The 1,153,433-nt window shown below is 40.2% G+C and overlaps 5 protein-coding genes, 1 long non-coding RNA gene and 1 pseudogene across 13 annotated transcripts; 6 read left to right on the top strand and 1 right to left on the bottom strand.

Annotated features, from left to right (window-relative positions):
* The first annotated feature begins 91,934 nt into the window (after positions 1-91,934).
* LOC136856808 (uncharacterized) lies at positions 91,935-186,660 on the top strand. The gene is made up of 3 exons (XM_067134927.2): positions 91,935-92,268; positions 165,192-165,619; positions 182,561-186,660. The coding sequence occupies exons 1-3, from the start codon at positions 92,031-92,033 to the stop codon at positions 182,795-182,797; spliced, it is 903 nt and encodes a 300-aa protein (XP_066991028.2). The 5' UTR covers positions 91,935-92,030; the 3' UTR covers positions 182,798-186,660.
* LOC136859392 (5S ribosomal RNA) lies at positions 180,969-181,087 on the top strand (annotated as a pseudogene).
* A 33,974-nt stretch (positions 186,661-220,634) lies between the features above and the next one.
* Positions 220,635-274,568, top strand: LOC136866215 (uncharacterized). The gene is made up of 3 exons (XM_067142999.2): positions 220,635-220,831; positions 255,253-255,662; positions 274,172-274,568. The coding sequence occupies exons 1-3, from the start codon at positions 220,651-220,653 to the stop codon at positions 274,340-274,342; spliced, it is 762 nt and encodes a 253-aa protein (XP_066999100.2). The 5' UTR covers positions 220,635-220,650; the 3' UTR covers positions 274,343-274,568.
* A 136,967-nt stretch (positions 274,569-411,535) lies between these two features.
* Positions 411,536-982,195, bottom strand: ATP7 (copper-transporting ATPase 1). Of its 8 annotated transcripts, none has more exons than XM_067134917.2 (24): positions 981,622-982,195; positions 968,249-968,390; positions 665,112-665,259; positions 635,255-635,464; positions 615,458-615,842; positions 611,691-611,834; positions 597,993-598,156; positions 593,447-593,676; positions 582,638-582,821; positions 580,794-581,027; positions 573,924-574,064; positions 573,733-573,841; positions 560,843-561,096; positions 547,032-547,229; positions 533,786-533,945; positions 515,938-516,112; positions 504,003-504,144; positions 488,199-488,319; positions 481,809-481,951; positions 459,037-459,240; positions 449,124-449,273; positions 448,971-449,041; positions 448,466-448,630; positions 411,536-412,947 (listed from the first exon to the last, which is right to left on the bottom strand). In XM_067134917.2, the coding sequence occupies exons 1-24, from the start codon at positions 981,872-981,874 to the stop codon at positions 412,812-412,814; spliced, it is 4,263 nt and encodes a 1,420-aa protein (XP_066991018.2). In that variant the 5' UTR covers positions 981,875-982,195; the 3' UTR covers positions 411,536-412,811. The 8 variants fall into 8 exon arrangements, with proteins under 8 accessions (XP_066991018.2, XP_066991020.2, XP_066991024.2 ...); XM_067134919.2 differs by having other exon boundaries at positions 968,249-968,387; XM_067134923.2 differs by lacking the exons at positions 968,249-968,390; positions 981,622-982,195 and adding an exon at positions 901,779-901,825.
* On the top strand, positions 472,455-475,251 carry LOC136856806 (uncharacterized). The gene is made up of 3 exons (XR_010858463.2): positions 472,455-472,554; positions 474,853-474,974; positions 475,086-475,251. It is a non-coding gene; the product is annotated as an uncharacterized lncRNA (long non-coding RNA).
* Positions 982,196-982,441: 246 nt separating the features above from the next.
* Positions 982,442-1,043,872, top strand: Alg11 (ALG11 alpha-1,2-mannosyltransferase). The gene is made up of 10 exons (XM_067134926.2): positions 982,442-982,594; positions 982,710-982,803; positions 988,796-988,926; positions 997,977-998,209; positions 1,011,925-1,012,142; positions 1,015,908-1,016,079; positions 1,022,725-1,022,888; positions 1,023,302-1,023,500; positions 1,041,492-1,041,687; positions 1,043,261-1,043,872. The coding sequence occupies exons 1-10, from the start codon at positions 982,575-982,577 to the stop codon at positions 1,043,334-1,043,336; spliced, it is 1,503 nt and encodes a 500-aa protein (XP_066991027.1). The 5' UTR covers positions 982,442-982,574; the 3' UTR covers positions 1,043,337-1,043,872.
* A 55,390-nt stretch (positions 1,043,873-1,099,262) lies between these two features.
* On the top strand, positions 1,099,263-1,151,386 carry LOC136866209 (uncharacterized). The gene is made up of 3 exons (XM_067142986.2): positions 1,099,263-1,099,453; positions 1,147,880-1,148,002; positions 1,150,939-1,151,386. The coding sequence occupies exons 1-3, from the start codon at positions 1,099,345-1,099,347 to the stop codon at positions 1,151,028-1,151,030; spliced, it is 324 nt and encodes a 107-aa protein (XP_066999087.1). The 5' UTR covers positions 1,099,263-1,099,344; the 3' UTR covers positions 1,151,031-1,151,386.
* The last annotated feature ends 2,047 nt before the right edge of the window (positions 1,151,387-1,153,433 follow it).

Here is a 1,153,433-nt window from a genome sequence, read left to right as displayed (position 1 = left end):
ATTTTTACATGAACTCAAATAATACATATCACATTCAGGAAATACCAGGCGGCCGGCGAGCGCCGTACTTTCTATTTTCAAACGTCCCGCATGCACTAGTGATGCATGTGATGCCTAGTCTTTGGAAGGAGCGCTACAACGTGCTATATCAAAGCCTACTAGATACTAGAGGCCTGGACAGAAAGCCAATTTCTTGCATTAAAAGCGGGGTAATAGTTTTTCTCATTTCCACCGCTAGGTTCGCGTTTATGTTCTGCTGTTTGGCGCAAATTCTATGATTACGTGTGTTACTGCAACATGTTTTATGAGAAGAAAAAACATATTAAACTTCAGTTTATAAGGTAAGGCCTCATCTAACATGGAATATGAAGAGTTTTGTCGTTTTTTAATTTAGTTGCTCCCACGATTTGCAATATATGGATCGTTGCTGAGATCCATTTAACATTTGTTTGGTTATGTGCTTCCAAATTACCGTCAAGTTTCTTTTTCCATTCTGTAGGTTAAGATGGTTTATTGTTGCGTGCCTAACTGCACATCTGACACAGCGAAGAAAGACACAAATATAAATTTTCATATTTTTCCTAAAGATCCAAGTTTACGGGAGAAATGGAGGGTTGCTATTTCTCGACAGGGTAGCAGAAAAGGATCTCTTTGGGCTCCTAATGATAGCTCCAGAATATGCACCTTGCACTTTGTCGAATCAGATTACAGTGTAAGTACTGTGAGGAGAATTCTGCTCCCCGACAAAGTGCCGACAGTTTTTAATAATTTTCCTGATCACAAGAAAAAATTCTTAAGCGTAGGAAAGACCCACTTATGAGGGCATATAGTTCACCGATTAAACAAAAGAAAATAGATTGCAGACCAGTGGACGCAGACGATCAACGCCCTTCTATAGAATTCGAAAACGTGTTAAATTCTGATGTAGGTACCTAAACACCTTCAGTATCTGACTACGAAGACAAGCATAAGAATATCAAAAGGAAAATTGTTTTAAAATGTAAATCAAATTATAGGCAAAGAAAAATTGTGTAAACCTGAGAAGTGAAATTAAAAAGCTTAAGTCTAATAAGAAACAGAAGTCTCATCTAGAGAAAATCAAGAAAATTCAGAAAGATGGAGAAAATGGGGTGATAAAAGCACTGTTTCTAATCGAAAAAATTGAATCTTATAGTAAAGCACACATTACATACGGCGAAAAAACTCTTCAAATTTGTACATTTTGCATAGGAAAGCTCCGACAGGACACCGTTTCATAAGATCTGTAAACTGCCTCAATATTCCTCTTCCGGAAACACTAAAATGGTACATTGGCTTCTCTAATGGGGAAACTGGAGTCACATCTTGAATAAAAGAAACACTACAGCACGAATACAGGAATTTGGAATGTCCAGAAGAAAAATTGGGGTCTCTCGTTATTGACGAGATGACAATCAAACCCAGAGTGGGATATGACCGTAAAATGGACCAGTTCCTTGGATTTTCGGAAAATGAAATACAGGACTTGGGCCGAGGTGAAGCTATGGCTAACAGGTTACTCTGCTTTTTATTCTGTGGTTTGTCAACTAACATCAGAATACCCGTGGCACTTTACTTCACTAGGCAGTTAGCTGGCAGTCAGCCGTTAACACTGACAATGAAAGTAATCAGCGAAGTAGAAGAAACTGGATTTTTAACCCTACGCTTAGTGACAGACAATATTGCTCTGTGAATTCGAATATGATGAAAGTTGTGTGAAGGTCCAATCTCGCCTGAAATAAAACATCCTAATGATGAATGCAGACCCCTGTTCTTCAGTTTTGATTCCAGCCATGTTCTTAAAAATATTAAGTCTCAGTTTCTAGCAAAGGATCGTTATGGAGAAACATGTGAACATGTGAAAAGACTGTATAATATGCAGAATATCCATTGTTAAACCAGTCAGTTGTTTAACAAGGAAGGTCGTGTACCCCTCCAACATTGAAAAATGAATGTTAAAAGAGCAAAGTATTTATTTTCCCTTAATGTCACTGCAGCACTAAAAACACTGCCTGTTGCTGCTCCTGAGTCAGTGTCTGATTCTGTCAGTCTGAGAGAAACAATTAAATTTTTAGAATATGTAAGGAAATGGCATGACATACACGATGTGTGCAACATAAAGCAAAGTTACCATTCCAGGAATACAGACAAGAAAATTTTCACCGAATTGACTGACGATAGGTTTTCGTGGTTAAAAGAGGAATTTGTGCCGTACGTTGACACAATTCAAAATTTTGGTCAGAAGTTAAATACGTTCAGTCAAGAAACATATGAAGCTCTTATGATCACAACACATTCAACGGTAAAGTGTATAAAGTACTTACTTTCAAATGGATGTTATCATATTATCAGTAGAAATCTTTCCAGTGTTGACATTGAACTGTTAATTAGTCATTTAAGAAGGAATGGAGGTTTCAATGATATGATGGACGCCAGGTTGTGTTTATATGCATTAGAGACGACTTTGAAATGTGGTATGATCAATCCTTCTGACACTTCTAATGTAGAATATCAGAAGTTCAGGTTAATGGACACCATTAGGCGGAGAACAGCCAGTAATATTTCCGCCTCGGCTGTTATTCCTGGAAGTGTTTTGGAATTACTCGACGTGCCTATTCGAGGTTACTTGGTTTATTTTAACAGCGGTTACGCTGTATTATGCATGTTCGTTTAAATGATCGCTGACCCTTTCACATATATTTTTCTCATTTTATAGAGAACCAGTTTCCATGGAGCTATCTGCATTGGCTATGGTCGGTGGTTATTTAGTCAGGGTCGCAGAGGAGAAGACAAATTGTGGATCTTGTTTGGAACAGCTGTTGTCTTGTGTTACGGACAGTCCACTAATGTGCTTAATAAGGGCTCAGGATCGGGGAGCTTTGCGCTACCCTTCACGCAAATTCGTCTTTTTCTTTAAAAAAATAATATTTACAACGCGGGCGTTAGGATATCTCGGAAAATTTAACCTTGTCCGAAAGCTGAAATTCCTTACCGCTCCAAAGTTTAAAGGGACGTTTCAGTGCCGCGACTGTGACCAATCACACATCACAGACGTTATGCTTACAAAATTTTTCAGACCTGTTCTTGATAACTATGCAAAGAAAGTGACTAATGACTGTGATTAATTAAACAAATTCAACAGTAAGCCTCTGAGTAGAAAAGTGTTGAAATTATAGAAATATTCTTTATTTTTGTGTGATAAACAAGCGCAAAATGAAAGAAATATATGAAGTGCAGTGTGTTTTAAGTTGTTTTATATATTTATATCTGATCCATACCGGGCATAATGATAATAAAAATGTATTATTTCGCGTTATTGTATGCATCTTCAATGTAAGGATATAGACAGAACATGAGAACAACAGAACATAAATGCGATCCCAGCGGCCATTGCCTGAACTACTTTGTTCGCCCAGAAATTATCGGCCTGTCCAGGCCTTCTATTATAGCGTAGGCAACGGCTATATTAATTTCAGATGTGAAACAAATAGCAGTAATTTTACTACACACGTTCCATAACAGGCTGCATTTGTAAATACGCCAAGGATGCAGAAAAGAAAATTTAATAACTTAATAATGTATATAAGTGTAGACATTACACTCTATAGAAAAGTTGTTTTATGAAATAAAAACTAATACTGTTTGGCGAAATACGTGTGTAGAAGGCAGACGGCTATTTGGAAACTCATGTGCATACCGTCTGCGAGCTTCGGCTGCATTCCGACCAGATTCTTCATAGATTAAAATGATGTCTTTGTATTCGTCGTTGCTGAACACACGAGCCATTAACGATATGCAGACAGAAAATGCAATGCTGCTGTACCATACACCCGCCTAGCCCTACGCGGTAGAAAATGAGGTTTACTAATGCATTAGACGGGTAGCGCTGAGGAAGATGCTGTGTGCGACCGTCCGGTTGTTATCTCTTCATATTCTGACGTAACCTGCCCGCTGGTAGTAGTACCTGTGAAAATCAGTTTGTAGGCATCCCATTTATCATTTGTGCATGCAGGACATTTATAAGTAGAAAGTACGGCGCTAGCGGTTCGCTTGGTATATGAAAAATCTCAGAAAACACACAAAAACTGAACTTTTTTGCAACTTTTCTATTCGTACACTCCGTGCTACGAATTATTCCAAACACAACAATCAATACTTTCCACAAAATTAGTATCGTTTAGCATATCCTTTTGCCTTAATAACTTCCTCGCATCGCCTTTGAAATGCTGTGGAGTGACGTTCTTCCTCTGTTCTTTAATGACTCTTCGGAACTCCAGTATGGATGTACTCTTGCAGTTTCTGACCCTCCTTTTCAAAATCGGCCAACAATGTTCAATTGGATTTAAATTCGCTGACTAAGGAGGAGTTCAGAGTTGATGGTAAACGTTTCAAATCAGCCAGATTTTTTTTTACAAGTTTCGATATATATATATATTTTTTATCATGCTGAAACATGTAATTACCGTGAAAGCCCATTTTTGGGAACTATCTTTCAAGTATGACCTTATACACAGTTTTGTTAAGTCTTTCTTCATTGAAGTGCAGATTTCCTACTCCTTGATAGGACATACAGGCCCATTACACAATGGAACCACCTCCATGTTTCATTGTTGGTATAGTATTTTCTTTGCAGTAGGTTGTGTTAGGCTTTCTACAAATTCTGTAGCTTCCGTTCGAACAATTATTTATTTCTGTCACATCGGACTACATGACTCGATTCCAAAAGTACTGACATTTTTAAAAATACTTCTTGCGCAACTGTGAGTTTGCATTCCGGAAGATAGTGGGTTCGAGCCCCACTGACGGCAGCCCTGAAGATGGTTTTCCGTAGTTTCCCATTTTCACACCCGGCAAATGCTGGGGATGTACCTTAATTAAGGCTACGGCCGCTTCCTCCCAATTCCTAGGCCTTTCCTATCCCATCGTCGCCATAAGACCTATCTGTGCCTGTGCGACGTAAAGCCACTAGCAAGAAAAAGACCTATCTGTGTCTGAGCGACATAAAACAAATTGTAAAATAAAAAAGTTGACTAATATCTAAGCTTTCAGGGTGACTTCGTGATAGTGGCACTGAATGCAGAGAAACGATGCTGACACATGAATTACTACAATCTCAATTGACAAATCCATGGTTAGTGATAACGTGGCAGTTATTTGTGAAAACGTTGAACCGATTGTTCTGCTCACGGCTTTAACCCCAACCAAACGAGAAATATTATTTATGAAGCCAAGTCATGGCAAGGTTGAAATAAGGATCTATTAATCCAAAGATGTACAAGGGACGGGACTGATGAACAGCATGCTTTTCATACATGCGTTTAGCAGGTGTGATACAACGTAAACAGAATTCAGAAAACGAAAACCTAGTTGTTTTGAACAGTTTAAAAAGCACACTGTTCTCTTCCCACGAGGTGGTAGCAGAAGCAGGGAATAGATGTTTCCTGAAATCATATGGAAATCATATGAAGCACCTTCTAAGGAGTCTTTCCTTAACGTACGCTGCTGCAAATCCATTCACTAAGTCTGTATTCATCGTCAAACAGGATATTTCGGCACCGCCACCAACGGAAGGAGCAGCCAAACAGCACTTTTTCCGCGTGTACTACCAGGTGCATCTATGGCTGCGGAATCAATTACTCCCCAAACTCTGGGCATGGGAGCGCAAGCAGAAACGACTCATGCAAGTAACAAGTAAAATTTCTATCGCATCTGAGGCATTTTTAAACTTCATGTTCTGAAAGTGACAACTGCCTGTGGTTGAGGAAAGTGCAGATGCAGAAACCACCGTTTGCCATAACTGCCATGCGAATGCCTAATTGGCATCAGTATAACCCTGGAAGGCGAGGAAGAAACCGACGGCTCTGTGTCAGGAATGTAGCGATTAACGAAAAATTACAGTGGTGACACCCTATTATTCTAGAAGGTATTAAGTCGTACCAACTGCTCAAGATGTTGGCTAAAGTTCACCTCAGATTCTTCAGAACTTTCGATAAAATATTCAGTAGTCATCTTGAAACAAGTGCGCCAAGTTTCAAAACTATCATATTTATTCCTTCTGAAAACCATATGTTGACTAAATTATAAATGCAACCACCCATTCGTATACCATTCAGCCATTAATGCATTTGGATGGCAGATTAGCAGATAAACACTTTGCCATTCTTAAAGCCGGGCTGAGTGGCTCAGACGGTTAAGGCGCTGGCCTTCTGTCCCCAACTTGGCAGGTTCAATCCTGGCTCAGTCCGGTGGTATTTGAAGGTGCTCAAATACGTCAGCCTCGTGTCAGTAGATTTACTGGCACGTAAAAGAACTCCTGCGGTACTAAATTCCGGCACCTCGGCGTCTCCGAAAACCGTAAAAGAGTAAATAGTGGGACGTAAAACAAATAACATTATTATTATTGATATTCTTAAAGACCCAGCAGATAAATTCCCAAAGATACCAGAGGCAGGCATTAGTGAAATCATTCTGTTGTGTTTTGTCAACATACAATACAGAATCTTTTTTCTCTTGCTAGTTGCTTTACGCCGCACCGACACAGATAGGTCTTATGGCGACGATGGGATAGGAAAGGCCTGGGAGTTGGAGGGAAGCGGCCGTGGTCTTAATTAAGGTACAGCCCCAGCATTTGCCTGGTGTGAAAATGGGAAACCACGGAAAACCATCTTCAGGGCTGCCGACAGTGAGGTTCGAACCCACTATCTCCCGGATGCAAGTTCACAGTCGCGTGTCCCTGACCGCACGGCCAACTCGTCCGGTCAATACAGAATCAGGAATTGTGCGGAAGTAATTCTTTTAAAGACGAAAGAAAAATACATCCATATGTTGAATTTTGCCTACTGATTTTTGGCGAAATTATTGCAATGTCTGTTGTTCAACCCACAGGCTCTTGTAACAAAGAAACACTATTTCTATAGCCACTCTATGAATCGATAAGAAGATTCTTTGTTCCACATGAAGGCCAAAATCAGTTAAGAAAAAATAAACGCCAAAGTTCATTTGTGATTTGTCCGGCTCCATGGTTAAATGGTTAGCGCGCTGGCCTTTGGTCACAGGGGTCCCGGGTTCGATTCCCGGCAGGGTCATGAATTTTAACCATCATTGGTTAATTTCTCTTGCACGTCTTCATCATCATTTCATCCTCATCATGACGCGCAGGTCGCCTAAGGGTGTCAAATCAAGAGACCTGCACCTGGCGAGCCGAACATGTCCTCGGACACTCCTGGCACTAATAAAAGCCATACGCTATTTCATTTGTGATTTTGAAACTGCTGCTAACTACTTCGAACACACACCGGTAATCAAGATCGTTGAAATAAATGAAATAGCGTATGGCTTTTAGTGCCGGGAGTGTCCGAGGACAAGTTCGGCTCGCCAGATGCAGGTCTTTTGATTTGACTTCCTTAGGCGACCTGCGCGTCGTGATGAGGATGAAATGATGATGAAGACGACACATACACCCAGCCCCCGTGCCAGTGAAATTAACTAATTAAGGTTAAAATTCCCGACCCTGTCGGGAATCGAACCCGGGACCCCTGTGACCAAAGGCCAGGGGTCGCAACCGTGGAGAGTTGTATAGAGAGTAGAGTTGTGCAAAACGACGTCTAGACTCGCTAAAACCCATTTACAAATAATGGGGCCCGCTCACTTTATACTCGTTCAGAGCTTCCTCTGTTCAATGATTGTTTGAAAAGACCAAACTCGAAAAGGCGCTCAACTTCACTGAACAAGTGAGTCTCCCGGACTGTCCATGCTCTCTGATCACAATGAGCTCGAACAGCTCGGAAACTTGGAAGTTCGAGTGACTCACTCACTGCAACACTTTTGCCACATACATTCGTTCTCCGAACATCTTCATTGTACTACATGTAACAGTCGTAACGTACACACGAGAAGCAAAAATACAAGGCAGCAACTTTCGGTTTGATTACTCATTGAGTGACTGGACAACTGATCAGTCTGTTATACCCAGCCTGTTATCGAGTTTCGAGTTGAGGTTCACTCACACTGCTCACTGTTCAAATATCACCCATTTCAATGAACGGCAATGAGTCTGGTTCGAGTCTGTCCAGCCTTGTTTACTTATGACTCTCTGTATGTTCTAGCAGCAGGCTCGTTCCCTGACCAAACGAACAGAGTACTGTGTAGAAGTATAACCTGATGAAATGATCTCAGACTCGCTCATTGCACAGTTCTAAAACAGAGGTAGTAGTCTAGAAAGTGGATACATTCTGTGCTTGGTCTCTCACGATTTGAGGTGGCGTATCTCTCGACGGCCGAACGGACCTTACGGTGATCAGACAAAAACTCACGGCTGCCAAGTATTCAGAAGGCATTTTGTTCAATCATGTTACACCCATTGCAGCGTTTATAGGTCCACAAGTTGTGCTGCTACAAGCCAATGCGAGGCCACATTCAGCAATCACCACCGGGACTGCCCTGGAAGAGGTCCAGATTCAAACCATGGGATAGCCCGCTATGAGTCTCGACCTAAGAGCCAACGAACAATTACGGAACAAGCTAGATCTAAAATTCCGAACGCGTCCAAGGGCCCGTCAGACACTTCAAGAACTTGCAGATGATCTGGTCGAAGATTGGGAAAACGTCTTCCAGGTGGAGGTGCATCGACTGATCAGCCGTATGCCTCGTAGATGTGCGGCAGTCGTATAGGCAAACAGAGGCCATACCAGATACTGAAGAGTCTCTGTATTACTTTATGTATGAGAGATTCCACTTTTGGTTTATGACTTCTTCTTTATCTGTTTACCTCCAGGATCGGGTTTTTCCTGGGACTCAGCAAGCGATCCCACCTCTACCACCTCAAGGGCAGTGTCTTAGAGCTTCAGACTTTGGGTCGGGGGATACAACTGGGCAGGATGACCAGTACCTCGCCCAGGCGGCCTCGCCTGCTATGCTGAACAGGGGCCTTGGGGGGGGGATGGGGAGATTGGAAGGGATAGATAAGGAAGAGGAAAGGTAGGGGCCGTGGCCTTAAGTTAGGTACCATCCCGGCATTTGCCGGGAGGAGAAGTGGTAAACCACAAAAAACCACTTCCAGGATGGCTAAGGTGGGAATCAAACCAACCTCTACTCAGTTGACCTCCCGAGGATGAGTGGACCCCGTTACAGCCCTCGTACCACTTTTCAAATTTCGTGGCAGAGCCGAGAATCGAACCCGGGCCTCCGGGGGTGGCAGCTAATTACACTAACCACTGCACCACAGAGGCGGACTGGTTTATGACACTTCTTCTCAATTCTCAATCCTAAGATTGGTTGGCAGCAATTCGTCTTCTCCACTCTTCTCTGTAATCCGCTAATCTCTTCATTTCCAAATGTGAGCCTGTTCCTACGTCATCTCCGATCTGTCTTGAATATTGCAGTCTAGGTCTTCCTCTTCCTCTTTTACCTTTAATCATTCCTTCCATGACATCAACTATGAAACCATTGTGCCTATAGAGATGGCCAATTAATTGGTCTCTTCTCTTTCTTATTGTTGCTAAAAAGGATCTTTTTTCACCTATTCGTCGAATAACTTCTTCATTGGTGAGTTCTGCTGTCCACGAGATCTTTTCCATCCTCCTCCAGCATCACATCTCAAATGCTTCCAGACGTTTCTTATCACATGCACTAATAGTCCACGTTTCTGAACCATACAATGCCACACTCCAGACAAGCACTTAATAAAACACAGCGTTTAATTTTTGCTTGCGATATAAACAAACTGTGTATTCGAGTCAGAGGGAGGTTGGACTGTCTGGTAACATATAATATATCACAGTACACTTAAACTGTTCAACAATGTAAGTGTTCAAAATCGTGTCCTAATTTTTTGAACAGTATATAAATGTTAAAATGTATAAATATATGAATCTTTTCCTGTTACAGTCTTTTCAAAATGATTAAGTGATTATATCTTATGAGTTTTATTATTGTTTTTATACAAACCTCAGCGTAGATAACGTGGTTGTGTTAAATATTCACATATTTGAACCTTCCAACCCAAGATACTCTTCCCTCCTTCTTTGAAACTGTTCGCCATTAGCTGCTGAGAATTTGCATATGACTTAGTTATTCAATGTACTTCTTCTCCACCAACTCATCTTGACGCCTGGGGAGGGTCAATTGGTCAGGATCCCTTGGGAGTCGTGGCCAGTCGTGGTCCGCCTTGTTCTCAGGCGACTAGGATGGTACAACCCATCAGGGGTCCCTACACTTTAGCCGAGAGATTCTCACCAGGAAGGGTAACATCCTACTTGACAGAAATTTACTGAGCTCAGAAGGTTTTTAGTAAGTTTCGGAATTGACAGAGGCTTGCAGACTGAACGCTGAAAGGTATAATAGTTTATAGTTAATGTACATGTTTTAATATATTTCTTGATTTATTTTTCTGTTGCTATCAGGAATTTTCTTGTTTTGATATAATGTCTTGTAATATCTTGTTTTCGTTTAATTGTTTGCTGTGTTCCTTGTTGTTATGTAATTTATATTTTAGTTCAGTTTCACTGTTTTCCAACTGTAATCAGAAATTGCTACCGGGATGTCTTCTGGTTGTTATGTATGTGAAAGCGGACATTATTACTGGAATATCTTCCTATTGTTATGCATTTATTAATGATGATGATAATAATAATAATAATAATAATAATAATAATAATAATACCATCTCTGGTTATCAAGTAGAATTCAAGAAAACATAAATTATACGGGATTCTTGAGCAAGATGTCACATAACCTTAAACGAATTATTGATATTATTAGACCCCTGTTTTTTAAAGAATTTGCTCTGTGTCGCAACGACACAGATAGGTCTTATGGCGATGATGCGGTAGGAAAGACATAGGTGTGGGAAGGAAGCGGCCGTGGCCTTAATTAAGATACAGCCCCAGCATTTGCCTGGTGTTAAAATTGGAAACCACACAAAACCATCTTCAGGGCTGCTGACTATCCACTATCTTCCGGATGCAAGCTCACAACTGTGCGCCCCTAACCGCACGGCCAAGTCGCCCGGTAGACCCCTATTATTATTATTATTATTATTATTATTATTATTATTATTATTATTATTATTATTATTATTATTATTATTGATAGATTGTTGAATTTCACGAATTACTATACTAATATTAAGAAGGTAGTACCTGCTGAAGATCGGTGAAAAAATGTAACTGCCAATTCGGCGAGGAAGAACAACAGACTGATGGTCAGGCCCATTAACAGCAAGCCAAAAGCGCCTTCCAGATGCGAAACAGTCAATGCGATGCCTTCTTCTTCTTCCAGCCTCAAATCTAACGTTTCGTTAGATAACTTCTTTCTCATGTGCAGTTCTAAATCATCCCACCACTTGTAGAACAGACCACTATCTACTATACGTGATATAATGGAACTGAATCGGTGAGCTAAGATGTGCCCTTTGGATAAAAACATAACAACGCTAGATGATTCTATATTCTCTTCTAATGAACGTAACAGTATCTTTCCATTGTGAAAATACTGATATGGACCAACAAACTTTATATAATCTCTACCAGTGAATACAGCCGTGTCACGTTGGAATGCAACCGAATGGCAACATTCTTCAAGAGTATCACATACTTCGAATTTTCTTTTTATTTCGTCAAATCTCCAGTCGCCAGTGTTGTTTAAAAATTTCAAGGCGGATACTGGACCTCGCAAATGAAGGTCAGATTTTATTAATTCTTGTATTGTCCTGATAGGTTTTTCGTATCCAGGGTTTACAAGCAGAACGGTGAGATACGACTGGTAAGCTGTGTTGATTTGTAAACAGTACATCAGCCAGATGAAGAAGAATATACGGCATGTTGTACTTCTAGGAAAGATGCACAGTGAAACATTCACAATAGCGGACCACATGCTGAACAAATCTGGTACTAATCTTTTGTACTGCGTGTGCTCATTCACGCCATAAGGTGCATTTGCAAGTCCCCATAGAAGAAAGGACGATACGACGTAGGTTACAAATATTATGATCCAATAGTCCAATGAAAATGGTCTTATTAAACTTTTCCATGGAGGTATTGGACTTTCTAATGGTACGAAGAAAGTAAGTTGTTCTCTGGAATAAGCTGATGTTGGTTCAGCTGCCTTAAACCTATCTTCTCGAGGAACCATGGCTCCAAATCCCAAATCTATATCACCCTTCTTCAAGAGGTCTAGGATGCCATCCCACCTAGTTTTAGGGCATTTTAAGTATCTTGTGACAAAGTTAGTCTTTTCTGCTATAGTTCGAGTTAACTGTACCTCTAAACCTTCCTCAAAATGTATTTCCGTCTTGGTACAATCGTTAGGATCACGGGGTGGTATAGTGTACGGAGGATACACATGTGTTGCCATCTTGAGGGTGCATCCATGGAGATCCATCGGAACCTTGAATGGAAATAATAAACTTCCTTTTTGAAATCTGCCACCACTTTTGGGAGTCCATTGATCTATTAATACCACACGCTGAACAGAATTACCACAGTCTTCAGCCGAACTGTATGGGATCCAAGAATAGATGTTTATACTCTCCCTGTTAACAGATGGCCCAGCACCTGAAGAATCTGGAATGAGGACGATCGCGTTAGCTGCTTTCTTTTTCCACAATTCTAACAGAATTTGTCGAGCTACTTCTATTTCATCCGTACCTTGCTGCGTTTCAGTTACGGAAACTATGAATCGTGTATCGGAATTCCATGAAAAGTGAGCAGTAATGGTGCGCAAATGATGATAGAAACTCTCCGGCAAAAACTGAGCGTTTTGCAAAAGTATTATTATGTGAAGACTTGACGGAATGTTTGACACTGTCCCTGAAAATAATTTCATATCTTCATTAACTATGAAAATAGAGAAAAACGTTTCCATATTAAACATTTTCATTACATCCTTAATTTGCTCTTGATATACTTCTCGGCAGCTCATGGACGAACTTTGTAATTCCTTCACTGTCCTCTCCATACGGAGAGTCGACAGAGATAAAATTGCTTGCCCATACTGCTGGAAATTGTCGTTAGTGATGTCCATTAGGCAACGGATTACACTGCGTGTCACGTTGTCATTATCTTCTGAAAGAAATCTGCAATCGGTTGTCACAAGGAAGACTAAGGAATAGTACATCTTGAATAGGACGTCCATACTCGGATTTTCAGCATCTGAAAGAAAGAAAAATCATTATATTAATTAGATGATAAAGCAATGTGCTATGTACTGTATTTTATAATTATGCCATGTGCATTATGGCCAGGAGATCAACAACTGTTGATAGTTTGGCTGCCAGTCAGTTATTTTTGCTCACTTAGCACCACCCAGGGGACACGTGTAGGGTATATCATTTATATATTGTTCTATATTCCAATGTGTTGCCATACGCTAAATAAATAAATAAATAAATAAATAAATAAATAAATAAATAAATAAATAAATAAATAAATAAATAAATAAATAAATAAATAAATAAATAAATAAATAACAATTACGCAACTACTTTCCCATTATTTGTTGTTGCAGCTGTTATTGTTGATTGTGTCAGCAATCGATAGACTTATTCGATGTAGTTTCCCATTACACCCTATCGCATGCTACCACTTCACACAAGTTATTAATGCAACCAAGTTCTACTCTAGTTATTTGATCATATTTAAGTTGAGCCTTGATCTCTCCCTACTATTCTTAATCCTCACACTACAGTAAGAGTGTGTACTGAACGTTCTAAGTTGTATTTTTGTCAGATTTTGCAAAAACTCACCCCCCTCATCTCCAAGGTAGATTCAGTATCTTTTCATTTGTGATCGAGCAATTGGCTGCGTAGTTAGGGTCACGAAGCTCTCACCCTGCATTCAGGAAATTATTATTGTCGGTTCCTTGGCTGAATGGTTAGCGTATCTGGATTTCTCGTCAGAGGGCTCGAGTTCGATTTCCGGCATGGTCAGAGATTTAGGCTGCGTTTGGCTCATTCCTCTGCCACGGGGACTGGGTGTTTGTGGTTGTCTTAACACACTTCCCTTCATATACACACAGCATAACACACTACCACCAGGGGCGTATTCTCCTTGCATGCAAGATATTCATTGCATGCGTTATGATAGGGCGAAGAACTGTCTGAAGTACGATTTGAGGTTGTTTCAAGTCAGGTATTGACAATTTCATCTCTTACAAGTTCAACATTTCCTTGCAACTACATTAATTCCGTTGCTTGACTACGTGTGGTGCTGGTGTAGTTTCGCCATCTAATTCACTGTAGATAGAAAGAGAAATAAAACGGAGAAGTTAAGGACGTAACGCATTCAATCTTTAAATTGCATTCGGTGACAGACATAGTTCTAAAACCCTCCGAAAGATGTCACTGCAATTGAAATTTGGTCACCATCCGTGTGCTAACCTCTGCCATCTGATAACTACTTGGAGAAAGTGTGCATGTCCAAGCTTAGAGCGAGCGGGAACCACTGATTACACCGTAGCGAGAGCCGAACGTGACGAAAGTGACCACTGTCACTGGGGTGATTTACTTCCAGTGCTTGAGTAGTGGCTGACTAGGGGATTCATTCAGTGTGTGTTTTGTTTATTAGTGAATTCATTAATTGTGTGTTGTTTCAAGACTGCCACCCGAGCCCGGTTAGTGCGCCGCCTGGCCGGGACCCGGTGGGGCCTAAAATCCTCACTGCTCCTGCACACCTATAAATTCTTTGTCCGACCCCAAATCATTTATGGCCTCATCACCTGGGCGGCCGTTGCCAAATCCCACCCGAACCTGTACCAACCTCTACTTTCCATCGAACGCCGCACTGTCCGCCATGCACTCCGACTCCCCTTCCGATACCCCACGGCCGACCTACCGAAATATTCCCCTTCCCACCACTCGACACCTACGTCCTCACCCAATTCCAACGATCCTACCGCCGGGCCCTCGATCGGGATAATCCATCCCTCAACCTACTACTCCGCGGAGACCCTCCCCCCAATCCCCACTTCACCCAAACTCCATAGGGTACCATCTTTACCGATCCCTCCCCCCATCCGATGGGGGTGATGCATAGAGGAACAGGCTATGATGTCCAACCCAGCAGCCAAGTCACCATAACCCCCTAAAAACCCGAACTCATACCCACCCGAAGACACCAACCAAAACCCAGGAGCCCCCACCGAGCTCCCCCTCCCCCAGTCAGCAAAAACCTAAGCAATGTTACTAACTTGTGCTAATTATGTTTCAGAAGCAGGGTACATCAGCAACGCAAGACCCCATTGAACGTAAGGGCAAGAACTTAAAGCCAACAAATATGTGAATATTGTACAAACAATAGAATTATAACTCTACAAATTATGTAAACAAAACCTTATAACATCTGTACACAACACCAGAACAACAAAACTGTAAAATGTCACCAAATAACTTCAAATTGTACATACTGTAAAAACTACAATAATCATTTGTACATAATATATCCAGCCCATTGTAAATAGCCATAAACTGTAAAAACTATAAAAATTCTTTGTACAAAATGTAGTAAAATGTCACCAAATAACTTCAAATTGTACATACTGTAAAAACCACAATAATCATTTGTACATAATGTATTCAGCCCATTGTAAATAGCCATAAACTGTAAAAACTATAAAAATTCTTTGTACAAAATGTATTCAGATCATGTAAGTCACAAGTTAGGAACATACATTGTAAATATCCTTATAACCCCCAATAAATAAAAAACCGGGGGTTAAGGATATCTTTTAGAATACAAACCCATCTTGTAACTAAAGCATTCAACTAGTCAGAAAAAGAAGAGGAAGACAAGAGCATGAAACAACCACCAATGTAAAAATCAAATGTAAAAATCAAATGTAAAAATCCCAAATATTGTGAAATACTGTAAAGTACTGTATATACTGAAAGATCAATAAATACTTAGCCGAGAGGTCGAGACCCCCCCCCCCAACTCCTTCACCAATACAAAGCTCCGTCCCTCTTTTCCAACTCCAGAAATCCTCCAAACCCGCCGAATCTCCTGGCCAGAGAGAAGGCGTTACCTTCTAGGTGGCCCGCCCCTTCCCTTCGGCCCCCTTGGTCCTTGGTGTGTTGTTTCTATGCTATTCCTCGTGCTCGATGTTTTATGCATTAAAGATGGATGAATCTGTGGTGTAGTGGTTAGTGTGATTAGCTGCCACCACCGAAGGCCCGGGTGGTTCGATTCCCGGCTCTGCCACGAAATTTGAAAAGTGGTGCGAGAATTGGAACGGGATCCACTCAGCCTCGGGAGGTCAACTGAGTTTGATTCCCATCTCAGCCATCCTTGCAGAAGCTTTGTGTGTTTTCCCACTTCTCCTCTAGGCAAATGCCGGTATGCAACCTAACTTAAGGCCACGGCCGTTTCCTTCCACCACAAGGCCCCTGTTCAACATACCAGGTGAGGCCGCCTGGGCGACGTACTACTCCTCCTTCCCAGTTGTATCCCCGATTAAATGTCACACGCTCCAGAGCACTGCCCTTGAGGCGGTAGAGGTGGGATCCTTCGCTGAGTCTGAGGGAAAAGCCAGCCCTGGAAGGTAAACGGATAAAGAAAGAAATAGAGGAAGAATCTCTGAAAATCCAGAAACTTACAGTAAAACTGCTTGGCTCTCAGATACGTTTATGTTGTTGAAAGATTGCTTGGTTCCTATAATGTGAGTTCTGACAGGACAGTGAATGCATTGGTAGACTTGCGATTGAGTGTCTGCATAACTTTGACTGCCGCGAAAAATTAGTTGCGCAGACTTTCGATGGAGCGAGCGGCGGTGCTTGCAGGTCAGCTGAATGGTGTGCAAGCTAAATTAAAAGAAGTGGTTCCTGAAGCTGTATTCACCCACTGTTACGCGCACAAACTTAATTTAATTATTTCTCAAGCTATGTCCGAAAGTATGTCGTATGTTCTTCGCAATGATGAGTGGTTTTGCGACATTTTTTAGTAGTTCTTCTAAGAGAACTGTCCTTCTGGACAGTGTCCTCAAGAAAAGATTTTCTAAGCTAGCTCCAACAAGCTGATTCCAGCTGATTAGTACAGACCATCGCGGAATATCGTGCTCCTCACAAAGAGCTTTACGAAGGTATTTTGGAGGAACCTGGGGACTGGGATAACATTACAATCAAAGAGGCGGTTTTCTTGCGAAGTTAATGGAATTTCAGTTCAATTTTCTTCTGAATATTTTTAATGAAATGTTTTCATGACTGATGTCACATATAGGCCTAACATCCTTCAGTCTAAGATCCTAGACATCGCACTTTGCACCAGCGAAGTGAATTCAATAGAAAGTAAAGTGTCAGTAATGCGAAACAGTGGATTTGCTAATGTCTGGGACAGAACAGAAGAGACATTTGATCCACCAATGAAAATTCTAGCACAGTTAAAATATCGCTTCTGCTCATTGGGAGATTTATCCTTCACTGAAGTGCTGGAGTGTAAGAAACTTTTATTTTTTCTGTCGATTTTCCTAAAGAACAATTCAGTAAATTGATTGAAGTATATGGGAAATATTTTGATATAGTACGACTTAAATCCGAATTGAGGGCAATGTTCACTTTTAAACAGTTCAAAGATAAGTCTGTGGCTCAAATTCAGAAATTCCTATTGACGAGTGGTCTCCACAGCTGTCTTCTCGAGCTTTATAAGTCGGAGTTGTCTCTCTGCATTAAGAATGATGTCTATGGAAAAGGATGTTAAAATGAAATCACGTGAGCACTTCTGCAGTGACGTTACCAAGGAATTCTGCAAAGAGAATCGCAGGGTCAAGTAATTAGGGGGAGTAGAATTGGAATTTACTTTCGGTACTACATTGTGCTACTGCATCGTTACTAGTTGCATGCCTCGGTGGCGAATCCAGGAAACGCCACTGAATACCACCCTCCATAGAAACAAGAATACCGAGCAAGTGGCCGCGTAGTTTGAGTCACGTATCTATCAGCTTGCATTCGGTAGATAGTGAGTTCGAAATCCCACTGTCGGTAGCCCTGAAGATAGTTTTCCATGGTTTCCCATTTTCACACCAGGCAAATACTGGGGCTGTGCCTTAATTAAGGCCACGGTCGCTTCCTTCCCACTTCTAGCGATTTATCTGGTGTGAAACTTGGAAACCACGAAACGACATCTTCAGGGCTGCCGAAAGTGGGGTTCGAACGCACTATCTCCCGAATACAAGTTCACAGCTGCGCGCCCGTAACCGCACGGCCAACTCGCTCAGTATTATTATTATTATTATTCGTTATATCGTGTTGACAATAAACACAATAGATTCTAGCATAGTAGTTGGGTTTTCTAATCATATGCTTACCAAACAGCTGTAGCTTACGTCTGCTGCCGCAACTGCTGCTAATATGTAATTAGAGGTTTCCAAACTAAGTAAATAAAGTAGGTAGATGGCAATTCGTTCCATACTGAGCTTATTACTTCTTTCTAAAATCGTTATTGGTAGACACCCACCTGCCACGTTCTTCAACTAACATGTCAACTATACCCGTGGGAATGCCACACGTTTCCAAACGAAGAAATAAAGTACGACGTAGATGGCAATTCGTTCCTTACTGAGATTATTATTACTTTCTAAAATCGTTATTGGTAGACACCCACCTGCCACGTTCTTCAACTAATATGTCAACTATACCCGTGGGAATGACACACGTACACCTTGCTTGCCATGTCGACGCACGTCGGTTCAGAAATTTAATAAGCAGTTTTATGTCTTGCGTGAAAGTTTTTACTCTTTAATGTAGGATATAACGACACATTGAAAATAGGCCACGGATCGTAAGCACACGAAACACATCCAATGTTTAAGCCAATAGGGTAAATTCCTATACCCATGTGGGTGGGGCGGTAGAATAACACCCATGGTATCCCCTGCCTGTCGTAAGAGACGACTAAAAGAGCCCCAGGGGCTCTGAACTTGGGAGCGTGGGTTCGCAACCAGGGGGCCCTTAGCTGAGACCTGGCATTGTTTCCACTTATTTGTCTCAGGCTCTTCACTTTCATCTATCCTATCCGACCTCCCTTGGTCAACTGTAGTTATTTTCTGACCCCTACGATATTAGGTATCGATGTCTAGGGAGTCTCATTTTCACGCCCTTCGTGGCCCTTGTCGTCCTTTGGCCGATATCTTAATTTTTCGAAGTGCCGTACCCCTTCAATTTTTTCTCTCTGATTAGTGTTATATAGAGGATGTTTGCCTAGTTGTACTTCCTCTTAAAACAATAATCACCACCACCACCACCACTATCCCCGTTCACCCGACTCAAAAAATTATATTTTTGACAATACTGTATTCAAGAATTTTTCCAGCCCATAAGAAGACTGCGCCATGAAGTGAAAGAATGTTTTTTTTCCCCATGAATTGTCCGTCCCCATGGTTGAGTGGTCAGTGTCTTGCCCTTCGGTCCTCGGGTTTGATTCTCGGCCAGGTTGAGGGATTTTAGAGGGATTTTAATCGTCAACTGTTAATTTCTTTGGGTCACCGACTGGGTTTTTTTTGCTGTCTCCAACATTCTCGCAACTCATACACCATACACGACACTATCCTCTGTCACACTAACACACGATTTCCTAATGCACGACTGATGCCGCCCGCCGCATTGGAGGGTCTGCCATAGAACAGTTGCACCAGGCTAGCAATATTTAAGTGAGTTTCAACTTGTAGGATTCCTGCAAGATATTGCAGATATTTTAATTCAAGGAGGTCAAAGGGACTGTATCGCTATTGGTCTGTCCAAGGCTGTTGAGAGGATCGATTATAGGAGACAACTGACGAAAATGGGAGGCTATTGGACTAAAGAGTGCTTGAATGGGTGGCTACCTAAAAAGCAAAAAGAGAACTGGAAAAGGGGAAGTTAAATTAATCCTGTAATGATTAAGGCTAATGATTAAGTGGGGATTCAACGCAGTATTATTAGACCTGCTTATTTTCTTATATGTATTGAACCCTTCAACTTATCGATCCAAAATCGTTGGTCGTCTGCCTCGACTGCTTCAGTAGAGCAATATCGAACTCTTAGATCTTGGGGTCGTTGCGAGTTTTTTCTGTCGCTTCATCGAACAAACGATAGGGTTCTGAAGAGAGCCTAACTACTATAAATGAGGAGCAAAAATGTGCTTAATAAAATATATATTCAAATTAAATCACGACACAAATATTTATTAAATTAGCCAGAAAAATCACTTAAAAATTTTACAGTATGTTTTAACGCAGTCATAGTGCATAACTTGAGTCATATAATTAAACATTATATTTCAAAGAATGGAAACTTAGTGTAAAATTCGTGGACAGCAAAAACCAGAAAACGAGAATAAAACCTGAAAATCGGGCACCATTGATCCAAACGATAACTGAGAGTTAATACACACGATCCGTGGAAAATCTGACCTTCAACAAGTAGAATTCCATATTTACACTTAATTAACGTTATCGACCAGTCTACTATCCTATTGGATACTGAAACATCCCCCGAATGGACCCTTAATCGAACCAAATCGACTATCAGTTGCTTTGGATAGTTGCACAACACAAGCTACTTGCTTTACTTCGCACCGACACTGATATGTCTTATGGCTACGATGGGATAGGAAAGACCTAGGAAGTGGAAGGAAGCGGCCGTGGCCTTAATTAAGGTAGAGCCCCGGCATTTGCCTAGTGTGAAAATGGGAAACCACGGAAAACTATCTTCAGGGCTGCCGACAGTGGGGCTTGAACCCACTATCTCTCGATTACTGGATACTGGCCGCACTTAAGCGACTGCAGCTATCGACCTCGGTGAATAGTTGCGAAATATTACTAGAAAGCATGGTGTTCATTACAAGTTAACAGTAATTGTCATAAACAAAAATAAAATTCCACCAAGTATTGTCATCTCGCGACACCCATGTTACAGAAGAAACCCGAAGCTGAAACATGCATCACCCCAAACAGATGTTCAGAAGGAACCAACAACACTTGATCCGATGGGATCTTACGTTACGTGGATTACGTCATCCTGAAGGAACAAAACTGCGAAATGCAGAAAAACATTAATTCATTATAAATTTAGAAGAAATCCCAAACACTAAAGTTACAGAAAAGTGACAAGTCACTTGAAAATGTTCTTACTAAACCAACTTTCAGGATATAACACAATTATGTAGTTAAGTTTGCTAAAATACAAGTCCACAATATAAAACACATAACATGAAATATTTCCAATATTCTATAACTACGACTACCATTACAAATCTGTCTATCTACACTTACCTCATTAAACTACAAGTGATCGGTAGATCAACGTCTCACATAAAATAAAGTGAATAACGAAAAATGAATATAATATATATATTAACAGCTGACGAATCGAAACCGCATTCGTAGTGTGAATCTTGCATAAATCAACTAACTGTCAACGCACGGCATTATCATAAGATACCGGACATCCAAACAAGAAATCTAAAAGTAAAGAAAAGTAACTAGAGAAACGAAAGTTCATCGAACTTGAACATGCGCGGCTAAGCAGTAAGGATCAGTCTCTATTTGCTAGATTTCCACGTGGGACAACCCTTACATTCATGCCACTACTGATGCAACGCTATTATGGGAGCACCTTCTGGCTGTAAGAATTATGCCGAAACATGGCCTAAATAGTACCTGCTAATACCTTTCACATTCGTATCCACTACTGCGAACATTAACATCGTTCAGGTCGATTTGAAAAACTGACTACTCATCCTTAAATTATATAATACACGCAGCATCCTAAATCTATCGTTGAGTCAATGTTATGGTATCTACACACATTTATACTGTCAGGTGAAATCGAGACTCTAAACACAATCCCAAATATTTAAATCTAATCCTCGCTGAAACTCCAACAAAATAAAGTGAAATTCGCCACAGAATGAACTCGAAACTGGAAATATAACTGTGTCCATTTCTTACAATAAAGTGTGAAATCGAAATTAAATATCATGTCCGAATAGTTTAATCTATTCCTGATTACAATCTCAACACATGCAGTAAAGTTCGCTAAATAAAAACCAACCTCAACTCTCGTTTAATTTTACGTAATCTTACGGAAAACAGTAATCACTACCATCACGATATCACGGCATAACCCTAGGGTGAGGCTCCAGCTGGCCTTTCATCTCAACGTTCCAAACATGTATCACCGTGACCTGTCCAGTGAAGTAACTTTTCACCAATATACTCAAGCTCCACTATCGTTCTAATAAAATTCATTTTTCACACCCGCAACGTTTCTAGTCAGCGATAATTTCGTCTCGTAAAGATACAGAATAAAATTCAATTTACAATAATCTAATATTACCATGACCGTGCGCCAGAATGTATTTGGTTCGTGAGGTCGGCTATTACAAAATGCACTTTGCCGGTATCAAATAGAACCGTCACTTAGACTTAATTGCCGAGACCTACGGTCTCACATCAAATAGTAATCATGGGAGAGCATCAACTTGTACTTAAAATAGGCGTTACAACGCACTCACTTGGATTTGACCACCTTTAAATTCGGCAACTGTCCTGGATTGCTTAAGGACATCGTCATCTTACACAACCTGTCTCAGAAATATTACATCTTAACATACACACACTGTCAGAAAAATTACTCTCCATCGTAAAACAGGGCCTCTTATTCTCAGCCTCCTGTTCATTATACACCACTCATAAAATACAGACTTACTCTGCCTTTAACATCTTCCTAACTATTCTCATAATATTTCATTTCCATTACAATCCATTTCTTCTTGTTTGAAACTTTTTCAAATTCAATCAATCCCATGACCAAACTAGTTTATAATGATCTCACAAATAATTTATATATATATCTTCCTGAACTCAAGAACAAAATAGCATACCATGATGTTCTGTATCACAAACACACGGTGTCACAACATTTCAGTTTCCAAAAAATAAATGCCAACTTTATCAAACTTCACTGGATTTCGGTATAAATCGCAAATCTCGCTTGACATTACTGCTAAACACATAATTTATCATCTCAATTTTTATCCTGGCTGAAAAGTCTGGACGTTGTTTTGAATGCTGGCCTGTAAATTACATACTTATTTAAGAAATATGTATTTATAATGTATCCTTGTTTTGCCATACGAAATAATAATAATATTATTATTATTAGTATTATATTGAATAATTTGATATTTGACTTTATCACGCTCACAACGGCTATTTGTCATTATCATTATTGTAACTTTTACCGGCCTGAACATTATTTCATTGATTTTCATTACAATATTTAAAACTTCACCTTTTACATTTTTCTAAAGAATTTTAAACACATTTTTAAAATTTCTCGCACTGACATCAATAATAGACAGTTCACCTCAACATTTCAATACACTTAATTTTTACACATACCGCACATTAATGTAATGGGACAAGCATGCACATTTCTAACTACAAAACTTGATATTTAAATTAGACAGGCCTGTAAGTGAGTCGTTTTTGGCGTGGAATTATCTCGGCTCCATCTTGTGCCAGCTCGTTTCAAACTTAGCCCTTCATAATTACAGGACACATTCTTCTCTTATACATTAATTATAATTACACCAGATTCTATACATTAATTGATTCAACGCACGTAAATGATAAATTATTCTAGCCACATATAACATTTACAACCACTCCGTTTCTTGCCGAGAACTCAATTCTCGTTTGTGGGAATCTCCAATTCCCCCTCAGGCCAGGTGTTTTAAAGATATTACTGACCGTGAAACCCGAAGCTTATCTCAGCCAGTCTACAGCTCCCTTTACCGATCACAAAAATACACCGCGTCACAGTAATTGACGAAAGCTATCTATGAATTCGCTGTTACCATTTGAGAAGTTCAGGAATACTATAATCATTCAACTAATGATTTTCTTTACTGATTATGATAGATGTCGTAACTACACTGTATCAATAGCTAATTTATTCTTCATTTGCCATTTACCACTTGGTAAAAGTACTCTATCTCGAGCCAACTAACTTTATAAATTTCACAAGTTCATTGAAGAAGCACTTGATCCCCTCTACTTGATGTTGCCCGACGCAGGTCCGCACACTTGGACCATGAAATAGTAAGTGAAACTGCTGTCTGAGGTGGGGGTATTTAAAGCCTTTCTAGGGACGCTTTACTTGTCGTGATGTATTGTGGTGCAATCATACTATTTGATAACCACTGGATCGATTTCTTCGAGACTCACCCCAAAAATTCCACCTAATTTTCAAGTCATGATGGTGTTGTTCGCTGATTTTTCCCGTTCCTCTAACGGGCGTAATTAATTGATTTATTTCGTGCAGGCGATTTCGCGCGCATTTCGATTGCATGCCCTTGACATGTGTTTCCCCCACGACCAACAAAGGTGCCAACTTCTCTCCAGGCCTAATTAAATACATTTCCACACTGTGGACTTAAGCTTCATTAAAGTGCGGCCAGTATCCAGTATTCGGGAGATAGTAGGTTCGAACCCCGCTGTCGGCAGCCCTGAAAATGGTTTTCCGTGGTTTCCCATTTTTACACCAGGCAAATGCTGGGGCTGTACCTTAATTAAGGCCACGGCCGCTTCCTTCCCAATCCCAGCCCTGTCCTGTCCCATCGTCGCCATAAGACCTATCTGTTTCGGCGCGACGTAAAGAAGCTAGCAAAAAAAGCTTCATTAAATAATTCTTAAAATTCTTAATTACTTATTTATTTGTTAATGATAGTGCTGAAATCTCTCGCAATGCGGGTTATTATCTAGAAGTTCATTATTAACCCCTCAGCGCCGACCTCTATACGTGGTATAGACCCCCTTTTGTTCCGTAGCCGCGGACCTCTATACGTGGTATAGACCCATACATGGTTTCCCATTTGCGACGAGTTTTGGTGTTATGGATATGCAAATTGTTTTGTTTTCAAGAAGACATTTTCGGGTTTATCAGTGTTCTAAATAAGAATTGAACATCGTTAAAGTGTAGTTGCTTTTGCAAGGATAAGTATTTTTTTCAATTATGTCTGAGCACCAATCCCTGCTTTTTTAATAGTCCGTTTGCTTTATTCTTTCCCACAGAATAAAATAAAGAAATGATGATCTGAGAAGTTTGTCTTTTCGTGTGATGCTCTTTGCTCTAATTTTGTATTAAGAGTGCGGTTTATTTATTATATTTGTCTTTATTTCTCAGCTTGTAGTCTTTTCGTAACTCACCACGAGTGCTCTGTGTAGGCAACAGTTAGTGCTGCTTTCTGTCATACGACACGAGAAGCAGTTGTGCATGGTATATATCTCGTTTGAAAGACGATGTATCGACCTTTTATTCTGAAATATATATCGAGTAGGTTTGATTCGTCATAAATGTTATTCCCCTCATTCAGTTTCGTCCTGCCGCTTTCGGTCCCGCTGCAGCTTCATCAGCTTGTGTGACGCACCGCGCTCAATGGCTAGCTCCTGCTGAGAGTAACGTGCTTGAAATACAGTATTGTATAATTCAAATGAAAGTTTAGTCGGAAGTAGTAGTGGCAGTATTAGCAGTAGTGATAATGAAATAGATGATGTGGCTGTGGCCGATGCAGTGGTAAATGATGAGAGTGACGATGAGGAGGAACCAGTACTTGGAAATTTCGTGTAGGAGACTATAGATACGCATACAGGTCGAAGGGAAGTTTTCAACAGTGAATTATGTTTCCTAGATTCTCCAATAATATTTAGACAAGTCACAGGGACAACATTGAGCAGTTATCTTATCAGTTTCAGCTGATGGAAGGTTTGTTTACGTAGTACAAAATACGCTTCTCGGGCGGGAAACGAAATATTCAAGGCCGGCGCGCATCAGATAATACAGTTCCAAGGTTGCAGGAAATACGTTTTATCAGGAAATTAGCACCCAAGAGTGAGAAATCCAAACCTCAGAGACGTTGTATCGCGTGTTCAAAACACGGTGAAAAGAAGACATCGGTGTACTGCTGCCAGGAGTGTGCCTTGGGTCTCTGTCTCGAAGAGTGCTTCGAACTCTATCACACGGAACTAAATTACTAAGGAAATGTGAAACAATTATGTAATTATCTTCATGTACATAGTTCTACCATAAGGAATTCCAAATTTCGTGAATATCGGGCTACTCTTATACTAGTAGTAACGCTTTAAGTGAATCAATGTATTTCAGTCGCGCGTAGTTGAAATCTCATCCGGCCGCAGGGTAGGAAGCTCTTTAAACGGCTGCGACGCTGAGGGGTTAGTTACCCGAGGTCTGCCGAAGTGTTCCGACCTCGTTCGAATGGATGGCTCGCTTTCCACTTCGAGTTGTCACGCCACGGAACGTGAGATGAGCTTGCAATAAAGAATTAAGGTTGCACTCGTAATTGCTTGTTGTAGTTGCAATATCTAGCAAGGTAGAAGTATGGGTTAAGTATGATATGGGTAAAATCTAAAATCAGAGATAAGGTTTTATGCGGACGATGTTATACTGTATAGAGCAATAAATCAATTAGAAGATTGTGAGAGACTGAAGTATGGCAGCAGATAGTGGTAACAATAAATAATGTTATTTGTTTTACGACTCGCTAACTACATATACGGCTTTCTAGGTTGCCACGGTGCCGGAATTTTGTCCCACAGGAGTTATTTTACGCGCCAGTAAATCTACTGACACGAGCCTGACGTATTTCAGCACCTTCAAATACCACCGAACTGAGCCGGGATCGAACCCACCAACTTGAGCTCTACCTACTGTGCTACTCATACCGGCGCGATACGATGGTAAACGGGCTGAAAAGTCAGGCTGTAAATTTCAATACGATGAAAAGTTATCTCAGTTTTAATTACTGCTCTGATGGAGTGAAAGTACCTCAGGTGTTAATATAAGGACAGATCTCCATTGCGGTAATCACATTAACGGGATTGTAAATAAAGGTTGTAGATCTCTTCATATGGTTATGAGGGTATTACGGGTTGTAGAAAGAATGTAAAGGAGACAGCATATAACTCACTGATAAGATCTCGATTTAGAGTCTGGTTTCATATAGGAGGCCCTCACCAGGGTTACTTGATTCGATTACCGGAAAAGATCCAGAGGAAAGGATCACGATTCGTTCTAAGCGATTTCCGACAAAAGAATAGTGTGATGAAACTGTGACAATGTTTGTGCTGGGAAGACTTGGGAGTAAGGAGACGAACTGCTCCACTAAGCGGTATGTTCTGAGCTGTCAGTGGAGAGATAGTGTAGAATGACATTAGTAGACGAATAAGCTTGAATATATTTTTTAGAGTAGGAAAGATCATAATATAAATATAAAGTTTGATTTCAAGAGGGAAAATTAGGGCAACGAAGATTTTTTTTTGCTAGGGGCTTTACGTCGCACCGACAGAGATAGGTCTTATGGCGACGATGGGATGGGAAAGGCCTAGGAGTTGGAAGGAAGCGGCCGTGGCCTTAATTAAGGTACAGCCCCAGCATTTGCCTGGTGTGAAAATGGGAAACCACGGAAAACCATCTTCAGGGCTGCCGATAGTGGGATTCGAACCTACTATCTCCCGGATGCAAGATCACAGCCGCGCGCCTCTACGCGCACGGCCAACTCGCCCGGTCGAAGAAGATTTAGGGACTGAATCAAGTAATCTTGGTGAGGGTCCCATACCCTGGAACCATACATTATTTGGGGTCTTACCAGAGCCTTATATGCCCTCTCCTTTACATCCTTACTACAACCCCTAAATACCCTCATAACCATGTGCAGAGATCTGTACCCTTTGTTTACAATCATATTTATGTGATTTCCTCAATGATCTTTCCTTATATTGACACTTAGTAATTACATTGATCCCAAAAGGAACCTTTATCCCATCAACGCAGTAATTAAAACTGAGAGGACTTTTCCTATTTGTGAAACTCACGACCTGACTTTTAACCCCGTTTATCATCATACCATTCCGTATTGTCCATCTCACAACATTATCGAGGTCATTTAGCAGTTGCTCACAATCTTGTAACACATTTATTACTCTATACAGAATAACATCATGAGCAAAAAGCGTTATCTCTGATTCCACTTCTTTATTCTTATCCGTCGCCATAAGACCTATCTGTGTCGGTGCGACGTAAAGCAAGTAGCAAAAAAAATTCTTTATTCTTATCATTTATATATATAAGGAAACACAAAGGTCCAATAATACTGCCTTGAGGAATTCTCCTCTTAATTATCACAGGGTCAGATAAAGCTTCGCCTATTCTAATTCTCTAAGATCTATTTTCTAGAAATATAGTCACCCATTCAGACATTCTTTTGTCTGGTCCAATTGAACTAATTTTTGCCAGTAGTTTCCCATGACCTACCCTACTAAATGCCTTAGATATGTCAATCGCCATACAGTCCGTTTTACCTCCTGAATCCAAGATATCTGCTATATTGCTGGAATCCTACAAGTTGAGTTACAATGGAATAAACTTTCTTAAACCCGAACTGCCTTCTCTCGAATCAGTTATTAATTTCGTAAACATGTCTAATATAATCAGAAACAATGCTTTCCCAAATGTTACATGTTACTGGCCTGTAATTTTCAGCGTTATGTCTATCACCCTTTCCTTTACACACAGGGGTTACTATAGGCAACTCTCCATTCATTTGGTATAGCTCCTTCATGCAAACAATAAGCAAATAATTACTTCAGATATGGTACTATATTACAGCCCATTGTCTTTAGTATATCTCCTGAAATCTTATCAATTCCCTCTGCTTTTCTATTTTTCAACTTTTATATCTTATTGTGCGAACGGCCGTAGCCGTGTTGAAACACCGGATCCCGCGAGATCTCCGAAGTTAAGCAACATTGGGCGTGGTCAGTAGTTGGTTGGGTTGCCACGCGCCAAGGGAATGGAGGAGCGGAAAGGAGCTGGCCACCCTACCGCACGTAAACTCCGGCTCAGGAACACCTCTTCGGAGGTTCGGACCTGCCTTCGGGCAGTATAACCCTTACCTACCTATATCTTATTGTAAATGTGGTTGTTTGATTGTTATCGTAGCTAAATTTTAATACCTCCCCTATCTGGACTTTATCGTTGTAACCAACATTCTTTACATACTGCTGACTGAATATTTCTCCCTTTTGAAGATTCTCGCATACACACTCCCCTTGTTCATCAATGATTCCTGGAATGTCCTTTTTGGAACCGGTTTCTGCCTTAAAGTACCTATTCATACTCTTCCATTTTTCTCTAAAATTTGTATGACCCCCAGTTATGCTTGCCAACGTGTTACCCTTAGCTGACTTCTTTGCTAGATTCAATTTCCATTTCTAACTCTATTTTCCAGTCTGCACTTCCTTCTTAGTCTCTTTATTTCTCTGTTATAATAAAGTGGGTCTTTACCATTCCTTACCATCTTTAAAGGTACAAACCTGTTTTCACATTCCTCAACAATTGCTTTATACCCATCCCAGAGTCTGTTTACATTTTTATTTATCGTTTTCCACCGATCATGTTTACTTTTCGAAAACTTCCTCATGCCTGTTTTATCAGCCACATGGTACCGCCTAATATTCCTACTTTTAAGACCTTCCTTTCTATCACATTTATTTTTAACTACGACTAAAACAGCTTCCTGATCACTAATACCATCTATTACTTCGGTTTCTCTATAGAGCTCATCTGCTTTTACCAGCACCGCGTCCATAATATTCTTCCCTCTAGTTGGTTCTATTACTTTCTGAATCAGCTGTCCTTCCCATATTAACTTATTTGCCATTTGTTGATGATAATTCCTGCCGGTCGCATTACCTTCCCAATTGAGATTTGGTAAATTGAAATCGCTCGCTACACTCATATTCCTTGCCATTTCGTTTCCCACATGGTTTATTATCTTATCAAATAATTCCGAATCAGTGTCAGCGCTACCCTTTCCCGGTCTGTACACTCCAGAGACATCAAGTTACCTATTATCTTTAGAGAGGAGCCTTACACATAGAATTTCATGTTTGTCATCTTTAACTTTTTCGTATCTTACAAATTCGTCTTTCACCAAAATGAATATTCCCACTCCTACCATTCCTATCTTATCTCTACGATTCGCACTCCAGTACCATGAGAAAATTTCTGCATCCATCATATCATTTGTCAGCTATAACTCAACTCCTATTACAATATCTGGTAAGTATATATCTGTTAAATTACTTAATTCTATTCCTTTCTTGACAATACTTCTACAGTTATAGTTGTTCGATGTAAGTATACCCAATATTCGAATCAGTTTTTCAAAGAAGAATCTGTAGTCTGTCAGGTCCGAATTTGGTGGCAAATAAGCTACACAGATAAGATACCTTACATTGTTAATGCGGTATGAAATGTACAATGAATCATTTCCTTCAACTACTTTCTCGTTCAGGGGTGACACTGTTCTTTACATCAATCAGCACTCCTCCACCCTTAGTGAAGTGCACGTTGATTATGCCTCGTATTAAATCCTCAGTAAACGAGCACCGTATTTAGTTTTTGGAACGTATTTACTTAAAATGGTGTATAACGGTAAAATTCATCTAAAGCTAAACTTACGTAATCACAATTTGACATATCATTCTATTTTTTATCCACAACCAGGTCATAAAGGTGTAAAAAATCTTGGTGATATACATGATACTTACCATCGAACACCTCTGAGTAATAAATCAAATTATGGAGTCATGTGTCAGTCAATATAATGAAATCATAAGAACTGCATATCATGATGTAATAGAATAAGTTTGTCCTCGATCTGAGACCCCTGGCATTCTGATAATAAATACTGTATTGTGATCTCAACATTTAAACTTATTTAAACCACTTTCGCTTTGAATTCGAATATGATAATAATAATAATAATAATAATAATAATAATAATAATAATAATAATAATAATAATAATAATAATAATAATAATAATAATAATAATAATAATAATAATAATAATAATAATAATAATCCGGCTCCTGTGCTGAATGGTCAGCGTTGAGTTTCGGTTCAGAGGGAACTGGGTTAGATTCCTAACCAGGTGGGGTATTTTAATCGCAGCGGGTTAATTCTACTGGTTCGGGGAAATGGGTATTTTTGTTTGTACTAACATACTCCTTTTCATATTCACACATCACATCACATCACATCACATCACATCACATCACATCACATCACATCACATCACATCACATCACATCACATCACATCACATCACATCACATCACATCACATCACATCACATCACATCACATCACATCACATCACATCACATCACATCACATCACATCACATCACATCACATCACATCACATCACAGTATCAACCATAGCAGAAATACGAAATAGTAAATATATGCCTGCACATAGAGTTGGCGTCGGGAAGGGAATTCGGCCTAAAACAGGTCAAAATCACCTATGAGAGACAGTTCGCCCCTAGGTGTAGGAAAAGTTGTATAATAATAATAATAATAATAATAATAATAATAATAATAATAATAATAATAATAATAATAATAATAATAATAATAATAATAATAATAATAATAATCATCTCACCTACCACATTGCCGACATTTTTGTTGACACAATTTAGGCCGCCTGTGTGTGTGAATTTCTCTGTTACGTTTTAATCTACCAGATGACAGGGAAATTAGGACTGCTGGGCAATCTATCGCTGATTTTAATTTTGTCGTGTAAACAATAAAATAATATACTGTATTACCTGAGATATTTTTCATACCGACATCTCACGACATGGAGTAACAATTGAACTTTTATTGCCGTTCAAAATCCAACTACCTCTGCTGGCTTCGAACCCACAATCTTAGGACCCGGAAATAATAATAATAATAATAATAATAATAATAATAATAATAATAATAATAATAATAAAAATAATAATAACAATAACAGTAATACGAGTGGCCGATGACCTAGATGTTAGGTCCCTTTAAACAACAAGCAATAATACGAGTAAATTCGGCGTTATATTAATATTCAATCATGAATTAGTTGTAGCCTATCAAGTGATTATGGAGTTTAAGTCAATCATCATTGCACTAATCATAGACTATCAGTTCTACTAAGGTGAGATCACGAGTGAACTACCCGGCATAGAGTAAAGAAAAAGCAGTTGCTCGCCGTATTTCTTCAATCCAATCAATCAATCAATCAATCAATCAATCAATCAATCAATCAATCAATCAATCAATCAATCAATCAATCAATCAATCAATCAATCAATCAATCAATCAATCAATCAATCAATCAATCAATCAATCAATCAATCAATGAATCAATCAATCAATCAATCAATCAATCAATCAATCAATCAATCAATCAACACTGATCTGTATTTAAGACTGTCACACAAGTGGGAGATTCCTTACCAATTGTGTATCTAACATTTTCTTAAATGATTTCAAAGAAGTTGGAATTTTAACGAACATCTCCTTTGGTAAATGATGCCAATCCCTAATTTATCTTTCTATAAACTTGGAGCATGTCGGTAGAATCAGAGACATGGGTTATTTTAATCTGCCCCTAGTTTATTCCAGAATTTCCCACTCTCATCCCTTAGTCTTTCTAAAGGAGTTTCTTTGTTACTTTAAGGCTGGCGTTCTCAACCTGCTGCTAGCGAGAACCATAGTGCTCTTTAAATTGCATTCGGTGCTCTCGTCATGCGAGTAAAAAAGTGCTCGCGTGCACGAACGCTACTGATGTATTTTTAAAAATCCAATCCTTGTCGTACGAACAAGTGTTTCTATACAATCATTCTAGCATTTAGCAACTTACAAGTTAGAGGCATGCGATTAGAAAAGAGTGAAGGATGCAGCGCCGCGTGGATCAGTCTTGTGCTCACAGCTACGCGCAAGTAGTTGCCAATGCTCGCCATACCGAATAATGTCCTTCGTGCTTCATTTTGTCCAACACGCGATTTGTGATTGAAATTTCGTAAAGTTTATTTGTGATTGAACTTAAGGCATAAACTAACTATAAACTTACATTCGCCATGTATTTTATTTTCAAATATGGAGACCGGTATTTTAAATATATACATAAATTAATAAATCTTTAGAGGCTACAAATAGAGAAGTCACAGTTAAATGATTGCTTGCTTACTGAGTTTCTCTTATGTTAGTATCTTGTTTCTTTGTCGTCGAATCAATTGCAATAGTAGCTTAAAATTACTCCCTGACATTCTTACCTACTTTCTCAATAAATAACGGCTATCAATTCTGATCGAGGAAATCTGAAATCCATCGTTTTTGGTTACGTTTTCGTTCGCTTTCAATACATTGTAGTGCTTTAGAATACTTTTTTGTGCTACTGCATCGACCTCTCATCAGCACATGTAAACAGAAAGAGGTATACGCCAACTCGTGAAATTTGAAGCATTCAGTGGTTTTGTGCTGAGAAGCACGAAAAGGTGCATCATCTAAATGCGGCTTAAACATCGCACGCTACTTCAACTATGCTTTCCTCTTCAACTCTGTAGGATATGAATTCATTCAATCATCTGCAGTGCACTTTCCCTTCACGTATCGGTGTGTAAACGAAATTCTCGTACAGCACCAGTGCACCCAAATAATCGTTGAATGTAATTTTATTTCATACAGCGTGTCACTAGGTAAACCTTCAGCGGCTTGACTTCGCGTGTCTTCCGATTTCAGAGATCGAGAAGATTATGTAGCATACATATCATGACGACAGTTTCCGTGACTTCAGGCTACCCATTACTACCACCCATTAGCACATCAACATGAAGATCTAATATACAAAGACACCGTCGTAATGTACCTCGATTGTTACATGACAATAATGTGATTTACAATGCCTTGCGCAGCTTTGACCAGTTCACTCACTGTCGCTTTTTAATGGCCCATCCCTTATTAAAACTGGACGAAATGGGAAACAGTGGCAAGCGATCACCGAAAACTCGACTCTTTGACTTCTGATATAAAAATATAAATACATATACATTGCGTAGATTGGTACATAACGTTGTTTCTTCATGGCAGGATCTTAATTTGTGTATCTCTCTTTCGCGAGGATTGTAGATGAATTCATCCAAAGTCGGACAGTCTAATGTTGGTTTCCGGATCCAAGATCGTAGTTTCAAATCCAGCAAAGGTAGCAAGATTATTGAGAGAGTTTCCACTCGGAACCCCATGTCGTATGATTTCGGAATGGGAAAGATCTCCGGTGTTCACCAGACAAAATTAATTAAAATGCAGCAGTGGATCACAAAATAGATCTCCAGTTTATTTGCAATCTGGCAAAGGAAAACGGAACGTCGATTGACACACAGAAACCTTTTTCTTTTGCTAATGGTTTAATGTCGCACTCACACATCGAAGGTTTTCGGGGGCGCAAGGATGAGAAAGGCCTAGAATTGGGAAGGAAGCGACTGTGGTGTTAATTAGAGTACAACATTTGCCTGGCGTGAAAATGAAAAAATGAAAAAAAAACGGGGGCTGTCGACGGTGGGATTCGAAACCGCCATCTCCTTAATGCGAACTCACAGCTATGCGACCCAAACTGCGCGGCTAATTCGTTCTGTACAAACAGCCTAAACATCGTCGTTCATATTGCCTGCACTCAGTAGGTGAGACCATACAATAATAATAATAATTTATATACTTTAAACACTAGGCTGATTTTTGTTACCGCGAGTTTGAGAGAACTGCTGAACTGATTGACATCGTAAAGCATTCTGAAGAAAGCTCTTGGCCTGTAGATTTGCAGAGTGTCTTTTAAAAGGATAAACATTTCTTGCCGTATAATTTTAAATTATTAAAGAAAAATGTTGCAATCTGATTCGCCAAAGCGCTCGCCAGTACTTCGAGGCCACCTGCTGGTACACTGCCGGCCATGTGTACTAGTGTTCATTTAAATCTCGGGCCAGAAATATTAAGTTCAGGCAAGGGAATCAGCACAGCCCTCAGAACCGCCCAGTACCAGCTTACACTCTCTATTTCATTCGCCAGATTCATGCGGAAGCATAACACATCGGCACATCTGAAGAGCGAGGGGAAGATAGAGACAGCGAATGACGGCAAATCTAACATGAACCAAACACCCACAGAGGGGAAGGTAATTGCTTCCCCGCCTGCCCTCACGCCGCCCTGTCTAGACCATGAATATGCGGTGGAGAGGTTAATGAAGTGAGGAACCACACAGGCTAGTATGTCAAGTCATTGAGGGTCAAGTTCTCCTATTTCTTTGTAATTCTTTTGTGCGAAGGCTGGCTGAAATGCTAGCGGCGTCGGCATCGCGCCCGATCATTGTAAGAAAGAATGACCCTTATTTTCGTGAATATAGGATCTATTAAATTACTCTACATTAATAACATTGTAAGCGCTGTCAACTGAAGAACTGATATATTTTGCAGCAAAACATGCATGGATATCAAACTGGTTCGTACGAAATTAAGATGAAGGAAGGTACACTTAACTAAGAACTTAGTAAGGCGATTCGTGTTTTATGTAAAGACATACTCTTTTGCTGAAATATCATACCGTGCTTTTTCTTAATGTAGTTATGGGAAATGGGAGAGAAATTAAACGGGATAAAATGACGTATAAAAATAGACGGGGACAATGCTTACATGGGGTTCGAAGGGGTAGTATGTGGTCCTGTGGGTGCACTTCTTGCTCATGGGAGTGCACTAGAAAAACACAGGAAATGCCATTCACTCCTATCAAGTCCGATACATGCACGTCCATGCCGTGGCCTCTGGGCAACGGGTACATTCTTTAAGGTACACGGCTAAGTCATGTAAGGGCATATAGCGAGTTCCCGACGCTCAAATGCAGTGGCGAAGCTAGGGGGGAATCTAAGAGTCTCAGATTCCCCAGACGAAATACGAATAATAAATTATTGATATAAGGCACGAAAATTATGTCTAATAAACTTAATAGACTTCACGGCTCTCCGATCTGCCGCGCTACTCGCAAAGCACTGAGCCTAGCCGTTGAGTCTCAGACTTACTCTTACCTTTCTGCTAGCGGGCGGGGCTTGTGCTGGTTGCTATGACAACGTATGACGTCATGTAGCGGTAAGTGCTCGCTTTGAAACCTAGCTGGGAGTCTAGTCTCCAAGTCTCGAGTTACGAGTTAATGTTTACGTTCTGATCTGTTGATCTGTGAAGTTTACAACTTATTATTAGTGGTCTGTGTTTTGTGAAGAGTTGCCAGTATTTTTTAAATCCGTGTATAATGAATGAAAGTAATGATCTTGTTACATACTTGCTTCGAACTCCATTTTCTTCTTTGTCTTTCGAAGAAAAATGTGCCCTGAAAGACAAGCGGCCACAGCCATTATTGAAAATTGTGCAAAAGGATGGAAACCAAATAAGAACTTTCCAGTCCCAATGGTATAATGATTACACATGGCTTACAGCAAGTGTGACAGATTGTAAGTTTTATTGTTACATTTGCATATTATTTGGAGGTGATAGTGAATGGAATGAGGGTGGCATCAGTACCCTAAAAAAATTCATAGAATAGCACGTAAACACCAGATTTCAAAAAGACATATTCAGAACAGTGAGCGTTTTCTTCTTCTCGGCAGGAGTAGAATAGATCATGCGATATCAGAAGCGGCTCGTCTTGCAGCTCTAAAGCATAATGAGTTAGTAAATAATAATAATAGACGGGTTCTAGACAGGTTAGTTCAAGTGGTGTGTTTTCTCGGAAAACAAGAAATTCCATTCCGTGGACATGACGAGAGTAGTGACTCCGTAAATAAAGGTAACTACCTCGAGACATTGAAATTGCTAGCACAAGAAGAACAATTCATGAGAGAGCATCTGGGAGCAACTTCAGGATTTAAAGGAACTTCGAGTGACATTCAGAATGAACTTATTGACTGTGTAACTCAAGTGATGAATGAAAAGATTCAGAAAGAACTTTCTATTTGTGAATTTGTATCAGTTCAGGCGGATGAAACATTAGATAGGTATATCTTGTCAGAATCAGATGAACATTGTATTTCGGTATTCTGTTGGTTATAACGTTCACGAGAGGTTTGTGGGGTTCTACGACGTCTCAAAATATAAAAGTGCCACCGGACTGTCAGCCGTAATATTGGATGTCTTACGAAAATGGGGCGTAGAAAAGAAGTTAATATGTCAGACTTACGACGGGGCTTCCGTAATGGCGGGTTCTACAGGGGGTGTTCAAACTATCGTAAAGCAAGTTTGCCCACATGCAATGTTTATGCATTGCTATGCACATAAGCTTAATTTGGTACTCTTGTATGGAGCAAAAGCTATAAAGAAAATGCGTCTCTTTACTTATGAATTGACTGCCTTCCATACATATTTCAGCAAGTCATCAAAGAGAACTCAAGTCCTAAGAGATAAAGGCTTTAAACTTCCCCCAGCATGTACGACACGTTGGAACTTCCACTCCAGAGCAACACTAACAATAGCATCCCATTTCAAGGACTTGAAAGAAGCTCTTACACACATTGTTGATAAAGATGAATGGGATGGCGAATCTGTTAATGGTGCTATGGGACTAATTTCCTCTTCCTGTTGTGCGTCTTCAACAAGATATTTTGGTACACGGATCATTTATTCAAGGTGCTGCAAGCAAAATGCACATCTAATGTAAATATCTGCAACCATGAGATAAAGCAAACCATAAATAACTTTAAAAATCTGAGAAATGAAGAAACAGTGAATGAATGCATAGACACCAGCAAAGCTCTCAATACCGCAATGGCAACAGAATCATTTGTAGTGCCAACCCTCACAGCATTAACATATGAAATAATTGATACCACCGTGGTACAGATGGAAATACGGTTCTGTGACTTTGAAAACTTCCATTTTGCAGAATTATTGGACGAGAATCTATTTAAGGCTTACAACACAAGTTTTCCCTCAATGAAAATGAAACAACTCCTGAAGATGTCCCCTTTTTTCGAAAGTGAACACCTGACAAATGAACTTGTGAATGTGTACTCTGATGAAGCTCTACCTCCACAAATACTGCTAAAATATATGTTGGATAATAGTCTGGACAAGGTTTACGAACAAACAATATGTTTGGTTCGTTTAGTTCTCACATTTCCAGTGACAACATGTTCGAGTGAAAGAAGTATGAGTGCGCTAAAACGCATAAAAACCTTCCTGAGGAATTCAATGACAAACAGTAGACTAATTTAAGTACACTTGCAATAGAGAAATCTCTATTGCACGAACTGTCAAATAATCAGAGCTTCAGGGACCGTGTCATTGATACATTTGCAGAGAGAAAGGAGCGCCGCATACACTTGCTTTATAAAAGAATTTAAGGTAAGCTTGAACAATATTCTTAGACTCCCCAAGTAATATAGCTAGCTTCGCCAGTGAAATGGGGACCAATCAGGTAAGGGAGACAACCCTAACAGAAAACATCGGTCCTCCAGGATTGCTGGGGGTTGGAGCAAGGCTAACAACCTCGCTCCGGAAAACAAACTGTTGCGAAGCCCCAGAATATGCCTCGGAATGGTGGATTTAATAGACGACGAGTTAAGCTAAAGGCAATGGACTACGCAATTAGTACGTGGAATGTACGCACACTTCTATGAGCCGGAGCACTGAAAGTACTGATGCAGAAACTAGAAGTCAACAAAGTGGACATAGCAGCCATACAAGAAACTAGATGGTCAGGAAGGGATGAGATCTGGGACACCAAAACCCACACAATATTCAGTAGTGGGAAGTCAAGGAATGCACAAGAAGGAGGAGTAACATTTATAGTACGAAAACAAGCCAACGATGATGTACTACAGTTTTTGGCAGTAAATGAAAGATTGGAAACACTGTGCGTTAAAATGCGATTCTATAAGTTAACAATCGTAAATGTATATGCACCCACGGAAGCCAAGAAACAGATAGTCAAGGATCAGTTCTATGCTGAACTGGATCGAGTGCTAGATTCAGTCCCTAAATGCACAAATTGGGAAGGAGAAGATATATCAAGGAATAATAGGGATTCATAGTTTACACAACAATACTAATGATAATGGACAGAGATTGCTTGACTTTACTACCAGTAGAAACGTAAAAGTGATGTCAACTTATTTACCTCATAAAGAGGTACACAAGCAAACATGGATATCGCCGGATGGAAAGACCTGTAATCAAATAGACCATGTAATGATGGAGAAAAGATGGGCATCCAATATCATGGATGTCAGATCATTCAGAGGAACAAGTTGTGGCTCCGACCACTTTCTAGTTAAGGCAATCTTAAGGTGCCGCATTAAGAAAACAAGAAAGGAAGGAATGAGTAGGATAGAAAAGTACAATAGTAGTGAACTGAAGAATAAGGAAGTATCAGAAAGATACGGGAAAAGATTGGCAGAAGTGCTGGTAGAGAAATATAATAGGGACCAAACAACAACGGTCGAGGCCAAATGGATTGCTCTGAAGGAACGCGTTAAGGCCGTGGCAAAGGACACACTAGACATTGCACCAAAAAGGAACACAAAGGAATCGTTTGATGAGGAATGCCAAAAAGCCATAGAAGAAAGAGATAAAGCATATAAAGGATACCTAGAGAGACCAACAAGTGTGAAGAAACAAGAGGTTGAAAACCAGAATAAAGAAGTAAGGAATGTATGTCGAAGAAAGAAGAGAATTAAATGAGAAAATGGCTAGAATAGTGGAGGAATGTAAAGAATATAATAGCTACATGGCTTACAGAGAAGTTAAGGAAGTGAAAGAAGGATTCAAGGCAAGAAGAAACATGTGTAAGACAGAAATGGACAGCTTTTGGGAGATAAAGAAAGGATCCAAGATAGATGGAAGGAATATTTCCAACGCCTCCTGAACCCAGTAGAAATGAAAGGGGACTACCTCAAGGAATAACACTGAGACAAATGAATCAGAAGTCACAGCACCATCTATGCAAGAAGTGATAGAAGCCATACAGCAACTGAAAAACAATAAAGCACCAAGTAAAGATGGAATCCCTGCAGAGTTATGGAAATACGGAGGAATCACACTACAAGAAGCTACACTGACTGACAGAGCAAATGCAACACCAAGAAGGAGTGGTCAGAACTTTATGCCAATTGCAGGGTAGACTGATGTCACTGAGGTATGCTCATGATGTGAAATGCGCCGCTGTGCTGCGCACGTAGCGAACGTAAATGGGACACTGCGTTGGCGAATGGCCCACTTCGTACCGTGATTCCTCAGCCGACAGTCATTGTAGAACGTGTTGTCGTGTGCCACAGGACACGTGTATAGCTAAGAATGCCAGGCCGCCGTCAACGGAGGCATTTCCAGCAGACAGACGACTTTACGAGGGGTATGGTGATCGGGCTGAGAAGGGCAGGTTGGTCGCTTCGTCAAATCGCAGCCGATACCCATAGGGATGTGTCCACGGTGCAGCGCCTGTGGCGAAGATGGTTGGCGCAGGGACATGTGGCACGTGCGAGGGGTCCAGGCGCAGCCCGAGTGACGTCAGCACGCGAGGATCGGCGCATCCGCCGCCAAGCGGTGGCAGCCCCGCACGCCACGTCAACCGCCATTCTTCCGCATGTGCAAGACACCCTGGCTGTTCCAATATCGACCAGAACAATTTCCCGTCGATTGGTTGAAGGAGGCCTGCACTCCCGGCGGCCGCTCAGAAGACTACCATTGACTCCACAGCATAGACGTGCACGCCTGGCATGGTGCCGGGCTAGAGCGACTTGGATGAGGGAATGGCGGAACGTCGTGTTCTCCGATGAGTCACGCTTCTGTTCTGTCAGTGATAGTCACCGCAGACGAGTGTGGCGTCGGCGTGGAGAAAGGTCAAATCCGGCAGTAACTGTGGAGCGCCCTACCGCTAGACAACGCGGCATCATGGTTTGAGGCGCTATTGCGTATGATTCCACGTCACCTCTAGTGCGTATTCAAGGCACGTTAAATGCCCACCGCTACGTGCAGCATGTGCTGCGGCCGGTGGCACTCCCGTACCTTCAGGGGCTGCCCAATGCTCTGTTTCAGCAGGACAATGCCCGCCCACACACTGCTCGCATCTCCCAACAGGCTCTACGAGGTGTACAGATGCTTCCGTGGCCAGCGTACTCTCCGGATCTCTCACCAATCGAACACGTGTGGGATCTCATTGGACGCCGTTTGCAAACTCTGCCCCAGCCTCGTACGGACGACCAACTGTGGCAAATGGTTGACAGAGAATGGAGAACCATCCCTCAGGACACCATCCGCACTCTTATTGACTCTGTACCTCGACGTGTTTCTGCGTGCATCGCCGCTCGCGGTGGTCCTACATCCTACTGAGTCGATGCCGTGCGCATTGTGTAACCTGCATATCGGTTTGAAATAAACATCAATTATTCGTCCGTGCCGTCTCTGGTTTTTCCCCAACTTTCATCCCTTTCGAACTACTCCTTCTTGGTGTTGCATTTGCTCTGTCAGTCAGTGTATATATGATCTAATTGGGAGTGTGTGGAATACAGAAGAAATGCATGAAGACTGGCGCAAAGGCATCATATGCCCAATATACAAGAAAGGGGATAAGTTGGTATGTAGCAATTATAGAGGGATCACACTGCTGTGTACAGTATATAAGCTGTTCAACTCCATCCTGAAGAAGAGACTAGAACCCCTGGTGGAAGAAATTCTAGGAGAATACCAGGCAAGGTTCCGGAAGGGAAGATCCACTATTGATCAGATATTTACTGTGAAACAAGTGTTGGGAACGGGGCATAGATGTGGTACAGATGTTTATCGATTTTCAACAAGCATACGACTCTATTGACAGGGATAAATCAATGGAGATATTAAGAGAGTTCAAGATACCAGAAAAGCTGGTGCGACTGGTGGAATTAACTGTGAAAAATACGATGGTGGGAGTGAAAATTCAGACTGAAGTAGGCAGCTTCTTCGAAGAAACAGGGATTGAAGCAAGGAGATGGATTAGCACCAATTCTATTTAACCTGAAACTAGAATCAGTGATTAGAAAGTTAAGGGTGGACACCAGTGGAACACTTCTATACAAAACATCTCAACTAGTTGGATATTCTGATGACATAAATTTGATGGGAAGAACAACAAGGACAGTTAAAGAAGTATTTGAAGACTTGAGTAGAGAAGGCAAAGAGATTGGGCTTAAGATCAATGAACAAAAGACGAAGGTAATGGTGCAGGCTCGGAGAAGGAAGTATAAAAATGACCAACTTGTCCCTGAAGGATCCAAAGTAGAGGTGGAGGATGAATTTAAATATCTTGGTGTACATCTAAGCAACAAGAATGAGGACATGTTGGAAATACAGGCAAGAATTCAAGCTGCCTGTTGGCATACTTCGCAATACTACCACTTTTCAGAAGTAGAGATATAAACCAGAGCTTAAAAGTTATGCTATACAAAACCCTCATTCGCAGTATAGTGATGTATGGAAGTGATACGTGGACCCTCCCAAAGAAAGCCGTGGAGAAGATAGATTCCTTCGAAAGGAAAATCCTGAGGAGAATGTATGGATCCATATGCGTACAAGGGGAATGGAGAATTAGATATAACAATGAACTATATTTCCTGTATGGGGAGGCACCCCTGTCGCATGCCATTCGAATGAAGAGACTTAAATGGGCAGGTCATCTAATTAGGATGGAAGAACACCGAATCCCAAAGAAGGTATTCTTAGGAGACTTTGGAGGAGGAAGGCCTGTGGGAAGGCCACGTAACAGATGGGAAAATGGTGTACATCAGGACGAAGCACACATCCTCAAGATCCGGAATTGGAGAGTAGCTGCACGATATCGACAAGGTTGGCGGAGAGCAACTGGGGAGGCCATGGCCCGAAAACGGGCCGTCGCGCCATAGCAAATAGCAATGCTTACATTTAAAAGACATGTAAATGATTATTATTCACAATCCAGAAAAGGAAGAATAAAGACAAGTAAGTTGTAATAAATAGGTCCGTCTCTGTGGTGTAGTGGTTAGCGTGATTAGCTGCCACCCCCGGAGGCCCGGGTTCGATTCCCGGCTCTGCCACGAAATTTAAAAAGTGGTACGAGGGCTGGAACGGGGTCCACTCAGCCTCGGGAGGTCAACTGAGTAGAGGTGGGTTCGATTCCCACCTCAGCCATCCTGGAAGTGGTTTTCCGTGGTTTCCCACTTCTCCTCCAGGCGAATGCCGGGATGGTACCTCACTTAAGGCCACGGCCGATTCCTTCCCTCTTCCTTGCCTATCCCTTCCAATCTTCCCATCCCTCCACAAGGCCCCTGTTCAGCATAGCAGGTGAGGCCGCCTGGCGAGGTACTGGTCATACTCCCCAGTTGTATCCCCCGACCAAGAGTCTGAAGCTCCAGGACACTGCCCTTGAGGCGGTAGAGGTGGGATCCCTCGCTACGTCCGAGGGAAAAACCGAACCTGGAGGGTAAACAGATGATGCTGATGAAGTTGTAATAAACATAATATATTCTCACAATATCATAGTAAAATGTCTTAAAGAAACAAAAGAGTGCGTTTTCTACGAAAAAAGTAAATGAATACAATGAACGCTTCCTGCACACGAAAATAACTGTATTTCTATAAAATGTAGAATATAATAAACAATGCACTAGTTTCCACAAAAATAATAATTTTCTAGCCACTTAAAGGATTGGAGGGAACTAATCAGCGAAAAATGGAAACTGACTGGTTCTTCATTACTTTGTTAACAGGAAAGGATTTTCATTTCTGGCTTCTGAAAGAGCTGTCTTGCCCTCTAGTTGCCTTCTCAAATTGCCCCGATTTTCTGTGAGTTTCTAGGTCCATCGTGCCTTATTCCTGGTATCTTCTTATTTAAAACCAAACTGTGTGTTCTAGTATGACGGTAGAGTAAAAAGCACTGAGAACTTACAACAGTCGCCGACTACTGAAGCATTTTAACGTCTGTATGCAACACCATTGTTTTACCAGTTTGGAAACACTCGTACATGAGATACCCGTATTCATGCCAGCATGGTCATGATCAATATTCGAATGGGTCGAGGTGCTGTGTTCAGTTCTATATTGCCGAAACTACATTACAGGTTCAGAAGTTATTCACAGGGGAAAGCGTGCTTCTTTTCTTTGCTTTCACCAACTGCCATGAGGTATAAAAATACTCCTTTTTATTATGACAATATTTCTATCTTTATAAGGACATTCAATTTTAAATAAAGACAGGTTTTATTTCCCATAGGGTGTATAATAATAATAATAATAATAATAATAATAATAATAATAATAATAATAATAATAATAATAATAATAATAATAATAATAATAATATTTTATCCTCAACAAACAAAGTAAAAGTAACCTGGCATTAAATAATTATGATCATCAGAGATGCGGGGGTGTTTGGAAAACTGTTCCTATGGAGTTACTCTCAGCGCTGATTAAACAATTAAACGACATACGTACTGGGGTGGAATTACATCGTGCACATTTCTTCGCAATTAAATGACAATTAACGAGTTGTTTTCCTAGAAGAGGAGAAGCTAGTATGGCCAGGATGTTCATCCATAGAAACATGTTAATCAGTTACCGAGAAAATGGTATTGGGGGGTGACCTCTGAGTGCGTAACGTCACATGCCACACCCACTAGAAAACGAACAGATGTGACGTTGCTTCGCTTACTTCCCCTTCGTATAAGTCGCTGGCTCTGCGGCCTCCACCTCCATGGGCCCTCCGCAGAGGCCTCCTCCGCCTCCACCTCCACAGGCTCTCAGGAGAGGTCTTCTCTGCCTCCGCTACCGCAGGTCCCTCCACAGAGGGCTCCACCGCATTGCTATACTGGCTAAGAGCGCAAACCTAACCTCACACCCGGCATCTTGGAGGGGCTTAACCTGACTTTTTACGCGTAAGAGAGCTAGCCTAACCTCATGGAGGGGCTTAACCTCAGTTGTACGGCTGGATGCCCTTCCTGACGCCTAAGAGAGTGAAACTAACCCCACATCCGCTATCTTGGAAGGGCTGAACCTAACTTCTGACGCACAAGACAGCAAAAATAATCTCATGGAGGAGCCTAAACTAAGTTTTACGGCCGGCTGCCCTTCCCGACGCCAATTGCAAAGGATAGCAGTTATACAAGGCTCCTTATGAGGCACCTTAAGGGCGCTTGCACAAGATGGCTGCTATACACAGGCTCTAATGAGACACCCTAGGGATGCTTACGCAAGTTGGCGGCTATCTAATTCTACAAGATGGCGGTTGTACACAGCTCCTTATGAGACGGCCTAGGAGTGCTCGCACAAGACGGTTGCTATACATAGGTTCTTATGAGACGCCCTAGAGATGCCTGCGCAAGATGGCGGCTATACAAATGTTCTTATGAAGAAAGCTAGCTTGGAGGCTACTGCGCAATATGGCAGCCGCTATTATGAAGGTCCTTATGCAAGCGGTGGAGAGCAATTTGAAATTCCACGTGCTCCTGTTTGTAAACAAAGCTGCGTGCTTTTTGACAGCGATCATCTTTAATCAACAAAGCATCGTGCAGCCATTTTTCACTACTACCTTTAAAGTGTGAAGGGAGCAATTTGAAAAATTCCACGTGCTTTTTGACAGCTGCCATCTTTTTTTCTTTTTTGCTAGTTGCTTTACGTCGCGCCGACACAGATAGGTCTTATGGCGACGATGGGACAGGGAAGGGCTGGGAGTGGGAAGGAAGCGGCCGTGGCCTTAATTAAGGTACAGCCCCAGCATTTGGCTGGTGTGAAAATGGGAAACCACGGAAAACCATTTTCAGGGCTGCCGACAGTGGGGTTCGAACCTACTATCTCCCGAATACTGGATACTGGCCGCACTTAAACGACTGCAGCTATCGAGCTCGGTTCTGCCATCTTTAATCAACAGAGCACCGTGTTGACATTTTAGCTACTACCTTAGATACGTGGTAGCGGGCAATTTGAAAAAACACGTGCTTCCTTGATAGCGATACTTAATCAAGAGAGCATCATCCTGCTATCTTTAGCTACTGCCTTTGAAATGTGGTGACGGGCAATTTGAAAAATTCTACGTGGTTTTGACGGTTGTCATCGCCATCTTTAAACAACAATGCTTCGTGCTGCTATATTAACGGCACTAAACCTCATCGTGGTGGAGCGTAATTCGAAAAATTCCACATAACATTTTGACAGCTCCCATCTTTAATCAACAGGGCATCGTGCTGCCATATTTACAGCACTAAACCTCATACCTTTGAAATGTGGTGGCGGGAAATTTGAAAAATTCTACGTGCGTTTTGACAGCTGTCAGCGGCTATCTTTAAACGATGGCGGCTATACATAGGCTGTTATGCCTCATCCTCCTCCTCCACCTCCTCTGTCTCCTCCTCCTATATCAAGGCGTAGCTTTATATCTCTATCGAACAAGTTTAAACCTGCAGCGCGAAGACAAGAGTGTGTACGTGTTGCAGCGATAACATCATTATGCATGTTTAGACTTGCAGATCACAAAAGAAGTGATTGAAACATAACAAGACTAGAATCAAACACTGTACTCGATGTCGTTAACTTCAACATACGTTTAGAACATCGTTTGATGTGTTGAGATCAGTAAATAAGTGATTAAAATATAACAGGACTAGAATCGAACACTGTACTCGATGTCGTTACTTACAACATGGGTTCAGAACATGCCAGAGGATACCTTTGTTCTAAGATCAGATCACAAAAAGTAATTGAAACATAACAAGACTAGAATCGAACACTGTACTCGATGTCGTTAACTTCAACATGTGATCAGAACATTGATTGATGTGTTGTGATTAAAACATAACAAAACTAGAATAGAACACGATACACGATGACGTTACTTACAACATGTGTTCAGAAAATGACGGGATACGTTTGTTCTAAGACGATGGATTCGAACAGAGAAGAAAAGACTAGAATTCTGAACAGCTTGTGCAAGATAGCGGCTGTTATAACGTCCTCCTCCTCTTCCCGCTCGGTTAAGGCATATCTCTGTGGAACATAGAACGTGATCTTATGCATAAGGCAGTGCACATACTGCATAGCCAACTTGCTAGGTAAACGATAATATGAACATATTAAAAGTACAACTTCAAATTATTGCCTTTTATCATTTGTCCACTGCGAAAATAAAAAACTACAGAAAAACCATACTGCGTAGCCAACTCGCTCGGTAAACGTTAATATGACTATATCAAACGTACCACTTCAAATTATTTGCTTTCTAGCATTTGTCTTGTGCGAAAATCAAAAAGTACAGAACAAAAACCATACTGCGTAGCCAACTCGCTCGGTAAACGATAATATCAATATATCAAACGTACAACTTCAAATAATTTGCCTTCTATCACTTGTCTTGTGCGAAAATCGAAAAACGTACAGAACAAAATGCATACTGCGTAGCCAACTCGCTCGGTAAATGATAATCTGATTTAGTTACAATAGAAATACATATATTCAAACTCTGTTCTTTTATCGCAAACGCGGAAAGTCAAATTAAACATAACGCCTAGTGCTATAATAAATAGATTGGTTACGTTTAAGCCCCCTAGCAATCGAACAAGTTACCGCATAAATATGTAACATGAAATATCAGTTCGGAAACATATTGTTTCAATCTGTTGGCATGGGTTACAAGCATGTAGCTCATGCGGAAAGTAAAATTAAACAGAACGCTAGTGCTATAAGAAATACACTGCTTACATTTAAGTCCCTAGCAGTTGAACAAGTTATCGCATAAACATGTAACATGATATATCGGTTCGGAAACATATTGTTTCAATCTGTTGGTATGGGTTACAAGCATGTAACTTATGCGGAAAGTAAAATTAAGCAGAACGCCTAGTGCTAGAAGAAATACACTGCTTACATTTAAGTTATTAGCAGTCGAACAAATGATCGGATAAACATGTAACTTGAAATTTCAGTTCGGAAGCATATTATTTTAATCTATTAGCATGGGTTACAAGCGTGTAGCTTGTGCAGGAAAGGGCTACAATGCAAAATGCTGAACCTTAAAATAATTGTGCTAAACATATAATAGAGAATAGAACCTAAGGGTTCTATCTTATCAGAAGGGCAAAAGGATGAAAGGACTCTTCCTCTTCTTCCTCCTCCTCCTCCTCCTGTCCGCGTCCTCCTGCTCTTCTTCCTGAGCGCGTCCTCATCCTCCTCCTCCTCCTCCTCCTCCTCCTAGGGATAAAGGGCTAGGGCTCCTCCTCCTCTACCTCACCGTGATTTCCTCCTCCTCCTCCTCCTCCTAGAAGGAGTTAGCTGGAGTTGGTACATTTTTAACAGCAGCAAAACCCTCATCGACTGTTATCAGCAAGAACGCTTCTAATTTGTTAAGTGTAGCAAATTAATCTCTATTGGTAAATGGTTTAGTGTTTAGTTTAAAATCCACGCCTACGTGGTTAGAACTCGTTAAAAAGCACATTGATTTTAAATTCCGCGCCTAAGTATCTAAGTTCGTGCACATAGGTTATGCTAACATAGCAGCGCGCACATGCGATTGCTACACGCTCTAGCGGAAGAAGTTTAGTACGATAGTACAATTTTAAACTTCGAGTGCTGAAGTACCATACCACGTGACCGTGACGTCACGGCCACGTTCTCTTGTTTGTAAACAAAGCCACGTGCTTTTGGTCAGCTGTCATCTTGACGGATCCTAACCTCACTTTTAAGGACAATAGGGCATCGCTAACCTCACTGCTGCCATCTTTACGACGCTAAACCTCATTGCTGCCACCTTATACACGTCGTAGCACGGAATTTTAAACAATAGAATATCGCTAACCTCACTGCTGCCATCTTCAAAAGTTCAGTGTTCCAAACACTAGAAACCATCAAGCGGATACTGATTTCTGTTAGGAAATCGCAACTCATTGCTCCACTAATAGGTCGGAGTTTTTATTAGTTAATTCTGATAACACGTGACCCCTGGGTTCCATTCCCTGTTATGTGTGGTATAAATATCTTCGGTTCTGAACACTAAACCATTTACCAATAGAGATTAATTTGCTACACTTAACAAAGTAGAAGCGTTCTTGCTGATAACAATCGATGAGGGTGTTATCGCTGTTAAAAATGTACCAACTTCAGCTAACTCCTTCTAAATGGAGGAGGAGGAGGTCACGGTGAGGTAGAGGATGAGGAGCCCTAGTCCTTTATCCCTAGGAGGAGGAGGAGGAGGAGGAGGAGGAGGAGGAGGAGGGGGAGGAGGAAGAGGAAGAGTCCTTTCCTCCTTTTGCCCTTCTGATAAGATAGAACCCTTAGGTTCTATTCTCTACTATATGTGTAGCACAATTATTTTTCTGTTCAGCATTTTCCATAGTAGCCCTCTCCTGCACAAGCTACACGCGTATAACCCATGCTAACAGATTAAAATAATAGTTTCCGATCCGAAATTTGAAGTTACATGTTTATCCGATAATTTGTTCGACTGCTAATAACTTAAATGTTAGCAGTGTATTTCTTCTAGCAGTAGGCGTTCTGTTTAATTTTACTTTCCGCATAAGTTACACGCTTGTAACCCATGCCAACAGATTGAAACAATGTTTCCGAACTGATATTTCATGTTACATGTTTATGCGATAACTTGTTCGACTGCTAGGGGGCTTAAATGTAACCAATCTATTTATTATAGCACTAGGCGTTATGTTTAATTTCACTTTCCGTGTTTGCGATAAGAGAACAGACTTTGAATATATGTACTCGTATTTCTATTGTAACTAAATCAGATTATAATTTACCGAGCGAGTTGGCTGCGCAGTACGGTTTTTTGTTCTGTACGTTTTTTGATTATCGAACAAGACAAATGATAGAAAGCAAATAATTTGAAGTTGTACGTTTGATATATTCATATTATCGTTTACCGAGCGAGTTGGCTATGCAGTAAGGTTTATCTGTGGTTTTTGATTTTCGCACAAGACAAATGATAAAAGGCAAATAATTTGAAGTTGTACTTTTAATATGTTCATATTATCGTTTACCTAGCAAGTTGGCTACGCAGTATGTGCACTGCCTTATGCATAAGATCACGTTGTATGTTCCACAGAGATATGCCTTAACCGAGCGGGAAGAGGAGGAGGACGTTATAACAGCCGCTATCTTGCACAAGCTGTTCGGAATTCTAGTCTTTTCTTCTCTGTTCGAATCCATCTTCTTAGAACAAACGTATCCCGTCATTTTCTGAACACATGTTGTAAGTAACGTCATCGTGTATCGTGTTCTATTCTAGTTTTGTTATGTTTTAATCACAACACATCAATCAATGTTCTGATCACATGTTGAAGTTAACGACATCGAGTACAGTGTTCGATTCTAGTCTTGTTATGTTTCAATTACTTTTTGTGATCTGTTCTTAGAACAAAGGTATCCTCTGGCATGTTCTGAACACATGTTGTAAGTAACGACATCGAGTACAGTGTTCGATTCTAGTCCTGTTATATTTTAATCACTTATTTACTGATCTCAATACATCAAACGATGTTCTAAACGTATGTTGAAGTTAACGACATCGAGTACAGTGTTTGATTCTAGTCTTGTTATGTTTCAATCACTTCTTTTGTGATCTGCAAGTCTAAACATGCATAATGATGTTATCGCTGCAACACGTACACACTCTTGTCTTCGCGCTGCAGGTTTAAACTTGTTCGATAGAGATATAAAGCTACGCCTTGATATAGGAGGAGGAGACAGAGGAGGTGGAGGAGGAGGATGAGGCCTTAACAGCCTATGTATAGCCGCCATCGTTTAAAGATAGCCGCCGACAGCTGTCAAAACGCACGTAGAATTTTTCAAATTTCCCGCCACCACATTTCAAAGGTATGAGGTTTAGTGTTGTAAAGATAGCAGCACGATGCCCTGTTGATTAAAGATGGGAGCTGTCAAAAACGCATGGGAATTTTTCGAATTACGCTCCACCACGATGAGGTTTAGTGCCGTAAATATAGCAGCACGAAGCGTTGTTGTTTAAAGATGGCGATGACAGCCGTCAAAACCACGTAGAATTTTTTAAATTGCCCGCCACCACATTTCAAAGGCAGTAGCTAAAGATAGCAGGATGATGCTCAGTTGATTAAAGATAGCCGCTATCAAAAAAGCACGTGGAATTTTTCAAATTGCCCGCTACCACGTACCTAAGGTAGTAGCTAAAATGGCAGCGCGTGCTCTGTTGATTAAAGATGGCAGCTATCAAAAAACACGTGGAAATTTTCAAATTGCTCGCCACCATGTTTCAAAGGTAGTATCTAAAGATGGCAGTTCGATGCTTTGTTAATTAAAGATGGCCGCTGTCAAAGAGCACGCAGCTTTGTTTACAAACAAGAGCACGTAGAATTTGAAACTGCTCTCCACCGCATGCATAAGGATCTTCATAACAGCATCTGCCATCTTGTGCAGCAGCCTCTAAGCTAGCTTTCTTCATAAGAGCATGTGTATAGCCGCCATCTTGCGCAAGCACCCTTAGGGTGTCTCATAAGAGCCTATGTATAGCAACCGTCTTGTGCGAGCACTTCTAGGCCGTCTCACAAGGAGCTATGTATAGCCGCCATCTTGTAGAATTAGATAGCCGCCAACTTGCGTAAGCATCCCTAGGGTGTCTCATTAGAGCCTGTGTATAGCAGCTAGCTTGTGCAAGCGCCCTTAAGCCGTCTCATAAGAATCTATGTGTAGCCGCCATCTTGTAGAATTAGATAGCCGCCATCTTCCGTAAGCATGCCCAGGGCGTCTCATAAGAGTCTATGTATAGCAACAATCTTGTGCAAACACCCTTAATCCGTCTCATAAGAAGCTATTTATAGTCGCCATCTTGTAGAATTAGATAGCCGCCATCTTGCGCAAGCATCCCTATGGCGTCTCATAAGAGCCTATGTATAGCAGCCGTATTGTGCAAGCGCCATTAAGCCGTCTCATAAGAAGCTGTGTATAGCCACCATCTTGTAGAATTAGATGGCCGCCATCTTACGCAAGCAACCTTAGGCCGTCTCATAAGTGCCTATGTATAGCAGCCATCTTGTGCAAGCGCGCTTAAGCCGTCTCATAAGAAGCTATGTATAGTCACCATCTTGCGGCCGCCATCTTGCGCAAGCATCCATAGGGCGTCTCATAAGGGCCTATGTATAGCCGCCATCTTGTGCAAACGCCCTTAAGCCGTCTCATAAGGAGCTATGTATAGCCGCCATCTTGTAGAATTAGATAGCTGCCAACTTGCGCAAGCGTCCCTTGGGGAGTCTCATAAGTAGTTGTGTATAGCAGCCATCTTGCAGCCAGCATATTGTGCAAGTACCCTTAAGGTGCCTCATAAGGAGCCTTGTATAGCCGCCATCTTGTGCAATTGGCGTCGGGAAGGGCATCCGGCCGTAAAACTGAGGTTAGGCTCCTCCATGGGGGTAGGCTTGCTGTCTTGTGCGTCAAAAATTAGGTTAAGCCCCTCCAAGATAGCGGATGTGAGGTTAGACTCACTCTCTTAGGCGTCAGAAAGGGCATCCAGCCGTGAAACTGAGGTTAGGCCCCTCCATGAGGTTAGGCTAGCTCTCTTACGCGTAAAAAGTTAGGTTAAGCCCCTCCAAGATGGCGGATGTGAGGTTAGGCTCGCGCTCTTAGCCAGCATAGCAATGCGTTGGAGCCCTCTGTGGAGGGACCTGCGACGGCGGAGGCGGAGGAGGCCTCTGCGGAGGGCCCATGGAGGTGGAGGCCGCAGAACCATCCACTTATAGTACTCAAAAGTTACCTGTTTTCCTTTTCACTCGGAATTCTTATGATCACGTGTCTACGTGACCGAAATTCTGAAATGAAATGTCGTATGGCTTTTAGTGCCGGGATATCCCACGACGGGTTCTGCTCGCCAGGTGCAGGTCTTTCTATTTGACGCCCGTAGGCAGAATGCGCGTCGTGATGAGGATGAAATGATGATGAAGACAACACATACACCCAGCCCCCGTGCCATTGGAATTAACCAATTAAGGTCAAAATCCCCGACCAGGCCGGGAATCGAACCCGGGACCCTCTGAACCGAAGGCCAGTACGCTGACCGTTCAGCCAACGAGTCGGACACAAAAAATTCTAAAGGGCGCACACGCATATGTGTACGAATGTGCCGTATTGTAGGACGTCTCCGCGCTGTAGCCTCCATAACTGAGCGGTCAGTCGCGGACCCGTGGTTTGTCTTGAGTATTTCACGTTCAATTTTAGTTTTCGCTTTACTGATTGATGACAGTCCCAATGGCAGGTGGAATCGTGTACATCATATCTGTAGCGCGACGTGTAAAAACCTACAGTTATCACTTCCCTTTTATTTTTGAAAGGATCAACTACTTCCCAGACAATTTGGTTTGCCAAATGGACAAAGTTTCATGCTAAACAAAGTAGTCAAAAACTAAAATTTTAATTTAAATACAAAACAATAACTCTAATGCTACAAAATATTTCGTAAAACCGAGCGAGTTGCTGCGCGGTTTGGGTCACGTAGCTATCAGCTTGCATTCGGGAGAGAGTGAGTTCGAGCCCCACTGTCGCCAGCTCTGAAGGTGGTTTTCCATGGTCCAGTTTTCACACCAGGCAAATGCTAGAGGCTGTACCTTAACTAAGGCCACCGTCGCTTCCTATCCTCTGCTAGCCACTGCTACGCAAGGTACTTAGGGGGCGTGCATTTGCCTTTATTTGTGCTCATATTTCTTTCCTTCTTTTACTGTAAGTTTCTTTTCTTTGTTCAAACCAGGTTGTTCCAGTCTTCTTTTTGGCCTTCCCTCTTGATCAACTTGCCATTTATGAATTTTGGACTGAAGGTCACCCTGTTTTGGACAACTGCTGGTGTGATTCCTGCCTATTTCAAATCGGTTTTGATTTCATTGTGTCTATTTTGGCTTTACTCCTGCTTTCGCAGAATTCAACTATTTGGTTTGTAAGTCTGTCTGGATGCATTCTTTTATTATGTCCACAGAATCTTAACCCGTGTCTTCTAATGTCACTGCGAATATTTGTGTATTGTTCGATTTCCTGTCTGGCTCTGAGTTGGTATTATCCGTTGGCGAGTTTTGGGCCTAGAATTTTTCTTATGATTTTCTGTTTCTTTTTCTCAATGTTTCCAATGTATACTTTCCTGTTCAAGATTAGCGTTTCCGGTCCATAAAGACATTTTGATTTAATGACTGTATTGTAATATTTTAGTTTTTTTTGTGCTTGGATATACATTTTTGCTGTCGATATTTTGGGTTAGTCGGTATTCAGATTCCATCTTTTGGAATCTAATTTTATTGGCTTTTGTTTCGATTTCGTTTTCCTGAATTGTTTTACCTAGATATTTAAATTGTGATACTCATTTAACTTTGCATTATTTTGTCTCATAAATTTTGGAGCTTCTTTGTTGCAGGTCATGTATTCTGTCTTTTCAAAAGATATATGGAGGCTGACTTTTTCAGTAATTTCTTTCAGGAGTCAATCTTATTTTGGGCTGTTGAAATGTCACGGGTTAAGATTACTAGGTCGTCTGCAAATGTTACGCAATCTATCGCCAATTTTCCTGTAACTAAAGTGCTTGTTGTTGAACTTTGACGACTAATTTCTGTTTGCGCCATTCTTGTATTTCTATTTCAAGGACGCAGTTGAAGAGTTAATTATTATTATTATTATTATTATTATTATTATTATTATTATTATTATTATTATTATTATTATTATTATTATTATTATACCGGGCGTACACATTTTCCGGCCAGTTAAACTCCGTGCCTTTTATAAGGCCATCTGGGTAAACAAACCTGAACTAGTGTATTACAAAATACTTTGGCCTTCAACTGTAAGATGTCTCTATCATCAGTTTAAGTGCCCCCTCTGGAGGGATCAACTAATTATAATTAATTCTTAAAGGATTTTTTTACAGTCGGCAAACCTTAGGGTTTGAAGATTGTTTTGTTTATATATCAAAGTTGTCAACACTTCTGCTGGTTCCTTCTTCAATAGTAATCAACCTATCAGAAAGCTGTAAATATTTTCTCTAGCCAATTAAAATTGGGGATGTGTACAGGAATCCAGTATATTCGTACAGAGTTCTGGAAGCTTCCTCTCAATAATACTATAAAAGCTGGGCGCTTTAGGGACGAATTGTCTGAATTGCTCCAGTGTGAGGAGGATGTATTGACGTGAACCAGGAGGCAGGGGCACAGGCGGTGTTAGGAAGGCCCAGCGACTCAAGGTGATGGCAGAATTTTCATAAACATGTGATAGCTCCTGCGGATAGCTTGAGGGGAATGTTTCAGCCTCTTTTATATATGTATAGTAAATGTCTAAACTTGGTGGTTTAAATGTAGAATTTTCGGGAAGTCTGAGGACTCTGTTCTAATCCCCACTGGGAAATATGTAATGTAAGAGAACAAAGAGTGATTACCCTCTGTTGGTTTCCATTCACCTTGGCATGGGGTGACTATATTTTTTTAAACCTCTAAATTTCTTTAACCATATTTGGCTTTAATATTTCTTACTTATTCACCCCAGTGTATGATAGGTTTACCCTCTGTATCATTGGGCCATAAGCCCACTTGGGGTTTTAACTATTTCTATAAGGAGGGCAAGTGTTTCGCCTCCTATCCTTTTGTTTATGGCCAGTCATGTTCAACCTTTTCTTTTCACAGTAAGGCCAGTTAGTATGGGCAATCATGCCCCTGTTTATTCGATAATTGTTTCTGATGTCAAGTTCCCTTTAGGGACAGTACGTTATAAACTGTTGAGCAATAGATAAACCCAAATCAGGGCTACTTGGTGTAAATACTTTAATTGAGGACAACCGATAGGTTGTAAATGCGCCATGAGAAAATTTATGCCACTGGGAGGCTGGACTTCGATATAGTTGGAGCGCAGTTTCCTACGAAGTGTATTTTCCTGGAGCTTTTCTAGCTCTTATAAAATGTTGTACCTGCAAAGAGCACTAACGCTCTTTTCTATATAAATCAACCAAACTGTTGTAAATTTGGTACATGATTTTCGGACTTTTAATTCCTTGCTATTGCTAGAGCTGACGAACTCATTAATATTGTTGTTATCCATTTAGTTTTCAATTTATGAATAAATTAGAAATGTCAAAATTTCTTGTTTGAGTTCCGCTGTAGTTAATTCCTTGTCCACCCATTCAGCCCTCACGCTTGTTACCCCTCTGTGATCCGCGATATGTCTTTACAATTATTTTAAGAATCTACGAACGGTTATTATATTTGTATTGTTTTTATGAGTCTAATATCTCGATCGTTGGTTTGAGGATGAGATTGTTCATTGACGAAGACTACGCTGGAGAGACTGCAGTGGGTGATCGAATGAAGAAACTGCTGAAGAAACGACCTGACCACTTTAATCTTGAGAAATGTGTATTCATAAGACGGTAAATATAATATAATATAATATAATATAATATAATATAATATAATATAATACAATATAATATAATATAATATAATATAATATAATATAATATAATATTGTTACCGAGTTTTTGTGGTAGTTAAGCATGAAAGAAGGTGCTGGGTGGTGAATAGGTCTCAAGCTACTAAAGAGAAATTAAATTTTAAAATTTAACAAGGTTATATTTTCTTTTCAAAATTAGGTAACAACAAATAGAACAGGTACTTAGTAGCCGAAATACAACTTGAAATGTACAATTACAGGGATTAAAGAATTTGGGCTTCGAGCCCTGAAAACACAATTCTTGAGCAACTAGCTCAACTTTACGATATACCAATTTTAACAAAAGGGGCAGAAGACCCTACTCAAACCCTGGAGCCCTTGCTCCAAATTACACAGCAAAGCCTCCTCGAGGCATACAACTCTCAGTTTTAGAAAAGAGCCACTCGCTCTTAAAGTTAAGCCTCTCCCAGGCCACACCAAACTCAACTTTCAAGTTGTCCTCAAAGGACATATACACAGGGGTAAAATACCCAACCTACTGAGGTCTATTAGGTGAGAAAAGATTAATACATGACCTCTAAAATACAACTTGAGAGGAGGCGAACTTGCACTCCTAATACACTTTGCTTTTAAAACCTAATCTGGCTCTGGGCCACTAACGCAAGGGCTAATCCCATACTACAGAGGTGACTTAGAGAAGAACACTTTACATTACATAAACGAAGAAAAGTTTGAGAAAATAAGTTCACCTCAAAACAAATGTGAGTGGGAGCTCGAGAGGGTTAGCACTCTCTATCCCAATATGTAACTTTACAAGAAAAAGAAGAAAAGAGTAGTTACATTTTAGGAAAAGGTTACATGATGGAAAACGCTTCGAACCCGCCGCGAGAGTTAAACTGCCGACCTAGTAAGAAAAGAAGATATTAATAGGCCATTACCTGGTAGTAGATCGCTGCCGAGGAAAGGGGCGCTTCCCGCCTCCTGCTATGTACTTAATACACTGAAAGATGGAACAGAAGTGGCCCGGAGACCCCAAAATCAGCAGTTTATATCCTCTCGCGGAAGATTCTAGGCGTTAGGGGAAATAAAACACCCTCCCACAAAATCTTTATTGGTTCGGGAAAAGAAACCCCTACATAGAGGAAAAAGAAACACATTATTGGTGGAAAATTAATTAAAGAAATTCGGGATTGGCTAGATCCAAACTAAGGGGAAAAAGAGGGGTATACAGCCAACTTAAACAATAACAGAAAGAAATTTAACAAGAAACAAACTTTTGAAATAAAAATTTCTCCAACAAAATAGTTCTTTGATTTCGCACTAGGTTGCACTATTGTAATTCTTCAGTAGTGTCCTCTAGAAGAGAAAGTTCCCACTTCTTACTTCAAGCGAAACAAAAACACATCAAAAGTGACACAGTTCAAAAACTCAAAATTTTCCACGTGGTGACATCTTCTGAGAAAGTAGAGAATTAATAGAATAGATAAAGTTCAACCTTCCTCCAGAAGAGGAGTTTCAACTGGCGCAACTTTTAAATAAACAGAGTAGAGGTGTACCGCCCGGTACAGACCTCCCCCCCCAAAAGTTCCTCCAAGGGGTAACACAGAAGAACATAAGCTTTGTTTCCAAAATAAGGTCCAAGTTTTGATGTTGATATTAAGATTAATTGCGGAAGCATTTATAAGATTTTAGTAATTTGGTTGGTTGCAATTTCAAAATTTTGTTGTTGCCGGTGCAGTAAAGTTTTTATGTTTGTAGAATTTGTATTTCTGAAGATAAACTTTTAATACTTAAAGGTGAAGAAAAATTTTGCAATGTCCACCAAATATTGTTGTTAAATTCCCAAATGTAATTATTGCTTATGGTGACTGTCCATGTAGTTGATGTAGATTGAGTCGGATGGCCAGACCGGCCGTTGCAGCTTGCGTCCAACGGAGGCCGCTCGGACCCCTCAAGTACCCTGAGATACCGCTCGCCCGCACTATGAGGGGAGCAGAGGTGTTGAAGTACGCCGCGCCCGCGGTGAACAGATACAGACTGGGGGCATGTAGCAGGTCGTGCGCCGCACATCAGCCTTGGCCGGGAGGTGAGCTCCGGCTCGCCGTGCACATGTCGTCCTCGCTGGAGAGGAGGGGGCCCATCCCCCTCCCCAGTCGCTGCACGGCGCTGCGCGGCTGCGGGGGCGCTGAAACATTAAAGCTAGGCGGCAGAATTGTGTTGGACAATTATTTTCTTTGAGGGTACAGGCTTGTAGAGAGAGTGAGGGGCCAGCGGCGTGCAGATATTCATGGTATTCATTAAGCCACTGTGTAGAGTGGAGCAGGAGACGGGAGCGTGGTAATGGCCGTGGCAAGAACAGGATGGCCGTTTAACGGGTCGGGGCAGGTTTTACATAAGGCTTACATCTAAAACCAAAATATTACAGAAGGGGCAGAATGCCTTAAAAGTGAAACTCAAAAAAATATAACCTTCATATCCTTTCAAAATAATATGGAGCAAGTTAACACAGAAATTACACCGGTTTCACCTGGGACAGGTGAACTCTAAATATCCTCTCGGTGGCTGGATTACTTAGCAATAAGGTAACCGGCGTAAGAAAATCGAGAATGATACAAGGCCCATGAAATCTGGGGGCAAGCTTGCCCGCGGGAACAAAATTTTTGACCATAACCTGGTCACCTACCTTCAAAGTGGTGGGTCTCCGTCCACGATCATACCTTTCCCTAACCTTTTCATGAGACACTTTAAGATTAGCTTTAGCCTTCTTCCAAAGATCTTTAATGTTGTCCGGATCTATTGTCTCGGGCAGAATGTCATTCAGAGACCAGAGGTTAGAGAGCGGCGTGTTGGGAACGAACTTAAACATCAAAGAAGCTGGAGTAAATTTGTGAGATTCATGAACCGCCGAATTCAAAGCAAAAGCTAACCAATGCAGGGACGTGTCCCACCTAGAATGATCTTCATGATGATAGGCAATAAGTGCGGACCTGAGATTGCGGTTAACCCGTTCAGCCAGAGATGGTTGAGGGTAATAAGCAGATGTAGTTACATGAGAGATGGACAAGTCAAAACAGAATTTACGAAACAGATTTGATGTAAAAGCTTTAGCATTATCAGATACAATGTATTGGCACGGACCAAAAGAAGCAAAAATAGAATTTAGGCAAGTAATGGTGGACTGAGCGGTAGCCAGCTTAGTCGGAAATAACCAGGAAAATCTTGTAAAACCATCTACACACACAAAGATGAACTTGTTGGCATTACCCTTTGACTGGGGGAAGGGTCCCACATAATCGATATACAGGCGTTCCATGGGGCGCGACGCTTGATGAGAAGACAAAAGGCCTACTTTAGTGGACATGGTGGGTTTACTGATCAAGCAAGATTTACAAGCTTTTACAAGTTCTCGAATTTCACCGTCCATACCTTTCCATATGAACATTTCACGAATCTTTTCACGAGTTTTAAAGATTCCAAGATGCCCCCCCAATGGGGTCTCATGATAGTATTTGAAGATCATAGGTACAAGAACCGCTGGAACAACAACTTTCATCAACTTATCATGCCTCGAAGGGCAACATAGAACACCATTCCTCAGAACATAAGGGACAACATGTTCCCCAGAAGAAAGGGTTTCCATTATAGGAGCCAGCGTCGGATCTTCACGTTGGTATTTCTCAATATCCCTAAAAAGCATGGGAGCACCTGTTAAGATGGCATTAACACCAGATAGTAGGGACTCGGAAGGTGATGAACTATCGACCGGTTCGTGGGTCTCGACGTCGTTATGAAACATACGGCTGAGTCCATCAGCAACAACATTTTCGGTACCTCTGATATGTCGTACATCAAACTGGAAGGCAGAAATACGGATGGCCCAACGGGCTATACGACCAGTACGACGCGGCCTACCTAAGACCCAGCTTAAGGCTTGATTATCTGTCTCCAGGTCGAATTTGACATGTTCCAGATAGAGACGGAACTTTTCTAAGGCGAATAAGACTGCCAACCCTTCGAGCTCATAGATGGAATACTTGGCTTCTTGAACCGATAGAGTCCTAGATGCATAGGCGATGGGACGCCTCCCTAGTTCAGTCTCTTGAAGAAGGACTGCAGCTACAGCTGACGACGACGCGTCCGTTTGGACGATGAATTTCTTCGAGAAATCAGGCATAGCAAGTACAGGGGCATTACAGAGAGCTAATTTAAGATCTTCGAAAGCGGCTTGTTGAGAAGGTCCCCACTCGAATTTGATGCCTTTCCTACGAAGAAGGTTTAAGGGCGCCGCTCTATTAGCGAAGTTAGGAATAAACTTCCTGAAGAAATTCACCATACCAATGAATCTAGCGATACCTTTGATGTCCTTAGGAGGTTTAAAATCACGGATGGCCTGTGTTCTAGAATGATCGACTGCTACACCATCAGGTGACACAATATGCCCTAGGAATGACATAGAGGGCTTAGCAAAGGCAACCTTGGACAACTTAACAGTTAACCCAGCCTTACGAAGGCGATTGAGAACTTCTCGCAAATGATCTAGATGTTCTTCAAAGGTTTCGGAAAATACGACGACATCATCCAAGTAGTGATATAAGTACTCAAATTTGATGTCGGAAAAGACCCTATCTAGTAGCCTAGTGAGCACAGCTGCCCCCGTGGGGAGCCCGAAAGGCACGCGGTTGTATTCATATAAATTCCAGTCCGTGGCAAACGCTGTAAGATGTTTAGACTCTTCGGCAAGGGGAATTTGATTATAGGCCTGATTCAAGTCCAAGATGGTGAAGAACTTGGCCTTACGAAACCATGAAAAGCAAGAATGAAGGTCGGGAAGGGGCACAGATTGCAACACCACCTTCCGATTGAGAGCCCTGTAATCAATGACAGGCCTGAAGCCTCCTTGGGGTTTCGGGACTAGAAAAATAGGCGAAGAATACGCTGACTTAGAGGGCCTAATAATACCATCCTTCAACATCTGATCGATGATTTCTTTCAGAGCCTTCATTTTAGGTGGAGATAGCCTATACGGTGGAAAACGGACAGGAATTGAATCCGTGACCTCAATTTTGTATTCAATAAGGTCAGTAACACCAAGAGTATCAGAGAACACCTCGGGAAACGACTGACACAGTTTCCGAATACTATCAGCCTGCTCCTCAGGTAGATGTCTAAGGTCTAACAACATCTCATCCTGGGTAGGCGAAATAGATGAACATGATACAGAATTACACTTTAACAAGGGAATTCTACAATTGGACGCAAATTTGAATATGCACGACCTACTCTGGAGATCGAGCACAAGACCAGTGTGAGAAATGAAGTCCGCTCCCAATATGATGGGGCAAGACAAACGCTTGGCCACAAACAATTTGATCTTCCATGTAAACTTAAAAACCCGAATTTTGACATGTATGGAACCTAGAATTTCTAATGGAGATGAATTAGCCGAAACATATTGAACAGGAGAAGAGACATAGTCAGGGAGTTTACAAACAGATTTCAATTTAGAATACCAATCAGCCGAAATAATGGAACAAACACTGCCTGAATCTAAGAGAGCTGTTATAGGCTCGTTATTTAACTCAATCTTAAGAAAAGGAACAGGTGCGGGGGTATCCGCCGCAATCCTAAGACACTCTTTAGGGCATTCAAAAGATGAATTTGAAGGCTGGTCGTTCTCTGCATTTACAACCTGTTTACTAGGGGCTAAGTCTCGGGAAGATGGATTAGTCGGCTCAGCCGACGCCACTAGTCACTTTTTATTATTGGAATAGCTGGAATTTGCACCAGAAGTTGAGCAGGAGGGGGTGCTATTTGAGTTTGGGCAATTCTTGGCGATATGTGAGAAGGCCCCACACTTAAAACAGCCTTGTGATGACCCTACTCCATTCCTTGTCCCACTTGACTTGATCAGAGGACACTTATTCCGCAGATGGTCAGGCGACCCACAAGCATAACATTTACGGGGATTGGCTGGTCGGCGAGGTGGAGGCCGAGTGTTACTAAAGGAAGGCGGGGGTTCTTTCGCCACACGCAAGGAATCGGCATACCTAACTCCTTCCGCAGAGACGGCTAATGCTTCCAGTTCAGAGAAGGTTTGCGGGCACGCCGCGAAACACAAATATGACCTGTAGGGTGGTGAAATCCCTTCAACAATAGCTTGCACGATCTGATCCTCAGGGAAGTGGAGAGCAAACACCCTAGTATAAAACTTAATATCTTGGATGAAGTCTGCCAGGTTTTCATCCAAGCGCTGTACCCGATAATAGTATTTCTGAATAAGGGAGGACCTGGCCCTAGCCGGGATGAAGTTAGCTAGCAAATGGGCGTGGAAATCCTCAATAGAAGATTGCTCGGCAATGGCTCTAACTATTTTGTCAGATAGAACACCAATAGCATAAGGATAGATAATTTGCAAAATTTGACATGGGGAAAGAGAAAACACAAGGGCATGATCCTGAAATTCCACTAGAAATCTTAAAAATGAAATTACGTCACTGGTGGTGTTGACGGAAAACTTAGAGATACCTCTAAGCAACATTGCCAATGGATGAGGCAAGCTGCTGAACCCAGGTGTCATAGTCGTTAAAGGTTTCAAGGGCAAGAAAGTTAATTCAGAGCGGATGATACTCAATGACGCACGGCGTTCAGATTCGTTGTTCGATGGGGCAGAGATAGTTTGAGCAGCAACGGTTATCCTATTGACTTCTCCCTGAGGAGGCTCTTCCTCGTTACCTACATTCACCGTGGCGGGTTGATCAGTTTTGGGAGGAGCTTCGCCGGTTAGCAATTGAGTGACCTTATTAGACAATTCAGAAATAGTTTCAAGGAGCGTATTAGCTTGCTTCCTCTGAACGTCATTCACCTTTAGAGACAATAGATCATTAACTCTATTTGCAAAGTGATACAGCCTGCCTTGCACACGCTTAATTTGATTAGGAGATGGATCGTTTTCATCAAAAAAGCTGACTACCGATGCTAGCCCAGTAATATTCTCGACAATCGTGGAAAGAGAGTCGTCAATTTCTTTCTCTCCCAAATTGGGGATGGAAATGGGCAAATCAAGGGACTCTCTAAGCTTGTTAGTGTCTATTGCAACCGTGCCTCCAGATTGAACGTTTCTGATAGTTAACTCATATATCAACTCCTCTTTGCGCAAGTAGTTAAGGAGGAGAACATCGCGAGGGCCGGGCATGATGACAGAACAATTTTGAAAAACTCAAAAAATTCCAGCAACTGAGAAAATTGTTAGAGTTCGAATCAAAGCAATGTTTAGCCGTCAAAAGGGGCTAAATTGAGACCCATTCAACCACGCTCTGCTACCACTTGTTACCGAGTTTTTGTGGTAGTTAAGCATGAAAGAAGGTGCTGGGTGGTGAATAGGTCTCAAGCTACTAAAGAGAAATTAAATTTTAAAATTTAACAAGGTTATATTTTCTTTTCAAAATTAGGTAACAACAAATAGAACAGGTACTTAGTAGCCGAAATACAACTTGAAATGTACAATTACAGGGATTAAAGAATTTGGGCTTCGAGCCCTGAAAACACAATTCTTGAGCAACTAGCTCAACTTTACGATATACCAATTTTAACAAAAGGGGCAGAAGACCCTACTCAAACCCTGGAGCCCTTGCTCCAAATTACACAGCAAAGCCTCCTCGAGGCATACAACTCTCAGTTTTAGAAAAGAGCCACTCGCTCTTAAAGTTAAGCCTCTCCCAGGCCACACCAAACTCAACTTTCAAGTTGTCCTCAAAGGACATATACACAGGGGTAAAATACCCAACCTACTGAGGTCTATTAGGTGAGAAAAGATTAATACATGACCTCTAAAATACAACTTGAGAGGAGGCGAACTTGCACTCCTAATACACTTTGCTTTTAAAACCTAATCTGGCTCTGGGCCACTAACGCAAGGGCTAATCCCATACTACAGAGGTGACTTAGAGAAGAACACTTTACATTACATAAACGAAGAAAAGTTTGAGAAAATAAGTTCACCTCAAAACAAATGTGAGTGGGAGCTCGAGAGGGTTAGCACTCTCTATCCCAATATGTAACTTTACAAGAAAAAGAAGAAAAGAGTAGTTACATTTTAGGAAAAGGTTACATGATGGAAAACGCTTCGAACCCGCCGCGAGAGTTAAACTGCCGACCTAGTAAGAAAAGAAGATATTAATAGGCCATTACCTGGTAGTAGATCGCTGCCGAGGAAAGGGGCGCTTCCCGCCTCCTGCTATGTACTTAATACACTGAAAGATGGAACAGAAGTGGCCCGGAGACCCCAAAATCAGCAGTTTATATCCTCTCGCGGAAGATTCTAGGCGTTAGGGGAAATAAAACACCCTCCCACAAAATCTTTATTGGTTCGGGAAAAGAAACCCCTACATAGAGGAAAAAGAAACACATTATTGGTGGAAAATTAATTAAAGAAATTCGGGATTGGCTAGATCCAAACTAAGGGGAAAAAGAGGGGTATACAGCCAACTTAAACAATAACAGAAAGAAATTTAACAAGAAACAAACTTTTGAAATAAAAATTTCTCCAACAAAATAGTTCTTTGATTTCGCACTAGGTTGCACTATTGTAATTCTTCAGTAGTGTCCTCTAGAAGAGAAAGTTCCCACTTCTTACTTCAAGCGAAACAAAAACACATCAAAAGTGACACAGTTCAAAAACTCAAAATTTTCCACGTGGTGACATCTTCTGAGAAAGTAGAGAATTAATAGAATAGATAAAGTTCAACCTTCCTCCAGAAGAGGAGTTTCAACTGGCGCAACTTTTAAATAAACAGAGTAGAGGTGTACCGCCCGGTACAAATATAATATAATATAATATAATATAATATAATATAATATGTCCTTACTGACTGACTAACTGACTGACTGACTGACTGATTCATCATCGCCGAGCCAAAACTACTGGACATAAAGAAATGAAATTTTGGGGATATATTTATATTACAATGTAGGAGCTCACTGAGGGAGGATTTTTGGATATACCGTCGCTAAGAGGGTGGAAAGGGGGGGGGGTGAATTTTTAAAATGAGTGTGTATATATATATATCTCAGAAACTTAAATTTAAAGACGTGAAAACTGGTAATTGAGGTCCCCTTTAAAAATAAAGAAACACGTATTTTCGTTTTCGGATAACACCATTAAGGGGAATGAAAAAAGGTGAAAAAGATGTTTACCTTTTACGAGAATACTTATATCTCAAAAACTGAAGATGTTACAGTCATGAAAATTGGTATTTGTGATCTTAAAAAAAGACATGCGTATTTTTTGTTTTGTTTTGGGATATCTACTAAAAGGGGTGGGGGGTAAACAGGAGTGACAAAGGGAAATGAAAAAAGGTGAAAAAGCTGTTGAATACCTTTTATGAGGATACTTATATCTCAAAAACTGAAAATGTTACAGTCATGAAATTTGGTATTTGGGATATCCTTAAAAAACAGGTATTTAAAAATAAAGAAACACGTTTGTGGAAAGGGGGTGACAAAAATATGCATTTTTAAATGAGTAGCTTCTATCTACAGTATATCTCAAAAACGTAACAGAAGTATTCGGGAGATAGGTGGTTCGAACCCCACTGTCGGCAGCCCTGAAGATGGTTTTCCGTGGTTTCCCATTTTCACACCAGGCAAATGCTGGGGCTGTACCTTAATTAAGGCCACGGCCGCTTCCTTCCCAGTCCTAGCTCTTTCCTGTCCCATCGTCGCCGTAAGACCTATCTGTGTCGGTGCGACGTAAAGCCAATAAAAAAAAAAACAACGTAACATGTTACAGACGTGAAGCTTGATATTTGGAATCTACTGTAAAAGTAGAGGAATGCGCATAATATGTTTTCTGAAAATCTTCTTAAGGGGAAGTGTTAAAGGGGGTGAATTTTTAAAATGAACATATCTACAGTATATCTCTAAAACTTAACATATTACAGACGTGAAAAATGGTATTTTTAATCTTTTAAAAATAAAGTAACAAGTATTTATTTTGTTTTCGGAAAAATCACTTAAGGGGTGGGAGGTAAAAATGACTGAAAAGGGGGGTTGAATTGTTTGTATTAGGATACTGGTATCTCTAAAACTGAAGATGTTACAAACGTGAAAATTGGTATTTGGAATCTCCTTTACAAATAAAGAAACACGTATTTTTGTTTACGGAAAATTCATTTTTGTTGTAAAAAGGACTAAAAAGGGGTTGAATACTTTCTATGAAGATATTTATATCTCGAAAACTGAAGATGTAACAGACATGAAAATTTGTATTTGGAATCTCCTTTAAAAATAAAGAAACATGTATTTTTCTGTTTTCGGAAAATCCACTTAAGAGGGTGGAGTGGGTGAAAAGATGTGAAGAAAGTGTAGAATTCTTTTTGTGAGGATACTTATATATCGAATACTGAAGATGTTACAGAAGTGAAAATTGGCATTTGGAATCTCGTGTAAAAGTAAAGGAATTCCCATAATTTGTTTAGTGAAAATCCACTTAGGGGGAAGTGTTAAACGGGGTGAATATTTAAAATGAGTATATCTACAGTAAGTTGCATCTAAAATAATTCATATTACAGAAGTGAAAATTGGTATTTTTAATCTGTTTTAAAAATACAGTAACACGTACGTTTTTTCGGAAAAAACACTTAAGACAGGAGATGTAAAAAGGACTGAAAAAGGGGTTGAAATCTTTTTATGACGATACTTATACCTCAAAAACGAAGGATGTTACGGACGTGAAAAATTGGTATTTGGAATCTCCTTTAAAAGTAAAGAAACATGTATTTTGTGGAAGGGTGAGGGGGGGGGGCATATATGCATTTACATGAAACCGTTTGAATTACGAAGTCAAAATTTCAAATGATATGGTAGGGGTTAAATAACAGAAGGTCTGAAACAAATTTAACGTCTCAGGAAGTTAAATGGGGATTAAGATCCGAAAACAAATACAGTATAGTCATTTCTTCCTCCGAAACGGTTTAACGTACGAAGATAAAATTCAAAATAGCGGTTTGTTTTAAATGCTCGGTGTGAAATTGAAAATATGTTTAAACGTTCCATCCCTAAAGTGTTAAATGATGTTATCTATGTAAACGAAATTATTCACCCCTCCAAAACCGCTTGACGTATACAGTTGTAATTTCACAGGAAGGGTCTTCTTTTATATCCTATGTGTATAATTTGGTATACTTCAAAATATTTCTCATCTAAGGGGTTTAGATGGTGGTGGACTCTCAAAAACACAATACCCATTCTTCCGAAAGAATTAATGAAAATCCAATTTAATGAATTGCGGTCTTTTATATCCTAGATATTCATAAATAAATATTTAAAAACATTCACCCCTTAAAAAATATTCATTCCTCCATCACTGTTCGATGTACAAAATCAGAATTTCACAGGTTGGTCGCTATTACATCCTAGATGTGAATTCTTTTAGAGAATTTGCTTTACGGTGTACCGACACAGAAAGGTCTTGTGGCGACGATGGGGTAGGAAAGGACTGAGAGTGGGAAGGAAGCGGCGTGGCCTTGATTAATTTACAGCCTCAGCATTTTCCTGGTGTGAAAATGAAATCCCACGGAAAACCATCTTTAAAGCTGCCGACAGTGGGGTTCGAACACACTATCTCCCGGATGCAGGCTCACAGCTGCGCGTCGCTAACCACATTGCTAGCTCGCCCGGTCCTAGTAGTTAAATAAGATAGGGTTCAAAACATTCAAATTCGCATGGGGTTCAAATGAGTGTTAGATCAGAAAATAAATATTCATTCCATCAAAAACCGTTTGACGTACGAACTGAGAGCGTATTTTTCAGGCTCAGCTGACAGTGGACTCTCCAAAACGTAAAACTTTGAATAATAACTTTCAGTTTAACCCGGAGTGAAGCACGGGTATCTTCCTAGTAATATAATACTTATAATTTCGGGGCTTATCAACGTTTACTCCTCTTTCTCCCAGGACTCAAATTTCTTCGCGAGTGGTGGAACATCACTGCAGTTGACAGCACTGTACGTGTAACAATTTGATCTTCAGTGGCAGAGCATCGTGACAATCATCTTATGCAACTCAAGAAGTAAGAATATAGCATTATCCTATTACAAGCAACCTTCACGCTGTTGTGCAGAAGGTGATCTCTGATGAGGAACATATAAAACATATTGGTTATTGAATAGACTCACCATAATCGAGGATGATTTTTTAAACACTTTGTTATGCATCGCACCGACACAGCTGGGCTTTACGGCGACGATGGCGTAGGGAAGGGCTAGGAGTGAGAAGGAAGCGACCGTGGTCTTAATTAAGGTGCAGATCCAGCATTTAACTGGTATAAAAATGGGAAACCACGGGAAATCATCTTCGAGCTGGGGTCGAACCCATTATCTCCCGAATGCAAGCTGACAGGTACGAGACTCAAACCCCGTAGGCAATCACTGGGTAATTAGGATGATAAATCCTTTAAATTCAAACAAGGAAGGGATACTCCGTAAGTCTAGTTAATTTCTCTGGTTAAACTCCCAGGTTTGGCCAAGAATAAAACAGGATCGGTAGGCTCACGGGCACGCAAAATAACTCCGGGACAACATTTCGGCACCTCGTCGTCTCCGAAAACCATAAAAGTTTGGTTATTGGAACATAAAATCAATTATATTATAAACACTTGAGGCCCTCTGAATCGAAGGCCACAAACTGACCATTCCAGACAATGATAGGGCCTCTATAAGAATAAATTTATTTAAAAGAAATCCAAATCCACCCCTAATGTTTACTACACTGTGTCTGCTGCTATTAACTTGACTTGGACAATATGAAAGTGCTAAGCCATGAACAGTCCTAGTAATGCCATTCCTTATTTAGCCAGTGGTGGTGGTTATTGTTTTAAGAGGAAGTACAACTGGGCAACCATCCTCTATTAGGCTAACTCTAATCAGAAGGAAAATGGAAGAGGTCCGACACTTCGAATAATGAATCTATCGGTAAAGGAAAGGGGAGGGCCACGAAGGGCGTGACAATGAGTCTCCCTAGGCTTTGCAAACCTAATACCGTCGGGGTCGGAGGAAATTAAGAGTTGACCAAGTGAGGTTGAATAGGATCCAACTCACGCTCTAAAAATAATAACCCCCGGGGTCATTTAGCCAGTGCCTATGGTAACTGGTTTGAGGATATGCCTTATGGAGTCAGCTGGTTTCAATGGGTTTGACAGACTGATAGTAGTACCGCCTTCTGGTTCAGTGAGGAAAGCAACGGGAAATTACATGACCTCTAGTACACCTCTTCGGTGATACCTGGGTTTTGATGACAACTGATGATGAAGTTGTTAATGAACCAACAAGCTTTCGGCCTGAGGACTCAATATACAGCATATACACATACTTTATTTTAACGCCCGAACGAGTGGCTATGTGGTTTGGGTAGCATTGCAGTCAGCTTGCATTTAGGAGATAATGGGTTCGAACCCCACTTTCGACAGCTCTAAAGATGTTTTTCTATTCGCTCATTCCATTATTCATTTACTTTTTACAATTTGCTTTACGTCGCACTGTCACAGCTAGGTCTTATGGCGACGATGGGATAGGAAACGGATAGAAGTGGGAAGAAAGCGGCCCTGGCCTTAGCCTTGTGTGAAAATGGGAAACCACGGGAAAACCATCTTTAGGGCTGCCGACCGTGGGGTTCCAACCCACTAACTCCCAAATGCAAGCTCACAGCTGCGCGATCCCAACCGCACGGCCAGCTCGCTCGGTTTCCTTCATTCCCACATCAAGCAAAGGCTGGGGTTTTACCTTAATTAAGGACACGGTCACTTCCTTCCCAGTCCTAGCCCTGACCTATCCCATCGCCGCCATAAGACCCGCCTGTGTCAGTAAGACGTAAATGAAATAGCAAAAACAAAAAAACAGAAACAAAAGAAAAGAAAATTTTACAATATAAATCTACTCTATAGCTTTTACGTAAGCACTGTCCGCCTTCGTATTGTAACGGTTAGACGATTAGCTGACGTCCTCGGTGTCTTGGGTTCGATTCCCGGTACTGTCAAAGATTTAAACACGGCAGGAGGGTTGGTAGCCTATATTGTTAAAATAATTCACGGTGCTCATCTCCATTGAGGGTATGCCACAGAAGACCTCTACTAACTCGGGACGAGTTCGGCTCCTGGTGTTGGGGGCAACGCGTCCGCCTGTCACTTGGCGGCCCCGAGTTCGATTCCCGACCGGGCCAGGGGGTTTTAATTGTAAATGATTAATATCCCTGGCCTGGGGAATGGGTATTTGTATCGTCCTCAACGTCCCTTTCCTCACATTCAACACTCTACACTTCCGCAATTACACTTACACGCAGATTCCTATCATATGGTGAATGTAGTGGCAAAAGATCTGCAGAGGTTGACGCCACGAACAAATATTTTAAAAACCTCGGGACGAGGATACGAGTTTACTTTTTTTTTTTTTTTTTTACATGATCACTGATATTACAGGCCGGTGATCACAGTGTTCGGTCATCTGATATAACAACCATTACCATAATCATTAGCATTATAGAATTCAATTTATTGTTGTTTGAGTGATCATTGCATAGACTAGTGTGATACAGCTCTCCATGCCACCCTATCCTGTGTAAACCTTTTATTTTCTACGTAACTGCTACATCCTACATCTGTTCTAACTTTCAATATTGTCACGGATCGGACGTACCTAGGAATCCACGTAAAGAGAGATTGGACACCCACGTAGGAAGTGTAACTTCTAAAGCATACAAGTCCTTACACTTCGTGATGAGGGCGCTAAAGCGCAGCAGTTCTCAGACGAAGGCGCAGGGCTCCGCGGCATAGCAACAAGGACAACACTCCGTTCACTGTATCCGTGCATGACATGAGATAATCCATCATCATCATCATCATCATCATCATCATCATCATCATCTGTTTACCCTCCAGGTTCGGCTTTTCCCTCGGACTCAGCGAGGGATCCCACCTCTACCGCCTCAAGGGCAGTGTCCTGGAGCTTCAGACTCTTGGTCGGGGGATACAACTGGGGAGAATGACCAGTACCTCGCCCAGGCGGCCTCACCTGCTATGCTGAACAGGGGCCTTGTGGAGGGATGGGAAGATTGGAATGGATAGACAAGGAAGAGGGAAGGAAGCGGCCGTGGCCTTCAGTTAGGTACCATCCCGGCAGTCGCCTGGAGGAGAAGTGGGAAACCACGGAAAACCACTTCGAGGATGGCTGAGGTGGGAATCGAACCCACCTCTACTCAGTTGACCTCCCGAGACTGAGTGGACCCCGTTCCAGCCCTCGTACCACTTTTCAAATTTTCGTGGCAGAGCCGGGAATCGAACCCGGACCTCCGGGGATGGCAGCTAATCACGCTAACCACTACACCACAGAGGCGGCACATGAGATAATTAAGAAAATAAAATTAAGTAAATCAGGTCGCACCTTTAACATTTTTCGTAGCCCGCCATGTTGAGCTCTTCAAAACGCTGGCTTCTTGTCCAAAGCGTCTTAGGGATTTTGTAGGCGTATGTTCTAATCCTTCTGTGATGTCATTTACTTTCTCCTCGTTAAGTAGACGTTTTATAACACTTCGCTTCTTATCGAGTAAAGAACCAGTTCCTTTCAATTTATTTAACAAGTTTCCGCACGGTCTCTCTGTGTGGAGCACGCACACCTGGAAATTGTGTTTCAAATCGCCTACCAACTTCCCTGCAAGACTCTTGTTTTCACATAATTGTAGTACATAAATACCCTTTCCTCTACCGTGTAAACACGTAGAGGCATTATGAGAATTATACCCCGAAGTAACACTTCACAACTCGAGAACAGTTGGAGCGACAGATCAACACGTTCTAAGCACGGACCTGAACTGTGAAGTGCGGGCATTCCCGTGCTGTGGCTGCGCTGTGTAACGGGAAGTGATGAGTCAACGGGAGGCAGATAAGCTGGGCGCGCCTGCCGGCCAACCGATGAGCGAAACTCATATCACTCATTAGGTCAGTCCTGGAACATGGAGCAGCCGTATGGGATCCATCAGTAGCGTAGCCATGATCGGCCGATTGCGGGGTGGGGAGGGGTTATAGTTACAAAATGAGTATTATTGTTACGGGGCTACCCGTGGACCAGCAGAGGTGAAAGAAGGTGCCGGGATGAATGGGTCTAACTACACAGTCAAAGTTAATTTAAAATTTTAACAAAGGTTATATTTTCTCGAAACAACAAAATTTAAACAACTTAGTGAAATAACAATTACATAGCAATTTAGAAACGAGACTTAGACTTCAGAATTTTAACACACTTGGGCTATAAGCCCCTAGTTTTACAATTTTGAGCTCCTAGCTCAACTTCATAAAAGATTACAATTTTACACAAAGGGCAGAAATCCCCTAATATACCGGGCGAGTTGGCCGTGCGTGTAGAGGCGCGCGGCTGTGAGCTTGCATCCGGGAGATAGTAGGTTCGAATCCCACTATCGGCAGCCCTGAAAATGGTTTTCCGTGGTTTCCCATTTTCACACCAGGCAAATGCTGGGGCTGTACCTTAATTAAGGCCACGGCCGCTTCCTTCCAACTCCTAGGCCTTTCCTATCCCATCGTCGCCATAAGACCTATCTGTGTCGGTGCGACGTAAAGCCCCTAGCAAAAAAAAAATCCCCTAATACATGGAGCACTTGCTCCCAGCTTTCAATATCAAGCCTCCCAGAGGCATTCTTACAATACACGGAAAGAGCTGACGCTATCTCAGTTCTCAAGCCTATTCCACGCAACACAGTATGAAAATCCAATAATCACGGGCCTTACAAGGCACTATTTACGAAAGCCATCTTATTACACAGAGGTATCTAGTACCCAACCTACGGGGCCTTAGTGAAAAAAGAACAGGTTCAATAAACGGCCCGAGCAAACTGGAATGGAGTCAAAGATTTAGCTCCACCATAAAACGTAGCGTAGCCATGATCGGCCGATTGGGGGTGGGGAGGGGTTATAGTTACAAAATGAGTATTATTGTTACGGGGCTACCCGTGGATCAGCAGAGGTGAAAGAAGGTACCGGGATGAATGGGTCTAACTACAAAGTCAAAAACCTATAAGGCACTTGGCCAACGAAACAGGGGCTAATCCCAAACTACTGAGGTTGCTCGGATGGAGATAAATTTAATACATGGTAGAAACAAATGCGGAACCTCAAACCAAGATGAAGGGGAGCTCGAGAGGGTAATTCACTCTCTATCCCCGATTACAGTTAAAGATTTATAAAATTTAACATGAGCCGAAATGAGATTTGCATATTAGAAGGTTTGTTACATAGCTAAGGTTTCGAACCTTTCCCTCGGGTTAAATTGCAGAGCTAGCAAGAAATAAAGATGTTAAACGGCCATTACCTTGCTGAAGAACTGCTGCGTGAAGAAAGAGGCGCCTCCCGCCCCCTGCGTGACACACACATTTAGTTAGATGTTGATCAAATGGCCAAGAGCCGTGAAAACCCGCAGTTTATAAACCCTCGGGGAAGGTTCAAGACCTTTCATGAATAATCAAGACACACCCACAGAATGTTATTGCTTAAATTTAAGTTACACACCAAATCGAAGAAGAAGCCTGTGATAGGCTGAAAATTAATTACAGAAATTAGGGATTGGCTGAATTCAAAACTGGCGGAAAGAAAGATCAATATTGCCAACCCAAAAATGAATGACGAAATTTAGTAAAGATAAAACTTATGAATACAAGGTTTCTTCAAAAGGTTCCTTCACTTCGCACCAGGGTGCATGATCATAGTTTTTTAGCAGTGACATCTATGAGAGAATGTTCAAACTTCTTGATGAAGGAAAAAAAAAACACAAGTAGAAATTCACACAGTTTACAATAACAAATGTTAGTGGTGCCATCTTCAGAGAAAAGGTTTAAATAGGTCTAGTTTCAAGTTCAGTGTTTCTCCTGTAGAGGAGTTCTTTTAGGCGCAAGATTTAAATGTGCGGCGTAGAGGTGTACCTCCCGGTACAATTATTATTTATTTAGCGTATGATGCTATAGTTGACAATCGACTATGTAGAAGTTCTTAACAGGCACAAAAGAAATGACTTTATATAATACAATGTATATACAAACTCCACATTAAAAACGTTAAGGTGGGGGTCTTTCAGTCTCTTAGAGACGAATGTCCAGCTCTTCCAGCCAAGAGAGTGCCTCAGGTGTCACTCGGTGAATGTCCTCGATGGAACCAGCAAACGCTCGCAGAGGGCAGTCCTTCGAAATGTGGAGGATGGTTTGCACTTCAGAACCACAGTCACAAGCTGGAGAGTCTTTCCAGCCCCACTGATGCAGAGCAGCAACACTTCTTCCAACTCCGCAGCGTATCCTGTTGAGTGTGGTCCAGGTGGAGCGAGGAAGGTTGAACCCAGGCAACTTTGTAGTTGGATCCCTGATGTTGACAATGCCATAAGGGTGTGATTGAGACCATTCGCGTTTCCATATTTCATCAGGCTTGAAATCTGAATTACCTAATTCCTTTGCCGTCTTCTAGGCAGGTTTCCATGACTTGAGTCTCATTACGGCATTTTCGTCTGTATCCTGATGTAACAAGGGAGTTTTGCCATCTGATGTGAGGAGGCTGGATGTTGCTCAGTAATGGTAACCATTGAATAGGAGTGGAGCGCAATGTACCAGATAAAATTCTCATTGTGTGATGCAGTTGGACATCAACCAGACTAGTGTGGGAGCTATTGAGTCATACAGAGGAGCAATATTCATCTGATGAATATACTATTGCTAGAACAGTTGTTCGTAGTGTGCATTCATCTGCGCCCCATGAAGTACCAGCTAGTCTATCCAGCAAGTCGTTACGCGCATGTAAGACTTGTCATTATAAGGCCACTAACTTAATACAAGTGATTTATATTGATATTCCGATTGCAGTATATAACAAAATCTTTCATTAAAATCTGTATTTATAAAATAGCATGTCCTGACTGGGTGACTGACAGACTGATAGATTCATCAACACCGAGCAAAAACTACTAGACATAAAGAAATGAAATTTTGAGGATACATTTATATTAGAGTGTATGTGCTCACTAAGGGAGGATTTTTTTTTATATTCCGTCACTAGGGGGTGGAAGCGGGGGGGGGGGGGATTTGTTTAAATGAGCATGCTGTACCTCAAAAACTTAAAAGTTTACTGACGTAAAAGTTGGTATTTAGAATCTCCCTTTAAAAATAAAGAAACACGTATTTTTTGTTTTCGGAAAATCCAATTAATGGAGGGTGAAGAGGATTGACAAAGGGGGTATTCATCCCGAAGGCTGGTTTGATCCTCAACAGCTCTGCCGAAAGCTGTCATAGATAGCCTAGGCGTCACTGAAGAGGCGCACTAGGGAAATGAGGAATGAGGTAGTTTCCCGTTGCTTTACTCACAAAAGACTATATCTACAGTATATATGAGAAACATAAATTGTTAGAGACGAGAAAACTGATATTTGTAATCTCCTTTAAAAATAAACATGCATTTTATTTTACTTTTCGGAAAATCCACTTAGATAGGTATGGGGCCGGGGAAGGCTTCATAAAGCGGTTAAAGATTTATTTTAATGGGGATACTTATATCTCAAAATTTGAAATGTTACAGACGTGGAAATAGGTATTTGGAACCTCTTATAAAAACAAAGAAACATGTTTGTTTGTTTTTTCGACTTGAGAGAAGACTGTTTCTCACATGTACAGTTCTATGTCGCATGGTCATCTTAGCCCAAAAGGCAATACCACAAACGTGTTTTACAAAGAGTTTCTTGGAAAAATGAAACGCAGATTTTCGCTGAGGTTGTATACTTTGGGGATTTTCAGATAATGTCTTAGTACAGTATCAAGGAACTATTACTTATGTCAAATTACGAAATCCACGCGAGCAAAGCCGCGGGTAACTGCTAGTACAGAATAAGGACAATACAATCAAGTTCAACAGTTTTACAGCGAATCGTATGTTCAGTTTACAATCTAAAATCCAACTTTCGAGGCTTCTTAGAAAATGGATTCAGGCTACGACCCTGGGATCCATACCAAACAGGACTCATTAAAGAACTTGAGATGGTACAGCGAAAGGCTGCAAGATTTGTGCTTAACGATTTCAATCTTCGAAGTAGTGTGACAAGTATGATAGAAAAACTTGGGTGGGAGACACTGGGGACTATAAGGAAACGAACACGGTTATGTGCCATGTATAATGCCTACACAATAAGCCAGCTTGGGAAGAGGCGAACAGTCGACTAGAAAAGACCTGTTACGTAAGTAGGACAGTAAAAGGTAGATCGCAGAAAACTATGGTAAATATTCCTTTGTAAACCGGGGAATTGATGATTGGAATACATTACCTGCAGCTGTCTTGGAGGCTTTTCCCAAAAATGTAAGATGCTTCAAGAATAGACTCCAGCATTCTGCTAATTGTGTGTAAATTTCTGTGTGATGGTGTCATATTTTAACGCAACGCTCAACGCACTGTAAATTATAGTATTAAGGCATCTGAATTATTTAAGGTATCTGTGATTTTGTATATGAATGTGCAATATTTACAATGCCAAGATAATAATAATAATAATAATAATAATAATAATAATAATAATAATAATAATAATAATAGGGTAAAATTTTGAAATACTTAGGATACTTGTGAATTTGTATATGATGATGCTGTATTTAGAATGTTAAACTAGTAGTATTTCTTGTAATATTTTCTTTCCATGGAATTGCTTGTTGTGCTCTTGTTTTTGTTGTTGTTGGGCAATTGTGTGTTAACTATTATTACAGTACTATAAGTGATCATTGCCACCGGGTCCGGCTCCATGGCTAAATGGTTAGCGTGCTGGCCTTTGGTCACAGGGGTCCCGGGTTCGATTCCCGGCAGGGTCGGGAATTTTAACCTTAATTGGTTAATTTCGCTGGCACGGGGGCTGGGTGTATGTGTCGTCTTCATCATCATTTCATCCTCATCACGACGCGCAGGTCGCTTACGGGAGTCAAATCAAAAGACCTGCATCTGGCGAGCCGAACTTGTTCTCGGACACTCCCGGCACTAAAAGCCATACGCCATTTCATTTCATTGCCACCGGGATACTTCCCAAATGCCATATAGGGTAAACCTACCTAACTTCGTGATATTAAGGATTGTAAGTAATATATCAGGACAAATATTCGATTTAGGAATTTTATATTTTACATGCTGAGTACCTATACATTGTTCTACAAACATATGATAAAGAACGTTCAAAAAATGCAAAACATTTGGAGTTATACCATGTAATAAGCGAAGTGGGCATGCTACCTAATTTCGTGATAACATACCTAATTCCGTGACACAGTATACCTAACTTCGTGATAATGTACTTCACTTTTCTCAGCATTGTTACAGTTCACTTCACGCACTTTTCACTCATTTTCAGTATCGGTATCGTTGTCACTGACATATTCACAAATACTACACACAAATACAATAGCATCAGAAGAATCAATGGACTGACAACTTTCATGGAACCATCGCAAACAGAAGCAACACTGAATCCAAGGACTTTTATTCTACCCATTTCTGTAGCTGTCGTTTCGGGTGGCGCAAATCTCATCATTTTTCTCGTTTGACTTCTGTTTTTCCGTAGATACCGGTTTCGCTGTAGTGATATGTGTAGTGGATTTTCCGGCTTGAACAGAAACAGGTGTAGTTCGATGTGTATTGACAGCTCTGGCCTGATCTCGAACTACTGATCTGCATTTAGGGCAGTCGCCCAGGTGGCAGATTCCCTATCTGTTGTTTTCCTAGCCTTTTCTTAAATGATCGCAAATAAATTTGAAATTTATTGAACATATCCCTTGGTAAGTTATTCCAATCCCTAACTCCCCTTCCTATAAACGAATATTTGCCCCAATTTGTCCTCTTGAATTCCAACTTTATCTTCATATTGTGATCTTTCCTACTTTTAAAGACACCATCCAAACATACTCGTCTACTGATGTCCTCCCACGCCATCTCTGCACTGACAGCTCGGAACATACTACTTAGTCGAGCAGCTCGTCTCCTTTCTCCCAAGTCTTCCCAGCCCAAACTTTGCAACATTTTTGAAACGCTACTCTTTTGTCGGAAATCGTCCAGAACAAATCGAGCTACTTTTCTTTGGATTTTTTCCAGTTCCCGAATCAAGTAATCCTGGTAAGGGTCCCATACACTGGAACCATACTCTAGTTCGGGTCTCACCAGAGACAAATATGCTCTCTCCTTTACATCCTTACTACAACCCCTAAATACTCTCAAAACCATGTGCAGAGATTTGTACCCTTTATTTACAATTCCATGTATGTGATTACCCCAATGAAGATCTTTCCTTATATTAACACCTAGATACTTACAATGATCCCCAAAGAGAACTTTCAATCCGTCAACGCAGTAATTAAAACTGAGAGGACTTTTCCTATTTGTGAAACTCACAACCTGACTTTTATCCCCGTTTATCATCATATCATTGCCTACTGTCAATCTCACAACATTATCGAGGTCATTTTGCAGTTGCTCACAATCTTGTAACTTATTTATTACTCTGCACAGAATAACATCATCTGCGAAAAGCCTTATCTCTGATTCAACTTCTTTACACATATCATTGATATACACTGACTGACAGAGCAAATGCAACACCAAGGAGGAGTGGTTCGAAAGGGATGAAAGTTGGGGAAAAAACAGAGTCGGCACGGAAGAATAATTGATGTTTATTTCCAATCGATATGCAGGTTACACAATGCGCACGGCATCGACTCAGTAGGATGTAGGACCACCGCGAGCGGCGATGCACGCAGAAACACGTCGAGGTACAGAGTCAATAAGAGTGCGGATGGTGTCCTGAGGGATGGTTCTCCATTCTCTGTCAACCATTTGCCACAGTTGGTCGTCCGTACGAGGCTGGGGCAGAGTTTGCAAACGGCGTCCAATGAGATCCCACACGTGTTCGATTGGTGAGAGATCCGGAGAGTACGCTGGCCACGGAAGCATCTGTACACCTCGTAGAGCCTGTTGGGAGATGCGAGCAGTGTGTGGGCGGGCATTATCCTGCTGAAACAGAGCATTGGGCAGCCCCTGAAGGTACGGGAGTGCCACCGGCCGCAGCACATGCTGCACGTAGCGGTGGGCATTTAACGTGCCTTGAATACGCACTAGAGGTGACGTGGAATCATACGCAATAGCGCCCCAAACCATGATGCCGCGTTGTCTAGCGGTAGGGCGCTCCACAGTTACTGCCGGATTTGACCTTTCTCCACGCCGACGCCACACTCGTCTGCGGTGACTATCACTGACAGAACAGAAGCGTGACTCATCGGAGAACACGACGTTCCGCCATTCCCTCATCCAAGTCGCTCTAGCCCGGCACCATGCCAGGCGTGCACGTCTATGCTGTGGAGTCAATGGTAGTCTTCTGAGCGGACACCGGGAGTGCAGGCCTCCTTCAACCAATCGACGGGAAATTGTTCTGGCCGATATTGGAACAGCCAGGGTGTCTTGCACATGCTGAAGAATGGCGGTTGACGTGGCGTGCGGGGCTGCCACCGCTTGGCGGCTGATGCGCCGATCCTCGCGTGCTGACGTCACTCGGGCTGCGCCTGGACCCCTCGCACGTGCCACATGTCCCTGCGCCAACCATCTTCGCCACAGGCGCTGCACCGTGGACACATCCCTATGGGTATCGGCTGCGATTTGACGAAGCGACCAACCTGCCCTTCTCAGCCCGATCACCATACCCCTCGTAAAGTCGTCTGTCTGCTGGAAATGCCTCCGTTGACGGCGGCCTGGCATTCTTAGCTATACACGTGTCCTGTGGCACACGACAACACGTTCTACAATGACTGTCGGCTGAGAAATCACGGTACGAAGTGGGCCATTCGCCAACGCCGTGTCCCATTTATCGTTCGCTACGTGCGCAGCACAGCGGCACATTTCACATGATGAGCATACCTCAGTGACGTCAGTCTACCCTGCAATTGGCATAAAGTTCTGACCACTCCTTCTTGGTGTTGCATTTGCTCTGTCAATCAGTGTATATGAAAACATAAAGGTCCAATAATACTGTCTTGAGGAATTCCCCTCTTAATTTTTACAGGGACAGACAAAGCTTCACCTACTCTAATTCTCTGAGTTCTATTTTCTAGAAACAGAGCCACCCATTCAGTCACTCTTTTGTCTAGTCCAATTGCACTCATTTTGCCAGTAGTCTCCCATGATCCACCCTATCAAATACTTTAGACAGGTCAATCGCGATACAGTCCAATTGACCTCCTGAATCCAGGATATCTTACCTTAATTGAGGCAACGGCCGCTTCCTTCCCATCGCATCGTCGCCATAAGACCTATCTGTGTCGGTGCGGCGTAAAGAAATTTGTAAAAAAAAAGAGAAAGGCAGGATTACTTATCTTAGTTGAAATAAACACCATAATGAACCGAACTGATCCATGGTTAGACACAGAATGACGAGTTTTCAAACCAAATGTGCAATGCATTATTGAGCAGGGGTTTTCCAGAGAGCTGTCACAATTAGTCGATATTCCGTCGCTAACGGGAAACTCAGTAATTATACGCTAATGGGAATCGTTGCTAACGGGAGGATACTAGCCTACTTGCCCATGTGGTGCAACGTTATGACACTAGCCTAGAAATGCCGGTTGTCCGGGAAAACGTACAAGGAATTTGCTTCAGGCGAAGAATCACAATGTGATGGCGGATCAAATCAAACATTTCAACGGAAAAACTCGTCAAGCTTCTCACAGAGAAGTACAGATTAGGCCTAAGTGGAAAATTATACTTCATAACCTACAAACTAGGTTGTAGTATCATGGTTACTTAGGAATTAAGAAAACGAATTAGAAGAAGAAATAATTCCACGTCTAGCTTCTGACACTTCAAAAAATCTATAGAAAAAATCCGACATCCCCGGAATCTCTTATAACGTATAGATGTGGAAGGGACGTTAAGTAGTAGTTGTAGTAGTAGTAGTAGTTGGAAACGCGTTAGTGTGGGGTACTGGGATCGAAGACCAGCGACTTCGGCTACGATTTTTACTAGGATAAGTCCGTGGCAGTCGAGAGCCTGTCATCCCCGGTCAAGATCGGGCTGAGTGAGTCAGAAGGTAGAGCGCTGACTTTAAGAGCCCAAGTTGGCAGATTCGATCCAGGCCTAGTCCAGTAGTCTGATATTTCAGGTGCTCAAATATGCCTGCCTCGTGTCTGTCAGATTACCGGTACGTAAAAGAACTCCCGTGGGACAAAATTCCAGTACCTGGCGTCTTCGAAATCTGTAAAAGTAGTCAGTAGTAAAACCGATAAAATTATTCTTAAGACTTAAACAGAGCCTTGGTGTTAAGTCACCTTGTACAGAAGAAAAGATGTCGTTATTATTATTATTATTATTATTATTATTATTATTATTATTATTATTATTATTATTATTATTATTATTATTATTATTATCCTTGGCTCAGGCGGCAGGGCGCCGGCCTCTCACCGCTGGTTCCGTGGTTCAAATCCTGGTCACTCCATGTGAGATTTGTTCTGGACAAAGCGGAGGCGGGACAGGTTTTCTCCAGGTACTCCGGTTTTCCCTGTCTTAATTCATTCTAGCAACACTCTCCAATATCATTTCATTTCATCTATCATTCATTATTCATTGCCCCAGAAGAGTGCGACAGGCTTCGACAGCCAGCACAATTCCTATTCTCGCCGCTAGATGGGGGCTTCATTCATTCCATCCCTGACCCGGTCGAATGACTGGAAACAGGCTGTGCATTATTATTATTATTATTATTATTATTATTATTATTATTATTATTATTATTATTATTATTATTTATTAATTAATTAATTATTAATTATTTGCGTATGGACCCTGTTGGATCACGCATTACATTTATGATTCGCCTTTCTAACAGACCATATTGCTTTCATTCTTTCGCTGTGTGCCTGTTTTCTTTCTTCTGACCACTTAGTCCCCGATCTTTTAGAGACTTCATTCTCTGGCTTTACTACCCATCTATGTATCTTGTGACGGTAAATGTTTCTGTCCACTATTTCTGATGGTTCTATCTGGGCCTTTTCCAGATCATTTTTGACATCTTGTATCCATGGTACGTTCTTCAGTTTTTCGGTGTATGTCAAAATCTTGTGGGTTAGCCTTGAAGACGATAGTCTATGAACGTGTCCATAGAATTTCAGTATTCGTTTCCTGACGTCTGCGGCAAGGTTAGACAGTCTTTCCGTAGCTTTGCGTGATTTGAGCCTATACCCTTCTTCCTTTTTATCTGGACCCAGAATTTTCCTCAAGATCTTCCTTTCCTCCTTCAAGATGTTTTCCAGATCACCTTTATTATTAAGAACCAAGATTTCACTTGCATACAGCACTTCAGGTTTAATCACCGTATTATAATGTTTGATTTTTGTATGTATGGACATGCACTTCTTGTTGTAGATGTCACGGGTTCTCCAATATGCTCTTTTGAGTTTTTGTAATCGAACTTTCTGTGCTTCCTTTTCCAACCCTGTTGGTTCTAGGATCTCACCGAGATATTTAAAGTATGGAACTCGTTTGATGTGTCCATATTTTGTTTGTAATTCCTGAATGTCGAATTTAGTGCAAATAAACTTGGTCTTCTCGAATGAGATTTTAAGTCCAGTTTTCTCAGCGCATTCCTTGAGGATTTCAATCTGTTTGATAGCTGAAATTTCACTGTCTGTTAGTATCGCTAGGTCGTCTGCGAAAGCTAAACAACTGACCTTAATGTCATCGTTCTTTCGGCCAAGTTGAATGGGTTTCCAGTGCTTCTGAACTTTTAATTCCTTCTCCCATTCCCGAATGACTTTGTCTAGAACAAGATTGAAAAGCAGTGGTGACAGTCCGTCACCCTGTCGCACGCCGGTCTTAATGGCAAAGGGCTCCGATACTTCACCCATGAATTTAACTTTTGACTTTGTGTCCGTGGGTGTTTCCTTGACGAGTCTTAATGTCTTTGGGTCAAGCCCTTGTTCTTCTAAGATGTTAAAGAGAGACTGTCGATCGACCGAATCGTACGCTTTCTTGAAGTCGACGAAACTACAAATAATCGGGGAGTTTCGGGTTGCTCTATATTTCAATATCGTCTTCAAGTTAAAAATTTGTTCAACACAGGACCGCCCAGGTCGGAAACTGGCTTGATATTCTCCAATTTTGTGTTCAAGCTGTTCTTGTACTCTTTGAAGAAGACACGCGGAGAGAATCTTGTAGGTGACTTGAACGAGAGAAATCCCTCTGTAGTTATTTACATCGGTTTTGTCACCTTTCTTGTGTACCGGATGGATAAGTGCACATTTCCATTCTTCAGGTAGCTTTTCTTTTTCCCAGATGTCCATGATTATTAGTGTGAGCTCCTCAAGCGTATTTGGGCCTATGTTCTTTAATAGTTCTGCAACTATGCCATCTTCTCCAGGCGCCCTCTTATTTTTGAGTCTGAAGACGTGTCTCTGGATTTCTTCTTTGGTAGGTGGTGGAGATTCAGGGTTTACGTGTACAGGAGTTTCTTTGGGCCCATCGTAATGTTGGCTCCTGGCAATTCAGTAATTCAGAGAAATATCGAGCCAACTCCTTACAATTATCCTGGTTAGACAGCGCGAGTTTTCCGTCTTGTTTTCGGAAGCATAAATTCTGTGGGGTGTATCCACGGATTCTTCCTGCGAAAGTCCTGTAGAAGTCTCGCATATTGTGATCTTGGAAATCTTTTTCTATAGATTCCAGTTGGTCCTTCATGTATCTCCTCTTCGTTTGCCTGATTACTTTTGACGTTTCCTTCCTTGTCTGAAGATAGTGTTGTTGAGCCTCGAGTGACTTCTTACAGTTATATTTCTGAAAGGCTCTCTTCCGCTTTTCCAGTGCTTCTTCACATGCAGAGTCCCACCAAGGGTGTTTCGTATTCTTCTTCATTGGAATCGTCTCTTTAGCTCTTGTACTGATCTTGTCATGGAACTGTTGCCAGATGTCCGCCTTTTCCTTTTCCCATTCTTCTTTTATGTTAGTTTCCTTTATCTTTTTCGTGTCGAACTTCTGAAGATGACATTTCTTATAGTGGATTCTTTTCGTGGTAAATTTCACTTTGATACGCACTAAATAATGGTCAGAATCAATATTCGCTCCTCTTCGAACTTGAACATCATGAATTTCTTTCTGTAAAGGATGTGTGATGGCTTCATGGTCAATCTGATATTCTCCAAGAGATTTTAAAGGTGATCTCCAGGTCTTCTGTTTTCGAGGATGCTTCCTCAGAGAGGTGGACATTACCTTCAAGTTGTTCTGTTGACAGAGCTCAATAAGTCTCATGCCATTCTTGTTGGTGAATTTATGAACTGGGTATTTGCCTACGGTCTTTTGGTATTCTTTTTCCCTACTAATCTGTGCATTGAAATCACCTAGCAATATCTTTGTATCTTCTCTGGGGACTGCTGCCAAGATTTTTTCGAGATTAGACCAGAATTGTTCTACTTTCTGCAAGTCCTTCTTATTTTCGATGTTCGTGGGGGCATGTACATTAATTATTGTGTATCTTTTGTTCGCACATTGTACGCGCATCGTCATTACTCTATTACTTATGGGAGTGACTTCTTTGATCGAATCAACAATGCTTTTGTGGACTTCCTATTCGTTTGTCTGTTTTACTTTTGAAAATACGATAATTACCATAGTCTAGTGTGTTTTCATCCGTAAGGCGTGTTTCCTGAAGAGCTAGTATCTGTATCCTTTGTCGATCTAGTTCTGATGTTAAGGTGTGTAGTTTGCCTGGTTGTAGTAACGTGTTAATGTTGAAGGTCCCGATGTATGTGGGTTTCTTTTATGATAGTTTGCCAGAGAACTCCGAATTTCTCTGTGATCGTGGTAGTCCAGTCCCCCAGAATCCGAAGACCTGGTTGCCGTCCATTGACGGGTGGATTGGTTACCACCTGGGGTAATTCTGTAATTACTCTCACGAATCATAATTGCTTGTAATCAAGGATTAGTCCAGTGTTTCCACTGAGAGTTTAGGACCAGAGATTGCTAGTTCCTCGAACGTAATTTGTACAGCCGTACCTACTAGGTAAACAGACGCTGACCACTTTGCCGCTCGATCCAAGTCAGACGCGAAGTGGATTTCATTTTTGGTTCTTCCGCCCTCTCTGCCATTGAGACATAAGTCCTCTTCTGCCATCGAAGCCGTTGACCACAGTTTTATTCAGTTCAGTTGATCCGCGAGTGCTTATTTGACTAGGTCTTATTCGCACCTGTCCTGTATATCTACAGGAGACTTCCCCTATTAGCCATTGGGACGCGCCGTGTCGGGGTTGAGAGCCCCATCCCAGTGTTTCACGCAGGGTTATGCTTAGTTCGTACTCAGTTCGGAACTAAACCCCCACGTGAACTGACCAGGTAATAATGTAGTATGCTATTCAGTACAGAAGTGTCGCATTGCCGGTCATAAAGATGGCTGACAATAGTGGCCGGCTGTGTGACCTAGGTAACGCCGAGAATATAAAGAATAGTGCATATCTTATTCGAGGTTTCTATGGAAATAATGACAAAGGAAACAAAAAGGGGGCAGTTATTATTATTATTATTATTATTATTATTATTATGATTATTATTATTATTATTATTATTATTATTATTATTATTATTATTATTATTATTATTATTATTATTATTATTATTATTATTATATATATTGCGAATGAGCCCATTAGGACTACGCAAAGTACTTAGAGACAGGCATTTGCCTTTCTTTGTGCCCACACTTCCTTCATTCGTTTGCTGTGTGCTTCTTTTCTCTCTTGAGACCATGTTGTTCCGGTCTTCTTCTTTGGTTTTTCCTCTTGGTCAACTTGCCACTTATGAACTTTGGTTCTGAAGATAACCCGGCTTTGGATGTCTTCAGGTGTAATTCCTGCCAGTTTGAGATCTGTTTTAATTTCGCCAATCCATTTTATTGTGTCCGTTTTAGCTTTACTTCGGTTTTCATAAAATTCAACTATTTGCTTGGTAAGTCTATCTGGGTTCATCCTTTTTATATGTCCAAAGAATCTTAATCTGCGTTTTCTGATGTCGCTGTGAATGTTAGAAAATTGTTTGATTTCCTGTTTCCCTCTAAGGCGGTACTGTTCATCTACGAGTTTTGGGCCTAAAATTTTTCTAATGATCTTGCGTTCCTTTTTCTGAATATTTTCTAGATCAGTTTTCCTGTTCAAAATTAGTGTCTCTGATCCATAGAGGCATTCTGGTTTAATAACTGTATTATAGTGTCTTAGTTTAGCATGCTTGGAGAGACACTTTTTGTTATAGATATTTTGGGTGAGTCTATACGCAGTTTCCATTTTTTGGCATCTAACTTCATTGGCTTTTGTTTCCATTCCATTCTCCTGAATTATTTCACCGAGATATTTGAATTGCTGGACCCGTTTTATTTTGCCATATTTTGTCTCCATGAATTTAGGGGCTTCTTTGCTGCAGGTCATGTATTCAGTTTTTTCAAACGATATTTGGAGGCCGACTTTTTCCGCTGTTTCTTTCAGGAGTTCGATCTGGTTTATGGCTGTTGAAACGTCATGAGTTAAGATTGCCAGATCGTCCGCAAATGCCAGGCAGTCTACTGCTAATTTGCCCCTACCAAGAGTGATTGGTTGGTCAATCTTGAGGGCAGACTTCTGTTTGCGCCATTCCTGTATTACCTTTTCAAGGACGCAGTTGAAGAGTAGTGGAGAGAGCCCATCTCCCTGTCTTACTCCTGTTTTGATCGGAAAAGGGTCTGAGATTTCCCCCATGAATTTAACCTTAGATTTTGTGTCTGTCAATGTCTCTTTTACAATTGCGAGTGTTTTCCGGTCTAGACCCTGTTCTTTTAATATCTGAAACAGTGATTGACGATCAACTGAATCATAGGCATTTTTGAAATCAACAAAAGTACAAACTACATTTTTGCTACAAATTCTCTGATGCCTTAGGATTAACTTTAGGTTCAAAATTTGCTCTGGACATGAACGGCCTGGTCTGAAACCTGCTTGATATTCTCCAATTTTTGGTTCTAGTTGCTGTTGGGCTCTATCGAGAAGGCACTGAGATAAAATTTTGTAGGCAACATATACCAATGAGATTCCTCTGTAGTTATTTACATCTGTTCTGTCTCCTTTCTTATGTAAAGGATGAATTAGTGCACTTTTCCAATCTTCTGGAATTTGTTCTGTTTCCAAAATCTCTTGGATGATACCGGTGAATTCTTTTATAGTATTTGGGCCTGCTGATTTGAGAATTTCTGCTATGATCCCATCCTCACCTGCAGCTTTATTCATTTTAAGTCGTTTTATCTGTCTGGTAATTTCTTCTTCATCCGGTGGTACTGAATTTGGGTTTGTGAAGTCAGGTTCCTGCGGTGGAAATCTTTGTGTTGGCTCTGGGCAGTTAAGCAGTTCTTCAAAATACCTTGCAAGTTCGGTGCAGTTTTCTTGATTGTTCAGTGCAAATTGCCCATTTACTTTCTTAAAGCAAAGGTTTTGTGGCTGATACCCTGTTAGCTTTGTTTTGAAGTTCTTGTAGAAATTTCGTGTGTGGTTTTTTCGAAGTCCTTTTCAATTTCCAGTAGTTGATCTTTCTCGAATTTCCTTTTGGTCTGTCGGATTAATTTCGCTGCCTATTTCCTGACTGCCAAAAACATTTTGTGATTCTTATCGGTCTTTTTGCTGTTCCACTTATTGTATGCATTCTGCCGGGATTGGATGGCTTGTTCACAGTCTGCGTTCCACCAAGGGTGTTTTTTTCTTTTCTGCAGAGGAATCAGTGTTTGTGCTGTTTCAATTAGTTTGGTCTTGAGTTGCTGCCAATTGTTGGACTGCTTTTTCTCTAATTCTTCGGTGAGAGATGGCTGGATCCGACTGGTATCAAATTTCGGAATTATTTGCTTCCTTCTTCTGAACCTTTGGGGTATCAACTGTAGTTTGACTCTTGTCAGATAGTGGTCTGAGTCTATGTTTGCACCCTTCCTTACTTGGACATTCATAATTTCTCTGTGGTTTGGGTACGAAATTGCCACGTGGTCAATTTGAAACTCGCCCAAGAGGGAGTTGGGTGATCTCCATGTCTTTTGTTTAGAAGGTTTCTTCCTGAAGTGAGTCGACATGACTTTAAGGTTGAATGCCCTGCAGAATTCGACTAATCTCCGTCCATTTTGGTTCGTCCATTTATGTGCTGGGAATTTTCCAACTGTTTTCCTGTATTTCCTTTCCTTGCCTAGCTGAGCGTTGAAATCTCCTAACAGAATTTTGACGTGGTTTTGAGGAATTTTTGATGCTGTTTCTTCTAGTATTTCCCAGGATTTGTCTACCTTCTCGCGATCTGTTTTATTCTCTTCATTGACTGGCATATGTGCATTGATCAGTGTGTATGATTTGTTTGCACACTTTAGGGTGATTGTCATTAGCCTATTGTTTACACATTTCACACCTATTACTGAGTTAAGTATGCTCTTCTTGACTGCAAATGCAACTCCTAAATGGGGTGTGTTTTTGAGAATCCGTTTGTCTGTTTTACTTTTGAAGAGTCTGTAGTTCCCGAAATCCATTGCGTGTTCGTCAGTCAGCCTCGTTTCTTGGAGTGCCAGTATTTCTGTTTTTTGATCATTTAGGGTTTGCTCTAGTTCGTACAACTTCCCTGCCCGCAAGAGAGAATTTATGTTCAGTGTTCCGAAAAATGTTTTGCTGTTTGGGCGAAGTTGGCCAGAGGTCTCCGACTCCCTCTGTTTGCGTGTCCAACCAGACTCCCCAGAATCCGACAGTCTGGTTGTGCTGCTAATGTCAGCAGTGGATTGGTTACCACCTGGGGTACAAATTTGTTTTCTGCCACGCCTCATGGTACTTGATTATCCAAGTATTGGACCGTAGTCCAGTTTCATAGGACTGGAGTGGATAGTTCCAGAACATAAATTTCCAGCCGCACCTCTGGTGAACAGACGCTGACCACTTTGCCGCTTGCTGCAAGTCAGACGCGAAGTGGATTTCAGTCAGTTCTTCCGCCCTCTCCGCCATCGGGATGAATCTTCTTATGCCGTCGAGGCCGTTGTCCATTTTCCTTGTTCCCTCAGTTGATCCGCGGGTGCTTATTTGGCTATGCCTTATTCGCACCTGTCCTGCATATCTACAGGAACTTTCCCTATCAGCCATTGGAACGCGCCGTGTCGGGGTTGAGGGCCCCCACCCCAGTGTCTTACATAGAGTTATGCCTAACTCCTACTCAGTTCAGAGCTAGACCCCCACGCAAGCTGACCGGGCACGGTTATTATTATTATTATTATTATTATTATTATTTACATCGTTATGCCCTACTCAGGAGCACGGTTGAACTAGCTTAGCTGATATGTTGGCCTTCTTTTCCTCCCAAAATCTCTTCATCCTCTCGCTGAGCTTCTTCCTTCGTTCTTCTATCCAAGTTATAGTAGCTCTGGTGTTGGGTTTGTCTTCAAAGTAGTGATTGTCGATTTTGGTTCTGAATTTATATCTGTCCTTCTTGGCTGAATGTTGGTGGTACCGGGCCGGGGGTTTTGACTACTTATGGTTAATTTCTCTGTCCCGGGCACTGGGCGTTTGTGTTGGTCTTAACACACTTCTCTTCATTTACAGAGACAACACATTACACCACCAACCACAATAGAAAGACGCAATAGGGAATACATTCCTCCACATAGAGTTGGCGTCATGAAGGTCATCCGGCCGTAAAACTGGGCCGAATCCACTTCACTTCATGAGTTCAATAAATTGAATTGTATAATATAGGCCTACTAGCCGTTAGCCGCGCCTTCTCTGGTGTGGATTTCGTAGTTTAATAAGACACTGCACTAAGACATTATCAGACTGCGCTAAAATATTTTCTGAAAATCCATAAAGTATAAAAACTCCGTGAAAAACTGAGCTTCATTTTCCCCAGAACCTTTCTGTAAACCACGTCTGACCGGGCGAGTTGGCCGTGCGGTTAGGGGCGCGCAGCTGTGAGCTTGCATCCGGGAGATAGTGGGTTCGAGCCCCGCTGTCGGCAGCCCTGAAGATGGTTTTTCGTGGTTCCCCATTTTCACACCAGGCAAATGCTGGGACTGTGCCTTAATTAGGGCCACGGCCGCTTCCTTCCCACTCCTAGGCCTTTTCTATACCATCGTCGTCATAAGACCTATCTGTGTCGGTACGACGTAAAACAAACTGTAAATAAAAAAATAAAAATAAAACCTTTTGCGGTATTGCCTTTTGGGGCTAAGATGACCAGGCTACTGGCAGAGCTAAATCTGGACATGCGACATAGAACTATACACGTGAGAAACAGTCCTCTCTCAAATCGAAGTTTTACTTTTGAAGGAGATTCCAAATACCTACTTCCACGTCTGTAACATCTTTTGTTTTTGAGATATAAGTATCCTCATAAAAAGAATTCAACCCCTTTATCATCCCTTCCCCTGCCCCTCCATATAAGTTTTTTTCTAAAAACGAAAAAGTACGCGATTCTTAACTTTTTTAAAAGAGATTCCAAATACCAAGTTTCACGTCTGTTAAACTGTTAAGTTTTTGAGATATAGATACACTCATTTTAATCATCCCCCCCCCCTTTAACCGCCTTAGCGACGGAAAATCCCAAATTCCTTCGTCAGTGAACACTTGCACTCTAATATAAATGTATTCCCCAAAAAAATTTCTGTCCAGTAGTTTTGGCTCGATGATGAATCAGTCAGTCAATCAGTCAGTTAGGACATGTTATTTTATGTACATATAGATTATTATTATTATTATTATTATTATTATTATTATTATTATTATTATTATTATTATTATCATCATCGCAAGTTGCTTTACGTCGCACCGACACAGATAGGTCTTATGGCGACAATTATTATGATTATGATTATTATTATTATTATTATTATTATTATTATTATTATTATTATTATTATTATTATTATTATTATTATTATTAGAAGCAGCAGTACTAGTAGTTGTAGTAATAATACGCCGGCCCGTGCGGTCTGGAGGTAACGAGCCTGCTTCTTATCCGGAGTCCCCAGGGATTTTTTTTAATCAGGATCTGGGGGTGGGGGGTTCGAGGTCCACTCGCCCTACGCTATTATAATTGAGGAGTTATCTGACAGTGAGGTAGAGGCCCCGGTCTAGAGAGCCAAGAATAATGGCCCAGCCTAGACGATTCGCTATGTTGACCACGCGGAAGCTCGTCATCTGCAGGCCTTCAGGCTAAGCAGCTGTCGCTTGGTAGATCAAGGCCCATCAGGGTTGTTGTGCGATGGGGTTATTATTATTATTATTATTATTATTATTATTATTATTATTATTATTATTATTATTATTGACAACACAAGAGTTGAAAACCTTGATAGCCTTAGTCTGGAACTGAAACAAGAAAGACAAGAAGAACATCGTGAAGTTTATCCCCGTTCTTTTGTGTAGAGTATGTTGTCATTTCACGTGTACCGTACTTAGGTTGCACGTTATCCTGCTTGATAATTGTAGTGGGCTGCTTAATCGTTTGATCAGGGACTCCCCACATTCTGATTCAACACCAGTTGCTAGTGCAATCTCTTTCTGCGAAAGACAAGTGCAATGTTGATGGTGGGGACCGAGAAAGTAGGAGAGGCTGAGAGGAGAGCGAGAACAGTCAGCTCTCAGCTGGACTGATGTCTGCACAGTAACAAACAAACATGGCAAGGTTGTGGTTGTCACTGCTGCTTTTGTTCCAGGCGAGTGTGGTGCGCGCGTTCGGTGGAGATACCATAGTTTTTGAAGACGACGACATTGACGACGTGTCAAACTATGACCTCATATCTAAGTACTTCACATCACAAGAACGGAAGTGCTTCGAAGAGGAGAAGTTCTTCTACGAGCCGGACAAACAGTGTTATGCATTGCTGACTACTGGACCCTGTGGCTGTAACGCGGGTAAGTAAATGTGGGCCTATAACCCGCGTGTAGCCATGGCTCATTTGTCTGTCGCTAACTTAGCTTTCTCTATGAGATTTCCTTGAAAAGTAACATGAGACTGAATTTGAGAGGGGTAATGGTGAGATTGATATACCTCCACAGACTTGTGGTGAATAACGGCGGTTTCTTCCTCAGTTTTACTCACACAAATGTTATTTTTTAAAGGGTCATAGTTAGATTTAAGAGAGACTAATACATAGAAGATTTTGTAAATACCCTTTGTTCTACATGATGAAGGTTTTAAATACGTCAATATTTAACACTCCTTTCGGCCTGGACCGCACTAAAATCATCATCATCATCATCATCATCTGTTTACCCTCCAGGTTCGGTTTTTCCCTCGGACTCAGCGAGGGATCCCACCTCTACCGCCTCAAGGGCAGTGTCCTGGAGCTTCAGACTCTTAGTCGGGGATACACCTGGGGAGAATGACCAGTACCTCGCCCAGGCGGCCTCACCTGCTAAGCTGAACAGGGGCCTTGTGGAGGGATGGGAAGATTGGAAGGGATAGGCAAGGAGGAGGGAAGGAAGCGGCCGTGGCCTTTAGTTAGGTACCATCCCGGCATTCGCCTGGAGGAGAAGTGGGAAACCACGGAAAACCACTTCCAGGATGGCTGAGGTGGGAATCGAACCCACCTCTACTCAGTTGACCTCACGAGGCTGAGTGGACCCCGTTCCAGCCCTCGTACCACTTTTCAAATTTCGTGGCAGAGCCGGGAATCGAACCCGGACCTCCGGGGGTGGCAGCTAATCACGCTAACCACTACACCACAGAGGCGGACCCGCACTAAAATACTGTACAAATATTTACAGTGGCTAGGTGTTTTGCCTGTCCTAACTAATATATTTTGGATTATGAGGTTATTTAGGCGATGTAGTAAAGATATAAAGGAGAGGGCGTACAAGTCACTAGTAGGACCCCAATTAGAGTACGGTTCCAGTGTATGAGACCTACACCAGGATTACTTGATTCGGAAAAGATGCAAAGCAAAGCAGCACGATTTTTTTTCTGTGTGATTTCCAACCAAAGAGTAGTGTTACGAAAATGTTACAATATTTGGGCTGGGAAGACTTGGGAGTGAGGAGACAGGCTGCTGGACTAACCGGTACGGTCCGAGCTGTTAGTGGAGAAAAGGCATGCGAACATTAGTAGACGAATAAGTTGAGTGGAGTTTTTAAACGCACGAAAGATCATAAAATGAAGATAAATTTGGAATTCAAGAAGACAAATGGGACGTAGAGGAATTAGAGATTGGAATAATTTACCAAGAGAGATGTTCGATAAATTTCAAACTTCTCTGGAATCATTTAAGAAAGACTGGATATTAATTGATAGAGAATCTACCACCTGGGTAACTTTTAAAAAAATAAAACTCATATCGGATAATAATAATAATAATAATAATAATAATAATAATAATAATAATAATAATAATAATAATGGCGTGTGGCCTCTGAAGAGGCCTGGTGCAGATCTTTCGAGTAGACGTCATACAGACGTCCAGTGAGGGTTACCATAAAGGTCTGGAATACATAACTTGCAGTATGTAATTATAATAATGAAATAATATTTTTTCTGGAAAATTTATCGTAAGGAGATTGCGATTTCAGGTATGAATGCAACTGTATAATTTATCTTATGGTCTGTAATAAGATTTTCTGTATGTCGTAAAAAGGAATGTTTAAATCTTGACTGTGTTCTTCGGGAGGGTACCTCTGGTTCCAGACAGGAGGCCTCTGACAACCCATTGACCAAGAGGAATATTATATTTGGCTGATAGATATGGCGGGCATGGTTGAAATAGTTAAAACAGACAGGCATGCAAGCACTAAAAATAGCTCAAATATGCACCATCGTTTAAAATAGTCAACGCCGGGCTGAGTGGCTCAGACGGTTCAGGCGCTGGCCTTCTGACCCCAACTTGGCAGGTTCGATCCTGGCTCAGTCCGGTGGTATTTGAAGGTGCTTAAATACGTCAGCCTCGTGTCGGTAGATTTACTAGCACGTAAGAGAACTCCTGTGGGACAACATTCCGGCACCTCGGCGTCTCCGAAAACCGTAAAAAGTAGTTAGTGAGACGTAAAGCCAATAACATTAGTTATTATTTATTAAAATAGTCAACGTTTTAAGCATGGAAAACATACTTATAATTTAATAGTACACTCAATGACTTCTTGGTCGCAGGTGTGAACTGTGTAACACATGTGGATTTGGCACTGTGTTATGGCCGGATGCCTTTCCTGACGCTAACCCTATGAGGAGCGGTGTGTTGTCTGACTTTGAAGAGGAGAGTGTTGGAACAAACGCAAAACAAAAGAATGAATCAGATGCGATTAAAATCATCGTCACAGCCAGGAATTGAACCAGGGACCCTGTGAACCGAAGACCTCAACGCTAACCATTCAGTCAAGGAGTCGGACAGTACATTCAATGGCTGTGGAAGGAATTTACAACTAACACATTTTCAGTATTTTCACGTAACTATTGTGTTCTGTTGTCCGACTTGTTGGCTGAATGGTCAGCGTATTGGTCTTCGGTTCAGAGCGTCTCGGGTTCAATTCCCGGCCGGGTCGGGGATTTTAATCGCTTCTGATTACTTCTTCTGGCTCGGGGACTGGGTGTATGTGTCCGTCCCAACACTCTCCTCGTCATATTCAGATAACATACGGTACCACACTACCGACCACCACAAAAACACGCAATAGTGATTACATCCCTCCGTATAGGGTTGACGTCAGGAAGGGCATCCGGCTGTAAAACAAGGCCAAGTGCACACGTGCGACGCAGTTCGCACCCGCGACCCCACAGGTGTGGGAAAAGCGGTAGGAAAAATAAGAAGAAGAAGAATCGTGTTTTGTTGTCGCGAAGAATGTTTCTTATTGTGAGAAGTATCTCTCATCACATCACATGAAGTGGTACTTTTATATCCCTTTCCACCCTGGAGTTTGTTGCAGGACCCTATCAGATTATTCCCTGATACCGGCTACCTTGCCAGATGTTTGCTCAAGACTTCCCGTAACGTCTTTCACAATCCTAATGGACTCCATAACGGGCATGCCACTTCTCTCCCCAACTCTGTGATGGCTCCCGGCAGCTTACTGAAGTTGCCTTCAGGAACGCAAAATCTGATCGAACCGATGGGCAGGACATGACTTTCTTGACTTCTCTTATGTAGACAGTATCCTCATCGTCCATGGCCTAAATTATATAGCGTTGCAACAACACAACTTGCCACAATACATAAATTAATAGGCCTATAAATGCTACAACGAAATGTGATCGTAGTCCTCAATCACAAAGAGATAAAAGGGCCCTCGTTACTTCAAGCTTGGCAGAAGACTATCCTCACATCGGTAGGGAAGATGGGATCTCCAGTGATCCACTGCTTCCGTCAGTAGGACTTGGAAGGGTTTTCTTTGGGCATTGCCGAACACACTTCTTCAAAGGAGCCGATGCCCTAGATGTTAGGTTCCTTTAAGCAACAATCAATATCCATCACTTCTGCAAAGTAGATCTCAACACGATCTTAGGACAAAGCGTCCAACACTTTGCAACGAGAGGGAGGTAGGCAATTTGAATGTGTACCACATAGTTCGACGTTGATTGGTTCTCTCATATCGTCGTAGGAGGTGGGAGGGGTGGAAGGCTTCGTGGTCGAATTGTTCCTTGTTTGTCCTGAAGTAAATTCCCCAAGCACTATTTTTGGAGACTTCCGAGAATTCTCCTTATTGTTAGTGGGGAAAATAGATGTTGAGAAGCGAGAAAATAATTCTGTCGAACACACCAACTAGAATATAATGCAATGGAAGGAAATGTGGTCCGCCTTTGCGGTGTAGTGGTTAGTGTGATTAGCTGCCGGCCCCGGAGGCCCGGGTTCGATTCCCGGCTCTGCCACGAAATTTGAAAAGTGGTACCGGTACGAGGGTTGGAACAGGGTCCACTCAGCCTTGGGAGGTCAAATGAGTAGAGGTGGGTTCTGTTACCATCCTGGAAGTGGTTTTCCGTGGTTTCCCACTTCTCCTCCAGGCAAATGCCGGGATGGTACCTAACTTAAGGCCACGGCCGCTTCCTTCCCTCTTCCTTGTCTATCCCTTCCAATCTTTTCATACTCCGCAATTCCCCTATTCAGTATAGCAGGTGAGGCCGCCTGGGCGAGGTTCTGGTCATCCTCCCCAGTTGTATCTCCCTGACCCAGAGTCTGAAGCTCCAGGACACTGCCCTTGAGGCGGTAGAGGTGGGATCCCTCGCTGAGTCCGAGGGAAAAACCAACCCTGGAGGGTAAGCAGATTAAGAAAGAAATAAACAAATCTGATGCTTTAAAAGACCGCCAAAAGGCATTAAATAGGCTTTTTTTTTTTTTTTTTGCTATTTGATTTACGTCACAACGATACAGATAGGTCTTATGGCGACGATGGGACAGGAATGGCCGTGGCCTTAATTAAGGTGTGAAAATGGGAAACAAAGGAAAACCATCTTCAGGGCTGCCGACAGTGGGATTCGAACCCACTATCTCCCGGATGCGAGCCCACAGCTGCGCAGCCCTAACCACTCGGCCAATAATTAAATAGGCAATTATACTCCAAACAGGCACGAATCCCTGAAATAGGCAATTATAGGCACAATAGAACCAATGGATTATTGCTAAAAAGAGTCTAAAACGGATTTATATCTTAAAAGCCTACGATTCTGTACACAGGAATAAAATAGGCAAATTCCTATCCCTAATTATCAGGCATGTTTTGACACAGTTGCATGCACGGGTATTACGGGGTACAATCTAAGCCCAGAAGACTATTCATTACAGAATCTGTGACCAGTGAGAATATCGTCAAACCTCAGTTCAATGTACCCGAACAGTTTGCGGACAATACTGCCAATAGTATCATCAACCTTGAAAGGTTCTATTTCAGCAATGTGACATCTCTACAGCTAAGAACATAATGCATGTAGTATACTTTGTCCTCATGGACAGTCTCCATATGGGAGAAATGTGTATTCGTTGCTCAATAAATTGTTATATTCTCAGCTGTGAAGGGAGAACAAATTCTTTATTTTTTAATGCAGATACTGATCATGGCTTGTAAGTTCTTTGTACTGTGAACCACACAAAAATTGTCCGTCAAAGAAATATTTAATTTTACACATTCTCGAAACGTGAGGATATTCGTAAACTGTGAATAGCCGGTGGCCGAAGAGATGATACTTGGAATCCTAGGACCTGCACCATATGTTCATTCTCTTTCAAACAAGAGGGTTTTGAAGGCAAGTCATCTTCTGCGACGACCAGTTGATGTGGGGTTGAGTGTACTTGTACACAGTGTGCGTAATAAATCCCTATATAGGACGGTCGGAGACAAAGTGAAACGGGTATATCAGCGTTAGAGGGTAGGTCATAGTGGTAAATAGTTTGAAAAAAAATTATTCGATATCAGCTGCTGAAGTTACTTCGCGGGCAAATTGAAATGGGCTTTGCGAGGCAGTGTTGTAAATCTGTACGTGGTCCAAGACCAGCTTGAGAGCACGAATCTTAGAAAAATATCGCCAGAGTAGAGATTTGAACACGGACTTCCTATACCCGTAATATTGAAAGAAGCATCCTGACAGTTAAGGCTGGAGGGAGGAGCATTGCACATGCCATTGCACGGTGTTGCCACGTTCCTGCATTCCTTTCTCTTTCTCCTCGCTTACGGCTCACTTAGTCGTTCGTTCAGACCGCTCAGAAGTGAGAAGTCTGGCAACTCCCAAGCAACTCGAGCCAGCCAGCAGGCTTATCTCCATGGCAACCGCAGAGGGCCAGCCCACGTTTCCATGGCAACCATACCCGCTACTCCCTTCTTCCCATCCAGGCAGACAGTAAGCGGACCTCCCTGTAAGAAATACCAGAACGCATCCTTCAGTATTACGACAATAGCTAAAAGGATCTCACAATAGCAAATACGCTACGGTGACACCGACTGAAACACACGGTGTGTGTGTGTGTGTGTGTGTGTGTGTGTGTGTGTGTGTGTGTGAGATGCTGATTTCTTGGCGTGGCTCTCCAACCGGTCTTAAGCCACATGGACATTTAGCAACACCACCTCGCAAAGCCCATTGGAATTCGCCCGCGAAGCGATCTGATTGGCTATATTTAGCAGCTGATAAAATGACAATGGTGTGAGATATCGAATTATTTCTTTCAAACTATTTATCAGCATGACCAAACCCTCTAACGCTCATATACCCGGTTCACGTTGTTTCCGACCGCCCTGTATACCGTATAAATTACATTGCACTGAATATTGTTAGGCAATTTAAGGTGTACTCTGTCACCACTCACCTCCACTGTATGGTACTTTTCAAAAGCTTTTGGAAATTACCGCGGAAATTCGTCTACACGCCTCTCAAGCTGGTTTTCGAACCTAATTTCTCTAGAATATAAGCTTACAGCTACACGACCCGTAGCGCGAAGCCAATTCACTCGATTTGGAAGAAGAGAATTCCTTCTCATAAGAAGTTTAGTTCGGCATTGGACAGACAGACACACAGGGACAGGAGGAAAATGAGTCTGATGTAAGCAAATCATCACCTTGGATCTATAGAAGACTGTTCTGTAACAACGGGTGTGACAGTCATTACAGCTTCCAACCCTGTATCTAAGCGGTTGTAGTTCAAAATCTGATTTATGAATGTGAGAGTTTCAAAAGAAGATGCATCCTTGTGATTCAGATTTCACATAAAGTCCTAGATCACCATATCGGCAGTCACGTAATATTTCTTTCCTCAATAGCCTACAACAGAAATCAACTTGCGTAATTCCAGCATGGATGTTACGGGAAAATATAATCTATTGAAACCGATAAAGGAGTGCTTCAGCTTCAATCTCGAAGGCATCCGGCTTCACAGCTGAGTGGGCCCTGGGTTCGATTTTCAGCTGGGTCGTGAGATTCTGATCGTAAACGGTTAATTTTCTTTACTCTAGGGCAGAGCGTTCGTGTTGTCTCCTATACTTCAGTAACTCATACACCACAAAACTTTACCCTCCAACAAAATAACGCACATTTCGTCATACATGGAAGACGCTGCCTACCCCTGTTGGGGGTCTGCCTTACCAGGGCTGTAATAGCCACACGAATGTTTACATCTCGATAGAAAATATTTGCTTTAAATGAGTTTTAACAGTTGAAATTATGACGTGTTCAAAGTATTAAATGATCTATGTATATCAAATTGAGTAGACCTACTTCGCAACGTACATCGGCACAAGCATAAATTTTCAAAGAGCTAATTAACATGAAGACATACATGGGATGCACTATCCTTAGGGCCATTCGTCAGAAGTAGTAGATCAGATGCAAGGTCATAATGGCTGCGCTAATGAGTATTTCTTTCGTAGAATTAGAATCGTGGGAAATATCAGTATGCAGGAATTAATGAAAGCAGGAGAGAAGAGGTATTAATATATCATTAAAATGTTATTTTAGTTGTAACCACGAATCACGGATGTTATTTTGAGGGGACTTCCCTATCAAAATTCCTTTGGATAGTAATACGTAAGCACTTGACACATCAGTTACGAGATAGTTGAGAAGAAAGAGTGGATGCTGCAGATGTGAGATTTTAGGTATTTAAGTTATACTTTCGAGATAAATTAAATAAATAAATAAATAAATAAATAAATAAATAAATAAATAAATAAATAAATAAATAAATAAATAAATAAATAAATAAATAAATAAACAAATAAATAAATAAATAAATAAATAAATAAATAAATAAATAAATAAATAAATAAATAAATAAATAAATAAATAAATAAATAAATAATATTATATTATATTATATTATATTATATTATATTATATTATATTATATTATATTATATTATATTATATTATATTATATTATATTATATTATATTATATTATATTATATTATATTATATTATATTATATTATATTATATTATATTATATTATATTTAGTAGGCTATACAAGTTATGTACATATTAGAAGAAAGATACTACACGATCACTAGATGGTAATATCGGTTACAAAGCCAAATCCAGATTGGAAATCTACTAGACGGCTTCAACGGATACGAGACGATTTATCTGTCGAAGTGCTCTGGAAAGTTGTAAGTGGGCACTCAGTAATATGTTGAACTTTGTTGTAACTGCTCGGCGCAGTCGCAGTTCGGTGCAGTTCGCCATCCCCATTTGGTGAGTGTAGCACATCTGCCTTGATCATTCCCTATTCGATTGAAAATTCTCCTCTGACGTCCGGGAAGCTGGCTGAACACATAGGTTTTGAACAATTTCATGTTGTCACGGAGAAGAACAGGGGCTGCCTGGCCGAGGCAGTAAAGGCGTGCTCGGTTCGCCCAGAATGACGTGGGTTCGAATCCCCGTCAGGAAGTAGTAAAATTTAAGAAACGAGACTTCCACTTCCCGGAGGTGCACATGGCCCTGAGGTTCACTCAGCCTACACGAAAAATGAGTACCAGGTTAATTGCTGGGGTCTAAGGCGGCCGGGCGTAGAGCTAACCACTCTACCCCATCAAGTGCTGAGGTTACGAATAGTGGAAGCCTTTACCTTCCACATCTCCAAGAGCCTTCATGGCCTCTACGAAGATGACTTTGCTTTGCTTTGCTTTGCTTTGCTTTGACGGAGAAGAACAATCTTTTCCCATTGATGTTTCCAGGCATCTGAGAAGTTGAAAGAGCTCCGAAAACGACTGCCTGCTGTGCTCCATGATAGGAACCGAGGTTTCAGTCGTTCAGATTTCAGAAATTTTAAATTAAACTGTTAAACGTCAGTTATTTTTAGGGTTCTAAATGAAGCAATCAAAATTAATAAACATGGACACATATTTATTTTAAAAATGCTTACAAAGAAGAAGACAAGGCAGTGTAAAAATGAACAATGCCATAAAAGCAAAGTAATAAATTACACGGTATGATTTTATTTTTATTGGCCACATTATTTGAACACTTTAGTACCTGTTCATTAGAAATATCACTGATGTCTTTAAAGCTGCGTTCCTAACAATATTAAAAAATATATAAATATTTCGAAAGGGATATAATACGCCTCCACCCCCGCCCCGCCCTAGTTACGCACATGTGTATATCTAATCTGAGATTAAAACGAAGTATAAAGCAGAAATTTTAAGGGCATACAATTATTGTTATTATATAGACGACCTAAACTAATGCGAGCACATGAAATTCGCTACAGTGAAAACGAAACTTCAACCCTCCATCCGTTCTAGCTTATTAACAGCGCCTTCATATTTTTTTGAAACTAGTTTTCTGCGCTCAGGATTGCTGGATCGAATACCGGCACCATTTAGTGTTCTTAAGAGAAACTGGAAACCTATGCTCAATAGAGTACTTCCACTGAAGCCCATGCGTTGTCAAAATCGACTGTCACAGAATGCAGTAGTTTCCGCGTATTTGTTGAGAAATCTTCGTTTTTTTATTTTGGTAGAATTATCATTAGAAATATGTCCTTCTAGTATACGATTTTTAATTCAGTGTTTCATTTGTATGAATATTTATACAATGAGTTTCATTGTGCGCAGTTTTCAGTACTTTTTTTTCTGTATTTCTTATATTATAGGATGTACACTTGCGTGCAAAAAATGTGGCCCTTATAGAAACAGCGATTTAGTTTGAAAATGATATGTATTCAGCCCCGCCCTCTCCTTGTCAACCTCCTTCTAAGCAATACGATTGACTAGTTACTTACCTCGCCCCCCCCCCCCCCAAAGATGAACATTTCACACCCCGTCCTTCTCCAAGGCCCATTACACTCTGTCCTTATTTGGTCCTACCATAACACAGTACATTTAAGGAAGTTATTTCTCACCACCTCTTATTTTCACATCAGGGCAAAACATCGTTCATTGGTTCATTTGCTGTTTCTCAGGAATTACAGCGATCTTACTGGTCCACAGAGTGAGCTAAAACACAACACGGCACAAATATTTCAACAGGCATCTCTTTTACAGTCTAGTGATGCTACAAGCATAAGCAGCTTCATCTATGGGTGCCGGTGGAAATACTAGCAAGGAGGTGCAGCTCCGGTGGACTGAAGGGAGTACTGAGTGAAGGATACAGGGAAATGTATTAGTCAGAATGACGTTTTTAAGGGAATTTTATCACATAAAATATTTTCTTGTTACTTCAGTAGTTTATGTTATTCTTACTTGCTAATTTACTTGTTAATTAATCTGAAGTAAAATTACCCCGTAGTCCTGAGTGTCTTACGAAGTAACAAGGGCTATTTTTCTTAGGTTGTGATGAAAGATGGGTTTAATGTTAATGGAGGATTTTAAATAATAATTTAAAGAAACGTATGGTTGCTTTTACGGTTTCGTATTTAATTTAGTATATTTACGAAGATGTGTATGCCAGCTAGTGTTCTACTGAATAAAAATGAACACGAAGTTCTACTTGATACTCGTATATCCATTAGTGTTAAATTTATGCACTGCATTTATGTTATCTTGAATAAATTACATTCCAAATTATACTACCTATTATTCTTGAAGAGGATTCGTCGTGCTGACCACACGACACCTCGCAATCTGCAGGCCTTCGGGCTGAGCAGCGGTCGCTTGGTAGGCCAAGACCCTTCAAGGGCTGTAGTGCCATGGGGTTTGGTTTTTTTAATTATTCTTGGGGATTTCCGCCTTCGACCAACTTTTTCATGAGCCATGAGAGTGTAAGTGCAGCCCCTTGGATCCTCTGCCCCCTCGCAGTGTCCATAGCTTCGTAATAGAATCACTTTACGTAATAGATTGCCTTACCCGGATATAGGAACTCAAATGTGAATGTCTAAATGGATGATGCAACATTGTGATGGTGATATAAAATGTTTCAAGGATATTAATTTATTCGGAAGTCATTAAGTAATTTGTAGGCCTATTATATCCCCTCCAGGGCCTGCTTGCATTTAGCTGATTGGCAATACAGTTGTCTGTTAATTTACCTGAGAATTCCATCGTCGAATAATACACCAGACATATAGAGCTAGACTCAGTTGTGTTCCTGGTAGGGGTACAAGAAGTACTCTTTTCTTGGGTATCTACTTTTGTACCGGTACTTGCTCTCTTTTCAGGAGAGTACACTTTCCTCATACTAAGTACCAGCATATTAAATGATCACGGTGGAAACCATTTTTGCCAATATAAGTTTAGGACATAATTTAAAACAGCCAGGAAAACGATCAATGTTTAGCACTAAGAAAGAGATTACTGTATGTACATATCATCTGCCTGCAGTTCCATATTTAAAGACGTGGACTGAGAATTTTGATCAGTTTCTAGATTTTCAATGGATGGAGATTAATAAAAATCATCTCCCAGTAGAATGATATGGAGAAGTCTGTAGAATTAACGAAAGAAGGAATTGTTATTTAGGAACCCTTTCTATTTAATCAATTTTCAAGTTTAAAATATTTCCTGGAAGGAAATGAGGTTATTCAAGAGTTCAGCAAACCTCTGTCTAATGAACAGCGGGTGAGATATCCCAACACGTTCTTGTGCAGTCGTTTAGTCATTGTTCATTTGTCTCCAGGGTAGTCGATTCAATCCCATATAATGTTGGTGGCATTTGAAAGGCTGCTGACACGAAAGAATTCCTGCCGAACTCCTGGCTTCTGTTAAGAATGTTAACAGTCATAACGACTTAAATCGAGTATTATTTATTTATTTATTTATTTATTTATTTATTTATTTATTTATTTATTTATTTATTTATTTATTATGTGCGTATGGACCCAACGGATCATGCAAAGCTCTAACGATTCTGTTTTCTGAGTTGCCAAACAGCTCTCATCCTTTCTACGTGGATCCTTTTTCGTTCTTCTGTCCACTTTGCTCCAGTCTTCTTTTTCACTTCGTTCTCTGGTTGCACTTTCCACCCATTAATTTTTTTCCTATAGAGGTTTCTGTCCGCGGTGTCAGTTGAGTTCATATGGGCGTTTTCTAGATCCTTCTTCACTTCCAGTACCCATGGAATATTTTTTAGATGTTCTATGTAGGTGAGAATCTTGTGTGTCAGTCAACTTGCCGGCAGTCTGCGAACGTGCCCATAAAATTTCAGACGTCTTTTCCGGATGTCTGCTGCAATGTTGGAAAGCTCTTCTGTCACTTTGCGTGATCTCAGTCTATATCCATCTTCTGTTTTTCGGGGGCCGAGAATTTTCCTCAGGATTCTTCTTTCTTCTTTTAAAATGTTTTCTAGGTCACCTTTCCCATTTAGTGTAAGAGTCTCGCTGGCATATAAGACTTCGGGCTTGATTACTGTATTATAGTGTCTGATCTTTGCATGGCGGGACAAGCACTTTTTATTGTATGTGTTGTGAACCCTACCGTAGGATTATTATTATTATTATTATTATTATTATTATTATTATTATTATTATTATTATTATTATTATTATTATTATAGGGGAGAGGGAGTACATAGAAATGAGGTTCAAGGATGCCTGACCAGTGCAAAAATACATAAATTTATCATGGTACGTGACGTTACCATAAAGCAAACTCCGACTTAGGTTGGTCCCATCAGTGGCGTCTTAAAACTTAGCTGGATGTGCTAATCAGGCCTCCAAATTCCAGGAAGTGAATATGGCACTTTGAATATCGAGCAAGGCTTGGAAGTTTTGGGTGTATTATATTCGAATATAGAATTAATTATATCTTGTTTCCATGAGGGCATGTTTGTTTGACAATTAAGTAAAATTCCTTTCCTCATTCCCCCGTGGTACAGGTCTTTTCAGGCAAGTGATGTGAGCTGCATTTTCCTCTTTAATTTAAAAGGGACCGAACAAGTGGCCGTACAATTAGGGGCGCACAGCTGTGAGTTTGGATTTGGGAGATAGTACGTTCGAACCTCACTATCGGCAGTCCAGAAGATGGTTTTCTGTAGTTTCCCATTTTCACACCAGGAAAATGCTGGGGCTGTTCCTTACTAAAGGCCACAGCTGCTTCCTTCCCACTTCTAGCCCTCTCCTACCCCATCGTCTCCATTAACACATATCTGTGTCGGTGCGAAGCAAAAAAAGTTCATCTTTAATCACATACCAGCCATCTTGTCAATGTTACATTTCTAGTGCCGGGAATCGAAGCCAGGCCACCGAATACAACAGCTAATAGCGTAATCCTTACACTACGGAAGTGGACAACGGTTGAGTGATAGAATAGGGCACACGGGAAAGCTTTACGTAGTCCTTTCTTTCGAAATTCTTTGGAAACATTAGGCTATCTTTGTGCGCTTCCGAGTTCAACAGAGCGTACAGTATGTTCATGTGGAAGTCATCTACTTACTTTATATACCTCGTTCCGCGCAATGGCCTTTAGTAATACAACATTTCTGTCTTATTCTTTAATGTACTTGAGTATAATTCTTTTTCAATTAAGTTGTATACACTGTCATGGGATAGCGGAGCACTGATGCGTAGGTGTACTGTCTGCGCACCACACGCCCCCTGTGCCAGCGGCAGTTGTATAGGAGACCTTGTGAGCAGTGGCTGTCCATGTGACAGGTGTAACATGGAACGTCGTCGTGAGCTGACACCGTTCGAACGGGGTACGGTGGTCAGTGCCCGACTGATGGGAAGTGCGATTTCGGAAGTGGTGCGGGAATTCGGCTTCACATGATCAATCGTGTCCAGGGTGTATCGTGAATGGTTGAATGCGGCTGTTACCGTCCACAACAGACGAACGACTGGCCGTCCAGCCACCCTCGATGACCGTGACCGGTGACATCTGAGACGTATTGTCAATAGTGACAGACGGGCAACCGTGCAACAAATCACGGCTCAATTCAACACAGGCCGTGCTAGACACGTCTCTCAGTGGACAATCCGTAGGAACATGGATTCTATGGGGGTATGGGAGCCGGCGCCGCACACGGGTACCACTGTTAACCCAACGTCATCGGGCACAACGACGCGCATTTGTCGCCAGTCACCAGGGATGGACACTGGAACAATGGCATAACGTGACATCGTCGGACGAATCACGATTTCAAGGGCACCATGCCGATGGGAGGCACCGTGTATGCGCAGACCACATGAAGCGATGGATCCCGCCTGCCTCGAAGGTGTGGTCCAGGGCGCTGGTGTCTCTGTTATGGTCTAGGGTGCATTTTCCTGGTATGGAATGGGCCCCCTAGTTTTTCTGGAAGAGACATTGAATGGTACGCGGTATGTTGAGCTGCTCGGAGACCATCTGCACCCATTTTGGCCTTCCAGCGCCCAGACGGTTCTGCGGTGTTTCAAGATGATAACGCGCCGCCACATCGCTCCCACGTCGCCTGGGAATGGTTCCAGGAATATGCAGCGGAGGTCCAACGACTGCGATGGCCACCCAGGAGCCCCGATATGAACCATATCGAGCATATCTGGGATGTCCTGGAACGCAGGCTCCGTGCCATGGATCCTGCACCCACGAACAGACCAGCATTGTCGGCCGCTTTGCAAACGATTTGGTGTCAGCTGCGTCCAGAGGACTACCAGGGACTTGTCGACTCACTTCCACGGCGTCTCACTGCAGTTCGCAGGGCCAGAGGAGGCCCCATACGCTATTAGGTGACTATCCCGTGACATTTGCCAAGTCAGTGTAGTTCTGTTATGTTAGGAAAGTGGCAACCAGCATTTAGGGCAATTTGTAGCAAATGTTATCAATTATTTAAGCTCGTTATAAAAAGCAAAGAAGTGCACACTTGTATTTGTAAAGTGTAGATAAACCTCCACGTATTAACTAGCCAACATGATTATTTAGCTCATGGCTGCAAGGAACTTAAACCCTTCAACAGCTGTCTGTCACTATATTATTCTCGTTTTCATGTTATCACTTTCATTTTATAGCACCTACCTGCACTTGTTTTTTGTATAAATTCATCAGAATAGCGCACTGGAACATCTTCAGTGGTACCTTTGACCACATTGCCGGGCTGAGTGGCTCAGACGGTTGAGGCGCTGGTCTTCTGATCCCAAAGTGGTAGGTTCTATCCTGGTTCAGTCCGGTGGTATTTGAAGGTGCTCAAACACGTCAGCCTCGTGTCGGTAGATTTACTGGCACATAAAACTACTCCTGCGGGACTAAATTCCGGCACCTCGGCGTCTCCGAAAACCATAAAAAAGTAGCTAGTGGGACGTAAAGAAAAAAACGTGACATTTGACCACACACCGCACAATCAAGAGGATAATAATAATAATAATAATAATAATAATAATAATAATAATAGTTTTACAACGCACTAACTACTACTACTACTACTACTACTAACTACGTATGTCACACATGCGGACTTGGGCCTGTTTTACAACCGGATGACCTTTCTGACGCCAACCCTGTGGAGGGATGTATTCAATAGTACTTGTTTCTGAGGTGGTAGACAGTGTGGTGTGTTGTTTGTGTATGAAGAGGAGTGTGTTAACACAAACACCCAGCCGCAGAGTCAGAGGAATTAACCAGACACGATTAAAATTCCCGACCCCGCCGCGAATTAGAGGTCTGAACCCTCGAAGCATCTGTTGTTTAACCAAGGAGCTGGACATTCGTGCGCTTAATCATTACTTCTTTAATTTTATAGTTTTTCACGAAATAGTTGAAATAAGTACAATTCGAGCTCCAGATTCTCTGTAGATAAATTCCTAAGCTCTCCTTGTGTTACTATAGAGCAGATGTGCTCACGCTGGGCATTCCGTCCCGCGGGCGCTCAGCACTGTAACTGCGGCGATATCTGACTTTGAAACGGAGGTATGAAATAATGAAAGAAAGAGGGCAGAAATCCAAGTCATTTTCAATTTACGTCGTAAGAAATAAGTTATTTACTTCCATTACAGTTTATGTATTTTGACCGGATACAATAAAGAGTTAGGACTACAACCTCAAATCTATATATATAAAATTGGATGTTGGTATGTTTGAAGCTAATAGACTCAAAACCTACTGGACCGATTGCGCTGAAATGTTCACAGTTTGTTCTTATTACATCTGAGAGGGATTATAAAGTGGTTTGAACGAAATCTGGTTGGTAGTTCGGCACTAAGGAGTGAAGAATAAAATTGGGGAAGATAAGCAAGCAGCAAGACAAGTCCGATCAGCGGGTTGCCTACCCAACAGTATGTGAAGATTGTGTGTTCCTAATCGGTATGGTAAACATATTATGACTTACTGTTTGGGAAAGAAAACTGTAGGGTAAGGCACACATACTGGCGAGATCGTACAACTGAAGATGTTACAGACGTTAAAATTGGTATTTGGAATCTTCTTTAGAAATAAACACATTTTTTACTTTTGGAAAATCCATAAACTATATTATTCTGTGAGCTTGCATCCGGGAGATCGTGGGTTCGAGCCCCACTGTCGGCAGCCCTGAAGATGGTTTACCGTGGTTTCCCATTTTCACACCAGGCAAATACTGGGGCTGTACCATAATTAAGGCCACGGCCGCTTCCTTCCAACTCCTAGGCCTTTCCCATCCCATCGTCGCCATAAGACCTATCTGTGTCGGAGCGACGTAAAGCAACTAGCAAAAAAAAAAAAAACTATATTATCGGTATTAAATGTTCATAAAATTATTGAAATGGGCAGGAAGAACAATATGATTACGACAGGCATATCAAGATGGAGTTATCTGACCTATTTATAAGGAATGCTGTGGAGCACCGCACGGGTCCACTAGTATTTTATAATGTACGTAATGAATTACAATTTTCATTATTAAATTTTAAGAGGTGCTTTAGAAAAATGTCTGATATAATACGGAGTTTAGGTGGATAAGCTGTGGCTTGTGATTGTTTGGGTTTAAATTATCTGATAAACTCACTAGCAATCCAGTAATGCTTACCGGGAGCAACATCAGTTAGGTTAATTATTTGAAGGATACTGTAGGATCTATCTGGTAGATATATTTACATTGTTGTTGTACTTTAATCTTGGATAGTAAATATCTACGTCTCCACTGGTGATGAAACTCCCTCTCGCTATTTAGAGACTAGCTATTATCATCGGACGCCTGTTAAATTTTAAATAATATTTTCAGAAATTCAATGAACAGAGAAAGTCACACAACACTACAGCACTGTGCAAAATCAAGCAGCTTGTTGAATTATTTAATTATATTACTTTTTGCTTAATAAATAACAGGAATTTTACTTTTTTTAAAAAATGGAAATGCTGTCATATCCATCCCAGGAATTGTATCGTAGCTTGTACACTTAAACCTTGTACCTTTGTAGATTATAACAAAACAAGAAAAAAGATAAGGTGTCAGTTTTCTTTGAGTGAATAAATTTAAGAAAATAAAACTGATTGTTTATGTCGAGCGTAGTATAAATCAATCCGGATTATCTTGAAAAGTTCAGCTTTCTTTGCCATTGTAGCGCTTTATTTTAAATACTACACCCTAAGCAGCATTTAACCGAGTAGTGGAGGAGAGCTTCGTAATCACAATTGAACGTCAATGCTCCCTCCCTTCCCTGCAAAGTGTTTTCACTCTCTCGCTTCACTGTGACGTATGCTTGTTACGTAAGCTGCCCACATATACGTCACGCCAGCCCGGCCGCATTGGGCTAGCCTCAGTGGGCACCCAGCTGAGCACCTCTGCTATAGACAATGGGCTCCTTCCTTTCGATCATGATTGTACTCGGAAACTTAGAAATATTTAGCCAATTTTTTTATAGCAAGCAGTAAACACATTAACGCATCTCAAGGGCTAAGAATGGCAGAATGAGGAACGATACTGATCAGATATCCATCCAGTGTTGAAATCCCGGTGTTAACAATGTCCTTTCTCTATACCAGTTTTCTTCATTCACCCGGAGGTACTTCATTACGCACGCACTGGAAATCCTTTCTCAGTGGCGTTTCTAAAGTCTTAAAAACACGTTAATATACTGTATAGACCGAGTTTCATACCCGATGCATACCGGTGGGAGAAGGGTGGTACAAATGTGTAGCTACCGTAGTTTCCTTTTGAAAAGTCCACGTATCCTGTTGTGCTATCGTCGTGGTCTTCCAGACAACTCTGCTGAAGAAGTTTTTCATTACTCTCTTATGCTTCTCAGTCATGTGATCTGTCGACGAGGGCCCTTTCTCACCTTCCGATTTGATATTTGTGATATTTTTCATCGTTCGTTCCTCATGATGCAGGCAAAGTATTTCTCCTTTATTTATTTAATGGTGCTAAAATATTATTGTTCTTGATCACGTTCTACAGGATGTCTGAAAATAAGTTACGAAAACTTTATGGGCATAATAAACCCAATAATATAAGAGAGGATCAGTCATTCATTTTTTTTCTTAAACTGTTTGGTTACTCGCCACGGGTAACTGGTTCATATCTCTTATGTCCTGCAACGTAGTGCACTGAATTCGCAACAGAACGTTAGTGGTGAAAAGTGTTAATATTAGCATTCAAAATTCCCAAGAAAAATGCGTGGAGTACGCAGAAATAAACAGAATATCTACTAGCGAACGGAGCCAATGCGTCATCCCCGCTCCCAATACTTGGGACATAACCGTCATCATGCGCCAGGTTTAAAAGCCTCCCCGAAACACATTTGGCGATTTCCGAACACCGTAGCTACCCCGATGATCGGAACTGATTTTCTCTTATTTATGGTTGTGGGGTTATCTCAAAGATCGGGTAGGACTATCGGGCGAAAATCCAAACATGTTCTGATTTCAAAGCGAGCTTTCCGCAGGTGGTGACACATACCCCAGTAGAAGTACTTCATGCAACAGTAACGCTTGAAACGTGTCCTGGACATCGATGGACGACATACAGCACTGAACATCTAGCACGTGTCTTCGACCAATGGTTCTCTTCTCTACAACCTGCCAAACTGAGTAACTTTAATTATGGCCACCCTGTACCTGCACATTACTATAACTCTTGGAAACTATCATATTTTGCGTACTCATAGTTACATCTTAGTTCGTGATCCAGTAAGATGTGCTGAGAATGAGAATAGCTGTTACTATGAGAGGAGAACGAACAACTGATGTATATTATGACTGGTGGTCCTGCTTCTGCTGAGGATGGCAGAGTTACTCAGTTCACAGGTGATCGCTAATCATTAAAGGAATTATGTCAGAAGCCTACCTTAAAGACAATTCCTGAACACCACTGGAATGTTTAAAAAATAAGTCTCTGCTATTAGTGTGACCATTTGACTCATGGCTCCAATGGCCAAACCAATCTCTCTGCCCCCGGTGAATAAACTGATAAGTCATAAAATGAACTTCTCTGGTTAAACACATAATCAGATATCTCAAAATGTAGGTATGTGCTTACACACATTCTCAGTATGCGACAAGGAGAAGGCTGAGTACTTACCTGTTTATGCACGAGTGTGGAGGATATATAGGAGAATAAATTGGTGTAGGTATCTCATTTTTACTCATGTGACTTATCAGCTTATTCATTGGGAGCAGAGATATATGAAAATCAGAAGCTTCAACCAATCAATGGTTGTCTATCGCTGTCTATTATCAGTTCCGTACTATCGCACCTACGTTCACTTGATTTTAGATAAATTCATCACAATAGCGCAATGAAAAAAAATGAAATAGCGTATGGCTTTTAGTGCCGGGAGTGTCCGAGGACATGTTCGGCTCGCCAGGTGCACGTCCTTTGATTTGACGCCCGTAGGCGACCTGTGCGTCGTGATGAAGATGAAATGATGATGAAGACGACAGATACACCCAGCTCTCGTGCCAGCGAAATTAACCAATGATGGTTAAAATTCCCGATCCTACCGGGAATCGAACCCGGGACCCCTCTGGCCAAAGGCCAGCACACTAATCATTTAGCCATGGAGCCGGACAATAGCGCAATGAAACATCTTTAGTAATGCATTTGACCACAGATCGCACAATCAGCTGTGTTATTCTGATAAAGTCGACAGCGGACGAGACTAGAGCTCAAGGTGATTAAATGCAAAAAACAAAACTGTATATTTCCGTGCTGAAAGTTTAATTCGCTCTGTAGCTTATGCATACCTATTTATTTGACTTGTATTATATATGTCCTTTTATTATTGTGTCATCTAATTTTATAGTCATTCGCTAAGCAGTCAAAATAAATACAATTCGAACTCCAGATTCTCTCTAGATAAATTCTGGAGCTATCGTTATATTACTACAGATAATATTGCATTCCTTTGCCAGACTCAGAATTCCTGGAATAAACAGCAGAAAAACGATGGAATACCATTAATTTGACAGGTTACAGGTGAATATATAATGTAGTACAGAGTCTTTTTTTACATTCGGCGAACGACCGGGGAGCTGCACGGAACGCGATAGCATGGCCGAGTGACTTATTTACCGAGAGAGATATCGCTTCATATCCGGCTCAGGAGATGTAACGCAGCGATAAGTCTCCTGACTTCACCAATTACAGGATTGTGAGCGACAATGTTGTGAGATGGACAGCAGACAATGGTATGGTGGTAAATAGGATGAAAAGTCAGGTTGTAATTTTCACCAAGAGAAAAATCCTCTCTGTTTTAATTACTGTGTTGATGGGGCGATATTACCTCATTGGGATCACTGTAAGTTTCTACCGTAGGTGTTAATATCAGGAATGATCTTCATTGGAGTAATCACATGAACCAGGTTATATAGAAAGGTCACAGATCTCTTCACATGGTCATGAGAGTACTTAGGGGTTTTAGGAAGGATGGGCGTATCTCCAGTAAGACCCCAATTAGAGTGTGCTTACAGTGTGCGGGACCCACACCGGAATTACTTGATACAAGAACTGAAAAACCATCAAAAGGAAAGCAGTACGATTTATTCATGGTGATTTTTGACAAAATAGTATTACGAAAATGTTTCCAACTTCGGGCTGGGTAGACTTGGCAGTAAGAAGACGAGCTGCTGAACTAAACGATATGTTCCGAGCTGTCAGTGGAGAGATGGTGTGGAATTACATTAGTAGACGAATAAACTTGAGTGGAGCTTTTAAAAGTTGGAAAGATCATAATATGAAGATAAAGCTGGAATTCGAAGGGACGAATTGGGGCAAATATTCATTTATAGGACGAGGAGTAAGGGACTGAATAATGTAGTAAGGGAAATGTTCGATAAATTTCTAAGCTCTTTGAAAACTTCCAAGGAAAGGCTAAGTAAACAACTGATAGGGAATCTACCTTGGTCTGTAGATGCAGAGTGGGTCTTGGCCCATAAGTGATCACGGTTGGTCCATGGTCCAACAGCTCTGCACTCTGACCGGCCAACCGAGCAGAGGAGGGGTGGCCACGGATCTACCGCGGCTCTACGCCTCTGCATTCGGGAGACGGGACAGGGCTCGACCTCACGGCTGGCCCCAATCGCCGACTGTTCTCAGAATAGTTTTCCGTGGTTTTCCATTCTCCTGCAGTAAGGCGAATGCCCGGACAGTTCCTAGTATAGGCCACGGCCACCAACACCCTCACCTTCTGCGAGCATCTCCTTCACCGTAACAAATATCCCGGCCTCAGAGACGGCGTCACCGTCTAAGAGGCCCGCCTCCCCCTTCAGGGGAGGAATGAAAACATCTTAGTAGTAGTAGTAGTAGTAGTAGTAGTAGTAGTAGTAGTAGTAGTAGTAGTATCCAGTAATCGGGAGATAGTGGGTTCGAATCCCACTGTCGGTGGTCCGTGGTTTCCCATTTTCACACCAGGCAAATGCTGGAGCTGTACCTTAATTAAGTCCACGGACGCTTCGTTCCCACTCCTAGGCCCTTCCTATCCCATCGTCGCCATAAGACCTATCTGTGTCGGTGCGATGTAAAGCAACTTGCAAAAAAAAAAAAGTAATAGTAGTATCTGCCTCCTGGGTGACAGCTATAAATGCAGATGATTGATTGATTGATTGGTTGATTGATTGATTGAATAGGAATTAGGGGCATACGTCGACCAAACATGATCCCACCTCAAAAACATTACTGAACCCCCTTGTTGCTGATGGCACTTCATGATGAAGGGCTTGTTCCGACTCACATCAGATCGTCTCCAGACTCTAAAGGTCTAGTTGTAAGGGTACAAGCTTATTGTGACGTCATCAGAGAAGAGCGTTCGCTTCCACCCTTCCTGATACATGGGCTGTTGATGCCCACCTCACATGAGCTGCCCTACGGTGTGGTTTAAGAGGAGCTTTTGGCGCAGACCTCTACACCACCGACCTTGCAACTGATGTTGAACTGACAGGCAATTATCGTACCTGATCTGTGCCCCATACATTGGCCTACAGTGCACCCTGTAAACACATTTGAGGTACCTTATATTGTGTGAAATCGTAATACTGTATACAAAATTTGTTTTGAACACTGAAATAATAATAATAATAATAATAATAATAATAATAATAATAATAATAATAATAATAATAATAATAATAATAATAATAATAATAATAATAATAATAATAATAATAATAATAATAATAATAATAATAATGTCCGACTCGTTGGCTGAACGGTCAGCGTACTGGCCTTCGGTTCAGAGGGTCCCGGGTTGGATTCCCGGCCGGGTCGGCGATTTTAACCTTAATTCGTTAATTCCTACGGCACGGGGGCTGGGTGTATGTGTCGTCTTTATCGTCATTTCATCCTCATCACGACGCGCAGGTCGCCTACGGGAGTCAAATAGAAAGACCTGCATCTGGCGAGCCGAACCCGTCCTGGGTAATCCCGGCACTAAAAGCCATACGACATTCCATAATAATAATAATAATAATAATAATAATAATAATAATAATAATAATAATAATAATAATAATAATGATAATAATAATAATAATAATAATAATAATAATAATAATAATAATAAAAAATTAATACACCCTCTGGGTGGGGGACGCAGACGAAGCATACGTCCACGGTATCCCCTGCCTGTCGTAAGAGGCGAGTAAAAGGGGCGACCAAGGGATGATTGTATTAGAACCATGAAACTACTTGTGATTAGTACCATCACGCGGGGAACACTATGGGTCGCCTTTACTTGTGAGTAGTACCACTATGTGTATGTAGGTACACAATAGTTTTGTGATTAGTGGCAGCAGAGAGTGGTTCGCTGTGGGTATCCAGTACCCGTGAGTAGTACCAGTGTGAGAAACACCACGGGACTGTGTATTGCCTGTGATTAGTACCACTTTATGAGCGACACCGTGGGTCTGCGTTGCCTGTGATTAGTACCCACTATATGAGGAACACCACCATGGGTTTGTGTTGCCTATGAGTGGCGCCATTATGTGAGAAACACCATAGGGCTGCGTTACCTGTGCGACGTACAATACTTGTGAGTAGTACCATAATGCGTGGAACACCGCGAGTCTACGCTACTTTTGATTAGTACCGCAACATGATAAATACCATTGCTCTACTTTACTAGCGATAAGTACCATTATGAGGGGCCGATGCCCTGGATTTTGGACCCCTTTAGACAGCAAGCATCCTCGATTCAGCAGGATTGTGCTTTAGAAGCAGTCCCTTGGTCAGTAATACTGATGTTTATGATACAGTAGTTTCTGGGTCGGATCCACTGATTGTTTTAAATTCATATCCATCCGTTCATCCTTAATTGTCATTACGTTTCGTACCATTAGGGGCCGATGACCTAGATGTTAGGCCCCTTTAAACAACAACAATCATCATCATCAATAATAATAATAATAATAATAATAATAATAATAATAATAATAATAATAATAATAATAATTTTTAATGGCGTGTGGCCTCCGGAGTGGCTTGGTGCAGGTCTTTCGAGTCGACGCCTGATAGGTAACCTGCGCGTATGTGAAAATGAGGCCCTCTTTTGATGAATTCTACTGATGAACGGCACACTCGGGAGATAGTGGGTTCGAACCCCACTGTCGGCAGCTCTGAAGATGGTTTTCCGTGTTTCCCCATTTCGCACCAAGCAAATGCTGGGGCTGTACCTTAATTAAGGCCACGGCCGCTTCCTTCCCACTCCTAGCCCTTTCCTATCACATCGTCGCCATAAGATCTATTTGTGTCGGCATGACGTAAACCAAATTGTTGAAGACGGCACACACATCCAGCCCCCGAATCATCAGAATTAACCAATGAAGGTTGAATACCCGACCCGGCCGCCAATCGAACCCCGGGCCCCTTGGACCAAATGGTAGCACGCTAACCATTTAGCCATGGATCCGGAAATAATAATAATAATAATAATAATAATAATAATAATAATAATAATAATAATAATAATAATAATAATAATAATAATAATAATAATCTGATCCTCTAAGAACTGCGAGCTTATGAGAGTTTTGAGACTTGAGGAAGAGAAGACTCAATTCGCTTTTCCTATACCCATGTACAGTAGCAGCCTATAATTTAAGAATAGACTGTGTTTGCTGCGAATCTATTATTATGGAATGACAGGTTCATTGGAAACGCTGTAGTGAATTGTAAGCTCACCGGACCAAAAAATTAGTCACCCTCGTTCGCACACGCAGGTGGATCGTTAAGCCTGTACAGATGGCGCAGCGGACGAGTCCTGTGCTCAACCGCACGTGCACTGGCTCTGCGTGAGCGTAAGGTAGGAGCGATCAGTGAAACATTGATGATTCAAGCGGACACTGTACGTCATCGTCATCATCATCATCTGTTTACCCTCCAGGTTCGGTTTTTCCCACGGACTTAGCGAGGGATCCCACCTCTACCGCCTCAAGGGCAGTATGGCCAGTACCTCGCCCAGGCGGCCTCACCTACTATACTGAACAGGGGCCTTGTGGAGGGATGGGAAGATTGGAAGGGATAGGCAAGGAAGAGGGAAGGAAGCGGCCGTGGCCTTAAGTTAGGTACCATCCCGGCATTCGCCTGGAGGAGAAGTGGGAAACCACGGAAAACCACTTCCAGGATGGCTGAGGTGGGAATCGAACCCACCTATACTCAGTTGACCTCCCGAGGCTGAGTGGACCCCGTTCCAGCCCTCGTACCACTTTTCAAATTTTTCGCGGCAGAGCCGGGAATCGAACCCGGGCCTCCGGGGGTGGCAGCTAATCACGCTAACCACTACACCACAGAGGCGGACCAGTGTACGTCAACATGGAAAAATATAAGGATGTGACAGAGTGCCAAAAATGGGCGATCGTGTTTGACCGTGCCCATGGACATAGTTACTGGATTTGTTGGTGTTTCGCAGCGGATTGTTCAACGTGTCTACAATTAGTGGTGTACTACACGTGGCCACGAAACACGACGTGAGAATTGCGGTCGGAAAAATATCCTGACTGAGAGGGATCGGACACGCGTTTCACGGCTTGTGAATCAAAATCGCTTCCAAACCCGACAAGAATTTGCTGCAGTCAGTGAATGAAAGTCCATCCCAACCTGTTAGTGAGAGAACATTGCAACGGGGACTGCATTCAATGAACATTTGGAGTCGGTCACCTCGCAAGAGGCTATTGCCACACAAGCACATAGAGCTGCGTGTCTTCAATGGGCTAGAAATCATCGAACGTGAACAGTAGCTGACTGGCGGAGCGTAATCTGGTCTGACGATTCACGATTTTGCCTGTGTTCCAATGACGCACATATTCGACTGCACCGAAGACCAAATAAAGTATTTCATCCTGGATGTGTACAAGGACAGGTTCATGCGGGAGGTGGATCTGTGATGTTTTGGGGGTGTTTTACGTATCATGGATTGGGCCTGCTCACAGAGGTGACCACTAACATGAACCAGCATGTATATTTAAACATTCTGGATGATCAGGTGTTGCCTTTCAGTCAACATCTGCATGATGAGTATGCTATTGATACCCCGATTTTTCAAGATGACAACAGCGAAGTTCATTGGGCTGGACGCATATGTGACTTGTTTTATGAACACTTCCCCACCCTATTACATCTCGATTGGCCTGCAAAATCACCTGACTTCAACCCCATTGAAAGTGTGCGGGACATGTTAGAACAGTGGGTATAACGCCGACATCAGCATCTCCACAATTTGGTGGAATTGCGCGATCAAATCCTCAGCGAGTGGCTTAACCTGGATGCGACGTACCTGCACAACCTTGTGGACTCACTCCCTAACCCAATCCAGGTGGTTATCAAGTCCAGAGGCGGAGTTACACGGTATTAAATTATGCTTGTAATCATTTCTTCAGGGGTGACTTAATTTTTTGTCCGGTGAGCTTATAACAATATCTTTCCAGCTAAAGTTATATGTGATTTGGTTACCAAAGCTACAGTAGAGGACAGGGTCGGTCAAAAATTTACTTTAATTGCAATAATTTCGATTAATTTTTTTACCTGGCCCGAAAAAAACATTTTTAGCAGTCCAGAAAAATAATTCCCACGTCCATTTAAACCATTGTTCAGTAACAACCTTTCATTTTTACTGCCCGATGCCTTACGCTCCAGGACACTGCCCTTGAGGCGGGAGAGGTGGGATCCCTCGCTGAGTCCGAAGGAAGAACCAACCCTGGGGAATAAACGGATTAAATGAATAAATAAATAAATAAATAAATAAATAAATTGAATAATTAATTAATTAATTAAATAAACTTTTAAACTTAATCCGTAATCATTCTCTAATCTAAGTGTAAGAAAGGGCCAAGAGCCCTAACTTCGCCACAGAAAATAAACGCTCTTATCTAAGGGCGCCCATACCCGGGGGCAAGGTGGAGCCGCGGCCCCCCTCTAGCCCTCAGGGAAAGGCAAAAATCTAGTGTAGTCACGTGTTTTCCTTTCAAGAAAATGATTTAAAAGTCAGTATTACGTAAAAACGGTAGTACCGTCCACCACCAACAGGCAGCGGATACCGTCGGTTATTCTACCGTAGAATACAAATCGCCATTTATCTTCCAAAATATTAAAATTACTACGTACCTAGGTCTGTCCCCCCCCCCTCTAGAAACTGTCATATGGGCGCCCATGCTTTTATCTATCTATCTATCTAATCCATTTCGCCTCCGTCTACAAATTCTTACTTCAAACTTGTGCTTATATCATTATGTCTGTGACCAACAACTCTTTACTGTAATAACGTAAAGCAAGCGATTATATTATAAGCTTTTTCTGCTGTTTACATTTGCACAAGTCATTCAGGTGTTAATGAAGTAGACACGGCCAAGGCCAGTTTCTCTTATATACACAAGTATCATGTAAGCAATCTGGAATAATACTGCTGCAGTGTCACTTATTCGACTCATCACTATATCTAGGATGCAGTGGGTGTTCTTAAGGTGAAAGTTATCGTATCACCTCTTATACTGTCATAAATAACATACAGTGGTGGTCAAAATAATAGAGCTACCTGGCAATGGTTTGGAATTAAGTGCAAATTTATTACTAGACATGTTTGTACTATGATAGAAACAAAATTTTACGTTGTACAGGAACCATTACAACAGAGTCACATTGTACCACAGCCAGTTATATAGATAACACAACTCAAACTAATCAATAATATTCAAAAGAATACCAGACCACAGGGTCAAAAAAATAGAGCCAATTGACACAAATATTTTGTACTTTATCTCAGTCTTATGAAATTTACAGGAACAGTCGTTTCTGCATAGGAGTGCATTAGTACTTTGTGGGCTAACCCTTATTTTTGAGGATTGCCCTGCACCTCTTACCCATAGAGTCGACTAAACGCCTGCATTCGTCGCTGCTGATCGCATATCAGGCTCTCTGGATTTCATCCCAAAGTTTATCTAAAGATGTAGCTTTTGAGCGGTCAATTCTCTTGTCTACGATCTCCCATTTCTCAATGGGTGATGCGTCAGGGGATTGAGGTGGCCACTCTAATACTTCGATATGGTGATCTTGAAAAAACTGCCTATGATCCTTGCAGTATGCTTTGGATCGTCATCGTGCTGAAATTTCCATTTCAGCGGCATTTCCTCTTCAGCATAAGGCAGCATCACATTTGCCAAGATGTCTTTGTACATTTCTGTGTTCATTATGCCATTGATACGGTGTATTGGACCAATGCCGTACCATGAAAAACATCCCCATACCGTAACACTTCCGCCACCGTATTTCACAGTTTTTAAAGTGTACTTGGGATTAAATTCCTGGTTTGGTGGGCGGCGCACATAGACTTTTCCGTATGAGGCAAACCTATTATACTTGGATTCATCGGACCAAAGGATGTTCCTCCACCAAATATTAGGTTTTTGTTCATTTCTCCGGGCGAAGGCCAACCTTTTCCGAACATTAGCTTTTGAAACATGTGGCTTCTGTCTCGCAATGTGCCCATTCAATTTTGTGGATCTCAGTCGTCTTTAAATCGTTGAGGTTGATGGTTGAACATCATTTTTGTCGCTAAACAAAAATGGCTTTCAGTCGTGGTGTTGACAAAAATGGGTCTTTCTTTACTTCCCTAGTGATGAGTCTGTCTACGCGAGGAGTAGTTACACGAGGTCGCCCCCTGTTCTCCACCTGCGGCTTTGTTTGTTTTGCCAGTCTAATGGCGTTCTGGACTCGTTTTCGCGAAACGTATAAATCTTTGGCTATTTGATTCATGGACATCCCACTTTTGAACATCCGGAACATTACTATACGCTCATCATCACTCGTATGCTTTGCTCTGCCCATCTAGAAGAATGTAAACAAAACCAAACGTCAATTTACATACAAAATAATATTGAGTGGAGGTTTGTTTACAAATAATATCGTTAGCCCCCAAAACAACTGCAAAAATCAATTTGAACGGGACTTCTGTAAAACGGCTCTATTATTTTGACCCATAAGATTCTTACCTTTATGTCTCTTTTCGCACGTCTAGCTCAAACGCTTCCTTTCGCACGACTATAGATAGGAGCGATGTCTTCCCTGATGTTATCTAAAAGGGACTGACAACACGGCACTCGAGGATATTTTGCGAACTAATAGATATCCTAGTTCTTAATCCCGTCAATAGAGGTGGCTCTATTATTTTGACTGCCACTGTATATTATGCTGGGATGAGTGGCTAAGATGATAGAACGGTAGAAGTTTTGGTCTTCTGATAATGAGCCGAAGTTGGTGGTTTCGATCCTGACTCAACCCGGTGGTATTTTAAGGTGTTCAAATACACCACCGTCGTGTCGGTAAATTCATCGACACGTAAAAGAACTCATGTCGGAGAAAATTCTGGCATCTTCGAAAACCGTAAAAGTAGTTAGTGAGATAAAACCATTATTATTATTATTATTATTATTATTATTATTATTATTATTATTATTATTATTATTATTATTATTATTATTATTATTATTATTATTATTGTACATTCGAACCTACTTCTAACAATATTTTCGAGCCCAAGCAAGTCGTATTGTTATGTCAGGGTTCATATTATATTGAAGAAAGAGGAAACTGTATGTTTACTACTGTTTGACTTTAATGTTAATTCAAGGCAACATGCAAAACAGGCTAAACATAGCTAAATAAATATATAAATAAATCTATCGACAACCAGTGGAACCAGCTCCTCGGTACCTGCAGCATTTGTGCAGGGTCGTATCTTCGACTGCTTTCCTCCTTCGCATTTTCCCTCTTTTTAAGGTATAAGCCTTAAGGTGCTAAGGGTGTCTTTAGGTCTACATTTTTCGAGGATAGTTTTAATCTGATTTTCGCGTCGGGTATCACGTCGCCAGAGCGAGGAGACTTCTCTTCCCCAGCCACCACTGTGAGGACAGTGTTATGCTCATCCTCGAAGCGTTGTGTAGCCACCCATTGCTAACTTTAAAGTTCGTATCACCGAGTAGTCTGGAAAGATGACGAGATTTTTGGCAGATCGTAAAGTGGTGGTGGTGGTGGTGGTGGTGGTGGTGGTGGTGGTGGTGGTTGTGATTATTGGTTTAAGAGGAAGTACAACCAGGCAAGCACTTTGAGGGCAGATTGTAGCACTGTCCACATCTTCTGAAACTGCAATCGTCAATCGCTTTCACACAAGGTTCAATTTTCCACTCATGACATTTCCCTCGATTTTTGTTGTTTCAAAAATATCATTTTGATAGGAAATTTGCCAACTTTACAACAACAACAACAACAACAATAATAATAATAATAATAATAATAATAATAATAATAATAATAATAATACCGGGCGAGTTGGCCGTACGCGTAGGGGCGCGCGGCTGTGAGCTTGCATCCGGGAGATAGTAGGTTCGAATCCCACTATCGGCAGCCCTGAAAATGGTTTTCCGTGGTTTCTCATTTTCACACCAGGCAAATACTGGGGCTGTACCTTAATTAAGGCCACGGCCGCTTCCTTCCAACTCCTAAGCCTTTCCTATCCAATCGTCGCCATAAGACCTATCTGTGTCGGTGCGACGTAAAGCCCCTAGCAAATAATAATAATAATAATAATAATAATAATAATAATAATAATAATAATAATAATTTTATCGCACTATTAACATTCTAAATCCTCCTTAATGTGGAGAGCTTGTATTCAGCCCTTAAAATTCGATAATTTGGTAAGGTGATTTTTTAAAAGAGAAAAGTTCATTTGATAAAGTAAAGCTATTGTAGGAAATATTCCACTGATATGTAAATTTGTTTAATGTTCGTCCTAACAGACGCCGGAGTACAGAAATTTTGTCCCGCAGGAGTTTCTTTAACGCACAGCAAGCCTGTGACGTGGAGCTATCATTCTGAAACGCCCTTGGAAGCCACAGACGTAACTGACAATGGCAATGTCTCACTCCGCAGCATGCATGGAAAGAAGGCGTTTGACAGTTTGTTTTTGGTGAAGGGAGATAGTCCACCTGATAGCCGCCCCTATTAGGGAATCAAAATATCGGCCTTCTAATCAGTTCATATGAATAATATTTATTTTATATGATGTTTGGATTAAGCAGGGCTTGAGTCATAACTCAAGAGTACAATTGACACCATCAGGCAGATTGTCTCTTTCAGATTTTATTTGAAAAAGAAAATCAAATACATTGTTCTTCAAGTTATAGGGTACAAGTGGCGTCTAACAATCTCCAATGAATTTTTCAACGCTGAGTCCACAATGGTCTGGATAATAGTATCCGGGATTTTGTTTATTCTTAAGAAGTTCAGTGTCTCCTTAGGAATTGCCCCTCTAGCGCCAATCATAAGGCCAATGACTTCCCTTGTTGTAATTTCATACTTCTTTCCGAGATCCTCAAGGCATGGTTCATATATGGCCGTTTTCTCCTAACACATTAATCGAGGCTACTGTTCATTTTCCTCCAATCTTACAGTGGGATCGATCAACATACCCGTATCTTTCGCCCGGTCGATGACAACAATATCAGCTCGTCTTGTGGATCCATTTGTGGAGAGACATCCTACTTCATGATTCTCCAAATGTTGTTGTTCACGGAGGCTTGCAGCAATCAATGTGCGAACTGTATTGTGCCGACGGATCCTCATCCGCTCTCCCTTACGAAAGAACCGTAATACATGAGGTCAAAGACAAAAGGACACCTCCGCACAGGCCATGAAAGCCCTTGGAGGAGTGGAAGGTAAAGGCTTCCACCATTGTTAACCGCGGCACGTGATGGGGTAGAGTGGTTGGCTCTACGCCCGGCCGCTTTTCTTCCAGGAATTAACCTGGTGCTCATTTTTGGTGCAGGCTGAGTGAACCTCAGGACCATATGCACCTCCGGAAGTGGAAATCTCGTTTCTTAAATTTTACGACTTCCTGACGGGGATTCGAACCCATGTCCTTCCGGCGAACCGAGCACGCCTTTACCGTCTCAGCCAGGCAGCCCCTAATACATGAGGTAAGGTTTCGAATTCATCACATCTTCTACAACGGGATGAATTAAGGCTCCTTCCAGGGAGAGATCGAACTGGGATGGCATCACAGTTCATTTTAATTGCTTCTGTCCATTGGTCGCATGACATACCTCTCTTATTACTGATCCAAGCGTTTCCTTTCTCTCAGTGGGAAAAGAATATCACTCCCTTACCCTTGGATGGTACTGTGCACCAACTTTTAAAGGAATCTTCATGGAGTACTTTTCGAATGAGCCTGGAAAGAGATGTTCAACTTGTTCCTTGCTAAGCGGCAGGCGTTCAAGGCAATGTGCGATTTCAGTAGGCTACGGAGCTCTCTAGTGCTTCGATATGTGGGCTTCTTACACGCATCAGCCTTTTGCAAATATGTATATGCTGAATGAAATGAAATGTCGTATGGCTTTTAGTGCCGGGATATCCCAGAACGGGTTCGGCTTGCCAAGTGCAGGTCCTTCTATTTGACTCCCGTAGGCGACCTGCGCGTCATGATGAGGATGAAATGATGATGAAGACAACACATACACCCAGCCCCCGTGCCATTGGAATTAACCAATTAAGGTTAAAATCCCCGACCAGGCCGGGAATCGAACCCGGGACCCTCAGAACCGAAGGCCAGTACTTTGACCGTTCAGCCAACGAGTCGGACTATGCTGAATGAAAGCCTCCCACTGAGCTCTGAAAATTCCAAGTCCTCTAAGATAGTGAAAAATAAAAACCTACAACCTGTTTTCCAGTCAATGACCGGGTCAGGGATGGAATGAATGAAGCCCCCATCTAGCAGCGAGGAGAGGAATTGTCTCGGCTGCCGAAGCCTGTCGCACTCCTCTGTGGCAATGATTATTGACTGACGGATGAAATGAAATGCTAGTGGAGAGTGTTGCTGGAATGAAAGATGACAAGGAAAACCGGAGTACCCGGAGAAAAACCTGTCCCGCTTCCGCTTTGTCCAGCACAAATCTCACATGGAGTGACCGGGATTTAAACCACGGAACTCATCAGTGAGAGGCCGACGCGCTGCCGTCTTAATCATAGAGGCTTCTCCTCTAAGGCAGTATGGTGCGTAAATCATTGCATCTGGAGCATCAGTAGGCAATCCAATAATTTCTTTAATGGAACTCCTTATAATTTGATCAATGTCACCAAGAAATCTCGTCAGACTTTTCAGAGGTGCACACACTGGAATGGTAGATAAGTTGTGGCCAAATATATTGGCTCAGTATGTTTAGCTTTTGATTCGGAATGAGAAGGGGTGAGCTAACCAACTGGTTCAAATTTCTTGTGAGCTGACTGATTACTGCAGAAGGATTAAATTTAATTTCTTTTTGATATGTTACCACAAGGTACCGTATTGTTTCACCCGATGAAATGCGCTCATCTGTATTCCAATCCAGAGTTGTGAGAGCAGAGGAGATCAACTGACCTTCACGCATCAATATGGCCTTACTTTTCGTAGTATTTATTTTGAGTCCGATCTTGACTACAGAAGTTTTTACTAGATCTATACGATGTTCAGCAGCAGGGTTGTTCTTATACAGTAGCGCCAAATCATCGGCAAAAGCAAGCGCCGTCTGATTTTTTTCATACCCAGTATTAAGTTGTACCCATATTCCTCGGCTATTTCTCTTTCACTTAGTTCTCTCAGAACATGATCGACTGCTTAATTTAATAGTATAGGAGAGAGGGGGGCACCTTGAACTATGCCTTTCTTGATAGGGATTTGTCTTGTTCTAGATGTTCCGTTAATTTGTATGCTGGTTGAATTTTCCTTAAGGAACATAATGACTAGCGTCCTAAGTTTTGGTGAAACAGGAATGGTGCCTCAGCTAAGTGCCAAAAATAAACTTAGCGTGATGATGCAACCTCTCCTCGCGGGGGGCCTCGTGCTTTGAGCACACGGTACATATCGGAGCGCCGTAGAGGGTGAATGCGTCGACCGATTCAAAAGATTCTGGTCTATGTTTTTTTCCCAATACAGGCTAATAAGTACGGTATAAATAAGATTATAGCGAATACATGTAACTACAGTTTTTGAACAAGTGACATTGAACAATGAAAATTTGCACAAAAGGTTCATAAAATCGGCGATTTGCCGTCTACATCTCACTTCCGACTTCTCATGTGGGAAACAATTAGAAAGCTCTATCTAGCGAGAGATGTTGGTACCACAACAATTGCCCTGTGATCCTTCGGGAAATTTTTTTGTAGGGTCGAAAAGTCTTAATCTGCCTCATATCTACTTCTGAATGTAAATTTCGACTCATGATGTGTGTATCATTGAGTAGAGAATCTAACGCCCAACATAACGGTGTCATTGCGGTAGACTTAGGATAAATGGGGTAGAATTGATATGGTGTACGAAATTTTGTAAATTACCAAATGTAGCCTATTGATGCTCGAGCGATATAATTAGTCATTCTTATCGCTAGGCGACCAGTCAGAAGTTTGTTGGCAATAAATAACAATCATCAATCAATCACTACTGATCTGCATTAGGGCAGTCGCTCAGTTGGCAGATTCCCTATCTGTTGTTTTCCTAGCCTTTTCTTAAATGATCTCAATGACATTGGAAATTTATTGAACATCTCTCTTGGTAAGTTATTCCAATCCCTAACCCCCGTCCTATAAACGAATATTTCCCCCTATTTGTCTTCTTGAATTCCAACTTTATCGTCATATTGTGATCTTTCCTACTTTTAAAAACACCACTCAAACTTATTCGTCTACTGACAGCTCAGAACATACTACGTATTAGTCGAGCAGCTCCTCTCCTTTCTCCCAAGTCTTCCCACCCCAAACTTAGCAACATTTTTGTGACGCTACTCTTTTGTCGGAAATCACCCAGAACAAATCGAACTGATTTTCTTTGGATTTTTTTTCCAGTTCTTGAGTCCCGTTTATGTGATTACCCCAATTAAAATCTTTCCTTATTTTAACACCTAGGTGCTTACAATGATCCCCGTAAGAACTTTCACCCCATCAACGCAGTAATTAAAACTGAGAGGACTTTCCCTATATGTGAACCTCACAACCTGACATTTAACCCCGTCTCACAACATTATCGAGGTCATTTTGCAGTTACGCACAATCTTGCAACTTATTTATTACTCTATAGAGAATAACATCATTAGCAAAAAGCGTTATCTCTGATTTCACTTCTTCACTCATATCATTATATACCGTCCGACTCGTTGGCAGAACGGTCAGCGTACTGCCCTTCGGTTCAGAGGGTCCCGGGTTCGATTTCCGGCCGGGTCGGGGATTTTAACCTTAATTGGTTAATTCCAATGGCACGGGGACTGGGTGTATGTGTTGTCTTAATCATCATTTCATCCTCATCACGACGCGCAGGTCGCCTACGGGAATCAAATAGAAAGACCTGCACTTGGCGAGCCGAACCCGTCCTGGGGTATCCCGGCACTAAAAGCCATACTTTTTTTTTTCTTTACGGGAGGCCCCCGTAGCCCGCTCCCCCGCCGTGACCATCGACTCAATCTACATGGCCTCCAACATGCTATTAATTTCTAAGAAGAAAGAGATAGCTGGGTAGAGTGAGAAGTGATACAAGGAGTATCTGCCTGTTTCCATGTCGGACACGTTACTAGGCGAGATTGTGTTGGTTGGATAGTATTAAGGTATGGTATTGAAGGGTCAGGGAAAAACCACATAGGCAGAAAGAAGAAAGAGACTACATGTAAAACCTGACTTCTTTTGATAGCACATGCAAGGATGTGGGCTGGAGATAGACCAGAGGTTGTGTTAGTTAGGAATATGTGTCATGCAAACATAACCATTTCCTTTCCATTTTCTGTTATTATGGGTATCAGTCCTTCTTGTCACTGCCTGGTGCGGCTCGGGTTTACCGGGTAGTCCACCAGCCCCTTGCGATCCAGTTTTATACATCCCTTCACAATTTATTACAATGTGTTTACGGGCTAGAAGACAGCAGGAATCGTGAGCGCCACTATTAATTCATTAGGGGTACCTCGAACGAACCCGTAAAACGAGTACAGATACGCAGAAAACGTACTTTAAAACATGAGGTGCACGCACAGACCGTAGCATGGTACTGTACTGTACGGTACAGTACCATACCATACCGAATTCAACAATACATACGGTCTTTTACAGGGTCAAATAAACAAATCAGTCCTTGGAAGCTATCAAGTATGCAACCTTACCACATCCCGGGCAACTGGCTGTTTAAAAAGTTCTTATGTGGGATTCGAACCTCGTATTTCGAGCACTGTCCACATCACAAATCTCTCCGCCCGCTTGCCATGTGAGCTACTGCGACACTCGAGTTACTGAGCCCACTTCCCAGCCTATACCGTACCGTGCTCCCGGTCAGTGCGTCCACCTCATGTTTTAAAGTACGTGTTCTGCGTATCTGTACTCGTTTTGTGGGTTCATCTGACGTATACATAATGAATTAATATTGGCGCTCACGATTCTTGCCGTCTTCTAGCGCGTAAACACACATCCCGTTATATTATCCCGGTTTAGAGAGAGGGACTGATGTCTTTCAGAATTGTAGTAAATGTGAAAGGTAGCATAAAACTGGATCGCAAGGGCTGGTGGACCAGCCGGGTGTAAGAAAACGAAAAAGGTCCAATAATATTGCTTTGAGGAATTCCCCTCTTCATTATTACAGGGTCAGATAAAGCTTCGCCTACTCTAATTCTCTGAGTTTTTTTCTAGAAATATAGCCTCCCATTCAGTCACTCTTTTGTCTAGTCCAATTGCACTCTTTTTTGCCAGTAATCTTCCATGATCTTTCTTTCTTTCTTAATCTGCTTACCCTCCAGGGTTGGTTTTTCCCTCGGACTCAGCGAGTGATCTCACCTCTACCGCCTCAAGGGCAGTGTTCTGGAGCGTGAGACATTGGGTCGGGGGATACAACTGGGGAGAATGACCAGAACCTCGCCCAGGCGGCCTCACCTGCTATGCTGAACAGGGGTCTTGGTGGGGGATGGGAAGATTGGAAAGGATAGGCAAGGAAGAGGGAAGGAAGCGGCCGTGGCCTTAAGTTAGGTACCATCCCGGCATTTGCCTTGAGGAGAAGTGGGAAACCACGTAAAACCACTTCCAGGATGGTTGAGGTGGGAATCGAACCCACCTCTACTCATTTGACCTCCCGAGGCTGAGTGGACCCCGTTCCAGCCCTCGTACCACTTTTCAAATTTCGTGGCATAGCCGGGAATTGAACCCGGGTCTCCGAGAGTGGCAGCTAATCACATTAACCACTACACCACAAAGGTGGACTATTCCATGATCTACCCTACCAAATGCCTTAGATGGGTCAATCGCGATACAGTCCATTTGACCTCCTGAATCCACGATATCTGCTATACCTTGCTGGAATCCTACAAGTTGAGTTTCAGTGGAATAACCTTTCCTAAACCCGAACAGCCTTCTATCGAACCAGTTATTAATTTCACAAAGTCTAATACAATCAGATATAATACTTTCCCCAAGCTTGCATGCAATGCATGTCAAAATGACTGGGCTGTAATTTTCAGCTTTATATCTATCACCCTTTCCATTTTACACAGAGGCTACTATAGCAACTCTCCATTCATTTGGTATAGCTCCTTCATGCAAACAATAATCAAATAAGTACTTCAGATATGGTGCTGTATCCCAAACTCTTGTCTTTAGTATATCCGCAGAAATCTTATCAATTCCAGCCGCTTTTCTAGTTTTCAACTTTTGTATCTTATTGTAAATATCGTTGTTATCACAGGTAAATTTTAATACTTCTTTAGTATTAGTCACATCCCCTATCTGGACATTATCCATGTAACCAACAATCTTTACATACTGCTGACTGAATACTTGTGCCTAACGGCCATAAAGATAAGATCATCTACACGGCCGAACTGCGGAGCCAACTCACTCTGTTGTCACCTTGGTTCGCTTCTTTTACCTTCCATGATAGAGTCCCTTTTACTCCTAGGCAATCTCTCCTTATCCATTCGCCTTACATGGTGCCATTATCGATGTTCGATCATAAGCAGATCTTTAACCATTATTTATTTATTTATTTATTTATTTATTTATTTATTTATTTATTTATTTATTTATTTATTTATTTATTTATTGACTTGAAAGTTCTGCGATACGATGCCATTCAACTCTCTCAGTAGTTATCCTCGACCACTTGTAAAAAAAAAAAAGGTAATTACATCGGTCTGTTTTCAGACCAACTTTGCTTTACGGGAGCGAAAGCTGGGTGGACTCAGGATATCTTATTCATAAGTTAGAAGTAACAGACATGAAAGTAGCAAGAATGATTGTTGGTACAGACAGGTGGGAACAATGGCAAGAGGGTACTCGGAATGAGGAGATAAAGGCTAATTTAGGAATGAACTCGATGGGTGAAGCTGTACGCATAAACCGGCTTCGGTGGTGGGGTCATGTGAGGCGAATGGAGGAGGATAGGTTACCTAGGAGAATAATGGACTCTGTTATGGAGGGTAAGAGAAGTAGAGATAGACCAAGACGACGATGGTTAGACTCGGTTTCTAACGATTTAAAGATAAGAGGTATAGAACTAAATGAGGCCACAACACTAGTTGCAAATCGAGGATTGTGGCGACGTTTAGTAAATTCTCAGAGGCTTGCAGACTGAACGCTGAAAGGCATAACAGTCTATAATGATAATGTTTGTATGTATGGATTGACTATCTAACACGTCTTTCGTTTCACTCGAAGTCAAGACTTCCACCGGCAGACATTGTCACGAAAACCCAGCGGTATAGTCCTTCACCAGTCCTCACCCGTGTTCTTTCATTGAAAAAATGTACAGAACCTCACTAATACTGTTCTTCCGGCTTTAAAACAATAAAAAAATTAAATTAAAACTGATTATGTGCACATAATTATTTTGACTTCTAATATTTCTGATCAAAAATTCATGTCTTGTATCTCGCAGATGAAGATGTTATACTTCGCAACATATATGATTGTTATATATCCATTTCTATTCACATATTTCCATCCAGTATCTTCATATTTTAAATACCTGATTTATTAGAAATATTTGAATGTTAACGCTCTCTCCGGAAAAAAATAAATTTAGAGACATGCACTTTGACGCTATGTCCACAGATACACTGACTGACAGAGCAAATGCAACACCAAGAAGGAGTGGTTCGAAAGGGATGAAAGTTGGGGAAAAAACAGAGACGGCACGGACGAATAATTGATGTTTATTTCAAACCGATATGCAGGTTACACAATGCGCACGCCATCGACTCAGTAGGATGTAGGACCACCGCGAGCGGCGATGCACGCAGAATCACGTCGAGGTACAGAGTCAATAAGAGTGCGGATGGTGTCCTGAGGGATGGTTCTCCATTCTCTGTCAACCATTTGCCACAGTTGGTCGTCCGTACGAGGCTGGGGCAGAGTTTGCAAACGGCGTCCAATGAGATCCCACACGTGTTCGATTGGTGAGAGATCCGGAGAGTACGCTGGCCACGGAAGCATCTGTACACCTCGTAGAGCCTGTTGGGAGATGCGAGCAGTGTGTGGGCGGGCATTATCCTGCTGAAACAGAGCATTGGGCAGCCCCTGAAGGTACGGGAGTGCCACCGGCCGCAGCACATGCTGCACGTAGCGGTGGGCATTTAACGTGCCTTGAATACGCACTAGAGGTGACGTGGAATCATACGCAATAGCGCCCCAAACCATGATGCCGCGTTGTCTAGCGGTAGGGCGCTCCACAGTTACTGCCGGATTTGACCTTTCTCCACGCCGACCCCACACTCGTCTGCGGTGACTATCACTGACAGAACAGAAGCGTGACTCATCGGAGAACACGACGTTCCGCCATTCCCTCATCCAAGTCGCTCTAGCCCGGCACCATGCCAGGCGTGCACGTCTATGCTGTGGAGTCAATGGTAGTCTTCTGAGCGGGCGCCGGGAGTGCAGGCCTCCTTCAACCAATCGACGGGAAATTGTTCTGGTCGATATTGGAACAGCCAGGGTGTCTTGCACATGCTGAAGAATGGCGGTTGACGTGACGTGGCGTGCGGGGCTGCCACCGCTTGGCGGCGGATGCGCCGATCCTCGCGTGCTGACGTCACTCGGGCTGCGCCTGGACCCCTCGCACGTGCCACATGTCCCTGCGCCAACCATCTTCGCCACAGGCGTTGCACCGTGGACACATCCCTATGGGTATCGGCTGCGATTTGACGAAGCGACCAACCTGCCCTTCTCAGCCCGATCACCATACCCCTCGTAAAGTCGTCTGTCTGCTGGAAATGCCTCCGTTGACGGCGGCCTGGCATTCTTAGCTATACACGTGTCCTGTGGCACACGACAACACGTTCTACAATGACTGTCGGCTGAGAAATCACGGTACGAAGTGGGCCATTCGCCAACGCCGTGTCCCATTTATCGTTCGCTACGTGCGCAGCACAGCGGCGCATTTCACATCATGAGCATACCTCAGTGACGTCAGTCTACCCTGCAATTGGCATAAAGTTCTGACCACTCCTTCTTGGTGTTGCATTTGCTCTGTCAGTCAGTGTATATTCCCTGTTTTGATTACTGTATGAAGTCAGGTAAGATACATTGATCTAAATCGTAAATGATGGAAATGTGGAGGTTTTGGGTGCAAGTACTACAAACAGGCTGTTAGCAGTTAATTATTGTTGGGTAGTACACCCAAAAGAGTTTTTGAGTACAGAGCAAAAGTGACCAATCGGACACCCATGGTAACCGAAGCCACATTCGTACCCAGTGGCCTATCAGTTGAGCTGCGGTGGCCTTGATAATTTCTGCTCTGTACCCACCATCTTCTTGGCATGTACTATGTGTGTTAGACATAACAGATAGCTGAAAGTTTATTTGGAGTATAATGCAAACGTAACGTCTGAAATCAGATTGATTTTGTCAGTATAAAACGATGTAAATACTCGGTAAGCAAGTACAATTTCTTCTCTAGTATTCCATACAGCTTAAAAAAAAACGCAGTTGCAGCTTTCTGAAACCAAACGTTTCTCTTAAATATTGTAACAACCAAATGCTATCTACGCTGTCACGCTCTGTTCCTGCAGAGCTACTATCATTATGCCTCGGTTCTTCGCAGAAGACGACCCTCAATTTTGAGCAGGTAACAGGTTCGTGCTGCAAGGCCAACAACCACATTGCTCATTAATAATAATATATTCAACTGATCACAGCTGATTGGGTTTCACGGACATAAAGTATACTTGTCAGGTCACCTCTGGATCCCTAACCTCCCCTTCAAAACCATAACGATGCATACAGACAGACAGACAGACAGACAGACAGACAGACAGACAGAACCATTAGTATAAACTGTTGTGCCTTTCAGAGTTTAGTCTGAAAGCCTCTGTGAATAAATTACACGCTCCACAATCTTCTATTTGCAAATAGCTCTGTGGCTTCATTTAGTTCCACAAATGTTATCATCAGGGCTTTTCTTCTTTTTAAAAAATTTAAGGGGTACTCTCACTTGTAGTCGAAAAAACATTACGATTTTACAATTTTCACCAATTATGCATAGTCCGGTTATCACTTTTCGGGCTGACATGTATATAGAAACATTGATTACGCTATTTTATTTGTGGTCAAAGTGTCAAGGAGGTAATTGCACTCAGTATTTCTAATCATTTTACATTTTAAAATTAAGTGAACACATAAATATAAGCACTGTGGTAGTGTCTCATTTTGCTGACCTGCTTACGGTAAATTCCACACTGGTAAAATAGGCCGATCATTGTCATCTCCACGCTTCCTCTCCTTGCTTTTCGTGTCGGTCGCCAGATGTCTTCCTTTCAGGAACCAAGAATTCACGTAATCCACAGGTTTGAAAATTCTTAGTACAGGGCCCACCAATTTGATGAACATTAGATTTCCTACTGTATTCAGATGTAATGATGCTCTTGTTGGAGTCACGATCAAGTTCATTTGTGAGAAGCCTCTTTCACATTCACTTCTCGAAATTGGGAGGCTGCTCATAGTGTTAATAAGGGGCAGGAGAGGCATTAGGCATGTCTTCTCAGCAAGATATTCACGGAAACCTCTTAAGATTTGTCTTTCATATAGCTTAAAACGTTTACACACGTTTCTTATTTCTGCTTCTCCATAAGTCTTCAATGTCTTCTGATGTTTTTTGCTATTGGCTTTACGTCGCACCGACACAGATATGTCTTATGGCGACGATGGGACAGAAAAGGGCTAGGACTGGGAAGGAAGCGGCCGTGGCCTTAATTAAGGTACAGCCCCAGCATTTGCCTGGTGTGAAAATGGGAAACCATGGAAAACCATATTCAGGGCTGCCGACAGTGGGGTTCGAACCTACTGTCTCCCGAATACTGGCCGCACTTAAGCGACTGCAGCTATCGAGCTCGGTGTCTTCTGATGTTAACAGGTGGTTCTCTATACGTCTGCCCTGGCACTCATAGAACTTCACAGCATCAATAGGATTCCCTTTATTTCTTGCTCCTTTTTCGAGATTCACGCCTTTACACATTGACAGTGCTTCTGCTTCCAATGCTTCAGTGTAGTATGGGCCATGTTGTGTCTTTCAGAAAACACCTTAATTCGCTCGTATATCTTCTTATGGGCCGAATAAAATGTAATGCCACGAGCTTGCAAGTCAACACTAAGTTCTGCCAACTACTGAAGAGCGTCACACGTCAATGCAAGGTTTAATATAAAGTTGACACTAGTTATGCGTTTAAGGAGTCTTCCATACATGGTTTGTTCAGCTTTATTTTTTTAGCTATTTTTTTTACGTCGCACCGATACAGATAGGTCTCTGGCGACGATGGGATAGGAAAGGCCTAGGAAGTGGAAGGAAGCGGCCGTGGCCTTATTCAAGGTACAGCCCCGGTATTTGCCTGGTGTGAAAATGGGAAATCACGAAAAACCATCTTCAGGGCTGCCGACAGTGGGGCTAGAACCCACTATCTCCGATTACTGGATACTGGCCGCACTTAAGCGACTGCAGCTATCGAGTTCGGTTGGTTCAGCTTTAGCTCTTTTGGGATCATCTGTGGCACTTTTGAAATGTGCCACTAAAACTTCAAAATTGTTCCACACAGCTGGGACTACTTTAAAGCTAGAAGCAACACATCGTGTATCTAGAATCCTTCCAGTTTTTAGGAGTACGGTTTCAAGTTCCTCTGCATGAGTTTTCAATCCCCTGGCATTTTTAGGTGACTGGTGGTAAACTGTTTACAGTTTATCAGGAAAAGATTTGAAGTGGTTTACATATGAGGGGAAATCTTGACTCATATCACCTACGGAAAGCTCTAGCCTGTGATTGGCACAATGCCAGAACATAACATTAAGGAAACTATTGCTTTGTTAAAGTAACTACCTGATGTACCCGTGCTTCGCTACGGGATTCTCAGAAATACTGTCTGTGGTTTTCCTAACTACAGATAACTTAGGCCATTACATAAACGTCAGTGGAATGTAGGGATTAAAAGCAATGTTATCATATAAAATGCTCGCTCAAATGAAAAAACGCACATTTTCTCACTTTTAACGAACAGTACTACGATGCCGATCTAACAGTCCAAAGTTCCAGCGCTGGAATGATCAGGCCGCAAACAGCCGAGAACACTCCTTTGCCATTGTTCCGTTAATCATACACACAGCTAATTCCAATCACTGCCTCAGGGTAAGGATTGAATAACTCGAAAGCTATGATGAACCAGTTTGTTACGTACCAGTAGTATCAGAAAATTTATGAACCAGGGGAATGGCATGCTTAAGAAGAAAGTTATCTAACTCCCCAGCTACCCGCCAATATTCAGGCAAGCTGTTATACTCCGTACGACCGGGTGAGTTGGCCGTGCAGTTAGGGGCGCGCAGCTGTGAGTTTGCATCCGGAAGTTAGTGGGTTCGAAAACCACTGTCGACAGCCGTGAAGATGTTTTTCCGTGGTCTTCCATTTCCACACCAGGCAAATGCTGGGTCTGTACCGCAATTAACGCCAGGGCCGCTTCCTTTCCACTCCTAGCCCTTTCCTATCCCATCGTCGCCATAACACCTACCTGTATTTGTGTCGGTGCGACGTAAAGCAAATTAAAAAATACTCGGTATTCAGCAGTAATCCCATCTATCGGACATGACTGGCAACAGAAGACACAAAGCACATCACAAAAAACAATGGTCAATGTAATGTTATTGTTGTTCAGTGTTATGAGTTATGAGCTTTCTGTATTGTAGGCCACATTTAGTTTAGTTTTATTTCAACTGTGATATTAGGGCGTCTTACGAAATTATGTATAGTGTAGACTGTAGTTCCTTATTCCCTGACTTTACATAACGATTTTCATTAAATTCTATTTACCCATTTTCTCGTGACTTAGCGATGATATGGACTTAGCAACAAAAACCCAAATTCATAAATATCTCTGTTACCATAGCCGGTACGGTAAAAATGTATGACAGAAATGATCGGAAATTTAATACTATATAACTTTAGTAATGTAGTAATTGTCGGCAGGACAACTAATAACACAAATATTTGAGAATTAAATTTTAGGCCTTCCCTAAACTACCATTCCACTCAGCGTGAATAAAATTTCTTATGGCCTAGATTGTAGCGACTTATTTCCAAACTTTGCGTACCGATTTTCATTAAGATAGAACCACTAATAACATAAATATTTGAGAATTAAATTTTAGGCCTTCCCCTAAACTACCATTTCTCTCAGCGTAAATAAGATTATTTATGGCCTAGATTGTAGTGACTTATTCTCGGACACTACATACCGATTCTTCAGCCGTTTTCTCGTGATGCGTGTACACATACATACATACATACATACATACATACATACATACATACATACATACATACATACATACATACATACATACATACATACTGTACCCGCCCGTACCTCAAATGGGCTCCGGCAAGATATCTACAGGGCATTAACGGGTGGAAAATATAATAAAATAGGCGCTTATCTAACATTACCTTAATGGCATACAGGGTAGGAGAAACGGGCATACTTAACTACAATGAGAACGTATTCAAATTAAAGTTCAAATTAATGCAACCGGTTTATTAAACCTTGATGATGATAGGAATGACGCATCTATATTCACAAATGAATTACATTAATTATTATCAGTTGTTGTGGATTATTTATTGACTTGTAGTCGTGTGTGATAGATCCGAGTATTGTTTATCGCAAAGCGATTTGCCATGATGTGACGTGAACAGAAACATTTGCCATAAACACTGAGGCTATATGACGTTATTGACAAATAAAATTAACATTCATGCAACAAGTCTGAGCGATCCCTATTCTAAAAGCACACAATTATTTCCCACGAAATACCATGAAAGAAATTATACAAATGTGGAACAAATACCCGGGTTTGAACCGACCCTCACTGGAATACAAGTCGCCGCGCCGCTGGGGTTGAACCATCGCCGACGCTAATTATAGTCACATGTCACATAAAACAACATAAATAATCACATATTATGTACAATAAAAACGTGAGGCACCCCATTCTTCATTTTAGCATTGTGAAATACCAATGCCTGCGTAGGGAACTGAACTGACGACCCCTGGGATGAAAATATGGCACTAAAATCCCTAGCTAAATTATACTCAAATGAGTAACAATAGTAATCTAACAAATACTAGTACCAATCACCGTGTCATTTGTCAGCGAATACTTCATTCTGGCGTGTTGAATTTTTCCCATTATTAGCCGATTCCTACAGGCCTTCTTTTCTTAGCTCAAAGCCCCCTCCTATAGAGGCGGGATACACGAACAAAAACACGTCTGGTTGCGAGGTCCAGCGTTTCCACCCCTACCACTGGCGGTCAATAGCCTTGCCCTCCACAGGCATAACAAGCCATTTCTTTAAACAAACCACCCCGTCCCGAGGTACGTTTACAATAAACTGAAGTCTGTTCATCATTAAGCAAATTGCATCGGCTTCCAACAAATCACCTCGATTCAACACACACATTTTTCATGGCCCAACCATGACTTCAAATATCACACCCATCTTACAACACGACATCCGTTTTTATAATATCAATATTTGCATGATTAATACCATCACTATTATTATTATTATTATTATTATTATTATTATTATTATTGTCAGTTTCATCTTTACACTGTCTTCCTACGTGATTTACCTGGTAATTAGATCATACTGAATCATCACACGGAAACTTCCTCGTAATTACGACGTAATTAAATAACCCAGCGACGATTAATTCATAATTAAACCCTAATCAATTTATGATTAACACATAATTAATTTCTAATTAAATCGTCACACGATTAATCAATAATGAATTAAATATTCACACGGTAATTAACTCAATTAAATATTCACACGGTAAGTAGCTCAATCAAATTGTAATTAAATTATGATAAACCTGATCATACAATTCAGCTTAAATTGTACACTCCCTAGCTAAATATTTCAAAGGAGGCCTGGGGCATCAGTTCCGTATACATTTCTCGTGACTCTGGGACCTCACGTAGCATACTTATATTACTTACCTGTCATGCATTTACTAATACTGGATCAACTACAACCCAGCTCGAATTACCCTGAATTTATTAAAATACTAGTCTCCTGACGCATTAACTGACCACAAGTCTCCAAAAATAAAGTAAATAAGTAAATCTTCTACCGCATGCAAACCTATTAGAATATTGTCTCCCTTATTTACAATTAAATCACTCAGACCTGTCATTAATTAAATAAAATAAGAAATAGAAGCTACGTGCCCCATTTTGGCACTTTTATTTTTAAATAAAGTCATATCCCTAACATGATAGCGTCAGCTTATTATAAATAATTCCCGTCCCCTCTAATCAGGCCATATAAATATGAAAAATACTCATCTCCATACTTGACGACACGTTGGTCAGCTCGGGAAATCCATTTCAGGTTTTACTGCTGACCCATTTGCACCAAGGCGATCACTGGTAGTTCCATTCCTCCTTTAGGCTGGAAGTCCATAGTTCCTGGTTGATGAAGCCGCTGGCAGTAATCCTGAGCACACGACACGTCACTATTTATTTCATAATCTGTTTAATTGCGTTCAGCGTGAACATCCGGCCAAGATTTCGGATATTACTTCGTAATCCGCGGTTCAGTATCGAATTGTGTGCACCTCTCAGCCACTCTACCTCTGTTACTACCCGACACAGTCGTGCCGTAATAATAATAATAATAATAATAATAATAATAATAATAATAATAATAATAATAATAATAATAATAATAATAATAATAATAATACGATTCGCACTGAATGTTCGCGACACGTCAAATTTTTAAAGTTTAATCACTGGCGTCATGCACATCCAATCTATGCAATATTTACATGAATTACACTATTTTACTTGAAATTTAGGTTTAAAGTCACTTAGACAAAGGATCATTGGGAGCTTAGCTAAACATAGCTCCGCCCTTGGTAAGCTGTGAGTCCCGAATGACGCGCTTCGCCTTTGGCAGTGCTTTTTACAAGGAGGCAATTTGTCCCACTCCAAATCTGCATATAACCTAAACACGGCCCTCTAGAGGTCAAATAGTATGACCATCAGGTGATCAGTTTTCACCTGATGTGACTGAGACATCTCCGTACGATTATTCCTCGAGGTTCTCCTGTAATTAATTAAAGTTTGTCCTGCTTCCCCTTCCATGCTAGGGTGAACTCCCGCTTCAAGGAGGCGTGATGACACTAAACAGATGGCCCCTGGTACATTTCCACACAGAAATAACACAGTCTTCTTTCTCCATCTGAAAGTTATCGAGTAAGAGGACATTATACACTATAAATAAGTGTCCCAATTATAGTTTTCTGTTTTAAATCGGAAGACGACTCCAGAATTCGGATTTCTTTAAATTTTACATCGTGGATAATTAAGTTGACTAGTCTGGATTAAAGATGGCTCCCATATTTCGTTTCGAAAAGTTTACTTCCCCTCATTTTCTTAGTCGTGAGGAAGGGATGTCTTCTCTCGAGTTACATCATGGTGAACCACCGACTGCAGCCCCACCCGGGTCTAGATGGGCTTGACTTCTGCTGCGGGCCCCCGCTATACAAATGAAGGTATTGCGCAATAGATCGCAAATAATAAAATCCTGTAGAATAAATTTAAAAGACTCATTTTACCTGTCTTAATGATATGGATATTAGTTAGTTTCGGTTTTATTCCCTCAAAGATCATTGCGTCTGTAATTTCAAAGACCAGTATAAACCAAAGGTCCTTAGATCATGCCCCTGTCGGGTGTAAGACAGACAGACAGACAGACAGACAGACAGACAGACAGACAGACAGACAGACAGACAGACAGACAGACAGACATTATGGAAAATTAAAAAGTGCATTTCCTTCCCACTTTGGACATGACCGATACAGAAATACCATCACTTTTAAATTCTGAGCAATGTACAGACAAAACTCTTTTATATATATATATTACACTCTTCTTCTTTCCCACCATTAATGCAGTCCCATCAGTTGAGGCTGCAACAAGATTCTGTTTCAGAAACTCATCATTGAACCCCATTCTCCCAAATAAGTCATCAATGCACAAAATATACCTTCAGCAGTGACATCTCGCAATTCGATAATTCTCAAAAAATTGTTGGTTGGCTGATTCATATCTGGAAGTGTGTCCTCAGGTACACTATCAGTGATGACAGCTGACTGCGTGTGGTACTTTCATCTATAAGGAGGGCAATTGCATTATTCCCATGCACTATCCTGTTTGCTCTCTTATTTCTCACTTCTGTTTCGATATGGGAAACAATATTAATGTTATTTGCCTTACGTCCCACTAACTACCGGCTTACTGTTTTTCGGAGACGCCGAGGTGCCGGAATTTAGTCCCGCAGGAGTTCTTTTACGTGCCAGTAAATCTACCGACACGAGGCTGTCGTATTTGAGCACCTTCAAATACCACCGGACTGAGCCAGGATAGAACCTGCCATGTTGGGGTCAGAAGGCCAACGCCTCAACCGTCTGAGCCACTCAGCCCGGGGGAAACAATATTAATGCACGCGTTAGTCGAATTAAGAATTGTGCCCATATTAACGCCATTCAACTCCTGCACGTCAATTTCAGTTTCGAAATCTTGGAAGGCTTGATTTTTTTAAATACTTTATATGTTGTTCGAAATACATTGGCAGTTATTTCCTTTTCTTCTTCGAAAGCCTTAGTGCATGCAGTTTCCAAAGTTTTCAGTTTTGCCGTTTTTAGTATTTTAATTGCAGCCTGATGACCTGTACTCTCTTTATATTTAAATATTTTCCTGCAGAGAGAAAGCATTTGCTGACATTTATTTTCAGTTCCACCAGTTGCACAAATAGAAACTGAAACCCAAAGCGGTGAAACGTTCATCCGTCGTGATGTGTTTTCTGTTCGCAAGTCACCAACTTCTTTACAAATTTTGAAGCCAAGTTTTTATTTTACTTGTTACCACCAACCATTCGTACTTACTGCAAAATTCCAGTTTTTTCTCTAAATCCCAGCATTCGGGAATGTTTTCCGTCCCACTGCTACATGCGGCTGGAAAGCTCTTTGTTGTTATCTTCTTTTGCATCACCACACGACACTGTTGGTGCTTCCCCGTCATTGTTTACATTCGAATCATTAACTTCCAGCAAATACAGTAGAGACAATACGCCGACACACTGCGAGATATCGAGGGACAGCTATTAGAGCTCTCTCTAGCGGATTGACCTGAGAACTACTGATTCTGTCATAAGAACACGTGTATTTGTGTGTGAAGGTTTTGGTGTTATTTATGCGTTTTTAGTGAGTTGACATAATTAAATAGTAGCGTGTGTCATATCTCTTCTCAACATGAGGGGAAAGGTATGTGCTGTGTTTGGCTGCAGTAACTATGAAGTAGAGACGAATGCGCGGTCTTTCTTCTGTTTCCCTCGTGATAAGAAAATGTAAGTAATATTGTGTTTACATATATATTCTTCCAGTGACAAAGAGATTTTTATAGTACTTCATAATCTTCTGACCTGCTCGACCCATATTTTTTTCTATTTGTTTTACGTCGCACCGACACAGATAGGTCTTATGGCGACGATGGGGCGGGAGAGGGCTGTTAGTGGGAAGGAAGCGGCCGTGGCCTTAATTAAGGTACAGCCCCAGCATTTGCCTGGTGTGAAAATGAGAAACCACGGAAAACCATCTTCAGGGCTGCCAACAGTGGGGTTCGAACTCACTATCTCCCGAATACTGGATACTGGCCGCACTTAAGCGACTGCAGCTATCGAGCTCGGTACCCATATTTTGACTGGCTTAAAATATAATACAGTAGTATAATTGGATGGTTCGGCCGCCTCCTCCTCCTCCGGCTCTCGGAAGAGGCCTCCTCCTCAGCCAGTGGCCTCCTCCTCCTCCTCAGCCAGTGGCCTCCCAGTGGCCACCTCCTCCTCCTCCTCAGCCAGTGGCCTCCCAGTGGCCTCCTCCACCTCAGCCAGAGGCCTCTTCCAGTGCTGCCAACTTAACCTAACTAGCGCGAGATAAACAAAGCCACGTGCTTTTTGACAGACAACAACGCACCGCTAACCTCAGTACTGCCATCTTGACGGGCCTAAACCTCAGTAGTGCCAACTTAACCTCACAAGCGCGAGGTAAACAAAGCCACGTGCTTTTTGACAGCCACGTGCTTTTTGACAGATTTGTAAACAAAGCCACGTGCTTTTTGACAGCTGTCATCGACAACAACGCATCGCAAACCTCAGTACTACCATCTTGACGGGCCTAAACCCCAGTAGTGCTAACTTAACCTAACTAGCATGAGGTAAACAAAGCCACGTGTTTTTTGACAGCCACGTGCTTTTTGACCGATTTGTAAACAAAGCCACGTGCTTTTTGACAGACAACAACGCATCGCAAACCTCAGTACTGCCATCTTGACGGGAATAAACCTTAGTGGTACCAACTTAACCTAACTAGCGAGAGGTAAACAAAGCCACGTGCTTTTTGACAGCTGTCATCCGCCATCTTTAAACCACAAAGCACTGTGCTGCCCTCTTTATCGCAGTAGCTGCAAAATTCGTCACCTGTCATCCGCAGTGCTGCCATCTTGACGGGTCTAAACCTTAGTGCTACCAACTTAACCTAACTAGCGTGAGGTAAACAAAGCCACGTGTATTTTGACAGCTGTCATCCGCCATCTTTAATCTATAGAGCACAGTGCTGCCCTCTTTAGCTACTTACCTTTGAAATGTGGTGGCGGATAATTTGAAAAATGCTTTTTGACAGCAGCCATATTTGTACACCGTGCTGCCCTCTTTAGCTAGATACCTGTGGTGGCAGACAATTTCACGTGACAGCAGCCATCTTTAATCAAGAGAGCACCGTGCTGCCCTCTATGTGGTGGTGGCAATTTGAAAAATTCTACATTCTCTTGTTTGGAAACAAACCCATGCGCTTTTTTTTGACAGCTGTCATCCGCCATCTTTAATCCAGAGAGCACCGTGCTGCCCTCTTTAGCTACTTACCTTTGAAATGTGGTGGCGGCAAATTCTACGTGCTCTTGTTTGGAAACAAAGCCATGTGCTTTCTTGACAGCTGACATCCGCCATCTTTAATCTATAGAGCACAGTGCTGCCCTCTTTATCGTAGTAGATGTAAATTCGTCACAGCTGTCATCCGCAGTGCTGCCATCTTAACGGGCCTAAACCTTAGTGCTACCAACTTAACCTCACTAGCGTGAGATAAACAAATCTACGTGCTTTTTTTGACAGCTGTCATCCACCATCTTTAATCTATAGAGCACAGTGCTGCCCTCTTTAGCTACTTACCTTTGAAATGTGGTGACGGATAATTTGGAAAATGCTTTTTGATAGCAGCCATCTTTGAGCACCGTGCTGCCCTCTTTAGCTAGATACCTGTGGTGGCAGGCAATTCCACGTGACAGCAGCCATCTTTAATCATGAGAGCACCGTGCTGCCCTCTACGTAGTGGCGGCAATTTGAAAAATTCTACATGCTCTTGTTTGGAAACAAACTCACGTGCTTTTTTCTGACAGCTGTCATCCGCCATCTTGCATCACAAACCTCTGTGCTGCGCTCTTTAGCTAGATACCTTTGAAATGTGGTGGCGGCAATTTGAAAAAATCTATGTGCTCTTGTTTAGTAAACAAAGCCACGTGCTTTTTTTTGACAGCTGTCATCCACCATCTTTAATCAATAGAGCACTGTGCTGCTATCATGCGGGTAATTTCATCACCTGTCATCCACCATCTTTAATCTACAGAGCACCGTGCTGCTCTCTGTAGTAGCGGGCAATTTGAAAAGTTCTGTTAGCTGTCATCCGCCATCTTTGAGCACCGTGCTGCCATCTATGTGGTGGCGGTAAATTCCACGTGCTCTTGTTTAGTAAACAAACTCACGCGCTTTTTTGTCAGCTGTCATCCGCCATCTTACATCGCAAACCTCAGTGCTACACTCTTTAGTTGAAATATGGTGGCGGATAATTTAAAAAGAAAAATTCTACAGCAGCCATTTCTCGGCGCTAATTGCACAAGATGGTGGCTATACATGACTCCTTAAAGGTGCTTATGCAAGATGGCCGCTATACATAGACTCCCTTGGGATGCTTGCGCAAGATGGCGGTTATACATGGCTCCTTTTGAAATATGGTGGCGGATAATTTAAAAAGAAAAATTCTACATCAGCTATCTCTCGACGCTAATTGCACAAGATGGTGGCTATACATGACTCCTTAAAGGTGCTTATGCAAGATAACCGCTATACATAGACTCCCTTGGGATGCTTGCGCAAGATGGCGGTTATACATGGCTCCTTATGAGACGCCCTAGAGATGCTTGCGCAAGATGGCGGTTGCTCTTATGAGGTGGCTTAAGGGTCCTTGCACAAGATGACTAGAGACGCCCTAAGGATGCTTGCGCAAGATGGCGGACGCAAGATGGCGGCTATACACAACTCCTTATGAGACACTTTAAGGGTGCTTGCGCAAGATGGCTGCTGCTCTTAGCTTAGAGGCTAACGTGTCGTGCTAGTTCGATTCATTAAATTTGGAGGCTTAAATGCAAAATGTTAAAATTCTCGAAAACGATGCATCGTAGAGCAAAACGGACAAAATTTTTCTGACCAATGATTTAACAGCTGCTGTTATGCATGCGGTGGAGGGCAATTTGAAATTCTATGTGCTTAATCAACAGAGCGCCCTGCTGCCCTCTTTAGCTGAAATGTGGTGGTGGATAATTTGAAAAATTCTTTTGACAGCTATCATCCTTAAACAATGGCGACTATACATAGGCTGTTAAGGCCTTATCATGCTCCTCCTCCTCCTCCTCCCCCTCCTCCTCCTCCTTCTCTACCTCCTCCTCCGCCTCTTATGTCAAGGCATAGCTTTATATCGAACAAGTTTAAACCTGCATCGCGAAGGCAAGCGCGTGCAGCGATAACATTATTGTGCATGTTTAGACTTTCGAAACATAAGAAGAGTAGAATCAAACGCTGTACTCGATACGACATGTGATCAGAACATTGATTGATGCGTTCAGAAAACAAAATAAGTGATCAAGACTAGAATCGAACACTGTACTCAATACATCATGTGTTTAGAATATGTCAGGGGATACGCTTGTTCTAAGAAGATCAGATTGAAACATAACAAGACTAGAACAGAACACTGTAATCGATGTTGTTAACTTCAACATGTGATCAGAACATTGATTGATGTGTTCAGAACACAAAATAAGTGATCATGACTAGAATCGAACACTGTACTCGATACAACATGTGATCAGAACATTGATCGATGTGTTCAGAACACGAAATAAGTGATCAAGACTAGAATCGAACACTGTACTCAATACAACATGTATTTAGAACATGTTAGGGGGTACCCTTGTTCTAAGAAGATCAGAATGAAACATAACAAGACTAGAATCGAACACTGTAATCGATGTTGTTAACCTCAAGATATGATCAGAACATTGTTTGATGTGTTCAGAGCAAAAGTACAATTTTGATGATTTGCGCAGCTAACTCGCTCGGTAAACGATGTGGCCAAAGTATAACTTCAAATTATTTACCTTCCATCATTCGTCTTGTGTGTAAAAATCAGTCGAACAAGTTATCGCATAAACATAGCTGAAAAAAAATCGTGATAGGGTATGGAACCCAGGGGTTACATCTTGTCAGAAGAGCAAAAAGGATGAAAGGACTCTTCCTCCTCCTTACCGCACATTCCTTGGCTAAAGGGCTAATGGGCTAAAGGGCTAATGGGCTAAAGGGCTAAAGGTGCAACAACCTCGTCGATCGCTATCAGCAAGAACGCTTGTACTTTGTAGAAAATTAATCTTTATTTGTAAATGGTTTTATGTTCAGAACAAGGAATGGAACCTAGGGGTTACGTCTTACGTAATAAAATCCCCGAGGTGCGATGAGTTACGTTTTTCGAACTAGTGTTTGGAACACTGAACTTTTCAAGATGATAGCAGAGAGTTTAGCAATGTTCTGTTGTTGGATTTTAAATTCCGCGCTACAACATGCATAAGGTGGCAGCCTTGAGGTTTACCGCCGTAAAGATGGTAAGAGTGAGGTTAACAATGTTCTGTTGTTGAATTTTAAATTCCGCGCTATAACATGCATAAGGTGGCAGCCTTGAGGTTTACCGCCGTAAAGATGGCAGCAGTGAGGTTAGCGACGCTCTATTGTCCTTCAAAGTGAGGTTAGGGTTCGTCAAGAAGACAGCTGTCAAAAAAGCACGTGGCTATGTTTACCAAACAAGAGCACGTGGTCGTGACGTCACGGTCACGTAATCAATCCTTAGCTCGACGTCGTTAAGAGCAGTATTAGGGTTAGCTATGCTTAAAAGTCTTGGGAACAGAGCAGCAGTATGAATTGCTATGTTTCAAAGCGTGTACACATGACCTATCGATTTTACATGCATCGACCATCGAACTAAACTTCACCCGCTAGATCGTGCTGCTATCTTAGCATAACCTATACCCATAAAATTAAAGTACAATGAATAGCCATGTTTCAAAGCGTGTACACATCACCTATCGATTTTGCACACATCGACTCTTGTACTAAACTTCTTCCGCTAGATTGTGCTGCTATCTTAGCATAACCTATACGCGTGACCTTAAGGTACAAAGAATAGCCATGTTTCAAAGCGTGTACACATTACCTATCGACTTTGCATGCAACAAATATCGTACTAAACTTCTTCCGCTAGGTTGTGCTGCTATCTTAGCGTAACTTATACACATGAACTTAAAGTACAAAGAATAGCCATGTTTCAAAGCGGATACACATTACTTATTGATTTTGCATGCATCAAATATCGTACTAAATTTCTTCCGCTAGATTGTGCTGCTATCTTAGCATAACCTATAACCATGAACTTAAAGTACAATGAATAGTCATGTTTCAAAGCGTGTACACATCAACTATCGAATTTGCACGTATCGACTCTCGTACTAAACTTCTGCAGGTAGATTGTGCTGCTATCTCAGCATAACTAAGACGCATGAACTTAAAGAACAAAGAATAGCTATGTCTCAAAACGCGTACACATTACCTATCGATTTTGCAAGCATCGACTCTCGTACTAAACTTCTTCCGCTAGATTGTGCTGCTATCTTAGCGTAACCTATACGCATGACCTTAAGGTACAAAGAATAGCCATGTTTCAAAGCGTGTACACATTACCTATCGACTTTGCATGCAACAAATATCGTACTAAAATTCTTCCGCTAGGTTGTGCCGCTATCTTAGCATAACTTATACACATGAACTTAAAGTATAAAGAATAGCCATGTTTCAAAGCGTGTACACATTACTTATTGATTTTGCATTCATCGAATCTTGTACTAAATTTCTTCCGCTAGATTGTGCTGCTATCTTAGCATAACCTATACCCATGAACTTAAAGTACAATGAATAGTCATGTTTCAAAGCGTGTAATCATCAACTATCGATTTTGCATGTATCGACTCTCGTGCAAAACTTCTTCAGATAGATTGTGCTGCCATCTTAGCATAACTAAGACGCATGAACTTAAAGTACAAAGAATAGCCTTGTTTCAAAGCGTGTACACATTACCTAATGATTTTGCAAGCATCGACTCTCGTACTAAACTTCTTCCACGAGATTGTGCTAAAATCGTGTAAGTGTGCTGCTATCTTAGCATAACCTATCGATTTTACATGCATCGACTATCGCGAGCATAACTAAGACGCATGAACTTAAAGTACAAAGAATAGCCTTGTTTCAAAGCGTGTACACATTACCTATCGATAATGTATGTATCGAATATCATACTAAACTTCTTCCGCTAGATTGTGCTGCTATCTTAGCATAACCTATACGCATGACTTTAAGGTACAAAGAATAGCCATGTTTCAAAGCGTGTACACATTACCTATCGACTTTACATGTATCGACTCTCGTACAAAACTTCTTCCGCTAGGTTGTGCTGCTATCTTAGCATAACTCATACACATGAACTTAAAGTACAAAGAATAGCTATGTTTCAAAGTGTGTACACATCACCTATCGATTTTGCATGCATCGAATCTCGTACTAAACTTCTTCCGCTAGATTGTGCTGGTATCTTAGCATAACTTATACCCATGAACTTAAAGTACGAAGAATAGCCATGCTTCAAAGCGTGTACACGTCACCTATCGATTTTGCATGTCTCGTACTAAACTTCTTGCGCTAGATTGTGCTGCTATCTTAGCATAACCTGTACGCATGAACTTAAAGTACAAAGAATAGCCTTGTTTCAAAGCGTTTACACATTACCTAATGATTTTGCACGAAACGACTATCATACTAAACTTTTTCCACTAGATTGTGCTAAAATCATGTAAGTGTGCTGCTATCTTAGCATAACCTATCGATTTTACATGCATCGACTATCGTACTAGACTTCTTCCGCTAGAGCATGTAGCAATCGCTTTTGTGTATCCCAAACCCATGTGCATGAACTTAAAGCATAAAGATGAGCTATGTTCTAAAGCGTGTACACATCACCTATCGATAATGTATGTATCGAATATCGTACTAAACTTCTCCTGCTAGAGCGTACGAGTATCGCTTGTGCGTGCACGAACTTAAAGCATAAAGAATAGCAATGCATAAAAATCTTGTAAACAAAGCAGCAGCATTACGTATAGTTAAGATTAAATGCGTGCACACATCATGTATCCATGACGCACACAGTACTAAACTTATTCCATTAGAATGTACAAAGTTCGCATGTGTTTGTGCTGCTATCTTAGCATAGCCTATGAGAATGAACTTAAAGCTTAAAGAATAGTGATGTATAAAAAGCTTGTGAACATAGCAGAGTGTTAACTACGTAGGTGTAGACATTGAATTTTACATGCTGAGGCAGCATACTACGTCACCGTGACGTCACGACCACGTGCTCTTGTTTGGTAAACATAGCCACGTGCTTTTTTGACAGCTGTCTTCTTGACGAACCCTAACCTCACTTTGAAGGACAATGGAGCGTCGCTAACCTCACTTCTGCCATCTTTACGGCGGTAAACCTCAAGGCTGCCACCTTATGCATGTTATAGCGCGGAATTTAAAATCCAACAACAGAACATTGTTAACCTCACTCTTGCCATCTTTACGGCGGTAAACCTCAAGGCTGCCACCTTATGCATGCTGTAGCGCGGAATTTAAAATCCAACAACAGAACATTGCTAAACTCTCTGCTATCATCTTGAAAAGTTCAGTGTTCCAAACACTAGTTCGAAAAACGTAACTCATCGCACCTCGGGGATTTTCCATTCCTTGTTCTGAACATAAAACCATTTACCAATAAAGATTAATTTTCTACACTTAACAAAGTACAAGCGTTCTTGCTGATAGCGATCGATGAGGTTGTTGCACCTTTAGCCCTTTAGCCCTTTAGCCCTTTAGCCCATTAGCCCTTTAGCCAAGGAATGTGCGGTAAGGAGGAGGAAGAGTCCTTTCATCCTTTTTGCCCTTCTGATAAGATGTAACCCCTGGGTTCCATACCCTATCACGATTTTTTTTCAGCCATGTTTATGCGATAACTTGTTCGACTGATTTTTACACACAAGACGAATGATGGAAGGTAAATAATTTGAAGTTATACTTTGGCCACATCGTTTACCGAGCGAGTTAGCTGCGCAAATCATCAAAATTGTACTTTTGCTCTGAACACATCAAACAATGTTCTGATCATATCTTGAGGTTAACAACATCGATTACAGTGTTCGATTCTAGTCTTGTTATGTTTCATTCTGATCTTCTTAGAACAAGGGTACCCCCTAACATGTTCTAAATACATGTTGTATTGAGTACAGTGTTCGATTCTAGTCTTGATCACTTATTTCGTGTTCTGAACACATCGATCAATGTTCTGATCACATGTTGTATCGAGTACAGTGTTCGATTCTAGTCATGATCACTTATTTTGTGTTCTGAACACATCAATCAATGTTCTGATCACATGTTGAAGTTAACAACATCGATTACAGTGTTCTGTTCTAGTCTTGTTATGTTTCAATCTGATCTTCTTAGAACAAGCGTATCCCCTGACATATTCTAAACACATGATGTATTGAGTACAGTGTTCGATTCTAGTCTTGATCACTTATTTTGTTTTCTGAACGCATCAATCAATGTTCTGATCACATGTCGTATCGAGTACAGCGTTTGATTCTACTCTTCTTATGTTTCGAAAGTCTAAACATGCACAATAATGTTATCGCTGCACGCGCTTGCCTTCGCGATGCAGGTTTAAACTTGTTCGATATAAAGCTATGCCTTGACATAAGAGGCGGAGGAGGAGGTAGAGAAGGAGGAGGAGGAGGGGGAGGAGGAGGAGGAGGAGCATGATAAGGCCTTAACAGCCTATGTATAGTCGCCATTGTTTAAGGATGATAGCTGTCAAAAGAATTTTTCAAATTATCCACCACCACATTTCAGCTAAAGAGGGCAGCAGGGCGCTCTGTTGATTAAGCACATAGAATTTCAAATTGCCCTCCACCGCATGCATAACAGCAGCTGTTAAATCATTGGTCAGAAAAATTTTGTCCGTTTTGCTCTACGATGCATCGTTTTCGAGAATTTTAACATTTTGCATTTAAGCCTCCAAATTTAATGAATCGAACTAGCACGACACGTTAGCCTCTAAGCTAAGAGCAGCAGCCATCTTGCGCAAGCACCCTTAAAGTGTCTCATAAGGAGTTGTGTATAGCCGCCATCTTGCGTCCGCCATCTTGCGCAAGCATCCTTAGGGCGTCTCTAGTCATCTTGTGCAAGGACCCTTAAGCCACCTCATAAGAGCAACCGCCATCTTGCGCAAGCATCTCTAGGGCGTCTCATAAGGAGCCATGTATAACCGCCATCTTGCGCAAGCATCCCAAGGGAGTCTATGTATAGCGGTTATCTTGCATAAGCACCTTTAAGGAGTCATGTATAGCCACCATCTTGTGCAATTAGCGTCGAGAGATAGCTGATGTAGAATTTTTCTTTTTAAATTATCCGCCACCATATTTCAAAAGGAGCCATGTATAACCGCCATCTTGCGCAAGCATCCCAAGGGAGTCTATGTATAGCGGCCATCTTGCATAAGCACCTTTAAGGAGTCATGTATAGCCACCATCTTGTGCAATTAGCGCCGAGAAATGGCTGCTGTAGAATTTTTCTTTTTAAATTATCCGCCACCATATTTCAACTAAAGAGTGTAGCACTGAGGTTTGCGATGTAAGATGGCGGATGACAGCTGACAAAAAAGCGCGTGAGTTTGTTTACTAAACAAGAGCACGTGGAATTTACCGCCACCACATAGATGGCAGCACGGTGCTCAAAGATGGCGGATGACAGCTAACAGAACTTTTCAAATTGCCCGCTACTACAGAGAGCAGCACGGTGCTCTGTAGATTAAAGATGGTGGATGACAGGTGATGAAATTACCCGCATGATAGCAGCACAGTGCTCTATTGATTAAAGATGGTGGATGACAGCTGTCAAAAAAAAGCACGTGGCTTTGTTTACTAAACAAGAGCACATAGATTTTTTCAAATTGCCGCCACCACATTTCAAAGGTATCTAGCTAAAGAGCGCAGCACAGAGGTTTGTGATGCAAGATGGCGGATGACAGCTGTCAGAAAAAAGCACGTGAGTTTGTTTCCAAACAAGAGCATGTAGAATTTTTCAAATTGCCGCCACTACGTAGAGGGCAGCACGGTGCTCTCATGATTAAAGATGGCTGCTGTCACGTGGAATTGCCTGCCACCACAGGTATCTAGCTAAAGAGGGCAGCACGGTGCTCAAAGATGGCTGCTATCAAAAAGCATTTTCCAAATTATCCGTCACCACATTTCAAAGGTAAGTAGCTAAAGAGGGCAGCACTGTGCTCTATAGATTAAAGATGGTGGATGACAGCTGTCAAAAAAAGCACGTAGATTTGTTTATCTCACGCTAGTGAGGTTAAGTTGGTAGCACTAAGGTTTAGGCCCGTTAAGATGGCAGCACTGCGGATGACAGCTGTGACGAATTTACATCTACTACGATAAAGAGGGCAGCACTGTGCTCTATAGATTAAAGATGGCGGATGTCAGCTGTCAAGAAAGCACATGGCTTTGTTTCCAAACAAGAGCACGTAGAATTTGCCGCCACCACATTTCAAAGGTAAGTAGCTAAAGAGGGCAGCACGGTGCTCTCTGGATTAAAGATGGCGGATGACAGCTGTCAAAAAAAAGCGCATGGGTTTGTTTCCAAACAAGAGAATGTAGAATTTTTCAAATTGCCACCACCACATAGAGGGCAGCACGGTGCTCTCTTGATTAAAGATGGCTGCTGTCACGTGAAATTGTCTGCCACCACAGGTATCTAGCTAAAGAGGGCAGCACGGTGTACAAATATGGCTGCTGTCAAAAAGCATTTTTCAAATTATCCGCCACCACATTTCAAAGGTAAGTAGCTAAAGAGGGCAGCACTGTGCTCTATAGATTAAAGATGGCGGATGACAGCTGTCAAAATACACGTGGCTTTGTTTACCTCACGCTAGTTAGGTTAAGTTGGTAGCACTAAGGTTTAGACCCGTCAAGATGGCAGCACTGCGGATGACAGGTGACGAATTTTGCAGCTACTGCGATAAAGAGGGCAGCACAGTGCTTTGTGGTTTAAAGATGGCGGATGACAGCTGTCAAAAAGCACGTGGCTTTGTTTACCTCTCGCTAGTTAGGTTAAGTTGGTACCACTAAGGTTTATTCCCGTCAAGATGGCAGTACTGAGGTTTGCGATGCGTTGTTGTCTGTCAAAAAGCACGTGGCTTTGTTTACAAATCGGTCAAAAAGCACGTGGCTGTCAAAAAACACGTGGCTTTGTTTACCTCATGCTAGTTAGGTTAAGTTAGCACTACTGGGGTTTAGGCCCGTCAAGATGGTAGTACTGAGGTTTGCGATGCGTTGTTGTCGATGACAGCTGTCAAAAAGCACGTGGCTTTGTTTACAAATCTGTCAAAAAGCACGTGGCTGTCAAAAAGCACGTGGCTTTGTTTACCTCGCGCTTGTGAGGTTAAGTTGGCACTACTGAGGTTTAGGCCCGTCAAGATGGCAGTACTGAGGTTAGCGGTGCGTTGTTGTCTGTCAAAAAGCACGTGGCTTTGTTTATCTCGCGCTAGTTAGGTTAAGTTGGCAGCACTGGAAGAGGCCTCTGGCTGAGGTGGAGGAGGCCACTGGGAGGCCACTGGCTGAGGAGGAGGAGGAGGTGGCCACTGGGAGGCCACTGGCTGAGGAGGAGGAGGAGGCCACTGGCTGAGGAGGAGGCCTCTTCCGAGAGCCGGAGGAGGAGGAGGCGGCCGAACCATCCAATTATACTACTTAATACGCATATTTTATTGTATAGGAGGCTACAGCAGTTAACCTTCAATACCGATGTGTTGCTGTAAATGTGATCTGTGGGTTTGATTTAATTCAGGAAAATACATATGCATATGAGTGTGGCTGGTTGTGTTCCAAGTTACCCCATTTGGAATGCCGTAATGCGTTGTCATGCACTGAAGAAAATATGGGTGATTTAAGAAATGTACATATTTTGTTGAAACAATATGATGATGCAAATTTGCTTTACCCTAATGTAATGGTATTATGGCAAGTATTGCTTATGGGGAAAGTTTGAATGTTTTTGAGGCTAAATTTATAGATTTTCTTTCTGTTAGTAGGCTTCAAGTTAAAAGGAAAATTGTCCAGTGAATCATGTGTGTAAGGAATGTGTCGATATTTTTGTTGACAAGTGTTTTAATATGATGATACAATGCTTTTAAATGAAAAAAAGAAAAATCTAGCCGTGAACGTTCAGGCAGGAATTCTAAAGCTAAAGAAGTAATGCATAAATGAAGGATCAAGCCCTTTCACAGCAGTCCATTTCACATCTTGATTATATGTCTAATTTCAATCTTTAAATAATAACCTGTTAAATAATTCTTCATTCATTTATCCAGAATTGCTTTAGCAAGTTTGAAGTTAATATCTTAGTAACACTTTCTATCTAGAAGTAATTTATTTATCCATTTCCGTATATACATTTCCACTGATATTTGAATTTAGCGCGAATTTTCGGGTCAAGCCACTAGGAGCGCCACTTGCGACGTCTCCCATTTTAACAAGACTAAATCCGGAAGTGTCGCGTATTGTCTCTACTGTATTTGCTTTCAGCTTTTTCGATGCCTGGGTGGATGTAAAATAGTTCGTTATTTTCTTCATCCTTCAAAGCTAACCACACACACACACAAAATAACAACCTAACTCGCCACCAAGAACTAGCTTACGTGCTTATAAGAAAGAAACACCCTTTTTCACGCTTGTTAGGGTATGTATCGTCACATCGTTTCTGTTCGTGAGTTCAGATTAAAACACAGTCTAATACATACTTCGACTTCTTTGAAGTTACACACGCCGTTAAGTAATTAAAAATCTAATCCCGAAAGACAAGTCGCTTTTCAAGAAATCACATACTCAAGAAAATTGAAAGGCACCGGTATCACATCAGACAAAAGCCAGCGATCGTACTTCCATTAACAGTACAGCCACCGAGCTCGATAGCTGCAGTCGCTTAAGTGCGGCCAGTATCCAGTATTCGGGAGATAGTAGGTTCGAACCCCACTATCGGCAGCCCTGAAAATGGTTTTCCGTGGTTTCCCATTTTCACACCAGGCAAATGCTGGGGCTGTACCTTAATTAAGGCCACGGCCACTTCCTTCCCACTCCTAGCCCTTTCCTATCCCTTCGTCGCCATAAGACCTATCTGTGTCGGTGCGACGTAAAGCAACTAGCAAAAAAAAAAAAAAAAAAAAAAAAAACAGTACAGCCAACATTGGGTACTAAAATACTTTTGCCAAAACGAGTAAAAAAACGTCTGCTAATAAGGCAGCAATTACGAAGCTTTAGTCGAGCAGATAATAATACGAACTAATGTTTCGATTCTGCTGCTTAGTGCCGAATTATCGACCAAAAGAAACTGATTCGATAGGTCGATTTAAATCGAAGATTGCTCGAAATCTCCTCCAGCTGTTGTAAACAGCGAGATGACGCCAGCTGATCGATGAACTTTCAAGTTGGAGGTTATATTTGCCGGACTAGGTAGAAATGTACCAATATTTTTTCTTGATTATTCTTCAGATGTTTAAGGAAGACGCGTACCCCCGCGTTCCCCCTGAAAAAAGTCCTGGTTATCATTAAAAAGTGACTCTAACCATTGCATTGGCTCCTTTTTTGCTAGTAGCTTAATGTCGCACCAACTCAGATAGGATTTTCTTGGTGACGTTGGGATAGGAGTGGGAAAGAATTAAGGTACAGCCCCAGCATTTGCCTGGTGTGAAAATGGGAAACCACGGAAAACCATCTTCAAGGCTGCCGACAGTGGAGTTCGGACCCACTACCTCCCAGATGCAAGCTCACAGCTGTGCGCCCCTAACCGCACGGCTAACTCGACCGGTCTTTCTTTTCTTTTACCATCCATGATAAGAGACCTTTGTACTCCCAGGCAATCTATTCTCCTCCATTCACCTTACATGGTTCCATCATCGAAGCTCGATTATAAGCAAAGCTTCATCCATCGATTTTATTCCCGACAGCTTGTAACTCCTCACTGCGAATACCCTCCAACCATTATTACCATTCCAAAATGTTTGTACCATCAACTATTCTGTTTTCACGTATGCTACTTCCAACTTATAAATAACTAATAATAATAATAATAATAATAATAATAATAATAATAATAATAATAATAATAATAATAATAATAATGCTATTATTGGGTTTAAGTCGCACTAACTACTTTTACGGTTTTCGGGGACGCCGAGGTACCGGAATTTAGTCGTGCAGGAGTTCTTTTACGTGCCAGTAAATCTACTGACACGAGGCTGACGTATTTATTTGAGCACCTTCAAATCCCACCAAACTGAGCCGGGATAGAACATTGGCTCAGAAGGCCAGCGCCTCAACCGTCTGAGCCACTCTACCCGGCACTAAAGATATCCTGATTCCTCCCAGCTTTAACCCCCGTACAGTAAAGAAGGTCTGGCCGATGTAAATATAATTTCGTCCTAGAACTCACTTCTTTCTATAGAATACCGTTGATCGCAACTGGAAACGCTCCGCATTTGCTTTGATTCTCTGTGATTTACTTACTGTGTCACCATTCTGGAAGGATATTATGTCCTAAATACATGAACTGATCCACCTGTTCGAATTTTGTATTTCGTATCTTCCTATCATCCCTGTCTTGTACCTTTCAATGTCAAAGTAATTCTTTACAAGACCAGCGGGATACTAGGTAGAGTTCCTGTGCTTCCAGAGCAAACATGAGCTGTGGTAGAGGCTAACGTGAATATTACTCAGACATGAGGTAGGCGCCTTGGTGCAGGGGTCTAGGTCTATCTAGCCGTCTAGCCACTCGATTCGTAACCCGAGTGTCTCGAGTTTGAATACCGAGAACTCGGGTGCCAGGTAACTTCGGCAACGTGGAGTGTCGTACAGGGAGTATAATTTACAACTTCGCACTTCTGGTCACAGGCCCGGGGAATCCCCAAGCCAGCGCCGTATGGCTTGTGTCGAGCTTGGCGGGATAACTATTGTTGACAGCTAACGCAGGCCCTCTCGCTCAGTTCGCTAGTAATTATTGAACTTTTAAGGTGTGTTGTGAGGAGTTTTATCGTACACTATAATGCAGAGAGTATTTTTGTTCGAGTGTTATTTGCACAAGAAGAAGAAACTAGTTAAAAAGGTGCCTTCATAAATGTCGTAGACAGTTTCCCAGTACAACAGTGCCATCAAAACGGTTCGTACAACAACTCGTTCACAAGTGACGTAGTACTGGTTCCGTAATTAATAAGAAGAAACAGGGTAAGAGAACAGCTCTCACTTAGGAGAAACTGGTATTTTACATTCGTCTGCACGTAATGCAACAAAATGATTGCATTTACCACCTTACCGGTCTCATTCAGTCCATAACATACCGCCCACAGATTTCATTGCAAGAATAAGTTTTTGCAATTAGCTAATGCATAGTGTTCACGACAGTATCGTGGATCCGAACTTTATTTTTTTGTTCATTATTGTTTTATTTGTCCTGAGCAAATATATAGCTGGTGAGGTAATTTTCGTTTAATTTCTATAGATGTAATCATGCCACTTCTTTGAGACGACTAGGTGCGCTCGCTGTCTCCGCTTCCCCGCGCTGCTGTTCCTCAGTATTCTGCTATGAAGTCTTAAATTATACTCCCTGTATAAAGAAGTTACAAGCCTTGAGACTTTACAAATTTACGGGGAATCTGGACCACTGTGGTGCGATTCTCTGTCGCAAAATAATCACTTACATTGTATTCGAACCATGGCAGTCTTAAGTGAGAAGCTAGCAATGAAATAACTCAGCTACCACACTTGTGCATAGAAACAAACGAAAATCTTAGATAGAAAATTCCGTCCGATTTTATTCGCAGTTTGCGAAACTCTCCACTGCAGATAATATCAGATTACTTCCTTTCAAACCCCAGCTCTGCCACGTGATTTTAATTTCAGGGAATAACAAGGAGTGTATTCAGCCGTATAATTAAGAAAATAATTCGTCTTGAAAGTGATTTTAATAGTTTTCCACTTTTACGCAAAGTGGGCGATGAACGTACGTTATTAGTCATGAACTATTTTTTTCTCTCTAAGAACGTGGAGAACGAACTTTTTCTCTGGTTTCTCAACAAAGAGACTATAGTTCAAATCCCACTCAAGGTTGCGTAAACTTCATTCCAGTCACTCGTATAAAGGAAAACTACTTACACAGGTCAGAAATCGAGTCGTGGAGCCATGAAGGTACATAAATGCAACAACTTTGTGTCATGGCATCCGGCACATTAAAGAAATTCTGCGGGATGGAATTCAGACACCCCAGCACTTCTTCAGCAACTACACTGCATAGAATTTGAAGAGACGCAAAATATATAAAATTAATCCTTACTAATGTACATCTGAATGTTAGTCTGTTTGTCTTTATTTCGCGTGAAAAGTGCTTGAACGATCGAGGTGAATTTTAGCAAGCTTTCGATTGGCATATAGGCTATTATTTAGTATCACACTGTCCTCGGTTATACTGCGATAGAAAATGCGAAGCACGTCAGAGGAAAATGTAGGCATGGGGCCATTAAAAATCAATACGCTGCCTCAATTGTTAGTCCTATTAGAATATGGAGCCCACCAATTAAGGCCGTATCCAGGACTTTTTTTCGGAGGGAGTTAGGATTGGGGGGCTTCCGTAAATTTTACAGAAATAAAAGTTTGGCCTAGTTTTAGAGCAGTGCAGTTTGCAACTCAACCGATTAAGTGGAGAGGTAAATTCATAGCGGTCTACTGGGCAGCGCACGCTTTAACACGTGTGTGCACTGCTATTTTGCAAAATTTATTAAGAACATTAAAAACAAACAATCCGTATATCTCATCAAAATTAACATTTCCATTTATGTTTTCAATAAATTTGCTAACCAAATTCATAGAGAAACATTTTAAGTTGGCACACATTATATAGGTTAAATTCAATTGTTTATTTTGCAAATGCTTGTTTTCATAATACACTGACTGACAGAGCAAATGCAACACCAAGGAGGAGTGGTTCGAAAGGGATGAAAGTTGGGGAAAAAACAGAGACGGCACGGACGAATAATTGATGTTTATTTCAAACCGATATGCAGGTTACACAATGCGCACGGCATCGACTCAGTAGGATGTAGGACCACAGCGAGCGGCGATGCACGCAGAAACACGTCGAGGTACAGAGTCAATAAGAGTGCGGATGGTGTCCTGAGGGATGGTTCTCCATTCTCTGTCAACCATTTGCCACAGTTGGTCGTCCGTACGAGGCTGGGGCAGAGTTTGCAAACGGCGTCCAATGAGATCCCACACGTGTTCGATTGGTGAGAGATCCAGAGAGTACGCTGGCCACGGAAGCATCTGTACACCTCGTAGAGCCTGTTGGGAGATGCGAGCAGTGTGTGGGCGGGCATTATCCTGCTGAAACAGAGCATTGGACAGCCCCTGAAGGTACGGGAGTGCCACCGGCCGCAGCACATGCTGCACGTAGCGGTGGGCATTTAACGTGCCTTGAATACGCACTAGAGGTGACGTGGAATCATACGCAATAGCGCCCCAAACCATGATGCCGCGTTGTTTAGCGGTAGGGCGCTCCACAGTTACGGCCGGATTTGACCTTTCTCCACGCCGACGCCACACGCGTCTGCGGTGACTATCACTGACAGAACAGAAGAGTGGCTCATCGGAGAACACCACGTTCCGCCATTCCCTCATCCAAGTCGCTCTAGCCCGGCACCATGCCAGGCGTGCACGTCTATGCTGTGGAGTCAATGGTAGTCTTCTGAGCGGGCGCCGGGAGTGCAGGCCTCCTTCAACCAATCGACGGGAAATTGTTCTGGTCGATATTGGAACAGCCAGGGTGTCTTGCACATGCTGAAGAATGGCGGTTGACGTGGCGTGCGGGGCTGCCACCGCTAGGCGGCGGATGCGCCGATCCTCGCGTGCTGACGTCACTCGGGCTGCGCCTGGACCCCTCGCACGTGCCACATGTCCCTGCGCCAACCATCTTCGCCACAGGCGCTGCACCGTGGACACATCCCTATGGGTATCGGCTGCGATTTGACGAAGCGACCAACCTGCCCTTCTCAGCCCGATCACCATACCCCTCGTAAAGTCGTCTGTCTGCTGGAAATGCCTCCGTTGACGGCGGCCTGGCATTCTTAGCTATACACGTGTCCTGTGGCACACGACAACATGTTCTACAATGACTGTCGGCTGAGAAATCACGGTACGAAGTGGGCCATTCGCCAACGCCGTGTCCCATTTATCGTTCGCTACGTGCGCAGCACAGCGGCGCATTTCACATCATGAGCATACCTCAGTGACGTCAGTCTACCCTGCAATTGGCATAAAGTTCTGACCACTCCTTCTTGGTGTTGCATTTGCTCCGTCAGTCAGTGTATTTCATAGTATTTCATAGTATTTCGAAACCCGTAAGTGCTGTTTAAATTTGTAAATTTATTTTATTTCGGAGGGGGTTTAAACCCCCCTAACACCCCTCCCCAAATACGGCATTGCTACCAAGTGTACTAATAATTTAATTTCCTAGAAAAAATATTTCTATACATATTTTTCTAAACTCTTGACAGTTTTCCAGGTAAAAATTCGGTGTTTCGGCGTATGCTTTATCCGCTGTAAACTGAAATAAGTCAACTGTTCGTCTTTCTACATAAATTCCCATATGAGTTTTCTTCGTAACTCTCAGAATTTGCCAGAAAATTGCGTGATAAAGGAACATCTCGAGCATGCGGCAGAGAGTGTCCACACGTCTAACGCGGAGTCGGAAAATCTATAGGTAAAACGCATGGACCAATGTTGTATACCGGGCGAGTCACCTAACATTACCACCGGCAGTATTTCTTAAACAACAAGGAATTTTGAAAAACAACATTCACAGAGAAAACCCTAATTTTGCCACCAATTCTGTAAAGGAAGGAGAGAACGAACGAACGAACGAACGAACGAACGAAAGAAAGAAAGAAAGAAAGAAAGAAAGAAAGAAAGAAAGAAAGAAAGAAATAATATGTCAACTTGCTCCTTGATGGGTGGACTCTAAATATGAAGTATAGTGCTTGGTCACACGTATGGAATTTGACATGAATGTCAACCAATAATAGCACACTCCTGTTTCCTCTCATCGTCGCCTTAAGACCTATTTGTATCGGTGTGACGTAAAGCAAATTGGGAACAAGTAATTTAAAAATTCTAGGATTACAGAAGAGACCAAAAGAAATAGGGCCTGTGTTTTATTTGATAATCATAGGTCAGAAATTGGCATTTTATAGGAACGTTTTTTGACGTGATTGAGAAAGAAACTATTACATTCCAATTTAGTTGTAATCCTTTGCTGAAACTATCTAAAAATGCGGTCTCCTGCTGCAATACAAGATCTGTAAGGACGGCGTACCGTTGCCTGGCATACACGTTTATAAACTTCAGACATGTGCTGTAGCCTAGATGTAGTAAGCAGCTACAAGCACTCGAGTGATAGATCTTCTTCCAATTCAAAGAATCTCATCCACGTGACTCTTCAAGTGCACTCACACAAACGAAGTCAAGTGGGGTGAGATCGTGAGAACGAGCTACTGCTTGACCGCAAATTAAAAGAGGTAACGTAGTTGTGAATTAGGAATGTTTATTGTGGTGTAATACTCCCACTAACAGCAATGCAGAATGCCAAAATGACGGCTATCAATGGTTTACTTGGATGTTACTTGCTGCAGTCCTTTATCCATAGGAAAGATTCGAGAAACCACTTACCAAGTTTCACTTTAGTTATTGTGTTTCTTAACTGCTTCATCATCACGATAAATTTCCCATACGACCGGTTTTGAGTCATAGAATAGATTTGACGTAATGGTTGGATATCCTAGTGGAAACTTTCTTCAGTACTAGCTTTTCAAACCTCATGCCACTTCATGACCTTGGAGACAAGTCGAGAGTCTTTTGTAATGTTAAATTACTGTATTTATTTTCCAAATTTCTTTCTTATTTTGTAGCGTTTCTTACTGTACTTACAAGAAATTCATTACACTTCACTATAGAACTGATATTTCATGAACATTTTTCATTAAATTCTTCAATTAAACTGCTAAATCCAACATGATTATCAAATACAGGCTTATAATTGTGTATTTGTCCTAAATTCCTTCAAGTGAATTTCGATGCACCTGAGGAAACTCCATACTCGGTTGACTAAGCTCTGACACTCAGGATGTCTTTTGTCATCAATCTATGGACTGGTTGTGAGTACTTCGCGTCTAAGATTGGAAACTCACATGGCGATACGAACTTCATCTCATTTTTGATCGATTATTGCTATCCTCGGGTTCTCATAACACTAAACTAAGCAAGATCTTCCACTCTTATTTAGAACGGAAATACTATTTTGCTATTGGCTTTACGTCGAACTGACACAGATATGTCTTATGGCGACGATGGGACAGGAAAGGGCTAGGACTGGGAATGAAGCGGCCGTGGCCTTAAGGTACAGCGCCAGCATTTCCCTGGTGTGGAAATGTGAAACCACGGAAAACCATCTTCAGGGCTGGCGACAGTGGGGTTCGAACCTACTATCTCCCGAATACTGGATACTGGCCGCACTTAAGCGACTGCAGCTATCGAGCTCGGTGGAAATACTTTAATGGAAACACACTATCTTACTTAGAATTTCACAAATGCTGACCAAAACTGCTGGTAATTAGACCATGCCAGCACGAGTTCTGAGATTATACCCGTAATATTGAAAGAAGCAGTCTGACAGATAAGGCTGGAGAGAGGAGCATTGCACGTGCCATTGCACGGTGTTGTCATATTCCTACTTTCTTTTCTCCTTCCCCCTCGCTTTCGGCTCACTTATTCGTTCGTTCGTTCAGACCGCTGTGTTCTGTTGTACGTAACTCAGAAGTGAGACGTTTGGCAACTCCAAGCAGGCTTATTTCCATGGCAACCGCAGTGGACCCACCCACGTATCCATGGCAACCATAGCCACTGCTCCCTTATTCCCACCCAGGCAGGCAGTAAACGGACCACCCTCTAAGAACTGTCAGAATGCTTCTTTCAGTATTACGACCTTAGGTGCTATCGTACGTCTTTGAATTCAGCAATTATCCAGCGCCCTTTCACATGCAAACCGGCCACCCGTGGTGCAAGCTTCCACCCACACTACCTTAATGACAATAATCCTGACAATGTTACTATCACTACCTCGCTACGTTACGCCTGAAACTCGTCAGTTGCGAGTTAACAGTACATTGTGCTGTATAAGATGGATTTCTGTGCGTCCTAAGAAGAGGTAGTTAACCCTTCGTGGAGATACAAATGTATCGTCATAATCCTGGACAAGTAGCTGATTCACAGTGGTAAAGAGCGAACCCGTAAAAGTGTTTCGTCGAGTGCCTGTCCTCCCAGGAAGGAAACTAATAAAGAACAGTACGTCCATCTTCCACATCCGCTTCAGCTTTCGCCGGTAAGGTTAATTATTCGACAAAAACAAAAGTGCACAAATATAAAGACGATTATCTAAAATTTGGTTTCACTAACTTTCTTGTGAATAAGCAGGAACGGACAAAGTGTGTTCTTTGCTTGAATATTTTAGCCAACTATAGCTTTAAACCTAAGCCTCCGTGGCTCAGGCGGCAGCGCGTCGGCCTCTCACCGCTGGGTTCCGTGGTTCAAATCCCGGTCACTCCATGTGAGATTTGTGTTGGACAAAGTGGAGGCGAGACAGGTTTTTCTCCGGGTACTCCGGTTTTCTCTGTCATATTTCATTCCAGAAACACTCTTCAGTATCTGTCAGTCATTAATCATTGCCCCAGAGGAGTGCGACATGCTTCGACAGCCGGCACAATTCTTATCCTCGCCGCAAGATGGGGGCTTCATTCATTCCATCCCTGGCCATGTCACTGACTGGAAAACAGATTGTAGGTTTTAATTTTCATAGTTTTAAACCTATAAAACTTACAAGACACTTTCAGACAAAACATCCAAAGTATGTGAGAAAACCTATCGGCACTTTAAGCGCCACGAGTAAACGTCAGATTTCTAGTAAAGCGTCCTACAGTTCCCAAGAAAACGCTAAGATTACCTTAGAGGTTTTAACTAGCATCATGTGATGCCACAGGCCACTTATTCTTCTTATTATTATTCTTACCGAGCTCGATAGCTGTAGTCGCTTAAGTGCGGCCAGTATCCAGTATTCGGGAGATAGTAGGTTCGAACCCCACTGTCGGCAGCCCTGAAAATGGTTTTCCGTGGTTTCCCATTTTCACACTAGGCAAATGCTGGGGCTGTATCTTAATTAAGGCCACGGACGCTTCCTTCCCACTCCTAGCCCTTTCCTGTCCCATCGTCGCCATAAGACCTATCTGTGTCGGTGCGACGTAAAGCAACTAGCAAATATATATATTTTTCATCATCATCATCATCATCATCAGAAGTTCTTGTGAACCAGATTTTTGTGCAGTCTAATGAGCAGTGAGAGGGAAGGAAGGAAGGAAGGAAGGAAGGAAGAGCAAGGGGCGTGCAAAAATTTTTATGCTCCACAAGAGGAGCGCAACACAAAGTTTTTGGAGGACTGGTTAGACGTTCATCCTCCTAGCCTAGTGTTGCAATGTTGATTGCCGGCATAGTCGGTCAGCATGTAAGAATACTAAAATGTGACTCATGCCAGTATATTTACTGGAACGTTAGGAAGTCCTTTTTTCTGGGGAAGATTTCAGCAATGTGTTGTCTCCTAACCGATAGTAACCGAATCATTATTATCTCTGTACGATTTACGAATCGAACCAAGGACGTCTAGGTAAGAGAAAGAGACATTGTGCCTACCCACGGGATCGATATGCACAATCCCAATCTCTTTAACATAGCAGTGAATTATTCTCCCAATTAAACTGACTCTGGAAGCACTTGAGTATCTTTCAACACTTAAGAAATTAAATTGTAATTTTTAATAGCTCCCTGTGTAACTTCTTTTTTCTGAGCAGAGTTGGTGAAATGAATGACTGCTATTGTTTCAGATGGTGATAAGAGTCCAGGCTGTGAAGATGGTCGCGGAAGGTGGCTAGTCCTCGAGTGGCAGCCGAGTGACCGTTTGCAGGCCGTGTGTCGTCAGTGCCCATGCTGCGACAAGCCGCTCAACATCTACATGGCGACTGACCAGAAGTGCCATCATCGCGTTAAGGAACTGTCACGGTTGTGCCCACACAACGGTACAGAACTCCGACACAACGAGTTCGGGGAGGGAGAATGTGATTGCATGCGGTCCCCACCTCACGCAAAGCTCTTAGGGAAGACCAGTGGTGTGTGCTACCCATTGTACCACCGCGGACCTTGCAGATCTGGAGAAACTTTATTACCCACTAGGGATCCAATAACTCTAGAATTAGTTGGACACTGCGCTCCTGATCCCTGTGCGCATAAAGGCGAAGGCTTCGCACGATGGGAGGTAAGTGTATACCATTAAATACTGGTTCAATAAAACACTAACTGTTTTATCAAAGTAAGAATCGAGGATGACCCACTAGACACACACACACACACACACACACACACACACACACACACACACACACACACACACTCACACACACGCACACACACACACACACACACACGCACGCGCGCAATTATATTCGACGATAAATGACATTATCTTCTTCTTCTTCTTCTTCTTCTTCTTCTTTAAATTTTATAACCGCATAGGATCCCTTAAGTCAGTCCCTTATCCAAGATTTTTTCGAAGGACTGTTCGGGCTGTGTGGTCCTCCCAGCACTTTTTCACGTTTTCTGATCTTCCTGCTCTTTCTGGCATTGAAAATATTTGTGGTGGGAGTTTCTTTCTTGTGAGTGTGAAAAGGATGTTTGTCTTGAATTTTTTTGTTTTGTTTAATTTTATCTTATCTGCGGTGTCTTTTGGTTGAAGGCCAATTTCCTTCAGATCCTCTCTTCTCTGATCAATTTGCATCCTGTTGGTGTATTTTTGACCCCCTGTGGTTGGGAGACGCAGACGCCCAAAGTATCCCCTACCTGAGGAGGCGACTAAAAGGAGCGACCAAGGGATGATGCATTTAGAACCTTGAGACTACTTGTAATTAGTACAATTAAGTGAGGAACACCATGAGTCGACGTTACTTGCGACTACTGTAGTACCACCATGTGAGGAACACCACGGATCTGCGTTACCTAGGAGTAGTGCCCTTATGTGAAGAGAACACCACGGGTCTGGGCGTTGCCTGTGGTTAGTACTATCGTGTGTATCCCACCTATACTCCGCACGGCCTTACTTCTAAATTGAAGTTTCGCAAAACAAATGAGCATCACCTTCCCTCTGTTGCCAGCGCGCTACGCCTGCGAGAACAGCTGATGCAATATGACCGCGGTAAACAGCCCTTGTAAATTGTAATACAGTACTCAGAAAAACGAATGAATACGGATTGAAAACAAATTCACAAGAACTACACTTTCTAACAATAGCTGGCACTAAAAGAGAATAGATATATTATTAACAATAAAAGAGAATGAGAAAATAACACATCACTAACGGCTAATGGCTGGGACAGAAAGGAGGTTATGGCATACAAAGGGAACACTCTACTGATCTCAGAGTCACTGGAACTGGAACAAACACACTAAATATTAAAGGAAAATGCAAAAGATCGCGAACCGTACCGAATACCATACACGCTGAGCGAGATAGGTTAACCACGTGGCGAACATAATATTAGAGTTGGCAACTAGGTTTCGAGATCGTGCTCTGCCGATATAAATCGATATGAATGGCAGCTTGGGATTGGTTGGATGTCTATGCTTCAGCGCATAACCACCAGACAGAGCCAAAATCTGCTAAAACGTCAATTTAGAAGTAGAGCCGTACGGAGTATAGGCTGTGAGGGATTGGGGGAGGGGGGTACACGGCTGCGCGGACTAGTGTCCGTGTGAAAAAGGGTGCCGTACACTGCGTTGGTATGTGTTAGTTTTCCTGTATTCAGAATGGGTCTGCGTTACCTATGGGTCTACGTTGCCTGAGAGTAGTACCATTTTGTGAGGAACACCATGGGTCTGTGTTGTCTGTGGGTAGTACCATAATGTGTGATACACCGTGGGTTTACATTGTCTATGATTAGTACCACTTTGTGAGCGACACCTTGGGTATACGTGGCCTGTGATTAGTTCCGCTATGTGAGGAACACCACGGGAATAATGGCGCTCGTGATTAGTCCCACTATGTGAGAAGCACCATGGGTCTGCCTTGCTTGTGAGTGGTACCCTTATGTGAGGAACACCACTGGTCTGTGTTACCTGCGAGTGGTGTCATTATGTGTGACATACCATGGGTCTACATTACCTGTGATTAGAACCTCCATGCGAGGAACGTGAGTTTACGTTACCTGTACCAATATAGGAAAGACACCGTGGTTCTGTCCGACTCGCTGGCTGAATGGTCAGCGTAATGGCCTTCAGTTCAGGGGGTCTCGGCTTCGATTCCCTGGCGGGTCGGAGATTTTAACCTTCACTGGTTAATTCCAATGGCGCGGAGGCTGGATGTTTGTGATGTCCGCAACATCCCTGCAACTCACACACCACACATAACACTATCCTCCACCACAATGACAAGCAGTTACCTACACATGGCAGATGCCGCCCACCCTCATCGGAGGGTCTACCTTATAAGGATTGCACTCGGCTAGACACAGCCACACGAAATTATACAACGGTTCTGCTTTACCAGTGATTAGTACTATTACGAGGGGCAGGTGACCTGGATTTTGAACCCCTTTGGACAACAAGCATGATCTCAGAAAATCAGGAATTGTGAATTGAATCCACTGATTGTTTTGGATTCATGGTCAATTTTTCAACAATATTCGTTTTAGATTTTAGTCAGTGGATACATTTTGCATCCATTTTATTTATAGTTTCATTTCGCTGCACCTCATACCATTAGGGGCCGATGTTAGGCCCCTTTAAACAACAATAATCATAAACATCATCACTCCTGTTCACCACCCCGTAAGTAGATTTTCCAAAAACAAAAAAATACGTGTTTCTTTATTTTTAAAGGAGATTCCAAATTCCAATTTACATGACTGTAACATCTTCAGTTTGAGATATAAGTATCAACATAAAAGGCATTCAATCACCTTTTCACTTTTTTTCATCCCCTTAACAACATTTTCCGAATACAAAAAATACGTGTTTCTTTATTTTTAAACCAGGTTTCAAATACCAATGTTCACGTCTTTAAACTGCTCAGTTTTCAAGATATAGATGCACTCATTTTAAATATTCAACCCCCCCCCCTTTTTCACCCCTTTAGCGTCGGAATATCGAAAAATACTCCCTTAATGAGCACCTGCGTTGTAATATGAATGTATCCCCAAAATTTTGTTTCTTTATGTCTAGTAGTTTTGGCTCGGCGATGATCAGTCAGTCAGTCAGTCAGTTAGGACAAATTACTTTATATACAGTATATAGTTTAGCAAATGTACCCGCGCTTCCCTACGCTATTCTACATTGTATACGGATATCGAAGTAAATTACTGTACACGCAGTGAATAAAGCTTTTTTTTTTAATTGCACGTCTCGTAGCGTTATCCAAGAAACAGCATGGGGAGGTCCCCATATGTTGTTTCCAATGTAAAGTGCGAGTTGTGGAGTTGTGATGATAACAGCAGACTCACTTGCCTATTGTCATTCACAATCGAGCTGGGAAGTTTTCATTTTAACAGATGGCCTCCCTTGTCTACTATGCGGTCATAATCGATTTAGGGAGTTTTCGTTACAATGGTAGGCCCCTTTCCTACTTCCAGACACAATCAGTAGGGGAGTTTTGTAGAAGATTGCATGCTCTCTTGCCTTCTGCCAGTCAAATAGAGAAGGGGATTATTCATGTAGGCCCTCCTTATCAATGCTAATTACACAGGAGTTGGAGAAGGACCCCATTCTTATTGCCAGTCAAAGTCGATGTGGGGAGTATTGATTACAAAAGCTGACGCCCTCCTGTTGACACTCAGTATCAATTTGTAAAATATTAATTATAATGACAGAAACCCCACCCCCCTCTAGATCGCTATTAATCAACTTAATTGAATATATATAGATCGACAAACGAAAGTATATGCATTTTTACAATATTCATTTACAGAATAACCGCTGCTAAACGGTACGTTATATGGATAAACGGATTGCTCCTGTTCAGTACCCCTTAAATAGATTTTCCAAAAACAAAAAATAAGTATTCCTTTATTTTTAAAGGAGATTCAAAATTCCTATTTCCATGACAGCAACATCTTCAGTTTTTGAGATATAAGTATCGACACCATTTTTTCACCTTTTTCATCCCCCTTAACAGGATTTTCCGAACACAAAAATTCGTGTCTCTTCATTCTTAAAGTGTCCGACTCATTGGCTGAACGGTCAGCGTACTGGCCTTCGGTTCAGAGGGTCCCGGGTTCGGTTCCCGTCCGGGTCGGGGATTTTAACCTTAATTGGTTAATTCCTACGGCGCGGGGGCTGGGTGTATGTGTTGTCTTCATCATCATTTCATCCTCATCACGACGCACAGGTCGCCTACGGGAGTCAAATAGAAAGGCCTGCACCTGTCGAGCCGAATCCGTCCTGGGATATCCCGGCACTAAAAGCCATACATTTCATTTCATTTTTTCATTATAAAGTAGATTCCAAATACCAATTCTGTAAACTGTTAATTTTTTGAGATACAGATGTACTCATTTAAACAGTTCACACCCCCTTTTCACCCCCTTAGCTAGGGAATATCCAAAAATCCTCGCTTAGTGATATAAATGTATTCGCAGAATTGCATTTCTTTATGTCCAGTAGTTTTGGCTGGGCGCTGATTAGAGCCAGTCGGAGTTAGCCTTTTATATAGAGAGTTAAGGAAGTCACTATCCAGAAAAGAGTGAGGCAAGGTTGCAGTTTGTCCCCCCTATCCTTCCCAGTGTTTTAGTAAAGGATATCAAAGAAGAATTTGAAGAAGGAATCACAGGTCAAAGAACAGGAATCAAAACTCTGAGACTTGCCGATGATATTGTTATGCTATCGGTATCTTCAGAGGATCTGAAGAAATTCCTGAATGGTATGGACAATCTTGGAAGTCAGGTGGTACTTCGTTACTTCGGATACTTGGGCAGTAAATAACTGAAAATGGAAGAAATAAAGAGGACGTAACATATAAGATAGACTAGCGCCAGCAAGGAAAATACATGTGCTCATATCAGTCAATGATATGCAAGTTTGAAAGATATTTGTGTGCAGCATGACATTGTAGGGAAGTAAAACATGGAAATAACTAGCACAGAAAGAAAGAAAGAAAGAAAGAAAATTGAAGCTTCTGAAATGTGGTGTTACAGGAGAATGTTGAAGGGGAGATGGTGGATCACAAATGAAGACGTGCTGAATTGATCTGGTGAAAGGAGAACGATTTGGTGAAATTTGAGCAGAAGATAAATTTATAGGACATATATTGACACACCCAGCTATTGTTAAGGTAGCTTTTGAGAAAGTATTGTAGGGGTATATCAAGGCATGGCGAATAGATTAGAATAGATGTAGGATGTAGTCATTACATAGAAATAAAAAAGTTACCACAGGATAGGGTGTCATGGAAGCTGCATCTAACTAGTCTATCGATTCATGATCCAAACATCAACAACAATGCAAGGGTTTTCTTTTTAAAAAGCAGTTAATAGCTTTGAATTCTAGAAAGGAAGTACCTATGATCTGTTCCAGCTTAAGCAATAATTTATGGACACACTATCCATACTCGTCAACATCGCTTGAGGAAGACAGCTAGTTTATAATATACTAGCTGTTCTCACTCCCTGGTTTTATGTGGCCCTTCACAGTTTCATAATGTTTTTCTCTTCCTTCTGGTATAAAAACCAAGTATCAGGTTAATATTCAAAAAGTAGATTACAGACAGATGAACAAAGCCTTTCAACGTTGACAGGATGATTTCCATAGGAACTTCCAATTGAGTTACTTATCGGCTCTTGGGCTTAACACTTCTCACGACTGGCACTTTTAAAATGTTTATCGGTATAATGTATAGCGGAAAACATGTTTGTAAATAATATTCATATATGTTTTTGTCATGAACCATTTTCCTCTAAAACAAAACTAAGAGATACTTTAATTTAAGGTCATATAGATGGATAGATAGATAGATAGATAGATAGATAGATAGATAGATAGATAGATAGATAGATAGATAGATAAAGATAATATTTTAGGAACAAAGAACGCAGGGACGTAAGGTACTAATCTCCAGCTAAATTAGTTTGAACGAATTTTAGCTAAGATCCAACCAGGGCCGGATTAAGAGGGGGGCTAAAGGGGCTGCAGCCCAGGGCCCCGCGTGCCAAGGGGCCCCGGCCCTTGGCCGAACCTAAAATTGTATAAAAAGGCCTGCTGCTCCACCTCCGTGCATGTATATGAATATTTACGCTCGCAAAATATCGAACACGCACTCTTCCTTCCTTCTTATCAGCTGTCCGCGTTAATATTTCATCACCGCTAGAATAAATTACTGTCCGGAGACACGAATCCTCGCTGCTTACGCACTGTAATTATTGTAAAGGTTATTGTTGATGAAAATTTAAATTTGGCAGCTTGCGAGTACGGGCAGAGGGGAAAGGGGGTGAAGAGGTCTATGCAGTGAGCGGGAGGGGACAGGGGAAGCACGGAGCACGGTGGAATGCGGATGCTATACTATATCTTTGCATCAGGAAGAGAACTTCCAGTTCACCTCTGATTATTGAACCATTCGTAAGTTACAACTGTAATGTTTTTGTAAAATGGATAGAAAATATCCTAGTGGTGCCAAACAACGTAAGTTCTGTTTTGTATGTCGATTTGATAGTGATGATGAGACAAATGTAAAATATGTTTTGGCATTATGAATATTAACATGAAAAATAGAGAAAAATGATAGTCTATTTCAACACTTCCCTATTCATCAATTTAAGTGGAATTAGTTCTATAACGACTTCAGTATGCTAGTCTTACGTGATGTTACGAAGAAGGGGCCCAACATTTTTAAATAGCCCAGGGCCCCCAAACACCTTAATCCAGCACTGGATCCAACTCTCCCTTATATTCATAAAAATCCACGCATTCATGTTCCTGTGATGCTGTAACATACAGACAAAATTTAAACTGAACCATGCGTAGGATATTATTTATCCTATCCAGTGTAAAAAAAAAAAAAAAAAAAAAAACAGGAATCATGGATGGATTGATGGACGGACGGACGGACGGACAGACGGACGCTGACTTGGGGGAAGACGTTTTCTCACCCCCCCTCCTCCTCCAAAATAATCTCCTCCTAAATGTGTAAGTGCCTTTTCACTGAAACGTGGAGTTTGACATATAAAATATATTTCGCAGAAGTGAAGGTTTTGCTATAAACTTAAATTTTTAATGCTAAAATTCTGGCTGGTAATTCAATAACATTTGATCTGCGTCACAGTCACAGTTACCGTTTTATTGCAAAAAAAAATCGTTTGTGATTTGGCCCGCATATTTTTTACGTAATTTAAGTGGTGTATTTTGAACAAGGTCCAAGATTATTTAATACAGTTATAAATAAATAATTGTTTGGAGATAAGCATGTGGCAAAACAGACGAAATAATGAAATCTCTCCCAAGAATTTTCCCACCAGAAGGAGTGGAATGTCGTTACATATGATATAGCCTATATAAAAGACGATTCACACACATTAATGAATGACTGTTTGCCATTGGGGCTGTATTCCGTATTGAGCCGAGCTAATCGAATATCGCCAGCTGCTTTGGAATTTAATTTTAAACCAGAAAACCGAATTATTTAAATATAGGGGAATTTTGAATGTAATGTGCAACATCTGGGCAGCAAAACAGCGGATATTCCTGTCCACGAAGTACAGCTAGAGCTGGAACAGATACAACGCAACCGTTTTATCGAAACCGCTTTGGGAACACAACCGTTATTGAATGAAACCATCGCAAGGAATAACAGTTTGCAGTTGCAGTGCCACTCTGCTGTTGCTTTCTTCACCTTCACAGTTTCATAACCGGTACCTATATAAAACCATCGTTGGCAATCATTGCACTCCTAGAAACAGGAATTTTCCGATGTAACAGAACAACTCGCAAGTCAGGTAGGCCATTCCAGAGATCTGCGCTGCTATTGGCTGATGCACCTTACGTCACTGAGGGCGAGAATACAGTTCTACGCTAGATTCAGTGGCTTGAGTGTTTCAGGGTACAATTAGCTGAGTTTTTTTTTTTTTTTTTTAGTTAATCTTGTTTGCTATTCTGATTACACTCCACTCAGTCATAAAATACAGAACTAATGGATGTTTAGATGCCGTAAGATTTGTCATTTAAAACTAATACGAAAACCTACGACTTCAAATCCCTCTCTATATTGACAAAGACACACTTAGAACGGTTCGGACGGTGGCATGCTGGTCTTCTGAGCCCAACTTAGCAGGTTCGATCCTAGCTCAGTTCGGTGGTATTTGAAGGTGTTCAAATACATCAGCCTCATGTCGTTGGATTACTGGCACGTTAAATAACTCCTGCGAGAAATAATTCCGGCACATCTGCGTCTCCGAAAACACGTTATCTGACCAAATCCGAATTTTAACACGTTATACAATGGAATGTTTTATACGTTGTTTATAAATTTCAGAACGTTATATTTCTATGGAAGAAAAGATGTTATCAATTTTATAAGACAGTTTTTTTATGGCTCAGGGTGGTTGGAAAATTGTGTTTTTGGTTGCATTGCAATCTTTATATATCCATTAGTTATGCTGTATGACTGTGAAATGAGTAAATTGATTCACTTCTTTTACATCAGTTTGTAAAGGATAGAATAATATGGATCACTGGCTGGCCGGTACAGGGAAAGTCGTGAGACGTTGCCACTATTGACCAAAATTGACGCACTACCTCATTTCTATCCATATCGATAGGAGTGCGTTATTTTGCAACAGTTTTATAAAACGCTAATGTTTCGGTGACAACCGTTGTCTAATATTAACTGTTTTGTCCAGCATTAAGTACAGCTGACCAGTAAGATACTGACTGCTCATGCGTGCCTACTTCCCTTCCACCTCCCCTATCGTGCCTGTTGCTCAGCGCTCTCAAGGTTCAGGCGGGCTTGAAGGGTTGGCGAGCACAATAGCCAATCAGTATGCTACATTTTCAATAATAATTTTTAAAAAAATACGGCAAGAATGTGTTGTGTTTTTAAAGACACACTGCAGATCTACAGGCCAAGAGCTTTCGTCAGAAAGCACTGGCCTTCTGGCCTCAACTTGGCAGGTCCGATCCTGGCTCAGTTCGGTGGTATTTGGAAGTGCTCAAATACGTCAGCCTCGTGTAGGTAGATTTACTGGCACGTAAAAGAACTCCTGCGGGACAAAATTCCACTACCTCGGCGTCTCCGAAAGCCGTAAAAGTAGTTAGTAGGACGTAAAGCAAATAACATTATTATTATTATTATTATTATTATTATTATTATTATTATTATTATTATTATTATTATTATTATTATTATTATTATTATTATTCAAACTGGATGTAACAAAAATCAGCGTAGCGTTTTAAATATATAGATGATGATGATGATGATAATAATAATAATGATAATAATAATAATAATAATAATAATAATAATAATAATAATAATAATAATAATAATCAGACAATACGTTTCGCATGAGACCAAACCGAGAACTATACCAACAATTTGAAAACATCACCACCACAATGAAATAGAGGAGATTGACGTCCTACGGACATATTAAAAGGATGGGATCGGAGAGACTCTCCAACAGGATCCTCACCTTGCAGGAGAACAGGAAGACACAAGTCCCATGGGTAAAAGAAGTCCACCGAGATTTAGAAAAATGTGGGATCACGGCAGAAGATATAACAAACAGAAAAATCTTCAGGCAGAGAGTTGCGGAGGTGAAGGACCTAACTGATGAGAAAACGAGGAAGAATAGAGTACTGTCGGCAGAAGAACGAGCACGAGCAAGTCAACGGATGAAGGAATACTAGCGAAAGAGGAAGGAGAAAGAACTTGAGAAAGCAATGAAGTTGCGTAATCGTAGCCCATAGATGGCTGAAACGAAAATAATAATAATAATAATAATAATAATAATAATAATAATAATAATAATAATAATAATAATAATAATAATAATAATAATAATATCTCAGCTACAGAGTTGCAGACCATCTGAAGTGGTGCTATCCATGATGCCTGGTTACCAATGTAGACATTTCGATTGTAGTGTTGACTTTCGACGAAAGTAGAATTATGCTGGACGTTTTCTACGTCTGAGTTAATTTAACTTTGTCGTATGAAAGTAAGTGCGCCACTAAAGATCTTTATCATCCCAACAACTATGGTGAAGTTCCACGATTTTTAACTGTCCTTTAAAAGTATACTAATTCAGCTGGGTTCGAACCTACGAACTTGGAGTCAGAAATTGGGCACACTACCACTGATTTCACCGAGGCAGATTATTAAGCTTCCGAAGGAATGACACGGCACCAATACAGAATACTACCGTAGGAATCAAAGAACGTAATCCAATAATAGATCTACTCTCGTTAAGTTGTACAATTTATGTTACCATAATTTGCTGAAAACTTTCTCCTACCTGGTGTAACGATAATCTCCTTTCAGACGGCTAACAGTCTACTCTTCGCAAAGCTCTCCTGGTAACTTTGATCCATTACGATTTCGTGGTGAAGTTTCTTGTTTTAACTTCGGAAGCGCCCTCATTATGTCGCCGATAAAATTGTCGGTGAAAACCGAGTGGTTTCCATTAGCACGATATAATCTTCTCGAGATTAGGCTGGTCAGCACATGTTACACACGTCACGACAGGTCACGTTTGTCTATCTACACATCTGTTTCCTCCGAATTTATAGCGAGAACTATGAACGACAAAAATATTGATGTAATCAGAATCCCCATTCTCGTTTTTTCGTGTTTATTTAAAACATGAAACAGTCCAGATACCTCCTTGTTTGAGAATTCGCTCTCGAAATGTTAATGGGTAAATGACAGAATGTTTTTATTTACATCCCTAGAACATACATACAGATACATACAAACACAGTAGCACACCCTGAGAATAGACAGGGTAAGTTGAACTTTCCCAAGAATGTTCTCAGGATTTAAAAATACTGTATATATACCGGTACCGTATTTTAAGCTTCTGTGGTTCAGGTGGCAGCACGCCGGCCTCTCACCGCTGGGTTCCGTGGTTCAAATCCTGGTCACTGCATGTGAGATTTGTGCTGGACAAAGCGGAGGCGGGACAGGTTTTCCTCCGGGTACTCCGCATTTCCCTGTCAAGTTTCATTCCAGCAACCCTCTCCAATATCATTTCATCTGTCAGGCATTAATCATTGCCCCAGAGGAGTGCGACGGGCTTCGGCAGCCGGCACAATTCCTATCCTCGCCACTAGATGGAGCTTCATTCATTCCATTCCTGACCCGCTGAAATGACCGTATATACCGTATTTTATTCTAATATACTGGTACTGCAGACAATTACTTATATGGTAGACTATTACTGAAAGGCGCACGCAGCGGATCTATGTAGTGTCTTGCCTAGCAAGCATACAGTTGTTTGTTCTCACTAAGTGCCAGGGTAAGCGAAAAGAACACAGCCTTCTCTGGTCACCTGTTCCGAGCGAGGGGGCTAAATGGGTCACCGATGTATATACTCCCCTAGCTACAGTATTTTTAGGCTGTGTTTCTCCAATGAGTTTCGTTCGTTATGGAGTGAAAATTATTGTATGTTATTGCTATTTCACGAAAGATACGGCAACTTACTGTTACCTAAAGTTCCAAATAAGTGTCTCACATTTTATGTACAAGTTCTGTAGACCTAAATATGATTTAGATGGCATCTAACGTGCACACTTACCGGGCGAGTTGGCCGTGCGCGTAGAGGCGCGCGGCTGTGAGCTTGCATCCGGGAGATAGTAGGTTCGAATCCCACTATCGGCAGCCCTGAAAATGGTTTTCCGCGGTTTCCCATTTTCACACCAGGAAAATGCTGGGGCTGTACCTTAATTAAGGCCGCGGCCGCTTCCTTCCAACTCCTATGCCTTTTCTATCTCATCGTCGCCATAAGACCTATCTGTGTCGGTGCGACGTAAAGCCCTAGCAAAACAAAACAAAACGTGCACACTTATAGGTGACCATGTGCTAAACACAGCAGTAAACTTAATGACGAAGGTAGAACGTCATTTAAATAAATTTACGAACTGATCGGCAATTTTCCGAATCCCTTCACTCTTAAACAGGGGGCAGGGAACTTCAGGTACATAATATTTATGACAGACCTACACCTACGAAACCACTGGTATACACGATATTTCCATTATTATTACCACGCACTCATGCGACTGTCAGCCCTCTGGAAGCCCCCTACGGTATTTCCTGGAAGGGATGAGCGAGTCTCGCCGGGGACCTCCTAGTCGGCACGAAGGCGTGTGCCGGTAATGATGTGCGCGTATGACGCCTGGAATCGCGAGAATCGGTTCCTACGACTCCGAGGCCGCACTCAATGTCGCATGCGAGGAATCAGTTTCACGTTGACGTCACCAGAGTGTGCTGGGCGCTCTCACAACAGTCAAGGTCTATATACCTAGTCGTGTCATAAATAGTGTAACAAGAATTTTAAAGAAAATATAAATATTTTATACAGTTGAAGATACTCTCCTTGTACATAGTTATACTACACCTCTTGTGAACGCATAGCATCAGTCATTTCTCAAAATGCTCGCCGTTTGCCTTCACACAGGTGGCAAGTATCTCAGGCCAGTCATCTGTGCCAGCACGCACGGTCTCCATCTCCAACGGGAAATCCGCCACTGCTTTTACCAGGGAGCACTTCAGGCTGTCGGTACAAGGGTGTCTCTTTCTGCAGGCCATCTCCTCAAGTACAGACCACAGTCTGGAATCCAAGGGCTTGAGGTCGGGGCTGGAGGAAGGCCAATCATCTGGAGATATAAAGTCAGCAACATTGGCTCGAAGCCACTCCTGGGTGGTCTTGGCTTTGTATGCTGGTGCTGAATCTTGCTGGAAACTCCATTCTTGATTTTTAAAGAGTGTGTTGCTTAAGGGATGTATTACTGGCACCAACACTGTCTCTTCGTAGACCTTCGCTGAAGTTTTCGTCCCTTGCTCGCAGAAATTTAGCTCAGTGATGCCAAATCATTACTGATCCTCGGAGCTCTTGCACGGGCTTCTCGAGATGATAAGGCATACACCTCGTCATTTTGGGCACTAAGAGATTTTTCAACAGTGAAATTTTTCATCTGTAAAAGGTTTTCTCCTGTGCCCATCTCGAGCGTACCTCTACAGGAGGCATTTTGATTTTAGCTTCACCTGCAACTTCAGCTGGGTTGTGAGAAAGTGTCCCTTGCTTCGCCGGTAGGCTTTCAACCCAAAGTCACTACCTAACAAACAGGACATGGTTTGTTCGAGATATTTAGCTCACGAGCCATGATTGATTGTCTCCGCACTGCTTTCACATGTTCTGGAGTCCTGACAGAGCGTGGTCTTCCTGGTCTGGCCTGGTTATCAAGAGTCTCGGTCTCGAGGAATCACTTGATAGTGCATAGTGCTCAGACGGTTGAGGCGCTGGGCTTCTGACCCCAGCATGGCAGGTTCGATCCTGGCCCAGTCCGGCGACATTTGAATGTGCTCAAATTACAGATATGTTGGTTCTGCAATAATTATGCCTCTGTATGTTTATTTAGTTTATTGCCAGTTTCTGTTTATTTTCTTTTTGGAAAAATTCTATGGGTGGGTGGGGTTCCCCCCCCAGTAACCCTGTTCAAAACAAGATCTTGGTTCAAACCTCAAACCTAATCGTAACTGATGAAGCATTCCCTCGCTGAAACAAGCCTAGGTGCATAGTGTAGCCACTCAGATTCCATGCTCATGGTTGCGGGATTGATTTTGGTGCAATTATTTTTGACATTTAGCAGTTCTTAAATGCAAGAGAGGCCTACCTGTGTCAAGTAGATTTACTAGCACGTTAATGAACTCTTCTTCTTCTTCTTCTTCTTCTTCTTTATCTGTTTACCCTCCAGGGTCGGTTTTTCCCTCGGATTCAGTGAGGGATCCCACCTCTACCGTCACAAGGGCAGTGTCCTGCAACTTCAGACTCTGGGTTGGGGATACAATTGGGGAGGATGACCAGTACCTCGCCCAAGCGGCATCACCTGCTATGCTGAACAGGGGTCTTCCTGGGGGATGAAATATTGGAAGGGATAGACAAGGGAGAGGGAAGGAAGCGGCCGTGGCCTTAAGTTAGGTACCATCCCGGCATTTGCCTGGAGGAGAAGTGGGAAACCACGGAAAACCACATCCAAGATGGCAGAGCCGGGAATAGAACCCGCGCCTCCGGGAGTGGCAGCTAATCACACTAACCACTACACCACAGAGGCGGACGTTAATGAACTCTTCAAAACAAAATTATGTATCTCTGACGTCTGTTCAGATCTTCTGTAAAGCAATTGAAGGGTTGTTAAAGTAGAAAATGCCCGAAAAAGAAAACTTGTAGTCGATAACAGAATATATTTCAAAAAGAAAATAGTGCAGATGGTGGGTTTGTCGTACTTTAATTAAGGCAAAGCCATGGTCGCCTTATTCCCAGCCTTAACACTGTCCTATCCCATTGTTGGCGTAATACCTCTCTGAGCATCCTGGGGTGAAAGTTGGCCGGGGGCAGTGCTGTCCCACGTACAATTAGTGCCAAGATTACGCAATGTGGAAACTCTTACTTTAACCAGCGGTCTCCATGGCGGACATAGAGACGACTTTGCTGATGGATGAATGGACGGATGGATCAGTTCAAGTACTTTAACTGTGTATGTAGAAGAACCAAATCAAGGTGTAAGAAAATATTGCAATGAATGGCATTTTACAAGGAAGTGAGTTGGATACTAAATTATCCTCACATTGCTTAGTCCAGAGGCAGATGTCTCCATAGAGAAAAGAAAGTAGAGCCTTCGGATATCTTATTGATGATGATGGCTAACTATTACTCACATGAGATAGTGAAAGTTATTGCTGGTGGGAACTGTAAGGGGGATATTCGCAAAGCAAAGTCATCTCTGTACGGACTATGAATGTACTTGGAGGAGTGGAAGCTAAAGGCTTCCTCTAACCGTAACCTCGGCGCTTGCAGGGATATAGCGGTAGCCCTACGCTCGGCCGTCTTTGTTGCCAAGGATCATGGTAGGCCTACTCATTTTTGGCAGAAGTTAAATAAATCTCAGGGCCATATACCTCTCCAGAAGTGAAAATCTCATTTCTAAATTTTTCGACTTGCTGACGGGGAATTGAAGACATGTCCATCCGGGTGAACCGAGTACGCCATTACTGCCTCAGTTAAGCAGTTCCTACCGGGCGAGTTGGCCGTGCGGTTAGGGGTGCGCAGCTGTGAGATTGCGTCCGGGAGACTGGTTTCGAATCCCACTGTTGGCAGTCCTGAAGATGGTTTTCCGTCGTTTCCCATTTTCACACCAGGCAAATGTTGGGGCTGTGCCTTAATTAAGGCTACGGCCGCTTCCTTCGCACTCCTAGGCCTTTCCTATCCCATCGTCGCCATAAGACCTATCTGTGTCTGTGTGACGTAAAGCAAATTGTAAAATAAAAAGCAGCTCCTATGTGAAGAAAAGGTTAAATTTTGGAATAACTTTGTTGAATGAAGCTGTGCATATCAATTTCCTAATATGATTGGATCGGCCATACCATGTTGAATACACCGGTTCTCATCCCATCACCGTAGTTAAGTAACATTGGCCGTGGTCAGTACTTGGATGGGTGACCGCTTGGGAACACCACGTGCCGTTGGCTCAATTCCCTTTTAGAGCCTCCGTGGCTCAGACGGCAGCGCGTCGGCCTATCACCGCTGGATACCGTGGTTCAAATCCCGATCACACCATGTGAGATTTGTGCTGGACAAAGCGGAGGCGGGACAGGTTTTTCTCCGGGTACTCCAGTTTTCGCTGTCATCTTTCATTCCAGCAACACTCTCCATTCTCATTTCATAGCATCTATCAATCATTAATAAATCACTTTGGGAGTGGCGACCCCATCGTACTAACAGCCTATATCTGCTTCATTCATTACATCCCTGACCCGGTCAATGCCTGGAAAACAGGTTGTAGGTTTCCATTTTCGTATGAGTCGAATGGAGAGCGATAGTGTACATAGGAGATTAACGGAACCGGTCGTATTAGTAATAGGAGCGGAGAAGGACTAGGAAGATGGTTAACCCTACATTTATGGAAAGAATTACTCCTAGTTTATAATAACAAAAACTTAGGAAAGAATATTTTTATTTGCAATCGGAGTGTATTTGAAATACTTTTAACGAATATCAAGACGGTCATCTTGGAAGGAATAGAAGACAGAATGTGCAAGGGCCATGTCTGGGAAGTACTTCACTTCGAAGAAAAGACGTGGTTGTAAAAGTGTTACGGGATGCGTACACTGAGACAAAACAGGTGTACACGGGAGATGATGGTTTTGGCTCTGTTGCGTCTATCGTCAGCTTCGCTACCGTCACCGCATCGTACTGTTTCCACCATATCGTCGCAAATTCTACCAGTGGAGGGCAAGTCATGGAATAAAGGTGAAATTCATTCATGGGTGCTGGCTGGTAACACATCACTGTCGCCAAATATAGAGAGGATTGTCACCGTCCTTTGAGGAGTTGAGTCCTATTACCTATATGTTAGGCCCCTTTAAACAATCATCATCATCATCATCATCATCATCTTTATCTTTTCGGAGTGGTGTCCGCCATGGGGTATGGAGACGCCTAGTTCATTCACTGAGACTTCCATAATGGAAACAGAAAGGCATGTTATGTTTGTACCCATGTCCAGTCCCGCGGTGTAGGGGGCACACGTCCGCCTGTCATCCGGCGGCTCCGAGTTCGATTCCCGACCGGGTCAGGGGTTTTTAATTGTAAATGATTAATATCTGGGGACTGGGTGTTCGTGTCGTCCATAACTTTCCTTTCCTCACATTCAACACTTTACACTTCCACCATTTACGAAATACACGCAGGTTCCTCACATATGGTACAAGTAGGGGCAAAAGATCTTTCTAGGTCGACGCCCCGAACAAATAGCATTAAAAATATGTTTGTACCCATACTCCAACGAAATAATTATATATTTTTTCATTGTATATTGTGTAGCAAGTTGTCCATAGAAAGGCCCTGATTTCTCTCTCACATCGCAAATACAACGAATTGATTCCCAACCACAATGAAAATATCTGATGAAAGTGTGTAATGGTGTTTCGTTTCTGTTGCAGATTGGAGATAGAAAATGTTATCAGCTCGGTTCTCAAGGACCCTGCAACAACCAGAGCAAGTTCAATGTCCAACGGACCAGCAGGATACCAGACTGCATCCAGTCCACACATGCAATCGTAAATCCCAAAGAGTTTAAGACAGGATTTCCACCCCCAGCCAACTTACCAACAGTGGACAAAAACTTTGCCCTTGACCTGATATCTGGTCGGAGGAAGCGCCGGGCTGGCAAACATTGAGCATCAACCACTCCGAGCTCACTTATCATGGAATATAACAAATAATTGTGATTTTGGGAGAGCGATCTCAGTACTCTGATAAATATAATTGTATATTTGTGCATATATAGTGCAGTCCATTTTGTAACGGGATATCCTGTAAATGAACTCTAACCATGCTGGCCCAGTTATTTATGACTGCTAATTTTTGTATCGACATAATGACATGAAACAATGGAAAAGAAAATGTACGCTGGAATACGAGAAGTAATATGGAAATATTTTCTTACAACATTCCTACAGGCTCAGACGGTTGAGGCGCTGGCCCTCTGACTCCAAATTGGCAGGTTCGATCCTGGCTCTATCCGGTGGTATTTGAAGGTGCTCAAATAAGTCAGCTTCGTGTCAGTAGATTCACTGACGTGTAAAATAACTCCTGAGGAACTACATTTCGGCACCTCGGCGTCTCCAAAAACCGTAAAAGTAGTTAGTGGGACTTAAAAACAAATAATATTATTAATTATTTTATTACACTTTAACACTTACCGTGCAAGGGGCTGCGCGGTTTGGGTCACGTAGCTGCCAGTTTGCATTCAGGAGATAGTGGGTTCAAACCCCACTGTCGGCAACCCTGGAGATGGTTTTCCGTGGTTTCCAATTTTCATTCCAGGCAGATGCTGGGGATATACCTAAATTAAGGCCACGGCCGCTTCCTTCTCACTCCTAGCCACCCCCTTTCCCATCGTCGCCATAAGAACTATCTATGTCGGTGCGATGTTAAAAAATTAATATTTAAAGCATGCACTGTCTCTGAATCGAAATCTTGGTTCGTGTGCCACGGGTAGTAATTTCCTTGAAATTTAGTCCACTCTTACAGTGGAGCATCATTATACTTTGATCCTTGCCCAGCATAGCGTCTCGCTGATGGCTAAGCTTTAAAAAATCAAACGGTGATTTTCTCTGTTTAGCTTTAATTGTAGAATCGATTAGTGTTACCATCAGAAGTGAGTTCATACCTCTAGCATTTGAATTAATTGCTTTAAAGGAAGCTATCCCAAAAACATACGTATAGGAAGTTGGGGATTCTTTTCTCTACGCGCCTATAGTCCCGTGTGTAACAACATCGGTACCTATTTTGAGACTTCGACTTGCTGCAGTCTGGCACCTCTGAAGAGCAAGGGACGGTCGTCAGACAAACAGAGCTTTATTATTAAATATTATTTCATGTACAGTAGGTGATAATATAAGTTGAAATGTTCATGTTAATTTTTCATACGACTATAAAGTTAAGTACGAATATTACACAATATACTTCCATTTGCCTGCTGCCATTTCTTGATGGATACAGTACTTTTGTATCCATCTCTTAGCACAGGCCAGAGTAAAGTGTAGCTTCCACCGAAGTCCCAGTCTCATCCATGGCTGTGACAATATGGAAGCTGCTGGGGTATGGGTGGTGCTGAGTAATGACATTCAGAGCATGACTAGTGCATCTGAATGTTATGAAAGGTGTTGCTCATAGGGTCAGTCGTGCTGCAATAGCACTTTCTGACCCAGTGAGGAAAGCAATGGCAAACTACCTCACTCCTCGTCTTGCCTAGTACGCCTCATTTTGGTGCTGCCATTGGTTTTTGTGGTTTCCTTATAACCGCATAACCTTTGGTGGTGCTATTTGAGGATCCAACCAGCCTCTGGGCTGATGACCTAACAGACAGACAGATACTTCCATAACATGCGAACGAGGATTTCATTCATTTCCTTTAATTTTACTATTATCCTTTTTTTTTTTCTTTTTTAAACATACTTTGTAGTTTCGTAGCGTTTTTTGTGTGGTTTCCTTAAGCCCCGAAACCATTTTTAAGTTCCCAATTTTGGACCAATATGCTGTGAGAAATGTGCAAATAAAACGTTGTGCTTAATTATAGCTGCAGCATTTACGAACCTCGTGAATGGACGTTAATAAGATGTATAAACTGGGTCACGTTTTCAAAAAAACGTAACATTCGTCCCATTCTTGAAGTATAGTTGATGTAATGTTTATATCCCTGTGAAAGTAGGTGTTGAATGAGCAGTCTGAAAGCTCTCCTATGAAAGTGGTTTTGTCTGATACGTAATTGGAGATATATTATTGAATATGAGAAAACAGGATTGTCTTTGAACTACGTACGTGGAACCAAATGCTACTTTTTCAGTGTTTTTAACGGATATAGCAATTATAAACTATGGATAGAGGCTAACATTTCAAGTTACGGGATATCCTTAAAGTTTTTGCTGGCTCTAAATATCACCACAACTACTAAAGGACTAATCGAACCACACTATTCAGTGAACGAGATATCCTAGACATGCTAGAGTAAGAAATTTCTTCAGAGTAAATTTTGTTGTCTGTTAGAAACACAATTTATATCTTAATTAAGCGGGCACGTTTGCTCTTCCGTGTACCTCTTCAGCCGAGTTGGGAAAGCTGGGATGTGAGTGATTCAGTCTCAGGTCAAGATAACTTTCGATATTTGTGCTATGTCACATCCTCGACTTGTTTTGCTTTTACTTTACTCCTGAGCGCACGTTTCGTAGCTCTAGCCTTAATTAAATGCATGTGCACACATAGAGACGCGGTGGTTTGAGTGAGAGGTTAATTTCCTTACTGGAAAAATAATGATGTCATTCATTTAACTGTTCACAAATTTGTTCCGCAGGAGTTCTTTATGACACGGAGGTCGGTAATTGGATAGATCTAAGTTCCATCTTAAATAATGTAAAGTACTCTTTATGTTATACAATGTTTTGTTTAGAAATGAAAATATTCACTTTCCAAAGAGGTAGACCTATACATTTTTGTTTTCCTTTTTTATTTCACTCTGAAAGAATACGCCGACGTTTAGACTAACTGAAAATGTTTAGGAAACCTCTCTCTAAATAATGACTAATCTATAAGTATGCATATACTTTAAATAGATATGGAAAGAAAATAAATTGTCAGCTACTAAAACATGAGACGGGAAGGGGCACCCAGGATGCACAAGCCATCGCTCAGTATAGGAAAAATAATGCTGAAGTTTATCAAAGTAACGTAAGGTACTTAAAACAACGTTTAATTTATTTATAAATGTAGCTTTCCTAAGGGCACAATCACATAATTTCGATTAATATCATGTTTTGGATGTTCAGACCATAACATAGCAAACAAACTATTTTCCCCATATAATGAAAGATAACTTAATGTTCTAAATCCAATGCCACTATGAAAAGAAATGAAATTTAAAAAATATTATTACAGTTTCCTTTACATTTATTGTTTTAAATCTCATTAGGAAGGGGGAAACATTACTGACAAATTCCTTGATGTACCTGATTATTTTGTGTTATAAACTAAGAACTTTCCAATGTAGAAATGGTGGTAATGTTTCGCCTTCTGTGAAGTTTCCTGTAATATAGTAGAGATTGTACCCAAAGTTTTCTTCCGAACACTTATTCTCATGTATTGTGTCATAATTTACCGAGCGAGTTGGCCGTAGCTGTGAGTTTGTATTCGGGAGATAGTGGGTTCGAACCCCACTGTTGGCAGCCCTGAAGATGGTTTCTCCGTTATTTCCCATGTTCACACTAGGAAAATGCTGGGGCTGTACCTATTTAAGGTCACGGCCGCTTCCTTCCCACTCCTAGTCCTTGCATATTGTAAAAAGTATCATAATTTATACTTTAGTTGTAAAATAGAACTTAATTATTAGCTTTAGAATTTTGTTGGAACGAATTACTGTTCATGTTTTTAATTGTACTCTATGTTATGTATTTGTACGGATTTCTATTTTGTACGTTTCTTAAAAACAAACCTATGTTTCATGTAAATGTTCAGATATAGAAATGAATTATTTAATAAATTTATACAAACATAATTTCTTTTATTTGAAAGGTGATGCAAATTATAAACTAGCTGTTTTAATCAACATCGACAAGAAGGGATGGATTTCGACATAAATAAAATTAATAGGATATAAAGTTAGATCATTCCATTTAGTTGTCGAAGCGGAGGAAACAACAGGGTCACTGAAGAACTTAAGAATAAAAACCTTGTATTACTCGCGCAACTTTTAGTGATACCTGGGCTCTCTAGTGCTGAATCGGTAGACCTCGGCAATCTTCGAGATTCGTATTGGCAATCTTTGAAACACAAACTATGAATCGCTTATGCATCGCCGTGAGACATCTGGCGTACACTTTACGTACGAGTACTGATCTTGTTTACATAGCAAAGCCAAACTATAGAATTCATGCTAGGAACAAGATTCGCATCGAGAAATGTTATATAATGTGTGTGTGACACAGTTGTTGGCTTAAGATAATGAAGGTCTAGAAAATCATATCGATCGATCATACTATCGATTCAATTCAGATTTCATTTCTATTCAGTTGCAGTATTACCGGAACCGGGAGTGCTCCCTCCTTGTTCAAGTCCGTTCAAAGAAGTATTACTAAAAGTTGCGCGTGTAATATATTGTGTTTTCTGGTGCACATATAAACAGGGTATTCCGCAGAATCTGCTACCCAACGAACAACCATGAACTTACGCGAATGATTACGAACAGGGAGTCGCCTGACGGCGTCGGTAGACTCCGTGCCTAGTTGCGATTTTACTCACGGACGAGAAGAAACCAGAGCAATGTTACAAGACAGAAATGGCGATCATTACCTCAATTTAAGGGATATTTTAAACTAATTTGAATGCTGTTTTGGGTTAGTAAAGCGGTGCTTCGTCTCAGTGCAGACCACTGCATGGCAGCGACGTAATGAGGTATTAGGAGCACTATTCCTGCCACCCCCGGAGGCCCGGTTCGATTCCCGGCTGTGCCACGAAATTTGAAAAAGTGGTACGAGGGCTGGAACGGGGCCCACTCAGCCTCGGGAAGTCAACTGAGTAGAGGTGGGTTCGATTCCCACCTCAGCCATCCTGGAAGTGGTTTTCCGTGGTTTTCCACTTCTCCTCCAGACAAATGCCGGTATGGTACCTAACTTAAAGCACATCCGCTTCCTTCCCTCTTCCTTGTCTATCTCTTCCAATCTTCCCATCCCCCGCAAGGCCCCTGTTCAGCATAACAGGTGAGGCTGCCTGGTCGAGGTACTGGTCATCCTCCCCAGTTGTATTCCCCTACCCAGGGTCTGAAGCTCCAGGACACTGCCCTTGAGGCGGTAGAGGTGGGATCCCTCGCTGAGTCCGAGGGAAAAACCGATCCTGGAGGGTAAACAGATAAAGAAGAAGGAACATTATTCAGTATAAATAGCCAACAGCTTGACCTTCCCGTCATGAAGCCCGTCTTCCTATTCCAGCACCATGACAGGGGGGTCCGGCAAGGCAGTATTATTGGACCTGCATGTTTTCTTATGTATATGAACGATGAGTAAAGAAGTGAAATCACAGATAAGGCTTTTTGTGGATGATGTTATATTGTATTGAGCAATAAGTACGTTACAACATTATGAGATAGACAGAAGATAATGTATGATGGTCAACGGAATGAAAAGTCAGTTGTAAGTTTCGCCAAGAGGAAAAGTCCTCTCCGTTTTAATTACTGTGTTGATGGGGTGGAAGTACCTCACGTGGATCACTGTAAGTGATTCATTTAGGGTAATCACATTCATGAGTTTGTAAATAAAGGTTACAGATCTCTCCATATGGTAATGAGGGTATTTACGAGTACTAGTAAGGATGTAAGGGAGAGAGGGCATATAACTCTCTGGTAAGGCTCTAGTTAGAGTATGTGGTTCCAGTGTATAAGACCCACACTGGGATAACTTGATAAGAGAACTGAAAACCATCCAAAGGGAAGCAGCACGATTTGTTTTGGGTAATTTCCAACTCAAGAGAAGCGTTACAAAAATGTTGCAAACTTAGGTCTGGGAAGACTTGGGAGTAAGGAGACGAGCTGCTCGGCGAAACGGTATGTTCCTAGCTGTCAATGGAGAGATGACGTGTAATTACATTACATTAGTTGAAATGAAACGGCGTATGACTTTTAATGCCGGGAGTGTCCGAGGACAAGTTCGGCTCGCCAGATGCAGGTCTTTTGATTTGACACCCGTAGGCGACCTGCGCGTCGTGATGAGGATGAAATGATGATGAAGACGACACGTACACCCAGCCCCCGTTCCAGCGGAATTAACCAATCATGGTTAAAATTCCCGACCCTACCGGGAATCGAACCCGGGACCCCTGTGACCAAAGGCCAGCACGCTAAACATTTAGTCATGGAGCACATTAGTTGAAGAATACGCTTTATAGGAGCGTTTAAAGGTAGAAAAGTTCATTATATGAAATGTGTGGCAAGAGCTGTGCTAAGAGGAGGCTGTTATTTGCACAAGTTTCAATGTAAAGAGTTAAAAAAAATCTCTAAGTAATGAAAATGATGGAAATTAAAATTGGAAAAATCAAAAGGAAAAACTTGAAAGTATCCACAGCTTGATCCATGCTAGGAAAACCTACAACCAACAGTGCATTTTCGGTTTTCAGTGAAATTCCCATGACATTTCTCACTTAGAGCCCGGTGTACTTTTCCATGAAACGGGCTTCATTGCTTGTTTTATAACAATGTTATTAGTTTTAAGTCCCACTAAGATTTTCTAAGACTCCAAGGAGTCTGAATTTTGCCTCGCAGTTGTTCTTTCACATGCCGTTAAATCTATTGACACGGGGTTGGAGTATTTGAGCACCTTCAAATTCCACAGAGCCGAGTCAAGATCGAATACATTAACTTCAGTTGAGAAGGCCAGTGCTTCCACATCTGAGCCACTCAGCCCGGCTTTCATCATTATGTGAACTCTGACGATGAATACTTTGTGAAATGTAACTCCACTATTCTGTGATCATTTTCTTATTCAGATACGTTTCCAAGCATCCAGAGATGAACTTTGTCGTCGTTCTGCTGTGGACAAGCTTTCTAGCAGTATCTAATATCGATTATGTAAACGAGATGTTGTGTTGGACGATATCAACAACATTGTGTTTTCCCGTCCTCGAAGTAGGATGGGTTCCACTGCGACGACCGGACAGGACGCGTGAAGACAAAGGTAGCAGGCTCACAAGGTCACCGCTGTGTTCTTGTTGCCTTGTGACAAACCTTTCAAAAAGCGTGTCTTTTCAGTAGTGGCCTTGACGAAATCGTAACTACGTCAGAGAAGGTAACAGGAAGTGTAGTAGCCTCATGAATTGGATGTGTGGGTCAGTTTGTAGCAGGAATTTAACTACAACAGTTTCTGAAAGATGGCAGTTTGCAAAGTAACTACCAAATATTGTTCGTTTTTAGAGTTGACTTATTTCCTCTGTGGGTACGGGTGGTAGAATACATCCACGGTATCCCATGTCTATCGTAAGAGACGATAAAAAGGAGTAGCCCGTGGGGTTCTCAACTTAGGAGCGTGGGTTGTGACCGCGGGTCCCCTAGCTGAGTCTGGTATTGCTTATTTGTGCCAGCCTCTTCACTTCCATCTTTTCTATCCGACCTCCCTCGATCAAATCTTGTCCTTTTCCGACCCCGACGTTAATTTTGGTGAGTAGTGATAGGCAATGCTCTCTCTCTCTCTCTCTCTCTCTCTCTCGACAGAGTTTCCTGTGCTGCGATCTGTGCGACGTCTCAGTAACTACGAGCGTAAGCTTAATCTAATTTAATTTAATCTGTAATCTGTCACCTTTGCTGTTCGTAGTTTACGTGGATCATCTGCTGAAAGGTAGCCTATAAAATGGCAGAGACGAATTCAGTTAGGTGGAAATATAGTAAGCAGTCTGGCCTATGCTGACAACTTAGTCTTAATGGCAGGTTGTGCCGAAAGTCTGCAGTGTAATATCTTGGAACTTGAAAATAGGTGCAATGAGTATAGTATGAAGTATTTAGGTTGTGTGTTCTCCCAGGATGGTAATATAGTACCGTAAGTGAGATTGAATCTAGGTGTCGTAAAGCTGATGCAGTGAGCTCGCAGTTGCGATCAGCAGTATTCTGTAAGAAGGAAATCAGCTCCCAGACGAAACTATCTTTACATCGGTCTGTTTTCAGACCAACTTTGCTTTACACGAGCGAAAGCTGGGTGGACTCTGGATATCTTATTCATAAGTTAGAAGTAACAGACACGTAAGTAGCAAGAATGATTGCTGGTACAAACAGGTGGGAACAATGGCAGGAGGCTACTCGGAATGAGGAGATAAAGGCTAATTTAGGAATGAACTCGATGGATGAAGCTGTACGCATAAACCGGCTTCGGTGTAGGGTCATGTGAGGCGAATGGAGGAGGATAGGTTACCTAGGAGAATAATGGACTCTGCTATGGAAAGTAAGAGAAGTAGAGGTAGACCAAGACGACGATGGTTATACTCGGTTTCTAATGATTTAAAGATAAGAGGTATAGAACCAAATGAGGCCACAACACTAGTTGCAAATCGAGGATTGTGGCGACGTTTAGTAAATTCACAGAGACTTGCAGACTGAACGCTGAAAGGCATAACAGTCTATAATGATAATGTATGTTCGTTCGTAATCTGTTTACCCTCCAGGGCCGGTTTTTCCCTCGGACTCAGCGAGGGATCCCACCTCTACCGCCTCCAGGGGAGTGTCCTGGAGATACAACTGGGGAGAATGACCAGTAACTCGCCCAGGCGGCCTCACCTGCTATGCTGAATAGGGGCGTAGTGGAGGGATGGTAAGATTGGATGGGACAGGCAAGGAAGAGGGAAGGAAGCGGCCGTGGCCTTAAGTTAGGTACCATCCCGGCATTTGCCTGGAGGAGAAGTGGGAAACCACGGAAAACCACTTCCAGGATGGCTGAGGTGGGAATCGAAACCACTTCTACTCAGTTGACTTCCCGAGGCTGAGTGGACCCGGTTCCAGCCCTCGTACACTTTTCAAATTTCGTGGCAGAGCCGGGAATCGAACCCGGGCCTCCGGGGGTGGCAGCTAATCACGCTAACCACTACACCACAGAGGCGGACGATAATGTATGTATGTATGTATGTATGTATGTAATTCTTGCTACAGGATTTGTATTCTCTGTGATACACAGTGAAATTGCAAATAATTGTTACTAAATATTACCTAGTCTAACTTAATTAAATGTAATCTAAACTAATCCAATATAACTAATCTAATCCTATCTCTCCTGTTATTGTGGGTTTGGGCTTACAAGTCTTTGTTCCAATATATATCTATACCGGGTGAGTCAGCTGCGCCTAACGTTTCTGCATTTAGGCATCCCAACAAACGTCAGTGGGGTGATGGTCGATTTTCCTCTGCCGCATACCAAGTTACAGTCGCCTTTAAAGCACTCACTGGGTCATCACTGCACGACTCTTGCAAAAACATGTATGCGACAGGTATTTACACAATACATCAAACTGTCATACAGTTATGTAAAACGTACGCGCCAAATATAAGCTTTCAATAATTGGTTATGAAATTTTTGCTAAAAGCGATGGCATACTAATAGAAAACGTGTGCGAGTTTGTGAAGCGGGACGTAGTTTAACACCAAGTAAGCTTTCTGATAAACTGGAGGCAACAGTCACCGTGGTATAGTAGTCTAAACACAGACGTGTTGACGCAAGTTGCGTTGGTAGGTGGGTTCGAATTCCACGAGCGATGCAAATTTTTATTCACATTTTAAACTTTGAGGATCAAATAAGAGGCCATTCGTGCCACATTCGACCAATAGCATGCATGTTGAATGTGTAGGGGCCTGACACTTGGTGTAGCCTAGCAGTCCTGGTCATTTTTTCGCTATGTATTCAGCAGATACGGTGAATCCCATAAATATTCGGCCACTGATAAAATCCTCGAAAAAGTTGTGACAATAACGCAACCATGAGCAGAATGTGAAATCAAATGTGCCTAAGTAATGGAACTACATATGGTTGCTTATGCCGAAGAGGAATCACGGAGCAATGATGTACAGTATGCTGTAAAAGAAAGGACATTACGCACATGGATGAAATGATGCACCACAAATATGTTCGGTCACCAGGAAAGGCTGGGATTACCGTTGTATTCATTGATATAAACAGGGCAGATAGCGTTGCAAAACGTTCAGTTCAGGAGTGCGGTGACGCAAAACATGTCGTGCCGAAGTCATTTGCTGCAGTGCTAAGGTCTGGTATCAAATGGAATGTAAAAGACAACACAATACAACGTTTGAAGAACGCCAGCTTGTGATATTACATCACGCTAGAGGTAAATCTCATATAAATATATCGCAGATGCTTAACATAAGCGGAATAACAGTTGGGCATGTAATAAGATGATTCAAAAATGAAGACGGAATTGATTCAGTTACCAAGACAGGCAGGCCAAGAAGGCTGACAGAACGAGAGGAGCGGTTTGTGCTTCGGAATGTAAAACGAAATTGGAAGATTAGTGCTCGGAAACTGGCACCAGCTGTTTTAGAGGAGTGTGGAAAGAAAGTGGGTATTGAAACCGTGCGAGGAGCACTACGAAGGAATGAGTTCTTTGGGAGAAGAGCTAGGAGTAAACCATACATTAGTTCGGTAAATAAAAAGAAGCGGCTAGAGTTCGCAAAACACTACATAAACAACCCAGTGCTTGGTGGGAGGATGTGTTATTTGTAGATGAGTCAAAGTTCAGCGTCTTCGGGTCCGATGGAAAGCAATATTGGTCTGGCGGAAACAAGCAATTTACAAGCAACTGTAAACATGGTGGAGGAAGTGCAATGGTGTGGGGATGTGTTGCATCGACCAGGGTTGGTGCACTGAGTTTCAGCGAACATACTTTTATAAAAGAGGGCTATTTGACTATCCTCAAAAACAATTTGCGGCAATCTGCGGAATAACTTTGTATACAGCGTACTTTCAAGTTCTACCAACATATCGACCCCAAGCACAAGTCGTAACTTGTCAGGGAATGGCTGCTGTACAACTGCCCGAAGGTTTTGGAGACTCCACCACAAGCACCCGACCTGAATCCTATCGAGAATGTGTGGAGTCAAATGAAGACAGCACTGGAATTGCGGCCGCCAAGCTCCCTCGCAGACTTGAAGAGGAGACTGCTACAAGAATGGGCGGCATTAAGCCCTGATTATATCAAGAATCGATGCCGAATCGACTGGAAGAGTCATAAAACATCAAAGTGGTCCTACAAAGTAATGAATGTGTAACACGGTTGTGAACTATGCGAGTTTATGTTGCTTTTTGTATAGTGACCGAATATTTTAGAGGTGGCACTGGAATTATTGCTGTTATTTAATGTACGACAGATGGCTTACTAATGATTGTCAGAAGAGTTCGGCTTACATCACAATGTTTGTAGGACGTGTTGTTATGTTTTCCTACATGTTTCGTTGTATTATACATTATCATTATAGTGTAGGAATAACTACCCAATAAAAGTGTATCAAAAAATCAGAGTGACCGAATATATTTATGGGAGTATCTGTATGTATGTTAACATGCTCCTCATCTACGGCGAAGCAAGACAGAACGCACAGGAAGCACAGCGCCTGTACCAGGAAAGATTTCCACACAGACAGCAACCAAACGCAAATACGTTTAGGAGGGTGGAGCGACGTTTGCGTATAACTCCGTCACTTTCCCGAATAGGTCCTGTTAGAGAGGCACCAGTTACATCCTGTGAAACTGCTGAGATGGTTTTGAACACTTTCCGGGAGAATCCTCACACGAGTACCCGGGCAGTAGCACAACAGGCCATCATCAGCCAGTCGTCTGTTGTAAGGATATTGCATTCCAGTTTTTGTTTCGTCCGTATCTCCTGCAACTACGTCAATAACTCCACGGACGAGATCTCGAAACTCGTGTTGATTTCTGTGCGTCGATACTGACACAAGTGGCAAATGATCCAGCGTTTTTATCTCACATTTTATTTTCGTGCGAGGCACGATTTCATAATAATGGCTCTGTGAATCGGCAATATGCACTACTGGAGTGTTGAAAATCCCCACTGCGTAAGACAGGAAGCATTTCAGGCACGATGGGGAATAAATGTCTGGTGTAGTATACTGGGTGATCACCTAATTGGACCACATTTCTTTGAGGATAATTCGATAGGAGCCCGGTACCTACAGTTTCTTCAAGACCAACTACCATTGCTGCTAGAGAATGTGCCCCTGGGTGAGCGTGTAACCATGTGGCATCAACATGACGGAGCTCCCCCGCACATGTCAGCAGATGTTCGCAACTACCTGAATGTTACACATCCCGGTCGATGGATAGGAAGGGGAGGACCTGTCACCTGGTCTGCTAGATCACACGATTTGACGCCACTGGACTTCTTCCTATGGAGCTATTTGAAGGATGTAGTGTACGCTCAGCAGCCGGGAAATCCTGAAAGCCTTCGAAACCTTATTACGGAAGCCTGTTGATCCGTAGCACCTACAATACTACAAAGAGCCCGAATGGCAGTTCAACGGCGTGTTGAAACGTGCATTACTGCAGAAGGCCATCTATTGGAACACTTACTGCGCTAACAGGCTGTTGCTCAGTCAAGCGGATTCAAACCCCCAACCATTCTGTCCTCGTCCAGCCCTGCTTATAATATATCGACATAAGCAGCCATAATGGCCTAGAACAGTGTCAAAATAAATAAATTAACCCACGACATGAGGGCATTCGGATACATTGGCTCTGTGGATGATTCTCGAAGTACAAAATGAGAATAAAATGTACAGGCTCAAGTGGGATTCGAACCCACCTACCAAACGCAGATGTATTAACAGCACCGCACTTAACCTACGGCACCACGGTGACTCCAGCGGTTTTCTGAGACGCCGAGGTGCCGGAATTTAGTTCCGCAGGAGATCTTTTACGTGCTCGTAAATCTGCCGACACGAGGCTGACGTATTTGAGCGCTTTCAAATTCCACCGGGATGAGCCAGGATCAAACCTTTCACGCTGGGGTCAGAAGGCCAGCGCCTCAACCGTCTGAACCACTCAGCTCGGCGGAGAAGGCCCGTGGTTGGCTATTCGCATACTAGGTACAAACAATATTCAGCTCCGACTACCTGTAGATTTAGGACACGCTGTTCACCGCACAACGCTTTCGAGATCTCTCGAAATTTCTCTCGAGAAATCTCGAGACCCCGTCTCAGACTGCCCATGTCCAGCTCCATGGCTAAATGGTTGGTGTGCTGTCCTTTGGTCCGGAGGGCCCAGGGTTCGATTACCGGCCGGGTCAAGGATTTCAACCTACATTGGTTAATTCGAATGGCTCGAGGGCTGGGTGTGTGTGCCGTCTTTAGCATTAGAATTCATCACAGGTAGAGCCCCATCCTCACTGACGCGCAGGTCGCCCTACGGCGTCAACTCGAAAGACCTGCACCCAGCCTCTTCGGAGGCCACACGCCATTATTAGACTGCCCATCACTACCTGATAGCCCCTCTGTGGTCTGAAACCAGTTTAATCTCAACCACTGATCGCGCCCTCGCTTTCAAAATGCCAGTGAAGCACTTTGCCGGGTATATTGATCAATGCAATACCTCGATAGTTGTTGCAATCCTTCCTGTTCTCTTGCTTATAGGTAGGTGCAATTACTACTTTCGTCCAATTAGAAGGTACTTTACTAACATTCCATTATTCTATAACGCCATTTCATCCCTGTCATCCCACTATATTTTACCATTTCAGGTCTAATTTCATCTATTCTTGTCTAATTTGAGGTAACCTTAGATATTGTCATTTTAGGTTATGTCTGTCATAACTCTACAGTCCCTTTACTCTCTTCTTGTTTTATATTGCCTTTGATATTTATAGAAGTTTGATCGAATACCGTAATCACGTTCGAGGATCGTGGAAGATCATGCAACAGGATGAGAAAATAACATCGGGAGTAGAAAGTTCGGTGCCGCATTACTCAATCTAAGTACTAGAGCAATGCTATCGTATAAGGCGTGATCAAAACCTTTCCATTTGAGGGCATTGCTGCAGCGAACATGCAGCGTAGCGCGACTCCGAAATGAAATGGCGTATGGCTCTTAGTGCCGGGAGTGTCCGAGGACAAGTCCGGCTCGCCAGATGCAGGTCTTTTGATTTGACTCCCGCAGGTGACCTGCGTGTCGTGATGAGGATGAAATGACGATGAAGACGACACATACACCCAGCTCCCGTGCCAGCGAAATTAATCAATTATGGTTAAAATTCCAGACCCTGCCGGGAATCGAACCAGGGACACCTATGACCAAAGGCTAGCACGCTAACCATTTAGCCATGGAGGCGGACAGCGCGACTCTAATGCGGGTATATACTGTAAGCACGGACATATTTTGTCTAGGTGCGTGCGTTAAATGCTGCCACGTGAACTATGGTGGTGTTATTACCAAATGCGTCCAAACAGGACCAATGTGCTGTTATTCTGTTCTTGGCTGCCGAAGGATAAACACCGGTGGACATCCATCTGAGAATGAAGAACGTGTATGGGGCAGCATGTCTGTCGGAAACCACCGTTGTGGAATGGTGCACCAAGTTCCGTGCGGGTCGCGTTTCCACACAAGACGCCAGTCGATCTGGGAGGCCAGCCTTATCCATTACGGAAAACAACAACAACAACAACAACAACTCGCGTGGGAGACACTCGAACACACGTCCTACAGCCCTGATCTCTTTCCATGCGATTATCGCGCCTTCGGTCCCCTCAAAAAGGCCTTGAAGGGTCGTTGCTTCCTGTCGGGCGAGAATGTGCAGCAGGCTACGGTGTTTTATCACACGGGGATCTTCAACCTGGTGCGTCAGTGGGATGAGTGCATCAGTGCTCACGGCGATTTTGCCTGATTGGCATCCCGATTCAGGACTGTACGGCCGTAGAACGGAAACTTTTCTATCGTCCCTTACATGTATAATATTACCGATATACCGCTGACAAACAAACAAACATACATAAGTAAAATCACTCAAAGATTCAGAGCACATTTTATAATGAAGGGAGAACATGTTCATTCTGAGTCGTACCAGATTATCATTGTTTGAATTTTACGCTTATAGTAGATTTATACTGAAGTGCATTATGTTGTGAGTGAAAGAATAACATCAAAGTTTATGGACAAGACTCCAGATTATGATTTTATAAAGAGATGTTTAGTGACCTTACAATAGCAAGATATATTTAGTTAGGGCAGGTGTCTCGAAATAACCTCTCGTAAATTCCTTTTGTGTGTTGTAAAAGAAAGTCAGAATTGTTTTCCATAATGTTTGGAATTAAAAAGAAACAGGTGCAACAAATAACCTGGTAACCAGACAATTATGTTCAATTCAAACAAGCAATGAAGTACGTGGAGTGAAAATTCGACCACTGCAAGACAGTCACATTATTTATGTTATGTGAGAAGATGAGGAAGGACCTTAAAGCCTTACAAAGTTCTTCGGGCTGGTCTAATTTGGTCAGAGCCAGAGAGAAACGAGTAGAAATAGAATCGATGCCATTATTTGTAAAGTTTGCTCTAAGGAGCAATTAATTCTGTTAGTATCACATTTCGGCGACCCAGTTGTTTCGATTGGGGACAGCTTGTCATCACTCCTCACATATAACAATTGACTAGTTAAAACTATGCTATGTAAAGCAAATCAGATAAACGTTATCCCAAATGCTATTCTAACACTCAATCACTGAAAATGTGCTTATTGCACCCTTGAAACGATCTTGGCCTTTCGTAATATGAAAGTGGAGAGACATCGCCAAAGGACGTACGTATATCACAATTCCAGAGCGTAAACACCCTTACATATTCACAAACTATTCTGGCTTAAACTGAACCCAGCAGGAGAAAAAGTAAGCATGCCGGGCTGAGCGTTCAGACAGTTAAGGCGCTGGCCTTCTGACCCTAACTTAGCAGGTTCGATCCTGGCTCAGTCCGGTGGTATTTGAAGGTGCTCAAATACGTCGGGCACGTGTCGATAGATTTACTGACACGTAAAAGAACTCCTGCGAGCAAAATTCCGGCACCTCGGCGTACATGAAAAGCTGTAAAAGTAGTTGGTGGGACGTAAAGCCAGTAACATTATTATTATTATTATTATTATTATTATTATTATTATTATTATTATTATTATTATTATTAGTAGTAGTAGTAGTAGTAGTAGTAGTAGCAGTTCTAAAACAATGGGAGCTGCGTCAGCGTTTTCCCACGAGGTCATTGACCCCGGCCAAGGTCACTGACCCGATGACGTCATGACCACGTGACTGTGACGTCACATTGTTTGTAAACAAAGCCACGTGCTCAGCCACGTGCTTTTTGACAGCTGTCATCTTGACAGACCCTAACCTCACTTTTAAGGACAACAGAACATCGCTAAACTCACTGCTGCCATCTTCCCCGACATAGTTTTCATGCAAGCTGCCCTTCTCGACAAGACCCTTCCCGACATAGTTTTCATTCAAGCTACCCTTCTCGACGAGACCATTCCCCGAGCTGCCCTTCTTGACACCATCTTAGAGGGAGTATAGTTTTAATGCAAGATGCCCTTCTCGACACTATTTTAGAGTGGCGGCCTAAGGTCACTGGGCAAGCTAACTGCCCTTCTCGACTGTCGGAGGAAAACTAAAAACTACACCATTGCTAAGGCTTTATGTCTCCATCCGACGCGTGACCTAAACAAGATAAAACATGCTGTTACAGAGGACCGGAAATAATGTAGCCGACTACCGTAGGCCGTGGCCATAGTTAAGATACATCACAGCATATGCCTAGTGTAATAATGGTAAACTACGAATGGAATAGCGCTATTTTGTCTATCGAGGCACATAGCTGCTATTTTGTGCATTACTTCCTAGGCGCGCAGCTGTACCATCATCCCCCGCCATGGATTTGAACCCGGTGACCTACTGAACTGAAGTCTACTCTAATAGGAGGGTCTGCCTTTTAACGCAGAAAGTTGCACATTGCCTCTATCTTATGCATTACTCCCTAGGCCGTCAGGATCCGTGCTCGATTCTAAAGGAGAAAGCCAGACTTTCAGACGATTGTTCGATTTGAAAGAACCTTGTAACAATTGAACAAGAGAAACTGGAGCTCTTTAAGAAAACTAGGATCAAAAGCAGCACACTCAACAGCCTCTTGTGAACGAAGATGTGTCTGTTTTTAACTAATTGATTCCACAAATGAAAAATTCAAAAATTTTACAGAATTACATTACATAAAAGCTGTGATAATAAACATCCTTCTTGAATAAATTGTTTCTTTAACACTTACAGTTCGTCCACAGTAATATTATGTTGCAAGAAAGAGAAAAATGCTGACACAGTAATATTACGTCGTGCAGTTTCTGCTGTTATTAAATAGTGTTGAACGTACAGTAAATATACTGCTCCCACAAAACCACAACGTTTGTTCTGACTACGTAGTTTGTGCAGACACCAACAGATGTCACTAGATGTCTTTTTTTCTTTTTTTCTTCTTTTTTTTTTTTGCTAGTGGCTTTACGTCACACCGACACAGACAGGTCTTATGGCGATGATGGGAGAGAAATGGTCTAGGATGGGGAAGGAAGCGGCCGTGGCCTTAATTAAGGTACAGCCCCAGCCTGGTGTGAAAATGGGATACCATGGAAAACCATCTTCAGGGCTGCCGACAGTGGGGTTCGAACCCACTATCTCCCGAATACTGGATACTGGCCGCACTTAAGCGACTGCAGCTATCGAGCTCGGTCACTAGATGTCAGTTTATCTAGGTGGTGTTAGCAATACCAAGGATCATTATTACCTTTGGCGTCAGCTGACTTGTACTCATTGCTACTGGTATAGTATTTTATTATTTTTACATATTTTCGCTTGTGACTTCTAAAGAAAAGACACGTTCAGAGAACATACTAAGTGATAATTTTAATGATTCTTCGAACGATGAAATCGATATATTCGAAGAAGGTTCTGATTATAGAGCGTTGGAAAAAGCAGAAATTATAATAATTTCAAAGCAAATTCGCACACAGTGTTTTAAATTTACTGTAACCAAAACTAGCACATGTTATGTTTGAAGTCTAACCTTTCGTTAACTGTTTTCAGTTCCTCTCTACCGTATCACTGATATATTGGTGACCACTAGAAGTTTGTATATGTTAACAAAAGTGTCCAGTCCACAGGTGATAGCTCATTATACTGTGTTAGGAAAATATTGTTCGAATTTGACGTAAAACTGTTTTTCTTCCATGTCGTTTTTTGGAAGTGGTTTTTTTTTACGTCGCACCGACACAGATAGGTCTTATGGCGACGATGGGACAGGGAAGGGTTAGGAGTGGGAAGGAAGCGGCCGGGGCCTTAATTTGCCTGGTGTGAAAATGGGAAACCACGGAAAACCATTTTCAGGGCTGCCGACAGTGGGGTTCGAACCGACTATCTACCCGAATACTGGACACTGTACAAAGGTATACCTTCACTACGACAATTTCCCCGTAAGAGTAATCTCGAATGCGTATAAATAATAGATTGTTACCATATATTTGTCGAAACAGCAAGGGGAGAACTTATGTATTAAAACAGCTGATGATTTATAACGGAAATTAAATTGATCATACATCATTAACAGAACCATTCCATTTAAGGTACAATCAAAATATTGTTTAATTTTTATTTTAATAAGATATAAGTGCCATTAAATAATCACAAATAAACAAGATTTTATTTTTAATCAGTCAGGTAATAGAAAACATAAGTAAACCTAGATTACTAAACAGACCTTGTAAGAAGGAATTAAGAAAAGCATGAAACTAATTTTCTATTCGAATGTACAGTGATTTTACTCCAAAATTGTTTGAGTTTTAATTTTATATCAACGCAGTCATCACTACGCGTGACGTTACCCCACCTTTCACCGCTTTGTATGGGTTACGGAGAGCTGCCGCGCGGTAGATAAGTCTAGCCACCGATGTGGCCAATGCCACCTATGACTTAGTTAGCCATTCCTTGTCTAAACGATGGTGATGATTTGGTGGCAAATGGCAAAAAAGTAAACGTCATCGGGAGCGCAGTTCTGTCTGAAAATGCTTCTCGTAGAGATATAAAGTAGTGTAGTGAAGATGCCAAATACATCTGAATGGAGACATGGAAGAAATACAGTTTTACGTCGACTTCGAACAACTGGATTTTCCTAAAGGAACAATTTAAAAACTTCTAACTCGGTTCAAATTTGTAAATATTTATCTACCAGAGGTGCAACAATGGGGATATGCATACGCCAACCTCATGTGGAGGTATGTATTCACTACGCAGTGTTTCTATGGTGGTTAGTAAGTGTTGTGTGAATTTGAGGATGTCTCTATTAAGATGAACATAAACATCCAGTCTTAGAGACAAAAGAATTAACTAGATGCGGAAAACATCCCCTCCCAACCTGGAATCGAAGCCAGGACCCTCTGAACCGAAGATTGCTAAGCTGACCATTCAACTAAAGAGCCGGTATAGCTGTAATTTTATCATTAATAACTATATATATGGTTCGTTTTGGCCTACTAGGGACCACGGGGCTCGTCTTAATTCTTAGCTAAGGTCTTCTGCTTTCTTTGGCCCAGTACGGTTAAATTTTCTGGCTGTGTGCCTGCTTCCTTCCATTTAGGTCTAGTGGTCTCTGTACTCTTTTTGCTTGTGTGGGACAGTGGGAAGACTCCCTGTAGGATGGCCTGTCGGTACTGAGTTCGGTTCTCTATGGTCTCTAATGGGACCTGTAGTTCCTCTAGGTCTGATTTTACTGAGGTGATCCACTTGGTCTTGTAAGCCTTTCCCCTAATTCTCACTGTGAGGATTCTGTTGGTGAGCCTGCAGGGTTTCAGGCGGCTCATATGCCCGTAGAAAGTCAGTCGCCTTTTCCTCATGCATTGACTATGTCTTCCTGATGTTCGTAGAGCTCGTTGTTGTGACTGACCTGTAGGTGCCATCCTCCTCTCTTATGGGTGCTAGTATCCTCCTCAAGATCTACATATTGCAACTTTCCTTGTCCTCTAAAATTTGGCCTAGCTCAGCGGAGAATTTGCATGGATCGTTCGGGTGAAAAGTGGGTCGTAAAATCTATCTAAAATTAATTTAAATCAATAGGACAGGTTCTAGAATGCATATTTCGTAAATGAGAAGTCGTGGATATAATAGCGGGGGGGGGGGGGTGGCAAATGTATTAATAAAATTGCATGAGAAAGCATGATAAATTTGCAAGATAAAAATTAAAATATTAATTTTACAGAAATTTACAGAAAAATTCGACGTGATAATTGTAAGTCGAAACACGGGTCTCGAACACAAATTATTAACATCGTGTGTGGAAATACGGTGGTATCATTGTATTTTGCGGAGTGTACAGGTAAGTTAAATCTACGGGTGCTACGAAGCCTCGAATTTAATCGTCACTGCATATGACATACAATTATAGACTCGCACATCTCAGCCTAGTTTAACAAATCCGATCTAGTCGGTAAATAAATATCAGACACTGACTTGGGACTGACACACATTTCCCCAAAAGGGCACTGAATTTAATATCACGGGATCCGCCCGGATAAACTGAAGAGGGTGAAACCTCACAACCAAAAAATCCAGCTCGTGCTGTAATCACATTAAACAACGCTGCACATAATAACAAAGGACATTAAATATACAAACAAAACAATACAAGGTGCAATAAGACACTTCCTGAAAAAGAAAACACATAAATACAATTGATGTCGTCGTCGGATATCCTGGTCTCGAACTCGGGTCCTCTATGGGTCTGGATTATCACCAACTGTGTTCTGCCCACATGGCAGGCATGTGCCGTCTAGGCTTGGCAATATCAGCTGAGCTGTTGGAGAAAGTCGGCAACGAATGGAACTTTAAATGCGAACAGACCGCCTTTACTTCGGTCAAAAACATAACGGGACTGTGCGTACGCGCCCATTCATTTGCAACGCCCCGGGCAGCCGACATGGAACTATCTGAGTCCCTTACAAACCATTATCCACATGGCTTACGGAACGAGATTCAACTAAAACACAATAACACAGAAAGCGACACAAATAAGCCCTCTTTTCATTCCATAAATTTGCGTCACAAGAAACGCCACGTCAGAGCTCACAGTAACCCCTACTTCACACACCTATTAACGCTTCTCGCACCTTGAATAGACGGGTTCGAATCTTGGCTCGCTCACGACCCATTGTCTAAGCCTTCTCTCGGCTAATTCAATTAATATCTCGACTCGCTCTCGGCCTGTTATCTAAGCAATATCTTGGCTAATTCCATTAATATCTTGGCTCGCTCTTGGCCTCTTATCTAAGCCTTCTCACGGCTAATTCCACAATTATCTCATGGAGGTAGTACGCACACAAATCTAGGCTCATTCTGGCCTCGCATCTACCCTCTCTGTGTTCAAATCTCACCTCCGGCTACGGATCAGTCTGTTGCATATGATTCTAAAAGATCCTGGCTCATTACAACGGTGGAAATTTCTCACTGGTCTTGCTCCTAGCTGAAAAAACATGCTCCATGCAAATCATGCACATCCTGACATTTACTCTATGGTATTCCATACCGGGTTCCGCGTTCGAAATGTAGAGGTGATCTGACCTCCAAATCTATCTGAAGACAGTGCTATCAATAACCCTAGCGCCCCAAAAAAGGCCCTTAAAGAACTACATATAAAACACGTAAAACTACTGAACTATTATTACCCTCATACCATCTTAAGCAAAGCTAATAAACCACATGGCTGGCGCGTATTGTCAGCCCCAAGTTAAAGTAATTTACACTTGAAATGAACATGCTTAAGGCGTTGAATTTACGTAATTAAATATTTACATAATTGAAAAAGAAAAGGCCCTGAATCGAGTCTACAAATGTAAGTCATGCTTAAAAATTGCAGTTTAACTCCTCTGATATCCTCCGTCATTGCCTCAGGCCGCCATCCAGGGCTCCGTTGTAGAGTAAGTCCATCCTAGAGTGCGGACGTTGAATCTGGAAGCCTGGCACTCGACTCCTAGGAACGCCATCACTGCTACCGTCTTCTTCTCCCTTGCTTCACTGCACGTCCTGAAAACTGGATGCTGCAATTAAATATTCTTCTTCACTGCCTTGTTCGTATATGTGCACAGTGTTGCGACCTAGGCAAGATTGTTTAGCTAAACCTCCTACTAATGATATTAGTTCCGTACGAGTAGAGCTTATTATGATATAAAAACCCAGTCACAGTAAGTTAATTAGGCAGATTACTTTCCGCTAACCGCACTAAAATGACGAACTTGTTCTAGTTCAGATATCATCTACTCACAGTGCACGCTCGGGCGAGCTAATTTATATCCTATTAAAAACTCAATAATTCTTTGTTTAAGGCACTATATTATAGGCACCTTGCCTCGAGGTTCTATACGAACGACACGCACTCCGCACTGGTGTTTCAATCACAAGGCCCCAGCTCCTCGTCTGGCTCCTCTTTATAGAAAAGGTCCAAGTCCGTTAGGGTTGGTGCATCGCCGTTCTCTCTACAGACTGTCTTGTGTGCCGGCCGCGTGCAGTCAACGGCCATTTGAATTTGAGTGAGGAAACCCTTAAGTTGCTTGCTTGTCACCGCATTGGTGCAAGTAGCTCTCCATAAATTGAATCAATATGTTTTAGCGTACAATAAATGGTAGAACTGACACTCGTATGGAAATAGCTTGATCTAATAGCTTGCTGCCAGGCCTGAAGTGCTCATATTTGGCTACGTGTAGTTGGCATTACTCACTCCATGTGACAAATTCAAACCTCTCTGTCCCCCTCTCGCGATCTCCTTTCTCTCTCTCTCTCTCTCTCTCTGGCTGGGTGACGCTATCTATAGGCTCTTCACGAGTAAGTTTCATATAAAGCTTCCTTCCCATTCGGGGTCTCCACAAGTAGTATTGAATATTCTGCTTATATAAAATGATGCTATTTGGACCGTGATCTGGTGATACGGTACAATATATTTTATTATATCTAGGAACAGCATTCATGATGTGATTCATTAAATCACTATTTCACCCCTGTTACTCAAGAATGCAGGACCCAATCCCGAAGTATTCGGCTGTGATTTACATTTTTTAAATGAGAAACTCGTGTTAACAAGCATATTGGCAAGTTAAAGAATCCCATTCAGGTCAAAATTCTGTCTTTTAAAACCCATACGGTATATCACTTGGGGGAAGGGGGATATAATATTTTGTTTATGGGAGCAAAATAAGGTTATTTTGACAACTTCACAATCCTAGTTACACGGAAGAGCTGGTTCTAAGACCTTCCGTGCTAAGAGTGAACGAACACAGCTGAAATACCCATTACGTCTTGATGAGTTTAACAAAGTGTCTTACGTAATCTGATGTTATGCCAGCCGTCCATTAACTTTTTTTCTGCAATGTTAGGAATTCCCAACTAAATACGTCGGCTGCCAACATAACAATGAACTATATACAGAGAAAGTTCACAGGGATGTATCCTTCCTGAATACAATCTCGTGCGCAGTGATATTACAGGGTCGTCCTAACATAATGTACTGTACATCGCTTTGGGCATATTCCTTCTTTCCCCCTGTGAGTGGGGGCGGTAGAATGCATTCACAGTACCCCCTGCCTACCGTAAGAGACCACTGAGTCTGGCATTCCTTCCACTTACGTGTACCTGGCTCTTTACTTTCATTTTTTCTATCCGACGTCCCTTAGTCGAGCAGCTTTGTTATCTTCCATCTCCGACGGGTTATCGAGACCTTTCATTTTTATGTCCTGCTTGGCCTTGCCTTCCTTTTGCTAATACCTTCATTCTTCGAAGGATCGGGTATCTTCCCTTTTCCCCTGATTAGTGTTAGGATCGGATAATTGCCTAGTTGTACTTCCTCAACAATAATCATCATCACCACGACCACACATTATTTGTCCAAAACAGATTAGAGCAGATGCAGGATGTAGTAGTTACGTTAAATGAAAAGGTTAGCACAGGAAAGGGTGGCGTGGAGGGCTGCATCAAACTAGTCTTTGGACTGATGACTCAAAAACACAATTGGTTACGGTATTATTTTTAACAGTGTATTTAACGTCATATTTCTTAATGTTGTGGTTATTTATGGACTTCCCTCCGGAAGTTCGAAGACTTGCTGGTCACTTGGTCCGTTCGGGTTTTGTTCAAAGAATGTCAGCAACAGGCAATCACGGAGAGATAAGGTGGCAGGGAATGCCGTAGAGTAAGCTGCGCACTGGAAAGATATTCCCCCAATAGAAGGTGTGGGATTGTATCACTCGTAAGGGTAAGTTTAGTTGTTCAGGTCCGTGTGTAATTCCCGTGATCTTGCGATTTTGTCTGAATTTCTAAGATAGAAGAAATATTTCCTTTAGTGTCTGCTGCTAGTCTTTCCTTTTATCGAAACAGTGATTAGCCGTAAATGCATGTGTCTTAACCTGAAAAACAATACCGAAAGTGAAGTCGAGTACAAAATCACGTCTTCAACAATATGTGGAAGGTGGAAAGGTACTGTAATATTTTGCCAACCGTGTGGTAAAACAGTTGAGTGTAGGATAACGTTCCCAAGTATCCCAGCATTGAAATGGAAATAAGCACATTGCGATTGCTTCGCGTGTGCGTTCGCTACAAGTATTAATGGATGACCCCACCCCCCTGCGGGTGGGGGCGGTAGAATAACACCCATGCTGTCCCCTGCCTGTCGTAAGAGGCGACTAGAAGGGGGCCCAGGGTCTCTTAACTTCAGAGCGTGAGCCCTTAACTGAGTCTTGGCATTGCTTCCATTACTTGTGCCAGGCCTCTCACTTTCATCTATCTTATCCGACCAACCTTGGTCAACTCTTGTTCTTTTCCGACCCGACGCTGTTAGGTTGCGAGGGGTAGTCTTTCATTTCCACGCCCTTCGTGGACCTTGTATTTCTTTGGCCGATATCTCCATTTTTCGAAGTGTCCGACCCCTTCCATTTTTCTCTCCGATTAGTCTTATGTAGAGGATGGTAGCCCAGTTGTACTTCCTTTTAAAACAATAATCATAACCACCACTCTTCAAATGTAACCCGGGGCCGATGACCTTAGATGTTAGGCCTCTTTAAACAACAAGCATCACCAGCATCATCATCAAATGTCGGCCCATCCAAATACTCCCAATATTAATTAGACGTAAAATGCAAAGCAAAGTCACCTCCGTACAGGCAATGAAGGCCCTTGGAGGAGTGGAAGGTAAAGGCTTCCACCATTGTTAACCTCGGCACGTGATGGGGTAGAGTGGTTAGCTCTACGCCCGGCCGCCTTTGCCCCCAGGAATTAACCTGCTACTCATTTTTGGTATAGGTTGAGTGAACCTCAGGGCCATATGCACCTCCGGAAGTGGAAATCTTGTTTCTTAAATTTTACGACTTCCTGACGGGATTCGAACCGACGTCCTTCCGGGCGAACCGAGCACGCCTTTACCGCCTCGGCCAGGCAGCCCCTATTAATTAGACGTACGGTTTGTAAAACGATTGTTTGCATCGACATTCCTCTTGGCAAAATAATCTGGAACTGAGAAATTTCCTAGCAATATACATTAATTTTGGACCTTCAGACGAATCCACATTAAGGAAAAACTATATCCCAAACATCACGAAGGAGCTTTACAAAGAATTCGGGAGTATGTAATAGCGAAAAACTGTGGATGAGCCTTGACGAAACCACTGACTGCCCGGCCCGAGTGGCTCAGATGGTTGAGGCGCTGGCCTTCTGAACCCAACTTGGCAGGTTCGATCCTAGCTCAGTCCGGTGCTATTTTCAGGTGTTCAAATACGTCAGCCTCGTGTCGGTAGATTTACTGGCACGTAAAAAAACTACTGCGGGACTAAACTCCGGCACCTCGGCGTCTCCGAAAACCGCAAAAATTACTTAGTGGGACGTAAATAAACAATATCATTTACTTATTATTAAACCACTGATTCAAGTGACAGAAATGTAGGAAATGTTGTAGTGGTGTGTTGAGGAATGGCAAAACTGCGTGTGAACATTCTTATTTGCTAGCCTGCTGCAAACCATATCACGGTAGCAAGGTGTTTAATGAAGTCATGCACTTACTTTGTAAAAGACGACAGTGTATTGTCTACTAACTGTTAGTGCAGTTTACATTTTTTTTTTTTTTAAAGCAACCGAAAGTCTTTTCTGTAAGCTTTCAGAAAATGATACACATAACTTGCGTAGTTCATGCTCTACACAGGTTGTATAAAACTGCACGGGCTCAGTATCCTAAAGTGGATAAATTTAGTGTCTAATGGCAACAATTGCTTTGTAAAAGCACCCTTAAGAATTGACCTGTTTAAAGAGAAAAACCCTGTTCTTGCGCTTCCTCCTGTGCCTGGCTTAGCGCTGTGATGTACTACCGCAGACAATTTCGAAAGTTTCGCATTCATTGTGAGTGCACTTGATAGAAACGACGCGTACTGCTTTTAATGCAAAGGGGCTAACATCTAGGTCATTGGCCCAACAATTGAGGTTCTTCAAGAGTTACTCAAAAACAGCTCTTTGAATAAAAGGCGTTATATCTTCCAATCTAAGTTTCTTGTGTAAAACTATAGACATACATAAAAAATCCACTAACCTCTTGACTGTAACAGTGAAGGAAGTGCGTGGTGTTGAAAATAAACTAGATTCACTCTCGGTCTCGCAGTATAGGGACTGTTAAAGGCCAAATATCAAAATTTGTTCTGGAAAAACAGAGGGTTGTAAATATGTGCGAAGTTGCTTAAAGTTTTGGAGGGTGTTCGTGTTGGTGAAACTGATGGTGTTAATATTTGTGACATTCCTCTCCTTAACTGTGCACATCTGATGTCATGTGATGTGGAGCGATCGTTTTCACAGTAGGCGTTCTTTTTTTTGCTAGGTGTTTTACGTCGCACCGACACAAATAGGTCTTACGGCGACGATGGGACAGGAAAGGGCTAGGAGTGGGAAGGATGCGGCCGTGGCCTTAATTAAGGTACAGCCCAAGCATTTGCCTGGTGTGAAAATGGGAAACCACGGAAAACCATTTTCAGGGCTGCCGACAGTGGGATTCGAACCTACTATCTCCCGAATACTGGATACTGGCCGCACTTAGCGACTGCAGCTATCGAGCTCGGTAGGCGTTCTTTAGAGACATTCGTCATGCATTTGTGATGGACAATTTGGAGATGACCTTCGTTGTTCTCTGCAATGCTGAGACTTCCCCCAGCAACTAATATTCTAACGTGTGATGGAGAGTACGAACTGGTACATTTTTTTCAAAGATGGTAGGTTGTTTTTGCCATATTTAAACAAAACATTATCTTTTTTGTAAATACCATAATATCAACTCTGGCAATTCAAAGATTAATATACAATACTGTACTTTTCCATACCAGACATCCATTTGCATGTTTGATAGCACCATATTTTAATACAATACTTTATGCCTCTTTAGCCCGCCTGGTGGCCATGATCGTTAAGGTGTTGAAGTCTATACGGTCTGACACCCGTGGTTAGCCGGTTCGAGTCCCGTTGGTCGAAAACATTTTTAGCATCAGAATGTTGGCCGGCAGGATAGGGGCTGTGTGGTATACAATTTATAATCACTAGATTGCTTGCCAAAAGCCTGGATTAAATTCCAAACCTCTCCGCAGTGCTCATATGGAGTGAGGGAATATGGCGCTGTTGATGGTGATCCGTCCGTCGGATGGAGACGTTAAGCCTTGAGCAGACCCCTTGGTGCTATTCGACAGGAGGAGGCTATGTGCACGCACCGGGTTTCACCCTCCTCCTTCCTACTATCATATATCATGTCATTCATTTCATCTCATTAACTCCTCTAATGAGGTTGACGTCAGAAAGGACATCCGGCCATAAAAAACTCGCTACGAAGATTCATCTCACTCCATATCCGGCCCCGTAGAGGAAAGGGACAAGGGTTGGACATACGTCATGAGCGAAGGTGATTATGTGATATTTCACACAGAATATTTTAAACTTTAATCAAATATTTTTAGGATTTTTAGCATATAAAACATTTTTCTCCTTTTAGCACACAAAGATCCGCTCTCTATTAATAATATGATTTGCTTTATGTCATACCGACACAGACAGATCTTAGTCTTATGGTGACGACGGAGTAGGAAAGGGCTAGGACTGGAAAGAAAGCGGACATGGCCTTAATTAAGGTATAACCCAGCATTTGTCTGGTGTGAAAGTGGGAAACCACGGAAAACCATTTTCAGGGCTACCGACTTTGGGGTTCGAACCCACCATCTCCCGAATGCAATCTCCTTTTACCATGCCTTTTGGTGTGAGTTTTGTTCTCGTACTTCGGCAGTGGGTGAAGAGCATTAAACCTAACACTTCCATTAGATTTATCATTTGCTGTTTCTTCGGTCATCTTTTCAACTCTTTTCACCCCTGCGGTCACTTTCATAGCTTCTCTCTCTACCGAATCTTCTTCGAAGTCCTCTTCGGGCATTCGAACACGAGTGACCTCTGCGGAAAGAAAATCTTCCTCCGAAAAAGTATGGGTAAATACCCGTAGCAGTATTTGCTACTCTATTGAACGCCGCTTTAAACAGCCCGGATACCTGCATTTGAGTGACAGCTCTCCCTGGATGAGAACACAACCACGTTTCCACTTCTTCAGCGTAGATTTTCTTGAAAGGAGAAAAAATTACCCTATCCAGTGGCTGCATCATGTGACTTGCGTGAGGTGGCAGGAACAGGAGAATTACGTGATCCTCTCTGCAGAAAATCACAACTGGGAGAGAACAATGGGACACATGATTATCCAGAATGAGGAGAACAGGGTCATCGGCAGAAGGCTTTACGTGATTAACGAAGTGTCGTACCCATTGCAAGAAAAGCTCTGTGTTCATATAACAAGAATCTGAAATCATAGGCAACGTGCCTGTAGGCGCACCCTCGAAAAGTTCCAATTTCATGCGTTTTCTAGGGAAGATACGACCCACTGGTATGTAATTCCCAGTCGGATTTAGGCAGAAAACAGCTGTAATTATCTGACATCTCTCCTCAGACTTAATTTGTCGAACACTTCTCTTACCAATTTTCGCATAAACTTTAGGTGACTTGTCTGGAACAGTGGAAACTCCTGTCTCATCCAAGTTAAATATTCGATGAGGTGGAAACTGGAATTCTTCGAGGCAGTCCTTCAAATTGACAAAGAATCTGCTTGCCTGAAATTTGTTAAAGCCCATAGCTCTGCCTAAACTACACTGCTCGGGGGTGCGAAGAGAGAGGCCCTGTCTCTTACAGAAGTTCACTACCCAGTCTTGCCTGCTTGCTTTCTTTCTTCATTGAAAGGATGTTGAAGTCCGTTCAAAATTGCGAAATCGTACGCCACTTTCATCAGCTGCTTTCTGGTTATTCCATGAAATCTTGAATCTAAGTCTTGAACATGTTTTGCGAGTTCACTTTTCATGGATTCGTTAAATACTTTCTTAAATCGGCCTAATGAATCCGGAACAGTACCCTGCAAGGACAAAAAAACTGCTAACTGAAATTGTATTTTCCCCCATTTTACTTTTTACACTATGTCAACTCATTTGGAGCCTGAAAGACAATACTCACTGCTTTAAATCTTTTCCGAAGGGTAGACTCATTGACTCCTATTTTCTTCGCGACGGATCGTTGACTCTCTCCATTACTTAGAAGGAGTTTTGCTTTATCAAACATTTCCTGAGTAAAAATACTATCTGTCGTCCGTTTGTATTTACCCATGATGACGATCTGAAAGATAATGTTATTGATAATAATAACAATTATAATTAACATTTCGCAAGAGAAACCTGATAGCGTTGACTGCCGTACAGAAAATAATGATGAACAAATCATTTTTCGGAAGGCGGCCAAGAGTACGCACCTTCAAATGTGGCGCGTACTCTTGGCCGTTCTGTTCAGTGTACCGGAAAAACTCGCCAGATGGCAGAAGCGTTAGCGTTATAGTAAATGTTGACACAGTAGCGTGGAGTACATGAACACACAATTGTTATCGTATAAAACTAATTCACGCCATTTAAACTCACTAACCTTACACTCTTATTATATAAGTAACAAAATTTACAGTGAAAGTATCAAAAACAGGATTTTACTTCTCATTCGCAGCAAAATTCACGGAGCTTCTAACTCACTTGTAAACAGCACTCAGTAAGCAACTTCTTGCCACGATGTACCACGAAATCTGGGTCTTTTCATCGACATCTCTAATTTGGATTGCACCGAACTCCGTCGCATCTTCAAATAATTTTTGCTCACCATCTATAACTTAGCTTCCCGCCGATACAAACAGCATAATGGGCCGACACCTAGTTGGTAGTCAGACCCCCTCACCCACCACCATGTCAAACTGCGTGCTCCATGATATTGATCCCGCCCTTTCTGACCAGGACTTACTTCTCAAACTTCAACTGGCACACGTCCCAGCCCGAAGCGTCTCAAGGATACTCCAAGACTTCGTCCCTACACGTCGGGTCCTGCTACATCTCTATCCAGCGAACGCCGTTCCACATTTCATCGCAAACGGAATCTACTTGGACCGCCAGATCCATGGAGTGACGTCTAGTCCGTTCGTACTTTGCCGAAGAAGCATCGCCCCAGTCATCTTCGTCTCGCTCCTACACTACTCCCAGCACCACCACCAGCACCACCATCACCACTACCATCACAACGACCATCACGCCATCCATCCATCTCCATAATTCTATTCCGGTCACAACTGTTGTAACATGCCATCCCTCTCTGCCGTACCCCTGAAGGACCTCAACCCCCGTACCAGCCCACTGAGACATCTTCGTCTACAGATGCAGCACTGCCTTCGTCACCATCATCTACGAACGCCGCCGACGCCGCAGCCTCCGCCACAACACCATCCACGCAGTCCTCATCAACCTCTCACACCATGTACAGTTATGTGATCCGCGGAGTGGGTCCTGCTCTCTCAGCCCGAACGATTCTCTAGGAACTTCAAGCTTTAGGCGTCCCAGTCCGTCGCGTCTTTCGGATCAAGAACTCCTCCGGCCCGACGTATATGGTCCGCGTCCACCTTTCAACTGCCGAAGACGTCCAACGACTTATTACCAATGGAGCCTACATCTATCACCATAGTCATAAAGTTGACCCCTCTCTCTCCCCACCTCGACCTATTTGCTAACATTTCAACCCACTTTATCGCCACCCCCGGCCAGCACCTCCTTTTCAACCTAGTACTCCCGTCTGCCCACGACTTTCTACACATAGTTTCTTCCCACAACCACCTCCAACGCTAGATATCATCCGACATCTCATCACTTCCCTCAACAATATCACAACAATCCTGCAATTCCTCCCATTCCATCTCTACCCTGCTACATTCAGTTAAACTTCACTCTTAACACACAACTCCTATCATTCCCATCTCCCAAGCTAAGAAGACCTACCGTTACTTCCCTAAGACTTTTCACATCGCTATAACCACCTTCTTCTTCTATCCCACCTCCTAATTCTTTTCCATTCTCCCGGCCCGAGCGAGAGCGGCACTCTCTAGGGGGCCCGCCCCGCCCTTTGAGTGGGGAATGAAAACGAGAAAACGTAACACGAAATCTGGACACGCATCTCTATTACAGAGGACGCGCTCATCGCACAATTCCTCACACTTCTTGTTCGGCCGGGGTGCCATACCATCTCTACCTCAGCACCTCGCCGAGTCGCCAAGGCATAGGCTGGCCCGAAGTTGGTGGACGGCCGTTCCCAGTCATGTTCTCCTGCGTTGTTTGTGACGTTTATCTCGCTCTCTCGGACGAGAACATTTATGCTGACCTCCGCCCGACTGGTGTCTCCTTTGTTCAACGCCTCTTTCACGGCTCTGACCTTGCACCGGATGTCTTCCTCTACTTCAACTCAGCTACTGCCTGCCTCTCCGTTCAAGAACATGGAGCGCTCATCAATCACCACCTCCATCAAGTGATACCTACACCGCCTCACCTTCAAGACGACTCCGACGCCGATGAAGAACCTGTAGCGCATGCTGTCCGACCGCCTCCTCTGTCTTCCTCATCGCCATTATCTACGTCTTCTCGCCCTACCACTTTTCCCATGCCAACCCCCGTATCAGTTCCCATCTCTGTTACTCTTTCATCCATCCTACCTGTCCCTACTACCATCACCATCACCACTTCTGCGTACATCTCTCCTCTCCATTCTCTTACTTTCATGACTTCGTCCCATCCTTCCCCCGTATTGATCACTTCTCTCCCCACCCTTCCCACCATTGATCTACCACCTCACCCTTCATCGAACCAGCCATCTGCGGAGGTATCTTCCACCGCTCCTCCAGCGATCGTGGTACAGCCGCATCGACGCCACCGCCATCTCCCTCCACTTGCAGCTGTGTGATCAGATGCGGATCCCAGCATTGCGTCTGCCATCATCACTCAAGATCTTCGCCAGGCAGGCCTTCCAGTGCGACGGACATTCCGTATATACAACGCTGACGGACCTACCTTCTTGGTACGCATACAACTGCCAACTTGTACCGACGTCCAGCGCCTTATCGATCGCGGCATACAAATCTATGGTCGCCATCATCGCGTCGAACCCTCCCATTGTACCCCCAAAACCCTCCACCGTCTTCCTACATTTCGCAGTCGCCCCCGGCCTAACCCTCCTCCTCCACTGCCCCGTCCTCATCTTCGTTCATCTTCAGTCCCACCTCCACCACACTACGTACCCCCACCTCCACCTCCTCCTGACTTCCTCCGCCTTCTCCTTACTTCCCTTGTTCACTTCTGCTCTTTCTACCATATCCTAGCCCTCTCCTAGACATCACTAAAAACTGTTTTATACACCTCGACCAGTTTTTCAATCCAAATTTTAACCTGAATGATATTTCTGATAAGCCCAATGCCCTTTTCGATTTTCTTATCTCCATTTTAAATAACCTGAAGTCAACAAGGAAGCGTTCAATCTTTCACAATTTACACAATACCCTTTCATGCCACTTCCACCTTCCGCAACACCCCCATGATCCTCCTTAGATAACCCCCTCCCCATTTTTTCCTTTCCCTCCCACCCTCTAATAAGCGCTCATTTGTCCCCACCCTTTTCTCTATTTATCATCTCCCATTCATTTATCAATCATCACGGCAAGCTGTTTCGAGTTGAGCCTCACATTGTAATTTTCTTTTAAAATGTCTTCCTATTTTTTATATATTTTTATTTGGTTTTATTTTTTTAACGATTTAAATTATTTTTAAAATTTATGTAACCGCTTCGAATTGTCGAAATTAAGTCCTACACTGTTTTCCTAAGACTTCAATTACGTCACCTTTTACTCTTTGGCCGGAGAAACAAATGCCTACAAGACCTGCCTAGCAACAACTATACATAAATGCATATCACAAGTTCAATTTCATAACGAGTTATCCTTTGTTTGCATGTTAGAACAAGTCCTTTAACTCGTTATCGATCTCAAATACATCATCTTCTTACGTCTTCATTTGTGAATGCGGCATAACAGGATTGTACTAGACCTGCTAATGAACTTCAACTGCATTTGTTTCGGCACGAAATAGTGGTGTTCTTTTTAATCTTTTGACTGTGATTATTATGTTATGAACATCAACTGGAATTGCTTTGGCACGAGATAGTGTTAATTTTTTTCCTATGATCATTGTGTTAGTTGTTTTTAGATCTTTATGACTTAATTTTTGCACTGCTTTGCTCATTGGCTGATGATGACACTTCAAATGTGTTGAAACTGGTCCCAAATGAACAGGTTGTAACTTCTATTTGGTTCAACTTAACAACGGAGTATTGAAAGGTGGATCCTTTCTGCTATTTAATATTGTATATATCCTAGCCTCGCATCTTCTCCCTAGCACACCCACATAACTCATTATATCTATGGTTTGTACTGTTAATATCTCTGTCACATGCATATGTCTTGTACTAATATCTCAATAAAGTCTCTCTCTCTCTCACGAAATCTTTATCAGTGCTACCAACGGTTGAATTAAACCACTGCGTACTCTTACCCGTCCGCATACTCTTGCCCCCCCCCTCTACCTTATGTGATAAGTGATAACACTTTATATATGATAGCTCTCGATGCGGAAACCATATTGCTAATGAAATATGGTGAACTGTCCGATCAGGTACTAGCAGAACTGAAGACTTGGCTGTTAGGTTTGGACGTCTGAAATCAAGATCTCCTTCCATTCAAGCTGCCAGAGAGCTGATGAATTTCGTGAGTGGCAACTGAAGTGAAACAATCTAACTCCAATTGAGTGGCAGGCCTTATTTAATGTTCAACATCCACCAGCCGGCTATACTTTCCCAAGAAAAACCTGGGTTGCGCTCAATCCTGGGCGGTGCGGCTATTTGCTGCCTGCATAAGTGGGATATTGAGATCCTCCCGTGATCACGACTGCGTTGAGGAAAGACATACCATCCGGCATGAATGTCCAAGATCATACTGTACTTGTGGCCATTGCAAGATTTTGCGTGGACTACAAATTAGACTATTCAGTGGTTGGGCAAATTACATTGAAACTGAGTTTGGTTGATTGTTTAATGTTTTCTTTTCAATTACTTTTTTATTATTTCTTTTATATTTGTATGCCGTGTATAACTGCATTGTATGTTGCATATTACCAGAATTTTTCATTAAAAATTATATTCCTGCATTATATATGTAATTAAAAATAAAATTATGGATGAATTTGGATCGTTTTTTCCGCCCCTTTGCCAGTTTTAGACCCTTTTGTGAATATTTTAAAGTCTCTTTAAAGGTCATTTATAGGTCTCAACTTCCGAGCTCTACTTATAACACTGTGTACTAGCCATAAGCTAAGTAAATACAATAATTCATTAGTAGGCCTACTACTTGCAACAGTAATGTAACTTGAGTTACCCAGGTAACAGCCAAGCTTGTATTGCAATATAGCCTATGTTCTAGCGATCGCACCTCTTCTTGTCATTAAATGCTATGAATATTTAGTCACCTTTGCTGGCAGGACCTAGTGTTTACAGTGCACTATGTCTTCTGGTTTAGGCTAGAGCAATTTTGTTACTTTCATTGACCTGTCTCAGTCTTACCCTTGGCTTTGACAATATGAACGTGACTGAGGTGTGAGTGATGCTAGTAATGCCATTCCTTATGCAGCCAGTCCCTGCTATGAATGGTGTGAACATGTTGCTCATAGGGTCGGTTGGTGCACGCATTTCAGTGGACTTGGCAGACTGATATGTAATAGCAACTTCTGGCTCGATGAGGAAATCAACGGGAAACTACCTCACTCCTCATTTTCCTGGTACGCCTCTTCAGTGATGCCTAGGCCATCTATGACAGCTGATGGCAAAGATGTTCAGCATCCAACCAGCCTTAGTGCTGACGACTGAACGTACATACAATATTTAGTTCTAATGACATTATTGGGAACTGTTTCACGGAGAAGGTAAAATTGTTCTTAATATTTCAAAGAACGGGAGGGTTAGATTTTATCTCAATATTACTATTTCGAGGGGAGTGTATGACCCTCGGTATACAACAACATAAAGTAAAGGGGGCCTATAAACAAATGACTGTTTATTCTGTTTGGAGCTGACATTAAATGCAGCAAAAAAATCTTACCTTCCATTACTACCCCATAGCCCTTTATGCCTAGTAGGAAGATGACTCAATATGAAGCAGACTATTATACAACAGTCCGCACATTTGTTCTCCGCTTCCACCGTGCATTAAAGATAGATTTCAAACTCAGCTTTATGGAGCCAATACTGAGAAGCAATCTAATTCGAAAAATTATAGAGATCCTCGTCTATTAATGTGACGACGATTGGGATAATCCCATGCCATCGAGTTTTGGCCTTCATGCGCCCATGAAAGACAGTTGTTGGACAGTAATAGCAAGAGGTTAATTACATTAAACACCGAGCGAATTGGTGCGCGGTGTGGGTCGTGTAGCTGAAAGTTTTCATTCGGGAGATGGTGAATTCGAGCCCCACCGTCGGTAGGCCTTAAGATACTGTAGCTTTTATGGTTTCCCATCTCACAGCAGGTAAATGCTGGGCCACAGTTCTAAATGCAGATGATTTATTTATTTATTTATTTATTTATTTATTTATTTATTTATTTATTTATTTATTTGTTTATTTATTTATTTATTTATTCTAACGTTGTTCTATTATATTCAATATTGATTTTTCTATTACGTTAAATCAATCAATCAATCAATCAATCAATCAATCAATCAATCAATCAATCAATCAATCAATCAATCAATCAATCAATCAATCAATCAATCAATCAATCAATCAATCAATCAATCAATCAATCAATCAATCAATCGATCGATCAATCAATCAATCAATCAATCAATCAATCACCTGCATTTAGGGCAATCTCCCAGGTGGCAGATTCCCTATCAGTTGTTTACTGCATTTTTAATACATTTATAATTGTTTATAGACTACAATAATTGTTGGGCAGATGACCTAGATGTTAGGCCCCTTTAAACAACAAACATTATCATCAGCATCTATTATGTTTTATGTCCGCCTCTGTGGTGTAGTGGTTAGCGTGATTAGCTGCCACCCCCGGAGGCCCGGGTTCGATTCCCGGCTCTGCCACGAAATTCGAAAAGTGGTACGAGGGCTGGAACGGGGTCCACTCAGCCTCGGGAGGTCAACTGAGTAGAGGTGGGTTCGATTCCCACCTCAGCCATCCTGGAAGTGGTTTTCCGTGGTTTCCCACTTCTCCTCCAGGCGAATGCCGGGATGGTACCTAACTTAAGGCCACGGCCGCTTCCTTCCCTCTTCCTTGCCTATCCCTTTCAATCTTCCCATCCCTCCACAAGGCCCCTGTTCAGCACAGCAGGTGAGGCCGCCTGGGCGAGGTACTGGTCATACTCCCCAGTTGTATCCCCCGACCAAGAGTCTGAAGCTCCAGGACACTGCCCTTAAAGCGGTAGAGGTGGGATCCCTCGCTAAGTCCGAGGGAAAAACCGAACCTGGATGGTAAACAGATGATGATGATGATGATCTATTATGTTTTATTCCGTTTTAGTGATCTCTTTTCTTTTCTTTTCTTTTCTTTTCTTTTCTTTTACTAGTGGTTAAACACCACACTAACACATCGAAGGTCTTCGTCGACGCAAGGATGATGATGATGATGATGATGATGATGCTTGTTGTTTTAAGGGGCCTAACATCGAAGGTCATCGGCCCCAACGCAAGGATGAGAAAAGGTCAGGATATGGAAGGTAGGGGTCATGGCCTTAATTAAGGTAATAATAATTTCGTGTGGCTATTTCTAGCCGAGTGCAGCCCTTGTAAGGCAGACCCTCCGATGAGGGTGGGCGGCATCTGCCATGTGTAGGTAACTGCGTGTTATTGTGGTGGAGGGTAGTGTTATATGTGGTGTGTGAGTTGCAGGGATGTTGGGGACAGCGCAAACACCCAGCTACCGGACCAATGGAATTAACCAATGAAGGTTAAAATCCCCGACCCGGCCGGGAATCGAACCCGGGACCCTCTGAACCGAAGGCCAGTACGCTGACCATTCAGCCAAGGAGTCGGACCTTAATTAAGGTACAACTCTAGTATTCACATGGTGTAAAAACGTGAAATTACAGAAAATCGTCTTCAGTATTGTCGACAGTGGGATTTGAACCCACCGTTTCCCGAATTCAAGCTCATAGTTTCGCAACCTGAACTGCGAAGCTATCTCACTCGGTAACTTCAATTCTCTTCGTCTCCATGCTATGCTATTTCTGTCATTTCAAACTTCTTCCCGAAGAAGACAATTTGGTCAGTAGTGTATCAGTTGTCACGAGCTCCGGTCGCTGGCGAGGGAGTCTCCGTGTAACAAATGAGAAGCACCTAATAACGGGTATATCTAGGGCACACACCTAACTCCCGCTAGCAGACCTCACGGGTTCTGTCAGTATCATCATTCACAGGAGACACGCGGATGTGAGAATGCAGCTGTGCATAGTGCTACTCTCGTTACACTTGGTTGCAGAGGCTCGAGTCAATTATATGAAGGAGCACTTTACACCGGATGAGTCCAAGTGTTTGGAGCAGGAAAAATTCTTGTACGAACCTAATGGTAAATGTTATCCTCTCTTATCAGAAGGCCCGTGCACCAATCACAATTCAGGTAGGCAAATTTCTCTTCTGTCACCAATTTTTTAAAGGGTACTTGATAAGAATAAACTACAAATGTTGACATTTTGTGTATTAGCTTAATAAATTTATCAGTTGTATTTACTGTGCCGAAATATGATGGAAAATCTCTAGAATTTTTTTAGTAAAAATGTTGCCTTTGTTATTACGACTTCCTCATTTTTAATGTCAGTACTTTTGCAAAGTAAGGCCTTGACTTTAAAATTATTTTTATAAACATTTAAATAAAAATATGTTTTTGAGGAATGTTTTTTATGGTTGTCCACGTTGTGGGGTAGCGTGTCTTTCTCTCAACTGAAGCCACGGGTTTGGTTCCCACCTAGTTTTAGTATTTTTCCTGGACTGACAGCTCATGAGTTCAATTGAGGAGCTATTTGATATGAGAGGTAGTGAGTGTACCCACACTGTCATGAAAACCAAGTAGTATGGCAGAGAAAGCCGTCACGCTGGCCTCTTGACACTGCAATATCTTCAGGTTAATTGGCTGGGCGGCAGACGTCTTGGCAGGTCAAGGTCGTTAATGGGCTATATGTACCAGGGGCTTGTTTCGTTTATTTTGTTTCTTTTCCTCGACTCACTTATGGCACTTTTCTCAGTTCAGGGAAGGTACAGGCAACCGTCAAATCCACAGCTTTCTTGACCGATTAATCGAAGATCTCCTGATATTTTATTTAACAAAATTACTGAAATGTTTTTAAGATCGGATTCCTGGTAACAATAATTTTTACCGTCCGAGTTGGTCGTGCGGTTAGGGGCACGCGGTTGTGAGCTTGCATCCGGGAGATAGTGGGTTCGAATCCCACTATCGCAGCCCTGAAGATGGTTTTCCGTGGTTTCCCCATTTTCACACCAGGCAAATGCTGGGGCAGTACCTTAATTAAGGCCACGGCCGTTTCCTCCCAACTCCTAGGCCTTTCCTATACCATCGTCGCCATAAGACCTATCTGTGTTGGCGCGACGTAAAGCCAGTAGCAAAAAAAAAAAAAAAGAAGTAATGTTTTGCAGGAATCTAGTGATTTTCCGTTGTTTCGATATCCAAGAAATATAGCTCAAATAGTCATTAACTTGACACAAAAGTCGTGTTGCACTGTGTAATTCACAAGCCCAAACTCGTAAACAGGAACAAGGCAAAATCCTTGAAGAACAAGGAAGAGAACACCGATGTCTCAATTCGTTGAACGTGATTTCAACGAAGTGCCGGGTCACGTCACTTACTTCCAACTGAAGTCGAGTAATCTTTTTTCAGGAAACTGGTGATTCCACATCGTCCCTAGACACAAAGAACACGACTCATACAGTCATTAACTTGATTAGTGCCTGTAGGCAAAGTCTGTCACATATCTCAGCAGTGATGATAAATGACTGACCAATAAGAGCCTTTTCAATGAATTGGACCGGGGAAATCCAGACATTCCAGAGAAAATCCACCTCCACTTTATCTAACACCCACTTTAGTTTGTATATTCTAAATTCTAACCACAGATTGGTGGAAGTCATTTGACTGACGGAGAAGCCTTGAACGTCCAAGTAATATTCTAAATAAATGAACCAGTCTGCATAGCTGCGCCCTTTGACGGGCACCATGAGAGGAATAGAACGATAAACTTGAGGGATACGATACCGGACCAGGCTGGTTGGAATGCATTTTTCTTAAACCTACTTCCGGTTTAAACAAACAAACCAGTCCCTATGGTGCTGCAGCCCTAATGGGACTTAGCTCATGATGCGACCCCTGCCCAGCCCGAAGACCTGCAGATTACGAAGAGACGCGTAGTCAGCGCAACGAATCCTCTAGACAGTTATTCTTGGCTTTCTAGTCCGGAGCCACTATCACACCGTTGATTGTTCGCATGTAGGCTACTGTAATTAGACCTCGAACCAACCCTCAGACCTAGGTAAAAGTTCCTCACCTGCCCGGGAATCGAACAGGAGCCTCAAGGTAAGAGACATGCTTGCTATCTCTAGACCGTGGGATGGACCCCGGTTTAAATACTTGAATTAATTGTACATTTTTCGAATTCAGATCTAAATAAATAGTTACCATTCATTACAATTAAATAGTTACCATCACGCGTGTATTGCAGACATCACGAGGACCTGTCTGAGTAATTTGACGTACGAGAGCTACAGTAGAAAAAAAATGACGTATAGTTTTTGGTACCGGAAGTGTCCGAGGACAAGTTCCGCTCGCCAGATGCAGATCTTTCGATTTGACTCCCGTAGGTGACCCGCGCATCATGATGAGGGTGAAATGGTGATGAAGCCGACACATACACTCAGTCCCCTTGCCAGCGGGATTAACCAATTATAGTTAAAATTACCGACCCTGCCGGGAATCGAAACCGGGACCCCTGTAATCAAAGGCCAGCACGCTAACAATTTATCCATGGAGCCGTACATGTGCTTTTTTTTTTTTTTTTTTTGCTTTACGTCGCGCCGACACAGATAGGTCTTATGGCGACGATGGGATAGGAAAGACCTAGGAATGGGAAGGAAGCGGCCGTGGCCTTAATTAAGGTACAGCCCCAGCATATGTCTGGTGTGAAAATGGGAAACCACGGAAAACCATCTTCAGGGCTGCCGACAGTGGGGTTCGAACCCACTATCTCCCGATTACTGGATACTGGCCGCACTTAAGCGACAGCAGCTATCGAGCTCGGTCCGTACATGTGAGTTAGATCATTCGCTATAACAGCAAAGTTATTAAAAATTTAAAGAAATTAAAACAGTTAATCTGCTCACCTGGATTTCAAAATAGATAATGCATAATACTGGGAAAAAAGCAGTCATCACGTTAAAAACCATGAATGTCCTTGGAGGAGTGGAAGGTAAAGATTTTCACTATCCGTAACTTCGGCACCTGGAGGGATAAAACGTTTCTTGGTGAAGACTGAGTGAACCTCAGGACCATCAGCCACTTCAGAAGTGGAAATCTCGTTTCTAACCTTTCGACTTCCAGACAAGGAATTTAACCCACTTCCTTCCTGGTAAACCGAGCAAGCTTTTATTGCCTAGGCTAAGCAGTAATACTAGGAGCACATAACATATTCCTAACCAAGGTGAGGTAACGTTCCGGTTGATTAGTGGACTCCTCCTCTCCGATCTGTATCAACAGTCACATTTCTGGCGGTGGTAGTCGTGGTGTTAATTTATGAATCAAGCCGACAGGATTATTAGCCTCTGCTAACTTTTTATGACGCTACTGTTATCTCTCTTATTAACTACTTTTACGGTTTTCGCATTTTTTTTACGTGCCGATAAATCTACCGACACGAGGCTAACGTATTTGAGTACCTTCAAATACTACCAGATAAAGCTGGAATCGAATCCGTCAGCTTGAGCTGAGAAGATCAGCGATCTACATCTCAGCTAGTAAGTCCGACAGAAGAATAAAGGTACCTACTGGCTAATCAAAAAAGAGAGGGCATGAATGGTTCGAAAATTAAAGACTCTCTGGGTCTCTGAAACCTCACACGAATACTGTCGGAGTCAGAAGAAAATAAGAGTTGATAAAGTGACGTAGGAGAGAAGCCTTCTTCTTCTTCTTATTCTTCTTCTTCTAGTGCCGTATCCGCTTCGGATGTTAGCTATTATCATGGCGATTTCAAATTGTTTGGTAACGTTTCGGAACAGTTCGGTTGGTACCATTCTCTCTAATTCCTTACGCATGAGAGCCGTCGGCGTCCTCTACCTCTCACCGCGACGATTTTCCCTTGTAGGATGAGCGTCCTTTTTTTTTTTTACAATTTGTTTTACGTCGCAAGGGATAGGAAAGGGCTAGGAGTAGGAAGTATTAGTAATTTTATTGCCTTTACGTCCCACTAACTACTTTTACGGTTTTCAGAGACGCCGAGGTGTCGGAATTGAGTCCCGCAGAAGTTCTTTTACGTGCCAGTAAATCTACCGACCCGAGGTTGACGTATTTGAGCACCTACACATACCACCCGACTGGGGCAGGATCGAACCTGCCAACTTGGGGTCAGAAGGCGAGCATCTCAACCGTCTGAGCCACTCAGCCCGGCAGGAGTGGGAAGGAAGCGGCCGTGGCCTTAATTAAGGTACAGCCACAGTATTTTTCTGGTGTGAAAATGGGACACCACGGAAAACCATCTTCAGGGCTGCCAGCAGTGGAGTTCGAACGCACTATCTCCCGAATGCAAGCTCACAGCTGCGCGCCCCTAACAACACGGCCAACTCGCTCGGTAGCACGAGCTGGAGTATTTACTACGTTCCTTCATTTCTCATGATATGCCCGCAGTATTCTGTCGTAGGTACGACATCGTAACTGACGTAAAACCTTCAATGATTATATTTAATGTATTTTAATTATAGAATTAATGCTAAATTATATTTTATTAAGTGTTAAACATGACTAGTATAGGGTTTCTCTGTAAATATGTAGTATATAATTGTATAACCTCAAATACGTAGTGTTTAACCTCAACATCTATAGAGTCGAAAGCGGTAGAAAATTCCATAATGTTCGTATGTTAGACTTATTGTACTATAATTTGGTATATATGGAGGGTTCTGGAAACTTACTGTAAGGTTTTATTATCCAGATGCATCTAGAGACATTACGAATGTTGTAGATATTTCCATGTACATTTTTAAATCTTGAAGGAACGTTCGAGTACCCATTCGACTAGCTGGTCGATCGATGTTTCGAGTGTGTTCCATTAGAGTGTTTTAAGAACTCTTCCAGAAGTCGACCATTCTAGATGGTTGCTCGAGTAGTATAAATATCGAACTGTCAGTCAGTGAAGTGAGTTCTAAGTTCGCAGTTCTTAGTTCTTGGGACTCAGGCAAATGATGGACTGGGAGTGACTGTTGGGCTCCGAGGTGGAGTCTGAGTATTGGGCTCAAGTGAGTGAGGCGGTGAATTCAAGAGAGAGTATACTGTAGTATAGTGCGCGCGTCAGTGTTGTTGATATATGTACTGGTCAGAATCGACTTCAGGGTACTCCGCTATTGAGTGTTGTATATAGTATAACTAGCTGATGTACCCGTGCTTCGCTACGGGATTCTCAGAAAGACTGACTTTGTGGTTTTCTTAACCTGAAATCAACATAGGTCATTACAAAAACGTAAGTATGAATGTAGCGATTAAAAGCAATGCTATCATATACAATATTCGATCAAATGAAAAGCCGCACGTTTTATCACTTCTAACGAACAGTGCTGCGGTTAGATTGCGGTGCCCATCTAATAGTCCAAAGTTCCAGAGCTGCGATGACCAGGCCGCAGATTGCCATGAACACTCATCCGCCATTATTCCGCTAAATATGCACACTGTTCATTCCAATCAGTGCCTCAGAGCAGGGATTGAATAGCCCGAATGCTATGATGATCCAGTGTGTTACGTACCAGTAGTATCAGAAAATGTATAAACCAGGGGAATGTCATGCTAAAGAAGAAAGTTATCTAACTCCCCAGCTACTTCCCGTCAATATTCAGGCAGGCTGTTACACTCTGTACGACTGGGCGAGTTGACCGTGTGGTTAGCGGTGCGCAGCTGTGAGCTTGCATCCGAGAGATAGTGGATTTGAACCCCATCGTCGGCAGCGCTGATGATGGTATTCCGTGGTTTCCCACTTTCACACCAGTCAAGTGCTGGACCTGTACCTTAATTAAGGCCTAAGGCACTTCTAGCCCTTTCCTATCCCTTTCTTCATTATATGTTGTCCAAATCTGTAATTTTTAGCTTATCTTTGATGATAGAATAGTACATTTCTTTTATATATGTATTATCTGTAGATTAATTATGTGGTTAAGTGTAAGAGAGGGCCACGAACCCTAACTTCGCCACTGCTTAAATAAATAAATAAATAAATAAATAAATAAATAAATAAATAAATAAATAAATAAATAAATAAATAAATAAATAACTGAGATTGGCATCAGGAAGGGCATCCGGCCATAAAACATGTCATATAATTTCATCTCACCTAATCGCCAACCCCTTGTCAAGAAACGGGGCCGAGGGGTAGATAAACAGTGGTTTTACGTCCCACTAACCACTTTTACGATTTTTGGAAACGCCAAGGTGCCGGAATTTGTCCCGCATTCGTTATTTTACATGCCGTGGATGGCGTATTTGAAAACCGTAAAATACCACCGGCTTGAGCCGGGATCCAACCCGGCATCGTGGCATCAGAAGGCTAGGCCTCGCTAGGAACGCGACGTCTTCAGAACAGGCAAACGTAACACAAAAGGATATTGTGCGGTTGAAATGTTAAGCGGAATCCGAAGCGCAGGATCGTGATTTTTATTTTAAACATTTGGTTTGTATGGGACTGATTCACTCACGTGGTTATCACTCTCCCTTTGCAAGATACTCAAAGAATGATTTAAGATAAATTTAACCATTGAACAATATGTAAATAACGCCGGGAATCTGCAACAATACCGCGCCTTCTTTGATGACCCTCGAAGGACATGGACGGCATTAAGTCGTAGTAAGGCACACCATAGCAGCTGAAAAGGGTCATTTTTCTGAAGATTTAGGGTGCTAAATCCAGAGTGTGTTTTTGGTATCTCATCTCAAATCATTCAGCATATTCTGTGGTTTAACCAGCAACGTGAAAAAAGAATGCTGTTATCCGAACCTTTGCTTACGATTTGTCGAACATACAGTAGTAGCGAAGCCGCACCAGCTGATATAATGCTCATTAGGAAGTGTCGTGATATACAGTAGCTGCTTGCAAGCATTGCAAGGAGGAAGTTCTAAGAGACAATTTCCGAATTTATGTATGAATTTTATGAAATAGTGTGTCTAGGAAGGATCGTAAGTTTAAGTTGGAATCCAAGAGTTAGGGATTGGAATAATTTATCAAGCGATATGTTCAATTTATTTCCAACCATTTAAGGAAAAATTAGGTACACAATTGATAGGGAATCTGCCACCTGGCCGACAGTCCTAAATGCAGATCAATTATGATTGATTGATTGATTGATTGATTGATTGATTGATTCCTGTACTGTATATTTAAATAAAGTATGTTTTAAATTTAAACAACATTGCATCCACATAGGAGTAGAATATTTTCCCTTTCTCTCTAAGAATATTTCCCATGGTTTATCCGGAAAAATCTGTTATCCGAAATGGCTCTGCCACCTTTAGTTCGGTTAAGCGGGGTATTACTGTATGCTGTAAAATTTGGTTTTCATTGAATATCAGCTTATTAATGATATCCACACCCAAATATTTAACTTCTTTATCACCTTCAACACTTGCGACATTTCCACAGATAGTTGAAATTGTATCACAGATTAATTTTTCATTTTGGATGATAATAGCTCTAGCTGTCTTAGCATTAATTTCTAGGCTTATCGCTTGCATTTATTGATGATACATATGAATCGAACCTAGGGCCTCACGCTATGAGGCAGACACGCTACTACTACAGAGGCTGACTAACGAAATATTCCCTTCTTTTATCAGTTAGGTGATCTTGTTACATTTCCTCACTCATTGCCGAGAAAACATTATTCGTACTTCCGTGCAAATATGGCGAAAGTCTCCTTTCTTTCAACTTTCCTATCTGACTTCTTGTTCTTTTACGAATCCGACGGTATTATATTTCTGAAGCTAGGGTGCCTTTCATTATCTCTGAATAGACAGATAATTGGAAATACGGTACTTCAGAAACTATGTTGTCATCAATATAATGACAGTTCAAAACCAGAAGAATGGTTTATGTAAACCGACAAATCTTTTCATATTTTTAACACCAAATGGCTGTAATCCGAAACTTCACTGTTGTGTTGTGATGCCTCTTAATCCTCACTTCTTCATCTGCGCTTTGTAGATCAAATACGATCGTCTAGTGTCTAGGTACATTCTCCGAAGGGATACATGAGAGTATGTAGATATTCGCTGGTTCACTACATGAAATGTGTCTGCCATCAACTCGGGCTCCCTAGTGAATCACACTATACTGTCATCATCATCAGCAGCAGCAGCAGCACAGACATTCACTCGCTAGCAAGTATGAAGATTATCTTCCGAGTACTAAGCAGTGGCGGCCGGTCAGTACGTGCTACCGGGCTCCAGCACGTAGCTTGGAACTGTAAGGAATATTATTTATGTACAGTACAATTATCCTGGTGCCTTTTCGTTGTATTGAGTACGATATGAATTTGTGTTTTGTGCAAATCAGGACGAGATCTGTCGAACACCTAGCGCCGTTCTCCCGGGGAACAAGGCTCGTGCTCATGTGAAGTGAGCCCTTGCCTGTAGCCTGGAGGAAACAATACGCAGGCGCAGCCAAGCTTGCAACACTCCCCCTAGCCGGCGGAGTATACCGTAAACCGGGATCAACTTTCACTGATCCCGTTTATAGTTACTTCCTCTCCCGCAAGGGGGTAGAATTACTCGATGTCTCCTGCTACCCTTATGTTCACGGCCGACTTGATGCGTCACTCTAGCTAGCTCCTTGGAGCACAGCGAGGGATCCAGTCGGCCGTGCTTATGTTGAACGTGGTAAGCGAATCTGCCACTAGAGAGTAGCATCGTCTGGCCTCGAAAGTAAAGCGTAAGTGGAGGCAATCTATCTCACACATGCTTATTAAAATATCCATCTACCTTTTGTGTCAAAAATAAGGAATTCGTAGGTGAGTCAAAGAATCTTTGACTGACCCTAAATGTTATCCCTCATTACAATGTCATTTCCTCTGGTGAAATGAAATAGCGTATGGCTTTTAGTGCCGGAAGTATCCGAGGACATGTTCGACTCGCCAGATGCAGATCTTTTGATTTGACACCCGTAGGCGATCTGCGAGTCGTGATGAGGATGAAATGATGATGAAAACAACACGTACACCCAATGATGGTTAAAATTCCAGACCCTGCCGGGAATCGAACCCGGGATCCCTGTGACCAAAGGCCAGCGCGCTAACCATTTAGCCATGGAGCCGGACATTTACTCTGGTAATAGGGGAGGTCTCAATGAATCAGTTGGCAGCTCTTTCAGTTGTTTTGTGCGGTTTTTAATCTCGCGGTTATATTACTGGTGCGTGTTTTTTCTGTCATTGTGTTAGTGCTAAAGTTTATACGAAGATTTATAAAATTATTTATCCACTGCAGTGTATATAAAGTGAAATTAAATTAGTGTTCTTAGTGGGGATCTATATTCCCACGATTCTATTTGCACTGATGTAAGTTGCGCCATTAGGTTAGTAAAAACAATATTTCTCCAATGAATTATTTATCTCATAGACAGTTGTCGAAGAATTCATCTGCTTCCAAATTAATGTTGTTTTTGTTTGTTCTGAGTTATAAATTGTGAGAAAAGTTGTATTATTATTATTATTATTATTATTATTATTATTATTATTATTATTATTATTATTACCAAGTTTGAAGTATGCGTTGTTCATCATGGCAATATGCAGATTTAAAACAGCGTATTTAGCTTGTTTTTTGTAGCACGTAGGACGATTTTTTCACGAGCCGCCACTGGTACTAAGTGTTGTCGATTATGGGTTCTTAGATGGCCGAATTGAAGCTTCTTGTTGTTGTAGACCCTGGATTTTCTCATTCTTTTCTATGATCTCTTTTATCGGACTCGTCCCTTCGCTGCTGTTGTTTTCTTGTTTATTTTACGATTTGTTTATGTTGCAGCGACACAGATAGCTCTTATGGCGACGATGGGATAGGAAAGGGTTAGGAATGGGAAGAAAGCGGCCATGACCTTAATTTATTAAGGTACAGCCCCAGCATTTGCCTGGTGTAATTGCAAACAACTGAAAACCAATTTCAGGATTGACGACAGTGGGGTTCGAGCCTAGTATCTCCCGAATGTAAGCTCACAGCTGCACGACCCTAACCGCACGGCCAAGTTGCTTGGTCGTTGCTGTTGTTTAAAATAGTGTGGCAATGTCCGCCATTTTGTGTAAGACCTTGGGGGAGGAGCCTGATGGGTCGGCCCCACATGGGAGCGATCGACGTCATTACATAGATATTGACTCAACCAATTATGAGAACGATTCAGGAGTGCAAGACCAGCCCCTCTTTGACATCACTCTGACATTTCCCTGGAGGCCTCCGACGGTACTGGAAAGACCTGGAAGATAAACCCTGATCATTCCGAATTATAGAGAGAACTCTAGAAACTTCTTCTTTCGGGAAGTACCTCGAGAGGCCAGCCTCCCTATTTAAGGTGGACCAGAGAAGCTCAGACGTACAGATGAGTGCAATACGGAGTCGAGTTCAGTAGGTGGACTGAGTTCTGCTCTGTCGTGAGTTGAGTCTGTCTTCAGTGAAGTCAGGAGTGCCTCGTGCCATTGCGTCGTGTCGAAGCGCTACCAGTCGTGTGTTTATTTCCTACCACTGTCTTCCGTGACTATATTAATACAGTGTGGCCAAGTCCGTGCGACCGCCATATTCCTTCTAACCACTCCAACAGCTGATTGTATCACGGCAAGGTTAGGGGTAAAGAAAGCGAAGAAAACATGAGTTAATGAAAAAGAAACACACTGAACATCGTCATATTATAATATATATTACTTGACAAAACAAGAAAATGATAGCACTAGTCAGACACATATAACATCCAAGTTTTCTACTTGGTTGACAGCATGTTGTTTACACAGATTGCATGACCTTATAACTGAGTCTGCTATAGGTTACATACAAACTACACTGCATATACATAAGTTATATGAAAAAATGTTTCATTTACAACGGATGACAGAGATAGCTCACACGTTATTCGATGCCAGATAACGATGAAGGAAAGGAGTCTCTCGGACATCTGATTGCGTCAGCATGCGTTAGGCACACAGAGGACATGGCCGACCCATCGAAGTTGATGTTTGATGATCATAGCCTCAATACTCATGGCAGTGGGTTGTTTCAAGACACTGGTGTTCGCTCGACGACGCCCTGCAATTTCGGCTATGGGTAGGGGTGGTAAAATTCAGCCACGGTTTACCCTGCCTGTCGTAAGAGGCGACTAAAAGGGGGATCAAAAGCGACGATTGGCAATTATGGTTCCCCCTACCTGAGTCCGCCATTGCTTCCTCTTACGCCAATCTATTCTCTGTCCCCCTTCCCATCTGACTTTTCTTAGTGAACTCTTGTTCTTTTACGACATCGACGGTATTAGATTTGTGAGGCAAGGGAGTATTTAATGTTCACGTCTTTCATGCCCCTTCTCTTTCTTTTGCCAATATCTTAATTTTTCGAAGTGTCTGCCCTTTTCCATTTTCTTCTGATTGTTGTAAATAGAGGATGGTTCGCCAGTTGTACTTTATCTTAAAACACAATCACCGGGCGAGTTGGCCGTGCGGTTAGGGGCACGCGGCTGTGGGCTTGCATCCGAGAGATGGTGGGTTCGAATCCCACTGTCGGCAACCCTGAAGATGGTTTTCCGTGGTTTCCCATTTTCACACCAGGCAAATGCTGGGTCTGTACCTTAATTAAGGCTACGGCCACTTCCAACTCCTAGGCATTTCCTATCCCATAGTCGCTATAAGACATATCTGTGTCGGTGAGACGTAACGTAAAGCCACTAGCAAAAAAAAAAAAAGTCGCCACCAGCACCCCTACTGGTCCTGTCAAAGTCTTTCGTCTAAAAGTACTGTTGATCATTTTGCCCCCACTTCACCACTATACTAGACAATACCTACAAAGCAATTGCTTTGTTCTCGCTATCCTTCACTCCTAGAGTAGCTCTTCGTAACGTGTTATTTTCGGTGACGATTCATGGGCGCAATGCGTTCACACCTTTCACACGAGAGAAGAACGGTGAACGTTTCATCGATCATGTATCAAGAATGAAGTCACAACACCATGGCTCTTGATTAATACAGGGAGAATGTAGGGGGAAAGAAGACATAATTTCTGAACGTTGATACATGTAAGTCACGATTTAGGGATAGTTTGAGATCAAGTGAGAAGCAAACTAGAGTTTATTAGAATGAACTGTTTGACATTTGATCATACTATCGACAATTCCGGGTAAGTTGATGCATATATATAAATTTTAGTAAAATCCAATATTAGCGGGAAAAGACCAATAGTCACGCTCACAACAGATCAGTATTTGTCCGACTCCATGGCTAAATGGTTAGCGTGCCGTCATTTGGCTCAAGGGGCCCCGGTTTAGATTCCCGGCCAGGTTGGGGATTTTATCCTTAATTGGTTATTTCCACTGCCTCTGGGACTGGGTGTGTCTCTCGTCCTTAAAAATAGAAAACAAACGAAAAACAAGAAAAGAATGAAAAATAAGAAAATATCAGAGGAAAAAAGTATTTAAACAAGTAAACAATTTTTGCTTAGTTGCGTCACGTTAACATGACGTTTGGATGAGAAGGGACTACGACTGGGAAAGTATCTCCATGGCCTTGATGGCATAATTAGTCCTGATAAGCTACATGCACCATTCTAACCACATACCAGCCCACCTGCTATATTCTTAAATCTCTGGCAGAAGCGGGAATGGAATTCAGCCCTCCGAAAACGGCAGCTAATAGCGCTCATCGTTACGCTGCGCAGGCGGACATTATGCCTGATGTGAAAACGTGAAACCATGGAAAATCTTCTTCAGAGCAGCGGATGGTGGAGTTCAGCAGCTCACAACTACACGATCTGTACCGCATACACCTCGACAAATTATGACTCTATTCTCTTGTTATTTTTCAGTACTAATTCTAAATATATTAACAGATCATGCAATCATATTCAAAGAAATTACTACATACCTAATTTAAAAAGACAAAAGATTTAAATTACATAGTCATATTTAAATAAATTCTCCGCTTATTTTGCTTGTCATAGTTCACATGGCGTAAGAATATGGCTTTTATACCCATGCATTAAAACATCAATAGATTAACAGCTCATGTACACTGACTGACAGAGCAAATGCAACACCAAGAAGGAGTGGTCAGAACTTTATGCCAATTGCAGGGTAGACTGACGTCACTGAGGTATGCTCATGATGTGAAATGCGCCGCTGTGCTGCGCACGTAGCGAACGATAAATGGGACACGGCGTTGGCGAATGGTCCACTTCGTACCGTGATTTCTCAGCCGACAGTCATTGTAGAACGTGTTGTCGTGTGCCACAGGACACGTGTATAGCTAAGAATGCCAGGCCGCCGTCAACGGAGGCATTTCCAGCAGACAGACGACTTTACGAGGGGTATGGTGATCGGGCTGAGAAGGGCAGGTTGGTCGCTTCGTCAAATCGCAGCCGATACCCATAGGGATGTGTCCACGGTGCAGCGCCTGTGGCGAAGATGGTTGGCGCAGGGACATGTGGCACGTGCGAGGGGTCCAGGCGCAGCCCGAGTGACGTCAGCACGCGAGGATCGGCGCATCCGCCGCCAAGCGGTGGCAGCCCCGCACGCCACGTCACGTCAACCGCCATTCTTCAGCATGTGCAAGACACCCTGGCTGTTCCAATATCGACCAGAACAATTTCCCGTCGATTGGTTGAAGGAGGCCTGCACTCCCGGCGTCCGCTCAGAAGACTACCATTGACTCCACAGCATAGACGTGCACGCCTGGCATGGTGCCGGGCTAGAGCGACTTGGATGAGGGAATGGCGGAACGTCGTGTTCTCCGATGAGTCACGCTTCTGTTCTGTCAGTGATAGTCACCGCAGACGAGTGTGGGGTCGACGTGGAGAAAGGTCAAATCCGGCAGTAACTATGGAGCGCCCTACCGCTAGACAACGCGGCATCATGGTTTGGGGCGCTATTGCGTATGATTCCACGTCACCTCTAGTGCGTATTCAAGGCACGTTAAATGCCCACCGCTACGTGCAGCATGTGCTGCGGCCGGTGGCACTCCCGTACCTTCAGGGGCTGCCCAATGCTCTGTTTCAGCAGGATAATGCCCGCCCACACACTGCTCGCATCTCCCAACAGGCTCTACGAGGTGTACAGATGCTTCCGTGGCCAGCGTACTCTCCGGATCTCTCACCAATCGAACACGTGTGGGATCTCATTGGACGCCGTTTGCAAACTCTGCCCCAGCCTCGTACGGACGACCAACTGTGGCAAATGGTTGACAGAGAATGGAGAACTATCCCTCAGGACACCATCCGCACTCTTATTGACTCTGTACCTCGACGTGTTTCTGCGTGCATCGCCGCTCGCGGTGGTCCTACATCCTACTGAGTCGATGCCGTGCGCATTGTGTAACCTGCATATCGGTTTGAAATAAACATCAATTATTCGTCCGTGCCGTCTCTGTTTTTTCCCAACTTTCATCCCTTTCGAACCACTCCTTCTTGGTGTTGCATTTGCTCTGTCAGTCAGTGTATATCATGGTTTCACACTTACAATATCACACGGACAAAACCTGGAACTTATGAGGTCAAGGCGAACATACGGGCATCCGATGCATGCACGGAGATAAGTTACGTGGGCCACCTCTGTAAGCCATTTCTGGGTTAATTAATGCACACGGCCATACTGACGCCCGCACTGCCCACTGAAACTGTATGGTGTTAGATTGGCTGAATAGTATTGTTTTTAACTAGTAAATTATTTGTCAAAATAGCTACTAATAAAGGGAAAATTATTATTATTATTATTATTATTATTATTATTATTATTATTATTATTATTATTATTATCATTATTATTATTATTATTATTGTTACGGAGATGCCCGTGGAGTAGAAGAGGTGAAAGAAGGTGCCGGGATGAATGGGTCTAACTACAATGTCAAGAAGTAAATTTAAAACGTAAACTGAAGGTTATATTTTCGAAAAACAACAAGTTAACAAAATTTTCATAACAACGAAATGTCAGGTACACTGACAAATTCTAGACAAGACAATAAATCCAAAATTTAGTGACTGTTTAAAAAACTGTGCTTCAAGCCCCTCGTTTTACAGTTCTTAAGCTCCTAGCTCAAATTTACAAAAAGGAAAAATTTACTCAAGGGCAGAAATCCCTCAATACCTGGAGCACTTGCTCCCAATTTACAACATCAAGCCTCCCAGAGGCATTTTTACAACACTTGAAAAGAGCTGACGTGCTCACAGTTTCTTGCTATTTGCTTTACGTCGCACCGACACAGATATGTCTTATGGCGACGATGGGATAGGAAAGGCCTAGGACGTGTAAGGAAGCGGCCGTGGCCTTAATTAAGGTACAGCCCCGGCATTTGCCTGGTGTGAAAATGGGAAACCACGGAAAACCATCTTCAAGGCAGCCGACAGTGGGACTCGAACTCACTATCTCCCGATTACTGGGTACCGGCCGCACTTAAGCGACTTCTGCTATCGAGCTCGGTGCTCTCAGTTTTCCAAGCCTATTCAAGGCAATCAAGGCAATATCAGAAAATTACCATCACTCGCGACCAAGACACAACTTACAAAATTCGAAACAGGGGTATCTAGTACCCAACCTATTGGGCCGTTGCGGAAAAGAACAGGTTAAGTAAATGGCCTGAAACACAAATTGAATGGAGGCATGTAATTGCTCTCCTAGGTATGCTTTCTTAAAACCTAAAGGGCACTAGGCCGATGAAACAGGGGCTATTCCCAAACTACGGAGGTGACTCGTATAAGAATAAATTAAGACATTACAGAAAGGAAGAAAACCAGTTACAAAGCGTAGTCACCTCAAACCAATATGAAGGGGAGCTCGAGAGGGTACATCACTCTCTATCCCCGATTTACAGTTAAAGATTTTATGAAGTTATTACATAGGCCGGCAGAAGTTACATTTCAGAAGTAGGTTACATAGTTAAAGTTTCGGACCTCTCCCTCGGGTTAAACTGCAGAACTAGCAAGAAATAAAGATGTTAAGTGGCCATTACCTTGTCGGTGTACTGCTGCCTGATGAAAGAGGTGCCTCCCTCCTCCTGCTTGACACACACTAGGTTAGATGACGATTAATTGGCCAAGAGACGTGAAAATCCGCAGTTTATAAACCCTTGGGGAAAGTACGAGACCTTTCGCGAATAAACCAGCCACACCCTCTCAATTTATTGGTGGATTTAAAAGTTACACTCTAAATCGAAGAAGAATGCAGTGATAGGTTAAAAATTAATTACAGAAATTTGGGATTGGCTAGATTCAAAACTGGCGGAAAGAAAAGATAAATATTGCCAACCCAAAAATAAATGAACATCAATTAGTAAAAAAAAACCTTATGAATACAAAATTTATTTAAATCAAAAGTTCTTTCACTTCGCACCAGGGTGCATGATCATAGTTTTTTAGCGGTGATATCTATGGAAGAATGCCCAAACTTCTTGATGAATGTTTAACAAAACAAGTAGAAATTCACACAGTACAGGAAACTTCAAAATAACAAAATTCCATCAGATATTAGTGGTGACATCTTGTGAGCAAAGTTTTAAGTAGGTCTAGTTTCAAGTTCACGGTTTCTCCAATAGAGGAGTTCTTTTAGGCGCTAGATTTAAATGCGCGGCGTTGGTGTACCTCCCGGTACAATTATTATTATTATTATTATTATTATTATTATTATTATTATTATTATTATTATTATTATTATTATACTGGGTTTATACCCGATAGCTTTCGAAGAAAGAAGCGGTGGGCCAAGGGAATGGGGCTTGAAGGCACGATAAGTTTGCCAGATAATTTATTATATAAAGGAAGCTTGCGTTACTTCAGTGTACAAAGTTAAACAAGACCAGGGACATGTCCCAATTTAAAGTACCACACTAAAAGAATTTAAACACATGTGACCAGCACAATTTACTGATTAATATAACATTCATTAGAAACCGAGGGGTCTAGCCCTGTAAACAATACATGATTTACTTTACCAACACCTGACTTAGGGTCTCCTGGTATTACAAGTTGTCCATTTCATGACCGTATCGATGTTTAATCAAGAAGTAAGTATAAATAACCACCTAATCGATACTTTATTAATGCCTCAGGCAAAATTGAATAAAATTAAAACTTACAGGACATGTTTCGACCACTTAGTGGTCCTCTTCAGCTGTAAAAATAAAGAGCTGAAAAGAAAAACATTGACAATAAGCATAAATAAAAGTTCTTTGGAGACTCCTTTGATAAAAATGGAGGTCGTCAGAATAGGTCATCTTGCCTTTCGTTCTTTACATCCCATCTCGCAAAAGAAATCAGCTTATTATAGTTTCGTCAACAGAGCCTTTGAAATTCCGCTAACAGAAACAGACAGAAAAAAGGAACTTTCTTTCATTCGTCAACAGGCTCTACATAATGGTTTCAGTTTGAAATTCATCAATAAAATCATCACTAAATGCAAATACCAACAACAAATTAAACTTAAACAGCATTCAGAAAAAGAAAAAGGATATGTAAAATTCACCTTTAATAACCCGAAGATTTATGAAATCACCAACTTATTCAAGAAACACAATACCAAGGTAGCCTTATCTACAAACAACAACAAGAAACATAGGTTCTTTAGTCATAATAAAGCTAATAAACTTAAAGATGACGAATTCCAGGAATCGGGTATTTATAAGCTGACTTGTGCTCAATGTAAAAAAACTTACGTGGGACAATCTGGAAGGAACTTCTCAATTAGATATCAAGAACACGTCAATGCTGAAAGATACAAAAGATTCTCTGCCATGGGATCCCATATGAAAGAGTCCAACCACAAATTCACCAATATAAAACAGGACCTTCAAATTATCTGTATGATTAATAAAGGTAATCTTATGAACAACCTGGAAAACATCCACATCGTTCTTGATAAATTGGAAAACGGTGAAGAGAATCTCAACGAAAACAACGAGCATAAAAACATCTTATATGAGAATATTAGCAAATACTTAGAATGGGTAGACATGAAACAGACTAGACGAACAAGAGATATAATCAAACACGACATCGCAGAAGCACAGCCCAATCTCCCTCCTCCCTCACATGTTATTTTAGATGACGATGAAACTCTACTTCCCTTCTCTCCAGAGCTTTCCATGAACTGTCAAACTGTATCACATCGTTACTTCACCAGGTCGCGCTCAAAGACAGACCCTCTAGACAGCGCAGAATAAACATCTTTTCCAAACAAGAACGAAAGGCAAGATGACCTATTCTGACGACCTCCATTTTTATCAAAGGAGTCTCCAAAGAAGTTTTATTTGTGCTTATTGTCAATGTTTTTCTTTTCAGTTCTTTATTTATACAGCTGAAGAGGACCACTAAGTGGTCGAAACATGTCCTGTAAGTTTTAATTTTATTCAATTTTGCCTGAGGCATTAATAAAGTATCGATTAGGTGGTTATTTATACTTACTTCTTGTCTCCTGGTATGTCAATCTGCTGAATAGTACCAAGGTTCTAGATCATACCAGTATAATCTTTACTTAGAAAACTACGCGAGAACGTTTGCCACCAAAGTGTCGTACATAACAGCAAGAACTTTAAATACATTCTACTTGCTCAATACATGATAGCCTTCTGGTCCCATCTCGCACTCAATTATTTCACACATTGACCAAAACTCTTTAAAGTTCTGAGACCGGAATAGTTTACGCTAATACAATTTTAAAACATTGTCTAAACGTGATCCGTCCCATACATGAGGACAACATAGCAAAGAACACAGGTCTACAGACCTTAAAATACCTCTATCATACATACTATATTTTAAGTGACAACTTGCGCGGGGCGAGGAGCTATTGGAAACTTACGTAAACTAGAGCTTTAACATGAAATTCTTTAAAACTGCAATCCGCTTCCTCAACTTTCATAACGCGCTACACAAGGGGGTAAGTGTCTAACGTCTTACCTCCACGTCTGGTGAGTCCTCGGTTCGAGGCCGCGGCGGGACCGGCTGCGAATGTGCAGCGAGCAAGTCAGTCAGTCAGTCGGAATCATTCTTCTTCTTCTTCTTGTATGTTGTTGGGCTTAGTTTTAACCAGTCGGAATCAGAATGACCGCAAGGTGCAGCGAGCGCTCGCCTGCCCAGCAGGGAGAGGCGCGCGCGCACTCAAGGGGGAGGGGAGTTTTCTCACCAGACGTGCAGGCAAGAGGAGGATAGCCAACCTAAGATAGAAAACACCCCAGGACGAGAAGAAACTTCCCTTTATCCTGGGGCCATGAGGGCATGAGGACAACGCTTATTTAAGGAAGGGCAATGCAAAAACATAATACAACATGACATATATAAATAACACCTAAATTAAAACAGCTTGCAAGCACAATTACACTGATAAAATAAAACGAAGAGTGAAAGAAATCTTCTTCACGGTACAATTATTATTATTATTATTATTATTATTATTATTATTATTATTATTATTATTATTATTATTATTATTATTATTATTATTATTATTATTATTATTATTATTATTATTACAATCTGCTTTACGTCGCGCCGACACAGAGTGGTCTTATGGCAACCTTGGAATAGAAAAGGGCTAGGAGTGGGAAGGAAGCGACCGTGGCCTTAATTGAGGTAAGAGGCCCTGGTGCCTAATGTGAAAATGGGAAAACAGGGAAAACCACATCAGGGTTGCCGACAGTGGGATTCGAACCCAGTCTTTCCTACATGCAAGCTGACAACTACGTGACCTAAATCGCACAGCTACTTGCTCGGTATTTCGTTTTATTATTCATGATTTTTAAAATGCCATTTTTATCACGTCACAATGCTTTTACAGAACCACCCACTTAGAGGACTTTTGAGAAGTGTGTCAACATCAACACCACAATGTGCGTAGATATAGTCAGTTTTATACGCTATGTCGAGTTGGTGGCAATTGTGTCTATAGAAACACCATGTCCTTAATTTTACGGATTTTTCTTAAAGAGTTGTCATTCTGAAAAATAATTTACTACTTAAAGCAAAAGTCTTTTCAATCTAATAATAATTTCATTGGTTTTACGTCTAATTAACTTATTTTACCATTTCTGGAGCTGCCGAGGTAACGGAATTTTGTCCTACAATAGTTATTTTACGTGCCGACGCCAGGCTGGCGTATTTGAGAACCTTCAAATACCACCGGACTGGCCATGCTCCAATCTACAATAAATGCGAACAGAATATTTGTTGCCAATTCAGAGACAAATAAATATCAGACTAGCTAGAAGTCATGCTTTTTAGTGTCGATTTTTTAAGAGTATGATAGTGAAATATCCAGTCAATCCAGTGTGTGATACTTATTCTAATTGAGGCACAGCAGGAAGTCGTGCGGTAGGAACTGTAGAACAACCTAGAGCACACATTCATGCTGGCAACATTCAGAAAAATAGAAATTAGTTATATTTCTTATTATATAATTTTCTACTAACAATTTAAATCCACCATGTCAGAAAAGATGGTTGCCGTCTAGCACCGAAGATTTGAGGTGATACATAGTACACACACAAAACGTCTTCAACGTAACCGATTCACGTCACATGTTTCCTGCTGCGCTTCGACGGCAAACTCGCCCAGGTTGGATGTCAGTGCGATACGTGTCGTGCGTTATTTGCCGGTTAGACACAAATGCAAACGGTGTTTTTCTTCCTTTCCCTACATTTCCCAACCATTGCTTCTAAATTGAACTGGTGACGTATTATCCTATGATCGTAACTGTATTATAGTGAGAATTTTTAACCATTCCTTAGGATCATGTACATTTAGTGTGAAAAGTAGGTAATATTATTTCGAATGGCAAACCAGCTCCTCAATTAAAGAACTTGAAAACTAATCACATGGAGGTTTCGAAGGACATATTAAAATATCATGGTATACGGAATCACGGTGGCCATTAGGTAGTGAAAAATGTTCAATACTCTTTTGCTTGCCTAATTCGCTCCTTTCTTCTTCTAAAAATATCGCCTGCACCAAAGATGGCATCAAGAATATGGATAGTTTCCTTGATCTACACACACACATCATGAACATTCTAAAAATCATGTTGCATCCATTGTTTCTCTAGCGTGTTTTGGAAAAATGAGAATACACTTCTCATTAAGCGAGACATTTCAAAAATCAACAGAAAAATACATTGAAGCCGTGAAAACAAACAGATCAACGAAATGAATTGTAGTATACGTAGGCGCAACACAAATTCTGGGGGATATTCAAATACAGTAAAAAAAAAAGCAAAGCCATCTCCGTACAGGCCATGAAGGCCCTTGGAGGGGTGGAAGGTAAAGGCTTCCACTATCCGTAACCTCGGCACTTGGTGGGTTAGAGTGGTTAGCTCTACGCCCGGCCGCCTTTGCCCCCAGGAATTAACCTGGTACTCAACGTTGGTGTAGGCTGAGTGACCCTCAGGGCCATGTGCACCTTCGGAAGTGGAAATCTCATTTCTTAAATTTTTCGAATTCCTGACAGGGAATCGAACCTGCGTTCTTCCGGACGATGCGAGCACGCCTTTACCGCCTCGGTCAGGCAGCCCCTATTCAAATACAGTACTTTCAAGTAATTTTTTCCACGTCCGACTCCTTGGCTATATGGTTAGCGTGCTGGCCTTTGGTCTCAGGGGACCCGGGTTCAATTCCCGGCAGGGTCGGAATTTTTAACCATAATTGGTTAATTTCTCTGGCACAGGGCTGGGTGTTGTATGTGTCGTCTTCATCACCATTTCATCCTCATCATGACGTGCAGGTCGCCTACGGGAGTCAAATCAAAAAGACCTGCATCTGGCGAGCCGAACATGTTCTCGGACACTCCCGGCACTAAAAGCCATACGCCATTTCATTTCAGTGACTGTAACAAAGCCCGCTCGATCTAATACCGCCCTAAAGACAATATATACGTATACCAGGAAAGTTTTTCCAGGGGTTTCATGATCATTGCTGGATACTGCTACAATGGCAAGTTAACCATTCGCCGTATCGCTAATAACATAAAGGTGAACTCTACACACTATCAAGAAGAGGTTCTTACACCCATTTACAACACAGATATCCCAGCACTGTATGGGAGGGCGAAAAATCAGGTATGGATGGGTACTCAAGATAAAGCATCCAGCCACACCTCTCGTTTGACTCGTCTGTTCTTAGAGAGAATGGAGATAGAAACTGGAAGCCTTGCAAGTCCTTTTATTGGCATTCCGGTGAAGGCACTCGATGGGTCACCCATGGACTTCTGTGCATTTGGACTTCTAAAAGGGCCTTAGGAAATAGATGTCCACGGACTATCAATTGCCTCTGGAAAGCCTGTCAGGACAAGTGGGATATAAGATGCTAGCTCTGCGAAACGTCTGCTGCAATCCAGGGGCGGTGCGTGGTATTGTTGCAGGTTTGCACAACTCCCAATAATTTTACGCTTGATTTGTCGTCTTTTCTTCCTATTTTGCAGTTTAATAAACCTAACATGTACTCTAAAATGTGTTAAAACCAAACACCTTTTATCGTTCGATGTACTAATACTTCGTAACGAACCATTAAACTCCGCCGTCTTCAAATCAAACTCAGGGGGTTGACTTTCCTACGCCAAACTCCCTAGCGCACAGCGCGCCGCTATTTAGTTTCAGCAGGGTCGAGCCTAAGCCTGTATACGATGTATAGCATCAGGTAGCAAGCCCGCCAGTATCGGTCCTAGGGAGTTGCATGAGACCAGCAAGTCCCCTATCGAAAAACAACTCCAAATGTCCCCGTTAGATTGCACCACTCTGCAGAGATGACTTCATCCCTGCTTTCTCTCCACTCGCAACGGTAATTTCTTTTCCACGCCAGTAGGGTAAGGGTAAGCTGCACCGCACCATTCACAATGTTACCAACATTGGTAATTCATGGGCAATCATAACCTTTTATTAAATCCCAAAATTTGTTTTGAGGATATACTTTCGGAGGAAACGTTTTCTCATCAGCATAACTTCATGTTATACATTTGCCAACCGTAAAACGAGCTTTGTGCCAACATTGTCACATGTTGGTAAACGGCTGGACTATTGCGACATGGAGTTGTTGGTGTTAATGTAGACGTTATGTTTACATTTATCACGTGCAGGTCTTGGTGTGTTTTCAGGTGATTGAGTGTTTTGGTTCTAGATAATTTTTCTGTGCGTTATTATTAAAACTGATGGATTCTAAATTGTGAGTAAGAGTTCGTCACAAAGCTGCCGGTGTTTGTGTAGTTTAGTTTCAACAAATAGTGTATAAGGTTTTGGACAAACTGAAACTACGCCATGAACTATCGTCCATCTATTTAGCACAAGAAAGCAAAGCAAAGTCACCTACGTACAGGCCATGAAAGCCCTTGTAGGAGTGGAAGGTAAAGGTTTCCACCATTGTTAACCTCGGCACATGATGGGGTAGAGTGGTTAGCTCTACGCCTGGCCACCTTTGCCCCTAGAAATTAACCTGGTACTCATTTTTGGTGTAGGCTGAGTGAACCTCAGGGCCATATGCACCTCCGGAAGTGGAAATCTCGTTTCTTAAAGTTTACTACTTCCTGACGGGGATTCGAACCCACGTCCTTCCGGGCGAACCGAGCACGCCTTTACCGCCTCGGCCAGACAGCCCCTATTTAGCACAAGAATTCAGATCATTGTCGGGTCCTGTTAGTTTAGCAGAGTTTATAATAACCAACAACCTGGAGAGGACGTTCACTGAACTGAGTGCTTGAAACTGCTGAAGTTTAATTTTACAATCCCTATGACGTCTGTCGAAGCAGAAAGATGTTTTTCTACTTTGAATAAAATAAAAACTTCCTTAAGGAACTCTATGACCCAGGAAAGATTGTCGGCCTTGGCGATGCTTTCTATAGAAAGAGATCTGCTGATGGAAATCGCGGACTTCAATCAACGGGTGACTGACAAGTTTGCATCAATGAAAAACAGAAGGGCGAATTTTCAATTCAAGTGAGATAAGAATAACTGTAGTTATATTCTTATTTCCTGTGTTTTAATTGCTGGATATGTATTTCAATTTTAATATGAATGCAGTTCATTACATACGGATACTAGGGATTCTTGTTATTTCTATTAGATTCTCATTTAAAATTGCAACATTGAACATTTTGGTGCAACACCCAGCCTCAGATACGACCAGCCGCCACTGCTGCAATCACTGATCTCTATACATGGGTCGCTGATGGCAGGTCTCCGCTGCAGGAGAAAGTACGCCAAGTTGAGAGCGCGGTTCGCCATGTTGGCGTACCCAACCTAGAGCTCTCCTTATGGGGAAGTAATGATAATATAGTCAATTTTAAGTCGCAATTAATGGCGCATTGGAATAATTAAAAATATAGAGACATGTTCACTCAAAGCATAAGGACATTGGGATCACTGACACGTCATTCCGAGGTCAGTAAATCTCCGGGATAGCAATAAACATGAGTGTATAATAACGGCCGACAAATATTAACTTAGGTGCTGAATACATGAAATTAGCGATCGGTAACACAATACGAGTGAAAACCAGTTTCTGAAAACATTGCTGTAAATTGTATACATGTATGCCACGAAATTATGCATTCTTAAAATGATGTACCTATAAACGTAGCTCACTATACAGGCCTAGATTCGACATATCGTAATCGGTGCTTGATAATGAATTTCTGTTTCCTGTTTCCATGAAATAACGCGCATATTATCAAATTAAAATATCATTGAAGCAAATGTACACATTTATAAAACCAGCAAATATTCAAAACTTGTCAGTATATCACATTACCTGCAGCTTAATTTACTATTACAGACCTCTTTAATTAAATTCAGCTAGCAAAGCGATATTGATAGTCATCATCAGAAATATGTAACACAAGTTAAGAGTCCCAAATACCACGAATAGTATAATGGGATAGCCCCAAACACTCACCACACTTTCCCTTCTCCCACCACTCCAGTGTCTGAAACCCATAATTATTACTGATGTAAATAAGGTCTAGAATTCCTCCATACTTCATTTTCTAAGATTGTTATAAGGTCACGTCAATTATTTCATCGAAACCGTCAGTTTAATTATGGGAAATTAAAAAAAAGTAAATCTTTACTTGCAGTTAATGTTCAGTAAAATTGAAAACAGTTGGCTGTACATCACTTCTAAGGTGTACAGTTTGTCCACTTCTATTAAAACAGTCTTCCTCTAGGTGATCCGAGCAGAGAACAGCTGTTTTAGAAGGCTTCCAATTCTCCCGCCTGATAATCCATGATCTTAGAAGTTCGGGTCTCGAGAAAGGAAACCTACAAAAATTAATTGCCATTTTGCTCCCGGAATATGCGAAAAAAGATACAATAAACCTAAAACTCAAAACACTACCCTAGGAAGATTCTTATGTACAGTATAAAACTCCCCGATGAAATGATTTCTCCTTCTGCTGATCGGTTCTGTTTGTACATCCATAAGCTGAACACTGCGGTATGTTAATACCCCGTAGAATGTTTCTTCATTCATATTTCAGATAAACACATACATATTTAAATTGAATCTCGTAATCCACAAGTATACTACAAGGCAACGAACCTAAATTCGTAAAATACACTACTATTTACTTTGCAATAACACAGCTCAGAACACTCGTAGAATTACAATCAAGAGGCCTGGTGTCACTGAACTAAGCATAAACAAAGCAAGCGCGCTCCTCGTGGTCTATTGCACCATGCGCTCGCTGCCATCTTACTACGCCAGTCAACTTCTATTCGGCTTACCGCTACCCAAGCTACCAGCCATCCAGGTATAGAGATCAGTGGCTGCAATGGAAGTTACGTTGTCGGGCTACAGCTAGAAATGCTGGCTTTCCAATTGAGCCTGATCATTAGTGGAGACATGGCTTTTCATAAGCTAATTACCTTTCAAACATCGTCACCAGAGATTCCGAACGACCTTCCGTATTCTATTCATGGATGCCATTCAAAACGAATATGACGAATTCTTAAGTAACCTAATGTATCCGGAATAAACCGGAAATAACAAACATTTCGGTGCTTCTTAACGCGTAAAACAATCCTACAAATGTTTAAGAGCGATTATCTACCCACACATTAGCAGTATTGCTGGCAGGCTTTGCCTGACAGGACTGGTCCATGCGTATTAAGCCTGTCACAGGCCACGACTGCTGTTTGGCCACTAATACGACAAGGCAAATTTCCTGTAAGGTCCGCCTCTGTGGTGTAGTGGTTAGTGTGATTAGCTACCACCCCCGGAGGCCCGGGTTCGATTCCCGGCTCTGCCACGAAATTTGAAAAGTGGTACGAGGGCTAGAACGCGGTCCACTCAGCCTCGGGAGGTCAACTGAGTAGAGGTGGGTTCGATTCCCACCTCAGCCATCCTGGAAGTGGTTTTCCGTGGTTTCGCACTTCTCCTCCAGGCGAATGCCGGGATGGTACCTAACTTAAGGCCACGGCCGCTTCCTTCCCTCTTCCTTGCCTATCCCATCCGATCTTCCCATCCCTCCACAAGGCCCCTGTTCAGCATAGCAGGTGAGGCTGCCTGGGCGAGGTACTGGTCATTCTCCCCAGTTGTATCACACGACCAAGAGTCTGAAGCTCCAGGACACTGCCCTTGAGGCGGTAGAGGTGGGATCCCTCGCTGAGTCCGAGGGAAAAACCGAACCTGGAGGGTAAACAGATTATTATAATAATTATTATCATCGAAATAGACTTTCAACGTATTAGGTCGTGTTACGTACATTTAGTACGTGTTGAAGAGATGTTAAGTACAGAACAAAAATGGCCAGCCGGACACCAGTGGGATCCGAACCCACAACCTCCCGATTTCGCGTCGGTTGCTCTACCAATTGAGCTATGGTGGCCCAGGCCATCTTTTTATTATTATTATTATTATTATTATTATTATTATTATTATATAACCTGATGGTAAAAAATGCGCACTAGGAAGGAGTTTTCAGAAATGTGTGAAACTTGGTACTGGTGGATGTAATCTTGGTTAAGTTAAGTGATTACAATATCAGAGCAACGGGATAGTTTACTGCGGAAAAGTGAAAATTTGAAGAGAGTAGTCGTGCGCCTCTAGCTTGGATAGTTGATGTCATACAAGCGAAATGGAGGCGCACAGGTTTTGAATAGTATCCTGCGGTATATCTGTCCATATTTGCTGCAACTGGTACTCTAAATCATGTAAACTCCTAGACTGCTGAAGTTGAAGGTGGTACCAGACATGTTCTTAGGCGATAAATCTGACGATAAGGCACATCATGGAAGTACAGCATTTTTGCGGAGAAATTCATGTAATACTCTCTCCGTGTGCGACCTTGCCCTGCCATTAAGGCCAGCAGATTCCCTACACATATAGCTATGTTGTCAGTGTGGCTATTCCTAGCCTGGCCCAGCCCTTGTAAGGCAGACCCGCTAACGAGTGTGGGCGGCATCTACCGTGCATGGGAACTGCGTGGTTTTGTAGTGGTGGAAAGAGTTGTGTGTGAGTTGCAGGAATGTTGAGGAAAGTACAAACACACAGCCTACGAATCCGGGGAAATAATCATTTCAGGTTAAAATCTCCGACTCGGGGCCTTCTGAATCGTAGGCGACTATGCTGACCATTGAGCCAAGGAGCCGGATATTACTAGGGGTGATCGACAGCCATATGCGTTGGCCTCCAGATCAGCACACCAGCCACAGGATTGAGGATAAATGTGCGTTTTCCAAGGTGCGACTGTAGCCGTCACGGCGGCCAGAGCCGCACGACTGGGGTCGCCATATACGTTGGCGACAACAGCCGCAAAGGACGGAAACATGGGGTGTTTTCTTAGACACGACTCCAGCCGCCAGTCGCGCAGTCCAGTCCGTCAGAAATGGACGACAGCACGGATGATTTCGTTAGTGGCAGGGCTTTCCTTCACATTTTAATAGAAGAAGACGAAATATTGTTAATGTGGTGTCTCGGCACGAAAAGAAGGAAAGTCAACAGTATATTTGCATCGCACTATGAGGAAGGATGCTATAACAGTTTAATTAACAGGCATCTTTTAAGTGATGAGACAAAGTTGAGGGAGTATTTCAGACTGAGTGTTAGTCAGTGGCAAAGAGCTATATCATGCGATTGACTTAACATTCTCTCGACTATTCATTGCTTCGACATCGTACCCAAAGTCAATAATTAACTACTACACAACATATATCAACTGTCGCAGCGACTTCGGCCACCAGCACTGCTCACTGCACTAGTGTGGCGGCTCAAGCCGCAATCGCCGCGAGTCGCAGACCAAACTCAAACCGCGCATGCGCGGAGGCTGCTGTCGCCGTGCGGCTACAATCGCCGTTGAGGCTACAATCGCACCTTGGAAAACGCACCTTAAGGCAGTATTGAGGCGTTCACCACGAGACCTCCAGACAAGAACACGGCCGTCGCCTGTGTACAAAGATAACTCGGATTCGTCACCAAAGACAACCCGGTTCCAGTCTGTAACAGTCCAGGTTTATTATTCACAACACCACTGTAAACGGAGATGACGATAGGTGGGCGACAATGGCAGGACACGCAATGGGCGCCGTGAGACTAAATTTTCTTCAGCCAAGCTCCCGGAAATTGTTCGGGTAGACACAGCGGCCTGTAACGATGGTACTGCATGTATCTGGATGGCAGTCATCGTAACTCTTGAATCTGCTCATGCTTGTTGGAGTATCAGATGATTCTTTCTCCTGGTAGTCATTCGAGGACGTCCTGGTCCTAACTGCCGCGTGTACTTGCCCTCACGCATCTACTGGTCCAAATACGCCTTAACATCTGATCAGAACAACGGGCGATTCATCGATACGGCGATACAACCTCAGGTATCCCAATACAGTGACCTCCCTCTTTGAGGTATATGCCCCTTAGACCCGTTTCCTGATAAGAGGTCGGGGATGAGGTGAGATGAAATTAGATGACATGTTTTCACGACCGGATGCCCTTCCTGACGCCAAACTCAACTGAGGAGCTAAAAAGATGAAATAAATGACAGTAAATGAAATTGGGTAAAGAGGTGGAAGGGATCGGCTGTGGCCTTTGAATAAGAACTGTTGCGGAATTTTCCTGGAAGTGAAAATGGTAAACCACAAAAATCCATCCTCAGGACAGCACACGGTGGGGTATGAACCCATTCGTTTCCCGAATGCAGAGCTTATGTATTGTGCCTTCTTCTTCTCGGCCCTTTTCCCAATCGTAATGAATTTGTACACTGTTTTTAAATGCTATTTGCCTATGAAGATCTTTTGTTCCTAGTTGCACCATATGTGAGGAATCTGCGTGTATTATGTAAATGGCGGAAGTGTAAAGTATTGAATGTGAGGAAAGGAACGTTAAGGACGACACATACACCTAGTCCCCAAGCCAGGGATATTAATAATTTACAATTAAAAACCCTGACCCGGCCGCGAATCGAACCAAGGGACGCCGGGTGACAGGCGGGCACGTTGCCCCCGACACCGCGGGGCTGGACTTTATCGTACTTTTCCCCGATCTTAGAAGTCTACCTACACACTAGGAACCTTTAAAGTCATCACCGATAATATCAATCGTTCGCAGACAGCTCTGAGGAGGGGGATGAATAAACCCAGCTGCACTTGTAGCTGCATTCTTACGCCCCACTGAATTTACAATATTTTTGTGTGTAAGGAAGTACTGTATTGCTCACGCAGTAGATATTTCATGTTGGGACCATATCATATTCACAGGGTGAAAGATCCAGAGGGTATAGTGGATATTCATCATATACTTCCCACCTCCAGCGTTATGAATGGTCCTTATGCCATTTTTCGTATAGACCATAGCATTATCGTATAGAACGATCACATTGTGGAGCAAGTCAGTTGGTTTTCCCCGACTGTGCGCCGTAAATTATTCTGCAGATACGCGGCATAGTAGCCTAATTTCACTGCTCCATGGCTAAATGGTTAGCGTGCTGGCCTTTGGTCACAGGGGTCGAGGGTTCGATTCCCGACAGGGTCGGGAATTTTAACCGAAATTTGGTTAATTTCGCTGGCATGGAGGCTGGGTGTATGTGTCGTCTCCATCATCATTTCATCCTCATCACGACGCGCAGGTCGCCTACGGGTCTCAAATCAAAAGACCTGCACCTGGCGAGCCGAACATGTCCTCGGACACTCCCGGCACTAAAAGCCATACGCCATTTCATTTCATTACTGCTTATCAACGTATCACAAGACTTCTTGGATGCTGCAAACTGGAATGACCATTAACTTCACAAGGGCGAATTTTGACGGATCTTGTGCATTCACGGTGATCCTTGATAGAAGCATTCAGTAAACTGACGTTTCAGCTCTCGTTCACAAGTCCTGACTCAACGTTTATCAGTAGCAGTGGTCCTCTTTACCATATTGTCTCCATCGTGTTCATATCGTTCCAGGTTCACACGACATATTAAATAAACTGTCCACTTTCAAACCTCAGTCAGTGCACTTTGGAGCAATCTTGCGCATATGCAAATCGCTGCGAAAACTCTTATGCACGTTCGCCTGTTTGTGACAACTCCTGCAGACCTTGAACTGTCACCCTCGAAACACCGGGGTGTGCCCTCACAGGGCACTCTGTGCAAGGCATGTCCGCACTTGCTCCTACCGACCTTGTGACCGTTCGGTACGAAGAAGTAAAGTGCCATATCACTTCCATATGCTCTACGTGACATTTCCTCGCGTTTCTGCAGCGGAACATCGCTACCTTTACGTACAGCACTCTTTCAATCAACCATCACCCATATTCGAGGAAAGATGCACATGTACTGACTCCGTGCTTTCCACCTGTCGATGTCAAGAAGTCCACCTACACACTAGGAACCTTTAAAGTCGATGTCAATGAACGCCGTTGCCATCTGGTGGCATCATTGTGCGGACTTTTCGATATTATTCTAAAAAGTTTCCACGGACTCGTATTGTTCCTCTGAATAGGAATATTATTATGAATTTGTAAGTGACTGTCGTGCATAAAAATATCACTCGATCAGTTGTGATAGTACATATATCACACCCTAGCACTATATGTAGAAGTGAGGGATGTTATTTGTCAGTATTCGATTATTATTATTATTATTATTATTATTATTATTATTATTATTATTATTATTATTATTATCTGCATTTCAGTTGTATATTTTGTCACTAATATTTGTAAGCTGGGAGGTCTCCATATATGTAGTATGAGTAATTTGTTTTGAACAACGAGTGGGAAAACATTGCTTTAATAGCTCTGGTAATTTGGTTGAGTCATATGTCTACCCCAGTGTTTGATGAGATGTACTTGTTGTCGTCGTCGGGAAGTTCTATGAGTCATGTATATATCCCAGTCTGATGAGATGAGCTTGTTGTTGTATTAGGAAAGTTCTATGACTCATGTGCAACACCCCAGAGTTTGTTATTGCCTTGGGACACTGGAATGAGTTCACGCCGTGGTCTTGACAAGAGGGTCACTCATAATTGGCTGGCAAGGATCAATCTAGGCGTATCATGTGAGAGGAAGGGGAATGATGAGGTCTTTATATACTTCGATATCACAGCGTAAAGGAACTACAACCAGACACACTGTACGAGAAGAAAGGAGACCACACACGGTACGGGAATGAAGTAGTGCTAACACACGGGAGTGAAAATGGATATACGGTACGGTAGTGACACGGTTGCAATATACTGGACTGGTCTTCAAACGTTCGTGGAACGTAGTCTTGTTATGTTCGTGGAAAGTGGATGATTGACAAATTGTGGAGTGCTTACGCATGAAGTATTGTAGCACTTGTGGCCGCCTGGCATTATATGTTGGTGAAAGCTATCTCAGACTTTCCATAATTTATGTTCAGAATCGACAAGCGTTTGTTACTCAAATGTATATGTCTTTACAACAAGTGTTCAAGTCTGTGAACACAGTATTACGAGGTACAGTATCTGTGTGATGTTATAACTGCCGATTATGAGAATTGGCAAGCCGTGTTGATACAGAGACAGTGAAGGGGTCTTATATACATATATGTACATTGTTCAACGAACTAACTACAAATGGTGGCTTAGTTCTCGCTTTCGTTTTCCCACTGTTATCATTGTTGATGGTGTAAATATGGAGTCTTCCAGCAATCTTTTGTTTGTGTATTATAAGTGTATTTTGGTGTGTTGATGAGGTGCTCATGCACGGATTTTATTGAGAATATAGTTAGATATTTAGAATCAGTGGAGATATTGATGAACCTAGGTGCAGTTCCTACCTATTTAGTCGTTTTCAGAAGGTTAGGTAAGGCCTGAAACAGATGTATCAGTACGCAGCATTCTGTACACGCCCTGGGATATAAATAATTATCATGCTCTATCTAAATTCGAGGGATCCATTATGGTGAACTCTGGCGCCCATACTACGGACATTTCAATTAAAATATTTTTATTAATTTAATTTATTTCAAGCATTTTATTTATTTATTTATTTATTTATTTATTTATTTATTTATTTATTTATTTATGATATATTTTATGATATTTAATTATTCAGATATTTATTTGGTATTCATAAAATAATTACAATTGGCTACCCAGCGTGGAGCTGAATGATTGGTACATCTATGTCATGGAAGTGTTTTACATGTACGTGATACGTATGTTGGAGTATGAAGAACTGTTGTAGCGAGTCGAGTCTTATAAAATTGAGAAGTAGAGAGGTTGTTAAAGTTGCTGGTACTAAGAATCAGGATAAGAGAGGCCAAAAGAATTCCTCCACATTGAGTTTATCTAATTTACGTGAGAATAGGGAAATGGCTGATAGTAGAAAAGATCAATTGGCAACGATAGGTAACCTAGTAACCCGACTCAAACTCAGAATGTAGGGGATCAAGGCGGGCTCCAATGCTCAGTATGCTTAAATCACTACTTGATAGTCAGAATAAAGAGTTGAAGAGTGAATTGAGTTTTTTAAGTAATGAATTAAATAGTATGATGAATTGTCCAGTAAAATCGATAGTATGAGTGATGGATTGTCCAGTAAGATCGACGATCGGGGTAAAGTGTTAAGGGAGGCATTTGGTAAAGTAGAGAGTGAAATCGTTAATCAGAGAGATTTTGAGAATAGGGGGCGTGATGAAAGTAAAGCAGATGTGTCGGATGACTTACTTTGTGCTAGTGGTGATGGTAATAGCGGTGTTGCGATCGATAATCTTACAGAAGTTTCTGAAATTGAAAGTGGCGTTTTTTGTGAAGTTGATAAAGGTGGTTTAGTAAGTGAAGAGTTTTTACGGAGTATACATCATGAGGATGTCTTTGTTGATTTAAGCGTACGTGAGGAGATTAAGGTTAGGTCCATTATGTTTGAAAATGGTGACTTTGAGATGAATGAAACTTCTGGTAAGAGAGTCGAGAGTAGCAATTTTGTTGGCATGAAAGTGGTGCGAGTAGGAGCCGGTATGGTAGGTGGTGAAGATGGATTAATTGTTGGGGCATTAAGTAGTAATGATGGTTATCTCGAAGTGAATTATTACAATGATTTCAGTAATAGGGTGATCGTGAGTGAGGGAACGTGTGCCAAGTGTGGTGTGAATGAGCTTGATGTAACTGAAGTACGTATGTTTGATAAGCGTGAGTTAACTGTGACCGTTGTTCGTGAAGGGTTGTTTGAAGCGAATTGTACGTCAAGTTTTGTGCTTAAGGGGACTCAGAGGAAGGATGGTAAATTGTATGGCAATTCAGGGTTTGAAGATTTTGTGAGAAATTGCGTGAGGGATTATATGCGTGTGTTGGGAATGTTTAAGGAAAGTGAGAATGGAAGTGTGCGTGAGATGAAAGAAAGTCTATCCAAGCGAATGCGTAATGTTCTATTTAAGGCTGAGAGTAGTGTGAATGACTTGAATGACTTGCTGAATGATATCGATGTGGAATGTGTGAAAAAATATGTGATCTGTTTGTCTGCATTAATTATGGTTTTGTGGTAGAGAAAACGTAGTAAGATTCCTGCGCATTTCAGAAATAGGGATTTCTTCGTTCTGAATGTTCTGAATGAAAGTTGGGATGAATGTTTGTGTGTGAGATAGAGTGGATTCTAGACGTAGTTAGATTTTATTACGGTACGCATTCCTCGTCTATGGATGCCGATGTTAAGTTTATGTAAGTTTTTTCAATTGTATCAGGGTCTGTATACTGTGGACAGTAGAATAGCCAAGTGTGCTTATAGGCTCCTAACCGCTGACAACAAGGTCCTTGGGACATTTAATATCGGTAGTCTTCGCAGATATAAGAGATAGGATCTGCACCTTGGATGTATGTATTATCAATTTTGAGTTAGGTGTTCAGTAGTAAGAGGGGATTGTATTCATGTATGTATGAAACAATCAGTGTTGTTTGTATATAGCCATATTATTAATATGTTTTTATTTATGATATTTCGTTATTCATTAGTATATACAAAATATTACACAGTGCATCAGTTAACACTAGCAGAAACAAAAGGTTATGTTGGTATAATTTCCTAATATTGCTCTTCCTTAAGTTGGGTTGGTCCATGGCTGAATAAATATAATATAATTGAGGAGATCTAGACTTCTCGATGGTTTAACATGAATATCAATCTTTGATGTTTTACCTATATATTCTATTTCAGGAGGTGAGAAGGACGTTGCCCAGTGGTTGGTGCTTGATCGGCAACCAAGCGGCAGACTAAGAGCGATATGCCGCCCCTGCCCCTGCTGCGACCGCCCTCTTCATATATTCATGGCAACTGACCGGAAATGCCATCATCGTGTCAGAGAACGACTGCGTTTCTGTCCACACAACGGCACGGCACTCCAACATAATAAGTTCGGTGAGGGAGAATGTGACTGCATAAGATCTCCACCACATGCAAGAATTCTAGAGGACTCGAACGATGTGTGCTACCCACTATACCACCGCGGACCATGTTCAACCGGAGAGACGCTGCTTCCTTACAACCTGACCGACTCTTCAGAGTCAGTAGCACGTTGTGCCCCTGATCCCTGCGCGCATAAAGGCGAAGGATTTGCACAGTGGAAGGTATTGTCAAATTTGACCCCCCCTTTCTGTCAACAACTTTCGTTACACATCTTATCATCGTAATCTTTTTCTTACCATTTCAGCTACAGATTTCTAGCACGAGCAATTCGGCCTTTCTTCTCTTACTACTAAAATGTTATTCAAGTTCGATCAAATGTTCTATGCTACACTTAATGCTTGTGGATTGGTATCGGATTATCACGACCACACTAACCAAAAACCTAACATAACGTTTGCGCACTTCGATAAAATTATTTTGGTCATCAGTTAACAATATTAACCCGAAATCCAACTACATTCACTTAAAAGACTTGTCCAATATGCGTGAGACATCACCTACCAATATCTATTTGCTTTGTTTCGAAATGTCCACGTTAGCAAAAGTAAATGGTGCAAGATCAATATTAAACTGATTTTATTCGGTAACTCCGCAACTTATAATACAGACAAAGCAACTGTGTTTACAAATCTGCGTCATTTTCATATTCTGTTTCGAATTTCGACCAACATCATGAGACTGAAACGTGTATTTTCCATTTTTAGTATCCGAATGAAGAGCCTCCGTGGCTCAGACGGCAGCGCGTCGGCCTCTCACCGCTAGATACTGTGGTTTAAATCCCGGTGACACCATGTGAGATTTGTGCTGGACAAAGCGGAGGTGGGACAGGTTTCTCTCCGGGTACTCCGGTTTTCCCTGTCATATTTCATTCCAGCAACACTCTCCATTATCATTTCATCGCATTTATCGCTCATTAATAAAAATCACCTTGAGAGTGGCGACCCCAATGTAATAACAGCCTATATATGTTTCATTCATTACATCCCTGACCCGGTCAATGACTGGAAAACAGGTTGTAGGTTTTCATTTTTTTAGTATCCGAATGAAGACCCATTTTCAATTATAGTGTGCTTTGAAAACATTGGCTTCCTCCTTTAAGTCTATGAATGATTAACCCTATTTCGATCAAATTTCAGTAATGCGGATTTCTTTTTTAAATCTTAAAAAAATGTATACAATACTTCATAAACGTAAATAACCTCTTTTTACTTTTAAATAGGTGAACCAGATTCGATTGTATTTTATTTTCTCTAATGGGATCTCCACGTAAATATTTCTAATGAATATTCTTTTCTCGCTTCTCGACTCTGTCAGTGCTAAAAGTCAGAAGTAGTTTGGACAGAATTTCAGGTTTGTCACCAGATAATTTAAGAATCGCAGGACGAATTGTGTTTACACATGTGGATTAGGAAAAATGTACACATAACATTTTTACGTCACTGCTACCAACGCAGAATAATGTGAATTATCATGTGTATAAATAACAGTCTATCGTAAGCCCGTTACCTTTTTAATACGTTTATACAACGGATTGTGTACATTAATGCAGACATCACTACCGGCGGGATGTAAAATGTTTCCTTTCTTTCTTATATCAGTAATTAACCAAGCAGGACCATCCACGAAAATACCACGTAGAATTGAAAATTTTGCATCGAAATAATTGTGTATACAAAACTGAAAATTCCATGTAGCTCAACTAACTCAATGTTTAAAATGAATTAGTCATAACAACCTACTGCAGTAAATTTTAAATTACGTGTTTTATCTATATAAGTATTCTTGACTCACTTATTATGTCCAATGCAGCCAATTCAAAATGGCTGGTGTTCGAAATATTTTAATCAAATGTTCCAATGAGGTGAAATTATGCTTTATAATATGAATGCCTTTTTTAAATGCACCGGGCGAGTTAGCCGTGTGGTCAGGGGCACGCGGCTGTGAGCTTGCATCCGGGAGATAGTGGGTTCGAATCCCACTGTCGGCAGCCCTGAAGATGGTTTTCCGTGGTTTCCAATTTCCATACCAGGCAAATGCTGGGGCTGTACCTTAGTTAAGGCCACGGCCGCTTCTTTCCAACTCCTAGGCCTTTCCTATCCCGTCGTTGCCATAAGACTTATCTGTGTCGGTGCGACGTAAAGCAACTAGCAAAAAAAAAAAAAAAAAAGAAGATTTCAGCCAGCTATGGACCATGCAGATGATTTCAGTTTTCTTTGGCGCCGGTATTCCTTCATTCTAATGCTTGCAGCTTGTTTTCTTTCAACCGTCTAATGTTGTTTCTTCTTGGTCGCTGTTTTTGGCCCTTGGAATCCCTCCGTTGTTTGCATCTTGTTTCTGAATGTAGTTCTGTCGCGAACGTCTTGTTCCTTGATGCTCATTTATTGCAGCTCCTTCAAGATGTTAATAAACCATTTTTCATATGAGTTGCCTTTTGTATTGGACTTGTTAAAACAGTTGAGCTTTTTAGTGAGCCTCACGTCGCTTATCCCCGATTTGTCCGAAGAATGTAACCCTTCGTTTTCGTACTACGACTGATTCTGCCACATGTTGTGAACAATTCTTTGTTGCTGCGTAATTTTTTATCTGGACCTGGGGGTAGAATCTTTCTATCTTCTTGATTTCTTCGATGTCTTTTCCGGTTTTTAATCCTAGGCATTTTAGTTCAATTACTGTCAGTCTTAACTGAGATCGCTTTTTTTATTGTATATGTTCTTCGTAAGGTGGAATACAAGCTCCTATTTCCCGGCTCTCTCGTGGATTGAGTCTTTATCGAGTTCGTTCGGTTGTATGATCTCACCGCGGTACTTGAATTTAACTGCTTCATTTATTCCGTCTTTCTTTATTGTCACAGTGTGTTTCGGGGCTCCTTTAACGTTGATCATAAGTTTTGTCTTTTCAAACGATATCTGCAGGCCAGTTTTCCCTGCTATATCTTCAAAGGGGTTAAATTGTTTGATAGCCCATTCGATGCCGATAACGACACAAAAACATCAGCAAATGCTAAGCAGTTAAGAGCGAGTTTTTTTCTTTCTTGTAACCTATTCTTACTTGGTCCTTAATGCCTTCTTCTGCAAGCGTTTTTTTTTTCATTCTTTGAGCCGTGCTGAGTGAATCAGACGGTCGAGAGACCTGGCCTTCTGACTCCAACTTTGCAGGTTCGATCCTCGCTCAGTCCGGTGGTATTTGAAGGACGTGAGCTTCGTGTCGGTAGATTTACTGGCACGAAAAAGAACTCTTGCGGGACTAAATTCCGCTACCTCGGCGTCTCCGAAAAACGTAAAAGTACTTAGTGGAATGTAAAAACAAATAACATATTATTATTATTATCCATTCTTTGATATCCTTATCCAGAGCGCAGTTGAACAGCAGTGGGAATAGGGCCATCTCCTTGCCTTACGCCTGTCTTGACTTCGAAGAGCACAGATCTCTCAACCGGGAACTGAACTTTTTAGTCTGAATTTGTTAGACTTTCCTAATGTCTTGTTATCTGTGCCTATTTCCTCAAGCTCAGCTGTTATCACCAGATGCTTTGTTATTCTTGAGCTTCTTAATTAGTTTCGTAATTACCAAGCGAGTAGCTGCGTGGTTTGGTCACGTAGCTGGCAGCTTGCATTCGGGAGATAGTGGGTTCGAACCCCATTTTCGGCAGCTATACCTTAATTTAGGCCACGGCCGCTTCCTTCCCACTCCAATTCCTTTCCTATCCCATCGTCACCATAAGACCTAAGTAAGTCTTAAAAAAGTTTCGTGATTTCTGCTTCGTCTAGTGGTGTTGGGTCTGGCTTCTGTTTCTTTTTTTGTGTGGGTGTTCTGTGGCGATCTCTTCTTGTGGTTCTGGGCATTAAGTAGCTGTTTAAAGTTATACTCCTGTGCTATTGTCAATTGAGTCTTACTGAACACTTGAACTTACCGTACTCTTGGATCTGCGGGTCGTTACGAGTTTTTTCTCTCACTTCAGCGACAAAACGATAGGGTTCAGAGGAGAGCATAACTACAAATGAGGAGCAAAAATATGCTTACTAAAATATTTATTCAATGTAAATTACGATAATTTATTTATTAAATAGGTAGGAAACGTCAGTTAAAATTTTCACATGTTATAACGCAGTCACAATGCATAACGTGAGTGGTAAAGTTATATTGAAATTGTTTATGATTGTCTTCCAAAGAATGTAAACGCAATGCAAAATTCGTGGACAGCAAAAAAAACTGAAAAACTGAAAAATAGAAAACCTGAAAATCGGGCAACATTGATCCAAACGATAAATGAGAGTTAACCCACACGATCCATGGAAAATCTGACTTTCAACAAGTAGAATTCCAGACTTACATTTAATGAAGGTTATCCACCAGCCGACTATCTTTTCGGATAATGGAACATCCCCCAAATGCTTCCATAATCGAACCAAATCGACTATCAGTTGCTTTGGATAGGTTGAGAAATATTACTTGAAAGCATGGTGTTCATTACAAGTTAACAGCAATTGTCACAATCAAAAATAAAATTCCACCATGTATTGTCATCTCGTGACACCCTTAAGTTACAGAGGAATCCCGATGCTGAAACATGCATCAACCCAAACAGACCTTCAGAAGGAACCAACGGTTATGTGAATGATTCTGATCCACGAAACATCACTGTAATATTTGTCAGAAATGGAAGATAATAATTGATTTTACTCAAATAGTCTCAAATCGGAGGTTGATTAAGGATTACTGTCGTTACTAGCGAGAAATATGTATACGTACTTACGAGCTGTAAACAGGACTCCATTATCTTGCATTCCGATGCTCGCGCCGTCTTTTGTTTCTTTCTTGAGGTCCAGGGCTGGCACCGATGAATGGGAGTGCTAAGTCTGTGAATTCGCATTATCTTTATCCATGTGTCTAGCGCGGGTATTTTGTTGAAAGAAAAATTGCATGATCCCTGGACCAATACATATATATTTTTAAAAGGAAAATAGCATGATCCCTGGACCAATAAATCGTTTAATGAATCAGTTAGGGCACATGAAGTGACAGCCCTTCAAATTACGTCGAATGAGAAAAATCAATAAAACGACACCAAAGAACTTCAGTGAGCAAAGACATCACACACGACAGTGTTAGACAAACAAAACACTTACGGAAGCACTGCGACGTAGCAGAAATAGTAGTTGTAAGACAGTAAAGTATGTATTCTCTAAAATAAAATATTTAGTATTATTTCTTAATCAACCTCCGATTTGAAACTTTATTTGAATAAAAGCAATTATTATCTTCCATTTGTGACAAATATTACAGTGATATTTCGTGGATCACAATCATTCACGTAACCGGAACCAACAACACATGATCCGATGGGATCTTACGTTACACAGTTCTGAAAGAACAAAACTGCGAAATGCAGGAAACATTAATTCATTATGAATTTAGAAGAAACGCCAAACACTGAAGTTAAAGAAAAGTGATAAATCACTCGAGTTTCTTACTAAACCAACTTTCAGGTTATGAAACAGTTACGTCGTTAATTTCGTTAAAATCCAAGTCTACAATATAAAACAAACAACTGGAAGTCTATCCAAATTTCTATATAACTACGACTACAATTACAAATCTTTCCACCTACACTTGTCCCATAAAACCAAACTACAAGTGATCGGTAGATCAACGTCTCACATAAATTATGTGAACAACGAAAAATGAAAATGAAATATACTAATAGCTGACGAATTGAAACCGCATTCGTAGTGTAAATCTTCCATAAATCAACTAAGTGTCAACACACGGCACTACCATAATATACCAGACACCCGAACAATAAATCTTAAAGTAAAGAAAGAAAATAGAAAACGAAAGTTCATCGATCTTGAACTCATGCGGCTAAGTAGTAGTGAACAGTCTCCATTAGCCAGGTTTCCACGTGGGACAACCCTTACATTCATGCCACTACTGATGCAACGCTATTATGGGAGCACCTTCAGGCTAGTAAGAATTACCGAAACTTGGCCTAAATAGCACCTGCTAATATCTTTCACACTCGTATCCAATACTGCAAACACTAACATCGTTCAAGTCGATTCGAAAAATGCCTAATCTATGACTTGGCTATGTACAGGCGACGTCCTAATCCTGCCATTTAGTCAACGTTACAGTGTCTACTCAACCTTAAGTTATATCATACACGCAGCATCCTAAATCTATCGTTGAGCAAACGTTATGGAACCTACACATCATCCATACTGCCAGGTGAAATCGAAACCTTAACACACTGTCCGGATATTTAAATCTGATCCTCGTTGAAACTCTAACACAAGAAGCGAAAATTTGGTACAAAAATGAACTCGAATCTGGAAATATTATTGTGTCTATTTCCTACAATAAAGCGTGAAATCGAAATTAAACAACATGTTCGAATAGTTTAATCTATTCCTCATTACAATTTAATCACATGCGGTGAAATTCGCTAAATAAAAATAAACCCAAATCTCGTTTGACATTACGTAATATCACTGAAAAGAATAGTCACTACCATCACGATATTCATGGCATAACTCGAGTGTGAGGCTTCAACTGACCTGCCATGTCAACATTTCACACATGAATCATCGTGAACTGTCCAGTGAAGTGACTTCTCATCAACCTGCGCAAGCTAAACTCTAATTAATAAAGCTTCCTTTTCACGCCCGCAATGTTTCCAGTCAGCGATGTTTCGTCTCGTGAAGATACAGAATGGAATTCAATAACGAAATATTATCTTGACCGTGTGTCAGAATATATTTTGTTCGCGAGGTCGGCTATCACAAAATGCACTACGCTGGTATCAAAAAGAACCGTCACCTAGACTTAACTGCCGTTACCTACGGTCTTACATAAAATAGTAATCATGGGAGAACATCAACTTGCACTTAAAATAGACGTTGCAATGCGCTCAATTGGATTTGACAACCCTTACATTCTTCACTCGTTCTGGATTGCTACAGGACATCGTTCCTCTTATACAGCCTGTCTCAGAAATATTATACATCATTTATACAACATGTCGAAAAATTCCTCTCCATCGAACTATAGGGCCTCTTACTCTCGGCTTTCTACTTATTCCACATCACTCATAAAATACAGATTTACGCTGCCTTTAACATCTTCCTTTTTTTCATAATATTTCATTTCCATTAAAATCCATTTTCTTCTTCCTTGAAACTTTTAAATAATTGCGATCCCATGACCAAACAACTTTATAATGATCACACAATTAACTTCTCGAAATCTTTCCGGACCTCAGGAGCAAAATAACATGCCGTGATTTTCTATGTCACAAATACATGGTGTCACAAAATTTAAATTCCCAAAAATGCCTAACTTTATCATACTTCACTGGATTTCGATATAAACCACAAATCTCGCTTACCTAACTGCTGAACGCATAATTTGTATCATCTAAATTTTATTCTGACGTGATTATTATTATTATTATTGGATATGTTGTTATTTAACGTTAACACACTCATAACGGTTAATTTGTCGTTCTTATTATTGTAACTTTTACCGGCCCGAACATTATCTCATTGATTTTCATTGCAAACTTCACTTTTATACTTTTTTAAAGAAATGTAAAGCACACTTTAACGACTCACGTGCTGATATAAATAATAGACAATTCGTCACCATAATGGAATAACGACAACACACATCATCGTCGTCACAACACTTAAATTTACACACGCCACATATACAACGCGATGTTGTGATTAATTAAAAGAGACAAGCATTTACATCTCTAACTACAAAAACATAATATTTAAATTAGACAGACCTGTAACTGCGTCGTTGGCGTGGCGTTATTTCGGCTTCATCTTACGCCAGCCACCTCTGGACTTAGCCCCTCATAATTGCAGGACACATTCTTTGCTTAAATACTATCTTATAAATACACCGATTCTGCACTCGTCTTGAAGCAACACACATTGATTTTTATGAAACTTAATAATAATAGATTACGCACACATATACAACAGTTAAACCGCCCCGCTTTTTGTCGAGAATTGAATCAATTGTGGAAATCTCCAACTCCTTCCTCTGCAGGTGTTCCACAGATGTGACTGACCGTGAGACACAAGCTTATCTCTGCCAGAATACAATAGTCCTCCCTCACCGATTACCAACATAACATCGTACGCAATAATTCACAAGCTATCCATGAATCTACGGTCTCCCTCGCAGAAAGTCAGGATTCTACAATTATTTAACTTATGATTTTCTTCCCCGACCAGGATAGATATCTAAATACGTATACAATGTTTCAAGATCTAAATTGTCTTGGCTCACCATTACCACTTGGTAAAATATTCATCCCTCAAGCCAACTGGCTTTAGAGATTCTACAAGTCTATTTCGCACTCTTTAAGTCCTCTTTGTTGCGCGACATAGGTTCACCCTCTCGGACAACTGTATGATGACTGACTCTCTTAGTTGAGGAGGGGGTATTTATGCCTTCTCTAGGGACGCTCTGCTTGGTGTTATGTACTGTTCTGCAATCATTCTATTTGATGACCACTGGACCGATTTTTTCGAGACTCACCCCAGAGATTCCATCTATTTTCCCAGTCACTATGGTGTTGTTTGCTAACTTTTCCTGTTTCTTAAACTGGCGTAATTAATTAATTTCCCGCACGAAGGTTCCCACGCATTTTGACTGTATGTCCTTGCCACGGGTACAGTACTCTGCCAGTATGGATGCTACCTTCTCTCCGAGCCTAATTATGGACACCCTGTGGACTTTGGCTTCATCAAATACTTCCCAAAATTCTTAATTACTTATTTCTTTGTTAACGACAGTGTCGAAATCTCTCGCAATGAGGGTTATCATCCAGAATTTCATTATTAATTACCCGAGGTCTTCCGAGAGGTTCCAACCTCGTTCGATGTTTGGTCGATCGCTTCTCGCTGTGAGTTGTCACGCCACGGAACACAGGGTGAGCTTGCAATAAAAATGAGGATGCAATCCATCTTGTAGTTGAAATTTCAGCAAGGTAGAATTGTGGGATCAATATGCTTTCCGAAAGTCCATAAACATTCCTACGCATTTCTTGCATCTGGCAGCTCAGTCCTTCAGTATTGTCTTGAGGTTCCAGATTTGTTCCGTACACGATCGTCCTTTCCGGAAGCCGCCCTGTTATTCGCTGATTTTGTGCTTGACTTGCTGCTCTAACCCCGACAACAATGCCACGGACAAGATCTTGTGTGTCTCTGGTAGCAGTGAGTTGCCTTTGTAGTTACCATGATCTGTTCTATTTTCGTTTATGTGTTGCGAGTGTATCAGTGTGCACTTAAACTTACTAGGCTATCTTGTCAGTGTACCAAATATCTTGCATTAGCTGGTGTAGGTTCTTGACCATTTGTGGATCCGCATGTTCCCATAGCTTAACTGTTATTAAGTCTTTACCAGATGGTGGTGATGGTGGTTGTGGTGGTGGTGGTTTAAGAGGAAGTACAATCGAGCAACCATCCTTTATTAACACTAATCAGACGGGAAAGATGGAAGGGGTCCGACAGATCTAAAAATGAATATTGGTCAAAGAAAGACAAGGGCCACTAAGAGCGTGAAAATGAAAGACTCCTCGAATGCTCTAATACCGTGGAGGTCAGAAAAGAATAAGAGTTGACCAAGGTAGGTCGGATAGGATAGGTGAGAGTGAAGAGCTTGGAACAAGTAAGTGAAAGCAATGCCAGATCTCAGCTAAGGGCCCTGTGGTTGCCAACCCACGCTCCCAAGTTAAGATCCCCTGCGGCCTCATTTAGTCACCTCCTACTACAGGCGGGGTATACCGTCGATGCATTCAACCACCCCTACCAACAGGGGGAATCTTTACCAGATGCTTATTCTTGAGCTTCTTACTTAGATTCATGCTTCCTGCTACGTCTGGTGGTGTTAACTCTTAGTTCTATGGCGAACCTCTCTTATGGTTCTGGGCAGTTAAGTATCTGTTTAATAGCTGGCAGTTTTCTTTGTTCCTTATCGCGATCCTGCCATCCTGTTTCTTAAAACAGCTCGGTGGTTGGTATTTTGAGGTTTCTCTTAAACGTCCTGTGAACTCTCTCGTATTGTTCCTTTGGAAATCCTGCTGTTTTTTTCTATTTGTTTAACGTAACACTAACACATTGAATGTTTTCGGCCGTGGCCTTCATTAAGGTACAGCCCCAGCATTTGCCTGGTGTGAAAATGGGGAAACCACGGAAAACCGTCTTCAGGACTGCCGACAGTGGGGTTCGAACTCACTATCTCCCGAATGCAAGCTCACAGCTACGCGACCCTAACCGCACGGCCACTTGCTCGGTGAACTCCTGCTGTATTGTGGCCAGTTTTTCTTTCCTTCTCTCTTATGATTTGGCAGTTGTTTTTATTTTTTTCCCCTAAAACTGTAGTCGTTTTCCTGTTTTAACGGTGAGTACCACCTCATCCATGGTTGCAGCCTGAGTGATGTTGCTTATTCACACCTTTCGTTTCACCACGGGTGTTTGTGTGCTTTCTTGAGCGTCGTTCTTTCCTTGGCTGCTTCTATCATAGTCTGCTGCATCTGATTCCAGTCAGTACTTTTTTTTTCAATATCAGTTAGTTCATGGTTCCAGTTACTACGTTTCAGCTGTTGAATATAACATTTTAGTATCCTGTTTTGAGCATTTCTTACTGCCGTTGGGAACGAACGTTTCCTTGATGGTTCTTAGATAATAATATGTTTCAATGTTGGCTCCTTTCTTGACTTGAACATTTCTTTCATCTCCTGGGAGAGACTGCAATGCGATCAATCTGGTATTCTCCCAGAAGTTCGTTTGGCGATGTTCACGTCATTAGATTCCGTGATAGCTTATTGAAATGGATGGATATCGGCATCAAATTAAAGTTTCTACAGGTCTCTATAAGCCTTTGCCCATGTGTTGGTTTTTCTATGAACTGAGTATTCTATCTTTTGTATGTTTTTCCCGTCACCTATTAATATTTTAACGTGATTGTCAGTGATATTTATGTCACCGATTCTAGCGCTTCCCAGAAGTCATCAACCTTTTGGGGCTTGGCCCGTTTATCGTCGTTGACTGGAGCTTGTATATTAATGAGGGTGTACGTCTTTTTTGCGTATTTGATTTTTTAGTAGTGAGAAACTTTCAACTGGGTACTGGAAGTCTGTAACTGAATTTAGGAAGTTATTACTGATTGCAAATGTTATATCTCCGAGTGGCGTGTTCTTCATAACTCTTGTGTCAACCTTGTATTTCAGGATTCTGTAGTTGTTTGATTCCATCACGGTACTGTCCGTGGCATGGAGAGCTGCATCAGACCAGTCTAAGGGCTGATGAATCAAACAACAACATTGTCCGTAAATCTAGCTTCCTGAAGTGCACGAATTAGGAATTTTTGTTGATCCATTTTGTATGTGAGCTGTTTGATCTTCCTGTTTTAAAAGCGAATTTATGTTTGGTGTGCTGAAAAAATGCTTTTGTTTAGTCGTTAATTTTGGTGGATTCATATCGGATGTGTGTGATGTCAACGGGTTTCTTAGAGGCTCCGACTCCTCTATATATGCTGGTTTGGACTCTCAAAGTACGATGGCTCAAGTGCATTGCTCATGGCAGTGGTGGATTTCCTTTTCAGGCTACCACCTGGAGAAATATTTCCATAATGCGAGTTATTAAGAGTTGTTTGGAGAGCCAATCGAGGTCCACTCGATATACCACTGAATGTTATTATGAGTAGAATTTCGCATATTTGCTCTCAAAAATAAAACAACGAAAGTATGATTACTGTATTTGTTTGATGTCGCACGAACTTAGTTCTAACCAACACAATGCCTATCTGCTGCCTTATTTCAATGTTCCGTGCGTGGTCGAATAGGGAGACACTAAGTGATCAGCGGGCCATGCACATAGGATATCCATTATGTGGAAGCGGCGTTCAGCGACTGGCCAGTACCCCGTTCTATATAGTGCTACTGGGCAGATAATTGCACGATATATCTAGCTAATTCTTGTCCCAAAAGACTCCTATGACTTCTTTCCATCGTAGACATGTCATGTCGACTTTCACTCGCATCGCATTGGAGTGTGCATCCCACGTAGCAAATGAGCGGCCGATTCCTGTTCTTCGCTGTCTACCATGACGAAGCCTTCACTGCGACTGGATTCCAGGTGTTCAGTTTTACAGATATTGAGACGGAGACTGAATTGGCTGAGACGGTCATGCCTGGCCTGGACTTCTTGCACTTCTTCTCTGGTGTTAGCTGCCAGCATTACATCGTCGGCATAGAGCAAGGTCTACTGAGCACGGAACTGTAGATCTCGCGTGGTGGTCTCCATGATCCGCTGAGGCTTGATGTACTCCTACATTTTCAGGGAAAACACAGTTATTGTATCTGTAAATGGTCTCTTTGGTCACACAAAACACGAAAAATGTTTTCTGACGCAATCAAAAGTGTGTTCATATCGACCTATTTCGCCAGAAGGGCGAATGCGTCATTTACAAAATGTCTCAGTATCGGTCCATTTGCTTTACGTCGCACCGACACAGATAGGTCTTATGGCGACGATGGTACAGGGAAGGGCTAGGAGTGGGAAGGAAGCGGCCGTGGCCTTAATTAAGGTACAGCCCCAGCATTTGCCTGCTGTGAAAATGGGAAACCACGGAAAACCATCTTCAGGGCTGCCATCAGTGGGGTTCGAACCTACTATCTCCCGAATACTGTGTCTCAGTATCAACAAAAAACTTATTTTTACTTACCTCAGTAAAGTAGTATTAATGTTCCATACAAATTTATGAAGCCTTATTTATTTTTCCTCCTCTAATAAAGATTGTTTACCATTGAACCCATTCATTTATCACCCAAATGTAAAACAAAATGTGAAATTTTGGCGTATTCGCCCTTTTGGTGAAGTAAAGTTGCCATACTTATCTTAATCGCCGTCACGTTTGTCTTTTGACGGCATCTGAATGTTATATTCAACTTTCCATCTGTACTGCTTTAACTAGCTCTGTGTTTATTTTGATACATTTGTACCTGTTTCAAGGAGACGAGTATATCATACGAAGAAGGAATTACACACGGGTGTGAATTATTGAATCCCAAATCAATAATCAACTTTAATTTATTGCATTACTTAAAGAAATGTGTACAGGTGCTCTAATGGCTGCGTGATAATGGGAAGGAAAACAGTGAAACTGATTTAAAGTTTCTTTGGGTATTCAGTTTCATCAGTTTCCCCCAAATTGTCTTGAACATTCGGCAACTGTAGGTATTCCTGATGGCAAATTGGTGGGATAACGTTCATTGAGCATGGCTTCTCTAGGTCCTTGAATTTCTTCATAGGCAGAGGAAGTCGTATCTCGTAGGCCTGTTGGAGCATCTCCTGCTTTTTCTTATATCCTTGCCTTCTCACTGGCAGCATTTCTGCAATTGTCTCTTTGTTCTCAGAAAGAGTGAGGGTGATATAAAGCCATTTTTCTCCCTTCACAAACTTGACCGAACGGACGTCTTTAAAGGGAATTCGCTCCTTATTAACCATCATTTCAGTATCAACAGATTTGCTCTTCCAGTCTTCAAACTCATTGCGGTTCAACACGTGATATACGTATGGTCTAGGATTAGTTCTGGAATTCCCTATGATTGGTGGCCATTTACTCGGAGCCCAGATTGTTATTTTACAGCAAGCTGCTTCAATAGAGGCTTGCATTGAATCCACTGGCATGTGCGTATGGCCTGGAACAAGGTAAGTCAGTTTGATCACCTGTAATGTTGTGCATTTCTGCAACACTTGGCTTATTCTTGTTCTGTCCCGGACAAGAATCGCAAAATAATTTAAGGTAGTTATTTCATTTCTCTCATCAACATCATGAATGTATTTCTTAATAATGGTGCAAACTTCGTTAGCCCCTCGTTTTCCATCGCATTCTCCCCAGACATACGAAAGCCACTTCTAGTTGAACTCTCATAAACACATAAATTGTATACAGCGTACCTCCTACTGTAATACAACAACATGATGACTCCCATCGGTGTACTGAGTACCTTCGGTAGGTCAAATTAAGTAGTAATGATACTGGAGTCTTCCACATGTACCTTCTGATCCTTTGGGTATATCTCTTCTACATGTTGCTTTTCTTTAAAGTGGATATCCAACTCTGATCTTTGTTCCGCAGTTACACTTTTTCTGGCACATTTTTATACCTTTCGCAAGTAGAACATTTGTATATCTTTCGACTGCGAAAGCCGATATTAAAAGAAGTATTGAATATCTTCTTGAACACTTGGATACTCACGGGATCAGTTGTTTGCTGCTTGAACTGTCTGTACACATTTGAAATATTTTTCATTTGAACTGGAAGGACTTTTGTACTATAATCTTCTTGCAATAATGTGAAGGTACCGCTGGCAACCGCATAATGAATTCCTTTACTTCTTTTACACAGCTATTTTTGCTTTTGTTATGTGGCTCATGGCGACCACGCATATCTAGCTTAGCAACAATTAGATCTCTTGAACTTTCGACGGTGTACCTAATAAGTTTGTCGCTTATCGCAAGCTTCTTTAGAAAAAATCTTAAACACGCACGCGCTCTCCATTAAGTATCAAAAGTTTGCGACTTCCTACTCATGGTTTTTTCAATTTCTTCGTCTTTTCACAGGTACTAACTTTACATTACTTAAAATAAAATTTATTGTATCTAATCCGGATGAAAGATTCCAATAGTCATTATTTATCTAATCCGGATGAAAGGTTCCAATAATCATTAAAAATTCTCTCCTCTTCTTTAAATTTGCTGCATTCGTTACTGCAACTGCAACACATGGATTACCTAACATACATCTTTTGGACACTTTCTTGCCCCTGGTCGACAGATATTCCACACCAAGCAGACGGTTCTTCTTCCGCAATTCTTTCTTTGGGGCTGATTTTTTTTCTTTCTCTTCCCATTATGCCCTACAATTAGAGACTCATGCGGGTCGTGGTTGAGTGTGCTGCTCCATCTGAATCTTGGTCACTCACTTCAGGTAGTTCCAAAGCCATTCTCAGGTGTTCATCAATTGAACCACTGCAAGGTACGAATGAATCTTTTGTCTTCCAGTTGGGGACGATCATGTTCAGGTTCACTGCTTTCTCTTCCAGTAGTCAAATTATCAGATTCTCGAAAATCGCTCGCATGAATCACCGTCGTACCATTATTAGGGCACAAAATCTCATCACTTCCCAACATGGGCACCATTTCACGCTCAAACACATAGCCGAAATTCGTAATTTCATTACTGTCATTACTCATGTCATGGTCCACTGAAACACTTTGTTGAACAGAAGTAGTCATTCCAACGTAACTTTGGATTTTCTCATGTTCACAGTTCGTTTCAACATGCTCAGCTTCCTCGCGCTGATCAATTGGATCTCTCAGTGCAAGCTTCACCAATCTTCTCCCTCTGAATAACGTCATGCTGAAATGTTTCTGAAATAATGAAATAACCTAAGTGAACACTCATCTTCGATTAGCCACAAAACCGTTTTTATCCTTACACTTCTACTTTCATTATGAGGCATTGGCAACTGGGTATTAAAAATGATTTCGATTTGTATTATAATTATTAAGAAGCATGCACATACCTTGAATTATCGTTAAAAGGATTATCACCACGTATAGGTAATATCGACAATACAAGCCATTCCAGTTTCCCGCTCATCAACAATGCAGATAACGTGTCTGTGTACAAGAAAGCAGACGCAGTATGAACGAAAACAATAAATTTAAACACTTATTTCAATAGAATTCCGTGGACATTCGCCCTTCTGGTGGTAACCACTTCTCACGTTCGCGTTTCTAGATGTGAGATTCGCCTTTTTGGTGACAAACATTTACCAGGTTCACCCTTATAACTTCAAAAACAAGTTCTTTTCCCGCAGTTATTTCCAAATCTAGACGTTCGCCCTTGTGGCAGTAGGTTCATTTCAACTTATCGACATCAGAACTTGCATAAAGTGAAAATCGCAAAAATTGGTCTATTCGCCCTTGTGGCAAAATACGGTCGATATATTGGACCATACACTAAAGCTAGACTTTCCAACTAACTCTTGACGTCGATCGCTGATGGATGGAAACAGTCTGCACAGTCTGTACTGAATCGTGTACTTCTGTGGTATATGGTACACAGAGAAATTGAATCACTGGCACCTGGCGTTTGCTTGTATCGTCCGTGCAATGAATGTTTAAAAAAATTAAAAGTTATTGAAGATATGGAGAGTGATAGCGACTGTTTACATCTTAATTTAGTGAAGATGAAGAGAATTTACCCATTTAAAAAAAGGAAATTCTTTACCTAATTATTGCATGAATACTTTTTTTTGTTATTCCAATTCCATAGGCGAAGAATCTATTTTTCCTATGCCAGTCCATTAAGGATACGAGAAAACATTCGACGCAGCCCATTCCTGTATCAATCCCATAAGCGATACCTAAGTCAGTACATGGGGATAGAGCGATAAGTGAAAGCTTTCAAGTACGAACTGCGTGTTGGAAAGAACCTAATGCCAATCCCTACTATAGCAGTAATAAGACAGATAGCGTGTCTAGGTAACGACGACTTGTAGGAAGCACTCCCATACAACTGAATCAGCTTCAATACAGTCAAGAACACGGAATATTACCCATGCATAGCCTATAGTTTCCAGTAGTGATGTCCGGCTCCATGGCTAAATGGTTAGCGTGCTGGCTTTTGGTTCCAGGAGTCCCGGGTTCGATTCCCGGCAGGGTCGGGAATTTTAACCGTAATTGGTTCATTTCGCTGGCACAGGGACTGGGTGTATGTGTCGTCTCCATTATCATTTCATCCTCATCACGACACGCAGGTCGCCTACGGGAGTCAAATCGAAAGATCTGCATCTGGCGAGCCGAACTTGTCCTCGCACACTCCCGGCATTGAAAGCCATACGCCATTTCATTTCATTATTTATTCTAATATCTAGCTTAGCAATCTAATGTTGGCAGAACCTCCTTAACATTTGTTAGCCATACCAGTCCCCTGTCCAACTACTTGGTTGAATGATTAGCATAGTAGCCTTCTGTTCAGAGAGCCCCGAATTCAATTCCCGGTCGGATCAGGGATTTAAATCTTAAACACAGTCCATTCTCTTTGCTCTGGAACTGATAGTTTGTGCAGTCTCCAATATTCCTGCAACTCACACATCACACACAACAATATCTTCCACCACAACAACACGTGGTTTCTCATACACGGCAGACGCCGCCTTCCTCGTTGCTTTTTTTTTCTATTTGCTTTACGTCGCTCCGACACAGATATGTCTTACGGCGACGATGGGATAGGAAAGGGAAGGAAGCGGCCGTGGAGTTAATTAAGGTACAGCCCCGGCATTTGCCTGGTGTGAAAATGGGAAACCACGGAAAACCATCTTCAGGGCTGCCGACAGTGGGGCTCGAACCCACTCTCTCCCGATTACTGGATACCGGCCGCACTCAAGCGACTGCAGCTATCGAGCTCGGTCTTCCTCGTTGCAGAGTCTGCCTTACAGACCAGGCTAGTAATTAATAGCCACACGAAATCATTATTACCAGTCCTTTGATTAGTCGGTCTGTTGAAAAAATGAAAAACAACCTGTTTTCCAGTCTTTGACCGGGTCAGGGATGTGATGAATGAATCATATATAGGCTATTAGTACGATGGGGTCGCCACTCCCAAAGTGATTTTTATTAATGACTGATAGATGCCATGAAATGAGAATGGAGAGTGTTGCTGGAATGAAAGGTGACAGGGAAAACCGGAGTACCCGGAGAAAAAGCTGTCCCGCCTCCGCTTTGTCCAGCACAAATTTCACATGGAGTGACCGGGATTTGAACCACGGTATCCAGCAGTGAGAGGCCGACGCGCTGCCGTCTGAGTCACGGAGGCTCAGTCGGTCTATTATTGGTTTGAATAAATTCCCACACACACATACTAACCTATGAACAAACGCACTGCCTTATATAGGGTTGAGAAGCATTATTCTGAAGGTGTGAAGGAAGCTTTCCCCTCCCCTTGCCTGTTCTTACTTTAGTTTTCTTATGGTTTTTTATAAAAATAAATGCTTTGTGTACCCTAATGATTCCGTATGATACGTTTTTGTGTATTATATTTGTATGTACAGCCTTATAAAGAAATGGAATTATTCCAAATTATATGTTTCAGTTTTTTAGTCTAATGTGCGATTTTATCCCAATGAAGTGCAGACACAAAAATCAGTATTTTGGACTACATGGAGGGTTTTGAAATGTTTGTTTTGTAACTCATTTTCTAGCTAACCACTGGGCATATAATTACATAAAGATACATGATTAATTCTGAATACTGGTAAAAATTTCCAACCTATTTAATTATTATAACTTGATCTTTTAGCTGTCTTGACCTCATTAGCCTCTAAAATTTGTATCTATCGAACACGAACAGAGAGTTTGGTAGGCTGTGAATCAGTACAAGGGAATAGCTAGAACCAGAGAAGAGGCTGTCCTTGGGTGGAGCAGAGGCGTTGTATCATTCCATTACCATCATCAACCGCTGTATCTATATCGGCAAGATTGCGTGCACTCAATTTTATACAGTGTGTTCACAGTAATTCTAGTGCATTTTTATGTTACTTATTTTATGCTTTACTAGTTTACTCCTTGTATGTGTGCAGGATGGGGACGGCACGTGCTACAAGCTGGGCTCTCAGGGACCTTGCGACAAGCAGAGCAAGTTTAGTGTTGATCGAACTACCATGTTACCTGACTGCATCCAGCCTACGAATGCCCTCGTCAACCCCAAGCCATTCACAAGACCGCCTGTTGCATTGCCGCATAACGGCTGAGCAAATCAATGCTTACTGAAGACTGAAGTCGCAAACAATGGTACGGATTACACGTAATACTGTAGGCCTCGTGGCTTAAGATTTAAAGTCTCCTATGACCCTATGCCTTCTTTTATAAATTCAATGAACCTTCACTCTACAACAAGCCGCTGCTGTAGCTGTTAATGGCATAGCAACAAACATTGTAACTTAGAAACTACAAGTGAAACAACACCATATGCGAAGGCTGGTACCAAACATGTATAGAAACACTTGTACAACAGCATTCAAGGGTTAGTGCTACCAACTATGACCAGTGTGTATTCAAACTACTTGTACTTAATATGACAACGCATGGATCAATAAATTATTCAATTAAATTTAGAGTGTTATTTTGTTAAATTCCATATGCCTTTCTAATAGATGTTCAATAATATAAATGTTCATAAAATGCTCGTGAAATAAACTGTAAATAATGTCCAGCAAAGATAAAGGAAAACATCATTCACCCGGTTGTACTGTATCGTTCCAAAAGATCGACCGTGGCAAGCTTGATTCGTTCGAAAGGAATGTGATGTTCCTAATCCTCAGACTTATAAAAACTGGGGGAGAGTGGAGATAAGAAGACAAAGAGAAGTAGCGTGTGATGGGTGGATACAGGATCACAAGCATCCTGAGAAGATATGGTTTGAATGGGGCCATCATGTGGCGAGGATGCCCTAAGTGATAACACCCATAGTTGCAGTAGCGCCGATTGGGAATTAGAACTAGTGGCGGTGGGGACAAAATATGTAGGCACAACAAAATGCACTCGGGTTTGTGGGATACAGGGGACGGGGGAGGGGGATATATTCTATATATCAAAACTGAAAGAAAAAAAGGGCTACAAAATGGTAAGTTTTTATACCCTCTGAGCGAATTTCGACAGAGAGGTAAAGGCTGATAGTTTATCAACTTTAGTGCGGTAATATTTTTTGAAGGGGGGGGGGGGGGGTATTCAAAACTATATAATAAAACTAGCTGATGTACCCGTGATTCGCTACGGCATTCTACATTGTATACATAATTCTACATTAGGTAGTGTACACGTTGTGAGCAAGATGTATTAAATTGCATAGATCTTAACGCTACCCTACAAACGTGACGGTGAAGTCACCAAATGTCTTTTCTCATATAAAGACTGGGTTAGGAAATATTCATTGTAATGGTAGGCCCGCTTGCCTACCAACAGTCATAATCAGGTTGGGAAGTTTTCATTATAATGGCAGACACTCGCTCTCCACCTGCCTCTTTATGTTCTCAGAAAGAATGTCTTGGTAGTTTTCCCAACTGAAATGAACATAGGTCGTTACAATGACGTCAGTAGGAATGGCGCGATTAAAAGCAATGCTTTCATATGAAATACTCGATCAAATGAAAAACCACACATTTTCTTACTTTTCCGATCTAACAGTCCAAAGTTCCAGAGCTGGAATGACCAAGCCGAAGACAGCCATGATCCGTGAACATTCTTCGTCTTTTTTCGGTGGGGGGAGGGGGTCGGATAGTTAAGAGTCCCAGGGCAAAAACTATGCCCAATTACTAATCTGTTTCCTAGGAGTACCGGATGAGTCGGAAAATATCAATTCATACACTGGTGACGGAAAAAACTATCTGACTTGGAGGCAAATTGTTCCTCCAAGCAAGAGGAGAAACCCCTCTTCACTGCTAATTTGGAATAAAATGAATGTAGAATTGTATAAAGGTGAAGAGGTAGAAGCTTTTCTTAAGAAACTGCTCTTTTCAGGGTTGAATTTTGAGTTATTTAGTTAATGGTGGTGCTATAATTTGGAATCGGCCTAAATTGTAATCTTTTTTGTTAGTGACTTTACGTCGCACCGAGTCAGATAGGTCTTATGACGACGATGGGATAGGAAGGACTTAGGAGTTGGAAGGAAGCGGCCGTGGCCTTAATTAAGGTACAGCCCCAGCATTTGCCTGGTGTAAAAATGGGAAACCACGGAAAACCATCTTCAGGGCTGCCGACAATGGGATTCGAACCCACTATCTCCCAGATGCAAGCTCACAGCCGCGCGCCCCTAACCGCACGGCCAACTCTTCCGGTAAATTTAATTCTAGACCAGGGCATACTACTACTACTACTACTACTACTACTACTACTGAGTCTCTGCCGTAAATGTACACACTGCTCATTTAAAACAGCGCGTCAGAGTAGGGATCGAATAGCTGAAATACTATGATGAACCAGTGTGTTACATACCAGCAGTACCAGGAAATGTATGAACCAGAGGAATGGCATGTTAAAGAAGAAAGTTTTCCAACTCCCCAGCTATTTCCCGCCAATATTCAGTCAGGCTGTTAAGTCAAGACCGACTCCAATCCTCAGACCGTAATATAAAAAAACATGGCGGCCGAAGTAGCCGGATTGCTGGTATTGGCTAACACGAAAATATCACGGACATATTATATAAACGGCGGTAATTTAATATGATAAATGTAACATCGTAGGGAAAATCACTTTTACACGCATGAAAACGTTTCGCCAACAAGTACGCACCACATATAATCAACTAGAACCACATATATTTATTCTATTACGAAAGAGACCAACAAGCTTATTATATTTTGTTCCTCGCGAGTAACGACCGTTTACAAGTTATAAACAAATCCCTTTATTATTGTTAGTAAGTACAAACTCTCTGGTTTTACAGATAGACAACTCCCTGTAGTCTCTGCTATAGAATGCTACACTGATAGAGGACATAGAGGGCGTCTCAATCCCTGACATCCTCCCCACCCTGGTCTATCTCCAGGGGGATGACCAGCTGCACTGGACGAGTTATCACAGTCCCCTTTGCATCCTTAAGGATCACAGTTCTGATCACTCCGTCTCTTCCAGCTCGGATTTCCACTATGCGGGCCTTCTTCCACATGTGTCGTGGTTGGTTGTCTTCTTGAAGGAGTGCTACGTCTCCAACTCTCAGATGTGGTCTGTTACCTCGAGGACGTCGAACTTCGTGAAAGCTCCTCAGCTCCATGAGGTATTCCTTAGTCCAGTGCTTCCAGAAGTCGTCTGAGATCTTTTGTCGTACTGCTAACTCCTTTGTCAGGTTCGTCCTTAATGCTGGTTCTGGTCCAGTTGGTATGACCGTCAATCTTTGTCCGGTCAAGAAATGGGCGGGAGTCAGAGCTTCTGTTTCATCTTCATTCTGAGAGATGGGTCGTGAGTTGATGGCGGCTTCAATATTTACTAGAATGGTGTTAAGCCTTTCCTCGGTTATCAACGCCTTGCCTAACACCTTCCTCAGGCATCGTTTTGTAGTGCCAACCATCCTCTCCCACCATCCTCCCCACCAAGCCGCCCGTGGAGGAATGAAACTCCATTTGATAGAATGATGTGCTAGGTACTGGTGGATGGAAGATGCGGTGAGATGTTGCCAGAGTGAAGACAATTCTGTGTTTGTAGCGTGGAAAGTCTTAGCGTTGTCCGTGTAGATTACATGCGGCAACCCTCGTCTTCCTGCAAATCTTTGTAATGCGAGGATGAATGTTTCAGTGGTCATGTCTGAACATAATTCTAGGTGTGAGGCCCTCGTTGATGCACACGTGAAGAGAGCAATATAACATTTCTTCGACTCATTCCCCACCTTGATATATAAGGGGCCTGCAAAGTCAATGCCAGTCACTTCGAATGGTCGTAAGGGCTTTACACGGTCAGGTGGCAAGGGTGCTTCAATAGCTTCACCAAATTTGTTGTGCGCCATTTTACAGGGTAGACAAGTGTGCAGAACTTTCTTTATGGCTTGCCTGGCGCGAAGAATCCAATATTCTGATCGTAGCTCTGACAGCACTATCCGTACACCTAAGTGATGAAGCCTGATGTGTGTCTGCCTTATCAGAAGTCTGGTGAAAGTGTGGGATCCATCCAAAAGTATTGGATGCCTTTCTCTATGCGTCAGGTCTGCGTATTGAAGTCGTCCACCAAGTCGAATGATGTCGTCTTGGATGTATGGATTGAATCTTGCAATCTTGGACTTATTTGGAAGCGGAATGTTTCGCCTCAAAGCGGTGAGTTCCATACCGAAACATTCTTCTTGAGTCTGACGTATCCAGTAAAGTCGAGCGTTATTTATATCTATTTCTGTGAGATACTTGGGGTATCGTACTCTTTCTTTCATCACTCTGATAAAACGTAGAACCCAACAAGTAACATGTATCAGTTTCCAGTACGAACTGAATTGTGATGTGTCTAGCAGTGATTCATGCGAAGTGATTAGTAGAATTTGCTTAGTTGGTTTTTTCGCATCTGGTAGAGATGTTATGTCTGACGGGTTTTCCAATGGCCATGATGTGTGTTCACCAACGAGCCAAGAAGGACCATGCCACCAAGTATCATTTGAGCGTAAGTCATTTGTCGAGAGTCCCCGCGAGAGGTAGTCTGCGGGATTAGTGTCGCCGGGGCAATGTCGCCATTGACTAGGGGCTGTGTAGCTTAGAATTTCATTAACCCTGTTAGCAACGAAAGGTGTCCACCTATTTGGGTCACTGCGAATCCAACCAAGCGTTATCTTACTGTCGCTCCATAGCGTGGCCTTGTTTATGCTGAGATCGGTCTCCATGCAGATGTAGTAGAGGAGGCGTGTACCAATTAGAGCAGCAAGCAATTCTAATCTGGGAATCGTTACTTTCCTCACAGGAGCTAGTCGTGCCTTGCTGCAAACAAGGCATACGGAACATAACATATCAGACTCTGACCTCAAATATAGTGCAGCACCATATGCCTTCTCACTTGCGTCACAAAATACATGTATCTCAGTGTTCCCTTTGCCTTTTGAAATGCCAATCCATCGGGAAACGTATATTGGTGATAAGTGAATTAGTTCTGACAACCAACATTGCCATCTTTGCGCCAGATCTGGTGGGAGAATTTCTTCCCATGCGAGTCCTCGACGCCAAGTGTCTTGAAAGATGATCTTCGCCGTGATGAGTATCGGTGCAAGTAAACCTAAGGGATCATAGAATTTAGCTGTTCCCTTTAAAACGCTACGTTTGGTTCCAGGCTCTTCTGCCAGATATTCTAAGATGTGCTTGAAATCGAATGTCAGGGAATCTTTGTCTGTATCCCAACTAATTCCAAGTACAGTAGTTTCGTTTTTTGTTTCCCTGCCCTCTGCTTTCCATATCTTCTTAAGTGGTATTGAGTTCGTAGCCCATTTTGAAAGCGGGAGTTTTATTAGTCTCAGAAGACTATTCAACTCGTAGTAGGTTGTGATCACTTCGTTGTTATCTTCTAGGCTGATTGTGAAATCATCCATGAAGGTTGATTTGTCAATAAGAGCTGTCGCTAATGGGTACGTTTCCTTATGAAGTGAAGCTAGTTCCCTTAAAGTGGCAGATAATAGAAATGGGCTGCTTGCCAGACCGAAGGGAAGGCGTGTGAAGCGATATGCTATGATCTCTTCCGTCACCTGATAGTCTCCGGAGCCATCTGAATTTATGCGATACCACAGAAATCTAGTTAAGTTGCGGTCTTTCTCATTTAGATAAAGTTGGAGAAATGCTTGGCTTCCATCTGAAACGATTGCATTACGATACTGCCGAAAACGTAATAGGGTAGCAAGAATTTCGGGCAGTAAGTTTGGTCCAGTTTCTAGGGCATCATTTAAGGACGGTGACCCCTTTTCATGTGATGACGCATCAAATACAATCCTGAGCTTAGTAACATTACCAGTTTTCTTCTTCACGGCATGATGTGGCAAGTAGAACACATCTTCAGATGAATCGTTTGCAGGCACGCTCTCTATCTGGTCTTTAGCAAAGTAGTCTAGCATATGCTTGTGATACATGTCGCGAAAGTCTCCATCTCTCTTCAGTCTCATCTCTAGGGCTTGAAACCGTTTTCTTGCTGTGGGGAGATTACTTGAAAACTGAACATCCTTCTTCCTAGGAAGTGACACTACTCTCCTTCCATCTTTAATGCAATAACTGTCATGAAACTCTTGAAGGATAAGCTTATCTTTCGCCAGGGGTGTCCTGGTGGCCTTCTCTTGTATCCCGATAGACTCTAGCTCCCAGAACTGTCTAACGACGTTGTCCAATATCACGTCTTCGTGCAATGAAATGTGATGTACTGTGGTTTGTTTGACTGTAGTACTTGATCTGTTCCCACTAAGTATGTGTCCGAAAATTGTGGAAATCAGGACCAGTGAAGGTGACACTCTAATTGGCTGTTTTGAAGTCACGATCTTCCAATAGTAATCCGCACCTATAAGAACTTCTATAGGTAGGTCTTCTTTAGATTCGTCTCGTGGATCAGCTAGTTTTACCTTCCTGACCGCAGCCAGAACTCCGATGTCTTGCGGCGGTGTTGGTTGCGCTGAATATGTGTTATTACTTTCGAAAGCCTTAACGGTAATCAAAGCCTTTGTTGAGTATCCCATGATGTCAAAGCTGACTTCTCTTCTTTTTTCTGCAGTGCTAGAGGGTACTTCAAAAGCAGTGATTTCTAGACTCGTGTTACCGGTGACATTAAGTTCCAGTGAACGTATTAAGGAAACTATGAATGAAGCTCGACTGGCTTCCCGAATCCAGTATGCAGCGCGTTAGTTTATTTCTCCCTGTTGGGCCTTTGATCCATATGCGGGCTGTTTGTAAGTACGTGAAGTTTGGAGTCGTAACTGAAATCTTGCCAACTGATGTCTGCAAGCTGTCGTTTCTATTGCAGATGGAGACATGGTGTTGCTCTTTACATTTAGTGCAGAATGCCTTCCCGCGTTTGAAACATTGACCTTTGTTGTGGCCTCGCCTTAAGCATAGAAAACAACGATTCGTAGCTCTCAGTTTTTCGATTCTTGACCGGATATCTTTCATTTGATGACAGTCTTGACCCCAATGTCCAGAATTCTTCTCACAATACACGCAGAAAGGCTGTGGTGTGGAATTGACCCCTTTCTTACTCTTATTGGTCTTCGTATTTACTTGAAGAGCGGCTGCCGTTGGCATGTAGTTCAGTGGTTGAGTAGCATCACTACGTATCTTTTGAGCGGCTAGAGCTCCTTGAATTTCTTCATTTAAAAATTCCATTAAACGTGTAAGGTTGCCTTCTTGTAAGCCATTTCTTTTTGCATGAATTAGCCAGCGGCGGCAAAGGTCTTCTGGGAATGCTCTCAACAGTTTGGGTGCTAATATCCGTCCGAACGCGTCTGTTTTCCCCTAGTGCTCTTAGTGCTTCTAATCGTCGATGGCACTCAATGTAGGTAGCGTTTAACATCGCTGGGCTATCCGAGGTGGCAGGTTCTAAATTTTCCAAGAAATCTAGGTGGCTTTGTATGATTCGGTCCGTATCGCCGTATCTCGAGTGAAGAATCCGCTTCGTTCGGTCGTAGTTATCTGCCGTGACCGCTATTCCGTCAACCAGGAGCTTAGGTTCACCCTCTAGGTAACCTCGGAGAAACACGTGTTTATTTATGGTTGAAAGACGCGCGTTGTTGTCCACAGAAGACTGGAATTGTTCCCAGAACCTGGGCCATGTCTCGATATCGCCTGTGAAAGGTTCAAGTCTGATAGTAGGTAGTTTAACGTCTTGAGTGATTGGAGGTTGTGTAATTGAATCAGCGGTGGCTTGAGTGATGTCCTCACGCTTCTCTTTAATGAGATTAGTGGCCTTCCGTATTGCACGCTTCGAGCGGTCAATACACTGACTGACAGAGCAAATGCAACACCAAGAAGGAGTGGTCAGAACTTTATGCCAATTGCAGGGTAGACTGACGTCACTGAGGTATGCTCATGATGTGAAATGCGCCGCTGTGCTGCGCACGTAGCGAACGATAAATGGGACACGGCGTTTGCGAATGGCCCACTTCGTACCGTGATTTCTCAGCCGACAGTCATTGTAGAACGTGTTGTCGTGTGCCACAGGACACGTGTATAGCTAAGAATGCCAGGCCGCCGTCAACGGAGGCATTTCCAGCAGACAGACGACTTTACGAGGGGTATGGTGATCGGGCTGAGAAGGGCAGGTTGGTCGCTTCGTCAAATCGCAGCCGATACCCATAGAGATGTGTCCACGGTGCAGCGCCTGTGGCGAAGATGGTTGGCGCAGGGACATGTGGCACGTGCGAGGGGTCCAGGCGCAGCCCGAGTGACGTCAGCACGCGAGGATCGGCGCATCCGCTGCCAAGCGGTGGTAGCCCCGCACGCCACGTCAACCGCCATTCTTCAGCATGTGCAAGACACCCTGGCTGTTCCAATATCGACCAGAACAATTTCCCGTCGATTGGTTGAAGGAGGCCTGCACTCCCGGCGTCCGCTCAGAAGACTACCATTGACTCCACAGCATAGACGTGCACGCCTGGCATGGTGCCGGGCTAGAGCGACTTGGATGAGGGAATGGCGGAACGTCGTGTTCTCCGATGAGTCACGCTTCTGTTCTGTCAGTGATAGTCACCGCAGACGAGTGTGGCGTCGGCGTGGAGAAAGGTCAAATCCGGGAGTAACTGTGGAGCGCCCTACCGCTAGACAACGCGGCATCATGGTTTGGGGCGCTATTGCGTATGATTCCACGTCACCTCTAGTGCGTATTCAAGGCACGTTAAATGCCCACCGCTACGTGCAGCATGTGCTGCGGCCGGTGGCACTCCCGTACCTTCAGGGGCTGCCCAATGCTCTGTTTCAGCAGGATAATACCCGCCCACACACTGCTCGCATCTCCCAACAGGCTCTACGAGGTGTACAGATGCTTCCGTGGCCAGCGTACTCTCCGGATCTCTCACCAATCGAACACGTGTGGGATCTCATTGGATGCCGTTTGCAAACTCTGCCCCAGCCTCGTACGGACGACCAACTGTGGCAAATGGTTGACAGAGAATGGAGAACCATCCCTCAGGACACCATCCGCACTCTTATTGACTCTGTACCTCGACGTGTTTCTGCGTGCATCGCCGCTCGCGGTGGTCCTACATCCTACTGAGTCGATGCCGTGCGCATTGTGTAACCTGCATATCGGTTTGAAATAAACATCAATTATTCGTCCGTGCCGTCTCTGTTTTTTCCCCAACTTTCATCCCTTTCGAACCACTCCTTCTTGGTGTTGCATTTGCTCTGTCAGTCAGTGTATATTGCTCGCAATCCTGTGCGTCCGTCTCCTACTCATCATCATTCAACAAATCGTGTACTTGTTCGTCTAGGATTAATAGTTTTTGTAGAGTGTCTTGTAAGCGGTCAAGAGCGTGAGCTATTTCATCCTGTTCCGTCGGGTCGTTAACTTCATTCAGGTACGTGGAGAAACGTGTAACAGTCGACCGGTGGGTCTTTCGTGTCCTTTTAAGTTTTTTAAGAAGCTGTTCATTTTCCGTCATCGTGAAACTCAAGGGAAAGTTGACCTGAGGTGGGCTAGTATGGCAGTGATGGAGAAGTTTGTGAGTGTGCGCTGATCAACGACGTTGGCGCTGATAGATGTTTATGAAATGTAATTGTATTGCTTTCCGACAGATGGCAGCACCTGTACCTTACTGATTCGTGGATGACCTTCGTATAACAGCAGATTACGTATGTAATAATATTCAAGATGGCTGCTCTCTGCTTCTAAGATATCATGCACTTATAAACTTCTATTGCGATGTAAGCTTGACCATTTCTCAATAGGCATGCTTCCCTTTACTACAACCCTTTTCATTCAACGTTATTTCCTTTACAACAACTTTCCTAATTAACTATTACAGAATAAATAGAATGCGATCTACTCATCTGCCGTCTGTCGTGATGTTGATTCTCTTGTGATATTAATACTCGCGGCGAGAAGGAAAGGAAAATCTCTTACAGATATCCGTTCATTGTAGTCTTCTTTAATGCCAGTGTTGATGATTCTTCGTTCCCGGGGTTTTCGGCACCAATATTATATTTTGTTCCTCGCGAGTAACGACCGTTTACAAGTTATAAACAAATCCCTTTATTATTGTTAGTAAGTACAAACTCTCTGGTTTTACAGATAGACAACTCCCTGTAGTCTCTGTCATAGAATGCTACACTGATAGAGGACATAGAGGGCGTCTCAATCCCTGACAAAGCTGATTATTTAGACATTTCAAAATCCGTCAAATAACGTTTACTCTTAGATTTCACTTCGCTGGAGAGATGAAAATACATTATAAAACCGTTAAAATGGCATTTCTAACATCATTTTGAATGCTTCAAAATAAATTAAGGTGCGAAATTCCTCGATTTATTCGCTCTCATGAGAACTGTGAGACATAACTTGTTGCCTTAGTTTTGAAGTGGTAGACAATTTCTTAAATTCACTACCCAATGAATAGGAAGTACACCCGAAATAATAATGTTATTGGCTTTACGTCCCACTAACTAAATTTTTTACGGGTTTCGGAAACGTCGAAATGCCGAAATTTAGTCCTGCAGTAGTTCCTTTACGTGCCAGTAAATCTACTGACACGAGGCTGACTTATTTGAGCACCTTCAAATACCACCGGACTGAGCCAGGATCGAATCTACCAATTTGGGAACAGAAGGCCAGCGCCTTAACCGTCTGAGTCACTCAGATCAAGTAAACCCGAAATGATTATGTTAACCCAATGAACGGCCCTGGTAATGTTTATATAATGTTGACATATGGCATAACCGCACTTCACACAATGACAGTAACCTTGATAATGAAACGTTCAGACATGAGTTCATGAGTGTAAAGACTCTATTGACTAAACATTGATATTTAACCACATGAACGAGCTTCAGTTCGGTGCAGTCTGCTTGATAACAGAAGATGTTGGTAGTGTAAAACCCTACGTTACAAATCCAGCTAATCCCTCTAAGTCACCATTTCTTTTGTGTAACAGTATACAGATTGCTCCATCTGTCACACTTATAAGTTTTGTTATACTCCAAGATCCAGCCAAACATTTCCGCAGGCAAAGCACAGATTATTGTAAAACACACTTGCATCTAAATCACTAGACACTTTGAATCATATAGACACTGACGGAATAACGTAATGTCAATTATATTCTATATAAGTTAATATTTTTCGAGGAACACGAATAGTTTGGAAGTAGAGAACTGGCTTCCCTAACCTCAGACTTATTCTCAAAATGATGTATGCACGCTACGGTTTTGCCATGGACTTCAAAATAATCACAATGCATATTCCTAATCGATTTCTCTTTTAATGTTCTATTTCGTAGGAAACTTAAGAAATGTTGTATGAGAGGCATTGCCACAGTTAGACTAAAAACTGGTCCAAATAGTGCACTCATGTTCTTTAATGGGTAAAAACACGATCAAAACAAGTACATTCTATCAAAATAAGTACATTCTCACATACTTTATATAATTACAGATCCTATGTGTCCACTGACTTATATAAATACACTCGCACACTTATATTCTACAAAGAATCTAATATTTATCGTCAACTTTCATAAAATTACACCGACTACATACGATAACAACAAACCAAAACAAACCCACATTTCCAACAATTCCGGCTACTCAATTCGCCATCTTTGAACGATCTAGAGTAGCATTAAGGTCTGAGGATTGGAGTCGGTCTTGCTTAAGAATTCGGTTATACTCAGTACGCAGCAGTAATCCCATCTATCGGAATTGAGTGGCACCATAAGAGACAAAGAATATCACAACAAACAATGGTCAATATAATGTTATTGTTGATCAATGTTATGCGCTTTCGATATTTAGGCCTTCACATTTAGTTTCCTTCCGACTCTGAAATACCACTCTTATCATAGTCGGTACCTTTAAACTGAATAAAACATAAATGGTCGGAAATTGTATTATCTATAACTTTTGTTATGTAGTACTTTTCGATAGAACCAATAACATAGGTAGGCCTACTTAAAAATTAAATTTGAGGTGCCTGCCCCTAAACTACAATTTCATCCAGGGTGAATAAAATTTTTTATACCTTAGACTGTAGTTTCTTATTCCCAGACTCTATATACACACCGATTTTCATTAAATTCTGTTAACCCATTTTCTGGTGGCTCAGCGTTGATATGGACTTAGCAACAAAAATACAAATTCATGAATATCTGTGTTATCATAGCCGGTACGGTAAAAATGTATGAGATATAAATGATAGGAAATTTAATGCTATATAACTTTAGTTATGTAGTATTTATCGATAGAACCACTAATAATATGAATATTTGAGAATTACATTTCAGGCCTTCCCCTAAACTATCATTTCACTCAGCGTGAATAAATTGTAGTGGCTCATCCCCCGTCTTTACATATCGATTTTCATGAAATTCTCTTCATCCGTTTTCTCCTGATGCGTGTACAGGCAGACAGATAGACAGACAGACAAAAATTGCGGAAAAGCAAACAGTGCATTTCCTTGTTACTGTGGGCATGGCCGATACAAAAATACCATTTTCAAATTCTGAGCAATGTACAGACAAAATTCTTATTTTATATACAGTATACATAAACTTTCACATGTATTACAGTTAAATAGAAATACAATTAAAAACATTTTAGTAGTTTATTTGACTGCACACTAAGAAACAAACAGTCACTGCTGAACTGATAAATGCGCGCGGCAAGCGGGTGAATCGTACCCTAATGTCCATGACCTTGGTAAAAAGTATACCCCTGCCACCCTTCCTCACAATACATGCAAAGTCTCCACTACTTGTTGTGGCGCTATACAAATCAGTTAGCCGAGACGAACGACATTCTGTGCGTATTTCCGCTAATAATTTTGTTAATAATTAAAGAAAATAAAGGAAAGAATTATTTGATTGATAAGACAACAGGGCTTTCTATAATTCCTAGTTTCCATTCTCGTCCACTTTTGATAGGTCTGAGGATTCAGGGCATCACATTCCTTTCGAAGGCGACTGCCGCTCCTACCACCCCACCCCCTTCCCCGGCCTTTTTTTTTTTAGAGCAAGTACATGAGAGTCCCGGGACGAAAACTATGCCCCTCTACTCATCTGTTTCCGCGACATAGCCGATGAGTCGGAAAATCTCCACCATGTGCACTGGCGGGGGAAAAACGATCTGTCGTGAAGAAGAAATATTTCTCCACGTCAGAGAAGAAACCCCCTCTTCGCTACTCTGTTAAAAATCAAATAGTCGGGTCGGAGTAAAGTTGAGCGAAGAAGAAATTGTTTAAGAGGTAGGGAGCTTCCTTCTTAACAAACGGGCCGTTTCAGGGCGGGGGGTTAATTTTGAATTTTGAATTTGGCAGGTTCAGTTATAAGGGAAACAATGAGGCTGAAAAAGGGGGCGTTACCAGTTAAAACAAGTCATAAGTTAGCCAAGGGCCGCGAGTGTTCGGCTTCTTGGTCCTTACGACCTGTTTTAAGAGTAGGATGCCAGGGTCGTCAGACTGACTAAGGAGGATTCTAGTTTTAGCCGCCTTAACTATTTTATATATCTGAGTTCCAACAAGAGGGATACGTAGTTCAGTTTGTATCCTCCTGTTAGACCGCAGAATTGGTGCATTTGTCATTCGGCGGAGGGTTTTATTTTGAAAGCGTTGAAGGGTTTGCATATATGTTTTCGGAATATAGCACCAGGCCTCACAACCGTACAGGAGTATAGGCCTGACACATGCCAGGTATAGGTTTCTCTTAATAGACTTAGAGATGTACCTATTCCATAGCAGAGGTCTCAGGGCTGCCACCCTTGCCGTAACACGCTGTAAGGCCTGTTCTATATTCAGTTTCCACGTTAGCCCGCGGTCCAATGTGAGACCTAGATATTTAACAGATTTAGACCAAGATAGGGGAAGATTATCAATAGTAAGACGGCCAAATCTAGGAAGGCGCTTGGTGAAAACAATTGCCTGCGTCTTGGCAGGATTAATTTTCACCTTGTTCCTTACGCACCACTTCCAGAACTTTAATCGCCGGTACTGTATAGCTGTGATTGACGGAACACCACAGCTAGCTGCTATCCAGTCACAGTTCGTGAAACTCGGTATATCATGGTGCAGCTTCCTAGAGAGCAGCTAGCTCTTTGTAAACTTCAAAGGTGAATAGATTCTGAAGAAGTGTCGTGTATAAAAAGGTAAGTATTATTTTATTCTATCCTACCTTAGTGCAGAGTACACTTTCTTGCACTTAGCTCTTCACAGAGCGTAACGAATATGATACGGGCCCACCTGCAGAAATTATAGTTCGGCCCCCTCAAAGAAGTTTTCATTACCACACGCAAATTTATCGCAGCAAATACAAATAAATCTTTAATCAAACCTACATCTCTTGAAGAGAGTACGGTATGTGCAAAAGACTAACTGTAAGATTAAAACACTAATTCATAGATTTTGCTTTTAAAATGTTCGACTCGTTGGCTGAATGGTCAGCGTACTGGCCTTCAGTTCAGAGGGTGCCGGGTTCGATTTCCGGCCGGGTCGGGGATCTTAACCTTCGTTGGTTAATTCCAATGGCCCTGGAGCTGGGTGTTTGTGCTGTCCCCAACGTCCCTGAAACTCACACACCACACATAACACTACCAATATCCTCCACCACAATAACACGCAGTTACCTACACATGGCAGATGCCGCCCACCCTCATCGGAGGGTCTGCCTTATGAGGGCTGCACCCGGCTATAAATAGTCACAAGAAATTATTATTAATTACTTTAAAAATAAATATTCTGTTAGGGATTGAAATAAAACATCAACTTCTATCTTAGTTTTTTAATATTCTTAAAACTTCACTGTGCCCGCATCAAAGCCGAATGAGTCTGAGCCATATGGCGTGCATTCTGCGATGCAAAAAGTAATGATGACTAGCTACATTGCCCGGCGCCACCCGGGCATCTTTGATTGTTTACTTTTATGTATTTTATTACCTGTTAATTATGTGTGAATATAATTTCTGTAGATTTCGTTATTGTGACGGTGACTGATTAAGAACTATTTTGTAGTTATTGTTGTGTGTTTGATTCCAAGTCTTATAGATTATTTTCCTTCTCGTTAATTAAACGAATCTCGGTAAGTGTGGACATTTTCTTCATCACCACTTTTCGCCATGCCTACGCAGCTGAACTGGTACTTAAACGGCATCCAGAGTCCCACGTTCTTGCTTAAGATTATTTTGTTTCGCCTTAAAGTATTTCATTGTGGCAGCCCAGATAGTCTGGGAAGTAGTTGATCCTTTCAAACAATAATAACAATAAGTTATAACGTAATGTATTTACGCGTCGCATTATAGATATGATGTACACGATTCCAGCTGTCACTGTGACTGTCGCCAATTAGCCGATCGACACATAAAACTTGTGTAAAAGCTTTAATTTCGATGAAATTGGACATTTTCTTTATCACCCCTTCTGAATCACCATGCCGATGGGTGCTGAACTTGGACTTAAACGACAACCGGAGAGCCACTATTCATCTGAGTGACCCCAGAAACTATGGATTTGACAATAATATCGGCTGTTTTCGATTATTTTACATGCCATCCTCTCCCCAGGGGTGTCTTACCCCTACGGTATATTTTCGAGATAGTAACTCATATCCGTACCGAGTTTGGTTGAGAGCTGTGATGGAGTTTGACCTTCAACTTAAAGGCATCCGGAATGCCAGTATTTATCTAAGCCAGGGCCTCTCAAACGCCCAAAACCTCACGCGTGCAGATAGAGGCGCAAGAGCTCCGTGCACTGTGCATCGCTGCCGCTCGGCATGGCTCGGATCAACGCTTCGTCTCTGGGCTACTCGGCTAAGCTCAGCTCAACTCGCCTCTGCTCGGCTCAAGTCAGCCTGGATTTGGAGTGCTACGGCGCAAGTGGGGCAGAGGGAGACAGGCAGAGCGAGCGAGACAGGCGTGAGTAAAGAGAGAGTAAGCGCTATTGCTCCAAATCGAGGAGTGGGGGGTCTGCACTCTCTTCGACCAAGCCAAGTCGTCTCTTGCACTGTGCACAGTGCATGCACCCTGAGAGGCCCTGATCTAAGCGACCCCGAAAACAATGGATTCGGCAGTAATATTAGTCGTTTTCGATTATTTTTTTGTATCTTCCCCTCCGCCAGGGGTGCTAGGGGTGTCTTACCCCACGTATTTTTTTTTCCAGTTAGTATAGTAAGTCATGTGTGCACCAATTTTAGTAGAGAGCTATGCTGGAATATAACACATGCATCCATAGTCTCGGTCATTTTGAACATTCCGTTTTTCAACCCTTCTCAACCTCCATTCCGACTGGGCCTGAACTATGACTTAAACGGCATCCAAAATGTCATGGTGTTAGAGGAGTTCTTGTTTGTTTGTTTGTTTGTTTGTTTGAAAGCTATGCTGGATCAGACATTCACCCATAATCTTGGTTATTTTGAATATTTTCTTTTTCACCCCTTCTCACCTCCATGCCGATGCGGGCGAACTTGGACTTAAACGACGCCCGGAGTGTCACTATTCATCTCAGCAACGCCGAAAACTATGGATTATACTTTAATATTGGTCGTTTTATATTACTTGTTTGACTTCATCCCATTTCCACTCCCGCTCAGAGGGGTGCACACACATAAATCCATAAACTGGGCCATTTTGGACTCTTTTCAGCCCTTCTCACCCCATTGCCTATGGGGACTGTACTTGGACTTAAACGACATGCGAAGTGTCACTGTTCATGTCAGCGACCCCGAAACCTATGGTTTAGAACTATTTTCGTTTATTTTTATATATTCCACCCACTCCCAACCACAACTCCTACGGGTGGCTTACCCCACAGTGCTTTTTTTGAGACAGTAATCTGTGTAGGCGAATCACTCCTTCGCTTAGCCTACATTTACGCACGTGCCCACTTCGAACACTAGGCCTGTATTCTATTGCAGAATCCTTGAGCTGACGTTGCCATGGTTACTGCTAGTCATTTCTTCATCCATTTCCTAAAGCAGGGAAGTGTGATGCCAATATATCCAAACCGGTTGGTTTTAGGCCCTTAAAACATAATTTTCAGAGCCCGTAGGGCCTGACCGAGTTTTGTTCTACACGTCGTGAGGCTCAAAATGAGCTTTGTCTCGTCCTTGTACGGCAAATTGAATAATTCGCCTATATTAGCCTGTGTTAATGTGCCAAAGGGCCTAAATCTAGGGAATGGAGAGGGATGTTAAAATTCCTTGTAGATGGGGTTACCCGCGGGGTCCTAAAAATTAAGTATACAAAATTTCGTTCAAATTGGTGAAACGGTATGGATTTGTAAAGGTACAGACAGACATTCTGCTTTATAGATATATAGATAAAATATTTCACTGACATCAGTACATCTTGCCCTTTCACATTCGACGCTGGGGAGGCTGATTTCAGTGAATCTGTCTTGGTACATATTCTTTCACTCACATATAGTTATTTATAAGTTCTAGTTCGAAAAATGATCGTTCGGCGAAATAGACAGTAACAGGAAGAGTTTTATTTTTTCATTTTTTTATTCTTGGCTTTCGGTCTTGCGACCATGCAGCTACCATACACATATACATGAATAAGACGATGAATGGGGTACAGAAGAGAAGCATACGAGAAACAAATAAAACAGTCATGAGTGAAAGAGAAAACACTTAGAAACATATTAAAGAAACATTCAACACTTTCTCATGGTCCGAGAAACGTTCATATGGTCAAATTTGTTACATGAAGATACGGAACTAGAACTAAATATACTTCACGCTTAAAAAGGGAACAATAGCACTGTAACACTGGTAGGGAGGGTGATTCGAAGTTCGTAGAGCCGTTTAAATAGGCGGTTTTGAGCAACTTGATGGTGTTTACAAGCAAATATTATTCGGTTCAGATCTGCAACACACGACGGATCACAATCACACATGGGAGAGTTCAACACACGGATTCTATGTAAATGACTGGGGTAAAAGCCGTGTCCCAAATGCATGCGGATGATGGATGTAAGGTGGCGCCTCTGAGGACGCAAATATTGAAACCAGGGTCTTGTGGGAACTTCTGGTTGGACGATTACATAGTGTCGTCTTCTTTGAGCCTGTGAATCTGTCCACTTGGCCAACCACTTTACGACAGATCGTTGACGTAATGATGGAAAGAAGTCCGTATAGGGAAGCTGGATTCCGTTAAACAGACCTTCAGTTATACTCATTTCTGCAAGATGATCGGCTCGTTCATTGTGTTGTGTTCCGAAGTGTCCTTTTATCCATAAGAAGTGTATCGTGATGTCAGCGTTTCTTGCACATGTTACCATATGTAGGATGTCATAAATATACGTGGAGGTTTTAATAGACCGCCGTGGATGTTCTAGTCGCTGACGTGTGCTACGAGAATCGGAAAGAATCAGGATTTTAGAAAACTTCTGGTTAATTCCGTACTGTACAGCTGAACGTATGGCGATCAATTCTGCCGTGTTGATGGTTGCTGGTTCAGGTAGAGAACGTTGTTCGGTAGCTGAAGTAAGTGGACAGAAATATGCGTATCCTGTTTCAGTGGATATCTTGGATCCATCGGTATAAATTTGAATGAAATCGGGCCAAAATAGATGTAGGAATTAATCTACCATACTGTTTATGGAAGGGCTCGAAATGATGAAGCCCGGCAAAGTGAAGACTTTTAATGGAGAAAGGGATAATTCATATGCATGATCAAAGGAAGGTACAGAATTGGTCTTCATTATAATTGGAAACAGATGTTGAAGATCTCGATGGCTTCTAATTAGCAAAGGAAGACAGATATTAGATTTTACATATGTTTGTCGTTTTCTTGTGAATATGACCACTTGAGGATTTGTTGGGTGAAAGTGTGAGGCTGGTCTGTAAAGTCCATTTGAAGAGTGTCCTTGCTGCATTCTCCAATCCATAAACGTGCGATCGCAAAGCTAGGAGATGAAGAATAGATTCAAACGTCATCAGCGTATTGTAGAATCTTAATATTTGGAGTGAAGATGTGGTCCAGGTCTGCAACATACAATGCGTACAGGAGTGGACTTGGCGCCTTGGGGTAAGCCTCGTGTTACAATTCGTGGTCCATATAGATTGTTGTTTTCTTGTTGGACATAAGTGATGCGGTAGTGTAACAAGGTGTAAATCCCTTGAAGATAAATTTCAGGAAATCCTATAAGTCGAAGTTTGTTAATAAGGATCTGTATAATGACATTATCGTAAGCTCCGGATATGTCTAAAGAGAGAGCCACAAGATGACCATTAATGCAGTAAGTCCGTTATATATCCATCCCAAATATACTGAGGTTGTCCTCAGTACTCTTTGATTTCCTGAAACCGTACTGAGAAGTTGGCAAGATATTGAAGTGCTCCACCCACCATTCTATACGGCGTTTCAGAAGCCGTTCGAACGTTTTCGCTACACAGGACCACAACGTTATCGGACGGTAGAACGACGCATCGTTCGGGTCTTGATCAGGTTTGAGAATTGGAACTATTAACTGTGTGAGCCAGTCCTTAGGAAATACACCTCTTGTCCAAAAATCCGAGAATAGTCGTAGAAGTATCTGCATGGCTTCAAGTGGTAATTGAGAAATCATGGGGTAATGTATCTGATCATAACCTGGTGCAGTGTTTGGTGAAGACTTTACTGCTGTAAGGAATTCTTGAAGTATAAAAGGTTTTAGCGGAATATGCTGAGAGGGTGTAGAAGAATCAGGATTAGAGAACAGGTGCTCTGTAGGTATTGTGGTGGAAGGGGCGATAATGTCTGCAGATTCATCAGTCCAGTTCCGAAGAGACTTGTGGTGAGTAGGTTTCCTTTTGAGTTTGTTAATCATGTACCAAACATTGGACAGAGGAGTATCGTTATTTATTTTCTCACAATATTGTCGCCAAGTATTCTGTTTTTGTCGTTTAAGAAATCGTTTCACTTCGGCGTCCATTTTTTGATATGCTAGATAATGATCCCAGGTTGACGATTGTTTATAGATACGGAGTGCTTGTCTTCTTTTTGCAATTCTAGAGCATCCCGGAGTCCACCACGGTGCTGGAGGTCCCTTTGAGTGAATAGTTGTCCTTCGTTGCAGGATGGCTGAAACTGCAGCTGTATTAATGATGTGGATGAATGCGTCGTACTGAAATAGTGGATCACCAAACATTGACACAGTATGAAGTTGTCCCTCGATGGAATTACAGTATTTTACCCAGCCAACTTCTTTAATTACCCATTTTGAAGTGGGATAGTACGTCAACGGTGCACCTGTTTTGATCATCGTAATTTCTATTGCATAATGATTAGATCCCAACGTATATGGTATAATTTCCCATTGAAAATCAGTAGAGATGGACGCTGAACAAAAAGTAAGGTCTACAGCGGAAGGTCTACATTCTGGGGTGGGTTCTAAGGTTGGTGAGCCATCATTTAAAAGTAAATAATTATCCTCTTCAGTAATGTACATTATGACGTTCCCACAAGCGTAATTGAAAGCACAACCCCACGAAGTATGGTGAGCATTAAGATTCTCCGAGGAACAAGTAAGGGGGGTTCCAGTTGGTGGAGAACTAAATTCCATTCATTCCTATTAATCGCCATTCTTGGAGGACAGTAGACGGATATTACTGTGAACTGTAAATTTTGAAGAGAGACGCGACATGCGGTTGCTTGAAAACTGTCTATATTAGAATGATCAATGTTAATATTAGCTTGAGGTAGTGAATTCTTAATGAGCAAAGCAACTCCTGCATACCCATCGTCACGATCGGAACGTATTGTATTGTACACAAATACACATTTGATCCGGGGCGGAACCAAGTTTCAGTGAGGGCGGCGATTTGAATTTCTTGAGCATAGAGTTCGTGTTGTAAAGATTCCCGATTCGCACTAACAGATCGGGCATTCCACTGCAATACCTTACAGTACATTGGAGTTGGTAAAAATGCTGGTAATCATTTGACGTATTGAATCGGGATACAAGGTCTGTGACGTAGGGGCCTGAAATTGGGTGATGATGACCATAATAATATTAAAGATTTGTTCCATTAATTGTTGAGATGAACGCCCTATGGGTGGGTTTATACGATGTGGTTGCGGAGGGTACGGATTATATTGTATGGGAGTTACAGGTAAATGTTGAGGGATATAAGTACGTTCAGAAATAAAGGGATAGTTCGGTTGGTGAACGACTGCGGAAGGCTGACTGATAGGACGAGTGGGAGGGTAGTTTGGAGTAGGAAGAGTATTTCGAGGTTTATTAATGGGGCTTCTATTCAACAGTCCCTCTAAGCTAGAAGCGTTGACCGGTACTTGAACTGGGATTCTAAGATCTGAAACATTTGTTTCCTGAGTTGGGGTGTCTGCACTTTCATTTCGTATTTGAGGGGTTACAGTTGGGAGAGGAGGAAAATCCTCCCGACTTTGCCAGTTGCAAGGATGGCTAGAAGCAATTGTTGCATACGACTTATTATTATACACGTTAAGATCAGCTTGCTGGGTGATGTTGTTCATTGCCATCAGTCGTTTCACTTCAGCCCATTTCTTATACTCTGGAGATCCTTTGTCTGTAGAGAGATGTGCATCTTGACTGTAAATACAGCACGGGTTGACTGATGCCGAACATGCAGTAACATCGTGAGGTCCTATACAGCGGCTGCAGCGCTGAACACTGCGGCATTGGAAACTAGAATGGTTATAACGTAAACAATGTTGGCACTGGACAACTGGTGGCACATACGGGAGAACAGCACAGCGCGTTCCGTGGATATAAACAGCTTCAGGCCGGCGCTGCGAGCGAAATGTAACTATAGTTGAGCCCACGAGAGTTGAAGTCTAACATTTGAGCGGTGAAAGCAGTAACTTCGAAGTACGCTGCGTTGTCATAGTTACCTCAATCTGCGGCATATCACCCTTTCATACAGCTGAATATTTAATCAACTATGTTGGCCTAATGCAATTCAATAAACTTTGACCCGTTCCTAAGCTCGTACTAATAAATCCGTCATTTTAGATAGAACACGTCATTGCCGAAAAATATGAGATTTGATATTCACTAAACTGATAATAATCTCAACAAATGCGTATGTTAAATAGAGAAAAGAACTGTACATGTAGTCACTGACTAACTTACAAAATAATAAACTAACATCGAAAATAATATTCAGGAAACAAACACTTAAATTATTACATAAACCAGCAACAGCTAACACAGCATTACTCCGAATAATATCACAAAAGCGACTGAGAGCAAGCCAACCCACGTGGCGATAGCTTCCTTAAATGTGGCATCTCTGTTATTGTTGCCATAGCAACACACCATTTTCGAGCAGTGATAGTCAAATTTTTCTCGCCGGTGGCGCTAAACGTCAGATTTCAACTCTCGTGGGCCCAACTCTTGGCAGACTGGAATTGGCCTAGTTTCCTTAGATGGGGTTTGTTTTGTAAATTGCTTTACGCGTGTTACCGGGAATTCACTGTAAATTTCATGTACGAGTTCCTCTTCGCTGAGAGAGATGTCAACATTTTTTATGAGACCTTGCCTGCGAGTGGTATGGTAAGGTATGTAAGCTTCTAGATTATTTTGCTGGAAGTAGATAGACTCAACTAAATGATTCGCTTCTGCGCCTGATACTGATAAGATGCGTAGCCTATTTTTCCCTACAGAGTTTAGATTTACAATGTCCGGTTTGTGTACTATAGCCTAATTAAATATCATTTTCCTGCGTGTCACAGGGTGCAAATTACCAATTATGCGGCCCACTCCCTTTACACACTGACTGACAGAGCAAATGCAACACCAAGAAGGAGTGGTTCGAAAGGGATGAAAGTTGGGGGAAAAACAGAGACGGCACGGACGAATAATTGATGTTTATTTCAAACCGATATGCAGGTTACACAATGCGCACGGCATCGACTCAGTAGGATGTAGGACCACCGCGAGCGGCGATGCACGCAGAAACACGTCGAGGTACAGAGTCAATAAGAGTGCGGATGGTGTCCTGAGGGATGGTTCTCCATTCTCTGTCAACCATTTGCCACAGTTGGTCGTCCGTAGGAGGCTGGGGCAGAGTTTGCAAACGGCGTCCAATGAGATCCCACACGTGTTCGATTGGTGAGAGATCCGGAGAGTACGCTGGCCACGGAAGCATCTGTACACCTCGTAGAGCCTGTTGGGAGATGCGAGCAGTGTGTGGGCGGGCATTATCCTGCTGAAACAGAGCATTGGGCAGCCCCTGAAGGTACGGGAGTGCCACCGGCCGCAGCACATGCTGCACGTAGCGGTGGGCATTTGACGTGCCTTGAATACGCACTAGAGGTGACGTGGAATCATACGCAATAGCGCCCCAAACCATGATGCCGCGTTGTCTAGCGGTAGGGCGCTCCACAGTTACTGCCGAATTTGACCTTTCTCCACGCCGACGCCACACTCGTCTGCGGTGACTATCACTGACAGAACAGAAGCGTGACTCATCGGAGAACACGACGTTCCGCCATTCCCTCATCCAAGTCGCTCTAGCCCGGCACCATGCCAGGCGTGCACGTCTATGCTGTGGAGTCAATGGTAGTCTTCTGAGCGGACGCCGGGAGTGCAGGCCTCCTTCAACCAATCGACGGGAAATTGTTCTGGTCAATATTGGAACAGCCAGGGTGTCTTGCACATGCTGAAGAATGGCGGTTGACGTGGCGTGCGGGGCTGCCACCGCTTGGCGGCGGATGCGCCGATCCTCGCGTGCTGACGTCACTCGGGCTGCGCCTGGACCCCTCGCACGTGCCACATGTCCCTGCGCCAACCTTCTTCGCCACAGGCGCTGCACCGTGGACACATCCCTATGGGTATCGGCTGCGATTTGACGAAGCGACCAACCTGCCCTTCTCAGCCCGATCACCATACCCCTCGTAAAGTCGTCTGTCTGCTGGAAATGCCTCCGTTGACGGCGGCCTGGCATTCTTAGCTATACACGTGTCCTGTGGCACACGACAACACGTTCTACAATGACTGTCGGCTGAGAAATCACGGTACGAAGTGGGCCATTCGCCAACGCCGTGTCCCATTTATCGTTCGCTACGTGCGCAGCACAGCGGCGCATTTCACATCATGAGCATACCTCAGTGACGTCAGTCTACCCTGCAATTGGCATAAAGTTCTGACCACTCCTTCTTGGTGTTGCATTTGCTCTGTCAGTCAGTGTATATACATCAAAATGTCCATTGTCTGATCTATTATATCGGTTATCATTACTGCGTGGGGGTGGCTGTTTTGAGGTTCTCGAAGGATCTACGGGTGGGGTTACTGCGTTAGAATTGTTCGTTTCCAAGTCCGAACGATTGGTCGTGTCGAGAACATTACTAGATTCCATCATCATGTTACCAACATTGTCACTATTATTGCTACAGTCAACTCGACGGAAACGTTTAGGTTGAAATTCAGAAGCACTATTGAAATCAGATATTAAATCGTTACCTGAATTTGTTGATAATAGTTGTGTTGTATTGTACGAGGAACCTGTGTTCTCCATTGATGGGGTTTGATGGTCTGCGACGGGAGAACCGCCTCCGGCTGGTGGTGGTTGACACTCATGTGAAGTCTTGAGTATTAAGGTTGCGTTGTAACATCGACGATTAAAGTTCACAATTGGGTCAGATGTTTTATATGTAGAATGCGTCTCCCCTAGTTGTTGGTGCGAGTGGTTGGCCACAGGGTTGGTTGATGCAGTTGATGTTATCAGCAACTGCGGCACATCATGGCTGGTGTGAAGAGCAGAGTAAATGACCTGCCCCAAGAGCGGGACATTCATTATTCGAAACTAAATCTAATAATTAGCACTGACTAACGACAGTATTTAGTAGCACAAACGAAAGAAAGTCACTACGGAAATGAACTGGACACACAAGATGCACGGCCCCCTATGACTCACAAGCGCTAATACAAGTGTACACGTTGGCGAGTGAGGCAAGACTGAGACAGGAAGAATTAGAAACAGGTTGCTATTTGCTTTACGTCGCACCGACACAGATAGGTCTTATGGCGACGATGGGATAGGAAAGGCCTGGGAATTGGAAGGAAGCGGCCGTGGCCTTAATTAAGGTACATCCCCGGCATTTGCCTGGTGTGAAAATGGGAAACCACGGAAAACCATCTTCAGGGCTGCCGACAGTGGGGCTCGAACCCACTATCTCCCGATTACTGGAGACTGGCCGCACTTAAGCGACTACAGCTATCGAGCTCGGTAGGAACAGGTTGAACGCCATGCATAAGTCTGGGACTCTTGCAGGTATGATGTGAGTTACCTACTGCTAATAGCTTTGAGTCAGTTACAGAGGTTGTCATGATGATTTTTTTCAGTGCGCTTTGTGAGAGAGCGTGTCACTCATGTTACGAGAGATGGCTGTGCTAGACTCAACACAATAATAGTAACTGCGGCAAGATTCATTCACCTGTTATCTACTTACGAATTGTAAAAACATTTTTCATCACGTTCAACAAAAACATCGTTATGTAACCTTTCTCGGTCAGAATTGCACTCGGATAAAATTACATTTATTTATTCATTTATTTAATTTATTTAATTTATTTCTTTACTTACTTATTTATTTATTTTTGCTGTAATTCTGCGGGCCCCCTTAAGCCCCAGGCCCGCCTGCATTGCAGATCCTAACGTTACGCGAATTCACTTCGCACGAACGGTCGCATCGTTTGGGTGACATTTACGATCTTCTTGTAGCGTATCAAACCCTCGTTTCTTGGGCTTGTCCCACGGTTGCCGTCTTCAGATCCTCAGAGGTTCAGATCCAGTGCCATCTTCACAACTGAGTTGTTATCGCTGCAGCCAAGCCTCGAGCATTTTAGCGGCGATCGGCGCTACCCGAAATGTTCCCCGAACAACCTGACTGAGGCATCATTCTACCTTCTGACTCACAATGGCCATTGGAGCATCTTAATTTTCATACATATAAAGTTTGTTCATATTTCCTTGTGGCTGGCCGATTCTCCGTCCCGTATAAGGTCGCAGGGCGAACGATCATTTTATATACTGTATCTTGGATTTTAGCAAGAGTAGTATCTTTCAATTGAAGAGGACTCCCGTATCTTGGTACCACTTTGACGAGGCTACAGTCACAACCGTGTCATGCGTCAGGCAGTGTAGTACAATCTGAAGAGACAAACGATCCCAAATATTTGAACTTAGTTGTTTTAATGAGTTCCACGCTGTCGACTTTAATAATTGAACAACCGCACCCACTACGTGATCGAAAACCTTCGTAGTATGACATAGCAGTATTCTGATTTCCGTACGGTAAATCGCACCCCATACTTGCACCAGCTGTTGGACACCTTGGCGAGATTCACAGGCGACAATACTATGGATGTGGGGTAAGGGTCGCATGCGCCATCTCAAGTCTCAAGGCCGAACAACAAACATATGTTCCGTCCGTGGTGACTCGGACTCGAGGTGCTGTTGTGAAGTTTCAAAGTGATAGTGCAATTAATTGTGTTTCACTTACACATTTACTATAAGTACTGCATAATGAACATGCATATATTTCAGAGAGCTGCACCGTCTGTCACGACGAAATGTAGTATCTGTTACTCCTGCCGCATCTACAAGTTGCCACGACTTCTCGTCAGGCGCAGATAGTATATCATCAGCAAAAATCAGTGTCCAAGGATGCGTGTCTGCAACTGTTCACTGACCGTGTCGAGACAACGAATAAACAGCAGTGGAGACAAGGCTGAGCCTTGACAGACACCCGCCTTGATGCCAAATGATTATGGACCAACGGCGCTTTGAATGGAGCTGGTGATGTTTCTATGAAGGAAATATGTTAAATGAACGTGAACTTCGGGGACACCAAACAGTGATGTGGACAGATGGGAGCTCGCCCGGCTGAAACCCCTCCATTCTTACAGGAACATATTCTAATTTTAATCGAATTTAAATCACGAAGAGAAACAATTCATATCTGATGTTACGAACGCGACACTGCGTTTCTATCGACAATGACCTCACTGAAGAGTCTATTCACAATCCCTGTGGCTATGCTACCTTTACATGAGACTGAACTTACTGAAAGAAAACTCTACATCGTAAGTGGCATATAAAATATAAGTTATTTTTGTCCTAAGTCCGATTCGGCCAATATATTACTTTGATACCAACAGTAAAATGAGTATTATTAATCAGACGCGTCATCCCAAATCAAAGGAATCGGTTCCTAGCCGATCTTGAAAGGACACATTGTAGTCAGCTCCACATAACTGATACATCTAGCATATTACAATGGTTATTGATAGCTCAGTCAGCTTCAGCCTTTAGTTTCAATCAATTCACTTTGATAGATAACTCAAAATGACTTCTAAAAGCAATGAAATATTTCCGATATTTTCGCGGAAAGATCTCGAATTTAAATCATGAAGAGAAACAATTCATATCCGATTGTACGAACGTGACACTACGTTTCTATCGACAATGACCTCACTGAAGAGTCTGTTCACAGAAAATACGGAGACAGGAACTGAACTAGAAGTCTCTCCAGTTATTTGTGATATGAATCCTTAGGTTCAACCAACCCCAGCTTATACGTCACAAACATGCTGAGTGTAAATGTGGAGCGAGCCTCCTCATCTTCAATTCCTGGCTACGCCACGGAAACATGTAACCTGAGCGCGCACCAGTTGGGGTCATACAGTACTCAGTCGAACGGTTATCCTGGATCTTAGAACGCTATGTGGATTGTCTTCTTCTTCCCGTGATGGCTTTTCATTAGTAGGCGTGCTGTATGATCAGTATCAGTTGCCCCTTTTTCCTTCACGGAGCTGCTCTGGTTTGGTAAAATTTGAACGATTTCCTGGAAACGCTCATCCAATGCGTGCTCAAAAATCTTCATAGTATGGCACAGCACGGGGGTTTCAGTCGAGGAAGCTGGAACTGTCTCGGTTGTTGCCTTTACCGTTCCACTTCGGGGTGGTGATGTCATGTTGCCAACTGAGCAGAACTACCTTTTCCTCAATGATCTTGTTGTACAAATTTGCTAGGAACTGTGAACCTTGTGGTCCTAGTAACTACTACACATCAGCTGGGATGTCATCCGATCCTGTCACCTTTCTGCTTTTCATTTTTTCATGGCAACATTTACTTCAGCAAAATCAAGAACTGTAAAATTATGGGCAATTCTAAGCCATAATTTACCGTCTGAAACGTTAGAAGTGTGTAGAGGAATTAATTTCAAAACACCCCCAAGAACCTCATAAATAGTGTTTCCTTAGAAAAAAGACTAACTAAAACAAACGCGTTATTCCATTTAATGTTTGCCCCGTGATTCCTAACATTGTTCCTGAAGAAGAATGACTCAAACTCGGGATTAAACCAATGCCATAAATCTTTCCTATTAGAGCAGGTCTAACAATCCCTGGATTTTCTCACATTCTCAGTTTCCATCAGATATCCGCGAGACAAATCGGATGTTACTAGGGCTAGTAAGTTTTCAGAGGTAGATTTATATTCAAAATGAAGACTTTAATAAACTTTCAGACTCACTCCAAGTCGAATATGAGTGCACGGGTTACTGGATATATATTGAACCCTTTAAGGTTCATAAAGGATACCTACCTTCCTTACCTATTAGCGATCGGCATGAGATCTGTCTCTTGGGTCGTTTACGGGTTCTTCGTCACTTGCTTAGGTATTAGGCAGGTTTCAATAAAATTTAATCTATCTGCAAAATCTTACTTCTTCGATCAACACAATCATCAATAATAATTACAATGCAGAGGAGAGATGTACTGGTTTTAGGTTTTAACTCAACTGCCTGATGGGCATCCTTACTAGAAACCACTGTCACAAGTTAAGAGTGGAGAAAAGAAAGTCTGGAAATCCTTAAATTCGGCCTCCATGTGAGACTACATGTACCATCATAGAGAATCGTGATGATCCAGCCCTCGTAACACGAACTCTGGACTCTTAGTATAATTAAGGCAGTCCAATCGGTATGTGCCACACAGTTGTTGTATGGCATGGACCCTTAATTGAATCGATGTGTCCTGTGACTATGTCATGGACCGACATCTAACTTTGCAATTTACGTTAAAGTCATTGTGGATGGTGGCCTTGATCTAAGTCACTGAGGCTGATGACCCCATGACCATCCAACTTTCTAAGCTGAAGGCTAAACACCATTAAATTACCGTAGTTGATGACCAAGGTTTCCACTTTACTGATCCGAGCACATTTAATGCTCAATCAATCAAAGTCAAATAATACAACAACCAAAACAATGTTCACAACCTTTGTGGCAGTAAAATCCTTTACATCCGGACACGTCCCCTTAATCGATACGTTAAGAATTGAATTTTCCCAGCAAAATAAACTAAGATTTCCATAATAGATTTCTCAAATACGGTTTCCACTGAGTTTAATAATTTAATAAATTGAAATGATTTCTATAAATCGTAATTAACAACAAATTCTATCTCCGCGGACGAATGGTTTCTTTAGCAAGTCCCTACTCAAATGTATCGACATAATTTTATTTTTATCGTCACTTCGTGGAGGCTGGAAAAATACATTTTAATTCCAGTATTATTTATTTCATGACGTCACACCACAAGTTTAATTTAACACTAAAATTATTATCACTCGCTTGAATGACCCTGATTATTAAGCACTCAAATCTGCAAAAGTGAACTCAACATAAAATAAGCCAACACTTTGTCACATCCCAACATACCATTTAAAATCAGGCTTTGTGCATCCCTCAAAAATAAGAACAATAACTAACACCAATACTCTATTTTGGACATCCATGGAAATGGTTAAATCCGTTCATTATTGTCTAATTTCCGTCGCTTCAAATATACGTCCAAATGTCGGTTAAACAAGTTATTAAAGCATGCGATCTAACAACTCAATGATAGGAATTTCAATTAATTTGTTTCAAAATTACGAGCTCTATTCTAAAGAATACAATCTGATTTTCAACACGTTGACTATAAAAAGCGGCAAATTACTGTTATCTTCCAAGCATCGGTCTACCTGATCAGCTGTCTAGCGGAACGTGCCACCCCTCATGTCTTCGCTTTGATAGGAAACATATGTTCTATTCACGTTTTAACTGGTCTTTGCAGAATGATATATACGATCTCGCTGATAAAATTACAAATACGACATTCTTGGTCCAAACAGATTATACGCAAAGATTTAATTTAAGATGTCGCTCAATATTCATACATATCACGAACCTACAGTTTTACGTGGAATCCATCACAATTTCCATCTCAAAACATTAGACAAATAAATCCCTCGGGTTCACACAGATTCTTCCGGCATCATTTACAGGCTACCAAACCACCTGATTCACAAAATCCTACCTCAACTCACATTTAACAAGACTTGACCACTTGCTTAAACACGACAAAAATCTCGATGACATTAACATGGAATATAACTCTTAGGATTCGCAACGTTGTATACACACAATTACTCTGATAATGAAACAACTCCGCAAAACGTGACCTCGTATTTCTGAACTGGACTTCACAAAATGACTGACAAAATTTACTGCTTTTTTCATAGTCAGTTGTACACAGTTTCAAACGGACATAGAAATAGCAATCCCTTCGTAACATATATTTATCGATCTAGCCTCGCAACTTTCCTTAATAAAAATTTACATTTCTCCACACGACTTCGTGCCTTCATTCGACTGAAAATGGGTAACCACGGATTTCGTATACAACTTTCGTCCTAATGTCAAACAGAAAATGTTCACATCAGATTAAAGATCTTAACTTGACACCACAAAATACAGAAGATAAGCGCACGGAAATTACAATCTACTTCAGATATTATATCGTTTCATAACCATTACTTGACTATTATACAACACTTCACACGGTACTTCGCAAAAATTCCTAATTTTATCCAAGCGTTAACAAAATGACTTTTTCGTCATATTTCTGACATTTCACGAAAATAAATTGATGACCAAACTGCGTCATAAAATACACATACAAAATAAACGGTGACATCATGAAACAAATAAACAGGTGGTTACGGTGATCATTCACCTACCTTGGACGTACGCCATCTTCCATCATGTGAGTTCACCAATAACTTTCTGGAATTTATTTAGACATTTTAACACTTTCGGCTTCACAGGACATTTTATTCATCTTGATTCACCTGAAATAAAGGCACATAAAATACCCTTCACTCGATATTTTTGCGGACCGAACACGACTGTTGTAATATCGATCGCACACGCAATACTTTCAACACGATATTATTAAAATTTCATTTATGAGACTGCTGCCTACAATGACCGTCCTTGTACATGTTTATTAAATGCACGTTACAATAAAAAACTATCTCCAGCCACATCGGCCAAAATCTAAGTTCTCAGTTGGACTTAGTTTAATAAGCGCCGATACATTGTACAACAGTACGAGGTTCCTCCTCTAGCTCAAATGACACAATGCGGGTAATTTCAAGATGGCGCTCCTATTTTTATAGTACTTACCCTCTCTCTTAGGCATTTTTCTTTTGCCGCCAAGAATATTACATATATTTTCCGACCTTGTGGAAATGTATTGAAGGCAGGTTTTACAGTAACCCAGTACTTGCTACTTTAATAGTGACATTGTTTATGAACATTTACAATTATCTCGTAACAAATTGACTGGTAAATGACGTCGTTTGATAGGCACTATATTTTTATGACGTGACGTAGGTTGAACAGACACACGTGTCTTTCGCCAATTTCCCTTGGAAACTGCTTGTCAATCTAAAATCTGTATTACTAAACACCAATTGTCTCACATATAATTACATGACATTTATTATATTAGTTTCGCTGCTAATTCTTTTCAAACAATATATTTATCAAACCAACACTTTCAAAGTATCAATGTTCCATTTACACGTGCGAGTGACGTCATTTTTCTTAGCGTGAGAAAGAGAGCCATTCTCCCCCATGCTACGTGTCGTTCTGGTGAGAAGAAATGTATCTGAGCTCCTCATTTCGATTAATATGAGGCCTCATGTGGTAACTTTAGGATTCTGATTTCTTATGACACAAAGGTCATGGGTTCAGTATATCCTACGAAACATCCACCTGTCTTCTTTGTAAAACTGAGGGACATTTAGCTATACATGGTCCTCATAATGACGCAGTAATACAGCATGAGTCTTCATTAAATCAAAACAGTCATCCTCATGGCAAGATCAAGCTATCGTAATTTCCTCAATTAGAGGACGATTCACAAAATATGAAAACACATTTTCAAAAAAATTTAACCTGTATTCTCTCACAAACTACTTTTCAAACAACTGTTACGTCTATACCTCTTCAGTGTTTTCAAGACCAAGACTGCGATCCTTTATCCTCAATAGAAATTACCTTAACATCTCCTTTGGAATTTCCTCAAATGTCACTCTCCAGGAGTGAAATTTCTTATACAAAAGATCTTGATAGAAAGGAACATCCCCTAACAACTGAACTTAGCACATCTGAACAGACAGCGAAACATAAGACAAAACAAACATAAAACACCTAAGACAGAGAAGGAAGTACACATCCATTAGTAATATGTTTAAGCCAGTTAAGCAAGTTCTAGAAGCCTACCCCAGTCCTTTCCCCCAATGTTACTTACAATTCCAATTCTTTTTCTGAAAATACGTAGTATTGGAGTTAATGACATAACAACAGCTTCAAATTACACCCAAGATCTGTAGGGTTTAGTCCAAGCCTTTCGAAAACGATTTCCTTAGTACAATGGAAATTCCATAAACAACAGAAGTACCCGAACAGTAAAAAAGAAAAAAGAAAAATTGCTCAAGGCTACCAGTTAAAACCGAGATGAAACAATTAACACTTTAATTCCAGATTACTTCAGCGATGACTCTACTTCCTTTACATAATGATGTTAAGATTCCTTCTGCACCTGTTTGTCATTCGTATGACAATGGAACCTCAACAGTTTTTTCGATCACAGCAAGAGTATTCACAACTTCTGCTAAATAAACAACAGCCTTCACTCGCCTGTTTTTAAGAAACTAACTTTCGATATAACTTTGTTACCCATTTAAGAAAGTTCAGTGTATACTATAAAAACCGAATTAATGTACTGTAAATCATGCAAGTGGAGGCATAGCCACCTATGTTAAAACACCATCCAGACGTTCCTTTAAATACTGTACTCATTTGGAACTACCACTAATAAATGAAGGGGGAGGCTGGTCTCCTAGACGGTGACGCCATCTCTCAGGCCAGGAGATTTGTACCGGAGAAGGTGAGAGGGTTGGCGGTCGGAGCCTATAATAGGAAGTCTGTCCCGGCATTTGCCTTAAGTCAGGTTTTACATGTAGGCTCTTTCTTCTTTCTGCCTATGTGGTTTTTCCCTGACCCTTCAATACCATACTTCAACACCATATACCTAACACAATCTCGCCTGGTAACGTGTCTGACATGGAAACAGGCAGATACTCCTTGTATCACTTCCCACTCTACCCAGCTATCTCTTTTCTACTTAGAAATTAATAGCATGTCGGAGGCCATGTAGATTGAGTCGATGGTCACGGCGGGGGAGCGGGCTACGGGGGCCCCCCGTAATTAAAAAAAAAAAGGCATTTGCCTTAGTGCAGGCAAACCATCCTCAGGACAACTGACGGTGGGGACCAGCCCCTCTCCGTCTCCCGAATGCAGATGTGTAGAGCCGTGGCCACCTCTCCCCTGCTCGATTGGCCGGTCGGAGTGTAGAGCTGTCGGATCACGAACCAGCCGTGGCCATTTGTGGCCCGAAACCCACTATGCACCCACAGACCGAGGCCCTCATTTGGAAACAGTTGCAGTTGTATTATACCTCCCACAGACTAGTGCCTACGAGTAGATGTACTGAAATGTTTAACATAGGCATATCTTAGATGATTCTTTGTACAAGTAACGACCTGCCTTCATTCATTTTTAATATTATCTCTAATCGTTTTTATGTATTTATTTATTTATGTATGTATGTATTTATTTTTATTTGTTTAATATTTTTCTTTGCGTTTAGGCTATCTGTGGACCACGGTGCTTGTGTTCTAGCTGTTATTTATCCGATATTCATTACATTTTAGGAATACGAGGATATCATTATGCCAGCAATAAAACGTAAACAGTATTTTCCTAATTCAGTCTTATAGTTTATTTAGAGGAAACTCATACTACACAGTTTTAAGATAGATATTAATAAACAATTAATAGTAATACATATATCAGTCAAGGACCCATTTTAAGTCCATAGCACAGGAAGCCATTTTCGATCCCCGACACGAGGAGCCATATTCAGTCCGTGATATCAGGAAGTGTTTTTCTGTGTGTATGTGTGCAATGCCCGGCCAAATCTATGGCATGCAGAGATTAGAATTTTTTTACATACGTGGGCACAGGATTTCACCGATCATGCATGGCTCTGTCAAAGAGCATTTCTTGCTCTAAGAAATGAAGCTGTCAACTGTACGTGGGTTGTTCATGATTTGATCTTAGTTCCAAATGGAAGGACACTTAATATAATTATCCGGAGGCTCTATAAGAAACAATTAATTTGTTTTTATATAATATGATCTTTTATAAGTTATTGTTTTAACATTATTTGCACCATCCACCAACTCGTATGTTAAGCATTTAATGTAATAATATAATTAAAGATAAAATATTGTAATTCATGCAATGCAGGTAAAATATGTGTAAATAAATAGTTTAAACACATCTAACAATTGAATTAATAAATTCGGGCGAAATGGCAGGTACATGCTAGGTTTGAAATAAAATATTGTATGCCACACGATTAATGGACCTTGCAGAAATTCGTAATGCCGAGTGATTTGACAGCACGTTTCGGGTCAAGTAGCTGTGAGCTTGCAGTTCGGAAGATCGTTGGTTCGAACCCGACCGTCAGCATCCCTGAAGATGGTTTTGCATGGTTTCCTATTTTTCCACCAGTCAAATGCTAGAGCTCTACTTTAATTAAGACCACGACCTATTCTTTCCCAAACCTAGCCATTTTCAATCCCTTCCAGCCTTCGATGCGTTGGTGCGACGTTAAGCCAATAGAAAAAAAAAAGATAAAACGAATCCTTAATGTCAACATATTCCTTGTCCGATAGAATAATGTTCTCTGAATTTACGAGGGTGAGTCAATAAATAAGTCCCAAAACTGAATTGAGGCAAAAATAATCAAAGTAACTTTCTGACATTTATTTCACTTTTACACATATTCACCCTGTACATTCAGGCACTTATCCCATCTCTTTACAAGTCCTTGAAAGCCAGCAGCAAAGAAGTCCTTTGGTTGTTGTCGCAGCCAACGTGTAACCTCACAGATTACGGCATCATTTGTATCAAAATGACGGCCACCAAATGATTTTGTAGGGGCCCAAACAGACGAAAATCACTGGGGGCTAAGTCACGACTGTACGGTGGATGTTCCAAGCACTCCCAATCTCTGATGCTTTTCCTTACGTGGTTAAACTTTTGGATCCAATAATTGAACACAGCTTTCCGTGAGAAACAGTTTTCACCATAGACGGTATGCATTTCGCGGTGCATTTCTTCTGTGGACAGTCCTTTGGCTCACAAAAAACGCACAACTGCACGCTGTTCTTCTCGTGTACAGTCATGCAACACATGTGCCATCGTGCACTAACAGCCTCTGACTGACTGAGCGCCAGCGAGATGTCGTACGACAAGCATACATATGCTGTCATCTGCTGGCAAAACTTGCGCGCGTAATTTCAAATGGTATAAGGCACACACATGTTTGCGATTTATTTATTGACTCACCCTCGTACTTCTCCACTCAGAAAAGATGCACAAGGCAGTAATTGGTCTCGTAATATACACATCAACTCCCGAGTCTAGTACAGAGAGTTAAAATATACTTTAGTATAGTCTGAAAGTGCTAACTTATAATGTATTCATTTTCCTTATGCCTTTACTGGCGAGATATACTGTTTACAGTGCACTATGTATTCTGGTATGGGCTAGAACAAATTTGTTACTTTCATTGTCTCAGTCTCATCCTTGGCTTTGTCAATATGAAAGTGACCGAGATTTGAGCGATGCTAATGATACCATTCCTTATGCAGCCAGTTCCTGTAATGAATTGTGAGAAAAATCGCTCACAATGTCGGTTACTGCCCGCATTTCAGTGGGATTGGCAGACTGATGTGTAATAGCAACTTCTGGCTCGGTGAGGAAAGCAACGGGAAACTACCTCACTCCTCATTTCACTAGTATGCCTCTTAAGTGAAACCTGGGCTATCCATGGCAGTTGTTGGCGGAGCTGTGGAGGATCAAACCAGCCTTTGGGCTCAAATGTTGGTAACAATAACCAGTACTAGCCGCGTAGAGTTGTGCTAACAACTAGTTAACTAATAGCTGTTAAACTGTCTCACACATCGTAATACACCATATACACTTTACATCACGGTGTAGTTACTGTATCTTTACATTAATCAAGACTTATCATCAGCCCACGTGTCAGTTCAAGTTTAGTGTGGCTAATGTGTTATATCATTAACTATCTTTACATTAATCGTAGACGTACATCACTGGCCTCTTATCGGAGTACCTCGCTAAAAGTCTGTACGACTCGGCTAACGAACATCATTAATTAACCACCATTACTTTTATCAATAGGACAAAGGAAGATGATTATCGCGCATTTCCGTGCAATCAAAACTCTATACAATGAAAAGTATGACTTACATTAAGACCTCGCCTTTTTAATGAATAAATATTCCGACTTGCTTAAGGAACGACAGGTTTCTAAAAGTATTATTGCTTTTCATTGTTTAACCGTGGACATTTTTTAATTGCGAAGATCTCGAGTAGGATAAACGTAGCCTACACAGGGACTTGTACCATGTGTTTCACAGCCAGTCTTTGCCTGATACAAGCGGTTTACCGTAATTCTTATGAATTTCAGCCTTTAAATGTTTCTGAGAGATAACCATGTATATTTCTTCGTCAATCCATCTCAGCGTCAAAATCTTATTTTAAACATGTGTAAGTTCATTATTTTCCTGTTTTGTGCTGAAGACGTTCAAGACCGGGCCAAATGCCGAAACTGTAGCAAGAAAGCGAACTCCGTTTGCCAAGATAAACGCTAGGAAAGACAGAGATATGACTTTAATTTATTAAAATTTCTCCATTATAAGCTGATGCAAGCTTTAATTGTCCGTTGTTCAAAGTGTGAGTGCCTATCTCTTGCAGTGGTGGCTGCTCGTCATCAGACTTGCGTCTTGCGTCTTGCGTCTTGCGTCTTGCGTCTTGGTAATGGAGAAAACCATTGAAATTAAATACATCCACTAATAATTCCTCGAGGCATATAATAGTAAGAGAACGCCAGTGAGAATCTTCGATGCTATTGGATTGTAGACACCTGCCATGAACTCTCCTTGTCCCATTTGGACCGGTCGCCGCTGCTTTATTGTCTCTAAAATATTTATACAATATGGACTCTTTTTCCTTCCCACGTAGAGGAAGCAGTACTCAGTATTTGTCGATGGTGGAGTATTACAACATTACCATTATCACCACTTGTTCGTAGACTGATAATGGAACTCCACTTCTGGCACATACTCTTCCCTTTTTTCTAGAGTCTTATAGCATTCCAAATTTTCTTCTCGCTTTTCCTCTCTTCTTTCTTTATCATTCATGTTTCCGTTAAACGGATTAAACAGGATGTCAAAGACAAAAGCCAAGTCATCTTCGTACAGGCCATGAAGGCCCTTGGAGGGGTAGAAGGTAAAGGCTTCCACTATTCGCAACCTCGGCACTTGATGGGGTAGAGTGGTTAGCTCTACGCCCGGCCACCTTTGCCCCCAGGAATTAACCTGGTACTCAATTTTTGGTCTAGGCTGAGTGAACTTAAGGGCCATGTGCACCTCCGGAAGCGGAAATCTCGTTTCTTAAATTTTACGACTTCCTGACGGAAATTCGAACCCACGTCCTTCCGGGCGAACCGTGCACGCCTTTACCGCCTCGGCTAGGCAGCCTCTAAACAGGATGTGCCCTATCAAATTAGCGGTCTGCCCTCTTATAATCTTCGGTATGCTCCTTTCTCTACAGTCGCTTCATTCTCATCTTATCTGTCTGTGTTATCCACGTTGTCCTTAACTACAACCATACCTCGAACTTTTCTGAATATTTCTATTAACGTCCATGTTTTATTTCTCAAGATCAGACGTGTCCGCCTCTGTGGTGTAGTGGTTAGTGTGATTAGCTGCCACCCCCGGAGGTTCGGGTTCGATTCCCGGCTCTGCCACAAAATTTGAAAAGTGGTACGAGGGCTGGAACGGGGTCCACTCAGCCTCGGTAGGTCAACTGAGTAGAGGTGGGTTCGATTCCCACCTCAGCCATCCTGGAAGTGGTTTTCCGTGGTTTCCCACTTCTCCTCCAGGCAAATGCCGGGATGGTACCTAACTTAAGGCCACGGCCGCTTCCTTCCCTCTTCCTTGCCTGTCCTTTCCAATCTTCCCATACCCCCGCAATCCCCCTGTTCAGCACATCAGTTGAGGCCGCCTGGGCGAGGTACTGGTCATCCTCCCCAGTTGTATCCCCAGACCCAGAGTCTGAAGCTCCAGGACACTGCCGTTGAGGCGGTAGAGGTAGGATCCCTCGCAGAGTCCGAGGGAAAACCGACCCTGGAGGGTAAACAGATTACGATACGGAGAGCAGACGTGCCCGTGCTTCGCTACGGAATTCAACATTGTATACGGAATTGTACATGAAGTAGTCTACAAGTTGTAAGATTTAATCAAATTGCATGGCTCTTTGCCTTACCAGAGAAACACCCTGATATTCCGGGATGATACATGACCTATGTTACCCGGAATGATATCTTTCAAATGGGGAAAGGTATTTCAAAATCGGTCCGGTAGTTTCTGAGATTACCCGTTACATTTAAACAAACTCACTGTCTTTCTTTATAGGTATATTAGTATAGCTTAAAAAACCTTGGGCTCCAATCTCCCTATATGTAAGCGATTGGTTTCATCACAATAACCGAATTACGTACTGTTGATTGTGCGGTCTGCGGTTGAATGTGTCGTTATTTATTTATCGTATCAGGAACACTAATATATACATATACTGTACAACCAAAATACAAATATATAATAATGAAATGAAATGGCGTATGGCTTTTAGTGCCGGGAGTGTCTGAGGACATGCTCGGCTCGCCAGGTGCAGGTCTTTTGATTTGACACTTGTAGGCGACCTGCGTATCGTGATGAGGATGAAATGATGACGAAGACAACACATACACCCAGTCCCCGTGTCAGCGAAATTAACCAATGATGGTTAAAATTCCCGACTCTGCCGGGAATCGAACCCGGGACCCCTGTGACCAAAGGCCAGCACGCTAACCATTTAGCCATGGGACCGGACATATATAATAATAACAATCATATCATGAAAGGAAAAAGGTCCCTATATGATAGATTTGGACTCTATAGGTAACTTCTTGTCGAGCACGGTGCTTAGAAAAGTAGATGCTGCATTGGCAGAAGAACAAACGTTAATGGTTGCGGACCAATAGTTAGCTACTTTCAGGGACTCAGGTATTGAGGTCTTCCATAGTAGCCTACATGAAACTGGACACAGTTCGCATTGGAGAATATGAGGCTTTGTCTGTGGAGAACCACAATCACATAACAGCGAGTCTACGAAGAAAACCCACTTCAACAGATTAGATTTGTATCTTGAAACACCTGAGCGCAATCTACTGAGAGATTTCCATGTTAGCCAACCTTCTATATTACCAGGAGGCAGTTCTTCAATTGGAGTCAACCATTCCTCTGAGCGTTTGAACCTCCCTCGCCATTGAATTCGGGCTTGGTGTGGAGTCCCTACGAGAGCCTCCGTTTTCTGAGGAAATTTTTCCTTGAAGACAAACGTGGACAAGCACGCTGGTGATCATACAGAGGGTGAGATTCAGATGTATCTGTGTTTTTCTTCTGGCCCTTTGCCGCTATCTCCCGACGAATGTCAAGAAGTGCAATCCTAGCAAGGCAGTACAACTTTTCCAAAGGCGTAGGACGTTGGCAACCAGTGATGATCCACCTTTTTGGTATGACAGGATCTATACCACACGCATATTCGGCAGCAGAATAACACAACGCGAGTGAAGATATCCTCATGGTGCTTGGCTGTGCACCCCATGTGGTATTTGTCAGTTTCCGCACCACATTGTTCCGAGCTGACACTTTCTGCCTAATATTGAAGCAGTGCTTCTTAAAGGTGAGAGCACGATCTAAACTCACTCCCAAGTACTTTTGGGTTGCACAGTGATCAAGATCGACTCCTTCCCAGGAGATATGGAAGTGATCTATAAGCCTCTCTGTTCTTGAAAAGCGCAGACTTGAGTCTTGTTAGGATTTGATTTCAACTGATTCTCCCTACAATAGGTAGTAAGTTCTTCCGGAGCATCAGGCAGCTTTCGCTCAACAGTATCAAACTGGCTGGCTTGTGCAGTAATAGCACGATCATCTGAGTTTCATCCGTTCCTTCTGGTAGAAGCTGGTAATTGGTGTAAACATTAAATAGGGATGGTGCAAGGACACTTCCATGAGGTAACACATTCTTCTGGAATCTCCACCTACTTCTTTTCCCCCTAAAACTCAACAAAAATCTATTTTGAAGGAGGTTCCTTACCATGCAATTTTCTATTTTGAAGTAGGTTTCTTACTATGCAAGTGAGTTGATAATGTTTGGTGATATAGTTTTATCAGGAGAAACCTGTGGTTGACTGTTGGTAAGCCGCTGACGAGTCGATGTGATTTGTCATCTCTCGAAACCAGTCTTCAGTATGTTGTGTCACTTTCGGGACTTGTGATGTGCAGCTTTTCCCCGTCCTGAATCCAGCTAGCTGGGGTATAAGGAGTGGCTCTAGTACTCTTTGTTATTCGGTGAAGTGTCTCTCTAGCACCTTAATGAGATGGTATAACAAGGATATAGGTCGATAACTTTTAGGGCCGTCCCGGTCTTTGCCTGTTTAATGAACGACAATGACTCTAGCTTTCCTCCAGATTTTCGGTAAAATTTACAGAACTGAACACAGTTGTTCATTACCTCGGCTAGCCATTTAATTGTTACAGGGCCAAAGTTAATGTGTTGTTGAAAATGTTCCAGTGCGCTATTCTGATGAATTTATATAACACGCACACGTAAGTGTGATAATACGAAAGTAATAACACGAAAACGATAATAGTTTGGCTGTGGACACCTGTTGATTGGCTGAATTTCCTAGTATTCTTATACCGGAGTGGTACTGAAACAATGAGATAAATAATGTTGAATATATTACCTTTCGTAATTGACCTTAGGCTTCTATATTAGTGCTAAACGCTCCAAAACCGCTCAAAAGTCTGAGAGATATGAAATTATAATGTAATATTTTCGTTATATTTTTAATTGCAGGCAAGTCAGCTTGACATGTGTTGCTTTTAAGTTCTGGGAAACTAGTATTTATGATTACTGTATATTAGACACGTTTGTAAAATTAACTGGTTTGATAGCAGGCAGTTCGGGTTCGGGAAATGTTATTCCAGTGAGGTTCAATGTGTAGGATTCCAGCAAGATATAGCAGATTGTTTACATTCAGGAATCGCTATTGACCTATCCAAGGCTTTTAATAGGGTAGATCATAGGACACTACTGATGAAAATGAGAGCTATTGGACTAGTCAAAGGAGAGGTTGAATGGGTGGCTAAATTTCTAGAAAATACAACTCATAAAATGATGATGATGATGATGATGATGCTTGTTGTTTAAACGGGTCTAACATCGAGGTCATCGGCCACTAATGGTACGAAATGAGATGAAATGGAATGACAAATTGAAAGTCCAAAATCTTCCACTGATCAGAATTCAAAACGTGAGGACGAAGAATGAATGGATGGATATGAATTTAAAACAGTCAGTGGATCCGACCCGCAATGCCTCGTATTCAGAGAAACTGACGGGAAACAAGAGTATTACTGATCAAGGGACTGCGTCTATAGCATAATACTGAATCGATGATGCTTGTAGTCTAAAGGAGTCCAAAATTCAAGTCATCGGCCCCTCATAATGGTACTTATCGCTAGGAAAGTAGAACCATGGTATTTGTCAAGTTGCGGTACTAATCAAAAGTAGCGTAGACTCGCGGCATTCCACACAGTATGGTACTACTCACAGGTAATGAAATTCGCACATGGAATACAGACCTCTGGTGTTTCGCACATTGCGGCGCCATTTACATGCAACGCATACCTATGGTGTTCATCACGTAAGTGTACTAACCACAGGGACCCGCACTATCTCGTGGTGTTCCTCATATAGTGGGTACTAATCACAGGTACTGTAGAAGCCGTAGCGCTCTCGGTTGCTACTAATCACAAATTTGGTACCTAACATAGTGGTACTAGCAAGTAAAAGCTACCCATGGTGTTCCCCGCGTGGTGATACTAATCACAAACAGTTTCATGGTTCTAATTTGATCATCCCTTGGTCGCTCCTTTTACTTGCCTCTTACGACAGGCAGGGGATACCGTGGGTGAATTCTTCGTCTCCGTCCCCCACACCCACAGGGGTTGTGTGTTTGATCCGCGAGAGGTTATTTTATTTCCCTCAAGTCCTCCGGCAAGCCGGTTAGGACCCCACTATCCGCCACCTGGGACGCGCCACGTGGGAGTATCACCTCTCCCCCTGTTACCCCCCTGTGGGTGGGGGCGGTAGAATAACACCCGCGGTATCCCTGCCTGTCGTAAGAGGCGACTAAAAGGGGCCTCAGGGGCTCTGAACTTTGGAGTGTGGGTTGGCGACCACGGGGCCCTCAGCTGAGTCCTGGCATTGCTTCCACTTACTTGTGCCAGGCTCCTCACTTTCATCTATCCTATCCGACCTCTCTTGGTCAACACTTGTTCTTTTCCGACCCCGACGCTATTAGGTTTGCGAGGCCTAGGGAGTCTTTCATTTTCACGCCCTTCGTGGCCCTTGTCTTTCTTAGACCGATATCTTCATTTTTCGAAGTGTCGGACCCCTTCCATTTTTTCTCTCTGATTAGTGTTATATAGAGGATGGTTGCCTAGTTGTACTTCCTCTTAAAACAATAATCATCACCACCATCCCCCCCTGTTACGCCAGCGTAGTAGGTTCGTGGATCTCATAAAATTAGAGTATGTGAAGAATTACCTGATCCTGTAATTATTAAGAGAGGAATCCTACAAGGCAATGTTATTGTACCTTTGTTTTCTGATATAGAGTATATAAATGATATTGAGTAAAGAACTGGAATCACGGCTAAAGCTTTTTTTTTTTTTTTTTTGCTAGGGGCTTTACGTCGCACCGACACAGATAGGTCTTATGGCGACGATAGGATAGGAAAGGCCTAGGAGTTGGAAGGAAGCGGCCGTGGCCTTAATTAAGGTACAGCCCCAGCATTTGCCTGGTGTGAAAATGGGAAACCACGGAAAACCATTTTTAGGGCTGACGATAGTGGGATTCGAACCTACTATCTCCCGGATGCAAGCTCACAGCCGTGCGCCTCTACGCACACGGCCAACTCGCCCGGTTAAAGTTTTTTTAGGATGGTGTTATACTCTATAAAGTAGGAAAATAAGTTACAGGGTTGTGAGCGACTATAAAAAGTCCTCGACAATCTTCTGATAAGGACAGCAGACAATGGTATGATGGTGCAGTTAATGAATGTGATGAAGAACAAATTTAACAAACACTACAAATAGATAATTTCTTCTCTTAACAAAACACCACCATTACATTTTTCAATGAACATAGAAGATAGAAAATGTTTGTGCCATGTTACCACAGCCTTCTAAACCCGTAAGTTGGAAGGTGACAACGTGACCTGCGTGTTGCAGGTTGCAGTAACAACGTGGGGTAATCTCTGAGGAAAGCGCACGTTCCGCCCGAACTTGCTGTCGTCAATGGGGGACCGAGCTCGATAGCTGCAGTCGCTTAAGTGCGGCCAGTATCCAGTATTCGGGAGATAGTAGGTTCGAACCCCACTGTCGGCAGCCCTGAAAATGGTTTTCCGTGGTTTCCCATTTTCACACCAGGCAAATGCTGGGGCTGTACCTTAATTAAGGCCACGGCCGCTTCCTTCCCACTCCTAGCCCTTTCCTGTCCCATCGTCGCCGTAAGACCTATCTGTGTCGGTGCGACGTAAAACAACTAGCGTCAATGGGGTTGGCTGCTCTTCTAGCAAGCGTTTGTCAGATGGCGTTATAGGTAGTAGAACTGAAGTTGGGTCATCGATATTCTTCAACAGGAAATCTGGTTTTAGTCTGTCAATGGAGATATTTTGACTGCATCCCGGTGTAACAACTGTAATTTTTTTCTGACCGGGCGACAACACGTCCATTGTAGCAGAGTTGAAGCGGTCATCTTACAGCATCTTGACGAAAGAAGGCTTCAATCAATCAATCAATCAATCAATCAATCAATCAATCAATCAATCAATCAATCAATCAATCAATCAATCAATCAATCAATCAATCAATCAATCAATCATTACTGATCTGCATTTAGGGCAGTCACCCAGGTGGCAGATTCCCTATCTGTTGTTTTCCTAGCCTTTTCTTAAATGATTGCAACGAAATTGGAAATTTATTGAACATCTCCCTTGGTAAGTTATTCCAGTCCCTAACACCCTTTCCTATAAACAAATACCGGTATTTACCCCAATTTGTCCTCTTGAATTCCAACTTTATCTTCATATTGTGATCGTTCCTACTTTTAAAGACACCACTCAAAATTATTCGTCTACTGATGTCCTCCCACGCCATCTCTCCACTGACAGCTCGGAACATACCACTTAGTCGAGCAGCTCGTCTTCTTTCTCCCAATTCTTCCCAGCCCAAACTTTGCAACATTTTTGTAACGTTACTCTTTTGTCCGAAATCACCCAGAACAAATCAAGCTGCTTTTCTTTGGATTTTTTCCAGTTCTTGAATCAAGGAATCCTGGTGAGGTTCCCATACACTGGAACCATACTCTGGTTGGGGTCTTACCAGCAACCTATATGCCCTCTCCTTCACATCCTTACTACAAACCCTAAATACCCTCATGACCATGTGCAGAGATCTGTATCTTTTATTTGCAATCATATTTATGCGGTTACCTCATTGAAAATCGTTCCTTATATTAAGACCTAGAGGTATCTACAATGATCCCCAAAAGGAACTTTCACCCCATGAACGCAGTAATTAAAACTGAGAGGACTGTTCCCATTTGTGAAACTCACAATCTGAGTTTTAACCCCGTTTATCATCATACCATTGCCTACTGTCCGTCTCACAACATTATCGTGGTCATTTTGCAGTTGCTCACAACCTTGTAACTTATTTATTACTCTGTACAGCATAACATCATCTGCAAAAAGTCTTATTTCTGATTCCACTTCTTTGCACATATCATTGATGTATATAAGAAAACAAATGTCCAATAATACTGCCTTGAGGAATTTCCCTCTTAATCATTACAGGGACAGATAAAGCTTCGCCTACTCTAATTCTCTGAGTTATATTTTCCAGAAACATAGCCACCCATTCAGTCACTCTTTTGTCAAGTCCATTTGCACTCATTTTTGCCAGTAGTCTCCCATGATCTACCCTATCAAATGCCTTGGATAGGTCAATCGCAATACAGTCCAAATGACCTGCTGAATCCAGGATATCTGCTATATCTTGCTGGAATCCTACAGTTTAACTTCAGTGGAATAACCTTTCCTAAAACCGAACTGCCTTCTATCGAACCAGTTATTAATTTCACAAACATGTCTTATATTTCGGAAGTGTTCATAAGATCAGGATGAACGAAGACAGATTTGGAGGAGTGGTGCTTAATATTCACTGGTTGAAATTTTGTTATTTAAGGCTGAATACAAATGACGATAGTTATGTCTTATTTTGGTTTTGTAGTGTCAAGGCCTAGGCTGTCCTTCATTTTCACAGCCTTCATAGCCCTACTTGTTCTTTCATCGGTATGCTCACTCTTTGAAACGTCAGATTCTCCCACGTTTTCCTCACATTCGTTTAACAGAGGATGGTTGCCCAGTTGTACTTCCTCTTAAAAAAGTACTTCCCACACCACTGTAATGTGATATAGACAGAGCGAGCCACAGTTTCTTCTTTCCCAGTTCTAGCCCTTTTCTATCCCTTCTGCGCTGAAACCCTATTTCAATCAACACCAGTAAAAAAGTTATATGGTAGCTAAGATTTATAGTAATGCCGTTATTTGTAGTCTTCATGGAATTTTATAACATAATAAATGGGGTAGGTTTGGATGTATGGACCATTTTGCACAATTAAAATTCAGGGTGTTAAATAATTCAATATCAAAGTCTTGTGGGTAGAAAACGGGGTCAATAGAAGTTACTCTGTAGTAATTTATACGAGTTGTATCTCAAATGAAAGTTTACAACATTAGTTTGTACATAAATTATGCACTGTTATTTTATTTTTCCACATAGTCTCCCAGACGATTGGGGCATTTATCTAATCGTGAGATAATATTTTCGATGTCACTCTCAAAAAATGTGATGTCCTGATCACTTCTCTACTATGTCAACTGTTGCGGGTCTGTCACTCCATACACAGTCGACTGTTGACATTCTGCCAGTTCCCTTCCGACTCCAATGGTATGAGATTTACGAGGTCTACGGAGTCTTTCATTTTCACGCCCTTGGTGGCCCTTTCCTTTCTTTTACTGGTACCTCACCACATCCACCATAGTCTTTCGCGCATTGCACAATAATTAGAACGGAAAAAATGAAGTATGAAAAGGTCAATATTCTTAATCGTTTTATTTGTTCATTTAAATTTTCATTTGCAAAATTTTGAGCAAATATCAAAATTGTATTTAAAAATGGCGAATGATGGGAAAAATAATATCTGATTTTACCGATCTCCGTAACTGCAGTCGCGTAAGTGCGGCCAGTAATCAATATTCTGGAGATATTGGGTTGGGTTCGAACCCCACTGTCAGCAGCCTGAAGGTGGTTTTCCGAGGTTTCCCATTTTCACACCAGGCAAATGTTGGAGCTGTACGATAGTTAAGGCCACGGCCGCTTTCTTTTCACTCATAGCTCTTTTCTGTCTCATCGTCGCCGTAAGACCTATCTGTGTCGATGTGACTTAAAGCAACTTGTAAAAAAAAAAAGTTTGATTTATTACATCGGTGATTTGTCATTTATTTCCACAAGAGGTCAACACTGCAGGATCAATTTTGCTCAATTTCTAGCCGTTTCATGGACTTTTATCCGCTTATATTCTTCTTATATTTGGATGCTTTCTTAAGTATAACAATGTCAATTTTCAGTAACACAACCTCCAATATTTTATTTATTTATGGTCTTCTTTTAATTTTCAAGTGTTTTCTGATAGATCTCCTTGCATTAAGTCAGCTAACATGGTCACATCTTGTACATTCATCCTCTTATTTTACAATAATATATAAACCATTCCCGTATAATATTTTGGTTTCATGGTAAGCGTTTTATCGATATTTAGTGTACGACTCCAGAACCGCAATTTGAAAGATATTTCACGAAATAAAAAAGATTGATGTTTGCAGTTTTTTTTTCTATTTACTATTTTTGTCGAAAGGAAGGGAGATGAACCTCAAGGGAAGGGAGAGAAAAGAACATACATCGAGATGGACAGAAGTTGACTAAGAACTGTTGTAAAATACGCAGATACCGGTGGCTTTATGGTTTGTCTACGTAGGACTGGATTTACTCTCCTAGCTGCGTAACTGACAATATACGTACGCATATTTTTAAGAAATCAGAAACAAGGAGAAAATTCATTTTCACCTGCTTTTAAACACGTCAAATCGAAAGAATAATAATGTGTTATTGACTGTATGAGCCACTGAATACTTTATGGTTTTCGGAGATGCCGTCGATGAGTTGGCCAGTGTAAATCAGTAGTAGAGCTACAAATGTGATAAGCTCATTAAAGAAATATCTCATAGAAGTCCACCTTTTCAACACACTTAATGATTTATTAAAAATCAAAATCTATGTCTGTTAAAATAATGGACAAGTTTCGCCTATGATATAAAAGGCATCTTCATCCGTAATGTCGTTAACATTAACATTAAAATTAAAGTAATAGATTAGACATTAGGCTAAACTTAAAATGCTACATAAAATGACTACATTAAAAGAACTATTACAAGAACACACTTATTTACATAAAATGAGCACTTGAGTGTACTTGACATTTGTATTGTGTCATTAAAACTTCACAATGGGTAAAATAACGTTTTTGTTGGTCGTGTTTGACAGTTAATATTTAAAAGCACTCAGGTACACTAGCAGATGTGTTTCTAAAACGTGTATCTTGTTAGGATTAAAAATGCTACTGTTGATTATGGTTGTGATTGTGGCAATTTAAGATCGTGAACTTGTGATGCCATGGTAGTTGGGCTTTGTTTGTGTGCATCATGAAGGCAGAGCAGCCCTATATGGCTAGAATAGAAGAGGGGACTTCAAGAGAAAGTTCTTCCTGAGGCTGGATATATTTTAATACAAAAGAAAGTCCCCTAATGGCGGGAGAATAGTCCACTTGACGTCCTTACTTCGCTGTTGACTGCCTAGATGCTGCAGTGTGTTGCTTTGGCCGTGGCAATAGAAATGTGATGACAATGAGTACTAATTTTGTTATTAATTATAAGTTTAAAATATTACTTTTAAAAAAAAGGAAATTTTATATTAAGAGAATTAAGCAAAATTTTGAAAATGAGGCTATGTTATACCCTACCACGTCTCAGTATTTATCAAATTGCTTTTATATAGTAACAGACATAGAAAGTGCAACTATTCGCTTATTTCGTACATTATAATTTCTCAATCGTCCTCTTACCCTTTCAATAAAAATGTTGGCATGGACGGCGTTTGACTCCCTCTCTCCAAGCAAGATACCACTAGGCACTGTATAATAATAATAGTACAACAAGCAATAAAGCCCATTACAAGGAAAAATAAAACGGACTCTAAGCAAAATATTCTTGTCAATTTCCTTACGGTAATTAAAAACTGAAAATGTACAGTTGCTCAAAAATCGAATGAGCGCATGGTACCGTGTAAGTCCCTCACAGGTGCGCTTTCTCAGGAACAATGACACCTTTAGATATAATTTGTAGATATCCCCAGGTTTATTGTCGACATGGAAGGTGAATTATATGTTGAGTCCACCGAGCCTTCACTCCCGTTCACCCAAGTCGGTGTGAAAACAAATCAACATAAAAATCACTATCACACGATAGTCCACCAGCCCCTTGTTTGGTATGATGTATGGGTATACAAAGCTAAGCCAAAATCTGTAACATTTCGTCTATGTTAATGATTTTTTGTAACACTTTATACCGGATTTAGGGGGTGCCTGACCGAGGTGGTAAAGGCGTGCTCGATTCGTCCGGAAGGACGTGGGTTCGAATCCCCATCAGGAAGTCGTAAAGTTAAAGAAACGAGATTTCCACTTCCGGAGGTGCATATTGCCCTGCGGCTCACTCAGCCTACACTATAAATGAGTACCAGGTTAATTCCTAGGGACAAAGGCGGCCGGGCGTGGAGGTAACCACTCTACCCCATCACGTGCTGAGGTTACGGATAGTGGGAGCCTTTACCTTCCACCCCTTCAAGGGCCTTCATGGCCTGTACGGAGATAATAATAGTACAACAAGCAATATAGGCCATTACAGGGAAATATATATAACGGGCTCTTAGCAAAATATTCTTGTTAATTCTCTTACGGTAATGAAAAACTGAAAATGTACAGTTGCTCAAAAAATGAATGAGTGCATGGTACCGTATAAGTCCCTCGGTATCGTTATACGGATTTATCTTTAATTCTACAGGTGTGTGCTTGGTATCATTACTTTCCAAATTTACGCGTTAAATGTACTATGATTCAAATTTCAAATCCCTATTGCGTTTTAACAGAAATCGTAAATTTTAATTTCATTTCTTCCAGACTTTTCAGTAGCTTTGGAGCTTTTAACGCTCTTGAAGTTGTTAGAAATATGAAGACAATTGTCCGGCTCCATGGCTAAATGGTTAGCGTGCCGGCCTTTGATTACAGGAGTCGCGGGTTCGGCAGGGTCGGGAATTTTAACCATAATTGGTTAATTCCGCTGGCACTGGGGACTGGGTTTATGTGTCATCATCATCATCATCATCATCATCATCATCATCATCATTTTATCCTCATCACGACGCGCAGGTCGCCTACGGGAGTCAATTCAAAAGACCTGCACCTGGCGAGCCGAACTTGTCCTCGGACACTCCTGGCACTAAAAGCCATACGCCATTTCATTTTTGAAGACAATTAGCAAAGATAATTTACTAAGGAATATTTTTGGTGTAGGAAATCTCTACACAGACCGACGTACTTTCACCACACTCGACAAACTACAGACTGAGCAAGTCACTGCGCGGTTTGGGCCTCGTAGCTGTCAGCTTGCATTTGGCAGATTGTAGGTTCGAACCCCACTGTCGACAGCATAGTTTATGGTTTCCCATTTTCACACCAGGCAAATGTTGGGGCTGCACCTTAATATAAAGCCACGGTTTTTTCCTTTCCACTCATAGTGCTTTCCTTATCCCGTCGGAAACATACGCCCTATCTGTGTCGTTGTAACGTAACATAAATTGTAAAAATAAAAAATTCTAAGGCTATCAATATGTTAGTTATCGCCTTCATGTCAGTCAATTTATGCCATTGTTATACTCACGCAAGCATGGTACCTGGTCTAAGAATAAGCTATTAGGCGATTTACAGGTCTATATTTTAAAGCAAATGTGGCAAATGTGTCCGAGATGCAAAATTTCATGAAATTCCACCCAGCGATTTAGAAATGATGTCGTTTCGGAAGGTAACAGACAGACGAACATCATTTCAATTTTAGATTTTTTTCTGTACTTTGTTCGAATATTTCAAAATTGTTATTTGTATGTCAGTCATGTCCAGAATAAGAAGAAAACGCAATTTTTAAATTTCCGTCATGTATGTAATGTATGTATCTACGCGGATCATGAGAAAACTACTGAACAGATATAAGATATAAGATGAGAGGAGAAGGAACTACAGCGTATGTCACAAAGAATTTGATTCACGGTAGGTAGTAGCAGTTTAGGGGAATGTTAAAAATTGATTCTCAGTATCTATGTTAGTGGTCCTATCGAGAAATGCTACATAACAAAAGTTGTAGCAAACAGATCGTCGCCATAAGACCTATCTGTGTCGGTGCGACGTAAAGCCCCTAGCAAAAAAAAAAAAAGAAAAAAAACAGAATTTCCGACCTTATGTGCAGAGAAAATGGATCCTTCAACAAATAACAACGAAAATATTTACGATGTATATTACACTGACTGACAGTGACAATGCAACACCAAGGAGGAGTGGTTCGAAAGGGATGAAAGTTGGGAAAAAAAACAGAGACGGCACGGACGAATAATTGATGTTTATTTCAAACCGATATGCAGGTTACACAATGCGCACGGCATCGACTCAGTAGGATGTAGGACCACCGCGAGCGGCGATGCACGCAGAAACACGTCGAGGTACAGAGTCAATAAGAGTGCGGATGGTGTCCTGAGGGATGGTTCTCCATTCTCTGTCAACCATTTGCCACAGTTGGTCGTCCGTACGAGGCTGGGGCAGAGTTTGCAAACGGCGTCCAATGAGATCCCACACGTGTTCGATTGGTGAGAGATCCGGAGAGTACGCTGGCCACGGAAGCATCTGTACACCTCGTAGAGCCTGTTGGGAGATGCGAGAAGTGTGTGGGCGGGCATTATCCTGCTGAAACAGAGCATTGGGCAGCCCCTGAAGGTACGGGAGTGCCACCGGCCGCAGCACATGCTGCACGTAGCGGTGGGCATTTAACGTGCCTTGAATACGCACTAGAGGTGACGTGGAATCATACGCAATAGCGCCCCAAACCATGATGCCGCGTTGTCTAGCGGTAGGGCGCTCCACAGTTACTGCCGGATTTGACCTTTCTCCACGTCGACCCCACACTCGTCTGCGGTGACTATCACTGACAGAACAGAAGCGTGACTCATCGGAGAACACGACGTTCCGCCATTCCCTCATCCAAGTCGCTCTAGCCCGGCACCATGCCAGGCGTGCACGTCTATGCTGTGGAGTCAATGGTAGTCTTCTGAGCGGACACCGGGAGTGCAGGCCTCCTTCAACCAATCGACGGGAAATTGTTCTGGTCGATATTGGAACAGCCAGGGTGTCTTGCACATGCTGAAGAATGGCGGTTGACGTGGCGTGCGGGGCTGCCACCGCTTGGCGGCGGATGCGCCGATCCTCGCGTGCTGACGTCACTCGGGCTGCGCCTGGACCCCTCGCACGTGCCACATGTCCCTGCGCCAACCATCTTCGCCACAGGCGCTGCACCGTGGACACATCCCTATGGGTATCGGCTGCGATTTGACGAAGCGACCAACCTGCCCTTCTCAGCCCGATCACCATACCCCTCGTAAAGTCGTCTGTCTGCTGGAAATGCCTCCGTTGACGGCGGCCTGGCATTCTTAGCTATACACGTGTCCTGTGGCTGGCGCACGACAACACGTTCTACAATGACTGTCGGCTGAGAAATCACGGTACGAAGTGGGCCATTCGCCAACGCCGTATCCCATTTATCGTTCGCTACGTGCGCAGCACAGCGGCGCATTTCACATCATGAGCATACCTCAGTGACGTCAGTCTACCCTGCAATTGGCATAAAGTTCTGACCACTCCTTCTTGGTGTTGCATTTGCTCTGTCAGTCAGTGTATATTAAATTCCTGCATTCTACTGATATTAACGTTAATCTCACCGAAGAATCATTTAATCCTATGTAACCTTCCGTACCTCACATATTGTTGTAGTAGAACTTATACCACTTCCGATACTGAATACATTGTCTGTCCCACAGTGAGGCGAGAGCAGACGTCTTCGTGGTACGCGGTCTAGGGTAGTTAACCCGCCGAGTGAAACAGCCTGTGTCTGAAAATTGACAGGGAAGAGCTGAGGAGAGGGGGGTGTCAGATAACTTCTTTTTTATCCTGCCATATTTTTTTTATCATACATTATAACCTACACTGGTCCATCACAGTATTCGAACTAATCGATCTGTGCCGTGGAACTGATAGGAATGGAGAGTTAAAGACACTGAACAGAACACGCTAGAGCAGTCTTCACCGCTGTCCGTGTACGACTCGTTGGCTGAACCGTCAGCGTACTGGCCTTCGGTTCAGAGGGCCCCGGTTCGATTCCCGGCCGGGTCGGGGATTTTAACGTTAGTTGGTTAATAGCAATGTCACGGGGGCTGGGTGTATGTGCTGTCTTCATCATCATTTCATCCTCATCACGACGCGCTGGTCGCCTCCGGGAGTCAAATCGAAAGACCTGCACCTGGCGAGCCGAACCCGTCCTGGGATATCCCGGCACTAAAAGCCATACGACATTTCATTTACCGCTGTCTGTAGTCCGGTCGTTCCAGCACTGGAATTTGATATTTGTAGATCGCAAGTGTGAAAGGTGAGACTCTGTGCCGCTTTTCACTTAATTCCTCCATTTACCCATATCACCTACATAGCCGCCGACTTTCTAGGATACCTAGTATAATATATATAACAAGAAGGTTTATATAAAACAGGTTATATAATATTGATAATGATGATGATGATGATGATGATGATGATACTGATGACTGATTGGATTGGATTGGATTGGATTGGATTGGATTGGATTGGATTGGATTGGATTGGATTGGATTGGATTGGATTGGATTCGTTCGGTTTCTGGCTGCTACCTTCATCGATGTTTCCCAAGGAAACTATAGACACCAATTTATTTTAACAGTCCACATGATTTTAATCACTTTGATGTCTGGAAAACGTGAAAGATAAATAAATAATCAGAGACCAACATTCCTAGAAATCAGACGCTATTAAAAGAGCTACGATGAAAATTGAATATCGGTTCGGCTGCAGCTTCTTTAGTAAGTAACGGGAAGTACACCGAACGCTCCTTTTTTCCTCGATAGTTGGATAGTTTCCACAACAGCTGCATTCACGTTCATTGTCGAAAGCAACACTAAGTCGTTCCCATAGCAAAAGCTGACACTTAAGATTTATCGCACACAACTTCATATTTAACTTAACAGAAAGTCTATATCAACCACCTCAAGATGGGTATGTGGGTCACGGACTTTTGCAAATGTTGCACTCTCAAGATCGGCTGCAGGAACATAGCCATCTTCATCATGGTACGTACTGTTTCCCCACCTCAGAGCGTTTGCCTAGAGGAGTGATTTTCAAACCCAGTTCAAAATTATCAGAAATATCGGCTTAGTGCATAGAATCTCGATTATCAAGACATTCTGGCAGTCACCCGGAAAGAAATTCTTATTCAGTATTTTATATTATCCTCGATTTACAACTTGGAGTTGGCATCATAAATGGCAACCAGCCGTAAAACGGGTCCAAATTCATACTAAGTGCGAGCCCCAAGAAATTCTGAAAAAGGCCAGAAACAAGAACTGTTGATCGTAGCAATCACTGCACTCTTTGGAAGACTGCGACAATGAAAGTGATACGAAATTCACTCGCCTAGCAAAATCCAAAGATCTAAACGAATTTTCACGGGGTGTGTACTATACGCGAACCTTTCCTTGCTTCCAAGTTTTACGGAGGTGAGGAGTAAGGAGGGAGCTCTGCCGGTTCCGGTTATACTGCCAAGTGAATGGAAATGAAATCTGAATTGAATCGATAATATAATCGATCGATATGAATTTACTAAACTTTTATTATCTTAAGCCAACAACTGTGTCACACACACATTATATAACATTATATAAAATTTCTTGACTCGAATCTTGTTCCTAATTCCTAGCATGAATTCTATAGTTTGGCTTTGCTGTGTAAACAACAACAGGTGTTTTTTTGTTTTGTTTTACTATTGGCTTTACGTCGCATCGACACATATGTATTATGGCGACGATGGGATAGGAAAGGCCTAGGAGTGGGAAGGAAACGGCCGTGGCCTTAATTAAGGTACAGTCCCAGCATTTGCCTGGTGAGAAAATGGGAAACCACGGAAAACCATCTTCAGGGCTGCCGACAGTGGGACTCGAACCCACCATCTCCCGGAAGCAAGCTCACAGCTGCGCGCTCCTAACCGCACGTCGAGTGTACGCCAGATTTCTCACGGCGATGCATAAGCGATTCATAGCTTGTGTTTCAAAGGTTGCCAATACGAATCTCGAAGATAACCGAGGTCTACCGATTCAGCACTAGGGAGCTCAGGTATCAAGAAAAGGTTCGCGTATATTATATTGGATGAAACCGAATATATGATTAGCATTTCAATGTCTTGTGACTCTAGCGTTTCATGACATCAAGTAGTGCGGCAATCGTTCATATCTCTCCCCTGCTGAACACGCTGATGCAATTGAGTAAAATAATGTTCGAGTAGTGTTTTGTGATATAACTACCCGGCTTTATTCACCACTGCAGGCATCGTTTGATCACGCCCTATACTATACCGTGAGTGACAAACTGGGCGACCGTGCGGGCCAATACAGTAATTGTACGTAATTTTCATAGAAGAATTTACTGCAATATGCCTTCTAGCGGTGTTCTGCTGAAATATTGCCCCGTGGATGCCTTGAAGCTATGTAGATAAGGACGACCGACCCCAGAATGGAGTTAAATAAGTGGCACTCGCTGCATGGGAGGCGATCTACTACCGAATCCGATGGCATGCCAGACTAGAACACGTTTTGCTTCAATATGCTTGATGAGAATACACTCTACTGGACATTTCTCCCTCTGTCGCCTGCGACGTATGTCTTGCCATCACTTTTACTTAAAGCGAAGCTCAATTCATCCTAAAATACATTATTGTGCCATTCGATACGTCACTCACGTCGTTCAATGCATCACTGTAGCCGAGTTGTTATATTCTGGGCTGCTGATGGTAGCTTGCGGACGACCTGGCGTGCACACAGTCCGTACTGTAAGTAAAAAGGTGACATACTTCGGTACCGCTCTTCAAGGTGCTGCCTGATCGGCCAAAGTTATCCTGCTGAGATGACGATCTGTACTCTGTTTCTGAGGACCAAATACTTCTCTTCATGAGTTATATTCTCTCCAAATTCTGGCTACCGATGGACACGAAGCGCCCTACACTTCGGGCAATGTATCTGTAAGACCCGCTACAGTTTATTCACGCCTATCCCTTTCAGACCTGAAAGAAAACTGGAGGTGTGAATTTTTGTTTGTACGTCAAGAACTGACTAAAATACTCCTCCATACACATATTAATAGTTTATTTTACAAAATAAAAACTAACATCCGAAAAACAGGACCCACACAATTGTGCGTATCAAAATTCAAAACCTCGTATCACGTACGATGGTGTAGCTTCAAAATTTACGTTCACTAACCAATGTACACACTTCATTGAATATATTCCGGTATTCAGTAAAGCTTCTAGATTAATATAAACGCAGTAAATAAATACTTACTTTCGGCACTACTGCTTCCTGCCATCTCGCCGATCAACTGTGCTTTTTAAACTCTTCTTCTTTCGCCCTGGCGGTCAAGCGCATACTAAAATCAACTGAAATACACGCCACGTGTCCTGCACAATCACTGCAGTCCGGTGTAGCGCCGAAAAAACATCAAATACGGTCAGGGATAACTAAAATACGAACCCGCACAATTGTGCGTTGTCGGTCTGAAAGGGCTACAATGTGACCTCTGTCAAACTCACTGATGTGCCTGTACGTCGGTCTCGCAAGATGAGCCACCTCCACGCTCGGCCACGCAGCCCATAACACAGAATGACCTAAGATGGACACTCATGGACGAACCACACTGTTATGCTAATCAGTTATTCAGTTTTGGCGAATGGAGGCTACACATCCGGCGAAAATAAACGTAATGTTATAACTTCTGTCTGATATTCTGATTTTATTGAACTCGGGTATATATCCTTTTTAAACTATGAGCAGAAAAAGTATAATTTAATTCTATAATAGATTAATATTTCATCAAGTCTAACTGTGAGGTTGATTATTTCAGGTTATAACTGCTTTTGATATTATTTATTACTTCCGAAAAGAAGAGATGATTCTAGTGACTAAGACCGATGAGGACTTTCACTATCCTAATTGTAAGTCGATTATATATTATATTTACGAACACTCAGTGTATGATATTTGATATATTGGTCATACTGTACCGTGCTATTAAAACCACATTTACAGGGAGAAAATAGTTAGGTACTATGGCACCGGTAGTGATTTTCTTACTACGGATATATATACTTTGGAAATCGTTCGCGTTCAGATAGCTTTTGACAGCTAGCACTGATGTAACTTCTGTTCTGCGACTCCTTTCTTAAATCGTTTAATACCAAATATAATCATTAGCATATCCTCCTCCATTTACTTCACATGGTACTTCAACCGAAATCAGATTAATCGCTACTTTAAGTGTATCCCATTGTTTGCATCTATTTGTACCAGAAATCATTCTGCTGCTTGTATGACAGCTACCTCTCCGAGTATTAATTTCAGTACATTAAAGTCAACTTGAACGCAAACGAATGTATGAAATTTGTCCTGCGGGCTCATCTCCTATTTAAAGAATTTTATTGATCACACCTTTGAACACACCGTTTTAGCATTTCAACTCCTCGATTAAATGCTTGTCATTAAACTGCCGCCCTAGAAAAACGCTTATTCTCCAGTATCGTACCGTTTACTTGGCACTCTGACAATAGAAATCGCATTTCAATTTTTTCAGTCATCAGTAATCTGCTTTTAGGGTTATCGCCCAGGTGGCAGATTTCATATCAATTGTTTACCTAGCTTTTTCTTTAACATTTTCAAAGAGATTGGAAATTTATAAAAATATGTCCCTTGATACGTATTCCAATCCCTTACTCCTCGTTCTACAAATTAATATTTGCCTCAGTTTGTCCTTTTGAATTCCAACTTCATCTTCATATTATAATCTTTTCTACCTTTAAACAGCTCCACTCAAGCGTATTCCTCTACTAATTTTATGCCACGCCATCTCTCCATTGATAGCTCAAAACATACCACATAGTCGAGCATCTCCTCTCCTTACTCCCAAGTCTTCCCAGTTCAAAGTTTTCAACATTTTCGTAACACTACTCCTTTGTCGGAAATCACCCAGAACAAGTCGTACTGCTTTCCTTCGGATCGTTTCCAGTTTTTTTATCAAGTAGTCCATACACTGGAACCATACTCTAATTGGTGTCATACCAGGCATTTAGGCCTATACGCCCTCTCCTTTACATCCTAAATACTCCCATAACCATGTGAAGAGATCTGTAACTTTTTTTAACAACCTCGTTATTATGATCACCCAAATGAAGATCATGCTTAATATTAACACCTAGGTACTTACATTGTTCTCCATGAGGTACTATCACTCCATCAACACAGTAATTAAAACTGAGAGGAATTTGGATCTTGGTGAAATTTACACCTTGACTTTTCATCCCATTTACCATCATATCTTCATCCGCTATTCATCTCATATCATTGTCTAGGTTCCCCTGCAGCCGCTCACAATCCTGCAACTCATTTACTACTCAATACAGTATACCATCATCAGATGGCCTTATCTGTGATTCCAGCTCTTTACTCTTCTATATACTTAAAAAATTTATGAAAACTAAAGTCAGTCAGTCCGGCCATTCTAACCGGTCAATTTCCTTCATTGTTTTTAACTGAAAGGTATTCATGCAAAGATTTGTCATCAGGTACTATAAATCACATAACTTCCGCCTTCCTCAAATTATTTGATTTTTCTCTTTGAAGCAATCGTATCTTTGGTTCTAATTGAGCTACGGAGTTTGTTTTGGCTTAAGAACACTCAGTGGATCAAGCTCTTTCATTTCAACTCTTAACTATTCAAATTGATTGATACTGAGGAAAGTTATGAGTGCACATTCAATTTGACATCTCATTTCTTCAATATTTTTTCTCATTGAAGCAATCATATCTTTCGTTCTAATTGAGGTACGCAGTTTGTTTTGGTCTAAAACACTCAGTGGATCAAGCGCTTTCTTTTGAGGTAATAACTACTTAAATTGGTAGATTCTGAGAAAAGTTATGAGTACATTTGTCTCCGAGACAAAGATCTTTGAAGACTTGTTAACATTACATGTGATAAATTAACTTATTGATATTTTTCCTTTTAACTTATTGACTTGTTAACAGTTCGGCGCGTAGTGTTGTTCCAAGTAACGTTTAATTCAATGTCTTTGTGTGATGTTATTTTCAAGTGTTTTGTTGGCATAATATTACATTCTATTAACACAACTTTATTTCATTAAATCGAAACTTTGCAAATACATTCGTGAGGATAGTAACGAACAACTCCATACTTTGTACATTGCGGGCGGAGCCAGCAGGAAACTGATAGTATAATTTATATATACGTGGATAAAAAAACATTACGGTCGAATAATACTGCCCTGTGGGACCCCACTCTTAATCATCACAGGATCAGAAAACACTTCACCTATTCTAATCTTTTGAGAACTGTCTAGAAATGTAGCCACCCATTCAACCACTCTTTTTTCTAGTCCAGTTGCCCTCATTTTCGTCAGCAGTCTCCCATGATCTACCCTATCAAAGGTCTTGGATAAGTCAATAGCAATACAGTCCATTTGACCTCATAAATCTAAAATATTTGCTATAACCTGCTGAAATCCTACAAGTTGAGCTTCACTGGAATAACCTTTCTATCAAACCAGTTAGTAATTTCGCAAACGTGTCTAATATAATCAGAAAGAATGTTTTCCCATAGCTTACAAGCAACACATGTCAAGCTGACTGGCCTGTAATTATCCGCTTCATGTTTGTCACCCTTTCCCTTGTACACTGGGACTATTATTGCGACTTTCCATTCATTTGCAATCGTCCCTTCATGCAAACAGTAATTAAATAAATTCTATCAAAGATGGCACTGTATGCCAACCCATAGCCTATATTATATTCCCATTCCCAGAAATGTTAGTGCTAGATATACAAATTTTCTTGTCATATCATTGCACTTCCTTACACTGCAAATTTTTGCCAATGTCTACCATGATATAGATGTTGATTCCCATAGGGAATCAGAAATATTTGTTCCGAATGAGTAAATTTATAATACCAATATAAATGGTCCGTTATTGGACATTATAAATTTTCCAGCTAACTCATTCCTGGTTGCCAGCGTTTCGCCCCCGTGTGCTAGGCTGGGCTCATCAGTTGGTACCTAGCACACCTACCAAGACGCTGGCTAGTGCATACCGTGCTGGCTAATATAGCACTTACCGGGCGAGTTGGCCGTGCGCGTAGAGGCGCGCGGCTGTGAGCTTGCATCCGGGAGATAGTAGGTTCGAATCCCACTATCGGCAGCCCTGAAAATGGTTTTCCGTGGTTTCCCATTTTCACACCAGGCAAATGCTGAGGCTGTACCTTAATTAAGGCCACGGCCGCTTCCTTCCAACTCCTAGGCCTTTCCTATCCCATCATCGCCATAAGACCTATCTGTGTCGGCGCGACGTAAAGCCCCTAGCAAAAAAAATACGTGAGTGCTATATTTTTTTGCTAGGGGCTTTACGTCGCACCGACACAGATAGGTCCTACGGCGACGATGGGATAGGAAAGGCCTAGGAGTTGGAAGGAAGCGGCCGTGGCCTTAATTAAGGTACAGCCCCAGCATTTGCCTGGTGTGAAAATGGGAAACCACGGAAAACCATTTTCAGGGCTGCCGATAGTGGGATTCGAACCTACTATCTCCCGGATGCAAGCTCACAGCCGCGCGCCTCTACGCGCACGACCAACTCGCCCGGTAACTCACGTATTTAAGGCTCCCTCAATTCTCAAAGGCATATCTCGCCTTAACACATATATTAGGCCTCATTTCAAGCCTCAAGCATGTCAAGCCTCTCATCTCAATGATACTGGGTTCATTCCCAAATGGTATCCCTGAGTTGCCTTCCCGCAATTTTAAAAGAAACTAACTATCTCAACGAAGGACAAGCTTCCACACCAATTTCCGAGACAGCTGAAATAATATTAATATAGCATGCAGAGAATTACCTAACTAACGTTATGCTGCTAAGTACGTGAATTACCCAACGCTGTTGGCGGGTAGCCTTTGTTCATGTCAATGACTCTCTTCCCCAAATAACCACAGCAAACGTGGAATAACAAATACACACAAGCAAAAACGAACACAAACAGACTAAATAATCCTAAGACGTGGCCCTCTACCCTTTTAACTAAAATAAATATGTACAAGTGACATAGGTGAAGAGCATGCACACCCCCTTTGCCAAATATTTACCGTTACATGAAACAAACCAGACTACAGCTGTAACAGCTGTTATTTAACAAGACTAAATAGTAGCTAATTTCCCTAACCTGAATGTGCTTTCCCTACACGTATACCATGCCATTTAACATTGGATTTTGGTACTTATCTTTCGTAGTCAGTCGTCATTCAGCCCGGATTCCACAGCCACATGTCTATGCTGTTTAGCTGCTCATAATTCCGGTGCTACACAATGGTTGGCAGGTCCGGACGTTGATACCACGTTCATCCATGATTCTCTCCTGGGTTTCTGCAGAATACATCTAGATTAATACCAACTTCTTCACCGCTTAACGTGTACACTTTACACGATGCCGATCCTGCTGTTAGGCTGTAATTGGCTCAGCCTACACATAAATATTAGTCCGAAGTATGTGTCATCAGTTTAAGGGTTCAAACCCAATCGACATAAGTTTATGTAGCGGCTAAATGTACGAGACGCACACGATAAACATGTAACCCGTTCACTAACCGCTGTGAGATACCGGTCACAGTTCGGGCGTTCATCAATCTCATGCGCAGTGCTCGAGCTTTAATTAATTTGATTTTCTAAGTAGAATCTTAGCGTGACCAACTCGTGGTCTATGAACACGGCGAATTATAACTTAGGACATTAAAACTCTCCTGTAATTGTCTTGCTCGAGATGAAAATAATATTAACTATAAACGCGCACAGGTGTATAACGGTTTCGATTGGATGAGCCAATATTGCGTCAGTTGGGTTACGACTAAGTTCATCGGTTAATATTCTACTCTCTGGATCCAAATTAAGGTGTTAATATGAAGTGCTGTCAAGACAACTATAAAAGATTTTGCCATGAAAACGCCTAATAATATCCTCCAATAGAGGAGAAGGATCCTATTCGATGACCAGTATATCGTTAAGGGCACGAGAATCTAGACATAACCTAATACTACCATTAGGTTTACGTACTATTGCCAACGGATTAATATAAGGTGTTGCACATGGTGAAATAATGCCATCCTCTTTCATCTGTTGTATGAAGTCGAATTGTTGAATGAAAGGAGCTCACCTGGTCACTCTTTAATTGGTCATGTCCGAATATAAAATAAAGGTTAAGGCCTTATGTTCTGTAAATATCGTAATATGACAGCCATAAATAACCGTTTTTCAATACTGCAAGGAATAAACTATTGCTAAGACTTTAAGTTCCGTGATGGTATACGATTTTTCATATGGACGTAGCTTTCTACTCAGGAATGATACAAATAGTTTGTTATCAAGGTCCTTAGGAATAACTTGGTATGGGACCGCGCCTATTCCTGTGGTGCTAACGTCACATTCGATAAATAATGGCTAAAAATAATTAGGATACACCAATTTAACATTGTTCTTACGCATGTTCGAAGTATTTGTAAAGACTCGTTCACACTCTTCTGTCCACTTCCATCTGTTAGTTTTCATCAGTAACTGTTGAAGAGTTCCTACCGTCTCGGTATACTTGGGACAATGCTGAGAAAAGAATTGGCATAAGCCCAAGAATTGCCTCACATACTTAATCTTCTGAGCTTTGGGAAAGTTGACGATACATTGAATTTTGGCAGAGTTAGGCTGGATCCATTCGCCACTAATCACATGACCCAAAAATAGTACGGAAATTTGGAATAATTGGCTTTTCTTCTTAGTCTCAAGTTCTCGTAATACTAAGTGTACATCTTCGATATGCTGGTCTAAGGTGTCAGATGCTATTAATATGTCATCGACATAAATTGTCGTGATGGCTTTATCTTCTCTTGAAGGCCGGTTTTCCAGGGCTCGAATCAAAACAGCTCCCGAGTTCTTTACTCCAAATGAAACTGGGTTGAAAACATAAGTTACATTATCAAACAAAAAGGCAGTAAATAGTCTACTCTCTGGATCCAATTAATGTGATAATATGAAAAAGTGCCGTTAAGATAACTATTAAAGTATTTGCCATGAAAACGCCTGATAATATCCTTCAATAGAGGAGGAGGATCATACTCGATGACCAATCTATCGTTTAGGGCACGAATATCTAGACATAGCCTAATACTACCATTAGGTTTACGTACTATTGCTAATGAATTGATATAAAGTGTTGCGTATAGTGAAATAGTGCCGTCCTCTTTCATCGGTTGCATTAGGGCTGTAGTCTCGTCTTGAAAATTCTCAGGAATTGGATAAGGTTTTCTTTCATAAGGCGCACTTTTCGTCACTAATATTATATTCAAATCCTTCAATTTCACCGGGTATACCATCGAACACTCCGGGATAAATATTGAACACATCCTGTCATGCCTCTGCTAAACTGACCACGAGTTCTGGATCTTCAGCAACACTGCTTATGGATACAAAATATTCGGGACCGACAATTGAAATTTCTTCAATAACGGACTCTTCCTCGTCCTCTTCAGGATCATCCTTTTTAATAACCACTGCTTTGGCTAGTGCATCCTCGCATTCTGCGGGTAATTCATAGTCACCATCGAGTTCCTTGGTAGGGGTCCAATTTCTCGAGTCTCCATGTCTCCACGATCCACCAGCTGTAGCCCTACAGAATCTGTGTTGCGCAGACGTACAAGATTGGAATCGTAATCTATAGTTCCCTTATATTTGATCATGTAATCAGATCCTAAGATAATGCTGAAGATTAGACGTGTAATCACCAGAAAAGTATGTTCAAACAACTTTCCATTTATGAGAAATTCTGTGAAAGCTTGCACCTTACATTTGATGTTTTTATCCGGGACGATTCCTCTGACTTTAAGTTGTGCTACTGGCATAAGTAAAACATCATCGTGATTTCTTAAAGGTTCAATCAACTTATTACAGATAAGTGATGCTTGTGCTCTTGAATCAACTAATGTTATTACATTTAGATTTCCAACGCGTACTGTAATCACTGGCAGTGAACGTAAAATCGTAGGTATTACTGGTTTTGTGCTCTCATAAAAGTTCCGAATCGTCTACGTGCCAGTAGTTGGCTTCGATAGTACATGTTTGCTGATCGTCCTCTCTGTGAATTTCAGGCAATCTCCTTATTGTGAAAATTGGAGGTTTTGTACCAGTTATGTTGGCATCATGACCAGGCTTCTCTTGCGATTTGACGTGTTGTTGGTACTCCAACGAAGTTGCTCCTGGATCTTCATATGGTCTATTTCTCTCCTTTACGTATTCCCTAGTTTCTCGCCATCTTTGTTCCAAGTCTTCTCTCCTGGTATTTATTTTCTCTTCTGGAGTTTCATCCTGTCTTCTCCAGGAAGGTCCTGTTCTGTATGGAGCATCACCTCGATTGTGATGTCTTCGGAACCCACGAAATTTAGTAGGAGTGGTTGAGTTATTCCCTCTCCTCTTGGCTTCGCATTTTCTCTTTCTTGTGTCTTTATCTCGGTTGAGTTGGCGGTAACGTCCTTGGTCCTGCTACCTTTAGGAGCTGACTGGGCGTTGGCTGCGTCCAGTCGTCTTAAAGTAGCATCCAAATGCTCTAAAGACTGAATATTGACAGCGACTAATATCTCCTGTACATGAGATGGAAATTTCAATGCCATAACTTGAATAAGTTCTTTGTCTGTCAGTGGAGGATCTAAAAGTGTATCTTCTTATGTTGGATTAAGAAATAATCTGAATATCTAGATATATTCACGAAGGTGTTGTACTTCCTGGAATATAGCTGCATCTTCACTAGATGTTGAGTTTTAGAGTCCCAAAAACGATTCAAGAGTTCTTCCTTGAAATCATCGTAAGTATCCAAACTGGTTGTAAATGCATTACACCATGCAAGTGTTCTACCTTCTAGTAATTTAGCAACAGAACGAAGTCGTCTGTCCGGACCTATTCTATTTTCCTGGAAATAGTCTTCCACGTCATGCAAGAATTCATCTGTACCTGCAAATTTGGCTGGCTTATCATCCTGAACTTTGATGAGAGCTGACATATTCGACATGTCCCTCGAAGTATTAGGACTTGATGTAAATGGCAAATTATCTCTTTGCTTGAGTTGCGTTACTCTTCGGAAAGACTTTCTACTTTAGACTGGATTACTGAGTCCAAGGTTTTAATTTCCGATTGTAGATCCGTCTTGAGATCTTTTAATATCTTTACAAAAGGCTGCTATTTTAACATGAATATTTTCCAAATGCCCTGTAAACCTTTTGTCAAATTCTACTTGCTCGCTCTTAAGTAATCTTATTTCAGTGTTCATCTTGCCTATGCCCGCTTTGAAAGAATCTCTAAGACTTTCTTGAATTTGAGACATCTTAATCTGCGCCTGGGATACCTATGTGACTAAGTGATTCTTGAAATTCAGACCTAAGTTCCTTCAATTCAGAAGCAAATGATTGTGCTGATGGAAGAACTGCTCCAATATCTTTATCCACAGATTCTATTACTTGTTCTTTAATTTCTTTTTTAAGAGTTTCTAGATTTTCAACAATTGTTTTTTTCATTTATCAAAGTTTAGCTTCAACCTTAGCGCTGGAGTCTGAAAATCTTTTCACCATTCGAGAACCTGCTTCTCTGAATATTTGTTCTAAGTTATATTGAGCTTCGGCGAATCTAGCCTCGAGGATGTTATTAACTTGGATGGTTAGTTCTTCAATCCTAGCATTTGATTGATCAAATTTTGCGTTAGATTGATCAATTTTCGCATTTAGTTGAGCGTTTCATTGATCAATTTTCGCATTTTGATCATTTACGCTGAGCCTAAGAGGCTCATTTTCTGCTATGAGGTTATTCATATTAATGATATTGAAGTAATCGTATTCCCTGAAATATTTGAAGTCCTGTTATGTTGTCTGATAACATCTGGCAATACAATATAGGTGTAGGCCTATCAATTCGTCACTTAAGTATTTGGACGAAAATCTTGCTACGTTTGATGCTACTTCGTGCTAATGTCCATTAAATAGTTACGAATGTGGCTCTAATTGAGGCTTATGCACGTTTGCATAACATACATTACATTTACTTGGCGTGGCTCCAATCGAGGTCTAGGCAAGTTGGCGCGACATCTATTACACTACTTGGCGTGGCTCCAATTGAGGCCTATACACGTTGCGGTGCCATCTATTACACTACTTGGCGTAGTTCCAATCGAGGTCTATACACGTTGCGGCGCCATCTATTACTTTACCGGGATGAAGACATGAGATTCACACTTAGGGGTGGACGGTTCTTATGGAGCAGGTACAGAGAGAGCGAAATAATAGATTAGTTTAAAAACTTAATTTATACATCTCAATGAATTTGACGTGTATATCTCCTATTATTTCTGGCTCGAAATATTCGATTAAAGCAAAATATCTTATGAACTGATTATTTATCATCTTGATATTTGAGATTAAATCAATGGCAATGAATGTCTGTCATAATATCAGAGTTTTTTCCTATATTCTAACACTAAATAAATATTATTTCACTTCAAAAGTGATTATTTTTTCACATGTAAATTTCATGGATTTCTTCCTAAAGTTTGTTTAAATAATGAAAAAATGAAAAATATTTTCGTATCAAACAAGTATTTCTTCACTTGAAAAATTTACGAACTTCTCCTAAAGTCTTCCTAATTAATTTAACACTTTGAAAAACATCGCAAAAATTGTTCTTCTTATAGAGTTCTGTCGTATAGTCTCTTTAAGGATTTATGGCAAGGGTACGGCAGGAGTTTTATGATTTCCAATGAGCATCAGTTAACTGTTTGTGAAAATGCTAACGAAGTCACTGATTCCAATGTTCCACTTATAAGAAAGTTAGTCTGGTGGAATATTAAAATGGTTTGAAATGCACTCATATTACCTATATACTCTCGAACTTAGGACTGGAATGTAGAGAGATGCGGTTCAGTGAACAGCAAGTTGAAACCATACGCAGCCAGTGTCGTGATGTCATTCCCATAGTACCACGTTTCGCTCCCATGTAGAAAGCACGTTCCATATCCCGCGTCGAAACCACGTTTCAACTCCCACGTCGACTCGAGATACAGCAGGTAGTTATGATGATTTAATAAAATAGGCACTCGGTCAGGATTTCACGCGTTACTGTTAGATTTATGAACACGAGAAAGTCCAACTGACTATAATGATTTGTGAGTGCCCTATCTAGCAAAACTCATATTTGAAAATCGTAAGATAAGCACAGTATTTTATTAAGTGCACTCGTACAATGTCTAACCACTGGCAGTGAAAATTATTAAAGCTCATTTGATTGGAATCACTGTTTGTATAAAAGCACAGTTCTAATATATTTACAAGTATTTCACACGAAGACCAAAAGTTTATTCACAATAGCGAAATGTTCTAACTCGTGAATATTTGTAAGTTCCGACGCCGTAGTGTCATAAAGCGTCGAATGCGGCACAATCTTACACTCGCGATGAAAGTTTAGCCGTATTAAAGTTCAACAAACTGTCATTAAACACGTATTTTAAGGTACGTTTATGAAATCGTTTGTTTCAATAGACTGAGTGTTTAATTAGTCAATCAGAAAATTGTCTTAATATGCACACGTTTGTCAACCATGAATGCTCTAAGTTAATCTAACTCTTAAGATGAGTACAAGTTTTAACCATTTTAGTTCACTCGAATTGTAGTAAAGTGAGTTAATGTCACACATTCGTATAAACACTTTGAAAATTATGAGAAATCTAGTTCAGTATCGTAGTGATTGAAAGTTTCTAAGTTCAAGACGAACACATGTATTATAAGTTCGTTGAAGATAGTTACCGTAGAGTTGTACTTCACGACGACTGAGTCGAGTCTCGGCGTACACATTCGTGTACGACAGCATGTTCGCACATTGGCTGCGAGTTGAGAACTGTTTTCTGCACAGAAAATCCTGGCTCTTTTATATTATTCGGCCGGGTTCGACGTCTTCCCCTCTTGGTAGAACTGAATTTCTTTATAGTGGGATTATCCGCAAGTCCCTAGGCCGATTTTTTACGAAATTTGAGTATGTTGGCCTTTAAATAACGAACTACAAGATGACATATTCAATAATTGATATCTCATCGGGACCAAAAGTTAGCAGAATATGATCTAGAAGATTCCATATCACCATGTGCTGTGCACGTGATCGGTGCGTCACTTCGAGGTCAATTTCCAACGTGGAGCTTGTGACGTAGTTTGCTCACTAAATACATGCTAGGGCCGTGCCGTTGCAGTACTTGACATTGAATAAAATAATGTTCCAGACCGTAAGCGGTTCCTGGTACACTATGTTTGTAATAAATTAGGGCATGAATGAAAAGGAAGCAGCTGTGAGATGTATAGACCAACTAGTGGCATGTCGCAGCAAGAGCTGCGAACAAAAACTTAAAAATGAAACTGATGATTACACTACCCACCTACCTACCTATTTACCCTGGATCGGTCGAAACTGGCTAGAAACTGCCAGGAGCTGAATCCGGGCTTCTTAGAGTAGAGAAACAAAGTGTACAAGGCATGTCCCCAAAGCAGAGAGACAATAACGTAGAGCAGACGTCAATTAAAACGAATAAGGTTTATTAACCTATGCTTAGCAAGAAAATAATATATGAGCATAGAACAAGCAAAATGGGGAAACACAGGGAGACGAATACTCACATACATAGTTTATGAAGATATATCAATCGCAATCGAGTCGTTTGACTCATCAAACTGGATCTCATGAAATTGTACACTATCGAAACAGAGGTATCATGAACAGTGATACAATTATATTCAATCATTACCAGAAAGTGGTAATTAAAACGTGATCCAAAGCATTTCATTCTTAGGCACCAGATGTCATAAAAAGGTGAAAGAAGCAGCTTTCACACAAGAAAATATTATATCGGCTCCCCAGATGAAGTCAAGGCTTTATAAAAAGAAACATGGCTCCCAACAATCTCTATAGAGACTGTATCACCAGAAATCAAAAACGTCAGTGAAGCAATGCCTGCAGAAAAGAGAACAAACCATAGTTATGGAGACAAATACACATGAGTCAAATGAAACAAGTAAACTAAGAGTAAAATCCCGAAATAAGCATACAAATCGGATGAGCAAGCCGGAAACAATAGCGTGATAAAATAAGAATGTGATAATAGCAAATATCCATAAAATGCTGAAAAATAACACAGGTCCGATAACCATACTACACATACACACGCAGGCGCACACACACACACACACACACACCCAGTGACCTAATATGCGAAGCAGAAAGAATAAATAATACCATATCAAGACACGTTACAATAAAAATCGTAACAGCATGACAAGAATCAGTCAACGGCTCGTGAGCTTAATCTGAGAGCACAGATCAGATATCTGGGTCGCCGCAAATAGGACAGGCTCACCCAGTCGACACCATAACCAAAATAACTTACACGCTGCATAACACGCATTCATATCGCACATCAAGGCGAACGTGAATCGTACAGTACCAACGTTAAACCATAATACAGAACATAACCTCAAGCCAGACGTCGAAGCTGAAGAGAAATAATAGGTATCTAATCAAAAACCACAAACAAACTCACCACACACGCGAAACAAACGGATCAGTGCTTCCTTTCGCTCAACGTAGGAATGATAATATAATAAGCAGACATGAAGAAAAAGGAAGGTCACTGAAAATAAGTCTGCAGCAAATAAATAAAAGAATAATACACAGAATAGGGATCTCTCAGTAAACAAACCTAGCATAACTATAGCAAGCCAAGGAACGATAAATAGGATAAATAGGATAAATACCTGGAGATTGAAGAAATCAATTGCATTGATTCTAAGTAATCATATTCATTGACTCTGAACTGAGAGAGCCATACAAGATCAGGTATGAATCTTTTTGACATACCATTTATATGAGATGAAAATCATCTCGTAGACTAACGTCTCCGTCTTTTTTCCAAGCCATTATTGTCACCCAGATCAGAGATCACACGAATCAAAGATAAGCTAGAAAGAAATGCTTTGGCAATCCTCCGTTACATTAGGTGCCATCTGTCTAATTGGGATGAACTACACGCCAAGTTAGGCATAGAGAATAAAAACCAGTCACAACTGATTAATCTATGACATCGTAAATGCGATGTCAGTAAAGTAAGATATGAAGGTAATGAGGTGCGGCACATGATTCAGGAAGCGTGAGAAAAGTAACGGAAAACACACTTAACTACGAAAGACCATATATTTGCTTTTAACTTACACTTTCGTTATGACTATATACATTTGGAATTTTTGAATTTTTGGCAATTTTCAGAATTTTCCGAACGAATTCTGTTCGCAAGACTTGAATCTATCACATAAAGCTAGCTGTATAATGCTAGGCAGTTTTCAGAAGGTAGTACATCTGAAATGTACCGATGAATCATCCTCTCAATCTTAAAACAGTAAGAACCTAATCCTGGATTGTGGCTACGGTTAACAGAGAAGCTTGCACTATTATTCTGCCTTATATAGTTCATGAAATCATTATCATATACCATTACACCTTCAAGTGCGTCGTTTACTTGAGGTTGTAAAAAATAAACCAAACCATTGTGGTAACACGAATTAAAATATCCATTTACTATTTCTGCAGCAAAATGTCGTGCATAAAGATTTCATTTATTAACACTGAATAAGTCAATGTAAGTTTCATAACAAAGAACGTTTTGAAATATAGAATATCCTGAGGTGGAATTTTTCTGTTTCTCGCAACATGTAGCAACAACTAACAGTCTGGCATTCTGGTGATAACTCGATTTTACAGAGCCATCTATCAAACTAAGGGGCTGCCTGGCCGAGGCGGTAAAGGCATGCTCGGTTCGCCCGGAAGGACGTGGGTTCGAATCCCCGTCAGGAAGTCGTAAAATTTAAGAAACGAGATTTCCACTTCCGGAGGTGCACATGGCCCTGAGGTTCACTCAGCCTACACCAAAAATGAGTACCAGGTTAATTCCTGGGGGCAAAGGCGGCCGGGCGTAGAGCTAACCACTCTACCCCATCACGTGCCGAGGTTAACAATGGTGGAAGCCTTTACCTTCCACCCCTCCAAGGGCCTTCATGGCCTGTACGGAGGTGACTTTGCTTTGCTATCTATCAAACTAAGATATCTACACGACGGTAGCATGGAATATCTAACGTATGTGATCCACCGCACTGTTATATAATGCAATTTGAATTTAGCTGGCGCATACTGAAATTCTGATATTGACAGTCCCTCTGTGGTGTGAAACCACACTGTTTTTCATCCAACTTAATATCAACCAGTGATCGCACCCACCTTTCCAAAATGCCAGTGAACACCTTGCCTCGTATAGTGATAAATGAAATACCTCGATAGTTGTTGCCATCCTTCCTGTTCCCTTGCTTAGAGACAGGAGCAATTAGTGCTTTCGTCCAATCCATGCTAAACGTATTACTCTGTGAAACCATTTCATCCCTGGCTTCCCACTATATTTCACCATTTCAAGTCTAATTTCACCTGTTTTTGCTGCTTTATGACATGGGAGTTATTTAACATCCATTCCACTTACTCAACCATAATGAGAGGAGCTCGATTGTTCACGTCAACAAATCTATTTCTTTTTACGTTGATAAGATTTTCAAAATATCCCTTCTGCCTGTCCATTGATTCCCTAAGACCTGCTATTAGTTCATATGATTTATCCAAAACATTATTCATTTCATTTTCCCCTCCTTTCTAAGAATCAATCAATCAATCAATCAATCAATCAATCAATCAATCAATCAATCAATACTGATCTGCATTTACGGCAGTCGCCCAGGTGGCAGATTCTCTATCTGTTGCTTTCCTAGTCTTTTCCTAAATGATTTCAAAGAACTTGGAAATTTATTGAAATTCCCCTTCCTATAAATGAATATTTGCCCCAGTTCGTCCTCTTGAATTCCAACTTTATCTTCATACTGTGATCTTTCCTACTCTTATAAACGCCATTCAAACTTATTCGTCTACTAATGTCATTCCACGCCATCTCTCCGCTGACAGCTCGGAACATACCACTTAGTCGAGCAACTCTTCTTCTTTCTCTCAATTCTTCCCAACCCAAACTTTGCAACATTTTTGTAACGCTACTCTTTTGTCGGAAATCACCCAGAACAAATCAAGCTGCTTTTCTTTGGATTCCTTCCAGTTCTTGAATCAGGTAATCTTGGTAAGGGTCCCATACACTAGAACCATACTCTAGTTGGGGTCTTACCAGAGACTTATATGCCCTCTCCTTTACATCCTTACTACAACCCCTAAACACCCTCATAACCATGTGCAGAGATCTGTATCTTTTATTTGCAATCATATTTATGCGGTTACCTCATTGAAAATCGTTCCTTATATTAAGACCTAGAGGTATTTACAATGATCCCCAAAAGGAACTTTCACCCCATCAACGCAGTAATTAAAACTGAGAGGACTTTTCTTATTTGTGAAACTCACAACCTGACTTTTAACCCCGTTTATCAACATACCATTGCCTGCTGTCCATCTCACAATATTTTCGAGGTCACGTTGCAGCTGCTCACAATCTTGTAACTTATTTATCACTCTATAGAGAATAACATCATCCGCAAAAAGCCTTACCTCCGATTCCACTCCTTTACTCATATCATTTATATATATATAAGAAAACATAAAGGTCCGATAATACTGCCTTGAGGAATTCCCCTCTTAATCATTACAGGGACAGATAAAGCTTCACCTACTCTAATTCTCTGATATCTATCTTCCAGAAATATAGCAACCCATTCAGTCACTCTTTTGTCTAGTCCAATTGCACTCATTTTTGCCAGTAGTCTCCCATGATCCACCCTATCAAATGCTTTCGACAGGTCAATCGCGATACAGTCCTTTTGACCTCCAGAATCCAAGATATCTGCTATATCTTGCTGGAAACCTACAAGTTGAGCTTCAGTGGAATAACCTTTCCTAAAACCGAATTGCCTTCTATGGAACCAGTTATTAATTTCACAAACATGTCTAATATAATCAGAAAGAATGCCTTCCCAAAGCTTACATACAATGCATGTCAAACTTACTGGCCTGTAATTTTCAACTTTATGTCTATCACCCTTTCCTTTATACACAGGGGCTACTATAGCAACTCTCCATTCATCTGGTATAGCTCCTCCGACCAGAATATTTATTACTGCCCGGAAAAAAGTCCCTGCCGATTAAGCAAGCCTTGCAAGGTTATTACCGAAATCTTCCCACAACTTCTTCTTAGATTCAACAATTATTTGTTTCACTCTGTTTCATTCATCTACACGCAATTCTCTGTCTGTAACAGTCCTTGTTTGGAGCCATTTCCAAAACGCTTTAAGTTTACAAACAGCCCTCACTTCTCATCAACATATTCGCTTTTTCCATCATTACACACAGTTGTTCCTCGGCATTCCCTTGCTCTTTCTACTATAGCATCCCTGTATGGCACCCATATTGTATCTACTGTATATCCTGAACCTGCTCACTGCCTACTGTTTGGGACTTTTCGTTGATCGTATCCATGTACTTCTGTCTAATTTCCTCGTCCTGGAGATTATCTAACCTTACCCGTCTGCAGACAGATTTCACTTTCTCTGTCGTAGGCATAGATATGCTTGGCTTACTACAGATTAGATAGTGGTCTGTATTATCGAAAAATGCTCGGAATACCCGCACATTCCTAAAAGATATCCTGAATTCAAAGTCGGTTATGACATAGTCTGTTGATCCGGTGCCCCTATCCTCCCATGTGTAGCGGTGCTTTATGCTTGAAGAATGTTTTCGTAAGTGCTTATCCCACACTAGCACAGAAGTCCAGTAAACGCGCCCCTTTACTATTAGTTTCCATATTTTCTTCCTTACATTTACCCATCACCTTCCCATATACTTCCGTTCTATTTCCTACTCTCGCATTTGAAATCGCCTATTATCACTATCCTATCCTTGTTGTTGATCCTGACTAGGATGTCAGTCAGTGGTTCATAAAACGTATCAACTTCATCCTCATCTGCACTCTCATATTGTGTGAACAGGCTGAGACAAATCTCGTCTTAATTCCTCCAACTGTTAAATCTACCCACATCATTCGCACATTTACGTGTCTGACAGAAGCTTCATTTATGTCTCACAATTAGTGTGAAGTATCTACTTTACCAAAAGGACGTGTGAACGTACAGTAATACGCACCATATTTCAAACTTTATCAGCAGTTCTTCAAGAAACAGTAGAAATTACAAACGCGGCTGTTCAAAAGCTAACCATCTTTTCTTTCTTGCCCACAATTAATTAACAATATTCTGTCCGTATTTTTTTCTTCAGTTCCTGAATATCCTGGACAATGTGGTCGTCCAGCAATGTCCTGGTCTACCCGCTTTTCAAACCATCGCAAACGCCAGCTTCGGATTATAGCTGTTACATCACCATTATTATATAACATGTTAACTTTAGGATGAATACGCATCCTGCTTGTCATAAACTGGTAACGGAACCATAACCGTTCGCAGAAATGCGTACTCATATACAATGCATTAATGAACTCAAAATAGAACTGTGAATGCTTAAGAACATCGGTCGATAGTGTCAAAATATACACTAAGCAAATATAACTACTGTATATGAATACTTATTGTTGAATCTTCAAATTTTCACACATTTTCCTAATATAAGAAGCCCACGCACCACAAGTTCTTTAGGCTTGAGTGTATGGTGGAAACAAAATATTAAATAAAATATTTTAAATAGATTTAGAAGATCGTGTCTCTTCAAAATGTCATAATTATAAAACGAAAACTCTGAAAATATGACCAAGTCTCGAACAACGATGACTTGCTCTATGGACGAGTGCATTTATATATTCCGTGGCCACATTTTCAGCACTTCGATTTCAAAGTCACATAATTATCTCTTCCAAGATCTTAATTAAATGAATACATCCATATGTAATAATTGGACCTATATACAAAGTGTTAACTGCAGAGTACCAGAAAGAGAGCCATGATAGCTGAGAGTAGTCCAAGAACCGCGAGCACTGTAGAGATTTGGTTGAGGATGAAACTGGCATAAATATTGTACGAGTACAAAGTGACATAGCATATGAAACTTTACTAACATAACGATTCTTCATCCAGCAGTGATAAAAACAGAATCATTACTCACAATGTCTACCTTTAAAAAACATTGGGTTGAATACATGGATACATGGCAAATCGGAATTGAAACATAGCCTCTAGGTGTTTGGAATTGTCCTGGATAATGTTCTAAATAATCATAAAAGAAGAAAGCGTGTTTATTATCGCAACACTCTTCCGACTCTCATGACTTTCTTTCTAGCACCCAGAAATTACAATTTTGTACACGGGCAAATTATTGCATCCAATTATAAGATATGTTGGTGTTTATTTGGCAATTAGATTAACCATTTCGCATGGTTTCCTTGTAAATTGTAAGAGTGCTTTGTTTGGGAACTAAGACGGAAGAGTATGATTGCCCAGTTGTACTTCCTCTTCAAGCGATTATCATCATCACCACCACCACCACGAAGTAACTTTTGATCAATGACAATAACTCTTCTCACGACCACCTCAGCTGAGATGTTGATATAAATTAGCCCTTAGGTCAACGCCAGGTTTTATACACAAACTACAAGACACTATTGGTTTAAAATTCCACACATCCTCTTTTCCGGGAAGGAACATGTTATGTCCTAGTGAACATCGCCCTTAGGATACAAATGCGCAAAAGATTCAGTGGAGGCTGACACTGTTTCCATTCAGTAGTGCCATGTTCCCCTATTTTAGCGTCCTGTCCGTCCTTAACATCTCGTCGCCGAACAGGGGAAGAGTCCAGGGGTTCTGATCTAGATTCTCCCACCCCGAAATTTCTCCAAAGGAAAAATGCGTTTAAAATTAACAATTTTTGAATACTGCGCGCAATTGAATCTGTGATTGTTTCTTTTCGTAATTCATGAATATTAGAATTCGAAATGATATGCATAAATTATTTACTACTAGCGTTTGTACTCGTTCATCGAACGGCAGTTTGCAATGTAGTATATGTCTTCTCCATGAATTTATACGAAATTCCGTGGCTCAATTTAGGCCTACATGTTAATTATGGCGTGTTACACTGATTTTTCTCCGGAAGCATGTGGTAGTATTGTGAAACAGGATAAAGTTGCAAATGGAAACAGAATTAGGACGATTTCCGAATGTATAGTATGGTACAATTCGTTGTCCAAAACTGTGCGCAATTATCCCTGCCTGCAACTTTCCGAGTGTCCCACTGGACTATGAATATATATATCCCTCATCAGCCGTCCTAGATAGATATGTGGATGATATGAACATCTAAAACTGGAATTCCTTCAACTTTTGTAATATAAACATTTTCGATGGACCTAATATCAACGGGGATATTCAAGAATAATCGTTGTGATCTATCTGCAAACCTCTCCTCCGTGTAATGACCATAGCGTCATATGCGCCTGATAATACAACCCTGAATGAATAGATTGCAAGTAGGCCTACGGTGTTCGGTTAATATAAGTCCAGCCGTTTTCCAGCTTTAGGATCCCAGACAGGCAGTACACATTCAGATGATAAGTACTACGTATGAAACGAATAATTACCAGTAAATTTTGCTGAAATAATAGGTGTGCAAAGAAGCGACCTCTACGATTCTATTTGTATTCCGCAGATTACTTGGCTCCGTTTACACGTTTAATGAGGATTATTAAATTGTTTTCTTCGGACGCATGTGGTAGCAGTGTGAAGCTGAATAAATCGAAATAAAATGAGGACGATTTCCGAATGTATAGTATGGTAGAGTTTCTTGTCCAAATGTGTGCGAATTTGCCTCTGCTTCTCAGTTAGGCCTACGTAATGTAATCTCTGCCTTTGCTGGCAACCCTAGTGTACATACTGCACTATGACTACTGGTGTAGGCTAGAACATATTTGTTACTTTCATTGACTTATCTCAGTTTCATCCTTGGCTTTGACAACATGGAAGTGACTGAGATATGAGTGATGCTACCGTAGTAATGCCATTCCTTATGCAACCAGTCCCTGGTGTGGAAATATTGCTCACAGGGTCGGGTGATGCGGGCATTTCAGTGGGCTTGCCAGACTGAGATGTAATAGCAACTTCCAGCTCAGTGGGGAAAACAACGGGAAACTGCATTACTCCTCATTTCCTTAGTACGCCTCTTCAGTGATGCCTGGGCCACCTATCGGCTGATGGCTGAGCTGTTGAGGTCCAAACCAGCCTTCGGGCTGAGCACTCAACATACACACAATGTAGTCCCACAGGAGCTGACGAAAAATGCAATTTCCGTAAATATGCCCGTTATTACCCGTCGTTATTGTATAACATTTCCGATAGACCTAATATCAACGGAGATATTTAATGATAACCGTTTTGATTTTCCTATAAAACCCCACTCTATGCGATGACCTTATAGTCGTATGCACTTTATGACAGAATCCTGAGTGGAGTTCTTAGGACCACAAAAAGAGCGACAGACGTCAAAAGTAGAAAAAAAATCAGATGATCAGTATTACGTATGAAATTAATGACTACCAAGAAACTTTGCTGAAATAATGAATGTACAGACACGCGATCCTTACGATTTTATTTATATAGTTGTTCGTTTTGATTTTACATGACACTTCTGTTAGTGCCGGTAACATATTTCAATTTCCAATTTAGTTATTTAAGAACCGAGATTAGGAAAGTCGGAAAGATCATATTTTGGAATACCAGAAACAAGCCAAGCAATAATACTCTACTGTGGACCCTTCCGAAAAGAAATCCTGGTTACGGACCTGTTCCCAACGGCCTAAGCCTTCCGACACCAAGAGAGAGGTATTTTCTTGTTTGGTGTGGGCCTTTGCTTGCGCCGAATCACTAATTCTCTGGTGATATTGACTTATTCATTTCAACCCATTAGTTCAGGTTACGGCAGGCTGGTAACCACATTATTTTGTCTTTTAAAATCAACAGTCATCCCATCATCATCACCAAATGAAAGAACCTTGCATTATGCTGGGTTTAACATCGATTCATGTCAACTTTTAGTATTACTTAGCATATTCAAACCACCAAGGCATTCGCACTTTGTGATAGTGCGTGGCAACCACAGGTCCTCAGGTGAGTCATTCTTGCCCGTCCTCCTTCGGTCAACTTCAGTTCTTTTATGAGTCTGACATTATTAGTTAGTCGATCTCTAGGAAGTCTTTCATTTTCGTGACTTTTCCTTTTGCTCACCTAATGCTCTCGTTCTTAAAAATGTTCCATATACATCCATTATTATCGTTAAGAGTAGCAGATAATCTCCTTGTTTTGTCTCTGAAAAACAACGACCACAACCATCTACCTCAAATAACCACAATATTCTTTTTGTTCCTACAGCCGAGCAACCAATAAACAAATTTGTGTTAACCGTGTGGATAGCATTGTTATTGTCTGCTCTCCTGCTATTCATCGCAACGTTTCTGGTAAGTAAAGTTGCCCTTATCATCATCATCATCATCATCTGGGTGACAGAACATATCGGTATCCACAACTATATAGGAAGGATGTAGTTCTTCAGTAGAAGGGAAGGGTTCTCTTTTCTCTGATTAACATTTTTAAATGACTTATTGTAGGTAATTTTACCTTAGTATAGAAACTGTAAAGAATTGTAGTTCCTAACGTAATGTTATGATCCAGTATGAGATAATTGTATTTATATTTACATTATGATCTACTCATCTAAATCAGATGAAATATTTACATCAAGAAGGCTTTTCCACAGTCACGTCTAATTAATCGAACTGTATTCTACGAAACCTCCTCTGCGAACCATGTGACCTTGCCGCGGTGGGGAGGCTTGCGTGTCCCAATGATGCAGATAGCCGAGCCGCAGGTGCAACCATATCGGATGGGTATCTGTTGAGAGACCAGACTAACGAATGGTTCATCGAAAGGGGGGTAGCAGCCTTTCGGTAGTTGCAAGGGCGGCAGTCTAGATGATTGACTGATACGGCCTTGTAATAATACTCAACATGGCTTAGCTGTGTTGATACTGCTACACGGCTGAAAGCAACGGGAAACTACAGCCGTAACCACCTCCCGAGGACTTGCAGCTCTCTCTGTATGAATGATGTACTGGTGATGGCTTCCTCCCGGGTAAAATATTCCGGAGGTAAACTAGTCCCCCATTCGGATCTCCGGGTGGGGACTACACGAGAGGGGGCGATCATCAGGAAGATGGATACTGACATTCTGCGAGTCGGAGCGTGGAATGTTAGAAGTTTGAATCGTTGTGGTAGGTTAGAGAATCTGAAAAGGGAGATGGATAGGCTAAAGTTAGATGTAGTTGGTATAAGTGAAGTACGTTGGCAGAAAGAACAGGATTTTTGGTCAGGCGACTACCGAATTATCAACACGAAATCAAACAGGGGTAATGCAGGAGTTGGTTTAATAATGAATAAGAAAATAGGGCAGCGGATAAGCTACTACGACCAGCATAGTGAAAGAATTATTGTCGCCAAGATAGACACCAAACCAATGCCCACCACAATCGTGCAGGTCTATATGCCTACTAGTTCAGCGGATGATGAAGAAATTGAAAGAATATATGAGGAGATAGAAGATTTAATACAATATGTCAAAGGTGACGAGAATCTAATTGTGATGGGAGACTGGAACGCAGTGGTAGGCCAAGGAAGAGAAGGTAGCACAGTAGGAGAATTTGAATTGGGACAAAGGAACGAAAGAGGAAGTCGGCTGGTTGAATTCTGCACTGACCATAATTTAGTCCTCGCCAATACTTGGTTCAAACACCACAAACGACGGCTGTATACGTGGACGAGACCTGGAGACACTGGAAGGTATCAAATAGACTTCATTATGATTAGGCAGAGATTCAGAAACCAGGTGTTGGATTGCAAAACTTTCCCAGGAGCAGACGTGGACTCTGACCACAACTTGTTGGTCATGAAATGCCATCTGAAATTGAAGAAATTGAAGAAAGGAAAGAATGCAAAAAGATGGGATCTAGACAAGTTGAAAGAAAAGAGTGTGATGGATTGTTTCAAGGAACATGTTGCACAAGGACTAAATGAAAAGGCCGAAGGAAACACAGTAGAGGAAGAGTGGAGAGTCATGAAAAATGAAGTCAGTAGGGCTGCTGAAGAACTGTTAGGAAGGAAGAAAAGATCAACTAAGAATCAGTGGATAACTCAGGAGATACTAGACCTGATTGATGAACGACGAAAATACAAGAATGCTAGAAATGAAGAGGGCAGAAAAGAATACAGGCGATTAAAGAATGAAGTGGATAGAAAGTGCAAGGTAGCTAAGGAAGAATGGCTGAAGGAGAAGTGCAAGGATGTCGAAGGCTGTATGGCCCTGGGAAAGGTAGATGCTGCATACAGGAAAATCAAGGAAACCTTTGGAGAAAGGAAATCTAGGTGCATGAATATTAAGAGCTCAGATGGAAAGCCACTTCTAGGGAAAGAAGACAAAGCAGAAAGATGGCGGGAGCATATCCAACAGTTGTATCAAGGTAACGATGTAGATAATTTCGTTTTGGAACATGAAGAGGCTGTTGATGCTGATGAAATGGGAGACCCAATTTTGAGGTCAGAGTTTGACAGAGCTGTGAGTGACCTAAATAGGAACAAGGCACCTGGAATTGATGATATTCCCGCTGAATTACTGACTGCCTTAGGAGAAACCAGCATGGTAAGGTTATTTCATTTAGTGTGCAAGATGTATGAGACTGGAGAAGTCCCATCCGATTTTCAGCAGAATGTTGTTATACCTATTCCCAAGAAAGCCGGTGCTGACAGGTGTGAAAACTACCGCACTATTAGTTTAGTATCTCATGCCTGCAAAATTTTAACACGTATTATTTACAGAAGAATGGAAAAACAAGTTGAAGCTGAGTTGGGGGAAGATCAATTTGGCTTCAGAAGAAATGTAGGAACACGTGAAGCAATCCTGACTTTACGTCTGATCTTAGAGGATCGAATCAAGAAGGACAAGCCCACGTACATGGCATTCGTAGATCTAGAAAAGGCATTCGATAATGTGGATTGGACCAGGCTATTTATGATTCTGAAGATGATAGGGATCAAATACCGAGAACGAAGAATTATCTACAACCTGTATAAAAATCAGTCTGCAGTGATAAGAATCGAGGGCTTTGAAAAAGAAGCAGCAATCCAGAAAGGAGTGAGGCAAGGCTGCAGTTTGTCCCCTCTCATTTTCAATGTTTACATAGAACAGGCAGTAAAGGAAATCAAAGAGAAATTTGGAAAGGGAATCACAGTCCAAGGAGAGGAAATCAAAACCTTGAGATTTGCCGATGATATTGTTATTTTATCTGAGACTGCAGAAGATCTCGAGAAGTTGCTGAATGGTATGGATGAAGTCTTAGGTAAGGAGTACAAGATGAAAATAAATAAGTCCAAAACAAAAGTAATGGAGTGCAGTCGAACGAAGGGAGGTGATGTAGGGAATATTAGATTAGGAAACGAAGTCTTAAAGGAAGTAGATGAATATTGTTATTTGGGTAGTAAAATAACCAACGATGGCAGAAGTAAGGAGGACATAAAATGCAGACTAGCACAAGCAAGGAAGAGCTTTCTTAAGAAAAGAAATTTGCTCACTTCAAACATTGATATCGGAATTAGAAAGATGTTTTTGAAGACTTTTGTGTGGAGCGTGCCATTGTATGGAAGTGAAACATGGACGATAACTAGCTCAGAAAGAAGGAGAATAGAAGCTTTTGAAATGTGGTGTTACAGAAGAATGCTGAAGGTGAGATGGATAGATCGAATCGCGAATGAAGAGATACTGAATCGAATTGGTGAGAGGAGATCGATTTGGCTAAATTTGACGAGAAGAAGAGATAGAATGATAGGACACATCTTAAGACACCCAGGACTTGTTCAGTTGGTTTTTGAAGGAAGTGTAGGTGGCAAGAACGGTAGGGGTAGACCAAGGTATGAATATGACAAACAGATTAGACCAGATGTAGGATGCAATAGCTACGTAGAAATGAAAAGGTTAGCACAGGATAGGGTGGCATGGAGAGCTGCATCAAACCAGTCTATGGACTGATGACTCAAACAACAACAACATTCTACGAAATGCTCATCGTAAGTTTATTGTTATATGGTGCACTTCATAGGTTATTTTTGCCTAAAATATGGGATTAGCAGGGGAAGTTGGACATAAAGTAATTTATTTATGTTAACAAAATTTACGTCGTAGCATCTAAAAAATCTGATAGATTTCGATATAGAGAGACGACATTCTATGATATTATATTTTATATGGAGCTTTTTATGGGTACCCTTTACTCGATTGCTTGTTATTCCTATCCATAATATTCCCTGATGTTGATCAAATTTTCCTGAAAGTTTTACATATTCTTTAGATAGTATTTAGCATGTGTTTCATATTAAGAAATTTTCTTTTGGGGCAAAGGTCAGAGGATGCTCAAAATGTTCTCACATCATTTAAAAGATATTCGAGAGCTGAGTGAAGCCAATACTGCATGTTGACCCTTTAGATAATCTATTGTCCTGTCGCAGCCAAAAGAAGACATTTTTCCTAAAATACAGTATTATGCGATTTACATTGACATTTTTTCTATTAAACACACAGCTCATCCTTCATAAATTTTTTTATTTACAAAATTCTACTCATAACATCTTCTGTACTTACACATAATCAACTCATATACAATATGTGGAATCACCTCAAAAAATACTATACAATATTGCTATAAGACTGAAATGTACATTACTTTTTTTCCATTTTGGTACCTAACGTGCATAACGACCTGCTGTGTCTTAACCAGAGCCCCTTTTGCCACTTCTTTTCAGAGTTCCTGAAGGGGCTTCACAGCTACCATAGCAGTCCCAGGGCCCTCGAAGACCCCACTGTACTTCACCCCTACAGGCAGCCCCTACTTCAGCTGTCCAGTCTCCACAGAGAAGAGGATGGAATTAATTTATTCACAAAATTTCTATATTACAATAACCTACACAGGACGAATGCCCTCTAACATTTCTTTTCACTGTTGCTGTTTATTCTTTCCATGGATATTTATTTTGGAAAAGGATCAAACACTTCCCCACGTAAACTGTTCCACTCCTCCACGCCCTTCCCAACGAATGAAAATTTACCTCAATAATTTCTGCTAAAATCCCGTCTAATTTTATACTTGTGAACAGCCCTGCTGATATAATTATTTTCCAACTGAAGCCTCTCACGGATTTCTCTCCATGCTTCCTCTTCTGTATAGGCTCTATATCTAATCCTATAAGTCTAGTTTTCTCCCTTCTCTTACTTAAAGCTTCCCACCCAAGTTTCTGTAACATTTCTGATACACTACTTTTTCTCCTGAAATCTCCCATTACAAATCTTGCTGCTTTCCTCTGCACACCACCTATTTCTTTTATTAGGTATTCCTGGTGAGGATCCCAAACACTGTTTGCATATTCCAATAATGGACAAACCATACTTAAGTAACTTTTCTCTTTTAATTCTTCGTTGCATCCTTTAAGTAGCCTCATTATGACATGTAACGATCTGTATGCTTTCCCAACAAGTCATCAACATGAACCTTCCAATGCAAATTACTTTCAAATCTCACACCTAAGTATTTACACTTGCCATCTTTTGGGACGATCACCTTACCCAAAATATATTTAAATTCAGTGTTTAAGCTCCTGTTTATAAATGTTGTGACAATTGATTTGCCTCCATTAATCTTCATGTTATTCTCTTCAACCCATTGTTGGTTACGGTCAAGGTCCCTTTGTAATTCTGTAAAATCCTCTATGTTATTTATTTCCCTATAAAAATTAGTCTATATATACAGTATACATAACAAGTATATACAGACTGACTAGTTGTGGAACTGTCAAGGACATTTGGAAGTGGTTCAGTGTAACGCAAAACTGATTAACGGGATCAAAGTGACGTATGGAATACCGCATTTCTCATTCACACACTTCCATTTTGAAAAAAAATCCAATATATTTTGACAGTCAAAATACTGTAACTTCATTGCAATTTTCTTTAAACAAAAATATATTTCAGGTGCATTTCTTTACACCGGACGAGTTGGCCGTGCGGTTAGGGGCGCGCAGCTGTGAGCTTGCATCCGGGAGATAGTGGGTGTAATCCCACTGTCGGCAGCCCTGAAGATGGTTTTCAGGCAAATGCTGGGGCTATACCTTAATTAAGGCCATGGTGCTTCCTTCTCAATCCCATCGTCGCCATAAGACCTATCTGTGTCGGTTACGACGTAAAACAAATTGTAAAAAAAATTCTACTAAATAAACATAGGGATAAAATGCCCTATAGCAGCAATCCTAATGCTTTGTGGAGTAACTCTTGGCTTTAATGACAGCTTGACATATACGCTGCATGGAATTTACAAGCCTCTCACATTTTTCACGGCTGATACCGAACCACTCTTCAGTCACCACTCTCTTTAACTACTCTTTGGATGAAACATTTCTACTGTTGATCTTAAATTTCAAAAATGCTCATAAATGCTCGGTAGGGTTGAAGTCAGCGGACCCTGGAGTCGTTTTCAATTGTTTTGGAAGGTCCAAAATTAATTAATCCTTGTTTAGAGCAGCGGTATGTTTCGGACCGTTACCATTTTGAAACATTTAGGTCGTTAGCATTCCCAATTTTTCAGCACTTTAACATTGTTCTTCATAATGTCCATTGTTTCTTCAATAAATTGAATATTCCCTACGCCTTTAGCTGACATACACCCCAAAGTAAAATTGACCTCCTCTGTGTTTCACTGTGGGAATTGTATTGGCCATATAGTTGTCAGCATTGGCCTTTTCATACATACATACATACATACATACATACATACATACATACATACATGCATATATATATAATGTGGGAACCATCTAATCCAAAAACGTTGATTTGAGTTTCATCAGACCAGATATCATTTACCTCAAAAATCCTGGCTCTTATATTTCAATGCGAGAGTTGGAAATAGAACTGAAGGATACGAAAGGGTGATTGGTAAATGTGGGGAAGATAAGGAAGCTAATGGAAATGGGAAGCGTTTGCTGGACTTCTGTGCTAGTATGGGTTTAGCAGTTATGAATACATTCTTCAAGTATAAGGCTATTCACCGCTACACATGGGAGGTTAGGGGTACCAGATCCATAATAGACTATATATTAACCGACTTTGAATTCAGGAAATCTGTTAGGAATGTATGAGTTTTCCGGGGATTTTTTGATTATACAGACCACTATCTGATCTGTAGTGAATTAAGTACATCTACGCCTAGGGTAGAGAAAGTGAAATCTGTCTGCAAACGAATAAGGGTAGAAAATCTCCAGGACGAGGAAATTAGACAGAAGTACATAGATATGATTAGTGAGAAGTTTCGAACAGTAGACAGAACGCAGGTTCAGGATATAGAAAGAGAATGGATGGCATACAGCGATGCTGTAGTAGAAACAGCAAGGGAATGCCTAGGAACAACTGTTTGTAAGGATGGGGAAAGGCGAACATCTTGGCGGAATGATGAAATGAGAGCAGCTTGTGAACGTAAAGAGAAGGCTTATCAGAAATGGCTCCAAACAAGGGCCGAGGCAGACAGGGATTTGTACGTAGATGAAAGAAACAGAGTGAAACAAATAGTTGTTGAATCCAAAAAGAAGTGAAGAAAAAAGGAAATGAACAGTGTTTTGAGTAATTCAGGCGAACTCATAATAGATCCCAGAGAATCACTGCGCAGGTGGAGGGAATATTTTGAACATCTTCTCAACGTTAAAGGAACTCTTCCTGGTGGTGTTGCAAACAGCCAAGCTCATGGGGAGGAGGAAAATGTTGGTGAAATTGCGTTTGAGGAAGTGGAAAGGGTGGTAAATAAACTCCATTTTCATAAAGCAGCAGGAATAGATGAAATTAGACCTGAAATGGTGAAGTATAATGGAAGGCAGGGATGAAATGGTTTCATAGAGTAGTAAGATTAGCATGGAGTATTGGTAAGGTACCTTCGGTTTGGACAAAAGCAGTAATTGCACCTATCTATAAGCATGGGAACAGAAAGGATTGCAACAACTATCGAGGTATCTCATTGATTAGTATACCGGGAAAAGTATTCACTGGCTTCTTGGAACAGAGGGTGCGATCAGTAGTTGAGAGGAAGTTGGATGAAAACCAGTGTGGTTTCAGACCACAGAGGGGCTGTCAGGATCAGATTTTCAGTATGCGCCAGGTAATTGAAAAATGCTACGAGAGGAATAGGAAGTTGTGTGTTTGTTTCGTAGATCTAGAGAAAGCATATGACAGGGTACCGAGGGAAAAGATGTTTGCCATACTGAGGGACTATGGGATTAAGGGTAGATTACTAAAATCAATCAAAGGCATTTATGTTGACAATTGGGCTTCAGTGAGAACTGATGGTAGAATTTCTTGGTTCAGAGTGCTAACAGGGGTTAGACTAGGCTGTAATCTTTCACCTTTGCTGTTCGTAGTTTACATGGATCATCTGCTGAAAGGTATAAAATGGCAGGGTGGGATTCAGTTAGGTGGAAATGTAGTAAGCAGTCTGGTCTATGCTGACGACTTGGTCTTAATGGCAGATTGTGCCGAAAGCCTGCAGTCTAATATCTTGGAACTTGAAAATAGCAGCAATGAGTATGGTATGAAAATTAGCCTTTCGAAGACTAAATTGATGTCAGTAGGTAAGAAATTCAACAGATTTGAATGTCAGATTGGTGATACAAAGCTAGAACAGGTCGATAATTTCAAGTATTTCGGTTGTGTGTTCTCCCAGGATGGTAATATAGTAAGTGAGATTGAATCAAGGTGTAGTAAAGCTAATGCAGTGAGCTCGCAGTTGCGATCAACAGAATTCTGTAAGAAGGAAGTCAGCTGCCAGACGAAACTTATCTTTACATCGGTCTGTTTTCAGACCAACTTTGCTTTACGGGAGTGAAAGCTGGGTGGACTCAGGATATCTTATTTATAAGTTAGAAGTAACAGACATGAAAGTAGAGAGAATGATTACTGGTAAATCAGGTGGGAACAATGGCAAGAGGGTTCTCGGAATGAGGAGATAAAGGCTAATTTAGGAATGAACTCGATGGATGAAGCTGTACGCATAAACCGGCTTCGGTGGTGGGGTCATGTGAGGCGAATGGAGGAGGATAGGTTACCTAGGAGAATAATGGACTCTGTTATGGAGGGTAAGAGAAGTAGAGGGAGACCAAGACGACGATGGTTAGACTCAGTTTGTAATGATCTAATGATAAAGAGGTATTGAACTAAATGAGGCCACAGCACTAATTGCAAATAGAGGATTGCGGTGACGTTTAGTAAATTCACAGAGGCTTGCAGACTGAACGGTGAAAGGCATAACAGTCTATAATGATAATGTATGTTATATAGATATTATTTTGCGAAGAGCAGTCTTGCAGCACACTTTTTCTTACTAACACAGAATCTATTCCTTGGTACTGTTGCCATTGTAACCATATCTAGCCTACGTAATACCCGCAGACCGTCTCAGTACACATTTTGTGCCCAGTAATAACTTCCTGTTTTACCCGCAGTTTAGAAGCAGGAGTGGACTTAGCTGTCTTGTTTGAATTTTCTTGTTACATTCTTCACTGAACCGTCATACTTAAAATTGCTCACGCCATTTTGAACTGTAGCGTACTTTTTCTTCATAAGTAGTTCTATTTTTCTTCGGTTGAATCCTCGAAGTGCTAGATGTATAACTATCTCTTTAAATTCAGAACTAACGAGGAAACCCCTCCAACTGTAAGCCTCCGATCTTATTGAGATTTTGTACGACGACTTCAGTAGGAATGTCTTATTCAACTATATCAAAATTAGATGCCCAGTCGTGTATTTAGCACCTGTTACGGGATTTCAAGTGTGCTTATTTAAGCAGCGCACAGACAGGAGTGAGCGGCCGGAAGCAGGTAGAGGTGGGACAGTAAGGCTCCTTTTACACTTACATGCCACATGCTTGGAGCCAGGCATGTGACGTTCGCCCTTGGAAAGGACCCTTTTATAGTTTCGTTTCAGTCGAGCAGGTCCAATGGCAGAGTTTACAACTAAGGTATTCGCACTTGCATACCTCTGCGAGATAATGGCAAGAAAAAAGAAGAAGAAAAGGCACTTCAGTTTTCATCCTCTGAACACTGAAATATATATGATAGGAGCTTTCGAAACCCTTTACACTGGCCTACGAGAGGACAAAACAATGTTTGTAATTATTTTAAGATGACCTCAAAATCATTTTGATGAATTATTTGGAAAAATAGAATGCCAGTTCCATATTACCACAAAACATTTCACGCCCATGCGTCCAATGGAGCGGTTCTGTGTAACTCTGAGGTATGTACATTTCTCATTCGGCATACACAGTAGAACTAAGTTCTACAATCTACAGATGTATTAAATACAAAGAATATTATATAACATACCATGTAAACAAGTAAATTGTTTCTAAAATTATGTTTGTAATTTTAGCTTTCAGTAAAGTTCATTGTCCTTTGTATATTGCTGACTATTCACTTCACGTTTAAAACTATTCGGTACCTGCTGATTTCCAAGAATGTGCAGATTCTTGCAGGCAAATATATGATGACCGGTGTTGATGTGGATGATTATAGTGAATTTGGAATTGACCTGGATCAGACAAAGATGTAGAAGGTTGGTTTGGGAGGACATTACTCAATTGGGACTGACCCGAATCGGTTTGGTTTCGAGAATGTGCATTATATGAATCTCTTGATACGTAGGGATGATAACTCTGCAAAATTACTCCCACGCCTTATTCCGAAGATCTCGGTTTTTGTAGTCTTCGTTACCTGGATCCCATAATACCGATCTACACTGCATTCGCTAATGAGCAGTTCCGTATCTAACCCAGCATCCATTGTCCTGGTTAGCACTCGACTAGACCACAAACTGTACTGAACCGTCCGGCATGAAGCTTTAACTACTATAAACATCCCCATAAGGCTTTGGTCCCACCCACGTGGCGTGACATGTCAGGCGTGGCGGCCACTTACTCGTCCCGACCCGCCTCAGTCACATGCCTCGCGGGAGAAAGGGACCACGAGACACGAGCAGGTAAGTATAAAATGGTCCCATTTAAACAATGTTAATTCGCATGCTTGGCATGTGGCGCGTAGCATGTGGCATGTAACTATAAAAGGAGCCTAATGTGTGTGCGAGAGAGAAAGAATGAAAGCGTGACACATGAACTGGACAACCGCCGCTGCCTGCTAGCTATCTATATCATTACAGGTGTACATTATTTTTTCATGTAAAAAATTGTTTGTAACAGTTATTGTTATGCGATCTTTGGTCTCTTGTTGCAGGACGACATTCTTCTGGTGTTGCCATTCGTAATTGTGATGGGACTGAAAGTGTTTTGCTTCACAATTATGTTTATTGCTGGAATAGGCCACCTTCTGTACGAAGGAATTGTTATACCAGCTCTTCTAACGGCATTGATGTCATCATTGCTCTATGGTGAGAATATGAAATTAAAGCACTGTATTTGAAATTATGTATGCTGGCCATACATAATACTGAGTGGTTAAGTAATACTGAGCGTGGTCAGCACTAGAATGAGTAGATTGCGTGCCGTTAGCTACAGCAGTAGTCATAAACATTTTGTATCTGGAAGATGCAATTTCTAGGCCTATCCATTATTTCTACTAAAATGGAAAAATTATACGCAGTGGCTTTGTTGCTGACTTTCCTACTGGCCAGCGGAGCTTCGAGTACTTGCGGCATGAGGATAGGATTTTCATTTGAAAAATCACGCGCTTATGAAGTGAAATTATATTGGAGAGTGTTGCTGGAATGAAAGACGACAGGGAAAACCAGATTACCCGGAGAAAAACCTGTCCCGCATCCGCTTTGTCCAGCACAAATCTCAAATGGAGTTACCGGAATTTGAACTACGGAACCCTGTGGTGAGAGGCCGGCACGCTGCCGCCTGAGCCACGGAGGCTCAATAATAATAATAATAATAATAATAATAATAATAATAATAATAATAATAATAATAATAATAATAATAATAATTTAACGAATGTATATTTACGCACGATCAAAAAACGAAGAGCAAATTCAGAATTTTCACTTACAGTAAAATAATGATATCCTTAAAGCCCACCAAATTTCAACAATTTTATGCAAAATAATCCTGGGATTATTCACAAGAATGTTTATAAAGCCCATTTTCGGAAAATAATTACGCACTTCGGTTTTTGGTCACACACAACTGACGATAGCAGGAGGTGCGGAAAGTGATCGTACTTCGACTAAATTCGCATCATGCTAGGTTACCGCATTTTCGAAGGAGAGTAGCCAGTCAATGTATCAATTTCAAACGATCGCTTTTTACCACTGTCAATCAGCCACTTAACCATGATTATAACGATGTTAACTACTCTCACTCAGTGTTATGACCATACACGAATGACATTTATAATTAAACACGAACACCTTGCTTACACAAACACTGTATTGAAAAGTGTCTCGTGATACACTGACATAATGCAACCTCTACAAAGAATAACACAGTTTCTATATAAATGCTGTGGTCGACATGCACGCATTCTACTGGGATATAACAGTCTCCCACGCTTAATTTTGAAGAAGAGAATTTGGTGATCATTTAAGTAACATAGTCCTTATGGTACTGCGGTGGACGGGGTGTCCTATCTGGTCGGCAGGTTAGGTTTGGGGGTGGAGGTCCGTTTTCTTCTGCTTCAAGTCTTCGATTTTGCATGTCTTCTTCTGCCTCGAGTCCTTGATTACTCCCAGGGATTGGCTCATTCATCCAGTCAGTGAAGATGAAAGGTTGTTTATATTCAGGATGTTGTTCTTGTTGACTTGGGCCTAATTGCTGATCAGTGATTGTACCTGTCTTCTTCGGAACCTCCGTTCTAAGTATTTGGTCAATATGTCTTTTGAGGCTATAACCATCGTCTAGCTGAATCTGGTAATGTAAATGACCGAACTTTCCTATGACTACTCCATTCTTCCAGATTCTTGGAGATGTGTGGGATCTGGTAAATGCAGCACGGGTGAAGTTTAAGAAAGCGGAGATTGTTATTAGTGGAATACTGTGTAGGAGGGATACTGACTGGAGGGTGATTGCGGATTTAAATGAGACTATGGAGTGGGTATGTGGGAAACTGGGAGTGAAATTTCTAGATCCTAATGGGTGGGTAGGAGAAAGGGATCTGCGCTCAGATGGCCTTCATTTAAACCGCAGTGGTACGTATAAGTTAGGAAATTTGTTTGGAAGGGTAATAGGGAGGTACATTCAGGGAAACGGGATGGCCTAGGGAGCGGTGATAAGGGAACAGGGAACTGGAAATCAAGTAGGGATGACATAAAATTGTTAGTGTTGAACTGTAGAAGTATTGTAAAGAAAGGAATAGAATTAAGTAATTTAATAGATATATATTTACCAGATATTGTAATAGGAGTTGAATCATGGCTGAGAAATGATATAATGGATGCAGAAATTTTCTCACGGCACTGGAGTGTGTATCGTAGAGATAGGATAGGAAAGGTGGGAGGGGGAGTTTTCATTCTGGTGAAAGAAGAATTTGTAAGCTACGAAAAAGTTAAAGATGAGACACATGAAATTCTAGGCGTAAGGCTCATTTCTAAAGATAAGGCAACTTGATATATTTGGAGTGTACAGATCGGGAAAGGGTAGCACTGATGCGGATTCGGAATTATTTGATAGGATAGTCAGCTATGTGGGAAACGACATGGAAAGAAATGTGATTGTAGCGGGAGATCTGAATTTGCCAGATGTCAATTGGGAAGGAAATGCGAACGACAGGAAGCATGACCAACAAATGGCAAATCTGGCCGTGCGCGTAGAGGCGCGCGGCTGTGAGCTTGCATCCGGGAGATAGTAGGTTCGAATCCCACTATCGGCAGCCCTGAAAATGGTTTTCCGTGGTTTCCCATTTTCACACCAGGCAAATGCTGGGGCTGTACCTTAATTAAGGCCACGGCCGCTTCCTTCCACCTCCTAGGCCTTTTCTATCCCATCGTCGCCATAAGACCTATCTGTGTCGGCGCGACGTAAAGCCCCTAGCAAAAAAAAACAACAAAAAAAACAAATGGCAAATAAGTTAATATGGGAAGGACAGCTGATTCAGAAAGTGATGGAACCAATCAGAGGGAAAAATATCCTGGATGTGGTGCTGATAAAACCAGATGAGCTCTATAGAGAAACTGAAGAAATAGATGGTATTAGTGATCATGAAGCTGTTTTTGTGGTAGTTAAAAATAAATGTGATAGAAAGGAAGGTCTTAAAAGTAGGACTGTTAGGCAGTACCATATGGCTGATAAAGCAGGTATGAGGCAGTTTCTAAAAAGTAACTATGATCGGTGGAAAACGGTAAATAAAAATGTAAACAGCCTCTGGGATGGGTTTAAAGAAATTGTTGAGGAATGCGAAAACAGGTTTGTACCTTTAAGGGAGCTAAGGAATGGTAAAGACCCACCTTATTATAATAGAGAAATAAAGAGACTAAGAAGGAGGTGCAGACTGGAAAGAAATAGAGTTAGAAATGGCTGTGGAAGTAAGGAGAAATTGAAGGAACTTACTAGAAAATTGAATCTAGCAAAGAAGGCAGCTAAGGATAACATGATGGCAAGCATAATTGGCAGTCATACAAATTTTAGTGAAAAATGGAAGGGTATGTATAGGTATTTTAAGGCAGAAACAGGTTCCAAGAAGGACATTCCAGGAATAATTAATGAACAAGGGGAGTGTGTATGTGAGGATCTTCAAAAGGCAGAAGTATTCAGTCAGCAGTATGTAAAGATTATTGGTTACAAGGATAATGTCGAGATAGAGGAAGAGACTAAGGGCAAAGAAGTAATAAAATTTACGTATGATAACAATGACATTTACAATAAGATACAAAAGTTGAAAACTAGAAAAGCGGCTGGAATTGATCAGATTTCTGGGGATATACTAAAGACAATGGGTTGGGATATAGTACCATATCTGAAGTACTTATTTGATTATTGTTTAGCCGAAGGAGCTATACCAGATGAATGGAGAGTTGCTATAGTAGCCCCTGTGTATAAAGGAAAGGGTGATAGACATAAAGCTGAAAATTACAGGCCAGTAAGTTTGACATGCATTGTATGTAAGCTTTGGGAAAGCATTCTTTCTGATTATATTAGACATGTTTGTGAAATTAATAACTGGTTCGATAGAAGGCAATTCGGTTTTAGGAAAGGTTATTCCACTGAAGCTCAACTTGTAGGATTCCAGCAAGATATAGCAGATATCTTGGATTCTGGAGATCAAATGGACTGTATCGCGATTGACATGTCTAAAGCATTTGATAGGGTGGATCATGGGAGACTACTGGTAAAAATGAGTGCAATTGAACTAGACAAAAGAGTGACTGAATGGGTTGCTATATTTCTAGAAAATAGATCTCAGAGAGTTAGAGTAGGTGAAGCTTTGTCTGACCCTGTAATAGTTGAGAGGGGAGTTCCTCAGGGCAGTGTTATCGGACCTTTATGTTTTCTTATACATATAAATTATATGAGTAAAGGAGTGGAATCGGAGCTAAGGCTTTTTGCGGATGATTTTATTCTCTATAGAGTGATAAATAAGTTACAAGATTGTGAGCAACTGCAACGTGACCTCGAAAATATTGTGAGATGGACAGCAGGCAATGGTATGTTGATAAATGGGGCTAAAAGTCAGGTTGTGAGTTTTACAAATAGGAAAAGTCCTCTCAGTTTTAATTACTGCGTTGATGGGGTGAAAGTTCCTTTTGGGGATCATTGTAAGTATCTAGGTGTTAATATAAGGAAAGATCTTCACTGGGGTAATCACATAAATGGGATTGTAAATAAAGGGTACCGATCTCTGCACATGGTTATGAGGGTGTTTAGGGGTTGTAGTAAGGATGTAAAGGAGAGTGCATATAAGTCTCTGGTAAGACCCCAACTAGAGTATGGTTCCAGTGTATGGGACCCTCACCAGGATTACCTGATTCAAGAACTGGAAAAAATCCAAAGAAAAGCAGCTCGATTTGTTCTGGGTGATTTCCGACAAAAGAGTAGCGTTACAAAAATGTTGCAATGTTTGGGTTGGGAAGAATTGAGAGAAAGAAGAAGAGCTGCTCGACTAAGTGGTATGTTCCGAGCTGTCAGCGGAGAGATGGCGTGGAATGACATTAGTAGACGAATAGGTTTGAATGGCGTCTATAAAAGTAGGAAAGATCACAATATGAAGATAAAGTTGGAATTCAAGAGGACAAACTGGGGCAAATATTCATTTATAGGAAGGGGAGTTAGGGATTGGAATAACTTACCAAGGGAGATGTTCAATAAATTTCCAATTTCTTTGAAATCATTTCGGAAAAGGCTAGGAAAGCAACAGATAGGGAATCTGCCACGTGGGCGACTGCCCTAAATGCAGATCAGTATTGATTGATTGATTGATTGATAGCAATTTTATTCCCTTCATAGAATTTCACTTGGACTCTGCCTCCCACGCTTAGATTGCGATGTCCATGAGTCTCCTCTTGATTTCCTTCCTGTTTGATTCGTAATGGTCTGTTCAGGTACAGTTCAGCTGGTGATTTTCCACAATCTAGAGGGGTGGCACGATATTTCAGAAGGATCTCTTGCACTTTTCTGGACATAGACAAGGGCTCATTCGACATAGCTTTTAGTCGACGTTTTAGCGTCTGGATGTTTCGTTCAGCCAATCCATTAGTTGCGGGATGTCCAGGAGCTGTGAATTTTTGGAATATACCGTGTTCCCTACAGAACGATTTGAACAGGTCACTTACAAATATTGTAGTGTTATCAGAGACTATTGCTATTGGGAATCCATGAAATGAAAATATTTCTCTTAATAGCTCAATTGTCTTCACAGATGTCGGAGCTTCTCGAATTACTTTGATTTCTGCCCACCTGGATTTTGCATCAACAATTAGAAGGAAGTAGAAACCTTGAAATGGACCTGTATAATCCATGTGGACGCGGCTCCAGTTTTCTGTAGGGACGTCCCAATGGTGAATCGGTGCTTTCGCTGGAGAGTATCGAATGTCAGCGCAGGCCTGACAAGATTTTACCATTTTCTCAATATCCTTATCAATATTCTTCCAGTAGCAACAACGCCTTGCTAATTGTTTCATTTTTGTAATCCCTATGTGTGTGCTATGTAATTCCTTCAGGACTAATTGCTAGAATTTTGACGGAATGGCGACTCTTTGACCCTTGAATAAGATTCCATCATCTAGCGTGAATTCATTGTCTATGGATTCAGATGACATGAGCTCTGCTTTGATTTTTGATAACAATTCATCGTTTTTCTGTTGAAATTCGAATACTGTCAGGATTTAATTCCGTGATTGCTATTTCAGCGATGGTTGAATAACAGAGTTTATGAACTTCGTCATTGAACACTATATCCTTTGAAATGTGTGATTGAATGATCGGTGCTCTTGACAAGCAGTCAACGTTGGTATGTTCTGAACCTTTTTATATACACCTTCATAGTCAAATCCCGAAAGAAATGAAGCATATCTTAATAATCTAGCAGAAGTCATAGCTGGTAATCTTGAATTCTGATGGAAGATTCTGGTAAGTGGACTATTGTCTGTTATCAACTTAAACTTGCGTCCAAATAGATACATATAAAAATAGTTGACAGCGAACATAATTGCTAGAGCCTCACGATCCAGCTGGCTGTAGTTACGTCCAGCTGAAGAAAAGGACCTTGAAGCAAATGCGATAGGCTTTTCAACATCATCAACAATGTGTGACAGGACTCCAGCAATACCTGTTGGACAGGCGTCACAAGCTAGAACCAGTGGTAGATCTGCATTATAAGGTATCAGCACTCGATCACTTGCGATCTCGTCCTTTAGTTTGGCAAATGCTGATTTACGAGAACTAGTCCAATAAAACTTCTTATTCTTGCGGAGAAGCTGCCTCAAGGGGTAGGTCATAGTTGAAGTATTTGGAATGAATCTTGAATAATATGTTATCATTCCAAGAAATCTTCGAACATCGTCCGTATTGACCGGACGAGGCATTTCAAGTATTGCTTTAACTTTGGCTGGTGACTTCATGATTTTATTATATTCAATGACATGGCCCAGATATTCGATGCTGGTTTCAAAGAAAGTACACTTCCTTTGATTTAGATGTAAGTCGAATTCTTTGAGCCTTTGAAGGCAGGCAAATAGGTTTTGTTGACATTCTGTTTTTGTAAAACCATGAATAATAATGTCATCAAAATATGAATGAGTTTTTGATAGTCCAGATAAAACTTGATCTATGATTCTATTAAATTCGGACGGAGTTGTTTTATACCAAAGGAAAGACGATGCATGCGATATGTACCTCGATGTGTTGATATGGTTTGGATCTTGCTGCTCTCATCATCAACCTGGAGATGAAGATATCCTTTATATATGTCCAGGCGGCAAAAGTACCTCGAGTTCTTCAAGCTATTTAGGATGTCATCCACTTTCCGAATTGGGTAGCTTGCTGCTACTAATTTGTCATTGACGCCTATCTTGTAATCAACGCAAAGTCGAACTCCGCCATCGGACTTTGGAATCACTACTAGTGGCGAACCCCAGTCACTGTAATTGACTTTTGAGGTTATCCCACCTGCTTCTAAATCGTCTAATTCTTTTTCTACTTTCTCCCGTAAGGCATATGGAACATCACGTTCTTTATGAAAGACTGGCTTGGCATCCTTTCGGAGCTGAAGAGACACATTCAAATTTGGCACACACCCTATATTTTCTTCGAAAATTTCTGGAAATCTCTTGATTATCTCAGTAATACTACCGACTGGCTGTATATCGATATGACTAGTATTTGATTCCGCTTCACGGTCAATTTCTTGAAGATTAATACCAAGGTGACGGATCCAGACACGCCTCAGAAGCGGTTCGAAGTCGTCTGGTACTACATATAACTCTTCAGATGAAGTTCTATTCTGATAAGAAACAATAACATTAACCTTGCCATCAGGTAAAAACACATTCTTAGTATAAGAAAGAAATGCAACATCTGCTTTCTGGAGTTGTACACGTAAGTCAAGCGCTTTTAAACTAGAACGTGATAGCAAGGTAAAACCGGCTCCAGAATCTACTTCAAATCTCTGGGGTATTCCTTCTATAAGAACTGTAGCATAACATTTCTTCGCATGTGGATATTCGTGATATTGAAAGATGTTTATTATATTGCTAACACCGAATGTTTGAGTAATATCTTCTTCCTGAAGAAAATGAGAGTCAATTTTGGAATTCCTTCTCGTTGCTAACAAAGTACGTATACACACCAAAGTGGCCGAATTTCCCACATGAACTGCACTTCAGATTGTTAAAATCAGTCCTACAGTCCTTCGCTAGATGATTGTCTCTACCACAACGTAAACGCATATTTTGAATTCCCAATTCCTTGTAGTCAATTTTTGATCTGGCCTTGCTTACAGGTGTTGCTTGGCTGTGATCATCGTGAGATATATCCTGTCTTGATTTGTGAGTGATTTTTTGAACAGAATCATTATAAGTACCCTTGTATACAGCTGATGGTGATAGTTCCTTGCTGTCTAACATGTTTCAAGAGCGATAGCTTTTGTTACAATTTCATTAAATTCTTTTCACGAATTGAACTGTCATAAATTCCCCTAATGAACTGTGCTCTTAGAAATACATCTGCAATGCTTACCTTACATTCACATGTAGAATTGAAGTCGCAGTCAATTGTAGCATGCCTTAATGTAGCAACATAGTCAGCAATAGGTTGATTTTCAAGCTGGTAAGTGGATAAAAACCTATGTTGGGCTACCAGAACATTCTTCTTAGGACAAAGATGTTTTTCTAGGGTTTCAATTAAATTGTCATAATCGAAATCACTAGGTGTTTTGGGTGCCACTAATGCAGATAATATGTTATAACTCGTAGATCCAATTGAATTAAGTAGCATCTGAGCGGCGTATTTCTTGTTGGTGAACACATTTTTTAATTGTAGATAGTTTTCGAAACGTTGCCGGTAATTTCGAAAGTTCTCTGCTTGTGGGTTGAAATATTCGATATTCGGGAGATAGTAGGTTCGAACCCCACTGTCGGCAGCCCTGAAAATGGTTTTCCGTGGTTTCCCATTTTCACACCAGGCAAATGCTGGGGCTGTACCTTAATTAAGGCCACGGCCGCTTCCTTCCCACTCCCAGCTCTTTCCTGTCCCATCGTCGCCAAAAGACCTATCTGTGTCGGTGTGACGTAAAGCAACTAAAAAAAAAGAAACATTCGAAGAGTCGAATTAGAAATGTATTGGAATTAATAATAGGTTGAGTAGATTGAACTGGTGCTTGAGTTCTCAGTTGATCTAAGAGTGCCTGTTGATTGGCATGCATTGCTGCCAAAAATTTATTAAACTGGTCTGCATCCATGGAGAAATGTTTGAGTTATGTTTCCCACAAAAATAATTGAAGGTTAGGAATATGACATTTACGTAGTTGAGGTTATATACGTAACACGACAGTCGTATTCCCGTTCAGTCACCAATCGCAGAACATATTTGTATTCAGACACAATATTATCATTTTCCTCTGACGTTTTGAAAGTTTTTCCTCGTCGCCAATTGTTATGACCATACACGAATAACATTTATAATTAAACACGAACACCTTGCTTACACAAACACTGTATTGAAAAGTGTCTCGTGATACACTGACATAAAGCAACCTCTACAAAGAATAACACAGTTTCTATATAAATGCTGTGGTCGACATGCGCGCATTCTACTGGAATATAACACTCAGTATGCGCAATAATCCACGCGCAGTGTGTTCTCTTCACCGTCTTTGCACTTTTTGATACGCTGAGATAGAGAACTTCCCAACCGGGTTCAGTGAGACCCAACTGCCATGCAAATAAGTTCAAAAAATGTACTCAGCACTCAGATATCTGCGATCAATTTTACTCAGGAAGTACAGCCACGGATTTAAGCTGCCATCAGCATGCCTTCACTTGCGGTGGCCCCCAGAATCATCCTCTGTCGATTCGCTTGCATGTTGGTTGAATCCTCGTCTGGCGTCGGAAGCTCTCGAATATCTCTGCTGTGTTCGCGTAACTGTACGGCGGACTGCTCACAGGACGTCTTCAAACCCGACGCTCTCGGAGGTCAAATATGCAAATGAGGAAGAACTATTTTGTCATAAATGCATTAATTGTGTCATGCATTGTAACTCTGTTATGACTAAGGATACCGTACTTATAAACTCAAACACCCTAGCCCTTTATCGTTATTTGTCCTGTAGCCCGATATCGATACTTTCATTTGTATACTCCAGTTCTCCACAAGTAATTTAATCTCGGAGCATCACACACTAGCCGCTCACTATCACAGGATATGAATGTGGTTATTAGTCGACTCACTCCATTTCACTAATCATTGATACAATGCACAACTCACTGCGTTTGAGAGAATACGGAGGGTGCCGCCCGATCTACTGAAATGATAGCTAATAAGCCGCTGACTGTTATTGTAGTTTCAAGCCTTACTGTAACACTGCTATCAACCTATCATTGTATTGAATTACTTCCTTCATTTAACCTCATTTATACGATCATTTATATAACTCATATAATTAGGCACAATCCACTACACTCACTCAGATCAATTTCGTAACTGCACACGCAATAAGTCACTTCAGTCGACCACCTCTTTTTTTACAATCTCGTGCCGCTCGGACACATAATCGAAGTAAAATTTTATCACATACAGATCATAGCAAAGTAGATTAAAGACGTAAACACATTTGGTACTCAGAGCACTGTCACTCACTATGTGTCGTCATTTACCACTACACAATACTGTTCAATAAGAATCTTCACAATGTGAAACACTGAATGTTTACTAAAGAATGGGTCTGCTGATTAGACCGAATGTACTGGATATACCGCCTATATTGCAGTCTCGTCACCAGCCTTTATAGTGAGACGCCTTATTTCTCGGAGAGGGAGTCAGACCACGCCCCCCTCGTTCAAAAACGGTCCGTTGAAAGGTAGACTTAAAAGTTGAATTTGATATCAAATTGAAGCCTGTACATCCTTCTTTCCACTGATTAACTTTCGTTCGAGTCCTTCGCGGGTTCATCTGCAATCATCAAAGCGTCAGTATCAATTCTCAGTGGGTGGAGCCTGATTCCTGTGATTTTTAAGTTGTCCTGGTCCTGTCAGGGTCGAACATCTGGTTTCACTCTCCTCATCAACTATCTGCGTACTTCCTATTATTCTTATTATGTAGAATGGTTCTTGGTATGATAAATTTGCATAAAGTCTCCTCATTCATTGAAGTCGTAACTCGAAATTATCCATCAAGTATTTCTGAGTTATTACTGTTAATATCATCGAAACAGTTGAAAGCTACGCATCGGTACCACTAGATATTTAGAGAATACGTGGGGTAATAATAATAATAATTTCGTGTGGCTATTTCTAGCCGAGTGCAGCCCTTGTAAGGCAGACCCTCCGATGAGGGTGGGCGGTATCTGCCATGTGTTGTAACTGAGTGTTATTGTGGTGTTATGTGAGGTGTGTGAGTTGCAGGGATGTTGGGGACAGCACAAATACCCAGCCCCCGGGCCATTGGAATTAACCAATGAAGGTTAAAATCTCCGACCCGGCCGGGAATCGAACCCGGGAACCTCTGAACCGAAAGTCAGTACGCTGACCGTTCAGCCAACGAGTCGGACATACGTGGGGTGATATTTTCTCATATGTTGAGACGACTTCCTTCAGGCTGTTTCATGACCTCACTTCTCAGTCATGTGACATTTGTCTCGTTCTAGCTCTCTCGCCCAGAGAAGGAGCGAACCCCACGTACAAGCGCTTGTACTCCCTCTTTTCCCCCAATTGCGCGCAACGAGTGGAGGGGCGTGGGACTCTACGGCGGGCAGCTCGAGTCCCAGAACCACCAAGAGTATCCTCGTTTGGCGGCTATTTAACGTCGAACTGCGCGGAAAACGGCAGATTCTTTATGTAGAATGTCTCTATATACCTATGACGATGTCATGAACGATTACACTACCTCTTTCAATTATGTTCTTTCCTTTTTTCAAAAGTTCTTAACGAAAATGGCGTGTTCATTAAGCTTTCTATTATACATGAATATTCTGGGCCCGCCTACCCACTTATTTTCGAGGTGAAAGTGTCAGCACTCATTTTACTGTTTAATACGTTGTACAGTCCTATAGGCTATACTTACCTAACATAAATTCACACTTTAACAAGAAAAGTACGATCGTATTATACCAGAAAACAATAACAATAATATAATAATGCAGTTGAGCGCGGAGGAAAGAACGGACAGAACGTTTCCAATTTCCATTGTGGTAAAATGACAAGGGAACGTAGCAGGATACATCTCAGTGTCGAGGGGAGAGGGGATTTGCTTGGCGTGGGCGCAGTAATACTCGCCCAGAAAAGATTCAAAGGGTAACCACTGCATGGAGTTGGTAACAGCCTCTCGCTCAGCTTTTTGCTAGTTGTTTTACGTCGCACCGACACAGATAGGTCTTATGGCGACGATGGGACAGGGAAGGGCTAGGAGTGGGAAGGAAGCGGCCGTGGCCTTAATTAAGGTACAGCCCCAGCATTTGCCTGGTGTGAAAATGGGAAACCACGGAAAACCATTTTCAGGGCTGCCGACAGTGGGGTTCGAACCTACTATCTCCCGAATACTGGACACTGGCCGCACTTAAGCGACTGCAGCTATCGAGCTCGGTCGCTCAGCTTTGACGATGACGATTTACTGCAATAGAGTTCTAGAGGCACGTCCAGGCGAAGAAACAGGAAACGAATATTAAATATTAGTATTAAAGAATATTCGATTTTTAAAACTGTTACCAGTGGTAAGAATGGATATTAGCACGCTTCGCCACTGAACATACAACACCAACCAGTCTAGCTTGAGCAAGCTGTGAGAGAGGACGTGTAGCGTAGTGCGTGCCGTGAAGTATGGTGAGAGTTGAATGTACCGGGCCGCTATCGGGAGGTGGCAGTGGAATCAAGGGAAGAATTCTAAGAATGGTTTGGAGAGAAAAGAAGAACTAGGAAAGATAGGAGAAGCAGTACTGGTGGCAGCAGTGATAGCTGTGTTTCTGGTCATGGGGGGGGGGGGGGATAAATCCCGGTCCGAATAACAGCGGCAATTTCAGCTGGGAAGACTTGGCAGCAATTAAGGAGATAGTGAAGGAATTTATACAAGAAACCTGCCCTTGGAACCAGATGAAGGAAATTATGAAAGAGCAATCAAAGAAGATAGACAATATGAAGAAATGGCTGGAAGCGAAGACAGAAGAAACGATGAACAAAACGTGTTTGCTATTTGCTTTATGTCGCACTGACACAGATAGGTCTTATGGCGACGATGGGATAGAAAAGGCCTAGGAGTGGGAAGGAAGCGGCCGTGGCCTTCATTAAGGTACAGCCTTGTGTGGAAATGGGAAACCATGGAAAACCATCTTCAGGGCTGCCGACAGTGGGGTTCGAACCCACTATCTCCCGGATGCAAGCTCACAGCCGCGCGCCCCTAACCGCACGGCCAACTCGCCCGGCGAACAAAACGTGTGGCAACAAGAAAGAAGTAGATCTGTTAAGAGGGAAAGTAAAAAATGTAGAAGAGGAGGTGCTGAAGTTGAAGAAAGATGCAGAAGTATGCAACCAGGAGAGGAGGAAGAAATCCATATTTGTCCAGGAAGATGAGAAGGAAGGCAAGGTGGAAGTAATTTGTAAAGTGGTGGAGGTTAGCCAGAACAAGATGAAAAAAAATTTTAGTGAAGTGGGTATAGACGATGTGGAAAGAGTGGGTAAGGCTAAAGGTCGCAGACCAATTAGAATAAAATTACCATCTTCTTTAATGGCAGAAATAGTGTAAAGGAATGCCAGTAATTTACAAGGAGACAAAATCTGGGTTAAGAGAGATATGGGTAAAGAAGGAAGTGAAAATATGAAAACTTTAAGCAGAACCTATGGAGGGCAAGACACCAAGGGCTGAAGGCACACATAAGAGGACAGTGGCTGGTGGTGTCAAATGGAAAATGGTTTCGAGAGTGGCCGGTGTCAAAACTGAAAGCCATGAACAATTATGACAGAAAGGAGGAGGAAGTGACAGCAAGAGTTACCCAAGTGAAAGTGGGCAGCGCAGTGGGGATGTGGAAAAAGGGAGTCGGGAAGTGGTGAGCAAGGGAGAGACTGAAGAATCGTTAAGAGCAGAGTGCAGTTGACAAGTGAATGATAAAGGTGGTGATATGCATGATAAGCAGAAAGGAAAAGGAGCCATGAGCAAAGGAAGAAGTATGAGTCTAAAAGACTTGTGGGGTAAAAGGTATTAAGGTTTGGAGGAGAAAGAGGGAAGAGAGTGACAAGAAATATTAAGAAAGGGAGAAATGGAGACAGAAAGTGAGAGGACTATGGTAACAAGAAGCAAAAATAGGGGAGGAAGCCTAGAAGGGGGGAGGGTAAGTTGTAGCAAAATTGGAAAATAGGGTTTGTGAATATTGAGGGGCTGTTAGGCAAATTAGGTAGTAAAAAGGTTAAAGTAGTGGAAAGTGTCACCTGTGGTGGGATAGCAAACTGGAAATAAGTATTGTGTATTTATATTTTATTTTAAGAAACCTGAAGAATAGAATTTGAGACTCATAAACTTTTGAAAATCATTGATTATAGAATTTCTTAATATGTTCTTTTACCATTTTATTTTTCTGGACAGATCAAGATATTATTTGGAACTGTAAATGAAAATTGCAAGAATTGATTTCAAAGTAATTGTTGTATTTAAATGTTATGTAGTTGTGTTTTGTTGAATTTTGAAAAGGTTGTGTATCATTTAAATTAATTTTAAGAAGCCTCAAGAGAAAAACATTTAAAGACCGAAGAATTTGTGTGTTAGAAAATGTTAATTGGAAGAATATATTGAGGGTTATTTTTTAAAATTATGGGTAAGAATATGAACTGATGTACTTTGAAGAAGAAATATATTTTTAATGTAATTGGAAGAGAATTGTAATATTGTCTTGGTGAAGCACGTGCAGTGCATGGCTTTTGGAAGAGTATGTACTCCCATGTGGAGGAAGTAGGTGATGCAATCCTACTCGCATCGGCAGTTTAAGAACTGGTCATATATGGTCACGCATGTGGATTGGTCATAATAACGACCTTTCAAATTGGCAAAAACGGGAATCTAGAGAAATTCGGTGTCCTATTGGCTACTTGTGATCTATCCATTTCTGGCCTTCTGCAGGCTTCGCGTGTGTGATGCGTGTTGTCCACGTATTTAACTGGATATTCAAAATACCACTTGACAGCTCTACTTTATATATAACAAGTTTAATAAATGAAAAAATTAGACTTGCCATAGAATTTTTCTGTGTATACTATATTCCAAAACACACTCAATACACTTTGTTTAGAATCTAATAGGGTAAGCCATCTTCTTTATCTTTGAATAGACTTATAAAAATTAGTTCTCATTTCTTCTTTTTCAGCTTGGGACATATATCTCTTCCTTGTAGTATTTAGCTACTTTGAAATGTTGAGGGAATTCTCTTAAAGCAATTTGACAATTATTCTTCATCAGCCTGGTCAACTTTAAGGTATTGGTATGTCAAAGAAATACTTCGACAAGAATTCATCAAAGTGAACATTAAATGTAAAAAGATTGAATGAAGAAAATAAATACTAAATATTATATTCTTGTTGTATCTATTCCATATTCAGTCAAATCTTATCTGAGAGTGAATCATGCAAAATCATGCAAAAAAATTCCTGTGTGTTGCTGTATTACATTCAGAATATACTCAATACATCCTGTATTTAAACATTACTCTCTTAAGTAAAAGAATATTATAATGACCAACTCAATTATCAAATGGTTCTTGGTGTTATAAGATGGCAGAAATTACACATTTCTCTTTGTTGTAAGGAATAGTTTACAATATATTAACATATCAAAGTAATGCATTTTCTAGTTAGTGAAATTAATTCTGTTTACCAAATTAGAATCCACTTAGGGTACTGATGGTAGTCTGGATATTAGTATTTCCCAATGCAAAAATGTTTGTACACAAAATTCCTGCACAAAACACCATTTTATATATAACAAATTTAATAATTGCAAACAAATAGACTGGCCATAGAATTTTCCTATTGCCCAAATAGTCCTAAACGTTTCTCAAAACTCACAAGTAGGACTCACTTAAGTTTGAATTTTACAAAGCACAAAGAAATTAGGACTGCATATTTTCAATTTATTTAGGTCTTCATGCAACCACCATAAAAAATACCATTACCTTTTCACATTCCACCATATTTATTCGTCCTGCGTTCAATTCAATTGCATGTTTTAATAAAATGGTGAAATTCTGTGTTAATAAATGAAAGTTTCCCTTTCTTCCAAAGTCAGCTTTAACTCTCTCAAAATAATTCCACTTGTTGGCCCCGCAGTGGTGAATATGAAGTTATACAGGTACTGAATTTTATCAACAAGGAAGGATACTAGACATGTTCTTGAAATTTAAATAGCCCATGCCACTGACTGCTGCAAAATATACTACTTACTTTATGTTAGAAACTAGCCGTTACCTGCGGCTTCGCTCACGTGGATTTTGTAATTTGATAAAATTAATCATTCCTTGGTACTGCACTGACATTATTTGAAAATCTCTAAAGTATAAAATCTCACAGAAAAATTGAGTTTCATTTACCCCAGAACTTCTTTCATAATTTGCTTTACGTTGCACCGGCACGGATAGATCGTATGGTAATGATGTGATAGGAAAGGGCTAGAAGTGGGAAGGAAGTGAAAACCATCTTCAGTGCTGCCAACAGAGGTGTTCAAACCCACTACCTCCCGGATACAATAGAACTACTTCGTAAACTACGTTTATGGTATTCCCTTTTGGGGCTAAGATGATCAGGCTACTGCCAGAGCTAACTCTGGTACATGCAGCATAGAACTGTACATGTGAGAAACAGCCCTCTCTCTCAGGTTGAAAACAAAAATATAGCATTTCTTTATTTTTAAAGGAGATTCCAAAATACCTATTTGTAAGTCGGTAACATCTTCAGTTTTTGAGATATAAGTATTTCCATAAAAGTAATTCAACCTATTTCCGGGAGATAGTAGGTTCGAATCCCACTATCGGCAGCCCTGAAAATGGTTTTCCGTGGTTTCCCATTTTCACACCAGGCAAATGCTGGGGCTGTACCTTAATTAAGGCCACGGCCGCTTCCTTCCAACTCCTAGGCCTTTCCTATCCCATCGTCGCCATAAGACCTATCTGTGTCGGTGCGACGTAAAGCCCCTAGCAAAAAAAAAAAAAAAAAAAAAACCTATTTCCCCCCACACACATGCACACTTCGAGGTGGATATTCCAAAAACAAAAAAATACGCGTTTCGTTATGTTTAAACAAGATTCAAAATACCAATTTTAATGTCTGTAACATCTTCAGTCTTTGAGATATAACAGCTCCTCCTTCATTTATTCACCCCCTTTTTCAATTCCTTTCAGCACCTTATGTGGATTTTCTGAAGAAAAAATATAGGTGTTTCACTATTTTTAAAAAAGATTCCAAGTACCAATCTTCACGGCTGTAACACCTTCAGTTTTTGACATATATGTGCCCTCATAAAAAGAATTCAGCTCTTTCACTTTTTTCACTCGCCTCCCCCAATTAAAGGATTTTCTGAAAACAAAAATACGTGTTTATTTTTAATGGAGATTTCAGATATCAAATTTCACATCTGTAATATCTTCAGTTTTTGAGATATTATCCTCATGAAAAGAATTAAACTCTTTCACTTCTTTTCATCCCCCCCCCCCCCCGCCTTAAATGGATTTTCTGAAAACATAAATACATGTTTCTTTATTTTTGAAAGTAATTCCAAATACCAATTTTCACGTCTGGTACATGTTAATTTTTTAGATATACTGTAGATATACTAATTTAAAAAATTTACCCAATTTTTTCCATCCTCTTAAGTGGATTATCCGAAAACAAAAAATGCGTGTTCCTTTACTTTTAAAGGAGATGCCAAATACCAATTTCCACACCTGTAACATATTCTGTTTTTGAGATATAAGTATCCCTATTAAAGGATTCAACCCTGTTTCACCCCCTCCCCTTAAGTGGATTTGGATGATGATGATTGTTGTTTAAAGGGGCCTAACATCGAGGTCATCGGCCCCTAATGGTACAAAATGAGACGAAATGGAATGACAAATTAAAAGTCTAAAATTCTCCACTGACCAGAATTCAAAGCATGAGAATGAAGAATGAATGGATGGACATGAATTTAAAACAATCAGTGGATGTGACCCGCAATGCCTTACATTCTCACAAATTGATGTAAAAGAATAGTATTACTGACCAAGGAACTGCTGCTATAGCATAACACTGAAATGATGATGCTTGCAGTCTAAAGGGGGTCCAAAATCCAAGTTATTGGCCCCTCATAACTGTACTGATCGCTAGGAATGTAGAACCATGGTATTTGTCCTGTTGCGGTACTAATCAAAAGTAGCAGAGACTTGCGGTATTCCACACATTATTGAACTACTCAGAGGTTATGAAATTCGACATATAATACAGACCTATGTTTTTCTCACTTTGCGGTGCCATTTACAGGCAACGCAAACCTATGGTGTTCATCACATAAGAGTACTAACCACAGGGACCTTCCCCTATCCCATGGTGTTCCTCATATAGTGGGTACTAATCACAGGCAAGGCAGAACCATGGTAGCTATCATCCCATGGTCCTGTTCGTATGCTGGTACTAATCACAGGTACTGCAAAAACCGACCGCACGGTGCTCCTGTGTGCTACTAATCACAAAACTATTTGGTACCTAATATAGTGATACTACGCGCAAGTAAAAGCGACCCATGATGCTCTCCACATGGTGGTACTAATCACAAGTAGTTTCATGGTTCCAAGACAATCATCCCTTGGTTGCCCCTTTTAGTCACCTCTTACGACAGGCAGGGGATACCGTGGGTGTATTATTCGTCGGCTTCCCCCACCCACATGGGGTTAAGTGGATTTCTCGAAGAAAAGAAAAAAGTTTTTCTTTATTTTTAAAGGAGATTCCAAATACCAATTTTTATGTCTGTACATGTTAAGTTTTGAAATATAAAGCAAAGCAAAGCAAAGCAAAGTCACCTCCGTACAGGCCATGAAGGCCCTTGGAGGAGTGGAAGGTAAAGGCTTCCACTATCCTGAACCTCGGCACGTGATGGGGTAGAGTGGTTAGCTCTACGCCCGGCCGCCTTTGCCCCCAGGAATTAACCTGGTACTCATTTTTGGTGTAGGCTGAGTGAACCTCAGGGCCATATGCACCTCCGGAAGTGGAAATATCTTTTCTTAAATTTTATGACTTCCTGGCGGGGATTCAAACCCACGTCCTTCTGGGCGAACCGAGCATGCCTTTACCGCCTCAGCCAGGCAGCCCCAAGTTTTGAAATATACTCATTTAAAAAAATTCATCACATTTTCACTTCCTTTAAGTAGATTTTCTGAAAAAATTTGTGTTTATTTTTAAATGAGATTCCATGTACCAATTTTCAAGTATGTAATATCTTCATGTTTTGAGATATAAGTATCCTCATAAAAAGAATTTCACGCCTTTTTCACTTATTTTTGCCCCCCTTAAGTGGATTTTCCAAAATAAAAAAATACGTATTTATTTTTAAAGGAGATTTCAAATACCAATTTTCATGCCTTTAAAATGTTAAGTTTGTGAGATACAGATATACTCAGATTTTAAAAATTCAACCCCCTTTTCACCCCCTTAGTGATGGAATATCCAAAAATCCTCCCTTAGTGAACACCTATACTGAAATATAAATGTATCCCTTAATTTCTTTATGTCCAGTAGTTTTGGCTTGGGAATGATGAATCAATCAGTCAGTGAGTTAGTCAGGACATGTTATATATCTAGATATGCAAGCATATACTGATTACTTCAGCACTTTAAACTTAATATTGCTGTCTTCTTTTAAATGGTTAAATCAATTTGTACCAGTTACTAAGAGTTGGACCTGGGGTGATCAGATGTCCTACGTTTTCCGGACGCAATCTACGTTTCAATCCTATGTCTGAGAGTCCGAATAAAAAAAGTGCCAAAATGTCCTACATTTTAAGATTTTTTGCTTTAGTATTTTCTTTCAAATGAAAGTTTATACTGATATATTTAGAATTAAACAAATTTTAAATTGCAAATTTGACATGTGAAGGGAAAAGGGTGATATCTGAAAAGTATGACATATTTTCAGCACTATTCTGAATTCCTGAAGACTGCATAGTCTAACAGCGTCAACTTGAAAGATCTGCACCAGGCCTCTTCGGAGGCCACACGCTATTATTATCATTATTATCATCATTACTACTACTACTACTACTACTACTACTACTACTGGTGCTGTGCAACATTCTCTCTGGTAGAATAGATAATTTGAGTAAACAGTATAATCAGTTCTTCAAGGGTTAGAAGAGTATTTCCAGCTACTGTATCTTCCTGAGGTGGTTCTTCATGGACTTGATGTCGGCTTCACATAGCCCGCCGAAGTGAGGGGAGTGAGAAGGAATGGGGTGCTACTTGATTCCTTCCTCTGCAGTGAACTTTGATACAGCAGACATTTGATCCTTGGAGAAGTGATGGAGTGACATTTTACTTAATTTCTTCTTCACCCCAGTGAAGTATGTCCTATTGTCATTGTAAATGTTGCTGCACCAACCACTTCTTGATATGAATCTTTTTAAAACAGCGATGAAAGCCTCAATGGTTAGGTCACTTACGAGCTCAGTGTGAACTGTCGACATACATACATACAAACAAAGCAACATAACACCTCTTGTATTTTGCTGCAGGGGTTACCATATTTGATTTGCAAAGGCCCTGCATAGTCCACAACACAATGTGAGAATGGTTTGCTAGGTGTGACTCGAGGTATGGGTAACTGTTCCATGAGTTATGTTGTAGAACGTGCACGATAATCGTTGAAGACTCACAGTTCAACAGCAGACAGAGGTCTATTCTGCCTTGATGCTGCTACTTGCCTCACGTTGTCATGAAATCGAAGAACATAAGCAATGACTCAATGCAGTCTTGACCAAGTAGAAAACTTGCTGAAGAGGTTCTCTATCTCCACATGTGTAGCAATAAAGCACATTTTCATTCCTCGTGATTTCCTTGGGATATGCCGTGGTCGCCGATGACCAGTTGGAGCGATCCATATATAGCCAGGAGGGCCCCGCCCACCATAACCTGTTGTTTTGAAATTGTTGTGGTTACCGTCCTCTTGAAATTATGTCTGTTGGATTGTCAAGTGATTCAACATGTCTCCAACCTTTCCGAGTTGCTAGCTGCAGGATCTCCGAAACCCTATTCGCCACATAGGTTTTCCAAGATGACGGGCATGGAGCAATTCAGACCAGAACAATGGTGGAATCTGCCTGGTAATATTGCTGGCTGATGTGGAGATTGAGAGCCCCGTAAATCTTGACCATCAATTGACTTAAAAGGAAAACATAATTCAACTCAAGTCTTGGGAGCGACACTTGCTTCAAAGGACCAACCCTCGATCTGGAAGACAGTATTCATTTCTACTCAGGCTTGTGCAGCGTAGATAAACACAGGCACCATAGGCTCTTTCTGAGGCATCAGAAAATCCAGTGCAGTTCTATAACCTGATATTATCCTCCGTGGCATACACATTTTGTTCAGGTCAGGGAGTATCTTGTGAATTTCCTTCCACCGTGTCTGACGTTCTTATGGCAATGGCTCATCACAATTCAAAAGTAGTTGCCAAAGGATTCGGATGAATGATTTACATTCAACAATCACCAGCTCTAGGAGCCCTAATGGATCGTAGATGGATGCTACACTAGCCAGCACCCCCTTTTTGTCTATATCTTGTGGGTACAATCTGCGATAATGAAATTAATAAATTGCTATTGGGATCCCAGAGTATGTCAAGAGTCTTCACTGCACTATCTTCTAGGATGAGGCTATAATGTACCCGGTTTTCAAGAAGTGTCGACAGAATACCCCTTAAGATATCGAGGTCATTGGAGCACCATTTCCGGATAGGACACTGTCTGTACCTGTCAGTAGGTTGTCTATGTAGAAGTCTTGCTTAACAACTTCAGATGTTGAAGGATATTTGTGTTGACCGTCAAATGCCACCTGTAGTAAGCATTGAGTGGCTAAGTATGGAGCTGCTGCAGTTCATAGATTACAGTGGTCAAGCAATAGAGTTTTAATTGTTGAATAGGACAACTGCATCATATTATCCTTTGGAGACCTCTGTCAAACTCATTTACCTGGAATTGTCTATACATTTTCTCGATGTCAGAGTCAATGCTTACTTGTGTGTATGGAAGCAAAGCACTATTGAAAATAAATCCAGCTGAACTGTTGGCCCAGTCATCATTAAGTCATCCAGCGAGAATAAGAAAGTGGTTTTAGAGGAAGCACTGAAGACTACTCTGATCTTGGAAGTGTGCTCGTGTCCGCAATTATTGCGTGGTGAGGCATATAGTAGCACAACAGTGACTGGTTGATAGGATTAATGAGTTCCGTGTGTCCTAGCTGCAAATACTCATCCATGAGATCAGGTTGTTGCTACAAACTTCTTTCCATAAAACCAAAATACTGTTTACCATTGGTGAGGGAATCTTCTAGTTCTCCAACTTCCTTGAGAGGCAATCTTACAATAAATCTTTCAGTCTTGTCAAGGGTGAATGTTTTTAAGAAATGTTCTTTGCACAGGCTCTCCTACTGTGAATGTTGGCATGTCAGTTCTTCTTGTGACCAAAAACGTTCCACGTGGGTATGCAAGTGTTCAGTTGTTGACAAAAGCGAGGTGATTTTTGATTCAGTCCACAACTTGTCCCATCCTGGCATCAAACGTTCCATCAGTATGGTGAAAAAACAATTCATTTGGCCATCATTCAATAAAAACATAAAAAAAAACTGAGCAACAGCATGCTTCCCATGCCAAAGAAGAAACGTTTGGTGACACACTAACTAAAGGTAAAGTGGGATGTTATCCACAAATAACCCCCAGACTCAGTCATATTAATGTCGATCTGGTTAGGCCTTTACCAACATCACATAGTTATCACTTTCTTCCAACAGTCAACAACCATTTCTCATGATAGCCTGAGGCCATACCACTTACTAATATTACAGCAAAAGTTTCATTAGTGATATTACCTGTACACATTTCTTGCCCCTTTGGGGGCCCTCCAATTATAACAACAGATTGTGTATGGCAGTTTGAAAGGGAACTTTTCAAGTATCTTACCTCAGCATTAGGCATCCATCACAATATTTTTTTTTTTTTTTTTTTTTGCTAGGGGCTTTACGTCGCACCGACACAGATAGGTCTTATGGCGACGATGGGACAGGAAAGGCCTAGGAGTTGGAAGGAAGCGGCCGTGGCCTTAATTAAGGTACAGCCCCAGCATTTGCCTGGTGTGAAAATGGGAAACCACGGAAAACCATTTTCAGGGCTGCCGATAGTGGGATTCGAACCTACTATCTCCCGGATGCAAGCTCACAGCCGCGCGCCTCTACGCGCACGGCCAACTCGCCCGGTCATCACAATATTAAGACCATGACATACCATCCTGCTGCTAATGGGAAAATAGAACATTGGCATCACATTTAAAGAGCACCCTAAAAGCATATGGGGTCTTGGTTTGTAGGCAGCTCTACATTGTTACCATAAATGAATCAGCCAGATTTATTCACACACAGTCACTACGAACAGTTTTAGTACACTTAGCTTATAGGATACATCGGTTACACAAGACAAGACACAAAGAGATGTGTAGTTGAGGCATAATCAACGATGAAGAATGACACTTGTTCAAAAGTTTATACAACCTGATGCAATGTTGCATCATGCACAAGGGTGTGTTCTGAATGTGGAGTGAGTTCATTCTTCTGAATTCTGCAACATCAGCCCCCCCACCATCATGGAGAAGGAAAGTTCAGAAATCGATTGGACGGGCAAAGCGGACTTTGTCCTGATCGTGTTATGTACTTTCTGGATGGTGATGACGCATCAGGTAAGTCAGGTGTAAAAGAGTGTTAGGTTAACTGGATGAAGTGGGAGTAGTAGATGTGTCAGGTGTGTTGGTGCAGGCAGGAACAGCAATGTTTGTTTCTATGTATGCAGGCTTCACACGGTCTGTGCTCACTACTACTTCCTTGTTTCTAATCATTAGTGTCTAAGTCTTCTCATTATGGCTAACTACAGGGTAAAGACCAGAGTATGGGAGCTGCAAGGGAGGCTTTACATGGTCAGCTCTCAGAAATACAGGAGAGGCAGTTGCCAAGTCTTTGAAGACGAATACTTTCTCTTGACTATGGGAAAAGGTAGGAACAGGTCTGAGTTCAGCCATTACCTTCCTTACATGATTTGTAAAAGTAACAGTTTCTCCAAGGAGGCATAGTGGTTCCCCAAAAACTACTTCAGCGGGGGAAGCTTTCAGATCTTCCTTTAGAACCGCATACATGCCGTGTAACACTAGGGGTAAGGCTTTAATCCACGTAACACCATGACACATCAGCGAAGCTTTTAACTGTCTATGAAAATGCTCCACCATACCCTTAGCGCATGGGTGGTAACTGGTTGTACGGATTTTTGTTGTACCGAATTGTGTCACGAGTCTGCATAACAGGGTAGACTCAAACTGTCTTCCTTGGTCGGTAGTTATATAGACAGGTAGACCAAATTGGGAGATCCAACCACTATTTAGGGTATCAGCTGTTTCTTTGGCAGTGATGCTGTGCATAGGCCATGTCTCTGGCCAGCGAGTAAATCTGTCAATAGCAGTGAGAAGATAATGATAGCCTTTGCAGACAGGCAGTGGACCAACAATATCCAAGTGAATGTGGTTGAAACGGCCTGTGGGTAGATTGAAATTCCCCAAAGGAGAGACATCATGCCTTGTCATTTCATTCCACTGACACAACAAACAAGCGCGGGTGTCTTTCTGAATAGATGGTCAAACAAATCTATCTGAGACTAAGCGAGAAGTGGCTTGTATGCCTGGATTACTAAAGTTATGGAGCTTGTCAAAGAACTTGCATCGAAAAAGAAGTGTCAAGAACAGACAGGGTTTTCCAGCTGACGTATCACATATAATAGTAGTCGTGGTGCCTGGGAGGGTTACTTTTTCTAATGTCGGTGACATACCATCACACAATAAGGCTTTGAGTTCATCATCATTTGCTTGTGATAGAGCCAGCGCTGCATAGTCATCTTCTAGTGAGATGGGTTCAACACAGGACATCATATCAGCGACGTTATCTGCTCCCTTTATATGCTGAATATCAGTCGTGAATTGGGATTTGAAGAACAGCTGATTAAGTTGGACTGAGGGATAGTTTTTTTTCTGCGTTGAGAAAACCCAAAGCAGAGGCTTGTGGTCCGTATGTATGATGCAGTGTTGTGCTTCCAGTATATAGCGGAAATACTGGACAGCCTCGTACACAGCTAACAGTTCTCTGTAATAGGCCACCTACGTTATCTGACGCGCTGAAAGCTTCTTGCTGAAAAATGCTAAGGGCTGCTAATGGTGTCCAACTTTGTTGGAAACATGCTCCAACTTAAGTATTTGATGCATCAGTAAAGTGACCTAGAGGAGCATCTGGCAATGGATGAGCAAGGTGAGTGGTTTGCACTAGGCTTTCTTTGCATTAGTGGAAAGCACATTGCAATTCTGGAGTCCAGGGGACAGGTTTAGAGCCCTTAAACTTAGAATTGGCCACATGTGGTAGGAAACGTCTATACAAGTTGATCATGCCCATGAACTGGCAGAGGTCCTGGACAGTCTTTGGTATAAGATACTCCAGGAGAGATTTGATTCTCTCTGGTGGAGATTTTGTACTGTCCTTTGAGACTTGATTGCCCAAGAAGGTTACCTCACTTGCATCTAACACACACTTGGATGAATTTATGACTACACCATAATCTGCTAATATCTGGAAAAGTATGAGGAGATGGCATATATGTTCCTTAGCATCCTTTGAAAACACCAGAATATCGTCAATGTATGGGAAACAGAAGTTTAAACGCTGAAAAGTTTGTCCAGCATTTCATAACCCAAATGACAAATAAGGAAATTCAAACAGCCCGAAAAGTGTTGTTATGGCTGTTTTGCAAATGTCACTGGGATGAATCGGGATCTGTTGGTAGGCCTTGATATTTGTAAGGTCAAAGGTACTGAAAATGGTTGACCAGTAATGTTATGACAAAAATCTCCTGTGTGTCGCACTGGGTAGTGGTCAGGTATTATCCTTGCGTTCAACGCCCGGTAATCACCACATGAACGCCATGAGTTGTCTCACTTAGGTGCAAGGTGCAAGAGTGAGGACCAGGGACTATTAAAAGGTCTCGCTGTACTGCACCTTACCAGGCCCTCAAATTCTTTCTTCGCTATCTGCAATTTTTGAGGTCCCAGGCGACGAGATCGACAAGAGACCGGTGGGCCTTTGGTTTTCCTAATGTGATGTACAGTATTGTGTTTAATATTATTTTGAATTCCACATGGGCGAGTAATGGAGTGAAAGTCAGTGAGGAATGTGCTAAAAGGTGAGTTGGATACTGCAGCAGTCTTTATGCTGGCCTGCTCAATAGAGACTACAGATTCCTTAACGTATAGGCCAGTGGTGCCATCGAGGAGGCATCTGTTACGGCAGTCAAGGAGTAAGTTGTGGTAAACCCGAAAATCTGAAAAAATGATGGCTGTGCTAACATCAGCAATGACAAATTGCCAGCGAAAGTTGCGACGTAAATCAAGGTTGAGATTCATAGGAAGGCTACCATACGTCCTGATTGTACTACCGTTTGCAGCACTCAGCTCATACCCAGAAGGTTTGCAAGTGCTTCCCAGAAGCTTACATGGGAAACAATAGAGGTCAGATCCAGTGTCGATCAGAAATTTTGCTTTGGTATTCTGATCAAAATTAAACAGATGGCAGCCCGATGTAGAACAGACAGTTGCCGTCGTCACTGGTTGTTCATTCCATTTTCTGCCTGCCAGGAACAAGGACTAGTACATTTTACAACTTTATCTTGGAACTTTTTGTGGTACGAACAAATTCGGCCCTGTGGCGTAAGACAAGGGTCACTGCTTTTAGATCTCCTCCTACTGTCACTCCTGCCTCGGGGCTGGTTACGGGCCAGGGAATCGATCTTACACATCAATTCCTCCATTTGGGCAGCGAAAGTGTTCGGCCCAGCTGTAGCATGTACAGCCAAGTGGCTATATGGTGGTGTGACATTAGGTGAAAGTTCCAAGATCTTGTCTGCAAGCTCTGCTATATCAGATAAATGCATTAAGTGGGCTGCTAATATAGCCTGCAAGTGCTGTGGTAGTCAACACATGAATAGTTGCTTTAATATACTTTCGCCATGAAGTGAGCTACCAGCTAATGACTTTAAGTGACGTAAAAAAACTGTGATGGTTTCCTATCGCTGAGTTCTTCATCACCAAGAAGTTGGCGAACGCTCTGCTCTTCGGATACTGAAAGGCGATAAACCAGTTCAGATCTTAGTTTTTTGTAACGCCCTGTGGTAGGGGGGTTAATGACAATGTCTTCTACCTTGGCTACGACCTTGGTGTCAAGTTGTAAGATTACATTATCAAATTTAGTCTGGTCAGCTGTAATGCCTGCAAGCCTGAATTAAGTCCCTATTTGCACAAACCAAACAGTTGGTCTGTCATACCAAAATGGTGGTGACTTGGCAGAGATTTTGGCAACTTGGCCAACACTGCTAGATAAAGAAATGGCACCAGCAGACCCATGCTTCTGGAGCCGTGCTAGTAATGCTTAATTCTGCTCTTGCAAAGGCTTCGTCAAAGCAATAAGTTGTTGGAGTTGGTTCTGTAAGTTGTTATTTTGTTCCTCTAAAGCTTTGAATTGATCCTCCACCATAATCAAAATGTGTACAAAACACAGGAGCAAAAAGAAAAAGAATTCTGAACAAGATTACAAAGAAGTAGTCAAGAGCTACAATATGTAGTGGTGTTAATAAATGTATGAGCAACACAAGCACAAATTTATAAATAGCTTGAGACAGTCTTATAGGTTTGCTAGCAACATGAAATAATATGCAGGAAGCACTGGATCTTAGGTTAGGTATGTACTTGTTTGAACAGCAGATAAGGTAGGCTTATATTGTGAAACTGTCTGTATCTTAGGTCTTAATTAGCAAAAGAAGAGAAAGGAATTGCACAAAAGATTGCTGAATTACGTACACATCAGTTGCACACCAAGACTGTAATTGTGGTTAGAATGTTAGGTGCAGTACACTGTAGAGAGTTCTTTGTAATGTTCGTACAACTTCATGCCATATTTAAGCCACGCATAATTTTGCAATATGCCAGAACAAGTATAACATAGGTTGTATACATTCGAGTTTCCAAATGAAATGTGGTGTTCTCGAGGATTAGCAGATGCGACGAGCAGTTGCCGGGTGCGGTCTGAAGCGATGAGTATCACGGGCGATTGTTAGGACTCTGGCGATGTTTTTTCATTTGTCGAGTTGGTTTCATACTCCGAAAAAATGTGGCAGTCCCGATGTAGCAAACAGTCCAATGCCTCTTTGAAATAAAGTATGGTAACATACCATAAGCTGTGGTGAAGCACGTGGTCTAAGATAGGCGACGGTACGCAAGTGTGGTCTATACACGGGGTCATCAATGATGGAGTCTTGGTTTGTAGGTGGCTCCACATCGTTACCATAAATGAATCAGTCCTCATGGATGACAGCCCAAATGACAGATTTATTCACACAGTCACCACATACAGTTTTAGTACACTTAGCTTATAGGATACATCGATTACACAATACAAGACACAGAGAGAGGTGTAGCTGAGACATAATCGATGACACTGAATGACGCTTGTTCAAGAGTTTATACAACCTGATGCAATGTTACATCGTGCACAAGGGTGAGTTCATTCTTCTGAATGCCACCACAAGCACAACTCACTGAAGACTGGTTTCCAAAACTACCATTATTTTTTATATGACTTCAATTGTACATCATTCCAGAAGGAAAAACCACCCCCTCTGCTGAAATGACTTATGATGAATCCATCAAGCTCCCAGCAGACCTTCTCAAAGATTAGAAGATGACAACAGATGTTCCTACCTTCCTCTAAAAGCTAAAAGAGTTATGTGAGATCATTGAAACCCATCCCAACAGAGCAACATGGTGTCAAGAAAGTTTTCATCCACCCTGCTCTCAAGACTAGTAAATTTGTTTTATCCAACATGATGTTACTAAAACTTATCTGTGGCCAACATATTATGGACCCTTCCTTTTTCTGTCTCAGACTGAGAAATACTTCCAAATGGCAACACCTACTAGACTACAGACTGTCAGCATTGAAAGACTCGAACCTGCTTTCGTCTTAGCGGCAGTGCTTTCAACAATTCATGAGGACAAATAATCATCATCATCATCATCATCATCATCATCCCCAGCAGCATCACCAGCGAGCCAACCATGTCGACCAAAAAACATCACAAAGTCTGGGAGAGTCTTCACCTTTCTCAGTAAATATTTGGACATTATCACTAAGGAGGGAGTGTGTAGCGACCACTAGTGCTGCTCTTGTCATTTACACAAGTCACATGCTCCACAGTTTACCATTTTGTTATTTATTATTAGTTTCTATCTAAACTTTTTTTAAATTTGTTTGTCATGGTGTCATGGCGACGATGGGACAGGAAAGGGCTAGGAGTGGAAAGGATGTGGCCATGGCCTTAATTGAGTTACAGCCTCAGCATTTGCCAGGTGTGAAAATGGAAAACCACGGAAAACTGTATTCAGGCCTGCCAACAGTGGGGTTCAAACCCAATATCTCCCTAATCCAAGCTCGCAGCTGCACGCCCCTAACCGCACGGCCAACTCGTCCGGTACCTGTCTATACTGTGATAAACAAAAGGCTAGTTCCTCCATATCCTGATGAATACTGTAGAAGTCAACAATCAGCAGTGGCTGCTGAGGGGGATTGGCAGAGGGGCACTACTTTTTCACAAAGTTACGTTCTTACCAAACATACACAAGTAAACAAATACATTATACAATGTTAAATATTTTATCATTAGTCACTTACTTCACTGTCTTCTTCATTTTAAAAGAAAATGTCAAATGAAGTGTTGGTGTCCATTCGAAGAAGGCCGCGATCTACAGCCTTACTCACTCAAGTATCTTCAACTGTTTAAATGTACATACTGTCGCTGAAGTCTATCTGAAATACGTTCACAGCACTATATACATTTTCAAACGAACTACAATTGGATGGCCACGTAATCCGTAAATCCATTAAAATGACTCTACCCACTGACTACTACCGAGTCTATTGCCTGTACCAGGACGAATGAAGTACAGTCTACTTGCTCTGGCCATACAAATGAAGAATACGGAAGGGCTTGTGCATTGTTTTTTTTTTTTTTTTTTTTTTTTTTTTTTTTTTTTTTTTTTTTTTTTTTTTTGCTAGGGGCTTTACATCGCACCGACACAGATAGGTCTTATGGCGACGATGGGATAGGAAAGGCCTAGGAGTTGGAAGGAAGCGGCCGTGGCCTTAATTAAGGTACAGCATTTGCCTGGTGTGAAAATGGGAAACCACGGAAAACCATCTTCAGGGCTGCCGATAGTGGGATTCGAACCTACTATCTCCCGGATGCAAGCTCACAGCCGCCCGCCTCTACGCGCATGGCCAACTCGCCCGGTGTGTGTGCATTGTTTGACGATGGCAGTGTTTTTTCTTTACTTAAACATGAATCCCATTCTTCTATGCTGTAAATCCACGAACTTAGAAAATGACTTTATCGTCAAAGTCAGGCCTATCTTAAATGAGGTCTTTTGCAATAGCAATCATTGCCAGAGTAGAGAGTCATTCTTCGGTCATTGTATTGCGTAGAAATGTCTTAATATGAGCCAGTGTTGAGAAACAGCGCTCTGCTTCGGCTGTGGACATGGGTGCTGTCACAATTATCATGAGAAGCTTTAGCGTTTCTTTGAACTTTGAGTTGGATTAAGTTGAGATTATTTTCTAAAATAAAAACGAGGACTGGTAGAGCTCCTTTGATTTACCTGAAATCTGTCCATTTATAAATCACTTCTAATTCTGTCTTTAGTCTTTCTTTCTGCAACACTGGATATTGTAACACAGTAGAATTCAATATATTTTCTGGAAAGTTAGTCAATTGTTTTTTACTTAATCAGAGTACAATAGTGGTGTAGTTTCAATACACCAAGTAAATGCAAACCTATCATGCACCTGGTTCATTATTAAGTCACAGACTTCTTTCGCTGCAATGGTCCTTGTGTCACTTACACAACGTCTTTTATTGGAATTATTTGTAGTCTGTGAAATCACTTGCAATTGTATCTGTTTCTTCACGTTATTGTGTTACACACTTTGTGAAATCAGAAATAGCCTTTTTAAAATTTGGGCTGAATCTGTTTTGCATTTTTTAACTGCTCGTACAGCATGTCAGCATGGAAAACAGACAACCAGAACATGAATATGGTATCCTCAACAGCACAGCAAAGTCCACTGACTTAATTTATGCTAACAGACATTTTACCTTCTTCTTCTATTCTATAAAAGTCCACTGACTTCATTTACGCTAACAGACATTTTACCTTCTTCTTCTATTCTATGAAAGCACTCTATCAGTTTCTCTCTATTCTTGTAAACTACATTCACCGTACAAACATTGTAGTTCCAGCAAGTAGTGATTGTTCGAGGGAGTCCTAGTCTTCAGTATCTCATTCAAGAGGTCACCTCTGTGAGACAAAATGGGGAAGAAAAGAAAGAGAAAAAAAGTTGGGATTGTGAACAGGTTACAAATAATAATTTGACTTGGGGATTGTATGAACAAGCCTATTGCATTGTCAAATTTAGTTGGTGTCCATAGCAATGAATGAAATGAGCATTAGGACAGTGTACTTTCAATTTTGCGTGCACACCCCCTGTCCTTCCGCTCATCTCTGACAAATAAGTTTATGTGGTGTGTTACACGTTTTGTGAAGTCAGAAATAGCCTTTTTTAAATTTGGGCTGAATCTGTTTTGCATTTTTTAACTGCTCGTACAGCATGTCAACATGGAAAACAGACAACCAGAACATGAATATGGTATCCTCAACAGCACAGCACAGTCCACTGACTTAATTTATGGTATTAATATGCTCTAACAAGACACTGACTCAATCCATCCACTTTCCTGTTGGTTGGATTCATGAACCCCCAAAACCTTTCATGGATGTGACCCTATAATGAATATTGAAAAATAAGTACTAATTGGCATTTGTTTGAAACGTCTGTTATTTCATCTGTTTCTATTGCAACGAATTGGGATTCCTCAATTTCTGAAGAAATTTGTTCCCTAGACGCATTCAACATACAGTTGAGAAGCTTGTTGTGAATAGTCTTTGATGTACCTTTAAATACAGAAGCTTTGGCCAGGTGCTTTTTCATAGCAGTGTCTATTTCAGTTGTAAAATTAATAAGACCTTTGAAATTTCCAGGATTTAAAATTTTTTTTGTCTCATCATGGCCACGCAGTGCCACTTCAAATACACCACAGAATTTTGTACACTGCGTAAGTCTATGTAATATGTGCCTATTTTTCCTAACTTGATCGTTATGTTTGTTAATGGATCGGTGATAAGCAGAATCACGTTGAGTCACTATATTAACGTTCCCTAGCACAGTTGATTCCATGCATGAATTGATATGTTGGGAGGAACGTCCATGTTTTAAAATTTTTTCTCTCAAGTGTTCAAGATCTATTACTCCAGTTTTCGTCCAAGTCATGTCATGCTTGCGTAACAAACATGGAAAACAGAAAAACGCATTCCTTGAATCACAACCACATAACCACTCATATTCTGTATACACCCCTGGCTGGAATCTACTTCGTTATTCATGCCCTTTATATTGTCTGACTTGTTCTAGTTATAAATGAGGTATTGGTCGACCCAGTGTCTTTATCTCTGTCTTTTCAATTAGAGACAGTTGCGAAAAAGGTCTACTTAGAATATTACTCACAGAATTCACTGTACATAGCCTACAGATTAATTATTCCTACGAGTACATATGTGATATACCTTATGTGACTCTTCATAGGAATTTTATATATCCTCACACTGCACATGATAAATTTACTTTTAACGACACCACACTAAATATTATGAAATATAATACTGACCAATATTTTTTTTTTTTTACGTCGCACCGACACAGATAGGTCTTACGGCGACGATGGGACAGGAAAGGGCTAGGAGTGGGAAGGAAGCGGTCGTGGCCTTAATTAAAGTACAGCCCCAGCATTTGCCTGGAGTGAAAATGGGAAACCACGGAAAACCATTTTCAGGGCTGCCGACAGTGGGGTTCGAACCTACTATCTCCCGAATACTGGATACTGGCCGCACTTAAGCGACTGCAGCTATCGAGCTCGGTACTGACCAATTTTATTAGCCAGTACAGCACGCTTGTCATACCACAGTTGACAGATTTGCAACATGAATTTGAAATGCATGTATGACTCGGCATAATAAGCCTTCGCATATTTTTTGAATCGCGGAGGGCTGGTTTCGGCAATGACCCAATCTCCCATTCCGTGCATGTTAAAAAAATGTTAGTTCTACGCAGGCGCAAACGAAAATTACCTAAGAAAGAGTCAACACCGAAGGGCAAAGGGCCAGCATGACTGGCCAGCGAGAAGCTTGCCAGAGGAAGCGAAGTACTCGTCTGATGAAAAGATTGACACACTAGCTGCATGCAGCACCTAGTATAAAAACTGAATGTATCATCATTCAAATTGTCAGTAGTTGTAAAACCATGCAATAACAGTTACTTAGCTGGAGAGGCATGTGCGCCTCTGCCCTTTAAAGTGAGCGACTACTGTCAATAACAGAAAATAAACATTGTGTTAAGTGTCCCTGAGTGGTATTACAACTGTATGAAGTGATAACTGAATTCAGAATACACCCAAAGTACTAATGAAAGTAAATAGGACATCAGTGTTTTCCAACTTTCAAAACTTTATTATTACCTTATCATATTTGAACTTTTCTTTTACTGACCCTGTTTTCAGTTTGTTTTAACATTTAATGCAGAGGTAAGATTCTGTGTCACTAATTAAAAATCTTCCTTTATTCAGAAGTTAATTTTAATTCTCTCCAAATAATTCCACTTTTCAATCCACGGTAGGATATTTAGAAGTTATATTGAGTTTTTACAACCTGAAACAATACCAAGTATATTCCTAAGAAATAGACTTCCTAAAAATGTATTGACCGCTGATAATTTTGGTACTCTGTTCCAAAAAATATTTGAGAATTTAGGCCTACTGATTATATTTATTCTCTGAACTTAATATTACCGTCCTCTTTCGAATGGTTGAATCAGCTTGCACTAATGAATGTAGATTGTTTGAGGGAAGGGGAATAGTATTTCCTACAATTTTTTTCTGCGTGCCTTTGCCCATTATTAACCACCTTTCCAAAACTGATATGTCATGTAATTGACCTTTGGTATGAAATAACCAGAAGAGTTATGTTTACCGTAACTTCTCTCATTGTTATATTAAGTATACATGACAGATCATAAAATGAAGATTATGTTGGAATTTAAGAGGAAAAGTATTTGTTTATAAGAAGAAGAATTTGGGATAGGAATAATTTATCAAGGGAGGTGTTTGATAAATTTCCAGAACAGACAAGGTAAAGAACTGATAGGAAATCTGTCACTTGGGTGACAGCCCTAAAATGCTGATAATTTTTGGGTGATTGATTGACTGATTTAATATTTCTCTGAACACTGCATCACAGCAGGTTATAAAGAACCATTCAAAATGTTTTTTACCGATGCTTTTATTTATTTATTTATTTATTTCATTTATTTATTCATTCGGAGAAGAGAAAGTTTCTAGTTGGCTTTCTTTGTTCTTCCTGTACAATCAGCACAATCTGCCGTAATCTTCTCAGTATCCAGCTAGATGGAGTGTAGCTTTCTGCTCAGTGGCTTCTCCTCCTGAAGGGAAAATGTATTCCAAAGAGCGTGAACTGCTGAACAGGGAGTAGCTCATTATTTTAACCTGTCCTCCTCTACACAGAGGATTCCGATCTATTATAAAAGATAAGCAACTCTGTTATTCATCATTGCTGCAAGAATTTGAGGGTTCAGCCTAAATTCCTGAAATGGTCTTGAGAAATAATCACACGATTCAGGTCTATTCATCACATGTAACAGCTCCTACGATTATACTTGCCTCATCCAGAAGTACAGTACATCAAGGATGTCGGTATCATTTGTACAGCATAAGTAGATTAGTACCTCACTTATTTCTAATGCTATATATCAGATTCTGGATCCTAAGTCTTAACAGATTGAATTAACTGTCTTCTAGTAATCAAATCATTTGGCTGTTTACATACGGTACCACTATTTGTAATAATTTTTCTGGAAAAGTAGGTATGTGTGAGTTCCTAGCTATTCTTAAAGCTAAAATCTCCAAATCAAACCCCATGGCATTACAGCTCTTGAAGGGCCTTGGCAAACCAGCGACCGCTGCTCAGCCCGAAGGCCTGCAGATTACGAGGTGTCATGTGGTCAGCATGACGAATCCTCACGGCCGTTATTCTTGGCTTTCTAGACCGGGGCCGCTATCTCACCATCAGATAGCTCCTCAATTCTAATCACGTAGGCTGAGTGGACCTCGAACCAGCCCTCAGGTCCAGGTAAAAAATCCCTGACCTGGCCGGGAATTGAACCTGGGGCCTCCGGGTAAGAGGCAGGCACGCTACCCCTACACCACGGGACCGGCTGGCTAAAATCTCAAACCGAAATAAAATGACATGATTTCATAAATGCAGAATTCTTAGCTATGCTTCAGTTGTTTGCTTTAACTCTCTCTGTAGCATGTCACAAACTGAACACCTTCGTGAAGGACAAGTTTCAAATGAAAAGTTTTGGAGGAAGTTTCTTCTCTTTATTTGTTCTGTCGGTTACTACACTCTGTCATAATCATCTGAGTGTGTGTGGCTGGATGAAGTGTAGTTTACAACTGAATGGCTCCTTCTCTTGAAGGGAAAATCTATTCCATAGACCTGAGCTACTACTTTATAGAAGTGTTAATGCCCAAGAGTTGCTAAAATCTTGAATACTACACTACTCTTAGAATTAAAAAAAGGAAAAGGTGTTCCTACGTAGGATCACAATAGGACATTGAGATGTTCAGATATAAGAATGTTACTGATTTTACATCCCCTTAACTATTTCTAAGGTTTTTGGAGACGCTGAAATGCTGGAATTTTGTCCCGCAGGAATTCTTTAATGTTACAAAATAAAATGTTAATTAGGATCAAACTAATCAATACTTGTATTCCCAGTAGTGTTGGCTACTGAATGCATGATTCAAAGCAGTGTATCGATTCATTCAAGTGACCGAGTACCGGGCGAGTTGGCCGTGCGCGTAGAGGCGCGCGGCTGTGAGCTTGCATCCGGGAGATAGTAGGTTCGAATCCCACTATCGGCAGCCCTGAAGATGGTTTTCCGTGGTTTCCCATTTTCACACCAGGCAAATGCTGGGGCTGTACCTTAATTAAGGCCACGGCCGCTTCCTTCCAACTCCTAGGCCTTTCCTATCCCATCGTCGCCATAAGACCTATCTGTGTCGGTGCGACGTAAAGCCCCTAGCAAAAAATAAAAAATAAAAAAAGTGACCGAGTGAATCGATTCACAGGAACGGCGAGTTCACGGCACACGATTCAGCTTACTCCCAGCGGACAGTGCTGAGTAGTGCACTCACTGGACGTTGACAGAGATCCGAGCTTCGGCTGCAGCGAGGCATACAGTGAGCCATAGCACACCGAAAGAATCGTGAACGAGCACGGCTCAGTGAGACACAAGATACACACAGCTCCTTATCGGCTCACTGGACACTAATACCAATATAAATGGTCCGTTATTGGACATTATAAATTTTCCAGCTAGCTCATTCTTGGTTGCCAGCGTTTCGCCCTCGTGTGCTAGGGTGGGCTCATCAGTTGGTACCTAGCACACCTACCAATACGCTGGCTAGTGCATACCGTGGAGGCCACTGCGTAGGCTAACTGGAGCCACCGGCAGTGCCAATGCACTAAGAGACTTTGTCTCATCACTAAAAATTTTTGATGCCTGCTTGGCCATCAGATGATATAGATGTTGATTCCCATAGGGAATCTGAAATATTTGTCCTGAATGAGCAAATTTATAATACCAATATAAATGGTCCGTTATTGGACATTATAAATTTTCCAGCTAGCTCATTCTTGGTTGCCAGCGTTTCGCCCTCGTGTGCTAGGGTGGGCTCATCAGTTGGTACCTAGCACACCTACCAATACGCTGGCTAGTGCATACCGTGGAGGCCACTGCGTAGGCTAACTGGAGCCACCGGCAGTGCCAATGCACTAAGAGACTTTGTCTCATCACTAAAAATTTTTGATGCCTGCTTGGCCATCAGATGATATAGATGTTGATTCCCATAGGGAATCTGAAATATTTGTCCTGAATGAGCAAATTTATAATACCAATATAAATGGTCCGTTATTGGACATTATAAATTTTCCAGCTAGCTCATTCTTGGTTGCCAGCGTTTCGCCCTCGTGTGCTAGGGTGAGACAAAGTCTCTTAGTGCATTGGCACTGCCGGTGGCTCCAGTTAGCCTACGCAGTGGCCTCCACGGTATGCACTAGCCAGCGTATTGGTAGGTGTGCTAGGTACCAACTGATGAGCCCACCCTAGCACACGAGGGCGAAACGCTGGCAACCAAGAATGAGCTAGCTGGAAAATTTATAATGTCCAATAACGGACCATTTATATTGGTATTATAAATTTGCTCATTCAGGACAAATATTTCAGATTCCCTATGGGAATCAACATCTATATCATCTGATGGCCAAGCAGGCATCAAAAATTTTTAGTGATGAGACAAAGTCTCTTAGTGCATTGGCACTGCCGGTGGCTCCAGTTAGCCTACGCAGTGGCCTCCACGGTATGCACTAGCCAGCGTATTGGTAGGTGTGCTAGGTACCAACTGATGAGCCCACCCTAGCACACGAGGGCGAAACGCTGGCAACCAAGAATGAGCTAGCTGGAAAATTTATAATGTCCAATAACGGACCATTTATATTGGTATTATAAATTTGCTCATTCAGGACAAATATTTCAGATTCCCTATGGGAATCAACATCTATATCATCTGATGGCCAAGCAGGCATCAAAAATTTTTAGTGATGAGACAAAGTCTCTTAGTGCATTGGCACTGCCGGTGGCTCCAGTTAGCCTACGCAGTGGCCTCCACGGTATGCACTAGCCAGCGTATTGGTAGGTGTGCTAGGTACCAACTGATGAGCCCACCCTAGCACACGAGGGCGAAACGCTGGCAACCAAGAATGAGCTAGCTGGAAAATTTATAATGTCCAATAACGGACCATTTATATTGGTATTATAAATTTGCTCATTCAGGACAAATATTTCAGATTCCCTATGGGAATCAACATCTATATCATCTGATGGCCAAGCAGGCATCAAAAATTTTTAGTGATGAGACAAAGTCTCTTAGTGCATTGGCACTGCCGGTGGCTCCAGTTAGCCTACGCAGTGGCCTCCACGGTATGCACTAGCCAGCGTATTGGTAGGTGTGCTAGGTACCAACTGATGAGCCCACCCTAGCACACGAGGGCGAAACGCTGGCAACCAAGAATGAGCTAGCTGGAAAATTTATAATGTCCAATAACGGACCATTTATATTGGTATTATAAATTTGCTCATTCAGGACAAATATTTCAGATTCCCTATGGGAATCAACATCTATATCATCTGATGGCCAAGCAGGCATCAAAAATTTTTAGTGATGAGACAAAGTCTCTTAGTGCATTGGCACTGCCGGTGGCTCCAGTTAGCCTACGCAGTGGCCTCCACGGTATGCACTAGCCAGCGTATTGGTAGGTGTGCTAGGTACCAACTGATGAGCCCACCCTAGCACACGAGGGCGAAACGCTGGCAACCAAGAATGAGCTAACTGGAAAATTTATAATGTCCAATAACGGACCATTTATATTGGTATTATAAATTTGCTCATTCAGGACAAATATTTCAGATTCCCTATGGGAATCAACATCTATATCATCTGATGGCCAAGCAGGCATCAAAACTTTTTAGTGATGAGACAAAGTCTCTTAGTGCATTGGCACTGCCGGTGGCTCCAGTTAGCCTACGCAGTGGCCTCCACGGTATGCACTAGCCAGCGTATTGGTAGGTGTGCTAGGTACCAACTGATGAGCCCACCCTAGCACATGAGGGCGAAACGCTGGCAACCAAGAATGAGCTAGCTGGAAAATTTATAATGTCCAATAACGGACCATTTATATTGGTATTATAAATTTGCTCATTCAGGACAAATATTTCAGATTCCCTATGGGAATCAACATCTATATCATCTGATGGCCAAGCAGGCATCAAAAATTTTTAGTGATGAGACAAAGTTTCTTAGTGCATTGGCACTGCCGGTGGCTCCAGTTAGCCTACGCAGTGGCCTCCACGGTATGCACTAGCCAGCGTATTGGTAGGTGTGCTAGGTACCAACTGATGAGCCCACCCTAGCACACGAGGGCGAAACGCTGGCAACCAAGAATGAGCTCAGCTGGAAAATTTATAATGTCCAATAACGGACCATTTATATTGGTATTATAAATTTGCTCATTCAGGACAAATATTTCAGATTCCCTATGGGAATCAACATCTATATCATCTGATGGCCAAGCAGGCATCAAAAATTTTTAGTGATGAGACAAAGTCTCTTAGTGCATTGGCACTGCCGGTGGCTCCAGTTAGCCTACGCAGTGGCCTCCACGGTATGCACTAGCCAGCGTATTGGTAGGTGTGCTAGGTACCAACTGATGAGCCCACCCTAGCACACGAGGGCGAAACGCTGGCAACCAAGAATGAGCTAGCTGGAAAATTTATAATGTCCAATAACGGACCATTTATATTGGTATTATAAATTTGCTCATTCAGGACAAATATTTCAGATTCCCTATGGGAATCAACATCTATATCATCACTGGACACTGGCGGAGAGCAGAGCTTCCGCTGGAGCGAGACATACAGTGAGCCATGGTACACTGAAAGAATCGTATGCTATAATGGACTCTCGAGCTCAGCTCATTTGAAAATAATACCCATTTGCATTCACTGTCCTCTTCTTACAGGGAGGTTTAAATAATAGATGGATTTATTTGCAGTGTTAAAAAGGTAGTCAAAACATAATTCTGAAGTAGCTAGTAAGTAGGTAGGCTATTAGGTTATACTATTTATTAGTTTAATGAATCTTAGTATTACAACTTAGTTGACATTTGACAATTAAACTCGACTCTAGCCTGCCCTATGACTACAAGTCATGCTCATGACCACTCAAAAGTACCTGTTTTATATTGGGAAGAACGGCTCAGTATTCTCTTATATATTTTGGACAAACCGGGAGGAGCTTTTACACGAGATATCTGGAACATTACAATGCTTCCAAGCATAATAAGTATTCGGCCATGAGCCAGCATATGACAGAAACAGGCCATAAGTTCACCTCTATAGAAAATGATTTGACGGTCATTAAAAACCTAAGCAAAGGGAAATTATTGAACGAAACTGAAAACTTGTACATTTATTTGGACCAATCTTATAACAAAAATAATAATCTTAACGATGCCATCGATAACAAAAATCCGTTATATGAAACAACTCCAAGGTTAATCCAGACCGTAAATCAGAATAAAGTTCCCAGTATGTTTAAATCACAGAACGCATGCGCTCCAATAGCCACACCTAATGCCAGGCCCACCCAATCCAATTCAAGTAACGCCTCTCAAGCAACAATACAGACGCACAATTTGAATATCACTCCCCCTTCCCCACCAGGCTCCACTCCTCCACTTCAGCATCGATACTACACTAGGAGCAAGCTTAGCCGTTTAGACACAACCGGAACAATGGATCCCAGCTAACGTCGACAAGACAAGTAAGTTCATACGATAAACACTCACTCTACTTTATTACCGTATTGGGTTCCACATTCATAATTCTAATTCCCCGTTTTTTCTCTTATCCAGTTACAGACAACTCATATTCCTCCCAGATTGAATATGCACCAATGGGAAGTTTATCCACAAGAATGACGGAATATTTTTATTCCGATAAACAATGATTGAAATCAACAATATGTATCCTACTTACACACTTCAACCTTAAAACATAACCATGCTTCTTTCTAATGGAATATTCAAACTGTTTCAAACCTTACCATGAACGACTTTAACCAAGGTTCCGGTATTGTTAAAATTTCTTACGACTCAGGCGACCATATCTGCTGATGAAACCCCAACTCACGCAGTGATAAATTCTAGTCAATACATTTTGAGAAAACCCTATTCACGCTTGACCAATCCAATCCACAATTGGAATTCTAGTCATTATAAGTTAATTCAAATTTCATTGTTCATAATACGAATAGAATTCAGAATAAGGTCAACGAGATTTGGATAAGAAATGTAATTAAAGCAACCTACAAAAGAAAGCCCTCTTAAATTTACAATTATATATATTTCATTTATTTTTGGCCCAAATGTTGTCTTCGTTTGAATGGATTTCATTTCCAACTACATGTGGACTATAAATTGAACATTAACGATTTTATCCAAGATTCCGGTGTTGTAAAGATTCTTATGACTCAGGCGACTATAACAGCTGAAGAAACCCCAACTCATGCAGTGATAAATTCTAGTCAATACTATTGAGAAGCCCCAATTCAAGTTGTGATCAATCCAATCTGCAATTGGAGGTCTGGTCATTGTAAAAAATGTAATTCATTATTCATAAATTCTGGCAAGGTTAATGCACTTATTGTACATACTGTACATATTGTAAACTGTGTAAATAGCATAAGACAATTGTATTTAGTATTAAGTTAGTTTACTATAAGTTCCAATGTTTATATTTTTAATTCTTGACCTTAGGATTAATATAGGCTGAAGATGCCCATAACTAGCGTGAAACATGTCCCTAACTGGTGTGTTTCATTCATGTAGAATTTAACCACTAAAAATATATATTTGTATTGAAAAGGTGGACACAATAATTTTAATCTTGAAAGAGTTTACTTATTGTATCTTCAATATGGAACAAAATGAGATTAGTTACTGGTAGCATAGTTTTTAGCAAATTTAAGCCCAGTTTTATAGCTAAATGGATAGAATGCTCGTCTTTGGTCCGATGGTCTCGGTTCAATTCTTGGAATCAACCCCCTTGTTTTCTTAATTCCCCTGACTTGGGATTGGGTATTTATGACGTCTTCTCCATACATTCCATCCTCACTGAGTCACCGCCAAGCCTTGTTATTATCATCATCAAATTAAAATGTAGAATTTTACAGCATTACCTGCATTTGTACATGTCATTCACTGGTTTATTAGCTTACTCGGTAGATCGGTGATGGTGTCTGACCCACAATCACGGGTTTGATTCCAAACAACAAAAGAGAACACTAACCCTAAAAAATTGCATTTCATTTTAGTAGATCTACCCATAAAAAGAAAATTATGTTACTCCTATAACAGCAGCCCTGGATGATCATGGGTTGGACACCACCACTGATCTACCGAGGAAGATAATAAACCAGTGAAATACGGGTACAATCGTTACCTATGTTGTAAAAATTTTAATTTTGTAATAATAATAATAATAATAATATTAATATTAATACGTGTCTTATGGAAAGGATGAAATGAATTGCGAAGACATCATAAACACAGTATGAGGAGGTTGATTCTGGGGAAGATGTGGGGTAGGCTTACCACTATAAACTATCAGCAATTTATTTGCATACTTCAGTTGTGAGAATGGCTTATCCAGTACATGTTTTTTATATGGTTCAGCCTTTTTACAAAAGTAACCCCACCCGGTCAGGCACATTATACACTGTAACTTCAAATAAACTAAAATTGTTCTGAGAACAGTAATACTACTGAAATACACAAATAATTTTCACAACTATAAACAATCAATAAGACGTCTTATTCATGTAACAGCAAACACGTGACATCACAGTACATGGGTCAATCGTGTCTGTTCGAAGTCTTCTGGAGAACTTCAAGACAATGAGCTCTCTCCCTCCTTAGCAGTGGCAGGGCGAGTGGTGATCTGAAGGACCGAAGTATTGCCCACCTGTCCCCTCAGTCCTCGAACCTATGGAACATTCAGCAGCGCAATACGTGAAGTGAGGAAACGGGAGAGAGATGCAGTGCCTGGACTGAGTTATCAGTCTCTCTATTTTTTTAATTTTTTTTTTACGTCGCACCGACACAGATATGTCTTATGGCGATTGTAAATGGAATGACGTGTCAGATGTTTACATTGTAATGTGCTTTAGATTTCCATCTTTCTCCTTTGAGGTTAGGGCTTCACCGCTAGCCTTGGTAGCATTCAGTATGCGCTACTGTGTATTACTTAAGACGAGTTATAATTGGTTAGTACATATTTTGACTCGTTTCAAGCCATCATCAGCTGACAAGCAATGGTAAAGAAAAATCATTCTCTTATAAACTAAAATATATACATGGAATTTACATTAAAAACATATGACTCTTCATGAGGATGACTTAAAAATTAATGTCCCTTGAAAACAGTGGAATGCCATGTTAAAATCAATGTGCATACATAAAATAATTGGCCCTTCTTAGGAATTCTTAAAATTAACGTTTCTTAAAAAAGAATGTTATGTTAAAACACTGCATATGAATTTGGTGATAAGTGCGTGAATCCTCAGTTGTATTATAAGCACTCGTTAGAAACTTCAAACCTTATGAAAATGCACACCTCCCTTTATGTTAATTGATCTAACGAGTGCTAATAATACAACTGAGGATTCACACACTCATCACAAAATTCATATGCGGTGTTTTAACATGACATTCTTTTTTCATTTTAAGAATTCCTAAGGAATTTCTGAACTATAATGATGAAACCAAAAATGTCCTTGAAGGAGAAATAAGGGTGGAATGGAATTTTATCTGAATTTCTGTTAAGACCTAAAAGGTTATTTGATCCTGTTTGATGAAGAAACAAGAGGTGAATTATGGCTACAATAAATGGTAGAACGAAATGGAAAGTAAAAAATCGAGTGAGAGTAGCATTATCAACAGCAAATCCACCCCAAACTCATTGAACTAAATCAATACCTAAGTTTTCTTTATCTTATAATTTATTATCACTAAAGACATTTATGATATCTAATTTTTTAGGATCAATGTGATTTATACCTTTCATTAGAACTTATGTAGTAAGTTACCTACCTTTATTTTATGTATATACATTGTTTTTGACATGACATTCTACTGTTTCAAAGGGACATTAGTTTTAAGTCATTCTTGTAAAGATATATACATTTTTTATTATATATTTTATGTATGTCTTTCAGTTTATAAGAGAATGATTTTTCTTTACCATTGTTTGTCAATGGCTTGAAACAAGCCAAAACATGTACCGGTACTGACCATTTGTAGCTCATCACAGGTAATACAAGTAATGATTAGGTTGACCTTAATTAACATTTTATTTTGTATGTGATAACTGTCAATACGGATCACAATAAAACTTGTAATGAGTTCTTTAATGTGATAGAGGTTGGTGTATTTGAGCACCTTCAAATACCACTGGACTGAACCAGGATTGAACCAGCCAAGTCTGGGCTACTCAGCCCGGCGATGTGTGGATATATCCGACATATCAGTACACAGAGGAGTTAATGCAGATCATATAACCCTGGTCAACAAGGAGGAAAGAAAATGCTATGTAAACTGTAACCCATGAAAGCTGAGTTCTTTAACATACTGCTAATCATGGACACTGTGTTGTCAAATATGAACTCAAATGGGCACCATAATCAGCTGGAATTAAATCAAATTACCTTGGAAACAGAGGGACTATGACAAACCAACTGTCCTACAGAGGTGGCCTGTTAAAGGAAGAATAAACAAATGTACCATAAAGAAAACAACTTGGTAGTTTTCTTTCAAACACACCAAGGAGCCCAATAATAAATTGTCAAAATGTGCAGAGAGTGAGGTGCTTCATACAATTTTAACAGCCAAAATACTAAAGACTGTTTATAGAATATTCAAAACCATTCCTGTCCAACCTCCCTTGGTCAACTCTTGATCTCTTTTGATCCTGGCGATTTATGTTTGCAAGGCCTAGGGAGGCTTTCATTTCCAAGCCCTTCATCGCCCTTTCATTTCTCTTGCCAATATCTTCATTCTTTGAAGTGCCAAACCTCTTCCATTTTCCTTCAGATTAGTGTTAATGAAGCATGGTTACCTGGTCGTACTTCCTATTAAAACAGTTATCACCTCCATCACCTTCAGTTTTACATATGAAAGAGTAAGAGATTATATTCTGGGACCTTCCCCAGCAACCTCACACTTAATGGGAATAGTTTGAAGCTGCAATAGTCTGTAGGAAAACAACACAGAAAATTCCAAAATTTTCCTATAAGCAGACTGCAGAAGAAATTTGTAATGAATGGAAAGAAATCTCATTTGACTTCAGTCAAATATCACAGCATAAAAGTTAAGAAATTCCTTTAAAGGTACAATGTTCATCCCATAAGAAATTAATATTAATACATAGTATATTATACTAATTAGTGTTAACAGGGGATGGTTACTTCCTCTTAAAATACTTCCTTTGCTAGCGAGTACACTGTGGTGTTATAACTCTCCATATGAACCATTAGATTCCCAAAGGGTCTTATATAATTAAGTCTGACACTGCTTTCACTTACTTGTGCTAGGCTCCTCACTTTTCCTGTCTGACCTCCTTTGGTCTATTGTTGTTCCCTTCCAACCCTGATGGTATTAGGTTTGTGAAGCCTAAGGAGTCTTTCATTTTCAAGTCCTTCATGGCTTTTCCCTTTCTTTTGCCAACTCCTTCATTCTTTGAGGGTCAGACCTCTTCCATTTTTCCTCCAATTAATTTTAAGAGAGGATGGTTGTCCAGTTGTACTTCCTCTTAAAACACCACCACCACCACGGTCTGAGACCAGTTTATTTGGCTAGATGGCTCATATTCTCATTGGTCATTCAGTCCATCATGCAATATGACATTAAAAAAACATATAAATATTGTTTAACATTTGCTAAAAGAATTCAAATTGGTGTTACCATACTTTATCTTGTCACAATGTTCCAACAGTGCTAAAATTCTGGAATGCAAGGTATACCATACAAAAGGAGTGAAAACAGGAGAGTTATTCTTGTGCCTTATGCCCTATTTCAAGATCATTTTCTATATTCTGTGAAAGAAGAATAATCATCATAAAAAGGGATAAGATTTGAGGCAAATGTCTGGATGTTTATTTCTTTCTTGTAAAACAAACCGTAACCTGATTGAGTTATTAATTTGTTACACATTTAAATGCATGCAAATACTTTGATGAATGACAGCATACATATTACACAGAATTGCTTATTTTAGAGGCAGTGTAGTGGGTGTTCACGCTCCTTTTGACTACAACACTTGAACAGGCACACAGTTACAATCAAATATGACGTAAGTTACTGATGCTCAATTATAACTTACTGAGACTATAAGACCTATTTCTGTAGACCTTTACATATGAATAAAATTAATTCGATGCTCTACTAGGCAAACAGAACTGCCTAAAGAAATCATGATGTTTGAACACATTAAAGTCTTTGTTTCCAAGGAAATTATCAGTGTATCAAGGGGTATTATGGTATAACATAAATAGGGTAAGTTGTTACAATCACTAAAAAAACTATGGTGTAACATAAAAGGGTAAGTTGTTACACTCATTAAAAAAATGGAAAGTACTACATAGAAATTTATGATCAATGTTGCAGAGATGGTGCTTCTTGATTTTTAGATGCTAAATTTGCATTTAATCAAAGAACAACCACATAAAAATGGTGCTTTACTGTTTACATGGAAACCACGTGTAGCAAATTATTATTTCAAATATTATTCACACAACATTGATACATATGGCAGGAAAATCAAAATATGAAACAGGGACAATAAGTACAGTAGCAAAGTTCTGCAGCAGAAACATACAGAGTGCCTGGCACATGCTTCAGGTTGAGGTGCATAGCAGAGCATCCAGCTCAGCCTCTGACTCAATACAAGGTAGTTTCAAGTCCCAAAGGAAAACAGTTTGCTAAATCTCTCTTCACTAGAGTGAGACTGACTATGTCAATCTACATGGTGATTCAAGTGTTATATGTCTGTTCTTGGATCATTGGGTCTAAACATGTATTATACTACTTGGAAAATACGACTATAATTCCATTTAAATTAAGTGGATAGTCTAACAGTATTGAGAAGGTACAACAGATAAAATAATTTCTTTCAAACAATGATTTAATGTTAAAAACTGTCAAAAATTAACTCTGGCCAATGAGACACTTCAAGACATTTGAGTCAGAATGGAAATGAGTCTGGGGAAAGAGAGAGAAAAAAACTCTGTGGCTTGCACAAGAATGTGTGATTTCTCAGCATTCTGTTGTGAGAGATACTAATAACCATACCGGTACTTCCAGACTAAAATCTATAGTACAGGTACCTATAATAATTCTGGTTGTTTGAATTTTCCACAGTAAGCACATAACAAAGATCTGATCATTTTTCTTCTTAATGAGAGTAGAATGTGGGTATTATATATTTTAGCACAATTTACAAGAGAGAAGTATTTTATAGGTGAGAAAATTTTTATTAGATAAAAATATCCTTTACATCTCATACCACAAAGGCAGGTAGAAGAACAGTCATAACAAAATATTTATGATGGAATGGGATTGTTTGGCCCTGCACTAGAGCAGGAGAATATTATAACAGTCTAAAAGAGATCTTCATAAAACACAATTATAAAGCTGTGTAGATGACCTGGCACAGCAATTTTCATATCAAAACACTTCTCATTTCTATTGTCTCCATTGTATATAATAAAATAAAATAAAGATATCTAGTAAGTACACGAAGTTAACAAAAAAAAAAAAAACAATAGAAATGACTAGATGGAGTGTTCTCACACTTTCCAACAAAAAGTACATTCTCTGTTCCCACAACTGTCTCAGTTGTTTTTCTTAAATAAGGAAGACATCATATATAATCCAGATATACATGCTTAACGTTAATAAATCAGAAAAGTTTTTAAGCAATAATTTAAAAAGTCTTGTGAACTTGGCACAGTATCATAATAATTCAGCAAGACAATACCGGTATAGTAGTAAAAAAAAAATACAATATTGATGGTTCACACAATTGTACTTCATAAAATCCATGTATGCTGGCTGAGGATAAAAGTTCCAGTAATGTTACACAATTAGTACCACCAGTCAACTAATTAAAAATAGTGTTGGAGTAGAAACAGAATTTAAAATAAATGATAAAACACAGATACTGGTACTATTATGATGAGTTGCACTAACTTTCTCTTTATGTGTGAGTAGAGTGTAAACCATCCAACAATCCAAAGCCTAATGATATTCCCTCTTGGTCTCAATATAGGCCTCACACCAGCCAACTAGTTTCAACAGCTGCAATACACACATACTGTAACCAGCGATATAAATACAACAGCCAACCCAAGGGTGCATTAGCAGCAGAAGTTACACAACAGCTCGCAGTATATTTAAGGACTAAAAACTGTAAGAAAAAAAAAAAAAAAAACCATCAAATATGACCATTTTCTGTCTAAATCCATTCAAGGTAAAGCCTCTAGAAAAGTATCTATTAATATAAGATGATCTGGAAAAAACCAAAATTGACTTGCATACAAATCCTAACATGAACATTTAATTTATCTACCTCTTTCAATAATATTTAAATTAGTTTTGAATATTTATTTGAGCTGTTGGCAACTCCCTTCTCTAGTTCTTTGTATTTCCATTCAGATAGCTGACACACTGAACGTGATCAGCTAAATGATCTCATTGATTTGTAGTTCTTCTCCTTAATTCAAATGCTCAGAGAGGTGTCATTTGAACAAAATCTCTTTTCTTGGATTTGCCATAGCCAAAGCCCACTGTCAAATCAAGGTCATCTAAGTCATCAGATGCCAGTAAATGTCCTTCAGCTTCCTGCTTTGTACGTCCAAACAGCCTGGAAGAAAAAAAAAAAGTGCTTTAGAAATAAAATCACGGCAATTTTTCTTTACAATCTTCCTTTTCACATCCTTTACAACTATCCTTGAACTTGGAACTAACAATCATATGAATTACATGCCAATATTTCCAGAATATTCCTAGTTCTTTGCTCAACATTTTCTTAGACATTTTCTATAGATATGGCATGACAAGCCAACTTAAATGAAAAAATAAATATGTTAACAATTGAAACATTCATGCTTTCTCCAGAAATTATTACAGTGTTTCATTGTATACTGTGTCTAAAAAAAATGCAGATAAATTACACATTTTATCAGAAAGATTTTAAACTTTATGTTTGGAATATTGAAGTACTATAAGACTCCTCCAAAAGCAGACAGGCATAAAAAATAATCATATAAATTCAATAAAATTGTAGCTAATTATATTCTTATTCTGCTACTATCACTACTACTCTGTGCTATCAGAACATTCTACTGACAAAAGAGTGAATATGTTGTAAGTACACTGTTTAAACTTCACAAAAGTTTGGCTCAACTCTTCGAAATATCACGAGTATTTAAAATTCATATTCTTGTTTTATTTAAATGTTAAACTTGTACAAAGCAGCAAATCGGGAATGCATAGGATCAGGAATCAGTGCATTAGTAGAGAAGGAAATACAGAGATAGGGAGAGGGACCTACAGTTAAAGACATATACAAAGAGTAGATAAAGCCAAAAATTAAACCTTTCTTTCTTTCTTTCTTTCTTTCTTTCTTTCTTTCTTCTCAGAGTATTAATAATATATTTAAAAATGCTGTTAGCTTTATATCCTACTAACTACTTTTATGGTTTTCAGAGATGCCAAAGTACTTTGCCCCACAGGAGTTCATTTATGTGCCAGTAAATCTGCCAACATGAAGCTGATTTGATCACCTTCAAATATCACCAGAATGAACCAGATCATATCTGCGAAGTTGGGCTCTCAGAAGGCCAGCGCTCTACCATTGGAGCTACTCAGCCTGGCTCAAAGAGAACTTTTAGATCCATATTACCTTCTTACACTATAATCTTTACTTTTTTAAGATCAATAAATGTTTATGAAGTAAAATGTGAATGAATTCTTGAGTACAGAGTATTAGGGATCACTGCATTAGTAGGGAAGGAGATATACAGATAGGGAGGGAGAAGGATCTACAGCTAAAGAAATATACAAAGAGTAGGTAAAGCCGAAAGTTAAATATTTTGATGCCAAATCTCTGTTAAAGTAGAAAGTAGAGCAAATAGGACATGGTACATTTTGCACCCGAGCAGACTCTTGTATGGAAGATTCATCATCAACTTTGTATACATCATCCTGTGCTGTAGCTTTCCATAATTTAAAAAAAAACAAAAAAAAAAAAACATCTTGTCTTAAATATACATTTGCCCAATACAAACTTTGCTAATCGACTTGCATAGTTCTGGTATGTTATGAAAGTGGCAGGTAGTGTTTAGGGCAATTTTTCTTCCTAAAATCATAGAAGTGCAACCGTTTACATATTGGAAAAGAAAAGATAAACCTCCATGTATTAATTAACCAAGAAATCCCTACGATGATAAACTTGGGGACTTGGAAATTATCAGCCAATCACTTTTTGTGTCCTGAGAGAACATGTAGAGGATATGGAACAATGAACAGTGGCTCTAAAAGGAGTACTGTAATACCAAATATTTACACATCACCAGGACTTCAAAATTTCAAAAATCAAGATAAACAGAGTGGACAGTACAAAATTTGGAGATCTCTCCAAAATTAAATATAAATAGTCTATCAGTCTTATAAGAAAGAGATAAGCTCCATTCAACTCTGGATAGCCAATTTATGAATTTATAGGCAGCAAGATAATCTGCTTTATGAAACTGGCAGAGATAAGAATACATATCACTATATTTATCATTAAGATGGAATCCATTACTCCACTTAGTATTCAAAAACTATCCCATGCAGTGATATTAAGGAGGATCAAATGGCTGTTTGCCAACACACTCTTCAACAGGTTGACATAAATAAGTATAAACATTTAAAGGCAATCCTTTTCGTATGAGCTAAGACTTGATTTTTCTTGGGCTGGAATCTCAGAGGATTCTTCACAAACAGTCTCAACATGAGAACAGTTACAGTTGAAAATAAGATAAAACATTACCACCGCCATTAGATAGATTAGTAACACTGTAGAATCTCATCTGTCCACCATATAGGTAATGCAAGGTAGAACAAACTTCTGAATGATAAGCATTTTCAATATACTTGTAGCAATAACTTCCAACTGACACATAATACAACAATCACTAAAAATCCTTATAAAATTTATCAGTTCAAAGGGTTTTAGATTATAGTCATCGATGCCAAAGTTCAAAATAAGTTATCAGTAAACGGGAGATTAAAGAATAAAATTATAACAAGCAAGCGATATAAAAATATTACACAATGGCATTGTAAATACAACAAATGTTTTAAAATATACTGTACATTGCAGTAGTACCAGTATCTAAAACACAAATTAAGATATGAGACAGGTATCAGAAGGTCCACCAAAATCACAAAGTATTTACTACCTATTCCACAACACCTGTCCACACCAAATATACAATTGCAAATAAATATAAATCACCTGGTCAAATTTGCAGCTAAATAAGAAATTTGTAACATAAAAGTATATTAAGAATGAACACACATGCAAATCAATCAAGATACATGCCATATTTTCAAACAAAACACAATACCATGTTTGTAGCGCAGACAATTTGATTGAAACATGAAAATGAATTGGAAGCAAAACATGCTTTACAATCACATTAGTTAAAATTATAATTGTCACACAAATAAACAACAGTTCCACTTTTCAATACAGCAATGACTAACAAGCTTAATATTCAATATATTAGCTTGTTACAACATATGCTGCATGAAGGATATTCCTCTCCCCACCACCAAACATTGCTCTTCAAACATTTATTGATTCATGCTAATTATCAATAACCTCCAATGTGTTTGCTGATTATAGAAGGAAGTTCTCAGCAATAAGTAGATAACCAACTTAAGAAAAGCCTGGATAGCAATACAATAATATTGTTTAAAATACCACCAATTATTTTCATTTTGCAAAGTTGTAAGTTTCTACTTTCTTTTCAACACACTCACAAGCAACAGTAAAAGTAATTTCATACACAAGCAAATAAATATTGCAAATGACAACACAACCAAAAGCACAGAGAAAAATATTCCTTAGTCTTCATCCTCTTTCAAACTTTAAATAACAATTGTTAAGCAAATTAAAAGTAATTCAATTTACAGTACTCTGTATTCATTAAACCACACTTCTCTTCAAACATTTAAAAATTCATGCCAAATATTAATAATGAAGTATTGTGTGAATCTACAATGCTATTTAAAATAAAGCAGCACAAAGAAAAAAGCAATGTGTTTAGAAACAACATGTTTAACATATTAAAAAGTTCTTATCTTCATTTTGAAATATTTCCTATTTTTTGAAAATCACTCCTATAAGTTGTAGTAAAAGCAATTTCAAAGAGGGATATATATTATATATATTACAGGCCCTACTAATTTTAAGAATTTGATCCAGTGATGAACAAAATGATGTGAAACAAATAAAATGAAAATGATTTGATGATAGAGTTCCATCAGAATGGTGTAGATTTAACAGTTGAAAGTCTAGATTGTATAAGTTATATCAAAATCATTCAATCTATATTTATTAGAAGTTACAGGATATACTAAATGACAACCAGTTCACAGGAAGTTACTTTTGATATAAGTCAGAATTATTCATGTATTGTCTATAATACGAATTTCAATTAGACACTAAGAAAGGTTTTGTAGGAGAAGCCAATTAAATGAAATCATAATCAACTTTCTCCTTCCCATTACTCAACAGCCAAAAGCACATGACATATCCAGAGCTGATTCACCTTACATAAACCACAGAATCAGAAGTCTCAACACACATTTATCATTGGTATTTTCACACTGAACGTTCCTATACTGATGTAGCCTATACTAATCTGGATTTTGTTCTAAGGAAAACAATGAGAAGGAAAGTACAGAAAGAGTTCAAGGAGAAATATCAACATCCACAAAAAATGTGACACACATTTCATTTTTAAAATTTTATTAATTCAATATTGAGCAAGTTTCCTTATGCCCCAATTATACTGCCACAGGCAGCACAGAATCTTCTTTTACACTGATCTTTCTATAAACGTTAAGACAATTACATGTATGGTACCATGTTTAAAATAAAATAAAATTACATTCCTTTATTATAGGATTTAATTCGGCAGACCCTGCACCTTGACGGGAAAACGCCAAGAAAGAGAAATATTCTGGGATTTAAGTACTATAGCTTCTACACATATCCAGCCTATATATTTAAATCTAACAAATAAATTTTGTCAGTCATTTGGCAAAATCTTTAAGAAAAATATCTCATCATAGCTACCAATACTTTGAATTGATGTATGAATTTCTGATTTTTTCATCACAAGAGTTTGACCAACCTAACAGGCATAAAACTCTTTTAATATCTCTCCAATCTATCTCCAAACTATTCCCAGTGCAGTTCTGGTAAATTATCTGCATTAAAATTTTACAATATCAGGGCTTTCTCCTGGATAGTAGAGCTCTAGCTTCATTCAATACATTTTGGATCTCTTTGATGTGCTCAAAAGAATACTGAATTCCTTCCATCTACAGCTGAAATTTTAAATGCCATTATTTTCTTACCAGTGTGCCATTTTTCATTTTCTAACGTGAATAAAAACTATGCTGTGCTTCACTTACAAGTTCAATATGCTGTCTCCGCCTGTCATAGTACAAGTGTAAAGAAGAAACGAGCAACTATTTTAACCTTTACAGTGGCAAATAGTTGAGTGTATCTATTTTCTTCGTTAATCTATAAATGTAAGGTTTTTCAATCTGTAAAAACTAATTCAGGATAAATTCTCTTTTTGTAGGAATTTCATTGGCTGTTTTTAATTAAATATCTTTTTTCAGGGATTTTGAAATTTCATTTATCTTGAATCAGTTTCAACAGTCAAAACTTAAAAGAAATCCCTTCCACTGTAACAAGTTTTCTTTGTTGTAACCGGAGTTCAGAATAATTTAGTTATTACACTGAAAATATACCATAATATACGAAAATATCCAGATTTGACAGAGAAGTGGTCACTAAATACTAAACTGGATTGTTCAAAGGACATAGAGAAGGTAAGTATGGAAAGATTTCAAGGAGAAAGAATTAACAGTTTAAGTATAAAATATTTCGACAAAAATCCTAAATATTTATGCTATTCATTACATCTTTATCTGAAAATCAATTGGTAAATTAATTGCATAAAATTTCTACAATATCAAGGCCTTCTCCTGGATAGTAGAGATCTAGATCATTCAATACATTACTAAGAGCCTCATCAAACAACTCTTTTACAGGCAAGTTAAAAATATTGGTCCTTTCAGTTTACTTTTCCACTTCCAAGTTCTAACCTTCTAGGAATAATTATTCTATGAATATTGAATTTTCACGACCGCATTGTAATCGAAACCGAGTTTCAACATATTAGGTCGTGTTACGTACATATAGTACACGTTGAAGAGATGTTAAGTACAGAACAAAAATGGATCCCACTGGTGTCTGGTTGGCCATTATTGTTCTGTACTTAACATCTCTTCAACACGTACTATATGTACGTAACACGACCTAATAGGTTGAAAGTCGGTTTCGATAATAATTATTCTATTTATTACATATTTATTACATTTGAGGGTCATTTTGACATCATAATGACAGTATTTTATCACTCTGTCTGATCAATCAATCAATCAATCAATCAATCAATCAATCAATCAATCAATCAATCAATCAATCAATCAATCAATACTGATCTGCATTTAGGGCAGTTGCCCAGGTGGCAGAATCCCTTTCTGTTGTTTTCCTAGCCTTTTTTTAACTATTGCAAAGAAATTGGAAATTTACTGAACATCTCCCTAGGTAAGTTATTCCAATCCCTAACTCCCTTTCCTATAAATGAATATTTGCCCCAATTTGTCCTCTTGAATTCCAACTTTATCTTCATATTGTGATCTTTCCTACTTTTAAAGACACTACTCAAACTTATTTGTCTACTAATGTCATTCCACGCCATCTCTCCACTGACAGCTCGGAACATACCACTTGTGATGATTACATACCATTTAATCAAGCAGCTTGTCTCTTTTCTCCCAAGTCTTCCCAGCCCAAACTAAACAACAATTTTGTAACGCTACTCTTCTGTTGGAAATCACCCAGAACCAATCAAGCTGCTTTTCTTTGGATTTTTTTCTAGTTCTTGAATCAAATAATCCTGGTGAGGGTCCTATATACTGGAACCATACTCTATCTGGGGTCTTGCCAGAGACTTGCCCTCTCCTTTACATCCTTACTACAACCCCTAAATACACTCATAACCATGTGCAGAGATCTGTACCTTTTATTTACAATCCCATTTATATACTTACTCCAATGAAGATCTTACATTAACACCTAGGTACTAGGTACTTTTACCCCACCAATGAAGTAATTAAAACTGAGAGGACTTTTCCTATTTGTGAAACTCACAACTTGACTTTCAACCCCGTTTATCACCATACAATTGCCTGGTGTCCATCTCACAACATTATAAAGGTCATTTTTATAAGTTTAAAATGTGCATCTTTGATGATGATGCTTGTTGTTTAAAGGGGCCTAACATCGAGGTCATCGGCCCCTAATGGTACGAAATGAAATCACAACAAAAAATTCAAAATCATAAACTGACCAAAAGGAAAAAGTATCATCATGAAGAAGGAATGGATGGACATGTAGCAAAAAAAAAAAAAAGAGCAAACAAAAAAATTAGTGGATTCAACAAACAAACAAAAAAAAAAGGATCATATATAAATTATTACTGACCAAGGGACCACTCATAAAGCAGAATCCTGAATCGAGAATGCTTAATGTCGAAAGGGGTGCAAAATTCACGTTTAAGGCCCCTCAGAATGGTACATGTCGCGAGTAAAGTAGAACCATGATATTTCTCAAGCTGCGGTAATAATCAAAGGTAGCGCAAACTCACGGTGTTCCAAACATTAAGGTACTACTCACAAGTATTGTACGTCGTAAAGGTAACACAGACCTATGGTGTTTCTCACACAATGGCGCCACTCATAGCCAACATAAACCGATGAGGTTCCTCACCTAGGTGTACTAAGCACGGGTGCCAGCATTCCCGTGGTGTTCCTCACATAGTGGGTACTAATCACTGGCAACGCAGACCCACGGTGTCGCACATATAGTGGTACAACTCACAGGCAACGCCCAGACCCGTGGTGTTGCTCACATGGGTACGACTCACGGGTACTGGAAAACCACACTGAACCCCGCTTGAGTGCTACGAATCACAAAACTATTCAGTACCTAACAGAGTGGTACTACTCGCAAGTAAAAGCGACCCATGGTGTTCCCCGCATGATGGTACGAATCAAGAGTAGTTTCATCGTTCTAATTCAATCATCCCTTGGTCGCCCCTTGTAGTCGCCTCTTACGACAGGCAGGGGATACCGCGGGTGTATTCTACATATGCATCCCCCACCCGCAGGGGGTAAAAGGTGCATCTTTATAGTCAAATATATTGCAACAAATATGGGCCAATCCTGCCGATATACATGTGCAACTAGATGTATTGCTTTGTCATCTTTTGACTACCAATGAGTAAACAGTTGTGCAAGCAAGAGTTACATCATTGCACACAGACATTTGGCATGGTGAAGAACAACTTGTAGTTTATACATGGCTGAGAGTGAGTGAATTACACCTGCATATATTCATGGTAGGGGCTGCCTGGCCGAGGCGATGAAGGCATGCTCGGTTACCCGGAAGGACGTGGGTTCGAATCCCCGTCAGGAAGTCATAAAATTTAAGAAATAAGATTTCCACTTCCGGAGGTGCACATGGCCCTGAGGTTCACTCAGTCTACGCCAAAAATGAGTACCAGGTTAATTCTTGGGGTTAAAGCTGGCTGGGCGTAGAGCTCTACCCCATCAAGTGCCGAGGTTACGGCTAGTGGAAGCCTTTACCTTCCACCACTCCAAGGGCCTTCATGGCTTGTACGGAGATGACTTCGCTTTTGCTTACATATTCATGGTAAAACATTGCAACAAGCTGTATCTCAGCATCCCCTGAGGATGGGGGCAGTAGAATACATTCACGGTATACCCTGCCTGTCGTAGGCGACTAATACAAGCCTCAAGAGCTCTTAACTTGGAAGCATGGGTTGGCAACCACAGGGCTCTTAGCCGAGTCCTGGCATTGCTTCTACTTACTTGTGCCAGGCTCCTCACTTTCATCTATCCTTTCCAACCTCTCTTGGTCAACTACTGCTATTTTCAGACACCGACGTTTTGGAGAATTCAAGGCCTAAGCAGTCTTTCATTTTCACACTCTTCATGGCCCTTGTCTTTCTTTGGCTGTTACCTTCATTTTCCCCTCTGATTAGTGTTAATAGAGGATAGCTGCCCAGTTGTACTTCCTTTTAAAACAATAATCACCACCATGACTATTACTACCATCACCATTGTATCTCAGCAATGGTGCAGCAGGAATGAGAGCAAGTCTGTGCATCAGACATAAGACTCAAGCAAGCCTCACCACCTTCCCTCTTTATGGAAGCTCCATTCATGTCAAACTTGTTGGACAATACTATCAGAGCTATATTAGCAAAGATGAGAGCTCTACTCAAAGACAATTTTGCTGAATGAACCCCTAAGGGTTCTTTTCTATCCAATATGAATGACATGTTATGGAATCTTCCTCTGTTCTTCTAAATACACTAACCTTGACCATTATCAAAACTCAAAGCCTTAGGCCTAAGAAAAAAGGACATTTAGCAACTGCTGTCGCTATCTTTGGTACCTCTTTTTCATCTGAACTTTTTTCTTCCTTTTCTTTTGTGACCTTTGTTATTTACCATGTACAAATTAGTACTCTTGAAATGAAAACCTACAATCTGTTTTCCAGTCAGTAACTGGGTCAGGGATGGAATGAATGAAGCCCCCATCTTGTGGCGAGGATAGGAATTGTGCTAGCTGCCGAGGCCTGTCATACTCCTCTGGGGCAATTATTAATGACTGACAGATGAAATGAAATTATATTGGAGAGTGTGGCTGGAATGAAAGATGACAGGGAAAACTGGAGTACCCAGAGAAAAACCTGTCCTGTCCCCGCTTTGTCTAGCACAAATCTCACATGGAGAGACCGGGATTTGAACCACAGTAACCAATGGTGAGAGGCCGGTGCACTGTTGCCTGAGCCACGGAGGCCACTACAAATGAGTACTCTTATCTTAATAAATATGATAGTACAAAAACTCAATGCCCTCACTGTTGCACACTTGTGGGTGGATTTACCGTATTTCAAAGTAAACCAAATAGAAGCGACTCTAAAATAGAAATGTTGATTCTAAACAAATATTGTTAATGAGAGGCTTCGTCTGGAATGTAACAAGAGTCAGATAATTCTCAAAACAGGACTACTAATGTAATAACCATTTTTAACAAAATAACTTAAGCCCCACAGATTACTGGGGAAAAGCAATGTTAATCAACATACAAAATAAGAGGGGGGATCAAATACAACAGGATTTTAATTTTAATTTAATTCATTTATTGAAAAACACAAGGCAATTACAATTTATTTTTGCACATAGTTTCCTGCTTTGGAAATGCATTTGTCCCAGCATATGGGCAGGCAGGTTTTTGATGCCCTCATCGTAAAAGGAAAAGGGTCGTGTCACCAGCCAGTTGCGCACAAAGTCTTCCACAATCTCGTCATCTTCAAATTGTTGCCCTCCCAGAGCTTCTTTAAGCAGTCCGAACAACTGGAAATCGCAGGGCGATAAGTCCAGGCTGTAAGGAGGATGATCGAGTGTAGTCCAGTGCATTTCCTGTAGCTTGAAGACAGAGCTGCAGTATGCGGCCGCACATTGTCGTGGAGGAAGATGACCTGTCGAATCGGTTGGTCTCGTCTTTTGTGGCAATATGCGATCCTCGCCTTATTCAACAGCTCACAGTAGTAAGCAGCTTTGATTGTGCATCACTCATGCAAAAAATCAATCAGCAAAATGCCTCGCCGATAAAAAAAAAACGGTTGCATGAACCTTACCAGCTGACAGTCGAGTCTTGGCTTTCACAGGAGTTGCCTCCCTTTCCTCCATCACTCCTTACTGGCTTGTTTGGATTCGGGAGTGTAGTGTTGGACACATTTCATCACAGGTCACGATCCGACTCAAAAATGCATCACCTCCTTCCTCAAACCTTGCTGTAAACCTCTGACAGACCTCCAAACGTCTCAAATTCAGATTTTTGGTCAAAAGGCGAGGGACCCATCTGGAACACACTTTACGGAACTGTAGGTCATTTGTGATGATTGCTTGACAGCTCCCATAACTGATTTCGACTTGCTCTGCAATTTATGATACTATCGCCCGTCAATCGTTGTTAATGTCTTTAACCGCACAAATGCTTTTGTCTGTAATACTGGTCCAAGGACGGCAATCGTATTGCTGATTTTCCACATATTCTCGTCCTTCCTCAAACTTTTTATGCCAGGCAAACATACGCGCCCTTGACAATGTTTTTTCACCGAACTGTGCAGTCAATCTCTGGCAAATTTCCGCTGCTGTAAGTGGTGGTGGTGGTGATTATCGCTTTAAGAGGGAGTAACTCCTTCACAAGCAAGAAATTTTTTTATTATGTGTTGCGCAGTGGTGGGGTGCACCTATTGCTCCGACATCGTGAGCATTACTGACTAAACGGCAGGAAATATCTAACAGCACACTCTCCCTGCTCCTAACGGTCCCACCTAAGCACAGCAGAAGCACGGGGCCAGTCCTACCAATGGTTGATGTTCAAGAACAAAAATCCTGTTTATATTTGATCGACCTTTGTATATTTTTATAGGATTCTGACAGATCCACAATGAAGTCCTAGTTAATAAGAAACAAGGATATTTACCAAAATAAATAAATAAATAAATAAATAAATAAATAAATAAATAAATAAATAAATAAATAAATAAATAAATAAATAAATAAATAAATAAATAAATAAATAAATAAATAAATAAATAAATAAATAAATAAATAAATAAATAAATAAATAAATAAATAAATAAATAAATAAATAAATAAATAAATAAATAAATAAATAAATAAAATTAAATAAATAAAATTAAATAAATCCACAAGTGAGCAACAGTGCAGGGAAATGACTTTTCATACATATCATGAGTACTAGTAAGAAACTGGTAGTAATTATTCAGATGTGAGAGAGTAAGTATATATAAGTATACATTTTTTAGTTCTAAAATGGAACACTTTCTTGATTTTCTGAATTTATAAGAGATATCTGAAACCTTAAACCTTCCCTATATAGGCTGATTCAGTGTTCTGAAAATAATTTTCCTTGCCTTCAATCATGGTGCCACTCAAGCCAGTACTGGTGCAATTTCACACAAATGATAAACCTTTTGCCAATACACCAATCACAGTGCTATACAACTACCACTTCTGCTACCACCACCACCACCACCACCACCACCACCACCACCATCATTCTCAGCACTAGAACAGTCCCAGTCAGTATGTCACACATGCAATGAATTAGGCAATGAACACTTGGCACATTGATCAAGCATTATATTTTGTGGATCACATAAAAAAACATATCTGTGTTACTCTCAGAACTCAAACACATTAACGCAAACCATTAATCAAGCAACTTACACTCATGGTAACATCCCAACACCTTCAACCCCTAGCTTTTTCCTGTACAGTAAAAGAAGAAAGAGTTTCAACAAGATCATTAATAGAGATAAAGAGATGAAGAACTGTACATCCTAATCCAGCAAATTATTTAAAATCATATTATTATTATTATTATTATTATTATTATTATTTAGCGTATAGCATAAAATATACACATATACGATTAAATATGGTACAATAACAAGAAAGCATGATCATATCAAAATGTCCAGTCCTTCTATTCACTCTAATACTCCCATTGATGGGATGAAGAAATCAGCCCAGCTACCCAAGTAGGTTCATAGTTTGCAGCTGTCGACGATGTAAGGGATGGTTTGCTGTGGAGCACCACAGTCGCATTCTGGTGACAATAAGCAGTTACACTTGTAGAGCGAGTCCCTGCATCTTCCATGGCCTGTCCGAATTCTGTTAAGAGTGGCCCACTGTCTGCGTGGTAGATGGAATCCACTAGCAATTTTCGCACCAGAGAAGATGTTGTGTAGGGACAAGTGTGTTGAAGTTTCCCAACGGTCTTTCCAAACTTTCACAGCGTCGAAGTTGTTGTAAGTCATGTTAGCAGCATCTTGCAAAGGTGGATGGCGTGACTTCAATCTTTGAAGATTAAGTGCAGGGATGTCTTCTTGTATGGGTAGTTGAGGGTTCCTGCAGATTTTATAGTACTCTCTTAACAGGGCATTCGATCTGTGCAGATCAGGTGGCATTATTTCCGAGAGCAGCAGGAGCCAATGGGCTGGTGTGGATCTTATTGTGCCTGAAATTAGGAGCATGCTGTTGTTCAGCTGGGTGTCAATATATCGGGTATAAGGGCTATTAAGCCATACAGGAAAGCAATACTCTGCAATGGAGTAAACCAGACCAAGGGCTGAATGACGCAGAGTGCTTGCAGTAGATCCCCAAGTGGTCCCACACAGTTTCTGAAGAATGTTGTTCTGAGTTTTCAGTTTCTTAGATAAGTTCAATAGATGTTGCTTGAATGATAGAGTGCGATCTAAGGTTGCACCTAAATATTTGGGGAACCAGTTATGACAAAGAACTCAGTTACAGAAGCTTATGTTCAATTGTGTGTTAGCTAGATGGTTATTTAAGTGGAAGCATGGTACTTCTGTTTTACTTGCACTAGGACTGAGTCTCCATTTCTTGAAATAGACCTCTAAAGTGGACAGGTACCTTGTTAGGATTTCTTCGATTTTCTTGAGATCTTGATGTTATGTGACTAGTGCAAGATCATCAGCATAACAGAATTTCCTGCAATTTGTCTCAGGAAGATCAGAGATGTATAGATTGAACAGCAGAGGGGACAGAACTGATCCTTGCGGTAAGCCATTCGTGAGTCTTCTCTCAGTGCTCTTACTGGTGCCTGGGCACACCTGGAATCTCCTGTCATTTGGCATGTTGTTAACAACATGAACAATGGTTCTGCAGGGTATGACTTTGAGGAGCTAGTAGATCATGCCTTCTCTCCAGACAGTATCGAAGGCAGCATTGAGGTCAACAAACGCAGCAGATGTTTTAAGCTTCATTTGGAATCCTGCCTCATATGATCTTCTCTGAATATCCACTTGTCACTATCTCCATGCATTGAGTGCAGATACTCAATAACAATTCACACATTCTCACATGTTTATGTATTTTGTAATATTTCTTCTTGTACCTGGTTTCTTCCACTTCTCTCCATTAAGGAAGATAAGTACATGCCAAACTTAAGTATACTGTAAATGTCAATGAAACCCCCATAAATAAATAAAAATGTTCTGGGCTATTTCCGGAATTATATCCTCTTGAAGCCTGACTATAACTATCAATTGTCCTCAATCAAGGGCATTCAGTTTTGTAATAATTTTAAATTTTAAATCCACTGATAACACTTCAGACCAACTGTATTCATTTGAGGACTGTTAGACTGCACTCTGGTAATACAATTTTTGACTGAAATAGGCAGGATCTGTTTATTTTCCCCCCTCTTATTTTGCATGCTGCATTGTTTATTCATGTGCTACTCCACAGAGAATTATTGATATTGTTTGCGTACTACTGTTGGTACTTTTTTTTACAATTTACTTTACGTCGCACCAGCACACATAGGTCTTATGATGATGATGGAATAGGAAAGGAATAGGAGTGGGAAGAAAGCAACTATGGCCTTAATTAAGGTACAGCCCCAACATTTGCCTGGTGTGAAAACCACAGAAAAACATCTTCTGGGGTGCCGATAGTGGGGTTCAAACCCACTATCTCCCAAATGCAAGCTGAGAGCTACATCAACCAAACTGTGCAACCACTTGCTTGGTGATTGTACTTCATCTTTCCCTGTTGATATGGTGTATTTGAAGTTTTCTCTCAGTCCTTGATTGTTTTCTGAAGGGTATACTGATCTGTATTCATCATCATAGAATTTGTCCTCGAATGGGAACATCTTACACCACAGAGTATTTACTTATTTCATTCAGTCTTTCCTATGACTAATTAAATACACTTATTTAATATTTATTTTTACATCTGATTTTGAAGATGTCATTAATGTTGAAGACAACATTACGGATTTTTTTTTTTCCTGAGACTGTATCATACAAGGCTGATGTTGAGAATCAGGAAGACGTTCAAGGGGATGATGTGGATGAAGCTCCATCTGAAATTACTGAAACTGAGTTGGAAGAGAATATTATCCAGCTATTGTTTCTCCAAGGACAAAAATTTACACCTTCACAAATGGAGAAAACACTACTAATTTCAAAATATAGAAATTGGGGATGATATTCATCCTTCAGTGGAGACTGTTCATAATAGGGCAAAGTGGTATATCATAGGTAACTCTACGTTTTTGGAGTGTACGACCTGGAAACGGTGCTGCAGACACTTATTTGGAATTATTTTATAAGATAATCAACTATGTGGGAAACGATACGGAAAGGAACATGATTGTAGTGGGTGATTTCAATTTACCAAATGTCAATTGGGAAGGTAATGCAAATGACAGGAAGCATGACCAACAAATGGAAAATAAGTTAATCTGGAAAGGACCACTGACTAGAGTTTAAAAAAATGGTGACGAAAAATGATAATGAGATTAAAACAATCAGTGGATTTAATTCGCAATGCCTTATTTCCTAACAGAATTATAGAAAATACAGGACGTCAGGGGCACGCGGCTGTGAGCTTGCATCCAGGAGATAGTGGGTTTGAATCCCACTGTCGGCAGCCCTGAAGATGGTTTTCCGTGGTTTCCCATTTTCACACCAGGCAAATGCTGGGGTTGTACCTTAATTAAGGCCATGGCCGCTTCCTTCCAACTCCTAGGCCTTTCCTATCCCATCGTCGCCATAAGACCTATCTGTATCGGTGCGACGTAAAGCAACTAGCAAAGAAAAGAAAATACAGGTGACAATGGAATAAGGTATTTCCTGGAAGTACAGAGACATATATTTTATTCACGTTAGAAGTTAATTAATTTTGTGTGGTTATTTCTAGCTGAATGCAGCCCTTGTAAGGCAGACCCTCCAATGAGGGTGGGCGGCATCTGCAATGTGTATGTAACTGAATGTTATTGTGGTGGAGGATAGTGTTACGTGTGGTGTGTGAGTTGCATGGATGTTGGGGATAGCATAAACACTCAGCCCCCGGGCCACTGGAATTAACCAATGAAGGTTAAAATCCCCGATCCGGCCGGGAATCGAACCCAGGACCCTCTGAACCGAAAGCCAGTACGCTGACCATTCAGCCAACGAGGCGGACAAGGCAAAAGGCAATGGGAGAGAAGCCACACAGATTTACAACATCCGGTACCCTAATCATCGCCAACCTCACCATTCAACCTTTGTGTCCATTGATAGGTGACTGCGTGAAGAAGGGAGGAAGGAAGCCCTCATATGACAGTAGTGCGTACATTTCAGCATCGGTTTATTGTCATTATTTGGGACCGCATTTTTGGTGACTATTTACTTGGGCCGCATGCCCTTCCTCTTCCCCTGAACAGTGAGGAATGCTACTGTTCCTTGGTAGAATCATTGCCTGGGTTACTGGAAGATGCTCCCCTGGGTATTCGGCAGTGAATTTGGCTGTGTCATAATGACGATTCGCCGCATTTCACTCGCCATGTCACGCAGCACTTAAATGATAATTATACAGGGAGGTGGGTAGGCTGTAGAGGGCTAGTTAAATAGCCTCCACACTCGATTTAACTCCCATGGACTTATCTTGTAACGTGAAGATCGAAGTAGGACGAATATCAAACATTTACTATAATCAAACCATTGTTTCTTTTGTTCAGTATTTCATTCCTTTTACAGTGTTGTGAGTAAATAAAAGCACAATCGTGCGGTGGCAGTGATTCATCTTCCGCATGTTAAAAAATAAAGAACGTTACTGCAACCAGAGACGAGAGGAGAAACGATCTTGTGCATTCCTTGACTGACAAGTGTGTCTTAATTACTGTGGATATTGTCTGTAAGAGACAAGGACAATTCTGCACGAGTCGAACGAAGAAACTTGTGTGGAGCATCACCTCAGTCTCAGTCTATCATACACCCCACTTCCCCTCCCTTTCCTGAAACACAGCATCAGGCAGCGGTTTGCGCTTTGGCGCAGTAAACACGGTGAGTTCATCAATCTGAATCGCATGCCCGAAAGTTGTAAAGCAGCTTCATTTTCTTGAAAAGAAAAATTTTCTCCACCAATCCAACTGAGTCATCATTCTTTATACAAGCGATGAAGTACTGAAGTTTACTTATAATAATACAGACATTTACAAAAAGATGCAAAAATTGGAAGCTAGAAGAGCAGCTAGGATTGATAAGATTTCTGGGAATATACTAAAGGCAAATATTTATTTGAATATTGTTTGCATGAAAGAGCTATATCAAATGAATGGCGAGTTGCTATAGTAGCCCAGTGAACAAAGGAAAGGGTGATAATTAGAGGTTGGTCAGCTCGACATGTTGCATATAAGTTCTGGGAAAGCATTCTTTCTGATTATATTAGATGCATTTGTGATTTTTTTTTTTTTTTTTTTTTTTTACAAGATGCTTTATTTTGCACTGACTCAGATAGGTCTTGTGATGACGATGGGACAGGAATGGGCTAGGAGTGGGAAGGAAGTAGCCGCAGTCTTAATTAATATCAGGAATTAAAAAGGAAAAGGAATCCAAACTCCTACAATGGTGGGAGAAAGGGGTGAACACTATTTAACAGCTACTGAGAAAGCAAACCTATTTAGTAGGGAATTCAAAGATTCAGTAGATGATTGTCACGAGTTGGAAACCGAAACAGAAGATAGGGAGAGACACAGAGGGAAAGAAGAAGCTTCTCATTCACAAATGAAGATATTTTCAGAGAAATCCAACTGCTTCAGCAAAGAAAAGCAGCAGGAAGTGATCAAATTACTGGGGAGGTATTAAAGACAATGGGGTGGTACATAGTGCCTTATTTAAAATTTCTCTTTGACTATGTCATAAATAATAGTGTAATACCAAAGGAATGGAAGGAATCTATAATAATACCAATTCATAATGGAAAGGGTGAAAAAGGAAACCAGAGAACTACAGACCAATCAGCTTGACCAGTATAGTTTGTAAAATACTGGAGAGTTTAATATCAAAGTACATCACAGGGATATGTGATAATAAAAATTGGTTCATGAGGAGCCAGTATGGATTTAGAAAGAAATTTTCTTGTGAGGCACAACTGGTGGGATTTCAGCAGGACATATCAGATCAGTTGGATTCAGGAGGCCAGTTAGATTGCATAGCCGTAGATCTTTCCGAAGCCTGTGATAGAGTGGAACATGGAATATTATTAAAGAAATTGGAGGGAATAGGATTGGACGTAAGGGTTACACGTTGGATAAAAACATTTCTAAATTCAAGGGTTCAGAAAGTCAAAGTAGGAAATAATGTTTTGCAGGAAGAGAAAGTTTGGAAGGGAATTGCACAGGGTAGTATAATCGGTCTGTTACTTTTCTTAATATACGCAAATGATTTAGGGAAAAATGTAACATCAAAAATAAGATTGTATGCAGATGACAAAATTGTTTATAGGGAAATAAATAACATTGAGGATTGCTCAGAATTACAAAGGGACCTTGAGAGTATCCAAGAATGGGTTGAAGAAAATGATATTAAGGTTAATGGAGGAAAATCAACTTTTACAACATTTACAAACAGGAGCTTTAAAACTGAATTTGAATATACTTTGGATGAGGTAGTTATCCCAAAAGATAGAAAGTGCAAATACTTAGATGTGAGATTTGAAAGTAATTTGCACTGGAAGGGTCATGTGGATGACATTGTTAGGAAAGCATACAGATCGTTACATGTCATAATGAGGCTACTTAAAGGATGCAACAAAGAATTAAAAGAGGAAAGTTACTTAAGTATGGTTCGTCCATTATTGGAATATGCAAACAGTGTTTGGATTCCTCACCAAGAATACCTAATAAAAGAAATAGATAGTGTGCAGAGGAAAGCAGCAAGATTTGTAACAGGGGATTTCGGGAGAAAGAGTAGTATATCAGAAATGTTAAAGGAACTTGGGTGGGAAACTTTAAGTAAGAGAAGGGAGAAAACTAGACTTATAGGATTATATAGAGCCTATACAGGAGAAGAAGCATTGGGAGATATCCGTGAGAGGCTTCAGTTGGAAAATAATTATATTGGCAGGACTGACCACAAGTATAAAATTGGAAGGAATTTTAGCAGAAGCGATTGGGGGTAAATTTTCATTCATTGGGAAGGGCGTGAAGGAGTGAAACAGTTTACCAGGGGTAGTGTTTGATCCTTTCCCAAAATCTGTACAGATATTCAAGAAGAGAATAAACAGCAACAGAGAAAATAAATGAAATATTAGAGGGCATTCGACCAGTGCAGGTTATTGTAAATAAAAAATGTGTGTGAATTAATTAATTCCATCTCCTGGTCTAAGGAGTTTGGACAGCCAAAGTAGGGGACTGCCTGTAGGGGTGAAGTACAATGGGGACTTCGAGGGACCTGGGACTGCTACGGTAGCTGTGAAGGCCCTTCAGGAACTCTGAAAAGTGGTGGCAAAAGGGGCTCTGGATAAGATGCAGCAAGTCGTTATACTACTTAGGTTCCAAAATGGGTACAAAATAAATAAGTAAATAAATGCAATGTAAATTTTAATCTTATACCAGTTGTATAGTATTATTTGAAGTAATTCCACCTACTGTATATGAGTTGACTATATTTGTAAGTACAGGAGATATTATAAGTACAATTTTGTAAACAATATAAATTTATTAAGGATGAGCTGTGTGTTTAATAGAAAAAATTGTTAGCGTAAATTGTATAATATTGTATGCTAGGAAAATTTTCTTCTCTTGTTAATTTTTAATTTAGTGCTTGACAATAATGTATTTTAGTGTACCATTTGCCACCGAGGTACACAGCTCATTTGCAAATAAAGAGATTTTGATTTGATTGATTTGAAGGTACAGCCCCAGCATTTGTCTGGTGTGATAATGGAAAATCACAGAAAACCATCTTCAGAGCTGCAGACAGTGGGGTTCAAACCCGCTATCTCCCGAATACTGGATACTGGCCACATTTAAGCGATTGCAGTTACTGAGCTCAGTCATTTGTGAAATTATTAACTGGTTTGATACAAGGCAGTTCGGGTTTTGGAAATGCAATTCCAGTGAGGCTCAACTTACAGGATTCCAGTGAGATATGACAGAACATTTAGATTCAGTAAATCAAATGGACTATATTGCTATTGACTTATCCAAGGCTTTTGATAGGGAAGATCATCGGTGACTGCTCATGAAAATGAGGGTTATTGCTCTAGAAAAGAGTGTGCTTGAACGGGTGGCTAAATTTCTAGAAAATAGAACTAAGAGAATTAGAGCAGGTGAAGCATTATCTGACCCTGTAACAATTAAGAATGAGGTCCCAAAAGGGCATTATTATTGGACCTTTATGTTCAATTCCTAGTCACGTCAGGGAGTCCTCTGACTGAGGGACCGAGTGTTAATGTTTGTCCCAACACGCTCCCCTTTCTATTCACACAACAGATCACACTACAAATCAGCACAGAAACATGCAACAGTGAATACATCCTTCTACGAGTATATAGGGAAGGTATCAAGAAGGGCATCCAGCCTTAAAATAGGGTAAGATCCACATGTCCAACGCAGTTTGCACTAACAACCCTACAAGGGTGTGGGGAAATGCGGCGGAAGAAGGAGAATTATTTCACTATGCTGCTGTACACATCCTCTTCCAACTCTCATGTAACTCCTTTCCTACTTGCACACTGAACAACAAACTACAATATACGATGGTTTAATATATTCTCATTTATCACACAGTATTGAAATATGGAGAGGTGCGGAACACAGTCACATGAACAGGTTGATAAATTACAGAAAAGGGTACTTAGATTCATATTTGGATTGAGACTGAGGCTTGCATTTCAGCAAAATGATATTTTAACACTTTATAGTTTGTACATATTTAAAGTTATCTTAGTGGTAAGGAATAACATACAAAAAATAGTAACCAACTGTAACCTACATAATTACGAAACTAGAGGCCAAGACAACTTAGAGTAAGGATAAGCAAACACTACTGTATATTGAACAGGATCCTTTTAAAAAGGGAGTAATATTTTTCAATAAACTCCCTCAGGAAAAAAAAATGTTGTCAGGTTCCATATTTAAGAAAAGATTTAAAAAGTACCTAGCTAACAAAAAAACTATATTTGTTTGGCAAATTTTGACAATTTTCATGTATACCATGTATTTCTTGCTATATAGATGTAAACATATGATGTTAATCCCTAAGTGAAATGAAATGGCATATGGCTTTTACTGCCGGAAGTGTCTGAGGACATGTTCGGCTCTCCAAGTGCAAGTCTTTCTATTTGACACCCGTAGGCGACCTGCGCGTCGTGATGATGAAGACGACACATACACCCAGCCCCTGTGCCAGCGCAATAAACCAATGATGGTTAAAATACCCGACCCTGTCGGGAATCGAACCAGGGACCCCTGTGACCAAAGGCCAGCATGCTAAGAATTTAGCCATGGAGCCGGACTATCCCTAAGTATTTCTGTGTCTAATTCTGAATTAAATATAAGAAATGGTAATTTTGAACTGAACTTCTTGTACTGCTAACAAAGTATTCGTTTTGCATTCGTTTGGGGAATTTTTGGCTTATCCCCCCAAAAATTATCATGTATGTGGTTTTAAATTATGCAAATTTCAGAATATGATATAAGAAAAGGTCTAATGGGAGGGTATTTTCAAAAGAACAACGGAAGACAGCATCTCTCAGGATGAAAAAATATTGGCCGATAGGAAATCAAGAAATCCTTTGTATAATTGACTAGCTATGTAGGCCATATAAATAAATAAATAAATAAATAAATAAATAAATAAATAAATAAATAAATAAATAAATAAATAAATGAAGCTTTATGTTATCCTAGTTTAACATGTGAATCATACTGTAGGTTAACCACATTTACTTGTGAAAATGCAGGTACAGGAAATAAAGTAAAATTTGAATTTGAAAATTTTAAGCTTTAACTTCACTCCTCCACTGGCATGCCAAAACACTTTCTTGTTTTGTAGAAAGCTTTGGATTTTATTTTTCATCATTACAAAATCTTAGAAATACCTTTCGAGGATAACTTCTCTTAAATCATCATTATACAACTTGTAAAAGTTAAAAATGTGACTGTTCAAGAACTTGAACCCTAATGTCCCACCCCACAACCTCTAGATGGATAAGCTAACAAACATTGCCAGCAATGTGAGCACATGTATGCATCCACACTCACGCCTTTTCTCAACTCCTTGATACTGGGCAGCTGTGTGGTGAGCAATCTATTGGGCAAGAAATGAATTATCGTGAGTTTAGAGGAGGTCATTCGGGATCCCTGAGAGCAATGTTTGAAGGGTAATTAGCTTACGAAAAGCCATATCTCCACCAGGGATCGTGCTCAGTTGGAAAGCCAGTATTTCTAGCTATAGCCTGACAATATAATTTCCATTACAACAGACTTTTTTGCAAGTCTAACTTATCCTACTCCACCTGACAGGCTTTTCAGAGGCCATTGATAGTGTGGACAAGTTATTTCCTAAGGCCCTTTTTAGGAGTCCAAATGCACAGAGTTCCATGGGTGACCCATCAGGTGCCTTCAACGGTACGCCAGTAAAAGGAATTGCATGGATTGCAGTATCCATGTCCATTTTCTGTAATAACAGGCGAGTCAAACGAGAGGTGTGACTGGATGCCTGATTGTTTGCCCTTCCATACAGTGCTGGGATATCTGGGTTGTAAATGGGTGTTAGAACCTCTAGTGACACAGCCAATGGTTAACTTGCCATTGTAGCAGTATCCAGCGATGATCATAAAACCTCTTGGAAAACTTTCCTGGCATTCTTTATACAATGTTTGATAATTCTTTTTTGTCTCTAGGGCAGTAGTAAATCGAGCAGGCATTGTTATAGTCACTAAAGTACACATATGCTTCGTCTAATGTCACCACATTTTCTATCTCTCCACTGCCACAAAGCCCTCAAACAGCTTTCTTGCATAAGTGCAATGTTCCAAAATGTGATGAGACAACAGCTTGTGAACTCTGCGCTTATGCTGCTTTTCTAATTGCAGGTCCTTGTTGATTATGGTGTTAACTGTTGAAATAGACATCCCTAACTTACGTGTGATAGTCCTTTGAGGGGCAGGGTTACCACCTGAGACAAGGGCCTTCATTTTCCTCACCACTTTTGGTGTACAGCTGGTGGCTGGTTGTGAATTTGCCTGTTTTTTCTTCTCTGGAATTAAGCCCAGTTGGCCTTTGCATATTTTTATTCAATAGAGCACTGATCCCATTCTTTGATATCAAGAAATCATGCTACTTGCACCTTCCTTGGATTGCAGAATAGCTATATTTAGCATCAGAAAGGGCTGTTATGTAACCCTCCCGATAAGCGTTAATTTGCTTCGGCATTGTTGCAGCTAACATCACGAAACTCTACACACACATTCTCAGTACTGACATAAATCATCACTCCCCATTTTGACGTGCTCAATTTGATTACAGCGTCGCCAGCAGCCTTCAAACTTGTCACCAGAGATCCCGAACAACTTTCTATACCTGGCTAGCCATGACAGGAATTGACTAATTTAATACTGTAGTAAGTATGCAAGCGTCAACCTTATAAAAATGAATGTGTTTGTGATTATGACAAAACAGAGGTAATTTCAGTTCTATTTAGAATAAATGGCCATTAGTCGTGTCTATATGTAGATCTTGTGGTGATGCTTAGGGCAAATCAAAAGATTATCAGTCCTTTGGCATCATTCTCCATAACCAGAAAGAAGTAGGCATTATCTCTAAGATGAGAAGATACAATAATGAAAAACTCAGCATTCATTTTATAACTTCTGATCATCTCATGAGGTCATCAAGCATCATAGTTTCACCCTGAAAGGGCTTCTTTAACAAGCCAGTAACACCACTGATTAGGCTCCCTTGCATTTGAGCATTTCTATATGTTGATCAACTATGCTATGATTTAATTCTACAACTTTGGGCACACAGCTGCACTGCACCAAAGGTTGCTAAGGGAAGATAATTATCTCCTAATAAAAATAAGATTTGTCTCTCTGGCTGATTATCCCGCTGTGGAAATGAGTAGACAGTACATGCCGAGTGTTGAGTGGTGGTAAATAACCTGATCCCATAAAATCCAACGGCTTTGGAAAAATGAGTCTCCTTAAGTAGAATGATGGTCCCCTCAGTGTAGGAAATGACATTGGAACCCATCTTACAGCCTCTGACCCCAGGTTAGAGGCAACTGCAATTGGTGTCTGTACTCCATGTTGGGAGCGGCCTGATCACCTGCTAGCAATGCCTCTACAATGCCTCTGGGCGTAGTGACCCCATTGTAATAACAGCTTAAAATGAAAATGGCACTTTTAAATCAATCTCAGAACAGGATAGGGTATTCCCTGGAAATGACACACAGTTCTTATGCTGGGGGAACTGTGAGAAATGGGTGACCATTAAAGAACATTATGAAGGTGGCAAAACTCAACCTCATGTCACTGACGGAGAGGTGGCTGATTTTATGGGGAAGGAGAATATAGCTATGATGGGATTGAGTGAGGTTACGTGGAGAAGAAAAGGAAAAATGATGTTGAAGAAGAAATACACACACTACTAGAGTGGAGGACATAAATGAAGCAGGGATAATAACCAACACGATCTTAGATGAGTATGTAGATACAGTGGACTACATAAGTGATAGAATAATAAAGATATAGGTAAGAACAGAACATGGAGTAAAGGATTTAATCCAAGTGTATGCACCCCAGACTGGATGCAAAGAAGAAGACATGGACGAATTCCTGGAGACACCAGAGAGAGAAATAAAGGATGTGGAAGTGATTGTCAAGGGAGACTTTAATGCAATAGCAGGATGCGACAGAAAAGGCATGGAAGAAGTAATTGGACCTTTCGGATATAGAAAAAGGAACGGAGAGAGAAACTGGTAGATTTTTGTGTGGACAATATGTGACTACAAGATATGGATGGGGACAAAGACACACTTCTTGATGGAAAGAGCAATTCATAGACAGTTGTTAGATGAAACAGCCTTGCCAGAAGTGGACTTTAATGGAGACCATAAAATAGTGGCAGCAAAAATGAAATTAGGAAAAATATTTAAAAAAAGAAATAAGAGAAAAGAAAATAACAATATGGAAATTAAAATATATGGAAGTAAAAGAAACATTCCAATAGAAACTGAAATAAATCATATCCAGAACGGAGGGGGAGAGTATGGGAGTGGAATGGGACAAGTTCAAGCAGGCATTTGTAAGCTGTACGGAGAGTGATGAAAAGGTGAAAGATGAAGAGACCCCATAGTGGAATGAGAGGGTAGAGGAGGGAGGCAGTGGAAAACAAGAAGAATGGCATTTATGGAATAAGGGTAAAATAGAGGAAAGTAGAAGAAAGTATCAGGAGGTGAAAAGAAGGAGCAAGAAAAAGGTAAGTGAAGGGAAAAAAAGAAAAGCAGGGGAGGATTTACCTGAGAGTTGCAAGAGGATGTTTACAGCAGTAAAAGGATGCTACATGGACTTGTCAGAAGGAAGAGAAAAGAAAGAGTCTGCACAAAGCTTTTTTTTTTTGCTATTTGCTTTACGTCGCACCGACACAGATATGTCTTATGGCGACGATGGGATAGGAAAGGCCTAGGAATGGGAAGGAAGCGGCCGTGGCCTTAATTAAGGTACAAACCCAGCATTTGCCTGGTGTGAAAATGGGAAACCACGGAAAACCATCTTCAGGGCTGCCGACAGTGGGATTCTCTGCACAAAGCAGGTGAAAGGGAAAAAAAAGGAGAGATAATAACACAACCATAGGAGATAAAAGATGGATTACTTTGATAAACTCCTGAATGCAAGAAGGGAGGTAGAGGAGATGATAGAGATAGAGTCTGTGGAGACAAAACCTGGGAGTGACATCACAATGGAAGAGGTGGAAACTGCTGTCAAACAAATGAAACTTGGGAGGGGCAAGAAGATAAGTGATTATTGAGGAATCATACTCTTATTTCAAGTAGCAAAAATATTTGAAAGGGTAACAGAAAAGAGATAGAAAATAAAGGTGGAAGAACAATTACATGAAGAGTAATATGGCTTTCAAAATCGAAGATCAATATGGAAGAGATATGGTGATGACATTCCTTAGTTTAGGAAAGGCTTATGATAGTGTACCCAGAGCAAAGGTACGGAAAGTAATGCACCACGAAGGATTTGGAAAACAAATGATAATATATGTGCAAGCACTGTATAAAAATTGTTGCAGCAATGTTCAGACACGTGGGGAGAAAAAGAGCAGTTTTGGAATGAAACTGGACTATGAGAAGGAAGTGTGCTATTACCGCAGTTATCTATAAGGGACGAAATTGTGAAGGAGACAAAGGTAAAATATGGGTCAAGAGAGCTGAAGGTAGTGTTGTTTGCAGATGATATTGTGGTGTGAGGAGCAAATAGAGAGGAAGTACAAGGGCAACTCAATATGTGGTGGCATATGGTTTTTAGTGCCGGGAGTGTCCAAGGACAAGTTCGGCTCGCCAGGTGCAGATCTTTTGATTTGACTCCTGTAGGCGACCTGCACATTGTGATGGGGATGAAATGACGATGAAGACGATACATATACCCAGCCCCCCGTGCCAGCAAATTTAACCAATGATGGTTAAAGTTCCCAACCCTGCCGGGAATCGAACCCGGTACCCCTGTGAACAAAGGCCAGCACGCTAACCATTTAACCATGGAGCCAGACAAAAAACTTGTGTCCTCATCCCGAGGTGGTGCAGCTCTTTTCACGCACACCCTCAATGGAGGTGAGCCACATACCAGCCCTCTGGCAGTACCAGGAATCGAAGCCGGGCCCCCGAGGACGGCAGCTCATAACACTAACCGTTATGCTATGAGGTAACTCAACATGTACAGTGAGATTATTGAAAATTATGGAATGAAAATCAGCGTGGAATGATTACGACAATGGTATTGACTAAAGGAGAAAGGGAAGGGACATAGCTATTTCTTTTTTGCACTGCCGTGACTTTGTGATTCCATCCACCAAAATGGCGTTGTTCTATCATCCATTGTCTATCATAGTTTATGTCTTTCTTTTATGTGTCCCGGGTTGGTAATGCCAAAAATTTAGAACGATACTAAAGCGCAGTGCTAGAGATAGGTAATGGTCTCTGAGCAGTACATTATAGCAAGTCATATTATGCGCTATAATATAAATATTCCTCAAAGGACCACACAAGAATTTAGAAGAAGAAGATACTAAACCACAGTGCTAGAGCTAGGTAATGGTCCCATAAACAACAATCTTTTGCACAGTCATAAATTTTCCGACAACATGACACTCATGGAAATTATTTCATTTTCGAAGTCCAAAATATAAACGGGACTTTATTTTTATTTAAATTCATTTATTGAAAAACACAAGGCAATTACAATTTATTTTTTCACATAGTGTCCTGCTTTGGAAATGCATTTGTCCCAGCGCAAGGGTAGCTTCTTGATGCCCTCATCGTAAAAAGAACAGGGTTGTGTCACCAGCCAGTTGTGCACGAAGTCTTCCACATTCTCGTCATCTTCAAATCATTGCCCTCCTAGAGCTTCTTTAAGCAGTCCAAACGAATGGAAATCGCAGGGTGATAAGTCCGGGCTGTAAGGAGGATGATCAAGTGTAGTCCAGTGTATTTCCTGTAGCTTGGAGACAGTTAGAGCTGTAGTATGGGGCCGCACATTGTCGAATCTGTTGGTCTTGTCTTTTGCGGCGATATGCAACCCTCGCCTTGTTCAACAGTTCGCAGTAGTAAGCAGCATTGATTGTGCGTCACTCATGCAAAAAATCAATCAGCAAAATGCCCTGCCGATCATAAAAACTGTTGCAAGAACCTTGCCAGCTGACAGTAGAGTCTTGGCTTTCACTGGTGCTGCCTCCCCTTTCCTCCGCCACTCCTTACACAAACGCGTCCTTGACAATGTTTGATCACCGAACTGTGCAGTCAATCTCTGGCAAATTTCCGCTGCTGTAACTCCTTCACGAGCAAGAAATTTTATAATTATGTGTTGCGCAGTGGAGGGGTGCTCCTGTTGCTCCGACATTGTGAGCGTTACTGACAAAATGGCGGAAATATCTAACAGCATGCTTTCCCCACTCCTAATAGTCCTGACTAAGCATAGCAGAAGCACGGAGCCAGTCCTACCAACTGTTGATGTTCAGGAACAAAAATCCTGTTTATATTTGATCGACCATCATATATCCATGATTCAATGTTTCTCTGTGTAGCTGAGAAAATAGTACTTTTTTTTTCTGCACGAGTGTATATTAGTAACAATGCCAGTAAACCCACATATTTAAACATTCGTACAGTATCTTGTACAGTAATCACTGTCTATTTAGCTACATTGTTATCCATATAGTAATACCCAAGTTGATACTACCATTTAGATTCACTGTGAATCATCCTGTTCAGTACTAACATTAATGCAAATTACTGCTCCTAATCGACGACATGGCATGAACTAGATCACATCCTATAGAACTGAATAAGGTTCTCAATTTGAGCCATAAATGTGTCAACGGACAGCACCTATACTATTCCAGCTTTTTCTAACACACATCATGCAAACGGGCTGCAGCACCTCACCATTTCTAACCATAGTGGTAAACATTAACACATAATACACAAAATTAAGAGCTTTTGAAACACTATCGATAATGGGTTCTTTTTTCCCAAACATTATTAGAGTTTCAAACCTTGCAAATACGAGGGTGACTTGTATTTTTATTCATCTTATCCAGTTTTAGCTTCTAGACACCAATTCTACTAGGCCCCTTACAGTTAAAGTATTCTTAATTTCAGTCTTCTTACGGATCTTATTCATCGATTTCCTTCTAATGTCCTCAAACCTTGAAAATGTGAGTCATTATTTGTTTGTATATTTTTAAAAGGGCACATGACACTGACAATAAGCTCCTTAAATAATTGCATCAATCATATATGTATACAAGATATCAAACTTTGTGATGCTCACAAGAAACTAAGACTGCATAAATCTACACAAAATATATCATCTATACATCAATTCTAGATAAGTAATCATTTAATTATGTCTTGGGGTATACGAAAGGAACCTCCACGAAGATTGCAATTATGGCAAAAAGAGATTTAAATAGCAATCGGGTGTACCCTGGGCAACGTCAGACATTACGAAATGCGCTGACGGCTTATCCTTTCACACCAGAAACATCATCTTCACGGTCCTTTTCAGGACCACAGTTAACAATTATTTCTATTAACATTGAAGGTATATCTTCAACAAAAGAGGAACTGTTACAAAATCTATGCAGTCAACACAATTGCCACATACTGTGCATACAGGAGACACACAGAAGTAGTGAAATGCGTAGACCAAAAATTAATGGAATGCGTCTAGCTGTTGAACAGCCACACCAAAAGTACGGAAGTGCCATATTTGTCCGACCTGATATTCTGCTTCAGTCCATAGCCTTCACGGAGGAAAATGATATTGAAGTCCTCACTATAGAAGTAGGTAGCTGCACCATCTCCTCTCTGTATAAGCCACCTGGAGTTGAATTTACTGTTAGTAATCCTTCCAATTTTCAGAATCAACACACGAAAATAGTAATTGGGGATTTCAATTGCCATAGTAATGTGTGAGGTTATGAATACGAAGATGAGAGTGGTATAGCAGTGCAAGAATGGGCAGAAGCAAACTACCTAACTCTCATTCATGATGCTAAACTACCAGCTTCATTTAACAGTGGCAGATGGAGACGAGGATATAACCCTGATCTGATTTTCAGCAGTAATAATATTAGCCAACAATGTGTAAAGTATGTCTGCAACCCAATACCTAACACGCAGCATAGACCAATAATGTGCCAGATTTATGCAGCAGTCAGACCACAGAGTGTTCAATTCCGAAGGAGGTATAACTTCAAAAAGGCAAACTGGTCAAAGTTTGCAGAGATGTTAGATGCTGAAGTGTCCATCATCCAGCCAACACCAGAGTGTTATGATACTTTTGTTGATGCCGTAAAGAAATGCTCCAGAAAGTCCATACCTAGAGGCTGTCGGACGTGGTATGTCCCTGGCCTTACCTCAGACCTTGTTGCCCAGCTTACGGAATATGCAACTTTATTTGAAGAAAATCCCCTAGGAGAAAAGACAGTGGAAGTTGGGAACAATCTCATGTCATCATTGACAACATCAAAACGGAATCAGTGGATGAAAACTATTGAAAATATAGATCTTACGAGAGATAGCCATAAAGCCTGGAGATTATTGAAACACCTAAACAATGATCCAACGAAGACTATCCAACATTTCAATGTCACTGCAAATCAGATAGCACACCAACTGCTCTTAAATGGGAAAGCAACCAATAAAATCTGAAGGCCAAAAATACAGAGGAAGATTCAAGAAGAAAGAAGTGACCTCACTGTCCCCTTTACCATGTTGGAGTTGGAAAAAGTCATCAAAGAATGTAAAAATGGAAAATCAGCGGGTCTAGGTGACATTCGAGTAGAACAGATAAAGAAATTTGGGCCTAAAACCAAAGAATGGGTTCTGCAACTCTTCAATAGATGTGTGAGCAGAGGTCAGATACCAAAGCCATGGCGAAAAAGTACAGTAATTGCTTTGCTCAAACCTGGCAAGGAAGGAAATCATCCTAAAGACTTCAGACCTGTTACCCTTTTGTGTCATCTATATAAATTACTGGAAAGGATGATCCTAAATCGTATTCAACCCATGATTGACACTCTCCTCATACCACAACAAGCTGGATTTCGTCCGGGTAAGAGCTGCACGGAACAACTACTGAATCTTACACAATTCGTTGAGAATGGCTTTGAAAGACACAAGGTGACAGGTGTAGTCTTTGTAGATTTGACTGCAGTGTATGACACCGTCAACCATCAACTTCTGTTAGTTAAAGTCTACAATCTGACCAAGGATATTAAGATAACCAGATTTATCGCAACCCTTCTTCAGAACCGTAGGTTTTTGTGGACTTCCAAGGACAGCGCAGTCGGTGGAGGACACAAAGAAACGGTTTACCTCAAGGAAGTGTGCTGGCACCAATCCTCTTTAATATATACACGAATGACCAGCCAGTAGCTCCAAATAGCAGAAGTTTCTTGTATGCTGATGATCTTGCTCTGGCAACACAATGTACAGACTTTGAGACAGTGGAAAGGAATCTAACCATCGCCCTTGAAAGTTTGTCATCCTATTACAAGGCAAACCAGTTAAGGCCTAACCCTATGAAAACACAAGTTTGTGCCTTTCATCTGAAAAATAGGGAAGCTCATCGTAAGCTGCATATAGTGTGGTCAGGTGTTGAGTTACAATACTGTGAAACTCCAAAATACCTAGGAGTGACGCTTGATAGAGCTCTTACATTCAAGAAACACTGCATGAACACTAAACTTAAAGTTTCCACCAGGAATCATCATCTATGTAAATTATCTGGATTAGAATGGGGCAGTCAACCAAAAACTATTCGTGCTTCCGCCATGGCACTATGTTATTCTGCAGCGGAATATGCCCGCCCTGTTTGGTACAATTCATCTCATGCCAGACAGGTAGACATAGCACTTAATGAGACCTGCAGACTTGTTACAGGTTGTCTAAAGTCTACTCCAACTGAAAAACTCTATCGTCTTGCAGGGATAGCACCACCCGGTGTGCGAAGAGAAGTAGCTGCAAATAAGGAAAGGACAAAGGTTAAGCACAAAATTACTCATCTACTGCATGGACATGAGCTTCCAGTACAGAGACTGAAATCTAGGAAGAGCTTCCTACGAACATCTCAGGAAATTATAGTACCAGCTGAGAAGGCAAGGATACAGCTATGGAAGACGAAGATCCCCCAAGGCTCTGAGCAGATGGCGGTTGAGGAACGTTTGCCACCCGGTTGCAATGAGAGCTGGACAATCTGGAAATCTCTCAATAGGTTGAGATCAGGAGTGGGAAGGTCCAAAGTTAATTTGGCAAGATGGGGCTTCATCAATGGTGACAACACCAAGTGTGACTGCAGAGAAGATCAAACCATTCAGCATATGCTTCAGTGTCTGCTGTGTCCATCTTTGTGTACGCAAGATGACCTGCAACGAGCTACGAAGAGAGGACTCGAAGTAGTGTTGTATTGGTCCAAGATTATTTAAATGTTACTTGAAATTATTGTAACTGTTTTCTTATTTTGATGTATCTGACACGAGAATAATAATAATAATTATGTCTTATCTGTGAGCACTAAATTTGGTTTAAGTGATGAATTTTAGAACTACAGTACCAGTATTGATTTCAAGAGAAAGGAGTGCAAATTTTTTACAATGGGAGAAAATCAGTTTAGAATTAAACCCTACATCACAAAATACAGTGACCAAGAATACCCAAAAATGATTAGTCAAGATTCGACAAAAATTATTTTATTTGTACCCAAATAAATCAAAATCTTACAAAATTATATCATTTTGTATGGTTTCTTCTCCCTCTAGTATTAGCCCATTTAAAGTTCCCAACTCTTATTTCCACCTAAAACATGTAAACACGGTGTATCAAAACTCTACAGCAAACTTTCAGGAATGAATTCCTCATATAGAGAGAATAGAAAAACGGGTATGACAATGTGAGTCCAGACATGCACAATTACAGAGTTGTCCAAGTTACATGCCAAAAAGTCCTGATTGCCAGAAAGAAAACGTGACGCATCGGTGCCAACTGTTACACAAGGAATCACGTAGTGAATGTCCGGCTTCATAGCTAAATGGTTAGCGCACTGGCCTTTGGTCCAGACGGTCCTGGGTTAGATTCCCGGCCAGGTCGGGGATTTTAACCTTAATTGGTTAATTCCAATGGCTTGGGGGCTGAGAGTGTGTGTTGTCTTCAGCATCAGAATTCATCATAGGTAGGGCCCCATCCTCGCAGATGTAGTCGTCTATATGGTGTAAAATTGAAAGAACTGCACCAGGCCTTCCCAAAGACCACATGCCATTATTATGTGGCGAATAAATCTGTTGTGGGTCTGACCTATCTGTAAGCCCCTGCCCATGGTATCTTGGTGATAGCTTGTTGGGACCCTGCATTCTTCCAGGCAGGCTTACTCTACAGAACTGTATGGAATCACACAGATTTCTTGTGTGCTACACTGCCTAATTACTTGGAAGGCATACCACTAGCATCCCACTAACAGCTGTACTTCATGCATGATGGTGCTCCCGCACATTTCAGTCTTTTTGCCCGCAAGCACCTTAATGCTTATTATCCTGGGTGCTGGACTGGAAGAGGTAGGACTAAATGCTTGGCCACCATGCTCCCCTGATTTAAATCACCTAGACTTTTACCTTTGGAGACATACAAAGTCTGTCGTGTATTTGATGCTGCTGAGTATGAACTTACCAAAAGGTTGGATAACTCTGAAATTATGCATTTCTGGACCCACGTTGTTATACCCTTTTTAATTCTCTCTGTATGAGTAAACCCTTTCTGAAGTGTTGCTACTGAGTTTTGATACACCCTGTATATATAAATGACACAACGTTCATAAACCCAACAATCTATTGTGACCTTTTTTAATACAGTAGAACCTCGATGCATCGTTCCCGGAACTGTCGTTTTCCCGTATCCATCGCTCAATTTATTCAGTCCCAAAAATGTCCCATATAAACCAATGTTAAATTTCCCCGTATCTATCGTTCCTCGAACTGCAGTTTTATCGCATCAATCATAAAAAAATATTTGACCTCGGCCACAATTTTCCCCGCATGGATCGACGTACGTAAGAAAAATATATGCAAAAGTTTTTTTGAATTTAAAGAGACAGCTGAATACTCTTAGCATATAATAGTGGCAACCTGGTATGCGAGAATGTACGAGCAATTATGAGTTGCTAGTCTTGAGCAAGGATCTTATAGGCTGGAGTGCCGTGCGCAGGTTACTCACGCGCAACATCACTACGAGCCTCCTGCCAGCAATGCTTCTCCTCGACCCACTAACCGGCCCCTATAAGTGTTCTTATTTACAAGAATTAAAATGGAGGCACTGTAAAACTCAAATGTGCCACCATTTTCTGTGTTGCTGTTGGCTGACTAGGGCTGCGAGCTTCGTAGTAAATGAGAAAATCGTGCAGTTTAAAACAGTCACGGCATGCGCCAGTTACATTTTAATTAGTCACAGCATTATTAATCATGTCGTACCTTGTGATGTGTGTGGGATGCTAGAGGCCGGTTGACCACTTTCTTGCCCCTTGCCCAGTTGTCTTGTTACAAGCCAGACCAATAATCTTTTTACTAGCCTAGTCTTGAAACTAGTTCCAGTATCGATTAGCCCTCTGTGACATTGTCTGAGGCGCGCCATGTTGAATTTCTAACCTCTGTGACATCGTCTGAGCCGCGCCATGTGGGATCTCGAACCTATCGTTCACGAAGGGTCTATGGAATCTTTACCAAAAATAGAAGTTATCGCCATAATATTCACGTATATCATTAATTTACAATAAGAGACCTGACCTTGAAGGTTTTCCAATTACTGCGAGATGTAAAGAAAAGTTAAACAAAACGGTGTAAAAGTCGCGCTTTTTATTTTCATTGTGTATATTACGATTGCAATATTCTGATACGGCTATGTATAGTATGAGCATGTCCGGCTCCATGGCTAAATGGTTACCACGCATTGGCTTTCAATTCAAGGGGTCACGAACGGCTCGGGGATTTTAACTTTCGTTGGTTAATTCCGACAGTTCGGTGGCTGTGCGTGTGCGCCTACATATGCATTAGGAATCATCTCAGGTACAGCCACATTTTCATAAGCACGTAAATCACCTATCACACGACAACTCCAAAGATCTGCACCTGGCTTTGGAGGTCACACGCCATTATTATTATTATTATTATTATTATTATATTTACATGATGAAAAATGCCCAAATACTGTACCCGTATTTTATTATTTTGCTGTCCCCCTATTTTATGTCACCCGCATTTATTGTTTTTCCGCATCTATCGTCATTTTCCCCCTCCCCTTGAAAAACGATACATCAAGGTTTTACTGTATTATAATTTATATTCTTGCAAAGTTAGAATCTTCTACTAATTAACAAGAGAAGTTAAGGGAAACAGACCAGTTGGAAGACCGAGAAGAAGGTGGATGGATAAGATTTGGAAGGACATTAGAGAAGCCAGATTTGATGTGGCAGAAGTAATGGGGCAGGAAAAGTGGAAGGACGGAAAGGAGTCACTTTACAAAAGAAAATATTTATAAAATCCTCCTATCAATACAATTCAAGTCATCTGTTAGATGAAGCAAAGTCTATACATGTTTAAGCCTAATCTCAAGGCCATCTGACTGTAACAGTCAGCAAGATCTATTAGACGAGAGGACTTTGCACCTCAATGTGTTTTTAACTCACTAATCATGATCACTGTCACTTCACATCATTACGTTTTTTAATTTGTTTGTATATTATGTAATCATTGTTTTACTACTGAAGATGGCCTTGAGATTAGGCTGAAACATGTATAGACTTTGCTTCATCTAACAGATGACTTGAATTGTATTGATAGGAGGATTTTATAAATATTTTCTTTTGTAAAGTGATAACCGTCAATACGGAATGAGATTCATAACTTGCAACAGAAAGGAGTGGCGGAGGCTTATTAACCTCAGCAGGGTGACTGGAGTGAGATATTGATGATGATGATGATGATGATGATGATGATGATGATGACTAATTAACATTAGTACAATTAACTTTTTGTGTTTTATGTACAATTAGATGTCTTCTGACAGTCTTTCTGCTCTATGCATTGTTTGAAATGTATGAACAATTAGACATGCACAAATGCTGTAACAGTTCACATTCCCTAAAATCCCAGACACCAAACATAAGCCAACAAATATATACAAGTAATGAAAGAATCCAAAGTAAGCCTGGAAACATATCACCATAAAAGAGAGATTCTGCTAAGCACACCAACTCTGTCTTGATGTCTACCTTTCATATTAGAGTAAAACAACGGAACTTTGTTTATGATGCACACTAGTGATGTACCTTGAAAGTGTGGAGCTAGTGGATCTAGAGAAGGACGGTCTCTCAATATCATCAAGACCACGATGGATGGATATAGAGTCTAGCTCATTAATAGCCAAACTGTGTGCTTTTGCGGCTTGCATATACTCTGATGTTTGGAGGGTACCACGGGTAGGCTTCCTGTAACTGTAACAGAACACAAATATAATTTATGAATAACACAACCACAGAACTCACTGCCATTACACATGAATTAAAATAAAGCACGTCATTTTAGAATTTAGAGGACATCAATAAACTGAGACAGTCTGATTTGTAGAAATGATGGCATCAAGAAAAGGAAATGAAGAGACCAGATCCAGTAAGGAAGGGGACTATAGACATAGAATACTTCAAACATGATTTTATGTCTAATAACATTCATGAAGAATGAACACTCAGAAAATGGTGACTAATAAGAAGGAGAAAGAAAAAGAAGCTGTCCCTTCACTTTACATCTTATAATCATAGGTGGAGTTAAACTTACGCCTTTAGTGAAAGTGATGAGAACACAACAGTCACAGAACTTGCTGCCATAGCAGCTGATGCCATCCAAGGCTGTGAACAAACGGGAAATATTATAACAAATTCTTACAGTACTGTTTATGCCATTTAAAATATCACATATCTCTTCACTTACCATCATAACAAAACCAAATGGACTGAAGACACCTGCAGCTATAGGAATACTCAGTAAGTTGTACATACTGGCAAAGAGGAAGTTCAGACGTATCCGAGACACTGTTTTACGAGAGAGATCCAGGCAAGCAATCACGTCCAGCAAATCATTCTGAAAAATAAGGCCACCAAATTTTTACTTTCATGTACATAGATACTGTACTTGTCATGTCTCTTGTACAAATCTGCTAATGACACAAGGTTTTCTATGATGAACTACATCACCTTGTCACTGAGTTAAAGTTTCATTTCCCTTTACTCCTAATAATATCAGTACTTTTATTTATTCCATTTATTTATAATTGCTTTCCAATATTGTGTTTTGCCAATGTGACAAAGCATAAAGCTTACTAAACAAAACTGTAGTTTTAAAGTGTTGAATGAGGATTATAGGATGATTTTTCGAAATTTTAAGAGAGCCTTCTATTAATATTGCACTTGAATCAAACTGGACACAAAATTTGCTAAAGAATTTGATAGCACCTCTGCATCCCAAAAGCAACCCTGGTACCGTAATCACTTGCAGGTCATATTTAGCCTTAAAATAGTCCACTGTGGGCTCGTAGATATCCTTTATCTCATGATCAACAGTTAATAGTTGATCTTTGTCCATTTCAAAATGGATGGTGGAATCGATGATGAAACCAGTCCTAGTTTTCCTGTTTATCATTATGATGTCAACTCTGTATGACTTCAGTTCTGAGCAACACAGATGACCTCATCATACACTTCGTACCTCCTCTCAGTCAGGGGGAGTTCTCTATGTTGGCAAAAGTCAAGGATGTGAAAAAGCATTTCATTGTCGTTGCAGTATCTGCAATGGGTACCGTCGTGACTTCTTCCATGGACAGCCCTAACAGAGGCAACCTTACACTGAAGTTGAATGGTATCCCATCATTCAGAGCTGCTCAGCCCCTCTCTCGAGTCAACCCAGCTGTTAGCTTTGGGACATCCCTCATATCGAACTACTGTATGCCTTTGCTGTGAGTTCTTACCTGGCACCATTTTTTGTACTCCCCTGTTTGTAGTACCTACACTTCTGATAACCTTAAAGAGTTTTCTAATCATTGGAATTTGAGACTGATTGCTGATGCCCAGTTCTTGAACACATTTTTACCGTCTCTCTTCAGATTTCATCAAACAGCTATAATATTCAGTATGTTACAAATGTAAAACTGTTGGATCAACGATTGCTACTGCACTTTACAGACCCCTAAACCTTTAAACTGTTTAGATGTATTCAGGGTGTGACAATAAGGTACAACTCACACGCAGAAAAAGAAAATGTTACATCGACATGGATCTGGAAATGCTTAATTTCCATATTAGAACTCATCTTCTACAACTTAATGCATTAATCATGGGAAATGCACAGGAACAGAACGTACCAGCAAACCACATAAAACTCTTTCTTATATGAAATGTTCAAAATTCCTCCATTAGCACTGATACTTGAATCAGCCTGCCATCAGCGCATCCAGGATTCAATGATAAATACCATAATAGGTATTTGAGTTGGTTCTGTATTGAATTGTCTAAATCTATTAAAGAAAATGTTTAAAATAGTTTATGTTGGGTCCACCTTTACATTACCCTTTTAATGATTGAAAATTATTTATTCATTCATACATGTTTCAGGAACAATATGCATTCCCTTCTTCAGTGAATATAAAAGCTGTTTGATGAGATCTGAAGAGAGAGATTGATTCTTTGATTTGACTTCACTGATGAAAGGAATGCATACTGTTCCTGAAACATATATGAATGAATAAATGATTTTCAATCATTAAAAGTGTATTGTACCGGGTGAGTTGGCCGTGCGCATAGAGGCGCGCGGCTGTGAGCTTGCATCCAGGAGATAGTAGGTTCAAATCCCACTATCGGCAGCTCTGAAAATGGTTTTCCGTGGTTTCCCATTTACACACCAGGCAAATGCTGGGGCTGTACCTTAATTAAGGCCACGGACGCTTCCTTCCAACTCCTAGGCCTTTCCTACCCCATCTGTGTCGGTGCAACGTAAAGCCCCTAGCAAAAAAAAGAAAGAAAAAAGTGCATTTTAAAGGTGGACCCAACATAAACTATTTTAAATAGTTTCTTTAATAAATCCAGGATTCTTTTTTTTGCTAGTGGCTTTACGTCGCACTGACACTGTAGGTCTTATGGCAACGATGGGATAGGAAAGGCCTAGGAGTTGGAAGGAAGCGTCCATGGCCTTAATTAAGGTACAGCCCCAGCATTTGCCTGGTGTGAAAATGGGAAACCACAGAAAACCATCTTCAGGACTGCCAACAGTGGGATTTGAACACATTATCTCCCAGATGGAAGCTCACAGCCGCGCGCCTCTAACCACACGACCAACTCGCCCGGTAATCCAGGATTCAATGTGACGGCGGGTTGATACATGTATCAATACTAACAGAGGGCATTTTGAACATATTATTATTATTATTATTATTATTATTATTATTATTATTATTATTATTATTATTATTATTATTATAATATATTACTTTAACAATAATAATAATAATAATAATAATAATAATAATAATAATAATAATAATAATAATAATAATAATAATAATAATAATAATAATAATAATAATAATAATAATAATAATAATAATAATAATAATAATAATAATAATAATAATAATAATAATAATAATAATAATAATAATAATAATAATAATAATAATAATAATAATAATAATAATAATAATAATAATAATAATAATAATAATAATAATAATAATAATAATAATAATAATAGCTTTACATCCCACTAACTACTTTTACAGTTTTCAGAGATGCTAAGGTGCTGCAATTTAGTCCTGCAGGAGTTCTTTTATGTGCCAGTAAATCTACTGACATGAGGTTGATGTATCCGAGCACCTTCAAATCCCACCAGACTGAGCCAGGATCGAACCTGCCAAGTTAGGGTCAGAAGACAAATCGCCTCAACAACTGTCTAGCCTGGCTATGTAAGAAAGAGTTTCATGTGATATGCTGGTATGTTCTGTTCATGTGTATTTCCCATGATTAATGTAATATGTAGAGTTGTAGAAAATGAGTTCTAAATAAAGCATTTCTGGACCCATGTCCATATAACAATTTCTTTTTCACTGTGTGAGGAATGTGTCCTGAAATTTTGACCTACCTTTTTGTTACATCTTGTATAACATGGCACCCAGTGTATTAATTGGAAGCAGTAGAATTTCTTTTCTGGTGCATTTTAACATTTTACCAGTCCGGCCCCGCGGTGTAGGGGGCAACGCGTCCGCCTGTCACCTGGCGGGGTGCAGGGGTTTTTAATTGTAAATGATTAATATCCCTGGCCTAGGGACTGGGTGTTTTTGTTGCCCTTAACGTTCCTTCCTCACATTCAACACTTTACACTTCCTCAATTTCCAAATACACGCAGGTTCCTAACATATGGTGCAAGTAGGGGCAAAAAATCTTTCTAGGTCGATGCTCCAAACAAATAGCATTTAAAAAAAAATATTTTTTTTTTCAAAGATTCATCAGAAAAGTTTTACAAATTTTAAGATTGTTGGTATAATGAAATTGGTAAATGAGCTTTGGTAAGAAACTGCACAGCAAACTTTTGTTCAGCTTTTAGAAGAGGACTGCTGGCAAATACAGTAGGTTTAAATTTTCTTTGAGTTCATTACTCTAAGAGTAGTCTATCAGAGAAACCTATCCCAAGGTAACAAATGTGCTCATTGTACTGGATATAATGAATACTGCTTTCGGAATTAACATACAGAAGTCTCTCTTTCTCTATACTTACTGCAACAGATTTACTGGAATTCAAAGACACCCCTCTTAACCCTAGAAGTGCCAATGCTACATTCTGTAGTGCCAGGCAATAATGCTGAATGTAGCGGTTTAGAAAATATTTTATAAAATTGGTAAATATTACCAGAAACCAACAATATATGCACCATTTTGATCAAAAAAAGAGTTATTTCATGACAAAAGGCCATATACAAAATGAAAATATTAGAATTAAAAATCCTTTATTGAAAGCAAACTTTTTGTTGGTTTGAATTTTTGTTATCTTAAAAACACAAAGTGAAATTGCACAAAGAATAGACATCATAACAAGAAAAAAAGATAGAAATATACAAAAAAAATTCATACAATGCTGAATTAACCCTGAAAGTTTCAAGAAAATCTGCACATAATTAGCACTCCTGTAACACTTTGTCAAATAAGGGAAAAAGGAAAACATTCACTTTTTTTTTCTTGCAGCTTATTCTAACTCTACTTCCTCTTCCTGGGCTTTTTTCCTTATGTGTCCACTTGCTCTGAAAAAGTGTTCTAATTATTGATCCCAGCATGTTATATGGACTCTCACATTACATCCTGGACACCAATGTCTGGATCGCCCTCGCTTTTCTGCTGTCGTAGCACATACAGCATACTTCCTCAGTTGTCTGTAATAGTATGCTGTCATCTGACAAATTATCCTATCTTCCTCCAGCCTCACCTGGATTTCCAATGTCCTCGGAGTCCATTTCACTAACGTCACTGCCCTCATCAAGAGCTTGTAAAATATCCAATTCAGTTAGCAATGTTTTTCATTTTGATGATGCCATGTGTGTTTAATACAGTCACATGACCAGTACTAGATATGAGATTTGTATAGACATGAAACTCCAACAAATACTACCAAAAGTGACAGCAGTGGTGATAAATGTGACTAGAGAAATTCAAGTTGATGTAGTACAAATGTTTACTGACAGATAACAAAACAGCCAAGAAAAGACACATTTACTGAGGATGTCAAAAAGCGATCCTGGCACCACAAGAAAGTGCAATGAGACACTTTTAGCGATCCTTGGCACTTCTTGGGTTAAAAAGGATGCATTGCTATGTTCATGAGAGATGTAATATCCTCTCTGCTTTTTGTGATTGTTTCATTAGCAAAACATAATACTGAATCTTGTGAGAGTTTGTCCATCACAAAATGTATAGCAAGATTATACAACATAGGCAACTGTGGTGCAACCTCTATTACACCTCTCTTATGGGAGGAGTTCTATGTTTGTTATATTTTACTACATCTGTGTTGTCTGTCTGTAAATTTTCCATCATGATTCTGAGTTTGATAGCCAGTGGAATGTTTTTTCAATGTGAAAGTGACCTATGTTGTCATATGCTTTACTAATGTCCAAGAATATTATTGACACATTTTCCCACTTGTCTTTGGCTCTATGCAGTATGCTGTCCAAGTAAGTTACATTGGTATAGGTTCCTGGGCTGTAAACTAGCACTAAATATATATTCTAGGATTCTCCTAATCAGAGAACATATCAAAATGAGCCTGAAATTAGCAGGATTATTTTCATCTCTTTCTTTGTGAATCAGAATTATTCTTGCTTGTTTAAGACACTTTTTCTTTGGTATTGGAAATAACTGTGAATGTTTTTGACAGGGTCTCAATTACTCAACTGCTTACATCAATTCTTGGTCTATGCCTGGTGCTGTGTCAATTTTCATGGTTCTAACTGCCTGCGATATCTCATCTACAGAAATTGTGGGGTTGTATTCTTTATTCAAACATGCTTTATCAATATTTGTTAACTGAGAAGGATAATCTAGTCTCGTGCATGAATTCTCATCAGAAAACTAGCTTTTATGATGATGATGATGATGATGATGATGATGATGATGATGATGCTTGTTGTTTAAAGGGTCCTAACATCTAGGTCATCAGCCCCTAATGGTACGAAATGAGACGAAATGAAATGACAAATTAAAAGCCAAAAACATCCACTGACCACAATCAAAACGTGAGGACGAAGAATGAATGGCTGGATGGATATGAATTTAAAACGATCAGTGGAACTGACCCACAGTGCCTCACATGCACAGAAGCTGACGTAGAACAATACACAGGGAATCGTACTATCCTGTGGTGTTCCGCATATAGTGGGTACTAATCATAGGCAAGCCAGAACCAATAGGTTCCCTCATCTCATGGTGACGCTCATATAGTGCTACCAATCACAGGTACTGTAAAAGCCGTCGCGCTCTCGGTTGCTACTAATCACAAATTTGGTACCCAACATAGTGGTACTACACACAATTAAAAGAAAACCCATGGTGTTCCCCGCGTGGTGATACTAATCACAAGCAGTTTCATGGTTCTAATTTGATCATCCCTTGGTCGCACCTTTTACTTGCCTCTTACGATAGGCAGGGGATACCGATGGGTGAATTCTTCGTCTGCATCCCCCACCCACAGGGGGTTGTGTGTTTGGTCCACGACAGGTATTTTATTTCCCTCAAGTCCACCAACAAGCCGGTTAGGACCCCCCTATGCGCCACCTGGGACGTGCAACGTTGGAGTATCACCTCTCCCCCTGCTACGCCAGCGTCGTAGGTTCGTGGAAACTAGCTTTTAAATTTACTGTAGACTACATGTGAGCTAGCTTTATATACTGTTTTGTTTCCCTGTATTACTGACTTCACAGCTTTTCTCTGCTGGCACTAATAGTAGTATTGTGTTAACTTGCAATCATATTTCTCCCTTCTTTCTTCGACTATTTTTCATGAAGATCAGATGGGATTTGTTAATTTCCTGTAATTATTGGCTGAAGTATTTTTTCTTCACTTTTGTTGGGCCTCATAGCATTTAACAGCAAGGTGTTTAGGACCAGGAAGGTATTCTATTGAAATAGCAAGAAAAACAATGAATTTCTGAACAGCATCTTCGAAATCCTACAAAGTGGGAATTTCAACCATAAACAATGTGCTGAGTTTCAATCCAGTACCCTTGAAGCACAGGAAGCGAGTCCTAACAAGCCATTAAGAATAAGTACCAGTTGGTAATATTTACATCATAATATTTGCCATGTTCTGCAAGAGAAAATACTTACTTGAGCAAATTTTAAATAACACCTTTTTGTTTAATTTTCCAATATATAACACACCATTCTGCAAAATTGTATTTCTTTACTGTGCTAAGTTTCTTTGTTTGATATGATAGCACTGGCAATGTACATACATTGTTCTAAAAGTGAGTTAGAGAACGAAGTTGAAAAAAAAAAAAAAAATTTTAAAAATAAATGCTGGTAACCACAAAAATAAATGGGGGAGGGGATGTAATGCTGATGGAATGGAAGCACTTCCCAAAGTCTAAAATTTTGAATTACCTGGTTGTCAAGAGAAAAATACTGTAAAATACTGTTTAAAAAAAAGCCAGGGGCGAATTTAACCTGCAAGTGTAGCAACATTGTAAATATTCAAAATTTAAACTTATGTAACCATACATATAAACAATGTAATCCTGCTCAGAAAAGAAACAAATGTACAGCACAACCAAAACAAATTGTACAACAAAATCACAAAGACGTAAATTGAACAATCATGTAAAAATTCAAATTACAAATTTGAAGCAATTAATGAAGCACTTTTCTTTTTTTCTTTTTTTGCTAGTTTGCTAGTTGCTTTAAGTTGCACCCACACAGATAGGGCTTATGGCGATGACGGGATAGGAAAGGCCTAGGAGTTGGAAGGAAGCGGCCGTGGCCTTAATTAAGGTACAGCCCCAGCATTTGCTTGGTGTGAAAATGGGAAACCACGGAAAACCATCTTCAGGGCTGCCGACAGTGGGATTCAAACCCACTATCTCCCGGACGCAAGCTCACAGCCGCATGCCCCTGACCGCATGGACAACTCACCCAGTAATGAAGCACTTAGCCAAGAGGTCGAGACCCCTCCCACCTCCTGCACCAAGTCAAACTACCATCCCCCTCTCCCAACTCCATCAAACCACAAAAAAACCGCCGCATCTCATAGCCAGAGAGAAGGCGTCACCTTCTAGTTGGCCCGCCCCTCCTCTATGGGGAGGGGAATGAAAACCTTCCCTAGGCTAGGCCTCCACGGGATGCACTAGCCATGCGTCTTGGTGGGTGTGCTATTTACCAACTGATGAGCCCAATTTAGCACACTGGGGTGAAACGCTGGCAACCAGGAATGAGTTAGCTGGAAAATTTTTAATGTCCAATAATGGGCCAACTACAATGGTATTACAAGGTGAGGAAGTATACACGATAAAGAACGCATGATTGCTCTCTCTCTCTCTCTCTCTCTCTATCTCTCTCTCTCTCTCTCCCTGGTTAGCAATGACGAACTGACGAAGCGAAGCCTATCACACCTATCTCCCTCCGTTCCCTGCACCCATCGGACATACATCAGCAAGACACATGAGGTAGGTCGAGTGGAGAGGGACATAGAGCCCGGGCTGCAATGTCAGTCTCCGATGTCTTGCACTCAGAAATACAAGCGATGATTGTTCTCATTGCTTTCAAGTTTTGTAAATGGCACAATGTGTCAGATGTTTACGTTATAATGTGCTTTACCTTTCCATTGTTCAGATTTGAGGTTTGGGCTTCACCAACAGCCTTGGTAGCCCTCAGGATATGCCATTGGGAAATCTATACTTCAACATGGCCTATGGCCAAATGAAATGGAAATGAAAGACTTTCTTCTAGAAAGAAGTAGCAACACGAGGAATAGAAGATTTGAATTCATTTTATTACAAAATGGCAATGCTTATATTATTACAATGTACATCAGAATCAAGACTGAAAATATCTTTAGGATAAAAGGAAGAAGAAAGTGATGGTTGGAAAGAATGATGCATGAAGTGGTATAGGAAACAGACAGGCAGTTGATCTTCAGGATTCTTTAAATAAGAGACATGACAGAATAGCTGATCAGCAGAACTTCTCAAGATGATCTGCAATTCCCCAAATTCATGACAATCCTAAACCTCTTGCTGGCTGAAGGCAGTTTCAAACCTGTTTATCAGAATTCAAAAGAATGGAACCTGTTATATCTTTTGCAACTCAGCCTTATCAACATGTGGATGTGTGAGATGTCATTGATTGAATACAATTAGCTGCTCTATGTTCTCCTGCAGAAATCTGAACTTGAAAAGTAAATAATTGGACTATAAACCAATCTTTCATTAAAAGCAGCATAAATAAAAGATGTCTGATGCTTAGTGAGTGCAGAAATGTATCCTAACATTGTGAAATTGGCATTATACGTCTTGTAATTTTTTGGATCACCTTGTCTAACATTTTGTGTGTTAAGCATTATGAAATACAAGTGTAAAAATAAACAAACCGATCTCACCTTTCAGGCAGCATTAGGTCAACTAAATTTCTTTAAATCACTAAACAACGATTTATTTTTTACCAGTATCCTCCTTATTCAATACCTTATGATAAGGATCGAAACATGTATAGATGTGACAAATGTGAAATTTAAGTTTTTTAAAATTCACATTAACCATCGTGAGGATATTGTTCAACAATAAATCATTGTTATAGTGATTTAAAAAATATTAGTTTAGCTGTCAATATGGAAACATGAAATTTATATTTTGTAGCATTAGGTTGGTCCTGTCAAAGCATACACCAGATTACAACAATTTTGAAGGTTAACATGGACTTTAATTTCATTTGGAATAAACAAATGTGTAGTGCAACTACGTTACTTGATATTGTTTGTATGGAAAAGGGCATGTAGCATTTGAGAATTAACACTGTATTTGTATTAAATGCCTGTTTAATTTTAACACAGTTTGTAGTTTTATCATTATATGACAAATGGCTTCATTATGTTAGCTACAGATATCAGCTGATCTTTAACTCAATGTCATGGGGGTGATCTTAAGGCTGTAAAGGTTAAGCACCTCTGCTCTACACATACCTTCTCTGGGTTTGTGAAAATGTTATTCAAAGTAATTGAAATTAACTAACAACTCAAAGTACAGTAGGTTAAGATGTTTATCAACCATTGTATAAACAACTTTTTAAAATGACAAAATCTGCTGACTTAGGAACACTCACTCTCATAAGAACAATATCAGCTGCTGCCACAGCGACATCAGTGCCAGATGAGATAGCAATACCAATATCAGCCTGTGCCAGTGCTGGTGAGTCGTTAACTCCATCTCCAACCATGGCCACTCTCATTCCCTGCTCCTGAAGCCGTTGTATCTTAGCCACCTTATGGGATGGTAACACCTCAGAAAACACTGTGCGGATACCAACCTATACATAAAGAAGTGAAAACACATTAAAACAAGGGTTTTAATTACATTTCTGATCTACCCACATTAACAGTTACAAAATGAAATACTATTACTAGTAGATTGAAAACACTTAATGAGCCAATAAATGAAATAGCCAATACATATGAAAGTAAATTAATGACTCAACCATTCATCATCATCATCATCATCATCATCATTGTACAGTTCCAGTTTCCCTTCCAGTGAGCCTCTTCCACTTCTTCCTGTCCATATACAATTTGCCATGGAGAACATCATCCACTGTCCATCCTCTGGCAACTAGATCAACCTTGATCATGTCCATCCATGAGGTTTTAGGTCTTCCTGCAGGTCTTTTCCCCTCCACCTGTCTTTCCAAAAAAAATTCTGGCTGTTCTTGTAGGCTCCATTCTCATCACATGCCCGTACCACCGCAGTCTGGACGTGCCGATTCAGTCTAACAGGGATGTCTTTATTCCGGCTTCTTTCCTCACCTCCCCATTTATTAACTTGTCCATCTTGGTCTTCTGGATGGTGGATCTAAGAAAGTTCATCTCTGATGCTTGCAGTCTTGATGAATCTCTTTTTGTGAGGGTGCACATTTCAATACCATAGGTCAATATTGGTATGAAATAGCGGTTAAACATCATCAGTTTGGTTGGTTTTAATCATGTCATGCCATAAAAGTGTTCTTACTTGTTGGTAGGATTTTGATCCCTTTTGAACTCTGTCTGTAATTTCCTTTCTGACCAATCATTAATATCTTAGAAAAATATTGTTCCTAAAACAGTTGGAAGGGATGAGCTAATACCATGAGTGAAATTACTTTTATTCAGTTAATTCTATCTCCAACCATGACCAACTCTCTCCAGAGGTCCAAACAGACAAACTGCGACTGAGTCTTCTTAATTTTCTTTCTTTGCCACTTTTCATACATTTTGGTGAGATCATAGGTGTGATGTTGTGTCTCACATGGGGACTTGGCCCACTTTTATGAATGGATGGTCTTCCTGATGCCAACCCAATGTGGAGGGATGTACCTATTAAACTGTATTACATTGCACCAACACAGGTCTTTTGGCGATTTTGGGATAGGAAAGGGCTAGGATCGGTAAGGAAGCAACCATGGCCTTAATTTGCTTGGTGTGAAAATAGAAAACCATAGAAAACCATCTTCAGGGCTGTTGACAGTGTTGTTCCTTTTTACAATTTGTTTTACGTCGCACCGACACAGATAGGCCTTATGGTGACGATAGGAAAGGCCTAGGAGTGGGAAGGATGTGGCCATGACCTTAATTAAGGTACAGCCCCAGCATTTGCCTGGTGTGAAAATGGGAAACTACGGAAAACCATCTTCAGGGCTGCCGACAGTGGGGCTTGAACACACTATCTCCTGGATGCAAGCTTACTGCTGCGCACTCCTAACTGCACGGCCAACTTGCCCAGTACAGTGGGGTTCGAACCCACTATATCCAGAATGCAAACTGACAGCTATGTGACCCAAACCATGCAGCCACCTGTTTGGTACTTGATCTTGTTTTTTGTTTTTTCCTATCGTCGATAACTAGCAATATACCCGTGCTTTGCTACGATATTAAACTGAAAATTATCTTCAAAGTTTTACAGTTTGGAGAGTCCACTGTTGGCTGAGTCTGTAAAATACACCCTTAGTTGAAACGCTAAACAGTTTTTGTGAAATAATTCTTTTCAGATCTAACACTCATCTGAGTCACACAGAATTGGAATGTTTTAAAACCCTACCTTATTACATCTAGGATGTAGAAGTGACCAACCTGTGAAATTTTTACTTTGAACATCGAACAGGGGTAGAATGTTGTTACATATTTGTTATTTAATATCTAGGAAACAGAAGACTACTAACCTTAGCATCTCAGAAAACCATAAAAACCATAGTTAGTGGGACATTAAAACCAATAACATAATTAAGACCGGCCTTCATGTAAAATTTTAATTTTGTACGTGAAAGGGTTTCAGAAGAAGGAATATTGTGATTTTCAGAGTCAATGTCCATCTAAAATACTCAGGGGAGAAATATTTTGAAGTATGACACCTAGGACATAGAAGAAGAACCTTCTTGTAGAATTACAACATTGTACGTCGAACAGTTTTGGGGGGGGTGAATAATTTTGTTTCTGGAGCTAACCACATTCAACCCCTTAAGGATTGAATGTTCAAAAAAAATTCTTACTTCACGCCTAGGATTTAAAATATATTCTGCCATTTGGAATTCTCTCTTCATACGCTAAAAGATTTTGGAGGAATGACTACTTTTTGTAATTAGACCTCAACCCAAGGTCTAAATCCCTTAGACATGTATGTAAGATGTTGAGGAGTGACTACCATGTGAAATTTCAACCTCGTATATAATGATGATGACGATGACGATGATTATGATGATGCTTGTTGTTTAAAGGGGTCTAACACCTAGGTCATCGGCCCCTAATGGTACGAAATGAGATGAAATGAAATGACAAATTAAAAGTCCAAAATCCTCCACTGACCACAATTCAAAACATGAGGATGAAGAATGAATGGATGGATATGAATTTAAAACAATCAGTGGAACCGACCCACAGTGCCTCACAAGCACAGAAGCTGGCATAAAACAATAGTATTACTGACCAAGGGACGGCTTCTATAGCACGATACTGAATCGATGATGCTTGTAGTCGAAAGGGGGTCCAAAATCCAAGTCATCGACCCCTAATAATGGTACTTATTGCTAGGAAAGTAGAATCATGGTATTTGTCATGTTGCGGTACTAATCAAAAGTAGCGTTTACTCGTGGTATTCCAAGCATTATGGTACTAGTCAGACATAATGAAATACAGACCTATGGTGTTCATCACGTAAGTGTACTAACCACAGGGACTCGTGCTATCCCGTGGTGTTCCTCATATAGTGGGTACTAATCATAGGCAAGCCACATGGCGTCACTCATCCCATGGTGTTGCTCACATAGTGCTACTAATCACAGGTACTGTAAAAGCCAGCAACGCACTCTTTTACTACTACACAAACCTATTTGGTACCTAGCATGGTGGTACTACGCACAAGTAAAAGTGACCCATGGTGTTTCCCGCATGGTGGTACTAATCACAAGGAGTTTCATGGTTCTAATACAATCATTCCTTGGTCGCCCCTTTTAATCGCCTCTTACAACAGGCAGGGGATACCGTGGGTGTATTCTTCGTCTGCGTCCCTCACCCACAGGGGTTGTGTGTTTGGTTTGCAAGAGGTATTTTATTTCCCTCAAGTCCGCCGGCAAGCCGGTTATGACCCTCCTATACGCCACCTGGGACGCAACACATGGGAGTATCACCTCTCCCCCTACTATGCCAGTGTAGTAGGTTCGTGGCAACCTTGTATGTCAAACAGTAGATATAAATATTTATATTTTCAGGCCTCACCCCCAAGTCAAAACCCCTAAGAGATGTATTGTTTTTAGACCATTTCATATTTAAAATATAGAAGCAACAATTATGTGAAATATCAACCCTGTATACGAAAAGGCTTCAGATAAATGAATATATTTGTCATCAGGCCTCCCCAACTCTCCAAAAAATCTTTTAGGAGTGTACTGTTTTACAATCACTTTATATTTAAAATCTAAGACATAGAGAAGCATCCATCATGTGAAATTTCAACCTCGTATATCAGACGGTTTCAGAAATATGAATATTTATGCCATCGGTCCTCACCCCCAGTCTAACCCCATTAGGGGTTTATTGTTTCAAGACCACTTTTTATTTAAATCTAAGACATATAGGAGAAACCATCATGTGGAATTTCTACCTCTATGTCAAACCGTTCCAGAGATATGGTTATTTATATTTTCATATCTCACCTTCCCAGTTAAAACCCCTTAAGGATGTATTATTTTAAGACCTCTTTCTATTTAACATCTAAGACATGCAAAATTTCAAGCTCAAATGTAAAATGGTTTGAGAGAAGTGAATATTTATGTTGTCAGGCCTCACCTACTAATCAAACTCCCCTTTGGGGTGTATTGTTTCAAGAACACTCTTTACTGAAGATCTAAGACATACAGAAGGAATCATCATGTGAAATCTCAATTTTGTACGTCAAATGGTTTCACAGAAATTAATGCTTTTGTTTTGGGGTATTAACCCCCATTCACATCTTAAGGGCTGAATTGTTTGTCAAAAATTGTCTTATTTAACATCTAGTACATAAAGGAGCGATCATTGAGTGAAATTTCAATTCTGCCCAGTGAACGGTTTTTGCTTTCAGGGTTTTATCCCCATTTCATCCCCTTAGAGGTCGAATTTTTTGAAACTCCACGTTAGTACGTGCCTACGCTGTAGTACAAATGTATTCCCAAAATGTCATTTCTTTATATCCAGTAGTTTTACCTGGACATTGACTGACAATCGGTCAGGACATAGATATAGATAGCATAATATAACTTATTAGAATTTGACTATAAAACTTCTTTCTACTCTCTTATAGTTTCCTGTAGGTTTGGACATTGTATTTTCATCACGTGCATGTAGTGTCATCTTGATAAGTGAGAGTCAGGTCTTCTAATATGAATACCTCCCCAATTCAATATCATAAGTGATATAAATCAAATCTAATACTGTAATCACAAAACCTTACACTAAATCTTTGTGCAATTAAAGTGAATATCATGTCATTTTGGAATATTTAAGGTGGTTTAGAGCAATTAACATTAACACATTCTTTTTGTTATGTCTGCCACAAGGAGGAAGTTGCCTTAATTATTCCTTATTTATCAATGCATGGCAGAGTATAATATTTAAAATAAACAAACTGCATGGTGCTACAGCCCTGAGGGCCCTTAATAATAAAGATTATATTTTTATTCCAAATTTTGTTTCTTCCTATTATTTTTTCCTTGACATCCTTCTTCCTGTTTTTATGATTCATCCATCAGACACACAAATGGTCGTGCCTCCCACCCATGGATTCTCACGTGATCTGTTAACATACAGACACAGTATATAAGAAACAAGGAATCAACAGTGGTTCTCAGTTACCCGACTTATCACCCATCGAGTTGTGGGACGAAGTCAACCACAAGGCAAAATAATCTTCTGTCAACGGTTGTGAAGATCTCCGACAATGCCTTTTGCAAGCATGGGGAACTATAACCACAGAGATGTTGAAACGATTAATCAGAAGAATACCATGTATTTGTCGAGTAGAAATCAGAGCAAAAGGAGGACATAGATGACTACAGAGTTTGAACTTTGTGGCTCTAAAGAAACATTGTTTTCTATTATTTCAAGCATAAACTGCTTTATAGTGTGTCAGTTTGTGTATAATGGATGCCTATGTCTGTATTTTGATTTAAAATATATGTCATTTGAAATATCACTAACTGCTGCTGAAGTTTTCTTGAGGCGAGTTTAAACGCTTTGATGTTAGTGTATATAGTAAGAGAGAGAAAGAGAGAGTATGTGTGCCAGTCCCACAGTTAGGGGTAAAGAGGCTGCCTCTCATACAGAGGCCCTGGGCACAATTTCCAGCCAGGTCAGGAATTTTTACCTGGATCAGAGGACTGATTCAAAATCCACTCAGCCTACATGAGAACAGAACAATTGAGGAGCTATCTGAAAGTCAGATAGTGGCATCAGTTCAGAAAGCCAAGTATAAGAGCTGAGAGAATTTGTTGTGCTTACCACATATCACCTTGTAATCTGCAGGGCTTTGAACTGAGCTTGGCAGCCCAAGGCCCGTTTGAGCTATAGTGTCATGAGGTTGGTTGGTTGGCTGTTTTGTTTGTTTTAATAATGTATATTCTATATTGATTTATTGATAACTTACACATTTCTAACACAATAGCCTTAGGAGACAAAGTAGATTAAAATTATTCTCGAAGTATTAAAATTACGAATGTATAAAACAAATACTGTACCATGCAAAATTAAGCAAGGGTAATTTTCCTAATGTTTGGTAACAGTTTAATACACATGCTTAATATTAGATCTTGCACTCTTAATGTATTCTTTGCACTGTTATTCATTAGTAATTAATCTGTGTGATGATTTTTTAGGTTAAAAGTGTATTTATGTCAATGAGTGTTACTTTTGAGGAATTTTAAGGTTTCTTTTCTTTCTTTCTTTTTTTCTTTTCAGTTTACTTTACACTGCACCAACACAGATAGGTCTTATGACGATAATGGGATAGGAAAGGGCTAGGAGCGGGAAGGAGGCGGTCATAGTCTTAACTAAAACACAGCCCAAGTATATGCTTGCTGTGACCATGGGAAACCATGGAAAGCCATCTTCAGCGCTGCTGACAGTGGGTGTCGAACCCAATATCTCCCAAATGCAAACTCACAGCTGCATGGCCCCAACCGCATGGCCAACTTATTCAGTTTTTAGGTTTCCTTGTGTAATTAGTAATATCTATGTCTTCAATGGAAATTACTCTCAGGAAGCATAGTGTGACTGTAGCATTATCTCAGAATATTTCTATAAGACACAGAGATTTAGTTACTAAATTTGATGTCAGTGTAGGCACTACTGTATACAAAGAATTATTCAGCAGCACAAATAGACTGGCTCAATTTCAATGAAGAAAAATGGAAACTGTGGCAGGAAAAAGAAAACTAGGCCAATTGATGAACATTTTTTTTCCTCAGAAGGAGTAAATCAAGCCCCATGCTCATTGCTGTGGACTTGGCTTGCAAACTGGGAGAAAGGAGAGTGAATCTGCACATATCTAATATTTGTCAAATACTTTAGACAGCTTAAAGGAAAGTCCACGAACATGTACAGAGAAATGTGCAGGAAACCCCTTTTGAGGGCACGTACTCATCAGGATTGGACAATGGAATGCTGGAAGAAAGTTATTTTCTCTGATGAGAGTCACTTTGAAGCACAAAGACAGATGGTTCAATATGTGCGCTGAGCAAGGAATAAACCAACAACTGTAGCACATTTGCAACAGACCATAAAACACCCCGTGAAGATTATAATATGGGGATGTTTCATGCATGAAGGACTGGTACCCTTAGTACCAATTGATGTTAAGTTGCAGAAGAGGTTTCCAGATGGTGATAGAAATTTTCAGCAAAATTTTCTCCTTGCCATACTTCAAAGAAAGTGAAGAAATTCTTCAATGAGAACGATATTCATGTGTTAGAATGGCCAGCGAACTCTCTTCACATTAATGCAATAGAAAAAAATAAGGGCTATTTGAAAAAGGAGACTCACAAAACTTGACTGTTCCACAAAAACGCATGATAGTGTGTCTAGTTACAGTGCGGTTTCATGACGATCTTAAAAATATGTACTTAAATTGTGTAAAGCAACTTATAAAACAGAAAAGAGGACATATTAGATTAGCTATAAACATAGGAAGCATATTAGTCAATGCTGTAATGTCAGTTTACACTCAAAAAATATAGAGAGAGAAAATAGTGAATTAACTAAAATATAAAAACCTCAAACAATAAAAATTTAACAATAGCCATTGTTACAATGTTGCTAGGTAAGGATAAACATGTAACTGTAAATTCAGGAGAAGTTATTTATAAGTCCTTTACATCAATGTTTCCAGCAGAGGAATGTTTTGAGGTCTATGACTGGGTGGTGGTTGTAGCCTTAAGCCTATTTACCCACATCCAGGGCATCTGTGTACTAGGTTTCTGCTGCACTAATCCTAACACGCTAATTTTTGAGCCTGATCTTGCCTCATCAATATTCACACTCACAATAAGCTATCTGGTAGCTAAAAAAAATTTCTATCCTGTTTCCTTACGATGGCCTCCTTATGCTGTGCTATTGTTATATCGAGTAAGTAACAATTTGGATAAAATTAACTCAAGAAAAAAAATTAATAGTTAAGAAAATCATTCCCCAGATCTTCATCGTAGTGCTATAGGCACATACAGCCTGGGAACCCAAAGATTCTTGGGGACTTCTAGATATACAGGGTGAGTCACCTAACAATACCACTAGCAATATTTCTTAAACAACAAGCGATTTTGAAAACTAACTTGGACAGAACATCAGGAGAGAGGGTCATGAAATTAGTGAATACCAGTTCATTAAGAAATGTACAGAAGTACAATTTTCAATACAAAACTTATGTATTTTTAAAGGGAAACTCCTATTATATTTAGCACAATTGAAAGCAGAAGAAAAGTGATTAATAATGATGGTTGTTATAATGCAATACATTAATTCAATCCTGAGTAATTGTAATGTGAAGCTGACACTTAAAAATATCTCAGAATTTAATTTGTGTGTTATAACAAATATGATCCATGACCATAGAGCAGCACAGAGCTCTGTGTGGGATTACTACAATAATGGACTGAATGTTTTAGCTGTCTCATCTGCTGACCTTAGTGCTTGCTTTGTTGTTATTCTCCATTGGCTTTGTATTCAGGACAGTCCCAAAGAAACCAGACATCTGAGATACTGTACTCAAGTAAGAAGATTTACTTCCTTCAACAACATAGCAAAGCGAGAAAACTTTTCTTTTATACAGTAGTTGAAAGTACAACAGTGAATAGTGTTGTAAGAACTGTGCTGAGAAAATGTATTTTCAAACTCTGAAAAGGCAGAGATAATACTGATCTATGGCAAGTGTAAAAAAAAATTCAACACAAGCCTCTAAGTTGTATGCAGAAAGGTACCTGGACAGAGAATATCCATCATGCCGCACATTTGGAAACCTCTATATATAAGTGTTTGAAACAGATAGTATAACAACATGAGAACGTGTCCATAGAAAATCCACCACAGGAGAAGCAGATGTTGATATGCTGGCTTATGTTGCCATGAACCCACACATAATAATAATTTCGTGTGGCTATTTCTAGCCGAGTGCAGCCCTTGTAAGGCAGACCCTCCGATGAGGGTGGGCGGCATCTGCCATGTGTAGGTAACTGCGTGTTATTGTGGTGGAGGATAGTGTTATGTGTGGTGTGTGAGTTGCAGGGATGTTGGGGACAGCACAAACACCCAGCCCCCGGGCCATTGGAATTAACCAATGAAGGTTAAAATCTCCGACCCGGCCGAGAATCGAACCCAGGACCCTCTGAACCGAAGGCCAGTATGCTGACCATTCAGCCAACGAGTCAGACAACCCACACATTAGTTCATGTGATAATACTAGAGGCAGTGGAATGAGTCAAAAGTATTGTAATATGCATACAGCATCAACACAAACACCGCCCATATCACATGTCACTTCATAAGGAATTACATGGAAATGACTTTTATAATCAAGTGAATTCCTGTGAATGGGCATTAACAGAGAATGCATTGCAGTTCTGTTTACTGATCACAAATCAAAGGTCAGTGAATTTATAAAACATGCATTACTGGTACGTGGACAATACTTGTTGGCTTTGATAGGCAGAGTGTCAATGTATGGTGCGGAATAACTGGCAACCAGCTCCCTGGACCACACTTCATTGAAGGGACCTGAACAGCTGCAATTACTACAAAACAATCAGCCAACCTTGCCTGAAAATGTTCCACTAGAAACTCACACAAGAATATGGTATCAGCATGATGACTGTCCAGCGCTCTCTGCAATTAACATTAGGCAGACCCTTGATACAACATTTGAGCGTTAGGATGTGGTGGGTGTATAAATTGGCCAGCCCATTTTCCTGATTTTACCCCTATAGACATTTTCGTGTGCGACAGGTTAATGGAGGTGGTCTACCATGATATGCCTACAACTCTAGAAGACACAAGACATTGCACAGAGGGAGCCTGCAGAATGATTACAACACACATGCTGTGCCACGTTATCCGTTCATTCAGTGGCTGATTACAAGCATGTACAGAAAATAATGGCCAACACTTTACTCTGTAATTGAATGTGTATAATTCTCTGACAAAGATATTCCATACAGTATAGAATTCTGATAAGAACAAAGTTAATAAAATGTTGGCATTCATGTGCTGTTTATGTTTATTTCTTAACAAACCATTCATATTACTAAGTTACATTATCACTGTTCTTCCTTCATCCCATTTTCTCCAATAAACACGACTGAACTGCTGAGGATTGTATCTCAAGTGTCAGCTTCACATTAAAATTAGGATTAAATTAACATATTACACTTTTAACAAACAACATTATTAATCACTTTTCCCTGGTTTCAATTGTGCTAAAGATAATAGGGAGTTTACATTAAAAAATGAAAATGCGATGAAAATTAGTACACTTTTAAATTGTATCCACCAATTTCATGAGCCTTTCTCCTAATGTTCTGTATGTTAAAGTTGTTTTCCAAAATTCTTCATTGTTTAAGGAATATTGCTGGTGGTAATGTTAGGTGACCCGCCCTGTATGAATCTTTTGCCAATACCATCATTTGTCGAAAAATCAGACTTCCTTCATGTTTCCCTCTAATTAACATTGCCCAGTTTACTCCCTCATAATATTCACCATCACTATAGCAAAAGAGCTGAAAATGTGACTGCCCTTGGAGCTCTTATCTGAATCCCCTACTTTCATAATGAGTCCATTAACTGGTTTTGCTGGAATGGATGACAAACAAGAGGATCACATTCAGCTCTCTGTGGGGAAAGAATGGAAATGATATGAATCCAACTGATAATGCAGAACACACTCTGCTAGCCAAATTCATTAAATTTCTTGTTAAACATGCCACATTACCAGACCACAACCCTGTATGTCACCTGCTAAGGATAATGAAGTACTGAGCGAGTTTGCCGCACGGTTAGGGGCCTGCAGCTGTGAGCTCGCATTCAAGAGATAGTAGGTTCAAACCCCATTGTCGGCAGCCCTGAAGATGGTTTTACATGATTTCCCATTTTCACACCAGGCAAATGTTGTGGCTGTACCTTAATTAAGGCAATGACCACTTCCTTCCCACTCCTAACCCTTTCCTATCCTGTCGGTGCGTAAAGTAAAGTCAATTCTAAAAATGAAAAGAAAACTGCAGTAAATGAGGCAGTTAATGGTGATGTGACAAAAGCAAACTATATGGAGCTACCCAGAATGTAAGGTCATGTTCGACAAGTTGCCTTGGAATCCTACAGGATGACACCGAATTACAGTACACAGTGATAGCCACAGTATTCTTCCCCTGATAGGAGCCAGAGACATCCTTGAATCATTATTTTGCATTTGTGGGACAGAGAAATAATCCTATCATGATGTCTTTTAGCCTTCTCAACTCATACCAGATCTCTCAGATTCTTACTGCTCTTATCACAGAAGGATTTAAATGGTACTCAATTCACTGAAGTCAGTATCAATGGACCTTTATGTTTGCTTATATACACATAGTATAATTGAAAAAGTAACTGCCATTTCTTCATCGATGCCATACCTTTGCATCTGTCTGTTGGCACAGGCCAGAGCAAAAGGTAGGTTCCACTGAAGTCCCAGTCTCATCCATGGCTGTGACAGTATAGAATCTGCTGGGGTATGGATGGTGCTGAGTACATTCAGAGCATGACCAGTGCATCTATTTGTCACGATCAGGATCAGTTGTGCTGCAATAGCACTTTCTAGCCCAGTGAGGAAAGCAATGGCAAACTACCTCACTCCTAATCTTGCCTAGTACACCTCATTTTGGTGCTGCCATCCGGTTAGGTCGTTCTATTTGAGAATCCAACAACCAGCCTCTGGGCTGATGACTTACCAGACACATATAAGTAAATAACTGGAATTGCAGATAAGGCTTTTTGCAGATGTTATACTGCTGAGTAACAAATATGAGTAAGTTACAGGATTAAGCGACTGTAAAAAGACTTTTTGAAAATTTTGTGACATGGGCAGTAAGCAATAGTATGATTGTAAACAGGGTGAAAAGTCAGGTTATAAGTTTCACAAAGCAGAGAAGTCCTCTCAGTTTTAATTACTCTGTTGATGGGTTGAAAGTACCTCATTGGGATCACTGTAAGCACTTAAGTGTTAATATAAAGAAAGATCTTCATTGGTGTAATCACATAAACAGAATTGTAAATAAGAATTACAGATCTCTTCATATGGTTATGGGGGTATTAAGGAGTTGTAGTAAGGATGTAAAGGAGAGGACATATAAGTCACTGTTAAGACTGTAATTAGAGTATGGTTCCAGAGCATGGGACCCCTCACCAGGATAACTTGATTCGAGAATTGGAAAATATTTTTAAAAATCCTCGATTTGTTTTGGGCGATTTCCAACAAGATCATAGTGTTATGAAAATTTTGCAAACTTTGAGCTGGGAAGACCTGCGAGTGAGGACACAAGCTGATTGACTAAGTGGTATGTTCCAACCTTTCAGTGTAGAGATGGCATGGAATGACATTAGTAGATGAATAAGATTGAGTGGTGTTTTTAAAAGTAGGAAAGATCAGAATATGAAGTTGGAATTAAAGAGGACAAATTGGGACAAATATTTGTTTGTTAAGAAGAGGAGTTAGGGATTGGAGTAGTTTACTAAGGGAGTTCTCCTCATGTGGGTGGGGGTGGTAAAATATATCCACAGAATCCCCTGCCTGTCATAAAAGCTCACCAACCCACACTCGCTAGATGTAAGCTCTTGGGTCCCCTAGCTAGGTCTGGCATTGCTTCTACTACTTGTGATAGGCTTGTCGCCTTCACTTTTCCTATCCGACCTCCCTTGGCTAACACTTGTTCTTTTCCAGCCCTGATGGTATTAGGTTTGCTAAGCCTATAGAATATTTCATTTTTTCTCATCCTTCATAGCCCCCCTTCTTCCCTTTCTTTTACCAATACCTTTTTCTTTGAAGTGTTAAGACATATTCCATTTTCCTTCTGATTAATGTTAATAGAGGGTGGTTGCTAACGTTGTACTTCCCCTCAATTAATAACCACCACCATCAAAGAGATCTAATTTCCAACTTCTTTGGAAACATTTAAGATTAAGTTAGGTAAAAAACTGGTAGCAAATCTCCCACCCAAGCGACATCCCTAAATGCAGATCGGTGATGACCGATTGATTCTCTTCTCCTGCCCAAACATCTCAGCTCTTTAAAACATCATGATCATGTATTTATTAATAGCCACTCTGTAAAATGACCCTGATAATATTCAAAGTTGATTGGAATTAGTATTCTTTTACTCGTGTCAAAAATGTTACAGAATTCTTCTGTCAAATATAAAATGTGGTACAAACACAGAGATCAACAGAAAGTAAAAATGATTCTGTTAATTTTTTTTTTATTTGGCATGACTGAATCTATCTTTAACTTTCAGATCATTGTATGTCTTCTCCTCACCAATATTGCCCTGATGACGGTGTGGATACCTTTCGTTGGGATCGTGACAAATGCACTTGAACTTATGAGCCAATTTGTAAGTTTGCAAACTCTCCAAGTACAAATATTTCTACACTGCTTTGTATATATTAAATATCTACTGTACAAATATAAAGTGTGTTTCAGGAAGAATTTTATGTGAAAATTTATATAAGTTTCCTGGATTAGACTGAATCAGTTTAGCATAACATGCTTCTATAAAGAAGAAAAATGCATTTCAGATATGCATTTGAGTACCAGTAATATAAAAAGATTTACTAGTTTTCTTGAGATGTATAAAATAAAAAAACAAGGAAGTTGGTATAATTTACATTGTAGATGTTTTTAAACAAAACAATGTTCATAATGTGTGTACACCTTTTATATGACCCCCTCTCAGACTGATTTTGAAGTGCCATTAGCTTCTGCTTTGAATGCTAGCGCTGTACCACGTACGGTGAGCCACCTGGTGATGAATGAACGCACCACTTACATTTCTATTACCAATGTCTAAATTCAAACTTCCATTCTTGGAGAAGTCTTCCTCATGAACAGTCGAGATTTTCTTCTTGTAAAGAATTTCACCTTATTTTCTTGACACGGCATAAGCCTAAAAAGCCTATATCATGTCTATTATTATTACTATTTAAAGTATGATTTGGTAGAATCTGATGTTCTTTTAAGAATGAAACATGTCATTCTGTTTTAAGTGATTTTCTTGAGGTATTATCCATTATTAAAGTTTTCTTTTTATCAAGTATTTTCTAATTTTATTCAAACTGCAATAGTCTTAACAGACTAAAAAACCTGACATTTATAGATTAAGTCAAAACTGAAAAGAAATGTCTTCCACTCTAACAAATTTACCATTTGCCTCACTATTTCTGGTGATTTTTGGGCAGTTGCTGTAATGGTTTTCTCTGCAATTTTGCAATTTGTCACTGTTATTAATCCTTTGGATTGCTTTTTTCAAAAAGTTATTCTGTTTCACTTTGTAGGATGATAGTTTATAGGAATTGGAACTGGTTGCCACATTGTGTGCTGAAGTCCCCAGCGTATCACTATCTTCAGATAAAGTGTCCGAATCCCATCACTATCACATCTGCACGTAACGGTGCCACCATGGACATGCTGACCAGTAGAATATACAACTCCCATGCAATACGCCTGTCAATGTATGTTAAAAATTCTGCATCATCTAATTCACCACTATCTGCATCATAGCACGAGGTTTCCAAATAATTTTGCAAAACACACAATAGCATATAAGCATTTCACATACAGTCCTCGTTAGCAAAGGCACAGACCCATACCCTTAATCACAAAATCATAATGACACTTGTTGTTTAAAGGGGCCTAACCCCAGAATCAGACTGCTGAAGCTACAGTTTTTTATGTACACAAGCAGGATACCTGCCCAGCATGAGCATTATCAAAGAATGACTTCATGACACTCAGGTACAGTGTGTTTGACATGTTATGACTCAAAACATTACAGTTGTGCACCCTAACTTTCATACGCCTTACTTTAGGGGTTGCAGGTGGCTGCAAAATACCATACTTCACACTAGTTACTTTGGTCTCCTGCTTGTTCAATCCAGGAAATTTTGTAATGATTGTTGTCAGGAGGTCTGAAAGTTTCCCTTGTCAGTCTGGTGGTATTTGAAGGTGCTCACCTATGCCAGTCTTGTATCAGTAGATTTACAGGCACAAAAATACAACTCCTATAAGACAACATTTAATCACCTTGGCACCTCCAAAAACCATACACATAGTCAGTGGGATTCAACCATAGCCACTAACCAAAACTTATTTACTGTGCACACTTTCAGACATAGCATGTGACTGACAGTAAAAGTAAAAGTAGGTTCGAACCCCACTGTCGGCAGCCCTGAAGATGGTTTTCCATGGTTTCCCATTTTCACACCAGGTAAATGCTGGGGCTGTTCCTTAATTAAGGCCATGGCCGCTTCCTTAACATTCCTAGGCCTTTCCTATCCCATCGTCGCCATAAAACACATCTGTGTCGGTGCGACGTAAAACAAATATTAAAAAAAAGTAAAAGTTACGCAAGAAATAGTAAACAATATCCCTGAAACCCAAAATAATTGTTCAAATAAAGTATAGTAAACATCTCATAGTTTTGACAGTGATGATACCACAAAAATGGTAGATTACATCCAGGGACCAAATAATATTTATAAACTTTTAGATTTCTCAACTGCATATCTCCAGAATCACTTCCTTTTTTTGAAAATGGATGTACTGACTTAATGAAAAAATATTCTACAGATACCAAAACTTTTTCCCTGTATACTTTGAAAGCATATTTTAATATGAAATTGCTTTATTTCAGAAATCATACCCTAATGCCACAGCATATTTGAAAACAACAACCACGTTAATAGCCTTAGGACTTTTAACTGCCATGGCATATGCTACCCACAATCTAGATTTCTTATGCAGCCGTTATGAATGGTAAGTTGAAGGATCTTATGTTGCAATCACTACTTGCCCACCAGTAATTTTAAGTTTTTATTCCATAGAAAGCAAGCATCACTCAAGCAATTTCTCTTTTACCTATTACAGGTGTCGTGCAAGACTTGGTCAGAACCAGAGTGGATGTACTCCACAAGATATTACAAAACCACCCTCAAGAATGATGAATAATTAAGAACATAAAAAGAGTCATACAATAACATCCACAGATATTTTTCTAAAAAGTGAAAAAAGTAACAAATGTTACAAACTGAATCTGAGGCATACTCTCATGTACAGTATATAAATATAGTGCATTTATATACACTTTTCATATATCATAAATTAAGATCAGAAACTATGATAATAACTCTACTCACAATTTACTATCCCACACCGATTTCAAGTTAATTCCATATAGAGTTTTGGCTACCATTTGGCTTAATCCTCAAGATCAAGGAATACTGAAATTTGATTTTCATACATCCTAACCTGGAATACATTGTAAGCTGCCATTATGTTTTTTACTGTCATTCAGCTGCTTGAATTCTCTCACACGACTTAATTCAAAATTTCAAGAGTCTGAATCACTACTCCTTAAAACAGGCTTATAAATGAGAATGCTCATATTTCAAAACAACAGATTACACAAGTTTAAACCCTAATAACCATTTCCTGACAAAGCTTTTCTTTCTGCTAGTGGTTTTAACGTAGCTTTAACACATCCAAGGTTTTTGGCAACACAAGGGTGGGAAAGGGCTAGGGTTGGGAAGATAGCGTCCATGGCCTTAATTAAGGTACAGCACCTGCATTTGCCTGGTGTGAAAACAGGAAACCACAGAAAACTATCTTCTAGGCTGGAGACGGTGAGATATGAAACAACCAACTCCTGAATGCCAAGAGCTTCACGACCCTAACCACATGGCCAACTTGCTAGCTGACATAGAGATATTTAAAATAAATTACAGCCACCTTGTACAAATTAAATCACCATTAACTGCAATTTATCAATTGGAATTGAACTATACTTTAAGGAAACATACAATATAATATGCAGTAATCGTTTGGCTACAAATAATACAAGATAACACCACCATGATATAGTATGTAGTAAGCATTCAAGTTCTCCTGCAAAGACCCACACCATATTCCCTCCAGCAGGATATTTTTTTTTATAACAAGAGAAATGTCATCCACATCAGTACTAACCAGGGCAAGCGATGGGAAGCCTGCACTTCTCCTATAGTAAACCTGCTTCCCCTCCATTCACATTATTAAAATATCAGCATTTTAAATCTCCCAATTTATCCTGCACCAAACTATTTTAAAAAATAAGAATGTGTCATTTGTCTCTGACATAGCTAGTCATGACAGTCAAGTATAGATTCTGATTGTTTTCCTGACAATAGTGGCAACATCATGCTGATATCACTACTGAACTTAAGACTGTAATTCACTGTGCCCCTAACCATAGCAGTATTACACCATTTGGCTGGGCAGCTACCAACAGCTGTTATATCAGTTACAAAAAATAAATCAAAGTAAAATGTGACCAAGATATCTTTAAATTCACATTGTCTCACACATTTGTAGTATGTTGGTGAAAATAAGTGATTTTTGAGTTAGACATTAATAATATAAATAATTTGCAGCTCATCACACAATATATTAGGAAGTGTGAATCATCACTACTATGAAGAAAGGAAGAAATATTACAGACCATTTCAGCTGTGCAGGCTGCAGTATCGGTACTTGTAAAAAAAAAAAGGTTGGTGGAGGTGTGGATACTATGGAACAGTGACATGATTGAAATTGACACTCCTGAACCTGAGGATATGTAAGATGTGTAAGTGAAAAATACCTACAGCACTTCTAATGACGGACCATAGTAACCTGTACTCCGTAAGTATCTTCAAAGTGATTTTTACGATGATAAGATCAGTTTCCAAACAGCATGGTGTGCAGTTCATGAATGGCTGGAGTACAGCGAGTTACAAGAAGCATTTTTTATTATCCCTGCTGATTTTTTCCAAGATATTCCAATACTATTCACACTCTTAGAAAAAATGTTCCCAGTGACTTTAAGAAATATGAGTATGATGCCCACACAAAGTCTGTGGTCTCGGCCATTATTTTTGGCTTTCGTTAAATGATTCAATCTAAACAAAAAGCAAGCAAGCTTGTAGTTTTACACGGCCATTATAACGTTCACAACTATGAGACTGGCAGTTTTACATGAAATCCTAACAAAAGAGAAGTAATATTTACTTTTTTAAATCCCACATGTACTGGACAGAATTCGAACCATGAATGCCGTGGTGAGAAGCCACATTCTTAATTTTCAAGAATGCTTTATAGTACTAGTAAGCATAATGCCGGATATACTGTAACATGGCGGCTGATAGGAAATAAACACACAACCGGTAGTATTCAATTCTAAAGCTAAAATTGATTAGTTATTGCTAAGTCTTACACACTAAACAGACATACAAGAAAACCAGTTTGTGTTCTCTCACCAAACTAACATAATCATGCTAGCTACACAGAACACATGACACACTGTTCCACTAATGTCACTTATACTCTAATTCAATTCTGCAAATATACTTGCTGTACACTAACACAACTGCACAGTTTTCAGCCTACATACAATATCACAGTTTTGTACACTGTACACATTCCATACACTCACAACGGTTTTCGTTCATTACCACTTGCCAATACCTCGCGAAACCCTCCCAAGCTGCATCAGAGACACAACATTCACTTCACAGCAATTGGACATGAGAGACTCAACTCCTCGGTGACAGACAGAACAGAATGATACACTGAACACCAGCATTTTTCTTGCCATTGCAATGCAGCCATCATACATTTGGGATATTAATTTCCCTTTCAAGATCCTCCATGTTTTAAGGACATGAAGCAAAACACCAGGTATACCTTCAACGCTTCGGCCTTTTGAAACTTCATAAAATTTGATGATATCTCTTCGATTTCTACAAATTCATTGTTGGCATAACGGAAAATAATGCTCATTTGACTTATAGTTGAGACATCCATGGTTTCATCAGCTTGTATGAAAATAAAAGGTCTATTTTCAAGTTCACTCAAAATCTGTTCTTTAACTACTTCTGTAATGCATTAGAGTAGTTCGTTGTGGGTGTCAGAGGAAGTGCCTTTATATAACCCATCGGCTAATAAATGATCTATCATATATGGCCCTTCCTATGCTAAGAAATCTAATAATTCTAAATAATTGCTTTTGTTTAAAGACATCTCAAATTCATCATAACCTTGTAGAGGTAACTCGTGCCGCTCCAGGAAACAGAGAGTTGAAATCTGTCTTTTCATTATATTCCCATTTAGCTTGACTTTTTCACTGTGTTTCAAAACTAGCAGATGGATTGCCTTGGAAAGAGCATCGTCAATTCTAGCTGTATCTGGGTGATTGTATTTAACAGCTGCATGATATGTGCAATGGAACATTCATGCTTTTCTGCCTTTGAAAGAACATTTTTAAGACTTTTCTCACCAACCCCTCTTTTGCCCCATTCTAAATGTCTATAGCAAAGACCACACAATAAAAATAAAATGGTCTATTTCGGGTAGCACTGTCTCTCAACTATGGTTTTGATTCGTACCACCATCTCTGAAAGTGTCTTACAAATTTCCCATCAGTTTTCTGAATGAACAAGCTTGGCGTGGGCTTCGGTCCTTTTACCTGGAGTTTTTCCTCAAAAGACAGTGGAGAAAAAATGTTGGATTTTCAATAAAAAAATTCAATGGATCTTGAGATAAACTGAACGCATCCATTGAAAAGCATATGTAGTGCCTACTAGTTTCTGCTATTTTTCAGCTGCATTGTAACACACATACAGTAAGATAAAAACACATTTCACTGCACTTAAATTCCACGCAGACAATACATACTTTCGTAACTTCCATGCTTTAGACAGACCCGTTATGAACAGCAAAAATACTAATCTTTGCCTCCTGAATGGACTGCCAATACGTTGAAGGAGCACATTAAAAAAATTAAAAACGAAGTGGAAAAGAAGAGTGGGACAATTTAAGACAGACATTTGTGGAAGCACTAGCTCTATAGCTGCAGTCGCTTAAGTGCGGCCAGTATCCAGTATTCAGGAGATAGTGGGTTTGAACCCCACTGTTGGCAGCCCTGAAGATGGTTTTCCGTGGTTTCCCATTTTCACACCAGTCAAATGCTGGGACTGTATCTTAATTAAGGCCAAGGCTGCTTCCTTCCCACTCCTGGTCCTATCCTGTCCCATTGTCGCCATAAGACCTATCTGAGTCAGTGCGACGTGAAGCAAGTTGTAATAAAAAATTTTGGTAGCAGCAATCGAGGTATGCGGAAAAACAAAAGCAAGGGTTAAGGGAAAGGAGACATGGTGGTGGACCAACAAAGAAAAAAAAAAAGAAAGTAATAAGGCGAAGAAAGAAATGGACAGGGAAAAGCAAAAAACGTATTAGAGAGGTGAGAATAAGATAGAAAAGTTACTAGTAGAATACAAAAGATTGAAACTACAAGTAAAGAGGAGTATCAAGGAAGAAAAGGAGATATGTTGGGGAGAGTTTACGAACAAAATTGAGCAAGATAGTCAACGAAATCAGAAACTACTATAGAGTAATAAAACTGAAAAGAATAAATCAAGAAAAAATCAAGGCATTAGAGAGAGAAGATGGATCCATAAGTACATGATGAAAAAGGTCTTCAGAAGGTGATGGCAAAGTATTTTGAAAAACTTTACGAGGATGACTGCTCAGAAGAAGGAGATAAGTAAATGGAAATAATAGATGGAGTAAAAGAAGAGAACCCGAATTCAATGCTGATATGATTAAGGCAGCAGGAAGCATTGAACTACAGTGGCTATACAGAGCCCTCAATGCCATATGGAGGGATGGAAGGATATCCGAAGACTGGCAACAAGGAAGAATTGTACCATTCAAAAAAGGAAATAGGAAGAAATGTGTAAATTATAGAAGTATAACCCTATCATCACATGGGCTAAAAATAATGGAGAAAGTCATAGACAAAAGATTGAGGGATATAACAGAAACACAGAGTAAGAACAATATGGCTCTAGATCGAACAGATCAACAATAGACTTGATATTTGATATTTACAGTGCGAATGATAATGGAAAAACACCTGCCAAAGGAACAAGGAAATCATAATCCTACATTTGGATTCGGAAAAAGCTTATGATACAGTTATGAGAAAACATGTATGGGAATGCCTATTGAAAAGTAATGTACCAAAATCATTAATTAGATAAAAATGTTGTATCATGAGAGTAAAAGCAGTGTACAAGTGGGGAGTGGTGACTCTGAAACATTTTATACAAAGAAAGGTCTCAAGCAAGGAAGCGCACTTGTCGCCATTACTGTTTATTATATTGATGGATGAAATCATACATGTAAAACAGAATGTCAGTAGGGATGAAGAGAATGCTTTGGTATTTGCAGACGATGTGATGATTTGGGGAAAGGGAAAAAAGGAAGTACAAAGGAGACTGGACGTTTATTACAAGTAACTAATCTCATGTTTTAATCCATATTGAAAGTCTGTTTAATTACAATAAACAATGTTTTATTATAAACCACCTATGTAATAAGTCCACTTCCCAACCCATATGTTTCAAAGTATAGACTGCAAGATGTGCTTCAGGTTTCACCATGTCAGCAACACTTACCATGGCTACTAACACACCTGCACAAAGAATTATTGTCATATAATTACATTTGAGAGTATTGAATAGGTGGTTTATAATAAAACATTGTTTATTGTAATTAGACTGGACATTTGGAATGAAAATCTGAAGGAGTGTGGAATGGTAATTAGTAAAAAGAAAACTGTAGTCATGCACTGTGGAAAAGAGGAAATGAGAAGCCAAGTGAAAATAGACAGAACAGTTAGAGAATGTAGAACAATTTACATATCTGGGTAGCACTATTAATGGAAGTAATGAAATCAACCCTGAAATTAATAACAGACTAAGTAAAGGTACAACGTTTTATCATCCAGTCAGAGAGCTCTTATGGGGTGACAAAGTACCCAGGAGAACGAAATTAACATTATATAAACAGTCTTTCATACCTATTGTAACATACAGACTAGAAACACTGGTAACTAATAAGAGACAAGATAGTAAGATCCAAGCAGTAGAAATGAAACCGGTTGAAAAGACAAGAAGAGATAGAAATCAAAATATTAAAATCAGAGAAGAGCTAAATATGGAACCATTAGTACACAACAACAGAAAGCAAGACTGAGATGGTTCGAACATGTAAAAAGAATGGAAAAGGAATGGGTAGCAAGAGGGGAATTTGAAAGAGAAGTTAAGGGAAAGAGACCAGTCGGAAGACCGAGAAGAAGGTGGATTTATCAGATTTGGAAGGACATTAGAGAAGCTGGGTTGGATGTGGCAGACGTAATGGAGCAGGAAAAGTGGAAGGACAGAAAGGAGTGGAGGAGGCTTGTTAACCACACCCAGGTGACTGTAGTGGGACATTGATGACGATGATGATGATGATGATGAATATTTTTAAAAATTTCAAAGTAAGAACTGTACAATCTGATAAGGCTACAGTGAAGCATTAAATTCATTCAGAAAGGTTTGTACAATGAACACTGGAAGGTATAACAGTGGATAGATGCTTATTTTCTGTGAAGGGTAATGCAACTGCCTCTTTCATTTACTGATTTTGCACAACATGGAAAACCCTTACTTTGATTCATTTTTGGAGAATTCATTTCAATTTACAATCTAGTAGTCATGGTGAAAAAGAAAAAGCAAACTAGATTCTTACCTGACGAGCTATAGTTGTAGCAGTCTTTCGGTTATCGCCAGTCAATAAGATCACTTCCAAACCCATACGTTTCAAAGTATAGACTGCAAGATGTGCTTCAGGTTTCACCATGTCAGCAACACTTACCATGGCTACTAACACACCTGCACAGAGAATTATCATCATTATTCCAAGAACAGCCAAGACCCAAATAAGAACTGTAGCTAACTGAAAACATTTGCAAAATTATTATGTTGAAAAACAGCAGATTTCTAGTTTAAGATTCAAAATTCTAATTCTATTGAACTGAACAATATACTGGTACCTATTCAAATCTTGTACTTCCTACCACTCTTCTCTACAAAAGCAAATAAGCTCGTGGTTTTACTTGACTGCTGATATTGTGATCATAAACACAGACATCCAGTTTTACACAGATTCTCAACCACAAAGATATGATATTGTGATATTTCATTACAAAAGTCCTCTATACACTGGCCAGGATTTAAACCATGACCACTTTGGTGAGAAGTCAGAGATAATATCATCTGGCTATCATGCACCTCATTCTTCCTTTATCTCCACAAGGAGGAACTTTGCTTATGTAAGTAAAAGTATGCGAGTTCGTTGGTGGCAAATAAAGGGAATTGTGATGCAAGAGGATTCCTGAAAAAATCTGCAACACTTTTTCCATTCTTCAAACATATCTCTTGCCAGTCCTTATCAACAGGACCTATGACCTTGAAGTTAGATTCTCTGAAATAACAACAATTATCATAAGCTCGTTTCAGCTGTAAAAGCCTCAAGTAGCTCACTTTCAATGAGTTCAGAATATTCTTCTCTGTTATATACATAATTAGCTTTTGGCTTTTACCGTGTCAAGAAAACAAGGATATGTCACCATGTTAGACTTTTTTAATAATATCAGTTTGAATTTAACAACACTTTATCATTGGTCTATTGTAAGCAGTACTTCCGTTTATCACCATATGGCTCACTGTGTGCTAGCTTTCCAAGTAGGAAGTGACAACACCACCTTAGCTCCAATGAGTTTAATTCTGGATCCGTACTGACAAATTGATCACAAACAAAGGTAGGGAAGGTCTACATATTCAATACAATTAATATGACGTTTCTATGTTTTATTTATTTATTTATTTTTTTGCTAGGGGCTTTACGTCGCGCCGACACAGATAGGTCTTATGGCGACAACCTATCTATGTTTTATTAATAATGGTACAGTTTTGACTTCTTTTCTTAGGTCATCTTCAGCCATATATACCAAAATGGAAATAATATCAACACAAAAACATTCACCAAATATAAAACCAAACTTGGCATGTATTAATTTGTTGTTGAAGACATTAAGACAGGCTGATGTTGATCAACTTGTGAATACAAAGTCTAAATGGGGCTTGTGTAACAACTTACATCCCCATGTTAGAATGACTAAAATCTTAACTCATAAATCTGTGTGAATGAATGTGAAAGAATACAGTTAAAAACAAAGTGGGAGAAGCACATTAGAAACTTATTACCTAAAATTATGCTAAAATTGTGGCAATTGTGTTCGTATTTCCTTCTTGATTCTTGACTTGTCTTGAGGTCAGTTGATCAAATATATACATGAGAGGCGCTTAAACCATTATTGGAGAAGTCTTCCTTGTGAGCAGACGAGATTATCTTCTGAAGACACAGAGCAAAGTTCTTTATGAAATGTAAAGAATTTCACCTTTTCCTGACACGGCAGAAGCCCAAAGTCTATTGCTTTTTTAAACTGGAACCAATTTTACAAATACCAGAAGATAAAGTGAAAAATACAGTTATTGCTGCAGAAATTTTTAACTTGTCTCTTAAAACAACAATAACCACCACCATAGAACTTCATATGGGAACTATGGTTAAAAAGAAATTAACTATATTAGAGAGAAGTTCAGTGATAGACAAAATGGTGAAGTAACAATAACCAGGGCATAAAGTACACAATATATTTAACCTATTCAGAAATTTTAAATACATACCTGACTAGCGAATGTACCCTTGCTTCGCTACGGTATTCTACATTGTATTCGAATATCGAAGTAAATAGTGTACATGCAGTAAATAAGATTGTTTTAAAATTGCATGTCTGTTAGCGTTATCCGAGAAAGAGCATGGGGAGGTCCCCGTACGTTGTTTCCAATGTAAAGTGTTTGTTACGGATTTGTGATATAACGGCAGGCTCACTTGCCTACTGCCATTCACAATCGAGTTGGGAAGTTTACATTATAATTGCAGGCCCCATTGCCTACTACGCGGACAGAATCGATCTGGGGAGTTTTCGTTAAAATGGCAGCCCCCCTTTCCTACTTCCAGACAGATTACAGTTGAGGAATTTTTATTATAATGGCAGGCAATTACCGTACTATCACTCGAAATTGAGTTGTGCAGTTATCATTATAATGCCAGGCCCATTTTCCTACTGCCAGCCAGCTTACTGCCAGTCACACCAAGTTGGTGAGTTTCCATCAAAATAGCAAGCCACTATGCCTAATGCCAGTCACATTTTAGATGAGGACATTTCTTTATAATGGCGGGCACCCTTGCCTACTGCCAAACACAATCGGGTTGGGGAGTTTTACACAAAACTGCATGCTCACTTGCCTGCTGCAAGTCAAATCAAGAAGTGAACTATTCATTACAATTTTAGGCCTTCCTTACTAATGACAGTTACACAGGAGTTGGAGAAGGAACTCTTTCCTACTGCCAGTCAAAGTCGGTGTGGGGAGTACAGATTACAGACCCTTTCTCGATCGCTACAAATCGACATCAGTGAATATATATAGATCGACATACAAAAGTATATGCGTGTTTACAATATTGAAGACCTTCATTTACAGATTAAGTGCTACTAAACGTACGTCATATCGACAAAGGATTATACCATAAGACACGCCGGATTTAGTGGCCTAAATGGCTGGTCCTATGATATGTCGTCTATTCTTGGGTCAGATTGAGTTAGAACCGTGGAACAGGGTAAAGTTTTTGTAAGATTATCTCACATTACATTACTTTTCGGATAATTATGTGACAGCTACGTACATAGCATTTGGCTCATATATGGCTACTGGGTGGGCCAATTTTCGTGAAGAGTTTGATGATTCTGTATTTGATATAAGTAATTGAACGTATGAATTATGCATGTGAAAATTCCAAATTGACATAACATCGATTAATAGAGAAAAATCAAACGCAAAATGGATACAGATACGGCAAAAAGTCATAAGACCAAGGTTGTAGATCATTCCAAACTGAACGGAGATTGTGCAATCCGTTATGTGATAGGAATTTCCGAAGGTGTGCACCATCATTAAAATTGCCAGCATATTTCAATATTCTTCGGAGATAAAAAGTGAAAAATTTAATGATCTTGGTAGTTTTCCGTTCATTACAGGCTAAAACGTATAATTTTGTCAAATTTCAATTATCTTCTTTTTCTTCTGGCAGATTATGCCGCAATCTGGATTTTGGGCGAGGCGGGTAAAAATTAGGACTTTCAGGAAACTAAACCAAAAAATTATGCAGATGGTCATTATTACCCCTTAAACGGAAAGATGTACGAAAATTTCGCCAAAATAGTCAGTGTAGAGGCACACAGTCATTACGATTTGATTTACATAGATAAGGAATCTGCTCCATGTAAAACACCTTTTGGGCTATGTCCGCTGGACTTAACCTGCAAAACTGACCATTCATGATATCGCCCTTATTAATCCTCTTGACGAAAAAATGCACATGAAAAAAAGGTTTCGAGGTGGAATTCCATCACGTTTGGTCGATTTCCAGTCAGGTTGGTCTTGTTCTGTATATATTGTGGAAGAGTAAAATCACCATTTCGGTTCCCTATAAACCGCCAGTCCATTCCGGAACATGAAATGTTATTTACGTTTAAACCTACCTTTGGACAGGTGGATGCTAAATATAAATTTTGGTTCGAATGTCTTCAGTAGTTTTCAAGTTGAAAGGAATATGCTTTACTCGCACCCGCTCGTGAGTTAAGTCCGATGGGACTTGTACAGAAAAACGGTTCGTTAATGATATCTCCCTTATTAATCCTCGTATCGAAATGATGCACATGCGAAAAAAGGTTTAGAAATTAATTTCTACCAAGGTAGGTAGATTTCCATTAAGTTTGGTTGTGTATATTTTGTGGAAGTGCAAAATCACTGTTTCGGTTTCGTATAAACCCCCAGTCAGTTCAGAGATTTAGAAACAATATTTGCCCTAAAACCTATCAAGGACAGGTGTATTCTAAATACGAATCTTGGTGGAAATACATCCAGTAGTTTCTAGCACTCGCGTACATACGGCGTAATTAAGGAAGAAAATAATACAGTTAAGAAAGTTGAAACTAATAGAAAATGGATTATAACTGAGGACAGCCGGATAATGACAAATATGTAAATGCCAAGTGAATGTATTGGAAAATCAAATGCCCCTCAATAAATTATGCTAGTGTGAGTTATGGATATAATAAAGCGGTAATAGAGGAGAAATTTAGGTCCAGTGATTCTTAGGTAAACAAATAATAAGATGACTAATGGTGTTATTACTTAATCTATTCGAGGGCGGTTATAACCTCCAACGATATTCCGCCAATATCCCGCAGATGGGCCGATTGACGCCTCTCTTGCCATCTACCCAAGGAACAACCACGAATTTAAAAGCATGATGAGGAAAATGGCAATACGTTACTTCCCTACTGGCATGCAGTCAGAGACGTTGCCATGGTAACCTGTAGGTTCGTTGTCGGTCTGTCGGTCACTAAATGCAGAGCATGATACCAGCAAAAAATTGTAAATTTCTCCGTCATGTGAAGAGTAAGGTAAATTATGAACATAACGAAAGTTGTTTATAATGAAGAGACGTTTCACGTACGGTAAACGAAGCTTACAGAAAATCAATAGTATAAGAGAAAATGGAGGAAAATCATTCTGGTTTTCCTATAAACATTCTGTCTATTCAAAGATTTTAAAATGATATGCATATCGAAACCTCCCCGGGATGAGTATACTCTAAATATGAAGTTTGGCTGAGATCTATCCAGCCGTTTCGACGTGATGGTGGAAAAACCATTCTGGATTTCCTATAAACCCCCATCTATTCAAAGATTTTAAAATGATATGCATATCGAAACCTTCCCCGGGATGAGTATACTCTAAATATGAAGTTTGGTTGAGATCTATCCAGCCGTTTCGACGTGATGGTGGAACAGACAAACAGACAAACAGACACGAAACGTAAAAACCACCGATTCGGTCTTGAGTTGACCTAAAACGGATAAATATCTGAAAAATTGGCAAAACAAAAGAAATTACAGACAGCGGACCCCCTACAATTTTATTTATATAGATTACAACAAGAGGTAATTATTTGAATATCTAAAACCTGATGAATTCATATAATATTAAACAGTAAAACCTTGATAAGATGCTCCCGTTTATTACAATATCCCGGGCAGTACGTGCTTTTGGTCCAGTTCCTATAGGAAGCCATTTTAAAAGTATCCTATTACATTGCACTTCGCTCCCGTTTAAGATGTCCTTTTCCAAGGAAATCTTCTGCAGTTAATTTTTAGCACAGTTCAGAAGAAATGGAAAATTTTACTTCCTCACTGCAAGTGTATCTACAGACCTGAAGAAACTGTAAACTTTACCTGAGGCTAAAGGCTAGGTGGAGTATGTAGAGATTCAGACTTTGCAATTAGTTTATTTTAATATTGCCGTGGGGAGTCTGGAGTGTGTTCAGAGTACACAGATGAACTAATACTACAGAGGCGAGGAGAGGCCAATTTAGGATTTCTTGGAAACAAGTTCATACATACCAATATAGAAGCCGTGAACAAGGAAGGGAGAGTAGAAACCTTTTCATCCCTTACTGGTTTACCTGGACAGTTTTAAGATAGCCTTTCAACTGCTTTCAATGTAATAAAGCTTGTCTGAAATTACAAGTGTGAAAAGGAAAGTCCTCATCAGATAAATAACTTTGCAAAAGCATGATGAAAACATTAATCTTAACCAAAAACAGCTCATCAATTCTTTACGAAGTCCACTGTCTATGTCAAGAACAATATTAAATAATCATGATTCAATCACCGCAGCCGCAATGTAGGGAGGATGTAGTGTAATGCTGAATCCACAATGTGATGTACTGTATTTTATTTACCCACTGCATTTCAATAAAATGATATATCAGTACACACAGTCTCTTTTACATTGAGAAACACACAGATTACTTCAATACATCGCATAGCTTCTCTTGGCTTAATAAGCGGCCCTGTTCAATAAACAGTATTCATGTGGTCCCTTGGACAACGTCTTATCAAGGTTTTACTGTATTTGTTGATTATACAAACAATAGAATGACATTTACCATTAATGGCACAGACAACAGCTGTTCGACCCAGTTCTTCCTCTTCGGCAAGACGCTGGTCAACATCAGAAGGAACATCACCAATATTGCGCTTCATCCATTCACGGTTTCCAATAAGAACCTAAGAAATTGTGGTTATCATCTTACTTTCATTCAAAATGCTGGTAGAAATGACACTCAATTAAAATATCAATAACTGACCAAGAGAATAATCCACAATTCACAGATTAAGATTTACTCCACCTTTAACTGCTAATGTACTGAAGATGAGTACAACCAAAATAAAGTTTAAATATGCATAAGAATAAAATAGACTCTACAACGAGGAAGATTTAATACAATACAGTACTATTTATTCAAAATCCCTTTAAAAGCCTTTAATTAATAACTGCTGGATTTTTGTACTGAAAGGAATACTTTAACATGTCAGTAAATCTACCAACATGGGTCTACTGTACCCAAGGACCCTTACCTATCCTTATATGTCAGGAAACCTTTCAAACCATGCAGTCAGCTGTGAGGAAAATAAAAGAGAAATCCAAGAAGACTAATTGAAAGAGATCTTCAATACTATGTTGCCAGATCCAAAAATAGTATTTCAGAAAATAGAACTCAAAAATTTTGGAAAACTTGATCAAAATTTATGAAATTCCCAAATGTTTTTCATTTAAGTTATGTACAAGAGTTTTATAAATTTGTATTTGACAGAGTGAAACATTTAAGGGATTATTTTAAAACTAAACAGACACATAATTAACATTGAAAGACGGACTTTCATAAAATTCACTCATTAACCGATGCCTCTTCCTCATCGTCCCTATCTTCATAGATGTTATTCTTCATAAGGCATAGAAGTTCTGCTCCAAGTTTAACACCTAGATCTACGAGAACTCTTTCAGAATGATATGATTGGTCTTGTATTGATACCTTAGTGCCTACATGCAAGAGACTTGTACCACTGGCACGTTAATGATCCCATTTTCAAAGCTATGCATTATCTGCATTCCAGCTTTTCTTAAAACCAATCACAGTTGCAAGGAAAATTACACATGTATGTTGTTGTATGTTGGGTACTCAGCCCGAAGGCTGGTCTGATCCCCTACAGCTCCACTAAGAGCTGTCATAAATAGCCAAGGTGTCACTGAAGAGGCATACTAGGGAAATGAGGAGTGAGGTAGTTTACCGTTGCTTTCCTCATACATACTGCATTCAAGCAAACAGACTATATTTCTACCTAAGTACTTCTATTTACTCAGTAAGGATTGAGAATAATTCAAAAGATTTTCACTTAGTTTCATACTTTCTTGAATCCTTCTAAAAGTTAGATCTTTCAAAATTCTGGAGGCTCTAGCAACACAGTCTTAATATACTGTATTCCTCTGCATATTTTTCTAGTTTTCTTCCTTTCCTTGAACATGAAATTGAGGCATATATTTAAAGAAAACTTTACTTCTATTACAAATGAAAGGACATACAGTATGTACAGTATTTATTTTTCCCGGATGCCATTATGTTATAAGATGTATGTTGATAAATCTGGCTTTGCATTTCACTTCCTAAATGCCTAATTTCATGAGGGGGCCCTCAAGAAATATTGTATGGAGCTGCAAGGTGTAACATACAACTATCCATAATAAGATGTCATTTGACATGGAATAATTGTAATATACACTAATTTTCTAACTCTTGCCATCAGACACTGAAGATTTATTAACATCATCATATTCCTATTTTATTTTTCACTCTGCACCTGACACAGACAGGACAGGTCTTATTGTGCCAATGGGATAGGAAAGGGCTAGGACTAAGAAGGAAGTGACCATGGCCTTAATTTTTTTAAAGGTGAAACCACAGAAAGCCATCTTCAGGGCTACTGATAGTGGGGTTCGAATCCACTATTTCCCAAATGTAAACTCACAGCTATATGACCCAAATTGCGTAGCCAAATTGCTTCGTCGTCATCACATTCATATTGTATATTAACACATCTTCACAACCATCCATGGCATTTAAATTCAGGCTTTCCTAAAACTATACCCATCAAAAGTGTTTTGCATCCCACCTGTAAGTAGTGCTAATGAGTTACTATTCTGGATGTTCATATGCAGACTAGAAAGGCAACCTCTAAGTGTCCTGTAGTGATGCAAACACTATTTTTGATGAGTGTATATTAAACATCATCATCATCATCATCATCATCCCCATCATCACCACCACCACCACCACCACCACCACCAATGTCCCACTACAATCACCCGGGTGTGGTTAACAAGCCTCCTCCACTCCTTTCTGTCCTCCCACTTTTCCTGCTCCATTACTTCTGCCACATCCAATCCACCTTCTCTAATGTCCTTCCAAATCTGATCCATCCACCTTCTTCTCGGTCTTCCAACTGGTCTCTTTCCCATAACTTCCCTTTCTAATTCCCTGCTTGCTACTTGTTGCTTTTCCATTCTTTTTACATGCCCGAACCATCTCAGTCTTGCTTTCTGTATGTTCTGCCTTCTTGTCTTAGTAACCGATGTTCTTACAAATTTTATTTCTACTGCTTGGATCTTACTATCTTGTCTCTTATTAATTACCAGTGTTTCTAGTCCGTATGTAACAATTGGTATGAAATACTGTTTATATAATGTTAATTTCATTCTCTTGCGTACTTTGTCATCCCATAAAATCTCTCTGACTTGATGATAAAATGTTGTACCTTTACTTAGTTTGTTATTAATTTCAGGGTTGATTTCATTACTTCCATTAATAATGCTACCCAGATATGTAAACTGTTCTACATTCTCTAACCGTTCTCTGTCTACGTTCACTTGGCTTCTCTTTTCCACAGTGCATGACTACAGTTTTCTTTTTACTAATTACCATTCCAAACTCCTTCCAATTTTCTGTCCAAATGTCCAGTCTCCTTCCCTTCCAGTCTACTTCCCTTTCTCCCTGTCCCCAAATCATCACATCATCTGTAAATACCAAAGCATTCACTTCATTGCTACTGATACTCTGTTTTACACGTTTTATGATTTCATCCATCAATATAATAAACAATAATGGGGACAGTGCACTTCCTTGCTTGAGACCTTTCTTGGTATAAAATGTCTCAGAGTCACCACTCCCCACTTGTACACTGCTTTTACTCTCATGATACAACATTTTTATCTTGTTAATTAATGATTTTGGTACATTCCTTTTCAGTAGGCATTCCCATACATGTTTTCTCTTAACTGTACCAAATCCAAAAATAGGAAGACGATTTCCTTGTTCCTTGCAGGTGTTTTTACATTATTGTTCGCACTGTACACATCAAGTCTACTGTTGATCTACTCTATCTAAAGCCATATTGTTCTTCCTCTAACTGTATTTCTATTATATCCCTCAGTCTTTTGTCTACGACTTTCTCCATTATTTCTAGCCCATGTGATAATAGGGTTATACCTCTATAATTTTCACATTTCTTCCTATTTCCTTTTTTGAACAATGGTACAATGCTTCCTTGTTGCCAATCTTCAGGTATCCTTTCATTCTTCCATATGGCATTGAGGGCTCTGTATAGCCACTGTAGTCCAATCCTTCCTGCTGCCTTAATCATATCAGCATTGAATTCGTCTTTTCCACTTGCTTTACCTTTGGTCACTGCTTTCACTGCCCTTTCAAGTTCCAACCATGTTATCGGGTTCTCTTCCTTTTCCCCATCTATTATTTCCATTCCCTTATCTCCTTCTTCCTCCGATCAGTCATCCTCATTATAAAGGTTTTCAAAATACTTTGCCATCACCTTCTGAAGATCCTTTTCATCAATTTTGCTCAATTTTGTTCGTAAACTCTCCCCCCAACATTTCTCCTTTTCTTCCTTGATACTCGTAGTTTCAATCATCATACCATTGTCTACTGTCCATCTCACAACATTGTCGTCTTTTGGCAGTCGATCACAATCTTGTAACTTATTTATTACCCTATACAGTATCATACCAACTGCAAAATGCCTCATCTCCGAGTCCAGTTCTTTATTACAAGTTGTCCATTTCATGACCGTATCGATGTTTAATCAAGAAGTAAGTATAAATAACCACCTAATCGATACTTTATTAATGCCTCAGGCAAGGGTATCTGAAGAGGACCACTAAGTGGTCGAAACATGTCCTGTAAGTTTTAATTTTATTCAATTTTGCCTGAGGCATTAATAAAGTATCGATTAGGTGGTTATTTATACTTACTTCTTCCAGTTCTTTACTCGTATCATTTATATACAGGGTTATTCTAATTTATGTACCTGAAAATATCAGTGAATAATTTTGACTACTGATTAAAATGTATACAGATGTTTGTAAAACCTCATACCATATCATCAAGTTGTAGGCCTAGCTAACAAACTTCATTCCATGCACTCTCCTCCCTTGTCTGGTGGGAAACGTGACACAGTCATCATGGTGGTGATCAGCGGTGCATAGCGCGCACAGTGTTGTCTGTGGTTTCATGAAACGAAATCGCAAATTACCATTCAAAGACGTTTCAGAGGATAGTATCAGAGAGCTCTTCCACAGGTGAAAACTATCAAAGCATGGTATGATCGATTCGCGGAAACAGGTTGTGTTGAACAGCAAGAGAAAGGTCAGGAACATCCTCCAGACCACATTGTGGAAGACATGAGAGGAATGTATGCACTAAGTCCAAAGAAGTCTACACCTAGAGCAAGTTTGGAGCTCGGCATTCCACACTGCAGTATGGAGAATTTTATGACTACAAAAATTCTGTCAAATTATTGGGATTGTATCTGGATTGTAAATTAACCTGGAACAAACACACGCAAAAGTTATGCACAAAACTGGCTAGAGTGATATTCTTGTTTCGCAGACTTAAAGAATCAGTTAGTAGTAGTCAGATGATGAGTGCATACTATGCCTTCTTTCATTCACACTTATCATACGGTACCATGTTATGGGGAGGCTCTCTCTTCACAGATGTGTACATGAATAAGACAATTATTGCTCTTGTTGACTTAGCGGTGTGTGTTACTTGGGAGCACGTCATGCACCAATCAAATGCCACATAGTGTATCTTAAAATGGGACAACATGTTACGACACTTCTATGAATATAAACAGCAAGGGTATCATAGAGTGCACGCTTCAAGATCCACACTATAATTTCCACTTAAATCTCAAGTGAGTTATCACAATCTCATATAATGCTTTCCACCACTGACATGTGTTTTAATGTTTTCCGCATGTATCCTATGGCACGAATCCATATTTAAGAACATTGCACCTGACATTTTAAGCATTACATGTAAAATAGTGAAGTTTTTAATATCCACAATGCAGGTCATTGAACTTGTGACAGTGTTAACTAGTTTGAGCCTCCCCCTATAACCTTTTTGGACTGGTCTTAGTGCCATTGGAAAACTGTGTCAATCGGCTTTACGCCAATATACCTTTTTTAAGTTTATGGAGTGCAGCGCTCGCTACTGAACTGAGTTGGTGTATGTCTCCGCCTAACTGCGCATGCGCCAGTAGCGGCCCGGCGTAACTAGTTCCCGGCTTGCCAGCGACTGCGGCGTTAGTTCCCAGCGTGTACCCATGATGGATGGAAGTGTGGACTTGAACTACGGTACGGTGTGGTGGATTACTATGAAACCAACGTGATTACACATTTAATGGGGATCTATCCCAACTGGATTTGCTGTCGACCTCTTGCCGTTGTTTTTGGAATATGAATTTGTGTGATTGCTTCTCACTAAAAGGTATGTACCTGTGTTTGATTTACCTTATTCGCCATGAAAAAGAAGATATATGTGTTTTCGTGGAGTTCAAGAAAATAATAATAATAATAATAATAATAATAATAATAATAATAATAATAATAATAATAATAATAATAATAATAATAATAATAATAATAATTTATACTTCCTTCTCCAAATTTGGACTTGTGTGTCGTGTGTGTTTACGAATTTTGGAAAACAGTTTCGTCCAACTAATTACTGTACAAAGCGTGAAATATGCCCGGTGGACTGAGTTAGGAAATTCATTTTTAAAATTTTATAACCATCATCTTTGGAGTTTGTAACTTTTCAGTGTGAACCAAGGTGCCGTTTCCAAGATAGCGGTTTAGCTTTTCCCTTGGGGTTTCTGTTTGCTATTCTGTGTAACTTCCCCCTCTGTTTCGTGTGTTTCTTTTTCCTGCCCGGGGTTTTCTGTTAATTATTTTCTCTGTTCGTTATCCTCCTTGTTTGGAAGGAGGCGTTGCGCTTTCTTTTCCTGTTACCGTGGCAACGTGTGTTTGTTGGTGATTGTTGTGGGGATTTTGTTTATGTAGTATGGTACACGGTTCCTGTGTGGATCTTGGATAATATATTTTCGGGTTGTGTGTATCGTTGGCTATTTTCCATGTTCCTTAATTAATTTTGGCCAACCTTTTAACGTTGTCTTGCCTTTCCTTGGTCCGGGGCGGATGTGCAAACTTCTACATTAAACTTCGATTTACCTTGGAAACAGCCCTTGGTGGAAATTAAACGAGTCAATTGTGATAACCTGAGAAGCAACTGGCTTAACAGTTTATTGAACTATTATCTTGTTTCCTGAGTATAGTATTTTACTTGCTTAATTTTCGCGTGATCGATCACATTTTATTTAAACATTTAGTTACTACTGGTACTGAGGTACGGAGGTCGACTTTTGTTTTTCCCTGTTTGTTGTTTTCAAGTTAGTCATTTATTATTGGTTAAAAGAATACCTACAGTTTCTTATTTAATGATTCCTAATTTGTTACTTATTACCAAACCATATCAGGTATTTTCAGATTAATTTAATTATCGTTAATTTGTTATTTACATTCAACTTTTCCAAACATTTAGTTCAATTTATTATCTGATTTTAGTTTTTCCCTTTTAATTATTAACCTAGGTTTTCTCAAATTATAGTCATTTAAAATTGTTACCTCCCATTTAACTTCCATTAAAGTTTTTTTTTAATACCACTAAAGTGTTGTTTTCATTCACCACGTTTGGTGGAGCGCTGCAACTGCTTCTTTGGATATTTGTGTCCACGGCCTTAAGCCACCTTCCTTCTCTGCTTCCGGTAAGTGTGTTAAATTCTCCCTTTGGGTAATTTTAATGTATCATGTTGTTGGTTTGTGTTTTTTAACCTTTTGATTGGTTATTGTTCTGGGCTCAGTTGTTTTCTTGTCCTTCTTGTTCTTCCCCGTGTTCGCTTTACTTCCCTTTGGGGGCGGACACGCTAACAACCTTCTCACCAGGGGGGGGGGGGGGGGGTTCGTCTCTCTCTCTCTCTCTCTCTCTCTCTCTCTCTCTCTCACTCTCTCTTTCTCTCTCTCTCTCTTTTTTCTCTTTTTCTCTCTGTCTCTCCTCTCTTTTTTTTCCTCTCTTACTGGTGGGGAAGATTATGAACCCATCATCCTTAGGTTGTTCCAGGGACCTAGAGGATAGTGTCAGTTTGAAACTTCAATGCATGTTGTAACCTTATATGTATCACTAAGTGTTCACTCCAATGTCCATTTTATCAAGAATTCATGAACAGATTCGATTTTGTTTTATAATCACAGTTAAGCTAACATTAGACAATACGATTTTATTATATGTGTGTAACTAAATGGTCTAAGAAATAAGGAGTGCAAGCCACAAGTCCAACGTCCCATATGATTAACGATGTGTGAACACTATATACGCTCATCTGTGTAATCACACATGTTTATCAATACCGAGCCAAGCTTTAGAGTGAACCAAGAAATGTAACAAACTTTTCTTCCAGGTTGAACTGTGTTGTTGTTTTCTGTACATTACGTACAGTTTGCCAGCGTTTCAAATACACTGCAGTATTCTTTGTCAAGGTGACTGAAATACCCCTACTCAATCCGAGGTAATCAGTCTCCCAGGCAGCAATCACACTGTGAACTAAATAATGGAGTACAGATGCTGCAAGTGGCTTTCAGTGTCATTTCCTCAAATTGAGGGACCATCACCCTCCCAAAAAGCTTCTACGCTCAAAGCCGTTGGCTCCTTCAGAGTGTCAGGTTATTCCCCACTGCCCAACACTCAGCGTAGAAATGCTAACTGCACAGTCTGAATCCTAATTATTTCCCTCAAATTCTCCAGCTCCTCCCTCATTCTCCTTAAAGTCTGGCCACACGCACAGTTCCTACACCTGCATTCCTTAGCCATTCCTTACTCTTTTTTACAGAATAATGAAAAATCAGCAAAAAAATATTGTTGTGTTTGAGGAGGCCTACCTTTTGTTGTGCAAAAAAAAAAATTAAAGGAAAGTAATATTGTCAAGAATAGTACACAAGAATCACACGACAATAAGGTAATTAATATACTAACTACACTTGAATATTACTTAGGTGTATTATATTATCATACTTCTATCCTACAACAGCATAACAGAATGAAAACCGCCATTAATTACTGAATATCAAAAGGAATATCCAAGAATTACACAATTCATAAATGCAGGTAAGCCTATCCTAATTACAACAGTAGAATTCTAGTGTCAGAGCTAAGTTTCTAGAGAGATATTTCTCCTACTACACAATATTTTGCAATAATAAAATAAGCACATGAAAATAACTAAAATAATTCATATCAAGTGGCGTATGGCTTTTTGTGCCGGGAGTGTCCGAGGATAAGTTTGGCTCGCCAGATGCAGGTCTTTTGATTTGACTCCCGTGGGCGACCTGCACGTCGTGATGAAGATGAAATTATGATGATGAAGGCGACACATACACCCAGCCCCCGTGCCAGAGAAATTAACCAATTAAGGTTAAAATTCCCGACCCTGCCGGGAATCGAACCCAGGACCCCTGTGGCCAAAGGCCAGCATGCTAACCATTTAGCCATGGAGCCGGACAATAATTCATATGTATTCTAATTACAAATAGGTTATTACTACATCCAAACAGAAATAAAAATTGCAATTAAGATTTGAAATTTCACAAAAACTACTCAAAGATTACACAAGAAAGCAAAATGTGTGGACATAATATTATTATTATTATTATTATTATTATTATTATTATTATTATTATTATTATTATTATTATTTTACCCTACTATGCTCTAATAGAAATAATAAGTGCCATTTAGTTTAATGGTGAAAGACCGTGGGTGCATGAATAAATTACGCTGGAGACTTGAACTACCTACTAAGAACTAAAAATATGGTAAGTTATCGGAATATACAAATAAGTTATCGTAATAAAGGAATTGGGCGATTATTATTTTTGTTTTCTCAGCCATAGGTAGCTAACAATGCAATATTTGGATACGAAGAGCAATCAATGACAATATAACAACTTAACTATTTTGCCAGTGAAATACTGTACATTCAGTTGAATCCAGTATGGATTTAGAAATAAATTTTCTTGTGAGGCACAACTGGTGGGATTTCAGCAGGACATATCAGATCAGTTGGATTCAGGAGGTCAGTTAGATTGCATAGCCATAGATTTTTCCAAAGCCTTTGATAGAGTGGCACATGGAATATTATTAAAGAAATTGGAGGGAATAGGATTGGACGTAAGGGTTATACGTTGGATAAGAACATTTCTAAATTCAAGGGTTCAGAAAGTCAAAGTAGGAAATAATATATCACAGAAAGAGAAAGTTTGGAAGGGAATCGCACAGGGTAGTATAATCGGTCCGTTACTTTTCTTAATATACACAAATGATTTAGGAAACAATATAACATCAAAAATAAGATTGTATGCAGATGATATAATTGTTTATAGGGAAATAAATAACATTGAGGATAGTTCAGAATTACAAAGGGACCTTGAAAGTATCCAACAGTGGGTTGAAGAAAATAATATGAAGGTTAATGGAGGTAAATCAACTGTTACAACATTTACAAACAGGAGCTTTAGAACTGAATTTGAATATACTTTGGATGAGGTAGTTATTCCAAAAGATGGCAAGTGTAAATACTTAGGTGTGAGATTTGAAAGTAATTTGCACAGGAAGGGTCATGTTGATGACATTGTTGGGAAAGCATACAGATCGTTACATGTCATAATGAGTCTACTTAAAGGATGCAACAAAGAATTAAAAGAAAAAAGTTACTTAAGTATGGTTCGTCCATTATTGGAATATGCAAACAGTGTTTGGGATCCTCACCAAGAATACCTAATAAAAGAAATAGATAGTGTGCAGAGGAAAGCAGCAAGATTTGTAACAGGGGATTTCAGGAGAAACAGTAGTGTATCAGAAATGTTAGAGGAACTTGGGTGGGAAACTTTAAGTAAGAGAAGGGAGAAAACTAGACTTATAGGATTATATAGAGCCTATACAGGAGAAGCAGCATGGGGAGAAATCCATGAGAGGCTTCAGTTGGAAAATAATTATATTGGCAGAACTGAGCACAAGTATAAAATTAGAAGGAATTTTAGCAGAAGCGACTGGGGTAAATTTTCATTCATTGGGAAGGGCGTGAAGGAGTGGAACAGTTTACCAGGGGTAGTGTTTGATCCTTTTCCAAAATTTGTACAGGTATTCAAGAAGAGAATAAACAGCAACAGAGAAAATAAATGAAATGTTAGAGGGCATTCGACCAGTGCAGGCTATTGTAAATAAAAAATGTGTGTTAAAAAAAAAATGAATTCCATCCCCTGGTCCATGGAGTTTCGACAGCCAAAGTAGGGGACTGTCTGTAGGGCTGTAGGGGTGAAGTACAGTGGGGACTTCGAGGGCCCTGGGACCGCTACGGTAGCTGTGAAGGCCCTTCAGGAACTCTGAAAAGTGGTGGCAAAAGGGGGCTCTGGTTAAGACGCAGCAGGTCGTTATGCTACTTAGGTTCCAAAATGGGTTTAAAAAAAAGTAAATGCAATGTAAATTTTAATCTTATACCAGTTGCATAGTATTATTTGAAGTAATTCCACATACTGTATATGAGTTGACTATGTTTGTAAGTATAGGAGATATTATAAGTAGAATTTTGTAAACAATATAAATTTATTAAGGATGATCTGTTTGTTTAATAGAAAAAAAATGTTAGCATAAATTGTATATTATTGTATTCTAGAATTTTTTATTTCTTCTGTTGTTCATTTAAAATTTAGTGCTTGACAATAATGTATTTTAGTGTACCATTTGCCACCAAGGTAGACACCTCATTTGCAAATAAAGAAATTTTGATTTGATTTGATTTGATTTGATTTGATTTGATTTGAATTTCTTTCATTAAACAAAATTTACAAGGGTACTGTATTATTACAGAAATTATTACCTTTGTGATAAGTGGAACTGGCAAATTTCTCTTGGAGATACTGCATCTACTGTCTGTACGAATGCAAAATTCTGCGGAAGTTACAATTCCTTACAATATCTTTCTTGCCTTTGTACATACTCTATCAACAAACCTATATATATATATCTATATATATAAAATGACTTGTCCTGACTGACTCACTGACTGATTCATCATCGCTTAGCCAAAACTACTGGACATAAAGAAATGAAATTTTGGGGATATATTCATATTAAAATGTAGGTGCTCGCTAAGGGAGGATTTTTGGATATTCCGTCACTAAGGGTGTGAAAAGGGGGAAGGGGGTGAATATTTAAAATGAGCATATCTATATCTCAAAAACTTAAAAGTTTAAAGATGTAAAAATTGATATTTGAAATCTCCTTTAAAAATAAAGAAACACATATTTTTTGTTTTCAAAAAATCTCAATGAGGGGGTGAGGATGGTTGTGTTTTTGGATAATCCGATTAATAGGGGGTGAACAGGAGTGACAAACGGGGTGAATTTTTAAAAAGATTATATCTGCAAATTATCTCAGACACATAACATATTACAGATTTGAAAACTGGTATTTGGAATTTCCTGTAAAAGTAAAGAAACATAAATATTATTTTCAGAAAATCCACTTAAGAGGAACTGAAAAAGAGGGTGAATTTTTAAAATTAGCGCATCTACAGTATATCTCAAAAACTTAACATGTTGCAGACGTGAATTTTGGTATATGGAATCTCCTTTAAAAATAAGGAAACATGTATTCTTTGGTTTTCAGAAAAGACCCTTAACGTGGGGGGTGAAAGGATTGAAAAATTAGTTGAATTATTTGTATGAGAATGTATATATACATACCAAACAAATCTAAAGATGTTAAAAACGTGAGAACTGGTATTTGGAATCTGCTTTAAAAATAAGGAAACCTGCAAACACGTATTTGCAGGGGAGGGGGGATAATCAACTTGGCAGAGGGGGGATGAAAACAGAGATGAATTCCTTTTACGAGGATACATATATCTCAAAAACTGAAGATGTTACAGAAGTGATAATTGGTATTTCGAAGCTCTTTTAAAGAAACGAGTACTGTTTGTTTTTGGAAAATTCACTTGAGTAGGGAGTGTGAAAGGAAGTAAAAAGAAATGGAATACTTTTCTGGAGGAAATCATATCTCTAAACTGAAGGTTACAGACATGGAAATAGATATTTGAAATCTCCTTTAAAAATAAAGAAACACGCATATTTTTTAGGTGGGGAGAAACCAACTTAACGGGTGGGGTGGAGTGATAAAGGAGTTGAGTTCTTTTCATGAGGATACTTATATCTCAAAAACTAAAGATTTTACAGACGTAAAAATTAGTGGTATTTGTAATCTCCTTTAAAAATAAAGAAACACGCATTGGGGGGGGGGGAAATCAACTTGAAGCGGGGGTGGAGAAAAAGGAGTTTATTCCTTTTTATGACGATACATATATCTCAAAACTGAAGATGTTACAGCCATGATAATTGGCATTAGGAAGCTCCTTTATAAACAAAGAAACAAGTTTTTATTGTTTTTGGAAAATTCACTTAAGGGGAGAGGGTAAAATGTAGTGAAAACATTTAATTCTTTTTATGGAGAAACTTATATCTCAAAAACTTCAGGTTGCACACGTGAAAATGTTTACTTGGAATCACCTTAAAAATGAAGTAACACGCATTTTTGGAGGGGGAGGGGATCAACTTAATGGGCTGGGGTGAAAGAGGAGATGAATTCTTTTTATGATGATACATCTCAAAAACTGAAGATGTTAGAGGCATGAACATCTATATTTGGAATCTTCTTTCAAAGTAAAGAAACACGTGTTCTTTTGTCTATGGAAAATCCACTTAAGGGAGTGATTGAATTGAAAAATGACTTGAATTCTTTGTGTGAGGATACATATATATCAAAAAATTAAACATGTTGTCCGGCTCTATGGCTAAATGGTTAGTGTGCTGGCCTTTGGTCACAGGGGTCCCAGGTACGATTCCAAGCAGGGTCAGAAATTTTAACCATCATTGGTTAATTTCCCTGGCACGGGGGCTGGGTGTATGTGTTGTCTTCATCATCATTTCATCCTCATCATGATGTGCAGGTCGCCTACGAGCGTCAAATCAAAAGACCTGCACCTGGCGAGCCGAACCCGTCCTGGGATCTCCCGGCACTAAAAGCTATATGCCATTTCATTTCAACTAAAAATGTTAAGACGTGAACATTGGTATTTGGAATCTCATTTAAAAATAAAGAAACACGCACTTTTGGGGAGGGGGAATCAACTTAACAGGTAGCAAGGTGGGTGAAAAAGGTTGAATTTCTTTCATGAGTATAATTATATCTCAAAAACTGAAGATGTTACAGTTGTGAAAATTAGTATTTGGAATCTTCTTTAAAAATAAAGAAACACGCATTTGTTTTTTTGTTTTCGAAAAATCAACGTAAGGTTTGTGGGGTTAAACATAAGTAAATAAAGAGTTGAAATATGTTTATGAAGATACTTTATCTTAAAAACTGAAGCTGTTACAGACATGAAAGTTGGTATTTTGAATTTCCTTTCTAAATAAAAGAACACGTATTTTTTGTTTTCAGAAAGTCCACTTAAGGCGGGAGAGGGGTGGAAAGAAGTGCGGAAGAAGAAGTTGAATAATTCTTATGAGTATACATTTATCTCAAAAACTGAAGGTGTTACAGACGTACAGGCATGAAAACTGGTATTTCAATATCCTTTCAAAATACTGAAACACGTATTTTTGTTTGCGTTTGGAAAATCAAATTGAGGGGCTGAAAAGAATTGGAGAAGCGGGTGAATTATTAAAATGAGTACCGGTATATCTACAATATATGTCGTCCGGCTCTATGGCTAAATGGTTAGCGTGCTGGCCTTTGGTCACAGGGGTCCCAGGTTCAATTCCCGGCAGGGTCGGTAATTTTAACCATCATTGGTTAATTTCCCTGGCATGGGGGCTGAGTGTATCACGACGCACATGTCGCGTACGGGCACCAAATCAAAAGACCTGCACATGGCGAGCCAAACCCATCCTGGGATCTCCCGGCACTAAAAGCCATACACCATTTCATTTTACATTATATGTCAAACACTTAACATGCTAGAGACAAGAAACTTGGTATTTGGAAATTTCTCTAAAAATACAGGAACCTGTACCTTTTTGTTTTCATAGAGGGCACTTAACAGGGGGTGAAAAGTAGTGAAAAGTAGTTGAATTATTTTTTATGAGGATACTCATATCTTAAAAACTGAAAATGTTACAGACGTGAAAATTGATATTTGGAATCTCCTGTAAAAATAAGGAAACATGTATTTTTGTTTTCGGAAAATACACTTAGATGGGGGTAGGGGAAGGACTGATCAAGGGGTTGAATTCTTTTCATGGGGATACTTATGTATATCTCAAAAACTGAAGATGTTACAGATGTGGGAATAGGTATTTGGAATCTCCTTTAAAAATATAGAAACATGTATTTATTTTTTGACTTGAGAGAAGATTGTTTCTCGCATGTACGGTTCTATGTCGCATGGTTGTCTTAGCCCCAAAAGATAATACCACAAACATGGTTTACAAAGAATTTCTGGGGTAAATGAAACTCAATTTTTGGGTGAGTTTTTATACTTTTGGAATTTTCAGATAGTCTCTTAGTACAATGCCGAGGAACGATTATTGTGATCAAATTACGAAATCCACGTGAGCAAAGTCGCGGGTATTTGCTAGTATTTAAATAAAACAATTAATATTACTGGTATTTCTTCCTTTTCCCAACCCAAAATTATACCAGAGTAAAATCTAACCTAAAAAAGCATAATCTACTGGACGCTTACAGAACTACTTAATGTAAAATTTAAATAAATATCGCTAATCACAATTACTACAAATAAACACGAAAAACCAATATTTACAGAACTAAATCGAAAAAACATACACAATTAACTATATTCAATAAGTATTCACTACTTTATTACTGAGATGCTACAGAGATCTTGTCACAGCTGACCACTCATTAGCTCGTCCAACAATTCCCTTCCTGCTACACGATTCCCACTTTGTTCTACAAAACAAAACATTTTAAGTTTATAACCAGTGGTGAAACTATTTTCTTCCCAAAGACTCTTCACATTAACACCAAAAAGCCAATGAAGAGTATACATTCTCCTACTATCCACATCCCCTCCTCAGTAACTTTAAGCAAACAGGGTAATACACAAAGGAGCAACAGAAAATCCAGACCCAAAACATTTTTCATGGCATAGTAGCAATGCTTGCTCTTAATGGCATTAATATGAAAAGGACCACCATTTTTCAAATAGGAAGTAAGTAGGAAATTTTTATTTCCCTAACCATGTTTTCCTAAAATAATGGTCTGAAAAATATGCAATAATATAAAGCCATTAAATGCAGATACTGACAGATTTCAGATAACACCTGTCTAATGACAGGAAAGCATCAAATGTAAGTAAAAAATTCATTCCATCATATGACAACAATAAATCATAATTTATTAGAAATCATCTAGATGATATATCACCTCATAAGAGCTGGTTGGCTGAGCATCAGAATTGTCAATATTGAGAAGCTGGTGTAGTTCATGAGCCTGCTTCTCCTGGGTGCCAGCTTGGCTCAGGACAGTATCCACCACCACATTACCTATGTTGCCACTTGAGCCATACCTACAAATGAAATTACACCTAGTTTGGAGAACAATTGTACACATAATCTTCAAACTTCTGTATTCTGAATTTGCCACATGCAACTAAAATATTACAACCAGGCTTCAGATAATCATGCACTTAAAAAATGCCAGCATATGCATTAAAAAGTGTCAAAATATGCACTAAACATTTTTAAATATACATCAAAAACAATATAAATCTGATATTAATATTAGCAATTAATATCATAAAAAATTAATGTTACACTATAAACATCACCAAAATAACAACAAAAAATGACACCCCATACCACAACAAAATGCTCCACTTTCTCAATGAAATTTACAAGTCTTGACTACACTTAACCACAGATGGTGCAACAGATACTCAAACACAAACTTGTGCCTATTTTCACCCAAAAAGTTTTCTGTACTCAGAGAACACTCTCTCTACATCACATGTAACAACTGGAGCATACTCCCACTTAACAAAATCAGAAACTTCTTGTATCGGCGCAGGTAAATTTTTTCTTTGTTTTGGAGAACACCAGAAATGTTTTTAAGTTTGCAGAAACCGGAGATTTTTAACGCTACATTCTGAATTTTTCCTGAGAAAACTTGATTCATCAGGTCCATTAGAGATCATTCAACTTCTTCAACAATACCATGAAAAGTCCTTTTCCTTGCAATTTCTTGATGGCTGAAGGTATGCACATCAAACTGGAACAAATGAACAATTATTATAAGCTGCTCACAAACACCATCTTTGCTCAAGACATCTTGTGCTCCTTCAAATGGAATAGCTTCTTCAAATCAAGTTTTCAGCTGCTGGTACCTTTTATACTATTTCAAAATAACTGGTATAACAAGCAGCAGCTTTGACCCATGCTCCCCATCTTGTATTAACTGTTGAAGGTGGGGCAACACATTACCATCTGTATCCAAAAAAATATATATATATTCTTCCAATGTGAAGCCTTCAAAAATGTCCTTTTCACTGTATAGATCAAACCTTTTACATCAGGAAAGGATGCCCAGACTGCTTCTGCTACTCTATGAAGTCCATGTGCTACACATGTGATGTGCACCATCTTGAGATGTAATATTGCAAGACTTTCTATGACTTTACCCATTAAATACAGGCCACAATAACATGATCATAAAGAATGCATGATGGCCACAAAAATGTAGATGCTTCAATGATAAATGCAGCAACTGTTGAGTGATTAACTTCATTGTTAGCTAACACATCCATGATTTGTGTCTCTTTTTTTCCTCTCCTACAATTCCAAACATGAAGTTAAATACGGATCTTGATCCACGCCCATTGCTTCGTCTATTGAAACCCAAATATATTTTTCCGTTAGCCTTTTCCCTTAGTTTACCTAATATCACATTATAAAAATCTCAGGAACGTAATTCTTGTAATTTTTCCTAATTGTGGATTCATCTGGGACTAGTTGTTTCGTATAATCCTCCAAAAACTGAACTAAGTTATTATTGCTTAGCTTAGCCAAAGGAATGTTTGCCTGGATTGTCACATCAAACTATTTTCTTATGTCTACTTAGGACACGAGATCAAACCTCCAATGCCAGCTGACCATCTGAGCATCTTTGTATCCATGATTCTTAATGTTCTCTCATTCTCTTTCATAGCCTGCCAACATTCTGTATTGTATTCTGTAAACAGAAATTTCTTGTTATCTAACTTCAATGGCTTTACAATAGGTAACTATCTCTTCCAACAGCATCCGAGATGGCTCTACATATGGACAGCTCCAAACAGGATCTACAAAAATTGAATAGATTACATGTTAGTCTGGACATGTCAGCGCACCTTGCTAAGAACACCCAAGATGCTGCTAAGAGCTGTTTGCGACTCTGATTACCAATATTAATGGCTATATTTTTCATCAAACTCAAGGCATGAATGAGAATGACTGCTCTAAATCTTCTCCCTATGTGGAATTCCCAGGCTTTCTCCGAGAACCCTGAACTGTCCATTCAGCAAGAACTTACGAATGTCCAACAGAGGCCTTGTGGGCCAAATTTAAGTCCCTCATAAAAGACGTGTCATTAAACATACAACTAAAGTTACTCCCAGTCAGACAGAGATGAATCTCTGTGAAAAGACTGGATGACTCTGATCCCTTCAGCAGATACACTAAACTCTCACAAACCATACAGAGGGAAGGTTGCCGAGATAAAAATGAATACATTACTAAAAAATCTGCTCTGAATCCAGGAGCATGCAAATTCCATAGAAACCAGTGACTTATTCACCAAAAATCAGGAAAATCACTTGGAAGTTCTCACCTCATACGTGTGCCATCTGCAAAGCCCCAACGTCTTAGAAACAGAAATAGAGGATGCAGTAGAAATTTGGAGGAAATACTGTGAAAACCTATACAGTGACCAAGTCCTTCTCCAGAGGAAACATCAGTACATTTTGATCAGATAGAACCAAACATTTTAAGATGTGAGATTGAAGTGGCAATAGATAGGGAAGTCCCCACACAATGACATGATCACTGCTGAGTATATAAAAGTGATGGGCCCTCGCAGTGAGTGTTGACAACAATCATCAAATAAGAGTTGATATGGACCTACGTACAATGGACGGAGGACTGGCATATCTCATCATATTCTTACATAAGAGAAGCTCAATGAGAGATAGGAATAACGTCTGCCTGATAGCCTTCGTCTCATACAAAAGCAAAGTTATACTCTACATGGTAGAGAAGGGGCTGGCCCTTCCTCTCTTGGCAACTGGCACAAAACGGCTGGTTTTGTGAAAGGTAGGGGTACCTTGGAACAGATAATTAATCTTCAACAGCTTAAAGAGAAGGCAAAAGAGTGCTGCACACTCATACACATCAGCTTTGTTGATTATGAAAAACTTTTGATAATCTTTGATGGGGTAACTGGTGGAAAATCCTGAGTGAGATAGGGATGCTGCCTTACCTTATCCACCAGTTGAAGAGTCTATATGACTAATGCCACCCAGTTATGAAGACAGCCTGTCCTACAAATGATACATTAGGGTCCACAAAGGATGCATCCTATCGCCACTATCATTCGACGTTTTAGTGAATACATCATGTGAGCCATCTTAGATGAGTGGGATGGTGGCATGTCTATTGGTGAAATAAGATCTTGAACCTTTGCTTTGCAGACAATCTTACTCTCATTGTATCCAGCCAAGAACAACCTGAAGAACTGATGTGTACGGTGGAGAATGCTACAGTTTACATAGCAATGCCCAGAAAAACAATATTATTACTGTGGACTGCAGAAACTGGAACTGGCCAAAAGTCAACAGGATTGGCAGAAATAAGGTGGTGAACCAGACCGTATATTTGCGAACCATCATGAACAATGACAGTAACTGGGAGCCCAAAATACGGCGAGATACTTCAATAAGCATGAAAGTCTCTACGCATTGACATAATCAATGCTGAATATATAAAAGCAAAGGGCCCTCATGGTGTTGACATCACTCATCAAATATGAGAGTTGATATGGACCTCCAGCCAATGGCCAGAGAAAGAACCTGAAAGTGAAATCACAACGGAAGAGGTGGAAACTGCTGTCAAAGGAATGAAAGTGGGAAAAGTGGCAGGACTGGATGAACTATATGTGGAAATTATAACAGTAGCAGGACCCATTGGTCTACAATGGCTGTACAGGCTATTTAGATGTATTCAGAAAGAAAAATCAGTACCACATCATCAATTTATAAGAATATTTAAGAAGGGTGCCACGAAGATATGTGATAATTATCAAGGAATCACAGTAGTATCTCAGGTAGCAAAAATATTTGAAAGGGTAATAGAAAAGAGATTGAGAATAAAGGTGGAACTACAATTACAAGAAGAGCAATATGGCTTTTGAAACAGAAGGTCAACACAAGACCCCATCTTCAGTATAAGGCAGTTATTGGAAAGATATTGAGAATATGGAAGAGATATGGTGGCCACTAATTGGGGCATCATACATAACCATTAAGCCAGCTAAAGGGAGACAGAGTCATCTTCCCTATCCTTCACTTGAGTAATTCTTGTCTGGCAAATCCATGTTGCATGGGTGGGTATCCTCCACATCAGTAAGCCGGTGTGAAGGAGAGGCAGGGACCCAGTCTCACGGGGTATAACTTGGAACCCATGCCCAGGGTTACGAGTGAAGACCTTAACAACATCTTGGGCAGAGAAGGAGACCTTCGGAATGCCAAAGATGGTGGATGAGGCAACCCATCCTCTCTGGGGAAAATTAGAAGAGGAAACCACTGCCTTGTGGAGAAGAGGGATTTTCAAAGGCTAAAGAAAAGGCAAAAGAAAATCCTCTGATGTTCGTGCAAGATCAGAGAACAAAACCCGATTTGGAACAATAAATATTTTAACACTGAATGGGAAGGAAAATTAATTGATTGACCTAATGGAGAGACGAGAACTTGACATCCTGGGATTAAGTGCAGTAAAATGGACAGAGAAAGGAATGAGGAAACTAAGAAAGGGGTACCCCTTGTACTGAACAGGTAACAGTAAAGAGAAAAGAAATGGAGTGGGATTTATAGTGAATCAGAATGTTGAACCAACAGCTGAAGTTGAGTACCGGTATATAGTTGAAAGAATTATAATAATGCACACACATGTAAACAAGGAATTATTTAAGATAATACAGGTGTATGCTCCACAGACAGGATGTAGCGTGGATGAAAAGGAAGAGTTCCTCAATGAACTGGAAACACATATTGTTGGAGATGGGATCATGATAATGGGAGGTCTGAATGCTCATGTCGGAACTGATAGAATGGGATATGAGAATGTTTTGGGCCCACATGGGTGTGGCGATAGAAATGAAGATGGAGAGAAACTGTTGGACTTAGTATCGGAAATAACCTGATAATAACACACGGTTTATGAAGAGGAATAGCCATAAGATCAGCCGATATACTTGGGATATACAGTATGGAACACTCATCGATTTTATAACAACAGACCGAGAATGGGGAAGATATGTCATGAATACAAAGATAATCACCAGTGAAAGTATGGAAAGTGATCACAGATTATTAATTATGGAATTAAAACAAGTGAAAATCCCTAAAATTGTATTGAAGAAGAAACCAAAGATCAGGATTTCGGAATTGGAGGAGGAGGATAAAAGAATGGCATTCCAAGATTGTACAAAAAGGAACTTGCCTAACACAGAAATACGAAGTGGAGAAGAACAGTGGGACAATTTAAGACAGACATTTGCGGAAGCAGCAATTGAGGTATGTGGGAAAACAAAAGCAAAGGTTACGGGAAAGGAGACACAGGGGTAGACAGACAAAATAAAAAAAGAAATAAAAGAAAGGAACAAGATGAAAGAAATGGATAAAAAAAAAGCAAAAAGCGTACCAGAGGGATGAGAATAAGATACAGTAGAAAGGTTACATGTGGAATACAAAAGATTAAAACTACAAGACGAGTATCAAAGAAGAAAAGGAGAAATGTTGGGGAGAGTTTGTGAACAAAGTTCAGCAGGATAGTCGAGGAAATCAGAAACTATTATACAGAGTAATAAAATCGAAAAGAATAAATCAAGAAAAAATCAAGGCATTACAGAGAGAAGATGGATCCACAGTACATGACAAAAGGGTCTTCAGAAGGTGATGGCAAAGTATTTTGAAAAACTTTATAATGAGGATGACTGCTCGGAGGAAGAAGGAGATAAGAAAATGGAAATAGTAGATGGAGAAAAAGAAGAGAACCTGATAACATGGTTGGAACTTGAAAGGGCAGTGAAAGCAATGACCAAAGGTAAAGCAACTGGAAAAGACGAATTAAATGCTGATATGATTAAGGCAGCAGGAAGCATTGGACTACAGAGGCTACACAGAGCCCTCAATGCCATATGGAAGGATGGAAGAATTCCTGAAGATTGGCAACATGGAATCATTGTAACACTGTTCAAAAAAAAGGAAATAGGAAGAAATGTGAAAAATAGAGGTATAACCCTATCATCACATGGGCTAGAAATAATGGAGAAGGTCACAGACAAAAGAATGAGGGATATAATAGAAACACAGTCAGAGGAAGAACAATATGGCTTTAGATCGAATAGCTCAACAATAGACTTGATATTTACAGTGTGAACAATAATGGAAAAACACCTGCAAAGGAACAAGGAATAAGAAGAATAAGCTTTTGATACAGTTAAGAGAAAACATGTATGGGAATGCCTATTGAAAAGGAATGTACCAAAATCATTAATTAACAAGATAAAAATGTTGTATCATGAGAGTAAAAGCAGTATACAAGTGGGGAGCGGTGACTCTGAAACATTTTATACAAAAAAAAAAAGTCTCAAGCAAGGAAGTGCACTGTCGCCATTATTGTTTATTATATTGATGAATAAAATCATAAAATGTGTAAAACAGAGTATCAGTAGTGATGAAGTGAATGTGTTGGTATTTGCAGATGATGTGGTGATTTGGGGAAAGGGAGAAAAGGAAGTACAAAGGAAACTGGACATTCGGAATGAAAATTGGAAGGAGTTTGGAATGGTAATTAATAAAACAATAACTGTAGTCATGCACTGTGGAAAAGAGAAAAAGAGAACCCAAGTGAACATAGACAGAGAACGGTTACAGAATGTAGAACAGTTTACATATCTGGGTAGCATTATTAATGGAAGTAATGAAATCAATCCTGAAATTAATAACAAACTAAGTAAAGGGTACAACATTTTATCATCAAGTCAGAGAGCTTTTATGGGATGACAAAGTATCCAAGAGAACAAAATTAACATCATACAAACAGTATTTCATACCAATTGTAACATACGGTCTAGAAACGCTGGTAATTAATAAGAGACAAGATAGTAAGATCCAAGCAGTAGAAATGAAATTTTTAAGAACATCGGTTAAAAAGACAAGAAGAGAAAAATCCAAAATATTAAAATCAGAGAAGAGCTTAATATAGAACCATTAGTACAGAACATACAGAAAGATAGACTGAGATGGTTTGAACATGTAAAAAGAATGGAAAAGGAACAGGTAGCAAGAAGGGAATTGGAAAGAGAAATTATTAAGGGAAAGAGACCAGTTGGAAGACCGAGAAGAAAGTGGATGGATGAGATTTGGAAGGAAATTAGAGAAGCTGGATTGGATGTGGCAGAAGTAATGGAGCAGGAAAAATGGAAGGACAGAAAGGAGTGAAGGAGGCTTGTTAACCACACCCGGGTGACTGGAGTGGGACACTGATGATGATGATGATGATGATGATGATGATGACATTCCTGGATTTAGAAAAGGCTTATGATAGTGTACCCAGAGCAAATGTATGGAAAGTAATGCAACAGATAGGATTTGGAAAACAAATGATAGAATATGTGCAAGCAATGTGCAAAATTTGTTGCAGCAATGTCCAGACATATGTAGGGAGAACAAGAGTGGTTTTGGAATAAATCTGGATTACAACACGGAAGTGTGCTGACACCACTGTTATTCCTAATGGTTATGGACGAAACTGTGTAGGAGACAAAGGTAAAATATGGGGATGGGTAGCTGAAGAAGCTGTTTGCAGATGATACTGTGGTGTGAGGAGCAATCAGAGTGGAAGTACAAGGGCAAGTCGACATGCTGAGTGAGATTATAGAAAATTATGGAATGAATATCAATATGGAAAAGAGTAAGACAATGGTGTTAACTAGAGGAGAAAGGAAAGGGCAAAGAATTATAAAAATAAAGGGATAAAACCTTAAAATTGTGGAGAGCTTCAAGTACATGGGAAGCGAACTGATGCAGGATGCAGGACTGGACATGCAGATTAGTAAAAGGATTCAGTAGGGAAATACATTCTACCAGAGAGTGAGAAACGTAGTATGGAGGAAGGAAGAACCAATGAGTAGCAAGGTGGAGACATATAAGAGGTACTACTGCTGATACTGGCATGCAGCAGAGGCCTGGACACTAACAAAAAGACATGAGAATATAATCCAGCCAGTGAAATTAAATTTTTAAGTAGTACATTTTATGATAAAAGACAAGGAAGGACAGAATAAAAAATCAGGAAAAAAATCAGAGTGGAAAAGTTTTACGACAGAATGGAAAGGGATGAACTTCGATGATCCGGACCTGTTATGAAGATGGAAGAGGGAAGGATGCCGAAGCAGATGATGGAAACCCCGATAGAAAGAGGGAAGGCAAGGGGGAGACCCAGACTAAGGAGGTTGAAAACACTCAAGAAAATTAGAAGAAACCTGAACTGCAACACAGTTAAGAAGGAACAATGGAAAGGATGATGATGATAACGATGACGACAATTTCAATAACCAATATGGCAAAAATCAATTTTGTCAACACCTTGGTGTTTCCTGTTATTTTCAATGCATCAGAGACATGGACCTTACACACTGCTGACTGTCACCATGTCAAGGCATTTGGTATGTGGTACTGGTGATATATGTTTCACATTTAGTGAACAGCACACAGAACTGACACATCTGTCCTTGTGGAAGTTTAACCACAACAAAGATTGTCTACCTGATTTACAAGAGGATCCTTATGTTCATTGGGCATATTGCTTGCACCTCAACATGGAGAAGCTGGTGATACCGTGGAAGTCCAGTGCAAAACGACGACGTGGCAGACCACTAAACTCTTGCACTGATGTCATAGAAACTCTGCTGAATACTACATGAAGCAAATGATCTGACTGGTTGAACACCATAGCTGATGGCAAGGAGCAATAAAAGATGCACTATGTGCCAATGAACCATCTTTGTGACACTGTAGCCACCACACATCTGCAAAGATGTTTGGAATGTGATGATAAAATTCATCTTTTCAAAGGCACAACTCATACTGCACCAATTGATCATTCCATTATTGAGTACAATATTGTGAAATCAAACTTGTTTTCAATCAGCTATCAAAACATTTTCAATGCCAAGAAGGATCCGGAGTATCGGCCAGTGTAGGTTTGCTGTAACAGTGTCCATTACAAGGATGAATAGAAATGGTCAGAGGGTCAAACACAAATGGGTGCCAAGTGTACTGTACAAGTTATCAGACACTTCTGCAGTGGCTTAAATATAATTTCTCAACACTGTACAAAGTAGGTTTGTACCCTTCTAACAAGGTACTCTGCAAAACCTTGTTGTCAAAATGCTAGCTAAATCTTGTCATGTGGTATGGGTTTGAAGTCCTTCTCAAGGACCTGGAAAACAAGAGATGGAGTGGTAGGATCTTCTCAGGGTGTTTCTCAACTAAGAGCAGTGCAGCATGGATGGTTTTTGTGGTGCTGTAATTTTTCACTGTTTTTTTTTTACCATTTCAGTCGATCCCTTCAGAGATTTAGTTGAAAGGTAATATTAACCAGCTTAGTCCATTCCATTTTGGAGAGCAACACAGCTCTGCTTCAGGGTCATCCAGGTCAGTGTCCTTTCTTGGCAGTAGTGGCATACTTACCCAAATGTAAGTCAACCGTTAATCCAGGACAATACTCATATTTTGGGGCACTTCCTGAGACTTTTTTTTTTTTTTTCAGATTGTATTTTTGTTAATACATAGGTAGTGTACCTGGCACATACCCAGAGACTTTGGTTTCAGTTTCAGGCTTGTCCAAGGATTTTTAATCTTTGACTGAGGGCTGTAGTGGTGTTCACTCAGCCTTGTTAGAGTGGCAATGAGATGCAATGACCCCATTTGTGAAAGTCAAGCAATATGGCTGAGGATGTTTCCATGCTGACTAGTAGTAGTAGTAGTAGTAGTAGTAGTAGTAGTAGTAGTAGTAGTAGTAGTAGTTGTTGTTGTTGTTGTTGTTGTCGTTGTTGTCGTTGTTGTCGTTGTTGTTGTTGTTGTTGTTGTTGCTGTTGTTGCTGTTGTTGCTGTTGTTGTTGTTGTTGTTGATGATGATAGAATGTGATAAAATCAAACTCATGATTTACTAACTGAAATGAAGTGTACAGACCTTCATCAACACAAATTAACAGAAGTACCTATGAATGCCAACCAGTAGCATCAAGATTAATATCCCATAACCTTGAACTAGCCAACTATACTATGCAGCATCAGTGACATACCTGGTGCAGTATCATAAGCATCATACTGGCAAATACTTTAACATCAGAATATTGAGAAATTTAAAAACAAATATTAGGGAATACTTAACAATTTCATGATAGCTATGACTTACTGAAAATACTCTGAAAACTTTCATTTAGCCTTGAAACAGAAGGGACTAAACACCTCTTGCATCAAAATATATACAGTAGAACCTCGATAATTCGAAATCGGTTAATTCAAAATCCCGCCTAATTCGAAGAAGCTCTCGTTCCCGGAAACATGAGATACAGTTTTACATGTTATCTCAATTGTTTAATTCGAAATGCGGATAATTCGTAATTCGAAGTACAATGTCGGCCTCATTACCGAAATTCAGACTTTTAATTCGAAACTGCCTTTACATTTTAAAACAATAGTATGTTACAGAGTAATTTCAACTCGAAATTTTGTGCGCTCCGCGTCATAATAGATAGCGCGTTCCGGAACGTGGAGGGGTAGCTTTCCGATTCCGCACTTTCACTCACTTCGGTGGGTCTACAGTGCGCTTCATGATTGCTAAGTTGAATGAAATCGGAATTCTTTTGTATTCAACCTTTTAAGGAAGGCCGTAATATCACGCAACAGGCAGTGTGCGGAGAAAATAGAATCCGCGAACACTGGCGATGCCGACAGTTGACGAAAAAAACGTGGCTCATATAATAAATTCGTAGACACCGAACAATATTGTCATTGCCGGTGAAATTGCACTGCTTTATTTTAATGCGAGCCCAAACGGTCTTATGGTTTTAAAGGAGAAATTGCGAGCCGCGAAATCGTACAAGTGTGAGGGATGGGGGTCATAGTAGTGCGTTGCAATGCACATGGAAGCGAGATACTTAATCCCGTCGTCATAGGAAAGTTCAATAAGCCACAATGTTTTAGGAGCGTCAGGCACTTTCCATGCCAGTACAAAGCATCTATAATAAAAATGCAAACAATACATAAATCCAAAAAAATAATGCATTTGCACAGGGGAATCGGCATAATATATCCTCGTCTTTGAATTGTACTATTTTTTTCTTTCGTTGGGTGAGGTTATGTTTGTCAGTGATTTATCCAAGTGCATTATTTGAACATTCTAAATGCACCTTGTTGGATACATTTCAGAAATAGTTTTTTTCCATGGCATTTGAAAGGTTTAAACTGTGAATCGAGGTGACTGCATGTATTAATGGGTCTTAGAATACTTTGTGACGCGGCAAGTGCTTACATTTCTGAAGTGCCGGCGGGAAAACGTACAAGGATAGAGTCATTGGAAAGTTCGATTTTAAGGGCATCGGGTACTTTCTGTGTAAATACAAGGCATCTAAAAATGCATACAGTATAGTAATCCAATTAATAAAGCACTTGCACATGGGAGTCAGCATAGATTTCTCCTCGTCTTTGAATCGTGCTTTTTTTTTCTTTCTTTCGTTGCGTGAGGTTATGTTTACCAGTGAGATATCCGAGTGCATTATTTGAATGCTGTAAATGCACCTTCTTGGATACATTTTGGAAATAGTTCTTTTTTTCATGGCATTTGAAAGGTATAAATTGTGAATCAAGGTTAACTGCATGCAGTAACGGGCCTTTGAATATTTTGTAACGCGGCAAGAGTTGGTACTTCTGAATTGCGAACTGGCGGTTAATTCGAAATCACGTAATTCGAAGTCCGATTTTTGAGTCCCAACGACTTCGAATTAACGAGGTTTTGGTTTTACTGTATATGAGATAACGTACCCTGTACGGTTGCTATTGCTGAACGACATCAACTTCTCTGCTCGAGTAGCTACACTAAGCATGTTGTCCAAGTTTGATACAGTACATTTCAAACCACAGCCAGGAACAGCAATGAAGTTAGAGCATTTACCAGTCACCTCTGAATCCAGGGTCTCTCGAACAAATTTAACAATAGCTGTGGAATAGACATACATGCTGTTAGATTGTTATCCTCACAAAAATGTCATCAAACATTCAGAAATTCTTCCATAAAAAAGCTTACACATATGAAAAGGAACTGGAATTTACTTTCTTCAATTGAAAGAACACCAGAATGAGCACATTACACTACAAGATAATGTAAAAATTTGGGCTGAAAATTTGAATATAAAACTTTTAAAACTGATGAGAAGTTTTCTTGAATTCTTTTATTAACTTAGGTGGGTTTCAGAGTTTCAGTATCATGATTTTATGTGGTTATCAGCTTGCATTCAAGAGATATTGGGTTCAAACCCCACTGTCGGCAGCCCTGAAGATAGTTTTCCATGGTTTCAAATTTTCACATGAGGCAAATGCTAGGGCTGCACCTTAATCATGGTCATGGTTGCCTCCTTCCCACTTCTAGTCCTTTTCTATTCCAACATCGCCATACGACCTATCTGTGTTGGTGCGACATAAAGCAAATCGTATCAAAAATAAAAACTACGGTGATTAGAGAATGTTGTAGTACACCCACTCATCATTGGCTGGTGTTATGTGTACAGGGATCCCAAACATCCTGAGTTTTCCAAGACAGTCCTGGTTTCTTCATATTTTTGTAAGGCTGTCCCAGTGTCCTAAAACGTTTTGACTGGGACACCAAATGTCGGAGTATTCAAACGTATTATAATACTTTTTAAATCGTTAAAATGGCTGTAAGCTAAACTGCCAAAACATGACTAATTACAATACTTGCTGCAAATGAGAGTCAGGAAACAGTTTCTGGACACATCAGGAAAAAATCCTTTGGAAAATGTTTGTCTGTTTGAATATTTCATTGGAACTCTGAATGGATTGCTAGAAACTCCTTTGAACTTCTGGAATCTGCTTTTGCCAGCATGCAGTTTGTACATGTGCTTTTAACATGAATGCATGTTTGCAAAGTAAAGCTATAAACTGTGTTTGTCTTTGTTGTTTAATTCATTAAAATGCTGAAGCCAATTTTAACGATTCCTTGATAGAACAATTTCCTTTTTTCACATAAAGAGGCGTCAATAAAGGGGGTTCAAAACTAGAATGAGTTTCTGTCCCACCATATTTAGTGAGGGAATATCGACGTTGTGGATCGCATAAGCACACAGGAGCATAAAACTGCCATGGCAGCAACACGTTTCAGCCAACAATTTACTTTATTTTCTTTTAAACTGAAGAATTTTTGAACCAAAAAACTGAGCTTGCTGTATAAAGAAGCAACAATGGCATTTCACATAAGGAAACATGACCACAGTTATGTCTTTCGCTTTGACGTCCTGGTTTTTTTATTTCAGAATCTGGAATCTATATATGTACTTAGCTAGTTTTTTATTGACTAAAAATCCATCATTCTATTGTATCTAGGAAAACAGGCACATATTGTTGTGAACCTCAATATTAATGTCAAGAGCTCAAGAAGTGAGTAGGCTTGGAAGTACTGTACTTCATACTTTTATTACATATTAACAGTACCTCTTCCTTCACAATTTTATTAGTCTACATATTAACAGTACCTCTCAAAGTGCTATATAAAATGTTGCTGAACCCTGAATCAAAAACTGAGCGAGTCCAGGCAAAAATAAAAACTGTCCCCAAGTATTACATCCAGAGGCACACAAAGTTTCTTTACTTGCAGCCAAGAACACACATGTACATTCATCCAGCGACGGCTGGTGCAGAAAATCAGTTGCGTGCCATAACCCATCCACCGTCAAACAATAAATATTAGAAACATATGCGGTTTTCAAGAGACTCTCCACTGAGTTTTCTATACTGAAGAAATATGCAAACAACCCCAACACACATTGTGACCATATCGGTTATATATATATATTTATTTAATAACTATTTTATGCGGTGAAAACTTTTGTTAAGCTCCCTTGTCCACATTACAGAAAGTTGCATTAGGTTGCATCAGTTTGCACGATGCCTCCGACTTGGTGGTGTAAACACAAGTCCGTCATAGCTGGAAGAATCGCCAGAAAGAGAGCGAGCTATGAAAAATGATATGGAAAGAAAATCTATACTAATAACTCCGCCCACTAAAAATGGCCGAAACATGGCAATGCCAACATGCAAGCTTGATTTGTATTGTAAGATTTTGAGATATGCATAATAATTAGTAAGGGAAACCTCAGCATGTCATATGTTTTCATAATAGACCTCTGCCAAAATTTGAGTAGTTCATAAAATTTTAACGTACGGAAAATTACGCTACCATTTGATTATATAAGCATCAGTAGCATACCCACGCCAACTAAGTACGCAGACTCCGGAGGGGGATCCCCGTAAAGGCATCATTTTGATAACAAATTTTAAATAAACCACCAAACTATGCATTTCCGCACATAACTAGATTACTTAAAAGTCTGAGTCACACATTTGAGTGCATTGCCGATGTCACATAACCCGTAAAACCACTGATTTGCAAAAATGTGGTGGGGACTGAACGCCATCTATTGTTTGTGTAGGGGTAAAATTATATAAGGGGCAGCCATGTTGAGACAACATCCACTTGACGCGAAAGTTCGAAGGCAGACACACGGTCCGCTGGTGTTCTGGTCTTACCTATATTCGGGAGTGCTAATATACATTTTGCAAATACGCGGTGTGAAAAACTTTGTCCAAGTGATAGTATTGAAAGTATTTAAATAACGTGAATGCGAGGACTATGTTACAGTTTTGAAAATTTGTGTCTGTGAATGACGCAACTTATTTCAACGTCATTAGACTTGTTACAGTGAAGAAGAGGACCCTGGGATTATGAACATGCTCAGCAGGAATAGAAGAGGATTCGAACCTGTGATCCACATTGGCACCATGAGAGGCTAAACGATGATAAGGGCTTTTCCTGGGCCCGAACCATGGATTTCTCAACATGACGATAAGTACAGAAAATCTAAATATTATCCAAATAAATGCACGGTTATGTAATACGTAGATCACATAAATTAGGTTAGTAATGTAAATTGCATGTATTCTTGAATTAGAGAGAGACTTGTGAGTGGCCTTCATATTGTTTATATATTCATCTAGATGGAAATGGAAATTCTATTATATGGGCTAAAATTTCGGGCCTATAAAATATAAATTTAATGTAATGCATGTACGTGATTTAACGATGAAATATCAGTAAGTTTGAGAGTGGTTTAGATTAGGAGGGCAAAATATAGATTTGTATTATTGATGATTTCAAACTGTGATATATATACAGTATTTTTATTTTAAGGAATATTCAACCTATTTTGGTAATGCATGGTGACAGTGTCTTCAAAATGCCACTATTGGCATAATAATCATGGGGATAGGAAGGCACTCTTGTTTTAATGTAATTTTGCATGAATAGAATATGTAGATGGCTGTATTAATTATTTGTGCAAGTTGTGACAAGCCTGGACACGAACGAACACCCTCCCATTTTTAGATAAAGTTTTCCTTTTGTGTCAAGATTTTATTTTCTTTAATATTAGAATAATATTATGGATACATTTAAATCCATATTTGATTTTTGTCTGAGTTCAAACTGTAGGAAAACATAGGCTGAAATATTCTATGTAACAGATGGATGTGAACCTGGATATTCTAAGTCCATGGATGTGAAATTGAAAAGATGAATAGTGGCTTGATATTAAATTAAAGAATTGCAAGCGGGCAGAGAATTAATAAGCCAGTGGAGCTATGGAATATGATACGAGGATATCAGTTGAAATGATATTATTTACCATGATGTATTTTCAAGGAGACGGTTCGTCTCGCCTTGAGTTTGTCGACAAGAAGTGATCTGCGGCCACCCATTATTAAGTGTGGTTCTGCATTGTATGATTTATGATTTTAGAAAAAGGTGAGCTAGCACTCCCTTGTGAGTAGGGCCACTGCCAATGTTATTGTTCAAGCCTGTTCACTAAGACTGAATGCTTGGGGTTTCACATAAACCCGATTATATTTAAAGGATTTCTTTTAACTCGTTCATGTTTATTTCCATAAAGAAATTAAATAACTGGAATGCCAGTATTGTATATGTTGACCTTATGAATAATTGAGATAGGGAGTTTTTAGAGACCCGTTTGTCGGTGGCATCCTGGAGACCACTGGTTCAAAATCCAAGGTAGACCATGGATTTTTTGTCACACACAATTTTTTTTTCTTGTTGTAAAGCCAGTTGCATGCGTACATTGCTTATACTTTGTCTTAAAATATATGTACATAATTTTTTAATATCCTCCTTGAGTTGTGTTTAATGTTTTTGTTTGAATTCCAAAAACGGGTTCTGTCTCGTTATTTGTAATCGGATTCATTGTGATGTGGGTTCGATTTCTGGACCTGACATTTGTCTAATTTTATTTTAATCGATGTGATTTTGCCCACTAGTGTTAGATTATTCTTTTGTTTATTTTTAATTAGTAGTATAATTAATTAGTTAGGCGACCACTCCAAGTTGCCTCCGATTTTCACATAGATAATGTGTTTCTTCTAATAGTGAAGAAAGCTTGTAATGAGAACCATCGCATTTACAAGGATATTTCTGTTCTTAAGGATTCAAATTAATAATGATTTAAATGTACTTATGGTCATGTCAAAAAAGGGAATGAAACAATTAACTACAGCATTTAATCGATAAATATAATAAATTGTTAAAAAAACTCTTAATGAAAGAAATGACATCTCCTAATTCATATTTGGTCCATTGGACATTGTATATTTTGTTTTTAGTATTGTAGAATTATTCAGGGTTGATTTCAATTAATCGTGATTTCATCAAGGAATAATAAATAGGTTTTTAAACTTTTCTTTGCTTGTCATTTTTCCGGAAAAAGATTATAGCCTAAATTTCCCTCCGTTCATTTATGCCTTTAAGTTAGTTTAGTGGTATATTTTAATCTTATGCCGCGAAGGCACCATGGCCCTGGGAGGCCGTTAGTTTGATTCTTTGGAACGGAGGAGTGCAGCTGATCCTTGTACGGTTGAAGGAGCTTTTGTTGACCCATCACTTTGAAGTTTATTTTCCTTCGCTTTCTAGATGAGGCGGCATTTGACTCTAGACTTAAAAAGTCCTATACCATCGAACATCTTGGCATATGGTGATATATGGTGGTAGCCCAAAATTATGGGAACAATGATGCTGTCATATGGTTCTATGGGGCAATGGCCAGGGTGGTATGGTTGCAATATACACATTCCTCATTCAAAACTAATTGAACACACAATAACACCTGCAATGACAAAACATTCACAAACTCAGAAACAAAGTCACTGAAATAAAACCAGCAATGTTGTAATGCAAAATTACATGTTATGTTGTTATAGTGAAATTTATAAACTAGACATTTTGTAATTAAAGGAAATCACAATATCATGTCCTTATTTCAACAATGTAAAAAGTACAATTTTTATAGTTCATGGATTTGCATATGTGGCTGTGGAATAGGCAAGTTGGGAGTATTATAGGACCTGGCAGGAACAGCTGATGGCTTCCTCTACAGCGTTTTGTTTTCCCATTTGCTTTGAGCGATCCCTCTTAAAGACTACGGCTGAGTCAAGAGGGTGCCATGTGCCACGTTCCTCATTTTGGTTGAAATGCAAGTGTGACCAGTGCTACCTGTGAAATGATGTCTTGGCTGTTGTTTCCACAGCACATCCAAAAAGTTGGGCATGCATGTGCAAAAGGCAGAGTTCCTGCTTTCTGGCAAAAAACTTAGAAATTCTTGCTGAGCTGTGATCTGCACAGCACCCAGCGTGGTGCACACAACTAGTTACCTGGTTGTGAGAGGAGTTGAATGATTTCCTATTCTTTAGCTGACTTTTTCAATGCACTGTATTTGATTATAGATAATACTATTAAAGTAATTTATTTTTCAAATATCACATCAGGTACGGCCGCCCCTGCATTCATCATGCTGGTATTAACGAGTATGAACAGAACATTATGAAATCTCAAAAGAACAAAGATATCTTCATTTTCATAACGAAAAAGCAATAAATGTATAAGAATTAGGTTTGAAGAGGAGTGAACACACCTATATGAAGATGGCAGTGGCATGGAGATGTTTTATTATATTGCTATAGATTTTGAACACTAAGATGTAGGAAATTTGTCTCAAAGGGATTGTTTAATATACTGGAAGTCAAAGATATGGTGTCACATTAAAACACCAACCTACGCCAGGATCAAACCCAATAACTTGGGGAACACAAGAATAAAGACTAACCAACTGCATCATTGAAGTCAGTGCAACTACTGTATTTCTTCCATGGTAGAAAAATGTTTATAATGACCGACTGGTGGTCCTTCCTCCTTATATACATTTGCCCCTTCTTGTCACCATTTTTTGATGGATGCAGTATTTTGGTCTCAATTATGGCTCAAACAGTATGAAGCTGCTGAGGTTTGAATGGTGCTTGAGTAATGGCATTCAGAAAACGAGTTTTGCATCTGGATGAAGCGCCTATTGAGCTGCAATAATATTTGCTGAACCAGTGAGGAAAGCAATGGCAAACTACCTCACTCCTTGTCTTTTCTTGTACAACTCATTATACATAGTTCAAAAAAATTAGGGGAACATGTTTTGTAACACCTGGTATGTGAACATTAATTTGGTATAACTACAATCAATATTGATCTGCATTTAGGGCAGTCACCCAGGTGGCAGATTCCCTATCTGTTATTTTCCTAGCCTTTTCTTAAATGATTTCAATGACATTGGAAATTTATTGAACATCTCCCTTGGAAACTTATTCCAATCCCTAATTCCCCTTCCTATAAATGAATATTTGCCCCAATTTGTCCTCTTGAATTCCAACTTTACCTTCATATTGTGATCCTTCCTACTTTTAAGGACGCCACTCAAATTTATTCGTCTACAACTGTCATTCCACGCCATCTCTCCGCTAAGAGCTCGGAACATACTACTTACAAACCATCGCTCTCATTTTTGTTCCACATTGAAAACAACAATCTCACTTAGTTTACAAAAGAAGTATATTTATTACCCCACCTATTTAATACAATTAATACCACGTTATGTGGTTAAATAAACAGACATTTTAAATTGTAAGGGGACATGTTTTGCCCTTCTTTTTGGGCATCATCAGCCTTATTTAATCTTAAAACAAACATTATTTAGAGGACATTGACATTTAGAATTTATAAAAATTGAACTGTGATTACTTAAGGTTAAAAACACTAAGGAATAGTAGTTATAAAATATGATGTTGAGACTTGACGTATACAACACATGTTAAAATCATTGTAAACATTTGAAAATCTTTGTCCAAAAGAAAATTTGTCATATAAAATTCTAAAAACAACTCTTGTCTGGCATTGAAGTGGATTTTCTTCGTAAGAAAATTTGAGCATATGTTAGCTTGAGGCAATGTCAATACAAGTCTTCAATAGACTAAATTGGTTGAAACGTTGAGGTTGGATTTTTGTTATTTTTGCAAACAGGAGCTAAAAAATATTGGCCAGGAGAAAAGGCAAATGTTTTAAATTATCTTATTAAGTTGGTTGATCCATAAATTATCATAATATATCGTAATATAACCAATGCAAAAAAGATGTTGATGTGCTGGTTGAAGCTGCTTTTGAGATGAGTATATCCGGTATTTGACAGGTATGTTTGACTGTCTCATGAAAGTGTAGTACCTCTAGAAGATGTAGAACATCGTGGAAAAGGATGTGGTTATACTGTAATGAAAAAAAACAAGAGACGTGTATGACTGTGTTTAAATCATATGTTAATATCCAAGAGTTATGTGTTATGTAAAACGGGTACTTACTCATTCACCGTAACTATGTCTATCTTAGTGTTTTAGCAGTGTTGGTCTGTCTGGAGTTCCTACTCCTCAAGTTGTATCGATGCGGTAGAGGAGGAGGGGAATATTGAGGGGAAGCGGAGGTAGGCGGAGCATCACATGTCGATGTTACTGTGAGATGGCGATTGTTTGTAGGGGCAAGTGCAGGCTTAGTATACAATAAGATAACGGGAGTTTTTGATTCAAGGATCTTCTTTAAAAATAAAGAAACAGGTATTTTTTTGTTTTCAGAAAATCCCAATAGGAGGGGTGAAAAACAGTTAAAAACGGGTTGAATGCCTTTAATTAGGATACCGGTTCTTATATCTCGGAAACTGAAGATATTACTGACCTGAAAATTGGTACACTTGATCTCTTTTAAAAATAAAGAAACACGTATTTTTTTGTTTTTGGAAAATCCAATTAATGGGAGGGGGAAAAGGGGGGTGAATTATTAAAATGAGTGTATCAATATCTCAAAACTTTGAAAGTTTACAGATGTAAAAATTGGTATTTAGAATTTTCATTATAAATAAAGAAACACGTATTTTTTTGTTTTTGGAAAATCCCAATAGGAGGGGTGAAAAGGGGTGAAAAATGGGTTGAATGCCTTTAATGATGATACTTATATCTCAGAAACTGAAAATATTACAGACCTGAAAATTGGTGTTTGGGATCTCCTTTAAAAATAAAGAAACACGTATTCTTTTGTTTTTGGAAAAGCCAATTAATGGGGGGTGTGAAAAGGGGGTGAATTTTGAAAATGAGTGTATCTATATCTCAAAACTTTTAAAGTGTATAGATGTAAAAATTAGTATTTAGAATCTCCTTTAAAAATAAAGAAACACGTAATTTTTTTGTTTTTGGAAAATCCCAATAGGAAGGGTGGAAAAGGGTGAAAATGGGTTGAATGCCTTTAATGAGGCTACTTATATTTCAGAACCTGAAGATATTACAGAACAAAAAATTGGTATTTGGGATCTCCTTTAAAAATAAAGAAACATGCACTTTTTGTTTTTGGAAAATCCAAATAGTGGAGGGTTGAAAGAGGGGTGAATTTTTTAAATGAGTGTATCTATATCTCAAAACTTTCAAAGTTTACAGATGTAAAAACTGGTACTTAGAATCTATTTTCAAAATAAAGAAACACGTATTTTTGTGTTTTTGAAAAATCCCAATAGGAGGGGTGAAAAGGAGTGAAAAACAGTTTAATGCCTTTAATAAGGATCCTTATTTTTCAGAAAATGAAGATGTTACAGACCTGAAAATCAGTATTTGGGATCTCCTTTATAAATAAAGAAACATGTACTTTTTGTTTTTAGAAAATCCAAATAGTGGCGGGGGGGGGGGGGGGGGTAAAACGGGGGTGTATTTTAAAAATGATTGTATCTATATCTCAAAACTTCAAAAGTTTGCAGATGTAAAAATTGATATTTAGAATCTCCTTTAAAAATAAAAGAACACGTATTTTTTTTGTTTTCGGAAAATCCCAATAGGATGGGTGAAAAGTGTGAATAAGGGGTTGAATGTCTTTAATGAGGATACTTATATCTCAGGAACTGAAGATATTACAGACCAGGCAGTTAGTATATGGAATCTCCTTTAAAAATACAGAAACATTCATTTTTTTGTTTTTAGAAAATCTAATGGGGGTTAAACAGGAGTGACAAATTGGGGTGAATTTTTAGAAAGACTATATCTACAGTATATCTCAGAAATGTAAAATGTTGCAGACGTAAAAATTGGTATTTGGAATCTCCTGTTAAAGTAAAGAAACGGGTATTCTCGGAAAATCCAATGAAGGTTGGGGGGGGGGAATGAAAAATTGAAAAATTTATTGAATTAATTGTATGAGGATACTTACATCTAATAAAAACTAAAGTTGTTACAGATGTGAAAATTGGTATTTAGATCTTCTTTAAAAATAAAACGACGCATTTGGGGGGGGGGGGGGGAGAGAATCATTTTTGGGGGCGAGTGTGGAAAGGAGTTGAATTCGTTTCATGAGGACACATCTCTCTGAAAGTGAAGATAATCGGTATTTAGAAGATCCTTTACTATTAAAGATACAAGTATTTTTTGCCGGAAAATTCACTTCAGGGGGTCGGGGAGTGTGAAAGTAAGTGAAAAAAGTGAATTATTTTTATGGGAATACTTATATCTTAAAAATGAAGGTAACACACGTGAACATTGGTATTTGGAATCTCCTTTAAACATAAAGGAACACGTTTTATTTTTTTCGGCGGGGGGGAGGTAAATCAACTTAACCGCGGTGGGGTGAAAACGGAGGTGAGACCAATTGATTTTACTGTTCTTAATGTACTTATAAGGAGCCTCCATGGCTCAGGCGGCAGCACGCTGGCTTCTCACCGCTGGGTTTCGTGGTTCAAATCCCGGTCACTCCATGTGAGATTTGTGCTGGACAAAGCGGAGGCGGGACAGGTTATTCTCCGGGTACTCCGGTTTTCCCCATCATCATTCATTCCAGCAACACTCTCCAATATCATTTCATTTCATTTGTCATTCATATAATCATTGCCCCAGTGGAGTGCGACAGGCTTCGGCAGGGCTTATTCATTCCATTCCTGACCCGGTTGAATGACTGGAAACAGGCTGTGGATTTTCAATGTACTTATTCTGATCATAAACCGATCATTTTTAATCTCTCCTGGGTTCGTTTGCAAGAGCCATCTTTTCCTTTGGAGAACCTTCTTAGATTGCAGTAGAATCTTCTGGCATATAAACAAAAATGTAAACATATCAACGATATATATATGATTGACCGTGCAATTGTTCACCTCTGTAATAAGGTCAATAATGCACGGAATTATGTCATTCGTATCGCCAGAAGTCCTGCGCACTTGCCTACGGGCGACAATGGTGCTGGTCATACTGTCATCAATGACAACGGCAGCAGATGTAATTTACCGCCAAGTAGAGGTTCAGTACCGCCAAGGCACCCAAGACGACACCACACCGGATCTCCTCAAGGATTTGATCCACATTAAAAATGCTTATAGGAAAAGATGGCAAAGATTTAGGGACCCAACTGACCGGGTGGAATATCTGGACCTATCCCAGGAAGTACGAAATCGATTGCTGGAGAAAAGATTGAGAAATGGGAGGAACATTGCCGTAATCTCTCAGAAAACGAGTCAGATCGCGAATTTTGGCGGAATCTCTCAGAAAACGAGTCAGATCGCGAACATCGGTGGGTTATATATAAAACGATAAGCATTCAATTATAAATTTCAGTATAATACCATAGCGAAGCACGGGTATCTTGCTAGTGTTATTATAGATGATGTTGACAATGTCCCTGGTCGGAATATTTTAGTACATGTTAATCACGTCAAAGGAGCATATTGTGTGATTAGGTTGTAGATTGAACTTATTTAGGATCTCACAAAAATCAATGGAATTCTTTAAAGGTTGCTTGTTATTAAATGTGTAATGTTTCTTAAGGAAGCCATGAATATACTTAGAAGCTTTATAGGTTGGACTATTACGGCAGTTAATAATGTGAAGTACTGGGATGTCATTCTTGCTACAGGGATGTTAGGATTCATGCTTATGAGTCTTTGTTGATCTTGTTCGTTAAAGAGAAATATAGATTTCTTTAATAATGTCTTTAAATTATGCTGTATTGTTACTATCGGGTCCTTATTAACTACCGTGTAACTGTTACTATTAAAAAATCTTCTGTTTTTTGAATATATGTTTCTTTATTTAGTGTAACTATTGATCCCACTTTATCGGCTTTAGTTAAAACGATGTTTTCTATCTTGGTTTTCAAGTTTTGTAGTAATGTGTGTTGATTAGGATCAAATTTAGTATTTAGATTTTCTGCTGATCTTGGAAGTTTTTTTCAATTTTGTTTTTATGTCGTTTTGTATTTCGTATGGTAGTTTGGAAACGTTGGTTTCTATTTTGGCTACTGTGTTTATGATGTCTACCTCTTTATTCTTGTTAGGCCAATTATACTTAGGACCCTTGTTCAAGAGCTCTATCTCTTTATCTGAAAACTGTCTATCCGTCAAATTTACTACCGTAGGAGTGTTGGTACGTAAAGGGTTTATATTCTGTTTATCCGTATTCTGCTTAGAATGTTGTGTTTGGGATACTCTTAATTGCATCAGTTTTTTATCCAGTGTTTCCTGTTTCTTATCCATCAAATATATCAATTTGTTTTCTACATGTTGTTGGAACGATTTCCATTCTAATGGGGCTAAATCTTGGGCTACTATTAAACGTTCTATATAACTGTAAGTTCAATTGGGCTTTCTTTTTGTACAATATGTTAATTTCATTCTTTAACCAAATATCGTTTACTCTATTTTGAACTCTGTTCATATTAATATTACTTACATTCTTTCTATGGATCAACCAACGTAATAAGATAATTTTAAACATTCGCCTTTTCTCCTGGCCAATATTCTTTAGCTCCTGTTCACAAAAATAACCAAAATCCAACCTCAATATTTCAACCAATCTAGTCTATAGAAGACTTGTATTGACACTGGTTCATGCGCCCATGAACGTATGATTTATTGGCAATTCTCACTATTTTCGGTACTTTTCTTCTTGTTTGAATTTAAGTATGATGTTGCGCTTACCTTTAATTATGTTACGTTTAGTTATTTTTCGTTGATTTATAACAAGTTTCCCTTGGCGTGCACTCATGTTACAGGTCATACGAACACTGTTTGCTTATTTCTTCCTTTCGCTTCGCTAACATACGTCATTTTTTACGTTGCCTGTTGATTGGTCACATTACCTTCACATGACTGCTTGCGTCACCGGCAACTTGTCTCCTTCTGGTACCGAGAATGTGTTCTTCCGCGTCTCTATTTTTTCATTGGTTATTTCTGTTTTTTCCCTTGCCTTTATTATATTATTAATTTATGAAAATTATGAATATTCTTTCTGGACTTCTCTTTTTTCATTATTTTGTATTTTTTGGTAAGGTTTCTCATGTACTTTTTGGTAATTATTATTGTTAGTCTTGCAGCACTACTTTTTGTTGAGTCTGGAATATTCTGCAGTGCTTCTTAAGGACTGCTACTCAACATACTCCACTCCACTCTGCTCTGCACTCTGCACTAGACTCCGAACCTGGACTCCGTTCCAAGGCTCGACTTGAGGACTCGGCGTGAGGACTTGGCTCCTCACTTTCCTTCGGGCAGCCCGCTAGAACTGTCAATTCGCAGCAACGTCCATGGCCGCCTCGCCGCGTGTTTGGAAGTGGCATTTGTCATGACGTGTAATCACTTCGCCCTGCTTGGGGCCGTTGACACGGGCTTGCCCTCCTGTATAAACAAAACTATGTCAAGCCGAGTACCTTCTACTTCGCACCAGCTGGCCTGTTCAGCAATTCAACTCTATTAAATTTCATTAATGCGAGCCTGGAGTTAGCATTCTGCTTTACTTTTATGGACACTTTTAATCTACGTTTGTCGGCATGTCTGACCTAGAAGATGACATTTCCTACTGAGCTGGTTTGCCTAAAAGGATTTGAATTTTACACTCAGTGTTGGACTATTAATCTGACAGCTCAATGTTTTCATTATTGTTAATGTTATCTCCCCGGTGGAGAATTTAATGTTGCAAGTCTGCCTCAAGTTCGTTATTAAATTTCGTGTCCTTTTCAATCTATTGTTAAAGCAACCCATGTTTTTTCTATTTAGCTTCGTCATTTGATGGTTTTGAATATTCATTTACTACTATGTAAAGTTTCAATACTGGTTTGGCTCGCGCCAGCCTTTCACATTTAAAGCAATATTCAGATAATTCTGAATTTTCTCAGTTTCAATTTATAATCACTATCATGCGCACAACCGGTGGTCAGTTCGGCTCAAGGCTAGGTGTACGTCACTTGAATTTCGTATTTAATCATGGATCAAATTATTCAAAGAATTTATTGTTGTTTTTTTCTGAAAGATTATAATAAATGTTGTTGTTGACTGCTGATCCTTTATCTTTCATTCCCGTAAAACTGGGAATTACTCCTTGTTCTTTCCTGGTTTTACCAGACACTGCCTCAAGCTAACATATGCTCGAATTTTCTTATGAAAAAGATCCACTTCAGTGCAAGACAAGAGTTGTTTTTAGAATTTTATGTGACGTAAATTTTCTTTTGGACAAAGATTTTAAAATGTTTACAATGATTTTAACATGTGTTGTATATGTCAAGTCTGAACATCATATTTTATAACTACTATTCCTTAGTGTTTTTAACCTTAAGTAATCACAGTTCAGTTTTTATAAATTATAAATGCCAATGTCCTCTAAGTAATGTTTGTTTTAAGATTAAATAAGGCTGATGATGCCCAAAAAGAATGGCAAAACTTGTCCCCTTAAAATTTAAAATTTCTACGTTTATTTAACCACATAACGTGGTATTAATTGTATTGAATAGGTGGGGTAATAAATATACTCCTTTTGTAAACTAAGTGATACATACCACTTAGTCGAGCAGCTCATCTTCCTTCTCCCAGTTCTTCCCCGTCTAAACTTTGCAACATTTTTGTAACGCTATTCTTTTGTCGGAAATCACCCAGAACAAACCAACCTGCTTTTCTTTGGATTTTTTCCAGTTCTTGAATCAAGTAATCCTGGTGAGCGTCCCATACACTGGAACCATACTCTAGTTGGGGTCTTACCAGGGACTTATATGCCCTCTCTTTCACATTCTTACTACAACCCCTAAACACCCTTATAACCATGTGCAGAGATCTGTATCCTTTATTTACAATCCCATTTATGTGATTACCCCAATGAAGATCTTTCCTTATATTAACACCCAGATACGTACAATGATCCCCATAAGGAACTTTCACCCCATCAATACAGTAATTAAAACTCAGAGGGCTTTTCCTATTTGTGAAACTCACAAGCTGACTTTTAACCCCATTTATTATCATACCATTGACTGCTGTCCATCTCACAACATTATCGAGGTCATGTTGCAGTTGCTCACAATCTTGTAACTTATTTATTACTCTATACAGAATAATATCATCCGCAAAAAGCCTTACCTCTGATTTCACTCCTTTACTCAAATCCTTTATATATGTAAGAAAATATAAAGGTCCAATAATAATGCCTTGAGGAATTCCCCTCTTAATTATTACAGGGTCAGATAAAGCTTCGCCTACTCTAATTCTCTGAGATCTATCTTCTAGAAATATAGCAACCCATTCAGTCACTCTTTTGTCTAGTCCAATTGCACTAATTTTTGCCAGAAGTCTCCCATGATCCACCCTATTAAATGCTTTAGACAGGTCAATTGTGATACAGTCCATTTGACCTCCAGAATCCAAAATATCTGCTATATCTTGCTGGAATCCATTGGGGTTCCACAAATAGGAAAAGTCCTCTGAGTTTTAATTACTGCATTGATGGGGTGAAAGTTCCTTATGGGGATCATTGTAAGTATCTGGGTGTTAATATAAGGAAAGATCTTCATTGGGGTAATCACATAAATGGGATTGTAAATAAAGGATACAGATCTCTGCACATGGTTATGAGGGTGTTTAGGGGTTGTAGTAAGGATGTAAAGGAGAGGGCTTAGAAGTCTCTGGTAAGACCCCAACTACAGTATGGTTCCAGTGTATGGGACGCTCACCAGGATTACTTGATTCAAGAACTAGAAAAAATCCAAAGAAAAGCAGCTCAATTTGTTCTGGGTGATTTCCGACAAAAGAGTAGCAATATAAAAATGTTGCAAAGTTTGGGCTGGGAAGAACTAGGAGAAAGGAGACAAGCTGCTCAACTGAGTGGTATGTGATTAGAATAATAACAGTGGTATGTTCTGAGCTGTCAGCGGAGAAATGGCGTGGAATGACATTAGTAGACGAATAAGTTTGAGTGGCGTCTTTTAAAGTAGGAAAGATCACAATATGAAGATAAAGTTGGAATACAAGAGGACAAATTGGAGCAAATATTAATTTATAGGAAGGAGAGTTAGGGATTGGAATAACTTACCAAGGGAGATGTTCAATAAATTTCCAATGTCATTGAAATCATTTAAGAAAAGGCTAGGAAAACAACAGATATGGAATCTGCCACCTGGGCGACTGCCCTAAATGGAGATCAGTATTGATTGATTGATTGATTGATTGATTGATTGATTGATTGATTGAACTCATTTTTGCCAGTAGTCTCCCATGTTCCATCCTATCAAATGCTTTAGACAGGTCAATCGTTATATAGTCCATTTGACATCCTGAATCCAAGATATCTGCTATATCTTGCTAGAATCCATTGGGGTTCCAATGGTCATACAGCATACCTTGAGACCTTAGCTACTCAGGGTATGTCAAATCAAAGTTATACTCCATTTGTAGGCGTAGCCATGCATTAAACTGTCAGGTGACCCCTCAAAACAAAGTGAATAGCGGTGCGTCCATGTGTCGTCTTTAGGTACACAGACTACTGTGGTCATTTGAGCATGTTGTACGTAAACCAGCACACCCCATGAGACATCTCAATGAGGTTCAAGTCGCGAGGGCTGTCACTTTGATCCAGGAAGGTTGGACTTCGTTGTGTTGCCGTGGATCTCAATGTCCCTCCGTCAGTTATTTAACGCTTGTGGAATCGCTACACTGAGACAGGCCAGTTCACAAGGAGGGTTGGACAAGGTCGTAGACGCATGACAACCCCACAGGATGACCGATATCTGACCATATGTGCATTGCAGCGTCGTTCAGCAACTGCCAGAGAACTGCAACAAGACCTCAGGAGTGTCACTGGAGTCACGGTCTCTGACCAGACAGTAAGCAATACGTTAAGAGAAGTGTCCTTACGACCCAGACGTCCTGTTTGAGTGCCCGATTTAACTCAGCACAACGCGCAGCTCGCTTTCTGTTTGCCCGTACCCACATCAACTGGCAACTTCGCCAATGGAGACCTCTGTTGTTCACAGACGAGTCCAGATTTCCCTAACACAGCGTGATGGACGTCAACATGTATGGAGACGCGGTGGTGAGCAGTACATGCCAAATGTTGTCCAAGAAGGCGACCGATTCAGACAACAAGGTTCTGTGATGTGTGGGGTGGCATCAATATTGATGGCCGTACGAATCTTGTCGTAGTCCGTGGTAATCTTACCGCTTCAGGGTACATCGAGGAGATATTGCTACAGGATGTGTTGGTTGCTGCATACAGTGTTGGTCCTGAATCTGTACTCATACACGACAATGCCAGGGCTCGTAGCATGCATCACCAGAGCTGTCTTGAGAGAATTGGACATTCAAGAGATGGAATAGCCAGCAGTGAGTCCCGACCTTATTCCCATTGAGCATGTGTGGGATAGGCTTGGCAGAAGTGTTCGTGGGTGTCCTGTTCCACCACAGACTCTCCAAGTCCTCGAACAGGCTCTCATTGTAGCCTAAATTTGTCCTCACTAAACCTCAACCTCTTTGGAAGAAAGTACATCTATGCATTTACTGAAAAGACAACCTACATGGGCAATTGAAGAAATGCCTGTGTTTTAATTTTAAGATCATCGTTGGGGAAAGTCTGAGGTCTTTAGAAGTACTGGAGAGGTAAGAAAGTACCTCATCCAGAACTGGTGGAGCTATTACTTTTACTCAATTACTTTCCAAAGCTATGCACAACCAATGTAAAACTGTAAAAATAAAATAAAATAGCAGGTGAGTGAGTGCACTATCATAGTTGGTACAGTATCTGTGTTTTTTAAAAGCAAGTGATAACTATATTGTTTAGTGGCACAAGTTTACCTGCAAATACATTTTTAAAAGGATTCCAAGGAACTCTTCCGGTGTGAGTAACCTGTGTTTCCTACTTATCACTGATATTGGAAATTAATTACACTTCAAATTACCTGAACCAATGGGATGTTCACTATTTGTTTCAGCTGTGCCAAGTACTGCCAAAAGTCTTGCCAAAGAGCACACTTGCTCAGATACAAACAGGCTGATGCGGGACACCATGGGTACTCCATGGGTAATAGTCCCCGTCTTGTCGAACACTACACATTTCACCTAGAGACACAAAAGTCACAAAGTATTTAAAAAAATATATATATATATATATATATATTAGGATATTATTCTATGTAACATTTAACTAGATACTGATGTTTCATTGGCCTTTGTGGTAAGTTTTTTGTTTTGTTTATTTGTTTTTTAAATTAGATGGTGTACCCAAAGTGCAAACATGGAGTGGTGCCTGCATTTAAGAGTGGTGGAAGACAAGAGAGGAATCATTTCTAGATACAACATAAATTTCAACCTTTTTCGATGATTACAGTTACATACATACTTGTACATACATGCAGTGATGGGAAGAGTAACCTACAAGAAAAAGCAATCAGGCCAAATTACAGTTACCCGAGAAATATTTTACTCAGTTACAATTACAAATCACTTTTTCAACAAGTAATCAGTAAAATTACGATTACTTCACAGAACACTAGTCATAACAAAATCACTGTTTTTTTGTTTTGTTTTTTGCATGGAGACTGTATCAATACAAATGTTTGCAAGAAAAAGATGACAATTTTGTGTAGTTCCTTTTTAGCATAGAGATATTAAGCACCTATCATCCCCAGGTGAAACTAAACATGACAGCTCAGAACTTTCGAAATCATCTCTCCCCATCATTTTTTATATCCAGCTCCTAGTTATCTTCAGTACAGAGGGCCCTGGGTACGATTACAGGCCGCATCAGAGATTTTAAACCTTAAATGGTTCATTCTCTTGGCTCAGGGACTGAGTATTTGAAATGTTCCTAGTATTTACTTTTTGTAGAATTACTATGCCTTAATTTTTCTTCAATCCAGCAATATTACTGAAAGTGGTTAAATGTAAGAGAGGGCCGTAAGCTCTATATAAGTCAGGAACAAATAAATGCCGTGCACCCTTGTTCAAGCACCTGCCTTACAAGGTCCACACCAGGGTAGCAATAGCCACATTAAGTTATTTTTACCGAGCTCAATAGCTGCAGTCGCTTAAGTGCGGCCAGTATCCAGTATTCGGGAGATAGTAGGTTCGAACCCCACTGTCGGCAGCCTTGAAGATGGTTTTCCATGGTTTCCCATTTTCACACCAGGCAAATGCTGGGGCTGTACCTTAATTAAGGCCACGGCCGCTTCCTTCCCACTCCTAGCCCTTCGCTGTCCCATCGTCGCCATAAGACCTACCTGTGTCGGTGCGACGTAAAGCAACTAGCAAAAAAATAAAAAAGTTATTTTTATTATAATTTTAATTTTATTTAAAATAATTTGCCATTTAATTTACACATAAAATAACTGGTTCTTAAATTTCTTATCAGTAAGCCTCAACCTCTTTGGGGGAAAGTACATTTTTGCATTTACTCAAAAGACGCTCTGCAAGGGCACTTGAAGTGACACCTACGTTTAATTATAAGAACATCGTTACGATAAGTTGGTGTATCTGATCACCCTTTGACATCACTCTTACCAATATGTTACCTGACTTAAGCTCTAGACAGGATGTTGGTTTTATTAAGACTTGGTATGATGTAACAGAGATGATAACATCCTGTACTTGAGAGAGATAAGGTTATGTTGCACACCTATTAGTGAACTATTGCTACACATGCTGGAATGAGACATATCAGTGATGCTTCAATTTTGCCAACAGTGGCTAATCGAGTATTCCTGTACTTGTATACCAGGTTCTGTAAGATCACACAGTATTACAGGCACCTGTCAAGATAAACATATTGTACATGTAGTGGTGGCAGACTGAGCAACTTCTACCAGTATCAGAAATGCATCAGTGGGAACTGTCTAATCAAATCAGAACAACTGATACCATAACAATGTCAATCACATTACCAGTTATGTAATAAAAAAAATTGCCTAGGAGGATTGAATTATGCTCTACAGTGTTTATCAAGAAGAGTAGATTTTGTCTTCATTCAAGTTATGGTTGTCAATGTGAGCAACATAGATCTGGGCAGTGAAATCATTTACAGAGCATTTCCTCGCAGGCCAAATTCCAGTATGTTACATCTTTCATTTGCATTTGATGTTTTGTAGAGTTCCAAATATGTTCAAAACAAAAATGTTCACCTATTCTGCTATCATTTTTGCAAAAGATATGTGAATTATTGTTCTGCCACAATAGTGCCTGTCCATGTGTTCAATAAATTAATACAGATTGACAAGACATCACTGGAAATATGATCACAATATTTTATTTTAAAGTCATGTACTTCAAACGCTAAAAGGCCACTGCTATAACCAGTGCCTAGAAAATCAAGTGCCTTCCAACCGCAATCACTGAAGAAGAATTCTGAGTCACCAATACAGGGTCTTCCTTTCTACGTATTTATTTACATTTAACGACAGTTGGTTAGACAAATTTAGTTTATTTTATAAAAAGAGTTCTTCAGTTTTCTGTCAGCCCATACTTCATTCTCTCGGATCTCACCTTTCTTTCTTAGTCTGAAATCACCTGTCCCATTGTCCATCTGTTGATCTTGGTTTACAGTCTGGTTTGTTAGTGTGAGAGTTTCTTGATTTTTGTCTGTTTTGTTTTTTAAATCTTATTTTGTAGTCCCCCTATATCTTCCTTGATTTCTATAATCCATCTAATGTTGATCTTACTGTTCTATAATTTTTCAATAATTCTCCTGATGATCCTGTTTTCTGGTGTCCTGAGTAGATGGCCAAAGAATGAGATGTTTCTTCCTGATCACGCTCATTACTGGCTTCATTTCCTTACAGTCTCTTTCATTAGAAACTAGTCTCCAGTGTCCATTTTCTTTGTAGTTTTTGTTTATGCACGTTCTGATTCTTCTTCTTTCAATCTTCAGTAATCTGTCCATTTCTGCAGTGTTAGTTGTTTTGAAAATAGTTTCACTTGCATATGTTATTTCTGGCTGTGTAACTGTTTTTAATTTTATGGTTATTGCCAGGTCTTTTTTCTTGTATGTTTTCTTGGTGATATGTTGTGCTCTGGTCAGTTTATTTATTTTACTATATTATGTATGCCCTAACTGCTTTTCACTGAGGTTGTATGTTATTTCTCCAAATTATTTAAATTTTTCAACAATTATGATTTTTTATTTCCTGTTCATCTATTGTGATTTTATTTATGAGTGGTGGGTCAGTTAACATGATTTCTGTCTTTCTGAAGGATAGTCTGAGACCAATTTTCTGCACTATTTCCTGTAGTGATTTAACTTCTTGTCAGGCTTCCTGAACTTTGTTGCACAGAAGCACAAGGTTATCAGCAAATTCCAGGCAGTTTAAACTTATGTTGTCTTTGGATCTTCCAATTTTGATGTTCTCTGAGTTATCCTTACACCATTCTCTCATTATATATTTCAAAGCACAGTTGGACAACAGTAGTAACAGGCAATCTCCCTGTCGTAAACCTGTTTTTTATAAGGAATGGTTCAGAAAATTCCCCTCTAAACATGACGTTAGATTTTGTGTTGGTTAAAGTGAGTTCTATCAATGTTATTAATTCTGGGTGGAGTCCAAAACTTTTAAAGATTTTCAATACTGAAGGTCTATGAATGCAGTCATATGCCTTCTTAAAGTCCACAATGGTTATTTCAAGAGGCCTGTTTTGTTTCCTGTAGTATGCCATGACTAGTTTTAAAGTGATGATCTTTTCTGTGCAGCATCTCCATGGTCTGAAGCCTTCCTGGTATTCACCAAATTCTTGCTCTAGTTGTTCTTTAATCCTACCGTAAAGGATTCTCGTGCAGCCCAAGAGGGAGATATGCCTCTGCACTTTCTAGGTATTACAACAATATTGCTTACTGTACATTTGAGAATGATGGCAGATGTATATACAGTCGAACCTCTCTTCTTCGGTTCCATGGAAAAATGTCCGTTGCGAGAGGTGTCCGCTAAAACATAGTTGTAAAAGTTAATCAGACATACTAACAGCAAAGAACATCCACCTTAAATATAAGCATAAATCATTATTTTGATTATACTAAATAATTTCTAGCTAAATATTTGCCTGGGAGATATTACAAGTGATTTTAAAGCCTTTACATTCGTTACAGCTTTGTGAAGTAATCATTCAGCTGGGTGTACAAATTTAGCACATTTTTCTTCACTGCAATATTCTCGAAAAGGCAATAATGACCCAATGTGACACACAAATTATTTATTCAATTAACCTCAACTTTCAGGTTATTTGCAATTTCTCATGCTTTTTCTTGTAACATTGGCCCTTTCTCTTTGATTGAATTGAACCACTATATACTGCAACGTTCACTTCAGCGAGAAATGACTCACTTTCTTTTCATTCCTCCATTCCTATTTTCCTCTCACTCACTTAAAATGTTATTTTTATTCTTCACAACTATGTTTTCCCGCAGTTAATTTTTCAGGGAGCTTTTCACACTAAAGTGCCCTTTTCAATACATTTTTTTCTTGTCTCGAGATCTAAACGTGCTCGTCGCTCCTACTCATTTTTACTGGGCAACTGAAATGCTACGGTATTTCTGCGTCAACACTCCCTTGTCAAGTTTAACTGAACCACCTGATCTTGACCTTATCAGCGACAATCTGAGTTATGAATAGAATGATGCAAGATACGCTGGTTATTTTAAATTTTTTTTATCATAATCATCATCATTTTCCTTTATCCAGCCGTAGTCGGATAGGGTCAAATACGGTTCCTCTCCACTTTCTTCGGTCTTTCCACCCCTCCTCCTCCAACAATGTGCCCCAGTCCAGGTTTCTTTCTATAATACTGCGTTGTATTGTGTCCTTCCATCTCAATCATGGTCATCCACGGCCTCTCCTTCCTTGCATTTCCATCATCTTTTCTGGCATTCTTTCATCACTCATTCGCTTTATGTGCCCAAAACATCTTGGTCGGCTCTTCTCTATTCTATCATTCATTTTTTCCACTCCAATCTCTTACCGGATTTTCTCATTCCTTATTTTGTCTCTTCTACTCTTCTGTATCATACTCCTCAAGAACTTCATTTCAGCTGTCTGTATTCGACTCTCATCCTTCTTTGCCACTGTCCAAGTTTCTGCTCTGTAAGTTGTTATGGGTATGTAATAGATCTTGTACATAGTTTCCTTTACTTCCATTGGCACAACTTTGTCCAATAACATGTTTTTTTACACTCTGATAGAAATAGCTTCTAGCTTGAATCATCTTACTAATCTCAGCATCCAGTCGAGCATTCTCCATTAATTCACTCCCCAGGTATTTGAACGTCTCCACTACTTCCAGGGGCTTGTCTGCGAGTCTAATCTGACCTGTCCCTTCTTTCTCCCCTCTAGTCATAACAAGAGTTTTACTCTTTTCTACACTTATTTTCAATTGACATTCTTCGATCTTCCCATTCACCACATTCAACTGTTCTTGAACCTTCATGTCCTCTTCTCCCCAAATCACAATACCATCTACAAATAACATGATATTCGTTTCTCTTCTGTTTTCATGATGTCATCCATTACTATTGTAAACAGGATTGGTGACAGAACACTTCCCTGTCTCAGCCCACTAGTGATTTTGAACCAACTTGTCCTGCCAACTTGTGTTTGCATGCAACTACAACATTCCTTGTACATTGCCATGATCATTTTTATTAATACCTGTCCAATTCCTTTTTGCACCAGACTGTCCCAAACTTCAATCCTGGGGACACTGTCATATGCCGTTTCAATGTCAATGTCATCACCATATCATTCCATACTCCTTTTGCTTTTCCATTATTTGTCTCACAATGAAAATGGGCTCTATTGTTGATCTTCCACTTCTGAAACCAAACTGATTTTCCTGTATCTGATTTTCAACCCTCAACCTTATCCTACTTTCCAGTATCCTCTCCATTATCTTATCAACATGGGATATCAGAGTAATTATCCTGTAGTTCTTCAATACTTTCTTATTGCCTTTCTTGAAAATTGGGATGATTATTCCTTTTTGCCAAACCTCAAGGCCCTCTTTATTCTTCCAGACAATCCTGAGAACTTGATATGTCTACTGCAGGCCTACAGCTCCAGCTGCCTTTATCATCTCCACTGAAATTTCATCTATTCCGGCAGTTTTTCCATTCTTCATCTTTCTTACTGCCATTTCAATTTCATTCATTGTAATTTCTTTATCCATTTCTTCATCAACTAATTGCCTTTCTTGGTCATCCAGTGAATGACTATCATTAGTTCTCATGTTCAGCAACTTCTGAAAATACTCTCTCCATCTATTTCTTATTTCCTCTGGATTTGTTAATATTATGCCGCCTTCATCCTTCACAAATCTGGTGTTTACTTGATCTCTCTTTTTGTTTCTTAAAATACCATCCAGCAATTTCTTGCTGCCCTGCATATCATCTTTCAATTTCTGTGCTAATAAGGCCCAGTTTTTCTTCTTTTCTTCCTGCACTACTTTCTTGGTCAAATTCTTAGCCTCCACATATTTTCTTTCACTTTCTTCAGTCTTAGACATTTTCCATGCTTTCCATGCCATTTTCCTCCATTTTAATCTTCACCCTATCATTACACCAGTGTGTCTCTTTGTCTTTCACATTTCCTGATGTTCTATCACATACCTTTTCTGCACTTCCAACCAGTACTTCCTTAAATCTTTTCCATTCATCTTCAACATTCCGCCCGATCTCCATCATGGGTACAAAGGGTATTCCCTTTGAAATTCTTCTTGTATACTTTTCTCCATCAACTTCCATACGTTAATTCTTTTCTATCTCCTTAATGGGTTTTTTTCCATCTTTCCACTTTCAATTTTCCTATCGCAACTCTATGATCTCCACCAAAAGCTTCTTCAGGCATGGCTGCAACATCTAAAAGGTTCTTCCGGTGTTCTTTCTCCATGATTATATAATTAATCATGGTCTTTGTTAGTCTATCTCCCCAACAATAATTTGTAATATTCTGACTGTTGTTCTTGCTAAACCAGGTGTTCCCAACAATCATTTGGTTAATTTTGTTTTCTTAATTTTTACAATTTGCTTTACATCGCACCGTCTTATGGCAACAATGGGATAGGAAAGGGCTGGGAATGGGAAGGAAGCAGGCATGGCTTTAATTAAGGTACAGCCCCAGTTTTTGCCTGGTGTGAAAATGGGAAACCACGAAAACCATCTTCAGGGCTGCCGACGGTGAGGTTCGAGCCCACTATGTCCCGAATGCAGGCTCATGTCTGCGCAATGCTGTAAAATCCCTTAATAACTGCGAGTAAGCAGTCACTGGCAGCATTTCAGGGCAACTAGATTTTTCTCAGTAGGTACACTAATTAGAACACAAGACGACCCTAAGGAAAGCTTTGGAATGAGCCCTGTAAAATAAAATTAGTTCTGTGGAAAAATGTCCACAGAGGGAGGTGTCCGCTGACTAAAGGTGTCCATTAGGGCAGGTTTGACTGTATTTCATTTGTGCTTTATATACGGTAAAAACTAATTGTTATGTGCCCGTTGTTAATGATTAATTTTTGTAATTGCAGCAGTAATGCCATTAAGCAGACAAGAATGGCAGCAGAAGAGACAAGAGCACACCTCAGCTAACATCAATAGTCAGTCAAGGGTAATGTTAATGTTGATAAGTTTTAGGGGTTTAGAAAATTGTTGGCCAACATATTTGTTTTCTTCCAGCGCAACAATATTAGGGCTTCAACCACTCACTCCTCCCTCATTAGTTCCCTTTCCCTAATTCTCTGAGTGATGAGTGACTGTTCCGTTATTTCAATAGTCATCTTCATTATACTCTTGATCAATAGGAGATAATGACATGATTTTGCAGCTTATAAAAACAATTTTAACAACCGTCACCATAGGCACTTACAGTAGTTTAGTTACAATGATGACCGAGCAAAATTTCCACATCAGCGATGGCTGATGGACTTGACAATAACAATCTAAATTTGTTAATACAGTGGACGCCGTCTATTGTGATCTTGGATAATGTTATCAACCGTATTATATAATCACTTTTATGAAGTCCTGTATGGACAAATACTGAAACACTGAAAATCTTTCATTTATTGTGATCATGAATTTGATTTTTATCACATTTGTTTTCAAGGATTTTGTTCTCAAGTATGCAAGTAGAGTCCATACAAAGAAAACATTCCCCAACCTTTAAAAAGCCGTTTTTACACTACGCCTTGTGCCACACCACGTTTTCCTTGTGTTACACCATTCTAACATCGCATTCTTTAGCAATGTCACAGACATATAAAATTGTATTTCACGAATGTGACATGTAATTCGCTTCTATTAGACAGAGATTACCATCCGAGATTAACAAAGCATTTCTCTCTTGCTACTCTTTGCCTTTTGCTCTCTGGGAGAGTCAACAATGACTTGTGTTGAGAAGATGGAAACGTTGGGCTGTAAAATGATTATGCCAAATTTTAAATGGTATTATAAATGGATTTACGATTTACCCCACACGACTCTCTATCTAGAGTCAATCTTCATAATTATATAGAATCGTCAGGTTCTATCTTTGAGGTTTAAGGTATATATATCACTTTTTGGTTAGTCATAGTTTTGCTGACATTGTGTTCTGAGATTCAAGCTTTGCAGGCTTTTCATTATTCATTTGCTGCATACCTATATGTCTTTCAGTTTGTGCGCCTGTTTTTCGTACATTTATTCATACATGAGGGTGGAGGATAACATCGATCTGTGTGAATGAGGTGCTGACCTGTGGTTTTGATTTGAGACCTTTTATTATTTTTCTTTGTGTCTACTACTGGCTGAGCTTGTTTGATATTGATATTGTTTAACGCTAATGCTATGCATTTCATGTTCGGCTTGAGCGAGGCGATGTGAATATGTCATGTAGGATGCATACTGTTTGACGGTATGATTGTAACTGGATAAGCCTGGCCTACTATGCGGCGATCCAGGGTTATGTTGTGGGTATTTGAATCAAGCTCGCGAGCCTGTGATTTTGCTTGTCATGCTGTATTTATTGTCTCATAACGTGTCTTGACAGCTCTATCTATTGGTCTTGCACATTCTGGTCTCTACGCTGTGCATGCATTTGTGTGGATTGGCTGGTTAGATAGGTGTTATTTTTCCACATCTCACGGGAGTTTTTTTTTTACACCATCATTATGCCTTTTATTACGTTTGCTCTCAGCATTACATGTCCGATTTCTTGTTTATTTTAATAGATTTCTCTTTCTATTTTATCTGTTTAATTGTTAGATATGCTTATTAATCTCATAACTATGGCAACCTCTCAGTCTCCTTGTTTTTCGGGCCTATTTCTCAGTGTTTTGTATGTGAGGATGCTGTCTCTTTGGAGATAATTGTTGTGTTCACGACTTTGAATGTATGATTGGAGTTCAAGTCTAGCATTACCGAATGCTTTGATTGTGTGACTTTTAAAGTAATGTTTGTTTCTTTCACACGTGTCCAACTTCTCACTCTGGAGAAAGGAATGTTTTGCGTCAAGAGTTAATTTATTTTTCCATGAAGGATCTATTTTGATCACAATTGCAAACACATTTTGTAATGCCTCTGTTGCATCCTCGTTGATGTTTGCAATGCAGAATTCTGTGGATGGAAAAAAAACATGACTGTGTGCACAATTTTTTTTTTTTTAATTGGCTTTATGTCGCACCGACACAGATAAGTCTTATGGCAACAATGGGACAGCAAAGGGCTAGGACTGGGAAGGAAGCGGCCATGGCCTTAATTAAGGTACAGCCCCAGCATTTGCCTGGTGTGAAAATGGGAAACCACAGAAAACCGTCTTTAGGGCTGCTCAAAGCGGGGTTCGAACCCACTATCTCCCGAATACTGGATACTGGCCACACTTAAGCGACTGCAGCTATCGAGCTCGGTATACAATACTCTTTACGTCTATAAACGTGAGTACCTTTTTATCTGTATCTCCTACTTCTTTTCCTGTTTGCATATTCATTTGAATTTCATGTTATGTTAATAAACCTTATTCTGTGATCCCTATCTTTTATTGTGGGTGTATGCCTTTTCTACTTCCTTTCATAAATTTAACAGGCATGAATTCAGTTCCTTGCTGTCTCTAGCCTGTTCCAACCGGTCCACGAGGTTAAGTATTTTGTGTGCATTAGGGCACACAGATGGCGCCATCTGTCTAATAGAAGCAAATTACATGTCACATTTAGGAATATTGCAGTTTTATGTCTGTGACATCACCAAAGAATGCAATGTTAGAATGGTGCAACACAAGGAAAACTTGGTGTGGCACAGCCTGTCTTCAAGGCTACCTTCACGTCTCATCTTTTGTAGCAGGTGTATGGTAGAAAACCGGTCAGTGCAGGTGGTAATTTTCCCACATACACTTTCTCTTTTGATTCTTCCCTTATAGTAGTTTAGCCAAGGATCACTCACTCAAATCCTACTAAAGCTTTCACACTGTCAAGTTCTTAGCATTGTAGTGCAGTGATGGCTAGTGTGAAAAGCAAACATAAAGACTTAACCATTAAAGAGAAACTAATGCTGCTGTGGAATTACAAATTTTGCAACCTCTTCTGTGCAAGCTATTGAAAAATCGAGACAATATTCTTAAGGCAGCAAAAGAAAACAAAAACTTAAACTGTAAGCAAAATCGTGGTGGAAAAGACGGTCAAGCTAAATCAGCTCTAAAACTTTGGTTTTCAAATGTTCATGAGAAAGATGCTAATGTTGACAGTTCTCTGATGTGGCAAAAGGCCAAAGAACTAGCAAAAAAAAAAGAAAGAAAGAAAAAAAAAAAAAAAAAGGGGGAAAAAATAATTTCGTGGCAACGGAAGGATGGTTTCACCATTGGAGAAACAAGAAAATATTCAGTGTACAAACGAACACATGGTGAGCAGAAGGATGCTGATTCTGTCGCTACTGAGAGGTGGATAGAAGAGGAGTGGCCTAACATTGCTTCTGAATTCTCTCCCGAGTGTGAGATGCACTGCACTGTTCCTTCCCTGAACACACTTACTTGTTCAAATATGAAAGTGCTAAAGGCTGTAAAACCACTAAAGAACGAGTGACAGCTTTATGTTGTGCGAGTATGTCTGGTGAAAAGAAAAGACTTTAAAAGCATCAATAAGTTTCCAGTGGACTATCATCCCAAATCTAATGCATGGACGACTGCCCTGACTTTCAAAGAATGGCTAGTGAAGGAGAATAGGCTGGACCGTAAAATAGTTTTGCTGGTTGACAACTGTGCAGCACACACTGTGAATTGTTAGCTCAAGAACATCAATGTGGTTTTCTTATCGGCGAATATGACTTCATTAATTCAACCATGCGATCAAGGAATCATTCGCACCATGTAAGCGCATTATTGCCATGAAACGCATACAAAAATATTAGAAAGCATATAAGACTTGTATAAAACTAGTGCCAATGCCCTTGCCAAAACAACCAGCCTTCTTGATGCCCTGGATCTTCTAGCCATGCGATAATGTCTCTGCACATACAATAAGGAACTGTTCCCGGCATGGGGGATTTTTAAGAGAATTACCAGAAGTAGAGGATAATGTTGAACTTTGTCCAACAGGCTTAACGGAAGATGAATTTCAGGAACGGATGAACATTGATGAGGGCATCAATACTGATGCGAAACAAACAGGAGACAACATATGTGAGGCAGTTACTTCCACAGAATTAGACATGAGAGGTGAAGAACACAGAGCAGAAGATAGCGATGCTGATGATGACTATGTTGCCGAAACTTCCTGAACACCAACTAATGCTGAAATGAGACAGACGCTAGATATCTTGTGACGAGGTGTTCAGCCAAGGTTAGTGGACTTTCAAAACCATTATGAATATGAAAGTTTCATTAATGGACTTCTGAGAGACAACCAGAAGCAAACAACAATTCGAGACTATTTTACATAGCTGAAAACAGCTGTATTGCAGTACTGTGTACCGGTATCTATTTCATTGTAGTGCATGTAGGTTATTAATTAGCGTTTCATTGTAGTGAATGTAGGTTATGAATAAATACAATAGGCTACCTATCAATTTGATTTTTCGGTTAGTGTTATCAATCGGTTTATGCTATCAAATTATCTGCATCCCAGAGTGATCATAATAAGCGGTGTCCACTGTATTTCCATCACTACAGCTTCTAAAGTAAAAATGTATCAGATATGAAGGACTACAAATTGATTTTTTAAATTTTTTTTTTTACATTTGTTGTTATATATAAACCTCCATAAACCTGACCAAGTAGTCCTATGTTGGCTAAAAAATTAAAATAAAATAAATAAATATAAACCTTTTAAATAGAAACAATATTTCGAGAGATATCAATCACCACTGATCTGCATTGAGGGCTGCTGCTCAGGTGACAGATTCCATATCGGTTGTTTACCTAGTCTTTTCTTAAATGATTTCAAACAAAATAGTTGGAAGTTTGTGAAAAATATAAAAATCACACATCTTTGTTATTATTCCATGTTTGCAAAAAATACAAGGAATATACAAGATCAGAAATGATGTATTCCACAACTTTTACTATGTACAGTTTTTGATACAGCTGATTTCAACAGAAAAATTTGTCATTTCACAGTTTAGTCCCTTTGATATTGCTGCAGTACTGTATACTAATCAAATATATATAGCCTGATGCACAACCCTGAATTTAAATACCAAATTTCGAGAAATTCAGCTAAGCTGTTTTCCTGTAATGTAATGGACAGAAAAAATTAAACTGAACCTGTTTTCAACTTTTGGATATCTAATCAGAGACAAAACTATATTTTCAAAAGTTTTGAAGTTTAAAGACAATTTTTAGAATTTTACAAATATTACTTGATGTAAAAATGTACTGTTCACCTCTATTCTTTTACTTAATTTTTATGTGCCAGATACAATGGTGAGTTAAAATAATAAGAGGGCAGGTCACTCCTCCATTTTGCTCTGAAATAATGTTTTTGAAAAATGGTTACTTGAATGTTTGCTATTGTCAGCAATTACAAAGAGTACCTTTTAAAAGGAACAACTTATCACACGTCAGAACTGAAATGTTACTATTTTTCTTACCTCTCCATAAAAAGATCTGCAATACCTATCAAATGCTGATCATTTTCCATCATGACAATTATGGCAGATGATTTTTCATAATACCATTTTATGTTGTTGGTATTTTTCTTTAACAATTAGTTATTTCTTACCTTATGAGCATTCTCCAGAGGTTCAGCACCCTTGATGAGAATACCATTTAAAGCACCAACACCAGTGCCCACCATGACAGCAGTGGGAGTGGCAAGACCCAGAGCACAAGGACAGGCAATTGCTAGCACACTAAGAGCACATCGAAATGCATACTGAAAGATGATTTCTTCCCTATTCAAGCCCATCTTCTCTTCCTCCTGTAACATAAACATATATATGGCACAGAATAAAAATCTAAATATTCAAAAACTAAAGGGTCATCCAGGAAGAGACACACAAAATGAAATTAGTAACTGTAATCACAAATCAGCTCATATCATGAACATAAGTAGCAAAATCACACATATGATTCAGTAGAGTCTGCCTGTGAAAAATTAAATTGCATGTTGAGATCAAGTGACAGCTGATTACTCTATAATATTATGAAGGATATAGTGCTGGCCAACTTCAGGCCTTATCTTAACCAATCACATCATTTGACAACCCTAGCTCACAAAAGTCATTCGCAGCATATGAATCAAATGATGAGCTCAGCTCGTGGCGATGCACTGCTGTATATCAATACATGCAGTTCAGTTACTATCCCACACATAGCACTTGTATACATACTGAGCTGAGGTTTTTACATGTGGCTTTGGTTATTTTCCTTGCTCCAGGTAAACATACACTTCTGGAACATGAAATATAGGAATCTTAGTTCATATTATTTCGCTCACATCAGTTGCCATCATGGCATCAAGCAGATGTGTTGGTGTTGATGAAGATGGAATACTAAAGCCTTTTTTTGTTTTGTTTTATGTTGCACCAACACAGATAGGTCTTATGGCGACGACGGGATAGGAATGGCCTAGGAGTGGGAAGGAAGTGGCTGTAGCCTTAGTTTAGGTACAGCCCCAGAATTTGCCTGGTGTGAAAATGGGAAACCACGGAAAACCATCTTCAGGGCTGCCGACAGTGGGGTTCGAACCCACTATCACCCGGATACACGCTCACAGCTGCGCGCTCCTAACCACATGGCCAACTCACCCGGTGAAATACAAAAGCTAATAGTAGTGTTTTAGAGAGTGATACTGAAGACAGTGAAGTTTGTGACAACAAAATAGACCATGAAGGTCTTAGTTCGAGTTCTAGCAATGTGTGCAATAGTGCTGATGACACAGAAAGTGATACAAATGATAACAGTGAGCCAAGGCTTTCGAAACAAGTTATTACCCCAGCACAGACTAATTTGACTGACTGCAACTGGACAAAAAGTGGCAATAACCTTGTAGTACATAAGTTTAGCGAATACAACAGGGTTAATGATAACTTATTGATAAAGTTTGATATGCAGCCACTAACTGAACCCTTTGTTTGACAAAATATCTGATAAGATAAATGCGTGTGCAGTAAGACAGTTGAGCAATCCTGACAGAAAAAAAGGTGAAAGATGATGACAAATGGTTTGAGACTACACGGGCATATTTTGTGTTAATTATACTAATGTCACAAGTGCGAAAATCAAGAATTCAGTTAATCTGGAGTAAAAACAGCAGTATAGACACTCCCGTTTTTCATGAAGCCATGAGCAGAGAAAGATTCAATATAATTTCACATTTTTTACATTTTGTTGATGATGAACAAGTCGATAGTAGTGAAAAACTAAGAAAGATTAGACCTATAGTACAAAATTTCTGTTCCAAATTTTCTGAATTACATTTACCTTCACAAGACAAGTCTAAAGAAGTTCAGAGGCCATCTTTCATACGTCCAGTGCAATAGGTCTAAACGTTCAAGGTCTGGAATAAACATTTACAAAATTTGTGGTTGAGAGTAAGTTAGTGTGGTTTCAGACTACAGAGGGGCTGTCAGGATCAAATTTTCAGTATGTGCCAGGTAATGAAAAAATGCTATGAGAGGAATAGACAGTTATATTTATGTTTCATAGATCTAGAGAAAGTATATGACAGAGTATCAAAGAAAAAGATATTTTCCATACTGGGGGAAGATGGGATTGAGGGTAAATTATTAAAACAGATCAAAGGCATTTATGATGACAATTGGGCTGCAGTGAGAATTGATGGTAGAATGAGGTACTTACAGGGGTTAGACAAGGCCAACTTTGTTGTTCATAGTTTACGTGGATCATCTGCTGAAAGGTATAAAGTGGCAGGGAGGGATTCAGTTAGGTGAAAATGTAGTAAGCCTATGCTGATGACTTGGTCTTAATGGCAGATTATGCCAAAACTTGAAAATAGGTGCAATGAGTTTGGTATGAAAATTAACCATTCCAAGAGTAAATTGATGTCAGTAGGTAAGAAATCCAAGAGAACTGAATGTCAGATTGGGGATACAAAGCTGGAACACATAGATAATTTCAAGTATTTAGGATGTGTGTTCTCCCAGGATGGTAGTATTGTAAATGACATTGAATCAAGATGCAGTAAAGCTAATGCAGTTAGCTCACAGTTGAGATCAACAGTATTCTGTAAGCTCCCAGCTGTAAGCTTTCAGCTCCCAGACAAAACTATCATTACATCGGTCTGTTTTCAGACTAACTTTGCTTTACGGGAGTGAAAGCTGGGTGGACTCCGGATATCTTATTCATAAGTTAGAAGTAACAGACATGGAAATAGCGAGAATGATTGCTGGTACAAATAGGTGGGAACAGTGACAGGAGGGTACTCGGAATGGCGAGATACAGGATACGTTCGAAATGAACTCGACTCGATGAATGAAACTGTACGTATAAACCCACGACATACATACATACATACATACATCTTCATTATGTGGGGTCATGTGAGGCAAATGGAGGAGGACAGGTTACCCAGGAAAATAATGGACCCTCTGTTATTGAGAGTAAGAAGAGTAGAGGGAGACCAAGACGATGATGATTAGACTCATTTTCTAATGATTTAAATATAAGAGGTATAGAACTAAACGAGGCCACAAAACTAGTTACAAATAGGGATTGTGGCGGCATTTAGTAAATTCACAGAGGCTTGCAGACTGAACGGTGAAAGGCATAACAGTCTACAATGAAGATGTACGTATATGTATGTACTGTACACTGCTGTTTGTAGAAAGTGAAACACGCAGAAGCAATGGTCTGAAACACGCCAAAATCAGAGGGCGTGTACAACAGTGGAACCATAATAAGTGTTTCAAATCGCAGAGAGATGGCGTGCACGTAGGCCCAGCAGTGCCCTTCTGTGTGTGACCAGCCAGGGCAGTGTTACGCAATGCTCAGTCAGTGCGGAGCCATCGTACGGAGTGGAAACGTGTACGTAAGTGCCACTATGCCTCGCCGACATCACAGGAGGGAATATTAGCACGTGAGTGCGTTCGAACGGGGCAGAATGATAGGACTCTGGGAGATGGGTCTGTCGTTCCAAGACATTGCGGCTCGTACAGGGTACGCTGCTTCAACAGTGAGGCGTATGTGGAACCAGTGGAGAGAAAAAGGCCGTACACAGCGCCGACAGGGTACTGGACAACACCATGTGACCACAGCACGAGATGACCGCCATCTTGTCTGCTTGGCCGTAATGGACAGAACAGCTTCGTCCACGGTGTTGGCTCAACGTTGGAGCACTGCAAGAGGTGTGGGGATGTCTGCATCAACGGTTCGACACCTTCTTCTGAGGGCCAGACTGGTGGCAAGCATGCCATTTCACCGGCTTCCACTGACCAGCAACCACCAACGCCGTAGACTGCAATGGGCACTTGAACACTGACACTTGCATGGTGAGTGGCATAATTTAGTGTTTTTAGACGAGTCCCGCTTCAACTTATCCTACAGTGATGGCCGCATACGCGTTAGATGCCATCGTGGTGAATGCCATCAGGCAGATTGTATTGTTGAGCAGCATAGCGGACAAATGCCAAGTGTGATGGTTTGGGCGCATTGCATGTAACATGTGATCATGCCTCCTATGTCTTGAGGGCAATCTGAACAGCTACCACTACATCAGGGAGGTTTTACAGCCTGTGGCACTGCCCCTCCTGCAGGCCGTTCCATACGCCATATTCCAGCAGGACAATACCTGGCCGCATGTGGCGAGGAATGTGCAAGCCTTCTTCGAAGAGCAATGGATACCACTGCTTCCCTGGCCTGCCTGTTCACCGGATATGTCACCCACTGAACATGTCTGGGATATGGTCGGTCGGCACCTTGTACGTTCAGGTCCTCCTGCAGCCACTGTTGATGATTTATGGACGCGCTTACAAACCGCGTGGCAGAGTATTCCCCAGCAGCAAATTCAGGTGCTCTTTGATTCCATACCACAACGTCTAGCAGCTCTGATTGCAGCGCATGGTGGCGCTACGCCATACTGAATTTGCACAGTCACCATGCATGTACAGTCCTGTGATTGTAATCATTTGTATCTTGTCATGTCCCTAATATGTGGAATAAATTGCATTTTGATCACAGCTCATTGTCTTAGTATTTCACTTTCTACAAACACCAGTGCATGCATGCATAATGAAGATGTAAAATTTGTGAATCTAGTTCTGGCTACTGTTTGTCCTTCAAAATCTATGTACATGATTGTGTAATGGATCCAAATCTGCTGGTAAGTAGATATGTTGTGCTCAACATGTGTGAACCATTGGAGGCCGAGGGCATACATCGTTTTTAGATAACTGGTATTCCTCCCCAGATTTATTTAAAAGGCTACATGACAAGCAGACAAATATAATTGGAACTGTTAGACAGAGCTGAAAAGACATGCCTCGCAATATCAGTAAAACTAAACTAAAATGTGGAGAGTATGAGACACGGACTGCCAAAGGTATGTTGTGTGCAAAGTGGACAGATAACAAGGATGTTTGCTTTCTCATCACTAAACACAAATCAGCTGACATGACAGGGATGGGCAAACTCAGACGAAAGAGAGTACAAACGCATTGGGACGAAGTGATAAAACCCAAGTGTGACCTTGAATACCAGAAGGGAATGGGTGGAGCTGACCATCAGAATTAAGCGACAGCTCTGTTCCCAGTCATGTGACACAGTAAAAGGGTATAAAAAAAAGTATTTTTTACCTACCGGTACCAGATATATGCATTTTCAATTCCTTCACTGTGTCACAAGATCGCTGCTAACAGAAAGACAAGTTACACTGACTTCAGACCTAGCACTGCACAGCAGCTACTAGAGATTGTTCAGTTGATGGAGTACTCTGTTTGAGGCCGACCTTCAGCGAGCACCACCCCTACCAGATTACAAGCTAAACGATAGGCCCACTTTCCAATGCACATTCCCCCTACAGAAAAGGAAATAAAAGTCATGAAAAGGTGTGTTATGTGCTAACTCTAGGGTAAAAGTTGCTGGCAGTGCAAGAAGTGTAGTGTAGCTCTTTACTTAGAAGAATGTTTTGTGGTGTATCACACTCAGCAGATGTACTAGAAAAGCGGCACTGGTAAGCTTATTCTTTCACTAGCTGATGTACCCCTGCTTTGCTATGGAATTCTCAAAAAGACTGTCTTTGTAGTTTTGCCAACTGAAGTCAACATAGGTCATTACAATGAAATCAGAAGGAACATCACAATTAAAATTAATGTAATGCTTTCATATGAAATAATCAAATGAATAGCCGCACATTTTCTCACTTTTAATGAAGAGTCCAGTGTTCCAGACCTAGCACAACCAGGCTGTAGACAGCCGTGGACACTCTTCTGCCATTATTCCATTAAGTCTGCACACTGCTCATCCCAATCAGTGCCTCAGAGAAGGGATTGAATATCTGGAATGCTAGGATGAACCAGTGTGTTCATGTACCAGTAGTATCAAAATATTTATGAACCAGAGGAATGGCATGCTAAAGAAGAGAGAGATCTAACTCTCCAGCTACTTCCTGCCGATATTCAGGCAGGCTGTTATACTCGGTACGCAGAAGTAATCCCATCTATAGGAGATGATTGGCAGCAGAAGACACGAAGCATATCACAAGAAACGATGGTCAATGTAATGTTATTGTTGATCAATTTTATGAGCTTTCTATATTGTAGGACTTCAAATTTAGTGTTCTTCTGACTCTTTGATATCAGGGCATCTAATATAAAGTGAATCCTCCTTTCTTTCCTGACTCCGTCTTGTCTTATTATTCAAGCGATGATTCCTTTACATCTTCACAATTTCCCTTATTTATGAGTCCTGGCATTGCTTCTTCCACTTATGCAGGGCTCCTCACATTCATCTATCCTACCCAACCTTCCTTGGTCAACTCTGGTCCTTTTCTGATCTCAAGAGTATTACGTATGGCGGCCTAGGGAGTCCTTCGTTTTCATGCCCTTCATAGCCCTTATCTTTCCTAGGTCGATACCTTCGTTCTTCAAAGTGTCAGACCCCTTTCATTTTTTTCTCTCTGATTAGTGTTATATAGAGGATGATCGGAAATTGTATTCTCTATAACTTTTATTATGAATTTTAGGTGCCTTCCCTTAAACTACCATTTCAACCAGGGTGAATAAAGTTATTTATAGTGAAGACTGTACTTCCTTATTGCCCGACTTTACATACCGATTTTCATTAAATTCTGTTTACCCATTTTCTCATGGCTCGGCGTTGATATGGACCAAGCAACAAAAATTGAAATTCATTAATATCTCTGTTATCATAGCTGGTACGATAAAAATGTATAATGATATAGATGTTGATTCCCATAGGGAATCTGAAATATTTGTCCTGAATGAGCAAATTTATAATACCAATATAAATGGTCCGTTATTGGACATTACAAATTTTCCAGCTAGCTCATTCTTGGTTGCCAGCGTTTCGCCCTCGTGTGCTAGGGTGGGCTCATCAGTTGGTACCTAGCACACCTACCAATACGCTGGCTAGTGCATACCATGGAGGCCACTGCGTAGGCTAACTGGAGCCACCGGCAGTGCCAATGCACTAAGAGACTTTGTCTCATCACTAAAAATTGATGCCTGCTTGGCCATCAGATGATGTAGATGTTGATTCCCATAGGGAATCTGAAATATTTGTCCTGAATGAGCAAATTTATAATACCAATATAAATGGTCCGTTATTGGACATTACAAATTTTCCAGCTAGCTCATTCTTGGTTGCCAGCGTTTCGCCCTCGTGTGCTAGGGTGGGCTCATCAGTTGGTACCTAGCACACCTACCAATACGCTGGCTAGTGCATACCATGGAGGCCACTGCGTAGGCTAACTAGAGCCACCGGCAGTGCCAATGCACTAAGAGACTTTGTCTCATCACTAAAAATTGATGCCTGCTTGGCCATCAGATGATATAGATGTTGATTCCCATAGGGAATCTGAAATATTTGTCCTGAATGAGCAAATTTATAATACCAATATAAATGGTCCGTTATTGGACATTACAAATTTTCCAGCTAGCTCATTCTTGGTTGCCAGCGTTTCGCCCTCGTGTGCTAGGGTGGGCTCATCAGTTGGTACCTAGCACACCTACCAATACGCTGGCTAGTGCATACCATGGAGGCCACTGCGTAGGCTAACTGGAGCCACCGGCAGTGCCAATGCACTAAGAGACTTTGTCTCATCACTAAAAATTGATGCCTGCTTGGCCATCAGATGATATAGATGTTGATTCCCATAGGGAATCTGAAATATTTGTCCTGAATGAGCAAATTTATAATACCAATATAAATGGTCCGTTATTGGACATTACAAATTTTCCAGCTAGCTCATTCTTGGTTGCCAGCGTTTCGCCCTCGTGTGCTAGGGTGGGCTCATCAGTTGGTACCTAGCACACCTACCAATACGCTGGCTAGTGCATACCATGGAGGCCACTGCGTAGGCTAACTGGAGCCACCGGCAGTGCCAATGCACTAAGAGACTTTGTCTCATCACTAAAAATTGATGCCTGCTTGGCCATCAGATGATATAGATGTTGATTCCCATAGGGAATCTGAAATATTTGTCCTGAATGAGCAAATTTATAATACCAATATAAATGGTCCGTTATTGGACATTACAAATTTTCCAGCTAGCTCATTCTTGGTTGCCAGCGTTTCGCCCTCGTGTGCTAGGGTGGGCTCATCAGTTGGTACCTAGCACACCTACCAATACGCTGGCTAGTGCATACCATGGAGGCCACTGCGTAGGCTAACTGGAGCCACCGGCAGTGCCAATGCACTAAGAGACTTTGTCTCATCACTAAAAATTGATGCCTGCTTGGCCATCAGATGATATAGATGTTGATTCCCATAGGGAATCTGAAATATTGGTATTGGTATTATAAATTTGCTCATTCAGGACAAATATTTCAGATTCCCTATGGGAATCAACATCTATATCATCTGATGGCCAAGCAGGCATCAATTTTTAGTGATGAGACAAAGTCTCTTAGTGCATTGGCACTGCCGGTGGCTCCAGTTAGCCTACGCAGTGGCCTCCATGGTATGCACTAGCCAGCGTATTGGTAGGTGTGCTAGGTACCAACTGATGAGCCCACCCTAGCACACGAGGGCGAAACGCTGGCAACCAAGAATGAGCTAGCTGGAAAATTTGTAATGTCCAATAACGGACCATTTATATTGGTATTATAAATTTGCTCATTCAGGACAAATATTTCAGATTCCCTATGGGAATCAACATCTATATCATCTGATGGCCAAGCAGGCATCAATTTTTAGTGATGAGACAAAGTCTCTTAGTGCATTGGCACTGCCGGTGGCTCCAGTTAGCCTACGCAGTGGCCTCCATGGTATGCACTAGCCAGCGTATTGGTAGGTGTGCTAGGTACCAACTGATGAGCCCACCCTAGCACACGAGGGCGAAACGCTGGCAACCAAGAATGAGCTAGCTGGAAAATTTGTAATGTCCAATAACGGACCATTTATATTGGTATTATAAATTTGCTCATTCAGGACAAATATTTCAGATTCCCTATGGGAATCAACATCTATATCATCTGATGGCCAAGCAGGCATCAATTTTTAGTGATGAGACAAAGTCTCTTAGTGCATTGGCACTGCCGGTGGCTCCAGTTAGCCTACGCAGTGGCCTCCATGGTATGCACTAGCCAGCGTATTGGTAGGTGTGCTAGGTACCAACTGATGAGCCCACCCTAGCACACGAGGGCGAAACGCTGGCAACCAAGAATGAGCTAGCTGGAAAATTTGTAATGTCCAATAACGGACCATTTATATTGGTATTATAAATTTGCTCATTCAGGACAAATATTTCAGATTCCCTATGGGAATCAACATCTATATCATCTGATGGCCAAGCAGGCATCAATTTTTAGTGATGAGACAAAGTCTCTTAGTGCATTGGCACTGCCGGTGGCTCCAGTTAGCCTACGCAGTGGCCTCCATGGTATGCACTAGCCAGCGTATTGGTAGGTGTGCTAGGTACCAACTGATGAGCCCACCCTAGCACACGAGGGCGAAACGCTGGCAACCAAGAATGAGCTAGCTGGAAAATTTGTAATGTCCAATAACGGACCATTTATATTGGTATTATAAATTTGCTCATTCAGGACAAATATTTCAGATTCCCTATGGGAATCAACATCTATATCATCTGATGGCCAAGCAGGCATCAATTTTTAGTGATGAGACAAAGTCTCTTAGTGCATTGGCACTGCCGGTGGCTCCAGTTAGCCTACGCAGTGGCCTCCATGGTATGCACTAGCCAGCGTATTGGTAGGTGTGCTAGGTACCAACTGATGAGCCCACCCTAGCACACGAGGGCGAAACGCTGGCAACCAAGAATGAGCTAGCTGGAAAATTTGTAATGTCCAATAACGGACCATTTATATTGGTATTATAAAAATGTATAAGACATAAATGATCGGAAATTTAATACTATATAACTTCAGTTATGTAGTATTTATCGATAGAACCACTAATAACATAAATATTTGAGAATTAAATTTTAGGCATTCTCCTAAACTACCATTTCACTCAGCGTGAACAAAATTATTTATGGCCTAGTTTGTAGCGACTTATTCCCTGACTTTACATACCAGTTTTCACCAAGTTCTCTTCAGCCGTTTTCTCATGATGCACGTACGTACATACATAGAGACAGACAGACAGAAATTACAGAAAATTGAAAAGTACATTTCCTTGTTACTGTGGACATGACCGACACAGAAATACAATTATCTTTCAATTCTAAGCAATGTACATACAAAACTCTTATTTTATATAGATTATCAAGCATACAAATTTTCAGAAAGGAATATTTACTGGTTGGTTTTGTATGATTTTCTAAATAATTTTGTGCTAACAACTGCCGTAGAGGGCATTTAAATGTTACTTCTCAGTGAACTGCTACGGTATTTAAATGTGATGTGAATGGGTTAATTTCGTAAGGTAAGGTAAACCACAGTTAACTTGACACTGTATAAGGAGGCTAGTCTTAGGCAGTAACATGTCTGATTTATTTTTTAACATCCATCATGAAAGCAATGAAAATATTATCTAGAAGTTTTACTCACACAAACACAGTGGTGATGATGCTGGCAGTTACAATTAAAATTATGGTTGTTTGAAAAAATCTAACTAATGTGGTTACCAACTCCTAATACTATATGAGGATGGTTGCTCATGTTGTATTTCCTCTTAAAACAACAATCACCACACCACAACCCTAATGCTATGAGAAGGTTAAGAAATGCAGTATAATGATGCTCTTCACCCTCAATACATAAGGGTTATTAGACTTGATTAAAAGTAAGACTAACAGAAACAAAGATACAAGCCAAGCAAGCAAGCTTTTATTTACGTGCATCTGTTGATATTATCAGAGGTACAGAACCTCCAGTTTGAGATAGAGTATGAATCGCAGTAACTTAGATTTTTCTTTAAAAAATCCTGCAATTACTAGCCAGGATTCAAATCATGGCCATCCTTGTGAGAAGCCAGTGGCAATGTCAATCAAACAATCAAACAGAGATTAAAGGATAAATCCCAAAGTCAATGGAAGAAAGACAAATCAATTTCTTCTGAAAACCTTGTGATATGGCAGTTGTGAAACCAATGAGGATTAATTTACCAGATCTTACCCAGGTTAACTTTAAAGATCTGTGATCAGTGTATAGCAGAGTTGGCTAAGATCTGCACGCCCCTACAAGCACAACCAAGTCTGAACAGCACAATCTGGCTATCGCCCACCACTGCTAACCTTTTCCACCGCCTTTCATCACTCCACCAGGCTCACAAGGCAGGAGTGCAGCCGGAGTGCTCGTGCCCAAGGAGTTTTGTTTGACCAGGCTTGATGCAAGAGTGTCAGATTCTAGATCCCAACTGCACCACAGGTAATCAGATTTTTGAAGGGTGGACAAAATTCCATTCAGCATTCCATGCCAAACAACACTGGCATGTAAATGTGACACATTTGGTGTTTATCCAACAAAATTAACTTCATTCTATAGCTTTATTTTGAAGGTATCTGTGAGAAGCATGTCATTATACACAAGTGTGAATTGTGTGCAATAATCAGTGCAGAACAAAAGCGAACGGAAGTCTCTGATATATGGAAGATCTGGTAAATCAATCCTCATTGGTTTCACAACTGTCATATCACAAGGTTTTCATGTAAGCTAGACATAACTCATCATAAATGAGTGGATATCATATTATGTTTGTGGGAACATCAAGCAAAATTTAGCCAGAAGGAAGAGATCAGTTGACAGGATATCATGATACACTCAGAATTTGCTCGCTTGTTTCTGGAATAAAGCATAATCAATGAGAACTACAGGAGGTCAATACATGAATTTCACATACTAGTGAAGATGTACAATGCAACAAATAGCCCAACAGAGATGTAAAGCTTAGCAGAAGACAGAACGGTACAAAACGTTGCTTCAAATAATCAGTCTATGGTCTAATGTCCCTCTCAAAAAAACTTACAAGAAGTAATAGATACTGTGAATGTATCCTGCCACCAACATTCATCCTTCCCTTCCATCAACCCTTCATCAACAGATCTGCATCAGTTATCCTCAGTGGACATCTACTTACAAATACATGTAAGAAGGATGTAACTATTTAAGAGAAGCCAAGATAATACACCTTACAAGTTTGAAATCAAAACGTACAATAAATCTTCAATTCCTATAGCCCTCTAAGGTCCTAGACCAAGTCAAGATCACTACTGCCAAGCCAAATGGCCTACAGATACTGGAGTATCACACAGTTTGGCTTCTTCAATCACATTGCTTGGTATTCATAACCATGCTTACTAACTCCCTCTATGGACCAGTAGACGAGTGGTAGTTGGAATTTTCGAGGGCAGGAAAGGCCCATTCAACATTCCACGTCATATGATGTAAGCATGTAAAAAGATCTCGAGGCACATTTCGTGCTTACTCGACAAAATTAATTAAAACTCAACCACAGATCACCCAACACAGAGCCGTTTCCCTACCAACCAGAAGAGAAAAATGAAACATCAAAATTGACATGCAAGCAGCCTAGATGGTATCAAATCAAAATGCCTGAACATGGTAGCTAAGGCCATATCATCATCATCATCATCATCATCATCATCATCACATTCACAGTGTTTTATATCAAAGAGCTCCACAATTGTCCTCCCAAGGCAAAATGAAATCAGTTCCAATATTAAGACCAAGATTAAAACACCTAGAAGAGCTAGAAATTGATCCACAGCCTTCATGTATGAGGTATATAATGCATTACTGGGGCCAACAGATATTAAAACAATGGGGCTGATAATCACATTATTTTGCCCCTTAAAAACAATCACCACCAGGTTAAAACAACATACCATAACTTCTATTATGAAAGGCTCTCTCAAAAATAGTACTGCTTATCTTTCAGTGATAAATTATAAAATCAAAAGACTCAACCAGATGTCCATCTTAGTTAGGGCAGTGGGTTCATTCAAAAACCAAACCAAACCCCATGGCACTATAGCCCTTGAAGGGCCCTGGCCTACCAAGCGACTGTTGTTCAGCCCGAAGGTCTGCAGATTACGGTGTCGTGTAGTCAGCACGACAAATCCTCTCGGCTGTTATTCTTGGCTTTCTAGACCGGGGCCGCTATCTCACCATCAGATAGCTCCTCAATTCTAATCACGTAGGCTGAGTAGACCTCGAACCAGCCCTCAGGTCCAGGTAAAAATCCCTGACCTGGCCAGGAATCAAACCCGGGGCCTCCGGGTAAGAGGCAGGCATGCTACTCCCACACCACGGGGCTGGAGGGTTAATTCAACTGGTGTTGAAAAAAGGAGAGTACGTTTAGGTCGGCCTATGGAAACAAGGATGGACTGACATTCACCATCAGTAAGAACAGCTGGCAAAGGAACAGAAAACATCAGAAACAATTGAAAAGGAATATTTCTGACAGCTCAAATTTATTAGAATTGTTCAAGAACTGACCAAAGACCTACTAATTGTAATTCCCATACAACATAATTGCTTCACCACACATGACAGCAAGGCCAGCCATGAATGGCACTGAATAAATCAGTGTTCAATTTGCAACTAATGACACCAGTTATAAACTCATTTCAAGTATACTTTACATCTTAACATATTGTGAAACAAAGGCTTTATAAAGGAAATGTAGCAAAGCAGGAAAAATTTTGCAAATAAATAAAGGAACTGATAGAGTAAGACAACACAGCAAAATACTGTATATATTTGGCCATTGAGTCTTTATCAGTCTCAGATAAAACGTTAAGACTGGCAATCATTCTAGAGCTGTACATATTGGAGAAGGGTTTGATGATGAGTACAATAGAAAGGTGTGACCTAGCTATCAAATATTTAGGCCTGGATCTGTTCAGGGCCTGCGAATGAACTGATATACCTCTTATACACCAGTTCATAACAAAACATATTCACTCACTTTGATGGGCAGATGGTTGAGGTCCACATAACCACTGATAGTCCAACCAATTAATGTAATACTAGAGACAGCTATGACGAAGGGCACAAAGTAGCCTGCAATACGGTCAGCTAGCTGCTGGATGGGTGCTTTGGATGTTTGTGCTTCTTCCACCAACCTCACAATCTGAGCCAGAGTAGTTGCCTCCCCTGTGTGAGTTGCAGTCATCAGCAGCAAGCCATTCTGATTGATGGATCCACCAATTACCACAGAGCCTTAAACATAAGAGACAACTTTGAAGATAAAATTAGAACTTCTCTACATACCTGCAAAGTTCAAGGTAAAGGTGATAAGTAACACATTATAATAGTATATCTGAAATAGTGCAGGATGTCTAGTGATCAAGAGTTGGAAAATACCCTGATTTGAAGCTTGTGCATAGTTTTGGGGGACTGTTGATATGATTACAGCCACGAGACATCCAGTTTTACTTCTTACAAAATTGTACAAAATTATCTTGATACCCTCCTATTCAGTACTATAATATTTTACGTCCAATTAAGACGAAGCTTTACACAGGTATAGACATGTTTTGACCCGGCAGTGGGTCATCCTCAGTAAGACATATACAGTATAATGAATTAAAAACAGACACACAAAATGAAATGTTAAAAGGGTTTTTTTTTTCTTGAAAAGCATGATGAATTTAAAAACTGTGAAATGGTGATCGTTAAAACAGTCTTGAGCTGGAGGTTTTTTAGTTTCAGTGCTTTTTGTTGTTCCCTGGTGTAGTCCAACTAGTATCTTTAAACTGTTGTCTTACTTGTTATGTTCAGATGCACCAGGTGCATGCACCCTGAGAGACCCTGTAGGCTCTTCTTGTCTGTTGTTGGCCGGTTTCCAGATACAGTAATTGTTTACATTTATGGTTCAAGGGCAGAAGCGAAAGTAGACTGTGCATTCATTGTTGATAATAACAGGTTTCTTTTTCCTCTGCCAGAAACCTGTAGTGTGTACACAGCAGAGCTCTATGCTATCCTTGAAACTCTGCGGTATGCGCTGTCCAATGAACACCAGCACTTTCTGCTGTGTACCAACTCCTTGAGCTCATGACAATCTATTGATGTATGTTTCCCTTGGCACCCTCTGGTGGAGCAGATTCATGACCTGTTGGGCAGGTGTTGAGGTGCTAGCACCAGATTCACATTCATGTGGCTCCCAAGCCACATGGGTGTAGCGGGAAATGAGTAAGCCAATAGGGCTGCTAAAGAGGCAATCACATTGCTCCTGTTGCCTTATAAGATTCCAGCCAGTGATATTCATTCTCAGCTGCAATATTTGGTGATGTCCCATTGGGAGATGGAGTGGCAGGCCACCCCTCTTCCAAATAAGCTGAGAACAATAGAAGGAACTACGAAAGTATGGAAGGCTTCCCTTCAGGTTTCTCGGAGAGAAGGAGTGGTATTATGTCGTCTTGGAATCGGCCATGGTATAGCAACGCACTCCTACTTACTGAATGGACAAGCCCCGGAGTGTGTACTTGCGGGTGTCATTTTACCATGGTACACATACTTACGGAGTGTATGGACCTGGCCGATCTGCACCATAGTCTAAAACTTCCGAGTACCATCTCCCTGATCTTACAAGATGATGAGCAGTCAGCAGACCTTATCGTCCATTTTATGGGGGATAGTGGTCTGTTTTATCAGGTATAAAAGTACAATTTTCTATTCATTTTTAATTTTTATTTTATTGTTAACTATGTTTTATTCTATTGACTCTGTTTTAGTTGGTCTTTGTGTATTTTAATATGTTATTTTAACTTTTAATTTGAATGATATATATATATATATATATATTACTTCGAAGGTAATACCTTATCCTATTTCAATCTATTTTATATCATTTTATAAGAAAATAAGGCATTGCAAATTACGATCCACTGATTATTTTAAATTCATTTTCATTCTTCATTATCATTTTCTAAATTCTAGTCAGTGGATACATTTTTTAATTTGAACTATCATTACATTTTGTTTCATGTCATACCATTAGATGTGAAGCTCCTTTAAACAACAACAATCATCATCATCATCATCATCATCATCATCATCATCATCATCATCAGTTTTGGTGACTGACTGAATAGAGCAGGCAGAGTATCTATCAAACTTTGGAAATAATAATAATAATTTTGTGTGGCTATTTCTAGCCGAGTGCAGCCCTTGTAAGGCAGACCCTCCGATGAGGGTGGGCGGCATCTGCCGTGTGTGAGTAGCTGCGTGTTATTGTGGTGGAGGATAGTGTTATATGTGGTGTGTGAGTTGCAGGGATGTTGGGGACAGCACAAACACCCAGCCCCCGGGCAATTGGAATTAACCAATGAAGGTTAAAATCCCCGACCCGGCCGGTAATCGAACCCGGGACCCTCTGAACCGAAGGCCAGTACGCTGACCATTCAGCCAACGAGTCAGACACTTTGGAAATGATTTAAGGCATTAACATTGGGAACAGAATCATGAACAGAAAGTACAAGACGAGGATTAAGACAATGCCGTATAATAATAACTGGTTGTTGTACGGTAACCTATCTTTAAGCAACACCGGATTTTCTGCCAACTATGACACTATATCCATCACACACTATGCAAATAATATTCTCCCAAGGAAAGCTATCTGTCAACCCATATGAATTCAGGCAGCTCAATAGTTCATTCGTAATGGTTTCAGCTTTATGATTATTGAGAGTAACTAAATCAAGAAATCTAATTTAATCTTTGCTCTTGAAGAAACTTTTAATGTACCCTAAAACAGATTTTCTAGGAAGAGTTGTTGATTCATCTATTAGAAAGCAAAATTTTTGGTTTTCCAAAATTAATTTTAATATAAACTTTTCTCTAAATTCAGACGAAATACGCTCAATTACTTCCGTACTGCTACAATGTGAGTGGAGAATTATCCCAAAATCAAGACTATTTTTCTTTTGCAATTCAAATAGCTCTCTATGATCACTGACTGAATGGTCTTAATAACACGCAGTATTAAATACCTTTTTGGTAACATTAATAGATCCCCAAAGTTAAACAACACTGAACGTGGTCACCACTAGGATGCGTAACCCATGTGCTGTTTTGGATATACAAGAAATGGGAAGAAACTGGCTATCCAACCACAAGTAAACTCAGGCTCAGCATGCCTGATCTGTGGCCCCTGGGATAGGTAGGGCAGTGACTACATCACCAATGCCCAGGTTTTAATAAAACACTTGGATTTGTTTTGGCAGTAGATTTTATATGTTGCAAGATTCCAAAAACAAATTCCACAAAAGAACTAGCTTTAACAGGCCATAACCTTACTAAATTAACCATTAATTAAGGTTAAGGTTAAAGGAAGACTCCCATCTTCCAATAATTCCTTTAACCTTAACCTTAGTTGAGTTAATACCAATGCAATACGGGACAAAAATTATATTTATAAGTTGTAAATTAACCATGTAACAACTAAACATAACTATTTGAAGGCAGAGAATACTACTGGCAATCAATCAATCAATCAATCAATCAATCAATCAATCAATCAATCAATCAATCAATCAATCAATCAGTCAGTCAATCAACCAATGATCTGCATTTCGGGCTCTTGCCCAGGTGGCAGATTCCCGACCAATTGTTTACCTAGCTTTTTCTTAAATATTTAACGAACTTGGAAATTTATCGGACATTTTTTTGATAATTTATTCCAATCCCTTACTCTTCATCCTATAAATGAATATTTGCCCCAATTTGCCCTCCTGAATTCCAACTTTATCTTCACACGAATTATGATCTTTCCTACTTTTAAAAGCTGCACTACTTATGTCATTCCACACCAACTCACCACTGACAGCTCGAAACATACCACACAGTCGAGTATATTGTCTCCTTAAACCCAAGTCTTGAGAGCCCAAAGTTTGCATCAATTCTGTAATACTACTCCTTTGTTGGAAATCACCCAGGACAAACTGTGTTGCTTTCCTTTGGATTTCTTCTAGTTCTCATATCAAGTAATCCTGGTGAGGGTCCCATATACTGCAGTCATACTCTAACTGTAGTCTTACCAGAGATTTATACACCCTATCATTTACATCCTTACTACAACCCCTAAATGCTCTCATAACCATGTGAAGAGATGTATAACCTTTGTTAACAACCTCGCTAATATGATTACCGCAATGAAGATCATTCCTTATATTAACACCTACATACTAACAGTGTTTCCTATGAGGTACCATCACCCCATCAACACTGCCTTTGTGACGTACAGGCCGTACTGTACCTCCAAATGACGTCACATAAAGAGGCAAACTGTTTCCTCCGCACGACCCATGTAATGGAAGTACATGATGTCTCTGTACCTTTTGTAATGATTAAATTTTGACAAATGCTGCATTAATATTACAGGTAGGATCACTGAAACCTATAATCGCATCATAACTCGTAAGTCAGGTCTATGTAATTTTAGGAGAAGTACGTTTGAAGTGCAATCTACGTGGTCAAAGCTTCAGTGCTTTACTCGTCAATGCACCCAATAAATAATTATTATACATTAATACAAATATAGAGACAACAAACAAGCAATAATAAACTTTACTTCCGTACCTCTAGATGGCCATAAATACAGTAGCTTTCTTGGTTTCTTTGTTGTTGTTGACACTTCTGGCACTATCCTTCGAAGACCTTCTTGTGACCCTTTCTTCTATACAAACATTTGTATAATTTTTTTTGTTTAGGAATAGCCCATGTTTTCCCAAATATTAGTGCACTGATCAGCCAGATCTACTAGTTACTTCCTACATACACGGGAACTGCCCAGGAATGGTTTTTACTCGCATTAATTTTGGGGAGAAAAGACAGCGCATACTCAACATTACAAATCCAAGAAATAACCATATGTAGGTTCCATTGGTTACTGTCCAGTTTTATACTTGTCCTGTATCAACAATAAAACGCTCTGCTGTAAATCTGTGTAACAAGAAAGTCAAAAGCAGAACTCATCATCAGCCCTGGAAAATGTGCGAGACATATTCTTCGTAACAGGAATTTGTTCGGTTTGGATTTTTGTTTTTCATAAACGTAACCTGCCCCCATATGAAGAAAATGAAAATATTAATGTCGATTTACTTGTATAGTTGTATCTTCGGCGTGGTATGCACAAGTTCTTAACAGTGTGGCAAATGCGAACTTTGTATTTAAATTTGTAGTACATTAGGCTATATTTCCACAAAAACGTGCTATACAATAACAATTAAATGAATAAATTACATGAGATGTATTGCGTCCCTTGAATTTACATACTCACTACGTGAAGATACCATGCCTAACCTAAACTACGAGGTCTCATTATCTTAATGACAGCGGTTTACGTAAATCCTGATGTGATAAATTTAAAGAAACAAAACATGCAATATACTTAAATATGAATTTTTGTCTCTCAACAGTCATAATTATCCCAAGAATGCCCCCAATCCTTATGGATTACATTCACAAGTACAGTTTGTAACATTCCCTTAGCTTGCCTCAATTGATCAGCTGATTGGCTTGGCGCGCTTTCTCCTGTACAGCCTGTATATTACGAAGGCAGTCCCATCAACAACTGAGAGGACTTTTCTTCTCGATGGAGCTTACAACTTGACTTTTCATCCCATTTACTTTCATACTATTGTCTGCTGTCCATCTCACAACATAAACAATGTTGTCCTGCTGCAGTCGCTCACAACCCTGCTACTCATTCACTACTCTATACAGTATAACATCATCTGCAAATAGCCTTATCTGTGATTCCAGATCTTTACTCATACCATTTATATACATAAGAAAACACAAAAGTTCAATAATACTGCCCTGCGGCACCGCCTCTTAATAATTACAGGATCAGATAATGTTTCACTTACTCTAATTCTCTGAGTTCTGTTTTCTACAAGTGTACTCATTTCAACCATTCATTTGTCTAGTCTTATAGCCCTTATTTTCATCAATAATCTCCTGTGATGTACCCTATCAAAAGCCTTGGATACGTCAATAGTGATACAGTCCATTTGACCTCTGAAACTAAAATATCTGCTATATCTTGCTGGAATCCTACAAGTTGAGCTTCACTGGAATAACCTTTCCTAAACCTGAACTCCCTTCTATCAAACCAGTTAGTAATTTTGCAAACATGTCTAATATAATCAGAAAGAATGCTTTCCCAGAGCTTACAAGCAACACATGTCAAGCTGACTGGCATGTAATTATCTGATTTATGTTTGCCATCCTTTCCTTTGTAAACTAGGGCTACTATTACAACTGTCCATTCATTTGGTATTGCTCCTTCATGCAAGCAGTAATCAAATAAGTATTTTGGATATGACTTTATATTGCAACCCATAGTCTTTAATATGTCCCCAGAAATCTTATCAATCCCAGCTGCCTTTCTAGCTTTCAACTTTACTGAGCTTGATAGCTGCAGGCGCTTGAGTGCGGCCAGTATCCATTATTCGGGAGATAGTAGGTTCGAACCCCACTGTCGGCAGCCCTGAAGATGGTTTTCCGTGGTTTCCCATTTTCACACGAGGCAAATTCTGGGGCTGTACCTTAATTAAGGCCACGGCCGCTTCCTTCCCACTCCCAGCCCTTCCGGAATCGTCGCCATAAGACCTATCTGTGTCGGTGCGACATAAAGCAACTATTAATGGTTATGAATTTCATGTTTTTGGTCCGTGTTGAACTGAGAATAATATATAAGTAATAATAATAACAACGTAAACGTGTCCACCTTTTCAATACTAAAATATATTCACAAAATTATAAATTACACGGTACTAGTTTTGATCTTTGCTCCAATACGGCTGATGATGACCCCTAGATGGGTCGAAACTAGTACCGTGTAATTTATAATTTTGTGAATATATTTTAGTATTGAAAAGGTGGAAACGTTTACGCTGTTATTATTATTACTTATATATTATAAAGCAACTAACAAAAAACAAAAAGCTTTCAACTTTTGAATCTTTTTATAAATGTCTTTATTATCGTAGGTATATTTCAGTATTTTGCTAGTATTAGTCACCTCTTCTATCAGGACATTATCTTTATATCCAACTCCCTTTATGTATTGCTGACTGAATACTTCTTCCTTCTGTAAGTCCTTATGATGTAGTGCAGATATGGTATATTAGATAGTATCTTGCCTATTATATTTGTGTGTATCTTTGTGTGCAGGAACCCTTTCGATACTTTAGCATTTAACCAAATGGCAGGTTTCATTTCTATTAGAGCACAGTAGGGTAAAGTAGTACTAATAATAATCTGTCTACACATTTAACTTTGTTGGTAATCCTTGAGTAGTACTTGCAAATTTCTAACTTTAGGCCTAATTGCAATTTTCATTTCTTTTTGTGCTTAGTAATAACCTACTATGCCTTTGCTGGCGAGATGTAGTGTTTACAGTGCACTATGTCTTCTGGTATGGGCTATATCAAATTTGTTACTTTCACTGACCTGTCTCAGTCTCATCCTTGGCTCTGACAATATGAAAGTGACTGAGGTATGAGTGATGCTAGTAATACCATTCCTCATGCAGCCAGTCCCTGTTATGAATGGTGTGAAAATATCGCTCATAAGGTCGGTTGGTGCACGCATTTCAGTGGGCTTGGCAGACTGATATGTAATAGCAACAGCTGGCTTGGTAAGGAAAGCAACGGGAAACGACCTCACTCCTCATTTCCCTAGTACGCTTCTTCAGTGACGCCTAGGCTATTTATGACAGCTGTTGGCGGAGCTGCAGAGGATCAAACCAGACTTCGGGCTGAATATCCAACATACATACAATAACCTACTGTAATTAGGATACGTCTGAATGTAGTTTTAAAATTATTGTAGCGTACTGTAGTAACTTATTAGAAATTAGAGTGCTTATTCCATTATTCTAAGTACTGGTAGTCTTGCAAATTTCAAACTTTAATTGTAATTTCCATTTCTGTGCTTAGTAATAACCTGCTGTAATTAGGATACGTCTGAAAGCAGTTTAAAATTTTAGTAGTGTATTGTAGTACCTGAACACAGTTTTAAATTATTGTAATGTATTATAGATCTGTGGTATCTGTAGCAACTCTCTTACTAGAATTCTGTTGTAGTAATTATGATAGACTTCACTGCAGTTTTGAATTGTGTAATTCTTGTGTATTATTTTCTGTTTTCAGCAATTAACAGCAATTTTCATCCAGTTAGGGTGTTGTAGGGGGGGAAAAAAATGTGTACAACTAAGTAGTATTCTAGTGTAGTAGTAGCCTATATTAATTACCTTACTGTCGTGTGATCTTTGTGAAATATCTTAGACAATATTTCTTTCCTTTCATTTTTATTTTGCACAAAATAAGTTATCTTATTTTTCCGTTTCTTTTCATTATTCGGTAAAGAATGACTAAGGAGTGCAAGTGTAGGAACTGTGGGTGTGGCCAGGCATTAAGGCATATGAGGGAGGAGTTGGAGAGTTTGAGGGAGATAATGATTCTCTCAGAAGAAAGGAAGGAAAGTAGGCCTCCCTCAAACAATTTATTACAGGATACAGTAGGTGTAAAAGAGGGATGGGAAGGAAAGGGGAGAACTGTAGAAGACAGGTGGTCTAATGTTTTAAGGGGAAGGAGATTGCAGGCTAAGGGCTCCATCCAGTATCAGAATTCAGGACAGGTGTCTGTGAGAAATCGGTACGAGTCACCAAGGGAAGATGAGGAACAGGGAACTGTTGCTGAGAAGTGTGGAAGTAGGAGGAAAGGAAAAGGTAGGAAAGGGAAATGAGGAGTAGTGGATAGGAAAAGACATGTGGAACAGGGACATGGGAAGGAGAAAAGAGAGAATGAAGTAGCTTATGCAGCTGTCAGGAAAGGTTGGGCTGACCAAGAGGGGAGGGGATCAAATGAGATGGGTAGGGATGAGGCTCTGGTCACGGGGGATTCCATTGTTAGACATGTGGGGAAAGTGTGTGGAGGAAAGGGTACCAGGGTAGAGTGTTATCCAGGAATTAGGTTGAGACAGATGTTGAGGAAAGTAAAAGAGAAGAAGGGTAGGGAAAGGAGAAGGTGGTAGTGTTTCACGTTGGTACTAACAACGTAAGACAAGCAGGTATAAGTACCAACATAGTTGGGATGTGTGGGATCTGGTAAATGCAACATGGGTGAAGTTAAAGGAAGTGGAAATTGTTATCAGAGGAATACTGTTTAGGTGGAATACTGACTGGAAGGTGATCAGGGATTTAAATGAGACTATGGAGTGGGTATGTGGGAAACTGGGAGTGAGATTTCTAGATCCTAATGGGTGGGTACGAGATAGGGATCTGCATTCAGATGGCGTTCACGGAAACCGCAGTGGTACATATAAGTAAGGAAATTTGTTTAGAAGGGTTACAGGAAGGTACATTCAGGGAAACAGAGTGGCCTAGGGAGCAGTGATAAGGGAACAGAGAACTGGAAGTCAAGTAGGGATGACATAAAAATGTTTGTGCTGAACTGTAGAAGTATTGCAAAGAAGGAATAGCATAAAGTAATCTGATAGATATATACTTACCAGATATCGTAATAGGAGTTGAATCATGGCTGAGAAATGATATAATGGATGCAGAAATATTCTCACGGGACTGGAGTGAGTATCCTAGAGATAGGATAGGAATGGTACAAGGGGGAATATTCATTCTGGTAAAAGAAGAATTTGTAAGCTATGAAAAAGTTGAAGATGACAAACATGAAATTCTAGGTGTAAGGCTCATCTCTAAAAATAATAGGCAACTTGATGTCTTTGGAGTGTACACACCGCGAAAGGGTAGCGCTGACAGTGATTCAGAATTATCTGATAAGATAACCAGCTATGTGGTAAACGACATGTAAAGGAACGTGATTGTAGCAGGTGATCTTAATTTACCAAATGTCAATTGGGAAGGTAATGCAACGACAGGAAACATAACCAACAAAAGGCAAATTTAATATGGGAAGGGCATCTGATTCAGAAAGTGATGGAACCAACTAGAGGGAAGAATATTCTGGATGGATGTGGTGCTAGTAAAACCAGATGAGCTCTATACAGAAACCGAAGTAATAGATGGTATTAGTGATCACGAAGCAGTTTTTGTCATAGTTAAAAATAAATGTGAAAGAAAGGAAGGTATTAAAATTAGGACTATTAGACAGTACCATATGGCTGATAAAACAGGCATGAGGGAGTTTTTAAAAAGTAAAAAGTGGAAAATAGTAAATAAAAATGTAAACAGACCCCTGGATGGTTTTAAAGCAATTGTTGAGGAATGTGAAAACAGGTTTGTACCTTTAAAGGTGGTAAGGAATGGTAAACATCCACTATATTATAACAGAGAAGTAAAGAGACTAAGAAGGAGGTGTAGGTTGGAAAGAAATAGGGTTAGAAATGGCTGTGGAAGTAAGGAGAAATTGAAGGAACTTCCTAGGAAATTGAATCTAGCAAAGAAGTCAGCTAAGGATAACATGATGGCAAGCATAATTCGCAGTCATACAAATTTTAGTGAAAAATTGAAGGTATGTACAGATACTTTAAGGCAGAAACAGGTTCCAAGAAGGACATTCCAGAAATCATTAATGAACAAGGGGAGTGTGTATGCGAGGATCTTCAAAAGGCAGAAGTATCCCCAGTCAGCAGTATGTAAAGATTGTTCGTTACAAGGATTATGTCCAGATAGAGGAGATGACTAATAGTAAGGAAGTATTAAAATTTACCTCTGACAACAATGATATATACAGTAAGATACAAAAGTTGAAAAATAGAAAAACAGGTGGAATTGATAAGGTTTCGGGGGATATACTAAAGGCAATGGGTTGGTATATAGTACCATATCTTAAGTACTTACTTGATTATTGTTTGCATGAAGGAGCTATACAAAATGATGTAGAGTTGCTACAGTAGCCCCTGTGTATAAAGGAAAGGGTGATAGACATAAAGCTGAAAATTACAGACCAGTCAGTTCGACATACATTGCATTTAAGCTTTGGAAAAGCATTCTTTCTGATTATATTAGACATGTTTGCAAAATTAATAACTGGTTTGATAGAAAGCAGTTTGGGTTTAGGAAAAGTTATTCCAATGAAGCTCAACTTGCAGGATTCCAATAAGATATACCAGATATCCTGTATTCAGGAGGTCGAATGGTCTGTATCGTGACTGACCTATCTAAGGCATTTGATAGGGTAGATCATGGGAGACTACTGGCAAAAAAGAGTGCAATTGGACTAGAAAAAAGAGTGACTTAATGGGTGGCTATATTTCTTGAAAACAGAACTCAGATAATTAGAGTAGGTGTTTTATCTGTCCCTGTAATAATTACGAGGGGAATTCCTCAAAGCAGTATTTTTGAACATTTATGTTTTATTATATATATCCATGATATGTGTAAAGAAGTGGAATCAGATATAAGGCTTTTTGTAGGTGATGTTAAATTCTGTACAGAATAATAAATAAGTACAAGATTGTGAGCAACTGCAAAATGACCTCGATAATGTTGTGAGATGGACAGTAGACAATGATAATAAACGGGGTTAAAAGTCAGGTTGTGAGTTTCACAAATAGGAAAAGTCCTCTCATTTTTAATTACTGAGTTGATGGGGGTGAATGTTTTCCTTATGGGAATGATTGTAAGTACCTAGGTGTTAAAACAAGGAACGATCTTCATTGGGGTAATCACATAAATGAGACTTTAAATAAAGAGTACAGATCTCTGCACATGGTTATGAGGGTATTTAGGGGATTTAGTAAGGATGTAAAGGAGAAGGCATGTCTCTGGTATGACCACAACTGGAGTATGTTTCCAGCGTATGGCACCCCCACCAAGATTACTTGATTCAAGAACTGGAAAAAGTCCAAAGAAAAGCACCTCGATTTGTTCTGGGTGATTTCTGACAAAAGAGTAGTGTTACAAAAATGTTGCAAAGTTTGGGCTGGGAAGACTTGGAAGAAAGGAGATGAGCTGCTTGACTAAGTGGTATGTTTCAAGCTGTCAGTGGAGAGATGGCATGGAATGACATCAGTAGACGAAAAAGTTTGAGTGTTGTCTTTAAAAGTAGAAAAGATCACAATATGAAGATAAAGCTGAATTCAAGAGGACAAGAGGAAGGGGAGTTAGGGATTGGAATAACTTACCAAGGGAGATGTTCAATAAGGGATTGGAATAACTTGTCAAGGGAGATGTTCAATAAATTTCCAATTTCTTTGCAATCATTTAAGAAAAGGCTAAGAAAACAGCAGATAGGGAATCTGCCACCTGGGTGACTGCCCTAAATGCAGATCAGGATAGATTGACTGACTGACTGACTGACTGACTGACTGACTGACTGACTGATTGATTGATTGATTGATTGATTGATTGATTGATTGATTGGATTCATGGGCGCCCGCAAGGGGGGGCACTTGCCCCCCCCCCCCTGGAATTCTAAAGATGTTGATGTTCAATTGTTTAATATCATACCAGATTATTTCATAAACTGAAATTACTCACAGTCATCTAGCATATGTTATAACTGGAAGTTACTGTAAACAATTTAATGCTGCTGACGTTATATTGGTTTTTATATTCAAGAACATTGTTAATGTGCCCCACCCCCTGGAAAAGATCCTGCGGGCGCCCATGATTGGATTGATTGAATTCCCTTAATAACTACCTGTCTTAAGAGATAACAGAGTTAGTATTTCATCCTGAATAGGAATTCTTTAATGAGATAGTAAATCAAATAACATGGGTATCTCACACTTCAGCACTCTTAAATAGCAACTGAGTACATCAAGACTTCATTTCTGAATTCTTAGTATGAGGGATAACAATGCAATGATCCTGCTGGAAAAAAAGAAAAGAAAATAAAGAGTGGAAACAATCTATCTTCATACCTTTCTTCTTTGGAACAGGCATTGACTCTCCGGTAATAAGTGCCTCATCACAGGTTGAGTGACCAAAGATGACTTTTCCATCGACAGGTACCTTGGCTCCAGGTAAGACCTATAGCATCAAATTACTATGTAAGATAGTTCCCTTTTCAGCACTGTGAACAATAAATATATAACTGGATAGTTTTCCTTACCTTCAGTGTATCACCTCTCTGAACAAGGTCAACAGAAATTTGCTTCTCAGTTATTACTTCCATATCAGGTCCCAGAGTGACAAGGAGAGCTTCTGTAGGCTTCAAAGACAGCAGCTTTGATAAAGCCTCAGATGTTTTACCCTAAAAAGAGTTGATCCTTCAGTATGAAAGCAAACAGACATAACAGCAATCAATTTCAATATGGAACATGCACCATAGTGACGTTCAGTGCTTTAGAAAAGAGTCTCCGCAGTGATCTTGGCTGACTGTGGTACTGCGTATGTTGGCAATGCTCCAGCTGACCCGAGCAGGATGCAATGCTGTTAAAGTGAAGGTGGTCAGTAGCTTGTGAGACTTAAGGTGTTTACTATAGAGCAGCAAATATTTTTAGTGGAGTGAGTTTTCCAGGAAGGTGACAAATACACAGACACACTGAAAAGAAGATTTTGTGAAAGGTTTCCTGACTCGGTTCTACCACATCATGATACTGTGTGAGATTTAATAAAAAAGGTCTCAATTTGTCACCTCCTGACTTCTTTTCCTGGGTTGCTGCAAAGTCCTCAGTTTACCAGTTTACACTCAGAACAACTGGGGAATTAAAAGTAGCAGAACAAATTTTGTGAACTCCGTGCATAGTAAAACATCGGTGAAAGTGTTTTAATAAGTGCAAATGTATTGTCTTATGCTTGGAACTTTGTGGGAAACATTTTCAATATCTGCTGTGAACCTGGTAAGTGTACAACACACATTAGGCTTAAAATTACCAAGCTCGATAGCTGCAGTTGCTTAAGTGCAGCCAGTATCCAGTAATCGGGAGGTAGTGGGTTCAAACCCCACTGTCGGCAGCCCTGAAGATGTTTTTCCATGGTTTCCCATTTTCACACCGGGCTATACCTTAATTAAGGCCACGGCCGCTTCCTTCCCGTTCCTAGGCCTTTCCTATCCCATTGTCGCCATAAGACCTATCTGTGTCGGTGCAGAAAAAATAAAGGCTTAAAATTCACTCCTTTTTAAGTTGCCTTTATTGGCTTTTAACCTCTCAATTCACTGTGTTGTGCAAACTGCCCCTGAGCAGACATTGCTGCCACCCAAACTGTGCACTTGGATGCGATGCGGCTGCACTGCTCACTGTGGAGAGTTAATGCAGAGTATTACCATTGGTCTCAAGGTAAGTCAAAGTATTGTAATTCTGTCCTGGAAAGGATTCTTGAATGCGTCCATAAATCTTTTTTTTTTTTTTTTTTTTTTTACAAGTAGCTTTTCATCACACCAACACAGACAGGTCTTATGGCAATGGTGGGATAGGAAAGGACTAAGAGTAGGAAGGAAGTGGCCATGGTCTTAGTTAATGTACAGCCCCAGCATTTGAGAGGTGTGAAAATGGGAAAATATAGAAAACCGCCTTCAGGGCTGTTGATGGTGGGGTTCGAACCCACTTCCTAAATGCAAGCTCACAGCTGCATACCCCCTAACCACACGGCCAACTTGCTCGGTCCATAAATATCTCCTACTTAGTAAGTCAGTTCTTCCTTGCCTCTGATAATTGCCACTTCATAGTATGAATGAAATGGCTGACAATGTAAATTCTGTAAATAAGTTGATGCATTCCACCTCCAAGTAACTATTTAATAATAGTCCTAATGTCAAATGTGGTACAGGATTATAAATGAAGATGTCAATAAATCTATTCACACAAGCCTCCCACATTTAAGAACTTGTATATGCCAACTAAAATTGTCAGAATTAGACTGACAACCTCAAGCTCAGCAGACAAACACTCAGCAATTATCAATATGAGTTTTACAAAGAACTACACCTTTCTTAATAAAACATCCTGCATTTCTTGTGGACAAAGTTCATAAATTTGTGAGTCTAATTGTAGATTTATACCTGAAATGTACTTACACTAAAGCATACATTATATGAATTAATAGCAAATGCATAATAAAAAAACTGCAAGTAAGTACTGTTATTCTCTTTAAACTTTTTACCATAATTAACTGCTTTATAATGAAGATATTACTTACTATATACAATATTAATATAACATACTAAGCCTTATAACACAGCAATTAACTGGTCATTTTTATTATGTACAGTATATATTTCACCAAAGCTAAGAAATTTTCCATTTCATGAAGTAGGCAAAATCAGTTGTATCACTCATAGTTACTTCACTCCTTGCATTCACATTTGCATCACCTTTTCTGTAAGCTTCCAATAAATTGTTTTCATTTTCTATAGCACCATGTCGATAGCATTTATATCTGTTCCCATATTAGAGTCAGAAACTTTGATGAAATCTTCCCAAAACCACAACTGGTTATTTTTCCAAGGAAAATTCTAATTTAGACATAATAGTCGTTTGGGTTTAACCATGATAGAACCAGAGAAACTACTCCAAATACTTGACATTATTTAATATTTTCCTTTTCTTCCCCGAAGAAATTACATCTGTTCCAATATTACCAAAAAGATCAGAATTAAATGTCACTCTTCCTCTAAAGCTGAAAAGTACAAGTAAATTTTACTAAAAAGCTTTAGTTACAAGTAAGTCGATTACTTCAACTCAATCATTCCCCAACTCTGTATATATGGTAGTAGTTTATGAGTGCACTATGTTGATGATTTTCTTATTTGAATATCCATTCTATCTAAATGATCAATGTCATTTCCATGTTAATTTATGTAAAAATTCAAAATATTCATTTTTGAAATGCATTGTCTGTCAGACAGCCTTTTATTTAAGAAAGCAGTTCAAATGGAAAAATGCAGTAATGGGGAGAAATTAAAAAAAAAAAAAAAAAAGTAACTGGGCTGAATTACATGTTACTTGAGAAATACATTACTCTGTTACAATCACAAAATAGTTTTTCAACAAGTCATCATCATCATCATCGTCATCATCGATTTTCCGCTCCAGCAAGCCAGGTGCGGGTGTTTATGAGCCTCTTCCAATTAATCCTGTCCATCCACAGCTGATGTTCTACTTTTTGCTGCCAATTTACATCACGTTTGTCAAGGTTTTTGAAAATTTGCTTTTCCCAACTATCACGAGGCCTCCCTCTTGGCCTTTTACCAACAACATTCCTTTCATAGTATGCTCTTGGGGGCCAGCCCCGTGGTGTAGGAGTAGTATGCCTTCCTCTCACCGGAAGGGCCCAGGTTCGATTCCCGGCCAGGTCAGGGATTTTTCTCTCGACGTGAAGGCTGGTTTGAGGTCCACTCAGCCTACATGATTAGAACTGAGGAGCTATCTGATGGTGAGATGGCAGCCCTGGTCTCAAAAGCTCAGAATAACGACCGAGAGGATGCGTCGTGCTGACCACACGGCCCCTCGTAATCTACAGGCCTTCGGACTGAGCAGCTGTCGCTGGGCAGGCCAAAGCCTTTTCAAAGGCATAAGTGCCGTGGGGGATGCTTTTGGGGTCCTAATTTGAGTCATCCTTCTCATATGTCCATACCATTGTAATCTGCTTAATTCTAAGGTTTCCAACAGGCTCCTGTCCAATCCAAGTTGTTGCTGAATACTTTCATTCCTTTGTCTTTCCTTGTCTTCTGGAGACATGACCGAAGGAATTTCATTTCAGTGGGCTGTAGGCGACTTTGTGCAGATCTAGTCAACGTTGCTGCTTCCAGTCTGTACGTTAGAATTGGTACAAGATATGTTTTGTGCAGCGTGAACTTGTAAGCTTGGGGAAATGAGTCATCCCAAAGTAACTGATGAGCGGAGTAGTAGAATTTTTATGCAGCTTGTATTCTATTGCCTGTTTATTGGTTATGGTATTGTCAGAAGAAATGAAGCTCCATAAGTATTCAAAGTTACTGATAATGTCTACTTCTTCATTTTACACTCGCAGGTGGACTGCTTCAGGATTTTGACTCATCACTAAACCTACGGTTTTAGTTTGGCTGATTTTCATTCCCATTCTTACAAATTCTTCTTGCCAAAGAGCTAGTTTAGCTTGAACTGCTTCTATCTCACCCCATAGAATAACATCATTAGCAAATACAAGTGCATTTGTTGTCTGATCCTTCAGTTTCACTGCTTTTATAACCTCATCCATTATAGTAATGAAAAGAAGTGGTGATAGATAACTTCCTTGTTGGACTCCGCTCTTGGTTTCAAACCAGTTTGACCTGCCTTCTTCAATTTGCACACAGCTCTTTATCTCTTGATATTCTTTATGTCTCGGACATTCCCGTATGTGCTTATGTGGTACATAATCATATGCCTTCTCACTATCCAAGAATACAACTATAACCATTCTATTCTTATCCCAGTATTTTTCAAAGAGCATTCTTGTCGAAAAAATTAGGTCTAGCACTGATCTGTTCGCTCTAAATCCATGTTGTTCTTCCTCAAGTTTAGGTTCAACAAATTTTCTGATTTTTCTCTCCAGGATGGGCTCATATATTTTTAACCATGAGATAGAAGGGTTACACCTCTATAGTTGTTACACTTCTTTCAGTCACCTTTCTTAAATAGTGGAATAATCACTCCTTGCCTCCAGTCATTGGGAATTCCATTGTCTTCTCAAATTTTCAACAAGTATTCACTAAAATTACAATTACAGTTACAATTACTTCATAGAACACTAGTCTTTGGGAAAGAATTAACAGTATTTTCACATGAGGCCAGAATTATAACAAAATTTGTAAGAAGAAAATTATTACTTAAGTTTGTCTTTTTTAGCATAAAGATATTAAGTGGCTAATGTCAAGTGAGACTAAACATAATACCTTGGAACTTTCAAAATGATTGCTCCCAAGCAAAATCTCAATTTCACACTCTTGTTCTCATCATTTTGAGGGTCAATTAATTAAAAATATTTATTCAAATAGGGGACTGGAAATTCCTTAACCCCTTTGTATTCTGATTCTGTTATCAACCACGTACAAACTCACAAAGTAGTGATAAATGATTAAATAAATCTCAATTCAACTAGAAATCACAATAAGCGGAGGGTAGATGAACGAGTGCATATCTGTCCTTGGCTTTATACCCTTGTCTTGCGAGTGCTGGTGCTCCAAAGTTCCCAAATTCTCAATGAGATGTACATTGATTGCTAGAATGAAGTTTGCCTCCATACCATAACAGCCAGCGCTAATAGCTGCCATCCTCAGAGGCCCGGTTTGCTTATTTACTGAATTTAACAATTACAATTTTATTTTATTTCAAGAAGTAAAAATTATGTTTTGTGAAAAGTTATGATTAAAATGACTAAAAATGTATTTGTTACAAGTAATTTGATTACTTTTACTCAAATACTTGCCAACTCTGTATACAGGGTGCTTGGAAACAACTTGAACAGGGTATATGAGCATTAGAGGGTTGGTCATACTGAAAAATAACTTGAAAAAAATATGGTATCTCATGCCTTTGTCATTTTATCAGCTGCAGAACTTAGCTAATCAGGTCACTTAGCGGGTGAATTCAAATGGGCTTTCTGAGGTGAAGTTGCTAAATCTGAATGTGGCTTAAGACTAGCTTGAGAGCACCAATGGAAAGAAAAATGCTTCGCCCGGGACGGGATTGAAATACAAACCTCCGGTGACACCGGCTGAAACCCATGGTTTATTTTATGTTTGATGCTGATTTCTCAGCATGGCTCTCAAACATCAAAATATGAATTTGTCGTACAAGGGTGAGACAAAGCTCATTTTAAGTTTTACAATGCAAACTCAGTATGTAGGGATACTGAAAACCATGTTTTAGGGCCCTACGATTAACCGTTTGAGATACTGGCACCACACTAACCCCCACTGTAGAAAATGGATGAAGAAATGACCAGCTGTAACCATAGCAACATCAGCTCAAGCATTCTACAGAAGTATACAGGCCTGGTGTTCAAAGTAGGCAGGTAGTAAGCACGTAGTAGGCACGTGCGTGAGTGTATACATGGACAAGGAGAGATTCTGTTTAAATATTTTAAACTCGTAGCCAGTGTTAATCTGCTGAGATACTTACTGTTTCTGGAACAACATTTCCATATTTTTGTCAGCATAATTAACTTCTTGTGTACAGCACCAAAGTGCTTTCACTATTTACAAGGCCAATTTCTAACTAGCATTAATCTGTGGAGATACTTACGGCTACTGGATCCACATTTCCATACCCTTATTAGCATAATGATTATGAATAGCACAAAACATATTTTAAAACTCATAGACAGCATTAATCCCCCAAGATACTTATGGTTACTGGATCCACATTTCCATATTCATATCACCAAAATGATTGTGAATAGCACCAAAGTGTTGCTTTCGCTATTTACAATGCCGAGAAATAGAAGGAATGCATTCGTCATACACACTACTGTATGAATAAGAGTTTCATTCTGCTTGTTGTAGTTCACTGCCTCAATCTGTTCTGATCTTCTCTCTGCTGGATCATTCCTACGTTAATCATTTTCACATGGCCCTGTGACATGTCGTTTTAAAGTCTGTACAATATAATTTGATTATTTACATATGACCCTGTGACATATCATTTGAAGTCTGCACAATATAATTTGACAAGATATATGCTATGTTATAAGTTGAGGGACTTCAGAAAATTTGGAGCCTTTGTAATCAACACACCGAGCGAAGCCAGATAACACAGCTAGTTATCTATATAATAGGCTATCCCAATGAAAATTAGTGAATGTGAGAAAAATGAAATGGATACAATTACAATTTCTCAGCCTGCACAAGCTTTCCATAACTATCAACAAGGCTGTCAAAGTTTAAAAAGCAAGAGGAGGTTCCCAAACTAAGTTTGAAAGTAATGTTTCCAAGTCTAGCAGCAATGCTATATTGATCAGTTTTGACAAACAGTATTTTTAATTTTATTTTTAAAATAAGATTCAATGAAGGTATACTCACCTTGGCAATGTGTTCCAGCCACCGTCCAAGAGAAATAAATAGTAGCAACATAGGAGGAGTGTCAAAAAATGTTTGTGGACTTGTTGTTTGTTGAAGAATCATAGCAGCAGCTAGCACTGCTATTGAGTACACATATGAGATCGTTGTAGTCATTGTGATGAGGACATCCATATTTGTGGTGTGATGACGAAGAGCTCGCCAAGCTTGGACATAGAAGTGCCAGCCCCCAACAAACTGTGGAAATAAAGAGACAATACTTATATGACACATGATGAGAATGACACCAGCAATGAGTAAAAATTGTCTGTTCCAATAACAATGTACGAAATGCAGGAAAGTTTACAGTTTTAAACAATTTTACGTCATGGAATGTTTATTTACAAGTGGCTTACAAATCACTTGAGCATAACTTTCCATTTCAAAAATTTGGAAAGTATTGACTGTAATTTGAACAGCAACCATCTTGGTCAGAGGCCAGTAATACTGTCACCAAGTTATGAAGCCATCTTATGCAACATCATCTTTAAATAGATTTTTTTTTAAAGATATCTTAAGCCATCTCTTTTCAGTTTTGACATAGTTTATTTATAACTGTTACATTCTTCATTTGGCTGAAACTAATTTTGAATAAATAAATGTATGAACTACCTCATAAAAAACCAATTAAAATAGAATTTAATAGAACTACCTAAGTTTATACATTTATTTATTTACAATTAGTTTCAGCAGATTGAAGAAGCCAACAGTTATATATTTTTTTTATTTTTTGCTTTATGTCGCACCGAAACAGGTAGGTCTTAGGTGACGATGGGACAGCAAAGGCCTAGGAGTGGGAAGGAAGCTGCCATGGCATTAATTAAGGTAAAGCCCCAGCATTTGCCTGGTATGAAAATGGGAAACCATGGAAAAACATCTTCAGGGCTGCCGACAGTGGGGTTCGAACCCACTATCTCCCGGATTCAAGCTCAAAGCCGCGTGCCCCTAACCACACAGCCAACTCACCCGGTAAAAAATTAAAAAAATAAAAATGTATATACAGTAATAATTAAGACTCAAATTGTGGAGTTGGTTCATTTACATACTCAGCTCTTATTCTGAACACAACTTTACGCTCGAAAGAACACACATCTTGTATAGAATGCAACATCATTGCTGTTATAAGAGTGCTGTAAAGACTACAGGACATAGGATTAACTACACAGCAGCTTAGAATCATTTATTTCTCACTTATTCACTTGCATATACTTTACAGGAATGTAATTTGGAGTTTGTGCAATAGAGAAGAAATAAATGAACTTGAAATACAACTTTTGGAAATGCTATATTGAGATATACAAAAATGCGAACATTTTATCTGTCAGAATGCATAAGACATACTCTGAAGCATTACCCATGTACAAACTTAAAAATGGTATGATCTCTCAAAAAACAGAAATTAGGTGGAGGAAAGATTTAGGTGGCATAAACCTCCACTTTAGGTTTTTTTTTTTTTGCAATTACGTATCAGAAATAGAACAAACAACTGTACAAACATCAAAAATATAGATAGATAGATAGATAGATAGATAGATAGATAGATAGATAAACAGAAATAGATAGATAGAGATAGAGAGATAGATAGATATTTGATTTATGTTCATATACACTGGTTTATTACCCTTCCATTACATTACAAATATGTATGCTTTATCACACCATGAATGAGATCCAAGTTGTCCCAATAAAATGCAACACTTGTTCAGGAAAAAAAAAAAAATCTGTACAAAACAAACATTCTGCCAAGAAGTTATCCCCATAAATACTCTGAATAAAAAGAAGTCACATTATGATAAATACGCACATACCTGGACAGGAGTTGACAACACAAATAAGATGAGATTCTCCAAGGAGAGTCCAGGAACAACACAACACATTTCCTCATGCGACATGTGAGGCATCCCAAACATGAAGTAAGCCATAGTGATCATGCACGGAAGACCAAACACAAGAGAGACAAGGAAGGCATTACGCCACTTGGCTATCTCTTCCCTAGAAATAATAACAATAATAACAACAACAACACAGTAGTTAAAACAGAAGCACTGTATGCATCAGAAACTATTATAATTGGTGGCAGATCTCGAATAAAGATAATCAAAAAACAAGAAAGAAAAATCCTCAGGAAAAATCTTAAGACCAAAATGCAAAAATGGAATTTGGATGAAAAAGAAATCACATGAAATCTGTCAAGTTACAGAAAAAATCATAGATACAATTATGAAACGGCGATTACAAATATATGGTCACTTACAGAGAATGGATAATAATAGGTTCACAAAGAAAATTTTAAACTTCACCTTATCAATGAAAAGTCACAATAATTGGCTAAAAGAAATCAGCAAAGACTAAATGAAATTGGTATTAATGAAGAAACCATTCAAGATGGAACAAAATTCAAAACCTTAATTCACAAACACAAATTTTCCGCAAAGGCTACCCACTAAATACAGGATGGAATGAACAATTTAAAAAGGAAAGGGAGGGGATGAAGAGATAATGCGAAGAGAAGAAGAAAAACAATGATAAGTTCAAACGTGCTCCTTAGTTAGGCTAAAACAAATCAATAATTATTTATTTTAATTGTTTAGCCAACATAGAACTTTTTCTTCTTTTTGTCAGCCCAATACTGTTTCAGCCTTTCTGAACGTAATTTTCTTTCCGCTTCTGGAATCACTCTTCCTGTTCTCTGCTTGTTGATTTTCGTCTGTAATCTAGTGTGTATTTGTTTTGTATTATGAATCTTCTATTGTAATATGTAACTCTCTCATATCTGTTCTGTGATCCATCTAATATTATTCTTACTCTTCCATAATTTTTCTATTATTTTTCAACTGATTCTATTTTCTGTTGACTCTATTAGATGCCCTAAGAAAGATATTCATTTCTTTTTCATTATGCCTAGTCACAGATTCTATTAGTATCTTAGAGAAAATCTTATACATGCAGTCAAGGATGGAAATACTCATCATCATCATCATCATCATCAACATCATCATCATTTCCCTTTATCCAGCTGTAGCCGGGTAGGGGCAAATATGGTTCCTCTCCACTTTCTTCGGTCTTTCCACCACTCCTCCTCCAACACTGTGTCCCAGTCCAGGTTTCTTTCTATAATACTGCGTTGGATGGTATCCTTCCATCTCAATCGTGGTCGTCCACGGCCTCTCCTTCCTTGGATTTGCATTTCCATCACCTTTTTTGGCATTCTTTCGTCGCTCATTCGCTTTATGTGCCCAAACCATCTTAGTCGGCTCTTCTCTATTCTATCATTCATTTATTCCACTCCAATTTCTTCCCGGATTTTCTCATTCCTTATTTTGTCTCTTCTACTCTTCTGTATCATACTCTTCAAGAACTTCATTTCGGCTGCCTGTATTCGACTCTCATCCTTCTTTGTCATTGTCCAAGTTTCTGCTCCGTAAGTTGTTATGGGTACGTAATACATCTTGTATGGAAATACTGTACATCTATAATTGTCTATAATCTATAATACTGTACATCTATAATTGTCTGGATTATTTCTTTCACCTTTCTTATGAATTGGATTAATTATAGCTGTTGTCCATTGTTCTGGGAATTTTTCTGATATCCAAATCTTTTGTAATATCATATGGAGGGATGTCTGAGTCGCACTGCTGGCATATTTCCACATCTCTGCAAAAACCTGCTCTTCTCCACATGCTTTGTAGTTCTTCATTTCCTTAAGCACTGTTTCATCTTCTTTTGCTGTAGGTGGGTTTATATTTTCTTGTTTAGTTTTTATTGGGGTGTGTATATCAATAAGAGCTTTTCAGGTTCAGCACTGTTCACGAGCTTGTTAAATGCTTCCACCGTAATTTCTGCATTTTCCTTATTGTTATGCGCTATTTTTCCACCTTTATTTTTCAACAATAATGTGGGGGGGGGGGCTGTATTTTTGCAATTGTTTACCAAAGGCTTTGTAATAATCTCTAGAATTGGTTTTGTGGTAATTTTCCTCAATAGAGTTTATTAAATCTTTTTGATATTATCTCTTAATTCTTCTAATAGTTTGGGTGAATTCATTTCTGACATTCTTGAGGTTAGTGGGTTTTTCTTCTGTTTTGTGAGCTTGAAATTTCAATCAAGCTTGATGTCTTTCTTCATGCATTCTATCACAACCAGAGGTCCACCAGGCATGCCTTTCCTTTGGATTTAATGCAGCTAGATCTTCTGCATTCTGTTTAAGAATTGGTATTGGGTCATCTAAACTGTCTGTTAGTCTTGTAGTTCCTGATCTTTGCCAATACTGGACATTCTGGATTAACTGATGAGGGTTGTATGTCCTTTACTCTCTGACTCTATTTTGTCTTTTTCTTCTTAATGGGGTAAATTTAATCTTGATTTTTAATAAAGTAATGATCTGAACCAGTGTCCGTTCCTCTTAGAACTTTGACATTGAGGATTTCCTTGTGAAAGAATTTGTCCATTCATACGTGGTCTAGCTGCCATAAAATAATAATAATAATAATAATAATAATAATAATAATAATAATAATAATAATAATAATAATAATAATAATAATAATAATAATGTCCAAGACCCTGAAGATGACCAACTATGGATATCGGATATAAAGGAATAGATGTAACCTTCACAAATTAAACCACCTCTTCTACATGGACGACATCAACCCATATGCTGCAAATAGATCCAGAAATATGACATCCACCATCAATATTAAGGAAAACATTTCCAAAGACATCTGTGTGGAATTTGGGATGGGAAAAATCCAAAATACAGAAATTCCAGCATAGACCCTGCCTCATCTTAAAAACTAAGCTTAACACTTCCAATCTATCAAAGGCAGTTAATTCATATTCTGTAACTGCACTGACACATTTATTTGGTATTCTAAACTGGTCTCAAACAGATCTAGAAAACATCAATCACACAATAAGGACAATGCTTACTAGGCACAGAATGATGCATCCTAATTTATACATAGAGAGAGAGTTACAATGTCGAGAAGAGAAGGGGGCAGAGGAATTCTTGATGTAATAGCTCTACACAACCAACAAGTAATAAAGGTGAGGAAATACTTTCATTGTTGGACAGATGACAGCATTCTACACAGAGTTGTAGTTGAAGCAGCCCTTTGAATGTGCATGAATGCCGCATTAATATAAAAAACATTAACATCCTGCACAGGGAGAACATAGAGAGATGGGCTAGTAAAGAACTTCATGGAAGGTACTACAACCAGAGAAATGACGAGGACACTGACAAACAACTTTCAAACTCATGGCTCTCTATGGGAGAGTTATTCCCAGAAACTGGGGGATTCAACCAGGCAATCCAAGATAAATTGATCTCAACAAAGAGTTATAGGAAACATGTCCTTGAAGATCCCACTACTAAGAATGTTTTTTTTTTTTTTTTTTTTTTTTTGCTAGGGGCTTTACGGCGCACCGACACAGATAGATCTTATGGCGACGATGGGATAGGAAAGGCTTAGGAGTTGGAAGGAAGTGGCCGTGGCCTTAATTAAGGTACAGCCCCAGCATTTGCCTGGTGTGAAAATGGGAAACCATGGAAAACCATTTTCAGTGCTGCCGATAGTGGGATTCAAACCTACTATCTCCCAGATGCAAGCTCACAGCCGCGCGCCTCTACGCGCATGGCCAACTCGCCCGGTCTACTAAGAATGAAGAGTGCAGGAAAAGTAATAGCAGCCCAGAAACCATTGAGCACATCATCAGCAAATGCAGATTCCTAGCACCAACATCATACACAGACAGACATAATGATGTAGCCAAAGTTACACACCAAGAAACTGCCCTGATCCAATTCTTGATCCACAACAGGGTGCCTTACTACAAATACTCCCCACAAACTGTATTGGAAAATGAAAATTTTAAACTCTACTGGGATTGCACGATACAGACAAAAGAACTCCACACAATAGACCAGACATAATATTAATAAACAAAAAGAACAAACACACATCTTGATATCGCTATCCCGAATTACCACAATATGAAACAGAAATAAAGGGCGAAGATCGACAAATATACTCCTCCACCTATGGCTATAGTGAGAATCTGGAAACAAGAGAGAGAGTGACAATTCTTCCTTTTCTCTTTTCTCCCTGGTCTTACACCAAAATCATTTCCAGAAAACTTAAAGATACTACAGCTCACTATCTACAATCACAACATGGCACAAAAGGCTGCAATTCTGAAGATCTACATCATCATCAGAACATTCCTGAATTCTCAATACAGACCATAAACAGAAAAGGCTGCAACCTCTACAGTGAAGAGAATAATGAAGATGTGTATTGTAAATTTATGTAAATTATGATAAAGTTCTATTTCTTATATGCAAGGTATATGTATAGGCGTTGGGATGTGGTGACCCCATCTCCCAGTGAGAAACCACTGCAATCAGCCACCCGAGTATTGGCAAGAAAACCATACCGATTTGAGGTAGGAGGAAATGCCTGCCCACAACCCTGAACACCTAGAGAGATACTGGCAGCAGCTCTAAAATGCTTGGCGACAGGCTATGTGACAAGCCGGCCATAAAAACTCTTAGTCACAATCTCATGGAATGATGTCTTTTGGATTTAGTACCAAGGCTAGGGTGTCCCTCCTAGGTGACGCGTCTTGGCGAGGCCCGGTCATCATGAGAAGTATGCAAGGGTTGCCGTTTCACGGGCGGCGATGGCTAAACAAGTTAGCCCATACAACCTGTCTTGCTTCACTCAACGTCAGCACTATGCCTGGATGGTACAGCACACTGCAAAGGCTCTCAAAAGGAGACAGATCAATGCCTGTGTGGTGCAGAAAACATGATAGAGTGGACAAAAATCATACGACATTGGATGCGGGTACAAGCTGATATACAATGGCACCCGTGGAACAACCAGTGGCATTGGTATTGTTGTGTCAGCAAAGTTTGACAGCTGTATGTCTGATATGCAGAGGTATGATGACCGTCTGATGAAGATTATCTACATCGCAGATGGAAGAAAAGTACACATTTTCAGCGCATATGCCCCACAGACATGTTTGCCTGGAGCAACAAGCCTTAATTTGGCTACCACCACTTTATGGTCTCCTTCAAAATCTGCTCTTGGCATTGTTGTCACATCTTCCAGTTGTCTACGTTTCTCCTTCTCCACCAGAATAAGAACAATCACTGTCTTTGTCCTTCTATCTCCCCAACCATATCTAGTTATTTTTTGCGAGTTCTTTTTTTCTAAAACACATATTGCCAACAATTAATCCACTCCTTCTAAAAATCTATTACCAAATCTCCTTCTTCATCTTGGTTTCCATAACTATAGGGGCCAATTATTTCTTTTCCCTGTCTGTCTGTTTCAACATGTGCATTCATATCTCCCATTATTACAACCTCTTTGTCTTTAATACAACTTTCCAGTTCTTCTAGAAACTCTTAAATATTCATCTGCATTCTCTGATTGTGGTGTATAAACCTGTATAAAATATTTGATTCCACTCTCAAGTCCAAGTCTTACTTTAATTATCCTGTCACTGATCTGGTCAATTTTGTCCACATATTGTGCTAGGTCTTCTCTCAATATAACACCAACACTATTTGTTGCCATCTTTCCTCCACTCCAATATAATCTATATACCCTTTCTTCAATTCTTGTTGACCTTTTCCCTTCCATTTTGTCTCACATATTCCCATCATTGCTATGTCTTTCTTCTCCAAATACTCTATCAGTTCTTCTACCTTGCCATTCAAAGTCATGACAATGATGATACCGATTCTTGTGATGTCTGGTAGCCTAATTCTCACGGTTCCCCCAGGGCACCGGGAACTGCACGTCACTTCAGGATGACGCCTTAGCATTTTCTCTGAGGCCTCGATTCACTCGCACTCATTTTATAGGTTGTTTGTACGATGGGTTTGCCACTCCCAAAGGCATTTTGTTACCTTCTGCCAGGTTCAAATTAGGCTGCCCTTAACATGGAGTCAAGACGCCTGATGATATTAACTAATGCACTTATTCTAAGTTAAAAACTATATCCTGTGCCATTCCACTATTCCAGCAATTAAGCTCAGTCAAATTAAGACGGATGCTATTACTAGTAATAAGTTAGACACAATGAATAAATTACATAAGATATAACGGAATTAAGAGTAACGCAAAGTCGGAATGAATAAAATCACAGTCATAGTGACCAAGAAGGAAATAAGAAAGAAAAGCTGTTCATAGGACGTATATAAGCCTACAGCACAAAAAAAATTATGCATAAAGTAATAAAATACGCCACATAAACTGATTTGCAGTGGCAAACAAGAAGAACAACGATCAGGCCGTGATTTCAAGAAATAACACTATACCGCACTAGAGATGATAAACAACTATTAAAGCCATTCTGTACTATAACAAGTTGAAATATCTGCAGACATATTGGAGATCTAATAGAAACACTGCTATACAAAGTTATATTAAGCGGAACCCAATTATGTAATTCATGTTAGAAGGCTTTGAAACTGTTATAATGTCACAGTTGATCTCATCATTGTATTCTGTATTCTCACTCGAGTTTTTGAAGGAAACCATGGCTTACTACAAAGATTGAGAGTCTACTATCTGCATGATTCCGAGTTGGACCGACATAGCTGAGATGACCCCTGGCCCACAATGACAGCAACGATGCCGGCCAAGCAGAATGACCAGAATCCTGAGCTGTACAAGATGACCAAATGATAAATATCATTCCGGAAAGCGACACAAAAATAGTTTTCTAAAAGAGGTTAGCCAATAATATAATGTAGTCATGTGTATAGATAAATAATAACAAGATCAGGATGTCTGTAGTTAAAGCCTACATTGATAAATATGTGTTTAGAGTCTTCAGAATGACCTAAATTACATTATATTCTCGCAAGTGTTTATTTATGCCAATGATATAAGGGGATAGGTAGTTTTCACCAACTATAAGACAAACCCAAGTTAATAAGTGTAATAAAGTGTTAATAGTGTTCTAATGAAAACAAAGAATCCCAATCAGCCATGTTATACTGTACCATATATGAAATGTTAATAAGAGGGATAATTTTAGGATCAACGATACGCAATGCCAAGTGATATTACGATGTGTAGAGGTTATATGTTACCGTAATAAATTACGATTTGCATTAAATAGGGAGATAATGGCAGACTGAAAACATGTTAACGTTATTTGATAGGATATTGGACCGATACTGTGATAAGGAGAGGAACTCTATAATGACAGGGACCGATGGAGGCATATTGTCCACAAAAGTCCTACCCAGCCCGATGGAAGGATACCCGGATGATGATGATTATTATTATTGACTGCGAGTAAATGGAAATAAGGTTATTTGAGCATCAGATAATATATATAGTTGAAATATATGAAGGAATATGAAATGATATAAGGTAAAATGAGTTATGATGAAAACATAACAATATTATATGTTGTGAATGAAAAATTTGTTGAATGTGTGTGTAATACGATGACGAAATATGCGCTATAAATGATTTATTTGAAGAGTAAGGAAAGGAATATTGATGCACAGCAGGATCATATATATTTATTATACAGTAGCAGTATATTGTCTGAGAATCCATATCCTATTTAATGGTGACATCGTTATACAAACATATACTCATGGAATGTCATTGTAGGTCGAGATCATCAAAAAGGAATTGTTATAAGAATAATTGGCTATGCACTTGGATATTTTAACTTAATATTACTACTTTAAAATCCAATTTTTCCCAAATAATGATGGCATAATGGAGATTAGCATGGATAATTATTATCATATTGTGTGATAAATATAATTGAGAGTAGATACTATAAAGTGTCCTCAAACATGATTTTCCCTAGGCAAGATACTTAGAATAACTCGCACATTAGATCATGAGCCGTTTCTTAGGAAAAACTTCTTCCTCTTCACTTTCATTAAATCTACATTAATTTTATTCCAAATAAGCAGCGAAGATGTGGTTTCTTCTCTGGCTTGGAGGAAAAATTGCCTCCACGTCAGATAGTTCTTTCCCCCGCCAGTGTAGTGAATTGAGATTTTCCGACTCATCGGGTACTCCCAGGAAGCTGATAAGTAAACGGGCATAGTTTTTGCCCTGGGACAATCCACTGTTTGAGCGCGCGCACGCACACACACACACACGCACGCACGCACACACACACACACGCCGAAAAAAAGGACGGCGATTGTTCACGGATGTCTGCGTCTTGGTCATTCCAACTCTGTAGCTTTGGACTGTTAGTTCGGCAGCATAGTACTGTTCGTTAAAAGTGAAAAATTGTGTGGTTTTTCATTTGATTGAGTATTTCATATGAAGGCATTGCTTTTAATCGCGCCATTCCTACCGACGTCATTGTAATGACCCATGTTCATTCCAGTTGGGAAAACCACTAAGAGAGTCTTTCTGAGAATCTATAAAGGCAGGCGGAGAGTGAGTGTCTGCCATTATAATGAAAACTCCCCAACCTGATTGTGACTGACGGTAGGCAAGCTGGCCTACCATGACAATGAAAATTCCCTAACCCAGTCTTGATATGAGAAAAGACGTTGGTGACTTGCCCGTCGTGCTTCTAGGGCAACGTTAAGAGCTATGCAACTTAATACAATCTTGCTCACAAGGTTTACACTACCTAACCTAGAATTCTGTATAAAATTTAGAATTCCGTAGCGAAGCACAGGTACATCAGCTAGTTTTATATATATATATATATATATATATATACATATACTTATACATAATGATGTATGAAAATATATATACTTATACATAATGAACAATATGAAGCCTAAGGTTATCTATATATAAGTGAAACTGGGTTTGTTTTGTTTGTTTGTCTGTCTCGAATAGACTCAAAAACTTCTGGATTGATTTCGCTGAAAATTTCACAAATTGTTCTTATTATTCCTAAGAGGGTTTAAGAAGTGGTTTGGATGGAATCCAATAGGTAGTTTTTTGTGATAAGTAATGTTATGTATTTTAATTACAGAGCCACACCAAGATTGAATTGAGTTTGATGGACAGATCGTCGCTAGGCAACAGCGAATTACTCTGTATTATGACAGTCTAGTACGAAATGCAGGAGGATGGGAACATGCCGCCATGTTTTATGAAGTACCTTTCTTGCTTGGAGGTTCATAATCGTGGCTGTATATAGGAGGTTTTATGAATTACCTTTCTTGCTGGGAGGTTCGTGTAACTAGGCAACTCATTGCCTGTTATTTGGAAATGAATAGTGATATTCTGAATGTCATTTAATTCCAAGTTCAGCCCCAAATGGCATGGGAGGGGTGTGACAAGAAGTGAAAAAAAAAAAAAAAAAAAAGGGAAAATGTCCAAAATGACAGATTATGGATGTACGTGTGTATGTTCCAGCATGGCTCTCAACTAAACTTACAAATATGACTTACTAACTGAAAAAAAAATATTGTGGGAGCAAGACCCACCTAGAGAAGGGGGTGAAATATAAAAGTAACTAAAACCGACCTGTATTAGTGTCGAATTCATAGTTTTTGGGATTACCGAGATGAATAGCGACACTCCGGATGTTTAAGTACAAGTTCAACCTCCACTAGAATGGGGTGAGAAAGGGTTAAAAAGAAAATGTCCATAATAACTGAGATTACAGATGTATGTATGATCCAGCTTAGCTCTCAACGAAAATTGGTACACATGACTTACTATCTCGAAAAATTATGTCGGGGTAAAAATGTAAAAATAATCCAAAACAACTGATATTAGTGTCAAATCCACCCCTCAAATCCATAGTTTTCAGTGTCATTGAGATAAAATGTAACATTTTCTATGGCGTTTAAGTCAAGTTCAGCCCCAGTTGGAATGGAAGTTCAAAAGGGGTGAAAAAAGACCGAGATTATGGTTGTATGTGTGTTGCAGTATACCTGTTAACCAAATTTGGTATACATACCACGTACTATCTGAAAAAAAAAGTGTGGAGGTAAGACACTCCTAGGACCCATATGGGAAATGTAAAAATAATCAAAAACAATCTATATTAGTGTCAAATGGATATTTCAGCATAACTCTCAACCAAACTTGGTACATATGTCACTTACTAAATGGAGAAAAAAAAAATGGTGGGGATAGGACACCCCTAGCACTTCAGGGTGGGGGGGATTGAAATGTAAAAATATTCGAAAACGACCTATAATGGTGTCAAATCCATACTTTTTGGGGTTGCTAGGCTTATTGATGACAGTCCCAATGACAGCTGGAATCTTGAACATCATACCTCTAGTATGACATGTAAGTACATTCCGATGTCACTTCATTTTATTATTTCTTTGAAAGGATCAAGTACTTCCAGACAATCTGGGATATCACAAGGACAAAATTTAATGCCAGCCAAAACAATCTAAGAACTTAAAATTAGACACACAATAATAACTCTAAAACTACAAAGTAAATAGTAAAATATCAATAAACATCACAAAAAAAGAAATCTAAAAAACTTCACTTCACACATAATTAACAGGTAATGAAAGTCCTCAAAGTAATCATTCCAGAAAGTACCCCTGCAGCGCCAGGTACTACACCTAGTCTAAGATAAAATTGTTCATTATATTTTCACAAACTCACCTATGATCGAGGTAACTGTGTGAGTCTCTCTCTTTGTTATTAATGACAGTGGCTTGAAAACCAAGAGCTTCAATAGTCTCAGCAATATTACGAGGCCCAGTAGTCTCTGTGTCATAGCGGAAGCGTCCTCTCTGGGTTGTGAGAGCTACGGCAGCAGAATGAACACCTTTCATCCGACGCACTGTCGTTTCAATCTTGTTCACACATGAAGAGCACGTCATACCTTTAATCTACAAAAATAAGCGTAATGTATATATAAGGCTACAAATACGGTATCTAAGAATAATCAAGTAATTTATTGAAGAAACTAAAAAAAGATTCCCACTGTTTATACAGTTTATACAAGAAACTGAATTAAAAAAAATCATTCAATCAAGACATCAATCAGTATTATGTCTTCCATCTCTAAATGCCGTATATAAGTATTTTTGATAATCTGAAAAATTCATCTGGGTTGGAATGCGAGTTTATACACTCAATCACACAAAAATTGGCCACTGTAGAAGGTGACTTTCTTTCAGAATCCTCTTGTTTAAAATAGGATTAATGTATTGTGGAGGAGGTAGGATTGCAAGTATCATCTCTCTGGCCACCAGCTATCCACAGTTTACAAATATCCTAAAGTTTCCACAAAGAATAAAATTGAATATGTTTTTACTGGCCAATTTTTTATGTGGTTAAGTGTACATGAGAAGATTATTACTTTTACAATGAATACAGCACTGTATTTGGAATGTTAGAACCTACATTAAATTAAATTAAATTAAATTAAATTAAAATTAAAACACAGTTCACCCCAATAAAAGAGTATATATTTAATATAGTTCTTTTAAATAAAAGTAAGCATAAATAAACATATCTTCATTTTATTTTTTATTATTAGAACTGTCTACAGAATATCATATGTAAAGTACAGCTGTACAGTCATTCACAACACAACTTGTAGGAATCCAAATGGGAATTTAAAAGTTACATTAATATTCAGTTTAACAGACCATGGAAGTTTCAACATAAAGGGGTGTGTTGAAATATTCAAAATTATACAATAATAAAATATAATCAGAAAGAATGCTGTGTTATAGTGGTTTAAATCACAAAATTGAGTGGCAGAAAAAGAATCAGAGGAAAAGAACATGATTGGGTGTAAAATAGAAGGGAGGCTCACATCATGCTCAATTGTATGCCACCGGGTGAGTTGGCCATGCGGTTAGGAGCGCGCAGCTGTGAGCTTGCATCCAGGAGGTAGTGGGTTCGAATTCCACTGTCGGCAGCCCTGATGATGGTTTTCCGTGGTTTCCCATTTTCACACCAGGAAAATTCTAGGGCTGTACCTTAATTAAGGCCATGGCCGCTTCCTTCCCATTCCTAGGCCTTTCCTATCCCATCGTTGCCATAAGACCTATCTGTGTCAGTGCGACGTAAAGCAAATAGCAATTGTATGCCATAAAATCAGCAATACTTGATATCTTCTATGTAAGTTAGATGTAACAGGTGGAAAAGCAATATGTGAACATGTAAAATACAATGAGAGGAAGGTACTGATAATGAGAAGACTAAGATAGGAATGACCAAATTTATATAAGCATATAAATGTCAGCTTAGGTGGTGAAATCATTTAATGAAATGTGACAATAGACAAAATTACCAAAACAACTAATGAATTCAAGTATAGAGAGAAAGACAAGCAGGACACCAATAATGATGGTTCTATTGACAGCTCAATGACATCAAGGTACAAGCAGTGGTGAAGCTATTAGTTAATTAATGGGTAGGCAGGAAATCTTACCTTAAAGTTTCTTGTTGAGGAGTTCCGTAAGTCGAGTTTTCTTGGTTGTAAAATGGTCAATCACACGGCCCTTCAATACTTGATCACTCATCAATTCCTTCACAAGCATTTTCTCTATAGAAATGGTACTAAGACTGCTGAGTCTTTCAATGTTCATTGAATTACGCAAACATGATTTTATCCTGTTCAGAGTGATCATACTCCTTACAGAGGAAGCCGTGGCCACAGGGATTTTTTTTTGCTAGCGGCTTTACGTCGCACCGACACAGATAGGTCTTATGGCGACGATGAGATAAGAAAGGCCTAGGAGTTGGAAGGAAGCGGCCTTGGCATTAATTAAGGTACAGACCCAGCATTTGCCTGGTGTGAAAATGTGAAACCACGGAAAACCATCTTCAGGGCTGCCGACATTGGGATTCGAACCCACTATCTCCCGGATGCAAGCTCACAGCCGTGTGGGCCTAACCATACGGCCAACTTGCCCGGTACAGGAAATGTTAATATTAAACGAATCAATTTTGACACTTCCTCATACACTGGTTCGAGGTCATTTAGGACAATATAATGTAAATTTTTTGAGGGGACAAATGTTTTTCTATATCGGAATAAATGTTAATAAATTCACTTTCCAATCTTTCCCTATTACAAAGGGATAAATGTTCATAAGACTGCTCAGTTTAATAGCAGGGAAGCTCTCTTTGTAAACTATGAACTGATTTGGATCTAACAACTCAACAAACCGGATGCTTTCAAAAAAATTTTTTTTTTTTTTTTGCTATGGGCTTTACGTCGTACCAACACAGATAGGTCTTATGGCGACGATGGGATGGGAAAGGCCTAGGAGTTGGAAGGAAGCGGCCGTGGCCTTAATTAAGGTACAGCCCCAGCATTTGCCTGGTGTGAAAATGGGATACCACGGAAAACCATCTTCAGGGCTGCCGATAGTGGGATTCGAACCTACTATCTCCCGGATGCAAGCTCACAGCCGCGCACCTCTACGCGCACGGCCAACTCGCTTTCAAAATCGCCAAACCATATTTCCATTTGCATAATTAAGGTGTCACCACCAAACAAAACACACATATAACAAAAAAGGTTCTTGCTTTCGGAACAGGCTGTTAACCACGAATATCGTGTATACCAAGATATACCAAATTAGGCATACATCTTTTGTACTTGGCTTCAAACTTCTCTTCGTAAGTCCAAGATGAGAACGGTTTACGTTTTAAAGAGTTCAAAAGACTCGTCAAGTTCCCGAAGGTTCCTACATCACATATCATTTCAACGCGATTTTCAACCGGATGATGTCAGTCTCGTTTTACGCAACTAACAGTCCATGTCTGAATTATTACTAATAAAGCCAGTAACCTAATGCATGGATTTCCCACTAATTCCAAAGGAAAACACACACTTAACAATAGGGTACCGCTACTTCATTGTCACCTTCACGCTGGGAGTTACTACGCTCTCAAATAACAGAGGAGGCTTGCCTCTCTTGGGTCTAGACCTTGCGGAGAGAGGAGTGCGGGCGGTAAACCTATCTTCCCTCCACCACCCCGTGCCAGTCCATAAGCTGACTGAAGGGAAACAAAACAAAAAGTCCTGGGTGAGACAACTTACAGACTGCCTCCCTGTCAGAACAAGTGGTCTGCTGTCACCATCTAGCGGGGCAACAGCGAAGCACATCATCTGCTGTCATCATGTAGCACATATCAAAGAGATTATTGTTGATTTAACACAATAACAACAGCAGATAAATTTGTTACGATATTTATGTTTAATCATATTTCTTAGGGTAGGCACTGCCTCAAATGACTCCAAGTAGTTTTGCCACTGGGTACAAGACACAAGAATTGGAAAGAGCACTATGTTAGCTGTGAATAAAAGTGGTTAATTTGCTCACAGAAGCCTGCACAGTGAACATTGTATGGCATAATGATATACAATAAAAATAAACTCCAAAATAATTTCACACAACTCTAAAATTCAAAATTACTCATTATGGGATCACTAGGAACTGACAGTTTATGTCAAAAATCACAGTTCTGTATAAATATACAATCCAATAATTAAATTATCAAAGAAAGGTAGCTAGAAAAGTTTCTGCCTTTGATTATTTATATTTATGCACTTGTTTGGCCTAAGAAGTAAGATTCGCATATGTCAATATCCATCCCTCAGAGATCTATACTACCGGGCGAGTTGGCCATGCGCGTAGAGGCACGCGGCTGTGAGCTTGCATCCGGGAGATAGTAGGTTCGAATCCCACTATCGGCAGCCCTGAAGATGGTCTTCCGTGGTTTCCCATTTTCACACCAGGTAAATTCTGGGGCTGTACCTTAATTAAGGCCACGGCCGCTTCCTTCCCACTCCTAGCCCTTTCCTGTCCCATCGTCACCGTAAGAACTATCTGTGTCGCTGCGACGTAAAACAACTGGCAAAAAAAAAAAGAGATCTATACTCTATTGCCGCACACAGAAAAGGTACAGTGTTTTCTATGTAGATTTTACCAAGAATTATTCCATTTCAGGTACTCAAGTTTCAACTTTAGTGAAAGTCATCTTTAGCCTTCTGTAGTGTGAACTAGACATCAACACAAATTATCCGAGTACCTGTAATGGAATAGTTTGTGGTAGAAACTACATTGAAAACCCATCATTATGAGTAAATACCATAACATCTCTGCTACAACCATTCAGTATTAAAAGGTTTTAATTTATGACTTGAAATGTGTTCCAAAATTTGAAATTATTTACTTACTGAAAGTTCCACTTCCCCTTCACCAGTGCCCGACTCCTGAATAACTTCTGCAGGAAAACCAAGTTCAGAGATGGACGCTGCAATATCTTCTGGCTGAACTACGGAGGGATCATATTTAACTTCAGCCTTAGCAGCCAAAAGTGCAACCAGCACTTCATGAACACCTAAAACAACAGTCAACATCCAAATAGTTCAGGCTCTAAGAATAGGGTTTAGAGAATAACTTCTTATCTTTAAAAGTCCTAACAGATGAGCTGAAAATGATCAACACTGCCAAGATATGAACCCAAATCGACAGATTTTTCAATGGAAAACACAAGAGAATATTACAGACTACAAGATATCATTGCTGTATGGTGCAGTGTTACAAGAGACACGGAAGCAAATTAATAATGTTTGAACCCTCACCAACCAACAAGACACTACGCCAAAATGTTCAATCCAAATCCTTTACAGTGACAATTTGTCTTTGAATCCCAATTATCTTCCAGAACAACTGAAATTAATGGTAGATGATTATAAGAATTATCAGATAATGTGACATTTGAAAACTTTATTAAAATAGAATCTATTTTTAAACTTACTTTTAAGGAGGGTTCACTTTATGTTGTGGGAATGGTCTAAGTGGTAATTTTTTATTGGAGAGATCATATCTCCCACCTTTTTCTTCAAGTGAACAGCCAATTTCCAAAGATTAACACAGGTAAATAGGATGAATGGTCAGGTAAATGGGGGAGAAAATTCAGGTTGTTAAGTTTCACCAAGAGGAAAAATAATCTTGTTTTTAATTATTGTGTTGAAGGGGTGAAAGTATCACATGGGGATCACTGAAAGTACCTCAGTGTTAAGATATGGAAAGATCTTTGTTGGGAAATAACATTAAGAAGGTGGTAAATAAAGGTTACAGATCTCTTCATATGGTTACAAAAGTATTTAAGGGCTGGTATTATAACAGAGGTTTACACTGTTGGTTTAGTTTAAACTTCGGTTTATCTGTTAGTCGCGTATTATAAAACTTAAGTTTAACTAGAGATTAATTTTACTGCCACTCATCTACCGTTTAAACTGAAGTTAAAGAATACATAACCTTACAACATGGCAGAAGGAATGGATCTCGAAGATATTTTTGAGGTGATTGAAGAAATATTAAGCGATGATGAAGAAATAGTTCAAATCATTGAACGACCACGGGCACCACGAGTTTTTCGAGCAAGGGCACATCACTTTCATATATGGAATGAAACAGAGTTTTTTAAATAGGTTTAGGCTTACAAAACAGACTGTCATAACCCTATTTCAGCAAATTGGTGCTAGAATAAAACATGCAATGAAAAGGTAAGAATGTAAAAATGACTTTCTGGACTGTTTGAATATCAAAAGTGTAAATTTTAGAAAATAAAGTAACTTCCTTCTATTTCAGAAATCATGCTGTAGAACCCCTCAATCAGTTACTCCTATTTCAGAAATCATGCTGTAGAACCCCTCAATCAGTTACTAATAGCATTGTGGTTTTATGCCTTCGGTAGTATGTTTATTACAATGGGAGATTTCAGAGGAATTCATAAGGCCACTGTTTCACGGGCTATATAAATATTCCTGTACTAATTGCACAAGCAATTATATTTCCTTACAAGTAAAATTAGGACAACATTTATTGTTTTTATCCGCCATTTTACCTACAAGAAGTAAACAAAACATTATTGATAGTCATCTTTTCTTGCAAGTCACTGTCAAACATTATCGAGTCATCTTTTCTCGCAAGTCACTGCTACCAAGATTGTACATTTCCTTCTTCACCTCAGTTTAACTTAGGCCAGTCATTATAAGACTCAACATTGGTTTAAACTCAAGTTACAGTTTAACTCAATCTTGAGTTTAAACCTTCATTATAATACCGGACCTAAAGGTTATAATAAGGAAGTAGAAAAGAGAGTGTATAAGTCACTTGTAAGACCCCAATTAGATTATAGTTAAACTGTCTGGGACCCTCACCATAACTTTATTAAAGAACTAGAAGGGATCCAAAGGAAAACAGTTTGCTTTGGGTGATTTCTAACAAAAGAGCAGTGTTACAAAAATATTGCAAACTCGCTAATGTACCCATGCATCGCTATAGTATTCTACCATGTATACGGATTTCTACTTAAATTACTGTACGCGCAGTGAGTAAGATATATCAAACTGCATGTTCCTTAGGGCTATCCCAGAAACAAAAGTGGGAGGATGCCATAGAGTGTTTCCGATGTAAGGTGGGCTTTGGAGAAGTTTTGATAATAATGGGCAGGCCACATTTCCTAGTGCCATTCACAATCGAGTTCGGGAGTTCCTACTATAACGGAAGGCCCACTTGTAACCGTCCAGGCTTCTCCAGCCCTACTAATTTAATATAATATCATTTTACGTGATATCATTTGATATCAAGTTTATCCGCCATCGGCAATTATTTGTAATAACATATTTATTCAACGTCAATCATTTGTAATCAAGGCTTTTTGGAATCATATTGTATATATGATAACATCGTTTTATTATTTAAATTATTATATTATGTAGGATAAGAATTCATTATGTTGTAAATACGGTCAATATGTTGAGACATAGTTGTTTTCATTTCATCTCATGTTTGTGTATACGGAGGGTTATTCTTGAAGCTTGGGATTTTGCGTGAGTCATGGGTTTATTTTATGACCAAGGCTAGTAAACAGCGACCCGTGCGCGAGGCTTGCAAGCTGGTCAGCGATATCATCGCCACGCCTTCTAGACTTGTCGAGGAAGAAGGGAAGGGGAGTTGATGCTTCGATCTATCGAATCAGATACTTTGTTGTATATGAGTTTTGAGATTGAACTGTTACCAAGAGTGGGGGTGAGCCCGGATATATACTGATTCTCAACACGAAAAGGGGACCTTACAACCTTACAACCTAACGAGATACTCCATCACTACTACTTCTACTGTGAACATCTACTTTGTACGACGTGATTTGATTTTTGAAACAGTGTGTGGTCGCTCCGTGACATAGTTATTTTTGTATAATGTGTTATCGCTTCGATACAGTACTTAGTTGCGGTAATGTTATCGGATCTGCGTGAAACGAAACAAGCTTACGGCTTGTGTTATTTTCAGTAAATATTCTGGACGAAGAACCATGTTTAGTTCAAGTCTACGGAATTTTGGTACAAATCTGTACTGTATAAATAGTATAGCTCAGTTGGATTGAGATTTCTACTAATATGGAAAAATTCATATCTCTGAATTTTCTCCTCTCACGATCAACACTGATCAGTTTTTACAAGTATAGGGCCAATGTCTAATTTAAAGACTAGGCAAATAGGGAGTGTTAGTCCAGATAGCCCATACCATATCAGAGAAGGAAGGAAGGAAGGATGTCCATGGAGCAAAGTCTACATCGAGAAGGAGAGAACGAGTAACCACGGAAACCAGATGACTTCAACGGAAGCTGCAATTGGTGAACTTCAATTAGATAAAGCAAGCAATTAGTAAATTCAGTAAATTCTAAATCCCTCCACGCTTTAAGGAAACTTTTCCGATTCATCTCATTTTTTTTGTATAATAAATTCATTTGTATTTTATATTGCGTTAATTTTCTTTCTTAAGCAATACTTAATGGTTAATTATTTAAAATCCTACCCCTGTGATTTCAGTATAAGTCTCTATGCTAGTAAATATAAATTTTGGTTTACAGTTTTATTTAAAACTGTAACCATGGCGCCCAAACATTACATAGAGAAATGGGGAACCATGGAATGTTAATTGTTTCTATTTGTGTGGCAATTTGCGGGCAAGCCACAAATAGTTTATTTAATATTCATGTGTCCCAAGATAATAACTTTCATCTCCTCAAGTGTTTTGACGAGGTGGAACAGTTACACACTTGCCAACTGTCATTCACAATAGAGATGGAGAGTTTTCATTATAAATAAAGGCCCCTTTTCCTAATGACAATCACAATGGAGTTGGAGAGATTTGATTATAATCGAGAAATGCAGCGCTATCTAACGTATAAAGAATTGAGATACGAAAAATTGAGTTAATTTCGATATTTTTCGGAACCAAAAAGTTATAGCCTACATTTGAACAGCTTGGAATTTTTCCTCAAAGGAAAGAACATCCAGGTTTTGGGATTAGCACTCGCATACATACGGAGTAATTAAAGAAGAAAGTGATTCAGTTAAGAACGTTGAAAATAACAGAAAATAGGATTGTAAATGAGGACAGCCGGAGAACAAATATGTAAATACCAAGTGGATGTATTGGAAAATGAAGTGTCCGTCACTAAATTGTGAAGATATGAGTTACGGATGTAAGAAGGCAGTAACAGAGGAGAAATTAAGGCAAAGGGAGTGCTATTCAAGGACGATTGTAACCTCCAACGGTATATCGCAAATATCCCACAGAATGGCAGCTTGACGTCTGTCTCGCTGTCTACCCAAGGAACAACCATGAGTTTACAGGAATGATAAAATGACATTCTTTACTTCCCTGCTGGTAAGCTGCCATAGGCTTTGCCATGGTAACCAGTAGGTTTATTGTCGGTCACTCAATGCAGAGCATGAAAGCCGCAGAAAATAGTAATAATTTCAGTCATTTGAAGAGTAAATGAACTTATGTCCATTACAAAAGTTGTTTAAAATGAAGGGAAATTTCACATGTAGACCATGGATTTTACAGAAAATCAATAGTATAACAGAAAAGGAAGAAAACTGTTCTGGTTTCCTATAAACCCCCAGTCTATTCAGTGATTTTTAAATCATACACATATATAAACCCTCCCCTGGATGAATATACTGTAAATATGAAGTTTGGTCGAGATTTATCGAGCTGTTTCACCGTGACACAAAAAATAAAAACCACTGATATGGTCTTGAGTTAACTTAAAACAAATAAATATCTGAAAAACTGTCAAAACAAATTAAATTATTACAGACAGTGGAGCCCCTAAAACTTTATTTATATAGCTTTAGGGCTGGGAAGATTGGAGTGGGGTAAGGAATAATTAATCAATTAATTTAATTTGCTTTACATTTCACTAACTATTTTTATGGTCTTCGGAGATGCCAAGGTGCCAGAATTTAGTCCTAAAGGAGTTCTTTTACGTGCCAGTAAATATCTACCAACATGCAGCTGATGTAGTTGAGCACCTTCAAATACCACTGGACTGAGCCAGGATCAAACCTGCCAAGTTGGGAGTCAGAAGGCCAATGCCTCAACCGTCTGAGCCACTCAGCCCAGCAGGCGAGGGGGGGGGGGTAAGAAGAAACAAGCTGCTCAACTCAAGTACGCGGTATGTTCCAAGCTGTCAGTGCAGAGATGGTATGGAAAGGCATTAGTAGATGAATAAGCTTGAATGAATTAAGTAAGAAAGATCATAACATGAAGACAAAGTTGGAATTCAAAAGGAAATATTTTAAGAAATGACCAAGTGAGCAACTGATAGGGAATCTTCCACCTGCGCAACGGCCCTAAATGCAGATCAGTATTGAAACCATTCTTAATAGCTAGACTATACATTACCAGAAGACGGCATTCCTTTCACCCCAAAGTCCAAAAAAGAGCGACTTTCTTTAGTTTGATTCATAGTCTAGCTATTAAAAATGGTTTCAATAAATCATTTATTGACAAAATTGTCAATAAAATCAGAAATAAGCCTGTAACCACTCTTATGAAAGAAAAAAAAAAAAAAAAAAAGACAGAATTACATCACATTTACTTGCAATAATGATAAGATATATCAAATTACAAATCTTTTTAAAAGACAGAACTTTAATATAGCTTTTAAGACTGTTAATAATAATTCTACTTTGTTTTTTAATCATCATAAAACCAATACCAGATCTAAATTATCTAATTTGGGCCAATGACCTTCGATGTTAGGCCCCTTTAAACAACAAGCAACAACAAATTCTCTAATTCAGGACTCTATAAATTGAATTGTACCCATTGTTCCGCCAGCTATATTAGGCAAATAAGACGCAGCTTTTCTACTCGTTATTCAGAACACGTTAATGCCAAAATATATGGTAAATTCTCAGCCATGAGTAGTCACATGTCTAACTACAACCATTAATTTTCCAACACTGAACAAGATCTTTCCATCTTAAAAATAATGAATAAAGGCGCTCTTCAACATATATCAAAATATTTTTATTAACATTGATCAAAGAAATTAACCCCAACAGTAATCAAAAGGAAATCTCCAAAACTTACATCCTTTTTGAAAAAATTATTTTTTAAAAATTTCCAAAATACGAACAATTCTAATGCTTTTAATTCATCCGTTCCCCTCCACTCGACTCCCTCTACCACCACTCCCCTCACCCCTGCTCTGGAACATGCTGCTCAAAGCTCACAATTAACAACAGACAACTTCCCACATGGAGTCATACATGAACTGGCCGGACAAGGTAGAGAGACAAACAGGGCGGAGAAGTACGTACTCAGACGCCGTAAAAACACTTTATTTATTTCAACATTTCGTACAAGTCTCTTACCTTTTTCTTCTTAGATTTTCTAAATAATATATGGATTGCAAGAATTGCCCAGCCACATAATACAATTCAACATTGAGTTATTCCACCTATAAACAAGCCTTGTTTGATCAGATATTCACGTACTCAAGGCTTCCAACATGAGATCATATCAGCATTTTTCAAGTCTGAACTCCGATTTTAGCACGATGTGACCATCTTTTTAATAAATTTTGTACATCAAAACTCAATGGAACTTTCATCATTCAATAATTGGTTTTAAGACTTACACGAACTGTGTTTTTAAAAATCTGTGTTTCAATGTGACAGATTGAGTCACCTTGACTCTTCAACATTCATTGTTTTTTTAATATTAAGATTATCATGTGTTGTTATCATAATAGCTCAGGCTGAAGATGTTTCACAATAGAAGAGACGAAACATGTCCCTTTTCTTAAAATAAAATAAAAGAGAATATTGTGTTGTAAAGGTGGAGTCACTCAATCAATTAGACCTTATTTCTTATTGAGACCAACAATACGGATTTATTATGAAATGTATTTCTTGCGATAATTTAGGGAGAGTACAAATTCTAACCTGGGAAAGCAAGGAGTCAGCAAAGTTTTAGTACGCGATGTACATTGCATATATTCTGTTAGTACCTTTCAGGAGGGGCTACAAGCAGGAAGATTGTAGTCTAGAGGTCAATCCTCATGAAGTAAGAACCATTGGTATTCAGAGTTGAGCACAGAGTTCACAACTGTAAGATTTTATCATGGATAGATATTGCAATTGCAAAAAAGAGATTAGTATAATAGTCCAAGCTAAATTGCCCAAGAGCCCTTACAATCAGGGATACCAAGAAAACCCCTGTGTGATACCAGGGATGAACAGAGGCCAAGATTGTTACAAATTTTCAATAAGCAAGGAAGAATACTGTTGTAGTTGATGTAGGTCAATCTAAATTGATTAACACATTTTGATATTGTAGTACACAGAAAGTTCGTGAAAGTTGTAAACAGGACTTTATTCATTTTGCCAGCATGCTACCTAAAAGTACATTGAATCCAACTATTGGCTATTACTACTAAGGGAAAAGTAATGAATCAGTACAGAAACAATAAAGGCCTCGTAAAACCAACTATTACCACAATTTGTAAATGGCACTCTGTAAGAGATAACGACTGGCAAAGTGAAATAAGTGACAAGTTCAAATATGTTTACAGAATAAGACGGTTCAGATGAAATGGAAGCCCTTAGGCAGTCAAAACTTCAAATAGTTTTAGAATAAATACCGGATAGAGTTACAAGGTCCTTACTGCTGTTAATGAGCACTATGAGATAATACTGGGTAGTAATATGAATGCTGTTAATGAGCACTATGAGATAATAGTGGATAATTATATGAATGCATAGTTAGGAATTGTGCAAGTGCAAGTGCTAAGTCCTGATAAATTAGTTAAGGCCTATACAACTCAGACTGATTTTCCAAAATTTACAACCTGCCATATGACTGACACATATGTACCTTACCTAGAATATAAATTAGTAATCATTTAAGTTACCAAGGATATAATAGTCTATGTTTTATGAAAATTCTCAACTGATTGAGTGAAATATTTTTTATGTGAATGTGTTTTATTCTTCTCCATCCAACTCCTTAGTTGAATGGTTAGTGGTGCTGGGTTCGATTCCTGGCCAGGTCAGGGATTTTAATCAAGTCCGATTCATTCTTATGGCTCAGGGACTGGCTGTTTGTGATTGTCTCAACCCTTTCCTCTTCTTATTCAGACAGCACACCACACCACACCACACCACACCACACCACCAACCACCACAGAAACATGCAATAGTGATTACATCCCTCCACATAGGATTGGTGTCAGGATGGGCATCCAGCCATATAAAAGGGCTAAATCCACCTGTGACACAGTTTGCACTCATGACCCCATAGGTGCGGGAAAAGCAGAAGTAAAGAAGAAGAATGTGTTTTATTCTCCATATTGCTGAAAGGTAAACCTAATAACCTTATATGTATTTAGGAAGAAAATAATTGTGTGACAAGAAAACAGACTTAGCTCACTGAAGAGCAAGTGGGACAATGTAAAATTTTGAGTGTTGTGTATAATTTATGCAATTCATCCAGCTGGATTCCTTTTGATGGAAATAGGTATATAAATGTTTTTCTCAAGAAACCTGAATGACTTATACCTACTAGAGATGTCTTGAGAAAGGATATTGGTGTTGTATAATTTAACGATATGTGACAGTATATCACAGGTACAGAGTTTACAGATTGAATAAAGACATAATACCAGATTTGCTCCTTGAGTTGGACTGCTGTGAAGGAACATAATAGAGTAATTATGGAGAAATTTTCAAACCATGCTATTGATGCAATGATAGAAAGGTAAATCTAAGCAAATACTGATTATTAGCAAGTTAATGTATCTGAAGACTTAACTTGAGAATTGGAGTTCTTATGTAGTTATGCTACTTTGTTGTTTATACTGTGGTTGTTGCAGGAAATGCAGGTATGAAAGATTGTTCTTAAGAGTATAGAAGGGGACATTGTCCCAATTTAAGTAATAATAGTCACAGCCGATAATATGGCTACAGTTCAAGTGAGGACATTACAGTCCAATCTTAATATCGAAGGAAGGGCCCCAGCCAGTCTGAATCATTGCCAGATTTAGAACTGTTAGAAGATATATCCAGAATAAGGACAACAGGTAGGAGAAAACAGGTACAGCGTAACCGAGACAGAGAAAGCACTGTATCAAGGCAGAGTATAAATAGTATGTCAGGACGAAAAGACTGCAAATTGAACTATTGCAAAGGAGCTGGGATGCCCACCCCAAGATTTGAACACAGGACCGCCATTCTCTCAGATGATCAAACCTACAGCTAGAAACGTAAGAGGAATGATGACGAAGGGTTCTACAAAAGAGAACTTGAGAGTATAATAACAAATTTAAGGGATCTAGATAACAGAAACTAAGACAATTTTAGAATAGAGAATGATGTATGTAGAGTATTAGAGTTTTAAGATTCCACTAAGTTAAGAAATGATATGGTCAACAAGGAAGGAGTCACAATGTACACACATCAAAAAAGTGTTGCACCACCTCGGTTCCAAGATTGCCGGAACACTGACGCTGAATGCTTATATTGCATCAAGAAAACAGTCCCTTTGACTGTTCCTAGATGTCACTAAACTTACTATAATCTATTAGTTTCATGGTCCGTATTGATAGTTCAAGTACAAGTACAAGGAACACGACGCCCCCGAATATTTTCGGCACAACTATGCACTCAAAGATCTCATAAACCGTTGGACATAATAGTGGCTTTAACACAGATAACCTGACATCTGAATACCAGTGATTCTTGATCAACTCCAAGAACTGTATCCGATTCCAGCCTCAATATATGTAATATTTGAAAATAACACCCTTAACCCCAAAACTGTACTATATGTATATATGTTAAAATTAAGTAATTTTAGAATAGTGGTATCATGTTTATTTAATGGCATTCTTGTTTAATTTTAGTACTGTTTATTCTGTACAGTCGCTATTAAGTAAGTTCTCTAACAGCTGAAGATGACCTATTTACGGGTCGAAACCAGTACTGTTTTTATGTAAATCATTGACACTATGTAAAATAAAGTATTGATTAGGTGGAGAACTCATCCTTCATACTTGTCACTAAATTTATCCAAAGATGTAAACAACCATGCATGAGCAGGGTCTATTAGACGGAGTGTGTACGATAGCCGATCAGTTCCAGTCATTTCACCAGGAAGGAGGTACACCGCTCGTGTTGTCTGTAGTTCTGCCATGCCTAGAAGGTCAATACCGCAGTTTGATCGTATCCGCATTGTTACGTTTTGTCAGGAGGGGGCTCTCATCAAGGGAAGTTTCCAGACGACTCCGAGTGAACCAAACCGATGTTGTTCAGATATGGAGGAGGTACAGAGATACAGGAACTGTCGATGACATGCCTCCTCAGGCCACCCAAGGGCCATGACTGCAGTGGATGACCACTACTTATGGATTTCAGCTCGGAGGAACTCTGAAAGCAACGCCACCATGCTGAATACTGCGTTTTGTGCAGCCAGAGGATGTCGTGTTCCGACTCAAACTGTACGCAATAGGCTGCATGATGCACACCTTCACTCCCGACATCCATGATGAGGTCCACCTTTGCAATCTAGACACCATGCAGCGCGGTACAGATGGGCCCAACAACAATCTGAACGGACCCATCAGAATTGAGACCACATTCTCTTCACAGATAAGTGTTGCATATGCCTTCAACCAGACAATCGTGAGACGTGTTTGGAGGCAGTCTGGTCAAGCTGAACGTCTTAAACACACTGTCCTGCGAGCGCAGCAAGGCGGTGGTTCCCTGATGTTTTGGGGTGACATCATGTGAGGCCAACGTACGCCACTGGTGACCATGGAATGTTCCGAAACAGCTATACGATTCAGAAATGTTAACCTCCGACCTATCGTGCAACCATATAGGCAGCATTTCGGAGAGGCATTCGTCTTCATGGATGACAATTCTCACCCTCATCGTGCATATGTTGTGAAAGATTTCCTTCATAATAACGACATCTCTAGACTAGCGTGGCCAGCATGTTCTCCAGACATAAACAATATTGAACATGCCTGGGATACATTGAAAAGGGCTGTTTTTGGACGAGATGACCTACCAATCAATCTGAGAGATCTACACCAAATCGACGTTGAAGGGTGGGACAATCTGAACCAACACTGCCTTGATGAACTAGTGTTTAGTATGCCGTAACGAATACAGGCATGCATCAATGCAAGAGAACGTGCTACTGGGTATTAGAGGTACTGGTGTATGCTGCAATCTGGACCACAACTTCAGAAAAGCAAGTTGCATGATTGTACAGTTTGCACTGTGTGGTTTTCATGAGCAATAAAGAGAGCTGTAATGTTGTTTGTGTATATCTCTATTCCATTTGTATGTAAAGGTTGAGGATGTCTTAGCACCAAGGTGATGCAAAATTATTTTTTTAAGTGTGTACATTCTGTAGATTCAGTACAGAAAAATGTGCAAACAAGAATTTGGACTTGTGGAAATCAATGTGATGCATTCAAAAGACACTGAATTTGAGCCACTCGATTGGCTGATCAAGTTCGAGTAGAATATTCCATATGATAAGGAGTTAGGGAGGAAATCATGGGAGGTTTTCATAGTGTTCGAGAACACTGGGTGTGGCCATAAAGGCTAAAAAAGCCATGCACCAGAGGGCTTTTATACCTTTTCTGTTAGAAGCTGTTGTATGTTTTGCTTGAGGAATCCCTGTCAGTTCATGGAAGGATTGAGTAATCATAATAACAGTAAGTTGTTATTCTCTTTGGAGTTGAGGCTTAAAGTGAGCCAGAGTATAAAAGACTTCCTTGTACTTCACCATATTACATCAATCAGACAAAGTTTGCTATACATAACTTTGTACATAGTTGTATCAACTCATATTAAAAATGGTTGGAGGGTTGGAGGGAAGCATTTTTCCAATCACATATGGTTGGACCTACCTCACTCAGAAGATGTTCCCAAACTGCTCCAAGAAACAACCAGTCTGATAAAAAGTTACCAAGACTCCTGAGTTCCAGTCCCCGTCATGACAGTTAAGTAAACTCATGTCCACATCCTGAGGTGGTGCAGCTCTTTTCCGGCACATCCCCAATGGAGGTAAGCTGCATGTACCATTTCAACCACATACCAACCATTCTGCCATTCTCAAATTTCTGGCAGTACCAGGAATTGAACCCAGGCCCCCAAGGATGGCAGCAAATAACACTAACTGTTATGCTACGAAGGCGGCCGCCATGACAGGTGATCCAAAGTTATATGAATTGAAGATGTAAAAAAAAAACACAATATATTTGGGTCACCGGAGTGTCGATTGCAACTATCAGTATACCTTGATCCTTTACTTCATTATGAACGCAATGTTGCCATAAATTCTGAGAAAACCGAGCTCAATAGCTGCAGTCGCTTAAGTGCGGCCAGTATCCAGTATTCAGGAGATAGTAGGTTCGAACCCCACTGTCGGCAGCCCTGAAGATGGTTTTCTGTGGTTTCCCCATTTCCACACCAGGCAAATGCTGGGGCTGTACCTTAACTAAGGCCACGACCGCTTCCTTCCTTTCCTGTCCCATCATCGCCATAAGACATATCTGTGTCGGTGCGACTTAAAACAAATAGCAAAAAAGAAAAAAGAGTTCTGAGAAATGTGTAACAAGGACATAGTCATTTACTCTGCAATTTTGGGAAGTTCACAAAATCAGTGCTGGCAGATAAGAATAACATGCATCCAGACACACAGTAACCTGAACTGCAAGGAATGTGTTCAAGTTTTTTCCCCTGCTTTGGCCTAAGGAAATTTGACTATTACTTCAAAAAAAGTTTGTTTTCAGTGTTATACGCTTCTAAGAGCAAATTAACACAAGTGCATTCATTTTAGGATGGAAAACCTTCTATTATGCCATGCAATCAGTGACCAGTAAAACATAGCCTTAAAAATTTTTACTCTTGTATCTCTTAAAAGTGTGCATGCTGGGTATTTGCCCAGTATATCCTGTTATAAAATAGAATCTGACATGAGTGAATGAATCACCTTATCTTTTGAGACGATGGACTACATCAGTGTTTCAGAAATCTGTATTCCTGTTTATATCTTGGGTGGAGTTTTCTTATAAAGAGAAAAGTTTCATCAATTTCAAGAGCAAAACATCCGATCCAAGAAGCAGGTGAGTAATATTGTTTGCATGGCCTTCTGTGGTGGTTCATGTGTGTGGATTGTAAGTGCTATACAGAAAGAAGGGTCATTCTAGCACTAGAGTTGGTAAAAAACATTGTTGGTATAAAACAGGTTTTTTTTAAATATTAGAAATTCCATACGCTATGTCATATTTTGGTGTTCTTGTACTAAAAAACAATAAAATATGAAGAACTTCCTGAGACACATTTTATTACCAGGGGGAAGCTTTTAATAAAAAGAAAAATACACAGAATATGGAACGTACAGAGAATATATAATTATTTCCTGCAAAAATAAACATTGTACAATTTAAAAATATATAACAGACAAAACACTATTGAGCTCTTCTTGCCCAACATATCCTGTTGAGCATTCTATTTTATTTTATTTTTTCACATAAAATTTACCATAGATTTTGCGACAATGCTTCTCAATGGCAGCAACACAAGATGCACAGGTCATTCCCTTAACGTGTAAATGGCATTTGGCAAATGAATTCTCCTTTTCATATACATATGGGTCCATCTTGAGGGCTACATCACCTCCTGAAACTGAGAAAATATAATATGTCACTATTTCCAGTCAATGAATAAACAAACGAATGAATGAATACAAACAAACAAATGAATGAATGAATTAATTAATTAATTAATCACTCAAATCAATCAATAATCTTGAGGAGCCATAACAGAATAAAGCAACCAAGTATGTATACCTCTCTCCCCACAACTTTCAAATATTGAGTTTCCCTTTAAAAGACCAACACAATGGCATGACTATTTTGAAAGAAAACATATTCCCTATATGATTACAACATAGAATGGAGAGTTTTAAAAGAAATTTAGAAACCATCAACTCAACCTCCAATAAACTATAAAGACTATATTTTCATCAAGGACCACCACCGACATCGTTTGAAATTCCACGAAGCCATACTTTTGCACACGTGCACCGAATCCCAGCATTCCTTGCCCACAATCAGATGCCCATATTTAGCCATGTGTGCTTCAGACTGTGTCATGAAAATGCCTGCCTCAAGTGAAATCTTCTTGACAGCAAGAAATATTGCTGCAGGAGGGGTTCATCGTTAGATCTGTGAAGTTTACAACCTCTATGTTATGAGCAAGGGAAAAGTTCATAAGTGGATGAGTTTATTCAAGAACAGTCAGAAGAAAGTGGAAGACGGACGGGTAATAACTGACGATACTGTGCGTGCAGTAGACACCAAAATTCATGAAAACCAACGATTCACAATTCCCACGCTGGCATTGCATTTCCCACAAGTATTAAAATCTGTACTGTATAAAATTGTGTCAGAAAACTTGGACTCCACGAAGCTGTGCAATCAATGGGTTCCAAAGATGCTGATGTAGGAACACTAAATTAAGAGATATGCCAGTGTTTTGATATTTTTGTACCGGTACAATGAGGAAAAAGATGAATTATTGGACCACATTATCACAGGGGACGAGATATGGGTGTCTCTTGTGACACCTGAAACCAAGCAGCAACTATGGAGTGGCAACACCAGATATCTCCAATGAAAGTAAAGGTCAGTCATCCTCAACCCACAAGATTATAGCAATGGTGTTTTGGGACAGGGAGTGTTTTGCTGGTGGACTTCAAATCATATGGAGCACCAATCAATTCAGCTTCATACAGTCTTACATTGTAAAAACTTAGGCACGCAATCCAGAATAAATACTGCGTCATACAGTCCGCCACATTATTCCTTCATTACAATGAAAAACCCTATTCAAACATAAGCACTCATCGTGCACCCTCCCTACAGCCTCAACTTTGCATCTAGTGAGACTACCACCTCTCTCTGCATCTGAAAACGTTCCTCGGTGGCAAGTGTTCACATCAACGATGAAATCAAAACAACAATTCAGAAATGGTTTTCCACACAGGCAGCAGACTTCGATGACAAGGGTCTACAAATACTTGTCCCACGCTATGTCAAGTGTTTGACTAAGCATGGAAGAATGTGGAAAAGTAACTGAAGGTATGTGGAATGGAATTTTAAAAAAAAGGAATGAACCAATAATATGTAGTGGTACTTATTTTATTAGCAAATGGTCCTTAATTTTTTAAAAATAGCCTTTGTAATAATAAACAAATTGTCTTATAGTTATCAAGGATGGCTGCTTAGTTGTACTTTCTCTAAAAACAATAATCACCACCACCACTTATAGTTATCATCCACAATCTTAATCCAGACCTAAGAATTAATATCATGCATAGTGAAAGTGAAAGACAGAATGGAGAGTTCAGTTACACTTATCAGCAGTAAGCAATCATAAGTTTATGTAATTATAGGCTGACAGATCTCTCAGCACCACCTGAATCCTCTAGTGAACAAACTAGTATCCTCCCCTATTCATTTCTACTTATTACGGGTTGTGTCATGTCATCTCTCCCATTCACACCAGTTGGTACTACTAATCAAGCAAATATACACACAAGAAAGAACACATTGGAATAAAATAACCCTCTCTTTATAACAGATATCCCATTGTCATTCTTCTCATCTGCTTGTTAAATGATAGATTTAATATTTCTGTTATCATCAGTTTATGAATGGAAGATCAAGTCTAACCATATTGCTGGATGGTTGGCACCATCAGAGAAACAATAAGGAAATTAGGAACATTGGACAACATGGAAATCACTTACCCTGCTTACAGTCCAGTAGTGGTTGATCAAAATATTAACTGGGGAATTGTGGCTTTTCTTGGAAGCCCACCCAATGTACGTGTGGCAAAGCAAAAGACCATGGACATCTACTGAAGTATGGCTTACGTCATTTCTGATGTACAGTGAATGACTAGAAGAAGGCAATACCCAGTTTTTGAGACATGACAAATAATTGGTCACACATACGATGTGATCTGCAACAAGGATTTTCTGCATCCAGCAATTCTTAGAGTTCACACAGTAGAAGATGCAGTACCTCTGAGTGGCTATCATCTGTGCCATGAAAAATGCCAAACACCCAGTCCTATCTTTACTGAAGTCTGAAAGATCTTGGGAATGTATGGAGCAGAATTCCTAGCAAAATCCTTCAATGAATGCTTGGAGGACAAAAAGAAAAAATGTTCCCATCTTTCTCGCAGACAATTTTACTAGACCCATTGGGAAAAGAAAGGGTGATGTCACAATCTGCTCTAACTGCCACCTCAACCATCTCCATTGCCATACTCTGAAGAACTTGATAATGCAATATTGATGTCAGCCCGAGCAGCATTAGGACCATCTTGCCAAACATGTGTGGCTTTGCGAGAGGATACAGAACAACTGGTGCTACTTATGCAGTGATGATGCTGATGGAGAGGCATTTGGGAAAGAGGAAAACAGTTCATTTAGCCTTCCTAGACTTGGAAAAAGCTTAGCATTGATTCTGGCCAAATGATTTGGACTATACTGAACAATACACAGTGATCTATAAGTAATATCCGTGTTTGTGCTTTTTGCACTTTCTTGCATTTAAGGTCTTCACCTTCCACTTCATATTGTGCTTGGACTATTGAAACATTTCCTGAAGCCCTTTCTACCCCAGAGAGTATGTTTTAAATAACTGAGGAAAAGTGAAAGAAGGTAGGTATTTTCATGATTCTGGATATATTTTTTTAATGGGAACTGGTCAAACAGAGGGCTGGAAAGCTATCAAAGACATCACATACAAATTCTTAGGGAGCTATGGGGACCTAAAAACCATGTATGTCGAAATACAATGATTTAAGTTAATCAATGATTCTACAAGTGCACTTCCTGCATTCTCATTTGGACTACTTCATTGAAAATCTTTTAGTTCTTAGAGCAGGATAGAGTGAAAGGTTCTGCTGAGAAGTCAATGACATGGAACCTAAACATGATAGCAGACAACAGTCTGATGTTGGCCAGATAACTGTAAGAAGATACTCACAAGAAGAGAATAAACAAAACAAGCTTTGATTTAAAATAAAAAATAAAGCATGAGGATTTTTAAAAGGCTCCTACATAAACCTTTCATTTTCAATTGCATGCTTCAACTATAACATAGATTAATATCATCTTTTCCTATATTTTCATATTTTGTGAAAATAGAAATACTAGAAAGCTTAGAAGTTTGAATTAGAATAGCCTACATTTATACCTAGATTAGATGCTAATTATTTGGATAATTTCTCACCTCCATTTGCTTTCGTAGCAACTTTACTTGCAGGAGATGAATCTGATGTGGCACCCTTCATCACACTTGCAGTGAAGCCCATATCATCAATGAGTTCTGCAACTTTGGTAGGAGATAACTTGTCCGTATCGTACACTACAATTGCTTCCTTGTTTTCCAGACTAACTTTTATAGAATGCACTCCAGGTTTGCCAGACACAGTTCCTTCAATATTACGAACACACGACTGGCAAGTCATACCCTCCACTCTAATAGAACATTCAGCTACATTGTCCACTAGAAGATTTGCTGTGAAACCCATATCCTCAATAGCAACACACAATTTCTCTGGACTAGTGGTCAAAGGGTCATAATGTATATGACCAGCTCCTCCTACTAAGGAAACCTGTAAACATTTCAATGATACTTTAGTAATCAAAATTTATAAATTCAATAAATTATTTATTTTAAAAGCACACACAAATAGAAGGATATTCAAAATTCTGGAGATTACACATATGATAATAAATATTTCTGAGAACATACTAAAGCCAATAGGTTTAGATATAGTACTTATTTGATTATTGTTTTCATGAGGAAGCGATACCATATAAAGTGAATAGAAAGATGCTATAGTAGCCCCAGTGTACAAAGGAAAGGGTGACAAACAAAGTGAAAGATCCCATCTTTCTGGCAGACAGTTTCACTGCACCCATCACCATTTGCTCCAACTACCATCTCATCCATCTCATCATCCAAGTTTGTAGCTGAAATGTTGACACTTCTAGAATGTCTACATGCCCTAGTATCCTAGAAGACCATACAATTTTGTCATCTGAAACAGGCTGTGAAACCCTCTGCCAGCACAAACATTTCCTCAGCTGGTCTCATGAAGCTCAGTAAAACCTATTCCAGCTCTCAGTCCAGGATTAAAATATCTGGTAGAGTTGGGAATCAGTTTGACATGTATTGCATGTAAGCTCTGGGAAGGCACTTTCTACATTAGACATGTTTGTGAAATGACTAACTGGTTTGATAGAAGCAGTTCAGTTTTAGGAAAGGTTATTCCAGTGAGGCACAACCTGTAGGATTTCACCAACATATAGCAGAAATTTTAGATTCAGGAGGTTCTTTACTCATATCATATATATAAAAAGACATTAAGGACCAGTAATATTGCCTGCAGACTCCCCCCCTGCCCCCCTCTTAATCATTACAAGATCAGATAAGGCTTCCCCAAATCCAATTCTCTGAGTTCTATTTTCTAGAAGTTTAATCACCTATTCAATCACCCTTTCATCTAGTCCAATCACCCTCATTTTCATGAGTAGTCTTTCATGATCTACCCTACCAAAAGCCTTTAAAAGGTCACTAGCGATACAGTTCATTTGACCTCCTAAATCTAAAATACCTCCAATGATGAAGATAAGGAATTTTGCAGATGATGTCATACTGTACATAGAGTAATAAATGTTACAGGATTGTGACTGTCTTCGAAAAGTCCTCCACACATACGGGAGATAGACAGCACACAATGATAGGATGGTAAACGGGGTAAAAAGTCAGGTTATAAGTTTCACCAAAAGGAAAAGATCTCTCAGTTTTCATTACTGTGTTGGAGTGTAGTACGTCATGGGGATCACCGCAACTACCTCAATGTTAATATAAGGAACAATTTTCACTGGGGTAATCACATTAACAAGGTTGTAACACAGGTCTCCTCGTGTGGTTATGGGGGTATTTAGGGGCTTGTAGTAGTGATGTATGGGTAAGGGCATATAAGTAACTGATAAGATACCAACAAGTCTATGGTTCCAGTGCATTGGACCCTCACCAGAATTACTTGATTCTAGAAATGAAAATGATCCAAAGGAAAAAGCACAATTTGTTCTGGGTGATTCCTGACAAAAGAATAGTGTTATGAAAATGTTGCAAACTTTAGGCTAAGATGATTTGGGAGAGAAGTGCTCGAATAAGCAGCATGTTTACATAAAATCAGCTTCATGGTCTGTATCGCACTTCAATAGATTCACAATTAAGTATTTATTTATTTTCCACCTAGTCGATACAATGATTGCTTAAGGCAATTTAATGGTTAAAAGTAGTACATGTTTTGTATATTATCAACATCTTCAGCCACATAACACTGTTTAGATGAAAAATATATAAATTGACAAAGTAATGCTTTAGAGGAAGTGTCCTTAAAATTAACATAAGATTGACAACATTAAAACAAACAAATAACTCAAGAGAAAATATATAAATTATTTCTACAATTTATATATTTCTATAATTTATATATTTTCTCTTGAGTTATTTGTTTGTTTTAATGTTGTCAATCTTATGTTAATTTTAAGGACACTTCCTCTAAAGCATTACTTTGTCAATTTATATATTTTTCATCTAAACAGTATTATGTGACTGAAGATGTTGATAATATATGAAACATGTACTACTTTTAACCATTAAATTAAGCAATCATTGTATCGACTAGGTGGAAAATAAATAAATACTTAATTGTGAATCTAAGCAGTATGTTCCAAGCTGTCAGTGAAGAGATGGCATGAAACGATGATAGTAGACGAATAAGTTTTCAAAAGTAGGAAAGATAAAGTTGGAACTGAAGAGAACAAATTGGGGCAAATTTCTCCTTGTAGGAAGAGGATTTAAGGAATTGGAATAATATGCTAAGGGAGATGTTTGATAAATTTCAAACTTCTTTGAAATCATTTACGAAAAGACTAGGTAATTGATAGGAAATCTGCCACCTGGGTGACATCCCTAAATGCAGATTAGTGGTGATTGATTGCTGTGGCAGTTTCTGGTATAGTGCAATGGAGCAATGAACCTCCAGTTTATATCAAATCGTACTCAACTACATAATTTTCATAACTCCCTTGTCAATCTCGAAGTTTTTGTTAAGTCCCTCTATCCGTAATATACTCATACTGGCTTTCATGCCATCTTTCAATTCATGTGAGCTGTCTGTGGCTGGATACTCATCTGGAATGAACCCCCTTGCAAAGCAATCTCTCCATCTGTTCATATGCGAAGGGAATGGCGAGGTGCGGGGGGACGTCAGCCAGAACTACGGCAAGACCAGGATATCGCAGAAACGGGTATCTGTGCTTTACGCATGCGCAATATGCCACTCTCTCAAGTCTCTTGCAAGTCATGTTGTTGGGGTATGTACCTGCTATCTGTTGCCCTTATGGGAATTTAACTACGTAGCAGCGAATAGTGCACGTAACTAGTGCTAGTGTTGAAAAGCATCATTACTACCAAAGTCACATTAAACTGCCAAATTCCAATTGATATCTTGTCCCAAATATATCAATACTTACTAAACATCTATTCATTTGACTTCTTTAGAATAATTCTTAACTTAAAATTCATTGAGGCAAAGAATAGCAGCAAGGTAATACCAATGGAAACTTTTAAATATAGTTATTACTATTCCCATGATGACATCGGAAGCAGAAAGGTGCTTCTCAACCCTGAAGAGAATAAAGACTTTCTTGCGCAGCACAATGACCGAGGATAGACTTAATGCTCTTGCTATGTTGTCAAATTGAAAGGGACTTTGTTTGAGACTCTGTGGACTTCAATGAAGCAGTTGTAGATAAGTTTGCGTCCTGCAAGGAGCACAGGATGGATTTTTTTGTATAAGCTGTCTGCATAGGAAAAGTTGATTGTGAAACATTTATTTTGCATGTGGTAAATTTTGGCATGTAGGCCTACCGTATTGTCTGCTTCTCTCATATTTGATCATATTTCTAAAACTTCTGTCATCTTATTTTAAGAGTTTACGGCCCACGACGGAACAGGTGGTGGGGGAGAGGGGGAGAAGAGAGGTTGGAGGGGAGGAGCAATTTTTTCTTATTTTGAACCCCCAGTGATGAAAGTCACATGCAGTCACTGACTGACTGAAACTGATCAACAATAACATTACACTGACCGCTGTTAGTTGAGAGGAGTCCTGTCTCTTCTGGAACCACCCGCTTCCACAGGATGGTATTACTTCAGCAATTATATTAAAGCTAGCTTGTTAATGATGAGTACAACTGCTAGCGTTGTGAAAGAAATTCAACATATGAATTTTTCCAAGAAAATTACATGTTGAAAGAACGAGAAATCACAAATTAACATATCAACAAGAGGAGTTCTACGCATCAAAATGATGGTGAGTACACATAGTTGCTGGAGTCAAGTCCCAGCAGTCACCCCTGATATAGTGTATTATAAATAAAAAATGATGTCATAGATCCACGTTTTCACCACAACAAATAATCCTTTGGTTATTTTATTTTTATATTCTCGTGAATATCATGGGGCGTGTTTCGTCCCATGTGGACATCATTAGTCGCATTCCTTTGTATAGATTAAAATTAACACAAAGAATAGGTCCTGAAAAACACTACACAATTAACAAACACATAATTAAAACAAGTTATCCTTGTCAAGGTAAATGGATAAAAGCATAATGAGTCTTGTGATTTAATATTTTTCTTCAGGTGTGTAGCACCTCTTCAACTTTGAGATGATATTGCTGCAACTATAAAATGGAACTTGTGCTAATTTGGGGTATACTGTAGTGAATTTACAGAACAACAACATCCCCTTCGCTTCACAGCAAGTAGACCGTTGATATATTCCCACATTTTTAATAGTTTTTACATAAATTCTAAATTTAAGTTGTTTAAAAAGAAGACTAGTATGAAGAATACATAGCAACATGTATAAGTGCAATTTTATTATCAATGTGTTATTCAAAAAACAAGAGGTGCTACACACCTGAAGAAAAATATCATATTACAAGACTCATTATGCTTTTATCCATTTACCTTGACAAGGATAACATGTTTTAATTACAATATAATAATAATAATAATAATAATAATAATAATAATAATAATAATAATAATAATAATAATAATAATATAATAAAGAGGAAGTCGGCTGGTTGAATTCTGCACTGACCATAATTTAGTCCTCGCCAATACTTGGTTCAAACACCACAAACGACGGCTGTATACGTGGACGAGACCTGGAGACACTGGAAGGTATCAAATAGACTTCATTATGATTAGGCAGAGATTCAGAAACCAGGTGTTGGATTGCAAAACTTTCCCAGGAGCAGACGTGGACTCTGACCACAACTTGTTGGTCATGAAATGCCATCTGAAGCTGAAGAAATTGAAGAAAGGAAAGAATGCAAAAAGATGGGATCTAGACAAGTTGAAAGAAAAGAGTGTGATGGATCGTTTCAAGGAACATGTTGCACAAGGACTAAATGAAAAGGCCGAAAGAAACACAGTAGAGGAAGAGTGGAGAGTCATGAAAAATGAAGTCAGTAGGGCTGCTGAAGAAATGTTAGGAAGGAAGAAAAGATCAACTAAGAATCAGTGGATAACTCAGGAGATACTAGACCTGATTGATGAACGACGAAAATACAAGAATGCTAGAAATGAAGAGGGCAGAAAAGAATACAGCCGATTAAAGAATCAAGTGGATAGAAAGTGCAAGGTAGCTAAGGAAGAATGGCTGAAGGAGAAGTGCAAGGATGTCGAAGGCTGTATGGTCCTGGGAAAGGTAGATGCTGCATACAGGAAAATCAAGGAAACCTTTGGAGAAAGGAAATCTAGGTGCATGAATATTAAGAGCTCAGATGGAAAGCCACTTCTAGAGAAAGAAGACAAAGCAGAAAGATGGCAGGAGCATATCCAACAGTTGTATCAAGGTAACGATGTAGATAATTTCGTTCTGGAACATGAAGAGGCTGTTGATGCTGATGAAATGGGAGACCCAATTTTGAGGTCAGAGTTTGACAGAGCTGTGAGTGACCTAAATAGGAACAAGGCACCTGGAATTGATGATATTCCCTCTGAATTACTGACTGTCTTAGGAGAAACCAGCATGGTAAGGTTATTTCATTTAGTGTGCAAGATGTATGAGACAGGAGAAGTCCCATCCGATTTTCGGCAGAATGTTGTTATACCTATTCCCAAGAAAGCCGGTGCTGACAGGTGTGAAAACTACCGCACCATTAGTTTAGTATCTCATGCCTGCAAAATTTTAACACGTATTATTTACAGAAGAATGGAAAAACAAGTTGAAGCTGAGTTGGGGGAAGATCAATTTGGCTTCAGAAGAAATGTAGGAACACGTGAAGCAATCCTGACTTTACGTCTGATCTTAGAGGATCGAATCAAGAAGGACAAGCCCACGTACATGGCATTCGTAGATCTAGAAAAGGCATTCGATAATGTTGATTGGACCAGGCTATTTATGATTCTGAAGATGATAGGGATCAGATACCGAGAACGAAGAATTATCTACAACCTGTATAAAAATCAGTCTGCAGTGATAAGAATCGAGGGCTTTGAAAAAGAAGCAGCAATCCAGAAAGGAGTAAGGCAAGGCTGCAGTTTGTCCCCTCTCCTTTTCAATGTTTACATAGAACAGGCAGTAAAGGAAATCAAAGAGAAATTTGGAAAGGGAATCACAGTCCAAGGAGAGGAAATCAAAACCTTGAGATTTGCCGATGATATTGTTATTTTATCTGAGACTGCAGAAGATCTCGAGAAGTTGCTGAATGGTATGGATGAAGTCTTAGGTAAGGAGTACAAGATGAAAATAAATAAGTCCAAAACAAAAGTAATGGAGTGCAGTCGAACGAAGGCAGGTGATATAGGAAATATTAGATTGGGAAATGAAGTCTTAAAGGAAGTAGATGAATATTGTTACTTGGGTAGTAAAATAACCAACGATGGCAGAAGTAAGGAGGACATAAAATGCAGACTAGCACAAGCAAGGAAGAGCTTTCTTAAGAAAAGAAATTTGCTCACTTCAAACATTGATATCGGAATTAGAAAGATGTTTTTGAAGACTTTTGTGTGGAGCGTGGCATTGTATGGAAGTGAAACATGGACGATAACTAGCTCAGAAAGAAAGAGAATAGAAGCTTTTGAAATGTGGTGTTATAGAAGAATGCTGAAGGTGAGATGGATAGATCGAATCACGAATGAAGAGATACTGAATCGAATTGGTGAGAGGAGATCGATTTGGCTAAATTTGACGAGAAGAAGAGATAGAATGATAGGACACATCTTAAGACACCCAGGACTTGTTCAGTTGGTTTTTGAAGGAAGTGTAGGTGGCAAGAACGGTAGGGGTAGACCAAGGTATGAATATGACAAACAGATTAGAGCAGATGTAGGATGCAATAGTTACGTAGAAATGAAAAGGTTAGCACAGGATAGGGTGGCATGGAGAGCTGCATCAAACCAGTCTATGGACTGATGACTCAAACAACAACAATAATAACAACATATTATGTTTGTTAATTGTGTAGTGTTTTTAGGACATATTCTTTGTGATAATTTTAATCTGTACAGAGAGGATGCAGCTGATGATGTCCACATAGGACGAAACATGTCCCGCAACATTCACGAGAATATAGAAATAAAATAATCAAAAGGATTATTTGTTTAGTGAAAAGGTGGATCTTTAACATAATTTTTTATGTATAATATACCATACATTCACTGCAGACCAAAAACTGAGATTCATAACCTGAAATAGTGAACGACGATAACAACAAGACTTAATTGTTAGCTGTCTCTGCACTTTGAAAATCCCATCAATATGCCAGTAATACTTCAATCTTTTAAAATAAATAAATAAATAAATAAATAAATAAATAAATAAATAAATAAATAAATAAATAAATAAATAAATAAACAAACCATAAAACACTTTTAATGTGACAATACTGAATGATACATTTATTTTCCTCAAATACCATAACCGAGTGACATAACACAACAAAAATTCCTTTCAGTGGTGTAATGTTGTTGTTCTACAAAGCCATTACAGTATACCCCAAACTAGCATAACTTCCATTTACAGTTGCAGCAATATCATCTCAAAGTTGAAGAGCAGACTTCTCATCAACTATGCAATGATAAGAAAATGATGATTAGAGCCCAAATTCCTAAACAAAAGGTATATTATTTTCTGCACTTCTACAGGTAAGCAAAAAATTTTTAATTTTATAATTTTCAATTATATCACATTTTACCCATAATTGTGATTTTTAGAGTGCATATTTCTCTCCTGGGGAGCCTCCAAGGCTCAGACGGCAGCGCGTCGGCCTCTCACCGCTGGATACCGTGGTTCAAATCCCGGTGACTCCATGTGAGATTTGTGCTGGACAAAGCGGAGGCGGGACAGGTTTTTCTCCGGGTACTCCGGTTTTCCCTGTCATATTTCATTCCAGCAACACTCTCCATTATAATTTCATAGCATTTATCACTCATTAATAAATCACCTTGGGAGTGGTGACCCCATTGTAACAACAGCCTATAAATGGTTCATTCATTACATCCCTGACCCGGTCCATGACTGGAAAACAGGTTGTAGGTTTTCATTTTTTTCATTTTCATTTCTCTCCTATGCATAATTTATCACCAATTCCCTATTTTATTGGCTAATAAAAAAGTAACTTTCAAATACATAAGAAAGTAAAGCTGGAGTTTGAGTGTAGAAAGGGGGAGGAGCCAGGATGTTGTGAAATAATAATGCAAAGTTAAAATTTGGAGAGAAACTTGGGATTCCTCATGCAGCTGTTTCTGCAATTAAGCAGCTCAATTGGGTATGGCATGTTTTCACATGCTTGGTAAATCTCTGAGTTCCAAGCTGCTAGCTCTCTCAGCTGCAGTGTGGTAGTTGTTCATCATATATTGGTTCAAAAAAGATGAGTGTGATCAGTGCTGTAGTTAAATTACAGTTGCTACCGTGATCACTTCGATCATGAAGTGAAATTGAGGAAATCACAGTCCTGGTTACCACCCATCAGTATCACTCTTACCAAGAAACTGTGCAGATGAAGTTAAGCATGACAACTGTTTCAACAGGAAAGACAAGGGGCTTCAGATTAGCAACCTAAGATGATCCTTACTCACTGTCAGACAACAAAAGATTGAACGCACTGGGACGAACCGTGCAGGTCTTGGTAAGAACAATCCCAGAGAGAGGAAAGTTGATGGTGGTGCTACCACCTAGCAGTCAGATGCTATAAAAATATGAGCACTCCCCTACCTGTGTCATTTCGTCTTGACAAAGGTTTATTACAAGTGATGTAAATCATTATAAAGTAAAATTGACACAGGCTACCGAAAAGTAGCTGAAATGTAGACACTTTTAAAATATCAATGTGGCATAATATTCCAGAAAACCGTTTGTCAGCTGAAACCAGCCGTGAAAGCCTGCACCAGTATATGATGATGATGATGATGATGATGATGATTATGATGATGATGATGATTCTTGTTGTTTAAAGGGGCCTAATATCTAGGTCAATGGCCCCTAATGATATGAAATGAGAAGAAATATAATGGCAATCTAAAAGTTCAAAATCATCCATTGACCAGAATAAAAAAACGTGATGATGAAGAATGAACAGATGGATATGAATTTAAAACAATCAGTGGATCCGACCCAGAAACAATCATAAACAATAGTATTACTGACCAAGGAAGTGCTTCTAAAGCACAATCCTGAATCAAGGATGCTTGTTGTCTAAAGGGGTCCAAAATCCAGGTCAACGGCCTCTCATAATGGTACTTATCACTAGTAAAGTAGAACCATGGTATTTGTCATGTTGCAGTACTAATCAAAAGTAGCGTAGACTCATGGTGTTCCACACATTATGGTACTACTCGCAAGTATTGTACGTCGCACAGGTAACACAGACCTATGGTGTTTCTCACACAATGGCTCCACTCATAGACAACGCAAACCCATGGTGTTCCTCACTTAGGTTTACCAATCACGGACGCCGGTATTCCCATGGTGTTCCTCTCATAGTGGGTACTAATCACAGGGAACGCAGACCCACGGTGTTGCTCATATAGGGGTACTAATCACAGGCAAGCCCAGACCTGTGGCGTTTCTCACAATGGTACTAACCATGGGTACTGTAAAACCCATACTGATTCACCTTCTGTTGCTACTAATTACAAACCTATTGTGTACCTAACAGAGTGGTACTACTCGTAAGTAAAGGCGACCCAGGGTGTTCACCGTGTGATGGTACTAATCACAAGTACTGTAGTTTCATGGTTCTAATACAATCATCCCTTGGTTGCCTCTTTCAGTTGCTTCTTACGACAGACAGGGGATACCATGGGTGTATTCTTCATTTGCGCCCCCACCCACAGGGGGTAGAGAGAGAGAAAAAAGAAAAAGAAGGGATCTGTCACTTCGAAAAATGAAGTAACGGACGAAGACCACGAAGGGCATGAAAATGAACGACTCCCTAGGCTTTGAATGCTCTAATATAATCAGGGTTAGAAAAGAACAAGAGTTGACCAAGGGAGGTCAGACAGGATAGATGAAAGTGAGAAGCCTGGCACAAGTAAGTGGAACCAATGCCAGAACTTAGCTAGGGACTCTGTGGTCGCCAACCCACGCTCCCAAGTTGAGGGCCCCTTGGGCCCCTTTTAGTTGCCTCTTACGATGGGCAGGGGATACCATGGGTGTATTCTTTGTCTGCGTGCCCCACCCACAGGGGGCACCAGTATGAACAGTTCCTCAGTTGGTCTTATGAGGCTCAGCAAAACTTCTTCCAGCTCTCAGTCCAGGATTAAAATCCCTGGAAGAATTGGAAACCAGATCTTCCAGGTAAGATCAAAACATGCCTTACACCATGGCGTTGGTAACTATCAGGCCAGGGAACAAGAAATCATTCTTCTGGTCAACAAGCAAGTATCTACACCAATACAGTTTGAGAAAACAGAAGAACCATCTTAAATGTGATGTTTGGAATAACATATCAAACCTTTCTTTGAATTATCCAGATATTTATACTATGATTTTTAAAAAATACAATTTTACATAAATTTCTTTTTCATCACTGTAAGCTACATGAAATCAAAACACTATAACCAATGACCTTTCATCTTTAACACCTCGAAACATGTGCACCTCAGTATGAAGCTAGTATCACCATCACTATCCTACCATGAACGACAAATTTTAAGATCTCGTATATAATAGATACAATTTCCATATTATACAGTTAATTATTCCAATTCTTATTACAGAAGAAGTATAATTTCAAATTAAGTAAAAGAATACAAAACATAGTTAGGTTCTCTCCTCCTAAGGCTGAGGTTGCAGGACCAAATTCCATCTGAGTTGGTTGGCATTATATGGGTTTAAATGCATCTTGGTATGTTAATTATCTGGCAGATTCAGGGAAACTCTAGCAACCTGGTATCTCATTCAACCACTAGGAAATAAAGTAACATTAAATGTGTGTCATTACAGTTATTATATTTGTTTAAATATAGGACTAAATCCCACCGACACAAATAATCTGGTTTAATGTATGGGAAGAATTTGAACATACAAATGACAAAATGAAAATGAACATCACACAATAGAAATGTTTGGCCTGGTGTGGCATGTGCAATGATTATGCCCTGCTGAGTCCAACACTGCTTCTATATAATCACATCAGGTATCGCTCTTTCATCTTTGTTATCTGACCGCTGCTTGACAACTCATTCTTTACGAATACTAGTAGCATTAGGTTCACACGATCTGTGATGTTATCTATTCCTGTTTTCCACTGACTATGCCGTATTCTACCCATTAACTTCATTCTTCAAAAGATTAGAATATTCTTGTCCCTACACTGGGACTGATGACCTTGGATGGTAATGCTTTTTTAACTAAATTATTAACCATGATATGGTTTCAAAAAAGAGTTGCAGATAACTTGAACTAATAGAAGAGTAATAAATGTTTGCAAAAATCACTATCAGGTGATGTTAATTTGTAAGCTATGTCACTACACGAAATACAAATCAAGGTGGAATACCTGATCACTACCACAAAGCACAGTCATATTTTCTGTCGAGTTCTGACTAGTGATAAACACAGAGAATTAATAATATAGGAACATGTATCAATTAGTTGTGTTCCACAACCAAAAGAGAGCATGAAACTGGAAAGAATGAGGAAACAAACTAAACTGACTCACACACATACTTGGTCTGCATGACCTCTACACACAACAATTTGACAAAAGCATGAACAAAAGTCTTGGTTTTTTTTCTTCAATACACTGAAGTATTTCTTTCATTCGTGCAATTATTAAATCCTTTGAGGAAAGAAGAAAGTTTGAGCTATTGTAATGGATAATTTGGGTTAATAACATTGTGGCCTTCTGCATCAAAGCAGCTGTTAGGATGAATTTTTATTATATGTAGCTGATGAGTGCTATAGAAAGATTTGATAGAAATTATTTGGTTTGATAAATCTAGAGAAGGCATACAATCTAGTTAAAACCATCAAGCCAACTACTAAGGCACCTAAAGAATACAGGCAATTAAATATTTGTAAATGCTGTAAATCAAGCTGTATAAGCAAAAGCTTATGGGTAAAAGGTTTTCTATATAATCAAATGGATATTGCAATCACCATGTCCATCATCAGTTGTCCTGTTGAGAGGCAGGGTCACTATGTGGCTCCAACACCTCCATTTTATTTGGTTGCCACTGGGTAGCATATCAGCCTATCACTATTCAGGTCATCCCTTGGGTGTCTGTCCAGCAACTTCCGGAGTGTAACCCAGCTTTACAATCGTATCTGTTTCTACTCACAGCACATGTCCAAACCATCACTGTAAATATTCACATTTCTTTCCCCCCCTGGATCAGCTCAATGCCAATTCATCTTACGTCTACAGGTTATCCAAGAAGTTTCTGCACCTCCTGGTATAATATAGTGTTTTTGGTTTAGACTGTAGATTGTAGACAGCGAGGGAAACCACAGAGGGCACTGTCAGTGTTATTTCTGTTGTAATATTGGTATCCCTGCTTCGAAAGTCACCAAGCACCATCAGAATTTCAGTTGTGAAGCCATGGTTGAGCAGACATATTTGCAATGTTGCGGAATGGTTAGTGGTATGTGTGGATGCACGAACGACTACACACAGGGCAAACAATAACACAGATAACGAGTGTGTTTAAAGACCGTTTTGGTAAGGACCCACTGCATAAAGCAACACTGTTTCATTGGGAGAAATATGCATTCATTTCAGGCAGGTAAACAACACATGTATAGTGGACATAAAGAAGATGTGAGAGGAAACGTGCCACATCACTTAGTCAATTGAGCAGTTCCCAACCAAATCAATTTGCAAATGAACAGCTGAACTTAACATACCACATTCAACAATGCATGATCACATGAAAAAGGATTTGCAGATGTAGACCAATTTATGTGAATGAATTATCTGACCAGGACATGGAACAGCGACTTACAGCCTGGCAGGCTTTGTTAACACTATTTCCATTTGTTGTGTCTCGCACAAGAGTGTGAGGTATTTTTTGATGAATGTGCAATATATTGCATTTACAGGAATGTGGTTTCCCAGTCTAAGGGAAATCCTCATTATGTGCAAGAGTAGTTGGAAAGGAACCCACCTTATGTCATGATATGAGCAGGGATGAGGGCATGATACCTGCTCGGATTATATTTTTCTGAGTGGTAAGTGAATGGACATTCTTATTTGCACATGTTGCAAATGTTAATACTTCACCTGCAAGAGAAGGGAATCATGGATTGTGTGTGATTAAAGCAGGATGGAGCTTCAGCCCACATTGCTATTCAGGTGTGCGATTTCCTTTATGAACACCTTCCAGACCACTTGATTGGGCACGGTTCAGCAACATCTTTAGCCCCATTGAAATGCCCCACCCCCCACCCCCCACCCCATGAAGGCCTTACCACACCAGACAATGTACTGTGGGGAATAATCAGGTGCCATGTCTCTCAACATCATTACAGATCAAATGAAGAATTTTAAAAAATGTGGAGGAAGTCCTTCCAAACCAGAGGTGCTCCATAACATGTTAAGGAAGACACAGAGATGCATAGATCTCTGTGTACAGCATGAAGGTTCACATACACATCCACTGAATACATAGTTTGTACATATACATATTCCACTATATCACAATAGGTGAACTTTCAGGTTATATATACTGTATACGTAGTGATCAATAATATAGAGTTATGGGGACTTCTTGGACACACTGTACGCTGGAGACACATCCCTATCCCAGTATCTTCATTTTATTATGATTAATCAAAGCTCTTCCTTTTTCTAGGTTGGCCAACATTCAGTAAAACAGAACAGACAGTGTGATACATCTTCAATATTAGCTATTCCCATTGTTGTTCACCACTTCATCCAAGCTGCATATAGTATTCACCTCATCAATAAACTGGCTTATTGTCAGCAATCCTGGATCAAAGATATTTAAATTTTGTCACTATTAGCAGGTCCTCGCCATTAACTTAGATTGTTTTCTTGTTGTTTTTTTTTTTTTTTGTTTAGTCGCACAACCCATATTACACCAAGTGATCACTCCATTCATGGGTTTGGTGTTGACAGTACAATCCAAGGTACTGATGCAGATGTGTCTTAACAGTGTTCAACACAAGGATGGGCAGAAGTGGTGACAGAGCCAAGCCCCACTGGATATAAACTGTAATGTGCAAGTTATTAGATGACTCTGCAGTGGCTTGGATGTAGAATCTTGGCACCGAATGAAGCAGCTGCACCAAATTCACAAGGAACACCAATGTATCAAAGTGCTAATTCAATCGGTCAGGTGGTATATGATCAAATGCTTTCTCAAGATCCATAAAAATGAGATAGAGCAGTATGTTCTTCTCACAGTGTTTTCAACAACTAGTGGATTGCATCAACTGTGTTGCAGCTTTACATAAATACAGCTTGATTCTTGGTCACTTTGACAATCTCAAATCTGTTTGTGGACAATGGTATGATGATCCTCACTGTATGGCTTAGAAGTTGAACCAGGCAATAGTAAGTAGTATATTCTTTCTGAAAATGGATGCAGTGATGTTCTGTTACCAGACGGTCAGTGTTCATCCTTTTTCATTAATCTCACTAAATAGCAAGGTTATGCCATTTGCTGCATTCAATCTCAGAGCACCACAGCTGTGTTACAAGATTACGGCCAGTAGTCTTTCTAGGCTTAATTTGCTTCCAAGAAGTCTTGACTTCAGTGACAATGATTTGCTTGCCATGGTATTGGTGTTTAGGATTGGTGGATAGAATAATTCCTTCATTGAAATGCTTTCAAAATAGCTCTGACAATGTTCTCTTGCTTTTTACCAATCTGCCAGCAAATTGACAGTTTTTATCTTTTTATAGTGTAGAAAATTTGGATGTCTTCCATATTGCTATTTCTTGATTTGACAAGCTGGTAAATTTCACATTCTCTTTCATGTGTGTCGAGTTACTCAAAACGTTACAGTACATGTACTGAGCAACCTTTGTCACTGTTACATTCTTCTTCACCTACCTACACGTTGTTTTGCAGGCAATCCAACAAGTTGGTATTCTGTCAAAAAAAAACTTATAACCTTTTCTTCTTGTGTACTGCATCTTTGACATCATCATTCCAAAGCCACACATCTTTGTCGATCTGTCATTGTCCTGACTTTGTTATTAACCTGCAGACAATTGGTCAGTGTTGCATCACAAACATTTTGTATAGTAAAATTTTTATGTCTAACATATCTTTTGAAGTCTCAACACCTGATAATGATGTAGTCAATTAGTGTTGCCTAAGTAGCAGTATGGCACACAATTAAATTTTAACTGCTCGATTTCAGGATTTTCCTTGAACTACACACTTGTGATGACCAACTCATGTGTTTCTGCATAATCAAGGATCCATTGACAGTCATTATTTTCTCCATACCTACATCTGCCAAGAGCCACACTTTTTTTCCTTCCTATGGCCGACATATCCGGTGAGATCACCAGCAACTACGAATTAGTCTTCAAGGAAAATCCTGAACGTTTTCTCATCGAGCATTGCCCAAAAGCCATCTTTGGTCGTTAAGAGGTAAACTTGATTTGGGGCATATATGCTAAAGAAGTGGACTTTTTTTTTTTTTTTTCCATCTGCAACAGAGGCAACCTTTATCAAGCAGTCATCAGACCACTGGACTTTGGAGACAGATCTGTCAAATTTCACAGATACAACAATGCCAACGCTGTTCACCATTTCACAAGTAATCAATTTATAACCGCATCCAATGTTGTACGATTTCTTTCCATTTCAACAAGTTTCCTGCACTGGATAGGCATCAATCCATCTCTTCTAAGTGTTTGGCAGTTAACTGACTTGTCCATGCATAGTGTTGATGTTGAGTTATAAAATGAGATACGCAGGTTACAGTGCTATTTTTGAAAAATGGGGCATGTGACTGGTGCCTTGGTTAGAAAAACAGCTGATTATCATCCAGGAGTACTTGTTACTAAGGTAACAGTGGTTGTCAAAGTCAATAATAATAATAATAATAATAATAATAATAATAATAATAATAATAATAATAATAATAATAATAATAATAATAATAATGGCGTGTGATCTCCGAAGAGGTCCTGTACAGGTCTTTTGAGTTGACGCCGTACAGGCGACCTGCACGTCTATGAGGATGGGGTCCTTCCTATGATGAATTCTAATGGTGAAGATGACACACACACACCCAGCCCTCGAGCCATCGGAATCAACTAATGAAAGTTAAAATCTCCGTCCCATCTGGGAATTGAGCCCAGGACCCCCTGGACCAAAGGCCATCATGCTAATCATTTAACCATGAAGCCGGACAATGTTAGTAATGGAGCATGCATGCAGTCGCTTACTTTCAACTACTGTATGCACTGTGTAACTTGATACAGATATTATGTTGGAATTGTGTAACTTAAGTTTCATGCGTTATCCCCCAAGTTATCCAAATTTTTCCGTTAACCATTAGCACTGGATTAAAATATTCTATTTACAATTTTAGTTAAAATATTTTTATTCCTGGAGCCTCCGTGGCTCAGACGGCAGCACGTCGGCCTCTCACCGCTGGATACCGTGGTTCAAATCCCGGTCACTCCATGTGAGATTTGTGCTGGACAAAGAGGAGGCGGGACAGGTTTTTCTCCGGGTACTCCGGTTTTCCCTGTCATCTTTCATTCCAGCAACACTCCCCGTTATCATTTCATAGCATTTATCACTCATTAATAAATCACCTTGGGAGTGGTGAACCCATTGTAATAACAGCCTATATAAGTTTCATTCATTACATCCCTGACCCGGTCAATGACTGGAAAACAGGTTGTAGGTTTTCATTTTTTCATTTTTATTCCTGTTGATAAATATAATATTGAAATTATTATCAAAAGATATAACACATAAACATTTGTTAATTTATACACCAATCTTCTTTTCACTAAAATGCTGATTCTCTCAAAGTTAATGTATGGACTTAGTCTCTAAAATACAATTTTATTCTCAAAACATGGAGTAGAAATATGCCCCCTTCCGCTTCACTCAAGTAAACTGTTGAGGTCTTTACTCATAACCCTGAGCTTGAGCTCTTCCACATTTTTTACCCCTGGGGGGGACGGTGATCCAGTTTTAAAAACTCAACAACTTGCATATATAATGACCACCCATACTAGATTAAACAAAATAAAATATTTTAATGTTTCTTATTCACTGGCTGGACAGAAAGAAGTTAGCGAAGATGGTGATATCTCACGTTCAGGTCTGTGTCTGTCCTGAACTAAAGAATTAACCCTAAGCAAACTCAAAGTCTCTCAGTCAAGGAAATTCTTGGTTGAAGAAAGCACTGTGTGGCCAGATACGTATGGGAAAATATATACACATAAAACCAGGTGTACAAATTTCTCCATTTTTCTCAAAAGGTTTGTTATTCCGCTACCAAACCCAAGCAATACGATTATGCAGTTTTACATTTCTCTAAATCTTGAGAGAGCCACAAGACCAGCCATTTTCTTATGTTCACCACCTTATGTTTTAAACTATACAGTTTAATCATGATATCAGTGCACAGTTGTACTATACCTACTCCAAAGATCTTCACTGCTTGAGCATGTTTCAGCAAAATATTAGAGCGTACAGAAGGGAAATAAGAAATAGAAAGAAAACCATACACGAGACACATTCCTAAGAGACATGTTCCTTAGGTACAGACATTTTTCAAAGAAACACAACATCGTTTTGAAAACATTTTATTTTCCTTGGATTCAATATACCTTAAACTACTACTTCACATAGTCACCACCATTATCAAGGCATTTGTCATAACGGGGCACCAAATTTTGGATGCCTTCATCACAGGATGCTGCTGCCTATGATAAAAGCCCCTCAAAGCAGAGAGAGATGAAATTTTATACTGTCTGTCCCAACAAACTTTCTCCTCAACCACAGACAATAAATCCATCTGTGACAACAGTTGGTCAGCTGCTCTGCGGGACTTCACGCACATGTTGACAACCGTCACTGAACATTCAAATCCATTTCTTCACCAATCCATTCATCATTGCACTTTCACCAAACATCTCACACACATGGCTAAGAATGTCAGCTGATTTTATGTTTCGTGCATTCAAGAAAAGAGTCAACAAATCACATCTCACAGTCAGCAAGTTGATCTATTGTCATAAGCATTTTAAACACTCACTACAAGATAACCACACTAATGTCTTCAATGTTGCATGGGGAGTGTCAACAGGTGACTGAAGCCATTGTGCATGCTTAATATCATAACCACAATGCTGCACCAGAAATATATGGAAACGTAGTTACTAAACAAATGCCCCTCATATGATAGTACCCTTTATTACAGCAGCAACAGTATAACTAAATGAGTAACCTCGAAATACTCTGAATGTTTTTCAGTTTCAATGTGTTTCTAGAGGTCTGAAGAACAACAAACAACAACAGAAGGAAGTTCCAGGATTCCATGCTAAATGTATTCTGCTTCTTCATCTGATCATCCTCATCTAAAATATTAAATTTATTCTTTATAAAGTCATCTGAAAAGTATTACTTTGCACTTCTTTTGTTTTCCACATTCCTCTAATTATTAACAATAAATACAGGCGGCTGGACAACAAGCAAAATATGGACATATCCTACCAAATATAGATGTTTGGTAACTCTAGTAAAGGTATGATTTCAAAATAGCTTCAGATTGACTACATTTTGTAGTTAAAAATATTAGGGTCATTGGTATAACAAGAACACGGAATTTCTTACCACTGAATGCATTAGTAACGGGCTGCATAGCCAAGATGGTAAAGGCATGCTTGATTTGCCCGGAAGGATGTGGTTTCGAATCCCTCTCAAGAAGATGAACATTTCTGAAACAAGATTTCTACTTAACTGTAGAAACCCTGAGGTTCACTCAGTCTACACCAAAAGTAAGTATGAGGTTAATTCCTAGGGGCTAATACTCTACCCTACTTTGTGCCAAAGTTGTAGAAGCTTTTACCTTCCACTCCTCCAAAGGCATTCATGGCTAGAACAGAGATAGGTTATTTTGTTTTAAAAAGGGGTGAGATTGAAAAAAATACAGCTGTACAATTATATATATTAGCCTCATTTTGTGAATCAACAGCCAAAAAGTGTAGATAAGATGGGCAATTTCAAAGCAAGGGCAGAAACTACAAACAACAGCAAAAGTATAACAGAAGTTTGGAGAGGACATGGTAATCAATGTACTTGAAACCATTTATTGGATTTTTATACTGAATTACTGGTTTTAGATTAATTTCTCTTGCTTAAATTATATTTCACTGCCATAACCCAGAAGATTATTCCATTTTCCTCAGCATCAATATCAGCAAAAGACATATCAAAGGTACCTACACTACATAATTTATCATGTTTGACAGCGTACCTTTATGCTCTTAACACCAGGTATCGCTCCAATTGTGCTCTCTATGCTGTTCACACATGACTGGCATGTCATCCCTGAGATGCTAATGATGACAGCAGCATCAGGCAGTCTTGCATCAAATCCCATGTCCTCAATGGCAATACGTAACTGCTGTGGCGTTGTCATCGCACTGTTATACTCTATCCGCGCTTCCTTCCGCTCCAGGCTTACCTGCAAAAAATAGCAAACATAGCAGCTTTAAAAAAATATCCACATGGAAATAAACACATGTACCTCATACCAGAGCATCAGCCAGGTTAGAAGTGAAAAAGCTGTGCTGAGTAGCTCAAGACGGCAGGGCTTAAATTGGGGGGGGGGGGAGAAGAATCGAGCCTGGTGATATTTGAGGGAGCTCCTATGTCAGCCTCATGCCAGAAGATTTAGCAGCATGCAGAAGAACTCCTGTGGGAGAAAATTTGGCAACTCAACATCTGCAAAAACTGAAAAAAGAGTGTGGAATGTAAAACAAGTAACATTGACACTGTTGTTCTTACTACTTTTAAAGTTTTTTAAAGATGTTTAAGACCATTAGAGACCACAATAAGCAACATTTATACATTTTTAAAAGCCTTCTTTGCAGCCCAGTATCACTGCATTCTCTCTCTGGCAGCTTGTCACGTTTCCACTGTCCACCCGCTGCTCTGCTGTTCTTCACGAAAGCCCTTATTGATCTGGTGTCAGTACTAGGTTCTGTTAATAATGTCTTCATGATTTAGTCCAATTTTTCAGATCCTTCCTGATCTCCCTCAACCACTTATCACATGTGTTACCACTACTATCAAGTACGGTAAAAATTTTCTTAGTCAACCGCTAGTCATCCATTCTAAACAGGTGGCCATAGAACTTGAGTCCTTGCTTCTTGATGAATTCCATCAGTTGTTCGGTTTTCCAATATAGTTCTTCTTGTCCTTGCAACATGTATTGTCCAGTCACAATCTTTGGGCCCATAATATTTTGAAGGATCTTCCTCTCAAACTTCTCAGCTTCTCTAAGACCAGCCTTTCCAATAACTTGCAGGCATTCATTTCCAGAGAGACATTCAGGTTTAATCACCATGAGCTTAGCTTGCACTGAAATTGCCTTTTTCTTGTACAGGTCATGTATTCTGCGAAAAGCTGTGGCCATCCTATCTCACCTACTGTTGTTAGCTTCTCTTTCATTAGATCCCATCTGCACAATCTCACCGAGATATTTGAAGCTGTTAACTCTTTCAAGCTTACCATACCTTGTCTTTAGTTTTGGGGAGCTGTGGGGATATTAGGATCTCCCTTGAAAAAATGAAGTACTTGACAAAATCCAGCCTTTTCAGCTGATTGTTTCAAAACATTTATCTGTCCTACAACTGCAACTGTGTTTCTAGAAAGGATCACTAAATCATCAGCAAAAGCTAGACAGTTGATCTTGATACAGTTCTTTGAACATTCAATGTATGCTTAGTTCAGTAAAACTTTCTTGTTAAGTTCTATTCCCTATTCACAGATAACCTTCTCCAACACGCAATTGAAGAGAGTCGATGATAGTCCATCGTCTTATCCCTTTTTTTAATTTCAAACTCCTTGGAAAATTTGCCCATTAATTTTACTACAGAATGGGTGAGAGTTAGGGTCTGCTTGATCATTTCTGTTCTTTTGTCAACCACTCCAAATTCACTCAAGATGTCAATTAACATTTTGCAGTCGACTGAATCATATGCTTTCTGGAAATTGACAAAGACGACTACCAGATCTTTTGAGGTGTCATTTTCCATGACTTTTCAAACTCCATATCTGCTCAGTGCATGATCTTCCTTTCCTAAAACCACCTTGGTATTCACAAAGCTGGTGATCTATTTGCTCTACTAGTCTGGTCTGAAGAGCTTTTGAGAGTACCTTATACTGTATACTATAGGTAAAATAGAGATGCCACGATAATTGTTGACATTGTTTTTTCACCTTTCTTGTGTAATGAGTGAATCAGTGCCATTTTCCACTCATCGAGGACCTTTTCAGTCACCCAAATCTTTATTAGCTCATGGACTAATGCCTAAATAGTTATTTCTCCACCGCTTTTCAGTACCTCCGCTATGATTGAATCATCCCCAACAACTTTGTTGTTCTTCAGTTTCATGACTATCTTCCAAATTTCATCTTTGTTTGGTTGGACTGAATTTTAGTTTCTTTATTCTGGAAGAATTTTTGGCCATTTATCCCAGGGTTCATCTCGGTTCACCAGTTCCTCAAAATAGCTTGGTAGGATCTCACAGTTTTCTTTATTGCCCCCCCATCCTTCTCCAAAAGTTTAAGCTTTGTGCCTGATAACCTTTCAATTGCTGTTTGAAGGTCTTATAAAAGTTTCTACTGTTGTTTTTCAATTCTGACTCAATGCCTCATATTTCCTTCCTTAATTTCTTTTGCCTTGTCAGAGGGTTTTAGTCATCTATTTCTGCACTTCTCTGTATGTATCAAATTTATCCTTTGTTTTATCATCATATATCATGCATTAAAGGCCACTGCTCTTTGATCTATTGCATCATTATTATTATTATTATTATTATTATTATTATTATTATTATTATTATTATTATTATTATTATTATTATTACAGAAAAATTTCATATAATTCACCTACCACATAGGCTCTTAACCCTCATAGTGCCAAGTACAATCTAAATGTATCATCAATTTATCTTTAATGTTGCTCTCTTGTTACAAGTCGGAGAATGTTTCAACAGTATCATGACCAACTATGAGATTCAATCTATTTTTCTAGACCATATGGGTTGTTTTGTAGACCATGGAATTACACAAATGAATATCCTCTGAAGCACTATCCATGTAAACAAACAATGGCATTCCCTGGTAAGTAATGTGAGGAGGAAATACGTTATTTGATGGAATCTGTCGAAAATATATATTAGCATCAAAAAGTTTTAACTCGCCTTAAAAGAACTCTAGTTCTTGTTATTCATTAGGCTGCAGTTTAATATTTCAAGTAACATATATTTTAAATCAAAATACAAACACAAGCACCCATCATATACAAACTGACAAACTATAAAGCAATGTATGCTTCAAATAATAGAAAACGATGTCCTTTAGACTGCACTGTTCCATTTCTGTGCTTGTCTACATGTTCCACATTTGCTCTGATTATGTGGCCTTTTTCTGGTTAGCTTTTCCAACATCTCCGTGGTTATGCAGGGACATTATTTTATATAAGCAGAGGCTGTCGCTCGCCCAGTCGCCTGCCTTGTGAGCCTGTCTCTCACCAAGCACTTCGCCGTAATGCACTTCTCGACACCACAAGTTCCCCTCTTTTGCAGTTTGCCAAGAGCTTTATCAGAGTAAGGTTCAGGAATTTATTTTTTTTATTATTATTTTTTTTTTTTTTAGATCCACTAACTACTTCTGATGGTTTTTGAAGATGCTGAGGTGCTGGAATTTTATCCTGCAGAAGTTCTTTTACGTGCCAGTAAATCTACTAACATGAGGCTGATGTATTTGAGAGCACCTTCAAATACCACCCGACTGAGCCAGGATCAAACCTGCCAAGTTGGGGTCAGAAGGCCAGTGCCTCAACCATCTGAGCCACTCAGCATGGAAAACCACTCTCACAAAATCTCCCATCCTTTACTGTTACTGAAACAACCCCAGACCGTAGGGCAACCAGTCCCATGTTGCACAGTCGGTGTTAGGCAGCATTATAGCATTCTTTCTCCTGAACAACAGGAACCATACAGATGACAATTTAACCCAAACTTCTCAAATTTTGACACATCACTACATAGCACAACTTTCCACTGGCCAACAGTCTAATCCTTGTGTTGTCTGGCCCAATGATATCTCTGAGATTTATGTCAAATCAAATCCAAATCGCTTTATTTGCAAATGAGGTGTCCACCTCGGTGGCAAATGATACACTAAAATCCATTATTATCAGCACTAAAAGTTTAAATTAACAAGAGAAGAAAACATATTCCTAGAATACAGTATTATACAATTTACACTAACTTTTTTTCTATTAAACACACAGCTCATCTGTAAAAAAATTTATACTGTTTACAAAATTCTACTTATAATATCTCCTGTACTTACAAACATAGTCAACTCATATACATATGTGGAATTATTTTTTAAAAATATTACACAACTGCTGTAAGATTAAAATTTACATTGCCTTTAATTATATTTATGTTTGTGGGTTACTGTAGTCACGTCCTAGTTCATGAACCATGGGCAACGGCTGAGTGGCCTAGTAAGTGGTACTGAGAGTTGGGATACCAGTTGCTATGGAATGGGAGTGGGCATCTCGGACATATTCTGAGTCATGGCCCTCCTTGTGTTCAGGCGGCTAGGACTATACAATTCACCGGTGGTCCATAACCCGTTAGAGGAGAGATCCTCACTTGGACTATGTGCAAGTAGAGTAGCATCCTGCTTCATGAATTTACCGAGCTCAGAACATTTTAAGCAAGCCTCGGACCTATGGGAGTAATGGAGTCCAACTCCCATTTGACAGGCGAGGAACTCCTTGGAAACAACTTGGCGAACGAAATGGAATTCGATGAAGAGCTATCAATATTAATGGGGCCTATGGAAGGAAGAAGGTAAAACTGGCTGAGTCAGCAAAGAGGATGCATTTCGATGTGTTAGGAATAAGTGATATTCGGGTAAGAGGAAATAACGAGGAAGAGATAGGAGATTATAAAGTGTACTTGACGGGTGTTAGGAAGGGAAGGGCAGACTCTGGGATAGGGCTCTTTATCAGGAATACTACTGCACGCAACATAGTTTCTGTTAGGCACATAAATGAGCAAATGATGTGGGTAGATTTGGCAGTTGGAGGAATTACGATAAGAATTGTGTCCGTGTATTCACCATGTGAGGGTGCAGATGAGGATGAAGTAGACAAGTTTTATGAAGCATTGAGTGACATCATGGTCAGGGTCAACAGCAAGGATAGAATAGTGCTAATGGGTGATTTCAATGCGAGAGTTAGGAATAGAACTGAAGGATATGAAAGGGTGATCGGTAAATGTGGGAGAGATATGGAAGCTAATGGGAATGGGAAGCATTTGCTGGACTTCTGTGCTAGTATGGGTTTAGCTGTTACAAATACGTTCTTCAAGCATAAGGCTATTCACCGCTACACATGGGAGGCTAGGGGTACCAGATCCATAATAGACTATATCTTAACAGACTTTGAATTCAGGAAATCTGTTAGGAATGTACAAATTTTTCGTGGATTTTTCGATGATACAGACCACTATCTGATCTGTAGTGAACTAAGTATCTCTAGGTCCAGGGTAGAGAAAGTGAAATCTGTCTGCAAACGAATAAGGGTAAAAAATCTCCAGGACGAGGAAATTAGACAGAAGTACATGGATATGATTAGTGAGAAGTTTCGAACAGTAGACAGTAAGCAGGTTCAGGATATATAAAAAGTGAATGGGTGGCATACAGGGATGCTGTAGTAGAAACAGCAAGGGAATGCCTAGGAACAACTTTGTGTAAAGATGGGAAAAGGCGAACATCTTGGTGGAATGATGAAGTGAGAGCAGCCTGTAAACGTAAAGAGAAGGTTTATCAGAAATGGCTCCAAACAAGGGTCGAGGCAGACAGGGATTTGTACATAGATGAAAGAAACAGAGCGAAACAAATAGTTGTTGAATCCGAAAAGAAGTCATGGGAAGATTTTAATAATAACCTGGAGAGGCTAGGTCAAGTAGCAGGGAAACCTTTCTGGACAGTAATAAAGAATCTTAGGAAGAGAGGGAAAAAGGAAATGAACAGTGTTTTGAGTAATTCAGGTGAACTCATAATAGATCCCAGGGAATCACTGGAGAGGTGGAGGGAATATTTTGAACATCTTCTCAATGTAAAAGGAAATCATCCTGGTGGTAGTGCAAACAGCCAAGCTCATGGGAAGGAGGAAAATGATGTTGGTGAAATTACGCTTGAGGAAGTGGAAAGGATGGTAAATAAACTCCATTGTCATAAGGCAGCAGGAATAGATGAAATTAGACCTGAAATGGTGAAGTACAGTGGGAAGGCAGGGATGAAATGGCTTCATAGAGTAGTAAAATTAGCATAGAGTGTTGGTAAGGTACCTTCAGATTGGACAAAAGCAGTATTTGCACCTATCTATAAGCAAGGGAACAGGAAGGATTGCAACAACTATCGAGGTATCTCATTGATTAGTATACCAGGCAAAGTATTCACTGGCATCCAGGAAGGGAGGGTGCGATCAGTCGTTGAGAGGAAGTTGGATGAAAACCAGTGTGGTTTCAGACCACAGAGAGGCTGTCAGGATCAGATTTTCAGTATGCACCAGGTAATTGAAAAATGCTACGAGAGCAATAGGCAGTTGTGTTTATGTTTCGTAGGGAAAAGATGTTCACTATAGAGGTGGGGACGGAGCGAGTAATACCGATGAGTAATCCGGTTGTAGCGGTACGGCGCACCACCGATCCCCTCCGCTTACAACTGCGAGTACTCGCGGAGGACCTGAGCACAGTGTAGCGCTCAACACACGTACGAAAGTACCTGTATTCAATCTGTGTGTTTCGAATGTACGTATATATTTCCTACGCTTGTTATGTTTTGTAGATAATGTAAAGTCTGTTAGATTATATTTGTGGTGTTAGTGTGATATTTAAACATATTCGTAGATAGTAGTTATATTTTTAGAATATTTAAAGGAATTTAAAGAAATGTTTACAGAACGTTGTTCTACAAATGCCACGAAAACCGTCGGATGCCTGGAAGTTTTTTTGACATCACTGATAATAGGAAACAGGCAAAATGCAAGTTTTGTGGCCGCACATACGCGACGGGTGGTGGCACATCAAATATAATATAATATAATATAATATAATATAATATAATATAATATAATATAATATAATATAATATAATATAATATAATATAATAACTGTATTTATAGAAGCATTCTACTGGTAGCTGTTTGGCATTGGGACGTGTAGTACTATGTTGTCAGATATGTTTTGTAATCACATTTGCAAAGAAGGACATTCCAGTCAACGTTCATTTACGTAATTACTTTTGTCATCCTGTACATGAAATTATGTCAGTGTTTTTCATTATATTCTGATAAGATTCTTTATATTCAGGTTATTCTTCTCATGAACAGTGTACCGTATCAAATGAACTTACGAAATAATTGTGAATACATTACTTTTCTGTTAACTTCCAATCCCCTTGTATACAAACCCTTTCGGTATGCATGCGCCATACTTTGTTTCACTATTCGAATTAGTTAACTATACGAGTTACTAACATTTATTCCACATACTACCTCCTACTCCCTAGCAGTTACGTATATAACAATTATAGTGAATATATATGCAGTTATTTACAGTTGTTACGTTGCGAGAGAAGGGTATTAATAGAGGGATGCAATACCTTCGCAGTGCACACCTATAACGTGTTTAAACGTCCCGCGTCAGGACATTCACTCGGTAGTTCACTCGGTACTACCGGGTGATGACGTCACAACAACTGCTCCGCTCCGCTCCGCTCCGTCCCCAGCACTAGTTCACTATACTGGGGGACTATGGAATTAAAGGTAGATTGTTAAAATCAATCAAAGGCATTTATGTTGACAATTGGGCTTCAGTGAGAATTGATGGTAGAATGAGTTCTTGGTTCAGGGTACTTACAGGGGTCAGACAAGGCTATAATCTTTCACTTTTGCTGTTCGTAGTTTACATGGATCATCTGCTGAAAGGTATAAAATGGCAGGAAGGGATTCAGTTAGGTGGAAATGTAGTAAGCAGTTTGGCCTATGCTGACGACTTGATCTTAATGGCAGACTGTGCCGAAAGCCTGCAGTCTAATATCTTGGAACATGAAAATAGGTGCAATGAGTATGGTATGAAAATTAGCCTCTCAAAGACTAAATTGATGTCAGTAGGTAAGAAATTCAACAGAATTGAATGTCAGATAGGTGATACAAAGCTAGAACAGGTCGATAATTTAAGTATTTAGGTTGTGTGTTCTCCCAGGATGGTAATATAGTAAGTGAGATTGAATCAAGGTGTAGTAAAGCTAATGCAGTGAGCTCGCAGTAGAGATCAGCAGTATTCTGTAAGAAGGAGGTCAGCTCCCAGATGAAACTATCTTTACATTGGTCTGTTTTCTGACCAACTTTGCTTTACAGGAGCAAAAGCTGGGTGGACTCAGGATATCTTATTCATAAGTTAGAAGTAACAGACATGAAAGAAGAAAGAATGATTGCTGGTACAACCAGGTGGGAACAATGGTGGGAGGGTACTCGGAATGAGGAGATAAAGGCTAATTTAGGAATGAACTTGATGGATGAAGCTGTATGCATAAACCGTCTTCGGTGGTGGGATCATGTGAGGCGAATGGAGTAGGATAGGTTACCTAGGAGAATAATGGACTCTGTTATGGAGGGTAAGAGAAGTAGAGGGAGACCAAGATGACGATGGTTAGACTCGGTTTCTAACGATTTAAAGATAAGAGGTATAGAACTAAATTAGGCCACAACACTAGTTGCAAATCGAGTATTGTGGCGACGTATAGTAAATTCACAGAGGCTTGCAGACTGAACGCTGAAAGGCATAACAGTCTAATAATAATGCTATTTGCTTTACGTCCCACTAACTACTTTTACGGTTTTCGGAGACGCCGAGGTGCCGGAATTTAGTCCCGCAGGAGTTCTTTTACGTGCCAGTAAATCTACCGACACGAGGCTGTCGTATTTGAGCACATTCAAATACCACCGGACTGAGCCAGGATCGAACCTGCCAAGTTGGGGTCAGAAGGCCAGCGCCTCAACCGTCTGAGCCGCATAACAGTCTATAATGATAATGTATGTATGTATGTATGTATGTATGTATGTATGTATGTATGTATGTATGTACTTATATATTTATTTATATATATTTACCGATTTTGGAACTTAACTAGCATAACAACCTGCTGCGTCTTAACCAGAGCCCCTTTAGTCATCGTTCAGAGTTCCTAAAGGGCCTTCACAGCTACCGTAGTGGTCCCAGGGCCCTCAAAGTCCCCACTGTACTTTACCCCTACAAGCAATCTCCCCCTACTTCAGCTGTCCAACTCCACAGGCCAGGGGATGGAATTAATTTATTCACAATTTTTTTATTATTTATTTACAATAGCCCACACAGGTGAAATACCCTCTATCATTTCATTTCTCTGTTGATGTTTATTCTTTTCTTGAATAGTACAGAATTTTTAAAACAATCAAACACTACCCCTGGTAAACTGTTTCACTCCTTTATGCCCTTCCCAATAAATGAAAATGTAACCTAATCGCTTCTGCTAAATTCCCTTCTGATTTTATACTTGTGGTCAGCCCTGCCAATATAATTATTTTCCAACTGAAGCCTCTCATGGATTTCTCCCCATGTTTCCTCTCCTGTATAGGCTCTATATAATCCTGTAAGTCTAGATTTTGCCCTTCTCTTATTTAAAGTTTCCTATCCAAGTTTCTCTAACATTTCTGATACACTACTTTTTCTCCTGATATCCCCTGTTACAAAATCTTGCTGCTTTCCTCTGCACGCCATCTATTTCATTTATTAGATATTCCTGGTTGGGAACCCAAACACTGTTTGCATATTCCAATAATGGATGAACTATACTTAAGTAACTTTTCTCTTTTAATTCTTTGTTGCATCCTTTAAGTAGCCTCATTATGACATGTAACGATCTGTATGCTTTCCCAACAATGTCATCAACATGACCCTTCCAGTGCAAATTACTTTCAAATCTCACACCTAAGTATTTGCACTTGCCATCTTTTGCGAAAAGTACCTTATCCAAAGTATATTTATATTCAGTTTTTAAGCTCCTGTTTGTAAATATTGTAACAGTTGATTTGCCTCCATGTCTGTATGTTAAAATAAGATTTTGGGCAGATACATGTCTATACAACCCAACATTATGTTAATAATATTTCACAGTCATACTGACACTGGTTGCTCTCTAGTTCTATCGATTTCAGCACAGATGTCCACAGTCGTAAGGCTTCTGTTATGCTTGTTTAAGATCACAATGTGTTTACTTGAACAGCAGATGTTCTTCTTGGACTCCCACTACATACACAATTTAACTGGATGCCTGTCTCTCGGACTATGCATCAAAGCAGAGCAGATGCCACATTCAGAAATCCTACATTTTGCAGCAATCTGCCAATCTAACCAACCAGATGTCTTGTAGGCACATGCTATAGCGGATGTTTAGTTTGTTTTTTTTCTTTTCTTATTTTTCTTTTATCTTTCTTTTCCATTTCTGCAGTGAGTCTCTACCCTGAAAAAATTGGAGCAGTACTGATGAGACATCAATGTTGGAAAACAAATCTAAACCAACAGGCATATTCAAAAAAGGAGGGAAAGTAGTTTGTATAATAGCTAACAATATATGATTTCAACATGCTTTGGTATAACAGTATAATAGAATCCAGGCTGACATTTGGTACACACAGACTTAAGATTATATCACAAGTATCACTCTCCAGATATCTAAAATAATAATAATAATAATAATAATAATAATAATAATAATAATAATAATAATATATTTTAGTGTCAGCACTGACAAATGCTTGCAATAAGAAATATATCAGAAATCCAATAAATCTCAATTAAGTATCAGTTTCAAGAATAAACAGAGATTTTCAAGGGCAAGTTTAAATTTTTTGACATTAGTGTACATAATGGTGGTGGTGACGGCGGAGGGAGGGGGGGGTCATTTGAGGCGAATGGAGGCAGATAGAATACCTAGGAGAATAATGGACTCTGTCATGGAGAGTAAGAGAAGTAGAGGGAGACCAAGGTGATTGATGGCTATTCAATTATAAATTATCTGAAGGCAAGACGTATGGAACTAAACAAGGGCAAGGAGCTGTTTGTGAATAGAGGATTGTGAATGTGCTTAGTTCATTCAGAAAGGCTTGGAGACTGGAAGCTGAGAGACATAAGAGTCTATAATAAAAATGTATGTATGTATGTATGTATGTATGTATGTATGTATGTATGTATGTACTGTACCATTTCCCAATCTTGCATTATAGAGATGAATTTAATGTCAGCGACTTTATAAATGTTACCGGTATCTGAATATTACGTGCTGTGAGTATAAATAAGCAGGCCGCGCGGTGTAGGGGTTGCATGCCTGCCTCTTGCCCGGAGGACTCGGGTTCGATTCCCGGCTAGGACAGGGATTTTTACCTGGATCTGAGGGCTGGTAGAGGTCCACTCAGCCTATGTGATTACTACAATTGAGGAGCTATCTGACGGTGAGATAGAAGCCCCGGTCTAGAAAGCCAAGAATAAAGACCGGGAGGATTCGTCGCACTGACCACACGACACCTCATAATCTGCAGGTTTTCGGGCTGAGCAGCGCTCGCTTCGTAGGCCATGGCCCTTAAGGGCCGTTGTGCCATGGGGTTTGGTTTGCTTTGAGTGCATAAATAATGGATAACTGCTTTTACGGTTTTCGAAGACGCTGAAGTGTCGTAATTTTGTTCCGCGAGAGTTCTTATACGTGCCGGTAAATTTACCGACATGGGGTTGACGTATTTGAGCACCTTCAAATAACTCCGCGAGCCAAGATCGAACCTGCCAACCTGGGCTCAGAAAGCCAGCGCCTTAACCGTCTGAGCCACTCAGTCCGGCCTAAATAATGGAGTTCTGGAATTTATCAAAGTGGTATAATTTATCTACGACCTAAGAAAGTGTCCGAGGACAGCGTACAAGGTTGTGACAACTTCCCACAATATGCCATAAACCTGAACTCAACATGTCAATGAATAATTTTCTAGAAGTATTTTGCGTACCTGAGTTCGAAATACCAGAAATCGGCTAGCTGATGCAGGGAATTGAGATCATTCTTGTAAAATATCTCTGTAGTTTCTTGACACTGAACAACATCTCACGTGAACTAAGACGTACGGCTTTAAACTGAGCCCTACTTCTGTTATCGGTATGATCGCGTGCTATCCTTCCGGTACTACGAAGAACAAAATAATTTGCGGTTAGGAGATAACCGTCCACCTTCCTCGAGTAAGTACTTTATTAGTCGGTCCAGCTAAAGTCTTCTAAGATCAATAGGCAGCTGACAAACATTTAAAAAGTTCTGGATTTTGAGGACATTCGTAATGTTCCAATCACACTTAAGTAAGAGTAGGCCTACGACGTCTTCGGGATATTTCGAATCCAAGTTACTGGTAGTACTTCCAGACATAATTGGATCTCGCTCGATGCCACCTTATGCTGAAAATATGAAAATTTTGAGCGTTCGCCGTTCCAACGTATTAGAATTTATCGTTAGCGGTGTAGGGGTAGCGTGCTTGCCTCTTACCCGGAGGCCCGGAGTTCGATTCTCGGCCAGGTCAGAGATTTTTACCTGAATCTGGGGACTGGCTCGAAGTCCACTCAGCCTACGTGATTACAACTGAGGAGCTATCTGACGGTGAGGTAGCGGCTCCGGTCTAGAAAGCGAAGAATAATAACGACCGTGAGGATTCGCCGTGCCAACCACACGTCACCTCGTAATTTGCAGGCCTCTGGGCTGAATAGCGGTCGCTTGGTAGGCTAAGCTATTGCGCCAGGAGGTTGGGTTTCGTTTTCTTTTTTTACGTCGCACCGACACAGACAGTTCTTATGGCGACGATGGGACAGGAAGGAGCTAGGAGTGGGAAGGAAACGGCCGTGGCCTTAATTAGGTACAGCCCCAGCATTTGCCTGGTGTGAAAATGGGAAACCACGGAAAACCGTCTTCAGGGCTGCCGACAGTGGGGCTCGAACCCACTATCTCCCGAAAAGTGGATACTGGCCGCAATTAAGCGACTGCAGCTATCGAGCTCGGTGGGTTTCGTTTGGTTAGATGAATACACCTACTAGAGTTCTTAACATCTTATTATAAATTCCAGCTCGTGAAGAACCATCGTGTCAAGACTACCATCCTTTTTCACTTCCCTGTGCCGTGTATGCCTTGTGCTGTGCTGTGCTGTGCTGTGCTGTGCTGAAGAGATGGGTGGAGAAAATTCGTCGATCTCAAAGAAACTTTAGAGCCTATTCGTTTTTTCATTATCAGCATTTAAAATAATACGGTATTTAGAGTAGAAAGCAGGCAAGTTAACTTACGATTTTACATTAATATCATACTCATGAGAGCCTCCGTGGCTCAGACGGCAGCGCGTCGGCCACTCACCGCTGGATACCGTGGTTCAAATCCCGGTCACTCCATGTGAGATTTGTGCTGGACAAAGCGGAGGCGGGGCAGATTTTTCTCCGGGTACTCCGGTTTTCCCTGTCATCTTTCATTACAGCAACAGTCTCCATTCTCATTTCATAGCATCTATCAGTCATTAATAAATCACTTTGAGAGTGGTGACCCCTGACCCGGTCAAAGACTGGAAAACAGGTTGTAGGTTTTCTCATAATCATAGCTACGGGACCTCCAGCTTTAAGAGGAAGCCGAACTACAGGGTGTCAACAACTCATTTCAAAAATACAAAATGCATTGTACGGGATTCAAACTAAAGTCGCTTTTGTGAGAACGTAGTGACAATGTCACTCGGCTATCATGTCCTCGATATTTGAAATTCACCGAGAGCAAATCGTTAATTACCATGTCAATTTTTACTTTCTTGCTACCTTTTTCTGTAGCGTCCGTGGGTCAGGTGGCAGCGCGTCGGCCTCTCACCGCTGGGTTCGGTGGTTCAAATCCCGGTCACTCCATGTGAGATTTGTGCTGGACAAAGCCGCGGCGGGACGGGTTTTTCTCCGAGTATTCCGGTTTTCCCTGTCATCTTTCATTCCAGCAACACTCTCCACTATCATTTCATTCCATCTGTCAGTCATTAATCATTGCCCCAGAGGAGTGTGACAGGCCTCGGCAGCCGGCACAATTCCTATCCTCGCCGCAAGATGGGGGCTTCATTCATTCCATCCCTGACTGGAAAACAGGTTTTCATTTTCACTTCCTTTTTCTGGTAGTTTAACGTCCTACTAACGCAAACGGGTTTTCGGGGACACTGGGTTGGGGAAAGAAGGCAACTGCGACCTGAATACCACCTAGACCAACATTCGGCAGTTGCTGAGTAGCACCAGCGGTTAGGGATTAACACTAACTAGCTTGCCGAGTTGTACCGGTGGTCATTTCGGGGGTTATTCAAGTTGCACCAGCTGTCTTTAATTTACATATCGTTTCGTCATCACAATGAGTACAAAAGTAAACATGCCTTCTTCAATCCTCAGAGGTAGACTAAGTTTTACTTTTTATTTTCTCCCTTACATACGTAGTATACGTGTTGAAACACCGAATCCCGTGAGATCTCCGAAGTTAAGCAACATTGGGCGTGGTCAAGATTTCGATGGGTTGCCACGTGCTGTTGTGGGGGGTAAGGGAATGGAGGAGCGGAAAGGAACTGGAAACCCTACCGCACGTAAACTCCGGCTCAGGCACACCTCTGTGGAGGTTCGGATCTGCCTTCGGGCAGAATACACCCTTACCTTACCTTATACGTAGTATACAGTAGAAAGGAAGTATTGTGATCGTGAAGGTTGGCCTGTACGCCAAGATGCCAATATCCCCAGACCATTTCGTAACTTTAAAATAAAGTGAATTTAAAGGGTATCGTGACTCGAGAAAGTTACTAAACTTAGTGTAACTGTGAAAATACTGCGTACTATATTATAAAGGACCGGCGAACGATGTAGGGGTAACGTGTCTGCCTCTTAACTGGAGGACTCGGGTTCGATTTCGGCCAGGTCAAAGATTTATACCTGGATCTGAGGGCTGGTTCGATGTTCACTCAGCTTACGTGATTACAAGTGAGGAGCAATTTGACAGTGAGATAGCGGCCCCGGTCTAGAAAGTCAAGAATAGCAGCCGAGCTGGTTTTTGCAGACGACCTCCTTCTGCTGTCCTTGACACCAGTTGGTATGCAAAACAGTATCAAGAAAGCTGCTGAACATTGCACGTAATGAAATTTTAAAATTAACATTTAAAAAAGAAAGTAAGCGTTCGTAAACAAGGAAATAAAGAAAAACGAGAGGTAACGGTTAGAAGGCACAGAACTTGAAGTGGTCAATAAAATACTTAGGTATTATAATCACGTCAAGTGGGATGTGGAATCAACAATTAATATACATACATACATACATACATACATACATACATACATACATACATACATACATACATACATAATCATTATAGATTGTTATGCCTTTCAGCGTTCAGTCTGCAAGCCTCTGAGAATTTACTAAACGTCGCCACAATACTCGATTTGCAACTAGTGTTGTGGCCTCATTTAGTTCTATACCTCTTATCTTTAAATCGTTAGAAACCGAGTCTAACCATCGTCGTCTTGGTCTCCCTCTACTTCTCTTACCCTCCATAACAGAGTCCATTATTCTCCTAGGTAACCTATCCTACTCCATTCGCCTCACATGATCCCACCACCGAAGCCGGTTTATGCGTACAGCTTCATCCATCGAGTTCATTCCTAAATTAGCCTTTATCTCCTCATTCCGAGTACCCTCCCGCCATTGTTCCCACCTGGTTGTACCAGCAATCATTCTTTCTTCTTTCATGTCTGTTACTTCTAAATTATGAATAAGATATCCTGAGTCCACTCAGCTTTCGCTCCTGTAAAGCAAAGTTGGTCAGAAAACAGACCAATGTAAAGATAGTTTCATCTGGGAGCTGACCTCCTTCTTACAGAATACTGCTGATCTCTACTGCGAGCTCACTGCATTAGCTTTACTACACCTTGATTCAATCTCACTTACTATATTACCATCCTGGGAGAACACACAACCTAAATACTTGAAATTATCGACCTGTTCTAGCTTTGTATCACCTATCTGACATTCAATTCTGTTGAATTTCTTACCTACTGATATCAATTTAGTCTTCGAGAGGCTAATTTTCATACCATACTCATTGCACCTATTTTCATGTTCCAAGATATTAGACTGCAGGCTTTCGGCACAGTCTGCCATTAAGACCAAGTCGTCAGCATAGGCCAAACTGCTTACTACATTTCCACCTAACTGAATCCCTTCCTGCCATTTTATACCTTTCAGCAGATGATCCATGTAAACTACGAACAGCAAAAGTGAAAGATTACAGCCTTGTCTGACCCCTGTAAGTACGCTGAACCAAGAACTCATTCTACCATCAATTCTCACTGAAGCCCAATTGTCAACATAAATGCCTTTGATCCCCAGTATAGTGAACATCTTTTCCCTACGAAACATAAACACAACTGCCTATTGCTCTCGTAGCATTTTTCAATTACCTGGTGCATACTGAAAATCTGATCCTGACAGCCTCTCTGTGGTCTGAAACCACACTGATTTTCATCCAACTTCCTCTCAACGACTGATCGCACCCTCCCTTCCTGGATGCCAGTGAATACTTTGCCTGGTATACTAATCAATGAGATACCTCGATAGTTGTTGCAATCCTTCCTGTTCCCTTGCTTATAGATAGGTGCAATTACTGCTTTTGTCCAATCTGAAGATACCTTACCAACACTCCACGCTAATTTTACTACTCTATGAAGCCATTTCATCCCTGCCTTCCCACTGTACTTCACCATTTCAGGTCTAATTTCATCTGTTCCTGCTGCCTTATGACAATGGAGTTTATTTACCATCCTTTCCACTTCCTCAAGCATAATTTCACCAACATCCTTTTCCTCCTCCCCATGAGCTTGGCTGTTTGCAACACCACCATGATGATTTCCTTTTACACTGAGAAGATGTTCAAAATATTCCCCCCACCTCTCCAGTGATTCCCTGGGATCTATTATGAGTTCACCTGAATTACTCAAAACACTGTTCATTTCCTTTTTCCCTCCCTTCCTAAGATTCTTTATTACTGTCCAGAAAGGTTTCCCTGCTGCTTGACCTAGCCTTTCCAGGTTATTACCAAAATCTTCCCATGACTTCTTTTTGGATTCAACAACTATTTGTTTCGCTCTGTTTCTTTCACTACGTACCAATCCCTGTCTGCCTTGGCCCTTATTTGGAGCCATTTCTGATAAGCCTTCTTTTTACGTTTACAGGCTGCTCTCACTTCATCATTCCACCAAGATGTTCGCCTTTTCCCATCTTTACACACAGTTGTTCCTAGGCATTCCCTTGCTGTTTCTACTACAGCATCCCTGTATGCCACCCATTCACTTTCTATATCCTGAACCTGCTTACTGTCTACTGTTCGAAACTTCTCACTGATCATAACCATGTACTTCTGTCTAATTTCCTCGTCCTGGAGACTTTCTACTCTTATTCGTTTGCAGACAGATTTCACTTCCTCTATCCTAGGCCTAGAGATACTTAGTTCACTACAGATCAGATAGTGGTCTGTATCATCGAAAAATCCGCGAAAAACTCGTATATTCCTGACAGATTTCCTGAATTCAAAGTCTGTTAAGATATAGTCTATTATGGATCTGGTACCCCTAGCCTCCCATGTGTAGCGGTGAATAGCCTTATGCTTGAAGAATGTATTCGTAACAGCTAAACCCATACTAGCACAGAAGTCCAGCAAACGCTTCCCATTCCCATTAGCTTCCATATCTTCCCCACATTTACCAATCACCCTTTCGTATCCTTCAGTTCTATTCCTAACTCTCGCATTGAAATCGCCCGTTAGCACTATTCTATCCTTTCTGTTGACCCTGACCACGATGTCACTCAATGCTTCATAAAACTTGTCTACTTCATCCTCATCTGCACCCTCACATGGTGAATACACGGACACAATTCTTGTCCTAATTCCTCCCACTGACAAATCTACCCACATCATTTGCTCATTTACGTGCCTAACAGAAACTATGTTGCGTGCAATGGTATTCCTGATAAAGAGCCCTACCCCAGAGTCTGCCCTTCCCTTCCTAACACCCGTCAAGTACACTTTATAATCTCCTATCTCTTCCTCATTATTTCCCCTTACCCGAATATCACTTACTCCTAGCACATCCAGATGCATCCTCTTTGCTGACTCAGCCAGTTCTAGCTTCTTTCTTCCATAAGCCCCATTAATATTGATAGCTCCCCATCGAATTCCATTTCGTTCGCCAAGTTGTTTCCAAGGAGTCCCTCGCCTGTCAAATGGGAGTTGGACTCCATTACTCCCATAGGTCCGAGGCTTGTTTAAAGTGTTCTGAGCTCGGTAAATTCATGAAGCAGGATGCTGCCCTACTTGCACATAGTCCAAGTGAGGATCTCTCCTCTAACGGGTTATGGACCACCGGTGAATTGTATAGTCCTAGCCGCCTGAGCACAAGGAGGGCCATGACTTAGAATATGTCCGATATGCCCACTCCCATTCCATAGCAACTGGTATTCCGACTCTCAGGACCACTTACTAGGCCACTCAGCCGTTGCCCATGGTTCACGAACTAGGACGTGACTACAGTAACCCACAAACATGAACCATCAATTAATAAGGAGCGCTAAAATGAAAGGGTTGGCCGCTCTATCTAGAAGGGTGTGTCTGGAGAGGAAGATGCCAATCACTGACTATAAGCTACATAAAAATATTGTAAATGTTCTTGTGGTATGGGGCAGAAATTTGGGGTAATGAAGTGGATAAAAAGGAACTATACGTGATCTGTATATTTAAAAAATCCCAAATTCTGTCTGTCATTCACAGCGATATTGAGAAAACGAGGTTTCAACAGCTGAAATTGGTATCAGTTATAGATTGTAAAGTCTCCTTTACAAGAAAAATACAATGAACATCTCACGACTACGGCTTTTTTACTTTTCAAAGAAAAATACGTTTCTATCAGCGAATCATATTCGCCATGATGACGTAGGTACACAGCTAAGTTATATCTGTTGGTATGAGGTCGAACTACGTACTGTACATCCTGACTTCTGCTGCGTTCCACAGATATGAACATATGACTAAACGGGGACGAGTGAGAGACTTAAAACTGCTACCAGATATGGGTTAGAAGAACAATGCAATTATGACCATCATACTTGAACTATTTAGTACAAAATACTTTCAGTGAAATGAATGAATCAATTATTCCATTCTGGAATATGAAAACACATTATCTCCTTCAATAAATGCAGCATGCGTGGCGGCAATGATAGTTACGGCGTGCAGTGTGTGATCTGACATCCGAGGTTAAGCGGTCTGAGTCCCGTTGGTCGAAAAAATGTTACCATCAGAATATTGGCGGGCAGGGTAGGGGAGGTGGTGGTGTGCAATTTTTAATCACTAGATTGCCTGCCAAAAGTCTGTGTTAAATTTCTAACCTGTTTACAGTGTTCTTATGGAGTGAGGGCATTTGACGTTGATGGTGAAATGTCAGTTGGATAGGGGCGTAAACCCTTAAGAAGACCCGTTGGTGTTATTAGACTGGAATAGGTTTTGCGCCAGCATCGGGTTTCGCCCTCGCCCTCCCTAGTATCATCACGTCATTCATTTCATCTCTAACTCCTCTGATGAGGTTGACGTCAGGAAGGGCATCTGGTCATAAAAACTCGCTACGAAGATTCATCTCATTTCATACTCCCCAAAGGGAAACGGGACAAGGGTTGGACATACAAGTTTGATGAATGACATCTCAACAAATGTTGTTCTTGGATGCTTCGTTGCATGTGTTTCTAAGGTAGAGATATGATACAGATGAGACGGAATTTCGTATGCTTGATTCTTTCTCGGGAGAACATGGCGTCTATGAATGCATGAATCTCACGTGAAAATAATTTTCGATCTCAACGTATGAATTTCGTGTGTTAAATAAAATTTCAAATGAGTCGACCATCCAACGTACTAAATTCCGTAATGACTCTAAATTCGCAGACCTGTACATCTAACATAAGAATGTCAGAGGACGCGGAGTAAATAAGACTGGCTAAGTTGAAATGAAATGTTGTATGACTGTTAGTGCCGGGAGTGGCCGAGGACATGTTCGGCTCGCCAGGTGCAGATCTTTTGATTTGACACCCGTAGGCGACCTGCGCGGCGTGATGAGGATGAAATGATGATGAAGACGTCACATACACCCAGCCCCTATGCCAGCGAAATTAACCAATGATAGTTAAAATTCCCGACCCTGCCGGGAATCGAACCCGGGGCCCCTGTGATCAAAGGCCAGCACGCTAACCATTTAGCCTTAGAGTCGGACACTGGCTAAGTTAATCATATAGGACGAGGCAGCCATGGCTCCAAATTACGCTCTCTAAGGAGTAGCGCATCAGCTACTTATAATGAACAACAAATAACCTTTTGCTAGAAAAATGATCTTGCTTGATGCGGACTTCCGACAGTACCTGGCAGTATGTAATCCCTCACTGTTACAGAACAGCTGTTATCCAGTCAGGTTTTAAATATTCTATTTTGTGGCCCAAAATTTAACTTCACTGAAGGGCTTCTAAAACTCCGAAACGGAGAATTAGGCCAAAGAGCACTATCAAGATGCAACAAAACCGGATTTTAAAATATATTCTACGAGATTCACTTGGTTCTTCTTTTCATCCAAGTTACAGTACAATGTCTTCCGAAGTACCAATTGTTTGCCCAAGAAACGAACAAGTTAATATCAACCAACAGGTTCTGAATAGTTTGATAGGTGACCAAATAACGTACATTAGGACTGTTTCTATAGTATGCGATGATGATAATGAAGTTAATAAAGCTCGTTTGTGCTAGAGAACGAGATTGAATCTACGGAAGCTAGAGGAAAATAATATCGTTCATGCAAAAATTGAGACGGGCTCAGCTTCAAGAAGACAGCGTTTTATTCCAAGAATAGATTTAGCACCTGTGAATCCGGGTATACCATTCGTTCTCAAATGGAGGCAATTTCCTGTAAATTTAGCCTTCTCAGTCACAACGAATAAGCCACCAGGACAAACTTTGAAGTTGGGATGAATCTTCCCACTTCAGTGTTTTGGATAGTTGTATGTAGCTTTCTAAAGAGTACGCAGATCCATAGACGTCCAAGTACAACTCCAAGATACAACTGCACTCAATATGGTTTGTAAGGAAATGCTTACCTGCCTTGATTTAATTCAAATGCTGTGTAAAACAAGGAAAGTGTAACTTTTATTCATAAGGTATATTATTGGTCAATTTAGAATTTTCAATTACTTTACAGATAGTAATGTTGACTGTCGAAGACAGGCTTACATACTTGTTAGCAATAAATTCTGCAAAAATAATGGGTCTACCAGAACGTTCAGCAAATTGCAGTCAGAATAACACTGTATGTGAAGATATAAGTATACAAGCAGATACAGCTGGAAAGGTAATAAAATATTGGTAGAGATTAAGAAGGGGAAACGGAAGGGAAATATTGAAGCTAGCAATATAAATGAAACATTTAAATGATGGTTACTACCGCTTAATGAAAGCTAAAAGGATGCTTGATATAATAGCAGTGGGAGAACACTAGGATAAAGAGATTCAGAACAAAGGCAAGAAATGGTGCAAAAAAGTAACGATGATGGTTAAAGATACTAAGAAGCAAATGATATGGGAGAACGTAAGATTAAAAGGACGTTATCTGAATTCTGTGAAATTATAAAAAATGGCAATTAAGAAAGAAAGGCTTCCAAACAGAGAAGCAACAGGTATAGTGTGGTGTCTAATGGGGCTATATAAGAATAAGGGTCAATGAGAGAAACATGACGAGAACCACTGTTTAATTTGCGGGGAAATAATGGAAGAGGCGCATCTAATGAGAATTTGTAGGGCTACGGGTGCAATCTGAGTAAAATATCTAGAAAAAGAATTTAAGCAAAACTAGAAAGAGAGAAAGAATTCTACACAATTGTTAAATTATTAAATAAAGAATGGACTGCACTGGGAAGAACTGTATTTTTTCTATTTTAAAAAGTATGTGGCAAAAGGAAATAAAAAATAAAACAAGCATTAATGAAAATGAAGGATAAGAGACATGTTTGTCCCAGGATATGTAACACTGCATTACATCTAGGACAAAAAGAAAAAAAGGGGTGATAACTTGGGGAATGGATATACTGAACCCATGTCCTTTGAGTCATAAGGGGCCAGAGTCCTAAAGTCATTACATGAGGTCCCATATAAATTACAAGTCATGAGCTCTAGCTACATTTTTTAAAATCTCTGACCGAAGACGGCACGTGGAGGAACAGGTGGTGATTCTCATTTTCATGCTAGAGGAATTACGTCACCCGCGCGTGTAGAATGTGCAGGGATATCTCGGGACTATTTTTAAAAATAAAAATTACATTTAAGAAGAGCTGGCGACGAAACTGCCGTAGTAAACGTCAGGAAATTGTAAGTGAAACAATTTGGTCATTAATGGTAAAGATTTTAGCCTACTAAATAGCTCCAGAAAGAAATTTGTCGAAAGACGCGCCTGTTCGTTCGACCTCTGTTAAAACGACCACATATAGTGCCTTTATTATTAGGTAATTTAACAATTCAGTTGATTAAGACAAACCCTTAAATGCTTATCACCAACACCGCTACTAAACTAAACAACTATGTGTTGCGTCGTGATCTGTCATAAGTACATTTTCATGGGGTAGAAAAAGGGTCTGTAATTTTTTGGCGGTAAATGCAGATGCCATGAGAGTGGGAGTAAATGTTATAAAAGAACGATGCGCCATTTTGCAGAACCGCGTTGTATTCAGAGAATTCGAAGTGACCGCACGCTACTCAGAAGAACAGTAAAAATCGGTTGTGTAGACTAAGTTCCCACCAGGAGGGCAGTGTGGTCAAGTGGAGAGAGATTGTCGGTCAAGTTAACGGTATTCCCATGTGGAACCGTCATGTAAATTCATATCAAGGCAATACACGGGCACTGTAATGTCGAAGTCCTTCAGTCGAATTAACCAATATTTATTTAACTTCGTTTACGTGTGCGGATCTGTTTTGACGAACATGTTCCGTTCGCGAGGAAGAGAATGTGTGAAGGGCATTTTTTGTTTGTCATTATTTTCTGGTAAATAACAAACACAGAGAAGGGAAAAATATGTTTTGTAAAGCCACTATCTGTCGAGATGGCTAAATAAAGAATGAGAGAGGCTGGTGAGCCTGTAATGATGGGAGACGACGTACGACTACATAAAGTGCTTTTATTTATTTCATGATATCACCATTTTTTGTGTGTCTGTGACGCATTTTGGTCACCCTTTTATTTCGTGAAAATGTCAGAGGAATATGACAAAAGGTCATTTTTTTATGTTTCTTGGATAATCGGGAAAGTCGCGAAACTAGCGTGTGAAGTGTTGTATAGTAGTAGGTTTGATGGTTGAGAAACGAATATAATGTCTAAAGCAAAGTATCATTTTCGTACGTTTGTTTTCTATATTTGTGGTTTGCCAAAGTTAAGACATTAATTTATCATAAAATTCTGTTCGGTGTAAAGATGAAATTCATATAAGCGTAATCCGTGGTTATTCATTTAGAGCGAGTGCGCAGTAATAGTGGAGTGTCAGCTGGCGCAGAAGGCACACCGTTGTGTTCGGCGACGTAAATGTTGTCAAAGGAAGTAACAAGGCGAGACCGGTAAAATTTGTTACAGGGGATTGCTATTCCAAAGTCTGTTGAAATATGTGTAGAATTGATGAGAGGAAAATAACGGTAAAATATCTGTGAGTCAAGTTATGAGTTTCGGTTTGAAAATATTATCTCAGATATGCGGGGAGGGATGGTTAGTTGCCACAGAATATTTTATGTAACAGCATTGTGGTTCACCCAAGAGAGAGATTCCATATTATTATCGTGGAGAGAATTTGTGATAGCAATTGTTTCAAGTCTTGCGAAAATGGGAAGGAAGGAATGAAGGAATGTGGATCGGGTTGTTGAAATCCTGTAGTACTGATGCCGGGATTTTCAGTGTAGGAAACGCGAGGAGTTATTTTGTGTAATTTAATGAGATGGGAATAAGGACAGTCCATAGTTAGGATAACGCGTGAAGCCGTAGGACAGCTAAAGCATGCCTAAACGCCACTTATTTCTACTTCAACGGGGAGTTCTACGAACAGACAGAAGGGCCCGCGATGGGGTCGTCCCTCTCTCCAATAATAGCAAACATGTATATGGAACACTTCGAACAGAAAGCCTTAGCCACATCTACCCTAAAATCAAAATGTTTTCTCCGTTATGTGGATGACACGTTCGTGATCTGGCCTCACGGAAGCAATAACCTGCAGCTATTTCTCGACCATCTCAACTCTATTCGCGTAAATATCCAGTTCACCATGAAAATCGAAGTAAACGGAAAACTACCGTTCCTGGATGTCCTAGTAAAACGCAACATCAATGGGACTCTGAGCCACGCAGTATACAGGAAACCCACACACACAGACAGGTACCTGCACGCCTCGTCCCATCACCACCCATCACAAAAGCAGGCTGTCCTGACATCACTGGTTAACAGGGCCATGGCGATATCAGACGCAGAACACCTCGAAGAAGAGAAAGAACACCTCAGGAAAAATGGCTACTCGCTCAATAACATCCGACGAGTCTTTAGAAAATCAGAAGAGAACAAAGAAAAGGCCGCCGTAGGAGAAAACAACGGGAAAGAAGAACTGATCCGCTCGAAAACAGCGATACTGCCATACATTAAAACACTACAGACAGGATCGGCAAGACACTGGACAAATACGACATAAAAACCATCTATAAACCACATCGGAAGCTAGTCCGATATCTACCACCAGTAAAAGACACAATAGAACTACAGGCTCCTGGAGTATATCACACTGAATGTAGCTGCGGAGCGTGTTATGTTTGTGAAACAAAACGTCTGATCTCCACATGCCTTAAAAAACATATCCGTCACACTAACATCCAAAACATTTCTACGAAACAAGGCACGGAATATCATTTGACAAGACCAAGATCCTAGCAGCTATCCCTTGGAATCTGGAAAGGAAAATCCGCGAGGCTATCGAAATCAAGAAACATCCGAACAATATGAATTTAGAAGGAGGATATAAAATCAGTAATTCTTGGATGCCTATCATTTATAGTTTAAGACATACAGACCACAACATTAACACACAGGCCGAAACTCCAATTACATAACAGCGCGGGCAAGCCCTACTAACTGGCTGTGACACATACCTTCCAGAATTCTCACGAGACAGCCAGGGGGCTTACGTCAACCAGAAAGGCTAGGTCAGGACCACCCTTGTAGTGTGACTGCTGCCTGGGAGACTGATTACCTCGGATCGAGTAGGAGTATTTCAGTCGCCTGACAAAGAATACTGCAATGTATTCGAAACGTCGGCAAACTGTACGTGATGTATAGACAACACGGTTCAACGCCGAAAATAAACTAAATAACTCTTCACACCGTGGAAGCTTCACCTCTAAGATATTCTATTTAAATTGCATGTTTTGATAATATTAACATTCAATTGAGATGTCCGACGTGGTATGCAGGGACCGAGTATGACTACTGTGTTGGCGCTCACTTTGTGGGGCTTATGTTTCCGAGGTATCCGATGGACCAATATAACATGTCCGAGAAGTCTCGTGTTTTCTTTTATGTTTTGTTTTTTGTTGTTATTTAAAGTTCCATTTATTAACAGTTTGTAAAATTAATTTCAGGCCTTTCTTTCTCTGTTCAATTCCTAAATCTTTTTTTTTTTGCTAGGCGCTTTACGTCGCACCGACACAGATAGGTCTTATGGCGACGACCTAAATCATTTAAGTGTTAAGATTGGTTTATGATGTTTTCCGACACTATTTGTGCTTTCTTTGTGTTTCATGATAAATGCTATAGGATATCAACTTTTGTATACTTCATGTATCTAAAATAAAAAGATTACAATAAACAATACCCTCTCCCGGATTTCTGATTTCCATGATTTTGGGAGACGGGTATTATATTATCTCATTCATGCAATCAATCAATCAATCAATCAATCAATCATTAATGCTCGCTCCCTAGTTGGTGGCTGTCCGTGACTAGTTGAGAAGAGTGTTTATTCAGTCATTCACGCATGAACACAATTCAATCATAAAATCATTCATTCACCAATTCATGCAGTCATTCAATCATTTCATTAATTAAGTAGCCTATGTTGTAATTGTAGGATAACTCTTTAAAGACTTGTGACATAAAAGTAAGTACTAACTAAACTTAGGAAGGGTTGTCCTAGACTATGTAACACTGTTAACATATAGGACAAAAATAAATACGGTAAATACATTTTTTAAATTACAATTTAGAAAATGGATGGAAAAGTGAATAGGTTTAATTGTAATATTTAATATATTAACAGATAAACAAATAGTGATCAGGTAAAGAATTCATGTATCAAAACACATTTTGGATTACAATAAATGATTATTCCCTCTCCAATTTCAAATGATCCGAAACTGGGGGATGGGAGTATTAAATAAAAATATAAAACATAAAAAGAATAACGGCTGAGAGAATTCGCCGTGCCGACCACACGACACCTCGTAATCCGTAGGCCTTCGGGCTGAGCAGCGGCTGCTTGGTAGACCAAGCTCTTCGGGGCTGTTGCCGCATGTGGGTTTGGTTTGCTTCAATCCTCAAACACACACGTATGGGGTGGAATCCACCCCAGGTCATTTTATTTCCTAGTGAAATGTACAAATAATTTTCCTGTGCTCTCCCCGCTCTTGTACCGTTGTTCTGGCTGGATCCCCTCAGAAAGAGTCATTCTTACATAATTTATCTTAAAATCTCCAATGAATACAGTAATTCATACTTTACAACACAATGATATGCGGGGTGGAAAGCGCCCCTACGCGTGTGCCTGCGTCCTAAGATCTGGCCCGTGTGCTTGAGAGTTATAGTATCATAAAGGGATTTTGCTATATTTTCAGGCTGCCGTTTTCACCTTACTCAGTCGTGGTGGAGGAAAATTCAACACCTCGGATTTTCTAGAGCAGGGATGGCAAACCTTTTCCGACTAGCATCTCAGTTAAGATTTCGTTTATTACTTTTTGTTACTGTCTAGAGTGCCACCGATTATTATCTTGTTAAAACACGTATACATTACGTATAAATCCATTCGACTGAATGTTTCATGATTTTATTTGCAAATATCACTGAAAATTATATTTTTTTAACCGGCAAATTGTAAGAATATGAAATGTCTTGTGGAACTATGGCCATTGTGACATACATCTTTACTAAAGCATAATGCTGCAATATGCTATAATGGTCGATTTTCGACCTATTTATTCTTTCTTTCTTTCTTTCTTTCTTAATCCGTTTGCCCTCCAGGGTTGATATTTCCCTCGGACTCAGCGAGGGATCCCACCTCTACCACCTCAAAGACAGTGTCTCGAACGTGAGACTTTGGGTCGGAGGAGTTTAACTAGGAAGGAGGACCAGTACCTCGCCCAGGTGGCCTCACCTGCTATGCTGAATAGGGGCCTTGTGGAGGGATGGGAAGATTGGAAGGGATAGGTAAGGAATAGGGAAGGAAGCGGCCGTGACATTAAGTAAGGTACCATCCCGGCAACTGCCTGGAGGAGAAGTGGGAAGCCACGGAAAACCACTTCGAGAATGGCTGAGGTGGGAATCGAACCCCCCTCTACTCAGCTGACCTCCCGAACATGATTGAACTCCTTTCCAGCCCCCGTACCAATTTTCAAATTTCGTGGCAGAGCCGGAAATCGAACCCGCGCCTCCGGGGGGGGGGGGGGGGGAAGCAGCTAATCACACTAACCACTACACGACACTACGTGTTAAAAACATTAAGGATATAGGACAAGAATTTACAGCGTGGACGGCGGCTGCGCTGGATGTTTGGACTTTCGCTTCTTCTTAAGGCAAAGGAGGAAGAAGACTATTTCACAGATGATTTTATGTCTGTAACTCCCGCTACGGCTCAACCACTTGCTGACTACCTCGTAGCAGAATACTCCGCCTTTCCGCCGCATCCATAGGCTTCAGACGAGGCGACACCAGAGAAGACGATCAACGCATGTGAAGCATTTCACTCCAAATTTGCTGAACACTTCAACGATTTATTTCACCCGAACATTTTCAATTTTGGGGAAGTAATTAAGAGTGTTGAAATAGATGTGTATGTTGATTTAAGAAGTCTGGGAAGACCTAGGAAGGTAACTGATAAACAATATCTAAGTCAATTGAAAACATCAACTAACCGAAAAATAAATATCTTAACAATCTAATTTCTATAATTGATTATGTAAAAAAAGGCCTCTTTCCATTAAAAAAATAGTTTTCTGTGTATAGGTTTTTATGTAAATATTTTACTGAGAACGAGAGTGACGCGTGGCTGCTCCGCCAGGATATTTTTTTTTCGAAAATCAGTCTAAAATAAATAATAACACAAGTTATTTTAGTAACCTACCACTGCGTTACTACTACTACTACTACTACTACTACTACTACTACTACTGTGAGTCATTGTTGATAGTAAGAAGACATTACTGTGAAGCTGGAAAATCTAATTTTTAAGATGGATTATGTAAAAAGGACCTATTTCCATTACATTAAAAAACCAAGTGTTTCCTTTGTATAGGTTTTGTGTAAATATTTTACCGAAAACGAGGCTGACGCGCGGATGCTCCGTCAAGATCTTTCTTTCGAAAATAAATAAAAATACAAGTTATTTTAGTAACCTGCCCACATTTTTTACGTGTCTTATACATGGAGTTACTACTGTCCGCACACTGTATCTTGATGCATTTGTGTACGGGGTGAGGAGTAAGGAGTGAGCTGTCCCGGTATCGATAGTGCTGCCTGGTGCTGCCAACTGAATGAAAATGGAATCTGAATTGAATCGAGAAGATGATCGATCGATATGAAATTTCTAAACCGTTATCATCTTAAGCCAACAACTATGTCACATACACATTATATAACATTATAAAACATATCTCTCGATGCGAATCTTGTTCCTAGCATGAATTCTATACTTTGACTTTGATGTGTAAACAACAACAGTACCAGTACGTAAAGTTTACGCCAGATGTCGCACAACGATGCTTAAGCGATTCATAGTTTGTGTTTCAGAGGTTGCCAGTACGAATCTCGAAGATCGCCGAGGTCGACCGATTCAGCACTAGGATGTAAATGCACCAAGATAAAGTGTGCGGATAGTACTATTGTGAGTCATTGTTCATAGTAATAAGACATTGAAGCTGGACGATGTAATTTATAAGATTGATTATGTAAAATTGGTCTCTTTCCGTTAAAAAAGAGAATGTTCCCTGCGTGTACGTTTTTATACAAATATTTTACTGAGACCGAGGTTACATATGAGCTAGGGTGCCCACCGATTTCATCTCGGCATGTTTGGGACTGAGGAATGTTAAAACACTTCTACATTCCTTCAACCACCGGTGCGATTCGGCATTAGCCCAGCATACATGTAGTATAAAAATGGGAAACCATAGAAAACCTACTTCAGGGCTGCCAACACTGGGTTCGAACCGATCATACCCCGAACGCAAGCTTACACGCCCGTACCGTGGAGTCAACTCGCTTACAGTTTACCCTCCTATCATGTTGTGATCTTAAGAAAACAAGAAAAAATAAAATCTGGGTATCAGGAAGTCAAAGACCTCAAGTATATTTATGGTCTAGGCGTCACTAAAGAGGCATTCAAGAGAAATGGGGCGTGACGTAGTTGCCCACTGTTTTCCTCACTAAGCCAGAAGTTGCTATTACATATCAGACCTCAAGTATATATAGTTAGTTAAAAATCGGTGTTAAAAACCTGTTCAAAGTAGATGTGTCTTCAGAATGTGGTCATGTTTCGAATTATCATCTCCAAATTCTACAATAGTCCTCATTTTATGAATAATAAGTGGCCAGCAAATTTACCTGGACAGCCAACACGCCAGGCCGGGACAATAAACCGTCTTCGATGGTCCTCACGCATGACATACATGTCATGCCCTCTACTGCGAGTACCACGGTGGAACGGTCTGCTCCCTCCACTGGGCCAAACGCTGGGTTGTCCATAACGTCCCTGAAACAAATAATGTACTTTTAGCACTCTGCAGTTGGTCAAAATATTATATCCCCTCTATACTTCGTTTCTGTTCTAAAAAAACTACAAGTCATTTGAAAGAGAATTGATCACAACTATGGTCATGATAATTTGAGTCCGATAATCCCATTGTTTTACTATTATAACATCAATCCCTGCTACCATTAACCTGTTTCGACTGGATATATGTCATTTGGAGAGAGATTTACAACAGAAGTCCGAAGATAAATGAACCTCTGACCGAGAAGGGCACAGCCTTAAGGCTGGTTTGATCCTCAACAACTCCGGCATCAACAATCACAGATGGTCTAGGCGTCACTAAAGAGGCATTCAAGAGTAATGAGGAGTGAAGTAGTTTCCCACTGTTTTCCTCACCAAGCCAGAGGTTGCCCACAGAAATGCACACACCAACCGACCCTATGAGCGATATCGTCACACCATTTATAACAGGGACTGGCCGCATAAGAAATGGCATTACTAGCATCACTCCAGTCACTTTCATGTTATCAAAGCCAAGGATTAGACTGAGACAGTTCAATGAAAGCAACAAATTTGTTCTAGCCCTCACCAGAAGACATAGTGCACTGTAAATACTAGGTCTCGTCAGCAAGAGCATACAGAAACACACATAAAGTTTCGTATAATGCTTGTTCGCCATGCTGCAGAGCTTATTATAGATTTTGGGATAGATTACTACAAAAAATGACTGCATTCTCAAAAATAACATTAATTTATTCATATCTGAAAATAAGATTACAAAAGACATGCAGAAAGAAATTTTCTCAGTTATACAAGGGCAGATATGTCGTTAAATTTTGCCTGACTGATATTTCAATAAGAAACGTGGCCACTATGGACGTCCAGCAGGGCTCTTTTTTGCCGTGGCATACCACGGATCAAGTTGCCCAGGTCACCTTGAGGCAGGCGATCCCACTCTTCCAAGACGGCCTCAATGACCTCGGCGTGTCACGGTGGAGGGCGAATGGGAGGGGGCGCGACGGTGCGTGGACGCCGAGTAACAGCACGTTTCAGCATATCCCATACATGTTCGATACAACTCATGTCCGGCGAGATCGTCGGCCGTTGCATTCGGGCATTGCCGGATTCCTGGAGAAAGTTTTAGACCACCACCGCTCGATGTGGTCTTGTGTTGTCGTCCAAAAGAATGAATTCATCGCCAATTTCTTCTCGGAATGGACGCACAACTCGTCGCAGCACCTTACAAATGTAACGCTCACCCATCACAATGCCGTCAAGACGCACGAACTGGGCCCGCCGACCCAGCATTATCCCAGTCCAAAACATGACTGGCCTCTGCGGAATGCGTGCGCTTCTTGGACACGCTGCAGCCTGGCACGCGGTCCCTTACGCTTCCAGACCCTTGAGCGATGACTGTCGGAGTACACGGCCATCCGGGTTTCGTCTCTGAACAGAATGAAACGCCACTCTGCAAGTCCACATTCACAGTGTGCTTGGGCCCATCTCTGACGAGCAAAACTGTGGCGATAAAGGAGGGGGACACGACGTAGTGGTCTCTTTGAGTACAGGATCCTCTCGTGCAAACAATTCCTAATGGCCTGGGTAGAAACTTGCACCCCTGAAGCCCGTCGTATTTCAATCCGGAGCTCTGTGCCGCTTATCATAACAAACCGGTTTTGAGCTGCTGTTGTGGAGCGAGGACGACTTATCCTCGGACGATCAGACACTGAATGTGTCTGCCGACACCTCCTCCATACCTGTTACACGTCGCTTTAGTTGACTTCGAGACGATTTGCAACAGCTGTCCGAATTAGGCCTTCCTGGACCAGTGCGACGATGCGTGCCCGGTAATGGTGTGATGGATCGCCTAGACATGTTTATCTGACTGACAACATGCACCTTCCTTAACGACGATGAAGTATTTACGCTAATTAAAAACTGGTCAACCACAGAGTTCGTAATCCCATCTAACTCCCATAGTTTTCCCTCTTCCTTCACCAGATGGTCGATACACACCTGCCACTTCTCAGCTGTTTCATGAGCAAGTTTTTCATTCACTAAGGCATGCAAATCCCTTAACCTAAAAGTTGTGTCGAGCCTTGCTACGTAGCCTTTAACAAGGCCCCACACTAACTCTATGGGGTTCAAATTGTCATCTATGACATCTGTCAGAATCGTTTTTCAGTGACTTGGCTAACTGAAGAAGTTCGACGACTTTGATTGCCCCAGAATCGAACTGGATTTTTTTTTTTTTTTCAGCCAGGCAAGTACTTGTAGGCAAACGCTCAAGCTTCACACTGCGGTTCCAATTTGAGAAGAATGTTTAAAAACCAATCCCGAAACACATCCCCGTTCATCTCCTCGTGATAGTCTCCTGTCTTTTTAGACTCAAATGCTAGGAGATCACCATCCAAGAAACCACTATCGCTTCCGATATACAATAAAATTAACCGTCATCCTTTATCAACGGGCTGTTTTAGACACGAAGACAAACCACATGATAAAAATGCTTGCCTTTTCGTCTTCACAGTGCTGTCCGTCCATGCTTCCGCTGTAGTATAGCTTTCATTTACCCAAGTCTCATCTAGGAAATATATTTTTACCATCTTCCATTCTACACCGACGATTTATCCTTAATGTTATTGTTTTTTACGTCCCACTAACTATATTTTTACGGTTTTCGGACAGGCCGAGGAACCGAAATTTTGTCCCGCAGGAGTTCGTTTACGTGCCTGTAAATCTACCGACACGAGGCTGGAATATTTAAGCACTTTCGAGTACCATCTGACCGAGTCAGGATCGAGCCTGCCAAGTTGGGATCAGAAGGCCAGCGCCTCAACCGTCTGAGCCACTCAATCCGGCGATTTCTCCTTAAATAGTACCTAGTCTCTTCTCCACAAAGCGATATCATACTTTTTTTTTTACAATTTGCTTTACGTCGCACCGAAACAGATAGGTCTTACGGCGATGATGGGACAGGAAACCCCTGGGAGTGGGAAGGGACGCCTGTGGTCTTAAGGTATAGCCCCAGTATTTGCGTGGCGTGAATATCAGAAACCAAGGAAAACCACCTTCAGGGCTGCCGACAGTGGAGTTCGAACCCACTATCTCCCGAATGCAAGCTCACAGCTGCGCGCCCCTAACCGCACGGCCAACTCGCCCGGTGATATCATCCCTATCATCTAAAACAGATTTCAGATTTCTCCTCACAAAAACAAACCCTATCGATCTCAACAGTTCATTGAGCGTAGATGTCTTAAAATTCGGGATATCGGAGTCCGAATTTACGGAAAGTAACACTTCATTCAATGTTGGAGGTTCATTCTTTTTTTTAAAAAACTCGTGCACTTTGCGTCACACTGCTGACTTGATGAGATCATCTGATGATTTTGCATTATTTTTTTGTAACACTGACACGTTGCTCAAAAATATATATTTCATGAAATAATTAGTTCAATGAAATCTATTTGTTCGGTTTTTTTTTCCATTGTTTGTCATTTTTGACGGATAGGGCAATTTTGGGGGGAAATTTTAGGTCAATTTGGTAATTTTTCTAATATTTTCAAAGAAGAAGGATTTTTTTTTTATGTTTAGCTATTTTAATTATCCATTTTACTAAATTTCCGTGTTGAATATTTTGTTTGATTTCATACAAGCATAACATACATTTTCCAGGAAACGGAAACCCTCTTCCCCTATTCCCAAAAGTATGCGTATAAAAGACTCGCCCATACAAGCAAGTACATTTGACTCTCGCGTAGGTAGAAGGTTGCAGCTAGCAATAATGAGTCATTGAGTTCGAGATATTTCTTCGAGCCGGAAGTGTTGTTCTATTAGATGCGAAGTTACGATATGTCTAAAGTGAAGCAAAGTGTGTCTGTTAAACTAAAACAATTTGTCTCGCAATATGGAGAAAGGATCTTCACCACTGACGCGACAATACTTTACTGCAAACTTTTGTGACGTGAGAGTGGCCGCTGTAAAAAGGTTTACGGTGGAACACCATGTATCGCGTGAGGAATACAAACGTGGTCTGCAACGACTTCAGGATGAAGGGACATTATTACAACAGGAGATTCTTGGAGAAACCCATTCACCCTTTTCACCATTCTTTGAAGAACTGTGTAGAGTGTTTCTTTGTACCGATATCCCATTGAGTAAGCTGAACCACCCTAAAGTGCATAATTTCTTAGAGAAGCACACGGACAAATCCATACCGGATTCTTCTACGGAAAGGAAAATCTATGTTAGACAATGCTATGAAAAAAACGTTGTAAGAAATCAGGGCGAGAGTTAGAAATAAAAAATATAGGTATCGATGGACGAGACGACAGACTCTTCAGGACGATATGTAGCTAACGTGGTGGTAGGAGTACTGGACGAGGATGTTCCTGGGGAACACTTTCTACTCCACTGTGAGCATTTACAAACAGTGAACTACTCAACAAACAGCAAAGTTGAGATTGTTGTGGCCTGATGGCATTCGGCATGGCAATGTGTTGCTTTTCGTAACGGATGCAGCCTCCCACATAGTCAAGGCTGCTAATTCACTTCGTGCTCTCTACTCTAAAATGGTGCATTTAACTTGTTTGGCCCACGCATTACACCGAGTCGCGGAGGAAGTCCGCGGTCATTTTCCAGAAGTTGACTCATTGATAGGATGTGTGAAAAGATATTCTTGAAGGCACCCTCGAGTTTCAACTTTCAAGTCAGAAGCTCCAGACATTCCACTTCCTCCTCCTCCCGTTTTGACAAGATGGGAAACCTGAACTGAAGCATGCACGTATTATGGTGAGAACTTACAAGTGGTGAAACAAATCGTGGATTCATTCAACAGCACTGAAGCCGCATCAATCAAAGCAGCGCAAAAACTTATGGCAGATAGTGAAATTGCAGAGAAACTTGCTTACATAAAAGCAAATTTTGGATTTCTTCCTACGGCCATAACTGCTCTGGAAAAATAGGAAGTGCTGCTAGTGCAGCAGTTACAACTTGTGCTGAAAGTAGTGATTGATTTGGATTGCGCGTGTGGCAAAGTGGGACAAGCTGTGTCTGAGAAGATGAAGGTTTTGGAGAAAAATAAAGGGTATCAGACAATGTGTTCAATTGCTAAAATTTTGCCAGGTGAAACATTTTCTCTTTGTGATGTTGACGACAGTCAATTAAATTCAAGTAACATTGTTTCCTTTAAGTATGCTCCTGTTGTGTCGGTGGAGGTAGAAAGGAGCTTTTCTATGTATAAAGCTTTGTTGGCCGATAATAGACAATCATTTTCATTTGAAAATCTACACAATGTATTCGCTGTTCATTGCAACTCACACATTTTGGAATGGACAAATGGGATCTTTATGACTGAGCAATGTCTGTTTTGTAAACACGTAAGTACCGAGCTCGATAGCTGCAGTCGCTTAAGTGCGGCCAGTATCCAGTAATCGGGAGATAGTGGGTTCGAGCCCCACTGTCGGCAGCCCTGAAGATGGTTTTCCGTGGTTTCCCATTTTCACACCAGGCAAATGCCGGGACTGTACCTTAATTAAGGCCACGGCCGCTTCCTTCCAACTCCTAGACATTTCCTATCCCATCGTCGCCATAAGACCTATCTGTGTCGGTGCGACGTAAAGCAAAACGAAAAAAAAACACGTAAGTAGGCATTTTGTTACCACACAATGAAACAATACAGAAATCGTAGAAAATTAAATTTTTAAAACTTGTAGGTCATTTTCTGCTATTTTTAGGTCATAAATACATTTTTTATTTTGCATTTTTGGCAGTTGCTTAGGTCATAATCCTAGCCCTAATCATCACACTTATCGAGAACAGGTTTCCCTCGCTTGCGTTTCTTGCCAGGAGCAGACAACGTGTCGGTCACGTTGTGTCCCATTTCCGATAACAGCAAAATTTGTCCCATTTGCGATCACTCCAATTGCAGAAGAAGAAATAGAATGCGAAGAAAGAGCAGTTCGTGCCCCATTTGCAATCAATGTAAAGTTATCAGCAGCCTATCAGCGTTTTCCAACGCCCATGCAACAGGGGGACTGGTATAAGGGCGTACTCCAGATAACCGTGTATTGAGGTTTCTTGAACTACTTTTGAGGTAATATCAGTCTGTAGTTTTCAACATGATTATTTCACCTGTAGATCTCCACTCTTGATGCAGCTTTTGTTGTTATCTGCGTGCTTGCTTACGACATGGGGTCACTGAGACGAACAGAGGCAAGCCTTGTACTTTATGTAATGGATACTCAAACGGACAGTTACAGGAAATTAAAGGATGTTTGGTGACATGGGTATGTTTAAAACAGAAGACGTCGCAGCGTAAAGGAGACTAGTGTGTCAGAACGATACAGTGGTAAGAATGATCGATCATCAGTGTGTTCCTAACTAGGCGAACTTGGAGCAAAAGAAAGCAACATTTCGAACAAAGAAGCGATCCCGCGAGAACAACAGTGCGGAAGTTCCTCAGGTATTTGACGAAGAAATTTAGCCTTTGTTAAAAGGGGTTACGAATTTATTACAAGGACCCTGTAGTTCGGCAATTTAAACAGTACGATGTACCGAAACAGAAACGATACTCAAGAGTACAAAAAAAAGCCAAAAAGTTTCGAGGAGGCTTTTTTTCGTGAGAAAATCTTAAACATGTCTGACGGAGAAAATTTTCTCCTGGCCAATGAATGTGAAAAAGATAGGTTGTTGATGTTTGGTGGAGGCAAAGGAAAGGAGATTTTGAGAGAGAAGTCTTTCTGTGGTTCGTGGTGTGGGTTACTGTAGTCGCGTTCTAGTTCGTGAACCACGAGCAACGGCTGAATGGCCTAGTAAGTAGTCGTGAGAGTCGGGATACCAGTTGCTATGAAATGGGAGTGGGCATCTCGGACATATTATGAAGCATGGCCACCTTCTTGTGCTGAGGCGGCTAGGACTAAACAATCCACCGATGGTCCCTAACCCATTAGAAGAGAAGTCCTCAGCGGGACTATGTATACAGCTGCTCGCATAAGTATTCGTCCACGTACGTCATGTGAGGACAATGGCCAATATCATAAAGAAATTAATAAACAAATAATAGTATGTTTTATTTGCCATCTGAACATCTTAGAACATAATGCATAGCACTGTAAGCACTGGCATTTGGAAAAAATAAAAAGCAATCGCACTGCTTGCAGAAAAGTCACGTTGCAAAAGTATTCGTCCACAGTAAGAACTCGAGGAATGTACAGTCATTTTCTAAGAATCAGCAGCGCGTCGAACGTCCTTTGGAAGCAATCACGGCTTGAAGGCTTTTTGGCATGGATGTCACCAGATTTTCTATCACTCACGGGCCTATTTTGTGCCATTCATCCATGAAGTATTGCTTCAAAGTTTCCTTATTTATAATACGCTGCTTGCTCACTTTATATTTCAATTCCGCCCATAAATACTGTATGTGGTTTAAGTCTGGGGACTGTAGTGGTGTCTGCAGCACATGAGGTGTATTGTAGAGTAGCCATCCCCTAACAACACGAGCAGTGTGCTTAGGGTCATGATCTTGCTGGGAGAAGTACCCACTATCAATACCTAATTCTGATACGCTGGGTGATATGTGTTACTTTAAAATATGAAATACAGCATCTTATCAGTCCGTCCAGGTATTATATGGCAGTTACCTACCCCAGCCACCGACATACATCAACAAACCCTAATGGAACCTTCTCCATATTTTACGGTTGGTTGCAGATTTTAATTTTCGACCTAGGCGTTCTTCTTTCTCTATACACGTCGTTTTCCAGAGCAATCATATAAACATAATTTGCTCTTCTCATCAAACAACACGTGTTTCCAAAACGCCGGAGGCTTCCAACGTACTCTTTGGCGAATGCCAGTCTCTTCTTACAGTTCACCTTACTCATCCACGGGCTTGTTCTGTCCTTTACGGGCCTGCAAAACAGCTCTGTAACACATGTCGTACGGTTTTTGTGCTGATGTTCTTACCAGTGAAGGTGTGTACATCTGTTCGAAGTACAGGTCCAGACACATGGGAATTTTGCTGGACGGTGCGTATGATGCTTCGCCCTTCTCGTGCTGTCAGCTTTTTTGGTCGCCCAGTTCTTGTTCTGTTGAGTACAATTACACTGGTCTTATATCGCTGAATGGTACTTTCGACTGTATTTCGCGGTATTCCTGTTTTATCGGCAATTACTGTCTAATATTCATCAATTTGGTGTAGTTGGATAATTCGTTCGTATTCAACAACAGTTCGTTTCCTTATGTTACCCATTGTACTCGGCGCATGCACTAGATGTTCACTCACTGACATTGTCCGCATCACTGATTGGCCGAGCTTGGTGATGTGACTGACTTCCTCAATGCTGTGATCGTTATAGAAGACAGTGAACAAGATGGACGAATACTTTTGCGTTGCCATTTCCTAGCCCAACCACACTAATTATTTTTTATTAAAGAGTATTGACCTGCAAGAAGGTATATTCTGCAGTTATTATTTATTTATTTATTTATCATAAGTCTGTACAGAGTTCTCCTCCATTTTCACAGACACTATACATAGGTGTACATAAATGCATGAATGAGGTTCTTTTTATGATTCCATGACCGAATAATATTGTCATGCATGCATGAATAAATGAATGAACACTTCCCTCAAAGTCACGGATAGCCACCAACTGAGGAGAGAGCATTCGGTTGGCAGGATAAATGCATGGATGGGATTATGCATGACTACTGCCCGGTCGTATTATCCACCCCTGGAGAGAAAAAGGAGCCACCTTCCCAAGGATAACACGTCCGGCCCTTTCCCTTGAGGCCCAAACAGAAGACCCCACCTGATCTAATAGCTGTCAAACACTAATTTCTCACCATTCCCTAATTTCTGCGAGGCACACGTAAGCGGAAATCCCGCACCTCATGTGCCCCCTCCCTATTCTTCTTTCTCTGTTGCATTTAGATCACTCTACATATTCGATTGGGATAGGCCCGTCCTATCCCGTCCTACTTCGGTTATAGCCTTACATAAGTGTATGGATTAATTAATTAATTAATTAATTAATTAATTAATTGGCTATGATTCCCTATCTAAAATAGTGCCCTTTGCACAGGCGGATCGCCATTCCACATGCAAGGGCCACGCCTACGATTATCTACATGAGTGTATGAATAAACGAATTAATTGATTAATTAATTACCAATTCCCTAACTGTATTGAGAAAACTCGTATGGTGGATTTATGAATGGGTATATGGATATTCATGCATGCATGTTAGGAAAAAATACTCATCCCTCCCAGTACGGATAACCAGTAACTGGGGAGAGAGCCCTTGTTATGAATTAAATAAATGATTGAATGAATAATATGTGGAATGAGTAGTGAATGAATGAGTGAATGTTATCAACCTTCAGCCACGGATCGCCAGCAGCTGAGGATGAAACATTATATCCATTGGGCCCTGTCTCATTACAAACAGTTTGACAGTTAATTACGTTATGGCTTACTAACATATCGACTTTACCGTGCTACATATACTAATATTCCTTTTACTACATAGCCCTATTGGCAATTTCTTAACTAATCGGTTCGCAACACAATCATCCATCCGTAATATGACCTACCCTCATTGTAGGCTCTTTCAACACTCTTCTACATGAATTTCTAATTACAATTAACAGTTTACTGAGATTACCAGGTTTATACCATTCTTTGCTTATCATCTTAATAATCCTATAGCCATTCTCATCCTCATTTATCATATATTGTTCCTTGTTATTCAAAAATTTCCTTCTCACCGCTATGGTTTCTTTACATGATTTCAACATGTGAAATTCTTCTCTGTTTTCACCACAGAGAAGGCACCTTGTTGCATCTTTCACTTTAATCCATCCCCTATTCTTGTAAATTCCCATTAACCACCATATCAAACCCCTGATTTCTCTTCTATTTACACTCACAATATTTATGTTCATATCCTGCCTTATCCTAATAAACTCTGAGAGGGTCGCCTTGCTTCTACACTCGGATACCAACCACTGTCTTTGAATATCTCTGAGTCGTCTAATGATTAGTTTATTCGTTGATCTTTCCAACCTCTCCCAATAACTTCCATATCCCAACCTATCTAATATACTTCTGATTTTCGTTAACCAATACTCTCCCTGGATATTATCTCTCTGATGTTGATATGCGATCTGCAGAAGCTCGCCACCCTCTCTTCCTTTCAATCTCAACAGATATTTCAGAACTCTCTTAAGAACATCTACTTGGATATTTTCTTCACATATTAATCTTACTCCACAATTTGCTGTACAATTTGGTAACCCCATTACAATTTTACAGAACTTACTTATAACCTGATTCAGCATCTCACACTCTTTCTCTACACCCCATAGCTCAGCTCCATAAAGCATTCGATTTTTAACTACGGCTTGCAGGACATTTTTCTGTATCTTATAGTCTATATTTGGGAATTTATTTTCAAGAATTCTAATTACTGATAATGCTGCAAGACCTTTCCATTTGGCTTGTTTTATTTGATGGATCCACTTCCCGTTGTTTGCTATATATATTCCCAGGTACTCTAATCTATTTGTGACCTCCACTTGACAACCATCAATCGTCCATTGTTCATTCTTCGCTCGTTTACAGCCTTTCTTACAGATCAGAACTTTCGTCTTGGAAATGTTAATTTTTAATGACCACGTTTTAGCAAACTCTGTCACAGCATTAATGCTCTTTTGCATGCCTCCGGCCGTTAACGTCATCAGCAGGACATCGTCCGCGAAAATTAGGCCTGGTATTTCTTGATTTACTAAAACTGGACTCGTCCAGTTATCACCTCCATGTCCGTTTAATATATCGTTTATAAAAAACAGAAATAAAATAGGAGATAGCTTACATCCTTGTTTCAAACCCAATAACGAATCTATTTGACCACATGCTACCCCATCACCTACCCTTATACTGCATTGCACCCTTCGGTAAACTGCCTCCAATGCTTGTACCATCTTACTAGATACCCCTAATAGGCGTAATTTTGCGAACAATGCACTCCTGCTGACTGTGTCAAAGGCCTTTTCAAAATCTATAGCCGATATATATAATTTTCCTGCTTTCGGTTTTATATACTTATCTATTATTGTTTTTACAATCATGATGTTATCTATTGTTCTTCTGCGTTTTCTAAAACCACTTTGATATTTCGAGAGGATGGAGAATTCTTCCGCCCATTTCATCAGTCTATTTGCCAGAATTCCTGTATATAATTTACTTAGGGAGTCCAATAGTGTTATCCCTCTGTAGTTGTTTGGATTACTTCTCCCCCCACGCTTCTTGTAAATTGGACATATTATACCTGTCTGCCATGCCTTAGGAAACTCCAAAGAATCAAATATCCTATTGAACAATTTTACTAATATTTCCAGCATTTGTTGACTTTTTACTGCTTCTTTCCAAAATTCATTAGTTATACCACTGAAGCCCCCCGCTTTCCTACATTTGACCTTTCTAATCATTTCTAAAACCTCACATTCTGTTATTTCTTCATCTAAGCAGGGGATACAAATCTCTAAGCCCCTCGAGATATCCATACATGTTCTATTATTTATCCAAGTATCCTGTCCTCCTAGCAATTTATTAAAATAATCAATCCAGACTCCATTCTCAATTTTAACATTGGCATATCCTCTCTCACCTCTACTTATTTTATTAATTCTATTCCATACCTTATCACTTTGATTATTCTTACAGTCTATGTTTATTAATTTTGCCTCCTCCTGTTCTGTCTCATACACTTCTAGGGTAACAGATACCGGGGAATGATGTGATTCGGCCCATTCTAATATCTCTATTTCCTTTACCATCTCTAAAATATCTCCCGTACACACAACCAAATCAATTACAATTGCTCTACTAACAACACTTTATATTCTTTTCTTAGTTTACAATAGTGTGCCCGAACCTTAGGCTCCCCCTCTTTTCTATATGCCTTTAGGGCTCTAATCACCTCCATTTTCTTTGTTTTACATACATCATTGTACCATCCTTTCCTTTTATCTTTATTATTATTATTCTGTTTCCTTTTCACATGAGCTATAGTTTTAAAGGGTTTCTCTACCAGTTCTACCGCTAAGTCCACCTTACTATTCAGTAACGCAACCTCTATTCCACTCTTAATTATCTGGAATTCTTCTCCCTTTAAATATGACTCTACTCTTTTTGGGGTATTCTTGCACCACTTGTATTTATTAATTATCCTAATATTATCTTTTTCTGTTACAGTGTTACGTTCCTCCTGTTCTTTCTCATACACTTCTAGGGTAACAGATACCGGGGAATGATGTGATTCGGCCCATTCTAATATCTCTATTTCCTTTACCATCTCTAAAATATCTCCCGTACACACAACCAAATCAATTACACTACCTCCCTGCGCTGTAATATATGTTAGCTTTCCCGTTTCATCTCCCCGCCACCATCCATTTAGAATATATAAATTCTCTGCGGTACATAGTTCTAGTAGTTTATCCCCATATACATTACGTTCCTTATCCCGACTGTTTCTGCTACCTCTCATTGGCTCTATTCCTTCTTTACTATATGCGGGAATTGACTCTCCAATTCGTGCGTTCCAATCCCCCAACATAATGATTCCTGCTTCTTCATATTTACCTCTCATTAGGTTGATCTCCTCTATTAAATCCTCAAAAAAGTTCACATTGGTATATGGTGACCCCATCGGATGGTTATATATAAAGACTAAGCATATGTCTCTCTGTTTACTCCCTTCCAGTTTAAGTTTGATCCAAATTACATCTTGCATATCGTTAGGCAATTCTTCTATCTGACTACTAAACTCTTCCTTTATCAGAAGTGTTATTCCTCCCGGAATTCTCCCTCGAGTCCCTCGTTTTCTTTTTATTACACTTCTCGTAACATAGCCCTTCCATGTTAAAATCTTTCCTTCCGGCATCCATGTTTCTAAAAAAGCAAATATCTCAAAATTTTCCACAAGCTCAGACACTCCATCGTTCCCCAGTTTACTTAATATGCCTTCTATATTTACAAAACCAATTTTCAATGCTAGTTATTTCACTTTCCTATTATCTGAGACACTACCTGTTTTACTACGTGTGTTTATTGTTTTATCAATTTGTACTATACTTCCATGAGGGGAACTATAAATTTCCCCTAACTTCTTTCCTTCCCGTTTATTACCTTTTCCATCTGAGAACACTCCCTTCTTAGCCCATAAGTCCTTCAAGCTCTGTCCCTGCTTCTTTTTTTTATCGTCCTCTGTCCTGCAGCTGCTTTTTTCAGCTACCGGAGTAGTACATGAGCTATTACCCGGTTCCTCATCAGGTGTTAAACATTTACTTACAGGTCGTCTCTCCGTAGTAGTGGCAACGCCCTCACTGTCAGTAGGTGTCAGCAACCTTGGCGACACGAGCTCTGCTCCTGTTTCCTGCACGTCATCATTCTTTCTTCCGTGTTGCGCCGGTACCGCACCACCTCCTCGCGCCAGGGCTTCCAGCTGGGATGGCGTGTAGCTCTTTCTCCAACCGTCGCCTGTGATGAATAGTCTCTTGCCTCTAATAAACGCTGTAAGGCCCTCGGTTCTTGCTCTCCCCAAGTGGAATCTTAGGATTTTCATCTCTTTCCTTTCTTCAATTCCCAGGTCTCTCTGGATCCAGACTTCCGTCCCTTTTAAATTCCTGGCATTCCGGAGAATTTGGTGAGTTTTCATTCCAGATACCAATTGTACTTTAATCGGTCTGTTCCCTTGGATCCTTCCTATTCTCTGCACGTCGTCCACATCGGATTCCGTGCAATTTACTTTCACTCCTTGTGTGAACACTTCCAACACAGCATCTAGTAACGCCAGTTTGTCCTCGCTTCTATTGTCCTTAATCCCATGTATGACCAGACATCTGCTACGCTGGGCAAGCACTGATCTCCGGACCTGCATCTCCAGCTCCCGTGTGCGCTGCTCCAATACCAGTCGGTGTTCCTTAGCAATTTTCATTTCTTCCTGGTATTTATCTAGAGATTCTTTTATACCTGCCATATCACCCCGCAGGCTGTCTTTCATATCCTGAATATCTTTGTTCTGTGCCATAATGAGCTCCCTCGTTGTGTCTGTTTGGCTGCCCTCTTTTATCACCTCCTTGATCTTAGCTATATCTTCCCAATTCAGTGGCCCAGGGTTGCTTTCCACTCCTCCAATTACTAATAATGCAGCAATCACTAACGCTGCCAGCATGATTTCAGAGTATTTTATATCACATTTTAAACCACATACCTGATATTTTATTCGATTGTTCCATCGGCCGATGACCGCTCGGTAGAGTTCTATGCTTATTCCCATTATGCTTACGCCACAACACTCAGCACTCCGCACACACGTCTGCTTCGTGTGCAGGGCTCCAATCGACTGCAGCAGTTATTATTGTAAGTATATATTGCATATCCACTGCTTACTTCTTTCTTAACGTACCTTAAGTTTTGTAACGTTTTCTTGGTGTTCGATATACAAAAGGGGCAGACGGACGAATACTTATGAGAGCGGCTGTAAGTAGCATCCTGCTTCACAGAATTTTCACCGAGCACGCTCAGAACGTTTTAAACAAGCCTTGGACCTATGGGAGTAATGGCGTACCACTCCCATTTGACAAGCGTAGGACTCGTTGGAAGCAACCTGGCGAACGAAATTGAATTCGACGGGAACTATCAATATTACTTGGGCTTATGGAAGAAAGAAAGTAGAAATGCTTGAGTCAGCAAAGAGGATGCATCTAGATATGTTAGGAGTTAATGATATTCTGGTAAGGAAAGACAAACGAGGATATATTACAAAGTGTACTTGACGGGTGTTAAAAAGGAAAGGGCAGAGTGTTGGGATAGGACTGTTCATCAGGAATGCTATTGCACGCAACATAGTTTCTGTTAGGCACGCAAATGAGGTGGGTAGACTTGGAAGCTGGAGGAATTAGCACAAGAACTGTCGTAGAGTATTCACCATGTAAGGGTGCAAATGAGGATGAAGAGGACAAGTTTTATAAATCATTGAGCGACATCGTAGTCAGGATCAACAGCAAGGATAGGATAGTGCTAATGGGCGATTTCAATGCAAGAGTGTCCGCCTCCGTAGCGTAACGGTTAGTGTTATTAGCTGCCGTTCTAGGGGGCCCGGGTTCGATTCCCGGTACTGCCAGAAATTTAAGAATGGCAGGAGGGCTGGTAAGTGGTTGAAATGGTACATGCAGCTCGCCTCCAATGGGGGTGTGCCTGAAAAGAGCTGCACCACTTCGGGATGAGGACACGAGTTTACATTTACAATGCAAGAGTTGGAAATAGAACTGAAGGATACGAAAGGGTGATTGATAAATGTGGGGAAGATATGAAAACTAATAGGAATGGGAAGCGTTTGCTGGACTTTTGTGTTACGTATTATGGAATTAGCAGTTATGAATACATTTTTCAAGCATAAGGTTATTCACCGCTACACATGGGAGGATAGGAGCACCAGATCCATAATTGACTATCTTAACCAATCCGATATTAATAATAATAATAATAATAATAATAATAATAATAATAATAACGACAACGCAACAATAATACTAAAAGTTGACTTTGTGCTTGCTTTCTTTCTTTTATTCTATTTTGCCACATAGTTTTTATATACCGAAAAATGTTGCTGTCCTACCCGGTGCGATCCATTCTGTGTTTAATAATTTAAAACTGCATAAAATTCTGTCTCCTTTTTCTATTTTTACTTTACAGTCAATTACCCATGTATGTGATCCTAACTGAGTCTGTTTCCCTACACACCCTCAACAGATGTGCCTCCTCCATTAATTCTCCACATAGCAAACAACAATTTTCTTGATTTTTCTCTCTTAGGTCCTTATTCTTATAGATAACCATTAGCATCTCCCCTGCGAATCATGTGACCTTGCCGCAGTGGAGTGACTTGCGCGTCTCAATGCAGCAAATAGTTGAGCCGTACGTGTAACCATATCGGATGGGTATCCGTCGAGAGAACAAACTAACGAATGGTTAATCAAGAGGCAGCCTATCGGAGGTTGCAAGGGCGGCAGTCTAGCTGACTGGTATGGCCTTGTAATTATACTTAAGATGGCTCTGCTGTGTTGATACTGTTACACGGCCGAAAGCAACGGGAAGGGGATAGAAAATGCAGGGCAGCTAAGGAAGAATGCCTGAAAGAGAAGTGCAAGGATGTTTAAGGATGCATGGTCCTAGGAAAGGTACTTTTTTATACAGGAAAATCAAGGAAACCTTTGGATAAAGGAAAACTAATTGTATGAATATTAAGAGCTCAGATGGAAAACAACTTTTAGGGAAAAAAGACAAGGCAAGAAAATGGCAGGAACACATCCAAAGTTGTATAAAGGTAAAGGCGTAGATAATATGGTTCTGGAATAAGAAGAGGCTGTTGATGCTGATGAAAGGGATGAACCAATTTTTAGGCTAGAATTCGACAGAACATTGAGATACCCAAATAGGAACAAGGCAAGTGGAATTGATGACATTCCCTCTGAATTACTGACTGCCTTAGGAGAAACCAGCATGGCGAGGTTATTCTATTTAGTGTGTAAGATGTATGAGACACGAGAAGTGTCATCCGATTGTCGGCAGAATGTTGTTATACCTATTCCCAAGAAAGCTGGTGCTGACACATGTGAAAATTACCGCACCATTAGTTAAGTATCTCACGCCTGCAAAATGTTAACACATTTACGGAAGAATGGAAAGATAAGTTGAAACTGAGTTGGGAGAAGAGCAATTTGGGCTCAGAAGAAATGTAGGAACACGTGAAGTAATCCTGATTTTACGTCAGATCTTAGAGGACTGAATTAAGAAGGACAAGCCCACATTCATAGCGTTAGCAGATCTAGAAAAGGCATTTGATAATGCTGAGTGGCCAAGCTATTCGAGATTCTGAATGTGATTCATAGCGTTAGTAGATCTAGAAAAGGCATTTGATAATGTTGAGTGGCCAAGCTATTCGAGATTCTGAATGTGATCGAGGTCCGATACCGAGAACGAAGACTTATCTACAATCTGTATAAAAATCAGTTTTCAGTGGTAAGAATCGAAGGCTCTGTAAACGAAGCAGCAATCCAGGCAGGAGTGAGGCAAGGCTGCAGTTTGCCCCCTCCTCCTTTTCAATATTTATATAGAACAGGCGGTAAAGGAAGTCAAAGAGGAATTTGGAATGGGAATCACAATCCAAGAAGAGGAAATCAAAACGCTGAGATTTGCCGATGATATTGTTATTTTACCTGAGATCGCAGAAGATCCGGAGAAATTGCTGAATTGCATGGACAGAGCCGTGGGGAAGAAATACAAGATGAAAATAAGTCCAAAACAAAAGTTATGGAGTGCAATCGAACGAAGTCAGGTAATGCATGTAATATTAGATCAAGAAACTACAGTAAGTCTTAACGGAAGTAGATACAGTTACTTGGATATTAAAATAACTAACGACGGCAGAAGTAAGGACATAAAATGCAGACTAGCACAAGCAAGGAAGAGCTTCCTTAAGAAAAGAAATGCTCACTTCGAACACTGATATGCGATATTAGATCTTTTTGAAGACTTTCGTATGGAGCGTGGCATTGTATATAAGTGAAACATGGACGATAACTAGCTTAGAAAGAAAGAGAATAGTAGCTTTTAAAATGTGGTATTATGGAAGAATGCTGAAGGTGAGATTGATAGATCGAATCAGAAATGAAGAGACACTGAATCGAATTGTTGAGAGGAGAACGATTTGGCCCAATTTAACCACAAAAAGGGATAGAATGATACGACACATCTTAAGACACCCAGGACTTGTTCAGTTGGTTTTTGAGGGAAGTGTAGGCGGTAAGAACGGTAGGGGTAGACCAAGGTATGAATATGACCAGCAGATTAGAGCAGATGTAGGATGCAATAGTTACGTAGAAATGAAAAGGTTAGCACATGATAGGGTGGCATGAAGAACTGCATCAAACCAGTCTATGGACTGATGACTCAAACAACAAAATCAACAACAACACATTAGCCACCACAATATACCTCCTTATATCTCTATTCATAAGTCTGTCTGTCTTTAGTGACAATTTGTTGCTAATTTCACAGATTTCCCGTAATGTTATCTTGGTCCTACATTCTGACAATCACCTCTTTCATTCGAACAGTCACTTTCTTACTCAATTTCTTTTCTTCCTTCTGAATCCTTGTGCCAGGAGTATCCCATTCCTATCCTATCTAGCATTCTTTTCACCTTGTTTACCCGATAATCATCGTAAGTAAATTCGTGTCCTCATCCTGAGATGGTGCAGCTCTTTTCTGGCACACCCCCATTGGAGGTGAGCTGCATGTACCTATTTAACCACAAACCAGCCCTCGTGCCAATATTAAATTTCTGGCAGTACCGGGAATCGAACCCAGGCCGCCGAGGACAGCAGCTAATAATGCTAACCGTTACGCTATGAAGGCGGATCATCCGATGTTGGTATGCTAAATTTCGTATTTCCCTCCAAGTCAGATAGATAGATTTTTCCGCCTGTGTAGTGAACTGAGATTTTCCGACTCATCGGGTATCCTAGGAAACAGATCAGTAAAAGGGGATAGGTTTGCCCTGGAAGCCTCCACTATTCGACACCCCCACCCGGCCGAAATAAGACGAAGTGTGTTCGCGGATCACGGCTATCTGCGGCTTGGTCATTCCAGCTCTGGAACTTTGGACTGTTAGATCGGCAGCGTAGTACTGTTCGTTAAAAGTGAGAAAATGTTAGGTTTTTCATTTGATTATTTCATATGAAAGCATTGCCTTTAATCGCGCCATTGCTACTGACGTCATTGTAATGACCTATGTTAATTTCAGTTGGGAAAACTACTAGGACAGTCTTTTTGAGGATGTAAAAAGGCAGGTGGAGTGAGTGTCTGCCATTATAATGAAAACTCCCAACCTGATTGTGACTGATGGTAGACAAGGGGGCCTATCATTACAATGAAAATTCCCTAACCCAGTCTTCATTTGAGAAAAGACGTCTGGTGACTTCCCCGTCGCGTTTCTAAGGTAACGTTAAGTGCTATGCAATTTAATACAATCTTGCTCACAACGTGTACACTACCTAGCCTAGAATTCTGTATACAGTGAAGAATTCCGTAGCGAAGCACGGGTACATCGGCTAGTTGTTTATAAATTAGACTATGGTTTCTTATTCCCTGACTCTATATAGCGACTTTCATTAAATTCTGTTAACCCATTTTCTCGAGGCTCGGCGTTGGTATGGACTTGGCAACAAAAATACAAATTCATGAACATGTGTGTTATCAAAGCCGGTTCGTTATGTAGTATTTATCGACAGGACCACTAATAATATAAATATTTGAGAATTAAATTTTAGGCCTTCCCCTAAACTATTTCACTCAGCGTGAGTAAAATGATTTATAGCCTAGATTGTAGTGACTCATCCTCCGACTTCACATACCGATTTTCATTAAATTCTCTTCAGCCGTTTTCTCGTCATGCGTGTACAGACAGACAGACAGTGCATTTCCTTGTTACTATGGACATGACCGATACAGAAATACCATTCTTTTCAAATTCTTGGCAATGTACAGACAAAACTCTTATTACCTCTAGTTCCGTACTACCTTCTTCAATGTCCCATGTTTGTACTGCGAGCAATGCTCTGGATTTTACCAGTAAATTTAGAACATTTTTCTGCAGTTTACGTTCAGTATCTGGCATCTTCCTCTCTTAATATTTCGTGCTAGAGAAAACTGCCATTCCTTTCATTTTAGTTCGTTTCATTGGTTGTTTCCAATTACCATTAGATTCTAGTGTTTTTCCTATTCTATCTTATTGACTACCTCTCTCTATACCGTCCAACCACCACCTTTCTTTTCCCTTTAGTTAATTTCCCTTTTTACATATCTCAACTTTCGTTTTCTTAATGTTAATTTTTAAATTACATTTTGTACAATAGTCGGCAGTTTTTGTGGTGCTGCTTTGCATACCAACGAATATTAAAGATAACAGAAGGATATCGTCTGCGAGAATTAAGCCAAGAATTTATTTATTGTTAAGACATGGACTTTTCATATTTTCATTACCTTCATTTTCCAAAATATCGTTAGGTGATAAATTTAGTATATCTCTCCCACTGCTACGTCTTCTTTCACTTGAATTGTGCATTTAACCTCTGAAAACAGTTCTTTTATGGCATTAATAATTTTAACTGACGCCCCTATTTTAGTCAGCTTCACAACGACCGCTTTCTGTAAATCTATCGCTGTAATATACAATTTATCTAGTATCGTTTTGATGAGAAATATATTGTCAGAGAGTACAGTTTTTTTACAACTGTATTTACGCCGCATCGAAACGTCTTATGGTGACGATGAGATAGGAAAGGACTAGGAGTGGGAATTTGTTTTTTTTCTATTGGCTTTACGTTGCACCGACACAGATAGGTCTTACGGCGACGGAGGGACAGGAAAGGGCTAGGACTGGGAAGGAAGTAGCCGTGGCCTTAATTAAGGTACAGCCTCAGAATTAACCTGGTGTGAAAATGGGAAACCACGGAAAACCATATTCAGGGCTGCCGACAGTGGAGTTTGAACCCACTATCTCCAGAATGCAAGCTCACAGCCGCACGGCCAACTCGCTCAGTAGAGTACAGAGTCATCCTCCGCCCATTTTATGTCATTTTGCTACTATACCAGTATAAATCTTGCTGAGTGTGCCCAATAGAGCTGTAGCGTAACGGTTAGTGTTATTAGCTGCCGTCGTCGGAGGGCCGGGTTCGATTCCCGGTACTGCCAGAAATTTAAGAATGGTAGGAGATCTGGTATGTGGCTGAAATGGTACATGCAGCTCACCTCCAATGGGAGTGTGCCTAAAAAGAGCTGCACCACCTCGGGATGAGGACACGAGTTCACGTTATGCCTCTATAATTATTTGTACTGGATCTATTTATGAAGAAGGCACACAGTTCTGGCTGGCGCTAACATTGGACTTTTTTGCACTATCATTATAGAATTATTATTTGTTAAACTTATTTTAATCTACATATTTTCTTAAGTTTTGAACTTTTGTACATTTAATCCGAGCGTACAGACAAAATTATCTGTTTATTGATATACAGTAGGTGAAACTAAGCTGAGTGGCCGCGCGTGTTAACGCGCTACGGCTATGGAGCCAAGCTCTGCAATCGGGAGACTCGTGGGTTCGAAATCCACCATCGACTGTCCTGAGGATGTTTTTCTGTAGTTTCATATTTCCACTTCCAGGCTATTGTGAACTAAACACTTCCTATTCATACGCCACGCCGATTCCTTCCACCCACTTACCCAATGTCATTGGTAACAGGAAAGGCATTCGGCCGTAAAACATGCCATATAAATTCATCTCACCTGATCCCCGACCCCGTATTAAGGAACGGAGCTAAGGGGTAGACATACATACAGATAGATGAAAGAAGGCCAATTATATTTTGAGCAGATGTTTACTTAACGTGTCAGTATGAATATTTGAACAGTTAAGTAATATAATGAGTTTCAACATCAGAATCGTAGTTGTCGCCAGTTACTTGAAGGCCATTTCCTTGTACCAGTCCTCCAGTAGGGAATTCCCTCACAGCAACCTGAGTGTTTGTAAGTCATTATATTCTAAGAGTGATTACACTGACTAGAGTAATCGCAAATGGGACAATGCATAACACGTTAAAAATAAATTAGTCTTGTATTCTATCTGAGTGATCGCCGGTCACTGTCAATTCAGAACGATTTCGCTAAATACTAGTTGGCACTTCGGCAAAGCCTGCTGTTAAGAGATTATATTTCTTTCACCGCAAATGTCGGACACTTTTCACAAAATTTGTGGAAAACGTTTAAAACCAAAATTTAATAAATAAGTTTACAATATAATATTCTTGAATGCATTTATTTCAAAAGATTCCGTAAATGTAAATAAAATAGGAAATATTGGTTAACAATGCTGCAGAGCCGGCAGCCAATCAGAATACGCGACGATGGGATAGGAAAGGCCTAGGCATGGGAAGGAAGCGGCCGTGGCCTTAATTTACCTGGTGTGGAAATGGGAAACCACGGAAAACCATCTTCAGGGCTGCCGACAGTAGGGTTCGAATCCACTATCTTCAGAATGCAAGCTCACAGCTGCGTGCTCCTAACCGCGCGGCGAACTCACTGGGTAATTTATTTTCCACAACATACCAGACCATCCACAATATTACCAACATCTTGCTTCAATGAAAAACAGGAGGGCAAAGTTTTAATTCAAGTGAGGCAAGAGTAAATGTGCCAAACTGTGTGGCTAGGACGAGTTGAGGCGCTGGCCTTCTGACTGAAACGTGGCAGGTTCGATCCTAGCTCAGTCCGGTTGTATTTGAAGGTGCTCAAATACGTCAGCCTCGTGTCGGTAGATTTACTTGCATGGATAAGAACTCCTGCGGGACTAAATTTCGGCGCCTCGGCATCTCCGTAAACCGTAAAAAGTAGTTAGGGGGACGTAAAGCCAATAACATTATCATTAAGAGTAACTGTAGTTATAGCGTATAATTAGCCTCTTATTTTCTGGCTTGTAATTGCCAGATGTATTACAGTTTTAGTAGGAATGTAGTTCATTAGTTAACGATAATAGAGTTTCTTGTTATTTCTGTAAGCTATAAACATGTGACACTGAAAATTTTGGTGCAACACCCAGCTTCAGATACCACCAGCCATCACTGCCTTGGAGACAGAATACCAACTCTCTACCGTCTAAGCTTCTCAGCCCGACGAAGTTTGTATGATCCGCTATTCCTGATAGAAATAGGGAGAAGTCTCCTTGAAGAACCCATGTGTAACCCCCGCCTAGCGTGTCACTCCGTGTCACGTGGTCGACACTGACTACGGAACAGGGTGACGCATCACTGATATAAAAAAAAACGCCAGTCACTGTGGTGACGCGTGCAACCTGTTTCTCAAGCAGGGTAACCATTTTCAGTACTTTAGTACTAGATCTAGTACTTCGTGGAAGTTTTTGGTACATTAGTTCTTTTTATGGAAATCTAAGTACCTTTTATGGAGGTAGAATAGAAGTTCTTCTACTGCAGCAGAGAAAGAAAGAAATTGATAAGAAGTTTCAGAGACAAGTGCCTATCTTTTCATGTTGAATTCTGCGAACAGATTTTTAAGACGGTGGATTTTCGTGATCCTATTTTAAGAAATCTGTCCATGTCGAACCTAGAAAATAGCAAAAGAGATGGCAGTTTCACCAGTATAATCTTATTAGCTATATCTTCCCCTAATGTAATGAAAGAAAGTGTTCATGAAGTTCGATAGGAAATGGTGGTTAGCCAAGACCACAGAAACTTAAAAGATTTTCAGTCTGTCGAACACACAAGCTCTATATAAACATTACACTACAACATACCTTAAAAACACACTATTAAACAATATCTTATTGAACTTGTGAGTTCGGCAGACTAAAAAGCTTTCAAGTTACACTTTTTTTAAATGCTATTTGTTCGGGGCATCGAACCATCTGGATCTTTTGGCCCTATTGGCACCATATTGTATGAACCTGCGTATAATTGGAATGGTGGTAGTGTGGAATGTTGTGTGTGAGGAAAGGAAGATTAAGGACGTCACAAACACCCAGTCCCCAGGCCAGGGATATTAATCAATAAATTAAAAAACCCTGACCCGGCCGGGAATCAAACTCGGGGCCGCCGGGTCAGAGGCGGACGCGTTGCCCCCTACACACTTAACTGAGTCGACACTGGAAAGTAAGGCTTCCTTCTTAACAAATAAGTCCACAGAATCGCTGAAAGAAAGCTAAGAATTTATGAAATTTTGGAACTCTGCTTTCGAAATGAAAATTCCTGTAGGCGACTACATCTTTCCAAATTTGACAAATTTTGTGAAGGCAGTGCTCTGTTTACCACAATCTTCTGCTCCAACAGAACGGGGTTTTTTCCTGCTGTTACTATTAGTAAGACCAAATTGAGAAACAAACTCCAATCCTGTATGTTGAATGGGCTCATTCTAACAAAGGAGAAACTAAAACACTCGTCTGCCCAAACTTTTCGCATTTCAAAACAGTTTATCGCTTTGGCAATGTTTTCCAAGGATTAAGAGAAGAGCAAAATGTGAAATGCATGTGAATATATTCTAAAAGACAGCCAAATTTTGGGTAGTGTATGAAGACAAAAGACACGTGTGTGTGGTGTGAATGCTGAACTGAAATTCGTAAGAATTTTCATAATGTTCATATCCTAAACGTAAATAAATGACTCCAACTCGTAGTCAGCTTGGAACTAGAAGTGTTAAGATGGTGGTGACAAACTACAACATAGCTGCTTCCCATCACAGATATAAAAACCGGTAAATTATGGTAACTGCAAACGTTTTCATTTAATAAATGTGTGTTTTTGATAAGTTTACCTTGTTTTCTATACTACCCTTATGAATAATCCTACTCCGTTGTAAAGATTTAGTACTTTTTTTTCATAATCTAGTATCTTATTAGGGGAAAATTTAGTACAAAACATTTTTGCCCAGTGGCAACCCTGTTCTCAAGGCATTAGGCGCCCAGAGAAGACAAGCACGTTCCCAGTATAACCGGTACGTACACTTCATTTTCTTATATCCAAGAGAATATACACTGTACACATAAGGAATGAAGCAAGTGCTAGTCTGTATATAGGGATTCATTAACCTGAAAATGATGGAACTCATTCGACTCTCAATTATCCGATTTGTTAAACAAGAACATATTAAACAAATCGAGTGAAACCAGAACTCTGGTAGCCTCGAATTATATAAACTCCACTATCTACTGATTCCTACCACTATCCTTCGAATAATATTCAACTATCTTATATCTAGGAAAGCAGCAATTAACATTCATGGCAACGAAGACCATACCCAGGAACATTTTTCTGGGGGGGGGGGGTATGATTTTTCTTGGGGTTTCCAAAAAAACCTATAGGAGAAAATAAAACAAAAAGAGCTGTGGAACGGTATGGTAGAATACACCCACGGCATCCTCTGCCTGTCGCACGAGGCTGAAACGGGGAACTGGGATCTCTGTTTGGGAGCGTGGATTGACAACCACGACTTCCCTAGCTGAGTCCAGCATTGCTTTCACTTACTTGTGTCAGTCTCCCCACTTCTATCTTTCCTATACAACACCCTTGGTCAATTCGAGTTTTCTCCTGATTAGGGAGTCGTTAATTTTTACCCTTTCATGGCCGATGCCTTCCTTCTTCGAAGGTCGGGCATCTTCCACATTCCCTCTGATTAGTGTTAATAGAGGCAGATTGCTCAATAATAATAATAATAAATAATAATAATAATAATAATAATAATAATAATAATAATAATAATAATAATAATAATAATAATAATTGTACCGGGCGGTACACCTCCGCGCCGCTAATTCAAACATTGCGCCAGTTGAAACTCCTCTACTGGAGGAAGCTTGAACTTTAACTTCCACATTAATGCTAAGATTTCTCAGAAGATGTCTCTACTGTAAATTTTGAAGTGTTCTGAACTATGTCAGTTTCGATGTGTATTTATTTGCTCTGGAGTAAGAAGTGTGAACATTTTCTTCTAGATGGCACCTCTTAAGAACTACAATTGTGCACCCTAGTGCGAAGTGAGGGAACCCTTTTTTTGAAGAAATTTAGTATTTATAAGTTTGTTCTTTATTAAATTTCATTCAGCCATTGTTTAAGTTGGCAATGTTAATCCTTTCTTTCCGCCAGTTTTGAAATTGGCCAATCGCAAATTTCTGTAATTAATTTTCCACCAATCCTGGTTTTCTTCTCCAGTTTTGACATGTAATCTTTTGGCCGTCCAATAAAAAGCTTGTGGGCGGGTGTTATCATTCATGAAAAGTCTCGAATGTTCCACGAGGGTATATAAACTGCTGATTTTCGGGTCTCCGCGCCACTTCAGTAACATCTCTCATTGTGTAATTATGTAGCAGGGGGCGGGAAGCGTCTCTTTCTTCGGGCAGCAGTTCAACCACCAGGTAATGGCCGTTTTATAACTTATTTTCTTGCCAGCTCAGCAGTTTAACCCTCGGGGCGGGTTAGAAACTTTCCTCATGTAACCTATATTTAAAATGTAAAAGACACTTGGTATAAATTCTGTCTCTTTAACTACAAACTGGGATAGAGAGTGCCTAACCCTCTCGAGCTCCCATTCATTTTGTTTTGAGGTGACTTCGTTTTCATAACAGTTTCCCTTCTACTCGTAATATCATAAAATTTTTCAATCGTGTCACCTCCGTTGTATGGGATTAGCCCTTGCATAAGCGGCCTAGTGACAAATAGGTTTTAAAGAAATGTATTAGGAGTGCAGTTACGCCTCCTCTCAAGTTGGCATTTTGGGGGCCATGTAATTGTCCTGTTTCTTTATGGAATAGGCCTCAGTAGGTTGGGTATTTTTACCCCTGTTTTCATGTGCTTGGAGGTCAGCTTGAAGGTGGAGTTTGGTGTGGCCTTTGATAGGCTTGAACTTTGAGAGCGGGTTGCTCTTTCTTAAAGTTGGTTTCTGTGTGCCTCGAGCAGGCTTTACTGAGTAATAGGGAGCAAGTGCTCCTGGGCATGATTGGGGGTTTCTGCCCCTTTGTCAAACCTGGTATTTCGCTAAAGTTGGGCTAATTGCTCAAGAATTGTGTGTCTGGGTCTCGGAGCCCAAATCCTGTAACAACTGTAATTGTACATTCTTGATTTGTTGCTAGGCTACTGAGTACCTGTTATATTTGTTATTTCTTGATCTTGAAAAGAAAATATAACCTTGTTAAATTTTAAATTAACTTTAATTTCGTATATTGAGACCTATTCATCCCAGCACCTTCTTTCACCTCTGCTGATCCACCAAACCACGGTAATAATAATAATAATAATAATAATAATAATAATAATAATAATAATAATAATAATAATAACCAGTCTGCTCAGGGGGAATCTGGATGATAAGGAAATCGCATGACCTGTACTAACACTCAGAGAAAATCTCAGACACATTTAGGAAAAGACGTTTGAAATTTTATGGACATATTCTCAGAATGAGTAATCGGAGATTGACCAAAATAATTCTGAATCTTGCCCCATCAATGACAGTTTAAAAAATTGGCTGCTTGAAGCTGAAAAATATCTTCAGGAAAAATAGGCATCACAGATGACATTGGGTTAGACAGATATAAGTTCAGAAAATTAGTTGACAATCACCGCTTTAAACATCATCCAAGCACTACCACCAACAAAACCTGGTCAGAAGATCGCAAAAAAAGCCGCAGCGAGAAGATGAAGAGATTTTGGGAGAAAAAGGCAACGACATCAGCTAAATAGGTTCAATCGCGCTCCATGGTTGGACATAACGAATAATAATAATAATAATAATAATAATAATAATAATATAATCCTCTATGGAATACAAGGTAAATTCTGGAATCGTTCAGGGTTCGAACCTGGGCCCAATTATGTTCGTCATTTTCAAAAATGATTTGCCTAAACACGTAAAAATTTCCAACCGTTTCCTTTATATTATTATTATTATTATTATTATTATTATTATTATTATTATTATTATTATTATTATGGCAGTGGTCTTCGGAGAGGCCCGGTGCAGGTCTTCCGAGATGACGCCCTATGTAAAAATTTCCAACCGTTTCCTTTATATTATTATTATTATTATTATTATGGCAGTGGTCTTCGGAGAGGCCCGGTGCAGGTCTTCCGAGATAACGGCCTATAGGACATTTACACATCTATGAGGATGGTACCCTACCCAAGATGAATTCTAATGCTGAAGTCGGCACAAACACACAGCCCCCTGAACCAGAAGAATTAACCAATGAAGATTAAAATCGCCAACCCAGCCGGGAATATAACCCGGAATTCCTTCGATCAAAGGCCAGTATGCTGATCATTTAGCCATGGAGCCGGACAAAACTCGTGTCGTCCCGATGTGGTGGAGCTCTTTTCGGGCACACCCCCAATGGAGGTGATCTGCATGTACCATTCAAAACCTCGTGCCAGCACCCCTGCTCGGGGCTACCGATGATGGCAGTTAATAGCGTTAACACGTACGCTATGAAGGCGGATGATGCATAGTTAAACTTACTCTTAGAGCAATTATCATCACCATCAGCAAATAAAAACGCTATTTTTTCAATTTTGGCTTTCGGTCTTAACGACCATTTAGTCAGCTACAATTTTGTATGCTTCTGGTTATTAATTATGAATTGACTTGATGAATTGAACTTATACATTTAAGACGAACACAAATACCCAGCCTCCGCGACGGAGAAATTAACCAGACGAAGTCGAAAACCCCGACCCGGCCGGGAATCTAACCTGGGACCCCAGTGACCAAAGGTTAGCACGCTAACCACTTAAACGCTATGTGGAAAGGTAAAGTAATCGCGGCATACTAGCCAGTGCACGCTATACCGAGAGCGTGCAGCGCGAGACAATAAGTCCTGTCATTTGTTTAAAAATGAATGAAACCAATTTTTTCCACTATAATTATTATAAAAGATATTTACATGTTTGACGCATTTTTTAAAACATCTTATTGCGGCTCGACAACATGATAATATTTCTGTATGTTTATTAAAAGGAATTATTTAAATTTTAAATAATGTCGTCTGTATATCATATTTAATAGTTTGTTCTTGTTTATATATTGCACGTGAATTGCATTAATTTATAATTTGCACGTATTGATTTATGCATTGTTAAACACTGCATGAAAATTAGTTCGTTTACAATTTTTATAATATTTTGAATTTGCAAAGTTACCTATAGCCAAATTAAAGCCGCCTGGAGACCACGGTCGTTAAGGCGTCAAGTCTATATGGTCTGACACCGTAGTTAGCTGGTTCAAGTCCCGTTAGTCGAAAAAAGGTTTCAACAGCAGAATGTTGGTCATATACAGTGGTGTCCGACTCGTTGGCTGAATGGTCAGCGTACTGGCCTTCGGTTCAGAGGGTCCCGGGTTCGATTCCCGGCCGGGTCGGGGATTTTAACTTTAATTGGTTAATTCCAGTGGCCCGGGGGCTGGGTGTTTGCGCTGTCCCCAACATCCCTGCAACTCACACACCACACATAACACTATCCTCCACCACAATAACACGCAGTCACCTACACATGGCAGATGCCGCCCACCCTCATCGGAGGGTCTGCCTTAAAAGGGCTGCACTCGGCTAGTAATAGCCACACGAAATTTATATACAGTGGTCGGAATATTGTGAATTTACGCATAAGTAGATTGATGATGATAATGCTGCTTGTTGTTTAAAGGTGCCTGACATCTAAGGTCATCGGCCCCTAAGTAAGTAGATTGCACAGATCACGGTCTATAAGCTCTGCACACTGAGTTAATAAGAAAACTGCTTACAGCAGTAGCATTAATATCAAGCCCTGAATAGTGAATATGATTAGAATTGTCTCTTGTCTATAGCGACAGAGAAAAAAGAAATACGCTCATTAACTTGATACAGTGGTAATAACTGCTATGTTCTGGGATAGCACATTTAAATCAAATGCTTGCAGTACTGTTGCTGAGCAGGACGAACAGTTTCTACAGGAAAAAAAATAGATGTTGCATTATCATTCAATTATTTACACTCCAGACCAAGTTATTCGTGTCTAAAATGTTTTGCCTTTTATTAGCATCGTATAAATACAGGAAACGGAAAACAAACTATATTGCCTTTATATGGTAAGTTTTGAAATACGTACATATTTGAATGGTTATACTGTAAGACTAGAAACTTAAGATAAATTTTGTCTTCAGTTTTTGACACATTTCTTATCAGTCCATGTGGATCATACAGTAGTGTACAAAGTTAAGTTACGAGTAAGCAGGGAAACTGGAAACAGACCGCAAATCGCACGACATATGCACCTCAACCTTACGTGTTCCCTGCTTTGACTAGCGGCGTAACCGCAAGGTAAACACAGCCAGTGCCTGCACCCCATATTCCCTCAGTCGTGTTTGCCCTGTTATAGTGTCCGGAGTGTAGCCTCGTGGTGGACGTGACAGCATAATCGCCCAACGACGCCATTTAGACCCCATTTTGCAGCGTAGAATACTCGCCCTCCCTGGAAGCACTGTGAAGCAGGCCAGACACAGACCGATGTCGCCGTATTCTTGAATGTGCCACAAAGTGTCATTTCCAGGCTTTGGAGACGATTTCGAGACACAGGAGATGTTAGTCGTAGGCCAGTACCAGGTCGACCAAGGGTAACCACCCCACAGCAGGACCGATATCTGGCCTTAACCGCCCGACGAAATCTGAGTGCATCTGCAAGACAATTGTCGGCGGAGTTTGCAGCCGTCTCAGGGGTGGCCGTTTCCCAGCAAACTGTGTACCGGAGGCTCAGAATAGCAGGGCTGTTTGCCCGACGTCCAGCGGTGTGCGTCCCGCTCACTCCAGCTCAGAGACGGGCCCATTTGCTGTGGAGCCGTTAACATCGAAAGTGGACCATGAATGAATGGAGGCATGTGCTCTTCACAGATGAATCCCGCTTCAGTTTGCAGAACGATTCCCTTCGCACATTAATCTGGAGAGAACTGGGTAGCCGATACAACCACAGGAACATTGTGGAACGGGACCAGTATGGTGGTGGTGGCGTCATGGTGTGGGGCGGCATCATGTTGAATGGACGTTATTTTAACAGATTTTGAAAAGGCATTTGACAACGTGGATCATGATATATTGTTAAATAAATTGAGTAGATTTGGCTTCTTGCGAGATATGTTCAAATTTTTTAGTACTTATCTGACAGAAAACAATATGTTCATTATCTTGGAAATTCCTCTATGGAATACAATGTAAATTCGGGAATCGTTCAGGGTTCGAACCTGGGCCCAATTGTGTTTTCAAATTGTCATTTTCAAAAATGATTTGCCTAAACATGTAAAAATTACCAACGGTCTCCTTTATGCCGATGACTTCAAAATATTCAGACCAGTTAGCTCAACACAAGACTGCCTCTTATTAGAAAAATACCTTGATGGTATTCTGATGTGGAGTCATTAACAAATTAAAATGTAACGTCTCGAAGTGTGTAACAATGTCTTTCACACGGAAAAAGAATAAAACTATCTTTCCATACAAGCTGGGTCCAAACGCCCTACAGGAAGTCCGGCTTGACAAGGGTCTTACTTTCACAGCTCACGTAAACAAGGTGACGGGAGAGGCCTACCGGGCATTGGGATTTGTCATACGGAACACAAAACTGTTCAGGAAGACGAATTCCATCATAGCACTCTATAATGCCTTTGTACGAACTAAATTGGAATATGCTAGCGTTGTATGGAATCCAAGGTTCGATAAATATATTACGTTAATCGAAAGAGTGCATCACCAAACACCAGCACTTATGGTGCCATACAAAAATTAACTAACCAGTGTCGGAATGACCCGCATTGAAATTCAGCGAAAAATAATCGATGCCAAGTACATGCATAAATTATTAAACAATAACATAGATAATATGTATTTACTATCCCAATTGAATTTTCGCGTACCTCGCTTGCACTCAAGAGAACGCAGCACGTTTAGGACTGAAAGAGCTCTGACGACCGCCCACAACCATTCACCACTCTATAGGTTATGTAGCAACTATAATGAAGCGGTCAGCATAGACACTACTTTGGACTTCGACATGTCAATATCTATATTCATAAAACTTTTGCAGCTACACTGCCACACCACTAAGAATTAACATTCCACTGAAAGCTGTCAGAAAGTTATTGTAGGTACCGAGTAATTTAATGAATAATTTAGTTATTAAAATTGTCTTTTTAGTTATTAAGATATAAGACTGAATAATTTAGTTATTATGAATTATATTGTTATTAAGATATAAGAATTTTATCAATGCCATTGAATGCATCATTTAGTTATTAAGAATTGTATTTTTAGTTATTAAGATCGAAGACTTTGTGTCAACCATGTTCGACTCTTCAGAGGTACGGCTGGTCCAGACTTTCTCTTCTCTTCTTAATTCTCAATCCTAAGATTGGTTGGCAGCAATTCGTCTTCTCCACTCTTCTCTGTAATTCGCTAATCTCTTCATTTCCACATATGAGCCTGTTCCTACGTCATCTCTGATCTGTCTTGCATATTGCAGTCTAGGTCTTTCTCTTCCTCTTTTACCTTGAATCTTTCCTTCTATGACATTAACTATGAATCCATTGTGCCTATAGAGATGGCCAATTAACTGGTCTCTTCTTTTTCTTATTGTTGCTAAAAAGGTTCTTTTTTTCACTTATTCGTCGAAGAACTTCTTCATTGGTGAGTTTTTCTGTCCATGAGATCTTTTCCATCCTCCTCCAGTACCACATCTCAAATGCTTCCAAACGTTTCTTATCACGTGCACTAATAGTCCACGTTTCTGAACCATACAAGGCCACACTCCAGATATAGCACTTAATAAAACTCTTCTTGGTCTCCACATTTAAATTCCTTTAAACTAAATTCCTTTAACTTTCTCTTAATGGACGATAATGCCCGACCGCACCGCGCTGCTCTGGTGGATGAATTTCAGGCTGGGGAAGACATTTATCGCATGGACTGGCCAGCGAGGTCTGCGGATCTGAATCCTATAGAACATGCCCGGGATGCATTGGGGAGGCAAATTGCATCCCGTCAGCCTACACCAAGGACTCTCCAAGACCTTCGCATTGCCCTTTCGGAGAAATGGGATCGACTGCCACGTCGCTGCGAAGCATGTGTGGCCGTTAGGGGTAACCATACACCCTATTAACAGCATATTTTGTTGTGGAAGACATTGCCAAGTTTTGTTAGTTGTTGTCAAAGGTGTACCTTAGCTATCAGAACCTTTCTGACACTTTTTTTTTTTTTTTTTGGACAAGTTGTGTGACATATGGTGTGTGATTCAGCTTCCGTTTGTTTAGCAATCCGTCTGACATTCCTGTCAAGCGGTATGGCCTCGTTTAGTGATTATGCTTACCTCTTGGACACTAGTGTATTTTGTTCAGTAACTTTACCTGGAGACTTGGCTTCCGTATAACATCAGAAGAATCAATCAATCAATCAATCAATCAATCAATCAATCAATCAATCAATCAATCAATCAATCAATCAATCAATCAATCAACGAGCGAGCTGGCCATGCGGTTAGGGTTGCGCAGCTATGAGCTTGCATTCGGGAGATAGCGGGTACGAACCCCACTGTCGGCAGCCCTGAAGATGGTTTCCCGTGGTTTTCCATTTTCATATAAGGCAAGTACTGGGACTGTTCCTTAATTAAGGCCAAGGTCGCTTCCTTCCCACTCACAGCCCTTTCCTATCCCATCGTTGCCATAATACATATCTGTGTCGGTGCGTCGTAAAGCAAATTGTAAGAAAGAGGAAAAATTTAAAAAAATAAAAATCAATCATCATTGATCTGCATTTGAGTCTGTCACCCAGGTGCAGATTCCCTATCGATTGTTTACCTAAACCTTTCTTAAATGATTGTAAGGACTTGAAAATTTACTGAAAGAAATGCAATACAAAATCTGAAAGCTAGAAGCGCAGTTGGGACTGGTAAGATTTCTGGGAATATACAATATAGTAACGGCAATGGTTGGGATATAGTGGCATATCTGAAATACTTATTAGATTACTGTTTGCATGAAGGAGCTATACCCAATTAATGCAGAGTAGCTTCTTTTTATTCTTCTTCTTTTCTTCATGGGGCCTCTAAATATTACTTCCTAATTAGCGTCGACCTCTAAGATCTTTTGCTACCATGTTTTTCCTTCATTCCCACCTCGATATACCTGCTCCCTTCACAAAGCTACAGGTTGTTCTTATTGGGTCTTCTTGGATTTTTTCTTTCTCTTCACCTGGCAGTCCTAGAGTGGAGAGTCTGATTCTACCCAGCGTCTCACATTCGGAAAGTATGTGTTCAGATGATTCCTCATGCAGAGTAGCTAGAGCAGCCCCAATGTAGTAGTAGTAGTATTTATTCATTCATCATGTCGTTTACATATTTAATAATAATAATAATAATAATGGCGTGTGCCTCCGGAGAGGCCTGGTGCAGGTCTTTCCAATTGACGCCCAACAGACAACCTGCACGTCTCCGAGGATGCGGCCCTACCTAACATGGTTTCTAATGTTGGAAACGGCACAAACACCCAGCCTCCGCAGACGAATTAATCAATAAAAGTTAAAAATCCCCGACTCGGCGAAAATCGAATCCGGGACGCCTTGGACCGAAGGCCAGCATGCGAACCATTTAGCCATGGAGCCGGACTAGAGAATGATTACCTAATGTAAATAACAGGGAGTTTCCTCCAGACGAAATTACGTTTTCGAAAAACTGCTCCCCATAACGTGAGATGGATTTCCTACAGATACTGTATATGAGTATACTTCATGAAAAAAATGTCCCGAGGTTTGGAAACCTTAAAACATTAATAAAGTAACAACATTTAACAGTTCTTTTTTTTTTTCATCCTTAATGGTTATAATGAAGGTATAAGGCATAAATATTTAAGTGACGAACATTTAATGAGATGAGTGTCTAGCCAAACAAAAGCAAGCAAGCTTTTTGTTTTACGTGACTATTGTTATCGTGATCATGACCACGGGACCGCTAGTTTTATTTACATAGAATGCAAAACACAGGATCTGATGTTCAGTTAAAAAATCTCACACGCATTGGCCGGGATTCGAAAAGCGGCCACCCGGGTGAGAAACGGTGACGATGCTGCTGGCGTAGCATGCCAAATCGAACCTGGGACCGACCGGCAAGGATTAGCAACTCTCTCTACAAGGCCATGGCTGACGATAATCATGACGAGCACAGACTGTCATTCATCCACAGACTCAACAGTACACGTTATTCAGTCTCCTATCCACTCTGCTTGCAGCTCTTACCACGGACTGTAGAGTGAGACCCGTACTAGAGGGCGATGCCCATACAAAGAGATGACCAGAGAAGTCAAACTGCGGCGTGGGGTATTTCGTTACGAGATCAATGTGCGAGTCGATACTAGATTTTAGCGTCAACTCGGTCCATAATGAAACATATAAATAAATGCATATTTAACAACTTGGCCATTCGCGATTTTAACTGAAAAGGGTATCTTTTGGACCCACTTAAATCTTCTCCCTTTCGAGGTGGCGCAGAACGTTCATCATTTCGTTCCTGTACTGAGACCCTCGGTAAAAATTCCATATATCCTAGAAAGTGTATGCCAGACTTCCTTCAATATTTTCAAAATGATAAAATCTTGCAAAAAAAAAAAAAAAAAGTCCTGAAAAGTGGAAGGTACAAAGAGTCTTCTTAAATACCTTTCAACGCCAGATGGCGCAACAGTGGGCGGCATGAGCACCCACCATTTGTGGTTAAATCAGGGCTTGGAGTATGAGGTACAAATAGTATAACTCGGTACCGCGACATGATAGAATGTAATACTGCAATGGGACGTTCGTTCCTTCTACGCAAGGTCAATCGATATCTGTAATACTATCTGAGAAAACTTGATTAGGTACGTGAAAAATTGTAGAACAGATGTCAATGTTGTGAACATATTCGGAATGTCTCAATATATTAATTAGCGAGCGAGTTGGCCGTGCGGTCAGGGGCACGCGGCTGTGAGCTTGAATCCGGGAGATAGTGGGTTCGAATCCGATTGTCGGCAGCCCTGAAGATGGTTTTCAGTGGTTTCCAATTTTCACACCAGGCAAATGCTGGGGCTGTACCTTAATTAAGGCCACGGCCGCTTCCTTCCAACTCCTAGGCCTTTCCTATCCCATCGTCGCCATAAGACCCATCTGTGTCGGTGCGACGTAAAGCAACTAGCAAATATATATATATATATATATATATTCATTTTTCTAAACCTTTATTATATTCGGCCAACAACTGTGTCACACACGTATTATATAACACTAGCATGTGCCCGCGGCTTTGCCTGCGTTTAGTAATTCAACCGTTAGATGTTTCTAAACTCTTTATTTAAAAAGCAAATTAAAGCATTATATTTATTAACTCACATATTTTTACGTAGATTGCATGAAACATTATTTTATTTTTATTATATTGTTACTTTCAATGCTTAAGATAACCCGGTATGGTACAAATAATATTAAAACCAGGTAAAAGACCATGTTATATAATACAATATATATAGTTTCCTTAGAGCTTCGGAATAAACTATATTACTGTCCTTCCATTTGAAGGTAAGATGTATACTGTATTGTGTTTGCCTTTTGAACTCTTGAACAATCCACGTTCAGTTGACAATTGCAAAAGCACCGTTTTCGAAGATGGAGTCCTACAACTTTAAGCGATTGTCCTATGTCAAAATTTCAGATCTCTGTGTGTCGTATATTTGACTGGGCTTCGCATACGTACACACAAACACTTCCGAATATTACGGGCTGGTGGCTCCTCGTGTTGCGGGCCGAAAATGGTTTCCTACTCAATGGACTTACAGTCCGAGGAAAACTACTTCGCCCGCGGCATGCTCAGTCATGATGGTGGCTTCAATAATATTCGTGCCGGGCTGAGTGGCTCAGACGGTTAAACCGCTGGCCTCCTAACCCCAACTTCGCAGGTTCGATCCTGGCTCAGTCCGGTGGTCTTTGAAGGTGCTCAAATACGACAGCCTCGTGTCGGTAGATTTACTGGCACGTAAAAGAACTCCTGCGGGACTAAATTCCGGCACATTGGCGTCTCCGAAGACCGTAAAAGTAGTTAGTGGGACGTAAAGCAAATAGCATTATTATTTAATAATATTCGTCATCAGTTTCAGAGCCGTGTTCATTGCAGAGGGAAGGATTCACATTCCTGAGAAGGATAATCGGTGCCAGAATCGTCCACCCAAAGATGTGCTCCAGGTGACTCCAAATTGTTCAAAATCTCTGTCGTGTAGTTGACAGCTTCATCTGTATGACATGTCGTGTCGATAGACTTTTCAATTTATAGGAAACCGGTTAATTATTGAGAGTGTTGCTTGTTGATCACGTTGACAGCTTCATGTCTTGGTGCAAGAATTTCTCTTAGACACAGCCATGCGTCTTAGGTGAAAACCTGTGCCCACCTATGATAAACATTTTAGATCTTTGTTTGCCGTGGATTTGGCTGGGTATCACACACGTGAACACAGACAGTAAACCATACATCATGGATTGAAAGAAAATGTCCTATTCCACGGACTTACAATGGCATCGTGACTGATATATGTATTATTCCTTGTTTATTATTATCGTCTATTTTGTGTCATATATGTTTCCTCTAAATGTTTAAGTGTCCAACCCTTGTTCCCTTCCTCTACTTGGTTTGGATATGAAGTGAGATGAATCTTCGTAGCGAATTTTTACGACCGGATGACTTTCATGACGTCAACCTAATCAGATTAGTTAATGAGATGAAATAAATGACAGTAGGCTATATATGATAGTAAGAATTAAGAGGATGAAACCCAGCACCGGCACATAGCCCACTCCTCTCGAATAGCTCAAGACTTCACGTCCCGATCCGACGGACGAATCGCCATCAACAGCGTCATATGCCCTCACACCACATAAGACCAAAAACGGTTTCCTACGCCCTGGACGTAAAATGGCTCCTTGAATATTATGTTCTCTACCTATCTTATGTACGTTGCCTAGCGACAGCAACTCTATGCATTTAATCTTGGTGACAGCACGTTGGATTGTCATATCCCAATGCACGTTTCCCGATGGTTTTTCGTTCATAACTCACCAACGAAAGCGAAAATGAAAATTCCGGCTTCGAGGTGCATTCGGACCCCTTTCCATCTACCAATGTTCAAAATTTCAGACCTCTGCGTGCTGTGGATTTTGCTGGGCATCGCGCACAGACAGACAGACGCTTCCTTTTATAATTATAGATTCCGTGGGGGGCTAAATACAAAAAAAATTAACTTTTTGGAATTTTTCCTTGGGTTACAGCCTCATATATATCAGGTTGCCGAATTTCAAGTTCCTAGCTCATCTGGAAGGGTCTAACACGAAATTTCTTTGATTGGGCGGAAGAAGGGGCTAAATATGAAAAATTTGAACTTTTTTAAATTTTTCCTTGGGTTGCAGCTTAAAAGCTATCAGACTGCCGAATTTCAAGTTCCTAGCTCACCTGGAAGTGGGCAAACATTAATGTCAGTGAGTGAGTGAGTCAGTCAGTTAGCCTTGCGGCTTTATATATATAAGATTTCACGATGCGAATCTTGTTCCTAGCATGAATTATCAGAAATATCACTTCCACAATGACTTTCACAATCGTCATTACTGCGATGCATAATCGATTCATAGTTGTGTGTCAAAGGTTGCCAATACGAATCACGGAGATAACCGAGGTCTACCGATTCAGCACTAGAGAGCCGAAGTATCACTAAAAATTCCGCGTACTATACACACAAGGTGAGAAAGCCGAGGCAGCCGAGCCCCGCAAGCCGCAACGGAGTAAGTCTACTGCTCCCGTCTAACCTATGAAGACAGATACGCCCGAAGACACTCGAGAAGATGTAATGGAATCGACAAAGAATAGAAATAAAGTGATTTAATAATTCGCAAAAGGAGAGCCCAGACAAATTAAAATCTAAACCTAAATTATGCGCATTCACAGTTTCTAACATCCACACGACGTACTCTACGCCCAAAAGGCCTGTGGCCATGGTTCCAACACAGACACCACCCATTTGTTTGTTTAGTATAGCCTATTAACATAATCTATGAGATCTATAGAGAACCTTACGAGTACATTCATGTCATATCGTGCAGAACACAAGCTCTCAAGGCTGTTTGGTTCGCGTTTAGTGTCCGCCGCGCATGCTCTGGAAAACATCTCCGTATATGGAATGAAGGCTCTTGGAGGAGTAGAAAGTAAAAGCTTCCACTGTCTGTAAACTCGGCAATGAGAGGGTCAGAGTGGTTAGCTCTACCCAAATATGTCTGGCCGCCTTCACTCCCAAAGAACTCATTTTCTGGTGCAGGCTGAGTAAACCTTAGAGCCACGAGCTTCTCCAGAAGTGAACATTTTTCGACCTCTAGACGGTAAATCGAAACCACGTCCTTCCATGTGAATTGAGCACGCCTTTAACGCCTTCAAAAGGGGAAGGACTTAATAGTGAAAAGCTGTTACAAGTTTCGTCATCACAAGGACCTTCAGAATGATAGTGGTTTTTTTCTCTCTCTCTCTAAGAAATCGTGTAAGTTTCGTTTTAAATGAAATAATTCAAATCAAGCAGCAGGAACTAAGTTGAAATATAATGATGAGAACGAAACTGAACGTTACACTATTTTACAGGCGATTTTCAAGCCTGCAAAATAGGAAGGAAAATATGGTTTGCACTAAGCTATAACTTCGATTGTAACTCAGGTATTCCCGGGCTGCACTTGGACGATTATTTAAAACTTCCTGGGCCGAAGCTAGACAATCACCTAAAACTACTGGGGCCGAATCTGGACTACAAACTAGGTTCTAGGTTGCACATGGGCATATCTGCTCTAACCAGAGCCACATAATCCCCCAGGGTGTGTAGGAAACAATAAGGGCTTACCATGTGGAACGATACTTGTGGGTGCTCCTCCTCCCCAATAACGGCTCTCTCTCTTCAACCATATCAGTTCCGTGTTGACTCACTTTGTGGGTGGTTGGTACACACCACAGGTGGATTAGGAGAGGATTTGCACTCGACCGAGCTAGGATTAGAGCCGTGTGCCACGCTGATTCATGTCCATGTGCTACTGTGTTACACCCCTATTCTCCGCACTTCCGTAACACATGCTATTATCTATTGGCCTTGAGAGTGCTATACATAAATATGGGGGTGGTTGCGTATCATCTTTTACTACGTCTTTCAAATGTTACCCTGGGATATGTTCACTACGATACACTAAGATGACAGTCCGAGTTACTAAACATTGCACGAAAATGTTGGGATTGTGTCGTTTTTCAAATCGTACAATACTTTTTTCCTACCTTTCCCTTCTTCCCAGCTTTACCCCCCTCCCCCCACTCACACACTCCTCTACCCCAAGTACTTGGCATCAGATTAATCCCAGTTTTATGGTCCGATACCTTTCTTGCCGCCAACCCTATGTGGAATGATGTATACATTACTGCATGTTTCTGTGGTAGTGTGACGTGCTATATGTAAAGATATGGATCGAGATGAACAGAGGAAATAATCAAACGCTGTTAAAATTTCCGATCCGGCAGGGAAAGGAACCCGAGGCCCGCTAAACCGAAGGTCAAACACTGGCCATTTCTGCCAATGAGCCGGGTTACTTTTCACTACCTTACTACCAACCAAACAGCCACTTCGAGTTCAATGTACTCTAAACATTCACTTTTTATACGGAACATTCACTGCCTTGATTAAGATACCGGTACATAACACGTTACACCAGAAAATATTCTTCGAGTGATTGATTGATTTAGCGCATGGCTTTTAGTGCAGAGTACCGGGCGAGTTGGCCGTGCGGTCAGGGGCACGCGGCTGTGAGCTTGCATCCGGGAGATAGTGGGTTCGAATCCCACTGTCGGCAGCCCTGAAGATGGTTTCCCATTTTCACACCAGGCAAATGCTGGGGCTGTACCTTAATTAAGACCACGGTCGCTTCCTTCCAACTCTTAGGACTTTCGTATCCCATCGTCGCCATAAGACCTATCTTTGTCGGTGCGACGTAAAGCAACTAGCAAACAAACAAACAAACAAACAAACAAACAAACAAACAAACAAACAAACAAACAAACAATTAGTGCAGAGTGTACCCGAAGACATGTTCGGCTTGACTGGTACAGATCTTCAATCTACAGCAATGACTTAAGAATAATAATATTGTTTAAATTCCACTTCTGTGAGAGAAATAACCTTCCGTTCTCACCTGTATTTTGGCTTTCTTTTTTCATCCACGTTTCTGGTCTTGGAGGTCGCTTTTTATTTACTTAATTTACAGCTGATCTGTATTTGGGGCTGTGACCCAAGTGTCAGATTCCCCATCAATTGTTTACCTACTCTTTTCTAAAATAATTTCAAAGACGTTGGAAATTATCGAACACGTCGCTTGGTAAATTATTCCAATCCCTAATTATTCCACTTCCTATGAAAGAATACTCGCCCCAATTAGTCCTCTTGAATTCCAACTTTATGTTAATATTATGATTTTTCATGCTTTAAAAAACTCTATTCAGTTATATTCGTCTACTAATGTCATTCCACGCCACCATTCCACTGACAGCTCGGAACATACCGTTTAGTAGAGCAGCCCATCTCCTTACTTCCACTCCCAAATCTTCCCAGACCAAAGATTGTAACGTTTTCGTAACATTACTCTTTAGTCTAAAATAACCCACAGCAAATCGTGCTTCTTTCCTTTGGATCCTCTCCATTTCACGAATCAAGTAATCCTAGCGAGAGTCCTATACACCGAAACCATACCCTAAGTGGAGCCTTGCTAGTGACTTATACGTTTCTCCTTTATATCCTTACTACAACTCGCACTTGCACTGATAGTCATAATTATATGAAGAGATCTGTAACCCTTCTTTACAACCTCGTTAATGCGATTACCCCAATGATGATTTTTCATTATTTTAACACCTAGGTACATGCAACAGTCCCCGTGAAGTGCATTCGCTCCATCAACAGAGCAAGTAAAACTGAAGGCACATTGTCTGTTGGTGAAACTCACAATAATACTTTTCACCCCGTTTATCAGCATACCAGTGTCTCCCTCTATCTCACAAAACTTCGTCGAGGTCCTTTTGGAGTTGCTCACAATCGTGTAACTTAATTCACTATACAGTTATAAAAGCCTTATCTGTGATTTCAGTTCCTTACCCATATAACATGAAGGTCCACAATAATATTGTCTTGTGGGATCCCCCTCTTAATCATTACAGGATCATATACCTCACTTTAATTCTCCGAGTTCTATTTTCTACAAATGTTGCCACCTATTCAATCATTCCTATGTCTAGCCCAATAGCCCTCATTTTCGTCAGTGGTCTCACACGATCTCTGAGTGCACATGCCATACCAGTAGCGTAGCCAGGATTTCAGTTTGGGGGGGGGCCCATTTTTAGGTGACCAAACTTCCAGAGTTTAGGTGGTATAGAATACCTAAAAAGGAAATTAGTGTCCTTGGATCCAAGTAAGAGTGGCGGATTCGTGCGGATTCCGGAAGCTAATAGTAATCATCATCATCTTCTTCTTCTTCTTCTTCTTCTTCTTCTTCTTCTTCTTCTTCTTCTTCTTCTTCTTCTTCTTCTTCTTCTTCTTCTTCTTCTTCTTCTTCTTCTTCTTCTTCTTCTTCTTCTTCTTCTTCTTCTTCTTCTTCTTCTTCTTCTTCTTCTTCTTCTTCTTCTTCTTCTTCTTCTTCTTCTTCTTCTTCTTCTTCTTCTTCTTCTTCTTCTTCTTCTTCTTCCGTTTTTCCTACATCTGTGGGGGTCACGGGTGCGAACTGTGTCATACATGTGAATTTGGCCCTGTTTTACGGCCAGATGCTTTTCTGTATTTATATCAATGACATACCATCCGTGACAGGAAATAACATATCGACACTGCAAGACAAGATATTAAAAATGACCTCTGATGACTCAGTATATATGCACAACGAAATTCTCTTATACTAAACTGCACAAAATCTCAGGCAATCATAATTGGACCACGAAAAAAAATTTTTTTTTTGCTAGTTGCTTTACGTCGCACCGACACAGATAGGTCTTATGGCGACGATGGGACAGTAAAGGGCTAGGAGTTGGAAGGAAGCGGCCGTGGCCTTAATTAAGGTACAGCCTCAGCATTTGCCTGGTATGAAAATGGGAAACCACGGAAAACCATTTTCAGGGCTGCCGACAGTGGGGTTCGAACCTACTATCTCCCGAATACTGGATACTGGCCGCACTTAAGCTACTGCAGCTATCGAGCTCGGTACCACGAAAATTACTGAGCTGCTCAAACAATGTCGCAATCCCGCCTAGCCTACTGAATGGGAACATTATTCCCCACAGTAAACCGGTTAAAAATCTTGGCTTAATTATGAATGAAACACTTGATTGTTCTGGTACACGAAAGAAATACGTAAAAAAAAAAAAAGACCTCTGGAGTGCTTCACCCTCTTAAACGGCAGAGGGATATATTTCCATTTGAGCTAAAGGCAAAACGAATACAGACACTCATTCCCCCTATTCTTGATTACTGTTACGTTGTATTAGTTGATATGACGAGAGAAGAAACACTTGAACTTCAACGAGCACTGAATTCCTGCCTGAGATTTATTTACAACATCGGGTACGATGTTCATACCACCCCATACTATGAGGCTGTCCCATGGCTGAAGCCTGATAAACGTCGGCAGCTACACACTTTAACGATGGTGTTTAGGAGTGTTAGCTGAAAGTCAGCCACTGTATATTTCTTCTAAATTCACCTTTTTATCATCATTTCACAACTTAAATACACGTTCTAGATCCTATCTTTCTATTCCACTGCACCGCACAAATACAATTAATAGATTATTTGTGGTGATCGGCGTCACATTATGGAATTCCCTGTCAGCTCAGGTCAGAGAAACTAGCTCTTTATTAAGATTTAAGGTCACCTGCCGAGACGTCCGACTCGTTGGCTGAATGGTCAGCGTACTGGCCTTCGGTTCAGAGGGTTCCGAGTTCGATTCCCGGCCGGGTCGGGGATTTTAACCTTCTTTGGTTAATTCCAGTGGCCCGGAGGCTGGGTGTTTGTGCTGTCCCCAACATCCCTGCAACTCACACACCACACACAACACTATCCTCCACCACAATAACACGCAGTTACCTACACATGGCAGATGCCGCCCACCCTCATCGGAGGGTCTGCCTTACAAGGGCTGCACTCAGCTAGAAATAGCCACACGAAATTAAATTAAACCTGCCGAGACTACCTGCTGAGGACAGCTGACTGAATGGTTGAAGTGTGAATGTGTGCGTGCCTGAGGATGTCATTTTTAAGAGTTTTTAATACTGAAATTAAATGGCGTATGGGTTTTAGTGCCAGAAGTGTCCGAGGACATGTTAGGCTCGCGTCGAGATGAGAATGTAATGATGATGAAGACGACACATACACCCAGCCCCCGTGCTAGCGAAATTAACCAATGATGGTTAAAATTCCCGACCCTGCTGGGAATCGAATCCAGGACCCCTGTGACCAAAGGCCAACTCGCTAACCATTTAGCCATGCAGTCGCACACTTTTCAATATTAATTAGTTTTAATATTAATTTAGTTAGTAATGTATTTACATTCATTTTTAAAACTATTAATTTATGTAGTTTTAACTGTTTTACGTATCTCAGTATTCTATTTAAGATTTTGATTAGTATGTGGTTAAGTATACGAGAGGGCCTCGAGCCCTAACTTCGCTACTGTTAAAAAGGCACTAATAAATAAATAAATATAGAATGTAAGGGGTATGGGTATAGACATTTTGTTAGTTGGTTAAGAAAAATATATGTCACACCATACGCTAGGGAGTGTTTACCTTGTCCTATTTGTTTCCCTTGCGGTTAGGGCAGCGCAGTTGTGAGCTTGCATCCGGGAGCCAGTGGATTCGAACCCTTCTGTCGGCAGCCCTGAAAATGGTTTCCCGTGGTTTCCCATTTTCACACCAGGCAAATGCTGGGGCTGTACCTTAATTAAGGGAACGGCCGCTTCCATCCCACTCCTACGCCTTTCCTATCCCACCGTCACCATAAGGCCTATCAGTGTCGTTGCGACGTAAAGCAAATTGTTAATTCGTTTCCCTCGCAAGCCTGGGGTGCAGAATATAGTAGCATTAAGTTACAGTTTTGTGACGCTAATATTTGTATGTATAATTTTTATTAACGTGCCAGAAACCAACGACATGGAGCTGTTGCCATTTCAACACTGTTTTGAGGGCCACCGACCAAAGTCGGGATTTGAACCTGCGAACTCGGACTCAGAAGGACAGCGACTCAACCAACTGAACCACATGAAAAGGAGGCGTTTGTGATTATTGTTATAAATAGATTCAGTTACTATGTTTACACAGGTTTTATGAAGAGCATTTATTAAGGCGTGCGTTTTCCAACTGTCCTAAATGCACGAGACCGGACGGAAGAACTAGCTGGAAGCTAAAGAGCCTTGCAGGGGTGTCGCTTACTTCTCTGTACACTTTTCCAAACCAAACTCCATGGCGTAACAGCCCCGAAGGGCCATCGCCTACCAAGCGACCGCTGTTCAGCCCGAAGTCCTGCAAATTATGAGGTGTCCTGTGGTCAGCACGACGAATCCTCTCCGCCGTTATTCTAGGCTTTCTAGACCGGGGCCGTTATCTCAACGTCAGATAGCTCCTCAATTATAAGCTCGTGGGCTGAGTGTACCTCGAACCAGTCCTCAGATCCAGGTAAAAACCCTGACCTGGCCTGGAATGGAACCCGGGGCCTCCGGTAAGAGGCAGGCAAGCTACCCCTACACCGCGGGGTCGGCTTGTTACTTTCAGGTCACCTTATTTTAGAATTAGACTTAAGGCATCCTGCATTCGATGCCCGCCACTGACAGAGTTAAGAAAGGCATGGGATCGGGAAGATACAGCCTTGTTTCTGGGTGCAATAGAGTTGGCCATGAGTCTCCCGTGATCGAAATATCTACGACCTGGCAGGTAGTCACCTTCACGGGGCGTCGTACCAAAGTGGTTCTTTCTTTTAGAAAAAAAAAAAAAATTAAATGAAGATTCTACTTCCTCACAAACGAAGAACGATATTATCAATTTTACGAACAGTTTCAATAATGCAGCCGGTTTAGAGTACAGAAGCTATGATTTCGATTGTTGGATATAATTACATGGCAACAATCAAAACCATCAATATCTACAGAAGATCCGTCACCGCACTCGGTAGGACCGGCTTTCTTTTCATATCCACCGGGCTAGTTGGCCGTGCGGTTAAAGGCGCACAGCTGTGTGCTTGCATCCGCTTCGAACCCCACTGTCGGCAGCCCTAAAGGTGGTTTTCCGTGGTTTCCCATTTTCACACCTTAATGACAGCTGATGGCGGAGCTGTTGAGGATCCAACCAGCCTTAGGGCTGAAGACTGAACATACAACATACAATTAAGGCTAGGGCCGCTTCCTTCCCACTCCTAACCCTTTACTTTCCCATCGTTGCCATAAGACCTACGGTGCGACGTAAAGCAAATTCTAAATACAAAATAAAACATCTTTTCACAACCCCTTCCACGGAAAAGTTGTATCTACGCTACTGGCCTAGACTTGGCCACTGAAATTATTTCGTGGGTACGCCACTGCATCCACTCACCATTTAAGGTACAAGGTAAGCGCGAAGAATGCTTGATACTCAAAACACACCATCATAAATGATGCGGTTATTACTCAAAAGTACTAAAGAAAGGTAAGGCACGCGACCTAGTGTTTTAAGTAGAATCTGCATCAATAGAACGTGACTTCCCATTTTAAAAATGTTTCATGCATCGACTGCGACTCAAGCCTCGGCCGTCTTGATGAGAAGATAGAACCATTGGAACTGAGTTATCACGTCCGCTAATTACAAGATAGTTACATGCACTTTTGATGGTGCCATTTGAAGTTCTAATCAGTCCCCGGGCATTTGACAAAATATATAGACCTACCTATAGAACTAAGGCACGCGTCTGCGATCTGTCTTGCTATTAGAATTTTTAAAAAATCATAACTTACCGAGGATGCACATTATTTTGCCCTTAGTGACAAATAAAGTTATTATATGGCACAAAATGAGAAACTAACGTGCAGCTCACAATCCTGTCACAGTCTTCCGAACGCTGCAACTTAAACACAGCACATCTTTCAACCACGGTACAACCCCAGTTTACTGGAACTGATCTGCAAAAGTTGACACGATGTTGTTCAACTGTTTCTGGCTGTGGACCCCGTTATCTCGGTGGTCACGTTCCGGCCCCCTACTGAGTAATCCCTGGCTAATTGCCCCTTTCCTCATCTTTTGGCATTTGTCAACACATTCCCAATACTGAGGCCTCTACAGTGAAATACCCCGCGCATCACAAACCTAAGTGTCTTCCTTTCATTCAAGCAGTACAAATATGGAGAATTATGAATGGCCGTGTCCGCCTCTGTGGTGTAGTGGCTAGCGTGATTAGCTGCCACCCCCGGAGGCCCGGGTTCGATTCCCGGCTCTGCCACGAAATTTGAAAAGTGGTACGAGGGCTGGAACGGGGTCCACTCAGCCTCGGGAGGTCAACTGAGTAGAGGTGGGTTCGATTACCGCCTCAGCCATCCTGGAAGTGGTTTTCCGTGGTTTCCCACTTCTCCTCCAGGCGAATGCCGGGATGGTACCTAACTTAAGGCCACGGCCGCTTCCTTCCCTCTTCCTTGCCTATCCCTTCCAATCTTCCCATCCCTCCACAAGGCCCCTGTTCAGCATAGCAGGTGAGGTCGCCTGGGCGAGGTACTGGTCATACTCCCCAGTTGTATCCCCCGACCAAGAGTCTGAAGCTCCAGGACACTGCTCTTGAGGCGGTAGAGGTGGGATCCCTCGCTAAGTCCGAGGGAAAAACCGAACCTGGAGGGTAAACAGATGATGATGATGATGAATGGCCGTATTTAGCCCTGCTAGTAGATTCTTTGTCGCTACGTTAATTCGTCATTTCGGCGTAAGTTTTAAGTTGTTCGTATCGTACGTAAAACAACGACTGATCCTCGCTCTAGTTTCAGGAAACATTTTGGGGGGGGCCCGGCCCCAGTGGCCCCCCCCCCCCTTGGCTACGCCAGTGTGCCATACAAATGGTCAATAATTCACGCTCACAATTATTATTATTATTATTATTATTATTATTATTATTATTATTATTATTATTATTATTATTATTATTATTATTATTATTGGATGGTTCATGGCATGGGTTCCTGTAGTGACTTCCTAGTTTGTGAACGATGGGCAACGACTGTGTAGTCCAGTGTAAGTGGTCCTCAGGGTCGGAATAGCAGTAGCTATGGAATAGGAACTAGGCATCTTGGACATATTCTGAGTCATGGTCCTCCTCATGCTCAAGCGGCTAAGACTATAATATTCACCGGTGGTCCCTAACCCGTTAGAGGAGAGATTCTCATTGAGACTATGTGTAAGTACGGTTGCATCGTCATCCTCCTACTCCTCAATGGTTACTTCCGCGCGAAGCGCATAGGGCAGCAAGCTTCCGCCAATGAGTCCTGTTCGAAGCGGTGTTCTCGATATCTCCCACCTGATGTTATTAACTGTTCGTAGGTCGTCTTTGAACTTTTTGACGCCATGTTTTGCGTCTGCCTACATTTCATCGGTTTCCTGGTGGCTTTCACTGCACTGCGTTCTTCGAGTATTGGATGTCTGGTAAGCGGAAATATGGCTAGCTAGACGCATTCGACACTCAGCAACAATATCTTGTCGGTCGAGCCAAGTGACACCCAGAATTTTGCGCGAGCAATGAAGGTGGAACAGGGTATCTGCCACTTGGGCGACTGCCCTAAATGCAAATCAGTGGTAACTGATTGATTGATTTTGAGCTTCCGTGCTGTTTTCGCCGTCATTTTCCATGTTTCACAGGCATAGATCGCAGTAGGCACGGTGAGTGTTGTATTAAGTTTGAGTTTCGTCTGTTTATCGACCGCTGAAACGGACCAGATGGGTCGCAAGCGTTGAACACTGCTGAGGATTTGCCAATTCTGCAGCTGACGTCTACATCTACACTGCCATCCAGCGATAAGACGATACTGAGGTACCATAAGCGAACTGTTTCACTTGTTCGATTGGTAGCATTCTACTTCACAGAAAATTTACCGACACGGTGAGGATGTTTTGAGCAAGGCTCATACCTATGGGAGTGACGGAGTCTCACTACCATTTGGCAGGTCAGGGAATCCTTGGAAACGACTTGGCGAAGAACATCGAATTAGATCGGAAACTATCAATATTACTAGGGCTTATGAAAGAAAGAAAGAAGAACTGGCTGCGTCAACAACGAGGATGCGTATGGATATGTTAGCAGTTAATGATTTTCGGGAAAGGGGACATAACGAAGAACAGGTGTCGAAAGAGGTAATGCGGAATGAGGGGTAGGACTGTTCGTAAGGAAAACTATAGCACGTAATATAGTTTCTGTTCGGCACGTAAATGAACGAATGAAGTGGATAGATTTAGCGGTTAAACGAATTAGGATGAGAATCATCTGTGTTTTCACCACGCGAGGGAACAGATGAGGGTGAAATAGACAAGTTTTATGAAGCATGGAGCGATATCATATTGTGAAAGTGCTGCGTGTGAGTGTGGTGCTGAGAAGCAGACATTGCTTCATGTTGTTGAGAGCTGTCCACTGTCAGCATTTAAGGACGGTTTACGGACTCTGCATGAATTGACACCAAGTGCAGTGGACTGGTTGTCGAAGCTGGACATTCTAGTTTAATTACCTCTATATTTTAATGTGTATGTTAATTGTATATTTTTACAGATTATGCTTGTAAATGCCATACGATAATAATAATAATAATAATAATAATAATAATAATAATAATAATAATAATAATAATAATAACAGCACGGTTAGGATAGTGCTAAGGACGATTTCAATATGAGAACTGGAAATAGCACTGAAGGATATGAGAAGGTGATGGGTAAATACGGGGAAGATAATATGGAAGCTAATAATAATGGGAAGCATTCTTCGAACATATGGCTATTCAGCAAGAGAGCAGGGGTACCAGATCCATAATAGACCATAATCATAACAGAATTTGAATTCAGGAAATATGTTAGGAATGTGCGAGTATTCCACGGATTTTTCTATGATAAAGACCACTAGCTGATTTTCAGTGAACCAAGTTTCACCAGGCCTAATAGTGAAATCTGTCTGCAGACGAAAAAGGATAGGAAATCGCCAGGATGCGAAAATTAGACAAGTACATTATATGGTTAGTGAAAAGTACCAAAGAACAAACAGTCAGCCGGCCCAGCATATAGAAAAAGAATGTGTGGTACACAGAAATGCTGTAGTAGAAACAGTAAAAGAATGCCTAGGAACAACTGTGTGTAAAGACGGTGGGGAAGTGGGAGAAGAGGAATTGCTAATGTTTTAAAGCAGCGCCGATTCAGATCTTTTGACGATGGAATGGGAGAAGGGTAGGACTGCGAAGGAAGCCTTAATTAAGGTTCAGACCCAGCCCATCTATGGTGTGAAAATGGGAAACACGGAAAGTCATCTTCAGGGCTGCTGAGTGTGGGGTTCGAACACACTATCTCCCGAATGCAAGATGGCAACTACGTGAGCTACACCACGTAGCCATCTCACTCGGTAAGACGGTAAAAAGTAGAATGATGAAGTCAGAGCAGCTTGAAACCTTAAAAAGAGGGCGTATCATAAATGACTCCAAACAAGAACCGATACAGATAGCGAATTGTACACTGATAAAAGGAACAAAACGAAGCTAATCATTGTAGACGCCAAAAAGACATAGTGGAAGGATTTCGGTTTTAAGCCAGAAAGGTTTGGTCAAGCGGCAGGGAAACCATTCTGGACTGTAACAAGCAAGCTTAGAAGAGGAAAATCAGGTGAACTCATAGTACATACCAGGGAATCACTGGGCAGATTATTTTGAAAATATTCTCAACGTAAAACGAAATCTCTCTGTTGAAATCACAATCAACCACCGAGTTCGTGGGGAGGAGGATAATGATGGCAGTGGAATTACGCTTGAGGAGTGGAAAGGATGATAAAAGGACGTCATAAAGCAGCCAGAATATTTGAAATTAGACCTGAAGTAGTACAATTTAGCGGGAAAGCGTGGATGAAATCACTTCACAGAGTAATGGGATTAGAGTGGAATGTTAGTAAGGTACTTTCTGATTGGACGAAAGAAGTAACTGCACCTATCTATAACCAAGGGAACAGGAGGGGTTGCAACATCGAAGTATTTAACTGATTAGTACACTAGGCAAGGTGTTCAATGGCATTTTGGAAAGAAGGGTGAGATCGATGTTTGTGAGTAAGTTGAATGAAAACCAGCAAGGCTGCAGCACCCAGGGATGGGGGGGTAGTAAGGTTCAACCCCACTCCACGAAATAAAAATATGACAAATTTAAACAGCACATAAAGGTTTTCAAAAATTAAACCCATCAAATTAAAACTATTATGAAATAAAGACTTAAGAAAATAGAACATATATAGAACTGCACCGTCTTTAAAGGTTTCCCTCTGAATATAGTTAACAAATTTACTGGAAACATACATGAAAATTTTAATTTCGGTGAATTTTGCTTATTTTTAATGTTTTTAATAAATTCTGCACTATTATTCAATTATCTACACTCCAGACCAAGTCATTCTTATCTAAAATGTTTTGCTTGGGCCTTTTATTAACTTCACATACATACAGAAAATGGACAACATAAAGTATATTGTCTAGAGACAGTAAGTGTTGAAATACCTATAGATTTGAATGGTTATATCCTAGAAACTTACCGTAGTCTTCACTTTTTGATATGAGTTCATGCAGCTCATGTTTCAGGTACAGGTAATAAAGAAATGCTTCTATTTTCCTGGCCTTTTCCCAGTTATCTGGGCCTTCCTTCCTGAAGCCAACCCTATATGGAGATGGGGGGGATTTATTTACTGCTGGATGTTTCTGTGGTGGTTAGTAGTGCGATATGTTGTGTGTAGAGGAAGGTGTATTAGGATCATCACAAACACTCAGTCTCCGAGAGAGAAGAAGTAACCAAACGTGGTTAACATCTTCGGCCCATCATTTTCGATTCCCGGCCGCGTCGAGGATTTTAACATTCATTAGTTAATTCTTCTGGTTCGGGGGTTAGATGTATGTGCCATTAGAATTCATCTTCACAGATACACAGGTCGCCTATAGAGAGTCATCTCGAAAGACCTGCACACCACACCCCTCCAGATGTCAAACGCCATTATTATTATTATTATTATTATTATTATTATTATTATTATTATTATTATTATTATTATTATTATCTACCAAAACAGCTTTGGCAAATCCGCCGTCCCTTGTACTGGGCCGATTTGCTTCATTTTTGTTTTATTCTCTCCGGAATTACCTGCCGGTGAATCATGAAACACTGATATGTTCCTAAGTTCAGCCAACTTTGAGTAATCATAAAATCAAATCATTAAATGATCACTCCAATAATTGTAGGCGAAGGCTTACCCTAACCCGCAATACATTCCGCACTTAGCAGGTTGCTAAGCAACTAACACTTTCATTAATATTCTGATATATGTGATGTTCTTCCTCAGTAATGTCACTGCATGCAGCCATGTTTGATTAGGCCGTACCTGTGAAGCCAGAGAATATACATTCCCTCTGATGATGGAAGAATACATTCTGTGCTAGATACTATTGGATTCTCTGACCTTCCCCAGCTTCTGAATATACTCAACAGATGGCAGAATGTCCCCAATAGCCTACATGCTGTTAAGAGAAAACAGTATACATACGTACAGACGGGAATGTCTCAAGTCGACTAGCCTTCTGTATGATCATTAATAAAGCGCAGGAAAGAATTCTTGAAGAAGTGGGTAGTCTACTTACCCGAACCAGTATTCGTCCACGGCCAACCGTATGTTGCACTATCTCGGGCAAAATCGTTTGAAAATGTTAAGATCCAGATACGGTCGAAGCACAGAGAATATTAAATGTTCATAAAACTATTGAGAAGGACAGGTAAAACAATGTGACTGCGACAGGCATATCAAGACGAGTTATCTGACCTATGTATAAAGAATGCTATGGAGCAGCACGGGTCCTCTAGTTGTTATTATTATTATTATTATTATTATTATTATTATTATTATTATTATTATTATTATTATTATTCAATCATTAACACTAATCAGAAGGAATATGAAAGATGCCCGATCTTCCAAAAAAGAAGGCATCGGCAAAAGAAAGGGAAGGTCAACGAAGGGGTTGAAAATTAAAGACTTCCCAGACCTTGCAAACCTAACAACGTCGGGGTCGAATGAGAATAAGTGCTGACCAAGGGATGTCTGATAGGAAAGATTAAAGTGAGGAGTCTGACACAAATAAGTATAAGCAATGCCAGACTCAGCTACGGGAATTGTGGTTGCCAATCCACGCTCCCAAATTAAGCACGCGCGCACACACACACACACACACACACACACACACACACACACACACACACACACCGGGTCCCACTGTTAGTCACCTCTTACGACAAGCGGAGGATACCGTGAGTGCATTCTACCAGCCCCACCGGCAGGATATTTTATTGCTCCTATGGCTTTTGTTTTTTCACCACGACTCCACCCCCAAGCCCGAAAAATATTTCTGGGCACGGCCTTGAAAACTAGGACCATATTTTCAGTACGCGCTAAGTAATTGAAAAATGCTAAGAGAGCAACGGACAGTTATGTGTACGTTTCATAGATCTAGAGAAGGCACATGACAGAGTCCCGAGGGAAAACATGTTGGCCGAACTGAGGTGCTGGTGGTGGTGATTATTGTTTTAAAAGTACAACTAGACAACCATCCTCTATAGCCGTACTATGAAATGTAATGTCGTATGACTTTTAGTGCCGGGATATCCCAGGACGGGTTCGGCTCGCCAGGTGCAGGTCTTTCTATTTGACACCCTTAGGTGACCTGCGCGTCGTGATGAGGATGAAATGATGATGAAGACAGCTGATGAAGACAGCACATACACCCAGCCGCCGTGCCATTGGAATTAACCAATTAAGGTTAAAGTCCCCGACCCGGCCGGGAATCGAACCCGAGACCCTCTGAACCGAAGGCCAGTACGCTGACCGTTCAGCCAACGAGTCGGACTATAGCCGTACTGAGGGACTATGACTTAGGAGTAAGCTATTCCAGGCAATCAAAGGCATTTATAGTGACAATCAAGCCACAGTGAAAATTTACGGTAGAATAGGTTCTTGATTCAAGGTAGTCACCGGTTTTAGACAAGGTTCTAATCTTTCACCTGTTGTTCATAGTTTACAAGGATCACTTACTGAAAGGTGTGAAACGGCAGGGAGGGATTCAGTTATATGGAAATGTAGTAAGCAGTTTGGCCTATGTAAGTGACTTGGTCTTAATGGCAGACTGCTAAAACCCTGCAATCTAATACCTGGGAGGAAGAACATAGGTGCAGTGAGTATGATATGAAAACTAGCATTTCAAAGACTAAAGTAATGTCAGTAGGGAGGAGAAAATCTAAGAGGACTGAATGTCGGATCGGTAATCCCGAACTGAAATAAGTAAATCATTGCAAGTATTTAGGATGTGTATTTTCCCAGGAAGGTAGTATAGTAAGCGAAATTAAATCAACGTGGAACAAAGCTAATACAGTGAGCTGTCAGTAGCGATCAACTATATTCTGTAAGAAAGTGGTCTGATCCCCGACAAAACTATCTATACACAGGTCTGTTCTCAGACCCACTTTGCTGTGAGGGAGTGAAAGCTGGAAGGACTCAAGATATGTTATTCATAAGTTAGAAGCAAAAGGCATGAAAGAAGCGAGAATGATTGCTGGTACAAACATGTGGAAACAATGGCAGGAAGGTACTCGGAATGAGGAGATAAAGGCTAAGTTAAGAATGAAATCGATGGGTGAAGCTCTAAATACACTGACTGACAGAGCAAATGCAACACCAAGGAGGAGTGGTTCGAAAGGGATGAAAGTTGGGGAAAAAACAGAGACGGCACGGACGAATAATTGATGTTTATTTCAAACCGATATGCAGGTTACACAATGCGCACGGCGTCGACTCAGTAGGATGTAGGACCACCGCGAGCGGCGATGCACGCAGAAACACGTCGAGGTACAGAGTCAATAAGAGTGCGGATGGTGTCCTGAGGGATGGTTCTCCACTCTCTGTCAACCATTTGCCACAGTTGGTCGTCCGTACGAGGCTGGGGCAGAGTTTGCAAACGGCGTCCAATGAGATCCCACACGTGTTCGATTGGTGAGAGATCCGGAGAGTACGCTGGCCACGGAAGCATCTGTACACCTCGTAGAGCCTGTTGGGAGATGCGAGCAGTGTGTGGGCGGGCATTATCCTGCTGAAACAGAGCATTGGGCAGCCCCTGAAGGTACGGGAGTGCCACCGGCCGCAGCACATGCTGCACGTAGCGGTGGGCATTTAACGTGCCTTGAATACGCACTAGAGGTGACGTGGAATCACACGCAATAGCGCCCCAAACCATGATGCCGCGTTGTCTAGCGGTAGGGCGCTCCACAGTTACGACCGGATTTGACCTTTCTCCACGCCGACGCCACACGCGTCTGCGGTGACTATCACTGACAGAACAGAAGCGTGACTCATCGGAGAACACGAGGTTCCGCCATTCCCTCATCCAAGTCGCTCTAGCCCGGCACCATGCCAGGCGTGCACGTCTATGCTGTGGAGTCAATGGTAGTCTTCTGAGCGGACGCCGGGAGTGCAGGCCTCCTTCAACCAATCGACGGGAAATTGTTCTGGTCGATATTGGAACAGCCAGGGTGTCTTGCACATGCTGAAGAATGGCGGTTGACGTGGCATGCGGGGCTGCCACCGCTTGGCGGCGGATGCGCCGATCCTCGCGTGCTGACGTCACTCGGGCTGCGCCTGGACCCCTCGCACGTGCCACATGTCCCTGCGCCAACCATCTTCGCCACAGGCGCTGCACCGTGGACACATCCCTATGGGTATCGGCTGCGATTTGACGAAGCGACCAACCTGCCCTTCTCAGCCCGATCACCATACCCCTCGTAAAGTCGTCTGTCTGCTGGAAATGCCTCCGTTGACGGCGGCCTGGCATTCTTAGCTATACACGTGTCCTGTGGCACACGACAACACGTTCTACAATGACTGTCGGCTGAGAAATCACGGTACGAAGTGGGCCATTCGCCAACGCCGTGTCCCATTTATCGTTCGCTACGTGCGCAGCACAGCGGCGCATTTCACATCATGAGCATACCTCAGTGACGTCAGTCTACCCTGCAATTGGCATAAAGTTCTGGCCACTCCTTCTTGGTGTTGCATTTGCTCTGTCAGTCAGTGTATAAACAGGCTTCGGTTGTGGGGTCATGTAAGACGAATGTTAGAAGATAGGTGACTTAGAAGATAAAGGACTCAGCTATTTAGGGTAGGTGAAGTAGGGAGAGACAATTCGACGATGGTTAGACTCTGTTTGTTTAATTATTTAAAGTTCAGAGGTATGGAACAGACCACAGAGCTACTTACAAATATAAGATTGTGGAGGAGTATAGTTGTTTCACAGAGGTTTGCAATCTGAAAGCTGAAAGGCATGCCACTCTTTAATGAAGACGTATGTATGTATGTATGTATGTATGTATGTATGTATGTATGTATGTATGTATGTATGTATGTATGTACGTACGTACTGCCGAATGGTCAATGTACTGGTCATCGATCCAGAGGGTATCGCGATCGATTTCAGCCATGCATGGTTAATTCATCCGGCTCGGGGGCTAGGTATTTTTATTTGTCGTAATACACACATGTTCCTTTACACTACATAACACAGTCAACCACTACAAAAACACGTACTAGCAGTATACCTTATACATTCGGGCGTTAAACTGGGCTAAAATTAAATGTGGTGCCGATCCCAAGTAACAGGCGCACATACAAAGAGGAGAGAAGACGAATTGGAAATCATAATGTCTATGACATTCTCGAAATCTAAACGAAACCTAAATCTAAATGATTACGCTCGACTGTCCGTCACATACAACAGGTTGATTGACGTCACTGATGAGAAAGAGAACGAGCGCGGAAGAGTGAAACACGGGAACGTTCGCACAAAACTGTTCCATCAAGCAGAGAGGAGAAACACTCTTTTCATTCTATCATTTTGTTCCCAGACAAATTTCCCACAAAGTCCTTGTTAAAAGGACAATCGTTCTGCTCTAGAGGATGACGCGTGCAAGGACAAAAACAGGACAATTAAATCGAACACTACTCGTAACTTCTACGTCTACTCTCGATGCAACTTACCTCGAACACGGTACAGTATGCCTACTTGGAAGACGAATAACCTCGCAATGCAAGGAACACTCCCGCTGCATAGAGACTCCACGTACCCGGCAATCATCTTCCCAGAGTTCTGAGCAATGTTCAGAACCAGAAACCACAACCACCTGATGTTTCAAGTCACTTGCAACACGTTCTTAAAATACTGCACTTTCATGCTCGTATTTTAGCCGGCGTTAACGAGGCATCAAGAGCTGATAACGCGCAGCGACTGGTACAGGTTTATTTGCCTACCTCACTCTATTAGAAAAGAAATGCTCTGAGAATGGAATACAGGGGTTTCCAAACAAAGAATCAATGCTTCCTACGTAACTTGATGCCAAATTCATTAACTTATGAAATAATAAATATATGATGTAGGTTCACTTACACAAGGCGGAAAAAGAACTTTTTTTTTTTTTCCTTTTCTTTTTGGCAAACAATTTAACGTCACGCTACAGTAACTCCAACAGGTTTTCGGTGACGAAGGGATAAGAAACCATTGGGAATGAAGCAGTCGTGACCTTAATTAAGGTACAGTCACAGTTGGAAAAATAATAATCACAGTCTTGAGAGACTTAACATAAAGGTGTCCGTTCCATTAGGAAGGATGAAAGAGATTTATAAAGATATAACTTGAGTGACTAGTCGCCCGCTTTCGGATATAATTCGATGATTTCCGAAAATGAAGGGTATGGGTACAGAATATGCAAGATGAAGGAAAATCATAAAACAGAATAACACCCAAGAACTGGAAAGCACATCGCCAGAAATGACAGATGTATCTGACTGAAGTAAATAATATTACTGGGCATAAAAAGTTTAAATAAAATACTAAACTTGTATTCAACTGCGGAATACTATTTCGTTTCTCAAATAATCTGCAGGCTATAGTGACAAAGCAAAGCCATCCACGTACAGGTCCATGAGGGTACTAAGCGGAATAGAGTGGTTTGCTCTACGCCCTGCGCCCTTTCCCCCAGGAATTAACCTAATAATCATTTTTATTAGGGTGGGTGAACCAGAGGTTGAGATCTCGTTTCTGAAATGTTTCGACTTCCTGACGGGGAATCGAACCCACGTCCTTCCGGGTGAACAGAGCACGCCTTTATGGACTCGGCTAGGCAGCTCATTTTATACTGACAGTTTACATTAAAATGTATGTATGTTCAGTCCGTCAGCGATGCCGCTGGTAGAATCCTCAACAGCTCTGCCATCAGCTGTCATAGATGGCCTAGGCATCACTGAAGAGGCGTACTAGGGAAATGAGGAGTGAGGTAGTTTCCCGTTGCTTTCCTCACCGAGCCAGAGTTGCTATTACATGTCAGTCTGCCAAGCCCACTGAAATGCATGCACCAACCGACCCTATGAGCAACATTTTCACACCATTCATAGCAGGGACTGGCTGCATAAGGATTGGCGTTACTAGCATCGCTCATACCTCAGTCACTTTCAAATTGTCAAAGCCAAGGATAAGACAGAGACAGATCTATGAAAGTAAGAAAATTGCTCTAGCCTATACCAGAAGACATAGTGCACTGTAAACACTAGGTCCTGCCAGCAAAGGCATTTACATTAAAATAGGAAACATTAATTACATACATACTGTACATGCAATACACTTCAAGTCCCTTTCAATTATTCATCAAGACTGTGAATACTGTACTTGTACTTAGCATCTCTTTACTCTTCTCTTCGTCTAATTTCAGCCTTTTCGATTGATGAATCCCTACTAAAATCGAAGTATGGACTCTTGCCAGCTAGCGAGAACCATTTCATACCAGTAAAGTGTTAAAACGTATAATGGAGCAATCGTACTATAAACATTCCACTGCCGGGCTGAGTGGCTCAGACGGTTGAGACGCTGGCCTTCTGACCCCAACCTGGCAGGTTCGACCCTGGCTCAGTCCGGTGGTATTTGAAGGTGCTCAAATACGTCAGCCTCAGGTCGTAGATTTACTGGCACGTAAAAGAACACCTGATGGACTAAATTCCGCCACCTACTGGGCGAGCTGGCCGTGCGGTTAAGTGTGCGCAGCAATGAGCTTGCATCCGGGAGATAATGGTTCGAACCCCACTATCAGCAGCCCCGAAGATGGTTTTCCGTGGTTTGCCATTTTCACGCGAGGCAAATGCTGGGGCTGTACCTTAATAAAGGCCAGGGCGCTTCCTTCCCACTCCTTGCCCTTCCCTATCCCAGCGTCGTCGTAGGACCTATCTGTGTCGGTGCGAAGTAAAGCGAATTGTTAAAGTGAAGTCCGGCACCTCGGCGTTTCCAAAAACTGTAAAAGTAGTTAGTAAGACGTAAAGCCAATAACATTATTATTATTATTATTATTATTATTATTATTATTCTTATTATTATTATATGCGTTAGGCCCTCTAAGGAGCACGTAGAACCATTAGTTAGCATTCTTCTTCTTGTTTCTCTTATCCTCCCAAAACTTCTTCATCCTCGCACTGTGAGTCTGTCGTCTTTCTTGAGTCCATGCCTCCTGGAGTTTCAAGTTTCTTGTACATTGTCTGGCTTCAAAGCTGTGCAAGTTAATTTTGTGTCTAAATGTAACCCGTGTAGTTGTCAGTGGGTCAACGCCGACTTCTGCGAGATCTTTTTGGGTGTCAGCAAGCCACCGTACTTTATTTTGTCGGGTTCCGCTGATAATGAGGAAGATTTTCTTGGTCAGTCGCGAGTCGTCCATTCGTGCTAGATGTCCGTAGAATTGCATACGTCTTTTCCGGGCGATTGAAGTGAATCTTTCGGTCAGCGAGTAGAGTTCTTCCGAGCTTTTTCGCATCCATATTCCATCTTGGAACTTTGGTCCAAATATTTTCCTAAGTATTTGCCGTTCCATTTTCTCGATGCCATTGATATTGATGGTCAGTGTTGATGTTTCAATCGCGTAGAGTGCTTCAGGAAGAACTACTGTATGGTAGTGACGCAGCTTGACTTGGATGGAAAGGGATTTCTTATTGTAGATATTCCAGGTGACTGTGTAGGCTTTACGTAATTTTTCGGCACGGGTTTTGTTGGCTATCCTGTCGTTACCAGTGTTTCCGATAATTTCACCTAAGTACTTGAAATGTTTAACTCGTGTGATACTGCCATATTTGGTCCCATGTGATTCCACACTGGTGTTCTTGGAGTCCATGTATTGTGTTTTCTCATATGATATTTGGAGGCCAGTCTTAATAGCAATCTCATGCAGATTCTCAAGAGCGGTTCTGGCTTCCTCGGGAGTGCGGGTGATTATTGCTAGGTCGTCAGCAAAGGCAAGACACTTTTAATATTGATTCGCTTATCTCTCGTTCCCATATTTATCCCGTGTACTTCCTTCTCCCATGTTCTAACGATCTTATCTAGTACAAGATTGAACAGCAGTGGAGATAATCCATCACCCTGCCTCACGCCTGTTCTTATCTCAAATGATACGGAGATTTCGCCCATGAATTTCACTTTAGAAGTTGTGTTAGTTAAAGTCTGTTGGATTAACTTCGTTGTTTTGTTGTCAACACCATATTCATGAAGTACAGCTAATAGGGTGGCACGGTCAATCGAGTCGTAAGCTTTTTTAAAGTCAACAAAGGTGACCACTGTTCGAATTGATTGGCGATGTTGGAGAATCATCTTGAGGTTCCAGATCTGTTCTGCACACGATCGGTGAGGTCTGAAGCCCGCCTGGTATTCTCCAGTCTTCCATTCTATCTGTTGTTCTAATCTGGTACGGAGAGCACGAGAGAATACTTTGTAAGCAATTGAGAGGAGAGAGATACCTAGGTAATTGTTCGGATCTGTCTTGTCACCCTTTTTGCGTAGAGGATGAATCAAAGCAGCTGTCCACTCTGCAGGTATGATTTCGCTCTCCCATATATCCGCAATGATGGCTTGTAATCGGTCAATAATGACCTCACCTCCGATCCTGAGCATCTCGGCAGTTACACCATCTTCCCCTGGTGCTTTGTTGTTTTTGAGATTTAATACAATATTCTGTATCTCGTCATGTGTTGGTGGAAGTGAGTCATGGTTTGGGGTGGATATGCTGAATTACAGTTTTTCGGCAGGAGGTTAACAGTTATGTAACGCCTCAAAGTACTGCTTTAAGATGTCACAGTTGGCTTTTGTATTCGGCTCAAGTGTTCCATCGATGCGACGAAAACAAATACTAGGGGATTTGTAGTTAGTCAGTTCTTCTCTAAAAGTTCTATAGAAATTTCTAGTGTTTTGTTCCTTTTGAAATCGTAATCGATTTCCGACAATCTATTGAGGTGGTAGATACGTTTAACTCGTCTAATAGTTTTGGCTGTTCGCTTCTGTATTTCTATGAAGTTACTCCAATTTTCTGGTGTTTGGTGACTATGCCAATTCTTCCAGGCTTGCATGCGGGATTCCAGAGCTCTAACGCAATCGGCAGTCCACCACCTGTGTTTACGTTTTCGTGGAGGTTGGCCAAGTTTCTTCGCTGAGTCTTGAATGGTTGCAAGAAGGGTGTCCCATGTTTCTGTGTTAGTCTGCATTGATTCCATGAATTCCTGTGCATGATCTTTTAAGTATTCTGGATCAAAGCGTGGTATTTTAGGTTTCTGATAACTTTTCCGGTTAGGTCTGAAGCGGACTTTGATTTGTGAAAGATGGTGGTCGGACTCTACGTAACCCTTGCGAACTCGCACATTCATGATTTCAGGAGAGTATTTTCTTGTGATGGCTACGTGATCAATCTGGTATTCACCTATGTAGTTGATTGGTGATTTCCAAGTGGTCATTTTCCACGGAGGTTTCTTAAAGTGTGTGGACATTATTTGGAGGTTAGCCATTCTACATATGTTGATTAGGCGATGTCCATTGGCATTAGTCTTCTTGTGTGCTGAAAAGCACCCAATGATGCTTCTGTATTCTCGTTCCCTGCCGATTTGTGCATTGAAGTCCCCAAGGAGAATTTTAACGTGATGCTGAGGTATCTTGGCGAATGCTTGTTCGAGTTGCAACCAGAACTTCTCAATTTTGTTTTTGTCAATTTCACTGTTCACCGGAGCGTGTGCATTAACCAGTGTGTAGGCTTTGTTAGCACATTTAACCGCGAGTAGAGAGAGACGTTCCGAAGGTGATGTAAAATTTATCACCGAGTTCTGTATGGTGTTATGTACTAGGAATGCAGTGCCCAAAATATGTAAATTACTATTTGCGAGTTTAGTTGCAGGCCTCCCTTATATATTCGATATCCACCTGAATCAAAGTGATCGTAATCACGAAATCGCGTTTCTTGAACTGCAAGAATAAGCATTCTAAACTTGTCACAGGTATCAGTCGCAATCTTGAGTTTGCCTGTTTTAGCCAGAGTCTGTACGTTATTATTATTATTATTATTATTATTATTATTATTATTATTATTATTAAGATTCCAGGGAAAGCAAAACACCTTAACGAAAACCTATTCCGCCTCTGCTCTGTTCGCTTGAGGTCTGAACTCTGAACGGAGCTACTTATAAATTAATTAAAATTAAAATATGATTTCTCAAAAATACCCTCACAAGTGACAGCAGTATTTTCATTTGTGTGTTGCTTCGATCACATTTTCCCCCTTTCGTATCCAACAATTAATACTAATGAGAATGAGATTATAAATGAGCACATTATGTTATGTTTTAATAGTTGATATGATAAAAAGTGAACCAATAAAGTGTCTCAGAGACTACTGTATTACTTACTGGTATTAACTTACTGGTATTAGTCTAAGAGTCGTGTGATTATAAATCGAGCAAGAAAGAATCAAGTTTACAAAAATAGAAGCCTATCCAACTTATCAGTTTTGTAACCATTCATCACTAATTCTCCATATTGAATCTACAATGAAATTGTGTTGTTTAAGTCACATGTGGTTAATTACCCTGGCTCGGAGATTGGGTGTTGGTATTCGTCATAATACACGAAAAATAACTATATTTCCACTGATCATTTTCCAACGTTTACGAGTAAAAAAAATTGAAAAACACTATTTTAGTAATCCGACTACAACAAAGATTTCACGAACGTTTGTGGCAATGACGTGATGTTGACATTTGTGAAAGTGTGATAAAGAGAACTAGGTACTAAATCATTCCGACATTTATTGTCCATTTCGCTAGACGCACGCAAAATATACAACACAGTATTTTTCTTATATTTCCTCGATCTACTCGGAAACAAACTGTACCTTGCAGTAGTTCTTCGTCTGCCGATCTGAGCGGCTCAGACGGTTGAGGCGCTGGCCTTCTGACCCCAAGTTGGCAGGTTCGATCCTGGCTCAGTCCGGTGGTATTTGAAGGTGCTCAAATACATCAGCCTCGTGTCGGTAGATTTACTGGTAAGAAAAATAACTCCTATGGGACTAAATTCCGACACCTCGACGTCTCCGCAAACCATAAAAGTTCTTAGTGGGATGCAAAACCAATAACATTATTACTGGTTCTTCATTAGAACTAGTTCACATGGCGCACAGTGTGCCGAATTGAACACCTAGGTATCTGCGTATAAAAAGAAGGCATCGTCCATAATGTGAGAAACATAAAAATATTTCCGTAAACCTAAAAACACGGTATACAATGGGTAGAGTTATGGCAGATAGAAATGCAATACACTAACAGGAATAAATTCATGTGACCTCTGTTTCTTCGAAATAGAATAGAAAACAATAAAAATAACTTAGTCCGTTTCATCATTTGCTAATAAAGTGATGATTTTTCATTATTTGCATAGTAATGTGGTATACAAAGTGATTTGCAAAATGTTTACCAGTAGTAACTCATTTAGCCGGGCAAAGGGCTCAAGATTCATTTACTATCTGACTCGTCCGAGGAGTCACGAAGAATGTAGTTTTTATTTTCAATTTGATCTGTTTCATTCATGGAGAGAGAAGCTTGGGGAGCATCCAGCAACTCGAAATTAGTAGGCAATTTTTAGGCAATTTATTGTACTTATTAATCAGTGCATCGGATGTAATCAGCAACACTGTAAGAAAGTTCGTAGAACCTCTTGAATATTTAAGAGTATATGCTGCCATCTTCTTCCAGCCCTCTGCCACTTTTAATTGATATTCAAGAAAATTACAATTCATATCTTCTATATATTAAATAAAATTATGAAAACTAAAGTCAGTCAGTCCGGCCATTCTATCCGGTCGATTTCCTTCAATTTTTTAAACTTAAAGGTATTCATTCACAGACTTGTCATCAGGTACTATAAATCACTTAACTTCCGCCTTCCTCAAATTATTTCATTTTTTTTTCCCCATTTTTTTGTATCTTTGAAGCAATCATATCTTTGGTTCTAATTGAGGTACAGAGTCCGTTTTGGCCTAAGAACACTCAGTGGATCAAGCTCTTTCATTTCAGCTCTTAACTATTCAAATTGATTATTCTAAGGAAAGTTATGAGTGCACATTCAATTTGACGTCTCATTTCTTCAACATTTTTTGTCATTGAAGCAATTCATATCCTTCGTTCTAATTAGTCTAAAACACTCAGTGGATCAAGCGTTTTCTTTTGAGGTAATGGCTACTTAAATTGGTAGATTTTGAGAAAAGTTATGAGTACATTTGTCTCCATGACGAAGATCTTTGAAGGACTTCTTAACAGTTCGGCGCGTAGTGTTGTTCCAAGGAACGTTTAATTCGATTTCTTTGTGTTTTGTTGACATAATATTACATTCTACGTCAGCAGATCATGTGCTTTATTTCAGTAACTCGAAATTTTACAAATACAGCCGTGAGAATAGTAACGAACACCACCATACTTTGTACATTGCGGGCGGAGCCAGCGGGAAACTGCTAGTTTTTTTAAACAATTCAGCTTCTTGTGCATCAGCGATGAATTTCTCCGTGATATTCAAAACGACTTTCATTTCGAGTTCTTATCGGATCTTCCCTCCATATATTGAAAAACTCCACTTTTGATAAAATCCATGATGTCTCCGAAAATGATCGCAAAACATGTCGTAACAAACTCTTTGAAGATTCCAAATCTACGTTGAAGTTGCTATCCAACAGCGTTCGCCTCAACCCTGACAAAACGGTACTCCCGAATTACCCACTAAAATACACATCTTTGGGGCCAATACAAAATGTTTATAACCCTAGCTACATGGTTAAATTGATTTCCAAAGCTCATACAGAATGAACAAACCTTTGCTGAATGATCTCATCCCGACTGCTATGGTGTAACGAAACACTGTGCACCATAGCTCACAGTTACAGATAAAATAATAATCATGTTATGTTGTATAAACTTATCTGTTGAATACCCCTTCAATTTCTACAGGTGATAAGAAACGTTAGAGTGTCGGAATTTTGACCTGCTGGAGTTCCACACCGAAAGTAAAGCCAACGATACGGAGGTGTCGCAATTAAGCACCCTCCAATGCCACTGACGTCAGCCAGGATCGAACCCGATATTTTGGGAACGGAAGTACAGAGACAACCTATTGCACCACTGAGGTCGGTAAAATAGATAACAGAAATAATTATCGTCCGGTTGATCTGCAGGATCGGTGAGTCTCGCTCAGTTTTCTTCAATAATAATTTTAAAAAAAAACAGGGATTGAGATGTGTCATTGACACGGGCATAGGTGTTCATGCGTGACAGCATCCATGGCCGGTGAATGAAATGACAGACTCGTCATGTTCTCTTCATGATGTTAATATCATCAGCTTCCCTTTCCCTGAACCTTATATTTTCAACGTTTTGGCTTGTATCCTGCAAAGAAAATTGTTATTGATTATGAATTCAGTATGCGAGTTCGTTATTTATGTTTTATTATTGCATTAGTTAGTCTGCTTAATAACGCAAACACAGCCACCGGGAGTGTTCCGATCAGGTGAGCATTTATTTATTTATTTATTTATTTATTTATTTATTTATTTAATTTACTGTGAACTGTCTTGTCTAGTATATCGCCTGGCAATACGGATGGCTAATTAAATTATATAGCTCTAGCACTTCCGAACCGTAATAATTTATCTGACTGGTCGCTTAGAGACACGGATGGCTAACTACATAGCCTGACCATGCACTGCGTATCATTCCGTACCGGTCGGTGCATGTACATACGTAAATTGAAAACCCCGTAACTTCTGCCCTAACTGTCCTACATCAACCGCAATGGTACTGTTACGTCGGGCAAAAGAATATCTACTCAATTATACAAGCATCATGTATCGGAATTCACATTTCAAGTCAACGAGAAGATTTTTTAAATCATATTTCCTATCCCGTAAAACTCCGTTCCAAAGAGTTGAAGGACAGCCGTTGTGGTATCATCATATCGGGCTCAGAAACAACTTCCCAACGGCACGCCACATGAGGTTCGGCACTGACATTTCAACGGTCAAATTGACGATTAGGCTCGTAGCCTGGTTATGAAGACCCTACGAATATTTGGTATTTATCTTTCTTCGTTACTGCATTAGTTATTCTCTGTTCAACGCACACACTGACACCAGAATTGCTTCGATCAGATGAGTTGTTCGCTTGCTACACTGGTTCGAAGCGTACTGAATCATTCGAATCAAGAAGCACACAGCTGCCCCCGCAGCCTGATGACGTCAGCGCGATGAGATTATTAATGTGAAACATGTGATCCAAGGACCGAACTATGCAATGGTTCATTTACATTAAAAATACTGCTTATTCGTGAAGAGTAATTGCCATGGACCCGGACAACATCTCGCGACGCTCACTTTCTGAGCCCAAGTTGCTGGGATGTAAGACGCTGTCACGACAAAATGTGCGATAAAATTCAGTTGACACATTGCATGGTGGTATGCAGACTCCCCAGCCTGTATCAGGGTTACCATGAAAATTCATTATCTGGAATCACAAATTACCATAACATATACTACTGCAGACGCCTTTGCTGGCAAGACCTAGTGTTCTCAGTGCAATATGTCTTCTGGTATGGGCTAGAACAAATTTGTTACTTTCATTGACTTGTCTCAGTCTCATCCTTGGCTTTGACAACATGAAAGTGACCGAGGTATGAGTGGTGCTAGTAATGCCATTCCTTATGCAGCCAGTCCCTATTATGAGTGGTGCGAAAATACTGCTCATAGGGTCAGGTGGCGCGTTCATTTCAGTGAGCTTGGCAGACTGAAATATAATACCAACTCCTGGCTCACTGAGGAAAGCAACGCGAAACTACCTCACTACTAGTTTCCCTAGCATGCCTCTTCAGTGAAACCTACGAAACCTGTGATAGCTGATGGTGGAACTGTTCAGGATCGAACCAGCCACCGAGCTGAGCACTTAACATACACCAGTGTCCAAAAGTTAAGCATAAGTTTCGAGTAAGCAGGGCAACAGGAAACAAGACCGCAAATCGCACGACATACGCACCTACCAAACTTACGTGTTCACTCTGTAGTTCACTCTGTATAGAAAAAGAGTGTTCCCTGCTTAGACTAGCGGGGTAACCGCAAGGTAAACACAGCCAGTGCCTGCACCCCGTATTCCCTCAGTAGTGTTTGCCCTGTTATAGTGTGCGGAGTGTAGCCTCGTGGTGAACGTGACAACATAATGGCTTAAAGACGCCACTGGTCCCCGTTTTGCAGGGTAGAATACTCGGCCGCCTGGAAGCAGGCCAGACACAGACCGAAGTCGCCGTATCCTTGAATGTGCCACAAAGTGTCATTTCCAGGCTTTGGAGACGATTTCGAGACACAGGAGATGTTAGTCGTAGACCAGTACCAGGTCGACCAAAGGTAACCACCCCACAGCAGGACCGATATCTGCCCTTAACCGCCCGACGAAATCGGAGTGCACCTGCAAGACAATTGTCGGCGAAGCTTGCAGCCGTCTCAGGGGTTGCTATTTCCCGGCAAACTGTGTACCGGAGGCTCAGAACAGCAGGGCTGTTTGCCCGACGTCCAGCGGTGTGCGTCCCGCTCACTCCAGTAGAGAGACGGGCCCGTTTACTGTAGAGCCGTCAACATCTAAACTGGACCATGAATGAATGGAGGCATGTGCTCTTCACAGATGAATCCCGCTCCCGTTTGCAGAACGATTCCCGTCGCACATTAATCTGGAGAGAACCGGGTAGCCGATACAACCACAGGAACATCGTGGAACGGGACCAGTATGGTGGTGGTGGTGGTGGTGGCGGCGGCGTCATGGTGGTCCTCTTAATGGACGATAATGCCCGACCGCACCGCGCTGGATGAATTTCTGGCTGGGGAAGACATTCATCGCATGGACTGACCAGCGAGGTTTGCGGATTTGGATCCTATAGAACATGCCTGGGATGCATTGGGGACGCGAATTGCATCCCGTCAGCCTCCACCAACGACCCTCCAAGACCTTCGCATTGCCCTTTCGGAGGAATGGGATCGACTGCCACAAGAGCTCTTGTACCACCTGATAGAGAGCATGCCACGTTGCTGCGAAGCATGTGTGGCCGTTAGGGGTAACCATACACCCTATTAACAGCATATTTTGTTGTGGAAGTCATTGCAAAGTTTTGTTAGTTGTTAGCTATCAGAAACTTTCTGACACTGTTTTCTTGGACAAGTTGTGTGACATATGGTGTGTGATTCAGCTTCCGTTTGTTCAGCAATCCGTCTGACAATCCTATCAGGCGATATGGCCTCGTTTAGTGATTATGCTTAACTCTTGGACACTAGTGTACATACTAGCTGCAGAACCCGTCGTTGAAGGGACAATCACTTAGGATGTGCATGCTGGCATTTTTGTCTACCCTTCACTATGTCCCCCACAGATTCTGCGGCACATAAGTGGGCATGCCTCTCCCCGCCAGCGGTTTGTCGTGACGTACCCACTTCCTTGCTCTCTGTGGACCTTTACAGTTTCATTTCCCCCGCATTATTGCTGATCTTAATGTGATTTCTTCCTTCCGGTGTAAAGCTCAGAATCACATGCACATTAAAAAAAATACTGACAGGTGTACAAAGCCTTTAAAACGTTGTTGGAACGATCTCCATAGCAACTCTCTTTTACAGTCTATAGAAGCAGTTACCAGCTTTCATGTGACTGCCACTGATACTTCCCTTATTTTTCATTGTATTCGTCACGAGATATTTTGGAGTAGAACCAACTGTAGGAGATACACATCGAGTTGCATGTGTAGCTCCCTGCTGATGACACTTTATGGACAACTTACAGCCAAGATTCTACTCGATCTTATTCTAAACTGAAATACCAAGCTTCATTAAAAATCTACCCATACATTTTCCCGTGATGGTGTAACAGACACATACAAAATATTAAACTGAACTCGACATAGCTCACTTCAATGACGTTAGTATTCTTGTCAGAATACAATATTAACCGACTGGAATGTCACGGTTCCAAGCAATACTATCACATAAATATGGAACGCTCGATCAAATGAAAAACGGCACTGTTTCTCACTTTTCACGAACAGTACCCAGTTCCAGAGCTGGAAAGTCTCGGCTACAGACAGTAGTGAACATTGTTCTGCCGTTTTCCGTTAAGTGGTTACAATCCTTATTCCTTTTTTTCTGGTGGCTTTACGTCACACCCACACAGATGGGTCTTATGTCAACGATGAGATAGGAAAGGCCTAGGAGTTGGAAAGAAGCGACCGTGGCCTTAGTTAAGGTACAGTCCCAGCATTTTCCTTGGTGTGAAAATGTGAATCCACGGAAAACCATCTTCACGGCTGCCGACAGTGGGATTCGAATCCACTATCTCACTGATGTAAGCTCACAGTCGTCCGCCCCTAACCGCACGGACAACTCGCCCGGTAATCCTTATTCTTATCAGCGCCTCAGGAAGGGGATCGAATAGCTGGAATACTATGACAAAGCAGTGTGTCGCGTATTAGTAGTTACCAAAATATGTATGGATCAGAGGAATGGCATGCTAAAATTTTCGTACTTCCCAGCTACTTTCCGCCAATATACTGGCAGCTTGTTAAACTCGGGGCACAGCAGTATCCCCATCTATCGCAGATGAGTGGCAACAGAAAAGACAATGCACATCACAACAATAGTCCAAAGTAAAGGGAGTCATTTCTCCTTTCATGACTCCCTATCTTCGTATTCTACAAGCGATCGTTCCTTCACGATTTCTCATTTCGATAATCATCTTCCTTCTCGATATTGGCTTAGGAGCCCGAGGTCCTTCATTTTAAGGCATTTTACGACACCGCCATCGCCACTTAACACGATTGAACAAATTTCATTGGTAGTGATGCTCGGCGATGAAATGAAATCGAATGGCGTATGGCTCTTAGTGCCGGGAGATCCCAGGACGGGTTTGGCTCGCCAGGTGCAGGTCTTTTGATTTGACTCCCGTAGGCGACCTGCGCGTCGTGATGAGGATGAAATAATGATGAAGACAACACATAAACCCAGTCCTCGTGCCAGGTAAATTAACCAATGATGATTAAAATTCCCAACCCTGCCGGGAATCGAACCCGGGACCCCTGTGACCAAAGGCCAGCAAGCTAACCATTTAGTCATGCTCGGCGTTGATAGGGACTAAGCAACAAAAGTTTAAATTCAACACTTCCGTTTTAACAGTCGATACGGTTAAACTGTATACGACATAAACGTTCGGAAATTGTATGTTATAACTTTTGTTGTGTAGTATTTATCAATAGGACCACTAATAACACAGATATTTGAGAATTACATGTTAGGCCTTCCCCTAAACTACCATTTCATCCAGCGTGAAAACAATTATTTATAGCCTACACTGGAGTGCCTTATGCCCCAATTTGTATTACATTCTGTTCACATATTTTATTGTAGCTCAGTGTTGATAGGGACTAAGCAACAGAAGTCTAATCATTATAATGACGACAACGACGGTGATGATGATGATGATGATGATGATGATTGCTGTTTAAAGGGAGCTAACATTTAGGTCATCAGCCCCTAATGGTACGAAATGAGACGACAGGGAATAATAATATAAAATTACCCACTGACTAGAACTTAAAACATTATAATAAAATGATTATGAATTTAAAATAATCACCGGATATAATTAGCAATGCATTTTTTCTTATGAAAGGATTTAAAATTAGATTAAAATGTTAAAAAATTAAACAAGGCATTGCCTTTAAAGTGGCAGATTTCATTCAAATTAAATGTTTAAAGAATATGTTAAAAGTGTACAAAGATAAAATAATACAGAGTTAAAAGAATAAAACATGGTTAACAAAAGTAAAGATTTAAAAAATAAACTTCACGTTTAAGCATGATAAAACTATCCGTCCTGAAACGAATGACGAGGTCTGCTGACTGCTCGTCATGCCGTAGAATAAGGAAGATGGTTCTCGGAAGTTTTACACTATGGCGCAGATCGGCCAGGATATGTACTACTTGGTGGAACCACTTCGCTGTAGGTAACAGAACGAGTAAAAATACCAACGTCAGAGGAAGCCCGGTTAGCACAATCCCGTTCTGTCGAGCACGTTCCAAAATTTCTAAAGACCGTATGATGACCTGGTCTGAGATTAGTTTCTTTAATACAGATTATACTGGCCACGACTGGCACAGCTAAGTAAGATGCCTGTCATAACCCTTACAATTCCACTTTAACAGTGCCAAAGTGTGGACTTAACTACGATTTTAGGTTGTAAGCGGCGAGGGGCTTATTAACCTACACTAATATCTCCATCTGAAGATGGGGATAGATGCTCAACATACATCACCTCGTACAGTGGCGCCTTGAGCTTTGGGCGGAGTTTCCTCCTACGAGGGGAGCGCAAAGGTTGTACAGCAGGTGTATCAGCTGGCGCTGGCTTCCGTATGGAGGACGTGTGTCACCATTCTCAGGAGCGTTGGGGGAGCTCCTTGTATTGGCTCCCTTCTTCCCCACATTCTTTTCATGTTTAGACGGCCTGGGAGAGGAGTTCCTACAGTGACTATATAGATACAGTGCGGTCAACTCTGTTTGATTTCTCATTGGCTTCGCCTGGAGTTGCGCTCTATCCGCCATATACGTCCCTAGCACTGTATTTGTTTTAATGGTCTTAGTTCGCAGAGTTGGTGAAAATGCCAAGTTGTTGTACGTTCGGCTGCACCAACAGGCCGGAGGAAGGCCTTGATTACGGTACAGCCCCAGCATTTGCCTGGTGTGAAAATGGTAAAACCATCTACAGGGCTGCCGACGGTGGGATTCGAACCCACCATCTCCCGAATACAAGCTCACAGCTACGCGACCCTAATCGCACGGTCAACTCGTTCGGTTATCGAACAACTTTTGACTGCTTAAGCATCTTTAGTTAGAGGGGAAAGATTATTTCTTCTTTCGGTTTAATTCATTCGAAGCTTCGAAGCAGACTGGGAACTGGAAAGGACGCAAAGCTAGTATTTTTAATCAAAGTGTTCAATCCCAGTGATGTTTGATTTATGTTCACAAACAATCTTTGCAGTTTTTAAATACTTTATTTAAGGTCTTTGGTCTTACTGCGCGACCTAACTATAAAATACAAATCTACATATATAGGTCTATGTACACAGATACCTATTTTTTAAGTTCTTCAGTATATCAAAATACGAAACGTAACACTTAGAACACTATAACGTACCTGTAAAAAGGAATAGTAACAAAATGGCATGTTTCGTTCTACAAGAATATCCTTAAATTGTTCGGCTCCATGACTAAATGGTTAGCGTGCTGGCCTTTGGCCACAGGGGCCCTGGGTTCGATTCCCGGAAGGATCGGAAATTTTAACCACCATTGGTTAATTTATCTGGCACGGGGGCTGGGTAAATGTGTTGTCATCAACATTGCATCCTCACCATGGCGCGTAGGTCGCCTACAGGCGTCAAATCAAAAGACCTGCACCTGGCGAGCCGAAACATGTCCTCAGGCACTCCCGGCACTAAAAGCCATACGCCATTTCATTTCACTGCATCCTTAAATTATATCAAATCACTTTTAACCATGCGTATATACGTTTACGTTGCATAGAATCGTCCGTTATTGTGAACTGGTGACGTTATGAACAAGTGTGACACTATTAATATAGAGGTCCTTTATTGACTTAAAAACACGCTTAGTCTTCGCGTCTGTTACCTTACAGCGCACCTGCTGGACTGGTTTCTTTATTTTTTTTTATTTTTTGCTAGTTGCTTTACGCCACACCGACACAGATCGGTCTTATGGCGACGATGGGACAGGAAAGGTCTAGGAATGGGAAGGAAGCGGCCTTGGCATTAATTAGGATACAGCCCCAGCATTTGCCTGGTGTGAAAATGAGAAACCACGGAAAACTATCTTCAGGGCTGCCGACATTGGGGTTCGAACCCACTATCTCCCGGATGCGAGCTCACAGCTGCGCGCCCCTAACCGCACGGCCAACCCGCCCGATGAACTGGTTTCAGATCACCGGCCTCGACTTTAGCTTGCTAACTTAAATGTGTCTGCAGGAGGGGTAGGGAAATGCGGAGGAGGGTACAGACTGAAAGTTATACTGTTACCTGAATCGACACTGAGAAAGAATGGCTTACTTACATACATACAACATATATACACACACATACAATTACCCGGAGAGCAAAATAAAGCTGGCCCGGAAAATATTTACAATCGGACTGACACGGGATTGACCCTTGATAATGAACATCACAGAAGATGCTGGAAATGGCCTCATCTGAAGAAATGGAAAATTGAGGATCCAAAACTACTTACTACATTTCACTCAGAAACCATCGACAGAACTCAACACGCGAAAGTTCGTCTGGACGATGTAACGCATGCACAACTGTAAATCTGTATGAAAAAAGAGGGTGGAAGGAGGCCGAAGTAGAAAGAATAAATGGATACTGTAGGGAAAAGAGAATAGAGAGGATCTGGGAGTCTGTAAATGAAATAAGGAGAGCGAGACCAATGGAGAAGGGGATAAGCATACGGGAGGAAGATCGGGTGAAATATTTTAAGAGGCTTTTAGGAGGAGAAGATAACTGGCATAGCGAAATTGGGAAAACATATACAGGAAGAGAATTAGAATTAGGAATCAGATATTAGATGAGGAGATAACAGGGCAGGAAGTAATTTAGGTAAAATGCAAGACCCAAGACAGCGGGGGGCGTAAATGGCATTACTAACAGTGAATGGAGGGAAGTAGGAGCCAACGAAGTGATGTTGAGGGGAATGGTAAAATTCTTTAACAGATTGTTTGAAACTGCTAACTATCCGAATTGAGAAAGTGAACTGAGAAAGGGGGTACCATGCCCAATTTATAAGAATATAGGGATTAGAAGCGATCCGAATAATTATAGAGGGATAACATTCCTAGACGCCTTGTCAAAGGTGTACACAGGGATCTTTGCTAACAGGATAAAGAATTGGGCGGAACAGCATGGGAGAATATCGGAGTTTCAGAACGGATTTAAGAAAGGAAGAAATATGGTCGATAATGTGTGGATACTGGACACACTTATTACGAAATATGTGAGGATTGCAGGGCTCAAATTATACGTTGCGGCGGTCGATTTAGAAAAAGCCTTTCGCACAGTGAGCAGGGAGGCGCTATTCATGAGATTAAGGGAGATAGGCAATCGAAATAAAGTATGAGAAGGTATTTGTGATGATCAAATTAGAGGGAGGAGGGTTGAGTAATTGTATTGAGTCGAAGATAGGTGTGAAACAAGGATGTAAGCTATCCCCGATATTGTTTGTATTATTTATAAATAATATATTAGAGAGCCATGGAGGAGAGAGATGGCAATGTCTGTGGATAGGGAAGAGGAAAGTACCGAGTTTGCTATTCGCAGGCGATTGATTCTAGCATTGACGGCAAGGTATTTACAAGGAGGGTTAGATGAGGTAGTCGATTATACCAGAAGATGGTATCTTAGAGTAAACGTGAGGAAGACACAGATAATGCTATGTAGGAAAAGGAGAGGACTGATAATAAAGTTTGGAAGGTAGATCATAAGAAAATTATACCAGTAGAAAAAAATATTTAGGAGTAACCATAAGTAATAAGGGGTCGTGGAAAAAACAGTGTAGGAGAGCCAAATTAAAGGGAAGAGGAGCGCTTCCAGCAGTAAAGGTATTAGAAAATAAATTCCCAGATATAAAATACAAAATCTAGAAACTGGTACTTCAATCACTGGTTAATGTTATTTGGGGTAGAAGTATGGGGATTGGAAGAGGAAAGGGTAGAATTAAACCAAGTAGTGGCGAAATTCAGTAAGATCATGATGGGTCTACCAAACTGCACGGCAAATGCGGGGGCTAGATTAGTTTGCAAAGAGTCCATCGAGGTTGAAATGGTAAAGAGGGTGGTAAAGTATTGGATAAGATTGGAGGAAGGGAAGGGAGGGGATTTATTACAGGAAGCTTATAGAGTTCAGAAAAGTGTGGAGAATGAAGGATATTGGGTGAACAAGTGTAAGAAAAGGTTGCAAAAACTAGGTTTGGGGGAGTATGGAATTGTTGCGTGGGGGGAGAGGAAAGAATGAATATGGAAAAAGATGAAGATGAGAATGTTAGATATATAGAGGCAGAGTTTAATAATGGAATGTAGGCATAGAGACTATCAGTGTTAAACAAATTGACTGAAGTAACTAACCCAAAAACCGTTTTTGAGGGGAGAAGAGCAAAGAGAGGCTTGTATTGGTGGGTGTTAGGTGTACCAAGAAATAGGGGGTGGATAGGAAGGGAAAATAAGGAGATGTGTATATTGTGTGGGGAGGGATGGTCGGATTTACATATATTCAACCACTGAAAAGCACTGGATGAGGTGAAAAGGAAACTGCTTAATAAGAAGGAAACGGAGAAGTTAGATCAAGTTTATAAGATGACATCATGGTTGTATAGAGAGTGGGAGAGAGGGGCAATAATTTCACAATTTTCAAACGTGGTTAGAGGAAGATTTATAAAGAAACTGAGGGAATGAAAGAAGGATAAGGGAGGTGAAAGCTGAGAGAGATAGGTAATTGAGTTAGGAATGATTACGGAACTGAGGTGGAATGTGAGAACAAAGGTTTGTAATAAGTAGTAATAGGATAAGGCAATAGTGTAAAGATGTAGAGAGAGAGAGAGAGAGACAGTGTGGAAAGAACTATAAAAAGAAAGAGTAAAAAGAGTGTGAGATTGATTGATGAATATTGTTTGTTTGTATGTATGTAGGGAAGTCTATGTTGAATACAGGGACAAGAGTAAATGAGAATGAGATCTGAAGGACAAGGGTGATGCATTGTATATTGTTAAGGTATATGTATTAAGAGGAGAGTTGACTGAATGATGAACTGTTTGTATGTGTGTAGGGGAAGTATATGTAGAATATAGTGACGAGAGTACAAGGGAATGAGACGTGAAGGATGGATTGTTTGTGTGTGTGCAGTGTAAGTCTGGCGGACTTAGTGATGAGAAGATAAGTAGTGGATTGTAGTTACAAGGGCGAGGTATTATATACTGTATTGTTAAGGATATGTATTAAGATGAGAGTTAAAAAATAGAACTGATGTGAAACGCAAGAACAAAAGGGTGTAATAAGTAGTAATATGATAACGGCAATAGTGTAAAAATGAAGAGAGAGACAGTGTGGGAAGAGCTACGAAAAGAAAGAGTGAACGGAGTAGAGATTGGAATGATGAACTGTGTAAGTTTATGTAGATTATAGGGAATAAGTAGTAATAGGATAAAGGTATAGTGTAATAATGAAGAGAGAGGCAGTGTAGGAAGAACTATGAAAAGAAAGAGTGAACAGAGTAGAGATTTAAATGATGAACTGTTGTGTATGTGTGTGTGGAAGTTTGTGCAGATTATAGTGAAGAGTGTAACAGAGAATGAGATTTGAAGGATGGACTGTGTGTAGGAAAAAAGCAGGAGTCTGGATGTGTAGCTAGTTTTTGTTAGATGTTGAGTGAGCATCTTGCTGGAAGGACTGGCTATCCGCCCAGGGCGAGATGCTTCATGTGAATTGAGGGAGTGTATGACGTAAGTGATTAGAAGGAGGAATAGGTTTGACTTATCCCAAGGAGTGATGACTAAGTACGTCTGCACGGGTAGTGAGAGTAGGTGAGGGGAAACACGCTGTCAATGCGACAGTGAATCAGCCAAGTATGGTTGCAGTCTTGGCTGGAGAAGGGAGTGTGGCAGGCCGCGAGCTGAGCTGGTTTCCGCTCACATGCGGCCTGTTACATAAGATTTGATGAGGAATATGCTTTGACTGCGTTAGGGGTATCTGAGGATGCGGTTTCCCGGCGTCACGATGAAGGGCTGTTTGGGGCATCATTGGGAAGGATGGACTGTTCCTCATCAGGGGTGATGCCGCAACCAGTCAATTTAGAATAGAGTAGTACGTAGTTAAATCGTTAGTTTAGTTAGTTATAGTGGTAGTGTCTTACACGTGAAGCTGGCTATCCACTCATGTGTGAGATGCTGCGTACTAGATTAGCAGAAATTAGTTATAGACTTAGTGGGTTAAGTAGTGGTCAATCTTTTCTTTATTACTGTATACCGATGGTGTATATAATAGGGTTGGTAGTAAAGAATGTAATGTAATGTAATGTAACTGTAAATTTGTAAGGATACAAATGCAGGTCCTTTCTGATAATGTTTCGATAGGACGATCTCTTAATTCTCACTTGTACAGATAAACGGCCTCGAGATTTCGTCGGACTTCGTTCCCGGTTTTCCTTCACTCGAGCAATGTTTTCTGATGTTCGAACTCTTTTCGGATAGTCACGGGTTTTATTCGCTGCAGGGCCCGTTCCATGTCATTTTGCCACTAAGTTTTGTATTGCAGACTTTACTGGAGGATTTGCCAAATCACTTCCAGTCAAACTCTTGCGCAAACAATTCCGCAAAGGTTTTCCAACAACCGTGCTTAGCATAACAGTCGACAATGAGCATGCGCTGTTTTATCGTGAGCACCATTTTGTGTTGCATACAACTGGTCACTAACAACGTCTACTCCCCTCACTCAATCACATGCAATGACACAGCGACGTACTCGGGAGATGCAGACTCGCAGACACGAGAGCAACCGATTGGTGCATCAAAATCACGGTTTCCAGCAGTTCCTGTGATGGGCAGTTCTGCTGCTAATTAGCATGGTTAAATTATAAATATTTTCCGGGACAGTTTTATTCTGCGCACCCTGTGTTTCTGATTAATACTGTTACTACCAAAAACTGAATAATCTGTTTTGAATTGGTGATGTCATTAAGGGCAGAATGAAGGTTGATGTTGGCCTTGTCTCTGTCTAGGATGTAGAGGACAAGATCAAGAGAATGTGTCAGAAAAAAGTTGGAAAATGACAATACACACATTTTGGAGGGGGTTCTTTAGTAAGTATGAAGGAGTAAGTTTAGCATGTCCAGTACTGAGACGATTGTCTTAGCACTGCATTCTGTATTACTAACTGGTCAGATTTAATGCCATAAGTAAATAGACTAACATTTAACATGATCATTCACATTATTTTTAATTTCAATGAAGCTTTCCATAAGACCTACATTAAATAATGTTTCACAGCATCAGTATATTAATATGAAAAACTTGTTTTTCTACCATATGCATAAAATGTGGTTTAAAACACATTCCCCGTTGTCGAACAACTTTTTGATTGATCGAGCATCTTCAACTAGTGTAGAGCGATTTTTCTTCTTTCTGTTTACTTCATTTAGTTCATTCATTTAAAACTGTATTCAAACCCTGAATTGTGTAACATTTGTCTGTTTATTCAGTTACCTTTAATGGTACCACCTGAAAGATTGAATGTAAATGGCAGGGAACATTCTCTATGGACGGAAGGGATCACGTGGCGTATGAAAATTAAAGGTGTATGTAATTACTTTCATCATGATAAGAAGTGCAATTTAACTTCACAGAAACACATGACACCATTTCTTCTTATAAGATAAATTTAAAAAAAAAGCAATCTAGAGTCATATAACACACCAACACGCAAAATAATAAGCAATCAAATGAGTTACACAAAAATGAATACCTATGTAGATAATGAGCAACTTATCAAGGTCCAACGCAAGTCCATAAAGATAAGGCCAAAAATATTACACCTGACAGCGAACAGAAGAAAACTTTATCTTGGGTTGAAAAGAAGAACTGTTCATCGTCAATAAGATATAAAATTATCTGCATAAAAATGATGATAAAAGAGTGAAACTACGTTTCCATCAGACACGACGCTAATATATTAATATACAAGTAATTATGATTATATAGAGACTTGCGCTAAACTAGCACGGGTAGATAGGCAGAAATTATATAGTTTACACGTCACAATCTTTCGCTTCGAAATCGAGACAATATTATACTGAGGAAGTGCCGTGTTTTTAAGCTGAAATGTCTGTAGTCACGAATTTGGTTCGAGAAAGTCCAGTTTAAAAAGAAATGGGGTTTATGACAGATACCACTGAAAAGATTAGGCTTCACATATGACATGTCACGTTCAGGAACAGAACTGAGCTGATTGTTGTAAGGTAGGTTGCTTAACCCGCGGTTACTCGCATGGTGAGCGTGGCGCTCACCTTCGTAGCATATTGCTTTTTGCTGGAATATTACAACACCTATACTTTTGAAACTCCACATACCTTTCAAACAGATTGTTAGGAAGGGAAGGTGTCAGTCAAAACCAAGACCCCCAATCCATTATTAGGCGCAACAGTGCATGTTGGGTGAGCGATGAGCTCAGTACCAAGTAACAGTGCTACTCAAATTTCGCGTACTGCAGTAAGTCAAGGTTTATCTTATCCTTGGGTTGAATGTGAAATGTTTATATTGTGACTGTTGTCAGTGAATTTATACAAGTTATAATGACATACACTGATCAGATACATTCGTGGTTGGGTGAAACGATGGATGAAGTGGACATGAACACCAAAAGTGATGGTAATGAAACAGATGAGGTTTACGAAAGTGGAGTGTCTGCAAGTTATGCGGAAGAAGGGGCATTTTCGTTGATTCCGTGCGTTTTAGGAAAGAATGGAATTACCAAGCGAGGCCTCCATGCTCCTGCTACAAATGTTCGAACCCGGAAACAAAATTTGCAAAATGTTTCAGGAAAGATTCGGAAAGCAAAGGAAGTGATGTCTGAGTGTAAAATGTTTGCTTCCTATTATGCTGGATTCTATGTTCGCATTGTTTAGTTCATATGAAGCATACTCTTCCTATCTTAAATTTATTTATATTCAAGTATTCGTGTTCCCAAATAAACTGTTTGTTTACCCTTGTAGTCCCGTTTCTTGATACGGGGCAGAGGCTGAGGTCATATGAATATATACGGCATGGTTTTACTGCCGGATGCCCTTCCTTATGCCAACCTCAGTTGAGGAACTAATGAAGATTAAATGAATGAATATGAAAGAAAATGGGTAAGGAGATGGAAGAAATCAGCTGTAGCCTATGAACACGAACTGCCCCGGTATTTACACAGAAGTGTAAACGCGAAACCGTACAAAACCATTCACAGGACAACCGACGGTGGGGTTCGTCTACATCAAATTGACGCACTAAAAATACTTCCATCTTTATATGGGCATATTATGGCCTTTAAACATAAAGGTGAGCGCTGTGAGTAATGAAACTTTGAAAGATGATCAAATAAGAATCATTAATTAATGCTAATGGTCATTTTGCCGTAAATAATTTACACACTTGAAAACAGTAATTAGTCGGTCCCGTTTTAAATGGAACTCGGAGTACAGAAGTCATCGATTGCCATGAAACTTGTAAGATGATCAACAGAACATCGCTGCACGCCTGCCGCTGTTACATAGGCTGTGCACAACATGACACAATTTGCTATCCTGAACAGGACTCCAGCACTTTTCTCGTTTGTGCTCATAAAACTTTATATTAATAGAATGCACGTGCATATAGATGATCAAGATTTCATACCACATAATATTTTAGCTTTCATTATAAACGGTATAGAAACATTAAAACACTAATATTTTGATACATTCATATACTGCACGTGCTAGTAAAATGAGTACATAGAGGATAAAATTCTGTTCGTGATGTCATAATGTCACATTCGGTATGAAGTATTTTATGTAATCGAAACCGACTTTCAACCTATTAGGTCGTGTTACGTACATTTAGTACGTGTTGAAGAGATGTTAAGTACAGAACAAAAATGGCCAATCAGACACCAGTGGGATCCGAACCCACAACCTCCCGATTTCGCGTCCGTTGCTCTACCAATTGAGCTATGGTGGTCTAGGCCATCTTTGTTCTGTTGGAAAGGATCTGAGCTACAGGTCTGGTACTACTACCATCAAACTGTAGAGTGCGTTTTAAGTTACCCGTTGAGGGCCAAGTCAATGAATATTGAATTTTCACGACCGCATTGTAATCGGATCCCACTGGTGTCTGGTTGGCCATTTTTGTTCTGTACTTAACATCTCTTCAACACGTACTAAATGTACGTAACACGACCTAATAAGTTGAAAGTCGGTTTCGATTACAATGCGGTCGTGAAAATTCAATATTTATTTTATGTAACTTTAAAACAGAACTATCGGTATATTTCTACAGTGCATTCGTCATCAGCTAACAACTCAGAACCGCACAGCTATATGTTAGCCATTAATTATAAAACTACCATTGATTTTATGGCAAAATGATTATTATCAGTAAATTTAGGATATGTTAATTGATAACATATCCAAGTTGCATTGAAATCAGTCGTGTCCAACTCAAACAGTTCCCTTGTCTCTCAGCTTAGTTGTGTTTGAACAGGTTCGTGTTCCACAGTGACAGCTGTGTTTTTACTACTTATAATTTACGATATCTAAAGTAAAAAGAACTGTTTGACTAACTGAATGCATATATTCAAGAGTTTTAGCAATTGTCACCAGATGTGTGGGATAAAGACATCCGGAAGATTACTGGGATCAATTGGCAGAACGTCGCTCAAGACTGTCCCAGATGGAGAGACCTTATGAAAACCTACCTTGCTTCGGACTTAAAGAGGCCACATCATAAAAACGATTGAATATGGCTGATAGTGATAGTGTTTTGCTTTGTAAATATTGTATCAAGTTCAACAACATCTTTAAACGACGAAACACAAACTGAAAGAGATCGATCTCAAACAAGACCATCGGCCTCTTATAAATACAGCCAGGATGAATAGTGTGACGACTTCCTCTGAATCACATGTTAACACATACGGTGTACATGTTGTCCGCCACCTGCAGCGCTGCTGTCGATGAAAGTCCATGTACGCGCTCTTTTTGTCGGCTTAATGTGGAAGTGTGTAAACAGTTTGTGGTCTTTTTCGGTAGTTTTATACGTGCAAAATATCTGGCGTTAACTTTTCGTGAACTGAAAAGTGAAAACGATTAAGCATTTGAGAAGTAGGACGTATACTTTGGTATGTGCTTCAATTTAATAACGCATGCGAATATGCCTACAACTTGCTATGTCCAGGGTTGCAAGTCGAGTTACGATAAAGATTCGAACGAAAAACGGCATTTTTTTCATCCCCCAAAGTTCCCACTCTATTCTCAAAGTGGCTGAAGCCTATCCCACTTGGCTTTTAAAAGTTCTGGTTATTGATTTCAAAAATTGTCATGTGTTCGTGGAACACAGAATATAACTGCTGGTCCTGCTTCTATCTACTGGAAACTAATGCGTTATCGCAGTTGGAATTAATTGATTGAAAGTTTATACACCAATGCGAAACATTTGGCACTTTAATGTTCTTGGATCTGAGTAAAAATGCCGTCGTATGTTTACACAACTCGACATAGACTTGTCGAGCGGTCTTGTCACAATCAACCGGAATATGTGAACCTTTTTTTAAAAAAAACTTAGACTTGTTTACTATTACAACCACACATCACATGAAACGTTTGGTAATCCGCTGAAGTTATACACTGGCCTGAGATGCTTAGTATTTAAGAGAGATCTTGGGTCTAAATTAGAATTATTCCCTGAGTTAGTGGAACACGGAACTTGATTCTCGGCCCTGATTCAAACTACTTGAAGTATGACATAGTTGAAATGAAAGTATGTTGACAATAAAAACATTTAGCCAAGTGGTTTGTCTATGTACATTCAATGTATATATGTTTCACTAGTTTAGTCAGACGGAGGCAGGACAGTCAAAATCATAAACGTTCTTGTAACGCCAATATTTCATATGGTTATAAGTGTTTCATTCGTGTATGTGTGTTTTCAAACAATACAAGTGTCCCCAGTGTTCCGTGTCCATGAAGGAGCGACAGTTTAGGCTAGAGCTATGTCTTTGTACATTTTGCTTCAATGTGTGTGTATTTCATCCCATGTTTTGTAGATAGAAACAGGCCTGTCAAATCCAAGAATGCTCTTAGAGAGCCGAGGTTCCATACCATTATAAGTGTCCGTATTGTGTTTGTATATATTTTCAACCAGTACATGTAATTCCAGTGTTCCGTGTTCCATGAACACAAGACTGTTAGAGCCAAAACTGGGTTTCTAAGCTCCACGTTGCCAAGGGTACGTTGCATTTCAAGGTAATGTCTAGCAACTCACTGATGTGTTTCCATGCAATCACCTATAGGCACAGGGTTTTTCGTTATGATGATTGTTATCAGATTACCCTTGATTTAATTTTCACCAAGAACTAATGATGACTCCAAGAGATTCGAAACCGGTCTTCTTGTCTGTAAGGTCATCAGCCCAGAGGCTGGTTGGATCCTCAAATAGCACCACCAAAGGTTATGCGGTTATAAGGAAACCGCAAAAACCAATGGCAGCATCAAAATGAGGCGTACTAGGCAAGACGAGGAGTGAGGTAGTTTTCCATTGCTTTCCTCACTGAGTCAGAAAGTGCTATTGCAGCACAACTGACCCTATGAGCAACACCTTTCATAACACTCATATGCACTAGTCGTGCTCTGAATGTCATTACTCAGCACCACCCATACCCCAGCAGCTTCCATATTGTCACAGCCATGGATGAGACTGGGACTTTGGTGAAAGCTACACTTTACTCTGGCCTGTGCCAAGAGATGGATACAAAAGTACTGTATCCATCAAGAAATGGCAGCAGGCAACCGGTCTTCTTATAATTTAATATATTTTTGCAATGTGTTGACTGGTGGGACATCCCTCAAACTCTATATTATTTGTTAAACGTCAACACGGAAATGAAGATCATAACTTACGAGGAATTAATTATCATTTTTGTTTCCTCATGTAGAGAAAGTTGTGATAAATTCTAGTGTACAAGAAGCGTTATGGGGAGAAATATTTCAAGACTGCCGGGATAGTTTCAATTACTGTTTCTCATGGACTAGGGTGCTGTACTGAACATTCTCAGGACTTGGTACCAAAATTAATTTCCCATTACATACGATACCGATTTTATTTCTGAGTAAAGGAAGTAAGGAATGAAATGCACGCTCGAAAGACCGCAAAATATACCCGGCAAATGTTAAATGTGTCCAGTTAACTGACTGATGGGGTGGAGTGCTGGTAAGATTCATTAAGCTGAGCATGTTAACATATAATTTAAGTAGTTATATAGGAATTAAATGTGTATGACATACCGGTAAGTAACAATCATGTGGGTTCCTGCAGAGTTATATGTTTATATTACGTAGCATGTACACTGAGAGTTGAACATTGGTATTTAAGGTTATAACTGATAATTACAACTGAGTTTGATTTCGGAGTGAATTAAGGACAGATCACTTAGCTCTATAGACACATACACGTTTGAGATATTCGTTAAGATACTGACGAACCAATTCCGGAAGTAATGTCATTAAATTATTACTAAATGAAAAATATTTTCTACGCAGTTTTCACACATTGCTTTCAAAACAACGAATACTGTATCTTAATTTGAACGAAAACACAGTCGCCCATAAACAGTCATCGGTCAGTAAACAAAACGCACAGTCCTGAAACATCACAATAATTAACACACAGTTTTAAATCATTTATTTAAACGATAAATTCCGATTAAGTCACATCAGATCTCATTTAGAATCCCATGTTCGGAGACACCTGATCACCTATCTACACCAGCGCCGCGTAGTGTAGGAACATATCAACCAGCAGAAGTCGTCACCCTATGCATTTCTATTCGTCCTGGTACTGCTTTAATTAAACCTGAACCAAGGTGCAGTAAATTCAGTGAATATCTGTGAAAAGTAGTTATCTCGGCAGACATATCATTGGGTAAGCTAAAGAATAAGTTAAGTTTCTGAGGAATATATTGAAGCATATCATAATAAGCTTCAATTTATTTCTTATAACACTGTGGCATAATTCTATTCAAGCGTTTAATACAGTCGCGGGGAGTGAAGGAATGAACCCTGGATGGCCGTGTCATAGGTTGTGAGAACCCCGTAACGATCCGTAGGAACGAATTCCTCTAGTTGGACCTGAGCCGTGAGCCGTAAGCCGTGATTTCGAATATGTATACCCCAATAGCTGCGTACCCAAGCGTACAGCAAACTCTGGAGGGGTGAAATTTAAACGAGGGGATGTATCGAACAGTTGTCACAGGTTGACAAACTTCTTTTTTTCCAGGGCTGGAATCAGCTGAATTTTAATCAATTCATCCGCCACTACGCTAAATTCCACAGATCTGACACCACACATAATTAAGATTACAATTTTAGAGTAACAGGAGCCAATAAAATTATTTACTTGTGTTAAAGTGAGAGATATGCGTATTAACGGGAACAGCCGTTAATATCTGGCGTGCTCGTACAAAGGAAAAGGGACTATTGCCGATGGTTTCCCTTGGAGTTGGCGACCTCGAGAGACGATAAAATCTGCGGTGAGAAGGGAAGAGCGCTCCTTGTGTTTTGGAACTCCAAGTGTGATATGTCGTGATTCGCGAACCGACAAGACAATTATTGCTCTGTAAAGTTTGTTAAACTGAAGTAGAATTGTTGTGATTTAGCTCACAAGAACTGACGATATGCATTTATGAATAATATCTAACGCGTACGCGAACCGTGTAATTAACGTGTGCGAGTCATCTAAAATATAACCGGTGACAAGGACAGATTGCAACCGGTCGAGTTCCCTTAATTTAGTACCGCGTGAATCGGATTGTTGATGCGGAGACTATAGTCAAATAACAGCCAGTGCTAAGTTTGTAATAGCGCATCAGAGCACGCTAAGCGGAGAAGTAGATGGTTCTAACTTAACAGTTCCAGGTACGACCGACATCAAGGAGACAGCAACCATGAAGTATCCAGGAGTCGACAACAGGACCCTCATCCCTGTGCTGTGTACCGTAGTCATGGGCTAAGAACGCATGACATAGCGGTTATGTGATTCGTCGCTGATGGACAGGTTGCTGCCAAGTTAAGTCCTTTGTTCTTTAAGCATGTGAAGTGATATCTAAACGCACTAATTTAGGCCTCAGTTAAAAAAGTAAGTTAATCTTTAAATGAAAGCCGGAATGGCATTTGTTTTGCTCATTTTAATAAATTTAAATACGTTCAGGGCTGTTTGCATGCCAAGTCTAAGAGCTAAGTGCTGTATATATTTAGATGACAATAAGAGAGATAATAGGTCAGATATAGGTGTGTGTTATAGTTATTTGAACTTTATTCCAGTGTGTGTTGATTTTAAACAGAGTTGTATGGGCAGGTTCTTCATAAAAACTTAATGGGCTGTATGCCATAAGCGTCGTAATATTAAAGAGGATTAGACTAGGTACAGCGTATGTTAGGATGTTTTTGGCATGTGCATTAATTTCAGCTGAGGAGACGCAACGGGAGATCTATCAACTTCGAAAGTAGAACAGGGTCTTTAAGTGTGGTGGCAGGCAAAGCCATGAATCTACCGGGAGTCGAACCAAACCAAACGCCATGGCGCAACAGCCCCGAAGGACCATGGTCTACCAAGCGACCGCTGCTCAGCCCGAAGGCTTACAGATTACGAGGTGTAGTGTGGTCAGCACGACGGATCCTCTCAGCCGTTACTCTTGGCTTTCTAGACCGGGGCCGCTATCTCACCGTCAGATAGCTCCTCAATTGTAATCACGTAGGCTGAGTGGACCTCGAACCAGCCCTCAGATGCAGGTAAAAACTCCTGACCTGGCCGGGAATCGAACCCGGGGCCTCCGGGTAAGGGGCAGGCACGCTACCCCTACACCGCGGGGCCGGCTTACCGGGCGTCGACCGAGGATTATTTATATATGAAACTAGAGAATTACCGATAGATATTTTCGGGGCTGAGATGACAAGAGATTGGCAGTGAGAGCCATGATGTTATATTTGGGGCTATGAAATAGATGAGTTAATAAGCCAGCCTATTTCATACGACATTGTTGGTCATGGCCGATGTGCTATTGTCCTTCCCAGGTAAAAGCTCCCTTGACTCAGCTGTAGGCCGAGGGCAGAGAGAAGAAGTGAAAGTTATTACAAAAGATCCCGTTATCTTAGTGAATTGCCTGACTACAGAGCCCAGTTAGTTGACGTTACGTTGCCGAACAGCTGATCTTCCCTGTCGTGTCAAATGCTATTGCTATGCTGTATCTATGTATGAGATATGCGATGTCCAGTGGTCGGATATATTTGGCTCTTAATCCGGCGGCTCTATAAACTTCAGTGTGTATATTATGTGTGCTTTATTTTGCAGGTGTGGTTACTTTATCTATTTTGAGATTTGTATTGTTGTGTCCAGTGTATTTCTGTGTTCTGATGTCTTTTGTTTGATGACGCGAAACATAGCCCGATGATGGCTATTTTTGGGAAGAAAGGTTCTGACCTTATCCGTGCTCATGGGTTCGGACCCATAAAATTAGAATCTGTGATTATTTTGGAAGGGTGATTCAGACGCAGTCCTGAACAAGTGTTTTGTATATTTATGTCCGAGTGATCGGAATGTATATACGTAATTTAGGCCAATTACTAATCTATCGGGTATTTCTATCGCATATTATGAACGGTTAGAAATCGAGCCCTGGGGCAAAGAACTAAGGACTTAACGGGGCAGGCAACATAACTAAATAAAATGTAATTCAGACGTATTCCATGTAATTAAAATGCAATTTACATTTCTCGGGTTCGTTACCCGTTTTATTTGTAAACGTTTTGTTTAATAATGTTCATTCATGTAAATTTACGTGTAACTTTTCTTTTATAAATACAACCAATGGTCGGTTGTTTATCTGATTTATATATTTTTTTATTTAGTATGATATCAGTTCATGCTTTTAGTTTAATAAATCCATTTTAGCCGATTACTCTTATTCACTAGATTTATATGTACGTATTACCTGTCCTACTTTCTTTGCTGTATTTTATTAATTCGATAATTTTAATGCCCACATCCGGACGCACCACACGCTTCTATCCCTGAGTTAGGCCGAAATTAGACGGTACAATATGAGAACCAATCCCACGAATATAAAAAATTAAGAAAAATACGGTCTTCAGTCTCATAAGGTGAAGGCTGATGGAAAAGACATTTGGGTCCCACTTGACGAAACAACGGGTGAAAAACAAAGATCTGTAATTAGCTTGCTGTTCTGTATAGTAGGATAGGATGAAGAGAGAGACAAATCATACCTACTGACTACTGATGTCGTGCCCAAGGTGAATTATTCCACAGTTGCGACATTTCTCAATCATGCGCTCACTCTTTTGAGACATAGCATATGATAGTGCCCTCGCGGCCTGCACAAACGATGTACCTTACGTGTGTAAAACTATCGAAGATCTGAACTGATACATGCAATTAACGGAGTCCTGAAACATTTCAATTTCCCTTTTCTGAAGTGAACGACTTGACTTCTACAGACAACAGAGTATTCTTGAAGGCTTCAAGTCGCAAATAATTATTTTTGGATACGGCTGATAAATTGCCGGGGCGTTCAATCTAGAAACCACTGATTTAATCAAGTAGGAGTACGTGCCAGTTATGACATGCGATGTAGAATGGGCTTCTTTTGAAGCATAAAATAATTTTTAGTAAAGATAAGCGTAAGTTTTATGCAGTATTTGTTGCGTGAGGCTGTGATTAAGTGCACTGTAGGCGTGAAATTCTCCGAGAAACTGATCCATGGGATTTTAGAATTAAATTAAATTATTTTAGTAATGTATAAAGAGTGCATCATTTATGGTTATTTTCAGTGTATTTCTCAAATCTCAAGTGCATATTTTGAACATTTTCAGGGCATGTTATTATTATTATTATTATTATTATTATTATTATTATTATTATCATCGTCATCATTTAGCGTGTCCCTACATTGTCTGTAGCCTGTCGCAAGTTTGACCCATGGGAGTCATCACGTAGTTGTTCTAGGGAGCCGGTGTTACTTTAGAAACTAGTTAACATCGTGGCAATCAGTAACTTTACTAAGTGAATAGCATTTATCATCCTGCATTACTGTCCATAACGGATGAATTAAGGCAAAATCTCAGTTTCCATGAAATAAGTATTTAATAATTCGCAATCATAATCGGCACTGAAATTTGTTGTGCCTTGGATCTCTATCCGTTCAACTGGCAACAAAGTACTCTCACACCTTATTAAGCATAGACATAAGGGTCGATCGAGGTTCATATGTGTATTACGCCAGCTGACTTATGATAAGTACTTAACTTGATTCCCGGATGCACTGCAGTTCAACGTACGACATCTACCGTACCTGTATACACAGTCTGAAGAAGAAATTTTCATTCATTACAGTCCACATTCATCACGCTCGTAACAACAACAAAACTTTCCCAACAGAATGAGATCGTACGATGGCCTCCTTTTTGGTCTCCGACACAAGACACGTGGATACATCATGCATATGAGAAAAAATGAGACCAAGATGCTTGATCACGTTAGCGAACAGTAACCTAATTATGCTATTATACACCAGCCTCCAGTACCGTAAGCGCAAAGGCACATAGTAAGGAGCCAGAAATTAACCACATCGAAGTAGTTTTCACAACGAAGGTAAATTACAATTCTATATCGCCAACACAAAGCAAAGGGCAAGAAAAGAAAAGAACGATACCGTGACAGTCCGGCTCCGTGGTGTAGGGGACAATGCGTCCGCCTGTCACCCGGCGGCCCCAAGCTCGATTCCCGGCCGGGTCAGGGGTTTTTAATTGTAAATGAATAATATCCCTGGCCTGGGGACTGGGTGTTTGTGACGTCCTTAACGTTCCTTTCATCACATTCAACATGGTGCAAGTAGGGGCAAAAGATCTGTATAGGTCGACACGCCGAACAAATAGCATTTAAATAAAAATATAAAAATAATGTTTCATTTGTTAGGTGTATTTCTACGACGAAATGTTATTTGCATCGAATAATACAATTGTTGAGGTCGGACAGGACACGCAGTAAATAAAATGCTAGCCCCGCCTGGCCCGTGTTAGGACTCCAAAACAGAACATACTGAGAAAACACAGGCAAACAAATTAATAAAGAATTATCTTTCAGACTTGTAGGCTGTGGTCGAATTGGGTTGGCCGCCACTCGAGATGCCGGTGGTGAAAGCCTAAGCTGTTACTGTACATCAAGCTAGCCAGTGTTCATGAGTGACAACTGGACCCTAAATTATAGGATAAAATATGCTATTTTGCTTTACGTCGCACCCATACAGATAGGTTTATGGCGACGATAGTACAGGGAAGGCCTAGGAGTGGGAAGGAAGCGGCCGTGGCCTTAATTAAGGTACAGCCCCAGCATTTTCCTGGTGTGAAAATGGGAAACCACGGAAAACCATCTTCAGGGCTGCCGACAGTGGAATTCGAACCAACTATCTCCCGGATGCTAGCTCACAGCCGCGTGACTAAGCGCACGCCCAACTCGCCCGGTGATAAAATATGGAAACTACGGTCGGTATATACAGATACTCCCATAAACATTCGGTCACTCTGATTTTTTACACATTTCTATTGGTTAGTTATTATTACACCATAATGATAACGTATAATACAATGAAACATGTTGGAAAACAATCACGCGTTCTACAATCATTGTGATGCAACTCAAACTCTTCTGACAGTCATTAGTACGCCTGTGGGGGTATTGTGAACAAGGAATAAACATGTATGTAAATAATAAAATGTAAATATTACGTTATTTTTATATAAGTGAAGATATTTCATTCTTGTTATGCTGTTGATATGGATGCTTTTATGTAGCTATCCGTCAGGCCAAATGAATAATAGTGTGAGAACGCTTACTCTATGGACTGTGTCACCTATATACTCTTTGGATGTAAATAATACAAGTGTAGCCTGTGTTTATGCCGACTGTTAATAAATAATATGTACCTAATAGTTCTCAAAAACCCTTACATGTCATCTGTCGTACATTGAATTCCATTACATTTCATTAAATAATTCCAGTCCCGCTTCAAAAATATTCGGCCACTATACAAAAAGCAACATAAGCTCGCATAATTCACAAACCTGTTACATTCAGTACTTTGTAGGTCCACCTCGATGTTTTATGACCTCTTCCCGTCGATTCGGTATACTGGCGTTAACTTTCTTGATATAATGCCGCCCATTCTTGTAGCAGTCTCCTCTTCAAGTCTGTGAGGGAACTTGGCGGCCGCAATTGCAGAGCTGCCTTCATTTGACTCCACACATTCTCGATAGGGTTCAGGTCGGGTGATTGTGGTGTGGAGTCTCCAAAACCTTCGGGCAGTTGTACAGCAGCCATTCCCTGACAAGTTACGACTTGTGCTTGGGGTCGTTATCTTGGTAGAACTTGAAAGTACGGTGTATGCCAAATTGTTCCGCAGATTGTCGCAAATTGTTTTAGAGGATAGCCAAATAACCCTGTTTATTTTTTTTTCAAAGTATGTTCAATGAAACTCAGTAAAACCCGTTCGAAGCAACATATCCCCACACACCAATGCACTTCCTCCACCATATTTTACCGTTGCCTGTAAGCTTCTTGTTTTCAGTTCCTCGTGACGTTTCCACCACACCAATTGCTTTCCATCGGACCCGAAGACATTGAACTTTGACTTACCAACGAATAAACTCATCTTCTTACCAAGCACTAGGTTTGCTACGTTGGTTTTCGCGAACTCTAGCCGCTTCGTTTTATTTACCGCACGAATATATGGTTTCGTCCCAGCTATTCTCCCAAAGAACTCAATTCTTCGCAGTGCCCTTCAGTACCTAACTTTGTTTCCACACTCCTCTAAAACAGCTGCTGCCACTTTCGGAGTACTAATTTTCGGATTTAATTTTGCATTCTGAAGCACTAACCCTCTTCTCGTTTTGTCAGCCTTCTTGGTCTGCCTGTCTGGGGAAGTGAATCAATTATGTCTTCATTTTTGAATCGTCTTATTATATCCCCAACTGTTGTTCTGCTTATATTAAGCATCTGCGGGGGCCGATGACCTTCAGTGTTAGGCCTCTTAAAACAACAACAATCATCATCATCATCATCATCATCATCATCACGCATCTGCGATATCTTTCTATGCGATTTACCTCGAGCATGATGGAATATCACGAGCTGGCATTCTTCAAACGTGGTATTGTGTTGTCTTTTGAACCCTATTTGATACTAGTCCGCAACACTGAAACAAATGACTTCGGCACGATGTGACTTGCGACACTGCACTACTGAAATGAACGTGTTGGAATGCTATGTGTCCTGTCCCTGTCAACGAACACAGCAGCAATCCGGGCCTTTCCGGGTGACCGAATATACACTGACTGACAGAGCAAATGCAACACCAAGAAGGAGTGGTTCGAAAGGGATGAAAATTGGGGAAAAAACAGAGACGGCACGGACGAATAATTGATGTTTATTTCAAACCGATATGCAGGTTACACAATGCGCACGGCATCGACTCAGTAGGATGTAGGACCACCGCGAGCGGCGATGCACGCAGAAACACGTCGAGGTACAGAGTCAATAAGAGTGCGGATGGTGTCCTGAGGGATGGTTCTCCATTCTCTGTCAACCATTTGCCACAGTTGGTCGTCCGTACGAAGATGGGGCAGAGTTTGCAAACGGCGTCCAATGAGATCCCACACGTGTTCGATTGGTGAGAGATCCGGAGAGTACGCTGGCCACGGAAGCATCTGTACACCTCGTAGAGTCTGTTGGGAGATGCGAGCAGTGTGTGGGCGGGCATTATCCTGCTGAAACAGAGCATTGGGCAGCCCCTGAAGGTACGGGAGTGCCACCGGCCGCAGCACATGCTGCACGTAGCGGTGGGCATTTAACGTGCCTTGAATACGCACTAGAGGTGACGTGGAATCATACACAATAGCGCCCCAAACCATGATGCCGCGTTGTCTAGCGGTAGGGCGCTCCACAGTTACTGCCGGATTTGACCATTCTCAACACCGACGCCACACTCGTCTGCGGTGACTATCACTGACAGAACAGAAGCGTGACTCATCGGAGAACACGACGTTCTGCCATTCCCTCATCCAAGTCGCTCTAGCCCGGCACCATGCCAGGCGTGCACGTCTATGCTGTGGAGTCAATGGTAGTCTTCTGAGCGGACGCCGGGAGTGCAGGCCTCCTTCAACCAATCGACGGGAAATTGTTCTGGTCGATATTGGAACAGCCAGGGTGTCTTGCACATGCTGAAGAATGGCGGTTGACGTGGCGTGCAGGGCTGCCACCGCTTGGCGGCGGATGCGCCGATCCTCGCGTGCTGACGCCACTCGGGCTGCGCCTGGACCCCTCGCACGTGCCACATGTCCCTGCGCCAACCATCTTCCCCACAGGCGCTGCACCGTGGACACATCCCTATGGCTATCGGCTGCGATTTGACGAAGCGACCAACCTGCCCTTCTCAGCCCGATCACCATACCCCTCGTAAAGTCGTCTGTCTGCTGGAAATGCCTCCGTTGACGGCGGCCTGGCATTCTTAGCTATACACGTGTCCTGTGGCACACGACAACACGTTCTACAATGACTGTCGGCTGAGAAATCACGGTACGAAGTGGGCCATTCGCCAACGCCGTGTCCCATTTATCGTTCGCTAAGTGCGCAGCACAGCGGCGCATTTCACATCATGAGTATACCTCAGTGACGTCAGTCTACCCTGCAATTGGCATAAAGTTCTGACCACTCCTTCTTGGTGTTGCATTTGCTCTGTCAGTCAGTGTACTTGAGGCGAGTCATTTCACCCATGTGCGCAATTCCTTTCTTTTGCAGCATACTGTACATCAATGCTCCGTGATTCCTCTTCGCCATAAGCAACCACCTTTAGTTCCATTACTTGGACACATTTGGTTTCACATTCTGCTCATGGCTGCGTTACTGTCATCACTTTTTCGCGGATTTTATCAATGGCTGAATATTTACGAGAGTGACTGTACGTCGACACTATTAATACTCATAGTCCGAAAGGTCCAGTCATTTCAGGGGTTATGATGATTAAAAACGGATCTTAATTGTAGAAGTACAGTACAGTTTTAAAAAAACAGCCATGGATGACAGAAGATATTCTACAGCTTATGGACAAAAGACGGAAAGTGAAGCAAGTAAGTAAAGTCCAATACCAAGGACTAAACAGGACAGTGAGGAGGAAGTGTAGAGAATCGTGGAGGGATGCAGAGAAATAGAACTTCTCCAAGAGAAACATGACTTGTTTAATCTCCACAAGAAGCTCAAGGAACTTGTAGGGAAATATCACAGGCCATGTAAAGCTATAATGAGGGATGCCAATGACACCATTTTTGTAGGAGTCGAAGACAAGTTGAAGTGTTCGAAAGAATATGTTGACCGAGCTCGATAGCTGCAGTCGCTTAAGTGCGGCCAGTATCCAGTATTCGGGAGATAGTGGGTTCGAACCCCACTGTCGACAGCCCTGAAAATGGTTTTCCGTGGTTTCCCATTTTCACACGAGGCAAATGCTGGGGCTGTACCTTAATTAAAGCCGCGGCCGCTTCCTTCCCACTCCTAGCCGTTTCCTGTCCCATCGTCGCCGTAAGACCTATCTGTGTCGGTGCGACGTAAAACAAGTAGCAAAAAAAAGAATATGTTGAAAAACTATTTAGCGATGTAAGGCTAGACAAACCACCTTTTATTGGCGAAGGCAGCGAAACAAGTCCAAATATAACCCAAGAGGAAGTACTGTATGCAATCAAACTCCAGAAGAATGGAAAAGCTGTAGGTCCGGACAAGATTCATGCAGAAACTCTCAAACTCATTGCTCAAGGCCATGGCAGAGGACTAGAGCTGCTAACTACATTATTCAACGTAATATATAAATCTGGTAGAATTCCATCTGACTGGCTAAGATCTACCTTTGTCACCATACCTAAAAAGGCTAGTGCATCACATTGTGATGATTATCATATGATCAGCCTAATGTCCCATGTGCTAAAGGTATTTCTGCGTATCATCCACACTCGAATCTGCCTCAAATGCGAACGCCAAGTTGGACATACTCAGTTTGGCTTTAGGAATGGACTGGGTACTCGTGAGGCTCTTTTCTCCTTGAATGTTTTGACCCAGAGATGCCTAGATATGAATGTAGATGTGCACGCTCGCTCCATCGACTACCGAAAACCTTTCGATTGCGTATCTCATGCAAAACTTGTTGAGATTTTAAAATTTACTGGTGTAGATGTTGGTGATCTTCGTATCATTACCCATCTGTACTGGAATCAAACGGCAGAGGTCAACATAGAAGGAACTACTATTGAGGACATAGCTATACGAAGAGGTGTCCGCCAGGGATGTGTCCTGTCTCCACTCCTTTTCAACATCTACTCTGAAGCTGTGTTCAGAGAGGCTATGGAAGATGTTAATCTAGGTATCAAGATCAATGGCTATGCCATTAATAACATCCGATTTGCTGATGACACGATTGTGTTAGCCAGCAACCCTAGTGATCTTCAAATCATTATAAACAACATCGTGAGGACAAGTGAAACCTACGGTTTATCCTTGAATATTAACAAGACCAAGCTGATTGTATTCTCGAAAACACCAAAACAGGCCTCCCTTTATATCAACAACAACATCGTCCAACAAGTATCTTCCATCAAATATCTTGGAACTCTAGTGAACCAGCATTGTGATTCAAAATGTGAAATCTTATCCAGGATTGGACAAGCAAAAAATATGTTCAATACCGTGAGGACCTTATTCACCAGCCGAGAACGCAACCTCCAGCTCAGAGTTCGAACGCTAAGTTGTTATGTCTTTCCTGTCCTTCTGTATGGTTTCGAACGGTGGACGCTTAGCCCTTTATTGGAGAAGCGGATTGAATCTTTTGAAATGTACTTATACAGAAAAATACTCCGAATATCTTGGGTAGAAAAGAAGACAAATGAAGTCCTCAACATCTTGAACAAGAATAAAGAGCTTCTCATAACCATCAAGGAGCGTAAGCTCAGCTACCTCGGGCACATCATGAGAGGTGAACGATACGAACTTCACGACTGATCATTCAAGGGAAGATTGATGGGAAAAGAACTGTGGGAAGACGGAGAAATTCCTGGCTGAAAGACTTGCTGCGGTGGTATGGACATACGTCGATAGAAATCTTCCGTGCTGTCGTTTCGCGTGTAATCATAATCAATTGGATCGTCAACCTTCCGAGGGAGACGGCGTCATAAGAAGAAGAATAGTACTAGAGAGGATTCAATGTCACTGTCAACACACTCCTGCGAAGGTCCACAATTTAAAACGAAGTCACGATGACTAAGTCACAATATATTCTTCTATTGATTGTTTCTTATGCTTATCACTAAGTTCCACTAATCTCAATCCTAGATTCAAATAATTGCTCACAAGATATCAAACAACGCCCAACACTAATGTCAATAAATTAGAGGAAACTACAAGTATTTCTGTACAGTGATGTACCTACAATGGAAGTCAAGATGGCGGCTGGAGGAGACACGCGCAAGCTTAGTGCTGCTGCAGTTTGTGTTGTTTGTGTGGTAATAATCAGAGTTGTTGCGCTTTACGGTTCTCTGCACGGGTCTATTCGAGTTACGGAATCGGTGTGTGCAAGTGAAAAAGTGAGTTCTCCTTTTGAATGGCTACTAGCAGAGAGAAACTACTACATTCCGGCGTTCTCTCTGACTGGATGCGCCATTTTCCAGACCTATAGGCGCCTCCCTACTAGCTCGGAGCCGGACAAGCCTAGGCCTGGTCGCTCAGCGATTAGGGGCTTGCTTTGCCTCGTACTACTGGCTGGAGATGTCCACTTAAACCCCGGTCCCACCACTTGTGAAATGAAAACAGACATAAACATCTATTGTCAAAATGTGCAAAGCCTAAACAATAAGTTGTCTGATTGTGAAATATCCCTGCCAGACTTAAGAGAAGTTGACGTGATTGGACTTACGGAAACATGGCTCTCTTGGGCTAGTGACAGTGAACTACCACTCAGTGCTAATTACAGCATATTCCGTCGTGATCGCGCTACTTTAGGTGGTAGGGTGTTGCTAGCAGTGAACAGTGCTTTACCATGTAAACGAAGGACAGATCTCGAACGGAACTGTGAGTTAGTGTGGGTGGAGCTACTCTTTCCTCGACGCCCTGTACTTGTGGGATGTTACTACAGACCACCAAACAGCCCATTCAGTGACCTTGAACAGTGCCTGGACTCAGTCATTGCAGCTCTCCCTCATGGTGAAGTAATTTTAATGGGCGACTTTAACTTGTCTATAAAGTGGTCGTCTCCAACTACCGGACTGTCAGCTAACAACTGTGACACATACTTTATAGACAGTTTTATTAATGGCCTCGGACTGAAACAGTTTAATATGTACCCAACCCGTGGACCCAACACCCTGGACTTCATACTCTCCTCATTAGAACTTAAAACAATAACCCCAGGCAGAAACCTTTTCCTGTGCGACCACCAGTCCCTCGATGCTACACTCCTCCCTCCCCACCCCTCATCAAAGCCTCACAGCAGGACATCCTACCGCCCTACCTACATCTGGCGCCGTGCCGACTGGCCTGCAATGTGTCGTGCCCTGGAATGCCTTCCCTGGAGTCTGCTCGAAATAGCTGATATCGAATCGGCTCTTGACCTGCTGTACGACTGGCTGCAAGCTGCAATTAAAGACTTCGTACCTGCACAACGGGATACTACTAGCAAACATCAACACTGGATATCACAAGAGACCAGACTGATACTATTTAATAAGACGAGAGCTTGGCGCCTGTGGAAAGACTTCCCTAACCCCCACACTCAGAATACCTTCGTTAGCCACGCGAGGTTTATGGTCAGAAGAGACTACAAAACACACGTAGACACTGTCACTGAAAACGTCCGCAGCAATCCCAAGCGCTACTGGAGTCTCATCAACACACGGAGAAGGACGGAGCGGATTCCTGTCAGCGTGAACCACAACGATGCAACAGCAGATGGCGCCGATCGCAATGAACTGTTCAACAGGTATTTCTTCTCCAACTTCTCCCCTCCCTTACAAAACCAACCGCTCCCTCCCGTTGGTACAGCTTCAAACAGAACCCTATCAAGCATAACTACCACGCCAAGTGAAGTTCATAACCTTTTTTAAACTCTTCGTACCAACAAAGCCACCGGTGCCGACACTATAGGTCCTCTTTTCCTAAAAAATACTGCCAGCACTCTTTGCGTCCCTCTCTCTAAATTATTTAACAGATGTTTTGCCGCAGGCTATTTTCCTATTACCTGGAAACAGGCAAATATTGTTCCACTTCTCAAATCAGGCAACAAATTTAATGTTTCATCTTACCGACCAATCTCTATTCTCCCCACACTATCCTTTATCCTTGAAAAAATTATACACCAGCGTCTCCTCGCATTCACTTTGCCGTGTACCTCAACCAAGCAGCATGGTTTTCTACCAGGTGGCTCTTGTCTAACAAACCTGGCCACTCTACATAGCTTTGCATCACATGCCATTGCAGCTAAATCACAGCTGGATATCTGCTACGTAGACATTTCGAAAGCTTTCGATTCTGTTGACCATACTCTGTTGCTCCATAAACTCTCCGAACGATTTAATGTACATGACAGTCTTCTGACCCTTCTTGCTGGCTTCCTACATAACCGTTGGCAGAGAGTGGTAATATCAGGCACTTCATCCTCATGGTTACCAGTCACCTCCGGTGTCCCACAGGGCAGTACTCTTGGCCCCTTGCTGTTTTCTTTGTTTATGGACGATCTGCCGTCCGAACTCAACGAAACAGCGAATACCCTACTCTTTGCTGACGACTGCAAGATATTTAGGGAGATCAGGAATCCAGCAGATGCAGCTCTGCTACAGTCCTCACTTAATGCCCTCTCGAACTGGTGCCGTACTTGGAAACTTATCCCCAATCTACAAAAATGCAGCCACATTACCATAACACTACGTAAGTCTCCTCTACCGACATCATATTACCTACTCGACAAGCCCATCACCGTGGTTACGCTACAGCGTGACCTACGTGTAATATTCGGACCCATATAGAAACATATACAACCAAGGCTATGAAATTACTAGGCATTCTCTATCACTTCACAGAAATTTCTGACCCCATTGCTCTTCGTCACTTCTTCCTCACGATCGTTCAACCTCTCTTAAACTACTGCTCGATTTGGACAACAGCCGCCCCCTCCAATACTAAGCAGTTAGACAGAGCAGTGTCCTTCTTTGCTGCAATTGTAAGGAACAGAAACCCCAAGCTCAGAAATCTGTCTACGCAGCAGGTATTAATGGCAATTAATGTGTCACCGCTGCACATCAGGCGACAGGTAGGTGACCTGAGTTTCCTCCACGAGATCTTAAATGGACATTACCGCTCGGAACATCTTGTTTCTCTCTTCTCTCTCCGCGTTCCTTCCCGTTCCACCAGAACCAAAGACCTTCTCCACATTCCCCACACTCAGCACTCAATACTTCAACGATCTCTCCTAATCCGCCTCCCAACACTCTTTAACAATATTAATAGGAGACAAGAGCTTGATATAGCATCAAATAAAAGTGAATTCGAGAGGTGTGTAAATAGTATCTTAAAGATAAGTTGATGTGAAGGGATTATACCGCCATCTTGATCCACGACTTGGCTATGAACATGGACATTCTATGGTTTTCGATTTGGACAGTTATTAGTAGGATGTGTACCTGATCTTGTTATATTTTGTTATGTCTGTTATATTTTATTATGAAAGTTTACGTTTGTTAAATAGTCTGTTGACAGTGCAAGTGAAATTTGCTCAGTGCAGCTGTATCTTGTGCTTTGTGAATAAATAAATAAATAAATAAATAAATAAATAAATAAATAAAATCAGCGGAAACAGCATTAATTGCAATATTTTTACTTTTTCTTCTTCTTTCCGATGAGGCCTGCTAAGGACCACGTGCCAATTTCAATTCAGTTATTCATACGTTGTTGTTTCCTCTTCCGTTCCTTCCAATATTATTTCATCCTTTCACTATGCTGTTTCTTTCTGTCCTCGGACCACTTCGCACCAGGCTTCTTGTTCAATCTTCCTTGAGATCATTCCATACTTACTACCCTCTTTCTAAAAATATCTCTGTCCATAGTTTCTTCTTCTCTTATATTATGTCTTTCTAATCTTTCTTTACTTCTTGAATCCAGCTAGTTGTTGCCATTTTGTCCCAAAGATACTTGAAAATCCTTTTTTTAAATCTGGAATCATTCATGCTGTACATCTGTCCAAAAAATCGCAATCTCCTTTTTCTTATGGTTTCTGTTATGTTTTCTATGTTCCTGTATTACCTGTATTTCATCATTAGATCTTAATTTCCACACTTCTGTTGTTTTCATAGGGCCTAAGATTTTTCTCATGATTCTCCTTTCCAGTACCTCAAGTTTATCTCATCTATAGTTTAGTACCAGGCATTCACTTGCATTCACTCCGGTCTCACCACCGTAGTGTAGTGCCTTATTTTAAGATTTTTAGATAGACACATTTTGTTATAAAAATTCTTTGTGATACCATATGCTCTTTCCATCTTGTGTACCCTTTCTTCTACGGCAGATTTGTCTAAACCATTTCTTGAATTATTTCTCCCAGATTTTTGAATTTCGTTACTCTTTCCACTGGACCAATATCTGTTGCCAAAAATTTTGGAGCATTCTTGATGTTTGTAATAAATTTTTTTTTTTTTTTTTACGGAGATTCTCAAACCTGTCTTGTTGGCTATTTCTTCCAAGAGAAGTTTGCCAATTTAGTTTTCACTCCAAATTCACGAATTGTTTTATGCATGGTTTCTATCAACCGAGTCAAAGGCCTTTTTAAAATCTACAAAAGTCACAACAATGACTTCTGAATTCAATATCCTATGGAGAATTATGGATTTGTGTTGTTGCACTTGTTAGGTTTTCTGACAATACAGTACAGCAAAATCGTCTGCAAATTCTAGGAAATTTATTTCAATGCCTTTGTTTTTTCTCCCCAAAGTTACCGGCAAAATGTTTTCTTTATGCTTTACATTCCAAATTCTTACAATTTTCTCTAGAACACAGTTGAACAGAAGGGGTGACAAACCGTCACCTTGCCATACCCCTGTATTAATCTCAATAGGTTTTGATATCTCAGCCATAAATTTCACCTTTGAAATTGTGGCAGTAAGTGTTTCATATATATTAAGTTTGCCAATTTAGTTTTCACTCCAAATTCACGAATTGTTTTATCCATGGTTCCTCTATCAACCGAGTCAAAGGCCTTTTTAAAATCTACAAAAGTCACAACAATGTCTTCTGAATTCAATATCTTATGGCGGATTATGGATTTTAAGTTAAATATTTGTTCTGACAAGATCTACCTTTTCGAAATCCAGCTTGATACTCACCCACTTGCTTGTCAAGTGATGTTTCTACTCTATTCAGCAATATTTTGGAGAATATCTTGTATGCAATTTGCAGAAGAGAGATGCCTCTATAGTTATCAACCTTTTGTTTTTCCCCTATTTTTGAATGTATTAGGTGTATTAGAGCCACTTTCCATTCTTCTGGAATCCTCTCCGTTCTCCAAATCTTCAATGATTAACTGCAGCTCTTCGATGATTTTTGATTTTATTTATTTATTTTATTCTTTTTAACAATTTGCTTTACGTCGCACCTACAGAGATAGGCCTTTTGGCGAGGATGGGATAGGAAACGGCTAGGAGTAGGCAGGAATCGACCGTGGCCTTAATTAAGGTGCAGCCAATGTGAAAATAGGAAAATACGGAAAACCATCTTCAGGGCTGCCGACAGTGGGGTTCGAACCAACTGTCCTCCGAATGAAGCTGACAGCTAGGGATGACCCAAGCCACTTGCTCGGTGTGTAATAATATTTCAAAACAGTTGGAAACTAAATAGGAAGAGCTACAAAACTATCTTAAATTGTCTTCTTTATAGAGAATATATTAATATCAGTGGCTAACATACAAGCAGATTTGGACATGCTTAGAAAGCTGGGAGTTTCGTAACGTGAAAACCATAGGATGCGAAAATTGAGTAACTTGATCAAGACCCACGGTGACAAGTACCAATAATCAGTGTTGGCTCTGCTGCCTCACTTCCTCTTAAAACAAAAAATCACCACCATCACCTCACTATCAAACTATAACTATTAACAGTTATCTGGCAGTCAGAGCGATACGATGGTGAAACTTGTGTTGTCCGAATACGATTTTAAACTCTTCGCTCCATTTCTCCATTTACTTACTGCAAAGGTGGCCCTTTAGGTGAGAAAAACAAAAATAACTACAATATGCATGCTAGGAATAAGGTGCCACACATCTGTTGAATTTTTCCTACTATCTCTGAGGCTCTGAATCAGTACTGGGTTTTCGTCAGTCTAGAGGTTCCCTTTGAGAGCATTTACTTTTCCTGCTTCTAGCGGAAGACCTAGATAAAAGAATAAAGCCTGAGGTCAGAGTGACACGAGTCTCAGATGTATTAAGCATTCTTACAACAGGACCAAACCAAACCAAACCCCATGGCACTACAGCCCTTGAAGGGCCTTGGCCTACCAAGCGACCGCTGCTCAGCCCGAAGGCCTGCAGACTACGAGGTGTCGTGTGGTCAGCACGAGAATTCTCTCGGCCGTTATTCTTGGTTTTCGAGACCGGGGCCGCTATCTCACCGTCAGATAGCTTCTCAATTCTAATCATATAGGCTGAGTGGACCTCGAACCAGCCCTCAGATCCAGATAAAAATAACTGACCTGGGCGGGAATCGAACCCGGGGCCTCCGGGTAAAAGACAGGGACGCTACCCCTACACCACGGAGCCGACTTACAACAGGACGACGAGGTAAAATACAGTGTCATCTAAATACAAGACGGAAGCCTGTAACGGTTTCTAAAAAATCAGTGAGATGTAACATATATATATATATATTTTTTTTTTTTGCTATTGGCTTAACGTCGCACCGACACAGATATGTCTTATGGCGACGATGGGACAGGAAAGGGCTAGGACTGGGAAGGAAGCGGCCGTGGCTTTAATTAAGGTACAGCCCCAGCATTTGCCTGGTGTGAAATTGGGAAACCACGGAAAACCATATTCAGGGCTGCCGACAGTGGGGTTCGAACCCACTATCTCCCGAATACTGGACACCGGCCGCACTTAAGCGACTGCAGCTATCGAGCTCGGTGACAAATATTTTTAACTAATAAGTGTTTATAGCAAAGGACAAGGAGTGGGAAGGGAACGGCCGTGGCTACAGCCCCAACATTTGCCTGGTGTAAAAATGGGAAAAAGTGGGGAAAGGGTTTAATTATCCCGATATTTTAAAAAAAGTGATAAAAAGGAATGCAATAACTACAGAAGGATCACCCTTATTGCCCATGTAGCTAAGATATTTGAGAAAGTATTGGAAGGAAGACTGAGGAGGAAGCTAGAAGGAGAAATGGAAGAACAGAATGGTTTTAGGAAAGACAGATGTTTGACCTGATCCTTACATTAAGACATATGATGGAGAAAAGATGGGAGTTTGGAAAAGACATAGTGATAATATTTACTGACATTGAGAAGGCTTATGACAGTGTGCCCTGACAGTTGGTATGGGACACATTAAGGGGAAACAAGTTAACAGAGTGGAAGGGCAAATGATAAAAGCTATGTACAAAAATTGTGTCAGTACTGTGAAGACTAGTATAGGAAAAACAAAATGGCTTAAAGTTGAAACTGGTCTCCGACAGGGAAGTGTACTATCCCCCATGCTATTCATCATAGTCATGGATGAAATTCATAAGAACATTAAACAGAGATTGGGAAGACAGGCAACAAAAGCCATGTTGTTTGCAGATGATATAGTGATATGGGGGTGAGGATGAAACGGAAGTGCAAAAACAAGTAGATGTATGGAATCACGAGATAGAAAAATTTGGGATGAAAGTAAGCACAGAGAAAAGTAAAACAATAGTGATGACAACGGGAAGGAAGGAAGGAAGGAAGGAAGGAAGGAAGGAAGGAAGGAAGGAAGGAAGGAAGGGGAAAGATAAAACTGAATGGTAAAATTCTGGAAGTGGTTAAAAGTTTCAAGTACTTTGGAAGTGTGATCACAGAAGATGGAAAGATAACAGCAAACAGCTTCTACCAGAACCAAGATGTCCCAAAGAAATGTAAGAAACCATTATATTCAACCTATTATGAACCCATACTAACCTATACAGCTGGATCGTGGACTACAACAAAACGAGGGGAGAGTAGAATAAAGGCAGCGGAGATGAAATTCCTAAGAGGCAGCGGAGATGAAATTCCTAAGAGGTATCAAGGGCAAGACCAGAAAAGATAGAATTAGAAATGAAGAGGTAAGGAAAATGACAGGAATCTTGAAACTTCAAGACAGGATAGAAACAACAAAGCTAGAGTGGTATGGGCATATGATGAGAATGGGATAAGAGATAGTGCAAAAAAAAAAAAAAAAAAAAAAAAAAAGCTTTTTCAGAGAAGTTAACAGGAAAGAGACCACGAGGAAGACCCCGGAAGAGGTTAACAGTTTCAGTGTGGGAGTGCATACATCTTCTGATGTATTTTTAAAAAAAGGCGAAGAGTGGTGGAGAGACAGGCAGTGATGGAGGTCCTTGATTCACAACCCGACCCGGGAAGCTGGAAACTGGAAATGAAGATGGTGAAAATGGGAAACCACGGAAAACCATCTTCAGGGCTGCGGACAGTGGGGTTCGAACCAACTATCTCCCGAAAGTAAGCTCACAACTGGGTGTCCCTAACCGCACGGCCAACTCGTTCGGTGATATACCGGTAACAGTTTATTTGTCTATATGTTGCTGCAACACGTCAAAATGAGACTCGTGCAGTTCTTAATGGACATGTAAAAGAGGGCAGTGTAAATACTGCGTGTTTGTGTTTCGACACCACATTCTTTGTTATGGAGAGTTGTGAAATACGGACAAGTTCCGGTGATATCATGGGGGCGTCAAAGAGTACAATTTTCGAAAGAAGAACGAGAACTGATAATTTTTCATTATATAATAGGACAAAAAACTCCCAAGAAATTGGTAAACTCGTAAACAGGAATCATGCAACAGTACAGTGTGTTATAAACAGGTATAAAAGTATACCCAGCATTAAAAATGAAGACAAAGGAAGTGGGAGAAAAGTTTTCAACTTCATGGAGGAACGCTGGATAGTAAGACAAGTGAAGAAAAATCCAGCGATTAATTCTCCTAAACTTGCTGTATTGGCTGAGGAACATACGAACAATAGAACACATCGAAAATCTACTTGACTTATCCCAAGGAAAAGATAACAGACATGGAATAATAGCCAGGGAAAGAAACATCAAGATTAATAGGAATAAAAGGTTGAGCTTCGTTAAAGAATATACAGAAAAAGATTTTTACCTCTGAAAAACCTGTTATTTGTTTGCAGATGAAAGCGAATACAATGTCTTCGGATCAGATGGAAAGGTTACTGTCTGAAAGAAACCAAATGAGGAGATAAAACCTAGCAATTACAGAGAAGTGTCAAATACGGTGGAGGTAGTGTAACTGTCTGGGGGTGCATGCCAGCTAGCTAGTGGACGAGGAGAACTGACTTTTATTGATGGGACAATGGATCAAAATCTGTATCTAAATATACTGAAACTACATTTACGACCTAGTGCTCAAAATCTTGGAATACTTGATCGCTTTAAGTATTACCAAGATAACGACCCAAATCACAAACCTCATAAAGTAAGAATGTGGCTGCTATATAAACACCCAAAAGTATCGAGAAACCTCCACAGTCATCAGACTTAAATTTGATATAAAATCTATGGCATTATTTCGAAGTAGTTATAAGAAACCAGCAGATTTCGAACTAAGATGTTCTGAAAATACCTTTATGTGAAGAATAGGAGAAAATAGATCCATCTTATTGCAAAAAGTTGGTGCTATCTATGGCTAGCCGTTTAAGAGCCGTGAAAAGTGCTAAAGGGTATCCTACAAAATACTGACTGTTGGAAACAATGTATTATTAGAGATCGCTAAGTAACTACTTGAAGGTGTATGAGTTTGACCTGTTTCGTGTATGTTTAAGAATAACGTATTAATTTCCTTCGTAAGGAAAATAAATAGGAGTCTATTTATTTAGTAACTTAGGAGAGAAAGGTGTATTCGTTAAACCAGTAACAATTATATTTCTTTTTGTTGAATCCAAATTAACAAGCTTTTTTCCTAGTGTATGATTTTCAATTTGACTCACTGTATTTCCATGCAAAACGTACACCTTTCGAAGAATGCCTAATATTTAAATTCAGTGGAAGAAGACAGAAGCAATACAAAGAATGAAAAATTATTCTCGAGATGAGAATTCCAGTAATAACATCCATTACCTTTGTAAACCACGGCTAGACGGCTGGAATTATAAAGTATGTGTGTTAGAGGCAAAACTTTCGACAGTACGACCAGAGTTCGAATCAAACTTGTAAAAATGCAATAATACCAATGAGTTTGATGAACAGTAGAAAAGTAGACCTACTACTTGAAGTTTCAGAATCCAATACACCATTCGATTCTGTTATTTTACACTTTCTTTTATCACAGATTTATCCATTATGACGTTCACCAAGTATTATCTCTTGCCGGGCTGAGTGGCTCAGACGGTTGAGGCGCTGGCCTTCTGACCCTAACTTGGCAGGTTTGATCCTGGCTCAGTCCGGTGGTATTTGGAGGTGCTCAAATACGTCAGCCTCGTGTCGGTAGATTTACTGGCACGTAAAGGAACTCCTGCGGGACTGAATTCCGGCACCTCGGCGTCTCCGAAAACCGTAAAAGTAGTTAGTGGGACGCCAATCAAGTAACATTATTAGTATTATCTGTTAATATATCCTAACATTCCCTGATCCATTCCCTTTAGAGGAAACCAACTGACAACTACTGAGCAACTAAAACTAGCATGTATGCCTATTTAAAATCAGAAAGAAAAACAACACTTTCTTAGCGTAATTATCACTGAATAAGTGTTTAGACCGAACAGTTATGGACCTCATAAAATGTTAAAAACGTTATTTCTATTGTTGCGTCTGTCAGTCGCATGTTTACTGTAGAAACGTTCGTTAGCCTTCAAGATTTATCCTGCAATTCAGAATCTCACTCTGCAGGTGATTCATTCAAGACGAACTTTATGTTGACACGGCGAAAATTCATAACATGTCAGGGAAGGAATTCTTTTTTGACGAGCCGGGAAATTCTTTGACGAAAGAAGTACTCGCTTGCCGCCGCAGCCTCCGCGTTAATTCGAACACTGGTACACGTTTACCTGCCTGCAGATAGTCAGCCGGAACTTGTTCATAATATTTGTAGAAAACTGCGAAATGAAATGACGTTCTGGGAGAACATAGAAATTTCACTGCCTGAGTCAATGCGCAAACTGAAGCATTGGTGGGGATGGTCGAATAAGGGAAGAAGTACAAGAAGTAGAATCATGTATGTGAGATGTTTCCGTAAATAAAAACATGGTTGGGTACTATGGAGGGCGGAGAAGGATGTGACTTAAGACTACAAAGTGGCGGCGACTAGATTTAAGGGGCCAAAATGAGATTATACCGCACGATAGAAGTTATTAGGGATGTAAAACACCGACGGATATGGTAGAAATCGAGCTTGCTGAAACTGAGGCTACTATTGCTTCAGTCCAATGACCACACCACCACATTTTTGTCCTCATGGCGATTCTACTGCCAAGTTAGGAAGTTTAATGCAATGAGAAATTGATCTGAAGTAGGGATGCATGTTCATGGAGATATGCTAGGATGAGTGGCTCAGACGATTGAGGCGTTGGCCTTCTGGCCCCAATTTGGCAGGTTCGATCCTGCTCAGTCCGGTGGTATTTGAATGTGTTCAAATACGTCAGTCTCGTGTCGGAAGATTTACTGGGACGTAAAAGAACTCCTGTGGGACTAAATTCCGGTACCTCGGCGTCTCCGAAAATTATAAAAGTAGTCAACGGGACATTAAAACAAATAACATTAACATGGAGATACGGAGCACTTATGGTATCCAGTGCTAGCATGAAGTCAAGAGGTCAGGAATTCATTCTTCAAGCACAAGGACATGTACTGCAATGTAATACACGGGATAGTATGCGTATACGTTCCATTTCAGTATCGACAATTAACGAATTAAAGCTGTCTTTGAGAAATCTATAAGTATTACAGATCATAAGACAGTTAGATTATGAAAATGAAAGTGAATGTTGCTGGCAATAAATCTGAACCGAGAGGGCATTTTAGAATGAGGTCTTGGTATAAAGTACAGTAGTTGTAGAAGTCGAGCAAGGCTGTCAACTTTCAATTATGATGATCATTTTATACAGTAGCCTACATGGATGCATAAAGAAAAGCTTAAATTGGCTAGGTGTCACAGCATCAAGATTACAATGTACCCGAACAGATTCGGCTTACAGACTTAGTGTAGTTCTTTAAATAGAATCTAAGTAGATTAAAATAAAAGTGAATAATACTTTTTAATAATAATAATAATAATAATAATAATAATAATAATAATAATAATAATAATACTGCGATACATCGCGTAGTCCAGTTTTGCGTTTACACAGGAAGGCGTCAGTATGATTGCTAATAATATTAACCAACATGAGGTTCCCCCAGAAGCTCCTCACTTGGGGTATATGCGAAACGATCACCAGGCTTAGCCGAGTTTCGGATTATTTCCGTTCGTACCAGGCTTGTCACTTTCACCTTTTCTACATGACCTCCTTTTTCTCTTGCGATTATGAAGGTATCGTGTTAAGCAGGCCTACAAATTTTCACCTCTTTCATGCTCCTTCCCGATTTTACCAATAGCTTCTAAGAGCTGCAGCGCTTCATATATTTCCTACATCAGATTTAAAATGGAATTATTACTTCGAATTCTCCATGGAACATTCACTATCATTATCGAGCGACCTCAGCTGCCGAAATGCAAATTTCAGTATTGATGCCACTTGGGCGACTAGAACGTCATATTCGACATTCCGTTCTCGCTAATGATCCGTGTCAATGTGGTGAAGACAGCACTTCTAGAAACGAAACAGAGAACTATACGTATATGGATTATAATGCCGACATAATTTTGTTGAATAAATACTACGGTTGTTTTACATTTTTACAATATAATGAGATGATGTGCTATGGGTTTTCTCGGCTTCTCTGCAGGGATTGAACAAGCCTTAGGTACAAAAAGCTATCAATCAAACCACTATACAACAGTACGGACAGAGATAAAGTAGGGCCTACAACCTCGAAATTTAATCACAAACAAATGTGAGTCATATGGGGAAATCACAAGATTTCCTGGTCTGGCCACATTGCCATAAAGTTCTGGAAGTAGGCACATGATATTTGGAAAAAATATCCATACGGTAAAATAAGAATGCAAAGGATTAAAAACAGCATATCAGTTAAGAAGCTTGCATATAAACAGGGGGTCGAAAAATTAAAATTTCGTCAAAAAATATGAGACCGATGCATCAAGCTTCCCAGATCTTTTCCTCAGACCTCATTTTTCCATGTGAAATTAATCAACCACAACCTTTTCGATGCGCGATATGGCATTATAAATATCGCAAGCGACAACCTCCTCCACGACCAGTAGGCCGTGAACCTACCGTTGCAAGCGATTAATTTTCATGTTCTTACAACATTATACAGAACAACAAGCCCTTGAACTTCATAGCTTCCTGTGCCTGTTTCTCCGAAGCATGTCCGTCACGTCCGAGTCGCGTCGATCCATATCTACGCACATAATGTTAATCAAGGAGGATGCCAACGCTGACAATGCAGCTCTGATATGAGCAGATGAAAATAGAACTGAATAAACCCACTATTGATGAATGCTTCGAGCAGCACATGGAACTAGAACAGGATTAACCTTTCGCAAGATTACCCCACGATGTAACAAGACAGCAAAGATTCAACAAAAGCACCGCCCACGTGTTAGCTGCAAGAAATTTGCACTAATCAGCGATGAAGTAGGTCTTCGAAATAGCAAGGAAAAAATAATCTAAATATCATGAGCTTAGGAAGAAGAAAAAACGTCGATCGTGTACAACCGAGCCGTTGCCGATGGAGACATAACGTTAAGATTCAATGAGCCACGGCGACCAAAAAATCAGACTCACTGCTACCTCGAGGAACATCCTAGTCATGAGAAGGTAGCGCATAAGATACACGACTGCTTTTCATTCACTTTCAGGATTATAACCATTACGGCTGTCCCATTAAAAACTGAAGTTAACCTCTAAATCAAATCATTTTTAACTTGTTTAACGCATTACTAGCACATAGGCCTAGATGGTTTTCGGCGAAGGAAGGACGGGAAGGTAGCGGCCGTTGCATTCATTACGGCACAGCCCCAGCATTTGCCTGGTGTAAAAATGGGAAACCATGGAAAGCCATCTTCAGGGCTACGAACCCGCTATCTCCCGAATGCAAGTTCACTGCTGCACGACCCTAACCGCACGGCCAACTAGCTCGGTTGAATCAAATCAATAAGACGCCCGCTTCTCAAGAATGTGACCTCATTGGCGGCATTCCGTCTGACGCACAGTCAGAGTATGAAATACGACTAGGCTTTAGATTGTTATTTCTGCTGTAGATAACAAGTAAAAAATGTAACTTGTAGCTGGAACGAATCATGTAGACATATTGCTCTAATCTTGAGAACAATCTGTTCGCCACATTGCCGTGAATTTATAAAACATATTCTCATCAAATAGTGCAGTACAAAAATACAGCCGAAACATATTGGTTAAAAAAATAATTTAAAAGGGCAAAGGCCAAGTAGCAGAGCCACAGGTAATTCATATGTAGAGCTGAATAAACACAAATGCTACAGTAAAAAAAACACCAATGAAATTTCATGTTTTTCAGAAGTTTAAAATATAACAGATACAACACACTGTACAACTCTTTGCATAAATCTTACGACCAGTCAAAATACACTGATATACAAAATAGGTATTTGCGAAACTGCCACGGACAGTGATCTTTTTCGTTACTTTTTTTTTTGCTTTACGTCATACCGACACAGATAGGTCTTGTGGCAACGATGGGATACGAAAGGCCTAGGAATTAGAAGGATGCGGCCGTGGCCTTAATTAAGGTACATCCCCGACATTTGCCTGGTGTGAAAATGGGAAACCACGGAAAACCATCTTCAGGGCTGCCGACACTAGGGCTCGAACCCCCTACCTCCCGGTTACTGGATACTGGCAGCACTTAAGCGACTGCAGCTATCGAGCTCGGTCGTTACTCTTTTTAGTACGGAAAAGAGGCAATTACGTCATGGTACGATAGTATGAGTATAGTTTTACGTCCAACTAATTACGGTTTCGGAGACGTCGGAGATGCCGAGGGGTTGGAATTTTATCCCACAGGATTTTTTTTCTTTTATTATTATGACCTTCATCCATAGGACATTTGGCCATCAATAATGTACAAGGATAAAAACTGTTACAGAAAAGAGAAAGAAAAAGGGACAACAAGTTAAAAGACATACAAAATAACAGAAATGACCTAGAACAGAGCAAAAAGGAAGCAAGACACACTTGAAATAAAGATACTCTTTCGATATTAACACCAGTTTTTTTGAAGTATGTTGCAATTGCACTGTACACACGTAAGTCTCCGGTTCCCAGTAAAAGCTGAACATGTGTGGGTAAGGGAACCCGAAGGTGCACAAGGGTAGCGAACAATTCTCTGCGAAAGGATACAATTCTACTGCACTCGAAGATAATGTGGTTCACATCTCCCGTGTTTCTTGCGCTACACAGACATTGTGCTTATTGGAGGACTCCAATCCTGTTGAGGTGAGCGGGGAATGAAGCATGATTGAACCTCATCCGAATGATGGTAGTTACTTGGCCTCGGGCCCATCTGACGTCTTGATACCATGGTTTGTGGGGGATAGCTGGTTGAATGCAGGCATAGTATCGTCCTTTGTGTTAAGTAGTCCTGTTCCACAGAGCTGTCCATTCAACATACCTTTTCCTTCTGCTAGTAACATAAAAATCAGTACAGGGGAGGCGTAATGAAAGGAATAAGCCAGTACGTGCACCTTGTTTGGCCAGACTGTCAACCAGATCATTCTATGGAAGCCCTGAGTGTCCTTTCACCCATAAACATGACACACATTTTCCGCGCGATTTCATGACAGACGATCATTCTAATATTTCATAGATGTAGGAGTGTGTTCGTATGTTTCGTCGAGAATGTCCCAATTTCCTAATAGCACTTTAAGAATCTGAAATGATAAGTATCTTATGAAAATTTCTGGATTGTGAGTTATACAGCGCCTCCCGGATGGCGACAAGTTCAGCAGTGTAGATGGATGCTTCAACGGAAAGAGAAAAATGACCATATTCCTGTGTTTGCACGCAAAAATATGCAAAACCAACTGAATCTGTAAACTTTCCACCATCGGTATAAATGTGGATGTAGTCGGACCAAGTAGATTCAATAAAATCAATTACATGTTTATTTGGAACAGGTTTTTCTAGTGGTGCCTGGGGACATAATATGTGGAAGCTGGAGATATCGAACAGGCGTAGTTAAAATGGAGTGTCGGAATTGTGTGGGACTTCAAATTCAAGGGTAGACAGAACTTCAGTTCTCTTAAACATTCTAGAAGTATAGGTGGATGTTTTCCATGACGTTCGCGATACTGGTTGTGCAGAAGTTGTAGGCTCTTGAATAACAGGTGATCCTCCAGAGTAGAACGTTGAAGGAGAAATTTTGTTGCCAGTAGTTTCCTTCTCAAGTGCAGGGGTTGTTCATGAGCTTCGACCTGTAGAGCATTTGTAGGCGTTGACGACATAACACCAAGACATACTCTGAGAGCACGAAATTATAAGACATTTAATTTCTCCAGAACATACTTCGGAGCGTTGCTGTACAACATACTGCCATAGTCAATAACTCCGTATCGAAGAGCGGTAAAGAATGAGCAAAGAGGCGGGAGCAGCGCCCCAAGTGCGGGTTAAGAAACGAAGGACGTTCAGTGCACGCAGTGCCCATGTCTGGATGTAAGCAATATGTCCACTCCAAGTGAGTTTGCTATCCAAATGCATCCCCAGGAGGCGAACAGTAGACTTCACAGGAAAATAATATGGTCCAAGTTGAATTGTAGGAGACGGAAGAACCAGTTTCTGTTTGGTGAATATAGTGACGGATGATTTTGTAGGAGGAAGTGCAAGTCCACTCTGTGTAGTCCATTCTTGAAGACATTGTGATGCTGTGTGCAGACGCTGAAGAGTAATTGTCAAATTGATTGAAGATGTATAAATGCAGACGTCATCAGCACACTGCAAGACACGGATGGCGGGACTAAATATTGCGTCCAGGTCAGAGGTGTAGATAGCATAGAGTATGGGACTTAATACTCTGCCCTGTGGAAGGCCTTTAGAGACTGTACGTGGTCCAATAAAAGTAGGGCCGTTCCGAACGTATAAGGTGCGTTCTTTAATCAAAGTCACGCAGAAATATTTGAGCGCCTTTAAGTACCAATGACCTGAGCCAGGATCGAACCAACCATCTTGGATTCAGAAGGCCAGCATTTTACCGTCTAAGACAGCTTTTTCTTAGGACTTCATACGTCTTTCTGGATCTTATTTTTGTTTATTTCGGATGATGCTCGGGCTGATTTATAATAGTTTGTGCTGTAAAGACTAGATGGCGTAAACAAAGCCACAGCAATGTACCTGTCCGAGTATATTATGTTTACGCAATACAATCGTACAGTTCGTTTGACGTTCATTATCTATGCTGTATACCTGAACAAACTTTTGTATTGGCCTACAGTTTTCGACGAGTACAGGCAGTAGTCAAAAGGAATATGTAGTTATCACTTGTCAAAATATTATAGTTTCCTACGCATAACATATTGAAATTAATATAATTAAACGCACGTACTTAGCGCATGGCGTTTGTATACAAGATAACTTATTTTGTTTCCTCACCATAATCTAATGCACTGAATAGAACGAGACATTAGGCGCAACAAAATCGGTAAAATTTTAAATCTGTTTAAATACGCGTCCCTCCACTAGTTGAAACCAAGAGCCGTGCAAGCAGCTACTAGGCTGTAGCTTCTGTCAGAGCTCATACAAATACTTTAAGTATTTGGCGCATACACTGCTTCTTTTCCTGCCTGAAATCGAGCACTGCTCATATAGCCGAATTGTGCCTGCCTTTGCTATAGAGCATGGCTGGGGAAGAAAAGCTCATGAATAATCAAACATGCCTAAAATGAACTGCACTAAAGTTACTAACCCTTTATAGGGCAAACTAATACAAAATAAACTTCATTTGCTACTGTTCATATATAAAGTGTATACATCTTCGTTATAGACTGTTACGTCTTTAAGCATTCAGTCGGCAACCCTGTGCGAATTAAGTACGCTTTTCCACAATCCTCTGATTACAACTATATCTATAGACTAGTTTAATTCCATGCCTCTTATCATTAAATCATTGAAAATTTAGCATAACCACTGTCACCTTGGTCCTAAACTTCCTGGTGCGAGTTCTGTATTTACTATTGTGTGTTGACAGTTACCAATCACGGAAATCGTTGTGCACTTTACAAAGGTTATATGGACAGAATGTTTAGGGATAGTCAACCTGGTATCGTTACTTGGGTGTGTCTGAAGGAGAAGAACAAGTGTAAAGGACGGCTGAGGACAAGAGGCGAAGAAGTACTTCATACCGTCGTTCATCAGTGTGGACCACCTGAAGAAGAGGCATTTACAGTGAAAAGGCAGCTTCAAGAGGCAAAGAAAAGAGCAAGAGAAGAAGCGACTCCACTATCACAGATTTACGTGAAAGAGTTGGGTGATCTGCATAAGGGCTGCGACTTTGTCAATGGCCAAGTGCTCAGATAATTCTTAAAGAAGAGGCTTTAAGGATGAATAATGGCCGCCCGTCTCGTTTACCTGACGACGGCATGGGGAAAAGAATTATGATTTTCAGTGCCGAAAAAGGTGGACAAAGTCTTAGGCATTGTGCGCAATTTTTTTTTTTTTTAATGGATGGCACGTTTAAGAGTTGCAGCAAACAGTTCCCCCAGATATACACCATTCGCGCAGACCTTGGAGGCCGGAGTGATGAAAGCAAAGTGTATCTAGTCGTCTTTGCGCTCCTGCCTAACAAGAAGAAAGAAACTGTATTTCACCTTATCTTGGAAGCGCTTCCCCAATGGAATCCTAAGAAAATCACTATGGACTTCTAAGCATCTACGATATCAGCCCTACGAGAACTATTTCCGTCAGCAGAGTTAAGTGGCTGGTTTTTTTTGTTTTTTGTTTTTTTTTGCATGTGAAGACAAGTAGAGGAACTTAACCTGACGAGCGCGACTACAAGGAGAACGATGATGATGCTTGTTGTTTTAAGGTGCCTAACATCTACGTCATCGGCGTCTGATGGTACGAAATGAAATGACAAATTAAAAGTTGTATATCATCCACTGACCAAAATAAAAAATGGCATGAAGATTGAATGGATGAATGAATGGCGCCATTATGTGAGAAACACCATAGGTCTGCGTTACCTGTACGACGTGGTAGAGTATCGGCCTCCGGATACCAAGATAGCGGGTTCAAACCCGGCAGAAGTAGTCGGATTTTTGAAGGGCGGAAAAAGTCCATTCGACACTCCATGTCGTAAGATGTCGGAATGTAAAAGATCTCTGGTGACACATTTGGTATTTACCCGGCAAAATTCATTAAAATCTCAGCCACGGACGTCCAAGAGAGTTGCGGTTTACTCCGCCTGCCACCTAGTCTAGTAGGCGTAGAGTAAAACGAAACGTCAAAATTAACGTGAGGACAGCCAGATGGCGTCAAATTGAAATGTCTGCATACGGTAGCAGAGGAGTTGCCTGGCCGAGGCGGTAAAGGCGTGCTCGGTTCGCCCGAAAGGACGTGGGTTCGAATCCCCGTCAGGAAGTCGTAAAATTTAAGAAACGAGATTTCCATTTCCGGAGGTGCATATGGCCCTGAGGTTCACTCAGCCTACACCAAAAATGAGTACCAGGTTAATTCCTGGCGGCAAAGGCGGCAGGGCGTAGAGCTAACCACTCTACCCCATCACGTGGGGTTAACAATGGTGGAAGCCTTTACCTTCCACTCCTCCAAGGGCCTTCGTGGCCTGTATGGAGGTGACTTTGTCTTTGTTTTAAAATATAATGAGATTTTATTGTATAGTGCAGCAGTTAACCTTCGATACCGATGTGCTGTTGTTAAGTGCGATCTGTGGTTTTTGATTTAATTAAGGAAAATGCATGTGCATATGCATGTGGCTGCTTGCGTTCCAAGTTACCCCTTTTGGAATGCCGTAATGCGTTGTCAAGTACTGAAGAAAATATGGGGGACTTAAGAAATGTCCATATTTTGTTGAAATAAAATGATGCAAATTTGCTTTATCCTAATGTAATGGCAAGTATTGCTTATTGGGAAATTTTGAATGTTTCTGAGACTTAAATTTACAGATATTTTTTCTGTTAGCAGGCTTCAAGTTAAGAGGAAAATTGTCCAGCTCTTAAATGTTAATTTATTGAATCATGTGTGTAAGGAATGTGCCGAAATTTTTATTGACAAGTGTCTTAATGTTATGATACAATGTTTTTTAAATGAGAAATTAGAAATCTAGCCATAAATATTCAGGCAGGAATGCTAAAGCTAAAAAAAGTAATGCATAAATGAAAGACCAAGCCCTTTCACATCAGTCCATTTCACATCTTGATTATTTGTCTAATTTCAGTCTTTAAATAACCTGTTAAATAATTCTTCATTCGTTTATCCAGGATTGCTCTGGCAACTTTGAAGTTAATATCTTAATAACACTTTCTTTCTAGGCGTAATTTATTTATCCATTTCCGTATATGCTTTACCATTGATATTTGAATTTAGCGCGAATTCTCAGGTCACGCCACCAGGAGCTCTACTTGCGAATTGTCTCCCATTTTAACAAGGCTAAATCCGGAAGTGTCGCGTATTGTCTCTACTGTATTTGATGTAAAGCAAAGCACGAGCCGATCTCATGTCTAACACGGAGTGGTCGATTAGCCCCTTCTAATTCATGAAGATGCACAACCCAGCTAACACTGTTGGCCTTTATGGTTGAAGTTGCTTTGTTTGTTTCCTTTATGTCAGCAACGTAAAACGAACCTTCCCTGCATTGGAAAAGCGGTCGTGTACTATTCTAGCGCCATAAAGAAAGGATCAATCCTAACTGAACGCTGCACACTATGGATCAGAGATATGACACGAAAATTAAACGTTGAGGTGGAAGGGATATGCCTTAGTACTGTATATTTCTTCCTGTCGCGACAGAATCGATTAGGCAAAGGATCCACGGTTCGATAATTTCCTTATGCAGACATTTTTTTGTAGAAATTCATTGCAATTTCATGTACATGGTACTATTTTGGGATAGTCCGACTCCTTTGGCTGAATGATCAGCGTTGAATTCTTCGGTTCAAAGGACCCCAGGTTCGGAGATTTGAATTGCGTCTGATTAATTCTTCTGACTCGGGGTCTGGGTGTTTGTGTTTGTCCCAACACTCTCCTCTTCACATTCAGATGACACACCACACTATCAACCAGCACAGAAGCACGGAATAGTGAGGGCCAAATCCACATGTGCGACACAGTTCGCACCCGCGACACAAACTGTAGGAAAACATTACTTTCTGCGAAGACCTTACGCCACTGGAATGATAACGAACATGCCATGTTTTGTTAAGTTATGTATTGATGATACCGTATCTCAATTTCACACATTTGAACAAAGGTCACAACCCAAAGCTTATCCATTCATTCATTTATTCGTGTAGTGCAAACCCAATAAATATTCATTATTTGGACACGAGCAGGAATGTGACTAAACCATATCCATAGTAATAGTAAAACAATTGTAAATGCCCGGGATTCAAACCTACCTTTGTTCACGTCAGGCGGCTTTCATACCCATGAAACCGAGCGCTTTTGCCGTCTTAGAGTGAGACAGAGCATTGTCGTGGGTTCACCTTCTGTACGGTATCTATTCAAAGTCTTGAAGTACACTTGCTGATCTAACATAACAGTTATTCGTAACTGTGATCATTTGATATGTTTATTAGAGATTTTATGGCCCCGGGTTCGATTCCCGGCCAGGTCAGGGATTTTTACCTGGACCTGAGGGCTGGTCCGAGGACCACTCAGCCTACTTGATTAGAATTGAGGAACTGGCTGACGGTGAGATAGCGGCCCCGGTCTAGAAAGCCAAGAATAATGGCCGAGGTGATTCGTCGTGCTGACCCCACGACACCTCGTAATCTGCAGGCCTTTGGAATGAGCAGCGGTCACTTGGTAGGCCAAGGCCCTTTAAGGGCTGTAGTGCCATGGGGTTTGGTTTGGTTTGTTTTATTACAGTTTCTATAAATGAATTACAACTGGCGCTAACGATTCCGTCTGTTGTATTCTCAAGCGCAAACTCAAGCATACCATTGCAGTAATCATGTACAGGAACAAGGACAGATATTCTAGGTTATCCATAAACTACAGGTTGCTTAAAATTAAATTATAAGGGGCTGGTGGACCACTCTGTATAACATGTGCGGTTGTACTGCTTGTATATTAGGGGCCTATCATCAACGTAATCGGTTCCACACAACGTCTGAAATTACGCAAATCAAACCAGGGTTAATTACTGGGGGCGTTATATACAATGCGATATACCAGGACGGAGGTGAATTTTTTTTTGCTAGGGGCTTTACGTCGCACCGACACAGATAGGTCTTATGGCGACGATGGGATAGGAAAGGCCTAGGAGTTGGAAGGAAGCGGCCGTGGCCTTAATTAAGGTACAGCCCCAGCATTTGCCTGGTGTGAAAATGGGAAACCACGGAAAACCATCTTCAGGGCTGCCGATAGTGGGATTCGAACCTACTATCTCCCGGATGCAAGCTCACAGCCGCGCGCCTCTACGCGCACGGCCAACTCCGGAGGTGAAATTGGTAGTGTTGTAAAAATTATCACAAAAGTATTTTAATAACGTTACATAGTAAAATTATGGGTATTTTTTATGTTTCGGTGGTTATTTCAAGTTATCTGAACTTACGGGAATCAAACCAAAGTCAATTGCTTGGGGCGTTATATACAATGTGACAGACCAGGACGGAGGTGAAATTGGTAGTGTCGTAAGAATTACCACAAACGTATTTTAATAACGTTACGTAGTAAAATTATGATTATTTTGTTGTGTTTCGGTGGTTATTTCCATTTACATACTGCATATTACCTATTTCTTAAATAATTGTTTTCCAAAATACAATTAAAATCTCCATCTATTACACACATTGTTCATATTCCAACCAATAATATAGTGTATAATTCCAGGAAATACCATCACATTACATAATCTTACACGATATATATTACGCGGACAGGATATTCATACTATATTCAAGCATGGTCTCGAAGATTGCCTAGTTTGACTCCTACTATGAAGAGCATCGTATTTTGATGTGCAATATGTGTATAGTGTCGAAACCGTACTTCGACCGGTGAGAGTCACAAAAACATTTTCAGATTAAAATAACGTCTAGACAACGCGTGCGACGACAGCGTTCAATATCTTATTTTGAAGAGGAAGGGCCGATGCATCTAGCAACAAGAGTCTGACCTCGTATGACGTCATTGGTTGATACAATAGTGAGGTCCTAAAATCACCATGCTACATGGCTAACAGTGAGGACTCCGGCAAGGTAGCACATCGTGTGAGATGTCAGCTGATATGTCTCAGTGAGTTCTACACATATACAGCAAAAAATCAAAGAGACCCTTCGAGTAAATTATTGTGCGAAAAGGTAAGAAAAATGTAGCGAAATATGGCAATAAATTGATTCAAAATTGTCGAAAACGAATTCGAGAGAATACAGCGGCTTTCTAGAATTCCAAATGGTCCAAAAACACCAATGGCAAGCGTCGGGTGCGTCTCAACTTTAAGGCAGCCGAGCATCGTGAGGAGAGTTCCAGACTGCCCGAGCCCCAGCCGACCACATTTACAGAAAAAATTCTGGAACTCGTGGACATTGTCTTGAAGATGTGTAAATTTGTTTAGATGAATAAATAAAATGCCAACAATAACATTTCAAACCAATCCTGGTTATGTACGTATTTTACGTTAAAACGTGCGGCCGTGACCTCGACACAGCCCTGTTCGAATGTACGTAGGTCGAGTCATAAGTCATGGCAACATTTTTTTTCCTCGCGAACAGGTGACAACACGGAAAATCTAAGATATGCATTTGGAAACGTACGGTATTTACTTGCGTATGCCACTCAACAGTGTGGGTCTAAGCATGCCCCCAAGTTCAGTGTGTGAGTGAGAGCGTCACAAAATGGAAGTCAACAAGCAGGAGCAATGATCGTATATTAAAACAGCAGTTCTCCGAGGCAGAAATGCACGCCAATGCCATGCAGAGCTGCGGGAAGCATTGCGTGTGCGTGCCATGCCCTACAGAACAGTAGGGATGGACGCGACTGAAGCCCGGAATCGAGATCGTCGACTCCATCGACTCCGAACATTGGTCTCGGTTCGCATGAAGCCTCTCGACTCCAAGTTAACTGATGCGCACTGCGGGGCCGCACGATCGCTTCGCATGAAGCCTCACGACTCCAAGCGAACTTGACTCTCATTGCGGGGCCGCTTGGGTGTCGAGGCGCGGAAAATAATACGAAATATCATACATGTTGCTGTTCATTTCCCCATTGGGTTTTTTAAGAGGACTGTAGAGTGAAGTACGGTATCGTTAACGAAGACGACGAGCGTAATCGTGTAGTTGAAATAAAATTAAACGCGTCAAGTCAGAAAGTTTCGGCATAGCAGACCACGGACATTTAATTTCACGTCTTTATTTGTCGTGATCAGGAAATTGATAAACAGATATCGATGGTAAATCGTTATCAATTCCACATGAACAATGAAAACAAATCTAATATGAGTAAATCCTCTAACATAATTCGAACATACATTAAACCACCGAAAGCCTCCGTGGCTCAGGCGGCAGCGTGTTGGCCTCTCACCGCTGGATTCCGTGGTTCGAATCCCGGTCACTCTACGTGAAATTTGTTTTTCTCCGGTCACTGCGGTTTTCCCTGTCACCTTTCATTCTATTAACACTCTCCAACTTAATTTCATTTCATCTGTCATTCATTCATCATTGCCGCAGAGGAGTGCAGCGTCGGCAGCCGGTACAATTTCTATCCTCGCTGCAGGATGGCGGCTTCATTCATTCCATTCCTGACCCGGTCACTGACTGGAAAACAGGTTGTAGGTTTTCATTATAATTCAAGGACCACGTGAAGTCTTGTTGCATTATTATTATTATTATTATTATTATTATTATTATTATTATTATTATTACGAGGTGACGAGTGTTCAGCACGACGAATCCTCTCGACCGTTATTCTTGGCTTTCTAGACCCCGTCTCTACGTCACCGTCATCACGAAACCTGAGATACAGGTAAAAATCCCTGTACTGGCCGGAATCGATCCCGGGGCCTTCCTAGACTGTGGAGGTAATGTTTGGTAAAATATTTGTTGTAAAATCATACTCTAAGCACTCGCTTCTTTTTTTCTGTTTTATGCCCCAGGCCAGGGATATTAATCATTTACAATTAAAAAACCTTACCCGACCGAGAATCGTACCCGAGGCCGCCGTGTGACACGCTGACGCTTTGCTCCCTACACCGCGGGGTTGGACTGTTTGAAGTTAATGTTGGCGAGTATGTAAACGTATACTGTCAAATTATTATTACCACTACTATTATCGTCATCATTATCATCATCGTCGCCAAAATAGACCTACAACATTAACAATAACGATGATAAAATCTCGAAACAACATTTAATGTTTGCTGGCTAAATAATCATCTTGTATTCATCGTATCACAAGTTACCAAGGGACGAACGTGGAACTATAATTCCAAGCAGTTCCGAAAATACTTGTTAGATGGCGTTAGTGCATCAGTGGAGTCGACACTGGAGTCGAGAGTGTCGGTTCCAGAGGTAGCAGTCTCGACTCTTCGCGACTCCATTCGCAGCCCATCCCTACAGAACAGTGGCGAGGTAGGTGGAGAAGTTCAACAAACAGGACATCGTAACAGCATTTCGGAGAGAGGTGTCACACGCTAGCGATACACATGCAGCGAATGGTATTCAGCGCCTGCCCCACCGCTGGCAATGCACAGTGGAAACCTTGGGTGATTATTTCGAAGGTCTGTAACCAGTGGAGACCTGTCCTTTGTACGTAGTCTTGTGTATTTGCTGTCAATACCATAATAGAACAATGTTTACCAATGGCCTGTGTTCTGTCACTTTCCTGTGAGAATCTCTTGAAGTCAGAATCTGTCTTCAGGCACTATGCATAAGTACATGCCCTATTTTTCCAGATGTATATCTTAGAATTGCTGTGTTGTCTCCTGTTTGCGAGAAAAAAAATAGTTGCTATGACTTATGACTCGACCCTCGTATTATAGTAGATAACATTCAGCATTGTACAATTTTCTGTCTTCCATCTCAAAGCACCAATAATCTCAGTGAACACAATTCAAATCACACGCGTTACACGTCCTCACATAAAACTACCTTTCTAACATTAATGTTAATATCATCACAAGGATTTACTGGCAATTATAAATATTGTCTTTCGAATCCATCAATGATGTCGAATGTCCTAGATGATTGAAGAGATCAATACTGACAAAAATCAAGGCTGGCAAATCAAATCCTCCAAAGCTCCATGTTGCTGTAGAGCCTGACGGTGAATTATTTTCTGATTTTCTTGTTCTCATTTAGTCGATTTTATCGGACTCGGGCTGCTGTTCAAATGCTGTAGACCCTCGTGGACGATATACCACCAAATCGGCTAGGACTTTCTAAAGACTTAACATCGGCCGCCCAGTCAGATGCTGCATCCACGTAGTTGTCGGTGTCAGTTTGGCACTTCTCCATATTTGAAAAGCCCTAGTATCGCTTTTTCTGACCTCCATGATTACTTCGTACATCACCGAACAGGTGAATTTAGTGCGTTGCTGCACGGTCAGTTACGGCTGCTAACTCAATACTCGGGAGACAGGTGGATTCAAATCCCCCGTCGGCCATCCTCGAATGGTTTTCCGTGGTTTCCCCATTTCAACGCCAGGCAAATGATGGTACCTTTCTCAAGGCCATGACCGCTTCCTTCGGTTTCCAAGCCCGTACAATTACACCCACACCCACAGACAACACCCTCACAGAGAAGCCGAACATTAAAAAAAAAAAAAAACCCTCACTCTCTCTCTTCGTACATCCTTCAATTCATAGTTATTACTTGCTTCACAATGCGTGTGTTAGGCATGAGGGCAACATGGCCGATTCATTAAGTTCATGTTCGATATCATTGCATTGGCTTCTTCCAAGATACTGATGTAATGCTTGCTGGGCGGTCCCACTATTTTATTCTAAGTATTCGAAGACAGCATAGATGATACGTTTACAGATGTTGATGACGTGCACAAGAAATGAGAAGTTCCTGTTCTGGGAATTAGTTGCTGAAGACGGTCCAATATAATCGTTTGAGAGTGATGTAATTTGTTTACCATAATAATGCAGAAGTAGTTACCCTTCGTTATGAATTATCACTACATAAATAATGAACGTCGTCAATGAAGAAATATAATTATTAATACAATTATATTATATAATATAATGTTTATTAAGGTTCAAAATGTCACAGAATGGACTTCTGTACAATTTGCTTTGTATTGATCCAGGTTATTATTATTATTATTATTAATAATAATAATAATAATAATAATAATAATAATAATAATAATAGCTTTACGTCCCACTAACTATTTTTACGGTTTTCGGAGACGTCGAGGTGCCGGAATTTAGTCCCCCAGGAGTCCTTTTACGTGCCAGTAAATCTACCGACACGAGGCTGACGTATTTGAGCACCTTCAAATACCACCGGACTGAGCCAGGATCAAACCTGCCAAGTTGGGGACAGAAGGCCAGCGCCTCAACCGTCTGAGCCACTCAGCCCGACAATCCAGGTTATCATTAATTAGTATAATTTAATGCCAACTTCATCAAAGTTTTTTTTAAGAGCATTCCATATTCGATGCAGACCTAATTTGATCAACACTAACTGAACAAAGGAGACACAATTCGTACATATACGCCTGCTTTTAAAGGGATATTGATTACACAATGAAATGATTAGTTTAATAATATTAATTTTACATTATAACACTGCGTAAAGAAACTAACAATTTATCACAAAATACAAACCAAACTAAAAAAAAGATGGCTGCATGAATAACGTGTTCAAGGCAGTAATAAAGAACGAATTATGTAATCGGCCAATGAACACAAATTATATCTCGTTTCCAAACGTGCATTCAGAAGTACCGTATATGCACATTATCAACGAAATTGGGATTGACTTCTGGAATGATACCTTAGCAAGATTCGAAGTGTGGATGTTTCTTTTCTTCTTTAAAATTCTCTTTACGCCGCACCGGCACAGATAGGTCTTATGGAAACGACGGGATAGGAAAGGGCTAGGAGTGGGAGGGAATCGACCGTGGCCTTGATTAAGGTACAGCCCCAGCAGTCGCGTGGCGCGAGAATGAGGAAACCACGGAAAACCACTGTGCATATTTGAAGTCTGGTCATATTCACACACTTCTAATATCATCCAGAAGTTGTTGTATATCTACACATCCACAGACAGTCTTCACATTTTGTGTCCTAGGTCTAAAAATACATAGTTACTACAGATCAGATAGCGAGTATCGTCGAAAATTTTCCATAATAACAGTATATTCCTTACAGATTTTCTGAATTCTAAGTCGGTTACGATATAGTCTACTAGGGATTTGGTACACTTACTCGCCCAACTGTAGCAATGAATAGCATTATACTTTGAAATAACAACTGATAGTTACATATCAGCACAAAAATCCTGAAAGCATTTTTCTTTTCTATTATCTTCAACACCATTTCCCACATTTCCCGTTATATTCTCATGTCCTTTCGTTCTGTTTCCACTCCTTGCATTAAAATTACCCATAAGCACATGTTATCTCTGTTGATGACCCTGATTACTGCATCTCGTTTCCTGACTCAGCCAGTTTTACTTTTATTCCTGTATGAGCCCCATTAATACTGATAATGTCTTATCAAATTCCATTCTTCTCACCGAGTTGTTCCTGAGGTCGTCCCAATCTGTCAAAGCGAAGTGGAGTTCCCTCACTTCAATAAATGCGTCGATTACAATCGGTAAGTTTTTGTGAAACTTGCAATGAGGCTGTTACAGTCTAGCGGTTTACGGACCACCGGAGAATTGGAAAATCCTAACCGCCTTAGCATAAGGATGGCTAAGACTCGTAATATGTCCAAGATTTGGTTTTTTATGTCCCACGAACTACTTTTACAGTTCTTCGGAGACGTTGATGAACCAGAATTTTGTCCCTCAGAAGTTCTTTTACGTGCCGGTAAATCTATCGACAAGAAACTCATCTATCCGACCTCTTTCAAATATCAATGGACTAAGCCGGGATCGAACCATCCAATTTGGGCTCAAGAGGCCAGCGCATGTCCGAGATGTCCGTCCCTATTCCATAGTAACAAGTATCTAGGCTCTCAGGACAGCAAATCACACTGGCAAAAGATGTCAATGTCGAACCCAACTCGGAAGGAAGAGTTCCCAAGAACTTTCACATGCCAACCGGAGCGTAAGTAGCACAGAGGGCGTGTTGCTTCCTAGTGCATGGACCAGGGAGCACACCACAGTCATTAACCTCTTGACTACAAAATGTAGGCCTACATACTCCCTATTTTGGTCTAGAGCAGGGGTTTCCAATTTGTAAGGGCTCGAGGGCCATTTTGGAAACCTTAGCCATGTTCGCGGGTCGCACTTGAATAGGCCAATTTTCGTAAAATTCTGCAAATAGTGGAGAAGCACCATTATGAAATAATATGCATAGTTCAATTGAAATGACGGTTTGATCATTTTAATTGCTTAAAAACATTATTTTAAAATTGCATAAAAGGGTGAAATTTGGAGCCGGGCTGAGTGGCTGAGACGGTTGAGGCGCTGGCCTTCTGACTCCAACTTGGCAGGTTTGATCCTGGCTCATTCAGGTGGTATTTGAAGGTGCTCAAATACGTCAACCTCATATCGGTAGATTTACCGGCACGTAAAAGAATTCCTGTGAGACAAAATTTCGACACCTCGGCGTCTCAGAAACCCATAATAAATACTCAGTGGGGCGCAAAAATAATAACATTCTTACTTGAAATCAAACATAATCTCTAGAGAACAAGTGAATACTTGAAACGAGGAACTAATATTGAAGAATACAGTGGAAACTTGGATTGCGAGCATAATTCGTTCCGGCAACGTGCTTGTAATCCAAAGCGCTCGTATATCAAAGCAAGTTTTCCCATAAGATACAATTGAAACGCGGATGATTCGTCCACAACACAAAAATATGTATTCGCATACCAAACAAAATATAAGACAAATTAAAGTGCACTTTTTCTTACAATATAATCACCGTTGGTGTTTTCTTTTCTTTTCGTGCAACTTTAACGAGGAACGTGTCCAATGACTGTTGCTTTTGCCTATTTTTGAGGATTTCACGAAAATCTGACATTACATAGTCATTGAACTGATTCATCGCTCGCACTGCTACAGCCTTATTCGGGTGAGAGCTTCCATTGACGTTTCCTCCTCCTCTTCCCTGGACGAGATCTCTGTAACCTCCTCCTGTTGTTCGTGATGCAGGTCCATCAGTTCGTTGGTAGATAGTTCCACCAGCTCTTGAATGTCCACGTCATTCACCTCCAGCCCCATAGTCTTCCCTAAGGGCAAAATTTCATCGACAATCGGCGGCTCATAGTCACCAACAATCCCTTCAAAGTCACGTCCAAGAACACAGTCAGGCCACAGCTTTCCCCAAGCGGAAGTGCGAGTTCTCTTGGTGACCCCATCCCAGGCTTTATCGATGATCTTCAGGCAGTTCACGATGGGGAAATGATTTCTCCCAAACTTTCTCTTGTTTCTTCGGTCACTTCGAAGCTTCGCTGAAATAGTGCTTTAGTGTATAGCTTCTTGAAGTTCGAAATGACTTGCTGATGAATAGGCTGGAGTAGTGGAGTAGTGATAGGAGGAAGGAACTTAACCTTCACGAACTTGAATTCCTCCGGTAAGTCGTTCTCAAGGCCTCAAGGCCTGGAGGATTGGCAGGAGCACTGTGCATAACCAGCAAGACTTTAAGCGGCAGATTATTTTCTGAAAGGTATTTCTTCACTACAGGACTAAAGACCTCGTTCATCCATTCAACAAACGAACAGGGGAGGGGAAAACGTAGGCACACGTGACGCTCGTATTGCGGAACCTCACTCGCTTATCGAGTTACAATTTATTTAAAATGTTTGCTCGTCTTGCAAAACACTCGTAGACCAAGTTATTCGCATTCCAAGGTTTCACTGTAATTAGTTCTGACTTGGCTCTATAAGGTGTATAAAAATTAATACGTTTTTGAACGAGCTAATAAATATTTTTGTAACTCTTCTTCACATTATTTCTTACAATGCTCTCAAGGGCCGCGAAAATGGCTTCGCGGGCCGCCATTTGGAAATTCCTGGTCTAGAGGTTAGCTAAGGTTCCCGGCAATGCAATGAAATCTTATGTATTTTATATTTTAGCCACTCTTTACTCTACAAAATAAAACCTCAGGGACTGAAACGCGGCTTACTCAACCGTAGCCAACTTTAAATCGGAGTAAAAACTACACTCCCGGGTAAACTACAAGTGATTTTACCTTGATTTCTACTCTAATTTGAGGAGAATACCCTGATTCTACCTAACAGAGTAGTCACAGCAGAGACTGCCTAGCCAAAGTGGCAAGGGCGTGTTCTGGTCACTAGAAACCAGAATGACATTGGTTCGATTCACCATTAAGTTAAAAAAAGCTTCCACTTCTGGAGAGACACAGGTCTTGGGGTTTACAACCTGTCTACATCAGAAATGACTATTATGCTAATTTCTGGTGGCATAGGGCTGACCACTATTATCTCTCAGGAACCAACGTTCTTATGAATATTGAAAGCCTTTAAGTTCTCCAGCTGCCATCATGACCTTCAAGCAGACAGCCTTGCTTTTACAGGTCACAGGAGTCGTCTTCCCAATTATGTCCTCAGTAATTACAACACACATTAACACAGGCCTTACAATGAGTTTGATAATATCAGATTTCGTACAGGCTAAATACAAAAGGCTATTGACTAAGATATCAAAAGTCTCTACAAGAAGCTAAACAAGACAACATTATTCAAAAGTAATTAGTATTTAAAAGCCGGCCCCGTGGTGTAGGGGTAGCGTGCCTGTCTCTTACCCGGAGGCCCCGGGTTTGATTCCCGGCCAGGTCAGGAATTTTTACCTGGACCTGAGGGCTGGTTCGAGGAGCTATCTGACGGTGAGTTAGCGGCCCCGGTCTAGAAAGCCAAGAATAACGGCCGAGAGGATTCGTTGTGCTGACCACACAACACCTCGTAATCTGCAGGTCTTCGGGCTGAGCAGCGGTCGCTTGGTAGGCCAAGACCCTTTAAGGGCTGTCGTGCCATGGGGTTTGGTTTGGTTTTAGTATTTAAAAACAAAACTTCTATATTTAAGACATTTAAGGATATGTCTGAAACAGAAGTGGACATCATGTTTTGCTAGTGGTTTAACGTCTCAAGGATGGGAACGGTTTAGGACTGGGAAGGTAGCAGTCATGGCCTTTATTAAGGTACAGCCCCGGCATTTGCCTGATTTGAAAATGGGAAGCCACGGAAAACCATATTCTGGGTTGCTGACGGTATAATTCAAACCCACCATCTCAAAAATGCAAGCTCACACTTAAACGACCCTAACCGCGCGTCGAACTCACCCGGTGCGTCTCATTTCTACCTAGGCGAGCTGCCTAAACTCGTTGTCAACAGGTCGGATTGTATTTAGTTCTACATGTACTAATTTACAGTTGCATTTTTCAAACAATTAACTTACAAGTTGTAGGTAGCAGTACTGCTTTCTAAATTTGAGTGAGAGTATGTATATATAAATATATTGTGACTTTAATCGTATAGTAGTCTGTCACTCACAACAATTAAGCATTCTAAATTAATCGTTCTTATAGACTGGATGCTCCCCAACCTCCATATTTACGTCTGCTCTGTATCTGTATGTTCAGTCCTCAGGCCCAATAGCTGCACCGTTAACTATTATAGACAGCATAGTTGTCACTGAAGAGTAGGTAAATGAGTGAGCTCGTTTCCCGTTGGTTCCCTCACAAAGCCAGGTGTTATTTTTAAGCTATTGGTTTTACGTTGCACCGATACGGACAGATCATCTGGCGACGGTGTGATAGGACAGGAGGGAAAGACGCAACCGTGGTCTCTATTACGGTACAGTCCCCAGCATTTGACTGGTGTAAAAATGAAAAACGACGGAAAACAATCTTTAGGGTTGCCTACGAGGGGTTCGAACCTACTATCTCACGAATGCAAACTCATAGCTACGTGATCAGACCCGCAAAGCCAACAAGCCCGGTTATGAAGTGCTGTTATGTACTAGCCTGCCAAGCCCATTGATGATTATGCTACACACCAACCGATCCTAAGGCCCGTTTAACTGTTTCCTCGGTTTTCTTAGCTTTAAACCAAGAAAAAAGCTTTTACTCGTGTTGGTTAATACGGGCCTTAACTTTAAATCAAGTCATAAGCTTTTACTCGCATTGGTGAATACGGTCCTTGTCAATAAATAGTCTCCGATAACATTAAGGCATTCACATCTAATCTATTCCAAAAATTCTGTTTTGATTTATCCATATCACATGTCACTGCTTCTACTTATTACCCTCAACCATCTCTGGCTGAACGCGTTAATCGTAATCTTCGATTTGCTTTGATAGCTTTTCAATATGAAGACCATTCATTCTAGGTGGGATACTTCTCTGCATTGGTTATCTTTTGCTGAAATTCGGCTGTTCATGAGTCCCACAAGTTTACTCCTGCCTCTCTCATGTTTGTTCCCAATACGCCATTGTCTAATCTATGGTCCATCAATGAGACATTGCCAGACACAATAGATCCCGATAATATTAGGGACCTACCGAGATCGATAGCTGCAGTCGCTCAAGTGCGGCCAGTATCCAGTAATCGGGAGATAGTGGGTTCGAGCCCCACTGTCGGCAGCCCTGAAGATGGTTTTCCGTGGTTTCCCATTTTCACACCAGGCAAATGCTGGGGCTGTACCTTAATTAAGACCACGGCCGCTTCCTTCCACTTCCTAGACCTTTCCTATCCCATCGTCGCCATAAGACCTATCTGTGTCGGTGCGACATAAAGCAAATAGAAAAAAAAAAAAAAAAAAAAAAATTAGGGACCTGTGGAAGAAAGTTAAATGTAACCTTAAGGCCTCTCATGATAAAATTATGGAGAGAGATGATCCTGGACGGAGACCCACCAATTTAAAGGTCGGTGATCAGGTCATGGTTAAGAATTTTGTACCGGCAGGCAAGTTTGCCCCCATATTTCATGGGCCGTGTATTATTTTGGACTTCTTAACTCCGGTCACCCTTTTGGTGAACAATCCAGCCACAGAAAGAACATTTACGGTGCATTTGTCCCAAGTAAAACCCGTATGAAATCTTGATTTTTCAGTGTTTTTCAGTTGTTATAGGTACTGCTGTGATGAGTGGGGATGGACTGCAGGGATCATAGAGATGACCTTGAGGGTACTCTACCTGAGGGGGAGAGGTAGTTGAAATCTATTCTGAGGTAATCTGGTTTACCTGTTTATCGAATCGACACAGACAGGTCTTACGGTGACGATGGGATAGGAATGGCCTGAGAGTTGGAAGGAAGCGGCCGTGGCCTTAATTAAGGTACAGCCCCAGCATTTGCCTGGTGCGAAAATGGAAAACCATTTTCAGGGTTGCCGACAATGGGGTTCGAACCCACAATCTCCCGGATGCAAGCTCACAGCTGCGCGCCACTAACCGCACTGCCAATTCGCCCAGTAATATTAAAGTCTTTGGTTGCTTTTACTAATGGCGTGTTCGTACCGTAATGTGACCTAAACCCTGATTGATATCTGTCGAGTAAATTATGTCAGTTGTCATTTATTTGTGTATTAGTTTCTCCAGTACTTTTCATAGTACAGGGAGGATTCTATCAGGACGGTAATCAGATCAGCTAATATTACACGAGCGATCAATGTTCAGCTTTGTCACCACCAAACAACACTTCCAAGGACGGTAATCGTCGAGGGTGTCGGGGTACTATGTTTCGGCAAGGGTCGGGTGATGGCATTTTTCCAGTTCTCAGGAAAGATTCCCGTCATAAGAGAGGTGTTAATAATGCGAGTTTTTGTAGAAAGAACGACGTTTAATATTTTTCTTAAAAGGGACAGATTTATTCCATCGTGTCCGACAGACCCTGATTTTATTTAGGTCATTTAAGGCGCTCCTTACATCAACTGGAGTCACATGGAGAGATTTTTATTTGCTAGTGGTTTTACGTCGCACCGACACAGATAGGTCTTACGGCGACAATGAGGTAGGAAAGGCCTAGGAGTTTGAAGCAAGCGGCCGTGGCCTTAATTAAGGTACAACCCCAGCATTTGCCTGGCGTGGAAATGGGGAAACCACGGAAAACCATCTTCAGGGCTGCCGAAAGTGGGATTCGAACCCACTATCTCCCGGATGCAAGCTTACAGCTTCGCGCCCGTAACCTCACGGCCAACTCACCCGGTATGGAGAGAAGTAGAATGTTTCTCCACCAAGCCTTCCCTTTGAAGATATTCTGTCAATAGTGGTTCTCTTGAAATTTCCCTTCGTCTGGATGGTTCTTGAGCTAAAATAATCATTCAGATCGTTCAAAGGTACATTACAGTTACTATCCTTTGTGTTTGTTTTATTTACACCCGTGTCGCGGAGAATTTTCCATACAGTAGTACAGTTATGTGTGTTTAAAATTTCGTAAGAGTGGCGTATTTTAGCGTGTCTTATAATCTGCGTTGTTTTTATTCGGAGTATTTTATATTTCTCAAAATTGTCCTGTGCTGGATAGTAATTATAGGCTGCGTCTCTTTCATTTGATCTCGAATTTCTTGATTGAGCCACGGGATAGAGAGTCGAGCAGTACGTAATGGGGCACGTCTATCGTAGAGTAGTTCGTTAAAATGAGATACTTTGTCGTCAAATGTCCTTTAAATACAGAATTGTGTGCCATGGTGTGCTAAGAGCGTCCTCAATGAGACTTCTTCGTTCAAAGTTTAGATATCCCTGCATGGGATTATCTTAAGTTTGTATTTTGGACACCTCTAAGAGTATGCAACGTAAATCACATCATGGCGGGAAAGACCTGGCACAGGCATCTATCCATGTGAAAATATACGGTCGTAATTGTTTACAGTCATTAGATCGAGGAGGGAGTGCGAGGTTGCAACATGGTGTGTGGGATGCAAAGGCAGAATTGTAATATTAATGGATTCACACATGCATGTCAGTCCCTCGATTTAAAAAATGCTATTTGTTCGGGGCGTCGACATACAAAAATATTTTACTCCTACTTGCACCATATGTTATGAACCTGCGTGTATTTCGATATTGCGCAAGTTGTGAGTTGAATGTGAGGAAAGGGACGTTAAGGACGCCACAAACTGTAACGGTTCAAATCCCGTTACAAGATGATATCTGTATTTTATTATTGTATGATTTTATCTGTATTATTATTATTATTATCATTATTATTATTATGTCAGTATTATTATTATTATGTTATCTGTGATATTGTTACTATTATTGTAATTATCAGTCTTATTTAATTCGATTTTGCAATTGCCTGTTGCTTGTAAGATTGTACTTAGATGTATGCATATATACGTATGTGTAGAGTAACACTCAATACCTGTACAGTGAGAATTGTTGTATATATCAGAGATTGGGTGTGACGTTGGGACATTGTGCAAGATTAGTGGCGATTCTGCCAAGTCATCGCCGCGCCATGGCTATGTCATCGTATTTATTTAGAATATGCGCTCAGAGAGTCAGCCGCCTCCGGGCTATTTCACCACTGGATGTAATATCTGTCGCGTAGGTGGGAGTATGTCATTGTTATTTCTGGAGATTACGTAGCGGTGTCAACCAACGTCTATATAAGGTGGGTGCATATTGTAGCCATTACTTATACGGATGCAGTACAGTGAAGTAGTCTACTAGATCAAGAGGCCTTAGTTGGTCAGTCAACCAGTGTGAACGAGAGATGGTGAAGATTCAGTGAGCCATTATTGGTCATTGAGAGAGTGAGACCAAATGGTTGGTCCGTCACTTAGTGGAAGACACGGACGCAAGGGCTTACCATGAAGTCAGAGAGGGCAACCCAGGACCTACCAAGAGGTAATACCATATTGACTTACAAAGAAGTCAGATGAGATGGAGAAGAAGCAGTCACAAGGATGTATCACCAAGTTAGGCGTGACACATCTACAGTAAACACCAGATCAAAGGAATACGTCGTAATTACACTAAAAGTGTTGAAGGTACAGTCAAGTGAATAAGTGAGGGAAATATTTCGTATAAATTGTTAAATGTCCGGTCAAGAAGAATTCAAATTCATGCCTAGTTTCTTTCAGTTGCAATGTCATAATTTCACATTCTCATCTGTTTTATCGCAACAAGACTCATTATTTTTTGATATATTATTTAAAGAATATATATTGTTCTATCAAACGAATTCATAGTTTTATTTCAATGAAAGTAAAATATCTTAACCTCAAAATTAATGGGGAAACCGAACGCCAATCTCCTTTTCCCAGAACTTATATGGTATGTTGTCAAAAGTAAGCTTATTACCCCACACCCTAGAGATAGTCAAGAGTCTCATTCTATTATTGCTGTACTGAGTGACAGCTGGCGCCCTTCAAATAACGTATGTGTAAGTAAGCAGGTAACAAGTAAGTGTGAGTACAAGGTTCGACGAGTGTGTATTTTATTTAATGAATGTTAATTTTCATAATTTCCATTTTAAATGCAGATATTTAGATTTTTCAATTTAATCCAGATTTATATATATGTTTACAAAGTGGCGCCCAACGTGGGGCACGAATAAATTCAGAACTTGGTCTGAATGACAGCATATCATAGGTTCATTTTGGGAAGAGTGTGCGCATTTAAGCCAACGGAAAGTATTACCGGTAAATGTCAGGAGTGTAATTTTTGATATACATTTGTATTTTGGGGATATGTCAAGGGATTTGAAGAGGGAAATTAATTTGAGATCGCGTACTATCACTAGTGAACCAAAGATGGACAAGGAAGACAATAACAAGTCATGTGACGACGAGGTCATTGTTTCTGCGGACATCCAAGGTGAAATTCAGAGTAGGGAGCAGGTGAATACGATGGAAGCTTCTGAGATAATTCAGGAAAGTGCAGAAATTGAGAAGCACACTGAAACTCAAAAGGAGATCGCGGGGGGAATGAACCAAGATTTTATAAATTTGATGATGGCCAAATTTATCGAGATCAGTAATGATAATAAAAAAGAGATGAAAGAATTTTTAGTAGTAGTGAAAATAGTCAGAAACGTATGGAGGAAAAGATTGATACGAGTAGTGAAAATAATAAAGAGATGAAAGAATTAATTATTACTAATAATGAAAATAATAAGAAAGTGATGAAAGAATTTTTTAGTACTAATAATGAAAATTGTACTAAACAGATTAACTCTCTAAGTAGCAAAATGGATCAGTTAATTAGCAGCAATAACCAAAATTGTAATGTGATCATTAGTAATATAGATACTAAGATATTAGAGATATATAATCAAACATCTAAGTTAGAAAGTAAGTCAAATGAAAAGTGTGTTGACCTTAGGGAAGAAATGGAGTCGAGTCGGAGCGATTTTCATACTCAAATTGAGCATGTCAAAGGAACTTGTACAGAGAATATCAAAGAATTAAGTGATAAAAGTTCGAGTAATCGGGAAGAAATTCATGAGGTAGTCGAGAAAAGATTGGACAAAATTTACAATGCAGTTAGGGAAGATACGAGGGAACAGTTTAGTAGAATTGAACAAATTGAAAGCAAACTTGTGGAAGTCAGTGAACTACGGAACGAACAGGAAACGCTATCACAGCAGGTGAGAGAAAGAGAGGAAGAATTGAAGGAAGAAGTGAGAATAGTGGAAGAGAATGCTGAGAGAGCAACGGAAGAAGAAGTTGTGAACTGCCAGGGAGTGATACGGCAGAAAGGAACAGGTGAGACGGCGAGAGAAGTGGTAATAGCGAGTAGTTTGTTCAGTAGGGGTTGTGATTTAACCAAGTTTTCTGGAAAACAGTTTAATTCGATAGAATTTGTAAAAGTAGTTGAGAAGAGATTTGCAAGTTGAGGAATAATGTTATTGAATGGGAATACGTGTTGGAGATTTTGTCGAATGTTTTTGTCGGTAAAAGTAAAATATGGTTTCGAGTGTACTGGGATAATATGTCTAATTTGGGAGAATTTAGAGAAAATTTCATTGACAGGCTTTGGAAGGAATGTGTTGAAGGGCGCGCGCGCGAGAGAGAGCGCATGATAGCTGGGGAAAGTAGTATAGTAGAGAGAGAGGGAAAAATGTTAGCCGTGTATCAGAGGAGAGGGGGTGATCATGATGAGCAGAGGATTAATCGTTGTGTCAATGATTAGAGGGGTCAGAGGAGTAACCAGAGAGAATCGGAAGATGGGAGGCGTATGTATTTGAGTTATGAGAGAAAAAGTCAAAAGAGTAATCAGAGAGAATCGGAAGATGGGAGGCGTACGGATTTGAGTTATCAGAGGGATTATGATAGTCTTAATATGAATGTTATCCAAGTGTCGTTATCGAGTCAGAGTATTTCAGATTCACAGGGAATCGGGTAAAATTAAGTGAACAATCCGAAGGTAGAAGATGAAGTGGTATTTAGTATAAGTAGTTATGTAGTGAAAGTAGATTTAAGAGTAGTGTGATTGTGACCTAAGTAATGTTAAGTGAGATATTTAAGTAATGACGTAGTCGTAGATAATGAAGTAATTAATGGTAATAGTAAGTTAGACGTAAGAAGTGATCTGTTAAAGTGATGTAAGTACTTATAATACTGAGAATATGATGTAAGTAGTGAAGTAGTAACTCCGATGATGGAAATTGTGAGATGAAGAAGGTAAATGAAGTTACTATCAGATCTTATAACAGCCGTTGGGTGAGTTAAAGTGAGTAAATAAAATGATAGCGGTACCGATCATAAGTGAAGATATATGTAAGTTTCAACTATGCCTTGTTGTACCAAAGCTTGTGTATTCAGTTATTTTAGGAGCTGTCTTGGTTGCAAATCATGGAAGTAGAGTAGACTTTAATTTAGGTAGTGTGTGTTTGTTCTGGGAGTAAAACTAGCAAAGAAGTACGTGTTAATTATGATGGTCTGAGGTAAGTGTGTTAGTTACGTGTGTTCTTTAAAGATGTATGAGAGGTAAGTGAAGGTGTTCCTAGTGAGAGGAAATGTGTTGAAGTGTGTCAGGTGTCTATAACGACCAGGATCTGAGAGATCGTCGGTATGAGGCAGTGACGTGAGGTAATTTGAGTGAATTACAGGAGGAGTAATTGTGTTCGATGTTAGGTAAGCATCGAGATGTATTTAGTGGTAAGTGAGGAAGAACACGTATATGAACATAAATTTGTAGTAAATGACCATTGATCGTTTGTGGGAGGTAAGTACCCCATTCAACTTAAAAATGCTAGTGAAGTTTAGAACAAATAAACATTATGCTGGATTACGGAATAATTGAACCATCTTGTAGCCATAGTATTGATTCTTTAATTATTGTTGCCAAGGAGGATGTGATCTATTGAGATATGTAAGTTTATAAGGGCAAAATTGATGCAGTTTGAGTGACAGAGTGCTACTCAGAGTTCCATTTCATCATCTGCAGAGGCGGGAAATATCTTGAAGTTTATTTTCTATCAGGGGTATTTCACTATTGTGAACCGTATCGGGAAGTGTGCATATTCTTATAAATTCAGGAAGAGGATATTGTCGGTATTTGTAGTATTATATATGTAAAGAAGTACCTCACGTGAGATTTGTTGAGATAAGAGTAAGATGATTAAATTTTGTGAGAAACTGGCAAAATAAAACTAACATCTGCGAATTTGCGTATGAACCAAGTGTCGTATTGGTGTATTGGAAGAATAAGTGTTACATTGCCATGTACTGTGTGACAAAAAAACGGAGAACAGGACATTGGACAGTTATCTGCGATAACAATATGCGAGAACAGTTCTCGTATAAGTGATATTTCACAAAAAGTTTTGATATGTTAAAAAAAAGAAGAATGTAGTGTAATCATTTAAAATTATTTGTATGTGTTAAATTGAGTGCTGTACTCTTGTGATTTGTATGAGAGAAAAAGAGAATGGGACACTGAACAGTTATCTACGATGGCAATGTGCGAGAAAAATTCTCATACCTTTGATATTTTGTTAAAATGTATGGATGTTGAAAAAGAAAATTATTGTTGTATACTCATTTAAAGTGTTTATATGTGTCAGTGTTTTATATATATATATAATTTTGTTCATAAATCAATCGATTCTTTGTTCTTCGATTTATTTATGAGGGAGGCGAACATTAGTTACTATCCTTTGTGTTTGTTTTATTTACACCCGTGTCGCGGAGAATTTTCCATACAGTAGTACAGTTATGTGTGTTTAAAATTTCGTAAGAGTGGCGTATTTTAGCGTGTCTTATAATCTGCGTTGTTTTTATTCGGAGTATTTTATATTTCTCAAAATTGTCCTGTGCTGGATAGTAATTATAGGCTGCGTCTCTTTCATTTGATCTCGAATTTCTTGATTGAGCCACGGGATAGAGAGTCGAGCAGTACGTAATGGGGCACGTCTATCGTAGAGTAGTTCGTTAAAATGAGATACTTTGTCGTCAAATGTCCTTTAAATACAGAATTGTGTGCCATGGTGTGCTAAGAGCGTCCTCAATGAGACTTCTTCGTTCAAAGTTTAAATATCCCTGCATGGGATTATCTTAAGTTTGTATTTTGGACACCTCTAAGAGTATGCAACGTAAATCACATCATGGCGGGAAAGACCTGGCACAGGCATCTATCCATGTGAAAATATACGGTCGTTATTGTTTACAGTCATTAGATCGAGGAGGGAGTGCGAGGTTGCAACATGGTGTGTGGGATGCAAAGGCAGAATTGTAATATTAATGGATTCACACATGCATGTTAGTCCCTCGATTTAAAAAATGCTATTTGTTCGGGGCGTCGACATAAAAAATATTTTACTCCTACTTGCACCATATGTTATGAACCTGCGTGTATTTGGATATTGCGGAAGTTGTGAGTTGAATGTGAGGAAAGGAACGTTAAGGACGCCACAAACACCCAGTCCCCAGACCAGGGATATTAATCATTTACAATTAAAAAACCCTGACCCGGCCGGGAATGGAACCCGGAGCCGCCGGGTGACAGGCGGACGCGTTGCCCCCTACACCGCGAGGCCGGACTGTTAGTCGCTTAGTCTCAGTAGTTTCATTTGTCAGGTTGAAGTCCCCCATTAAAATCACATGTTCATATGTGAATATTAAATCCTGTAACGCTTCCTCTAGACAATCTAAACACTTCGTACCACGAACTCCAATTTCTACGAATAAGAACTGCGGTCTCACTTGGCGATTTAAGTATTATCTTGTATTTCAAACCTTCACGTATGAATATTCCGCCTCCGCGCTTTCCCTCTCTATCGTTCCTAAATGAAGTGTATCCACTCATTTTAACTAGTGCTGAAGGGATAGACTGACGTAGCCATGACTCTGAAATCATTATTGCATGCAGATTGCAGGCAGAAAATATTTCAGAAATTCTGAGAAATGTGAAACAATACTCCGTGTACTGACATGTGCTATTTGTAGAGGGTAGGTAGGGCAAAAGAATGTCTTTGAGACCGTTAGAGGTATTCCTGGGAGGGGGGCTGGCATGCCGGGATAATGACCTGCCCAGGACAGTAGTGAAAAGAGGCTGAAATTAGAGACATTTTTTTCCTGGTTGCCTAATGCTACCAACTTCGAAGTTAAATTATGACAAATGATAGTACGACTATAAGATTAGTAGGTAGATCAAAACTACAACTATGTGAAAAATTATAAAATTAGGTGAACTATGGCGGTCTTAATACTGCAGAGTGTCTGCTCATGACTAGTGAATGTTATTCAGATCTGAACAATTAGTTACGGTTATTTTACGGTTCCCTTGTTTTACATATATGATCCCATCTCTTGACCATACGTTCTGGACCGTAAATGTTGCGACTGCGTCCTGAAGAAGCCGGAGTCTTGCTGGAGCTAGGTCCTCGCGGATGGTTTTATTAGAGCCCTTAACTTTCTTTTTGTTTGTGAACATAGCGTTTTAAGGAAAGATCCTACGGAACTATATATATTTTGTCATGTTAGTCCTATGCTGTATACTATACACGAAACGTAATGAGTTTAATATTCCAATTAGGAATGTGTTATCTTGTCAAAATAGAACAAATATTTCCGAAATTTTGGCATTTTTACAAATGAATTCGTTATTTTCAAAATCTTCCAAGTACACCAATCTTTTTTTTTCATTTTTTATTTTGAAACTTAGTTCCGTAGGTTAGAGAAGGCGACATAAATTGCAGTAGAATCTTTTCTGTCTTCGGATCCCTTATATATGGATACAAGGCATAAAATCAACAAAGAAACGTATTTTTTCATTCCTAAATACAAAACATTTCTGATCAAATGCAAATTATGAATACTATATGACTGCATATGTGTACCAAATATGAAGGCAATCAGATTAAAATTTGTTGCGTGAGGATCATTCTGAATTCTAGAAAAAGTCGCTTAGGAGTAATTTGCAATGAAAGAAGGGTACACTTTCACATTAAATCATGATTCATAATTATCATTGATCACATCATTTATCAGTACGGTACCTATTATAATCAAGCACGTTCACTTCTTTTACATTTTCTGCTCTTAGACATTTTCCAGGTTTAATGACTATAAATGCATTCTACTTATATTATACACTTAATCATATTGTAACCACGAAAACTTCAAAAACCACGAGTGCAATTTAATTTTTTCTGTAGGATCTTTAAAAATAGCCGCACATGAAAATAATCGCATATGTTCTTAAGTTTCGGAGTACCATATCTATTACCACTAAAATCTCGTTTTCGGCGTTTGGGTCATTTCTGGGCCAATTTTTCAGTAGTGTCCGCTTTAAGAGGCTTAATTTCGATGTAATAGGCTCACATATAAAATTCATAGTAAGAATCAGCCAAGTTCGACTACTTATCGTTTTGTATATGAATGCAAATCTTATGAAACAGCCTTTCACCACTGAGTTCTTGATAAAATAAGCAGCAATGAGTGTACTTCTGCATTGCAGATTGAAAAATTTCTAGGAACTTCATAGTAATGAAGAAGACTTTTCCACACAGAGGGTATTTTTATAGCAAACCTGGCAAATTTCTATTATGTAGCAGTACGTTAGTAAAGACATATCAACACAGTTCTGCTTAAGCAAGTTACCAGTTTCTATTTCTCTTTCAAATTCGGCAAATAACTATCTCAAACAATAATTCACCTGAATAATAATAATATACATCTTCATTACGGACAGTTAGGCCTTTCAGTGTTCAGTCTGCAAACTTATGTGAACAAATTAAGCACCTCCACTGTCCTCTACCTACAGCTAGCACCGTCTCACCACCTCTTAGTTTGACAACATTAAAAAGTGAGTTTAATCATCATGGCCTTAAGTCTCCCTCAGCGAATTCATCAACCTCCTAGGTAACCTATTCCATTCCTTTGCGTTACACGAGCCGATGCTTGAGACCGTATTAAGGAACTGCATCATCCACAGAGATCATTAATTTCTACCTTAGCCTTTATCTCCTCACAGCGAATACCGTCCCTGACATTGTTCTCGCCTGCAAGTCCCAGCCATGACTCACTACTTTCATTGCTATTACTTCCAGCTTACATAACCGATTTTCTTCTTACAATATACACTGAAGAAAATGGAAATTGCAACACCCAGAAGGAGTGATGCTATATTGCTGCAATTGAACATGCAGGACGAGTGTTCGGTTGTGATTCGATGATTACTCTTTCATGTCCCTCTGACCGCAAGTTTGGACAACAATCAATACAGGATGTGCCCACCACGAGCTGCAATACATTCATGAATTCGTCGATGTATGGAGTCAATAAGGCCCTGGATCGCTTCCTGAGGAATTGTGGCCCATGCTTGCTGCACTGCACGGGTCAGTTGTTCCAGAGTTGTGGGTGGCTGAGGACGGTTGGCCAGTTGTCGACCCATCATGTCCCACACATGCTCAATAGGACCGAGATCCGGGGATCTGGCGGGCCATTCTAAGGTTGTAATGTCGTGGAGAGCTTCTCTGGAGATGAGTGCAGTATGAACCCGGGCATTGTCCTGCTGAAACATCCCATTAGCAATGTTCACCATCATAGGGACAACCACTGGATTGAGTACCCTATCAACGTACTGTCGAGCAGTCATAGTGCCCTCAACAAGCACTAATTGTGATTTCACATTAAAGCCAATAGCTCCCCAGACCATAATGCTTGGTGTTGGCCCTGTGTGCCTCTCGACAATAAGATCTGGGAGGCCCCTCTCCCCGGTACGTCGGCGCACACGATTCCGGCGATCACTGCGGGCAAGACAGAAGCACGATTCATCACTAAAGACGACCCTGTGCCATTCGCTGACCCCCGTCGATCTTTCTCGACACCACGCCAGCCTTACACGTCGCTGTTGTGGGGTCAATGGAACACCTTCTGCAGGGACACGGGCTCGTAAGCCAGCTGCACCCAAGCGATTACCAACTGTTTGTTGTGTAACGTGGGGTGTCACAGCTGCTCGAATTTGCGCTGCTGTTGCATGGGGTTCCATCCGGGCTATCCGAATGATGCGGCGATCCTCTCTCACAGTTGTCTGTCGAGCTGGGCCTGTGCCAGGTCTACGAGTGTGGGTACCTTCATTTGACCACTGCTGACATACACGTTGTACCGTAGATGCCTGTCGGCCAACACGTGCAGTGACAGTCCTTAGCGATAATCCAGCCTCACACAGCCCAATTATCCGAGCCCTCTCAAACGGCGACAGTTGATAGCGTGCTCTTCTCTGTCGTGGAGGCATGATTGACGGGGAACACTTCACTGCACAAACTGCAAGTCAACTACGCTACACCAGAGTCCGTATACTGGAGTTGATTCCTCCGCAACCAATCACGTGGGGAGACCTGTAGCAACAATCCAATGGGTCTGAAACTTTGATCGTTTACATACCTACATGGCATCGTTCCATATCTTGAAAAGCAACACAAACGACCAATGCCTTCATGGTGTTGCAATTTCCATTTTCTTTAGTGTATTAACATTTCACCTGGCTGCACTACTGATGTTAATTAAGTGAAGATAATATAAATTAACAATGATGATGATGATGATGATGCTTGCTGTTTAAAGGGGCCTAACAGCTAGGTCATCGGCCCACCCTCATTTGTTGAGAACAAAAATAAAATCAGTTTTGGACACAAGTTCATCCACTGGTAAACCCTCTGAGCTGAATGATTGCGTGTGTCCAATCAGACTGTTGCATAATGCCAATCTGCATTCTTGAGCTCGACATCACGCAGCCCATTACAGATTGGCTAAAAATATACCGAATGTTTACCAAGGAATGCCATGTAGGCTATGTCCGTACCTTATTCAGGTTCCAGCTTGACATTACATGGGTTAACATACACGTCTCAGAGATCTTTACGACATAATAAATGCTCCAAACAGGGATCAATTCGCCAACCAACAGTGGAACTGTATCTTTAGAATTTCGGAGAACTTCATTGACAACTCGTGTAGTTACCAGTTAACACCTTCCTTTAGTCGCGCTAGGATAGCTGAATGGAGTGTCGAACTTGTTCTCCAGACATAAATACCAGTGAACATGTATGGACTGCCATCTCGATGGAGTGTAAGTAGGATAATAGCTGCTAAGTTGGAATCAAATCAGTGATATTCATCATAAGTCTTTCGAGCTGGCATCGTATAGGTGACTGCGCGATTGTGAGGATGGTCCCTACTCAAGATGAATTATAATACTGAAGGCGACACAAGCACCCAGTTCCCAAACTAATGAAAGTTAAAATCCCTGACCCGACCAGGAATCGAACCCATGGCCCCTTGGACCACAGACCATCATGCTAACCATTTAACCATAGAGCCGGATATCATGCGTAAAAGTAAGGTAGGTTACATGGACATTTGACAATGGTGAACATTTCAGGCGACAGAAAAGTTTGACCAGAGGAGATCACAGAACCTTGAGGCATGGAATTATTGTATACAGGATAAGGACAGAGCCAATGGTCACCACCGAGTTTCAGGCACCAGGAGGGGTGTTTCTGTTGGAATGTCGGGGATATTCTGGAAGAGCAGGTAAGTCACACATCACGATAATAAATCAAGCTTGGAAGTTCAACTGGTGTTTTGACCATCGCACCTGGAAAATGGAACAGCTGAAGTCGGCTCTGTAGATTGGCAAGTAAGTTCACACGGTTTCGCTTCGATCGGGTGTGGCCGCGACTCGGAGAACGCCTTGCACCAGAATGCACAGTTGTCCACTAAGAAATTTGGAACTGGCGGCGGCCTCTATGGGGATGTTCCTCGCACCATGACGTGGGAACACTGGTGGTGGTTGCTTAAGTCACGAACTCATACTCATATCGTAAAATTCTAGACAATGGAATGCTCCCAATATAGCGCGAGTTTTACTCTCTTACTTACAATGTGTAAATACCAGAAGCTATATAGACTAATACAGAAAATAACGTTCACCGAATGGACTGACTTGCATAGTGTCCCGATCTCAATACCATCCGACACCTTGGATAGCGGATGAGTGGAGATGGAACCATCTTCCACTGCCCAACTCTCTGAGACGTTACAAAAGGAACAGTGAAGCATTTCAGTGGACTTCATGTGGAACCTACTGGAGAGCATTCCTGACAAGATGACTTTCGTTACTACTCTCAAACTACACTCGATAGCGAGCGGAACATCTATCGATCCAAGTCTACGTCACCTACCGAGATCCTAAGAATACGCTGTTATCACTTCTTACACGCTCGTGTGACCCTACGCTTGTTAAATAGATATCCAAAAGCAGTAGTTATTGCGAACATCGCTATAAAGCTTTTCTATGACCCTGAAATGCGCAGCGCTCGATTTACAGGGAGTATATATGTAAACGCCAGTGTGCTGCTGCATCACTGCTACCGGAGGAGACAAATAGACGCGGCTTATTGATGTGGCAAGGAAAGATAGATTCAGCTACTGTACTAACACTGTCACTTTCTGCTACCAAAGGCCTGCCTGTCGTTAACGAGGATAGTGCGGCTATAATACAGGTTCTGACGGTGCAACGATGCCAGATTAATATTTCAGACAAGTGCCCAATTACTAGTTAGTGGTTGGTATTACACTTCCAGGTCAAAAACTCCACTAATACGACTGAGGAAATATTCACAGTCGATATGCGAAACTCCAGTATATGCAGGTATTCACAGGGCAGCAGCCGTTTCGGTAGGCCAATGCCCTTTATGGTCAAAGGATTATCTGATTTATTTTACGCGCACGAATCAAGTCCATGTTTGTGTAAAATGTTATAAATTACATACCGGTACTCCATAGGTGAAGCAAAATGTTTTTGGTGTGTTTGCTTCCACGCAGTTACATACCCACTTGAATAGGCAACGTCTTCTCTCGATCGCTAGCCGCTTCTGAGGTACAGGGCCTTTTTAATGGCTTGTTCCGTGTGTCAGGGGAACACGCACGGAAGGCGATGGCGGGGTGACTCATTTGCCGAGAGATATATTGCTCTGAGTGGTGCTGCGGAGCCAACTAAAAGAAAAGACCGTGTACTATAAGAGATGCGTTGTTATGTAGCTCAAGTTTTAATGTTCACCTAAAGTAATGTCACTGGTCGTAAAAATGTTTTTACAGGCATCATACGTGTCTCGGGCCATCCTAATCTTCCAGCTGACAAGGAGGAAGTATTTAGGAATTGTGAAGGAAACATTTTATTTACAAAAGGGGAATATCGTAGCCTCAAACTGCCAATGAACCAGTAACAAAAATGTCCAATGTATCTGTGTATTGTGCGAGGACACTTGCGACGTATATCGTGCTAAAATGTGTACTAAGAGACAGACTGGACTATCAAAATTCTGTTTGACTTAATTATGTAATTTAAGAGTAACTTATGGCCACTGGCTGAAATAAATTCTTTATTTATTACCTGTTTGAGCAGTTCTTGGAACAGGATATTGCAAAAGACAAAATGGGAATTCCTACGGTTGAACATACAAAAGGCTTAATGACTATCAACAGCAGGTGGGCCTGACTTGCGCCGAGGGCCATTCTCATTGTTTTCCTTCTAGTCATATCGTAAACGTACCGTAATTAGGAGATAAGAATGTACAATTTCCTTCATGCTTGCACATTAAGGTGCGGTACTAGAAATATAATTGCTAGAGACAGGACAAGAAAACAATTGTGGCAAAAATATAAAACGTAATTTGTCCCTAAACCGTTTAGAGCAGGTTTACGGCATTATTTACAAAATAAGCCTTTGTAGATTAAGTTTTGCCTATACTTTGTAATAGAGTACCAAATGAAATTAAATATTGTTACAATCTTTCAGCATCACGGAACCCTTACACAGGGAGAACAAAACAAATCAGTGGTTACTTTAGATGGATTTAACGTTAGTTACAATACGCTACAAGAGTTTTTTCAATATTTTCTGGCAAAATGTTGCGTCTTCTGTATTGGTTTGTACTTGGACGAAGACTAGGGCAAGAAAACTCCGAAACATAGGAAAAGGGTATGTAGGAAAAGGTGGCCTCCACAAGAAAGAAAAATCTATCCAACCATATGAGCGTGAGTGTAGGTACGGATGTAGATGTTATCTGATGGTAATAGGAAATAAATATTAAAGACTGTCAGGTATTAGGGTCATACGATCCCCAAACATCATTCACTAGTGTATGGATGGATGTACGGCAAAACAAGTATCTAGCAATGCAGTATCCCGCAAATATGTTACCGTCGTTCTCAAACTAAAGGGTAAAATGATATGTATTTTTTTTTTTTTCTTGAAACGTTAGAAACAAGATAAAAGAGGTATGATAATGTACTGGAACGCAGAACAAATACCCTTTTTCCTCAGACAGATAGGAGGCGAAAGCATATACCAGACAATAAAAGACCTACCAATGATGTACAAATAATCAAGCACCATACTGAATCCCTCCCGAGTACTAGGAACAAAAATCCCCAGACAAAATGAACTACCGGTAGTCTGAATATTCGGAAAATGAATGATCTTTATTTAGAGTTTTGCAAAGAAAAACAAACAGCACTGTTAAAGAGAGTCTTTACATATATATATTAACACACAGTTCAAATTCAGTCCCAAATAGCCTCGCACGGACACTTGCTCTACGTGATGTACTTAACAAGGAATTTCATTAGCGAAGGACAGAGAAAGCGCGGTCACCAAAGGATGATGCCTAACAGTTCGCAAAAGGTAGTTTTACCACAATCACAACAATATGCTTTGATCTTCACAAAAAAAAAAAAAAACTAGCCCAGTGTTAATGTGCAGTAAAGTATACTATCTTACACAGTTGAGACATACAACATACAAGTTTGATGTTCATGACTGGTGGCCATGCTGCAATGTACGTGTGGCTTGAAGATGGGGCCTCACGGGGCTCACATGAAATTGGCTCGTTTTTGGCTAAGTATGAACAGGAACTTCCTCCGTCTGTGAAGAATCTCATTGCTTTCATTGACAATGCAGGGAAACAGAATAAGAACTGTAACTTCGGGATGTATATCGTAAAACTCAAATCTCTGCACGCCACTGACCATACGTTCATTTCTGACCACTCCAATATGGAGTGCGACCACGATTTTGGCCGCATCGAAAAAAAAAAAAAAAGCAAGAAACATCACCCCCTGTATATATTTATATCTGAGGTTGAGGCACGTGCAAGTCGTATATTCCAAGTACTACAATCGGCAAAATATGACTTTTCTGTTTACAGAAGCCATGAAAGTAATCAGAGAATATGTCAAAGTTGTTCGCACATTTCAGTGGCTTCATTTTGAAACTAAGTCCCTACACGCTGTTTTATAAAACTGTTCTCAGTGAAGACATGAATTCCGATTCCACTGACTTCAGACAAGTAAAACCAGGATGCCCAAGCTCAGCGATACAGTTGAATGCATTGTCTAATTAACCACCTGCCATAACAAGAGAGAATTACAAGAATCTACAGCTGTTACTTCCCTTAGTGCCCCCAATCTATACAAATCATCACCCCAAATCAAAGAAATCTGTCCCCAATCGGGACAGCAGATCAACAGTGAGTGAAGGGCTTAGCACAGAACCTGCTGAGAAAGGGGTGTCTTGCCGGTCTGAGTGGCTCAGACGGTTGAGGCGCTGGCCTTCTGACCGCAACTTGGCAGGTTCGATCCTGGCTCAGTCCGGTGGTATTTGAAGGTGCTCAAATACGTCAGCCTCATGTCGGTAGATTTACTGACACGTAAAAGAACTCCAGATGGACTAAATTCCGGAACCTCGGCGTCTCCGAAAACCCTAAAAGTAGTTAGTGGGACGTAAAGCAAATAATATTAAGTGGTGTCTATGGCTATGTGGTAGCCAGAGCAGATATTTTCTGAAATACGATCACATGAGACTACGTGCGTGCGTGTGTTACGAGTTTGGTTAAAAAGCCAAGTTTATAATACCGTAATTCAATATTCCTAGTCCAGTCCATCATATGGATAATCAATATAATTTATGTGTCTGAGTAAATTGCGTTTGATGGTATTATTATTATTATTATTATTATTATTATTATTATTATTATTATTATTATTATAGACCGTTATGCCTTTCAGCATTCAGTCTTGCAAGCCTCTGTGAATTTACTAAACGACACCACAATCCTCTATTTGCAACTAGTGCTGTGGTCTCATTTAGTTCTATACCTTTTATCTTTAAATCGTTAGAAACTGAGTCTAACCATCGTCGTCTTGGGCTCCCTATATTTCTCTTACCCTTCGGTTCAGAGGGTCCCGGGTTAGATTCCCGGCCGGGTCGGGGATTTTAACTTTCATTGGTTAATTCCAATTGCTCGGGGGCTGGGTGTCTGTGCTGTTCCCAACATACCTGCAACTTACACACCACACATAACACTGTCCTCCACCACAACAACACGCAGTTACCTACACATGGCAGGTGCCGCCCACTCTCATCGGAGGGTCTGTCTAACAAGGGCTACACATAGCTAGAAAGCCACACGAAATTATTATTTCCCTCCATAACAGAGTCAATTATTCTCCTAGGTAACCTAAACCTTCTCCATTCGCCCCATACGACCCCATCACCGGAACCGGTTTACGCGTACAGCTTCTTCCACAGAGTTCATCCCTAACTCAGCCTTTATCTCCCCATACCAAGTACCCTCCTGACATTGTTCCCACCTGTTTGTACCAGCAATCATTCTCGCTATTGTCATGTTTGTTACTTCTAACTTATGAATAAGATATCCTGAGTCCACCCAGCTTTCACTGTCATAAAGCAAACAGACCGATGTAAAGATAGTTTCGTCCGAGAGCTGATTTCTTTCTTACAGAATACTATTGATCGATACTGGGAGCTCACTGTATTAGCTTTACTGCATCTTGATTCAATCTCACTTTCTATACTACCATCCTGGGAGAATACACATCTTAAATAAATGTAATAATCTACCTGTTCCAGCTTTCTATCACCAATCTGACATTCAATTCTGTTGGATTTTTTTATCTAATGGCATAACTTTAGTCTCGGAAAGGCTGATTTTCATACCATTTTCATTGAACATATTTTCAAGTTCCAACTGTTAGGCATCATCCTTTGGTGACTGCGCTTTCTCTGTCCTTCGCTAATGAAATTCCTTGTTATGTACATCACGTAGAGCAAGTGTCCGTGCGAGGCTATTTGGGACTGAATTTGAACTGTGTGTTAATATACATATGTAAAGACTCTCTTTAACAGTGCTGTTTGTTTTTCTTTGCAAAACTCTAAATAAAGATCATTCATTTTCCGAATATTCAGACTACCGGAAGTTGGCAAAAGGTAGTTTTACCACAATCACAACAATATGCTTTGATCTTCACAAAAAAAAAAAAAAAACTAGCCCAGTGTTAATGTGCAGTAAAGTATACTATCTTACACAGTTGAGACATACAACATACAAGTTTGATGTTCATGACTGGTGGCCATGCTGCAATGTACGTGTGGCTTGAAGATGGGGCCTCACGGGGCTCACACGAAATTGGCTCGTTTTTGGCTAAGTATGTACAGGAACTTCCTCCGTCTGTGAAGAATCTCATTGCTTTCATTGACAATGCAGGGAAACAGAATAAGAACTGTAACTTCGGGATGTATATCGTAAAACTCAAATCTCTGCACGCCACTGACCATACGTTCATTTTTGACCACTCCAATATGGAGTGCGACCACGATTTTGGCCGCATCGAAAAAAAAAAAAAAAGCAAGAAACATCACCCCCTGTATATATTTATATCTGAGGTTGAGGCAGGTGCAAGTCGTATATTCCAAGTACTACAATCGGCAAAATATGACTTTTCTGTTTACAGAAGCCATGAAAGTAATCAGAGAATATGTCAAAGTTCTTCGCACATTTCAGTGGCTTCATTTTGAAACTAAGTCCCTACACGCTGTTTTATAAAACTGTTCTCATTGAAGACATGACTTCCGATTCCACTGACTTCAGACAAGTAAAACCAGGATGCCCAAGTTCAGCGATACAGTTGAATGCATTGTCTAATTAACCACCTGCCATAACAAGAGAGAATTACAAGAATCTACAGCTGTTACTTCCCTTAGTGCCCCCAATCTATACAAATCATCACCCCAAATCAAAGAAATCTGTCTCCAACCGGGACAGCAGATCAACAGTGAGTAAAGGGCTTAGCACAGAACCTGCTGAGGAAGGGGTGTCTTGCCGGTCTGAGTGGCTCAGACGGTTGAGGCGCTGGCCTTCTGACCGCAACTTGGCAGGTTCGATCCTGGCTCAGTCCGGTGGTATTTGAAGGTGCTCAAATACGTCAGCCTCATGTCGGTAGATTTACTGACACGTAAAAGAACTCCAGATGGACTAAATTCCGGAACCTCGGCGTCTCCGAAAACCCTAAAAGTAATTAGTGGGACGTAAAGCAAATAATATTAAGTGGTGTCTATAGCTATTTGGTAACCAGAGCAGTCCATCTAAAATTTGCAAGCTAAATACTACAGGGATCTAAAAACAAAACTCTACACAATATTAGTCCAACCTGTCACACGATGACACATTTGACAACTGCATTTGACTGGGTTTGCCAAAATGTTAGTTCAATAAAAACATGGATAGTTATGTTTGACTATGGGGCACAAGAAGTTGATTATTGCTTTATGGAAATCTAAATTCCTTCCATAAATACTCCTGAATATCGAAGGAGTGATCACTATAATGATGATTACCTAAAATTATAAAAAAACAAGCTTGCTGGTTTAGAATTCTGATTAAGTCAATCCCCTGCGCAGAACACAAGTTTGTATTCGCTATAACTTTAATCAATAATTATTCAGTCACTGAGATTTCCACCCGAGAACAAGGTGAAAAACTGCTTTGTTTTCTACAGTACAAACGCACAAAACATGCAGCAGTTATCTTTAGAAATACTCACTGCCATCTGCGACTGAGCTAGAGAAGGAGAGAGAGAGAGATAGGTTTACTGGTTTAATGTCAGTGTCAGGAATATGAAATGAGTGGATGTTAACTCTCTGCTAGACTGAGCTCAGACGGTAGAGCGCTGGTCTTCTGAGCTCAATTTGGCAGGCTCGATTCCGGCTCAGTCCGGTGGTATTTGAAGGTGCTCAAATACGCCAGGATTGCGTCGGTAGATTGGCTGGCACTTGAAAGAACTCATGTAGGACAAAATTCTGGTCCCTCAGCTTCTCCGAAAAGTAAAAGTTGGCTGGTCTTGATAGCGGAAGGTAAAATTAATAACATGATCTTAGGAGTGCCAATTCGAAGGCATTCAAGAGTACTGTGATGTAGACAACCCCGAGTAACTTCCCTTCATAGCATGAACAAATGCTTATATTCCATCCTTCTATTTTAACAGTTTGTGGTCGAACTGTTCCTTCAATCTTCTTGTTATGTCGCTCTTTCGACTTCCTGATGGGTTCGCTGATGCGATCTGTGCCCATTTTTACAGCAGGATGTTCTCCCTGACGCTAACCTTATGTGGAGGGAAGCCTTCACTATTTATGTGGCGGTTAGCAGTATCGTACGTTGTGTGTGAATGCAGATGCGAATATTAAGACGAACACAAACACCCAGTCTACGAGTCAGAGGAATTAACCTGACAAGGTTTAAATTCCCAACCCTGTAGTGAATCGAACCCAGGGACCCTATAAACCGAATGCTGACCATTCAGCCCAGGAGTGTCTGGCAGATTTGTTACTTCAATAATATGCTAAATTATCTAATGCCTTCCACAGTACGTAGAGGAACCTTACATAACAGATGGTAAACCAATAGATCATAAGATGATGTAGTAGTGTATAGGTGAGTTCTTTGCTCTAATTGCATTATGGATTATGAGCGCATGTGTTGAAAAATAAATAACAAGTAACGAAGTGATAATTGGTGCAGAGTAGTCAGTTCATTCGGGACGACAAGCGTTTCCTATTACTAATTTCGTTAGCATTTCCATTCTCTTATCCTCTACTACTTTAGAACATGACTCTTAATTATTGCCACTCTATTTACAAAAGCTATTAACACTTTATGTGAGAATAGACTGTAAAATTTCATTAACTGAGGTGTTCACTACAAGGTAATACAACTCCGTCCATTACTCAAGTGCAATACAATGAAAAAGTAATAAATAAAGTAGTATTGATAAAACCGAGGAAACCAGTAAGTTAAAAATCACTTTCACAATTACATCTCAACAATTTTTCCTGGTAGCAGGAAATCTACAGTATCCATATACACACAACACAGCGCACTACCAACCACCACAGAAACACGCAATATGAATATACACCTCTCCACATATGGTTGGCGTCAGGGAGGGCATCCGGCAGTAAAAGCAGGTCAAGTCCGCATGCACTGACCCCCAGCCCCTAGTGTGTGGGAAAACCTGTGGAAGAAGAATATCTACAGGATAAATTAGGCATTCAACTGTTGTTTCTTTTATAGTTCTATATTTTCCTAGTATGGTAGAAAATGTCCATTATAATCTTGATATTAACGGTAAAATCTAGGAAATGTGCCCATTTTGATCATTCAAATCGTGAATAGAATCGTGAGATAATTCAAGCAAACATACTATAAAATGGTTCAAAGTTCTAGTCCTTCACAAGAGGAAGAACGAAGGTGCCAGCAACAAAACAACGACAATTGATGATGAATTAATTATTTTCAGACAAAAAGGTTTTAAAATGTTCTACCAAGCATCCAGAAAACTATTTCACGACATACCACTAAAAACTGTGCATGTGAGTAAATAAATATCCCAGAATTCAGTCACTGACGAAAACAGTTCTGAATTGGTAATTTCGAAGGAAAAGTGTGCTCGACGAAAACATGTTCAGACGCGCAGTACTTGTAAATGAAGTCTTCCCAAAAGCATTGAAAACGCAACATTGAAAAATCAAATCATCATCCACAACTGTAAACAACATAAGAAGGATAATATATAAATCATTGATATGTTTAAATACCCGAAAAAATTGTGACAAACCTGTCCAATAAACGATGGTACATTTTCGACATCTAGAAAAACTACACACACTTCACAAAACCATACACTTCATAAAAGCATACGCACACGAACACCGACCATACAAATACACATACACACGAAGCAGCGTTCACAGCTGCTGGAAACACCTTACCGCTCAGCACCGCGCGAGAAAGTCAACTGGCACATGCTCTCTCTCACAGAACCGTTCCGGACGACAGCTTCCACTAAGAACGACTTTCGCCGGAATTTTACGCGCGAAACGTGGAAGAAAAGATTTAAATTAACACGAAGAATTTTCTCCCTCCTGATAATATGTCTTAATTTCGAGCCATGTATACATGCGAATGCGTGTGATGAGTAACAACGTGTGCTGTTGCAATGTATAATAATAATAATAATAATAATAATAATAATAATAATAATAATAATAATAATAATAATAATAATGTTATCGGCTTTATGACCCACTAACTACGTTTACGATTTTTGGAGACGCCGATGTGCCAGAATTTAGTCCCGCAGGAGTTTTTTTATGTGCCAGTAAATCTACCGACAGAAGGCTGACGTATTTGAGCACCTGATGGTGCTGAGCCAGGATCGAGCCTGCCAACTTGGGGTCAGAAGGTCAGCGCCTCAACAGTCTGAGCCACTCAGCCCTGCAGTGTATAATGCAGCCAATGTCCGGCCCCATGGCTCTGAGAGGTTTGACTGTTGGTCTTCGGTCCTCAAGACTCTCAGTTCGATTCGCGGATGGGTCGAGGGGTGTTAATATTAAAAGGTTATTTGCTTGGCTCGGAGACTGACTGACTGTGCTATCCCCAACATTCATGCAACTCAAACACTACATCTATCAACACCATCCTCCACCACACTAACTCGCAATTTTCTATACACGGAAGACGCCGCCTTCCCTCGTGGAGGGTCTTCATTACAAGGGCTGCACCAGGCTAGCAACAGCCACACGAAATAATAATAATTTATTATTTTTGTGCTTTCGTTTCGGCATTCTATAAACTACTTTTAGCCACCTTTATATAATGTTTAGCCTTCCCTGCTTTCATTCTCTGCTAGTATCTTTCCATCCTTTCTCCTATGTCGTCCTCCTGTTCTTCTGAATAAGATCTCCCTTTTCTCACTAGTGTCTCCCCAGTCCCCTGGAAACAGCGGAACTTTTTGACAAGTTGTCTAAATCGATTTCTGTTCATTATATCATCTTCCGAAACCCCCATCTTAGTCAGATCCAACCTCACTTCTCGAAACCATTTCAACTCTTTCTGAAGATTTCAAAGATTCTCTTCGTCAGTCTGTTATTGTACATCCTCAACAAGTGTCCATACAACTGTACCATTCTCTTCCTCATCAATTCAACCACTCCTTCTGTTCTTTGATATAATTTTTACAATTGGGCCTCAAATTTTTCAGACCATTTTCCTATATATATAATATATATCTTCAAGCCCACCTTTCCCGATCATACCCACCCAATGTTTCTGCTGCAAACAGGCACTCAGGTTTAACAACAGTGTCTAGATGCCTTAGTTTAGCCCCATACAGTAGAACCTTCTTGTTGGAGGTGCTCCTCATCAATTGAAATGTCATTTCTATGTCGATGGAGAATGAACTTGAACGGCATCTAGAGTGTCACAATTCATCTCGGCGACCTTGTAAACTACCGGTATGGATTGGATACTAAGATCGGTCGTTTTCAATTATTTTTGCATACAATCCTCTCCCCTATGGGTGCAAGGGATGTCTTGCCCCAACATTCGTTTTCCCAAATAGAAAGTCATATGTGTACCAAGTTTGGTTGAGAGCTATGCTGGAACATACATATTCATCCATAATCTCGGTCACTTGAACAGTTTCTTTTTCACCCTTTTTCAGCCCCAATGCCGATGGAGACTTAAATGGTATCCGAAGTGTCACTATTCACCTCTACCTTCACTACAAGTATGGATTTGACACTAATATTGGTCGTTTTCGATTATTGTTTGATGTCACCCCCTCTCAACCCCTAACCATAGGGATCCTAGAGGTGTCTTACCCCCACATATATTTTTCCAGATGGTAATTCATATGTGTACCAAGTTTGGTTGAGAACTATGCTAGAACATACACACACATCCATAATCTCGGTTATTTTCTTTTTCACCCCTTCTCACCCCCATGCTGATGGTGACAACTTGGGCTTAAATGTCATCCGGGGTGTCTTATCCCACATTATTTCTCTCTAGATAGTATTAAGTCACATGTGCACCAAATTTTGTTGAAATTGCAGGTTTTCCCATAGTCGCCTGCCATTTTTGACCGTTTAGCTTCGCCGAAATTTTTTTATAAAGATATTGCTCCTCAACTGTGTAAAGTACAGAATGTATTGCGGGCTAGGGCAAGCTTACGCCAGCAATTTCGGAAGTGGTCATTTAGTGATTTGATTTTAGGATTACTCAAATGTTGACTAAACTTAGAGACCTATCAGTGCCTGATGATTCACCGTCAGGTAATTCTTAAGAGAATAAGAAAAGAATGAAGCAAATCGGTCCAAACAGAACGGCCGGACGGACTGGATAAAGCTGTTTTTAGTAAACTTTTTAAATATATTGACTAGAGGATCCGAGCTGATCCGCAATGTTCATTATAAATATGCCGAATAACGTGCCATGATACCGAAGTGCTCCATGCGTTGTCCGGCTGCTTTTTCGAATGTTTACTTTTAGGATTTTGTACATTTCTTTATTGTGATTGATATTTTACGAAACTATTCTGTAGTTTTAGAGTGTATGCATTCGACATTAATACTGGTTGGTCGTTTTCGTGATTTTTTTTTTCATGTCAATCCTTCCCAACCCCCAACCGTAGGTGTGCTAGGGGTGTCTTATCCCCACAGTACTTTTCTCCAGATAGTACCGTAAGTCACATGTGTACCAAGTTTGGTTGAGAGATATGCTGACACACTCTCTCTCTCTCTCTCTCTCTCTCTCTCTCTCTCTCTCTGTAATCTTGGCCATTTTGAACGTTTTCTTTTTCACCCCTCTCCTCCCCCCTCCCCCCAAAAAAACCGTCGATGGAGTCTTAAACAGTATTCGGAGTGTCACTATTCATCTCCGCGACCCCGAAAACTGTGGATTCAACACTAATATAGGTCGTTTTCGAGTATTTCTACATGCCACTCCTTCCCCTTCCCCACTCCGAGCCTAGCGGCGTCGTAACCCCACAGTATTTCTCTCTAGATATAGTATAAGTCACATGTGCACAAAATTTTGTTGAAATTGCAGGTTTTCCCTTAGTCGCCTGTCATTTTTGACCGTTTACGTTCGCCGATATTTTTTCGTAAAGATATTGCTCCTCAACTGTGTGCAACCCGCTAAGTACAGTCATTTAGTGATTTGATTTTAGGATCACCCAAGTTGACTGAACTTAAGAGACCTATCGATTGAATGTGTTCAAATAACTCAGCCTCATGTACTGGCACGTAAAAGAGCTCCTGCGGAACAACATTTCGGCCCTTCGACACCTCCAAAAACCGTATAGGCCCTAAGTAATTAGTGGGGCATAAAAATACATTATTACTATTATTATTATTATTATTATTATTATATTTTTCTTCGTTCATTTTTCGACAGAATTTTGATACTTTACGCCTGCTACAACCTTTATTGTGAGTTTAATACTAATGGCGTCCAACACAACAATCTACTCAAAAGAAGTCCATACCAACCAGTTTCCATTAGGGAAGACACTGTTGTTGTCTGAACAAAAGTTATATTAATTTTTCTTTCACCGGGCGAGTTGGCCGTGCGGCTAGGGGTGCGCAGCTGTGAGCTTGCATCCGGGAGATAGTGGGTTCGAATCCCACTGTCGGCAGCCCTGAAGATAGTTTTCCGTGGTTTCCCATTTTCACACCAGGCAAATGCTGGGGCTGTTCCTTAATTAAGGCCACGGCCGTTTCCTTCCCACTCCGAGGCCTTTCCTATCCCATCGTCGCAATTGAAACCTGTGTCGGTGCGACGTAAAGCAAATTGCGAAAACAAATGCTTTGCTGAAATAACTATTATAAATCGGCTGTCTAAGAAATACTTTATGCAACGCGTCCAAAAGTACATACGCCTTTCTGCATCACAGTTGCACCTTTATTTTGGTAATTTTAGAGTACACAAATCCGATGGCTTGTAATCAGCAACATGTCCCTGCACGCAAATATGCGTACCGTAAGAGGCGACTAAAAGGGGCCCCACGGGCTCTTTAGTTTGGACCTAGGAATGGCGACCATGCGGCCCTTAGCTGAGTCCTGACATTGCTTCCACTTACTTGTACCAGGCTCCTCACTTCCACATATCCTATCTGACCTCCCTTGGTCAACACTTGTTCTTTTCCGACCCCGACGCTATTAAGTTCCGAGGGCTAGGGGGTCACTTTCACGCCCTTCGTGACCTTTGTATTTCTTTGACCGATATCTTCGTTTTTCAAAGTGTCGGACCCCTTCCATTTTTTCTCTGATTAGTGTTAATAGAGGATGGTTGCCCAGTTGTACTTCCTCTTAAAAGAGTAATTACCGGGCAAGTTGGCCATGCGGTTAGGGGCGCGCAGCTGTGAGCTTGCATCCGGGAGATAGTGGGTTCGAAGTCCACTGTCACCATACCTGAAGGTGGTTTTCCGTGGTTTCCCATTTTTACACCAGGCAAATGCTGGGGCTGTACATTAATTAAAGCCATGGCCGCCTCCTTCGCATTTCTAACCCTTTCCTATCCCATCGTCGCCATAAGACCTATCTGTGTCGGTGCAACGTAAAAAAAAAAAACACAGTAATCACCCCAACTACCACCACTTCACGCAAATAGCGCATGTTAACTTCTGAATCGCAGGGTCTGCGATAGCACGGGTTTTATTCCCTGAGACTTGAAACAAGATACTAAGTCAGCTATGGTCACAATAGTCGCTGTCGGCATCGAGATTTCGTCGAAAGATACAGATTCCCACTCTTATCAGTCATTGGCGTAAAGTTAGGGCTTGCAAGGCCTGCAATGTAGGCGGATACGGGGCTTAAGGGGTCCCCAGACTTTCCCTTAAAAAGTAAATACATAAATAATAAGCTTTACTTAAATGCCACTTTACTCGGGAAAAGTGACATCGTGATGTGTTTGTAGAATGGGACGAAAAAAATTTGTTTTTACAGTGCATATGTAACAGTAATATTGTCGGATGCTTGCATCTGCCTGCAAACTATTGTTGTTGTGTTGAGTCTAAGAAAGCTGTCTCTCGTAATAAGAACATCACGCTCTCTCGCAATTATCTGCGCCAAATTATGATTAAAGAAACAGTGGAAATTGGTACCAAAATATCACATTTTAGACCTAATTCTTCCTGTTGCTGTTTCTTCCGCAAAATGATCATTTTCGAGACTGAAACTTATAAAGAACTACCTATGAAATGTTATGATCCAAGACAGACACTGTGAATTCAGCCTCCTCAGCTTCGAATGTGTCATCCATGGATATCATTGAAAACATCAATGCCTTTGCATCCAGGAAATACGTTGCATGGTACAGTTACTTTAGAATCAAATGGTCGTACAATGAAGTTTAAAAAATGTAAAGACAAAAGACAGAAACATGTATTTATGTTGCAGTTTAATCCCTACAAAAATAGTTACCTTTCAAAATAAAATCTGTTAATACATAATTAGTACAGTAATCTTACAGTAAGTCCTTTGTACATATTAAATGGATATAGGCGGCATTAAATTATCTGCTGGATTACATGTAACAAGCTTTAACAGCTTCATTTTACAAAATAATCCCGTATTGACTATAAATCAAATAGCGAATATTTAAGATTAACTTATATATTATATTTAAGTGGTCCGCCTATTCAACACATATATAATTAATTACGTTTAGTATATCATCAGCTATAATAAACTACAATAACATATCATAATACCAAAATTAAATTATTAAATTGGAAAGACACACTAAAAACATTGTTGTATGATAGGACATTTAAAATAAACTTTATCATCAAGAGTTTAACGAACAATTCAACCAGTTTTAATGATTATATGACTTGCAACTTTAAAAGAGTTTGCCAATATTTTATTTTAAAAGTCCTATCATACAACAATGTTTTTAATGCGTCTTTCCAATTTAATAATGTAATTTTGGTATTCTGATATGTTATTGAGGTTCTTTTATAGACGATGATGTCCCTTAGGGATCGAAACATGTACTAAACGTAATCTAAAAGAACATGTCCTGACTGACTGATTCATCATCGCCGAGGCAAAACTACTGGACATCACGAAATGAAATTTTGAGGACACATTTACATAACAATGTAGGTGCTCGCTAAAGGAGGATTTTTGGATATTCCGTCGCTAAGAGGGTGAAAAGGGGGGGGGGGTGAATTTTTAAAATTAGTGTATCTGTATCTCAAAACTTTAAAAGTTTAGAGCTATAAAAATTAGTATTTAAAATCTCCTTTAAAAATAAAGAAGACGTATTTTGTTTTCGGAAAATCCCACTAGAAGAGTGAAAAAGGGTGAAAAAGGTGTTCAACGCCTTTAATGAGGATACTTATATCTCAGAATTTGAAGATATTACAGACCTGAAAATTGGTATTTGGAATCTCCTTTAAAAACAAAGATACACGTACTTTTAATTTTCGGAAAAATCCAATTAATGGGGTTAAACAGGAGTGACAAATGGGGTGAATTTTTTGAAAGACTATGTCTACAGTATATCTCAGAAACGTAAAATGTAACAGACGTAAAAACTGGTATTTGGAATCTCCTGTAAAAGTAAAGAAACAGAGGTGATTTGTTTTCGGAAACTCCACTTAAGGGAACTAAAAAGGGGGTGAAATTTTAAAATGAGCATGTCCACAGTATATCTCAAAAACTTAACATGTTGCAGAAGTGAAAAATGGTATCTTTTATCTCTATTAAAATAAAGAAACATGTATTTTTGGTTTTAGGAAAAAACACTTGAGTGGGGGGGGGGGGGTAAAAATGACTGAAAATGGGGTTGAATTATTTTTATCAGAATACTGACATCTCAAAAACTGAAGACGTTACAGCGTGAAATTTGGAATCTCCTTTAAATATAAAGAAATACGTATTTTTTGTTTTCGAAAATCCACTTAAAGGGGGTGGGGAGTAGAATTGAAAAATTGTTTGAATTATTTGTATGAAGATACTATTATCTCAAAAACGAAAGATGTTGCAGACGTGAAAATTGGTACTTGGAATCTGCTTTAAAAGTAAAGAAACACGTACTCCTTTGATTTCGGAATATCCAATGAGGAGGGGGGGGGGGGTGAAGGATTTTAAAAATTAACTGAATTAATTGCATAAGGATACTTACATCTAATAAAAACTAAAGTTGTTACAGACATGAAAATTGTTATTTGGATCTCATTTAAAAACAAAGAAAAACGCATTTTTGCGGGAAAGTCATCTTGGGGGGCGAGGGTGAAAAGGAGTTGAGTTCCTTTTATGAGGACACATATCTCAAAAACTGAAGATGTCACAGTCGTGATAATTGGTATTTAAAAGATCCTTTACTAATACCAAGTACTTTTCCGGAAAATTCACTTAATGTGGGGGGAATGTGAAAAAAAGTGAAAAAAAGTGAATTCCTTTTATGGAGTAACTTATATCTCAAAACTGAAGGTAACAGACATGAACATTGGTATCTGGAATCTCCTTTTTTTTTTTTTTTTGCTTTACGTCGCACCGACACAGATAGGTCTTATGGCGACGATGGGACAGGAAGGGCCTAGGAGTGGGAAGGAAGCGGCCGTGGCCTTGATTAAGGTACAGCCCCAGCATTTGCCTGGAGTGAAAATGGGAAACCACGGAAAACCATCTTCAGGGTTGCCGACAGTGGGACTCGAACCCACTATCTCCCGAATACTGGATACTGGCCGCACTTAAGCGACAGCGACTGCAGCTATCGAGTTCGGTGGAATCTCCTTTAAGCATAAAGAAACACCCCTTCTTTCTTGGGTGTGTGGGGGGGAGGGGGATCAACTCAACGGCGGTGGGGTGGAAAAGGAGTTGAGACCAATTGATTTTACTGTTCATAATGTACTTGATTCTGATCATAAACCGATAATGTTTAATCTTTCCTGGGTTCGTTTTCAAGAGCCTGGCACATAAATAAAAATTTAAACACATTTGAAATAAACGATAGGAATGATATTGACCGTGCAATTGTTCACCTCTATAATAAGGTCAATAAGGCACGGAAGTATATCATTCCTGCGGGGTAAATAATAATAATAATAATAATAATAATGATGTTCTAGACCGGCGTCAAAATGTGCGGACCGCGCTGGAAACGGGTCCTGGCCGGGTAATTACTATGAATACAGTCCGGCCGCGGGTTCAGCACGGCCAAGGCACCCAAGACGACACCACGCCGGATCTCCTCAAGGATTTTATCCATATTAAAAATGCGTATAGGAAAAGATGGCAAAGATTTAGGGACCCAACTGACCGGACGGAATTCCTACACCTAGCCCAGGAAGTACGAAATCGATTGCTGGAAAGAAAGATTGAAAAATGGGAGGAAATTTCCCGTAATTTCTGAGAAAACGAGTCAGATCGCGAATTTCGATGGATTATATATAAAACGTTAAGCATTCAATTATAAATTTCAGTATAATACCGTAGCGAAGCACGGGCATTTTGCTAGTAAATTATATATCGTCGTTGCCGGGACAAAAACTCCTATGTGAAATATTTTAGCTTAGAACTTTGGCCGGTAAGGTTCTGTCATCTAAGGGCCAATATTGTGTGGCAGTTGTCAAGGCATTCTCGCTCTTCATAATGTATGTGCTGCGGGTCAGTATATCTCCAAAAATATTAACACATAGGAGGTTTCGTCCCGGCAACGACGATATGTATTGAATAGGCGGACAACTTAAATATAATATTTAATCTTAAAATATTCGCTATTTGATTTTATCTGCTGAAGTAAAATTGTTATGTATTATTGATAGGTTTTATACCATTCCGTTGATGATGATGATGATGACAACGACGACGACGACGATGATGACGACGACGCTTATTGTTTAAAGGGGCCTAACATCTAGGTCACCGGCCCCAACCATTTCTTTGAGGGACCCAATTTTATTTCCTGCAGGCGGGCCCGTATCATATTTGTTACGCCTCTGTTATCGATTACGAAAGTGTGTAGTTAAAGTCAAATGGAGTAACTTATATTACTGGGTTTGCAAAGTGGCAGAAGACATTCAATTCACTTTTGGCCATGCGAATAGAAATTAATAGTAACAGTGAGCTAATAACGTTACTGCTACACAGACATGAAATCCAATTCTAAGCATGGCTTAAGAAAGGCAACAAATTAAGGTCACTAACAGCGACAAGTACGAAATGAAAGTTCTTTCCCGAGATACAAGGTGACCTACATCACGCAGAGAACATTCACAGCAGAAGTTGAAAGTAATGTTCATGTAATACTAACACGCAGTCTACTCCAGCTGCCGTCCTCGGAGACCCGGTTTCGATTCCCGGTACTGGCAGAAATTTAAGAATGGCAAGAAGGCTGGCATGTGGTTAAAATGCTATATGCAGCTCACCTCCAATTGGCGGTATGCCTGAAAAGAGCTGCACCACCGCGGGATGAGGACAAGAGTTTACTCACTAATAGGCATATACCCACATTCGTTTCTAAAATAATCAGTTTCATTGTTATTGATTATACGTCCCACTAACTACTTTTAAGGTTTTCGGAGACACTTAAGTGCTGAAATTTTGTCCCGCAGGAGTTCTTTTTACTTGTCAGTACATCCACTGATGAGGCTGGTGTATTTGAGCACCTTGAAACACCAGCGGAGTGAGCCGGGGTCGAACCTGGGTCAGAAAGCCAGTGCTCTACTGTTTGAGCTGCTCAGCCCAGCTTTGTCTACGAATAACGACAAAGCAGAATTCATTGGCGCAGACGATTAACCGTTATCATCTTGTTCCAAAGATAGCGAGTTCGATCCCGAATATCGGTGGCATTTTAGGTTGTTCAAATGCGACATCACTGTGGTTGGCTCCTGGTACGTTTAACAACTCGCGCGGGAAAAAGAACTGGAGGCTAGCGACACGGAGCTGTCGCATTTGAACACTTCCAAATATCTCCGACGTCAGCCAAGATCGAACATACAATCCTTCGAATACAAGAACGACTAACCGACTGCACCATTGAAGTGGGCTTCTGTTAATAGGTTGAAGGTACATGTAACGTATTTACTTACCAGTATTGAATCAAAGCTTTCCCAGATACTTTACAGAGAATAGAATAACCTGAAAAATATAGTAGGCCATGGTTCATGGTGTGGGTTACTGTGGTCACGTCCTAATTCGTGAACCATGTGCAACGGCTGAGTGGCCTAGTAAGTGGTCCTCAGAGACGGGATATCAGTTTCTATGGAATGGAAGTGGGCATCTCGGACATATTCTGAGTCATGGCCCTCCGTGTGCTCAGGCAGCTAGGACTATACAATCCACTAGTGGTCCCTAACCCGTTGGAGGACAGATCTTCACTTGGACTATGAGTAAGTAGAGTAGCATCCTGCTTCAAGAATTTACCGAGCACAGAGCATTTTAAGCAAGCCTCGGACAAAAAAGGAATGGTATTTCTGTATCGGTCATGTCCACAGTAACAAGGAAATGCACTTTTTTCTTTTCCGTAATTTCTGTCTGTCTGTCTGTCTGTCTGTCTGTCTGTCTGTCTGTCTGTCTGTCTGTCTGTCTGTCTGTATTTATGTATGTATAGTAGGCCTAAACTTGATGAGGAGGAAGAGTTATTTCCCAGAAAATTCCCATATACGTGCAAATAATATTAAAAAACCGATACCAACATAACTTCAAAATGTATTTAGAGCAAACAATAATATTGAAAAGATGGTGAAAATGAGTTTGGATTATTCGAGCTCCTCTCCCTAGCAATGTCCACCGAGTCAAGTGCTATGAAACGAACACATAATCAAATACATGAAGTCATGAAGTCGTGAATAATAATAATAATAATAATAATAATAATAATAATAATAATAATAATAATAATAATAATAATAACAATACAGTAAAACGAGGTCAAAGCGGAACTTGAATAAAGCTGAAACTTGTTCACTACGGAATAATTTTTCGGGCCCGGCGAGCTTACGGCTTTATAGTGTTTTTATTGTATAATGCGGAATCTATTCAACGCGGAAGCGGAAACGAATAATGGAAGAATTCTTTAAAATCTACTTGTACAATGCGGAAAATATTAGGAACTTATGTAGTCTTACGTATAACACTTGTGTATTTCTGGTACTGGTATGACCAATGTCATTGTTTGTACAAACTGATGTACGTGTTTGGAGAGTGATAATACGGATGGTGGAAAGAATGAAGTGCTTAAAAACACGTCGGCAATATCCCACTAATGTCGAGCAAGAAACGTTCCCTGCGAGACCGAGAACTTCATTCGAAGTGATGAACAATTTAACAACACACCACATTTTCGAATAAGCTACAGCCTTCTAGCAGTGAGAAAGGCCGAGGAAGAGGAGGCGGCAGAAGAAGAAGACGAACAATAAGATGAAGATCAAAACAAGATTCGAACCCACGAACATACTGTCAGTGCTTTTGTGACGAAAAGCAATTTGCAATTTGCCCTTCCACTCTTCTTGAACTGATGTACTCAGCTCAGGACTGCATTCAGAAAGACACTATTAGAAAGAAGAGGAAAGAAGTTCTTTGTTTGACATTGGAAGAAAGCTTAGTGTTGTGATGGAAATAAGTTTAAGGAGCGTATATCCACTTTTATGATAGTGCCAAAATGATATACTGTGTATCACGCTGTATGTAATATTAAAGCGCAAAGCCAAGCGTCAGGCGTAGGCAGATACAGTTAATCTCTAAATAATATTTAAAAATACTGTACACTGTACTATGTTTTGTGTAAAGATGGCGGTGATTGGTGATTTAAGGCAAAAAGAAAACGATGTTTTGAGTAATGCGGAAATTCGTCTAATTCGGAAAACAAGTTTGGTCCCTTACGATCCCGCTTTGAGCAAGTATTACTATTACTACTACTACTACTACTACTAATAATAATAATAATAATAATAATAATAATAACAGAAAACCAAACCCCCTAGCGCAACAGCCCCGAAGGGCCATGGCACACCAAGCGACCGCTGCTCAGCCCGAAGGCCTGCAGATTACGAGGTGTCGTTTGGTCAGCACGACGGATGCTCTCGGCCGTTATTCTTGACTTTCTAGACCGGTGCCGCTATCTCACCTTCAGATAGCTCCTCAATTGTAATCACGTAGGTTGAGTGGACCTCGAACCATCCCTCAGATGCAGGTAAAAATCCCTGACCTGGCCAGAAATCGAACCCGGAGCCTCCGGATAAGAGGCAGGCACGCTGCCGCTAGACCGCGGGGCCGGCTAATAATAATAATATTATAATACTTCAAGTAATACGGTTCATCAATCTAGGATATTTAGAAAGGCATCTCTTTTCTTTTAATATGCGTCGCAGTCGACTTGCACTTCTGCTTAAACCAAATACAGTAGCGACAATACGCGACACTGAGCGAGATATCGAGGGACAGCTATTGGAGCTCTCTCTAGCGAGTAGACCTGAAAACTACTGATTCTGTCATAAGAGCACGTGTATTTGTGTGTGAAGTTTTTGATGTTATTTATACGTTTTCAGTGAGTTGACATACTTAAATAGTAGCGTGTGTCATTCCTTGATATCTCCTCTCAACATGAGGGGAAAGGTATGTGCTGTGTTTGGTTGCAGTAACTATGAAGTAGAGAAGAATGCGCGGTCTTTCTTTCGCTACCCTCGTGACAAGAAAATGTAAGTCATATTGTGTTTGCATATATTATATTCTTCCAGTGACAAAGAGATTTGTATAATACTTCATAATCTTCTGACCTTCTCGACCCATATTTTAACTGGCTTAAAATATAATACCCATATTTTATTGTATAGTGCAGCAGTTAACCTTCAATACCGATGTGTTGTTGTAGGTGTGATCTGTGGGTTTTGAAATGTCACAGAAGTGATTTGGATAAGGTGTACGAGAAAGAAGGGACGTTACACTTATATAAGAATTATAAGATCTATTCAGATCATTTCCAGGCCAGCGACTTTTTAAATCCTCGACTATAGAGCCAAGGGTATGTTACATTTTTACTCTAACTGTACGTAAATATTCCTCAAAGCATCACTATCGACAACATTTTCATACTTTTCTTTCTTTTATCCCTCTTCACAGATTAAAGTCGGGATTTTATAGATTTTCTTTCTGTTAGTAGGCTTCATATTAAGAGGAAAATTGTCCAGCTTTTAAATGTTAATTCATTGCATCATGTGTGTAAGGAATGTGCCGATATTTTTATTGACAAGTGTCTTAATGTGATGATACAATGTTTTTAAATGAGAAAAAAGACAAATCTAACAGTAAAAGTTCAGGCAGGAATGATAAAGCAAAAAAGTAATGTATAAATGAAAGATAAACCCATTTCACAGCAGTCCATTTCACATCTTGTTTATATGTCTAATTTCAGTCTTTAAACAATAACCTTTTAAATAATTCTTCATTCATTTATCCAGAATTGCTTTAGCAACTTCGAAGTTAATATCTCAATAATACTTTCTTTCTAGACGTAATTTATTTATCCATTTTCGTATATGCATTTCCATTGATATTTGAATTTAGCGCGACTTTTCACGTCAAGTCACTACGAGCGCCACCGTCGAATTGTCTCCCATTTTATCAAGGCGAAATCCGTAAGTGTCGCGTAATTGTCTCTACTGTATTTGCTTAAATATAGTCACCGATCTCTCCATTCTATCGTCAGAAAAGTCACGAATAAACTTAAAATTTGCGGAACATTATCATTACAATAAGATAAGGTGTTTCTTTGATGAGGTTTTATCATGCACTCTAGAACATGTCACTAATATCGACTTGAGTTTGACATATTTATTATAGCCTTAACATGAGAATTATTACAACTGGGCAGGTTATAAAATTGAGACTTCACAATATTTTATCGGCCATGCTTGGCACGAAGTAATTTATGTGAAACAAGAGATATGTCGCTATATGCTGATAAGGACTGTGTGTAAACATTTATGAAATATGGCCATTGCTTGTAGCCGAAATTCCTATCATGAAAATCGTGACAGTTTAAGGTACGAAATCTCGTAAATGCAACAGTGATAGCACGTCCACTTCCCATTCGTACATAGAATATTAGAAAATCTGGTGAAATAAGTGACTGAGGTGGTAATTATCTACTGTCATGATTCACTGTAGGTTGGTATTTATTTTGGTAATAATAAAAACATCCTTCTTGGATAAGATAGTCGCCGACGGTATGGCGCTGGCTTTCTGAGCCAATCCCTGTTCAGCCCGGTGATATTTGGTGTTCAAATACGTCAGCCTCTTGTTGATAGATTTGCTGGCAAGTAAAAGAACTCCTGCGGGTCAAAATTCGGCATCTCGCATTTCCGAAAACAAATACAAGTAGCAGTCAGGGGGACATAAAAGCTTTATTATTATGATTATTATTGTACCGCGGGGTACACCCGCCCCGTCCATTCAAATGAAGCGCCTTGAAGAAAGCCATCTTCAATATAAACTTGCAACAACTTGTGCAAGAAGTTTGGACTTTTCTTCACAGACGTCTCTACCATAAAAACGTATGTTATGCCCTCTAGTGTGAAGACGAACGATTAAGACTACAAAGTAATTTGTTATTTTTAAGGTTTCCTAAACTGGGTTGATTTGTCTTTGTTTTTTGTGTATCACAGTTGTCAACACTTCGATCTCTTTCCGCCAACTTCAAAACTGACCAATAGGAAGTTTTGTATGTGTATTTTTCCACCAATGAAGTTCATCTTCTACTTATTCGATTATCCAATAAAAATTGGGGGTGTATCGGGCCTTAGCCCAGATCTCTCTAGAACCTTCCTCTGGGGTATAAAAGCTGGTACCTTTTCGAGCCACCTTGTCTTATTGATCGTCCGGTTTACTGAGTGTGTGCTAATAGAGGAGGTGGGAGCGTCTCGCCCTTCAACGAGCTTTACTGCAGATTAAGGTAATGGCAGCTATTTAATATTTATGTGATAGCCTCTGAAAGCTGGCTCGAAGGGAAGGTTTCCTGTCTTTAATAATGTAACCTTTAATTTCCAATCTTCTAAAATGTAAATTTCTACTGTGAATTTCAAACAAGCCGAAACACACTTAGCTTATATTCGGGAACAGAGAGTGTGACACCCTCTCGAGTTCCCTATCAACTTGACTTCGAGGTGACTATGATTTTGTAACCGCTTTCTGTCTGTAACTTAAATTTTCTCCATCTAGTCACCCCAGTTGTATAGGATTAGCCTCTGTAACGTCGGGCAATGAGCCCAACTAGGGTTTTAAACTCCTAAGTGTAAATTTCAAGGAGTGCAAGTATCCGCCTCCGCATCATTTTGATTTTTGGGCCAGTAACTTTAACCTGTTTTTTTTTTTTTTTTTTTTCCCACAAAGGCCCGGTAGAATGCGTATTCGATACTCCTGTAAAATTCAATCATTTATGTTAAGTGGTTAGACGTTGAGTGTTTAAGACAGTGAATTCTGTTTGAATTGTAAAATGTAGGTTGTGCCTCGAGAGACCTGGAAAGTGTAAATTTTCGTGAGCAAAGATGCTCGGGTTGTAAATGTGGAAGGTTGGCTTGAGGAGGCAATAAGAGTATAAGGTTCGGAGCGCAGTCACATAGAGCATTGACGCTCTTCCTATTTTGTAGAGGTGTTAGTAAAACTCTGACCGAGCTCGATAGCTGAAGTCGCTTAAGTGCGGCCAGTATCCAGTATTCGGAAGATAGTAGGTTCGAACCCCACTGTCGGCAGCCCTGAAAATGGTTTTCCGTGGTTTCCCATTTTCACGCCAGGCAAATGCTGGGGCTGTACCTTAATTAAGGCCACGGCCGCTTCCTTCCCACTCCTAGCCCTTTCCCGTCCTATCGTCGCCATAAGACCTATCTGTGTCGGTGCGACGTAAAGCAAAAAAGAAATTTTTTTTAAATGTAAAACTCTGTAAATGAAAGTGGGAGACCTGTCTCATTGACTCTTGAGTGGATGGAGCAATAGTGCTCAAGTAACATTTGTAAAATTGAGAGCTTCAAGCTCAGATGATTGACAAATTTTTTTGATTTTCCGATTTCTCCTACTTTGTATTTAAACTACTGTACCCGAAATCTTGTTCCATCGCTGAGCGACTTGTTTTGTTAAAATTTAGCTTCTGAAAAGAAAAAAAACAGCCCAAAAGAAATATAACTCTAATTTTAAAGCTTTTAATTAATATTTTGATTGTAGTAGATAGACCCATTCATGCCTGCACCTTCTTTCACCTCTATGATCCACAAAAACTCGGTAACAATTATTATTATTATTATTATTATTATTATTATTATGCCCGCGTGGTGGCCATGATCGTCAAGGCGTCAAATCTATATGATCTGACACCGTGGTTAGCCGGTTCGAGTCCCGTTGGTCGAAAAATTTCACCATCAGAATGTTGGTCGGCAGGGTGGGAGCGGTGGTGATATAAAATTCTTAATCACTAGATTACGTGCCAAAAGCCTGGATTCAATTCCAAACCTCTCCGCAGTGTTCATATGGAGTGAGGGCATATGACACTGCTGATCGTGATTTGTCCGGCGAATGAAGACGTAAATTGAGGAAAGTGGAAGAGGAAGTCCTGTAATTTCAACATAAATATTGTATCCTAGTACTGTAGGAGCCTTTATCAGAATGTTATTAATGAAAAAGCAAATTAATTTGCACATGAATATTTATGCCGGGCTTAGTAGCCCAGGCAGTACAGTGCTGGCCTTCTAAATCCAATTTGGCGTGTTCTATTCTGGCACAGTCCTGAGGCATTTGAAGATACTCGAACATGTCACCAATCGGCCGATAAATGTATTTATTACTATTATTATTTTTCATCGTTATACCCAAACGAGCACGATTAAACTTATTTAGCTGAAGATTTACTTTCTTCTATACCCAAAATACTTTATCTCTATCCGATACCCTCAATCGTTGAAGAGTCGACATTTTTCTCCTGTATCTTAATCAGTCATGGAGCCGATGACCTAAGCGATAAGCAATAATTGTCATCAATTACAGACATATTTAACATCCCATAAACATCTATTGCATGCGTTATAATATTCAAGATCTAAACCGAATATTTTCCGTAGTCGCCCTACAGAGCCGATGACCTCAGCGACAACCAGTAACTGACGTCAATTACCGACATATTTAACATTCCATAATCGTATATTACAAGCATTTGTACTCAAGATCTAAACCAAATATTTTCCGTAGTCACCCTACACCGAAATAATACTGCCTTCGGAATTTAGAAACTGAAAGATCAACCAAGAGGTTCAAAATAATGAAACAGAATACAGACAGGCCCGAGGTCAATTTGGGATCATCGATCTCTCCATGCAACTGAGAATGAAACATTCACGGGGGGGGGGGGGCTCCAGGAAATAGACTACTTGTCAGCAATAGAAATGACCTGGAATCAATTACCCAAATTATTTCCTATAAGACCAACATCTCCCCGATCTCGATTAATTTACCTCATCACAACACTTTCCAAACAGATCAGAGGGGCAATAACCGTAAGCTGTTATCAGTCGACCCCATTTATTATCTTCTGTAAATGAATGAAAATCATGGTTCGTATGTTCATTGTAAGTAGAGTTTCTTTTTTATCAAACAAATTACTTGTCGGTGCAAATAAGGTGATAGTGAATTGCAAAACTAAGTTCTGACCCATATGGATTACACAACAAACCCGTTATATAGCAATCATGTTAAAAACCACACAGCTCCCCTCATTGGGGTCGTTGTCGTGAGGTATTCAATCTTGCGACTGGTTTGCCCCTGTCTTTTCCATTTAACTAAGGTCTTGGGCAGCACTTTTCGCCTCTTTATAGCTTCGCAATTCGGTGTTCTCGAAGATGTCTTCATGAAGGTTTTTCTCGGTCTTCCTTGGGGACACTTGCCTAGTATTTTGCCTTCAATAACCTCAGTCTTAACTGCCATGACGAAACCCATGACCTATCCAGTTGAGTTCCATTGGAGGTGTGCCTAAGAGCTGCACCACCTCGGGAAAGACGAGAACACGAGTTTCCTTTACTGTGAAGTATCAACAAAATAGACGTGTAGAATATAAAGCACACACATGATCACCGAGGACTCAAAAGTCCGTTCATTTTACTCTTATACCTAGAATGGCCCATAAATAATGCACATGTTGAGGGGAAAAAACTGTGCTGCTTTGATCTATCTTTAAAAGGAGAATGTCATTTTCGAGGTACAGTGTGGTCCCTGTTGAAAACGGAAGAACTGGGCTGAGTGCCTCAGACAATAGAGCACTGGCTTTTCGAGCCCAAGATGGCGGGTGCAGTCAGCCTCAGTTGTATTTGAATGTGCTCAAATACGCTAGTCTCGCGTCGGTAGATTTGCCAGCACGTGAAAGAAGTTCTGTGGGGCAAAATTACCGGCACCTCGGTGTCTGCGAAAGCTGTAAATGTATCTACTGACTCTTAGGACCAGTAACATTATATAAAAAGTGGAAGATATTCGGTAGGCTTCATTTGAAATATTCAGTCGTTTTTAAGGATGATTAATCTTATAAATATTTCTAGCGTTCATTTGAATGCAAAAACTGGTCAACGGAGAAACAGTTCTTAAGAGTCCAATGAGCGATACAAGAACACTAACTGTATAAAAACAATTGTCAGAACACTATGTAAATTATGTTAAGTCCTTACACTTGGTGACTGGTTGGATTCCCAACAGTCCCACTACTGGCTGGCACACAAAGACAATGCATCACTGGAGAGTCACGCACGGGAAGTGAAGAGTGATACAATTTCCCACTGTTTTCCGCGATGAGTCAGAACGTTCAATTATCAGTCCGCCGAAACCATACAACTGTATACACCAACCGACTCTTTGTGCCACATTCACACCATTTATTACAGGGACTGGTTACATATGGAAAGGTGTTATTAGTAAAGCCTGGAATTTTTTTTTTTTTTTTTTTTTTTTTGCTAGTTGCTTTACGTCGCACCGACACAGATAGGTCTTATGGCGACGATGGGACAGGGAAGGGCTAGGAGTGGGAAGGAAGCGGCCGTGGCCTTAATAAAGGTACAGCCCCAGCATTTGCCTGGTGTGAAAATGGGAAACCACGGAAAACCATCTTCAGGGCTGCCGACAGTGGGGTTCGAACCTACTATCTCCCGAATACTGGATACTGGCCGCACTTAAGCGACTGCAGCTATCGAGCTCGGTCGGTCTGGGTTTATAAGAGAGACCCTGTATAGTTACTTACACAGTGGGCGGGTGGAAAGAATAAATACATAATTAAATATTTATTATTATTTAATATTTAATAACAATTCCTAGACGAGCGACTTTAATAAGATTGACTTTAGGATACTTTTTAATACAAGTGTGAAATTGTGACCTAATATGTAATGTTATTGGTTATGGTACGGTCTGTAAAGAATTAAATTTGCACCTTTTCGACTCAAAATGTGCACCTACAATTCCTAGCTCTACTTATTGGAATTACTCATATTGCAGTCGCTTTCGTACTGTCCGAGTTAATGATGAGACTAACATAAGATGCAGACTTAATCTAGCTCACATCAGGAGTGCAATATAAACCTCGCACTTGATCAGAGATACATCTGGGTATTGAAGTACAAAAGGTCGATACGACCCAGACTAGCTCTGCAGTGTGCCAACAGATGGCAGCACAGGTTGCGCTAGCAGCAAGGTCTGTCTAGGGAGGTCAAGTCACGAATGCTTCTTATGGAGTCGCCATATTGGGTCTTTAAGCGAGCGTAACCAAAGGCAAGTGTATTCGAATTTAGAGAATTTCTGTGCCGTACATTGAAATAAAAACAAAATACCAACTATTTTTCATAAAGAATTTAATTGGGCATCTACTGTTCATGTATATATTACTATAACTGTATAACACTCAAATGATATGAATACATTCACAGCTATTTGAATAGGCAGATAATTAAGAGAGCCCGATTTTTAGAAACAAGTATCAACAGAAAAACTCATGTCCTACTCTTTTACTTCCTTACAACTTTGTCTTACTGTGTTTCTTATTAATATCATCTGTCAAATACGTAATCTTATTGACATAAACATAGAAATCTGTACAGAACCTGTGTCATATTATAATTACCGGTACATGAAATACTGAACTTGAAGTACTGTACTTAAAGTACTAAAAGGCAGTTGTAATAAATTACCCTCAGCGTTTTCTTTAGTAAGAAAGTAATTACCGATACTGCATTTCTAAAAGGTTACTCCAGTATGTTGACAAGCACTGAATGCCTCTTGAGTTGAGCACATTAAATTATGTATGGTAACTGTTGTTATCCATTCTTGTGGTATTTCTTTGGGTTCTAAGGGAAAAATACTCTGCACATGTGCAACAAGAGTGACGTTCTTAGCTACTCTTAACTAGTTTATTGATAACCCATGCAGCTATATAGTACAAAGTGGTGGTGATGATTATTGTTTTAAGAGGAAGTCCAACTGGGCAACCATCCTCTATAAACACTAATCAGAAGAAAACAAATGGAAGGGGTCCAACACTTCGAAAAATGGAGGTATCGGCAAAATAAAGATGAAGGCCACAAAGTGCGTGGAAATGAAAAACTTCCTAGGCCTCGAATGCGCTAATGCCGTCGCGGTCGGAAAAGAACAAGTGTTGACCACTGGAGGTCGGATGGGCTAGAATAGGTGAGAGCATAACACAAGTAAGTGAAAGCAATGTAAAGACTCAGCTAAGGGTCTCGTAGTCACAACCCAAATTGATTTCCCCCTGTGGGCGGGGCAATAGAATAACACCCACGGTATCCCCTGCCTGTCATAAGATGTGACTAAAAGGGGCGTCAGGAGCTCCTAACTAGGGAGTGTGGGTTAGCGACCACGGGGCTCTTAACAGAGAGTCCTAACATGCATATAATAATAATAATAATAATAATAATAATAATAATAATAATAATAATAATAATAATATTTTTTGCTAGTTGCTTTACGTCGCACCGACATAGATAGGTCTTACGGCGACGATGGCATAGGAAAGGACTAGGAGTTGGAAGGAAGCGGCCGTGGCCTTAATTAAGGTACAGCCCCAGCATTTGCCTGGTGTGAAAATGGGAAACCACGGAGAACCATCTTCAGGGCTGCCAACAGTGGGATTCGAACCCACTATCTCCCGAATGCAAGCTCACAGCTGCGTGCCTCTAACCACACGGCCAACTCGCCCGGTAATAATAATAATAATAATAATATAATAATAATAATAATAATAATAGAAATTCAGTCACTATTAAGTTGAGTTAGCCTAGGTTAGGCTATTTTAGGGATTACATTAGGATAATATGTTAGGCTACGGTACGTTAAATTACGGTAGTTGGTTAGTGCGAGTGTTGTGATTTTTAAGTATTTTTCCAGCCATATAATGTTCTACATAGAGTATTTAAGATGAATGAAATATAGCTGTAAATAATAACTACAGTACCGTATAAGACTGCTATTCACAATTGTTGTTGTAATGATGGCAACCTGAACACAAATGGTTGGTTTGAAGTGATAGGCCAGCGAAATTAACCAATTACGGTTAAAATTCCTGGCCTTGCCGGGAATCGAATCCGGGACGCCTGTGACCAAAGGCCAACACGCTAACCATTTAGCCATGGAGCCGGACACATGAAAAGGAAATTTTCATAAACATCAGTACTACTATTACACATTTCCTATTAGTTTTCTTGCTTGTTTTGAAAAACAATTCTCGTTCTTTGGGAGGTTTCCTATTATATGTCAAAGACTTGGGTGGATTATGGACGTTGAAAATTTTTGGAATGGAATTCCACTTGAGTAGTTTACGTTCATCTGCCCCCGTTAGTTCAAATTGCGATTCTTCAAAATTATGCTAGAAGAAAATACATAATAAAACCTATAAATATAAAACATCGTTCATATAAACATATTATTATTCAGGAATAATACGAATGTATAACTTCACTAACCGCGCACAAGACGGAATTATCTGTAGATTGCCACGCCTACAGTTTTGTACCCACTGAGCTCTCCTTTGCTTATCTCTCGGGAAGCGAAATACTAATTCCGTCAGTTGGCTTATTTTGACAATTTGGTGCGGCACAGTATACCATTTTCCTTCAAAATACAAGTAATAATAACTCACATCATTACATCGGGCACGCCCACATAACAACGATATTTAAGACCCAATATGGCCGCCACCGCAAAGGATTGTGGTAGCGTGACCAGACCTCCCTAGATAGACCTTGTAGCAGCTAAAGTTATCATAGCAGTGTGCCAGGAGATATTGTTGTGTTGATATTAAAATAAGGGTTGTTATAGTAATAAAAGAAATAATTATAGAATGTACAACATGGCAATATAAATGAACATGATAATAATTATAAAACTAACACTAGGAATAATAAAAGAAGGAAACATAGTAAAAACCTATAACTAGCGAATGCATTCCTAATGTTTATGAAAATAAGCTGATTCACGCACTCATTCACAGTTCACACATCGAACAAGTCGGAAGTATTCAGCAAGTGATTACGGCAATCCATCTTAAATCTTCTACGAGAACGCAAATCCGTAATGGTAGCAGGGAGGTTAATCCACAGCCTAGCGGCAGTGACTACAAAGCAGCGGTTGTACCGATAAGTCTTGGAGTGACAGAGAAAAACAGGAGCCACATCGTGTATCGTGGTTATGATAGAAGGAGAGGTAATTAAAGTTGGATGAGAGATAATTCGGTACACCTGAGTTTAGAACTCCATGCAGAAGGGACAACATGTGTAGACTGCGACGGTCATGAACACGAAGCTGTGGAAAAATGGTAATGGAGTATGGCTTTAGTGCCGGGAGTGTCTGAGGACAAGTTCGGCTCGCCAAACACGAAGCTATGACAACTCCCTATAATAAAGTGAAAGGTGAGAATCATATCGCAGCTTAAATATAAAACGAATAGAGGTGTTTAAACTCCGTTCGAGCATCTTGTTAGTCTTGAGATATGTCCGTAAGTAAAGTGTCGCAGTAGTCTAGAATTGGTAAGATTAGGGATTTCACCTGTTGTATTTTAAGATGTTTTGGAAATATAGTAGAGTAGCGTTAGAGAGGAAAAACTCTCACCACACAGTTTACATTATTTAAAATGCCAAGAAAAGTTTTTAAATCCCGAATAGATAAAAGACGGCGACAAGGAAGGCCCCGTAATAGATGGAGCGATGAAGTTGAAGCCGACCTGAGGGCAATGAATATCCGCCCATGGAGACCAGCCGCTCAGGATGGAAGTAGATGGCGGACTATCGTAGAAGAGGCCAAGGCTCACACAGGGCTGTAGCGCCAAGCAAGCAAGCAAGCAAGCAAAGCATTATTTAAAATAATTGGGGGTACATGTCTACTTTTTAACAAGTTAAGGTTTCTCATCGTACCAAATACTTTTTTTTGCAAGTTGCTTTACGTCGCACCGACACAGATAGGTCTTAAGGCGACGATGGGACAGGAGAGGGCTAGGAGTGGGAAGGAAGCGGCCGTGGCCTTAATTAAGGTACAGCCCCAGCATTTGCCTGGTGTGAAAATGGGAAACCACGGAAAACCATCTTCAGGGCTGCCGACAGTGGGGTTCGAACCTACTATCTCCCGAATACTGGATACTGGCCGCACTTAAGCGACTGCAGCTATCGAGCTCGGTGTACCAAATACTATAGTCTGAGTTTTGTTAGGATTTATTAATAAGGTGTTTTTTTTTTTTTTTTTTTTTTTTTTTTTTGCATAGTCATTCAGTCGCCGAAAGTCAAAATTCACTCTGTCAATAGCTACATCTATGTCTTGTGGATATGAGTGATAATAAATCAGAAGATCATCTGCATAGATGTGGTACTTGCTATATTTCAATGAGTTCCCTATGCCATTCACACTAACAACAAATAAAAGTGGGCCCAAAACCGATCCCTCCGGGACATCTATTGACTTGTTATGCCATCCTGAGTACATTGTTCCCACTGATACTCGTTCCTGACGGTCAGTAAGGTAGGAGCTAAACAAATTAAGAGATGTTCCATTAAAGTTGAGACTACGGAGTTTCAGCATTAGTAACCCAAGGCTGTGTCAAAGGCGCTGCTCAGGTCTAGTAGTGATGCTACAGTCACATATCGTTGGTCTATTGCATGTCTGACATCGTCCGCAACTCGCAGTAATTTCTGTCGCGGTACTATGTCCTTTTTAATAATGAAGAAGTGCGCACAATGTGCATTATGTTTGTTCAGCGTAGTCACACAATGATTTTGATCTCTTTTTTCAAAACTACCGAGCTTGATAGCTGCAGTCGCTTAAATGCGGCCAGTATCCAGTATTCGGGAGATAGTAGCTTCGAACCCCACTATCGGCAGCCCTGAAAATGGTTTTCCGTGGTTTCCCATTTTCACACCAGACAAATGCTGGGGCTGTACCTTAATTAAGGCCACGGCCGCTTCCTTCCAACTCCTAGCCCTTCCTTGTCCCATCGTCGCCATAAGACTTATCTATGTCGGTGCGACGTAAAGCAACTAGCAAAAAATGAAAAAAAATGCAAAACTGCAAGTGGTATCTTCCACAACTCTCACCACACAGTTCACATATACACGAATCATACGGTTCATGGAATCTCTTATTGATGCACGCATGATGGAAACCATGACATGCAAACCTGGTGACAATATGTCTCAGCTAGTAGTTTGACTGGGTCCAGCTCCTTTTCGACATCGCGTCAGTGCTGTATAATTTCCACCAAATATCAATTATTTTTTGTTCTCGTCTTCTTAATGTTTGCTGAAAGGTGTCCGTTGAAGGTAGAAGGATTTAATTTCTGATCTCTTGTATTAGATAGTCTTGTATTGTTAGTACGTATACAAGTCTTGATCGGGTGAATTTTGATACACCGAGTGTTCTCTGGAAAAATGATGCATTCACTTTCTCTAGGGTTTCTAGGTCGCTTATTTTTAAATAGCCCCATATAAATTCCATTCCGTATGTTAGAACCAGCATTATTTTCGCTTGAAACAGTTTCATTGCGGTGGTCAAGGATATTTTTTCTGGATTTTGAATGTCTTTCATGGATCTAATCGCTGCTGTTGCTTTTTCTTTTACATGCATAGAGAAGGCGGTCCGGGTCGTTAGGAGGGTAATGCCAAGATATTTGAAAAGATTTACAATTGCTAATTTGTTTCCCCCTAAGTAAAATTGGCCTTTTGATGCAATCTTTCCTCTTTTCCGGAATGTCATCTGAACTGTCTACTTGGTGTTAATTGTGAATGTATTTTCTACAGCCCATTCCGAGAGTCTATTGAGTGTATCTTGCACCTCTTGCAGGATTAGTCCTCCTATGACAATGTCATCAGCATACATGTACATCATGACTTTCTTATCCTTGTCATGGATGATTCTTGTCACATCGGAAGTTGCGATATTGAATAATATAGGACTCATTGGACCCCCCCCCCCCTGTAGTACTTCGTTCGTTTGGGTTATGTCACTGGACGTAGTGATGCTATCGTCCATGATTACTCTTGTGTCAGATGGAATGTTTCTGATTATTATGGCCAGGTAGTTTTCCTTTATAAGTACTTCTCTGACCAGCAAGTCGAAAGCTTTATTAAAGTCTATGAATACTGCGCAGAATTTTCCTTTTTCCATCCTTAATGTATCATCGACGTCATTCAAGAGATTCTTTACTGCGTGGAGTGTTGATCTACCCTTTCGAAAGCCAAATTGAGAGTCCGGGATAGAATTGTCAACCAGCTTGGTCAGTCTGTTACAAAGGATTTTTAGCAACACGTTAAAGCCATTGTTCTATGACGATACCTGTAGAAGAATTTGGGTCGTCTATATTTTCTTTCCCTTTGTAAAGTATTTTGATTTTGGAATACCTCCAGTATTGCGGTATATCTCCCTTTTATAAACATTTGTTGAACAGTTTTGTCCATAACATGTTCACCTGTTCGAGTGAAGATTTCAAGTGTTCATTTAATATACCGTCGAGGCCAGTAGCTTTCTTCTTTCTGAATTTTGTTATCTCTGCAACTTCTTTTTCAATGATAGGTTGGTAGTTTGATTTATAGGTTTCATCTACTTTGATATTTGTACCGAGGTTTCTGTAATTAAGAATCGACATAAAATGTTTCTTCCATGTTTCTATCTCGATGTTGTTGCTAAAATGCGGTTGCCTTGGTCTCAGTACTACAAAAGAATTTGCCTAAGCTATTTCCCTATTGTTCAGTTCCTCACACTTTATTTGTCCAGATGTTCAGTTTTCTTTCAGGAAAGATTTTAGTCCATCTGTTGTTGTAGTGTTATGTAGCTTGCCCTTTTTTAAACCGGATTGAAAATGGTCAAGGAGGGAATTCTGGGTCAGGTATATAGTGATTTGTGCATGAATCAGACGTTAGAGTGCTTTTGCGAGGGGTGGTAGGATGGGCACAGGGCGGTAATCTGATGGAGAATCCAAGGTAGTGTTTTTCGGGATTGGCCTTACTAGTGCGTCTTTCCAAACGTTAGGGAATACTCCATTGGTCAGGCAGTAGTTGAATTTGTGAGTAAGTATTGGCAGCAGAGCCCCGATGATGTTTTTAATTAATTTTATACAGATACCGTCATTAGCTGTCGCATCGGAAGTGATAGAGTATAACACACGTGTAACATCATTTGCGCTAAGGGTGCGGGAAGAGAACTGGTCGCACTCGGAACGGCATGCGGAGTTTGTGAGATTAGCTGGTAATGGAACTGGTCCGTTTTTGGGCTGAGAAAAGTAATCATTTAACGTATCTAGAGATATGGTGGGAACGCGCTCTTCTACGACTTTGCCTATGCCCAAAGATCGTAGCTTCTTCCAGGTTTAGTTTAAATTAATTCCCGCTAACTGTTGAAAGTAGTGGCATTTACTGTTTTTAATTAGCTGTTTAATTTTGTTTCTCAGTGTCCTATATTGCTCAAAGTTATCCCTCTCACGTTCTCACGTTTTCGTCGCGTGTGTGTGTGTGTGTGTGTGTGTGTGTGTGTGTGTGTAAATATTACCTGCCTACTTCGGTTCTCGGATAAGGTAACACAAGTACAGTAAGTCGCGAGTTGAAATTCCAGGAGCTGGGATCTGTCCGTGCTTATTGACTTCCTGGGGTTGGTTTGCTATTACAAGGTCAATTAATGTGTGAGTCGAGTGGTCAGGGTAGTTGACGTGGTTCGTAGCACTAAGTGGTAGGATTTCCATATTCAGAACATGGAACATGTGACACAATTTATCCGATTCCCTAGTTTGTTTTAACAAGTCAGTATTGAAGTCACCCATGACTATGACATCTTCGTAGACCGAGATAAGATCCGTTAAAGCTGCTTCGAAGTCCTCCATTTGTCTAATATTAGGTGGCTTATATACAATTCCTATTAATATTTTCTTATTACAATCGAGTTCAACAAACATATACTCAGGTCGCAGAGGAAGGCTTGGGTCTGAGGTGCAGAATCTTGCATTTTAAATCATTCCTGTTGTAAAAGGCTACTCCAACACCTCGTCAGTCAGTGCGGTCATGTCGTAAGAGCGAGTATCCGTTGAGATTTACAGCACAAGACGGCAAATCTCCATGTAACCAGCTTTCTGATATCCCAATACAATGCACCTTCACCAGCTGTTGCCTCAGAATGGACCACGTTGCCTCAGGCTATGGGAGGGGTGAGGGTTGGGTTAAGAGGGGAGGCGAGGAATGTCGGTCGTTGGCAAAAGTGACAGATTCGTCTACCAACATAACAGGAAAACTAACAGTAGGTACAAGAAATAAGATGAGCTTACCTGAGAACAGCACTGAATACATCCACTGACTATTACATAAACACATATACACTCACACACAAAAGTAAACTATTGAAAACACACGTAATAAAATGGAAGAGTCCACCCGTTCATCCTACACAGCTAAGGCATTTAATTGCTCAATCGTGCATATCTGAGTCTTTGTGTTATCTTTTAAAACACATATTCTCCCGTCCTGAGTCCAACAGTTTTTTGGTCCCCAAAAGTCCTTGGCACGATTTAATATAGTTTTCCTCACACTTGTGAGGGGCTCTATGAGAAGTCCGCTCCCCTTCAGCGCACACTTGGCGCGCCATACACGATCTCGATCGTAATAGCGCAGGAATTTGATTATAATAGGGCGATTTCCTTGCGCAACCCCTTGTGCGGATGTCCGGCTTCGGCGCCCCAGCCGGTGACAGCGGTCAACGTCACTCACTGAGAGCTCAATCGAAAATTTACTTTTGATTATGTCCAGAGAATTGTTACAGACATCTTCAGACAGTTCTTCCGGCACGCCGTGTAGCAGTAGGCAATGGCGGCGACTATACTGCTCTGCCTTATCTAATGCCTCATTCTGTTTTTGAATTTTGTCCTCAATTACGATTAGTTGTTTCTTCAGGTCACAAATTGCTGTTGTTACTTGCCACTTGAATGCCTTGTAATCGCCGTCCAGCGTTTGAAGCACAGTCGGAGGGTTGGCAGCACATACAGCGGAGTCCAAGCTAGCTTGAAGTTGAAAGTCCTTCATCACCTCTTCAAATTCACTCATATTCCTAGCTGCTTCTTTCAGAGCCATGACGGGAGTGTAAAACTGAAGCTTATCAATTAATGTTCCACAACTATGCACAGATGAAACGCTTTCTGCAACTTATTATGCGAATCGAGTAGGATGTTTACGGAGCGATATTACACACTCACCACACTAGTCGCCATCTTTGGGAAGGGAATCACAATCCAAGGAGAATAAATCAAAACCCTGAGATTTGCTGATGATATTGTTATTTTATCTGAGACCGGTGTTTAATGGGGATATATAAGAATACGGGCCACAGAGAGAAACATGACGAAAATCGATGTTTAGTTTGTGGATAAATAATGGAAGAGGCTTCTAATGAGAGTTTGTAGGGAGACGGGTGCAATCAGAGTAAAATATCTAGGTAGGAATATTTTAACAAATGTAGGAGGAGATAAAGTATTCAATAAAATTGTTAAATTATTGAACAAAGAATGGATCACAACGGGAATAACAGCATTCTTTTGCATTTTATAAACATGTGGCAAAAGACAATAATAAAAAATAAAACAGGCACTAACTGTCCTAAAATATGCAACCTGTATTACATCTACTACGACAAAAAAGTGGATGGTAACAGGTGGAATGGATGTAATTACTATTAGGTTTAAATATACCGGTAATATCTAATTAGTAATAGTCAAATAGTAGTAAAAAATGTAATGCATGTTTCAAGCAAATAGATTGCATTTCACACAGCAGTTCCATGCAGCCAAGTTTAAATACACGCCTGTTCGCTATCACAACGCACGACAGCAGTACACGCGGCTCCACTCCAGACAAGACCGACAACTTGAACAAATAACTCACGTGACCGCTACACACACTGAACTCTTAGCTCACAACTCGTAACTGACTACTCAAAATTCACCACAAAACCACCAACTTAACTACGACTACCTGTTCGCAGCGAGTCTGCTTTTGTGATGAATTTCTAGTTTCTTCGGGGTGCGGCCCAGAATACGAGCGTTCTCGTTCCGCTTTTCAGAAAATCTACGGAGACGCCAGAAGAAAAGCACAATAGAATAGAGACCGTCACATGCCTTCATGCCGTCCGGGTGCTACTCAGTCTGACTCACTCGTCCCTTCCAGGAAACACCGAACGGGGCTTTAACACGTAACTATATGTATAATAACAAGCGTTTCCTGATGAAACAGGTATATATTCAGGTTGTAATCAGTTTCCGCATTAAGGGAGGAGGTACACCTTTGTGGGTTAACACATTGCATTTGTCACTGTATTCGTTTCCTTCAGGGAATACACTTGTACTTTCTCTCTAATCTGATGAAATGCTTAATTATCTTCACTACTTCAAAAGTGTCCATGTATGTGACCTGCTACGTCCCACTCTGTCATATATTTGTTGCTTGCATTCCATAACTTTCCATTTTTACCCATGGTCTTCGTCATAATTCATGAAATTTTCCAGGGTAGTGTAATTTATGTGAACAATATTTTCTACGCTCTTAGTCCTAAAAAAAGAATAACTGATATGAAAAATAACGGTTAGGAAAATTATTTCCTAAAAGAATATCTTAGAGATTACTCAGTAGGCCCTATATTGAAATAACATTTTATAAATGATAATGAATACATGTTATGCACGCAAAAATTAATTAAAAGAAACATTTGTAGTTACTGAGCTACAAGACCGTGAATTTTACTCAGTTTAAGCTGGTGTACCTTCGCCCTTAAGTCTCTGCACGAGAAAGTTATTGAGAATTCTCTGCACGTCTCCTTCCACTACTGTAGCATGCATTCAGTAGCCAAGTAACGAGATATTCTGTCCCTAGCAAACATACGTTTAGACAGAAAAATTGTTCGGCAGGAAAAAAAATGCAACTTCAGAAATGGATTGATAAGTTTCACAACATATTCCGTCGTGACTACAGCGCATTTACGTAGATTCAGTTATTATGCCTAGATAGATTGACAGATAGATAGATAGATAGTAGATAGATAGATAGATAGATACTGGCTATCTACCGGTACACGAAACGCAAAGTTTTATTGGTTATCAACTACTGATATCTTGGTCTTCACAGCAGTTAAAAACAAGGACACTATGACCATGAACCATACATATGTGTGTCGTAAGGTAAACATTGAACATTTGCTACAAAGTTGTCTCACACATTGGCGTTAATACAGAGGCTGGTGACGCTGGTTAGTTGCTTTTTTCTTTCCTTTTTTAACGTCGCACTAACTTCGAAGGTTTTCAGCATCGCAAGAATGGGTAAAGGGTAGGATTGGGAAGGTAGCAACCATGGCCTTAATTAAGGTACAGCTCTTACCTGATAGTTTTGAGTGACCAAATAAACATTTTTTTTTTACAATGTGCTTTACGTCGCACCGACATAGATAGGTCTTACGGCGACGATGGGATAGGAAAGGGCAAGGAGTGGGAAGGAAGCAGCCGTGGCATTAATTAAGGTATAGTCCCAGTATTTGCCTGGTGTGAAAATAGGAAACCACGGAAAACTACCTTCAAGCTGCCGAGAGTGGAGTTCGAACCCACTATCTCCCGAATGCAAGCTCACAGGTGCGCGCCCCTCACCGCAAGGCCACTTGCTCGGTACACAATATTTTATGATCCAAAAATGAAGAAAGGGAAAATATCAGACTACGTTTTGAAAATATTAACTCATTTTGGTTGCAATATAAATAATGCTTACTTTCGTAACTCTCACACCATGTATTCTAATTGTTACGAATGATGTAATTTTGTAATTAACGAATCCCGACATGTCTCGATATATAAATAAAATTATAATTGTATCTATAAAGTTCAAATTTTCGCTTCTTCTTTTCGATATGACTGTAACAGTCAAAAGTAGCTTCAGTTCAATTTTGCTGTTTATCTGTTTGTTTGCTTATTTGTGTTTGTTTGTTACGACATCATGGGAAAACAGCTAAACAAAAATTAGAAATTACAATTACAAAAACTAACTCATCAACGACGGGTACACAACGGCTAGTGTATACTAGTATAGCATAACATTTGGGTATCATATAAATTATGAAAATAGGACCAAAAACTCCAAACTAAAACAATGTCTGAAAATTTGAGAATTAGGGTTAAACTCGGATGTTATCGCCACGGTTTAGCACGAAATGCACTATTCCTTTCAATTTCACGCTCATCGTGGTCCTTTCCTTTCTTTTCGTGTTACCTTCATTCTTCGAAGGATCAGACCGCTTTCTTTCTGATTAGTGTCAAGAGGGGATGGTTGCCTAATTTTACTTCCCTTAAAATAATAATCACAACCACCTGAGACTGGTACAGGTGTGCCTATTTTCTCATATTTTCTAACTGATCTCCTTGATTCCTTAGGACAGCAGTTCTCAAAGGGTGTGCCGCTAAAATGATAATACACTGGAAAAATATGAACACACAAAAACAGGCACGTGTATTTAATAGTTTAGTAATAGAGAACTACAAACATATTATAGAAATTGAACAATTAAGACTGTTCTGCCAGTTATTACATTATTGTTGTAAACCAGGGGGAAATATGAGGTGGTTTACTTTTGTACAAACATTTTCAATACAGGGAAGAATCGCAGACATACGCCCATATAAATCCTAAATATACACAAAGAAATATATTACGTTTCTTATTTTATTGCTGGTCAGTGCCGAAAATTCCTGCTCGCACAGGTACGCTGATAAAAATTTAAGTAGTACAGGTAGAACATGAGTTCTATGAGGTTAGCGGGTAGCCTCCCCCCACCCCCCTGGGTACGGCCTTGGTGTGCTGTGAATAATAAAATAAACATTTTGAGAACCACTGCTTTATAATTCTCATTCCCTTCTCAACTCCGGCGCTGTAAGGTTTTCGAGACCTATGGAATCTTTCACTTTCCCACTTTTAATGCCCCATACCATCACCTGACGGCACCATTCTTTGAAAATGAAAATTCTCTATAAACACCTTTGATTATTTTACGAGGGAAAGGTAATTTCATTGTTTTCTCATTTAAATCATCATCATCATCATCACCACTTCTGCCTTCAGTCATAGGTTTGATAACATTAAAATTAATGTGCCTTGAACAGAAACATCAAACCTCAATCAATCTATCGGCACGAACTACGACTTTATTTATTTTCGTGAGGAAGAAAATTTCTTCAATATCTTCAATGTTTTCAACACCTACTTCTAAATCTCCGAGTACATAAAAATATTCATCAAACACTTCAGTGACGCTTAACACCCAGGTCGATTTGTGCTTTGCGATTTCCACTGTCACATTATCATGATACCGCTAGTGTTCGGCACAGAAAAAGAAAAAAGGTATTTTATCAAATTATCCTCAACGTTTCTTGAGAGGAGTACAAGTCCAGCACGCCAAAGAATATTCTTGTTTTCACTGGCAAAGTAATAAACAGCTGACGATTTTATAAACAACTAGCTGATGTGCCCGTGCTTCGCTACGGAATTCTACATTGTATACAGAATTGTAGATTAGGTAGAGTACACGTTGTGAGCAAGACTGTATTAAATTGCATAGCTTTTTTTTTTTTTTTTTTTTTTTTTTTTGCTATTGGCTTCACGTCGCACCGACACAGCGACACAGATAGGTCTTACGGCGACGATGGGACAGGAAAGCGCTAGGAGTGGGAAGGAAGCGGCCGTGACCTTAATTAAGGTACAGCCGCAGCATTTGCCTGGTGTGAAAATGGGAAACCACGGAAAACCATCTTCAGGGCTGCCGACAGTGGGGTTCGAACCCACAATCTTCCGAATACTGGATGTGGCCGCACCAACGAGCTAGAATAACACAGAGAGGCGGAAGCGCTGCCTGGGTGAACCTAATAGAACGAACGTCCGCCATGTTTCCTGTTGTCACACAAGCAAGGGGGCATGGCCTTTAAATGACGAAAAGTGTGGAAAATGCGCATTTTAGAATCGCTGGGGGAGAATTAAAGTCCGTTGCCGAAAGCTTGAAGCATGAAAGCGAATACCGCCACTTCATCATATTGCGGCACGAGGCCAACATCACGATCAGTTGATTGTAGGGTAGTTCGAAATCATCGCACAGTGACATACGAACAGGCCTCGAAATCGGAACAAGAGCGTTACCCTGCTTGGCTGTTGTGGTTAAGTGTAAATTAGAATAAAAACGATGGACATAAATATTTATGACAAGAAACCTTAAAATCATAGGGACCTATAATAGGTTACAACCTCATTCTGTTAATATTTTAAAAATTATTGCATCCTCATGAGTACTGTGTTCCTTTCTTAATCTGTTTACCCTTCCGGGTTGGTTTTTCCCACGGACTCAGCGACGGATCCCACCTCTACCACCTCAAGGACAGTGTTCTGGAGCGTGAGACATTGGGTCGAGAGATACAACTGTGAGGGAGGGCTGCACCTGCTATGCTGAACAGGGGCCTTGTGGGGGGGAGAAGGAAGCGGCCGTGGCCTTAAGTTAGGTACCATCCCGGCATTTGCCTGGAGGAGAAGTGGGAAACCACGGAAAATCACTTCGAGGATGACTGAGGTGGGAGTCGAACCCACTTCTATTCAGTTGACCTCCCCAGGTTGATAGAATCCCGTTACAGCCCTCGTGCCCCTTTTCAAATTTCGTGGCGGAGCTGGGAATCGAACCCGGGCTTCCAGGGGTGGCAGCTGCTCACGCTAACCAGTGCACCACAGAGACGGCCCATGAATACTTTACTACAATAATCGTTTAGTGTAATTATTTATTATAATATAGTGGGGATATCATGTTTCTCCCATTACCATATCATACTGGGATTACTAGCTTGAAAGTTGTCCATTATGAAGTGTGGCGTAGTTTTAAAAACCAAGGCAACAGACATCTACAATAAAGGCTGTATACATTTCAAAAATAGCAGTAAAATGCTGTATTTATCATACTTGGTGTACGTTTGAACGAAATAAGTGATTTTTTGTGGTTACGTTTTCTTGGTGGTGGGCGTTCCATTTCCTTTATTTGTAAATGTGAATGAAAATTAAATAGGGCTGGAAATGTACAGAGCATAAGCAACAGAATTGAGTGGGATACCATTTATCTCTTTTCGTCCTCACAACGCATTGTTCAGTTAATTCCTTGTTCTTTAAACGAAATCTGAAACAAAATTCGACAAATAATTACCGTGGCTATCCGTACTTTCGCTAAGTAAACAATAAAATGGATTTAATTACAAACAGAAATTACAAAAAGGAATCTCGGCTATAATTCAGTAATACTTACTTAAAGTACGATATATCCTTGGTTTTATTACTCCGATTAGTACAACCATACGCTGAGCTTACGGCTGGCATTCTTGAAAGCGAGAATCTATCTTTTCACTTCTTAAAACTTAGGGAATTGGCATGCACGATCTCCCTATCACCTCAACATATGCTCTCGCGCCAATTCGCTTTGTTTTGACAACCGTTAACATGGCTGCCCCTTATCAACTTGCTTCAAGCAGGGAGCGCTGATGTCAGGTATACAGCCCCTCTATGTTATTCTAGCTCGTTGGGCCGCACTTAAGCGACTGCAGCTATCAAGCTCGGTGCATAGCTCTTAACGTTACCCTGGAAACACGACGGAAAAATCACCAAACGTCTTTTCTCATATGAAGACAGCGTTAGGGAATTATCATTGTAATGGTACGAACGCTTGCCTACCATCAGTCACAATCAGGTTGGGGAATTGCATTATAATGGCAGAAACTCACTCTCCACCTGCCTTTCTACATCCTCAGAAAGACTGTCTTAGTGGTTTTCCCAAGTGAAATGAACATAGGTCATTACAATGACGTCAGCAGGAATGCCGCGAGTAAAAGCAATGATTTCACATGAAATACTCGATCAAATGAAAAACCACACATTTTCTCACTTTTAACGAACAGTACTACGCTGCCGATCTAACAGTCTAAAGTTCCAGAGCTGGAATGACAAGGCCGCAGGCAGCCGTGATTCCTGAACACTCTGTCTTTTTTCGGAGGGAGCGTGGTTCGAATAGTGGAGAGTCCCAGGGCAAATACTATGCCCTTTTACTAATCTGTTTCCTAGGAGTACCCGATGAGTCGGCAAAATCTCAATTTACTACACTGGCGGCGGAAAAATCTATCTGACTTGGTGGCAATTTTTTCCGCCAAGCCAGAGGGGAAACCCCCTCTTCACTGCTAATTTTGAATAAAATGAATGTTGGATTTAATAAAAGTGAAGATGAAGAAGCTCTTTTTAAGAAACGGCTCTTTTCAGGGTTGAATTTTGAGTTATTTAGTGAATTGTGGTACTGTCATTTGGAATGTGCCTAGATTGTAATTCTAGACCAGGTCATACTACTACTACTACTACTACTACTACTACGTGAGGCTCTGCGTTAAGAGTGCACACTGCTCATTCAAAACAGCGCGTCAGAGTAGGGATCGAATAGCTGGAATACTATGATGAACCAGTGAGTTCAGTACCTGCAGTACGGTATCAGAAAATGTATGAACCAGAGGAATGGCATGCTAAGGAAGAAAGTTTTCTAACTCCCCAGCTATTTCCGGCCAATATTCAGTCAGGCTGTTATAGTCGGTACGCAGCAGTAATCCTATCTATCGGAGTTGAGCGGCAGCGTAAGAGACAAAGAACATCACCACAAACAATGGTCAGTATCAATGTTATGAGCTTTCGATATTGTAGGCCTTCAGATTTAGTTTTCTTCCGACTCTGAAATACCAGTTTTATCACAGTCGGTGCGGTAAAATTGAATAAAACATAAATGGTCGGAAATTGTATTCTCTATTTGTTATGCAGTACTTTTCGATAGCACCAATAACATAGGTATTTAAGAATTAAATTCTAGGTGCCTTCCCCTAAACTACAATTTCATACAGGGCGAATAATATTGTTTATAACTTAGACTGTAGTTTCTTATTCCCCGACTCTATATACCGACTTTCATTAAATTCTGTTAACGCATTTTCTCGTGGCTCGGCGTTGATATGGACTTGGCAACAAAAATACAAATTCATGAATATCTGTGTTAACAAAGCCGGTATGGTAACAATGTATGACATAAATGACCAGAAATTTAATTCTATATAACTTTAGTTATGCAGTATTTATCGATAGGACCACTAATAATATAAATATTTGAGAATTCAATTTTAGGCCTTCCCCTAAACTACGATTTCAATCAGCGTAAGTAAAATTATTTATAGTCTAAATTGTAGCGGCTCACGCCCCGACTTTACATACCGATTTTCATTAAATTCTCTTCAGCCATTTTCTCGTGATGCGTGTAAATACATACAGACAAACAGACAGACAGAAATTACGGAAAAGAAAAATTGCATTTCCTTGTTACTGTGGACATGACCGATACAGAAATACCATTCTTTTCAAATTCTGAGCAATGTACAGACAAAACTCTTATTTTATATATATAGATATAAGGCACTGTTTGAGGTAAATGAAGATAATATCTGTGGAGAGAAAGGATTATGTTTGGAAAAAGCATCCTGAAGGTAATTTAGTCACAAAGACCGGATTCGAACCGAGACACTTTTTTTTCAACACAGACCTACCTAGCTTTCCTAAAGTGTAAGATATAAGTGTATAGTGTACATTTACAGTACGTTCACTCAAAAATAAGTTACCTTCTCACAGTCTCATCAAACAATGCCCAAGCACACGACCGGACAGACTGAGAATATTATAGGCATGTAGAGTGATGGCACAAACAATATTGCCCAAACAAAAGGGTGCTGTAGGACTGCTATAATAGCTATGATCGGGGTCATTCACTGCTGCTTCTGATTAGGATAAGGGCGTAATGAAATAGTTGAAGTCTTCGTTAAAAATAGCATACAGGTAGAGTGTCGAGATGGTGGTGGTTATGAAGAACAACGTAAGAAACTAGACTACCAGTTTGCTGACAGTTATAAATTCGGGTATAACAGAGAAAGTACTTTCAAAATGATAGACCCCTACGTCATATCAGTTATCAGCCAAAGTGCCATGTCAATGATTCGGAATAGAATATAATGTTAAAAGGAAATAACATCGCTATCCCACTGAATTTAAGTAAGTTTCTAATCTGTTGTATAGGAAACAGTAAATACAGTAGAGTAAACAGCCGTTACATATATGCTCTTGTCTGCCCCTATGCAGCTCTGCAGAAATGAGAAATCTGAGCAACAAACCTTTGAAGAACGAACAACCAGTCCACACAGAGGATAATTCAAATATCGACTAGGGAATGTCACACACCAAGCAACTTGCCTGGCGGAGATAACGGGCAATGAGAGGTCACGAAACTGTCATCAATGCTCCATGAGGAGATAACGGAGTAGATTTTACAGGTGTTCTTGGACATACTTGATACAATAATGTCCATCAACTAAATTCCACAGATTTCTCAATCAGTGCTCCGTTCCGACGCGTAAGTCGGTCAGAGCTAAGGTCAATATCAATATCACTGATCAGCACAAATTCCGAAAACGAATTTCACATTTGCACCTCATAAAGCACTCTGCTCGGGAGAGCTTACATTTGAAATTTACCACTTAACTACTTGGATGTGAAATATTGTACCACAACGAAGAGGCAATAAATGGCACCCTGCGCGCGCGTGTGCGTGTGTGTGTGTGTGTGTGAGAGAGAGAGAGAGAGAGAGAGATAATAAATATATATACTACTTAATAATCGGTGCTATCACAGCACTCTTGAGTATAGCTGACATTAATTTATCGAGTACCATTTTCTAGAAGTCGGAGTAAAAACCCGCCTTCAGTTTGGCTTCTTCGAACCTTGTGCCGCCGGAAGCCCCTCTCAATCAAATTCAATGTCCGCTTTAACGTAATAGCAAAATATTATAACGTGAGGCCAGATATCCATTGCCATCCGGGTTCCTTCGCGCATGTTATGATGAATTTATTAAAGAGAAACCCTAATAAAGACCCCAATCGGTTTGAAAATTAAGACTTCGATATAATTTTGGAGATCTAGTAATACTGCAAGAATTCTTAAAACACAACAGACAATATGACTGAATAATTACAATTCAGACGTCAATGGTAAATATTTGAACAGAAGAAGAAACAAGACGTTAAAAAACCGGAGAGGCCTAGTGCCATCTGTGAGAATGAGGCCCTACCTAAGATGAAATCTAATGCTGAAAACGTCACAAACATCCAGCCCCAGAGCCATAGGAATTAACTAATTGAAGTTAAAATCCCTGACAGGACCGGGAATCGAACCTGAGTCTCCTTGAACGAAAGGTCCGAGAAAAATATAGATGAAACTGACATGGGTATTCCTAAGGTTCACTCGTGAAGGACTAACAACACTACGCCAAGATACATTAAAAACTGATGACTGATGAGTGAAAGATTATCAGAGAACCAAAATAATGAGTGAATGAAAAAAATGCCTTCTCCGTCAAAACTGATTTTTTATTATTATTATTATTATTACAAGTTGTTTTACGTCGCATCGACACAGATAAGTCTTATGGCGACGAACTAGTATTATTATTATTATTATTATTATTATTATTATTATTATTTACGTTGCTATGCCAAACCACTAGGGGTTGGGATAATCTACCTTTAGAACCAGCAGGAGCCAAATAAACCGTGAATAATGGTTGATAAACGTGCAAAGGAGTACACTGAACTAAACAGTGTGTTTATATGCAGATTCAGGACATACGGTATTTTGTAGAAATTTTGGAATGGCTGATAGATGTACTGTTGGGTCCGTAAATAGATTTTAGGGTAGTGACGAAAAGAAATTTGGCACTAAAACATTTGAACGGAAAAACGCATAACCAACATTTTAGAGCCCTCAAAATAGATGTTTTCAACAACAACATTCAGAATAGCACCTCACATTGTACTGTACATATAAATCAGATTATTTAACTTTCGACTACGAAGTATAAAAAGCATCATCCAAGTTTACCGTTACCACCTTCTACGCAAAAGTCGTTCATTTAGGAATCGCTCTCTAACATACAACAAACTACTTCAGACAGATATTTGACCATTAAACTGATTTACCGGTACTGGCTGATAAGATAAAGCTACGGAACGTGACGAAAGGGCCTTGAACTAGAGACAAAACAAAGCAACACAAAAATATTATCTAAGATTTATATAAGCTTCCAATCTGATGGACGGTATGCCAGTACAGTATTTGGTGGTGGTGGTGATGCTTGGTCAACAGTTCCATGTAATTAGTGCGTACGAAGCCTATTTGAAAACCTGAATAGGGAGTCTGTATTGAGTATCCTGCTATCCTATTCCACTGACGGAACTTCCAAGACATTTTAACTCCGATGAAAAAATGCATCTGCACTGGGGAATTAGACATTTGAAAAGAAAGGCAGCGAGTACGATATTAAAATCTTCCGAAAGTAATGTGAAATTGGTTGTAAATACATTTATGAAGACTGAATACCATGCTGGGAATTCGAAACTGGAGCATGGGGCGCATTTAAAGTAGGCTTATTTAGGATATGTATTCTCCTAGATTGGTAGTAAAGAGAGAGAAACAGAATTAAGATATCAAGTAGTGAGTTCGCAGTTATTATTACATTGCCCAGTTATCAAGCCAACTTTGTTGTAAGGAAAGAAAAGCTCATAATAATAATAATAATAATAATAATAATAATAATAATAATAATAATAATAATAATTTAATGGCTCTTCAACTGCCACAGACTCTACGAGACCCCGAGATGTTTTCCCGCAGGAGTTCTACGAACTGGAAGTCAACGATATGGAATTGTCTAATTTAAACACCTTCAAATGCCAATCTCAAATGCTATCCTGGGAACAGACGGGCGGCGACTAACCAACTGCACCACTCGGTTACATTCACAGACACTTACAGACTGAAATCTGAAATATATATTTTTGTTTGTTAGGGGTTTAGCGACGCACCAAATGCGGTAGGTTTTCGGAGACGATGGAATAGGAAAGGAGCAGCAGTGGCTTTAATTAAGGTTCAGTCTAAGCATTTTGCTAGTATGGAAATGGGAAACCATCTTCAGTGCTGCCGATGATGCTCCTGAATGTAAGCTTACAGCGACACGCCCCGTACCGCAGAGCGAACTCGCACCAAAAATCATTCAAGTATACAACGATTTCGCTTTTGCGGTTGGCTTTACGTCGCACCGACACAGATATGTTTTACGGCAACGATGGGACAGGAAAGGGCTAGGACTGCGAAGGAAGCGGCCGTGGGCCTTAATTAAGGTACATTTGTCTGCTGTGAAAATGGGAAACCAAGGAAAACCATCTTCAGGGCTGCCGACAGTGGGGTTCGAACCCACTATCTCCCGAATACTGGATACTGGCCGCACTTAAGAGACTGCAGCTATCCAGCTCGGTATAACGATTAGTGATGTGACGAGTCGAATATTTTAACTCGTTTAACTCGAGTTAAGCATGTATTCGAGTCAACTCGAGTGACTTCCTGCCGTAACTCGAGTAAAGAAATCGACGGATGTCCACATGAACCATGGCCGACTGCGATAAGACCTTACTCGTTGACTCGCTCCCGAGTCGCCCGAGTCAGAGACACGAACTCGCCCGAATCAACCCGAGTGAGATCGAGTGAAAGCACTCGATCTGTTCCATCCGAAAGAATATTTTCTAAGGCTGGTATGGTCACAAATGAGCGACAAAACAGACTGTCACCAAAGAAGTTGGACAAAATTTTATTTCTCAATAGTTGGTATGCTGCAGCCTACAAATCATATGTAGGAGAACATACTATGATTACAACAAAAATATTACGCTGGATTTTTTAGGAAGTGTGCGTAATGATATTAAATTTCTTCATTTTTTGCTTAATTGTTTAGAGTTTTCATGTAGTTTTAGTATTATTAGTGTTATCAATTAGTTTTTAAATCAGAGGGTTGAGACTATATTTTAAAAATGATTCAGAGCTTTTCTCCTTGATTTTATCAAATTATTTTTATTCAGCTGCTGACCAGTGTTAGTCTAACATGTATATGATCTCTGGAGTAAAATTCGTTATTACTATTTGAATAAGTTACTATGAGTGCGATTACTTTAATTTTTCGTACCTCATTTGAGCATCCTATAGTCTATATTCAGAGTCATAACATGGACTCGGGTAAACTCTGTGAATACAAAAAAGTATTCGTGCTCCCTTACATGCCTTGCCTGGTTAGAATATCTGTAGCACATCCCATCTCATTCACAAGACAGACAGTAGCGGTGACTGGGAATTAAAAGTGCTGAGGGGGAAGACACAAAATTACGAACAAAAAGTACCCGGGTTATTGAGATATAGCGGGGGAGGGGGGTAGAGCGGGGTATATGCATGTAAACTGGAAGAAAAGCTGCAAAGTGGTACATTTTTATGCTCTCTGGGCGAATTTCCATAGAGAGGTAACGGTTTTACCAATTTAAGTGCGGTATTAACAGTTTTTGAGATATTGATGCAATACTAGACTTCTTTTTCTTAATCTGCTTACCCCCGAGGCTATGCTGAACAGGGGCCTTGGTGGGGAATGGGAAGATTGAAAGGGATAGACAAGGATGAGGGAAGGAAGCGGCCGTGGACTTAAGTTAGGTACCATCACGGCATATGCCCGGAGGAGAAGTGGGAAACCACGGAAAACCACTTCCAGGAAGGCTGAGGTGGGAATCGAACCCACCTCTACACATTTGACCTCCCGAGGCTGAGTGGACCCCGTTCCAGCCCTCGTACCACTTTTCAAAATTCGTGGCGACCGCCCCCCCCCCCCCCCCCAAATAGTCGCCGCTACTGGACATAGCGATTGTCGCCGACTCGTGCCAGTGTTTTCGAATACGAGTTACTTCAGTTGAGTGTTCAACTCGTCGTTTGCTACACGAGGTCAAAGATACGACATGTTCCGAATAGCCCCGAATTCGGCCGAGTGCTTTCTGTTCTTTGATCAATTCCTAACCTAAGCAAGAAACCAGATACAGTATTAACGTTATTTTTACAAATGATTAAGCCGTTTTCCCTTTAGCGTTGGTATAATGCGTTATAAAAAGTTTTCTTCACAAAGGGTTGAGACTATTATTTGGTTTACATTTGAGAAGAACTCAGTATTTCTGTTTCCATATTTATTAAACATTGTTTTCTTTAGCTGCCAGATAGTGTTAATTTGGAGCCTCCGTGGCTCAGACGGCAGCGCGTCGGCCTCTCACCGCTGGATAGTGGAAACCGTGGTTCAAATCCCGGTCGTTCTATGTGAGATTTGTGCTGGACAAAGCGGAGGCGGGACAGGTTTTTCTCCGGGTACTCCGGTTTTCCTTGTCATCTTTCATTCCAGCAACACTCTCCATTATCATTTCATAGCGTCTATCAGACATAAATTAATCACTTTGAGAGTGACGACCCCATCGTACTAATAGCCTATATCTGCTTCATTCATACATCCCTGACCCGGTCAATGACTGCAAAACAGGTTGTAGGTTTTCATTTTCGTAGTGTTAATTTAATAAGTCGAGAAGACCCTATGTTTCTGGTAGGAAATGCGTTACTCTATTACTATACTATTACGAATACAATTGTCTTCGTTCTCATGCCTGAAGTGTGCAACCTGTATATTCACAGTCATAACATAGACTCGAGTAATCTCAGCGCACACAGAAAGTACTCGAGTTCCATCACTCGCTTCTTTTATGAGACAGACAACCGAGCGATGGCCTCGGTTTCCTGACTCGCTCTCCCTGCCCGACTCGTCAGCTCGAGTTCCCTTTACTCGCTTCTTTCAGGAGACATTGCGATTGTCTCGCTCTCCCTGTCCTACCCGGTCGACTCGCCAACTCGAGGACTCGAGTTGGCAGTGTTTCCGAATACGAGTGACTCGAGTTGACGAATTATTCGACTCGTCACATCGCTAATAACGATTTCGTTATTTGCTAGAAGTAGAACGCAGCCCGGAAGGCGGTTTCGTTGCGCAGAGAGAGACAGAAGTATGAGGTGCGGTGATGCCAATTTGCCTACTCATAACAGCATGTATGTGTAAACATTTTTTCATCCAGTTATATCTTCAATTCCAAAGCGATGACCTATACTTTTTGTGAGCTTAAAAGTTTCCTAAAAGTCCAAATCAATTTTTAATATCAAACCCCGAGAAAGTGTTGAGGGAAATTTTCGAGATATTAAAGAAGTTAAATGGAAGTAGAGAAAAATGAAGGCGAAGTGCAGAGAACATAACAGCATGAATGTGTAAACATTTTTTCTTCCAGTTATATCTTGAATTCCAAAGCGATGACCTATATTTTTCGTGGGCTTAAACGTTTCCTAAAAGTCCAAATTAATTTTTAACATCAAAACCCGCGAAAGTGTTGAGGAAAATTTTCGAGATATAAAGAAAGGTAAATGGACGGTCCAGTTTCAATGCCGTAGGATATTCACCGTTTTTATACATACCAAATATTGTTTGAACGCAGAACATTTTTATTGAAATCATGGAGGACCGTCACTGGCTTCTTCCTCTAAGGGTTCTTCTCTGGCGACCTGAACACCGCATTATTTTTATTTCTGAAGCTTGTTTTATCCTCTGTATTGTTCGCAGGCCGATACCACACGCGAGTGCTGTCTTCTTTTGAAGCGTGGCAACATGGCGTTCCTCACCTTCTCCGCCTATGAACGCCTGCTGCTGCATGCTTACAAAATACAAATACACTTTAAATACTATTTCCCTCGCCTGTCGACGGAATACTTGTCTTTTTGCTCTTTCTGGATCTATCGTACACACGCAAATATTTCCCTAAGTTCGTTGATTATGATATTTACAAATAATACTCGAAACATTCACTCGTGACCCGCACAAACAGGCACCTCTTACTGAAATGATTCTATTGGCTCAGCGGAAAGCACGTCATACTACAAAGCGCGCGAATGTTACTGCGCAACCCTCTTCAAACCGCCTTCCGGGCTGCGTTCTACTCTAGTGGTTTATCGTCGCTTCAACACAAACAGGTTGATTGTGCAGGACAATGAAGGAAGTGATCGTGACCTTTATTAAAGTACGGCCTCAGCATTTCGTTGGTGTGAAAATAGGAGAGTAAGGAAAACCATCTTCAAGTCCGCCAATAGTAGAATTAAAACCCACCATTTCACGAATGCAAACTAACAGCTACATGGCGAAACCGCGCAGCTAACTCGCAGAATAATAAAAAAAGTATGTATGTATGTATGTATGTATGTATGTATGTATGTATGTATGTAGAATCGTTAATCGAGTCGCGGAAGTCAAGAAGATAAAGCAGCATCCGCTTTACTGAACTATCATACCCGTCTTTCTGCATCGTTATGGTAATCCTTTTCGTACAAAAACCATTCGCAGAAACTCATACAGCTATCATTCATATTAGCTGTGTAACTATTTATACATATGCGGTACAATATGTCAGGTCTTTTATAACGTAATGAGGAACAAGTGTGAAAGACAAATACTAGACCTATACGCATACCGAGCGAGTTGCTAAGTGGTACGGCCCACAGTGCTGTGAGCATGCATGGGGAAACGGTGAGTTCGAACCCAACCATCGGAAGCCCTGAACATGTTTTACCATGGTTTCTCATTTTCACACCATCCAAACGCTGGGCTTTTATCTTAATTGAAGCCAAGGCCGCTTCCTTCCCAGGCCTAGCTATTTCTAATCCCATCGTCGTCGTAAACTTATCTGAGTTAGTGCGACGTTACAACACTAACGAAAAAACCTATACATAATACAACTTACCACTATTCTATCCCAAAGTGGCTTCTTCAGGAACTACTTTTTTGCCACCGAGTGCAAAGTGATTCAGTGCCAATTCGTAAGATATGTGGATCGAAAAGCAAATGTTTCATCCTTTCTGTTTATCTGAAGATAACTTTTTAAATACAGATGTTTAATTGTTTGCCAAGGTGGTAGAGTAACTGATGGGTGGGGAGTCGACGGTATCATGATGATGTGGAATTTTCATCAGTGTCAATAATAATAATAATAATAATAATAATAATAATAATAATAATAATAATAATAATAATAATAATAATAATAATATTTTATATCCCGTGGGGGTTTTCCTGTTCCTCTATCGGGCACGTCCAAGGTGACGGATCGGGGGGCTGAGGGAAATAAAATACCTCTCGCGGACAAAAAACAGGTACAGCCAGAAAACATCATGAGGCAAACTCTAAGGCTCAACACCTTGCACCAATGAGGTTAACGAAGGTCAATCTCCCCATTTTCTTCAACTTACTAGCATGATGGAAACGTCCGTTCAGGACTCTACTACCCCAGGCTCTAGTATTCATAGTAGTCTTTCTCGGTCATCAGATTCTGGGGGACCGAGAACATCATGCGGGAATGGATCGGAGCTTTCCAAATCTCTTCGCCCAAAGCGCAAACATTTCATTGGCACCTTAAACATCAATACTCTTCTTAAGGCGACACTCCGGAGATAAAAAGATATTTTTACCTAATGCATGGATTTGCACGAAACTTTGTGGGAATGTCACGTAAATAAAAGTAGAGATATCAAGAACATTTCTTTCATATACAACTAATAGCTTTTCCAATTTTTTGTTTTTTAAATGTTTAATTCCATTTTTTCATGAAATTTAATTAACATGTTAATGTAAATTCGTAATTAGGTAAATTATACTTCTTTTAAAAGCACTACGTATCGATTTTTTGAACATAATTTATATAAGGAGATTTATCGTAATAAAGTGTGTGTAATTTTTACGTTTTTACTTTAAAATCCCTACTACTTGAAAAAATTCTGCAATCAAAAATTCCATACGCAGGTTTCTTAATGTAGCTACAAATTTTGTTACATATGGCAGAATATTATGGGAGAAAAATGGGATTTAAATGTAAAATAACAATTAGCAAAGAAAGCATTTTTACAGTGATAAATTGTTTGATTCGGCGAAATAATTTCGTGACAAGAAAAATGAAAATCTAGAAACTCAATCCTTTCAATTTCGGTAGACTGGAAAGCTAAAACAACTAACAAACATACTAGATAAACTCAATGTCCAAATTTAAGCACTCCACAAGAAACCAGGCATGCTGATGAAAATCATTTCGATTCAGACAGTTACTAATTTACAAAGGTAAACCAGTAATCTCCCTCCCTAACAAGCACATCAGTTTGGTACTGCGTTTGCAGTGAGGAAAAATCTTACAAACTCAGTACTGAACTTCACGTCTACTTCTGAAAGAATTTCATTACTCTCAATTAAGTGAGGAAACAAAGCCTATACACTAATCAATGCACATGAACCTACCAACAACTACAATCAAAAAGATCCACAGAAAGTAGACGACTTCTGGGGACAACTAGAGGAACCTACAGCCAAAATTCCGAAGCATCATGTCAAAATCATTTTGGGAGATTTTAATGCCCAAATTAGCAAGGAAAAGAAGTTCAGAACCAGCTCACCAGAGAGCCAATATAAACGGAGAAAGATTAATTGGCTTCTGCAAGAGTTTTGAAAATGATGGGAGATCCCCTTTCATTTAGGGAATTCCAGTTAGGTCATGAAGCGATTTCTAAGAAAAATCAAAGGGAAATTATGAATGTTAAAGTCAAGAAAGGAGTTATTGACTCTGATCACCATTTATCTCTAGATAAAGTGAAATTTCAACCTAACAGACCCAAAATCAGAACAAACAGGAAACTGCGAATCGACCCGGAACATCTTAAAGAAAACTCGGGCTTCTTTATTGCAAATATCTCCAACCAGAATCCATCCAACTGGTTAGAACTCAAAGAAACATTTGTAGAATCTTCCAAAAATATAGGCATCCCTCCTAGGAAACTTAGAACGAGAGCCTGAGAGACTGGAATTCCCATAAAACTGGAAAACTTAACAGGAATTCATTAAGAACCAGAAAAAACCCTCAAAAATCATCAGATGTGAGAAACGCAAATATAATCACAGAAGATTGGCAGAAATTGAACTGGAATTCACAAAAAATAACGTACGAAACTTTTACAGAACTTTCAGAGAAAAAATATCAAATTACCAGGCACCTAGCCTTTGTTTCAAACGTCCGGATGGAACTCTAGAAACAAACAACCAGGAATATTGCAAACTGTCAGCAAACCATTTTCAGAAACTTTTAAACTGTGAATCACCTGATGAACAACTTACCTTTGAAAAACCCACACCAAATCCAGATTCAGAACCATCTACATTAGAAGGAATCAAACAAATTATCAGTGAACTGAAAAATAACAAAGCTCCAGGTGAGGACGGTATGATTGCCGAAATGTGGAAAATTGGTGGCAAAAGTCTTGCTTCGAAACTTCATGCTATTCTCAGCAATAACTGGACCAGAGAAAAGATTACCGAGGACTGGAAATGTGCATTAATTCACCCACTGCATATAAAAGGTGATAAAACTGACATCAACAACTATAGAGGTATCTCCTTGGTATCAGTTACCTACAAAAACTCCATAGTTCTACTGAGAAGACTTGAAAAGACAAACAGATTATTTCATTGGAGAATACCAGACAGGTTTCAGAAAGGGCAGATCATGCACAGAACAAATACTCAATCTCAAATCTACCTTACAAATGTGCAAAACTAGACAAACAGTAATCACCTTCGTAGACTTCAGAAACGCATATGACTCCATTGACCGACAGACACTTTTCAAAGTACTCGAAGAATTTTCAGTAGACAGAAAAACAAGAGAATTGATCAGACACGCATTAACTGACACTACTTCCAAAGTTAAATTCTTAGGAGAAATATCTGAGCCTTTTGATGTCAACACAGGGGTTCGACAAGGAGATGGACTGTCACCTTTCTTGCTCAATCTTGTTCTAGAAAAAGTAATCAGAACTTCGGGAAATTAAGTTAAATGAATAACTCTTGGTAGACAACTAAAAACAGAATTCACGTGCGATGCCTAGCTTTTGCAGACGACTTGGCAATTCTTTCTAATAATAGGCAAGAAGCAATCCACTCCCTCGAAAACCTACATGAAATTGCAGCCAAAACAGGACTTCAAATATCATATGAATAAACCCAGTATATAGAACGAGCAACTCGGTTTCTAGATGTGCAAGCTACGATAACTAAATTTGGACAAATTTCCGAAGTAAATAAATTCAAATACCCTGGAGAAATTATTCAACCTTCTGGATTAAATCGCGAAGCAAATAAGGAGAGAATTACTAAAATTACAGAAAACATATCGAATAACAAAAAATCATTATCTCGGAAAACAAAACTAAGACATCATAGTACAGTAATACAACATGAAGCATTATACGCATCGGAAACTTTAATCACTGGCGGCAGATCACTCATGAAAGATATAGAAAAGCAAAAAAGAAAACTTTTACGGAAAATTTTCGGCCCAGTCTGCACAGAGGGAGTATGGATGAAAAGGAAATTTCATGAAATTTATTACCATACTGAAAAAATCTCAGACACTATCAGGAAAAGGAGGTTGAAATTCTATGGTCACATTATCAGAATGAACAATGACAGACTGACCAAAAGAATTCTAAATCTGGCCCTCACACTGAAAGTCAAGAACAGTAGAATCAGATCTTCAGGAAATCAACATCAATCAGGAAACTGTGAAGAACCGATCTGATTTCAGAACACTGATTAATAACCATTGTTTCGCGGAGCCAAAAGCTAGAATTAATAAAACCTGGTCAGAAGAACGTAAGAAGAATTTTAGTGAGAGGATGAAGACATTTTGGAAAGAGAAGAAAGCAAAATCTTCAGCTAAATAAGTTGGGCATAATAACGTGAAAAAAAAGTTTTATATCTCACTAACAACTTGTTACGGTTTTCGGAAACGGCAAGGTGTCGGAAATGTTTTACCGCAGGATTTTTAGTGTGTGAGGTAATGAATTTGCCGTTATTAGCGAACCCATAACGTGCAACATTTTATGTAGCTAATCACACTGTCAGAGTCCTGTAGAGTTAACTGTGACGTAAAATGCTGTTTCCGGGATTCACTATAGTCCAACTGTAATCCAGATCGCTTATAGTTGTGGTACCAACATTCAACAGCATTTATTACTAGTTCAGGTTGACCCGAAGGGGGCCTTTTTCTACACCGTAGGATATGTAGGATATGTTTAACTCAAAACTTATGTTGTTTCTTGCACTCTGCTCATTTAAATGTTTCACCTATCGACTGGAAGGTGGTGTTTGGAAACGCCAGTTGCTTTACGTCGCACCGACATAGATAGGTCTTATGGCGACGATAGGACAGGAAAGGGCTAGGAGTGGGAAGGAAGCGGCCTTGGCCTTAATTAAGGTACAGCCCCAGCATTTGCCTGATGTCAAAATGGGAAACCACGGAAAACCATTTTCAGGGCTGCCGACAGTGGGGTTCGAACCTACTATCTCCCGAATACTGGATACTGGCCGCACTTAAGCGACTCGGTTTAGAAACTGTGTTTAGCCAGTCGTCTGACGGCGGTGCGAGGGTATGCTTGTTGAGCATCGTCATCTGGGATAGATGATAGTCTCAAACCTACGTCAACTTGCTCAGCTTGTAGGGTGAAGTCACCCGAACAACTTTCTCAAACGATCTACTAGCATAAAGTATATATAATCTTCAGCTAATCCCCAGTTATTTCTAGGGTCGCTGGCCACCCAGGGTCATTTTTGTTTTTGGCCGGTTCTTTTTTTTTTTTTTGGCCGGATGTCCTTCCTGATGCCACGGTGATTTTTGAGATGAAAATATCTACCCCCAGGATCGACCGGGATTCGAATCTCAGTCTTCCGGGTGGGAAGCCGGCAGCTGAGCTAATCACACTCCAAACTATTTACTTACTAACAGTACGATCAAGAAATGACTGCGTCTAATGTTTCGATCAAATTACATTACACTTCTGTTACATTATGCCGAGTTAGCGGAAGTTTCGATTTTACTAACAGGGACGTTAAACTGTGCTAACGTTTTCATTTCTATGCACAATATTTACAAGGAATCTCTTACTCTTCTCGTTACGAAATATTCAGCAAATAAGGGAGGTAACTACTATAGGCCTACATCTACTCTAATTTGTTTGTTATATTCATGTCTTGGTCTACCCCTACTGTTCGTACTGCCTAGACTTACCTGATAAATTAAATGAACAAGTCCTGGATGTCTTAGGATGTATTCTATCATGCCACCTCTTCTTCTGGTCAAATATCGTTATATCCTTCTCCCTTCACCACTTCGGTTCAGTATATCTTCATTCGTGATTCGATCGTATTCTTCGGTAACACCATATTCAGAAAGCTTCTATTCTCTCTCTCTCTCTCTTTTTTTTCTAAGCTAGTTATTGCCCATACAATATCACGCTCCAGACAAGCGTCTTCAAAAATGTCTAACTTGTATATCAATGTTTGAAGGGAGGAAATTTGTTTTCTTAAGAAAGCCTTCCTTGCTTTTACTAGTCTGCATTTTATGTCGTCCTTACTTCTTCCATCGTTACTACCCAAGTAATAACATTTATCTACTTCTTTTAAGACTTCATTTCCTAATCTAATATTTCCTACATCACCTGACTTTGTTCGACTGTATTCCATTACTTTTTGGATGTATTTATTTTCATCCTGTACTACTCCTCCAAGACTGCGTCCATGCCATTATGAAAACAATACTGATTTTCATCCCACTAATTACTTTTAACGGGTTTTGGAGACGCCAAAGTGCCGGAGTTTTGACCTAAGGAGTTCATTTAGGCTACGTGTCGGTAAATATCGCAACACGAGGTTGGCATATTTGGGGGGTCTGAGCCCCTCAACTAGGGGTCTACCATCTGAGCACTCCTCCAAACCATGATTAAATGACTGGGGAGAATAAAATGGAGATTTCACAAATATAGATTACAACAGCAGAACGAATATTCATTTTACCAATATATCAATAATGAAATAAAATTGTAGACATTCATCGAATTAAGTTAAATAATATATTTATACAAGATGGTCAGCGGTAAGGCATTCTGTTCAGAGAGTGCCGGGTTCGATTTCCAGCCGGTTCGGAGACCTTAATCAAGTCTGATTAATTATTCTGGCTCGGGGATTGGGTGTTTGTGTTTATTCCAACACTCTCCCCTACACATTTAGACAACACACGTTACTACCATTCACCACATAAACACGCAATAGTTAATACATTCCTCCACATAGGGTTGGCGTCAGAAAGGGCATCCGGATGTGAAACAAGGCCAAATCCACATATGCGACACAGATCTCACCCGCGACCTCACAGAAGCGGGAAAAGCCTTAGAAGAAGTCTGTATCTATGTCATTTATAATGATTATATGTAGCCTATAATATATATAATATTTTAAAATTGTGCAAAGGTTTACTTTAATGCAATATGATTTGGCATAATAGCAGGCCTCATAATCTGAGCCCCACCATATAAGAAAGAGTAGTAGTAGTAGTAGTAGTAGTAGTAGTAGTATAGTAGTAGTAGTAGTAGTAGTAGTAGTAGTATATGCAGTTGGAGGTGCACTTCTATCTAGATGGAACGCACTTTGTCGTCTACTACCCAAAGAATTAAACTATGCATTTAATGCCAGAAATTAAGAAGTGTTAGTAATCAGAGTAAATAAATATAAATAAAGAGAATATCTGCATAGAATTTAAACCCTGGGCACATTGTCGTTCACTCAAGTATAAAACGAGACGTGATACGCCACACTGCTATCGAAAATAACCTTCACACCGTCCCTGAACAAATTCAGCTGAAGAAACAAGTCACCAGAATAAGGAATACTAATATGGAACTAAATCCACTTAGTACCAGATAACCACAGCAGTTACGGTTATTCATTCCTTTTTATACTTTCACCAAGTTACGAATACACTCATATAGGAAATTAAGCTTGGTAACCTCCAGAAATATATCAGTGTAACACCGTGGGCGAGTGAACGTACGATTTAGCTTGAGATCCAGAGGTACTTTTTCTATTTGTTTTACGTCGCACCGATACAGACCGGTCTTATGGCGACGATGGGATGGGAGAGGGCTAGAAATGAGGAGGAGATACCTCTAAAATAGAGCGAGTTGGCCATGCAGTTTGGGTCACGTAACTGTGAGTTTGCATTCGGGAGGTAGTGGGTTCCAACCTCACTGTCGGCAACCTTGAAAATAATTTTCCGGTGGTTTCTCCATTTTAATACCAGGAAAATGCTGGGACTGTACCTTAATGTTCAGTACAGGGCATCCCTGGAGGACTGGACGGTATAAGCTCCTACTATCCGTACCTCTACACTAAGAGGGATGGAGTAGTTAGTTCTATGCTTATGGCCACCTTTACCCCCAGGAATTAATCTGGTACTCATTGTTGGTGTAGGCTCAAACGTCGAGAGGAAATCTTGAAAATTGTTTCGTTTTCTTGACGGGCAATCGAGCCTGTGTCTTTTCGGATGAACTGGGCACGCTCTTACCGTTTCGGCTACGTTGGCCTTAAATTTAAACTGACACTCTTCTAGAAAAGTTCCGAAAGTTCGAGAACTGTTTTTGAATCGTGTAAGTCTAAGTGTTCGGTATTTGAAAAAAAAAAAAAACATGTTATGCTATAACCACTCGAAGGTGGCAAATTACTGTGGAAAGTTCGGTCACGGTCAACAGTAGCTGTGAGTTCTTATTGAGTTTCAAGCATGGGTGAACAACATCTGCATTATCAGCATGATGTATTTTTCCTATAAGAGGAGTAAAACGCTGTTCGGACCGTTGAGATCATTTGTCGGTTCAAAGGTAGTCAGAGAAATATTAAGATTGTTATTTTCCCTTAATGTAAAGAGCTTGTATCATCTTAGTGAACAACTAATGATTTTACAATCCTCTTTGTTCCGACATATTGGATGGTAATATTTCGGCACAGTCTGCCTTTCCAATCAAGTCAATAGTGCTACACAAAGTACAGACATATTAAGTACTACATCCTTATCGAATAACAGTCAATATAGAGGTACTCATGTCTTTTAGTAAAAATTCATTTTATACATGGACGTAACTGCTAAAAAATTACAGTCTAACGTCACAAATATAACTGCTTCGAAAATAAATTTATGGTATCAGTCTATTGTCACCGCAGTCCGGTTCCTTGGCAGAATGATCAGCGTACTAACCACAAGTTCAGGCGGCCCTGGATTCAACTTTTGGCCAGGTAAGGGAATTTAACTGCTTATGGTTAATTCCTCTGGCCTGGCGACAGGGCGTTTATGTTAATTTCAATACATTTTTCTTCATCCACAGACAAAACATACGCAATAGCGAATACATCCCTCCAAATAGCATTCAGTACGGGCATCCGGTCGTAAAACTGGGATAAATCCACATCAATTGCTGACCCAAATAAATTGAAAAAAAGACAGGAAGTAGAAGAGTCGCTGCAGCCCATTCACCGACCCAAATAAATATGACACCATCCTGAAACATTTATCTTTGATTATCATGCATGTTAGATCTCCAGAACATACACGTATAGATACATTCCTCTAGTAGCATTCTGAAAATACGTTCCTAATAATTCCATTAGGGATGAAATAGGAGAAAATATGGGTTCCAATGTCCACCTCATTGAAACTCATGGTCTAATTCCACACTCCCTAATCCCTGTAAACATAAGAAAGCCAACATTGAGTTTTTCGAACCCAGGACGAGATTGTTTTCTGCTAATATCCACAAGTTTCAAAATGACGTATCCATGAAAATGCAGATGTAACTTAATACTTTTGTTTTTAGGTCCTGCAATATCTTTCCCAATCCCACCATAATTCATTAAGGTGAACACATGCTAGAGCAGACATTAGAAGAGCAGGTAGCGTAAAGGTTAACACTATTAGCTGTTGTCCTAAAAACTCCGGGTTAGATTTCCGGTACTGTATGAGATTTAAGAATAGCAGGAGGGTTGGTATGTGGTTAAAAGTACATGCAGCTCAACTCCACTGAGGGTGTGCCTGAGAAGAGCTAATTTTACGGTTTTTAGTGAGGCCGAGGTGCCGGAATTTTGTTCTGCATTAGTTCTTTTACGTGCCAGTAAATCTAACGACACTTTCAAATACTACCAGACCGAACTGGGATAGAACCCGCCAAACTGAGTTCAAAACACCAGCGCTTTACCGTTTGAGCTACTCATAGGCAAGACCGACGATCGCTTCTTATTGCTCTGATGCACTTTATAAAGTAATACTGCTTTCACATGTTGAGCAGATTCTATGTTGTTTCCTAGAATTTTCGAGCAAGTGCATTTTTAAATGTTGTAAACTGCGGCAGCTTAGCAACACATCATATACAGTGACCTTAGAGTTGAGTGATTGCTAAGTTCTTTATGAGGTGCAATAAATAGTCTTACGTTAATAAAATGAGATAGCTGTTTTGAAAGATACACGACTCTTCTACTCCTGCTAACCACCAGTGATCAGAGGTAGAAATTCGATCTAGATCATAATATGTAGAGTGGCTTCTGTTTATTGAAGACTTCAGGAAAATATACTACTGAACTATACTCGAAATAGATTTAACAGCAGGTATGAAAAAAGTAAACGCTATCTGAAGTTTACAGTGGGTAAATCTGTTCGTGATTTTTTGGACAACGGTGTAAAAACGTATGTAAGAAATTGATCAAACCACTGCTTTGAGAGTTGTTGTCTGACTCCTTGGCTGAATGGTCAACGTTGAGGTCTTAGGTTCAGAGGGTCACAGATTCGAATCCCTGCCAGGTAGGGGATTTCAATTGCGTCTGATTAATTCTTCTGGCTCGAGGACTGGGTGTTTGTGTTTGTTCCAACACTTTCTTCTTCGTATCCAGGCAACACACTACATTACCAACCACCACAGAAACATGCAATACCGGTAGTGATTAAGTGATTACATTCCTCCATATAGGGTTGGCGTCAGGAAGGGCACCTGGCCATAAAACAGGGCCAAATCCACGTGTGCGACGCAGTTAATGCCCGCGATCCCACAGATGTGGGAAAAGCGTAGTAGAATAAGAAGTGCTTTGAGAGCTGTAGACTATCTTAAAGGTTATAATTGTAATTATTTAGATGGAGGAATGAGTCAGGTGACAACGGACTTGGCTGTAACATCATCTTCCAAGAGAGAGTGGAAGAATGAGGGGAATATTGTAAAATCACACTCAAGATAGTGGTTGTCCGCATCCGAATAAGAACTTCAGGTTTCCACAGTGTTGCTTGTCGGTGCTATAGTGCAACAACCTTCCTTTTCACATCGTAGTGATGGTAATGAACATCAATGATGATCTGCAGTGATTTGAAGATTTTGTGCGTATTGTTAAGACAAAAAAGCGTTACACCAAGTAGGCTACAAGTATTGCCCTTTTTTAAGAGAACAGCTGAGATAGAAGGAATCACTGGACAACGCCGGAATGGTTTGCAAGAAAAGCACTGATACCAGATTCCCAGAAAATTATAAGGAAGATTCTAAAAAAAATTATGTTACTTCTCTTATATACAAAAGATGGATTTACTAACGCACTGGATCAAAACAATCGTTTTAAATACCTAACCAACAAATTACCTAGAGCAGATGCAAAGTTCATTTGAAGAATGTATGAGTCGTCCTGAGAAAATGATTTCAAAGAAGTGGCTCATAAGTCCAGGGAAAATAAGGAAGTTCGGAACTCCATCTAAATTAGGTCATTGGCACTACAGACTATTTTCCACTATTTACACGGAGGATTTAATTTCTTTTTACTTCACTAACTCCGAAATAAAGTGGAAACACGGGAAAACGTATACACTTGTTTCCTCGTATCACCATTCCAATTTTTTAAAATGTCAGTATCTATTCAACATTTTTCCGAACGGTACGAGACAAATCTGCAGGTTGCCGAGAACTTTCTTTTTACTTCTTACCCATCTCAAAATTTACAAAGATTCAAAAATCTCTGTGAAGTGCGCATCCAAGCAAAATGTTAAGGTCGTCCTAGTAGACAAGTGTTTCAATAGACACAAGACAGTAACGGGGCGAGCGAATGGATGGGTAAACGCGTGGGTTGGAGTTTGAACGCTAGTAATTAGCAACTCACGTCACAGAAGATTAGGAACAAAGTAACTTATGTCAGAGAGACAGTACTGTGTATTAAGACAACTGTATTGTCAAACCACGTACTATGAGTAGGTTGGAGAACGTACGTTGCTAGATCGAAACCGGGTATTCTTGAATTTTCGAGATAGTTACTATTACTATAAACAGGCAAGTTACACATTCCACTCCTACTACTTCCCTAGTAAACCGATCATTGGCAATAGAGATTTTTATTAACTGGTTGAAGATGTAGTTATCTCTTCAACATTCACTGTGAGTGGTGAAGAGTTAACGACCATACGCAATACCCTCGTGGTGAAAGATTTTTGTTTCAAAATAAATTCCGAGATCCGAATAATAATAATAATAATAATAATAATAATAATAATAATAATAATAATAATAATAATAATAATAATAATAATAATAATATAATAATAATAATAATAATAATAATAATAATAATAATAATAATAATAATAGAAAGATATACCCACAATGAAAAGATACCAAGCATAATCCGGAAAAGAAGGATAACATTTTACGCTCACCTCTTCAGATTGGCAGCTGAAAGAATCTGTAAACGTTTGTTATCCTACTTCAGAAATCTCAAAACGATTCCTCCTTGGTTGGTGAAGATCGATACAAATATTTTAAGGTATGGAATCTCAGAAACAGACATTCAACTCCGAGCACCACTCAAACACAAACTTAAACAGGTTCACCGAGAAGAAATCCTAACTCGACTGAAGCATGTCCATTCAGATGCATGGAAGAAAGCACACTCCGAAAGGATGAAAACCTGGTGGGCCCCGCAAGAAGACAAACAGCTGAGATCTCGCGGTCCTTAGTGGCCTTGACGATGAATAATAATAATAATAATAATAATAATAATAATAATAATAATAATAATAATAATAATAATAATAATAATAATACACACATTCATACATACATTATCATTACAGACCGTTATGCCTTTCAGCGTTCAGTCTGCAAGCCTCTGTGAATTTACTAAACGTCGCCACAATTTTCTTTTTGCAACTAGTGCTGAAGCCTCATTTAGTTCTATACCTATTATCTTTAAATCGTTAGAAACTGAGTCTAACTATCGTCGTCTTGGTCTCCCTCTACTTCTCTTACCCTCCATAAGAGTCCATTATTCTCATAGGTAACCTATAGTCTCCATCCGCCTCACATGACCCCACCACCGAAGCCGGTTTATGCGTACAGCTTCATCCGTCGAGTTCATTCCTAACTTAGCCTTTATCTCCTCATTCCGGATAACTTTTGTATTGTTCCCACCTGTTTGTACCAGCAATCATTCTCGCTACTTTCATGTCTGTTACTTCTAACTTCTAACCATGAGCTTGGCTGTTCGCGACGTCACCAAGAAGGTTTCCTTTTACGTTGAGAAGATTTTCAAAATATTCCCTCCACCTGTCCAGTGATTCCCTGGGATCTATTATGAGTTCACCTGAATTACCCAAAACACTGTTCATTTCCTTTTTCCCTCCCTTGCTTGAGATCCATTATTAGCCTACTGTCCAGAAAGGTTTCCCTGCTGCTTGACCTAGCCTTTCCAGGTTATTACCAAAATCTTCCCACAACTTCTGCATCAGCCCTTGTTTGGAGCCATTTCTGATAAGCCTTCTTTTTATGTTTACAAGCTGCTCTCACTTCATCATTCCACCACGATGTTCGCTTTTCCCATCTTTACACATAGCTGTTCCTAGGCATTCCCTTGCCGTTTCTACTACAGCATCCTTGTATGCCACCCATTCTCTTTCTATATCCTGAACCTGCTTACTGTCCACTGTTCGAAACCTCTCATTAATCATAGCCATGTACTTCTGGCCAATTTCCTCGCCATGGAGATTTTCTACTCTTATTCGTTTGCAGACAGATTTCACTTTCTCTATTCTAGGCCTAGAGATACTTAGTTCACTACAGATCAGATAATGGTCTTTATCATCGAAAAATCTCCGAAAAACCAATACATTCCTAACAGACTTCCTGAATTCGAAGTCGGTTAAGATATAGTCTATTATGGATCTGGTACTTCTAGCCTCCCATGTGTAGCGGTGAATAGCCTTATGCTTGAAGAATGTATTCGTAAGTGCTAAACCCATACTAGCAACGTCCAGCAAAAGCTTCTCATTCCCATTAACTTCCATATCTTCACCTCATTTACCAATCATCCTTCGCATCCTTCAGTTCTATTTCCAACTCTCGTATTGAATTCGCCCGTTAGCACTATCCTATCCTTGCTGTTGACCCTGACTAAGATATCACTCAATGCTTCATGAAACTTGTCAACTTCATTCTCACCTGCACCCTCACGTGGTGAATACACTGAGACAATTCTCGTCCTAATTCCTCCAAATGACAAATCTACCCACGTCATTCGCTCACTTACATGCCTAAAAGAAACTATGTTGCGCGCAATAGTATTCCTGATAACAGCCCTACCCCATACTCTGTCCTTCCCCTTTTAACACCCGTCAAGTACACTTTATAATCTCCTGTCCCTTCCTCGTTATCTCCCCTTACCCGATTATCACTTTCTCCTAGTACATTCAGACGCATCCTCTTTACTGACTCAGCCAGTTCTACTTTCTTTCTTCCATAATCCCCATTACTACTGATGGCTCCCCATCGAATTCCATTTCGTTCGCCAAGTTGTTCCAAGGAGTCCCTTGCCTGTCAAATGGGAGCGGGACTCCGTTATTCCCGTGTGTCCGAGGCTTGCTTAAAATGTCCTGAGCTCGGTAAATTCACGAAGCAGGATGCTACCCTACGTATACGTAGTCCAAGTGAGGATCTCTCCTCCAACGGGTTGGGAACCACCGGTAGATTGTATAGTCCTAGCCGCCTGAGCACAAGGAGGGTCATGACTCAGAATATGTCCGAGATGCCCACTCCCATTCCATAGCAACTGGTATCCCGACTCTCAGGACCACTTACTAAGCCACTCAGCCGTTGCCCATGCTTCATGAACTAGGACGTGACTACAGTAACCCAAACCATGACCCATAATAATATTAATAATAATAATAATACACACCCACACTCCAGGTGAGGACGGCATAATTGCCGAAATGTGGAAAATCGGTGGAGAAAATCTTGCCTCGAAACTTCATGCTATTCTCGGCGATATCTGGATCACGGAAAAGATTCCTGAGGATTGGAAATGTGCACTAATTCATCCAGTGCACAAAAAAGGTGATAAAACTGACATCAGCAACTATAGAGGTATCTCCCTGGTATCATTTACCTGCAAAATTTTATATTTCAAGGGTGTGATCAGCACTGATCACCAATATGTATTATTGCGTTCCCTACTCTGTCACCTCTTGTTATCAGTTTATCACCATCTCCTTTTCCACATCGAATTTCATACCACAATTTTCCAATTGTTTATTTCTTACAGTCGCTCGCAGAAATATTCGTCCGCGCTCGTCATGTGAGGACAACAGCCAATAGAACCAATACAATAAAGAAGTTAATTGTAAACAGGTAATAGTATGTTTTATTTGTCATACACCTGAGGACATAATTTATAGCACCCTAAGCATTGGCATTTGGAACAAATAAAAAACAATCGCACTGCTTGCAGAAAAGTCATGTTGCAAAAGAATTCGTCCACAATAACAACTCAAGGAATGTTCAGTTATTTCCTATCAGTGGCGCGTCTAACATCTCTTGGAATCAATCATGGCTTGAAGGCGTTTCGGCATGGATTTCACCAGTTTTTCTGTCACTTCTGGGCCTATTGTGTGCCATTCTTGCATGAAGTATTGCTTCAGAGCTTCTTTATTTGGAATACGCTGCTTGCTCAGTTTACATTTTAATTCCGCCCATATATGCTCTATTGGGGTTTAAGTCTGGGGACAGTAGTGGTGTCTGCAGCACATGAGGCGTATTGTAGAGTAGCCAGTCCCTAACAACCCGAGCAATGTACTTAGGGTCATTATCTTCCTGGAAGGAGTACCCACTACCAAGACCTAATTTTGCTACGCTGGGTGTTAAGTGTTGCTTTAATAAATTTAAATACACCATCTTATCCATACATTCAGGTATTATATGGCAGTTGCCTACCCCAGCCGCCGACATACACCCCCATACGATAATAGAACATCCTCCATATTTTACGGTTGGTTGCAGATTTTGACTTTGGAGCTCGGCGTTCTTCTTTCTCCATACACATCGCTTTCCAGAACAATTAAATCAACAGAATTTGCTCTCGTCCGTAAACAACACGCGTTTCCCAAATGCTGGTGGCTTCATAACGTACTGTTGGCAAAAGCCAGCCTCTTCTTACGGTTCACCTCACTTGTCCAGGGCTTCTTCCGACCTGTACGCCCCTGCAAACCAGCTCTGTGTAACACACGTCGTACGGTGTCGGTACTGATATTTTTCCAGGTGGAAGTTTGTACTTCTGCAAGAAGCATAGGTCCAGGCACATGGGGATTTTTCTGGACGGTGCGTATAATGCTTCGCTCTTCGCGTGCTGTCAGCTTCCTTGGCCGCCCAGTTCTTGCCCTGTTGAGTTCAATTGCACTGGTCTTGTATCGCTGAATGATTCTTGCGACAGTAGTTGGCGGTATTCCTGTTTTCTCAGCAATTACTCGTTGCGAATTACCAAGTTGGTGAAGTTGGATAATTCGTTGGCTTTCAACAACAGTTCGTTCCCGTATCTTACCATTGCACTCGAGGCATGCACTAGATGTTGTCTCACCGACACTGTCCGTATCACTGATGGACTGAGCTTGGTGATGTGTCTCACTTCCTCAGAGCTATGTTCGTTATACAAGCCAATGCACAAGGTGGACGAATACTTTTACGTTGCCATTTCCTAGCCCAACCACACTCATTATATTTTATTAAAGAATATTGACGTGCAAGAGGTATATTCTGCCGGTATTATTGTACGTATATATTGCATATATACTGCGTATTTATTTCTGAACGTACCCGAAGCCTTGTAATGCATTTTTGGTGTTCAAGATATGAAAATGACAGATGGATGAATACTTATGCGAGCGACTGTATGTCCAGTTATTCTTGTAGGCATACTTCCTTTCCGTTCGTTTCTATTTTAATTATCGTATACAAAAATAATTCCAAATCTATGTGCCTACTTAAATTTTAAAATTACATCATTTTAATAAACAATGAGATTTACTTCATTTTTAACACATTTTCTGGGAGAGCATCGTTCTACCCACTCGGTTCCCAAACCCATGTACCGAGTTCGAATACGGGGACTTCGGGTACGATTTTCAACAGGACCAGTCCGTGGCGATAGGAAGGGTCTTCGGCCTTAAAGACCCCCATTCAAGTCGCAAACTGAGCCTAGGTACTACAAACGTAACACGGTAATATAATAGCCTATATTTCTCGTACATCAGTTGTAAAACTAACAGTTATAATACAGTGTTGGAAATTTTTATTGCATCACCTTTTATAATTAACACTTTTTGTTATAATCATTGAATAACTGGGCTAAATTGGCCTGATTTATCCCTATTTCTATGGGAAATGAATATGCGCAATAATATTGTTGTCAATTTTATTTTATTCTTAATTGTTGTTTCTATAAAAAGGTCTTTTTTAAAATTATTTAACACTTTCTTGAATAACGGGTGTGAGTGGATATGTCAGCTATTCTGTTTGCTCTTCTGAAATGTTGAAAGAAACACTGCATATTAATGTTGTAACACAATAGTGATCGATTTTAGTGTTTGCAAATACACAATTGCCTCATACGAATACACTGTTGCCATTTCATACTTTGTTGTTTTAACATGCGCCTTAATCACCGCTTGGCATCGCAAAGGCATTGAAAGAATTATTTTAATGTACTCCCCATTCAGTACATAAAAACACACACGCACAAGTTTCTCCAACAGTTCCCGTTTATTCCGTGGCTTGTTTTTGGTGATTGCATTTCCTATAACCTTCCAACAGTTCTCGACAGGATTGAGATCATGGCTATTTCCAGGCCACTCTTAACACTCGAACCCCCTTTTGTCTAAGGAAGGATTTTACCTGAACTGTAGAAATACGTAATAATTAACCGTGAACGTCATCTGCTTCGTGCTTTTTTTTTTTTTTTTTTTAAACTACATTTGTTCGTGGCGTCGACCTATGAAGATCTTTTGCCACTACTTTCACCATTTGAAAAGAACCTGCGTGTAAGTAGAATTGCGGAAGTGTAGAGTGTTGAATGTGAGGCAAGGAACGTTAAGGACGACACAAACACCCACTCCCCAGGCCAGGGATATTAATCAACCCCTGACCCGGCCGGGAATCGAACCCGGGGCCGCCGGGTGACAGGCGGACGCGTTGCCCCCTACACCGCGGGGCCGGACTGCTTCGTGCTTGGTACAAATATTAATCATAGGACTCGCCTTCAAAGCTCTCTGGCAAGGAGCGAAGTCATCCTGAAAAATGCAACTGGAAACATCTCCAAACTGGTCTCTTATTGTTGGCATAAGCTTCCTTTCTGGGATGCTTATGCAAGCATCCGCGTTGACAGCGCCATTTATGATGTCCAGACGACGTATTCCGTGACTGGAAATGCACCCCCCAGACCATCTATCCTTGTGAGTGTTTGACTGTCCGACTCATTGGCTGAATGGTCAGCGTACTGGCCTTCGGTTCAGAGGGTCTCGGGTTCGATTCCCCGCTGGGTCCGGGATTTTAACCTTCATTGGTTAATTCCATTGGCCCTGCAACTCACACACCACACATAACACTATCCTCCACCACAATAACACGCAGTTATCTACAGATGGCAGATGTCGCACACCCTCATCGAGGGTCTGCCTTACAAGGGCTGCACTGGGCTAGAAATAGCCACACGAAATTATTATTATTAGTGTTTGACTGTATGTGTTAGAGGCTACATGATGGCAAAAATTCTTCACCTTTCCTTCGACGCACGAACACTTTTCCATCTGAGCCATGCATATTCAAATTGGACTCGTCTGAAAAGATTATTCTACATCTCTGATGTCCATGTCGTATGTGCTTTTGTCCATTTTAGCCGCTATTGTCGCATTGTTCGGTCAATAAAGGATTCTTTTTAGGACGACGGGCTGAGAGAGTCCAACTTCCAGTAGTCTATTTATTACAGTTCTACGGCTTACTGAGATGCCGCACATTTCTTCCTAGTCTCACTTTGATTCAGTTGATGACAGGCGACGATTTTGAGCGAAAGCTTTTTCAATATCCTGTCCTGTTTGGCAGCAGACGCCCTTTTTCGACCTCTTTCTTTCTCGCAATCAACATTTCCTTTCTCCCTGAATGTTTCAGTAACCTTGAAATCGTAGACATTAAAACCTGTCTTAGAGGCTATCTCTCTGGTGCTAAAAGAAAACTCGTGTTCTCATCCCGAGGTGGTGCAGCTCTTTTCAGGCACACCTCCAATGGAGGTGAGCTGCATGTTAGTGATGGGACATTCGATTCATTTTACTGAATCGATTCATTTGATTCCGTTCACTTTACTGAATCGATACAGTGATCCGATTCACGGCTCATTGGTCACCGCTCCTACTGCATCTGTGTAGTATGTGCTGGTAAGACAGCAGCAACAGCATTCAGTGCTCGCAGCTGCCATCTGGTCTTCATACTAAGAACTCCTTTCTTAGAAAAAATGCTAGTTACTCTAATACATCGAAGGTTTCCGGTGACGCAGGGTGGGAAAGGTTAGGATTAGGAAGGTGGCAGGCATGACCTGAATTAAGGTACAGTCCCAGCATTTCCTGGTGAGAAAATGGGGAAACTACGGAAAAACCATCTTAACGGCTGCCGACGGTGGGATTCGAACCCACCATCCCCCGAATGCAAGCGCATAGCCACACGATATTAACCGCACGACAACTCGCTCAGTCATTTTTTAAAAAAAGTATTTTTCTATCAGCTGAGGATTTTTTTAATAGTCATATTTTGTATAGGCTACCCGAGATGTACAGTAGCCCGCTGGTTTTCTGATTCAACATACTGTTATTGCGTCTGTCCACATATGATTGAAGTCTTGTGCAACGATGTGACATATGAACTGAGAGAGTACTGAGCCGTTCTTCCCAATATAAAACAGGTACTTTTGAGTGGTCATGAGCATGACTCATAGTCATAGGGCAGGCTAGAGTCGAGTTTAATTGTCAAATGTCAACTAAGTTATAATACTAAGATTCATTAAACTAATAAATAGTATAACCTAATAGCCTACCTACTTACTAGCTGCTTCAGAATTATGTTGTGACTACCTTTTTAACACTGCAAATAAATCCATCTATTATTTAAACCTCCCTGTAAGAAGAGGACAGTGAATGCAAATGGGTATTATTTTCAAATGAGCTGAGCTCGAGAGTCCATTATAGCATACGATTCTTTCAGTGTAGCATGGCTCACTGTATGTCTCGCTGCAGTGAGCCGATAAGGAGCCGTGTGTATCTTGTGTCTCACTGAGCCGCGCTCGTTCACGATTCTTTCGATGTGCCATGATTCACTGATTCACTGTCTCGCTGCAGCGGAAGCTCGGCTCTCCGCGTGTCCAGTGAGCCGATAAGGAGCCGTGTGTATCATGTGTCTCACTGAGCCGCGCTCGTTCACGATTCTTTCGATGTGCCATGATTCACTGATTCACTGTCTCGCTGCAGCGGAAGCTCGGCTCCCCGTCAACGTCCAGTGAGTGCGCCACTCAGCACTGTCCGCTGGGAGTAAGCTGAATTATGTGCCGTGAGCTCGCCGTTCCTGTGAATCGATTCACTCGGACACTTGAATGAATCGATACACTGCTTCGAATCATACATTCAGTAGCCAACACTACTGCATGTACCATTTTAACCTGATACCAGCCCTTCTGCTATTCTTAAATCTCCGACAGTATCGGGAATCGAACATTGGCCTCGGAGCAAGGCAGCTAATAACACTAACCGTTACGCTACGGAGACGGACTCTCTGGTGCTGAGACCAACAGACGAATAAGCAAGTATTGCAGCTTTCTTTTCTGGCATTAATTCTACTGACCTGCCCATCTTCTCGCTGAAAATATTTTAACTCAAAATGACTATAGGCTAAATACTGGCTGCATTGTAAAAACAAACAAACAAACAAACAAACAAACAAACAAACAAACAAACAAACAAACAAACAAACAAACAAACAAACAACAAAGAGTTGTGTATTGTTGGGAAAATGCGAGGAGTCAAACTATTAAAGCAAGAATATTTCAATAATGTTTAACAACAATGGTACTGATATAAAACCTGAAGCAAACAGCTGTAGAAGACAAAAGACAAAGTAATTCATGGTGATGCAATACATATTTCCACTTCTGTACCTTAAAAGATCGACTAGGCGGCTCGACCACTGTGCTGAAGCCGGCAAAAGGTGCGCACATACCTTTCTTATTCATCTCTTATTTCTAATCAAGATATGTGAAAAATGTCTCGATAAACTGTTGAGTTTCTTGCTCTGAACATTCTATTTTGCCACGTCATCGCTTCCTTAGAATAATGACAACATGCAGCATTCAATTTTGAGACAGGTAATATATAAGACGGAAGCCAGAGTGCAACATGGACTTTCTGAAAAACGCCTGTTCCCCCGGATGTACTCCTGTACTCTTCAATAATATGGGTGTATGTCAAAATGAGAAAAGGCTGCAGTTTAGGAGCTAGTATAGCAGCATGCTGTTCAGAAGATCTGGATTCGATTTCCGGGTCTGTCAAAAATTTAAGCCTGCTTCGAAGATGTGGAGTGGGGTGTGCTCAACCTCGGGGACTACGAAGAGACTCCACCATCCTAGAAGTGTTCTTTCCGCAGTTACACAATATAATATAATATACTTTTTTATTACAAATACTCGCAGGTACAGAATGGGGTAATCAGACACTTTAGATTCACAAAGTACACGCGGTTTTCGACTATGATTTAATTCCTTCATAAGAAGTAGGAGCAGCAGCAACAACAACAGCATGGGATCATAAACGAAATCAACTTACGGATATTTTAAAGAACCACTTATCTATTAGTATCAAGAGTGCGGCAGTTGTTAGCAACAGTACTTTTCTGTGGTATTGGCAAATAAATCCATTTTATTGGGGGGCACTCCAACAGATCACCACTGTAATCAACTCTAGCTATAGTTTGAAACTTAAAGAGCATTCGTGTAGGACGTACAGACCAACAAAAAATGCTCTATAAACAGTTGGAACTGAAGTAAAGGATGCATTGGTCACGACGAACGAAAATGTATTCAAATAAACCACGAACGTCTCAAAATAATGTATATATCAAGTAAGAAACATATCATTTTTGTTGACGAATCCGGAATATTGGATGAGTCTGGAATATAGGATGAGCCAGCTGAATATCTCACCAACAGCTATTATATGAGCAATGTAAAATTGTTTTAAAAGCAAAATATGAAATGCAACGGTCATTTTTTCTGATATTAATTACGCATGAAGCACGTTTCTGTGTTATTGTTATGGTGAATTCAGTTCAATTTTTGGGCTATTATCACTGGAAAAACAACTTGGTAGACGCAATATTTTGTTTAGTTTTACATGGAATAAGAGGTGTATTCCCCATAAGTAATTACATTTCATGATCATAGAAGGTATTAAAAAAATCTCAGGAAAAGATCGATAAGAAAAATGGTTGATCCTTATACCAAAAGCTGGAGTAGGATTCATCTTTCGGTTTGAAAATTCACTGAAATAGCTTTTAGAATTCGGTTTAGGACACTACTGTAATATGAAACTTCCAATACCCAGGTTCGAAAAAGGAATAACATTCTCTTCTGGGCCATGATCCAAATTGTCCATACGTTGTTCCAGTTTAAACTGTTGGTCTCAAAACAAAGTCAGTTTTTAAGTTAAACTACTCATAATCCACATACTTTCACCAAATATAATAACCATGAGGCATTATTTATGAAGTGAGTACTAAGAGTGGTCCTGACAGTAAACATTCAAAAATTCGAACCAAATAACACGAAACATTCCAAATATAACTGTTTTTTTAAAATATTAGACTTCTTATGCAAATCTGAACCTAGTCGACCTATTCAGAGCCCAGAGTTAGGCGAAGGGGAACCACTCATCAGTATTCCCGAACCAGTTCCTTACCAGATAGGTAAGATCACGCTAGAGAGAAGACAATACAGAAACTCCTCAAACAGGGTATCGCTCATACAAACTCATGCCTCTCCTGCTGCTATCGTCAACAATGAAAAAGAAAAACATCACCTCCGTACAGGCCACAGAGGTCCTTGGAGGAGTATAAGATAATACTTCCACTATCCATAATCTCGGAACTTTGTGGGGATAGAATGGTAGTTCTATGCCCGGCCACCTTTGCCTTTGCCCGGTACTCAATTTTGGTGTAGGCTGAATGGAAACTCAGGTATGTGCCGCTGAAGAAGTGGAAATCTCGCTTCTTAAATGTTTCGCGTTCCTGTCGGGGAATCCAATCCACATCCTTCCGGGTGAACTGAACACAATACACCAAATAAACGTATGGCGTCCATGTACACGAAACTCACTTCCATCTCGGGAAAACATATATTATGAGATAATCACACTTAAAAATCAAGTTAAATTCAAGTAAAGAAAAAAAGAAAAAACTTGTTACGAGGCCACTAAGGTACCGAAACATGCTCATCACTTCGGGGAGGAATGCAAACCACCAGGAATGGGCCCAGGAATCGTTTCGGAAAGGGCGAAATATGAGGAGGATCGTTAACTCTTAATTAGGCGGACTCTAATGATAATATTTTCAATCTTATCCTCCAAATCGCAAAGAAGAATGGAAAACGAATAACTACATTTTCAAAGTTATGAATTAAACTCACTTTAAAGATCTTCTTAGGGAGCTTGCATTCACCTGCACAACAAAGGGGACTTTCTGCCCCTTGCAGGCGCTAAATGCAATGAATAAACCTAGCGTATGAGTAATTTTACAAAAATGTTTAGTAATGCACATAGGAGGTCGATGATGTGAAGTAAGGTGAGAATAATTAGTACGCAACTTTGCTAATGGTGCCCAGAGAACACACTCGCACCGCAGATAAACCTAAATGGAAGTAAGTAAAAAAATATGTAAATAACGATGTGTCAAAAGCAGCCTGTCAACTCAATGACTGTCACAGTAATACATCTCCATGTCAACTGGTCCATAAATTATGATGAAAAAGACCGTAGTAGTTTACTCACTCTATCCGTATAACATTACAGATGACGACAATCTACCAACACCCACTGCCGATCGTCATATACTGCAGAGAACCTGTCCGGCTAACAAGGTATCGCGGCGTTGACTGAAGTCTGCTATCGTGAGTGCTCGGCTATACAGCGGCCTTCAACTCTAATTTCCAGTGGCAGAATGGTTCTTACTCGCCTTGGCAGCGCTACCAGTCTGATACATTCTTCCTTATAATTGTCCGATCTACACAATGAACCTAGGCATTATGAGACGGTTACTGTCACTGCCGCCCTTCATCAACGACACTGTTCATTCGCTAGCACTTCATCATTCCTCTTAAGCGTATGGTACGACAATAAAGTTAATTTATACAGGCGCCTGTAGAATATAAATCAATCAAAATTATTACGATGACGATGTTATCGTTGTAGTAGTTGCGGGCTTATCAAATTATGATTAGTGGCCAAGAAAAGACCGTAGTAGTAACCTTTGTTATACGAAGACCTATATTATACAGTTTACGCCCAGAGATCAAAGAGTTGCGCAAAAACTGAACTACCGGTAGCCCATAGAGGGGTCAAAGTACTGCACAGCAACTTTCGAATAGGAACGTATAGTCTAGGCCGAAACCCAGTGTCAGGACAAGCATGGGAATGCCAGGAACGACATAATGGACAGGTAATTTCATATATGTTTCCAAAATACTGTATATTCCTAAACAATGAAGGGGCAGTCGTTTGTGGACACATTGAAGTTAAGACACTGAATGTTCCTAAAAATAGCTCACATAAGCTAGCAAATACGACCTCAAAGGTGACAAAATATGACCTCAAAAGTATAATTACATATCACGTAAAAATTATACAATATGACCGGAAAATGATTAATCTAAATATGATCATTTTAAAATAAATTATAAATCGAAACGACAATTCCTTTGATACATATTTTTAATTAAATTCTTTATTCTTATTAATTTTCTGAATATGCATATTTAGCAGTTATTCACAGTCTATTGCCCTTGATTCACTTATCAAACATTTGTGAATGCATACCTATAAAGTACGAGTAGGGCCTACGAAGTTCGCTAAGATTATCAGATGACACAACATTTTAAAAGTCAAAACATGTTGCACCCTGCATTGGTGGTTTGAAATACGAGAAAACTAGAAATCAATGTATTGTTTTTTAATATTTTGGAACGTTTAAGCCCAGATTTCATTAATATTATTCGAATGCGTTAAAGTTTAAATTGAGCACTATGAAACGAATTAAGTAGGCCTAGGTGTCTTTCAATGCATTATGGTAAGGCGGCAGGGCTTATAATGCAAACTCGCATACCTTTTTCATTCTCCGCGGGTGGAATTGAAGTGTATGACAAAGTTCATCTTCAAAGCATCAGGCGCGAAAGACCTCCGATTATCACTTAACATATTCTTGTAAGAAGAGAAGCTCCTTTCTACGTCACAAGACATTACTGGTGCATATTTTACGAAAGTGTTAAATCACTGCTGTTGAGTATACACTCATTTTGAAATGTACTGGTACATTCTACATGGCGAAAACCATCACTTCGATTAAGCACGTTTTGAACTTTACGTTTTACACTGTCGCCAACTATTTCATGTGATTATTGTACTGAAATTTCAACATCTCATAAATTCAATACTTGTATGAATTTCTAAGCTAACAGCTTCTAAACGAGTAATTGCACTCGATATAATTCCACAGTTCGACTTTCTGACAAACTGTTGGAAAATAATTCCTTCGCAATCTTGATAGAAGAGGCATCATCTTTGCTGAAGCCGTTACCAATATTTCTGATAGTGGAGTACGGTACTTTTCGCAATAATACACGGCAGCATCGAGCCACGTCCCCAAGAATGGTGTCGAAGGAGCTAACTCCTTGAAAGTCTCGGTTAGGTGCCAGAAGCGACCGTGCCGGATGCGACCACGCTGATATCGTGCCGCTAGCGACCGAGTGGATTAAGTATCGTGCCGCATGCGACCAATCTGTCAATCAGTCAGTCAGTCACCGCTAATCTGTATTTAGAGAATCGCCGAAGTGGCAGATTGCTTGTCGGTTGTTTACCTAGTCTTTTCTTAAATGATTTCAGAGAATTTGGATTAAATGAACATTTCCCTTGGTAAATTATTCCAATCCTTAACTCCCTTTCTTATAAACGAATATTTCCCTCAATAATTCCCTCTTGAATTCCAACTTCATCCTCATAACGTGATCTTTCCTACTTTTAAAAGCACCAGTCAAACTTGTTCGTCTACTAATGTCATTCCACGCCATCTCTCCACTGACGGCACGGAACATACCGTTTATTCGAGCAGCTCGTCTCCTTTCTCCCAAGTCTTAGCGCAACGGTGCAAGCAAGAAACATGAAAATTACGGCACTGTGATCCTCTCTCCAAGATCTACGGTGTTAATTTGGTGTATCAGTTACCTTCCTGGAATGTGGTTTGATTACGTAACATGATCTCACGAAACTTCAAAGTACCTGAATAAATGCTGCTACCACTTGAACGTTTTCAAATTTTAGTTTTTAGCGTAGGACTTTTAGTGCCGAGGGGTCCGAGGACATGTTCGGCTCGTCAGATCTGTAGCTCATTTTCCCATAGGAGCGAGCTACATGTACTACTGTGTGAGGGTGTTGTCTGTGGGTGTTAATTGTAATTGTACGGGCTAGGAATGGGAAGGAAGTGGTCGTGGCCATGAGAAAGGTACCGTTCCAGCGTTTGGCTGAAAATGAGAACGGGAAAGCACGAAAAACCATCTTTGAGGATGGCCGACGGGGGATTCGAACCCAGCCTGGTATCATCACCTGGGTGTGTCTGAAGGAGAAGAACATGTGTAAAGGACGGCTGAGGACAAGAGGCGAAGAAATACTTCACACCGTCGTTCATCAGTGTGGACCACCTGAAGAAGCGGCCTTCACAGTGATAAAGCAGATTCAAGATCTGCCACTTGCCGTAAGAGGCAGTGCCGTAACGCACTGAGATAACTTGTTTGGTAACTTCTCCCAGACACGGAAATGTAACTCCATATATGGGCATGTTGTAGGATAAAACGTAAACGCATAACCACATTTCGTGTTGTAGAGAAAACTACCAGTTTCCCCGCAGTAAATTCTTCAAAAGCTACTTAGGAAGGTTGCTGGACATTTGCGGTCACTGAGATAAACTTGTGCCCACTCACTAAAATTCCCCAGTTGTCACAGGACATTTGCGGTCACTGTAGCAGGGGGTGGGCCTCATTAGCTTAATCTCGGGATATCCCCATTAACCTGCCTGAGCACCTGCTCGCTCCTTGCAGATCAACATTTTTCTCTCGCGGGCATTATTTAGAGATTGATACCTTCAGCCACAAACACCATTCGAGCAGGAGCTCAGGCACGTTAGCGGAGATAAATGAAATGTCGTATGGCTTTTAGTGCCGGGATATCCCAGTACGGGTTCGGCTCGCCAGGTGCAGGTCTTTCTATTTGACACCCGTAGGCGACCTGCGCGTCGTGATGAGGATGAAATGATGATGAAGACAACACATACACCCAGCCCTCGTGTCACTGGAGTTAACCAATTAAGGTTAAAATCCCCGACCCGGCCGGGAATCGAACCCGGGACCTCTGAACCGAAGGCCAGTACGCTGACCGTACAGCCAACGAGTCGGACGTTAGCGGAGATACCTCGAGATTAAGCTAATGAGGCCCACCCCCTGCTGCAGTGACCGCAAATGTCCTGTGACAACTGGGAAATTTCTGCGAGTGGGCACAAGTTTATGTGAGTGACCGCAAATGTCCGTAATTGTGTGATGACCGCACATGTCCGAGACCGCAAATGTCCGGACACCCTTAGGAAGACACTGCTCTGTCATTTCTGTTTCCCGAAAATCCAGGGATTGAACTTCATGATCCCCAAGACCTGTGTTTATAGATAAGGTAACTGTAAAACAAATATAATCACCGGGCTGAGTGACTCAGGTGGTTGAAGCGCTGGCCTTCTGCCCCCAACTTGGCAGGTTCGATTCTGGCTCAGTCCGGTGGTATCTGAAGGTGCTCAAATACGTCAGCCTCGTGTCGGCAGATTTACTGGCACGCAAAAGAACTGATGCGGGCCTAAATTCCAACAAAGAACAGTTTCATTCCCAACCAGGTAAGCAGTGCTATAAATATTTAGCCAATTTTCTAACCATTTCTTGTTCTGATTTAGCTTACCTTATCTTGGATAATGGCGTAGCTTATTAAATTAAAACTGGGTTGTCAACACCGGTTGCATCCGACACGATTACAGATTATGCGGTCACTAGTGGCACGGGTCGCATGCGGCACGATCGCATCTGGCGCGACACTATAGTCGCACCCCGCAATGGTGCTTTCAAAAAAAGTTAGATACTAATTTATCGACTGCAGGAAAATGTTCACGAATTTCTTCTGCTACCCTATGCAGTGCATGCGCAAGGCAAGTGAGGTGAATCATTCTTGGATAAAACATCTTGAGGCCTTCAGCAGCTTTCAACATGCTCGAAGCAGCATCAGTAACAAAGAGAACGTTTTTCCGCTTAATTTCATCCTTCCACAAACATTTTTGTGCATTATCAAAAAAGACTTGCAATCGTTGAATGATTTACTCTCTCTAATACTTCTGAGATTAGTACAAAAATATCCGCCGGGCTGAGTAGCTCAGACGGTTGAGGCGCTGGCCTTCTGACCCCAACTTGGCAGGTTCGATCCTGGCTCAGTCCGGTGGTATTTGAAGGTGCTCAAATACGTCAGCCTCGTGTCGGTAGATTTACTGGCACGTAAGAGAACTCCTACGGGACGGAATTCCGGCACCTCGGCGTCTCCGAAAGCCGTAAAAGAGTAGTTAGTGGGACGTAAAGCAAATATTATTATTATTATTATTATTATTATTATTATTATTATTATTATTATTATTATTATTATTATTATTATTAATAGAGAAATATCCTCAGAGCGATCAGCACGGAGTGTTCCGATAATTACATTCCCTATATACGGTATTGTATCTATCTGCAGTATCTGCCGTCTCATCAATAGATATCCAAATTTTATTGTCTGTAGCACTGTGTCGTATTCGATTTAGAGTATGTTCGTTAATTATACCTGGAACCTGTTTCTGCCATAAAGTACCTATACATAACCTTCTATTTTCCCTAAAATTCATACACCGCCAGTTATGCTTGCCGTCATGTTAACCTTGGCGGAGTTTTTTAAATATTTTTTTAAGCTAAGTTCAATTTCCTAGTACGTTATTTCATCTCTCCTTATTTCCGCAACCTTTCCTTACCTTATTTCTTTCTAATCTGCGCCACCTCCTTAATCTCTTTATTTCTCTGTTATAATATGGTGCGACCTTCGCACTCCTTACAACCTTTGAAGGTTCAGAGACTTTTCAACAATTCCTCTAAACCCTATCCATTGGCTGTTAATATTTTTATTTACCATTTTCTCCTGATCATAATTACTTTTCTTAAACTCCCCCATGACTCTCTTATCAAGCAGATGGTACTGTCTAATAGTCCTACTTTTGCAACTTTCCTATTTTTAACTAAAACAAAAGCACATTCGTGGTCACTTATATCTATCACTTCAGTTTTTCTACAGAACTCACCTGGTTTTATAAATACCACGTCTATAGGCTATAGAATAGGCTTAGTTATATTGAAGAGCCGATCTAACCACGTATTACTGAGACGAATCGCGTACTTAGGGGCGAAATTTGGAGCTGCTTATTTATTTATTTATTTATTTATTTATTTATTTATTTATTTATTTTTTGCTATCTGTTTTACGTCGCACCGACACAGATAGGTCTTTGGCGACGATGGGATAGGAAAGGCCAAGGAAGTGGAAGGAAGCGGCCGTGGCCTTAATTAAGGTACAGCCCGGCATTTGCCTAGTGTGAAAATGGGAAACAACGGAAAACCATCTTCGGGGCTGCCGACAGTGGGGCTCGAACCCACTATCTCCCGATTACTGGATACTGGCCGCACTTAAGCGACTGCAGCTATCGAGCTCGGTAGAGCTGCTTATTATTATTATTATTATTATTATTATTATTATTATTATTATTATTATTATTATTATTATTATTATTATTATTTTATTATCTAAATAAAAAATTGAATAGGCCGCCTCACTTGCATGTGTCATAATCACTAGGCGAATTACTTTATGTCTGGAATGTCATTATTTTACAATAGGAGCACACGGAGTTACCGTTCATTATTTCTGAATACCAAAAATGTTTCTCAAAATATGACTGATCTTACTCTCTCTCGTATGAAAAAACGGCGATTTCTTCAACATAACTCATAACAGTCTATAATGAAGACAATATGTATGTATGTATGTATGTATGTATGTATGTATGTATGTATGTATGTATGTATGTATGTATGTATGTATGTAATATTTAAAGTAGGCTAAATTTTCTCCAAGCTCCGAATTATAACATTCTAGGACGCCTTGAGGGGGTCACCATTGTTATAAAAGGGAACCTCCATTCTAAATTCCTGAACAAGGAAGGTCAACCACAAACATGACAAAATCTACATGTATAATCATTTATCGAAAATAAGGAAAAACTATGAGTTAGATGTTTAAAAAAGGCCCACAGCACGTTTTGTTATTTTACGTGCCGGTAAATCTACCGACACGGGGCCGATATACCTGAGCATAATTTTTCACTGTACTAACCTAGGTAACGCATGCCTGTAACATCAATTTCGCAGCTGACAGGGATTAGCAAGTGAAACTGAGTAGTGATTATAACATAAACTTGTGTAACTTACTTGTTAGTATTGTGTGTGACAATCTTGAACCTTATTATCTTCAATCAAGTACTTTCGTGTCTGTGACAGTGAATATTAACATGGTGTATGAAGGCAGCAAGGATCAAACCGCTGCTACTCGCAGGGCTGCCAACTTAGACCATGTGGTGAAGAGCGTCTTAGATGAAGTCAATTCGTCGGACTTACTGGAAAAAATAATGGTGCAAAGCTACAGCGAAAAGATTGACGGACATGGTTTCAAAGGAGCTTGAAAAGTCGTTTTATTTTAATGATGACATGGTATGTGATTTGACGAAAAATTAGAAAATAACGTACCAAGCGAGTTAACCGCGTGGTTAGGGGCGTGTAGCTGTGAGCTTGCATTCGGGAGATGATACGTTCGAATCCCATTGTCTGCAGCCTTGAAGATGGTTTTCCGTGGTTTCCCATTTTCACGCGAGGCAAATGCCAGGGCTGTGCCTTAATTAAGCCACGGCACTACCTTTCAATCCCAGCCCTTTTCCATCATTACGTCGCCTAAAACCTTCGATGTGTTAGTACCACATTACAGCAAAACCTCTAGTAAAAAATTGAGAAAGACTCGGAAAATATAAAAAATGAGAAAAGATTTCATAGACATATAGTAAATAGACTGGTACCGAGCAGCTAGAGCTGAAACCGGAAACTTGTGGCCGCCGCCATTTTATATCACCACTCTGTTTCACTGGATGGAAAAAATTTAAAACGCTTTGAAATTATAATTACACTGATTATTTACGTCTGTTATGGCTTTTATCTTAATGCTTAGGGAAAGTGACTCTAATACATTAATGTACAATTGCTTAAAAATAACTAACAAGTTGACCGACGATCTATGGTAAAATCTGCATCATCTCTCTTACAGAACGTTTCAAAGGAACTTTCAAATTCACTGAAGAGATTACATTAATAAGACGAACATTTTTGCCCATTGGGTTTATGTCTAACGCACGAGTGCTTAAACTTAAAAACATATCGGCATCTAGTTCATACAGCTGAGTTGTGACTTTAGTAGATACAGTATGTTCTGTTTCATCCCTGCTCCTAAACCATGTATTTTCTCTAAAATATATTTCACAAGGGTATCTTCAATTAGAGGGGTCTCATACATTTCTCATACTTATAGAAGGCCTTCGTGAAGATGACTTTTTGAATAAAAATGTTCCAAAGGCTTTGGGCCAGATATTCAGGCATTCTCCAGAAAATCGGCATGAACATTTTCAGGTGCTTTGTGACAACTCTACGTTAGAGGAATGACAAGTGAGCACGTGGCTCAGTGGGTAAGCGCCCGATTCTTGTAATAAGGATATCACTGGTTCATGTCCCGCTGCGTACAAGGTTTTATTTTCCTTTTTCCCTTTTATGTTTCATTTTACGTATATTCTAGGTAAGAAATTTATAATGTTTCAAAAGTTGGGTAATTACAAAAATGTCAGGTATGAAGTTGAACATATTTGTATTTTCCATATCAAAGCGAAATTAAACGTTTCATTTCCTTCCCATTTTTTGTTTCATTTTTGTACCCAACTTTCGAACGGTTACAACTATTCTTAAATAATTATAATATAGGCAGAATGAAACATAAGAAGGACAAAAAAGAGAAAGAAACCCATGCTCGCAACTGGACTAGAACCGGCGATCCCTCGATGCCTACATTCAGGCGCTACCAACTGAGCTGCGCGCCCGCTTGCCACTTCGTTAACGTTTAGTTGATATCAAGCACTTAAAATGTATCGATGCCGATTTTCTCGAGAATGCCCGGATATCTAGCACAATGATTTTAGGACATTCATATTCAAGGAGACACGTTCACGTACTACAGCATAAGTATGGAAAATAATCCGTGGCCCGTCTATTTGAAAGTCCCCTTGTCAGAAAATTTGCACACATGAACAAGTAAGTCGGAAGTAGGTGGTCTCTGCCTCAATTAGGCATAATTAATAGCAGATACCGGTATATGTAATTATATTGATAACTAACTGACAAATGTTAAGGAGCACACGGTGTACTGAAATCCCTATTCTTTCTTTCTTTCTTTCTTTCTTTCTTTCTTTCTTTCTTTCTTTCTTTCTTCGCGAATAGGAAAAGCTACTCCTAAACACTATGCAAGTATTCATCATTCTGCCACTATGTAATATGCTGAAAAATTAATTCAAAATATGCATAAAACAACAGAAACCAATGCGTCACTTAGGACAGTAATTTGTATATGATGATGATGGATTTAGAAAGTTAAACTAGTAGAATTTCTTGTAATATTTTCTTTCCATGTAATTGCTTGTTGTACTGTTGTTGCTGTCGTTCTTGGGTAATTAGGCCTATGTTTTACGTTTATTTTGGTATCACACTACTCTAAGTGACCAGTGCCACCGGGATATTTTCCAATTGCGATGTATTTGTTAATAATAATAATAATCATAATATAATAATAATAATAATAATAATATGTTTACCATAAATCTGTAGTGATGTAAGATGGCGGCGGGCGCAAGCTTCCGGCTTCAGCCATCAGCGAGAAAACCCGTCATGCTGTAAACATGAGCATGTGTTTATGTTAACGTTTATTGGTTGATGCCACCGCAGAACGCCTGTGCTTGGAGACATCAATATAGTTCGTTAGCCAGATCACAGCATAATGCGATCCTACGTGCACAATGTGCAAAATATGATTTCTCAAATAATTTCAGTCACAATAAGATGCAAGAACTGATTCATTGTCATGAATATAAGCAAGTAATTTAATCTGAAGAATGCCCAGTACCGGTACCCAGACCCTCATGCTTGACACGCTATGTTCAATCTCTAGCCTCTATGTCATCGTCCGTTCGCACCGTATTGAATCTTTAACCACAATGGCATCGTCCGTTCGCGAAGGCTCGAAGGAAACTTTCCCTCCATTCACCTCCATAGAGTTCGTGTGGAGCGTAGTAAACGGATATGTTGCGCGTAATAGTAAAACTCGTAGAAGTCAGAACATCAACGAGGCTCTGATGAGTTTAACAGTTATAATGTGGCGTGGCTTTCATCACGTGGTGACGGAAGAACTAAAATTGTGGAAATCGGACTGTCTGTGCGATATGACTGTCGACTGTATTGCCATTAGTCCGAATGATATGAGTAGCAGTGAGAAAGATGAATTCGACTTGGAAGGAGTTCGTCCTTTATCAGATTATAATTAGATCAAGTGCTTTTTTTTAATTGTCTTTCACATTGCATTTTCAAAACGATATTTTTCTTCTAGAATGTAATTTAACTGAAATATTAATTATCAAAAGTGTGAATTTTTTCTTATATGTGCTGCTGTGAATGATTCATTACGTATTTACATTTTGGGCATAACTTCAAATCCACCAACCTCCCGTAATTTATTTCTTTTCTGAGGTGTTAAATATCCAAATGTGATGTCATTCGCTTGTAGTTTATTCCTCGCGGACAGTGAATATAATTTGCTTCATATCCATAGGATCATAATTACATTTCATCTACATGTTTGGCATCCAGCAACAGTCTGATATAATCGCGACAATTAGGGGAGATAATGGCAGTTCCTACACAACCCCACGTGGCTCTTGCCATGTGCTCGGAAATAGCCCAGCCATTCTCCAATCAACGTGAAGACCGCGGATGGATACATGATGTTTTTTGTTTACATCAGCTTCGGTTCTCTCGATGACGGCAGAATAGCACCAATGCTACGAGATAGAGCTTTCTGCCTGTCTTTTTTACTATATGTCTGTGGATGATTTGGAACAGTATAGCTGTAGCAGGAGAAATAATGTCAGTCCTTGCGCCAGCGAACCCTGTCTGATACGGCAAGACCAACGACAGCTCTGAGCTACTGTATTAGAATGGAAAATGGAATTTTTATTGATATTTTAAAAAGTAATTGCCTGATATATGACTGTCGGAATTGTTAACAGTTTGAACTTTTCTTCTGGTGGCAGAAATTACCATAGTTTAATTTAGAAAAAACAAAGTTGATGTAATTATCTCCGTTATTAATAATCCCATGTGAAATCGTAGCACAATGTTCTACGAGCCCTTTAATCAGGGGCGTATTCTCCTTGAATGCAAGGCATTCATTGCATGCGTTATGATAACACAAAGAACTGTCTGATGTACGATTTTAGGTTGTTTCAAGTCAAATATTAACGATTTCATCTCTCAGAAGTTCAAAAGGTCCGCGCAACTGTATTGGTTCCGTTGCTTGACTACGTGTGGTGCTGGTGTAGTCTCGCCGTCTACTCCACTCTAGGAAGGAAGAGACAGCGAATGCAGGAGTTAAGGATGAAAGGCATTCAATCTTTAAATTGCATTCAGTGGCAGACGTAGTTCTGAAACCCTCCGAACGATGTCGCTGCAATTGAAACTTGGTCAGAATTTGTCACCCCATACCCGTGCTACCGTCTGCCATCTGTTAGCAACTTGGAGAAAGTCGGCATCTTTACCTCCCGGCGAGAACCCAATGTGACGAAACTGACCAATGCCACTGGGGTGACTTACCTCCAGTGCTTGAGTTGTGGCTAACTAGTGAGTTAATTCATTGTGTTTTCGGTGTTTTGTTATATTTTGCGCACATGTGGTATTAACGATGGATGAGTCTAAAACGGATATAATTGTAAATCAGTTTGAAAAGCCATTTACTGGTCGTTCGTTTGATGAAAAGATTCAAATAGTTAAAGCCGGGAGACCTCTACCTTCCCTCGTAAATTTCTTCTTCTTCTTCTTAATCTGTTTACCCTCCAGGGTTGGCTTTTCCCTCGGACTCAGCGAGGGATCCCTCCTCTACCGCCTCAAGGGCAGTGTACTGGAGCTTCAGACTCTGGGTCGGGGGATACAACTGGGGAGGATGACCAGTACCTCGCCCAGGCTGCCTCACCTGCTATGCTGAACAGGGGCTTGCGGGGGATGGGAAGATTGGAAGGGATAGACAAGGAAGAGGGAAGGAAGCGGCCGTGGCCTGAAGTTATGTACCTTCCCGGCATTTGCCTGGAGGAGAAGTGGGAAACCACGGAAAACCACTTCGAGGATGGCTGAGGTGGGAATCGAACCCACCTCTACTCACTTGACCTCCCGAGGCTGAGTGGACCCCGTTCCAGCAGAGCCGGGAATCGAACCCGGGCCTCCGGGGGTGGCAGCTAATCACACTAACCACTACACCACAGAGGCGGACCCTCGTAAATTTAAAAACAGAAAACAAGAATTGTGTACGCACGTTCAATCCAGAAACTTACAGTAAAACTGTTTGGCTCGAGTTCACCTACATGTAATTAGGATGAGTAGAATTGAAATTTACTTAATACATTGTGTTAACTGCATGGTTACTAGTTGCATGCCTCAGTGGAGATTCCAGGATACGCCACTGCCTTTAATATTATTTAAGAATGTGAAAACAGTGTAACAATGTATTTATTAGATTAGAAGTTATTTCTTTGTAATGTTTTGGGTGAATAACCATGTGTAAGCTGTACGTGGAGCTCCAAATGTATCTAGAAGTCGGCAATTTCCTTAATTACGTCAACGCTCAGTGTTATTGGACTGTCACCACTGACAACGTATTTAAGAATGCTAGAAATTTCCGATAATATCTAAAAGCATTTGCACTCCTTTTGCTTTAAAATAGCATCATAATCACGCGCATTCAACAACTTTCAGCTAGATCTACAATCAAATGGAATAATACAACAGTACAGAGAAACCTGTGGTTCAAGGTCAGCATTGGCAACAAATACCATCAATTTAAAATCCTTCAAGAAATATTGTACGTTCAAAATGAAATTTTCTTCTACAAGTCATTAAAAGGTCTTCCATTAGTTACATACGCCCGACTGCCCATCAACTATCTATGGGCATACAATGTTGCAATGAGCTAAGAGAAAAAGGGGCATTCTTCAAGATTTTCCTTTAGTTGCGTCCTGACGTTAGCTTTCCAGATTTATATCAGTCACAAAGCCCCAGGTTTCTGCGCGTTGAGTTGGAATGAAGAATTCGTTTCTTCTATAGTCTATCCAGTTCAGAATTTGTTCTTCACAAGCAATTATCGAGGAATTTTATATCTTCCCTTGCTTTTTTTTTTTTTGTAAAATACACAACAATGAACACATCACTTCATAAACTCAACAGCCGCGCTCAGTCCGGTGATATTCAAATACGTCAACTTCGAGTCGGTAGATTTACTGACACGTTAAAAAACTCCTGCGGGGCAAAATTCCGGCACCTTGGCGTCTCCGAAAACCTTAAAAAGTAGTTAGTGGGACGTAAAATAAAAAAACATTATTATTATTATTATTATTATTATTATCTTAACAGAAAATATCCTTGGTTTAGCTTTGCTATGAAAACTGCAGTAAATATCCTCTACTAAAATATGAATAAGGCACCAATGCGGCTTTAAAGGTTGAATGTATTGTTTTAATATTCGTCACTACGTCCAAAGTAACAATAAAACTGTGTCTCCACACTTCACGGTCTTCTCTACGAAGTTAAATTATTTTGTTCCGGACGACGGCGTTTTCTCACTTATTACTCACTCATTCACACACTAATTAAAAATCGTTGTTAGTGCCCAGTTTAAAGAGGCTGTGGAACCAATCCCTATTATATGCCCAAACAATAACAATACACATACTACCCCTAAATGGTCCAGTAACAAAATTATTAACTCTCAGTGTTGGATTATGTCCTTCTACAGCCGTACTGTACGATCGAAAGCATATACCATGAAGGGATGAAGGCACAGCCAAAGGTCTGACCTTAGACCACGGCGCCTGCGGTATTTGAATGTGCCCCACTCTTCCAAAGACTTCTACATTTATTCCAGGTTTATAGACGGATAAGACTACCTTTACAGATTGATACCTTGTACATATAAGGGTACAGATTTTACAGAAACTGATGGCAGCGATGTTCCTCGTACCTAATGAAATTAAGGTTGTAAAAGCAAAGACAAACTGAAGTCATGTCCTGAAGCAGTCTCGGAAGAATTTGCCGGGCTGCAATCTCACTAGGACCAATAGAACATCTTCTGAAGAGAGATGGGGTCTGTTTGTTGGTGCCGCAAATAGTTATTAAAACTATCATTCCTTTTAAAACAAAACAAAAAATTAATTCGAAAAAATATGATGTAAAATTGTTACATGCCAATTCCACAGAAGATATCTCCAATACAAATCGAAAATACGCCCGTAGAGAAAACCCATATATCATTCATCAACAAACTTACCCACATGATGATGACACTAGGCGATGATACTTGTGGTGTCCCCTTCGTATCAGTCTCATGACAGCGAACTGATTTAAGAAAACGTAACGCAAGCCACGGGTATCTGACGACCTCTGACTTGGAAGAAAATAGCTGATAATATACTCCTGATTCAGACATACAGCGAGAAAAAAAAATACGGGATAGCTGAGATTAAACAACGGCATCGATCAGGAAATCGTATATCACGATAACAAAAGAGACATAGAAGAGATATCAACACTTGCAGTTTAGTACACTGTGAAATAATTATTCAATCAGCCGATTTTCCGGTGAAGTTACCACTCAATATACTACATAAATAATCGTCTCTAGCTGCACAACATAGTAATCTACCGAACAATATAACGATATACATTCCCTGCATCACAGAAATCTCCCGGATTCAAACTATCCTTCCTGAAGAAATCACTCAGCTGGTGAAAACTGAACGAAATTATAGGTAGCGTGAACGATGACAAGAAGAATGCAGGTAGGAGGAGGCAGACAGTCGTCTTAATGACAGTGTTGCTTAAATTACCTTGTCGTTAACGAGACTGTTCAGTAGAAATGCTTAAGGAAATTACCCGGGAGTTACCAAAAATACTGTGTTAATGATTTAGTTTATCTATTGAATACTCGAAGGTTGTAAAATGTTAATAATAATAATAATGAAGCCTTTTCGTCCGCATGTGTTATTTTCTTTATTTACTAAGGGACTAAATATAGGCTACAGGTTTACACTGAATCTAAGTCAAACTCATGTTGGTCTCTTTAAAGGTCTGGAGCCATATTCGAAACATTTATTTATTTATTTATTTATTTATTTATTTATCTATTTATTTATTTATTTATTTATTAGCTGTTGCACCCGTCACTGACAGAACTATTACTTAGCATGTGCATGATCACATTTCTGTCGACCGCTCGTGTTGTTCCCTGAGATTCTGAGGCACGTAGATGTGCACGCCTGTCCCTGACAACGTCTTATCATGAAGTACTCGCTTTCTGGCTCTCTGTGGCCTTTGTTTACAGTTTCACCTTTTCCTCATTATTGCTGTTCTTGGCTTGATCTCTTCCTTCCGGTATAAAAACCAAGTATCAGGTTGATAGTAAAAAACGTTTCCAGAATAATCTCCATAGCAACTCACTATAGCAGGGGTCTTCAATTATTTTTCCCTGGAGTCCGGTTGAATCACAATTTAAAGGGGGCTGCAGGGTCGAAATATTTGGTTGAATAGGACAGGTGCTAGTCTTACTTACGGTAACTGGTTACTCCGTACAAAAGTTACAGAAAAATGTAAATACGGTGTATTCGCACTGTATTTCCCTGCATTTTTTAACATTTTAACCAGTGGAGTGTTTAAATATAATACATTCACAAAACAAACAATATTTTAGATAGATGATATTTTAAATTCAGTGTTCATACGTATACTTAAAATATATAATTCATCCACCCAACCTAATTAGTGAGGGAAGTGGCATGTCTTGTTTCGTAAAATCGTCCTAAGTTTGGAGTGAACTAAGTTCCAAGCATTGATTAAGCAGTCCTCAAGTGTTCATTAGTAACTGCGATCTGAACTATTTTTTCAAAAAAAAAAAAAAAATTGATTGGGGAACACTTTCAAACATATTATGTTGGCCCAAACATTGCCAGCATATATTTCGAAAACTTGCGTTAGGGTAAGAATCTCTATCAAGAGACAAACACATCAACTTTCCCTGCTTTTCTTTTGTCATCTGCAGCAGCATTTCCATCTATGATTCTGCCGTGTCGAAGTTCCAAAATTCCCTTGCTTTGGTGCATTGTTTTCTTCGGGAATCGACGGAAAATGCCTTTTTTCCACATTCTGAAAGTCTTCCAATTTGTTGAACAGCGTGAATCGTTCATCAAATTCTCTCTTCAGATGGTACAAAATATCTGAACATTTTGCGCGACAAATCTTCATTATAAGATACCGAAGGAAGTTTGGGAAAATGAATTACTTCTTCCTTCAAGTCTTGAATAAAGAGATCTAAGTTAACTGTTGCTTGCTCCACACACGAATTTTAAAAAAATAACGCTAACTGTTAACTGAAGCAGGGGGCTGCAGACTAGAGAAATGAAATGGCGTATGGCTTTTTTTTTTCTAGTTGCTTTACGTCGCACTGACACAGATAGGTCTTATGGCGACGATAGGACTGGAAAGGGCTACGAGTGGGAAGGAAGCGGCCGTGGCCTTAATTAAGTTACAGCCCGGTGTGAAAATAGGAAACCACGGAAAACTATCTTCAGGGCTGCCGACAGTGGGGTTCGAACCTACTATCTCCCGAATACTGGATACTGGCCGCACTTAAGCGACTGCAGCTATCGAGCTCGGTCGAATGGCTTTTAGTGCCGGGAGTGTCCAAGGACAAGTTCGGCTCGCCAGATGCAGGTCTTTCGGTCTGACTCCCGTAGGCAACCTGCGTGACGTAATGAGGATCAATGATAATGAAGACGACACACACACCCAGTCCCCGTGTCAACGAAATTAACCAATCATGGTTAAAATTCCAGACCCTGCCGGGAATAGAACCCAGGACCCCTGTGACCAAAGGCCAGCACGATTACCATTTAGCCATGGAGCCGGACGCAGACTAGAAAAAAAACAAAGTAAACACTCACGGTTTCAAAGAGAAAACCTTTTCACTCTCATATCTTCAAAATAGAAGAGAAAGAATGAGAGGCACAACTTAAAACACCCAGGACTTGTACAACTGTTTAGGGACGTGTAGGTGGTAAGAACGGTACGGGTAGACCAATGTATGAATATAACAAGCAGATTAGAGTAGACGTAGGATGTAGTAGTTACATAGAAATGATAACTTAGCACAGGGCAGGGTGTCATGGAGAGCTGTATCAAACCAGCCTATGGACTGATGACTGAATCATCATCTTCAAAATACGGTACTGCCATCTATGGAACAAATATTGTTCTAGGCCAGGGGACGTGTAAGTCGCATATTACTCTCTAAAGTATTTTTTACTCTTTTAATAATTTGTTCTCTTTATTTCTTAGTCTTTATCTCGTATAAATCGCGCAAATCCGTGGAAAAAATCATCGGGGTACGGATCTGGACCGGAGTCCGCCATTTGAAGACCCCCTACTCTATAGAGTTAGTTATGCTGTAGGCTCTTGGGCTTACCGGTATTTACATTAGCGTGGTACCACGATCGAAAACAGGCGTAAAAATAGGCTAGCCGTGATCACGCCTCGTATAAACAATGCGAACGTGAACGCGCAGGCGTGAACGGACGCTCGCTACGCCTTTGCCAATTAGGCGTAGCAAATAATCAAAGCGCGTTTGATTTTTTTCTCCGCCTCAACTCGACGTAAGTATAAGCGTGAGAGTTCTGTGTTCCACCCCGTGACGGAAGATAATCTGAAATGTCCAAAAGAAAGATGATTCTCTGAAATTACCCGAGAACAATACCGTGTGGTTGATACAACTGTAGCAAGTGAACCTCGTTTGTATGATAATTCAGATAACTACAGGAATCATGATCTACGAGCTGCAGCACTGTAGGCTGTCGGCTTCAGTTACAAGGAAGTTGTATTAAAATTTAAAAATTTAAGGAATAATTATTCTTATTCGCAAGAATTGACGAAGGTGTCGTCCCATTTGCGATCAGTCTCATTTGCGATCACTCAGGTAGAATACAAGACCAGTTTATTTTTGACGAGTTAAGCATTGTCCCATTTGCGATCACTGTTATCAGTGACATACAAATAGTCAGGTACAGGTTGCTGTGAGGGAATTCCCTACTGAAGAACTGGTACAGGAAGACATCCCTCAAGTAACTAGCCACACTACATACTAGGATTCTTACGAATCGTATATTGAAACTCATTAAATTACTTATATGTACCGTTTGGGACTGATGCGTTAATATCGGGACTAACAGAGAATAAACAGGACTCAAGTGAACCTTTTATTTAGAGTTACCAGATGGCTGCGGATAAATGGCGGTTAAATGAGTTTTAAGAAGGACAAAAATGGGCGTATTAAAACCGTTCAATTTTACAATTTACAATTTCAAAACAAATTATTTTGCTGTAACACTTTGCTTCTTCGATCGTGCTATCCTTTTTGAAGCAACTGTAGTTCGTCTCAAACTGGACAGTTAACTTACACTTTCTTATACAATAGGGGACACTATTAAATTACTGCTTAAATAATGCTCAAACTTTTCGATTGTTCATACTGACACGTTAAGTAAACAGCTGCTCAAAATATAATTAGCCTACTTTCATCTATCTCTATGTCCTCATTTCTTGATACTGGGTCGGGATGAGATGAGATTAATTTCTACGGGATGTTTCTACGACCGGATGCCCTTCCTGGCACCAACCTCAGTTGAGGAGCTAATGAAGATGAAATGTGTTATGGTGAATAAAATTGGGTAAGGGGTGGGAAGACACAGCTGTGGCCTACGGATAGGAACTGTACCGGCGTTTACCTGGAAGTGAAAATATTAAACCACAGAAAACCATTCGGAGAACAGCCGACGGTGGGGTTCGAACCCACGCGTTTCCCGAATGCAGAACTTGGTTCCATAGCCAGAGCGCGTTAAAACGCACAGCCACTCAGCCTACTTTCACCTACATAAATAAAATTATAATTTTTGTCTATACGCTCGGATTAGATGTACAAAATTCCAGAACTTAATGTTAAGAAAATAGATTAAAATAAGTTGAAAAAAATGATAATTCTATAATGATGGCGCGAAAAGATGAGATTACATTCGTGAAATAGTGGATTCGAATACCAATATCGGTAGCCCTGAAGATGGTTTTCCGTGGTTCCCTATTTCCACAATAAGCAAATGCTGGGGCTACGACCGCTTCCTTCCCACTCCTAGCCCTTTCCTATCCTATTGTCGCCATAAGACCTATATGCGTCGGTGCGACGTAAAAACAAAACCTTTAAGAGAGAGGTTGTGCGGAGTACCTCCTAATTAGCAGTCCCCGTGCTGCATGGACGTTGGGAAACCCCGATAGACTGCTGATAATTTTACAGTGGTCGCAAATGGGACACGAACTGGTCTTTTTCACATTCTTGTTTTCCACTGTAATTGGGAGTGATCGCAAATGGGACAACTTTTGCTGTGATCGCAAATGGGACACAACCTTGATGAACAGTAAAGACACAAGTCTGGCACGCGAGCCGACGATGTTTACGTTCCGGTGTTCCAAGTTTCTAAGCCACCACCTTCTTTTCCTTCTAGACTTTCAATTTTTTTAAAAAAAATCGAATTATTTGCAGCAAGTAACAATGCTAGTTTAATAACTTAAGTAACAGCACTGCATATCAGCGACACTCCTTCCATTACGAGCGGGTGAAACAGTACTTATGAATAATTAAACCAAACTCACGACCCCAGGCGTTTATAGTAGGGCCCACGAGAGTTGAAGTCTGACAGGTGAGCGGCGAAAGCTGTAACTACGAAGTACGCTGCGTTGTCATAGTTACCTCCATTTGCGGCCTACCACACTTTCAGACAAGCTGAGTGTTTAATAAAACATGTAGGCCTAGGCCTAATACAATTCATTTACCCTTGACCGGTTCCTAAGCTCGTGTTAATAATTCCAGCATTTAAGACAGAACACGACATTATCGATATATATAAAAGATTTCATAATCACTAACAAAATCATCAGTTTCTGACAATAACCTCAACAAATGCACATGTTAATCACAGAATAGAATAACACTACCCACATTGATAGTTTTTTTATTATTTAACTCGGATTGTTAACGGTACCTGTACAATTCAGGAATAAACTACGGTATAATAAACACAATAGGAAGACGATACTTCATCGAGAAAAGAAATCAGTCAGAATATGAACGACAAAAGTGACTGAGAGCAAGCCGATCCACGTGATGATAGCGTTCTAAAATGTTGCAACTCTGTTATCGTTGCCATAGCAACAGGCCATTTTCGAGCAGCGTTAGTCAACTTTTTCTCGCCGGTGGCGCTAAACGTCAGACTTCAACTCTCGTGGGCCCTACTGTAATACGTCCAAAATAGGCTACTCGAGTGTTCACACTGGAAATGGAGTTATAACCGTGAAGAAAAGGCGTGCGAACATGCCACTTTCCAGCTTGGTCACCACGGCTATTCATCACGGCACATTTTCACGCCTCAATATTGAGCCGGGGTACCAACGCTGATGTAAACACCGCTCTACACTTTCACACGACAGCCTCTGATATTCACCTTTTTTCACTGTACCGGATGTATACAACAAGTTTGTAAATTATATGCTAAATAAATTATGTTGCGGATAATTTTTGTGTAAAACCAACCGTAAAAAAAGTACATGGAATTTTGTATTTTAGGCCCCCCTCTGAAGACCTCTCCAATATATCAGGTTAATATTCAAACATTACGGACAGAAATATGTTTTATAATGGAATATGATGATTCCCAACCATTCAGGTACGTCATTCGCTTGTCTAGCGTTAACTTGGAGGCGATGCTCGAAATTGCCGGTCCGAAAACTGCGAAAAAGATACCCGTCTATGTTGATCTATTCCAGCTGGCGAACGTTTAGTTGTGACACTGAGATTCTTAGCAATAGGTAAGCACGATATATTTCTATCTTAGCAATGGCGAAAAATGTACAATATTCTTTAATAATAACTAAATGTAGTATTTCATAGTTATATTATGCAAAAATAATCTCGCTGGTTATAAATGCCACAGTATGAAGAGAAGGAAATTTATAATACTGTCTTGTATTTCCTTTGCTTTTTCATTACATGATTCTTGCGTCTCACTGATGTACCTTTTTCGTACTGCTGCCTGCACTGTTGCACGACGTTTTAAAAAATCTGTGCAACCCTCTTTGAATTTCTGAAACCTGATAATTTACAGGTGACTTACTGAGAAGACTGATGCTTCGGTGGTGGTTTCGTAGGTATGGCAGTGAGTGGAGAGGGAACAGCAGACGAAGACCGCCTGAGGGATGCGTGCTGAGTTTGACTACGAGTTGTGTACATAAAATCATCCACTTCTTATATTTCAAAATCGATCTCTGGATGACGTGCTTCAAAACGAAAACTGCGTATTTCAATGAGACGTAATCGCCAAAAAACAGGTTATCTTCTCTGGAGCGTTTTTAGTTAACTATAAGGGCAATCAAAGTATAACACTGATGTCCCTAGTCAGATGCTAACTACAGAATTATGTACTTGGATGTAGGTTTTAATGGAAGTTTCAGATGGAGGAGTTTACAACCAGTGCTCATTGTCATCTGCTATAGAAAACGGTAGTCTTCACCTGCCGCATTCATGTCCTCTTATAGCAGAAAAACCACTGCCTTAGTTTACATTGTAGAGGCAGGCGATATTTTCGCGATGTAGATTTATTCAACTTAATAAAACAATACTCCTTTAAGAATCGGCCAAGTCCAAACAGGGTACAGACTCTCTAGAGCGAGGAGGGTTGTTGAGAATGTATGCGATGCATTATTTCCTCATATTAAGAGCGGAATCCCTCTCTATATATGCACATGTGGGTACTTCTGACAGCGAAGACAGTGGTACATATGACATAGTCGCAGGTTCACGGAGAGAAGAGTTGTTGGAGGGAAGCCTGTTACCACTAAAACGAGGGACATTCCATAACTTCAGTTTATACGGTAGACTCATCAGAGATGCACTGAAAAGAGTACTTTAGATCGCCACATGATGAAGACAAGTAGCAATAAAAGTTCATTTAACCCGTCAGAACACAGCGCGTGCTAGGTACTGTATTTGCACTTCTTTCCGAATTTCAAACCGGGTTCACTGTCCACGCGCACATTTGGGCATCTCATAATACATAACAGGTAGTATTGAACTTACTATTTCTTTGCAATGCAGGGGTATCTTTATGGATATATAGATTTAATGTGCTGTATATCTACCCTGATGAGTTAATACAGTCAGTTTTTAGTTTGTTTTTACGCAATGTCTCCCATCGCTTCCACCATCATCGTCTTGTGCGTTTCGCACAAGATTAACGTAAACAAATAATATGTGTAGGCGTATACCTTCTTCAAGCCACGACAGTCACAATAATTATGGTTTACAATCAATTTTTTATTAGACTAAATGTTAGTATTTACAGAATTATTGTGTTGTAAATAACGAAGACATAGTAAGTGTCCCCTGTTACATGCAAGGAGTCAGACAGTCTGCACATTAGAAAAGCTGTATTGCAATAATTATGTAATTTAGGATAGGAGCAATATTTGGTTTGTTATGATTCAATGGAATGATACTAATATTGACTCACGAGCGAGGCAGCGTGCTGTGCGGACGTGTTAGTGGAAGCAACACCACCTAGACCTAGATATCTAGGTGGTGTTGGTGGAAGCGAGGAGTGAGCGATGGTAGTAACGCTACAGCAATGCAGGTTAAGAATAAGGTGTTGGCATGGTGCAAGATGGTGTTGGAAGAAAGCTGGAGCAGAAAGAGGGAGAGAGAAAAGCAGCTCTAAAGGGCTGCTAGAAATTATGTTGTGCGCGATAGTTATTGCGACGCTGCTGATGACAGGAGGTGTAGAAAAGAACTCGGGTCCAAATCAGGGACCATTCGGGTGGGATGAATTGAAAGAGATAAGAGAGTGGAGAAGGAAGCGAGTAAAAGAGAAATTAAGGAAATGATGCAAGAACACCGTTCAATCCAAATGAAGGAGATGAAGGACTTAAAAAATGTTTATAAAAGAAGAAATTGGTGGGGTGAATGATAAGTTAGCGGATCTAGAAGATTTTTTTTTGCTATTGGCTTTACGTCGCACCGACACAGATAGGTTTTATGGCGACGATGGGACAGGAAAGGGCTAGGACTGGGAAGGAAGCGGCCGTGGCCTTAATTAAGGTACAGCCCCAGCATTTGCCTGGTGTGAAAATGGGGAAACCACGGAAAACCATCTTCAGGGCTGCCGACAGTGGGGTTCGAACCACCTATCTCCCGAATACTGGATACTGGCCGCACTTACGCGACTGCAGCTATCGAGCTCGATCTAGAAGAAGAAGTAGGGAATTGAGAGAGAAGGTGGATGCATTGGAAGAGGAAATGGCAGTAATGAAGAGAGGAGCAAGGCTGGTGATTCTGAAATCAAGGAAGAATGTGTTCGTTTATGGTGTACCTGAGGAGGGAAAGGAATCGAAAGTGGAGTTAGTGTTGAAAGTGGTGGATATACGTAGTTTCAAATAAAATAAAGATGAACTTCTCAGAAGTGGATATTGATGACATATGCAGAGTGGGAAAGAACAAGGGGAATAGACCGGTGAAGATGAGATTGATCTCAACCCTGATAGCCGATATAATTCTAAGAAATGTCGGGAATTTGAAAGGATCAAACATATACTTGAAGGCTGAGACAGAAAAAGAGGACAGGAAGCAGATGGAAATTTTAAAGCGACAGGTATGGAAGGCAAGAGCGCAGGGACTGCGAGCCAAGATAGTAGGGAGGTGTTTGGTTACATCAGACAGGAAATGGACCCGATCGTAGACTCAGGAGGAACTGCTGGGGGTGGAAAATGCGAGGAGGAAATGAGTTGCAGGATACGAGCGCAAGACGTCATCAGTGAAGAGAACGAAGATAGAAGACGTGACAGCAGTGTCAGCAGCCAGATGGTGGGGATTGCAGAGACTTTGGTCAGTCAAAACAATGCAGGTATGAATAAAACAAGAATGATGACACTGGACCAAAGTAAAGTGAGACCAGGAGGTGAAGGGGAGAGTGGAGGAAATAGGAGTCAGGGTAGTGATTCAACCTCTCCGAGTAAGGGGAATGTAGAAATAAATGTAGAGAGAGACAGGCGTTGAATAAGGGATGGTCGATAAGTTTGAAAGACTTATGGGAAGGGAAAAAAGGTTCTGACACGGAGACGGGGAAGGAGGGGGTGATAAGAAAGAGAAGGAAGTGGAGAAAGATATGGTGGGGGGGCGTCACAAGGAAGAATGACGAGAAAGGTAGAAGTGGTGAATCGCAGAAGCAAAGAGGGGGAGGGAGAGGAAATAAATAACTATATATGTCGTTAGGGGTGTTGAATATTGGGGGTTGATGGGGAAGCTAGGGAATAGAGAAATTGTAGAATTAATAAAAGATTTTGAGATAATTGCTCTAGTGGATTCGTGGCTAGGGAAAGGGGTAGAAATTGAATGGGGCTGATATAGAGTAGTAAACGTGAAAAGGAAGAAAATAGGGAAAATGGGAAGAAACCCAGGGGTATATTAGTTTTAATAAGAAATGAGGTAGCCGGGAGGGTGGAGAGGATACAGAGTAGGGCTGAGGGGCTAGTGTGGTTTAGAATAAAAATGGGAAAAGGGGCACAGGAGGCAATTTGTCTGGCCATACTTTATAATCATCCAAAATACTCAGTTTATGCAAATAAATATAGTCTTTGAGAAATTGATTGAAGAAATAAACACGATTAAAGGGCTGTGTGTAGAAGACGGAATGATTTTAATGGGGGACTGGAATGCTAGAGTGAGCAATAGAGTACTGGATTACGGGAAAGAAGACAACGGAGGGCGGGGTACAGAAGAAAGGGTAAAGATAATGGTTTAAATACTTATGGGGAAAGGCTGTTAGAGTTATGTGCTATAGAAAATGTATATATTTTAAACGGGTGGATGAAGGGATACAGTAAGGGAGATTTGACGTACATTATAACGAAAGGAGGGAGTGTAATGGATATAGGAGTAAGTTCGGAGATAGCGTTAAAGAGACTATTTCTTTTGCTAGTGGCTTAACGTCACACCGACACAGATAGGTCTTATGGCGACGATGGGATATGAAAGGCCTAGGTGTTGGAAGGAAGCGGCCGTGGTCTTAATTAAGGTATAGCCCCAGCATTTGCCTGATGTGATAATAGGAAACCACGGAATACCATCTTCAGGGCTGCCGACAGTGGGATTCAAACCCACTATCTCCCGGATGCAAGCTCATAGCCGCGCGCCCCTAACCGCACGGCCAACTCACCCGGTGGACTAATTTACCTCCCGAATGTTTTACCAGGGAGGAAGCCGTCATCAGAACATCATTCATTCATATACTAGTGTCAAAAAGTTAAGCGTAAGTTACGAGTAAGCAGGGCAACAGGAAATAAACCGCAAATCGCACGACATATGCACCTATCAACCTTACGTGTTCGCTCGGTATAGGAAAGGAGTTTTCCCTGCTTTGACTAGCAGCTTAACCGCACAGCCAGTGCCTGCGCCCCATATTCCCTCAGTCGTGTTTGCCCTGTTATAGTGTGCGGAATGTACCCTTTTGGTGAACGTAACAACATAATGGCACAACGACACCATCTGGACCCCGTTTTGCAGGGTAGAATACTCGGCCGCCTGGAAGCAGGCCAGACACAGACCGAAGTCGCCGTATCCTTGAATGTTCCACAAAGTGTCATTTTCAGGCTTTGGAGACGATTTCGAGACACAGGAGGTGTTAGTCGTAGACCAGTACCACGTGGACCAAGGGTAACCACCCCACAGAAGGACCGATATCTGGCCTTAACCGCCCGACGAAATCGGAGTGCACCTGCAAGACAATTGTCGACGGAGCTAGCAGCCGTCTCAGGGGTTGCCGTTTCCCGGCAAACTGTGTACCGGAGGCTCAGAACAGCTGGGCTGTTTGCCCAACGTCCAGCGGTGTGCGTCCTGCTCACTCCAGCACAAAGGCGGGTCCGTTTACTGTGGAACCGTCAACATAGAAACTGGTCCATGAATGAATGGAGGCATGTACTCTTCACAGATGAATCCCGCTTCCGTTTTCAGAACGATTCCCGTCGCACATTAATCTGGAGAGAATCGGGTAGCCTATACAACCACAGGAACATCGTGGAACGGGACCAGTATGGTGGTGGCGGAGTTATGGTGTGGAGCGGCATCATACTGAATGGCCGTATGGACCTGCACATCTTCATGGGTGGTCCGAGGAACACTGTTAACGCTCGGAGATATAGGGATGATGTACTGGGACCACATGTTCGACTCTTCAGCGGTGCGGTTGGCCCAGACTTCCTCTTGACGATAATGCCTGACCGCACTGCGCTGCTCTGGTGGATGAATTTCTGGCTAGGGAAGACATTCAACGCATGGTCTGGCCAGCGAGGTCTGCGGATCTGAATCCTATGGAACATGCCTGGGATGCACTGGGGAGGCGAACTGCTTCCCGTCAGCCTCCACCAAGGACCCTCCAAGACTTTCGCATTGCCCTTTCAGAGGAATGGGATAGACTGCCACAAAAGCTCTTGGACCATTTGACAGACAGCATGCCACGTCACTTCGAAGCATGTGTGGCCGTTAGGGGTAACCCTCTTAACAGCATATTTTTTTGTGGAAGACATTTCCAAGTTTTGTTAGTTGTTGTCAAATGTGTACCTTAGCTATCAGAACCTTTCTGACACTGTTTTTCGGACAAGTTGTGTGACATATGGTGTGTGTGATTCAGCTTCCGTTTGTTCAGTAATCCGTCTGACATTCCTATCAGGCGGTATGGCCTCGTTTAGTGATTATGCTTAAAATTTGGACACTAGTGTACATACATACAGAGAGAGTTGCATTTCCTCAGATAAGTTATGGCTGTAGTTTCCCGTTGTTTCAGCCGTGAATCAGTATCAACATAGCTAAGCCATGTTAAAAATTATTACAAGGTCAAATCAGTCAATAATCCAGAATGCCGCCCTTGCAACCTCCGAAAGGCTGCTACTTCCTTTTCGATAAACAATTCGTTAGTATGGTCTCTCAACAGGCAACTATCCGATCAGGTTGCACCAAGGGCTCGGCTACCTGGTTCATTGTGACAGGATCCTCACCGCGGTAATGTCACTTGGTTCACAGGCGAGGGACAATGCATATATTCATTGTTCATATACTTGACAAGTTATTTAGAAAATTAAGTTATTTTAAATGCATTTTTCAGTCATGTTGAATTAACTGACAATTTTCTGTAGCTACATGGGTATTCAACATGGAAAATATTACGTTCTTAGGACAAGTTATGTCAGCAAACACCCATAAACGTGAACATTTGTTACACATATACTAAAATCCATAGTTTACAAGCTACACGCAACACCCACTAAAATATATTGTGAAAGGTCAGGACGGTGTGCTAAGAATTCAGGACTGATAAACATCCAGAAAGTGGCATCAGTACCGTACTGAAGGGGCAGAGGGACTCTGGATTAAATACGGAGGAATTTTCAGTAGTTCCTCTTTGTAAGTTTGCTCCAATCACAAACTGTGATGCTGAAAGTATATTTTAAGCATACGAGCTTATATTAATTGAAAAACAACATTCTTTCACAACCGAAAACTTGGAAAGAGAAAAAATCTCTTGTGGTTCCCTGTTATTTGAGCTACTGCAAAAGTTATTTAAAATATTGTTGTAAATTTATAACAGCATGCTCATTTTGGACATTTTACTGCATAGACCTATAAATTCTCGATCTACTTAATATATTGTTTCTAGGGAAGCAAATCTGTTTTACCGTCATATATTTGGTTCCTGCTGACGACGGTAAGTCTACGTATTCACGGATCTTCTTTATCTTCTTCTCCCTCTTCGTCCCCCTTGGTTTTTCCTAACGTTTTACGGCGGATGCCCTTTCTGACGCCAACCGTAAGTGGAGGGAAGTGTTCACTAGCATGCTACTGTGGTGGTTATTAGTGTAGTTTATTGTGTGTAAATGTAGATAAGTGTATTAAGACGAACTCGGCCGGAAATTGAACCGGGGCCATCTGAACCAAAGACCAGTACGCTGATCGTTACGGTTTCACTTGAAAAACGTAGCGACTAACAAACTTCTGTGAAGCAGGAAGGTAATGCCCATCGAAGCGGCAAAAAGTGAGAGCTGACAAGATTCAGTTCAAGAACAACTAAGTCGAAAATGGCAAAAAGGTGTAAAAAGAAAATGAAACAACATAATCAATCTTCATGAAACAAGTTCAGAAAAAAAAAAAAAAAAAAAAGCTATTTTAATGTGTATGCGAATGTTCAAAACAGCCAACCCATTGAGTCGACTTTCACCTGTTTATTGTCAGTTTCTCTTCATTTTCTGCTGTTGTTTCTGATTGATATTCAAATACCTTTATTGTTTTACTGCTATCTAGCAAACTGATTTAGATATGACCCCCACCGAATGTAATTTGGGATTGTATTCCGTGACTGCCGACTGGAAAGTCCAATTTATTGTTTTAACTGTAGCTTGGCAACGCTGAAAAATGTCGTCTAAACGACATAAATTACGGCGTGCTTTCATGCATTTCCCCCACTGGACTCACAGACGTGTGTAGTACTACAGTCGATCGCCAGACTCTACTGTTTCATCATCCCTATCTCATCAACGTTTCTCCTCTTTTACCCGACGAAGGTATAAAGTATTGAGTCCTAATCCCTTAAAATCTTTCATTCTATGACCGAACACTGCAGTTCTTTTTACGGCACTAGGATTAAAAGTGACTAAATTACATCACTAACTGCAGTATCATTGAAGTCGTACTTGACGTCTTACTAGAAAGAGGGAGGGATCATTTTTGACCCTTTTATGAATTCAACACTCTACTGTTGCCGTTAATTGTCTTAGATTTCGTTCAAACTGCATGACCGATATCACTTAGGCTGCATTTACTGTTGTTGAAATTTGGTTGCTCCAGCCCTAACAGCTTAGCCCCAATAATTCAATTAACCTAGAAGGACTCAAGGGTCATTTTTGACCCTACTGGATTTTACAGAAACATGTTTCGTATTCACGTAATTTTCTTTTCTTTCCTTTCCTTCCCTTTGCATGGTATTCACGATTTGCATCTTTCCCCACTCCACGTCACGTGGTACCCAGAGTTTCCGCTGTACCAGCCTGAGTCGGGTATGGGATAAGTGAACAAGCCATTGGCAGTAACTATTGTGCTGTTTGTTGCATTTATTTTATAAATGATTCCTAAAATATGAAGCACAGAAGGAATTTTCGAGAGCAAGGTTCCATAGGTATTTTCCAGGAACTAAGCACAGATGACTTTGGGGATGAGAGCGGGGGAACAGTCGAGTAAATATCGGGTGAGCAGAATAAAGCGTAACCCCTTCACCTGTGCGCGGGAATTCCTGAGTGAGTCGGCCGGTGACGAAATACGGTCTTTGTTGAACGTTTGGTGACATTAGTACAGTGTGTGAATTGAGTGAAATGGCTCAGGTTGCTCAAGTCGGGTATCGGTATTTCGTTTCCCAAAGAGTATTCATTTACGATTCATACGTCTGTACAGAAAGTGCGAGGGCCGTTAGGAGATTATTTCAAGAGAAGTTTCCTGATGTTCAAGTTCCAGGTCGGACTTCGATTCATAGATTAGTAAATAAATTACGTGATGCGGGAAGTCTTCTTGATAAGAAACGTAATAAACCACGTACAGTACTCACACAAGAAACTTTAGGTAACATTGGTAACGCTCTGGAAAGGTCTCCTACAGAATCACTTCAACGACTTGATCAGGAAATGGAGATTTCCTATGGTTCTGTTCGAACGGGTACAAAGTTACTGAAGTTAAAGCCGTATAAAATTACTGCAGTGCAAGAACTTAAACCGGGTGACCCTGCATTACGATTGGGATTTTGTGAATGGGTTCTGAATGCGATATATGATGGAGAAATTGACCCTAGTTCTTTTCGGGCGAATCGCAGTTTTACCTAACTGGGTATGTTAATACACAAAATAATCGTTTTGGACTACTGAGGAACCTAATCAGCTTCACCAAGTACCCCTGCATGATGCAAAAATAGGAGTGTGGTGCGCTAATGTGTTGTTTCGTGTTGTTTGTTTGTTTGTTATAAATAGTTTACACGATAATGTATTTATTGCGGACTTCCTATCACGCAGAGGACTGACAGAAAGAAAGCATGTTACAAAGAAACGAAGTATGAAGTATGAAGTATGAAGTTGACGCAGTGGACTAAATGCGACAATTCCACTCAAACCTCTCCTTCAGATTATTTGCCTAAATTGGAGAACGAAGAGAGTTATCCAGCTAATCCATCTCCGTCTGAATCTGATTTGCTCACACAATTGCAATTGCAATTGCAATTGCAATTAGCTGAAAAGCTAGAATTCCAGGCAACTAGTCTTCCATTTGAGGTCAGTTCGTGTACCCCTGCTGTATTGATACAGGTGCTAAAGATGACTATTTATCAAGGTAAAGTCGATGACTATGTACCGGTTCTCACTTTTCTTCACCCAGATGTCCAGATGAGGACTGACAGAAAGAACGGTAGCATGTTACAAAGAAACGAAGTATGAAGTTGACGCAGTGGACTAAATGTCCAGAAAGTATACTTTCAAAACAGCTGCGCATAGATGGCCGTTACACACATTCAGTAACATACTAGACTTAGCAGGAACAAACGCTTGGGTGCTGTACAAGCAATATTTACAAATATCAGGACCTTGCGCCGAAACTTTCTGCTACAACTCACCGAGGAACTTACCGAGGCAAACACACATATCTGTCTGTTTGTTTGTTTGTTTGTTTGTTTGTTTGTTAGGTCATCATCCCAGAGGCTAGTTGGATCCTCAAATAGCACCATCAAAGGCTATGCAGCTATAGGACACCCATAAAAACCAAAGGCAGCACCAAAATGAAGCGTAGTAAGTAAGATGAGGAGTAGATAGTTCGCCACTGCTTTCCTCACTGGGCCAGAAAGTACTACTGCAGCACAACTAACCCTATGAGCAACACCTTTCATACACTCAGACGCACTGGTTGTGTTCCGAGTGTCATTACTCAGCACCAACCAAATCCCAGCAGCTTCCATACTGTCACAAACAGGGATGAAACTGGGACTTTAGTGGAAGCTACATTTTGCTCTGGCCTGTGTCAAGAGATGGATGCAAAAGTGCTGTACTCATCACGAAATGCCAGCAGGTACGCATAACAGAAATAAAAGGACCCGAACTGCAGACGGTGATAAATAATGAACCTCAAAATTACCACAAACGCAGGAAATACCAAGTGCGAAACAAATGTAAGGAGGACACGAAGGGTGAGCACATGTGTGAAGTATGCAGAAATAGTGTCTGTAAGAAATGAGTTGGAACAAAGAAAATTATTGTCACCTGTGTACAATGTAGACATGATTATAAGCTTTTGGGCTTATGCCGTGTCAAAAGAACAAGGCGAAATTCTTTACGTTTCGCAGAGAACTTTTCTCCGCGTCTTCAAAAGAAAATCTCGACTGTTCACGAGGAAGACTTCTATAATATGAAAGTTTGAATTTAAGAATGGTTAAGTGGTACTCTCATTCACGGTACCAAATAGCTACGCTATTTGATAGTACTCATGAACTGTGAACTTCGAGGGTGATGATATACTTCATTCACAAACATATTGAATTTTACCACGTGCTATTCATACCACTGTGTATCAGCATGGTTAAATAGGCTGGGTATAGACTCATGTAACGAAAACTAATAAGAAAATAGACAATGGTTCTTAATTGTTTGTACCTACAGTGCACTGATATATCCCCTCGTGACGTTCAGTTTATTGGGTAGGCCTACTCGTATGTCTGAATTTATACTGTGACTATATAAAGTTTAGAATATAGCCTAGTATAATGATTAAGAAGGGCATTGGAACTTGTTTTCGTTGTGGGAAACCTATCCTGAACCCTGTTTTAATTCATATCCGAACTTAAAAGTGTATCTCAATTGAGAGTCATTTCTGACCCCTCCGTACTTCCAGGTGGTAAACCGTCTTTCTACTGGGATTAGGTGAGGACAGAAGTTTCGATTATTAAGCAACCAGCATCCGACCCAAGGTAGTTAGAGTAAGAGGTAGTGATCATGCGCAGGTCTCCCCACCACGCTTGGCCATCGGTGACGTCATCGAGAACCCTCGCGCCTTGCCCTCTGTATGAGGTAATGCATAGCTGTGAGCTATTCTGTTTTAGCCACAAATTAGAGATAAGATAACTTCATTGATATTTTAACATCGTCTCAGAAAAGGCATTCCACTTCACTATTACATTACAGTAATAATAGGAAATCAAATACAGTGCGAATAAAGCAGCGTTTATGAATTATTTCGATCTGCATAAAAGGTTGTAACAATGCTAAGACTGTGATCGCAGTGGAATGGCCATTCCACATGTTCATGTTCTCAACACCTATGATAACAATAACATCGTTGCTGTAATTGTTACAGACTCGAACATTAATTCTTGATGACTGCAAGAAGTATGTCCGTTGTTACAAACAATATTAGGAAACTGTCAACAACACAAACAGCAAATGTTAGGGAACTATAACTGTCCACAACACAAACAGTACAGTAAATGTTCTCCAAGTGCCAGGAACTGAAAAATTCCACGTTAACATTAGACAGGCTATATAAATGAATGAGGCTGTATATTAACATTCTTGGCACTGGTTTCATATACAACATAATAAACTGCCTTTCATAAAAAAATTAACAGGTGTGTTATACACAAAGAATAATGCTGATATTAAAAAAGTATTATCAAACACGCTTATCTATAGCATCAGTGGAATTTCCTTGCTTTTCTTATTTCTTTATCGGCATTGTATTAAATGAAACCCGGTCTCTTGAATGTCTTACTTTTGTTTAAAGCGTTCATTCGAATAAAAGAAATGGTTTCTCACGAAGCAACTTGCAAACTCATAAATTTCGGGGAATTTCTTCTTCAGGATATCCGTAAGGTTTGTGATGATGCTAGAATCCTCTTTCAGTTCTTTCCTGTGGTAAAATTTGAATTATTTTTCCATCTCTACTACCGTGGTGTACCATCTCTCTGTAGACTGCATCAAACTGTCTCTAGATGTCTTTGAAATCTCATTTCCATCCACATAGGTTGACATGTTTTCTCTCTAAAATAGCTTTTTGTATCGAGGTTTACCGGGCGAGCTGGCCGTGCGGTTAGGGCCGCGCAGCTGTGAGCTTGCATCCGGGAGATAGTGGGTTCGAACCCCACTGTTGGCAGCCCTGAAGATAGTTTTCCGTGGTTTCCCATTTTCACACTGGCGAATGCTGGGGCTGTACTTTAATTAAGGGCACGGCCGCTTCCCACTCCTGGGCCTTTCCTATCCCATCATCGCCATAAGACCTATCTGTGTCGGTACGACGTAAAGCAAATTGTAAAAATAAAAAAAAAATAAAAAAAGTGTATCGAGGTTCTTCTTTACCCTAAAAGCTATATAGCCAGTGAAGTCTTCAAGCAGCTGATCACAATCCTTGGTTTCGCGACTGTCCTCGAGCTGTTCTACTAGCTCTTCAAGAGCTATAACGAACCCTTGCTCATCCTCCGATAAAGAATAGGATGTTGTAGGGTCAACGCTGACTTTAGACTGGGACACGATATTCGAGTTTTGATCGACTTCATCAGTAGCATATAACTTATTTGGATGTAATGTTTCATAATCTTCTGGAGAACAGTTGGAATTCCTTATCGCCTCGGAAGCATTGAGGCTGAGAAGCAATAATTTCACCCTTTGCATCACAGCTGTCGGAAGAGGATGGTCATAAAATCTTCCGAACTCTCGAAGCTGAGAAAGATAGCTTTTGATGTCTAGATTATTTCTTATTGTCACCATTTATTTAGGTCATTGGCTTTAGGGAATGTTACCACACTCCTTCTGAGAGTATATTGCAGTGGCGACTCCTGACTTCTGGTTTAGGGGATGCAACCGGAAAAAATTATGGAAACATAAACACAAACAGACCGACATTCCAAATACACTTTTCAAGAAAAAACAACAAATAGGGCCAACAGAAAAGTTTATTTAAAATATAACGTCCACCAATCCAATGGTCTGTTTCATAAAAGTTTCTGCTGAAGTCAATCAATCAATCAATCAATCAATCAATCAATCAATCAATCAATCAATCAATCAATCAATCAATCAATCAATCAATCAATCAATCAATCAATCAATCAATCAATCAATCAATCAATCAATCAATCAATCAATCAATCAATCAATCAATCAATCAATCAATCAATCAATCAATCAATGCTGATTTGCATTTAGGGCAGTCGCCCAGGTGGCAGATTCCCTATCTGTTGTTTTCCTAGGCTTTTCTTAAATGACTTCAATGACATTGGAAATTTACTGAACATCTCCCTTGGTAAGTTATTCCAATCCCTAACTCCCCTTCTTATAAATGAATATTTGCCCCAATTTGTTCTCTTGTATTCCAACTTTATCTTCATATTGTGGTCTTTCCTACTTTTAAAGACGCCACTCAAAACTTATTCGTCTACTAATGTCATTCCACGCCATTTCTCCGCTGACAGCTAGGAACATACCACTCAGTCAAGCAGCTCGTCTCCTTTCTCCCAGTTCTTCCCAACCCAAACTTTACAACATTTTTGTAACGCTACTCTTTTGTCGGAAATCACCCAGAATAAATCAAGCTGCTTTTTTTTGGATTTTTTCCAGTTCTTGAATCAAGTAATCCTGGTAATGAAATGAAATGGCGTATGGCTTTTAGTGCCGGGAGTGTCCGAGGACATGTTCGGCTCGCCAGGTGTAGGTCTTTCGATTTGACACCCGTAGGTGACCTGCGCGTCGTGATGAGGATGAAATGATGATGACCCAGTGCCAGTGAAATTAACCAATGATGGTTAAAATTCCCGACCCTGCCGGGAATCGAACCCGGGACCCCTGTGACCAAAGGCCAGCACGCTAACCATTTAGCCATGGAGCCGGACATCCTGGTAATAATAATGGCGTATGGCCTCCGGAGAGGCCTGGTGCAGGTCTTTTTCGAGTAGACGGCCTATCTGCATGTCTGTGAAGATGAAGATGAGGGTCCTACCTAGGATGATTTCTAATGTTGAACACGCCACACACACACCCAACCCCCGAGCCATTGGAATTAACCAATTAAGGTTAAAATCCCCGAACCGGCGCCGGGAATCGAACCCGGGACCCTCTGAACCGAAGACCAGTACGCTGACCATTCAGCCAACGAGTCGGACAGTAATCCTGGTGAGGGTCCCATACACTGGAAACATACTCTAGTTGGGGTCTTGCCAGACACTTATATGCCCTCTCCTTTACATCCTTACAACAACCCCTAAACACCCTCATAACCATGTGCAGAGATCTGTATCCTTTATTTGCAATCTCATTAATGTGAATACCCCAATGAAGATCTTTCCTCATATTAACACCCAGATACTTACAATGATCCCCAAAAAGGAACTTTCACCCCGTCAACGCAGTAATTAAAAGTGAGAGGACTTTTCCTATTTGTGAAACTCACAACCTGACTTTAACCCCGTTTATCATCATACCATTGCCTACTGTCCATCTCACAACATTATCGAGGTCATTTTGCAGTTGCTCACAATCTTGTAATTTATTTATTACTCTATACAGAATAACGTTATCCGCAAAAAACCCTTACTTCTGATTGTACTCCTTTACTCATATCATTTATACATATACAAGAAAACATAAAGGTCCAATAATACTGCCTTGAGGAATTCCCCTCTTAATTATTACAGGGTCACGACTTAAGTTGTGTAGTTACATTCAGAGTTGGAAGCGGTTGTTCTTCATTTATAATTCTTATTTTCTCCTTAAAAGAAAGCACACTAAATGTTTCTCTTTATAATCGTTCGATTACACAATGGTTAGAATAATTCAATTCGGATTGCGCGGTAGAAACGTGTGACCCTGGCGCTCGTACATCCATGCCTGATGAACTACTCTCTGATTGGTGTGATGTCATTTCAAAATCGCATCATTCCCGCTTTTTATTTGTTTGATTTTTACACTACAAGCACAAGAAATTAAAGTATGTACAATACTACAACACACATGTCATATATCATCATTTATAGCACAAGAAAAAAAAACCGCTCACAAGCAAGAACTCCAGTATTTCGCGAAATAAATCCCAGTCACGCGCAATAACTTACAGGATTCCAGCTTGCGCCCTCTTGACGGATGTGGCTGTTCGTTCCGCATTCCAACTCCACGGAAGAGATCAACTACCAACAAGGATTTGGTTCTCGTGCTGCCATCTCTGGAGTAGTTTGGCAATAATAATTAGTAAGTCACTAAGCAGCCACGCTCGGTACTTACATCTCTGAGTATCGATAACTGTGCGCATGTTTGGGAAATTCGCCACTGGTATATTGTCGCTCGCACCGCAGCATTTTTATGAGCAGTACAGATGTAATTTCATAAAAGTGAAGGACTTGATAACTGATATTACTTCATGGTATACCTCAGTATTTCCTATTTGTACTTAAGCTCGATACGCCGGCATGCTGAGGCATCAAAAATATCTATCACAGCATCGTAGAAATTAGGCCTCTTCAATATGTCCCTCAGAGATTTCTTCTCAATCAAAATCAAAGAAAGTGCAGAGAGCCTGTCCTGTACTTGTGAATTTCTTTGGAAGGTGTGTATCTTTTTTAAGGCCGAGGAGCTTCTTTCAGAGGAAGCGCTAGTTGCCTGGATGGTGAGAATGAGGTCAATCAATTTCGTCGCTTCTGGATATGCTTTTGTAAGACCACTGGTGTGCAAATATTGGTAGAGGTCATATGCATTATTTTTCACTAGGTTCGGCTTCGTGTAGAGGACAGACAGGTCACTTTTAAGTTTCATGCAGTCAAAATTTCGTCCATAGGTCTTCACTAACGACTGACAAGCACTGTTCGGGAACTCCTTCGCGAAACGGTTAAACTGGTCAATATCAATTAACTGAAGGAACTCCAGCTTGTTAATATCAGTAAATCTATCTGAGAGTTGCACGGATATGATGTCAATCATTTCCAAATACAATCGGAGATACGATGTTTTCTTAGTTCCTATAAATCAATTCTCTGGCGCTTTTGAGGATAAACTTGCCTCCCTTCATCGTCTTGCAACTTTGACCGCATAATTTCAAAATTATTATCTGGTTGTCTACAAAAACGCTTTAATTGCTGGATCTCTTTGGAGCAGAAGGCAATATTACATATTTTCTTCTGAAGGATCTGATACGGAACATCACACTGAGGAAGCACTTCAGTAAATACATACATTTAATAGGAAATAGAAATCAAAGTCTTGCAGGGTACCATAGTAACCCTTAGCTTGAATTCTCATTCCACCGTCCCATTCGTCTGCGTTATCTTTCATTTCTCTGAAGAGTTCAAGGAGATCTGTATAGACAGAGGACACAACTTCAACTAGCCTACGAGGATATATCCATCGGGTAGGCGCTACGGTTGGTAATCGTCACTGTATTACTTTGTTAAGAATAGCGGCCCTTTTAGGGGATGATGAAAACGAACCTGCTAACCCGGACAATGTCTGAAAAAATACTTTGCATTCCTTGATGTGGTTAACAAATTGCTGTAATACTAAGTTGTGCCTATGACCATAGCAGTGAACAAATATAACCTGGTCATATTTATCCCTGACTAACTTCAGCAACCCACTGTGATGTCCTGCCATCACTGCTGCGCCATCAAATGTTTCTGCTACTAACTTTTCGCCACACTGAAATTCTTGTAACACTCCAAAGAGATGTTTAGAGAGAGAAACAGCAGAACGGTCACCGCTTACATCTCTGAATCTCAAAAATCTCTCTTGAATTTCGCCCTCGGGACTAACGTATCTAAATACAGTCGAGAGTTGTGCTCTAGTTAGAAACGTCTATACTTCCATCCAAAATAACGGAAATAAAATTTGCTTTCTTAACTTCGTCTTTAATTTCGCTGGTCATAAAAGTAGCTATGGCTTCAATAATATCATTTTGTATATCAAATAAAAGTCCTGAGGAAACTGTAGATGTTTCTAAGTGGAGCCGAAATACGTCATCTTTCTTAGCAATTAATACTAGTAACTCCCTGTAATTACCTCTGTTATCGGATTCTTCAGTTTCTCGATGACCTCTGGAAGGTAATCCTTGCTTTGAAAGAAAACACACAGTATCTATTTAAGTGCTCACAATATATCTGTTATTTTTTACTAGTTTATTATGTCCGTTAATTTTCTTTCTGTGGCTGTATTCAAACAGAAATCTATTCTGGACCTTCCGAACTGAATCATATCAGCAATAGCGTTGATGTTTGCTTGAGACACCTCAATGGCGTCTCTTTAAAAATCTGAAACTATCTAAATTGTCCACGCCGTCTTTATCCCAAGCATTTTTTTTTCTGAGGAAAATAGAAAACAGGGCCAGTTTATTCATTTTTGCACAACCACATAACCACTCCAGATTTTTGTACTACGAGTCATGAAAATATCGTAGTGTTCTTTTCGATTCCTTGAATAAATTTTTAAGAGAAGGCGTGGGTCTACCTTTTTCAATTATGTTTTTCTTTTCTTCAAAAGTTCTCAACGAAAATGGCGTGTTCATTAAGCTTTCTATTATACATGAACATTATGGGCCCGCCAACTCACTTATTTTTGAGGTGGAAGCGACAGAACACATTTTAATGTTTTATACGTTGTGCAGTCCTATACGCTATCCTTACCTAACATAAATTAAATATTAATGTATGTATGTATGTATGTATGTATGTATGTATGTATGTATGTATGTATCTATCTTTGTTCAGTCTTCAGCCCTAAGGCTGGTTGGATCCTCAACAGCTCTGCCATCAGCTGTCATAGATGGCCTAGGCATCACTGAAGAGGCGTACTAGGGAAATGAGGAATGAGGTAGTTTCCCGCTGCTTTCCTCACTGAGCCAGAAGTTGCTATTACATATCGGTCTGCCAAGCCCACTGAAATGCATGCACCAACCGACCCTATGAGCAACATTTTCACACCATTCACAACAGGGACTGGCTGCAGAAGGAATGGCATTACTAGCATCGCTCATACCTCAGTCACTCATATTGTCAAAGCCAAGCATAAGACAGAGACAGATCAATGAAAGTAACAAAATTATTCTAGCCCATACCAGAAGACATAGTGCACTGTAAACACTAAGTCCTGCCAGCAAAGGCACACTTTAAAAAGAGAAGTCACATCGTATTATAATAGAAAACAATACCACAATAATATAACAATGCACTGTTGAGCGCGGTGGAACGACCGGGCGGAACAGCTCAGCACCGGCGTTATAAGCTTTTGTTTCCACTTTCCACTGTGGTAACACGAGCGGAGAACGCAGCAGGATACATCCCAGTGTCGAGGGGAAAAGGGTCTTGCTTGGCGCAGGCGCAGTAATAATCGCCTAGCTGTTAGAAGAGATTCAACGCGTAACCACTGCATGGAGTGGTAACAGCCTCTCGCTCAGCTTTGACGGTGGCAGACTGCTGCAATAGAGTTCTCGTGACTCGTCAAGGCGAAGAAACAAAAATATTAAATATTAATATTAAATAATATTCTTCTTCTTTCCGATGAGGCCTGCTAAGGACCAAGTTCCAATTCAATTCAATTCAATTCAATTCAATTCAATTCAATTCAATTCAATTCAATTCAATTCAATTCAATTCAATTCAATTCAGTAGATACTAGCACGCTTCGCCACTGCTAGTTTCTGCGCGCACAGCGATTCTTATTCGAACTACCTCTACCTCATTCAGGGCAGATTCAACGCACGGGTCCTGCGTGACGTCATGGGTCCTGCGTGTCGTCATAGCTCTGCTTTGCTACTGCGCATCTCTCCCGTGATCCCTACCTTGTATTCTACGTACCATTGCCTTCGTGATATACTTCACGAAGGCAGTGAACGTACCTTGCATCAGATCAAGGCTAGCGATAGGTTAATCGAATTCAAAAAATCGCTCCTACGACTTCTTTTTCGATTATTTTTTTCGATTATTCATTCGAAACACCATTCGAATGAACGTCTTGGAATGAATGAGGCAATATAGTGAATGGTTTCGAAATAACCGAATGGAAAGTGATTATTTTAACATTCATTCATTCCAACCGAATGAGTGATTCGGCTACGAATGGGGAATGTACAATTTCTTAAGAATAACTGAATTGATAACGGTATGTCCTGTTGTAAAAAAAAAAAATGATCGATAAATCGATTCACAGAAATTGAATGATTTAGAGCGCGTGTGTGACTCAGTCGTTGCCTTGCCACAAAGGCGAACCGGGTTCGATATCCGGTCATTGTATATGGTATTACTCGTACCTGTGGTTCGGAGTCCACGTAAAATACGATGCCCTGTGGCTTGCAGTCGCAAGATTGAAAGCCACGTAAAACCGGAAGCTTGGATTTTTGACTGATTGATACATTAAAGACTGGTATGCCTTTCATTGTTTAGTCTGAAAACCTCTGTGAATTTAACAGGTTCGATTCTGGCTCAGTCCGGTGGTATTTATACATTTTTTTGCTAGTGGCTTTACGTCGCACTGACACAGATAGGTCTTATGGCGACGATGGGATAGGAAAGGCGTAGGAGTTGGAAGGAAGCGGTGGGGCCTTAATTAAGCATCTGCCTGTTGTGAAAATGGGAAACCACGGAAAACCATTTTCAGGGCTGCCGACAGTGGGATTCGAACCCACTATCTCCCGGATGCAAGCTCACAACCGCGCGCCCCTGACCGCACGGCCAACTCGCCCGGTCGGTGGTATTTATAGGTGGCTGATGGGAGTTTATAAAAAATAAGGCATTTGCAGAAGTTGCAAATACATCTTTATTGTGTGAGAAGGAGTTAGTAAATGCACATTTCTTGAGACAGTGTGAAAGTACAAGAGCATTACGGGTTAAATACTTGGAAGCGGAAGAGATAAATAAAATGGAAAGAGTCTGAATATTATACTCTTGTCAAATTAATAAACAGGGAATGGAGAAGACCAGGGAAACTATTAAGATTATTGATGATTGTAAAAAGCTTGTGGGAGAAAAAATGAAAGTGGTGAATAAGGGAAGGGTTCAAGCTGATGAAGGTGCGGAATAAAAATGAAAGTGGTAAAAGAGGCAATGGTACATGCTGTTGAGGAAACCGAAAACAGTGAAATTAGCACGAGTACACATGGTTAAAATGATAATATAGGACATTTAAACTACACATACAGGAATACAGGATGAACCAAGTCTCGGCTCTCCTACCTCAGACAACCAAAGTTGGAAGAGGGAGACTCCAAAATTAATCATTTACCCGTACACTAAATAAGCAGTTTAAAATTGATTATACTGAGTAGAAGAAAACATACGGAAAATTATGAATCTCAAGTATCATCTCTGTATGGGGTAATAATAACGAAGTTTTGTAACCATGTATGTACATAACACAACTTTTGACACATAGATATGGAACACTGTAGAGTTCAAGTCAGTAATAAGTAAGGGTGGCAATAATTATAATTTTAGAGTTATGTTCCGTTTTTATATTTGTTCAGTTTTTTCCTTTGTTCCTTACGTATTGCATATTTTCTAGTTAGTAGTATTTCAGTTCATTGATATGTAAGCCGTACTGTATTCCTTCTAATTAGATTGTTTGTTGTTTGCCTGTTTCTTTACTTGTTAGTTTGTTTTGGCTGGTGACGTAGAACTGGGAGAGGGTGAGATAGGCCTGACCTATCTCAAGCTCAAGTGTTGATTCAATACGTCTGCACGTGTAGAATAGAGTAAGGTAGTGAATAGTATTAGGGTAGAGGAAGTAAGTTGTCAATGAAACAGTGAAAGATGAGCCGAGTTATGGCATCCGTCTCGGCGGAACAATGCAGGTGTGACAGGCTACATGTAGAGCTGGCAATCCGCTCACATGTGGGCTGTTACATAAAGGAGTGGTGAGGAAATAACAGTGACAGCTAAAGGGGTGTATGAGGTATCGGTTTCCGGCCTCATGAGGCATGTCTGGTCGTGACATCCCAGGGAAGGGCAGTTCCTCACCAGGGGTGATGTCGCCACCAGATTTAGGATAGAATCAGTATAGATTTAATGTAGTAAGTAGTTAGTTTAGTTAGATGTAGAGGTAGCGTGCTGCATGTGGAGCTCGGCTATCCGCCCATGTGTAAGATGCTACATAGTAGATTTAGTGGTAGTTAAGTAAGTAGTTAGTGCTTAACTAATAAAAATTCTGTAAGTGTTTATTTCTGCGTTTATTTATGAATTTTGCATATTTGGAACATTGTAACTGCTCGAATACGCCAGCCTCGTGTCGGTAGATACACTGGCGCGTAAAAGAACTCCTTCGGGGAAAAATTTCGACACCTCGGCGTCTCCAAAAACTGTCAAAAAAGTAGTCAGAGGGACGTAAAACCAATAAACATTAACTCAGTGGCCTCCCACCCGGAAGGCTGAGGTTCGAAACCCGGTCGATCCTGGGTTGAGATTTTCATCTCAAAAATCATGTGGCGTCAGGAAGGGCATCCCGGTCTTAAATCCCCGGCCAAACCCAAAATGAGCCTGGATGGCTCCAGCGACCCCAGAAAATAACGGGACAAGCTGACGAACTTATTTTTAAATTGTCTATTTCTTTTTCTTTCTCTCTTTCTTTCAACTATTTACAATACGTTAAGGAATGGAGTTTACATTGTGTGCAGTGTAAATGTACTTTATTATAACGAACTTTAGTTGAGTTTTTGTTCTTATCCACCTAGTGAATTTATATTTGATCCACCATCAAAAGTACTTAGATATTTTATAACGAGCGGATAGACTGTAAAACGCAGGTTATTATTTTATACGTCCTCAAGGAAAAGAATTCCGCTATAAAAGCATTCCCGGTTAGCGTATCGCAGCGGCCCTATAATTATTCACAAAATCATCGCAATAAAGCATGTGATTGGGTAGTGGTAATGAACTGCATTTTATTAAAAATAGTATCCCCATTGTATAAGAAAACTAGTTAATGTACCCATGCTTCGCTACGGAATTCTACATTATATACAGCATTCTAGGTTAGGTACGTAAATGTTGTGAGCAAGATTGTATTAAAATGTATGGTTCTTAATGTTACCCTAGAAACGCAACGGAGAATTCACCAAACATCTTTTCTCATATGAAGACTGGGTTAGAGAATTTTCATCGTAATGGTAAGTCCGCTTGCCTACCATCAGTCAAATCAGGTTGGGGAGTTTTCATTATAATGGCAGACACTCACTCTCCACCTGCCTTTTTAGATCCTCAGAAAGACGCTCTTAATGGTTTTCCCCACTGAAATGAACATAGGTCATTACAATGACGTCAGTACGACTGGCGTGATTAAAAGCAATGCTTTCATATGAAATACTCCATCAAATGAAAAATCACACATCTCACTTTTAACGAACAGTACTACCCTGCCGATCTAACAACAAAGTTCCAGAGCTGGAATGTCCAGGCCGCAGACAGCTGTGATCCGTGAACACTCATTTTTTATCGGCGGCGGGGGGGGTGTTGAATAGTGGAGAGTCCCAGGGCAAAAACTACGCCTGTTTACTTCTCTGTTTCGTAGGAGTACCCGATGAGTCTGAAAATCTCAATTCACTACACTGGTTGGGGAAAAGACTATCTGACTTGGAGGCAAATTTTTCTTCCAAGCCAGAGGAGAAACCCCATCTTCACTGATAATATGGAATAAAATGAATGTAGATTTAATAAAATTGAAGAAGAAGAAGAAGCTTTTCATAAGAAAGCTCTTTTCAGGGTTGAATTTTGAGTTATTTAGTGAATTGTACTACTATAATTTGGAATAGGCCTAATTTGTAATTCTAGACCAGTTCATACTAGTACTACTACTGATGATGATGATGATGATGATGATGATGATGATGATGATGCTTGTTTTAAGGGGCCTAACATCGAAGGTCATCGGCCCCTAATGGAACGAGATGGACATGATACATGATATTTAAAATTTTTAAATGTATCCTCGGACAAGAGTTAAAAAAATGGTGATGAGAAAATGAGTATGAGATTAAAACAGCAGTGGATCTAATTCGCAATGCCTTATTTTCTAATAAAATAAGAGAAAATACAGGGAAAAAAGGAATGAGGCATTTCCTGGTAGTGCAGATATATATATACATAATTTACATTAGACGTTAAAATAACACATTAAAATACGCAACACAAACTAAAATGAAGTCAATGGGATAAAAGCGCAATGGACACAAATGTACGAGGACAAAGGACATCATTAGACACGATAAAACAGAGCACTATCCCTCATAAAGCGGATGACGCGGTCTGCTGACAGCTCGTCATCTCGCAAGATAAGGGAGATGGTACGCGGGATGTTAAGACTATGGCGAAGATCGACCAGGTCCATACACTCCGTAAGGATGTGTACCATGGTAAGATGGTCGCCGCAGGTACACACCGGAGGGGGTTCTCCTTTCAAAAGATGCGAGTGTCACGATACCATGGCCGATCCGAAGACGACATAATACCACAGCTTCCCTCCGCGAAGCCCGAAGGGAAGTCTTCCATCCCATCGTTGTTCCTTTTATCGTTCTCAGCTTATTGGGAAGTTGAATGGCCTGCCACTCCATCTCCCAATGGGACATAACCAGTTGCCTCAGCTGAAAGCGAATATCACTTGCTGGAACCATGAAAGGCAACAGGGGCAGTGTAACTGCCTCCTTGGCAGCCTGATCTGCTAACTCGTTTCCCTCTATGCCCATGCGGCTTGGGAGCCACAGAAACGTGATTCTGGTGCCGGCATCCGAACACCCGGCCAGCAGATCCTGGATCCGCTGCAGCAGAGTCTGCCGAGGGAAACAGGTATCAATAGACTGGAGCGAACTCAAGGAGTCAGTACATACAAGAAAGTGTCGGCGCTCATTGTACAGTGCGTACCGCAGAGCTTCACAGATAGCATAGAACTCTGCTGTGTACACACTACAGGTTTCTGGGAGAGCAAAAAGAAACCTATCATTGTCGACAACGAAAGCACAGCCCACCTTCGTATCTGTCCTTGAACCATCCGTGTAGACGACGACCGAACCTGGATAGCGGCCAACAACGGACAGGAAGAGCCTCCGATAAATCGAAGGATCCGTGTTTTCCTTCGGGCCAGTGTGTAGATCCAGGATTATTTCAGGTCGTCGTACGACCCACGGAGGTACCCCACTTGGTTGTCTGCCAAGGCAAGGAACCGCAGGTACGTCAAACAATCTGTAACTGCTAACCAAGCATATTCCAAACGGCCGCGTTGCTCGAGGACAAGCAGCGTGCAGCAAACGGTTGCCATTATTGAACACGCAAGGATAGCTTGGATGAAGTGGCATCTGTCGCAAATTTGCAGCATACAAAAGTAGGAGCTGCTGGCGCCTCAGGTGTAAAGGCGGCACACCAGACTCAGCGAGCAGGCTGGCGATTGGGCTTGTACAAAAAGCTCCCGTCACCATCCTAACCCCGCTGTGGTAGATGCTGTTCAGCTTCGCAAGGACGCTGGGCCTTGCTGAGCCATATGCTGCACTGCCGTAGTCTATCCGAGATAAAATATGTGCCCTATAGAAGTGTAGGAGCACCGTGCGGTCAGCACCCCAATTAGTGCTGCTAAGAACATGATATTTAGCTTCTTAGTGCATTGCACTTTTGACTGCCGCACATGTGGCTCTCACAATAATTTGGTATCGAAAATTAGCCCAAGAAATCGGTAAGTGTCAACAACTGGAAGAGCGACATTTCCTAAATAAAGCTCAGGTTGTGGATGAAGAGTACGGAGCCGACAAAAGTGGACAACAGAGGACTCTGCGGTGGAAAAACGAAAGCCATGTTCTAAGGCCCACTGTTCCACTCTCCTAATAACTTGCTGTAATTGTCACTCTGCGACTGCCACATTACGCGAGCTATAGTGCAGAGCAAAATCGTCCACATATAGCGACGGTATGACTGCTGAACCAGCAGCAGCGACAATACCGTTTATGGCAATCGCGAACAGAGTGACACTAAGGACCGATCCCTGTGGGACTCCATTTTCCTGAACGTGGTATTGCGAATATGTCCTCCCTACTCGGACACGGAATAGACGGAGGGACAAAAAATTCGCAATGAATACCGGCAAGTTACCTCGGAATCTCCACTGATGCAGGACTGAAAGGATACCATATCGTCATGTGGTGTCGTAGGCCTTCTCTAATTCAAAGAAAACAGCTACCAAATGCTGTTTGCGGAGAAACGCATCCTGGATAGGGCTCTCCAGGCGTACCAAGTGGTCAGTGGTGGATCGAGCGGCTCGAAAACATATTGGCACTCAGACAGGAGTCCTTGTTTTTCCAGACACCACACGAGTCGGCAGTTTACCATCCTCTCAAATAGCAGTTTGTAAGACAAATCGGTCTGTAACTTCCTGCATACTTAGGATCTTTGTCAGGCTTGAGGACAGGAATGAGTATGCCCTCTCGCCACTGAGACGGAAAATCACCCTCTATCCAGATTCGGTTGAACACACGAAGGAGATATACACTGACTGACAGAGCAAATGCAACACCAAGAAGGAGTGGTCAGAACTTTATACCAACTGCAGGTTAGACTGACGTCACTGAGGTATGCTCATGATGTGAAATGCGCCGCTGTGCTGCGCACGTAGCGAACGATAAATGGGACACGGCGTTGGCGAATGGCCCACTTCATACCGTGATTTCTCAGCCGACAGTCATTGTAGAACGTGTTGTCGTGTGCCACAGGACACGTGTATAGCTAAGAATGCCAGGCCGCCGTCAACGGAGGCATTTCCAGCAGACAGACGACTTTACGAGGGTTACGAGTGGTATGGTGATCGGGCTGAGAAGGGCAGGTTGGTCGCTTCGTCAAATCGCAGCCGATACCCATAGGGATGTGTCCACGGTGCAGCGCCTGTGGCGAAGATGGTTGGCGCAGGGACATGTGGCACGTGCGAGGGGTCCAGGCGCAGCCCGAGTGACGTCAGCACGCGAGGATCGGCGCATCCGCTGCCAAGCGGTGGCAGCCCCGCACGCCACGTCAACCGCCATTCTTCAGCATGTGCAAGACACCCTGGCTGTTCCAATATCGACCAGAACAATTTCCCGTCGATTGGTTGAAGGAGGCCTGCACTCCCGGCGTCCGCTCAGAAGACTACCATTGACTCCACAGCATAGACGTGCACGCCTGGCATGGTGCCGGGCTAGAGCGACTTGGATGAGGGAATGGCGGAACGTCGTGTTCTCCGATGAGTCACGCTTCTGTTCTGTCAGTGATAGTCACCGCAGACGAGTGTGGCGTCGGCGTGGAGAAAGGTCAAATCCGGCAGTAACTGTGGAGCGCCCTACCACTAGACAACGCGGCATCATGGTTTGGGGCGCTATTGCGTATGATTCCACGTCACCTCTAGTGCGTATTCAAGGCACGTTAAATGCCCACCGCTACGTGCAGCATGTGCTGCGGCCGGTGGCACTCCCGTACCTTCAGGGGCTGCCCAATGCTCTGTTTCAGCAGGATAATGCCCGCCCACACATTGCTCGCATCTCCCAACAGGCTCTACGAGGTGTACAGATGCTTCCGTGGCCAGCGTACTCTCCGGATCTCTCACCAATCGAACACGTGTGGGATCTCATTGGACGCCGTTTGCAAACTCTGCCCCAGCCTCGTACGGACGACCAACTGTGGCAAATGGTTGACAGAGAATGGAGAACCATCCCTCAGGACACCATCCGCACTGTTATTGACTCTGTACCTCGACGTGTTTCTGCGTGCATCGCCGCTCGCGGTGGTCCTACATCCTACTGAGTCGATGCCGTGCGCATTGTGTAACCTGCATATCGGTTTGAAATAAACATCAATTATTCGTCCGTGCCGTCTCTGTTTTTTCCCCAACTTTCATCCCTTTCGAACCACTCCTTCTTGGTGTTGCATTTGCTCTGTCAGTCAGTGTAGTAGACTATCATCACTAAGGTGTTTCAACATCTGATTATGGATGTTGTCCGGTCCAGGAGACGTGTCCTTGCAAAGCGCTAAGGGGCTGCGGTGTTCCCACTCCGTAAAGGGCACGTTTTAGTCCTCTGAAGCTTGAGTGGCAAAACTAAGGTGATGACGTTCTGCCTCCCGCTTCAGAGGGAGGAAATCACGATGGTAATTCCCGGAGCCAGATACATCCGCGAAATGACTAGCTAGATGGTTAGCAATCGTAAGAGGGTCAGTGGCGACACTGCCTGCAATGGAAATTTCCGGTACAGGAGACGATCCTTGAATACCCGAAATCCGTCGAAGTTTAGTCCACACTTGAGATGATGGAGTATGTGACGTCATAGACGACACATATCTCTCCCATGAAGCCTTCTTACTTTGGCGAATAAGAACTCGCGCCTTAGCGCGGAGTTTCTTAAATGTTACCAAGTTGGCCGCAGTAGGCTGTCTACGGTAACGTTTGTGAGCGCGACGGCGTTCTTTGATAGCTGCTGCTATTTCTTCGTTACACCAAGGAACGAGTTTTCGGCGAGGAGTCCCCGAGAAGAACAGAATGGACTCCTCAGCAGCAGCAAGAATAACTTGGGTGATATAAGTTATTTCCTCGCCAACGGTCCACCTGATATCGTCTTTAAAGACAGCTTTGGCCAATCAGCATGTTTAAAAATCCATCGAGGGAGAGCCTCGACGGATTTTTGTTTCATCAAAGTAAGAATGATGGGAAAATGGTCACTGTCACAAAGATCGTCGTGTGTATTTTACCGAAACAGCGGAACCAATGTTCGGCTGCATAGACTTACGTCTATGCGAGAATATGCGCCGTAACGTACATTAAAGTGAGTTGGTTCCCCTGTGTTCAAAATACATCAATCCAGCTCTGTTACTAATGTTTCCAGCTCTCTTCCTCGGTGGCAAGGCGTCTCAGAGCCCCATATGGGGTGATGGGCGTTAAAATCTCCCAATAAGAGGAAGGGAGGTGGAAGCTGATCTATAAGATCAGTGACATCTCTTATGTTAACAGGCTGGCCTGGTGGAAAATAAACATTACACACTGTTGCTATGACAGGCAGCGGAACACGAACAGCTACAGCCTCAAGCGGCGTTCGTAATAGAACCTCTTCGCTGTAGGTATCTGAACGTACAAAAATGTTTTGTAAATATGTATATATTATATATTGCTTATTTATAATTAGTGGTAGTAGTAAGTTCTGTTGATATTGTTATTATTTGAATGTATTATATCATCTGTAATTGGAGAATCAGTAACTCTGTTGATGATAAATAAACAAATCAAATCAAATACCAACGCCACCGGAAGCCCGGTGAGCATAATATCGTTCTGTCGAGTATAGTCTGAAATTTCTCAAGACCGTATGATGACCAGGTCTGAAGTTGGTCTCCTGAATACAGACTATACTCGCTGCGTACTCACTAATGAGCTGCCGTAGCTCAGCAAGATGCCTGTCATAACCGTTACAATTCCACTGTAACAGTGCCACAGTGTGGACTATGAAAGGACTGTTAGGTTATGAGCGACAAAATACTCACAAGCCTAAAGACTATCAACATCTACATCCATAGATGTAGATGACAGCGCGACATCCATCCCGTCATCAACAGACGGCGGGGATGCCGCCCAGAACTTCGACGCTTTTCGGGGGCGGGCAGGTCCCCGACGAGGAGAGCGCGCAGGTTTTGGAGCAGGAGTACATCCTGGCGCAGACTCATACCCTCCAGATGGGGGGAATGATTTCTCCTCCTTCAGGGGAAGTGCGAGAGAGCTCAGCAAGGGCGCTCTTCTTCGCCGCCTTCTTTTCTGGTTTAGACGGGCTGGGAGATGGTTCCCAGCCCTGATCGACGATGCCGCCTCCGCCGGCTGGGGCACGGCTTTCGCCGACCTCTTAGTGGGGGAAGGAGACTTAGCCTTCCCCCCTTGCTGTGCCGGCTGGGACAGACTTCTGGTTGGTCGATGGTGGGGTGGTCCCCCCCCCTTCGAGCTTTTACTCTTTGCGACGTTGCTCGGAGGAGCAACAGTCGCCTTGGGCGCAGCGATCAGCACAGGTGACGATGTAGTAAAGGAGGAACCTGGAAGACTCTGAGTTATCATGCTACAGTCGAGTGTACGGGCAGGTGTATTCGTGGAATTAAAACTTACGGCGCGCTTCCTGGTAGGAAAGACAATCCAGGGTCTTGATCTCCTGGATCTTCTTCTCACTCAGATATGTCAGACAGTTCCGATCCCGAGGAGAATGAAAACCAGAGCAGTGAGTGCACTTGTACGGAGTTGTGCACTCCTCCGCGCCATGAGCTACTCGTCCACATGTCCCACATACAGACTGATTCGAACAACGAGATACCATATGTCCGAATCGCTGGCATTGATAGCATCGCATAGGAGGCGGGATGTACGGCCTCACATCGCAACGATAAGTTGTTACCTTGACTTTCACTGGTAACACTGACAACTTGAAAGAGACAATGAAGGTACCAGTGGCAACGTCCTCACCGGTGACCTTGCGCGAAATGCGCCGGACGTGTGTCACGCTACGATTCTTCATGTCTTCCATCAACTCGTCGTCAGTGTTCAAAATAAGGTCGCGGTGAAAGATGACTCCGCGAATTAGATTCAATGAATTATGCTTCTCCACTTTGACGGGAATTTCGCCAAAGTGGTCGCACTTAAGCAACTGATCAGCTTGCAGTGCTGTGCGAGTCTTCATAAGCAAACTACCATTGCGCATTTTCTTCAGGTCCTCAAGTTCGCCGTAGACGCCTTCAATGTGTCTACTAAAAAGGATCGACTTTACCAGCTTAAAATCATGCCCATCGGTTCTGGTAGCGACCAAAAACCTAGGAAAGCTGGATCCCATTCCTTCACGCTGAGCATGTTCCCAGGGAGTTGAACCTCTCAGGGAAGCAACAGTTCAAGGCTTCGGTGGGGGACCACCTTGAGAGGGGCGACTTCGTTTGGAAGCCATGCCCGAAAACTTCCTCCCCGAATGCCACCCACTCCGATCAGGGGTCTCTGTAGCCGAACTAAGCAGCCAAGGCAATACCCACCTGGTCATAGCAGGTACTGCCCGGGGTCCGATGTTGAACGATGCCTAATACGGGATGACTGAGGCAATGAGCACTAGGACTCCCTTCCTCCAGTCACCCGCAATAGCATGTACCCCATAGCGTGTACAGAGCACTAAATATAGAGAAAAATAAAAAAATAATTAATAATAATAATATGTCCTTCTGGCATTCGGCTGTGCGGGGACCTGTGTTGTCAGGCGGATACTACTGCCAAGGTACATGGCGCTCCCACCCGCAATATTCCTGGGTGAGCAATTGCGGGCTTTTGGGCGTAATCGCACACGTAATGTCCAGAATAACAGAAGAGTTTAATGATTTACTTTCTTACTTATTATATAATGTATGTCTTAACCTTACTGGATTTGGTATCTGTATTTTCATTTTTTTTTAAGTTTCTTGTTTAGTTTAATACTTTAATATTATAAAAATGTAGTTACTGTTTTCATAAATCTGCATTGTATTATAAGAAGACGCTGCATAAAGGGGCTTTTCAGTCTCAGTGGCATGTAAATCATGATCAATAAATTCAAATTCAATTCAATCCTCAGGAGGTCCAACACATTATACCAAACCGCATTCCATATCCGCGCCTAGGTCGCCCCTGTCAGTCGACTCATACGACAGGCAGGGGATACCGCGGGTGTATTCTACATGTGGGACCCCCACCTGCAGGGGGTAATGTGTTTGGTCCGCGAGAGGTATTTTTTTCTTCCCTCAAGTCCGCCGGCAAGCCGGTTAGGACCCCCCTATCCGCCACCTGGGAGTATCACCTCTTCCCCTGCTACGCCAGCGTAGTAGGTTCGTGGACTACTACTACTAATCCTACTACTACTACTACTACTACTACTAAGAGAGCCTCTGCCTTACGTGTGCACTCTGCTCATTCAAAACGGCGCGTCAGAGCAGGGATCGAATAGCTGGAGTACTACGATGAACCAGTGTGTTGCGTACCGGCAGTATCAGAAAATATATGAACCGGAGGGATGGCATGCTAAAGGAGAAAGTTATCTAACTTCCAAACTGTTCCCCGCCAATATTCTGTACGCAGCAGTAATCCCATCTATTGGTGAAGTGTCAGCATAAAGGACAAAGAACATCACAACAAACAACGGACAATGCAATGTAATTGTTGATCAATGTTATGCGCTTACGATATTGTACGCCTTCACATTTAATTTTTTGCGACTTTGAAATACCACTCTTATCATAGTCGGCATGGTAAAACTGAATAAAACGTAAATGATCGGAGATTGTATTCACTATAACTTTTGTTATGCAGTACTATTCGATAGGACATAGGTATTTCAAAATTAAATTTTAGGTGCCTTCACCTAAACTACCATTTCATCCAGGGTGAATAAAATTGTTTAAAGCTTAAGCTGTAGTTTCTTATTCCCCGAGTCTATATACCGATTTTCATTAAATTCTGTTGACCCATTTTCTCGTGGCTCGGCGTTGATATGGACTTAGCATCAAAAGTACAAATTCATGAATATCTGTGTTATCATAGACGATACGGTAAAAATGTATAAGACATAAATGATCGTAAATTTAATTATATATAACTTTAGTTACGCAGCATTTATCGATAGGACCACTAATAATATAAATATTTGAGAATTTTCATTAAATTCTCTTCAGCCGTTTTCTCATGATGCGTGTACAGACAGACAGACAGACAGACAGACAGACAGACAGACAGACAGACAGACAGACAGACAGACAGACAGACAGACAGACAGACAGACAGACAGACAGACAGACAGACAGACAGACAGACAGACAGACATTACGGAAAAGAAAAAAGTGCATTTCCTTGTTACTGTGGACATGACCGATATAGAAATACCATTCTTTTTAATTCTGAGCAATTCACAAACAAAACTCTTATTATATATATATATAGATTATGAATTGTACGATAAAGAGATAGTGACTGAAATACAGTTGTTGGCGTTCAGTTAAATATGCCGTGTTTGATGAAGTAGAACCTCCTCAAACCAACAGCAGGAAATAACACGCAATGTCTGGCAAAAACGGCGAAAACAGTATAAAACAAGAGAAACGAGGAAAATATGCATGAACAGTGATGACATGTGAGACGCCTTGGAGTGCTGCTCGCCCTTCACGACAATGCAGCTCAGTACTACTACTACCAGCAATGAACACATTCAAGAGAATGACAAGTCTGTAATCTATACTAATATTATAAAGAGGAAAAATTTGTATATTTGTTTGTAACGGATCGACTCAAAAACTACTGAACCGATTTTAAAAAATGACTTCACCTATAGAAAGCTACATTGCCAATGAGTAACATGGACTGTATTTTATTTTAAAAACAATTCGAGGTGAGGGGCAAGGGGGGGGGGAGGGGAGATATAAAAATAGAGGCTAATATAGGCAAAAACGAATTTGTTTTACAAGGACGAGACAAAGCTCAATTTCATCCCTCTGACGCAAAGAACGAAACTCGGTAAGCTCTGCGGGCCCAAAAACCATGTTTTAAAGCCTTAAAACCAACGGTTACTGAGATATTAGCACCACACTAGGAATCGGATAAAGTAAAGAACTGCCGTAACCATGGCAACGTCAGCTCCAGGATTCTACAGCAGCTAAATTATCTACAATGTATCACAAAAACCTAACAAGTTACAGACATGATAATTGGTATTCGGAATCCCCTTTAAAAATAAAAGAACACAAATGTTCGTTTTCAGAAAATCCAATTAAGAGGGGTGGGGGTGGGGGGGGAGTTGAAAAGAAGTGAGGATGGAGTTGAATTCTTTATATGAGGATACATATATCACAGAAAATGAAGATGCTACAGACGTTAAAATTGGTACTTGGAATCTCCTTTAAAAATGAACACTTTTTTTTTTTGAAAATCCACTTAAGGGGGTGAAAAGAATAAAAAAAAAGCGGGTGAATTTTTAAAATGAGTATCTTATTCTTCTTCTTCTACCGCTTTACCCACACCTGTGAGGTTCCGGGTGCGAACTGTGCGGCACATGTGGATTTGACCCTGTTGTACGACTGGATGCCCTTGGCAACCGTATGTGTACTTTTGTAATTACTATTGCGTGTTCCTGTTGTGGTTGGTAATGTGGTGTATTTAGAATGAAGAGAAGAATGTTGGGACAAACACAAACAACCTGTCCCCGAGCCAGGTGAATTAATCACATGCGACTAAAAACCCCGACTTAGCCCGGAATCAAAGCCGGAACTCTGTGAACCAAAGACCTCAACGCTGACCACTCAGCCAAGGTGTGGGGCACTTTTTATATTGAGGATATCTACATTATCACATAAACGTAACATGTTACAGACGTGAAAATTGGTATAGTCTCCTTTAGAAATAAAGAAACAAGTACTTTTTGTTTTCGAAAAATGAACTTAAGCTGGAGATCGAAAATAAGTGAAGAAGGAGTTGTATTCTCTTTATGAGGATACCTATATCTCAAAAACTAAGATGTTACAGAGGTGAAATTCGAGTTCCATGACCCGTGTTCCGTGTCCCAAAAGGCAATGCCACAAACGTGGTTTACAAAGAGGTTCTGGGGTAAATGAAATGCAATTTTTCGGTGAGTTTTTATACTTTAGTGATTTACAGATAATGTCTTAGTGCAGTACCGAGGAACAAAATTTTATCAAAGTACGAAATCCTCGCGAGCGAAGCCGTGGGTAACAGCTAGTATTTAATAAAAGTAAGCCGGAGACACGACCGTTCAAAACGCAGATTAGCAACTAGTGCTCAATTAAAATACAAATCATACGATAGAACAGACGAGTTCCGATTCCTCAAAAGTGAGGGTATCGAGTAAAGAAAGAAAAGGGCTACGAAAAGCAGAAAAGTAAAAGCTGCTTTAGGCAGCGCGAACCTGATACTGTGAGAGTCGGAAATATGTTTGAGCAGATTAAGGGAAACTGGACAGAAGAGTCGAAGGGAGGAGTCACGTACAACTAAGAGGAACCAATGCCAGGCTCGAAATACTTAAGGATGAAATGTAATGTCCACAGGACACCTATCGAGCAGAAAGGTCCGGAAGTGTGGATTTTCATGGTTTCGGAAAACTCTGTGCGAAGAAGATAACAGATAAAGCCAAAGAGATGAAGGAGAACACTGAAGAAAAAAAAAAAAACGGAAAGATGGTTACCAAGGACATAAAAGATTGAGATTTTGAGGAAGGCATGGTAAATGGTCGGAGGGAATGAAGGAAAAGATTCAGGGACGGTGATCCTAAGATTTAGCAGGACTTAAGAAGAAGAAGGAGAAGGAGAAGAAATTTCTTGGAATGAAGGTCTCGTCATTGTAATCACTTTCAATCAATATTGACAGTATACTACACTATGACAGACGTCACGTGTCTTTACCGACAGCGACCTTTGGTTATCCTTCAGTTCACAGGTAGAAAGCTCTACATGACTAATCAACCAGAAATTAACTCTGCTGTAAAACAATGGGAACCATTCCATGTTAATTAGGTCAACATTCGATACAAAATCACACGTAGGCCTATTTTTAAAATTAAAATATTTTTATATGTTCTGATATACATCATGCTACAGAAATCATGGGCGCCAGCAGAATTACTTTTTTTTTTTTTTTTTGCTAGTTGCTTTACGTCGCACCGACACAGATAGGTCTTATGGCGACGATGCAGAATTACTTACAGGGGTGTGGAATTGCAGACAGTCGCGGGGTGTCTGGGGAAATGTTTACAATTTTAGGGAAGAATGATGTGTTTTTAAGGCATGTTATCATGTCCTTTTCACTTCAGTCTTCCTGAGTACAAAGTTCTACCTTATGCTTCTGCCCTCCGTGATGAGGTCCCTCAATCCATGGAAACACAAGATGATGAACGAGGTACCGTACAAGATATGAACACCGCATTATATTCCGTAGTCGCGTAGCAGAAGGGGAAGGCGTATTAACTGTAATTATCTGTAAGATAATCACACTAGGGAGATGCTGGCCCAAGGACGCTTCCTTCCCACTCCTAGCCCTTTCCTATCCCATCGTCGCCATAAGACATATCTGTGTCGATGCGACGTAAAGCAGCTTGCAAAAAAAAAAAAAAAAAAAAAAAATGCAGTATAGTATCTGTGGTATCTGTAGTAACTCTCTTACTAGAATTCTGTTGTAGTAATTGGGGTAAACTTAACTGCAGTTTAGAATTGTGTAATTCTTGTGTATTATTCTGTTTCCAGTAATTAACAGCAACTAAGTAGTATTGCAGTATTGTAGTGTAGTAGTAGCCTATATTAATTACCTTACTGTTGTGTGATCTTTGTGAACAATCCTCGACAATATTTCTTGCCTTTAATTTTTATTTTGCACAGAATTTATCTTATTTTTCCTTTTCTTTTCATTATTCAGTAAAGAATGGACAAGGAGTGCAAGTGTAGGAACTGTGAGTGTGGCCAGGCATTAAGGAGTATGAGGGAGGAATTGGATAGTTTGAGGGTGATAATTAGGATTCTCTCAGAGGACAGGAAGGAAAGTAGGCCTCCCTCAAACAATATACAGGATACAGTAGATGTAAAAGTGGGATGGGAAGGGGAGGAATTGTAGAAGACAGGTGGTCTAATATTTTAAGGGGAAAGAGATTGCAGGCTAAGGGCTCCATTCAGGATCAGAATTCAGGACAGGACCCTGTGAGAAATCGGTAGAAGTCACTGCGGATAGAACAACCGAGGTAAGGTGAGGAACAGGGAACTGTTGCTGAGAAGTGTGGAAGTAGGAGAAAGGAAAAAGGTAGGAAATGGAAATCTGGGGTAGTGGATAGGAAAAGACAGATGCAAAAGGGTCATGGGAGGAAGAAAAGGGAAGAGGAAGAGGCTTCTGCAGCTGTCAGGAAAGACAGGACTGACCAGAAGGGGGGGGGGGGATCAAATGAGGTGGGTAGGGTTGAGGCTCTGGTCATGGGGGATTCCACTGTTAGACATGTTGGGAAAGTGTGTGGTGGAAAGGGTACCAGGGTAGTGTGTTATCCAGGAATTAGGTTATGGCAGATGTTGAGGAAAGTAGAAGAGAAGGAGGAAGGAAAGGAGAAGGTGGTAAGTCAGGTTGTGAGATTCACTAATGGGAAAAGTTCTCTCAGTTTCAATGTGTGTTGATGGGGTGAAACTCGCCCGGTGGAACTGCATTTACAGTGAAAACCAGGCTCCTTAAATTGGTTGCAAACTTTGAACCAGTAAAGATTATCCATATTAACAATCAAATGTGCTAACAAGACCTACACCCTAGTTAACGCCATGCCCCTACAAATGATAAAAACAGGCCTGACATAGATTAAGTGGATAACTTCTGGGACCAACTGGATGAGAAACTAACCAAAATTCACAAATACCATGTGAATATTCTTAAGAGTGACTTTAATGGTCAACTCGGTCGAGAAGAAAATACAAGAAAATTATACAAAATTATCCTGCTCACAAAAGAACTACCAAAACGGCAGGAGATTGGTCTTCATTTCCGAAAATCACAACCTGTAGGTCATATTGACCCACTTTTAGCTACCCAGAAAACAAACGATATGATGATCTCCCATCCAAACCATCGGAGAGTTCCAAATAGCTTGATTTATCAGTTTCATTTTCCGTATTGACCGTTATCGTAAGTTATAGACAAGAAAGGTTCCACCTTATCAATACAAATTTATTTATACAAATATCTACAGTACCGGTTTAGACTCTTTACATGTAGTCATCCTCAGCTGTACACCGTTACCTTCACATGAGGATGACTACATGTAAAGAGTCGAAACCGGTACTGTAGATATTTGTATAAATAAATTTGTATTGATAAGGTGGAACCTTTCTCGTCTATAACTTATGAGTTCCAAACAGTTCACATCACTATCTCCAGGAGAAAGAGCCGTCAGATTATGAATGTCCAAGTAAAAATAAAAAGGCATAAATGTGGCATCAGACCACTACATTCAAACCAACCCCTACAAACACCAGGAAGACCACCAAACAGATCATACACTTTGACAACGATAAGCTTCAATGACGGCCCAGAGAAGACTTATTTTCAGAATGCAGTATTGTGGAAATATGCCCCTGAGGAAACAGTTTACATTTTGCAAAAGCAAGTAGAAAAAGTCTGAAATGGGGAAACCCTACCCGAAGATTGGAGAACAGCCTTGATCCATCCACTGCACAAGAAAGGCAGCATGAAAAACAACTACAGAAGAATATCCCTGCTACCGGTAACACACAAAATTCTCTCACTTGTCATCCTGGAGCATTTAGAAGTTCAAATCAAGCATCAAATAGATGAATATCAAGGGGGGTTCAGGAAACGTTGCTCTACAGCCGAACAGATACATAACCTCAAAACGATCATCAGGTATTGTACTCTAAAGTACAAATGGTACGTGTCAGTCTTTGTGGACATCAAGAAAGCGTACGACTCGATAGACCACAAGGTGCTCCTAAACATTCTTAATGAATTCGGGGTTGACCTGAAAATGCTGGCATTAATGAAAGCCACCCTGACGGATACAAAATCCACGATAAAGTTCCAAGGGTGTCTCTCAGATTCCTTTGAGGTCAAAACAGGAGTCCGACAAGGTGATGGGCTCTCTCCGATGCTTTTCAACTGCAATCTTGAGAAGACCATGGGGACCTGGCGAACGAGATAAACAGAAACCAACTAAAGCCCACTGAGAATGGGAACCCCAACGGAATCATGGTAGACTGTCTAGTTTTGGTCGATGACATCGTCATTCTGTCAAAAGATGCAGAAAACGCATGGATTCAAATCGAACTGTAGGCAACTGCCGAACAAACAGACCTGCAGTTATCATTTGAAAAAATAAAAGTAATGACTTAACATCAAAGACAAACTCCTAATACTCCAGACAAAATACAGAGACATCAAGTGAATAGAAAAATGGACTGCACAAGGAAGCACTTAGGGAGCGAATAAGCACTTAGAGAACGAACATGCAAACCTGAAATAGCCTATCAAACGCCACGCACAATGTAAAAAAAAAAATAAAAAAAAAAAAGCCTTTCCCAAAACACTAAGATACGTCACTACGGAACGGTTCTGAATCCAGTAGTTTAGTACGAAGCTGCAACCCTATCCCTAAATGCCTATAAAGGACTCCTTGAAGAACTGGAGAAAACAGAGCGCAGAATCATAGGGGAATCATAGGACCCAATTTCAAGAATGGGATTAACCAAAAAATGATCCAACGAGGAAGTCTATAACAAAATAAAAAAAATTTCAGACATGATCCGTACATGACGGGCATGATTTTACGGTCACCTCAAACAAATGGACGGAAACAGATTGACCAAACAGATCTATCACTTTAAAAAAAATTCTAAACCTAACATTATGCCTCCGTATATAAACACCAAAGGATAACTTCAAATGCTACAAATCAAACTGAAGGACTCACTGACTGAGATCTCTTCTGAAAAAAGATAGTGAAGAACGGGTCAAACCGAGATGAACAACCAAAAAGACAGTCCCTTCGACAGAGGAACGCAAGCAGGCCTACCCAGAAAGAATGAGGGAATTCTGGGCTCAAAAGAAAGCAAAGTTCACTGCCAAATGTAATGAGACTTAACGTGGTCCTCGACAGCCACAATAAATAAACAAACAAACAAACAAACAAACAAACAAACAAACAAACAAACAAATAAATAAATAAAAATAAAATAAAAATAAAATAAACAAACAAACAAACAAACAAACAAACAAACAAACAAACAAATAAATAAATAAATGAATGTTTGTTCCTTTGCTATATAACTGGATACAATCCATAGCGATATATGTTAGCCGGAACGCCACTCCTGGTGATATAATTGCAAACATTCTCATTCAAGTCATCATACAATTAGAGCAAGTAGGTGTCCGAATCATTGGTTTCACATCGGATGGTAGCCAGTCGAATAACAAGTTGTGGGAATGCTTAGGAATATCTGATAACATAAAGAATACGAAGTGTTATTTCTAATCCAGCTGACTCCAACAGAAAATTATGGGCATTTTCAGACGCACCACATATATTTAAATGTGCGAGAAATCATTTTCATGATAAAGGACAGGTTAAATATAATGGTAATATTGTTGATTATTCATTCTACAGGAAAGTTTATGAATGTTGTGGCTACTCCGACCACTACTCTTATACCTTCATATCTTCCACATAATATAAATAACATTTATTTGAGCGCCAGTTGCTTTTTTAAGAAAAACAACAAAATTCGGTAGAGCATACCTCTTATATCAATTATCTCAAGGCGTGAGGTGATAAACTCACATATCTGGCAATATACAGGGATATGGATCAGGACAATATTAAATTACTGTTGCATTTCCACAATTGAGGATTGTACATGGAACTGGAATCACTTATTATAATTAAAATAAAACTGAGTTTATGACTATAATTTACGTCACAATGAACAATCATTGACGTCTTTTAATTTAACAAAAGAAATATATCGTGAGATTTGCGGTACTAATAAAAGGAAAATTTAATCTAAACAAAAAAAAAAGCTATTGGCATGAACTTGAAGTGAGATGTGATATCGCCGCTGATTACACTCTTCTTCATGTTATGAATGCATAACATGTCTGATGCTTTAATTACCTGTTGTCTGCATACACCGCTGTTGAACTTGAAATTCTTGGGAAAACCTGTGAGCTGAAGTCGGGAGCCGTCTGTTGTAATCTTCTTATATAACAAGGAGTTGGCCTACATACCATGTACGCGTGTAGGGAGCTCCAATGTAATTACGTCCACTCAATATATTTTAAATAATTGGAAAATATTATTGAAACATCTTGTGAAGTCCATCCTCACAAGAAGATGATGTTTCTTTATCAGCATAATACCCGTCTCTGCTCGGATACAACCACCACTTGTAGACTTCCTCGATGATTATCTCTTCAAACACAACTCTTAGCTCTGACCATCATACTAAGACCACTTCTTCCATTTGATACATCTGACTGTTACATATGATCTGCACGATATCAACTGCTTATGAACTGAGTACCATCAACTGAATAGATATGATGAACTGAGTACCTCTCCCTACCGTAGCATCACCTTATATCACCTCGTGATGACGACTCATCTCCCCACTCACTGTTCATCCCTTCCACTTCCACATACAGTAGCTGGCGAATACTGACACTTGGTAGTAATCACGTGTCCACGCACTGATGTCATCAGTCAAGCGTTGTCTAAGCTTACCCAAGCGGATCGAGAATGACTAGGCCGAATGCGTCACCGGGAAATCTCCTTGCACAGTTAAACATAGCCTCGATTGCAAAATACTATGCCAGCTCATCTAGCCAAAGTTACAAGCCACAGCATGACAATATGAAACCAACAAATCTCACTTACTACAATACAGAATAATTACAAACATATTCACTTAACCTATGATTAAATACAATAATATACGCGATACCTAATTATTACAGTCTAAATGATGAGAAACAGAATATATAAAATCTAATGAGTCGGGTTAATAATGATAATAATAATAATAATAATAATAATAATAATAATAATAATAATAATGATAATAATAATAATAATAAATACTGAATGGAATCTGTAACCTAGTTGTACGGTTACAGAACGCCTCCCTCATGAAATAATCGATTAAATGAATCGATTGATTCATGAAATATATACCTAATCACATGAAATCGAGTACACCATAGATACATGTATAAAATTGCCCTTTACAAATTGGGTACATAGTATCATCCATCTGGATGTTCGTTGTTACACATATAAAACATTGATCAATTATCATTTTCACTTTGATTATAAAGTATTATTTACATACAGAGATTACATTTCTTTCTCACTTCTGTCGTTTCAAACGTTCATTGAGTGTTCAAAAGTAATTCTCGAAGACATTTCGTTATATACACTGTCTCCAAGCACTGGAGTTTATTGCACTGCCGTGCCTCACTTATTATCACAACACACGCTAATTTCACTGAAGTCCTGTTCGCAATGCCAGCTTCATAAAATATGGTGAATTAACATAATAATGAAAATTAATCAACAAACTCACATGATATATTTCTTAAGATTTCTTATATTGTATGTTCCTACAATATTTCCTTCCTTGTCTTCTAATGAATAAGCACATTTCCCAATCCGTTTCACTACGGTGAAGTATCCCTGATATAACAAGAAAAACTTAAAAAATTGACCAGCTTCTGCTGATGACGGGAGTGGCACTCTGAGTAAAACCTTGTCACCAAGCTCAAATTCATCCAATGTAGTCTTACAAAAATTATCATGCACAATCTTACCGTGTTATCCTTCTTAGGTATAATAACAAGTGGATTTAAATTAGGACTACATGATGGTTCAATTATATTATAATCTAGCATAATGTCAATCTGCTCTTCAACAGCGCTAGCGTATTTTAACGGAATGGGATATTTCGGTCCTACAAAAGTTGAGTTATCAATAACATTAAATTTGTGTTCGTAAAGATGTGTTCTACCAGGCCGATCGCTAAAAACATCACTATGTGATATCAATAATTCACACAATTCGTCCTTCTGACTTTCCGCTAACTTACATTTCTCCACTGTCTCATACAATTCATCTCTAGAATCTCTCTGTATAGACACATGGCAGACATCAATATTTTTCCTCATATTAGGAATTTCCCAAGATCCTTCCGTACTAGAACACACTTTATTCGCACTAATTTCTGACAAAACATCATATGGTAAACTGACTTCCCTGCTACTCTTTCCCCAAATAAGATTGACATTACACAGATCAAAATTTAATTTAGCCTTGTGACACGTTAACCAGTCGGTACCTAAAATAACGGCATAAACTAAATTAGGCACAACTAAGCATGGTTGGAAAATACATTCTCCACTTATGTTAATGGGGACAGCTATTTGTTTATTCACTCTTTGAGACTTGTTTCCAACAGCTGTTACGATGAACGTATTCCTCACTGGAATTTCCGCTACCTCATACTTCTCTCTCAAAACTTCCTCATACAGCTTGGAATTTACACATGACTTCTCACTACCAGAGTCCAACAAAATCTTAACTTTTCTGCCCCATATCAGCAGTTCAATCGTCGGGGTAACAGTAACACTACTTAAATTATCCTCATTACATAATATAAGATCACTTAACAAATCTTGCCTTATATCTAAATTTAAATTACACTTATAAAATTTATTGTTTACGATTAAGTCGTCACTTAAAATATTTGAATTATTGCTACTTAGGTCACAATCATGTTCACTTACAACTATAGGCTGGTCGACATTAACATACTTATCTACCTTATACGTGAACTCACCATTTACGGACTGTCTCAGTGACCTGTTTATACAGTCCGTTGCGCGTTTAAAGTACTTGGTTCGGTTACGACTTGTTGGTTACACACCTCAGTCGGCCTCCCCTGTTGCCTATTTCCTCTAGCGTCATTATTATTATTATTATGGCCTGTATTCTCCCGCCTCCCAGCTTCTGGTTGATTACCATAATCATGCCTCCCAGTCCTGAAATTTTCCGAACTATTTTGATAATTTCTCTCCCTGTGGAAATTATTATTAGGTCTCTCCTGATATTCTCTTCTGTAGTTACGATTATTCATAGGCCTGTCCTGATTATTAGATTGGTTACCCCTTCCTTCTACATTCCTATTTAGTGTCCTATTATTATTCAAGCTACTACCTAAAGCATCAAAACTTTCCAACAAAATCTCCATTTCCTTAATAGTCTCCACTCTTTGCATACAAACAGCTTCTCTTATTCTATCGGGATAGTGCTTAGCCATAAGTCTAACTATATCAGCCTCAGGTCCAATACATTCTAAATTTCTCCACACCAAAACATGAGCCAAAAAGTATTCAGTCATTCTAACACCCTCGTTAGAATTATACCTGCCAAACATTACTCTCTCTCTCTCTCTCTACTCTGAACACCTTCACTCCAAAATTTAGCCATGAATTTCTCCTTAAATTCAGTTAGACTAGACATCGAGCTTTTATATACTTGAAACCAAGACTTAGTCTCTCCTACGAAAGCATTAGATAAGATCTCCAATACAGTTTCCCAGCTAATACTATTGTCTCTTAATTGAACAGCAAATTTCTTCTCTACTACTCTCATAAATTCCATCGGGTTAAATTCTTTCCCAGAAAACTTAGGTAAGTCATGATCTCTAGTGATTAAACCATTATTTACAATTATCTCACGTACATTCTTACTATCACGCACTTCTTGCTGGAGTACTCTCTGGCAACTAAGAAATTTTTCTTCCACTGTTTCCTCAGTCTTTTCTTGAATTTTTCTTAATTCCTCCAACTTTTTTTTCGATTCTCTCACCTTCTGTGATAATGATTTCTGCTCACTCCCTAGATCACCTACTTCTCCAAGTTTTCTTTCCACCTGTTCTACCCTACTAATACATTTCCTAGTTTCTTGCCCCACTGTATTGGTTATCTTTTCAAACCTTTCTTCTACTAACTCATTGATTTCTCCTTTATTGGACTCGATCTTGGCGCCTAATTCATCAATCTGTTTGATGCATGTCTCACTAATTTGCTCTATTTCCGTATGGAGATTGCTCCGACCCAATTCCATCTCAGCTCTGATATCACTACACTCCTTATTTACTTTACTTTCTAAATTATTAATTTGCTTACTTATTTCTAACACCTTATGATCTATCTTATTACTAACATCATCAATCTTCTTATTAATACTATTTATGGCATTACTCTGAGCTTCAATTTTTTTACTAATAATATTATTCTGAGATTCAATTTTCTCACTCATAATATTATTCTGAGATTCAATTTTCTCACTAATAACCGTTTCAATTTTCTCACTCATAATATTATTCTGAGATTCAATTTTCTCACTAATGACCGTTTCAATTTTCTCACTCATAATATTATTCTGAGATTCAATTTTCTCACTAATGATATTATTCTGCTCAGTCATTTTGGACATCAGCAAATTAAATGAACCCAGGTCAATCACCCCTTTACTTTGATCTTGCGTGACAGCGTTTTCCTCACTTTCTACTATTTTCTGACTTTCAGCAGGTCCCAACTTAGTCACCAACTTCCTATTTATGTTACCACCTTGGATTTCCTTGGACACAATAACCTCAGCCTCATCACCTGACTGCATATTGCTATCCTTGTCCATCTTCGGTTTCCTACTAATTTTTCGCGATCTCAAAGCTATTTCCCCTTGCACTTCCTCTGACATTACCCCTTAAATACAAACTTCAACAAAATGACCTTCCTAACATTACTCGGTGAATTTAACATGTGCGTACTCATTAAAAGAACTGATCCATGTATATTGCCATTCAGAAACACTTTTTCTGAACCTTTCGAGTTCCACGTTGCTGGCGACACTTTGTGGCTACTCCAACCACTACTCTTATACCTTCATATCTTCCACATAATATAAATAACATTTGTTTGAGCGCCAGTTGCTTTTTTAAGAAAAACAACAAAATTCGGTAGAGCATACCTCTTATATCAATTATCTCAAGGCGTGAGGTGATAAACTCACATATCTGGCAATATACAGGGATATGGATCAGGACAATATTAAATTACTGTTGCATTTCCACAATTGAGGATTGTACATGGAACTGGAATCACTTATTATAATTAAAATAAAACTGAGTTTATGACTATAATTTACGTCACAATGAACAATCATTGACGTCTTTTAATTTAACAAAAGAAATATATCGTGAGATTTGCGGTACTAATAAAAGGAAAATTTAATCTAAACAAAAAAAAAAGCTATTGGCATGAACTTGAAGTGAGATGTGATATCGCCGCTGATTACACTCTTCTTCATGTTATGAATGCATAACATGTCTGATGCTTTAATTACCTGTTGTCTGCATACACCGCTGTTGAACTTGAAATTCTTGGGAAAACCTGTGAGCTGAAGTCGGGAGCCGTCTGTTGTAATCTTCTTATATAACAAGGAGTTGGCCTACATACCATGTACGCGTGTAGGGAGCTCCAATGTAATTACGTCCACTCAATATATTTTAAATAATTGGAAAATATTATTGAAACATCTTGTGAAGTCCATCCTCACAAGAAGATGATGTTTCTTTATCAGCATAATACCCGTCTCTGCTCGGATACAACCACCACTTGTAGACTTCCTCGATGATTATCTCTTCAAACACAACTCTTAGCTCTGACCATCATACTAAGACCACTTCTTCCATTTGATACATCTGACTGTTACATATGATCTGCACGATATCAACTGCTTATGAACTGAGTACCATCAACTGAATAGATATGATGAACTGAGTACCTCTCCCTACCGTAGCATCACCTTATATCACCTCGTGATGACGACTCATCTCCCCACTCACTGTTCATCCCTTCCACTTCCACATACAGTAGCTGGCGAATACTGACACTTGGTAGTAATCACGTGTCCACGCACTGATGTCATCAGTCAAGCGTTGTCTAAGCTTACCCAAGCGGATCGAGAATGACTAGGCCGAATGCGTCACCGGGAAATCTCCTTGCACAGTTAAACATAGCCTCGATTGCAAAATACTATGCCAGCTCATCTAGCCAAAGTTACAAGCCACAGCATGACAATATGAAACCAACAAATCTCACTTACTACAATACAGAATAATTACAAACATATTCACTTAACCTATGATTAAATACAATAATATACGCGATACCTAATTATTACAGTCTAAATGATGAGAAACAGAATATATAAAATCTGAGTCGGGTTAATAATGATAATAATAATAATAATAATAATAATAATAATAATAATAATAATAATAATAATAATAATAAATACTGAATGAAATCTGTAACCTAGTTGTACGGTTACAATGTGACTTGTCTCCTGAATTTTCCAGATTGAAAGTTCGCCACAAACTGACCTCTGCCCACTTGGATCCTAGTTCGTTTCAGCTAATGAATGTAAGACTGGCATTTCAACTATTCAGTAGATCAGTCACTAATAGTACAGCATTCTATCGGGGTATTAGAACACAGGGTTTAGAAGACAGTAAACAAACGGAAATTTTTACAAGCGATTTAAACTGTTTGATTGAAGCATTAAATTTGGCTATTCCCACTCAAGCACTGTATAAAGGATCACAGGCACATGAAAATTTAATTAAATGGCAGAATGTTCTCAGAGATACTCAAAATTCATTCGCTTCACAAAGGACACTGGAATCTTTAAGAGTTATCGTGGAAAGTACCTTAGAAGTGTCTGAATATTTGTAGGAACACAATTATAGCTACGTTTTGACAGGAAAATTTAATCAAGATCCCCTAGAATGTCATCTCTGTATCCTGTGATCACTAAGTTCTGATGATCATCCGTCCACTATCGACTTTCTACATTTACACACGTTGCAGTCTATTTACGTACCGACTAAACTTGCCTTATTGTCTGGCGGAATCTGTGAGTGCAGAGCTGAATCCCCATTGACATCTCTTGTTAATCAAATGCGTATTCTTGCAAGAGAAATTGAAAGTAAAAATCGTGCAGTCAAGATACAAGCTGTAGATGAAATCAGGGAAAAAATTGTGAACATCGAAAATGACATTCAAATACCAGACTAGGAAAACAGTTTACCTGAGTTAAGTGGGCAGAATTGTAGCAAAGAGTACTTAGTGTATCATTTACCCGGATACATAGTGCGGAATATTTCAAAAGTGGTTCAGTATGATTTATGTCGTCCTTTTCTTTTAGGCAAACCGACTGATAATGTGCCTACTTCCCTACACTAATTAAAGATTACGGCTCAATGCAAAGCGCCACATATCTCATGTATGCGTTGGAAAGTGTTTATAATGTGTTGTTGCGAGTGGAAAATGTTGTTGAGGAAAAGTTATTGTGTATGGATAGTTTATGGGGTGATACTTTCTTTGAGTGCTTGGATAAATTAGATGTTATTAAAGTGAAGTCATCGCAGTTGGGGTGCTGTGAAGATGATGTGCTGTGTTTGCTACCAAAACTCGTATTTCACTACTTGAAATGTCGATTCTTCTTCCGCATGAAGGAGATAAGAAGGGAGCTGGTTACTTCGAAGGCAGCGAAATCATCCAGGAAATATTCCAAAGTGTCCAGCAGATGAAATAATTTTCAAACATAAGTTGCATGCTTGAGTTTCTTAGTAGATTTTGAAGTAGTAGTCCCAATAATGCCTCTGTTATCCTCGTGCTCAGTCATCACTGTGGATGGCAGTGCCATCTGTGCGGCGGTCCAATGTAACTCGTGAAGATGTCGCACTTCCTCTTTGATACGCTATGATAGTATGTTGTAACATATGTTGTAACACATAATTTTGATATAGAGGCAATTGGAACGTCCTCTTTGTGATAAATGACACTGGTGTGTCGAGAACTGCCATAATTCAGAATGATATAGGGACCCTAGTGTAAAGTTTTTCACATTAAATATGAAAAAGAAAGAAGAGAGAAATAGATATTGGCAGTGAACCAAAAATTATACCAGAAGTATAATTCATACATAACTGACACTTTGAGAATGACAGTGGTGTAAGTCATTATTAAAGCATACATTCATAACATCTCATATGTTCCTTGCCCTTGTTTATTGTAACGCTATATTCATTATTATTATTATTATTATTATTATTATTGTCACATTATTCCACTAGGATGTTGATTTTATCCCATATTTACACACACAGTTGTTCGAAGACATTCCCTTGCTGTTTCTAAGGAGCGATCATTGAGGGATATTTTCATTTATGATGGATTTAATGCTGTGAATTTTATACCCAAAAGTGAATCAAATAATATCACAAAAGAGCACGCTATTTCAAATGATATCATAAGGTTTGATCTTTTTGTTTACATCACACCGACACAGGCAGTTTGTATGGCGACGATGGGATATGAAAGGGCTAGGATCAGGAAGGAAGCGACCGTGGCCTTAAATAAAGTACAGCCCCACCATTTACAGTGTGATTCGAACATACTATCTCCCGAATGCAAGCTGACAGATCCAATAACAACAACAACAACAATAATAATAATAATAATAATAATAATAATAATAATAATTTGTTGAGTTCGAGAGGTGCCCCGAGATGTTCGTGGCTGTGGGTAAGCATTTCCTCCTAACCAAAAAGGTTATGGTTTTCCCGCCAACACTCGGGTGGCCACATCATCTGTAGAATTGACGATACTAGATATGCAAAAAACTGCTTGGTATAATTAATTCAAAGAAGGTCAAAATCAGCTGGTTTGAGGAAATAAAGCAGGACTTAAAAGAAATGAACATCAACAGAAGATACCATCAGGGATCGCAAGGCTTTTGGAACTCTGGTTGCAAGGCACACGTTCACGGAAAAGGCTAAAAGAACCACAGCGAAACAATGGAAGGAAGAATGCAAGAAACAGCATAGCAAGTTCATGATGAGATTTTGTGAGAAGAAGAAAGGAAAACCATCAAGCTAAAAAGTTCCAACGTGCTCTGTAAACGGGCATAATGAAGAAATAATAACAACAATAATGTTCTTGATTTTACGTCTCGATAACTACTTTTATGGTTTTCGGAGACGCCGAGGTAGGCCTACTGGTATTTTGTACCGCGGGAGTACTTTCACATACTGGTAAATCTATTGACACAGGGCTGACGTATTTGAACACTTTCAAATACCACCGGTCTGAGACAGGATCAAATCTGTCAGAAAGCGAGCGCCATAACTATCTGAGCCACTCAGCGTGGCTTCTTAAGTGTGTATTTTATATGCTAGCCGACAGTGGACTCCCCAAAATTTAAAAATTTTGGAATATAACTTTCAATTTTAAACCATACCAAAGCATGTGTATCTTGCTAGTACCGTATAATAGAAAATTGAAACAACATTTGAACCAATCCATCTACTGTATATACCTCGAATTTGGTCAAATATGTATTTATTTGTACATAAATGTGAAACCTATATTTGGTAAAATTAGAATCAAAACTGGGGGTTTCAAAATTCAGTCATAACTCTCCTTAATATGTTTCACAGGAAAGAATTCAGATTTATTTACAAGAAGAGTAAATCTGGAAATAGCACGAAATTAATTGTCACATTATAAAAATTTAGCCCCTGTGGTATAGTGGTCAGTGTGATTAGCTACCACACCCGAAGGCCCAGGTTCGATTCCCAGCTCCGCCACGATATTTGAAAAGTAGTACGAGGACTGGAATGGAGTCCACTCAGTTTTGAGAGGTCAACTGAGTAGAAGGGATTTCGATTCCCACCTCAGCTATTTTCAAAATGGTTTACCGTGGTTTCCACTTCTTCTCAAGAAAAATACTGGGATGGTACATAACGTAAGGCCACGGCTGCTTCCTTCCCTGTCCCTTCCAAACTTCCCACCACCCCTGTTCAGCAAAGCAAGTGAGGCCACCTGGACGAGGTACTGGTCCTACTCCCCTGTCCGTGCCCCCAGCCAAATCTCACGTTCCATGACACTGCCCTTGAGGCGATAGAGGTTGGATCACTCCCGGAGTCCGAGGGAAAAAACCAAACCCTGGACGGCAGGAGGGTACTCAGAATGAGGAGAAAAAGACTGTTAGGAATGTACTGTACTATATGGATGAAGCTCAGTGCATAAACGGGCTTCAGTTGTGGGGTCATGTGAGGCAAATTGAGGAGGTAGGTTATGGAGGGTAAGAGAAGAAGAAGTAGACGAAGACGACCGGGCTGAGTGGCTCAGATGGTCGAAGCACAGGTCTTCTGACCCCAACTTGGCAGGTTCCATGAGGCCAGGTAATTAGTTACAAATAGACGGTTGTGGCAGCAGTTAGTAAATTCACAGAGGCTTGCAGGAGAATGCTGAAAGGTAGGTAGGTAGGTAGGTAGGTAGGTAGGTATTTGTACTGGAAAATTCTGAATGATATGCCACAACTAGTTGTTTCAGAGATGTTTAAGATTTCTTAAGCACAAGGCACATTGGGTGTAGACCTGGAGTTAGGTACAGAGAGAGGTCCTAATTAAAATGAATTCAGATGTTTAAAATACTGAATTTATTCACATAAAGTTCACCTTACAATTGTGCTGGTTAGCAGTGAAGTTCTCCATACATCCTCCTTGTTGAGCGGCCACCCAACCATGGAAACACGGTCCTTCGTGTTCAGCAACAAAACCATGGAACCACGATCCCACAAAGGCAGCAATCAAAGCATGGAAACATGATCCTTCGTGTTCTGCAATCGAACCATGGAAGCACAATCCTTCGTGTTCAATCTGTAGCGTAACGGTTAGTGTTATTAGCTGCCGTCCTCGGGGGCCCGGGTTCGATTCCCGGTGCTGCCAGAAATTTAAGAATGGCAGGAGGGCTGGTATGTGGTTGAAATGGTACATGCAGCTCACCTCCAATGGGGGTGTGCCTGAAGAGAGCTGCACCACCTCGAGATGAGGACACGGGTTTTCACAGCAACTGAACCATGAAACCACGATCTGTTGTAAGCATCAATGGTCATCGTCGATTCTAGAAGGTCTCGGCGTGGAATAATCACTTACTGATTATGCTACGAGAGTGTCCACATTAACAGTCCCCCGAGTATGGAATGATTTCAGGTAAACCACAGCACTTCGTAATCATAACATAATGTTGAATTATTGATTCGGCTCTGACTTAGAACCAGAATGTTAGTTTGGTAAGATAAGTTGCACTTGTGAAAGGAAAAAAAAAAAGTTTGAATTTCTTCACTTGCGTGGAGTCTTCCTACTAACTGAAATTAACACTGTTCCTTTGCACTATTAACTGCACAGTTTATTCCTATTTGCATCAGAAAATATAGTGTCTGCTGGAATAATTTCAATTTAGAATGATTCCTAAATGTTCTATAATTAAATTAAATGTCTGCAGCGACCAACCAAAAGCACTTGTGAGATGAAGTGTCAATTAGCACATCACAGTTCAAAATGGAACTATCACTTGTAATTACTGCATTCTACACGAATGTCTGAAGTGATTTAAGACTACACTCGTGACATTGAATGTCTATTCGCAAAGTACAATTCATTTGGAAATGGCATTTATGATTACTGCATTCTACACAAAGCACTTTATTATTATTATTATTATTATTATTATTATTATTATTATTATTATTATTATTATTATCTCCTATTAGCAGAGTTCAATTCACTTGAACATGTCACTTATAATTACTCCATTCTCCACAATGTCTGAAGAGAACTACTAGAATACTTGTAATACGAAAAGTCCATTAGCAAAGTATCTGAATATTCTATCACTCAAGTCGTAATGTTAAAGTTTTCAATTAAATTCACTTTGAAACTGTTCTGACATATATGACACATGCAAGTATTGGTTACACTAGGATTTACAAGTCCTGGAGTCGAACTCGTGTCTTTACAAGTTCCTTAATAAAGTTCCGTTACACCGGAATTATTCTATGTCCAAATTTCGTACCACTCGGACAGAGTCCTGTCTTGTAAATACAACACGGTGAACCAACATCGTCGAGGTGCAGATTGTTGTTGTAGTGTTGGTGAACTGGTTGATAGGGTTCAGAATGCTGTCTCTTTTATATAAAACTGGCTCCGACATAACGTTTTACTAAACCTTGAATATCTCCATAATCCCTGGATCGACTTTGGAGAAATTAACATGAAGTTGCCATTGTTTCTAAGTTGATATCTCAATTGGTTCAGGATTTAGAAAATTTCTTGACTGGATGTTTTGAGAAGATATGATGTAACCTGTCCTTGACGAGCGCTGGCCAGGCGATGACGCAAGCAGCGCTGTGTGGGTCGCCAACTTGCTCCTGTGGGACTTATCTTCTGTCAACGTTTGAAAAATACACATCTCAATACTTTATCATTTCTTCATGGTGAATAGTAATTAAGACATACTTTATGTACGGTCAATCCCGGTACAGTATGTATGTATGTATGTATGTATGTATGTATGCATGCATGCATGTATAAAAATATGTATGTCCAAGGGACCCATTTTAAAATAAATAATTTCATATTAATCAGCCACACTACAAGATTTAAAATTTTAATAATAATATCATGTTGTTTTCTTAGGCCTATAGAAAATGTATAATTTTGAAAACTTTAAAGTGTTTTCAAACAACATTTTTCAACTGATTGCCTTTTTCCATCTGATTCATAGTATTATCTGTATTATTTAAATTGCACACTAATAGATGGAATAAAAATAATTAGAAACGACTAAGGATATTCAGATGTTTTTAAATATAGTACAGTTTTTTACTATTCTTATTTGATATTTTATTTGCAACGTATGATCCATTGATGTTCTATATTCAGTTTAAACTCAAAATGAAACCGAGAACTGCAAGTTTATTTCACTAAGGCATGTTTAAAAGCCTATCTTTATTTTTTCTTTTGGTTGATTGCTGCACACATGAAATTCTACCTTTTTTAGCATGAGAAACTACTCTCCATCAAGGTAACAAACATCATGCGCCAACAAGCAAATCGTCAGACACTGTTATCTTAATCTACTGCATGCGCAAAACCATCTCAATTTTATTATATGTATCGTGCATTTGCAAATGCTAATAACCTTTGGAACATTGCAGAAAATCCTACAATGAGAGCATTCTTAGAAAAACATTGTGTTCAACATATACCTTTAGTATATACATTACATAAGAGCCACCTTGATTCAGCATATCAATCAGTACTGAAGAATATTTGCAATGATATTGATGACTGTAATATTTGGATTTCAGTTGATGAAACTACAGATTCACTTGACAAACATATAGTGAACTTAACTGTTGGAAATATGAGCAAAAATGTATCAGGAAAAACCCATCTTTTGTGCTCAAAAGAAGGTCAGATAAAAAACTCCAAAAATATTGCATATTTTCCTAATTCAGGATTAAAAATATTCTATCCAAATGGTGCATAATATCAAAGAGTACTGGTATTGTTAACAGATGCAGCAGGATATATGATTGCAGCAGGTCAGCAATTGAAGTCATTTTACCCCAATCTCACACACTTAACTTGTCTTTTCAATGGCCTCCATCGAGCTGCAGAGAAAGAAAGAAGATTGTTTGCAACAGTGAATAAATTTTTCATAAGTCGCTTTCAAGGATTAGTGTATTCAGAGAGAAGATACCTGACATTCTGCTACCACCTGAATTTTGTAGTTTTGAGATGGGAAACATGGTTGAGGGTAGTAATATACCACGCCAAGAATTTCGAACAAATAGCGCTAATTGTGAACAAATTTTTGCCAGACCCATGGTGTAGAGGTAGAGTGCTTGCCTCTTCGAGGCCTCCGGTTTGATTCCTGGCCAGGTCAGCGATTTTTACTTGGATCCGAGGGCTAGTTTCAGGTCCACTCAGCCTATGTGATTACAATTGAGAAGCTATCTGACTGTGAGATGGCGGCCCTGGTCTTGAAAGCCAAGAATAACGGCCAAGAGGATTCGTCGTGCTGACCACATGACACCTCATTAATTTTTTTTTTTACAATTTCCTTTTACGTCGCACCAACACAGATAGGTCTTATGGCGGTGATGGGATAGTAAACAGCTAGGAGTGGGAAGGACACAACCGTGGCCTTAATTAAGGTACAGGTCCAGCATTTGCCTGGTGTGAAAATGGGAAACCATGGAAAGCCATCTTCAGTACTGCCAACATTGAGGTTCGAACCCACTATCTCCCGAATGCAAGGTGATAGTTCAATAACCAAAACTGCACAGCTACTTGCTCAGTTTCTGTAAACTTTGAGGCTCATCAGAACAAGATAGTAATGGGTGCTGGGGCTATGCTGTTACTGATCAGAAAGGTGAAGCCTTAGAGGACTGGGCACATAAAAAGGATCTCATTTTAATCCAAGATATTAAACAACCAGCTTCTTTAAATAATGGCAAATGGACAAGGAAAAAGAAAAGTATATAAGCCTAACAACATTTTTGCCTCTAGGGGTACTGTAGAGTTACTGTATATAGGAAAGAGGTGAGGCAACCAATCCCCACGAATCAACATCGTCCTATTATGTGCTTTACCGAAACTTTTATGAAGACTCAACAACAGTCACTTAAACAATGATTCAACTTCAGAAAAATAAATTTGGAAACTTTTCAATGTGAGCTGCATAATACCACAGATAACACACCACCTACGCCAGAGCTGTATGATGACTCTGTTGATGCAGTTAAGAAGATATCCAAGAAAACCACACCAAAGGAAGTTACTGGACAAATTACAATCAGGTTTAGAAAACTGACCAGTCTTCTGACAAAACAATTTCTACTGGAGAAGCACTGATGTATGCAGGGTCTGAGTCCAGGAAACAAAATAGGATATAACTACTACAAAACCTTGATATAAAACACAACAGTAGCCAAGCTTGGCATACACTGAAAAATCTTAGCAGCAATTCCATAAGTGCTCCATCAAACTTCAGTCTGTTTCTGAAAACCAACTAACACCCCACATCTTACTCAATGACAAAAACCAAGAGGAAGCACATTAAGGGGAAGTTATCCGTAATCCAAAAACCGCCAAAGTAGTTATTTTGCTAGTTGCTTTACGTCGCACCGACACAGATAGGTCTTATGGCGATGATGGGACAGGGAAGGGCTAGGAGTGGGAAGGAAACGGCCGTGGCCTTAATTAAGGTACAGCCCCAGCATTTGCCTGGTGTGAAAATGGGAAACCACAGAAAACCATCTTCAGGGCTGCCGATAGTGGGATTCGAACCTACTATCTCCCGGATGCAAGCTCACAGCCGCGCGCCTCTACGCGCACGGCCAACTCGCCCGGTCCAAAGTAGTTAGTGGGACGTAAATTAAATATTATTATTATTATTATTAATTATCCGTGATGAGACAACAGAGGTACATTTTCTGTTAAACCCATTCAGTCTTCAAGAATTAAAAAGAGCCATGCACAACTTGAAACCTAACAGGGTTGACGGTCTTGACGACATCCAAGGTGAGCAGTTAACTTCAGTACTAAAGCTCTTGAATGGTTGGTATCTCCTTTTATTTTTTCAATTTACTTTTATGTTGCACCAACACAGATAGATTTTATGGTGACAATGGAATAGAAAAGGGCTAGGAGTGGGAAGGAAGTGACCATGGCTTTAATTAAGATAAAGCCTGGTGTGAAAATAGGAAACCATGGCAAACCATCTTTAGAGCTGCTGAAAGTGGATTTCATACCCACTATCTCCCGAATGCAAGCTGATAGTTACGTGATACAAACCAAGCAGTCACTTGCTTGGTGCTATCTCTCTTCAACACCTGCATTACTATACTGAAGATTCTTAAACTGTGGAAACAAGGCCATGTCATTGCTCAATTAAAGCTGTAGGAAGAGCCCAATAATCAATGAAATATTTTACCTCGAAGGAATGATGCTAAATGGAATATATGCCATCACTGATGAAAAATTTCCGAACAAGCTGGCTTCAGATCTGGGAAATTCTGCTATGGTCAAATATTCAATCTAGACCAAAATGCAGTTGGTTTTGATACCGGCCTTGCTCTTGTTGATTTAACTACTTCCTTATGACAGTTAACCACAACAAACTTCTGCAGAATCTGTACCACTTGACAAAGGACTTTGTCAACATCTTTTTTTTTTTTGCACCTTTCTCCACAATTGCTGATTTTATGCTAGTCTCCTTGGGAAAAACAGCAGAAGGCACCTAAAGAAGAATGGACTCCCTCAAGGCAGTGGTTCCAGTCTCTCTGCTATACAACATCTATAAAATCATTCAACCCTTACAGCACATGTTACAACTATAACTGTACAAGGGAAGAGTTTTGAAGCTAAGTAGAACAGAAGTTAACAACAGATCTGGACAAACTGTCAAGCTATTATGACAATAACTTCCTGGTACCGAATCCCTCAAAGACCCAAGTCTGCTCATTCCAGCTATGCAACTGGGAATCAAGGAGGAAAATTAATATATCTTGGAGTGGTCAGCAGCTAGAACACTGTTTTAATTGAAAGTATCTCAAGATTACATTTGATAAATCCCTTGCATTCAGACAACATTGCCTCAATACAAGAACTAAGGTTAACGCCAAAAGCACAATCAGCAATAGGCCCTACTTGGAACATCAGCCTTGGCACCCAGTTTCACAGCAACTGAGTACACTGCTCCTTATAATTTAATAACACACTCAATTACTATAAAAGGAATTTACAACAAGCAACTTTTCAATTTTTTCCAGTAACAATCTTGTTTTGCTGCCAGGCAGAATGTTTTGTACTACGAGAAAGATCTCTCAACATCACAGGAAGTGACTGGACAAAACTTCAATGAAGCCACTTCATCTGGTTTTAGTTCAACTGCTTCATCTACCTCACCTCATAGAACCCTGGCTTTTACAGTCACTTTCCATCATGGATTCTGCTGCAGGACTCTTATGGAACTTTTTGCTGACAGCGGATACCTTCCCAGAGGTTCAGTCAAAACTACCCCTGACTTCTTCCACAATCCTAAATGACTCCACCAGGGGAAAGCCACTCTTCTCAAACGTGGTGATTGCACCCGGCAGCTTGTTGAAGTTTGAAAATGTTCCAGTTTATGCAGGGGGATATCAGCTCCCACCATTGCAGTGCACAGGTCTACAGAAAATAGTTGTTGGTCACTGTTCACCATGGACTGGTAGAAAATCTTTGTTGACACAGCTTTCTGTACTCATGTCAAATGCATCGCAATATTTCTATGTTGATCTGTATGGTATCTTTTCACATTTGATCTGAAAAATAATAAAATTGACTTAAATTACAATGTTCCTATATATTAAATTTTGACATCTGGGCTAATTGGCAATAATGCTTAGTATAAACATGCATTTGTTTCATAAAAAAAGAAAGACTATTAGAGGTGATGTTTCTAGAAGTACAAAACTTTAAAGTACAAACAAGAGAATTTGTAACTTACATGGAAATTGTACTTAAAAATGTTCAGTTATAATCTGGCAGTTTCCTGTCGAGTTCACCGGGAGAAAAAATAATAAAAATGACGTGAAACGATACCTGAGTAGCGTAGAGGAGAGATCCTTCCTATATGCTTGCCCGGGACTCACCAAGCTGCTCCTAGCAGTATTCTTACTTATATAGAAGAATTAAAACGGAGGCACCATAAATCTCAGGTTTGTGAACATTTCATATGTTGCCATTTGCCGGCTGTGGTCAGCCGGGTCATCTGTCATGCGGACTACTTTCTGTTGCCTGCAATAGATCCTGCATCATGTGTCCCACAAGGCTGCCACCCTCGTTGAAAATCAGAAAACCGCGTGATTTGAAATTGTTGTGGCATATGCCCATAACCTTACTTTTTGTCACAATTTAGCAAGACTCTAGATGGGATGCTAGAGCTAATGCTCTCAGACTCTATTTGCCTCCCCCCCACCAAGCACAAAGGTTACTAACCGGACCTCACCAATCCAGACCAACGGTCTTTTCACTGGCCTGGTCTTGTAAAGATAGTCTTTGCAGCCTTGGTAAAACACACAGTGACATCGACACATCGACCAAGCCATGCCATCTTGTATGTCTATCCTCTGTTACATCGTCCTAGCTGCACCACATTGGATCTTCAACCTATGTTTCGCAAAGGCTTAGCGGAAGCGTAATAGAGTTAACTAGAGCCTACACATAGCGCTGGTGAAAGTTGTTCACAATTTTTAAAAATTACAGTTCAGTTGTAGTCCGCTTCTGTGGTGTAGTAGTTAGCGTGATTAGCCGCCGCCCACAGAGGCCCGTGTTCGATTCCTGGCTCTGCCACAAAATTTGAAAAGTGGCACGAGGGCTGGAACGGGGTCCACTCAGCCGTGGGAGGTCAACTAAGTAGAGGTGGGTTTGATCCCCACCTCAGCCATCCTCGAAGTGGTTTTCCGTGGTTTTGCACTTTCTCCTCCAGGAAAATGCTGAGATGGTACCTAACTTAAGGACGCGCCCACTCCTTCCCTCTTCTTTGCCTGCCCTTTCCAATCTTCCCATGCCTTCACAAAGCCCCTGTTCATCATAGAAGGCGAGGCTGTCTGGGCGAGGTACTAGTCCTCCTCCCCAGTTGTATACCCCGACCCAAAGCCTCGCGTTCTAGGACACTGCCCTTGAAAAGGTAGAGGTGGGATCCTTCGCTGAGTCTGAGGGAAACACCTACCCTGGAGGGTAAACAGATAAAGAAAGAAAGAAAAAGAAAGAAAGAAGAGAAATATTTCAGTTGTAAATCTCTATTTTCACAGGAAATGAATCAGAGTTCAAAATACCGATTTTTAATTTTCTTCCACTCTGTGACAAAGAGACCACCGGCGTTCTAACTCCTTGTTCAAAAATTAAATGATTATTTACATTTTAGCAATATAAATTATTGAAAGTTAACAACTAATACAGCATTGCAACAAAACAACTTCCCACATTACGTGCATTAATAGGCCTATAAATGCTACACTTAAATGCGATCATAGTCCAGTCAAGATAAAAGGAACAAACAAACTTACCTCCTTACAGCAAGCTTGGCAGAAGACTACCCTTCCATCCGTAGTGAAATTGGGATCCCCTGTGATCCACCACTTCAGCCAGTAGGACTTCGACGCCTTTCCTTTGCAATTGCAATATTTTTTTACGTTGCACCGACACAGAGAGGTCTTATGGTGACGATGGGATGGGAAAGGCCTACGAGTGGGAAGGAAGTGACGGTGGCCTTAATTAAGGTACAGCCACAGCATTTGCCTGGTGTGAAAATGGGAAACCACAGAAAACCATCTTTAGCGCTGCTGACAGTGGGGCTCGAACCCACTACATCTTGGATGCAAGTTCACAGCTGCGCGCTCCTAAGCCCACAACCAACTCGCCCGGTGATTTTTCTTTGGGTATTGTCACAGACACACTATTCTTTTTCACAATAAATCACAACACGTTCTGAAGAAAAAGCGTACGCATACAACAGTTCACATCGAGGAGGAGGAATAAGGGATATGGGTTGCGCAACGTAGTTCGACTTTGATTGGTTTTCGCATATGTATTAGAAGGTTGGAGGGGTTGAAGTCTTCGAGGTCAAATTGTTCCCTGTTCCTCCTGACGGAAATTTCCCAAGAACTATTTCTGGTGACTTCCGAGAATTCCCATTTTTGTTCATGGGGTAAACAGATCTTGAGAAGTGAGAAGATAATTCTGTTGAGCACATCAGTTACAATATAATGCACTGGAAAAAAACTCTGCTTCTTTAATATAGATTCAAAAGGCATCAAATAGGCAATTATACTTTAAACAGGCACAAACTGTTGAAATAGGCATTTATATGCTCAATAAAACCAATGAAATCTAGCTTAAAAGACCCTAAAACGGATTTATATCTCAAAAGCCTACGTTTCTGAACACAGGAATAAAATAGGTAAATAGGCAAATTCCCAGATGTTCACTAAGTTGACCACATAAGTCAATTCTAAAAATTTTGCATAACTAAGAAAGACTACCATGTAACTTAGTCTTGTTCCACATTAAAAAAAAAAAAATCAACCTCACTCACCCATGATCTTCTTTTACCGTTTCTTGAGGTGCATTGGCATCTAAACTACAAGATATTGCTTCTGCAGGAGTGTCAGGGCTGTCTCCTTGCGGCACAGGATGTCTAGTTTCCTCTACAGTAGAACTCGCTTCTGGGTCACCTACTAAATGAGTACCAGAATTAATCGCAAATCATAACTAACTCAAATATAAAAAGAGGTAAATTATTTAAGACCACACATTTTCTTATTAGAGATTCTCACAATTGGAGCAAGATATAATTCATTTATTTATTTATTACTGAACCTTAAATCAGGGGTTTATTTTGGCCAGTACACAAGGTTACTCAATACTGATAGTTCAAAATAATTGCTAAATGAATACCGGTATCAGACGTTTCCATACATATTAGAAAGTGGTGGTATGCTCCTACACACTTATAAATATTCAGGTCATTACATCAAAATGGCTTTAAATTCTGTTAAATCACATGAATTTAAATCTGTTCCATTAACTAATAACTACAAAATTCAATCCACTTATGATAGAAAATTCAACAGAAGTCTGGTAGTCAATTTGGAATTACATAGAGGGTTAAATTCTGACAATTTAGAGAATGATATCAATGTTAATCTTACTAATCACTTAGATGTGTTGTATCCATGTTAATGGTGAAAAGTCTAAGATGCATTATATGAAGAGGAAAGTACTGGGTATCCAAGTGCTCAATTTAACATTTGAGATTCAAGTATAGTACACGAACCTTTTCTTGAGCCCTGGTTCCCATTCAGCACTATGGAGCTCAGGGCTCAAGATAAGGTTCGCGTACTATAGTATAATTAAAGCTTACAGGCAGTAGGCCTACAAGAAAGATAAAAATGAATAGGATGAAACCTTGATGATCCCCTCCCATTTTTGTCAGCAGTCAGCACTATTGGTATTGGTTTTACATAGCATCAAATTAAACACGTCTTATGGCCACGATGGGATAGGACAGGGCTAGGACTGTGAACACATTTTTTTTTTTGCTAGAGGCTTTACGTCGCACCAACACAGATAGGTCTTATGGCAACAATGGGATAGGAAAGGCCTAGGAATTGGAAGGAAGCGGCCATGGCCTTAATTAAGGTACAGCCCCAGCATTTGGCCTCCCACAAGGCCAACCCCTCGTCCACGTCGTGGGAGGTGGGCAACAGCATGAAGTAGGGGATTGCCTGTAGGGGTGATGTACAGTGGGGACTGTGTGTGCCCCATGACCGCTACAGTAGCTATGAAGGCCCTACAGGAACCCTGAAAAGTGACGGCTAACGGGGCTCTGGTGAAGACCTCAATGGCAGCAACGGCAGAGAAGGAGTCCTTTGGTACGGCGAAGCTGGCGGATGAGGCAAACCTTCTTCTTGGGGATAAATAAAGAAGAAACCACTGCCGTGTGGTATAGAGGGATCTTTAAAGGCTAAGGGAGATAACCCCTACAGAAAAATCCTGCAGTCTAGCGCAGACAGGAGGCAGCCCCTCCACTGGACTTAGGGTGCTGTGGGGTAATAACTCACACACCTGAATTAAACTTATTACAGAAACCAGACTAAATTTATACTGGCTGGATTTTATGCAGACGACTTTTGCAATGAAATACAGGACATGAATCGGATTCTGGAATGTGAAAACTATGTATGAAACAGGCAGACTGAGAGAAGTAATGGCAGAAATGAAAAGGTATAAACTGGAGATACTTGGGTTGAGTGAAACAAGATGGACAGGCTACGGAGAGGTGAAGACAGAAGAGGGTGGTGTCTTCATTTACTCTGGAAGAGAAGAAAATTATCAGCATTCAAGTGGAGTGGGTGTCTTACTCACACACACACAAAAAAAAAAAAAAAAAGCATAATGGAATGGACCCCTGTATCACACAGGATAATTACTGTACAAATAAGAACCAAAGTTAGACCTGTGACCATAGTACAGTGTTATGCGCCAACAGAGGTAGCAGAAGAGGAAAAGAAGGAGGAGTTTTGTGATAGGCTGACATCAACACTGGCAGGGATAAAGAAGGAGGACATTGTGGTATTGATGGGAGATCTAAATGCAAAAATCGGTAATGAAAATGAAGGGAGAGAAATCATCATGGGTAGACATGGAATAGGAGAAGAAAATAATAATGGCCAGAGATTCATAGACCTATGCAGCAATTTTGGATTGTTATGGATCATTGTTTCCACATAAGAACTGCCACAAGATCTCATGGATGTCACCTGATCTCCAGACAGAAAACCAAATTGATCACTTGGCAATAAGTAAAAGATGTGAGGATGTGAGGAATAAACGTGGAGCAGATGTAGGGAGCGACCATCATCTCATGAATGCTGATATTAGATTGAAGGTAGCAGCACCAGTAAAACAGGCAGCAGTACTAATGAAATGTTTTAACTCCGGGAAATTTGGGAAACTTGAAGTGCAAAATGAATTTAAGATACATTTGAAGAACAGGTTTGAAGCCCTCACCGAACAACCAGATGAAGATGTAAATATCAAATGGAACAGTCAAGAAACTCTTTCATGACACATGTGAAGAGATAGTGGGCTACAGAGAGCCAGGGAGGAAAGAATGGATATCGGATGACACTTGGGAATCAATCCAAAAGCGAAGAGAGTGTAAGGCAATTGTCAACTCCAGTAGAACAAGAAACCAGAAAGCAGTAGCAATGGAAAAATACAGGGAGGCCAACAAGGAGGTTAAGAAGAAAGTGAATAGAGATAAACAAGTGTTTACAGACCAAATGGCAACACAAGCAGAAGCAGCAGTAAGAGTCGGCAACAGCAAAGAAGTATATGCCATTACGAGAAAGCTTTCTAGGATGAACTTTTCAGGGCAGAAACCAGTCAGAGATGCAAACGGAGTAGCCGTGACATCTGAGACACAACTGGAAAGATGGAGACATCACTTCATGGAAGTACTCAATAATCTCGGTGAGGAATCGAGAACTGAAGAAGCTGAAACCATTTTGGAGGATACAGACATTGAAATAATTGAAATAATAACTTTAAGTTATTTATTAAACCACCTAATCAACACAAAATCTTCTTGGATGATTTACATAAATTTGTTAACTAATAGTGGTACATGTTTCGCCTTCCCTGAAGGCATCATCAGCCATAGTCTTAACCTTAAATTAAAAATAAGTGTCTAAATAACATGTAATAATGAAATGAATTTTAAAATCTTGAAGAGATTTGAAGTAAAATAACATTAAAAATAACAATGATGGTTTAAAAATACAATGTGATGAGATATAATAGTGGAAGTATTAACAACATTAACATTAGAAGGCTGCTAAAGTAAGTGCAATGGATAAAACAACAGATTGTTATACAACAAGTAGTAAGATTGCATAAAAATAAAGTTGATAGTCTGGCGGTTATAATTAGACGATGGCGAAAAATTGTATATAACCAAAGTAAAGAAGAGAGAATAAAAGTCAAAGTTAGTGGAGAGATCCGAAGTTAATCATGATCTTGAAGATAAAAGACGAAAGTCAGAGGCATATGGTGAAGTTGTAGAACACGTTGAGGATATGAAGTTGTAGAATAGAAGTTGAAGAACAGTTTCAAATAGGATCTCTATGGACCATCTCAAAATTTGAAGTAATGCTCAAATGTTGTAAATTGTGAGTTTGTAGATATTCTAGTTGAAAAAGCATATAATAGTGGAATCTGTAAAACGAAGCAAGAAACGTGGAGTTAATTGTGTGAAAAGATATTTGAAAATAATTGAAGTAGAATCGTGTGCACTTACCATTTGACGGTGACAAAGATAGCTTGTAACGTTATGAGTTAGAAGTATTTGCAACAGTAGACTTCTTGCTACGTGTGTTATAGCTGAAGGTTTGTGCTGGAGGGGGGTCTGTTTGCGTTGACGTAACTATATTTATTACGTGTAAGGATACAGACATCTCAATAGAACCACCAACATGACAAGAGATTGCACAAGCAGTGAAACAAATGAAAAGTGGCAAAGCACCAGGTGTAGATAACATTATCCCAGAAGCCCTAAAGGTAGATCCAGATTTAACATCGGAAATTATGGAGCCACTTCTAACACTAATATGGAATGAAGAACGCCTTCCTGAGGAGTGGAAGAAGGGTGTCCTCATCAAGATACCAAAGAAAGGTGACCTCTCAGATTGGAATAACAGGAGGGAAATAAAATTGCTCTCATATGTGGGAAAAGTGATGTCAAGAGTCATACTGAACAGAATGAGCATAGCCGTTGACAGGAGACTATATCAAGACCAGGCAGGTGGATCAGATTAACAATTCGCTGAGTATCAGACATCTCTGTATATACTTTTCATTGATTTTGAAAAGGCCTTTGACTCTATCAGCCGGAGGAAAATGTGGAAGGCTATGGAAAAGTTCGGAATTCCACAAAAGATAGTCCATCTTACACAGGCAATGTATGATGGATATACTTGTCAAGTAGAACATAAAGGGAAGCTGTCTGAACCTTTTGCTGTAAAATCTGGAGTGAGACAAGGATGTCTACTGTTGCCAATCTTGTTTATCATGACACTGGATTGTAGCTGAGAGAGGCAACGAATAGAAAGCGTGGCATTCAGTGGGGATTAAATAACCGATTGGAAGAAATGGATTATGCGGATGATCTCTGTCTTCTTGCAGAATGTTTTTGGAACATGGAAATCAAACTGAATGACTTAAAAATAGAAGCTAAAGAAGTAGGCTTAAAGATTAATAACAAAAAGACTAAAGAAATGCGCATAAACCATCGTAACAATTGTAGCTTGACTCTAGATGGAATGAATATAGAAAGGGTAGAGGAATTTTGCATGGTAAGCCAGGATGGAGGTGCTTTTAGAGATGTGGTGAGTCGTATAAATAAAGCCAAAGGAGCTTTTGCACAGTTACGACCAATATGGAGATCCCCCTCACATTCGTATAAAAACTAAGCTAAGGATATTCAACTCAAATGTTAAATCTGTGTTACTGTATGGAAGTGAGACCTGGAAAGTGACCAAAGACATTACCACAAGGTTACAGACTTTTATAAATCGGTGTTTGAGATACATTATGAGAATATGGTGGCCAAAAACCATCTTGGGAGGCCACAAGTCAAAGTCCCATACAGGAACAGATAATGAAAAGAAAATGGAGATGGATTGAGCACACCCTGAGAAGACCACACACAAGAAAGTATCACAAGACAGGCATTGAGTTGGAATCCACAAGACAGTCGCAGGGAAGGCAGACCGAGGATTACCTGGAAGAGAACCATAAACAAGGAGATTGCTGGAGTTAACAAGACATGGAGGGAGGTGAAAGCATTGGCGGCAGACAGAACAAGCTGGAGAAATTTCGTCGAGGCCCTATGTTCCACCTGGAATTAAAGGAAATAAGTCAAGCTAGCATTTGCCTGGTGTGAAAACGGGAAACAAAGGGAAACCATCTTCAGGGCTGACGACAGTGGGATTCGAACCCACTATCTCCCAGATGCAAACTCACAGCCGCGTGCACGTAACCGCACGGCCAACTTGCCCAGTGGATGGGGGGAGGAAAAGGCTGTAGCCTTAGTTAAGGTACAGCTCCAACATTTGCCTGGTATGAAAACCATGCTAAGGGCTACCGACAGTGGATTCAAACTCACTACGTTATCTCCCAAATGCAAGCTCACAGCTACATGACCTGAACCGTGCAGCCAACTCACTCACTAAAACAACATTATTTCACCAGGCTACTGCAGTATCCACAGCAAAGTGTGAACAACCTTCAGCTCAATGAATTGTGAGTCCTACTAGAAGTACTCGATTATAAATTTTGTGTGACCTGAAGATGGTTTTCCGCAGTTTCCCCATCTTCACACTACACATATGCTGACGTACTATAATCAAGGCCATGGTTGATTTCTTCCCATTCCTAGCCCTTTCCTGTCTCATAAGACCTATCTGTGTCAGTGCAATGCCTACCAAGCGACTGCTGCTCAGCCCGAAGGCATGCAGATTATGTGCCTGTGATCAGCATGACAAATCCTCTTAACCGTTATTCTTGGCCTTCTAGGCCGAAGCCACCATCTCACTATCGGATGGCTTCTCAACTGTAATCACGTAAGCAGAGTGGACTTCGAACCAAGCCTCAGATCCAGGTAAAGATCCCTGACCTGGCCAGGAATCAAACCTGGGGCCTCTGGGTAAGAGGCAGGCACGTTACTCCTACACCACGGAGCTGGCATAGGATAAGAACAGCACTGGGTAAATACATGAAAAGGGAATAAACATAAAGAGTAGGAACCCAGGTTAAACACACATGGATAAAAGGAAACTTTGTAATATACATGCGTTACCATCCCTCTGCTCTTAGACCTAATACAGTACAGTAGAAACCACTTATTCATCTTGGAATCAATAAATTTGCTTCTGTATTTAATTCACTGCAATAGTCACTACAACCCTGAATGTATTCAATGTCTAAACTTAAATATACTAGAATAAAACTGTAAACTATTTACAAGAATCAATCAATCAATCAATCAATCAATCAATCAATCAATCAATCAATCAATCAATCAATCAATCAATCAACCACCACTTAACTGCATTTAGGGCAGCCGCCCAGGTGGCAGATTCCCTATCTGTTGTTTACTTAGTCTTTTCTTAAATATTTGCTAAGAATTTGGAAATTTATTGAACATCTCCCTTAGTAAATTATTCCAAGCCCTCTCTTCCTATATATTAATATTTGGCCCAATCTGTCCTCTTGAATTTCAGTTGTGAAGAAAAGACTTTTGGCTTTTCTAAACAAAAAGAATTTCTTCTATAAGGGGCAATATGGGTTCAGGGAGAGGTCTAGTACTGAAGTAGCTACTGTTGATCTCATTACAATGTTACAATCCCCCATAGACAACAACAACAACATTGCAGCAGGCTTATTCATTGATCTTACCAAAGCTTTTGATACTGTTGATCATAGTATTCTTTTAAGAAAATTAGAAAAGGCTGGAATTCGTGGCCTTGCCCTGAATTGGTTTCGAAATTACTTAACAGGACGAAAGCAACTCGTTACCGTGAATAATTACTCGACCTCTGCCAAGTATTATCGGCACACTTTATCTTGGTGCATTTGTGTACAGGGTTGAGGAGTAAGGAGAGAGCTGTCCTGGTCCTGGTAGTACTGCCAACTGAATAAAAATGAAATCTAAATTGAATCGAGAATATGATCGATCAATATGACGTTTCTAAATCGTTATTATCTTAAGCCAACAACTGTGTCACATACACTTTATATAACATTATACAACATTTCTCGATGCGAATCTTGTTCCTAGCATGAATTCTATAGTTTGGCTTTGCTGTGTAAACAACAACAGTACTGGTTCGTAAAGTGTACGCCAGATGTCGCACAACAATGCTTAAGCGATTCATAGTTTGTGTTTCAAACGTTGCCAGTACGAATCTCAAAGATTGCTGAGGTTGACCGATTCAGCACTAGGGTGTAAATGCACCAAGATAAAGTGTGCCGATAATATGTAACCCATGGTGTCCCACAAGGTCCATACTAGGTCCTATTTTATTTCTCATTTATATAAATGATATTTCTTCATGTAATCTAAATGGCTATATCACATTATACGCTGATGACACCAATATCTTCTATAGTGCAAAAGTAAGGACATGGTTTTAGAAAACATGCAGCAGGACATACTCACTCTCTTACACTGGTACCAGTGTAACAAACTGACAATGAATCTGCAGAAAACTAAATACATACTTATTTCAAAACAGAAAATCCTTCACTCAAATAATGACAAATTACTCATAAATGATACAGAATAAATACATAACTAAGAAAATTGCCCCAGTTGCTGGGTTACTAAAAAGACTTAGATATTTAATCCCTAAACACCTCCTCCTACAAATTTATTATTCACTAGTACATAGCCACTTGCAGTACTTATGTGTAATTTGGTCACATTGTATAAAATCTTCCCTGAATGAACTAATGGTGATACAAAACAGGGCAATAAGGAACATATTTAACTTACCATTATACACCCCAGTAAAAGACCTGTACACTCGGACCAACATTCTACCTCTCAGCATAATTACAGAGCTTAATTCTGTCATACTAATGTATAAAATAAAAAGAAACATAATATTCCACAACACTACTTTAATAACCAATTCAGACAACCACAGGTATCAAACTAGACATGCAGATGATTTGGCCTTGTATCACATCCACTCTTCAAAATATGGGAAGAACAGTTGTAAATTCTCAGCAATTGAAGCATACAACAAACTTCCTGCTGACATAAAAATTGCCCCTACTTTAATAACTTTCAAACGAAAGGCAAAGGAAAATCTATGGAATAGATACATCACAGGTCAAATATAAATAGGTAATGTTTAAAACAACCAACCATCCCGCTTTGTTAGTCCTGTTGCATTGTTACTCACTTGTAGTACTAAATAGTTTAAATATCTTAGCATAATTGTGGACATATAGAATGGTATTTTATTTTTTACACTTTCTGTATTGATATCTCTACTTTTACTGTTTAAGTCACCTGATTATATCATTGTAACTATCAGAGTTTGTAGATCTGCCATTGAATATATTATTCATTGTACAATTCCTCTGTATGAGCCTTTGGCTTGTTGGAATTAATTATCGAAATAAATATCTATCTGTCTTCATATTGTGATCTTTCCTACTTTAAAAAATACCACTCAAAATTATACATCTACTAATGTCCTTCCATGCTATCTCTCCACTAACAGATTGGAATATAGCACTAAGTTGAGCAGCTTGTATTCTTACTCCCAAGTTTTCCAGCCCAAACTTTACAAAAATTTGATAACGCTACTCTTTTGTCGGTAATTACCTACAACAAATCGAGCTGCCTTTCTTTGGATTTTTTCCAGTTCTCGAATCAAGTAATCCTGGTGAGGGTCCCATACACTGGAACCATACTCTAGTTGAGGTTGCCTTTTCCTTTACATCCGTACTAAAAACCCTAAATACCCTCATAATGATGTACAGAGATCTGTACTCTTTATTTACAATCCCATTTATGTGATTACCCCAACGAAGATCTTCCTTGGTACTTACAGCAATCCCCATAATGAACTTTAACCTCATCAATGCAGTAATTAAAAATGAAAGGACTTTTCCTATTAGCAAAACTCACAACAACCTGACTTTAAACCCATTTATCATTATACCACTGCCTGCTGTCCATCTCAGAACACTGTTGTGGTTTTTTTGCAGTTGCTCACAATCTTGTTACTTATTGTGTGCAACTGCACAAAGACTGCAACAATGTTGTGAGGTGGACAATAACTTACATTATCAGGACAGATCATCTTGTTATGGAGGGAATTCCCTCTTGAGCTAAGATGGACATTAACAGATTTTTCCAATCCACTTCCACCTAAAAATAATCTTAAGCAGATGTAACCAACTCCTAAATAAATGGTTGTTGGCACTAGGAAAGATAATCAGAAAATGTTCACTTTACACAAATGCCTAATTCAATGGAGGAGTGCTGCCTACACGTAACACACCTGGCACATGGATAAAAAGTACCTAGCAGTAATTATAAATTTGACTGGATCATCAGCCAGTGGAATCTGACTGGAAGAACAGCAGTAATAAGAGAATGATATTTGAGTTGTAGGAGCTTAACTTCTTTATATAGGCTAAATGAATATTTTCATTTTACTTCTCAAACTGATGTTCACTTTCTCCTCCAAGGTTGGCTAACATTTTCTAAGTACTTTAAATGACCATGACAACATTTTAAACTGCTAAAAACCGAGCTCGATAGCTGCAGTTGCTTAAGTGCGGCCAGTATCCAGTAATTGGGAGATAGTGGGTTCGAACCCCACTGTCGGCAGCCCTGAAGATGGTTTTCCATGGTTTCCCATTTTCACACCAGGCAAATGCTGGGGCTGTACCTTAATTAAGGCCACGGCCGCTTCTTTTTTTTTTTTGCTAGCGGCTTTACGTCGCACCGACACAGATAGGTCTTATGGCGACGATGGGATAGGAAGGGCCTAGGAGTTGGAATGAAGCGGCCGTGGCCTTAATTAAGGTACAGCCCCAGCATTTGCCTGGTGTGAAAATGGGAAACCACGGAAAACCATCTTCAGGCCGACCGCTTCCTTCCCATTTCTAGGCCTTTCATATCCCATCGTCGCCATAAGACATATCTGTGTCAGTGCGATGTAAAGCAAAAAAAAAAAAAGAAGCCTAAAAATTCCAAGGCAGAGAGAGGCCCAGTCCACAATATGCTAAACCGAATGACCTTGGGGAGGAAGAGAGCTACTGAATTAGTAATGTAATGTGATAGCGTATGGCTGTTAGTGCCGGGAGTGTCCAAGGACAAGTTCGGCTCGCCAGGTGCAGGTCTTTTGATTTGACGCCCGTAGACGACCTGCGCATCATGATGAGGATGAAATGATGATGAAGACGACACGTATACCCAGTCCCCATGCCAGCAAAATTAACCAATGATGGTTAAAATTCCCGACCCTGCCAGGAATCGAACAGGGGACCCCTGTGACCAAAGGCTAGCATGCTAACCATTTAGCAATGGAGCCGGACTACTGAATTAGTAATTTCCTGTGTTTGTTTTTTACGTGTGCTCATGTTTCTCTATAGACTATTAAGGTGATAACTAAATCAGTCCTTTATAAAAGTTATTTTTGGCCATCGTCCACAGCTGTTATGGAGGGACACGGCCACGTCCATCACTGTCATAATAAGCCATTTATTATATGCTAAAGATGACAAGATGGTAATCAGTTACAATGCACTCTTACAAGGGCAACAAGCTGTGCCGACGAATTCTGGCCTTATTCCGGGTTATAACTTATATTGCTATTACAAGCTAATAATAATATTCTGGTTTTACATCCCACAAATTTCTTTTACAATTTTGCAGAAGCTGGCATTTTGTCCTGCCGAAGTTATATTTTGTACTGCAGTAAATCAACAGACACAAGTTTGGAGATTTTGAACATCTTCATAATCCATTGGACTGAGCCTGGATTGAACCCTCCAACTTGGGTTCAGAAAGTATTACAATCTGCTGGTGTAGTAGCATGTTGGCACAGTGCTCTAGCCACTTGAGTGTCAACCTAAGAGGCCTGGGTACATATCTTGGTGACCTTGGACAGGAATTTTAGTAGGACCAGCATGTGGCAGCAGGAAGGGAATCCTGTCTTAAACTACCAGCCAAGTCCTAAATTGAGTTTGGTTGCTCCATAGGACAGTGACATTGAAAAAAAAAAAAAAAATGTTGGTGAGCCTGTATTACTAATCACGATGTGTTAGGGAAATATATCTTATTGTAGAGTACTGGAATATTAATGCAAGAACAGAGAATTTTCATGTATGACACATATATGATAATCTCAAGAAAAGAAAGTGAAGGCGATTTTTTAGAGAAATTCCTTGGCAAGCCAGTTCTATACAAGTTTACATTACGAATATTACATTACGAATCCTGTCTTAAACTACCAGCCAAGTCCTAAATTGAGTTTGGTTGCTCCATAGGACAGTGACATTGAAAAAAAAAATGAATGTTGGTGAGCCTGTATTACTAATCACGATGTGTTAGGGAAATATATCTTATTGTAGAGTACTGGAATATTAATGCAAGAACAGAGAATTTTCATGTATGACACATATATGATAATCTCAAGAAAAGAAAGTGAAGGCGATTTTTTAGAGAAATTCCTTGGCAAGCCAGTTCTATACAAGTTTACATTACGAATATTTGTTCTAAATATTAGGAAATTTAGGTGGCAAAAGGCTTCACAATACACTGTGTCACGATTGCTGTAACAGCTGATTGTCAACCAGAGAGTCCATTTGAATGGTAGGCCTAAATAGTGAATACCACCCAAAAGCCTCGTCCCCCATAAGTCTAACCCCTCGTCCGCGTTGTGGAGGATGGGCAACGGGATGAAGTAGGGGATAGCCTGTAAGGGCGAAGTACAGTGGGGACCTTGTGTGCCCCAGGACCACTATGGTACCTGTGAAGGTCTTACAAGAACCCCGAAAATTAACAGCTAACGGGGCTCTGGTAAATTCCTTAATGGCAGCTGAGGTGGAGAAGGAGACCTTTGGTACGGCAAAGTTGGCAGAGGAGGCAACCCTCCCTCATGGGGTTAAATGAAGAGGGAAACCACTGCCTTGTGATGAAGAGGGATCTTCAAAGGATAAGGACGACAACCCCAACAGAAAACAGCATGCCTGGAGGCAGAAGAGAGGAGAAGAGCACAACATCATTGAAATTATTGGACTAGGCCTACTGTTTGGAGCTATAGAAGCACAATACTGATAATTCATTTTTACAAAGTTCTAGCAGTGGCATAGTTAAACTGTACTGAAAATACTGGGGATATTGAAGAACCATGTTTACAATTGATTTTCTTTCCAATACCAGTGATTTTATATATATATATATATTTTTAAGGAGAATGCATGGCAAGTTTTGTTAACTGAGCAAGCTCTACTTTGAAGAAACAAAACAGAATTTACTTCTGAACAATCTTCATGGACCTCCTTTCATCAAGTCTTAATTTTCCTCCCACCCAGGTATTATTAGAGTAGCTTGAACCTATGATCCCTCTTCATTTTACTTCTAATTTTTGTGGTTCATATCTTGGGTATCCTGACATTCCAATTCTTTGAGACATTGGGGCTCCCTATCTTCTTGAGGCTTATGACCAAGATGTTATTGCTCCAAAACCTCAAACAGCAACTGTCATGGTCTGGGAGCTAAAGAGGTACATATTTTTTATTTTTCCGGTACTGTTCATGTTCCATCATAAATAGGCACACAATTTAAAAAACAGGAAAAATTTATATTAGCCTATATCCCACGTGAAGAAGGAAGTAGGCCTATTTCATGAAGTAATATTTGCCGACTGCTTTGAAAGCAAAACCTATTGCAAGAGGGGTCAAAGAACAACTAACTTTTTTATTTTCAATTCATAGGCTGCTTCACTGCATACCCGTGACATCGTTATTTTCCATTAAAAAATATTGAAAGGGAGGGGGGTGTGATACCTGCATTCACTGCAATTAAGTACACCTCTATAGCCGTCTACTATCAAGAGTTGTGGTTACTTGGGGCAAGTTTACTCAACTCCCATTGTTCACGGGTTCATTCACACGCACATTGATGCGCTGATTCAGAGATAACACAACTGTCATAGTTCGGTGAACCCCACGTGATATTCTCCAAAAACTCACAAATGGAACTTTCTCTGGCTTTTTCAGTCCCCCCTAAAAAACAAAGGATTTATACACTTTCACTCAAAACACAATCACAACGTAAAACCACAAGACAGTGAATCTTAATAGTAAACAAACCTTGGGAAAGAGCAGCTGGCTTTTGACTGTCATCACTTTTTAGAAAGGCTTGGAAACCTAAATCTGACATTTTTTCGACAAGTAAATTTGCTGTCATTCCCGAATCTTTCTCTATGCCAATCTTTCCTTCACATTTATCGTATGATATTTCCACGGTTCTCACTCCATCCATTTGCTTGATAAACGATTCAATTTTTTTGGCACATAGAACGGATTTCATTCCAGACACTGATATCACAATTTCTTCCAGCATGTTGAACGTAATACTAAATACACGACTCTGTATGATTCTGTACCGATCACATAACCTACACACTTTAATTCACTGCACACACATTTAAAAAATCAGCTTTAAAAAAAGCTACTACAATAATTCTTAACTATATGTCATATTACGAATTTGTAAACTAGTCGAGGAAAAGACTGTTATCACATGACTCTCGCAAAACATGCTATTTTGATAGTAAAAACTTAAATCATGCCCCGAATTATGTCAGAATGCTATTGTGCACAGCATGGCACCAGAGAGTGAAAAGTTCTGCTATCATGTAACGTCCAATATCAGATGATGTGATGATGTGATTCTCTTTACGACTCTTGCTGCTATCCACAAACGCCCACATGATCTCAACCGCGTGCAACACCATGAGGAAGTGATAAAAAATACGCTTGTCAGAATTAACGCAGACTGTTGATGTAACCTTTGATTATTTGAGTTTTATGCTGTATCAGGGATTTTAAAAAAATAATTCGATTGTAGGTTTCGTATAATAACAAGGCTTCAGAGACCTTCCTCTGTACGTCTGGAAACTGCCTCTTTCTTTATACAACATAAACAAATTGTGTTGCACATTTTATGGGGACACTGTATCTGTACAGCTGATTGCAGCCTGTAGTGCTGACTGCGTGCGTAGTGATGTGCCGTCTCGTTGACGTGTGATATTGGTTTCAACATGCAAGCCTGCTGTTTTAAGTTAGTTTGATAAGGTTTCTTAATATAAAATGCAAATATTTCGAACAGTGACTTAAATTAAAACGTGTTTTGTTTCTCATTTGACTGAAATTGGAATCTGTCTTATTTCTCATAGGACACTTCTGCTGAATCTCATCATACCGGTTGGAATAGGAGCGATTATTCTGTTAATAGTTGGAACTCCTCTTGTTATCTTCTCTGCTCGGAAGGTAAGTATTTTTGTCCAAATATTTGTGTAATTTGGATTTGAAGTTTCAACAGTTCCCTAGAAACTAACAGATGCCATAACCTGAAAGCATACTGTGCCTTACCTAACCTTCCGGCCTCCCACTACCTGATATTGATTAAACGTGACTCGTTAGAGAGAGTAAATAATACTCTAGTGTAAGTTGCATCATTGTGCCCTCTCTATTTCAGAAGTAGGCCCTAACTATAGACTAGGAAAAAGATCTTCTAAAAATACATATTAAATGATAATTGCGCACAAATCGTGCCTAATTAGAACTGGATAGTTTCAGCTAGTGCAGTTGAACGTTTCTCATAACTTACTTTACTCGGGGTTCTGGATCATGGTAAGACTCATGTGAGATCAATTTTTATATTTAATGACTGCTTTTATGTGTGAATCCCACTGTCGGCAGCCCTGAAGATGGTTTTCCATGGTTTCCCATTTTCACATCAGACAAATGCTGGGGCTGTACCCTAATTCAGGCCATGGCTGATTCCTTCCAACTCGTAGCCCTTTCCTATCCTATCATCTTCATAAGACCTACCTGTATAGGTGCGACGTAAAGCCAATAGCAAAAAAAGAGCTTTTATATGTTAGTCATACAGAACGATCTGCTCATGTGAGACTTTGTCAGAGGGAAGATGTTATATAAATAATAAAATCTAGATGAAAACTTTAGAACTACAGATTCCCTAGTTTATCACTTTCACTAGTTTGCCAATAGTGGGAACGATATGTCTACCAAATTTCATATTTAGAATCCACCTGTTCTTGAGTAGGTTTTAGGGGCCAATATCGTTTCTAAATCCCTGAATGTACTGGGGGTTTATAGGAAGATCAAAACAGTGATGTTACACTCCCCAAAAGTATACATGAGCAACATTAATGGAAATTTACCAGCCTTAACAGAAATCAATTTCTAAAACGTTTTCTCATGTGCACCTTTCTGATAGGATTAATAACGGAGATATAATTAATGGATGGTTTTGCAGTTTAAGTCCCAGTGGACTTAGTCCAAATGCAGGTGCGTGTAAAACATATTTCTTTTAACTGGAAATATTTTAATCGAACTTCATACATAGCATCCACCTGTCCAAAGGTAGATTTCAAGGTCCAAGTCATTTCAAATTCTCAGAATCGACTGGGGATTTACAGGAAACCGAAACAGTGATTTTACTCTTCCACAAAATATACACCAGTAATCGGGAGATAGTGGGTTCGAGCCCCACTGTCGGCAGCCCTGAAGATGGTTTTCCGTGGTTTCCCATTTTCACACCAGGCAAATGTCGGGGCTGTACCTTAATTAAGGCCACGGCCGCTTCCCTCCAACCCCTAGGCCTTTTCTATCCCATCGTCACAATAAGACCTATCTGTGTCGATGCAATGTAAAGCAAATAGCAAAATATACAAGACCAACCTGAATGGAAATTTAGCAAACTTAATGGAAATCTATTTCTAAAACTCTTTTTCTCATGTGCCCCTCTTCGATACCAGGATTAATAAGGGAGACAGCATTAACAGACAGTACCAGCAGACTTAGACCAAAAGAAGGTACATTTTGTAATCTACTCCTTCAGGATTGTGTTATCGGGTATGTATGACGTCAAGGTATCACTTGGAATTAGCGATTATAGAAAGATTATTCCCAATATATTTGTGTTATATTAGGTCTTTCAAAAGACTGTGTATAACAAATGTGTAAGAATATGGTATTTCCATTATTTTGTGGCATCCTACATATTTATCATACAACGGATAATAATGGAGATGCTCACGAAAAATTGGATTTTTAGTCCAAGTTCGTCACTTCAAGGAGGGTTAACGGGAATAACTGAAGAGCCATTTTACTATTTTCGATAAAACAGATAATAAGGGAGGTCATCACCAACGATGGGTTTCATGAGTCTTCAGCCATTCCAGTGGTCAGAGAAACAACAATATGTAACCAAGAAGCAGGGAGAATTTTGTAGAACTTCAGACCAGGAATTGTATCATTCAATAAACTCTGTAATCATCCTCATTCTGTCTAAACTTTGTTCAGCTTTATCATACTTCATGTTGCTGCCACGTGCTTTCATAGAAAATTTTCAGTTTAATATGCTGCATTAAATATTTGAATACAGGCATGTAACTTCGCATAAATTCATGAAGGAAAGATCTGATCCATTACAAATTCCCCTTGCAAAGAATGGGTACAAGTGCTAGTGAAATGAAATGTCGTATGGCTTTTAGTGCCGGGATATCCCAGGACGGGTTTGGCTCGCCAGGTGCAAGTCTTTCGATTTGACTCCCTTAGGCGACCTGCGCGTCGTAATGAGGATGAAATGATGATGAAGACAACACATACACCCAGCCCCCGTGCCGTAGGAATCAACCAATTAAGGTTAAAATACCCGACTCGGCCAGGAATCGAAACCGGGACCCTCTGAACCGAAGGCCAGTACGCTGACCGTTCAGCCAACAAGTCGGACACAAGTGCTAGTTTCATATATATATAGATGTATGTTTCAGTATACCTCTTAACCAAACTTGGTACACATAGATGACTTACTCTCTGCAAGAAAATACTATAGGGGTAATAAACCCCTAGCATGAATTGGGGCAGGGATGAGGAGAGGGTAACATGTAAAAATAATAATAACGACCAATATTAGTATTGAATCTGTAGTTTTCTGGGTTGCCAAGATGAATTGTGACAGTCTGAATGCTGTTTAAGTCCAACTTCAGCCTCCATCAGCATGGAGGTTCAGAAGGGTTGAAGAAGAAAATGTTAAAATGACCAAGAGGAGTGTTGATTCAATAGTTTTAGGGCCCTTAGGCTGATTGGTGATAGTCCCAGTGAGAGTTGAAATTGTGTACGTCATATCTATAGTGTGATGCCTAAATATATACAAGTTATAACTTTCTTTTATTATTTGTTTGGCTCTGCAAGGCAGTGTTGTTAAATCTGTACGTGACTTAAGACCAGCATGAGTGGAACAGTCGAAGAATAGAACTTTGCTAGGGGAGGAGTTTGAATACAGACCTCCCAACTGACAGCATTGCACCAAGCAAGTTCACTAAGGTGACTGGCTGAAACCAACGGTGTATTTGTGTTTGATGCTGATTTTTCAGCATGGCTCTCAAGTCATTCTTAAGTCATGTGCAGATTTACCAGCAGTGCTGCACAAAGCCCATTTGAATTCACCTGCAAATCAATTTGATTGGCTAACTTCAGCAGCTGAAAAAATGACAACGGTGCAAGACATTGAATTATTTTTTTCAAATTATTTGTCAGCATGACCAACCCTCTGATGCTTATATATTCGATTCACGTTGTTTCTGACCACCTTGTATATTGGGTATATTCCCAGCTTCCTTCCTAAGTTGGTGTGGAGAACTAAGGAACATTAATATAAGGATACCAAAGAGCAGGATTTTTGCTCATTTCTCTTCTCAGATGCCTGCACTAGGCTATGTTAATCCTGTTGTGAACATCAGACCAAGATTTAACTCCTCCATGGTTAAGCTGAAAGGCGAACTTGTATCAGCTGTGTGATGTTTGTTCCTGGGCTCTATTTATAGTCTCATAAAATAAGGCTAATTGAAAATTGCAGTCTTCTGATTTGGAAAAGTAAATCTGATAGTATCATCAGTATCCTTACATACAACCTTGTAAGGAACACAGAATTGTGGTGGTTCAGTATGTTATACAATGTGGGAAATCAATTCCAGGATTTCAGTCAAAATTAAATTGATCCTATAAGGGTCATATTTCATCAAATAATTCAGTACATATAAATTGTGTGATAGCCACTGAAGGGATTTCCTTGCTTGATGCCATAAATCAGGGCTCTTGCATTAATTTGCCCTGGGATCTGTATTAATGACAATATTGCGATAAAGAGGGTTCTGGGGTCCAAATATTTGGTTGAGGAAGACAGCTGCTGGTCCTGCTTCTGGTGATTGATTACTCCATATAATAATTACAGAAAAAGTAAATATGGTGTATATTAGTATATCAAATATCACTTTATTTCCCTGCATTTTAAAAATTTCAACCAGTGGAGTGTGTACATATTAACAAAATTTTACATAAATTATATTGTAAATTCAGTGTTCATATGTATGTTTGAAATATATAATTCAACCACCCAGCCTCATCAAGTGAGAGAAGTGGCATGTGTTGTTTTGTGAAATCTTTCAAAGTTTGGAAAGCACAAAGTTGTAGCAGTCGTTAAGTAGTCCTCAAGTGCTCATTGGTAATTCTGGAACTGAAATTATTTTTCACAAAATTCATTTTGGAGCACATACTTTCAAACATGTGAGTTCCCATTAAGACTAGTTTTTGCTATTACTGTAAATAAATCCCAAGCCCAGATTTTTAGGAAAATTGGAATCTATCTCCCTCCGTCCGTCCGTCCGTCCATCCATCTCCAAGAAATTTAGCTTTCCTTTGCACTATTTAATAAATTAAGGTCCGTTTCTCATTAACGTCATTCAAGATTTCATTTTATTCCTGGGCAGCTGTATATGGTATTCAGTTGGCTGAAGATTTCAACAGGTGTGCAGGTACAAAAAGAGTAAGTCCTAGATAGTGATGCAGTTTATACAAAGAACATTAAATACACAGAAATACTGCTTAAAAAACCACAATGACCTAACAACAAAAAACAGAATGAATCAGTTAATACTGTCGATAATTAAAAGTCCATAAGAAAACATTTACATCCTGTTCTGCCAGTTCTCAGTTTCTTATTTTCAGAAATGGCTCTAAAGAAAAGGATATTTTGATACCTCTTTAATTTTTTCCTTAATTGTTGATTATGTGCTGAAAATTCTCTGAAATCAAAATATAAATGCTTTCCTTGATGTAAGCAACTTGCACTTTATTTGATATATTTCTCTCCAGGTTTTAATCATGATACTAGAGTGGCGTTCTAAACATTAAATGCTACTTCTCTGCCTCCAAGCAAGGATGGTATTAAAAAACTTGGACCTTTCACAGTGCTCACAAATAGTGTTGTGCACTGCAAGTTGATCCTAGTATAAGAGGCATGTAAGTGATTGCAAAAACTGTTGGTTGTAAGTAGTTTCCTGCAAATAAAAACTTTAACTTTCTTCAACTTGTCACTGCAGCCACCCAGGCTCATTTGGTTTTGGCCAGAGATTTAAGACCGGGTGCCCTTCTTGATGCCATGTGATTCTTGAGATGAAAATCGCGACCCAGGATCGACCAGGATTCGAACCTTAGCCTCCTGGGTGTGAAACCAACAGTTAAGCCACTGAGCTAAATACATGCCCTCCCTGCCACTCCTCCCAAGAAGTTTCCTGCAAATAAAGGTGATTAATTGCTGAAGTATCTGCTTCTTACTGATCCAACCAAGCTCCATGGGTTTTGCCTAAAGGCCTTCAGGTTACAAGGCGACACGTGGTCAATGTGACAAGTCCTCTTGGCTTTCCAAACTGGGGCAACTATCTCACCATCAGATAACACCTCAATTATTGTTCTCATGTAGGCTGAGTGAACCTCGAACCATCCCTCAGATCCAGAGAAAATTCCTGACCTTCCCAGGAATTGAACCAGGAGCTTCCAGTTAAGAGGCAGGCTTGTTACCTCTAGACCACAGAGCCAGCGTCATGTGCATCTAGGAGACTTAATTCTATAAAAAAGTTTAGTTAAACACCAATATTAGTACTCTTCCACAAATTTGATCAATTTTAAATCTACATGGTGTAAGTGAGAGATGTTGAGGTCACTCAGTATTACAAAGCACTTCATTGCCATCCTTAGTGATAATTTTTACTGCCAATCCTTATGTGAGGTGAAATGCTGTAGAAAAAAAAGAAGTATGCTATTCTGTGTCATCTTGGCATGCATGCTTAAAGCTACATTGCTGCCTAGTTATGTGTGGATGTACTGTTGTCTAAATGTGCTACAAAGTGAATGTTCTGTTCATTTTTTAATGCTAGCATTTGTGTGATTGGTGCAGTATTTTAGAAAGAAGAAGGCTGCTGTGGTTGATCAAGATGTTAAAACAGTGGGCTTCTTTCACCCATTCTGTAATACTGGTGGTGGAGGCGAGAGGGTATTATGGTGTGCTATCAGGTCCATGCAGCTCAGGTATGTACTTTTTAGAAATTCATTGTATTTATTCTTTTTTGTACCATTGCAGATTGCCACAAGACAAATAATATCAGAGACAAAATAACTATGTATTATAAAGATGTGATCATTAACACATTGTGGTTATCTACTGTACTCATATACACTGAGTGGCCAAAAGTCATGGGAAGACACTAAATGTGATGTTAATAACGAGTTGCTCCTCCATGATCCCTCAAAACGGCAGCAGTACAGCGAGGCATTGACTGTACAAGGTGTTGGAATCGTTCTGGAGGGATCTGGACCCACGCATCTTGCACTGCTACCCACAATAGGTCTTGTGTAGTTGGTGTCAACAGCATCCCATAAATGCTTGATTGGATTAAGATTGGGTGATCCGGAGGGCTAATCCATAGTCATAACTTCACTGGACTGCTCCTCTAACCACCTGCATGCCACCACAGAGAGGTGACATGGCACATTGTCCTGTTGAAACATGGCATCTCCACCAGGGTATTCTAAGGCCAGAAAGGAATGCAGATGGTCTGAAAGAATGTCCACATAACATACACCTGTCAGCGCTCCCTTTAGCCAGACAATAGGATCTAATTGCGACCATGAGAATGTCGCCCAGACCAAAACTGAGCTACCTCCTGCCTGACACAACCTTCTTGACACGCAGGGTCCATAGCTCCATGGGGCATACACCACACTCTCATGCGCCCATCAGCTCGATACAACTGGAACCAGAATTCATCGGACCATACCACATGCCGCCATTGTTCCATGGTCCATTGCCGATGTCTGCGGGCCCATGCACATCATTGAGCTGTGTGTCGAGGTGTCAGCAAAGGGACACAAGTAGGTCATCGGCTGGTGAAACCTATGCAGTGCAGTTGCCTCCTTACAGTCTTGGTAGAAATGATTTCCTGACTCTCAATATTCAATTGGGTGATGGTCTGACTCACAGTAGTCTGGTGATATAGATGTTGATTCCCATAGGGAATCATCTGATTCCGTCATCTGATGGCCAAGCAGGCATCAATTTTTGGTAATGAGACAAAGTGTCTCATAGTGCATTGGCACTGCCGGTGGCTCCAAGTAGCCTACGCAGTGGCCTCAGCAGTATGCACTAGCCATGCGTCTTGTTGGATGTGCTAAGTATCAAGTAATGAGCCCAACTTAGCACACAGGGGCGAAACGCTGGCAACCAGGAATGAGATAGCTGGAAAACGGACCATTTATATTGGTGTCACAGTAGTGCGTCGAGCGCCTAGTATGGTTCTACGGAGGCCACGTGATGTCTGTTTGTTAAACACCTGTGGTCTTCCCATGCGGCATTTTACGCGGTTGGTAACATTCTCTGTGCAATATTGAAGATCCATCCTTGACACTGTTGACCTCGGAAACCCGAATTCGCGTGTAATTTCCGCAGTGCTATGACCCATGCACCTTGCGCCGATGATCATACCATGTTGAAAGTTGGTTAACTTGCTATGTGTTTTGTTATCTTCATGACACTGGTGCCTATGACAGACTGCTCATCTATGCCACAGCTAGCCGCAACGCTCAGGGCTCTACACGGCACATTTTCTAATGGGACACCTCTTCCCGTGACTTTTGGCCACTCAGTGTACCATACAGATGATTTCAGATGATCTGTATGGATCCCTTTGAAGATAGAAGGGCCACCTCATTCCCTAACTGCTTGCAGATGGAAAAAATAAATCTACAAGAATTTAAAAAATGTTTGGGATTTTTCCATGGCTGCCAATTATTTTCTACAAAAAGTACTTTCTCTTAAAGTACTCCCCTGTAGGTTCGTAAATATCTCTATGTTATTTTGGTCAACAAGCTCAGGCTGTTCTGAACCAACTTTGAAACATATAGTTGGGCCGGTGATGAATCTGACTTGTTCTTGTAGGTATATAACAATGATATATGATATACCATATTTAAGATTGTTCATATGATTATTCATCTGATTTCCTATCCATTCTTGGTTCAATCTGATTCAGCTTGTTGGTAGGATGTTAACTTATCTCTGTTGGAAAATTTTGAGTCTGTATTAGATCTGTGGTACTAAGGCGGAACCCACTGTGTCAAAAAATCAAATTTTTGGTTTTAATACCAGTATGATAGATTTTGCGATAAAGAGTATGATGACAAAGCCAGGTATGATTATGGTGCCCATAGATTACGCTGTTTTGCATTCTGATCTTCTCTATCGTAAAATAGATTTCTTGTTTGCATTTTTGTTTGTAAATCCCGTTTTTGTAGTTTGGGCCAAAATAATTAATATTTGCGACAATGATAAGTTTCATTATGCATTCTGGTGTTTATTACATTTTTGTTTTATCCAGTAGGTCTTCATTTGATTGCTGTCACACAAGTAATTTTAATATAAGGAAATCCACCTTTATACTACAACATTTTTATTATTATGAAGGTACCGGTTTTGACATGTTTTCAATGTCATCATCAGCCTTTTGTAAAACCAAGCAAGAGAATAAATTCACATATAGCAACAATATACACGCACTAGGTAAATGTATAACAACACACATTTAAAATAGTTTATACAAACTATATGGGGATTGCTACGCGTTGGTGGCGTAATAGTCTTATGTTGTCTTGGTACATAAATTGAGGCACTTTCTGTAAAGTTGAACTTTGGTATGATAAAGCTTAATGAACACGTTAAAGTCTTGATAAGTGTCTTATTCATAGTGAAATGTGGCACTGAGGAATAATCTGAGCGCTGTTGGTGGCATAGTTTTCTTATCTTAAAATTGTACTGTGCACGTCGAAAGGTGGTTTTCAGTGTACATGTAGGTCCTAGGATGATATGCAGGACCGAGGTTCCTCAGTTCAAGCGGAACATGAAACCTAGAGAAAAAGGGGAGCTGATTTTAATACGGTGTTCTATAAAGGGCAAATCATATGAAGCAAAGTTATAGAGAGTTATAATGTGAGATTCACCTTGCTGCAGCGTGCCAAGAAGCTTACTCTATGGAGAGGAGTTACAATTGGAGCTGGTTTCTACGAGTAGAGTAGGGATAGATAGGAGAGGGGAGGAAGGGAAGGGAGGGGCTTGGAGAGGAACTGCCTACGGGAGAGGTGTTGGGGGCAGGTCTGGAAGGTAGTGTGTTGGGGACATATGGCAAGGGAGGGTGTTATGTAATGCGTGGAAGATCAAACGCTTTCTCGAAAACTTGATACTTTTAAGAACCGTAATAAGAAATTTGTAAAGAACCTTGGGGGTCTCAGAAATTTAATTTAGGTTTAAATTGGGGTTGAAAAACTGATCGAGGTGTATGAAGCAATTTTCGGTGACATCTAGGAGAGGGCCTTTCCCTAAGGTCCTGAGAATCTCTAAGTCTTGGTCTATAGTGGTAAAATTATGTTTCATGTCATGCATATGTTGGCCCACTGCCGAAAACCTATTGTATTTAATAGCATTGACGTGTTCCATGTACCTAATTTTGAAGTTTGCCCTATGTACGTCTGCTCTTTGTACGAGGAATTGCAGTTATTGCAACTAAACCAGTATACCCCTGACCTCAAGAAGGTGTTACTGTATTTTTTTTATTGTGTTGGATTTATGTATTATTTCCACATTCCTATTATTGGTACAAAAGGATATCTTAATATTATGTTTCTTAAAAATGTTGGTGATACTGTAAACGTTTTCGTTGAAAGTGAAGGTAGAATATGTAATAGGCTTGGGTTTTTCTTTTTCTAACGTTGGTATTTAATCGATGCTTTAATTGATTAATTATTCTTTCTATGAAACAGTCATTATATCCATTAAATTTGGCAAAGGAACGGATTGTGTCTAAATCTTTCATTAAATAGGTCTTCAACATTGGTATTTTAAATGCACTGTTGACCATGCTATTATAAGTAGCACATTTTTGTGTGTAAGGATGTGTAGAATCCTGTGTTATGGTTGTAGCAGTTTATGTGGGTTTTCTATATATACTGTATATTAGGAAGGATGGGAGCATGCTTATCGTGATGTCTAGAAAGCAAATTTGTTTGTTGGATTCCGACTCGAGTTTGAATTTAATATCTGGATCTATATTGTTGAGGTTGTCAAGAGTAGAGGTAGCGCTAGTAGTCTTATTGTCTAGTATTACCAAAGTATCATCGACATATCTAGACCAAAATAGAATATTGGCAAAAGTGTCATCGTTGTCAATTATTTCATGTTCTAAGAAATCTAGATATATTTCCACTAAAATCCCCGAAACCGGTGACCCCATTGCCAGTCCATCCTGTTGATATATGATGCTGTCAGAGATAAAGAAATTATTATTGATTACTAGTTTCAGGACCTTCATGCAGTCTTGGATCTCAAGTTTGCTTTGGGAACTGTGTGTGTTTAGATTTCTTTCAATGGTGGGAATTCATTTTTTTATATTAATACTTGGATGCATATTAGTAATGTCGAATGAGTGGATAGAATGATGGGGTTGTATTTCAAAGTTATCTCATTTCTTGATCAGCTCTATAGTGTTTTTTACAGATTTATTTGACAAAAACCTATAGTTGTTCTTTAAGAATTTCTGAATGAACTGAGAAAGTTTAAGTGGGCTAGGCATATAATTAATAATTGGGCAGATGGGGGCACCGGCCTTGTGGATCTTAGGGAATGCTTTAGCGGTGGGCAGACCCGGATTCATGTTGTAAAGTTTTGCTTTTTCCTGATCAGTGAAATGAAACAAGGAGTTTTTTAGGGTTTGTTTCAAATGGCGTTGGATTTGCTGGGTAGGATCTTTCTTCACTATAGAAAAGGAACTATTGTTAAAAAAGGTTTTTGTTTTATTTATGTACTCGTCTTTGTCCGTAATGATGATTGTACTCTATCCGCTTTTGTGATGATCAGGCTATTATCCTACATTTTCTTTTTAAGCTTAAGGACCTTTTCCTGTTCAGTGAATGAATTTCTATTATTATTGTTATTATGATTAGGGGTTGTCGTTTTATTTTCGGAGGTATATATTTTACTCAATTTCCTTTTTACATGTAGTCTTACTTCCTCTTGTAAATCTAAAGGCATTTTATTAATGCTTACTTCTGATTCCATGACTAAGTTGGAAGCTGTGTTCACTTTTTTTAAATTGGGCGAGTTGTGTTTAAGGCCTTTTGCAAGGATTGCGTTTTCTTCATCATTTAATTGTGTTTTTTGATATGTTAACTACTAGGGGATGAAATTGATCAATGAGGTTGTAAGGGATAGAGGGTTTTTTTTAGTTACTCTTGCAATGTTGTTATTAAATGCTGAATTAATTTCGAGTGTATTAAGCTTTCTCTCAGGAGTAAGCTGTTTTTTAGATAAGACCTCAAATAATCTGTTATTATCTTGGGTTTGAAACAAGTTCCATTGAGCGCCGATAAGTAAGCAAGCTGTTTCAAGGTGAGTCATGTAAATTTGGTTGTTTAAAAAAGATTTCTTCTTATGCAAAAGCTTAATTTCCTTTTTTAGCCAAATTTTGTTGACTTTGATGTGAGTCTTCCAATGTTGGGTACTATTCCGATGTTTTTTAATGTTAGTTTTCAGGAAATTAGGTGTTAAGTTGTGTATTAGATATTGCTTAAGAAAATCTGTGTCTTTGCCTAGTTTTGCGACCTTGATTTCAAGTCCCATGTAATAGTGGGCCTTTGATTTTGCCTGGTAAGCTGTGTCATCTAAAGTTAAAAACTTCACAGTTGTTCTGTATTGAACTGTATACTACAACATTTTTATTATTATGAAGGTAGCGGTTTTGACATGTTTTCATTGTCATCATCAGCCTTTCGTAAAACCAAGCAAGAGAATAAATTCACATATAGCAGCAATATACATACACTAGGTAAAATTTGTATAACAACACACATTTAAAATAGTTTATATAAAATATATGGGGATTGCTACGCATTGGTGGCGTAATAGTCTTATGTTGTCTTGGTACATAAGTTAAGGCACTTTCTGTAAAGTTGAGCTTTGGTATGATAAAGCTTAATGAACATGTTAAAATCTTGATAAGCGTCTTATTCATAGTGAAATGCAGCACTGAGGAATAATCTGAGCACTGTTGGTGGCATAGTCTTCTTATCTTAAAATTGTACTATGCACGTCGAAAGGTGGTTTTCAGTGTACATGTAGGTCCTAGGATGATATGTAGGACCGAGGTTCCTCAGTTCAAGCGGAACGTGAAACCTAGAGAAAAAGGGGGAGCTGATTTTAATATGGTGTTCTATAAAGGGCAAGTCATGTGAAGCAAAGGTATAGAGAGTTATAATGTGAGACTTACCTTGCCGCAGTGTGCCAAGAAGCTTACTCTATGGAGAGGAGTTGACAATTGGAGCTGGTTTGAGGGGGTAGAGCAGAGGTAGATAGGAGAGAGGAGGAAGGGAAGGGAGGGGCTTGGAGAGGAACTGCCTACGGGGGAGGTGTTGGTGGCGGGTCTGGAGGGCAATGCGCTGGGGACATATGACAAGGGAGGGTGTTATGTAATGCGTGGAAGATCAAACGCTTTCTCGAAAACTTAATAACCTTTAAGAACCGTAATAAGGAAGTCGTAAAGAACCTTGGGTTTCTCAGAAAATTAATTTAGGTTTAAATTGGGGTTGAAAAACTGATCGAGGTGTATGAAGCAATTTTCGGTGACATCTAGGAGAGGGCCTTTCCCTAAGGTTCTGAGAATCTCTAAGTCTTGGTCTATAGTGGTAAAAGTATGTTTCATGTCATGCATATGTTGGCCCACTGCCGATAACCTATTGTATTTAATAGCATTGACGTGTTCCATGTACCTAATTTTGAAGTTTGCCCTATGTATGCGGAATTGCAGTTATTGCAACTAAATCATTATACCCCTGACCTCAAGAAGGTGTTATTCTGATTTATTGTGTTGGAGTTAATATTATTATTTCCACATTTCTATTATTGGTACGAAAGGATATCTTGATATTATGTTTCTTAAAAATGTTGGTGATACTGTAAACGTTTCGTTGAAAGTGAAGGTAGAATGTGTAATAGGGTTGGGTTTTTCTAACGGTCTATTTAGTCGATACTTGAATTTATTAATTATTCTTTCTATGAAACAGTCATTATATCCATTAAATTTGGCAATGGAATGGATTGTGTCTAATGATATAGATGTTGATTTCCAAAGGGAATTATCTGATGGCCAGGCAAGCATCACTTTTTGGTAATGAGACAAAGTATCTCATAGTGCATTGACACTGCCAGTGGATCCAAGTAGGCTACCTAGTGGCCTCCACGGTATGCACTAGCCATGCGTCTTGGTGGGTGTGCTATTTATCAACTGACGAGCCCAACTCAGCACACTGGGGCGAAACGCTGGCAACCACGAATGAGTTAGGTGGAAAATTTAGGTGGGTGTGCTATGTATCAACTGATGAGCCCAACTTAGCACACTGGGGCAAAACGCTGGCAACCACGAATGAGTTAGCTGGAAAATTTATAATGTCCAGTAACGGACCATTTATATTGGTATTATAAATTTACTCATTTGGGACATATATTTCAGGTTCCCTATGGGAATCAACATCTGTATCATCTGATGGCCAGGCAGGCATCAATTCTTGGTAGTGAGACAAAGTCTCTCATAGTGCATTGGCACTGCCGAAGGCTCCAAGTAGCCTACGCAGTGACCTCCACGGTATGCACTAGCTATGCATCTTGGTGGGCGTGCTATTTACCAACTGATGAGCCCAACTTAGCACACTGCGGCGAAACACTAGCAACCAGGAATGAGTTAGCTGGAAGATTTATATTGTCCAATAACAGATCATTTATATTGGTATTATAAATTTACACATTCGGGACAAATATTTCAGGTTCTGTATGGGAATCAACATCTATTTCATGTAGAGATGAGTCAAATCAAGTTTCACAAACATACTTGCTTAACAACCATCGTAGGCTCGGATTTTTCAAGGGAACCTGTACCAGAGCCAGCCTTAAGTGAAACATTGACAACAACAACAAAGTTCAATTTTTTATGAGCAACATCCATGGATGTTTTTCAGTCTATTTTTCTCTTTGTATCTTCCAACGAGAATAACTCGCTACATCCTTTTACTGATCAGTGGTCAATTTGGTCATTATCCAAAGACTTAAATCCTGTAGGTGACATTCTTTGAATTTTTGCTCATTTAATTCCAGACAGATACTAGTTTGATGCTTTCTTCAAAAGTTGATGCTTCCTTTCCAATCCTCATTCCAATTAATTAAAAATGCATTTACAAAACACTGCAAAAGATATGATTATTATCTCCCCTCCCCCCATGCCTTTCTAAGCAAGTTGTCAGTGCAATACGTGTAGCTGTAAGCTTGCATTCGGGAGATAGTGGATTTAAACCCAACTGTCAACAGGCCTGAAGGTTCCTATCTACCAAGCAAGTGGCTTTGTGGTTTGGGTCCCATAACTATTGGCTTGCATTTGGAAGATAGTGGTTTCAAGCCCCACTGTCGGCAGCCCTGAAGAGGGTTTTCCGTTTCTCCCATGTTCACCGCAGGCAAATACTGGATCTATACCTTAATTAAGTCAACAGTCGCTTCCATCCCACTTCTATCCCTTTTCTATCCCATTATTGCCATAAGACCTATCTGTGGTGTGACATAAAGCAGATTTTAAAAAAAGGAAAAAAATCCTTTCATGGTTTCTCATTTTCACACATTGCAAATGATGACGCTGTCTCACAATTAAGGCCATATTGCTACCTTCCCAGTCCTACCAACTTTCTACCCCAATTTCACTGAATACCTGTGTTAGTCCAATCCTACCAAATTCCTACCCCAATGTCACCGAAAACCTGTGTTAGTCCAATATTCAACAAGTTGCAAAAACTAAGAAAAAACACATATGTAGATTTTAATGACTATTCATTCCTCTTCAGAAAATTTAGGAACTTTTTAACCTGCAGAACATTAAATTATAGGTATTTTGTCAATTATCTGTTTCAGAATTATTTCAGGGACTGTACAGTTTTTCCCATGAATGTTATGAAGAATTACAATGCATGAATATTACCTAAAAGCTTGCTGGTTATTTTAGGTATCCTAAAGTGAAGATCGTTGTATATACTGGAGATCTGGATGCCTCCCCCGAAGAAATTATGGGTCGTGTACACCAGCGTTTGAACATTCACCTGCCTAATCCTGTTGAGTTTGTTTACCTGCGTTGGCGCAGGTGGGTTGAGCCTGAGATGTATCCATACTTCACTCTGCTGGGACAGAGTCTTGGTTCTGTTATTCTAGGTCTTGAAGCTCTCATAGCTTTCCTTCCAGGTATGTATCTATTAATATTTTAAATTTTATGTTATCAGTTTTGATGCATATATTCATACACTGCTACCCATCTACTGTATTTTATTATAGTTACTAGCCATAATGCCTAGCACTGCCCAGGTACAGTTTTAAAATTTTTCTTTTAGGGTGTATTACCTGTTAATTATCTAATACCAGTATAAATGGTTCGTTATTGGACATTATAAAATTTCCAGCTAACTCATTCCTGGTTGCCAGCGTTTCACCCCTGTGTGCTAGGTACCAATAACGGACCATTTATATTGGTATTATAAATTTACTCATTAGGGACAAATATTTTAGATTCCGTATGGGAATCAGCATCTATATCAGGGGTTTCCAATTTGTAAGGGCTTGGGGGCCATTTTGGAAACCTTAGTCATGTTCGCGGGCCGCACTTGAATAGGCCAATTTTCGTAAAATTCTGCAAATAGTGCACAGGTACCATTATGAAATAATATGCATACTTCAATTGAAAGGAGGGTTTGAATGTTTATTTTAAAGTTGGATAAAAGAGTGAAATTTGAAGCCAGGCTGAGTGGCCGAGACGGTTGCGGCGCTGGCCTTTTAACACAACTTGGCAGGTTCGATTCTGAGTCAGTCTGGTGGTATTTGAAGGTGCTCAGATACGTCAGCCTCGTGTCGGTAGATTTATTGGCACATAAAAGAACTCCTGTGGGACAAAATTTAGACTCCTCGGTGTCTCCCAAAACCGTAAATGTAGTTAGTGGGACGCAAAAATAATAAGATTATTACTTGAAATTTGGATTTTAAATGTTTTAAAATCAAAAATAATCTGTTGAGAGCAATGCTTACGTGAAAAGAGGAACTAGTACTAAAGAATAATTAGTTGTGACTTGGGTCTATAAGGCGTATAAAAATTAATACATTTTTGAACGATCTAATAAATATTTTTGTGAGTTTTCTTCACATTATTTCTTACAGTGCTCTCGTGGGTGGCAAAAATGGCTTCGCGGGCCACATGCGGCCCACGGGCTGCCATTTGGAAACCCGTGGTCTATATCATCTGTTAATTATCTGTAAAGTTAATTTTTGTAAAATTTTTATTGTAATGATTGATATTTTATTAACACTTTTATAATTTTTAGAGTTATTGTTGTATGTTTAATTTTAAGTTTTAGTTTTAAATTATTTGGTTTTGTGTTTAAACTGTGTCCTTTTTTCAGCCCACATTGTCTGGGAAGTTGATTCTTTCAGATAAATAATAAAAATAAGTGATGATTGTATGTATTTGTGTCATGCTACAGATGTAATGTACACGATTCCAAATGTGACTGAGACTGTCGCCTATTAGCCTAACAACCCAAAAAACTGTGGATTCAATACTAATGCCCAGCACTGCCCGGATACATTTTTAAAATTTTACTTTTAGGGTTATTTTGGTAATTTTTTCAACCCTTCTCACCCCCAGTGCTGATGGAGGTTGGACTTCGACTTAAATGGCATCCAGATTGTCAGAATTTTATTCTCAGCAACCCCTGATGCTAGCAGTGCTAAGGTTGTCTTACCCTCCAATAATTTCTTCCAGTTAGTAAGTCATGTATATACCAAGTTTAGTTGAGAGCTCTGCCGGAACATACACACATACATTTATAATCACAGTCAATTTGGACATTTTCTTTTTCACCCCTTCTCACATTCCATGCCAGTGGGGCTGAACTTTGACTTAAATGGCATCCGGAGTGTCACAATTCACCTCAGAAACTCCAAAAATTGTAGACTGGACACTAATATTGGTCACTTCAGATTATTTTTACATGTTGCCCCTTTCACCCCCACTCCCACAGCATTTCCTTTTTTTTTTTTTTTTTTTTTTTTTCCAAATAGTAAGTCGTTTCTGTGTCATGCCAAGTTTAGGTGAGGTTTTTTATTATTTTTACACGTCACATTTCCCCACCCCCACCTCTAGGGGTGTCTTACCTCCAAAGTATTTTTCTCCAGATAGTAAGTCAGGTGTGTACCAAGTTGTGTTGAAATCGGTTCTGTTGTTTAGGAGGAGATGTGGAACATACATATCTCAGTCACACACTGGCCTGACAGTCCTATCCCTTTATTTAATTAACTTTGTTATCTTGGATTATATGCAAGTTCCTTTGTAACCAAGGAGCAGAAAAATAGCTTCAGAAAAGGGGTAGATGGATTAACACAGCAAGTATATATGCGAAAAATACTTGAAGAAATATGCGTACCAGCCATTGCGACTTATGCTATTGTAATGGTTATGGAGTCCACCATGCCAATTTGCAACTTTGGGCAGGCTTGTGACGTCATCCATGTGGCCCTCCTGCTTCCTGTTAAACTGCACCACTCACTGATAAGTCTAGTGTAAGGCCAGCCCCCTCTCCATCCCTTTATTAATGCTCTCTCTTATTCTGTCTGTTCACTCGCACTAGCACTACAGACTGATACTCACAGTAAACAGTACGTCACACCGTTCACATACGTACGCACTTGTACTCAATCCCTTGTACCCTAGGGCAGTTCACTGTGCGTTGTATTCCAAAGGCGGCCGGCTGCACACTACACAGGATAATGTCCGTTCTTCAAGGTCCCAAAGTTGCAAATGGGCATGGCGGACGCTGTAACCATTACACTGCCCCCTCCTTATGGCTGCTCATCCGGAGCTGCTCCGCGATTATGCCCAACATCATCTGAGGGTAGCCAGTGACCAGATGAGAGCCCTCTATGACATGCTGGTGAACTTTGTGGATTTCCAGGAGGGCGACCGAGTGTGGCTGTATCGACGATGCAGACAAAATGGAAGTACCGAAATGGGCTACCACAGGGCGGGCATGTAACATTGCCTGCTCCCTGCCTTCGAGAGCTTATCATCCCGATCAGTTATCTTCTCAGCTGTTCCTCGGTTTGGCACCCGTCGGTCTAGACGTACCACCTTCATCTTGGCCTCCATCATAGTAGGTAGCTGACGTCATTTAATCCCCTCAGAGCATGGTAAGCGTCTTTCCACGTCGTCTGGAGCTTGAGAGACAAGCCTGTCTTCCGTACGGGGTTATATAGCCCTCCTAGGTCGCTCGCATGATTTCTGGTGTTGTCCACTCGTTGGTCGTACCTCGCCTTCACTAGGTTGCTCTCTGTGCTCATACTCTTACGGACAATGCTATGTACATCCTCTGGTCTCCTTATCAGATCCAGGCAGTACTGATCGGTCGGGGCAGGATGGTCCTCAGATCGGCCGAACCTTAAATCTACCAGGAGGTGCACTCTCTTTCACCCGGCGTCCTCGCTGGAGTAGATCCTGTAGCATCATGCACTGCAGACTGGTAAGCCAGGGGGACCAGAGGAAGGTGAGGATCCCCATCCTTCTGCGTTTCCATCCAGGCGTCACAGCTCCAGTTTCCTTCAAACCCTATGGTGATCACTCAGCAGGAAGCTTTGTGCTTGGCCTCCCTCCTGGAACAGAGCTTGCAGTCTTTTGGATGAGATCTTCGAGAGAGAGCGTCGAACTGCAGAACATTCTTTATTTCGTGGAGACCCTCGTCGACCTTTCTCTGTCCATCACCTATCTTCTTCTGGTTGTCCTCTGTCTTCTGCTGGTGGTTTTCAGTCATCTTCCAGCATCTTCTGGTCTACTTCTGCCTCCTTCTGGTCATCTTCCATCTTCTTCTGACCATCTTCTGTCTTCTCCTGTTGGTTTTCCGACTTTATCTGGCCGTTCTCCATCTTATTCTGGTTGTCTTCCAACATTTTATGGCTGTCTTCCATCTCCTTCAGGCCACCTTCTGGTCGTCCTCTGTCTGCTTCTGACAATCTTTCATCTCCTTTATCCACCTCTCCTGGCTTTCTACTATCCCACTTCTGACACCAGTTCGTTACGAATAAAACACTGTCTTTATTTTATTTCAGGATGACCCAATAAATTCACACGAACACGTATGCACACACACACACACACACACACAAAATTATATTCAACCATGAGCGGCTACACTTATTAATTGCTGTCTATTTACAAGTCTCTCACAGCAGGACTCCAGCTGAACAGTCTTTACCTGAAGGAAGCTCTAATCCTATTCACAGGCTTGCCCTAACTTTCACTTCTCCAAATCCAGTAACACCTCATAGCAGAAAGCTAATTCCTTGGTTCAATTCCTGAGACAGTCCAGTAATTCACACGGTCACGTGCAGTGAACAACTAAACAGCAACAGCTCAATAGTTGTTTTTTTTTTTTTCATTTTTTCAATTTGCTTTACCTCGCACTGACGCAGACAGGTCTTATGGCGATGATGTAGTAGGAAAGAGCTAGGAGTAGGAAGAAAGTGGCCATGGCCTTAATTAAGGTACAGCCCCAGCATTTTCCTGGTGTAAAAATGGGAAACCACGGAAAACCATCTTCAGGGTTGCTGCTAATAGGATTCAAACCCCCTATCTTCCAAATGCAAGCTCATAACTGCGTGCCCCTAACCGCACAGCCAACTCTCTGACCATCTTCCATCTTCTGTCTTTTCCTTGTGGTTTTCCGACTTCATCTAGCCATTCTCCATCTTATTCTGGTTGTCTTTCGACATTTTATGGCTGCCTACCATCTCCTTCAGGCCGCCTTCAGTCTTCTTCTGGTCGTCCTTTGTCTCCTTCTGATGGTCTTTCATCTTCTTTATCCACCTCTCCTGAATTTCTAATGTCCCATTTTTGACACCAGTTTGTTACGAGTAAAATACTATCTGCAATTTATTTCAGGATGACCCAGTAAATTCACATGCACGCTCTCTCTCTTTTTTTTTTTTTCAACCACGAGAGGCCACACTTGTTAATTGCTGTCTATTTACAAGTCTCTCCCAGCAGGACTCCAGCTGAACAGTCTTTACTTGAAGGAAGCTCTAATCCTATTCACAGGATTGCCCTAACTTTCATTTCTCCAAATCCAGTAACCCCTCATAGCAGAAAGCTAGTTCCTTGGTTCGACTCCTGAGACAGTCCAGTAATTTACACAGTCACATGCAGTGAACATCTGAACAGCAATGGCTCAACAGTTTTTATTATTATTTTTTATAATTTGCTTTACGTCGCACGACGCAGACAGGTCTTTTGGCGACGATGGAATAGGAAAGGGCTAGGAGTGGGAAGAAAGTGGCCGTGGCTTTAATTAAGGTACAGCCCCAGGGTTGCTGCCAATAGGATTCGAACCCACTTTCTCCCGAATGCAAGCTCATAGCTGCACGGCCAACTCACTTGGTCTCAACAGTACTAAACAGCAGGGCAGTAGTCACAACAGCAAATATTAACACAGGTCCAATCTTACACTCACTATTGCTGTTTCAGTTGTTGACTCAAGGCGGTCCTAATCCACAGAAGTACGCGCGCGCGCCCACACACACACACACACGCGCACGCACACACACACACAAGGGAGTACATAGTTTTCTGTCCCATACACAGTCTACAGTCCAGCCACTCACTTGTCTCTCCAACACAACCACCACAACTCCTCGTTCGGACCTTGGTGGGACATTAGCTACAGCCAATGCCTCTATCGCCCTCAACCCAGCCACCAAACCCTAACGCATTGAGTCTCACACTGACTACAACGCTGAGTACCACAGTGACTCTAACACTGACACCACCACGGAGCCCGACACTGACTCTGAGTCCAGCACCAACTGACTGTCCATGTGTAGCCTCCCTTTTTAAAGCTCGGGGGATGTGTACTGGAGTATTTGTGCCGTTTTTGCATCTTCCAGAAACTCACAAGTAAGCCAGCCAACAAGAACAATACACGGACCGAGCTCGATAGCTGCAGTCGCTTAAGTGCGGCCAGTATCCAGTAATCGGGAGATAGTGGGTTCGAGCCCCACTGTCGGCAGCCCTGAAGATGGTTTTCCGTGGTTTCCCATTTTCACATCAGGCAAATGCTGGGGCTGTACCATAATTTAGGCCACAGCCGCTTCCTTCCAATTCCTAGGCCTTTCCTATCCCATCGTTGTCATAAGACCTATCTGTGTCAGTGCGACGTAAAACAAATAGGGAGAAAAAAGAACAATACATGGAGAGGCTGACCCTGACCTCCAGGCCAGCTGGGAGATCCCCGGTCGTTTGACTCACTTGCCCCTTCCAGGAAGTACCAAATGGGGCTACTATGAGGCTGGCATGTAACAGTATTATGAAATCCTGCTCTATGAACAGAAGGCTTATTGTGATCCTCTTATGGCACATACCTCTAACCTATGTCATAATTGCTTAGCTCGCTATGAAATGGAATAGCTGGTTTATATTGTGTGGTTTCTGTGTGTAATTCAACAGCCAGGCATTTTAACCATCTCCTGAACTTCAACAAAAGACATAAATACTTTTGCAGTTCCAATCTTATAGCTGAGAAGAAATTGGTACAGCAGAACTGAAATTGATGAAGAGGGAGTCAATCAATGTGAAAACGACAGTGTATGAATCTCATGAGATTGACCTTGTTATTGTATATTTTTGTGTTTATCCTCTTATGTAATGATCTCTCTTTCCATACTGACCCGCTCCCAGACTGATTGGCTCAGACAGTGGAGCACTGGCCTTCGAAGCCCAAGTTGGTGAGTTCAATCCCAGCTGAATATGGTGATATTTGAAGGTGCTTAAATATGCCAGCTGCATATCAGTAGATTTGCTGGCAAGTAAAAATCTCCCATGGGACAAAATTTCAGCACCTTGTTTGTAAAAATATAATTAATGGGACATAAACAAATAGTATTATTATTCAGTCAGTCAGTCATCAATGATCTGCATTTAGGGCTGTTGCCCAGATGGCAGATTCCCTATCTTTAGATCATTTATTCCAATACTTTTCTCCTCATCCTATAAATCAATATTTGCCCCAATTTGTCTTTTTGAATTCCAACTTTATCTTCATATCATGATCTTTCCCACTTTTAAAAGCTCCACTCAAGCTTATTCGTCAGCTAATGTCATTCCACGCCATCTCTCCACTGACAGCTCGAAACATACCACATAATTTCAACAACAGACATTATAGGGATATTCCACCTAATCAACACTGTATAAATTATATTAAAACTCCTATTTTATTATATTAGAACAAGTTTCAGTTCTTTTTTGAACTCTCTTCAGCTAAACAATTCAGTAAACTTAACTTATGAACAGTTCACACACATAGAAAAATATTTACAATTCGTTAAAACTCACACTTCACTGTTATTTGGTATCATCATAATGCACTGAGAATTGACAAATAAAAGTTAATCACTTGGTGTGTCCATATCTTCGTTTCTTGCTATTTTATTGTTCGTCATGTTTTGAAAAAATACCTTTATCTGAAGATTAAATATTTCATGTTTATTTATAACTGTGTCTAGTCTTTTTATTTTGTTTAAGTATTTGAACTGTTGGACTTGGAGATTTGTTGAGTTAAAGTCAGCAAATATTTTGAATAAGTACCTGTCATCCTCTGCGAAATTTCATTGTCAGTTTCAATGTGACCCTATTGATAATTTCCTTGTCAGATGGATTGCACATGTCCAGCTTATGAGAGATGATAGACTTCTTCGACGAACCCTTCATAGTGAACATAGTGAAGCACTATGAGGATCAACTCGAAGGCCCTAAGGAGCACAAGTATTGACCTGAGTACTTAATATACCATTGCAGAAGATCATAATTGATGGCGCACAATCACTTCAGCTGCTGTTACACAATTTTAATGTAAACGTCGAAGATAGAAGAGAAATATCAGAGGTGTAAACTATGTCAGGCCCAACCACATCCTCCACGTTCCATTAGGTACAGTCAGTGTGGCCTTATGTTTCATGCTAGGATTGGTTCGCTAAGCTATCAAAGACATCTGTATGCAGATAATGAAAGAACTGCAGGAGAGAAATGAATACTTGGATACAAATATCAGCTGACAACACTTGCACTTAACAAGTCCCGAAGTTATTCCCACCTACTGTTACTTTTTATTTATTTTATTTGATACTAGCTGATGTACCTGTGCTTCGCTACGGAATTCTGCATTGTATACAGAATTCTAGGTTTGGTAATGTACACGTGAGCAAGATTGCATTAAATTGCATAGCTCTTAACGTTACCCTAGAAACGCGACGGGGAAGTCACCAAACGTCTTTTCTCATATGAAAACTGGGTGAGGGAATTTTCATTGTAATGGTAGACCCGCTTGCCTACCATCAGTCACAATCAAGTTTGGGAGTTTTCATTATAATGGCAGACACTCTCCACCTGCCTTTTTACATCTTCAGAAAGACTGTCTTAGTGGTTTTCCCAACTGAAATGAACATAGATCACTACAATGATGTCAGGAGGAATGGCACGATTAAAAGCAATGCTTTCATATGAAATACTCGATCAAATGAAAAACCACACATTTTCTCACTTTTAACGAAGAGTACTACGCTGCTGATCTAACAGTCCAAAGTTCCAAAGCTGGAATGACCAAACCGCAGACAACCGTTATCCGTGAACACTCTTCGTCTTTTTCCAGCGGAGTGGGGGGGTCGTGTCGAATAGTGGAGAGTCCCAAGGAAAAAACTTGAGTCGGAAAATCTCAATTCACTACACTGGCGGTGGAAGAATCTATCTGACTTAGAGGCAAATTTATCCTCCAAGCCAGAAGAGAAACCCCTCTTCACTGCTAATTTGGAATAAAATGAATGCAAAATTTAATAAAAGTGAAGAGGAAGAAGCTTTACTTAAGAAATGGCTCTTTTTAGGGTTGAATTTTGAGTTATTTAGTGAATTGTGGTGCTAAAATTTGGAATAGTCCTAAATTGTAATTCTAGACCAGATCATACTACTACTACGTTAGCCACTGACTTAGGCCTAAGTGTGCGCACTGCTCATTCAAAACAGCGCGTCAGATTAGGGATCGAATAACTGGAATACTATGGTGAACCAGTGTGTTACGTACCAGCAGTATCAGGAAATGTATGAACCCGAGGAATGTCATGCTACCGGAGTTGAGTGGCAATGCTCAATGTAAGTTATTGTTGATCAATGTTATGCACTTTCGATATTGTAGACCTTCACATTTAGTCTTCTTCCGACTCTGAAATACCACTCTTATCATAGTTGGTGCGGTAAAACTGAATAAAACCTAAATGATAGGAAATTGTATTCTTTACAACTTTTGTTATGTAGTACTTTTTGATAAGACCAATAACATGGGTACCGTATTTAAAAAAAATTTTAGGTGCCTTTCCCTAAACTACAATTTCTTCCAGGGTGAATAAAATTGTTTACATATTAGACTGTATTTTCTTATTACCCGACTCTAGCCTATATACTGATTTTCATTAAATTCCGTTAACCCATTTCCTCGTCGCTCGGCGTTGATATAGCAAAAAAAAAAATACAAATCCATGAATATCTGTGTTATCATAGCCAGTATGGTAAAAATGTATAGGATATAAATGATCGGAAATTTAATTCTATATAACTTTAGTTATGTAGTATTTATTGATAGGACCGCTAATAATATAAATATTTGAGAATTACATTTTAGGCCTTCCCCTAAACTACCATTTCACTCAGTGTGAATAAAATTATTTATAGCCTAGATTGTAATGGCTCATCCCCTGACTTTACATACCGATTTTCATTAACTTCTCTTCAGCCGTTTTCTCATGATGCGTGTACATACATACATACATACATACAGACAGACAGAAATTACAGAAAAGTAAAAAGTCCATTTCCTTGTTACTGTGGACATAACCGATACAGAAATACCATTCTTTTCAAATTCTGAGCAATGTACAGACAAAACTCTTATTTTATATATATATATATATAGATTTTTACTATTTCCCATATTTTCAGTCTTGTGTTTAATAAATTCATACAATTGTATGTTCCCACTGTTCAGATAATCTCTCATTTGGGAGGTTGAGGGTTTGAACCCCACTGTCGGCAGCACTAGTTTTCCCATTTCCACACCAGGCAAATACTGGTAGACCTCTCTACAATTATAACTAGTATTCAAATTACTAAAGGTAATTCCCAACTGGTTCCATGCATTTGCATTTTTATTATAGAATAATACAAGATCATCTAATTATATTTTCTGTTGTATACAAAGTTTTCAGACCTACAGGACTTGAATTATGTATAACTACTGAAGGAAAAACGACTATGATATTGTCATATTTTCAGTATGTTAAATATTACATTTCTACAACACAGGGCAAAGCAATATAGTATGAGTAAAATGTACTTCAAAAATAATTCAGGAACCATATATTCTCATTTGACACTTTGCAGCAGTATGGTACATCTGTACAACTTTTCCATGACAATGAGGACATAAATAATAATAATCATATGGCCTCAGCTACCATGTGCAGATATTTCGATTTGACGCCATCTGGCTGTCTGCTCGTCAGTTTCGACGTTCCGTTTTACTCTAGGTCCGCTAGATGCCAGACAGAGTAAACCGGATCTCTCTTGGGTGTCTATGGCTGAGATTTAATTAATTTTGTTGGGTAAATACCAAATGTATCACCAGAGATCTTTTACATGCCGACATCGTACGACATGGAGTGTCGAATGGACTTTTTTCCGCCCTTCAAAAATCCGACTACCTCTGCCGGGTTTGAACCCGCTATCTTGGGATTTGGAGGCCGACACTCTACCACGGATCCACAGAGGCAGCTAATGAGGACATGATAACTCTGAAACACCAAACAAAAATCCTACAACTTTGGAAATATTTGGAACCATGTGCTCAGACACAAAGGGAAAATATTAACTCAATTTGCGGTGCCATCATGTTCTTTGTTTATACTTTCATTAAGGGCTTCTCATACATATCATCAAGGGGGTGATTTTGTTCACCAGTATTTCATCGAGGTGAATGTAGTTCAGATCTCATTCAGTGCATGCATGTCTTTCTAAATTGAAAGTTATGTCCTGTGGTTCTGATTCCACTTAAAAATTCAGCTCCCCAAATATGTGAAAATTGTATGGGGAGAGATCTGGGCTGTAGGGAGGTTGTTGAAGAGTTTCCTAACCAAATATATGAAGTATATTCCTCACAGAGTTGGCAGTGAGGGGGCAGGCTTTGTCATGAGCGATGATAACACTATGCAATAGCATGTCCGTGCGTTTTGACTTTATAGCATGCCTCAGTTTCTGCAACATGTCTTCGTAGCACTGTGCATCGATTGTGGCGTCGTACTTGAGATGAAAAGAGACATTCGTGTATATCGATTTGCTTCGGACAACAACATGTTTACTCAGTACAGATATGGTTCTTTTGACAGTCTGCCAGCTTTTTCAAGAATGAGATTGACCATCATGTTTTAAACAGTTCTACTGATTACATTTTCATTTGATGTTACCCAGCACTTTTGATGAAAAAGCTGTATTGCTAGAGCAATTTTCCATTGTTATCAAGCAGTTGCAGTTAATTGTGCTTGTTTTGCCATCTATCATGTCCTATTATGACCATAAAAAGGAATCTGCTTCTAATTGTGCTCATGGTTTGGTAATACCTGTGTGAAAAACTCATATCATTATTTCCTCTCCTACACCTGTTCTCTCTTCTACCTTAGGACTACAAGGCTCAGATGATCCAGGACTCCCAAACAGCCTCCTCTCAATCCAAACATTATAATACTTTGAACATACATGATCAGCATTCCAATAATCTTAGTTTTCACTATCAGAACTGTTGTCCTTCAGATAAGGCAGCTTGCTGAGTATACTCTCAAGGGCTGATTCAACCTGGCTGAGACACTCTTACCTAAGAAGTAGCCACGTAGCATAATCAAAGGCTTCTTACCTAGGCAACCTTCATTCGAATCCTGGCCAGTGTATTTGGTATTCTTAATATAAACAGTCGCATTGCTGTGTTTCAGATTCTGCATAAAACTGGAGGACCCCTCTTAATATCTAAAATAATTTCTTGATAGAGCCGAAAATTGTACCTTTTTTATTTATCGTATGGCAAGTATACAAAAGAAAAAGAAAATTTACAATATATACAAGGACAGGAATGTTGGTAGTGTTCACATTTACAAATTAATGTCCAGTTGCTGTAGCCATTCTAAGAAGGGGGTGTGTAGCACTGATGACAATCTTGGGCTGGTCCATCATACTTTCTCAGAGGTCACTCCTCAATAATGTGGATAGAAGTTGGCCACTGGACTATCGAGACATGCATACTAATTTTAATACACTGACTGACAGAGCAAATGCAACACCAAGAAGGAGTGGTCAGAACTTTATGCCAATTGCAGGGTAGACTGACGTCACTGAGGTATGCTCATGATGTGAAATGCGCCGCTGTGCTGCGCACGTAGCGAACGATAAATGGGACACGGCGTTGGCGAATGGCCCACTTTGTACCGTGATTTCTCAGCCGACAGTCATTGTAGAACTGTTGTCGTGTGCCATAGGACACGTGTATAGCTAAGAATGCCAGGCCGCCGTCAACGGAGGCATTTCCAGCAGACAGACGACTTTACGAGGGGTATGGTGATCGGGCTGAGAAGGGCAGGTTGGTCGCTTCGTCAAATCGCAGCCGATACCCATAGGGATGTGTCCACGGTGCAGCGCCTGTGGCGAAGATGGTTGGCGCAGGGACATGTGGCACGTGCGAGGGCTCCAGGCGCAGCCCGAGTGACGTCAGCACGCGAGGATCGGCGCATCCGCCGCCAAGTGGTGGCAGCCCCGCACGCCACGTCAACCGCCATTCTTCAGCATGTGCAAGACACCCTGGCTGTTCCAATATCGACCAGAACAATTTCCCGTCGATTGGTTGAAGGAGGCCTGCACTCCCGGCGTCCGCTCAGAAGACTACCAATGACTCCACAGCATAGACGTGCACGCCTGGCATGGTGCCGGGCTAGAGCGACTTGGATGAGGGAATGGCGGAACGTCGTGTTCTCCGATGAGTCACGCTTCTGTTCTGTCAGTGATAGTCACCGCAGACGAGTGTGGCGTCGGCGTGGAGAAAGGTCAAATCCGGCAGTAACTGTGGAGCGCCCTACCGCTAGACAACGCGGCATCATGGTTTGGGCCGCTATTGCGTATGATTCCACGTCACCTCTAGTGCGTATTCAAGGCACGTTAAATGCCCACTGCTACGTGCAGCATGTGCTGCGGCCGGTGGCACTCCCGTACCTTCAGGGGCTGCCCAATGCTCTGTTTCAGCAGGATAATGCCCGCCCACACACTGCTCGCATCTCCCAACAGGCTCTACGAGGTGTACAGATGCTTCCGTGGCCAGTGTACTCTCCGGATCTCTCACCAATCGAACACGTGTGGGATCTCATTGGATGCCGTTTGCAAACTCTGTCCCAGCCTCGTACGGACGACCAACTGTGGCAAATGGTTGACAGAGAATGGAGAACCATCCCTCAGGACACCATCCGCACTCTTATTGACTCTGTACCTCGACGTGTTTCTGCGTGCATCGCCGCTCGCGGTGGTCCTACATCCTACTGAGTCGATGCTGTGCGCATTGTGTAACCTGCATATCGGTTTGAAATAAACATCAATTATTCGTCCGTGCCGTCTCTGTTTTTTCCCCAACTTTCATCCCTTTCGAACCACTCCTCCTTGGTGTTGCATTTGCTCTGTCAGTCAGTGTATTTATGTGTTCTTTGTCTAAACCAGCTCTTCTTTCTAATTTCTGTTAATATTATGTATTTTTACAGATGGTCAGGTGAAGTTAAAGGACCTCTCCTTGTTTCCACAGATCTTTACATTGACACAATGGGCTACGCTTTCACTCTGCCGCTGTTCAAATACGTGGGTCTCTGCGAGACAGCTTGTTACACTCATTATCCCACCATCACTGGTGATATGTTGAGGAGAGTATCAAGTCGAGTGACTGCACACAACAATAGAAGAATTGTAGCACGAAGTCCCTTCTTGACTGCTGCCAAGATTATATACTATAAAATCTTTGCTTGGGTTAGTGACATTTTGCTATCTAATATTGTCATTTGAGATTTTCTGACTTTATGTACTATGGTATAGTGTGTTGTGTGATGATGTATTTATTTATGGGCTAAGAATGGAAGATAGGTATTTGTATTTGTTCTCTCACAGTTTTGTGAAGCTGCTATTGGTGACTGATACTTCACTCCCTCTCATGTGATGACCTTCTGTAAATAGTCGTTGCATTTTATACAGTACTGAATGTTTGGTTTCAGATGTTACATGACTGATGGCTTTTCAGCTAACTGTTAAACAATGTACAAATCCACATTTAAGCTTATGAACAGCATCAGGGCATCAGATGGGTGTCAAGTGTGCCACCAGATAAATGCTTTAAAGGGACCTTTACATTCTGAATCACCTTATCACAACATATTTAATGTGTATTATTAACTCTGAATTTCAACTGCAGATGGACAGTAATTTTATATGAATTATTGAGTAAACTATTTTATTGTTTCAGTTAATTATAGTATACAGTAACAATAAAATGGTTGTTCCCATTTGTTTTTCTCTCACTATCTTCATTTCATTTTTGACCACTCAAGTGATACAACCTTAGACTAAGATGTTGCATATTCTGAATCTTTGGTGTTTGAAATGAGGCAGTGACATTAGCTATCCTCAGAGTTATTTTCTTCAAAGTTTTTCCACACTCCCTTCAGAAAAATAGATTTGAGGTGCAATACAGTGAAACCTCGATTCTCCGTTTTCCGAGGGACCATGAAAATAAAACGTACAATACGGGAAAACGGAAAATCCGGGAATGAATGAAAACCATCAACAATTTGGCTAAACATCACAAAAATGAAATATGTATAATTATAATCTTACAAAAACTCCTAAACCAAACCAAACTACAGCCCCAGTGGGACTTTCTGCCAAGCGACCGCTGCTCAGCCCGAAGGCCTGCAGATTACGAGGAGCGCATGGTCAGTGCGACGAATCCTCTCGGCCGATATTCCTGCCTTTGTAGATCGGGGTCGCCATCTCACCATTAGATAGCTCCACAATTAAAGGTAATCACATAGGCTGAGTGGACCTGGAACCAGACTTACATCCAGGTAAAATTGCCTGACCTGGTCGCAATCGAACCCGGGCCCTCTGGATGAGAGGCGGGCATGTTAGACCGCGAAAGTGCATTAATTACCGGTACGCGAGTTCAAAATCTCGATACTTTATATTCAATTTTACAGGAGAATCTTCGTCATTTTCCCGTGAAAACGTCTTTCAGTTCAGCAACTTTGATTACGCTAGCCAAACTCTTCGATAAATCTAACAACGCCAAGCCAAACGACAATCGACCAAAAGTAGTTTTTAATTCTCTCATCTAATAAAATAAAGCACATTAGATACAAAAGCACCCAAAATGATGGCGAAATCCGTTCATTTCTTAATCTTTCATTGTAATTTGGACTCGGTATACTGTTCGTAGTCAGTTTCTGGAAATCTCGTACCGCGCAAATTAGGCCTACATCGACTTTTAAAGGTTATGTTGAACTCGAAAACATGGTTTCGAATGTATGTATGTATCGATTCTTAAAAGTTCTCGAATGCATTAAATTCAGTTATGCGCGTCACAAATCCAATCAAATTGGAAAGATAAAAGAAATATCAAAACTTCAGAAATTACGGTTATTCGTGACCTTGAGGTCATCTGGAAAGCGCGCTCACCGCTCATGTCAGTACGAGTTTGAAATGATACCAACCATTTAAAATGTAACGTGCGCAAATAAAACGACTGCGGTTTTTTGGTATTTTAACACGAAAACGTAAAATTCCCAGTCTTACATTAGAACCTAAACAGTAATAGGCAATCCCAAGACCTCCCATGGCTTTCTTTTTTTTTTTTAATGTAAGGTGCAACGTCCGTTTTGGTCTCGCTAACATAATTATGTAGATAATATCAAAAATACTGAATTTGTGTTAAGAAGGAGCAGTTTCGATTCCTGCCTGAAAGCCCAGTTACTCTGCAGTGCCCTGAGCAAAGTGCCGAAAACCTCTTCGGCAGTACGATCGAAAAAATGTCAAAATATCAACATCTAACCCTGGACATAATATGGACGTTTTATAAGTGCGAACATTTGACGAAACTCGTTCTGTCTTCAAGCAGAGCTGTCGAAATGCGCCGTGTCTCCTTGCAATTGTTGTGGCCACTGTCTGCTTTATGATTTTCCGAGATTCTCTAAACAATACCACCCGAATGCGATGCTAAGATGGTCCCTTATGCAAGTTCACCGCCGACTGCTTTTCCAGTACCGGTACAGTAGGCCCTACTTGCTTTAATTATCGCAGTGATCCATAAATATTCCATAGCTGTCCTTTCGTGAGATACAGTTTATTAAAAAACGATTGATAGAGGATTTAGCATTGATGGGACTGGAATTTCTGGACGGTTGATCCGGGAAATCGTTTCTTCGAGGAACGGATAATGCGGGACTTTTACAACGTGATTTAATTACGATGCTCGCGGGACCGCGTAATTTGAACGCATATTCCGGGAAAACGTATTTTCCGGGAACGGATAATCGAGGTTCCACTGTAACTCCTAGTGTTTACAGCCTTCACATATCCTAAGTACGTACACGTCTGATGACAAGTTCTCTTGACCTCTTCTCCTGTCTTACCATTCTGATATGCATTTGAGGAAGAGAAGGAAGTTTTTGATGTAGAATACATCTGTAGTTTCAAAACCATGCTTAAGCCAATGAGCATTACAAAAACATGAAAGTTTTAAAATCAAAATAATTACTTGAAAACATGTGACGCTAATGTTCAATATCTCATTTTAAGTAAGAAGAACCAGTGTATCTAACAACAAAAGCCTGATGTCAGTATAACACCGTTGAGTGTTTCAATAGTGTTGCCATCTTGAAGTACTAAAATCACCGTGCTGTGAAGCTAACAGTTGGTGCATCTCTGGACTCGGGTGTGGTAGCATATCATGTGAGGTGTCGTTTGATTCAGCATATTTAATATTTTAAATATTATTAACTCTGAATTTCAACTGCAGAATGGATAGTAATTTTATATTAATTATATTTAATAAACTATTTTATTGCTGTGTATTCATTTTATTTTACACACACACATACCAAACCCCATGGCGCAATAGCCCTGAAGGGCCATGGCCTACCAAGCAACCGCTGCTCAGGCTGAAGGCCTGCAGCTTACGAGGTGTCATGTGTGGTCGGTGTGACGGTTTCTGTTGGCCATTATTCTTGGCTTTCTAGACTGTGACCATTATCTCACCGTCACATAGTTCCTCGATTGTAATCATGTGGGCTGAATTTACCTTGAACCAGCCTTCGGAGCCAGGTTAAATTTCCTGACCTGGCGAGGAATCAAACTCGGGGCCTCTGAGTAAGAGGCAGGCATGCTACCCACCACTGTGCCGACTGACACATATATAGCAAAAACAAAATCAAATAGCGAACATTTGAGAAAAATGAGGTATGAAGAAATGGGAATTTTTTTTTACTTTCGTAAAATGTCTTTACATGTTTACAATAAATGGCTTCAGAATTGTGTGGAATTCATGGTCTTGAAGATGTTTAAATTAATTTAGAATTAAGAAATAAGATGTCAACAAATCATTTCAAACACGTACTGTGATACTGTATTCCGACAATATGTGTCATGTGATATGTATAGCATTTTACATTAAACCTTTATGACCCTGACACACTCCTATTCAATTTTTTGCTTACATTACACCCAGCTAATTCTTCTTTATAGATGTATGCACATGTGGGTCGTTGTGCAGATGCCATTATGGTGAACTCAAGTTGGACAGAGGAACATATCAATAGCCTATGGAACTGTCCTTTCAAAACCCATCGCGTCTATCCTCCTTGTGATGTGGAGGATCTGAAGACTTTGGTCCGTCCAGAAGATGAAGAGGATAAAGGTATGGTTAGTGCAACTGTATACCAGTTATTATGTTTCTGAGTGTATTTCCAGAATATTTGATTTCTGTAACCTGAGGTATACATTCTGAACAGCTAAATTGAGGCAGTTTTAAAATATAGAGGGTAGCACAACTCTCCTGTTTGTCAGTAGGTTTATGTTGACAAAGAGAACTACTTGAGAGGAATAAAAATTGAAATGAAAATCTGTTTTGTTCCTTTTTACCCTTGCAACTTTGACTTCAGTCTTGTGTTTGGCGAGGGATCCTCTGTAAAGCAGTCTCTCTTGGAACCAAATATTTTATCAAGTATAAGTGTAACTGTCGATTGTATTGGTGTAAATTACAAGTCAAACTTAAAAGGAATATTAAGGTAATCCAACACCTTAGATACAACTTTGAAAACATTCTCACCCTATTTAAAACATCTAATAAGAATCGTTTCGAGATCCTAAATCTCCTTGATCAGGAACTAGAGGAACTTTGTTGTGAAGTTAAAGACATTGTTAAGGACGAATGTAACAAAAACTTGCTGAGGGCTGAGAAAAAGATATCATTACATTGGATGACAACAGAAACTATAAAAATAGCAAAGAGAAGGAAGGAAGCCAAAATTCTGAAGGACAGGAAACTCATGACTCTGTTAAATAGATTTCTAGAAAAATCTTCACAAAGATAACCAGCAGTACTTACAACGATATCTGTACTGACTTGGAAGGAGAGGGAAACAAAAAAGGCAGCATGAGAAAGGTCTTCCAAAATATATCCACCTTAAGAAAGAAGATTCATTCAAGAATTGGAATGGTCATGGATGCTAATGGAAAAACGCTTAGTGATGGTGAAGGGATCAAACAGAATACAGTAAAACCTCGTTAATTCGAAGTCGTTGGGACTCAAAAATCGGACTTCGAATTACGTGATTTCGAATTAACCGCCAATTCGCAATTCAGAAGTACCAACCCTTGCCGCGTTACAAAATATTCTAAGTCCCGTTACTGCATGCAGTTAACCTTGATTCACAATTTATACCTTTCAAATGCCATGAAAAAAAGAACTATTTCCAAAATGTATCCAAGAAGGTGCATTTACAGTATTCAAATAATGCACTCGGATATTTCACTGGTAAACATAACCTCGCAACGAAAGAAAGAAAAAAATGCACGATTCAAAGACGAGGAGAAATCTATGCTGGCTCCCATGTGCAAGTGCTTTATTAATTGGATTACTATACTGTATGCATTTTAGATGCCTTGTATTTACACAGAAAGTACCCGATGCCCTTAAAATCGAATTTTCCTATGACACTATCCTTGTACGATTTCCCGCCGGCACTTCGCTCGTACTTCAGAAATGTAAGCACTTGCCGCGTCACGAAGTGTTCTAAGACCCATTAATACATGCAGTCACCTCGATTCACAGTTTAAACCTTTCAAATGCCATGGAAAAAAACTATTTCCGAAATGTATCCAACAAGGTGCATTTAGAATGTTCAAATAATGCACTTGGATAAATCACTGACAAACATAACCTCACCCAACGAAAGAAAAAATCGCACAATTCAAAGACGAGGATATATTATGCCGGTTACCCTGTGCAAATGCATTATTTTTTGGATTTATGTACTGTTTGCATTTTTATTATAGATGCTTTGTACTGGCATGGAAAGTGCCTGACGCTCCTAAAACATTGTGGCTTATCGAACTTTCCTATGAAGTCGGGATAAAGTACCTCGCTTCCATGTGCATTGCCACGTACTACTATGACCCCCATCCCTCACACTTGTACGATTTCGCGGCTGGCAATTTCTCCATTAAAACCATACGACCGTTTGGGCTCGCATTAAAATAAAGCAGTGCAGTTTCACCGGCAATGACAATATTGTTCGGTGCCTACGAATTTATTATATGAGCCACGTTTTTTCGTCAACTGTCGGCATCGCCAGTGTTCGCGGATTCTGTTTCCCCGCACACTGCCTGTTGCGTGATATTACGGCGTTCCTTAAAAGGTTGAATACAAAAGAATTCCGATTTCATTCAACTTAGCAATCACGAAGCGCACTGTAGACCCACCGAAGTGAGTGAAAGTGCGGAAAGCTACCCCTCCACGTTCCGGAACGCGCGATCTATTATGACGCGGAGCGGACAAAATTTCGAGTTGGAATTTCTCTGTAACATACTATTGTTTTAAAATGTAAAGGCAGTTTCGAATTAAAAGTCTGAATTTCGGTAATGAGGCCGACATTGTACTTCGAATTATGAATTATCCGCATTTCGAATTAAACAATTGAAATAACATGTAAAACTGTATCTCATGTTTCCGGGAACGAGAGCTTCTTCGAATTAGGCGGGATTTTGAATTAACCGATTTCGAATTATCGAGGTTCTACTGTACAGAGGACTTGTATAATCAAGAGATAAAAACTGACAAGTCATTGAAAGACACTAAATTTTATCTAGAACCTCTTGTGTTAGAAGACTAAGTCAGAATAGCTGTGAAGTCATTAGACCAATGAAAGGCCTCAGGAACAGATGGATTTTTAGCTGAAATATGGCAAGCAACTGAAGAAACATCAGTTAAAGTTTAACTGTAATATGTCAACAGACCTCCCCTGCGATCCATGTTACCTTGCCACAGTGTGGAGGCTTTTGTGTCTCATTGAAGCAGATAGCCGAACCGCAAATGCAACCATATCAGATGGGTATCTGTCGAGAGATCACACTAACGAATGGTTCATCAAAATCGGGGTAGCAGCCTTTCGGAAGTTACAAGGGCAGTAGTCTAGATGATTGACTGATATGGCCTTGTAATAATACTCAACATAGCTTCGCTGTGTTGATACTGCTACACAGCTGAAAGCAGCAGGAAACTACAGCCGTAACTAACTCCTGAGGACATGCAGCTCTGATGGTGGCTTCCTCCTCGGTAAAATATTCCGGAGGTAAAATAGTTCCCATTCTGATTTCCGGGTGGGGACTACACGAAAGCGGCAATCATCAGGAAGATAGACACTGACATTCTGCATGTCAGAACGTGGAATGTTAGAAGTTTTGAATCGTTGTGGCACCATAGGTTAGAAAATCTGAAAAGGGAGATGAATAGGCTAAAGTTAGATGTAATTGGTATAACTGAAGTATGCTGGCAGGAAAAACAGAATTTTTGTTCAGGCGACTACAGAATTATCAACACAAAATCAAACATGGGAAATGCAGGAGTAGGTTTAATAATGAATAAAAACATAGGGCAGCGGGTAAGCTGCTACGACCAGCAAAGTGAAAGAATTTTTCTTATATGTAATAAATATAATTTTTGGTCCGTATTGATGATATTTGATTGGAATAATAACAGTAAGTTAATTATTAAGTAGACCACCTAATCAATACAAAGTCTAGTCTTGGATGATTTACATAGATTTGTTAACTAATAGTGGTACATGTTTCGCCTTGTATGAAGGCATCATCAGCCATTGTCTTAACCTTAGATTGAAAGTAAGCGTCTAATTAACATGTAATAATGAAATGAATTTTTAAAATCTTGAAGAGATTTGAAGTAAAATAACATTAAAAATAACAATGATGGTTTAAGAATATACAATGTAATGAGTTACAATGGTGGAAGTATTAACAAAATTAACATTAGGAGGCTGCTATAATAAGTACAATGGATAAAACAACAGACTGTTATACAACAAGTAGTAAGATTGCTATAAAAATAAAGTTGACTGTCTGGTGGTTACAATTAGCCGATGGCAAAAAAATCGTATATATTCAAAATACGATTTTTCGCCATCGGCTAATTGGTGAAAAATATCTAATTCCCTTCATGGGAATTTAGAATTTTCCATTCAGAATTGCTAGGCGGGCAATAATTCCATTGTGGAGATTTATCTCCCATATGCAGTTATCCGACTGTGCCTCTTATAAGGGCTTCTGATAAGTTCACCTGCGTACACCCCGGCTTCAGTGGGTAGGGTCTGACACATCCCACTCTGATGCGTCTAGTGTCAGACCTAAGACAAAACGCTGGTTAATAGAGCAAACGCCTGAAAAGCCTTACATTGGATATGTTTTTGACATTTTTGACATGCTGTATTGGTGAAAAATATCTAATTCCCTCCATGGGAATTTAGAATTTTCCACTCGCCACAAGGCGAGACGAATTTGTGAGCCATCACATATCCAGGTGGAGATGGACACGCTCAGAGTCACGTTCAAGGGTAATAGTTACAGCGATTTGCAGATTCATATAGCCCTGCATCCCAGAGAAACGACCAAGCATAGCTCACAGAAGGAAGAAGTGAAGGGAACTGCCTACTTGCCTTACATTCACAACACCGCAGATCGAATTGCCAAGGTCCTCCGAAAACACAATATAAAAACCGTGTTTGGCACTGCCACTAAAATTGCTCACAGTCTGATTAAAACCAAGGACAAATTGTCCCCACTTTTACATCCTGGGGTATACGAAATTCCTTGTACTTGCGGTAAGGGATACATCGGACAAACATGCCGGTCCATTGGTACCCGTATCAAAGAACATGAACGTAATATTCGTCTCAACCAACCAGACAAATCGGCAATAGTTGAATACGCTCTATTGTCGGGTCATGATGTCATGTTCCAAGATGCTCGAGCTCTTACCCACACTAGACACTTCAGGTCCAGGATTATACAGGAAACTGTGGAAATACGTAGAAATCCTAACAATTTCAACAGGGACACTGGCTATTAATTAAGTAATACCTGGTTGCCAGCCATTAAGAATTTACGTAGGTAGTTCCCTTCCCTGTCCCTTCACTATTGTTATTTCGTCTCTGTGTTTTCCAAATTCGTACGTTCCTTGTCGCCAGATGTTTCATTCCAGGCTTGTGTCTATGCCATACACCCGTCAATGTCATATGTTACGTACACATGTTATGTGAACCGCTTAGACTGGTTCTAATGGTTCGGTCAGCTTCCGCTTCAAACGCTAGTGTTGTGCCACATCCTGGGAGCCATCTGGTGGTGAATGAACGTACCATTTCCACTTCTATTATAACGTCTAAATTCAAAGAATCATTGTTTAAGAAGCCTTTCTCGTGGTCAGTCGAGACTTCTTTTGAGGACGCAGATCAGAGTTCTCTGTGAAAAGTAAAGAATTTCACCTTATTTTCTTGACACGGCATAAGCCCAAAACCCAATACAGTGTCATGTCTATAAGTATGGGCCGTGAAAGCATCAATGGCTAATCAAGTTATTGTCTCAGTCGGTAGTTTAAAACTTATTTTCATGGAAACCAGTAACACTACCATTCAAATCATAGTTTACAAATGTCGGGTCTGTCTTGAGGTCAGTAATAACACAGTACCATTCCTTATAATAACTACATAAGAAGTCTCATTGAAAGATGATTTAATATCCAGTATCTTATTGTTCACATCAACTACGGTAGTTCACCATTATAACAATCTAGAATTCATAAGCCATTCTGATCCTAGTCCAAAGACAGGAGCAATTTGAAGTTCACAGTCTTGTAATTAGAGAACATTTTAAAGTCTGAATAACTGATCATCAAACGAATATTAAGCAAATTACTACTGATTTGCCCCACACTTCACTCCAACACACACACGCACACACACACACACACACTCTCTCTCTCTCTCTCTCTCATAAAGAACAATAGCCCACTGTCATGTCCTCAGTCGTTGAGTGTATCACACTTCACAATAGCCAGCAATAATACAACATGAACATCTTGTCAGTTAGACTCCACATTTGACCAGTGAAGAACAACAGCCCATCACCACGTCCCTAGTCCTCAAGTACAGTATATCACACCTCTAACCTCTTTATCCTTTTTATCCTATATTTTGTTGTGTCCTCATTCCCAAACCTATATACTTTCTCCCCTCTTCCCTTGTATTATTTATGTGGTCTTTTTCTCCCCAGTTTTCCTATACTTTTCCTGATTTTATCATCTAACCTCATTTTCACAAATAATTAGAATAATAATGCAGGTTCACGGCATAGGGCATCATGTACAAATTATTGAAATATTGACTCTTCCATGTGAATACAGTATATGCTTTCACTCATGAATTTTTATATTAATAATGAACACATTTTTGCCAGAAATGTATATGTTCACAATATCAATGCAGGGCAGAAATGGTTCTACATAAATCAAATATGACTTTGATATGTTACCAAAAAGGGATTCATAATTAAGGTATAAATATATTTAATGCTTTACCCATTAAAATCAAAATTTTAAAAATAATTTCAAGGTGCTATTAATTATTTTTTTCAAAACTTCAGGAATATCTGCATGATGATTTAAAAAAAAAATCAAATCATTTATGACAAATAAATACTGTATGTTGCAGCACTGTAAAATATTGACAATTTCTATATCCAGTGATCCACTGTGACTGAAAAGGCTTATTTAATCGGTTGTGTGCCTTTGCTCTACTCCATTTCCCTAATGACCCACAATTTTTAGATTTGTCTGTCCTACAGAACTGTAATTCTTAATATTAGAAATTTGTTGCTGATCTTTGTCTTTGAGACACCTTTTAATTAACAAAGCTAATAAAAATGATTCGGAGTCATTTTGTGGCCATTTGTTTGTGTTTACTGTGTAATTTTTAATTGATTACTCTGTAATTAGATGCTTTGGCTCTGGTAACAAGAGATGGAATTAAGGATGTTCAGAAACAGAAGCTCTTCAAGATCATATCAGTTGCTCAGTATAGACCTGAGAAAGACCATCCTCTCCAGCTTCGAGCAATGTATCAGCTTCGTCAGATAATTCCAGAGGAGCTTTGGGATCGAGTAAGTATATATATTTATGCTAAACATGCTTCTCCACAAAATATTATGTCAGTCTTGCATTTTAATTTGATTATCACCTTCACTATCAAGCCAGGTCATTCTGAAGTCTCTAGACATGTCACAGGAATATGAATTATCTCTAGTAGGGATTTGTATCTGGTTTCTCAGTTCCTCGAAGTTGAGTGATTCATGGATTGTGTTTGAACAGTACAATATCTTAGAACCAAACTATGTAAACATGTTTCTATGCAACTATTTTCTTTCTGCACTTAAGATACCTATTTGTTTTATTTCTGTAGTAATAAGTTCTAAATATAGGATTCTTGCAATGCCATAATTGTGTAATAACTGTTGTTATATGTCCCTCAACTTCATGAAAGATAAGAGTACACAAAATCATATTCCTCTTTTAGGTAAGGCTGATATTTGTTGGATCGTGCCGCAACGCTGATGATGAGAAACGAGTTCAGGATATGCAAGACCTCTGTAAACATCTCTCATTGGAGGAGAATGTGGTGTTCAAAGTGAATGTGCCTTATGCTGAACTTCGACAAGACCTTCAAGAGGGTGTTATTGGTTTACACGCCATGTGGAATGAACACTTTGGCATTGGTATGTAATGAATATCTCAATAGTACTGTACTGTTCACATTATTACTGATCTTAGCGGTATAGTCCATCAGTTACGTCCTTCTGTTTCTATCATTGTGGATTCAATCCTAGGTGAGGTCAGTCAGTGTCATTGGCTTCCAGAACATTAAAGAACTCCTGCAAGCCAAAATTCCAATACATAGGCATATCTGTTAAGGCCATTAGCAGTGAGAATTGTTGTTAAACAATTATTATTATTCTTGATTCAGAAAACATACGATTACACAATTTCAACAAGCTTAACATTATACTGTTTTGGACCAAAACTTGACCACATCCAGTGCATTCTTGCTGGCTTAAAGCAGGCCATCTTCTGTGCAAGTTAATGTGATTGATAGACTGGTCTTCTATGCATTCACACTTTGTTGGTCTTGTATAGCTCCCACTAGCTAAATTATCCTTGGTCCTTTCCACTCTGGACTTCCACCTTTTCAGAGAGGTGGTAATGTTTTGATTCCTATCTTCCATTCAGAGGAGTGTGAGAACTTTGTCCTCTACAGCTGTAACCTAACCCTTTCAGCTGGAACTTTTAGTTCTGTAGTCCGTAATGAGGAAATCCACAAGCAGGCAAAAGACTCGAGTTGTAACGGCGCAGCAACTGAGATGGTATGGACGTATGCGACGCATGAGAGATAACAGATTACCAAAACAAATGTATGATCTAAAACTTGAAGACAAAAGACCAAGAGGGCAACCAAGACTCAGGTACAAGGACATGGTCAAGATTGACATTGAACAGCGAGGATATACTTTGGAAAGCATCGAAGAAGGAGAGAAGTTCAGAGACCGGAACTGGTGGAGAAGCCTCGTTTGCCAACCCATCGATTAAGATGGAACGACGTGGGATATGTGTGTATGTATGTATGTATTGAACCCTTTTTCTTCATATTTAGGGATACGTACCTTTCTTACCTATCAGCAAAGTTCATGAGATCTGTCTCTTGGGTTGTATCGGGTTCTTCGTCACTTGCTGAGGTAAAGGTAGGGTTCAGTAATTCTAATCTATCTACTTTGAATGAAAGGTATGTTTAAAAGATTCCATTTTATTCAGGAAATTCTGAATGTCAATGGTATTACTGAAATTTCACGTGTCCACTGGACACCACAATCATTTTATTACATATAAGGTTAGAACACTGGTGAGCCTTTGGCGTGTCTGCTTGATGGGCATTCTTACTAGAAACCATTGTCTCATTTTTTTATTAAAGAAAGGAAAGTCTGGAAATCCTTAAACTCGGCTTCCATGTGAGACCACATGTCCCATCATAGTGATTCGTTATGGTCCAGCCCTCGTAACATGAACTCTGGACTCTGGGTATAATTAAGGCCGTCCAATCGGTGTGTGCCACACAGTGGTCATACGACATGGACCCTTAATTGAATCGATGTGACCTGCGTCTATGTCATGGACCGACATCTAAACTTCTAAGTTACTTTAAAGTCATTGTGGATGATGACCGCAAGGAAAATGATGCTACAGTGGCATATGGCCCTAATCTAAGTCACTCCCCCTGACCATCCAAGTTTCTAGGCTGAAGGCTAAACACAATTAAATTACATCGGTTGATGACCAAAGTTTCCACTTTACTATCCCCAGCACATTCACTGCTCAATCAATCAAAGTTAAATAATTACAACAAAAGCAATGCTCACAAACTTTGTGGCAGTAAAATCCATTTCCTTCGGATATGTCCCCTTAATCGTTACTTTACCATTTAAATATTCCCCAGAAAACAAACTAAGATTTCCAGAATGCATCTCCAAGTTATTCGCTTGATTAAAGTTATTTCAAAATGCTGTTTCACTGAATTTAATAATTAAATAAATTTAAATGATTTAGTGAAATCTTAAAGAACAACAATTTCTATCTCCATGGACACTGGTTTCTTCACAGATTCCTATGCAGCTGTGATGTAAATTCAATCCTGTGATGTTTATCTGGCTGGGAAAGAATTGTTACATAATTCATGTCCAGCAATATATCTTGTCTCATGATCTCACACTTTAAATCTAATCTAATCCTAGCCATTATTAACACTTGGATATCCTAATAATCTACGTACAAACCAAAAGCAACTCACCATATAATTACGATGTCATATCTCGTCATAACATTTATAAAGTTTGCGCACCCCTCACAGACAAACCATCATCACTACCACCGCTCTATATTTTGGACAACCCTGAATTTGGTTACTCTTGTTCATTATACTCTAAGTTCGTGGTTTCAAATGTTCATTACGTCCCCAATTACACAAATTTACAGTATTCCACAACACTCAGGTTATTACCGGATGAAAATTTCAACTAAATCCCACATTAATGTTCTCCCAGGCCGAGAAATACAATCTCAATTCCACGCGTGTCCCGTTATCTTACGGTGAAACCCTCTCAGCTGAGGCCTCTCGTCCCCAAGTTCACTTGGCAGTAACATGAAACACCTAGTCTGTTCTACTTGACTGGCTTCTCAAAATGCTCCCTTTTAAACTCCGCCGACATAATTAAACAAATATGATATTCTAACCAACAAAATGCACAGATTATGCTTCAAGATGCCCACAATAATTATACGCATCGCAAATTAATACCGCTATGGATTTCTATATATTGCTTTCCATTCCCAACATTATAAAATATTCCTCGGGCTTCCATGTTCCGGCTTCAGTGACAGGACTCTAACCTGATTCACAAATCTCATTTCGACTCACACGACCACTAACCTCCGTTTCCCTACTCACAAACTATCATCGACAAAGAACTGGAATAAAATCCTTACTAGAATTCATGACGTCTAATACGCAAATGCATTAATAATGAACAACTTCACATAACATGATATCGTATTTTTAATAACTTGATTTTTACGAAAAATGACTGAAAATTTCTACTAGATCATTTTTTTTTTTTGTCATTCAGACACAGTTTAAAACGGCCCTAGAAAACGTTTCTCTCCATGACCAAATTCATCACACTAGATTCTCACCCGACAGCGCGCTTCCATTCGATTGAAAATGAGTAACCATGGATTTCTATATTATTTACGTCAAAATTACAGACAGAAAAATTTTACGTCGAATGAACATCTTAATTTAACATCACAAAATATAGGCAGGAAACACACGGAAATGGCGATCTACATTGGACTTGATATCACTTCGAAACCCTATTCAGTAACTTTATACAACATTATACGGCACTTGCAAGACTTCAAAAATTTATCCAAGTGGAAAATAAAACAAATGACTCTTTTAGTCGTATTCTAACATTTACAAAAACTTAATAGGGGTAACCACTGCGTCGTATATCCCCATTCAAATACACATTTAGAGATCACGAAACAAGATATAATAGGTAATAAGATGGAAAGTCACATACCTTATGTAGTCATGCCAGTGTTCGTCATAGGGCTCACCTGCGACCCTGGCATTTTTATTTAGCCATTTTTACATTCGTGGCTTTACAGATCATTATTATATTTCTTCAGGTTTCCTGGAATAAAGCATTACAAAAAATGCCCTTCACTTTTTTTTTTTTTTTGATCGCACACGATGGACTGTAATTACTTCCGCACACGAGTTACTTTATCACATGAGAATTTATTCAGTACTTTGACCGTCCTATCTGGTACAATTATTTCCACTCAAGAAACTATCTCCACATGGAGTCAAGACCCCAGTCACAATGGCTAAAATCTGCGGTTGAACTTAGTCTACTTTTGTTGTTTGATTTCACAGAGCTCCTCAACACTTTTTCGTCCTCTTCGTACCATAAATGCCGGAGAAGGAGGCTTCGTCATGGCGTCCCTTCATATTTATACCTATTCCATGCATCTCTACAATACAACGATTCATCAGGAAATTATTCTTGCTGTCTATAAAACTGTTATTTTTACGCAGAGTCAGATATAACCGGCTACCACTACACGCACGTCTCGCTTGTCGGGTTCGGCCAAATTCAGCAGCTAGCGATGTATAGGCCTAATCGCGAACGTTGAAAGTCAACGAACGAGTTTATTGCGCCACGGTATGGCCCTTCCGCCCTTGCGTTTTTCTTGCACATACCTCACAATTTCATCTTCGACTTCTTTAAAGCGTCCTTGTTGCGGACCACTGAAAGCATTTTTTGTACAGTACGCATTTTTTAGCTCTTTGTCTCCACGCTAACGCCAAATACTGGCTTTAGTTAGGCCTGTGCCGTATTTTCTTGCGGCTGCACATTTATTTTACATTTTCAAGTGTTTAATAAACATCAACTTAAAATTAGCATCATAATATCGACTAGAACCCATTGAAAATTTGCCGGCAATACCTTTTCCACGTATCTCTACAATACGACTATCCATCACGAAAATATTCCTGCTGTCTATAAACCTTAATTTTACTAAGCGTCAAGTACAATAGACATGTTATGACTCTGCCACTGAGTAGCCATGGCTTTTCTAAGAATTCAAAGGGTCGCATGTTTTGATGCCATTCTGCAGGTTTGAGAAACACACAGGCACAGCACAACCGGTTGTCGCGGCTAGCAATGTGTAGTAAAGAGGCGGTCGTTTATTGTCAACGAGTTCTGTGCGCGTGTGAAAAGAAGCAGCGTGGTTACCGCTGTAGTTGCCAGTGGTATCAATTAACTTACTGTTAGGCCACAAATGCAATAACCCTTGAGTTTTCGCATGAGATTCTGAGAAAAAAAGTCTTGGATTCAGAAAAATACGGTATCACTCCAGAGATTTCTGTGGCAAACACCTCACCTTTCTTCTTCAAACAGCGTCACCTAACCAAACCGTATATGTAGCCTATCATGAAAACATATTTGAAACGCATGTATAGAAACCTCCACACGAAAAATTTACATGTAAATAGCCGTAACTAGACGCGAGAAGATATGAAATATCCTCTGAAATCAGTGATGTACTCTGCCATATCTTGAGATGTATCACATTCTTACTTAATTTCCGTATATTACATTAAAATGAAGATATCGTTTACTTCAGTCTTTATTTTTAACGAGTTAACAACTGCTATCGGCCACGTTATTTACGCATTTATTACGAAAACGTGTTATTCTCTTTCATTTCGAATTTTCTTTAGAGAACAGCAGTCGATGGGTGTTACTAATCAACTCCAACATCGCCTGTGAATGTCAGCGAGAGAGCTCGCAAATGCACAAAGTGAGAAAACTATACCGTACCGAAGATGATCGATCGCATTTTGTTGCAAACGTTTCAGTTTTCTTATTCAAACAGCGTCACGTATCCTAACTTAACCGTACTATACGTATGATGAAAACACACTTCAAGCGCCAGTAGAGAAACTATAACTTTCTCGCTATAAATTTTCATAATAGCCTTTCCGTAATTTAACCAGACGCGACAAAATATAAACTAACCTCTGAAATCAATTAAGCACTCTGCCATATCTCGTTTATTGTCAACGAGTTCTGTGCGCGTGTGAAAAGAAGCAGCGTGGTTACCGCTGTAGTTGCCAGTGGTATCAATTAACTTACTGTTAGGCCACGAATACAATAACCCTTGAGTTTTCGCATGAGATTCTGAGAAAAAAAGTCTTGGATTCGGAAAAATACGGTATCACTCCAGAGATTTCTGTGGCAAATGCAAATGCACAACTGCATTATTATTACGAAAATCTGTTCTCTTTCATTTCGAATTTTCTTTACGGAACAGCTGTCGGCGTGAATTACTAATCGACTCTGACATCGCCTTTGAATGTAGACGAGATAAATCGCTAGTGCACATAGCGAGGAAACGATGCCGAAGGTGATCTATCGCATGCAATACCATCGCTGGGGTGTATAAATATTGGTAACGGAAAAAATCGTACGCGCTTTATCGCTCGTAATAACGGATGCGCCAGTGATAGGGTTCTCGCTGTAACTGAAGAACGACACACAGTTTAATATAGGAATTTTGAAGGGACAGAAAAAAGTCGTTGCTATAACGGAGTTCTCGTTATATGCCGTACTCGCTATAGCGGACTTCTATTGCATTTAAATAATTGAGAACGTAAACCAGCACATCCCATGAGACATCTTAATGAGGTTCAAGTCGCAAGGCCCATCACTTTGATCCAGGAAGGATGGACTTTTCATTGTGTTGCTGTGGATCTCAATGTCTCTCCGTCAGTTATTCAACGCTTGTGAAATCGCTACAATAAGACAGGCCAAGGAGGGTTAGACAAGGTTGTGGACGCGTGACAACCCCACAGGATGACAGATACTGACCATCTGTGTGTTGCGGCGTCGTTCAGCAACTGCCAGAGAACTGCAACAAGACCTCAGGAGGGTCACTGGAGGCATGGTGTCTGACCAGACAGTAATGAACAGGTTAAGAGAAGTGTCCTTACCCAGACATCCTGCTCGAGTACCCTGTTTCACGCAGCAACATCGCGCAGCTCGCCTTCTGTTTGCTTGTACCCACGTCAACTGGCAACTTTGCCAGCGGAGACCTGTGTTGTTCACAGACGAGTCCAGATTTCCCCTGACACAGTGTGATGGATGTCAACATGTATGGAGATGCCGTGGTGAGCAGTACAGGCCAAATGTTGTCCAGGAGGCGACCAATTCGGACAAGATTCTGTGATGGTGTGGGGTGGCATCAGTATTGATGGCTGTATGGATCTTGTCGTTGCCCATGGTAATCTTAACGCTGTGGAGTACATCGAGCAGATACTGCTACAGCATGTGTTGGTTGCTGCATACGTTGTTAGTCCTGAATTCGTACTCGTGCACGACAATGCCAGGGCTCATGTAGCGTGCATCACCAGAGTTGTCTTTCAAGAACTGGATATTCAAGAGATGGAATGGCCGGCTGTGAGTCCTGACCTTAATCCCATCGAGCATGTGTGGGATAGGATTGACAGAAGTGTTTGTAGGCGTCCTGTTCCACCACAGACTCTCCAAGACCTCGAACAGGCTTTGATTGAAGAATGGGACCTGACATCGCAACGTAACCTCCGTCGACTTACACGGAGCATGCCACGTAGGTGCCAAGCTGTGATAAATGCTTGTGGAGGATATACACCATACTGAAGCTTTCCCTGTGATAAAAATCTCCCCTGGAGGACTGTTATTACTTTGTTTTCGCCCCTGGTTGGACATTTCCATTTGTGTTCTAAAAATGAACGCAAATCCATCGATATTCTTTTGTATACTTCAGCAGTAAAGAATAAGGGTTTAGTGGGTGTCAGGTATTGTTTTGTGGAGCATCACATACGTTCAAAAACATGTTCCCCTATTTTTTTTTGAACTGTGCAGTTTAACAAATCTTCAGGGCAGTAGTCAGATTTCTCTCCACTGTTCCAAAGTCTATGCTCTGTAAAGCCAAAGCAAAATCGTCAGGATAAAAGAAACTTCTGGTATTAGGAGCTATTAGTTGGTCATTTATATACATATATTGAAAGGAGTTGGGATTCAAGGAAACAGATTGATGAAGTGCTATATGCTAAGCCAAAAGACAGATTGTCATGTGATTCTCATCCTTTTAGCCTGGCCTTCTTGCCATACGTACGATCTGAGCAGCCATTTTCCTTGTTTGCTGCTATATACTGAATTTCTAGACCTAAAGTCTTGATACAACAATATTGTTGTAGAGGATGTTATCGTTATAAATCATAGCTAATAATTTTCATATTATTTCGTATTGAAGAGCAGTATAATGTAACACAAAAGCTAAGGGTTTCCACCTATTCAATGTTATTTATTGTAACCTTACATATATTTGATGAAACTAGTTTCGGTCTTGCTAGAGACCATCATCAGTCAAATAAAGTTGAGGCAAGACATGAATTAGCTATCATTATGAGAACATATTTAGAATAAATGGGTTCCCATGCCAATTGATGCACACAGTAACATCTGAAAATTGAATTAGATTAACTACCTGCCACATCTTACCATTTAATTCCCACTAATATGAGGTTTGCAATGCCATAAATGCACACAAGAAAATACATTATTACAATGCAGAGTGCATTCATATTGACCATGTAATTAATTCCTTACACATCATTGTTATTCACACTGTGCAGCACTCCACTGAAATCTGAAATGACAGTCTGTTTCACATTCTTATTCACAGACGGAGAAGCACATAAAGACCTAATTGCATTGAGATTCATTGCTACAGTTATGAGTCCTTGGACTGTGTGCCAAAATGAGAAAATGAAGGGGCTATTTTAGTTTTAATTAGCTCTCTGATAACTACAGTCTTTGCATGGCAGTAAGAGATGTTCCTAATTACTTTTGTGCTTGGTGTCTGAAAAGGTAATCGTAATGGAGAAATTTATCGTTAACGAGAGTGTCATTAAATCAAGAGAGGAATTTTACGTTGAATTAATGCCCGGACCTGAATATTTTATCATTACAGAGAGGATTATAATTGTATCAGTAATTGCTATGGATATTTCACTGTATATATATATTTTATAATACAGCTAGTTGTAGTACCTTGAGTACTTTTTTTTAATAGTTTACTTTTAGGATTTGCATTATAGTGTAACCTCGATTCTCCATTTTCGGAGGGACCACGAAGAAAACGTACAACACAGGAAAACGGAACATCTGGAAACAAATGGAAACCATCAACAACTTGGCTAAACATCACAAAAATGAAATATGTGTAATTATAATCTTACATCATCATCATCATCATTTCCCAACTCCAGTTTCCCGGGTGTGGTGTACAAGCACTCGCCATCTCCTTCTGTCTTCATACATCTTACAAACACTCCTAAACAAAACAAAACCACAGCCCCAATGGGCCTTCACCTACCAAGCAACTGCTGCTCAGCTCGAAGGCTTGCAGATTACGAGGTGATGCATGGTCAGTGTGACGAATACTCTCAGCCGTTATTCCTGGCTCTCTAGACCGGGGTCGCCATCTCACCATTAAATAGCTCCTGAATTAAAGGTAATCATGTAGGCTCAGTGGTCCTGGAACCAGCCCACATATGCAGGTAAAAATACCTAACCTGGCCAGGAATCGAACACGGGCTCTCTGGGTGAGAGGCAGGCAAGTTAGACCGCAGGTCTGACTTCAAACATTAATTACCAGTACACGAGTTAAAAATCTTGATACTTTGCATTCAGTTTTACCGGAAAACGTTGTCGCTTTCCCATGAAAACTTCTTTCAGTTCAGCAACTTTGATCAGCCAAACTCTTCGAAAAATCTAATAATGCCAAGCCAAACAACAATCAACCCAAGTAGTTTTTAATTCTCTAATCTAATAAAATAACGCACATTAGATACAAAAGTGCCCACTAAGTTGGCAAAATCCCTTCTTGTTTTTAATCTTCCGTTGTAATTTTGTCACCGGCATACTGTTTGTAGTCAGTTTCTGGAAATCTTGTACCATGTAAATTAGGCCTATATCGACTTTTAAAGGTTATGTTGAATATTACTCAAGAATGTGGTTTCGAATGTATCAATTCTCAAAAGTACTGGAATGCATTATATTCAATTACGCCCGTCACTAATCTCAATCAAATTGGAAAGAGAAAACATATCATCAAAACTTCAGAAATTACGGTTATTCGTGACCTTGAGCTCAGCTGGAAAGCATGCCTACTGCACAAGTCAATATGAGTAAAAAATGATACAGATTTTTTAAATGTAACGTTGCGCAAATAAAACAACTGCAGTTTTTATGACATCGTAACACAAAAACGTAAAAATCACGGTCTTATATTAGGACCAAAACAGTAATAGGCAATCCTAAGGCCTCCCATGCCTTTATGTATGTAAGGTGCAGCATCTGTTCTGATTTTGATAACATAATCGTATACGAAAATATTAAAAGATTTGTGTTAAGAATGAGCAGTTTCGATTCCTGCCTGAACGCCCAGTGATTATACAGTGCCCTGAGGGAAGGGCCGAAAACCTGTTTGACGATACAGTCGAAAAAAGTAAATAAATAAATAAATAAACATTAACTCTGGACATAATGTAGACGTTATACAAGTACGAACATTTGACGAAACTCATTCCGTCTTCAGGTAGAGCTTCACAACTAAGTACTTTTTATTTACCACCTTGTCGATACATTTGTTGCTTATAGCAACTTATTGGTTAAAAGTGGTTCATGTTTTGTATATTATTAACACCTTCAGCCACATAACACTGTTTAGATGAAAAATTCATGCTTTGAGAGAAAATAGCATAAGAAGATTAAATGTTGTCATCTTATGACATTAGACATTATATTAACTTTTAACCAATAAGTTGCCATAAGCAATGAATGTATCGACAAGGTGGGAAATAAAAAATACTTAGTTGTGAATCTGTTACAGTGCGATATGGATCATAAAGTTGATTTTATGTAATTCAGGTAGAGCTGTCTCCTTCCAATTGTTGTGGCCACTCTCTGCTTTATGATTTCTGAGGATTCTCTAAACAATACCACCCAAATGCAATGCTAAGGTGGTCCCTTGCGCAACTTCACCGCTGATTTCCAGTACAGTACTTGCTCTAATTGTCGCAATGACGGGACATTAACGCCAAGATCCATAGGTATGCCGTAGCCGTCCTTTCGTGAGATATAGATTTCTTGAAAAAAAAAAAGTTTGATCGGAGATTTAACATTGATGGGACTGAAATTTCTGCACTGTCGGTCCAGGAAATTGTACCTTCGAGGAACGGATAATGCAGAATTTTTACAGCATAGTTTAATTAGGATGCTCGCGGGACCACGTCATTTGAACGATTAATCCAGGAAAACGTAGTTCCCGGGAACGGCTAATCGAGGTTCCACTATACCTGTTAAATATGTGTGAAATGAATTTTTGTTGATTTCTTTATTGTGATGTTGATTGATATTTTACAAACTATTTTGTAGTTTCAGAGTTATTGTTATCAGTTTAAGTTTTAGTTTTGAACTATTTTGATTCATGCTAAACTTTGTCCTTCTGGCAGCCAGATTGTGTGGGAAGTAGTAGATCCTTTCATATAAATAATAAAAGTATGATAACTTTATGTATTTATGCTTTGCACTATATGATGTACATAATTCCAACTGTCATTCGGACTGTCACCAGTCAGCCTAGTGACTCTGAAAACTGTGGATTCAATATTAATCTTGGTCATTTTGAACATTTTCTTTTTCACCTCTTCTCATACCCCATGCCGATGGGGGCAGTGTGTCACAGTTCATATCAGCGACCCTGAAAACTATACATTCAGTACTAATACTGGTGATTTTCAATTAATTTTACGTCACCCCCTCCCCATACCCACTCCTAGGGGTGTCTTACGCGTACAGTCTTCTTCTTTTTTTTTTATGATAGTAAGTTATTTGTATGCCAAGTTTGGTTGAGAGTTATGCTGGAACGTACATATGTTCATAATCTTGGTAAGTTTGTATATTTTCTTTTTCAACCCTTCTCACCCCGCACCTATGCCGATGGGGGCTGAAAATGGACATAACAGCATCCAGTGTATCACAATTTATCCCAGTGATCCAAAAAACTGCAGATTCAACATTAAAATCTGTCATTTCCAATTATTTTTTACATGTCACCCACCCCTAAGGGTTCTAGGGGTGTCTTGCCCCACAGTATTATTTTCCAGATTGTGAGTCATATGTGTACCAAGTTTGGTTGAAAGCTATGCTGGAACACACACAGGTACATAATCTCGGTCATTTTGGATATTGTCTTTTTTTACCCCATCTCACCCTCCATACTCTGAGGGCTGAACTTGTACTTAAATGGCATCCAGAGTGTCCCAATCCATCTGAGCAACCCCAAAAACTGGGGATTTGACACTAATATCAGCCATTTTTTATTATTTTTACATGTCACCCACCCCTACCCCTAGGGGTTCCTGAGGTGTCTTACCCCAACAGTATTTTGTCCAGAGTGTAAGTCACACCAAGTTTGGTTGGGAGCTGTGCTGAAACATACACTCATAAGCTTGGTAATTTTGGACATTTTCCTTTTCACCCCTTCTCAACCCCCATGCCAGTGGGGCTGAACTTGGACTTAAACAGCATATGGAATTTCACTATTCATCTCAGCACTCCTGAAAATAATGGATTCGACAGTAATATTGGCTGTTTTAAATTATTTTTGCATGTCGCACCTTCCCACCCCTGCCCCTAGGATTGCTTGAGGTGTCTTACTTTTTTTTTTTTTTTTTTACAGATAGTAAGTGATTTGTGTGCCAAGTTGCTTGAAAGATACAGTAAAACCTCGGAATGTGAGTAACTTGGTCTATGAGTGTTTTGCAAGACGAGCAAACATTATAAATAAATTGTAACTTGATAAGCGAGTGAGGTTCCGCTATATGAGCGTCACGTGTGCCTACGATTTCTCCTCACCCTGTTCGTGTGTTGAATGGATGAACGAGGTCATTGGTCCTGTAGTGAAGAAATACCTTTCAGAAAATAATCTGCCGCTCAAAGTCTTGCTGGTTATGGAAAATGCTCCTGCTCATCCTCCAGGCCTTCAGGCCTTCAGGACGGCTTACTGGAGGAATTCAAGTTCGTTAAGGTCAAGTTCCTTCCTCCCAACACTACTCCACTTCTCCAGCTTATGGGTCAGCAAGTCATTTCGAACTTCAGGAAGCTATACACCAAAGCACTATTTGAGTGATGCGTCAAAGTAACCGAAGGAACAAACCTTACCTTCCGAGAGTTTTGGAGAAATAATTTCCCCATCGTGAACTGCCTGAAGATCATCGATAAAGCCTGGGATGGAGTCACCAAGAGAACTCTTACTTCCTCCTGGGGAAAGCTGTGGCCTGACTGTGTTCTTGGACGTGACCTTGAGAGGATTGTTGGTGACAATGAGTCACCGATTGTGGGTGAAATTGTGTCCTTAGGGAAGGCTATGGGGCTGGAGGTGAATGACGAGGTCATTCAAGAGCTGGTGGAAGAACATAGCCAGGAATTTACCACCAACGAACTGATGGACCTGCATCGCAAACAACAGGAGGAGGTTATGGAGGAGATCTCGATTGGGGAAAGGAGGAGGAAAAGTCAGTGGAATCTCTCACTTCAACTGAGATTCGGGAGAAATGCAAAATTTGGGAAACGGTGCAAAATTTTGTAGAAAAACACCACCCGAATAAGGCTAATAATAATAATAATAATAATAATAATAATAATAATAATAATAATAATCATATGGCCTCAGCTACCGTGTGCAGACATTTCAATTTGACGCCATCTGGCTGTCTGTTCGTCAATTTCGACGTTCCGTTTTACTCTAGACCCCCACTAGATGGCAGACCGAGTAAACCGAAACTCTCTTGGACGTCTGTGGCCGAGATTTAATGAATTTTGTCAGGTAAACACCAAATGTGTCACCAGAGATCTTTTACATGCCGACATCGTACGACATGGAGTGTTGAATGGACTTTTTTTCGCCCTTCAAAAATCCGACTACCTCTGCCAGGTTTGAACCCGCTATCTAGGGATCCGGAGGCTGACACTCTACCGCTGATCCACAGAGGCAGCTCGAATAAGGCTGTAGGAGTATGAGCGATGAATCGGTTCAATGACCATGCAATGTCACATTTTCGTGAAATATTAAAAAAAAAATGCCTTTGCTGCAATGTCACATTTTCGTGAAATATTAAAAAAGAATGCCTTTGCTGGCAGGACCTAGTGTTTACAGTGCACTATGTCTTCTGGTGTGGGCTAGAGCAATTTTGTTACTTTCATTGATCTGTCTCTGTCTTATCCTTGGCTTTGACAATATGAAAGTGACTGAGGTATGAGCGATGCTAGTAATGCCACTCCGTGTGCAGCCAGTCCCTGCAATGAATGGTGTGAAAACGTTGCTCATAGGGTCGGTTGATGCATGCATTTCAGTGGGCTTGGCAGACTGATATGTAATAGCAACTTCTGGCCCGGTGAGGAAAGCAACGGGAAACCACCTCACTCCTCATTTCCCTAGTGCGCCTCTTCAGTGATGCCTAGGCCATCTATGACAGCTGATGGCAGAGCTGTTGAGGATCCAACCAGCCTTAGGGCTGAAGACTGAACTTACATATTCAAAAAGAGGTAAAAGCAACAGTCATTGGACAAGTTCCTCGTTAAAGTTGCACGAAAAGAAAACAATTCCAGTGAGCCAACAGATAGCAGTGATTCCGTTAGTGAAATTCGTGCTACACAGTAACTCTTCTCATGTCATCTCTCATTTCCCTCACACCAACAATGATTCTATTGTAAGGAAAACTTGCACTTTAATTTGTTTTACGTTATATTTTGTTTTAGAAATGGTATGCGAATACATATTTTTGTGTTGTGGACGAATCATCTGCGTTTCAATTGTTTCTTATGGGAAAACTTGCTCTGATATACATGCGCTTTGGATTACAAGCATGTTGCCAGAACGAATTATGCTCGCAATCCAAGGTTCCACTGTATTCTGAAACATTCACACATACATCGATAATCTTGGTCATTTTAAACATTTTCTTTTTTCACCCCTAGTCCTAGGAGTCACCATGTCACTCGGAGCATGTAAAAAATTCAGGAACCTGAAAGATACTGACTTGTTTATGAATTTAAAATCTGTGTTTTTGGACTGAAACAGTATCCGGAGTGTCACTGTTCATCTCAAAGTCCCCGAAAACTGGGTTCGACACTGATATTAATAGTTTAGATTATTCTTACATGTCATCCCCTCTCCATCCCCATCCATTGCTCCATACATTCTAGAGCTATGTTGGAACTTGCACACAAACACACATCTATTTTTATGTATTTATATATGTACTGATTGTAGTCTTGGTGAATGAAACAGATGCTTTAACTCTTTCACTGTCTTAGTTAGACTGCCTTGCTTTCTCCACAGTGTTCTAAAATCTCATGCACATAAAAAAGAGATACAGACATAGATAGAAAATTTATTTTCTTAAAAATTATAAAAGTCATTTGAAAAACAAGTAATATGCAGAAGTCAGAAATATATATTTTCAAACCTGTTTGCCCAGTAAATTGTAGTTATCAGGGATACAAAGAGAATCTACAAATCTGAAGCACTTTATGGTAGTGCGAAGTCCTGTCACCATCACCTGTTGCCGTTAAAACAATATCGAGAATATCACTGTCGTGTTCATCACGATCGATATTTTCATCATCACTAGCTTCACTTGAACTCTCACTTTCACAAAATAAATCATTATGATGATACAGTTCTATTTCAATATCATCATTTAGCAAAGAAAAAAAAAAAAAGAAAAAAAAAACACAACATGAAACACTGTGCGATGAGGAAGCCATAATGTAAACAAACGGCAGGTGGCTAGCGTCGTTCTTTTGTCTCACGTTTGGCCGTGCAAGGAGGATACATACTTAGAGCAGTACTATCTTCTTGATTCCAATGATGTGCAATAGATAGAGTTTATGTTCATTTTTGGCTACAATTAAAGCACTCAAGACAAAGCTGCACACAAGTCCGAGTATGTATTTGAGCCGACACCGTGCAGTGGTAATGGGGAGCTCGAGTACTTACTTGGGCAGAAAGCAAAGGAGTTAAAGAATAATCTCTTTGTATCCCTGCTAGGATGCCTTATGGATACCGTATTTACGCGAATAATCCCCGCATATTTTTAAAAAAATTTTGATGCACGAAATTGGGGTGCAGGTTTTATTTGCGTCAAGGTTGCCAACACGCTCCTGGCTCACCTAGTTTTCGATGGCGAGTGTACAGTTATGCTTTGTGCAACAGTAAATGGAAGATAACTGTCCCCATATGTCATATTTAAACAGAAAGTAATTCAGACTTTTAATTCTAAACTTAATATTTTTAAATAGTACAGTATTTTACAGAGTAATTTAAATTTAAAATTTCTCCGCGTCACGATAGAACGTGTCTTCCAGAACGTGTAGGGGTAGCTTTCCGCACTTTCACTCATTTCTGTGTGTCTATAGTGTGTTTCATATTTGAAAATAGAGTGAAATCGTAATTCTTTTGTATTCAGAGTTTTAAGGTACGCTACAATATCACATAGCAGGCAGTACGCGGAAAAGCAGAATCCGGGAAAATTGGCGAGGGTTGGCATTTCTGAATTACAAGATGGTTGTTAATTCGAAATCACGTAATTGGAAGTCCGATTTCTGTATTACAAAGACTTCGAATTAACAAGGTTTTACTGTATTGCAAAAATAACATCAGATTTCACCAGTGTGTCTATAAGTATTTACATTGCACGAAAAGAATTATCCACCACTGGTCGTGTTACTGTCCAGTAAACAGAGACCTCGTGTGAGAAGTGTTTTAGACATGGAGTGTGACGAACTTGTAAGTAATTTAGGAGAGGATTCTAGAGTAGAACGCAGCCAGGAAGGCGGTGTGAAGAGGGTGCGCAGTAACATTCACGTGCTTTGTAGTATGACGTGTTTTCCGCAGAGACAGTAGAATCATTTCAGTAAGAAGTGCCTGTTTTCTGCGGGTCACGAGTGAATGTTTCGAGTTTTATTTGTAAATATCAACGAATTTAGGGAATTATTTGTGTGTGTACGATGAATCCAGGAAGAGCAAAAAGACAAGTATTGTATCGAAAGGCGAGGGAAATGGTATTTAGAGTGTATTTTGTAAGCATGCAGCAGCAGGCGTTCAAAGGCCTTCACGCCTCAGAAGAAGATAGCACTCCCGTGTAGTATCGGCCTGCGAACAGAACTGGCCCGTCCATATACCTTCCCTAATATCTCGAAAATTTCCCTCAACACTTTCTCGAGGTTTGGTGTTAAAAATTAATTTAGACTTTTAGGAAACATTTAAGCCCACGGAAAACATAGGTCATCGCTTTGGAATTCAAGATATAACTGGATGAAAAAACATTTACACTTTCGGGCTGTTATGCTCTCTGCGCTTCGCCTTTCATTTCTCTTAACTTCCATTTACCTTCTTTTGAAAATTTCCCTCAACACTTTCTCGGGGTTTGATGTTAAAAATTAATTTGGACTTTCAGGAAACTTTCAAGCCCACAAAAAATATAGGTCATCACTTTGGAATTAAAGATATAACTCGATGAAAAAACGTAGACCTACTTGCTCATTTTCATGGAAAATATATTTCATAGCAGTGATAATGTATTTTTATCATCTCAGGCAAAGCAGCTATATCTGTAAATTTACATGTTCATATTTGCGTAAAGACCACGTGCACCTCGCGGAGTGATATGAAATGTTTGTTTATGCCTGCGTTACTCTTTCGATGGAAGGAATTTTAGTTCATTTAATTTTTTTTTCAAAATGAGCCTTCCTAAAATGAGGGTGCGGGCATTATTCGATGGCGGGGATTATTCGGGTAAATACGATAATTCACTGTTCGAGTACTTATTGTATTTTTGAAGTATGACTTCTCTAAAATGTACCTGTTTTGTTCTCTGGTTGTAATGTATGCTTGAATTACATAGACTGCAGTATTTCTGCATCTTAATAGGTTTAGGATGAGAATTAAAGAACAAATGAGACTTGCTTTTCCTCATAATTTTTCTGCCTCATTCATATTATTGAATGCATGAGTAACAGATAAAAATAGGTTTACTATTCATGCTATCTATATCTTTGCTGTGTAATAAAAAGAAAAACAGTTGTGTTTTGGGAATCACATTGTTGTGAAAAATAACTAATATTGAATTCAAAATATGTAGCATATTTCAAGTAATGGTAATTCTAAATTCCCATGGAGGGAATTAGATATTTTTCCACCAATAGAGCATATCAAAAATCAGATCAAAAATTGGATGTATGGCTTTTCAGGCGTTTGCTCTATTAACCCGTATGCAGTTATCAGACTGTGCCACATAAGAGGCTTCTGATAAGTTCACCTGCATACACCCCAGCATAAGTGGGTAGGGTCTGACACATCCCACTCTGACGAGTCTAGTGTCAGACCTAAGACGAAATGCTGGTTAATAGAGCAAACGCCTGAAAAGCCATACATCCAATTTTTGATCTGATATTTCAAGTAATGACTGATTTAAGGTGTGGTGGAGTGTATGGCTGCTGGACTCATTATGGTGGCACATCGATCTGGAGGGCCTCGCATGGATATTGTAGAAGAGGCAGAGGCTAGTCGAACAGGCTTCTTAGCAACGGATGAGGCGGAGTATGCACAAGCAATAGCTGCTATTCTTACCATGTCACCCGGAGCACGTAGAAAAATTCAGGAAGCTGCAAGGTATTTTTTTATATCACTTGTTCATGATTTTTTTAAACTTTTTTTGTAGCTTTGGGTAGTAAGATGTACAGTATTAAAAAAAAAACAGTGAGTCAAAACTTAGTGGTTCAACCAAAAATATAGCAATTATGACATTATTATGGCTTTTAGCATGAATTTACCACACTTGTAGGCATATGCAAAACAGAAGGTAATTTCATGTTTCTGGGCACTTGGCCCAGTCTTTCAGAAAAATGGAAGTCAGTAGCTAATATCAAGTTTCAGGACATTTTATCTCAGTCCTTGATTAAATAATTGCTATTACTGATGACATGATTAAAATGTTGGTTATTAGGCAGGTTTCACGCACTGGCACACAAAATTGATGACCAAGGCGTTTGCCAAATCCTACCTACCTCTTATCCTAGTTCATTTGTAATGTTTTTATATATTTATATATATATATATTAACTTCTTTATTTTTACTTATCTTCTACATGTTTTGTGATCTGTCATTACAGAAATATGTATTAAATGATTTTTACTTTTAATTTGTCAATATGTAAGGTAGTTACATACTTACTAGCCACTGAAAGTTGTAGAATAAAATCTCTCATAAAAGTTTTCGGATTTCTATTCCAAAGAACCTCATCATCCAGGTATTCTGCCTTATGGCAGGTCTTCTCATAGGATAAAGTTCTTCCACTTTTGCCTGTCCTGTGCCAAATTTTTCATGTCCAAATATTCCTTTCCTTTGATTTTGTCCAATATTTGATATCTTTTCCTTTTTCTTCCTCGTTTGCCTTTCACCATTCCTTCTTTCAGTAACAGTCCCTCCTCAAACAGTGCCCGATCCAGTTCATTTTTCTCCTTCTAATGATTTTCATCCTCCCATCGTCAGTTGGCAAGGGCTTATTTAATTAAACGGTAACTGTTCATTTAATATTTATTAATATGTTTTAGGCCAGGATAAACTGTTTGTGTGTCTGGTCTGTTACTGTCTCCATTCCAATTTTTGAAAAATGGCATTGGCCCTTTTAGAACCAAGCCATAGAATTTTTGTGAATTGAAACTTCTTGTGTTAAATGCAAGTTTACACTAAGTCATGCAACATAGAGATCATAGTGTACAGTGCATGCTTAAAATTATAAAACTCGGTTGGATTGAACCTGTAACCCCACAGTTTGAAGTTCAGAACTCTGATTCTTCAGTCATGTACTCTGACTGTCCATAGTGCCACAAAATAGGAAAAAGGGATCAATTAAAAAACTCTCCTCTCTCAAGCATCAGTACTCAGTATTATAAATACCAAAAACTTCATGTAAGAGAGAAGGGTAGCAGGATGATCCTGCATGTTCACAAGGAATTCCCATTGAAGCCAAGACCTCTTACTGAACTTGGAAGGGTAAGATCACCAAGTTGTGTAAAAACTACCTAGAAGTAATTAAATGGGTAGTGTAGTGTCTTTGTGTCCCATAGAAGATTTGAGTGAGTGAATAAATGAGCACTCCAAGCTTTTTTTATATTCTGTTTAATTTTTATGTATGTCTATTAATGAATGTTTACACAAGTGGATAATTTTCTTATTTTTCAGAGCTTCAGTGGATCGTTTCTCTGTGGCTGAATTTGAGAGTAACTTCCTGCGTGTAGTGGATCCATTTATGCGATAGCATTGGTTCAGTTACATTAAGAAGGTGGAGAACATTCCAGTCAGCACAACATTCTAGACCAGTGGTTCCCAGTCTTTCTCCATGGATCAGTACCCCTTCATCAGGCCACATATTTATTCAGCTAGATAAAACTGTGATCCTAATGTATTACCAGTAATTTAATCTACAGGTGATGTACTTAGGTGAAAGACAGTGACCTACAAGGAAAAACTGTTCCTGAAAGTTAACAAATACAAACTAAATTCCCCATTTCTTTCCTTTCTTCCTTTTAATCCTGGTGTTCTAGTGTTCGCTTTTCTACCAACAAAGGATCACGCATACAAACCTGGAGACTTAGATATGTTATTTTCAACCTCACCTTGTCATCCTTACAGCCTTGTAGAACATCATATTTGTTTACTCTTTGTTAGTTTTCTTACTGGCCCTTCAGTGTGTAGTGAAGATAGACTTATAACACATTTTATGGGGACAAACCTATTGGAAATGTTTCATAAGTATCCCTTTTCTCAAAACAGACCTCCCGAGTCGATTGTGAAGTTGTGCACCAGTATGAACAAAATATTCTCCATCATAGATTCTTACTTGACTTCACCAGCAGAACAATTTCTTTTAAAGGGGGACCTACACCTTTAATTCCTGAAAAGCAGGGTACATTTTATATCTTAACCAAGGCCACGGTAGATTCTTTCCCTCTCCTAGACCTTTCCTGTCCCATCATCGCCATAATGTGTTGGTGCGACATAAAGCAAATTGTAAAAAGGATAAAAGGGAAAATTTAATTTTTTTTTTACTCAGCTAAAGAATGCTTTGCTGAAATAAACTCTTGTGTAGCTAACACTCAATGTTTTCTTAATATGACCATATGTTTAGATATGGTTACAAAAAAAATATCTATTCAAAATGACTTCTGTTTAATTCGCATTGTTTGGCAGTTTCCCAAATAATTTACTCAGATATTAACATTTTTTTAATGACGCTTTCTTCAGTGTACTCACTAGTGCTATGGCTAGAAGTTTTTGTAGAATAATTGAAATCTACAAAGTATAAATATTTTTTGACATGGTATTTTCAAGAAGACATTTTTTCATGCATACAATTTTTTAAAGTAAATCAAGTAGAGGTATACGAATAATTCTAGAACATTTAGTTCTTCTCTATAAAATACTCATACATACACAATATGACTTCAGTATCTTAGAAATTATGCAATTTATATAGAAACAATTTAGAAAATGGAATATTTGAGAATGGGCATGGCAGAAAGGAATTTGAAGGACTCAGTCCAGTGACAGTCCTGCACATTTTAGGTCATAACTCCAGGAGTATTTTAGATATCAAAGAACATTTTTGACTTATTGGCAGAGGTTGCTTCAAACTACATTTTTAAAATGGAAAAATGGCATTTGTTTGACCCTGAAAGGTGTAGTTCCCCCTTAAAGTAAATTATTACTTAAATATTTCCTTGTATATAGTGTTGAAAATATTTGACTTCGTTAAACTTCACTCCAAGACTTTCTACATGATGGTAGCTTTATCATTTGTGGAAGATTATATCTTTGGCCAGTGTGCTCCTTGCCTCACCTAGGAAACTATAGGCCTATCATACATTTTAAAATGATGTGTCTTGTACAGTCAGAAATTTAGAAATTTTGTGGATTTTTAGGTGACAACAGTTGAAATTCTATCATAAAGGAGTCAGTTTCTTGGGTACATTTGCAAAATTGTACATATTTTTTTCATGGGTGAAGTAAATCATGAAAATTATTGGTTTCATAGCATTACCTGTTTAATCATACAATTGCGATTGGAATATTTCACACTCTGCTGAAGTGATTTCTGGTTTTATTGTTGTGTAAAGTAATAATTGTACAGAAATATAACATTAAGAAACTCTTAGTGATGTATAATTATAACCCAAAAGTTTGTTTATTCTCATATAATTTTTATTTTTTACATTCATACAAGGAATAGCACAAGAATAGCTCCTAAGTTGAACTAACTTATTATTAATTTCTGTTATTCTGGTTCAACCTTGAATATTCTGAGTTCCTACTTATGGTCATAATTTATTGTGTATAGCTCAAGTGTCGCAGTGGTGTCTTGAGTCAACACGCTCCAGTATAAAAACATGCTCATTGTTTTGCAACTGTGAATTAAATTAATTGTTTATTCATGATCAGTGTTACTGGCAATCTTTAAGAGGTTGCACATTAATAGTTATTCCAGTTTATTTTAATTAACTTTCTTAATAATATTAGCATTGTACTTTGAAATGGAAACACATCATTCAGTATGATTTTTGTAACAAAATATTAAATAATGGTTTTTAAAGTATGAATCTTGAATGTGATAACTTGAGGTAAATGGAATTTATAATTGATTGATTTCTCTTGACAGTTGTTTCAGAAATATGTTTTAAAATATTAATGATTATTGTTGGAATCAACTATTTGATGCTTGATGTTGCAAAAATAGATAAAATAGATAGACTGCTCAGGGTTAATGATTCTGTAGAATTGTTTACTATGCTGTACCATCTTTGCCATAAAGAACTAAGTTAATGATTGAATTGGAAAATACTGGTAAGGACTTAATTCATCATAAACCAAACAGATTCAGCTCTGGTGTCTGTAAATCCATGATGAATAGCTCTCTCATTCATGGTTCTTCACATTATTAACCAAAATTATCAGTATTCTCCACAGTACTGTTGTGTCTTCATTATACCATTTGTTAAACATGGAATTTATAAAGCCAACATATCCACTGAAATTCCTTTAAACATCTGTTCTTTGACTAACTGATAACTTCAGTTTGGTCCTTAATGAGATCACTAGTTCATAAAATTGATGGTTGAACCAGTACTTACCATGGTAGCTCAGTATAATCTCATGATAATTTGTTATTGGAGTGTTTTCTGTTATTCCCAGACAGCTAATAGTTAAAAGAAATTATAGTACTGTACTATACAGTGAAAACACTCAACAGCTGATGTGTGATATTTTCAAGTAGTTAATTCCCTGTTTCTCTTAAATCATAGATTCATAGTGAATAAGTATCATTTTAAAAGTTTCTTTATTTAGTTGAACATATAATGTGGAACGTAAGATACATATCTATACACGTAATGAGTTTGGATGACCTGTATTATGATACCTCATTTGTAAAACTTATGTTTGATTATGGTCATCTCCCTTGGCAATTATCACTGAGCAAAAAAACATTCGTCATTATCCACATGCAGGGGGATTGTTTCTTCTTAGGACACAGTCTGCCTATGAAGGTCGGTGATCTAATTGATGATGATTACTCATGAAACAGCCAGCTCAAAAGATTTCACTAGAAGTTTGTCCATACCAGCAGCGCAAGTCTTTAAGCCAGGAATTTCTCCAACTCCCCACAATTTTCCCCTCAATGATGAGTTGGAGAAGTTAATATTGTTGACCCCTCATGATGTTCCCAATGTACCTGAGCTTTTTCTCCTTGATGGGTGTTAGAAGCTCTTTTTTCTTATTTAACAATTTGAGGACTTCCTCGTTGGTTTTCCTTTCTATCCATTCAAAGCATTCGTCTGTATAAGTAGATATCGAAAGCTTCAGTCCATCTCCCTATCAAAGGGCTGAGCATCCAGCCTTCGAAACGTACAGAAGGACGGAGAACCATAGCATCACAAATCCGAACTTGGAGCTAAAGGTTAAAATCTGTGCTGGTAAATAGGGCCCTAATACTGTTGAAAAAATTTTTGGCTTGCCATATCCTGAATAAAATTTCATTTCTGGGATTGCAATGCTCATTCACTATAGTCCCAAGATACTTCAATGATGACACTTGCTGAAAAATTGTGTTGTTGATCTGCGGGGAGATCTGCTTTGGTGTTTTCAGAAATACAGTTGGCTTGGTCTTACCAGTATTCATGAACAGACCAAATGCTGCACTGATCCTTAGAATGTAATAATAATAATAATAATAATAATAATAATAATAATAATAATAATAATAATAATAATAATAATAATAATAATAATAATAATAATAATAATAAACACATCATCATCGTCACGATTCAGTATTGTGCTTTAGAAGCAGTCCCTTATTGTTTAACGTTAGTTTCTGGGAATGTGGGGCATTGCGGGTCGGATCCACTGATTGTTTTAAATTCATATCCATCCATCCATTCCTTCTTTGTTATCACGTTTTGAATTCTGGTCATTGGATGATTTTGTACTTTAAAATTGTCATTACATTTCATCTCATTTTGTACCATTAGGGGCTGATGACCTAGATGTTAGTCCCCTTTAAACAACAAGCATCATCATCAATTTGAAGATCAGCAAGACTACTCGCTAACACAACCCTATCATTAATAAAGCAGATGTTATTAATGACATTGCCACAGATGCCTAGGTTAACATCCTCAACAGCTTCTCTGAACACAGAACAGATTGTTTCACCAGAAACAATACTTAGCAGAATAAGAGCATTGTTACAAATTAGATTTCAATACCATATTTACTCAATTTGCCCAATTTTTTAAACTGTGAAAACCAGAAAAATGATGATAAATATTTTAGGAATGTGTGATAAAATTCTTCTATGATAGATACATATTTTGCAATAATTGCATATTAATAAGCTTTCTGGGAAATGTGTGATTGAAAAGTAATTGCTTTCTTCAGTAGATGCATACCACACATCTCTCGACAGACACACATCCTAGTGCAAATATGAATGTAAAATGAGGAAAAGTTGTGCATTTTACTCCACTAAAGATTAACATAAAGATTCATGAATAACGTGCATGGGGTAAAAAGCAGAACTTTGTATTTGCTTGAGTATGGCATGCAGTTTGTAATAGTGCGTACCTTATTTAGGATGTGATATTTTTAGGAAATAACTGACTTGTATGACTTAAAAATTCATACTACAGAACTTCCATTCTGGTCATATCAGATGTTATCAAGAGATGCACTAATTATAGCTGTTAAAAATAAGAAACATTTAAAAAAAGGACAGTGTATATTTGTATAGTAACATTTTAGGTACTATCCTGTACCTCTTTTGTAAATTTATTTTGTTATTCTTTCTTACTGTGGATAGTGTTTTATATTCTACAGGCTGATGATGGTTTGCAGAACCATCTCAAGAAGACATTTTTTCTTGGAAACTGATACGGAACTCTTACGCTTCAAAAGGAAGTTCTTTTTTATATTTACAATAATTTACTTAGTACCAAAGATAATACGTAAGGCACTATGTAGCTAATATTGATAAGTTACCCATTTTATTCCCATGTATTGTATTTGCTTTACTATGTCATGCAGTTTGTAATAATGCGTACGTTATTTAGGATGTGATCCTTTTAGGAAATAACTGAGTTGTATGACTTAAAAATTCATACTCCAGAGCTTCCATTCAGATCGTTTCAGAATTGTTTCCAAAATTCACATCATTTGTTATACTTTAGAATAATATCTGTACCTGCTGTCAGGAATAACAGCATTTGCTCATCTTGTCTTCAGCATATGTTCGTGCCCCAAGATAATTTCTAGATATCTATTTCTGCAGCAAAGAAATGTTTGCCTGTGAGCATCTAAGTTTACAGAAGCTGTAGAATTCCCATATTCTTTTGTTTATTTCACTACATTTAGGGCAAGTGCGAAAGAAAAATAACCAAAGTAGTTTGTATTTTCTTACGTGAAAAAATCTTTGTGTTTCTTCTTTCTTTCATACATTCATACATACATACTGTACCTTTCCCCTGTCCAGTAACTGCCTAACTCATCGGCGGAGATGCGTGGTACATCCAGAAAAATGTGAGTCAAATAAAATCTAGCAAAAAATTGTTGTAAGATAAAAGGACAGATTCAAGAATACATCTTCGTAAATGAGAACTCGTTAAAATAAGGGGATGTAATGGGTTTATTAACCGAATAAAGCATAAGGTTCAGAGTAAGAGTTACCCCAAAGAAAACAACATAAATACAACACAAATATTGACAACACAGGTCCAGTAAATTTCACGGGTCTTGAATCCAGTTACTGCAAGTCTTTGTATGGAAATACGGTAGGTTTATTGAGTTGTGACGAAGGTTCAAATAAATCAAACTGCACTTGGCTGATGGTCTTGAATTGATACACAAAGACAAGAACATACACTTGCTTGGGACTGTCACTACCATCCAAAATAACACTGAAGCTTATTATGGGTCCAAATCCATACAAATTGAAGAGGGTGGAACCTCACAACCAAAATGAGCCCACGGGCTACAGTCCCATTAAACAATGAAAGCTGAATATCGCACACAATGGACAAATAACACACAAGACAGAATAAAAACAACCAGAAAAAGAAACAATAGTATGTACACTAGATGTCGTCACAGGGTCTGGCCTCGACCCTACGATCTTCATTACAAGTAATGAAAATCATTTTATTTTCCATATTGAAAGAATCTCAATAATAATATAAGAGAATTTATTGGACTCCAACCTATTCAATACATTACAGGATGTTAACATTTTTAGTTAAACATCGTTAAAATGGAGACATGTTTCGCCCTCCATGTGGGGCATCATCAGTCATATCAAAGCATCTCAAAATTAAACCAGACGTCTGGTTGGAAATTATGAACATAATATGTAAGAAAGAATACATTAAAAAACACGTACAAAGTCCTATCCTAAACGAAATAACAATAGACTAGTTACACATAGTAAAATACGCTAGTAGTTTCTTAATATTATATATTATATTATATTATATATTATATTCTTAATATTAACAGTAATTATAAATTGTGTTTTATTTTGCCAACATTTGTATATACTACATAGGATTACCATCGAACTCAATATCATATAGACTTTGATTACTTTCATTTTTATACTGTGCATATAATGGCCTCATTTTAAGAAACCACTAGCGTATTTTACTATGTGTAACTCGTCTATTGTTATTTCGTTTAGGATAGGACTTTGTACGTGTTTTTTAATGTATTCTTTCTTACATATTATGTTCATAATTTCCAACCAGACGTCTGGTTTAATTTTGAGGTGCCTTGATATGACTGATGATGCCGCACATGGAGGGCGAAACGTGTCTCCATTTTAACGATGTTTAACTAAAAATGTTAACATCCTGTAATGTATTGAATAGGTTGGAGTCCAATAAATTCTCTTATATTATTACCTACGATCTTCACCGTTCTGGATGCCAATTTACCATGTAAAAATACAGCATCATAATTACAGGTACTCATCTTCAGTAATACATGATCAGCTGAGCAGTGGAAGTGAAAAAGAACCATTTTTATACAGACAGACTAAGCATTCCACTCTTCCTGGGGATAATGGTATTTCATGTGTACTACGACTCCATTCATGAGCCTTGCTTTCTCACAAAATTTCTACCTGCCGAACACATCAGTGGGTCAACATCCTTTCACAACCCTTGGGCATTCAAAACAAGTCTGCGTTTCAAACACATGTTTTGGCTATAAGCTTGTAGACCAAAAATACATCATAACTTATTTACGGAACATTTTAAATCAGTGCCCACTCTAATTCACATCCAGGCTCCTTCTCCACCTATTTCACACATATATATCATTATGCCAGTACACACATTATGGCTCTCCTCATGGCCTTGTAACTGACCTATCCAGGTTTGCATCCCTCATGCAGCTATAATTTAGTCTGTTGTGACGTTTTAGAGAGACCCCTTCTCTATTAAAACAATGTAAATACATCTCTGCTCACACTGTGATCTGAAATACATTCACCATGCGTAACATGCAACGTTACCCGTATATCGTATCTGAACAAAGCTAAAAATGGGTTGAACATGCGATCAACCCCAAACATATTTACATACCTTACTGACTGAATTTACGTGCCTCTTGGGCTTAAAGTTACAAATTTACTACAGTGAAACATCGTTAGTGCGTTCCTCATTAACACGTTTTTCCCGCTTAGCACGTCGTAACTTCTAAGTCCCAATTCTCATCGTATTAAATCTATATTGAAATACGTCACGTACCGCGTCACGAATTTTTGCTATTACCACTTAGTACAATCACATTTTTCCTAGTCCTGGAAATGTTATTTGTCTCTTGTGAATGGAACGTGATTTTCAACTCGGGTAAGAGCTGTCGCCACAGTTGCGTGATTACAGAAAAAGGCCTTAAATTCCTGAACTTCACAGGAAAATTTGCACCTTTGGAGAGCAAGCTGTTAGCCTCAGGGATGTTCAGTTTTGCTTGCTGGTTAGTGGCAAGATTGCTGAATAACACAGTGAGCCTATACCTTGTATTTTGCATTCCATTCAGAAGTTAGAAATTTTTTTTTTGAGTGGTACAGTGAAGTGTAGCGAATATTTGTTGCGTGATACGGTAGCCTGTATCTGGATTAAGAACATAATCATGTGAAATTGACTAGTGTGGTGCATATTTGTCTTGTGATAGCTTAGTTACTGTATGGATACGGAAAAAGTCGTGAAATTCCTTACTAATGAAGATAAAATTCAAATCTGTCAGAAAATGGGCTGGCGTCGCTGAGAGTCTGAAAATGGGGGTGAATTGTTTAAATGAGTATATCTATATCTCAAAAACTTAACAGTTTTCAGACATAAAAAATTGATATTTGGAATCTCCTTTAAAGTAAAGAAACAAGGATATTTTTTGTTTTGGGAAAATCTCCTTAAGGGGTGAAACAAAAGGTAAAAAAAGGGGTTGAATAGATTTTATGAGTATACTTATATCTCAAAAACTGAAGACGTTACAGACATGAAAACTGGTGTTTGGAATCTCCTTTAATAAAGAAACACATATTTCTAGTTTTTGGAAAAACACTTCAGGGGAGGTGAACAGGAGTAACAAAAGGGGTGAATTTTTCAAATGAGTATACCTACAGGATATCTCAAAAACATAACATGTTACAGACATGAAAATTGGTATTTGTAATCTCCTGTAAAAGAAAAAAAACACAGATAATTTGTTTTTGGAAAATCCACTTAAAGGGAAGTGAAAAAAAAAGGGGGGGTGAATTTTTGGAACATTTGCATTTTTAATCTCTTAAAAAAAACACATTTTTTGTTTCTGGAAGAAACACTTAAAAAGGACTGAAAATGGGTTGAATTCTTTTTATTTAGATACTGATCTCAAAAACTGAAGATGTTACAAATGTGAAAAATGTTATTTGGAATCTCCTTTAAAAATAAGGAAACATGTATTCTTTTGTTTTCAGAATTTCCACTTAATGGGGTGAAAGAATTGAAAACATGGTTTCTTTGTATGAGGATACTTATATCTCAAAAACTAAAGATGTTACGGATGTGAAAATTGGTATTTGGAATCTCCTTTTAAAATAAAGAAACACAGATATTTTTGGGCAAAATCAACTTAACTGGGGTGGTTTGGAGGTGGGGGTGTTGACATAGGAGTTGAATTATTTTTATGAGGATACTGAAAAATGGTATTTGGAATCCCTTTTAAAACAGAAACACACATTCTTCTGTCTTCGAAAAATCTACTAAAGGGGGTGGGTGAAAAAATTGAAAAAGGAGTTGAATTCTTTTTATGATGATACATATAAAAAACTGAAGATGTTACAGATGTGAAAATTGGTACTGGAATCTCCTTTTAAAATAAAGAAACACTCATATGTTTGTTTTCAGAAGATCCACTTAAGGGGAGTGGGGTGAAAAGAAGTGAAGAAGGGATTGAATTATTTTTATGGGGATACTTATATCTCAAAACTGATGTTACAGACATGATAATTATTGGTATTTGGAACCTCCTTAAGGGGGAAATGGTAAAAAAAGTGGGGTTAAATACCTTTTATGAGGATACTTATATCTAAAAACTGGAGATGTAACAGACGTGAAAATTGGTATTTGGAATCTCTTTTAAAAATAAACACTATTTTTTTTTGTTTTGGAAAAACTACTTAAGGGTGGGGAGGATGAAATGAACTGAAGAAAGAGTTGAATTATTTTTATGAGGATAATTATATCTCAAAACCCGATGATGTTACAGATGTGAAAATTGGTATTTCAAATCTCCTTTAAAAATAAAGTAACATGTATTTTTTGTCTCCATGAAATCCACTTAAAGGGGAGGGGAGGGCTGAAAAACTGGTGGAATTATTATTATTTGGATACTTATATACTGCAGATATTATAGACATAGAAATTGGTATATATAATTTCCTTTAAAAAAAATAAAGAAAACTTATATTATTTTTCGTCTTGAGAGTGGGCTGTTTCTCACATGGACAGTTGTCACAAGATCCAAAGTTAGCTTTGCCAGTAGCCTGGTCATCTTAGATCGAAAAGGCACTACCATAGGTGGTTTTCTAAGAGCTACTGGGTTAAATGAACCTCAACTTTTCGGGGAGTTTTTATGCCTTAGGAATTTTCAGAAAATTTCTTAGTGCAATAGCAAGGAGTGATTAACTTTATCAAATTACAAAATCCAGTGAGCAAAGCCGCGGGTAGCAGCTAGTACTTCATAAATATAGGCAAGATTATCCATTATTTCATTATTGCAGGAATTTTCTCTTGTGCAGAAATACGAGCTCGAATTAGCATGCATCCAGCCCTGTATTGCTCACAATTGGCTGCATAATGTAAGCACTACTGCCTTTTAGTAAACCCCAGTGAATAAACTAGGTGCCTCCACAATCCTTTTGCAACTAGCTCCATGGTCTCATTTAGTTTCATGCCTATTATTAGTAAATCCTTAAAAACTGAGTCTTAACAGTCATTGCCTTGGTCTGCTTCTCTTACCCTCCTTGGCTGAGTCCATTATTCTTCTAGGTAATGTATCCTCCTCCATTTGCCTTACACAACTCTACCACTGAAGCCAGTTTATACATACAACTTCATCCATCAAATTTATTCCTAACTTAGCCTTGATCTTCTCATTCTGAATACACTCTTGCCATTGTTTCTACCTTGTACCAGCAATCATTCTTACTATTTTCATTCTGTTTCTTGTAAATTCTTTCAAATGATTTTCATTTCATGAAACAAATTAGATGATAATGTTATTTAAAAATATGTTTTCGTTAATAATATACTGTAATATGAGCTCCAGAATTTGTCTGGAGAAAAGCTGGAGCTTGAGTTATACTTATTTTGACTTCAGCAAATACAGGGTCTTTATTTATGCTTGGCAGGGACTTTATTGCTCGAACTTGACCGCCGATGACATGCCGCTACCAGCTGCTGGCGCGCACGGTTTCCGGCACTTCTGCAGTTGTTAAGAGCTGAGCTCCGAGATAGTAGGGCGTTCAATGAAGCTACTGCGTACTGTATATCGTATTGTATAGTGTTTTATTGTGATTGTGTATAGTGCTGTAATGTATGTAAAATATTCGTTACATAAACGTGTATATCTGCACAATACTTACAATAAGTGCAGAAAATCGTGCGCTAGGACAAGACAAAAGTTTCGAGCAAAATTTCCAGGGAGACCCATTCTTATCAATCAGATAATAAAACAACTGGCCAAGAGATTCAAACCTACAGGTTCAGTAAACAATAAAAATAGACGTAAAGGTCGTTATCTCCTTACTGAAGCGTGTTTGGTACGAGGATCATAAGTAAAAATCTGTGGGCCCCTCGTAGCCCCCAGATTTAACGGCATGTGATTTTTATTTGTGAGGAATGTTAAAAAATTTAGTTTATGGGAACAACCCTCGCACACTAAATGAACTTAAAGACAATATAAGAGTTGCAGTTGCATCCATCAGTGCTGAAGAACTTGGTAGAGTAACTGAAAACTTCATTAGGAGATGCCGATTATTTTGACAGCGCGTGGAGAATATTTTCAGCATAAACTGTAAAAATGGTGAGTAAAATGCATGATAATGATTTTTTAGCATAAACTGTAAACATGGTGAGTAAATTGCATGATAATGAGCACCATATTCTGCCGTACATACGCATGCGCGGTAGCCGGCAACTGAACCGTCACTGGCGGCCAAGGTCGAGCGAGAAAGCCCCTGCCAAGCATAAATAAAGACCCTGTAGTTACAAAATTAAATAACTAATGATGATCAAAGTGCATAAATGTAAAGTAAATCAAGTAAACTGATATTCATAGCCTATACTGTGAACAGAACTTTCAGTGCGGAAATATACTGTTTTATTTTTGCATTTAAAATTGCACAACATTTTGCATTATAGTTTTGAAAATTCACAAATACATTTTGTTCATATAGTAGCATTCACGTTGTTCATTACAATGTTCACATACACAATCACTTCAAGGGCCAATGAACTAGATTTTAGGCCCCTTTAAACAACACACATCATCATCATTCCTTATTCGCGCACAGTTTATTGTGGAAGCCACGTACTGCCATTCTAGTCACCATGTGTCATAATTTCTGGTTTGCTTGTCTCCATTTTGTAGATATTACTGTTTCGGTTGTATAAAATTCTCCCAATATGTCAGCTGTTGGCTTCATGTGAATAGCACAGTTATGTCCTATTGATTGTGCAGTTTTTGGTCAATGTGTTGCTGAAGATGTTTCATTGTATTATTCTGACTGAATTTATATAAGTGCACGTAGATGCAGCAATACAAAAATGTTAATATGGCAATAGGCAACTGTTAATTGATTGAAGTTCCTGACATTCATTGGAGCCATGAGCTAATTAGTCAGTAAAGCACTAGTTTTAAAAACTCGCCATGTTATCTGAAAATTTAACAGTAGGCTTGAAAAACTGAGAAGATACTGCCTTATAACTTGTACCATGAAAACTATCTAACATTAAAACATACGGAAAACGTGAAGGCTCATTTTTCATATTCTAAGTGTAATCTGTTACTGAGGAGGATTTTCTCTATTCCATTTTGCAGTGATCATGTAAATTATTAGGGGTTTTTTTCATGGATGTTTTATAAACAGTTGATGAGGTACTTATACTCTTATGACCTAAACTCATGCAGCACTCAAGCCTATTAATTCTCAATAACACTTTAAATGGTGTACCAGTACCGAGCTAGTGACTGCACAGTTTGGGTCACAAAGCTATCACCTTGCATTCAGGAGATAGTGGATTCAAACCCCACTGTCTTGCAGCCCTGAAGATGGTTTTCCATGGTTTCCCATATTCACACCACGCAAATGCTGGAGCTGAACGTTAATTAAGGTCACGATCGCTTCCTTCCATCTCTTAGCCCCTTCCTATCCTACCATCACCATAAGGCCTGTCTGTGCTAGTGCAACATAAAGCAGATTGTAAAAAAAAAAAAACCCACACACTTCCTCTTAAAACATAAATCACCACCAACACCACCTTACTATAACCTCTAAAGAGTCTCATAATGATATAAAGAGATCTTTAACACTTATTTGCAACCTCGTTAATGTGATACTTATAGCAGTTCCCATGAGGTACATTCACACCATCAACACACTAATTTAAATTGAGGGGACTTTTCCTCTTGATGAAACTTGCAATCTGACTTTATTAGACGTCCATCTCACATATTTGTCGAGGTCTTTTTGCAGTTGCTCACGGTCCTGTAATGACACACGATGTGGCGTTGTGTTCATCGTTTTAATCGAGATTGGGAATCGGACAAAAGATTTGAAAATGTTCATCATAGAATATGAGAGTAAGTAAATTTTTAAATATCTACTATATTGGGGGAGGGGGTACCAAAAAAAGCAACTGGAATTATTTTATTACTGGTAAATATTGGCTGCCTTCAATTCACTTACAGGCCTTCAAAGTATTCAAATTCGGACATAATACAACGATTCCAGAGTTCAGTTCCCTGTTCAAAACACTCCCAAAAGCCCTTCTTGGACAGTCTGTTGAGTATGCCCAAAACTGTGATGTTTAACTCCTGATCACTATGAAAATAATGATCCCCAAAGCGTTTTGTTTTCACTGTGGGGAAGAGATGGAAATCACACGCCATCATGTCCTGTGAATAAGATGGGTGTGGCATCCCTTCTAATGCCCTATGTGGTGACTATTTCTTGATGGCGTGATGAGCGGGCGCATTGTCCTGATGAAGGATCAATTCCATTTGAGGAAGGGTTGGTCATTTAGGAGCAATTATCCTCTTGAGTGGCCGCTTCAGTACTTCACAATAACAATCAGCAGTAGCAGTGCAATGCTCTTTCACCCCCCACGTGATTGAATTTGATGCCTTGCTGATCAAAAAGGATGAGGTGCATGATGACCTTTTCTGCACTTGCTTCAACCTTGGCTTTGAAGGTTCTATTGGACACTTTCCTGTTTTGTCTCTGGATCATAATGATGGAACCAGGTTTCATTGCATGTGATGACTTTGGCCAAAATATGGGGTTCTAGTTGAAGCCTCCCCTTCCATTGTTGACATATCTTCACACGGTGAGCTTTCTGTTCGTTGTTCATCACACGAGGCATCCGGTTCACTGCAATTTTGCGGCAGCCAAGAACATTGCGTATTAATGTCCTTCAGTTGATCCATATGATATATTCGTAATTAATGCAACCTGTGCAATCGATACACAAATGTCTTCTCACACAATGACATCAATTGTGTTCACATTGACGTCGGTCTTCAAAGTTGAAGGCCGTTCGTGGCATGGGGCATCCTTGAGGTCATTTTTACCTTCCCTAAATTGTTTATACCACTCAAAGAACTGTCTGTTTCCCCCTGGCTTGTTCTTGATAGGCTTGTAGTAACAATACCACTTTTTATACTGGAATTTTGTTGAGGAAAATGCAAAAGCCAATTGACTTCTCTACTGCAACTTCAGATCCATGCTGGGTACAGGTAACACGTTCTTTCACTTTGACTGTTTACCTCGAACTGAGCACCTACACTTAACAAGGCCAGGCCTCTCCAGTACTGCCAGTGCCAAACACAAGCATGTGGGTATTGAACAGCAATAAAATAATTTGTTATTTCAACATGGTTACCTCTTTGGGCTAGGGGTCTGTGTGGAATTAGCGTCATCAATTTAGTATAGACAGAAACTTGACTTTGTGGTACGGTAAACATGATATAGATGTTGATTCCCATAGGGAACCTGAAATATTTGTCTCGAATGAGTAGAATAATAATACCAATATAAATGGTCCGTTATTGGACATTATAAATTTTCCAGCTAACTCATTCCTGGTTGCCAGCTTTTCGCCCCCGTGTGCTAAGTTGGGCTCGTCAGTTAGTGGTATATTGTACTGTGGTAACCAGGCAACCAGTGTTCGTCATCTATGTCTTCACCACCTTCTTTCTTATGTTATTATCGTGTGAAGGGTCTGCCTCCCTAGTGCAGCGGTTAGTCTTGTTAGGTGCCATCCTTGGGGGCCCGGATTCAATTCCAGGTACTGCCAGAAATTTGAGATTGGCAGGAGGACTGGTGTGTGGTTGAAATGGTACATGCAGTTCAACTCCATTGGGGGTGTGCCTGAAAAGACCTGCACCACCTCAGGATGAGGAAACGAATTTAGCCCGCCTAGTGGCAATGATCGTTAAGGAATTAAATCTATATGGTGTGACACTGAGGTTAGCCGGCTTGAGTCCCATTGGTCGAAAATAATTTCGTTTTTAACCACAGACTTTTTTAACACATTTTGAGTTTATATATCCTTCATCTTCAACTCTATAAGCACACATTTTAGATCGTAAACTAACGTGTTTTGTCATTATTTTCCCACAGTTTCATCTTTCATTTTTCCTAAAACTGTTTTGTTTACTTGTGGTATTCCAAATAATATAGAAAGTCAGTTATTCGGTGTTCACGCAAAAATTCTACTATTTTAATATTTTATATAAAACGAATAATATTTTAATTTAATAAAAAAACAGCTTGTTAAAGATGTTTTAACTATATACAGAAAGACACTTATTCTAGTAAAATTCTGATAAAAACAGAACAATTCTAGGTTTTTTTTATATAGAACATCGGTTATTCGATGCCCACGCAAAAATTCCACTTTTTAATATTTTTATAAAAATGAATAATATTTTAATAAGAAACAAATTCTTAAAGATTTCCTAACTATATATAGAAAGATAGTTATCTTAGTAAAATTATAATAAAAAGCTCCTTTAATAGAACAAGAAGGTAAATAGAAATATATAGAGAATTAGGCGTGGGTCAGCGACCGACACCTTATAACATGCAACCAAATACAGAACATTAATCTAAATCTAACCAAAATCAAAATAATTTTTTTAATAATACCAGTTGTAACAAGAACAATTTAAACTATATTGCTAATAATTTTAGAGTTTTTAACTATATATAAGACCTGTCGATTCCTTCCCCTCCACAAAAATTCCACTTTCATATTAATAAAAAAAAATTTAATAAAAAGGGTAATAATTTAAGCGAATTAGCAGATAGTTATAACAACTTCTCCAAAACATATAAAACATACGAAGTACAGAATAAAGAACTTTTAAAGAAAGAATATTTAGAATTGCGAGAAATAACAAAAGATTTAAACGTAAGAGGTTATTCTTACAAACGTAAACAAAATTTAATAGAATGTATCGATAAAGTACGAAACAACCATAGCGATTCGAAAAAAACTCTTATATCCTAAAGATTCGGAAATAGAAGCACTAATTGTAAAACAACTCCGGGTTATTGCAAAGATTTTAAAGAAATTTATTTTTAATAACACGAGTTGTGATAATGAACAATTTTAACTATATTGCTAATAATTTTAGAGTTTTTTAACTATATATAGATGATTAATTTAGAAAATTTAAACTGCAGCTTGCAGACACCCTTAAGAGGTAATAAAAAACTATAGATTACAGTTCTGATAAATCAAAAGAAATATGCAGCATTATGATCTATGTCCAACAATATGGCAGCTGATCCAGCACAGAACTTTCCCATGCCATGTCACAATATAGCCTCACCTATCAAGATCTAAGTCCAACAAAATGATTGTTGATTTAGCAAACAATTTTATGGCCATGTATTTTATGAGAAAAATTGTGCTGCCTTCGATGATGTTGCAGTTCATAAGGGGCTTTGCTGTGACTTAGATGAAATGCTGGTCAAAGACCCGTTTAAAATGCGGCACCATTTCTACCTACCATATACAGAAGGTAGAGTTCAGGCACACCGTACTTACTTATCGTATGGCTTTCGGTGCCGTGAGTGTCCGAGCACATGTTCGGCTCACCTGGTGCAGGTCTTTCTATTTGACACCCCTGGGCAACTTGCGCGTCTGGATGTGGGATGATGATGATATAGGGAGAGGATGAAATCCGGTTTTGGCACATAGCCTACTCTTGTTGAGTAACACCAAGGGATCTGTTCAAAGAATTACGTCCCCATCCAATGGACGAATCACCATCAACAATGTCATATGCCTTCACTCCATATGAACATTGAAGAGAGGTTTGGAATTTAATCCAGGCTTTTGGCACACAATCTAGTGATTAGAAATTGTATACCACCACCTCTACTACCCTGGCGGCCAACATTCTGGTAGTGAATTTTTTTTTTGATGATCATAAGAACTGTTTAGACGTAAAAATAACACAATATATAACAATGAATTTAATTAGATCATATACATGTGAATTATATTCTGTTGAATGTAATAATATAGTTTTAAGTTCCGATGATGTGGAGGTTATTTATTTGAAAATGAAATTGATACATTTACCTTAGGGTCATTATAAAATAAAATAAATTGAATCTAAGGAATACAGAATAGAATTTTATATTATATATAAATGAGTCATAAAAATATTGAAAATCCAAAAGATGAACTTAATAATTTCAGAGAAGGAAATGGTTCTACACAGTTTACTGAATTAACAGAATTTTTAAAAAATAAAACCTACAATATTTCAAATGCTGAAATTATAGAAACTAAATGTGGTCCAAAATAACGTTAATGCTAGGCAACAAATTTAAAATAATACTGCCAGATCGATTTACAAAAATCTTTTTAGAAAATGAAGATAAAATAGAAAATCTTAAAATTCATTTCATTCATAATATTGAGTTTGAATAAATGTATTCACAGTATATTTTCATTAATTTATTCAGAACGCATTTCTGTTTACTTTTATTATTTTCTTAGATTTTTACTTTACAATGCGATTTTTTGATTTTATAAAAACATTAGTTTTTTGATATATTTTACTAAAAACATGTGATTTTTTGTTTTGTTTTTTGATTTTTATTTTATAGAAATATTGACTTTCGATATTTTTCCCTAACATGGGTGATTTTGGGGGAAATGATATAAACTTTTAATAAAAATACGCAAAATTACGAAATATTGAAAAAAATAGTGGGTGCGCCAGGATGTTTTTTTATTTTTAGTAAATTTTTAAATGATTTTTTTTAATTTTATAGAAATAATAACTTACGATAATTTTTACTAAAAATGGATAATTTTTGGGGAAAAGATATAAAATTCTAAGGAAAAAATACGCAAAATTTTGAAATATTGACAAATGTGGTTGATGGTCCATGATCGACAATTGATATCTACTTGTGAAAGAAGTAACGAGGACATAAAATGCAGACTAGTACAAAAAAAAGAAGGTCTTCCTTAAGAAAAAATTGCTCACTTCGAAGGGCAAGGATTGGGAAGGGAGGGGCCATGACCTTAATTACGGTTCAGCCCTAGCATTATCCTCGTGTGAAAATAATCTGAAGATTTGTTCTGATATGTGTTGCAACCAGCTGGAAAAGTTATACTCAAATATTCAACAGAGGATGAAGAAAAAAAAAAAAAACTTACCAGTGGCGAGCACTGAATCCCATCTACCCCAGCGCTGCTGGGGTAAAGAACTTTGTATTAACATTTTATAATTATTCCTTCGAACACTTTTTATAGTGTTTAAAAAATTGCGAACATGAGCTGTGAGCGCTCCTGGACAGCAATTTACGGCGACAGGCCAGATAGCTTAGGTAAGGTAATGTTAGTATTATTTGACACTGGAAGTCTTCAGCACCACACACTAGAGACTGCAAGAAAAATATCAACATCTTAACAGTATAGCCACTTGCACATCGTCTTGTTAATCAAATTGAGCCAGTAAATGAAATCAATGTGTTCCGATAGCCGCAGAAAAATATTTTGGGTGCCCAGCACGAACACAGAGTCCTTATTTGGTTGTGTGTGATGGTGGTATATAGTGATTTTTTGTAGTGTTCCTCTTGGATTACAGGTGAAGGTTTCGCGAGTTCTGTGGCATTCTTCATGAATATAACGTGTGTTATACGTCGTGACAAATATTTTCCCTTGTTTGTCGTTGATGCACGTACACTCAGTATGCGAGTAAAACTATAAAACTTCAGCGACGGTAAAATACCAGTTAAATTTTGCTGATTAGTTTAGATGAGGCTTTTTAAGTAAAAACAACTAGTCCCAGTGTACTTTTGTGAAAACCATGACTGTACTATCACGAAGCGTCGCCGGATGAAACTGTAAGTACATTGTTTAAAATCTGCTATAGATTAAGTTATGATGGTGTCGTCATTGCCGTGAATATCAATTCGGAAGTATGTGCGTGCATGTGGTTGAAAATATTCTTGAAAAATCTTTCTCAGGTAGACCTTTTCTCGAAAAACGCAGCCTTATAAAATGGTAATGTTGACTTTAGGGAGTGTAGTGGGGCTACGATTGTTTATACTTAAAAAAAAAACCTTTTGCAGCTGGGGTTATGAATCTGTTCACCGCACGCCACTGAAACTTAACAATACTTCAAATGCTGAAGATATATAAACTAAATATGGTCAAAAATTAAAGTTAATGCTAGACAACAAATATAAAATAATACTGCCAGATCGATATACAAAAATCTTTTTAGAAGATAAAGACAAAACAGAAAATCTTACTAATTTGAAAATGATCTACAGAGGAAAAACAGAAATTAAAGATCATTTCATTCATAATATTGAGTTTGCATCCGGCTTTATGGCTAAATGGTTCGCGTGCTGGCGTTTGGTCACAGGGGTCCCGGGTTCGATTCCTGGCAGGGTCGGGAATTTTAACCATCATTGGTTAATTTTGCTGGATGAAGGCTGGGTGTATGTGTCGTCTTCATCATCATTTCATCCTCATCATGACTCGCAGGTCGCCTACGGGAGTCAAATCGAAAGACCTGCACCTGGCGAGCCAAACATGTCCTCGGAAACTCCGGGCGCTAAAAGCCATACGCCATTTCATTTCATTGAGTTTGCATAAATTTTCATTAATTTATTCACAACACATTTCCATTTACTTTTATTATTTTCTTAGATTTTTATTTTATTTTGCTTTTTAATTTTTACGGAAATACTAATTTTAGATATATTTTACTAAAGTAGATGATTTTTGTGTTTTTGCGACTATTATTTATTTTATAGGAATAATAACTTATGATATTTTTCCCCAAAATGGGTGATTTTGTTTGGGAAAAGATATAAAATTCTAAGAAAAATATGCAACATTATCAAATAATGTCAAAAATGGTAGATGGTCCAGGATCGGCAATTGAAATTTACTGATATTCTCAACCGCTTAAGTCAAGTTCTTAATGGAAACGACGTAGACGTGGCTAGAGTAAAATAAAGTATGTTTGTAAATTTTACGCTTTGGACAGGAAACTTCTTTTGTCTGAGAGCAGTGTTTTGTTTTAAAATATGGAAGAATTCAAGAAAGAAATATATCTAAGAAACAGCGGCCTTTTTTTGTAGATATTTCAGAAGTTCAATCCAGTTTTAAATTTTTCATTTGTTTATTACAGTTCCAATCAGTTAAGCAGCCTGTGAGAGGCACTTTTCATGCTTGCGGCACGGCGTTTAAAAACATACTGTACAAACACGACCGCCCATGAGAGGCTTTGGCTTTTTGGATATCAAAAGAATGTTGCCTTTTCAAACGTTATGAATTACTTTCATTCAAATCGAAAGATGCGACTTTATTTTATTTAAAACTAGCTGACATACCCGTGCTTCGCTACGGAATTCTACATTGTATACAGAATTGTAGGTTAGGTAGAGTAAACGTTGTAAGCAAAACTGTATTAAATTGCATAGCTCTTACCATTGTCCTAGAAACACGACGGAGAAATCACCAAACGTCTTTTCTCATATGAAGACTGCGTTAGGGAATTTTCGTTGTAATGGTAGGCAAAAGACTGTCTTAGTGGTTTCCCCAACTGAAATGAACATTGGTCATTACAATGACGTCAGTAGGAATAGTGCGAGGCCAACGAGACAGATCTTCTTTCTCGTCGGCCTCGGAATGGCACGAGTAAAAGCAATGGTTTCGCATGAAATACTCGATCAAATGAAGAACCACACATTTTCTCACTTTTAACGAACAGTGCTACGCTGCCGATCTAACAGTCCAAAGTTTCCAGGGCTGGAACGACCAGGCTGCAGACAGCCGTGATCCGTGAACACTCTTAGTCTTTTTTCGGGGAGAAGGGGTCGAACAGTGAAGAGTCCCAGGGCAAAAACTATGCCCTTTTACTAATCTGTTACCTAGGAGTACTCGATAAGTCGGAAAATCTCAATTCACTACACTGGCGGCGGAAAAATCCAACTGACTTGGAGGCAGTTTTTTCCTCCAAGCCAGAGGAGAAACCCCCTCTTCACTGCTAATTGTGAATAAAATGAATGTAGAATTTAATAAAAGTGAAGAGGAAGAAGCTCCTTTTAAGAAACAGCTCTTTTCGGGATTGAATTTTGAGTTATTTAGTGAATTGTGGTGTTATAATTTGGAATATGCCTAAGTTGTAATTCTAGACCAGGTCATACTATTACCCAGTGAGCCTCAGCCTGAAGAGTGCACACTGCTCATTCAAAATAGCCGGGCTGAGTAGCTGAGACGGTTGAGGCGCTGGCTTTCTGACCCCAACTTGGCAGGTTCGATCCTGGCTCAGTCTGGTGGTATTTGAAGAGCCTTGTGTCGGTAGATTTGTTGGCACGTAAAAGAACTGCGGGACAAAATTCCGGCACCTCGGCGTCTCCGAAAACTATAAAAGTAGTTAGTGGGACGTAAAGCAAATAACATTATTATCACCATTCAAAACAGTGCGTCAGAGTAGGGATCGAATAGCTGGAATACTATGATGAACCAGTGAGTTACGTACCAGCAGAACGGTATCAGAAAATGTATGAACCAGAGGAATGACATGCTAAAGAAGAAAGTTTTCTAACTCCCCAGCTATTTCCCGCCAGTATTCAGTCAGGCTATTATACTCGGTACGCAGCAGCAATCCCATCTATCGGAGTTGAGCGGCAGCGTAAGAGACAAAGAACATCACAACAAACAATGGTCAGTGTAATGTTATTGTTGATCAATGGTATGCGCTTTCAATATTGTCGGCCTTCACATTTAGTTTTCTTTCGATTCTGGAATACCACTCTTATCATAGTCGGTACGGTAAAGTTGAATAAAACATACATGATCCGAAAATGTATTCTCTATAACTTTTGTTATGTAGTACTTTTCGATAGGGCCAATAACATAGGTATTTAAAAATTAAATTTTAGGTGCCTGCCCCTAAACTACAATTTAACAGGGTGAATAAAACTGTTTGTAACTTAGACTGTAGTTTTTTATTCCCCCACTCTATATACTGACTTTCATTAATTTCTGTTAACCCATTTTCTCGTGGCTCGGCGTTGATATGGGCTTGGCAACAAAAATACAAATTCATGAAAATCTGCGTTATCTTAGTCCGTACAGTAACAATCTATGACATAAATGATAGGAAATTTAATTATATATAACTTTAGTTATTTAGTATTTATCGATAGGACCACTAACAATATAAATATTTGAGAATTAAATTTTAGGCCTTCCCCTAAACTACCATTTCACTCAGCGTGGATAAAATGATTTATAGCCTAAATTTTAGTGGCTCATCCCCCGACTTCACACACCGATTTTCATTGAATTCTCTTCAGCCGTTTTCTCGTGATGCGTGCACATACATACATACATACATGCATACATTCATACAGACAGACAGACAGACAGACAGACAGACAGACAGAAATTACGGAAAAGTAAAAAGTGCATTTCCTTGTTACTATGGACATGACCGATACAGAAATACCATTCGTTTCAAATTCTGAGCAATGTACAGACAAAACTCTTCTTGTATATATATATATATAGATTTGGATCACACTATGTAAAATAAAGGGTATTTGGCCATGTTGTCTGCTTGATCATTACTTTTACGGGTAAAAACAGGCCAGGGAACAAATCAATTTGAATTAGGTCTACTTTTTAATTCTGTGTGAATGTTCTTTACTTTAAAGATGTTTGGTTATGAATTTAAGATTATTATTATTATTATTATTATTATTATTATTATTATTATTATTATTATTATTATTATTAATCTGTTTACTCTCCAAGGCTGGTTTTTTCCCTCGGACTCAGCGACGGATCTCACCTCTACCGCCTCAAGGGCAGTGTCCTGGAGCGTGAGACTTTCAGTCTGGGATACAACTGGGAAGAAGGACCAGTACGTCGCCCAGGCTCCTCACATGCTGTGCAGAACAGGTGCCTTGTGGTGGGGATGGGAAGATTGGAAGGGATAGCCCGGGAAGAGGGAAGGAAGCGACCGTGGCCTTAAGTTAGGTACCATCCCGGCATTTGCCTGGAGGAGAAGTGGGAAACCACGGAAACACACTTCGAGGATGACTGAGGAGGGAATCGAACCCACCTCTACTCTGTTGTCCTCCCGAGGCTAAGTGGACTCTGTTCCAGCCCTAGTACCACTTTTCAAATTTCGTGGCAGAGCCGGGAATCGAACCCCGGCCTCCGGGGATGGCAGATAATCATGCTAAACACTACACTCAGAGGCGGACAAATTAAAATTATTAACGTAGAATATTAGTAATAATTTTGTGATTGCAAATTGCTCTCAAAAAGGGCCTATGGCCCGCCCCTCTCCCGGTAATACCTGCCACCCCAACCAAAATAAATTACTTCTTCTTCTTCTTAATCTGTTTACCCTCCAGGGTTGGTTTTCCCCTCCGACTCACCGAGGGATCCCACATCTACTTTCTCAAGGGCAGTGTCCTATAGCGTGAGACTTTGGGTCGGGGAGAAACAATTGGAAAGAAGGACCAGTACCTCGCCCAGGTGGCCTCACTTGCTATGCTCAACAAGTGCCTTGTGGCGGGATGGGAAGTTTGGAAGGTATAGACGAAGAAGGGGGAAGGACGCAGCCGTAGCCTTAAGTTAGGAGAAGTGGGAAATCACGGAAAACCACTCCGAAGATGGCTGAGGAGGGAAATGAACCACTCTCTCCTCAGTTGACCTCCCGAGGTTGAGTGGACCCCGTTCCAGCCTTCGTACCACTTCTCAAAAAATCCTGGTTGAGCTGGAAACCGAACCCGCGGGTGGCAGCTAATTACACTAACCACGACAGCAGAGAGGTGGACCAATACACAGTGTGATTCAGCAGTCCCTTCCAATATCGTTTGCTGCAGCCCAACTAACGAGCGCATAGTTATAGGGGTGTAATTCCCTTGCAGACGTACTGCATGATACTAATGTTCAGTAAGCACATTTTACACACGATCTGAACCCTAGCGAAATGTTATATCATCCGTTCGCAAAACATGACTCCTTGAAATCATGTAGCAACGTCCTTTTACAATGTAACTATGTTAATGTGTCGTGCCTCTTGACCGGGTGTAACGAAGAGGGGAATCAATGCATAAAACTAGGTAATAGTGCAGTTATTAATGTCTTAAACACCGAACTGGATGGCGTATGTACTCTGCTGTCGTCATACTGTCAGCATGTTTCCAGCGGTGTAGCGTAGCGGATATGGTTAGGCGTTCGCCTAGCAAACGACGGAATGTGCCAGCAGCGGTTCGAACCCTACATCGTTCAAATCTTTCTGTATCGGTATGATTTTTGAATATGTAAACACAGGCCAACGTTTGCCACATTCAAACAGTAGAATGTTGTTATTCATAGTGTGCCCTGCGGACACCTCGCTGGATAGTGCCTGAATGTACTATAATCTCTGCTGTCATTCGGTATGCTCTCCACAGATGAATACATACGTTGACATGATCCTCATTTATGGGAGCCATCCGTCCGTGTGGCGAATACTGCCTGAACATAAATTTCACCCATACCATCTTGAGCTACACCTAGAGAGTGGTTAAGTGTAAGAGAGGGCCTCGAGCCCTAACTTCGCCACCAATAAAGGCATTATCTATCTATCTATCTATCTATCTCCATGGACGGGATTTCGAAGCTCGAATGGAGTTCTGTCTGTGTGTATTAAACAGGCTGTACAATGATGCAGCATTCGTATCACATATCTTGTTTTCGGACGAATCGCGCTTCCACAATAATGAGAACGTCAATCGCCACAACATGCACTATTGGAATCCGGACAATCCTCACTGGGTGCGACAGACGGACCATCAAGTACGATGGTGAGTGAATGTTTGGTGTGGAATCTTGGGAAATCGCCTGATTGGACCTTATTTCTTTGAGGGCCATTAGACGGGCCCACGTTACCTTCACTTTCTGCGTCACGAACTCCCACTGCTGCTGAAGGAAGGGCCTTTGCACGAACGTTTGACGATGTGGTTGCAATAGGATGGAGCTTCACCACATTCGACTTTGCCCGTTCGTAACCATCTGAACGAGGAGCTGCCAGGGAAATGGATAGGACGAAGCGGCCCTCTTTGATGCTGATGATGCTTGTTGTTTAAAGGGGCCTAACATCTAGGTCATCGGCCCAAGGCCCTCTTTCTTGGCCAGCCAGATCACCGCATTTGACGCCATTAGACTTCTTCTTGTGGGGACATTTAAAGAACGTCGTTTACACTCAGGCGCCGGAAAAACCATGACCAGCTCCGGCAACCCATCACGGACACCTGCCGAGCAATTACACCTCGAATGCTTCAGCGCGCAAGACGATCTATTGGACACCGAGCCCGAATGTGCATAAACCAAAACGGTCATCACATCGAGCATTTGCTGCGATAAAACATTGTCAGCGCAGTTGTGTTCCTATTATTTCCGGTCTGTATGTCTCCGGCCTGCTAACAAATCGGCCCTTCTTCGGGCCACAAACACCTTCATTCATACGCAATTTGCATAAAAGCGGGTACTGAACTTACAATACATGCTGTACGTATTAAACAAATATCTCAAAAGTTTGTCATCTTCTCCCCGGACTCGAACCTCCCACCTGACATTCAAGTCCGTGCCGCCACGCGTTTATTAACCACACTACGGGTCGGTCCGGTATACTGGGCGTTGCCTACGAGTAGGCAACGCACTGGGCAGCTTATAGCAAGTATTAGGTTTACTACGGTCACAATATCAATTTTAGTATTTCACCGACGTGTCAGGTTCATAGAATCTAGAAGGCACACGCATGTCTTCCAGTGTTTAATACGGGTATAACATTACGGCGTCCTATCATGGTGAGGCGGTAAATACCAGGATATCCGGTTGTGTTGTCTGAAGATACCGACAGGGCAGATGTTTCCAGGATGGAATGAATATTGTGCGTTTCATAAAACTACATTGGAAGGGGCGGCTGAATCACGCTGTATATATTACAGTATCATTTTTCTACAAAATCAAATTCATGGTACTTTAACTTGATGAATTGGAATGGACTTTCTTAGCTCCCTTCCCTTTAGAACCTACCCAGTATCTCAATCACAACTTTCGACAGTGATAAATGATCCTGGGATAAGGCGCTGCAGTATGCATGATGAACACTGCAGTTCGAATCCCAATAGAGCAGAGCGTGTTTACTGAATAGTAAATGAATATAACTTTCAGTACCAAGGAAGTGAAAGGTGCAGAGCACCCAATAAGAACAGCTGAAGAGAAGGTGTCATGGCACAGAAATGGATGGCGTCAGAAAATTAGAAGCAAATATCTGAAATATGGTGGATGAGACATTATTATTATTATTATTATTATTATTATTATTATTATTATTATTATTATTATTATTATTATTAACAAATACTTTGTTCGCCTCTACGGTGTAGTGGTTAGTGTGATTAGCTGCCACCCCCGTAGGCCCGGGTTTGATTCCCGGCTCTGCCATGAAATTTGAAAAAGGGTACGAGGGATGGAACGGGTCCACTCAACACCGGGAGATCAACTGAGCATAGGACGGGGGGGGGGGGGATGATTCGATTCCCTCCTCAGCCATTCTCGAAGTGGTTTTCCGTAGTTTCCCACTTCTCCTCCAGGCAAATGCCGGGATGGTAACTGTGACGTGGAAATGACAACAAATATTTATTTGGCATCATGGAGCTGTAACATGAAAAATCTACGAGTATTTATTTATTTATTTATTTATTTATTTATTTATTTATTTATTTATTTATTTATTTATTTATTTATTTATTTATTTGGCATGTCTAATTGTGGATCACGGCCGTAGCCGAGTTGAAACACCGGATCCCGTGAGATCTCCGAAGTTAAGCAACATTGGGCGTGGTCAGGAGTTGGATGGGTTGCCACGCGCTGTTGGTGGGGGGTAAGGGAATGGAGGAGCGGATAGGAACTGGCCACCCTACCGCACGTAAACTTCGGCTCAGGAATATCTCTGCGGAAGTTCGGACCTGCCTTCGGGCAGAATAACCCTTACCTTACCTACTTGTGGATCGAGACGTTATCTAACATTATCGCTCATTATTTGGAACTGGCGTCTAGTTGTGGAATTTACCATGCACATTTAATTCAAAACTATGCTGCTAATAATAAGAGATGGTTTGTGACATTTCGTAGAGGGAGGTCCGTTTACTGCCTGCCGAGGCGGGATAAAGGGAGTGGCTGTGTGGTTGCCATGGAAACGAGGGTGGGGCGACTGCGGTTGCCATGGAGATAAAACTTCTGGGAGGGTCGTCTTGCTGGGAGTTGCCAAACCTCTCACTTCACTTGTGAGGTAGATCTTGTTGCAAGCAGTTCAGTGTGAGTGGCCGTTAGTAAGTTTCTAATTGTATTTTAAATACTATTTACGTACGTACGCACGTGCAATCATTGTATTTATATTTTGAGTACGATGAATACTCCTCGAGGGAGAGGGAGGCCCAGGACTCGTCCACCTCGTGAAAAAAATACCGCCGGCCATGGTGTGACAATTCATCACCAAGGAAGAGAAATGATATGTGCTGCAAGAGAATTCTTTGAAGAGGAGGCTACGAGTTTATCGGAAAGGAATGTTCCCTTAATTCCATTCCAGAGCAAAATTTGTTCTATTTGCGACCAGTTCCATTACAGTGGAAAACAAGAATGTGAAGAAAGACCAGTTCTTGTCTCATTTGCGATCACTGTAAAATTTTCAGCAGCCTGTCAGGGTTTCCCAACTTTAACGCAGCAAGGGGACTGCTAATTAAGGCGTAGCTTTATATAATGGATACTCTTACAGAAATTTACGGAAAAGTGAGGATGTTTGGTGACAAGGGTTTGTTTTACCGCTGGATTTACGTCGCAGCGACACAGATAGGTCTTACGGCGACAATGGGATAGGAAAGGCCTTGGAGTGGGAAGGAAACGACCCTGGCTTGTTGTGTTTGTTGTGAAAATAGGAAACCACGGAAAACCATCTACAGGGCTACCGACAATGGGATTCGAACCCACTATTTTCCGAACGCAATATATTCTCTTCGCGCTATCATTATAGAATCGTCATTTTTTCAACTTATTGTTCTAAACATTTTCTTAACATTAAGTTCTGGAATCTTGTACATCTAATCTAAGCGTACAGACAAAAATTATAATTTTATTTATACAGATGAAAGTAGACCGAGTGGCCGCGCGTTTTAACGCTCTGTGGCTATGGAGCCAAGCTCTGCATTCGGGAAACGCGTGGGTTCGAATCCCACCGTCGGCTCTTCTCAGAATAGTCTTCTGTGGCTTAATATCTTCACTTCCAGGCAAATGCCGGTACAGTTCCTATCCATAGGCACCCCTTACCCAATTTTATTCACCATAACACATTTCGTCTTCATTAGCTCCTCAACTGGGGTTGGTGCCAGGAAGGGCATCCGGCAGTAGAAACATGCTGTGTAAATTAATTAGGAAACCACGGAAAACCATCTTCAGGGCTGCCGACAGTGGGGAACCCACTATCTCCCGAATACTGAATACTGGCCGCACTTAAGCGACTGCAGCTATCCAGCTCGGTAAATAAAAGGTTTATTTGAGTCCTGTTTATTCCCTGTCAATCCCGATATAAACGCATCAGTCTCAAACGGTAAATATAAGTAATTCAATGACTTTCAACATACGATTCGTAAGATTCCCAGTTTCGCCAGTTACTTGAGGGATGTCTTCCTGTACTAATCCTTCAGTAAGGATTTCCCTCACAGCAACCTGACTGTTTGTATGTCACTGATAAGAACCTGATTGTATAAGAGTGATCGCAAATGGGACGACACCGCCTGGCCAGGCAGTCTACAACAGATCACAGTGGTCAGAATGACGGAGAGAACAAGTGAGCCGGAAGCGAGGGGTAAGAGCATGTACAGAAAGGAATGCTGGAATGTGGCAACATCGTGAAATGCCACGTGCAGTGCTCCTCCCTCCAACCTTACCTGTCAGACACCATCTCTTCTTATTAGCAGTATTATCTGCGCACTTTTTAGTGATAGATTTTTGTACTCGTTGGAGAAGTAAGAAGGGTTCCGTTAATACTGCCAACTGAATGGAAATGAAATCTGAATTGAATCGATAATATGATCGATCGATATGACTTTTATAAACCTTTATTATTTTAAGCAAACAACTGTGTCACACACACAATATATAATACTATATAACATTTTCCGTTGCGAAACGTGTTCCTAGTATGAATTCAATAGTTTGGCTTTGCTGTGTAAACAACAACAGTACGAGTACGTAAAGTGTACGCCAGATGTCGCACAGCGATGATAAGCGATTCTTAGTTTGTGTTTCAAAGGTTGCCAATACGAATCTCGAAGATAACCGAAGTCGACCACTTCAGCACTAGGGTGTAAATCTATCACTAAAAAGTGCGCAGATAATATATATCTCCTATTGTTACGTATTTGCTGGATTAATCTGATTCGCTCGATTATTGATCGAGTGCCGTGCGTTTTGCGCAGTGCGAACTTTGAATGCTAGGAGCGGCTGACTTCTGCCTGCTCGGTGAGAGAGAGAGAGCAGTCTGTCTGTTGTGTTGGAGCATTCAACATGGCTGGTTTTAGCCGCGCTCCTAAGAAGACATCTTGGTGCAGTCGGAGAGTGCTAGTAATGGCGAATTACTCGCCAGGATAAGTGTGAGGATGTCAGGGTTTGGCACTTGATCTTTTGAATATTTATCAGTGTGTTCCAACCCATATTTATACTAGTGTAAGAAGAAAACCTTGTGTGTGTTAACCGTTACCGACATGGGAAGTTCTAAATGTGTTGCAAGGCTTAGTATTGGATAACTCTACTCATTTAAGTAGGCTACTGGAAAGTCTATATTATTCAAGTGATCTCGTACAGCCAAGGAGCACATCCTTCGAAACTTTGGTTCGTTAATTAAGAACTGTAAACTTCTGGAAGCAAAATTCATTGTATCGGTTATGGACTAAATGCGTGAAAGTATGTAACTAAATTATGTGGGAATTTGGAATCGCTAGTTATGCGTCTACGAGGTTGTATTTTGTGTGAGTTGCTTAAATTTGCTGTGTTGTGGTTCGTACCTTGTTTGCCTACTCATTCTTTGAGATGTTTATTATTATTATTGTTACCGTGTTTTGGTGGTAGTTATGCATGAAAGAAGGTGCTGGGTGGTGAATAGGTCTCAAGCTACTAAAATGAAATTAATTTTAAAATTTAACAAGGTTATATTTTCTTTTCAAAATTAGGTAACAACAAAATAGAACAGGTACTTAGTAGCCGAAACACGATTGACAAATACATTTACCTAGGTACCCCATTTGGGGCTTCAAAAGTCAGAAACATAATTCTTGAGCAATGAGCCCAACCTTACAATGAACACCATACAACAAAGGGGCCGAAAACCCCCAAACATGCCAGAAACATCTGCTTCCAATTACATCCAAAAGCCTCCTTGAGGCAGAAACACAATTCAAAAAAAAAAGGGCAACTTCCCCCTAAAATACAAGCCTATCATAGGCCACTCCGAACTCCACCTTTAAGCCGTCCTCAAAGGACATATACACAGGGGCAAAATACCCAACCTACTGAGGTCTGTTAAATGACAAGAAGATTAATACATGACCTCTAAAATACCATTTGAGAGGAGGCGAACTTGCACTCCTAATACACTTTGCTTAAGACCTACTTGGCACTAGGCCGTTAATACAAGGGCTAATCCCATACTACAGAGGTGACTTAATAGCAGTTTACATTACATTACGGAAGAATTGGTTGAGAAAAATAAGTTCACCTCAAGACGATGTGAGTGGGAGCTCGAGAGGGTTAAGCACTCTCTATCCCGATATGTCGTTTTAAAAGAGAATATATGAAAAGAGTAGTTACATTTTAGGAAAAGGTTACATAGTTGAACGCTTAGAACCCGCCCCGAAAGTTAAACTGCTGAGCTAGCAAAGAAAGAAGTTATTAATCGGCCATTACCTTGTTGTTGACCGCTGCCGAAGAAAGAGGCGCTTCCCGCCCCCTGCTATGTACTTAACACACTGAAAGATGGAACAGAAGTGGCCGAGAGACCCAAAAATCAGCAGTTTAAATACTCTCGCGGAAGTTTCTGGCGTTAGGGGAATGAAAACACCCTCCCACAAACACTTTATTGGGTAGGACACAGCAACATATTCAAGTTGGGGGAAGATACATCTGATTGGATAGAAATTAATTTAAGAAATTCGGGATTGGTTAGGTTCAACACAAGGGGAAAGAAGGGGTGAATATTGCCAACTTAAACAATGACTGAAAGAAATTTAACAAAGAACGAACTCTTGAAATTAAATTTTCTCCAAAAAAAATAGTTCTTTGACTCCGCACTAGGTTGCACTATTGTAGATCTTCAGTAGTGTCCTCTAGAAGAGAAAGTTCACACTTCTTACTTCAAGCGAAACAAAAACACATCAAAAATGACACAGTTCAAAAACTCAAAATTTTCCACGTGGTGACATCTTCTGAGAAGGTAAAGAATTAACAGCGTCGATAAAGTTCAGACTTCCTCCAGCAGAGGAGTTTCACCTGGCGCAATTTTTAAATTAGCGGCGTGGAGGTGTACCGCCCGGTACAATTATTATTATTATTATTATTATTATTATTATTATTATTATTATTATTATTATTATTATTATTATTATTATTATTATTATTATTATTATTGTTGTTGTTACGGGGCTACCCGTGGATCAGCAGAGGTGAAAGAAGGTGCCGGGGTGAATGGGTCTAACTACAAATTCATGAATGGATTTAAAATTTTAACAAAGGTAATATTTCTTTGGAATTTCAAAAATCAACAACAAAATTTTAACAACTTTTCACTTAGTGAAATAACAGTGACATTTCAGGCACCATGACAAAGTTTATGCAAGGCAAGAACATCCAAAATTTAGTGACTGTTTAGTAATCCGGGCTTTCGGCCACTCGCTTCACAATTCGTGAGCACACAGCTCAAAATTTACAAAGGTACAAATTTAGACAAGGGCAGAAATCCCTCAATGCAATGGAGCACTAGCTCTGTACTCACAATATCAAGCCTCCTAGATGCACTTTTACAACACTTGAAAAAGAGCTAACGTGCTCTCCGTTTTCCACGCCTATACAAGGCGACACCAAAAATATCTTTCACCCTTTTGGCCTTCCATGGCCCAACTTACAAAATTTGAAACAGGGGCATCTAGTACCCAACCTATTGGGCCGTAGCAGAAAAGAACACGTTAAGTAAATGGCCCGAAACATAAATGAAAGGATGCGAATGCTTGCGCTCCTAGATAAACCTAAAGGGCACTAGACCGATGAAACGGGCTATTCCCAAACTATGGAGGTGACTCGCATAATAATAATTTAAGACATTACGGAAAGGAAGAAAACCAGTTATAAAACGTAGTCACCTCAAACCAATATGAAGGGGAGCTCGAGAGGGTAAATCACTCTCTATCCCCTAATTACAGTTACAGATTTTATGAAATTTTCACATTAGCCGGCAGAACTTATATTTTAGAGAAGTTGGTTACATATTAAAGTTTCGGACCTATCCTTCGGGTTAAACTGCGGAGCTAGCAAGAAATAAAGATGTTAAACGACCATTACCTTGCTGAAGAACTGCTGCCTGGGAAAGAGGCGCCTCCCGCCTTCTGCTTGACACACATTTAGTTAGATGTTGATCAAATGGCCAAGAGGCGTGAAAATCCGCAGTTTATAAACCCTCGGGGAAAGTTCGAGACCTTTCATGAGTAATCAAGACACACCCACAGAATTTTATTGGTCAAATTTAAAAGTGGCCCTCAGAATCGAAGAAGAAATACAGGATTGGTTGGAAATTAATTACAAAAATTAGGTATTGGCTGGATTCAAAACTGGCGGAAAGAAAAGATAAATGTTGCCAATCCAAAAATAAATGAACAATTAGTAAAAAAATCTTATTGTTGTTTGAGTCATCAGTCCATAGACTGGTTTGATGGAGCTCTCCATGCCACCCTATCCTGTGCTAACCTTTTCATTTCTACGTAACTATTGCATCCTACATCTGCTCTAATCTGCTTGTCATATTCATACCTTGGTCTACCCCTACCGTTCTTACCACCTACACTTCCTTCAAAAACCAACTGAACAAGTCCTGGGTGTCTTAAGCATGAATACAAAACTTCTTCAAAAAAGTTCTTTCACTTCGCACCAGGGTGCATGATTATAGTTTTCTAGCAGCGACATCTATGAGATAATGTCCAAACTTCTTGATAAATGGTAAACAAAACACGTAGAATTTCATACAGTACTGGAAACTTCACAATAACAAAATTACGGTAGGGACATCATCTGAGTAAAGGTTTAAATAGGTCTAGTTTCAAATTCAGTGTTTCTCCTGTAGAGGAGTTCTTTTAGGCGCAAGATTTAAATGTGCGGCGTAGAGGTGTACCTCCCGGTACAATTATTATTATTATTATTATTATTATTATTATTATTATTATTATTATTATTATTATTATTACGTTATTTTATTTTGGTGTTGATTTTCCTCCTTAATTTTTCTTCGCCATTTGTATTTACCTTCTAACTGTTGCTATTGCCTTGGCCGACTTAATTGGACGTGATCGTTATTTGCATTGTTCGGTATTTAATTAATGACACCTCATGTACATATCCTAGCGTAATCCAAAGCCCCCTTCATTCTAAATTATCTTAGCTGTAGGCGAACTGTTTAACAAAAGGAAATGTAATTTCTAACTATTACCTCTTGCATAAATAATAATAAAAATTATTTTTAATAACGTCAAGTCTGTGAAAAATTGAAATTTGCTGGTCGATACTGAACTTAATTTATGCCATCCTCTTTACGTTTTCTTGTCACATTCTGCTCTTTGTTTGGGGGTTCCTTGCCTTTGTTATTATTACGTAATGGGTCATCACCTTCTTATCTTATCTGATGGACACGTTATTAATTATGGTGCTTTGATGATTATTATGGGATGATGGCTTGGCGTCGGTAAATGGCCACTCCTGTGGTATGCTTCCGTGTTCTGTTATTATGTGGGAACGCTTATAGTATTTTCCCTTGATATTTTTCATTTCCACCTTTTCCACTTTTGTTTTATTATAATTTAATCTGGTTTGGTTTATTTACGTAAATTCTAATTCGCGGTTGGAGCCACTGATTTCTTGTACGTGTGTTCTTGTGTGTGCTTTTGCGTGTGACTTACTATTTGTTGGTAGTGTAGCAAATTTCAATTTTAAGCAGTATTAATATTCGCGGGCCCGCATATTGATTATCCTTTGACTATTTTATATTTTTAAATGAATTTCAATGTAATAATTACCTAGTGTTTATCGTTCCAAACCAATTTAAAAAAATATTTTAATCTTTCTGAACATTAAGGTAACGTAATTGACAATTTTATTTAATGGTATCAGTTATGAGTTTTCCAACTTTGATTTTCTGAGGAAGCCTATGTTAATGTCAGCTTCATTTCATCTTAATTTAAATTTCATTATAAAATACTGTTTCGCCCTTTAGTTTTAATTGCGTTTTGTTTTTTTTTTTAAAAAGAATATATATTTAACTGTTCTTTTACTATTTTAAATTTTCATATTTAATTTATTAAGTAAATATTCCTTATTTTAAATTTAATCTTGTCTGTTATTTAGTAGTTAGTAATATTGACCTGGCAACCTGTCAACGTTAATGTAAGACCCTAGCCTTTCCATGTGTTTGCCCTCCACGCTTCGTATTTTGTGCTACTGCCCTTACGGTAAGTATTGTGTTTGTTTTCATTTTGATGTTTGTGCATTTGCGTTGTTTTTTGTACATCTTGATAAGGTTACAGTAACTAACTTAAGGCCATGGCCGCTTCCTTCCCCCTTCCTTGTCTATCCCTTCCAATCTTCTCATCCCCCGACAAGGCCCCTGTTCAGCATAGCATGTGAGGCCGCCTGGGCGAGGTACTGGTCATCCTCTCCAGTTGTACCCCCGACAGTGGCGGTGCGTTCTATATGTTCAATGGTTCAGTGAACCCCCTAGAAATAGATAAGTATATGTAAAATGGTTCATTACAGCCTATTCCTTTAATAAGCTCTGTATATCCACGTGCGGAGCGGTATTTTTGACATAACACTCTGTTGCTCTTCGGAACCAGCGAGCGAAGAGGTTCAATTTCAGGACTGTGGGAACGGGGCCGTGAGACGTAAGGAGGGTGCACACGGTGAGGGGCTGTGAGGAGCAGGGAAAACAAGGCTCAGGAATCGCTGGCGACTGGACCAGCGATAGACACGAGTTACATCGAGCAGTTCCGAAATTAGCCGAAGCACCGTCAGAGCGCGCGGTGAAAGTTTGCCGTATGTGGTAGGTTTCGGAGGGGTTTTAATTTGACGATTTTGCAATTCTGATGTAATTAACCGCAATGAGCCAGAACATTTTGGTAACTGTGTTTTGTATAGCATCAATAGGCGAACGTAGCCTAAGTTTATGTAATTAATGAAACGTTTCATTAGTAAGTGGTGATGGTGATTATTGTTTTGATGATGATGATGATGATGATGTTTGTTGTTTAAAGGGGCCTAACATCTAAGATCATCGGCCCGATTATTGTTTTAAGAGGAAGTACAACTAGGCAACCATCCTCTATATAACACTAATAATAAATATTATTTGCTTTACGTCCCACTATCTACTTTTACGGTCTTCGGAGACGCAGAGGTGCCGGAATTTAGTCCCGCAGGAGTTCTTTTACGTGCCAGTAAATCTACCGACACGAGGCTGTCGTATTTGAGCACCTTCAAATACCACCGGACTGAGCCAGGATCGAACCTGCCAAGTTGGGGTTAGAAGGCCAGCGCCTTAACCGTCTGAGCCACTCAGCCAGGCTAAATATATAACACTAAACATAGAGAACAAATGAAAGGGATCCTACACTTCAAAAATGAAGGTGTCGGCCAAAGATAGACAAAGGCCACGAAGGCGTGAAAATGAAAGACTCCCTAGGCCTTGAGTGCTCTAATACCGTCGGGGTCGGAAAAGAACAAGAGTTGACCAAGGGAGGTCGGACAGGATAGATAAAAGTGAGATGCCTGGTGCAAGTATGTGGAAGCAATGCCAGGACTCAGCTAAGGGCCCCGTGGTCACCAACCCACGCTCCCAAGTTGAGAGCCCTTGGAGCTTTTCATTAATAAAGCGTGTTTTGTGAAAAGTAAGCCGAAATACATAAACAACAGTAGTCTGCCTAACACGTTCTTGAAGAAGTTATTTGTACGCAAGCAACGTCTCCAAAATCAGAGGAAATTGGATCAGCTTTAAGTAACTGCACCTCATGTTCTTTGTCTTTCATATTCATTGATATGGTAACTTCTTTGAGCTGTAGCCGTGTCCCTTCAAAGGAAAGTCGAGTTTCTAATCAAGTAATGTCACTATTTTACATCTATGTAAACATCAAGTAACAATAAATCTCTACGCGTTATTTTCGACAGCAGTGAACCCCCAGACGCTTTATCCACGCGCCGCCACTGACCCCCGACCACTGATCTCTATACCTGGTTGGCTGGTAGCTTGGGTAGCAGTAAGCCGAATAGAAGATGACTGGCGTAGTAAGATGGCAGCGAGCGCATGGTGCAACAGACCATGAGGAGCGCGCTTGCTTTGTTTATGCTTAGTTCAGTGACGCGAGGCCTCTTGATTGTAGTTCCACTGGTGTTCTGTGCTGTGTTATTGCAAAGTAAATAGTAGTGTATTGTACGAATTTGGGTTCGTTGCCTTGTAGTATACTTGTGGATTACAAGATTCAATTTAAATATGTATGTGTTTATCTGAAATATGAATGAAGAAACATTCTACGGGGTATTAACATACCGCAGTGTTCAGCTTATGGATGTGCAAACAGAATCGATCAGCAGAAGGATAAATCATTTCATCGGGGAGTTTTATACTGTACATAAGAATCTTCCTAGGGTAGTGTTTTGAGTTTTAGGTTTATTGTATCTTTTTTCTCATATTCCGGGAGCAAAATGGCAATTAATTTTTGCAGGTTTCCTTTCTCGTGACCCGAACTTCTAAGATGGTTCCTACCGTTCCAGCTCTACTCTGCTTTCAAAGTCATTCCCGCCATTTCTAAAAACTAAAGTATATGTTTTATTACCTCTCAACAATTAATCTAGGTATTAAGACTAATACACTTTTGTTATTACGTCCTCAGACTGAAGTGTCCTTAAATTAAAGCCATAAAATATCATAATGTATTTCCTAATGTTTCTACAAGTAATAATACTGACAATAAATGATACTGTAGAACAGGGATATAGCCAGAAGGGGGGGGGGGGGGGCAGGTTACCGGAGGTTATAAGCCCACGCCCATGGAAATGTTACGAAAGGAAATAAATATAAACAGACAATAAATAAGTGAAAGTCGACTCAGAGCGTTGGCTGTTTTGAAAATTCATAGAGACAAAATTGTAAAACCAACAGATCTCTCGAATATATTTTCTAAGAAACCGCGGAAGCTTGATTTTAGATTGTAATCTGAACATACCATACATTCGCCGTAAAACTATACACCTTGATCATATTGTCCTTGCCATGTATTTCAATGTAAGAATTTTAATGTAGGTTACCAGTACTGCAATCTGAACAACAACATAATTTACTTGTATCACTGTCTATACGACACTTGTGCATGCGCGCACCCTACACGCACAAGCACCTTCATTATGACCTATCATCTTTATGCAACTATGACCTCCTCCCCCCATCGGTCGATCCTGGCTGCGCTACTTCTGTAGGATACCCAGTACGGCAGTGACAACGTCCGACGGTTACACACTGGAGTTCGAATCCCAGTAAGGCGGAGAATGTTTACTAAATAGTAAATTAATATAACTTCCAGGAATAGAATACCAAGAAAGTGGTACGAGGGATTCGCACTTCAGTCATCCTCGAAGTTGTTTTCCGTAGTTCCCACTTCTCCTCCAGGCAAATGCCGGCATGATACCTAACTTAAGGCCACGGCCGCTTCTTTTCCTCTTCCTCTTCCTTGTCTATCCCTTCCAATCTCCTCACCTTCCACAAGGCTTCTTCATATCAGGTGAGGCCACCTGGGAGAGATGCTGTTCTTCCTCTCCAGTTGTATCACCCCGACACAAAGTCTCACGCTCCCGGACACTACCCTTGTGATAGAAGTGGGATCCCTCGCTGAGTTCGAGGGAAAAACGAACCCTGGATGGTAAACGGATTAAGCAAGCAAGCTACGTTAGACTAACTTAAGTTAGGTAATTTAAGACACGAAAAATTCCACAAGCACAAATGTCCAACAAAACTAATCAACGTCAACCCAACGTCCGATGGTTACACACTGGAGTTCGAATCCCAGTAAGGCGGAGAATGTTTACTAAATAGTAAATTAATATAACTTCCAGGAATAGAATACCAAGAAAGTGAGAGGTGCAGAGCAACCAATACAACAGCTGAATAGGTGTCATGGCGATGACATGGAATGGCTTCGAAACTGAGAACCAAGTACCGGTATCTGAAATATGGCGGATGTGAGAACATGAAGGAAGAAATTCAGGAAAAGGACAATGCACTGGAAGTGGTTAGGAGGAAATACGGTACGAGTAAAAGAAAGAGTTCAAGGCTTAAATTGAAAATGGGGGTAACGCCTGTGAGGTAGACAATCCGCATTGCAGAGATCAACATCCTACTTTTAAACAAACCGACATAGAATCTTCCGTGTATTTTATACATCCATCCACTACCTTCGACGTGCTTTCAACCGCCAGCCCGCCCTTGGCCATAAATTTATCAAAGGACCAGAAATCCAAGATTTGGTTCTGGTTACTTATTGGTTGTAAGTGATCACATGCTCATGCAAGCGCACTAGAGTATATTGGGACTTACACTATTCTCCTTCAGATCTTTAGAACCATCACATTCACAATCTATTATTGAAAGTAGTGTTCATTTACAATTCAGTAAAAAAAAAAAAAAAAGAAGATCTGCCCTAACGTGAATTGAACTCATGCGCGGTATATCCTCACTCCGGTGCCGTACCCCACGACTACACAACATGAACCAACATGAACGAGCGCTGGTATTTAGATCTTGTGTAATAACGCACAATAATGAACCGACCCAATGCAGTCCATGTACTCATTTAAGTACCATGCCATTGTTTCTACTAGGTACATTACTGAGCTCGATAGCTGCAGTCGCTTAAGTGCGGCCAGTAACCAATATTCGGGAGATAGTGGGTTCGAACCCCACTGTCGGCAGCCCTGAAGATGGTTTTCCGTGGTTTCCCATTTTTACACCATGCAAATGCTGGGGCTGTACCTTAATTAAGTCCACGGCCGCTTTCTTCCCACTCCTAGCCTTTGCCTGTCCCATCGTCGCCATAAGATATATCTGTGTCGGTGCGACGCAAAGCAACTTGCAAAAAAAAAAAAAAAAAAAAAAAATTGCCCTACTTCTGCCATCATTAGTTATTCTTCTATCCACGTAACAATATTAATCTACTTCCTTTAAGACTTCATTTCCTAACCTAATATTTCCTGCATCACCAGAATTCATTCGACTGCACTTCATTATCTTTGTTTTGGATTTATTTATTTTCAAATTGTACTCCTTCTCCAAGACTTCGTCCATAACATTCAGCAATTTCTCCAGATCTTCTACAGACTCAGCTAAAATAGCAATCGGCAAATCTCAGAGTTTTGATTTCCTCTCCTTGGATTATAATTCCTTTTCCAAATTCCTCTTTGATTTCGTTTATAGCCTATTCTTATAAACATTGAAAAGGAGAAGGGACAAACTGCTGCTTTGCCTCACTCCTTTCTGGATTGCTGTTGATTTTTCATAGTCTTCGATTCTTATCACTGCACACTGATTTTTATAAAGATTGTAGATGATTCTTCTTTCTAGGTATCTGATCCCGATCACCTTCAGTATCTCAAATAGCTTGGTCCAATCAACATTATAGAATTTTCTAGATCTACGAACGCCATTTACGTAGGCTTGTCTTCCTTAATTCGATCCTGTAAGATCAGACGTAAAGTCAGGATTGCTTTACATTTCTTCTGAAGCCAAACTGATCTTCTCCCAATTCAGCTGCAACTTGTCTTTCTGTTCTTCTGTAAATAATAAGGTAGAGGAGGGTAAGTGTGCGCACTTAATGTTTAAGCCCGTATAACATTGTTTTCCATAAATATGTTTGTAATTTTAATACATATTTTGGTAGAAGGGAACATGAAGAATATTTATATATTTTTAAAATAATATACAGTGATAATGATTTATTGTGACACACGAGTTTGCACAACTTTACGTATACGAACACTTAGACGACATATGCGGGTAAGTGTGCGCAGGCTGTAGTCTAAGTGTGCGCATTTGTTTTCTCATTACATTTCCTTTCATTTCGCTCAGTCACAATTAATTTTAACAACTTTTCAACAATGATCACAAACAAATCCTCCATGTCCTCCATATCAAGTGCACAACTTAAGCCACCATTCCCCAAATTCACTGCATTGTACCCAATCATCGTCTTCACATGATTCTTGACACCCAGAACAGATGTAGACACCCGGAGATTGTTCACCTCTGGATGTGCGAGGCCTATATGTTAGCTTTTGTGAAGATGAATGTTTTGGACGGTTACCTTCATATTGTTTACCATCTCTTGCAATTTTAGATATCTGAGAATTTTTTTTGCAAGTTGTGTTTCAGTTCTTGCTTTGATCCTTTCTTCCTGTTCCTTAACATTTTGTTTCTCCTCAAGGCTATTCTCATAAGGAGACGATGTTAAAATTGAGATTTCTGACCATTCATTTTCCTTTTGTTGTTATTTTCACACTTAGGTAGGGGTGAATGTTTGTGATTGGTAATTGAGGTAAGGCAAATACTTTATTACTTTGTGACTCCTGGTTTGTTTCTTTGTCGTTCATTACTACTTCCTCTCCTTATTATTTTTTTGTCTCCATCTTCGTCCTGCTGATCACCGCTTACTGACTGATCAACATGCTCACCCCGTAAGGTCGAAATAGATAATTACAAGATGAGGCACCGTAAACTGAGCTTCCCATATCAGCAGCCGTGTGGCGGCTCGAATTAGGTGCGCACACTTGCCCGGCTGTTAATTTCTTTTGTTTGATTCACAGTAGATGGCACTAGTGATACTATTTTTAAATGTGAATGATGGAATCCTAACCAAGATTAATAGCATACTTCACAGCATTTAAGTCAAACAGGTGCCGTTATTATGGGCAACTCAGGGGCTTATTTTACTTCATTAAAATATTATAGTACGTTTCGCGAAAAATAATGTCTTACCTTTTCTGAATTATGATCATACAGATAACTCATCCAAGTTGCTGATACCACCTTATATGTAATACATCACCACACTACACTCTCAGCTGTCGCCCAGTGATGCCAACGGCTGAAAAAATTGACTGCGTATACTTAGCCGCCCGCGTACACTTACACTCCACTACCTTACATGTTAAAATTTTACAATTTTGAGATACAAAACTAATGGTGTGGTAGCTTTCACACTTGTCAGCACCTGATTTCTTAGGAATAGGTAGAACAACGTTCTGTCTTAAATTGGATGACACTTCTCCTGTATCATACATCCCACACACTAAATGGAATCATCCGCGCATGCCAGTTTCTCCTAAGGCGGTCAGTAATTCTGAGGGTATGTCATTAATTCTAGGTGCCTTGTTCCTCTCAAGCCTCTGTCGAATTCTGATCTCAAAATTGGGCCTCCCATTTCATCAGCATCAACAGTTTCTTCTTCTTCTGCTGCTGCTGCTTCCAGAACCTTATCATTTACTTCTTTTCCTTGATACAATTGTTTAATATGCTCCTACCATCTTCCTGTCTTGCCTTCTTTCCCTTTTACTGTGCTCGATAGCTGCTTTCGCTCAAGTGCGGCCAGTATCCAGTATTCGGGAGATAATGGGTTCGAACCCCACTGTCGGCAACCCTGAAGATGGTTTTTCATGGTTTCCCATTTAACACCAGGCAAATGCTGATCAAGGCCGCGACCACTTCCTTCACAATCCTAGACCTTTCCTGTCCCACTGTCGCCACAAGACCTATCTGTGTCGGCGCGACGTAAAGCAACTTTAAACAAATCTTTCCCCAGAAGTGGTTTTACATCTGAGCTCTTATTATTCATACAGTTAGTTTTCCTTTATCCGAAGGTGTCCTTGATTTTCCTGTGTGCAGCATCTACTTTTCCTACAACCATATAACCTTCAACATCCTTATACTACTCTTTCAGCCATTCTTCCTGAGCCGACTTGCATTTTCTATCTACCTCGTTTTCTGTATTCTTTTCTGCCCTTCTTATTTTTTGCATTCTTGCATTTTTGTCGTTCACCAAGCAGGTCTAATATCTCCCAAGTTATCCACTGATTCTTCATCACCAGAGAGAGCTGCATGTTCTCGGGAGTTACTTACGGCTGTAGTTTCCTGTTGCTTTCAGCCGTGTAGCAGTATCAATACAGTTAAGCCATGATAAATATTAGTACAAGGCACTTTTCACCTATTGTGTTTCCTTCATCCTTTACACTTAGTCCCTTTGCAACATGTTCCTTGAAACATTCCCTCACACATATTTTTTTCATCGCATATAAGTCCTATCTTCTAGCATTATTTCCTTTCTACAATTTCTTTAACTTCAGACGAAATTTCATGAGCATCACATGGTAGTCTGAGTCCACGTCTGTTCCTGGGAAAGTCTTGCAATCCAACACTTGGTTTCTGAATCTCTGCCTAATCATAATGAAGTCTATTTGATACCTTCCTCTCTCCCCCAGGTCTTGTCCACGTGCGCAGCCGTCGTTTGTGGTGTTTAAATTATGACCAGTGCAGAATTCAACTAGCCAACTTCCTCTTCCATTCCTTCGTCCCAGTCTGGATTCTCCTACGGCATTACCTACTCTTCCTTGGCCTACCACTGCATTCCAGTCTCCCATCACAATTAGATTCTCGTCTCCTTTTACATACGTATTACATTTTCTATCTCGTCATATATTCTTTCGATTTCTTCATCATCTGCTAATCTAGTAAGCATATAGACCTGCACTATTGTGGTGGGCATTGGCTTGGTTTCTATCTCGACAGTAATGCTGGTCGTAGTAGCTTGCCCGCTGCCCTATTTTCTTATTCATTATTAAAACAACTCCTGCATTTCCATGTGTGATTTTGTGTTGATAATTATGTATTTGCCTGACCAAAAATCCTGTTCTTCCTACCAACGTACTTCACTTATACCAGCTAATTACATGTACCGTAATTTTAGTCTATCCATTTCCCTCTTCAGATTCTCTAAACTACCACAACGATTCAAACTTCTAATATTTCACGCTCTGACTCGCAGAATGTCAGTATTCACTTCCTGATGATTGTCCCTTCCTGTGTGGTCTCCACCCGGGAATCCGAGTGGGGGACTATTTTACCACCGGAATATTTTACCCGGGAAAAAGCCATAATCAGTACGTCATTTATTCATACAGTGAGAGCTGCATGTTCTCGGGAGTTAGTTACGGCTGTATTTTCCCGCTGCTTTCAGCCGAGTAACAGTATCCACACATCTAAGCCATGTTAAATATTGTTACAAGGCCGTATCAGCCAATCATCCAGACTGTCGCCCTGGCAGCTTTCGAAAGGCTGCTACCCTTTATTTTTCGGTGAATCATTCGTTAGTCTGGTCACTCAACAGATACCCCTCCTATATGGTTGCACCTACGGTTCGGCTATCTGCTTCATTGGGGCGTGCAAGTCCCCCTCCCTCTCCCCCTCCCCCTTCGGGGTACGGTCACATGATTTACAGGGGAGGCTTGTCAAGTTACATCGTGCAATTGGAAGTCGGCATCCTTATAAAATTCTGCGCTTCAAATCAAGCAAATAGGCTGGGTTGAGAACTACCCTATAGGTGACAGGTAAGTTAATTCCTTTTCGGTTCTCTATGAAATCGATTCCATCTCCCATTTCTAAATGGTCCTCATTTCTTCGAAAAAAATGGTAGGCCTTAATGTGATAGCTTGATAAATCAGGTCGTGATATATTGGTATTCTGAACAGAGTTATGGAAGTGAACAGCAACTAACTCTCAGAGCAATGATTAGACTTTTTTTTTGCTAGTTGTTTTACGTCGCACCGACACAGATAGGTCTTACGGCGACGATGGGACAGGAAAGGGCTAGGAGTGGGAAGGAAGCGGCCGTGGCCTTAATTAAGATACAGCCCCAGCATTTGCCTGGTGTGAAAATGGGAAACCACGGAAAACAATTTTCAGGGCTGCCGACAGTGGGGTTCGAACCTACTATCTCCCGAATACTGGATACTGGCCGCACTTAAGCGACTGCAGCTATCGAGCTCGGTAATGAATAGACTAATGGAATGGGCTCATAAACTAGTATTTCTTTTACTGTTCTTGAATATAGGTCGAGAGCTTTGTTTACCTTCAACGGAACGCAGAATACAGCATTCCAAGTTTCACAACGGTGTTTCTATTGCCAACGACCTTCGGTGTATCCTGACTTAATGCTTGGGTTGTAACCAGGAAACACAGTCCGCCTCGCAACAACGATCCTCAAGTAAGAAGTACTGTACAACTTCTGATCTACAACGAGCATTAACTTATCGGTACGGAAGAAAATTACTTCTTAGTCCCTTTGAAGAGACGATCCTCTGAATGCTCGTGACGCAAGTTAAGATAGTGAGATTGATTCCTGCTATTCGACCTATCAGAACTTGTTATTGGGATTTTATAGGTTCTTAGAAGGCTTAATTAATGGCGTGTGGCTACCGGAGAGGCCTGGTGTAGGTCTTTTGAGTTGACACCTGTAGGCGACCTGCGTGTCTGTAAGAAATGGGGTCCTCTCTATGATGAATTCTAATGCTGAAAATTGTATACAGACATCCAGCTCCCGAGCCATCGGAATTAGGTAGCCAATTAAGATTAAAATTCCCGACCCGGCCTGGAATCGAACTCAAGACCATTTAGCCATGGAACCGGGCCTTAGGAGGCTTAACCTTCATCTATTAAAAATATAACATGACATTAAGTTGATTCAGTACCGGTGCCATAGATATTGTGAAACGAGTCTTTATATCAGCGCATTCAAGAGAATAATTCTGATGATCCCGTTTTAGGGCCTAAGTAACAAATTTCCCGTCTTAGAAATTTAACCTACACTGTACAGAAAATTTGATTGTGGAGATTATCAGATTTCTACACATCTTGCAGTAACCTATATTGTTATTATTATTATTATTATTGATACGAACTTAACATAACAAATTTTGCATCCGGGAGATAGTAGGTTCGAATCCCACTATCGGCAGCCCTGAAGATGGTTTTCCGTGGTTTCCCATTTTCACACCAGGCAAATGCTGGGGCTGTACCTTAATTAAGGCCACGGCCGCTTCCTTCCAACTCCTAGGCCTTTCCCATCCCATAGTCGCCATAAGACCTATCTGTGTCGGTGCGACGTAAAGCCAATAGCAAAAAAAAAAAAAAAAAAAAAAACCAACAACAAATTTTGAAATTTTATATCTTTCCCTTTTTCTTCCAGTTTAAAATTTGAGAAATAGAAAATCTGAATGAATAGCAACAATATTAATGAGCTTGTCAGCTCTAACAATAACAGGGACTTAGAAGTCCGAAAATCAGGTACAAAACTTGCGATAATTAACAGTTTGGTTGATTTACATAGTAAAGAGCGTTATTGCTCTTGACGGTACAAATATTTTATAAGAGCAGGATTTGCTCCCAGAAGTTACATTACTCAGGAGTATGAGCTCCACAACACCATAGTCTAGCCGCGCGGAGGCATTAGTTTCTTACGGCGCATCAAGATTCCACCCCACATTAAAGTGCTCACGCACATTTGCCCCATTGTGGGCTTATCCATTTCACAATAGTCACTGTTCCCAAATGATACTAACTCAAGGGAAATTTTACACTCTGAAAAGAATATACAGGGGCATAACCCATAGTACGTGGCCTTAATGGAAAAGAAAACGGTTGCACATGACCGGCCATAAACAAAAGGCAAGGAGACGAAGCAGTTGCACTCCTTCAAGAAATTGTTAAAACCCTAAGTGGGCTTATGGCCCAGTGATACAGAGGCTAATCCTATACTACACCGGGGTGACTAAATGAGAAATATTAGTGCCAAAAGAATTTACGAAATTTAGAGGTTTTAAAAACGTTACTCACCCTATGCAAGGTTGAATGGAATATGGAATACTCTTCGTTCCCTTACGTTACATATTTCCCAGTAGGAAATAGAACAGAGTCCTCAGACTACCGAAATTCTACATTTAAATCACCAGTTCTACAACATTACATTAAAAGAAAGAGATTGAAACCTTCCACTCAAACTATCACATGTCTAAGGAAATTTTGCCATTACCTTATGCCGCTGGATCTTCCTCACGCCGGGCTCGCCCCTGCATCCCTTCGGATACGACGCACTTCCAATCCAGACCACACGGCCCTAAAGTGACCTGCCTTTATAGTACCATAAGGGGAAGATTTCAGAACTCTTTACTGATAGGCTGGATTCCTATACACACCCCCGATTTTAATTGGCTAAAGAAAATATTTCCAAGTTTTAAATAGGTTTTTTTACAATCGAGGAGGAACCAGCTGAAGTGTTGGCAACTTCGGTACATTAAAGAAATCCTTAGAACCAGGTTTTCGAACATCAAAAATAAGCATTTCTTTATAAAATAATTAGAGTTTAGCCCGCTAGAGGGAGCAAATAAACCGATGGTAGAGACATCTAACAGTTGAAGACCAAAGTTTTTTGTAGTTCGCAAGTTCAAGTTTGTTTACATAGATGGCCTTAGAGAAGGCGCGCAGTTTAACTAGCCGGAGAAGGTGTACCCCTGGTACAATTATTATTATTATTATTATTATTATTATTATTATTATTATTATTATTATTATTATTATTATTATTATATCCAGAATGCTGGAATAATAAAAAATTATAATAGTAATAATAATTGCATGGTCTCAGCTACGATGTGCAGGCACCTGTAAGCTCCCTGTGCGTAAAATTCGCTGTTCTATTTTACTCTACCGGATGGCTATTTATGGCTGAGTTTTAATTAATTTTGTCGACTAAACAACAAATGTGTCATTAGAAATCGTTAACATGCCGGCATCGTACTACATGGAGTGTAGAATGGACTTTTCCGCTCTTCAAAAATCCGATTACCTCTGGCGAGTTTTTAAATCGCGACCTTGGGATCTGGATGCCGACACACTACCACATATCCATAGACGAAGCTTTTTTATTTTTATTTTCTTATTGACTTTAGGTAAAAAAATAAAACTGACATATTACACAGAAAGAGCGTATTCTGAATAGGGAACCTTTAACGTAATAATGATTCTACACGCTCAAGTCACACATTTAAGCACCTTTAAATGTCAACCGACTGTGCCGGATTTAATCAACCTTCATTCCTCAACATAGGAGGCGACCTCCTAACGAAGTACTCTTAAGGTGCACTTAGATTTCCATTGTGTCATGTAAGCCCAGGACTGATTAAAATAGTGAAAATAGAAACAAGGAAAGCGAAAATAATTAGAACAGTGCAAGCATGTCAAGATGTTTGTACAAAAAGTAAAAATAAATATATATATTGATGAAATCATATCTACTGAACCATTCAAAAATCGAATCAGCTACTCACGTACTGATGCACACAAAAAAATTTAAGTTAATAATAATAATAATGGTTTCCTGTCCCATTAACTTCTTTTGCGGTTTTCAAAGAGGCTGAAGTGCCAGAATTTTGTCCCGCAGGAGTTCTTTTACGTGCCGGTCAATCTACCGACAGAAGGCTGGCGTATCTGACACCACCAAATACCACCGGGCAGAGTCGGTTCTGTCTTGAGCCACTAGTCTGTCTGTTAGGTCATCAGCCCAGAGGCTGGTTGGATCCTCAAATAGCACCACCAAAGGTTATGCGGTCATCAGGAAACCGCAAAAACCAATGGCAGCACCAAAATGAGGCGTACTAGGCAAGACTAAGAGTGAGGTAGTTTGCCATTGCTTTCCTCACTGGGTCAGAAAGTGCTATTGCAGCACGACTGACCCTATGAGCAACACCTTTCATAACACTCAGATGCACTAGTGCTCTGAATGTCAATATTCAGCACCACCCATACCCCAGCAGCTTCCACATTGTCACAGCCATGGATGAGACTGGGACTTCGGTGAAAGCTACACTTTACTCTGGCCTGTGCCAAGGGATGGATACAAAAGTACTGCAAAAAAAAAAAAAAGAAAAAAAAGAAAACGAGTTTTTAATGCAGTTTTCTGTGAATTTTCTTCGTAACATTGTACCCTGAGAAAAAAAAATCTGTCTGTTAGTTGGATTATGTTGTGGTATTTTTTGGGGAAATCTGGATGGAAGGGCATTGCCTTTCATTTAAAAAAACGTTTCCTGTCCTGTTTTCTTTCTCAATCTACCGACACAAGGCTAGAGTATCTGATACCATCAAATACCACCAGGAAGAGTCGGGATCTTTTTCCATCACTATCTAATCACCAATAAATGATAGTTAAACAAAATGCTGCTGAATTTTCCGTTCCTTTGTACTGCCATTACTATTGTAGTAATATAGTTTGACTTTATATACGTACTGTATATACATCACAATCCTCAACTTACAGCTAGGACTGTCGCCTTATAGGCTACGGCTTTTACATGGACATCATTATATACTGGTGGACCCATTCCACAAGTCCTTGATATCGTTGAAAGCGCCACACATACTCCAGTTCCGCATGCGCAATATTAGTTGATAATCGGAAATCTTGTTCTCAGGAGAACGGTGGGAAGTTAACCTCTGGATGCTGCCGAAAATATCTGCCTTTGAATAGAAAGATCATTTTTAGGAGATACGGGTTATATTTCACAAGTAGTCACATCTGCCTTTTGCCGGCCCGAGTGCCTCAGACGGTTGAGGCGCTGGCTTTCTGACCCCAACTTGGCAGGTTCGATCTTGGCTTAGTCCGGTGGTATTTGCAGGTGCATAAATACATCAGCCTCGTGTCGATAGATTTACTGGCACGTAAAATAACTCCCGGGGGACTAAATTCCGGCACCTTGACGTCTCCGAAAACATTTAAGGTAGTTGGTGGGACGTAAAGCCATTATTATTATTATTATTATTATTATTATTATTATTATTATTATTATTATTATTATTATTATTATTATTATTATTATTATATCTGATTTTTATATCATTGGAAAAGTACGCGTATACCAAACGTTTGCTCCATTTTAAGAGATGGGTTTGAACTCGTTGAACAGGGTTAAAACAAGAGGTCCGTACGGAATTCCTTCTGCTGTTGATCTTCCTATTTTGTTTCTTTCTGATTGCTACTGAAACGTAGGCCAACGAATATACCTGCAAAGTCATTCACTTCCACACTCCAAATTCACTTTGGGTCAAATTTACTTAATAATAATAATAATAATAATAATAATAATAATAATAATAATAATAATAATAATAATAATAATAATAATAATAATAATATACACAGGTATATTTTGTGAAAGGTAAATTGAGGGTCTGACGACCTTGATGTTAAGCCACTTTATCAAACAATAAACCAACACTGCCATCATCACGTCAGGTATGCATAGCACACTTTTTCTGGTATGTTTCCAGATAATTTTCTCAGTATTACTTATAGATTAGGAACAGAACCATTCAGTATTAGCTTCTTTGTCCTGTCATCGTCTTCGGCTTGGCACCCACGGGTGTTAAAGTAGGTGTTATTAAAGTACAATTCTTTGCGTAAGTTAGGTGAACGAAAGTCGTTCAAAAAGTTCTGAACAAAAAAATAGTAACAAGAACATAACTGTAGGAGTAAAATAACGTATTTTGGACTTCCTTGGGAAAGCTGGAAACAAGAAATATTAGATTAGGAATTGAATTAGATGAACATCGTTACTTGAAAGCAGGATAGTGAACGACGGCAGTTCTTAAGTTAGACACAAGAAAAAAAAAGCTGACTAGCGCAACCAAGGAAAGACTGTCTTAGGAAAAACAATTTGCTCACTTAAAACATGTGCAAATTAGAAAGGTTTCTGAAGTCGTTTGTGTAGCAGTGCACAGAAGTGAAGTAATAGAAGGTTTTAATATGTAGTGTTATAGCCTGGAGGTAAAATGGGTGGATAGGATCACAAATAAAGAGATACTGAATCAAGTTAGGAAAGTGAATTGGCGAAATTTGATCACAAGAAGAAATAGATTTATTTTGCTAGTGGCTTTACGTCGCACCGATACAGATAGGTCTTATGGTGATGATGAGATAGGAAAGGCCTAGGAGTTGGAAGGAAGTGGCCGTGGCCTTAATTAAGGTACAGCCCCAGCATTAGCCTGGTGTAAAAATGGGAAACCACGGAAAACCATCTTCATGGCTGCCGACAGTGGGATTCGAACCCACTATCTCCCGGGTGCAAGCTCACAGCCGCGCGCTCCTAACCGCACGGCCAACTCGGCCGGTAAGAAATAGATTGAAAGGACACATCTTGAGACATCCAGGACTTGTTCGGTTAATTTTTGAGGGAATTATATGGGTGAGAAGGGTAAGGGTAGACTAAGGCACGAATATGAAAAACATAACACTAGCCAACATGATTTTGCGGTAAAATAGAAAATATGTAATTCTTATGGAAATCGCTGCCCTGATTCCGAAAAAGATGCTATTTTTTTCCTATCACGTCTAGTTTTGACTCAATTCGGTGTTTTAGTATCTGCATGAATTCGTAAGATGTAATGTTGAGATGTGTTCTCGCGCAACTTTCTTTAGAATACAATTATGTGATTTGATTTGTTATTGTTTGCATTTTATTATAGGTTTATTGCTGTCTAAATTTTCATTTTGTAGTTGGGTATTTCCTGGTAAATTCATAACAAACTACCCCAGATACGTAATAGACCGCGAGGTATGTAGGATTGAAGATAAGACAGTTGAGAGTTTGTCTTTCATCTTAGACCACTTGAATAATCAGACGTGTTAAAAGCCCCAGCCCTTATGCAACGTTTATGATGGACTGATAAAGCAGTTTCCTTTCAAAGATAACAGTCCGAAAGTATTATACTCAAGAAGATGAAGTTGTATTTTGTACGGATGTTTCAAATCTTCTACGTCGATTGGGAGAGAAAGACTATGATCCTAGTAACTGGCGTGTTTTTATTGACTCTTCCGAAATAAGTTTAAAGGCTGTTTTGCTTCATAATACAAATGTTCTGGCATCCGTCCACTTGCACACTCCACAAAAATGTCTGAAACATACGAGACCTTAAAGTTGGTGCTTGAAAAAATTAAATATTATGAGCATGGTTGGCAAATTTGCGGTGATTTGAAGATCATTGGATTGTTGCTGGGACAACAAAAATGCTATACAAAATTTCCCTGTTTCCTATGCGAATAGGATAGTTGGGCACGGGATAAACAATGGGGTACAGTGAATTGGACAGAAAGAAAACAACTACAACCAGAATACAAAAATATCTTGAATGTAAGTCTTATTGACCGTGAAAAAATTCTACTTCCACCCTTGCACATCAAATTTGGATTGATAAAACTGTATGTCGAGGCATTAGATAAAAGTAGCCTATGCTTCCAATATTTATCCACTAATTTTCCCTCATTATTAGATGCAAAAATCAAAGAAGGCGTATTTGATGGACCACAGATTCGTAAACAGATGAAGGATAAAATTTTCTCAGACACGATGACCAAAATTGAGAAAGAGGCATGGAACGCATTCAAAGATGAAGTGACTAAATTCCTTGGCAACATTAAGGACCGTCAATACAAATAAATTGTAAGGAAAATGTTGGTAAAGTTTAAGGAACTCGGTTGTAATATGAGCCTTAAGCTTCATTTCTTAGCTTCGCATCTGGATTGTTTCCCTCTAGATTTAGGAGCTGTCAGTGAAGAGCAAGGTGAAATGTTTCACCAGGATCTCAAAGATGCAGAACGACGCCATCAGGGACGTTGGGATGTGAATATGATGGCCGATTACTGTTGGTCGATTGCACGAGACGACCCTTCTAGAGATCATTCAAGAACTTCAAAACCCCGGAGATTCCACGGAAAACGGGAAAAGACGGAGGTGTGAATCTAACCTGCACATAATGTAAGTAACATAATTATGTATGTTTAACCATGTAATTTTTATTCAAGGTACGGTTATATTAATTTAAAAGCAACTGTACAGTCGAAACTAAATAGGCGCTTTATGCTTCATTTCACGAATTTCAATATACATTAAAAATATAATACATACTATCTACTTGCTTACAAAGCAGCATTTATGTGTATTCAATGCACGAATATGATTACGTTTTGCAAGCTGAAATTTACATTAATACATCAAATTTAATCAATACTAAGTATCAACAATTTTACGTAAGAACAAAATAATATTTTGTAAAATTGCCACCAAACCAGATGTGATTCGCCAAAACTAAATTTTTTCTCGAATTCTGCGTTAAGAAATTCATAAAACCCACCTAGTTTCGTTTTTACCGCACAAAAAAAGTTTTATTTTGCAGGCTAGTGTAATTGAAGCCATGAGATCAAAACCATTCAAGTCAACTTTTGACCAGAATCCACTGAGTTAAAGAACCGTCGAAGTAGTTTAAGGTAGCGATCTTCATGTATTGTGTTTGAAAACTATTCAAGTCCCCGGTGTTGTGTTTACAAAACCCCCACCCACACTTAATTCCACATGCTGAAGAATTACAAATCTCTGTTAACACCATATTTTTAGAAAGCTAGCGCCAAGTAAGAGCGGAGGTCACATGCCGTGTCACGTAGTACAAACAACTTAATACAGAGATGTGCGAGAAGAAACCAAACTCAGGTTACCTTCCTCGGATATATACAGTACAGATGAACTGAAACTAAAATCAGGAAAAACTGCTGACATCAAAAGGTATCTGCCAAGCCATACGTTTACGTAGACCTTCTTTTGATCGCCTGGGCAGCAAGTGAAAGAATACTGAAGCTGGTGAGAGTGATACTGGAGGATGTCCAAACAGACTGAGCAAATAATGTATTTGTCGTTTTATTATTAATAGTAATCCTCTTCTTCTTAATCTGTTTACCCTCCAGGGTAGGTTTTTCCCTCGGACTTAGCGAGGGATCCCACCTTTACCGCCTCAAGGGCAGTGTCCTAGAGCTTCAGACTCTGGGTCGGGGATACGACTGGGGAGGATGCCAGTACATCGCCCAGGCGGCCTCACCTGCTATGCTGAACAGGGGCCTGGCGGGGGATGAGAAGATCGGAAGGGATAGGCAAGGAAGAGGGAATGAAGCGGCCGTGGCCTTAAGTTAGTTACCATCCCAGCATTTACCTGGAGGAGAAGTGGGAAACCACGGAAAACCACTTCCAGGATGGCTGAGGTGGGAATCGAACCTACCTCTACTCAGTTGACCTCCCGAGGCTGAGTGGACCCCGTTCCAGCCCTCGCACCACTTTTCAAATTTCGTGGCAGAGCCGGGAATCGAACCCGGGCCTCCGGGGGTGGCAGCTAATCACACTAACCACTGCACCACAGAGGCGGACATTAATAGTAATCATTTTGTTAATTTTTACTTATCTTTTCCCATTTAGATTAAACTTGTAGAACAACCCAATGTTAAACGTAAGAACGGTTTCTTAGAAAAGTATTCCATTGGATGAGTTCAATAACCATTCTTCTTCTTCTTCTGTCACTTTTCCCACACCTTGTGGGGTTGCGAGCGCGGACTGTGTCGACCATATGGATTTGTCTCTATTTTACCGCCCGAAGAGCCTCCGTGGCTCAGACGGCAGCGCGTCGGCCTCTCACCACTGGATACCGTGGTTCAAATCCCGGTCACTCCATGTGAGATTTGTGCTGGGCAAAGCGGAGGCGGGACAGGTTTTTCTCCGGTTACTCCGGTTTTCCCTGTCATCTTTCATTCCAGCAACACTCTCCATTCTCATTTCATAGCATCTACCAGTCATTAATATACATCACTCTGGGAGTGGCGACCCCATCGTAATAATAGCCTATATATGATTCATTCATTACATCCCTGACCCGGTCAATGACTGGAAAACGGGTTGTAGGTTTTCATTTTCATTTACCGGCCGAATACCCTTCCTGACGCCAAGCCTATGTGGAGGGATGTAATCACTATTGCATGTTTCTGTGGTGGTTGGTTGTGTAGGCTAGTGTGTTATCCGAATATGAAGAGGAAAGTGTTGGGACAAACACAAACAACTAGTCCCCGAGCCAGAAGAATTAATCACTAGCGATTAAATTCCCCGATCCGGCCGGGAATAGAACCTGGGACCTCCTGAACGGAAGGCCTCAACGCTGACCATTCAGCCAAGGAGTTGGATAGATCAATAACTATTCATATTTTGCGACGTTAAAATTAATTTTTGTGGTCACGACTTTGAAAATCGGTATGTTACTTCCCTTTGTTCTCTAATTTAATCCCCTCGCAAAAAAAAAAAAAAAAAAAAAAGCATGTGGAAACAATAATTAGATGGGCAGAAAACAAGTTCTCTGTTTTTTCTCAAAACTTTTTGATGTCATGGCTTCAATTATAGCTGTTCACTGGAGGCTGGAGTAATTAATTGCTTGCTGGGAGCTTTGGAATACAAAGTGAGATCCATCTTCGTTAATATGGAAGAAGTATTCCAATGAGATTTCAGATCTTCTGGCAGAATCTCTCACTTTGTAGTGAATTTCTGAAGTCTGTCATAGAACGTCCGCTGTCCTAGACAGGAAGCTGGGTTATAGAGTAGGAGATGTAGTAATTATGTAAAAATGAAAAGGTTAGCATAGGACAGGGTGGCAAGGAGAGTTACATCAAACCCGTCTATGAACTGATGACCCAAAGAATAGCTATAAAATCCCGGAATAAGGTCAGAATTGTCTAGCTGTGCAACTGAAAGTCGTTCTGCGTTTTATAAGCGCCATTCACCTTGTACTGTACGTTATCGCGAACGTGCGGAAATGATACCGGTACATTTGAAGACCTGTTGATAGTGATGAGGTAGGAAAGGTTATTGTTTTAACTTCCTAGCATATTTCACTCTGAACTGAAAAGTGAATGATGTAGTTCTTTACAGCGGACACTATTCCCATTCTTATTCAAGGGGGCGCCTCTCACTTAGGTGTTAACTACTTTACACCTGACTGTACGTGCGTTTGTGGGCGGCAACTTTGGATGTAGGTAGGTCGCGAAACGACTTTCTCCAAGAACGAACACTGTTCTCCTTCTCGTATGACGCAGTTTGTGATCTGCCAGGTACTGTTGTGATAGTGTCTGACAGGTGCGCCTAAGGTGAACAGAAACAATGGAACGTTTAGCCACTCTGTTATTAATGATATGTTTACTTGCGGTCGCTATCGCCGAGTCCAAGCCAACGATATACAAGATCAACGACAATGATAAACTTGAACCAGGTAATAACGCATTTTATAAATTGTTCAATACTAATACAATAATACGAGTATGACGGAAGACGAGAGGGAGGAGTTAGAAGTCCTATTTTAGTAGAATTTTAATATTTCCATAAATATGCCTCTCCTTCACTTACGGGTCAGGTACATCATGGTCACCAATACAGGATTCTTTAAGGTAAGGTGATAACGTCCAGGAAGAACTAGCCGCAGGATAGTCACCGGTACCAACTGTGGGCCGGAATCGATTCATTTAATTTCGGGGTTCCTGGTTATCTCTTGCCAAAAACTGAGTGAACTCTTGTACCTACGGAAGAATTAATATCGAACTTGGATCACTTCCTTCTCGGCTATAATCTTTCACAATGTTAATCCTTTAAAATACATTTGTCCGGTACATCATCTACCAAGAAACGTGCGTAGTTATATTATGTTAGGAAAGTAACAAGCAGATTTTTTTCACGCGAAAGAGTAGACTATAATATTTGTTACAATGTATAAGACACTGAAAGCTTTCGCAAAGAAAATTGAATGTGTGATTTTGTTTTCATATCTTTTAATAGATAATTTCTTTTGATACACCAAGCAGAAAGGTTTGTCATTATCATTGTTTCGTGCTTGTACTCTGGGGCTAAGAAAGTGTCAGTCGATTACGTTTTGTAACTTGAAGTGTGCGTATTTAATAGCGAAGAGTTAGGGAAACGCATTTTATAGACTGTTCGATACTAACACAATAACACAAATAATGACAGAGGACGAGAGGGAGGAGTTGGAAATCCTAGTTTAGTAGAATTTTAATATTTCCATGAATATGCCTTTCCTTCACTTACGGGTCAGGTGCATCATGGTCACCCAACCCAGAATTCATTACGAGAAGGTGGTAATGTCCAGTATTTAACTGAAAAACATTAAAGTTAGGATCATTCTTTCTGTTAGACTAAATTCTTCACAGGTCATGATCATGTTGAATTTCACTTTCATCACTTCCTCCAGCGTAGGTCCAGCATTTGACTTGAGTGATGTTCAAGTTTGTGGTATGTCCATACACCTTCCAACTGAATTACTTCCTGTTCTTCTAAATATAGTTGTTGTTGTTGTTGTTGTTGTTGTTGTTGTTGTTGTTGTTAGGAAAGAGTCCAACATACTTACCTCAGCAACTGAAATTGTTTTGACGACGTATTTAGCTTTTTTAAAGAATGTCTTGGAGAACTGTCACTGTCTTAAAAAAGCTAAATACGCCGTCAAAAAAGAATTTTACAACTACTTGATTTTATAATTGGACTCCTACCATTGATCAAGTGTTGTCAAGTCCTTAGAAAGGAAAATCCCTACAAGTGCCTTGAAAAATTCTACCTAATGTCAAAAATTCCTCGCCATTATCTCAAATTCCAAAACATGTTATAGGAGTTCTTTCATTCAAGTAAATTGTTTTCTCTGTTCTTCTCTTTCGGTGTGGAGCCAAATGGCTATTTTACGTGTTTAGGTTTCATAATAATTGATATTTCTGTTTAGGGTTGAACGAAAAGAGTATACATGAGGACTTAAGTGGAGAGTGAAGGATACTCTTAAAAAGATGTCTGGTCAATCTAGTTTAGGACAATATATAGTGAATGTTGTAATTTAAACTCGTTATAAAAGCAAAGAAACTCACCATTTCATTAGTAAAGTTTAGATAAACCTTCGTGTACTAACCAGGCAATAAATGTCTACGACAATGCGCTTGTACTCTGGAGCTAAAAAAGTGTCAGTCGATCACTTTTTGTAAATTGAAGTGTGCGTATTTAATATCGAAGAATTAGGGAAATTTATTTATTTATTTATTTATTTATTTATTTATTTATTTATTTATTTATTTATTTATTTATTTATTTATTTATTTATTTATTTATTTATTTGTATTTGTTAGCTTCTTAACGTCGCACTAACAAAGATTTTCGGCTCGGTGGATTAGGAAAGGTAGCGGCCATGATCACAATTGATGTTTCAGCATTTGCTTGATGTGAAAATGGGAAACCGTGGAATACCCCATTTTGAGGGCCATTGATAATAGGTAACGAACCCACCACCTGTCGGATGCATAATTGCAGGTACCTGATAGGTTTTGCATTATTCCTATTCTTCTTCTTCTTCTTCTTCTTCTTATTATTATTATTATTATTATTCACAACTACAACAAATGTAAATAAAATACAGTGACTATTCTCGGAATGCTACTCTACTCGGGAAGGCATTTCTTGAAGCAAGTTACGGACGCGGAACTTTGTACCACAATGACATTTCTGATGCCTTTGTGCTTCTTACCGTATCGCCTATTGACGGGATCATCAGTTTCAGCTCCGCAATACACTAGAGTGGTATGATATCATCTTCTTTTATTATGGGGTAAAGATTTGCCTTAAGACAATATAAATACCGGATATATTACCAACACAATCACTGGAAACAGAACCAGAAAGACAGATGACTTCTTTGTATGTGATGAAGATCCACTAAACTACTACCCCTAGGTACACCAAGAGAGTCGTGATATAAGCATTTAAAATATTTAATTTTTCTACCTACTTTAGTTTTTGTGGATGACTTGATGTGAAATGAATAAAGAGGAAAAATATCTGCAATAAATATTCCATGAATTGAATTAGATTATCTATTTACTAGCAGTAACCGCAGCTCCGCTCGCATGGAAGTCGGAATTGCAAATAGGATTTGAGCACTGCTGGTAAAAAGTACTCCAGTAATAACTTACTTCTGATCAACCCCTCCGTCATTTTTCATATCTCTCCTCAGCTTCTACATCTAGCGTGTCAATTCCCGTAGCTAGGCAACCTTTCTTTTTGTACTTCCAACCAGGGCTGAGAAATTCCCAACCGGTGGGTTTATTTATGGATTATATTGGGTTTTAATGGATTTTTATCCAATGAGTTATATCAACTACTTCGTGAACAGATTGGTAAATTAGATTAGAAAATAATAGTAAGTAAATGATTAAATATTCTTGCGTTAGCAGCCTGCACACATTATCAGAATACTTGAAGTGTATGGTGGTTCTCTGTGAAGTTGTGAAAATTCTGATCCAGCAGTACACAGTTCAGTCCAAACAAATGTTGGAAAATATTGAAACAAACAAACAAACAAAAAACAAACAAACAAAGAAGACAACAAATTTCCCAACAGGATATAACTTAGGCCTATTAGTTTTGTGAAGAGTCTCGTTTCCTGGCCTCCAAGCACTGCATCAATTGAGATAATCTTCTCCACATATGGGCTTGTTTTGGCAAAATTCAGAAACAATATACGAAAGAAAAGAGCAGAGAAATTAGTGAAGATCTACAAATATCTGCTTGTAGAAAAGGACAAAAAATGAGATGTAGTTAACCTTAATACAATTTGACAATCGATAATAATCGACAATCATAAAAATAATTTATTTTCCTAACAAAACACTATATTAATCAAATAACTTCCGATCACAATAAATTGTTTTACTAAATAAATATGACGCATACTTTAATAAGCTAAACTCTCTAATATTTTGTACATTTAAATAGTGAGATAAGGGCGTGTTATTGGGCTTTCTGGGGAGTTTTATTAAATGGGTGTTTAAAAACCCGCATATTATTTTTTTGGCTCTAACAGTTTAGGAAGTGTTTTCTTGAACGATCACCTTTCATTTGGCTTGATGCATATTTTTTCGTTTTCCTCCCCTTCCTCCTCCCTTTCCCTGCCATCTTAACAGAGTTTCTCTCACAGAGTGAAAAAACCACGATTGTTGGATTTGCACCACTAATGGATATCAGTAACGAAATTCACCCAAATCCACCCAGCTGTACCACACACGACGAACATCCAGGCTGTATACTCGAACGCTCCTTTAACATATGGAAACAAAATTATCAAGCAAACTGTTCAAATTCTATTTTTTGTAAGAAACTTAATTCTAAATCCTGCGAGTATGCTCCTTTTTTATATACATCTAACGGTTTACCCGTCATTTTCGTTTTCATCGGACAAAACGCGCCACAAGACAAAACTGATCTTTTCTAGAAAATTCCTATGTAGGTATAGGAAGAAAGTGCATTTGACCTAAGTAGAAAATTGAATTTTAAGTAGACCTGGTGGGTTGCATTTTTATTTTCATAAACATTTCAGGCAGCGTGTTCACGTGTCAGGTTTCCCGGCCGCACAGTTTTTCAGACTTGCACTACATTTTTTAACTACCTGTTCCCACGATAGGCTATACTGAAAGTCAAGTCAAGAGCTTAGGAAAAGTATCCTTCCGCATGTGAGCACGTCCCCTGTTCCCTCTTCCCGTCTCCGTTCTCCATCTCCGCCAGGACCAGCTTATTATTAACGTCGTGCGTCTATCTGACAAGTACTTCATTCTCAAATAGTGAAGCATCAAAAGAAATCACTTCCTTTCACATAGCTGTACTTTGATTACGTACCATACCTATTTATTCCTTTATTGACCAATATATACATACAGATTACTGACGAATACCGAGGCAAGAGAAGCAAGGTTTATTTTTATTTCATAAAGCAATTTGTGTGAGACACATGGGGACTTAGAACATAAGTGTATGACTGCGCTCTCGTGCTACGACTGTCAGTGGCAGTTCAACAAGCTGAAAAACCCACCTGTGAGTGGGATTGCAAAATACAATGTTTCCAGGAATGTTGTTAATATTGTAGTCTTGTCATTCGGAAGGTAAAAACGAACTCATGATCCCCTCATGACAACATTTCTGCAGTTAGAGAGCGATTACGAATATAAAGTACAAATTATTATTATTATTATTATTATTATTATTATTATTATTATTATTATTATTATTATTATTATTATCATCATCGAATACGCCAAGGATCGTATTCCCATACCGTGTTAACGCCCTTCCCGTTTTATTTACGGCGAGTGCATAGTTCGAACTGAGCTGACACATAGGCCTACTGACGAACAACCGAACGAGCATGCAGCTTAGTTGAATGACATTTTCCTTATCACCTTGACTGCTTGTTTACATAATGAGACACTTTCATAAAACTAAATGTTCAGCGACTTTACAGAAACATGTCATCAAAAAGGCTCACGACATACAGCCACAGGAGAGCGTACGATATAGCACCACAAGAAAACATAAGCATTCCCTTTCGACCTTTCGCTGGAGACTTGGATTTTCCGTGGAGTTTAAATTCTACGCGAGCGGCGTAAGCACTGTACACAGAAACGCCGGTCAGCTGCGCGGTCTTTTTCACCACGTCTTCCACAGTCCACAGCGGATTCTAATCTCGTAGGCCACTGTAAACGTTTAAAACAATGTGTTTAGATTTCCTACTTAATTTTTCTCCACTTTTGTTAGCTTTAAAGTATTTCACAGGGGACTCCAGCGCCAGAGTATCACACACGTGTTGCATACAGCTGGTAGCCATTATGAATACTGAACTGTTGTTGCAACCAGTATTGCCAACAGTTTTCTTGTATCCATTTTCAACGTCGCAAATATTATGCGAACTTATCAGCAATGGAATGAACTCGAACAAAGCTTACCAAGTACACAGTGCAATAAGATATCAATCTCATATTAAATTATTATTATTTTGCTACATGCACCACTGAGAACAGTAACTATTCATAGCCATCTACGTAGCCTATGAAATATAGGAGTTGGTAACGAACCCGAATAACATACAACATGTGATATCTTTTCCACATTTATACAGGGCAAAAATTTTTAATTCGTCAAGTCAGTTCACCAGAATATCTAACCAAACGGAAGGAATCTTCTGACTTCAGGAACAAGTAACAAACCTACGGAACTATTTAGTGCTGCGGAAGCCTTTTCACCGACCAGAAGTCTGACTAACATCAAAGGGACCGCTAAGGTCTTGAGTTGACTCTCAGTATAGCATAATTTATGAATTGGATGGGGAAATAAGTTCTTCCCGCGTTATCACGATCATTCGCCTGATGATACTGCTTACCCGCTATACAGCCGAGGCAGTGTGTGTCGCCGAGACGACCACAAAACGTACAGCTTAACTGGTTTATTACCATAGTTACGTACTGTAGTTGCCAAGATAAGCATCCACATACAAATTCACAAAAATTCGCTCTATAATATAATATAATATAATATAATATAATATAATATAATATAATATAATATAATATAATACAATATAATATAATATAATATAATATAATATAATATAATATAATATAATATATACTTGTATACTGTATTACCTCTACACTCGCTATAAATATAAACATAAATATTAGTCTTTTCTTATTTTCACCACAATTTATTACGGGTTATATTAAATGTAAGACTTGTAAATGCAAACATTCGATATTTTACTGAACTTACTTTGCTATCTATATTATTACTTTTTCAAATTTTTAGAACTATGATTTGCATTTTTACCCGACATTGGCAATTTCAGTAAATTATACACTGACTGACAGTGACAATGCAACACCAAGGAGGAGTGGTTCGAAAGGGATGAAAGTTGGGGAAAAAACAGAGTCGGCACGGAAGAATAATTGATGTTTATTTCAAACCGATATGCAGGTTACACAATGCGCACGGCATCGACTCAGTAGGATGTAGGACCACCGCGAGCGGCGATGAACGCCGAAACACGTCGAGGTACAGAGTCAATAAGAGTGCGGATGGTGTCCTGAGGGATGGTTCTCCATTCTCTGTCAACCATTTGCCACAGTTGGTCGTCCGTACGAGGCTGGGGCAGAGTTTGCAAACGGCGTCCAATGAGATCCCACACGTGTTCGATTGGTGAGAGATCCGGAGAGTACGCTGGCCACGGAAGCATCTGTACACCTCGTAGAGCCTGTTGGGGGATGCGAGCAGTGTGTGGGCGGGCATTATCCTGCTGAAACAGAGCATTGGGCAGCCCCTGAAGGTACGGGAGTGCCACCGGCCGCAGCACATGCTGCACGTAGCGGTGGGCATTTAACGTGCCTTGAATACGCACTAGAGGTGACGTGGAATCATACGCAATAGCGCCCCAAACCATGATGCCGCGTCGTCTAGCGGTAGGGCGCTCCACAGTTACTGCCGGATTTGACCTTTCTCCACGCCGACGCCACACTCGTCTGCGGTGACTATCACTGACAGAACAGAAGCGTGACTCATCGGAGAACACGACGTTCCGCCATTCCCTCACCCAAGTCGCTCTAGCCCGGCACCATGCCAGGCGTCCACGTCTATGCTGTGGAGTCAATGGTAGTCTTCTGAGCGGACGCCGGGAGTGCAGGCCTCCTTCAACCAATCGACGGGAAATTGTTCTGGTCGATATTGGAACAGCCAGGGTGTCTTGCACATGCTGAAGAATGGCGGTTGACGTGGCGTGCGGGGCTGCCACCGCTTGGCGGCGGATGCGCCGATGCTCGCGTGCTGACGTCACTCGGGCTGCGCCTGGACCCCTCGCACGTGCCACATGTCCCTGCGCCAACCATCTTTGCCACAGGCGCTGCACCGTGGACACATCCCTCTGGGTATCGGCTGCGATTTGACGAAGCGACCGACCTGCCCTTCTCAGCCCGATCACCATACCCCTCGTAAAGTCGTCTGTCTGCTGGAAATGCCTCCGTTGACGGCGGCCTGGCATTCTTAGCTATACACGTGTCCTGTGGCACACGACAACACGTTCTACAATGACTGTCGGCTGAGAAATCACGGTACGAAGTGGGCCATTCGCCAACGCCGTGTCCCATTTATCGTTCGCTACGTGCGCAGCACAGCGGCGCATTTCACATCATGAGCATACCTCAGTGACGTCAGTCTACCCTGCAATTGGCATAAAGTTCTGACCACTCCTTCTTGGTGTTGCATTTGCTCTGTCAGTCAGTGTATGTTGTTTGACATAATTTTTCTTGTATTGGAGTGTAGAATTGATATGTATTAAACATTTAAAGATAAAAGGACAAATAAAATAAATCAAGGTTTGATGAACTGAAGCCCATTAGATCATTAATGGGGCAAGAGTTCGGCCTGTCCTAATACCCCGCACTTGTGTGTGTACGAGCTGCGTTTTTGTAGGGCCGAGGTGCCGGAATTTTGTTCCGCAGTAGTTCTTCTACGTGCCAGTAAATCTATCGACACGAGGCTGACGTATTTGAGCACCTTCAGATACCACCGACTGAGCCAGGTTCGAACCTGCCAAGTTGTGAAAGTTCCTTTCAGTGAAATATCCGCTCACACGTTGTCTCACATACACTTACCGTCGTTTGGCTGACCTTTATTTCTCTTTTATGACGTTTCTAGTCGATTGACTGGAAAACAGGCTGTAGATTTTCATTTATGTTGATTCCCAACATACTGTTCATAGCCTTTTGGACTAGTTAAATAATAATAACTACAGTACTCATACTTAGGCGTGTTTAAACTCATATTATCATCATTATTTTCTTACAAGAAAGATTTTCTCACAGTTAGTTATTTACAAAACCCACAGCACGTTCAGATAAATCATCAGGGATGAAATTACGTTTCATTGAGTTTATTCCATGTTTTGTAAGAGCAGGGCCTCTCAGGGTGCATGCACAGGTGCATTGCGCGGCGCAAGGTGCAAAAGACGACTTCTCTAGGTTGACCAAAGTCACCAGAGTGCAGACCCCCACTCCTGGATGTTAAGCAATAGCGCTGGCTCTCTCTTTTCCTACGCCTGTCTCGCTCGCTCCACCTGTCTCCCACTTCCTCACTTGCTGTGCAGCGTTCTACAATCCGAGCAGAGCTGAGCCGAGCTTAGCCGAGTCGCCCCGATATAACACGATGATCCGAAACGAGAGGAGTCGAGCCGTTGCAAGGTGCAGAGAACCTCTGCTACTCGGTTTGCACGCGTGAGATTTTTGGCATTTGAGAGGCCCCGTGTAACAGACACACTCTAATGTTGCCTGTATCTTCGTACCTCTTTAGCGATCTATTGTGTTCTCGATTCTTTCATCCAACTTCCCGTATGCTGTTTTCGTTCTCTTTCCATCAAAATTTACCTGCGATCTCATGTACGCGAAGGCTGAATTTCGGCTATATATTTCTTGCAGATATTTAGAGACTGATTTTTGTCAATTTCCTGTTCGGATATTTTGAAACTCGGGTATTCTGTGACTGCACCTCCTTTTAGACCCTTTTTGAATAATAGTTTATACACTTCGTGTTAGTAGACTATGTAAATCGCGCTATAAATATTTCCTCTGTAAATTTAATCATGTAGCTTAATTATAGATGTTTATAATCTATTGACGAGGCATATTGGTATTGATTTATTCATAGTCGAACATTACGCTACCAAATCTCACAATTGAGGATGGCATTTTTTGCAGTTCGAAACGTAACCTGCACCATTGAGTGAACTTCAAGAGATGTGGCTATTAAATGAGTAGCAAGTGTACGGAAGGATATTTTTCTACACTTTCTCCTTTAATCTCTCATTTACGGTTCAGCTCAAAATCAAACCGTTCATATCAGTTAGTTCAGCTTATTATTATAGCGTAATGGTAAACTCCAGATCGCATTCAGACTCTGTTGAATTATAGTCACTTTCACTATTGGACCATCCGTCATTGTAAATTGGGAAGATATCTACATGTCATAGTTATCAGTGGTGATCAACTCAACACGAGGAAGTACAATACTAAGATATATTTAACGAATTAAACCGTTCAACAACACTATGCCGAAAGATAAAACTTCTTCAACTAGGCACCTTCATTGTTCTCTTATGGTTTAGGAGAGATGAGTATCCGGAACTTTTTCGGAAGGAGCTCAACTCATAAATATTACGCAGTATACGCAGAAAGTTATACTTTTTTTACAACTTTCCTTACGTGCTTTTTTTTTTTACAACTGCAAAAATGACCTCGATAATATTGTGAGATGAACAGAAGGCAATGGTATGACCATAAACGTGGTTAAAAGTCAGGTTGTGAGTTTCACAAATAGGAAAAGTCCTCTTAGTTTTAATTACTGCGTTGATGGCGTGAAAGTTCCCTTTGGGGATCATTGTAAGTACCTAGGTGTTAACATAAGGAAAGATCTTCATTGGGGTAATCACATAAATATGATTGTAAATAAAGGGTACAGATCTCTGCACATGGTTATGAGGGTATTTATGGGTTGTAGTAAGAATGTAAAAGAGAGAGCATATAAGTATCTGGTAAGACCGCAACTAGAGTAGGCCTATGGTTCCAGTGTATGGGACCCTCGCCAGGATTACTTGATTCAAGAACTGGAAAAAATCCAAAGAATAGCAGCTCGATTTGTTCTGGGTGATTTCCGACAAAAGAGTAGTGTTACAAAAATGTTGCAAAGTTTGGGCTGGGAAGACTTGAGAGAAAGGATACGAGCTGCTAGACTAAGTGGTATGTTCCGAGCTGTCAGTGGAGAGATGGCGTGGGAGGACATCAGTAGACGAGTACGTTTGAGTGGTGTCTTAAAAAGTAGGAAAGATCACGATATGAAGATAAAGCTGAATTCAAGAGGACGAATTGGGGCAAATATTCGTTTATAGGAAGAGGAGTTAGGGATTGGAATAACTTACCAAGAGAGATGTTCAATAAATTTCCAATTTCTTTGCAGTCATTTATGAAAAGGCAGGAAAACAACAGGGAATCTGCCACCTGGGCGACTGCCCTAAATGCAGATCAGTAGTGATTGATTGATTGATTGATTGATTGATTGATTGATTGATTGATTGATTGATACGTCGCACCGACACAGGTAGGGCTTATCGTGACGATGTATACATTTACAGAATTGAGTCAGGAGGCATTTTTAATTCTCTCAATAAACATAAGATAAACGCAGATTGGAATTAAATCAGTATTATTTACTTCAATAAAACGGAGTGAAATAAGGGTAAAACAATTTGAAACATAAACTGTTGTGGATTTGTAAGTGCTGTAAGAGTATTTCGTTGAAACTCATTAAACCGGAGAATAAAGAATAAATAAAAGTAACTTAATTTCAAGAACATTTTGGAAATTATGATACACTACCTGATGCTAACTAAAAATGCTACGCCAGTAAAATCTACTTAAACAATGAAATATTCTTTTCTGGCCTTTCCCCAATCATGTGGGGTCGTCACTAATGTGGATTAAGTCCTTTTTACGACCGGATGCCTTTCCTGATGCCAACGCTGTGTGCTGGGCTATATTCATTATTACCTGTTTTTGTGATGGTTTGTAGTGTGTTGTGCAAGATGATCACAGGCATCCAGTCCCCAAACCAATTTAATTACGAAGTTACAATCCTCGAACCGTCCGGGAACCGAAGACCAGGACGTTGACCATTCAGCCAAGAAACCGGACAATGAAATACGTAATATTTTAAAGATATCATTTCTTGAATGAATAAATATGTTAATCTACTGATAAGAAGTTAATCTAAATTTACTACTGCTCTGAAATTCATCAATAATCATATCGTCTGTGACTTTAAAGCACGTGCAAATGGATAGCCCACAAGCCGCATTCCTGGCGTAATGTCCCAAAAGGTTTTCAGATCACTGTTATAATTCATAAAATATTTGCTATAATAACCGCATCTGAACTGTACTAAAGTAAGGACAAAAGCTGTAGCTGTTTAAAAACTCTTGTAATTTCCTCTGAATTTCTAAAGTTGGGCGGGGAGGAGGGAGTTGCTGCAGCTCCATCAGCCTCTCTCCGGTCACGTGCCTATGGTAGGGGAATGTTTTACGCGTTGATGTACACTGAAAAGAGATATTCCTCACTTAGTAATCAATGGCGTTAGTGTTGCTGGGTTGCGTTCGACTGACTGTTTTGCAAATATTTCCTGTTGCTTCTGTTCTACACACGACCACTGCTTTTATTTTGCAACTTGCTTTACGTCGCACCGACACAGATAGGTCTTATTGCGACGATGGGATAGGAAAGGCCGAGGAGTGGGAAGGAATCGGCCGTGGCCTTAATTAAGGAACAGCCCCAGCATTCGCCTTGTGTGAAAATGAGAAACCACGGAAAACCATCTTCAGGGCTGCCGGCAGTGGGGCTCGAACCCACTATCTCCCGGATGCAAGTTCACAGCTGTGCGCTCCTAACCGCACGGCCAATTCAACCGGTACCACTGCGTTTACCTACTTGGATATCTCTATTTGCAGTTTGAGATAACGTTATTACTTATTAGTACAAACTTGTTCATCACAAAATCAGATACCAGAGAATGGACCAAAGGACCAGAAGTAGAAGAACGTGTATAAACTACTGGGCCTCGCTAATAAGATCATCAAAACTGAAATGGTTTGGGCATACAATGATAATGAACCTTGTCTGATAATACTGGCGTTGGAATATACAGGGTGAAGCGTAATTCGCGCACTCGGGCGACGCAGCGCGACTCCTCACATGCCAGCAATAAAAAAATGTATGTTACAAAATTTCGTCTTGCGAGTATATCCGGTAGAAAACGGACGTTAAAGAGTAGCAATCTGGCAACACTGTAACCATATGTAGGGTAACTACCGCTGTCAGCAAAGCCACGTTGTGCTGTACAGTTGGTGCAGTGGGTAGAGTTTTTGGTTGGCATGCAGGAGGTCGATGGTTCGATCCTGGGTTTAGGCGCATTTTTTATTTACTAATTTCCATCTGACATTACCTACTGTGATACAGTAAGACACCGTTTCTGAGGTCACATGTATCCTACATTTACAACATAATAATAATAATAATAATAATAATAATAATAATAATAATAATAATAATAATAATAATAATAATAATAATACATTGAGATACGTACTAAACAGCATACGGTTACCAGACGCAACACGCAATGTTGAAAGGCAGAATTATTGGGACCATGGTGATAACACATACAAATTGTAACCGAGTTTGGACATTATTCGCAGAGCACGTTGCTAGGCCTACTGGTAACGTAAGGCCCTAACGAAATGTAATGGACCTGAACGAGGCAAGAATAATAGTTGGTACTAATCTATGGGACCATTGGAGGAGGGTACAAAGAAAACAGGTTTCACATCTAGTAGATGAAGTGGTGCGAATAAATTCACGCTCACGACGTGGAAAGGGCGCCTTTCAAAGCTGACCAATGAAAACGATTGTTCGTCCATTTCTAGGATCGTAGTATGTATGTGCAAATGGTTTCTAGAGGACCCACTGCAATTGCTGTTGACGATTAAGATGCCAGATACCATACCACCTGGACTACATTTACGAAATAAAAAACATACGCCTCAACCCAGGATCGACCACTCGACCTCCTGCATGCTAACCCAAAACTCTATCCATTGCACCAACTGTACAATACGAGTAATGTCTGCTGACAAAGGTAGTTACCCTATATGTGGTTACAGTGTTGCCAGATTGCTAATCTTCAACGTCGTTTTTCTGCCGGATATACTCGCAAGATGAAATTTTGTAAGAGACATTTTTTTATTGCTGGCATGTGAGGAGTCGCGCTGCGACGCCCGAGTGCGCGAATTACGCTTCACCCTGTATATCCCGATGAGGCGCTTGTACTCCTTATTATAAATAGATACTAAAACATAATAAAATAACCTCACCGAACAAAAAGTCACCCTCGTTCGCACGCAGAGATGGATCGTTAAGCCTGTACAGATGGCGCAGCGAACGAGTCCCGTGCTCAACCGCACGCGTAGTGCCTCTACGTGAGCATAAGGCAGTAGCGATCAGAGAGATATTGATGTCTCAAGCGAATAGTAATGGGAAGAAGTAGTTCACCTGTGGGAACTAGTTCATTCACTCTCGCTCCCAAGAAAGAACTACTTCACGAACTACTTCGCGAACTACTTCAAAATGTTTAACTTTCCCGCTAGAGCACTCTGCAACCGCTGAAGTAGTTCGTCCGCGAACAAGTTCCTTCTCATTCCCTTCATACAAGGCTTCATCGCTTCGCGAGCTTTCCAGAACGAGGAAGTACACAAAGTGGACAACAGGTAGCACGCAGGTGCACTTCTCTATAACATTCGTAGATACTACAGAAATGAACGTTCCTATTACCGGTAATGTCAGTTCACACTCTCTTCCCCCGCCCCCAAACCTTCAGGAATGTATAGAAAAAATCTATTTCTTTTCAAAGATAATAAAAATGTCTGTGAAATTTTGTCGACTTGAAAATGAGATGTTTTAAACGCTGATCTGTTATCGCAAGAGCACCCTTTTCTTGGTGGTGATTTCATCCCCTGACAAACAAATTTAGAACATCTGAGCGTTGGTCAACATTTTCTCGCCGGTGGCGCTAAACGTCAGACTCCAACACTCTCGCTCCCAAGAAAGAACTACTTCACGAACTACTTCGCGAACTACTTTAAAATGTGTAATTTTCCCGCCAGAGCACTCTGCAACCGCTGAAGTAGTTCGTCCGCCAACAAGTTCCTTCCCGTTCCCTTCACACTCGTGAAGTTCTACAGTTCGGGAAGTAGTTCTCGAGAGACGAGTAAACACTTCTTAGTTCGTGAGAGTGAAGTAGTTCTGGAGAACTAGTTCGTTCGCGAACTACCCATCACTACAAGCGAACAGTGTTCGTCAACATGGGTAGATGTAAGGATGTGACAGAGTGGCAAAAAGGGGCAATCGTGTTTGACCGTGCCCATGGATATACGGTGCGAGAAGTTGCTGGATTTGTTTGTGTTTTGCAGAGGACTATTCAACGTGTCTACAAGGGATGGTATACTACACGTTATCACTAAACACGATGTCAGAAATGTAGTCAGAAAAAGATCCTGACTGAGAGGGACCGGAGACGCGTTTCACGGCATGTGAACCAAAATTGCTTCCAAACCCGACAAGAATTGCTGCACTCAGTGATTGAAGGTCCATCCCAACCTGTCAGCGAGAGATCATTGCGACGGGAGCTGCACGTAATGAACATCCGGAGTCGGTCACGTTGCAAGAGGCCATTGCTCATACAGGCACATAGAGCTGAGCGCCTTCAGTGGGCTAGAAATCATCGAACGTGGACAGTGACCGAGTGGCGGAACGTGACGGGCTCTGACGAATCGCGTTTTTGCCTGAATTCCAATGACGCACATTGTCGAGTGCACCAAATGCCAAATGAAGCATTTCATCCTGGATGTAAGGTCAGGTTCAAGCTGGAGGTGGGTCTGTCATGTTTAATGGATTGAATCCGCTCACTGAGGTGACCACTAACACGAACCAGCATGTTTCTTTAAACAGCAACACCCGAAGCAGTGAAGTGGGTGGCGGGTTTGGACATTCACATTTAGTGAGATGTGCATCACTCGCACTCAATGTGTATATATGAACTGTCAGAGTTGATAGGTGAGTAGTGATGTAAATATATTGTGTTTTCTTCTTGTTCTTTCATCATCATCATCATCATCTGTTTACCCTCCAGGTTCGGTTTTTCCCTCGGACTTAGCGAGGGATCCCACCTCTACCGCCTCAAGGGCAGTGTCCTGGAGCTTCAGACTCTTGGTCGGGGGATACAACTCGGGAGTATGACCAGTACCTCGCCCAGGCGGCCTCACCTGCTATGCTGAACAGGGGCCTTGTGGAGGGATGGGAAGATTGGAAGGGATAGGCAAGGAAGAGGGAAGGAAGCGGCCGTGGCCTTAAGTTAGGTACCATACCGGCATTCGCCTGGAGGAGAAGTGGGAAACCACGGAAAACCACTTCCAGGATGGCTGAGGTGGGAATCGAACCCACCTCTACTCAGTTGAGCTCCCGAGGCTGAGTGGACCCCGTTCCAGCCCTCGTACCACTTTTCAAATTTCGTGGCAGAGCCGGGAATCGAACCCGGACCTCCGGGGGTGGCAGCTAATCACGCTAACCACTACACCACAGAGGCGGACCTTGTTCTTTCAAACTTTCTAAATTGATTTCTTTGACTGTATAGATATGATAATTTGTATTTACTTTGTACTTATCTTTCACCGGTTGTGTAAATAGTTTATAGGGTGGCATTATTCATCATACGCTAAATAAATAAATAAATTCGGCTGGACGCATATGTGACTGGTTTTATGTACACTCCCCCCACCCTATTACATCTCTATTGGCTGGCAAAATCACCTGACTTGAACCCCCATTGAAAATCTTTGGAACATGTTGGAACAGCGGGTGAAACGCCGACATCAGCATCCCCACAATTTGGTGGAATTGCGCGATCAAATCCTCAGCGAGTGGCTTAACCTGAATGCAACGTACCTGCACAACCTTGTGGACTCACTTCCTAACCCTTTCAGACCGAGTACGCACAATTGTGCGGGTTCGTATTTTAGTTATCCCTGACCGTATTTGATGTTTTTTCGTCGCTACACCGGACTGCAGTGATTGTGCAGGATACGTGGCGTGTATTTCAATTGATTTTAGTATGCGCTTGACCGCCAGGGCGAAGGAAGAAGAGTTTAAAAAGCACAGTTGATCGGCGAGATGGCAGGAAGCAGTAGTGCCGAAAGTAAGTATTTATTTACTGCGTTTATATCAATCTAGAAGCTTTACTGAATACCGGAATATATTCAATGAAGTGTGTACATTGGTTAGTGAACGTAAATTTTGAAGCTACACCATCGTACGTGATACCACGAGGTTTTGAATTTTGATACGCACAATTGTGTGGGTCCTGTTTTTCGGATGTTAGTTTTTATTTTGTAAAATAAACTATTAATATGTGTATTGAGGAGCATTTTAGTCAGTTCTTGACGTACAAACAAAAATTCACACCCCTACTTTTCTTTCCGGTCTGAAAGGGCTAACCCAATCCAGGCGGCTATCAAGTCCAGAGGTGGAGTTACTGGGTATTAAATGATGCTGGCAATGATTTATCCAGGGGTGACTAATTTTTGACCGGTGAGCTTAATAAAAGCCCGCCCCGCGGTGTAAGGGTAGCGTGCCTGCCTCTTACCCCGGAGGCCTTAGGTTCAATTCCCGGCTTGGTCAGGGACTTTTACCTGGATCTGAGGGCTGGTTCGAGGTCCACTCTGCCTATGTGATTACAACTGAGGAGCGATCTGACGGTGAGATGGCGGCCCCGGTCTAGGAAGCCAAGAATAACGGTCGAGTGGATTCGTCGTGCTGACCACACGATACTTCATAATCTGCAGGCCTTCGGGCTCAGCAGCGGTCGCTTGGTAGGCCATGGCTCTTCGGGGCTGTTGCGCCGAGCTTAAGAAACACATCCATTTGCAAAAACAACCGTTTAAACAGTGTTTTATTTATATTATTACTATTCATATCCGCCCCGTAAGAGCCTCCCTGGCTCAGGTGACAGTTCGGCGGCTTCTCACTCGGTTCCGAGGTTCAAATCCCGGTCACTCCAAGTGAGATTTGTGCCGAACAAAGCGGAGGCGAGACAGGTTTTTCTCCGGGCACTCCGCTTTTCCGTATCATCTTTCATTCCAGCATGAATGATGATTCCAATATCATTTCATTTCATTTGTCAGTCATTAATCACTGCCCCAGAGGAGTGCGACAGGCTTCAGCATGCGGCACGATTCTTATCATCGCCGCTAGATGGCGCTTCATTCATTCCATTCCAGACCCGGTTGAAATTGGGCACAGGCTATGGATTTTCATTTTTCATATCCCCCTCTACCTGTAAATTGTAGTAGGACCTCACAACTGAGAGAAGACGTATGAACTCGAGATCAGTAGAAGCATTCCTAGACAGACAACAATCGAGGAGGCCCGTCTCCCCTGTACCCAACACGCTGAAAGTGTTGCATGATTATAATGTACAATGGGGTAGGCTGTATAATCTAATCTGCCTCAAGCCACAAAATCTGTAACAAAAATCACGGTGTTTATTTAAGTTACATTCTACGACAGATAAGTCAGTAACGGCCATATTAGCCTGGAAATGATAATGATGTACAGTCAAAGGGCTGGTAATGACTCACAGAATAGATTATTCAGTAATGACATTATGTCCACAAGATTCTTTTAAGCCCCCACATGCAACGATACTTGAAATGTGTAGTCACTCATATGATTCATTAGCTTCTGAGAAGTCTGTTTTACATAAGTAAACGTTTCCTTGCCATCGTTACTCATCGCAAAGGTGTGATCAGTCTTATTTGGAGGTCCTCGTCATTTTTTCTGCATTATCTGACTGAAGTTCAATAATGTATGATCACATTAGGTCACAACCGAGTAAATTGGCCAAGCGGTAAAAATGAAACGGCGTATGGCTTTTAGTACCGGGAGTGTCCGAGGACAAGTTCGGCTCGCCAGATGCAGGTCTTTTGGTTTGACGTCCGTACGCAACCTGCGCGTCGTGATGAGGATGAAATGATGATGGAGACGACACACACACCTAGCCCCCGTGCCAGCGAAATTAACCAATTATGGTTAAAATTCCCGACCCTGCCTGGAATCGAACCCGGGACCCATGTGACCAAAGGCCAGCACGCTAACCATTTAGCCATGGAGCGGCTAAGCGGTTAGTATTTAAGATCAATTACTAATCACCATTTATCAGCATTTGGGGTTATCGCCCAGGTGGCAAATTTCCTATCAGTTGTTTACCTAGTTTTCTCTTAAATGATTTCAAAGTACTTGGAAATATTTCGAACATTTCCCTTATTATTCCAATTCCAAATTCTTCTTCCTATAAAATAATATTTACACCAATTTGTTCTCTTGAATTCCAATTTTATCTTCATACTTTTTCTACCTTTAATAGCTCCACCGAGCTCGATAGCTGCAGTCGCTTAAGTGCGGCCAGTATCCAGAATTCGGGACATAGTGGGTTCGAACCCCACTGTCGGCAGTCCTGAAGATGGTTTTCCGTGGTTTCCCCATTTTCAAAACAGGCAAATGCTGGGACTGTACCTTAATTAAGGCCACGGCCGCCTCCTTCCCACTCCTAGCTCTTTCCTATCAAATCGTCGCCATAAGACCTATCTGTGTCGGTGCGACGTAAAGCTAATTGTAAAAAAATAAGCTTATTCATATACTAATGTCATTCCCCACTATCTCTCCACTGATACTACCAAGTCTTCCCAGCCCAAATTTCGCAACATTTTTGTAACACTACTCTTTTGTCGAAAAACACCCAGAACAAATCGTACTGCTTTCCTTTATATCTTTTCCAGCTCGTAGCTGCAAGTTTGCATTTGAGAGATGACGGGTTAGAACTCTGCCGTCGACAGCCCTGAATATGTTCTTCCATGATCTCCTTTACGCTAGACAAATCAGGACAAGTAAGGTCACGACTGCTACCTTTCCAGTTCTAGTCTTTACCTGTACCAGCCACGGGAGTGTTCAACGGCTAGAAAAAAATATTATCGTATTTCTAACTATATCTTGTACCCATCGTTAGCATGTGCATGATTACATTGTCGTCTCTCATGTTATTCCTGAAATTCTGAAGCACGTAGGTGGGCATGCCTCTCCCTGATAGAACAGCTTGCCGTTCTAATTATGCTGCTGTAGAATTTATCGCCTCCTTCCGATATAAAAATGAAGTATCAGATTAATATTCCGAAAGTACAAGCAGATGTACAAAGCCTTTAAAACATTTCTGGGATGATCTCCGTAGTAACTCTCCACAGAGTTATCGACTCTTAGACATAACTTTCACACAGCCATCACAGACATTTTCCTTACTTTTCAATGTATCTGAAAAATAGAAATAAAAAGTTTGTAACTGGAACTTAAAATAATTCCTTTCTTGGGAAATTTTCCTGTAAAACCAACCGCAAAAGAGATACCTCGAATATGTTTTAGACTATCCTCTGAAGCCCTCTCCTGACATGTCCCATATTTTTGCACTGCATCGGGAAAAAGCCGGCAACAAAACACTTTGTAAATTAAATTGTAAACAAATTTTGTCATGGGCAATTTTCTTATAAAACCGATAGTAACAGTGTTCATACAACGATTTTCATGTTTTAGGCCCTATCTGTATCCCGCCTCCTGATGAATGAACTAAAACAGCGTATAGCTAATATTCTACTTGCCTTTATCCTAAAATACCAAGTTTAATTCAAAAAGCCTATTCGTCTTCCCGTGAAGCTGTAACAGACAAAGATTAAACTCAACCTTACGTAGACTATTATTTGTCCTGTCCAGGTATCAGATATTCAAAAAAGTACAGACAGAAAGGCGATTTTATTTTAATATTGATTTCTTGGCTCCGTTCCGTCGTTTACTATAGCGTGTTAACCTGATTTTTTCTCCGGAAGCATGTGGCAGTAGTGTGAAGTACGATAAAGCTGAACCAAATCGAAACAAAATGAGGACGATTTCAGTTCATTTTTGTTTGTTTAATCGCTTGTTTGCAGGTTTGTATGTTACATCATCATGGGAAAACGAATATGTTTTTTAATAAATTTGGTATTTTAGTTTAGGATAAGGGCAAGCAGAATCTTAGCTGTACGTTGGCTGTTTTAATTAACAATACGGTACAGTTTCTTGTCCAAACTTGTGGGAAATTGCCTTTACTTCTCAGTTACATAGGCTATTGTAATCCCACGAGACTTCGACTAAAATTAAACTTTATACTCGAAGATGCCGAAATATAAACATTGTATGCAAGAAAACTGAATCTTAATGATTTTTTTTTGTTGAGGGCAAGTTCACAAGAGTCCTGGGGCGAAAACTATGCCCCTCTACTCTTCTGTTTCCGGGAATGCCGATGAGTCGGAAAGTATCTGGTTTGCTACACTAGCGGGGGAAAAACAATCTGGTTGAGAAGCGGTATTTGCCTCCCGTCAGAGATGAAGCCCCCTCTTCGCCTGGGGAGAAGAAATTCAAATTTATGGGTTGGAGAGCCTTCTTAACAAACGCCCCCTTTCAGGTGTTTAATTTTGAGGTATTTAGTGAGAGGAGCGATTTTTAATTTGGAAAAGGCCGAAACATAAGCTTATTTCAAATTAAAACAGATCATAGGCTCATTATAGTAAAAGTTTCATTATGATACAGGTTCTCCACCAATCAGAGTTCAGATTTTCATTATGATACAACTGTTTGACCAATTAGGTAAGGATAGCATCGCACCTGCGCTCAACGCAATAGTTTCACACTTGTTTCCAAAATCAAACATGTCGGACACACATATTAACATCAATGCACCTTAGACTTCCAATATTCCACAACCACAGGGTACATTCCCGCAAATTCACTTCACCAACTGTACAATAAACAATTTGTATTTGAAATAAAGCTAGTTTATTATAACCTTCTATCAAAGCTTTGAAAACATATGACATTGTGAGGGTCCCTAATCCACTTATGGAAAATCAATAACCCAGCTCATGCGCTCTGCACTAAGTTCAGTAAACTCAACTGTCAAGCGACATATCGAGAGAAATTTATTAATATTTAAGAAATAGAGTTATAATTATCGTCGAGTATAAACAGTCGTGTGCAACTCGCCTATAATGGTAATTAAGACACTCATATGGAAATTATAAACTCGCTTTGCTCGTTTTATAAACATACTCGTGTCTTAATTATTGCCATTATTGGCTTTTTGCATAATGTATGATTTCGAAACTGAGCGAGTTGGCGGTGCGGTTAGGATCGCGCAGCTGTGATCTTGCATTTGGGATATGGTGGGTTCGAATTCCACCGCCGACAGCCCTGAAGATGGTTTTCCGTTGAGCCTGCACCGTACCTAATTAAGGTCACTGGTGGTACCTTCCCAATCCTTTCCCATCCTTGCGTCGCCGAAAACCTTCGGTATATTAGTGCGACATAAAAACAACTAGCAAGAAAATAAAAATACAATAACATCGAAAATATCTGCGTTATTGTCTGCCGTACGATACAGTAGTATGACGGTCTAAAACACATTCGAGGTATCTCTTTTACGGTTGGTTTTACAGGAAAAATACGCATGGCAAAAAGTATTTCGAATTTCAATTGACAAACGTCTTAGTTCTATATGTTTTTTCCGATAAAGTAGCAGTAGTGTAGCCAGGGTCGGCCGATGGGGGGGGGGGGGGAGCGGGGGTGGTTGGGGGTTGGGTGTTATAGACACAAAATGATGATAGGACACAATGACGGTGCTTGTGCGTGGGTGATGCGCAAAGCTTGCCCGCCGTTAGCACGGCGCCCATGATCGTAATATCTGGGCACAAGAGCGCAAGTCGCTTCCCCTCACTGGGCTTGTACTTCCCCACATTGCTGACTCAGGGCTGTGCACGCTTCCTTCCCAATCATAGGCCTTTCCTATCCCATCGTCGCCATAAATTCTGTGGGTAATGAACAGCTTCTTCACAATCGACTGCTGTGTATACTCAGTAATGTGAATGAACGTGAGCAGTAACTTTGGAGAAAACCTCCTTTTGTCTTTGTGAAGTAATTCTTTCTCTGTTCTGTGACAGGACTTCTTTTTTGTAGAACGTAGGCCTATTATGCTGAACAATTCTTACCCTTATAATACAGATGTTTCTTTCACGGTTTAGCCAGCATAAGCTAAAAAGGTGCACGGACAACCGTTTTTTCTTTGACTTGCTTCACTGAAATCGTTACTGCTCGGCTTCTTTTGGTCATAGATGTATATTTCTATATGTAAAATTGTCTCGAGAAATTCTTAATTCATGGAAGCAATCATACTGAAATAAATTTAATGCAGAGATGTCAATACGCAACTCACCCAAGTTGAAGAATGTAACTGGCTTGATGAATCCACACTCTATGACGTTTATATTAAGACATATGAACTGCCAAATGCAAAAAACGTTAAACGAACGTTCCACAACAAAATTCGAACTAAGACTAACGGGTGAATACCGCTCGATAGCATACGCACTGCAGAGCAATGTTTCACAACAAGAAAGTCTTTATGGTGGCGACCTTATTCTGTTACAATCGGTATTATTATTATTATTATTATTATTATTATTATTATTATTATTATTATTATTATTATTATTGTTACGGGGTTACCCGTGGACCAGCAGAGGTGAAAGAAGGTGCCGAGATGAATGGGTCTAACTACAAAGTTAATTTAAAATTTTAACAAAGGTTATATTTTTTTGAAAAATAACAAAACTTTAACAACTTTTCACTTAGTGAGATAACAATGACATATCAGGTACCATGACAAAGTTTAGACAAAGCAAGAAAACCCAAACTTTAGTGACTGTTTAGTAACCAGGGCTTCCAGCCCCTCGCTTTACATTACCTGAGCTCTCAGCTCAACTTTACAAAGATTACAATTTTACACATGGGCAGAAATCCCCTAATACATGGAGCTCTTGCTCCCAATTTACAATATCAAGCCTCCTAGAGGCATTCTTACAATACTTGAAAAGAGCTGACGTGCTCTCAGTATTTACAGCCTACTCAAGGCAACACCATGTGAAAGCCTAACAATCACTGGCCTTACAAGGCACTACTTATTAATTATATTATTATTATTATTATTATTATTATTATTATTATTATTATTATTATTATAGTACCTTCTTAATAAGTGACACGGCATTAATGCTTCTCTCTTTCAGTAGACGAGGAGGGGTATAGGGTAGAGTGGGTGATTATGAGCACCTTAGAAGAAAAGAAAAAACAGTTTTGAAGTGAACCTATCAATTTAAATAAACTCTTATTGATGTATTTTTCATCTCACTAATTCAGCTTTGCGAATGTACAAGTGAACGTTTTAAGCAATGAGTTAATGAATGGAAATTACTATTTTAGCAACCCCTTGCGAGTGTTCATATTAGCCATATGCTTGGGATTTTTTTTTTGCTAGTTGCTTTACGTCGCACCGACACAGATAGCTCTTATTGCGACGATGGGACAGGAAAGGGCGAGGAGTGGGAAGGAAGCGGCCGTGGCCTTAATTAAGGTACAGCCCCAGCATTTGCCTGGTGTGAAAATGGGAAACCACGGAAAACCATTTTCAGGGCTGCCGATAGTGGGGTTCGAACCTACTATCTCCCGAATACTGGATACTGGCCACACTTAAGTGACTGCAGCTACTTGGGAAATATGAGCGCCCTAGCAGGGTAATATGGCCACTTCTTATAACAGTGGCATACATATTTCTAAGATACAAAGTATCGTCAATAATGTAAGTATATGGTAGGAATTATTGCATGAAAAACAAAATACTGCATCTTTGAAAAGTAATAAGTGCAGTACAAGGAGAAAGGGTAGGCTACAGTCCACTAGTCATAAGTTTTACTGGGAGCAATATTCGAAGGCGTAGTTCTTTTGTCTCTTGTTAATATTAATGCATTATTCAAGAGTCCACCTTTTGCATACTGGCATTATATTACACTCTGTAGCCACCAGTAATGGAAGATAGTTCGCCAGAAAAAGAAATGCAGTCAGCATCAGCATCTCCAATCTTCTTTACAGGCGAACTATACAATTAATTTCTTGCACGTTTTCCTGGGATTTCCTCCTTAACACTCTGCAGAATATTTTTAAGAGGTCTGTCCATAAGCACAATCTCAATGAATGTCTTCTGATCCCTCGAGCTGGAATAAGGTCTCGAAATGTTGGGGAGTGATGCAAAGTTGGTTCAGGTTATTTATATTGGCCTGTTGTCGATGGTATTGCCCCGCATTCTGTGAATGGTGCCAGTGGCTCATGGTTAGAAGCTGGAAGAAAATCCTCGGTTTGGAGATCTGTGTGGCTAGTTGGTATGTTGAAAGGGTTACATTGAGCAGTGAGTTCTGTAGTGATAAAATCTTGCTCTGAAAATACATTGGGATTGAGGGGTGACACTCACCTTACGGAACCCAGACTGGGCTTTGCTGACAATTGCGCAATGGTAAATAATTCTGAGATTTATTTTTCTGTTGCAATTCTACCCGGATCTTTAGACAGGATGGAGACAGCCTAGTCGTAAAATGTATTGATGTTTTTAAAAACGGCTACGTCTGAAGGCTGCAATGAGTGCAACATGACGGGAGAGAAAGAAGTGTTGCAATATTCTCACGACCCTTCATTAAAATTGACAAGTTTCTGGTGTGAGTTATATGGCCATCCAGGATGAGCAAAGTAGGTGCAGGACGTGATTTGGGAGAAACATTTTCCGAGAAATGGTTGAACCACAAACCAAAAGATTATTCTGAGATCCATCCAGTTGGTAATGCAGTTCCAATATCACCATTTTCATCGAAGATAATTTCTTCGAGTGTATTAAAGAAAAGATTAACTCTGCTATTTTAATGGAAAGGCGAAATCATCATCTCGCAAAGAAGTTTCAAACCACTGAAGATTGAGGGTATTCGGCAAAGAAAGCAAATAACCAGAAAAGGCGAAGGCCCTGCAAACCTAATGCCGTCGGGGTCATATGGGAACAGAGAATGTACTTATTCCCGGCTTTCATTGTTGTTGTTTAAGTCATCAGTCCATAGACTCGTTTGGTACAGTCTCCCTGCCACCCTGCCAAATTCTAACCTTTTCATTCCTACTTAACTATTACATTCTACATCTACTCTATAACCCAACTTCCTGTCCAAGACTGTTGCGCAGCGGACGTTCTGTGGCAGTCTTAAAAGTGTACGCCTACTGACGTCTGTCTGCTGATGTTGGAGCTATTGGGGATCCAGTCAACCTTTGGAATGAAAATTCAACAACATACTTAAAATTCGTTCTAAATCTAAAAATTATTTTACTTCCGCTGTTGACTCTTTACGCCCGTTCGATGACCAACAGCTGCGATTTAGAGGGGGATATCTTCTAAAGCAAACTGTGTAGACTATAAATAATTGCGGAAAATATGCCTACTGTAAGGAGCTATTGTAAAATGACGATGGAGAGTAAGTTGTCTCTTATAATAATTATATTAATAATAGTAATAATACATATCAACGTCATTAAAATATTTTCGAATTCAGTTATTATTTGAGATCCCAGCTGACATGTTTACATCAACAGAGTTAAGCCATAAAGTAGCGTACCTTGAGAATGGCATTTCTGCAAGGACGGGCACTCCAAAGCCACGTGACTATGTGAGGCGTAGGCCTACCTGCAATTTCATTTGCATGCCAGGTCAGGTCCTTCAGATGCTGGACTGCCATGAGCAATAAGTGGTATGGTCAGAAATATAAGGAGTGGCTGCGTTCACATAACGCCACACTGATCTATTTGGTGAAACACTACAATTTTGTTGGTAGCAAAATTATTTGTGTAGGCCTATGTTTTTAGGTAGACTAAGTTTCACGATGAAAAATTATTGTTGGTAAGATACAAAAACTGCGTAGCTCCTTCCTCTAACGAATAATAATTCCTACCTTGTGTCATAATAAAACGTTATGAAGCAAGTTAACAGATTATGAAAATTCAGTTCCTGATTTTTAGATCTTAAATAATAATAATAGTAATAATAGTAATAATAGTAATAATAATAATAATAATAATAATAATAATAATAATAATAATAATAATAATAATAAAATACTGTTTAGTTGGCTGAATGGTCAGCGTAGTGGCTTTTCGGTTTTCTTAAAGTAGCATTATTTATTGACAAGTAAATATATGAAATGACTAAAAACATAAACCTGAAGAGAAAAATAATGATAAGGTTTCCAAAATGCTTACTACACTAAGTATGTGCTTCTGAACAGCTGATCTTTTATAACACAACAACATAATCCTGCTTGCCTGTATGATTCCTGCCAAGCCGAGTCTGGTTAATTACCTTGGCACGGAAGCTGGTTATGTTCATCAAACTACACATCTTCATTTACTACCAGGCGCGTCGACTTCGGGTAATTATGGACGGGAATGATTAACATGAACACAGACATGCGATAGGATGAACAACTATTCATCCAAACATTCTTATATAGCCTACTCGTATTTATGTAAACAGAACAATAATAGTTTCTCATATACGTTTTTGAAAAGTCTTATTTACGGAGTTTTCAATAATATTAAAAGTAAACAGGTAAATAGAACTTGATTTAAAAATAAAAATTTTGAAGTAATGTCTTATCTACGAAGCTATCAAAAATGATCACAAGTAAAAATTTAAAAAAAGTACAACTTGCTTCATGAATACCGGTACATTTTCTGAATATGTGTCCTATTGCTGTATATTGTTCCTTTCATGATACAAAATGTGAAAAGCTCTATCGCCAGATGTACCACCTGAACAGTCTCCATTGGGAAATGCATTTCTCTGAAGGAATGCCCGTTTTCTAATCCCATTTCGTCATATAAAATCATCTGCTACCGTTTCCAGATTTAACATCTTAGCGGCTTCCTTGTGTAGGCCTATATGCAGAAGGCTCGATGAATTTCATCTCTGATGTCCTATAGTTGTACAATATCCCATGTCCTAGAATTGTAAGTCTTTCAAAGCCTAAGAAAAACCTCTCAGCTGTTGAAGTTTTCACGAGAATTGGCATCACTATTTTTAACAACTTGAAAGGTTCTGAGAGCAAATCCTTAAGATGATAATAATAGCGTATGGCCTCAGAGAGGCCTGGTGCAGGTCTTTTTCCAGTAGACGGCCTATAGGCGAACTGCATGTCTGTAAGGACCGAGCCCTACGTAAGGTGATTTCGAATGATGAAGACGGTACACATACCCAGTCCCCGAGCCAGAGGAATTAATACATTCAGGTTAAAATCTCAGACTCAGCGGAGAATCGAACCCGGGACCTTTTGGACCAAAGGCGAAAACGCTAACCATTTAGCCACTGAGTCATACAACCTTAAGACGAACTACTTTCTTGAAGCGATTGGTAATGTCCTCCAAGTTATTTTTCCTTCGTTCAGCAACGACTCGTGAAACATTCCTCTGTGAAGCAAAAGACGACCAGAGTCTACATCATCTTCATGGAACTGTAAAATGTTGTCGTTGTTTGCATCGCTCCCAAGTAGAAACAGCTCTAAATCAAGATTTTGTAAAATGATGTGTCAAGACGGCGAGCCAAACAGTTAACATTGTTATCTATGATACCGCCTCTATGGTGTAAATGGTTCTAGTCCCGGCTCTGCCACGAAATTTGAAAAGTGGTACGAGCACTGGAACGAGGTCCACTCAGCCTCGGGAGATCAACTGAGAACTGAGTAGAGGGGGTTCGATTCCTAGCTTAGCCATCCTCGAAGTGCTTTTTCCGTTGTTTCCCACTTCTTCTCCAGTCACACGCGGGGATGGCACCAAATTTAAGGCTACAGTCACTTCCTTCTCTATCCTTTCCAATTTTCCCATCCCTCGGTGAGGTCGCCTGGGTGAGGTAGTGGTCCTCCTCTCCAGTTGTACCCCCAACGCCCCGGGACACTGCCTTTGAGGCTGTAGAGGTGGAATCCCTCACTGAGTCCGGGGGGGGGGCCTTATTAAATAAATAAATAAATAAATAAATAAATAAATAAATAAATAAATAAATAAATAAATAAATAAATAAATAAATAAATAAATAGCTCCACATAGTGAGTGATTGGTATCTCGCTGTTTTCGAGCCATAGTCTAAAAAATAGTCAAGGAAGCCAGTAAGTTTTTCTATAGGAGCCTGAGAATGTATCACCAGCCATCCCTCACTGACGTCGGGTAAATAAATTCATAAATACCTACCTAACTGCCTACCTTTGAATCAAACTGCTCTGCTGAAATATCTTCAGAATCGTCATACCGTTTGGGAATCTTTCATTCTAGGCAGAGTGGGTGAATGAATTTCTGCAACTTCAATGAACGTTCATATACCTCGTCTCCACACTTTTCTTTCACTGTTCGAAATGAATTCTCGACTGATCGTACGATATGGTTCATGATTGTGAGATCCGCATGACAGAAAGTTACTAACATTGAACATGCCTTGCTCGAATACAGAGACGGATCCAGGTTTCACTAAAGGGAGGGGTATAACTAAAAGGAAAAATACCACAATGCAAAAATGAGTAATTGTGACATTTTACTTCCGTAGTGATGACATTTCCCACGTTCATTTTCAGGAAGTTGTCACAGTATAGTAATCATTTTTGAAAAAGCTAGGAAACAACAGATAGGGAATCTGCCACCTGGGCGACTGGCCTAAATGAAGATCAGCATTGATTGACTGATTGATTGATTGAACGTTAGTCATTTATTGATATTGATTTCAGCACAACATTCCCTTCAATAATGTTTGAAGTACATTAACTTTACTATGCACAGTTACTTACTAACAGTTCACATTTATCAACATTCGACCAGTTAGACATATCCAGCCTTCGTGGTTTTTACTTTATTTTCAACATTTATTGCCCTTTCCTTGTGGATGTTTGCTAATGCAAGGCCATCAAACCGGTTCTCTCCCATTGTACTCGTAGTTTTATAGCTTAGGTACGTAGGGCAGAGAAATTTCTCTCTGTAGAGGCTATCATGACTGTCAATTATACAAATTATAAATATGGCATGCTTACGAATAGTGATTTTTAGCGTTTTAAAAACAGAAATGTCGCATTTGATATGTATACATACGTACTTAACATCTTGTAACGTTCAACCCATCCCCGCATGGCACCACAGCCCTTGAAGGGCCTTGGCCTACCAAGCGACCGCTGCTCAGCCCGAAGGCCTGCAGATTACGAGGTGTCGTGTGGTCAGCACGACTAATCCTCTCGGTCGTTATTCTTAGCTTTGTAGACCGGAGCTGCTATCTCATCGTCAGATAGCTCCTCAATCCTAATCACGTAGACTGAATGGACCTCGAAACCAGCCCTCAGGTTCAGGCAAAAATCCCTGACCTGGCCGGGAATCGAATACGGGGCCTCCGGGTAAGAGGCAGGCATGCTATACCTACACTACGGGGCCTTGTAACGTTCATGCATTTGCGTGTTATAGCATTTTGAAGAAAAAGCATAGAATTTGCGTTAATTCTGAAAAATAGTAATGCGAACTCATTTGTAAAAAAAAAAGAAAAAGAAAAACGTTTACTATGAAGGTACCAGCGCATGGGTATGGAAGAAAGACATGTCAGTATATAAAAAAACATAAAAATACCACATCAAGTACTTATGGCAGGTTAACGAACACTTGCAGGATGACCCGTAGAATGGAGAAAGGCGACGGTATTGTCGGGCCTGGAGGCATACACACCGTACAATGGATGTTCTGTAGGGGGAAACTACTGTACACAGCTTGCGCAATTGACCCTCCAAATCTGCCGTAGTTGTCACCGACCCAAGTTGCCGTCCAATCTGGTCCCAAACCTTCTCGATGGACGAGAGGCGTGGAGACCTCGCTGGCCAAGGAAGCATGTTGACTTCACGAAGGCAGGCTAGAGATACCCGTATTGTGTGAGGTTAGGCATTATCCTGATGGAGAATGGGGTTATCAAGCTGCAACCACGAAGGGGAACACACAGAGTCGCAGAATTTGCTGGACATATCGCCGCGTCGTCAGGTTCTCTTCAATATCACAAGTGGAGAGCAGGATTCGTAGGGAATAGCACCACATACCACGCCACCTCTCGTTGGGGGTAGTGTGCCAGTCTACAATGAAGCGTGAATCACTGCGCTAGCCAGGATGTCTTCAGACTCGAATTTGGCGCTCGTATGTATCCAGACAGAACCGCGATTCATCTCTGAACATAACTCGACACCAATACGTAAGCTAACGTGCTGCACTTCCTGGCAGAAATTCAAATATGATCGGTGATTCTTAATTCGTAATGGAAGACGCCGCAAGAGAACCTGTGACGCAGTGGCCTATACTGAGGGCTACCAAGCTCTTAACTTCAAATGAGAACGATGGAAATCTAAAGCATATTATAATGTAAGCATCTGACATATTGTTCCATTTACAAAACTTGAAAGCAATGAGAAAAAAAGGTCACTCGTATTTCTGCGTGCAAGGCATCAGAAACATATCGCAGTCCAGGCGTTGCGTCCTTCTCCCTTCAACTCATGTCGCGCAGCTTGCTGTTGAGTAGTGATGGGCAGTCTGAGACGAGGTCTCGAGATTTCTCGAGACTAGCGCAGGTACTATTTTCCGCGAGAAATTTCGAGAGATCTCGATAGCGTTGTCCCCGCATTGTGCGGCGAGCAGCGTGTCGTAGACCTACAGGTAGTCGGAGCTGAATGTTGTTTGTGTCGAGTATGCGAATAGCCAACCACGGGCTTTGCTGGGTACCAGAGGTGTGCATTATTCGAACTCGAGACAAGGCAAGATGCGCCTTGTTGCATATGCAACCACCAATATGCATAAGTGGAATGTGTAATCTAAAACGCTTCAGTTTGCTCCAATTCTTTCGACAGATAGGTGTACATCGTTATCGGACCCCACATTCAATAACATATGATCACTGCTTGTGTTTAACGATATTTTGGTGACGAAGGAAATAATTCCTTACAATGTTATAGAGTATTCGCGTCATAATTCGGTACTTCGATATATGACGGTGCAATGTCGGCTATTTGCTTTACGTCGCACCGACACAGATATGTCTTATGGCGACGATGGGATAGGAAAGGTCTAAGAAGTGGAAGGAAGCGGCCGTAGCCTTAATTAAGGTACAGCCCCGGCATTTGCCTGCGGGGCTCGAACCCACTATCTCCCGATTATGCTACTGGATACTGGCTGCACTTAAGCGACTGCAGCTATCGAGCTCGGTACGGTGCAAAGTGAAATTGTGTCTAGTTGTAAGCGACAACTTGAAGACGATGTCCGAAACGCAATGTAAGTCGTGGATGTCGGTTATTTTGAAGAGATGTCACATAGCACAGCCCGCTGTGTTGCTTATTCAAAAGAAGTAAAATACGTCGGCAGAAATACTTCTGGGATAATCCGACACTTAAAAACACATAATATAAATGAAGACGAATAGTCACAGAACACTTCCGGCCCGGACTGAATCACAAGAAGCTATCCTGAGGCATCCAGGTTGGTTTACATCCTAATAATAGTTAATAACAAATTATACCGGTTATTCAGCTAAGAAATCCACCTGACATAACTCGTGAACAGTTTAAGATACTGGCATTCCGTCTTCACTTTCGTTAATTGTATTAATGAGCTCATAGTTCAACATGCAGTGCTTTCCTAGGCTTTTGACAAAATTTATCGTCACACACGTTTCCATACGAGAACTGCTGAAGATAACCGCAGCACACGAGAATCGATCTCGAGAGAATTACCCATCACCCCTGCTGAAAGAATTGGAGCAAAGTTGGGCATTTTAGATTACACGTTTCACTCATGTGTAATGGGGGTTGCATACGTAGCAAAGCACATCTTCCCCGTCTCAGGTTCGAATAATGCACGCCTCTACTATCCAAGTAGGTGTACATCCTATCTACAGTTATTCACAAATTATGCATGGTTATTCAGATAAGATGTCCGCCCCAAATAAGTCGTGAACAGTTTAAGACACTGACATTCTGTTTTCACTTTCGTTAATGGTATTAAGGGGTTCAGAGTTGAACATGCAGCACTTTTCCAAGCTTATGACAATAAGTAATGGCTCACACGCTGTCACATGGGAACGTTATTTCACGCAATAACTGCTAATGATATACTATCAATCGAAACCGACTTTCAACCTATTACGTCGTGTTACGTACATTTAGTACGTGTGGAAGAGATGTTAAGGTTGTGGGTTCGGATCCCACTGGTGTCTGGTTGACCATTTTTGTTCTGTACTTAACATCTCTTCCACACGTACTAAATGTACGTAACACGACCTAATAGGTTGAAAGTCGGTTTCGATTACAATGCGGTCGTGAAAATTCAATATTCATTGACTTGGCCCTTAACGGGCAACTTAAACGCACTCTACAGTGTGATGGAAGTAGTACCAGACCTGTAGCTTAGATCCTTTCCAACAGAACAAAGATGGCCTAGGCCACCATCGCTCAATTGGTAGAACAACCGACGCGAAATCGGGAGGTTGTGGGTTCGGATCCCACTGGTGTCTGGTTGGCCATTTTTGTTCTGTACTTAACATCTCTTCCACACGTACTAAATGTACGTAACACGACCTAATAGGTTGAAAGTCGGTTTCGATTACAATGCGGTCGTGAAAATTCAATATTCATATACTATACAATCGTAGTTACTGGTACGTTGCACAGCTTGCACTACAGGAGGATCGGTCTCGAGATCTGCGACGTCCGTCTCGAGAGTCTCGAGCGAGAGCGTTGCCCATCTGTACGTTGAGTGTCCGATAGGTGCGGGGACCGAGGGGGATAGGTGTGCAAATCATCGTTCCCGTCAGTTCGCCACTGCTAATGACGGAAAAACCTCAAAGACTCGAAGTTCTCCAGAAGACACCGAACTAACACGATTAACCCATGTACTGTGGTCTCATGTGCAAAGAGGGTATAACAGGATAGAAATTACATGTTTACAGGATGCATCATGTCAGATTGACCAACCAGCTTTTCATGTACTGGCAGAATAGGAAGACCAAGTCACCATGGTTGAATGAAGTAAACAAAGATCTGCAGGAACTGGGAGGAACAGAAAGAGATTTAAAAGACAGGATATCTTTCCGGAGGATGCTTAAACAGAAGAGGTTCAAGGACAAATCACCAAGAAGGAAGACAGGTACCCTCTGGACAAATGAGAAGAAAGAACAACACAGCCAGAGAATAAAACAAGAAGAAGAAGGACAGAGACGAAACTCAATAATAAATTTTGGTGCCAAGCCAGATGGTACTTTAGTTCCGGTCCGCAAATCAGAGATCGCACCACAGTGTGCATTGTGTACAATACTTTACTATTATTATCAACAGATAGCGCTGAGAAGTAACTTCCGGCCAATTTGCACATTTGATTATGCTCACCACAGCTCCTCCCTCTCCCATCCTATCCATCCATCTTCCACCACCCCTTCGCCGACTATGATGATTGTAATGCAGTTCTACTATTTCCATTCCCAATACATTTTTATTTTAAAGTACTTACTATGTTTTAAATAATGATCTGGTACCCCTAGTTTGTATGGCATACTATGCCACTGAGAGCATAACTTCAACCGTAACCACACACCACAAAGTAGCTTTACAACTAAATGAATGGCGCATTAACACAAAGCTGATGACAAATAATAAATCCCTTCAAAAGCAATACAGCAGAACACAGCAAAAACAATATAATGGGCATCATACCAGTATCCAACTAACACCTAAAAACAACAGAATTAAATGCAGAGACAGGAAATATATAGAAATACATCAATAGAATCAGTCAGTTTCTAGCCCCTGAGGTGTACTCAAACAGGAAATACAGGATTTTAGGAGGACTGGCAAAGCTATATTTCTAATAAACAAGCAAAAGGAACAAAGGTTTACAGCATTACAAATTCAAATAACATAGACATATGGAAGTCAAACAATACACATACGATCATGGGAACAATCGCTTAAAATCAATATGAGTGAGTTCAAACAAGGTTCACTGATTAGGTAAAGTCGGATTCAATGCAATCCAGCAACATTACTTCCACAATATTTGACATTATACGACTAATTCTTTGTCAGAAGGACCCACTGATTGAGGTTGGACTTTGAAACCACTTCACCTAGAGTCAAACAGCCTCTAATATTATCAAAACCTCTCATTTCATGTCTACTTGTGTGCCATCTACACAACCTGCCTACAACTATCTACACGTTGTGAATGACCTCTAAAAGTAATGACTTGAACTTCCTGAAGCTAGCTACAGATTGGAACTGAAAGCCCCATTACAGTTTCACCAGGCTGGTCACGTGTTTATTGTTGCATGTACAAGACATCTTACTGATTGTTTATAGTTGAGAAAATTATTTGTGTACTGTATTTCAATAGTATTATTGTTCTCAGAACAAATTTGGTTTATTTGAAGTTACAGTGTATAACGTTACTGACAGTGCGGGGTTACTTTTGAGAAATGGCTGAATCGTGTGTAATAGAACAGGCATTGGATAAATCATTCTCGCAACTGAAGTATGCAAAAACATTGCTTCAAGATAGAAGGTATTGTAAAGGTGGAATTACTCAATTATTAAGACCTTCTGTCTTGTTGATTTTGACATTACAGATTAATTATGAAATTAATTGCTTGTGGTGCACAGCTTCTGGAAAGGCTTGGTGGTGACCTAATGAGGAAGAAATGAATGACAAAGACGTCATAAGGACCCAGTCCCCAAGCCAGGGGAATTAAGAGGTTGACTGAACTGGAGCCATCAGACCAAAGGCAAGCATTCTATCCATTTAGTCACAAAGATGGGCTTTAATTTGCAAGGACTTTAGTTTGATAAAACCTAGGCTCAGGTGTTCAGAACTGGCAGTGGCTACGGCAGTAGCTTGTGAAACAGCTTTGACAGCACGGCAGGCTACTACGGTAGTTCAAAACACTTAAGGCTTGACGTTCACTAAACCAACTATTGAAAAGGGGCAACCTAAGTCTAATGGCAGGCCACATCTTGATCCCAGCATACGCAACTGCTGTGACGACAGATCCAGCTCTACTAACCGCCTGGATATGGTACTGGTGGAAACAGGCGTATCTCCAGTTGCCTTATGTCTCTGAATGGTGCACAGCAATGTCTGTGGAGTACATACAACCTGTTGCACGGTCACACTATTCTCCCTGCTGGATGTCTGCCAGGGTCAATCTGAGCTTTCTTGATGCATGTACCCTTATTGTTCCACTGCGTCAAAACACCAACACACAGTACAGTCAGAAAGTTCAAGTGGCAAGCAATGTGCCAAAACTTCCAACCTGCCTCTCTATAATTCCTAGTATTTTATAATCAGGATACGACTAAGCAGAATCATTGTAGTGTAGTTATTTTATCACTTAGTTTCTTGCTCAAATTATCGTGAAATCTTCGTGTGGTATGCATTTCCTTCTCTGACTTATATAACTCTCTTCATAGAATATGCTATTTTATTTCTGTTGATATTTCCTTATTCACATTTCTATGAAGAGACAAAAGAACTGCTGAGGGAGGCAGGTGTAGGAATGGTGGGTGTGAGTGGGAATTTGAAGATGAGGAAAGAGATAGCGAGTTTGACAGAAATAATTAGACTTGTAACAGAGGACAGGATTGAAAGTAGGTCTCTCTCACCCTCAATCAATGTATAGAATATGGTAGGTAGGCAAGAGGGAGGGGAAAGAAGGGGAGAAGTTGTGCAAGACAGGTGGGCTAATGATAGAGGAAGGAAAATGAGGGCTAAGGGTTTTCCCAGGAGAGGTATCAGTGAGGAATTGGTATGAGTCACTAAAGATAGAACAGCAGAGGTAAGAAGGAGACCAGGGAAGTGTTAGAGAGGAGGGCCAGGGAAAGAGGAAAGGGAACGGTAGGAAAAGGAAATGTAAAGTAGAAGATAGGAAGAGAGAGGTGGAACAAGGTAGTGAGAGGGAGAGAAGGGAGGAGGAAGTAGGTTCAGCAGGCATCAGGGAAGTTAAGGGAGACATGAAAGGAGGGGATCTAATGAGGTGGTTGTGCTTGAGGCTCTGTCATGGGTGGCTCAACTGTTAGGCATGTGGGGAAAGTGTGCAGAGGAAAGGGAACCAGGCTAGAGTGTTATCCAGGAATTAGGTTAAGACAGATGTTGAGAAAATGGATGGAAAGGAGGAAGATAAGAAAAAGGTGGTAATTTTCCACGTTGATACCAACAATGTAAGGCAGGGAGGAATAGATACTAACAGAGTGGGGATGTGTGGAATCTGGTTACGGCTGCACAAGAGAAGCTTAAGGAAGCAGAGATTATTAGAAGTGGGATCTGTGTAGGAGGGTGATAGGGGATTTAAATGAGACTATGGAAGGGGTACGTGGGAAATTGGGAGTGAGATTTGTAGATTCCAATGAGTGGGTAGGAGACAGGGATCTACGTTCAGATGACCTTCACTGTAATGGAATGTATAAGTTAGGGGGTTTGTTTAGAAGAGTTATAACAAGGTACATTCAGGAAAACGGGGTGGACTAGGGAGCAGTAGTGTCACTACAGGAAGCAAGAAGTCAAGTAAGAATGACATAAACTTGTTAGTGTAAACGGTAGAAGTATTGTAAAGAAAGAAATATAATTAAATAATTTAATACATATATCAATGGAGTGCGAGCAATATCTCTTTTTATTTATTTTTTGCAAGTTGCTTTACGTTGAACCGATACAGATAGGTCTTATGGCGACGAAGGTACAGGAAAGGCCTAGGAATGGGAAGGAAGCGGCCATGGCCTTAATTAAGGTACAGCTCCAGCATTTGCCTGGTGTGAAAATGGGAAACCACAAAAAACCATCTTCAGGGCTGCCAACAGTGGGATTCAAACCCAATATCTCCTGGAAGCGAGCTCACAGCTGCACGCTCCTAACCGCACGGCCAACTCGCCTGGTGATCCCACAATGTTCTTCTGATATATTATCCTTAAGACTGGTCACGCATCCCAGCCGCACATGGATATGCAGTCCATCAGTACAATGTTCGATGTGTTCATGTTCCTGAGCTAACGTGTAAAGGAAAATGAACCTTAAATGCATTATACTGTAAGAGTATGTAAATACTTCATGAACATAATTATATATACCTACAGTACGGTACAATAAGGTTCATTTTCCTTTACATAATGGCAACTTGATGTTTTTGGGGTGTACAGAGCTGACAAAGTTGGCACTGATGCCGATGCGGAATCGTTGATAAGATAATCAGCTATGTGGGAAATTACACAGACAAGGATGTTATTGTAGCGAGTGACTTCAATTACCAAATGTTAACTGGGAAGGGAATGCGAATGACAGAAAGCAAGAACAACACGTGGTGAATAAGTTAATATGGGAAGGACAGTTAAATCAGAAAGTGATGGAACCAACTAGAGGGAAAAGTATTCTAGATACAGTGCTGATAAAACCCGTTGTGGTCTACAGAGAAACTGAAGTGAAATATGATATAAGCAATCATGAAGCTGTTTTCATCATTGTCTATATATATAAAATAAGAGTTTTGTCTGTACATTGCTCAGAATTTGAAAATAATGGTATTTCTGCATTGGTCATGTCCACAGTAACAAGGAAATGCACTTTTTACTTTTCTGTAATTTCTGTCTGTCTGTCTGTCTGTATGTATGTATGTATATATGTATGTATGTACACGCATCACGAGAAAACGGCTGATGAGAATTTAATGAAAATAGGTATGTAAAGTCGGGGGATGGGCCACTACAATCTAGGCTATAAATCATTTTATTCACGCTGAGTGAAATGGTAGTTTAGGGGAAGGCATAAAATTTAATTCTCAAATATTTATATTGTTAGTGGTCCTATCGATGAATACTACATAACTAAAGTTATATAGAATTAAATTGTTGATAATTTATGTCTTATACATTTTTACCATATCGGCTATGATAACCCAGATATTCATGAATTTGTATTTTTGTTGCCAAGTCCATATCAAAGCCGAGCCACGAGAAAATGGGTCAACAGAATTTAATGAAAATCGGTACATAGAGTTGGGGAATAAGAAACTACAGTCTAAGCTATAAACAATTTTATTCACCCTGGATGAAATTTTAGTTTAGGAGAAGGCGCCTAAAATTTAATTTTTAAATATCAATGTTACTGGTCCTATCAAAAAGTACTACATAACAAAAGTTATAGAGAATACAGTTTCCGATCATTTATGTTTTATTCAGTTTTACAGTACTGATTATGATAAGAGTGGTATTTCAGAGTCGGAAGGAAACTAAATATGTAGGCCTACAACATCGAAAGCGCATAACATTGATCAACAATAACATTACATTGACCACTGTTTGTTGTGATGTTCTTTGTCACTTATGCTACCACTCAATGCCGATAGATGGGATTACTGCTGTGTACCAAGTATAACAGCCTGACTGAATATTGGTGGGAAATAGCTGGGGAGTTAAAAATCTTTCTGCTATAGCATGCCATTCCTCTGGTTCATACATTTTCTGATATTGCTGGTACATAACACACTGGTTCACCATAGTATTCCAGCTATTCGATCCCTAATCTGACGCGCTGTTTTGAATGAGCAGTGTGGCACACTTAAGACAGAGGCTCACTTATTAATTACACACACATTACAGACCGACAGAGGAGCACGATAAGGCGCACCATTATCGGTACATACCATCTATCTTTCTGGAGATAGGGGGTCACATACAGGTAACAATGATGTAATAACCAGGGAAGTAGTAGTAGTAGTAGTAGTATGACCTGGTCTAGAATTACAATTTAGGACTATTCCAAATTATTGCACAACAATGTACTAAATAACTCAAAATTCAACAGAGAAAAGAGCTGTTTCTTAAGCTTCTTCCTCTTCACTTTTATTAAATTCTATATTCATTTTATTCTAAGCAGTCAAGGGGGGGGGGGGGTTTTCTCCTCCAGCTTTGAGGAAAAATTTGCCTCCAAGTCAGATAGATTTTTCCGCCAGTGTAATGAATCGAGATTTTTCAACTCATCGGGTACTCCTAGGAAACAGATTAGTAAAAGGGCATAGTTTTTGCCCTGGGACTCTCCACTATTCGACCCCCACTCACGCCCGCCGAAAAAATACGAAGGGTGTTCCGGATTACGGCTGTCTACGGCTTTGGTCATTCCAGCTCTGGAACTTTGGACTGTTAGATCGGCAGTGTAGTACTGTTCATTAAAAGCGAGAAAGTGTGTGGTTTTTCATTTGATCAAATATTTCATATGAAAGCATTGCTTTTAATCGCACCATTCTTACTGACGTCATTGTAATGACCTATGTTCATTTCAGTTTGGAAAACCACTAAGATAGTCTTTCTGAGGATGTAATAAGGCAGGTGGAGAGTGTCTGCCATTATAATGAAAACTCCCCAACCTGATTGTGACTGATGGTAGGCAAGCGGACCTAGCATTACAATGAAAGTTCCCTAACCCAGTCATCATATGAAAAAAGACGTTTGGTGACTTCCCCGTCGCGTTTCTGGGGCAACGTTAAGAGCTATGCAATTTAATACAATCTTGCTCACAACATGTACACTACCTAACCTAGAATTCTGCATACAATGTAGAATTCCGTAGCGAAGCACGGGTACATCAGTTAGTTAAAAACAAATGTGATAGACAGGAAGATTGTAAAAGTAGGACTATTAAACAGTACCATATAGTTGATAAGAGAGGCATGGGGAAATTGTTCAAAAGCAATTATGATCAGTGGAAAATGGTAAATAAAAATGTAAACAGCCTGTAGGATGGACTTGAAGCAGTTGTTGAGGAGGGTGAAAACAGGCATGTACCTTTAAAAGCGGTAAGGAATAGTAAAGACCTGCTATATTATAATAGAGACATAAAGTGACTAAGATGGAGGTGATAGGGGCAAAAGATCCACATTGGTTGATTCCCCAAACAAATAGCATTAAGAAAAAAAAAAAGATGGAGGTGATGGTTGGAAAGAAATAGAGTTATAATCCTCTACGTTAGAAGCGGTCATTTGGAAAATTACTGTGACGAAATGGTACATCATACCAAGAAACCAATTGCGTCACTAGACTGCCCATTTATTCGCCTAAAGTTTCGTACTATAGTAATATTTTCTCATATATTCCCGATTTATAGCAAAGATAGACCTGGTGCAAATTATGTACGTTTCTCTCAAGATGAGAAATTGTTTTCCTCGCCCAATGGACAGCTGTAGTCTTGAAACCTGGTAGGCTAAGAGATAGAAGTAACCCAATTTTAATTTCCTATTGCATTGCAATATAGCGCCCGCCATTTTGTATTGGAGGGCGGGGAATAAAAGTTTGTACTTATTAGAACTTTTCCGTAGCTTACAGGCTAATAGCTATAACTCTGGCCAACTTTCAAGTTTCTACCTCATCTAGAAGTCATCAATCTTTAATGTCAGTGAGTGAGTCAGTCAGCTGTAGGCCTATGGTTTTATAGGCCTATTACAGAGATAGGCCTGATGGATTGGGGATGTGCACATTTACCGTATAAGTGCAGACTTTTGTTTGGAAATTTACTGTGGCGGAAGAGTGCCTCGTATAAACAAACGGATTGCGGCATCAGACATCCATTTTAGTGGTCTACATTTTTGATCCTAACACATTTTGTCGTATATCGGCTATTTATACCATTGATAGAGGTGAAAGTTTCGATTCATGTCAAATTTTGTAAATGTCACAAGTTGAACAATTATTTTTCCCAATTTAGCAGACAGCTACAGTCTTGAATCATGTCAGGCGTATCGACCACGAAACAATCTGCAATTTGGTTCTTTTACATTTAACATATCACAATCGGACACACTTTAGACTGCTTTAGAAGCTTACATTAGGCTGAAATTTGAGTAGTGTTTCCTATTTATTATTCCTTCCATTTTCCACACAATGACGGCAGCTAGAATAATGAAAGTTGGTTTACGTATGGCCAATGTATGTGGCAAGGGGCCTGTAGAGTTTCACGATTCTACCTGTCTTATGAGCATTTCAAACGGTGAAAAAATGTATGAAAGAGAAAAAAATTAACCCAAAATGAGAAAATGCATCTCAATCTAAAGTAGGAGGAGTCGAGATATGACAAAAAGTCATAGGACCGAAGTTGTAGACCTCTTCATTTTATAGGTACAGCAAAAGTTCTATCCGTTTTTGCCAGGAATTACCGTTTCACCACCAGGTCCCGATTTCAAGCAGTTAGCGCCCTGGGCAAACAATATTTAGCCGCCCGCCCCTCTGCTCGTTCTAAAAAATAATTGTTTACAAATTAAATATTACAGTTTTCAAGATTATGAGTTTTAAAACAACACATTATGCAAATACAGTTCTCATAATTAAAGTTATCAAGCCAAATAAAGATAAGAGCCAAATTAGAATGAGGCTGTTTTAATTTTTATTTAAAAAGCCGTTGGTTCAGTTTGATAGGTTGTATGTAAGTAAATAATTTGAGAAATAAGACACGTTTTCTTCATAAAATGTAAATATATAGACTAAATTCAGGTTTTAAAGTTAGAATATTTTGAAGTGATTTATATAGTCTAATAAAATAATTGGAATAATTTGAGGAATTTAAAAATAATTTGAATGTAATGAATTTAAGACGTAATTCACGCAGGCCATAATTACTCGATCCGTCGGCCGCCGCCCTTCAAAAACTGGCGCCCTGGGCAAATGCCCAGTCCGCCCATTTGTAAATCGGGGCCTGTTCACCACAAAATACCTCGAAACGAAGGTCTGCACCGTCGTTAAAGTTTCCTCAGAATTATGACATTTTTCAGTGGTAAAATGTGAGATATTTGGAAATCTTTGAATTTCTCCGTCAGTTACAGGCCAAGAGCTATTACTGTGCCAAATTTTAATCTTCTATCACATTGCAACACAGCATTCGCCATTTTGTTTGGGCGGACGAGAGTAAAAATTAAAAATTTGTAACTTCTCCATAGCTTGCAGGCTAATAGCTATAACTTTGCTAAATTTCAAGTTTCTACCTACCTAGAGGTAGTCAATCTTTAATGTCAGTCAGTGAGTGAGTCAGCCGTACGGTATAGAGATTTTTTACAATTTGCTTTACGTTGCACTGACACAGATAGGTTTTATGGCGAAGATGGAACAGGCAAGGGCTAGGAGTGGATAGGAAGCGGCCATGCCCGCACACATTTGCCTGGTGTGAAATTGAGAATTCATGGAAAACCATCTTCAGGGCTGCCGATAGTGGGATTCAAACCCACTATCTCCCGAATACTGGATACTGGCCACACTTAAGCGACTGCTACTATTAAGCTTGGTAAATAGAATTAGAAATGGTTGTGGAAGTAAGCGAAGAAGTCAGGTAAGGTTAACATGATAAGCTTAATAGACAGTCATATGAATTTTAGTGTTAAATGGAAGGATATGTTAAAGGTACTTTAAGGCATGCCTTTGCTGGTAGGACCTAGTGTTTACACTGCACTATGTCTTCTGGTATAGGCTAGAGCAATTTTGTTACTTTCATAGATCTGTCTCTTTCTTATCCTTGGCTTTGACAATATGAAAGTGACTGAGGTATGAGCGATGCTAGTAATGCCAATCCTTATGCAGCTAGTCCCTGCTATGAATGGTGTGAAAATGTTGCTCATAGGGTCGGTTGGTGTATGCATTTCAGTGGGCTTGGCAGACTGATATGTAATAACAACTCTGGCTCGGTGAGGAAAGCAACGGGAAACTACCTCACTCCTCATTTCCCTAGTATGCCTCTTCAGTGATGCCTAGGCCATCTATGACAGCTGATGGCAGAGCTGTTGAGGATCCCACACCAGCAGAATCGCTGACTTACTTACTTACTTACTTACTTACTTACTTACTTACTTACTTACTTACTTACTTACTTACTTACTTACTTACTTACTTACTTACTTACTTACTTACTTACTTACTTACTTACTTACTTACTTACTTACTTACTTACTTACTTACTTACTTACTTACTTACTTACTTACTTACTTACTTACTTACTTACTTACTTACTTACTTACTTACTTACTTACTTACTTACTTACTTACTTACTTACTTACTTACTTACTTACTTACTTACTTACTTACTTACTTACTTACTTACTTACTTACTTACTTACTTACTTACTTACTTACTTACTTACTTACTTACTTACTTACTTACTTACTTACTTACTTACTTACTTACTTACTTACTTACTTACTTACTTACTTACTTACTTACTTACTTACTTACTTACTTACTTACTTACTTACTTACTTACTTACTTACTTACTTACTTACTTACTTACTTACTTACTTACTTACTTACTTACTTACTTACTTACTTACTTACTTACTTACTTACTTACTTACTTACTTACTTACTTACTTACTTACTTACTTACTTACTTACTTACTTACTTACTTACTTACTTACTTACTTACTTACTTACTTACTTACTTACTTACTTACTTACTTACTTACTTACTTACTTACTTACTTACTTACTTACTTACTTACTTACTTACTTACTTACTTACTTACTTACTTACTTACTTACTTACTTACTTACTTACTTACTTACTTACTTACTTACTTACTTACTTACTTACTTACTTACTTACTTACTTACTTACTTACTTACTTACTTACTTACTTACTTACTTACTTACTTACTTACTTACTTACTTACTTACTTACTTACTTACTTACTTACTTACTTACTTACTTACTTACTTACTTACTTACTTACTTACTTACTTACTTACTTACTTACTTACTTACTTACTTACTTACTTACTTACTTACTTACTTACTTACTTACTTACTTACTTACTTACTTACTTACTTACTTACTTACTTACTTACTTACTTACTTACTTACTTACTTACTTACTTACTTACTTACTTACTTACTTACTTACTTACTTACTTACTTACTTACTTACTTACTTACTTACTTACTTACTTACTTACTTACTTACTTACTTACTTACTTACTTACTTACTTACTTACTTACTTACTTACTTACTTACTTACTTACTTACTTACTTACTTACTTACTTACTTACTTACTTACTTACTTACTTACTTACTTACTTACTTACTTACTTACTTACTTACTTACTTACTTACTTACTTACTTACTTACTTACTTACTTACTTACTTACTTACTTACTTACTTACTTACTTACTTACTTACTTACTTACTTACTTACTTACTTACTTACTTACTTACTTACTTACTTACTTACTTACTTACTTACTTACTTACTTACTTACTTACTTACTTACTTACTTACTTACTTACTTACTTACTTACTTACTTACTTACTTACTTACTTACTTACTTACTTACTTACTTACTTACTTACTTACTTACTTACTTACTTACTTACTTACTTACTTACTTACTTACTTACTTACTTACTTACTTACTTACTTACTTACTTACTTACTTACTTACTTACTTACTTACTTACTTACTTACTTACTTACTTACTTACTTACTTACTTACTTACTTACTTACTTACTTACTTACTTACTTACTTACTTACTTACTTACTTACTTACTTACTTACTTACTTACTTACTTACTTACTTACTTACTTACTTACTTACTTACTTACTTACTTACTTACTTACTTACTTACTTACTTACTTACTTACTTACTTACTTACTTACTTACTTACTTACTTACTTACTTACTTACTTACTTACTTACTTACTTACTTACTTACTTACTTACTTACTTACTTACTTACTTACTTACTTACTTACTTACTTACTTACTTACTTACTTACTTACTTACTTACTTACTTACTTACTTACTTACTTACTTACTTACTTACTTACTTACTTACTTACTTACTTACTTACTTACTTACTTACTTACTTACTTACTTACTTACTTACTTACTTACTTACTTACTTACTTACTTACTTACTTACTTACTTACTTACTTACTTACTTACTTACTTACTTACTTACTTACTTACTTACTTACTTACTTACTTACTTACTTACTTACTTACTTACTTACTTACTTACTTACTTACTTACTTACTTACTTACTTACTTACTTACTTACTTACTTACTTACTTACTTACTTACTTACTTACTTACTTACTTACTTACTTACTTACTTACTTACTTACTTACTTACTTACTTACTTACTTACTTACTTACTTACTTACTTACTTACTTACTTACTTACTTACTTACTTACTTACTTACTTACTTACTTACTTACTTACTTACTTACTTACTTACTTACTTACTTACTTACTTACTTACTTACTTACTTACTTACTTACTTACTTACTTACTTACTTACTTACTTACTTACTTACTTACTTACTTACTTACTTACTTACTTACTTACTTACTTACTTACTTACTTACTTACTTACTTACTTACTTACTTACTTACTTACTTACTTACTTACTTTAAGGCAGAAACAGGTTCCAACAAGGGCATTCCAGGAATCATTAATGTACAAGGGGAGTGCATGTGAGGATTTACAGAAGGCAGAAGTATTCAGTCAGCACTATGTAGAGATTGTTTGTTACAAAGATAATGTCCAGCTAGAGGAGGTGACTAATGCAAATGAAATATTAAAATTTATACATAACAAAGATATTTACAATAAGGTACAAAAGTTGAAAACAAGTAAAGAACCCATTAGGATCTACAAATCTCACTCCCAGTTTCCCACATACCCACTCCACAGTAATTTAAATCCCTTATCACCTTCCAGTCAGTATACCTCCTAAACAGTATTCCATTGATAACAATCTCTGCTTCCTTATACTTCTCCCTGCTGTATTAACCAGATCCCACACAACCCCAACTATGTTTAGGCTATACCAACATGAAAAACTACCACCTTCTCCTTATTGCTTGAGTATGAAAAAAAAAAAAAAGGGGGGGGGGGGTGCTTTTCTCAATTCCTGCATTATTGGCAAGTGTAGCATTTTTATTTGGTATTCAGAGGGTCTAGTATCAAAATCTGTCAAATATCTTTCCAGTATTAGATAACATCATGTTTCATCATTATTTTCAGTTCCCCCTGTACAGTTCCTGCCAGCTCGGGCTGTTGATGGTATTTCTCCACCGTTGCCTCTCCTTTCACCACTCCTCCGCAGTACTATATTCCAGTCCAGTCTTCTTTTTCTTATACTGTTCTTGACAGAGTCTATCCATCTTGCTCTGAGCCTTCCTCTTGCCCTCTTTCTTAGCCTCCTTCCCTCTTCCATCCTCATAACATGTCCAAACCATCTTAATTTATTCTTCTCCATCCTATAACTCAGTTTTTCTACTTCTATCTCTTTTGTGACCTCAACATTTACTCTGTCTCTCCTTCTCTTTCCTACCATATTTCTCAGGAACTTCACCTAACTGGCCTGAATTTTACTGTCATCTCTTGCTGTCAATGTCCAAGTCTCCTTTGCTTTTTTTTACAATTTGCTTTATGTCGACTGACACAGACAACACGACACAAGATAGGTCTTATGGGATAGGAAAGGCCTAGGAGTGGGAAGGAAGCGGCCATGGCCTTAATTAAGGTACAGCACCAGCATTTGCCTGGTGTGATGTCCGAGTCTCTGATGCACACGTTAATATAAGGTATAGCACATCTTGTACATGATCTCTTTACATTTCATAGGGACTTCTCTGTTCCACACCAAGTTCCTTACATTGTGTAGAAAGTATTCCCCCTGTTTGTGTGTAAAAGTTTTTAGTTTAAGTCTCAAGTCTTTGTTTCTCAGGATCCTTTTCTCTTCAATTTGCTGCACTGTCAAGCCTAACTCATCTAAATCATCTTGGACTTCTTTGAACCAATTTTTTCTTGGTTTTACTTTTCCAAGAGTAGTTGAAAAGATGTTTCAGTACCCCGATTTCTGATAGTCTTGATATGTGGCAGAAAAATGCAACCCTCCTTTTCTGCATTTTGTGTATTATTGACAGTTTCCTGGTATATAACTTCATTAGGTAATAATCACCATTGTCCATCTACTTGGTGTTTTTTGTTTATGATTGTTCTAAGGATTCTTCTTTCTGTCTTCTGTAATTTATCTGTTGTTGATTTGGTGTTCAAATTGAATAGTGTTTCTCTAGTATAGATTGCTTCAGGTTTAATAACGGAGTTGTAATGTTTGAATTTTGCATTTATCGAGAGAGATTTCTTTTTTTAGGTTGGCCAAGTGATACGTTGTGCTTGTTTCATTTTAGTTGTTCTGTTTACTACTGATACGTTCTCATTTAAGTTCCAATTAATAATCTCCCCAAGATACTTGAATTTATTTACAATCTTAATTTGTTTGTTATTACTCAGTGTGATAGTTTGTGTTTCAACCTTGAAGGATGGCATCATTTCCGTCTTTTCAAATGAGATTGTAGTCCGACTTTTATTGCTATTTTTTCCAGTTCTTCAATTTGGTGTTTAGCCTCTTCCACAATATTTGCGAGCAGCGCAAGGTCATCTGCAAATGCCAGGCAATTGAGTTTGATATTTTTGCCAATCTTGATGTTTGGTTGGCATTTCATAGTCCACTCTCGCATGATTTTCTCCAGTGTGCAGTTAAATAGTAAAGGTGAGAGAATGTCACCCTGTCGAAGTCCAGTGTGGATTTCAAATGATTCAGACAACTCCCCTCTGAATTTAACTTTTGATTTAGTGTTCTTAATGGTAATTCCAATAAGGTTGATAAGTTTCTGGTGTAATCCAAATTCCTTCATGATTTTAAGCAATGACTCACAATGCTGTCATATGCTTTCTTGAAGTCAATAAAAGTGGTGACTAACATTTTGTTTCTCACTCTTTGATGTTTCATGATCCACTTAAGACTCATGATTTGACCTGGACAGCTTCTTCCAGGTAGAAATCCTCCCTGATATTCTCCAAGTTCTTGGTCGTGTTGTTCCTGAATTCTTGTTAGGATAATTCTAGACAGTATCTTATACGTGATATCAAGTAAAGAAATTCTTATATTAAAAAAGAAAATTTGTGATGATTTTAGCAACCTTGGAGTAACCCTAATTCCTTGTAATATATAAATTTAACCTCTTGATAGAAAAATTCTACAGTAATGTGTATCTCTTGATAATTTAATTTGACAATCAAGATCATGATTAATCTTCCTTTACAGTTATGGTACCTGTGTCCTCGACAGTAATACCACTACCAGTATATAAAGTGAGTGCCAGCCTTGGAGTGGGTAAAAAGAATGATAAGGATGGAAAACCTGATGAGCCTACTAAATTGATAACCGGTAAGAAGACCAGAAATTCAGAAAGTAATATCCTAACTCTCAGTGAGATTTTTAAGAAGTAGATATATTTTTGTTTATGAAATACTGTAAATTACACTATACTGCAAAGAAGTCCTATTTCTGGAGGAAAGATGTGTGATTTTCATAGACATTTTAACTCTGAATTCAAATCTGGTTTTAGTTTCCATATATCAAGGACAGTTTAGGAGTAATCCAATTTTTAATTTCTTTTAATATCCTCATATCATTATATATATAGAGCTTTAATTTAGAGTCATAGACATACTGACAGCAATTCAATTAAGGGGGTTCTAAACATTAGGATAGTAACAGAAGGTGATAGTTGAAGTGCTCACATAATGTTCTAACTTTTTAACAGTCATTCACAGGAATGTTTATAAATGTTTATCAAAAATGGAAAATATGGACAGAAATTTTCCACCACAAAGTTTCATGTCTTATTTCTTCCTTTTGTGTTGAGCATCCTTCTTGTCCCGAATTATACTCCAGCAATAATTGGCTAACACTGTGGGCATCCATTTCCCTTCATACCATTTCTCCCTGGTAGCTATGCCTTGATGAAAACTTTCTCCATGCTCACCTGATACATCAATATATGGTAACTTTCTGGGAAGTAGTATCGATGTGAGTCAAGGACATATTGCATCCTAAATCTTTATAAGCTTTGATCATTTCTTTCATGACCTCTTTATACTTAGGGTCTCTTCTACTTCCAAGGAAGTTTTGAGTTACTTTCTTGAAACATACCCAGGCTCGCTTTTCTTTGTCAGAAATTTGCCACCACAAAATTTCATGTCTTATTTCTTCCGCTTTCTTGTCCTGAATGGTACTCCAGCAATTGGATAGAACATACTGGATAGAAATACAAAAGAGGAGAATCCTTCTCCTCATCATCATTTAACCGTCTCCAGTTTCCAGGGTGCGGTGCAATAGCGCTCTCCACTTGTGTCTACGCAAGTACACTACTTCTATTTCTTCTTCAACTTTACACACTTCCTCTTCCTTACAGATCATCTTTAATTTGGGAGATCCATCGTGTCCTTGTTCTTCCCCTAGGTCGCTTTCCTACAGATCTTTGTCAAACCATTCGTGCTAGAATTTCATTGAGTGGTTTTACTTGGACGTCTTTGCGGACCTTTTTTTTTTTTTTCTGCTAGGGGCTTTACGTCGCACCGACACAGATAGATCTTATGGCGACGATGGGATAGGAAAGGCCTAGGAGTTGGAAGGAAGCGGCCGTGGCCTTAATTAAGGTACAGCCCCAGCATTTGCCTGGTGTGAAAATGGGAAACCACGGAAAACCACCTTCAGGGCTGCCGATAGTGGGATACGAACCTACTATCTCCCGGATGCAAGCTCACAGCCGCGCGCCTCTACGCGTACGGCCAACTCGCCCGGTACGGACCTTTTCATTTTGTATCTTAACTCGTCTCGTTTTCTGCAGCACTGACCTCAAGAATTTAATTTCCACAGCCTGAGGTCTGCTGTTAGTCCTTGTGTTGGTGGTGCAAGTTTCCAGACCGTAGGCCTGATACAAAGTTTACTTAGATATTAAAAGAATTTGGCTGTCCCAGGGGAGGTTCCTGACTTGATGATACAAATGAGCTCCTTGCTGAATCCTACTGGTGATTTCATATGAGCAACGGCCATCTCGAGTTACAATGTTGCCAAGGTAATGGAAGAGGTCAACTCAATTGATATATCTGAAGAAGCCAAATAAATAAATTTTAAATTGGTAGAAATTGTTGCATTCTCACTGTGATTTTGCCACAGCATCTGAACAATAACATCAATGTCTGAAAAAGAATCAGAAATAGTGAAGTTAATGTTGCCAACTATTTAATTTTCTAAAAATAAAAGTACCACATTTGCTGCAAACAATGATACCACATGATATATATGTTCAGATTAATGGAAAACTCGCTGAACATGCAATTCTGATTTCAGATTCGAATTTAGCGATGTAAATTCCTTTAGAATTACATATTTTCATCCCAGAAATATAACCTTTGTAGAACAGTGTTATTTGTTTAAAATAATCTTTTATTTTATAGATATCTTCTGCATTTCAGTCCAAACTGAAGACAATGGCATAAAAGCTTCCAGTATTAAATTATACAAGATTTGGAACTCTTAAAATATTAATAATGACTAGTTTTTGAGCAAATGTTGCCGTTGTATGACACAGGACATGTTCAAAAGGGAAGCTGTAAAATTATTGAAGTTACATGAAAAATACTGCAATCTGAATTAGATTCCTATAGGGAAACTGGGGATTAACCCAGGATAGCCACTGTCTCTTTATTTGTTGGCAAGGTTGTTGTACTGGATCACGAACAGTGGAACCATACAGGGTTCAATATAGCAAGATTACACAGCTAAGAGATAATCTGATGACAATAAACAATCATAAATTGATTAATGAAATGAAATTAACTTCAATGATGACAAACCATGTTATTAGGAATGTCAGTGATGGTTGTTGTGTTGCTTTAAAAGATAGTAGTAGTAAATTAAAACCATCATTTAGATCGGTTAATTATGTACATTATAAAACATCTCTTATAGTCGCCTCCCATGAGTTATTAGGAGGCAGATCTGTTTGATACCCTAACAGGGACAGCTATTTGTTGGATATTCTCTCTTTGGTGGGTATCTGTTGAATATTTTTTCTTTGGTAAAAAAAAAATTAGACATTACATTTCTGTGAAGTAGGTTACTAGCCTTGTTTACACATATTCTGAGTAAGAATTTTCACTCTAATAATGGTATAAGGATAACCTGTGGATTGGATAGTCCTGGCAGCTTGGGCATAAGGTGGGTCACATCTTGGAATATGCCTAGTTGCCTACTCCTATTCCATAGTAACAGGTATACCAGGCTTTTTTTTAATATTCTTTATTTTACAATTTCAGCAACTAAGAAGAAGTCTTCACCCAAAGATGGAACAGATGAAATCACCAACATTAAGCAGATCACAAAAGAAGAGTATGAAGTGCAACTATAAGATACTTGTAACTGAGCTCGTTAACACAAAGGACAATAGCGTGGAATGTCATGAAGAACCAATTAATGGAAACTAACATAATTTGTAACAGAAATATTTCCCACTAATGGACATGATCAGATTGATCATGTCTTCAGGAGCTGTTAATGGTCTAGTGTCATGGCTATGAACATATCAATGCTAATTTGAGAGATCAACATTCAAGGTTCAATTTCTTCAGAAGCAGAGGTAGAAATGTATAAATTTTACATTTGTAAAAATATAAGTATGTTGTATATTTACTGTATGTTAACATGTAACAAAAGGCTATGTAAATATTTATCCTTATTTACAAATAAAATAATTATTTTTTAAAAGGGATATTTTACATGCACCAAAAGTATGAATACACAATTAGATGGTGGATAAAACACTCATCACTTCACTTAAATATATGTAAGTAAACCTACAGGTGGTCTGCTGTCTATACACTCATTTCTTTGGAATATTTTTGAGATATTAATTTATTTCAAGACAGCTGAAGGCCATTTTAGTGGTTTTTAGATTTTTGGCATGTCTACTTATTCAAGAGCAGGTTTTAACATGCATCTGATTTAAAAATTGTTGAATGGACTGAGAATTTACACGAAAACCAATACAGTTAATGTTTACCCAGATCATCATCAAGTATTCAGTCCAAGGACTCATCTGTTGTAACAAAGTGATTCCAGGCTGCACGATTTCTTCATTGCTACATAGCTGCTTTCTCCGATTTCTTGTAAGACCTGTCTCAGGAATGATATCCTTGGTCTTCCATACTTGTCATTATCTGGGAATGGCGTCTAGTATCGTCCCACCATGTAAGAAGTCTTCTGCATATTAATTTCACCACAGTATTTTACTCGACGTAAAACTTCTGTGTTTGTGATCTTATCCCTCCAGGTCACTTTACTCATTCACTGGAAACACCACATTTCATAAGCCAACAGGCATTTGATGTCAGTCTTATTCATTGTCGAGGTTTCCGAGGCATGCAGTAAAACTGTCTAGACAAATGCACGTGGAATTCTCATACAGAGGAAGATACCGAGCTTGTTGGTGCTAAGCAATTTGCTCTTCTGCATTAAAACAGTCTTAGCTTAAGCAATTCTGCTCTTGATTTCAATTGTACATCTTCCACCCTAAATTATTTTCTGTTCTACTATGACATCATTAATCTTCAGACACAAATTATTGTTGTCTGTGATATGGTCGTGCATTCTGTCTTTATTGTATTTGCAGTTCTGTTAATCATAGACTGCAGAGAAGATTGACTTCCTGCTAGTGTTGTCTGATCATCAACAAAATTATTGTGATTAATTTTTTATTTACTTTCACTCTATCTTTGTACTCACCAGTGCTTCTTCCATCATCAAATCTATGAAAACGTTGAAGAGGGTTGGTGAGAGAAGACACACCTGTCTTACCCCTTTCTTGATGAGTAATGGACTGAAAATCTTGCTTGGAAGGATATTACAGCTTCTTGACTGTTGAGCAAGTCCCAGATGAAAGAGACGGTATTCTACTCTACTCCTACGTAGTAGAGGAAATAGTTTATACCAGGATACTCTATCAAATGCCTTTTGATAATCTACAAAGTATACATAGAGACTAATTTTCCTGTTCATCAAGTGTTCAGTGAGGTTTGTAATGTAACCTATCACATCTCGAGTGCCCACACCTCGATGAAAACCAAACTGTGGGTCCATGTTACATACATACATAACTATAAACCATTATGCCTTACAGCGTTCAGTCTGCAAGCCTCTATGAATTTACTAAACGTTGCCACAATCCTCTATTTGCAACTGGTGCTGTGACCTCATTTCGTTGTCCCTCCATAACAGAGTCCATTATTCTCCTGGGTAACCTATTCTCCTCCGTTCACCTCACATGACCCCACCACCGAAGCCAGTTTATGCTTGCAGCTTCATCCATTGAGTTCATTCCTAACTTAGCCTTTATCTCCTCATTCTGAGTACCCTCCTGCTATTGTTCCCAGCTGTCTGTACCAGCAATCATTCTCGTTACTTTCAAATCTGTTACTTCTAATTTAGAAATAAGACATCCTGAGTCCACCCAGCTTTCACTCCTGCAAAGCAAAGTTGGACTGAAAACAGACCGACGTAAAGATAGTTTTGTCCGGGAGCTGACTTCCTTCTTACAGAATACTTGTGATCGCAACTGTGAGCTCACTGCATTAACTTTGCTGCACCTTGATTCAAACTCAATTTCTATACTACCATCCTGGGAGAATACACATCCTAAATATTTGAAATTATCTACCTGTTCCAGCTTTATATCACCAATCTGACATTCAGTTCTCTCAAATTTCTTACCTACTGACATCAATTTAGTCTTTACATGTTACAAATCTCATGGTTA

This window comes from Anabrus simplex, chromosome 1 (assembly GCF_040414725.1).
Source record: "Anabrus simplex isolate iqAnaSimp1 chromosome 1, ASM4041472v1, whole genome shotgun sequence".
Lineage (NCBI taxonomy): Eukaryota > Metazoa > Arthropoda > Insecta > Orthoptera > Tettigoniidae > Anabrus > Anabrus simplex.
This window is presented reverse-complemented; position numbering and strand designations above follow the sequence as displayed.

Bases quoted from the DNA above. Each gene is read 5' to 3' on its own strand.
- LOC136866209 (XM_067142986.2), top strand. From the start codon at position 1,099,345: ATGGAACGTTTAGCCACTCTGTTATTAATGATATGTTTACTTGCGGTC. The intron at 1,099,454-1,147,879 runs GTAATAACGCAT...CTTCCTTTACAG, and splicing joins CAATGATAAACTTGAACCAG to TTATGGTACCTGTGTCCTCG. The intron at 1,148,003-1,150,938 runs GTAAGAAGACCA...TTACAATTTCAG, and splicing joins GCCTACTAAATTGATAACCG to CAACTAAGAAGAAGTCTTCA.
- LOC136856808 (XM_067134927.2), top strand. From the start codon at position 92,031: ATGGCAAGGTTGTGGTTGTCACTGCTGCTTTTGTTCCAGGCGAGTGTG. The intron at 92,269-165,191 runs GTAAGTAAATGT...CTATTGTTTCAG, and splicing joins ACCCTGTGGCTGTAACGCGG to ATGGTGATAAGAGTCCAGGC. The intron at 165,620-182,560 runs GTAAGTGTATAC...TTTCTGTTGCAG, and splicing joins AAGGCTTCGCACGATGGGAG to ATTGGAGATAGAAAATGTTA.
- ATP7 (XM_067134917.2), bottom strand. From the start codon at position 981,874: ATGCTGGAAGAAATTGTGATATCAGTGTCTGGAATGAAATCCGTTCTA. The intron at 561,097-573,732 runs GTATGAAGATAG...CTTATGTTTAAG, and splicing joins GCCTGTTCCAAAGAAGAAAG to GCTCTGTGGTAATTGGTGGA. The intron at 481,952-488,198 runs GTAAATGTCATT...TTCTCTGTGCAG, and splicing joins TGTTGTCTGTGCCATTAATG to GTGTGTTAGTAGCCATGGTA.
- LOC136866215 (XM_067142999.2), top strand. From the start codon at position 220,651: ATGCAGCTGTGCATAGTGCTACTCTCGTTACACTTGGTTGCAGAGGCT. The intron at 220,832-255,252 runs GTAGGCAAATTT...ATTCTATTTCAG, and splicing joins GTGCACCAATCACAATTCAG to GAGGTGAGAAGGACGTTGCC. The intron at 255,663-274,171 runs GTATTGTCAAAT...GTATGTGTGCAG, and splicing joins AAGGATTTGCACAGTGGAAG to GATGGGGACGGCACGTGCTA.
- Alg11 (XM_067134926.2), top strand. From the start codon at position 982,575: ATGCAAGCCTGCTGTTTTAA. The intron at 1,012,143-1,015,907 runs GTTAGTGACATT...TCTTCTTTATAG, and splicing joins ACTATAAAATCTTTGCTTGG to ATGTATGCACATGTGGGTCG. The intron at 1,023,501-1,041,491 runs GTATGTAATGAA...GACTGATTTAAG, and splicing joins GAATGAACACTTTGGCATTG to GTGTGGTGGAGTGTATGGCT.